General features: G+C 43.8%; 7 protein-coding genes across 15 annotated transcripts; 1 reads left to right on the top strand and 6 right to left on the bottom strand.

The window, feature by feature from the left end:
* Positions 1-11,608: 11,608 nt before the first annotated feature.
* LOC117348541 (gonadotropin-releasing hormone II receptor-like) lies at positions 11,609-30,647 on the bottom strand. Its single transcript, XM_033920784.1, has 3 exons — positions 30,111-30,647; positions 21,576-21,780; positions 11,609-13,050 (listed from the first exon to the last, which is right to left on the bottom strand). The coding sequence occupies exons 1-3, from the start codon at positions 30,645-30,647 to the stop codon at positions 12,593-12,595; spliced, it is 1,200 nt and encodes a 399-aa protein (XP_033776675.1). The 3' UTR covers positions 11,609-12,592.
* Positions 30,648-173,944: 143,297 nt separating this feature from the next.
* LOC117347960 (aminopeptidase Ey-like) lies at positions 173,945-297,463 on the bottom strand. Of its 2 annotated transcripts, XM_033919481.1 has the most exons (20): positions 296,810-297,462; positions 291,054-291,196; positions 287,392-287,528; positions 287,173-287,299; positions 284,850-285,004; positions 283,067-283,180; positions 261,359-261,502; positions 257,346-257,411; positions 246,290-246,355; positions 238,284-238,453; positions 235,390-235,469; positions 217,124-217,251; positions 209,127-209,182; positions 207,290-207,437; positions 204,567-204,658; positions 194,414-194,524; positions 180,379-180,546; positions 179,716-179,856; positions 175,177-175,258; positions 173,945-174,315 (listed from the first exon to the last, which is right to left on the bottom strand). In XM_033919481.1, the coding sequence occupies exons 1-20, from the start codon at positions 297,424-297,426 to the stop codon at positions 174,142-174,144; spliced, it is 2,919 nt and encodes a 972-aa protein (XP_033775372.1). In that variant the 5' UTR covers positions 297,427-297,462; the 3' UTR covers positions 173,945-174,141. The 2 variants fall into 2 exon arrangements, with proteins under 2 accessions (XP_033775372.1, XP_033775373.1); XM_033919482.1 differs by lacking the exon at positions 246,290-246,355 and having other exon boundaries at positions 296,810-297,463.
* ZNF710 (zinc finger protein 710) lies at positions 190,050-803,672 on the top strand. Of its 4 annotated transcripts, XM_033919487.1 has the most exons (10): positions 190,050-190,090; positions 262,954-263,110; positions 281,959-282,065; positions 405,571-405,647; positions 514,255-514,410; positions 652,592-652,705; positions 781,247-782,716; positions 791,824-792,015; positions 794,869-795,043; positions 802,819-803,672. In XM_033919487.1, exons 7-10 carry the CDS (start codon positions 781,277-781,279, stop codon positions 802,980-802,982), a joined length of 1,971 nt encoding a protein of 656 aa, XP_033775378.1. In that variant the 5' UTR covers positions 190,050-190,090; positions 262,954-263,110; positions 281,959-282,065; positions 405,571-405,647; positions 514,255-514,410; positions 652,592-652,705; positions 781,247-781,276; the 3' UTR covers positions 802,983-803,672. The 4 variants fall into 4 exon arrangements, with proteins under 4 accessions (XP_033775378.1, XP_033775379.1, XP_033775380.1 ...); XM_033919488.1 differs by lacking the exons at positions 190,050-190,090; positions 262,954-263,110; positions 281,959-282,065; positions 405,571-405,647; positions 514,255-514,410 and adding an exon at positions 642,150-642,264; XM_033919489.1 differs by lacking the exons at positions 190,050-190,090; positions 262,954-263,110; positions 281,959-282,065; ... (1 more) ...; positions 514,255-514,410; positions 652,592-652,705 and adding exons at positions 681,498-681,624; positions 693,281-693,424.
* Positions 307,800-504,936, bottom strand: LOC117347961 (aminopeptidase N-like). Of its 3 annotated transcripts, XM_033919485.1 has the most exons (22): positions 504,583-504,936; positions 462,329-462,544; positions 444,994-445,801; positions 431,407-431,549; positions 415,091-415,227; positions 414,878-415,004; positions 414,129-414,283; positions 412,939-413,052; positions 409,429-409,572; positions 407,879-407,944; positions 399,109-399,174; positions 385,187-385,356; positions 384,799-384,878; positions 383,505-383,632; positions 381,885-381,940; positions 372,122-372,269; positions 355,664-355,755; positions 343,356-343,466; positions 339,839-340,006; positions 321,354-321,494; positions 312,400-312,481; positions 307,800-309,530 (listed from the first exon to the last, which is right to left on the bottom strand). In XM_033919485.1, exons 3-22 carry the CDS (start codon positions 445,599-445,601, stop codon positions 309,369-309,371), a joined length of 2,898 nt encoding a protein of 965 aa, XP_033775376.1. In that variant the 5' UTR covers positions 445,602-445,801; positions 462,329-462,544; positions 504,583-504,936; the 3' UTR covers positions 307,800-309,368. The 3 variants fall into 3 exon arrangements, with proteins under 3 accessions (XP_033775376.1, XP_033775374.1, XP_033775377.1); XM_033919483.1 differs by lacking the exon at positions 462,329-462,544; XM_033919486.1 differs by lacking the exons at positions 462,329-462,544; positions 504,583-504,936 and adding an exon at positions 504,301-504,438.
* On the bottom strand, positions 534,604-601,647 carry AP3S2 (adaptor related protein complex 3 subunit sigma 2). Of its 2 annotated transcripts, XM_033919493.1 has the most exons (6): positions 601,491-601,647; positions 595,183-595,274; positions 588,727-588,838; positions 566,013-566,084; positions 544,998-545,105; positions 534,604-535,475 (listed from the first exon to the last, which is right to left on the bottom strand). In XM_033919493.1, exons 1-6 carry the CDS (start codon positions 601,557-601,559, stop codon positions 535,347-535,349), a joined length of 582 nt encoding a protein of 193 aa, XP_033775384.1. In that variant the 5' UTR covers positions 601,560-601,647; the 3' UTR covers positions 534,604-535,346. The 2 variants fall into 2 exon arrangements, with proteins under 2 accessions (XP_033775384.1, XP_033775385.1); XM_033919494.1 differs by lacking the exon at positions 566,013-566,084.
* On the bottom strand, positions 612,733-641,926 carry ARPIN (actin related protein 2/3 complex inhibitor). Of its 2 annotated transcripts, none has more exons than XM_033919491.1 (6): positions 641,794-641,926; positions 639,259-639,334; positions 633,320-633,452; positions 631,987-632,193; positions 622,813-622,976; positions 612,733-615,019 (listed from the first exon to the last, which is right to left on the bottom strand). In XM_033919491.1, exons 1-6 carry the CDS (start codon positions 641,883-641,885, stop codon positions 615,011-615,013), a joined length of 681 nt encoding a protein of 226 aa, XP_033775382.1. In that variant the 5' UTR covers positions 641,886-641,926; the 3' UTR covers positions 612,733-615,010. The 2 variants fall into 2 exon arrangements, with proteins under 2 accessions (XP_033775382.1, XP_033775383.1); XM_033919492.1 differs by having other exon boundaries at positions 641,703-641,825.
* An 8,891-nt stretch (positions 803,673-812,563) lies between the features above and the next one.
* On the bottom strand, positions 812,564-852,994 carry IDH2 (isocitrate dehydrogenase (NADP(+)) 2). Its single transcript, XM_033920184.1, has 11 exons — positions 852,720-852,994; positions 836,697-836,788; positions 834,814-834,979; positions 833,387-833,547; positions 833,119-833,262; positions 830,419-830,555; positions 829,734-829,885; positions 829,338-829,450; positions 825,523-825,620; positions 815,953-816,048; positions 812,564-813,007 (listed from the first exon to the last, which is right to left on the bottom strand). The coding sequence occupies exons 1-11, from the start codon at positions 852,841-852,843 to the stop codon at positions 812,920-812,922; spliced, it is 1,371 nt and encodes a 456-aa protein (XP_033776075.1). The 5' UTR covers positions 852,844-852,994; the 3' UTR covers positions 812,564-812,919.
* Between the last annotated feature and the right edge of the window lie 82,691 nt (positions 852,995-935,685).

A 935,685-nucleotide genomic window follows, 5' to 3' on the forward strand; every position in this document is an offset into this window, starting at 1 on the left:
GGCCCACAAGCCTTCCCCTTCCCCCCCCCATATCAATTCTGACGTCGGAGAGGAAGTTCCAGGCCAGCAAATCGCTGCCTGGCTGGCCTGGAACTTCCTCTCTGATGTCAGAATCGACGTCATGGGGAAGGCTTGTGGGCCTGGCACGGACCTGGCTTTTGCGGGGGTGGGGAAGCAGAGAGAAATCGGCGGCAGTGGAGCTTGGGCAGGGAGTGAGAAAGAAAGAAAGGAGGGCAGAGAGAGAGAAAGAAAGAAAGGAGGGGCAGGGAGAGAGAAAGAGAAAGAAAGACAGAAAGAAAGGAGGGGCAGGGAAAGAGAAAGAAGGGGGCAGGGAGAGAGAGAGAAAGAAAGTAAGGGGAGGCGGGCAGGGAGAGAGGAAGAAAAAGTAGGGGGAGGGAATGTAGTGTGTCAGGTGGCAGGCAGGAAGAGAGGAAGAAAAAGTTGGATTCATGAAGGGACAGAGAGAGATGTTGGTTGGGGAATGGAATGAGGTCTGGGGGAGAGGAAGGATGCAGGAGGAAGAAAGAAAGATTGGATGCACAGTCAGAAGGAAGTGTAACCAAAGACTCATGAAATCACCAGATAAAGGTAGGAAAAATGATTTTATTTTCAATTTAGTGATCAAAATGTGTCCTTTTTGAGAATTTATATCTGCTGTCTATATTTTGCACTATGGCCCCCTTTTACTAAACCACAATAGTGTTTTTTAGTGCAGTGAGCCTATGAGCGTCGGGAGCAGCATGAGGCATTCAGCGCAGCTCCCTGCACTAAAAACCGCTATTGCGGTTTAGTAAAAAGGGAGGGGGGTATATTTGTCTGGTTTTGTATAGTTGTTACTGAGGCGACATTGCATATTTTAAAGTCATCTGCCTTGACCTCTTTGGAAAAACCCCCAAATATAAATTATAATTAACATTTTCTCTATGTACAGTGTGCTTTGTGTTTTTTTATTTTATTTTATTGTTGGTAGATCATTTTGACTTGGTCATTTTAAAAGTAGCTCGCAAGCCAAAAAAGTGTGGGCACCTAGTGCTGCCCGATTCAGGAAAAAAAAATTTGATTCGATTCAATCTATTGAATTGGGTTTTCAATTCGATTCGATTTTCCTGCCCAATTGGGTGTTTTTTTTCAAACATCCTGGTGGGTTTATTTTATAGCTTTTCACCCCCTTTGGCTTCTCCTAACCATACTGACGCTGTGGTGTAAACAAAATAAAGAAACAAAAAGGACTTTTCCTCTCTCTGTTAAATCCTAGCTCACATTTGCGGTCTAACAACAGCTCTGGCAGGATACACTTTTCAAATCTGACATATTGTAATCACAAAACAGAAAATAAAATTATTTTTTCTACCTTTGTTGTCTGGCCAATATTCAAAACTTGTTGGTCCCAGGCTCTGGTTGTCTTGCTTGCCAGGGTCTCCTTCTTTCTTCTTTCTCCGTGCTAACCATCCATCTGCCATCTCTGTCCTCCCCTTCCATTTCCCTTCCCTCCTCTGGAGGTCTGGCATCTTTCCTTTTTTCATCTTCATCCACAGATTCACCTTTTCTCAACTACCCTTTCATCCAGCATCTCTCCCTCCTTCCCCACCACCCCAGGGTCCACCATCTCTCCTTTTCTATTCCCAACTATCCTCCTATCCAGTATGTCTGTCCTCCTCCACACCATCCCTTGTGTCCAACTTTTCTCCCTTTCTGTTCCTTCCCTCCCTAAATCCCATTATCCACCATCTCTCTCTCACTCCTATGTTTTTAGACCCATTATTTCTTCCCCCCAAAGTCTGGCATATGCATGTATCTTTGAACCCCCCTTCCCTCCCTCCATGTACTTCTACACCAGGACTCCCTCCCCTGAAGGTCTGTCCCCCCCTGAAGGCCTATACCCCACCCCTGAAGGATTGCACTCCCCCCCGAAGGCCTGCTCCTCCCCCCCAAAGGTCTGTCCCCCCTGATGGCCTACACCCCCCCTAAGGCCTGCACCTCCCCCGAAGGTCTGTCCCCCCCAAAGGCCTGCACCCTATCCCTGAAGGCCTGCACCCCCACCTGAAGGCCTGTCCCACCCCCGAAGGACTGTCTCTCCCCCCACCGGAAGGCCTACACCCCCACCTGAAGGCCTGTCCCCCCCGAAGGACTGTCCCGTCTCTCCCCCCCCCCCCCCGGAAGGCCTGTATGTTCCCCTCTGGCCTCCCACGCCTTCCTTTATCTAATTGCGGCAGAGAGCAGCCTGCAGAAAGGATTGTGGGTACTTTAACGATCCTTTGAGGTTGCCATAGGCCTCAGGAGCTGTCGTCCTTCTGCCGCAGCCCCGCCCCTCCTCTGACATCAGAGACAGGATCGCGCGGGAGGCAAGGGGGGAAGCCGGACACTGCAGCACTTCCCGACTGACCCTCCCCCCTTTCCCTCTAAAGCAGGAGCGGTAGCGCCAGCCAGCAAGAGGCAGCGCTGCCAATACTGCTTTAGGAGGCAAGGGGGGAGGGTCAGATGGTGAATCGGGAGGCCAATTTTGGGGGGTTTTGAATCAATTCAAATCGATTCACCCGAAATGAATCAGTGAATCGATGTGAATCGGGCAGCACTAGTGGGCACCCCTGCTTTACACATTCAAAAATTACCACCGGACACCTGAGCATGCCTCACAATAAGGCATTTTATTGCAGCAGTAAACAGCATTAGTGCTTACCTCAGCTTAGTAAAAGGATCTCTTAAACCGCAAGACCCCCTAGAGACAGGAAAATACTGCATCTGAATGTAACTCACTTTAAGCTGCTTCTGAGAAAGACATGAGATAAATCTAAAACAAAAATCCAGTACCAGTATCCAGGTATATTGTGAATGAATATAAAATCTATATAAAATCCAGAAATAGCTAAGAAGAAAAAAAAAAAAAAATTAAATTGAATCAGGTTGGGCAGACTGGATGGACCATTCGGGTCTTTATCTGCCGTCATCTACTATGTTACTATGTTAGGTCACTCAGGACCTATAAAGCAATTCCATTATATCATAATGGAACAAACTTCTATGAGTCACACAACCACTGTAAACATTTCAGTGTTTTATGTTTTATTAACACTTCTTATACTGCTCGTTCATACGACAGGTCCAAGTGTTTTACAATAACTATAAAATATAGAAAATAACTCCTATTAAAATATGACAGACCTAAAGACATTTAAACAAGAGATAAATTACGTTCACACATAAATACAACACCACATAACCCAAAACAAACCTGAATGCCACCCAGCCATTAAAATCACAGGATTCACATTGCAAAGATCCTCTCCCCTCAATATATATGAATTATCTCTGATAATGAAGAATCTTTACCAAATGCCTCACAAAAATAAAATGTTTTTAGTCTAGTCTTGAATGCTTGCATGTTTACCTCCAACTTCAATTCACATGGTAAATGATTCCATAAGTGAGGACCAATGAAATAAAAAGCCTTATTTCTTGATTCCCATTTTGCCTTATTGGCTGAAGGAAGAACCAGCTTATTATCTTGGATTGATCTCAGAATTCTAACTGGTGTATAAGGAATTATCCCAGGACAAGCAGGCAGCATATTCTCATTGATGGGTGAAGTCACAGTTCTCGATAGCCCGCACTGCGCATGTGCAAGTGCCTTCCCACCCGCAGAGCTAAGAAGTCGCATTTTCAAAGGCTGTTGAAAATTTTTTCACTGCCTTCCCGCTCTCGCGGTTTTCTGACTTTTTAGACAGTTTCTTTTTCTTTTCTCATTAAAAAATAAATATTATTCATCCAACTGAACTTTTATAGTTTATTTATTTTTTATTTACTGTTGTCGGTTTGGCCTTAGTGGGGCCTTATGGATCGCCATTTTGTTTTCTTCTCACTTCATGGCTCTTGTTCCGTGCAGGTTTTTCCTGCTCAATTTTCCTCCACGCGGTTGTGGAACTTGTCTTCACCATCATTCTTCTGTTATTATCCCAGGACAAGCAGGCAGCATATTCTTGACTGATGGGTGACGGCACCGACGGAGCCCCGGTACGGACACTTTTAGAGTGATTGCACTCTAAGAACTTGGAAAGTTCTAGAGGCCGCACCGCGCATGCGCGAGCGCCCCCCGCCCGACACAGGCGCGCGGTCCCCAGTTTCTTAGTTTCCGCGGAGCTAAGAAGACGCGTTTTTCAACGGCCATTGAAAATTTTTCTCTTCGCCTTCCCGCTCGCGTAAACCCCTTTGGCTCTATTGCCTTTTTTCTTTTATTTTATTTTGGTAAAAAAAAAAAAAAATACCTTGTATTTTTTCTTCAAATTGGTTTTTCCCCAGCGGGGCCTTCTGCCATCATCGAGGCCTCGGCTTTCGATTTGGCGGAAGCCGTTTTTCCTTTCATGCCCCCTCAGCCAGGGTTCAAGAAGTGCCAGCGGTGTGCACGGCCTATCTCCCTTACGGACCCGCACAACTGGTGCCTACAGTGCCTGGGTCCGGAGCATCAGGCTTCCACCTGCACCCTCTGTGCCACGTTGAAAAAACGTACATTGAAAAATCGCGAAATTCAACAGCGATTACTTTTCGGTACCGATATGTCCGATCCCGCGACATCGACACCGGTATCAGCTTCTGTACAATCGGCACCCACCTCATCGACACCGCGCGACACCGCGCCGGCGTCGCAACACCCAGGTAAGCCGGCTAAGAAGCCTTCCCCGCTGGAGCGTCCTCCGGTCTCGATTGCAGCGAGCCTAGTCCTGCCGACCGTGAGGCGCCAGCGGAAGCACTCCGCCCCTATTGAGGTGAGTCCCTCGACATCGGGCTCCTCATCTCCGGGATGTAGAGCGGCACCGCAGAGCTTTGATGGCAACTTCAGTAGCTGGAACCTAAGGACAGAACCAGGTAGATTTCTACAGTCTAAGGCTCAGAAATATCACAGAAAAAAGAAGACTCAAATTAATCATGAATTTATAATGGGTGTAACTATTGGGCTGACTGGATGGACTGTTCAGGTCTTTTATCTGCTGTCTTACTATGTTTATAACATTTCAGTTCTTATAGTCTGCAGTTAACCTCAACTCTATGTGGGTAATGATTTAAAAGACTGGGACAATATTCCCGATATTCAAAACAATTTAGCCATCCACTGACCAGTTAAATTGCTCAGTTGCGGCTAGTCACTGATATTCAGCTGCACTTAACCAGCTAAGTACCACTGAATTTCCAGTTGGCGCGAACACAAAGCCAGCTATGTTAGTAGTATGACCCAGAGGGTGGTGGACACATGGAACGCGCTTCTGGAGGAAGTGATAGGCCAGAACTCGGTACAGGGGTTCAAGGAAGGTTTGGATAGGTTCCTGGAGGATAAGGGGATAGAGGGGTACAGATAGAACTTGAGGTAGGTTATAGAAGTGGTCAGAAACCACTTCACAGGTCGCAGACCTGATGGGCCACCGCGGGAGCGGACCGCTGGGCGAGATGGACCTCTGGTCTGACCCAGTGGAGGCAACTTCTTATGTTCTTATGACTGTTTAAGTGTTGGTATCTGAGTTACTGCATAAATAGGACTGCATACATTTTTGGTCCTCTTTTACTAAGCTGCAGTAGAGGTTATTATGAACGTCAGAGCAGTGTTGGGAGTATTTAGCACTCCAGGCCACAGTAGAAACCTCTACTGTGGCTTAGTAAAAGGTGGGGGGTTTATGTGATAACCCAGGGCCACTTAAGTGATAAATATCTTTGATATAGTAGCAATATATGAGAGCTGCCTTGACCTTCCTAGGACATTGCTCTGGTGGACATTAGCCACTAAAGGGGGGAGGGGGTAATTCATCAAGCAGGGTTAGTGTTTAATACATTTTTAACTACGTTAAGGGAATTAGTGCATGCTAAATTCTAAAGCAACTTTTATACCTATGGGTTTCTAGTATTTAATATGTGTTAATTCCTTTAACACACATTAAGGTGTGTTAAATTCTAATTTTGTTTAATGAAGTTCCCCCCTTAGGGCTAGATTCACAAACCTGCCCGATTGGGCCTGATCTGGGCAGGTCCGATGAATTCTTCAAAGTAGAATATACAGATGGGGGCGATCGGAGGAACACCCCATCTTCCTGCCTGGATCGCTCTACAGCGATCCAGTATATGCGCACACCATCTATAGATGGTCTGCGCATGCGCCAGACCTCTGGGCCCGGTAGAGTGTTTTTGTTGGGTTTTTTTCTTTTTTTTAAACAGGCAACTGAGCAGGGAGAGCAACCAGCAATCTTCCACCTCCATGGCGCCATGTCACCACTGCAGGAAGGAAGAGCAGGCAGGGCAAAAAAGAACATTTTTAGCCAGCTGAAATCCCGAAGATCCAGGGATGCCGGGCTGCGAGCCGTGGGGACAGCCTATTGGTACTTGCTGCAACCTAGAAGCAGAGGGGGGAGGGGAACTGCCAGACCACGGAACTGAACAGGAAACCCGCCCCGACTCTCCTACTCTCTGCTGCCCTTCCCCTCAGTGCGAGCCTGTGGTTTTAAAGCAGGGCAGCACTGCGGGAAGGGCGGCAGAGAGCAGCAGAGTCGGGGTGCATTTTTCCCCACAGTGGAGTTTCTAGTATCCATTTGCAAGCAGGGAGTTTCAGGGCTGGTATTTCAACGCAGGAGAGAGCAGGAAAGGAGTGAGCGACTGGTCCTCACCAGTTGCTTGGTTTCAGATTGGCTAGCCCAGTCAGTGTGCCTGAAAAATCGCTGCCTTGCTAGATTTGCATGCCATTTCCCTCATTTGCATGTATGGATTGGATCAGGTGCGGCCAGGTTAGTGAATCAAGTCGGGATCGTAAAGGGGTTGCAAACCGATCGGTACACGATCGGTTTGCTTAGTGGATCTAGCCTTTAGAGCAGGGGTGTCCAATGTCGGTCCTCGAGGGCCGCAGTCCAGTCGGATTTTCAGGATTTCCCCAATGAATATACATGAGGTCTATTTGCATGCTCTGCTTTCATTGTATGCTGATAGATCTCATGCATATTCATTGGGGAAATCCTGAAAACCCGACTGGATTGCGGCCCTCGAGGACTGACATTGGACATCCCTGTCTTAGAGTCTTTATGTGAAGGACAGTAGAATATAAAGATAAATTAAAATGAAAAAAAATTGCAATGAAATAAATAAGACACAGTGAACTTGAAATTAATTATATAGTTTATGAGTTATTTGAAGCAAAGTTCTTGGGATAGAAGTGGGTCAGTAGAATGATATCATCATGTTTTAGAGTAAAGGGCTATGGAAAAAAAAAAAAGAACAGGAAAACAGAATGACTAGAAATCATGAACAGGTTCATCAAAATAAATGGCCTTGCAAGGGTTGGTTTTGTATTTTCAAGAACAGAACATCACTAGGATTAAGTAGTTGGATACATAGATTATCATTGACCTTAATATAGATAAGAAATGTCTTGGCAACCCAGATATTTATCAGGCTTGTAATTTAAAGCTTAAAGTGTTTTTAAAAGCTGGACTAGTCTGAAAGTCTGCAACTTTTAATTGCAGACACCCCAAGTCCCCCACATCTTTTAAAAATTCCCTGGCTATACTCCCTTCCACCTTCCAGTTCATCTATTGGAACCCTTAGTGGCCGTGCTTAGGAATGGGAGAACCAGGAGGAACATCAGCACACAAATAAGTGTTAACCCTAAGTTAAATGATGTAGTTCAGTGTCACATGAATTGGTGGCTCCTAAGGATGGTACAGTAGAAATGGGAATCAGTTGAGCCAGTGAAATTCAATCAAAGCAAACATTCCCACCTCAGGCAATTCAACAAAATTAAATGTTATGTGTCCCTGAATTGGACTACTGTTTAAGGCAGGGGCTCCAAGGGGTGCTAGTGAACTGAAATTTTATGAATATGCAAATAAAGCTGTGAAAATATTGGCTAGGGAATTAGAAGTAAAAAGAATTGAGAAAATTGGGGGGGAGAGGAAGATTTTATACTGTATGGGAATGAAGAGATTAAACAACAAATTGTCAAGTTTTTCTTATCACACATTGTAAGTTTGAGCCTCGAGAATTAGCAAGGCAGGAATGTGATCATATTTGGAGGGGTTAATTTGCCAGCTATCCCAAGAAGCAGTGATTCTAGATGCTGAAGTTTTTATACATCATCAAGGGCCTTGTGCTCGTTAGATTCAAATTGGTTGGTTCTTCCATCACCTAGATTGGCTTATTATGAGTCTACTTAAGGCTGCTTTTTTCTTTCTCCAATTCTTTGACCTAGAGATGGGAATAACTAGTGAGATACCATATATACTCAAGATTTAAATCAAGTTTCAAGTTTATTAAAATTTTGCTAAAATGCAAATTAAGTTTTCTAAGCGTTTTACAATTTGTATAAAAAAGGGGAAAACAATTAACAAGTAATTACCAACTAAACAATACGTCACACACGTGAAACAATAGGAAAGTGTGGAGAACTACAATTTAAAAGTAAAGAGAACAAGAAGGGTAGCAAGGGAGTGCAGATTATTAAATGACCTTGGCTAATTCCAAGTCTTTTCAACAGTTATATACATCATGGAAGAGATAGCGCTTTAAATTTCCCTTGAACTTATCTAGATTTTTTTTCTGACCTGATATGAAGTGGTAGGGAATTCTATGCTGTGGGGGGTCGTAATTTTCAAAAAGCATTTGGTATTATTTCCTTTGTTTAAAGATCGGGTTTGTTAATTCAATTATTTTATTCATTTTAATTTTTATGGGGATTTTTTAAGGGTTTGAATGGAACTTAGTGTTACTGATACTTTCCTTTTTTTTAATATGGCATTCTTTTCTTTATTTTATGTAGATTGATTAATTTGTAAGCCACTGTGACTTTTAACAATCAGCGGGGTATCAAATATATAATAAATATTAACACATAAAAGGGGAATACTGCAGGCTATCAAGGACTTGCAGGGAGATAAATTTCTAGGGGGTAGATGAGTACTGGAGCAAAATGTTATTTAACACAATATTATTGGATATTTAGCTTCCATTTCTTGTGAAGAAGACAAGGATCTTAATTACAAACACAAAGAGGACAAGGAAGGGTAAGCCAACTATGTGGAGCATGTAGACTGATTTCTTCATTACATGTGGACATTCAAATCTTGGTAATTGTTTAACAAGGATTTTTCCAGTTGTGATTAACCTGTATCATGCCAGTTTTGTGTTGGATGGGCGGCTGAGGAGCGTCCATGTGCCACATGCTTCTGGGGCACATGAGAAGAGTGGTAGCACTGGGCTTAGTCCCCTCTGGTCCCTTCGGGGTCTTGGAATCGCAAGATGCTTTAATGTTGGGTCAAAAATCCCTCCTAGAGCCCTCAAATAGCAACTTGGTGTCATTGACAAAATGCAGATGCACAGATGCCTTGAAACCCATGAGGAGACAGGAAGTGTCCCTGCAGAGGTCCTTATCAGATACAGTTCAGGAATTTGTCAGATTTTGTGAGCTAGATTTTTGAAGCTTATATGAAATATAAAAGGTTGTCTGCATAGCTTGGTGATATGCTGGTGGCAGTTCAGGGGGATTTTTACCTTACAGAGCACTGGTCCATCACAAAAGGGTACTCTGCAAGAGCCAGAGGTCCAGTCAGAAAGGGACTGGGATGACTAGGGATCAGGATCATTTGCTTTATTTATTGTAGGTATTTATATACTGCCTATCAAAGTTATCTAAGTGGTTTACAAGCAGGTACAAGCATTTTCCCTATCTGTTCTTGTGGGCACACAATGTAACGTACTTGGGACAATGGAGCTATATTCCCGCAAAGTGAATCCTCAGGTTTAGAGGATTATGGATCGCAAGTGGGCACTACAAGCTAAGAGTCTTTTGGAAGCTCAGGACCAGGGACAAGACCCGACAGTGTACAGGCTGTTTAAACCAGCGGATTTAATGGAAGTTATTATAGTATCTCTGAAAGAGTTAAATTTGGAACCGCCACAGAGTTTCATGGTTCAAATTTCCCTTATGAGCAGCTCTAAGACCCAGTCCACATTTTTCTTTCTCATTCAGAGATCACCATGATGCTGAGAGAGCATTGGGAGGCACCAGAGGACCCTTTAAGGGTTGCCAGAGCCATGACGGAATTGCACCTGGTAGCTCCTGAGTTTCAGCAGTTATTTGTGCCAACTAAGGTGGATTCGCCGGTAGCGCAAGTTACAAAACACACATAGTTTCCTAATGAAAGTGGAGTAATTTTTAAAGGATGCACAGAATCATAGAGTGGGCTTAGTCTCCAAATGAGAGTTTGAAGCTGTAGTTTTTGGTCTGAAAGCGGAGACGGTAGCTTCCTTCATGGTGCAAGCCTGCCATGACATGCTGTGTCAGGCTCTGGCTTTGGAGGAGAACGCATATCCCCAGGCAGCGATTGGCTGGCACGGAACTTCCTCTCCGATGTCAGAATTGACATGGGGGGGGGGAAGGCTTGTGCAGTTGCTGCACGAAGATGATGTTAGTGCGGCGGTGGGGGCCCATTTTTAGCTCACTTGTCCTGCTCCTTCTGAAAATGGGACATTTTGGCATCCTGAAACCGTGCGTGGGGACAACAGGACGTATGGTCACATTAGTCTTAGTGCATGTTGTTCTGTGTTAAAGTATGGTGTTTTGTGTTAGTGCACAAAAGAGGGAACCAGCAAGGGAAGGGGAGGACCCCAAGAGTAATTACAAAATCCAGAAAAAAAGTAGGGTCAAAACAATGGACTTCAATAACAATAAAACACAAATAGGCAACTTGACACAGAGCCGTGTTTCGGCAGAAAAACCACCTGCCTCAGGAGTCAAAATATCTGGGTATGTAACCTTGTGTCAATTGCCAAAGCAGAATGTTAAATCAGTTGACTGCAGGCTGTTCAGAACATACAGTATACCACTAAAACCTGCAAATGTTAGGATGACTGCATCAACATAGTGCATCACACCATTGTCTTGATCCTATTTTTTTCAGGATTTTGTGTCAATGCATGCCGTTTCATGTTAGCGTGAACTAATGTGAAACAGTACCTGCTAAAATGAAATGAAAACGACTGAACAAAAAATAAAACAAATGAATTTACGAGTGTTCTTCAAAACATTTCCGCACGTTCATAGTTTTGTGGAAAATGGTTGGGATGGGAGGAGTGGTAAGAGGGCGTGTCCTAGAATGTCATGTGACCTGTCAGGCAAGCCAGCTCACCTTACAGGTAGTGATGTAATTTGCTTTTGAGATATTTAATAGCATTTAATAAAATAAAAGTGCAGAAACTTCTTGAAGATCCCTTGTAAATGAAAGAAAAACAAAAAATGTTCTGCTTACTGCTACAGGTTAAGACCAGCCCAGCCACTCAATATGATTTCTTACTTCTGTGCTGTTCTAGCTAAGGATATGTCTCAACTGTCGCTCAAAAACATTTCAGACACTTAACCAGCCAATTGCTACACTATCTCCACATCTTTCTTGCTTCATTGGTTTAAAAATTTGGAGGACCCTGTTCAATAAAGCTTTTTTGCCACAGGCACAAACTGGAGAAGTTGATCGTAAATAAAGCTTTCAGCGTGGCACTGTGACTATAGCATGGAAATGGACAAGTCGTCACTTCCAAATGAACCAAGGTGCACACGTTAAATCATTGGAAGATGACCTTAGAGATCCTTATTATATGACACAGGTGGCTTTTTGACATTGTATGCATGGATAGCCTGGTTTAAGTTATTTTAGTAAAGGAAGACCACATCTCTATGGTGTATGCATTCAGTCTGGCCCTTGTGACAAAAATGTCCTCCTAAATCATCATGGTAACCTTTCATTAGAAAAATACATTAAGCCAACTTTCTCGCTATGAACTATTTTGTCTGAGTTCACTGTTTCCTGTGTTGTGAATATTCCATCCATAAGGCTCAAAGCAAAAAGATGCTGTGAAAAAGCAAAAACTCCATTTAGTCGAGACGGGAATATTCAGAACTGTGACAAATGTTCATGGAAAAATTTAAAATGAATTTATTTATAATAAGAGTTAATGAGCATGGGGCAAAGTTTAAGGCAATCTAGGGTGTGCTTTGCTAAGTATTTGCAAGGTTACAACCATTCCAGTGTTCGAAAGAATGACATGGGGACAAATTTTTTCCCGTCCCCGCGGGAACTCATTTTCCTGTTCCGGCGGGGACGGGATGGAGAAATTGAGTTCCTGTGAGGCTGGGGAAAAATTTGTTCCCATGTCATTCTCTACAGTGTTCTTCTTACCTTTAGAAGAAATGCTTTTTATATGTCTATATTTGCATTGTGCAAGACAACTATGTAAGAAATGCAATCTTTACTCTCCTACCACAAGATGTAATTGAATGCAACATGAGATTCATGCTACAGCTTTAGAACTTTCCTTATAAATTGTCCATAGTAAGAAGGCAGTGTACCTGACGGCTGGGACTGATATGGCTTAACAAGGCAGCTATAGACAGGTGCTCTGCTATGGTTATTATCCTCACTAGCCACTGTAAATACATGGCTTACTAGTTCCACAATCATTAATGTCATTAGCAGCCTCTAGACCTCTACCTTCAAAGACCATAGAAGCAGTAATGATTTTACTCTGACATTGTTCCGAGTATCGGTAGAAGCCAGATTAGCTTTCGTCTTCATGTTCTTCAGAGGTAGCTGCAGTATGGTCCATTTTTCTGTTTTTTTGTTTCATTCTCAGTGCAGTTAACGCCAGGTGTCTCTTGTACCAGAACTGTTACCTTCTTCACACGGAAAGATGACATGGAACAACGGAACGATCCTGTCACGGAGGAGTTGGTATCAGGATCAGCCGTCATTTTGGTTCTACCGCAATAACGTTGAAGACCTTTGCGAAAATGGATGGTGAAAAGACCATAGGTGATAGGGTCCAAGCAGGCATTGAAGAGGCCAAAGATGAAGAGAATGTGAGTTAATGACTGTGAAACCCTTTCCTCCATTGTTTCTGGGTGGAACCAATACCACAATCCCAGGAGATAGTACGGCATCCAGCAGATGATGAAGGAGCTTACAATCATGATGCTCATTTTCAGAGTCCTCATCCGTGCCTTGGGAATGTTGTTTTTAGATCGGCGAAGGTACACCTCTTTAGAAGACACAAACACAAATAGAACAGAAGAAATTGTACAGCATAGTATGCCCCATGTCCTAATCTTCTTTTGCCAAGGGTCAGCTTATAGAGAAGTATTATATCTCTGGTTGGGCTCTCTCCGGTTTTGCCACTACAGGCTTGCACTGCTGCTCCCCATCTAACAGAGATGGGGCTTAATTAAGGGAACCTTTTATTAAGTGGTACCCTTATGTGGGTCTTTCCTGTGTGCTAAGGCCATTTTTACCACAGCAGGAAAAAGGCCAATTTTCAGGGTTTTCCATTAATGGCTACAAGCTAATTTTCCCATTTGCACATAACCATTAGCACATGAGCCTCTACTGCCACATACATTGTAGGCAAGTGTCCCACAAACTTTTCGGCCAGTAGCACACTAAACATGGTGCCCTGGCCGGAAAGCACCTGGAAGTGCACAGATGTCAATGTCCACGCATGTGCGGAGGCCCTCTGGCCCTGACCTTGAAATTGTTACGTTGGTGGGGGATTCTGAAGGAGGGGAAGTGCGGGGAGAGGAGGAGAGTCATCCGTGCTGGCTGATTGCCTACAGGATGTACCACGAGAGGCACATTCTATAAGCAGTCAGCCGGAACTTCTCCTCCTTACTGGCATCTCAGTAGTGCACATCTGGAATCTGCTGCGGCACAGTTTGTGATACACTGTTGTAGGCGATAGGAACTCAAGTGCTAATTGGTTACCACGTGGCAACTGATTTGCATAGATGTGCCCATGTTCCACCCCCAGACATGCTCCCTGTGCCCAAAAATAAATTTTATTTTGAAGCATGGGGGTAGCACATTCACATGGGAAAATTACTATGGGACACCTCAGTGCAATGGTGTAGCGAGGGAGGTGGTGCCTGGTATATTGCTATGCTATGCATCCCCCACTGACATGAGGGGGGTCCGCCCCTGGCATGGTCTTTGTAAAGGGCAGAGGCACCCATCCTTTCTGCCCCCTCGTTTCCAACCCCTCCTGCCCCGTGCATGAGCACCTTCCCTCCCCTTGTACCTCTTTAATTTTTCCTGCGTAAGGAACATTATGAACTTGCTGTTTGTGTCAGTGTCACCTCTCTCTGACATCACTTCTGGGCCAACATGACGTGGGCAACAAGTTCATGCTGCTGCTCTCAGCTGGAAAATTAAAAAGGTTCAAAGGAAGGGAAGGGGGTGCATGTGGCAGGGGGAGTTGGGAAGGAGCGGTGGTGGTGGCTTGGAGAAGAGAGAAGGGGAGGGGCACCACCGTCCCAAGCGCCACTTATCCTCACTATGCCACTGGCACCCCCACTCTTCCCCACTGCTTGAGCACCCCTCGCATAACTCTTGAAATGTTCACAGGCATGATCAGCGGTTTCCACCTGCTGCTTGTGCCGTCCTCAGCTTCCTTCTGAAATCACATCTTGGTACCGTAACCAGGATGAGATGACAGAAAGGAGCTGAGGCTGGTGCAAGCAGCAAGTGGTAGATGCTGCTGGTGCCAGCAAACATTTAAAGAGGTACACCGGGGGCAAACCGAAGGAGAAGCACCAGTGCTGGCGGCCTCTGCAAAGATGGCACCCAGGGTGATCTGCCCTGCTAACCCACGGTATGTCATTTTTTGTTGCAGTAAGCCCCTGTTAGTGCTAGAGCCCTGTGCTGCACCCCCCGTTTGTCTTTTTGGCTCACCAAAGTGCTTTTTTCTTTATTGCTCCAACCCTGTAAAATGCACTGGTCATCCCTCTTCAACCACCTTTTCATACTAGCCTTTGGTGTTGGGCTAGGTCCTGTGACACACAATAGGGTGGAGTTTGAACTATGACTTTTCTTTTTATTCACCCTCACTTCATTTTTCCTTTCTCTTTCCTTTCCCCCTTTCTTTTTTTATATAAACTGTGGCATATCAAGAACCAATACACAAATACAAACAAAGATACTGCTGCATAGATATAAAAGCTGTCACTGCCAAGAGTTTGTGTGCATATTCCGACACCCTTAAAACGAATTCAGAGATTCCTAGTCTAGAACCCACCATAACCCAAATCACAGTATTCTTGTCCAGCCTGTCAAACAATAACTTGCTACATCAGAAAACCTGGATAGCAAGAAGAAAACAGTGCTGTGCAGGTGCGATCGAGGCGGCGCCATCTTCGGCCCGGCTCCCTTTTCCTTATAGGCGCGTCCAGCGGCTCCTAACCGCGCGCCTGAACCGGAAGCCTTCTCTCTGACGTCGCAACTGGCTTCCGGATGAGGCGCGAGGAGCCGCTTCCCGCACTTTTGTGCACTGAGGCAGTGAGGACGAAGGAGCCGGCACGAGGATAACGGGGGCAGCAGAAAAAGGCCAGAAGTTAAGGCACAGCATGGAGAAAGGGAGACAACAAAGGTAGGGGAATGGTTTTAGTTTTTAATTTAGTGCTTGAATTGTGTCCGTTTGGGGAATTTTCACCTGCTATCTGTATTTTGCGCTGTTCAGGAAGAAATGCTTTTGTTTCTTTTTCTCTGGGGTTGTTCTGCATGAAGAGTCTTGAATCCTAGGGTTTCTTTGTATATATATTAGTACTTTTCGTTTTTGGTCCCATATTTGCATGGGGTTATCTGTGTTCTGGTAAGAATGAATGTTAAGAAGCATACAGTCTGCTTTGTGTAGTTTAATTGTGGCTAACCATTATGTGGTGTTAATAAGATTATATTGTATGTGTGTATATATGAGAATGAATGGAAAAAATGGTGTTACAATTAGTACTATTATGGGGGTGGGGTCTGACCCACAACTTTGCCCAGTGTTCTTCAACCGCTGGTCCACAGACTGGTGCCGGTCCACAAAATAGTTCTTTTATTTCCACCAGTCCATAGGTGTAAAAAGGTTGAAGAACACTGCTCTATAGGACTTGATTGACCCAATTTCAGTTGATTGGAATAAGAACCTTGTTTGCCTTAGTTGAGATTTTTCATTATCGAATCAGTTTCTAGTTTAGTAGATAATGCCTGAATTTATTTGGTATAAAAAAAAGAAGAGGAAGAAAAAAAATAATGCAAAAATACTTTCTTTGCAGAGGAGGAAATGGCATGTGATTAACTTTCCCAGAGAAAGTTGCATCTGAGAACTTCAATGTGGCGTTAAATTGCTACAGTTCTGGCAGGATGATACATTGCATGAGTTTACCATGACAGAATAAAATGGTGTGTCTTAATTTATAAACAACAAGATGTGTACCAGGGGTGGGGCGGTGGGGGTGGTCTGCCCTGGCTGCAAGTTTTAAAAGACTTCTACTGAGTGGCTTAACTAATGGCAGTTTACAGTTTACTTAAAACTTGATATACATACTGCCACGCCAGTGCAGACATAGGCATTTTACATTAAATAAAATAGAACGCCATATTTCATTATTGTATGTTCTTCAGCACACGAGTATATCTTCAGACCCTCTGCCTGTAAACTGAATCCTAAATTGAAAAAAATTAGTTTTTAATATTTAAATTTTATGTTGTATAATGTCTATGTGAATAAGTTTAGGGATAGAATACTACATCCAAAAACAGCAAAACTGGAAGAGAGACAGGTAGACAAATACGAGGGACCACTAGTTAGCGCCTGTGGGTGGGCCAAGGGCGGAGTCAGCACTTATGTGCCGATATTCAACACTTAACCAGATAAGATACAGTCCTATTTTTATCTGATTTAACTTATCCAGTTACATTCTGAATATTTAATTTAGCTGCATAAGTGTTATTCCCTATATATAACTGGATATTCAGTGCTGGACATGGCCAGGCAATAATACAAGTATTAAGGGTTACTCCCTTCCTTGGCCAAAATAATGCTAATCCCCCACCAGCTGAATATTGACCCAATTATTTTTATTTACATTCTTTACTAGTGTGAGACTTACCATCCTGCAAGGAGCTGCTGAAAAGTTCTCAGCCCAACCAAGAAGAGAATGATGTGGAGTCATGAAACCTAGAAGTTATTCCACATTTTTCTTGACACTTTTTGTTTCACTTCATATCATTGAAACAAAAAGTGTGGAATAATTTGTAGGTTTCATGGCACCACATCATTCTCTTCTTGGTTGGGCTGAGAACTTTTCAGCGGCTCCTTGCAGGGGCAAGTCTCACACTAGTAAACTAGCAAAAGAATGTAAATAAAATAATTGGGTCAATATTCAGCTGGTGGGGGATTAGCATTATTTTGGCTAAGGAAGGGAGTAGCCTTTAATACTTGTATTATTGCCTGGCCATGTCCACGACTGAATATCCAGTTATATATAGGGAATGACACTTATGCAGCTAAATTAAATATTCAGAATGTAACTGAATAAGTTAAATCAGATAAAAATAGGACTGTATCTTATCTGGTTAACTGTTGAATATCGGCACTTAACCACATAAGTGCTGACTCCGCCCTTGGCCCACCCACAGGCGCTAACCAGTATATTCAGTGGCACTATCTAGTTAAGTGCAACTGAAAATTCCATGATAGGCTTGGACAAATGATTTGAACAGCCATGGGCTTCTCCTGGCCATTTAAAGCATTTTGAACAATGACCTCAATAGATTCAAGCAGCAGCAGTGGTGTAGTTAGGGGGGGGGAGTGCACCGCCTTGGGCACTGTCTTGGTAGGGGCGCCAGCACCTCTCCGCCCTCCCTGCCCCTCTCCTGCCTCACAAGCACCTTCCCATTCCTCCCCCCCCCCTCCCCCACCAATGCCTCTTAACTCTTTGCCGGCATGAGCAGCAGCTCCAAACTGCTGTTCATGCAGGCCTCGGCTCTCCCCCCTGAACTCACATCCTGGGTCTGTCTGTACCATCTGTGCGGGAGTTAAGGCTTTCCTCTTCCGGAAACAGTGTCTTTCACTGCATTGGCCCCTGGGAGTGGAACAACCTTCCAGGATACAGTCGCCAGCAGCAAAATGTACAGAACTTTAGGAAACTGCTGAAAAGAGTTTGGCTGAGGAAGAAGGAGTGCTGACTCTTGAGTGCTGGTCACAGAGGCATCCAATGGTCTGGGTTGTTTTATTTGGTTTAATGATGTCTGTTATTGAGGTATTTTGTATGACTTATGGAATTTAATATTTTGATGTATGTTTGGGTTTGGCCAGTTTTGGCCTTAAATGATATTCGTCGTTGATGCAACGTGTATGTTATATGTAATTTGATTTGATATGATATGTAAGTATGTAATTTGTTACAGTGTGTCCTTGAAGTGTTTTGTACGACAAATGTAAATGTTAATATGTAACTTGCCCTGGATAAGGGCGGGTGAGAAATAAACAATCAGAGGGAGAGCTGAGGCCTGCAAGGGAAGGAGGTTGGAGAAGCTGCTGACGCTGGTGAAGTTAAAGAGGTATGGAGGAAGGAAAGGGGTGTGCTTGCGGTGGAGGAATGGGAAAGGGGAGGGGGGAAGATAAGAGGGTGGTGGTGGACACCACCTATGGTTACCAGATGTCTCGATTTTCCTGGGCATGTCCTTCTTTTGAGGACATGTCTGGGGGTCCGGATGGCTTTTCAAAACCCAGCACTTTGTCCAGATTTTGGAAAAGCCTCTTCAAATCACTTCAGGCAGGGAGGAAGTCTGCACATTTGCGGATGTCCCTTGACGATGTCTTCCCTGCCCAATGCGATTTGCGGACAAGAGCAAGCAGTGGAGGCGGGTCTAGGGTGGCAATGGGGGCGGGATTAGGGCAGGGATGGGCAAAACTGGGTGGGCCTAGCACCACCTCCCCAGGCATCTCCTACCCTCGCTATGCTGCTGAGTAGCAGCTTAATTTAAAGACCTGATATTCAAGAGGCAGACTGCCTTGGCACTATCTGGGCAGTGCCAGGTCAGTCCAGAGGTGGTGTCTGGGTAGAGCCAGGAGTTACCTGTTTAGCAACAATATTGTTTGGATAAGGCTACAACAGCAAAAAGGTTGTTCAAACTTTATCCAGGTATTGAGCTGAATGTTGCTGGTATTCAGGTAAGTACCAGTGAATACGAATACCTGGATATTCAGCACAGGTATCTGGCTATGGCCAGTGCCAAATATTGAGCCATAAAAAAAGCCCAGGGCAGCTACCATCCAATATTCAGTGATATTTAGCTGGCCAGGAATGATGCCTATGTGGCTAAATAGCAATAAGCCGGTTATCCGCAATTATTCCAAGTTTATTAAAAATTTGATATATTAACTAATCAGGCTACGAGGCGGTTTACATAGATAAAAAGGAGAAACATAGATGTATACATAATCAATAGGACAGACCAGAGGTAGGAATGGAACACATAATAAAACTGAAACGATAAGGAAAATGGGGAAGAACTACATTTTTTTAAAGTGAAAAGAAGAAGTAGGGAAGAACAGGGGGAAGGGAAGACAAAGCAACTGGCAATAATGCAGGTCTAAAATGCATGTAAAACATCCTTAAAAGGATGGGAAATGGCCACCTATGTCCTGCTAAATATCCATTTCATTGGCTATATCATGTGACATAGCAAGTTAGCGCCAATATTCATTGGCTGACAGCTAGTGCCTGCTATTTAGGTGGGCCTTTCTTTGGCCGCTTTGACTTAGCTAGTCAGCTGATGAAGATCAGCTTGGCCAGCTACGTCTACCATGGCTGAACTTAGACTGGGAATTCAATGCCAGTGGCCAGATACGTCCCAAGTGTTGAATTTACGGGTTTGCCGCCAAATGCAGGAGGTTGCCGGGCTGCATCCCATGATCTGAATATCGGCCCCCTAGTGTTTAAAAACACCGACCATCGCGGGTTGGATATCACCCCCAAACAAAATATTATTCAGTGAGATAGACAGTGGGAACGGACCAAATCTAAGTCAGAAAAATAGAGAAAGAATGGCTTCAGTGGTCACAGGCTTGTATGAATGAGGCTTTGAAGATATGTTGTGCCGTATTCATACATTCAAATTAAATTATGCATTATCCCCAGATATATAGTGCTGGGCCATGTCTGGGCACTGACATTCAGTATATGGCTATACATAGACTGATAACATGTGTCTGGTTATGTCTGCTATTCAGAACTTAACTGCATAATTGTGTTTTATGTGGTCCTAGTTGTCTGGTTTATTTATTTATTGGGATTTATTAACTGCCTTTTTCATGACGAGATCCACCCAAAGTGGTTTATAATACATTGAATGGTATTTAGGTATGCTAAGTATTTTCCCTATATAACTCTGCTACCTGGGGCAATGTCAAGTTAAGTGACTTGCCCAGAGTCACAGGGAATAGACTGGGATTGAACTTGCAACCTCAGAGTGCTGAGGCAGCAGCTCTAACCACTAGGCCACACTCCCCTCCCTGATTAACCTATGTGGGTATGTTCTGAATATCAGTGCCTAACTGAATAAGTGCTGACTCTGCTCCCCAGACCACCCACAAAATAATCAGTTCTGGCTTTGACAGTAACTGTATATATTCAGCAGTACTATCCATCAAGTACCACTGAATATACTCGGTTAGCCCTGAACAAGGATTTAAACGGCTTGAAGCCTGTCCTGGCCATTTAAATTGCTTTGAATATTGACTCCTAAGTTTTACAGAATGGACATAGCCAACAAATTGTTGTTGACACGAGGAAGACTTAGGAGCAATGTTAGGAAATTCTTTTTTACGGAGAGGGTGGTAGATGCCTGGAATGCTCTCCCGAGGGAAGTGGTGGAGAGGAAAACGTTGATGGAATTCAAAAAAGCATGGGATAAACATAGAGGATCTCTAATTAGAAAAAGAAGAATGTAAATTAAAGAGCTAAGGCCGGTACTGGACAGACTTGCATGGTCTGTGTCCCATATGTGATGATTTGGTGTAGGATTGGGCTGGGGATATGGGGACTTGGAATATGAGGATGTTATTGGCCAGACTTTATGGTAGATTTCCTGCAAACAGGATGGTTGGATAGGCTGGAGTGAGCTTGCACGGCAACTTCATCTGCCATAATTTACTATGTTACAGTATAGACTCCAAATGTTAGTCAAAGCCCAGCTCTGTATTTTCTTTTTGCTAGATCACTAAGACTTAGGATATACTAAAGCTATCGGTAGGGTTACCAGACGTCCGAGAAACCCTGGCAGATTGACTTTCCAAAAACCAGCAGTTTGTCTGGGTTTTGGAAAGCCCCGAGCTCTGGCTGCATCTGGAGGACCTTCAACAAGCATGCATGGATGATGTCACATGCATCCATGCATGCTGGAGATCTTCCAGACAGGGCCTAGAGGTCAGCAAAAAAGAGATAAGGCTTTTTGAGGGCAGGGCTGGAGGTGGAACAAGGCAGGTTAGAGGTGGAACAAGGCAGGGCTGGGAGGTGTAATGGGGTGGGGCCATGCATCCAGGTTTTCCTATCCTTAAATATGATAACCCTAGCTATAGGATCATATGTAAACCCATGGAGCCAACTGGAAATCCAGCAAGAAAATAGTGGTAGCCATATCTGAGAGCCAGCTTTTCTATTTTATAGTCTGAAATTCTAGGACTTACTCATGTCAATTCCAATGGCCCTGTGCTGGCCCTATTTACATATGAAGAGAACTCACTTGCTCCTTTAGCCATCCGCCTAGAGATCTCCAGCATGATTCTAGAGTAACAGAAGACCATGATGAGAAGTGGCAGCAGGAATAGGCAGATGAAGCTCACCATGTTGTAACCCGTCTCCTGCCAGCGTTCCTGGAAGTTACCTCTGGTGGTACACTGTGTGAAGTTCTCGGGTACAGTGATAGTGACTGTGTGAAACAGGAATAACTGTAACATAACAGATATACAAAAAGAGAATTACAACTGAGGTTTAAGGTGTTGTAACTGAGTTACGGTTTGGGGATGTACCTTTGGAGACAGCGTCAACATTTTCATTGTACTCTTCTCACGTTTATTTGTATTTTGTTTTTATCAATCAGTTTTCTGAAGCATGTACTCTAAGATGAAGTTGGACCCCTGACACAGGCAGACATGCCAAAACACGACCCATATTGGATCTTTGCTCCTCTTTTAATTTTGATGTACATGTTGGGCTTTTACTAAAACACTATTCATTTATATTTGCATTACTTCCTCATCAGCTTCATTTGTTTTGGTCATCTCTGCTCCTCTTTTTCTTGACCTTTTCTCATTTTTTGAAACACATCAGTGTTTGCAGTGTGTTGGTTGGTATTAAATTCATGTGCGTCAGAATGGGGGAGGCTATAAGGGCCATGGCCTCCCCAAATATTGGAGGTTGGAGGAGTTGCTTATGGGCGGCTCTACTCCCCCACCCACCTCCTCCTGGTCGCTGTAATTTTTAAGTCTTTGAGCAGCTGCCGCACAGCATCAACGAGCAGGCCTGTCCCGTTGACGCTGCGAAGGCTGCCTGAAGACTTAAAAATGACAGTGATCGGGTAGAGGTGAGTGGGGGCAAGAGAGATGTGCTGAAGGATCCTGCCCCCCTCCCAAAGCAAAAAAAGTGTTCTGCTGCCTACGATTAAGTTGTTGAAGTGTTGCTCAGCATTACCTGTTATGCTCTATTTTTTTTGTTGGCCTAGAACCAACAATATCTAGATAGAGTATTAAATGGAAATGAATGCAGTCAATACAGATGAATTTGGCTGTCAGAACTGCAGCTGCTACAAATTTAAGTGTTGAGTGCTGCTTTACAAGCTTTGTCGACTGTCATTTTAAAGTTTTCTATGAGAGACTAAGGGCTAGATTCACTAACCTGCCCGATTGTGTCCGATCCGTGTGCAATCCGTGGCAGGCCAACAAATTCTCAACAAGTCGGCGCCCGAACTCCCCTTTAAAAGGAGGGAGCCAGCGGCGCTAAGGTTTCAGCAGCCGCGTGGAGGTAGTAAGTGTAGGCAGCAGCTGAGGAAGCAGGCGAGGCAGACGGAGCAGAAAGGAAGTGGTAGCAGAAGGTAAAAGCATCGGAGGAAGCAGGGGTTAGTGGCAGCAAGGAGTGGGTAGCGGCGAGAGTTAGCTCCGCCCACCCGCACCGCGTCACCAGCGCCCGAACTTCCCTTTAAAAGGAGGAGAGCCAACACCTTAGCGAGAGCGCCTTTGCGAAGACCTTAAGAAGAGCCAGACCACTACGCCCAAGAACACACACAAGGAGAGTCGGCGCGGTAAGGGAGAAGCAGGCACAAAGGAGGAAACCCCCCCCAAAAAATACCCCACATACAGGTAAGTGAAGCCAAGGGCCAAAAGGTGCTGAAGACAAGGAACAGGTAGGTCAGAGGGGTCAGGTAGGTCAGAGGTAGCATCCATATAAGAGCAACGAGAAGAGACAAGTGCAGAGAAAGCAGAAGAAAAGCAGCGGGAACAGAAGACAGGAAAAGGGTAGGCCCAGGAGACAGGCCCAAGAGGTAACATACACGCACCTCAGCATATAGGATAGCGGCAGAGAAAGCACATACAAGCGAAGAGAGAACACACTCAAACAGAGAGAACACACAAGCAGAGAGATCACACAAGCAGAGCGAACTCACGCAAGCAGAACAGTAACGACAGAGGGGTAAGAAAAGGCAAACTCAAACAAAAGGCTCTGGCAGGCACAGAGGGCAAGGAAGGGAAGGACAACGCGCATGCATGAGCGGAAGGAAGCATAAGACGAAGAAGATCAGGAAGAGACAGGAACAGGAGCGAATGCACTAGCAAAAGCACAGGAACTTCTAGAAGGCAGACAAGAATGGAAGCTGCAGGAGCCCAGGGATTGAGCTTCCCAGTGTACTGCACGGAATGCCACATGTACGACTACCTCCCCTTGGGGAGGCAGTCGTATGTGTGCGGACGATGTCAGGAACTGAAGAGCTTGAAGAGTGAAGTCAGTCATCTGAAGCACAGGATCCGGGAACTGGAGGGACTCTACATCTCAGAAGACCCCTTCCAGACAGACGATTAACCTATGAGAGAGAGGCACATCGAAGAACAAGTCAGGGAACTTGAGAAGTTCATCGAAGACGCCTACAGGAGAGTGGAAGAGCATCGAGTAGATGAGAAGTTCATCGAGGACGACTACAAGAGGGTGGAAGAGCAAGAACACAAGCAGACAGGAACAAGGAGGATGCACAGAACGGAGGACACGAACCATCTGACACCGAGGCAGAAGGATCCCATGGAGGAAACACGCAGGAGGAAGAGGCAAGATCCTACCAGCGCCTTGAGGGAGAAGAAATGAGACCCACCAAAGACACTGATCTGCAACCACAGCGGAGACTGAAAAAAGGAAAATCTGCAATCCTGGTGTGAGACTCGATCCTAAGACAGGTGGACAGTCACATAGCAGGAGGGAGAGAGGATAGGCTGGTGACCTGCCTCCCAGGAGCAAGAACCAAGGACATCATCGACAGAATTGAAAGGATCCTGGAAGAAGCGGAGACTGAAGAGACGACAGTGTTAGTCCACGTCGGGACAAATAATGTCACCAGGAGAGACTACAGCAGGAAGGCACTCACCGAACAGTTCAAGACCTTGGGAAGGAAGTTGAAGATGAGGACCTAGAGGATAGCGTTCTCGGAGATCCTACCGGTACCGAGGGCAGATGTGAAGAGGCAGATGGAACTACAATCAATAAATGTGTGGATGAGGAGATGGTGTGAAGAAGAGGGATTTCACTTTGTAAGGAACTGGACAACGTTCTGGGGAAAGAGCAAGCTCTTCAGGAGAGATGGACTACACCTGAGCGCAGCGGGCACTAGACTACTAGCAAACAACGTCAAGAGAGGAATAGAGCAAGCTTTAAACTAAGAAGTAGGAGAAAGCTGACAGTCGACCAGGTGTTGATGATTCGGAGGACAGTATCCCAAAAAGATACTGAGGGGGAAGAGCGCTGGGAAGACACCAAAAACTCCAAAAGAACAACAAAAAACACCAAACAGGTGACGAATAACCAACGGAGCCAGAAGTATCATGAGGGGGATAGGAGGAGGCTACTACAAAGGGAAGGCAAAAGGGAACATTGGAAGGGAAAAAACATAAAAAGGAAAGGAAAAAATACAATGATACATACCACGCACCACTAGGGGAAGACAAGAGAGACAATAAACGAGAGACTTAGAGGAGACATGATAGAAACCTTCAAGATCATGAAGGGCATAGAAAAAATAGACAGGGACAGATTTTTCAAATTAAGGGGATCAATAAGTACAAGGGGGCACTCAGAGAAATTGAAAGGGGAGAGGTTTAGAACAAACGCCAGGAAGTTCTTTTTCACACAGAGGGTGGTGGATACATGGAACGCGCTACCAGAGGATGTGATAAACAGGAGCACGCTACAGGGGTTCAAAGAAGCTTTGGATAGGTACTTGGAAGACAAAGGGATTGAGGGGTACAGATAAGAGTAGAGGTAGATTATAGGGATGGGATTAGAGGTAAGTTACAAAATTAATTAGGGACCACTGTTCAGGCACTAGGCCTGATGGGCCGCCGCGGGAGCGGACCGCTGAGCAAGATGGACCTCTGGTCTGACTCAGCGGGGGCAACTTCTTTTGTTCTTATGAGAGTCTGCAGAAGGGGACGAAAAGAATAATGAATCACATGGGAAAATAACAAGAAAACAAAAATATGGAGACTTACACTGTATGTACACTAATGCAAGAAGCCTGAAGAACAAAATGGGGGAACTAGAAATCATGGTCAAAGATGAGAACCTAGACATCATAGCAATCATGGAAACATGGTGGAACGAGGAAAACAAATGGGACACATTACTGCCAGGGTACAAGTTATACCGGAGAGACAGCACAGGACACATCAGAGAGGAGGAGGATTAGCACTGTACGCAAGGGATACCATTCAATCGACCGGAATGGATGCAGCAACAACAAATGACCAACTGGAATCAATATGGATTAAAATACCAGGAAGAAAGGGAACCGAGGTAAAGATGGGCCTGTACTACCGCCCACCTGGGCAAACAGAAGCAAAGGATGAAGAACTGAGAGCCGAGTTGAGGCGAGAATGTAAAAACGCAAACACTATAGTTATGGGAGATTTGAACTATCCCAGGATAGACTGGAGCCATGGAGTTTCAAAATGCTCAAATGAATCAGAATTCCTGGAGGCTGTACGGACGGGACTGCTACTTGGAACAACTTGTCAAGGATCCAGCGAGAGGGACAGTTACTCTGGATTTAATCCTCAATGGACTGAGAGGACCTGCCCACGGAGTGGAAGTAGTGGGGCCACTAGGAAATAATGATCACAACATGATCCAATTCAAAGTGGAAATAGGTAGGCCAAAGGGGAGGAGAATCATTGCAACAACGTTCAACTTCAGGAAAGGGAACTATGATGCCATGAGACAAATGGTGAAGAGAAAACTCAGGATCAGCTCCAGAAAGGCACAGACGGTGGAGCAAGCCTGGACCCTATTCAAGGACACAGTAAACAAAGTGCAAAACCTGTATATACCCAAGTTTAGAAAGGGGTGCAGAAAGAATCAAGCGAGAGACCCAGCATGGTTAACCAAGGAAGTTAAAAAGGTGATAGGAGACAAGAAGAAATCCTTCAGGAAGTGGAAAAAGGATAAATCCAAGGAAAATTGGAAAGAGCACAGGAAGCACCATAAAGAATGTCACCGTGTGGTCAGAACAGCAAAAAGAGAGTATGAAGAGAGACTTGCCAAGGAGGCGCGGAATTTCAAACCATTCTTTTGATATGTGAAAGGGAAACAACCGGCAAGGGAAGAGGTGGGACCCCTGGATGAGGGAGACAGGAAGGGAGTGGTAAAGGAGGAAAAGGAGGTGGCGGACAGATTAAACACGTTCTTCTCATCGGTATTCACAAAAGAGGACACATCCAACATGCCGGAGCCGGAAAGATTCTTCAAAGGGGACCAAGAGGAAAAATTATTGTGCATGGAGATAAGCCTCGAAGATGTACTCAAACAGATAGATAGACTAAAAACGGACAAATCTCCGGGCCCAGACGGAATCCACCCGAGAATACTAAAAGAACTTAGAGATGAAATAGCGGAGTTACTACAGTAGATATGCAACCTATCCCTGAAAACAGGGGTAATCCCGGAAGACTGGAGGATAGCGAATGTTACACCCATCTTCAAGAAAGTATCCAGAGGCGACCCAAGGAATTATAGACCGGTCAGCTTAACCTCAGTTCCGGGGAAGATGGCCGAATCATTAATCAAGGATAGTATCAATGAGCATATAGAAAAAAATAAGCTGATGAGAACTAGCCAGCACAGTTTCTGTAATGGTAGATCATGCCAAATGAACCTACTGCACTTCTTTGAGGGGATAAGCAAACAACTGGACAAAGGCGACCCCATATACGTAGTGTACCTGGATTTCCAGAAAGCCTTCGACAAGGTGCCTCACGAACGCCTACTAAGGAAACTGTGGAAACACGGAGTGGAAGGGGACATACACAGATGGATCAGAAACTGACTGGCGAACAGGAAACAGAGAGTAGGAGTGGAAAGGGGTCACGAGTGGCGTCCTGCAGGGGTCAGTGCTGGGACCGCTGATGTTTATGTTTATTCGGGTTTTTGATTGAACGCTTTTTTGAAACTACAAAGCGTTGTACAAAATTTAAAATTAACATTTAAACAAAAATTTAACAAATAAAACTTACATTACTGTAATGACACATCTATTATTAATTGAATAATAATAAAAACTACATGACTGACAACAAATACGTACTGGGTAAAAAGGACCGAAAAGCCCCTGGACACGAATAGGAAGAGGGGGAGAAATACAATCGGTATAGAAAATGTGAGAAACATTTAAGGTAAACACAAAAGGGAATTGGGAAAATAAATGTAAGAAACAAGATTAAATTAATTACTAAAACACAATTGATCAGTTAAAAGCATCTTTAAAAAGAAAGCACTTTAAATTGCTTTTAAATTTTTGTAAGTTTTTTTCCATTTTTAAGTGTAAAGGAAGAGTATTCCAAATCATAGGGGCTGTTCAATATATTTATCAATGACCTGGAAACAGAGAAATTATAAAATTTGCAGATGATACAAAACTCTCTGGTAAGTTTAGAACTGTCGAGGAATGTAGAGAACTTCAAAGGGACCTGAACAAATTGAGTGAGTGGGCAAATAAATGGCAGATGAGCTTCATTGTGGAGAAATGTAAAGTCATGCACATGGGAAAAGGAAACCCGATGTACAATTACACAATGGGGAGGGTATTATTGGGGGAAGGCAGTCTAGAAAGGGACCTGGGGGTTATGGTGGATAGAACAATGAAACCGGCGGCACAATGCGTCGCGGCCTCAAAAAAGGCAAACAGAATGTTGGGCATTATAAAAAAAGGTATCGCTACCAGAAGCAAGGAAGTTATCCTCCCGCTGTATAGGGCAATGGTGCGACCGCATCTGGAGTACTGCGTTCAATACTGGTCAGCATACCTTAAGAAGGATATGGCAGTATTTGAGAGGGTCCAGAGAAGAGCAACAAAAATGATAAAGGGCATGGAGAACCTTTCGTATGCTGAGAGATTGGAGAAGCTGGGGCTCTTCTCCCTAGAAAAACGGAGACTTAGAGGGGATATGATAGAAACTTACAAGATCATGAAGGGTATAGAGAAGGTAGAGAGGGACAGATTCTTCAGACTGGCCGGGGCAACAAAAACTAGATGGCACTCGGAAAAATTGAAGGGAGACAGATTCAGAACAAATGCCAGGAAGTTTTTCTTCACTCAGAGGGTGGTGGAAACCTGGAATGCACTTCCAGAGGAGGTAGTAGAACAGAGTACAATTTTGGGTTTCAAAATGGGACTGGACAAGTTCCTGAAGGAAAAGGGGATTGAAGGGTACAAATAGAGGGGTAGTATACAGTACAAAATGCTTTAGAGTAATAGATAACTTACAGGTCATTGACCTGGGGGGCCGCCATGGGAGCGGACTGCTGGGCACGAGAGACCTGTGGTCTGACTCAGCAGAGGTGATGCTTATGTTTTTAAGTCCTCATGCAAATGGGGGCTGTTGGAGGCATGCCCCCCACTGACCGCTTGGATTGCTGGAGAGCGATCCTGACGCATGTACAGACCATCTTCTTTGCCTGTAGATGGTCTGCGCATGCTCACTGCAAAGGAAGAGCTGGAAACAATTTCTTTTGTAAATACAGAGCTGGAAACTTTTGCGAGCCTGTGGTTTTAACCCGCAGGTTGAAAGTGGGACTGCACCGCGGGTTCAAACCACGGAGTCGGGGCAGAGAGCAGGGCGGCAAGAGCAGGAGATTCGGGGCAGAGAGCAGGAGAATCGGAGGCAGAGAGCTGGGTTTTTGCACAAGCAACTGGTCCTCAGCAGTCACTTGTTTTTGAATTGGCCAGCCCAGTCGGTGTTCCTGAAATTGTTTTGTGAATCGCGTCCTTCCTACTTTGCATGCCTTTCCCCCTCATTTGCATGTGTGGATCGGATCGGAGGATGATTGGCACAGAGGTTAGTGAATCGGGTTGGTACACGATCGCAAACACAATCGGTGAGCTTAGTGAATCTAGTCCTAAGAGACTAAGGACCGGTTTATCAAGCTAAGAGTTCCTTTTATCAAGCTGCGCTAGAGGTTTTTAGGCCAGTGCGAGCAGCAGACCAGAGAAGTTGCTCATGCTGGTGGAGATTTAAAGAGATACAAGGGAAAGGGAGAACATGAATGTGGTGTGGAGGGTGGAGAGGAGGGTGCGTGGGGGTGTCTCTTACCCTCACTACACCACTGCACAGTGTCCACCAATTTGTGTGCTATATACAGAATTTGAGCCTAAGTGCTCCCGCATTAACTCTTGTGGTTTTCTAGTTAGTGTGCACTAATCATATCACACTAGCCGGATCACAAAGGAACACTGACTCTCTGCCCCCTTTAAAAAAATAGTTAATGTGTGTTTAGCACACAAAAACAGGCAAAATACTTCAAAACACTTGCATTTTACGGAATCCTGTATTCATACATTAAAGCTTTGGTAAGGGCTTAATGCTCTTTACTAAAACGGCCTCTTTGTACTTGAAATTAATTTTCTTGTTCACAATACTCAGTTCTCGATGTAAATCTTAATTCCTAGCCTTGGATTCATATCATCACTGAACGTTACAACCTGCAAAACAGCCAAGAGATCTGTCCAATATACTATGATTAAGAGCACCTGAGGGATAGACAGCAAGACGCTCATTGTCCAGGCCACAGTCAGCATCATGTTATTCCTCCTCTTGGCGTCACTAATGGCAAGAGGATTTAGGATGGCAGACTGACGGTCAATGCTGATCACTACAGTGACAAAGGCACACGAGTACATGGCTACCAGCTTCAGAAACATAAGGATCCTGCAAGCCAGGTCTCCCCCTTGCCACTGAACCGTGATGTTCCATATGGCATCCAACGGCATGACCACAAACGTCACCAACAGATCAGCAGCCGTTAAGTTAAGGATCAGTATCCTGACATGAGACCTCTTCTTTCGGCTGGTGCGGGCAGCTGCCCATAGCACAGCCAAGTTGCAAAAAGCTGAGATGGCAAAGACGGTAAATGTGATAATCACACGGACTTTGGCAGCGAGAGAGAACGTGGGCAGCTGGAAGATGCCTTGGGTCATGTTGAACATCCAATGGTCCACTTCACAAGTCCCATTCGAAATGAGGAGGCAATCACTGTAAATTCTCTCAGGTCCCTTGGTGGCATTCATTGCTGACCTGTGCAGAGTGCAACAAGGTTTATAGCCAAAAAGTCAGTGTTTAAAGATCTGAAGGTCTTTTTCATTGCATTCAGTCCCAATCAGGGTCTCATTTTTACCTTTAAAAAGACAGAGAATATATTAGTTTATTTCTACGTATTTGGATCCTGAAAAAGCTTTGTGGTAGAGGTTAACATAGAAACATGATGGCATATAAAGGTCAACTGGCCCATCCAGTCTGCCCACCCACAGTAACCATTATCTCTTCCTCTCTCTAAGAGAACCCACGTGCCTATCCCATGCCTTCTTGAATTCAGACACATTCTCTGTCTCCACTACTTTCTCCGGGAGACTGTTCCATATATCAACCACCCTTTCTGTAAAAAAACGTATTTTCTTAGATTACTCCCCTGTATTTTCCATTTCTCTTGACATTAACATCATTTACCAGACAACTCTTGAATGCTTCTATAGTCAATAGGTGATCTCTCCCTTCTGGTCTTGAAGGTTCTGGAATAATCTGTTCTTTGTTTTAGAATCCACTGGGGCCAATGCTTCCTTTCCGTATGCCTCCTCACTCCAGAAATATTCTATAAATTGATGCCTTAGTCTAGATACCCTAATGCTAGTATCCTGGTGCCAAAATTCTGCTATAGAATACGAGTATAAGGTTGGCATCGCTGCGCCCATGTGTAGGCACGCCCTCTTACACCACATCAATGACAGGTTAAGTTGGTAATAATAATAACTTAATTCTTTTATACCGCTATAACCAAAAGTTCTAGGCGGTTTACATTAAAAAGAGCTGGACAATCAGCAAAATATAATAATACAGTAAAAAAATACAAATATTTATAAAATAGAATTTCAATAATAAAACTCACTAAGTCATAAACATGACAAATATGTTATCCCTCCTGGATTTTTGCTCCTTTTAACATATTTATGATCTGAGGTGGGAGGTGCTCAGTGACTGCAGCAATATCAGTTCACAGCAGTAGACCCTGGCAGTCAGCCAGCCAGCCACAGTATCTCTGAGAGCAAGAGGCGGTGGAATTTTAAGATGTAGAGAACGTGGACCGGCATCTCCTACCACCTTATAATGCTAACTGAGATTTCCTATGAACAGCTTTACCATAGGGCTCCAGAAAAAGGAGGACTGATTGAGACATCCAGGTTAACCCTACCTATGAAAAGACATCTCCAGTCACAGCCTAATGTGCATTACTGTACAAGTGAATAAAGAAAAGAGCTCTATTCACTTTATTTACTGCAGTAATCCATAAAAAAGGATCTGATTATTGCATCCAGTATACATGGGCAGAAATTTGTGCACTGATAGGCCAGTTTATAAATATTAGCTGATGCAAATGTTTTATATACATACTTATGTTATATTTGCTTTTCTGAATAGAAAACAAAAAGACAATGTGTCCTTTGCTTGAAAAAAGAGTGATTTTATCACAGTTGTCATTGTGTAGAATATTTTGCATGAATAGGTACTCTCTGGAACGCATTGCCAGAGGATGTGGTAAGAGCGGATAGCATAGCTGGTTTTAAGAAAGGTTTGGACAAGTTCCTGGAGGAAAAGTCCAGTCTGTTATTGAGAAAGTCATAGAGGAAAGCCACTGCTTGCCCTGGATCGGTAGCATAGAATATTGCTGCTCCTTGGGTTCTGGCCAGGTACTAGTGAGAACCAGCTACTGGGCTTGATGGACCATTGGTCTGACCCAGTAAGGCTATTCTTATGTTCTTATGTTCTTACCATGCAATACTTGGAAATATTAGCATGAAATAACTGCAATGAGTCTGTAGAGGGCTTGTCCAGCATCTTCCTATACAGTTAATGTGAGAAAAAGCTTTTACTATGCATTTAGGAACACTGGCAAAGCCAGAGGGTCAGTTTGGGGAGGGCCTAATTCTTATGTGGTTAAGTGCTGAATTTCAGCACATAAGTTACTGACTCTGCCCTCAGACCACTCACAAAATAGCCCGGCATTATATATCGGGGCATAAAGAAATGCTCACTACTATATCGCAAATACTTTATCAACATGTGTACTTGCAAACTTCTTGTTCAAATATAAGCTCCTACCCCCAAATTCTATATATGACACTTTGAGTTGCGCCAATTAGCAGTGATAATTGGCTTAAGACATGATTATTAGCATTAATTGGTTTTAATTTAAATTTAGGTGCACAAATTGAGGCACAGTATCCGGCCAGTGGTAGGGACCGCCTGCAGCTGAACCTTCCCTTCTGTGTACCAAGGTCTGGTACCTCCACACCACCGAGCTCTGCTATTTACCTGCCCACGAGGTCCTCCACAGCTACAGCGTCATAGACAGCGCTAATGCCTGCCTCTCTGGCCAGCAGGACCTGTCCTCTGCTGCATCTCGCAGTACTGATGAAACTTCCTGTGGGTGGGACGCGGCAGAGGGAAGATCTCCAGCCCGAGAGACAACCTTTAGTGCTATCTCTGATGCTGTAGCTCTGGAAGACCTGGAGGTGCACATGCACTGGAATGGGTGTCCATCTCTGTCCTCCCACTTAGGACCCATTGTGTCCCAGCTATACCACTGAGACAGTTACCACATATTCTTATAAAGGCAGAGATTGCTGCTACCTTGCAGGCACTGTTTGTTACACTTGACCTAGATTATTTAAGCATGTGCAGAAATTAAGTTTATTGTATAATCTAGTGCACTGTCATCATATCATACTGGTCGGTATGTTATAAGAGGCCAATTATGTTCAAGAATAAATGCATAAAATTACCTGAGTAGTCTTATTGACACGGATAGAGCTGCTGGATATCAGGTGGAAGGATGATTCCACTTTTCTTTAGGCAGCGCCAGTGTTTCTGAAAATAGTCTTGATTGTTTCTATTGTTGGCAGCTTTGTATTGTCAGTAGCAGACTGCAACGAGTCCCTAGAGACGTACAGTAATGACAAAATTATTCTATAACCAGCCATCTGTTACTTGTTACTGTACCAGACTGCCCCATCTCAAGCACAGAGCGAGCAAATGGAAGAAACACAGCAGATTCTGCAGGCGACAGGAGCGGGTCCCCAAGATGTTTGGGATCGGGAAAGAAGTGAAAAGTGCCCCCCCCAACCCTAACCGCAAATGAGACTGTTCCCTTCTGCGTACCTGCCACTTGCATCTACATCTAAGCCTACTAATACCATCCCATGGCTGAACTTCCCGTGCAGAAGTCAAGCAACCCGACAAGTAGCATTTGGCATGCATCGTCTTGCAAATGGAGCAGCTACTGATTGTTAATACAAGCAGGCTACTTTTTGCATCCAGGCAAGCCCCCTTCATTTACTCCAATTTCCGGTTCTCTCGCTCTCTCTCCCCCCTCTCTATTCATCCCCCTTCCCCTTGTTCCAAATTCCTAAACATCTGCCTGGCAAGCATAGAGAGAAAGCACTTACGTACAGCTCTGTCCTTACAGCAGTGCAATTTCAAAAGTCCTAAAGCATGAAGACAAATTTCTCTTTGGTGTGCTCTTCCAACCTCTGAGCACTTCAGTGGTCCTGTTCACCTGTGCAGCAGGATGCTCCTGGCATGCAGTGTTGTATCTGTGTGACAGTCTCTCCTCCTTCCCCCCTGCCCACTCTGGGCACTGGTTGCTGCCTCACTGCCCTGAACAGCATTCAACAGCTAAGAAACCCCCATTGGCGTCCAGGAGTGAATGAATCACAGATCTGAATGAGTGTGTTGCTTTCTCATTCATCACACTTAAGCCCAGAGTGAACGGCTAGTGATGTCAGCTGCAGCTTGATCTCCAACTAGATCAGAGCTTTAAGGGGGGAACAACTTCTATTCTAGTCCTTTGCTTTCTTAAGAGGTTGAGAATTAAGGGCCCCGTTTCCTAAGCCTTTTCCTCCTGCAGGCACCATATAGGAGCACTAGCTTTACTAAATCAGGCTGCAGGTTGACACAGAAGGTAGTTGACGCATTGAGGGAAAGAGGATGGGAATAAAGACACTCATTCAGAGCAGAGTTATTAATATAGCAGCAGCCTTCAACAAATGCATCGGAACTGAAAGTGCAGAAACATTCATTTCCATCATTTCTCTATATTATTCCTGGATGACTAGAAATGGCATTCTATTTTTGGCTAGTAGCTATGCAAATGTATAATGAATAGTATTCACAGGCATGAAGAATTCAGCTGCTGCAATTACTAGGTAATATTATACTGAGCAGAGAAAAGGGCTGAATTGATGGGGGCGGAAAGAGAGACACAAATAAATTACTCAAGCATTGGCCACACGGTGAAATTCGGATTTGTCTCCCCTAATTGCTTCTAAAAATGTTCGACAGCCAGAATTCTGATGTCCAGACTCAGTGGAGACACAGCAACAGAGATCAGGTTATCATCACTGTCGTTCAGAAAGCATCACGTCCTTTCTCCAGTATAGTCCCAAGTATAGGGCAGGGAATGACAGGGGGACAAATTTTTCCCTGTCCCTGTAGAAACTCATTTTCCCATCCCGTTCCAACGAGCTCTTTTCCTGTCCCTGCCCCATTCCTGCAAGCTCTGTCCTCATCTGCACAAGCCTCAAAAACTTTTAAATCATGAGTGTTCGAGGCTTGTGCGGTTAAGATAGAGCTTAAAGCAATGGGACAGGGACAGTTACAAAACCCGCAGGGATGGGGTGGGGAAATTGAGTTCTTGGGGGGACTGGGACAAATTTGTCCTGGTGTCACTCTCTAGCATAAGGGTTGCTTTGGGACCCTCACTAGCCTAATATACTCTTGGCCTCATGACCACGCCAGCTTAGCATGTGCCAACCTGCTGTGGCATCCCCTAGGATGAGAGAGAAGGCACCGTGAAGAAAAGATTCCCATGTGGAGAGGGAATGTGGATAGAATCTCAGAGAGGAGGGAAGAGCCCTCTAAAGCTTAGCAGAAGGGAAGAGGTTTGCTTAACTCTGGGGAGAGTGTGGTGCAGTGATTAAAGCTGCAGCCTCAGCACCCTGAAGATGTGAGTTCAATGTGACCCTAGGCAAGTCACTTAATTCCCCCATTGCCCTAGTTACATTAGAATAATTGTGAGCCCACCGGGACAGACAGGGAAAATGCTTGAGTACCTGAATAAATTCATGTAAACTGTTCCGAGTTCCCTTGGGAGAACGGTATAGGAAATTGAATAAATAAATAAATTTGGCATTGTTGCTCAAAAGCAACATGTGTCTTCTATGGCTCTTATAGGAGATCTGCATCTCTACATCAAGTTACGTAAAGCAGCCCTTTCACCATCTGCCTTCCTGCCCCCCTTTGTGGTCTGGGTCACTCTTTCTCTCTCCCCCCCCCCCCCCCATCATCCATACCCAGCAACCATGTCCCCTCCTCTCCTTCCCCCTGTGGGTCTGGTTTTTCTCACCAATACACCCCCTCCCCCTCCCTGCAGGCCTGGCCTCTTTCACCTCCTCTCCTATGGATCTAACCTCTTTTTTTCTCTCTTTCCTCACAGGTCCGTTACCTTCTTTTCCTACCTGTGGCCTTCCCAAAGTAGTGGTGGCAGCTGGCCAGCAGAGCCTTTCCTCTACCATGTCATTAGTCTGTGGGAAGTGACATCACAGAAAGTCATTGCAGAGGAAAGGCCCCTAGGGACAGCTACCAGCAGCCTGGTCATAGCGCTGCCTCTGCTGGCCAGCCACCACTGCTGCTTTGGGAGGGCCACAGGTAGGAAAAGAGGTGCCAGATCCACACCAGGTGGGGAGGAGGGGGGGAGGTGGTCAGGTCAGCAGTGGAGCAGGAAGGAGAGCAGAAGGCCCCCAACCAGCAGGAAACCGAGAGAAAATGTGAGAGATGGCAGGTCTGGGTGTCTGTACAGCAGAATACTGTGCAAGTTCTGCACAGTGCAATTGCACTGGATTCCACCAGGAGTATAATTGCCATTAACAACCAATAGCTTTCATTGGTGTTAAGTGATGCAGTTATATTGCAAGGGGGAGGGGTGGGCCTGGGTGGGTCAAGGGTGGGCCTAACACTTACATGCACAGGTTTTTGAATACCAACAGTTACATGTCTTAACTGCTAACAGTTCGGTATGAATATTTACACCAGCCATTGAGCTCACAAAAACACTCACACCAAAAGTTAAGCGTTTGGCAAATATTCTATAAATGGTGCCTTGACAAATGAATCAGCTGGCAATTTTTGTATTCATTGTACTTTTTTTCCTGTTTGCACACAAGTTATAATACCCCAGTAATTAGCATACTATTAGGTGTTTAGGTTTGTTTTTTCTTAGCGCATGCTTTAGGTAACTACCTTCCTTTTACAAAAGCGTAGTGCAGTTTTTAGCGGCGGTCGAGGTGATAATAGCTCCGACTCTCATAGGAATTCTATGAGTGTAGGAGCTGTTACTGCCATAATCAGTTCTAAAAATGCTAGTGTGGTTTTGTAAAAGGGGGGAGGGATTCCTGTTGCTGATGCTAACCACTCATACGTAAATCATGAGGAGAAGGAAGCCATCTGGTTGCCATCTTACCAATTTTACAAAACCGCAAAAGCGGTTTTTAGCACAGGCTGGTACGCTGAATGCTCTACGCTGCTCCCGAACTCTCCCCTTCCTTTACAAAGCGGCGCTTGCATTTTTAACGCTGGCTGTGGTGGTAACAGCTCAGACACTCATAGGAATTCTAGCACGGTTTTGTAAAGGACATTCTATGAGCATCGGGTCAGCGCAAAGCATTGCTTTTGAGGTTTTGTAAAAGGGGGAGGGGTAGTTCATGTAGGAGCCCTTTTACTAAAGTGTCTTAAAATCTGGGCTTTTCCTGGGCGCTAATCTGCAAAAAAATTAACACAGGAGTACTTTTTGGCTCTTCTTTAGGTTAATTGTGCATTATCGTGTAAGCCCGAGAGCTAGTCTCAATGGGCGAAATTTAATACTGGGCTGGAGGGCCCAGTTATCATCTGTCAGGAAATAGCTTAGTAGGTAGGGAAAAAAGGTGGAGAGTAGTTTTTTCCCGTCCCAACCTGTCGGAGCTTCTGATTGGTTGGGGCATGGCAGGTTCGAGAGAGGGGGATATAAAGGCTGTCAGGGGTCAGGAGTTCCTGGCTCCTGAGGGCGGCTTTTCCCTCCCTTCCATGGGTGGTTTGGTTGGTGCTGGGGTTTAGGGATGTCGCAGTGGCAGTGTCCTGAGCTACCAAGCATTTTGGGGTGGTGGGCTCATCCGGCGATGAGCCGTAAGAAGACACAAGCTCGGGGAGAGCGAGCGTCAGAGAATGGTATTCTAAGGGGCATCAAGGTCATGCCACCCCCAGGCCCTAGCTGAGGATGGCAGGGAATTGGGGATTTAGTGTATAAAGATTGTTTACATGGTAGCTCGGATGTTATAATAATTTGTGGATTGTTATTTGTTGTTTATTCCAATAAACAGGGCTGCGGCCTATATTTTCCAGAAAATTGGTGTCTGGTAGTTATTAAGTTTTATTATTAAGTTTATTAGGATTTTTTATATACCGCCTATCAAGGTTTTCTAAGCGGTTTTACAATCAGATACTCAAGCATTTTCCCTGTCTGTCCCGGTGGGCTCACAATCTATCTAACGTACCTGGGGCTGTGGAGGATTAAGTGACTTGCCCAGTTATTGTAAGTGGTGGTGGGGGGTGTAGGGGGTTGAGAGTGGGGTGGGGGTGGGGGTGGGGGACGGGCGATTGCGACCTTCCAGTTCCAGATGTTAAAGTGTGCTCCTTCATGGCAGCATGGATCCTCAGAGGACCAGAATTAAAACATTGTTACTACAGGGTTTAGCACACAGAAATTGGAAAATACCAGAACATGCTTTAATGCATTATTACAATACCCTGTTTAGATACGCTAAAGGCTAAACCACACTCATTAAAGGCTTAACATCATTTAGTGATCAGGCTCCTTAGAGGCAGAATTAAAGGTACCGTCATTTTCTTTGTTCTAAGATATTGCTTTTCTAGTTTGCTTTCAGGAAATTGAACTTAATTACCTACAGTTTGTTTATTGACCTTTCTGCCTAGAGAGGAGGAAGAAAGGTGGAGAATTTGGGTGGAAAGTGAGTTTTAACAGGAAGAATGAAGGTGTCGCTCTTAAAAGTCAAATTCTACTAATTATGACGAGAACAGTGACTGCATGTTATGAATAATGACACTGATGGGTTTGGAAATACTATAATGTCATTAAGGAAAAACATGCTGAGCTATACTTCCATGCTGATATTTGCATATGTATGATTTTTCACTGTGGCACACTAATTAAACACCAACATAATTATATAATGGAAAGAAGCCAATGTTTTCCTTGATGAGACAATATTTCATTCAGCGTCCTTCGTACTCTTGACTCAGTGGGCATAAAAAAGAGACATAAATGAGCCAAACGCCCATCTACAGTGTAGCCCGAGAATCATTCGTCCATCAACAGTGAAGGTCTCGGATACGCACAAACCCGTGAATCTAGCTTTGACCTTTTCAATCATGAATTGTGACGAGTTCTCTGATAAAGTGTGGTACAGGGATCGTTATTCACACCCTCTCAGATTAGTCATCTTTAGATTATTATGAGCCTGATATTGGACAGCTCACCACTAGTTTGATTTAGTTTACGTTCAGTAGTGCTATCTGCAAATATATCTGACCAAGAATTGTGATGGAGGCAGTTTAACATTAGGCTTGGTGGGGATTAATTTAGAGCGTATGACCGCCTGAAAATCTTGCCAGCGCAGGTACTTCTGTATAATTGGCCGGGCGATTGTCAAAGAACAATTTTTCTTCTGTAATACATTTTACGCTCATAAGCGAACCATTGGTTTGAAATCAGTAGGCTGAAAAGGTATCTAATAATTCTTGGCACTCCTACAGCAGACAAAAAGCAACAGCCATATCTTACTCTGCTAACTCCACTCCATGGCCTGGCATACTGTGATTTTACTTTCCCTATTTAACCTTATCCCAGGATAAGCAGGCAGCCTATTCTCATATATGGGTGACGTCACCGACGGAGCCTCAATGCGGAAGCCTCGCAAGCAGACTTGCTTGAAGAAACTTGAAGTTTCGAGTCAGCCGCAATGCGCATGCGCGAGTGCCTTCCCGCCCAGCACAGGGCGCGTCTCCTCAGTTCTCAGTTTTCCGCGGAGCCGAGAAGTCCGTCTTTGACTCTTTGTGTTTAACTTACTTACTTCATGCCTTCTCTCACCGCGGTTTGTGTTATTTTTCTTCACAAATCGCTGTACTTACTTTATTTATTTTATTTCTAGTTTAAAAAAAAAATAAAAAAATTTTATTTCCTCCATTCGGCTGCCGGGGCAGGCTGCTCGGCCTCAGCCCAGGGGCTTCGAACTTGCAGCGGCTGTTTTTCCTTCTATGTCCCAGCCAGCTACAGGCTTCAAGAAGTGTAGCCAGTGCCAGCGTGCGATTTCTCTCACGGACCCACATAGCAGGTGCCTCAAGTGCCTTGGGCCACAGTATCACCCGAAGTCGTGCGAGCGCTGTGCTACTCTTCAACCTCGAGCCCTTAAATGTCGTCTACTTTCAGTGGTGAAGCTATTCCAGATGGATTCGGATCACCCATCGACTGAGGGCCCTCCTGCCTCCACTGCTTCGACCTTGAGCCTCATCAGACCTTCCTCGTTTGCAGCAGCTCTTTCTTCGACGACGTCTGCTTTATCTTCCCCTATATCCTCAGGTCAGATAACTCAGCAGACAGTTCCACCGGTGGTGCTTAAGGTGCCTAACACTTCTAAGTCGAAGCACATTTCCACTGCCTCGATGGAACCTCCAGCCAAGGCAGGTGGTCCGGTTTCAGATGCGGATCCATCCTTGCTGGCTTCTTTCCAGACCATGTTAGAGCAGCAATTTATTCAGTTCCTCACCAAAATGGGACCGAAGCTAGCTACTCTAATCCAGCCTGGGCATTCTGCAGACTCCTGCGAGGTCGAGCCTCTTCCTATGCCTCAGTCTGAGTCTACACACTCTATGCAGGGAGCAGAGTCTCTGCGAGTGTCTGGTCTGGCATCTAAGCACGTAAAGCAAGGAGCAGATTCTTTGCAAGTGCCTCGGCAGGAATCCTCACACTCCATACAAGGAGCAGAGTCTGGGAGTGCATCGAGGTTCCTCCATGAAGCCTCTGGAGCTTCGATCCACAGCCTCCAGTCCTATCCATTCTTTGGTGGCATCGGCTGCTTCTCTCTCCAGGGCGAAGTCTCCTCGATCTTCGAAATCTGCTTCCAAGCACCGTTCTCACCGACGATCGAGACCTTCATCGAGGCATCCTTCCAGGCATAGTTCTTCTTCTAAAGAGCGTCCTTCTTCCACTAAGCCTCGATCTACACCTACTTCTACTAGACCACCGACTCCTCGATCAAGGTCTCCACTTCCAAACCTCGAGGACTCAGCTGTTTCGGTTGCTTCGTCCAAGTCTCCCTATTCTTTTGATGCCTTTTTTCCAGCCGAAGCTTCATCTTCGACCCAGGCTGTCTCGATGACCTCAAGTCCTTCTTGAGGCAAGGCACTACCAGATCAGCTATCTTTTTTCTCTTTTCTTTGTCAGATGGCTGTTGACTTTGACCTTCAATTTGATGCTCGTTCCAAATACTCTAAGGAGTATCTTGAAGTCATGCATCTTCCTCAACCTTCGGCAGAGTCACTTAAGCTTCCTCTTCACAAGCTTTTGTTTCAAACTTTTACCAGATGCCTGGAGACTCCTTATGCAATTCCAGCTGTTCCAGGCAAATTAGACTCCAGATATAAAACTCTCCATTATAAAGGATTTGAGAATTCACAGTTATCTCACCAATCCCTACTTATGGAGTCTTCCTTGAAAAGATCCCATCCTTCCAAGGTTTATGCTACCGTTCCTCCTGGAAGAGAAGGGAAAACTATGGACAAATTTGGACGTCACATCTATTAAAATGCCATGATGTCCTCTAAAGTCTTCAATTACAATTTCCATTTTGTCACTTATTTTGAGTTCCTCATTGCTCTTTTGCCTAAATTTCTTAGTTATTTAGATACTCAAAAGCACTTTGAATTTCAAGAAGTCATCACTACTCTGATTACATCTATTTCAGTGTTCTTATGATGCCTTTGAGTTATCTGCCCGGGCGGCTGCTTGTTCTGTAGCAATGTGTCACCTTGCCTGGCTTCGTACCATTGACATGGATCCTAATCTTCAGGACCGCTTGGCTAATATTCCTTGTGCAGGCAATGACCGCTTCGATGAATCTATTGAGGCAGCCACCAAGAAATTGTCTGAGCATGAAAAATCCTTTGCTTCTATTGTCAGACCTAAGCCAAAGCCAGCTCCTGTCAAGCCTGCACGCCCTCCTCCTATGTACCAGATGCGTTTTGCTCCGAGGACGGCTCCTTACACTCGCCCTCCTCCCAAGAAACAGCAGAATCAGAAGCAACAGAAATCTCAACCTTCTGCTGCACCTAAGGCTACGCAGCCTTTTTGACTGTTTAAAACAGAGCATAACCTCCACCTTTCTATCTGTGAATTATCTTCCCCCTATTGGAGGTCGTCTCTATCATTTTTACCACCGATGGGAGACAATAACATCCAACCTCTGGGTGCTGTCAATCATCAGGAAAGGATACTCTCTTCATTTCACTCAGGTTCCACCAGAGCTCCCTCCAAGAGAGTATCCTTCCAGTCCATCCCAGATCACCTTTCTTCCTCAGGAAGCTCAAGCTCTGCTTCGTTTCCATGCCATTGAACCAGTTCCTTTGGAACAGCAAAATAGAGGGTTTTACTCCCGTTATTTCCTTGTTCTGAAGAAGACGGGCGATCTGCGACTCATTCTAGATCTCAGGGCTCTCAACAAATTTTTAGTCAAAGAAAAATTATCCCTGGCATCCCTTTATCCCCTCCTAGATCAGAACGACTGGTTATGCTCTCTGGATCTCAGGGAGGCTTATACTCATATTCCCATTCATCCGGCCTCCCGCCAATATCTCAGATTTCGGGTGGGGAATCTGCATTATTAATACAGAGTGCTGCCCTTTGGCCTGGCTTCATCTCCCAGAGTGTTCACCAAGTGCCTGGTAGTGGTAGCCGCAGCTCTCAGAAACCATGGTCTTCAGGTATTTCCCTACCTAGATGACTGGCTCATCAAAGATTCAACCTCTCAAGGGGTTATTGTAGCGATCCAACGGACTACGTGGTTCCTACAGAGTTTGGGATTTGAAATCAACTTTCCCAAATCTCAACTTCAACCGTCTCAGAATCTACAATTCATCAGAGCTGTTCTGGACACTATCCTACTCAGAGCATTCCTTCTGCAACAATATCTGGAAGCTCTCCTTCAACTTTGTCATGCAGTGTCTTCCTGCTCTTCAATCTCAGCGAGACACATGATGGTACTATTGGGTCACCTGGCCTCCACAGTACACATGACTCCTTTTGACAGACTTCACCTCAGAATTCCTCAGTGGACCCTGGCATCTCGGTGGACGCAAGTTTGTGACCCACTTTCTCGACACATAACAGTCACTCCTTCATTGAAGCAGTCTCTCCATTGGTGGATGATCTTCCAATCTCTCCAGAGACTTGCTTTTTCAAATGCCCCCCATCAGAAGGTCCTCACGACAGATTCTTTGACCTACGCTTGGAGTGCTCATCTCGATGGTCTCCGTACACAAGGCCACTGGACCACTACGGATTGTCAATGTCACATCAATCTGTTGGAACTCAGAGCAATTTTCAAGGCTCTCAACGCTTTTCAACATCTTCTTCACGACCAGGTAGTCCTAATTCGGACGGACAACCAAGTCGCCATGTATTATGTCAACAAACATTGAGGGACGGGATCTTTCTCCCTTTGTCAAGAAGCTCTGAAGGTTTGGGACTGGGCAATCCACCACAACACCTTCCTCAAAGCTTTCTATATCCAAAGGGCAAAAAAATGCTTGGCGGACAACTTGAGTTGGCTTCTGCAACCTCACGAATGGACACAACATTCCTCACCTCTTCATCACATTTTTTCACAGTAGGGAATGCCTCAGATAGATCTCTTTGCAGCTCCCCACAACCACAAACTGTCTCAGTTCTGCTCCAGGATATATTCTCCTCATCACTTCGAGGCACATGCTTTTCTTCTGGATTGGATGAATCTATTCCTGTATGCATTCCCTTCATTGCCTCTCATTCTCAAGACTCTGGTCAAGTTGAAGAATGATCATGCCACCTTGGTGGCCGAGACAACCTTGGTACTCCCTTCTACTTCAATTCAGCAGCAGGGAGCCATACCTTCTACCAGTTTTTCCATCTCTGCTTACACAGAGTCAGGGATCTCTGCTTCATCCCAACCTGCAGTCTCTACACCTGACAGCTTGATACATCTCAACATGACTCCTCTTCAGTTTTCTCAACCTGTCAGAGACATTTTAGAGGCTTCTAGGAAGCCTACCACTAGACAATGTTATCATAAAAAATGGACCAGATTTTCTACGTGGTGTTTTTCTCATGATAAGGAGCCTCAACATTCCTCCTTATCTTCTGTTTTGGATTACCATTTGCACTTATCCACTTCTGGTCTCAAATCTACATCGATCCGAGTCCATCACAGTGCAATTGTGGCTTTCCATCAGCCTATTGAAGGGAAACCCCTCTCTGCTCAGCCAGTAGTTTCCAGATTCATGAAAGGGCTTTTCAATGTCAAACCTCCTCTCAAACCGCCTTCTGTGGTTTGGGACCTCAATGTTATTCTTGCTCAATTGATGAAGCCTCCATTTGAACCAATGTCTATGGCTCATCTGAAGTATCTCACTTGGAAAGTGATGTTTCTCATTGCCCTCACTTCTGCTCGAAGACTCAGTGAACTGCAAGCTTTAGTTGCTGATCCACCTTTCACTGTCTTCCATCATGACAAGGTGGTCCTCCGTACTCATCCTAAATTCCATCCTAAGGTGGTATCAGAATTTCATCTCAACCAATCCATTACTCTTCCAGTGTTTTTTCCAAAGCCTCATTCTCATCCTGGAGAATCAGCTCTTCATACTCTGGACTGTAAACGTGCTTTGGCCTTTTATTTGGAACGCACCAAACCTCACAGAACTGCTCCTCAACTTTTTGTTTCCTTCGATCCAAACAAGTTGGGACATCCTGTCTCTAAGCGTATCATCTCCAACTGTATGTATCTCCTTCTGCTATGCCCAGGCTGGATTACCCCTACACAGTAGAGTCACAGCCCATAAAGTCAGAGCAATGGCAGCTTCAGTAGCTTTCCTCAGATCTACACCTATTGAGGAAATTTGCAAGGCTGCTACTTGGTCCTCGGTTCATACTTTCACTTCTCACTATTGTCTGGATGTTTTCTCCAGACGGGATTGGCAGTTTGGCCAGATAGTATTACAAAATTTATTCTCCTAAATTGCCAACGCTCCTACCATCCCATTCTGGTTAGCTTGGAGGTCACCCATATGTGAGAATAGGCTGCCTGCTTGTCCTGGGATAAAGCATAGTTACTTACCGTAACAGGTGTTATCCAAGGACAGCAGGCAGATATTCTCACAACCCACCTACCTCTCCTGGTTGGCTTCTCTGCTAGCTATCTGAACTGAGGAGATGTGCCCTGCGCATGCGCGGTGCGGCTGTCTCGAAACTTCTGAGTTTCTACAAGCAAGTCTGCTTGCGAGGCTTCCGCATCGAGGCTCCGTCGGTGATATCACCCATATGTGTGAATAGCTGCCTGCTGTCCCTGGATAACACCTGTTACGGTAAGTAACTGTGCTTTTTCCAAGATCAATCTTCTACTTAATGATCAGCAAGAATGAGCCTACAAGTGAGGCTGAGCCAAACTCATTACTGCACAACCTCATTAGGATGGCTTTTCACCAAGCAACTAAACTGGTTTTAAGCCCAGGGTTACCAAACCTGTACTTCCTGTGACCATAAGCAAGTCACTTAATCCTCCACTGATAGATTGTGAGCCCACTGGGACAAATAGAGAAAATGCTTGAAGTATCTTTGAGAGTGGTTCTATAACTACAAAATGGGAAGGGATTTTACAATCATATTCAAAATGGTTAACGTAGGCATGCTGCACACAGTCTGGCTTCCCCTTGCCCATTTCATAACAAAATGACAACAACCTTATGGGAGCAAAAAGGGCACAACTTTATTATAACACAAAACCCTAGGAAGCACCCGAGCCTGTCTCACTCCTGATTTATTACTTCCAACCATGGAAACCCATTGAGGGAGTGCGTCCTTCAACACCTTTGTGGCATAATCCCTTTCCCTATGAACATAAGAATTGCCGCTGCTGGGTCAGACCAGTGGTCCATTGTGCCCAGCAGTCCTCTCACGTGGCAGCCCTCAGGTCAAAGACCAGTGCTCTAAATGAGTCCAGCCTCACCTGAGAACATTCCAGTTTAGCAGGAACTTGTCCAACTTTGTCTTGAAACCCTGGAGGGTGTTTCCCCTATAACAGCCTCCGGAAGAGCGTTCCAGTTTTCTACTACTCTCTGGGTGAAGAAGAACTCCCTTATGTTTGTACGGAATCTATCCCCTTTTAACGTTAGAGAGTGCCCTCTCGTTCTCTCTACCTTGGAGAGGGTGAACAACCTGTCTTTATCTACTAAGTCTATTCCCTTCAGTATTTTGAATGTTTTGATCATGTCCCCTCGCAGTCTCCTTTTTTCAAGGGAGAAGAGGCCCAGTGTCTCAATCTCTCACTGTACGGCAACTCCTCCAGCCCCTTAACCATTTTAGCTGCTCTTCTCTGGACCCTTTTGAGTAGTACCGTGTCCTTCTTCATGTACGGCGACCAGTGCTGGACGCAGTACTCCAGGTGAGGGAGCACCATGGCCCGGTACAGTAGCATGATAACCTTCTCCGATCTGTTCGTGATCCCCTTCTTAATCATTCCTAGCATTCTGTTTGCCCTTTTTGCTGCCGCCATGGAGTAAAACCCAGTTGTCTCAATCCGTTCTCATTTTTTTGGAGCCATATGGTAACTGTAGCCCAGCTTTTTAATCTATATTTAATAAAGCACATTAGGTGGATCAGGTGAGTGTGATGAGCTGCGTGTACTCAGCTGAAAATCTGTTCTTACAAAACAAAATATGAAAAAGCTCCAATACCTTTAAGATAAACTGCTGAAATAAATTACAGCATTCTCAGTAATTCTTTACCATTTAACTCTTAAATGCTGTAGTACCATATCTTCATAGCCGCTGGGCACAGATGTGGAGAATGACATGGGGACAGAATTTGTCTCTGTCCCTGTGGATAACTGTGGGAAACCATCCCATGTCACTTTTTTTTTTATGTTTCCATTTTTATTGAGTTTAATATTTTATAAATACATTCAATACAACAAACAACAACATCAAACAATAGAAATAAGCAGGAACAGTCAGGCCTATTGCGTTATTCCTTCACGAAGACCTACAAAAGCCCAAAGCCCCCCCCCCCCACCACCACCACCACCAAAGAACACCTAACCCCCCCACGGCACTCCATTGTCAAAAGTTCAATAAAAACTTCGAGCTCTATGGGACAATCCCTCCCAGACAGGAGCCCATATTCTCCTGAATTTCCTCCACGGACCAGGACCCCACCTCCGGACATCCAGATATTCAAATTTCAAGAGTGAACAATTCATTTCTCCACATAGTAAGGGTAGGCGCTTCAGCTTGGCGCCACAACAAAAGAATACATTTCCGGGCGAGTAAGGATGCTTTTTGCAGTAATGTATTACCCCCTCTAAACAAGCACAGATGAACCACCTGTGAAAAGAGCAGAACATCCGCCCGCAAAGGAATCTGCTTACGCAGAGCAGACTGCAGGTACAGTGCTACAAAAGACCAAAATGTTTGAAGGCGGTCACAAGATCAAAACATATGAAGCAAGCCAGCAGGGGTGGACTGGCGCTTCGGACATCGAGCATGAGAGACATAGGCCCAGAACTTGAAGTGCTGCTCCTGCAGCACAACAGAGCGAGTCATCTGAGGAAAATATTTCATAAGAAGACGTACTCCTAGGCCCTTGATTTGTTCAGACAGGGAGAGATCCTGATTCCACACAGCTGCCACCACCTCAGGGTCCCAAGGTGTCGCAAAGCAGCCCAAACTGACTTGATGAAAAGATAAACTAATCCGAGTCAGGTGGGACAGAGTCAAGGTCTCACACACCACATCCGCCCTGTCTTCGTTCAAAGTAGCAGCATCTAAGCGGTAGAAAAGCCAATCCCTAGCCTCCAAGAGACCTGTAGGTCCTGAAAAGAATGAGGGACTCCCTCCTCCGACACCACATCTCACATGTAGCGTAGACCACGATCATTCCATCGCTGCAAGTATCGTGTCGTTCTTTAGCGTCTATCTCAACTTCAGTCCTTCTACACCAACATTCTTCAATGCAAGGCTTGAGGGTCAGTGGCTGGACCCATTAATACTCTGATTTTCATTTGAACCAAGTATAGGATAATGAAGCCATTGTGACATCACTGATGAGATTGGCTGTTAGGCATTGGTGGAATGAAGCATTATGACATCACAGTCTCCTCTCTGGAATGTTTCTACCCTTTGGGTTTCTGCCAGGTACTTGGGACCTGGGTTGGCCACTGTTGGAAACATGATACTGGACTTGATGGACCTTCGGTCTGTCCCAGTATGGCAATCCTTATGTTCTTATGTTACAATCCTAATGCAGGTGGTTTTCCTCAGACCCCCTTGTCACAGTTCAATCATTCAATGGAGATTTAACTGAGATTTAGATGAAGTTAGCGGATCAGTTCAGAAAGAGGTTTTGGGGCAGCATATGTTTTTGTTTTTTAAAACAATCTTTATTGATACCGTAGCTCAGCTGCAAATCTAAAGCAACAAGTACATCAAGTATAGATCATAAGTACAACCCACAATTTTATCTCTTGAGTAAGTGAGGTGCTCAGAGATTCTCCATCATCAATGCATTATCTTTGCCTGAAAAAGGACTGTCATTGTGAATTTATTTGTAGAGCAGCAATAAATATATGGCTAGCTTTCTACAGTGATCAAACAGTCATTTTAGTCTTGCAAATGTATTTCTTGGTGCACACGTATTTGCCGGTGCAAATGTATTTCTCGGTGTTAATTGCACTCTTTCTGGCTGGATTTTAAATGATGGGGTTCTGTACAGAACTGAGATACGTTCTGAATCTGATTACTTTCCAGCCTTAAGTTGTTTTGCTTTTGCTATTGTGTTGCACAGCTGCTTTCTATTTGCGTGGACAGTACAGTACACTTGTCTTTTGTCCAGGTGGCCTGTCAAGTTACGTCTGCATAATGGGTCACTCTTAACTCTTTAGTTCCACCTAGTGGTTGGGACCATTAGCACCATCCTCTTTGTAAGATTTGTATGGGTATTATAGCCCTTTCCAAAATGTAATGATTAAACTCATATTACAAGAAAAATAAATTAACATAAGTGTAAACAAATTATTAAAATACTAGTCTTTAAATCCATTACATTAACGGGTGCTAGAATATATGTCTGTCTTTCTTTCTTTCTGTCTCTCTTCCTCCCGCTGTCTTTCTTTCTGTCTGTCTCTCTCCCTGACTCTGTGTCTTTCTTCTTTTCTTTCTGTCTCCCTCCCTCCCACTGTCTGTCTTTCTTTCTATCTGTCTCTCTCCCTTCCCCCTATGCAGCAGCATTTCTTTCCCCCCAACTTCCCTGTGTAGCAGCCACAGTAACATCCCCTCCATTTCCCTGTGCAGCAGCCACAGCAACATCCCCTCCCCCTCCATTTCCCTGTGCAGCAGGTGCAGCAGCATTCCCTCCCCCTCCATTTTTTTGTGCAGCAGCATTTCCCTCCCCCCACCCCACTTCCCTGTGCAGCAGCCACAGCAGCATTCCTTCCCCCCAACATTATTAAGTTAACTTGTCTCTTCTTTGATATTTCTGTCCTAGGTTCCAACTGCTGAAGTTGCTGTCCAAGATCACTCCAGCCTATCCAACCATCCCGTTGTTTGCAGGATATCTACCATAAAATCTGGTGAGTAATGTCCTCGTGTTCCAAGTTAGTGGAGTTCCCATTGATGCCCTCCCCTGCCAATCCTACACCAAATCACCATATATGAGTACTTCAGGCAGTATGTATGAACATAAAATGTGCTTAAGGGTGTGTGTTGGAGGTGTGGTTTGGGTCGAATTAGAGAGGGAAAACGTCCAGGGCAAAAAAAGAGGATGTTTGAGGTAAACATGCTTCAATACAGCACTGTATATGCCTTTCAGACCTATAGAAATGATAAATAGTAGTGGTAATAATAAGTGCCAAAAAGGTGTCCAAACTGAGCAGATGACCACTGGAGGGATTCACCCCCCATTACTCCCCCAGTGGTCACTGACCTCCTCTCACCCACCAAAGTTGTGAAAAAAACATTACATACATACCATCCTGTATGACAGCTATGGATACCATGGGGGAGGGGGAGTTATCAATGTGGGCTACCATTAAAATGGGTTATTTTACAAATCCTGCTGTTTTGGTGCATGACCTGTAGTAAAATAACCCATTTTAATGGTAACTCACCTTTATTACTTCTCCCCCAAAGCAGTTTTGTCATAAATGAAATAATCTGATTTCTCATTTAGGAAACTGTTACAGAAAGATAAACAGATTACAAGTTACTATCATTAGCACTCCAAATCACCCCTGTCATTTACAGCACCAGAGACACCAAGGGTGATCCATCCCAAAACTAAACATTTATCATCACTATACTGGAGATTTAAGGCCAATGAGTGAGATTTCTCTCATGGGTCCCAGCCTTGTCTTGAATCAGTTCTACCATATGTTCATTCCAAAAACTGACATATTCTAATCAATTATGTTAACAAATTATACGAGGACACACAACATATAATATGTTCATATAATGAGTCAAAATGCTGTGTGATCGTGGCATCGAAGTACCCTCTCTTCAAAGCTAGCATGCACCCACAAAGAGGGAGAAAAAGCCTCAGAGTAATGTAGCAGTATAGAACTAAAATGTACAAATGGAAACTGCTTTTGATACTTTCATTGGCAAAAAACTCCCTCACAGAACAGCTCAGGTTTAGAAAAGGGCAAAGTCACTCGGAGGCACGTTCAAGGACTTAGCTGACAAAAGACGACTTGAGCTCCAACACTATCACATCTTCTCCAATCTTCCCAACAAGTGACCTTATTTCACCAATGTTTGGCTACATTAGTCTGAGGCTTTTTCTCCCTCTTTTTGGGTGCATACTGGGTTTGAAGAGGCCACGATCACACAACATTTTGAATCATTATATGAACATATTCTAATCAATACATAGAAAATAAAATTCCTCTTTCTACCTTTGTTTTCTGGTCATTTTATTTTTCAAATCACATTCGCCAGTCTCTGATTTCTGCTTTCCTCTATCAATTCTTAACTCTCTTGCCAAGGTGTCCATTTGGAATTTCTTCTTTCTGGGTCCATCATCCATCTTCTCTATACATCCCTATCCACCAGTATATCTAAGGTGACCATGCGTCCCGTTTTGAACGGGACTGTCCCTTTTTCTGATCCCCTGTCCCGTTGTCCCCACGCACAGCTTCAGGACACCGAAATGTCCCATTTTCAGCGACAGCGTCCCAAAGCTGTGTGTGGGGACAACGGGACAGGCGATCACGGGAGAATACTAATCTCCCTGCTTACCCACCCGCCGCCGCAACAACAGCTGGAAAGGCATGTCTAGGTGCCAGCCCAGAAGCCTTCTCCCCGACGTCAATTCTGACATCAGAGAGGAAGTTCTGGGTCACCCACCTGGAACCTTTCTGAAAGTTCTTCCTTTTTCCCATTGCATTTGGACTGGAAGCTGGTATCGTTAAAAAAATTGCCACAGCATCAATGTTTTCCCCCTTCACACAGCTCCCATCCCCCAGTGCCACTCCCAGGATTCCCTCCCCCTTATCCATGGACTACTTCAACTCCTTTTCTCCTCCCAAATTCCCAGCGTTAATAAAACCAGTATAATAGACTCAAACATCGCACCAGAATACAAACAGATTTATTCATTTCAATAAGATAGAAACCTCTTTCAGAAAAGTTTTAAAAAATATATACAAATAAATTAACATATTTAAATATATGTTGACTTTTAAAAATGTATCGCTCAGAAAGAAAGACTTCTGCTTGTTCCTATACTCTTTTGCTTTGTCCATGCTATTTATTGTTTTTTTTTTCCTTTATGCAAAAAAATTAACAAATCATGAATGAAGCTCTTCAGCAAAGTCCAGATAGGCTCCCAAATTCTAATGTCTGCAGAGTCGCCCACCGCTCAAGGTCTGACTGACTTGTCCGATCTTCAAATAAGTCCTGGAAAACAAAATATATAAGGGTTTTGAAACAAAACTTGGTAGGCTGAGATATTTACCATTTATAGTTAAGTGTGGATTTGAGGCAGATTCAGGGCAGATTTTGGGTGTGGTTTCACTTAGGTACCTGAAGGCGCTTACATTAGGTGCACTCATTCAGACCTAGAAAACTCTGAACTAATTGGCAGTGCGCCTAAAGTTTTATCGCTTACTGGTGCATGATTCTATAAATGTCACCCAGTGGATGATTGACAACTGCACCCAACTGTACCTAGAAACTAGGTGCCGTTTATAGAATCAGGATGTTAGAGCTCACTCGCTAACCATGAACTAATTGGTTAGCGTGGGGCAGTGTAGCAGAACTAATTTCACAGAACACTCCTACTCTCCATCCAGTGGTATAGAAAGGGTAGGAGGCACTCGGGGTGGTGTTGCCCCCCCCCTGTGCCCTCCTCTCCACCCTCACTCCGCTCCTTCTGCACCCCCTTAATCTTTGTCAGCGCGAGCAGCTTCTTCGGCCTGCTGCTCATGCTGGTGTTGGCTTTCTTTCTGATGTCACTTCCTGGCCCCACAACCTGGAAGTGATTTCAGAGGGGAGCCAGGCTGGTGCGAGCAGAAGTCTGGAGAAGTTGCTCGCACTTGTGAAGATTTAAAGAGGGAAAGGGAGGGTGTGAATGTGGTCTTTGGGGAGTGGAGAGTTGCCCGGGGTGGTCCACCCTCCCCCTCCCCCATTACTTCACCACTGTTTCTACCCCCAGACCCTCCCCAGTACTAAAAAATAAAAAGTATATTTTAGTGCACAGGCAGCGCACTTGCATGCAAAAACTATCATGGGACACCTGAGCGCACCCCACAGTAGTAGATTTTAGCACTCGGTAAGTGCACAGTGCTGAATTCTACAAATGATGCTGGTATCAGCAGCCACCTAAAAGCCAGCCGCAGATCGCATGTCAATCATGAAATGATGCCGTTTCTGGAATTGCGGCTACTTCAAATATAGGTGCTGGAAATGTAGGCCATGGTTTTTGAGGCCTGCATTTTTGGCACCTAAGTTGGATGTGAATCACATCTAAGGCAGTGCCTAAGGACGCCTAAGGTCACTGCTGGTATTAGCCACGCCTCCTTCGACCTTATGCATCCTTAGGCGTCGCCATAAACGCAATCTAGGCGCCTACATTTTTTTGTTTTAAACAATTTTAAGAGGGTTTTAAATGGCTTTGCCGCTTAAGTTAGGCACCTAACTTACGCTGCTGTTTATAGAATATGAGCCACATTGTTTATTGCAGCTTAGTAACAGGATCCCATAATATACAATAAAAACCAATACATAAAACACACAATAAAACCAACAAAGAGCATCAACAGCTAATGCAGAAAGGGGCAAGTTTAATAGCGAGACAGTTAACACTTTGCTTGGTTCGACTAGTTACTTCGTGTTGCGTGCAATGCAATTAAACATCCTAAACAACTTTTATTTCTCTGAGTGAAGTCTATGGCAAGATGCTGAGAAGGCTCCCAACACTTAAAGCAGATGTTTTGACAGTATTAATTAATTAATTGAAAACTGCAAGAACTTATCTCAGTTTGCTAAATAGGTTCCAAAGTGGAAAAACAATCTTTTCGTACAGTGTATCGCAAACTGTGTGGCTCCTGAGATTTCAGGTGTGCGGTGACACACTGGCGAGGAGGAGAGTCATCCACGCCGGCTGACTGTCTACAGGACGTGTGTCTCATGGTGTCAGCCAGCGCGGATGTCTCTCCTCTTTGCCGGTGTCTCTCCGAACCTTCCCTCCTCTTGGATCCCTCTCCTGAAGTGGGTTGCAGCCAGATGGGCATGTGTGGACGTCGACGTGTCGACAACCGCGCACTTCTGGGTGTCTTCTGGCCAGGGCACTGGGTTTAGTGTGACGTCGGCCGGAAAGTTTGCGAAACATTGTTTTAGTATTTCAGTGGGACTGATATCAGTATTAGCCAAATTTCTCACATTACTTGCAACATGATTCTAACTGGAAAGAAACGTGTGTTCCAGATTTCAAGTTGCATGGAAATACAATTCTGTTTTTTAATGTGTTAATACAGGTCAACAAGCAGTTTCTAGCTGATTCTTTCTTATTGGACTAGATTTTAGGACTATGGCCCTTTCATTAGGATGGTCAAAAGCTCTCGTCACAGGTATACTGAGTTAGTGCAGCAATAAGGTGTAATTTTTCACCTGTTTGTTGGCCAAAAATGTCTTCGATGCCTGGGAAAAGAAAATTAAGGGGCCCTTGCTAGAGACTGGTTTAACAGTTAAGCCAGTCTCTAACTCCCAACCCCTATATGTCCTGTCGGTCCAAATTAGATTGTAAGCTCTTCTAAGCAGGGATCATCTATTATATGCCAAATATACAGCGCTGCATATGCCTTTTGACGCTATAGAAATGATAAATGGTAGTAATTAGGACAATTGTTTTGCGGTCTCAACGTTTTGAGGTTACCTACCAGTTAGGATCAAATTCTATATACGGTACTGAAAAAATTGAGTGCTAAGTACTATTTGATGAAGGGTACTCCATGTTGGGTGCCATTTATAGCACCAGAATCTGTGTCTGATGTTTTGGCATGAGCCTGGACACCAACTGAAGTCTGGTATAAATCCCTGCACCTAAATTAGATACAGATCTGGCGTTTTCTGTAACACTGTGCACAAATCTCTAGAACCCGCCTGCCCTACCCGGCCCCTTCCCATGGCCACGCCCCTTTTGGGTCCACACACAAGAATTTACCTGCACATCATATAGAATACTAGCTGATGCCCCGGCGTTGTACGGGTATTTAATTATAGCAATAACACTGTAAATGGATTCAAATAAAGATACTTTATAGTGGTGAATGAAATTATTTTTTTACAGCTTAATAAAAAGTACAATATTCAAATTATAATGTGAAATATTTGACAAAATGAATACAATACAACTAACGCAAAACGTGATTATAAACAACAATTTTAGTTTCACCTCCTGGAGCAAGAACATATAAATTCTTGGGTGAACCCACCCTTAAGCAAGCAACATAGAGTTGTGGGCCGCGAGACCCCCAGAACATATCACCCCAGGTAGTGAGGGATCTGCATACCAAGTTTCGTTCAAATCGGTCAAGCCGTTTTTGAATTACTGTGAGAATGGCAGCTTTTTACATATTTTCCATTGATATGAATGGGTGAAATCTGATTTTCTGTTTGTAGCTCCGCCCACGTGTGCAGGTGGGCCGCGAGGCCCCCAGAACATATCACCCCAGGTAGTGAGGGATCTGCATACCAAGTTTCGTTCAAATCGGTCAAGCCGGTTTTGAATTACAGTGAGAATGGCAGCTTTTTACATTTTTTCCATTGACATGAATGGGTGAAATCTGATTTTCTGTTTGTAGCTCCGCCCACGTGTGCAGGTGGGCCACGAGACCCCCAGAACATATCACCCCAGGTAGTGAGGGATCTGCATACCAAGTTTCGTTCAAATCGGTCAAGCCGTTTTTGCGTGATCGCGGCACATACACACATACATACCTCCGATTTTATATATATAGATAGCTTTGCAAGATGTGCACATAAATTCTAATTATTGCCAATTAGCATTGACGATTATTAGCACCCAATTGTCGGTTCATTACCCAATTAAATTGTGCACACAAACTGAGCGCATGGCCAAACTTGTACACACAATGTTGTGTCCCCCAAAAAAGAAATACGCAAGCAATCTGCAAGATCCAGTCCAGCATAAAAAAAAATCAAAAACAAAGCAGACCAAATGTAATAAAAGCTGTGTAAGATTTATTGAAGACAAATTAACATATAAAACACTCTATAAGCCTGGCATGGCCATGTTTCACCCCCTCATTTTACAATTTTGTATCCAGCCCTTAAAGCAACACAACACAGTCATGTCAGGCTTTTAGGGAGTGTTTCATATTCTTAATTTTTCTTCAGTGACTGTTACACATTTTCTTACATTGGGGCTGCTTTGTTTTTTTGCCACACAATTTTGTTTGCCACCAGGCTGATTCAAGGGACCGTGGCAATTTGCATCAGCAGCCCCCCAAGGCCACGTCCCCAGTTCCGCCCGCGTCCTGCCCACCACCAACCCCTTAACCTGTTTGTGTGTCGGGACGTGAGTGACATCACTGCGTTGCATGTGCGCATTTGCAGATGCTGTCCAAACATTGGAAGCTTTTCAAAACCTGGACAAAGGCCTACATTTACTAACCTCATTTTTGGGGGCGATCTGTGTGCAATTCGTGGCCAAGTCTTGCCGGGCAGCTGATTCACAACAGTTCATGCATTCAAATGATCTGGTCGGAAGCACGCCCACAAACAAGCCCACGGACGCATGCACCTTCCTTTTCTAGTCCTCACCCTGCACGCTGCGTGTCAGCCTGTCACTTCTGGAGCATAAGAAGTTCAGGGAACCTTCCGAAGCAGTCCAACCCCGGCCCGGCCTTTTGCGCCTTCACCTCCTCTTTGCCTTCCTTCTCCTTCTTGCCTCCGGTGTTGTGTTAACCCATGGGAAAGCAGGGCTGCAGTGCCGTGGTACAGCCCCGCTTTAAACCCATGGGTTAAAAACAAGGGCTCGCAGTGCGGAGAAGGGCAGCAGAGAACAGAAGAGTTGTGGGCAGCACTTTTGTCTCACCCTTTGGTTCAGCTGTTTTCAGCAACAGATAGTGGGAAGAATTTCTCTTTAGAGCTACAGCTTTATCAGCAAGTGCCAAATGTTCAGCCAGAGTGGATGAAAGTGAACACTGTTTTGAGTGCTGATTTTAAGCTCGGTCCCGGAGACCAATGAAAGCCGGGCTGGGAGCTTGTGCTGCCTCATACACCACTGATTTTTTTTCCCCTCTTAACCGTATGTGCACACAAATCAGGAGGAGGAAGGGAGAAGCCGCAGTACTTGTGTTTAGCTGGGTGTTCTGTAGAGAGCGAGGTGGACGGAGAGGCAGGCTTGCTGCTTGAACACAAGAGGCAGGTAGAGCGGCAGAGAGCAGTTTTTTCAGGGCTGCAGGGCTGGGATTTCAATGATCGACTGGTCTTCACCAATCGCTTGGTTTGGGATCAGTCAGCCCAGTCGGTGTGCATTCAATTGTTTAGTGAATCGAGGCCCTTCCTACTTTGCATGCCATTTCCCCTCATTTTCATGATTAGATCGGGCGCAGAGCGGATTGGGAGTGAGGTTAGTGAATTGGGTCGGGATTGCAAAGTGGTCGGTGTCCTTAGTGAATCTAGCACAAAGTAGACTCACAATCTAATGTACCTGGGGCACTGGAGGATTAAAGTGACTTGCCCAGGGAGCAGCACAGGGTTTGAACCCACAACTTCAGGGTGCTGAGGCTGTAACTCTAACCACTATGCCACACTCTCCATCCTAATCTAGCTGGTTAGCAGAGATATTCAGCATCCACCTGTACATTTAGGAATCTTCAGGCTATCGACCCTGGCAGTCTCTCCACCACTGTTTTGCCCCTCCTCTCTCTACCACTATGCTACACAAGTCTGTAAAGGCAGTTAATAAATCCCAATAAATAAACATAAGATTATGCAGTTTATTATCTGTTGCCAAAAAGACAGGGAGAATCATTTCTATAGCGCTGAAAGGTGTACACAGCACCCTGCATTTGACATGTAGTAGACAGTCCCTGCTCTGAAGAGCTTACCATCTAATGTGGATAGATATACAGGACAATTAGGGATTGGGGGAGTTTCTTGCAGAGAGACATGTAGTAAACGGTCTCTGCGCTCAGAATCCTGCCCAAAACCCCAATTTGTAGCCACTTCTTTTAATTCCTAACCTGCAGCTTTCAAGGCTGTTAAATTTAGCTGTGCCCTGGCCAAATGGTGGGAGGGAGGGGGGAGGTGTGGCTCTGTGCCAGCACTGTGTGAATGTTTCCCAGCAGTAAGACCGGCAAAGTTGGTGATTTTGCCTTTCCAAAATGCAGCTGCTATTGCTCTATTTTAGGGGTAAAGTTTTGCAATAAAATCATTATAAAGTGCATTCATTTATTCCTTCCTACTCTAGCTGAGATCATTTTCATGCACTTTTCTGACTATCCCCCTGCTTTACAAGGCCGCGCTAGTATTTTTAGCACCGGCTGGGGCAGTAAAAGCTATGAGCGTCGGAGCTGTTACCGCAGCGGCCTGGGCTAAAATCGCTAGTACGGCTTTGTAAAGGAGGGGTATATGTATAATTTCCCCTTGTTCTTTAACTCCTCTTACTCTCTCTCTTATCTGTCTATATGCTCCAACTTTGCTTACACCCTATGTTGTCGATGAAGATATTTTATCTTGAATTGTATCCACACTGCAAGTAACATACTATGCCATACTATGAATGTTTGTTCTGCTGAAATTTTCTACTGCCTGTGTCCAGATTTATCTTTATTGCACACCCACCTTTGATGAATTTAATCAAAGAAATTGTAAATAAATTCTAGCAAATAAATCAGATGCTTTTCAAAGCGATTTAACCAGCCAGAAACAGCTCTTGGCCTTTTAAATCGCTTTTTCTGGTCTAACCGTTCATTTTCAGCAGCAATTAACCGACTTACACCACTGAAAATCTCTGGTTAGTGGCTTCTCCGCTATCATGATGGCATTTCGAGGATGGAGTCAGCACTTGGCCAGTGAAGTGCCGATTTTCAGCACTTAACCAGCCCAAATAACCACATAAATAGGACCGCATAAAGTCAATCCTATCTTTGGGCTCCTTTTACTAAACGGCGCTGGAGGTTTTTAGCGCAGGCCTGCGAGGTAAATGCTCGTGACGCCCATAGAATTCCTATGAGCGTCACGGCATTTAGCTTGCCGGCCCACGCTATAAACCTAGCACCATTTAGTAAAACCCAGCCTTTATGCGGTGTACCATAGCTGAATATTGTATTTAATCGGCTCTGGTTTAGCTGGCGCTGTAAATCGATTGGCAGCAAAATAATTCTGCGACACAGAAAACACTTTAAATCACATTTTCATGGGTTTGCAGCAAAACAGCCACACATAAGCAACACTGGCCCTCAGTATTATTTTTTTGTGTAATTAGAAAGACGTTTACCATTAAAGATTCATTACTGGGAATATTTACTGTATATCAAAGAAAAAGGTGAATATCTGAGACAGGTCATTATATAACCATTACCTTGGTTGTTTGGGGATTTTTTTTTTTTTTTTTGCAACACCAGAGTAACATTTACAAATCACTGCTGTTACCTGAAAAAATCCCAGATCTATGGACACTGGTGAAGATAAGGGAGAGTCTTCTGGAATGAGCTTTGAAGTTCTTTGGTCTGCTGTGTGTTTCTGGAGGCTTGAGATATCTGGAAGTATGACTTCGGTACCGTGCTGCACTTGAGGGAGTCTCACCTCTGAGCAGCAAGGGGATGACAGCTCAGACTCAGCACCTAGGCCTTGCTCTCCAGACCTCAGGGGACAGTCTCTTCTTTTGGCAAAGGTGTACGGACAGCAGGGCTGGCAGAGTTCCGAGTCCTGACATGAATTTTCCAGCTGCAATGAAGACTTGTGGCAAAGCCTGTGCATTTTCTCCTGACAGCAACCTAGGCCCTCTGGACAGGTGGCACATGTACTTGTCTCAGCCTCCTTTCTCTGGGACAGGGTTTCCTTGCTGAGCCCCAGCAGGTCTGACAGGTGGGAGATGTAATGAATGGTCAGCCTCAGAGTTTCGATTTTTGTGAGGTTCTGGCCTGCTGGCACCAGCGAGGGTGGAAGGTAGTTTCTCAGATTATGCAGAGCTTTGGAGAGGTCTCTCATCCGCAGCTTCTCCCTTTCACTGGCGCTCTGTCTCTGGCTGCAGGCCATTCTGCTTCTGCCTCTTCTGCTCTGTTGACTGAAAGACTGTTTAGCTCTCTGTTTTGGAGCTGCTTTTTGGCTCTGAGCTCCAAAGAAATTGTAATAAGTTCCTGGAGAGGCTGAGTAGAAAGGATATGGAGGGGAGAGGCCATAGGAATCGGTGGAAGATGCCGGAGAGAGGCTGCTGTACCCATCTGAATCAGAACCCCTCCATGGCTGCATCAGGGTACAGTCTGCAGACAGCAGGTGATCTTGGGGCAGGAGGTCTGCTGGTGAGCGATCCATGTCTTCAAGGCCTTGTGCTTCTCTGGCTGTGGCTTTGGCTCTGGAAGAGCCCTGAGCCTCTCCTGACTTTTTATCCTTTGTAGGGAGAGGTGTGAAGTGGCACCTTGGCAAGCATCATCAGCACATCAAAGTCTCTGAGGAGAGAACGTGGGGAAGCAGGGGGTCTCTGGGAAAAAGTTCCCTGGACCAAGAGGTGTGCAGTTTCACTCTTCAAGGAATGAACTCCAAGGCAGTGTGAAGGACTGTCAGGGAGACAGAATATATGAGAGAAAGATGGGTTTCCTACAGATAACACGCTAAGTGCAATCGTGTAGTATAATTATGTCTACATTCATGTACAATCTTCTCTTTTCAGTGCCTAATAACTTCTTCATTCTGTCCAGTGGTTCCCTGTCACTGTTTTGTACCCAGGGAATAATATGTAACTGTACAGAGCCCCAGTAACCTACACAGGCCTGAGGAGAGGGGGGAGTGCAGCCGGTACATCACTCCAGGGCTTATGAAGCTCAAGGGGGCCCAATGAAGCCCAAGAAACATCACAAAAACTGAAACGTGTCGTCATCTCAAAGGAGACGTCCTTACAAACTAAGACAAAGAATGCCGTGAGAACTTTTGTGTACAAGATCGCACAGCAATAGAAGCCCTTGACAATGATAAAATACTTTATCCCAGGACAAGCAGGCAGCATATTTTTACGTATGGGTGATGTCACTGACGGAGCCCCGGTATGGACCACTTTAAAAGTGCATCACCACTAAGATTTTAGAAAGTTCACGATAGCCCGAACCGCGCATGCGCGAGTGCCTTCCCACCCAATGTGGGATGTGCGATCCCTCAGTTTCTTAGTTTCTGCGGAACTAAGAAGAAGCATCTTTTTTCAACGGCCGTTGAAATTTTTTCTTGCTGCCTTCCCACTCTCGCGTATCTCTGACTTTTTAGTCAGTTTTGTTTTTTTATTTTATTCATTAAGTTCTTTTCATTGTTTTTTCTCTTTCGCCTGTTCGACCACCTTGGCCTCGGATTTTAATTTAGCCAAGGCCGTCTTTCCTTCAATGTCCCGCCCACAGATAGGTTTCAAAAAGTGTGGACGTTGTGCTTTCACCATATCTGTGACTGATACGCTTCGCTGGTGTCTCCAGTGTTTGGGGCCCGAGCACCATCCTGAAACCTGTTCCTGCTGTTCATCTCTGCAGAAGAGGACTTATTCAGAAGCGAATCCTCTTCAGTGTCGCAATGGAAGGCGATTCAACACCACTGCTGACGTCGGCGGCACCGGCCAAAACGACACATCACCAATCGATATCGGTGGAACCATCTTCGGTGTCAAACACTTCAGTGGGTAAGCCAGGTAAGAAGTCTTCCCCCAACCCCTCTGGGCCTCAGGTCAAAGCAGCAGTGAGCCAAGTCCTGCTGACCTCAAGGAGACCCAAGAAACGCTTCGCTCCGATCTCGGTGAGTGCCTCGACATCGGCCTCCTCATCGCCGGAGCGTAGAGCCGCACCGAAGGTACCAGTAAAAAAAGCCAACAGTACCGGTGCTTACTCTTAAGCAACAGATTAAAAAGTTGCTACAAGAGAAATTACGTGAGCAGTTCCAACTGCTGGTGCCAGCTCAAACTCTGCCCAGGTCAATACTGACACCACCAATGCCAGTCCGGTCTGAGCCCTCGACACTGGTTGCACCTGCATAGGAGTCTCCATTGGTACCACCACGTGTCACTAAGGAACCAACACCAATGAGTCACCGACACCGGTCATCTTCAGCCCAGACATCACCTGAGATAATGTTGGTGCGGTCCAGAAAGGCAGTGAAGAAGAAGAGAAAACCAGAGCAGAGAACTGGAGAGGGGAAGAAGGAGCAACAGAAGGCAGGAGAGAGAAAGGGTCATCGGCGAGAGGTAGCTCCGCCCACCCCCTGACATCATCCACTGGAGCTCCTTCTTAAAAGGGGAAGGGCCAATGGTGCTCAGCCGTTCGGCGCACATCAAAGCCTTAGCAAGAGAACCTTTGCGAAAGGACCTTGATAAGGGACGAGCCACCGCTACAGGAGAGCAGGAGACCACAGCAGGCGCAGAGGACACACAATCAGGCAGATGCAGAGGACACAGCAAGTGCAGAGGACACACAACCAGGCAGACACAGAGGACAGCCACAGCAGACACAGAAGACATCCACAACAGACCGGCAAGTGGGCTGCAGACAGAAGCAGGATGTTGAGCTACCCAGTTTTCTGCACCAACTGCCATATGTATGACTACCTCCCCTCTTGGAGGCAGTCTTACATACGCGCTTGATGCGGAGAACTAGAGAGCCTGAAGAAACAAGTCAGACTCCTGGAGGGAAGAATACTGGAACTGGAGGCACTTCAAGCAGTGGAGGAGGAAGACAGAGATGCAGAGAACATCAAGACAGAGGACACCATCAAGGAAGAAGTCCGAGAGCTGGAGAAGTTCATAGAGGAGGCATACAGAGAAGCTGTGGAAAATCACCAGCAACAGTGGAACTGCCGAGATACACCTACAGAGAGTATGGACCACCCAACGGACAACCACCAGGAAGAAATGGGTGACACAGCAGTGCAGTGAGATCAGGAAATAGCGGAGGGGACCCACAAGAAGAAGAGTCTGGCACAAGCCAACGCCAGGATGAGAGGAAATGGATGGGAACGATAGATACGGACCTACGGCTGGAGAGATGGACATACACCAGGGACACGGACCAGCGGTTGGAGAATCAAGAGAAGATAGAGAGGACAGCAGTCGGCGTGGAGTCTCCATCATCAGACAAGTCAACAGCCATATAGCAGGAGGAATACTGGATCGGCTGTGACCTGCCTACCAAGAGCCAAGGTAGAAGACATAGTGAGCCGCATCGACAGGTTCATCGACAGCATGGAAGAAGAAGATAAGGCGGTGGTGATCATGTGGGGATGACCAACGTGAGCAACAGGAACTACAACAGGGAAGTACTGAAGGACCAGTTCCAGATGCTAGGAAGGAAGCTGAAGACCAGAACGCAGAGGAGAGGCAGATGGAGCTGCAAGAAGTCAATATGTGGATCGGCGCTGGTGTGAGGAAGAAGGATTCCATTTTGTGCGCAACTGGATGACATTCTGGGGGAAGAGCAAGCTATTCAGGAAGGATGGACTCCACCTCAGAAGAGTCGGAACGAGGATACTTGCAAGCAACATCAAGAGAGAAGTTGAGAAGTTTTTAAACTAGGAAGAAGGGGAAAGCCGACAGTCGACCGAGAGAGAAAGTCGATGGTTTGGGAACCGGTATACCCAGAGGAGACCGGGCAGGAAGATAGAGGAGAAGACTCACTGGATCACAGGCAAGACAGATCGAAAAGGACACAAGAGGGAAGGAAATGCAAGAAAGGGGCAGGCCGCAAACTCAAATGTATGTACACGAGCGCAAGGAGCCTAAGGAATAAGATGGGTGAATTAGAAGCTATGGCACAAAAAGATAACGTGGACATCATCGGCATCACGGAAACATGGTGAACTGAGGAAAACTTCTGGGAAACTGTGCTACTGGGATACAAACTATACCGCAGAGACAGAGTGGTTCAAAAAGGTGGGGGCATTGCCATATATGTCAAAGATGGAATTGAATCTACTGGAGGGAACATGCCACAACAGACGGATAAGATAGAGTCTCTATGGGTCAATATTCCGGGAACAAATGGACTGGAAACGAAGATCGGCATCTACTACCGATCCCCAGGGCAGTCCAAATAAATTGATGGAGAAATGACGGACGAGATTAAACGCAACTGCAAGGGAAGCAACGCAGTTATCATGGGTGATTTCAACTATCTGGGGTTAGACTGGAACCTAGGCATCTCCGGCTGCGCTAGGCGATTGCTTCCTGGAACAACTTGTCAAGGAAAATACTGAACTTCCAAAAAAGGGAATTACAAAGGGATGAGACTCATGGTGGGGAAGAAGATTAAGAAGAGGATAAGCACTGTAAAAACGCTAGAGCAAGCTTGGTCCCTTTTTAAGGACACAATCACCGAGGTACAAAATCTATATATACTGCGTATCAACAAGGGATCCAAGAGGAAAAAGAACAAGGAACTGGTGTGGCTCACTGTAGAGGTGAAGGAAGTGATCAGAGACAAGAAAACTTTGTTTAAGGAATGGAAAAGGTCAAGAATGGACAAAAACTGGAATAAGCACAAACAACATCAATGCAGGTGCCATAAGGTGGTAAAAGGGGTCAAAAGAGACTACGAGGGAAAAATAACCAAGGAAGCGAAAAACTTCAAGCCGTTCTTTCAATATATTAAGGAGAAACGACCTGCAAAGGAAGCTGTGGGACCATTGGAAGACCATGGAATAAAGGGTGTGCTAAAGGAGGACAAAGCAATCGCCGACAAACTGAACACATTTTTTGCATCTATATTTACCGAAAAGGATATACACAGCATACTGAAACCCATCAGGCTATATGCTGAAACGAAGACGGGAAACTGACAGGGTTGATGGTCAGTCTAGAAGAGGTATGCAGGCAGATCGATAGGCTTAAGAGCGATAAATCCCCAGGTCCAGATGGCATCCATCTGAGGGTCATCAAGGAACTGAAAGGGACTTGCTTCAACTAATAGCCAATCTGTCGATCAAATCGGGAAAGATTCCGGAAGACTGGAAGGTGGAGAATGTTAGACCGATCTTCAAAAAAGGCTTGAGGGAAGATCCAGGAAACTACAGACCGGTGAGTCTGACCTCGGTACCGGGAAAGATGGTAGAGGTGCTGATAAAGGGCTGCATCATTAATCACCTTGAAGGACACGGTCTGATGAGGACCAGCCAGCACGGTTTCAGCAAAGGTAGATCTTGTTTGATTAACTTGCTGAACTTCTTCAAGGGCAGATAGACAAGGGCGACTCAGTCGCGAGCCATGGTATCGAGGGTGAAATACTCACGTGGATTAAAAACTGTCTGGAGCATAGGAAACAGAGAGTGGTAGTAAATGGACAATACTCGGACTGGAAGAGCGTCACCAGTTGGGTGCCATAGGGCTCGGTGCTTGAACCCGTGCTCTTCAACATCTTTATAAATGATCTGGACATTGGTACGACGAGTGAGTTGATTAAATTTGTGGACGATACGAAGTTATTCAGAGTAGTGAAGACACAGGGAGATTGCGAAGATCTGCAATGTGACATAATCAAGCTCGAGAAATGGGCATCGACATGGCAAATGAGGTTCAACATGGATAAGTGTAAAGTGATGCATGTCGGTAACAAAAATCTCCTGCACAAATACAGGATGTCCAGGGCGGTACTTGGAGAGACCTCCCAGGAAAAAGATTTGGGAGTTCTGATCGACAAGTCGATGAAGCCGTCCGAGCAATGTGTGGCGGCGGCGAAAAGGGCGATCAGAATGCTAGGAATGATTAAGAAGGGAATCACGAACAAATTGGAGAAGGTTATCATGCCGCTGTACCGGGCCATGGTGCACCATCAGCTGGAGTACTGCGTCCAGCACTGGTCACCATACATGGTACTACTCGAAAGGGTTCAGAGAAGAGCGATTAAAATAGTTAAGGGGCTGGAGGAATTGCCGTACAGTGAGAGACTGGAGAAACTGGGCCTCTTCTCCCTTGAAAAGAGGAGACTGAGAGGGGACATGATCGAAACATTCAAAATACTGAAAGGAATAGACTTAGCAGATAACGACAGATTGTTCACCCTCTCCAAGGTAGGGAGAACGAGAGGGCACTCTCTAAAGTTGAAAGGGGATAGATTCTGTACAAACGTAAGGAAGTTCTTCTTCACCCAGAGAGTGGTAGAAAACTAGAACGCTCTTCCGGAGTCTGTTATAGGGGAAAACACCCTCCAGGGATTCAAGACAAAGTTGGACAATTTCTTGCTAAACTGGAACGTACGTAGGTGAGGCTGGACTCATTTAGAGCACTGGTCTTTGACCTAAGGGCCGCTGTGTGAGCAGACTGCTGGGTACGAAGGACCACTGGTCTGACCCAGCAGCGGCAATTCTTATGAAACATCTCAAGATTTCGACACTGAGTTCTCGGCACCACACCCGGACAACTCAGGATTCAGACCTCTGGGGAGATTCTGAACAAGATCCTGTTCTATCTGACGAGGAGGTTTCCTCAGATGAAGAATCCATTCACCACTCTTCTCAAGAGGCTCCTATAGTGTCTGAAAAATCATCTTTCTCCAGGTTTCTAAGGGAAATGTCTGAGTCTTTGTCCATTCCCTTGGAAGCTGACTCTAAAAAACCTAAAGAGCTCCTGGATGCCTTGGACTATGATCAGCCACCCAAGGAACTTCTCAAGCTTCCCCTCTATGATATCTTACGGGAAACCTTCTACAAGAATCTAGAAATGCCACTTACCATCCCTGTAGCTCCCCTCAAGCTGGTTTCTCTGTATAGAGTGGTTCCTATCCCTGGGTTTGACAAACTACAGCTCCCCATGAATCTCTCCTGGTGGAATCAACCCTAAATAAATCTTGAGGGGCTAGTGTGTATGCCTCTGTACCCCCTGGGCAAAGCTATGGACCAGTTTGGCAAACGCCTATACCAAAATGCTGTGTTAGCCAACCGGTCTGGCAATACACTTTTCACTTCTTTTATATGAAGCATTTAGAAAAACAAGTTGCCACGTTCCAAAAATATCTCCCAGAATGTAAGCTTCCTGTATTTCATCATTTCATTTCTGATCTGCTTCAGCTCCACAAGTACATGGTTCGTTCAGTCTACGACACATTTGAACTTACCTCACGTGTTGCAGCAATGTCAGTGGGCAGGAGATGTCTTGCCTGGCTTCGAGTTTCTGAGCTTGACGCCAATCAGGACAGGTTAGCCAATGTACCTTGTCTGGGGGACGAACATTTTGGTGCCTCCATGGACACGGCTACCCAGAAGTTGTCTGTTCTTGAGACCAGATGGAACACTCTGGTAAAGCCAAAAAGAAGCCTCCACCTTCTTGCCCCTTCAGAACAGATTCTTCATATTAGAGAAGGTTTGCTGCAAAACCTACAACCCCTGCTCCGCCTCAACCAAGGAGACAGAGACAACAGCAACCACATCAGCAACAGCAAAAACAACAGGCTGCCCCCCAAAAGTCTACACAGCCTTTTTGATATGTTTCTTCAGAACATAGCCAACGTCACCATTCTTCAGACTTTACCTCAGCCCATCAGAGGTTGTCTCCAATTTTTCATAGCTTACTGGGAGCTCATAACATCAGACCTATGGGTCCTCACCATCATTCGTCAGGGTTACACTCTCAATTTTCACACCCTTCGATCAAAAGATTCCGCTCTGGACCCTGCACAGTCCTCCCTTTTTCTGCAGGAGGTTCAATCCCTTCTCCTGCTGAATGTCATCGAGGAAGTTCCTCTCAATCAGCAGGCACAGAGATTCAACTCCCATTACTTCTTAGTGCCCAAGAAGACCGGAGGACTGAGACCCATCCTGGATCTCAGAGCTCTCAACAAATTTCTAGTCAAGGAGAAATTTTGCATGCTCTCCCTCGCCCTGCTTTATCCTCTCCTAAATCAGAACAACTGGCTATGCTCTCTGGATCTCAAGGAAAAACCTACACACATATTCCAATTCATCCGGCTTCCAGGAAGTACCTCCGTTTCCAAATCAATCAATGTCATTACCAGTACAAAGTTCTTCGCTTCGGTCTGGCATCTTCTCCCAGAGTCTTCACAAAGTGCCTGTTTGTAGTGGCCACATCTCTCCGTTCACACAGGCTTCAAGTCTTTCCTTACCTGGACCACTGGTTGATCAAGTCTGTATCCTCTCAGGAAGTGGTCAAAGCAACATCTCAGACCATTTCTTTTCTTCAGATTCGAAGTCAACTTCCCCAAATCACATCTTCTTTCAACTCAACGTCTGTAGTTCATTGGAGCAATCCTAGACACAACTTTCATGAGAGCGTCTTTGACAGCAATTGCTTCCTCTTCAATCCATCTCTGCCACATGGCAAGGCTACATCTTCACATGACAAGGCCACATCACATGTCTAGGCCACATGGCAAGGCTACATCTACATGGCAAGGCTACATCTGCACACTCATCAGTGGACTCTTGCTTCTCCGTGGTCTCAAGCGACGGATCGTGGATGACCTCTTCCAATCTCTCCAGAGGTCTCCTTTTTCACTTGCCCCTTCATCACAAGATTATCACAATGGACGCATTCTCTTATGCCTGGGGGGGCTTATATGGACGATATTCAGACCCAGGGTGTTTGGACCGCCAAGGAACAGAAATTTCACATCAATTTCCTAGAACTCAAAGTAATGTTTTATGCCCTCAAGGCCTTTCATCATCTTCTCTGCTCTCAAGTTCTCCTCCTTCACATAGACAATCAAGTAGCAATGTACTACATAAACAAGCAAGGAGGCACGGGCTCTCTCCTGTTATGTCAGGAAGCCCAAAAAATCTGGACTTGGGCAACGGCTCGCAACCTTTTCTTACAGGCTGTCTACATTCAAGAGGAGAAGAATTCCCTAGCAGACAACCTCAGCAGAATTTTTCAGACTCACGAATGGACTCTGAACTCTGCAACTCGCCAGTCTATTTTTGCTCAGTGAGGCACCCCTCAAGTGGACTTGTTTGCAGCTCCTCACAATCACCAGTTACCCCAGTTTTGCTCCAGGCTTTACTCTCCTCTCCATCTAGAAGCAAATGCCTTTCTCCTGAATTGGACGGTCCTGTTTCTATATGTATTTCCTCCAATCACTCTCATGTTGAGAACTCTATTCAAGCTGAAGCGGGAAGCAGTCACCATGATTCTCATTGCTCTACAGTAGCCCAGACAACATTGGTTCTCCCTTCTACTTCAACTCAGTTCCAGGGAGCTTATACCTCTTCCAATATTTCCTACTCTGCTTATTCAGAATCAGGAATCTTTTCTGCATCCCAACCTGCAATCACTACAACTTTATTTATTTATTTATTTAGATTTTTATCCCGTCCTCCCAGTAGCTCAGAACGTTCTACAAGTGAACATACACAATGGAGTGTAATTGGACATATAAGATATACAATAGGTTTAAATGTTTGGACATACAAGACTGTGCAGTAGTTTAAATACAGAGAGTATACAGCAAATTAAGAGTAGAATTTAAGTATAAGTAGTTTAGTTTAAATACAAGTTATTTGAGTTTAGATACAATTTATCAGAGTACAGACTAAGAGAGGACTATACTGAAATTTAGGGAGAAGATAGACAGGAGAGAGAAGAGAGAGGTGGGGCTTAAGGGGGTGGTGTAGACTGAGGGTGACCTTTAGTTGAAGAGGAGGGTCTTTACCATTTTACGGAACTTCAATAATGAGTTCTGTAGTCTGAGTTGGGGGGGGGGAGTTAGTTCCAGAGATGTGGAATGAAGTGGCTGTAGGATCGTTTGCGGGCAGTTTCTGAGAGGAGGGACCTTCCAGGGGGAATGCATAGGCGTATCTCCGATTTTGAGCGGAGGGTGCGAGTGGGGGTGTAGATGGGAAGCTTGGATTTTATGTAGGAGGGGGTGGTGGTATAAATTCTCTTATGCGCTATTGCCAGGGCCTTGAAAGCACAGCGCTGGCTAATTGGGAGCCAGTGTTCAGCGCGGAGTGCTGGGGAGATGGGATCATGGTAGTTGAGGTTGTGTAGGAGGTGGATAGCTGCATTTTGGACCCGTTGGAGGCGCTTGAGATTATTTTTGGTTAGTCCATTAAATAGGGAGTTACAGTAATCCATTCTGGAGAGGACATATGCGTAGAGGAGTTGGGCCAGGTCAGGTGTGGAGATGTAGGGTTTGATCCTTCTCAGTTGGTGAAGGTAGTAGAAGGAGGTGGAGACTACTTGGGATATGTGGGCAGATAGGGATAGGTGTCCGTCTAAGGTTACTCCTAGGCTGCGTACCTGATCTGTTGCCTTACAGCTTGGTTTCTCTCGGGCTGACTCCATCTAACTTACATCTTTCTCAGCCTGTTTGACAAATTCTTGATGCATCCAGGAAACCGGCCACTCAGCAATCATGTTCCAACTTCCTTTTCAGTGAATTTGAAATTGGATTATCTGTTTCATCTATCTGATTCTGACCTCAAATCTACATCTGTCAGAGTCCATCTCACTGTTATACTGCCTTTCACATGGCAGGAGAGGGAAAACCTCTTACTGCTCATTCTTTGGTTTCCAGATTCATGAAGGGGCTCTTAAGCCTCCACCTGTCTTCTGGGACCTTGATGAAGCCACCATTTAAACCAATGGCCACTGCTCATCTCATGTTTCTCACCTGGAAAGTAGTTTTCCTTATTGCTCTCACCTCTGCCAGGAGGGTCAAGGAGTTACAAGCCTTGGTAGCAGATCCACCATTTACAGTTTTTCATCATGACATGGTGGTTCTGCACATGCATCCAAAGTTCCTTCTGAAAGTTGTCACTGAAATTAATCTTAATCAGTCAATTGTTCTACCAGTGTATTTTCCTAAACCTCATTCTCATGCTGGAGAAACCGCTTTACATACTTTGGACTGTAAACGGGCTTTGGCCTACTACATTGACTGGACAAAGCCAGATTGAACATCTCCCCAACTGTTCATCTCTTTTGATCCAAACAAGTTGGGGCATCCTGTTTCCAAGAGAACAATTTCCAACTGGCTGGCTACCTGCATCTCGTTCTGTTATGTTCAGACTGGACTGGCACTGGAGAGTCGTGTCACAGCTCACAAAATTAGAGCTATGGCAGCTTCTGTTGCTTTCCTCAGATCTACTCCCATTGAGGAAATCTGTAAAGCTGCCACCTGGTCCTCAGTTCATACCTTCACTTCTCACTACTGTCTGGAGTCCTTCTCCAGATGGGATGGGCACTTCGGTCAATCTGTATTACAAAATTTATTTTCCTAAAGGCCAACTCTCCCACCATCCCATTTTCTGTTAGCTTGGAGGTCACCCATATGTGAGAATATGCTGCCTGCTTATCCTGGGATAAAGCACAGTTACTTACCATAACAGGTGTTATCCAGGGTCAGCAGGCAGATATTCTCACAACCCACCCACTTCCCTGTGTTGGCTTCTTAGCTGGCTTATCTTAACTGAGGGACCGCGCGCCCTACTTCGGGTGTGAAGGCACTTCCGCAAGTGCAGTTCTGGCTATTGCGAACTTTCTAAAATCGTAAACTGGAGATGCATTAAAGTGGTCCGTACCGGGCCTCCGTCGGTTACGTCACCCATACGTGACAATATCTGCCTGCTGTCCCTGGATAACACCTGTTATGGTAAGTAACTGTGCTTTTGAGTGACATAATACGGTGCATTCAAGATTCAATGAACAAAAACTTGTGAAAGTGACTATCAACGAGTGTTCTCATGTGTTTATTCCTAGCTTCAAACTTATTGCTTGGATTACTCCTCCTTGCTTTCCCACCGAATCCTTGGAGGAAGAAGAAAACGGGTCACGAGCCAGTGAGCCACGCTGATTCATCATGGACTGCAAAGAAGACTTTACAGAACAGTGAAGGAAGAAATAATTCCACAGGTAAAGTTCCCTGTAAATCAGACATGTCAAACTGTGGCCCGCGGGGCAAATCTGGCCCGCCAGACACTTTAAACTTTATAGTAAATCTGGCCTGCCAGTATGAATCGCTATCACCATTGCTGCTCTTCATTCGCGTCTGCCTTCACCTGGTTTCATCTTCAAAGCAGCCGGCTGGCTGTAGCGAACCTCGCAGGCCACTCTACCTCGGTAGCATGTTCCCTCTAACGCGATCCCGTATGTCAGAGGAGGGGCGGGATCGCGTCAGAGGGAATGTGCTACTGAAGTGGAGAACGGCCTATGAGGTTCGCTACAGCTGGCCGGCGATCCTCAGCAGGCTGCTTTGAAGAGAAGACCAGGTGAAGGCAGACGCGAATGAATAGCAGCAGCGTCGGTGGCGATTCCTGCCAGCGGGCCAGAAGAGACCAGGAAGCCGGGATGGAGGGAGGGTAGGAACAGTGAGCCTATTCTGAAGGTGAGACCGGGAAGAAGAAGGAGGGTGGGGAGGGGAACATTCAGGCCTTTTGGACAGGGACAGGCCCTGGTGTAGAAGTACCCAGAGGGAGAGACGAAGGGGTCCAGATGTGCATATGCCGGACTGAGTGGAGGGTGGGGTGGGGTAGGGAAGAAATAAAACAGAGGAGAGGGAGAGAGGGAAGGAACAGAAAGAGAAAGAAGTTGGACACAAGGGATGGTATGAAGGGAGGGGTGGAGGATAGAGATACTGGAAAGGATGGTAGTTGGGAAGAGAAACGGAGTGATGGTGGATCCTGGAGTGATGGGGAAGGAGGGAGAGATGCTGGATGAAAGAGTAGTTGAGAAAAGGACAGATGGTGGATTTGGGGATGGTGGGGTCCATTCCTGCAGCAGCGGATATGGACATGAAAAAAAGGAAAGATGCCAGACCTCCAGGGAAGGGAAGGGAAATGGAAGGGGAGGACAGAGATGGAAGACGGATAGTTAGCACGGCGAAAGAAGAAAATGACAAATGGACAGGAGACCCTGGCAAGCAAATTATCAGAAGACAACCAGAGCCTGGGACCAACAAAAGATAGAAAAAATAATTTTATTTTCTGTTTTGTGATTACAGTATTTATTTTGTTTACACCACAGAGCCGGTGTGGGGTTGGAGACGTTGTAACCCTATACTTCTACTAAGACTAAGCCTTAATCACTTAGGGGCCCTTTTATTAAGGTGCACATATAGCGCGCGCTAAATCAGTTAGCATACCTTAATTAAATGACCACTAATTATCTTAATTAAAAATTCGGCCCGCGGCTTAGCCCTTTTTTTCAGATTTCGGCCCCTTATGTGATTGAGTTTGACACCCCTGCTGTAAATGCTGTAATTATAGCATAAAGGACCCACTGACATCACTTGCCTCTTTGTCTACTTTATCGAGAGATTCGAGACTATAAAGGCTTGACGATTAGTGGAAAGACAATAGCAATATTGTCCTAACTTTAGAACCACTAACAAAATTCTCGATAGCAATACGGCAAATTTCTATATTCTATATTTCATTTCAGGTCTTAAACGTATCATTTCAAAAATCTTTGTACCAGTGCCCGGATTTTCTCTCAGTGGCCCTGAAACTGCACACCTCCAATATGAGCAGTCAGATCTGGAAGCCTAAGAATCTCGATGCCCTTCACCTGGATTGTTTACAAGTAAGTTGAAAGGCCTTATGACTTGTTCATTTTAAAAACCTTATAATTGTATCAGACCTATTAAATTCCATCCCTGATCATGAAAAATCTAAACACATAATGACAACTCCAGTAGTGGAATAATAATTCCAAACACTTATTAATAATGTTATATTTCACTCTAGGTCCTCGTATTAAGATGTGCTAACCAATTTAGTACACACTAATGATTAGTGTGTGCTGAATTGTAAGACATAGTAACATAGGGCTAGATTCACAAAACAAACCGATCGTGTACCGATCAGTTTGCGAGCCCTTAGTGAGCAGATTTCCCTCTGGCCCAATTCACAAACCTGTCCTGCGATCCCCTTCAAATCCGTGCATGCAAAGTAGGCAGGGACGCGATTCACTAAACTTTTCTCCTGACACACTGACTAGCTGGCTGATCAAGAACAAGCGACTGGTGAGGACCAGTCGCATGTGTAAAAACTCCACTCCTCTCTGCCTAGACCTGCTCTCTGCCTGCCCCGACTCTCTCTGCCTCCCACGGCTCTCCTGGTCTGTGCCAGGACCTGCTTGCTGCTTGCCCCGACTCTCCTGCTCTCTGCATCGGGGTGTGGCCTAAGGCCAGTATTGCAGCAGAGCGGCAGGAGCAGGAGGACTTTGGGCTTCCTCTTGCTCCCGAAGACGATCATGGGAGGCCTGAGGAGCAGGAGGGACTGGGCATCCCTCCTGCTCCCAACGATTCTAAAGGTACGGATAGGGGGTGGGCCGGGTCTGTTGGGCCCGGCCAGCCAGACGGCCTATTACAGGGAGGGAGATGGGCTGGGCTAGGCCCGGCCAGGTGGCATTTGAGATACCAGGAGGGAGCTGGCTTCCCTCCTACCTTGTGTTCGGCGGGGCATTGGGGGGTGGGGTGGGGCATCGTCATGTGGGGCATTTTTTAGGGGTTTGGGGAGGGAGGAGGCACTTCGGGGGTGGTTTTTTTTATTTTTTACTTTAACCAAGCAGCTATTTTGCGTGTGTAATGCACACAAAATATCTGCCCGGTTAAAATATATATTAAAAAAAAAAGCTGTCAGAAGCCCTGACAGCAGTGACAGGAGGCTGCTTCTCCTGTCACTACTGTCAGGGCTGAATCTGATCCATGCAGTCGGTTGGGGTCAAATCCCATTTCCCCTACTAATACCCTGTATGGCTTTGATGATCCTACTTTTCATCATCAGGTGAGGGAGGGAGGTTGTCAGGACCAGCTGTGCTGCTTCGGGAATGGAGGGAAGGAGGAGATTGTCAGGATCGGCTTTGGTTCTTTGGAAACAGAGGGGGAGGGAGTTTAGTGGCTGCCACAATGCTTTGGGAGCTGGAGAGATGGAGGGATATTTGTGGCTGCTGCTAATGCCTCTGGGGATGGAGGAAGGGAGGGGAGGTTATTGGGACAGAAGCACCACTTTGGATATTGTCTTAGGAGCATGGGAGACTTTTTTTTTTGCCAGCAAATTTTTTGCCGCTTGGTTGAGAGTGCTGGTTAATTGAATACCAGTTAGCTGAGATTATACTGTAATGCAGTGAGCAATCGTGAACATTTTTTGGGGGAAAAATGGACTAGTAATCAAAACTTATTTCATAAATGAGATTGGTCTGGCTGACATGATTTGAAAAGAAAATTTCAACAGGTGTAAAAACTAGTGAGAGTTTTCTAGCTATTACAAATAATTCTACTTCATAGCAGGTCTTCCTTAAGTACAGAACATATAGGCCTAGTCAAAGTATATTGCATAGATCAGAAGCCCAGATGTGGAGGTCCACAAGTTGCAAAGTATATTGCAAAAGGCGCACTGAATGTGGGGCCTTTTATAAAATGCCTATAAGGTTGTGGGAAATACATGTTGGATCTCTTAGGGAGAAGAGGAGAAAGTGGATGCTGTGAATGGATAGATTGGATGGGACCATGTGGCCTTTATCTGCTGTCATGCTGCTATATATTTCTAAGAAAAACTGCAACTCTTTAAGCACTTTGTATGAAAACTCTGTCAGGTTGTTTTCTGGGACTGTATCAACTGTTCCTCTGCACCCCATGCTGTTCACAGCTCCAGTCTGAGCATTAACATATGAAGTGTGGCAAAAGGCAGCTGAGCAGGTCTTTCCTAGCATGAGTCCCTCAGCAAATAGAGCATTTCCAGGGCTACCAGTTTGTTTTAAAGACCAGTATGCAAGAGGAAACTTTCTTCCTCCTGGGACTCCCTAAGTTAGCACTTTGATTTTGATTCAAAAGGTGTTGGGTTGTTTTTATTTTTTGAAAGATGGTACTCAGGGATCTAAGACTAGCATATAGAGGATGTGCAGAGTGGTCTGCTCTGGCAATTAGGAGAATTAAAAGCTGAGTGTTATGAAATTTAAATTTACTGGTGCTACAGCTCTAACGTACTCCTGTCTCAGGAGCTCAGGCAGACAGAGTCCACTTAGCTATATCCCTCTAAGTGAGATTCCCACAAGAGAGGGGGGAGGAGAGATTGCAAGGAATGAAACAAGGAGAGAGGTCACACTTAGCAGTCAGTCTTCATTTATCTGGGTGCACCTCAAAGGGTTTAAGCTCTTAGAGGACAGGTATTAAAATTATTAGCATCCATTTCAAAGATAGCCAAGTCTGGTGCCCCTCTACTCCCTTGCTTCGTACCATCTCTGTCTCTGTCCCTCTTCTCTTGTAAGATGTCTGTGATTGTCTGTCAGCATCTCAGTGTAAATTTCTATCAACACGTTCTTTCGAAAAACAGGAATTAGATGGGGGTGGGGGGACCTCCAGTCATTGAACATGTCTGCAATACACAAGGGTGGTCATGCACAGGTCTCAGATAGAAACATAGAAACATAGAAACATAGAAATCGACGGCAGAAAAGGGCCGCGGCCCATCAAGTCTGCCCATACCATTGACCCACTCCCTGACTTTTACTCCCCTAGAGATCCCACGTGGATATCCCATTTTCTCTTAAAATCTGACACGTTGTTGGCCTCAATTACTTGCTGAGGTAGCTCGTTCCAATGATCGACCACCCTTTCGGTGAAGAAGTATTTCCTGGCATCACCATGAAATTTCCCTCCCTTGACTTTCAGCGAGTGCCCTCTGGTGACCGAGGGCCCTGTAAGACAGAAGATATCATCCTTCACCTCTATACGTCCCGTAATATACTTAAAGGTCTCAATCATGTCTCCCCTCTCTCTTCGTTCTTCCAGTGAGTACATCCGCAGTTTTTTTAGCCTTTCTTCATACGTGAGATCCCTGAGCCCCAAGACCATCTTGGTAGCCGTTCGCTTTTCCTTTTCCTGAAGCAGGATATCTGCACAGTTACCTAAGGGCTGATGCTCAAAACCAAACGCGGGCACCAGAAGTGATTAGTGCCAAACCAGCGCTTGCGCTTGTGAGCACAGAATGCTCAGAGGGCTCTAGCAGGGTAGGCAATGTGCACACCTCAGATTAGCGCAAATACACGGTAATTTGCAAATGTAGTCAAATGGAAGATGCTCAGAGAGCAGCACACAAAACAAAGCCACCTTACCAATGAAAAAATGTCAGTCCAGAGCTGATGTTAGGGTGTTTAAAGTGAATATTTCCCACGATTGTTTCTTTAAAATCTGATGGACTTTGTTATATTTGGAAGCAGAAGGAAGCTAGAGAATGACAGTGACAGAATTTGTCCCTGTAGATAACCGTGGGAAGCCATCCTGTGTCATTCTTTAGTGTCTATGTCAACCTCAATCGTTCTACACCAGCATTATTCAATTCAAGGTTTGAGAGTCAGTGGCTTTGCCCAACCATACTCTGATTCTTATTTCAGCCAAGTATAGGAAAATGAAGCCATTGTGACATCACTGATGTGATTGGTTCTTAGACATTGATAGAATGAGGCATTATGACATCACAGTCTTAGCTCTGGAATGTTACTACTCTTTGGGTTTCTGCCAGGTACTTGTGACCTGAGTTGACATCTGTTGGAAACAGGATACTGGGTGTATGGCCCTTCGGTCTGTCCCAGTATAGCAACACTTATGTCTTATGTTCTAACCATCCGGTGTCATTCTTTAGTGTCTATCTCAACCTCAATCCTTCTACACCAGTTTTCTTCAATGCAAGGTTTGAGGGTCTGTGGTTGGGCCCATTCATACTCAGATTCATCCCTCTCTCTTTAAAGAATGATATGAGATGGTTTCCTGTGTTTATCATAGGGATGGGGACGGTGACAAATTCTATCACCGTGGCATGCCCTTAAGCAATGGCAGTGAAAGACAAATGTATGCGAGTCAAAGCAAACCTGAAAGTGAAAGCACACATTGGAGCCTGTTTTCTGCACTTAAATATAAACCTTTAAGTGAAAAAAGAAAGGAAAATCTTATATTTTAAGACATAGTAGAATGGTGGCATCATGTGCTTCACATTCTAGTTTGTCTGAGCAAGCATGCAAGAGCTGTGCTTATTTCAAAACTCTTCTGTAAGTAACGTAGCGAGGGTAGGAGGCACCTGGGGCGGTGGCGCATCCTGTGCCCTCCTCTCTGCTCCCCGCCACCCTTGCACCCTTCCTTCCCCTCTGTACTGATGTGGGCAGCTGTCCAGGCCTACCTCGGTAATGAGACCTCGAATGCTATATACTGGTTTCAATAAGTATATATTTATTTAGCCAATCAATAACAGCTTACAGGAATAAATCATTCAGCATATAGCGTAACAGAAGGTGATCTCCAGGCCTAGAGATCCTCTGATGTCTGTTCTGCCCTCTCCCTTCTAAAGGCCTGGTTTTTATACATTTCTTAGTGGCCAACACCACGTTGGCCTAAATCACATGATACATCCTTATTGGCTATTTACTTATGCATTACTGCCTAACTACATTCATTTATTGGCTATTCTCACCTGCGTCATGTTATATGTTCGCCCTGTTTTCCGTAAGACCTACCTTTTTCCCCGAAATGCCTGTTTCCCCACCATATTAGTATTTCCGAGCACAAGCCCCCCTCCCAACTGCAAACATCCCTGATACTTTCTATTAGATGATATTTCTTGTGAATTCTCTCTTCTGAGAATTCTGTCTTCTGACCATGGTCTGTTTATCTCTTCATGATATCTGGCTGGGCGGGCCTTGGTGTAAAACCACAGCTAACCCACAGCCTCAGGACCTGTTGCTTTTTCTCTAGTTTTACTTCTACAGTAGCTAATTGAGCTTAAAAACAGCGTATTTCTCCATCTTTGCATGCTCTTTAGTCAATGGTGAAATATCTTTCCACAGTTAATCTACTGTTTTTATCATCTGCAGAGATAGATAAGGTAGATGTCAGTTGCAGGGGGTGAGGGCAGTTTTTCTGTAAAGAGAAAAGTGATCTTTGTCTTTTTCCCATCCCCCTTCACCTGGTTTAATAATGTCAGGACTTGCAGGGATGTATCCCACTTCACCTGGTTTGCTAATGTCAGGACTTACAGGGATGTATCCAGAGCTTCCATGCTTTATCTTCCTCCTTCTCTCAATACCTCGCTAAGTCTTTGCCAGCGTGACTAACTTCTCCAGCCTGCTGCTTTTCTAGCGTTGGCTTTCCCTCTGATATCACTTCCTGGCTCTGCAAGTTTCTCAAGTTTCTTTATTTTTGATACACCGTTTATCAAATAGGTATCTAAATGGTTTACATTAAAATAGAGGTTAAAAAATGAAATAAAAGATATAACATCTAGAGTTAAAAAAATAAATAAAAAGGGAGATTGGACGGACCAACACACATGAAACGAAAGGGGAAAGATGAGGGTAAGTTAGTAAATACATTGGGATAAAAATAAAAGGGAGGCTCGCTTCATAAGAAACGTTTTTGTTATTTCAGGATACTTCAAAAAGCTTCATGAGAATGATTGAAAGAGCTGAGGTTAGAGATTATAAGCATCTTTGAAAAGAAAAGTCTTGAGTTTAGATTTGAATTTTTCTAGAGAGTTTTCTAAACGGAGATCCAATGGGAGGGCATTCCACAGAAAAGGAGCTGTGACTGAGAAGATAGATTTGCGAGTGGTATCATAAAATACTTCACGTATTGATGGAATGGTAAGTAAGTTTTGATTATTGGATCGGAGTGTCCTGGAGGAAGTATATGGAATCACGAGTTTGTCAGTGAAGGCTGCAACCCGGAAGTGATTTCAAAGGAGAGCCAAGCCAGCGCAAGCAGCAGGCCTGAGAAGTTGCTCGCACTGACAAAGATTTAAAGAGATACACGGTGGGGGGAAAAGATGGTGTGAGCATGGCATGGGGGGTGGAGATGTGCCAGTGTCCCCTCCAAGATGGCACCCAGGTGGTCCGTCCCCCTTTACTACGCATGCACCAGAAACATTCCTTCCCCTCATGTTTGACGAACCTACTTCAATTTTTTGAGACAGTGAACAGACAAATTGATAATGGAGAACCGGTGGATATTATATACTTGGATTTTCAGAAAGCGTTCGACAAAGTTCCACATGTAAGAGTCCTCAGGAAACTGCAAGACCATGGAATAGAAGGAGATATACTAAGATGGATAGGCAAATGGCTGGAGAATAGAAGTTCTCAGACTGGGAGAATATGACTAGCAGTGTGCCCCAGGGCTCGGTACTTGGGCCCATCTTATTTAATATTTTCATCAACGACCTAGAGGATGGAACATCCAGTGAGATCATCAAGTTTGCAGATGACACAATCAAATCGCAGAAGGACAGTGAGGAATTCCAGAGTGACTTGAGCCGATTGGAGAATTGGGCAGATAAATGGCAGATGAAGTTTAATGTGGAAAAATGCAAAGTGATGCACTTAGACAGAAAAAATAAGGAACACAAGTATAGTATGTCAGGTGCAACTCTGGAAAAAACTGAACAGGAAAGGGACCTGGGCATATTAATCGATAGAACCCTGAAGCTGTCCACGCAATGCATGGCGGCAGCAAAGAACACAAATAGAATGCTAGGTATAGTATAGAAGGGAATCATGAGTAGATCGGAGAAAGTAATAATGCCGCTTTATAGAGTGATGGTCAGACCACACTTGGAATACTGCGTCCAACATTGGTCTCCATACCTAAAGAAGGATATAAAAATGCTCGAGAAGGTGCAGAGACGAGTAATGAAGCTAATAAAGGGCATGGAGAACTTGGAATAAGAGGAACGACTTAAGAGATTGGGATTGTTCTCCCTTGAGAAGAGGAGACTGCGAGGGGATATGATCGAGACTTTCAAAATACTGAAAGGAATCGACAAAATAGAGCAGGAAAAAAAATTATTTACAATGTCCAGTGTGACACGGACAAGAGGACATGGACTGAAGCTATGGGGGGACAAGTTCAGGACAAATATCAGGAAGTTCTGCTTCACGCAACGAGTGGTGGACACCTAGAATGCTCTCCCAAAAGAGGTAATTGCGGAATCCACCATTCTAGAATTTAAGGGTAAGTTAGATGTACATCTCCCTATGAGTGGCATAAAGTGAAATAGGTAAGGGTAAGCTAGATGCACATCTTCTTATGAGAAGCTTAGAGTGATATGGGGACTAAAACTATGCCAGGATATACCTGGCGGGGCCTCCGCATGTGCGGATCGCCGGACTTGATGGACCTAGGGTCTGTTCCGGAGATGGCACTTCTTATGTTCTTATGTTCAACTTCCCAATGTTCAATACTAATACCAAACATATAATTTGCAAGCTATTAGTTTTGAGCTTTGAGAAATTTTTCCTGCGCTGTTCCTGTGGTATTTTCTCTTGGTTTTGAGCATTAACCTGCTAGAGAGAGTAGACATCTGTTAATGCACAGTGACTTCTGAACTTTCTTCTGCCACAAAGGGCCCTGATTCTATAAATGGCACCTAACTTCTAGGTGCCGAGGAGTGCAATTATTAATCATCATCTAGGCCAGGGGTGTCAAACTGTGGCCCGCGGACCAAATTTGGCCCACAGGATAATTAAATTTGGCCCACAATCTGGCCAGAGATTTGGCCTGCCGTTCCTTCCCTCCCTTACCTGAATATGAATGGCTGATGGTGACCTCAGCGTGACTTGGTGACGATAACCTGGCGATAATCTTGCCAGGCGATTGAAAGTGCTCTCGCTCCAAAGCTTAAAAAAAAAAAAAAAAGATGGCACTGTCCAGGCTGAGCTGCTACTGGTGGCTGTTGCTGTATGAAAGAGAAGGAGCGTGCAGGCTAGTAGGCGGGCAGCCAGTGAGTGCCCGGAAAACCGTAGCACAGTGTCAACCCCAGATTGCAGACAAGACAGACCAAAAGTGACAGAAGATGGAAGGACACTCAAGAAGGGAACAGGCTGCAAACTCAAGTGTTTGTACACGAACGCAAGGAGCCTTAGAAATAAGATAGGTGAATTAGAAGCTGTGGCACAAAAGGAAAACGTTGACATCATCGTCATCACGGAAACATGGTGGACTGATGAAAATGTCTGGGACACGGTGCTACCGGGATACAAACTATACTGTAGAGACAGAGTGACTCAAAAAGGAGGAGGTATTGCCATAAACGTTAAAGAAGGAATTGAATCTACTGGAGAGAACATGCCACAACAGACGGATAAGTTAGAGTCTCTATGGGTCAAAATTCTGGGAGCAAATGGTCCAAAAACGAGGATAGGCATCTACTACCAACCCCCAGGACAGTCCGAAGAAATTGATGAAGAAATGACGGATAAGATTAAACGCAACTGCAAGGGAGGCAACGCAGTTATCATGGGCAATTTCAATTATCCGGGGATAGACTGGAACCTAAGCACCTCCGGCTGTGCTAGAGAGACCAAGTTCCTGGAAACAGTAGGCGATTACTTCCTGGAACAACTTGTCAAGGAAAACACGAGAGGAAACGCAATTCTGGATCTAATTCTAAATGGATTGCGAGGACCGGCACAAGATGTAGAAGTAGAAGGGACTCTGGGAAACAGCGATCACAATATGATCCGCTTCAACCTGGAAACGGGTGAAACGTCGTTCCAGAACGAGGGCCACGGTGCTAAACTTCCAAAAAGAGAATTATGAAGGGATGAGACGCATGGAGGGGAAGAAGATTTAAGAAGAGGATAAACACTGTAAAGACGCAAGCTTGGTCTCTTTTTAAGGATACGGTCACCGAGGCGCAAAATCTATATATACTGTGTATCAACAAGGGATCAAAGAGGAAAAAGAATAAAGAACCAGCGTGGCTTACTGTAGAGGTAAAAGAAGTGATCAGAGACAAAAAAAACCCCAACTCATTTAAGGAATGGAAAAAAATCAAAAACAAATGAAAACTGGAATAAGCACAAACAGCATCAACGCAGATGCCATAAGGCGGTAAAAGGGGCCAAAAGAGACTACGAGGAGAAAATAGCCAAGGAGGCGAAAAACTTCAAGCCGTTCTTTCGATATATCAAAGGGAAACGACCTGCAAAGGAAGCGGTGGGACCGTTGGATGACCAAGGAATAAAGGGAGTGCTAAAGGAGGACAAAGCAATCACTGACAGACCGAATACGTTTTTTGCGTCTGTATTTACCGAAGAGGATATACACAGCATACCAGAATCCATTAGGCTATATGGTGGGAGTGAAAATGGGAAACTGACAGGGTTAACGGTCAGTCTAGAAGAGGTAAGCAGGCAGATTGATAGGCTTAAGAGCGATAAATCCCCGGGACCGGATGGCATCTATTCGAGGGTCATCAAGGAACTGAAAGGGACCATAGCTGAACTGCTTCAACTAATAGTCAATCTGTCGATCGTATCGGGAGAGATTCCGGAGGATTGGAAGGTGGCGAATATTACGCCGATCTTCAAAAAAGGTTCGAGGGGAGACCCGGGAAACTACAGACCGGTGAGTCTGACTTTGGTACCGGGAAAGATAGTAGAGGCACTGATAAAGAACCGCATCATTGATCACCTTGACAGACATGGGCTGATGAGGACCAGCCAGCACGGTTTCAGCAAAGGCAGATCTTGTTTGACAAACTTGCTGTACTTCGAGGGAGTAAACAGGCAGATAGACAAAGGCGACCCGGTCGACATTTTATATCTGGACTTTCAGAAGGCGTTTGAATAGGTTCCACATGAACGACTACTTTGGAAAATTGCGAGCCATGGAATTGAGGGTGAAATAAGAACATAAGAATTTGCCTCCTCTGGGTCAGACCAGAGGTCCATCGTGCCCAGCAGTCCTCACCCGCAGCGGCCCATCAGGTCCATGACCTGTCATGTTATCTTGATTTTGCCCTATAGCCCCCTTGTTTTTATCTATACTCTTTCCATACTCTTATCTACCCTTATCTGTATCCCTCAATCCTCCTATCTTTCAGGAATCCATCCAATCCCTCTTAGAATCCCCGTAGCGTACTCTGCTCGACCACTTCCTCCGGGAGCGCGTTCCATGTGTCTACAACCCTCTGTGTGAAGAAGAACCTCCTGGCATTGGTTCTAAACCTGTCCCCTTCCAGTTTCTCCGAGTGCCCTCTTGTGCCTGTGGTTCCCCGTAGTTTGAAGAATCTATCCTTGTCTACCTTCTCCATGCCCTTCATGATCTTGAAAGTTTCTATCATGTCTCCCCTAAGCCTCCTCTTTTCTAGGGAGAAGAGCCCCAGCTTGTCCAGCCTGTCAGCGTATGAACAGTCCTCCATGCCATTTATCATTTTCGTAGCTCTTCTCTGGACCCTCTCAAGTATCGCCATGTCTTTCTTGAGGTACGGCGACCAATATTGTGGCGTTCACAGAGACCCATGACTGGGATGTAGTTATACCAGGCTATAATCTGTTCAGGAAAGACAGGGTAGGAAGAAAAGGAGAAGGAGTAGCGTTATATGTTAAAGAACATATTAAATTCACATGATTGCAGGATCTGCAGGGCAAGGAAGTGGCACTGGATCAATTTGGAAAGAGGGGATGGTGAATATATTTACATTGGTGTGATATACAGGCTTCCTTCACAGACGGAAGCAGTAGATAGAGTTTTAATAGTAGACACTCAGAATATATCTAAAAAAGGGGAAGTCTTGCTAATAGGTGATTTTAACATGCCGGATATTGATTGGGGTATTCCTATTGCAGGGTCTTCTAGAAGTAGGCAGATCCTGGATTCTCTACAAGGAGAACTGTTCCAGAAGTTTGTAATGGAACCCACACGGGATGGGGTCATACTGGACTTGGTGCTTACAAACGGGGAAAGTGTTTCTGATGTTACAGTGGGTGATCATCTGGCATCCAGTGATCTCTACATGGTACGATTTAATATTAAGATAGGCGTAGAGAGGGCTCATTCAAAAGCATAGGTTCTAGACTTTAAAAAAACCCCAAAACAACTAACTTTGTTCAGATGGGCGTTTACGTCAAGGAATTATTGTGTGGATGGGAACTTCTGGAAGGAGTGGAAATGTGGTGGGCAAAACTGAAAGGAGCGATTGTAAGGGCGGCAAGCCTTTTTGTGAGGCAAGTAAGTAAAAGTAAGAGGAAAAGAAGGCCACTTTGGTTCTCAAAAGTAGTAGCTGAGAAGGTAAGGAATAGGAGGTTAGTTTTCATAAACTACAAAAGATCGCAGAAAGAGGAAGACAAGCAAAAATATCTGAAAAAGTTAAGAGAGGCTGGTCTTGTAGTCAGGAAAGCAAAGATGCAAATGGAAGAAAAAATAGCTGACACGGTAAAACGGGGAGACAAGACATTATTTAGATATATTAGTGATAGGAAGAAGTGTAACAGTGGCATTGTGAGACTCAAAGGTGAAGGAGAGGAATATGTAGAAGCTGATAAAGAAATGGCCAAATTGCTTAATAAATATTTCTGTTCTGTGTTCACGACTGAAGCACCGGGATTGGAACCGCAGAAGACAAACATGAATAAAGATAGAGGAGTAATAGACCCTGATTGATTCTCAGAGGGTTGTGTTCGTAAGGAGCTGGCTAAAATAAAAGTAGACAAAGCAATGGGGCTGGATGGTGTACATCCTAGGGTGTTGAAGGAACTTAGGGAAGTTCTGGTAGCTCCGCTGACGGACCTTTTCAATGAGTCTCGAGTCAGGAGGGGTACTGGAGGACTAGCGAAGGCAGGTAAGTCTGACTTCTTTGGTAAGCAAATTAATAGAAACACTTTTAAAACAGATAATGGTCAAGTTTCTGGAATCCTCTACTGTGGCTTAGTAATAGAGGGACTAAGTTAGGGGGCCTAGATTGGCTAGGTGCTCTGACCTAGGTGCCTAACTTCAGACCCCGTTTATAGAATCTAGGCTTAAAAGCGGATTGGATTCGATTACTCATTTTTCCAAGCCCATTCTCATTCAGCTTTATCCATGTGGGCCACACTGCAGAGGAATCTTATAATCTACATTAGTACTTGGTACAAAGTGACTTGGGCTATGAGTTGGAGATGGATGGGATTTGAACTCTGTCTTAGTCCCGGTTATGTGTCCTGTATACTAATTACTGGGCCACCATGCTTTCATTCCTTAGGGACCTATGTCCATATGCAGTTTGTGTGTGTGTTTCATTTCCTGCTTGCACTCAAACACACAAGGTCATAATGTCCTCTGCCTGCCCCTGCACACTTCATAATTTATCATATGTATGGGTAGAATATTTTTGATTAGAGACCAAGAAAAAATGACAACAAAATTTCTTAAGAGTGCATCAGAGAAGCTGTCATGTGGGAGGATGCGTCGGGGAGAGACCCTCAGGGCTAGAAATTTGTGTGAGATAATCTCTATAATCATCCTCCCCCCACCCCACATCCCCAGTCATTCTCATATCTTATTACATATCAACATAGACCAAGCAATTCTTTGTCAAAGTTTGATCTTATCGGGTATCTTTACTCTATAATCTTCTTGGCTTCAATTTTACAAACACATGTAGAATTAAAGTAATGCCCCAGAGCTTTCCTCACCTTTCTCATCTAATCGCTGCCCCCCAGGGAGTGTGACTAGGTCTCACTGCACTCCTCATGTTTATACAAGTGCCTAAAAGTCTCCTGCCGTTCCCCTCCCAGCTGAAGTGTCAACTTGGGAATCTCTAAAGCGAAGTTGGAAGCTGTTGTAGTGGGAATGTGTTTTTCTATAGATCAGTTTTCTTCAACTGCCAGTCCACAGAAATTTCCTGCCGGCACATGAATCGGGCCCCAGACAGTGCTCTTTAGCCGCCGGTCCACGGTGCAATCGATGCAGCGTTGTCTCTCTTCCTCAGTGCTGCAGTGTACAAAGCCGTGGGCAGAGGCTCCTATGCGCGTCCTGCGCCTGAATCGGAAACTTTCTCTCTGATGTCGCAACATCAGAGGAAAGGCTTCCAGATGAGACGTGCGAGGAGCCGTTGCCCAAGGCTTTGTGCAGAAATACAAAGCAAAGGAAAGAAGATACCTTTTTTTTATTAAACTAATACATTTTTTTATGAACTTCAAAGGTAATCCTTCTTCAGATCAGAAATTTAGAAATGAGTAGGGTTACAATATTTGTTAAAATAAAAAAGATGACACATGGTCGTGCCCCCCCTCCCCCCGATGCACTGTCACCTTTCCTTATCATGCCTTCTTATTCCCCAGTCTTTCACTAACTCTATCCTCAACCCCCTTCCATCCAGCAGATCCTTCTCTTCTCACTTCCATCCAGTGTGTCATCCCTCTCTCTCTTAGGTCACCCCACTGACTCTCCCCACCCTTCCATCAACCATATTCCCTTTTCTCTTATACTTCCATTTAGAATGCCCCCTCCTTCCATCCAGCATCTCTCTATTCTTCCATCTAGCACCTCCCCTCTACCTCTTTTCTATTCAGTGCCCACTCTTTCTCTCCTCATCCTTCCATTTAGCATGTCCCCCTTCCCTTTTCCTCATCCTTTCATCCAGCATCTGCATCTCCCCTCTGTCCCCATCCTTCTACCCAGCATCCTCATTCTATCCCTTTTCCATTCAGGGTTCCCTTTTTCTCCCCCCTTCCTTCCATTTAATATCTCCTCTCTTTCTTTACCTAATCCAACTTTTCCCCGCTACACCTTTTGCACCCAGTGTCTCATTTTATCTGTCCTAATCCTTCACTATTCTCCCTCCCTTCCCTGTGCCATCTTCCCCTTTTACTCTTTCCCCACTCTGCACTCCTCACTCCTCCTCATCTTCTGTCCTTCCCTCTCCCCCCATCCTTCCCTCCTTCATCTGCCCCTTTTCCACACAGGCCCCCAAGGTCCCCTTTTTCTTTCATCATACCTCTACTAACAAGACCTCTTTCCCACCCCATCCCATCCAGCGTCTTCTTGTTCTCCCTACCTTTCCATCCAGCTGTCACACTCCTTCCTTCCCCCCTTCCCAGTTTACCTTGGGTTTCCTCCTGCGGCTGCTGCTTCAAATCTGCAAAAAGAAGAAGAAAAAGGAGTGCAGAGCTATTCTGTCAGGTGCACGTTGTCAGCTGTGCAAGTCATTGCCCCAGAACAGGAATTGACGTCAGATAGGACAGAGGACCAGCACAGCCGACAGTGTACCTGTTTCTTCTCGCCTAGGGTTATCTTATCCCAGGACAAGCAGGCAGCATATTCTTAACACATGGGTGACGTCACCGACGGAGCCCTCGGTACGGACCTTTTTAACTAGAAGTTTCTAGTTGGCCGCACCGCGCGTGCGCGAGTGCCTTCCCGCCCGACGGAGGAGTGCGTGGTCCCCAGTTTCTTCGTTTCCGCGGAGTGAAGAAGACGCGTGTGTTTTTTCAACGGCCGTTGAAACCACTTTTTGCCTTCCCGCTCGCGCTTTTTTCCAATTTTTTATCTTCCTTTGCCTTCGGGTTTCTTTTTTCTTTGCTTTGTAAAAAAAAAAAAAAAAAAAAAAAACTTTGCTTTTTTCCCTCTTTTTTCGTTTTGCCCCGGCGGGGCCTGTTGCCATTATACAGGCCTCGGGGTTCGATTTTGCGGAGGCCGTTTTCCCCTTCATGCCCCCGCAGGTCGGTTTTAAAAAGTGCCAGCGGTGTGCACGCCCGATCTCCCTCACTGACCCACACAATTGGTGTTTGCAGTGTTTGGGTCCGGAGCATCGGGCGGACTCCTGCACCCGCTGTGCCACTCTTCAAAAGAGAACCCTTAAAAACCGAAGAATTCAACAAACTCTCCTCTTCGGCACCGGGTCGGCGATGGACTCCTCGACATCGACATCGGTACCTCAGAAATCGGCACCGTCTACCTCGACACCGCCCGACCCCACATCGGCGTCTCTGGCGCCAGGTAAGCCGGCTAAGAAGCCTTCCTCTTCCCTTGAGCGCCCTCCAACTACGGTGGCGACGCCGATCTTGCCGGCATCGCACCGGTCCCGCAAGCGCTCCGCCCCGATCTCGGTGAGTGCCTCGTCATCGGCCTCCTCATCGCCGGGGCGTGGAGCGGCATCTAAGGAACCGAAGAAAAAGAAAGCGGTTCCGATGCCACCCCTAGATGACCGTATCTCGGCCATCTTAAAGGCTCAACTCCAGGAACAATTGCAGCAGCAGCTCAAACACCTGTTGCCCACTATCCTGGCACCGCTCCTTCCGGTACCAGACCGGCCCGAGCCCCGTACCGAGCCCCCGGTATCCACCCCTGCGGTACCCATCAATACTTCCATGCCGATTCTTTCGGCTGAGCAGCTTCATGCCCATCCAGTGGTGCACTCCCATACCACATCGGATCCTCCTCGGCACCAAGCAGTGCGTCATTCTTCCCGGGACCGGGATCGACGCCGGTCTTCCTCTCCTGGTACCGTTTCGGTGCGTTCTGGGAAATCTTTATCCAAGACCCGCCATACCTCACCTTCCACCCCGGTGTCTCGACATGCACCAGAGGTCCGGGACCCTGACTTATGGGAGGAAACCCCTCTCGGTACCGAGGAGGATCCCTCCTCATCTGAGGAGGACCCGTCGGCACCCGATGCCACCTCCAAACCGGAGCAGTCCTCATTTTCTAAATTTCTGAGGGAAATGTCTGCAGCCCTGTCCCTTCCTTTAGAATCTGACTCAAAGAAGTCTCAAGCCTTCCTGGAGGCTTTAGATTTCGAACAGCCTCCTAAAGAGTTTCTCAAGCTCCCCGTGCATGACATCCTTCGGGAGACTTTTTACAAAAACTTAGAGAATCCCCTTACGGTACCGGGGGCTCCACGTAAGCTGGACAACCTTTATCGAGTCATCCCTATTCCAGGGTTCGACAAATCCCAATTGCCCCATGAGTCCCTTCTTGTTGAATCCACCTTGAAAAAGACTCAGGGCTCCAGTGTCTATGCATCTACCCCTCCTGGCAGAGAGGGTAAGACCATGGACAAGTTTGGCAAGAGGCTCTACCAGAATGCCATGCTGGCCAACAGGGCGAACAACTATTCGTTTCATTTTTCGTTCTATATGAAACATTTAGTCCAACAGCTGTCTGCCCTTCAAAAGTACCTGCCGGAGCGCAAGGTCCCACTGTTCCAACAGCACATCTCTGGCCTTCTTCAGCTGCACAAGTTTATGGTCCGCTCGATATACGACTCCTTCGAGCTTACCTCCCGTGCCTCTGCCATGGCCGTTGCCATGCGCCGCTTGGCCTGGCTGAGAGTCTCCGACCTGGACATCAACCACCAGGACCGTCTAGCCAATGCCCCCTGCCTCGGGGATGAACTTTTTGGAGAGTCACTGGACTCCACCACCCAGAAACTCTCCGCCCATGAAACAAGGTGGGACACCCTGATCAAACCAAAAAAGAAGGCTCCGCCTGCCCGACCTTATCGACCTCAGTCATCTTATCAGCGCAGGTTCTCAGCCAGGCCACTCAATCCGCCTCCTCAACAACCTCGGCGGCCCCGTCAACAGCAACACCATGCACAGGCTCGTTCTCAGGCCACTCAACCCTCCAAGCCTCTTCAGCCTGCTAAGCAATCCCAGCCCTTTTGACTCTTCTCTCCAGGGCATAGCCAGTCATCCACCTTCGCTACCTCTTCCACAACCAATCGGAGGTCGTCTCACCATATTCTCCAGCCGTTGGGAGGTCATCACATCGGACCAGTGGGTCCTCAACATCATCCGCCACGGCTACTCTCTCAACTTCCAGACTCTTCCACCGGACAACCTTCCCGTAGAGTCTGCTTCACACTCATCTCAAACCCCCCTCCTCCTGAGGGAGGTTCAATCCCTCCTTCTTCTCAATGCCATCGAAGAAGTACCTCCAGATCAAAGGGGTCAGGGATTCTACTCCCGCTACTTCCTGGTTCCCAAAAAGACGGGAGACCTCCGTCCCATTCTCGATCTCAGGGACCTCAACAAGTGCCTGGTCAAGGAGAAGTTCAGAATGCTCTCCCTTGCCACGCTCTACCCTCTTCTTGCTCAACACGACTGGCTATGTTCCCTGGACCTCAAAGAGGCCTACACTCACATCTCCATCAATCAGAATTCTCGCCGCTACCTGCGGTTCCAGGTGCTGCACCGCCACTATCAGTACAAGGTGCTACCGTTCGGCCTCGCTTCCTCACCCAGGGTCTTCACCAAGTGCCTTATAGTAGTGGCGGCCTTTCTCAGGTCTCACAACCTCCAGGTGTTCCCCTATTTGGACGATTGGTTGGTGAAAGCACCTACGTCTCAACTTGTGCTACAGGCTACTCATCACACCATCTCTCTCCTCCACCTCCTGGGGTTCGAGATCAATTACCCCAAGTCGCATCTGATTCCCACCCAGCGACTTCAGTTCATTGGAGCAGTTCTGGACACCACACTAATGAGGGCTTTTCTCCCCTCCGATCGTCAGCAAACCCTGCTCCACCTCTGTCGTCAGGTGCTTCTGCATCCCTCCATTCCTGCCCGTCAAATGATGGTCCTCCTGGGTCACATGGCCTCAACGGTGCATGTCCTTCCTCTGGCACGTCTCCACCTTCGCACACCTCAGTGGACCCTTGCCAACCAATGGTCACAGACTACGGATCTTCTTTCTCATCCCATCTCGGTGACATCATCTCTTCAGCAATCTCTCCAATGGTGGTTGAACTCCTCAAATCTTTCCAGGGGTCTTCTTTTTCATCTACCCCCTCACTCCATGATCATCACCACGGATGCATCCCCCTATGCGTGGGGAGCTCACCTGGGAGATCTACGCACCCAGGGACTTTGGACCCCACAGGAGCGTCGTCATCACATAAATTTCCTGGAACTCAGAGCCATGTTCTACGCCCTCAAGGCTTTCCAACATCTTCTCTGCCCTCAGGTTCTCCTCCTGTGCACAGACAATCAGGTCGCCATGTACTACATAAACAAGCAAGGCGGCACCGGATCTCGCCCCCTTTGTTTGGAGGCTCTACGCATCTGGACCTGGGCCACGGACCGCAATCTCTTCCTCAAAGCGGTCTATATCCAGGGCGAACAGAACTCCCTGGCCGACAATCTCAGCCGCATCCTTCAACCTCACGAGTGGACGTTGGATCCTCCGACTCTACTCTCCATCTTTGCTCGATGGGGCACTCCGCAGGTGGACCTCTTTGCAGCACCTCACAATCATCAGCTGCCCCTCTTCTGCTCCAGACTCTTCTCTCCTCACCGTCTGGCCCCGGATGCATTCCTACTCGATTGGAGGGATCGATTCCTGTATGCCTTCCCTCCACTTCCTCTGATGTTGCGGACCCTGTCCAAGCTCCGCAAGGACAACGCCACCATGATTCTCATCGCCCCTCGGTGGCCTCGTCAACACTGGTTCTCCCTCCTGCTCCAACTCAGCTCCAGGGAGCCCATTCCTCTTCCTGTGTTTCCTACTCTACTTACACAGCAGCATCAGTCTCTACTGCATCCCAATCTGTCTTCACTCCACCTGACAGCTTGGTTTCTCTCGGGCTGACCTCTCCGGAGAATCTATCTCAACCGGTCCGCCTCATTTTGGACGCCTCCAGGAAACCGGCCACTCTCCAATGTTACCATCAGAAGTGGACCAGATTCTCCTCGTGGTGTCTCCGGCACCATCAGGAACCCACCTCTCTAGCGGTGGAACTTGTATTGGATTATCTGCTCTCACTGTCCAATGCTGGCCTCAAGTCTACCTCCATCAGAGTCCACCTCAGTGCCATCACTGCGTTTCATGAGCCTATTCTCGGAAAACCCCTCACGGCTCATCCTCTGGTTTCCAGATTTATGAGAGGTCTCTTCAATATCAAACCGCCTTTCAAGCCTCCTCCTGTCGTCTGGGACCTGAATGTGGTTCTCTCAGCTCTCATGAAACCTCCGTTTGAGCCTCTTGCCACAACTTCGCTCAGGCTTCTTACCTGGAAGGTGCTTTTCCTAATTGCCATCACCTCTGCCAGGAGGGTTAGCGAACTGCATGCACTGGTTGCTGACCCACCGTTCACTGTTTTTCACCATGACAAGGTTGTTCTGCGTACCCACCCTAAATTCCTTCCCAAGGTGGTCTCGGCTTTTCACCTCAACCAGTCCATTGTGTTGCCCGTCTTCTTCCCTAAGCCTCACTCGCATCCTGGGGAACAGGCGTTGCACACGCTGGATTGTAAGCGTGCCCTTGCTTACTACCTTGATCGTACCAGAGCTCACCGAACATCCCCTCAGCTATTTTTGTCTTTCGATCCCAACCGTTTGGGTCGTCCTGTCTCCAAACGGACACTTTCAAATTGGCTTGCTGCCTGTATTGCATTCTGCTATGCTCGGGCCGGTCTCTCACTGGAAGGAGCTGTCACGGCCCACAGAGTCCGAGCTATGGCTGCTTCTGTAGCTTTTCTCCGTTCCACGCCCATCGAGGAAATCTGCAAGGCAGCCACTTGGTCCTCAGTTCACACGTTCACTACTCACTACTGTCTGGATGCGTTCTCCAGACGGGATGGACACTTCGGCCAATCTGTGTTACAAAATTTATTTTCCTAATGGCCAACCATCCCCCCTCCCTCTTTGTTAGCTTGGAGGTCACCCATGTGTTAAGAATATGCTGCCTGCTTGTCCTGGGATAAAGCACAGTTACTTACCGTAACAGGTGTTATCCAGGGACAGCAGGCAGATATTCTTACGTCCCACCCACCTCCCCGGGTTGGCTTCTTAGCTGGCTTATCCTAACTGGGGACCACGCACTCCTCCGTCAGGCGGGAAGGCACTCGCGCACGCGCGGTGCGGCCAACTAGAAACTTCTAGTTAAAAAGGTCCGTACCGAGGGCTCCGTCGGTGACGTCACCCATGTGTTAAGAATATCTGCCTGCTGTCCCTGGATAACACCTGTTACGGTAAGTAACTGTGCTATATGGCTCCAGAAAAAGGGGGACAGATTGAAGCATCTGGGATATACTTCCATTGAAAGCAATAGAAGTAAAACCCGGATGTCTCAATCCATTATCCTTTTTCTGGAGCCACATGGTAACCTTATTCTTTCCAGTTACTACTGCTCTCTGCTGCCCTGAAACTGGACAAAAGGTGGAAAAGAAAAAAGCCGCCCAGACACCCAATGGAGCCCTGAAAAAGAGGACATGTCCGGGGAAACCCTAGAAATGAGCAAATGATGACCTCTATCAGGCATCATCTTATTTTCTTTTGTTTTGTTTTATTACTTTTAAAAGTGGACTAACACAGGCTACCCAAAATTCAGGATTGAATTTTCTGAGTATAAAAAAATCTTCAACTCACTCGGACTAGTAGAAAACAAAGAAGCACATCAAAAACTATTAGAACCAATATTCAAAAGTTCTAAGGAGAAATTTGTCAACTGAGCTACCGTTAAGACACGTTATTTTAATATTAACGCCTGCTATTATAGCACAGGTCCCATTTTATGCAATGAGACCTAGTTATTAATAACTGGGATTACAGAAAAAATAAATATCTCTAGTAAGAGCAATCAAGATGCTAAAATACTTGAATTACCAGATGTCCGGATTGACCCAGAGATGTCCTCTTTTTAGAGGACTGTCCAGGTGTCTGGACGGCTTTTCAAAACTCGGCACTTTGTCCAGCATTGAGATCGGGGCCACGTCTGGAGGCCTTCTGCGCATGTGCGGATGTGACGCGGTGACATCACACACATGCACATGTATGTGATGTCACTGCGTCACATCCATGTATGCACAGGTGCCTTCCAGACATGGCCCCGAAGAGACGAGGTGTGTGTGGGGCTGGGGTTGGGGGTGGAACGAGGCGGGGCCTTGGGCAGAACAGGGCGGGGCCACGCATCATCTTTTTTTCCAGACAAAACCTGGTTCCAGGCTAGAGACATTTTGGTTTAAGAACTTACATTCCACGGCAGTGGGGGATTTGTAGTGCTTCATCCTGCACACTGAAATCAGCGCTGCAAGGCCCACAGTGCACCAGGATTGGGTGGTCAGAAATCCAAAATCTCCAGACTGAAACTGGTTAACTTGGCATCTCTGTGAATGCAGAAACACAGCTGAAAAAGGCACCACAGGCACACCTAAATTGCTCTGTATTTATCCAGCAGGGCTAGGATTTACATTAGGGTAAGATTTGCTTGTTAATGCCTAGTGATTACATGCTAATTAAACCTTTAAAATGCAGATCTAAGAGTTCAAAGCTGCCTCTGGCCCCTCTTGATGACTTAAGAAATGATACCCAGCAGAGTGAGAGTCTGCACACTGCATCTCAAGCAGTAACATGATAGGAGAGAGGAAGCCGGGACAAATCAAAGTCTTAAAACTTAAATGAAAACAAAGGTCTTAGCAGCTAAAAATGCCACTACAATAGTAGAAATCCCTGGCTTTATTTATAAGTTAGCTCCAGAATATTTGGATCGTCCTATCATTAATTAGCAACTGAGGCCAATTGCAAATTGACACTGGGAGGCAGGGAGAGGAGGTTCAGTAGTGTAGCAAGGGAAGTTAACGCCTGGGATGGTGGCGCCCTGCATTGCTGCGCCCTGTCGCTTGAGCACCCCTCCAGTCTTTCTGCCCCCCACCCGCACACCTCCTTAAACATTCACTGGTACGAGCAGCATCTTCCACCTGCTACTCACGCCAGCCTAGGCTCCCTTCTGACGTCACGTCCTGGTCCCACAACTAGGAAGTGATGTCAGAAAGGAGATGAGGCCAGCACGAGCATCAAGTGGAAGATGCTGCTCGTGCCCGTGAAGATGACGCCGGGGTGGTCCGCACCTCCCTTACTATGCCACTAAGTAGGGTTACCATATTTGCAGAGACAAAAAAAGAGGACAAAAATAACCATGATTGCTACTTTTGGTAAAGAAATATTTAATTATAGCAAATGTGTAAATGACTTTTAGTTAATGAGCAACATCAGTGACTGACTTACAGCACAGTAGCAGACAATACTCTACATTTCAAATATTCAGAATTTGAGCTCGCCGAAGTCTGAGCCCAACTGTATTTATCAGAAGAGTGGATGTTCCTCAACAACTTTGGCATATGTGTGAAAGTAGGGTTATCAGATTTTACTTGCATAAAATATGGATCCATAGATCCATCCCCAGACCCGCCCAGTTCCACCCATCCCTGCCTCGTTGTGCCCACACTAGAGAATGACACGAGGAAAAATTCTGTCCCCGTCACTGCCCCGTCCCTGGCCCACCGTCCCCTTCACTGACCCGTCACTGCCATTCCCTTCACCGCCCATCATCGTCACCGCCATCCCCTTCACCGCCCCGTCACCATCACTGCCATCCCAGTCACCGTCCGCGCAGCATCCATACAAGCCTCAGTACGGCAATATTTAGCTTATTCCTTCCTTATAAATCAAAGTTCTGGCTGCTGAACTGGAGAAAGAGATGTTCAGCTGGCAGGGCTTTGTTTATAAATTTTTATCAACACAACTAATATACTACTTTATCCTGAAGCAAAAAGAAATAGAAATAGAATTTTTTTTTCTACCTTTGTTGTCTGGTTTCTGCTTTCCTCATCTTCTCATTCAATTCCTTCCATCCACTGTCTCTCTTCTCTCTGCATCTTCCATTTGCTCTGTTACTGTGCCTCTCCCTTTCTCCTCCCCCCCCCCCCACCAAATTAGTCTGGCACCCATCTTCTTGCCTCCACTCACCCCATAGTCTGGCATCTCTGTCTTCTTCCCTGCCAGCGTCTTCTCCCCACTCTCTCTTCCCCATGTCCCTTCAGCGTCTTCTCCCCACTTTGTCTTCCCCATGTTCCTTCAGCATCTCCTCCCCACTCTGTTTTACCCATTTCCCTTCAGTGTCTGTCCCTCTCCACCTCACCTTTCCCCCTTTTGTGGCGCTTTCACCCCCCCCTGCAGCAAGAGCACTTCTTAGCCACTTCCGCCATGCACCCGTGCTCCCCCCCCCTCCCGGACAACAGGCCCGGTCCGACAACTGTGCCGACAAACCTCACTGCCCTTTACCTTTGTGGCCGGCGATTTCTAAACTGCCTTCTTACAGCAGCCAGAGCGTTGAAGTTGCATATGGCTGCTGGAAAGGTCGTCTCTGATGCAACTTTCAGTTGCGTCAGAGATGACCTTTTCGGCAGCCACACTCAGCTTCCACCCATGGCTTCTCCATTTTTAATTACTCTGCTTGCTGAGCCCCTTATTTGGTGGCAAGAGCCTGCCTCCCCCCCATTACATGTGACTTCTCCCTTGTTCCTCTTTTGCCAATAGTGAAGCTTTATGCTTTTGTATGTTTGCATGTGTGCATACCAACATATGTGTTCATATTTTTGGACAAATCAAAAGACAGACAGATGGACCCTCCCCAGAAAATATCACTTAAGTGAAACACCTAAAAAGAGCAAAAACAGTACGGAAATTCCACAGGTGGCTGTGGCTTTCATAATTTTGAAATGAAAATCTGTAGTCCGAAGCTTTCATTTCTGGCAACTTTAAGAAACATTACATTTTTAAAACAGTGCTGGCCAGTGGCATAGCTGGGATTCAGTGGGCCCTGGGCAGGAGGACCGAGATAGGCCCCCCATCCCTCTGAGTCTAGCGATACCTCCGGGCCTGGCACCTCCTCGCACTCCATTATTAACACCCTCCAGGTCCTCCACAGCTACAGTGTCAGGGGCAGTGCTAATGACTGTTGCTGGCATTTACAGCGTTTCATAACATGGCAGCTAAATACTTGTCCAACAAGCTCCTAGGCGGTCATTATATTCTCAGAGTAAGAAGCGTTTTGCTAGATCTTTACAAGTAGAGTTTGCTTGTGCCCGAGCTTACTCGGACGTTTTGTTCTGATTGTGGAATAGAGTCCTTCACTCTGCAAGATCTATTAATAATCTTCTGGGATTTCATAAGGCTGTTACAATTTATTTGTTTTAACCTAGTATGTTGATATGCTGAAGGGAAATTGGCAGGCTGAAACTACTGTTTAATTTTGTTGTATTGTTTTATTATTATTTTTTTCCAAATCTTTATTCATTTTAACATATACATCAAGTGTACAATAAATATAACTCATCATAGTACATTATCACTTGAAAATTCCATAACAATATATTTCCAAAAAATTTTTATCCCACCCCCTCCCATATCCATACATACATATTATAATTCCTATGTGTATTAATCAGTTAAAATATGCAAATATATATTTAAATTATCATAACCCCCCCACCCCCCATTCCTTCAAATTATCACATAAGGAAAAAGAATAATAAATTAACCTTAATCATTATAATAATTTATTATTGGCCTCCACACATCCTGAAACCTTTTAAAATGTCCATTTTGTACTGCAAGTAGTCGTTCCATTTTGTACAGATGACACACTGAATTCCACCAGAAGCTGTAATTTAGTCTAGAACATTTCTTCCAATTAAACGTTATTTGCTGGATCCCCACACCGGTAAGCTTATTATTTGCTGCAGATATTTGGCATTTAGCCCTCATACACATTCCAAATAGAACCGTATCGTAGGACAATGCCACATGATTTTCCATCATTAGGTTAACTTGATCCCAGATTGATATCCAAAATGCCTGAATAAATGGACAATAAAATAAAAGATGATCTAAAGTTCCAATTTCAATTTTACAATGCCAGTACCTATTAGACTTAGAGCAATCTAATTTTTGTAATCTAGTAGGGGTCCAGAATGCTCTATGCAACAAGAAGAACCATGTTTGCCTAATAGATGCCGACATCGTACCTTTAATTCTCCAAGACCAAATACGTGGCCAATATTGTTTTATTATTATGAAGGCAATTTTGTAACCAGTTCTGGGTCAGGAGGAGAGGCTAAATAATGAAATAAATAAATAAAATGTTGAATCCAGATAAAATTAAATATACTGTATGTGAGCACAAACTTGGGCAGAAAGCATTATGGGACTCTTATCCAGAAGTGCTAAATTTAACAATACAAGGAAAGGTGGAATGTGGGGGATCCCACAGCATTTCTTAAAATGCATTTTGGCTTTGCACAAGCTTTATCTAGGATTTATTTTTCTCTTCTAGGTGTTGCAGTAGACAAGATGATCTTTTTCAAGAATGTTCCCACCGGTATTTAAATTCCCTGAGGAGGTTTCAAAGACTTTGCAGCTGAACTGCCTGGCTCTTTCTTATCTAAACAGAAGGTATTTGATGAGAGATGTGTTCTTGCTTCAGATTGATATATTTTTTATCTTTTAAAGATGATTGAAATCGGAGTGTTAAATTATGAATGACTATGAAAGATCTCCAAACACACAGCATACCAAATTACCCCCCCTCCCTTTTACAAAACCGCAATAGCAGTTTTTAGCTTAGGCTGGCATGCTGAATGCTCTGCTTCCTATGAGCGTCAGGAGCAGCGCAGAGCATTCAGTGCGCCGGCTTGCGCTAAAAACCGCTATCGCCTTTGATGTGCATTAATGGAGCCAACCTCTAGGTGTCACTATAGAACTGCCCCTGTAGAGTTAAGAGTTATTAAAGCAAAAAGAGGACACCTGGTTCTGCCCCGTTCCATGCCCCCAGCTCCGGCCTGTTCTGCTTCCAGCGCCACCCCATTCTGTTTGCAGCCCGGACCCCGTATAAACTTCCTTGAGCTCAGGACTGCATCTGCGCAAACGTCAACGTGACATCATCACATTAATGTCTGCATATGCTCAGATGCCCTGCAGATGCGGCCCTGAGGTCAGGGATTTCCAGAACCCGGATAAACTGCTGTGTTTTGGAAATCTCTCCAAGCACCTTATTTATTTATTCATTCAATTTTCTATACCGTTCTTCCAGGGGAGCTCAGAATGGTTTACATGAATTTATTCAGGTATTTGAGCATCTTTCCATGTCTGTCCTGGAGGGCTCACAATCTATCTAACATACCTGGGACAATGGGGGGGATTAAGTGACTTGCCCAGGGTCACAAGGAGCAGCATGGGTTTGAACCCACAACCTCAGGGTGCTGAGGCTGTATCTTTTAAGCACTGTGTCACACTCTTATCCAGGGGCACAGCTACCATTAAGCGAGCCCAAAAAAATGTCCAGGATCGCCCAGTGGTAGGGGTTGTCTGAAGCTGCACACCTGACACCTCCCTACCAACCCCCACCCCCTACCCCGGGAATAGTATTGCTCCAGCTCCAGTTCCTCAGCTCTAAAAATAGGACATGTCCGGGCTTTCCTTGACATCTGGTAACCCTATTAAAGCATGCTACTGCATCAGTGCAAACTAATGCCCTTAACATGCACCACTTTATAGCAGTCCCAGCTCCAAAGAACTCACACATTAGTAACTGGCTGACAGTGTGCCCATCCAGTATTATCAGTGAGAAGGGGGAAAGGTCTTAGATATAATCTTGGACCAGAATCTGATGATGAAGAACCAAGTGGAAGCCTTAGTGAGGAGGGGATTCCACACATTATGGAAGCTCCAGTTAATCAGAGCATATTTTGACCTTAATTCATTTAGACTTGTGGTTCAATCTCTGGTAATGGGCCAATTACCATATATACTCGAATATAGGATGAGATTTTTGGGCCAAAAAATGGCCCAAAATTGGGGGTCTTGTCTTATATTCGGGTTGAAACAGACCCTCACGGACTTGTTGCTAGCCTCAACCGATCTACCGTATGACCTGGTAGGCCGGGACGGGAGGGATCCGTCCCAGCCCCGCACGTACCTTTTTTGCCGTTTTTAATACCTGGTGGTCCAGTGGGATGAGAACTGGTGTCAGCCATTCAGAGAGCGGCGTGGGGCCGAGGAACAGATGTAATTAAGTATCCAAAAATTCTTTATCCCCATCTAGCTACACCAGTGGATCAGTTTGAATGTAATAATATATTTGATAATAAAATATAAAATTTATAAAATGTGTAAAAATGATGGTGCAATTGAGTACATACTGATGCCTAAATAAATGGAACAATAAGCTTACACAGGTGGCAGAGGGGGTACAGGGTAGGAAGGTGGGGCAGGGTACAGAGCCTGGCACGGAGTGAGGGGGGCTGGGTACAGAGCCTAGTAGGGCAGGGAGGGAAGAGGGCTGGGTGCAGAGCCTGGCAGGGGAGGGCGTGAGGGAGGGGACACTGGGTGCATATCCTGGCAGGGCATGGCACTTGAATATTAAGCCCCCGTCTTATATTCGAGTCAACCATTTTTCCTCCTTTTTGGGGGGAAAATGGGGGTCTCGACTTATATTCGGATCAACATATATTTGAGTATATACGGTAGATTATTGTAATATTGCTCACTTGGCAGGAACACAGAAAAATCTGCAGAGGCTGTGCATTGTGCAGAACGCAGCGGTCAGGCTGATTTTCGGACTGAGGAAGTATGATCACGTCACTGTTTTCTACTGTGAATTGCACTAGTTGCTAGTGGAGGCTCAGATCAGTTTTAAGTTTGGATGTTTTTGTTACAAAACCCTGTTTGGACTCTTTCCCAATTATCTTACGAATTCATTCTCATTCGCCACTAACAAACATACTAGACTTTTACATGCCAACTTTATCTTTCCATCTGTAAGAGGATGCAAATTCAAAAAGTACCACCATCGTCTTTTGTCTTATCAGGCAGCGTTCTGGGACAAAGATTTAAATACCTTAATCATGACTTCAAACACTTACTCAGGTTTTAGGAGGCATCTGAAAACTTATTTGTTCACCATATACTTAGGTAATTAAATTAATTCATCTCACTGCTCAATTGCTTTTATAAACCACATAGAAATTCACGGTCCTGCGGTATATAAGCAAATTGGAATGGAATGGAAAGACTAGGCTGCAGTCTAGAAACCATTCTGGGCGCAAAGATCCTGCAAATTTCAGAGTCTTGTAAAAGACGTCTAAGGCAGGGGTCTCAAAGTCCTTCCTTGAGGGCCGCAATTCAGTCGGGTTTTCAGGATTTCTCCAATGAATATGCATTGAAAGCAGTGCATGCACATAGATCTCATGCATATTCATTGCGGAAATCCTGAAAACCCGACTGGATTGCGGCCCTCAAGGAAGGACTTTGAGACCCCTGCTCTAAGGGGTGCAGGTTTCCAGCAGAGTCCCAGGGAATTTTAGATAAATAACAATCTACTCTAGCCACCCTGCTTTCACCACTTGTACCATACCTGGTATGGTGGGGAAGTGGGGGAGGTGAGGAACAAAGGTGTATTTTTGCAAAGGTACACTGTTGGATTTAGTGCTTACTGATTAGCGTGGCTAAATGCCACACAGCTCATTGTATACATGTGGGCTGTTAGCACTTAATGCACAAATTCTTAGCGTGTGCTAAATCTGTTAGTTCACCTTAGTAAAAGGATCCCCAAATGAGTCAACAAAGCCCCAGAAGTGCATAATACACAGTGTGTGTTGATTTGCCTCCAGCCAAATGTCAGATTATGGGCTAGATTCACAAAGCAAACCGATCGGTTTGCGATCAGATTTCCCTCGGGCCCCATTCACTAACCTCTCCTGCGATCTGCTTCGAATCCATGCATTCAAATGAGGAGAAACGCATGCAAAGTAGATAGGGATGTGATTCACCAACCAAATTTTCCATACCGACTGGGCTGGCTGATCATTCCAAGAAGCGACTGCTGAGGACCAGTCGAAAACGTCTTTCCGACTCTCCAAAGCCCTGCTCTCTGCACACCCTGCTCTCTGCTAACCCGAATCTCTCCTGCCTTCCGCCCCGATGCTCTTCTCCTGCCTGCCCCGATCGCCTGCCTGCCCCTGACTCTACAACCTTTTCCCAAAGTTAAAAAAGGAAAAAAAAATCTCTGATGTGTCCGGAGGTCCAGCGCATGCTTCCATCTGCATATTTTAGTTTAGGGATTCCATCGGACCTGCCCGGATCGGGCAGGTTCGTGAATCTAGCCCTATGTCATTTGAAGAAGGTTTTGTGCAGCAAAGGGTTTTAGTCTTTGCAACAATTCTAATTGAAGTATGGGGGTTGTGCATTGGCAACCTAGGCTCCTTAAAGAGATGCCATCGGCCACTTAAATTCAGTTTATAAAAGAGTTCTCCCCCCTACCTCCACATGTGCACATTCACAATCATTTCCTTTCGTACATAGGGTACATGAAAAGAGCCCACAGTTTTGTTACACAAAAATAATAATATATTTTAATAAAAGCAAAGCTGGAATAATTATTTCACTTAGAAATCTGATCTATGAACAAGGATGATTATAAAGAGTTAATAAAGACCTATATAGAATTTAAATTATACATATTTTCCCCTTAAAAAGGAGAACTAGATAGAAATAAAACAATTTAGACTTTAATCCATATAAGAGCAAAACCAAAGAGTATTTCTTAAAGGGTGCTTCTAAGGCATCTTCAGTTCCAAGATAGGGAAGCTCTGCCCGGCCTGCACGCCATTCACGGAGCTGAGTCTAGGATCAGTAACGACCAGGGTTGGATCATGGCGCTGGGGATCTGAGGAGGCCGATACTGCCATCTGCAAAATACAATCATGACAACATCACAAGCGAGAACTGAGGAGGAGAACTTTTCCTGGGCCACCCTCTTGTTTGGTTACCATGGAAACCCAGCTTAGCTAACTCTGGGGTCCTTGTATTAAGGTGTGCTAAATGCTAAGACGTCCATTATATCCTATGGGCATCTTAACATTTAGGGCACATAATGTTTAGGTTAGCGCACCTTAATAAAAGGACCCCTCTGGGCAATAGGAATGAGTAACCATGATTGGAGTATTTATTCAGGGGCCCCATGCTCAAAGGTTCACGGTAGAGTCCTCTCTCTACTGTGAAATTAGCACAAAAGAAAAAAAAAGCTGTGGCTTGTTCAAACTAATGAGTATGCAAATTACTGCTGCATTAAAATCATGTCAATGATCTGCAGCTCAATGCTAAATGTCAACTTTCCCTTCCCTGCCTGAACAGCAGTTTGCTCAGGAAACAGGACAGGAGATGTGACATTTAAAAAAATATGCATGCTGCGGCATGGATCTGTCCCATATCCCCAACTTAACACATCTTCCCACCACCCTGGAGGCTAGTGACACCCACCCCACCCCCACATGACTGACCCTCTTTTTGATCTGTCCAGGCACCCCTCCCTCCTCCAATTATAAATAAAAAAGATTCCAAGGTGATCTAAGGGCTCCTAGGCCCCCCTCTCTACCACACTAAAGGGCTGATTCACGAATCGCTCTCATGCAATCGGAATCACACCCCCAGTTGCCTGCCCGGATTGCTCTATAACAATTCCAACGCATGCGCAGACCATCTGTAGATGGTCTGTGCATTCGTTAGGCCTCTGAGCCTGGCAGATAATTTTTTTTTTACTGTTTTTAACTTTTTTGCGAGCATGTGATTTTAACCCACTTTAAGTCCACGGGTTAAAACCATGGGCTTGCATTGTAGGGAAGGGTGAGAGAGTCGGGGCTGCAAAAGTTCGGGACAGGCAGGAGAGTTGGGGCTGCAGGAGATCGGGGCAGGTGGGAAAGTCGGGGCTGCAGGCGGGAGAGTCGGGGCTGCAGGAGATAGGGGCAGGCGGGAGAGTCGGGGCTGCAGGCGGGAGAGTCGGGGCAGGCAACAGATCGGGGCTGCAAGCGGGAGAGTCGGGGCTGAAGAAGTTCGGGGCAGGCAGGAGATCAGGGCTGCAGGAGTTCGGGGCAGAAGGCAGGGCAATCAGAAAGAACCTGGGCGACTGGTCCTCAGCAGTTGCTTGTGTGTGATCGGCCAGCCCAGTCGGTGTTGCAAGGTTTTTGTTTGTGAATCGCTGCCTGCCATCATATGAATGCCGTTCCGCCTCATTTGCACGCGCGGATCGGAGGATGATCGGGACACAGGTTAGTGAATCGGGTCGGAGGGAAATCAGGTTGCAAAGAAGTTGCAAACCGATTGGTAAATGATCAGTTTGCTTAGTGAATCTAGCTCTAATCCCACGATGTTGCCTGGTGTGCCGTACAGTGCAGACACTGATTAGGCCTCAGGCCGGGTCCCGCACGCGCTCCCATGAGACTCCCCCGGTCCCCGCTGCTGTTCAGTTTCGATCTTCTGCTCTGACGCAACCGGAAACAGGAAGTTGCAGCAGAGCAGAAGATTGAACACTGAGCAGCCGCGCGTGCGCGGCTCTTTGGGAAAGCGTGCATGTTGCCGAAAAACAAAACCTACAAACTAAGGTGAGGCGAAGGGAGAGAGCTGGCTAAACAGTAGGATTGATTGGGCAGGCGAGTGGTGGCTGCGGGGACCGTGCGATCGCTCGTGTTCCCAGCTCAAATTGGAAGGAGGGAGTGAAAGGGAAAAGGATTCTGGGCCAAGGGGATGAAGACGGAAAGAAAAACCCACAGCAGGAAAGAAAGGGAAGGACAGGCAGGTGAGCCAGATGCTAGAAGCAGGGGGGGGGGGAAAGAAAGAGGGAAAAAAGCTAGATGGGGTTGAAAAGAAGAGACACACTGGTATGGAAGAGGAAGATAGGGGAAATCTGGACACAGGAAGGTAACAGAAAGAGGGGAAATTATGTGCATGGGGCATAGGGACAGAGACATAAAGGGGACATGCCATGGGGATGGTATATGGACACAGGGGGGAGGCAATGACAGATACATAGGGGAGATATTAGAAATGGAGAAAATAGGAGCACAGAAGCGAGATGGTTTGTTGGGATGGGACAGGGACCGAGCTCGCAGGTTCCAGTGGCTTGCACAAATTACATTGTAACGTGCCATGAAAATAAGAGGGAGGAAGGTAGATAGATAAGCCACGTGAGAGGAGCTGAAGGGTGGTAGAAAGGAACAGATGGTAAAGGAGGGAGGGAAGGGTGGTGATGGAAAGGAATAGGACAGACATTGAAGGAGGGTGGAGAGGAACAGACCCCGAAGGGAAATGTGGAAGACAGAGTGGGAAGAAGACAGATGCCAGACTAAGCGGGAGCGGAGGGAAGAAGATGGGTGCTAGACCAATTGGGGGGGGGGGTGAAGGGAGAGGCACAGTAACAGCAAATGGAAGACGCAGAGAGAAGACACACAGTGGATGGAAGGAATTGAATGAGAAGATGTGGAAAGCAGAAACCAGACAACAAAGGTAGAAAAAAAAATTCTATTTATTTATTTATTTTTTGCTTTAGGATAAAATAGTATATTAGTTGTGTTGATAAAAATTTATAAACAAAGCCCTGCCAGCTGAACATCTCTTTCTCTAGTTCAGTAGCAGGAACTTTGATTTATAAGAAAGGAATAAGCTAAATATTACAGTACTAAGGCTTATATGGATGCAGCGGGGACGGTGACGGGGCGGTGAATGGGATGGCGGTGACGGTGACGGGGCGGTGAAGGGAACGGCTGTTGACGAAGAGCTACGTGTGTGTCTTTCTTCGATTCCAGCCAGAATATCAGCTTTGTGTTCAGCCAAACAGGCCCAGGTTTCGCACTGAATAAAGTATTTTATAATTTTTCACTATTCTGTTTACTTAATATTTCATAATAAAGTAATTATAAAATACTTTCTTTGTGTTTATTTGATTCCTATTCAAGAGAATTACTTTATATATAGTCAATATAGGCACAGAGTTAAATTTTTTTACATTTTCTAATGGTGGTGTGCCTCGTGATTTTTTTCATGAAACAAGTGTGCCTTTGCCCAAAAAAGGTTGAAAAACACTGGTCTAGTGATCTCCCTCCTCCTCTCCCTAGTCCCACAAAAATCTCCCTGATAGTCTAGTGAGGTTTTAATGAACTCTTTTAGAGCAAAGAATTTGTAATACAACAGACCAAATCCCATCCGCTTATGTTAAAATATAAAAACGTTACAGAAGTTCAAACATGTAACCTTTTCAGACTGACCCATGACTTGAAAAATTGCTATCCTCAGCATTTTAGATTAGAGAGTTAAATGGGGACAAATTTGTCCCCATCCCCGCAGGAACTCAATTTCCCCATCCTGTCCCCATGAGTTTTGTCGCTGTCTCTGCCCTATTCCTATAAGCTCTGCCTTAACTGCACAAGCCTTGAACACTTATGATTTTAAAGTGTTTGAGGCTTGTACAGATGAGGACAGAGCTTGTAGGAATGGGGCGGGGACAGGATGGGAAAATGAGTTCCTATGGGGATGGGGAAAAATTTGTCCCCGTGTCATTCTCTATTTTGGATCCACTGTTTTGGTCACCTTTTCCCAGAGATGGTCACATAAGGTAAAAACAACATGTTAACTGGCATGCTGAAGGAATATGTTTCCTGCCCACCGAAAACAGTGCAGTTCTGTAGAAGCTTACATGCCCAATGCTCCACCATAAAGGGGTGAGGGTGGGAGCATATGCTAAGCCATTAATAAATAACCCCCAAATGAATTATCTACAAACATCCTAGAAGAAGTGAAAGTTAAGGGCACATGATAGAATCCTTTTAACCAATCCAGGAGCTGGAATGCTTTTTTATTCTGCCCAGCCAATATTTCAGGATATCCACCATGAATATGGATGAGATAAATTTGCATGCACTGCCTTCACTATATGCCAGACGATCGATCTCATGCATATTTATTGCGGGTATCTTGAAAACCTGAGTTTCTAGGTGGGTCCCGAGGACTGTTGAGAACCCCTGCCCTACTAATAGCACCAAGTCAGGGACTTGACCCCCTGTCAGAGCCACAGACAGCTTAGTAATTTGGCTTCGTATTTCCTGTCAGCATCACAAGAAAGCTAAAACCCGAACCGGAATGCTCTCGGTCATAACCCTCACTGGAGCGTCTGACAGTCCAGCACCAATAAAAAGAAATCCATCTGATTATATAAGTTATTTATTTATTTAGTTTTCTATACTGCTCTCCCAGGGGAACTCAGAATGGTTTGCATGAATTTATTCAGGTACTTGGGCATTTTTCCCTGTCTGTCCTGGTGGGCTCACAGCCTATTTGATGTAGAGAATGACATGATGACAAAATTCATCACTGTTCCCGTTCCCGTGGATAACTGCGGGAAACCCTCCCATGTCATTCTTTAGTATCAATCTCAATCTCAGTCCTTCTACACCAGCATTCTTCAATGCAAGGCTTGAGGGTCAGTGGCTGAACCCATTCATACTCTGATTCTTCCCTCTCTCCTTAAAGAATGATATGGGGATGGTTTCCTGGGGTTATCTGCAGGGAGGGGAACGGTGATGAATTTTGTCAACCGGTCATTCTCTAATTTGCTGTCTCTGGGGCAATGGGAGGATTGGGTGACTTGCCCAGGGTCACAGGCAGTTTAAACCCACAACCTCAGGGTATTGAGGCTGTGGCTTTAACCACTGCACCATACACTCCCCCCCCCCATTTAAGTGCAAAAGAATAACTTGTAAAAAGGGTTTTGTTTGCTGAACCAGTTGAAAATGTGCTATGAGATAAAATTCCCCTCTAAAAGGGAATTATCAGACTCAGCATAGACATCGATAGGCATCACAATCCCCCTTTTACAAAACCGTAGTGCGGTTTTTAGCATCGGCCATGGTGGTAACAGCTCCAATGCTCATAGAATTCCTATGAGCTGTAACTGCCGCGGCCAGTGCTAAAAACCATGCTATGGTCTTGTAAAAGGGGGGAAATGTTAGGTGCCAGAGTTTTCCTAGCCTAATTTATCGGCACAGACACCTACCGACACCTAAGTCGTTCCACGCCCATTCTCCACTCCTAACCATGCTTGCTTTTCAAGTAGGCACAGGCATAGGCGTTTCACTGAGCTTCATGCAGAACTCAAATGATTATTATTTTTTAAATTTTGTAATGAGTTTTAATGGCATTTTCTATTACTATGTCAATTTATTAATTTTGAGTTTTGTACGGAACTCAGCTAGTTGCTGCCGATATAGGTGCCTAGCCTTGGCGCCATTTATAGAATCAGGACCTTAGTGCCTTACTCAAAGATAGCTGTTGGGGGTCTTCCAGGGATGGAGCCTGCGCTTAAGTGCTAATATTCAGCTCTTAGGAAGCCAGAGTTTGTGCATGAACGAGACTACATGAAAGTCTGTCCTATTTTCAGGTGCTACCCCGCAGCCACTTAACTGCTGAATATCGACCAAAGCAGCTACACTGGCTCAAAAACAACCAGATATTCAAGGCTGAAGCTTGGACAGAGCCTGGCTTTGACTATCAAGGAATAACTCCATCAGTGGTGAACAAAACGCTTACTGCCACCAGCTGAATATCAGGCTCATAACTCCTTACAGGATCTCAGAAGGGAAATCTACTGCTTGTGTTACCCCTCTCCTCGTCACTTCACTGTTTGTTTCCTCTTACTGTCCTACAAGTGTATCCACTCTGCGGCTCCTCAGTATCTCCCTTCTCTTGTCTCTCCAAATACTCTGCCTCAGCAAATCCGTTCGTTGGGTGAGGCTCTCTTGTCGGTACACCTCTCCTCTACTGCCCCTTCTACCTTGCTGCGCCACATGTCTGGAACAACCTGCCTGACTCAGTGCATTGAACCTTGTCTCTGGTAGTCTTCAAGTCCAAGCTGCAAACCCACTTTTCTGAAGCTGTGTCTAAGTCCTACCCTCCTGGCCTATTTGTAAAGCACCCATATCTGTTGTCATTCCCTCTTACTACCCTACCTCCTCCACCTCTTAAATCCCTTGTAATTCCCACCTAAGTATCATGTATAAATTCACCCTCCTCTATGTCAGTCATAATTGGATTGTAAGCTCTTTTGAGCAGGGACTGTCTCTTGGGTGTTTAATATACAGCATTTAGAAATAATAGATAGTAGTGCTAGTACTTAGCAGGTTTCGGACAGGCTGTAGTGTGACTGAATTATGCATAAATGGATTAGCTTTATTACGCTGCAGCAATGACCTCAATAAAGCATGCCGTATATAAAGTATATATATATATATATATATATTTTAAGGGACTAATTATACAAATACCTGGTATTGGTAAAAATGTGACAGCCAGGACTGTGAGTCCTTCATCTCAGCCTTCTGCTTTCCTGGAGAGATTCTTGCTTCAGAGCAGGGAGGTGACAGCTGCCAAGCATCTGTCACCGGAGCCTGGAGATGTACTGTAGAGTCTCTCATTTCAGCACTGCAAGGGGCTAAGAGCCAGGATTCCTGTTCTGAGATTTGTACTTGGCGCTCTACTGGAGATGTTCTTTCTTCAGCTCTAAGAGGAGATGCCACGTAGAGGGGAGAGCCTTGTTGCACTAGAGAGTGTCGGCAGTTTACATCTCGTGCAGCTGGGCAGCAACCAAGGCCTTCTGGGCATCTGTTATATCTCCTGACTGTCTTCTCCCTCCTCTTGATCAAGGTCTCCTCACTGAGTCCCAGGAGGCTTGACAGGTGGGAGATGTAGCGGATGGTCAGCCGCAGCGTTTCTATTTTGGTCAGGTTCTGGCTGGCTGGCACTATTGAGGGAGGCAGATACCTCCTCAGGTTGTAGAGCGCTTTGGACAGGTTCCTCATCCTCAGTTTCTCCCTTTCACTGGCACTCTGTCTCTGGGTGTCTGCCATTGTGCAGCGGGGTTTTTTTGTGCCATGGAATGAGTTTCTTGTCTGCTCAGAAGACAGGTCATCCAGCTGCTTTTGCAAGTAGCTGTGAAAAGCAGCACCTGAAGATGTAGACACCGCACAGGAAGGAGAGACATTATAGGATTCTGGGGAAGAGGCTGAGGAGTGGGAGTCCGAATGGGCATAGCTCCATTCAGAGAGCTGCGTACAGTCTGGGGTTCCCATGTAATCCCAGAGCTGGAGCTGTGCTGGAGAGTGGTCCATGTCTTCGAGGCTTTGTGCGTCCCTGACACTGTGCACAGAGCTAATACAGAGGACTGAGGCAGCTCCTGACTTTATCCTCGGAGCTAAGGTGTGAAATGGAGACTTCCCAGGCTGACCAAAGTGTCAAAACCTACAGCAGGCTGAATATGGCTAGAGCAGGGGGTCTCTGGGAAAGTGACCCCCATTTGCAAATGTGTGATTTCTGACTCCTTTCTTCCTTTAATTGATGCTACACTGAGCTCTTAAAGTGTGCTAAGAACAATTTCATAGTGTACATACATGTAGTAATGGTTATATTTCATCACTGTACTTCACTTAAGCAGTATCTCTATTCTCATTTTAACCCTGCTACCTGGGATACATATTTAAAAAAAATGCATACCCCACCTAAAAAACTTGGCAGTTTCCAAGTAACATACACAATCATTTATAGTTTGGGGTTTTGTTTTGTTTTTTTACATTTCCAGTGAGATTTCTTCCCTTATTCATATAATATCCAAAGCAGTAGTGACTCTTTCCTACATCTTGTTACCCAAAGTAAATTAAGAGACCACTGATGCAACAGATAAGTAGAAAAATAATATCAGACCAGAGTTGGAGTGGGGGCAATGGGGAATGAGAGGTCTGCGGGAGAAGAAGATGGTAGAGAAGATATTAGGTACTGGAAATAGGGTTACCATATGGCTCAGGAAAAGGAGGGCGGATTGAGACATCCAGGTTTTACTTCCACTGAAAGCAATAGAAGTAAAACCTGGATGACTCAATCCGTTCTCCTTTTTCTCGAGCCATAAGGTAACCCTAGAAAGGGGTAGGGATTAAAGGCAAACCAAGGAGAGCAATGGCAATATTGCTTGTCAAATCTCACCAGCTACCACTGATTCCCATTAAAACCAGTAGTATTGATTAGGATGGGCAAAATCAGTGAAAGTGATCACACATTTTGGTAGCATCACGTGGAGCTTTTTCATAAAAGAAGGTACAGTCCTGCATTTAGATGCAATTTTTCTGAGGCCAAGTTGCACCTTGGTTGTTATTTGATTAATAAAAATGACTTTAATGGGGTTTTTCTGTTTATTAGATTATCTCTTAACAGTGCTGTGTGAATTGAGTGGGTGGGAGAGGGAGGGGAGTGCTATATAAATAATGACAGCAAATAAAAGTGACATCTTCAACTACAAATATATAGAGGACCCTTTAGGGGTGGTTTTACCCTGGTATAGAGGGAATGAAAATGAAAGAATTAAAATGGGATATTAAAAAATTGCCAAATAGTTCCTAAGGCTGAATTAACAAAATCTTCAATGCTTTCAGGACAGGAGCCCATTCTGTGGTGGCAAATGGCTGGATCTTTTAAAAACTGAATGTGGGATATATGCTTAAATTGAAATAGCTGTTTTCTATCAATGCAATTCAATAAAAAGTTATTTATTTATTTTACAAATTTCTTGACCGTTTACCACCTAAGCGGCTTACAGTAGAAAACATACATATTCATGGCATACTCAAACATCTTACAACATATACATCTTATTCTATATGTCCATATGATATATGCATCCTATCCTATTCTTCCATAGATAATAACTAAAACTAGCATAACACTTCCACATATACTCGCAAATGCTAATAGAACTGTTCACCCTTAATGAACCATAAAATATCATGTTATACAGAGCTAATAAAAAGCTTTCACAAATAAAACTGGACAGACTTGCACGGTCTGTGTCCCATATGTGGTGATTTGGTGTAGGATGGGCTGGGGAGGGCATCAATGGGAACTCCACTAACTTGGAACATGAGGATGTTACTGGCCAGACTTTATGGTAGATATCCTGCAAACAGCATGGTTGGATAGGCTGGAGTGAGCTTGGATGGCAACTTCAGCATTTGGAACCTAGAACAATACCAGGTGGACTTTATAGTCGGCAGAGAGCAGGAGAGTCTGGGCGGCAAGAGCAGGGCTTGGAAGGGGAGAGCAGGAAGATGCGTGCAGAAAAGTAAAAAAAAACAACAACCTCGGCTTGAACGAGCATGTGCAGACCATCTACAGGTAGTCTGTGCATGCGCGCAGATCGTGTACCAGCAATCCGGGCAGGCAGATGGGGGAGTTCCTCCAATCGCCCCCATCTGCATATCTGTTTTTTGTGATTTCATCGGACCTGCCCACATCGGGCCCAATCGGGCAGGTTAGTGAATCCGGCCTATAGAATATTGTCAGTTACACATGTAATTTAATGTAATTAGCTTCTAATTGGCATTAAAGACTAATTCTTTAGCACTCTCCAGACCAGTAGAGGTTAACTTTACGAATGGGTATATATCTAATCATGACCAGCAGGTGGAGACTGAAAACAAAACTTTGGGACAGTATATCCTAGCCCCTCCTCTCTATTTCCCCCAGTCTTCTTTCAGTCTCCAGCAGGTGTTGATGTGATCTGTACCCATCTCCCTTGGTAGGGCTGTTGGAATTTGTTTATGGGGTTTATTGTCCCTGTTTTTGGCCGGACGGAGCTTGGGTGGACTCTGTTTGGGGGTTCGTCCGACCTCGGGGGTGTCAAACCCGGCGGGTCACGAGCGGGGTCCCTCCCCCCACTTCCTCCACCTCCCCACATTTTTTTAGAGGAGCCTCAGCAGTAAGCCTTGCCCCCTAAATCAAGCAAGGCATATTGCTTTGAGAGCCTGTGGAGTCTGTTCTGTAAAAAAAAAAAAAAAAAAAAAAAATCCTGAGGTAGTGCTGGTCTGAAGGGTTGTTTCCCTTTAAGAAAACTGTATTTTACTGTATTTTTTCATGTAACCGGCACTTTTTTCTAGCTAGGTCGCGTATGGAGCAATTGTGCCCTTCTCCGGGGGAGTAGGACACAAATTTAGTCCAGCCGCGAGGCACTCGCGGCCGGCCTGAACTCGGCGGTTTGGGTCGGTGAGGTGGTGGAGCTCCGTCGGCAGCGGCTGCAGGCGCCCAGAGCTCCCCGCCGATGGTGCCTCGCGAGTCGGCAGGGAACGGTGGGGAAGCCCGGTCTTCTCTGTCCGCCCACGGAGGGAATCCCCGAGCCGCCGACGGTCGGGTTTTAGAGGATTCCCTCTCAGCTGATTTTTTGACAGCTGATGCCGGCTTGCCTGCTTTAGCGGCTGAGACTATTCAGGTTTCTCAGCCGCTTCAGGCTATGGAGGGAGCTTTTTTGGCGGGAAAACCGCCATCTTCTCTGTCTGGCCCCTCCATTTTGTCTTCCACCTCAGGTGACCTTCCCCCTGTTTTGACTATGCAGGGGCAAGGTTCTGCTGGGTCTCCTGCTGTGGCAGGGAGTCCCTTGGGACCCTCGGGGGGTTTTTCCCCTGAATTTTTCTTTTCTTTATGCAGAGCCTATTTTCAGGCGGCTGGGGGTCCCGGTTGCGCCCAGGGGGTTTCGGGGGGTGGGGTTTCCTCCGCGCTCCCTGCGGCTTTGCCTCTCTCGTCTGACGTGACGTCCCCTCCGCCGCCTCCCTTGTCCAAGCGTCCGCGGGTGTAGTGGGACGAGAATTTGTGGTCGGAGGAACGGGTCGGTCTGGAGGAGGACCTGGACCCTTCTGAGGAGTTCCAGGACTCTCTGGAGGGGACGGAAGCTGGCGGCGGATTGTCGGATTTCCCGTTCTCCAGTGACGAGGCGTCCGTGGTGCGCCTTTTTTCAGAAAGATGAGCTGCCTGACCTTATTCAGCAGGTTTCTTCGGTTTTGCGTTTTGAGGACGCGCCGCCGGAGACTCCGCGTGTGGGGGACCCCCTGTTACGGGGGATCCGTTCCGTTTCCCGCTCTTTTCCTATGCATCAGGATATTCGGGATATTATTCTGGAGCAGTGGAAAACGCCGGAGACGCCGTTTCGGCTGGCGCGCAGCATGGCTCGCCTGTATCCCATTCCGGAAGGGGATCGGGCTACGTTAGCTTCGCCAGTCGTGGATGCGGTGGTCTCGGCAATTTCCAAGCGGCATACCGTGCCTGTTGAGGGCGGTTCTGCCTTGCGGGACTCTGAGGAGCGCAAATTGGAGAGCATCCTTAAGCAAAATTTTCAGGTCTCTGCCTTTGGGGTCCAGGCGGCTATTTGTGGGGGACTGGTCGCTCGCGCCGTGTTTCGGTGGGCGGAGCGGGTCTTGGATCGAGAGTCTGACGACTGGTCTCTGGTGGATCAGGAGGTAGCGAAGATTGAGATGGCGGCCTCATTCCTCTCAGATGCTCTCTATGACTTGGTGCGGATCTCGGCTAAGTCTATGGCTTTTGGCGTGGCCGCAAGGCGTGTGTTGTGGCTGCGCGCTTGGGCGGCGGATGCTGCGTCCTAAACTAAGCTTACTAAATTTCCCTTTCGGGGGTCGTTTTTATTTGGAGAGGACTTGGATAAGTTGATTCAGACTCTGTCGGACTCGAAAGTTCCCCGTCTGCCGGAGGACCGTGCCCGCCCGGCGTCTCGGGGGGGTGCGGCCCGGGGGCGTTTGCGGGAATTTCGCAAGTATCGCCCTGGGCGTGGGGGCTGCTTCTTTCCAGTCTCCGGGGTTTTCTCGGGGTCGGTTCTTCCAGCGCATGCAGCCCTTTCGGGGGGCCCGTCGGGGGGCAGGGATTCCCTCCGCCAGTTCCCCCGCTTCCCGTCCTGCGCAATGACTCCTTGCCGGCGCCCCCTTTGGTTCCGGTGGGGGGCCCGGCTGCGCAAATTTTTCCCCAAATGGGCCGAGATCACGTCCGATCAGTGGGTCCTTGAGGTGGTGCGGGACGGTTACGCTCTGGAGTTCACCCGCTCTCTGCCGGACCTTTTTCTCGCTTCTCCATGTCAGACTCCATGGAAGACGCAGGCTTTTCGTCAGACCCTTTGTGGTGGCCATAAAGGAGGGGACCTTTCGGCCCATCCTGGATTTGAAAGGGATCAACAGAGCTCTCAAGATTCCGTCTTTCCGCATGGAAACGCTGCGGTCGGTCATTCTGGCGGTTCAGCCGGGGGAGTTTCTTACGTCTCTCGAGCTGACGGAGGCCTACTTGCAGGTTCCAATTCGGGCCTCTCATCAGCGCTTCCTTCGCTTTGCGATCTTGGGGCGGCACTTTCAGTTCTGTGCGCTTCCCTTTGGTCTGGCCACGGCTCCTCGGACGTTCACCAAGGTAATGGTGGTCGTCGCGGCAGCCTTGCGGTCGGTGGGCATCCTGGTTCACCCCTACCTGGACGACTGGTTGATTCGGGCAAAGTCGTTGCAGGAGAGCTCCCGGGTTACGGCTCGGGTGGTGGAGTTTCTCCGGTCGCTGGGCTGGGTGGTCAACCTTTCCAAGAGTCGGTTGGTCCCGGCTCAGCGTCTGGAGTGCCTTGGGGTTATGTTCGACACCTCCTTGGGGTAGGTCTTCCTTCCAGAGGCCCGGGTGAGCAAATTGCAATCTCAGATTCGCCTGCTTTTGGCGTCCCGGGGTCCTCGGGCGCAGGATTTCCTCCAGGTCTTGGGGTCGATGGCGGCGTCCCTGGACGTGGTGAGGTGGGCGCGGGCCCACATGCGTCCTCTTCAGTATGCTCTGCTCCGGAGGTGGTCTCCCCGGAGGCAAGATTTGGATGTTCCGGTTCCCCTGCGAGGCTTGGCGCGCTGCAGTCTGCGCTGGTGGCTCCGGACCCCTCACCTGGTTCAGGGGGTGGGTCTGGATCTCCCGCGGTGGACGGTGCTCCTTACGGATGCGAGTCTCCTCGGTTGGGGGGCTCAGTTTATGGGCCACTCAGCTCGGGGCACCTGGTCCGCGGAGGAGGCCTCCTGGTCGATCAACGTGTTGGAGACCAGAGCGGTCAGGCTGGCGCTGTTAGCTTTCCACTCCCTTTTGCTGGGCAAGTCGGTCAGAGTCCTGTCGGACAATGCCACGGCGGTGGCTTATGTCAATCGTCAGGGGGGCACCAAGAGCACTCCTGTGGCGCAGGAGGCGGCTCGGCTCATGGTTTGGGCGGAGTCCCCTCTGCTGGACCTCTCGGCCTCTCATATAGCCGGAGTAGAAAATGTTCAGGCAGACTTCCTCAGTCGGCACTTTCTAGATCCAGGAGAGTGGTGTCTCGGCGCCGAGGCGTTTCAGTTGATAGTGCAGGCTTGGGGGCAGCCCCTGATGGACCTGATGGCCACGGGTGGCAATGCCAAAGTGCCCCGCTTCTTCAGTCGTCGCGGGGACGGTCTGGCCGAGGGTCTGGATGCTCTGGTCCAGCAGTGGCCAACGGAGGGGCTGTTGTATGTGTTCCCTCCTTGGCCGCTGGTGGGCAGAGTACTTCTTCGCATTGTTCACCATCCGAGTTTGGTGGTGCTGGTGGCGCCGGATTGGCCTCGCCGTCCATGGTATGCGGATCTGGTGAGGCACCTGGTGACGGATCCTCTTCCTCTGCCTCTCTCGGACGACCTTCTGATGCAGGGTCCCATTCCCATGTTCGACCCGTCTCCCTTCTGTCTTACGGCGTGGCTCTTGAAAGGGGTCGCCTTAGCAAGAAGGGATATTCAGACAAGGTGATCTCTACACTGTTGGGGTCCCGGAGGCTTTCTACCTCTCGGGCTTATGTGCGGGTTTGGCGTCTATTTGAGGAATGGTGTCGGGCGCGGGGGGTGACCTCTTTTCGCGCTTCTCTGCCTATCATTCTAGAGTTCTTGCAGGATGGCCTGGATAGAGGCCTGGCTTGGTCTTCTCTCCGGGTTCACCTTGCGGCCCTGTTGGCCTTTCGAGGGTTGGTGTCAGGTCAGCGTTTATCGGCTCTTCCTGATGTGATTCGATTTTTGCGGGCGGCCAAGTTGCTTAGGCCTCCCCTACGGCCCTCGGTTCCCTCTTGGGATCTTAATCTGGTTCTCTCTGTTTTGGTGCGTCCGCCTTTCGAGCCCTTGGACGTCTGTTCTTTGAAGGACCTTACTTTGAAGGCGGTCTTTTTGGTGGCCATTACGTCTGCTAGGCGTGTTTCTGAGCTACAGGCTTTCTCTTGTAGGGCTCCCTTCTTGGAGTTTTCTAGGGAGCGGGTCGTCTTGCGGCCTGTTCCTTCCTTTCTGCCGAAGGTTGTTTCTCCTTTTCATGTCTATCAATCGGTGGTTCTCCCGGTCTTGGGTGGTCGGGAGGGCTCTTCTGAGCAACGGCAGCTGCGCAAGTTGGATGTCGGTCGGGTCCTTCGCTCTTATGTGCAGCGGACCCAGGAATTCCGGAAGTCCGATCATCTCTTTGTCCTCCTGGCTGGTCCTCGTCGGGGAGCTGGCGCTTCTAAGGCTACTATTGCGCGCTGGATCAAGGAGACGATTGCTTCCGCTTATCTTCTGAAACAGCAGCCTGTTCCGGAGTTTCTCAAGACTCATTCCACTCGGGGTCAGGCGGCTTCTTGGGCTGAGTCGTCGCTCGTGCCTCCAGTGGATATTTGTAAGGCTGCGGTTTGGTCCTCCTTGCATTCCTTTGTTCGTCATTATCGGGTTGATGTGCAGGCGCGTCGGGACGCGGTGTTCGGTGAGCGTGTACTGGTATCGGCCCTTCGGGGGTCCCGCCCGTGAGAGGGACTGCTTTGGTACGTCCCATTCGTAAAGTTAACCTCTACTGGTCTGGAGAGTGCTAAAGAAGGAGAAATTAGGTTCTTACCTGCTAATTTACTTTCTTTTAGCTTCTCCAGACCAGTAGAGGTCCCCACCCTGTCTGTTGTTGTTGTTGTTGGGGCTGTTGCGCGGGCAGTTTTTGGTTTTTGCTGCGGGTTCTAGTATTTTTCTAGGGCCGGGGAGAATTGAAGAACAGCGGCTGTGGCTCGGCTGGCTTAGCTGGCGAGCTGTGGGGACATTCTTCCTTCGGGAATTTCTCCTCTGCATTTTCCAACAGCATTTTTGGGTATGTTATTTGTTACTCCTTTCGGAGTATTGTTTTTTCTCTCTGTTGTTTTCCAGTTCTTGGTTCTGCTTGGCTATTCGGCAGACTGAGGGAAATAGAGAGGAGGGGCTAGGATATACTGTCCCAAAGTTTTGTTTTCAGTCTCCACCTGCTGGTCATGATTAGATATATACCCATTCGTAAAGTTAACCTCTACTGGTCTGGAGAAGCTAAAAGAAAGTAAATTAGCAGGTAAGAACCTAATTTCTCCTTATTGGCCATAATCAGTGTTAATTGACACAAATTGGCTCTAATTAGCAGCTATATACCTCACTGGACTTTGCAAATAGTGTGCACAAAATTCATAGTGTGTAACTGCAAGGAGGTGTGTGGACCTGGGAGGGGTAAGTAAGGGTCAGGGGCGTGCCTAGCAGTTGTGCGCACAGGTTGAAGAATATTAAGATTTATGCACCTAAGTGCCTACATTTAGGCAGAACTGTTTACACCAGCTATTGAGCTGGTGTCAGTGCTCACACCTAAAATTAGAAGGGTAGTTAGGGACATAGCACTAGTATTATATGAAGGCAATTGGAAGCACAATTGCCAATAAACGCTTAATGTGTATCATCTTGGCACCTAACTTTGGGTGATCTATAGGGAATTGCCCCCTTAGTGCTATGATATAATCCTTGATTGATTTATTGATTCAATTTTCTATACTGTTCTCCCAGGTGAGCTCAGAACGGTTTACATTAATTTATTCAGGTACCCAAGCATTTTTCCCTGTCTGTCCCAGCGGGCTCACAATCTATCTAATGTATCTGGGACAATGGGGGTATTAAGTGACTTGCTCAGGGTCACAAGGAGCAGTGCGAGTTTGAACCCACAACCTCAGGGTGCTGAGGCGATAGCTTTTAAGGTTACAAACTAAATTTCTGAAACATGAGCTGCAATGTACTGTAGCAAACAGCGAACTCTCACAAATTGTTCTGTCCTTTTAGAGGTTAACTTAGTAATGTTTTTGACTTCTGGAATATGGAAGCACAGGCCAGCTACATTAACAGCTCCATTTTAGACAGATCTTAGAAGCAGGAAATGAGATATGCAGGTCAGTGAGTCTCAGATTTTACCAGTGTTTTAGACCAGAATCTGCCAATGTAGGGCTTGCTCTAAAATATAGAAGAAATGAATATTTATGTACCAGGTGAATGCAGCATAAACATTTTATTTATTTATTTAGAAAACTTATACCTAAGTGGATTACAAAAAAATCCCCCAAAACAACTAACATAATCATAAAATAAAAACATCATGAAACAGTATAAAAAACAATAAAATAAAACAATATACAGATAACATTTCCATTAATCAATTCATTCCTTCAGTCACTGCTTCTTAACCACTTAAAAAGCTTCTATAAAAAGAGATGTTTGTAATAATTTTAAACTCTGAAAGTTATTATTCATTCTCAGTTGTCCACTGAACTTCCGAAAAGGGGATTACGAAAGGATGAGGCTTATGGTGGGGAAGAAGATTAAGAAGAGGATAAGCACTGTAAAAACACTAGAGCAAGCATGTCACCGAGGCACAAAATCTATATATACCACATATCAACAAGGGATCCAAGAGGAAAAAGAACAAGGAACCGGCGTGGTTCACTGTAGCAGTGGAGGAAGCGATCAGAAACAAGAAGACTTTGTTTAAGGAATGGAAAAGGTCAAAAATGAATGAAAACTGGAAAAAGCACAAACAACATCAAAGCAGGTGCCATAAGGCGGTAAGAGGGGCCAAAAGAAACTATGAGGAAAAAATAGCCAAAGAGGTGAAAAACTTCAAGTCGTTCTTTCGATATATTAAGGGGAAACGACCCGCAAAGGAAGTGATGGTGCCGTTGGATAACCATGGAATAAAGGGAGTGTTAAAGGAGGACAAAGCCATTGCCGACAAGCTGAACACATTTTTTACATCTGTATTTACCGAAGAGGATATATACAACATACCGGAAGCTGACAGGCTATATGCGGAAAACGAAGACGGGAAACTGACAGGGTTGACAGTCAGTCTAGAAGAGGTATGTAGGCAGATTGATAGGCTTAAAAATGATAAATCCCTGGGACTGGATGGCATCCATCTGAGGGTAATCAAGGAACTGAAAGGGACTATAGCTGAACTGCTTCAACTGATAGCCAATCTGTCAATAAAATCGGGAAGGATTCCGGAAGACTGGAAAGTGGCGAATGTTATGCCGATCTTCAAGAAAGGTTTGAGAGGAGATCCGGGAAACTACAGACCGGTGAGTCTGACCTCGGTACCAGGAAAGATGGTAGAGGCGCTGATAAAGGACTGCATCATTGATCACCTTGATGGGCACAATCTGATGAGGACCAGACAGCATGGCTTCAGCAAGGGGAGATCTTGCTTGACGAACTTGTTGCACTTCTTTGAGGGAGTAAACAGGCAGATAGACAAGAGCGACCCGGTCAACATTGTATATCTGGATTTTCAGAAGACGTTCGACAAGGTCCCGCATGAACGACTACTATGAAAAATTGCAAGCCATGGAATCGAAGATGACATACTCATGTGGATAAAAACCTGGTTGGTGGATAGGAAACAGAGAGTGGGGGGGGGGGGTAAATGGACAATACTCGGACTGGAAAAGCGTCACGAGCGGAGTGGCGCAGGGTTCGTGCTTGGACCCGTTCTCTTCAACATATCCATAAACGACCTGGAAATTGGTACGACAAGTGAGGTGATTAAATTTGCAGGCGATATGAAGCTATTCAGAGTAGTGAAGACACAAAAGGATTGCGAAGACCTGCAACAGGACATAAACACGCTCGAGAAATGGGCTGCGACATGGCAAATGAGTATTAACATGGATAAGTGTAAGGTGATGCATGTTGGTAACAAAAATCTTATACACGAATACAGGATGTCCGGTGCGGTACTTGCAGAGACCCCCCAGGAAAGAGACTTGGGAGTACTGGTTGACAAGTCGATGAAGCTATCCACGCAATGCGCGGCGGCTGCGAAGAGGGCGAACAGAATGCTAGAAATGATTAAGAATGGGATTACGAACAGATTGGAGAAGGTTATCATGCTGCTGTACCGAGCCATGGTGTGCCCTCACCTGGAATACTGCATCCAGCACTGGTTGTCGTACATGAAGAAGGACATTGTACTACTCAAAAGGGACCAGCGAAGAGCAACTAAAATGGTTAAGGGGCTGGAGGAGCTGCCGTACAGAGCGAGATAAAAAAAACTGGGCCTCTTCTTCCTCGAAAAGAGGAGGCTGAGAGGGGACATGATAGAAACATTCAAGATACTAAAGGGAATAGACTTAGTAGATAAAGACAGGTTGTTCACCCTCTCCAAGGTAGGAAGAATAAGTGGACACTCTCTAAAGTTAAAAGGGGATAGATTCTGTACAAATGTAAGGAAGTTCTTCTTCACCCAGAAAGTGGTAGAAAACTGGAATGCTCTTCCGGAGGTTGTTATAGGGAAAAACACCCTCCAGGGATTCAAGACAAGGTTGGACAAGTTCCTGCTGAACTGGAACGTACGCAGGTAGGGTTGATCTCAGTTAGGGCTCTGGTCTTTGGCCTGGGGGCCACCGTGGAGCGGATTGCTGAGCATGATGTACCATTGGTCTGATCCAGCAGTGGCAATTCTTATGTTCTTATTTTCTTATGATATTCCAAAGCTTCACCTGCCACCGAAATAGCCAAAGCTCTGGTACTAGCATACCTCACATGCTTTAACTCATCAACAGATAAACGCTTCTGAAGGATTGACAAGGCTGAAGTAATGTCACAATATGTGAAAGATACCACAGTATCCCTCGGCAAATTGTTTGAAAAATCAATATCAACACCTTAAACACTACTTGAGATTTAAAAGGCTGCCAATACAATTTTCGTAGTAAAGGCATCACAGGCTCAAATTTACTTTTACCAAAGATTAAACGCCCTGCACCGTTCTGAACCACTTGTAAAGATGTACATTTGGATGATGACATACCCAAATACAATGTATCACAAATCACCAAATCAAAAAATAGAGGAACTGGAGTAAATATAAATCTTAAAAGATTCCAGTTAAGCATATGCTGGGTAATATACCAAATATTTCCCTAACCTTAAATGCCAGTGAAATAACTTGAAGTACTTTTTGAGAACTTTTTTAGGAAGGGAAAAGGCCTCAGAAGCCACAGGGCACACCTAGGCATTCTCAACAGCTCTCCTCCATGCTTCTATCATTGGCCCAAAACCCTATTAGGTAGAAAATAAAGTTCAAATACACTGACAAATATTTCAGCAATATCTCAGCAAATTACATATCTATAAAGAAATGCAAAGCAAATGTAGCTTGTCTTTGATCGTTTGATGTTCCGCTGAGTACTGCTTTCCATATCTGCTCACTTCTTTGTAATACAACACGACAAAAATGAAACAACCATTTTAGAAAACTAAAAGCATCAAATATTGATAGGTTTAAAGCCAGCACGTAACCAATTATGTTGGATAATGGCAAGAGAACCAGTTATGAGCCAGCATATGACCTGTTATCTTTGCAACCTTAGAACCATAACCAGGTATTGTTCCAACAGTACAATGTAAAACATTACAAATGATCAAAAATGCGGCTGCAAGGCTAATTTGGGGGGTTAAGAAATTCGACCATATAACACTGTGGTTGAAGAAACTCTCCTGCTTACCTGTATGATCACGCATTATTTTCAAAACTTTAACATTGGTGTTCAAGGCCATTTACCATGGAATTCCTTGGTATTTGTCACAAATCATGGCAATCTGTCGACCGCTCAGAACCTTGCATTCTGAGGGTGCAATACATTTGTCATTGATGGACTTCTCAAAAATGCATTATGAGAGCACAAGAACTTCTGCTATTTCCATCATGGGAGTAATACTGTGGAACAAATTAACTGGACTATTAAGAGCAAAAAATACTTAAAACTACTCTATTTTTAGAAGTTTTTTAATAAATGATAGGTTGTTTAATGCTGGTTTTAAGAGGAATGATTCTGTGAGGATTTATGAAATTTTGATTTTAAAGATGTAACTGTTCACTTGTACTTTGAGATATGTGTATAAGTCGTGTTTGTTTTACTTTATGTAAGTTACTTTTGTAATGCCGCTTAGGGCTCGGCGGTTGATAAATCTTTTAAATAAATAAATAATTTCCCTTGCCAGTTTGGCATTTGGGGGGAGGGGGCTGGACAAAAGACACTGGGGGATTAAGGGGGCAACCTCCTCCCCCCAATAACACCAGTGGAGTGCTGCTCAATAGCATCTGCTTACCAAATCCTAAATGAACTTGGTAACTCCCAACATCAACCTTTTAGGTCATAGACGTTTAGGCACTGATTTTATAAATGGTGCATGAAGTTAGACACCTAAATCAGCGATGCATAATGATTTACGCACCTAACTAATGTTTTAATTGACTCTGTTAATTGAAAGCACCATTAAAACCGATTAAAAAAAAAAACTAAATTAATAAAATTGATTAGCCGGTAGGCGCCTAATTCAGTAGGTACCTATCACCTCACAGTAGGTGTCTATACCAATGTGCCTCCAATGCCTACATGGCAAGTAGGTGTGGCTAGGGGAGGAGTTTGGGCATGGATTGAGTAAGGTGACAGTAGGCTTCTATGTTAGACACTGGTATATTAAGCCAAGAAAACCCTGGCTTAATATCCCGACACCTAAACTTATGATGCCTACAGGCGCGTAAGTCGATTTAATAATAATTTATTTCTTGTATACCGCCAAACCAGTAAAAGGTTCTAGGCAGTAAAAGGTTCTAGGCAGCAAGATAAGGCTGAACATCCAGCTGATATACAATACAAAAAAAGCTATTTCTAGAAGATACATAATGCCTATAGATTAAAAGCATTAATATTAGAACACTTAAGTTACAAATTTATCAAATAGTTGTGTTTTTAGTAATTTTCTAAAATTATAGTACGATGGAACTTCTAGCATAATTTTGCCAAACCAGGTATTCAATTTAGCTGCCTGAAAAGCGAGAGTTCTCTCTAAAAATATTTAGGCGTCGCTAGGCACAATTCTGCAAACAATGCCTAACTTTGATTAACATGTGGTAGGTGCTGCTTTATGTATTTATTTATAAATTTATATACTGCCTAAATTTATTTATAAATTTATATACCGCCTAAATCTAAGCGGTTCACAGGGCAACATACATAATATAAAACCAATATAAAACAAATAGACATGTTCTTCCAGTCCGCTCAGAAACTGTATTTATTTATTCATTTAAAACATTTATATTCTGCATATCCTGCAAATCTATGCAGAGTACAATAAAATCCAAATAATAAAAAAATAACAAATTACAGTGAAAAATTGATCCACTTGTACCCGTTCTACTCCACTCAGGATTCTGTAGACTTCAATCATATCTCCCCTCAGCCGTCTCTTTTCCAAGCTGAAGAGCCCTAACTGTTTTAGTCTTTCCTCATACGAGAGGAGTTCCATCCCCTTTACCATCTTGGTCGCTCTTCTTTGAACCTTTTCTAGCGCCACTATATCTTTCTTGAGATAAGGAGACCAGAACTGAATGCAATACTCCAAGTGAAGTCGTATCATGGAGCGATACGGGGGCATTATGATATTCTTAGTCTTGTTAACCAAACCGTTTTTAATAATTCCCAGCATCCTGTTTGCTTTTATGGCCGCTGCCGGACATTGAAGATTTCATCGTATTGTCTACAATGATACCCAGATCCTTTTCTTGGGCGCTAACCCCCAAGGTGGACCCTAGCATCTGGTAACTGTGAGTCAAGTTATTCTTCCCAATGTGCATCACTTTGCAATTGTCCACATTAAATTTCATCTGCCATTTGGACGACCGGTCATCCAATTTCCTAAGGTTCGCCTGCAATTTTTCACAATCCACATGTATTTCAACAACTTTGAACAGTTTAGTGTCATCTGCAAATTTAATCACTTCACTTGTTTCAATTTCTAGATCATTTATAAATAAGTTAAATAGCACCGTTCCCAGTACTGACCCCTGCGGCACTCCACTGTTTACTCTCCTCCATTGAGAAAAATGACCATTTAACTCTGTTTTCTATCCAATAACCAATTCCTAATCCACAACTGAACTTTGCCACCTACCCCATGACACTTCAATTGTCTCGGGAGCCTCTTGTGAGGAACTTTATCAAAAGATTTCTGAAAATCTAGATACACTACATCAACCGGCTCATCTTTATTCACATGTTTATTCACACCTTCAAAGAAGTCAAGCAAATTTGTGAGGTTGGTAAATGTGCACCAGTGACCACACCAGCCCAGGACCATCATCTTGCAATAGTTTAAAAATTAAACACAGCGTCTTAAATTCGATACAAGCACAGAATGGCAGCCAGTACACACTGCATGATTGGCAATTCATAAAACCTACAATCCAGCATCTAATTATCTGCTTGCCGTAACTTACAGAAAAGCGTCAACAAATAAATGAGTTTTTAATAATTTCTTTAAAATTCCATGGTCCTGGCATAATCTTAGGTGCCCTGACAGGGCGTTCCATTTTTGTTTTTGTCGACACATAGGGCTCCTTTTACAAAGGTGCGCTAGCGTTTTTAGCGCGCACACCAGATTAGCTCACGCTACCTGAAAAACTACCACCTGCTGAAGAGGAGGCGGTAGCAGCTAGCGTGCACGGCATTTTAGCGCATGCTATTCCGCGCGTTAAAGTCCTACCAAACCTTCGTAAAAGGAGCCCATAATGTACTCCAAGTTCCCTAGTTGCTATTAACCTCATTTCTCTCTCTGACCTTAAGGATCTAGTTTCAAGTTTATTATTTCTTTGATACACCGTCCATCAAAATTTATCTAGATGGTTTACAGTCAATATAAATATATAAAAAGCAAGAATTAAAATAAATATATTGTATTTACAGTGATACATGAAAGAAAATCAAGTGTATATTTTATGAGATCGAATAAATTTCTATGATACACTTGTTGTAGTATGAAAAATGAATTAAAAAAAAAGAATTAAAATAAATATATATATATTTTTTTTAAATAGAAAATTCCACCACATAATATTAAGGGCTCCTTTTACAAAAGTGCGTTAGGGCTTTAACGTGCCGAATAGCGCATGCTAGACCTTAATGCCAGCATTGAGCTGGCATTAGTTCCAGAAGCGTAGCGTGGGTTTAGCACACGCTAAAATCCCGCGGGCGCTAAAAACGCTAGCGCACCTTAGTAAAAGGAGCCCTAAATGTGGAGGAGGGGAAGGGGAGGCATATATTACTTAAGACTGACATGACAGGGGAGGAAGATACAAGAGGTAGTGTATAATACATTGAGATAAAAAAAATAGAAAAGAAAGGAGGGGGATGGATGGACCATTAGAAAGAGGAGTTTGGAGTTGAAAACCTGAAAAGGATATTATTCCAGGGAAAGGTATCCTGAATTAGGTATCGTAAGCATCCTTGAATAAAAAAGTTTTGAGTTTTGTCTTGAATAATTTAAGAGAGGACTCTTGTTTTATAGAGGAAGCCCTCCCACATCGATTTCAAGCATAAAGGCGCCATTTACAGAATCTGGCCCTTAGTCCTCCCTTCTGAAATGGGGAATAAACATCTATGAACTTGTCATGCCTTTGCCAGCCCCAAATGCACCCAGAACTTACCTCCTTGCTGTTTACACATATGAGTACTTGGCTTTAATACATGCATATCCCACCTTTGAATAATAGGGACTTAAATTTTTATACAAGATTAACATTTAAATGCCAGCTTATGCATATATCAAATGTACGAGGATGAATCCAAAAATTGAAGGCAGTTGTTAGATTTTGCGATAACTTCTGGATGCCGCACATAGGAAGGTAACATCAGAGGGAGAGCCGACGGGGTCGTGAGGAGTACGTTGTCGACCACTGCAAGCGACAGCTTCAATTAGAGGTAGTTGGGAAAGGAAGGGAAGGTAAAGGAGGGGTGCATGCAGCAGGTGGGATCGGGGTGCCTCTCACTCTCGCTACGCCACTGGGGGCAACTGATTTATATTTATAGTGTGTGATCTGTTTTTCATGCTGCAGCCCTTACAGTAGAGATTGGAAAGGTTGATAATTTCTCTAGCGGGCATAAGAATGATTAAAATGTAAAACTCTGTGGAATTATACATATCTCTCAGTGGACCCCTCCAGTTTAATATCCCCTGCTTTACAATTGGATAGGTAATTTACAAATTATTTAAAAAATGCCACAAAGAATGTAAAGTGATGCTCACGCTGATATAACTCTTAATCCAATGAGTGTACTTTTACCCTTCAGTGAACTCTTGTCCAGATGGGTGGATTTTGGGGTTCAGCTGGCGTGCATTCACCGTCAAACATGTTTTTCTCATTTCAGCAGAGAGAGACTGAGTTTAAGGCAATCCTGCCCCTGTTATAGTTTCACACTTCACTCCGAGCTCTGTTTGGACAAGCGCCACCTCCCACTATGTCTAAGGTGTGAACCTGGGAAGTCAAGAGAAGGCAGTGCACCAAAGCAGTTATGTTATGAGGTGAGAATTTGGTCTTTATGGAGTTTTATGTAGAAGAATTTCTTCAAAATGATTTGTCCCAGTAAAGAACTAGCATGAAAATTGCTTTCCTCTGGCCAACTAAAGTGTGTGCATACTTTAGCTGGGTTAAGAAAAGGTTTTCTCAGGATGAGGTGTTTAGGTTGGGAAGAAAAGCTACATGTGTGTGCCATTTTCCCATGTACCAGGGGGTTCTGAAAAGTTCTCAGCCCAGCCAACCAACTTCCTAAATTCTGAGCTCTATTATCTTATTTCGTCAAGTGCCAATTTGCAGAAATGAAATTCTATGTTTTGACATTGTTTCAGATCATTGATTGAACCATATCCAGGTCATTCTCTTCTTTCTTGGATTGAGAACTTTTCAGCACCCCCTCTTATACTTACTATTCTACCTAGTTCAGCCAGGTGTTAATTACCTGTGCTCTATATATGCACACACTTTAAGACAGCTAATTTTCAGAGAGAACCAGGCTCCTCAAAAGGCTTTAACCCACACTATAGTGGAGTCATTCCCAGAGCAGGTCACAGGAGAAAGCAATGTGTTGTTTTAGATTTTCAAAATTACACATGATGTTTTGGCTTGAAAAGAGCATGCACACAGGGACACATTGCAGATACTTTTTCTACTCACAATTTTCAAAGGGAGAATACATGCACCCTATGAAAACTGGTAGAGAATTCACAGGTAAAAAATTTACATAGACTTTTGCATTTGATTATCTTTATTAATTTTCAACAACTTTAATGCAATGAATAATAGCAGCACAGAGAAGTTCATTTGACACTGCTAAAGCCTATAGCAACAAGTGGAAGGCCTTCCATACTGGTTCAATTTAAAAATTTGGGGCCCGATTCTATAAACTGCACCTAGGAAGTAAGGGCCAGATTCTCCGAAATGCACCATAATTGATGGCCGCCTACAAAAGCGGCACGGATTGTGTGTTAATCACGCAACGGCACTGTTTGGAGAATCGCTGCTATGTGAAAGGTAGGCCCAGGGTTTGAAGGGCCTTTCATGAGAATCGCATCTACAGAGGCACCTAATGGTCCCTAAGGCCACTTTTGGCATTAGCCATGTCTAGAGTGGCCATAGGCACCACAAGTTGCCTCCATAGTTGAGACAATGGTGCTGTTTATAGAGGCACCTGCGGGTGTTTTAATTGGTTTTTAATCAGCGTGCTCAATTACTGTACCAACTGAACCAATTAAAACAAGTTAGGCAGCAGTAGGGTGTTCTTTTGTATGACACCTGCTCATAAGGCTATCAAAACAACGAAGTTTTGGCGCAGTTAGGGTTTCAGTGAATAGACCATCCATCCTACTCACCAGATCTTGCTCCATTTGACTATTTTCTGTTCCCAAACCTTAAAAATAGAGTTTGAAAGGGCAACAATTTTCAAGTGATTCAGAGGTGATTGCAGCAGTGGAGCAGTATTTCAGTGACCAGACATCAGAGTATTTTTCGGAAGGGTTACAGAAACTTCAGACATGATGTGCCAAGTGTGTTGGATTTAGGGGTGAATATGTGGAATAACTTGTAAGTTTCATGGCTACACGTCATTCCCTTCTTGGCTGGGCTGAGAACTTTTCAGCACCCCCTTGTATGAAGGCATTTTAAAAAAAACCATATATTTCTGAAACTGGTATCTGGTCAAACTCTTGTGGTGGAATTCAATGAAAAACATGACTCCCAACTGATTTATCTCCTAATCAGATACCATTTTAAAACTAATAATACCATACTGATAACTTTGAGAAATATGTGTATTTTTACTATTTGTATTCTGTAATTTGCTGACTGTCCAGCTCTCTTCAGTGTATTATTATTATTATTAATACACTTGGGCATATCAACAAGAATTGCTTCCACCTTCTCTGTGTTTCTTTGGATACCTCCAGAGGCTTTTAAATTGTAAAACAGCTTCTGCTGATTACAGGAATACATTTTTAATAACCATTCCCAATCTGCAGCCAAAGCAAATGTTATCAAAACGTTTGTCCAATTGCTCCCATCTTTTTTGATTCATTTACTCTATTTTCAGTCCTGAATGTTGTATTATTCTCATATTTCTATAGTATGCCAAACCTTGACGTGTCTTTCTGGGTATTAACAATCATCTTTGCACCAAAGACAGAAAAAGACCATTCAGAGAGAGTTTTGTCTTCAGTACTGTAGATTTTCATAATACTATCTTAAATGATAATGCTATGTCAGTCTGCAGGATGATTTCAGACCAGAAGGACCATACATTCAGATATTTTTGAATTGTTGATAAAACCAATAAACTTTTCCACACTCTAGGATCCAGATAGCAAGAAGGGAAACGGAAAAATTACCAATTGTATTATAGAAGCCTGACAGAGATTCTTGGACCTCTGGAGCAGAATTGACCCCAAAGTTAACTGTTTTAATGATTCATTATCTCCATTTCCCAAACATTTTGTGTACCAAAGTGTGTTTTACGTGTTCTCAATCTAAGGATACTGCAGAAACTAATTACCATTTTGGGAAGAGAAATTATCTTTAAGAAACCACTCATCAGACATATCTCAAATATCATGCATCTGCTTAATAGCATGTTGCACTTGAAACCTGGCAAAATATTTAGATGATGGTAATGAAATTTCCTGCTAAAGCATCTCGTGTGACTTAATTTAGCTGCCTTCAATCTGTTGTCCATCGGATCAGATATTACTAATTTGCCTGAAGAGCTGCTGAGTGAGCACCTGCTAAGTGGAACTATAACTTAATCGGAATATCTTATCTGCTGGCATTCAGACTTGGGAAAAAGTAAACTTGGGCTTCAGTAGGTTATATCCTTGTCGTTTTTTTTAACTTTTTTGGTTAATTACTCTGATTTATTTTATAGCAAAGTCAGTTTAGGCAATTGTGTAACCTTTAAAGTCTCTGTTAGGGTTTTGTATAAAAAATGCTTTAGTAGAGAGAGGAAGTGACATCATCGTCCAAGATGGATGTTTGAATATTCAGCTTCGCATGCCCTCCGATTATTAGACTTTACGTCTCCTACCCCTGAGTAGTTTTGCTTCTTTCCCATGGTGGTTTTGGCTGGGGGAAACAGTGCCCATTTGGATTTGGTGCAGGATGTCTCAACCAACGCGCAATTTCTCATTCGGACCCGTGGGGAAAGCGAGTCTGAAATTGGTGCCTCAAATGGGAAAAGAGCTCTTGCTGCCGATACCGACTCCAGATATGACTGAGGGGGAGAGGGTGCCGATGATAGCGGAGAATCCGATGGTTGAGGTGAGAGCGATGTTTGTAGACCTCCGCAATGAAATGAAAGAAATGAGAGGAGAATTTACCATGCTTGCCATAGACCTGTGGGAAGAACTGGTGGAATTAGGCAATCATGTTAGTGAAATGGAGACTCATGTGGATGAACAACAGGAGGCGTTGGGACAGATGGACACCAAATGTAAAGATCTTCAATCACAGCAAGCTTTTATTTTCAATAAGCTGGGGAACCTTGAAAACTGGAGCCGTCAAACTAATTTGAGGATTTGCGGGTTCCCAGAGGTAGCGGAATATAAAGACTGTGAGGCAGTGGTGAAGCAGATCAATGGTGTCCTGTTTCCGGAGAAGACAGATACGGGGCCTATGTTGCTGGTGGCTATTGAGTGGGCACATCGAGCTTTGGCTGCTCCGAGGGGCAGCAAGCCGTGAGACATCATAGTCTGCTTCAAGAATTTCAAAGTCAAAGAGGCGATTTATCATAGGACTAGACTGAGGCCTGGAGGAGTTTTAGTGGGATACCTTTGATTTGGAAATTTACCAAGACCTTTCATCAGTTACTTTGTGCCATAGGGCGGAATTGAAGCCCTTACTTCAGTATCTTAATGAGCAGAAGATCCGATACCGATGGCGCTCTTCCTTCGCTTTACTCTTTTATTTGGAGGGATCTTTGAGAACTGGAGGAGGCCTCGGGATTGTTTCCAGAAATACAATTGTCTTCTACAGCGGAACCTTTGGCTAAGAAGTTGGCCGAGTGTTTGCGGCAGGGTCTGCCATCGCACCCTCATTGGCAGTGGGTCCGCAGAGATGGTGGTCGCATGAAGAGGCAATCTGTGGAACAGAAATCAGCAGGTGGACAAGACACATGATTGCTGTTTGCATAGGTTGATGGTTATTGTTGGGGATGTTTTATATGTGAGGGGGTACTCTCTTTGGGGGTCTTTGTGTGGCTGAATGGGGTGCTTGGGTGGCTTTAAGGCCGTACTTTCTCTGGGGTCTGGAAAGTGGGAAAGAGAAGGAAAGATTTTTGTTCTCCTTTTTTTTCTTTTTCTTTTATCTTTTGTTTACTGAACGCTTTGTTTATGGTGATTGGATGTCTGTTTGAAGGGCACTTGGGGTAAATGGGGAGTGGGGAGGTATTATTTGCATTATGGTTATTGTTGGTGAGAGGGCATGTGGAGAGGGAACCTTCCTCAGAATTGGTGGTAAGCATGAGATGGAAATGCTTGCTGCAACTGTTGGGAGGGGAGGGGTTGGGGGGTTGGGAAGGGTAAATGCTTCGGGATGGGGGTGGGGGAGAGAATGGTTTAGTGTGAGTATGATTGGACTTGTACTGGATTTCTGGACTTAGGAGGTTGTTTGCAGTAGGGGGCTGCTATTTTACATTGTTGAGTGGGTTGGGTTTCTGATGGGAGATTTGCACTTCTTATCCGTGAACATGAGAGGCCTTAATATTTATAGTAACATAGTAGATGACAGCAGATAAAGACCCGAATGGTCCATCCAGTCTGCCCAACCTGATTCAATTGGGGAGGGGGGGGGTTCTTCTTCTCCTTAGCTATTTCTGGGCAAGAATCCAAAGCTCTGCCTGATACTGTACTTGGGTTCCAACTGCTGAATTCCAGTTATGCGTCATTTACTACATAAGGAATTGGCTTATCATCGGGCCAACATAGTTTTTTTTACAAGAAACACATTTTTTGCCTAAGGTGGAGTATCTTTAGAGGCCCCCGCGTTTCTTGGACGTATATCATGCTACTAATTAAATGAATAAAAAAACTAGAGGGGTGGTGATATTATTTGCTCACGGGTTGCAAATACAGGTTACAAAAGTTATACGGGACCTGGAAGGACATTATTTGTTGATATGCTTATGCTTACATGAGCAAATATATACTTTATGTAATGTTTATGCCCCAAATATGGAGTTTACTTTTTTGTCTTCAGTGGTCTTTCGTTTGATGTAATTTTTAACGATTTCCCCTTTTTTTACCATTATTGTACACCGCTTAGAAATTTGTATAAGCGGTATAACAAACTTTTTAATAAACTTGAAACTTGAACATATTATATGTTTTGCGTCCTCGTATAATTTGAAAATAAAATATTACAAAACATAATTTCTCTGCCATTTCCTTCAAATCCCTCAGTTTGGAGCAATTCTTTTCAGCTCAAGAAAAGCTTTCAAATGTTCGAGGAGAAAAAAATACATATTTTAGTTGCATATATTTTGCAACACACTTGCAAGGATAAGCAAGTAAAAACGACACCCCTAAAGATTTAGGGGCTCATAATCAAAAATGAAAGATGTCCAAAAATCTGCCCAAACCAACAGTTGGATGATTTACTGCTCAAGTTGTCCAAGTAGCGATAATCGAAAGCTGCTCAACACTATGTCCAAAGTCACAATACGACCAACGTAAGTCGTACGAAATAGAGGCGTTCCGAGGGCGGGTTTATGGTGGAAATGTACCAATATGATAACCAAAATGAAATTGGTTTGCTCTGTGCTTTCTAAGTGGCATATACACTTAGGCCTACCTGGTATACGTCTAAGCTGGTCCTGATTGTGTTCTGTCTTCTGTCTGTACAGGTAATGGAAGAGAGTTTGGCATCGTTTGTGTCCCCCTCCCTCTGGCCATCTCTACCTGACCTTCCCTACTTCTGTTTTACACCCGTTTGTCTCCCTACGTTTCACAGACCTCTGCAACAGCCCCTTTCCCCTCCCACCTACCTCCTATCAGCATCTCCAGCTCTTTATCTTCCTTCCATTTCATCTTACTCATTCATCTTACTCATTCACTGTGCAGGAGCTGCACAGGAGTGAGTGATCAGTTTCCCACCTGGATTGTTCCCGGGGGGGGGGGGGGGGGAGAAGAGGGAGTCGGGTGACTGCCTGGGGACTGTATAGATTCTAATTAGCTCTGCTTTGTTTGGTAGGTGGTAGTGCCCTGCACCTCTGTGGGCAATGGAAGCCCTGAATGCTGTGCTTGCTGCTGAAATCCTTCTGCAGGAAGAGGAGAGGGATAATGAAAGGCTGCATCACAGAGCCCACATCAGGAGGGTATTCAGGCCTCGCTCCTGCTTTCTTGGTCTGACCGGCAAGCAGTGTCTGGAGAGATACCGCTTCGATAAGGCAACCATCCAGGATCTCTGCCTGCAACTGCACCCCCTCCTACAGGCCCGCACTCGTCGCAATAACCCCATACCAGTTCACCTTAAAGTGACAGCAGCCCTTACATTTTTTGGCAACTGGGAGCTTCCAGTTGGTCCTGGCTGCGAACATTGGTCTGACTCAGCCTGCCATCTCAAACTGCCTCAATCAATTCCTCTGTGCCTTCCTGACCCACACCCAAGACTACATCTCCCTCCCCACCATTCCCCAGGCCCTATAGGGCAGCATGAGGCAGTTCTATAATGTGGCACAATTTCTCTCTGTTATCAGGGTGGTAGACTGCACCCACATTGCTCTCAGAACCCCTCGGGCAGATGAGGCCAGTTATAGAAATCGCAAGGCCTATCACTCTATGAATATACAGGTGGTGTGCAATGCACAGGGAGAGATCCTGGATGTGTGCGCCAGATACCCTGGCTCCACACATGATGCATATATCCTGCAACATTCAGGCCTCCACAGGAGAGCTACTACCCAAGGGGAATTCAATGGCGGTTGGCTTCTAGGTAAGCACCACAGGGACACAGCAACCCTGTTGCCCCATCCCAACACTCTCTTTCTGTAAACTCCCACCAATCTGCCATTCCAGTAGGTCACCTGTAAATCACTGCCACTCACCATCTTTCCCTCTCTCTCTTTTTTTTTAATCTCTCTCATAGGTAAGTGTGGCTCATGACACCAATTGTATACTCTCACACTCCAGCAGAGGAAGAATATAATCGCAGGCACAGAGCTACCAGGTGCATCATAGAATGGATCTTTGGCCAGCTAAAGAACAGGTTCTGATTCCTGGATCAATCAGGGGGGCCAGTTGCTCTACAAACTGGAGAAGGTGGCTCAGATATTCCTGGCATGCTGCATGCTACACAGTCTTGCTGTATGGAAAAGCCACAAGCCAGCCACTGCCAGATCCCCCACAGCAACACCATCTGCAGCCACCAGATGGAGAGGATGATGAGCATCCCCCACCCCCACGCCACAGAGCCGATCAGAGTACCTTCCAGGAAAGGGTCAGCACTGGTTAATCCAAACCCACTTCTTATGAAATGGATACCTTATCCAAGGTAACTGACATTGTGGAGGTTCAGTGAAACTAAACTGAATCCAAAAAACTGCAGTCACAATAGTCAGCTTCAGTGAAGCTAAATTGAAGCTTGTAAACAGCACTGAGAATAGTCAGCTTCAGTGAAACAAAACACCTTTATTTACAAATAGCATGTGTAGAACACCACCCCTACATACACACATCCCCAACAACCCCACCCCCACCCAAACACCCCCTACCCACCCCAACAACACAAGACCCTTACCTACTTCCCCCTCTAGATTGAGCAGAAGCATCTGGAGCAACTAGGTCCACATCTGTGTCAGTCAGCACTATCACTGCGGGTATCAGTGTCCTGATGTGCCTGCTGTTGAAATGCTGGTCATTTGACTGGAGTGGAGGAAGGCAGGTGTGGGACAGGGCCCAAGATCTGGGAGTGGTGGCGTTTTTTGGTGGCTTTGCGTCCTCTTGCCACTGAGGCAGTGCTAGAGGGTGGTGCAGGCTCCTGATGAGGGGGCTGGCCTGTGGTGAGAGGATGGTTCCTGGCTTTGAGCTCACTCTGAAGGCCTTCCAGCTTTGCCACGATGCCAGTGTTCGCGTGCAAAAGCTGCCTCAGAATCTCATTGTTCTCACGTTGGGCCTCTAATGATTGCTGCTGTGCCTGGACCCCCTGTCTCAGCAGCTGGAGCGTCTGCTGGCAATAATCCTGCAGGCTGAGATTGTGGCCCAGCCTAATTAGGTGGCGACGCTGGCGATTGGGTGCCCTTCAGCGGGCAGGATGTGCTCCCTCACTGGCATCCTCAGTATCCCCGGCCACATCGGCAAACTGCAGAGGTGGTGCAAGAAGGAGCAGGTCCTCATTCCCATTGCCTGTGGTTGCATGTGCTGAGACTCCTCAGGCACCTGCTAGCTGTGTGTTGCAGCTGCCAGCACACCTGCCTCATCCTGCTGCTCCTGCACTGCTTGAACTACTATGCCACTGCACCCTGCCTGATCCTCATCGGAGCTGACATCTGCATAAGGGAAAAGCACATATGTCTGCCACAGCATACCACTGTTTTGTCCTACTCCCTCCAGGTGCTCTTCCCGTGTCTAGGTGAGATGAGCTGCCAGTATCATGCATCCCAAAGGTGTGTGACTACATACCCACCTACCATAGGGAAGTGTGTTGCTGGCATTATGAAGGGGATGGAAGGAGTGTATGTCCAGAAACCTGGCCTGAGGACACCTGCTGATCATATCAAATGTTCCAAACTGTAAGTTTAAGGGTCTAAAAATCCAATTCCATGCATCAACATGCTCTGGGACCAGCACATGGAGCAGTACCAAACAGATGTAATTTAAAGGTTAGAACAGCTGGAGTACTCACAGCCCTTTACAGGAGGAAGAGGAGGAGGAGAAGAAGAAGGATGAAAGAGAAGTCTCTATGAATATGGGACATAGCTGTCTGAATGGGGATTAAGACAAGTGTATACCTGAAGGATGTGCAGGTGCTGCAGCTGACCTGTCCTGAGTGCCCACACCTTAGGTGGATGTTGGTGACACAAAGGTGAGCACCAGCTGCTCCATGGGGCTGAGATCTGCCATGTCAGCATCTGGAGCCCAGTTGCCAGCCTTAGCTCTGACCTCCCTTTTGATGGCTCTCCATTTTTTTCTTGCAGTCCTCCACATCCCGGTTATGGCGGTGGACTGCATTTAGGCGCTCAGCTGTTCCCGCCCAGATTTTGCTTTTGGAGTATGCCCCAAGCCTTTCTCCTTGGGGCAAGAAGAGCTGCTGGTGGTGTGTGTGCACCTCCTGCACCAGCATTTCTGTCTCAGCCTGGGTAAAGTTGGGCTTTCCAGACAGAGATTTGACTGGTTTGGGAGCTATAGTGTCAAAGTGCCTACACATTTGAGAATATGAGTTTATACGTTTTTATAGGCAGTTTAACACATCCAGAAAGTCAGCCACTGGACGACTTTGCGATGGACGTCCACGTGGTCAGTTATGGACAAATCACAGGGACGTCTAGTCCATTTTCTGCAGTCTGTCAGAATTTCGTTTGTTTATTGGCACATTTAAAACGCAGGTGGGTGGGATACGTCTATACAAGCACTCCATACCGTCTCCTATCTATTTTAGGACCCCTTCATATCTACAGATCCAATCTTCACTCGTTTACTGCCTGCTACTGATTACAAGTTCTGCCTTTTCAAGCCTGTTGCTGTATTCAGGTAAACTACTATTCGTGCTTCCTCTGTGATGTTTTTTTATGCTATAGAAATGTACCGGCTCAGGTTGCTGGTTACCCTCTGAAAAGCCATTTTGAAACAGCTTTTAGGAGAGCAGGGGGATTCCTTCTGCATAGGGACCATAACAGCCTAAGCCCAAAGTTCTGACATCTGCAAAGGCTTGGACAAGTTCCTGGAGGAAAAGTACATTGTCTGCAGTTCACAGTCATGGGAGAAGCCACTGCTTTTCCTGGATTGGTGGCATGGAATGCTGCTACCTTTGGGGGTTTTGCCAAGTGCTTGTCACTTCCATTGGCTTCTCTGAAAATAGGATACAGGGCTACATGGACCATTGCTCTGATGCAGTAGTCTTATGTTCCTATAGATAGACATCTCACTTGCCTCTTGTAGTGTGTAGATCCTTCACCTCACCCCCCCTGTAATATTGCACATGCAGCTGTAAGATGTCCCTCCGACTTAAAAACCTCCTTCCTCTTTTTCAGGAGCTGGCTCATGTATTGCAGATACTACAGACACTCGCTACAGAGGAACAGCTGCACCTCATTCCTGGGGAACACACTTTTTCACTCTCCCCTTCTTCTATCCTTGCTTATTTGGGGGGGGATGCTCCTTATTTTAGAATCCTACCTCCTTCCTCCATTGCTTGCCTCACCTTACCCCCTCCCTCTCTCTCCTGGGACTTTCCTTACACTTCTTTGATCCCGGGGGCACATGTGTATGTGTTGGCTTATTGTTGCCTCTCCACTGGGGTGGGGGGGGAAGCTACCCTCTCAGCTGACACTGGTCTGCTTTCTGGTGCCTAACCTTGCTGTGGACAAACCAAGCATATACGACTAGCAGGTCATATAAACGCTGGAGGGGAAAATATTTTGAACGTCCTGCGAGGATGGGCCTAAAGTTAGTCGCCTTTGTATATCGTTCGTGGATGTTTCTATGACGCCTTTTGATCATATAATCAAACGAGTTAGACATCTTTCGATTATTGGCACGTTATGAAGGACATCTTGTTTTATATGATCTATTGATCATGCCCCTCTTATTCTCTTGTCTTAACTCCAGGAATTGCTTTCTGCGTTCTTGAGTATTCTTTTTCACATCCTGGTAGACCCATATCCGCTTACCATAAAAAACATTTTTTGAAACTCTAAAATACTGTTTCATAAATGCATCTATATCTTACAGGAAGACAAAAGATACTAATGGAGTTGTTCTAGGTGTTTTCTCTGTTATGGGTTCTTCCAGGAAATCAGATAAGTTTTGCAAATCAAGTTGAATAGTTTGATATTCCTCTCCTCCCCTCAAGGTTGTTTAACATTTGAAGGAAGATAATAAATTTTGTTTAATGGTGGAATACTTTCAGAGGTATATTTTAGTATTTCCAAAAGATATTTCTTAAACATATCATAAGGGGGTATCCCCAGAGTCTTGGAGAAGTTTAGAATTCTCACATCCAACCTTCTATTGAAGTTTTTAAAATTTTAAATTTTTCTGTGTATGGTCAAACTGTCCTTAATCATAGTATTCTTAAATTCTTGTAGACTTTATTTCAGAATCCATTTTTGTCAAAGCATTTTTTGTTTCAAGATTAGTTTGTTCCAAAGTTTTAGTAATGACATCAAGTTTTATCCCCCAAACTTGTACCTTTTTAGATGTTTTCTGGGTAACTGTATCCAGCCTCTTGAGCATTCTCCAAAGGTCACCTCTCCAGTGGGGGCCAATTCCCCAAAGATATTCTCCTTTGGTAGAAGCTCATCTACTGTTTCCACCTCCTCAGCAGGTTCACACACTGCACCTTCGGCAGCTTTGCTTCCCACTTCCACGGTAGCTGCTTCAGCCGGACAGGGAGGCACGACTGGGGAAAGGGGTGAGAGTGAGATCTCGTGCCCCTGCGTGATTGGACCTTCTCCGCCCTCTCGTACCGCGGGGCTTCCATCGCCCGTTAGTGAGCAGAGCACAGGCAGGAATTGCTCAATCTGGAGCTGTCAAGATGGCTGCAAAGACCTTCTGTTTATACGGCATGATGAAAAAAGAAAAAGTACGCTGACAGCTCACGGAGCTCGATCTCAAAGCTGCCTGGTAAGTGCCGCCATCTTAGCCACTCCCCAATGTAGCTAGTTTTAAGAAAGGTTTGGACAAGTTCCTGGAAGAAAAGTCCATAGTCTGTTATTGAGGGGGGAAGCCACTACTTGCCCTGTATCTGTGGCATGGAATGTTGCTACTCCTTAGGTTTTGGCCAGATACTAGGGACCTGGATTGGCCACCGTGAAGATGGGATACTGGGCTAGATGGACCATTGGTCTGACCCAGCAAGGCTATTAACTCACATTCACAAAAGTAATGTCAATAGATTAACAAATTTACATACATAACAATGACTAAACAAGCAAGAAAACAATACAAACAGAAATAATTATACTAACTGCTTTATCTAATCTTCAAGCTTCAAGCTGTACATCAGAAGGAAATAATTTATGCATCAATACATTTAAGCAGATTCATTAAAACTCTCACCAAACACCTGTTGAAATTTTAAGCAATTTTAAACTCCCTTAGACTTCTTACGGAACGTATATGAGCTTATCGCGATAAGGGATTTCCCTGCTGCGATAAGTTTAGTGGCAACCCGCGTCCCCCCCCCATGAAGACTACTGGCAGAAGGGATGCCCAGTCCCTCCTGCTGGAACCTCCCCCACCCCCCAAACATCGTGGGCATCCCCCCACCGGACCCTCCCTCCACCTCCACGGACTCCAACAGCCCCCCCCCCCCCCCGGACTTATCTTAGCATTTATTTTTAAACAACCTCTCCCCTGATACAGCTTTAAAAATAAGTGCTAAAAAAACTTTAGATAAACTATAATGAACACATTTTCAAGAGTTTAAAAATATTTACTCCAAATAAACTCATAGTTAAAGTATGGACTAATGAAGAAGTGATGTTCATGCATTATGCTATGCGGAACAGTATGCAGTGTATACCTCTGATGGTCTAAATTCACTAAAAGTTATTTTTTTGAGTGTGGTGTATTCGCGGTCTAATTTTGAATGACATGCGGTAGGTGCCATTTTCAACGGCACCATTTATAGAATCAGGCCCAAAAGGTCCAAAATAAGCAAAGTGCAGGTTAATGACGTCACTAATAATGGAGGCAGTTGTAGCAAGTCCTGCTGATATGACTTTAAGCCCAGATTCAACAAAAGCCAAGGAAAGTTAGGTCGTGCCATTAAAACCCAATTAAACCTTCATTAAAAAAAAAAATAGCTGCTACATGACCTCCAGGTCCCTGGTGGCTAGCGGCATATGGTGATGCCAAAGCCCGGAAGTGTGTGTGGTTAGGGGCAGCACCGGATTTCGGCGCCACTGGCAGCAATTCAGGAGGGACCCTGGGTGCTGGAAATGTAGGCCTATAAAACCCTGGCCTACATTTCCAGCCCTTAGAGTCCGTGGTAGCTGTGATTCTGGAAGTAGCGCCTGTCAGTGATTGACGTGTGGCAGGCACTACTTTCAAAATCAAGGCCTTAGAGTTTTAACAAGCAATAGAAAGCACACTGCTTTATAGACGTAAAAAAAGAATTATAAATTTTGATCTAATCTCAACAGAAGCCAGTACAAATGACAAGGAATGGTGGTATATAGATATTATAGGGAGTTTTCATTCAATTTAAGATTATTAAGATTTGATTTAGTGAGATCCTGATATAAATTATAGCCATCTGGTTTGGTAGTAATTGCAGATTAGACTACTAATGTTAAATTTTAATAGTGTATAAATAAACTAAACCTGTGAATCATAAGCAGATGATAAAAACGTGCTGCTTTACTAATCTGAGAACTCATTTTCAATTGATTATTGGGTAGCCTATAGACAATTGTGCATTTTCACTGTGGAACATGTCTGCACTGGTGAGCTGACAATTTCTTGATACCCCTAGACAGCTACATAACAGCTGCTGTAAAATTAATTTATTTTGGTGTTCAGCTGTAGTTTTTTGCTCAGTAGGAACATAAAGCTGAATATTGTTAGCAAAAATCAATATTAGAATTTTCAGTTATCCTACCAATTGAGATAAATAAAGACTAAATAAACAGTTATGCATTTGAGGCACACCTCAGTGGCTCTACGAATACATCTGCTCTTTACTACACACTAAGGGAGATGCAAAGGGCATCAGCTCTACAGTATTTAACCACTCCTCCTCCTATCAGCTAGCTGCCTGTGTGCCCTGCAAGTTGCCAACAGTTTGAGAGGCTGACGATGTAGTTCAGCAGGCAGGTCTGATACTGGGGTTACTCTGGCATTTGCAGACATAGCAGCTATGTCTGTGATTACACAATATGTACAGGGGCATGTGGATACCTATCATTCACTAATATTATGCAAAAAATGTATCCACAATAATGGATCAATATCACCCCCTAGATATGTTATCCTAAATATTAACAATATACCACCTATTTAGAAGTCTTAAGTGATTACAATTCAGTTAAAAAATATATTTAAAAAGGGTAATAAAAACAGAGACCACAAAAAGCAACACGAAAATAAAACTTGATAGGTAAGGAGAGAAGGTAATAAAATTCAATGTAAAAATAAATAAATAAAATAAAAGGACGCCACAAGGGGAGATAGGAATAACAAAAATGTGGATACTTATGCATGAGAGGGAAATGTCAGCTTATATTTCATAAGCGCCTTTGAACAGAAATGTTTTAAGATTTGATTTGAATATGAATAGACAACATTCCTGTCTTAGATTAATAGGAAGGGCATTCCATAAAGTTGGAGTATAAAAAATAACACCTTCTGTATGAAAGAGGCACATATACTTTCAATCATAAGTGCCCCAACCCTTGAGTCTCAAACACTTTCTGATCCATCCCATGTCAGACCATACCATGTTTTCTCATTCAATGTTCTGTCACACCTTGTCATACTGTTCTCCATCTTTGTCCTAATACACTAGACCAGGGGTAGGGAACTCTAGTCCTCGAGAGCCGTATACCAGTCGGGTTTTCAGGATTTCCCCAATGAATATGCATTGAAAGCAGTGCATGCAAATAGATCTCATGCATATTCATTGCGGAAATCCTGAAAACCCGACTGGAATACGGCTCTTGAGGACCGGACTTCCCTACCCCTGCACTAGACTATATTTTACTATACACCATATTTACCATATGTTTGCCATATTATGTCTACCATGCTACAATCTCTCATACCACATTTGCCACTCAATATTTATTGTACCATGTCTTCCACACTATGCACACTTGCCTGACCATTTTGGCCAAGTCATGTCTCACTTTGTCAGCCATGCTTGTAGTACTATGACTGCCGCGCTATGCTCTGCCATTCTACGCTCACCAGGCTATGTCTCACCATACCTTATTTTGTTATTTTTGCTTTGTTAACTATTTGCCATCTCTTATCAGACAGTACACCGACAAATGAGCGCAGGACAATTGTGCTCCCTCATCTAAAACTTACCCTAACACTAGATACCAGGTGAATATTTTAAGTGTAGTGGGGGTTCCCCCACCCCCTTCAAAAAAAGAGGGTTGCTTTGTAACCCTCAAAAAGACAAAATAGTATCTGCTGTATGGAGTGCAATTGACGGGGCGCAATTGTCCTGCGCGCATTTGTCGGGCCATGCTATCAGACAATGGTTGCCTTGCTATTTTCTACCATACGATGTCTGAGAGTGCGGTGCAAGGGTTATAACTATAGCCTCAGCACACTGTGGTTGTAGGTTCAAGCCCACGTTATCCCCTGTAACCCTGAGCGGGCCACCTGGTCCCCCATTGCCCAGGTATATTAGATAGATTGTGAGCCCGTTGGGACAGATGGGGAAAAATGCTTGAGTACCTGAATAAATTCATGTAAATTGTTCTGAGCTCCCCTGGGAGAACGGTATAGAAAACAAAATAAATAAAATAAACCTGCACAATGACATAATCAAAATATATATATGTGGATATAAGGTTCCCAACATAGTATACTGATCAGGGAACAAAATGTATAAAATATATATATACACAAGTATGTCCAGACACTCAGACTGATTCAATCTGTTAATAAGAACATAAGAATTGCCATCTCCGGATCAGACCCTGGGTCCATCAAGTCCGGTGATCTGCACATACGAAGGCCCCACCAGGTGTAGTCCCCATATCACTGTATGCTTCTCAGGGGAGATGTGCATCTAATTTACCCTTACCCATATCACTCTATGCCACTCTTAAGGAGATGTGCATCTAGTTTACCCTTAAATCCTAGAACAGTGGATTCTGCAATTACTTCCTCTGGGAGAGCATTCCAGGCGTCTACCACTCGCTGCGTGAAACAGAACTTCCCGATCTTCGTCCTGGACCTGTCCCCCCTCAGCTCCAGTCTATGTCCTCTTGTCCGTGTCACACTGGACATTGTAAATAACTGCTTTCCCTGCTCCATTTTGTTGAATCCTTTCAGTATTTTGAAAGTTCGATCAGATCCCCTCACAGTCTCCTCTTCTCAAGGGAGAACAACCCCAGTCTCCTAAGTCGTTCCTCGTAGTCCAGGTTCTCCATACCTTTCACTAGCTTCATTGTTCGTCTCTGCACCCTCTCTAGCAGTTTTATATCCTTCTTTAGGTATGGAGACCAATGCTGGACGCAGTATTCCAGGTGCGGTCTGACCATGGCTCTGTAGAGTGGTATTATAACTTTCTCTGATCTACTCGTAATTCCCTTCTTTATCATGCCTAGCATTCTATTTGCTTTCTTTGCTGCTGCCGCACATTGTGCCAATGGTTTCAGGGTCCTATCTATCAGTACACCCAGGTCCTTTTCCAGTTCGGTCTTTCCCAGAGTTACACCTGACATACTATACTTGTGATCTTTATTTTTTCTGCCTAAATGCATTACTTTGTATTTTTCCACATTAAAATTCATCTGCCATTTATCTGCCCACTTCTCCAATTGATTCAAGTCGCTCTGGAGTTCCTCGCTGTCCTTCTGCGATCTGATTGCCCGGCATAGCTTTGTGTCATCTGCAAACTTGATGATTTCATTGGATGTTCCTTCTTCCAGGTCATTTATGAAAATATTAAATAAGATGGGTCCAAGTACTGAGCCCTGGGGTATACCGCTAGTCACTTTTTCCCATTCTGAGAACTTCCTATTTATGCCCACTCTCTGTTTTCTGTTCTCTAGCCATTTGTCTATCCATCTTAGTATATCTCCCTCTATTCCATGGACTTGTAATTTCCTGAGAAGTCTTACATGTGGAACCTTGTCGAACGCTTTCTGAAAGTCCAAGTATACAATATCCACCGGTTCTCCACTATCAATTTGTCTGTTCACTGTCTCAAAAAATTGAAGTAGGTTCGTCAAACATGATTTCCCTTTCCTGAAGCCATGTTGACTGGCTCTCATCAGGTCATGTGTGTCTAGGTGCCGGACTATGCTATCTTTGATCAGCACCTCAACCATCTTTCCAGGGACAGACATGAGACTTACAGGTCTGTAGTTGTCTGGCACTCCTCTTGATCCTTTTTTAAATATCGGCATGACATTCGCTATCTTCCAGTCGTCCGGTATCTGTCCTGTTTTGATTGACAGGTTGGCAAGTTTTTGCAATAGTTCTCGGATTTCAAATTTCAGTTCTTTTAGGACTCTCAGATGAATTCCGTCCGATCCAGGAGATTTATCACTTTTAAGTTTGTCGATCTGGTGGTAAATCTGGTCCAAGTCCACGTCTACTGTGGTGAGGCTTTCCTGTACGACTCCCTTGAACAGTTTCACTGTGTCAGGTATTGCTGCGGTGTCTTCCTTTGTAAAGACAGACACAAAGAAGAAATTCAGTCTGTCTGCAATTTGTTTGTCATCCTTGATGCACCCTTTTCCTCCCAGGTCGTCCAGCGGTCCCACCGCCTCCCGTGTGGGCTTTTACCCTTTTACGTATCTAAAAAAGGGCTTGAAATTTTTGGCCTCTTGCGCTATTTTCTCCTCGTAGACCTTTTTGGCAACCCTCACCGCCTTGTGACATTTTTTCTGATCTCTCTATGTTTGTTCCAAGCTTCGGATGTTTTTGTGCGTTTCCACGTCTTAAAAGAGTCCTTCTTTTCATTTATGGCTTCCTTCACCTCTTTGGTAAGCCACGCCAAAGGCTCTCTTTTGCCTTTGGTTTTTTTTACTTTGGACATCTGCGGAATGTAGAGGCTTTGTGCTTCCGTGATAGTATTTTTCAGTAGGAACCATGCCTGTTCCACCGTTATAATTTTGCCCATCTTTTTCTTGATCCGTTTTTTCACCATGGCTCTCATGCTGTCGTATCTTCCCTTTTTAAAGTTTAAAGTTGTGGTTGAGGTTTTGGTACCTTTCCCTTTCCCAACATCAAGTTTGAAGTTGATCATGTTGTGATCGCTAGTCCCCAGCGGGACCGTGACTTCTACTTCCTTTGCCGGACCCATAATGCCATTTAGGACCAAGTCCAAGGTGATATTTCTTCTCGTCGGCTCTCCTACCATCTGTTCCAGGAAGCAGTCCCCTAGAACTTCTAGGAACTTTGTCTCCTTTTCACAGTTGGAGGTTCCCAGGTCCCAGTCTATCCCCGGGAAATTGAAATCCCCCAAGATTATGATATTACCTGTCTTACATTCTTGTTTAATTTCCTCCATCATTTCCGAGTCTGTCTCCTCCCTCTGTCCCAGCGGTCGGTAGTAAAGGCCAATCTTTATGTCAGCATCGTTGTGTCTGGGAATCCTGATCCAGAGGGATTCCAGGTTCTCTTTCTTTTCCGCCATAGTCTCTCTCACGGATTCTACTCCTTCCCGAACATATAGAGCAATACCTTTCTGCCCCACTCTATCTTTTCTGTACAGTTTGTATCCCTGTAGTACTGTGTCCCATTTGTTTTCGTCATTCCACCATGTTTCTGTTATGCCAATGATTTCCAGTTCGTCGTTTTTTGCTATTGCTTCTAACTCTCCCATTTTGTTTCCCAAACTTCTAGCATTCGTATACATACAATTGAGTTCTCTTTGTGTTACCTTCTTGGACTTTTTAAGCTTAGCAGTATCTACTGTTTCTTCCACGGTATCCTTTTCTGCTGCTGTGTTGTCTTCCTCATTTGCTTTGTGGTCGACCCCCTCCCGTGTCTGAGTAGTTGTCTGTAATTCCTTCTATGGGCCATCGACTGATGGTCGACTGTCGGCTTTCCCCTGTCCTTTAGTTTAAAGCCTTATCTATGGCCCTCTTCATGTTGCCTGCCAGTACCCTTACTCCTTCCTTGTTGAGGTGCAGTCCGTCTTTTCTGTAGTTCTTGCTTTTTCCCCAGAACGCCGTCCAGTTGCGCACAAAGTCAAAGCCTTTCTCTTCGCACCATTGTCTCATCCAGGCGTTGATTGCTTGAAGTTCCCCTTGTCTCTTTGCATCCACTCTTGGTAACGGGAGGATCTCGGAGAAGGCCACCTTCACCTCCCTGATCTTCAATTTTCTTCCAAGTGAGCGGAGCTGTCCCTTCAACTCTTCCCTTTCGTACTTCCGTCCACTCACATCGTTGGTTCCTATGTGGATAAGCACAACAGTGTCCTCTGGAGATCCTGTTGGCCACATCCTTCACTCTTGCTCCAGGCAGGCAGGTGACAATTCTATCCTCTCTCCCTCCTGCGGTGTGGCTGTCCACATGACGTACGATGGAGTCTCCCACGATGATCCCCATCTTCTTTATTCGGGGGTTCCTTGGGGATTGCAGGTCGACATCCATGGTATAGGACCAATCTTCTCCCTCCTGCGGTACTCCTGAGGTTTTTTTCTGTTCTTCGGTGGGGGGACATCCCCATGCAGTCTCCCTCTTACTCCTGGTGTGCGATCGCCCCTTATCTCCGCTTCCGTTCCTCCAGAATTTACAGGGGTGTCTTCTCTTCTCTTGTCCAGGCCTTCTTCCTGGGTTGTTCGGGTACAGTTCTCCACATGCTGTTGGTGAGCTTCCTCGATGTATCTCTCTAGCTTCTTAACCTCGTCGTTTGGACTGTACTCCACTAGAAGCTTCTCCTATTCGCGGATTTCTTCTTCAAAGATGAGGAGTTCTTTTAGTCTCCTCTATCAGCTGGACCTTCCTTTTCAGGCTATCCAGCTCCATGCAACAACTGCAAATGTATGCCCGAATCCCCAAAGGGAGGTAGTCATACATGTTGCAGCCGGTGCAGAAGACTGGGAAGCTCATCTTCTGGCTTCCTTGGTCGTCCATCTCTTGCTCCTCTTCTGCGTTGTCTGAGCGAATCAGTTGTGAACCTTCTGTCTCTGTCAGCTGGATGTTTTCTGGCTTCCTGGTATTTGTCATGCAAATACTATCAGATTTTGCAAGTCCAATAAGTATGCGTCTTTTATAGAACCAAGGTCAAGATGCCTGCATTTACACATATTTCAGACAGGTATTTACATAGGTAGTGTTATACACATATAGTTTCCTAGTGTTAAATAGTGACATAAGGTCCACGCTTAGCATTGGCTTCTACATATAGCGCCTAAAGTTGTACGTCGAACTTTTGAGTGCACATCCGAAATGTGCATGGAAATAAAGTAGATAATGAGCTCAGAACCATCAATAATTGGGTGCTGTAATTATTGATGATAATTGACCCTCATTAAACTTTGCTCATGCATCTGGATATGCGCTATTCTATAAGCCTAAGTTCAATGGTGCATATCTCAGAAGGGAGCATTGCCACGGGCCTCTTGAGGGCATTTCATAAAGTTGCATACAGAATTAGAGAATACTGCAATACTGTGTTTAACTTGTGTGCTGGCATTTACACCAGGTTTCAGCAGGCTAAATCCGGCATCCAACAGTTAGGCGCAGGATCCATGCTAAATGCTAATTTATACAAAGGGCAAATCCTTTATAAAATATTTATTTATTGGGATTTATTAACTGCCTTTTCATGAAGAGATTCACCCAAAGCGGCTTACCATACATTTAATAGTAATCAGGAACTCTTAAGTATTTTCCCTTCCTGTCCCAGCAGGCTCACAGTCTAACTGTGGTACCTGGGGCAATGGATAGTTAAGAGTCACAGAGAACAGGCTGGGATTGAACACACAACCTCAGGGTGCTGAGGCAGCAGCTCTAACCACTAAGCCACTCCTTCCCTAAGTGCTGAATTTTTCAGTGCCTAAGCTTCTGCGCCATTTATTTAATTCACTCCTTAGTGAAATGTCTGCTACACACCTTTATTCATATAAAGGAAATGTACATTTATACTTTCCAAACATGGTTCTGGATTGACTTAGGCCCCTTGCCTTATCAGAAAGTCTCTTTTTAATGTAGACAAACAAATCAGTCAGTTCACCTAAGTACCATATACATACAGCCTTTGAAAATACACTCCATGAAATCTCTATGCAGGTAATATGCACGCCCCAGTTTGCTATTCTAGATTTTGGAGGCAGAAATAATGAATCCCCTTAAGGATAATGCCCTGTTCTGTTTTTTCTAGATCAGCAGCCTTATTTTTGTCTGTAAACCTGTCTGTAAACCTTCATACACAGCCAGGGCCAGTGTTAGGAGGGGAGCAAAGAGGGAGCTGCCCCAGGCCCCACGGCTTCAAGGGACACCCTTGCCTTCTGATTTGGGCCGCGGTGGTCGTCTGCTTTCTCCCTGCTTCCCCAATGCGGCAGGCCCACAAGCCTTCCCCCCCTCCCCCCCCCCCCCCCGACTTCAATTCTGATGTCAGAGAGGAAGTTCTGGACCAGCCAGACAGTGATTGGCTGACCTGAAACTTCCTCTCTGATGTCAGAATTGATGTTGGGGTGGGGGGGAATGCTTGTGGGCCTGTCGCATCAGGGGAGCAGGGAGAAATCGACGGCGGTGGCTTGGAGAAATTGGCAGCACCAGGGAGAGAAAAAGAAAGACAGAAAAAAGGGGGGCAGGGAGAGAGAAAGAAAGAAAGTAAGGGGAGGGGGGCAGGGAAAGAGGAAGAAAAAGTTGGACTCATGGAGGGACAGAGAGAGAGATGTTGGTTGGGATGAGATCTGGAGGAGAGGAAGCATGCAGGAGGAAGAAAGAAAGATTGGAGCACAGTCAGAAAGAAGTGCAACCAGAGACTCATGAAATCACCAGACAACAAAGGTAGGAAAAATGATTTTATTTTCAATTTAGTGATCAAAATGTGTCAGTTTTGAGAATTTATATCTGCTGTCTATATTTTGTCTGTTTTTCTATAGTTATTACTGAGGTGAAATTGCATATTTTTAAGTTATCTGTCTTGACCTCTTTGAAAATAACCTAAATATAAACGATAATTAACATTTTCTGTGCGTACAGTGTGCTTTGTGTTTTTTAAAATTTTTATTGTTGGTAGATCATTTTGACTTGGTCATTTTTTTTTTTTAAATTCTTTATTCATTTTAACACTTTCAATAAGTGAAAACAGTAAAGAAGACATTTTACACGTTAAACAACACTTAATATTCTTACATGACTTAAACAGATTAATATCCCTCCCCCCACCCCATATTATCAATCAAATTATCCATTGGTTCTCAGAACTTATAATAAGTACCCTATAACAAATATGTCCTATCCATATATTAAACATTTTGAAACTGTTATCAGAACCCCCCCAAAAAACCCTCCCCCCTCCCATACCCTCAAGAAAGATAAGAATTCATTTTAGAGACCTATATTCCCACCCTCCCCTTCCCCTGGATATGCATTAATACATCAATAAAAATAAACTATAATAATTCTACAAAAGACATCAATGGGCCCCATATTAATTTGAAATTTTTTGTGTTCCCTGACAATTCAGCATTCATTTTCTCATATTTATAAATTAAACATACATTTGTCCACCAGAATGTAAAGTTAAGTTGGTTATTTTAAAAGTAGCTCGCAAGCCAAAAAAGTGTGGGCACCCCTGCTTTAGGTTACTTCACTGCTTACGGCAGCAGTAGCAGTTTGGACTCTGACAGTGGGGACGAGGAGCCAGTGAGGTGGGGGCTGGAAGTGGCAGTGGAGAACAAGGCTCAGGAATTGGTTGAGGCCATAAAAAGGCTACTGAAACCGGACGAGCTCTTCCAGTGCGTCACACGACCCTCCTTTCTCAGCAACCTGCTGAACAGTGCCGGCATCCTGGACTGACCAGGATGGTTTTAATTTTTAAAAAAAATATTTTATGCTGCTATGTTTCTGTTGGGAGGTGCTGATACCATGGTGCGGGAGATGCTATGGGGAGGGGGTAAAGAAAGGTAGTGCTAAGCTGATGCTGTGCTACAGAGAGGAGTGGGGGAGTTGGGAAGGGCAAGGCTGATTCTAGTAGCAAGGGAAGGCTAGGACTGATTCCAGGCTACAGGACTATTTATTTATTTATCTATTTTACCCCCCTTCCCCTTTTACTAACCTGAGATAGTGGTTTTTAGTGCAGGGGGCCACACTGAATGCTCAGTGCAATAATTGATGATTTTGCCTCTGTCCACTTTACCTCTAAGTGATTTTGTTCACATTTCTGATATTTTATACTGTACTGTTGAAGAAATCTGTTCCAATTTGGCAGTTTACAGAATGTATGGTATTTAAAGTTGTATTACCTGTGCTACTAATGGTGATTGGAGATTAGGAGGGAAGGGAGGTGAGGAATCGGAGGGGCCCCTCCTTAATTTCTGCCCTGGGCCCCAGAATGTCTAAAACCGGCCCTGCACATAGCCTGAGAATCCCATCCCAGACTCTCTCTCAGTCTCCTGTTAAAACTTAATTACTCTTCACACCTTCTTTGCTCATCGGAGACCCCAAACAGTGGCATCTGGGTGCCAAAGGATATCACATTTTTATTTTCTTTTACGCCACTGTGTAGGAAATAAAGAAACCGTGAAAAGAAAAATATCTTCCCCCTCCCCAATAAAAAGCCAAAACAATGAAAGCTACAGTGCCTAGAGAACTGTGGAAGAGAGGCTGACATGCAGCTATGAATTTACTCATTCCCTTCATCAGAGTGTCACAAACCAAGAATAAATGATAAAGCACTGCCAATTAAATATCTCCAACGAGTCTGCAATTCACTCTGGCCTAGATTGTTAAAAAACAAACAAACAAAAAACCATTAAAAAAACTACAGGCTGCTATCACAGCCGTTCTGGTAGCGAATTAAAAAAAGTGAGTCATTCTCAAAAAAACGCTCATGTAAATGAGCTTGGCAGAGAGTAGCAAAGACTCACTAAATTTGCATGTGCCCATCACTGGTGATAGAAATGGGCACATGTGCAGAAAAAACGCAAAAACACAACAGCGGGAGAGATGTTCAATCTCTCCCGCTGCCAACCTACACTCCTACCCCTGCAGCGGGAGAGATGCCCACTCTCTCCTGCTGACAAGTGAAACCCCCCCCCAGCAGTGGGAGAGATGCCTGGGTGTCTACCAGAGCCTTTAATTCAGTAGCATAATGAAATGAAATAACTACTTCTTTAGTTTATAGGATGGGTGGGGACGGATTTGATTCCAGCAGAGATGGGCAGGAACAGGTTTGATTTCTGTCCCCGTGCAACTCTCTGGAGACTGCAAAGAAAATTAAATCATGCAAGGGTCCAGAGCTCTATGCGCTCTGCTACCAGTTCTGATGGTCTTCTTCCTCCTTCTCCTCCTCTCACCCCCATGATGTAACTTCTGTTCAAGAAGGAAGAAGGAGGAAGAAGACCAACAGAGATGGCAGTGATGCGCACAGGGCTCTGGCCCTAGTATGATTTAATTTTCTTTGCAGAGCCAGGGAACTGCAGCAGGGAAGAGAAGATCACACTTCCAATTTGTTCTTGCCACTGGAGACTTGTGCAGCAACCCCCATCGGTATCAGTGAGTCAGTGCATGGGGGGTGGAGGGAGAGAGCGAGATGGGGAGATTAAGGGGTGAGGGAATAAATAGTGAAGGATGAGACTCATTGGAAGAAAGAGAGAGAAGGACTATTGGGGGGCAGGAGAGACAGATGGGTAATGCACTTCAAGGATTTTAACTTGGACCACTAAACCCCATATTGCCATGTTCCAGCCTTGCCCCACCGCACTTTAGCCTCCCCAAACATCTGAGTCACTGACCTCTGCTATGTACCCAATGATATTCAGCCCTCAGTGGTAAACATCTGTCAGACTAGTTCCAGCCATGGGCTGAACTAATCTTGGATATCATTGCCATCTAGGTATGACTGACATGGAAGATAACTGGGCACCGGCCAATATTTAGACTAGTGTCCGGTTAACTTACCACATAAAGCTAGGAAAACTGTTTTGCTGACCTAACTTTTGGGTTCTTTTACAATGGTGTGCTGCAAAACAGTGCATACTAGGATTCAGATTCTCAAAATGCATCGTTCAGAAGACGCTTGAACAGCACCTAAGATAAGTGTTTTAATTGGCTACTAACTTCACGGTAATTGATTGTGCCATTAAGAAACAATTAAAAACTAAGAAAAAAAAGTAGCTGCTGAGAGGCTGCTACAAGAAAAGGCACCTGAATTGCATCTACGCAGACGCTTATCGGCGCCAAATGTCAAAAGAAGTGTGGTTAGGGGCAGGGATGCGTTCGGTGCTGCTATGCATGATTCTAATCTAATGCTTAACTTTATATACCGAATCATCAATCTAAGAAAGCTCGACTCGTTTACAACACTTAAATGAACAGATAAAAACCATAAGAATAATAACAAAAATTCAAGAAATTAATTTTCAAAGTGTTTAGCAAATAAAATAGTTTTTAAAGATTTACGAAAAGGTTGAAGCAGACCAGAACTCCTTAGAATGAAAAGAAAATCGTTCCAAAGTTGAGAGAGTTTAAAAACCAAAGATTGATAGGCACCGGAAATGTAGGCCTCTAAAACCCTGGCCTACATTTCTGGCGCCTATCTTTGACACAGGCCACGATTCTCAAAATGGTGCCATAGCTTCAGTGACGTGTGACTGGTACTGTTTTTTTTCAGGTGCTGGTCAATTCCGGTGCTGATTTGAGAATCGGGGCCTAAATACCAAGCCACCTGTTCTATTCCTTTGGGCAGCTTGGCATGTAACGTACGCTGCTTGCCAGCACACCTTTGTAAAAGCCCACTTTACTTAGCTAATTAGCAGACTGAATATCACTGTTAACTGGCTGAGGGGTCTTATAACCAAAGCTTAGTAAAGGCAAAATAATAATAATAATAACTTTATTCTTCTATACTGCCATAGTCAGATGACTTCTAGGCAGTTCACATCGAAGAGGGCTGGACAATCAACGAATTACAGAATGCAAAAAGGGAGGGTACAACATATTACACAAGAAATAGCCAGAAGGAAAATATAAATTTATAAATTTAGTGTAGCTTCTGTTTAGGAGATGAATCTGTCAAACAGTATGGTTTTAATTACTCTCTGAAATGCGCCGTAGGTCAGTCTGGCTCCATTGATGTAGTTACCCAGCCAGGAGTGCTGTTTGCTTGCTTGAAACATGAAAGATCTGTTCAAAAAGGATTTGAATGGGGGGGTCACGTGATGACGCAGAGCTAAGCGGCAGCTCCTTGCTACAGCTCCATTCCCCTCAAGTATATTTTCCACTTTATTCGTCTTTATATTGCCTGCTCCCACTCCCTTCTTACACCTGGATGGAACGTAACACTTCGGGAATGCAATAAGACCACCGGCGCTCTGATACGTGCGGGTTTGGGTGAGTTATGCCCATAAAGACCCTGTGACCTGCCAGGGCTCAGAAAACGCACGGGGCACCCAAGATGGCATCTGCACCTTCCTCCCCGCATCATGGTCTGTGATGCAAGACATACCTCGTGATGTGCAGTGTTCGCCCTAGTGTCTTAGCCGGCTGTCTGCCAAGGAAACTTATACCTTTTTCGTCTTTTTAAATCCTGGTGGTCCAGTGGTGTATCGGCAGGAGCAAGCTTTCCGTGCTCCTGCCTCACGCTGAACCCCTCCCTCACTGGATGGCTGCCTTAGATCTCATGAAAACTAATGGCAGCCATTCAAGGAGCGGCGCAGGCCCAGGCTGGAGCACGAAAAGCTCGCTCCTGCCTTGTACACCGCTGGCTGCGAGATCTGAGGCAGCTGTTCAGCGTGGGGAATGGTTCAGCGCGGGGCAGGAATGCAGAAAGCTCGCTCCTGCCGATACACTGTTGGACCACCAGAATTTAAAAAGGTACGGGGGGGGGGGGAGGTAAAAAATAGTTAGTTGGCTGGGACGTGGTACCTCTTCTGCAGTGCGAGCAGCATTCCTTTCTGACATCACATCCTGTTTGGAGGACAAACACGTGACATCAGAAGGGAGCCGCAGCAAGTGGAAGATGCTGTTTGTACCGGTGAATATTGCAAGAGGTATGCAGGGGGGCAGAGAGGAGGAGAGGCGCCGGCACCTCCTGCGAAGACAGTGCCCAGAGAGGTCTGCCCCCCCCTTATCCCCCCTTTTAAGTAGCATATGATGCCATAATGTGTGCTGTTATTTGAATATGTTTCCTGCTTTAAGTTATCTATTGCGTATGTATACCCAGCTTGTTCTTGTTGTCCACTGCCGTGGCTGAATTTCTTCTAAAAGGAAGTAAATAAATGAAAGGTCCAGTTGGACTGCTTCTCACTTGAAGGTTCAGCGTTAGGGTCTCAGCTTGCTTTCTTTGACCAGACCCCCAGATGAGGAGGTTTTTGCAGGTGCTGTAAGTGTGATGCCTGACTGAGCTCTCCTTATTTCCCTGTTAACCACTGACCCTGGGTAGATAAACATGGCAGGTGGGAGCAGCTGTGAAGGAATTTCAGGGGACGGGGCCAACTAATGATAAGTAAGCTAGTCTAGGCAGGATTCCAGCTGTGTTTTGGCATCCAGCCTATTTATATTGTATAAGGCAGAGATTCCCAAACCTGGTCCTAGAGGCACCCCAGCCAGTCAGGTTTTCAGGATATCCACAAGGAATATTCATGAGAGAGATTCCCATGCAGTGGAGGTAGTGCATGTAAATATGTCTTGTAGCTAGATCAATCGTATTTAAATGTATTGTGTCCGATAGAATTGATAAGCATTATGGAGTCTGATAGGAGTTTTATTGGGTTATTTAAAAGTTGATTTTAACATGGGTGTGTTTGTGTATTGTAGTGGGCGTCCCCTCCTGAAGAAGCCAAGAACAGCGAAACTCGAGTTGGGGGATAAGTCCTTGAGTTTGTGTGTTGCAAGTAGAGAATGACACAGGGCCAAATTTTTCCCCATCCCCATGGGAACTCATTTTCTCGTCCCTTCCCAGTGAGTTCTTTTCCTGTCCCTGCCCCATTCCTGCAAACTCTATCTTCATCTGCATAAGCCTCAAACACATTAAAATCATAAGTGTTTGAGGCTTGTGCGGTTAAGGCAGAGCTTATAGAAATGGGGCAGGGACAGCGACAAAACTCGTAGGGACAGGATAGGGAAATTGAATTCCTGCGGGGACAGGGAAAACTTTCTTCCCGTGTCATTCTCTAGTTGCATGTTTAAAAAAAGGTGTTAATGCCCATGTGGCAAGGCATGCTGTGAAGTGTAAGAACCGCCAGTACATTGTGTATACAGTACTCCCCTGAGATTTGCAGGGGTTCCGTTCCAGGAACCCCCGCGAATCTTGAAAAACCACGAATACAGTTTTTCATGGGGGAGCCTTAAGAGGGCAGCAGGAGAGCAGGAGTAGTGCCGCGAGTGCAGGAAATCACTTATGATATGCTCTGACTGCCTCTTCCTGCACTAAGTCGGGCCTTATCCAATCAGGAGCTGCGTGTCAAAGCAGCTCCTGATTGGATAAGGTCTGACTTAGTGCAGGAAGAGGCGGTCGGAGCGTACCGCGAGTGATTTCCTGCACTCGCGGCACTCTGGTTGCTCTCTCCTGCCTCTCGCTGCCCTCTCCTTGTCAGTGGTTCGTGGTCAGAAAATACCATGAATGACTGGGACCGTAAACCGCCGACCGTGAACCACCGGGGGAACACTGTATGTATATATATATGAGTATATATAAGAGTAGGGTTGACAGATTTCCTCTTTGAAATAAGAGGATGCCTGGCCCCGCCTTATTCCACTCCAGTCCCGCCCCATTCTGCCTCCAGCTCCGCCCCATTCCTCCCCCAGCCCCTCCCCCACACAAACATCCCTGAGTTTGAAGGCTGCATTTGGAAGCCTTCACACATGCGCATATGCCGACACAAAGACATCACACGCATGCGCGGGTGTGTATGATATCATGCAGAAAGACTTACAGATATAGCCTCCGAGCTTAGGACTTCTAAAATCCAGACAAACTGCCGGGTTTTGGAAATCCCTCCGGGTGCCTGGACAGTCCTCTAAAAAGAGGACATGTCTGGGTTTTCCCTATATAAGAGATGGTAGTGTTATCAGATTTTTCGTGCCTTGCTCTACACCCCCAGCTCCTTCCTTGCATCCCCGCTCCTTCCACGCCTCCCTCTCCCCGATACCTCTTTAAATCTTCGCCAGCAGGAGCATTTTCTCCGGCCTTCTGCTCATGCCAGTGTTTGATTTCCCTCTGACGTCACTTCCAGGCCCCACAACCCAGAAGTGATTTCAGAGAGGAGGCAGGCCAGCACATGCAGCAAGTCGGAGAAGTTGCTCGCGCTGGCTAAGATTTAAAGAGGTATGGGGAGAGTGAGGGCGCAAGCATGACATAGGTTGCAGAAATGTGCCAATGCCCCTATCAAGATGACTATGCCACTGATTCAGCGCCCACAGATTTGCATTAGTCTGACCAGAAGTACTTTTACACTAGATCAGTGGTTCTCAAACCAGTCCTGGGAGACCACCAGGCAGTCAGGTTTTCAGGATATCCTTAATGAACATGCACGAAGGGAGGTTTGCTTATAATGGATGTGACAGGCATGCAAATCTGTCTCATTAGATGTATTCTGAAAACCCAACTGGCTGGTGGGTTTAAGAACCACTGCACTAAATCAATCATGGAAGCACTGGATAACTGGCAGTACAGGCTGAGCAGGAGACCTGAAGGCAACTGCAATATTGGAAGTATCGAGTCTTTATAAGTTTCCAATCTATTGGTAGCCTAAATACTCCAAAATAAGAAGACATGCAGAGTTTCAGGTGTACTACTGTACTATCAACTATCTCATTAATATTTCACAAATTGTCAAGTGGCAATAACTCAATGTGCATAAAGTTATCACTAGAAATTTTTTATGGGGCTAATATTCAGTGGGAGATATTTGGGCAGGAGAAGCTTCTACCTGGTTATCTCCCACTAAATGATTTTCAGCAGCAATAACCAGATAATGCTGATGATGATCTGGTGAGACTGCTGTGACACTGTTGGATCCTGATCTTCAGTTCCTGGATTGGATTGCATTTTTTGGAATTTGACATACCACTACATACGAGGGCTAATTGAAAAGTAATGAGACCACCTCTGGTTTTTTTTCCAAGAAGTAGGCGTGGCAACGCTGTGCTGGTTCTTGTCAAGCTTATACATTGACGTTTTTGAACCTGCAGTTGGACTGCCGTACTTAGAAACATAGAAACATAACGGCAGAAAAGGGCTACAGCCCATCAAGTCTGCCCACTCTACTGACCCACCTCATTAAGTCTGAGTGCTAATGACCTAGTTCCTTAACTCGACCCTCGTAGGGATCCCACGTGGATGGATGTCCCATTTATTCTTAAAGTCGAGCACGCTGGTGGCCTTGATCATCTGCACCGGAAGTTTGTTCCAGTGATCCACCACCCTTTCTGTGAAGAAATACTTCCTGGTGTCACCACTAAATTTCCCTCCTCTGAGTTTGAGCGGGTGCCCCCTTGTGACCGAAGGTCCCTTGGGAAAGAATATGTCGTTTTCCACCTCGACACGATCTGTGACGTACTTAAATGTCTCAATCATGTCACCCTTTTCCCTGAACTCCTCTAGAGTATAGAGCTGCAATTTGCCTAGTCTTTCTTCGTATGAGAGACCCTTGAGTCCGGAGACCATCCTAGTGGCCATCCGCTGGACCGACTCAGCTCGAAGCACATCTTTACGGTAATGTGGCCTCCAGAATTGCACACAGTATTCCAGATGAGGTCTCACCATGGTTCTGTAAAGTGGCATTATGACTTCAGGTTTGCGGCTGACGAAGCTTCTATTGATACATCCCATCATTTGCCTTGACTTGGATGAGGCCTTCTCTACTTGTTTGGCAGCCTTCATGTCTGCACTGATGATTACTCCCAAGTCCCGTTCTTCTTCATTGTTGGGTCATAGTGAGAGGAAGAACTTCATACATCTCATCATGGCAGATGAGGAAGATGTGTCTGTGAGAGTACACCTGAGATGTGTGATTAAATTTTGTGTTAAACTTGGAGAAAGTGGTAATGAAACTCTTGAAATGTTACGATAAGCATTTGATGGTGGAATCATTAAAGAGGGAACACATGAGTGACGGATGAAGCGCGTTTTGGGAAGCCATCCACTACGAAAAAGTGATGTTGCAAAACAGTCTACTGCACATCTTTGAATCATTTGTGAAACGCTGCAAAAATGTATTGAAAATGAAGGATACTACTTTGGAAAAGAAAAATGTTCATATCCTGTGGAGTCATCTGATTCTAAATTTAAAAAACCAGTCTCGTTACTTTTCAATTGGGCCTCGTACATTAGTGCTAAACAGTTTACAGTTACTAAATCTAATTTCTATAATACAAAAATAATTTGAACAATCACAAATTCACATTAAGTCAACTAAAAACAGTTGCTTTAGGCAATAATTTTTCCTTAATGCTACCAGATATCTATCCATTGATTTGATCAGGTCAGATATTTAGCAGGAGTAATTCAAAACCATGAAGTGGAATGCCCTACCCTTAGAATTAAGACAGAGTCCTACCTTTTTGCAGTTTTAAAAAGGTCTAAAAAAAATGGTCTTATTTGAGCACTGCTTTGCAAATTGATTAGATTAGGACGAGATGAGGAGCAAGACCATTTATTTTATGGTTTTTTCCTTTTTTCCTATTATATCTGCTTTAGTTGATTTATCTTGAATGTATGCGTGACTATTTTTAACTTATTGTTACTATGTATGTTATGTTGTAAGCTGCATAGAATTGTTAGATATGCATAGGAACGGGATAGAGAATGTTTTGAAGATACAAATTGTGTTTGAAAGCAATGATAACATCAATTGGTCATGAGTGGATTGTTTATGGGTGTATCTAAATATGAACATATTTCCCCCATATTAAAGAGTCTACATTGGATGCCAATATTTTGTGTTCAGTTCAAGGTTTTAAAACTTGTACAACAAGGTGTTTATGATATTCTACCAAATTACTTGGCTAATATTCCTGGTGCTATATAATCCACCAAGAACGTTGAGATCTGAGAATCGCTGATTGTTAGACATAAAGAAAGGGAATAATCTCTCATTAAAGCCAACTACCCCAAACAAATAATCTTACCCATTTCTTACTCCTTTTGAAAATGACCAATTTTTTTTTTTTTTTTTGTAAGTTCTTGTTGTAATACATCTTGGATAATTCTTTTGTAATCCGCCTTGAACTGCAAGGTAATGGCGGAATAGAAATCCCTAATGTAATGTAATGTAATAATGTCCGATATGTATGGACTAAGAACTCATGTTTCTCTATTGCTAGACCAGGGAAAGCAGCTGTGTAGTTAATACTAATGGCTTGATACAATGGCTTCCAACCAACACTAGAAGTTTAATTCAAACTGAAGCTTGAGTAAAAAAATGGCACACGGACTCGACACAGAACCGTGTTTTGGTGATACAGTATTTATTTTTGGTATTTATTTACCGTACCACTTAGGGGTGCTCAAAATGTCGATCGTGATCGACTAGTAAATCACAAAAGCAACGTGAGTCGATCGCGGAGCCCATCCCGGGCTCCGCGATCGACTCGCATTACCTTTGCATTCTGTTCTCCCTGCTTCCCTGATATCAGGAATGTACAAGCACCGGGCCCAGAGCCTGCCCCCAAATGTCAATTCTGACATTTGAGAGGAAGTTCCAGGCCAGCCAGGCAGCAATTGGCTGGCCCGAAACTTTCTCTCCAATGTCAGAATTGACATCAGGGGACAAGGCTTGTGGGCTCGGCGCTTGTACACACCTGGCCTGGCGTTGGGGAAGCAGGGAGAAATTGGTGGCGGTGGCTTGGGGGGCAGGCAGGGAGAGAGAAAGAAAGGGGGTAGGGAGAAAGAGAGAGAAAGAAAGGGGAGGGGGCAGAGAGAAAGGAAGAAAAAGTTGAACTAATGGAGAGACAGAAAGAGATGTTGGTTGGGGAATGGAATGAGGTCTGGAGGAGAGGAATCATTGAGGAGGCAGAAAGAAAGAAATATTGGATTTACAGTCAGAAGAAGGAAGTACAACCAGAGACTCATGAAATCACCAGACAGCAAAGGTAGGAAAAATGATTTTATTTTAAATTTAGTGATCAAAATGTGTCCGAATTTATATCTGCTGTCTATATTTTGCGCAGTGGCCTCCTTTTAATAAACCACGATAGCGTTTTTTAGCCAGGGAGCCTATGATCATCTGGAGCAGCGTGGGGCATTTAGCGCAGTTCCTTGTGCTAAAAACCGCTGTTGCGGTTTAGTAAAAGGGGAGGGTGTATATTTGTCTATTTTTGTACAGTATATTTGTTACTGAGGTGACACTGCATATTTTAAAGTCATTTTCCTTGACTTTTTTGAAAAACCCCCAATTATAAATGATAATTAACATTTTCTCTGATTTGTGTTTTTTAAAATTTTATTGTTGGTAGATCATTTTGACTTGGTCATTTTAAAAGTAGCTTGCAAGCCAAAAAAGTTTGGGCATTCCTGATCTAAATGATTTACATTTTCCCTGTCTGTTCCGGCAGGTTCATAGTCTATCTAATGTACCTGGGGTAATGGAGGATGAAGTGATTTGCCCAGGGTCACAAGTTTCATGTTGACAACAACGGGAGCTCACAGCAGCCATTTCCTATGAGTGATCTGCAAGGGGCAGGAGCGTTGGAAGATCGCTCCTGCCCCGAAAACCCACTAGACCACCAGGTAAGGCTTAAGGGATTCCGGGGGAAAGTGGGAGGGAGGTGGGGAAGGTCCAGAATACAGCTTTAATTTAAAAAAAAAACCCAAAACCGTGAATAACTGAATTCACGGATGCTGAAACCGCAGATTCGGAGGGAGAAGTATAGTTTTCTTTTCTGTTGAAGTACCTGTTTTGTAATCTATTGCTCCTGAGGCAGAGTATATATTTAATAGAATACTCAAAAACATGGATTCAGTGGCGTAGTAAGGGTGGGAGGCACCCAGGGCAATGGTCATCTCCTCTCGCTGCCCCCCCCCCACACAATCCTTCCACACGCCTTCCCTTCCCACCCCTGTACCTCTCATGCTGGCATTGGCTTTCCCTCTGATGTCACTTCCTGGCCCCGTGACCTGGAAGTGATTTAAGAGGGAGCCAGGCTGGTGCGAGCAGCAAGCTAGAGTAGTTGCTCATGTTGGCAAAGATGTTAAAGAAGTAGAGGGGGGACGGGTAATTGAGGGCACGAGTGTGGGGTGGGGGTGGAGAGGTGCCGGTACCCCCACCAAGGTGGCACCAGGGGCAGTTATACCCCCCCTTTACTATGCCACTGCATGGATTCATGTTGGGCCGAAATGAATTTGGATGAAAGCATAATATGGGGAAATGAAAATAGAACTGGGGTGCTAAGGTCATGAAAAAGGGCTATTTTCTATTTTCCAATCTATGGCTCTCCAGCTGGAGCACGTGCCTCTACCCATTTAGAAGGCAGAAAGGGCTCCCACGTTAACCACACATTAACCATTTATTAAGCCACCCTGTGTCTGTCATAACTTAGATTGTAAGCTCTTTTGAGCAGGGACTATCTCTTGTGTGTACAGCGCTGCGTGCAGCTGGCAGATCTATACAAATAGTAGCAGTAGTAACCAGTTAGCACACGTTAATGTTGCACTTTCTGTCCCCGACACTTGCACTCAAGAAAATTTACAAAATAAATGAATAACTGCTTGCTTATGCACAACTGATATGTGGAGGGATCAGATTTGACCATGTAACACCTTTGCTGAAACAGCTTCATTGGTTACGTCAAATATTGGATTGTGTAGAGTTCATGTGCTGATTTTTAAGATTGTAAGATACCATGGTATCTGACTCAGGTGCTGCAAGTGAATCAAGCATGCGGGCCCTTAAGGTCAGAGGGGACGCTAAAATTGGTTAGTGATGGGCTTGTCAGTGTTCATTGTGCAAAAATCAGAGCCTCAGTAATCTCTGTGGCAGGAGTGCTTTCATGGAATAATTTGACGGGATCACTTAGGGCTCCTTTTACGAAGTCGCGATAGCGGCTTCAGCGTGCGTGACGTTTCATCACGTGCTAACCCCCATGCTAGCCTTAAAACTACCGCCTGCTAAAGAGGAGGCGGTAGTGGCTAGCACGGCCGGCGATTTAGCACGCGGTATTACGCGCGTTAAACTGCTACCGCACCTTCGTAAAAGGAGCCCTTAGATTGTTTTCTGGTATTCAGAAATTTAAGAACGTGTTGAAGACAGCTTTTTCTTGAATATTCTTCTGTTTTTATGAATTTGTGAAGAGTTTGTAGATGAATGTAAGTTATTTATTGTTATTTGATTATGTATGTACTAAGTGAACCACTTAGGGTTAAGTGGGGAATACGTCTTTTAATTAATTAAATAAATAAATAAATACATAAGGCTTTAGTGTGTCCCGTGTTAGACTACTTTTGCTGCATTAAGCTCATATTAGTGCCTAATACAGTTTAGTAAAAGAGCCTCTTTATGATGTTAAATTTCTGAAGTGTTATTCCAAGTTTGTTTAGTTATGAGATTTGGATTCAATTGATCTTTATCGATTTCATTCTGCAGTTTGCGGCAAATTTTGTTTACAATTTTTTGGTTCTAAAGTTCAAATGTAGATGCTTCCCTAGGCCATGACGATTAGAGAGGAATGTTTTCCCACAGGATCGGGCTTGTAAAGATTCATTTGCGGGGGCTCCCAAGTCCACACTTCAGCAGTAGAGAGGGGGAATTTGGCATTTGTGTAAACAGACTGAGAAAGAGGTGTGAAATGACTTAGGCCCATGAGAAGTAGTGATTGGGAAAGAAACAAAGATGAGGAGTGGCACTGGAAACCATTCAGGATCCTTAAAAAGGAGGAAGGGAAGGGATTGTGCTTACTGGTTTGGGGTTTTGTTTTTACAGTAATAACGTTAGGTTATTTACATTTAGGTATTGTGAGAATTTTCCTGTCCCCAGAAATGCCAGATGGTTTTCCCTATTTATTTCATTTCCTAGGTGGCTTTCCCAAGAGTCGTATTCAGGACTGTTTATTATGATCAATGAAAATAATTAAATTTAAATCTGTATATGAAAAATCTATTTGCCTGGAATTGCTTGGTTAAGGCTTCAAATTCATTATCTTTAGAAATTTGTTTAGTTCCTTTTATGTGTCTTCCATAAAAAACTAAAACCCTTTTTTTTTTCTAAATTTGCATGATTTTTCCTCTTCTGGTGGCTTTTTATGACCCACCCAGAATCCATTATGTGGGGATATGGTAGGAGAAAAAAAAATCTCTACTAACATAACATAAAGCAGAGCTTCCCAAACAGTGGATTAAAACATAAAACCTGTATTTGCGGTTGCGACGTGAGTGTTGCATCTCTATAGGTACATCATTATTCTACACCTCTGATTGGGGGGGGGGGACGACGACAAACAGTTTGATCATGGTGTCATAGCGACAAAAAAAATTGATAAGCAGTGAACTAAGACTGGTATACTGTACTTGAGTACAGAAAGTACAAAAGCTGTGTAATAATTGTTAGAGTGTGTCCAGATGTCCTCTGCATTCATTGTTCTCAGTTATTCTTTATCATTACATTACATTAGCGACTTCTATCCTATGTTAACCTTGCAGTTTTAAGCGGATTACAAAAGATGTCAGCTTAGAGTTACTAGATTTTCAAAATGAAAAATCTGGACCTATGGTCCCACTCCCATCCCATCCCCACCCCACACCCCTGTGCCATCCATGACCCTTTTTTTTAATGTCTTCAAAAGGAGGGCCTGACCGGGGAAATCCGGACGTCTGATAATCCTACTTTTTAGGGAGGGTGCAGCTGTTGTGCTTGTGTTGTATGAATGTGCAACACAGCACAACAGCAACCAGCAGCTCCAGAGCTGCCAGAAAATTATGAATCTAAAAGGGGGTGGGGGGGGGCGTTCCCTTTAATACATTTGCATAGGGTTCTCAGTGGCTGCTACAATAGGGTCACCAGACGGCTGGATTTACCCAATATGTCCTCTTTTTAAAGGACATGTCCGGGCATCCGAATGGCTTCTCAAAATCCGGCACTTTGTCCAGGGCATGGAAATGGGTCTGGATTTTACTTCCGTAAAATCAGGTAACCCTATGCTACAAGGATCGGTAGCAGCCACGGAGAACCCTTTTGAACTTTGGGAGGAGAGTTTCCGTGCCAGTAAGACTGCTTTAATGAGTCTTACTGGCACAGAAACTTTTTGAGCCCCTGTCTGTGAATTTTCAGCACCTCTATGGGGTGAATTCTATACATTCACATATGTCCACTGCTCAGAATTTGCATCTACCAGCTGTGAATGCTCTGACAAAGTGACCGTTGACTATTGCATATTACAAGGGAGGTTTTTAAGCCGATGATTATAGCGAAGAGAGGGGAGCTTAAACGATCTTGCTGAAGCTACCCCAGCTTTCTGAGGTTTTTCCCTATCCTTTAGGGTTTATGAGTTTGTCAAATAAAAGTTGTTGTGATGCAGTGGGATTGATTTTTGTGATTAATTACTATGCTCAAATTTCAGTGCCAGAAAAAAAGTCAGCACTAAGGGCGACGCTTTAAAAGAAGTGTGCCCTTATAGAATTGAGCTTAGCGTTGATCCCTGGGTTTAACTTTGGGCGCCAGACTTAGGCCTGCTGAAACCTGGTGTAAATGGTGATGCCCAAGTTAGGTGCTTTAAAGTTGGTTTTCGTAACTGTACCTGCAACATTTTGGAATGCTCTTGACACACCCGTGGCCATGCCCTCTTTTGAGTTAAGCGCTAATAGTCAGGTCCCATGCCTGATAGAATAGCATGCAGTCAGATGAGTTTGCAAATTATATTGGGTGCCAATTTACTTCAATAATTGATTGTTAGCATGATGTTAATTGGCTTTGTTAGCATTTGTGCATGCATCTTGGAAGTGCACTCAAATTATGGGGTGCAGATCCAGGCACCATATATAGAATCTGGGGACAAACAATTATACCCCCCCACCCCTTTTATTAAGCTGCAGTACCATGGCCCGGAACGCTAAATGCTCTGGCGCTGCTTCGATGCTCATAGAATTTTCATTCTAACCAAGAATTAAGATTTAATGATAATGGATTAAGTATTGAAGGATTGAAATTATGATAAAGTTAGATCTATGAAATAAAATTCAAATAATCATTAACCTATAAAAACTGATGAAAAGGTTGCCTAAAATATGCCTCATGGTTACAAATACTTTCACCTGAGGTTAGCTGCTGAAGTCCTTTGGTTCTGAAATAATTGTTTTGTGGTGAGGGATTGTATGAAATTTGACATTGCCAAAATATCCAAGTGCTGATTTTTGAAACTAACCCCCCCACCCCCCTTTGACAAAACCGTAGCATGGTTTTTAGCACCATCTGCGGTGGTAACAGCTTTGATGCTCATAGAATTCATGACCCTTTTTTAATACTTCCTAGCATCTTGTTTGCCTTTTGGGCCGCTGCCGCACATTGGACGGAAAGTTTCATCATATTGTCTACAATGACACCCAGATCCCTTTCTTGGGCGCTAAATGTGATGCCAGGAAAGAGAAATCCACATGCATCTCAGTGACAATTCTGCAATGTCACCGGGGTATGCTGGATAACGCAGAGTGTCAGATAAGCGAAGGTCAGACAAACAAGACTCTACTGTATTATACATGGCACATAATAAAGACCAAGATTTGTCATCCAGAAGCTTAGGAATTATCCAGGTTTCTTCATAACATCTAGGTTGATACAAGCAAAACTGTTTTCTGTTATCAAATCTGAAATTTCACGTTTTTGTAGAAATTTGTCCAGCCTTGGCGTAATGCTGTTTAAGGCCACTACATTGTGGAATCTGTTTTTACCCAGCACTTCGATCAGAATTTCAGTTCCTTATTCCAGGCTCAGTGCTGAATTTTTCACTATTTCTTTTGTTGTACTGGAGCAGACGCAGCTTCCCCTGACAGAATCCACTTAGCTACAGATATCTAAATGGGAGGTGAGGGGAAATGACAGGGGATGCAGCTACTCTATGTGTTTGAGTAGGAGGGAAGAGTTGAAGGTGTTAGCTCTAAGGGAGCTCACACCTAGTGGCCAGACTGGGGTTAGCTCATAGTTGCATTTCAAATGTTCTAATCTTTTTAATATAGGGAATTAAAGGTATAAGCAATTCATTTCACAAATTACAGCTGCTTACTACCTTCTCTCTCCTCCTGTGGCCTTACGACTTAGTGTAAATCACCTTCCACGCCTCTTGCTTTCATGCAAGGATTCAGCGGGAAAGTCTATTGCTATAATATAGAAAGTTTAATTCTGCAGGGTGAAGCCTAGGGAGCTGAAACCTGTAAAGTGCCCTTTCTTCTTCCAGCTTTGGATTCCCTTTAGATAGATGGAAGATTACTGAAGATTCTCTTTCATTTAAGGTTTTGTGCCTGAGTGTGAAAGCTACTTGTCTGGCCTGGACTTTCTAATTGGCTTGATGTGACTGCATTGCATGTAAATGCGAGTGAGCGGCTATGTGAGAGACCATATCTGGATGAATGGGTACGGAGTATCTTGAGCTTTGCAAACATGCCTGTCACTGCGTATGTGTCTGCATGTCTGGGGGTGTGTGAATAATCCTCCAAAGGCTTTCAGAGATGTTGCTGGAAATATTTCAAGAACTTGGCAGGAAATGTGCTGATTTTACCTAATGTGTGACTTCAACAACAAACAAACAAAAAAAATGCTGGAGGTAATTTTCAAGTTGGGTCAGACCAAAGGTTGTTCAAGCCCAGCATCTGTTAGTGCCTGGACCAGGCACTTATAATAAAGAGAACAGCATTTGTGGGAAACTCCTGCTGTACCCTTCGGAGACGCACCAAAGCAAGGATGAATTCTCTAACGCTTCTGTAAAATAGCCTGTGACTGGTCTCTCCTCCATAAATTTGTCTTTTTTTTAACACACTTACATCCTAAATTCTGTATTTTGTGTAATCTCTTTGGGGTAGGGGATATAGTATATCTGAACTTGAATAATACTGAAAACAGCCTTGAGGATCATTTGTAAAGGCTGGCAAAAAGTTCTAGATCTGAGAGGTCAAAGAAGTAACCTCTAAGTCATGTCCCCTCAGCAGCCATGATCAAATCAATGAACACTGGATTATATATGCCTTTCCTTCCTTCAGCTCAATTAGAATTCAGGCTGGGATCCTGGCATCTAATCTGTAGCCCCTCTCTTCTGCTCTCTCCCTTCATTTATTTATTTAGTTTTATAGCCCATCCTCCCCAGAAGCCCAGAACATGTACACAGTAGTTTTCAGGATTGATAACATACATGACATTTTTAGCGTTACCAGATTTTCCAAACGTAAAATACAAACCCATGGCCCTACCCCTGTCCCTGTCACATTCTGACCAGCCCTGCCCCATTTCACCCCCATCCACACCCCACCCCCTCAACCTGCACGAGCAATGTCGGATGGTATTCGTGCATGCACTGGTGTAATGCATTGCGTTGCATCCATGCATGTGCGAATGCCGTCCTGACATGGCTCGTTGCCCGAAGCTTTTCAAAAGCCGTCCTAATCACCAGACATGTCATCAAAAGTAGAACATGTCCGGGAAAATCCAGATGTCTGGTAACCCTAGACATTTTACAGGAACTACATGATCACTACATACGTGTTACAAAAAAATTGCATTGGGATATGATAATACATATGTTATGGGGAAGCTAAGAACACACTTGTTTTATTCAAGCTATATACAATCTCAGGGTGGTACACGGCAATAGTAGCTAAGAGCATATCAGTGGCTGACAGAATCCGATGCCCCGAGTTGTGGATCTTTGGATCTCGGTTGGTTAAAGTTTGAGACCAGGAGCGAGCTGGTTCTTGAACAATAGCATCTTTATTGCCTTCCGGAAGTGCAGAAGGTTGTCGATTTCCCTGATGGCAGGAGGGAGTTGCTTCCACAGCTTAGGCATGCTGTAGGAGTACAATCGGTTCAGGGCTGCACATGGAACTATTGAACACAAGTTCAGGACAACTACACCGAGAGTAGGTTATTCTGTACCTGTTGTTCTGTGTGAGGTTGTAGGTATGTATTTGTTGTCTGGTTTTATTCTTATTTTATTATGTTTGCAAAGTTGGTACCCACTTAGTATTGTTGGATACGCGAGCTATAAAAATTTTCTTTGCTTTGAGCCTAAACAACTTTTAGAATTTATTGGATCAAAAGAAAGGTTGGTAACCATGTCTAGCGATGTATGTCCTACCAGCTGGCTGTAATTCGGGAATCTAATGCCGTGACCTTAATGAATTTTGTTATTTCTCCTTGGAAGTTTTTCTTTTCTTGATCCTCATTTTTGTGGCCTAAATAAGGGATAGTTAATGTTTCCTTTATAAGTTTTATTGAATATAATTTCTGGATCTGTAGCATCGTGTAAAAGCAATGCTTGTATTTAAAATTGAAAATCTTATAAATAAAATAAAATAAAATAAATTTTAAATAAATATCTACAACTTTAGAAGGTTCTGGGTCAGCAGCAGAAAAACGTTCATGTACTCAGAAAATCAGCCAAAGCAAAAGAGCTGCAGTGCAATCAATGACTCCCAGTGACAGTTTCCTGCCTAGCACTCCATGCACTTTTCAGACTGATAATTGATGAGTGTGACAAGATATGAACCTTGCAAATGCTTAGCTGCTTTCCTCGCGGGGGGGAATCTTGTACCACAGGGGGCATCTACTGTCACCGTTTGGCATACTCCATATGCTAATATTTGGGTCCCCAGTGAATCACACATATTGGGAATTCTAATAAAGGTCGATGAAGACCAGCAGCTGAAAGGTTCTCAAGAAAGGGGAACAATTCTGCTAAATGCATGAATCAGACCTTCTTAAATCTACGCTATAAACCCTGTTCGTGGGTTTCAGAATCTCTCAGCCCTTGAAACATGATGACTGTGTGGCAATTGTGAAGTCAGCACAGGTAAAGATTCAACATTGCCAGAAGAGGCAGATTTGCAGAAGAGGAAAATGATTTGTTTCCTGAAGTCTGAATGGATTGTAAATGAATGAGGTAGAGAAAATTTTATCAATAATATACAGTAGAAAGAAATCAAGGTACCGGTAAGGATGAAGCAGTCCAGAGGAGGGCGACAAAAATGATAGGAGGTTTGCGCCAGAAGATGTATGAGGAGAGACTGGAAGCCCTGAATATGTATACCCTAGAAGAAAGGAGGGACAGGGGAGATATGATTCAGACGTTCAAATACTTGAATGGTATTAACGTAAAACAAAATATTTTCCAGAGAAAGGAATATGGTAAAACCAGAGGACATAATTTGAGGTTGAGGGGTGGTAGATTCAAGAGCAATATTAGGAAATTCTACTTTACGGAGAGGGTGGTGGATGCCTGGAATGCGCTCCTGAGAGAAGAGATGGAGAGGAAAATGGTGACGGAGTTCAAAGAAACGTCGGATGAATACAGAGGATCTAGAATCAGAAAATAATAGTAAATATTGAAGAACTAAGGCCAGTACTGGGCAGACTTGCACGGTATGTGTCTGTATATGGCCTTTTGGTTGAGGGTGGGCTGGGGAGGGCTTCAATTGCTGGGAGGGTGTAGATAAGAACATAAGCATCGCCTCTACTGAGTCAGACCACAGGTCCATCATGCCCAGCAGTCCGCTCCTGCGGCGGCCCCCCAGGTCAAATGACCTGTAAGTTATCTATTACTCTAAAGCATTCCGTATTGCATAGTACCCCTCTATTTATACGCCTCAATCCCCTTTTCCTTCAGGAACTTGTCCAGTCCCATTTTGAAACCCACAATCGCACTTTGTTCTACCACTTCCTCTGGAAGTGCATTCTAGGTGTCTACCACCCTCTGAGTGAAGAAGAACTTCCTGGCATTTGTTCTGAATCTGTCTCCCTTCAACTTTTCCGAGTGCCCTCTAGATTTCCCCGGCCAGTCTGAAAAATCTGTCCCTCTCTACTTTCTCTATACCCTTCATGATCTTCTAAGTTTCTATCCTCTCCTGCCCACTAACATTGCTTTGAACATTGACCCCCAAAATATATTAAGTTAGTCCAAAAAATGTTTTCATCTTATTTCCCATTTTTTGTTTTATTTTTATTCATTAACCTTTAGAGTGGACTAATACATCTTAAATTAAAAATAACATTTATCTGATACTCAAAATGGCACTGGAGTAAAATGAACCTGCTGAAACTCTGTACTGAGGAGAAGTTGTGGCTGAGCAGGCTTGCCTGTGTCCCATGGGCAACAGGAAGGGCAGGACCTGGGCGGCTTCCTTTGGACCGAGATCCGTACCATCACTTCACCAGCCCACATGCAACATTAAACTTTTGCAGACTCTGATGTAACCGTTTCTTCTACTTGGTCTGGCATTGTTGCAGGGGCTGCTGGGTACACTCATTGAGCCCTGTTCTGAGAACTGCACCCCTTCGATCCAGACATGTTCCTGTGGTAGCTAAGCAGTGTTCGCCAGGTTCAAATGGGAGCTGTCTTATGGCATTGCTACTTCGAAACTCACTCATTTGTGGAGTTTTCTCCACAGGAAGGAGAGCCATCCCTAAAAGAATGGACATTATAGAAGTGGCTCAACCCACTGTGAGTTCATTACTTCAAGACAGGGTACACAGAGCTTCTGTTGGGCAGTTGAAGGAACTTGTTAAACCAGAAGTTATTACCATGAAAGGACAGAAGCCTGACATGAACTAAATAATTCCTCTGCTTTGAAAATGTCTGGTAACTCGGTTTCTGAAGCGGTTAATGAGCATACCACAAAGTTGAGCTCATGGAAGTAAAGCTTTATAAGTTACAAGGTTTTAGTGAGACTTTGACTAAGGATAGCAATATTTTACATCGTAGGATTGAATCTCTGGAAAATTAGTTGAGAAGTAACAATCTGTGATTTTTGAACTTCCCTAGGTCCCCTTTAGTAACATCTATAAATATAGCAAAATAAATACTTTTAGATATACAGTACTTAAAATATCACCTGAGGCTCCTCCACCTACAGTTCAAGGCCAGTATTTGTCTCTAAAGGGAATTGAGGCCTCGAGCAATTGGGAAAGCAACACCTGGCCTATATTTAAAAGGACTCTTCCTTGGAATTGGTGACACAAAGAATAACCATGAAAATGACTTTTGTCCTGGAATTGCACCACAATATTGTTTTATGTCTTTATTTCCTTCATATCAAAGAGTCAAAAGTTCACGTTTTTTCCTCACTCATCTAAATTTTCTCAAAAGAGATGCCAAGCGTTGTTTGGTATTGCAGATAAGGGTTTTGGCTCATGGTGCAAATTTTGTTTTGAAATTTCCTTGTATTTATAGAGGTGTTTTACACAGCAAATCTTATTTGTTTTTTGATCCTAATGGAATTTATTACTGCAAAGGAGGAAGTTGAAGTTCATGAGTGAGTTTTTCTCAGATTTATATGCATTGTAAAAGTTAGGCCAAAAGGTTATACTGGATTATGGTTTCTCCATAATTTACTTTCTTTTCTCGGATCTCCATTTTCCTGATTTGTTGGTGGTAGTATCTGAATTTCTGTTTTCTATATTTTTATGATGGTTTTGCTGTGTTTCTGATTTCCCAAATCATGGATGTTATCTGAAGTGATATTATTGTAAAAATAATATATTAAAATTTAAAAAATGTAAATTTCTTGTCTGCCCATTTACTTTTTAAAATTATTTTGGTCCTAGTCTCTGGTTTCTGCTTTCTTCTGTCTTCTCTTAACTCTGTTCTCAGGGTTTCCTATTCGTTTGTCATTTTCCTCTCTCTTCCTGTCTTTACTTCATCTACCACATCCGCCTCCAGTACTGATCTTTTTTTTTATCTTTCTTCTATTTCTTTTTATGCCTTTGTCCAGATTTTATTCATCCTTACTTTCTAGTCTTTAGCTTTCCACCTTTCCCTCACCCCAGCCCTACTATTCTTATTCTATCTTTCCCCCTTCCATTCAGTACCTCATCTATCACTCTCATTCTTTTTATCCAGAACCTCCTTTCTTTCTGTCCCTTTCCATCCACCATTTCCTCTCTCTCTCCCTCCTCCCCCTCACTTCTATCCAGCTACATTTACCAGATTTTACATGTCTAAAATATGGACCCCTAGACCCGCTCCCAGGCCAGCCCAACTCCACCCATCCCCGCCCTGTTACAGCCACACCAACCTCGCCCCTAGCCCCACCCCTAGCCCCGCTCCCTCAGCTTGCTCATCTCGGTCAGGAGGGCATCAGCGCATGTGTGAATGCCTTTCCCGATGTGATTTCCTTTTCAAAATCCGTACAAAGTGCTGGATTTTGATAAACCGTCCAGATGCCCGGACATACCCTCTAAAAAGAGGATATGTCCAGGTAAATCCAGACGTCTAGTAACCCTACATCCAGTAATAGGGCATAAATGCGCATAAGTCGAGTCTCTTTCATTTGAAAGGAAGATCTGGAAGGAGACGGCATAAGATGAAGTTAAGAGGTGATAGGCTCCGGAGTAATCTAAGGAAATACTTTTTTACAGAAAGGGTGGTAAATGTGTAGAACAGTCTCCCAGAAGAAATGGTGGAGATAGAGACTGTGTCTGATTTCAAGAAAGCCTGGGATAGGCACATGGGATCTCTTAGAGAGAGAGAGAAAGAGATAATGGTTACTGTGGATGGGCAGACTAGATGGGCCATTTGGCTTTTATCTGCCATTATGTTTCTATGTTTCTACCTTCTCTGTCTCATGCCCTTCCATCCAGCACCTCCTCTCTCTCTCTCTCTTGTCCCTTCTATTCAGGGTCTTTCTCCCCCTCAGGAAAGGAAGACTTCCTAAAAATGCAATAGAATTCATTGGAGCACTTGCATACAAGTTTTTGATTATTTTTGGTAGAAATGTGGAATCTACACCTGGATCTTGACAGACAATTCCTTCCCCCAGAAGAAGAATGGGAAAAACTAAATGTTTCTTTGAGCCCCTTTCTACTTCTCCCTTGAAGTTTGTTGCTGTTGTTAGAAAGATTTTTCCTCCTCTGTTCTAAAATTTGGGTGACTGATTCTCTCCATTTTGAAATCCTGGGTTGAAAAGTCATCTTCTGCTCTTCTGGCCCTAGCACATTTGCACAAGGGGACCAGTTGAGCTTTGATCATTTGTGTGCAAGGCACTGAAAAGAAAATTTAAAGTATTGAGCAAAAATTCTTTTGGGGCAAAATATATTTGTTCATTCTAAGGGTGGCACGGTGTTATATTTTAAACAGCGTGTACCTAACGGGGAACATTTGAAGCTTGCAGGCCTTATGAATCCATCAAATTGAAGTGGGGTTTTGGATAAGGACAAGTAATATTCAAAGAAGCAATGTAATTGGCGAGACCGATGTGTGGGTGTGGATGTAAGGTAGCTATTATGAATGATGGAAGGGTACTAGAAAAGACACATAGGCATTCAAATCGTAGGTTTTTTTTAAAGGACACAGTTTGTACATGAAAGAAAGAGTTTCTGAATGTTTGCTGTAATCTTGGAGATTAAGATTCTTGGTGAAGACCAGATTTCTAACTGAGTTCAGTATTGGGAGACGTTGCACTGGCCGCTCATCCACTCTTGGCCTAGGGAGATTTTGCAATGAGCGACTGGAAGAGTTTTAACACTGGGTTGAGCCTGAATTTCCCACCTCTGCTATAAACCACTTATGCACAGTCTCTTTGTTCTGATCCACCCATTTTATATTGGCGTTGGTCCTCTCCAGTGCCTGATCCAAAGCCCAGGTACCAGAACCGAATCCAATAGCCTCATTGTCCTTTTTGAACTTCTCCAGCTACAGAAGTTGAGGATAAAATAGAAAAAGAACAGAAACATAAATATAAAATCTGATCAACCTGAGTGAAACCACCCCACCCCCTTTGTTTTGTAAGTGTATGGAGAACATGGAGCTTAACAAACAGTATAATCAGTCTTAATTTTTAATTTTATTACATCTAATTCCTTACACATGCACTAAAGCTCTGGCAAGTTGAAACACCGATAAGCAAACAGAGAGAGAAAGGGTTAAGCCCCAAGAGTTCTGGATGTAAATATTCACAGAAATTGTGCACAAAAATATTTTCCAGCTAGACAAGGCTTGCAGGCCTCATTCTCCTTGAACTGTCCTATATTCTTATTTATTTATTTTCCACATATCCTATGCAGATTACAAATTATTCAGGTACTTAAACATTTTTCCCTATCTGTCCCGGTAGGCTCACACTCTATCTAATGTACCTGGGGCATTGGGGGATTAAGTGACTTGCCCAGGGTCACAAGGAGCAGTGCAGGATTTGAACCCACAACCCTAGCACCCTGCTATAGCTCTAACCACTGCACCACACAATCTAACTTCTGCTCTGCCTTTCTTCAATCATCATGGGGTTTCTTTTAAGTATAGGCCATTCACTTTAATTGGCTGCAGCGGTATTAGCTCCAATGCTCATAGAAATTCTATGAGCGTTGGAGCTGAAGCCACTGAGGCCACACCACACAATCTAACTTCTGCTCTGCCTTTCTTCAATCATCATGGGGTTTCTTTTAAGTATAGGCCATTCAATTTAACCAGCTGCAGCGGTATTAGCTCCAATGCTCATAGAAATTCTATGAGCGTTGGAGCTGAAGCCACTGAGGCCACACACAGGACGGGCCTTACCTGCATCAGGTCATACGGTGTGGAAAATCTCCGTGTTACTCCTGTAATAAGGTTAGAGAAGGAGAAGGAACCTCCACCATACCTGGAAAGTAATAGGGATTGATATTATCAGAACTGATTTGCTTGATGGAAATGGGGGAATGTTGGCAGTTTTGAATTGCTTTAGGATATGTTTATGAACAGTGAAAGTACCACTATGTAATATGTAAACCACTTTGGTTGAACCACTAAAAGGCATTCAATAATCTTATTAAGAATATAATAATGAAAATAATAATAAAATAATTTATAGGACTAATTCCCAGGTATAGGTGGTCATAGAATTGTTCAGAAAGCTGTGAGATACATTTAAACTGTAGGGAAGCCATTTTGAGACAACTCACCAAGCAGGCAGATTTTTGCTGGAAACTGTGGACATAAATTTGAAATCCCAGTCTAAGAGCACTGTTTTCCAACCCCATCCTAAACACATCTCAAGAATCTCTTCCCATGCACTATGGAACTCAGGCCATGCTTTTATCCAGCCTGCCTGAGGACAGTTTTCAGTTCTTCAATGTTCTCAACAGTGGCATAGTAAGGGGGAGAGGGGGGTGGTCTGCCTGGGCACTATGTTGGTTGGGGCACTGGCACTCCTCCCCTCACCATGCGCGCGCCCCCCTTCCCTTCCCCTGAGCTTCTAGATGTTCATCGCTATGAGTAACAACTTCAATGTGTTCCTCATAACTGTGTTAGCTCTCTTGCTGACGTCACTTGCAGGTGCCGCACATAGGAAGTGATGTCAGAGGGAGAGCCACCAGGGTCTGAAGGAGCACATAAGAACATTATAGCCTTACTGGGTCAGACCAATGGTCCATCAAGCCCAGTAGCCCATTCTCACTAGTACATGGCCAAAACCCAAGGAGTAGCAAGATTCCAGGCTTCCCCCATGTCTTAATAATAGACTATGGACTTTTCCTCGAGGAATTTGTCCAAACCTTTCTTAAAACCAGCTACGCTTTCCGCTTTTACCACAACCTCTGGCAACGCATTCCAGATCTTAACTATTCTCTGAGTGAAAAAATATTTCTTCCTATTGGTTTTAAAAGTATTTCCCTGTAACTTCATCGAGTGTCCCTTAGATTTTGCAATTTTTGAAGGAGTGAAAAATTGATAAGAACATACATAAGAACATAAGAAATGCCTTCTCCGGATCAGACCTAGGTCCATCTAGTCCGGCGATCCGCACACGCGGAGGTCCATTTAGGGGCCTCTCGTACCCGTTCTGCTCCACTCAGGATTTTGTAGACATCAATCATATCTCCCCTCAGCCATCTCTTTTCCAAGCTTTAGTCTTTTCTCACAAGTGGAGTTGCATCCCCTTAATAATCTTGGTTGCTTTTCTTTGAACCTTTTCTAGTGCCGCTATATCTTTCTTGAGATAAGGAGACCAGAATTGAACCCAATACTCCAGGTGAGGTCGCACCATAGAGCGATACAGAGGCATTATAATATCTTTAGTCTTGTTAACTGTCCCTTTTTTTAATATTCTTTATTCATTTTTAAAACTTACAATAAGTGCAACAGCATATTACATCAATATATATTTAAATACATCACTTAATATCCTATTAAAATTTAATTCAGATCCCATACAAACAAGATGCTAGGAATTATTTTAAAAGGGATGGTTAACTGCAGTATTTTGCAAGGTTTGAAGTTTTTGAAGATCAACAGACGAAAAACTAGCATAGATAACATTGCAGTTATCAATCTTTGAAGTAAAGAATGCATGAATCAAAGTATGTACTGTATCACAGAAGCTTACCTTAAGACATTTTCTTAGACAAATTGCACTTTGTGGTAAGGTTTTTTTTTTTCTCTTATCCTCTCGCTGTCATGAAGTAGTTCTTTCCCATTAGTATCTTAGGGTTCTTTAGGTCCTTTTAAGTTTCCTTTATTTTTTTGTGTTGCTCGGTGAAGGCCTCACTAAAGGAACTCAAGATCCTGGATGGGGTACTTATTTTGACAACTGAGTCATTTGATTTTGCAGTGGCTATTTTTTTGGATGAGATATCATGAAAAAGTGTACTTAAGACATGAACCTGGTACGACAGGACCATATCCATTACGGATATCTATATCTGATACTTGTAGTACTGAGGCCCAGTCAAGATTTCACTCGTTATAAATTATGTTCGCAGATCTCCAAAGAAGCAGCACAATTTATTTCTGGTGCTGAGAAATCTGGCCCGTCGACTGTGGCATTAGAAGCATATGGAGGTCATTAGAACCTAAGACCCACCAAAAAAAGAAATCAAACACACTTAAAGCTTTGCCCATGTTTTTACTCCTTCCCTTTCCTCATTCCTCTGTTTTTATTGTATCCAACTCATTCTTTTTCTTTCCTTGTTTCTAATTTTGTTAATTTGTCTATGTTTGTCTCTCTACCCCTTTTAATTTTTTTATACTTTTATATTGTAAACCCCTGAGAATTTAACCTTGGTTTATATTTGCGGTATATCAAATAAATTGAACTTGAAGAGGAAGGATTTGTCTTTGAGTTTAATGATGAAGACTCGTGATGCCAAACACCAGTGGAGGATAGGGCGCATCTCATCAGAACATGGCCTAGAGAGCACTAAGGCACTGAGTTTGCTGGAGATGGAGGAGGGACCTAGAGCAGAAACACGGACATAATCCAGTTCTTCCCCCACCTCCTCCCTCTGTGAGGATTTCTTATCCTGCTGCCAAGAGAACACCTGCTACAGGTAAGTAAGTTGGTTTTAGCAGGAAAATGTTGTGAAAAAACATGCTCTGGGAGAACAACTTTGACAAGAAAGATATAGTGGCGCAAGAAAAGGTTTAAAGAAGAACCAAGATGGTAAAGGAGATGTAACTCCTCTCGTATGAGGAAAGACTAAAATGGTTAGAGCTCTTTAGCTTGGAAAAGAGACAGCTGAGGGGAGATATGATTGAAGTCTACAAAATCCTGAGTGGAGTAGAACGGGTACAAGTGGATCAATTTTTCACTCCGACAAAAATTAAAAAAGACTAGGGGGACACTCAATGAAGTTACAGGGAAATACTTTTAAAACCAATAAGAGGAAATTTTTTTTCACTCAGAGAATAGTTAAGCTCTGGAACGCGTTGCCAGAGGATGTGGTAAGAGCGGATAGCGTAACTGGTTTTAAGAAAGGTTTGGACAAGTTCCTGGATGAAAAGTCCATAGTCTGTTATTGAGAAAGACATGGGGGAAGCCACTTTGAGAGAGATTTTCATACGATGGTGGTGGTGGTATCCATGCAGATTTATGTCACACACAATGGCGTAGTAAGGGGTGTGGGGGAGGGAGGGCGGTCTGCCCCAGGTGCCATCTTGGTGAGGGACAGGTATCCGTCCTCTCCGCCCCATCCGCTCCTTCCCCACTGCTGCACGTGCGCACCACTTCCCTTCCCCTGTACTTCTGTAACATTCTTGGTGTGAGCAGCAACCCCCAGCTGCTGTCGCTCCTGCATCAGCTCTTCCTCTGATGTGACTTCCTGGACCCACGCCTAAGAAGTGACATAAGAGGAAGAGCCGACGCTGGTGTGACAGCAGCTTGGGGATTGCTGCTCACGCTAGGAATGTTACAGAGGTACGTGGAAGGGCAGCAGCATGCGTGCAGCAGGAAGGGCATGGATGGAGCATGTGGAGGGAGGGTGGAGAAGAGAGTAGGAGAGGTGCCCCACTGCCCCTGGTGCCTCTCACCCTCGTTACGCGACTGTTCACACACGTTCCGTTTGTGGGCACCTTAGGACTAAATTCCTGTATCCCTCTTATTCCCTCTGTTCATCCTGAAAAATAGCCAATGTAGCTTACTTTGATTAGGGAAAAGAGGACGCTTGGCCCCGGCCCTGGCCCATTCTGCCTCCAGCCCCCAGGGTTTCCAGGCCTACATTACCTCCGTAGGTGCTTTAGGTTGCTTATTGCCACTTCCGACATTAGCCACACCCACAGTGGCATTAGGCAGCCTAAAGCGCCTATGGAGTACACGCCCCTTCCTTACCCCATACCTCTTTAACTTCCCCGGCATGAGTATCATCACTAACTTGCTGGCCGCGCTGGCGTCAGCTCTCCTTCTGACTTCACTTCCTAAACGAGTCTGGAGTACATCTGCAACGTGATGATGTTGCATGCATGCGTGCATGCATGTGACATCACTGCATCGCATCTGCACATGCGCAGGTGCAGTCCAGACTCAGCCCTGATATCAACAGCTTTTCAAAAGCCAGACAAAGTGCCATGTTTTGAAAAGTCATCCAGACACACGGACAGTGCTCTAAAAAGAGGACATATCCGGGTAAATCCAGACATCTGGTAACTTGAACTTTGATGTCACTGCATGACTTGACTGACAAAACTTCAACATGTTTATTTCCAGCTCCGCACTTGATGGATATCGTTGTTTCCACCAACAAGGCCAATCAATACTTCTGCTATAGTCTGTCTTCTCCAGTCTGGAGGAATTCAGTTTGGACATATACTTCTGCACTTAGGAATAATGTGAAAGAGGATACTCACTCTGAATAAAGCTCTTTCCAGTTGGCACTAATGAAATCCCAGGCTAGGCTCTGGCCTACAACATTACTTGCGATGGATGTGATGGTGGAAGTAGCATCTTGCTTCCGGATTTTCGTAGGATCCAAGGCATACCGGAGATATCTAAATAATTGAATTGCAAATTAATAGATAGAACCGAAAATGAATTGGGGATGTGTAAACCAGACCATAGCAGGAGAGTTAACAATGAGAGGGAGCTCAATTTTCAAAAGATTTTACCCTTGGAACAAAGCACTGCCCAGGTGCTTTAGCCTTCACCCTAAAGAGGCAGGCTGGGGCAAAGGAAGAGAGGAGCCCGCAGATGACATAAGAGGTTTTAAGTTTGAGATCCCTACACATGACATACAGGGCGGCGTGTCCAATTTCTGCACAACAGGTGCTGGCCCCTGATAACTCATTTGCAGGTTCGAAGTTCTAATGTACCCATAAGCCTGTGAGATTTGTATAAATTTTTTAAAAATTCCCTCTCCAGATTAGGGCATGGGGTGGGGGTCCAGAGAGAGGAAAGGGGAGCTTGCTATGTTCAGTGACTGAAGTAATTCAGAATAGATTCTACACAGCGAATGCTTAGGTGTTCTGCCTTTGCCTTGCCCCTTTTTTCCTCCTCCAGTTAATCATCCCCACCTGTTTAAGATCCAGGTCTCAGTGCTACAGGCCAAAGCTGATCGAAGTTTATCTGCCTCGGTTGCAATAGTTGCATTCTGGAACATTTCCCAGGCAAAGTCCCACTCCGTTTCTCCACCTTTTGCTATAGCAGTACAGTAAATGGAGGACCTCAGATTTGGGTGAATGCTACGAGAAAGAAGAGGTTTATGGTCAGTATTCTCATGTTTAAAGACCTATGCTAGATGCCTGAAGAGAAATTTTGAACTTCATTAATCTAAATCAGGTGTTTTCAACCTAGTCCTCAGGACACATCAAGTCAGTCTGGTTTTCAAGATATCCACAATGAGATAGATTTGCATACAACAGAAGCAGTGTGGGCAAATCTATCTCATTAATATTCATGGTGGATATCCTGAAATGCTGACTGATATAAACCGAGGAAGTGACTGACTTCTTGAAGGCTGCGTTTATACCAGTCTCTGACACAGTGAAAGTTCTCTTCATAGAAGCCCTTCCAAATTACCCTTGCTCTTCACTACACTTGCTATTACCATATATTTCACAGGCTTTCAGTGGCGTAGTAAGGAGGATGCAGGCTGGGCGGGCTGCCCCAGGTGTGGTCTTCCTAAGGGCGTGGCAGCACCCCTCCTCCTCTCTGCCCCCTGCCTGCTTGCTCACTCCCCGCTCCTCTTCTTGCTGCGAACACATGCGCCCCTTGCCTTCCTCTGTACCTTTCTCTGGTGTGAGGTTGCTGCCTGTGTCTGCATCAGCGCTCTCTCTGATGTCACTTCCGGGACCTGCACCTAGGAAGTGACGTCAAAGGGTGAGCTGACACCGACGTGGGCATCATGCTGCTCACGTCGGATAACCTAAAAAAGTACGGGAAAAGGGAAGGGGGATGTGCGCGGCGGGGGGAAGGGAGGCAGTGAAGAGAGTGGGGAGGAGTGCCATTGCCCTGAGCGCTACTCACCCTTACTATGCCACTACAGGCATTAACTTCATAGAGACTTGTTTGAAGACTTGGCTTTCCTTTCTCTCTTTGAGTACGGTTACCAGATTTTTGATGTAAAAAAAGAGGATGTGTGTCTCCGTTCCGCCCCATTCTGGCCCTAGCCCTACACCATTCTACCCACAGCCCTGCCCCATTCCACCCCAACCCCGGCCCCCCAACCTAATCTCTTCGGAGCTGCATCTGGTGGGTCACTGCATGCGTGGATGACCTCCAGATGCAGCCCCTAGCTCATTGCTTTTCTAAACCTGGACAAACTGCCAGGTTTTGAAAACCCATCCAGACACTTGGACAGTCCTCTAAAAAGAGGACATGTCTGGGTAAACCTGGGCATCTGGTAACCCTATAACTGAGATACTTGGTTTTACTTTCTCCCTTCAGTCAGGACATAAGAACATAAGAATTGCTGCTGCTGGGTCAGACCAGTGGTCCATCGCGCCCAGCAGTCCGCTCACACAGCAGCCCCCAGGTCAAAGACCAGTGCTCTAAAATGATTTCAGCCTCACCTGTGTACATCCCAGTTTATCAGGAACTTATCCAGCTTAGTCTTGAAACCTTGGAGGGTGTTTTCCCCTACAACAGACTCCGGAAGAGTGTTCCAGCTCTCCACCACTCACTGGGTGAAGAAGAACTTCCTTACATTTGTACGGAATCTATCCCCTTTCCACTTTAGAGTGCCCTCTCGCCCTCCCTACCTTGGAGACTGTGAACAGTCTGTCTTTATCTACTAAGTCTATTCCCTTCAGTATTTTGAATGATTCGATCATGTCTCCTCTCAGTCTCCTCTTTTCAAGGGAGAAGAGGCCCAGTTTCTCCAAACTCACTGTACGGCAACTCTTCCAGCCCCTTAACCATTTTGGTCGCTCTTCTCTGGACCCTTTTGAGTAGTACCGTGTCCTTCTTCATGTATGGCGACCAGTGCTGGACGCAGTACTCCAAGTGAGGTTGCACCATAGCCCAGTACAGCGGCATGATAACCTTCTCCAATTTGTTTGTGATCCCCTTCTTTATCATTCCTAGAATTCTGTTCACCCTTTTTGCCGCCACAGCACATTGTGCAGATGGCTTAATCGATTTGTCAATCAGAACTCCCAAGTCTCTTTCCTGGGAGGTCTCTCCAAGTACTGCCCTGGACATCCTAATCTAATCTAATCCTTAGGTTTGTATACCGCATCATCTCCACGTTCGTAGAGCTCGACGCGGTTTACAGTAGGAGAAATAGGAAGGAACTACAACAGAGGGTTAGAGGAAGAATTGTGAAGAAAATTTAGAGGACTTGGGATGCCTGTATACATCCTGTATTCGTGCATGAGATTTTTGTTACCGACATGCATCACTTTTCACTTATCCACATTGAACCTCATATGCCATGTCGCTGCCCATTTCTCGAGCTTGATTATGTCACTTTGTAGATCTTCACAATCCCCCTGTGTCTTCATTACTCTGAATAACTTCGTATTGTCCGCAAACTTAATCACCTCACATGTTGTACCAACGTCCAGATCATTTATAAAGATGTTAAAGAGCACGGGTCCAAGCACCGAGCCCTGCGGCACCCCGCTGGTGACACTCTTCCAGTCTGAGTATTGTCCATTTACCCCCATTCTCTGTTTCCTATGCTCCAGCCAGCTTTTAATCCACATGAGTATTTCACCCTCGATTCCAAGGCTTGCAATTTTCCGAAGTAGTCATTCATGTGGATCCTTGTCGAACGCCTAATGAAAATCCAGATATACAATGTCAACTGGGTCGCCCATGTTTATCCACCTGTTTACTCCCTCAAAAAAATGCAGCAAGTTCGTCAGGCAAGATCTGCCTTTGCTGAAACTATCTTGGCTGGTCCTCATTAAACTGTGTCCGTCAAGGTGATCAATGATGCGGTCCTTTATCAGCGCCTCCACCATCTTTCCTAGTACCAAGGTCAGACTCACCAGTCTGCAGTTTCCCGGATCTCCCCTTGAACCTTTTTTGAAGATTGATGGGGGGAAATTTAGTGGTGACACCAGGAAGTATTTCTTCACGGAAAGGGTGGTAGATCACTGGAACAAACTTCCGGTGCAGGTGATCAAGGCCACCAGCGTGCTCGATTTTAAGAATAAATGGGACATCCACGTGGGATCCCTACGAGGGTCAAGTTAAGGAACTAGGTCACTAGCACTCAGACTCAATGGGGTGGGTCAATAGAGTGGGCAGACTTGATGGGCTGTGGCCCTTTTTTGCCATCATCTTTCTATGTTTCTATGATGTAACATTTGCCATCTTCCAGTCTTCTGGAATTTTCCCCGATTTGATCGACAGGTTGGCTATTAGTTGAAACAGTTTAGCTATAGTCCCTTTCAGTTCCTTGATGACCTTCGGATGGATGCCATCCAGTGCTGGGTATTTATCGCTCTTAAGCCTATTGATCTGCCTGCATACCTCTTCTAGACTGACCGTCAACCCTGTCAGTTTCCCATCTTTGTTTCCAGCATATAGCCTGATGGATTCCGGTATGCTGTGTATATCCTCTTCAGTAAATACAGACGCAAAAAATGTGTTTGGCTGCGATTTCTTTGTCCTCCTTTAGCACTCCCTTTATTCCATGGTCATCCAATGATCCCACCGCTTCCTTCATGGGTCATTTCCCCTTAATATATTGAAAGAACGGCTTGAAGTTTTTTGCCTCCTTGGCTATTTTTTCCTTGTAGTTTCTTTTGGCCCCTTTTACCGCCTTATGGCGGTAAAAGGTGCGTTGATGTTGTTTGTACTTATTCCAGTATTCGTCAGTTTTTGACCTTTTCCATTCCTTAAATGAAGTTTTCTTGTCTGATTGCTTCCTTTACCTCTACAGTGAACCACGCCAGTTCTTTGTTCTTTTCCTCTGGTATCCTTTGTTGATATGTGGTATATATAGATTTTGCGCCTCAGTGACTGTGTCCTTAAAAAGGGACCAAGCTTGCTCTAGCATTTTTACAGTGCTTATCCTCTTCTCAATCTTCTTCCCTACCATGAGTTTCATCCCTTTGTAATTCCTTTTTTGGAAGTTCAGCGCCGTAGCTGTCGTTCTGGACTGATGTTTCTCCCCTGCATCCAGGTCGAAGCAGATCATATTGTGATCGCTGCCTCCCAGCATCCCTTCTACTTCTACATCTTGTGCCGGTCCTCGCAGTCCATTTAGAATTAAGTTCATACATATTATACATATTAGGTAATACAGATATTTTAGGTATTATTGTTTATAAATACAGAATAATATATTGTATTTACAGTGATACATGAAAGGAATTCAAGTGTATGTTTTATGTGATCTTTTAAAATTTCTATGTTACACCTGTTGATATATGAAAATGAATAAAAAAATTAAAACAAAAAATAGAATTAAGTCCAGAATTGCATTTCCTCTTGTATTTTCCTTTACAAGTTGTTCCATGAAGCAATCGCCTACAGCATCCAGGGACTTGGTCTCCCTAGCGCAGCCGGATGTGCTTAGGTTCCAGTCTATCGCCGGATAGTTGAAGTTACCCATGAAACTGCATTGCCTCCCTTGCAGTTGCATTTAATCTCATCCATCATTTCTCCATCAATTTCTTCTGACTGCCCTTGGTAGTAGATGCCAATCTTCATTTCCAGTCCATTTGTTTCCCAGAATTTTTACCCATAGAGACTCTAACTTATCCGTAATGGGACTATGGAACACTTCTCTTGGGTTTTCAGGGGTCGCTTCAGGAACAGGGATTTTCCCTCTCCCAGTGTAGATTCCTCTACAATGTCATTCTTATGGCCATAAAAGTAATTCTGACATATTGGGCTTCGGAGGACTCCCCTCCCACCACTCACTGGAAGAGTAAACTGACAGAGATGGCCCAATTTTAGATTTGCTCCTTTGATAACTTCTGACGCTCGGACATGAGGCACTGTGTTACCTTATGGGGATGCTTGTTGAACCTCCTATCCGTCTAGGCACATTACTGCTGGGTGTTCGTCCAGCATTTACATCTGGTTTTGGTTTTCTGATTTCACTGTACTCTGGGGGCTGGGGGGGGTGGTTGGGAGGGGTGGACTGTCTGGGATGTATTCTAGTTCTGGTTGCTGTATGCCTAACGTGACCATTTATTTTTTTTCTTCAAAATGAGACATCTATTAATTTTCAGTCCCGCCCCCCAATTCTGCCCTAGCCCCACCCCAGTCGCTGCCTGGCTGGCCTGGAACTTACTATCCGACGTAGACTTGATGTCGGGGAGAAGGCTTTTGGGCCAGTGCCTGACCCTTCCCTTCTGGCAGTTGCAGTGGCGGTGGGCGGTTAAGTTGAGAGAGATTGTAGGCTTTGCGATCCCCTGTCCCATTGCTCCAAGCACAGCTTCAGGACGCCGAAATGTTCCATTTTCAGAGACAGCATCCTGAAGCTGTGCGTGGGGACAGTGGGACAGGGGATCTAAAAACAGGATGGTCCCATTATATATGCCTGTTGTGTGATGTGAGGTGTGTGTGTTAAATAAGGTGATCATACGTCCCGTTTTGAAAGGGACCGTCCCGTTTTTAGACCCCCCTGTCCGGTTGTCTCCACACATAGCTTTGGGATGCCGAAATGTCCTGTTTTCACGGACAGCGTCCCGAAGCTGTACGCGGGGACAACGGGACAGGCAATCATTTCCCCTCCTCCCTGCCATGCCAAAACCAGTCTCCCTCCTTCGCTCCTCCAGCACCGATTCAAACCCCCCCCCCAATCTGCCGCACCGCTACTGGTTCTTACCACCCAGAAGCCTTCCCGATGTCAATTCTGACGTCGGAGAGGAAGTTCAGGACCAACCAATCGCCTGGCTGGCCCGGAACTTCCTCTTCGATGTCAGAATTGACGTGAGGAAGAAGGCTTCTTGGCGGCAAGAAGCAGTGGCGGCGGCGGACCAGGGGGAGGGGGGGTTGAAATGGCGCTGGATGGAGGAAAAGAGAGAGGCTGGCAAGCAGCGGCGGAGGACTGGGGAAGGTTTGAATCAGGTGCTGAAGGAAGGCTGGCTTTGGTGTGGCAGGGAGGGAGGGAGGCAGGCTGGCTTTAGGGAAGGGGGTGGGACACAGGCTGGAAGGCAGTGAGGAGGACATAAGAAGGAGGGAGGAAGGAAGGAAGGAGAGAAAGAGATAGAGAAGAGTGGGTTGTAGAAAGACTAGAGAGAGAAAGGCCTGGACCAAAGGGGAAAGACAGCAGGCTGATTCAGGACTATGGGACATGCAGGCAAAGGGGGAGAGACCCTGAGAGTTGAAGTTATGGCCAAAAGCCAAGGATTGTCATTGTGATGACTGAGTTTTGTTTGGGAGGGAGTAAACAGGTAGCTAGACAAGGGTGACCCAGTCGACATTGTATATCTGGATTTTCAGAAGGCGTTCGACAAGGTTCCACATGAACGTCTACTTCAAAAAATTGCAAGCCATGGAATCGAGGGTGAAATACTTATGTGGATTAAAATCTGGCTGGCAGATAGGAAACAGAGAGTGGGGGTAAATGGAAAATACTCGGACCGGAAAAGTGTGACGAGTGGAGTGCCACAGGGTTCGGTGCTTGGACCCGTACTCTTCAACATAGTTATAAACGACCTGGAAATTGGTACGACGAGTGAGGTGATGAAATTTTCAGACGATACAAAGTTATTCAGAGTAGTGAAGATGCAGGAGGATTGCAAAGACCTGCAATGTGACATAAACACCCTCAAGAAATGGGCCGCAAAATGGCAAATGAGATTTAACGCGGATAAGTGTAAGGTGATGCATGTCGGTAACAAAAATCATATACACAAATATAGGATTCCGGCACAGTACTTGGAGAGACCCACAGGAAAGAGACTTAGGAGTACTGATCAACAAATCGATGAAGCCGTCTGCGCAATGTGCAGCGGCAGCGAAAAGGGTAAACAGAATGCTAGAAATGATTAAGAAGGGGATCACAAACAGATCGGAGAAGGTTATCATGACGCTATACCGGGCCTTGGTATGCCCTCACCTGGAATACTGCGTCCAGCACTGGTTGCCGTATATGAAGAAGGACACAGAACTACTCAAAAGGGTTCAGAGAAGAGTGATTAAAATGGTTAAGGGACTGGAGGAGTTACCATACAGTGAGAAATTAGAGAAACTGGGCCTCTTCTCCCTTGAAAAGAGGAGACTGAGCGGGGACATGATCAAAACATTCAAGATAATGAAGGGAATAGACTTAGTAGATAAAGACAGGTTGTTCACCCTCTCCAAAGTAGAGAGAACAAGAGGGCACTCTCTAAAGTTAAAAGGGAATAGATTCAGTTCTCAAACCAATATCAAAATGGATTCCTTCGGGATCTGTTGATTCCCAAATAGAGGCTTTTTATCAATGTATTTTACAGGAAATTGATGATCTCGAGAAGAACATCAAGAAGAAATTATACCACAACCTAACTAAGGATGAATATTTGGCAATGAAGGAATTATCCAGAAACAACATTGTCATTACGCCTACGGACAACGGTGGGGGGTATAGTGGTAATGGATTATGATAAATATATTAATGAAATAGAATGACAAGTTGATGATCTTGGTTATTACATTCCATTAGAAAATGATCCTACTGCAAGACTAAAGAAAGAGATAGATGAAACAATCACTTTGGCACGTTAAGCGGGTTAAATTACCTCAAAAGAGGAAGTATTTTTAAAGGTGGATAATCATGTCATTCCAACAATTTATATACTTCTGAAGATTCATAAATCTTTGAATGATCCACCCAGACATCCAATCATCTCTAGTAATGGCTCTATTTTGGAACCTTTGTCCAAATTTGTCGATTTTTTTCTGAATCCTTTTGTACCACAGATTGCATCATATGTCAAAGATTCAACAATCATGACTAATCTTTTGGAGGACTTTGATGGTGACTTACTTATTAGTGACAATGGACATTGAGTCCTTATATACCAGTATTCCGCTGATGGCTGCATTAGACATTATTGCAAGCAATCTCAAGCAAAGAGATACTTACAAACAGATTCTTAATCATTTCATTCTTATGTTGGATTTCATCCAAATCAGAGGTACCTCAATAGGTTCTTCAGTGGCATCTGACTTGGCTAACTTATACGTAACAGAATTTGAGAAGTTCCTTACAATACATGATTTCTCTGGAGAAGTGGTCATGTATAAGAGATATATTGATTATATTTTTATCCTTTGGAGAGGTAGCCCTGAAAGACTGAAAGTGTTTCACCAGTGGCTTAACTCAAGTGACACAAATCCTCAGTTTAAAATGCAATTTGATGAGAGGAGTATATTGTTTCTGGACATCAAGATAACCAAAACCAGGTACAGTCTTAAGACATCGATTTATAAAAAGGAAACTGATAGAAACACTTACTTATATTTTACCAGTTTCCATAAACAGAGTTTGAAATGTAACTTGCCATATTCTCAGTTTCTTAGACTCCGCAGGTTATGTACAGATATAACTGAATTTGATCAACAAGCTCCTTCAATGGTGAGAAATTTCACAGACAGAGGATATCCAGCAACATATGTTAAAAAGTGTCTGACTAAAGCAAAAACTAAAAAAAGGAAAGATATTCTCCGTCCTAAAACCAACAAATCTGCACCTGACATAGTATGTAGTTTAAGGTTTTCACATTTATCCCATGATATACAAAAAGTAGTAAAAAGAAATTGGCACATCTTTACAGACTCACACATGTTTCCAAAATATAAAACCAACCATTGCATACTCAAGACAAAGGAACCTTAAAGAAATTTTGGTCCCATCCGCTCTACCCGAACAAGTTCCGAGAAATATGAACCCAGTTGGACATATCCCTTGTGGCAAATGCACAGTGTGTAAACACAGTATGACAGTCACAAAATTTAAACATCCAGTGACAGGCTTGGAGGTGCCTTTAAGAGATTACAATGACTGTAACACAAGTTCTATTATATACGCAATTATATGCCCATGCAATTTGTGGTACATTGGCAAAACAAAACGCATGGTAAAGACTCGGATAATTGAACACAAGAGTTGTGTAAGCAGGCACATTGAAACAGCACCAATTGTGGACCATTGGTACCAAAATAAACACAACATTGAAGATATAAACTTTTTTGTACATAAAGCGCCTGTTTTATAAATGGCCCCGAAGCCCATAGAGATTTACAGGGCTTCAGGGCTGTTGCGGCAGCCGCTAGCGCAGCTTTGTAAAACAGGCCCAAAGTGTTAAAAAAGAAATGGATGGGAGGAGATTTGTATAGTGTTCTACTTAAAGAACATATATTTTCAATTTTAATACAATCACACAAGGGGTTTGAATGCTGAGATTGATTTAAAAGTATTTTTTTGACTAAGGACTCTGTATATATATATATTTATCATCAGTCATTCTTGTTTTATCAATATACTATATTTATTTTTTATAGTTTTAAATGATAGAATATGGCATTATAGTCTTCTTGTATTCCCACTCTTTCTTATATTACTCTATTCGATTTTAACCATAGACCCAGGTTCCTTTTTGAATTGCAGTAAGAAAGTAATACTTGTGGTTTGTTCATTAGAGACGTTTGGACATCCATGGTTCAGTTCCACCTTTAGGCCTATCATTACTGCGGTTAGTTGAGGCGCTTCTGCTCTCTCTCCCTGTGAGGCTTTTCGCCGTGGAGTCTATGACGTCATGCTTCCCGCGCATTTGAACAACGTTGGCACTGTGTGAAAAATGGCGTCTGGAAAGTTGGGCTTTTCGCTGTTCGGTAAGCGTGGTTTAATGTTATTTGCCTTCAAACGGCTTAGCTTTTCACTTCTTTGTTCAACCATGCTCCCCAGTGTATTTTCTACTCTACACAACCTTTTTAAAGTGCAGCCCAGCTTGAAATCAAGTAACTTTCTTGATACCCGGTTAGGTAATGAACGGGGACGTTGCAGCACTATTTTATTACAAAGTAACTGTTTCAAACAGGAGCTGGCTGCACGTGACATTCTTTTAAATATGTGTATTTCATGTAGTCTTTTTGTTTGCCTGCATTGCAGGGCCTGCTTTTCTTTTGTGCATTAGTTTTGCCTCAAAGTGATAGTTGGAGGAAGGTCCTTATAGGTTGTCATTTTGTACGGTGTTCCTGCATAATGGGCTAATGTTTAATTTATCCTCCATTGAATAAATGCCTTTTGAAACAGTTAATTTACTAACCATTCCTGCTACGGGCGCATTAAATACATGCTAAGTATATCGCCTTTAAATGACTAGTGTAACATTTTGCTTGAATACATGCTGCATATTCATTTCTAATGATTCTTGCTACAGAATCCATATATGTGTCTTGGGTGTTTAATTACACAGAATCTGTAATATGACAAAGCATATTAGGCATTCGAAGGTGCTCCTCTCAGCATATTCATAAAGTCCACATATGTTTTATTTTTGGATACATTCAATTTGTACTGTTGAGCAATATAATTCAGCTGACGGCCTGTTTTACAAATTTAAAGGGCTTCAGGGCAGTCCCTAGCTGTGACTTTGCAAAACAGGCCCTTAAATAAGTATTGGAAGGTACTTGTTGCTTCAGCATTGCTGGCACATATTTTGTTTTAAAACTTTGTAGGACACTTTAGACTTACTTCATCAATAGAGCTTTTATGCATTGATTGTTGTTTATTAACTATTAAAAGTTGGGGTAAGTTTCCAACACAGACGTTATCTAGTGCATAAATCCACATTTTCGTTTTTTATATTATGTATCACGTCTTATTCTTAACATAGAACTTAGACTACTTGGATGAGGTGATTTACCCAAGCAATGTTGGGTTTCTCTTTTACATTTTGTTCACCAAATTTACTATTGAAGCATGTCATTATTAAAGTAATTATGACATGAGGATTAATTAACATGTTTTATAGTTATTTATAACTTTTTTATTCATGTTGATGTTATTTTTCTAATTTATATGAAATCTATTTTGTCATTTAATCCTATAATTCAACTTTTAAGTGTATATACATGATGGATATTATGTCGTACTTATGTATCTCATTATTTTATAAGATTGTGCATGTTAAATTCAATTATAAAGTGTTTATTTTTATGAGTATGATGCTTTAAAAAAAGGGAGCAAAATCAAAGCTTCAGTAACATTTTTAGGGCCTCTTCTACTAAACAGCACTAGCAGTTTTAGCACGGGGAGCCGCGCTGAATGGCCCGTGCTGCTTCCGACACTCATAAGAACTTAGGGCTCCTTTTATCAAGGTGCGGTAGGGGTTTAACACGCGGAATACCACACGTTAAACCGCCTGCCGCGTTAGTCGCTAACGCCTCCATTGACCAGGCGTTAGTATTTGGCTTGCCGCAGGGGTTAGTGCGTGATGAAATGTCCGATGCGCTAACCCCTGTAACGCACCTTGATAAAAGGAGCCCTTAATGACAAGTGAGGTGATTAGATTTGCAGATGATATGAAGTTATTCAGAGTAGTGAAGACGCAGGAGGATTGCGAAGACCTGCAACGTGACATAAATATGCTCGAGAAATGGCAAATGAGGTTTAACGTGGTTAAGTGTAAGGTGATGCATGTTGGTAAGAAAAATCTTATACACGAATACAGGATGTCTGGTGCAGTACTTGGAGAGACCCCCCAGGAAAGAGACTTGGGAGTACTGGTTGACAAGTCGATGAAACTGTCTGTGCAATGTGCGGCGGCAGCAAAAAAGGCGAACAGAATGCTAAGAATGATTAAGAAGAGGATCACGAACAGATCGGAGAAGGTTATCATGCCGCTGTACCGGGCCATGGTACGCCCTCACCTGGAATACTGTGTCCAGCGTACATGAAGAAGGACACGGTACTACTCGAAAGGGTCCAGAGAAGAGCGACTAAAATGTTTAAGGGGCTGGAGGAGTTGCCGTACAGTGAGAGATTAGAGAAACTGGGCCTCTTTTCCCTTGAAAAGAGGAGACTGAGAGGGGACATGATCAAAATGTTCAAGATAATGAAGGGAATAGACTTAGTAGATAAAGACAGGTTGTTCACCCTCTCCAAGGTAGGGAGAATGAGAGGGCACTCTCTAAAGTTGAAAGGGGATAGATTCCGTACAAACATAAGGAAGTTCTTCTTCACCCAGAGAGTGATAGAAAGCTGGAACGCTCTTCCGGAGTCTATTATAGGGGAAAACACCCTCCAGAGATTCAAAACAAAGTTAGACATGTTCCTGCTGAACTGGAACGTGGTACGCAGGTAAGGCTAATCTCAGTTAGGGCACTGGTCTTTGACCTATGGGCCGCCTTGTGAGCGGAATGCTAGGCACGATGGACCACTGGTCTGACGTAGCAATTCTTATGTTCTTATGGGTCACAACTGCACCCAACAGTGGTTATTGTGATTGAATTGGAAGCCCAAAGGAAGAAAAGAAACCTGCCATTCCAAAATACTTTTATATGTTAGGGAGTCAATAAATCAGCTGAAGTTTTGCTATTTTGAAGCTATACTTTAACTCACCATGTATACTGAATACCGTTATATAGTTGATTATTGAGAGCTTCTATACCGCTATTAATGACGAGGGAGTCAATTCAGAGCAGTCTACATGAGCTTCTGTAAAGGTGTTATGATACATTAGCTTCTGTAGAGATGTTGCCATAAGGAGTTGTGAGCTGTTACAATACATGGGCGCTATACTGAAATACACGGAGCTCTGTAGTGGTGTTACAGAGTTAATACCAGCATGGTTATGCCATAATCCATCATCCTACTTACATGCACATGCTCCCTTGATGGAAACCAGCAGTTAAGATGTATAATGGAGGGGGGGGGGAGTGGAGTTCAGATCTTTTCAACTTAACTGACTCTTTCTCCTTGAACTCATTTTATTCCAAGAATTATCTAGAAGTCCAGTACACACTTTTCAGAATACGTACTCGCACAATACCTCCCCCCCTCTTTTTACTAAGCCGCGGCAGAAGTTTCTACCACAGCCTGAAATGCTAAATGCCCCAGCACTCATAAGAATTTTATGAGCATTGGAGCAGCGTCAGAGCATCTCCAGGCCACAGTAGAAACCTCTTTCGCAGCTTAGTAAAAAAAAAGGGAGGTGGGTATTTGATTTATATTAAGCAGGCCTAAAAAGTGTAGCAATTATTTTTTGCAATAGGTCTGTATTAAGTTTTCAAAACTCAATTTAGAAGCAGAAATGTCCTTGTTCTTTTGCAAAAGTTCATCAGTTCATAAATGCAGATGAATATAGTCACAATGAAGCATTTCATATTAATTTATTCCCAGTCTGGGGCATAATAAAGCTGAATTCTTAAGAAAAAAAACCTGACTTTTACGCTACAGACTGTGGTAGCATTAAAGTTACTCCCTCCTATACCAACACATAGTATGGGTTTTAGTGCAGGCAGTGGTGGTAACAGCTCCGATGCTCATAGGAATTGTATGAGCGTCAGATCAGTTTCCGCCGCTGCTGGCGCTAAAACCCGCTCTATCTGTCTCTTTTACAAAGCCGCGCAGCAGTAGCCCCGAAGCCCTTTAAATCTCTATGGGCTTCGGAGCCATTAGCGCAGGGCAGCCGCTAGCACGGCTTTGTAAAAGAGGAGGGGGTTAGTTTGGAAAACAAGGGCCATGCTAGAATGTCAAGAAGCACTGGGTGAATTACTTCCCAATATCTGACTGATTAAATCCAAATTCAACTGTCTGATGTTCAGCAATATCACTTAATTTTTTACATAATTAATATCATGCCAAGTCATTAGGAATGAATTAGTTTGTTTGGATAATTTGTATCTTTTTGTATATTTTGTCTATTGTCTATGCACTTCAATATTGTATTTTTAAAAATTATTTAATATAATCTATTTACCTATGCTAAGCATAATATAAAGTTTTAATACATTTTTAATAAACCAAATCAAATGCTAAAAGTAAACTGGGAAACATTTGTGCCAGAATAAATTAACACAACTATCTTGCATGCGCTATGCTGAATTCAGCAGATCCCAGAGATTACCTACTTGTTCAGAAGAATCGGAACATTCTGGAAGACATTTCTAATCATATTCATATTACTTATATACTCTTATAACTATACTCACGGGTTATTGCTAGCATTAGTCATCCACAGATTAAAAAAATCAGAAGCCATTGTTTGACACTCTTCAATATCATTAGAACACGCTGTATTGATGGCATTCACTTCATTATACCTGAGCAAGGAAATAGTTTAAATTTTAATTAATAAGATACAAACTGGGTATACAAACAAGAAAACTCTTTCATGCCCATGAGATAACTTATAAGAATCAGTGTACTGTATACTGGGTCTGTACATTCCTACGGCCAAAGGAACAGATCCAAAAATGCATAAATTATTGCAGTATGAAAGGAAATGTCCAGAATATCTCATTATCATTAAACTTATACATTCATTCCGATAAGTAGAGAGGGTGAGTGAAAATCCACAAGTACACACGTGGAAGGAAACAGAATTTGCAAAACAAGAGAAAACTTTTTAAAGAGTCAGTTCAGCAAACAAGAAATAGCAAGTTGCTAATGCATAAATCCAGTTGGAAATACATGAAAGGCAATTATATTAAGGAGCACCAAAAGTTAGATACCAGTTTATAGAACAGTGGCACTTACTTGTGGGATTGGTGTCTTTAATTGGCTTACTGGTGTCATTAATTGGTGTCATTAATTGGCTTACTGTTCAACCGATTTGTTACCTAAGAATTTTGTCTGTTCACCATCTCTCCTATTCTGTACACTGATATTCATTGCTTCTACATTGTAACCTTGTCGCTGATTGTCCAGCTTTTTCTTATTGTATTTGCATTCTTTGTACTTGTATTCATTGATTCTTCATTGTAACTATGTCGCTGATTGTCCAGCTCTTCTTACTGAAAACCGCCTAGAACTTCCATGGCTTTGGCGGTATATAAGAAATAAAATTATTATTATTATTATTATATGCATGTAAGTGCTTAGCATTATTCTGTAAAATTGGCACATAATCAAAAGTGGGCCATACCTGTGAGTGGAGCATGGGTATGTTAACATGTGACATGCACTTATGGAAAGCTCTTAATTGTACTTGTTGCATTGTGCATTTAGATGCAGCAATTTATGCCAGCCATTGACCTTGCATAAGGTTGATGCCCAGGTCAGCTCTCTCTGGCGTCACTTCCAGGACTTGTGTCTTTGTGCCCATACTCTGTAATGGAATAGGCGCACCACAAGCACTCCCTTAAAAGCTTTTTGTACAAGGATGCTTTCGAAGCATAGAAAACATTATCTATAAGTACTAAATCCTAGTTTTTAATGAGTTTTATGAGTAGGTCGCCAAAATATTCTTTATTTTATTTTATAATCTGGTTAAGTGATCCCACCATATGTGTTTTTCCTTAAATGTTTCTTTTTCTTTCCTTAAAAATTGTAGTTCACCCCCTTTGCCTTTTGTACCAGTTTGTAATAGAATGTGAAAATTTGTTTATATTATCTTGTTTTGTTGTTTTGTCCTCCCAAATTTTTTAATTGTTATTTTAAAAAACAATTGTTATACGCATTGAAATATAGGATATTGCATAGATAACAAATCCCAATAAACTTGAAACTTGATTACAAAATTGGAACGAAGGGTCCGATTCTATATATATGTTGCCTAAAAAATTGGCTCTGACTAGTGTTAAGCACTAGTCCCAGCAAGATGGGACTAGTGCTAAGCACAATTTTATACAAGATAGACACCCATTATAGAATCACACTTAACGCTGCCTAAGCATGCTTAGGCGGTGCTAAGCATTCTAACATTGTCTGATCTGTCTGCTGCCTTCGACACTGTTGATCACCACTTCCTCGACACGCTGTCCTCATTGGGATTCCAGGGTTCTGTTCTCTCCTGGTTTTCTTCCTATCTCTCCCATTGTACTTTCAGTGTATGTTATGGTGGATCCTCTTCCGCTGCCCTCCCACTGTCTATCAGTCTACCTCAAGGCTTCATCCTGTGCCCTCTCCTCTTTTCCATATATACCCACTCTCTCAGTACACTGATCTCCTCCTATGGTTTTCAATATCACCTCTTTGCCGATGACTCCCTGATCTACCTCGCCGCACCAGATATCTCTACAGGAACTCGGGCCCGAATCTCAGCCTGCCTGTCCGACATTGCTGCTTGGATGTCTCACCGCCATCTAACTGAATATGGCTAAAATTGAACTTCTCATCTTTCCACCTAAACTCACCTCCCTTCTCTTGCCGTTTTCTATTTCTGTGGATAACGTTCTCCTCCTCCCTGTCTCATCAGCTCGCAACATCGGGGTGATCTTTTACTCTTCTCTCTCCTTCTCTGCTCAGATTCAACAAACCGCCAAAACCCGTTGCTTCCTTCTCTATACTATTAAGCTATTCTAATCTAATCTAATCCTTAGGTTTGTATATCGCATCATCTCCACGTTCGTAGAGCTCGGCGCGGTTTACAGTAGATGAAATAGGAAGGAACTACAACAGAGGGTTTAGAGGTAGAAGTGTGAAGAATATTAGAGGACTTCGGATGCCAGATATAAGAGTTTTCTTGATTCCTAAGTTGGAGAGAGGCTTACATTTTTTGAGAAAAGCCAGGTTTTCAGATGTTTGCGGAAAACTTGGAGAGAGCTCAAGTTCCGAAGAGGGAAGGTAAGGTTGTTCCAGAGCTCAGTGATTTTGAAGTGGAGGGAGGTCCCTAGCTTTCCTGTGTGGGAAATGTCTTTTAGCGAGGGGAAGCATAGTTTTAATTTGTGGGAGGTTCTGGTGGTATTGGGGTATGAGGAATTCCAAGAAAGAGGAATAAAGGGAGGGAGGATACCGTGTAGGATTTTGAAAGCTAAACAGGCGCATTTATAGTGGAACCTGGCGATTATCGGAAGCCAGTGAAGCTTGGCCAGGAGCGGGGAGACATGGTCAAATTTACTTTTAGCGAAGATGAGCTTGGCCGCTGCATTCTGAATCCGCTGGAGTCCGTGGAGGTTTTTCTTAGTTAGGCTTAAGTAGATAGAGTTGCAATAGTCCAATCTGGAAAGGATGATAAAATGTTTTTGATGGAAGCAGGATCTAACTTTCCTCATCATGTGAAGGCTGAAAAAGCATTTTTTTACCAAGGATTGGAGGTGGTCATTGAAGGACAATGCGGAATCAATGATGACGCCCAAGACATTGCTCGAGAACTCAAGTTGCAGAGAGGAGCCAGAGGGTAGTGGGATGGAAGTGGGTAGGTGGTCTAGTTTTGGGCCTAGCCAAAGAAGTCTTGCTTTGGACTCATTCAATTTCATTTGCACAGTGTGGGCCCAGGATTGTAGGTTCATTATACAAGAGGATATGTTCTTGGACAGGTTGGTGAGGTTCGAATCGGTCTCGAGGAGGACGAGGATGTCATTGGCATAAGTGTAAATTGTTTCAAGGGGGATAGGTGGAGAAGTTTTAGGGAGGACATATAGCTGTTGGAAAGGATAGGAGATAGTGGAGAGCCTTGCGGGACTCCACAATTCGGTTTCCAGGGGGAGGATGAGGTGCCATTCATGTTAACAATGTAAGAACGAGAGCGGAGGAATTTAGAGAACCAATCTAGGACTGTGGAGTCGATGCCTATCTCAGAGAGTTGGTAAACAAGAATATCATGGTGGACAACGTCGAAAGAAGTGGAAAGGCCAAATTGTAGGAAGACAGCGAACTTGTTTCGAGAGTGAAGTAGTTGGACCCTTGAAATCAGGGAAGACAATAGGGAATCGGTGCTGAAGTTAGGACGAAAGCCATATTGATAGGGTAGAAGAATAGAGAATCTCTCTAAGTTTGATGAGAGTTGGGTAGAAATGATGGACTCTAGCATCTTGGTTAGGAGAGGGATATTTGCAATTGGGCGATAGCTGGATGGTATGGAAGGGTCAAGGTCAGATTTTTTCAGTAGTGGGGTCAAGGCAATATGACCCATTTCTGGGGAGAAATGGCTCGACTGAAGGGTGGAGTTTATGAGATTGGTGATAGAAGAGATAGCCTATGCGGGAATGTTCTCATATAGGTAGGAGGGGAATGGGTCCAAGGAGCAGTTACAGGTTTTCAGTTTGAGGCAGAGATTGAGGACCAGGGATTCATACACGCTCAAAGGTGGTCCAGGATCTGTCAGCTGGGATAGGGTTGGAGACCATTAGGGTGGGAGTGGAATCGGTGGAATCGGTGGGCACAGGGAGTTGTAGGAGACTGAAGGAGGGAAGGAGCATCTCAAGGTAGAAACCTTATCGTTGAAGAATTTTGCTAGAACATCGGCTGAGGGAGAGGAGGGGAGCTCGGTGGGGGTCTCTTTTGGAGGTTAGGGAGCGCCAGATGTTGAATAGTGCACTGCTCTGATTGTTGGACCTGGAGATTTTGTCACCATAGAAGTTCTTTCTTGCTTTTTTTAGTGCTGTATTGTACAGCTTGATATTGACTCTCCAGGACTGTCTGTCTATGGGACATTTCGATTTTTTCCATATGCGCTCCAGAGCTCGACATTTCTGTTAGAGAATGACACGGTGACAAAATTCATCACCATTCCCGTCCCCGCGGATAACCGCGGGAAATAAACCCATGTCATTTTCTAGTGTCTATTTCATCCCCTGTCCTTCTACACCAGCATTATTCAAAGCAAAGTTTGCGGGTCAGTGGTTGGCCATTCATACTCTGATTCTTCCCTCTTTCCTTAAAGAAAGACATGAAGATGGTTTCCCGCGGTTATCCGCGGGGACGGGAACGGTGATGAATTTTGTCACCGTGTCATTCTCTATTTTAGCTCTCTGTGATATGGGAGGTACCAAGGGGCCTTGCAGGGGTAGGAGATGGATTTAGTGGAAAGAGGGGCGAGGGAAAGATAGGTGGATTCAGAGAGAGCGACCCAGTTATTCCAGTTAGTACCTGAATCTGCAGGCTTAGGGGCAGAGGAGAATAGATTGAGAAATTTAGACCAGAACAGATCGCTTGTGATTTTTTTGCGGAAGGTAATTGGGTTGGAAGTGCGGGGTGGAGCCCCAAGGTGCAACATAAAGATGGGGAGACAGAAAGCCCCTAGGAAGTGGTCAGACCAGGGAACATGTTCCCAGCGAGTGTCGTCAACTGAAGTCTTGTGAGCGGTAAGATTGAGGAAGCTAATGAGGTCTAGTGTGTGCCCCTTTTTGTGGATTGGGGATGGTGCTGGGGGGGGGGGAGGCCAAGGGAGATGAGGAAGCTAATAAGTTCAATTGTATCCTTGTACCAAATCTGACCTCTCCTTTCCTCTCTGAACAACTTCTAAAACCTAAGGAATCATTGTTTTACTTTAATTTTACCCTGTATGTTTATATTTCTGGTGATTTGCATTGTTTTTTACACTGATTGTCCAGCACTCCTTATTGTAAACTGCCTCAAACTAGTATGGCTTTGGCGGTATATAAGAATAAAATTATTATTATCTCTTTGCATTTCCCCACAACCACAAACTGCCTCAGTTCTGCTCCAGGATATACTCTCCTCATCGCCTCGAGGCAGATGCATTTCTATTGAAATGGACAAATCTCTTCTTGTATGCATTTCTTCCATTCCCTTTTATCCTCAGGACTCTTGTCAAGCTGAAGAACGAACATGCCACCATGATTCTAATAGCTCCTCGGTGGCCGCTACAACCTTGGTACTCCCTTCTCCTTCAACTCAGCATCAGAAACCTGGTGGACAGAGGAAAATCAATGGGATGTGGCACTGCCGGGGTACAAGCTCTACAGGAGGGACAGGACCCACAAGAAGGGGGGAGGCATAGCACTATATATAAAGGACTCTATCTACTCGGTCAGGATGGATATGGCAACGAAGGCAGAGGGGCTGGAATCGCTATGGGTCAAATTGCCGGGAAACAAGGGTGCAAGCATAAAACTGGGGCTGTACTATCGCCCACCTGGTACGCCAGAAGGAGTCGGAGACGACTTGGAAGCTGAACTGAGACAGGAATGCAGGACTGGAGGTGTAACAGTGATGGGGGACTTCAACTACCCGGGGATAGACTGGAGTACGGGTCACTCCAACTGCACTAGGGAAACAGGATTTGTAGAAGCTGTGAGGGACTGCTTCATGGAGCAACTGGTTACGGAACCAACACGAGGGGGTGCTACTCTTGACCTCATCCTAAATGGATTGGGGGGGCCTGCAAGAGGGGTAGAAGTGGGAGGACCACTAGGAAATAGTGATCACAGCGCGATCAGATTCACATTAGAAAGGGAGACACCCATAGTAAGGAGGACCGCTACAACCGCGCTCAACTTCAGGAAAGGGAACTATGTTGCTATGAGGGAAATGGTAGGGAGGAAGCTCAGAAACATCTTTAGGATGGAGACTGTAGGAAGCGCCTGGACCCTATTCAGGGACACCCTGCAGGAAGCACAAAGAATGCACGTCCCCAGTTTCAGGAAAGGCTGCAAGAACAAGCGGTCAAAGGACCCGGTTTGGATGTCAGCTGAAGTAAAGAGGGCAATAAACGACAAAAAAGTATCCTTCTGGAGATGGAAAAAGGACCCAACGGAGGAAAATCACCAGGCGCACAGGAAATGCCAAAAGGAATGCCACCGGGAGGTTAGAAAAGCAAAGGGGAAATACGAAGAGGGGCTGGCCAGGGAGGCGAAAAACTTCAAGGCATTCTTCAGTTACGTTAAGGGGAAGCGACCAGCGAGAGAGGAGGTGGGGCCGTTGGACGATGGGGATAGGAAGGGAGTGATTAAGGAGGATAAAGAGGTAGCTGAGAGGTTGAACACGTTCTTCTCGTCGGTTTTCATGAGCGAAGACACATCTAATATACCGGACTCAGAGGAGCTCATGAATGGGGAACAGGCTGAAAAATTGGAACACATAGAGGTAAGTAAGGAGGATGTCCTCAAACAGATAGACAGGCTGAAATGCGGCAAATCACCGGGCCCGGACGGGATCCACCCAAGGGTTCTGAAGGAACTAAGACAAGAAATAGCGGGCACAATCCAGCATGTTTGCAACCTATCCTTGAAAACTGGTGAGGTACCAGAGGACTGGAAATTGGCGAATGTCACACCTATCTTCAAGAAGGGATCGAGGGGTGACCCCGGGAACTACAGGCCAGTGAGCCTGACTTCAATTATAGGGAAGATGGTGGAAGCTATGATCAAGGACGGCATTTGCGAGCACATTGAGAGGAATGGCCTACTGAGAACAAGCCAACACGGATTCTGTAAGGGAAGGTCGTGCCTAACGAACCTTCTGTACTTCTTTGAGGGAATAAGCAGTCGGGTGGACAATGGGGAACCCATCGACATCATTTACCTCGATTTTCAAAAGGCTTTCGACAAGGTGCCACATGAAAGGCTGCTTAAGAAGCTGTGGAACCACGGGGTGGGAGGGGATGTGCACAGATGGATCAAGCACTGGTTGTCGGGTAGATTGCAGAGGGTCGGAGTAAAGGGTCAATATTCTGACTGGAGGGGAGTCACAAGTGGTGTGCCACAGGGGTCGGTGCTGGGGCCATTACTCTTTAACATATTTATCAATGACCTGGAAAAGGAGGCAAAGTGCGAGGTTATAAAATTTGCAGACGATACCAAACTGTGCGGCAGAGTTAAGACCAGGGAGGAGTGTGAGGACCTACAAAGGGACCTGGACAAGCTGGAAGACTGGGCAAACAAATGGCAAATGCGCTTTAACGTGGACAAATGCAAGGTCATGCATATAGGGAAAAAGAACCCGTTGTTTAACTACAAATTGGGGGGGGTATTATTGGGAGACAGCAGACTTGAGAGAGACTTGGGTGTGCTGGTGGATGCATCGATGAAGCCATATGCACAGTGTGCAGCAGCCTCGAAAAAAGCCAACAGGATGCTGGGCATCATAAAGAAGGGCATAACAACCAGAACACGGGAAGTCATCATGCCATTGTATCGAGCGATGGTGCGTCCACATCTGGAATACTGCGTTCAGTATTGGTCGCCGCACCTCAAGAAGGACATGGCGGTACTTGAGAGAGTCCAAAGGAGAGCAACGAAAATGGTAAAAGGGCTGGAACACTGCCCATACGCCGAGAGGTTGGATAGGCTGGGGCTTTTCTCTCTGGAGAAGAGGAGGCTCAGGGGAGATATGATAGAGACCTTCAAGATCATGAGGGGCATAGAGAGGGTGGATAGGGACAGATTCTTCAGACTGAAAGGGACAGCAAATACGAGGGGGCATTCGGAGAAACTGAAGGGAGATAGGTTCAAAACAAATGCAAGGAAGTTTTTTTTCACCCAAAGGGTCGTGGACACTTGGAATGCGCTACCGGAGGAAGTGATCAGGCAGAGTACGGTACAGGGATTCAAACAGGGATTGGACGGATTCCTGAAGGATAAAGGGATCATGGGATACTGAGGGAGGAGCTGGGATGTAACACAAGTATAGAAAGCTAATCAAGTAATGAGTATAGAAACCAAACCAGGTCGTGCATGTGCAAGACCGGAAGGTTAGGACTTCGATAGGAAGACAGGATTTAAATGAGAAACCAAGGTGGCAAGGGAGCCTCTTCTGGTGATACAGACAGGTCGTGACCAGTCTGGGCCGCCGCGGGAGCGGACTGCCGGGCAGGATGGACCTATGGTCTGACCCGGCGGAGGCACTGCTTATGTTCTTATGTTCTTATACCTTCTACCAGTTTTTCCATCTCTGCTTACACAGAGTCAAGGATCTCTACTTCATCCCAACCTGCAGTCTCTACACCTGACAGCTTGGTGCATCTCAACCTGTATGAGACATTTTAGAGGCTTCTAGAAAGCCAGCCACTAGACAAAGCTACAACCAAAAATGTACTAGATTTTCTACGTGGTGCATCTCACATGACAAGGAACCTCAAGATTACTCCTTATTTTCTGTTCTGGATTATCTTTTGCACTTATCTACCTCTGGCCTCAAGTCTACATCTATCCGAGTCCATCTCAGTGCAACTGCTGCTTTCCATCAGCCTATTGAAGGAAAACCCCTCTCTGCTCATCCGGTGGTTTCTAAATTTATGAAAGGACTTTTCAATGTCAAACCTCCTCTCAAATCACCTCCAGTGGTTTGGGATCTCAATGTTGTTCTTGCTCAGTTAATGAAGCCTCCATTTGAACCAATTGACAAAGCTCATCTGAAGTATTTTACTTGAAAAGTGGTGTTTCTCATTGCCCTCACATCTGTTCGAAGAGTCAGTGAGCTGCAAGCTTTAGTTGCTGATCCACCTTTCACTGTTTTCCATCATGACAAGGTGGTCCTCCGTACTCATCCTAAATTCTTACCTAAAGTGGTTTCAGAATTTCATCTCAACCAATCTATTGTACTTCCAGTATTTTTTCCAAGGCCTCATTCTCATCCTGGAGAATCTGCTCTTCATACTCTGGACTGTAAGCGTGCTTAGGCTTTCTACTTAGAGCACACCAAATCACACAGATCTGCTCCTCGATCTGAACAAGTTGTGACATCCAATTTCTAAGCGTACCATCTCCAACTGGATGGCTGCTTGTATCTCTTTCTGCTATGTCCAGGCTGGACTGCATCTACAGAATCGAGTCACAGTCCACAAAGACAGAGCCATGGCGGCTTCAGTAGCTTTCCTCAGATCCACTCCTATTGAGGAAATTTGCAAAGCTGCCACTTGGTCCTTGGTTCATACTTTCACCTCTTACTATTGTCTGGATGTTTTCTCCAGACGGGATGGCCATTTTGGCCAGAGAGTATTATAAAATTTATTCTCCTAAGTTACCAGCACTCCCACCATCCCATTCTGATTAGCTTGGAGGTCACCCATATGTGAGAATAGGCTGCCTGCTTGTCCTGCGATAAAGCACAGTTACTTACAGTAACAGTTGTTATCTAGGGACAGCAGGCAGCTGTTCTCACAACCCACCCACTTCCCCTGGTTGGCTTCTCTGCTGGCTATCTGAACTGAGGAGACTTGCCCTATGCTGGGCAGGAAGGCAATCGCGCATGCGCGGTGTGGCAGACTCGAAACTTCTGCTTGCGAGGCTGTCCGCATCCGGACTCCGTGGATGACATTGCCCATATGTGAGAATAGCTGCCTGCTGTCCCTGGATAACAACTGTTAACGGTAAGTAACTGTGCTTTATGGGCCAGTGATGTCATGGCCCTAGGCATTTGGTACTCTTTAGCACCAGTGCCCTGGGCCAGAGCCTCACCATAGTTTAAGGTGGCCCTGGCACTGAGAAGTGAAACAAGAAGCATTTTATCCTGGAAACTTACTGCTCCATTAGACCTCCATGGCGAGTTGTCCAGCCATTTGTCAAATTTTTAAAATGCAGAAATAAGGGGCAAACTTGTTTTCTAATGTATTTCTGTTCAAAAGAGAAAACAGAAAAAAAGGTTTCCAATGAAATTTTAAAAATTGCAGTCATTTTTATTATACTGAAATTAGATTTTGTGTTTTTGTCAGTTATCGAATTTCCTTTAATAAAATACAAGATGAAAGAAAAGAGAACACATCAGAAAAAGTAGCTCAGCGGTCAAAAAAAGGAAACAGGATGCTAAGAATTATTAGAAAAGGGATGGTAAATAAGACTAAGAATATTAAATGTCTCTGTATCGCTCCATGGCATGACCTCACTAGTAGCGTACCAAGGGGGGAGGGCAGTCTACCTTGGGTGCAGCCCATAATGGGGTGCTCTGATGACTCCACTTAGGGCCAGCACTGGCATCAACAACTTCTTCCCAGCAGCATTCATAATTCGCTTCTCTTGTTGGCGTCAGGCCTTCCTCTCGGCTGGATCCTGCCTTCGCGAAAACAGGATGTAGGTGGGACCCAGCAGAGAGGAATACCTGATGCTGGCAAGAGCAGTGAATTGTGAAAGTTGTGCTGCTGACTGGAGGGTGAAAGAGAGAGAGAGAGGGAGGGAGGGAAGGAGAGGAGGGTTAGAGAAATGCTGTGCCCGATGAGGGAGGGAGAAGGAAGTCCAGGGAAGGGAGAGGAGATGAAAGAAAGATGCCAGACCATGGGGAAGGAAAGGAGGGAGGGAAAGAAAGGAAGGAAAGGAGATACCAAGCCATGGAGGGGGAGGAAGAGATGCTAGGGCATGGGGGGAGGGAAGGAAAGGGAAGGAGACTGAGATGCCAGACCATTGGGAAGGAAGGGAGGGAAAGGAAGGAAAGGAGATGCCAGAGCATGGAGGGAGGGAGAGAGAGAGATAGAAGGAAAAGAGAGATCTCAGGGCTTGGGTGAGGAGAAGCAGATGCCAGACCATGGGGTGAGTTGGGGTGGATTTAGGGGTGGGCAACCAGGGCAGCTGCCCCCAGCCCCAAGGCTCTGGGGAGCCCCTGGGAGCCAGCATGTCTTCCCCCTTCGCTCTGCACCGGTCTGATGTCGTCCTCACCTTCTGTCTCACTGAAAAATCCGCTGGCCTCGTCACTCATTCAGAAATGTTGTCTGAGGCTCCCCTTCCTGCTTTCCGTCTGCTGCAATCCACATGGCCAGAAACAAGAAGTTGTGTATTGGGGAACAGACTGCGGCAGACATAAAGCAGGAAGGGGAACTGTTTCTGAATGACTGCCAAGGCCAGCAGTTTTTTAAAGTGAGACAGAAGGTGAGGGCAACATTGGACTGGCGCGGAGAGAAGAGAGAGAATATGCTGGGCTGAGGAAGCCCCCTGGACTAACTTTTTGGGTTTTTTTTAAGTATGAAGGGGAGGTTATTAAAATACATGCCACACTGGACATGGGGGGGAGAGTTCATGGGGCTGGAAACAGAGGAGTGCAGAGAGATAGTGGGCAATGGTCTGAAGGGAGAGAAGTTGGACCTGGGGAAAAAGAAACTTGAAAAGAGGACTGTTGAGAAGAGAAAGGGAGAGATGGTGGCCCTGGGGGAGGGATGCTGGCAGGGAGAGATATGAGATGGGGGCAATTGGTAAGAGAAAGGGAAAGAAGTTGGACCTGGGGATGGAAGGGAGGGAGAAATGTTAGGCCTGGGGGTGGAAGGAAGAGAGAGATGCAGCATCTTTTTTTCCCTCCATCTCATTGTTCAGCATCAAGGGAGGGGAGGGGGGTGAAGAACAACAGAAAACAGAGAGAGCAAAATGTTGGACCATGGGGGGAGAGAGGAGGAGAAATGGACCCAAAGAAGGGCAAGAGGGTAACACACACACAGCATCTGTAGCCATTTAAAAAAAAAGGGTTGAACTATCGGTGACAGGTAAGCGACTGGTCTTGACCAGTCACTTTTTTGGGATCGCTAAAATCCCTGGGGGTTTTTTTTTTGTGCATAGCCAAGCAATGTTAGTGCATCAATCGCTTGTCTACTTTGCTTGGGGCTTTAGCTAATTTGCATGGCCAAATTGGAAAATGGGTGATCGAGGAGAAAAACATGCGGACAGCTGTTTTGTACATCGGGTTGGCAAATGTGATTGTCGCTAAAGTAGTCAAAACTGGTTTAACAATGATTGTTGACTTTAGTGCATCTGGGCCCCAGTATGACTATTCTTATGTTTTGACCAAACAAAAGGAACTGCAGATGAAATGTACAAGATGCAGGCTATGTTTATTATATCAAATATCAATGCGGTTAAATATTACCACCTTCAAACAAACCTAAGGACCCGACACGGTCCGTGTTTTGGTAAACACGCCTTCGTCAGGGGTCCAGGGTTGTAAAGGTTTGACTGAAACTGCAAATATAAAAATTGATAGTAAACATAAGTCTGTAAAAACTCTGAAATGAGTGCGCACCGACAAACTCTGCAAAAAACTTCCACCGTAGTGAAGCAAACTCTTTCTTACTTCTTAAGCAGCTGGGCCTGGAAAAACCCCATGGCTGCTCTGATACTAGATGCCACACATGTAAATGTTAGTCCATGTAGGTTGTAGAATTATCCTTACAGTGTCGCTACTCAAACACAACAAGCATATGGCAAGCTGTTATGGCAAAATTTTCACTCAGCATTACAATAACAATCATTTAAAAAGTTGAGAAACCCTACCTTCATTGATCCGTAAACTTCACTGCGGTCAAACATCAACCGGAAATAACTCAAGCTTCCCAGAGCAGCTTGCCAGGGCATGTATTCTGTTTCCTTATCAAGAAATTTGGTGGTATCCAGCGCAGTTGTTGTAGTTATATACTTGGCCCTAAAACAAATATGACGCATAGTACTTTAGGTATCTAGGAGGAATAATAATAAATGCAAGAGTGGATCTCTTTCCAGAGAGATCAGAAGAGAAACTAAGACTGGTAGCAAAACTAGAAAGAAATGAGCAGGTGAGTTTAAAAAAAATAAAAAAATTTGGATGCCCAGCTGTTTTGCCAGTTTCAAAAATGGCCATTTCTCCGCCTCCAACTAAATCATCTTATCAAAAATGCCTTTCCATGTGTCTTTAGGCTAAAAATTGGTGTCTTTTCCACCTCCAAGTCTAGGTGCCCTGTTTGAAAATTACCCTGTTCATTGAATTCTGCCATTGTTGGGCATCCTGACCCCTCTGCTGGACATGTGCTGTGGATGTCTACCACCTTTCAAGCGAAAAAGTAATTTCCCATACAGTGGCTTAGTAAGGGGAATGGGGAAGCAGAACACGTCAGACACTGTCTTGACACAAGTTACAGCATCTCTCCCTGTCCCCCTGGTGATAGGGGAGTCTCTTAAATAAACTCCCCTCCAGTGGCATAGCGAGCATGGAAGGTGCCCTAGGTGTTGGCATCCTGCCCCCTGCTCTCTCTCTCCTTCCCTGTAGCCCCTACCACGTGCATGCCCCTTCCCTTCCCCTGTACTTCTTTAATTTCCCCAGTATGAGCAGCATCTCCAACTTGCCACCTGTGCTGGCCTTGGCTCTCCCTTTGACATCACAACCTGGTCCCGCCACCAGGAAGTGACCTCAGAAGGACAACCAAGCTGGTGTGAGCAGCAGGTTGGAGCTGCTGCATGTGCTGGCGGAGAAGTGAAGGTGTGCATGCAGTGGGGGAGGGGTGGGGAAAGAGCCGGGGGGGGGGGGGAGGTGGTGGACAGAGAGGAGGAGAGGTGCCGGCACCCCCAAGATGGTACCTGGGTGGTCTGCCTCCCCTTACTATGCCACTGCTCTCCCTTTCCTCCTTCCTTGATAGTCTTCTGTTCTTCATCAACAGTGAGCAGGAACGCTTCCCAACTGCTCATGCCAACCCTGAGCCCTCCCTCTGATGTAGCTTCTTTTTCATTAGACCAGGAAGTTACGTTAGAGGGCAGGCTCAAGCTGGCATGAGCAGCAAGTAGGAGAACCTGCTCACTGCTGTTGATAAAAAGAAGACTTTAAGAGTTATAGGGGGAGTGCATTTAAGAGCACCTTCTTCCCATCTCCAGAAGAGATGTCAGGCACAAATTTCCCTCCGTTCCACCCAGGGCACCAGCTTCCTTTGTTACACATTTGCTTGTGTGTTCCTGTATTGTTGACTCCTGGTTGTTTGTTACCTCACTGATAATAAGCATATATTTAAAAAAAATAAAAAATAAAACATCGCTCCCTTCAGTTTCATATCTCGACCTGTTGTCCTGGAGCCTCTCATTCTACTAGGGAATGTCATTCTGTGTCATTGTAAATGGAACATCATATATGCATACACTTTTAGCCTAAAGACTGTCACGAAAGAGCGTATATTCTTTCCAAACGAGAGAACCCTTTTTTTTACAAACAGTGTGCATTCTTTTGAAACAGAAAAGCATGCACTCTTGAGGAAAAAATGCCTGGAAAACCCTGAACAACTCAAACTTTCCTAGAAATAACACAGGAAACAACATGAAAAGAACATTTTTTTGTCTACATTGGGCATAAGTATTCAGGAGTAACACCTACCTTGCTAAGTTGAAGGCATCATCGATTATCTGAGCTCGATTAATTACTGGAATGACCTACAAGCCACAAAGAGGCACAAAGTAAAATTAGTAGAAGACAGGCAAAATGAAAGATTTGAGACACAAAAGAAGGAGCAATTGTATATTTTATTTACTGTAATATATATTAACCCAGGACAAGCAGGCAGCATATTCTCACTGATGGGTGACGTCACTGACGGAGCTCCGGTACAGACACTTAAAAAACTTGGAAAATTCTTGATGGCCTGCACCGCACATGTGCGAATACCTTCCCACCCGACGTAGGCGCAAGGTCCCTCAGTTTCTTAGTTTCCGTGGAGCTAAAAGTCGCATTTTCAAAATTGTTGAAAATTTTTCGCTGCCTTCCCGCTCACATGGCTCTTTTTTCTTGTTTTTTGTCATAGTTCGCTTTCTTTTTTCTTTTCTTCTACGGTTAAAAAAAACCCCAAAAAACTTTTAATTTTTTTCATTTTTGTGGCATGGCCCAGCGGGGCCTGTTGCCACAGTTCAAGCCTCAACTTTCGATTTTGCCGAGGCTGTATTTCATGTCCCGTCCACAATCGGTGTGCTTGCCTTATTTCCCTCACGGATCCACATTGCTGGTGCCTCCAGTGTTTGGGACCAGATCACAGGGCAGAATCGTGCACCCGTTGTTCCACACTTCAGAAGCGGACCCTCAAGAATCGTCAAATTCAGCAAAAGTTACTTTTCGGGTCCGGTATGGAGAGGGATTCGACACCAGCTCCAACCTTGACACCGAAATCGGTGCCGCTTTCCTCAACACCGCAGGAGTCCACCTCGGTGTCGCATTCAATAGGTAAGCTGGCTAAGAAGCCTTCCCCCACTGCCAAGTCCTGCTGACCTTGAGGCGTCCTAAGAAACGCTCGGCTCCGAGTGAGATGAGTGCTTCGTCATCAGCCTCCTCATCTCAGGAGCGTAGAGCGGCGCCGAAGGTACCGGCAAAAAAGCTAACGGTACTGGTGCAATTGCTTGAGGACAAAATTGCATCCATCATGCGAGTCCAAATGAGGAAGGAGTTATAGCTCTTACTCCTGCTTATAGCGACACCCGCCAGTGCCGGTCCAGTCTGAGCCTTTGCTATCGGCATTGACCTAGGTGGCTCCCTTATCTTCTGACACCAGATTGCCGACACTGGCTCGTGCAGTATCAGTGCGGTCCAAGCCTCTGTCGGCACCGACTCCTGCAGTACCAGTACCTACTATAGTAGCGCCTTCGCAGTACTCTTTTTCGGTACCGATAACTTCTACCCATATCTCCCCTGCTGCGATGTCGGTCAGATCAGGGAAATCGGTACGGATTTCTAAGCACATTGAGCCCTCGACACTGGGTTCCCAGGGCGGATTACCACCGGTGCGGGACATTGATCTCTGAGAAGACTCAGAAGACCCTATCTTAACAGATGAGGAGGCATTTTCTGATGAAGTTTCTGTCTCTCAAGAGTCTGTTCCAAAACCAAAGCAGACCTCTTTCTCTAAATTTTTGAGGGAAATGTCAGAGGCACTTTCTATCCCTCTGGGGGCTGATTTAAAAAAATCTAAAGCATTTCTAGATGCATTGGATTTTGATCAGCCACCTAAGGAGGGAAACTTTTTATAAAAATCTTGAAACTCCTTTAACCATCCCTCTGGCCCCTTGTAAACTTGATGCCCTATATAGGGTGATTTCTGTTCCTGGCTTTGATAAACCTCAGCTTCCTCATGAGTCTTTTCTGGTGGAGTCCACTCTAAAGAGGTCTGCAGGTGCCAGTGTTTATGCTTCTGTTCCTCCAGGCAGAGAGGGAAAGACTATGGACCGTTTTGGTAAGCGTCTGTTCCAGAATGCCGTGCTTGCCAACCAGTCTGGTAGTTTTGCTTTCCATTACACTTTTTATCTTAAACCCTTAATTCATGAAGTATCTGCCCTTCATAAGTATTTGCCTGAACGTAAGGTATCTCTTTTGCAACAGTATACATCTAGTTTTTTGCAATTGCGGAAGTTTCTAATCCGCTCAATCTATGATACTTTTGAGCTTACATCTCGAGCAACTGCCATGTCTGTGGCCATGAGGCATTTAGCTTGGCATAGGGTATCTGAGTTGGATGTTAACCATCAGGATCGCCTAGCCAATGCTCCTTGTTTGGGTGATGAACTTTTTGGGGAGTCTTTGGATACTACTACCCAAAAGTTATCTGCTCATGAAACCAGGTGGGATACCTTGATTAAAATCAAGAAGAAACCTCCTCCTGCTCGTCCTTTCAGGCAACAGTCTTCCTATCAAAGACGTTTCACTGCTCGGCCTCTATAACCACCTCAGCCTCATCCTTGCAGGCAAAAACATCAGCAGCAGCAGAAACAACCACGCCAGCAGCAGCAACAGAAGCAGCAGGCTGTACAGCCCAAAGCTGCTCAGCCTTTTTGACATGTTTCTACATAGCGTAGCCAGACTCATCTCCCATCCCTTGCCCCTCAGCCCATCAGAGGCCATCTTCAATTGTTCATCAATTGTTGGGAACTCATAACCTCGGACCGTTGGGTCCTCAACATCATTCGTCAGGGTTACTCTTTCAATTTCCAGGCTCTTCCACCAGATAGTCCACCAAAAGAGTCTACTTTGGTCCCTGCTCAATTCTCTCTTCTTCTGCAGGAGGTACAATCTCTTCTTTGAATGCCATCGGGGAAGTTCCTCTCGATCAGCAGGGCTGGGGATTCTACTCCTGTTAATTCTTAGTACCCAAGAAGACCAGAGGAGTCGGACCCATTCTGGATCTCAGAGCTCTCAACAAATTTCTGGTGAAGGAGAAGTTTAGGATGTTGTCTCTTGCGCTCCTTTATCCTCTTCTCAATCAGAATGACTGGCTATGCTCCCGAGATCTCAAGGAAGCCTACACTCATATCCCTATTCATCCGGCTTCCAGGAAGTACCTCCGGTTTCAGATAAATCATTGCCATTACCAGTACAAGGTACTTCCTTTCGATCTGGCATCTTCCCCCAGAGTATTCACGAAATGCCTGATTGTAGTGGCCACAGCGGAGGCTCTCATGGACTTCAGGTATTCCCTTATCTAGACGACTGGTTGATCAAGGCTGTTTCATCTCAGGCAGTGGTCCAAGCAATGTCCCAGACCATTTATTTTCTTCAGATTCTGGGATTCAAAGTCAACTTCCCCAAATCCCATCTTGTTCCAACTCAGCATCTCCAGTTTATTGGGACAATCCTGAACACCATTCTGATGAGGGAGTTTCTTCCGCCAGATCAACTGCAGACCCTCATCTGTCTCTGTCAGCAATTGCTTCCACTTCAAACCATCTCTGCCAGACACATGATGGTTCTTCTGGGTCACATGGCTTCAACTGTCCATGTCACACCACTAGCAAGACTTCATTTACGCACTCCTCAGTGGACTCTGGCCTCCCAGTGGTCTCAGATTATCACCACGGACGTGTCCCCTTATGCTTGGGGTGCTCACATGGACAATCTGCAGACTCAAGGGCTTTGGACCACCAGGGAGCAGAAATTTCACATCAATTTCTTAGAACTCAGAGCGATGTTTTATGCCCTCATGGCTTTTCATCATCTCCTCTGCCCTCAAGTCATCCTCCTTTGCACGGACAATCAAGTAGCAATGTACTACATAAACAAGCAAGGAGGCACAGGCTCTCTCCTCTTGTGTCAGGAGGCCCAGAAAATCTGGTCTTGGGCGACAGCTCGCTATCTGTTCTTGAAGGCTGTTTATATTCACGGAGAGCAGAATTCCCTAGCAGACAACCTCAACAGAATTCTTCAGCCTCACAAATGGACTCTCGACTCTGTAACTCTTCAATCCGTATTTGCTCAGTGGAGCACTCCAAAGGTGGACTTATTCGCAGTGCCTCACAATCACCAGTTGCCACAGTTTTGCTCCAGACTTTACTCTCCTCTCCGTCTGGCAGCCAATGCTTTTCTTCTGGATTGGACGGGTCGGTTTCTATATGCCTTCCCTCCACTTCCTCTCATGTTGAGAACTCTGTTCAAGCTCCAGAAAGAAGCGGTCACCATGATTCTCATTGCTCCACGGTGGCACAGTCAACATTGGTTCTCCCTTCTTCAACTTAGCTCCAGGGAGCCCATACTTCTTCCTGTTTTTCCTACTCTACTTACACAGAATCAGGAATCACTTCTACATCCCAACCTGCAGTCTCTACACCTGACAGCTTGTTTCCTCTTGGGCTGAGTTCTTCTCAGATTCCTCTCTCTCAGCCTGTCCGTCAGATTATTGATGCCTCCAGAAAACCTGACACACAGCAATGTTATCAACAAAAGTGGACTCGGTTTTCTTCCTGGTGTCTTCTTCATCATCATGATCTGCCTTCCTTGGCAGTGGAGTTGGTGTTGGATTATCTACTTTCGTTGTCTGACTCGGGACTTAAATCTACATCCATTAGGGTCCATCTCAGTGCTATTACCGCTTTTCATGAACCAGTACAGGGAAAACTTCTTACTGCTCATCCTTTGGTCTCCAGATTCATGAAGGGCCTTTTTAATGTGAAACTACCTCTCAAGCCTCCTCCTGTTGTCTGGGACCTTAATGTGGTACTTTCCAGTTTGATGAAGCCACCTTTTGAACCATTGGCCACAGATCATCTTAAATTTCTTACTTGGAAAGTGGTCTTTCTTATTGCCCTCACCTCTGCCAGGAGGGTCAGTGAGTTACAAGCACTAGTGGCGGACCCACCTTTCACGGTTTTTCATCATGATAAGGTGGTTCTGCGCACACAACCAAAGTTTCTTCTCAAAGTTGTCTCTGACTTTCATCTCAATCAATTGATTGTTCTACCAGTTATTTTTTTCCTAGGCCTCATTCTCATGCGGGAGAAGCGGCCTTGCATACTTTGGACTGTAAACAAGCTTTGGCGTACTACCTAGATCGTACAAAGTCTCACAGAACTTCTCCCCAACTCTTCATCTCTTTCGATCCAAACAAGTTGGTGTGTCCTGTTTCTAAACGAACGATTTGCAACTGGCATGCTCAGACTGGACTGGCACTGGAGAGCCGTGTCACAGCCCATAAAGTTCGAGCTTCTGTTGCTTTTCTCAGATCTACTCCTATTGAGGAAATCTGTAAAGCTGCCATCTGGTCCTCAGTTCATACTTTCACTTCTCACTGTTGTCTGGAGTCTTTCTCCAGAAGGGATGAGGCACTTCGGCCAATCTGTATTATAAAATTTATTTTCTTGAAGGCCAACTCTCCCACCATCCCATTCTGTTAGCTTGGAGGTCACCCATTTGTGAGAATATGCTGCCTGCTTCTCCTGGGATACAGCACAGTCACTTCCCATAACAGGTGTTATCCAGGGACAGCAGGCAGATATTCTCACATCCCACCCACATCCCCGGGTTCGTTTCTTAGCTGGCTTATCTTAACTGAGGGACCGCGCGCCTACGTCGGGTGGGAAGGCACTCGCGCATGCGCGGTGGGGCCATCGAGAACTTTCCAAGTTCTTAAAGTGTCTGTACTGGGGCTCCGTCGGTGACGTCACCCATCAGTGAGAATATCTGCCTGCTGTCCCTAGATAACACCTGTTACGGTAAGTAACTGTGCTTTTTAGAATGTCCGTTTAAAATCCTAGGAGCCTATTTAAAGCTGTGCTAGCTGATTAACTCTTAATTAACTGTTAGTATGGGTGCAGTGAACAGTTAACATCAATGGAGGTGTGCAATAGACCAAGAATTCACCTTCCAATTAATTAATTAATTGATTTATTGAGCTTGCAGGGGAGCTCAGAATGTTTACATGAATTTATTCAGGTACTCGAGCATTATTCCCTGTTTGTCCCTGTGGGCTCACAATCTATCTAATGTATCACATATTAACTGTTAAAAGGGCAAATGGCATGGGGCAGCTAAAGCAATGCAGTTATCCCTCTAGAACTGGAAACATCTGCCATTCAGTTAATGTGCGCTAAAGAAACTCTGTGATAACCAAATAGCAAAATGTTGGGGAGGTCTTGCAGTTTCCACATTTAAAGTTTGGCCATTAATCTATCATAACTGCACAACTTTTTAAAGCTTAAATAGGCCTTTATGGGCAATTCCATAATTGGGCGTGTGGGAGGAGCCTATTCCATAACAGATATTAAGGCCAGGCGTCATCTATACTAGTAAATTAGGGAAGTCTCTTTTCAAAATTACTGAGCTCTGGAATAATTTTCCTGTCCAGTTGTGTGATCTTCAATTATTACGAAAACATTTGAAAACTTGGCTTTATGCAAAATTGTAAACTTTGCTTCCCTCTGTATTATCCCTATTCCTACTATATTTATTCTTTTTAATTCCTGTAAACCGTGCTGAGCTCTTTTTTTATAGAGAAGATGCGGTAAATAAACCTAAGATTTGGTTTAGTTTATTCTATAAATGGTGCTTTAAGTTAGGCGCCTAACTTAAGTGGAAAATGACATTTAAAAATGAATGATAGCATTAGGCTGTTACTGGTGCTTAAAAAAATGTGCCTGCATCTTGGCTACGGAGATGCTTTATGATGCCATATGTCACTGAAGACGTGGCTAATGCTGGAAGTGGCATTAGGCATTGTAAAGTGTCTCCGTAGCAGTGATGCAAAATCCCAGCCTACATTTCCAGCGCCTACCTTTCACAAAGCTGTGATTCTATAAACGGTGCCATTGCATGATTAACACACAGTTTGCTTCTGATGCCAGTGGCGCCACTTGCAGAATCCAGGTCTAAGTGCCTAGGTTCCATTATAGAATATTAGCGTAACCTGAAATTGTCCCACCCCACATCTAGGGCACCTGGACTTAATCCAGCCATAGAGCTGATGTAAGTGTAAACATCTCAATGCAATAAGGCCACATTAACTTAGTGCCCACTTGGGCTCAGGCCCACCCAAAATTTGATCTCCCCAGTCCCTTAGTATGGCTGACAGGGATCCCTAAGCCGTGCCAGCCAAAGACCTCCTTCCTGCCAAATAAACTTACATCTTGGGTGGCCGGTGGCTGTGTCTTCAAGCCACTAGTGCCAGCATGTGCACAGTTTTCATACCTGTGTGAAACTGAGCATGCTTGGTGACTTGGGAAACTGTTGCTGGCTGCCCAAGATGTAAGTTTATTTGACAGAGAGGAGGTCTTGAGCTGGTGGGGCTTGGGGTTCCCTGCCTGCCCAGGCAAGGGGAGGAGATGGAATTTTTCTCCCACCCTAGATCAACTGTCTGGCTATGCCACTGGTGTCACTTTTGTGTGTAAGTGGGATCCCGCCTGTACTTCATCCCTGTGTATGCCTCCCATGTTAATATGCATTACGTCAGTTTTGCAGATACATGCAGAATGGTTCCTAGGCTTTTACACAGATAGGTATGCACATATTTATTTATTGAGATTTTTTAAACTCTGTTTTTCATAAAGAGATTCACCCAAAGTGGTTTACAATACATTGAATTGAAATCAGGTACTCTTAAATATTTTCCCTATGTGTCCCATCAGACTCACAATCTTAGGGTTATCAGACATCCAGATTTCCACGGACATGTCCTCCGGACGGTTATTCAAAACCCAGCACTTTGGGTTTTGAAGAGCTTCTAGTAACAACCAATGTCGGGATGCAACACGGTGACATCATGTGTATGCGTGTGACATCATCGTGTCACACCAGTGCATGCACAGATGCTGTCCCAACGAGCAAACAGGTTGAGAGGGTGGGGCTGGGGCAGAATGGGACGTGACTTGGGCAGAATGGTATGTGGCCAGGCAGAATGGGGTGGGCTGTGGGCAGGGCCAAGGGTCCGAATTTTCATTCCCAAAAATCTGGTAACCTTAATTTTACTTCCATTGCTTTCAGTGGAAGTAAAACTCAGATGTCTTAATCAATCCTCCTTTTCCTGGAGCCATATGGTAACCCTAGTATAAGATCCTCAATGTCTTCTACCTTAGACCTGAATGAGCAGCAGATAAAGCACAGCGGTGTAATACACATATCTGGACACTTACTATGTGATTATTTTGCAATGCTGTAAGAAGCCGTTCCCAGTTTGCTGAGTCATAGTTAACTCTGTAATATCCTTTCACATCAATATTGAGCAGGAGCCATTCATTGGTGATAAAGTCTGGATTGACATCTATTAAAAAAAAGGAAGAATATTTTGTTAGAAACCTCATTTTCAGTCAAAAGAAATGATCTTGAGAGAATAATCAAGATAGTTTCTTTTGACTGAATGATACTGCTGGTCAACTATTTGAATTTAACAAGGAACTGAGTCTGGACTCTACTGGTTTTTTCTAAAATAGGCTGTGGGTTGTGTTGCAAGGACGGCAGCTAAAATGACTACATCATGTTTGTTAACAAGTGGTGGAATTTCAGATCAAAGAAGAAACAAAAAACAATGTGGAGAAATGATGTTTCTGAGATGGACTTTATTAATATTAAATAATATTAAAATTTAGCAAACATAAGAACATAAGAACATAAGAAGTTGCCTCCGCTGAGGCAGACCAGAGGTCCATCTCGCCCAGCGGTCCGCTCCCGCGGCGGCCCATCAGGCCCTTTTGCCTGAGCAGTGGTCCCTGACTAGCTTTATAACCTATCTCTACTCCTATTCCTGTAATTTACCTCTACTCCTATCCCTATAACCCATCTCTACACTTATCTATACCCCTCAATCCCTTTGTCCTCTAGGAACCTATCCAAGCCTTCCTTGAAGCCCTGTACAGTGCTCCTATCTACCATAGCCTCTGGAAGCATATTCCATGTATCCACCACCCTCTGGGTGAAGAAGAACTTCCTAGCGTTTGTTCTAAACCTGTCTCCTTTCAATTTCTCCGAGTGCCCCCTTGTACTTGTTGTCCCCTTTAGTTTGAAAAATCTGTCCCTGTCTACTTTCTCTATGCCTTTCAGGATCTTGAAGGTTTCCGCTTTTCCAGGGAGAACAGTCCTAACTGTTTCAATCTGTCAGTATATGAGAGATTCTCCGTACCCTTTATCAGCTTAGTTGCTTTTCTCTGGACTCCCTCAAGTACCGCCATGTCCTTTTTGAGGTACGGCGACCAGTACTTGACACAGTATTCCAGATGTGGCCGCACCATTGCACGATATAGTGGCAGGATGACTTCCTTCGACCTGGTGGTGATACCCTTTTTAATGATACCCAACATTTTGTTTGCTTTCTTCGAGGCTGCGGCGCACTGCGCTGACGCCTTCAGTGTTGTGTCAACCATCACTCCCAGGTCTCTTTCAAGGTTACTTACCCCAAGTAGTGATCCCCCCCATTTTGTAGCTGAACATCGGGTTTTTCTTCCCCACATGCAAGACCTTGCATTTCCCTATGTTGAAGCTCATTTGCCACTTTTTGGCCCACTCTTCCAGTGTCGTTAGATCCTTTTGGAGATCTTCGCAGTCTTCGCAGTTTTAACCCTGCTGTATAGTTTGGTGTCATCCGCAAATTTAATGACCTCACATTTTGTTCCCACCTCTAGGTCGTTTATGTAGACATTGAACAGGAGCGGTCCCAGCACTGACCCCTGCGGATCCCCACTCGTGACCCATTTCCAGTCTGAGTAGTGCCCCTTTATTCCAACCCTCTGCTTCCTGTCCGCCAGCCAGTTTTTGATCCATCGGTGGACCTCCCCGTGCACCCCGTGGTTCCATATCTTCTTAAGCAGTCTTTCGTGTGGTACCTTGTCGAAGGCTTTTTGGAAGTCAAGGTAAATGATGTCTATAGATTCCCCTTTATCTACCTGGCTGTTTACCCCCTCAAAGAAGTACAATAAGTTTGTAAGGCATGACCTACCCTTACAGAAACCATGCTGACTCGACACTAGCTGCCCATTGTTTTCAATGAGTGTAGATGCTGTCCTTAACCAGCGTTTCCATCATCTTTCCTGGGACCGAGGTCAAGCTCACCGGCCTGTAGTTTCCTGGGTCACCCCTTGAACCCTTCTTGAAGATGGGCGTGACATTCGCTATTTTCCAGTCCTCCGGGATCTCTCCAGTTTTTAGGGATAGGTTGAATATTTGTCGAAGTGGCTCTGCTATTTCGTTCCTTAGTTTCTTGAGTACCCTTGGGTGAATGCCGTCCGGACCCGGCGATTTGTCGCTATTTAGCCTGTCTATCTGCCTGAATACATCCTCTTGGCTTACCTCTAATCTGACCAGCTTAACATCTCGGTCTCCATTTACGATCTCCTCAGGTTCCGGAATGTTGGTTGTGTCTTCCCTCGTAAAGACTGACGTGAAGAACTCATTTAACTTGTCCGCTATCTCTTTTTTATCTTTTACCACTCCCTTTCTGTCTCCATCATCTAAGGGTCCCACTTCCTCCCTAACCGGTTGTTTCCCCTTAATGTACCTGAAGAATGATTTGAAGTTTTTTGCTTCTCCCGCCAGTCTCTCTTCGTATTCTCTTTTGGCTTTTCTAACCACTCGGTGGCACTCCCTTTGGTGTTCTTTGTGCTCCTTATGGTTTTCCTTTGTTCGGTCTTTTTTCCATATTTTGAACGATGATTTCTTGTCACTTATCGCCTTCTTCACTGCATTTGTTATCCACACTGGGTTTTTAGTTCTATTCTTTTTGCACCCTTTCCTGAACTTGGGGACGCACAGGTTTTGTGCTTCGTGCACAGTGTCCTTGAGTAGGTTCCAGGCTTTTTCTACGGACTCCATCTTCCTTGTATTGCCGTTGAGTTTCTTTCCCACCATCTTCCTCATGGCATCATAATTCCCTTTTTTGAAGTTGAGTGCCATCGTTGTGGTTCTTTTCACCTTTACTGATCCAATTTCAAGCCTGCACTGGATCATGTTGTGATCGCTGTTTCCTAGTGGGGCTAATACCGCCACCTCCTTTGCGGGTCCCCCTAGTCCGTTGAAAATTAGGTCAAGAGTAGCGTCTCCCCGTGTTGGTTCTGTGACAAGCTGTTCCATGAAACAGTCCCTCGTGACCTCCAGGAATTTGGTCTCCCTCATGCAGTTTGAGTGCCCAATATTCCAGTCTATCCCAGGGTAGTTGAAGTCCCCCATCACCACCACTCTTCCACTTTTGCATACCTGCCTCAGTTCCGCCTCCAGGTCCTGGTCGATTTCTTCCGGTTGTCCAGGTGGGCGGTAGTACAGACCCAATTTTATGTCTGCTCCAGTTCCTCCCGGTAGCTTAACCCATAGTGATTCCAAGCCATCCGCCCTTACTGTTGTTTCCATCCTGGTTGAGGGTATGGAATCTTTTATGTATAGCGCTATTCCTCCACCCTTTTTGTGTGTTCTGTCTCTCCTGTATAGTTTATACCCTGTTATGGCCACATCCCATTTATTGTCATCAGTCCACCATGTTTCTGTGATTCCAATTATGTCTGTGTCCTTCTTGCTGGCTATGACCTCCAGCTCTCCCATTTTGGCCCTTAGGCTCCTGGCATTAGTGTATAGGCAATGTAAGTCCCGGTTGTTTGCCCTCCCTGTTGGTTTTCCTTGTGTTTTGGCACTCCTGCAGGCCCCCTCATGGGTTGCCAGTCCCCGAGCCTCATCTCGGTCATCCTCCTCCTGCGGTGTGTCTGTGTCGTCCTCAACCTGTTTCCCCGTTTTTGGTTGCCGCTCTGGCTCCTGATGTTCTCCATTGATGCTGCTTGCTAGTTTCATTTGTGCCCTGGGCCCCTGCGTTGCGTCCTTAAGTCCTTTTTCAATAATCTCCCACTCAGTCCCGAGCTCTCTTTCACAATGTCTTTGCCCCTCTGGCTCCTGTTGTTCTTTGTTGATCCCGCTTGCTGGTTCCATTTGTGCCCTGGGCCCCTGCAATGCGTCCATATGTCCTTTCTCCAAAAAGTCCCACTCAGTCCTGAGCCCTCTTATACAATGTCCCTGCTCAGTATCCTTACTTGATACTGTTGTCCGATGTGTCGAGGTCAGATCGACTATCGGCTTTCCCCCTCTCCTCAGTTTAAAGCCAAGTCTATGACGCTCTGGACGTTGCGTGCCAGCATCCTCGTCCCAGCCGTGCTCAGGTGCAGACCGTCTCTCCTGTACAGCTTGCTCTTCCCCAAGAAGGTTGTCCAGTTCCTAACAAAGTGGAAACCTTCCTCTTCGCACCATCTCCTCAGCCAACCGTTCATTGCTTGTAGTTCGCTCTGCCTCCTTGTGTCCGCTCTCGGTACTGGCAGGATCTCTGAGAAGGCTATCTTCCTTGTCCTCAGTTTCAGTTTCCTCCCCAGGATCCTGAACTGGTCAGTTAGTGTAGTCCTGTTGAAGTTCCTTCTGCTGATGTTGTTGGTTCCAATGTGGACTACTACTGCTGTCTCCTCCGTCTCGGCTCCCTCCAGGATCCTCCCAATTTTGTCGATGATGTCCTTCGTTCTTGCCCCCGGGAGACATGTCACTAGTCGGTCCTCTCTCCCTCCGGCTATGTGACTGTCCACTCCTCTCAGGATTGAGTCCCCAACTACGATAGCTGATCTCCCTTTCCTCAGCTGTCTCTCTGGTCTCAGATCTGTGTCGTTTGCGCAGTCCGCTAGTCCTTCCTCCGGGCTCTGTTGGGTCCCCACTTCTGGTCTCAGGTCTGTGTCATTTGCGCAGTCCGCTAGTCCTTCCTCCGGGCTCTGTTGGGTCTCCACCTCATCTGCCTGTCCAGGTCCTCCGCAAGGTCCTACTCCCATGGCGTCTGGTGGATTCTGTTGTCCAACTGTTGGTTCTTTCCTGGTGTGTTGGTAGTCCTGTGCCTCCACCATCCTGCAGGCCTCCTCGATGAACTTCTCGAGCTCTCTAACTTGTTCCGTGATGTGGCTCTCCCTGGTGGTGTCTTCAGTTTCCCAGCACTGCTCCTCTATGGTGCAGAGTCCCTCCAGTTCCTGGACTCTAACCTGCAGTCTCCCGACCTCCCTCTTCAGGCTATCCAGTTCCTGGCATCGACCGCATATGTACGTCCGCCTCCCGGAGGGGAGGTAGTCATACATATGACACCCGGTGCAGTATACTGGATAGCTCTGCTGGGTTCCTGCAGTCTCCATTTGTTTTTTTCTGGTTCCTTTGTCCCTCGGTGTGTGTGAGTGTTGCCTGGCGTGCAGTTAGCTGAAAGAGTAGAGAGAGAAGAGAGAATGAGTAGAGAAGAAGTATTATACAGAAGTTAGATATTAGATATTGCTGCTGGGCTGCCTGGGCTCCTTCTCAAGGCTCCTTCGCAAAGGCGCTCTCGCTAAGGCGAGCGCCTTTGCCGCTCGCCTTCGCCGCGCGCCGAACGGCTGCGCGCCGTTGGCTCTTCTCCTATTAAGGAGGAGCCCGGGCGCTGACGCTGCCTCTGACGTGTTGGGGGGTGGGCGGAGCTCCCTCTCGCCGCTACCCCAGCTGTTAGCCTGCCTGCCCGCCTTCTCCTGCTTCCTCGGCGGCTCTCCTGTCTCCCCCTTCGGCTTTTGCAAGCCTGTCCTGCTCTGCCCTGCTCTCCGGCGCGGTCACAGCACGCGGTCCGAGTCAAGTCGCTCCGTTGGCTCTTCTCCTATTAAGGAGGAGCCCGGGCGCTGACGCTGCCTCTGACGCGTTGGGGGTGGGCGGAGCTCCCTCTCGCCGCTACCCCAGCTGTTAGCCTGCCTGCCCGCCTTCTCCTGCTTCCTCGGCGGCTCTCCTGTCTCCCCCTTCGGCTTTTGCAAGCCTCTCCTGCTCTGCCCTGCTCTCCGGCGCGGTCACAGCACGCGGTCCACATAAAAACCTCTAGGATGCAGTCCCCTGAAAAGCTTTGGATCCTGGACCCAACACGCTCCGTGTTTCGACAAAATGTCTTCTTCAGGGGTCCTTATGAAGTCCTATGGTAAAGATATGTGGATAAAAATGCCAGTCGGAAATAAACTGTTCAGTAGAAGCTGTGTGCAGGACATGGGCTTGGTCCTCGCTTCATACTTTCACCTCTCATTATTGTCTGGATTATTTTTCCAGATGGGATGGCCATTTCGGCCAGGCAGTTTTACAAAATTTATTCTCCTAAATTGGCAACACTCCCACCATCCCATTCTGGTTAGCTTGGAGGTCACCCACATGTGAGAATAGGCTGCCTGCTTGTCCTGGGATAAAGCACAGTTACTTACCATAACAGTTGTTATCCAGGGACAGCAGGCAGATATTCTCACAACCCACCCACCTCCCCTGGTTGGCTTCTGAGGAGATGCGCGCCCTATTACGGGCGGGAAGGCACTCGTGCAAGCGCAGTGCAGCAGTCGCGAACTTTCTAAAAGATTTACAAGCAAGGCTGCTTGCGAGGCTGTCCGCATCCAGGCTCCGTGGATGACGTCACCCACATGTGAGAATATCTGCCTGCTGTCTCTGGACGGTAAGTAACTGTGTTTTATCTACACAGTCACATAGATTGCTTTCCAGAGAACCTTGGTGGCTTAAGCGAAGAGCAAGGTGAAAGATTTCACCAAGACATTAAAACAATGGAAGCCAGATACCAAGGAAGATGGGATGCACATATGATGACAGACTTTTGTTGGAATCTTGTGCGGGATTCTCCTGGCAGATCCCACTCTCGGATGTCTTACAAAAGAAGTTTCTTATGTGTCAAATGACTGGAAAATTAGTATCATAAACTTGTGCTTTGGTATGAAATAAGTAGATTTTTAATATGTTTCCTTCATGCTTACAATATATTAATTTAAACACTACCCTCCCCCCCTTTTACTAAACCACGATAGTGGTTATTAGTTCAGGGAGCCTTGCTGAATGCTCTGCACTGCTTCCAACATTCAAAGAGTTCCTATGAGCATCAGGAGCAGCACGGAGTATTCAGCGCAGCTCCATGCGCTATTAGCCACTATTGCGGTGTAACAAAAATGGGGGGGGGGAGGTACATTTAAAATATCTTAATTTTTTAATGGGCAAGCATAGTGAAGAGTGGTATATGGAACATGTTCTGTATCTCAAAAACTAGAGCCAATAGGAGAAAACTGGGGCCATTTTTGGAATCAGCAGGTCTAACATTTGAGGCACCAAAATGAGTGTTGGCCAATGTTATGTTTGTGAAGGAAATAAATTTTGAGTTTTGTATGCCTCTTATTGGTAAGCAAACATATAAACTTATAAATCTGTAATGTGTAATCATATACCAATAATGTACAAATTTCTTAAATCTTTATAATCTCTTTCTTGGATCATCAGAATTTGGTGCAGCTGTTCCTTCACATTTTTGTGCTAAACAGTCATTACCATAACAGGTTGTACACCTGAGGGTTCTGAGACTTTTCCTCCTATTTTTAGATATGTTTTCTATTGTGGAGTTGTGAAATATTAATATTATCCCAGGACAAGCAGGCAGCATATTCTCTACATGTGGGTGATGTCACCGATGATGTAGACTTGAGGACAGAGGCGGAAAGTGCAAAAGGTAATCTAAAACAGAAGATCTCCTAGGTCACATGGCCTCCACGGTTCACGTGACTCCTTTTGCCAGACTTCATTTCCGTATTCCTCAATGGACTCTGCGTCCCAATGGACCCAGGATTGGGATCCTCTCTCTCGCTGCTTTGTTGTGACTCCTTTGTTGAGGAGATTTCTCTATTGGTGGATGCTCTCTTCCAATTTCTCCAGAGGTTTTCTGTTCCATGCTCCTCCTCCGCAAAAGGTCCTAACGACGGACTCGTCGACCTATGCTTGGGGGGCTCATCTGGACGGTCTGCGCACCCAGGGTCTTTGGTCCCGTGCCGACTGCCTTTGTCACATAAATCTTCTAGAACTTCGAGCGATTTTCTTCGCTCTGAAAGCCTTTTGTCACCTGCTTCACGACCGAGTGGTGCTAGTTCGCACGGACAACCAGGTCGCCATGTATTATATCAACAAACAGGGAGGCACAGGTCCCTGTGCCAGGGGGCGATGCGACTCTGGGATTGGGCCATCCGCCGCAACATATCCATTCAAGCTGTCTACATTCAGGGCCAGCGGAACTGTCTGGCAGACAAGTTGAGTCATCTGCTGCAGCCTCATGAGTGGTCTCTCCACTCCGTAACCCTGCGTCAGGTGTTTGCTCATTGGGGGACTCCAGACGTCGATCTGTTTGCGTCCCCCCTCAATCGCAAGTTGCCCTGCTTCTGCTCCAGGGTTTACACCCCTCTCAGGATCGAGGCGGATGCCTTCCTTCTGGATTGGATGAACGAGTTCCTGTATGCGTTCCCTCTGATTCTGAAGACTCTCATCAAGCTCAAGTCTTTGCGTGCCACCATGATTCTGATTGCTACTCGGTGGCCCCGGCAGCCGTGGTTCTCCGTTCTGTTGCAACTCAGTTCCAGGGAACCTCTTCCTCTGCCTGGTTTTCCTTCTCTGCTTACGCAGAGTCAGGGTTCTCTGCTCCATCCCAACCTTCAGTCTCTGCACTTAACAGCTTGGTTCCTTGAGACTTAATGCCCTTGTTCCAGTTCTCCCAGCCTGTGCTGGATGTCCTAGAGTCATCTCGGAAGGAGTCCACTCGCCAATGTTACCATCAGAAGTGGACCCGCTTTTCTTCCTTGTGTGCTACTAGGCAGCTGGAGCCGCTGTCTGACTCCTTGTCGGCTGTCCTGGATTATCTGTTGCACTTGTCTGGCGCTGAGCTCAAGTCCTCTTCGGTTCGAGTCCACCTTAGTGCCATTGCTGCTTTTCATCAGCTGATTGACGGGAAGCCTATCTCTTTTCATCCTGTGGTTTCCTGCTTCATGAAAGGACTTTTCCACGTTCATCCGCCCCTTAAACCTCCTCCGGTGGTTTGGGATTTTAATGTGGTCCTTGCTCAATTGATGAAACCCCCGTTTGAGCCGCTAGCGCGGGCTCACTTAAAGTATCTTACTTTGAAAGCTGTGTTTCTTATTGCTCTCACTTCTGCCTGTTGGGTCAGTGAGCTTCAAGCCTTGGTAGCGGATCCACCTTTCACTGTCTCCCATCATGATAAGGTGGTTCTCCGTACCCATCCTAAGTTCTTGCCTAAGATTGTTTCTGATTTTCACATCAACCAATCTATTGTTCTTCCTATGTTTTTTCTGAAGCCCCATTCTCACCCTGGGGAAGTGGCTCTACATTCTCTTGATTGTAACCGTGCGCAGGCCTTCTACTTGAAGCGCACCGCTCCTCAGCATTTGGCTCCCCAGATGTTCCTCTCTTTTGATCCTAATCGCTTGGGTCACTCTGTCTCTAAGCGGACCATTTCTAACTGGTTGGCCGCTTGTATTTCTTTCTATTATGCTCAGGCTGGTCTCTCCCTGCTGGGTCGAGTCACAGGCCACAAGGTCAGGGTGATGGCGGCGTCTGTTGCTTTCTTCCGCTCCACTCCTATTGAGGAAATCTGTAAGGCTGCCACTTTGTCCTCAGTTCATACGTTCACCTCTCACTACTGTCTGGATGCTTTATCCAGGCGTGAAGGCCACTTTGGCTAGTCAGTTTTGCAACATCTATTCTCCTAAATTGCCAGCTCTCCCTCCATCTCTTTCTGGTTAGCTTAGAGGTCACCCACATGTAGAGAATATGCTGCCTGCTTGTCCTGGGATAAAGCACAGTTACTTACCGTAACAGGTGTTATCCAGGGATAGCAGGCAGCTATTCTCACAACCCACTCACCTCCCCTGGTTGGCTTCTTTTGTTGCTATCTGAACTGAGGACACGCTGAGGAGACGCATGCCCTAGGCAGGGCGGGAGGGGCACGCGTGCATGCGTGGGCGAATCGCAAGCCTGAAGGTCCTCGAGCAAGTCTGCTTGCGAAAACGTCCACTAGGGGGCTCCGTCCGTGACATCACCCACATGTACAGAATATCTGCCTGCTATCCCTGGATAACACCTGTTACGGTAAGTAACTGTGCTTTGTGGTGATTTTGGGCTTGTCACTTCTATCCTATTTCGTATTTTAGTATACAGTTATCAATAAAAGTGCTGCTAATCTGTAAATTTATGTTAAGTGGCGCATAAAGGTGGATACATAGTTTTAGAATTGCCCATCGCCTATACGTTATTCAATGAAAATTTAACAGACTAAATGTTTTCCAGTTGCTAAGAGCCATTTGTAAAGTCAAAGATAATTTCAACATTACCAAACTTCCGAGTGTTTCCTCTAAATCATTGTCTAAATCAGTGTTTTTCAACCGCTGTTCCGCGGCACACTAGTGTGCCGCGAGATGTTGCCTGGTGTGCCGCCGGGCCCGGAGCTGACAGGGGGCCCGAGGCAGGGGCGCCAGTAGCTCGCCAAGGCAAAGTGAGTCGATCACCCAGGACTCACTTTGTCTTGGCGATCTAATCTATGGAGCTGATAAGTCTTCTTCTCCCCGACGTCAATTCTACAGTCGGAGAGGAAGTTCGGGCCAGCCAATCGCTGCCTGGTTCGGGCCAGCCAATCGCTGCCTGGCTGGGCGGAACTTCCTCTCCGATTGTAGAATTGACGTCAGGGAGAGCATGCGTCGGCGTCGGCTTTGGGGCCTGTTATCCATTGGTGGGTCCTGTTCCCCGATGGCAGCGGCAGTGGCTTGGGGAACGGCAGGGAGAAAGAAAGAAAGGGGGCAGGCAGGGAAACAGAAGGAAAGAAGAGAAACAGAAAAAAAGAAAGAAAGGTCAGGGAGAGAGGAAGAAAAAGTTGGGGGAGGGAATGAGGTGTGGAGGAGAGAAAGCATACAGGCTGATAGAAGGGAAGAAAGATTGGATGCACAGTCAGAAGAAGAAAGTGCAACCAGAAATCACCAGACAAGGTAGGAAAAATGATTTTATTTTACATTTAGCAAAGTGGAGGCAGTATTACCACAGTTTTCAAAGGAATTTGCCCAAATAACTTAATAGTTAACTGGGTAAATTCCCAGAGATGAAAACTTCCCTTCACTTACTATGCACAGTTCTGAATTTATATCTGCTGTCTATATTTTACAATATGGTCCCCTTTTACTAAACCGCAATAGTGGTTTTTAGCGCAGGGAGCCTATGAGCGTCAAGAGCAGCGCTAGGCATTCAGCGCAGCTCCCTGCGCTAAAAACTGCTATTGTGGTTTAATAAAAAGGATGGAGGGTATATTTGTCTATTTTTGTATGCTATAAAATCCAAATACAGAGAGAGACTGAGAGCTGTTGACGAAGAGCTACGTGTGTGTCTTTCTTCGATTCCAGCCAGAATATCAGCTTTGTGTTCAGCCAAACAGGCCCAGGTTTCGCACTGAATAAAGTATTTTATAATTTTTATTTCATAATAAAGTAATTATAAAATACTTTCTTTGTGTTTATTTGATTCCTATTCAAGAGAATTACTTTATATATAGTCAATATAGGCAGAGAGTTAAATTTTTTAACATTTTCTAATGGTGGTGTGCCTCGTGATTTTTTTCATGAAACAAGTGTGCCTTTGCCCAAAAAAGGTTGAAAAACACTGGTCTAAATTATATTAATCCAGAATATGGCAGCCAGGCTGATCTTTGGTAAATCTATATTTGATCGTGATTCAGTTGCATTCGCTGCCCATTAAAGCAAGGATTGCCTTTACAGTTTGCTGTTTAGGTCATAAGATTTTGGCTGGCTACTCCTCGAAGAACCTTTCTTTCAGGGTTCACATTATAGGAATGAGCAGAAAGAGCAGATGTAAAGATTGTTCTGCAGTAGCTTTTCTTTTTCTGAAAAGGATTATTACTTAAATCTGTTTATGAATATTCACTTGTCTATTACTCAGCTAAGCTCTGGAATTCTTTGCAGCCAGTGGCGTAGTAAGGGGGGCGGGAGGGGCAGACTGCCCAGTGCGCCATCTTGGTGGGGGCGCTGGCATCTTTCCACTCCCCCACACCACGCTCACGCCCTCCCTTTCCCCCTCCCTATACCTATTTAAATCTTCGCCAGCACGAGCAAATTCTTCTGCCTGGCTCCCTTCCGAAATAACTTCTGGATTGCGGGGCCAGGAAGTGACATCAGAGGGAAAGCCAACCACGACGCAAGCAGCAGGCTGGAAAAGCTGCTTACGCTTGTGAAGATTTAAAAGATACGGGGGGGGGGGGAGGGAGGATGCGAGTGTGGCGTGGGGGGGTGGGGTGCGGAAGAAGAGTGAGGGTGGAGAACAGGGCATGGAGGCGCTCCCCCCCCCTCGCTAAGCCACTGTCTGCTGCAATATTTATTTTTGGGGGATTTTTTAATTGCCTCCATGAACAGATTCACCCAAGATGGTGATTAGCAAGTATAATTTGACATAAAACTTACAAACAGCATAACATGTTTGATTTACTTATTTGAGTTTTCAAAAAGTTTTTAAAAATAACATTTTTGTAGTAAACCTTTTGTTCACTAGGACATTTGTTGTAATTCCTAGTGTTTTTATTATTGTTATCTGCTTCAAACCTTTTCAAGGGATTAGACGGGTCATAAGTACTCCACAGAACATTATATGAAGGGCCACTGAAAAGAAGAGAATGATGTGGAGCCATGAAACATACAAGTTATTCCATGTTTTTCTTTGACAGTTTTCATTTCAATGATATGAAATGAAACAAAAAGTTTCAAGAAAAGTGTGGCATAACTTGTAAGTTTCATGACTCCACATCATTCTCTTCTTGATTGGGTGGAGAACTTTTCAGCGGCCCCTTGTATTGTGATGTCATAATGTCTCATTCCACCAATGCCTAAGAGCCAACCTCATCAGTGATGCCACAATGGCTTGGTTTCCCTATACTTGTGCCCATTTGCTATATACATTTGCCTCACTGAAATGAAGTGTCAAGAAAAGCTTGAAAAGGCTTGGAAAGGCAAGCAGGAGAGAGCAGCACAGAGCAGAAGGAAGCAAAAGTGGAAAAGCACAAGGGAGGAAGACAATTAGAGTTTGGAAAGGGGAAAAAGAAGAGGCAGGAGACTAGGGGAATCGGTGAGAGTTAGCTCCGTCCACCCCCGATGTCGACCATTGAAGCTCCCCCTTAGAAGGGGAGGGGCCAATGAGTGGAGTCACTTGAAGCTTGGAAAGGCAAGCAGGAGAGAGCAGCACAGAGCAGAAGGAAACAAAAGTAGAAAAGCGCAAGGGAGGGAGACAATTGGAGTTTGGAAAGGGGAAAAGAAGAGGCAGGATACTAGGGGAATCAGTGAGAGTTAGCTCCGCCCACCCCAACGTTGACCATCGAAGCTCCCCCTTAAAAGGGGAGGGGCCAATGGCGCTCAGCCGTTGGCGCCTTTGCAAAGGACCTTGGGAAGGGACGAATCACCTTTAAAGGAGAGAAGTAGGAGACCACAGCAAGCAAAGAGGACACAACCAGACACAGAGGACACACAGCCAAGCGGACAGAGCAAGTACAGAGTACACAGGAAGGTGCAGAGGACACAGCCAGGCGCAGAGGGGACACAGCCAGGCAGACACAGAGGACACACAGGCAGGCATAGAGAACACCGCAGGCGCAGAGGACACACAACTAGGCAGACGCAGAGGTCGCAAAGGCAGGCATAGAGAACACCACAGGCGCAGAGGATACACAACTAGGCAGACGCAGAGGACACAGCAGGAGCTGAGGACAGCCACAGCAGATCGGCAAGCAGACAGCAATGGAAGCAGCAGACCGAAGCAGGATGTTGAGCTACCCAGTTTTCTGCACTGTCTGCTATATGTATGACTACCTCCCCTCTGGGAGGCGGTCTTACGTATGTGCTCGGTGTGGAGAACTGGAGAGCCTGAAGAAACAAGTCAAACTCCTGGAGGACAGAATTCTAGAACTTGAGGCACTTCAAGCTATGGAGGAGGAAGACAGAGATACAGATATGCAGAGATAAAGAACACTTCAAGCAGTGGAGGGGAAAGACGGAGATGCAGAGAATGTCAAGAAAGAGGACACTATTGAAGAAGAAGTCCAAGAGCTGGTAAAGTTTATAGAGGAGGCATACAGGGAAGAGGTGGAGAATCACCAGAAACTGTGGAATTGCTGAGATACACCTACAGAGAGTGTGGACCACCCGACGGACAACCACCAGGAAGAAATGGGCGACACAGCTGGAAACAGCGGAGGGAACCAACAAGAAGATGGGCCCATTGCAAGCCAACGCCAGCGTGAGAGAAAATGGATGGGAATGAAGGACACGGATCTACGGCTGGAGAGATGGACATGCACCAGGAACACAGACATGCGGCTGGAGAATCAAGAGAAGATAGAGAGGACAGCAATCATTGTGGGGGGGACTCCATCATCAGATAAGTCGACAGCCACATAGCAGGAGGAAGACTAGATCGACTGGTGACCTGCCTACCGGGAGCCAAGGTAGAAGACATAGTGAGCCGCATCGATAGGATCATCGACAGTGTGGAAGAAGAAGATAAGGTTGTGATGATCCATGTGGGGACGAACAACGTGAGCAGCAGGAACTACAACAGGGAAGTACTGAAGGACCAGTTCTGGATGCTAGGAAGGAAGCTGAAAACCGGAACGCAGAGGATAGCGTTCTCGGAGATCCTGCTGGTACCCAGGGCAGATGATAATAGACAGATGGAGCTGCAAGCAATCAACGCATGGATGCGGTGCTAGTGTGAGGAAGAAGGCATACTGGGGGAAGAGCAAGCTCTTCAGGAAGGACGGACTCCACCTCAGTAGAGACAGAACGAGGCTACTTGCAAGCAACATCAAGAGAGAAGTCGAGAAGTTTTTAAACTAGGAAGAAGGGGAAAGCTGACAGTCGACCGAGAGAGAGAGTCGATGGTTCGGGAACCGGTATACCTGGAGGATACCGTGCAGGAAGATAGAGGGAAAGACTCACCAGAGGGTACTGTGCAAGAAGATATAGGGGAAGACTCACCGGATCACAGGCAAGACAGACCAAAAGAGACACAAGAGGGAAGGAAATGTAAGAAAGGAACAGGCCGCAAACTCAAGTGTATGCACATGAACGCAAGGAGCCTAAGGAATAAGATGGGTGAATTAGAAGCTAAGACACAAAAAGATAACATCGACATCATCGGAATCACGGAAACTTGGTGGACTGAGGAAAACGTATGGGACACTGTGGTACCGGGATACAAGCTATACCACAGAGACAGAGTGGCTCAAAAAGGTGGGGGCATTGCCATATACGTCAAAGAGGGAATTGAATCTACTAGAGAGAGCACGACACAACTGAAGGATAAGTTAGAGTCTCTATGGGTCAAAATTCCGGGAACAAATGGACTAGAAACGAAGATTGGCATCTACTACCGACCCACAGCGCAGTCCGAAGAAATTGATGGAGAGATGACGGACGAGATTAAACGCAACTGCAAGGGAGGCAACGCAGTTATCATGGGTGACTTCAACTATCGGGGATAGACTGGAACCTATGCACCTCCGGCTGCGCTAGGGAGACCAAGTTCCTGTATGCTATAGGTGATTGCTTCCTAGAACAACTTGTAAAGAAAAATACAAGAGGAAATGCAATTCTGAACTTAATTCTGAATGGATTGCAAGGACCGGCACAAGGTGTAGAAGTAGAGGGGATGCTGGGAAGCAGCGATCACAATACGATCCGCTTCGACCTGGATGCAGTGGAGAAATACCGGTCCAAAACAGCCACGGCGCTAAACTTCCGGAAGGGAAATTACGAAAGGATAAGACTCATAGTGGGAAAGAAGATTAAGAAGAGGATAAGCAATGTAAAAACGCTAGAGCAAGCTTGGTCTCTTTTCAAGGACACAGTCACTGAGGTGCAAAATCTACATATACTGCATATCAACAAAGGATCCAAGAGGAAAAAGAACAAAGAACCGGTGTGGCTCACTGTAGCGGTGAAAGAAGCAATCAGAGACAAGAAAACTTCATTTAAGGAATGGAAAAAGTCAAAAACAGATGAAAAAGCACAAACAACATCAACGCAGTTGCCATAAGGTAGTAAAAGGGGCCAAAAGAGACTATGAGGAAAAAATAGCCAAGGAGGCAAAAAACTTCAAGCCGTTCTTTCGATACATTAAGGGGAAACGACCCTCAAAGGAAGCGGTGAGACCGCTGGATGACCACAGAATAAAGGGAGTGCTAAAGGAAGATAAAGAAATTGCTGAAAAATTGAATACATTTTTTGCGTCTGTATTTACAGAAGAGGCTATCCGCAGCATACTGGAACCCATCAGGCTCTATGCTGGAAACGAAGATGGGAAACTGACAGGACTGACAGTCAGTCTAGAAGAGGTATACAGACAGATTGATAGGCTGAAGAGTGATAAATCCCCGGGACCGGATGAATCCATCCAGGGGTCATCAAGGAACTTAGAGGGACTATAGCTGATCTGCTTCAACTAATAGCCAATCTGTCGATCAAATCGGGAAAGATTCCGGAGGACTGGAAGGTGGCGAATGGTATACCGATCTACAAAAAAGGCTTGAGGGGAGACCCAGGAAACTACAGACCGGTGAGTCTGACCTCAGTCCCGGGAAAGATGGTAGAGGCACTGATAAAGGATCGTCGCATCATTGATCACCTTGACAGACACGGTCTGATGAGGACCAGCCAGCAAGTTTCAGCAAAGGCAGATCTTGTCTGACGAACATGCTGCACTTCTTCGAAGGAGTAAATAGGCAGATAGAAAAGGGCGACCCGTTCAACATTGTATATCTTGATTTTCAGAAGGCGTTTGACAAGGTTCCACATGAACGACTACTTCAGAAAATTGCGAACCATGGAATCGAGGGTGAAATACTCATGTGGATTAAAAACTGGCTGAAGCATAGGAAACAGAGAGTGTGGGTGAATGGACAATACTTGGACTGGAAGAGCATCACCAGTGGGGTGCCGCAGGGCTCGGTGTTTGGACCTGTGCTCTTCAACATCTTTATAAACGATCTGGACATAGGTACGACAAGTGAAGTGATTAAATTTGCGGACAATACGAAGTTATTCAGAGTAGTGAAGACACAGGGGGATTGCGAAGATCTGCAACGTAATCAGGCTCGTGGAATGGGCATCAACATTGCAGATGAGGTTCAACTTGGATAAGTGTAAAGTGATGCATGTCAGTAACAAAAATCTCATGCATGAATATAGGATGTCCGGGGAGGTACTTGGAGAGACCCCCCTGGAAAGGGACTTGGGAGTTCTGATCGACAAGTCGATGAAGCCGTCTGTGCAATGTGCTGTGGTGGCGAAAAAGGCAAACAGAATGCTAGGAATGATAAAGAAGGGGATCATGAAGAGAAGGTTATCATGCCGCTATATCGGGCCATGGTGCGCCCCCACCTGGAGTACTGCGTCCAGCAATGGTCACCATACATGAAGAAAGACATGGTGCTACTCGAAAGGGTCCAGAGAAGAGCAACTAAGATGGTTACGGGGCTGGAGGAGTTGTCGCACAACGAAAGATTAGAGAAACTGGGCCTCTTCTTCCTCGAACAGAGGAGATTGAGAGGGGACATGATTGAAACATTCAAGGTACTGAAGGGAATAGACTTAGTAGATAAGGACCAGTTGTTCACCCTCTCCAAGGTAGGGCGAAGAAGAGGGCATTCTCTAAAATTGAAAGGGGATAGATTCCGTACGAACATTAGGAAGTTCTTCTTCACCCAGAGAGTGATAGAAAGCTGGAACGCTCTTCTGGAGTTTGTCATAGGGAAAACACCCTCCAGGGATTCAAGATAAAGTTAGACAAGTTCCTGCAGAATCGGAACGTACGCAGGTAGGGCTAGTCTCAGTTAGGATGCTGGTCTTTGACCTAAGGGCCACTGCTTGAGCGGACTGCTGGGCACAATAGACCACTGGTCTGACCCAGCAGTGGCAATTCTTATGTTCTTATGTATAGAATAACTTGCAAGTTTCATGGCTTCACGTCATTCTCTTCTTAATTGGGCTAAGAACTTTTCAATGGCCCCTCGTAGTAATAGGGGAAGGTAATATTATAGCAGGGGTCCTGGTTTAAGAGGGCGATTGTTATTTTGACCTTCTTTTACCAAGACCGTGATAGGGGTTTCTACTGCAGCTAAATGCTCATAGGAATTGTATTAGCGTTGGAGCATTTAGCGCTTTGAGCTGTAGTAGAAACTTCTACCACAGCTTAGCAAAAGGGTGGGGAGGGGTGTTTATGAAGACACATAGGTTCTTATGTGCCTTGATAAAGTATTATTGTAAGCAGTGGAAATCGCATCTTCCTTGCAGGAGCAAACGGTTACACCTGCTCTCAATCTGGTATAAGTGTCTGTGCCAAGAATAATCACATAGTAGATTAACACATGTTATCATCTATTTGTGAACTCTGCCCATGCTTTGTCCATACTCCACCTCTGTACATGCCTACTAGCAAAGTACACACCATCATGGCCCTTTCTGTGAGGTGTTTGAACGGCACAGCTCTAGATGACAATGAAATGTAATATATCTATTTTCATCTAAAAAGCAGCAGGTACCATCAGTGTTTTGCAGCCAGTAATAAGCAGATTCTTGGGTTCCATTTTTCATCCATGAGATTGGTACAATCCATGTATAGCTATAAAAATTAGAAAATTTTCTCATTACTTTAGTATAAAAGCAATTCTACTTTTGATTTTTAGCAGCAGTTACCTGAATAGTGTCACTGGAAATCTGTTCTGACCATCTTGGCACTATTAGGTAGTAAAGTGTCGGGGCAGAGGTATAATGGAGCCGGAAGTTAACCGAGTACCAGACAACTTAGGTCAGCACAATAGCTTCCTACTTTGCTAACATAGAATTTGAGTACAGGCACTGAGAATTGGTGGTACCCAGATAACTTCTGGTGGTCACCATACTAGATGCCAAAACAGAAGACCAAAAATCCTCCACAAACCAAATCCAACACCAGACAACAGTGGTGGGAACAAACAGTCAGGATATAAATGACTTTATTACAATAACAAATGGATGGTGCTACAGTCGACTCCACCTACGTGCACGTCGGTTAAGCACACGCTTCAGTTATCCGCACCCAACCACCATGGTCCCGTTTTTTTTTTACATTAAAGTCAATGGACATAAACTCAGGATATTTGCCATTATGATAAGCACACAATCCGCTTATGCACACTATTCTTTCACGTAACGTTCACGCTGGTTAAAAGCAATCACATAGATGAGCCATGTGTTTCGGAACAGCAGTCTAGGCCTGGCATGTGTTCAAACTTTCGGAACTGCGCCGTGGTGTTGCGTGGACATAAATCATTGGAAGGGCCTGTCACCTGAGAGTAGTGTACTCCAGGTCCTCCTGCAGTTGCTCACACAGATGAACTACAGTATTGTCTCCCAATTAAAGCAATAAAGACCTATACATCGCTTTCAAACGTAGCGAAGCTGTTGGCTTCAAGGTGCCTGCCTGTTGAATATGAAAGCAGCAAAAACCAAGGAATAATCGCAAACTTAGCAAACAGGTCACTTGTCCTAAGATATGTGATAGCAATGATCGATGCAAACACGGAATCCTGCCCCTGAGCTGCTGATCTTGCGAGAAAAATGATGGTGCTCGGCTCTCTTCACATAGTACTCCGATTAAGCGCACACTCTGTTTAAGCTCACATGGCGAATTGGTCCAAAGGGTTTGCACTTAAGCGGAGTCGACTGTATAATATAGCAAACAAGAGACTCAACGTGATTCGTGTTTTGGCCCCTAAGCCCTGCATCAGAAGTCTATAAAAACATAAGAACAATAAATCAATAAATTTAAAAACTAATAAAATATAGAAATTATACAGCATGGATAAAATTATACAACATGGATAAAATTAAGAAATGTATACAGAAATAAATGGTAGATTATCGTATGAATATATAAAACAAATTAGGGAATAAAGAGGAGAGAGAAGCAACGTACCCGATTCCTATGCTGGTTTCACAAACCTATTTTGTTCAGACCAAAATAAAAATCAAATCTTTCTGAAATATAATAAGATAAATTTGCAACTCTGAGTTTATAAACATAAATATATAAGAATGTAAATATTGGCCTATCAATGAATAGTGCCTCATTGGGGACGAAAATGAAAAATAAGAATAAAAAATAAAATAAAAAGAAACAAGAAAGGGGGGAATCATAAAAATGAAATGAATAAAAAGTAGTGAAATAAGGCTAAAGAACAAAAAATATAAATACTTAACGTATCTGGAAACATAAACAAAATGTTGAAACATGATAAATCTAGACAAGGGATTGAACATGAATAAATGACAATGAACTGTAGAGTATAAAATGAGATCTTTGAAAATACCATCTAAGATGGAAAAAGAAGAAAAAAGGAAGAAAGAAAACAAGGAAAAATAGAAGAAAAGGAAAAAAAGTAGGAAAAAGAAAAAGGGAAAAAGAAGGAAAAGGAGAAAAGGAAGAAAAAAGGCAAATAGAAAAAAGAAAGAAGGAAAAAGAAGAGAGAAAAAGAAGAAAAAAGGGCCCTATTCATTGACATGCCGATATTTACATTCTTATATATTTATGTTTACAAACTCATCGTAATTTTATCTTATTATATTTCAGAAAGATTTGATATTTTGGGGTCTGAACAAAATAGGTTTGTGAAATCAGCATAGAAATAGAGTATGTTGCTTCTCTCTCTTCTTTATTCAGTAATTTGTTGTATATATACATGCAATAATCTGCCATTTATTTCTGTATGTTTCTTAATTTTATCCATGTTGTTTGACATATATAATTTTTATGTATAATTTCTGTGCACATTTTTTGTTTTGTATTTGCAAACTATTTTATATATATTTTATGTCCAGATTATTTTCTTAATTTTCATAGTTTTTAAGTTTATTGATTTATTGTTCTTATGTTTTTATAGACTCCTGATGCAGGGCTTAGGGGCTAAAACACGAATTGTGTAGAATCTCTTGTTTGCTATATTATAGCGTCATCCATTTGTTATTGTAACAAAGTCATTTATATGTGACCATTGCCATCTTGACTGTTTGTCTCCACCACTGTTGTCTGGTTACCATACTAGAACAAGAAGAACTGGCATTGAATTCGGTAGGCAGCATGTTTTTTTAAACAATCAGTGCAGATTAGAGGAGTAGCCTAGTGGTTAGAGTTGCTGCCTCAGTACCCTGAGGTTGTGGGTTCAATCCCACTGCTTCTCCTTCTCAACCTGGGCAAATCACTTAACCTTCCATTGCCCTCGCTACCATAGTTAGATTGTGAGCCCACCAAGACAGTTAGGAAAATACTTAGAGTATCTGATTTCTATTCAATATAAACCGCTTAGGATATAAATTGTATATAAGAAATAAATACTAAAATATAATATTACCCCCTCTAAAAACTAAGAGCATACATAGATTCACATCCTATACTTACTTAAACTCTGACGGGCGGTCAACCATTAAGTCAGGATCAAGAAGGAAATGTTTCTGGGTGACTTTGCCATTGGTCGTATTCACTGTTACCACAGGGAAACCCATTTGTAGGGTCCACGTGTCCATGATTTCTTTTACAGGTTTGGGTAGGGTGATTGAATTATTCACTGCCTATGAGGGTGGAAGACATTAGCGGCATTGTTTTAATCAATACATGTGGCGTGTAAGTCCAACAATGAAGTTAACACTTGAGCATGAACATGAGATACATAATAAGAAAACATGGATGACAACAATTTCTGTGGCAGGTCCACAGTTATGGAATGCATCAAAACCTGAAATCTTTTAAGAAATCATTGAAAACACATTTGTTTGTGAGAGCATTCCTATTATTCTGGCACACTTTTTCTACTTTTCCTATCATCTGCGAATGCATAATTGTAAAGAATTGTATGTTTGTGATGTAATGATGTTGTGTTATTATGAATTATGTATGTAAATGCTGTAATCTGCTTAGGTTATAAGCGGAATACAAATTTTTAAAATAACTAAATAAATATCAGGGTGCCTGTGTGAAATGTCCCAGAAAGGCAGCTATTTTAGGATTTTGTGCCTATATAAAATAGGCTTCAGTTAGCATAAAGATCCCCTCACACAAATTTACCCTCACTCCATAGAAGGTATGAAAGTGTGCATTATGAATTTACATGTGTACTCTATAAAATGAACACATCCAATACAATTTTGCCCAAGTGGCAGATGAATTTTAATGTGGACAAATGCAAAGTGATGCACATTGGGAAGAATAACCCGAATCATAGTTACCAGATGCTAGGGTCACCTGGGAGGTTAGTGCCCAAGAAAAGGATCTGGGTGTCATCATAGATCAGGGGTGGTGAACTCCGGTCCTTGATGGCCAGAATCCAGTCGGATTTTCAGGATTTCCCCAATGAATATGCATTGAAAGCAGTGCATGCAAATAGATCTCATGCATATTCATTGGGGAAATCCTGAAAACCCGACTGAATTCCAGCCCTCGAGGACCGGAGTTGCCCACCCCTTTTTTAGACAGTACGATGAAACCTTTCTCCCAATGTGCGATGGCGGCTAAAAATGCAAACAAGATGCTAGGAATTATTTTTAAAAGGAATGGTTAATAAGACTAAGAATGTTATAATTCCCCTGTATCGCTCCATGGTGCGACCTCATCTGGAGTATTGCGTTCAAGTCTACAAAATCCCGAGTGGAGTAGAACAGGGGACATTCAATGGAGTTACAGGGAAATAGTTTTAAAACCAATAGGAGGATGTATTTTTTCACTCAGAGAATAGTTAAGCTCTGGAATGCGTTGCCAGAGGTTGTGGTAAGAGCGGATAGCGTAGCTGATTTTAAGAAAGATTTGGACAATTTCCTGGAGGAAAAGTCCATAGTCTGTTATTGAGAGAGACATGGGGGAAGCCACTGTTTGCCCTGGATCGGTAGCACGGAATATTGCTACTCTTTGGGTTTTGGCCAGGTACTAATGACCTGGATTGGCCCGTGAGAATAATAATAATAACTTTATTCTTCTATACCGCCACAATCTTGCGACTTCTAGGCGGTTTACAATCAAGAGTGCTGGACATTCAGCGAAATACAATAAGTAGATATTCAAAGGAAATACAGAGATCAGAGACCTCAGGAGGCAATAGTATAGAAATACAATTTGCTGAGCGAAAATGTAATATGTACATTTTAGTAGGTAATGTCCGACAGGACCTGTTGGGGATAAATAGCAACGTAAAGTTACGATAAGATGAAGATAACTGATTATATTTATAACAGTGCTGTAAGTTCAGGTGGAATAGGGAGGGGAGAGGGAGAGCGGATCAATTGTTTAGGTATTTCTGGAACAGGTATGTTTTTAGGCGTTTCCTGAATTCCCCGTATGTAGTGGGCGAAAGCAGTTGGTCTAGGTCCTTGCCCCATAGGACTGCTTGGTGAGAGAGAAGGTGTTCGTGGTGTTTTTTCATTTTGCAGCCTCTAACTGGAGGGGAAATGAATTTTGGGTGTGTGTTTCTCTTGAGTTTGTTATTAGAAAATGTGAAAAGGTCCGTTATGTACTTGGGGGTCAGGCCGTATAGTACTTTGAAGCAGAGGCAGGCAAATTTAAACCTTACTCAGACTTCCGTTGGTAGCCAGTGCAGCTGCCGATAGTAGGGTGTCACGTGGTCGAATTTCTTCAGCCCGAAGATAAGTCTAACCGCAGCATTTTGCATTATTTGGAGACGTCTCATATTCTTTTGTGAGATTGCTAGATAGGCAATGTTGCAGTAGTCAAGCTGACTCAGTATGAGGGATTGCACTAGGATTCTGAATGTTGACGTATCGAAGTATGATTTAATGGTTCTGAGTTTCCAGAGAGTAAGGAAACCTTTTCTGAATAGGGAATCCACTTGTTCCTTCATTGTTAGGCATTGGTCTAGAATAACACCTAGTATTTTCATAGTGGGCTGAATAGGGTAGTTGAGTTTATTGATGTATAGTGGGGTTTTATTGTCAAGCGGGTGAGGGGAGGCAACGAAGAATTTTGTTTTTTCTGGGTTGAGCTTGAGCTTGAAATCTGTCATCCATTGTTCCATCTCATTTATGGCATCGTATGCCTTGGGAATGGTTTCCGAGATGGAGTTGGTGAATGGGATGATGATTGTAAAGTCATCTGCGTAGCTGAATAGTTTTATTCCTAGTTGGGTTAGTTTCACACCTAAAGAGGACATGTAGATATTGAAAAGCAGTGGGGAAAGCGGTGACCCTTGTGGCACTCCGGATGAGTTGCTCCAGGTGTCGGAGTGTTCGTTGTTAAAGCGTACCTGGTAAGAACGGGATGTGAGGAAGGGACAAAGGGACTGGGAGGGAACTTCTAAACAAAAGGGTTGAGTGGAAATCTTCAGAAAAAAGGCCCACAGATGCAATGCAGGGGCCCAGTGCACAAACGAGCCTAACAGGCATGGTTGAAAGAGAACAATGGGAGCAAGAGGACCATCCAAAAAAGGAGATACTGGATGGGGGCAAAACGGACACGCCACGGGAGGTGGATGACCGAGTAAAGGCAAGCCAGGTGGGAGCGCCGAGCCATGGAAAGAAAACAGCAGGGCGGGCGACAAATCAGGACCTATATTGCCTCTACACAAATGCGAGGAGCCTCAGGGCCAAAATGGGAGAGCTGGAAATTATAGCCAGTCAAAAAGCCCTGGACATAATTGGAATCACAGAAACGTGGTGGGCTGATGATAATAAATGGGATGTGGTCATACCAGGGTACAAACTTTACAGGAGAGACAGGACACACAAGAAGGGTGGAGGAATAGCGCTATACATAAAAGACTCCATACCCTCAACCAAAATGGAAACAGCAGTAAGGTCGGAAGGCTTGGAATCAATATGGGTTAAGCTACCAGGAGGATCTGGAGCAGACATCAAATTGGGTCTATACTATCGTCCGCCTGGCCAATCGGAAGAAATCGACCGGGACCTGGAGACGGAACTGCGGCAGGTATGCAAGAATGGAAGTGTGGTGGTGATGGGAGACTTCAACTACCCTGGGATAGACTGGAGTATCGGGCACTCAAGTTGCGAGAGAGAGACCAAATTCCTGGAAGCCACGAGGGACTGCTTCCTGGAACAGCTGGTCATGGAACCTACACGAGGAGAAGCTACTCTTGATCTAATCTTCAGTGGACTGGGGGGACCTGCAAAGGAAGTAGCGGTATTAGACCCACTGGGAAACAGCGATCACAACATGATCCAGTGCAGACTAGAACTGGGATCATCCAGGGTGAAAAGAACCACAACAACAGCGCTCAACTTCAGAAAAGGGAATTATGATGCAATGAGGAAAATGGTGGGGAAGAAACTCAACGGCAGCACAAGGAAGGTAGAGTCCGTAGAAAGCGCCTGGACCCTGCTCAAGCGTACGGTGCACGAAGCACAGAACCTGTACGTCCCCAGGTTCAGAAAAGAGTGCAAGAAAAATCGAATAAAGAACCCAGCATGGATAACGGCAGCTGTAAAAAAGGCGATCAGTAACAAGAAAGCATCGTTCAAAAAATGGAAACAGGATCAAACGCAGGCCAACCAAAAGGAACACAAGGAAAGCCAGAAGGAGTGCCACCGAGTGGTTAGGAGAGCAAAGAGGGAATATGAAGAGAGACTAGCGGGAGAGGCAAAAAATTTCAAATCATTCTTCAGGTACGTAAAGGGGAAGCAACCAGCGAGGGAGGAAGTGGGGCCCTTGGATGATGGGGATAGAAAGGGAGTAGTGAGGGAGGAAAAAGAAATAGCTGACAAGTTAAATGACTTCTTTACGTCGGTCTTCACGAGGGAGGACACATCCAACATTCCGGAACCAGAGGAAATAGAAAATGGAGATCAAGATAACAAGCTGGTCAAATTAGAGGTGAGCCAGGAGGATGTCCTCAGGCAGATAGACAAGCTAAAGAGCGACAAGTCACCAGGTCCGGATAGCATTCACCCAAGGGTGCTCAAGGAATTAAGGAATGAAATAGCAGAGACACTTCAGCAAATATGCAACCTATCCCTAAAAACTGGAGAGATCCCGGAGGACTGGAAAATAGCTAATGTCACGCCCATCTTCAAGAAGGGTTCGAGGGGCGACCCGGGAAACTATAGGCCGGTAAGCCTCACATCGGTCCCGGGAAAGATGATGGAGGCACTGATTAAGGACAGCATCTGTGACCATATCGAAAAAAATGGACAGCTAAGGTCGAGCCAGCATGGGTTCTGCAAGGGTAGGTCGTGCCTCACAAACTTGTTGTACTTCTTTGAGGGGGTAAACAACCAGGTGGACAAAGGAGAACCCATAGACATAATTTACCTAGACTTCCAGAAAGCCTTCGATAAGGTACCACATGAGCGGTTGCTCAGGAAGCTATGGAACCATGGGGTGCACGGGGAGGTCCACCGATGGATCAAAAACTGGCTGGCAGACAGGAAGCAGAGGGTTGGTGTAAAGGGCCATTACTCGGACTGGCAAGGGGTCACGAGCGGGGTTCCTCAAGGATCGGTGCTGGGACCGCTCCTGTTTAACATATTCATTGACGACCTGGAGGCGGGAACAAAATGCGAGGTCATCAAATTTGCAGATGACACCAAACTATTCAGCAAGGTTGAAACCACGGTTGACTGCGAGAATCTCCAAAGGGATCTTACGACATTGGAAGAATGGGCGAAAAAGTGGCAAATGAGCTTCAATGTAGGGAAATGCAAGGTCATGCATATAGGGAGAAGGAACCCGATGTTCACTTACAAAATGGGGGGATCAATGCTAGGGGTCAGTAATCTGGAAAGAGACTTGGGAGTGATGGTAGACACGACATTGAAGGCGTCGGCACAATGCGCCACAGCCTCCAGGAAAGCAAACCAAATGTTAGGTATCATTAAGAAGGGTATCTCGACCAGAACGAAGGAAGTCATCCTGCCACTGTACCGGGCTATGGTGCGCCCGCATCTGGAATACTGTGTACAGTACTGGTCACCGTACCTCAAAAAGGACATGGCAATGCTTGAGGGAGTCCAGAGAAGAGCAACTAAACTGATTAAGGGTATGGAAAACCTTACATACACTGACAGACTGAAGAAGCTGGGGCTGTTCTCCCTGGAAAAGCGGAGACTCAGAGGAGATATGATAGAGACCTTCAAGATCCTGAGGGGCATCGAAAAGGTTGACAAAGACAGATTTTTCAATTTGAAAGAAACCACAAGAACAAGGGGTCACTCGATGAAATTGAAGGGGGACAGGTTTAAAACAAACGCAAGGAAGTACTTTTTCACACAGAGGGTGGTGGACACATGGAACACCCTTCCGGAGGCCGTGATAAGAAATAGCACAGTACAGGGTTTCAAGGATGACCTGGATAGGTTCCTGGAAGACAAAGGGATTGAGGGGTACAGATAAGAGCAGTGGAAGGTTTAGAGATAACTGTAGAGGTAGGCAATAAAATTAGTCAGGGACCGCTGACCAGGCAATATGCCTGATGGGCCGCCGCGTGAGCGGACCGCTGGGCTGGATGGACCTCTGGTCTGCCCCGGCGGAGGCGACTACTTATGTACTTATGTACTTAAGCCACAAAACCAGTTTAGTACCTCAGCTCTGATACCAATGACGTCTAAGCATTGCATCATTTTCTCATGGTCTACCAAGTCGAATGCAGAGCTCATGTCGAATTACATGATCAGGGCGTTGAGGCCCTTACTAAATAATAGGCGCAGATAGTCTAGGATGGCAGCGATTACTGTCTCCGTACTGAATAGGGTTCTAAAGCCGGATTGAGTTTCATGCAAGAGAGAGAATTGATTAAGGTAGTCCATTAGTTGGGTGTGTACTAGTCCTTCCATGATTTTTACAATGAATGGGATAGATGGACTACTGGGCTTGATGGACCATTGGTCTGACCCAGTAAGGCTATTCTTATGTCTTAAGCTGTGTTACCGAAATACCAAATTATGTAAAACTAGGCTCTGTCTTGCGGTGCACCTGCTTTTTTTATACACATGGATACAAGACTTGCTAAGTCTCCTGCTTTCATGTTCTGTATTACCGCTGGTTAGCTGGAATCTCCTGCTGAAGGCCTCCGTGTCCAGGAGCAGCAAGAAATACTCCATATGAGTAAAACATCATCTCCTGCTGCCAGTAGTAAATGACATTTTATGACGTGTTTCCTGATGCAGCTGGATATGGAGATGTTTAAATACCTACGTGGGATAAATGCAAATAAGACAAATCTCTTTCATTTGAAAGGAAGCTCCGGAATGAGAAAGCATAGGATGAAATTAATAGGTGATAGGCTCAGGAGTAATCGTAAAGAAATACTTTTCTACAAAAAGGGTAGTGGATGTGTGGAATAGTCTCCTAGTGAAGGTGATGGAAATAACGGCTGTGTCTGAGATCAAGAAGGCATGAACAGGCATGTGAGATCTTTTTAGGAGAGATGGAGATAGTAGATGCTGTTGATGGACAGACTGGATGGGCTATTTAGCCTTTATTTGCCATCATGTTTCTATGATCACATCATATAATTATCATACACTCATGCAGTAATATCACTTCCATCACATTGTACTATATTTATGCAAGGACGGGGGGAAGAAAATTGGAAAAAACTGGCAGGTTAGTTTGTTGGCAACATTTTGAAGAGTGGAGCTTTTTGATCAAGGATTTCTGGAAGAGAAAAGCAGCTTCTCAGAATATACTGTACATGACAAAACGGGGTTTATCTGGAAACTGTTGGTTCCCCCTTACTCAGTTGTTCACATGTACAGAAAATAGCTGCTTCCTCTAATTAATCCAAGTTTATTCAGAATTTCTTATACCGCTTAATCATATTTCTAAGCAGTGTACAAAAATAATAAAATTTGTACAACATTCAACAAACATAGAACAAGGTTAAAAAATATTACAGTATTTTACTTATCAATTGGGGAAAATTTTGTAAAAACGAAGACTTACAATACTGACAGACAGAAAACAAGAGGAAAAAGGGAAGAACTACAAAATACAAAGAAAAGAAAACAAGTATGGGAAGTACAAAAGGGTGGGGTAAAACTGCAGATAAACAGTGCAACTTAGCCGTTATAAGCGCCATTATGAATCATAAGCCATCAAGGAATAAAAATGTTTTTAGCTTTTCCTTGACGTGACCTAGGGAAGTTTCTTTAGGAATTCCAAAGGGAGGGTGCCATCACTGAAAAAATGTTTGATCTCATGATGTTGATATGTTTTAGAGATGGAATGGTTAGAAGATGTTGGGTCAAAGAACAAAGAGATTTAGCTGGAGTATAAGAAATGAGTAATCTGTTGATGAACTCGGGCTGACTGCTTAAACGGGTTTTGAATGTTAGAAGGAGAATTTTGTAGTTAATTCTATGTTCTACCGGCAACCAATGCACCCTACAACCAAACCACTAAATGAGAACCATAAAGATAGGTAGAACAGCAATGAGGTCATGTACCTGTTGCAAGTGAGTCCACAAATCATTGTAAATCGTGTTCTCATATGCAAATATAGTGAGGTAGGACTGTGAAATTAAACAAAAGAGAAAAGCACAGGTTGTTATTCCATAACAAGCATGGTTCACAATTATAGTGGTTTTTTTAAACTAGGTTTGCTATAATCTGTTATTTTCTCCAGTGCTGGCATTCTGCCTTTCTGCCTTCCCACTGCAATATGCCAAGGAGTTTTGCACTTCAGATTAGGGCACACAGAGGGCTAGTGCATTATCATTTAATGCATGCTAACATTATTACTGTGCATTATTAGCAAACAGATCCATTGCATAAAATAGGCCTTGTGGTAACTTTGTGCACATGAACAGCGTAACATGTGCTAATCTGGTTGCACACATTTGTACTCAGCCAAAATCTGAGACTGATCATTTTCAGAAATAAAAATACATCACTACGGAGTCCTTTTACTAAGTTGCGCTAACCAATTTAACAAGCGTTAAATGCTAAGGCGCCCTTTATATTCTATGGGTGCCTTAGCATTTAGTGCATGCTAATCTTTAGCATGTGCTAAATTGATTAGTGCATGCTAAATCAGTGCGCTAAATAGGTTAACGCGCCTTAGTAAAAGGACCCCTATGTTTGAATGGTATAGAATGGGGTACAGAGCACATAAAATTAAAAGCTTAATGGTTTAACTAGGAAAGTTATATGAAATGATTGTGGATATCAAATTAAACAGCTTAATAATTAAACAATGAAGCACCATGAAGTGACTCAACAGAAGTGGTGTAGCGAGGACATTTTTGTGTCCTATTGTTTCCTGGGTCATTTCTAGGATTGTGCACTTTCTTTTCGTTATGTTGTCATAGGAGCGATGTTGTTAAGAACACATGATTTTTTTCCTTGACGGTGCTTCCATGCACATACCTTTCACACACGCACAATTGTTCGTGAAAGTGTCCACTATTGGGAGTGTGCAAGCTTCAAGAGTAGTGCACTGTCTTCTAAAAGAATGTGCATTTTTTCATAAGAGTGTACAGTACTGACGGAACACAAGCGGCATGAAATGTCAGGGTCATGGTTGTTGCGCTATTTGATCGGAAATGGTGAAATTTCTTATGCAGTCGATTAAGATGTTTTATTGTGTTTTGTGCTGACACAATAAGCAACATATATCACAATGAGGGACATTTTCAATATGATGTCTAAATCTGGTTTTGGACATTTTCGGAAAACGTCCAAAAATCCAGTAGAGAAAATGGCCATTTCCAAAACAGAAAAACATCTAACTTTTTGTTTTGAAAATGATCATTTGCTAGGCGTTTCTGAGCTTAGTGTATCTATAAAAAAAGTCCAAAAGAAAAACGCACACAAACAAGTCATTGGGATGTAGGAAGAGCTAGCATTCTTAGTAGACTGGCCACACAGACACCCCAGCAGAGCAGTCGAGCACCCTAGAGGGCACTGCAGTGAACTTCACATAAAAAGTTGTAGGTACATATCTCATCATAACCCCCTTATATTGTATGGTGAACCATCCAAAACCCACCCAAAACTTACTGTACTCACCTGTACACCACAATAATAGCCCTTATGGCCGCAGGTGTCATCTTTATGTAGCTATAGTAGTTTGGGGTGGGTTTTGGAGGGCTCACATTCACCACAAACAGAAGGTGCACATTGAAAGAAAGGCCCGGGGCGATTAGCAAAGGGCTGCCACAAGAGGGGGGGCTCCAGGGGACCAAAAGCAGGTCAGGAGATAGGGGGCCAGTAAGAGGGAGGGGAGCAGCCGCGGTTATTTTAAAATAAGTGGCCTCTCTCGGCTCAGCCATTTTCAATCAATGCACCAGAGAGATCGGAACATCTCCGCGGCCTACCTGACCCTGCCTCATGCTCCCTCCAGCTGCGCCTATCTCACTCCAATAGCTCTACACTGCCCTGGAGCCATCCTCCATCAGAAGGGAGTAGCCACTGGCGCTAGGCCTGCTCGATAACTAAGGGAAACGAAAAGTGAGCATGGGCAGGCAGGGTTAACAGGCAGCAGGGTTGTTCAGATCTCCCCGGCACACCGATGGGTCTGCATGGGCAAAAACATGTTTGTTTCATACTAGTTTCCTTCCATCCTCACTTTTATACTGGGTCTCCTTTCCTCTCCTGATTTTCAGTAATTTTTTCATAAGAACATAAGCAATGCCTCTGCTGTGTCAGACCTGAGGTCCATCGTGCCCAGCAGTCTGGTCATGTGGTGGCCCAACAGGTCCAGGACCTGTGCAGCAATTCTCTATCTATACCCCTCTATCCCCTTTTCCAACAGGAAATTGCCCAATCCTTTCTTGAACCCCAGTACCGTACTCTGCCCTATTACGCCCTCTCGAAGCGCATTCCAGGTGTCCACCACACATTGGGTAAAGAAAAGCTTCCTAGCATTCGTTTTGAATCTGTTCCCTTTCAACTTTTCCGAATGCCCTCTTGTTCTTTTATTTTTCGAAAGTTTGAAGAATCTGTCCCTCTCCACTCTCTCTATACTCTCCCTTCAGGATCTTGTAAGTCTCTATCATATCCCCTTTAAGTCTCCTCTTCTCCAGGGAAAAGAGACCCAGTTTCTCTAATCTCTCAGCATATGAAATGTTTTCCATACCTTTTATCACTCTCCTCTGAACCCTCTCGAGTATTGCCATATCCTTCTTAAGGTACGGCGAACAATATTGGACACAGTACTCCAGATGCGGATGCACCATCGCCGATACAACAGCAGGATAACTTCTTTCGTTCTGGTTGAAATACCCTTCTTAATTATACCTAGCATTCTATTCGCTCTCTTAGCGGCCGCTGCGCACTGTGCTGTCGGCTTCATTGTCATGTCCACCATTACCCCCAAGTCCCTTTCTTGGGTACTCTCATTCAATAACATCCCTCCCATCATATAGCTGTACCTCGGGTTTCTGCTTCCCACATGTAGTACTTTACATTTCTCAACGTTGAACTTCATCTGCCATCTCGTCGCCCATTCCCCTAGTTTGTTCAAGTCTCTTTGTAATTCTTCACAGTCCGAGCTCCACTAAATAGTTTGGTGTCGTCCGCAAATTTTATTATCTCGCACTTCGTCCCTGTTTCTAGATCATTTATCAATATATTAAATAGCAGCGGTCCGAGCACCGAGCCCTGCGGTACACCACTCGTGACCCTTCTCCAGTCCGAGTAGTGGCCCTTCACTCCTACCCTCTGTTTCCTACCCGCCAACCAATTTCTGATCCATCTATGTATGTCTCCTTCCACCCCATGGTTCTTCAGTTTCCGAAGTAGGCATTCATGGGGCACCTTGTCAAAGGCTTTTTGGAAGTCTAGGTATATGATGTCTATGGGGTCTTCTCTGTCCATTTGTCTGTTCCTGAAGTACTTAGGTACTTGACCTACACAATCTTAGTCCTCAACAAATGATCTTTAGAACTGTTATTCACTAACTGAACTTTGTTTATTCCACTCAATCTGTAATACCTTTTAATCATTGTAAACCGCAAAGAACTTCACGGTCCTGCAGTATATAAACTATTATTATTATTATTATTATTAATTTCTTCAAAGAAGTGGAATAAGTTCGTTAGGCACGATCTCCCCTTGCAGAATCCATGTTGGCTGGTTATCAGAAGTTTGTTTCTTTCAAAATGTTCATCGATGTTGTCTTTTATCAGTGTTTCTGTCATTTTCCCCTGAACTGAGGTCAGACTCACTAGTCTGTAGTTTCCCGGGTCACCTCTTGATTCCTTTTTAAAGATGGGCGTAACATTGGCTATCTTCCAATCCTCCGGGATCACGTCTGTTTTCAGGGATAGATTGCAAATTTGCTGCAGTAGTTCCACTATTTCCTCCTTTAGTTCCTTCAGAACCCTTGGATGGATTCCGTCCGGACCAGGGGATTTGTCAGTTTTTAATTTTTCTATCTGCCTGCGTACGTCTTCAAGGCTCACTTCCATGGATGTTAATTTTTCTGCTTGATCTCCATTGAAGAATTGCTCAGGTTCTGGTATGTTGGTTGTGTCTTCATTTGTAAATACAGATGAAAAGAACATGTTAAGTCTTTCTGCCACTTCTTTCTCCTTCTTCACCACTCCCTTCCTGTCTCCGTCGTCCAGCGGTCCCACCTCCTCCCTAGCCGGCTGCTTCCCTTTAACATATCTAAAGAACGGTTTGAAATTTCGTGCTTCCCTGGCTAGCCTCTCTTCATACTCTCTTTAGGGTTTTCGAACCACACAGTGACATTCTTTTTGATACTTCCTGTGCTCTTTCCAGTTCTCAGTTTTGTCCTTTTTCCATTTCCTGAATGAATTTTTCTTATTGCCTATCGCTTCCTTCACTATTTTAGTTATCCACGCCGGGTCTTTTGTTCGACTCATTTTGCACCCCTTTCTGAATCTGAGGATATACAGATTTTGCGCCTTGCTCACCGTGTTCTTGAAAAAAGACCAGGCATGTTCTACCGTCTGCCATTTTTAGAAGTGTTCCTAAGTTTCTTCCTTACCATTTCCCTCATTGCTTCGTAGTTTCCTTTCTTGAAGTTGAAAGTTGTCGCTATGGTTCTCTTTCCTTTCGGTATTCCTACTTCAACCTTGAACTTGATCATATTATGATTGCTGTTTCCCAACGGTCCCACTACTTTCACTTCCTTTGCAGGTCCCCTTAACCCATTTTAGGATTAGATCCAGAGTGGCATTTCCTCTTGTCGGTTCTCTAACAAGCTGCTCCATGAAGCAATCTTGTGTAGCCTCCAGGAATTCTGTCTCCCTAGCGCATTTTGAGCTTCCAAGACTCCAGTCTATCCTGGGATAGTTGAAGTCTCCCATAATAACCGTGTTACTGGTTTTGCATTCTTGCTTCATCTCGGCTTCCATTTCTTCATCGATATCTCCGTTTTGCCCGGGTGGATGATAGTATAGGCCCATCTTTATTTCAGGCCCTTTCCTTCCCAGTATTTTAACCCATAGCAATTCCAGCTTGTTGGTCGTCTCTGCTGTGTCCACTCTTGTCGATTGTATGCTTTCTTTTATGTATAGGGCTATTCCACCTCCTTTCTGTCCTGACCTGTCCTGACGATAGAGCTTGTACCCCGACAGTGCTGTATCCCATTTGTTTTCTTCATTCCGCTGTGTTTCAGAGACTCCAATGATGTCTATGTCCTCTGCATTGGCCGTGGCTTCTAATTCCCCCATTTTGTTTCTTAGGCTCCTTGCATTAGTATATATGCAATTTAGATCCTAGTATTTTCTTGTCTTTATTTCCTTTCCCTGTGCTTCGGTCTTTAGTTTCTTCTCTTGTGCTACAATCCTTCTAACCTCCTCTTCTGGGTTAGTCAACTCCTGTAATTTGCCCGTTGTTTCTTCCCAGCCTTTTCTCCCTTAGTATCTTCATGGGATACCTTCTTCCGAATCGTCGACGCTTGGTCGACTGTCAGCTTTCCCTTTCTTCTTAGTTTAAAGCCTATTCTATTCCTCTCCTGATGTTGTTTGCTAGAAGTCTAGTTCCCGCCGCGCTCAGATGCAGTCCATCTCTCCTATAGAGCTTGCTCTTGCCCCAGAACATTGTCCAGTTCCTCACGAAGTGAAACCCCTCTTCCTCATACCATCTCCTCATCCACGCATTTATTGATTGTAGTTCCTCCTGCCTTTTCACCCATTCATTTTTAATGTGCACATTGTTTTTAAGCACACATATCGACAGTATGTATGTTAATTTTAGGTATATACACGTACATGTGATTTGCACACACTTTCAATTTTAAGGCTCCCAAATACCTCAAATGTAAGCTCATAAATGCACAACCCTAGTATATTTCTTTTTTCAAATGTACACACATTATTTTGCCCCAGCGTGATCACCCACAGGAAGGAGAGAGACTACCTGGAGGGAGCAGGGTGTGCCATCTTTGACTCCGCTCACTCCTTCACCGCCCAGATACAACATATTGCTAAAACCTGCCGCTTCTTCCTCTGTAATACTACCAAAATCCGACACTACCAAAACACTTATCCAAGCCCTCATCATCTCGCGCTTAGATTACTGAAACTCACTACTCTCAGGCCTTCTGCTTAACTATCTTGCTCCCATCCAATCCATCCAGAATTCGCCTGCACGATTTATATTCCAGGAAAGCCGCTATACTCAAGGTACCCTTCTCCTAAAGTAATGTAATGTAATGTAATGCAATTTATTTCTTATATACCGCTACATCCGTTAGGTTCTAAGCGGTTTACAGAAAATATACATTAAGATTAGAAATAAGAAAGGTACTTGGAAAATTCCCTTACTGTCCCGAAGGCTCACAATCTAACTAAAGTACCTGGAGGGTAATAGAGAAGTGAAAAGTAGAGTTAGAGGAAAAATAAAAATAAAATAAACATTTTAACAAGACAGCATTGATCTAAATACTTTGGAAGGTAGAAGAGAGGAGAGAAAGGAATAGAAGCAGAATGGGTCAGCGTCAGTGATGAAGTGGAGCAAGTAAGTTTAGGAGGCTTCCCATCTGTTTCAGACTACAACTCAAACTCTTCTTACTGACCTACAAATGCACTCACTTAGCTGCTCCTCGCTGTCTCTCTTTGCTTATCTACCCTATGATCCCCCCTGTGAGCTCTGCTCAGCTGGTAAGTCCCTCCTATCTATGCCCTTCTCTTCAGCTATCAACTCCAGACTCCGTCCTTTCTGCCTTGCTGCACTGTATGCTTGGAACAAGCTGCCCGAATCCCTACGACAGACTCCGTCACTGACAAGGCCCAGTTAAAAGCCCATCTCTGTGAGAGTGGTTTCAACACCAAACTCCTTTCACCTTGGGTTCTGCATCCTCATCCCTATATATCATGTGTGTCTGTCCAAGTTAGATTGTAAGCTCTTCTGAGCAGGGACTGTCTATAAATAGCAGAGTGTACAGCGATGTGCACGCCTTTCAGCATTATAGAAGAGATAAGAAGTAGTAGTAGTAGAAAGAAGAAACAGTTCCTTACGGGAAGGAAATAGAGAAAGAATGCCTACAGGGAATGAGGAGAGTTATGGGGAGGAGGAAAGAGTGCCTAGAGGGAAGAAGAGAAGGTGGGGGAGATTGATTTTGAAGAAAGGCAGAGTCCTTTATAGAGTAGAGAGTGAAGGTGATGGTGACAGGGAGAGGAAGAGATGGCCTATATGGTGAAGGAAGACAGGACCATAGGCAGGAGGAGAGAAATAGGAAAGTATGAAATATAACTGGGAATATTCAAAATAGGCGATATATCAAGAATTAAATAAACTTGAAACTTGAAACTTGGGGGAAAGGCGAGGAGACCCAGTATAATAGTGAGAATAGAAGGAAAGGGAGAGAAGACTGGGGACAAGGGGCCTATGATGGGGAAGAAGGAGGGAAGGTGAGGACTGGAAATAGGACAGCAAAGGGATGGTGAGAGAGAATTAGGGAGGGAAATGAGAAAAGCAACCCTACATTGGAGGGGCAGAGTTGGAAATGATAGAGATGAACAATAAAGGAGAGAATATAGGAGAAAGGAGGGAAATGAAATCTTGGAAGATTAGGATGAGAAGACTATGGAGAAGTGAACAGAAAAAAGGAAGAGAAATTATTAAAATATTTACCCTTAATAAAATAGACAAAGACAAAGAAGGAAGAGAAAACTAAAGTAGGAAAGAAAAAGAACAAGTGAAAAAGGAATGGGAGTAGGGTTTTGGGATTTGGTTGGGATTCAGGGATGCTGAAATCAGGGACTTACAGTGCCATAGGGGAAAAAATGTAGTAGAAGTTGGTTTGAGCCTAGGGCTGTTAGACTGGGTACAGAAAGGTAGAAAGAGGAGGAGTGATTGTATGAAAGACCAGGAAGAAAGGTGATGTAAAGGGAGAGGGTTTCCAAAAGAGTGAGAAACAGAGGAGAAGGACAGGTATGGGAAGGGGAGAGAAAAAAGGGAATGATGCTAGGAGAGGGGAAGTGACAGGGAAGAAGCTGGAGAAGTGAAGGGATGAGAGGCAGAGGATGGTAGATGAAGAAATAGGTCTCTTTGCTATGTAAATTTGAGTCTAGCTTCTCAAGGTTTCCATTTGAGAATTTATTTGCATGTTTTTGCTTCTAATTGTGCTCCATTATGCTGTATTAGATTAAGGTCAAACTGAGTTGAGGCATTGTATTAGCCAGGGCAGGATTAATTCTTCGAGGGCCCCTAGGTACACAAGTACACTGGGCCCCCCTGGGCCTGCCCTGCCCACACCCTGCCCCCATTTATCTGTTTTCTTATTTACTTTTTTATTTCCACTTAATATTTCTTTTTTATAAATTCAAAACAAACAAAGATTAGCATATCAGTGCACAGTTTTTCTTCTATGCAACCCCCAAACATCTCTGAACAAATCCCTCTTCCTTCCCTTCCCACCTACTTACCCAGGACATTAACTCTGAACCCTTTCAATACGTATATAAAAGTGTTCAAATATATTGTAAAGCAGTAATACTATCTAAAATATAAGTCTATATTAATAACCACGTTTACATTGCCTAACTGCCTCACTCTACATCAGGGGTGTCAAACTCAATCACATAAGGGGCCAAAATCTGAAAAAAAAGGCTGTCGCAGGTCAAATTTTTAATTAAGATACTTAGGGGTCCTTTTATTAAGGTACGTTAACCGATTTAGCACGCGCTATATGCGCACCTTGATAAAAGGACCCCTAAGTGACTAAGGCTTAGTCTTAGCAGACATATAGGGTTACAACTTCTCCAACCCCATACCGGCTCTGTGGTGTAAACAAAATAAATATTGTAATCACAAAACAAAATAAAATTATTTGTCCTACCTTTTGTTGGTCCCAGGCTCTGGTTGTCTTCTGATAACTTGCTTGCTAGGGTGTCCTGCCCATTTGTCGTTTTCATCTTTCTCCGTGCTAACCATCCATCTTCCATCTCTCTCCTCCCCTTCCGTTTCCCTTCCCTCCCTCGGAGGTCTGGCATCTTTCCTTTTTTTCATGTCCATATCTGCAGCTTCGGCAATGGACCCCACCATCCCCAGATCCACTATCTGTCCTTTTCTCAACTACCCTTTCATCCAGCATCTCTCCCTCCTTCCCCACCACCCCAGGGTCCATCATCTCTCTGTTTCTCTTCCCAACTGCCCTGTCTTTTGCCACTTCCAGAAACTGTATGCCTCCCCATTCCATCTTTCCCTTCACCCCCACTGGTCTGACATCCATCTTCTTCCATTTCCTCCTCCAATGATCTGGCATCTCTCTCCTCTCCTCTTCTTCCCTTCCCTCTCCCACACCCCCATGGTCTGGCATTTCACTCTCTTTCCCCCCCCACTTCCATCAGCATCTGCCCCCTTTCTTTCCCTTCAGCCTAAATCCATCCACTATCCTTTCCTCTTGTTTTCCCCCTTTCCCTGCCACCAATTCCATTAACATTATCCCCCTTTCTTTCCCTCCAAGCTAAATCCATCCAGTATCCTTCCTCCTTGTTTTCCCCCTTTCCTTACATACCAATTCCATCAGCATATGCCCCCTTTCTCTCCCTCCACCACCCTTTCCACATAGCAACAGCAACGCACCCCCCACCTACGGCAATGGGCCCCCTTCTTCCCTCTACAGCAACATGCCCCACCCGATGACAACAATGACACCCCCCCAGCAATGGGCCCCCACCCGACAACAACGCCGGCCCTCCCCCCAGCATCGACCGACGGCAATGCAGCCAATGAAGCTCAAAGAAGATCCCGTGATGACTGCGTCTGCCGGTCCATCCCCCTCCAGCGTCACTTCTTCTGGCAGACACAGACATCACGGGATTTTCTTCGAGCTTCATTGGCTGTATTGCCATCGGTCAATGCTGAGGAGGAGGGCCGTCGTTGTGTGGGGGCCCGTTGCTGTGGGGGGGGTGGCGTTGTTGTCATTGGGTGGGGGCCCATTGCTGTGGAGGGAAGAGGGGGGCCCGTTGCTGTCTGATATGTCGTCCTTCAGCGGGCCCCCCTGACTATTTCTGACCCTAGGCACGTGCCTAGTTGGCCTAATGGGTAAACCAGCCCTGGTACTAGCATGTAGTTTTTGTGACAATACAAGTAGCAGTCTACTAATTTTGTTTTACTAATTGGAGGGGTTTTGGTGTTCTAAGGACCAGTGTAATATTTGTAGTGTTGCCTTTTCAAAGGCTCAGGAGCTGGGTCTAGAAGGTTGGGTACTGAATGGTCACTCCAATCCCTCCCCTTGCCACCCAAAGAATTGCCCTGCTCTGTGGCGTAGCGAAGGTGACCAGTGCTCGGGCGGTGGTGCCGCTCTCCTGCCCTCTTCCCTGTCTCTCCCGCCTTTTTGCGCCTCTTCCCCGTACCTTTTTAACTAAAGTGTGAGCAGCGCCAAACTTGCTGCCTCTGTCAGCTTCAGAGCTCTCTCTCTCTGACATCATAGAAAGCACCGAAGCTGACACAGGTAGCAAGTTCGTCGTTGCTCATGCCAAAGTTAAAAAGGGGAAGGGGCACAGGTGTGCGTTTGCAGCAGGGGGAGGAGTGGGAAGGAGGGGCGGAGAGGAGGAAGGGGGTGCTTTCACCCCAAGGAAGACCGCACCTGGGGAGAACCGCCCTTCCCCCCCCTCCCCCCCGCACCCTCATTACTTTGCCACTGGCCCTGTTACTAAGGACCATCACCTTTCTTTTTAGAAAAAAGTCCTGCTGGTAACAATAATATAATCATAGTTTTACCTACTTAGGGTTACCATATGGCTCCCAAAAAAGGAGGACAGATTGAGACATCCATGTTTTACTTCCATTGCTTTCATATTATGATGCTATATAACTGGCAGAATTATTTAGTTAAGAGGTGGACAATCTCAGGTACCTTGAAGGGCACAACCCACTCAGGTTTTCAGGATTTCCCTAATGAATATGCATAAGTTCTATTTGCATACAATGGAGGCTGTGCATGCAAATAGTTCTCATGTTTATTTATTGGGAAATCCTGAAAACCCATCTGGGTGGCAGCCCTTGAGGACTATTAAATGTTGCCTCAAAGCCTTCTGCTCACTGCTGAGAAGTTTTGCATTGCTAATTATAGACACTTACATGTAATCCTTTTTTAAATATAGGCTCTGTCAGGAATTCATTTAACATGCGAATAACTGAAGCTCCCTGTTAGAAAGAAGAAAGTAAGTTTCAAGTTTATTAAGTATTTGATTAATCGCTTACTCAAATATCTAAGCGATGAACAAATCATTCAATTTACAGATAATACAGGGGTTATAAAAGACAGATGGACACTGAACAAAACATATTAAATTAACGACTAACAGAATAAACAGAAAAGGAAAACAAAGGAAAAGGCAGGGTAATGAAATACAATAATAATGATAGAAAGAAGGACGATTATGGTAAAAAAACAATAGGAGGGAAATAAAAGAAGTAGCCTTATGAAAATAAGCAAAAATAGGCTGGGACTCCTAAATATCATAAGCGTCTTTGAAAAGAAAGCTCTTAAGTTTACTTTTAAATTTATCTAAATTCTTTTCTTCTCTGAGATAAATAGGGAGGAAGTTCCAAGTTTGTGGAGCTGTAACAGAGAAGATAAAGTGCCGCCGTGTATTAATAACTTTAAGTGAGGGCGTAACTAATACTCCACCCCATGCAATCTGGCTTCAGAACCAACTTCAGCACAGAGACATTACTAGGCTCCCTTATGGACACAGCCAGACAACACCTCAGCACAGGAAAAAAAATGCTTCTCATACAACTGGACCTGTCTGCAGCATTTGACCTAGTAGACCACAACATCCTCCTGCAAATCTTGGATGCAATAGGTATCTCAGATAAAGTATACTCTTGGTTTGAAGGCTTCCTAAAATCCAGAACATACAGAGTAAAATCAGACAAAGAAAAATCTGAACCTTGGTCAAATCCCTGTGGCGTACCACAGGGATCCCCTCTATCCCCTACTCTCTTCAACCTATACACTGCCTCTCTTGGAACACATCTAGATAATCTAGGCATAACCACCTATAGTTAAGTGGATGACATAACCATTCTCTTACTATTTGATCAGCCAAAGACCACCATGTCAAACATACTACACCGAACACTAGAAACAGTTACGACTTGGATGAAAGATCACAAACTAAAACTCAACCCTGACAAAACTAAATTCATCCTCCTCGAAAATGACAAAATCCCAACCATAACCAATATAGAACTCAACTCAATCAACTATCCCATCCAAACCACTATAAAGTTACTAGGAATAACAATAGACAGATGCTGCACCATGCAACCGCAAATAAATAAAACAATACAGAAATCCTTCGCAGTCATGAGAAACCTGAGACAAGTCCGGAAATTCTTTGAAAGAACACAATTCCAGTTTATAGTGCAATCCCTAATCCTAGGACTGCTAGACTACTGCAACATCCTCTACCTCTCCTGCCCTGCTACTATGACCAAGCAACTACAAACAATCCAAAATACAGCTCTGAGACTCATCTACTCACTGAGGAAACATGATCACATCACAGAAGCGTACATCAACTCACACTGGCTACCAATCCAAGAAAGAATACTATTTAAATTCTACTGCATGTTATTTAAAACCCTATATGGAGACAGCCCATCCTACCAAAACAACCGCCTCATCCATCAAACTCAATCAGACACAGAAAAACGCACTCCTTATTCATACCCCCCCCCCCCCCGATTAAAGAAGTAAAACGGTCAAAACTACACGATGGCCTCCTAGCCACTCAAGCTGCAAAACTAGATAACCAGATCTCAAACTTAATCACCCCAGACTACAAGATATTCAGAAAAGAATTAAAAACCATAATCTTCAAGAAATTCCTGAAACAATCCTGACAAATGATCCACTCTTTACAACTTTAGAAAGGACAAATGTTCTTCCATTGTACAACCTGAAAATGACAAATGATCTTCCTTAATTTCCCTTTCTTCATAAATTTCTACCTATTCCTCTCCACTTTTTACCATTCAAATACTGACAAATGTTCTACTCTTTACAACTCTTGAAATGACAAATGATCTACTCTTTACAACTCTAGAAATGACAAATGTTCTTCCATTGTAATCCCCATTCACAAATCTTTTGTAATCTGCCTTGAACCGCAAGGTAATGGCGGAATAGAAATCTCTAATGTAATGTAATGTTGATCAATAGATCTCAGTGATCTGATTGGGGTATAAGGGATCAATAACTTGTAGATGAAAGCTGGGGTTTTATATAACAGGGATTTGAAAGTAAGTAGATTTAGTTTATATTGAATTCGAAGGTAGTTAGTGAGCTGAGAGGGATCTCCATAAGTAACAGTGAGAATGAGTGAAGCATGATATAAACCGATCCGGATCAGTAACAGGTCTGATAAGACTATGTCTATGATAGCACAATTTGTAGTAGACAGCTAATTTCCTGTCCCTAGCAGCCCCATAATCCTGGCCCAGAACCTCCAATCAAATTGCTGCCCTACTTCTACTCCACTGATCCCTCTGGGATTCCATACAAGGGGCAGAACCTCTGAGCACAGGTTTAGACCATGGCTAGGGGGAGGAACATCAAGAGGAAAGAATCTGACAGTGTGGGCGGGCCAAGGGAAGGAAAGAGGGGGATTTGGCAAGATTGGTGGTTGCATGGGTGTGGGGGGATTAGGAAAGATTGATGGTTGCAAAGGGGTGTACATGTATGGATTAGGAAAGATTGGTGGTTGCAGAGGGAGGTGGGGATTAGGAAAGATTGGTGGTTGAGGGAGGGGGGTGTAGGCCATTACTTCTACCAGTCATTAATTAGATGATATAAAGTGCTGTTTAGGATTATACACTTATTTTAATGGAGGGCTGCACAGTTTAAGAACAGAGGGGCTATACACGGTGACTGTGCCTTGGGATGGGTGAGGGTAGGGGTTTGGCACAAATTTATAGAATTGCTTTTCACATGCCTGAAGGAATTATGAGGAGACTGGAATCAAAGTTATTAGCTGAATGTTTAGAATCAATCAAAAATGTTAACATTGTGTACATATTATATTTATTTCAATTATTTACATTTGGGTCATGCAATTAATTTCGCAATTAAAATTTTTTAATTGCAATGAATCATATGATTAAAACTTTTAATGGAGGTATACCTGCTGATGGTCCTCAAAAAATGTTTTGAATTAGAAAAATAGTTTTATGGTTATTATTACCAGTTTCCTCCTAATTGGTGTTTAGTATAAACAGTTTTTATTGAACAGAAAGTTAAAAGTATAAGAAATACAGCAAAAAGGCACAGTAGTTGTTCAAAATACAATTGTAAAACCCCCAACATAGCTCTACCCCCCTTCCATCAACATTGGTAACAAGGAAATTTACAGCAAGGAACAGGAAAGGCAAAGAGACATCAACTATCTCACATCGGACAATCAGGAAGGTCCCAAACAATATCCAAAAGAAAAGGAAAAGCATGAAAATCAGGGCCCTGGACTCTGATGGGCCCCGAAAGACTCAAAAAAGGGACTTCACTCATACACAAACCCAAAAAGAGAGACCCCCCCCCAGGAGGAATAACTAGGAATACCAAGCCTGGAAAATGGGCAATCCCAGGGTCGCCCTCCCCCCCCACCCCTTCGCCGCTCAAAGCAGTTCAGACATATAGGGTATTAAGAATCAAACCTCATACTCAAGGAGTGAAGGAATCTATCTAAGGACCCCAAACTTGCAAGAAAAACAGATTGGTGGAAGGAGGCACGCACCCGTCCCCTCTCCAGCAACATTAAAGCATGTAGTCGATTACGCCAAGACCAATAAGAGGGAGAATGACATGAGACCCACTCCCCTAAAATAATCTTCTTAGCAACCAACCCCGCCTTACGCACAAATAACTGGCCAACCCCACGGGGACCTAATTGGTGTTTACAAGATTCTCTTGACTGTGACATGCTAAATTAATGAAATCATACAGAAAATATGTAGGTTTCATTTGAAGAAAGTAGCATTTATGGTTGTAAAGACACCTTCAAATTTCATCTTCACAGTACAGTTAATATCCAGTTCCACAGACTATCTGCTGGAAAGAGGCAGAAGAGGGGGGATGAAGATTTTACCTTGCTGTAAGCGATAGAATCAAATTGCTCACTGATTTGAGCTGGAGTTTGCACCTCCTCTTCCTTTGATGTGAGAGGATGTGATGAAGGCAATGCGTCAGCCTCCATGACACGATAGACTTCATTAAGCACAATCAAATCTTTCTGCAAAATAAAAAATATATATATTAAAAAGTTCAGATCTCTAATTATCAATTCAAAGATCCCACCTGGAGATTCTAAGGACTTGTGCTGCTCCCAGGGCAAGTCAAGACTGGAGACACTAGGAAGGCAGCATTTACAACCTCTGGAGGGAAGGAAGTGATCAATCATTGCTCAATGGCCACTCTTAGGGGGTAATTCTTTGACTGGCATCTCTAAAAGGATGCCAATTCAAAAGATTTCTCAACAGGATACTTTCCTTTCAAGAAGGAATCTGGAATAATACTTTAAGTGACCTACTCCTGAATTCACTGTCATACCATACATTCAGAAAATCACTATAAACCTACTTATTCGACAAATTTGTTTAAACTTCCAAACCTGACTAACTCTTACCTCTTCTTACATGCTCTTTCCTCCTATCCCCTATATAATCTCGCTACACAGCTATTTATATACTTCTTCTCAAAACTAATGATATAATCCCACTGTACACCTTACAGCTTCTCTTGTTGTACACCGTCTTGAACTGAAAAGGTATGACGGGATATAAATAAAGCTATTATTATTATTATTATTCTATAAAAAACCCAATGTTTACAGTAGGAGCCTTTTCTAGGACAGAGGCAAGGTGCCTTGGTTTTGTTTCAGAATATAAGTGCAACCAGATATTGGCATACCAAACACAGCAGCCATACATACTGGTGTAAGGGCAGCTGCCTGAATTTGTACTCATGCAGTTAGCCTCGTAAGTAGGAGCCGCTCCTGTCCAGGCTCCTCTCCTATGTATGGCCCTCTTGCAATATCAACTATGGAAGTTAAGCAGATATTTGCATAATATTTATTTATTGCAAAAAATTCTATACTGCACAATCTATCATTCTAGGCAGCATAACATTTAGGCAGAATATTGATATTTAAGCATATGTGCGCAATTATTAGAATCAGGCTAATTTGCCAATTTAATTATGTTTAACTGGCACTAGACACTAATCTGCATGCACATTGTGTTACGTTAAATGCAAAAATGTGCCTTTCTTGAAAAAATGCTTACAAATGAAGAGGGAAAAACATAGGCCCTCTTTTACTAAGCTGCAGTAGAGGTTTTTATAGTGGCATGGAGCGCTAAATGCTCTGATGCTGCTCTGATGCTGATAGGAATTCTATGAGCATCAGAGCATTTAGCACTCTGGGCCACAGTAGAAACCTCTACCGCAGTTTAGTAAAAAGGAGGGGGGATAATGAACTAGATTAAATTTTTAAGATAAACTATATAAAACAGAAATAAAAGGGGAAAGAAATATAATCCAGGTTCTAGCACAAGATCAATGTACATTAATTTATTACTGTATGTAATACATTTTGGAACAATTATGAAACGTGAATGAGTTCCAGTGTAATTCACAACTGTCAAATATTAACATTGATCACTGTAACTTTTACCCTTTCTCCAGGGCTTCTTCATTTTGTAATCTTTGGAAAGCATGGGCAACGCAGGGTTAATGCTAATTTCAACACAAACTCCAAATAGTGTGGCATTTTCTACATTTCCAGTAAGAATGATCCTCACAGGCACATCTTCAAGATATACCACGGTTTTCTTAAAATCAGGTTTGTCAAATTCTGTTCAAATAATAAAGCCTTCAATTGATATTGACCATTAATGCAAGGCACTAATAAGGAAGGCAAAGAGAGACCTTGAAAAGAATATTGTATATTAAAAGCAAGAAGCCAGACCCTGCAGAAGATTACATCGGAGCAATCTCTTGTTCAATCAGTGGTAACTTCAATCAGTGGAGTCTTAAAGGTATCAGATCCTGTTAAGTTTACCTTTACGCTATTAAATGAGTTTTCTATTCCTCAAGAAGTTTCACTGAAAAATATTTTTATAGCTATAAATATAATGGAACAATCTCTGCAGAATAATTTCAAACTTTGTAGTATATTAACAGACGAGGCTTCTGTTAAATTTATTGAACATGATGAGGCAAAGATAGTCTCTATAGAACAAACTAATTAAAAATGAAGCTAAGATAAAGATTTGCCACTCAGTGGTAGCTTTGTCTGTTAAAGATAGTCTGAGGTTACATGCTAAATTTGAGAATCTGGAGAATAATTTAAGAGCAGCTAATATGAGACCGTTCAATTTTCCAATTACTCACTATCTCTCCCCAAGGGAATTCTTTAAAGTTTACATAAAAAGATAATCAACAACTTGGTGTTTGACGATAAGGATTTTGTAAAAGCTTATCATTTGCCTAGAGGTTGCCGTGATAAGTATAGCGGCCGCCTGTCCGATCATCGGCAGGAGGGTGCCGAACCCCTCCTGCCAGAAGGCTACCCCCCGACACCCCCGAACGCCAGCAGGAAGGTGCCCAACCCCTCCTGCTGGAACGCCGCCCCTCCGAAACTCTTGATCATTGGCAGGAGGGTGCCCAACCCCTCCTGCCGGAATGCCGCCCCCCGAAACTCCCAATCTCCAGCAGGAGGGTGCCCAACCCCCCCTGCCGGAACACCATCCCCCCAAAACTCCCAATCGACGGCAGGAGGGTGCCCAACCCCTCCTGCCGGAAATCTGCACCCCCTCAGGACCCCCCCTGCTAACGACCCCCCTGCGCTACCACCCCCCTAACCTTCCCCCCAACTAACCTCCTGGCCCATCCCCTCTAAGTCTAAGGCCTGATTGTCCCAGGCTCTAGAAGCCTGGACCAATTAGGCCTTAGGATTATCGGGTCCACCCATCAGCTAGCGCGCCTTAGTAAAAGAAGGGGTAAATGAATTCTTTACTTAGGTTTTCACCAAGGAAGATGTAGGGGAAATACCAGTTCCAGAAACGTGGATGAGTCAGAGAAACTGAAACAAATTTCTGTAACACAGGAAGATGTAGTAGGTCAATTTGACAAATTGAAAAGTAGTAAATCATCTGGACCAGATGGTATACATTCCAGAGTGCTGATAAAATTGAAAAATGAACTTGCAGATCTATTGTTAGCAGTGGCCAATGTAGCGCTGATTTTTAAAAAGGGTTCCAGAGATGATATGGAAAATTATAGACTGGTGCCACAAATGGTGTTCAATGCTGATAGATCAGAGAAACTCAAACAAATCTCTGTAACACTAGAAGATATAGTGGGTCAATTTGACAAATTGAAAAGTAGTAAATCATCTGGACCAGATGGTATACATCCCAGAGTGCTGATAGAATTGAAAAATGAACTTGCAGAGCTATTGTTAATAGTGGCCAATGTGACGCTGATTTTTAAAAAGGGTTCCAGAGTTGGTCTGGGAAATTATAGACAAGTAAGTCTGACAGGCAAATGATAGAGACTATTATAAAGAACAAAATGACAAAACATATACATGAGCATGGATTAATGAGTGAAAGCCAACATGGTTTTAGTCAAGGGAAATCTTGCCTCACCAATCTACTGCATTTCTTTGAAGGGGTGAATGAACATGTAGATAAAGTTGAGCTGGTTGATATTGTGTATTTGGATTTTTAAAAGGCATTTGACAAAGTATCTCATGAAAGATTTCTGAGGAAATTAGAGAGCCATGTGATAGGAGGCAGTGTCCTATTATGGATATTAAGAACTGGTTAAAAGATAGAAAAAAAGAGAGTAGGTTTAAATGGTCAATATTCTCAATGGAGAATGGTAAATAGTGGGGTTCCCCAGGAGTCTGTGCTGGGACCGCTCCTTTTGAACATATTAATGATCTAGAGATGGGTTTAAATAGTCAGATAATTACCCTACCCACACACACTTTTATCAAGCCGTGTTAGGGTTTTTATTGCTGGATGCAGCAATAAAAGCTCTGGCGCTCATAGGAATTCTATGAGCGTCAGTGCTTGTAGCGCCATGGCCGGTGCCGAGAGCAGATGGAAGGAGACAGGATGAGCTGCAAGAAATCAATGCCTGGATGAGAAGATGGTGCGACGAGGAAGGATTCGAATTCGTGCACAACTGGACAGCATTCTGGGGAAGAAGCAGATATTATAGAAATGACGGCCTACACCTCATCAAACAAGGAGTGAGAGTCTTGGCAGATAACACGAGGAAGACCATTGAGAAGGCTTTAAACTAATGAACAGGGGAGAGCCGACAGTCGACAACCAGTCGATGGCCCGGGCATCAGGTGATCCCAAAGATGGATCAACAAACAAATGCTCAGATAAATGGGACGATCATGTTGAATTCGAAAATGACAAGGAAAGAGTACAAGAAGATACAAAAAGGGTTGTGAAGGCTAAAAAGTCCAAGAAGGTAGCAACAAGGGAGCTCAACTGTATGTATGCGAATGCCAGAAGCTTGAGAAACAAAATGGGGGAACTGGAAGCACTAGCAAGACGAGAAAAACTAGATAACATTGGAATAACCGAAACTTGGTGGAATGAAGAAAATGAATGGGTATTGCCCTGTATGTTCAAGAGGGAGTAGAGTCTAGTAGAGAAGGGATGTCGGACGGAATGGATAAACTGGAGTCCCTCTGGATAAGGATACCTAACCAGAGCGGAGCAGACACAAAAATTGGCCTCTATTATCGACCCCCAACACAGACGGAAGAAACAGACGCAGCAATGAAAGAGGAAATAAACCATGAATGTAGAATAGGTAACGTAACAATCATGGGAGACTTCAACTTTCCAGGGATAAACTAGAACCTAGGAACCTCAAACTGCGGAAGAGAAACAAAGTTCCTGGAATTAATAGGAGACTCCTTCCTAGAACAATTGGTGGGGGAACCGACAAGAGGAATCGCAACCTTGGACTTGGTCCTAAATGGCATAACAGGAAGGACATCAGACGTGGAAGTCACGGTCCCGCTAGGGACGAGTGATCATAACATGATCAATTTTAAAATCGGCATCGGAAATGGGAAATGAACCAAGACTCAAACTACAACCTTTAACTTCAGAAAAGGGAATTACGACAACATGAGAGGCATGGTTAAAAAACGGCTCAAGAAAAGGACATCCGAAATCCAAACTGTCGATCAAGCATGGTCTCTCCTAAAAACTACCATCACCGAAGCGCAGAATCTCTACATTCCACGGATAGCCAAAAGAAGGAAAACTATGAACAAAGGAGAACCAGCTTGGCTGACAAAAGAGGTGAAGGATGCAGTAAGGGAAAAGAGAAACTCGTTTATAAAATGGAAACGCGAATGAACAACGGAGGCCTGGAACAGTCATAAGGCTGACCAGAAGAAGTGTCACTTGGCGGTAAGAAATGCCAAAAAGGTCTATGAGGAAAAGATAGCGCAAGAAGCCAAAAACTTCCAGCCCTTTTTCAGATATATAAAAGGGAAAAAAACGGCAAAGGAGGCAGTGGGCCCTCTTGATGATCAGGGAAAAAAAGGGTACATCAAGGAAGACAAAGAGATTGCCGATAAGCTAAATTCATTCTTCGCGTCGGTCTTTACCAGGGAAGACACTACATCAATGCCCGAACCAGGGAAAGTATTCAAGGGAGAAATCAAGGATAGCCTCACCACATTGAGTGTGAACCTGGATATGATATACAATCAGATCGAAAGACTAAAAAGTGACAAGTCCCCTGGACCAGACACTTAAGGAACTTAAGATAGAAATTGGAGAGCTCTTTCAATCCTTAGCAAATATGTCAATCAGAACCGGGCGAATACCAGAGGATTGGAAGATAGCGAATGTCATTCCAATCTACAAAAAAGGATCGAGAGGAGAACCAGGCAATTATAGACCTGTGAGTCTTACGTCGGTTCCTGGGAAGATGGTTGAAACGCTAATCAAAGACAGCATAGTGCAGCACCTGGAAAATCATGACCTGATGAGAGATAGTCAATACGGCTTCAGGAAGGGGATGTCCTGTATGGCTTACCATACAGGTGAAGGAAGCCATAAAAGAAAAGAAGGACTCTTTCAAAAAATGGAAATGCACAAAGACAACCGAAGCCTGGAACAAACATAAAGATGAACAGAAGAAATGTCACAAGGCGGTGAGGGATGCAAAACAGGACTATGAGGAAAAAATAGCCCGGGAGGCCAAAAACTTCAAGCCCTTCTTTAGATACGTGAAGGGGAAAAAACCTGCAAAAGAGGCAGTGGGACCCCTGGACGACAAGGGAAGAAAAGGGTACATCAAGGAAGATAAACAGATCGCAGACAAACTAAATTCCTTCTTTGCGTCCGTCTTTACGAAGGAGGACACCTCAACAATACCTGAAGCGGAGAAACTGTTTACAGGAGAAATAGAGGACAGCCTCACCACAGTTGAAGTGAACTTAGATCAGATATACTACCAGATCGACAAACTTAAAAGTGACAAATCCCCTGGACCGGATGAAATTCACCCAAGAGTCTTGAAGGAATTGAAGGTTGAAATCGGAGAGTTATTGCAAAAACTTGCAAACCTGTCAATCAGAACTGGTCAGATACCAGACGACTGGAAGAAAGCGAACGTCACGCCAATTTTCAAAAAAGGATCGAGAGGAGAACCGGGCAATTATAGACCTGTGAGTCTTGCGTCTGTCCCAGGCAAGATGATTGAATCACTGATCAAGGATAGCATAGTTCAGCACTTGGACACACACGACTTGATGAAACCCAGTCAACATGGATTCAGGAAAGGGAAATCGTGTTTGACGAATTTACTCCAATTCTTTGAGACCGTGAACGAGCAAATTGATAGTGGAAAGCCGGTGGACATAATATACTTGGACTTCCAGAAAGCGTTCGACAAAGTTCCACACGAAAGACTTCTCAGGAAACTACAAAGCCATGGCATAGAGGGAGATATACAAAGATGGATAGGCAAATGGCTGGATAACAGGAAGCAGAGAGTGGGCATTAATGGGAAGTTCTCCGACTGGGAGATAGTGACTAGTGGTGTACCCCAGGGCTCAGTACTTGGACCGATCCTTTTTAATATTTATATCAATGACTTGGAAAACGGAACATCCAGTGAGATCATCAAGTTTGCAGATGACACAAAACTCTGCCGGGCAATCAGATCGCAGGAGGATAGTGAGGAACTCCAGAGCGATTTGTGTCGGTTAGAAAAATGGGCGGAGAAATGGCAGATGAAGTTCAACGTGGAGAAATGCAAGGTAATGCATTTAGGCAGTATGAATAAGGAATATGAGTACAGAATATCAGGTGCAAGTCTGGGAAAAAGTGTACAAGAAAGGGATCTGGGTGTACTGATAGATAGGACACTGAAGCCGTCAGCACAATGCGCGGCAGCGGCAAAGAAGGCAAATAGAATGTTGGGCATGATAAAGAAAGGAATCTCGAGTAGATCGGAGAAAGTTATAATGCCGCTTTATAGGGCAATGGTCAGACCCCACTTGGAATACTGCGTCCAACATTGGTCTCCCTACCTAAAGAAGGATATAAAACTGCTGGAGAGGGTGCAGAGACGAGCAACCAAACTAGTGAAGGGTATGGAGAAACTGGTATATGAGGATCGACTTAAAACACTGGGATTGTTCTCCCTTGAGAAAAGGAGACTGCGTGGGGATATGATCGAGACCTTCAAAATACTGAAAGGAATCGACAAAATAGAGCAGAGAAGATTATTTACATTGTCCAATTTGACACGGACAAGAGGACATGAAATGAAGCTAAGGGGGGACAAGTTCAGGACTAATGTCAGAAAGTTCTGCTTCACACAGAGAGTGGTTGGCATCTGGAATACTCTCCCAGGGGAGATTATTGCAGAATCGACAGTCCTAGGCTTCAAAAGCAAACTAGATGCATATCTCCTTGAGAGAGGCATATAAAGTATGGTTGGCTATAAAATAAACCAGGTGTATACCTGGCAGGGCCTCCGCGTGTGCGGATCGCCGGACTTGATGGACCGAAGGTCTGATCCGGAGATGGCGCTTCTTATGTTCTTATGTCATGTCTGACGAATTTACTACAATTTTTTGAGAAGGTGAACAAACAAATCGATAGCGGTGACCCGGTGGATATAATATACTTGGACTTCCAGAAGGCGTTCGACAAGGTTCCACACGCTAGGCTTCTGAAGAAACTACAAAGCCATGGAATTGAAGGGGATATACTAAGATGGATAGCCAATTGGCTGGAGAGCACATTGCAGAGGGTTACCATAAATGTGAGGTTTTTGGACTGGGAAAAGGTGACAAGCGGTGTGCCCCAGGGCTCGGTCCTTGGGCCAATCTTATTCAATATATTCATAAATGACCTGTGAGATGAAACAATGAGTAATATAATCAAGTTCGCAGATGACACGAAACTATGTCGGTCAGTTGGTTCACAGATGGATAGTGAAGAACTCCAGAGAGATTTGAACCTGCTAGAGAAATGGGCGGAAACGTGGCAGATGAAGTTCAATATAGAAAAATGCAAAGTGATGCATCTAGGCACGAAAAACAAGGAACATGAATATAAAATGTTAGGTGTAACACTGAGCAAGAGCGAACAAGAAAGAGACCTGGGAGTACTGATAGACCGGACCCTGAAGCCGTTGGCACAATACGCGGCGGCGGCTGCAAAGAAAGCGAACAGGATGTTGGGCATGATTAAGAAGGGAATCACAAGTAGATCGGCTAACGTCATAATGCCGCTTTACAGAGCAATGGTTAGGTCACAACTGGAGTACTGTATCCAACACTGGTCTCCCTACCTAAAGAAAGATATAACCCTGCTGGAGAGGGTGCAGAGGCGAGCCACAAAGCTAGTAAAAGGTATGGGAAATTTGAGCTACAAAGAACGCCTCAAAAAACTGAACTTGTTCACCCTAGAGAAGAGAAGAATGCGTGGGGATATGATAGAGACTTTTAAAATACTAAAAGGATTTGACAAAATCCATCAAGATGCAGCGTTATTCACGTTGTCAAATGTGACTCGGATGAGGGGTCATGGACTGAAATTGAGAGGCAACAGACCCAGGACAAATGTTAGGAAGTTCTGTTTCACATAGTGAGTGGTGGACGCTTGGAACGCTCTCCCGGAGGAGGTTGTGATGGAGACCTCCACTGCATACCTCCTTGCTAATCATATTGAGGGATATAGGTAAACAAGGTCTCATCTGGTACCACCTAGGCCTTCATTAGCAAGCACCTAGTTGAGCCTCCGCGTGTGCGGGTCACCAGACTAGATGGACCAAGGGTCTGATCGGTGAAGGCATTTCTTATGTTCTTAGAGACTGAGATAACAAACGCTGATCTTGATGTGATAGCGATATCCGAAACCTGGTTCACAGAATCGCATGGGTGGGATATGGTTATACCAGGGTACAACCTACTTCGTTGCGACCGAGTGGGTAAATTGGGGGGAGGAGTAGCACTATACACTAAGGAAAGCATCAAAACCACCAGAATCACAGATGTTAGATACACCGGGGAATCCATCTGGGTGAACCTGGCCAGAGGAAAGGAAAAATGCCTATACCTTGGTGTGATATATAGACCTCCCAGGCAACAGGAGGACAAAGACATAGAATTAATCGAGGACATAGAGAACATCACACTGCGCGGGGACTCAGTAATGCTAGGAGACTTCAACATGCCAGATGCAGATTGGGACACACTCTCCGCGACTACGGGAAGCAGCAAAAGAATATTAAACTCCATAAAGGGTGCACATCTCAAGCAATTGGTATTGGAGCCCACCAGAGACCAGGCGTTACTAGATCTAGTTCTCACCAATGGAGATAGCGTCACGGAAGTCTCAGTAGGAGACACACTAGCCTCCAGCGACCATAATATGGTATGGCTCAACCTCAAGAAAGGTTTTCCTAAGACAAACACAGCAACAAGGGTTCTCAACTTTAGAGGCACAGACTTCAACCGCATGGGAGATTTTGTCCATCAGGAGCTACATAAAGAAGCAAAATCTGACAATGTGGAGGACATGTGGACGTCTCTGAAGTCCATACTACACGAAGCAACAGACCGATACATAAAGACAGTAAGTAAACGCAGGAGAAACAAAAGACCCCAATGGTTCAGTAAAGAAATTTCAGACCTAGTTAAACAGAAAAAAGATGCATTTATCACCTACAAACACTTAGGCAGAGAGAGGGCAAAAGAGGACTATCTAGAGAGATCTAAAGCTGTCAAAACAGCAGTCAGAGAGGCCAAACTCCAAATGGAGGAAGAGCTAGCACGGAAAATTAAGAAAGGGGATAAATCTTTCTTCAGCTATATTAACGACAGGAAAAGAAATAAAGATGGGATAGTACGCCTGAAGAAATCGGACGGTAACTTTGCGGAATCAGATTCTGAGAAGGCAGAACTACTAAACCAATACTTCTGTTCAGTGTTCACCCGCGAAATGCCGGGAGCTGGTCCACAGCTGCAGAAAGGAGATAACCAGAAAGACCCGTTTCAAGATTTCGAATTTACGCCCAGTAGCGTCTACGATGAACTATCAAAACTCAAAGTAAACAAAGCCATGGGACCGGATAACCTACATCCCAGAATGCTCAGGGAGTTAAGGGAAGTCCTGGCTGAACCATTATCTGTTCTTTTCAATCTTTCCCTAAGCACAGGAAGAGTCCCCTTGGACTGGAAAACCGCTAATGTAATCCCACTCCACAAGAAGGGCTGCAGGACAGAGACAGCAAACTACAGACCAGTGAGTCTCACGTCTATAGTGTGTAAACTCATGGAAACACTGATCAAACAGAATATTGACACAATCCTAGACGAAAAAAAACTGCGTGATCCACACCAACAAGGGTTCACCCAGGGAAGATCTTGCCAATCTAATCTGATTAGCTTTTTGACTGGGTTACTAGACAACTGGATGCCGGAGAGTCACTGGACGTGGTATATTTGGACTTCAGTAAAGCATTTGATAGCGTCCCTCATCGAAGATTACTGAACAAGCTGAAATCGATAGGATTAGGAGACACTCTAACTACATGGGTTGGGGATTGGCTAAGCAGTAGACTTCAGAAGGTGGTGGTGAACGGTACCCCATCCGAAGCATCAGAAGTGATCAGTGGAGTGCCGCAGGGCTCGGTCCTGGGCCCAATTCTATTCAACTTATTCATAAGAGATATGACGCGGGGACTTAGAGGAAGGGTATCACTGTTCGCCGACGACGCCAAACTTTGCAACATAGTAGGCAGAAGCTTGTTACCTGATGATATGACACACGACCTACTGCTTCTGGAACAATGGTCGACTACTTGGCAGCTAGGCTTCAATGCTAAAAAATGCAAGATAATGCACCTGGGTAAGAGAAACCCGCGCAGAACTTATGTACTAAATGGTGAGACCTTGGTTAGGACCACGGCGGAACGCGATCTAGGAGTGATCATTAGTGAGGACATGAAGGTTGCCAATCAAGTGGAGAAGGCTACCTCCAGGGCAAGACAAATGATGGGATGTATCCGCAGAGGTTTTGTCAGCAGGAGACCTGAAGTTATGATGCCGTTGTACAGAGCCATGGTGAGGCCTCACTTGGAGTACTGTGTTCAGTTTTGGAGACCACACTACCGAAAGGACGTGCTGAGGATCGAGTCGGTGCAGCGAACGGTCACCAGGATGGTCTTGGGACTCAGGGATCTCACGTATGAAGAAAGACTAAAGAAATTGCGGCTGTACTCACTTGAGGAAAGAAGAGAACGGGGAGATATGATTGAAACGTATAAGTACATCACGGGACGCATCGAGACAGAAGAGGATATCTTCTGGCTCATGGGACCCTCGACCACCAGAGGGCATCCACTGAAAGTCAGGGGAGGGAAGTTTCATGGCGACTCCAGGAAATACTTCTTCACCGAAAGAGTGGTGGATCATTGGAACAGACTCCCACTCCAGGTGATAGAGGCCAGCAGCGTGACGGATTTTAAGAGAAAATGGGATACTCATGTGGGATCGTTAAGGGAGTAAACTCAGGGGGGAGGGATACTTGGAATGGGCAGACTTGGTGGGCTATAGCCCTTTTCTGCCGCTTTTTTCTATGTTTCTATGTTTCTATGTTCTTAAAAAAACCCTAACGCAACTTGATAAAAAGGTTGGGGGATAAATTTACTGATGACACAAAGTTGTTAAATTGCAAAAGAATTGTGAAGAATTGCAAGAGGACCTTGTGAGACTGGGATACTGGGTATTAAAATGGCAGGCAAGGTTTAATGTAAGCAAGTGCAAAATGATGCATGTGGGAAAGAGGAACCCGAACTATAGCTATGTGATGCAGGGTTCCATGTTAAGAGTCACCACCCAGGAAAAGAATCTAGATGTCAGTGTTGAAGATATGTTGAAACCCTCACCTAATTGTGTGACAGTGGCTAAGAAAGCAAATAGAATGTTATGAATTATCATGAAAGGAATGGAAAACAAGGATGAAAATGTTATTAATGCCCTTGTGTCACTCTATGGTATGGCCATACAGCACAGTTACTTACTGTTACAGGTGTTATCCAGGGACAGCAGGCAGATATTCTCACATGTGGGTAATGTCATCCACGGAGCCTGGATGCAGACAGATTCACAAGCAGACTTGCTTATAGAACTTCAGAAAGTTTGCGACTGTCGCATCGCACATGTGTGAGTGCCTTCCCGCCTAGCACAGAGTGCGTCTTTTCTCAGTTCAGATAGCTAGCAGAGAAGCCAACAGGAGAGATGGGTGGGTTGTGAGAATATCTGACTGCTGTCCATGGATAACACCTGTTACGGTAAGTAACTATGCTTTATTGCAGGACACCAAGGTTCAAGGACTAATCAATAAAGATTAATAAAGTTTAAATTAGCCACAAATTTTTGAAGATATATAGAAAACTAACCACTAGTTCCTCAGTTTGCCACACTGTGATAACGTATGGTAGCTGTCCTCATAGGAACTTTATAACGTGTATAGTTTTCATTTCCTTTATTTTATATTATATTTCCTTTATTTTATATTATATTTGCTTATGGGATACTTATGCCTAGTATAATAGCATTTATAGCAGAAGTGATGATAATAACAGTCACTTAGCTTTTGTCTAGCTCTGGGTCTAGCTCGATCCCCACCGACGCGTTTCACGATTTCATCAGGGTCGGGGAAGGAGAATGCAGAGCAGAATCTTTTCCTAGCAAAACGCTAGATCCATAATTAGAAAGCCGGATTTCTAATTATGGATCTAGCGTTTTGCTAGGAAAAGATTCTGCTCTGCATTCTCCTTCCCCGACCCTGATGAAATCGTGAAACGCGTCGGTGGGGATCGAGCTAGACCCAGAGCTAGACAAAAGCTAAGTGACTGTTATTATCATCACTTCTGCTATAAATGCTATTATACTAGGCATAAGTATCCCATAAGCAAATATAATATAAAATAAAGGAAATATAATATAAAATAAAGGAAATGAAAACTATACACGTTATAAAGTTCCTATGAGGACAGCTACCATACGTTATCACAGTGTGGCAAACTGAGGAACTAGTGGTTAGTTTTCTATATATCTTCAAAAATTTGTGGCTAATTTAAACTTTATTGCAGGACAAGCAGGTAGCATATTCTCACATGTGGGTGACCTCCAAACTAACCAAAATGGAATGGTGGGACGGTTGGCAACTTAGGAGAATAAATTTTGTAAAACTACCTGGCCAAAATGGCCATCCCATCTGGAAAAAGTATCCAGACAATAATGAGAAGTGAATGTATGAATCGAGGTCCAAGTGGCAGTTTTGCAGATTTCCTCAGGAGTAAATCTGAGGAAAGCCACTGATGCCGCCATGGCTCTGACTTTGTGGGCTGTGACTCGACTCTGTAGATGCAGTCCATGCTGAGCATAGCAGAAAGAGATGCAAGCAGCTAACCAGTTGGAGATGGTGCACCTGGAAATCAGATGTCCCAACTTGTTTGGATCGAAGGAGACAAAAAGTTGAGGTTCAGATCTATGTGGTGAGTGCGTTGCAAATAGAAAACCAAAGCACGCTTACAGTCCAGAATATGAAGAGCTGATTCTCCAGGGTGAGAATGAGACTTTGGAAAAAATACTGGAAGTACAATGGATTGATTGAGATGAAATTCTGAAATCACTTTAGGTAAGAATTTAGGATGAGTACGGAGGACCACCTTGTCATGATGGAATACTGTGAAAGGTGGGTCTGTAACTAAAGCTTGGAGCTCACTGACCCTGCAAGTGGTTGTGAAAGCAATGAGAAAAACCACTTTCCAAGCGAGATATTTAAGATGTGCTCAATCCATTGGTTCGAAAGGAGACTTCATCAATTGAGCAAGAACAACATTGAGATCCCAAACCACTGGAGGCGGTTTGAGAGGTGGTTTGACATTGAAAAGTCCTTTTATAAATCTGGAAACCACAGGATGAACAGAGAGGGGTTTCCCTTCGATAGACTGATGGTAAGCAGCAATTGCGATGAGATGGATTCAAATGGATGTGGATTTGAGGCCTGACTGAGACAAATGGAACAGGTAATCCAAAACTGAAGACAAGGAGGTAGATTGATGCCCTTGTGATGAATGGTGCACCAAGCAGAAAATCTAGTCCATTTCTGATTGTAGCATTGTCTAGTGGTAGGCTTCTTAGAAGCCTCTAAAATGTCCTATACAGACTGAGAAAACTGTAGAGTGTTAGTTAAGTTGAGAGGTACCAAGCTGTCAGGTGTAGAGACTGCAGGTTGGGAAGAAGTAGAAACCCCTGACTGTGTAAGCAGAGAGGGAAAAACTGGTAGAAGCAGTGGCTCCCTGCAGCTGAGTTGAAGTTGAAGGGAGTTCCAAGGTTGCCTGGGCCACCGAGGCACTATCAGAATCATAGTGGCATGCTCCTTCTTGAGTTTGTCAGGAGTCTTGAGAATCAGAGGGAATGGAGGGAACGCATAGAGCAGGGGTCTCCAAAGTCCATCCCAATCTAGTCGGGTTTTCAGGATTTCCCCAATGAATATGCATGAGATCTATTTGCATGCACTGCTTTCATTGTATCCTAATAGATCTCATGCATATTCATTGGGGAAATCCTGAAAACCCGACTGGATTGCGGCCCTCGAGGATGGACTTTGGAGACCCCTGGCATAGAGAAACTGGTTTGCCCATTCCAGAAGAAAAGCATCTGCCTTGAGGCAGTGAGGAGAGTATATCCTTTAGCAGAACTGAGGCAGTTTGTTGTTGTGGGGAGACACAAAGAGGAGTTCCCCATTGAGCAAAAATGTGATGTAGAGGCGAGGAATGGAGTGTCCATTCGTGAGGTTGTAGAAGATGACTCAATTTGTCCGCCAGACAGTTTTGCTGACCTTGAATGTAGACAGCTCTCAGGAGGGTGTTGTGAAGGATTGCCCAATTCCAAAGCTTCAGAGGTTCTTGGCAAAGAGGGAGAGATCCTGTTCCTCCCTGTTTGTTCACATAATACATAGCGACCTGATTGTCCATTTGAATGAGGACTACCGTGTCGTGAAGAAGATGCTGAAAAGCTTTGAGAGCATTGAAAATCGCACTGAGTTCCAGTAGATTGATGTGACACTGATGATCCATGCTGGACCAATGTCCTTGAGTATGGAGACCATCGAGATGAACCCCCCAAGCATAGGTCGAAGTATCTGTCGTAAGGACCTTCTGATGAGGAGGTGTTTGAACAATAAACCTCTGGAGAGATTGGAAGAGAGCATCCACCAGTGGAGAAACTGTCTCAACGAAGGAGTCACTCTGATGTGTTGAGAGAGTGGGTCGCAAGTCTGCGCCCACTGAGATGCCAGGGTTCACTGAGGAATTCTGAGGTGAAGTCTGGCAAAAGGAGTCACGTGAACTGTAGAAGCCATGTGACCCAGGAGAACCATCGTGTGTCTTGCTAAAATTGTAGTCAAGAAAGACACTTTGTGGCAAAGATGAATGAGAGCATCCTGATGTTGTTGAGGAAGGAATGCTCTGAGTCGGACAGTGTCTAGGACAGCTCCGATGAACTGCAAAGTCTGAGAGGGCTGTAGCTGGAACTTGGGAAATTTGATTTCGAATCCCAAGCTTTGTAGGAACTACGTTCGTTGGGTCGCTACAATAACCCCTTGAGATGTTGAATCCTTGATGAACCAGTTATCCAGGTACGGGAACACCTGGAGGCCATGGTTCCGCAGAGCTGCTGCCACTACAACTAGGCATTTGGTGAACACTCTTGGAGATGAAGCCAGGCTGAAAGATAGCACTCTATTGAAAATGCAGATTCCCCACCTGAAATCTGAGGAATTGTCGAGAGGCTGGATGAATGGGAATGTGAGTGTAAGCCTCTTTGAGATCTAGAGAACATAACCAATCATTATGATCTAGAAGGGGGTATAGAGATGCCAGAGACAGCATCCGAAATTTCTCTCTGACAAGAAATTTGTTGAGGGCTCTGAGGTCCAAAATAGGTCACAGATCGCCCGTCTTCTTCGGAACTAGGAAGTAACAGGAGTAAAAAACCCTGCTCCACTGTTCAAAGGGAACTTCCTCAATGGCACAGAGACAAAGAAGAACTTGAGCTTCCTGAAGAAGAAAGGCGGTCTGGGAAGGATTGGAAGGATACTCTCTTGGATGAACATCTGGTGGAATCTGGAGGAAAAGAAGAGAGTATCCTTTCCTGATGATGGACAGCACCCAGAGATCTGATGTAATGATCTCCCAGCGGTGGTAAAAATGATGGAGACAACCTCCAATGGGAAGGGGAGAGGACAGAGGCAGAACGATGGAAGTTATGCTCTTTATTAGATGTTCAAAAAGGCTGAGAGGCCTTAGGCGCAATAGGAGTCTGAGGTTTCTGCTGCCTCTGCTGCTATTGTGGTTGTTTCTTAGGAGGTGCTCTTGTATAAAGAGCTGCTCTCTGTGGAAAACGCCTCTGGTAAGATGGAAGAGGTCTGAAGCCCATAGAAGTAGAAGGCTTAGGCTTAGGATGAGTGATGGAAGCAAACGATTTCTCATGTTCAGACAATCGTTTAGTAGCTGCCTTGATGGAGTCATTAAACAATTTATTGCCTTGACAAGGAATGTTGGCCAGACGATCTTGAAGATTAGGTTCCATGTTAATAGTGCAGAGCCAGGCAAGCCTGCGCATCGCTACTGAAAAGACAGCAACCCTTGAGGAAAGCTCCAATACATCATAGGAAGATTGAAAGAGATGCATGCAGAGTCGGAGTGGTGATCGTCTGCTGAAACCATGGAAGATGATTTTGAGGAATATATTTGAAATATTCAGGCAGTGTGTCAACCAAATGCTTGAAATAAGAAATGAAAACAAAATTATAACTCAAAACTCTAGTTGCCATGAGAGAATTTTGATATAAATGGTGACCAAACTTGTCCATGGTTCTGCCTTCTCTTCCAGGAGGGACAGTGGCATAAATTTTGGCAGAATTGGTCTTTTTCAGAGAAGACTTCACAAGAAGGGACTGATGGGATAACTGAGATTTCTCAAAGTCCTTGCAGTGGACCATCCTGTAACGAGACTCGAGCTTTCCTGGGACAGCAGGAATGGAATAGGGTGTCACGATTTCTCTTGAAGGTTTGAGAAAGAAGTCTATTATTGGGTAATTTGAGAGACTCCGCAGGAGGACAAGACATACCCATTTCCTCTAAATATTCCTGAGAGTATTTGGAATCAGAGTCCAAAGTAATATTAAGTTCCTTACTCATTTGACATAGGAAAGAAGAAAAAGATATCTGCTCTAAGGAAGGTTGACCTCAAGGAGAAGAAGGTGACCTCGAGGTGCCTCACAAGGCAGAGAACGAAGGTAAAGCTTCTCTGGAGTACTGATATTTGAGACCTGAATATGCAGGTATAGAATCCCTCGTAGGAGAAGAAGCAGCGGTGTCTGGAGGTGGTGTCCTCGACCAGAGTTGGAGGCTTTGAAGAGTCTCGAGGCCTGGAGAGATGAGTCTTGTCTCAAGAAGAGGATCTATGCCTTGATGAATGCCTCGACTGATGTGGAGAACCGTACCTCGAACCAGGCAGGTCTCGCTGAGAGGAACGTCGAGGAGTCTTTGCCCTATGCCTGGGAAGGACGATGCCTTATTCGAGGAGGGAGGGCTGGAGATCGAGATCAAGACACCAAAAGGAATTGAATGCCTGGTGTCGAGGTATCTCAAGGCACTGACAAGGACTTGACTCCTTGAGTAGCGTGCTTATGCTCCAGACAAGACACTCGCAAAGACTCGACTCCTTGCATAGAGTGTGGAGTCCTCTCAAGGCACTCCCAAGGACTTGACTCCTTGTATAGATTGAGGAGGATCAGCTCAAGATACAGCCAAGGACTCGACTCCTTGTGATACTGCTAAGTGCTCAGGCTGGACTGCAGGAAGCAGAGTTGAGGTAGGAGCATGTTTGGCAAGCATATTACCAAACTGATGATCCAAGATGGTCTGGATCATAGCCTCCAAATGTGACACCGTGTGGCTATAGTCTCTGAGGAAGAGGAGGAAGAATGACTCTTCGATTTGTAGACATGCTTCTTGGGTAGCTTGATAACTACTGCTGGTACCTGACCTTAGGGAGGCAGTGAGGCAAGCGTCTCGTCAGGAGAAGACTTAGCAGATTTACTCGAGGACAAGGACCCGCCGAACGAGGATGGCTTGATTAAAGTTGAAGCCGAGGTCGAGGCAGAAGGCGGAACTCCTATAAACTTGGCCGGTTTCGAGGTCGAGGTCGAGGCAAGTGGATCCATACCTCCAAAGAGTTTTTCCACCTGAACTCGACGACGCTTGCGAGCATGAGGTTGAAGGGTAGTGCAGTGGGGACATGACTCCGGACGATGGTCAGGTCCCAAACACTCATATGGGTCAGTGAGGGAGATCGCGCGCTGGCAACAGCTATACTTCTTGAAGCCTGTGACTGGCCGGGACATAAATGGGAAAATAGCTGTAGCTAAGTTGAAACCCGCCGGCTGATGCCACGAGGCAGGCCCCGTCGTGACTGAAAGAGAAATAAAGTAAGTCTCTTTTTTTCAATAAAACGTGCAGGAAATACACAGCGACCCTGAAAAGAAATAAAACATGAGCCGTTGTGAGATAAGGCATGAAGTAGAACTGAGTAGCGCAGAGCGTTGAAATAGAACTTCATAGCTCTGCGGAGAACTGAGGAGATAAACGCCCTGCGCTGGGTGGGAAGGCACTCAAGCATTCGCGGTACGGCAGTCGTAAACTTTCTGAAGTTCTACAAGCAAGTCTACTAGCAAAGCTGTCTGCATCCAGACTCCTTGGATGACGTCACCCAAAAGTGAGAATATGCTGCCTACTTGTCCTGGGATAACTCAAATACTGTGTACATTTCTGGTTAATATATCTCAAAAAAGATATATCAGAATTAGAAAAGGTACAGAGAAGGGTGTTGAGATTGATAAAAGGGATGGGATGATTTCCCTATGAGAAAAGGCTAAAACGGCTCAGGAATGATATTTATAAAATACAGTTACAGTTAATTTATTCGATATACCGCATTTCTTAACAATTGTAGTCAAATCAAGGCGGTTAACAAAGTTTAAAAACAATGGGTACAAGATTTTTTTTAAAACCCCAGACAGGGGAAAGACCGATACTGTAAACAAACTGAGACAAAAGCATACTGAGTGGAGTGGAAATGGTAGATGTGAATCATTTGTTCACTCTTTCCAAAAATACTAGGACTATGGGGTATGTGATGAAGCTACTAAAGAGTAGATTTAAAACAAACCAGAGAAAATATTTTATGTGTAATGACACTCTGGAATTCATTGTCAGAGAATGTGGTGAAATCAGCTTAGCAGGATTTAAAAAGGGTTTGGATAATTTCCTAAAAGATGGCTTCGGGAAATCCACTTCTTATTCCTAGGATAAGGAGCATAAAATCTGTTTTACTACTTGGGATCTAGCTAGGTACTTGGGACCTGGATTGACCACTGGTGGAAACTTTACTGGGCTTGATGGACCTTCGGTCTGTCCCAGTATGGCAATTCTAATTCTAAGGGATAGCCTAATGGTCAGTGCAGTGGACAGTATGGCAATTCTTATGTTCTTATCTGCAATGTCTGTATAGTTGCTTTTAAGAATTCAGCAATTTTGTCTATTCCTTCTGCATGAGTAATTGTATTTACATTGTTCTCCATCTCAGGCTTTGCCAAGTCATTTGGATTCCCCCTATAAGAATTAAAAACTTTTTTGCTCTATAGCAGTGTATCGCAAACTGTGTGCCTCCTGAGATTTCAGGTGTGTCACGACACACTGGTAAGGAGGAGAGGTGACGTCCTGTAGTCAGTCAGCCGACGTGGATGACTCTCCTCCTCGCCAGTGTCTGTCCTCCTCTTCCCGTACCTCCCCTCCTCCTGGATCCCTCCACTGAAGCAGGTCGCGGTCAGATGGGCCTCTGCTCATGCACTTGATGTCATCGCATCGACAACCATGCACTTCTGGGTGCCTTGTAGCCAGGACACTGGATTTGCGAGACACTGCTTTATAATATGACTCTGGTCATGAGTTTGGTCTCAGGATTTGGTTGTGGTGCAACATTTGCTGCTACTTTATTCCTTTTTTAACTAATTTTTTGTGCATCTGACCTTCTGATTTCAGTTCACATTGCTGACTGCTGCAAATTTTTAATGCATTCCTGGTAAAATCCAATGAAGCCAGCCTATTGTTGAAAGAGCGGAGAATGGGCAGGACATGAACTTCCACAGGTAATGTACTGTATAAGAATACTATAAGTTATGTACATATCTCCAGTGTTTATGGGCAAGCTTTTACATTAGATCTATGACATGCATAAATGCATGAGCCTAAATTATATGCACTTGTTTCGCCTTATACACTAGGATTCTATAAAGGAAAGTAGATGTCTACTTTCATTATAGAGCAGGCTCCCAACAGGTGTCTAAATATACAGGAGCAGTGTTACCCCAATATTAGCTGAATATAACCATTACTCATATAGAGTCTGAGCCACTGATCCTCAAATCTTGTATTGAAGAATGCTGGTGGAGAAGGACTGAAGTTGACATAGACATTAAAGCATGACACCGGATGGTTAGAACATAAGACCATAAGCATTGCCATACTGGGACAGACTAAAGGTTCATCAAGCCCAGGTTCCTTTTCCAACAGAGGCCAACTCAGGTCACAAGAACCTGGCAGAAACCCAAAGAGTAGTAACATTCCAGCGCTGAGATTATGATGTCATAATGCCTCATTCCACCAATGCCTAAGAGCTAATCACATCAGTGATGTCACAATGGCTTCATTGTCCTATACTTGGCTCAAATAAGAATCAAAGTATGAATGGGCAAAACCACTGACTTTCAAGCCTTGCAATGAAGAATGCTGGTGTAGAAGGACTGAGGTTGAGATAGATACTAAAGAATGACACCGAATGGTTTCACATGGGGACGGGAAAAATTCTGACCCATGTCATTCTCTACAGGAAACTATCCCTGTGTCAGGAGAGAGGGAAGACACTAAAGAATGACACTGGATGGTTTCCTGTGGGGACAGGGATGGTGTCACTATGCCATTCTCTGATATAAGCTATTCAGTACTGCTGCCTATGCAAATAGCAGCACTGAATATTCATATTTTTTTAAACACCAAGGCTAACTTTTAAAAAAAATATGATTGCCACCCAGAATAAGGAATGACCTACTAATTATTATGACTCTTGTTACAAAGAGAAGACAGGACTTACCATTTTCCAGTCTGACTGAACAAAATCAGCTCCCAAGTATTCCACATATGAGGCAAAGCCCTCATTCAGCCAGAGGTCATTCCACCACCTCAGTGTCACGAGGTTTCCAAACCACTAAATAGAAAGATAAAAAAGGGAGGGCTTATCAAGAGTTAATGTCAGTGCAAAATTTACCATATGTTTATGTTTATCGAGTGTTTCTGTATCGCTACTAATGACTGGAGAGTTAATTCAGAGCAGTTTACATGAGCTTCTGTGAAGGTGTTACAATACAGAGTTAGCGTTTTTTGAGATGGTTTTCAATAGAGACACATTTATATCATAGTCAATCATCCTACGTATATAATACTAGTATCGTGTACTTTGTTCATACTAAATCCTACTTATTTGCACATGTAATACCTGTATCGTGCTCTATGTTGTGTTCCTAATGGAGACTAGCCAACTATCTCCTCTAGGTTGCTTTAAGAGTTAATCTGATATTTTAAAATGATTTTATCTTGGCAAAAGAAGCTTCTGTCAGTTAAATCATGCTTACCAGATGATCTTCAGGTGAATTTCAGAAGTACATAACAGACAGTGCCACTGAAAATCTGTGGAGAACACCACTGCTGGGACAACCTGAGGGTGCATTTAACTCCTAAGTCCTACTCCTCTTAAGATACCTATGCCAATCTTACCATTTTCCCTGTGAGAAACTCTCCAACCCCCTATACATATGTACTGTTTCTCTGTCTAAACTAGATTGTAAGTTCTTTTGAGTAGGGACCGTTTATTACATGTTGAATGTACATGTACAGCGCTATGTACGCCTTTCAGCACTTTAGAAGTAGTAGAGTCAGGATTTACCAGATTAGTGACGATTTTCACTCTGCTAACTGGGTAAGTGCCTAGATGACTTTAGGATAGGAAAATGGCTGTCCTCCCTTTTTCTGGGTAGTTACCTGGGTACTAGGCTGAATATTGTCCAGCATCCAGATAATTTCTGGCAGCCGGACAAGACCAGTTACTCAGTGCATGTACCCAGATTAGGCCTAGCATTCAGTATCCAGGTTAAATTCTACCCATGTCAGTCAGTGCCTTAAAAATGGCTGATCACTGTAAGTCCAGTATTGGGCCTGCAATGTTTTCTGTTCATCATGATTGGTGAGATATGAAACATCTTGTACATTAAGCTGTAATGGCCTTTTAAAAGGGCAACTCATTCCATTAGTGAACAGTCCCCGTTGAATAGAATGGAAAATGCAGATAAGAACTTCAGTTTCATGAATCAGCCCTATATCTTATATTTAGATAGAGAGACAGCATCATCTATCTAGCTCACAATCATAGAGCTTATAGACCACTTAATCCCAAATATCTGGTTCAAAGTGGCTAACACTACTGAAAAATTATAAAATCCACATATAATCCAATAGATAATCAAAAAATAGAGGGAACTTAAGCTTGTTTTAAGGATTTTTTAACAAGAAAAGATTTCAGATATTTATGAAAACTGAGCATACTTGGATGTAGGTTGCTGTTTAATGGATAATGGTATATTTCAATATTGAGCTGTTATCTATCTAATGGCCCCTTTTAAAAAGCAAGTCCTGTGTGGCAAATGCAACACAGCCCATTTAATTCCTATGGGCTGCATCGCACTTGCCAAACTGGTACTCACTACCATAGCTTTGTAAAAGGGACCTAAATGTTTTCCTATGGTAAAAACAAACAGTAAAACTAGTGAACAAAATCAGAGCCCTATGGAAAAGAAATAGTAACATTGTCAAGCTCTCAGTACCTGATGAGCGAGTTCATGCGCTATCACGGTGAGCACTCTCTCCTTATTCCCAATGGATGAGAAGTTGTCGTCATACAGGAGAGCTGTTTCCCTGTAAGTGATCAGCCCCCAGTTCTCCATGGCGCCTGCATTAAAGTCAGGCAGAGCTATTTGATCTGGAACAAAAGCAACCTGGATTAGTTTATTTTAAAAGCAGTGCTCCATGTTTTATTATATTTATGAAATGGCCTACGGTGAACCTCAGCACTTTGTGACTTTGCAGTTTGCAAGATTTGACATGACGAAGTGGTAGGAGTCTTATGTGGAAGACACCCTTACAGCCTCCTTAGTACTTTGGCTAATAGGGGCCGCCATCGTAGCAGCAGCCATCTAATTTGCCGATTAACTACTAATTTATTTGGTAAATCTTATGATGTTGATTGTGAGATGGTTTAGCAAATAACACTTTAAATATAAACATTAATAACTTCCCTTGAACCCAGGGATTTTGTGTATCACCTCATGGACTCACTCAGGCCTGACACTCCCCAGTGGGTGGGGATCTGAGCCAGGATTACACAATGCTTGATCAGTTGCAAAATTGGGTTTGTTTTAGGCTGTAGAAATTGATTGAGGTAGAATAAGGGATAGATGCACTAAAGATAGGGACTTGATCGCTGTTGGCCGATTCTCTGGCTGATTCTCCAGCAGCAATTGATGCACTATCAAGTTTGCATGCAAATGATTTGCACAGAGGTGACAGAGTGACAGAGGAAGCAGCCTCCTATCACTGCTGTTAGGGCACCACAACCCCCCCCCCACTGCAGCGAAAATGGCAGAGTGGATGCCCACTTCCTCCTGCCACAAGAGGACCCCCACCACTCCCCAAACTGGTGACAGGAGGGAGTGGGCATCCCTCCTGTCATTGTGAGGGGGTTCAGGGGTGTGTGTGGGGGGGTGTCTGGTGGCAGGAGGAAGTGAGCATCCACTCTGCCATTTTTGCTGCAGTGGGGTTGGGGGTTGTGGTGCCCTAACAGCAGTGATAGGAGGCTGCTTCCTCTGTCACTCTGTCACCTCTGTGCAAATCATTTGCATGCAAACTTGATAGTGCATCAATTGCTGCTGGAGAATCAGCCAGAGAATCGGCCAACAGCGATCAAGTGTGTGGGGGGGAGGATTGCGGTGCCCTAGCAGCAGTGCCATTTTTTTGCATTATGGGAGACAGTGGCTTGGGTGAGGGGTGCATTTGTCAGGGGTCATTGGAGAGGGCCGTCAGCAGTGGAGGGGGACTTTTTAAATTTTTTTTATAGGAGAGATATTTTGCGAGTGTAACACATGCAAAATATCTGTGCCATTGAAAAAAAAAAAAACAAAACAACCCTAGGCAGACCTGTCGGTAATACAGTTACCATACTACAAAAGAAAAATAGGCAAGGTCCATGAAAAGATTAGTCTGTTACAAGCACGCCAGCGATTGTGACAGTCTTTTATACAGAGAGCGTCTTCCCCTGATGAAGCCGTTTGGGTGAAACGGAGCAAACTCCATAGGGAATAAAGATAAGTGCTGTACTGTTATATTTTGCAACTTTTGGTGAAACATGAGAGTTTTTTTGGCAAATGATAGAGTTGTTTTGTCTTGGGGGTCCTCCATCTGTACTGAGGTCTTTTTCCTCCTTATAAACAAAAAATTGAATATTTCTATTAAGATATGGATTCATCAAGTTTAAATTGGTTCTACTCTATTGTCGTACGATAACACAGTTACCGACAGATCTAGATCAATCGGTTATTACAATCACTAAAACCCCATGCAAAATAGCCAAGCGATGTTAGTGCATCAATTGCTTGGCTATTTTAATTACATGTGGGTTTAGCTAATTTTTATGGCTGGATCGGAAAATGGGCAATCGAGGAGAAAAACACACGGTAGGCCATTTTGTGCATCAGGTCAATAACATCGATGATCGCTAAAGCTGTGAAAACAGGTTTAGTGACGATTTCTGACTTTAGTGCACCTTCCAGATAGTCGGGAATGCTATTTGAAGATGTAACTAGAAATTTTGAGTGACAATTCCACAGTCACAGGAGTATCATACCATGCCAGTGTCTGGTTTTCATCCAAGTCCTTCAGAATTGGTAACAGCACCTTTTGAGTTTCATACTCCAGAGACTTCACCCTTTTTCGAGTAGCTATGCAAATAGAAGAATCCCATATACTCCCCCTTCCCTTATCATTGCACCTATCAGAGGAGTTTCACATGTATATAGATCGTCTATTAGTCTGCTTTCACCAGAGAACACTTGATGATATTTATGACAATTCATGCACATAAAAGCCTTTTACCTGACTTCGGTAGTGGATAGGGAACAGTGTAATAGTACTCAAAATAATTTAGAATTTTTCCTGTTACGTTACAAGCATAGTCCCCTTGATTTTCCATGATGGCTTTCTTACGGGCCCAGATTTTGATCTGAAAGCAAACAACAAGAAATAGTCAATAAGGAACTGTCCCTTTAACCTTCTCAGGCCATCTAAAAGCAGACTTACAAAACCCCAGCTCACCTCAGGTACGCTGTTAACTTGTTCGACATAATTAAAGTCCGAGACAATGAATGCCAGGAGATATGTGGACATCTTTGGAGTTTCTGCAAACTTGGTTCTTAACCACGTTTCTCCATCTATAGTTTCTTCAACATGGCCTAAAAGAGCATGAACATTTTTTTCAGCTTGGATGTGTAACACCTGAACAAAATAACCAGTGCTCAAGATGAGGATCATTACTGCTGTGTAGTAATAAGGAGATCTTGGATGGCTGTCTGTCCTAATCCCTTGCATAATAGCTTATGAAAATATACAGAGATCCCTGAAAAATAGGTCAGGAGACCCCTGTGTGTTTAGAGTCCTCTAAGGAGTAATGAATGAACATCTCACCATGCTAATTCCACTCAACCACTACACTCCCAGGCTGGGCTTGCCTAATTTAATTTAAAATGAACATTTCCATTCCACTTTATCTCTCTGATTGTAAACCGCTTAGATACCTAAAAAAATAAAAATAAATAGCATTTAAATTTTTGCTGTAAGCAGATCTTTTACAATGATTACAACATAAAAATTCAAATACAATCTAAAATAAAGATACCATTAATGAAAATCTTTTTTTATTGAAAATACAAAATGTTGAACAATCACATTACAGCACAAGTTTACATTAAACCACTTATCCAAGCCCCACTATAGAGAACTACAAGCAGAACCCAAGGCCTGGACTCTTCTAACAACAGATTTAACAGGATCTCAAACATTCTCCCCCTCCAAAGCCTGAGGGGCTGATTTTATAAACGGGCATCCCACTGCCAGCTAGCAGCCAATTGGGATGCATGTTTAAAAACAAAACAAAACACCAACCCTGAGGCAGGATGGAATGAAAAAAGTGGAAAATCACTGGACTAATAATAATAATAACAGTTTATATACCGCAGGACTGTGAAGTTCTATGCGGTTTACAACGATTATAAATGTTACAGATTGAGTAGCATTAACATAGTTAATATCTATTGATTAACAGCTCTAGAGATCAGTTATTGTGGGAGAGATTGTGCAAATCAGTTTCCTATGTACTTTAAGAACAGATATGTTTTCAGGTGTTTCCTAAATTCCCCATAGGGGGCCTAATCTGGGCCAATTGGAGTCTTAGGCCAAGCCCATTCCATTCCAGGATGCTCTGAGGCCTTAGGCATCTAAGCCAATCAGGGTTTTGGCCCCTCCCTGGTGCATCCCAGGATGCACTGGGAAGGGGAAAGCCTGCCAGTTTGAAGAAGTGGGCCTTCCGGCCAGAGGGAGTAAACATCCCTCTGGCCAACTTACAAAGGCACAGGAGGGGTGCGGGGTGGGGATCTGGAGGTTTGAGGGGGGGTTGAGGATTGCAGGGTGTCAGGGGTTCCAGAGAGGTGTTGGGGGTTCTCATGGGGTAGCAGCAGGAGGGAGTGGGCATCCCTCCCACTGGGCTCCTTCAGGGGGGGTTAGTGGCAGAAAGGAGTAGGCATCCCTCCTGCCAATTTCATGGGTACTTTTGTTGAGGGGTCTCTTGCCACAGCCAGCTCAGCTAATCACGGCAGAGGTATTTCTTCCCAGTGGTTAAGCAAACACTTTTTCCTTATTATAAAAGCCATGCCCAAAATAATGTCTCTCCTTTTACCCAGGTTTCTTTCAAATTAGGTATATTAAAAATGATCCCTTCAATTGTCAGTTTCAAAGAGTGTCCCAGCAAACGTTGTAAATATGCTAAGAGTGCGACCCAAAGGGTTTTTATCAATCTACAGTTCCAATAACAGTTAGACACAGTAAAACAAAATTCATACTTGATCAAATGGCCCTTACTAAAGGAACAATGAAATATTACTGTCATATTGAGGAGCACCATTTTTAACCCATCACCACATATATAGACATTGGATCATCAGAGTCATCCCCAGTGTCCCTAGCAGAAAGCCCAGTATCTGCTAAAAATGTTTCTAATGTAGTTAGGGGTTAACATATGGCTCCAGAAAAAAGAGGATGGTTTACTTTCACTGAAAGCAATGGAAGTAAGGGGGACAGATTGAGACATCCAGGTTTTACTGGGTGTGATTGTAGACAATACGATTAAACTTTCCGCCCAATGTGCGGCGGAGGCCAAAAAAACAAAGAAGATGCTAGAAATTATTAAAAATGGGATGGTTAACAAGACTAAAGATATTATAATGCCTCTGTATCGCTCCATGGTGCGACCTCACCTGGAGTATTGTGTTCAATTCTGGTCTCCTTATCTCAAGAAAGATATAGCGGAACTAGAAAAGGTTCAAAGAAGGGTGACCAAGATGATAAAGGGGATGGAACTCCTCTCGTATGACAAAAGACTAAAAAGGTTAGGGCTCTTCAGCTTGGAAAAGAGATGGCTGAGGGGAGATATGATCGAAGTCTACAAAATCCTGAGTGGAGTAGAACTAGATTGATTTTTCACTTCGTCAAAAATTACAAAAACTAGAGGACACCTGATGATACTGCAGGGAAATACTTTTAAAACTCAGAGAATAGTTAAGCATTGCCAGGGGTTGTGGTAAAAGCTGATACCGTAGCTGGTTTTAAGAAAGGTTTGGACAAATTCCTGGAGGAAAAGTCCATAGTTTGTTATTAAGACACGGGGAAGCCTCTGTTTGCCCTGGATTGGTAACATGGAATGTTGCTACTCTTGGGGTTTTGGTCAGGTACTAGTGGCCTGAGAATGAGCTTCTGGGCTTCATGGACCATTGGGTTGACCCAGTAAAGCTATTCTTATGTTCTTATCCTCCTTTCTATAGTAACCGTAAATGTAGTAGAATAGAATAACAATTCCTTCAATCACACTTTTTTCTGGTGCCACATACACACATTTTCACAAGTTTACACATTATTTTCCTCCTTCTTAGCCATCTGCACAAAAGAGCAGATACAAAGGATGCAGACAATTTTAGGGAGAATCCTTTACACTAATTTTTAAAGATAAAAGTACTTGAGGGATTTCTGAAAATTAGCATCAGTAATCAGGCTATTTAAAAATTGTTCCTTCAATGCTTTGATCTTGCTTTGATTTCAGCTAGCTAATGGAGATGTTATGACCCCCAAACTGCTCTCTGAAAAGCTCATCATGAGATATTGGCACAGATATCTGAAGAAACCACAAAATCAAAGTACAACTTTTATTTAAAGCTGCCTAATTACATTAAGGTGGAAACATTTTCAATGATACTTTGCATGTCAAGTGCTTTGAAAATGAGCCGTTAGGTGTGATTCTCTAAGTGGTGCGTAGTGGTTGATTGACAACCGCATCCTACAAGTTAGGCACGGTTATAGGCTCTGTTTATGGAATCAGACCCTTTGTCTTCCTATTCTGTTCTAATGAGATAGCTGTACTTTGTATTGGTCTTAAGAAGGGCATTTTCCCCAACCTATGGCCTGGCTGCCCAGGGTAGGCCTGCTCTTGTTATTAGAATCTAGGCAGCGTCAGTCCTGGCTGGGACTTGGATGGGGGACCACCGGCGTTGGGCAGCAGCAATGGCAATAGCAAACCACTCCTGTACTCTGCCTTGCAACATCACAGGGAAGATTCCTCACTGTGCATGAAGCCATGGGTTAGTGGTCAACCTAGAGGCATGCATACACACCTTTTCCTCAACAAAGAAATGGAAAGTAAAGCAGTAACTTACTTATGTTTGGCATATTTGACAGCGCCGTATATTGTGATTCGTAGATCAGAGTGATATTGAATGTGGCTTTCATAGCTGGCTCATCAAAACACGGGAACGCCTTCCTTGCATCAGCTGCCTGCATCTGTGTAGTGGCAATGACCCTGAAATCAAATGTTCAATCGCATTAACTCAGACCATGGACTGGAGTTCAGTCTGCTTCCACTTAAATTCTGGGAGCCCCAAAGCCCCCCAGAAAGCTTTGTGTGCCCTGTTTTCAACCAAATTAATGACCACTGGCCTAGTGGTTAGAGCTGCTACCTCAGCACCTCAAGGTTGTGAGTTTACTCCCAGTCTTCTCCCTGTGACTCTGGACATGTCACTTAACCCTCCATTACCCCATGTACCACAGCAAGCCTGCCAGGACAGATAGGGGAATTACTTAAGAGTGTGGAGCAGTGGTTAGAACAACAGCCTCAGCACTCTGAGGTTGTGGGTTCAAACCCTTGCTGCTCCTTGCAACCCTGGGCATGTCACTTTATCCCCCATTGCCTCAGGTATATTAGAACTCACCAGGACAGAGAGCAAAAAGTACTTGAGCACCAGATTACATTTATGTAAACCATTCTGAGCTCTCCTGAGAAAATTAAATAAATACTGATTACTGTTCAATGTATTATAAACCACTTTCAGTGAATCTCTTCATAAAAAAAGTGGTTAATAAATGAGTTAGTGATAATGAGCATATTTTAAATAAAGTGAGGTGGCTAAGAACACTCCTCTACTCTTGTTGGGCAGACTGGATGGACCTTAAAGGGTTTTATCTGCCATCATCTACAATGCTACTGTGTAAAAGAGAGAGATCCCATTGAGCTTTATCTGTAGATGTGCAGTGTTCTGTCTGGTTTTACCAACATAGAGAATCTCCGTCTTTAAAGGTCTGAGTGATTATTTTTTTGTGAACCTTCATCCACGATACTATAAATACAAAAAAACCCCTCAAAACCTTACCAATTCAATTGATTCTGTTAGGGGACTTGCTGCATTTTACCTGCGTCATTCCCTTTAAGATGGCACATGGGAGCATAGGATTATATGTTTGCAGCCTAATGCGCCTGTATAGTACAATGAATACCACAGCTTGCAAGGCTGATCACGAGCTACATTTTGGGATTCAAGCGCAAGTTGGATGCATACCTTCTTGCAAATCACATTGAGGGATACGGGTAATCAAGGTCTCCATCAGGGAGCACCTAGCACTGGCCTCCGCGTGTGTGGGTCGCCAGACTAGATGGACCTAAGGTCTGATCCGGTGAAGGCACTTCTTATGTTCTTATGTGCTGCTGGAGTCATTAATGTACAATACTGATATACCGTATTTTCCCACAGATAGGCCACGGCTTATAATTTGATTTTGCAAACCTTGTGGGTGCAGCTTGCTTAAATGAGGCGGCCTATCTTAAAATGCTGTGACAAAGTGCAGGAAGGCAGGAACTAGGATGCAGGGAGGCAGCGCAGGGATTTACTCGGTGGATGATATTACAAAATTTAACAAGCAGAAAGACTCCAGGCTGTGACATGAATGCTTCTGCTGTGGGAAAACAGCAGAACAAATCTGGGCAGGAACTGATCTGAGGCAGAGATATGACCCACAAAGGCAGGAAAACTTGGTTCCATATTAAAAAAGTGAATACTGGGTTCACATGCGAGGTCCCTGATGAGGACTGCTTGACACAGCATCACCCTGCTCCCAGCACACAAACCTACTTGGACTGCTGCAGTCAGATGGGACATTACCTGCTGGACAACTGCCTCCTCCAATCTCACGGCCAGCGGTACAGGGCAGGAGCAATCTTTTTGATCTCCAGCCTGGCCCCTTGCCACTTCCTGAATGGCTGCCCAGATGGAGTTTGAGATTGGAAAATAGTATGAAATTACGTTTGGATGGTAGAATGACAATTTCTCATTCTAGGATTGGCAAGGCTATGTTGTCGGTGGGGGGTGCAAAGCTTTGGAATGCCTTGTCAGGAGTTCTGCGATTATGCACTGCTAGATCAAGTTTCAAGTTGAATAAAATTTTGATGAAAACACAATACCATAAATTCAATGTGATGTACAAAATTTAAAAGAGAGAGTGACAAACACAGTGAGACTATAACATAGCCAAATAGACAATGGGAAGAACTACAAAGCATACAGGACAGGAGAGCATAAAAGGGAATAACAGTAGGATAGTACACATATAATTTGGTGGCCTTGTAGCTTTTACCGTTCAAATGCATCTTTAAAAAGAAAGCATTTAAGATTTTCAAACTAATCTGTTTAGATTAGTTTCTTCTCTTAAATATGCAGGCAGCGAGTTCCATAAATGAGGAGCTGTCACAGTGTCTTGTCGAGTGTTGATAGATTTCAAAGAAGGATCTTAGTGATCTAGATGGAACATGGGGAGTGAGTATTTTTTCCAGAAATGAAGGTGCTTTTGACATTTGAACTTGGAAGGTTATTAGGCCTATTTTATATGTTATTCTATGGTTTATGGACAACCAGTGTGCATTTTTTAGAAGTGATGTGACATGATCAAATTTCCTTTCATTGGTGATAATTTTTATTGCGGTATTTTGAATGATCTGAAAATGTTGAAAATGCAACTGTTCGTAAACTTCTAGTGTTGAGATTTTATGTAAAATATGTACCTGCTGATGTTATATTAGATTGATGAGTTGATTCTTATGGCAAAGTTTTTTGTAACTATTTAATTTGTATGTACTGTTCATTATTGATTGCAGTTATGTAAACCGTATAGGTAATATATGGTTTATAAATTTTTAAATAAATAAATTTGTATAACTTTACTAATGGAATTTACTGTAATCAAATAACAGACACTTGCTCATAGGGAAAAAAACCCTCAAACCACAGCTCTGCTTATTGGAAACACAATTTGTGCAAATATTAACAATAGAAAAGCATCTCCTGAGCTACCAACATGAGCACCATAAGAAACCAAATTACAATTCACTGACCCTACTGTGTCAGCTAGGGTATGGGAGTGGCATGGACCTCCATGCCCCTTTTCCGGGTCACCTGGCCCAAATAGCATCTGCCTCCTCAACATACTGCCAATTAACCACTCATCACTTGATGAGCCCGATACCAGGTAGCTAGAGATTATTGCCGCTGCAACATCTCAAGCCCTATTACAATCATTAACCCATCTCACAGATAAGGGGCGGGAGGGAGGGAAAGCCACCTCCAAGGAACAGGAAAAGGTCCTGAGCCTCGGAGGTCCCGAACTTTATACCCTCTCCCATGACCCCTTGCTTCTCTGCCCATGTGCATTCAAATTAAAATTTTCCAGTGGGAAACCCATTCCTACCACTCCCTTTTTCTCTTGCCCTGACCACTGCCATTAGACTACCAACCTCTCCAGACGTCCTCTCTAGAAGGTCATGATAGGTGACCATCTCAGGCCTTCTAGCCCATTGTTATAGTTATCTGTCGAGATAAGCTCTCGGGCTCTACAGTCTCACCGAATCCTCATTAATTAGAGTTCTAGGCAGGTTACATTCAAGCAATGACCATCCCTTTGTCTCCTTTTAGGATCCAGTAAAATGCTCTTGACCCTGACATATTGCTCATGATTTGAACTCAATCTACCACTCTCTTCTCCCTTTCCCTCTTGTTTTTTCCCTCTTGATGTTTCTTTTCTGAATTTATTGTAGTTCCACACAGTCCCTTTTGTGTATCATTAGTACATCATAGTCAATGTCTCAATTTTTTAAATATATATTTTTAAAGATTATAATTAGATTCCCTTTTTTATGTACATCACCTAGAAACTATGATAGGCTATCTAATCAAAAATTGTAATAAACTTGAAACTTGAAACACAGAATTTTGTATAGAGTTATACAGGCTACATAATTTTGTATAGAATCATACATTCTGCATAAAGTTATTAAATTGTTATCAATTTATAGATAACAGTCTGAGGTAATATGTTATAAATAGCAGCCGACCATTAACATTGTCTTTGTTTTGAGTGACTTGTGTTATTAGGCTGAGTCTCCTTGGATGCCTGGTAGGGATTTCTTAAAAAAACATGTTTGTATGTGTGTTTGCTATGGTTGTATGAATTTCGATGGGAAGTGAGTGCCACACTTTTGTTAAATTGGTAGTTGAATGATTTGCTGTGAGATGTCTTGTATTTTATGTCTTTCAGAGTTGGGAATGATAGGAGCATGTTGTTGGAATTACATTGGACTGCAAGTCCACCTAATAGTTCAGTAATTCTGGGGAAGCTATTAGGGATGTCACTGTCTAGCATTTTAAATGCTACGCAACATAGTTTGAATTCTATTCTGTTTTCTATTGGTAACCAGTGTAGTTCTATAAGAAGCGGTGTAACATGGTCAAATATCGTATGAGTGTCAGAGCATTTAACGCCCCAAGGGTCTTAAAGTATTATCAGCTTTCTCTGCTTACAGACCTTTTCTTGCTCCTGCTCTCCACTACAGTCCTTATGATGCATATTAAAGATATGTATTGATTGTGTAATGAAATTTTTAAAAAGCCTAGGGCTGTGAAAGCTTTTGAGCCCAGGTGGTACTTCTGAGGAGCTGGGGATTATAGATTAGAGGTGAGGAGTTTGAGATATATATTGGGCTTGATAGATATCTTGGTGAGAGTATATCATTTACTAGTCACTCATTATCTCAGATAAAATCCCAATAGGAATTGTGTATCCTCTATGTACTACTTTTATTTTTCTCGGATCATCAGAAACTTATGCAGTAATCTTTCATCTCTTTTTCTTATAGAAAGGCTGCTAGTGATTTGTCATAAATCCATTTTGTACTTTTTATTCCCTTACTTATTTTTCAATAAAATAAATAAATTAAAAATAAGTATAAGAAAAAGAGATGAAAGATTACTGCATAAGTTTCTGATGATCCAAGAAAAATAAAAGTGGTACGTAGAGGATGCACAATTCCTTTTGGGATTGTATTTTTTTTTACACATGCGCAGGCAGATGCAGATGGACTAAAACAGGGAAGGTACTTGGGAGGAGTCATCGGGAGTGGAGGTGTTGAGACCCCACCACCCAAAGGCAGTAGAGCAATGGGAAGAATTAAGCCCCACCTCTCTTTGCCAACTTCGTATCTCAAAAGCCCCAACAGGACCAGCAGCAGGTAAAGGATTCAAGCACACATCAACTCCCTCTGCCAGTTTCATGTCAAGAGCCACCCAACAACTGATCCCGTGAGACTGGCCCCCAATCAGCTGGGGCTCTTAAAGCACAAGATCAGGAGATATCAGAGCAACATTGCTCCCAATAATCAGGGCTCCTGCTGCACCCAGCCCAAATAAGGAAGAGTGGGAGAAGGGGGAGAAGAAAGGGGTAGGATGTCAGAGAGAGATTGGAAAGAGAAGAGGAAGGGAAAAGCATAAAGCAACTGTATGGGAGGAGTTAGAGAATAAGAAGTGGAAATTGTATCCCTGATATCTCACAGTACCCCATGCTACAGACACCCCGATACTTCTATAGACCCCCCCTGACAACCATGAAGCACTCAGCTGTTCCTCCTCACACCCTCTGTCCCAGACATAATCTAAATGTCCTGCCCATATAATCCCCAAATAAACCTTCCCAGATCCAGACATACACCCTTGTGTCATACTGTAAATATGCACTTTTCATTTTAATAATCCTTCTGTCTTCTCTCTCTTTACTCCACGTAAGAACCTCTATTAGGACACTGTCACTGTCAACTTACTTGGTTTCACCGTCTTCCTTGTACTCGCTCCTGTAAAACCCAGCCAGGTCATCTGCCAGCTCTCCAGTGAACACAGCAGAAAGCTTGTATGTTTTGCCTGCCTCTAAGTTGCTTTCCAGTTGCACCACCAAGTACTGGGTTAGAACCTCAAGCCAGGTTTTTCGTATGCGAGGCGGATTGGAACCATTCACTTCTTCAAGAGAAACATGATGCTCTCCTATGAAAGTATAGTTCAGTTTGTTGCTGTGAATCAGTATTAGATCTGTTGTGTTCACACATTTGATGGAGACGGTGCTATTGCCTTTGAAAATGTAGCGACCTTCACTGTCCTTCTTCAGATACGGTTGCAACACCACATCATAACTTTCAGGGATGATAGAGCCTGGTAGCCTGAATATGTTCCATGCTTCATTTGCCTGTGGTGTGGTCAGTGCTGCAGAAGTTCCAGTGGTTATAGACGGTGAAGGAGTTGTCACAGTGGGTAGACCAGAGTTGTCATTTTTGTTCTTTTCTTCTGCATATACAACTGCCAGAGCTATGATGGTGGCCACTGCTGCCACACTGAACAAGATGCCTACAATAGCCACCACCTTACTGACATAGAAACCCTTCGCCATGTTCAGTGCCACACCACAAGAAAAGAAAAGAGCCCAGATATCTTCCTTTATATCTAAGAGTCAATGTTGGAGGGTCGTACTGTGCTCTGTTAATTAGTAAAATATTAACTGAAGGAGATCCGTGCAAAGTTCTTCATTCAGCTGACTCTTCCAGGAAGCTTTCCAGTATCAGTTGGACATTTTCACAAATTGTGCTCATAAAAAAAAAAAAGTTAAAGCATTATGAGTGCTTTTCCTCTTAAGAAATTCAATTATTTTTATCTCCTATGCATCCTAAAGCCCCCTTTTCTCCTGGTTTTCTGTGTTTCTACTCCCTGGAAAAGGCATTGGTTTTTGGGCCAGGTGTAGTATGTCATACTTTTCAACATTTGAAACCCCAAAATAGATGACGCACACAAATGGTGTGAATTGCCATGTGTATAGACCAGGCTTTGGGTAACAATAGTAGGTGTCTTCTTGCCCTCCATACCTAAGTAACTTATTATACAATTTTATAGAGGACACATTCAGCAAACTGAGAAACACAGTAGCTGAAAAAGAGAAATAGCCTATGTCAAGAAACTTTCTCTACAATGTAATAACATATTGAATTTCATCTTTATCCCAGGACAAGCAGGCAACATATTCTCTACATGTGGGTGACGTCACCAAAGGAGCTCCCTAGTGGACGTATTTGCGAGCAGACTTGTTCGAAGACCTTCAGGCTTGCGATTGGCCCACGCATGCGCGCATGCCCCTCCCGCCCTGCCTAGGGCATGTGTCTCCTCAGCGTGTCCTCAGTTCTCTCTTTTCTGCGGAGCCAGAAGCACTGCTCCCTTGCTTCACGTGATCTCATTGTCCCTCTTGCTCCGCGGCTTATTTGGTTAGTTTCTTTTGAGTCGCTGTGCTCGCGTCTTTCATTTTCTTTATTTTCATTTTTTTCAGTTCGTGTATTTTTAAACACTGCACTCAGCTGCCGACAAGGGAAAACTCGGAAGACCCGTTTTGAAATTTCGAGTTTACGCCCAGCAGTGTCTACGAGGAGCTATCAAGACTCAAGGTGAACAAAGCTATGGGACCGGACAAACTACACCCCAGGGTGCTCAGGGAGTTGAGTGACGTCCTGGCGGAACCGTTATCCGTGCTCTTCAATCTTTCCCTAAGTACAGGAAGAGTCCCGTTGGACTGGAAAATGGCTAACGTCATTCCACTCCACAAAAAGGGATGCAGGACGGAGGCTGAGAATTATAGACCGGTGAGTCTCACATCGATAGTGAGTAAACTTATGGAAACACTAATCAAACGCCAATTGGATATGACCCTGAACGAGGAGAATCTACGAGATCCCCATCAACATGGTTTTACGAAGGGAAGGTCCTGCCAATCAAATCTGATCAGTTTCTTTGACTGGGTAACAAGAAAGTTGGATATAGGGGAGTCCCTGGACATCATGTACTTGGACTTCAGCAAAGCGTTTGATAGTGTCCCATACCGCAGGTTATTGAGCAAGATGGGTTCGATGGGACTGGGTGAAACATTAACCGCATGGGTAAGGGACTGGCTTAGAGGTAGACTTAAGAGGGTAGTGGTAAACGGTACCCTCTCCGATATGACGGAGGTGATCAGCGGAGTGCCGCAGAGCTCGTCTTGGGCCTGATCCTATTTAACATCTTCGTAAGAGACTTGGCCGAGGGGCTTCGAGGTAAAATTACATTATTTAGCGATGATGCCAAACTATGCAACATAGTAGGCAACCGCACAATAGATGAAAGCACAGTGCCCAACAAAAGCTCAATGCCCGACAGTATGACGCAGGACCTACTCCTGCTGGAGCATTGGTCAAAGACTTGGCAACTAAGTTTCAATGCCAAAAAATGCAAGGTCATGCATCTTGGCGGCAAAAATCCATGCAGGACTTACACCCTAAATGGTGAGATCCTAGCAAGGACTGTAGCAGAACGTGACTTGGGGGTGATTATTAGCGAAGACACGAAGACTGCCAATCAAGTGGAGAAAGCTTCATCTAGGGCTAGACAAATCATGGGCTGTATCCGTAGAAGTTTCGTCAGCCGTAAGCCCGAGGTCATAATGCCGTTGTACAGATCCATGGTGAGATCCCATCTGGAATACTGTGTACAAATCTTGAGGCCGCATTATCAAAAAGATGTGCGGAGAGTTGAGTCGGTTCAGCGAATGGCCACCAGGATGGTCTCGGGACTCAAGGATCTCCCGTATGAGGAACGACTGGGTAAGTTGCAGCTGTACTCACTTGAGGAATGCAGAGAGGGGAGACATGATTGAGATGTTCAAATATGTCACGGGCTGTATCGAGGTGGAAGAGGATCTCTTTTTCCTTAAAGGACCCAGGCAACAAGAGGGCATCCGTTGAAAATCAGGGGTGGGAAATTTCATGGTGACACCAGAAAATATTTCTTCACCGAAAGGGTGGTTGACCGCTGGAATAATCTTCCACAACAGGTAATTGAGGCCAGCAGCGTGCCAGATTTTAAGAAAAGATGGGATTGGCATGTGGGATCTCTTCATGGAGGTAGTTAGGGGGTGGGCAGACTAGATGGGCCGTGGCCCTTTTCTATGTTTCTATGTTTCTAAACAAAACACATGGTAAAGACTAGGATAATTGAACACAAGAGTTGTGTAAGCAGGCACATTGAAACAGCACCAATTGTGGATCATTGGTACCAAAATAAACACAACATTGAAGATATAAAGTTTTTTGTACTTAAAGTGTTAAAAAAGAAATGGAGGGGAGACGATCCATCCATCCGAGGGTCATCAAGGAACTGAAAGGGACCGTAGCTGAACTGCTTCAACTAATAGCCAATCTGTCACTCAAAACAGGAAAGATTTCGGAGGACTGGAAGGTGGCGAATGTAACACCGATTTTCAAAAAAGGTTTGAGGGGAGTCCCGGGAAACTACAGACCGGTGAGTCTGACCTTGGTACCGGGAAAGATGGTAGAGGCACTGATAAAGGATCGCATTATTGATCACTTTGATGGACATGGTCTGATGAGGACCAGCCAGCATGGTTTCAGCAAAGGCAGATCTTGTTTGACAAACTTGCTGCACTTTTTCGAGGGAGTAAACAGGCAGATAGACAAGGGCAACCCAGTCGACATTGTATATCTGGACTTTCAGAAGGTGTCTGACAAGGTTCTGCATGAATGACTACTTTGGAAAATTGTGAGCCATGGAATCGAGGGTGAAATACTCACGTGGATTAAAAACTGTCTGGAGCATAGGAAACGGAGAGTGGGGGTAAATGGACAATACTCGGAATGGAAGAACATCACCAGTGGGGTGCCGCACCTTACATCTGTATTCTGGATCAACACAATATATACAGATTTTTCTGAAGTCCTGCATAGTAAACAATATTACAATAGTCAAGAGTGCTGAGGATCAGAGACTGCACCAATAATCCAAAAGAAGAGAAATCAAAATACAGTAAGATCTAATGGTGTGTAACTTCCACAGTGTGTAAAAACATTTCCGAACCAAGTAATTAGTGTGTTCTTTCATTGATAGATCTTGATCTATTTTATTCCCTTGCACTTAGCACTTATTAGTGCTTACAGCAAATTTGTAAAAGGGACCCTAAGTAGAGAAAGACACGGGGACAAATTTGTCCCTGTCCCTGCGAGATCTCAATATCCCCATCCCGTCCCCTCGAGTTCTGTCCTTGTCCCGTTCCTGCAAGCTCTGCTTTAACTGCACAATACTCGAACGTTTATGATTGTAAAGTGTTCAGGGCTTATGATTTTGAAGTGTTCCAGGTTTTGCTGTGTCTGGTCAGGCAGAACTGACATGTCAGCCATCACGCTGTAGCTTTCTTCAGGGTATGCTGTGAGGTTTGTGGTTCATCTTTATATACTGTATAGTGATTCCTCAAATCCAATTGGTTGGGGATTGAGGTGAATTTAGGTGGGAAAGTCTGTTGGTTGCAAATTTGAATTTTGGAGTGAGGTCAGAGCTTGCAGGGATGGGGCAGGGGCAGGGACAGAGCTAATGGAGACAGGATGGGGATAGAGAGATCCTGCAGGGATGAAGAAATATTATCCATGTGTCATTCTCTACCTAGGGCAATGGGGGATTTAGTGCTCACCCAGGGTTACATGCAGCTACAGTGGGAATTGAACCTGGTTCTTCTGATGCTTAGCCCGCTGCACTAAACACTAGGGTTGCTCCCTTCAAGGTCATTTGAGATGACTGCACATCCCCAACACCAACACCAGCACCTGATAACCATATACAAATTTCAGCTCAATCTGAATTGGGCTTTCTACCAGGAAACCATGAAGAGACATCTGAGTTGAAGTGCCCAGGCTGGTGCTATTAACTACCAAGGGGAATTCCCTCCCCCCCCCCCACCCCTTACATTGGTCTCTTCCATCCCTTTTGAAAGGGAAGCAGTAGATCAGTAGAACGTTATGGGTAGTGTCAGCCAGTAGATAATGGACAAAAGGGGGCATGCCAGGCAACTTGCTCTCTTTCCCTTTTCTGCTCCTATCCACCCACCCCCTTTTGATAGATTTGGAATGTGGTGCTGTTATATTAGAGGGTTTGAATGCTTGTCAGAGATTAAGGTACCCAAGCTAGTAATCTTTGAGAGGGGGATTAATGAAAAGTGATGCACAATATTGAAGGAGATGCTTTACAAGTCTGCTGTCTGCAGGTTGGTGGAGTTGGTGTGGCCTAGCTCTGGATGGTCATATTCACTGTTCCCTCTAAACCAGGGGTCTCAAAGTCCCTCCTGGAGGGCCGCAATCCAGTCAGGTTTTCAGGATTTCCCCAATGAATATGCATGAGATCTATGTACATGCACTGCTTTCAATGCATATTCATTGGGGAAATCCTGAAAACCCAACTGGATTGCGGCCCTCAAAGAGGGACTTTGAGATCCCTGCTCTAAACTGAGCGAGAGTTCTCCAACTACAGTCCTGCCAATGAGGGACACTGTCTCAATATCATATTTTCAATAGTGAAGGACAGGTATTTTCTGCAGGACTCCAGGAAACCTGCCTGTCCTGAGAGATTGAAAACACATTATTGAAGTAGCACCCCCTGCTGGTAGCAATGCAGTTGAAGGACATCCACTGAGTTTAAAGGAAACAGTGGTCATACTAATCACTATCTAGGTCTGGCTGGCATCAGATGGCAGCTGGGCAGGGCTGTTGTTAGACATGCTAGGGTCTAGGGGAGAAATTAAGGAGGGGGCCTCAAATTCCTCTTCTCCCTGCCCCCTCCCCCAATTTCCCCACCCACCAAATGCCCTACCATCCAGCATCCATCCTTTCATTTAAAAATCAGCTATTCCAGAGGATCCCTGTGAGCTGGGATGTCCTTCCCTTCTCCTCATCCCTTTCTGAAGCCCCTCTCACCTCTAAAAAATACATGGAGGTCACCAGTACAGTAGTGATTACCTAACGTTGCCTTCAGCCCTCCTCAGCACTGTTCCTTTGTCTCTCTCCACCCCTGTCTGACACAACTTCCTGTTTCCGTTTGGGCAGACCATGACAGATCAGCAGCACTGAGGAGGCCACAGGCAGCACTAAAGAATTGCTGCCATTCCGGCAACCTCCTTGCATTTTTACAGCTGAGGTGGACTTTGGAACTGGATTGGGAGAAGGGAAGGCCATAGCCCAAGAGGGCCCCCTGGAGCTGTGGAGCAGGGCAGCTGCAGTGTCGGTTTTGGGAGGGGGTGGCTGGGTGCAGTGAAGCTGGACAGAAAGAAGGTAAAGAGACTGGGATTGGGATGGTAGCTTAGGCCTAGCAGATCACATGTTTACAGCCCTATTATGTCATGAAATAAAGTGTGCTTTATTAAGGTGTGGAGGTGTGGGATGAAAGGAGTTGCAGGGGGAACTGACAGCTACTTGAGTTATAAATTCTGTATAGTGATAGCTTATCTACAGGGTGTAAAGATCATGTAGAATCTTCTCATCAGACTCGGGCACGGAGTCCAAAACACAGGTGCCTATTTTATTTTGTGGGCTCCGTTGAATGAAATGTTGAACATGTCAAAACTTGGTACAGGGGATGACCATTTGGAAGGTCCCCCAATTCAGTTCCCATATTGGAGCTTTTGCTCCCCAGACCAGATGAGACAGGGTTTCCTGTAGAAGCCCAGGGGAGGGAGTTAGGGCCATTACATAAGGGAGACAGCTTGTGGGCAAGGTCGGGGATTGTGACTGCAGGATAGTGTAGAATTAATGTGGTAAGTTTATAATGACTTGTTTGAGATAATGAGTAAGAGAAAAGGCAAAGTCTCTTACTCGTTGGTAGACAGCCCAGTACCATCCCTGCTTCATTCTTCGATCAACAATTTTGTTTTTCCTGTATCTACAGCCTGCCCTTGTAATACTAGATAAGATGCTTAGTCCTCAATGCCATAAGATATCTCCTTGCCTGAAAATAGTTGCAGATTACCCGGGATGCAAAAGATGCTGCAGGTAGATTTTCCCCCAGCATCAAAGCTTCCTCCTTAGAGAGTTTACAATGGCTTCATTCAAAAGAGGAGAGTGGAGGCAGTGAGGATCTAGTGCAGTGTCTCGCAAACTTTCTTGAGCTGCGGCACACTAAAGGTAGTAGCCGTGGCTCAAGGCACCTGGAAGTGCGCGGATATCGCCGTGATGACATTACGCGCATGCGTGACATCATCTTGTTGATGTCCGCGTGTGTGTGAAGGCTCAGTGGAGTGTGCCAGAAGGGAAGAGGGCCAGAGAGAAGGATAGGTTCTGGCGCCCACTGATTGCCTACAAGACGTGCCTCTCCCCACGAGAGGCACGTCCTGTAGGCAGTCAGCTGGCACTGGCGCCTCTCCTCCTCCCCAGTGTACCGTGGCACACCTGAAATCTCAGGAGGTACATTAGTGTGCCTGGACCACCGTTTGAGATACATTGATCTAGTGCAATTAACTCAGGCCAGGATTAAAAAAACAACAACAAAAAACGTGTTAAAAAGTGACGGTCTGCTAACACAGCCATTTTGATAGTGAATTCAAAAAAAGTGAGTCATTCTTTAAAAAATCGCGCATGCAAATGAGGTTAGCGGACAGCAGTGAAGATTTGCTAAATTTACATGCATCGAGTCGCTGGTGATAGTGATCGGCACATGCGCAGAATATGTAAGGAAAGAGGCGTGAATGTGCGCATGTCCCAGGAAAGCAACGCAATCAGCACATGCCTTGTTTTGAGCATATAAAATATGCTTACATTATATGCACGCAACACATCTGACTGTAGGAGTTGGTCGCAAAAGCTGTGGTGTCACAAAACCCAACAGAATCATTATCATCCTCAGATCATGCATATCTTCTCTTCAGGACAACATGGAGAGCGTGATGATATGATCCACCATCCATAGTGTAACACAAAACACGAGCAGCTTACAAATGCTTCTAAACCACAGGCATTCAAATTTTGAACCACAGCACAAATCCCAACATTCTTTGTGAGGTTTCCCTGCCAAAAAGTATCAATGGCGCCATATAACTGTAAAGCATCATCCAGCATAGAAAACATGTGAGTTACAAATATTTTTCAAGGGTGGTGTGCCAATCATAGCTATTAGACGAAAGAAGGGGAGAAGCAATGTTGGCTTTTAACAAGCGCACATAAAACATACCTTTCTCTCCCCAAAACTACTATAATTCAGATAAATCTTGTAATTTGTTTTCATTGTAAAATTTTATCATGAACCACAGCCAGAAACACATAAGACAAGGGTATTATACACACGCTCAAGAAGCATGCTTTTACTATTCCCCTAAAAAATATATACTCTTTTTTTTCCATTACCCACATGCCACAAAAATGCACTTTTCACAGTGCTGGCATTGTACTAGCACACACACCCCCCTCCCCCGACCAGTCGCTGTTTTTTATTGCCAAAAGCCGCTCTTAGAAAAAGTTTTAAGAGCGCATGCGTGCTCTAGGGTTTTATTATTATAGATAACCTGTTGCGCTGCCTCTGCTGGTCCATGTTGTAATCAAAGGTCAAAAACTCCCGAGCTTCACCCAAAAATATTCCAGACCTTGAGTTTCTTCAATAAACAATTTATCTTGAAGATCAATATCCATATGCAAATGTTATAAATGCTTCTATCATCAGACACAGTAATATATTCCAACAACTTGAACACAACATTTATCTTTAAATTGAATACCGGCATGGATTTTTTTGGGCTACTTGCATTAAGGTTGCTTTTAGCATAAAGCCATTTTTTAAAATGATCATGCAAGCACTTACTGCCACCCCTTTTATAGCTGGTAAGAGCTCATGTGGTATCTGCGAACTAACCAGTTAATGTACAGTAATGTGCTAATTGGTTAGCCCAGGAACACTCATGCTCCACCCAGGGATGGCATTAGGGGTAGGCACATAGGGCAATTGACCTGGGTCCCTCCCCGTCACAGGAAGCCCCAAACCTGCCTGAAGTTGAAGGAGGGAAAGCTTAACAGCCAACTTTGGGGTCCCCTCCCTAGTGTCTGCCCTGGGCTCCATCATGACTACTGCCAGCCTTGGCTCCACCCCCTCTCCAAATACATGCACTCTCGCTAGGATTACCAGAAGTCCAGATTTACCCAGACATGTCCTTTTTTTAGAGGACATGTCCGGGTGTCTGGACGGCTTTATAAAATTAGGCACTTTGTGTTGGTTTTGAAAAGCTTCCAGCTTGGGACCACGTTGGGAGGGCTGAGGAAAGCTAGATCCTACTTCAGCCAACAACACTTTGCCATCCTTGTCCAATCCATCATCCTCTCCAAACTAGATTACTGCAACGCCATCTACTTAAATCTATCAAAAAAAAGTATTCTAAGACTCCAGCTAATCCAGAATACTGCAGCCAAACTGATCTTCTCAAAACGCAAGTCTGACCATGCCTCCCCACTCCTTGCCAAACTTCATTGGCTCCCAATAATCTCCAGAATCCATTTCAAATGTTCCTGCCTGGCTTTCAAGATCATTCAAGAAATCCTGCCTCCTCTTATCCCACTGTCTTTCAACTCCTCCAGTCCCAACTCCTCCAGAACTGCCCAAAGGCTTAAACTAGCCTTCCCCTCTCCACGCGGCATCCACTATTCAGGCAAACTGGGAAAATCCCTTCTCTTCAAAATCACAGGTCTTTGGAATGACCTCACCACCCCGCTGCGGAACCTGAGCTCCCTTCAGTTATTCCGCAAACAACTGAAAACCTGGCTTTTCAGCAAATTGTAGCTCTATCCTTCCCCCCTTTCTCTCCCCCCTTCTACACATAAGTTCATGTAATCCTTTTTCTTCTTCTCTACCCACTATTTTAAGTTCTTGTAAACCGTGTCGAGCTCCATTCTCATGGAGATGATGCGGTATATAAACTTAAGGTTTAGATTAGATTAGATTACGGTAGATCTACTTATGCATGGATGCAATGCAGTGATGTCACACGTATGTGTGTGACATCATCACTTCAAACCTATGGCGGAATAGGGTATGACTTGGGTGGAATGGGGCGAAGCTGGGTGGAACTGGATGGGCCTGGGGGTGAGGCCATGGGTCCAGATTTTACAGGAGTAAAATCTGCTAACCCTAACTCTTGCTCTTCTTGTTCTTCAAACACACATACTCTTGCTCTTTAGATACACACTTACATTTCTAGTGCTGTCCCTCCTACCCCAACCAGCTCTGCCAGTCATCTGATGCCTCTTACATTTTCTCTCATTCCCCTTCTCAGCACTCCCCCACCACAATTCAGGGCACTCACCAGTTTTACTGACTTTCTCCGCATTCAGCACAGCACTCGGTCCTCCCATCTCACTCGCAGAGCACAGGAACTTCCTCCCTCTCTGTCTGGGATTACAGTCGACCATTGTTCCAGTCTTCCAATTGACTGGATCTTAGGATAGTCTCTACTGCTAGTGAAACCTTAAGTAATAAAGGCATTTTCTCTCACATAGGAGAGAAGATTTGGAGAACTATAGAGGTCCAAATTTTCAAAAATGTCCAGAAACTTTGACTATTATTCTGGCTTCCAAACATTAATGCATACATCTGTAGAGTACTAGAAAAAGTTAAACCTTTTTAGTCCTGAATGCATCTGACAGGGTTCCCCTAAACATTCTGAAGGAGTGGCATGGTGGTTAGAGCTACAGCCTCAGCACACTGAGGTTGTGGGTTCAAATCCCATGCTGCTGCTTGTGACCTTGGGCAAGTCAGTCAATCCTCCATTGCCTGAGGCATATTAGACAGATTGTGAGCCCACTGGGAAAAATGCTTGAGTATCTGATTGTAAGCTGCTTAGATAAATTTGGGCCCTAGGAATGTGCTAAGTTTGCCTGTATGGTAATCCAGTCCTGCTATGTTAGTCCAATAAATGATATCACAGCCTACAAAAAATTCCAGAGCATATGGGCAAACCATTTTATTTAAAAAAAGAATACGGTCATAAAGATATTTTTTCATAATATTTGGAAGGAGGATTTTTTTCATTTAGAAAATACACTTTATTATGGAGAAGCAAAGCTAAGTTGGATATATTCCAAGTGGAAAGTGATGGTCATAAAAAGCATTGTAGAAAGAAGATGAGGCCCACTGTGAAAGACCCTTGAAGTCATCTCTGAGCCAATGGTTTCTGGTTATTTTAACAAGGAGAAGAAGACCCAATGTTTCCACAGAAATATGAAGTCCAGAAATGAAAACAAAGAAACTGTGAAAAAGGATGTTCCTGATGCAGGCTTATTTAAATAAGTTTATTGCATCGATAATTCAGTCAATAACAATCCACATGTGTCTTCAAGAGAAGGACCCAACATGGGCCCTGTTTCAGCGGACTCGCCTTGCTCAGGGGTCCTAAATAATGATATAAATCTCGAAATACAAATGTGGATGTGAGAAAATGGTCATAAAACCTCAACTTCAGTTTTCAATTGCAAAATACTATACTCCGCTCTGCTAGTTGGGGAAGGAGGCACTCGCTCCATTCTTGAAGACACATGTGGGTTGTTATTGACTGAATTATCGATGCTCTAAACTTTTATTTAAATAAGCCTGCATCAGGAACATCCTTTTTCACAGTTTCTTTATTCTGGTTATTTTAGTTAGTGCCCTAGAGACACGTTTCAGAACTGAAAGAATATTTTAAAGAGAGGAGTCGTCGTAGATATAAAATAGCATAGCCAAGGACTTCTGCAATTATCAAATCATTTTAGCTGGATAAATCTGTCTTTACCTGTCAAACTGCATTTTGATTATTTTGCCTAGCAGTGAGTTTAAAAGTAACAGTGCACACAGTATTCGCATCACATGTATATTTTGCTACATTAAAATGGGGCAGGGACAGACTAGAGAGGCAAATGCATGTAACCTTGGATTGTCAAAGTTTTGGTACCGTTTGTGCTTGCTGCCATGCAGCAAGTAGAAAGTTGCTCTGTACTTATATTGGGCGTGTCGGCTTTCATTTCCAAAGCAAAATGCCTCGAGGGACTGCAAGCCCTGCATGCAGTATTGTTTCTGTCCTTTTATACATAACACTAAAGAAAGTACACAAGAAAAAAAAAAAAACATGCATTTGTAGCTGAGTGGATACATTTTACAAAAAAAGGAATAAAAAGACTCCATTAGAGCACAAAGTATCCCTAAGCCTGTCAGAATAGTTATTTTGTAGAGTAAGGAGCGAATACCAAAGGCCAAATTTCTCCCAATGTTGAAATGACATTAAGCAGCACAGGAATTGGTCAGAATGTAGCAGTCGGTCCATGTAGGCAGGAATGCAAAGACAGACCCTTGTTCCCAAAAAAGATCCGAAGGTGTATATAAAAGGTGGAAACGTTCCATTCTCTTGCCATAATCTTGGAGGTAAAAATGCTCTAGAGAGCTGTTGATTCGCATGTTCAGTGCAGAGACCTCTCTATACCCCTTTATTCTATTAGTTCTAATCCACGTTAGCCAAAATACTACTAAATGTTTTTAAAGAGAACTGTTGATTTTGGTGTTAAACCACACGTGCACAGCCTCCTTGTTCTCCTGAACCCATCTAATGTTTGCTTTGGTTTTCTCGAGTGCTTGTTCCATTGCCCGATTAGCGGAACCAAATCCAGGGTCTTGATTGTCCAGCTTAAACTGCTCCAACTACAGAAGAGGAAAGAAAGAGAAAATCTTTAAACATCAAACTTTCTTCTGTATTTCATTCACTATTTTCATCTCATGTTTCTTTTGATCTGGGTTCTTTTCAAAACAAAGCCTCCAGGAAGGAACAAGATGTTATTCCCTAGCTTTGATTCCAGAACATAGGGCTAGATTCACTAAGCCCACCGATCAAATTTCGGCCACTTAATGACCCCTTTACAACCCGATTTCCCTCTGACCCGATTCACTAACCTCTGTCCCGATCATCATCTGATCCGCACATGCAAATGAGGGGGAACGGCATTCAAATAAAGGCGGGAAGCAATTCACTAAAAAAAAAAATGAGGGACACCGACTGGGCTGACTGATCCAAAAATAAGCGACTGCTAAGGACCAGTTGCTCAGATCCTTTCCGACTGCCCTGCCTTCTGCTGCCCTGCTCTTTGCCCTGTGTCTCTGCTCTCAGCCCGATCTCCTGCTCTCAGTCCCATCTGCTCTCTTCCCCACAGTGCAAGCCCATGGTTTTAGCCTGCGGGTTCAAAGTGGGTTAAAACCACGGGCTTGTGAAAAAAAAATGAAAAAGCTCTGCCAGGCACGGAGGGCCAGCGCTTTCACAGACCATCTACAGATGGTCTGCGCATGCATTGGGATCGCTATTCAGTGATCCCTGCAGTCGGTTGGGGGTGTGAGGTCGATTCATGAATCAGCCCCCCGGACACGGATTGGATCCCTCACTGATCAGATCAGATCTGTGCCCTTAGTGAATCTTGCCCTTAAAGACCTTACTGACCTCCAACTGCTACAGTAAAACTTTAGTCTAGGACAGGGGTCGGCAACCTTTTTAAAGCAGAGTCAATTTATCCTAAAGATTTGTCCCAAGATTTACAAAGAGCCACAATGGGTAGAGAAGGGAGTTTGAGACAGTGGCTTAGTGAGGGTGAGATGCACCCCCTGATCACTTCTTCTCCCCCCACCCCATCCGTTCCTTCCCACCTCCTGCCACACACACGCACTCCTTCCCTACCCCATACCTCTTTAACGTTCCCAGTGCAAGCAGCAATCCAACCCGCTGTTCTTGCCAGCAGTGGGCTCTTCATCTGCCGTCACTTCCTAGGTGTGGGTCTAGTAAGTGATGAGCTGAGGCTGTTGCAAGCAGCTGGTTGGGTTTGCTGCTCATGCCACAAATGTTAAAGAGGTACAAGGGAAGGGAAGGCGCTCTAGCTGTATCTAAGGCCCTATAGGCCTTGTACTTCACCTGTGAGGTAAGGAGCAAATCGAATAGCCCCTTTAGCAAGACTAGAGGCCCTTGGCTATGCTCTGGCCACGTTTGTAAGATTAGAAGGCCCTTGACCACACTCTTCCCACTTTGGTTAGGTCCAAACATTCCTTGACCAAGCTCTGGCCTCCAAGTTAGGCTTGGCTTCCTGGGACTATCTGGGATTGGAGATCCTATGAAGAGAGACCTCGTAATCGCAGAGTGAGACTACTTTCACTGAATTCCCAAAATACTCTCCTTTCATCAGCAAAGGAGAAAGAACCCCTCTTCATCTTAGACTATGACTTTGGTCCTTTTCTCTCTTTTAGTCAGGCATTTTCCCTCTCTATTAAGTCATATGCAAATGCGATTTAGATTAAGTTGCCTCCCCTGACCTTGTAGTTCTTTAAACCCAGCTGATTTTGGCATCTTGTCTTTCTTTGGGTGTTTCTGGTATACTGGTCCTCCATCACGGGACCCCCATGCTGCTGGTTCCTGATCCTGAGGCCTGCTGACTATGGGGTTTTTTTATCAAGCCGCACTAGCGGGGTTAGCGCGTTGGACATTTCATCATGCGCTAACCCCCGTGACCGGCTAATAAACTAACACCTGCTCAATGCAGGCGTTAGCGGCTAGCGTGGCAGGCAGTTTAACGCGCATTAAACCCCTACCGCAACTTGATAAAAGGACCCCTATGTCTATGCTATGTGACCGAGGCCTGAAGAAAGTGCCAAACCCAGACTACAGCTGTTTCAGTGCCGGACGTCCTCCCGAACATCTGCAGGGTTCCTGTTGCCCGAGAGATCTCTCTCCCACACAGACCAAGTTAAGCAGTGTCCATAGGTTCCTGCACTATGCCAGAGCCCAAGCTGGCCAAGGAAGGATATTCCCTGCAAGCACAGGTCATATCAGCTTTTCTGTGTAATAGTAGGAGTAGTTAGGAGGCCCAATTATTAACCTATAGGGAAAATGAGTGTTTGCTTTCTGAATACTCCAAAACAATAGTGGGTAACTGCATTCCTTATGTATTCTAGCCTGTAAGTACTAGACTGTCTCATTCCTAATTATTATTTGCCACTTGCAATATAAGTAGATTCTCTATTTTTCTACACCTGAGCCTGGTATATTTGCTTGTCAGTAATCCTATTAGCACAGGGAGTTTGGACTTGGATTTCTTTGGGAATTCAGATAGACAGATAAAGAGATTTCATAAACCAGAGTGCTACCATAATATAAAGTCTCTTTTTCAGTGTCCTGGCTACAGCCAGGCCATGGGAAGGACCCTGTTGCCTAGGGTTACCAGACATCAGATTTCCATGGACATGTCCTCCTTTTGAGGACATGCCCGGGGGTCCGGACGGCTTTTCAAAACCCAGCACTTTGTCCGGGTTTTGAAAAGCTTCTATCAAATCGCCATCGGGCAGTAGGGCATCCGAACATGCGTAGATGCCCTCCTGCCTGGTGAGAGAATGCAGTGGGGAGCGGGAATAGGGTGGGATTGAGAGTAGGACTGGGATATGATGGGGCGGACCTGGGGGTGGGGCTAGGGGTCCAGATTTTCCAAACAGAAAATCTGGTAACCCTACTGCTGCCTCACCAATACACTTACAGCCTTACCTGTTGCAAGTCAAACTTTGTGGAAAGTCTCTGTGTCATTCTTGTGATCAGGTTAGTCATTGTAAAGGAACTTTCACCAAACCTGCAAAGGATGCAACAAAATGAAGATCAGACTTTACATTCCATCATGGCAGATATTTTCTTTTACAGATGCTAAATGGACCCAGGGAATCACAGTATACTAACTTAAAGGTGTGTGTGTGTGTTTAATTATTTATTTAAGATATACAGTGGTGCCTCGCATAACGGACGCCTCGCACAGCGAACGCTGCGCACAACGAACTTTATGTCTTGATTCGTACAACGAACTTCGTTTCACACAACGAAGTCGCCCGAGCTGCATCCTTCCGCGCAGGCACTGCGCTTAACTGCCCTCTCTCCGCCTGGCTCCCTCTTGCCCCCCCCCGACTCCCCGACACGATCGGGGCAAGAGGGAGCCCAAGCCCTCTTGCCCCCCCGACTCCCCGACACGATCGGGGCAAGAGGGAGCTCAAGCCCTCTTGCCCCCCCGACTCCCCGACACGATCGGGGCAAGAGGGAGCCCAAGCCCTCTTGCCCCCCCGACTCCCCGACACGATCGGGGCAAGAGGGAGCTCAAGCCCTCTTGCCCCCCCGCCTCCCCGACACGATCGGGGCAAGAGGGAGCCCAAGCCCTCTTGCCCCCCCCGACTCCCCGACACGATCGGGGCAAGAGGGAGCTCAAGCCCTCTTGCCCCCCCGACTCCCCGACACGATCGGGGCAAGAGGGAGCCCAAGCCCTCTTGCCCCCCCGACTCCCCGACACGATCGGGCCAGGAGGGAGCCCAAGTCCTCCTGGCCACGGCGACCCCCTAACCCCACCCTGCACTACATTACGGGCAGGAGGGATCCCAGGCCCTCCTGCCCTCGACGCAAACCCCCCCTCCCCCCAACGACCGCCCCCCCAAGAACCTCCGACCGCCCCCCAGCCGACCCGCGACCCCCCTGGCCGACCCCCACGACACCCCCAACCCCCTTCCCCGTACCTTTCTGTAGTTGGCCGGACAGACGGGAGCCAAACCCGCCTGTCCGGCAGGCAGCCAACGACGGAATGAGGCCGGATTGGCCCATCCGTCCCAAAGCTCCGCCTACTGGTGGGGCCTAAGGCGCCTGGGCCAATCAGAATAGGCCCGGGAGCCTTAGGTCCCTCCTGGGGGCGGGGCCTGAGGCACATGGGCCCAACCCGACCATGTGCCTCAGGCCCTGCCCCCAGGAGGGACCTAAGGCTCCCGGGCCTATTCTGATTGGCCCAGGCGCCTTAGGCCCCACCAGTAGGCGGAGCTTTGGGACGGATGGGCCAATCCGGCCTCATTCCGTCGTTGGCTGCCTGCCGGACAGGCGGATTTGGCTCCCGTCTGTCCGGCCAACTACAGAAAGGTACGGGGAAGGGGGTTGGGGGTGTCGTGGGGGTCGGCCAGGGGGGTCGCGGGTCGGCTGGGGGGGGCGGTCGGAGGTTCTTGGGGGGGCGGTCGTTGGGGGGAGGGGGGGTTTGCGTCGAGGGCAGGAGGGCCTGGGATCCCTCCTGCCCGTAATGTAGTGCAGGGTGGGGTTAGGGGGTCGCCGTGGCCAGGAGGACTTGGGCTCCCTCCTGGCCCGATATTGTCGGGGAGTTGGGGAATCGGCGGGGCAAGAGGGCTTGGGCTCCCTCTTGCCCCGATCGTGTCGGGGAGTCGGGGGGGCAAGAGGGCTTGGGCTCCCTCTTGCCCCGATCGTGTCGGGGAGTCGGGGGGCAAGAGGGCTTGGGCTCCCTCTTGCCCCGATCGTGTCGGGGAGTCGGGGGGGGGCAAGAGGGCTTGGGCTCCCTCTTGCCCCGATCGTGTCGGGGAGTCGGGGGGCAAGAGGGCTTGGGCTCCCTCTTGCCCCGATCGTGTCGGGGAGTCGGGGGGGCAAGAGGGCTTGAGCTCCCTCTTGCCCCGATCGTGTCGGGGGTGCCAAGGACCACACGGAGTCACCCACCGTACCACCCGATTCGGGTAAGCGCAGGTATCGGTGGGTGGCTTATTTGCGGGGGGGTGCCTTATTTTACATTTTTTTCTAAAAAGGGGGGGCTGTCTTATTTGATGGCCCTGCCTTATCATCGGGGAAACACGGTAGAAAAAAAAAAAATGAACAGTTAAGTCCCAGTTTTTGCCGCTGAGACTCTGCCCTCTCTCACTGTAAAATTAGACTCTACTTAGTCTGTCTTTAAATTTAAAAAATGTGTGTTGTTTTAAAAAACAATTATGTTTTTAGATGTATCTAAATAAAAATAATAACCAAAAATTTATCTTTTTTTATGTCATCTTAGCATATTTTATGCTGCAGAACGAATTATTTTTTTTTACATGTATTCCTATGGGAAAACGCGTTTCACATAACGAACGTTTCACATAACAAACTTGCTCCTGGAACCAATTAAGTTCGTTGTGTGAGGCACCACTGTACTAGACTTTAAGCCCGTTACATTAATGGATGCTAGAATAGATGTGTCTGTCTGTCTGTTTCTTTATCTCTCTCTCCCTGGCCGCTGTCTGTGTCCTTCTGTCTTCCTTCCCTCCCCCCCCCCCCCCGAGCAAAGCTGTCTGCCCCAGCACACACCTCCCCCCAAAGCAGCCCCCTTTCCCTCTCCCTAACTGTCTCTCCATGGCCCCTTCTTTCTTCCCCCCCCAGAGCAAAGCTGTCTGTCCCCAGCACACCTCCCCCAAAAGCAGCCCCCTTTCCCTCTCCCTATCTCACCATGGCCCCTTCTGTCTCCACCCAGCACACTCCTTCCCCCAAAGCAGCCCTCTTTCCCTCTCCCAAGGGGATCAATTCTTATCCTCCCTCCATCTCGGCGTCTTCTGGCCTGCTCCTCTTCAAAGCAGCCTGTGATCATGGTGGCCGGCTTTAGCGAACCTCACAGGCCGCTCTCCAACTCGGTACCACGTTCCCTCTGACGCGATCCCGTGCATCAGAGGGAACGTGCTACCGAGGATGGAGAGCGGCCTGCGAGGTTCTTTAAAGCCAGCCACGATCGCAGGCTGCTCTGAAGAGGAGGATCATCAGCGGCGGCGGCAGTGGTCAGCGAGGGCAGGAGGTGTGTTCCCTGCCGAGGATGCGGGCAGGGAGAGAGCTTGCCTGCGCTTCCAGTTGGTGAGTGAGGGTGGGAGGAGGGGAGTGGCTAGAATGTTCCCTGCCACCGTGTTCTAAAATGAAACACGGCCACGGATCACACACCACAGCGGCAGGGATTACGCTTATGATGCCTTTGAGTTGTCTGCCAGGGCGACTGCTTGTTCTGTAGCAATGCACCACCTAGCCTGGCTTGGTACCATTGACATGGACCCTAATCTTCAAGACCGCTTGGCTAATTTTCCTTGTGCAGGCAATGACCTCTGCGATGAATCTATCGAGGCAGCCACCAAGAAATTGTCTAACCATGAAAAATCCTTTGCTTCTATTGTCAGACCAAAGCCCAAGCCAGCTCCTGCCAAACCTGCACACCCACCTCCAATTTTCCAGAGGCGTTTTGCTCCGAGAGCAGCTCCTTATACTCACCCTCCTCTCAAGAAACAGCAGAATCAGAAGCAACAGAAATCTCAGTCTTCTGCTGGACCTAAGGCTATGCAGCCTTTTTGACTGTTTAAAACAGCATAACCTCCATCGTTCTGTCTCTGACCTATCTTCCCCCTACTGGAGGTCGTCTCCATCATTTTTACCACCGATGAGAGACCATCACTTCTGACCTCTGGATACTCTCTTCATTTCACTCAGGTTCCACTAGACCTTCCTCCAAAAGAGTATCCTTCCAGTCCATCCCAGACCGCCCTTCTTCTTCAGGAAGCTCAAGCTCTGCTTTGTCTCCATGCCATTGAACCAGTTCCTTTGGAACAGCAGAGCAGGGGGTTTTACTCCCGTTACTTCCTTGTTCCGAAGAAGATGGACAATCTGCAACCCATTCTGGAACTCAGGGCTCTCAACAAATTTTTAGTGAAGGAAAAATTTTGAATGTTGTCCCTGGCATCCCTTTATCCCCTTCTTGATCAGAACAACTGGTTATGCTTTCTGGATCTCAAGGAGGCTTATACTCATATTCCCATTCATCCGACCTCCCGGCAATATCTCAGATTTCGGGTGTGGAATCTGCATTATCAATAAAGAGTGCTGCCCTTTGGCCTGGCTTCCTCTCCCAGAGTATTCACCAAGTGTCTGGTAGTGGTAGCAGCAGTTCTAAGGAACCATGGTCTTCAGGTATTTCCCTACCTAGACGACTAGCTCATCAAAGATTCAACATCTCAGAGGGTTATTGTAGCGACCCAACAGACTACATGGTTCCTACAAAGTTTCGGATTCGAAATCAACTTTCCCAAATCACAACTTCAACCCTCTCAGAATCTACAATTCATAGGAGCTGTTCAGGACACTATCCAACTCAGAGCATTCCTTCCGCAATCACGTCTGCAAGCGCTCCTTCAACTCTGTCATACAGTGTCTTCCCGCTCTTCCATCTTAGTGAGATACATGATGGTGCTACTGGGTAACATGGCCTCCACAGTACATGTGATTCCTTTTGCCAGACTTCACCTCAGAATTCCTCAGTGAACCCTGGCATCTCAGTGGATGCAGGTGTGCAACCCACTTTTTCGACACATTGCAGTCACTCTTTCATTGAGACAGTCTCTCCGCTGGTGGATGCTCTCTTCCAGTCTCTCCAGAGGCTTGCTGTTTCAAACTCCCTCCATCAGAAGGTCCTCATAACAGATTCCTCAACCTACGCTTGGGGCGCTCATCTCGATGGACTCCGTTCTCAAGGCCACTGGACCAGTACGGATCGTCAGTGTCACATCAATTTGTTGGAACACAGAGCGATTTTCAAAGCTGTCAAAGCTTTTCAACATTTTCACGACCAGGTAGTTCTCATTCAGATGGACAACCAAGTCGCCATATACTTTGTCAACAAACAGGGAGGGATGGGCTCTTCCTGCCTTTGTCAAGAAGCTCTGAAGGATTGGGACTGGGCAATTCGCCACAACACCTTCCTCAGTGCTGTCTACATCCAAGGGGTGAAAAATTGCTTGGCAGACAACTTGAGTCGTCTCCTGCAACCTTACGAATGGACACTCCATTCCTCGCCTCTTAATCACATTTTTTCACAGTGGGGAACGCCTCAGATAGATCTCTTTGTAGCTCCCCACAACCACAAACTGCCTCAGTTCTCCAGGATATATTCTCATTGCCTCGAGGAAGATGCTTTTCTTCTGGAATGGACGAATCTCTTCCTGTACGCATTCCCTCCAATCCCTCTCATTCTCAAGACTCTTGTCAAGTTGAAGAATGATCATGCCACCATGATTCTGATTGCTCTTCGGTGGCCGAGACAACCTTGGTACTCCGTTCTACTTCAACTCAGCAGCAGGGAGCCATTTCTTCTACCAGTTTTTCCATCTCTGCTTACATAGAGTGAGGGATCTCTGCTTCATCCCAACCTGCTGTCTCTACACCTGACAGCTTGGTACCTCTCAACATAACTCCTCTTCAGTTTTCTCAACCTGTATGAGACATTTTAGAGGCTTCTAGGAAGCCTACCACTAGACAATGCTATCACCAAAAATGGACACGATTTTCTACGTGGTGCATCTCTCATGACAAGGAGCCTCAAGATTCCTCCTTTATCTTCTGTTTTAGATTACCTTTTGAACTTTCCGCCTCTGGCCTCAAGTCTACATCGATCTGAGCCCATCTCAGTGCAATTGCTGCTTTCCATCAGCCTATTGAAGGGAAACCCCTCTCTGCTCATCCAGTGGTTTCCAGATTCATGAAAGGAATTTTCAATGTCAAACCTCCTCTCATACCTCCTCCTGTGGTTTGGGATCTCAGTGTTGTCCTTACTCAACTCATGAAGCCTCCATTTGAACCAATTGATAAGGCTCATCTGAAGTATCTCACTTGGAAAGGTGTTTCTCATAGCCCTCACTTCATCTCGAAGAGTCAGTGAAATGCAAGCTTTAGTTACTGACCCACCATTCACTGTGTTCCATCATGACAAGGTGGTCCTCCGTACTCATCCTAAATGCCTCCCTAAAATGGTTTCAGAATTTCATCACAACCAATCCATTGTTCTTCCAGTGTTCTTTCCAAACCTCATTCTCATCCTGGAGAATCAGCTCTTCATATTCTGGACTGTAAATGTGCTTTGGCCTTCTATTTGGAACGCACCAAACCACACAGAACTGCTCCTCAACTTTTTGTCTCCTTTGATCCAAACAAGTTGGGACATCCAATTTCTAAGCGTACCATCTCCAACTGAATGGTTGCTTGTATCTCATTCTGCTATGCCTAGGCTGGATTACACCTACAGAGTAGAGTCACAGCCCATAAAGTCAGAGCAATGGCAGCTTCAGTAGCTTTCCTCAGATCTATACCTATTGAAGAAATTTGCAAAGCTGCTACTTGGTCATCGGTTCATACTTTCACTTCTCACTATATTCTGGATGTTTTCTCCAGACGGGATGGCATTTTGGCCAGAGAGTATTACAAAATTTATTCTCCTAATTTTCCAACGCTCCCACCATCCCATTCTGGTTAGCTTAGAGGTCACCTATATGTGAGAATAGGCTGCCTGATTCTCCTGGGATAAAGCACAGTTACTTACCGTAACACGTGTTATCCAGGGACAGCAGGCAACTATTCTCACAACCCACTCACCTCCCCTGGTTGGCTTCTCTGCTAGCTATCTGAACTGAGGAGACGCGCCCTGCGCTGGGTGGGAAGGCACTCGCGCATGCGCGGTGCGGCTAACTCGAAACTTCTAGTTTCTACAAGCAAGTCTGCGAGGCATCCACATCCGGGTTCCATCGATGATGTCACCCATATGTGAGAATAGCTGCCTGCTATCCCTGGATAATACCTGTTATGGTAAGTAACTGTGCTATCTTGGATCTTATAATTGAGGACTTTGAACTGCTTCAACTGATAGCCAATCTGTTGATCAAATCAGGAAGGGTTCCGGAAGACTGGAAGGTGGCAAATGTTACACCGATCTTCAAGAAAGGTTCGAGGGGTGATCTGGGAAACTATAGATTGGTGAGTTTGACCTCGGTACTGGGAAAGATGGTAGATGCGCTGATAAAGGACCGCATCATTGAGCATCTTGACGAACACGATCTGATGAGTACCAGCCAGCAGAGGAAGATCTTGCTTGACAAACTTGCTGCACTTCTTCGAGAGAGTAAACTGATGGATAGACAAGGGTGAAACAGTCGACATTGCATATCTGGATTTTCAGAAGGCTTTCAATAAGTTTCTGCATGAATGACTACTTCGAAAAATTGCGAGCCATGGAATCGAGGGTGAAATACAATTTCTAGATCGTTTATAAATATGTTGAAGAGCACGGGTCCAAGCACCGAACCCTGCGGCACTCCACTGGTGATGCTTTTCCAGTCCGAGTATTGTCCATTTACTCCCACTCTCCATTTCCTATCTGCTGGAGAAATGCGCCGCAACATTCAACGTGGATAAGTGTAAGGTGATGCATGTCGGTAACAAAAATCATATACATGAATATAGGATGTTCGGGGTGGTACTTGGAGAGACCCCCCGAGAAAGAGACTTGGAAGTACTTGTTGACAAGTTGCTGAAGCCGACCGCGCAATATGTGGCGGTGGCGGTGAAAAGGGCAAATAGAATGGTAGGAATGATTAAGAAGGGGATCACGAACAGATCGGAGAAGGTTTTCATGCCGCTGTACCGGGCCATGGTATGCCCTCACCTGGAATACTGCGTCTAGCACAGGTTGCTGTACATGAAGAAGGACACGGTACTACTTGAAAGGGTCCAGAAAAGAGCGACTAAAATGGTAAAGGATCTGGAGGAGTTGCCGTACAGTGAGAGATTAGAGAAACTGGGCCTCCTCTCCCTTGCAAAGAGGAGACTGAGAGAGGACATGATAGAAACATTCAAGATAATGAAGGGAATAGACTTAGTAGATAAAGACAGGTTTTTCACACTCTCCAAGGTAGGGAGAATAAGAGGGCACTCTTTAAAGTTAAAAGGGGACAGATTACGTACAAACGTAAGGAAGTTCTTCTTTATCTAGAGAGTGGTAGAAAACTGGAACGCTCTTCCGGAGTCTGTTATAGGGGAAAACACCCTCCAGGGATTTAAGATAAAGTTGGACGGGTTCCTGTTGAACCGGAACGTATGCAGGTAGGGCTGGTCTCAGGGCACTGGTCTTTGACCTGGGGGCTACCACGGGAGCAGACTGCTGGGCACGATGGACCACTGGTCTGACCTAGCAGCGGCAAATTCTTATGTTCTTATATATAATAAGAACATAACATATAGTTTAGGCTAAACTAAACTATAACGATGGCAATACATGTGGAATCGGCATACCAAAGGGGATTACCTTGATAAAGCCTTATGTGGCGAAACATAGCCTATGTCGGTGAAGAACCCCTGCTATGCTCTGATAAAGAGATGAGTACTTTTTCTAATCTACTTTGGAAAATAAATATAAATGAATAAATTAAATAAATAAGATATTGATAGAAAATTCTGACCGATGAAGACTTTAGTGCAAGCTATACTGTGAATGAAAACTTTCCCACAGTTTGTACTCCTGAGGTCATTAAAGAATATATACTAATTTTAATTGAGGCTATATGGAATGAAGCTTTCTTATATATAATAGCCATTATTGATTTCTGTACCAGTTATTCTTGGTGATATAATTTGAAAATCAATAAATATATAAATGAAAATTTTAAAAATAGGGTTGCACAGGACCCTAACCCCCTTTTTCTCATAGGATTGATGGTCCATATTCACATTTTCGGTATTCATGGTGTTTTCTTGGCACCTAATCCCAGCGAATGGCAAACAGACATTTTACTTTCCTTCTAAATTCACTCTGCAAACTTGACAATATGCTTTGCCCTTTAAAATGTCCTGCACTGAGAAAAATAGGTACTCACTCTGTGTAAATCGTCTTCCAGTTAGCCCTCATAAAGTCCCAAGCAAATCTGTGGCCTGCAACATTGTTTGCTATGTAGGTGATAGTGGAAACTGCATCTTGCTTCCTGATCTTTGTGGGATCCAACGAATACTGGAGATACCTAATGGAGATAATTTGCATTAGGGGAAGGTATTAGAAAAGAAACTGGAGTTACCTTAAGACAAACTTATAGCAAATATTGGCAGAAATTGTGGCTAGATTGAAGCAGTGGCATAGTGAGGGAGGTTAGCACCCAGGGCAAAGGCGCCCTTCATTGCCGTGCTGTGCACACCTCCCCCCCTCTACTCTTCTCCAATGCTTGAGTGCCCCCCATTCTTTTCACCACTTGAGTGCCCCCCACCCACCTCTTGAAATGCTTGCCTGCGTGAGCGGTATCTTCTACCTGTTGTTCGCGCCAGCCATGACACCCTTCTGACACCACATGCTGGTCCTGCAACCAGGAAATGGTGTCAGAAGGGTGCCAAGGATGGTGCAAGCAGCATATGGAAGATGCTGCTCAAGAAGACAAATGTTTAATAAGGTATGTGGGGGAGGGAGGGGCAGAGAGGAGGAGAGGTGCCAACTAGGGAATGACACAGGGAAAAAATTTGCCCCGTCTCCACCCTGTCCCCATGAGCTTGATCCCTGTTCCCACCCTGCAAGCTTGGTCCTCATTCCTGCGAGCTCAGTCCCCATCTCTGCCCTGTTCCCGCAAACTGTCTGATTCCATCCGCACTAGCCTCAAATAGTTATGATTTTATATTGAACTTACTTTATTAAAGTATAAAAAGAAACAATATTCTGTACAATTGTCATTTTATAAACACAAATAATACAGAGCAAGGATCAACAAAACCCATGTCTCCCCTCCCCTTCACAGATATCCCCTCCACTATCGAGAAAACTGAATATACCAAATTATTACACAATGCTACACAGAAATACCATGCTAACAGAATACCGCAGTCACACATGACAGGAATTGTGTTAGGGGAGTGCAACTAGGGCAAATGCCCCCTGGTTAGAGAGAGCCCTAAGCCAGCTGGAAGCTAAAGAAGCATAGCCTGGGCTTTGCGGTCCCCAGTTATGTTTAACACCTGATCTAGCAGGATACATATTTCAAATCTGATACATTCTAATCACAAAATAGAAAATAAAATTATTTTTTTCTACCCTTGTTGTCTCATATTTTATTCTTCAAATCATGTTGGTCTCAGATACTGGTCTCTGTTTTCTTTTGTTTTCTCTTAATTCACATGCCAGGGTCTCATGACCATTTGACATTTCTTCTTTCTTCATGCTCACCATCCATCTTCTATATATTGTTCCCCATGTTCAGCATCTCCCTTCTCTATGTCTCCTATATATCCCTTTCTAGTATTTCCCCTGTGCACATCTTCCTGCCTTTATCATCTCCTCTCTCCCTAAGCCAAGCAATTTTCTTCTTTCTTCATTTTCCCATGTGCACTATCTCTTTCCCTCTCACTCACACACTCATGCCCAACAATGTTCCCTTTCTATTTCCTCCCTCCCTTGTGTCCCAAGTTAGTGCCTCCTTCCTCCCTCTCTTGTGTCTCAAGTTCATGCCCCCTCTTCCATCTGTGTCCTGAGTTCTTGCCCCCTTCCTCCCATCCAACCCAAATTCGTGCCTCTCCTTTATCTCAACACGTTCCTTTCCTTCCTTTCTCCCTTTCTCCCACATTTATATCCCCTATCTCTCTTCTTGTTCCCTTCAGGGCCACACTCGCTCCCTTCAAGGCCATCCAGCTGGGCTGCTCCTTTCTGCCTTTAGCCACACTTGTTCTTTACAGGGACGTGGGTAGAGGCTCTCGCACGCTGCATGTGGCTGACCTGCAAGCCTTCCCTCTGATGTCATCTGTGACGTTAGAGGAAAGGCTTCCAGGTCAACCATGTGCAGTGTGCATGAGCTGCTGCTCGCATCCCTGCAAAGAACAGTGTGACTGAAAGCAGGACAGAGCAGCCCACCTGGAAGGAGGACTGTTGAGGTAACTGGGACCGCCAGCTGACCTGGAAGGCTTTCCTCTGATGTCAGCTCTGATATTGGAGGGAAGTCTGCCAGGTCGGCTTTGGTGGAAGGGGGCATGTAGCTGGAGGGCAGGAAGGAGGCCTGTTTACAAATGGGACCTCCGGCGGTGGTGGTGAACAACAGTGGCTCTACATTGGGGTGGAAGGGGGCAGGAGATTCATGCAGTGCCATGTACCCCTCCACAAGTGGCTCGTGTACCCGTACAGCTTGGGGAAGAGGAGAAGAGTGCAAATCCAATTGGGAGCCCTGTCGGCTCAGCGTTGCACTCTAGGGGGGAGGAGTCAGGAGCAGGACAATGACTACTACAATGACAACATGGCCACTGGAACTTGGAGGGACCATAATACTATGGTTTATGGCAGTAAGGAAAGAGGGGGGGCGTGGCTTTGGAGCGGACGAAGATGGCTGGGTAATGGAGTAGCTCTGTGAAGACAAGCTAACTGACAGATAATATAGTCAGGAAAAATTTCAAATTTCGCTCTGAAAAGTGAATTGGAGATTGATTATGGCTTCGGGTAAGCAAAATAAAAATTTGACAGCGGGAAGCGGCTCAGGAAGTGTGAAGCGGTCAAAACTTGATATGGCTTCCCCGCTGTCAGTTCCGTTGCCGCCGGAGGATGTAGAAAATAAAGACATAATGAAGGAAATCCAGGCGGTAAAAGAAATAGTTTTAGAATGTGCTAAAAGTATAAAAGAAGTAAAGGAAGAGATGGTGTGTTTGTCAAATAAACTGCAAGTGATGGAATTGAAAGTGGACCAAATAGAGAAAAGAGTGGAAAAGTGTGAGGAGGAAAGTGTACAGCATAAGGAACACAGTAAAGAAATTGAAGCGCTGAAAAGGGAGGTGGAAGATTTATCTAATAGGGAACGAAGGAGCAATTTAAGGGTGCTTGGGGTCCCGGAGGGAATTGAACAGTCGGATCCGATTGGATTTTTGCTCAATTTTTTGCCAAAGGTGCTCCCGATAAAAAATAAATTTCCGTTGGAAATCGAACGCGCGCACAGGGTCCCAACGAGATTGACAAGCAGCAGAAAGGACCATGTCCAATGATTTTTAAGCTACTGAGATATCAGCAGGTAGCTGAAATAATTAAATTGGCCAAAGATAATAAAAATTTAAAATGTCAGGACTCTAAGATTTACATCGTTCCTGACTTTGCTAGAGCAACGGCACAAAAGAGGAAGCAGTTATTGGACCTGAGACCACAGCTGAGAAGTCTGGGAGCTAGATATGGTCTCATATACCCGGCAATTATGCGGGTCACTTATAAGAATAAAACTTTGAATTTTGAATCTGCAGCAAAACTTAAGGAGTTTCTGGAGCAGTGTGAATCACCAATGGCTACTTAAGAGGAGATCTGGATGAAAGTATTTACTTTCTTGGTTGTAATGTTTATTTTTGTTTGAGAAATTCATATGTTTAAAAAAGTTAATGGGATTCTGAAGGAAGGACTGCAGTTGGATTCAAAAACATTCCACATTCCATCTTGTCAGGAGGCAAATGGAATGTAGCCTGTAAGAGTATATGAGATGCAATATTACAGACTTTTTAAAGGACAGTGGTTGAATAGATGGACTGAATTGACTTGCTGATTGGAAAGACAGACTGAGGAAATGTTGGAGGATTGTGGAAAACAGTTTGAAGGAGATAAATTATATATGATACTGAGAATGAGAAAGTATATTCTACAAGCAAGAGGACATTAATTAGAATGGATCTGCAAGCAAGATGTGTGTTGGAATGTGACTTTGTATGCCTTATAATTTTTAATTGAAAAAAAAAGGGGAAGTCTGCTGTGATATATGGAATAATGACATTGCAATGGAAAATCCATTAATGCAGCAGAGGATTTATTAAAGATGGTTCTGATATATAGTTGGCCTGGCATTAAAATAAAAATGACAGATATTGTGGTGGTCAATAATAAAGAAACAGGGATTATATATGTATGAGGTGAAATATTTTTGATTGACACCATAAGTCTGAAATCATGGCCGCTGCAAATCTTTATGAAAAATAGTTTGAAGAGGAGATTTTATATGGACCAAAGGATGTGAATGAGAATATACAGTATATGCAGAAAATGAGAGGACACTAGTTGGTATTGATCTGCAAGCAAGAGGAGATTTGGAATGTGACTTTATGTGGCATACAGCACCTCATTTCAAGAAGAGGAAGTTTGATATGTATGGACTAAGGTTTTGCATTTGCAAATCTGTTAATGTAACAGTGGTTATAATACTGTAGGTTTTGCTAAAAGTTGGTCTGACTTTAATATACTTTTTGAAAAGAAAAAGTTAGGAAGGATGATTTCTAATATATATTAAATAATATTTAAAGGTGTTAATTGACTTGAGGGTATGGGGTGTAATCTGCTCTAAAAGGTGGATATGGTTTGGATGATTGTAATTTTAAAAGTTTATTTGATTATTTATTTATTACAAAGATATCTTATTTGTAATGAGTGAGTAGGGAAAAGATGGTTTATGAGAGAAAGGAAAAAAAAAAAAGGAGGAGGTAATCCTTGATAAAGAAGTCTTGTTTGATAAAGTGATTTTCATTTAATATTATAATGATCTGGCTAATGGATTAGAAATTATAAATATAGCTTGTGGGGAGTTTATCTATTGCCTAGTCAAGTTGTGCGTTTCAAAGCTGGCATGTAATTTAAGGGAGGGAAGGGAGGGGGTGGGGATTAAGGGTATGGGGAGGGGTACAGGGGAGGGGATGGGGTCTAATAATAATTTTAAAAAGGGGAAAAGAGGATATAATATTGATGTTGGGAATATTTTGGTTTATTGGTTTGATTTGACATAATGACTCTAAAGATTCTTTCACTAAATGTTAATGGTCTCAACCATCCGATAAAAAGAAAAAAAACATTGCTATATTTAAAAAATCAGAATGCGGATGTCTATTTCATACAAGAGACTCACCTTAATGGAGATGAATCAAAAAAATTAATTGGTAATTGGGTGAAGGATTGTTTTTTTGCACCGGCGGTGGGGAAAAAAGCTGGGGTAGCTATTTTAATAAATAAAAAAATGTTCAGCAGGATTTAGTATGGTGGCTGCAGATAAATTAGGAAGGTGGGTACATGTGAACATGAGTATGGGCAATAATACCGTGGCGTTATTTAATGTGTATGCCCCTAATTCGAATCAAATTGAATATTTTAAAACTCTACAACCAATAATTTTACCACTGGCTGCTAATAATTTGATAGTGGCAGGAGATTTTAATGCTGTTATGGACCCTTTATTGGATAAAAAACCTAGTAAAATTTTAAAATCTTTAGGGTTGGAAAATTTTATAAATTCTTTTAATTTAAAGGATATTTGTAGAATTCTTCATTTTAATGATCGAGATTTTTCGTTTTATTCACATGTTCATAAATCTTTTTCCAGAATTGATTATATTTTTGTTTCTGATGGGCTAATACAAGATGTTACTCAAGCCTCTATAGAACCAATAATTTTATCAGATCATGGTGGAGTGTGGATTAATTTAAATTTTAATGATCTAGATAATGTTAGGCCTGTCTGGAGATTTAATAATGCATTGCTTGCATATCCAAAATTTTGTGAATAATTTAAATCAAAAATTGATGAATATTTTCAAAATAATATTACAGAGGAAGTGTCTTTAGAAATAATATGGGATGCTTTTAAGGCAACGATGAGAGGGCAAATTATATCATTTTCAGCCTATTCTAAAAAACAATTAAATAAGCAATTTACTGAAGTGGAACAAGAAATAAAAGACTTAGAATCGAAATTGGTTAATAAGTGGGAGAATTCTACGTTACAAGCTTTATTAAAAGCAAAATATAAATACAATGAGATTTCTTCTAAATTGGCTAAAAAAAATATTCTATGTCAGCAAGCTTTGTATTATGGTAGTTCAAATAAGGCGGGAAGATTATTGGCTAATTATCTTAAAGTGAAAAAAAGAAAGATGAAAATGAATGCAATAAAAGATGAAAAAGGTGATATTCATTCTCAGATTGGTCCTATTTTAAAACAATTTTTAAATTATTATAAAAACGGTTGATGTGTGGGACAGTGCATTGTCCTGATGAAAGAGTGCTTTTTTGTTGGCCAATCTTGGCCATTTTGCATTCAACTCATCTTTCAAACAGTCCAACAATGTTGCATAATAGGCTCCTGTTATTGTTTTACCCTTTTCCAAGTAGTCGATCAGGATTATTCCTTGGGAATCCCACAAAACAGTGGCCATCACTTTCCTTTCTTTGCCACACTTTCACCAGTCATTGTCCACTGCTTTGACTGATGCTTCGACTTGCATGTATAGTGGTAGCAAGTTTTTTCCATGGTCATGAATCAATGCAAAAATTCCTGCAGAGTGTGATTAAACATCGTTAAACACTGCATTGAAATGTCCCTTCATATGCATTTCTGGACGACAGTCAACAACTGTGCAATTTTTCCTGCAGGATATTGTGTACTCGTTCACTTGAGATATCTACAGTCTCAGCAATCTCACGCACTTTCACTTGGTGGTCTTCCATAACAATATGATGGATTTTTTTTTCAAAAATATGCTTCATAGTGACCTCAATTGGGCGTCTGGATCACGCTTCACCTTTGGTGCATGTACATCCATGTTTAGACTTATTTATCCAGCCATAGCTTTCAACTTAGCTTTGATCTGAGTCTTCTGAGTATTCTTCTGAGTCTTATTTAAGTAAAGAAAAAGATGGTGTAGAGTTTTTAAATAATATTGAAGGTCCGAAGATTCCTGATCATATAAAAAGAAGTTTGGAAAATCCAATATCTTTACAAGAATTACAAACAGCATTGAAGTCTCTTAGAGTGGGGACCGCTCCAGGTGGTGATGGTTTTACGGTAGAGTTTTATAAAGCATTTCAAAATACTCTTTTACCCCATGTATTAAATTTATATCAGAATCAACTAAAGAAAGGTTGTATAACAGGCACTATGGCAGAATCATTAACTATTGTTTTGCCGAAGCCAAATAAAGATCCCATGCTGGTTTCAAATTACAGGCCTATTTCATTGATAAATGTGGATGGTAAATTATTAGCCAAACTTTTGGCTATACGTTTGGCAAAAGCTTCTCCTCACATAATTGATATGCATCAAACAGGGTTTGTTGCTCAGAGCCACTCTTCTAATAATACCAGATTGGCATTGCAAATGTTATATTTAACAAAAGAAATTGGAGATCCGGCTTTTTCTGTGTCTCTAGATGCAGAGAAAGCTTTTGATCGGGTGGAATGGACATTTATGTATCAGGCCATAGAATGGTTTGGTATTGGTTCGGGATTTATACAAATGATTAAAACACTGTATAGCTCTCCTTTTGCTAGATTATATATCAATAATAATTTTTCTGATTGTTTTAAATTGCAAAGGGGAGTTAGACAGGGATGTCCTCTATCTCCTTTACTTTTTGATATAGTGCATGAACCCTTATTACTAGCTATTCAACAGGAAGAGGAGATACAGGGTATACCGCATAAGGATAAAGAATATAAAGTTTCTGCATATGTGGATGATATATTACTTCATTTGAGGAATCCTGAAACAACCATTCCAAATTTATTGGATTTGATAGAAAAATTTGGAAAGTTTTCCGGATATAAAATAAATTGGACTAAATCAGAAGTTCTTCCTTTAAATGTGCATTGCACAAAAGGATTATTTGATTCATTCCCTTTTATATGGAAAGAAGAAGGAATAAAATACTTAGGTATATGGATAAAAAATACACTTGATGAGACAATTATAATGAATGAAAAAAGTTTATTGCAAAAAGTAACAGAGTTATGTGAGCAATGGAATCCTTTACAATTATCTTGGTGGGGAAGAGTTCAAACTGTCAAAATGATGATATTGCCTGTGGTTTGCTATCAAATGGGAATGATACCAGTTTTTTTTCAGGGGTCTTTTTATAAAAAATTAAACAATATTCTTAGTAAATTTATTTGGCTGGGTAAAGCTGTAAGAATTGCTCTAGTGACTTTACAAAAACCAATTGAGATGGGAGGGGTAAATTTTCCAAATTTTTATAGGTTTCATCAATCCTATATCTTGCGCCAAGGTATGTATTGGGTCCTCCCAGAACTCATGGAGAAGCTTCCAGATTGGTTATGGTTGGAGTGGCAGCTCATGTCTCCTATCGGGCTTCGTCATCTGCTTAGCATTAAAATGCCTAGAATAAGGAAAACCAATAGGATATTAATGGACACATGGACAACATTAAAATATGTTAACAATTTAACTCCTCTTACTATTCAAAAATCTACTTGTCAAAACATATGGCTGAACTCCAAGATATGAATAGGCGGTTTTATGATTGTCTGGAAGGATTGGCTTGAGGCAGGTATATGTACTTTAAATTATGTTATTAATGATGGTAAGCTGCTGGAGTTTTCACAATTGCAACATAAATTTGGTCTTGATAAAACACAAAGTTATAAATGGTTGCAATTGAAGCAGGCCATTCAGGCAGGGTTCCCTGAATGGAAGTCTTTAAATACTCATTTTACTCTAGAATTCTTATGCTTCCAGGCAGATTTTCTGGGTCACCAGGCCGCGCAGTGGTATAAAACATTATCTGGCTATTTAAATAAAAAACAAGGACTGTACTTAGAGATATTTGGAGCATTGAGATTAAGCATAAAATTAATGCATCTCAATGGCCACGTATTTGGTCTTGGAGGATAAGATGTACATTGTCTGCGTCTATGAGGCAAACATGGTTTTTCCTGTTGCATAGAGCACTCTGGACCCCTGTTCGTTTACAAAAATTGGATTGCTCTAAGTCTAATAGATGTTGGCATTGTCATCTTGAGGCTGGAACCCTAGATCATTTATTATTTTATTGTCCTCTTATTAATAATTTTTGGAAATTGATCTGGGGACAAATAAATTGTATGTTAGAGAATCATGTGGCCCTGTCATATGACACAGTTTTGTTTGGGATGTCTATGAGGGCCAAAAGTCAAATCTCCTTGAATAATAATAAGTTGTTAATGATTTTAACAGGAGTTGCCATCCAACAAATAACATACAATTGGAAAGACTACAGGGGGTTGAATTACTGTTTCTGGTGGAGTTCGGTGTGTCGTGTATGAAATGGAAAAAACATTGGCGATTAAGAGAGGATATTATAAGAAATTTAAAGATGTGTGGGGACCATTAATTGATTACTATAATAAATAAATGAATTTATCCCCATTTAGTATGTATAGGGTGGGAGGATGGATGGGTGGGTTTTATGACATTAGGATGAGTAGTTACAAAAATATTTGGAAAGGGAGGGAGGGGAGGTAATTTATGGTATAAGATGATTGTAAAGTTTCAAGTGAAGAATGTATAGTATGACTTGATTTATTGTACACTTGTTTGTATAATGTAAAAAGGAATAAAGATATTTTAAAAAAAAAGGAAAGAGGGGGGTGCTTTCAACTGCAGGGACAAAGCGTTTCACAATTTTCATGGGCGGTGAAAAGTTTTGCTCCCATGTGTGCGACAAGTCAGGTTTTGGCGTCTCCGTAGCTGCGGCCAAACCGCAGCTCTCTGTGGCTCACCAGGTTTTTTGTTCACCATGCCATTCTCTAGTGCCAATGCCCCCACCCCACCCCTTATTACACCACTGGATTGAAGCCATAAATATTTACCACATCTCAGGAGTAGGTGTAAATGTTAGCACATAAGGTATATGAGTATACATGTATGTTATAAGGACCACATGTAAATCATGACTCACCCAAACTCTGTCTGAAAACATATCAAGAAATGGGTCATGTAACAATAGTACTTTTTCTTGAAATTGTGCATATTTTTATATGCCTAACCCTGATTCATTTTATCAAAGCTATTTATTTGAAAATCTTTTTTTTATTGAATACAAGAACAATAAACAGGGTATAACCAAGACAAACAATTCAAATAAGAGACCTAGTTCCTAACTCTCCCCCCCATCCCAGACTCCCCCACCCAAGCCCCCCTCCCACCCACCTCCAGAAGAGATCATTAGAAGACAGGAAAAACCCAAGGCAGCAAAGCAATAAAGAATACAACACATTATTCAAAATAGAACTACAGCCCCTAGGTCTCAAAGTTTGGAAATAAGGAGTCCACACTTGTAGGAAATTTCTGCGTTGCTTTTGAGAGACTGCGATCACCCTTGCTTCCCATTTCATCGGTTCATGCAGCTGATTCCTCCACAGCCAAATACATGGAGGTTGGTCCAAGAACCAATGGATCATAATACATTTCTTTCACACTATGTAATATTTACTAAGGAATAGGCGGACCCTGGAAGGATACATATTGAACAAAGTAAAATGACAAAATAGCATTGCTGGCGCGGAAAGACAAACCGGAATGTGTAAAATAGAGCCCAAAACGAAATCATCCATTGCCAAAACTCCTGAACCAAAGAACATGCCCACAGCGCATGGACATAGGAATTCACTACTGCATGGCATTTTAAGCAAAGCTGCGTGGCAACATTCCCCATATGATAAGCTTGAATCTGGGGTACATAGGCCTGCAACATAGTGCGATAATGGCTCTCCTGCAGATCCGCACTGCCCACCAACTCTGGAATACCTCGTATGGCCCTCAGTAAGACAGATAAAGTTAAGGGCCAAGTAAGATCCTGTTGCCAAAGGTAGAGGATATCAGATAAAGGCAACAAGGTAAGTAATCCCCTATGAAAATAAGAGACCGAAGCTCCAGTCTTCTCTGAAGCCTCCAAAAATTCTTCAAATCGAACCCCAAGAAAATCCCAAGAAAGAGAACTCACTGGGAGGGACATCACATAATGTTTGAGCTGCTTGTATGCAAAATGCGTCCCCAAGACCGGAATCCCCTATGCTAACAACTCCTCACAAGAAAGGAGAGAGCCGTCCATCTCACATGATAAAGTTGGAAAATTCCTTTACTCCTCCACCGGCTGAATACTGAAGGGGCGAGACCCGGAGCAAATTGCCCACCAAGGGCATAAAAACACTCATTCGGGGGTCCTGCCCCCAATAGGGCAAAACCTGTTTCCACACCGCTCAAAGGGGCCTGAATAACACACTGCCCCGGGAGGGTCAAGAGACATCATGTAAATTATCATGTAAAGGATATAACTAACACATGATAGCGATAAAAATAATCTCTTTCAAAAGGTACATCTGTGTATAGCACAATATCCAAAACCCAATCATGGATGTGGTGAAGGAGACACGCCTGATTATAAATGCGGATATCTGGCATGCCCAGCCTACCCCTGAGCCCAATGCCTTCCCATGTGAGACCACCTAAGTCGGAGCTGTCACCTTCCCCAAAAAAACCGGGACAACATAGAGGTAAGCAAACTAACATAGTAACATATAGATGACGGCAGATAAAGACCCGAATGGTCCATCAAGTCTGCCCACCTTGCAAGACATAAATGGGAAGTGTCTGAAGGACATATAACCATTTAGGAAATAGGATCATGCGATAAAGGTGAATACGGCCCATCAACGATAAAGGTAAGCCTCTCCATTGCTCCAATTTGGAACATGTCACAACCAACAACCAATCAATGTTGAGCCGATAAAGAGTCGTCACATCCATAGGCATCTGTATACCAAGGTAGTGAAAGGAGCCTTCTGCCCATTTCAATGGAAAACTTGCCCCCCAGAGATCCCGCACCACTGGGGAGGGAGCCAATGCTTCAGATTTATCCAAATTAAGTGCAAACCCCGAGAAATATCCGTACTCCCACAAACTCTCGAAGAGAATTGGCAGCGACCTCCAAGGCTCTGATAAAAAAAACTAAGAGATTGTCCACAAACGCCGGAATTTTGAAGTGTTGAACCCCTAAAGAGAGGCCACTGATCTCCACATTGGCCTGTATTTCCCGGATTAAAGGGTCCAATGAAAGCACAAAAAGCAGAGGGGACAAAGGACAGCCCTGCCGCGTCCCCCTATGAATGGAAAACAATCTGAGCCCGTACAACTCATTAATCCAGACCCTAGCAACCGCATCACTATAAAGAGCTCTAATAGTGTTATAGTAAAAGGGTCCCACCCATATGCACGGAAGACCGCAAACAAAAATTTCCACTATACACGATTGGCTGCATCAAAGCTGATAAGCAGAGAAGGAGTCCCATCAGACTTCACCTTCTCTAATGCTGAAAGTATCCGACGAATATCTTGGACACCGGTCGGGCCCGCACAAAGCCCACCTGCTGCTCCGACACCAGGGAAGGAAGAACCCGTGCCAGTCGATTAGCCAAAACCTTCGCCAGGAGTTTAGCCTCATAATTCAACAACGAGATGGGCTGGTAGGACTCAAGCAGTGTGGCATCCTTGCCCGGTTCGGCAACAATATGATCTGTGCTGTATTAAGATACCTCGGTAGAAAACCCTTGGCCACCGCCAAATTGAAAATCTTGGCTAATAAAGAAGCTATTTCGTCAACCAACACCTTATAAAACTCTGCACGTAGACCATCGGGACCAGGAGCCTTCCCCAGTGGGCTACCCTGAATAGCCCACTCCACCTCCTCAGATGTAATGAGGGAGTCCAAAGAGTCACGGTCACGATCAGACAAACAAGGTAAATCCAAACTATTCAAGTACACCTCACCATCCATACTCTCTGAATCGGACGCTATGTAAAGATCCCCCATAAACTGCCCCATGATATCACACATTTCTTTAGAGCGATAATGTAACACCCCTTGGTCATCCTGCAAAGTGACGAGACCCATCTGTCCCATCCAGGGAGCGACCAACCTAGCCAATAAGCAACCACTTTTATTAGCGAACTTATATAATTGAAACTTATAATAAGCCGAGGTCTTAAGAGTGCCTCAATTCTTGTTGGGCCGCTAACAATTGCCCCTTAACAGACAACTCCTCCGAGGTCCCAAAGCGCCGGCACAAAGCAGTCACCCGACGCTCCAAACATAAAACAGCAGCTTGCCTGCTTCTGATGCGCTACTTAAGCCATAACGTCTCCTCTCAAGACCGCCTTAGCAGCCTCCCAAAAAAGGATAAGATCTTCAAGGTGAATCCGGTTATGAGTGTGATAGTCCTTCCACCAACCAAGTAGGTACTCCTGAAAGCGAGTATCCATGTAGAGAGAACAGGGAAACCGCCAGGATCTCCCACTAGCTTCCAAAACCCCCCAACCCCAACAAAGCTGCATCCAAGCATTATCCGATATTTCAATAGGTCCCATATCTATCTCCTGAACCTCAGGAAGCAAAGATCTAGAGAGGAGAATGAGGTTCAATACGAGAAAGAGTGCCATGGGCCTGGGATAGGTGAGAATAATCGCGCTTCAAAGGGTGTAAAAAACGCCACACATCGACCAAATTCAAAGCTTGAGCTAAGAAAGCAGGACCGGTAACAGATTTAGATGTCTCTCTACAACCTCCCGAGGAGTGGTCAAGGGCAGAATCAAAAACCTCATTAAAATCACCACCCAACATCATGGGCACATCCCCAGAGGTCAAAATTTGATTATGGAGGTGCCAAAAGAAACGGGCACCGGGGTAGTTGGGCGCATACACATTACCAAGCAGCAAAAGTTTACCATTAAGGGAGACCAAAGCCAGCACATAGCGACCATTGGAATCTCGCACCACCCGGTGGGTCTCCAACTGGACTCCCTTTCAGATTAGAATCACTACTCCACCCCCTTCTTTTGCGAACGGCAGGATCCTCAAAGTGAGACTCCACCCACCAAGTACACAATTTAGTATGTTCCACAGTAGTAAGTCTAGTTTCTTGCAAAAAATGCTACTTGGGTTTGTGTGCGGTTCAGGAGTTGCAGGATCTTAGAAAGTTTAATGGGTGTGTGTATCCCTCCCACATTCCAGGAAATTAATTTTATATCCAGAAACAGCTAAGGTGGAATCCCCCCACCAGGGTGCAACAGAAAATGTACAATAAGATCAAATCCTCCAGAGGGCGTCCCAGCCATCACCCTCCAGAGTTTGCTCTGACGCTTGGGTCATCCAGCCCCATTCCACTTACCAGAACCCCCTTCTCCATACTACAGCCCCAGTCAACTCCCCACTTGAAATCCTCCCCTCTGCCCCATACCCCCACCCCCCAAATCCTCCCCACCCGCAAAGGCCCCATGCTACATCCCTTCAGGTGTCACTTCCAGAAAACAGACGACCTCCCCAACAGGATCCCAACAGTATCCCTCACCCTCCTGCCATGTATAGTTCAACCAGGGAACCAGCCACCACCAGCACCCTAGCCTCTGCCTTGCCCAAAAAGGTTATAGTACAGGCAGATTGGGTCTTATGCATGTGAAAATCCCCTGCCAACGAAGCACTACAGGACTACCCGACAGGCTATACGCAGGAAACGAGGATGGGAAACTGACAGGGTTGACGGTCAGTCTAGAAGAGGTATGTAGGCAGATTGATAGGCTCAAAAATGATAAATCTCCGGGACCGGATGGCATCCATCTGAGGGTAATCCTGGAACTGAAAGGGGCTATAGCTGAACTGCTTCAACTAATAGCCAATCTGTCGATCAAATCGGGAAGGATTCCAGAAGACTGGAAAGTGGCGAATGTCATACTGATCTTCAAGAAAGGTTCGAGGGGAAATCTGGGAAACTGCAGACTGGTGAGTCTGACCTCGGTACAGGGAAAGATGGTAGAGGTGCTGATAAAGGACTGCATCTTTGATCACCTTGACAGACACAATCTGATGATGACCAGCCAGCACGGCTTGAGCAAGGGGAGATCTTGCTTGATGAACTTGCTGCACTTCTTCAAGGGAGTAAACAGGCAGATAGACAAGGGTGAACCGGTCAACATTGTGTATTTGGATTTTCAGAAGGCGTTCGACAAGGCCTCGCATGAACGACTACTTTGAAAAATTGCGAGCCATGGCATCGAGGGTAAAATACTCATGTGGATTAAAATACTCATGTGGATCCACTAGGGATGCAAGACTCAACACGGTCTGCGTTTCGACAAAAAGTCTTCTTCAGGGGTCCCTGGGGGTCCTATAATGATGAATACGTGAGAAAGCTAATATGTGGTGAGTTGGAAATGAGACACTGCTTGCATTTGCATCCATTGCAAATGCAAGCAGTGTCTCATTTCCAACTCACCACATATTAGCTTTCCCACGTATTCATCATTATAGGACCCCCAGGGACCCCTGAAGAAGACTTTTTGTCGAAACGCAGACCGTGTTGAGTCTTTCATCCCTAGTGGACTAGGTCTTTTAAGATTTTTATGTGGATGATATTAGTGTACGTTTGGAACTTTGACATTTTCAAATAAAGTCCATTTAGGAACATCGTCATTCCACAGAGTTTCTTTTGGTTTCTAAGTGTAAGGTGATGCATGTCGGTAATAAAAATCTTATTCATGAATATAGGATGGCCAGTGCAGTACTTGGAGAGACTCCTCAGGAAAGAGACTTGGGAGTAATGGTTGACAAGTCAATGAAGCCATCCGTGCAATGTGCAGTGGCGGCGGCGAAAAGAACGAACAGAATGCTGGGAATGATTAAGAAGGGGGTCACGAACAGATCAGAGAAGGTTATCATGCTGCTGTACCAGCATTAGTCGCTGCACATGAAGAAGAAAATGGTATTACTCAAAAGGGTCTAGAGAAGAGCGACTAAAATGGTTAAGGGGCTGGAGGAGTTGCCGTACAGTGAGAGATTAGAGAAACTGGGCCTTTTCTCTCTTGAAAAGAGGAGACTGAGAGTGGACATGATAGAAACATTCACGATAATGAAGGGAATAGACTTATTACATAGAGACAGGTTTTTCACCCTCTCCAAGGTAGAGAGAATGAGAGGACACTCTCTAAAGTTAAAAAGGGATAGATTCCATACAAACGTAAGGAAGTTCTTCTTCACCCAGAAAGGGATGGAAAACTGGAATGCTCTTCCGGAGGCTGTTATAGGGGAAAACATCCTCCAGGGATTCAAGATAAAGTTAGACAAGTTCCTGCTAAACCAGAACTTATGCATGTAAAGCTAATCTCAGTTAGGGCACTGGTCTTTGATCAAAGGGCCGCCATGTGAGTGGACTGCTGGGCACGATGGACCACTGGTCTGACCCAGTGGCAATTCTTATGTTCTCTCAGAGAGGCCCGGCCTAACATCCCCTTAAACCAAACACTCCCCTCCCCAGCCAAGCAAACTCCAGGCACTCAGCACCCAAGAGAACTCCAAACCAACAAACCAAACAGAGTAAAATCCAGCAACAAGGAAGAGTCCCCTCCGGAGAACGGAGACCCAAGAAGTCAGTCATCAGCCAGGTTGACAAATTGAGGATCCAGAATATGGAAGCCCCCGCTCACAGAGGTCCCTCCGGAAGATGTTCTGTGATGAAACGGGCTAATTCGACAGAATCAAAATGATGAGCCTGGCCCAGATGAATGACTCGTAAGCGAGCCGGATACTGCAGAGTAAAAGGAATCTTCCATCTAATCAAACTGGTACACAAGGGAGAGAAGCGTCGCTGAGCCTGCGACACCTCCTCTGAATAGTCTTGAAAGCATAAAACAGTTTTATTATCATGCAGCAACTTTCTCCCTTGACGTAAGGCATGGAGTACCTCAACTTTGTGCCTATAATTGAGGAGGCGACATATTACCACCTGGGGCCTGTCCACACTCTCCCAGCGCTGACCTAGATGGTGCGCCCGCTCAATCTGCAGGGGACCCACTGCCGGGGAAAGTTGCAGAGTCTCCAGCAGCCATTTTTCCAAAAATTCCCCCATCTCCCCCCTCTCGGATGCTCTCGGGCAGGCCCACAAACCTTAAGTTGTTGCGGTGGGACCGGTTCTCCAGGTCCTCCACTTTAGCCTGGAGGGCCGCCAAAGTAGTAGCCTGGGCTATCTGGTCCTGGGTAAGAAGTTGCACCAAATCTTCCGTAGTGCTGAGGCGCTGCTGGGTCTCCTTCACCTCCGACGTCAAGGAGGTGAACCACTGGTCCAAGGTATCTAATTTGTCTAGTATGCGCTGGAGTTTATCACCTAAGGTGCCCTCTATCGCTGCTTGCACCTCCACAGTGGCTTCTGCCACCCACAGTGAACTTGGCGATTCCAGCGAGGAGGGAGCCATGTGCACCACCATCTTAGACTTAGCCTGCTTACTCTAATTCTGGGCTCTTCGGGTAAGTTTCGCCATCATCCAGCCCAGCGAGAAAACAAGGTACACATCGCAAGGCACCCCAGGGGAATACCACTCCGTGTATCATGGTGTCGGGAGGGAAATCGCTTAATAAACGCAGGTCTGCGGTAAGGGTTCCCAGAGCTGCAGGAGATTGCTGTCTACAGCACCATGTTTCCTCCGGAAGTCTATCAAAGCTATTTTATGCACATAAAAAGCCCTATGGGGGCAATTATACATATATGTAATTTGCATAAAGGGTAACATACCACTTGCGCACCAATGTAAGCAGCACTAAATTGAGCGTTATTCTTCAAGGGTACATATAAGTGGCACAGTATAGAAATGCAAGAGGGGCGGAGCCTAGGAGGAGCATGAGCAGGACTGCCACTTATATGCGCAACATACGCCCTTGTCAAATTTAGACTCCTACAGTTACTCCAGATATATGGCTGGTATGTGTGGTCAAGTGTCAGCCATTCTGAAAATGCACATGCACTTCCAAACAGCTGAATATTCATTGCACTGAACACAGTGATGTAGCGAGGGTGAGAGGCGCCCCCTTCCCCGCCCTCCTCTCTGCCCCCTACTCCTTCCCTGATCCCCCCCTGCCGCTTGCACGCCCCCTCCCTTCCCTCATACCTCTAGTTGTTCATCGCCATGAGTAACAATTTCAATGTGCTCCTCACAACCTCGACGGCTCTAACTCTGACATCACTTCCTTTGTGCAGCGCCCAGAACTGACATCAGTGGGAGAGCTGATGTGGTCAAGAGGAACATGTTAAAGTTGTTGCTCACAGAAGTGAACTACTAGAGGTACGATGAAAGGGAGGGGGGCGTGCATGTGGCGAGGGGAGGAATGGGACGAGGCGGAGGGGGCAGAGAGGAGGGATGCCAGCTCATGGCGGACCGCCCCCCCCTTGCCTCTCTACCCCCTTACTACACCACTGACTGGATATGGCAGGCATGCAGTGGGTTAACTCTTATTTTTACCCATATAAAATGCAACTAGGGGCTGAATCACTAACATTTTCCCCCAGAGATATAGAATGAAAGAAAAGCCTTATTAGATTATATCCAAAATCTTTGAAAATGTACATCTAAACTTCTGGGGTCTAGTGCTCCATAAATAAGATCATTATAGGTAATTATTGTGCAATATAGAATGTCTTCTCAGCTCAAGCTAAGATGAGAGAATTCGTCAACATCTTGTTAAAATGCAGCCAGGTGACTGTAGAAACTTTCAACCCTCTTTTCCAGTCAGTTGTCCCCACCTGTTTAAGATCCAGGGCTTGGTGCTACAGGCCAAAGCTGCTCGAAGTTTATCTGCCTCAGTTGCAACAGTTGCTTTCTGGAACATTTTCCAGGCAAAGTCCCACTCCTTTTCTTCACCTCTTGCTATAGCACTGCAGTAAATGGTGGTCTTCAGATTCGGGTGAATACTAAGGAAGGAATTATATGTTTTAGGAACGAAGGAAAATATTTAGCGTTAGCATTTTTCTTTCTATCTTGACATCACAGATGTAGTAAAAGGGTCAGCAAACAAGTTGTGGGTGAGACCTTTTTAGGGCAATTTTCAAATAGCTCAAACATTTGCAAACTATGGGGCAAGATTACTAAGGTGCACTGGCTTTAGAGCACATTAACCATAAGTGCTAATGTCTAGCAGGGGTTAAAACAGCTAGTACAGAAAAGTCCAGGGCTATGTAGGATGGTGCAGGACATGGGCAGAGAATAAGCATGGACTGAAGTCAGCACGGGTTCACCTATGATCCCATCAGTAGGTGCAGCGAGATAGCTTCTGGGGCCGGCAAGAGGCGAGGCTGCCTTGAGAGATGATGTGGGAGATCTGCAGCTAGGGTTACCCAGGACATGTCTTCCTTTTGACGACAGATCCAAGGGTCTGGAGGGCTTTTGTCCAGGTTTTGAAAAGCCTCCCTCAAAATCGCTGTTAGGCATGATGGCAACACGATAATGTCACGTGCACATTGTGTCGGATGCATGGATGCCCTCCTGCCTGACCAGATCAGGCAGCAGGGGGCGGGGCTAGGGCAGAATTGAGAGTGGGACTGGGGTGTGATGGGGCACGGATGAGTGAAACTGGGTGGGCCTAGGGGCAGGTCTAAGAGGTCTGGATTTTCCACATAGAAAACCTAGTAACCCTAACTGCAGTGGCTGCATCTGCACTCATACAACATGAAAGTAATGTGCACTAGAGAACTTGTCTGTTCAGAAACTACAGGGGCAATTCTGGTGCCATCAGCAGTTATCACAGAGCCTTTGAAATTAAGGTGCTTTGATCTTAGCTTTTAACCCATATCAAGCGCTGCTCAGTAATCTCACACCTAGATGTTCTGTCGCCTGTCATTTGCACATGGACATGCATTCCCCTTTTGAAATGGGATATCTTGTACAGTGACGTAGTGAGAACATAAGAACATAAGCAGTGCCTCCGCCGGGTCAGACCATAGGTCCATCCTGCCCAGCAGTCCGCTCCCGCGGCGGCCCAAACAGGTCACGACCTGTCCAATTTACCAGAAGGGGCCCCCATGCCACCTTGGTTTCCTATTGAGTCCTATCTTCCCATCAAAGTCCTAGCCCTCCGGTCTTGCACATGCACGACCTGGTCGGGTTTCTATACTTATTTTCTGGTTAGCTTTCTCAGTATCCCACGATCCCTTTATCCCTCAGGAATCCGTCCAGTCTCTGTTTGAATCCTTGTACCGTACTCTGCCCAATCACGTCCTCCGGTAGCGCATTCCAAGTGTCCACGACCCTTTGGGTGAAAAAAAACTTCCTTGCATTCGTTTTGAACCTATCTCCCTTCAGTTTCTCCGAATGCCCCCTCGTACCTGTTGTCCCCTTCAGCCTGAAGAATCTGTCCCTATCCACCCTCTCTATGCCCCTCATGATCTTGAAGGTCTCTATCATATCACCCCTGAGCCTCCTTTTTTCCAGAGAGAAGAGCCCCAGCCTATCCAACCTCTCGGCATATGGGCAGTGTTCCAGCCCTCTTACCAGTTTCGTTGCTCTCCTTTGGACTCTCTCGAGTACCGCCATGTCCTTCTTGAGGTACGGCGACCAGTATTGAACGCAATATTCCAGATGCGGACGCACCATCGCTCGATACAGTGGCATGATGACTTCCCTCGTCCTGGTTGTTATGCCCCTTTTTATGATGCCCAGCATCCTGTTGGCTTTTTTTGAGGCCGCTGCGCACTGTGCAGATGGCTTCAGTGATGCATCCACCAGCACTCCCAAGTCTCTCTCAAGATTGCTTTCTCCCAACAATGCCCCCCCCCAATTTGTAGTTGAACAACGGGTTCTTTTTCCCTATATGCATGACCTTGCATTTTTCCACGTTAAAGCGCATTTGCCATTTGTTCGCCCAGTCTTCCAGCTTGTCTAGGTCCCTTTGCAGGTCCTCACACTCCTCCCTGGAGCTAACTCTGCCGCACAGTTTGGTATTGTCTGCAAATTTTATAACCTCGCACTTTGCCTCCTTTTCCAGGTCATTGATAAATATGTTGAAGAGTAACGGCCCCAGCACCGATCCCTGCGGCACACCGCTCGTGACTCCCCGCCAGTCAGAATTTTGGCCCTTTACTCCGAGGGTGAGATGCATTCCTTCCCCACTCTCTTCTCTGTCCCCCACCCCCATCTGCTCCTGCTCCACACATGCACCCCTTCCCCACATACCTCTTCAATGTTCCAGCATGAGTAGCGACCCCAATCTGCTGCTCACACCAGCGGCAGCTCCTCCTCTGATGTCACTTCCTAGGCGCGGATCCAGGAAATGACATCAGAGAAAGAGCTGACGCTGGCGCAAGCAGCAGGTTGGGGTTACTGCTCACGCTGTGAAGGTTAAAGAGGTATAGAAACATAGAAACATAGAGTATGACGGCAGAAAAGGGCCGACGGCCCAACAAGTCTGCCCACTCAAGAACCCTCCCTCCTTCGGAAATCCATCTTTTAAGCATTCCCATGGAGCGACCCCACCTGTCTGTCCCATCGTCCCTTGAAGTCGAGCGTGGTTCTGGCCTCGACTACCTGACGTGGAAGACCATTCCATCGATCAATCTTTCGGTGAAGAAATACTTCCTGGTGTCCCCATGTTATCTTCCCCCCCCCCCCTGAGTTTTAGCAGATGCCCTCTTGTCGCCGTGGGACTTGTAAGACAAAATATTTCTTCCTCCGCATCAATACGGCCCGTGATGTATTGGAATGTTTCTATCATGTCCCCCCTTTCCCTGCGCTCTTCGAGAGAATATAAGCGCAGCCTGCTCAAACGTTCTTCATATGGGAGATTTTTTAGTCCTGAGACCATCCTAGTGGCCATTTGCTGAATCGACTCCATTCTCTTCACATTCTTTTGATAATGTGGCCTCCAAAACTGTACACAGTACTCCAGGTGAGGTCTCACCATCAACGGCAGTAGCACTTCAGGCTTGCGACTGATAAAGCTCCTTCTGATGCAGCCCAGCATTTGTCTAGCTTTTGCTGTTGCCTTCTCCACCTGATTCGCAGCTTTCATATCTTCCTGGACGATTACTCCCAAGTCCTGTTCTGCTACAGTTCTGGTTAGGTTTTCACCATTCAGGGTGTATGTTCTGCATGGATTTCTGCTACCAAGGTGCACTGATTTCATTGTATGCTAATAGATCTCAAATATATTCATTGGGGAAATCCTGAAAACCCGACTGGATTACGGCCCTCGAGGAAGGACTTTGACACCCCTGCCTTAGTTACAGTTTTCACAATGGAATAAAAATGAATTAAAATTGTACTTACGGGTTATAACTGGAATTATTCATCCAGTTGTTAAATAAATCTGAAGCCATGGTCTTGCACTCCTGTAGATCATTAGTGCATGCCAAGCTGATGGCATTCACCTCATTGTATCTGTTAAAGAATTGGATACACAAAAATAATAATTATCCAATAAAGGCAATTTAAGAAGATACGAGTTATGCATTTAGAAAATTATATTGAACGTTTTTGACTTTTCATTAAAAAACAAAAAAGAAAATGTTTTCCTTGGGAAGTAATTAATTCAAAAGACATTTTAGACCTATGGGAGATAACATATAAACATAAATTTATATACACAAATACACAGACAAAACACAGACACAAGACATAGATGCGCAAACACACATGTGTAGAAGGGTTGCCCAGAATACTATGAGCCATGCTCTGCATTCTTTCTCCACTAATAAATGTCAAAATGTACAGCACTGCGAATGCCTTTCAGTACTATATAAGAGATAAGTAGTAGTTTATCAAGTGCAACGTATCTGATTATTTTAACTTAAAAAATGTCTTGTGTTCCTGAATTGTGTTTTTTTCTTTTCAGTGTTCTGACTATAAGCAGGGGAGGGGCACCACCGCCCCGGGCGCCCCTCATCCTTACTACACCACTGCAGTTCTCACCTCTTCCAGGCTGTTGAATGCATCCTTTACCCTTTCCATAAAGAAATATACAGTATGCTTAGATTACTCCTTTGCCTATCTCCTTTTACTTTGTCCCTGAGCTTTCAATTAAGAGAGGCCCACCTCTTGTTCATTTATACTATTGTGGTATTTAAATGTCTAACATATTTTCCTTCTTCTGCCTTTCTTCCAAAGTTTATACAGTATTTTGAGATCTTTAAGCCTCTTCCCATATGCTTTATAACAAAAAAAACAACTGACCTCCTTCTGAACCAACTCCATCTGCTTTATATCCTTTTCAAGATGTGATCTCCAGAACTGTACACAGTACTCCAAATGAGCTCTTACCAGAGAAAGACTTAAATAGAAGCATTATCACCTCCTTCTGCTTGTTGGCCATTTTTCTCCCCATGAACCCAAGCATTCTTATGGCACTTGCTATTGCTGTTGCTACCATTACCCTCTGGTCCTGTACTTCTTTTGTGCATAGACATACTTCATCCTGAATAGTGGCTTGTGGACTGTAGGGGGCGATAGCTGTGGTACGTTAATGGAATTGACAGTGCAGGACATGATGGTGCAGCATTTTGTGGAGTTTTTCTACTTTTCGTATGGTTCTGGGTAACTTTAGTTAGATACAAGCATATGTGTTAGTTAAGGCCACGCCCAATAGAAGCATTTGAAAAGTTGGTGAATAAAAATCTGAATATGGATGTAGCCAAGGCCAGAAAAACACACTACAGATTAATATTAAGGAAAAGCATCATAATATTCTTTTTATGTACTTCGCTATTAAGCCAGACCATAGAGGAAATCAGGTAATGCGTAACATACATAGAAATATTAATGACTTCATTTTGTTCTGTCTTTCTGTATCTTCTGCTTGGCTTTACTCCATTTTGTGTTCAGCCTATGTCTCTCTCTGTCTTTGTTCAGCTTCCCGCCTTTAGCCTCGTGGTTCTAAATTGATAATAGATGTGCTTAGGCTACTTAGGAAGAGCATATTAGACTCCATATTCCAAACTGAGATATAACATGTATTAAGTATGAATGTAATATATTGTGTTGGGTGTGTGAATGGGGCCCCGAATGAATGATGTATGTATGAAAGATATGTGAAAAAATGGTGTGTACTTAATTTCCAATATGTTATATAGTTTAAAGATGCATGAAACTTTAAGGAGAAATCCTGAGGCAACATCTAGAAATAGTTAGAATCAGAAACACTGAACCAGTTTTTTTTAGAGCAGGGGGATAGCCCCTCCTCCTCCTCCTTTCTCTGATGCTGACAGGGACATGAATTTTTCAACACTTTTCAGCAAATGCATAGATAAACGATTTGATTTAAGTTTTTGAGAGTGACGAAAAGAATATTGGCTATGTTATAAAATGTTTATGTATATTCAGAAATGAATGTAAACAAAAATATGATTTCTGGAACTTTTATTTCATATTAAAAGGAAGTTTTTTGTCCAAATTTAAGGACAGCCTCTGTTAATGGATTGGCTGACAAGTAATGATGTCATGCAGGACAAAATGTACACATTCTCATTATAATCTTCTTTTAATAATCCCTTCTCACTTTAGAAATATCTTGTAAAAATCTTTCTGTATGTTCACATTGTATCACCCTGTATCTAATTCACTTTGTAAATACCTCCCTGTAAACAGCTCTGATATCCTGTATCTTATGAATATGCCTTCGTTCTGTAACCTGTATCTTTGAATATGCCTTCGTTCTGTAACCTGAAATATCTTATTCTAAAGATTACGTATCCAAATCCTCTGACTCCAAAGCTTGTATCCTATTTCCTACTCAAACATATGTATCTTATTGTAAACATATGCCTTCTTTTGTAAACACTGCTTGCACTCTCAGCAGTGCTCTCATTGTAAACCGCTTTGAACTTATGGTATAGCGGTATATAAGAAATAAAAAAAATTATTATTATTATATTGGGGAGCAACGAATTATCGAATTGAGATCTTTGTCAGAATGCCAGCATTTGGCATCTGTAAAGATATCCCAGTGACACAAAACTAACCTTTTAATAATTCATTATGGCAATTAATAAAACTGAATAACTATTTTAATAAAATTTGCGTCGTATCAATTTCCATGTACTTTTTACACGCCTAGAGCGAAGCTAGCAGCTTACTGCTGCTTAAAAGTGCGCTTGTGTCCAATTACCATGCTCAATCCTCTGAACTCTACCGTTCCCTTGGGTTTTTGCAGCCCAAATACATGACCCTATATAGCTACAGCCAAAATATTTCTTTGTAGAAAGAGAAGCAGAGATGTGGAGAAGTCTCCCAGTGGAAGTTGGGGAGAAGGAAAGCTAAATGATTTCAAGGAGGCTTGGACTGGGCACAGAGAATCCTTCATTTCAAGAAAGATCAGCAGGAGATCAGCAAACAGAGATCAGCAGGAGTCTCTGGCATGACTAGAAGTGTTCCCACCCCCTCATCCGCAGGGGACCCCGACTGTTTGTAGGAAAACAATTGGTAGGATACGACAGTTGGTAGAATCTTCCCACCAATTGTCACACCCAATTGTCCTTTATCTACCAATTGTCAGAAAGGCATCAGAGACATCAAAATGGGAGGAGGGATCCCCTTCCACAGGTGTGTACTTCTGATCTGTATAGGCCTACTCCTTTTCTTCCTCCTCCTCCTTCCTTTCATGCTCTTCCTTCCAGATGCACTTCTTCACAAATCAACAGGTAGCGGCTGGCCTGGAAGCCTTCCCTCTAAAGTCAGAGGGAACCTCCCACCAACATTACAAAGACCTTCTGATGTCAGAGGGATGGCTTACAGGTCAGCTGCAGCCCTTAGATTTGTGAAGAAGTGTGCCTAGAAGAAAGAAGGCGGAAGAGAAGGAGTAGGCCCTTGTGGACTGTCTTAGAGCTAGCAAAAAAGAGGAGGAAGAGGAGTAGGCTATCATGGAAAGGCACACACCCATGGAAGGGGGGCATAAACTTGGAACACAGAAGGGAGGGTGAGAGGGGGGAGAGGAATGTGTTGGGGGGTGGGAAAGTGTGCGTTGGGACACAGAAGGATGGAAGGAAGCGTGAACTTGGGACAAAAGATGGAAGAAATAAGGAAGGAAGGGGCACCAACCTGGAATAAGGAAAGAAAAGAGAAGCTGAGATGGGGGAGGGAATGAAAAGGGAGAATTGTTCAGCATGGGTATGTGTGTGAGAAAGAGGAAAGGAAGAAAGGTGAATTGTTGGGCATAGGGAAGGATAGAATTGTTGGACATGGTTGGAGAGGAGAGAGGTACAGATGCATGGGAAAGAGAGAGATGAGAGGGAGAAATATGGTGGTGGAGAGGGAAAACTGGGATAGATGGAAAGGGATGCAAGAGGGAGAAATGTTGGACATGGTGATGGAGGTAATTGAGGGAGAGATGTGGCATGGTGTGAAGATATGATACAAGGAGAAATGTTTGGTATGGGGCTGATGAGCAGGGGTGAAAGATGCTGCACACAGTCCAGGAGATTAGAGAGAGAGACATGTTGGATGTGGCCATAGAGGGGGTAGAAGAGATTAATTTTTTTTTTTTTTTTTTGCAATCATTTTTATTAACATTTTCAAATTTACAAAAGTAAGCAGTACAAACAAACCAACCAAAATGTACAAGACAAAAAGCAGAAGCAGTCAGGTCATTCGCGTCTTCCTTCACGAAGACCCTCAGAAACCAACCCCACCATACCCACAAGAATCCCCCACCCCACCCCACCCCACACACTCCAGTGTCAAAAGTTCAGTAAAGAACTACGAGCTCTCGGGGACAATCCCTCCCAAACGGGAGCACATATTCTCCTAAATTTCCTCCAGGGCCCAGGATCCCCCCTCCGAACATCCAGATATTCAAATTTTAACAAAGTAAACAATTCATTTCTCCACATAGTTAAGGTAGGCACTTCAGCTTGGCGCCACAACAAAAGGATGCACTTCCGGGCCAACAAGGAGACCTTCTGCAATAACAGGTTACCCCCTCTAGACAATCCCAAAGGAGCTCCCTGAGATAAAAGCTGAATGTCTGCCTGCAAGGGAATCCGTTTGCGCAGAGCATAGTAACATAGTAACATAGTAGATGACGGCAGATAAAGACCCGAATGGTCCATCCAGTCTGCCCAATCTGATTCAATTTAAATTATTATTATTTATTTTTTTTTTTTCTTCTTAGCTATTTCTGGGCGAGAATCCAAAGCTTTACCCGGTACTGTGCTTGGGATCCAACTGCCGAAATCTCTGTTAAGACTTACTCCAGCCCATCCGGGCAGGGAGTCTCGGCGTGGTGAGCAGGCGAGGCGAGCGGCAAAAGCCTGAGATCTTTTTTGTTTTTACTTTTTACAGCATCGGGGAAGCGGCGAGAGTAGCTCCGCCCCCCCCAACGCATCAGCAGTAGGCGCCGGGCCCCTCCATAAAAGGAGGCGAGCCGACGGTCCGCCACTGCTTAGACCAGGCAAGGGGCTGAGAGAGACGGGCAGGGAGTCTCGGCGTGGTGAGCAGGCGAGGCGAGCGGCAAAAACCTGAGATCTTTTTTGTTTTTACTTTTTACAGCATCGGGGAAGCGGCGAGAGTAGCTCCGCCCCCCCCCAACGCATCAGCAGTAGGCGCCGGGCCCCTCCATAAAAGGAGGCGAGCCGACGGTCCGCCACTGCTTAGACCAGGCAAGGGGCTGAGAGAGACGGGCAGGGAGTCTCGGCGTGGTGAGCAGGCGAGGCGAGCGGCAAAAGCCTGAGATCTTTTTTGTTTTTACTTTTTACAGCATCGGGGAAGCGGCGAGAGTAGCTCCGCCCCCCCCAACGCATCAGCAGTAGGCGCCGGGCCCCTCCATAAAAGGAGGCGAGCCGACGGTCCGCCACTGCTTAGACCAGGCAAGGGGCTGAGAGAGACGGGCAGGGAGTCTCGGCGTGGTGAGCAGGCGAGGCGAGCGGCAAAAGCCTGAGATCTTTTTTGTTTTTACTTTTTACAGCATCGGGAAAGCGGCGAGAGTAGCTCCGCCCCCCCCAACGCATCAGCAGTAGGCGCCGGGCCTGCGAAGGGCCTCAAGAAGGGCCTCTAAACAGAGCCCTTCCACATTCATCCAGATACACTCCTCTCTTCTCTAAACAGAACCCTTTCCACTTTGAGCCAGAAACACCCATCTCTTCCTACACACAAAAACAGATACTCTCCTTTATCACACACAAGCAAACACTCAGGCAAACTCACATTCCTTTTCATTTTATTCTTTCTTTCTTTCTCTTTTTTGAAATGGCAGGGAGAACTAGGAGCGCCAAGACTACTATCAAATTCAACACTCCAGCATCTGGAGAGACCCCGGGGATGGCCAAGGACTCTACACAGAAGGCAGAGAGTGCCACTGAGCGGGGAACAGATGTCTCAGTGCTGACCGAGGCCACCCCCCTCCCACAGTATACTTCGGTCTCTACGCAGACAGAGGAGATAAGACAGGTAGAAGCGGACGAGGACATTATGCAGGAACTGCGGAGCCTCAGGGAGGAGGTGAAACGCCTGAGGTGCATCAGGGAGGATGAGGCCTTCATCGACGATGCCATCCAGGAACTGTCTCACATCGCAGAACGAAGCCTCGACAAGACCATCCTTGGCACTCCCAAACCTACAGCTCTAAATTCAACGATCGGAATACAGGAAATGATTGGAGATGCCGGTCCCTGGCAGCTGGTAACCTCTTCTACTGGCAAGCAAAGAAACCCCCCCCCCATTCTCACTTTCTTCTTCTTTTTCTCTCAAACAGGGCAGTTCTACACCAACCCCACAACTTTCCCTGAAGAACAGATTTCACGTCCTTCAAGAAGGAACTGTCGAGGATGAAACAGAGGAGGCTCAGGAGGATTCCGAACACAGAACATCGGCTACAGTTCTCACTGCTCAACCCCCCCCCCTCGGAAGGAGCGTAGAGTGGTGGTCATCGGAGACTCCATGCTAAGAGGCACCGAAGGACCAATCTGCAGACCAGATTTACAGTCGAGGGAGGTCTGCTGTCTCCCTGGAGCCAGGATCCGGGACATCACCACCAGTATAGACAAACTTCTAAAACCTACTGACCATTTCCCTATGTTTCTCATTCATGTAGGTACCAACGATACGGCCAAAAGCACATCAGACAACATCCCTGTAGACTTCAAGGCCCTTGGAAGAAAGCTGAAGCAGACAGGAGCACAGGTGGTCTTCTCATCAATTCTCCCGGTAAGAGACAAAGGCAGAGACAGGGAAGAGCGTATCCATCGAACCAACGAGTGGCTTCGCGAATGGTGTTTAGAGATGAACTTTGGATTCCTAGACCACGGAGAGGCGCTACAAGGACTACAGGGACATGACGGACTACACCTAACAAAGAGAGGCAAGAAAGTATTTGGACATCGACTAGCACGCCTACTTCGGAAGGCTTTAAACTAGGTAAGTTGGGGGAGGGTTCATACATAAATACCAGAGCAGCAAGGATCCGCCCTTGGGAAGCAAGTAAAACCCACACTTCTGAGCCTAAGGTAAGTGCCCATGGTATACACAAAAAAACAGGAGTCACACTAGCGGGGATAGGTATCTCATCAAAAATTTGGAGAGCAATGTATGTTAATGCACACAGCTTGGGCAACAAAATCCTGGAACTAGAAACAGAGATAAGGAATGCTGACCTTGACATAGTAGCGATATCCGAGACCTGGTTCACAGACTCGCATGGGTGGGATATGGTTATACCAGGCTACAATCTACTTCGTCGAGACAGAGAGGGCAAATTAGGAGGGGGGGGTAGCACTATACACTAAGGATAATATCAAAACTACCAGGATCACAGAGGTTAGATACACAGGAGAATCACTTTGGGTAAACCTGGCCAGAGGGAATGAAAAATGCCTTTACCTCGGTGTGATATACAGGCCTCCGAGACAACAGGAAGACAAAGACAAGGAATTGATTGAGGATATAGAGAACATCACTTTGCGCGGTGACACAGTACTGTTAGGAGACTTCAATATGCCAGATGCAGACTGGAACACCCTCTCCGCGACTACGAGTGGTAGCAGAAGAATATTAACCTCCATAAAGGGTGCACAGCTCAAACAAATGGTATTAGAGCCCACCAGGGAAAAGGCAATACTGGACCTGGTACTCACAAATGGAGACAGTGTCTCAGAAGTATCAGTGGGAGACACGCTGGCCTCCAGTGACCACAACATGGTATGGCTCAACCTCAGGAAAGACTTCTCTAAATCAAACTCAGCAACGCGGGTCCTCAACTTTAGGGGCGCAGACTTCGACCACATGAGAGACTTTGTCCATCAAGAGCTGCAAAACCATGCAGAAACTGACAATCCGGAAACTATGTGGTCAAATCTAAAATCCATTCTGAACGAAGCATCTAACCGCTACATAAATACAGTAAGCAAACGCCGGAGAAACAAAAACCCACAATGGTTCAGCAATGAAATTTCGGACCTCATTAAAAAGAAAAAAGAAGCATTTATCACCTACAAACATCTTGGGAAAAAGGAGGCAAAAGAAGACTATCTGGCCAGATCTAAGGCTGTCAAAAAGGCAGTCAGGGAAGCCAAACTTCAAACAGAAGAAGATCTAGCACGGAATATTAAAAAGGGGGACAAATCCTTCTTCAGGTACATTAGCGACAGGAAGAGAAACAAAGATGGGATAGTACGCCTTAGGCAAACAGACGGAAACTACGCAGAATCTGATAATACCAAAGCAGAACTGCTAAACGAATACTTCTGCTCAGTATTCACCTGTGAAGCACCGGGAGCTGGTCCACAACTACAGATAAGAGACAGCCATAATGACCTGTTTCATGATTACGAGTTTACACCCAGTAGCGTCTACCACGAACTTTCAAGACTCAAAGTAGACAAAGCCATGGGACCTGACAATCTACACCCCAGGGTACTCAGAGAGCTGAGGGAAGTTCTGGCTGAACCACTATCCGTGCTCTTCAATCTTTCCATGCGCACGGGAAAAGTACCCCTAGACTGGAAAACAGCTAACGTAATTCCACTCTACAAAAAGGGCTGCAGAACAGAGACAGAAAATTACAGACCGGTGAGTCTTACATCCATAGTGTGCAAACTCATGGAAACACTGATCAAACAGAATCTTGACAAAATTCTAGACGAAGAAAATTTACGTGATCCACACCAACACGGATTTACCAGGGGAAGGTCCTGCCAAACTAATCTGGTTGACTTTTTTGACTGGGTGACCAGTCATCTGGATGCCGGGGAGTCCCTGGACGTGATATATTTGGACTTCAGCAAAGCTTTTGATAGCGTCCCACACCGCAGGCTGTTGAACAAACTAAAATCGATGGGATTGGGGGATACATTCACTAAATGGGTAAAGGAATGGCTTGATGGTAGGATTCAAAGGGTGATGGTAAATGGTACCCCCTCCAAAACGTCAGCTGTGACGAGTGGAGTACCTCAGGGCTCCGTCTTAGGGCCGATTCTATTCAATTTATTCATAGGAGATTTGACTCAAGGGCTTAGAGGAAAAATATCACTGTTTGCCGACGACGCCAAACTATGCAACATAGTAGGCAAAAGCAGTGGGCCTGACTTTATGACGCAGGACCTACGGCAGTTGGAACAGTGGTCATCAACTTGGCAGCTAAGCTTCAATGCTAAAAAATGTAAGGTAATGCACCTAGGCAAAAAAAATCCACACAGAACTTACACACTAAATGGTGAAACCTTGTCCAGGACCACAATAGAACGGGATTTAGGAGTGATCATTAGCGATGATATGAAGGCTGCCAATCAGGTGGAGAAGGCTTCGTCCAGGGCAAGACAAATGATGGGCTGCATCCGTAGGGGTTTTGTCAGCAGAAAACCTGAAGTCATAATGCCACTGTACAGATCCATGGTGAGACCTCATCTCGAGTATTGTGTTCAATTCTGGAGACCACACTACCGGAAAGATGTGTTGAGAATTGAATCGGTTCAGCGAATGGCTACCAAGATGGTCTTGGGGCTCAGGGATCTCACGTATGAAGAAAGACTAAAAAAACTGCGGATGTACTCACTAGAGGAGCGAAGAGAGAGGGGGGACATGATTGAGACCTTTAAGTATATCACGGGGCGTATAGAGATGAAAGATGATATCTTTAGTCTTACAGGGCCCTCGATTACCAGAGGACACTCGCTGAAAATCAGGGGAGGGAAATTTCAAGGTGATGCTAGAAAGTACTTCTTCACCGAGAGGGTGGTCGATCATTGGAACGAGCTGCCTCAGCAGGTGATTGAGGCCAACAGCGTGTCAGATTTTAAGAGAAAATGGGATATTCACGTGGGATCAATAGGGGAGTAAAACTCAGGGTCATTGGCATGGGCAGACTCGATGGGCTATAGCCCTTTTCTGCCGTCAATTTCTATGTTTCTATCTACACCCTCCCAGCCATTGAAGCCCTCCCCTGCCCATCCTCCACCAAATGGCCATACACAGACACAGACCATACAAGTCTGCCCAGTAACTGGCCTAGTTCAATCTTTAATATTATTTTCTGATTCTAAATCTTCTGTGTTCATCCCACGCTTCTTTGAACTCAGTCACAGTTTTACTCTCCACCACCTCTCTCGGGAGCGCATTCCAGGCATCCACCACCCTCTCCGTAAAGTAGAATTTCCTAACATTGCCCCTGAATCTACCACCCCTCAACCTCAAATTATGTCCTCTGGTTTTACCATTTTCCTTTCTCTGGAAAAGATTTTGTTCTACATTAATACCCTTTAAGTATTTGAACGTCTGAATCATATCTCCCCTGTCTCTCCTTTCCTCTAGGGTATACATATTCAGGGCTTCCAGTCTCTCCTCATACGTCTTCTGGCGCAAGCCTCCTATCATTTTCGTCGCCCTCCTCTGGACCGCCTCAAGTCTTCTTACGTCTTTCGCCAGATACGGTCTCCAAAACTGAACACAATACTCCAAGTGGGGCCTCACCAATGACCTGTACAGGGGCATCAACACCTTCTTCCTTCTACTGACTACGCCTCTCTTTATACAGCCCAGAATCCTTCTGGCAGCAGCCACTGCCTTGTCACACTGTTTTTTCGCCTTTAGATCTTCGGACACTATCACCCCAAGGTCCCTCTCCCCGTCCGTGCATATCAGCTTCTCTCCTCCCAGCATATACGGTTCCTTCCTATTATTAATCCCCAAATGCATTACTCTGCATTTCTTTGCATTGAATTTTAGTTGCCAGGCATTAGACCATTCCTCTAACTTTTGCAGATCCTTTTTCATATTTTCCACTCCCTCTTCGGTGTCTACTCTGTTACAAATCTTGGTATCATCTGCAAAAAGGCACACTATTCCTTCTAACCCTTCAGCAATGTCACTTAATCCAATCTACCAAATGTCAAAGGAGCAGACTGCAAGTACAGTGCTACAAAGGACCAAAAGGCTTGGATACGGTCACAGGACCAGAACATATGAAGCAAGCCTGCAGGGGTGGACTGGCACCGAGGACACCGAGCATGAGAGGCGTATCCAGAAACATAAGCCCGGAATGGAGAGACATGTAGCCGCAGAAGAAACTTGAAGTGCTGCTCCTGCAGGACCACAGAGTGGGTCAGTCGAGGAAGATGTTTCATCAGAAGACGTATCCTCTGGCCCGTGATATGTTCAGATGGGGAAAGATCCTAGTTCCACACAGCTGCCACCACTTCAGGGTCCCAAGGGGCCGTGAAGCAGCCCAGACTGACCTGGTGGAAGGATAAACTAATCCGAGTCTGACGGGACAAAGTCAAAATCTCACACACCACATCCGCCCAGTCTTCATTCAAGGTAGCAGCATCCAGTGAGCAGAGATTATGAGACACCTGGCGATAGAAAAGCCAATCCCGAGCCTCCAAGAGACCCGCCGCCTGTAGATCCTGGAAAGAACGAGCACTCCCTCCTCCGACACAATATCACTCACATAGCAGAGTCCACGACCCCGCCAGCACTGTAGATATAGTTTAGATGCGTCAGGATCCAGGTCGCGGTTACCCCACAGGGGCAACAGAACCGTGGAAGTAAAAGGCAACTGCATGCATTTACACAACCACTGCCAACATTGTCTCATAGAACGCAGCAAGGGATGAGCCCTGGTAGGAAAAATCCGGTGTTGACGCTTAGCATGAAGATAATAGAGCAGATGAGTAGGAGCCATCAACTACTGTTCAAGAGTGACAGGGGTGTAAAACAGTGTGTTCTTAATCCAATCTACCAAATGTCAAAGGAGACAGGCGAGAGATTAATTTTTTAAAAAAAGTTTTTTTATGAAAAACAGCGCTATTTAAGTTCTGAAGTACACAGTATTTTCGTTGCTTACAATTTGTCTTGAACTATAAATTATGTAAATGCATTATTAAATTCCCATTAAAAAAAACCAAACAAACCTAGGTTTTACAATCAATTTTTGAGGAAAATAGCATTTTCTTGGTGTTTTAAAGCATGCAGTTTCATTGCTTACAATCTATCTTAAATTATAAATTGAGTAAACGTTATTAAATTACTTAAAAAAAAACAACCAACAAACTAGCTGTTTGTTCTACCAATTATCTTCGACTCCTTCTGCAGAATCAATGAGAGTTTTACAAGGCACTGAGAAGTAAAACGAGAAGCATTTTATCCTGGAAACTTACTGCTCCATCAGTCCACTGGGACGAACGGTCCAGTTGTTTGTCACGTCTTTAAAATGATAGAACAAGTTGAAGACTTGTTGTTTCATGTATTTCTGTTTATAAGAAAATAAATGAAAATGCTTTCAATTTCATTTCCTAGATTAAAAACCCAGAATATATTCATTAAAAAAAAATATAATTATATCACATCCCCAGATCAGATGTCTAAAGCACTACAAATTGCTTACACCTTCAGTGGCAATTTAGAATTCGGGAGTATGTGTGCCTAGGAGTTAATTCAGCACAGGCTGCCCTAAGTTAGCTGCTGGTTTGCTGTGCTAAAAGGGGGCCGCTATGACTAGCACATGGGTTTCCCATACATTAAGGCAGGGGTAGGGAACTCCGGTCCTCGAAAACCATATTCCAGTCGGGTTTTCAGGATTTCCCCAATGAATATGCATGAGATCTATTTGCATACACTGCTTTCAATGCATATTCATTGGGGAAATCCTGAATACCCGACTGGAATATGGCTCTCGAGGTCCGGAGTTCCCTACCCCTGCACTAAGGGGTCCTTTTATCAAGCTGCGCTAGTGGGGTTAGCGTGTCGAACATTTCATCACGCGCTAACTCCCACGGCCGGCTAAAAAACTAACACCTGCTCAATGCAGGCGTTAGCGGCTAGCGCGGCAGGAGGTTTAACGCGCAGTATTACACGCGTTAAACCCCTACCGCAGCTTGATAAAAGGACTCCTAAGGCCACTTTCCTTCAGTCATGGCACATGTCACTAGCATTCTGTTCGCCTTTTTTGCCGCGGCCGCACATTGTGCGGATGGCTTCATTGACTTGCCAACCAGTACTCCCAAGTCTCTTTCTTGGGGGGTCTCTCCGAGTACTGCACCGGACATCCTGTATTCATGTATAAGATTCTTGTTACCAACATGCATTACCTTACACTTAACCACGTTAAACTTTATTTGCCATGTCGCAGCCCATTTCTCAAGCGTGTTTATGTCACGTTGCAGGTCTTCGCAATCCTCCTGCATCTTCACTACTCTGAATAACTTCGTATCATCTGCAAATTTAATCACCTTGCTCGTCGTTCCAATTTCCAGGATTTAAACTGTATTCGGAAATGGACAGGGAGCCAATGAAGCAACTTGAAGAGAGGGGTAATGTGACAATAGTGGTTCTCATCCTATATGAGTCACGCAGCAGCATTTTCAACGGATTGAAGATGCGAGAGACGGGCATGTGAGAGGCCTGAGAGAAGCATGTTGCAGTAGTCTTAAGTGCGAAGTAATGAGAGCGTGGACAAGGGTTTTGGTCATGTGTTCAGAGAGAAGAGGACAGATTTTGGTAATATTATAGAGGAGGAAGTGACAGGATTTGGCAGTCTGTTGGATCTGAGCAGAGGAGAGAGAGGAGTCAAAGATTACTCCAAGGTTGCGAGCCGACGAGACAGGGAGGAGGATAACGTTATCCACAGAAATAGAGAGGGGAGATGTGGGTTTAGGCGGAAAGATAAGGAGTTCAGTTTTAGCACTAATCAGTTTGAGATGGCGGCGAGACATCCAAGCACCAATGTCGGACAGGCAGGCTGAAATTCGGGCCTGAACTCCCACAGAGATATCCAACATGGAGAAGTAGATCTGGGAGTCGTCAGCATAGAGGTGATATTGAAAACCATGAGAGGAGATCAGCGTACCAAGAGTGGGTTTATAGGGAAAAGAGGAGAGGGCCAGGACAGAGCCTTGGAGTACGCCAATAGACAGCGGGATGGCAGCAGTGGAGGATCCACTGTAACATACGCTGAAGGTACGACGAGAAAGATAGGAAGAAAACCAGGAGAGCGCAGAACTCTGGAATCCCAGCGAGGACAACATGTTATACTATAGTGTCATTATAGCCACGCTCGTAATACTATGTTTGCCATGCTATGTTTTGCCATACTGTGCTCATCATGCTCTCTCACTATACCATGTTTTGTCATGTTATGTTTACTATGCTGTGTTAACTATATTTTACCATCTTTTGTCAGGCAACATCCTTCCATGCCATGTCTGCCATCACTTTGTATAAATACACTTTAGTAAGTATGTAACTTTGTAACCCGTTCTGATCTCTCATGTGAGGATAGAATATAAAACCAACTGCTCAGCTGTTCTTCAGCCCTTTAAAAAAGGGCCATCGAGGGAGCTACAGCCCTTTCTTCAGTCGGCAGAGTAAAGAGGAAGGGAACCTCCATCTTCCCTCCCTACCCTGCTGACCCGAACGCCAGAAACAACTTTGGGGCCTTTGGCTCCGCCCCAATGACTGCCCAACTGTTCTTCAGCCCTGTATCTCGCGTGCAGCGTCAACCTTTTTTAAAAGCTTGGCGCCAAGCTCTGCGGCCGACTCACACAGCTGTCATCTAACATAGTAACATAGTAGAAGATGGCAGATAAAGACCCGAATGCCCAACCTGATTCAGTCTACAAAATCTCATCTCACTTTGGCCTGGGAGCCTGCTCCGCCCTGTCTCTTGCATGCAGCATCAAGCTTTTTTAAAAGCCTGGTGCCAAGCTCGTCAGCTGACTCCGCACTAGCTGACATTTATATCTCACTTCGGCGTAGGAGCCTTCTCCACCCTGTCCCTTGTATGCAGCATGAAGCTTTTTTAAAAAGTCTGTGCCTAACAGTTTCTTCTTTTCTGGTGCCTTCTATCCTGCTTTTACTTGTTGTGCTGTTTTACTGTGCCTCTGGAACTGTCTAACTCAGCTATTTTATAGTTTTTTTTATCTAGCAGTTCCAGACTAGTTCCTGTGGCTTCTGTTAATTTACATCATGAAGCCCCCATTTTGGTTCCTTTTCCCTTACTCTGTTCATTTTTCAATACCACTTATTGTACAAAATCTCTTTCCCCCAATGTATCTGGCTTTACTAGTGATTGTGAGACCTGCCCTGGTCTTAGAATCCCCGTACTGCTGCACACCAGAAATGATTCTTCTAAAAAAATCCCTCAGGTTGTTAATTACTCTTCTCTAAAGCCTGTACCAACTACCAACTTGCCCAGTCTTGCCTCTGACTCTCTCATGCCAGTCCCAATATTATATTGCAATGTTAGATAGGCATGTAACAAGACTCAAGTATTAAATGATTTACTAGGAGATCTTGATCTTGGATTCTTGTGCATTACTGAATCTTGGATTGCAAAAAATGATTTATTTACACAAAATGGGCTCTGTTCCCATGGTTCCCAAGATCTTTTCTCTTCCAGAAATTGCCGGAAAGGAGGCGGCCTGGCACTTCTCTTTAAATCATTTTTTGATGTTCAGCTTCTCGAAAAGGGTAGTGATACATCATTACATTACATTACATTAGAGATTTTTATTCCGCCTGTGCCTTTCGGTTCTAAGCGGATTACAAAATTGGAAGAGAACTGGACATTTCCAGGAAGTTTACATATCAGGAATATAACAAGTTTACATATCAGGAATATAATATGTTTACATATCAGGTTTAAATCACAGGTAAGGATAGTAGTACATTCAAGTTAAGGAGATTATTACATAGCGCTGAGGAAGAAATATTGGTTACATATGGAGGTTGCTTACATGGCGTTGATGGATGTTGTAGGAATGATGAATATGAAGGAGTAATTGTGTATGTGTAGGCAGGAGGTTAGAGTGATGGTAGGTGTTTTTTAAATAGAAGCGTTTTGATTTCTTTTCGGAGAACTTTGATGTCTGATGTTTTGGTCAGCAGTTTGGAGACTGTTGGATCAATTTTCGCTGCCTGTGTCGCTAGAAGGTTATCGTAGAGTTTCTTTCGTCTGGTACCATTGAAAGGGGGGTATGTGAATAGGCTTTGAGCTTTCCTTGTTCTGTGTGTGAGGTTGCGGTATAGGCGGTTGTTTAGGTAACTTGGAGCAGCTCCGTGGGTTACTTTGAATAGAAGACAGTAGAATTTGAATTGTGATCTTGCTTTTATTGGAAGCCAGTGAGAGTCTAAGTAAGCATTTGTGATGTGGTCGAATTTGCTAAGCGAGTAGATGAGTCTGAGGGCTGTGTTCTGAACGGTTTGTAGTTGTTTTATCATGTAGTTTGGGCATGATAGGTAGAGGCTGTTGCAGTAGTCTAAAATACTAAGTACCAGGGATTAGACAATGATTCTGTATTGGTCTCTGTCGAAGAATTTTCTTATTTTTCTAAGGTTTCGCATGGTGTAGAAAGCTTTTTGGATGATTTTGTGAATTTGTGTCTGCATTGTACAGCGTCTGTCTAGTTGTATTCCCAGGATTTTGAGAGTGGTCTGTATAGAATATATTAGAATATATGTTAGCTACTGTCAGCGATGAGCTCCATTGTCACCCATTGGGTATTTTGGTATACCATCCTCCAATTCCCTGGAACAAATCCTCTGAACTTGTTTTTGAGATAATAACAAGCGCTTTCCTAAAATTTCAAAGATTACTAGTTATTGGTGATATCAATCTCCATCTAGATGATAATGCTAGCAAGGGCGTGACTTAATTCAGCAGTTTTCTCACCTCTCTGGGTTTCCCCTCTCTTAAGACCTCTCCAACCCATGAAAAGGAGCACTCTCTTGATATCATTAGTTTTCTTGACCTTACTGACTATAATACTTTAGTCAAAGATGTTCGTTGGGAGCTAGTCCCTTGGTCCGACCAGTTTTTAGGTACCTTCTGTCTTCCTATTTTCATGTCTCAACTTGGGATTCAATCCCGTGTCTCAAAATCTATTACCTTCCGCAAAAAAATTGTGAGTGAACAGTTCTGGACCTAATTTATTAATCAGCTCACTTTCTGTCCCAAGCTTGATGCCTTAGAAGTCAACTGGCATAATTGGGTAAACCTTTCTAAGACTACTTATTGCTCTCTTGCTCCTTTACATTACATTACATTACATTACATTAGTGATTTCTATTCCGTCAATACCTTACGGTTCAAGGCGGATTACATAAAAATTTTCAGAGATTACATAAAAAGTTTACATAAAAATTTACAGGAATAGCATAAGAGATTATCTACTAAGACTGTTTCCTACTCCCATAAGGTCCCCTAGTATCTTCCTTATCATAGAGAACTGAAGCAGAAATGCCGAGTACTGGAGCGTAAATGGAAAAAATCTAAATCTCCTGCAGATAGACAGTCTTGGAGGGACAGTATTAGGTTCTATAATACAGCATTAAAAAAAGCTAGGAAAAATGTTTACGGTGATAAAATTATCAGATCTAATAATCAAAGCTGTACTCTGTTTAATATCTGGCGCACTTTAACTTCTAATAATGATTCACCTATACATCCTTCCTCTCCAGTAGCGGACGATCTAGCAAACATTTTTAATGGAAAGGTCGCTGCTATAAGAAACTCTTTTTCTTCATTAGTTTCTTACAGTTCTCTGGTGACCAGCGACACTAATATTTTCCCAGTAGATAGAACCTGGACAGTCTTTGAGTATGTATCTAAGACTCAGGTTTCAAAATTGTGCCACAAACTAAGATCTTGTAAATGTGCCTTGGATCAGTTTCCTTCATACCTATATGAGAAAATTCACAACCAGGCTATTTCATCTCTTACCAGACTTTATAAATTCTGCCTTACTATCAGGTATATTTACTGCAGAGATGGGTCACATTGCACTGACCCCACTACTGAAAAAAGCTGATCTAGATCCATCTTCACCTTCTAGTTATCAACCTATAGCGAATATTCTTCTCCTGACCAAAATGTTAGTCTATCATATCTGCTCAGCTGTCATCATACTTAGCATACTTAGAGAGATTTGTCATTCTTCTACCTTGCCAATATGGTTTCAGTCCCAACTTCAGTACCCCGAATCTCTATTGGTCTCACTAATTTCAAATGTTCAGCAACTACATTCATGTAATGTTCGCAGTCCTATTACAATTCAATCTATTTGCGGCCTTTGACGTCATTCGCCACGATATCTTGATCTACCAACTTTCTGAGATAGGCATTGATTCTACAGTCTTAGACTGGTTGTCGAAATTCCTACAATCCCGCTCATATACTGTCAATATGAATGGCCCCATGTCATCTTCTTAGAAGCCACTATGCAGAGTCCTGTAGGGATCACCTCTGTCCCTTTTTCAACATCTATATGTCTAAAACTTTTCCATTTATCTCCCTTTGAAACATTATATACATATGCAGATACATCTTTGTCCTTCTTGAGATAGATTTGAATCTCACAAACCTTGCTGAGAATATAATAGCATGCATAATGAAACTTCAATCTTGGGCCCTTACTGTGCAAATGAAGCTGAATGAGTCCAAAAACAAACTACTGTGGCTTGGCCCAAAACTAGATCAACTATCTTCGTCCATTTCATTGCCATCTGGATCTTCACTGCAGATTGAATTCTCAAGTAAAGTTTTGGTGTCGTCATAGACTCAACACTTTCATTCAATGACCATCTTAATTGTCTGGTGAAAAAATGCTTCTTTAATCTCCATATGCTGAGGAAAGTGAGATCCTGCTTCCACCAACAACATTTTGCTGTCCTCGTACAATCAATCATTCTTTCAAGGTTGGATTATTGTAATTTGGTCTATCTAAGTCTAACCAAGAAAAGTCTTCAAAGACTTCAACACATCCAGAATACTGCAGTTGATCTTTGCAAAAAGCAAATATGATCATGTTTTCCCGCTTTTGTTAAAACTTCACTGGCTCCCAGTAATCTCTAGGGTTAACTTGAAATGTGCATGGTACTCTTCCCCCTTTAATTCCTCTATCCTGGAATTCCGTGAGACCTGATATTACCAGATCTATCCAAAAGCTTAAATTATCTTTCCCCTCGTTAAAAGGCGTTATCTATATTGGAAAATTAGGAAAATCTCTCTACTTTAAAATTACTGAGCTTTGGAATAACTTTCCTGTCCAGCTGCGTAATTTGGGCTCTTTCCAATTATTTTAAAAACATCTGAAAAAGTGGCTATTTTCAAAAATGTAAATTCCGCTGCTCTCTATATAACCACTAATTCTTATTATATTTTCCTTTCTTCAAAACTCTTGTAAACCGTGCCGAGCTCTATCCTTATAGAGAAGATGCGGTATATAAGCTTAAGATTTAGTTTAGTTTAAATAAATAAATAAGATTTAGTTTAGTTTAAATAAATAAATGATGTATACAGAGCTGCATATGTGTAGTAGTGCTATAGAAATGATTAGTAGTACTAGTGCCTATGTAATAGCGCAAGCGAAGCTGGGTTTGGGCCAGTGCAAAAACAGCCAGGCACAAGCACAAAAAGTAAAGTAACACTCTTTAATAATAATAATAATAATAACTTTATTCTTCTATACCGCCATAGTCGTGAGACTTCTAGGCGGTTCACACCGAAGAGAGCTGGACAGTCAGCGAGTTACAATATGTAGAAGTCCGGGATACAGTATTTAGAAAACTTACAAAAAAGCATATAGTTAGCTTGGTAAGTTCTATCCGGGAAGGTTTTGTATCTGCAGCCGGTAATGCTTGGGTATGCAAATAGGTTGCTGTTTCTGGTTTGTCTTGTAGGGCTGTATAGAGTGAAGTGAGGTAGCAGGTAGGTAGGAGCTAGTCCCCATACCAGTTTGAAACATATACAAGAGAACTTGAAAATTATTTGTGCCTCCATTGGCAGCCAGTGAAGCAGTCTGTAGTAGGGGCTAACATGGTCGCTCTTTTTTAATCCAAATATCAAGCGTACCGCTGTGTTTTGAACAATCCTAAGTTTCCTTTCAGTTTTTTTGGGTATGCCCATATAAACAATATTGCAGTAGTCCAGTGTTGAAAGTACTAGTGATTGCACTAGTAGTCTAAATGATAGAGGGTCGAAATATTTTTTGATGGACCTTAATTTCCACAGTGTCAGGAAACTTTTTTTTACTACTGTGTTTGTGTGTTCCACCATTGTCAAGTGTGTGTCTAGTGTGACTCCCAATATTTTTATTGTTTTAGTATTCGGGTATTCATGATCTTTTATATGTATTGTTGTATTTGTAATTTTGTCTGTTGGGCTTGCGAGGAAGACTTTTGTTTTTTCTGTGTTTAGTTTCAGCTTGAAGTTTATTGTCCAGTGTTCTATTTCGGTCATAATATGAGAAATGTATTCTGAGGTCTCGTTCGTTATGCTGTTTACTGGGATTAATATGGAAATGTTATCTGCATATATGTAGTGGATTAGGTTTAGCTTTTTTAGGAAGTGTCCTAGGGATGATATGTAGATGTTGAATAGAGTAGGAGACAGCGGTGAACCTTGTGGTATTCCCGAGGGTTTTTTCCAGGTGTTTGAGTATGTTCCTCCACTAGTCACCCGGTAGGATCTCTTTGTTAGGAAACCCTGTAACCAGTTTCTTACTCTTCCTGTGATTTCATGGTCAACCAGATCGAAAGCGCTGTTGAAATCTAGTTGTAAAATCATAGCACTTGTTCCTTTGCTGAGTAAGCCATATAGGTGATTAAGGATCGAGGCTAGGACTGTCTCAGTGCTAAAACCTTTTCTGAATCCCGATTGGTGTTCACTGAGAATGTTGAATTTGTCTAGGTAGTCTACTAGCTCCAAATTGACTAATCCTTCGAGTAGCTTGGTGAATAATGGGATGCTTGCTATCGGTCTGTAGTTGCTTTTTTGGGCTAGGGAGTTTTTTTGGTCTTTGGGAATGGGTGTGATTAGTATATGACCCATTTCCTCATGGAATGTTCCTTCAGTGAGAGTGGTTGCTATCCAGGTAAAAAGATCCTTTTTAAAATCTAGAGTGGCTGCTGTCATGGTCTTGGAAGGACATACGTCCAGTAGGCAGTTTGATTTGGTATATTTGTTGAATAGGGTTAGGAATTGGTGCCAGTTTGGAGGTTCAAAATGGTTCCAGAGCATGCCTACTCCTGATTCTTGTTCGTGGAGTTCTGATTGGAAATCGAAGTTGGGTGAGGGTGAAGGTATTGTTGTACTTACATCTAAGATTTTGTTTTTAAAAAACGTGGCAAGGGTTTCTGCCGAAGGTGTACATTCATTATTCTGTAGCATGATATGGGTGGTGTCTGTTAGTTTTTTTACCAACTTGAATAGTTCTTTGCTATTTGTTTTGGGTGTTCCTATTTTTTGTGTGTAGTATGTTGTTTGCTTTTCTCTGATTAGATTTTTGTAGTTTTTCATTTTTTGTTTCCAGTGGATTTTGTCTTCTTTGTTTGTTTTCTGCCAGGTTCTTTCTATTTCTCTCAGTTCCTGTTTGAGAGTTAGTAATTCAGAGTCGTACCATTCGTTTGGTTCCCTTTCTTTCTTTTTGAATGTTTGTAACGGTGCTATTTGATCTAATATTTCTTTACTAGATTTTGCCCATCTGTTTGGGAAGTTTTGTGTTTCCTCCATTTTGGGTTGTAATTCGTAGTGGGTCCAGAATTCTATTGGGTTTATAGTTCCTCTTCTGGTGATTGTGGCAGGGTTTGGGTTTTTTCTTTTATACTTTGGTTGGTGTGATTTTTTTTGCCAATACAGATCGAAATTACAAATGTAGTGATCTGACCAGATGCATTCTTTCCAGGCCCCTATGCTATGTTGGATCTTTGGGTCAGGGACTTCTTTTTGTGAAAAGGTAATTAGGTCTAATTGGTGGCCTTTTTCATGTGTTTTTTCTGGTTTTGGTACTAAGAAGCCATGGGTTGTTTGGAAAGTGATAATTTCTATCACGTTTGGCTTATCCACTTGTTCTAGGTGCACGTTCATGTCGCCCAGTAGTAGGTTATATGTTCCTTTTAGGGTGTTGGTGGTGAGGTATTCAAAGAACCCTTCTCTGGTATTAGACCATTGGGGGGGGGGGATGTAAAATAGTGTCACGGTTAGTGCCTCTTCTAGTTGTGTGTTGGTGATCTTACAGGTTAATATTTCTAGGTCGTTTGTGGTTTTTGCATCTATTTTGCTATATTCAAAGGATTCTTTTAAAATTATCGCTATACCGCCCCCTTTTTTCCAGTTTCTAGATAGTGGTAATATTTTGTAACCTTGGGGTAGTATTTCTTTCATAATAGTGTCTGTGTCTGAAATCATCCATGTTTCGGTCAGGCAGGAGATCGGGTTTAGTTTGCGTCAGCCAATCGTGTAGTATTTGAGCTTTGTTTCTTACAGAACGGGTGTTTAGGTAATATCCCTTGAAACTGACATATTTAATTGGGATGGGAGTATTAATACATTCTATAGTTTTCAATTCCTTTCCATGGTCTTGTTACTATGGTGTTTGAAGTAGTTGCGTGTTCTGTTTACCACGGGTATTTGAAGTGGGCCTAGCTTTGAAAAATCATGTAGAAATTGGTGTGAACCAGTTGGTTTACTCGTCTTTGTTGGTCTGTGCCAGGAGAAATGAATAAGGATTGGTTTGGGGTTTTTTTTGTCATTACACCAACTTCTATAACATTTTAAGTAGAGAATCCCCAATATAAGTAGGTATTTGTTTAAAATCGCCATGTTTTGTTGTTGTTTAGATTGGGTGATCTAACTTTTTGCTGATATAATAATAATATCGGCAGTAATAAGCAGTAATACTATATATATAATAATGCAGTAATACCATATATATTGTCACAAGCTCGAGTCCAATGCCGGCCTTGTGCCAGGGAAGAGTCACAAAAATCACTCCCTGAAACTAGTCCGGGCCAACCATGTTACCCCTGATAGACAAGAGCAAGAACAGGAAGCACAGGCTGTGTTTAAACCTGAGGCAGAACACAGCCTGGTGAAATCTGGTAAGGCCCCTTTAAATCCTCCATTTTGTGTCAAGCTGGCTAAGCAGGGGAAAAGGCAAACACAGCTGAAGGAAGTTCAGCCCCGGAGTAGGGCTGGGCGTGGTACAGCAGCTTGGCAGCATTTAGAGAGCTGGCTGACCAAGAGGAAGGGGAAGACTGGAGAAGCTCTCATGTGGAAGGAGCCTCCAATTCCTCCAGAGCCACGGGATGTGGAAATGTTGGACTCTGAACCAGTTGAAACAACCTTGGTAAATCCGGGATGTGAAGATATGGATTACAGCACTTTAACAGAGGTGGGCCAATTTGAAGAAATGGAAACTAATTAATTTGAAGTTGTTTTTTTTTGGTGCTAAGTTTTGTTGAAAGTTTCCATTTCCATTGAGTATAAGTATTTTCCTGAAGTATGTTAACTAAGGGAATGTATGCTAGCCCAAGGGTATGCTGGTATGGGAAGTTTTATTTCTCTTGCTTACCAAGAGTGCTGCTGTGGAAGGAACTGCAGCAGGTTCTTATTCAGAAAGTGTAAATATCCTGTAAGCTTGAGACAGGATTTACACAGCACCAGGATGAATAGTTTTCAGAGTTTTCTTTGTTTGAGAGTCAAGGACTGTTAGAGACTCTGCTACACCTGGGACATTGCTAAGAAACTTTGGAACATGATCCAGACCAGGCTGGTTACTATGATATTTTGTTTGTGTTATTTTTGCCAAAGACCATTGGAATACAATTTCTTTTGATGCATTTTTTTCTGGACTTGTGAATTGAACAATAAATTTAATTTTTGTTATTTCATAACTTACCTGTGTGAGGCCATTCTGATTAAACTCATAGGATAAGTTTTGCACAACAGGGACTTCCTCCATCTTGGGGAAGCACGCTGGGGAGACTATTGTAAGCGTGGGCCGGTTACCGCGAGCCTTGAGGGCCGGCCACGCTACAATATATATAATAATATTGGCAGTAGTTTTCCCGCAGATATAAGCAGTAATAGTATCAGTTGTCAGTAGTGAGCAGTAATATGCAGTAATAAGCAGTTGTGAGCGGTAATAATTAACTCAAAAAAGGAAAATCCTGCACCCTGTTACTTCACAGGGCCAGGCATACAAGGAACAGTTTTTTGGTTCAAAAGTCCTGAGATGGTAGAGTTACCATGTTTTTTACAGGACAAAAAGAGGACATGAGGCCCCGCCCTGTTCCTTCCCCAGACCCAACCCTGCCCCACAAATCTCATTTCCCCTTCTTCCGTATCTGGAAGGGGTTCATAGACAAAAGCGCGTGCCGACAAGGGTGCGCTGACAACCCAGCACAGACAACTGAGTGCAAGGCGGAAGCGCACCGAAGAAAAACAGTATTTTAAGGGGCTCCGACGGGGGGTGTTGGTAGGGAACCCACCCACTTTACTTAACAGAGATCGCGTTGGGGGGGGGTTGGGGGTGTTGTAACCCCCCTCATTTACTGGAAACTTAACTTTTTCCCTCTTTTTTAGGGAAAAAGTGAAGTTTTCAGTATAATGTGGGGGGTTACATCCCCCCAAGCCCCCCACAATGCCGGCACGATCTCTGTTAAGTAAAGTGGGGGGGGGTTCCCCCCACCTCATCGGAGCCCTTTAAAATACTGTTTTTCTTCAGCGCACTTCCGCCTTGCGCTCAGTTGTCTGCGCTGGGTTGTCAGCGCGCCTTTGTCGTCGCGCGCTTTTGACCTGTCACCTCTGGAAGGCCTCCAAGCATAAGTGTGACATCATCGCATCATATTCATGCATGCTCAGAGGCCCTTCAGATGCGACCCTGAGCTCTGGCACAGCCGAGGCCATCCAAAACCTGGACAAAGTGCTGGGTTTTCTAAATCCATCCACTCCTCTAAAAAGAGGACCTATCAGGATAAATGTGGACATCTGCTAACCCTATGAAATAGGTCTGTGGCTGTCAGAGCTCAAGACAAGCCCCAAACACAGTCTTGTAACTGTCTTTCTTGAGCCAGGTAACAAGTTCAGGTGTTAGCCAGGCTCCCAAGTATTCAGCAAGAAAATGTTTGGCTTATCTCAGCCAAGCAGAGTGTCTAGTAGTTGTAGTTAAGGTAGGGTTACCAGACATCTGAATTTCCGCAGACAAGTCCTCCTTTGTCCAGGTTTTGAAAAGCTTCCAGCTAGCTGTGATGTCGTGATGGCATTTGCGCATGCACGGATGCAATGCAGTGATGTAACGTGCATTGCGCATGTGTGTGATGTCATTGAGTCACATCAGTGCATGCACAAAGGTTAAAGGGGGCGGGATGGGGCGTGACTCGGGCGGAACTGGGGGCAGGGCCATGGGTCCGGATTTTCATTCCAGGAAATCTGGTAACCCTAAATTAAGAAGTATGCTGGGGCCTGTTATTCCTCCTCCTCCCCTGTGCCTCCTTAACCTAGTTCTGACCTGTGCCTGACTCCTACTTCCTATATCACTTCCCCCTAAAGGGGATCTACCTATGTTAAGGTTGTTCTGACATGGTGAGGAAGTATCCAGTAGGGAGAGTGGTAGTGTCCTACAGACTCCCTCACAGCCTAATTTATCAATTAAGTTGCATGTAACGCACTGTTCTACCAAATCTGTACATACAAGCTTGCACGCTAAGTGCAAAAATGTCCACACAATATTACAGAGTGGGGTGGAATGGTGCTCATTCTTTAAAGACGTTTTCCAGCTGAAAAAAAAGGAACCAAACACAAAATGAAAAATTTCTGCCTGACCATCAATATTTGAACAATTCCAATCAGAACAAAAACCTGCTTCAGTATAATCAAATGATCACACACATTGAAGCAAGTAGGCAAAACCAGTTATACTGATAGCACTACGTGAGGGAGTCTGTGAACTTCAAACACCTGACACCCCAGATTACAAGTGTCTAATGGGGTCTGAATATCAGCATGAGGCTATTTGAATGACCAAATGCTATAAAATATGTTTGATTATTATATCTGGCCGTATATGAAACAATGTTGTTTAGTCACAAGGATCAAGTATCAATAACCAATAACCCAGGTGATAACGTCTTTTTTTCACCCTTCTTTCCCTGTGCACAAGAGAGAGCTTTTCCACAGATTTATTTATTTGCCCTCAGAGGTGCCACCAGAAGATCACCATATCATATCTTCTGGCTTTACGCACCAAATCGTCATAGGTACAAAAATATTTAGTGTGTGTCTCTATTTCATGTATTTTTGTTTTTTATTTTTTAGTTTTTAACCTTACAACTATAAATATTTTAAAGAACTTTTTCAAGAAATTTTACAACGTTAGAAATACTTAGCTGGCTGGTGGTAAATGATGGTAAGGGATTAATGAGCCAACATGTTTCACCCTTAGAGGGGGTTTCCTCAGGGCTACTATCCCTTTTCCTGCTAGTTGCTCACGACATGACCACCCAGTAAGTTTTCCGAAAAACTTTTACTGGGTGGTCATGTCGTGAGCAACTAGCAGGAAAAGGGATAGTAGCCCTGAGGAAACCCCCTCTAAGGGTGAAACATGTTGGCTCATTAATCCCTTACCATCATTTACCACCAGCCAGCTAAGTATTTCTAACGTTGTAAAATTTCTTGAAAAAGTTCTTTAAAATATTTATAGTTGTAAGGTTAAAAACTAAAAAATAAAAAACAAAAATACATGAAATAGAGACACACACTAAATATTTTTGTACCTATGACGATTTGGTGCGTAAAGCCAGAAGATATGATATGGTGATCTTCTGGTGGCACCTCTGAGGGCAAATAAATAAATCTGTGGAAAAGCTCTCTCTTGTGCACAGGGAAAGAAGGGTGAAAAAAAGACGTTATCACCTGGGTTATTGGTTATAAAATATGTTTGAACATCAGAAAATAAAGAAGCAAAAGTACTTAGCTTATCCCAATGGGAGCCCAGCCGTTTCACTAATTAAAGCTTCCTCAGGGATTGGAAAACTTATGCGATCTGATTTCATTAATTCAGCATTTCAATTGCTTTCACCAAAAAACAGAGTGCCAAAATTCTTAGGGCTTCCGACATTGTTTTGAGGTTCACAGACTCATTCAAGTGGTAGCGATATCAGTAGAACTAGTTTTGCCTACTTGCTTCAACATGTGTGATCACATTATCTTATACGAACATGTTATAAACTGAAGATTAGGTGAATATTCAAATTAGCATCACAGAATTCAAATCATTATTAGTGGCTTAAATGAACTGTGTGCGTGAGGAGGGGGGATCTACGTTTTTTAAAATAAATAAAATTAAAATAAACACAGGTAAGAGGAGCATGTTTAGCCATGCCAGTTGGGACAAATGTTACATCCAGAATTATTTCCTGGTATGTGTAAATCATGATTGGTCATTGCTTTAAAATAAACTACATTTCTATCTTAACCAAGTGTAGCTTGACATTGTTCCAGCTTTTGCTACTTTGGTTTGCAAAAATGTTGTTTTCTCCTTGATTATGAGGGTATATAAATACAGCATAACCATAACAGATCATGTATGAATCACATCATGCACATTAACCATAACAGTCCCTATTAATTTAGTCCGGAAAACCCCAGACACAAGACTCCGCCCTGTCCCCACAAAGCCTCCTCTCTTCCCTGATGAGGTCTGGCCACGTTTGGAGGGCCTGGGGCATGCACAGATAAGTGTGATATCATCCGCGCATGCTAAGAGGCTGACCCACGTGTGAGAAAAAATTGGCAGGAGGGTTGCCCACTCCCTTTGCCAACGTAGGTTCTCCCTTTGCCAGGCACCACCTCCTGAACCATCCCTTCCCCTCCCCCGTCCCTCCAATGAACCAGCACTAGCACCGGGAACTGACTCAATCTCCCCCACCCCCTGCGGCAGTGAAAATGGCAGGAGGGAGTGGGCATCCCTCCTGCCATACCGACCCCACCCCCTGCACAAGAAAAAATGGCAGGAGGGATGCCCTCTCCTTCCTGCCACTGGATGCATGAACAAAATTTCAATTCAAGAAAGAGACATTGCACAGAGAGGAGGAGGCCTTGGGAGGGGCCTTAGGCATTTGAGCCAATTAGGCCCATCCCTGTGCATCACATGATGCACAGGGAAGGAAAAGTCCTGCAATTTTGGACTGGGTGCCTCTGCAGCAGGTGGGATTGCATCCCTCCTGCTCCCAACTTCTGAAAAAGGTACTGGGTGAGAGGGTGGGGGTTCAGGGGAGCATCCATTGGCAGGAGGAAGTTGGCATCCTTCCTGCCGTTTTCACTGCCGCGGGGGGGAGGGGAGTCAGTTCCTGGTGATGGTGCTAGTTCATTGGGGGGACACTTGGGAGGGCAGTCATTGGTGGGAGGTGTGCTTTTTTTCTTTTCTTTTTTTTTGATGGGCCAGATATTGTGTGTGTGTAACATGCACATCTGTGCTCATTAAAAAAAAAGGTCTGAAATATTGTTAAATGGGTAAGCGACTGGTCTTATTTGCTTATTTTGGATCACTAAAAGCCCTGTTTTTTGGGGGGGGGTTTGTGAATAGCCAAGTGATGTTAGTGTATCAATCGCTTGTTTACTTTGCTTGGGGTTTTAGCTAATTTGCATGGCCGGATCAGAACATGAACGATCAAGGGGAAAAAACACGCAGCGAGCCATTTTGTGCACCAGGTTAGCAAATGTGATAGTCTCTAAAGCAGTCAAAACTGGTTTAATGATGATCACTGACTTTAATGCATCTGGGCCTGAATGATGTATAAGTTCTCAAATAAATAAATGATAACAAGATAAGTCATTCTACCTTCATTGATCCATAAACATCAGTGCGGTCAAACATCTGTTTGAAGTAATCCAGGCTACCTATAGCAGTCTGCCAGGGCATGTACTCGGTTTCATTAATAAGGAATTTAGTGGTGTCCAATGCAGCTGTTGTATGTATGTATTTAGCTCTAAAATGAATAAGATACAAATCAAAATGTATAGGAATTCCTCCCTCTTTTTTTTTAACCTCTATACATATGGCTCCTGCAACTAGATATCTGAACAGATGTGACTTAGATTTCCTTGCTAGACCTCACTAGTCACTGGAGGGGAAGGGTTTCTTTCAGAACTGACCCCCTCATCATCACTCACCCTCCCGGTGGAAGTCATTTCTATAACAGCTGTTTTTACTTCAACATTGAAGGACATTTTTCCTACAGACATACATTAGTGGCCAAAATTATGGAAACACTTAGGGGCTCATAATAATAATAATAAAAGTCTAAAAAGTGGCCTAAATGGGTACTTGGACGATCAAAAAGACTGATCGTCCAAGTACCCATAATCAAAGCTGGTTTTAGACATATCTAAAACCAGCTTAGGCCTTTCCCCTGCCTCTAAACGCATAGAGCAAAAAGACTTAGACCAAGTCAAAACAGGTATAAGTGCTGAAAAAGGGGCTGCTGAGCTGATCGCTGCAGCTCAGCGGCCCCAGCAACCTGCCTATCGCTGCAGGAGAGATGGCTCATCTCTCCTGTCGCGATGGTGATTGCCCACCCCCCTCCGAACCACGGCAGTTCAGGGTGAGCATCGCGGCAGGGCATCTCCCCTGTTGGCGATCCTCACCCCGAAGTGCCGCGGTTTGGAGGGGGGTGGGCAATCACCATCGCAGCAGGAGAGATGAGCCATCTCTCCTGCAGCGATCAGCCCTTCTTCCCCTACAATGATCGGGCAGGAGGGAGCCCAAGCCCTCCTGCCCAGATGGCACTGCGACCCCCCATCATGATTGAGCAAGAGGGAGCCCAAGCCCTCTTGCCCCGGCAGCACCCGCACCCCCATCACGATCGGGCAGGAGGGAGCCCAAGCCCTCCTGTCCTCGATGCAAGGGCCCCCCTGATCGCCTGATCCTTGACCTCCCCCCCCCGCAGACCTCAAGACCCCCACCCGTCCTCCCCGTACCTTCAAAATTGTATGTCGGATGGATGGGTACCAAACCCGTCTGTCCGACAGGCCAGCCATCTGTTGAATGGCTGGCCTTAGGGCCTGATTGACCCAGGCAGCTCAAATCCCACCCACAGGTGGGGCCGGAGACACCTGGGCCAACTGGAATAGGCCCAGTAGGCTTAGGCCCCTTCTATGGTTGGGGCCTTAGGCATATGGGTCGGGTTGGGATCCCTCCTACCCGATCGTGAGACAGAGAAAGATACCAGATATATACATATCCTAACAAGTAATCATTATAGATGGAAACAAAAATTACATTAAAAATAAAAATAAAGTACATTTAAGCAAATTAGAAATTTTAAACTAGAGAGAATTAAACTAAAGTGAAATAAAGGTCCAATTAAATAAAGGCAGGAGGGTCCCAAAATTCAGTATAATAATTCAGTATAAATGAGCAAGATAATAAAATAAAAACAAACTCAGAAAAAAAAAATCAAAATAAAATATAATTATCCCAGGACAAGCAGGCAGCATATTCTCTACATGTGGGTGACATCATCTACAGAGACCCGATCGGACACTCTCGCAAGCAAATTTGCTTGAAGATCTTCAAGCTTGCGAGTGTACTGCGCATGCATCTTCCCGCCCAAGTCAGGGCGCGCATCTCCTTAGCATGGCCTCAGTTCTTCGTTTTCCGCGGAGTCAGAAGCCCTGTTCCTCTGCTCTGCGAGATCGGAGTGCCTTTTGCACCGCGGTTTGCTTAATTTTTTTGTTTTCGGGTGAGTCGTTGTGTGGCGTTTTCTTTAAAAAAAAAAAAAATTTACTTTCTCGTATCGACATTGACCCGGGGCCCCGGCTCCGACTTGGCTGACTAACCTTGCGTGGCTGCGGCGGCAGTTTTGGCCCTATGTCCCTGTCTGTTACTGGCTTTAAGAAGTGCACTCAGTGCGGTCGGGTTATTTGTATTACTGACCCCCACCGTTGGAGCATTGAGTGCCTGGGAGTGAATCACCGGACTGAATCCTGCCCATGCTATGCGACCCTCCAGCCCCGGGTGCTTCGTAGGAAACGGGTGAAGATCCTCGAACTGTTTGGAGCCATGGATCCTTCGACCGGGGCAACTTCGGCCTCAACTCCGACCTCGGCCCCGGCATCGAAGGCCTCGACCTCGTCGAAGTCACCATCTTCCACCAAGACTTCGGTAGCTGCCTCGACAAAACCTGTGGCCTCGGGTAAGTCTCTTCTTCCTCCCTTAGGTTCTCTAGCGAAGAAGCCTTCCCTGGGGTCTCAGGGGGGTGCGGTGGGCCATGCCTCCACACAACGGGAATACTCTTCATCGAGGTCGCCCTTGTTGGAGCGCACTGCTGTACCTACATGACCTGATCCAATGGTCTCGGTGCCGATGTTCGAGGACATGCTGAAGGCCATCTTGAAGACGCAGATCTCCTCGGTCCTGAGCCAGCTTGCCCCTGCCTTGCCCCTCCCCTCAGCAGGCCAGCCTGAACGTCTGCTCGATGCCCCTCGGGGTCAGTGTCGACGGTCCCGCAGGCTCTCCTCTAGTGGGTCTTCCCCTGCTGCTTCGAGGCTTGGGTCTCTGGTCTGTGCACCTCATTTGAAGCACCTGACAGAAACCACTTCATCCTTCAGGCACCCGCCCTCAAAGTGGCCTTGGGACTCGCCTCGTCGAGGTTGGTCCCCTCCCCATGGACCTCAAGGCACTTCGAGGCATTGGTGCAGTCAAGACGCATCTCTCATTCCCTTAGTCGGCCCTCCATGTCTGTCTCTCCGGGTCGAGGCGGGTCAAGGTTCAGGACCCCTCCCTCGAAACCATCGGGGAAGTTGATCTCTTCTCCGCTTCCACGTATCCCGGGCTCTTCCCCTGGTAGGATGCAGCATGGGCGTTCTTCTACCTCCCCGGGACTTCAAAGCAGGACGTCCTCGTAATCCTTTTCTCGAGACTCGGACATGCCTGCTCTTTATTCTAGGGAAATATCCCCATCCTTTTCGGCGGCTCAACGTTCTGAGTCTTCCTCATCTCGCGAGGTTCTTCCTTCATCTCAGACTTCCTCCTTCATGAGGTTTGTCTCGGACATGGGTAAGGCTCTTTAGCTGGACCTCCAGTCTGAATCCCGGTACACTCAGGAATACCTGGATGAGTTGGAGCTCCCTCATCCTCCTATGGAGTCTTTGCGTCTTCCTCTGAATCAAGTTCTGAAACAGACATTCTTCCGGAATCTGGAAACTTGGGGTTATAGTGTCCGAAGATCTAAAGGCGAAAAAACAGTGTGACAAGGCAGTGGCTGCTGCCAGAAGGATGCTGGGCTGTATAAAGAGAGGCGTAGTCAGTAGAAGGAAGAAGGTGTTGATGCCCCTGTACAGGTCATTGGTGAGGCCCCACTTGGAGTATTGTGTTCAGTTTTGGAGACCGTATCTGGCGAAAGACGTAAGAAGACTTGAGGCGGTCCAGAGGAGGGCGACGAAAATGATAGGAGGCTTGTGCCAGAAGACGTATGAGGAGAGACTGGAAGCCCTGAATATGTATACCCTAGAGGAAAGGAGAGACAGGGGAGATATGATTCAGACGTTCAAATACTTGAAGGGTATTAACGTAGAACAAAATCTTTTCCAGAGAAAGGAAAATGGTAAAACCAGAGGACATAATTTGAGGTTGAGGGGTGGTAGATTCAGGGGCAATGTTAGGAAATTCTACTTTATGGAGAGGGTAGTTGATGCCTGGAATGTGCTCCCCAGAGAGGTGGTGGAGAGTAAAACTGTGACTGAGTTCAAAGAAGCATGGGATGAACACAGAAGATTTAGAATCAGAAAATAATATTAAATATTGAACTAGGCCAGTACTGGGCAGATTTCCAGGTCTGTGTCTGTGTATGGCCGTTTGGTGGAGGATGGGCAGGGGAGGGCTTCAATAGCTGGGAGGTTGTAAATGGGCTGGAGTAAGTCTTAACAGAGATTTCGGCAGTTGGAACCCAAGCACAGTACCGGGTAAAGCTTTGGATTCTTGCCCAGAAATAGCTAAGAAGAAAAAAATTAAAAAAAATAAAATAAAATTTAAATTTAAATTGAATCAGGTTGGGCAGACTGGATGGACCATTCGGGTCTTTATCTGCCGTCATCTACTATGTTACTATGACCCCTTATGCCATCCCTGCCATCCCTTCCAAGATGGAATCTCTATATTGCACGGTTCTGTGTAAGGGCTTTGAAAAGGCACAGCTTTCCCATCAGTCCCTGGTTATGGAAAAAGTCACTGAAAAAGTCTAACCCCTCATGGGTCTATGTTGCCGTCCCCACGGGCAGGGAGGGGAGGACGATGGACAAATCGGTCGCCGGCTCTACCAGAACTCAGTGATGGCAAACCGTGTCCTCAATTATAATTTTACTTTCACCTCTTATCTCAAGCACTGCCTGAAGGTTCTGCATTCTTTCTTCCTGACATGCCCACTCGCCGTCAGCCTGCGTTCCACCAACTTCTGTCCCAGGTCTGTCTCTATATGCTCCAGGCCGCGTACAACGCCTTTGAGCTGTCATCCCGGGTCATGGCCTATGCGGTGGCGATGCATCGCTTGGCCTGGCTGCGCATCGTGGACTTGGACCCATATTTGCAGGATCGCCTAGCATATCTCCCTTGTGTGGGGAACGAGCTCTTTGATGAGTCGATCGAGGCGGCTACGAAACGCTTTTTGGAACATGAGTGATCCTTTTCCTCCCTGGTGCGCCCTAAGGTAAAAGCCCCCCCTGCTAAGCAGTATAAGCTTCCTCCGCGGCGCTATCTGCAAAAGTCCACCCCGGCTCTCTCCCATCCGCCTCCTCGGCGGCCTCAGCAGCAGCAGCGTCCCTCTAAGCCTCAGACGCCTGCAGTGGCGAAGCCGGCACTGTCCTTTTGACATTTCCAGTCAGAGCACGTCAGTGTCCATCCATCAGCCTCCCTCCCCTGCCCATTGGGGGTCGGCTCTGTCATTTTTTACCATCAGTGGGAGTTGCTGACAACTGACTCCTGGGTTCTCACCATCATTCGGGAGGGGTACTCTCTTCACTTTCGACATGTGCCTCCGGTTCAGTCCCTATGGGAGTTTCCTTCCGACGGGGTGCAACTTCCTCTCCTGCTTCAGGAGGCCCAGGCTCTCCTCCACCTCCGGGCAGTCGAGGAGGTCCCGGTATGCCAGCGAAACTCGGAGTTTTACTCCCGTATTTTTCTGGTTCCTAAGAAAACCGGGGACTTGCGTCCTGTTCTCGATCTGAGAGCTCTCAACAAATGCCTGGTCAAAGAAAAGTTTTGCATGCTCTCTCTTCCGACATTGTACCCCCTAATGGACGAGGGGGATTGGTTATGCTTCCTGGATCTGAAAGAGGCCTACACACACATCCCGATTCATCCGGCCTCTCGCCAGTTCTTGAGATTTCGGATGGGGAATCTCCATCTATAGTATCGTGTTCTCCCCTTCGGCCTCGCGTCTTTCCCGAGGCTGTTTACCAAATGTGTGGTGGTGGTAGTAGCCGCAGCCCTGTGGATGCAGGGTTTGCAGGTTTTCCCTTACCTCGACAACTTGCTCATCAAAGCGTCATCTCGATCGGAGGTTATCTCAGCGACCCAACAGACTATTCTGTTCCTTCAACGTCTGGGTTTCGTGATCAACTTCCCAAAATCCCAGTTATGTCCATCCCAATCTCTCTAATTCATCAAAGCGGTGTTGGATACACTTCGTCTCCGCTCGTTCCTGCCTCGGCCTCGTCAGGAGACCCTCACCAGCCTTTGCTGACAGGTGTCTCTTCTTTCGTCCATCTCGGCCAAGGGTATGATGATCCTGTTGGGGCACATGGCCTCCACCGTTCATGTGACGCCTTTTGCCAGACCTCACCTTCGCGTTCTGCAGTGGATCCTGGCTTCGCAGTGGCGTCAGGACTGTGATCTAGTCTCTTGCCGGATTGCGGTGACTCCTTCCTTGAAATGATCTCTCCGCTGGTGGATGCACTTTTCCAATCTTTCCAGCGGTTTTCTGTTTCACGCACCCCCTGCGCAGAAGGTCCTGATAACAGACTCATCCGCCTACACTTGGGGGGCTCACCTCGACGGTCTTCAGACGCAAAGGCCTTGGTCCAGTGAGGAGCGACACTATCACATCAATCTGTTGGAGCTTCGAGCCATTTTCAACGCTCTCAAGGCCTTTCTTCATCTGCTTCGCGACCAGGTTGTCCTCGTGCGGACGGACAACCAGGTGGCCATGTATTATGTGAATAAGCAGGGAGGTATGGGTTCCTTGTCTCTTTGCCAAGAAGCTCTGAGGATGTGGGATTGGGCGATCTGTCACAGCATCTTTCTCAGAGCGGTCTACATTCAGGGCCAGCAGAACTGCTTGGCAGACAATCTGAGTCGCCTTCTACAACCTCATGAATGGTCTCTCAGTTCGGTGACTCTGCATCAGGTGTTCGCTCGGTGGGTGACCCCCCCAAGTAGATCTGTTTGCATCCCCCCTAAATGAGAAGTTGCCTCGATTCTGCTCCAGGATTTATTCTGCTCACCTGCTCGAGGCGGATGCATGCGTTCCTCCTGGACTGGACGGATCTGTTTCTCTATGTGCTCTCTCCATTTCCTCTGATTCTGAAGACTCTAGTCACGCTCAAGTCTGTTCACGCCACCATGATTCTGATAGCTCCTTGGTGGTCCAGACAACCCTGGTTCTCCCTGCTCCTTCGACTCAGTGCCAGGGAGCCTCTTCTTCTCCCGGTTTTTCCTTCTCTGCTTTCTCAGAGTCGAGGCTCTCTTCATCCCAACCTGCGGTCCCTGCATTTGACAGCTTGGTATCTCAGCGCCTAACTGCCTCGTTCCAGTTCTCTCAGTCTGTTCGTGATGTTCTCGAGGTTTCCAGGAAGCGGTCCACTCGCCAGTGTTATTCTCAGAAATGGACCAGATTTTCCTCTTGGTGTTCGACGCTGCGCCTACCTCCTTGTCTTCCATGCTGGACTATCTGTTGCACTTGTCTTGGTCTGGTCTCAAATCGACCTCTATTTGAGTCCACCTTAATGCCATTGCTGCTTTTCACTAGCCGCTTGAGGGGAAACTGCTCTCTGTTCATTTGGTGGTTTCCTGGTTTATGAAGGGTCTTTTCAATGTTCATCCTCCACTCAAACCCCCTCTGGTAGTTTGGGATCTTAATGTTGTCCTTGCTCAGTTGATAAAGCCGCCCTTTGAGCCTATTGATCAGGCTCATTTGAAATATCTCACTTGGAAAGTGATGTTTCTTGTTGCTCTCACGTCTGCTCGCAGGGTCAGTGAGCTGCAGGCTTTAGTTGCGGATCCCCCTTTCACCGTTTTTCATCATGGTTATTCGTACCCATGCTAAATTCTTGCCTAAGGTGGTTTCGGATTTTCACTTCAACCAATCCATTGTTCTTCCTGTGTTTTTTCCCAAGCCCCATTTTCATCCTGGAGAAGTGGCACTCCATACTCTTGACTGTAAGAGGGCGTTGGCTTTCTACTTGCAATGCACTCAGGCTCATCGGACTGCTCTGCGACTCTTCATTTCTTTTGATCCGAATCGGTTGGGGCGTCTCTTGTCTAAGTGCACCTTATCCAACTGGTTGGCTGCGTGTATCTCTTTTTGCTACACTCAGGCTGGTCTCCCTCTGCAGGGTTGGGTCACGGGGCACAAAGTCAGAGCGATGACGGCATCTGTTGCTTTCCTCAGGTCCACTCCTATTGAGGAGATCTGCAAGGCCACCACCTGGTCCTCAGTTCATACCTTCACCTCTCACTACTGTCTGAATACCTTTTCCAGACGAGACGGCCGGTTTGGCCAGTCTGTTTTGCATAATCTGTTCTCCTAAATTGCCAACTCTCCCACCGTCCCTTTTTGGTTAGCTTGGAGGTCACCCACATGTAGAGAATATGCTGCCTACTTGTCCTGGGATAAAGCACAATTACTTACCGTAACAGGTGTTATCCAGGGACAGCAGGCAGATATTCTCGCAACCCACCCACCTCCCCGGGTTGGCTTCTTTGCTAGCTATCTGAACTGAGGCCATGCTGAGGAGACACGCACCCTGACTCGGGTGGGAAGGTACACGTGCATGCGCGGTACACTCGCAAGCTTGAAGATCTTCAAGCAAGTTTGCTTGCGAGAGTGTCCGATCGGGGCTCTGTAGATGACATCACCCACATGTAGAGAATATCTGCCTGCTGTCCCTGGATAACACCTGTTACGGTAAGTACCTGTGCTTTCTAGTCAGTAGAAAGTAGTCTTGATTACTGCCTCACATCTTCTTGGCATGTTGTCCACAAGTGTTTGGAGATCAATAGATGTTATGTGGAATCAGGAGTTGATTATTGCTGTGATCAGCTCATGTTTGTTGGACGGTCGCTTTGCCGCTACTGCTGTCTTTAATCTGGCCCAGAGATTCTCAATAGAGTTGAGATCTGGGCTGTTTCCTGGCCAGTCCAGCAACTCAACCTTGTTATCTTTGAACCAGGTGAGGCATTTCTTGGCTGTGTGGCATGGGGCACCATCCTGATGAAAATGATGGATCGACTGGCACCAAAGATGTTTATGACTGAGGTCAGGACCTTGGGCCGAATGACCTCCTTTATGTATTTGTCAGCATTTATCACTCCATCAAGTACCTGCAAATCGATCCACAACATCTCTGGACAAGTAGCCCCACACCATCACATTCAGGAGATGCTTCATGGTGGCAGTAGTACACTCTGGCAAGCAGTCCTCTCCCGGTCGCTGACAAACATAGTGGACACTGTCAGTGCCAAATATGGAGATTTGGATCTTATTTCTCCACAACACCTTCTTCCACTGCTCTGTGGACCAGCTGGCATGCTCTTTAGCCCAGTTCAAACGTTTATGATGCTGAACGCCATTGAAGAAGGGTTTTTTCCCCTAGGAATTGTTGCTTGCAGGCCTGTTTTCACTAGTCTCCGGTGAACTGTCTATCCTCACACCAATGCCCCTGTTTCAGCCAGTGACTTTTTTATGTCAGTGGCAGTTACTTTCCAATTCTATAGATCCATTCTCACTATTATATACTATTTTTCTCTAAGATAGTGATAATATCAAGAACAGAAAGATAAAAATGACAAAAGAAAGATCAGACCATGGAAGCACAACCAATTGGTAGAACAAGCCAGGGAGTAGCCAGGTTGGTAACAGTAGGCTCCAATTCCCCCAAAACTAGCTTGCTTGGTACCACCAAAATGGTGACACTTTGCACTATTCAGCAAGGTCAGATGTTTGGATGGCAGTCTTTCAAGGTTTGCTGTCTCGTTGGATTATCACAAAGGTTGGATGCAAGACAGTTTGGGAGGGAGAGGGCAGATTCTTGTTCTATTGATCACTCTCTCCTCAAAAATGGATTTCCTGTCCTATTAACCCTCTTTCTTCCTCCCCTCTTAAAGTCAATCAATTTGTACCTTTGCTTAATCTTTGTAAACCGCATAGAACTTCACGGTATTGCGGTATATAAGCTGTTATTATTATTATTATTCTCAGTTTTGGTTTGTATGGAACCCTGTATACTTATTTATTCTGGAAAGTAGAGAACCAAGGTGAGGGAACACCAAAAACTCTCTTGGATAGGAGTGAAAAGTCAGGATTCGTTATTTTAAAAGATGCACCTACCTTGCTAAACTAAAGGCATCACTAATGAGTTGAGCTCGATTCATGACTGGAATGACCTAAACAGCACAAAAAAACAAAAACAAATTAGAACCTTGTAGTAATGAAAGGTTTGGAAAATATTAGGAAAAAGCTGTACATTGACTTCATCTCGAGCCTGGATTCAGCCCTCTCAGATGGAAGAGAGAGAAATTCAAATAATTTCTTCCAAATGAATGTCCGCTTTGTCCTCCTCTCATTTCCTGACGTGGCATTCTCCAGGAACACTTGGCCCCTAAGCTGCTTAATTGGTTTCTTTTTTGTGTTTTGGTGACCCTAATTTAGAGTTTTTGGCTATTGGGGTTCTTATATGCAAGTGATATTTTCTACACAGAAGCCCTCATTTTTGCACTTGTGTCTAGGTACAATAGCTTTCCTGGTTCAGGGTGAAAATCCCCTAAAATCTAGAACAAAATGGTTCACTAGAAATTAAATAATTCCATCTCTTTTGCTCTCCATTCTTAGTACTGAAATTCCATTTTAAAACTTTAATGTGACTCCAGTGACCCGTGTGCTAGAGCATTGGGCTGAAAACCAGAAAAGCACATCACACCAAACTTCCTGCCAGACATCTGGGAAAACTTGAACATGTCTTGTTTTTTAGGGGACTGTCTGGGCACCAGGAGGGATTTCCAAAACCCAGTAGTTTGTCCGGGTTTTGGAAGTCCTGAGCTCGGAGGAGGCGCCTGGAAGCTTGTTCGCATGTGCGGCTGTCACCGTGGTGACATCATACACACATACATGTGACATTATTGAGCTCGGGGAGATTCGTTTGTGGGCAGGGCTGGGGAAGGAATTGGGTGGGTCCAGGTGTCCTTTTTTTACAAAGAGGAAGTCTGGCAACCCTATTCTGAGCTCATGAGCAGAAACTGTGCGCTAAGTACACCTCCATGTTATTTACACTGTATACCAGTGAGAATCGATAATCTAATGACCTAGAAATCAGAGTTTCTCTTATTACAAAGTGACCTTTAGAATTACAAAAGGCAAATGTGCTGTAAGACGCAGTGCTCATGGATTCTTTCATGGAAATCAGTATTTGTATGTGTTACCTATTCAGTTTCTTGATTACTTTTCTATGGTAAATCAGTTGTTTTTCCCACTTAAGAAGCCAAGTAGCAGAAATCTATTTGGAGGGGAAAAAAAGGCAGAAATCATGTACTTTAGAACAGTCTTTTTGCTTCAGGATAATCAGGGCTGGAATGAAGGGCCAGGATTGGGCTAAAGTATAATGGGGAAATATTCATAGGTAGCTATGAAAAAAGGCTCATGGCTTCAGATTCCAGCCTTGGCTCTGATTGGCCTGGAAAGTCAACCGAGAAGTAGACTACTCATGAGTGAAAAGAAAAAAAAAAAGATGAAGATATATTAGGCCTGATTCACTACAGTTTTACCCATAGGTGCACGAGGTTAGTGAATTGCCTGTTCCACTTTAGAAAAACTCTTCTTGAGACCTGATATCAATCGGGGGAGGCATCTGATTCCTTACAATGCACAGTTCCTGTTGCAAGCCTAGAGCAAAGGAAGGCTTGCCACAGTTAATTTAGAGGCACAGGCAAGCAACTTACATTTCCAGACACTTACTGAGTGATTGTTCTGCAATTGCTTAAGCAGCTTGTCCCAGTTTTCTTTGTTGTAATTAACCCTATAATATCCGTCCACATTGATGTTGGCTAGGACCCAATCAGATGTTTTGAAATCATTATTGATTTCTGTTAGAAGAGAGAAAGGAAGAGTTTTGGATTATAAACTGAACACCTTCATTGAATAAGTAGAAAATAACTTTGACTTGGAGTCCACCAAATAGACCTCCAGGAAAAGCATCATCTACCTAGAATAAACCTCTGTTGTTTTAAGGATCCATTACGGAACTACCTCTCCCTACAATGGCCTATTCCCAAAACTCCACCATGTTCAGCCAGTTCACAAAATATGGAGAAAGTTCCTGGAAACAAATGCAGGCCTCAATGTTGGGGGAAATGCAAACAAAATTAGGACAGGTGTATAATAGGTACACAGCCCAGCATAGGCTGTGTTTCAGCACTATTGTCAGCATCAGGGATCCAATGATTGTAAAAGAAATTAATATAATTTTTACATAAAAAGATTAAAAATTAATAATAAATCCTATATTCATTTTTTAATTAATTTATTAATTTTTATTTGCTATAATGTTCATTATAATTATTCCTCTTGGTTATGATTAATGCACATATGTTTACATTTTAGAATTCACATTGGTTTCTTATTTATTTTTTAATTGTCTTCATCTTTTTTAGAATCATTGCACTCCAGATGCATGCAGTAGTGCCAAAATATGGCCAGTGTTGAGACCTTATGTACCTGATGATTTGTGACTTGATGTGCTTTTCACTCAAAGACATTTTTAAGAACCAGGTTTCCTTTTCCCTAGCTGTTTGAACATCAGTGTAAATCCCACAGGTAAAAAGAAACCTAGGGATCTGCAGCAATGAAGGAACTTTCAGCATTTTCTACAGACTCTATAAACTGTAATTTAAAGCTAAACTCTAGATCAGTGGTTCCCAATCCACCCTTTGCGAGTTGGATCTTCAAGATATCTGCAATAAATATGCATTGAGATAAATTTGTATGGAATGGAAGCAGTACATCTCTCTCATGAAATTGTATTGCTTATATCCTGAAAACCTGATTAACTGGGATCCCCTAAAGCAGGTCTTGGAACTACAGTACTGCTCCAGATTGTGTGTCTAGAAAGTCCCATGGATCATGATCCATGATAGGTATCTAATAGACAGGCAAATTGTGATGTGGGATGAAGGATAGTAAGTGAGATTTCTCTGAAGTTTGTAATAATGAGATACATTGTTTCTCAATTTAAAAAAAACACAGTAGATACCTTCAGACTTCTGAAGCCAGTAATAACCAGGTTGCACGACTCCATTTTTCATCCAAGAGATTGGCACAATCCATAAGTAACTGTGAAAGTTAACAACTGCATCAGTACCAAAAGTATAATATACAGAATATTATTCCATTTGGCCATAAGCATGGAGCGTTCAATCTCTGTGAGAAATTGCTCTCACAAAGCTCTCCATCACTGATAGGTCATTGCAGATCCATCACACAAGAAGTTACAGGAGCAGAATTTTAAAAATCAGGGAACTAACATGATAGGAAATTGGGAAATCATATGGGAAATCCTTTACATGGTTTATTGATCGGTATTTGTAAGTAGATTGACAGAGACAACAGATATGAGAGCAGTATTCATTTCTAAGACGCACTTGTAATCCGATGGACGGTTAACCTTGGAGTCAGGATCAAGAAGGAAATGTTTCTGGGTGACTTTGCCACTGGCCGTGTCCACTGTTACCACAGGGAAACCCATTTGCAAGGTCCACGTGTCCATGATTTCCTTTATAGATCTGGGTAGGTTACTTGAAGCATTCACTGCCTATTAGAGATGGAGGAGAGGATTTCTTATAACATCATGATTTCTGGATGTGTGATTTTAAGTTCCAGCAATACAGAGGTGATCAGATGTAAATCTGAGGACTCAAATAAAGAGAAAGCATTGAATTTTGAATCTTAACATGTCCCATTTAGGGGTAGAGGTTGTCAATGTGAGCCACCATTAATATATGTCATTTTAACACCAACTTGTGCTATTTTAGCACAGGTCCTACTTTATGCAATGAGATCTAGTTACTATTAACTGGGGGTCATGTCTTAGCAGTAGCCTAGGTTGATAATTTTCCCCCTTAAAGGGATAGGCACCCTTTTACTAAAGCGTGTTAAGGCCTTAAAGTGAGGCTAACATAGTAAATGATGGCAGATAAAGGCCTGACTGGTCCATCCAGTCTGCCCTATTCTCACATGCATTACAATTTCATGATTAAACTAAAATGTTATTTCTGGGCCATTGACCTTAGAAGTCTACCAACACTGTCCTCAGGTTTCAACTACTGGAGTTGCCATTGAAGCTCACTCCAGCCTATCCAAACCATCTCCTTTGCAGGATTCAGACCATGAAAGTTTGCCTATTCATATTTTAATTAGCGATCCTCTGTGTTCATCCCATGCTTTTATGAATTCTAGCACCGCTTTCCTCTCCACCACCTTCCTCAGGAGGGCGTTCCAGGCATCCACCACCCTCTCCATGAAAAAGAATTTCCTAACATTACTCTCACCAGCCCTCAACCTTAAATGATGTCCTCCCTACCATGGAAAAGATTTGGTCTGATATTAATACCTTTCAAATATTTAAATGTCTGTATCATATCACCCCTGTCCTTCCTCTCCTCCAGAGTATAACACATGAAAACAGGCTACCACTAACTCACGCTCAGGGGCTTTGCATAGTTTCCCTGTTTCCACATGCTAAACTGTTTTCATTGCTTAATTTTTCAGTAATTTTTTTGTTAGGTTGCAGCTGTGGAAGCATTAGCCAGCTAGTGCATTATTACTTATTATGTACTAACTGGCTAATGCAAAATTAACATGAGGAGGTGAAGTGCTCCTACATTAACTCTACAGATATTGCACTCCAATTCTAACATTACTAAATGACCTGCAAAAAAAATTAGAGGGAATACCCCCCCCCCCAATTCCACGTTAAATCTGGACTTAGCATGTAGAAAATCCTGCTTTACAACAATCTATCCATTTAAGAAAAAAAATCCTCTAGTTTCTCTTGAAAGTCCAACATAAAGTAATAAAGTCGTCTACACTGTCTACATAAAATATAAATAAATTTTGCAAACATTTTGCAAGTGATGAAAATTTTATGGACTAAAAACATATGGGCCTAGCTTCCGAAAGTTAAGTTGCAGGTCATAAAGCTGAGTGCAGAATGAGCTGTGGAGGAATTGCCTAAATATATAATTAAATTGATGACTGGATTTCATCCCTGAAAGGACTGCAGGGGAAAAAATGTACAGTTGTCAAGGATTATTTATTGTGCGAGCATGAGAAAGGCCAATGGAGGGATGAAATTACAGCATTTTCTTTTTTAAGAAAGTTATATTTGGTATTGCATCAGGAGATAGATTTTCACAGCTACAAAACCTCATAAGAACATAAGAATTGCCATATTGGGACAGACCGAAGCCCAGTATCCTGTTTCCAACAGTGGCCAACCAAGATCCCAAGTACCTGGCAAGATCCCAAAACGTAAAATAGATTTTATGCTGCTTATCCTAGAAATAAGCAATGGATTTCTCTAGAAGTGGCCTAGTGGTTAGAGCTGCTGCCTCAGAGGTTGTAAGGTTGATCCCAGTCTGCTCCTTTTGGCTCTGGGCAACTCACTTATGCCCAGATTCTCTAAAGTCACCGCACATTTAACAATAGCACTCCGATTGTACTCTGCAAATGTAGTACAAAGAGGTCATTAATATTAAAACTGTAGTATAATGAGGTTATTAATTTTAAAATGACCTCTCCAGGCGATTCTCAAAAAGGAATGTCCCTCCGTTTCTGAAGATTCAGGGCCAATATTTACTGGCAGGGCCTAAGCTGTCATAGTCTTACTTTCCTGTCAGTGGCTGAGCGCTGATTGGCTCAGATACTGACTTGAAAATAAAGCAGCTCAGACAAGTCTGGTGGTCAAGTGTCCCCCTCCCCCCATTGTCAACCCCTTCCAATACCCCCGGAACCCCATGCGGAAGATCAGAAGGAGGGATGCCCACTCCCTTCTGCTGCAGGTTTGGGTACCCCTTCATTCTGTCAGAGCAAACCGGAACCTATCAGGCTATATGCTGGAAATGAAAATGAAAAGCTGACAGGATTGACGGTCAGTCTAGAGGAGGTGTGTAGGCAGATTGATAGGCTTAAGAGCGATAAATCCCCGGGACCAGATGGTATCCATCCGAGAGTCATCAAGGAACTGAAAGGGACCATAGCTGAACTGCTTCAACTAATAGCCAATTTGTCGATCAAATCGGGAAAGATTCCTGGTGACAAATGTTATGCCGATCTTCAAGAAAGGTTCGAGGGGAGATCCGGGAAACTACAGACCGGTGAGTCTGACCTTGGTACCGGGAAAGATGGTAGAGTCGCTGATAAAGGACCGAATCATTGATCACCTTGACAGACACGGGCTGATGAGGACCAGTCAACACGGTTTTAGCAAAGGCAGATCATGTTTGACGAACTTGCTGCACTTCTTTGAGGGAGTAAACAGACAAATAGACAAGGGCGATCCTGTCGACATTGTATATCTGGATTTTCAGAAGGCGTTTAACAAGGTTCCACATGAACGACTACTTCGGAAAATTGTGAGCCATGGAATCGAGGTGAAATACTCACATGGATTAAAAACTGGCTGGTTCATAGGAAACAGAAAGTGGGAGGTAAATGGACTGGAAGAACATCACCAGTGGGGTGCCACAGGGCTCGGTGCTTGGACCCGAGCTCTTCAACATCTTTATAAATGATCTAGACTTTGGTACGATAAGTGAGGTGATTAAATTTGCGGACAATACAAAGTTATTCAGAGTAGTGAAGAAACAGAGGGATTGCGAAGTGTAAAGTGATGCTTGTAGGTAACAAAAATCTCATTCACGAATACAGGATGTCCGGGGTGGGACTTGAAGCGACCTCCCAGAAAAGAGACTTGGGAGTTATGATCGACAAGTCGATGAAGCTGTCTACGAAATGTGTGGCGGCGGCGGCAAAAAGGGGAAACAGAATGCTAGGAATGATAAAGAAGGGGATCACGAACAGATCGGAGAAGATTATCATGCCGCTATACCGGGCCATGGTGCGCCCTCACCTGGAGTACTGAATCCAGCACTGGTCGCCGTACATGAAGAAGGACATAGTACTACTCGAAAGAGTCCAGAGAAGAGTGACTAAGATGGTTAAGGGGCTGGAGGAGTTGCCGTACAGTGAAAGATTAGAGAAACTGGGCCTTTTTTCCTCTCGAGAGGAGACATGATCGAAACATTCAAGGTACTGAAGGGAATAGACTCAGTAGATAAGGACAGGTTGTTCACCCTCATCAAGGTAGGGAGAATGAGAGGGCACTCTCTAAAGTTGAAAGGGGATAGATTCCGTACAAACGTAAGGAATTTCTTCTTTAACCAGAGAGTGGTAGAAAGCTGGAGCACTCTTCCAGAGGCTGTTATAGGGGAAAACACCCTCCAAGGATTCAAGACAAAATTAGACAAGTTCCTGCTGAACCAGAATGTACACAGGTAGGGCTGGTCTCAGTTAGGGCGCTGGTCTTTGACCAAGGGCCGCCGCGTGAGCGGACTGCTGGGCACGGTGGACCACTGGTCTGATCCAACAGCGGCAATTCTTATAATCTGGTTCTTAACAATCTGTTGCCCCAGCCATAGTTAGGTTATGAGTCTGCTGGGACAGATAGGGAAAATACTTAAGAGTACCTGATTACTAATCAGTGTATTGTAAACCACTTTGGGTTAATCTCTTCATGAAAAGGCTGTAAATAATCAAATAATGGCTTATGAACTTTTCTTTTAGGCAATTATTCAAACCTTTTTTAAAAACCTGTTAAACTAACTGCTTTCATCACATTCTCCAGCAACAAAATCCAGAGTTTAAATTATATATTAAATGAAGAAATATTTTCTTTGGTTTGGTTTGAAACTACTATTTAGTAACTTCATTGCATGTCCCCTAGTCCTAGTATTTTTGGAAAGAGTGAACAAGCGATTCATATCTACCCTTTCCACTCCACTCAGTATTTTATAGACTTCTATCATATCTCTCATAAACCACCTCTTCTCCAAGCTAAAGAGCTTTATCCTCTTTAGCCTTTCCTCACAGGGAAGTTGTCCCATCCATAGTATCATTTTTGTCGCCCTTCTCTCTACTTTTTCTAATTCTGCTATATATATTTTGAGATCTGATGACCAGAATTCCTTCTTCTCAGTATTGCAGGAAATCAATCTCCTAAAAATAAATCCTCAGTAACCAGCAGTTTTCTCTTCCACAGGATTTTGATAACAAGCGCACATAGGACTCATTAAAACTAGGGACTGGTCTAAGAAAAATAAGTAAAATCAAAATGTGGGAAGCCTGATGTGTGCTTTAGTCCAATTTGCACAGGAAATTCTACTAATTGTCATCAGTGCAGTATGGTAAAGTGGTAGAATAGGTGAATCTTTTGCAAACATTTGAATTATTAATTACAGCTTTCATTAATAATAATAATAATAATAATTTTATTCTTATATACCGCCATACCCGGTGAGTTCTAGGCGGTTTACATCAATTAAGGTAGTATCTGCGTAGACACGCAGATTTACAAACAATTTTATCAGCTGTGAACAAGTTTTAACAATTTTACAGATATAAACGATTTTACAGAAAAACCGCAGAAAAATTTACAGATATAAACAATTTTACAGATATAAACAAGTTACCCCAATTTTATCAGATCTAGACAGAGATGACAGGAGGTAGTGGAAGCGAGGGAAGAGAGAAGCTATAATGTGGGAGGAGAAGGGGGGGGCGACGTGGTAGGAAGTGCGGGGGGGGGTCGTTAAGGGTCTTGTTTGCTGAATAGGTAGGTTTTGAGTGATTTTCTGAAATCTAGGTAAGTGGGGGCCTCGAGAATCATTTGTGCAAGCCACGGGTTGAGCTTAGCTGCTTGGAAGGCAAAGGTTTTGTCTAAGAATCTTTTAAGATGGCAGAGTTTTAGCGATGGGAAGGCGAACAGCTGAATTCTACGGGATTTCTTGTTTGTGTTGTAGAGGTTGAAGTGAGAATTAATGTAACTTGGAGCAGAACCATTTACCGATTTGTAGCAGAAGCATGCAAATTTAAAGAGGACTCTAGATTCAAATGGCAGCCAGTGAAGTTGGTGGTAGAAGGGGGTGACGTGTTCCCATTTCTTTAGGCCGAAGATGAGACGCACAGCAGTGTTTTGGATCATTTTTAGTCTCCTGGTGGTTTTCTTCGTGGCGTTAAGGTAAATGATGTTGCAGTAATCAAGGATGCTGAGGATGGAAGATTGTACAAGTAGGCGAAAAGAAGTGTCGTCGAAGTATTTTTTTATGGTGCGAAGTTTCCACAGTACGGAGAAGCTTTTCCTGATCATGAGGTCAGTATGATTTTCTAAGGATAAATTTTTGTCCAGGGTGACTCCCAGAATTTTTAGGGTGGGTTCGAGGGGTAAAGTTAGTCCCTTTAGTTGAATTGTAGTGACCTTAATTTTGTCCTTGGGGGTGGCTAGGAAGAATTTTGTTTTGTCGGGATTAAGTTTCAGTCTGAAGGAAAGCATCCAGAGTTCGATCTGGTTGAGAATGTTTGTGATGTAGTTCTTGTGAGAAATTGGTTAGAGGGATGGCTATTGTGATGTCGTCTGCATAGATGAAAGATTTGAGCTTAAGGTTGTGTAGGAGGTTACCTAGGGAGGCCAGGTAGATATTGAAAAGAGTGGGTGACAGGGGGGAGCCCTGAGGGACCCCGCAGGTGTTGTCCCAGCTATATGAGAACGAGTTGTTCTTGAGCACCTTGTAGGATCTATTTCTTAGGAACCCCTGGAACCAGCTGAGGACCTGATCGGAGATGCCGATGTGGGCCAGGCATTCAAGGAGAATGGAGTGGTCGACCAGGTCGAAAGCACTGCTCAGGTCTAGTTGAATAATCAGGGCACTTGAGCCCTGGCTAAAGAGTTTGTGGAGGTGGTCAAGAAGGGAGGCTATGATGGTTTCAGTGCTGTGATCAGCGCGGAAACCTGATTGAATGTCGCTAAGGAGGTTGAATTTTTCTAGGTATGCGACGAGTTCCGCCTTTACCAGCCCTTCTGCTATTTTGGTAAATAAGGGGATGCTTGCGATTGGTCTGTAGTTGGCCGGGGAATTTGGCGGTTCTTTCACGTTTTTTACAATTGGGGTGATCATGATATGACCTTGCTCTGACGGGAAGTTTCCTGTGGATAAAAGGGAATTGACCCATATCATCATGTTTGCTTTGAAGTGTGGGGGGGGGGGCGGCTTTCATGATGTTTGGTGGGCATGTGTCCAGTTTGCAGAAGGAGTGGGTATATTTGTTGTAGTAGGTGTTAAAGGTATGCCAGTCAATTGTTGCGAATTGTTTCCAGCTTAGGTCTGTTCTAGTTCCTGGGTCTGGGTTCGATAGGTCCGGGTCTGGGAGGATGGGGAACAGCTCGAGTGGGTTGGGCCTATTGGGTAATGTTGATCTTAGTTTTTGAATCTTGGTGTTGAAGAAGTCTGTGAGGGAGTTGGCCGTTAAAGTGGATTCTTCTTGTGTGTTTGTGAAGGACTCGATGTTGTATAGGTCATTGACCAGTTTGAAGAGGTTACTACTGTTGGTTTTTATATTACCGATTTTGTTGGAGTAGAAATTTTTTCTTTTTTCATTAGTGAGGTTTTTGTAATTTTTTTGTTTAAGTCTCCAGGCCAATCTATGTTCTGGGGTTCCAGATTTTTGCCAAAGTCTTTCTGCTTTTCTGAGTTCCTTTTTTAGTAGCAGCAGTTCTGAATCGAACCTGCCCTCGTTGTTTGTGGATCTTGTTCTACGGGTTTTAATGGGGGCAATCTCATTTAATATGTTGGTACTATCCTTGATCCAGGAGCTCATGAGTTGTTCTGTTTCTTCGGTTGGGTTGGTGTTGATTTTGACGCGGGACCAGAATTCCGTTGGGTCGATCCTTCCTCTAGTAGTGTGGGTTTTGGTAGTTCTCGTTTTGCTGTTTTTGGGGGGTTTATGTTGGCATCCAATGGTGAAGGTACATAGACGGTGGTCAGACCATAGCGAGTCTGACCAGTTGCCTTGTTTCCAATAAAAAGTGGGGTTGGTCTGTTCCTTGGAGGAGAGAGTTACCAGGTCTAGCTGATGACCTTTTTGGTGAGTTTTGATGGGGGGGTGTTTGTCATAGCCTAGTTGGGTGAGAATTGACCAGAATTCCGAGGTTTCTGGTTGGTCGGGTTGCTCAAGGTGGATATTAATGTCCCCGCATAGTAGGTTGTAGGGACTTGTTAAAGAATTGGTTAGTAGGTTTTCCGCGAAGTCCTCTTTGGATTTGGTCCATTTTTTTGGAGGGATGTAGAATAGTGTGATGGTTAGTGAGGAGGGCAGTGATTTTGATGTTAAGGAGATGGTGAGAATTTCTGAGTTGGGCGAAGATGTTGTATTGAGCGTGGTACAGTTTAGATGGTCTCGGAAGATTATTGCAAGACCTCCTCCTCTTCCCCATGTTCTGGCTAGTGAGAGAATTTTGAATCCTGGGGGTAGACAATCTTTAATGATAATGTCTTTGTCCGATAGCAACCAGGTTTCCGCAAGAAGGACAAAGTCGGGGTTAGTGTCAATCAGCCAATCTTTGATCAGTGTTGCTTTATTCCTCATTGATCTAATATTTAGGTAAACTCCAAGTAGTGTCTGGTGGTTAGAAACATAGAAACATAGAAAAAGCGGCAGAAAAGGGCTATAGCCCACCAAGTCTGCCCATTCCAAGTATCCTCCCCCCCTGAGTTTACTCCCTTAAAGATCCCACGTGAGTATCCCATTTTCTCTTAAAATCCGTCACGCTGCTGGCTTTTATCACCTGGAGTGGGAGTCTGTTCCAATGATCCACAACTCTCTCGGTGAAGAAATACTTCCTGAAGTCGCCATGAAACTTCCCTCCCTTGATTTTTAGCGGATGCCCTCTGGTGGTCGAGGGTCCCATGAGCCGGAAGATATCATCTTCTGACTCGATATGCCCCGTGATATATTTATACGTTTCAATCATATCTCCTCGTTCCCTTCTTTCCTCAAGTGAGTACATCCGCAATTTCTCTAGTCTTTCTTCATACGTGAGATCCTTGAGCCCCAAGACCATCCTGGTGGCTGTTCGCTGCACCGACTCGACTCTCAGCACGTCCTTTCGGTAGTGAGGTCTCCAAAACTGAACGCAGTACTCCAAGTGAGGCCTCACCATGGCTCTGTACAACGGCATCATAACTTCAGGTCTCCTGCTGACGAAACCTCTGCGGATACACCCCATCATTTGTCTCGCTCTGGAGGAAGCCTTCTCCACTTGATTGGCAACCTTCATGTCCTCGCTAATGATCACTCCTAGATCGCGTTCCGCTGTGGTCCTAACCAAGGTTTCACCATTTAGTACATAAGTTCTACACGGGTTTCTCTTTCCCAGGTGCATTACCTTGCATTTTTTAGCATTGAAGCCAAGCTGCCAAGTAGTTGACCATTGTTCCAGCAGCAGTAGATCGTGTGTCATATTATCAGGTAATAAGCTTCTGCCTACTATGTTGCAAAGTTTGGCGTCGTCTGCGAACAGCGATACCTTTCCCCTCAGTCCTTGCGTCATATCTCTTATGAATAAGTTGAATAGAATCGGACCCAGGACCGAGCCCTGCGGCACTCCACTTATCACATCAGATGCTTCAGATGGGGTACCGTTCACCACTACCCTTTGATGTCTGCCGCTCAGCCAATCCCCAACCCATGTAGTTAGAGTGTCTCCTAATCCTATCGATTTTAGCTTGTTCAGTAATCTTCGATGAGGGACGCTATCAAATGCTTTACTGAAGTCCAAATACACTACGTCCAGTGACTCTCCAGCATCCAGTTGTCTAGTAACCCAGTCAAAAAAGCTAATCAGATTAGATTGGCAGGATCTACCCCGGGTGAACCCGTGTTGGTGTGGATCACGTAGTTTTTCTTCGTCTAGGATTGTGTCAATATTCTGCTTGATCAGTGTTTCCATGAGTTTACACACTATAGACGTGAGACTCACTGGTCTGTAGTTTGCTGTCTCTGTCCTGCAGCCCTTTTTGTGGAGTGGGATTACGTTGGCGGTTTTCCAGTCCAAGGGGACCCTTCCTGTGCTTAGGGAAAGATTGAAAAGAACAGATAATGGTTCTGCCAGGACTTCCCTTAACTCCCTTAGCATTCTGGGATGTAGGTTATCTGGTCCCATGGCTTTTTTTACTTTGAGTCTTGATAGTTCGTCGTAGACGCTACTGGGCGTAAATTCAAAATCTTGAAACGGATCTTTCTGGTTATCTCCCGTCTGCAGCTGTGGACCAACTCCCGGCGCTTCTCGGGTGAATACTGAACAGAAGTATTGGTTTAGTAGTTCTGCCTTCTCAGAATCTGATTCCGCAAAGTTACCGTCCGATTGCTTCAGGCGTACTATCCCATCTTTGTTTCTTTTCCTGTCACTAATATAGCTGAAGAAAGATTTATCCCCTTTCTTAATTTTCCGTGCTAACTCTTCCTCCATTTGGAGTTTGGACTCTCTGACTGCCGTTTTGACAGCTTTAGATCTGTCTAGATAGTACTCTTTTGCCCCCTCTCTGCCTAGATGTTTGTAGGTGATAAATGCGTCTTTTTTCTGTTTAACTAGGTCTGAAATTTCTTTACTGAACCATTGGGGTTTTTTGTTTCTCCTGCGTTTACTTACTGTCTTTATGTATCGATCTGTTGCTTCGTGTAGTATGGATTTCAGAGACGACCACATACCCTCCACATTGTCAGATTTTGCTTGTTTATATAGCTCCCGATGGACAAAATCTCCCATGCTGCTGAAGTCTGTACCTCTAAAGTTGAGAACCCTTGTTGCTGTGTTTGTCTTAGGGAAACCTTTCTTAAGGTTGAGCCATACCATATTATGGTCGCTGGAGGCCAGTGTGTCTCCTACTGAGACTTCCGTGACGCTATCTCCGTTGGTGAGGACCAGGTCTAGTATTGCCTGATCTCTGGTGGGCTCCAACACCATTTGCTTGAGACGTGCCCCCTTTAAGGAGTTTAATATTCTTTTGCTGCTACCTGTAGTCGCGGAGAGTGTGTTCCAATCTACATCTGGCATGTTGAAGTCTCCTAGCATTACTAAGTCCCCGCGCAGCGTGATGTTCTCTATGTCCTCAATTAATTCCATGTCTTTGTCCTCCTGTTGCCTGGGAGGTCTATATATCACACCAAGGTATAGGCATTTTTCTTTCCCTCTGGCCAGGTTCACCCAGAGGGATTCCCCGGTGTATCTAATATCTGTGATTCTGGTGATTTTGATGCTTTCCTTAGTGTATAGCGCTACTCCTCCTCCCAATTTACCCACTCGGTCGCAACGAAGTAGGTTGTACCCTGGTATAACCATATCCCACCCATGCGATTCCGTGAACCAGGTTTCGGATATTGCTATCACGTCAAGATCGGCATTTGTTATCTCAGTCTCTAATTCTAGAATTTTATTTCCCAAGCTGTGTGCATTAACATACATAGCCCTCCATATCTGTGAATAGATTCCCTTGTGAGTTAGTGTGGCTCCTAAATTATCAGTTATCTTTCTCCCTGAAATGTTGTGTGTATCCTTGGTACTTACCTTAGACTTTGTAGTGTGATTGCCACTTGCCTCCTCAGGGTGGTTCCTTACTGCTCTGGGATATAAGTATGTACCCTCCCCCAACTTACCTAGTTTAAAGCCCTATGGAGTAGGCGGGCTAATCGATGTCCAAATACGTTTCTACCTCTTCTGGTCAGGTGGAGTCCGTCTGGTCCCTGCAGTCCCTGGAGCGTCTCGCCGTGGTTCAGTGTGGTTGGTGTGGTGTGGTCGAATGGGGAGTAGTGGGAGTGGGTCAGTTTTTTTAGAGTTCGTGGATTTTTTGAGAGAGGCTTGGTCGGTTTGTGGGGGTGGGGGGGATAGTGGGAGGATTGGTGTGTGGGTGGTCTTGTGTGGTGTGGAGCGTGTAATTAGGGGTTTTGGGTTTTACTGATCGGTATGTTGTGAAGTGGATGGGGATGGGGGATGCGTTAGAGTTGTCTGTGTTGCAGAGCCTAGTGGTAAGCAGATAGAGTAGGAATAGTGCAGCGCATTGGTGTGTGCTTGGCCAGGCCATTGTGAAGGGCTCGTCCTATCGTAATGGATGGAATTTGGGCGCTTGCTGGGGGGCGTAGCGGGGCGAAGAATGGGAGGGGGTGGCGCAGATTGTGTTTGGAGCGTTATTTTTCTTGACTTGTCTCTTGGCTTGTTAGGGGTAATGCAGAGAGGTGGGGAATGGTTAGGGGGTATGGGTTACGTAGGTCCAGGACAGTGCGGAAAATGCCAGTGCAATACAGTACATTAGAATCTCGTGTTGTCACATACAGTGCAGTGTAGTGATATACAAAATAATCCAGTGCAATTCAGAACAGTAACATAAAACAATGCAATGTAGTTTACGAGTGTAACATACAGTGCAGTGTAGTGATATACAAAATAACCCAGTGCAATTCAGAACAGTAACATAAAACAATGCAATGTAGTTTACGAGTTGCAATCTGACACAGTATTTAGGAAGTGAAAGGGGAATATGAATTATATTATTCCTATCCTGCGTGTATTGTATTTGAGGGTATGTTGGCAGCTGTTATTGAGTGTGTGTTCATTAATCTCTAGTGGGCACTGCAGCTGCTGCTGGTATATCAGGCTGTATTCATGTGCACCATAAAATGCTTAAACTATGGGAAAAATTACCTAGAAAGTCATAGTTTCTGAACCGATTGAGCCCAGATTGTATCAATTTAACTACCATGTTTCCCTGAAAATAAGACAGTGTCTTATAATAATTTTGGGTCCATAAAACACACTAGGGCTTATTTTCGGATATGTCTTATTTTTATAATCTAAACTAAACTAAACCTTAAGTTTATATACCGCATCATCTCCACAGAAGTGGAGCTCGACACGGTTTACAGGAATTAATAAAGAAAGGAACTCCAATGGAAAGAAGAAGGGCTTGGTAAAAAGAAAGGAAAGAGGGGACTTAGTATAATGGAGAGGGAGGGAGTAGTTACATTTTGGAGAAAAGCCAAGTTTTCAAATGTTTTCTAAAGCGTTGGAGGGAGGTCGAACTCCGAAGATGGGCAGTAAAGCTGTTCTACAGCTCGGTGATCCTGAAGAGGAGGGATGTTCCAAGTTTTCCTGTATGGGATATGCCTTTTAAAGAGGGGAAGGATAGTTTGAATTTTTGAGTGGATCTGGTGGATGTACAACAATCATCTCTGTCTTCCTCTCCTCTACCCCATTTCTTCCTCTTTCCTTTCTCCCCCCCCCCCCCATGTGCAGGATCATTCCCCCCTCTGACCTATCCCCTGGTGCAGCATCTTTCTATCCCTCCTTCCCATCCCCCTGTACAGCAGAACCCCACCAACCCTCCCACCGTGAGATCTGGTAGATGTACAACAATCATCTCTGTCTTCCTCTCCTCTACCCCATTTCTTCCTCTTCCTCTTTCCTTTCTCCCCCCCCCCCATGTGCATCATCATTCCCCCCTCTGACCTATCCCCTGGTTCAGCATCTTTCTATCCCTCCTTCCCATCCCCCTGTACAGCAGAACTCCACCAACCCTCTCACCGTGAGACTGACATATTTCTGCTCTGAGGCCTCCTAAAGCAGCAGGGGTGGGGAGTTGCTGAATCAACGAGTCCAATTACTTTTCAACAAATCAGGCAGCACTAGTGTCTGGGATAGAGTCAGGGAATGTCGGGGACATTCGGGAGGGGGGGGTGCCTTCAGGGGTTGATCTTAACTAGGGCTTATTTTTGGGGTAGTGCTTATATTAGGAGCATCTTTAAAAATCATACTAGGGCTTATTTTTGGGATAGGTCTTATTCTCAGGGAAACAGGATATTATAGCCTAATAGCAACAATATTGATAACTGCATCTTCAGTCCTACAGACCTAGTGCTTTCATTTCCTCAGGATATTTTTCCTGGGGCTGTAGGTTCAAATCCCCTGCTGCTCCTTGTGACCCTGGGCGAGTCACTTACCCCTTATTACTCCAGGTACACTAGATAGAAAAATATGATAAAGTACCTGAATGTAAATCACTTAGGAAATAGGTGGAATATAAATAATAAAAAAATAAATATAAGGAATGGAAATCAACAAAACAAAGTGGGAAGGTCGAGATGTTCCAGTAGGGGTCTTTATTGTCAGCGACTCAACGCTCCATGCGTTTCGGTACTCAGGGTACCTTCCCTCAGGAGTCTTGAAGTTTGTTTTTTAAGAACCAAACAGTTGTGTTTTAAAAGTAGGTTTTGAAAAAAACATTACCTCTCAATAAACCAGTGCAATGAAATTATGTGGCTCACTGTTGCAGAGGGCTTCAAAATCAAAAAATAAGGAGAGGTCCATCCTCATTGGACAATGTTTGAATTTCTCACATCAACTGCAGCAGTTCTAACTACACTGTCTGCACCCAAATTTTGAACATCAATACTGTTGTGGTACCTGCTGTAAGTGAGTCCACAGATCACTGTAAATGGCATTGCCATACTCGAACGCATTAAGATAAGACTGTTAAAAAGTTAAAGGAAAAAAAGAATCTGGTTACTATTTTTGCAACATTCAAGTACATTTTCAAATAAGAAGCATGTGATGTTTCAAAAGCTCATGTACTACAACATTTTCATTGTTGGCCTTTTAAAAGGTACAACAACCTATGAAGATTTCAGCTACTAACAAACAATGAGAAGCCACAGAATGTTCAGAATGTCTTTCTTCAAACAGCTGCAGAGCTAGGGTTACCAGACGTCCGGATTTCTCCAGATATGTCCTGCTTTTGAGAACATGTCTGGGGGTCTGGCCAACTTTTCAGTTTTTGAAAAGCTTTTCTTCATGCAGTAGTGCATCCGTGCATGCGCAGATATGATGTGATGACTTCGCAAACGCGTGATGTCATCGCAATACATTGCAGATGTTCTGCCCAATGAGAGCAGGCAGCAAGAAGTGGGCTGGGTGGGATTGGAGGTAGGGCAGGGGCGGGGATGGGTGGAACTGGGCAGGCCTGGGGGTGGGTCTAGAGGTCCGGATTTTCCCGACGGAATATCTGGTAACCCTATGCAGAGTTCTGTTAACTCTAATGCCACTATAATTCAAAATTCAATTTTCTTGTATTTAAATATTGAAATCATGGCCAAATAACTACTTTGCCAATATAAATATAAATAAATATGGATAAATAATCATAAAGTGCTCAGTGCCACCACCAGGTCATTGCTAATGCAGTTCAGACCATGATAGTCATGGAACCATCATTGCACTTTATTGTTCCCTTCCATCAAGTGCTATATGCAATGGCTTAATTTTTACTAAAAAAAAATTGCTGTTTCATGTTCATCTTCAGGGAGAACAACGCTTAGGAGAAATTGCCTTTCATTTGCCTTTCAGCTGAGAAATTGCTGAGAATTGGAGTTCCTGAGAAGGTTTCAGCCAAACCATAATTTCTCCTAGGCGTTGTTCTCCCTGAAGACGAACATGAAACCCAGCTTGGGTCGGAGGGCAGTGAAACATTTGATTTAGTTGCAAGCATGATTATGTTATTTTAATATGATACTGGACAGCACTTTATCACACAAGCACTTTACACGGATTAATTCAGTGCGGCTCATGACACAGGATAGTTAAATGCTGAACAAGGACATTCAGCCCTACATCTATGCATAAGGCATTGCCTTCTTCGAGGCACAGGGCAAGGACTCGTCGATATTCTTCAACTTCGCATGCATATGGTCCAGGCTGCGTATGACGCTTTTGAGATGTCCTCCAGGGTCACTGCTTTCTTGGTGGAGATGCTCCATCTAGCCTGGCTCCGCACCTTGGATATGGACCTGAATCTACAAGATCAACTGGCCAACATCCCATGCTAGGGCAATGAGTTATTTGATGACTCTATTGAGGCAGCGCTTATCTGAGCATGAGAAGTCGTTTGCCTCTATCATCAGACCAAAGTCGAAGCCTCCCGCCGCTAAGGGTTATAGGCCTCCTCCATCTTACCAGAGGCATTATCATCAGAAGGCAGCACCTTATTCAAGGCCACCTCCTAAGAAACCACAGCAACAGCAGCATAAACCTCAGACTCCTGCTGCACCCAAGGCCTCTCAGTCTTTTTGACCATCTAACACAGAGCATAACCTCAATCGTTTTGTCTCTGTCCTCTCTTCTTCCCATAGGGGGTCATTTCCATCATTTCTATCAAAGATGGGAACTCATTATATCCGACCTCTGGGTCCTCACAATCATCAGGGAAGGTTACTCTCTTCACTTCCTTCAGATTCCACCAGATCTTCCCCCAAGAGAGTATCCTTCCAATCCATCCCAGACCACCCTTCTTCTTTAGGAAGCTCAAGCTCTGCTTCATCTCCGTGCCATCGAGGAGGGTCCTTTGGAACAGCAGAGGATAAGGTTTTATTCCAGTTACTTCCTTGTTGCGAAGAAGACGAGGGATCTGCGACCTATCCTGGATCTCAACAAATTTCTTGTCAGAGAAAAATTTTGGATGCTCTCTCTAGCATCCTTGTATCCCCTTCTAGATCACAATGATTGGTTATGCTCTGTGGATCTCAAAGTGGCTTACACTCACATTCCCATTCATCCAGCTTCTTGCAAGTTCCTCAGATTTCAGGTGGGAAATCATCATTTTCAGTACAGAGTGCTGCCTTTCGGCCTGGCATCATCTCCCTGGGTTTTCACCAAGTGCCTAGTTGTGGTGGCAGCAGCTCTGCGCAGCCATGGTCTCCAGGTTTTTCCCTACTTGGATGACTGGCTCATCAAAGATGCAACATCTCAGGGGTTTATTGAAGCGACCCAATGGACTATTTGGTTCCTTCAACAATTGGGGTTCGAAATAAACTTTCCAAAATCCCAGCTACAGTTCCAAAATCAACATCTACAGTTCATCGGAGCTGTACTGGACATTGTACAATTCAGAGAATTCCTTCCGCAACAACGTCAGAATGCTCTCATTCAACTTTGCCTTAAAGTGTCATCCCTCACTTCACTCTCAGCGAGACACATGATGGTTCTTTTAGGTCACATGGCCTCTATAGTTCATGTGAATTCCTCAGTGGACCCTGGCATCTCAGTGGGCGCAGGCTTCTGATCCACTCTCTCAGCACATTACAGTGACTCCCTCGTTGAGACAGTCTCTCCACTGGTGGATACTCTCTACCAATGTCTCCAGAGGTTTACTGTTTCAAACGCCCCCTCATCAGAAAGTCCTCATGACAAATTCCTCGACCTATGCTTGGGGGGCTCATTTTGATGGTCTCCGTACTCAGGGGCATTGGTCCAGCATAGATCGTCAGAGCAACATATATCTGTTGGAACTCAGAGCGATTTTCAACGCTCTCAAGGCTTTTCAACTTCTTCACGATCAAGTAGTCCTCATTCATAAAGGCAATCAAGTCACCATGCACTATGTCAACAAACAGGGAGGAACAGGAACCCTCCCTCTTTGCCAGGAAGCTCAGAAGATTTGGAATTGGGCATTTCATCACAATGTCTTTCAGAAAGCAGTCTACATTCAAGGGGAGAAAAACTGGCGGACAAATTGAGTCGTCTTCTACAACCTCACGAATGGATACTCAATTCATCGCCTCTCTATCACATTTTTTCTCAGTGGGGGACTCCTCAAATAGATTTCTTTGCATCTCCCCATAACAACAAGCTGCCTCAGCTTTGCTCCAGGATCTACTTTCCTCAACGCCTGGAGGCAGATGCGTTTCTTCTGGACAAGCAAATTCCTGTATGCGTTTCCTCCATTCTCAAGACACTCATCAAACACTAACATGCCACCATGATTCTGATAGCTCCTCAATGGGCCAGACAACCATGGTTCTCCTTTCTGTTTCAACTCATCATCAGGGAGCCATTATTTCTACCAGTGTTTCCCTTTGTGCTTACACAGATCTCTGCTTCATCCCAACTTGCAGTCTCTACACCTGACAGCTTGGTACCTATCAACCTAACGGCCACTCTACAGTTTTCTCAATCTGTCAAGGACATTTTAGAGGCTTCTAGGAAGCCTACCACTAGACAATGTTACTACCATCACAAGGAGCCTCAATCTACTTCCTTGTCTTCAATTTTGGATTACCTGTTGCATTTATCTCAATCAGGCCTCAAATCCATATCCATTAGAGTCCATCTCAGTACAATTGCTGCTTTTCATCAGCCTATTGAAGGGAAACCCCTCTCTGCTCATCCTGTGGTTTATAGATTTATGAAAGGAGTTTTCAATGTCAGGCCACCTCTCAAACCGCCTCCCACCATCCCATTTTGGTTAGCTTGGAAGTCACCCATCAATGAGAATAGGCTGCCTGCTTGTCCTGGGATAAAGCACAGTTACTTACCGTAACAGTTGTTATCTAGGGACAGCAGGCAGCTAATCTCACAACCCACCCACCTCCCCTGGTTGGCTTCTCTGCTAGCTATCTGAACTGAGGAGACTCACCCTGCGCTAGGCGGGAAGGCACTCGCGCATGCGCGGTGCGGCTGACTCAAAACTTCTACGTTTCTACAAGCAAGTCTGTTTGCGAGGCTGTCCACATCCAGGCTCCGTGGATGATGTCACCCACATGTGAGAGTAGCTGCCTGCTGTCCCTGGATAACACCTGTTATGGTAAGTAACTGTGCTTTATGGGGGTGGGGTCAGAGGTGGAGCTTGGGTGGGTCTGGGGTGGAGCTTGGGTGGGGTACTCGGTTGGTATTAGGCTTAGGGGGTACTTGGCTTGAAGTTGAGAAACACTGTTCTAAACTATAAGAATCAATTGAAAGTTTCACAGTGATTTATGCACAAGGTTTTTTCCCAATATGAATTATTTTGCTGTTTTGGTGCTTTTTGTTTTCATTCCAGAAGCTGTAGGAAATTTAATCCTTGGTCAAAAAATCAACTATTTGGAATCAGTGAAGATGGATGCAGTTGCATAAATCCTAAGACCACAGTTAAACTGGCTGGAAGACTTTATATGTGCTCATTTTCAAAGCACTTAGATGCATAGAGCACCATAGATTTCTATGGAGCTTTGTGTGTCTAAGCACTTTGAAAATGATCCCCTATGTTATGAGATTATTAGGGAGTCTCAGTGGTAACACCTGACCTGGTGCAGTTCAAATTGTTATAGCCGCCAGGGATTTCTGCACCACTGACCCCAAATCTTCAATTTTCAATCTGAAAACAGTAGTTCCCTTAGGACTAAAGGCTGAGGTAGAATGGATGGCTTTGATCTGAGAATTAAGTCATTTGATCGGATATGAACGGATCAGCTGATGAGGGGAAGGTACAATAAATTAATTTGATGACCTTCCGGAAAGCGGTAAAGACCCTCCTCTTCAACTAAAATTCAACCACAAGTCTACGCCTCACCCCCCTCCCCTCTAACCTCTCTTCCCCATTCGAAACTTCTACTTAAATTGCTGTACAGTCCATTCTTAACCTGTACTTAAATTATTGTATAGTTCTTGTATTTAAACTACTGTATAGTCTTTGTATTGTCCAAATGTACTCCACTGTGAATGTTTGCTTGTAGACCGTTCTGAGCTACTGGGAGGACGGGATAAAAATCTAAATAAATAAATACATTTGAAATGCCACCACCATCTTAAAGCTACTAAAGAGAGCAATGAGATGGTATAGGGCAGGGGTGCCCAACGCGTCGATCGCGATCGACCAGTAGCTCAGGAAGGCAACTCGAGTCGATCGCACTCGTGTTGCCGTCCTGATCTACGATTTCAGCCCCTAGCGAACTTATGCTCCGGGCTCTAACGTGTGCGTGCAGGCTTCTCTTCTCTTCCCTCCGAAACCGGAAGTTATGCCCGGGGAGGGGGAGGGGGGGAGAAGGGAAGCCTGCACGCACATGTAGAGAGCCCTGAAGCAAGCGTTCGCTACGGGCTAAGGCGGGAGACATGTTAGTGAAGCATTTCCTCTTCTTGCTGCCGGGTCCTGCCTACTTTCTGTTTCCGCGAAGGCAGGACCCGGCAGCATTTCCCCCAACAGTTCCTCGCGATGCTGGTCGGCCGAAGCAGGGAGAGGTTGGGGCGGCGTCGGCTTTTGGGCGTGTTATTGGCGTCGGCTTTCGGGCCTGTTATTGGTGGCGGTTTGGGTCCTGGTCCCCGATGGCAGTTTGGGTCCCCGATGGCAGTGGCAGTGTCTTGGGGGAGGGCAGGGAGAAAGAAAGAAAAAGGGCAGGCAGGGAGACAGAAGGAAAGAAGAGAAACAGAAAAAAAGGAAAGGGAGGCAGAGAGAAAGAAAGGGCAGGGAGAGAGGAAGGAAAAGTTGGGGGAGGGAATGAGGTTTGGAGGAGAGGAAGCATACAGGCTGAAAGAAGGGAAGAAAGACTGGATGCACAGTCAGAAGAAGAAAGTGCAACCAGAGACTCATGAAATCACCAGACAAGGTAGGAAAAATGATTTTATTTTAAATTTAGTGATCAAAATGTGTCTCAATTTATATCTGCTGTCTATATTTTACACTAAGGTCCCCTTTTACTAAACCGCAATAGAGTTTTTTAGCGCAGGGAGCCTATGAGTGTCGAGAGCAGCGCTGGGCATTCAGCGCAGCTCCCTGCGCTCTAAAAACTGCTATCGTGGTTTAGTAAAAAGGGAGGGGGGTATATTTGTCTATTTTTGTATGGTTGTTACTGAGGTGATAATGCATAGAGTCATCTGTTTTGACCTCTTTGAAAAACCCTGGAATAGGAATGATAATTAACATTTTCTATGCGTACAGTGTGCGTTGTGTTTTTTTAAAATTTTATTGTTGGTAGATCATTTTGACTTGGTCATTTTAAAAGTAGCTCGCAAGCCCAAAAAGTGTGGGCACCCCTGGTATAGGGGAATCATAAAGGTAAATGATATGAGATATTATTCTCAAACACAAATGGATAGTTTTTTCTTGTCATTTTATTTTTGTAGGGGATGAGCCTTGATACAGCTACAATGTGAAACATGATTCATGTTGGCATCCAGAATAGACCCCGACCCAACAAAAGGTATGTACAATTTTGTAAGATATTGAACTTCAAGTATATAAAGGTGCAATACTAAATTAAGTTACATTTGAAGATTAAAATTAAAAACTAAAGATTTGGGGGGTCAGTGAAGAAATGGTGTGGAAATCCCTGAAGGTTATGACAATTTGAACCGCTGAGTCTCCTGAAGAAATTTATCCCCGCTCCCCTTCCCTTTTACAAAACTGTAGCACGGTTTTTAATGCCGGCTGCGGCAGTAACATCTTCGACGTTTATAGAAATCTATGAGTGTAGAAGCTGTTAACGCTGCAGCCAGTGCTAAAAACCATGCTACAGTTTTGTAAAAGGTGTGTATGTGTGTGTGGGGGGGGAGGGGCTAAGGATTTATAGTTGGTTTCTATGCTAGTTGAAGATTGATTGTGTTGTTAATTGGACCAATTTTAAGAATATTTTTTGAATAGCCAGTCATTTGGATTAGATTATTAGGGACATTTTCAAAAAAACTGAGATTGGACGTTTTTCTCGCCAAAACATCCATCTGCCCCTTTATGCCACTTTACGGAAATTTCTTTTCATTTTTGAAAATGAGCCCCAGACTATCCATCAATGGATATTGTCTATACAGGTACATGAAAGGTAAAAGCATGGGAGGGATACACAGAAGGAGCCCAAGGTTCTAAAATTAACGTATAAAATCATAAAAAGGATTATATGCACTTAGGGGGGAAGTTATCAAAATTAGGCTACCATTAAGAGAGGTTGTTTTACCATTAACTCACCCCCTCTTTTACATAGGCCCGCTAAATATTAGCACACGCTAACCATGTGCTAAACACTAATGTGCATGTTGCTCTATGGATGCGTTAGCGATGAGCATGCACTAAAATGCTTAGCGCACCTTAGTAAAACAGGGGGTCAGTTTATGCAATGAAACCTAGTTACTAATAACTGGGGGTAACAGTACAATAACCTATCTTAATGTGGCCCAGGTTGATACCCTGGTGCCCAGTTTAATAGGCAGGAAGGTACTTATTTTATAAAGACACCTAAGGCACTAAAGTATCTTCAAAAAAATGCTGTCCTAACTTTATCTGGGTACCCAGACAGGTTATACTGGGATATTCAAAGTGGGCCAGTATCCCAGATAGTAGCATTGACTATCTGGGTATAAAAAAAAATCCAGTGTCTGGAGTTTAAATCAAATGCTGACAGCTGCAGCTGAATATTGGGGAATACATATTTTGCTTTTCATTTGTAATATCCAATAAATTCTAAAAGTCAAAACACAGAAGCAAGGTCACACAAGAGATGTCAGAAAAAAAGAGAGTACGGCCCAAAATAAATAAAAACAATTTATTAAAACACACTAAAAAGACATAAAGCTCTCAATTAAAGAAAAAGTCATAAAACCCAACATGGCTGTGTTTTGGCACATGCCTGCTTCAGGGGTTTATAAAATGGTGAAATCCTAATGCTGCACCAGCTTTTCTAACTATGAACTTGATCAGACAATATTAGGTCTTCCAATCCTTGCTGTTCTCACTTAATGTAGTTCTCTAATGCAAGCTAATCTGTTTGCTATTCCTTCAGGCTAGTGTGCATCAGAGGACTGGATTACCTTAGTTTATTACTTGAACAATAGCACAATGCAGTTGGATTTGGTCCACATGTTGTTGGTTGCTCTCTAAGAAAAAGTGCTTGTTTAGTTTGGATTTTTTTTAGAAATCATGTCTATGGGGCTGGTGCCCTTGATCCATTAGCCAGGGCCCTGAAGAAAAGGATCCTCTGTTGCCTGCTCTCTACAGCGCTTCTCCTCGCAGGAAGCAGCCTATAGAGATCATGAGGGGAGGGGTAAGACTGAATAAAGCTCTTTAACCTAGCCCCTCCCCTCAAATCATATTTTGGAAGCTGATGCAGATGTAAAAAGATGCTTTTGCCAAGTACTGCCAGAAAACAAAACACTGAATATGAAGATCCTAAAATCCAGACTAGTTAGGTGTGTCCCAAGAGCAGGGTTGAAGACCACTGGAGATATAGGCATGAGTTGTAAGCCAAGAAACTCAAATTCATTTCCTGCCTTAGGATATACTTTGGATGAAAAATGTTATACAAATCCTAATAATTATATTATTAAGCAATATATTTTGACTTTAGAAATCCAAAAGGGAACATTTAACCTTGGACTAAAAACAATCTTAAATACAGATGAGGCCCTGTTAGAATATTCTATATTGTTTTTAACAGAGACTTACATTTAGTCCAGCTTTAAATTCAGACTCCTTTAGGAACTTTGTCAACATACGAATCACTGAGGATCCCTGAAGATAAAACAAAGAACAAAACAACAAGCTGAAGTATTGGGTGGAATACCTCTAAATTGCTCCATTATATCACCATCAGGACCGGTAGGTGGGGGGGGGGCGGGGGGGGGGGCAAACAGAGCAACTTGCATGGATCCCACAGCTTCAGAGAGCCCCTTAATCTGGCATGTCTAAAACTAGCCTTAATTGCCATCTCTTCACTCTATCCTCTAACAGTTGGATCTCACTTTTTTCACCTCATTCTAAGTTTCAAGTTTATTTTTATTTTGATATACCGCCTATCAAGCCTTGTAATGTTATGAATACTTTACCCCATTATCTCATACTCTAATCTCATCATCTTTTCTCATTATCCTCCATCATTTTTTGTCTGATTCTGTGTCATACACACGCACACATCCTATTCTCTTCCTCCTGTCTTTCATACACACCTACACCATCATTGTTCTAGCTCTCTTTCTCTTGCTCTCCTCCCCATCGCCACCTCTGGCACTCTCACATTCTCATGTATCTCCTCATCATCATCACTCTGCTTAATTCCAGACCTAAAACTGCCTCTGACCTTCTTTCATACACTTTCTTCCTGCCTTTTATGCCTCCACCAGTTCTTTCACATTCCCATTAATGTTTCCAGCTCTCTTAAACTCCCCCTGATCCCCACCCTAACGTTCTCACAATATTTCTACCTCCCTCCCTTGTTTCTCATATTCCCTTTACCTCTCCCAATCTAGCTCTCTTGTACTTCCTCCATCCCAATGGCTTTCAACATTCCCTCTACCCTTACCCAACAATTCTCTCTTGCCTCTCTGTTCCATCTGATCACCAGCCCTCCCCTGCCTCCTGTAGAACACATAAGAGGAAGGAGCTAGAAAGCCTAAGTTTGCACAGCTGACTTCAAGAAGACAACTTGTATCTTCTCATCAGTATTCTCCCCTTCTTCATCCTTCCCAAAATTTACCCTTTCTTTACCTCCCCCTCCCAAAAAAATCTGACTTACCTCCTCTCCTCCTAGCTTCTACCCCCCTCCTCCTGTTTGCTACTTTCTACCTTTCTGTTCTGTTTATCACTCTTTCTTTCTTCTTATGCCTGCTTTCTCCTTTTCCTTCTTGTTTGGCCAATTTTCTCCTCCCTGTATGATTGGTTCTCCTGAGTAGAATGAAACTTCTCAACTACAGGACTTGTGCTTGCCTTGGTGGGCTCCAGCCCCAGAAGTTGCTGCTATATTGAAATATACAGGCTGAGCAGGGGCCCTTACTTTATGTGACAGCAGGCCTAGCTAAAAATGAACACAAGCATAGTCCTACTGGCTCAGACCAATGGTCCAGCTAGCCCAGTATCCTGTTTCCACAGAGGCCAATCCAGGTCAGAAATGCTGGGCAGAAACTCACATAGTAGGAACATTCCTTTCTACCAGTCCCAGGACAAGCAGTGGCTCCCTCATGTGTGTCTTAAAAAGAAAGAGTATGAGATAAAGAAATTACCTTGCTATAAGCTATAGGATCAAAGACTTCGTTGATCTGAGCTGGAGTGTTGACCTCCTCCTCCTTTGATGAAAGGGGATGCGATGAAGACAATGCATCAATCTCCATGACATGATACATTTCATTAAGCAAGATCAAATCTTTCTACAAAAATTTAAAACATTACAAAAAATGAATTATCTTTTATTTTTAAAAACAAAAGCTAATGGCTTGGTTTTTTAAAGCTTCCTTTCTGAGATCCTATACAGTATAATCTCGTTATAATGGACTTCAAGGGACCTGGAAAAACAGTCCGTTATATCCAGAGTTGCATTTTTTTAAAACTTTATTTAGATCAACTGAAACAACAAGCATATCAGCAACATCAATAACAAAACTCAGCAAAACATTGGTATGGCACAAAATGATTGTAAAACCAGAACACTAAAAGATGTTCTAAAGCAGTGTTCTTCAAACTTTTTACACCTATGGACCGGCAGAAATAAAAAAATTATTTTGTGGACCGGCATCGAAACGCAGACTGGCGGTTGAAGAACACTGGGCTAAGTCATGGGCCAGACCCTGCCCATCTCTACCCAATCTCCGCCCTAGACCCCGCCCCATAGTACTAATTGTAACACTATTTTTTCCATTCATTTTTCATATACACACACACACACACAATATAATCTTATTAACAACACATAATGGTTAAACACAAAATTAAACTACACAAAGCAAACTGTATGCTTCTCAACATTCATTCCTACCAGAACACAGATAACCTTTATGCAAATACAGGACCAAAAACTAAAAGTACAAACAAACCCTAAGATGCAAAACTCTGCATGCAGTACAACCCCAGAGAAAAAGAAACAAATGCATTTCTTCCTGAACAGTGCAAAATACTGACAGCAGATGTAAATTCTCAGAATTGACACAATTCAATCACTAAATTCAAAAATAAAATCATTTCCCCTTACCTTTATTGTATCCCTCTCACCATGCTATGCTTTACCTTCTGGCCTGCTCCTGCCTAGCCGTTTTATTCTGCCCCCGGTGTTATCTTCAGGCCGGCTCCCTCTTCCTCACTGATGCAATGCACAAAGCTGCGGGCAGCGGCTCCTTGTGCCTCATCTGGAAGCCTTCCCTCTGACGTTGCGACATCAGAGAGAAGGCTTCCAGTTCAGGCGCAGGATGCACGTAGGAGCCGCTGCCTGTGGCTTTGAGTCAGTGAGGAAGAGGGAGCCGGCCCAAAGATAACACCGCATCGATCGCACCACAGACCGGCGGTTGAAGAACACAGTTTTGGGCCTGATGCACATGCCGGCCCTGTGAACTGGTAGGAAATTTCTGTGGACCAGCACCGGTTCTAAAGCATTATGTCGCACTGTACTGGAAAGAAAAATAATCTGTCATTTTCTTCTGGGCTGCATTTTGATATTATTTCAATGCCACGTGCCTGGTAGGCGGAGTCTGCATTTCTATTATAGCTGAACAAGACCGCAGCTAAAAGTGGCTCTGGGGACCAAATTGGTTGTCTGTTATATGCAAAAGTCCATTATATGCGATGATTTTCTGTATGTTTTTAAAGGCACACGGCCGGGACCAGCGGACCTCGTCCACTATAGGCGAGGTTCCGTTATAGTTCCGTTATAATGAGATTATACTGTAGTATCCTAAGACATATCTCATCCAGTCCAGGAGCTTTGTGTACTTTCAGTTTAATAAGTTGTTCATAAACTCTGTGCAAGCAATGAGACATCTACTCTATTCCTATACATAACCTTGGTGCTCATTTACTGTCTAGTAAAGGTACATACAGGATAGGCATGGCAGGGTGCCGGTAAAAAATGGCACCAAATGTCTGGACCAGTGGTTCTTTGCCATCCCTTCCCACCGCGGATACAGAATCTCTTCCCTTCCTTCCTTCTTTGAGTCCAATGTCTCTTCCTTGGTATCCCTCAGTATTCCCGGACCAGCAAACCTGTTCTCCATCGGCGGCAGCAGTGGTAACACATTGCCCGAGTTGAGCCGGCTCCTTCCCTCTGCAGTGCCCCGCCCACACATAAATAGGAAGTTATGTTGGAAGGGCAGGACATTGCAGGGAGAAGGAGCCAGCTTGACTCAGGAAGTGTGTTACCATTGCTGTTGACAGTGAAGAACAGGTTTGCTGGTCCAGTGGTGCTGATGGAGGCCGAGGAAGAGGCATTAGGAAAGAAAGATTTGCTGGACTGGGGATGGTGAGGGAAGCTGAGGAAGAGGTGCTGGACTCACAGGATGGGGGTGTGAGGAGAGATGCTGGACCTCTGTGGGGGAGGGGCACAGCAGAGAGGGAGGAATGTCTGAGAGGTGGAGAGAGGAGGACGTGTCAGACTGTAGGGGGTAGGGAGACAAGGACAGGTCAGATGATGGGGGAAGGACAGATGCTGGACAGCAAGGGAAGATGGGGGGGATGTGGCAGGGGGGAACAAAACCAAAATTAGTTTAGGGAGTTATAGCCTCTTAAGGAGTGCAGTAGAATACAATCATTGTTAAATCAATCAGTGATCACATATTATTGTGTGGACAACTTATGATCTAAGATTAATATTAGCATTCACATCAAGGTTCCGTTGTCACTTTAAACATGTCTTTTAAAATCTGGATTTTCTATGCCTCTCTGCAGGTAATGATTAGCACAGAATATCCAGACAGAGTGATAACTAATAGCTTTTCACATGGTGGCAATATTTAGGCTGCTAACCAATTAACTCATCCAGATAACTTAGGACAGTAAAAAAGGCTGAATATTTCCACTATCAGATAATTTACAAGATCACTCATGCTATATCCACACTCCATGGCTGGGCAACCACAAATGATTTTCAGCGTCATTATCCAGATGTTTCTTAAAATGGATGGATTAACCCAGCTGGCACCACTTAACCAGTTAGCAAGTGCTGCCATCCAGATAATAGCTTTAACATATCGGTCGCAATGGGATAAGTCTTTAAGGAGGGCATCAGCATTTAATCAGAAAGTTATCAAGGTTTTGTAAAAGCATACAGCAGGTTAGTAAAGGAATTATGCTGGTTGTGAGCCACTTTTTAAGTAGCATTAACCAGAGGCCTTGGAGCATCAGGCCTAAAAGCTATGGCCCAATATTCTTGGGCTACATTTTAAAGGGGCCATTAAGGTTGCCAGACACTGATGATCCCTCAATTCCTGTCCCACCACCACCACAACCACAGCACACACTTGTTTCAATAGAGCAAAAAAAAAAAGAAAAAAAGATTTTTAGTGAACTGATGTATCCTTTGCCCTACCCCTGCCAACACTTCCCACCTTGTGTTTAAAATAATTGTGCAAGAGTTTGTCAGTAGGATTCTTACCCCTTCCCACCCCACCCTCCCATCGTTTTCTTTCTTTGTTTTCCAGAATTTCTAAGTTCAAAGGTTCTAAATAGTTGTTAGGCTATCTGCTTCCCAACCAGGGTATGTTGTAACAAAGACAGATGTGGAGTCTTCACAAGCTTCTCTGAGAACTTACAATGTTCCATTTCTTCTGAACAAAATCAGCTCCCAAGTATTCCACATATGAGGCAAAGCCCTCATTCAGCCAGAGGTCATTCCACCACCTCAGGGTCACGAGGTTTCCAAACCACTAGACAAAAACAGGACAAAATTAAGAACTTAATAAGATTATCTAAAGTGCAAATTAGAGAATGACACAGGGAAAAAATTTATCAACGTTCCCGCCCCGTCCCCGCGAGCTTGAACCCCGTCCCTGCCCCATCTCCGTGAGCTTCGTCCCCATCCCTGCCCCGTCCCCGCCCTGCAAACTGTCAGATTCTATCCACACAAGCCTCAAATAGTTATGATTTTATACTGAACTTATTTTATTAAAGTATAAAAAGAGACAATATTCTGTATAATTGTCATTTTATAAATACAAATAATACAGAGCAAGGATCAACAAAACCCATCTCCCCTCCCTTTCACAAATATCCCATCCACTATTGTGAAAACTGAACAAATCAAATTACTACACAATGCTACATAGAACAATCAAGCTAACAGAATACTTCAGTCACACATGGCAGGAATAGTGTTAGGGGAGTGCAGCTAGAGTAACTGCCCCCTGGTTAAAGAGAGAGCCCTAAGCCAGCTGGAAGCTAAAGAAGCACAGCCTGGGCTTTGCGGTCCCCACTTATGTCTAATACCAGCTCTAGCAGGATAAATATTTCAAATCTGAAATATTCTAATCACAAAATATGAAATAAATTAATTTTTTTCTACTTTTTGTTGTCTGGTAATTTTATTCTTCAAATCACTTTGGTCTCAGGCTTTGGCTTTGAGTTCTTTCTGTCTTCATCAAGGCATGGCTGACTCCTGAAGGTAAATTAGGCGCAAGAGGAGATGCCGAGTCTGACATGGGCACAATTTTTTTTACCACAGGAGCACTAGAAATGTATTGAATTAATCCAATAAATTCGAATCACTCTGCAGAAATAGAATGTAATGTTACAAATGGAAAATAGGGATAAATGTTTAAAAATAATGGAGTCCTTTTACTAAGGCATGCTAATTGATGTAGCGCGCACTAAAGAGTAGCGTACACTAAATTCTACAGTGCCTATTATATTCTATGGGCACCTTAGCATTTAGCGCGTGATAAATCAGTTAGCGCGCCTTAGTAAAAGAACCCCAATGGTAGGAATCAGAGAATCTGTTCAGTACCTGATGGGCGAGTTCATGCGCTATCACAGTAAGCACTCTCTCCTTATTACTAATGGACGATATCTCGTTGTCATACAGGAGGGCCGACTCCCGGTACGTGATCAGCCCCCAGTTCTCCATGGCGCCTGCACTAAAGTCAGGCAGAGCTATTTGATCTGGAATGAAAATTTGTTTACTGATTTTCTTTTTTTTTCACAAAGTCTTGCTTGTTAATGCATTAAAAAGTTTTCCATCCTGTGTTTCCTATTTTAAAAGGCCTGCATCATTTGCCATTAGACTTAGGATAAACGCTCAGGGCTAGAATAAGACAAAATGTTTATGTTGCTATGTTAGGACTCAAGCACGAGTCGATGACACCTAATGACCACATGATTTGTTTTACTTGGGAGTTACAGTACGAAATATATTGTACATGTAGCTAAAAAGATGAATTGCTCTGATCAAAAAGGAAAGGGATGGGATTTGATATATTGCCTTTCTGTTGTTACAATCAAAGCAGTTTCTATATTATATACAGGTACTTATTTTGTAATTGGACAGTGGAGGATTAAGAGCCTTGAAAAGAGTCACAAGGACCTGCAGTGGGAATCAAATCCAGTTCTTCAGGCCGTTGCACTAACCGTTAGGTCACATGTCTCACATTAGAACAGAACTAGCCTTTAGTAGTCGTTTTTACTGAAAAATCATCTCTTACACTGCTTTCTACAGTAGCCCCTCTCAGGTAAATAAATGGACATAGCTTCACTTACCTGATTTTGGCAAAGGATAGGAGACATTATAATAACTATCATAATAATTCAAGATGCTTCCGGTCACGTTTAAGGCATATTCTCCTTGGTTTTCCTCGATGGCTTTCTTACGGGCCCAGATTCGAATCTGAAATCAGAACAGATAAATGTAGGATACTATTAATGAATCGCTCTTAGGTCCCCTCTGTGTAAACAGAGAAAATCCCCTCTTACCTGGGGTTTGCTGCCGGGTTGTTCAATGTTGCTAAAGTCCGAAACTATGAATGCCAGGAGATACGTGGACATCCTTGGTGTTCGATCAAATGTGGTGACACTCCATTGTTTTCCATCTATGTTTTTGCTAGTTGTACCTTTAAAGATTCAGAATAGAATAAGACAGTATTAGATATATAATGTGGTTGACAGTCTTTGTGAATGCATAGAAATGCAGGTCAACAAACAAACAAACAAAAAGATGAGATGAGGCCTTTCTATTGGACTAAATTGTTGACCTGCTTTTGGAAGTAAATACTGTACTCCATTCGTTAGGTCCCAAATCAGAATAAAAGTGAATCACAGGTTGACTTTAGCATAGTAGGGGGAAGGAGAAAGGGAAGAGGAAGGGCAGGTGGATGTGTTAAGAACATAAGAGGGCATAATTTGAAGTTGAGGGGTGGTAGACTCAAGAGTAATGTTAGGAAATTCTTTTTTACGGAAAGGGTGGTAGATACCTGGAATGCGCTCCCAAAGGAGGTGATGGAGAAGAAAACAGTGACAGAGTTCAAAAAAGCATTGGATGAACACAGAGGGTCTCATAATCAGAAACTAATGGGTATATATTGAAGAACTAAGGCCAGTACTGGGCAGACTTGCATGGTCTGTGTCCCGTATATGACCATTCAGTTGAGGATGGGCTGGTGAGAACTTCGACAGCTGGGATGGTTTTGATGGGCTGAAGTGAGCTGTGATGGAGACTTCAATACATGGAACCTAAGCACAGTACCGGACAGAGCTCTGGGTTTCTGACCCAGAAATATCTAAGAAAAAGGAAAATTTAAATTAAATCATTAATTTATAGAGCGTTTATGGTTGCACATACTGGATGGACCATTTGGGTCTTTATCTGCTGTCTTTTACTATGTTAATGGAACAGACCAAAAGTTCATCAAGCCCAGTATCCTGTTTCCAACAGTGGCCAACCCAGATCACAAATACCTGAAAGATCCCAAGAAGTAAAATAGATTTTATGTTGTTTATCCTAGAAATAAACCATGGATTTCCCCAAGCCATCTCAATAATGGCTTATGAACTTTTATTTTAGGAAATCCTAAACTGTTTTTAAACCCTGCTAAGTTAACTGCTTTCACCATATTTTCTAGCAATGAATCCCAGAGTTTAATTACACATTGTGTGAAGAAATATTTTCTCCGGTTTGTTCTAAATCTACTACTTAGTAGCCTCACCACATGTCCCCTAGTTTTTTTGAAAGAGTGAACAAGTGATTCACACCTACCCTTTCCACTCCACTCATTATTTTATAAACCTCTATCTTATCAGCCCTGAGCCGTCTCTTCTCCAAGCTGAAGAACCGCTTTAGCCTCTCCTCCTAGGGAAGTCGCTCCCATCCTTTTTATCAACTAGAACAGGGGTGCCCAAAAGGTCAATTGCGATCAACCAGTAGATCGCAAAGGCAACATGAGTCGCTTGCAGAGCCCATCACGAGCGCTGCAATACTTGCATTGTCTTTGCATTCTGTTCTCCCTGCTTCCCCGATGCCAGGCCTGGCGCGTACAAGCACCGGGCCCATAACCTCATCCCCACCCCGGAACTTCCTCTCTGATGTCAGAATTGACATCAGGGGAGGGGGAAGGTTGTGGGCCTGGCACTTGTACGCACCTGGCCTGGCGTCGGGGAAGCAGGGAGAAATCGGCGGTGGCTTGGGGGGGAGGTAGGGAGAGAGACAGAAAGAAAGGGGGTCAGGGAGAGAGAAATAGAGGGGGGGGGGAATTTTGGGTTGGATAGTATTGCCTTATATTGAAGAGTACCAGTATGACTGTTTATGTTTTGGGGTGGGGACTTGGTATCTGGTGTATTTGCCATTTGCCATTGTGAAAATTCAATAAAATTTGTTAAAAGAAAAATTTAAAAAAGAAAGGGGAGGGGAGGGGGCATGGAGGGAGAGAAATATTGGATTTACAGTCAGAAGAAGGAAGTGCAACCAGAGACTCATGAAATCACCAGATAGCAAAGGTAGGAAAAATGATTTTATTTTAAATTTAATGATCAAAATGTGTCTGAATTTATATCTGCTTTCTATATTTTGCACTATGGCCCCCTTTTTACTAAAACACAAAAAATTGGTACAAAAATGATATAAATCCCCCAAAATTCTATACCATCAAAGGTATAAATGAATGCACTGCCAGTAAAAACCTACAAATAAGTAGGGAAATTCCTACACATCCAAAAAAATCAATAAAGAATAGGCACTAATCAGTACGAGCCTGAGGGAACCCTTAGAATAACCAATGGCTCCGGGAAGGAGTTTATGCAGTGACACACACTTTAGATAAAGAATCTAAATAAATCCTGCCCCGTACATCATCATGCCGCTTATATGATATATTATATGATGTGTGGAAGTAAACTGGTACAAAAATCAGTGCATAAATAAATGAACCAAAAAGGTGTTAGAAAGGGAAGAATATCAAAAAATAAGGAGATGATAAACAGGGCCCTACCTAACAAAGAATGCTAAAATAGATAAATGAATCCAAAACAACAATGTGCCGTAGGACTGGGGCAAAACCCCTTGAAAAAAACACATAAGGAAGTGAAAAAATTCACAATAAAAAGATTTATATGAGTGCCGTGAACACACTAAAAAACTAAGAGCAAAAAATGCCTGTCACCCCTTTTTACTAAACCACAATATCAGTTTTTAGAGTAAGGAGCCTATGAGCGTTGGGAGCAACGCGGGGTATTTAGCGCAGCTCCCTGCGCTAAAACCACTATCATGGTTTAGTAAAAGGGGAGGGGATATATCTGTCTAGTTTTGTATACTTGTTACTGATATGACATTGCATATTTTAAAATCTTCTACCTTGCCCTCTTTGAACCCCCCCCCCCCCGAATATAAATGATGATTAACATTTTCTCTGTGTACAATGTGTTCTGTGTATTTTTAAAAAAATGTATTGTTAGTAGATCATTTTGACTTGGTCCTTTTAATTCTTTATTCAGTTTTAGAACATCAATTTTGCACAAAAGAAGATGCATTTACATAAATTATTATCATTACAGCACAATATATTTAATAGAATTAAAACAAGACTTATTTTCTCCCACCCACTTTTAATTTACAAACATCTCATAAAATACTTGAAATCAACTCTTCTATATTTCTTAACAAACGCCAAAACATATCTCCCTCCCCCTTCCCCGGATGTGCATGTTTCCCTCAGTTTATACAAATAAATCAATCTTTACAATATTTAGTTAATGATTCCCAAACTTCCATAAATTTTTTATAATAAGCCTTCTGAATGGCCATAAACTTTTCCATTTTAAAGATATAACATAGGGATTCTCACCAGAATAAATAATTTAATCTATCCCAATTTTTCCAATTCTTTAAAATAAGCTGCATGGCAACTCCCATCATTATAAACAAAAGTTTGTTATTTTTTGCTGAAATTTGATTTTTCGCCCTCATATGTGTTTCAAATAAAATAATATCATATGATAGTGCCAACGCAGGTGCCATAAGGCGGTAAAAGGGGCCAAAAGAGACTACGAGGAAAAATAGCCAAGGAGGCGAAAAACTTCAAGCCATTCTTTCGATATATTAAGGGGAAGCGACCTGCGAAGGAAGCAGTGGGACCATTGGATGACCATGGAATAAAGGGAGCGCTAAAGGAGGACAAAGCAATCGCAAACTGAACACATTTTTTGCATCTGTATTTACCGAAGAACATGTACACAGCATACCGGAACCCATCAGGCTATATGCTGGAAATGAAGACAAAAATCTAACAGGATTGACGGTCAGTCTAGAGGAGGTGTATAGGCAGATAGGCTTAAGAGCGATAAATTCCCAGGACCGGATGGCATCCATCCGAGGGTCATCAAGGAAATGAAAGGGACCATAGCTGAACTGCTTCAACTACTAGCCAATCTGTCAATCAAATTGGGAAAGATTCCGGAAGACTGGAAGGTGGCGAATGTTACGCCGATCTTCAAGAAAGGTTCGAGGGGAGATCCGGGAAACTACAGACCGGTGAGTCTGACCTCGGTACCGGGAAAGATGGTAGAATCGCTGATAAAGGACCGCATCATTGATCACCTTGATGGACACGAGCTCATGAGGACCAGTCAGCACAGTTTTAGCAAAGGCAGATCATGTTTAACGAACTTGCTGCACTTCTTTGAGGGAGTAAACAGACAGATAGACAAGGGCAACTCGGTCAACATTGTATATCTGGATTTTCAGAAGGCGTTTGACAAGGTTCCGCATGAATGACTACTTTGGAAAATTGCGAGCCATGGAATCGAGGGTGAAATACTCACATGGATTAAAAACTGGCTGGAGCATGGGAAACAGAGAGTGGGGGTAAATAAACATAGAAATAGACGGCAGATAAGGGCCCACGGCCCATCTAGTCTGCCCACCTTAATGTCCCTCCCCTACCTTTGCCCTGTGAATAGATCCCATGTGCCGATCCCATTTGGCCTTAAAATCAGGCACGCTGCTGGCCTCAATCACCTGTAGTGGAAGACTATTCCAGCGATCAACCACTCTTTCAGTGAAAAATAATTTCCTGGTGTCACCTCGTAGTTTCCCGCCCCTGATTTTCAACGGATGCCCTCTTGTTGTCTTGGGACCCTTGAAAAAGAAGATATCTTCCTCCGCCTCGATGCGGCCCGTAAGATACTTGAACGTCTCGATCATGTCCCCCCTCTCTCTGCGCTCCTCGAGCGAGTATAGCTGTAATTTGTCAAGCCGTTTTTCGTATGGTAGATCCTTGAGTCCCGAGACCATCCGGGTGGCCATTCTTTGCACCGACTCCAGTCTCAGCACATCCTTGCGATAATGCGGCCTCCAGAATTGCACACAGTACTCCAGGTGGGGCCTCACCATGAATCTATACAATGGCATAATGACTTCCGCCTTACGACTGACGAAACCCCTTCGTATGCAGCCCATGATTTGTCTTGCTTTGGACGAAGCCTGCTCCACTTGATTGGCAGACTTCATGTCCTCACTGACGATTACCCCCAAGTCTCGTTCTGCTACCGTTTTTGCTAGGATCTCGCCATTAAGGGTATAAGACTTGCATGGATTCTGGCTGCCCAGGTGCATAACTTTGCATTTTTTGGCATTGAAGTTTAGTTGCCATGTCCTAGACCATCGCTCCAGTAGGAGTAGGTCGTGCATCATGTTGTCGGGCACTGAATCTTCGTCTGTTGTGCATTTGCCCACTACATTACTCAGTAAATGGACAATACTCGGACTGGAAGAGCATCACCAGTGGGTGCCGCAGGGCTCGGTGCTTGGACCGTGCTCTTCAACATCTTTATAAATGATCTAGACATTGGTACAACAAGTGAGGTGATTAAATTTGCGGACGATACAAAGTTATTCAGAGTAGTGAAGACACAGAGGAATTGCGAAGATCTGCAACGTAACATAATCAGGCTTGAGGAATGGGCATCAACATGGCAGATGAGATTTAACATGGATAAGTATAAAGTGATGCATGTAGGTAACAAAAATCTCATGCACGAATACAGGATGTCCGGGGCGGTACTTGAAGAGACCTCCCAGGAAAGAGACTTGAGAGTTATGATCGACAAGTCGATGAAGCCGTCCACGCATGTGTGGCGGTGGCAAAAAGGGCAAACAAAATGCTAGGAATAATAAAGAAGGGGATCACGAATAGATCGAAGAAGGTTATCATGCCGCTGTACTGGGCCATGGTGCGCCCTCACCTGGAGTACTGCGTCCAGCACTGGTCGCCGTACATGAAGAAGGACATGATGCGACTTGAAGGGCGACTAAGATGGTTAAGGGGCTGGAGGAGTTGCCGTAGAGTGAAAGATTAGAGAAACTGGGCCTTTTCTCCCTCGAACAGAGGAGATTGAGAGAGGAAATGATCGAAACATTCCAGGTACTGAAGGGGATAGACTTAGTAGATAAGGACAGGTTGTTTACCCTCTCCAAGGTACGGAGAATGAGAGGGCATTCTCTAAAATTGAAAGGGGATAGATTCAGTACGAATGTAAGAAAGTTCTTCTTCACTCAGAGAGTGGTAGAAAACTGGAACGCTCTTCCGGAGTCTGTCGTAGGGGAAAACACCCTCCAGGGATTCAAGACAAAGTTAGACAAGTTCCTGCTGAACCAGAACATACGCAGGTAGGGCTAGTCTCAGTTAGGGTGCTGGTCTTTGACCAAGGGCCGCCGCGTGAGCGGACTGCTGGGCACGATGGACCACTGGTCTGACCCAACAGCGGCAATTCTTATGTTCTTATGAATTTTCTAATAAATTATTAACCTGATCCCAAATCAAAAGTAGCTCACAAGCCAAGAAAGTGTGGGCACCCTGAACTAGAGATTCTCAATCCAGTCCTTTTGACACATCCAGCCAGTTAGGTTTTCAGGCTATCTACAATGACTGTGAGTGAAATAAATTTTCATGCACTACATCCTTTGTATGCAAATATATTTCATGCATATTCATTGTGAGTATCCTAAAAACCTAGTGGGTAGGTGTGTCCCAAGGACACGGATGACAATCACTTTGCTAGCGAGATAAAGAGTTGACAGAAGGGCAGTAGAGTTATTTCTGGCAATGATTTCAAATACTCAAGTCTCTGTTAAGTTCTTTTATTACAGTTCTGACAACGTTAAATGTCTTTTATATTCCTGAATTGTTTAGAACAATAATATTAAAAGCAATTCAGGCAATTATGAGTAGATCCTGTCTGAAGTATGAATCATTTAATAATAATAATAATAGTTTATATACCGCAGGACCGTGAATTTCTATGCGGTTTACAATGATTAGAAATGTTACAGATTGAATGAATAAACAGACTTAGTGATTGATGGTTCTTGAGGACTAAGATTGAACAGGTTGGTTTCCTAAGTATTTCAGGAACAGATGTGTTTTTAGGTGTTTTCTGAATTCTCCATAAGTAGTAGGCACGAGCAATTGTTCAAGGTCTTTACCCCATAATGCTGCTTGATGTGCGAGAAGATGTTGGTGATGACTTTTAAATTTACAACCTCTAACCGGTGGGGAAACAAAGTTTGGGTGTGAGCTTCACATGTGTCTGTTGGTTGTGAAAGAGAAAAAGTCTGTTATGTATTTAGGAGCTAAGCCTTAGAGTACCTTGAAGCAAAAACAACCAAACTTGAATTTCACACTTGCCTCCATAGGCAGCCAGTGTAAAAGTCGATAGGAAGGTGTCACATGATCAAACTTTTTAAGTCCACAAAGTAGTCTAACCGCTGTATTTTGAACTAGTTGCAATCACCGCATATGCTTCTGGGGGAGTGCCAAGTAGGTGATGTTACAATAATCAAGTTGACTCAGTATAAGGGATTGTACTAGAATTCGAAATGATGATGCATCGAAGTAAGCTTTAATGGACCGAAGCTTCCAGAGGGTGAGAAAGATTTTTCTTATCAAGGAGTCTACCTGGTCTTTCATGGTCAGGTTCTGGTCCAGTGTTACTCCCAATATTTTCATAGTGGGTTGAATGGGATACATAAGAACATAAGCAATGCCTCTGCTGGGTCAGACCTGAGGTCCATCGTGCCCAGCAGCCCGCTCACACGGCAGCCCAACAGGTCCAGGACCTGTACAGTGATCTTCTATTTATACCCTTCTATCCCCCTTTCCAGCAGGAAATTGTCCATTCCTTTCTTAAACCCCAGTACCGTTATTGATGCACATTGGTGCTTTAGTGTCGAGTGGGTATGGCGATGCTATGAAAAATTTTGTTTTCTCTGAGTTTAGTTTTAGTCTGAATTCAGTCATCCATTGCTCCATCCGATTTAATACTTCTGTTGCTTTGGGGGTGACTTCTGAGACAGAGTTGGTGAATGGGATAATTATCGTGAAGTCGTCAGCGTAGCTAAATAGTTTTATCCCCAGCTGGGACAGTTGTGCACCCAATGAGGACATGTAGACATTGAAGAGCAAAGGGGATAGCGATGATCCTTGTGGCATGTCAGATGGATTGCTCCATGTGTCTGAGAGATCGTGATTAAAACGGTCTTGGTAGGTGCGTGATATAAGGAAGCCTCTAAACCAGTTCAGTACTTCTCCTCTGATTCCGATTGCATCTAGGCATTGTAACAGTTTTCCATGGTCCACCAAATCAAAGGCAGAACTCATGTCAAATTGCATGATTAGGGCGTTGAGACCCTTACTGAACAAGTAACGCAAATTGTCCAGCATGGCTGCAATTACTGTTTCAGTGCTAAATAAAGGCCTAAAACCAGATTGAGTTTCGTGCAGAAGGGAGAATTGGTCGAGATATTCCATGATTTTTACCATGAATGGAATAGATGCTACTGGTCTAGAGTTGGTTATTGATGTTGCTGATTCTTTACAATTTTTTGTGATTGGGGTTATTATAATATGACCATTGTTGGTGAGGAATTTTCCATTGTTTAGGTTATTGATTAGATAATTCAATAGGGATAATTTAAAGCCTAGTGGAGCTGCTTTCATAATCTCTGGGGGACATGAGTCCAGGACACAGTATGATTTAGAGTATTTGTTATATAATTTGATGTAGTTATATAATTTGATGTAGTTATTTAAGGTGTGCAAGCCAAAAATTTTCATTTTATTTAGTTGCTTGTATTGTTTACAGGATTTTTTGTGTAATATTTTTGTTTGGAAGAGGGAGTGATGTCATCAATTGTGTGCACTGTTTATGACATGAGGAAAAATCCAAAATTCTATGGTGGGGGGGGGAGGTTCCTGTCATTTTGGATTAAAAACATTGGAGCCCATATTCAAGGGCTCTTTCCCAGTTAGAAGGTGCTGCTCTCTGGATAAGGGCCAACAAGGAAGATCTTTAGCAGCACTGATCAGAAAAGTTCTACTCAATGTTTCTTCTAATCACCTTGGCACTAATTTAAATGTTTTGTTCATGTTCTCTTTTCTAATCAAGATTTCAGAAAATCATTAAAAACTTATCTATTTGGTAAATTTGTACAATGATTTGTTAGTTTATCACACCGATGACATTGTTGATACTATCTCATTGTATTATCACTGTTTGTACAGTTTCTCTTGCTGTTGACCGAATTGAACTGTGAGGTATTTGCAGTCTACAAATAAAGTTGTTTTTTGTTATGACTGAATTGGAACTGTAGAAACATTCATATAGAGTTCTCTGAGGCTTTTTCCTTCCTGTTTTCCTCTTTTTAAGGCTCGCATACTGAGTAATTAACGATATTATTTGTCCGTCCATGGAAGGAGCTTGGGCACAGCTAGAGATTATCTAGTTAGCGGGCCGTATTCAGACTGCTAACCATTTAACAAACCAGAGAAAATCAGGATGGGCTGAAAGAGACACAGCTTGATTCATGTCATGCTGTGGACCTGGGACTTTAAGTAGGAAAGATACAGTTAAGCTATAATAAAACGCTAATGCAAAGCTGCATTGATATACCAAAACTTACTGGTCAATGGCTGGTGCAAGTAGGTGTGCATTCATTGTGTGCAACTGACAGTATTCTATAAATTGAGTGTGTCGCTTAACAACATGCCCATGACATAAGAGGGTGGTCCACAGTAGTATGCCAAAAAAATCAACCTTGTCAAATCTTGTTTCCAGAAGGCTTATTTTTGTTCACTTGATATGTCTTACTCATGTGTCAAATTTCAGGTTGATTAGACAATATTTAGAGGTCACTCCATCATGTACTGTTTGCTTATATGTAGGTGATTGTGCATAATTAGTTTATATAGCATTGTCTAGTTTGTGATCTGCATCTGAAAACTGGCTCCTTAGGAAGTCAGTCTGCCACGTGGATTAGATGGTCCTATTCAGAGCGTAGTTTCAGATGATAGCATAACGACTCAGCAATTTAACTGACTTGGCTTTATTTGTCAGTCTTGTGTACGTTCAACAGTGGAATGAAGCGCCAATGGGAATTAGGGCTCCATACAATGACATTTAACACATATCCAAATAAAACTGTTGCAAACAAGGTGCTCACAGCTATTTCAAGAAATCATGGTTTCTGTCTGAGCACATAGTAGCACTTGCCTTTTTGATGACCGAATCGCACCAGAAACAAATCTACAAATGGTGCAAAACTTACAGCATCCACCATTGCCAGACATTTCCTGATATCTCATGTATACAAGTGAAATAGAACATGTGACTTCTGAAAGTCTTGTAACCCAGAGAACAATCATTTTTTGATCTCTTGATTGAAGGAGGATCAACAAAAGCGAAAATATTCCTGAAGAAACATCCCACAGAGTGGACTGACGATCCAGTTTTCAAGGAACTTTGGAATCGGGCATCCAAACTGACTGTTGTTAATGATGCAGCAGAATGAGGGATAAGCCTCATTGAAAAATACAACGATACGAGCTGAGATCCAAGACTGGAAGACTGCAGCTCAAAGCCAGGAAAAAAACTTCATGGTAGTAATTTTTCCTACCTTAAATGCCTAAGCGACATGGCGGAGCGCCGCTGCTGCCTCGCAGCGCACCGGAGGGATCCCTGCCAGCAATATTGAAGATCTTCGGTGGATGAAAAATGTTTTAGGAACGTCGGAGGATAGTCCACTGGAGGCACTGTGCATGGGTGGGAACACAGTAGCACTCCTTGGGCCAAATATGACCTTAAGCCCCGACGCATGAGCACCGCCCCACAGCCTCGGATTACCAGCTCTCCATGGAGCGAGGAAACCCCGGAGGGAGGGTTGTTTCCTCTTCTCGAGGCAAGTGCAGTAACAATGGAGAGCTTGGAAGTGGGGGCACTTCAACATGGGACCCGAGACTATTTCATCTGCTGGTGTTGGACAAACCCTTATGGAGGAGCGACAGGAGGAACCATCATATGGTGAGCACTTTTTCACCAAACAGGAACAAACTATTATTAAAAAACCTACTGAAGTGACTCTAGAGCAGGGGTGCCCACACTTTTTGGGCTTGCGAGCTACTTTTTAAATGACCAAGTCAAAATGATCTACCAACAATAAAATTAAAAAAAAACCACAAAGCACACTGTACGCATAGAAAATGTTAATCATCATTCCTATTCCAGGGTTTTTCAAAGAGGTCAAAGCAGATGACTCTATGCACTATAACCTCAGTAACAACCATACAAAAATAGACAAATATACTCCCTCCCTTTTTACTAAACCACGATAGCAGTTTTTAGCGCAGGGAGCTGCGCTGAATGCCCAGCGCTGCTCTCGACACTCATAGGCTCCCTGCGCTAAAAACCTCTATTGCGGTTTAGTAAAAGGGGACCTTAGTGTAAAATATAGACAGCAGATATAAATTCAGACACATTTTGATCACTAAATTTAAAATAAAATCATTTTCCCTACCTTGTCTGGTGATTTCATGAGTCTCTGGTTGCACTTTCTTCTTCTGACTGTGCATACAATCTTTCTTCCCTTCTTTTAGCCTGTATGCTTCTTCTCCTCCAGACCTCATTCCTTCCCCCCAACTTTTCCTTCCTCTTCCCTGCCCTTTCTTTCTCTCTGCCTCCTTTTCATTTTTTTCTGTTTCTCTTCTTTCCTTCTGTCTCCCTGCCTGCCCTTTTTCTTTCTTTCTCCCTGCCCTCCCCCAAGCCACTGCCACTGCCATTACCATCGGGGACCAGGACCCAAACGCCACCAATAACAGGCCCCAAGCTCTCCCTGCTTCGGCCAACCAGCATTCCTCTCCCCGACGTCAATTCTGCCGTCGGGAAGAGGAAGGCTGATCAGCCCAAGATCGTGATCAACCTATTGGGGGAAATGCTGCCGGGTCCTGCCTTCGCGGAAACAGAAAGTAGGCAGGACCCGACAGGAACAAGAACAAATGCTTCACTAACCTGTCTCCCGCATTAGCCCGTAGCGAACGCTTGCTTCAGGGCTCTCAACATGTGCGTGCAGGCTTCCCTTCTCCCCCCCCCCCCCCGGACATAACTTCCGGTTTCGGAGGGAAGAGAAGAGAAGGCTGCACGTACACGTTAGAGCCCGGAGCATAAGTTCGCTAGGGGCTGAAATCTCCAAGCTGGTTTTTTTGGGGGGGGGTTTAATGTTCAGCAGCGGCAGATGACAGCTGGGCGGACCGCCCAGCTAAAAGGCCCTAGGGAGAACACTGGAGAGGAAGGCTGATCGGCCCGTAGATCAGGACGACAACACGAGTGCGATCGACTCGAGTTGCCTTCCTGAGCTACTGGTCGATCACGATCGACGCGTTGGGCACCCCTGCTCTAGAGGCACTCTGGGACCTTGTGGCTAACTTTGGTAAAGCCATAAATCCCCATTTTCTTTATATTGAGGGGAAACTAATTGAACATACAAGAGAGTTGAAAACTTTAAAACCGGATATGACTGTCTCTAAATCCAGCATCTGGAATGTTGAACAAGACTTAATTTCTTCAAAAAAAGTTCAAGAGTCACTAATTAAAGATAATATAAATCTTAGGAGGAAAGTTGATACTTATAGAGAATAGTGTTCGGAATAGCAACTTAAGATTGATTAATTTCCCTAGGGTCACTACATGACTCCTAGGGAAATGATTAAAATATATTTGCAGGAAATCCTGGCAGTTTTGGAGGAACATCTGCCCCCATTCTTGCAGGTTTACTATTTACCTTCTAGCAGTCAAGTTCAACATCAAAAGACGACTAACCAAGAAGCAATATTAATATCAGTAGCTCTTCAACCTGACAAAGCATGGATTTTGAGACTATTTTTTAAGAATAGGCAGAATTTCTTGGCTATAAAAACAAATGTTCCCTGATTTCTCACATGAAACGCAGAAGCGAAGGTGTGATTTTCTTCTTCTTAAGCCAGGAGTTTTAGCTTTAGGGGCTACATTTTATTTGCGACACCCCTTTAAGTGTATTGTGTATCACCAAGCAAACAAGTATATATTCTTTGAACCTTTTCAGTTAACTATCTTTTTGTCACTCTCCCGTTTGTAGAAAGAAAAATCATGAGCTCATTGATTGATATGTACATTTTGCTCTCAGCTTTAAGTTTGATTCTTTATTGTATATTTTTCTTTTCTTGCCAAGTGTTAAATCTTGGATCTTATTTGAGGACTTGAGTAAAGTTAAACCAGTACAGGGGTTCAAGGAAGGTTTAGATAGATTCCTAAAGGATAAGGGGATTGAGGGGTACAGATAGAAGTAGAGGTAGGTTATAGGAATAGTCAGGGACCACTTCACAGGTCATATAGGCCTGATGGGCCGCCGCGGGAGCAGACCGCTGGGCGCGATGGACCTCTGGTCTGACCCAGTGAAGGCAACTTCTTATGTTCTATGTTTTTGTTTTCCTCATTGTTATTTTTACTGTTAAAGTGGAAACTTTATTGGAATATGTTCACAGGCTTAATTTCTGTACAAGTTATAATGCTTGATATGTAATTTGAAAACTATAAATAATAAAAAAAGAAAAATACAACGATACTTTGTCAAAAGATGTGGAACCGAAGCAATTTGTCTTTGACTAGTGACCAATAACTGAAATAATTTCCTTCTGCGTCAAAGGTGGCTATTTTGTCGTAGACCATTGATTATTTGTCGAGTGCACAAGAATTACAATATACAGCTTAGTAGCAACCCCTAAACTTTGTTTTAAGTAGAATTTTGTATGGTTTTCATTTTTATATAAAGGAACAAAATTAGTCTTGTGGACAAATGAAGGGGTCCTTTTACTAAGGTGTTCTATCCGATTTAGCACGTGCTAAACACTAACGCGCCCATTATATTCTATGGATGCATTAGCGTTTAGCATGCATCGATTAGCGCGCCTTAGTAAAAGGACCCCAAAATGTGTTAATTTTGGGGAGACCACCCTAATGTGTATGCCTCTCCCTTATATTTGCATGCTAAGGCCTGATTCTATATATAGCAGCTAGACATTAGTGCTGATCAGGACAGTGCTTAGTGCAATTATATAAAATGTATGCACTTTTCAACTAACTCTCCACGTCCCCTCGCTAAAAATTATCGGCACCCGTCGTGCCTCTATTTTCTCTGTCACAGCACCCATGATCTGGAACTCTTCTGCATTTTTTATCAGAGCAGAACATAATTTAGATAAATTTAAGGGTAGTCTAAAATGCTTCCTTTTTAAGGATGCATATGACTAATTTTATTTTTTCTATTTTATTTCTTTCTTTTCTCTCCCCTTCCTTCCTTGTTTTTTCCCCTTATTGTTTTCTTTCCTTTACAATATTGTAGTTCTTCCCTCTCTCCTGGAAAGATGATGGAAGCAATGGTAAAGGACACAATCTGCGAACACATAGAAAACAATGGACAACTGAAGGCGAGCCAGCATGGCTTCTGTAAGGGAAGGTCATGCCTCACGAACTTGCTGTACTTCTTTGAGGGAATAAACAGTCAGATGGATAAGGGTGAATCCATAGACATCATTTACCTTGACTTCCAAAAAGCCTTCGACAAGGTACCACATGAACGGCTACTTAAAAAACTGTGGAACCACGGGGTGCAAGGGGATATCTACCGATGGATCAAACACTGGCTAGCGGGCAGGAAACAGAGGGTTGGAGTCAAGGGCCAATACTCAGATTGGCAATGGGTCACGAGCGGAGTTCCGCAGGGGTCGGTGCTGGGACCTCTACTATTCAATATATTTATTAACGATCTGGAAACGGGGACAAAATGTGAGGTTATCAAATTTGCTGATGACACCAAACTCTGCAGCAGGGTTAGAAACACGGAAGACTGTGAAGACCTACAAAAGGACCTAACGAGACTGGAAGACTGGGCAAAAAAGTGGCAAATGAGTTTTAACGTGGAGAAATGCAAGGTCATGCATGTAGGGAAAAAAACCCGATGTTCAACTACAAAATGGGGGGAACACTGCTAGGGGTGAGTAACCTGGAAAGGGACTTGGGGGTGATGGTCGACTCATCACTGAAACCATCGGCGCAATGTGCGACAGCCTCAAAGAAAGCAAACAGAATGCTGGGCATCATCAAAAAGGGTATCACAACCCGGACGAAGGAAGTCATCATGCCGCTGTATCGCGCAATGGTGCGCCCGCACCTGGAGTACTGTGTTCAATACTGGTCGCCGTACCTCAAGAAGGACATGGCGGTACTCGAGGGAGTGCAGAGGAGGGCGACTAAGCTGATAAAAGGTATGGAAAATTTTCCATACGGTGACAGGTTAAAAATGCTGGGGCTGTTCTCCCTGGAGAAGAGGAGACTTAGAGGGGACATGATAGAAACCTTCAAAATCCTTAAGGGCATAGAGAGAGTACATAAGGACAGATTCTTCAAATTGAGGGGAGCCACAAGCACTAGGGGTCACTCAGAGAAATTGAAAGGGGACAGGTTTAGAACAAATGCTAGAAAATTCTTTTTTACGCAGAGGGCGGTAGACACATGGAACGCGCTTCCGGAGGAAGTGATAGGCCAGAACTCTGTACAGGGATTCAAGAAGGGTTTGGATAGGTTCCTGGAGGATAAAGGGATAGAGGGGTACAGATAGAACTTGAGGTAGGTTATAAAAGTGGTCAGAAACCACTTCACAGGTCGCAGACCTGAAGGGCCGCCGCAGGAGCGGACCGCTGGGCGAGATGGACCTCGGTCTGACCCAGTGGAGGCAACTTCTTATGTTCTTATGTTCTCTCCTCTTGTTTCCAACCCTCCCTATGTCGAGTATGTTGAGGTCTGCCGTCTTGTCTTGTCTTGTCAGTAACCTGGAGTTTGTCTCCCTTTTTAAATGTTTTATTTAACTGTATAACTCTTCAAATTTTATGATTTGTGTTTAATCAGATTTTTAATAATAAATCATGAAGTGTGCTGTATAACTTTTAGGTGCATCCATGTAGGCCAGCTAAAACCAGGCCTGTATTCCTGCACCTAACTTGTGCGCAGATCGGGGGTATTCTATAACAGAGCACGTAACTTTTATGAACATCCATGATTCACCCATGCTCCTCCCCTGGCCATGCCCCCTTTTCAGATTTGCGCACTAGAAGTGACGTGTAACACTTTGTACAATATGCTAATCAAATTGTGCATGAAGTGCCAGCTAGCGTCAATTAGGAGGTGTTAATTGAAAATGATCAGCACTGATTGGCCTAGTTAAACAATTAAGTTGTGCACGCACATTGTCTGTGCATACCAGTTTGCACACACAACTTATAGTGCTATATGCAGAATTGGGGGTAGGTGGCAAATATTGTAGCCAATCATATGCATAGTATTGGCACCTACATTTCAGCCCCAGCTTATATGCCTTTTTAGGTTTTTTGTGACCTAAACAGTTCACAGTAAATAAAGAAATGGGAAGTAAAGCAGTAACTTACTTATGTTTGGCATATTTGACAGTGCCGTATATTGTGGATCATAGATCAGGGTGATATTGAAAGTGGCCTTCATAGCCGGTTCATCAAAACACGGGAATGTCTTTCTCGCCCCAGTTGGCTGCATCTGTGTGGTGGCAATGATCCTGAAATCAAAGAATTGGCCACATTAACACAGACCATGGACTTGAATTCTCAGTAGTCAGTTCTGAGTATTTTTATTTGATGTAACATAGTATCAAAATCTGCCCAACACGGTGGCCAGAGTTGAAGCTTCGCAGGGTTCCACTTATAATGTTAAAATACTGGTATATTTAATCTCTGTCTCTCTCCCGGTCAATTTTGGGGCACAGACTGTAGAAGTATGCTTGGCACCAGTCCGACTTCCCAACTACTGGAATGGCCCTAGAGGCCCATTCCAGCTGGCCCGATATTGAATATTAATGACTAGCGCCAACTGTGGGAGGTAGTCAGCCTGCCTCCCACAGTCTGAATATCGGCCACATAGTTCCTTGACATATTGCCTTTCTGTAATATAACCAAAGGGGTCTACATATTATATGCAGGTACTTTCTCTGTGCCTTGGGCAATGGAGGGTTCAGTGATTTTCCCAGTATCGCAAACAGCTGCAATGGGAATCAGATCTGGTTCCCCTAATTCTCAGTCCTGTGCTCTAACCATTAGGCTACCCCACCACTCCCTTTCTAATCTTCAATTTGTGAGTCTCTATGCCTAAGCAGCTTCAAGGCGACGTACAATTTGAGTGAAGGTAGAATAAAGTGAGAGGGGAGTGGAGAAGAAGGAGGAGAAGGTCTTTGAATGGGTGGTAAAAGGAGCATTTACGGTACAATTTACATTGGAAGGAAATAAGATAACAAGCTACTGATTGTCAATGGAGTATATTGCCTTGAAAAGAAGCAATTTCTGTTTTTTTCTGAAATTTTCACTGATTAAAGACAAATGTCCCTTGCATAGCTTTCTGCAATATTGGCTGAGACACTCCACCAATAACTCCTTTTTCCTTGGAGAAATCTCCAGTTTACTACTTCCCAACAAACCGCCAAAACGTATTGCTTCTTCCTCTATAATATTACCAAAATCCATCCTCCTCTCTCTGAACACACTACCAAAACCCTTGTCCACACTCATCACCTTGCGCTTAGACTACTGCAACATACTTCTCTCGGGCCTCCCGCGCACCCATCTCTCACCTCTTCAATCCGTTCAAAATTCTGCTGTATGACTCCTATTCTGTGAGAGCCACTATTCTCACATTACCCCTCTCCTCAAGTCACTTCATTGGCTTCCCATCCATTTTCGAATACAGTTCAAATTCCTCTTGCTGACTTACAAGTGCATTCACTCTGAAGCCCCCCCATATCTTCACTTATCTCCCCATATGCTCCTCTCCGTGATCTCCGCTCATCGGGCAAGCCCCTCTTACCTGTACCCTTCTCTTACACTGCCAACTCCAGACTCCATGCCTTCTTTCTTGCCACACCGTATGCCTGGAACAGGCTGCCTGAATCAATATGTCATACTCCATCCCTGGCAGTATTCAAATCCAAGCTAAAAGCCCACTGTTTAAAAACTGCTTTCATCTCTTATCTCTCACTCACTGCTGTCAGATACCTAAACCCACTGTATCATTTCCTCTACCAGAATCTCCCCAACCCTGAGATGTCCTGTCTGTCTAAATTAGATTGTAAGCTCTTCTGAGCAGGGACTGTCTATTGTATGTTAAAATGTACAGTGCTGCGTATGTCTTTGAGCGCTATAGAAATAATAGATAGTAGTAGTAGTACATTCCATTGTCTGTCATTCAATTACTTTGCGGTAATGAGGCCTCCAGAATTGTACACAGTATTCCAGATGGGGTCTCACCATGGATCATTATGCCATTGTATAGATCCATGGTGAGACCCCATCTGGAATACTGTGTACAATTCTGGAGGCCTCAGTACCGCAAAGATGTGCTGAGACTGGAGTCGGTCCAGCGAATGGCCACCCGGATGGTCTCAGGACTCAAGGATCTCCCATACGAGGAACGGCTGGATAAGTTGCGGCTATACTCACTCGAGGAATGCAGAGAGAGGGGAGACATGATCGAGACGTTCAAATATCTCACGGGCCGCATCAAGGTGGAAGAAGATATCTTCTTTTTCAAAGGTCCCACGGCTACAAGAGGGCATCCGTGGAAAATCAGAGGAGGGAAGCTGCACGGTGACACCAGAAAATACTTTTTCACCGAAAGAGTGGTAGATCGCTGGAATGGTCTTCCACTTCAGGTGATTGAGGCCAGCAGCGTGCCCAATTTTAAGACAAAATGGGATCGTCATGTGGGTTCTCTTCACAGAGAAAGGTAGGGGTGGGTCATTAAGGTGGGCAGACTAGATGGGCCGTGGCCCTTATCTGCCGTCTATTTCTATGTTTCTAATTGAGATTCAGTTCTAGGCTTTTCAGTGTCTTTTTTAAATTTAAACTTTTATCATAAATATAATACAATAATCAGGAAATTTAAATTCAAGCCCACATCAATGGAAAGAGAGAGAGTAAAGAACAGAAAAGAAACATTCAGGCAAGTAAAGGAAAAATAAAAGAGCAGACATATAACTATATACAGTACAGTAGGTGACGGGACAATCGTGTGCCAGACACCAGCACGCTGACAATCAAGTGCTGACAATTCAGCGGAAGACACAAGTGCGCCGTGGGAAAACTTAGTTTTAAAGAGCTCCGACGGGGTGTGGGGGGGACCCCCCACTTTACTGCATACTGTTTGCGCTTCGCTATAATGGAGGGTTCCAACCCCCAACCCCCCCCAACAGTAGCGCAAACACTATACAGTAAAGTGGGGGGGGGGTCCCCACTCACAGCCCACTTCAGAGCTCTTTAAAACTAAGTTTTCCCGTGGCACGCTGGTGTCTTGCGCTGAATTGTCTGCCCTCCATTGTCGGCACGCTGGTGTCTTGCGCGTGACTGACTATGAACCGTACAGTATATCCACAATATACTTTCTAAATCCTACATTTAAGTACAGTGCCTACATTCTCAAGACCTCTAAGTCTTCACCAAAACAGATCTCATTCTATCTTATTTTGATTTTCTCTTAACTAGCAATTACTCAAACTGCATTTGGATTATGAAAACATATTTTGCTGCAGGAAGTCCAACCAAACATTTGCAAGAAAATTTTTTTTTTTAAAGTGCCACCAACATCCAAAGCACAAGATTTTCACAGAAGAAAAGCCTTACGGAGATATTGTGTGGCACGTGCCACATCGGGAAATATCTGCAATTTGGCACCACATAACAAATAATCCCTTTTCTCAAAATAAGCTCGCAAGACATTGATCGGATCCTTCTCAAAGGATGATATGTGGAAAATGTTAATACAGTAGTTGACGTCTTTAATTTCCTGAGATGCATTTCTGATATACTGTATATTTTATTTGTAAAATCTCGATGGGCACAAAATAAAACCCAGTATGGCAACAGCCAGCCATGCTAGCCAGCTCACCAAGCTAGTTGGGAGGTGAAATGCAGAGGAACTCAACCTTGAAAGAGACAAGTTTATCAGATTGGCCTCTAGAGAATGCTCCAATAAAACAGGCATTTTATCAAAATTTTTCATAAACTTGAAACTTCTGCCTTTTTGAAGTTGAACTCCCTTTTTTCTATGAATTTATTTTTTTCTGGTTTTAACAAGCCTATACTTTTTTAAAATTTCTTTATTCAGTTTTGCATATTACAACAAGTGTATCAGAAAAATTCATATGATCTTATAAATACACACTTGATTTTCCTTCATGTAACACTTTAAATACAACATATCATTCTTATATTCATATTTTATAATAATTTAAATATTATGTAATACATTTAATATGTATGACAATTGTAATTAAAATAGAAAACCCCCAATCCCTCCCTACCTGTTTCAGAAAATCTAACCTAATACATCAAAAATATTAATTAATTCATACATATACTTTTTTAAAATTGCTACCATAAATAACTTCCTAGGAGCCTCCCTTCCTGCCTTTCCTTAGGTTCACATTATTCTTTCTTCTCTACAGATAAGGCATATTACATGAAGGGTCATGGGAAGTGCAAGGGAGCCACTTGTGTCCTAAAGAGATATACAAAGCAATCTATTCCCCATTCATCAATCAAGACTTTGGGAATTTGGGAAGTTTGTTAAAGCCAGTTAGCATCTCATTACACCATTAATTTAGGTGCATAACTAACCTTCTATAAACTGAATGCAAAACTTTGCACGGTAAACAGAAAAATGAGTGCCCAACTTTAGGGAATTAGGGGGACAGTCACAATGTAATTTATCGGTGAGATGTTTTTCCTTTTGCACTATTGGTATGGAGAGGAGGAGTGGCCCAATGGTCAGTGCAATGGGAGGAGTGGCTCACTGGTCAGTGCAATGGCCTGAGAACCTGAGGACCTGGGTTCAATTAACAGTGCAGCTCTTTCTGACTTAGGGCAAGTCACTTAACCCTCTATAACCACAGAAAGGTGGCATAAAGTCCCATTCCCTTTTCTTCTTGATACAAATGCTGTAGATTGCAACATATAGGCAGTGGCGTACCAAGGAGGGCGGGGGGGGGTGGGGTCAGCGCAGGGTGCATGCCTTAGGGGGGGTGCACAACTGGCCAGGTCCTGGTTGTCCAGTGCTGGTCCGCGCAGGGCCGGCAAGATTGCATTGGGGCCATCGGCAGTGTCTGGGTTTTTGATGCAACGGCGATGAGCGGCATTGGCGGCCCCCCTCTGCGACGCAATTCATGATCGGCAACGTGCCCCCCCTCCCCCTGCGATAACACTTAAGATCGGCAATGGGTCTCTTCCCCCCCGGCATCAACAGAACTTCAGATCGGCAATGCAGTACTCAGTCCAAAGCTTCCCTCTAACTGAACTGCCTGGGCGGAAACAGGAAGCTGAGTCAGAGGGAAGCTTTGGACTGAGCACCGCATTGCCGATCTGAAGTTCTGTTGATGCCGGGGGTAGAAGGAGGCCCGTTGCCGATTTTAAGTGTCAGGGTGAGGCGGGGGGCGTTGCCGATCTTGTTGCCAAAATCGGAAAGGTGAGAGGAAGGGAGAGAGATGGGCCTGTGGTGGATGGAGAGATTGAGAGAATGGGGCAGATGATGGAAGGGGAGAGATGATAGAAGTTGAGAGGGGGAGAGAGAAGAGGGCAGATGATGGAAGTGGAGAGAAGGGGGAGAGAGAAGAGGGCAGATGATGGAAGCTGGGAGAAGGGGGAGAGAGAAGAGGGCAGATGATGGAAGTGGAGATAAGGGGGAGAGAGAAGAGGGCAAATGATAGAAGTGGGGAGAAGGGGCAGATGATGGAAGTGGGGAGAGAAAAGAGGGCAGATGAAGGAAGTGTGGAGAAGGGAGAGCAAATGCTGAATGGAAGTGGAGAAAGAGAACAAATACTGGATGGAAGGAGGGATAAAGAAAAAGGACATATGCTGGATGGGGGAAGAAGATAGAGTTAGTGAGATAGTGAAGAGGTGAAGGAAAGGGGTGGCATGCTGTGGGTAGACACAGTGAAAAGAGGGAAACTAAGGACTGCATAGTAAGAAAGAATTTAATTTAGACGGAGGCAGAAAATAAAGAAGGAAGACCAGAGAAGGAAAAGGAAGAGAGAGATACCAGAGAATGGGAAAGGAGACAGAGATATCAGATCTGAGCGGAGGAAATGAGAAGAGAGAGATGATAAAAACCACAGGGGGGAGGGAAAGAGAGATGAAAGGAGAAAGATGCCAGACTATGAGGGAACAGAGGGAAGATGATGGATGCCAGACCAAAGGGGGGGGGGTCTAGAGGAGAGATGGCAGGGGGAGACAGACAGTTTCTGGAAGGGGCAGACAGTGGATGGAACAAGCAGATGCTGGATTGAAGAGACAGGGCAGATGCTGGAAGGAAAAGAGTGAAAAGAAGATAAAAGCAGAAACCAGAGACAACAAAAGGTAGAAAAAAAAATCATTTTATTTCTGTTTTGTCATTAGAATATATCAGATTTGAAATATATATATCCTGCTAGAGACAACTGGGGACTGCAAAGCCCAAGCAGTGCTTCTTTAGCTAGATGGAAGGGGTAGAGAAAGAGGGCACATGATGGAAGGAGGGGATAAATAAAAGGAGGGTGCATGATGGGGAGAAAAGGATTGAGTTAGGGAAATACTGGAGGGGGTGAGGGAAAGAGGTGGTGAGCTGTAGGTAGACAGTAAAAAAAGAAATTGATGAGAAGGTAGTGAGAACGTAATCTAGATGGATGCAGAAAATAAATTGAAAAGAAAAATGAGGGAAGAAAGGGATTGCAGAAGAGAGGTGTGGGAGAGGGAAGGAGAGGAGAACGATGCCAGACCAATGGGAGTGAAAGGAGAGATGGAAGGGGGAGGCATACAGTTTCTGGAAAGGGCATAGAAGGACAGAAGATGCCATATAGGGGCAGAGAGACGGCAGACAGTGGATGGAAGGAAGAGAAAAACAAGATGATGAGGAAAACAGAAATCAGAGAAGACAAAGGTAGAACAAAAATTTTCTATTTATTTATTGCTTTAGAAGACATGTGTCACTGTTTCTGTGGTGTTGCATTGTATGCAGAGTCCAGCTTCTTGCTGGTTCAATTTAATCTTTGTCTATGTATTTTACAAAACTGTGGAGCATTTTTTAGCGCCAGCCGTGGTGGTAGCAGCTCAGAATTCTATGAGCTTCAGTGTGGCTAAAATCCACACTACAATTTTGTAACAGGAGGAGGGGTTCGTTTGTGATGACATATTCCATACTAGGCGAAGGTGTTTTCTGTGTTCTGTGTGTTCGAAAGACATGGTTTTCTGTTAGGATTGACGGTGTAGGATTGATCTGTGCTGGTCTGGCTTGTTTAGTTTTACAATGGGTGTATTGATGTACTGCTCACTGCAATATGTAAGATGCTGCCTTTTCCTAGGTATACTCTTGTGTGAGGTTTGGATTGTTACTAAAAATCATGTTTTTCGTACAGATAGGGGAGGCCCCAGGTGTCACATATGCTAGGTACGCCACTGCACATAGGTTATACTTTATAATATATTATGTTTGTTTATTCAAACCTTATATACAGCTACTAATGACTGAAAACAGTCAAATTTGAATGGTTTACATGAGCTTATATAAGTGTCTCAAACTTTTTTATTAGCTCTGGCACACTAAATGGAGCAAGTGTTTTATGCAGCACATTATAATTTAAATTATAAAATTGCAAAACCAACAAAAAATTAAATATGAGAGTTATTTAAGAACATAAGAATAGCCTTACTGAGTCAGACCAATGGTCCATCTAGCCCAGTAGCCCACTCTCACGGTGGCCAATCCAGATCCCTAGTACCTGGCCAAAACCCAAGGAGTAGCAACATTCCCCCATATTTGTCACAATAACAGACTATGGATTTATTCTCCAGGAAATTGTCCAAACCTTTCTTAAAACTAGCTGCGCTATCCGCTCTTACCACAACCTCTAGCAATGCGTTCCAGAGCTTAACTATTCTATGAATGAGAAAATATTTCCTCCTATTGGTTTTAAAAGTATTTCCCTGTAACTTCATTGAGGGCTAACCGCTACCACCTCCTCTTGAGCAGGCGGTAGTTTTCCGGCTAGTGCGGGGGTTAGCACGTGATGAAAAGTCTCATGTGTTAAAGCCGCTACCACGTCTTCGTAAAAGGAGCCCTGAGTGTTCCTTAACCTTAGTAATTTTTCATGGAGTGAAAAATCAATCCAATTGGACCCGTTCAGGATTTTGTAGGCTTCAATAATATCTCCCCTCAGCTGTCTCTTTTCCAATCTGAAAAGCACTAACCTTTTTAGTCTTTCCTCATACGAGAGGCGTTACATCCCCTTTATCATCTTGGTCGCTCTTTGAATCTTTTCTAGTGCCGCTGTATCTTTTTACAGATAAGGAGATCAAAACTGAATGCAATACTCCAGGTGAAATCACACCATGGAGTGATGCAGAGGCATTATAACATTCTTAGTCTTGCTGACCATCCCTTTTTTTAATAATTCCTAGTATCTTGTTTGCTTTTTTGGCTGCTACCGCACATTGGGTGGAAGGTTTTATCGTTTAGTCCACAATGATACCCAGATCCCTTTCTTGGGCGCTTACCCACAAGGTGGATCCTAGCATCTGGTAACTGTGATTTCGGTTATTCGTTCCAATGTGCAACACTTTGAATTTGTCCACATTAAATTTCATCTGCCACTTGGTCACCCCATTTTCTAATTTCTTAAGGTCTGCCTGCAATTTTTCACAATCTGCATGCATTTTAACAATTTTGAACAGTTAGTGTCATCTGCAAATTTAATCACCTCACTTGTTGTTCCAATTTCCAGATCATTTATAAATATCCTAAATAGCACCGGTCTCAGTACAAATCCTGCAGCACTTCACTGTTTACTCTCCTCCATTGAGAAAAATGACCATTTAACCCTAACTTCCGTTTTCTATCCAATAACCAATTTCTAATCCACAACTGAACTTTGGCACCTATCCCATGACTCTTTAATTTTCTCAGGAGCCTCTCATGAGAAACTTTGTCAAAAACTTTCTGAAAATCTAAATACACTACATCATTCAGCTCACCTTTATCCACGTTTATTCACACCTTCAAAGAAGTCAAGCAAATTGGTGAAGCAAGATCTTTATTGGCAGAACCCATGCTGACTCTGTCCCATTAAACCATGTTTATCTACGTGTTAGAAACATAGAAACATAGAATATGATGGCAGAAAAGGGCCACTGGCCCAACAAGTCTGCCCACTCTAAGGACCCTCCCCCCTAAGCACTTCCATGAAGTGAACCCACATGCTTATCCCATTTTTTCTTAAAATCGAGCACGTTGCTTGCCTCAATTACCTGAAGTTGAAGATCATTCCAATGATCAACCACCCTTTCAGTGAAGAAGTACTTCCTAGAGTTGCTATGAAATCTCCCACCCCTGAGTTTCAACAGATGCCCTCTTGTTGCCGTAGGTCCTGTAAGGAAAAATATATCTTCTTCTACCTCAATACAGTCAGTTACATATTTGAACGTCTCTATCATATCTCCCCTCTCTCTGCGTTCCTCGAGAGAGTATAGCTGCAACTTACCTAGATGTTCCTCATATGAGAGATCCTTGAGTCCTGAGACCATCCTGGTGGCCATTCGCTGAACCGACTCCACTCTTAGCACATCCTTTTGATAATGTGGCCCTACAAAATTGAACACAATATTCCAGATGAGGTCTCATCATGGACCTGTACAACGGCATTACAACTTCGGGCTTCCGGCTGATAAAACTTCTCCGGATGCATCCCAGCATTTGCCTAGCCTTGGATGAAGCTTTCTCTACTTGATTGGCAGTCTTCATATCTTCACTAATGATTACTCCTAGGTCCAGTTCTTGTTAAGGTCTCACCATTCAGAGTGTAAGTACTGCATGGAGTTCTGCAGCCAAAGTGCATAATTTTACATTTTTTGGCATTAAAACTCAGTTGCCAAGTTGTGGACTATTGTTCCAGTAAGAGTAGATCTTGCGTCATACTGTCAGGCATTGTGCTTTTGCCCACTATGTTGCACAGTTTAGCGTCATCGGCAAATAATGCAATTTTACCTTGAAGCCCATGAGGCAGGTCCTGTACAAAGATATTAAATAGGATGGGACCCAAGACTGAGCCTTACGGCACTCCACTGATCACTTCCAATGTTTCGGAGGGAGTGCCATTTACCAACACCCTCTGAAGCCTGCTGCTGAGCCAGTCTTTAACCCATGCCGTCAGTGTTTCCCCTAATCCCAACAAACTCATCTTGTTCAATAACCTACGGTGTGGGACTCTGTCAAAAGCCTTACTAAATTCCAAGTACATGATATCCAGGTACTCTCCCATATCTAGCTTTTTCGTTACCCAGTCAAAGAAACTGATCAGATTGGATTGGCAGGACTTTCCCTCTGTAAATCCATGTTGGTGGGGATTCTTTAGTCTCTCTTCGTTCAGGATCGTATCTAATTTGTGTTTAATCAACGTTTCCATAAGTTTACACATTATCGATGTGAGACTTACCGGTTTGTAATTTTCAGCCTCTGTCCTGCATCCCTTTTTGTGCAGCAGAATGACGTTAGCTGTTTTCCAGTCCAATGGGACTCTTCCTCTACTCAGGGAAAGATTGAAGAGTGTAGCTAATGGTTCCACAATTTTATTTTTAATAATTGTTTCCACTATTTTGCCCAGCACTGAAGTCAGACTTACCAGTCTGTAATTTCCTGGATTTACCCTGGAACCCTTTAAAAAAATCGGCGTAACATTGGCCACCTCCAATCTTCAGGTACTACAGACGATTTTAGCGACAAGCTACAGATCACTAACAGCAGATCAGCAATTTCATGTTTGAGTTCTTTTAGTACTCTGGGATGTATACCATCTGGTCCAGGTGATTTACTACTTTTTAACTTGTCGATATGGCTTAGTACAGGGGTGTCCAATACATCGATCGCGATCGACCGGTCGATCGGGAAGGCAACGCGAGTTGATTGTGGAGGCCATCCCGGGTTCCGTGATAGACTCGTGTTGCCTCCCGATCAACCGGCCAATCAGCCTTCCTCTCCCCGAGGTTCCCCATCGGTCATCACTTCATGCACACCCATTCTCGCTGCGCCCTTCCTTGCCCGACTGCCAGAACCTGTCTTCCCTCTCCCGTAGACAATGTTTGATAGACTGGGGGATGATGTCACTTCCTTCGGGAGAAGGCGGGAGGGAGGTCTAGGGAAGTCACAACACTGGAGAGCTGAGCGCCGGCTGCCCTTGGCGGAATCGACAGAGCTGCCAGACTGGAGAAAGGCGGTCGGGAGCAGGAGGTGCTCTTCCCAAAAATGCAAGAACTGCTGCTGCTGCTGCTCTGGCATCTTGAGCCTGAAAATGGGAAGTTGAGGAGAGGGGGGCTACACATTTTTGTAAGTGCCGTGCTGAAAGGAGACTGGAACGGCTCTCGTGGAAGGATTTATAGACTGACTTTTTCTTTTCCTCGGCCCTGGGCGTCCGGAGATTTGGGCCTGCAGAAGCCTCACGTTGACCAGCATTCCTCTCCTTGATGTCAATTCTGACATCAGAGAGGAATTTCTGGGCTAGCCAATCGCTGCCTGGCTGGCCCGGAACTTCCTCTCCGACATCAGAATTGAAGGGGAGCTGCACGCTGGTCAGCGCAAGGTTTCTGCAGGGAAAGCTTGGGGCGGTGGTGGTTGGAGGCCTGTTCCCCGGTAGTGGCGGCAAACCTAGTGGCTTGGGGGAGGGCAGGGAGAAAGAAACAAAGGGGGCAGGCAGGGAGACAGAAAGAAGGGAAACATAAAAAAAAGGGAACAGGGAGATAGAAAGAAAGTGGGCATGGAGAGAAAGAGAAAGAAAGAACGGGAGGCAGGGAGAAAGAAGGCGGCAGGGAGAAAGAAAGAAAAAGTTGGGGGGGAGAATGAGGTCTGGAGGAGAGAAAGCATATAGGAGGCTGAAAGAAGGGAAGAAATATTGGATGCAGGAGTGGGCTGAAGTCAGAAGATGTCAGAAGAAGAAAGTACAACCAGAGACTCATGGAATTACCAGACAACAAAAGTAGTAAAAATGATTTTATTTTCAATTTAGTGATCAAAATGTGTCCGTTTTGAGAATTTATATCTGCTGTCTATATTTTGCTCTATGGCTCCCTTTTACTAAACCACAATAGCGGTTTTTAGTGCAGGGAGCTTGTGAGCATCGAGAGCAATGTGGGGCATTCAACGCAGCTCCCTGCGATAAAAACTACTATGTGGTTTACTAAAAAGGGAGGGGGTATATTTGTCTATTTTTGTATGGCTGTTATTGAGGTGATATTGCATAGAGTCATTTGCCTTGACCTCTTTGAAAAAACCCAGAATATGAATGATAATTAACATTTTCTCTGCTTTTCAGTGTGCTTTGTGGGGTTTTTAAAAATGATTTTATTGTTTGTAGATCATTTTGACTTGGTCATTTTAAAAGTAGCTCGCAAGCCCAAAAAGTGAGGGCATCCCTGGCTTAGTACATCTTCCAGATTCACTGATAGTTCTTTCAGTTCCTCCACATCATCACCCTTGAAAACCATTTCCAGTTCAGTTAGATCTCTTACATCTTCTTCCGTAAAGACTGAAGCAAATAATTAATTCAGTCTTTCTGCTATGGCCTTATCCTCCCTGAGCGCCCCTCTTGCTCCTTGATCATCCAACGGTCCCACAGATTCCCTCACAGGTTTTCTGCTTCTGATGTACCTAAAAAAAATTGCTATGAGTTTTTGCCTCTTTCTTAGCTGCCTTTATCAATGCTTAGAAATCTAACTTGCCAGTGCTTCTGTTTCTTCTTATTTTCTTCATTCGGATCCTTTTTCCATTCTTTAAAGGAATGGGTTTTTTGGCTCTAATAGTCTAATAGCCTCTAATATCTATTATTTAAAGTTGATAGAATAGAATTGCTAATCAATGTGATGGATGAGCTTGTTATTTGAGTGCAAATTAAATCAACATGTGACTCATAGTCGACAAGCAACACATTTCATCATCCACCATCTGCAGTCGTTCTCTTTTTTTTTAAATTTAATTTCTATCAAAGCTGAAAATCCAAGTTTGCAAAGATAAGATCCAAACGGTAACAAAGCCTTGATTGCTTTGTTGCTCCAGGTAGAATAACTGCTGTATTAAAAAAAAGGATAATTACTTGCCGTTAGTTTTCAAGGACCAATCACATCAAAGAATGATGCGTGTCTGGGCAGTTGTATCTTATCCACACAGACACTCATAACATTGACAGACTCTTGTGTATGCAACGTACATGTCATCTATCCTAGTGTGTACTTAAGGGAATTTTTAATATTAAAGTAAAATTCTGGAATCTCTTGTGGCATACCCAGAATCTTTTTGGAGCACACCATCAGGCACAGGGCACAGTTTGAGAGACACTGGTGTATACAATGGTGTCATAAAGCCTAGCCTCTGTAGTGGTATAACAATACAGAATAAATTATATGAGCTGTTGTACTGGTTTTACAATACATCAACTTGGGTAGTTATACTATGCATATATATTATTTTCAATGTAATATGTAAAATAGTTCATTCTTATACTGCAACCTATGTATAGTTTTCCTTTCAACCACCTTGCACCTTATAATCACTGACCCTCAGTGACCCCTTATCTAATCATCTACTGTAATTCGGTGATTGTACAGCTATTTTTCATTGTGAACCGCCTAGAAGTTGCAAAATTATGGCGGTATAGAAAAAGAAAGTTATTATTATTATTATATACAGCTCTTAAATCATATACAGTATAATGAAACTAAAAAGAATCTTTCCTTACAGTCTAGCTAAGAGATATAGTGTGTACCCCACCAATACTAAAGCTGACATAACAAATCAGAACAAATCTTACTAAACCAACAATTAGTAATTAAAATAAAATAAATAATAAATATTTGTTTAACTCTCAAGATTAACACTCTGTTTTCTACTGCAATCTCTATAGAAGCTTGGGCTCTGAGACCTTTAGCATGACACCACCATCGTCCTACCTGGTTTCATTGCCTTCCTTGTACTCGCTCCTGTAAAAGCCAGCCAGGTCATCTGCCAACTCCCCTCTGAATTCACTAGAAATCTCGTATGTTTTGCCTGTCTCTAAGTTACTGTTCAGTTGTACCACCAAATACTGGGTTGTAGTCTGATGCCAGGTTTTCTGTATGGAAGGCAGGTTGGAACCATCCACTGCTTTGAGGTAAATGTGGTGCCCTGCTTTCAGGGTATAGTTCAGCTTGTTACTGTGAATTAGAATGAGATTTGTCGCAGTTACACATTTAAAGATGACAGAGCTTTTGCCTTTGAAAACGTAGAGGCCTTCTACATTCTTCGTCAGGTGGGGCTGAAGTTCTATGTCATAATGATCAGGGATCAGGGAGTTTGGTAGCCTATATTTGTTCCAGATTTCATTTGATGGTTGCATTGTTATTGAATTGCTAGAGGTTGTCGTTCCTACATATGTGTCACTGGTTGAATCAGAATTTTCATTCTTGGCTTTTTCCTGAGAAAGTGCAACAGATAGACCAATGACAGTGGCCATTGCTGCCACAGAAAACAGGATGCCTATAACAGCGAGAGTCTTACTAATGTAGAAGCCCTTTGCCATTTTCTGTGCCAAGGACGCACAAACAGAAGAGAAGGTCGTGTTACTGTTTTATGTCTGAGTGTATATTGCTGCTCTTTTTAAGTAGCAAATCTTAATTGAAGAAAATGAGTGTAAACGTCATCCTTCAGCCTCTCGGTATCTTCCAGATGGTTTTATAATCAGTGTTCTTCAACGAAGTTAATACAGGAACTTCGCCTTTCCTGTATAGAAACAAAAAAAGGATAGCACTCTGTTACACACACATACAGGCTAATTTTATTACAGGCACTTAAGAGGGTAAGGAGACATGCTGTTTACTTTTCTAAACAGAATACTAGAATAATTGACTGGCACAGACATCTACTCTAGCCCTAGCGTAAGGATAAGTATGTGTGACAATATTTGTAAACTACTTATAGTAGTTTATAATCTACATGTGTACTTGTGCTCTCTGCCCAAACTTCACTCCTATTATACTTGAAACCAAACGTTTTGCCTGTTTTTTAGGGGAAAAGTTCAGTTTTAAGTATAATGTGGGGGGTTACAACCCCCCAAACTCCCCCACAACGCCAGCGCAATGTCTGTTAAGTAAAGTGGGGAGGTTCCCCCCCACACCCCCCGTCGGAGCCCTTTAAAATAGTGCTTTTCTTCGGCATGCCATCAACCTTGCGCTCAGTTGTCGGCGCGCCGTTGTCTCGCGCGATTTAGTCCCATCACCGATTGTTTGGTGTCTGGAAATGAATCCTTCCCCCTTCCCCCTCCACCACAGAGAGAACCTGCTTCCTTGAATAAAAGTGTGCATGTAAGAACATAAGAATTGCCATTGCTGGGTCAGACCAGTGGTCTATCATGCCCAGGAGTCCACTCACACTGCGGCCCTTAGGTCAAAGACCAGTGCCCTGAGTCTAACCTTACCTGCGTACGTTATGGTTCAGCAGGAACTTGTCTAACTTTGTCTTTAATCCCCTATAACAGCCTTCAGAAGAGCTTTCCAGTTTTCTACCACTCTCTGGGTGAAGAAGAACTCCCTTATGTTTGTACGGAATCTATCCCCTTTTAACTTTAGAAAGTGCCCTCTCGTTCTCTCTACCTTGGAGAGGGTGAACAACCTGTCTTTATCTACTAAGTCTATTCCCTTCATTATCTTGAATGTTTCGATCATGTCCCCTCTCAGTCTCCTCTCTTCAAGGAAGAAGAGGCCCAGTTTCGCTAATCTCTCACTGTACGGCAACTCCTCCAGCCCCTTAACCATTTTAGTCGCTCATCTTGGCGCACAGGCAAAAAAACTCTCTCCTGTAAATAATACTGCTCAGAGGAACACTTGTTCCACTGACAAAGTAGGCAATATCATGTCATGGTGTGTACTTTTCAATTGGCTGCTGTTTAAGGAACCATTTATTTCCAAATGTCAATGATTGAAATAGTCCACAAAAGCTGTGTATTTTACTGCCTAAAGTGCATACCCCCTAAGCGAATTGCCCTCAAAATGTTTTATTTTAATCTCTACAATTCATAAAACAGTGAAACTTTCCTAAAGATCAATGCATAAACAACCAAATAATTTATGGACTAAAGCAAAAATCATATGTTGCATAACCATGCATTCACTGAAAAAGTTGTCATGCTAACTGATCAGGAGAATCATTCAGCACATCGTGTGGCAGTTTTCTTAAAAATGTGAGGAAAATATGCTGTCTCATCTAATCATTGTAGAGCAAAGATATGGCTATTACATCAGGTGTTTGAGGTAGAGAATAACATGGGGACAAATTTTTCCCCGTCCCCACAGGAACTTATTTTCTCATCCCATCCCTGCAAGTTCTTTTCCTGCCCTTGCCCCATTCCTGTAAGCTCTGCATTAACTACACAAGCCTCAAAACACTTATGATTTTAAAGTGTTTGAAGCTTGTACAGATGAGGATGGAGCTTGCAGGAATGGGGCAAGGGCAGGAAAAGAACTTGCAGGGATGGGATGAGAAAATAAGTTCCTGTGGGGACGGGGAAAAATTTGTCCCCATGTTATTCTCTACCTCAAACACCTGATGTAATAGCCATATCTTTGCTCTACAATGATTAGATGAGTACTGTGACTTATCAGTATACTACATGTATGTATTTTTAAGTTTAGCTCCTTCTTTTAGGTTACCTTCTGACTTATATTCCATCAAAGCCCTTATGAGTTCATGATGGATAACAATATATTTCTATTACTAGGAACAAACCCAGTTAAACCTAACTCAATAACAGATATTGAAATAGAATATTAACAATAGACGATAAATTTCAAGATAAAATTTTTTTTAACAAGAATGTCTTTTAAAGTTTTGTAGAAACAGTATATTGACATACTGATCTTATTAAAACAGGGAGATCATTCCAAATTATTTTTTATTAGTATTTCAAAGTAATGCCTAGGTGCTCACCTATTAAATTTTGAAAATCTACACTACACCCTGCGATACTATAGTAATGTGCCAATTCATCATATAAACTGGATTATTCAAGAGGGCTCAATGGGCCTGATTCTATACTTTGAAGCAACAGATTCAGGAGTTGCTTAGGGATGAGTTACGGGACCAGTTGTAAATTCTGCTCCGAACTCAAGTTTTTCCCATGTCGATATCGACTCCACTGGTGCCAGTTAGTCCTCATTCAGCTTGGTGTCAGGTTTATATGGATTTTCTGTTTGTATTTCAAAGACATCAGAGGTGAACTGCCTATCTCAACAGGATCTTACAACTACTCAGTAAAATCAGACTACCATCACAACTGAATATCTATCACTGTTATGACTTAAACTGATAATGAGCAAGTGGCCCATTTCCTCCTGCCAGACTTTGTGAGAGATCACCTTCACAAAGAAGTTGTTTCTGGTACATCTTAGTTCACGGAGATTGACAGTCTTTCATTTGCTTTCCCATTTAAAAAAAAGGTTGGGCAGCTCATCCCCAACATTGGTTTCTCTTTTGAAGCACTACTCCAGGGCTAGTAGCTCATGGGGATTTGGGGGAGGGATGAATTTACTGCACTATTAGAGTGATGTTAAAGATTGAGAGGGGACATGATCGAAACATTCAAGGTACTGAAGGGGATAGACTTAGTAGATAAGGACAGGTTGTTCACCCTCTCCAAGGTAGGGAGAACAAGAGGGCACTCTCTAAAGTTGAAAGGGAATAGGTTCCATACAAACGTAAGGAAGTTCTTCTTCACCCAGAGAGTGGTAGAAAGCTGGAATGCACTTCCAGAGGCTGTTATAGGGGAAAACACCCTCCAAGGATTCAAGACAAAGTTAGACAAGTTTCTGTTGAACAAGAACGTGCGCTGGTAGGGCTAGTCTCAGTTAGGGTGCTGGTCTTAGACCAGAGGGCCGCCGTGTGAGCGGACTGCTGGGCATGATGGACCACTGGTCTGACTCAGCAGTGGCAATTCTTATGTTCTTATGGAACAACGTATAATGACTCATCCGCTGCTGTGTTAGTACCTATGAATGTTCCAGGTCAACTTGTACTTAATTGTTCTTTATTTGCAACTTCTTTAATCTTTCCTCTTAATGCCGCTGCAACTCATTTTGTCAAAACATTAATAGTACTGTATGTCACTCCTTCATTTCGCAAGTAGTGGATTAAATAATAAGATCAGTATGCCATTATCTTCCTTCCTGGCACTCCAGTCTTTCTCACTACTTCACCTACTAATTAGAGAGAAATCAAGAGAGTATCCAGTCTGATTTTGAAATTATTTTCTTGCAGAACACTCTTGGAATTGCCTGCCCACTAGTACAATGCACTGATTATGTAGGCCAGAGCTTCCCAGCAGTAGGTTAGGACCACAAATGGGGTTCAAACTTGCCTTTGGGGTCATGACCTAGGTGGATTCTCCACAGATGTATCATTATTCTGTGCCTCCAGGGGTCACAGCCACAAAAAGATTGGGAAACATTGCTGTATGGTTTATGGTTTATTTTATTTAATATACCACCCTTCCTTATACTAAAATAGAATGGTTTACATAATCAATAAAACATACAACAAAACAGTAACAAAGCAGTTCACATAATCAATAAAATATACAATAAAACTAACTACATCACAAAGAAAGTAAAATAAGACAAGTTAAAATTAAAATAATAAAAATTCAATTAAAAATATACAAATTGTTGGCTGCATTGCTACTAATTCTGAACAATATCAAAGCCATCCAACTGAATAGAAAAAACCTGTTCAAAATGATAAGTCTTTAACAAAGTTCTAAACCTTAAGGGGCTCATAATCGAAAGAGAAAAAGGTCCCAAAACCGGCCTAAGTCGGCACTTGGACAATCATAAGTCAAAAACGTCCAAGTGCCGATAATAAAACAGGGTTTTGGGCGTATTTAAAAACGACCTAGGCCTTCATAGTGCCACTGAACGAGCAAAGCTAAATGGGGCGTTTCAGGAGGAGTGTCGAGCGCAGGAGTTGGGCGGGACGTGGGCCGGCTTAGACTTAGTCATACAGCATGTATAACCAAAAGTTTTACAACAGAGCCTAGACGGAACTTGGACGTTGTGACTTAGACCATTTAAAACATGGTCTAAGTCACAAAAACCTACCTAAAGTCACCAGAGAAGCACTGCAAACACATAAAACAGACCCCCCCACACACACACACTATCCCAGTGATCACCGACCCCCCTCACCCCCATAAAAATATTAATCATACCTTTAAAATTCAGCATCCAGACCATCATCACCTGGCCGCCTGGCATAGGAAAGCCTAGTCGTCCAGCACAGAGGCAGCTTAAGCCATCTTGAGGGTGGGTTAGGGACTCATGGAGAGGAGGACCCATGCCCATAAGCCCCTGTAATCACTGCATTGATACTTCAACATGTGCACTCCCCTATACACCCCCAAAACCCTTTTTTACTGGCATATAAGTGGTTCCTGCAGCCATTAGGGCTATTGGGGTGGTAGATAAGTGGGTCTAGGGGATTCTGGAGGTGGTTTGGGTGGCTCACCGTCACCTATAAGGGAGCTATAGTGAGGAGAAGCCATGGCACCCTTTTTGTGAAGTTCACAGCAGTGCCCTGTAAGGTACCCCACTATTTAGGTGCCATGTCTGAGTGTTCAGTCCATCACTTTGCAGACCCCTCCCACGTCCAACAGGGCTTGTTCTAGGCTTTTTTGACTTGGACGAAAAGTTGGACGAAAATGTAGTATAAAGATGGATGATTTAGCGACTTGGACGATCAGATCTGCAGGACGTATAATTAGACGATTTTTGAAAGAAAAAAATATTTTGGACGTATTTTTCGAAAATGTATCCTAGGCTGTTTTTTTTACTTTGGACGACTTGCGAGTTAGATGAAAACGGACTTAGACGTCCCTTTCGATTATGCCCCTCCACGTATGTAAATTCAAAACTCAGTGTCTTCTTCTCTTAATGCACACAAAGAAGAAACACATCACTATAATGTAAACAGAATAAAAATTCACTACTAGTATGTCTTAGTAACATAACATAGTAACATAGTAGATGATGGCAGATAAAGACCCGAATGGTCCATCCAGTCTGCCCAACCTGATTCAATGAAAAAAAATTTTTTTCTTAGCTATTTCTGAGCAAGAATCCAAAGCTCTACAAGGTACTGTGCTTGGGTTCCAACTGCTGAAGTCTCCATCAAAGCTCACTCCAGCCCATCTACACCCTCCCCAGCCCATCTCCAGTGCTCTCCCTGTAGGCTCTTGCCTGGAAGTGACTAGTAAGTAAGCAGAACCAAGAGAGGTCATTTCTTTGCTATTTTGGACTAAACATGATGAACCAAATAACTGCTGGCATCCCGTCTTGTCTGGATTGCTCTAGGGCAGTCCTCAGAATACCTAGCTTAAAGAGGGCTTGATTTGATTTTAGATGACACCACCCTCTCTATTGTATGTATGTCATCAATCAATGTAAAGCTTTACTGGCTTAAAAGGGAATGAAGGCTGAAGAATTTTTTAAACAAAGTTAAAAGACTGACAACAGCTTATCAAAATCAGACTTATTCAAGCACCCGATAAAATAATAGCCCTGCTAAGAGTTTCACCAACTCTAATTTAAATCCTAAACATTTAGGGACACATTTTATAAATGGCACCGTAAGTTAGGAGGTGGTAGGTGCCCTACCACTGCTTAACTTAATTATTTTAATTGGCTTTAATCAGCTTGGTAATTGACTGCATCATTTCTATAGGTTATCGTATATACTTGAAAATAAACCGGGATAAAATGGGGGTCCCAATTTATATTCGAGGCACCGCCCCCTCCCAGACTTATTGCATTCAGCCACCATTGCCACAAGGCTGTGCACCCTCCCTCCCCTGTCCTGTCCATTGTACCTCCTCTGCCAATCCCTGGTGGTCCAGAGGTGCAGCGGGCAGGAGCGAGCTTTCCATGCTCCTTCTTGGCTGCTAACCCGGTCAGTCGGTGGCTGCTGCGAGTTCTGGTTTATTCAGTCACTGAGTGGCAACGAGCCAAAGTGCACTCCTGCTTGGTGCCACTCAGTGGCTGAAGAAACCAGAACCCATGGCAGCCACTGACTGACTGGGTTAGCAGCGGAGCAGAAGTGCGTAAAGCTCGCTCCTACCAGCTGCACCTCTGGACCACCAGGGATCGGCAGAGGAAGTATGATGGACAGGGTAGGGAGGGAAGACAGGGTGCAGAGCCTGGGAGGGAGGGAGTAAATGGGGCTGGGTGTAGAGCCTGAGAGGGGAGGGAAGGGGGCTGGATGCAGAGCCTGACAGGGCAGGGCACTTGAATATTAAGCCACCCAACTTATATTCGAGTTGAACCATTTTTCCTCCTTTTTGGAGGGAAAAATAGGGGTCTCAACTTATATTCGGATTGAATTATATTCAAGTATATACGGTATGTATGATCCGGTCAATTTCTAGTCTTCTAGAACCTTCATCATTAAACATTTTGATTCAGTAATCAAGTTGAATGATTAATAGTGAATGTAATACCCTATATGAAGCAATAAGTCAGAAAGAACTAAGACATCTTCAGATTATTCAAAATACAGCCGTTAAACTGATATTTAAAGAAAAAATATTCAACCATGTAACTCCTCTTCTGATAAAATCTCACTGGAATTTAAAGTTGTGAATAAAATTTTTATGGGGGTGGGGGGGGTTGGTGATCACTGTTGTAGTGGGTGGGGGTCTGTGTTATGTGTTTGTAGTGCTTATCTGGTGACTTTAGGTGGGTTTTTGTGACTTAGACCATGTTTTACATGGTCTAAGTCACAACGTCCAAGTTCCGTCGATCTTGGGCTGTATAACTTTCGGTTTTACATGCTGTACGACTAAGTCTAAGCCAGCTCATGTCCCGCCCAACTCCCGCCCTCGACACGCCTCCCAAAACGCCCCATTTAGCTTTGGACGTTGAGCGGCACTATGAAGGCCTAGGTCGTTTATTTTCGGCGCTTGGACGTTTTTGAGAAATGTTCGTCCAAGTGCTGACTTAGGCCAGTTTTTGGATGTTTTTCTCTTTCGATTATGAGCTCCATAGTCTTTTTCCTTTATCTACAATTTCACCTCAAGAGCACACACCCTTCCTATTGTACTTTCCCTTTTTGTAAATCTATCCTATTATTGTATTTCACCCCCCTTACCACATGTATATGAATGTTTTGTCTCTGTGAATTAGTATGTATAATCCCTGATTTTTAAATTTTTACATTTCTTTGTACACCGCTTAGACATTTATTATGCGATATATCAAATTGATTTAGTCTTTTTTGTTAGTTATGTTTGTCTCCCCCAACTTTATAATTTTATTGATTTATTCATCGCTTAGAATTTGGAATAAGCGATTAATCAAATTTTATAATAAACTTGAACCTTAAATAAACTTGGAAAACTGATTAAAAGCTCATTAAAAAATTGTAGGTGCCAGGAGGCATCTACAGTGTAGGAGCCCTAACAGTGCTTACACCTAAGTGGACGTGATTAAGGGAGGAGCTGGACTTAGTATGTATTAGGTGCGATTCACTAAAGAATTTAGGCACATGCAATGTAGGCCAGTAAAACCCTGGCCTACAATATAGATGCCTAAGTTTTCTGGTAGGTGCCGTTAGCCATGATTCTTTAAACGACACTTAAGCATGATTGGCATGTGGCCGGTACCGTTTTTGTAGGTGGCTACCAATTTAGGCACCGTTTACAGAATCTGGCTCTTACAAATTCTCAAGGTTGTAGATGTTATCTCAACTGATGCTAACTTAGCCTTAATAACAACTACACCACCCTCTTTATCCCACGAATAGGGCTGGAGAGACGGACCGGGTCGGTGTGGGAGTCCAGCTCCACCTCCCGACGCCCCCCACGGCCTTGAACCAAACCTAACAAAACTCAACCAAAGTTAACAAGTGACAGGGAAACCAATATAACTATTGTTACAGGAAAGAATCACAATAATCTGCAAACATGAATCTCCTATTGATTCTACTGATCTATTTAATAAGCAATAACATTAAAGACGTTAACTCACTCCATCCACAACTTCACTCTGTATATCACCCTGATGCACCCATTAGACATCTAATTAACCAACAGGAAGAAAGAGTAAGTCAAATTAAAGTAATCACAAACAACGGAAGACAACATCGCATCCTTAAAAAAAGGATAAGGGAAGTGAAACCTATCAGAACCACCACACTCTCCAGACCCATCACATCCACTTCCATTCCCTGCGCTTACCTCAACACTAGATCGGTAAGGAAAAAAGCTTTCTTAATCAAAGATTGGATCATCAGCAAGCAAATAGCCTGTGTCTTTCTAACAGAAACATGGCTACTGTCTGAAGAGGATCCAATATTAAATGACCTTCTTCCAGATAACTTTAAAATCCATATGCTAAATCGCGAGAACAGAAGAGGGGGAGGATTAGCAGTCATCCTTAAGGAAGAATTCGAACTTGACTTGCTAGACTCTAAAATAACCAACCAGTTAGAAATACTAGCATGCAAAATTAGTAACAAGGAACTAGAAGAATCCCTCTCTTTTATTCTATTTTATGTCCCACCGAAAAGTTGGCCAAATGCCAGAGAGGACTTCTACAAATTTGTTCTACATAATTCAATTACGCCTTCATATAATATTATAGCAGGAGACATAAACCTACATTTAGAGGACGAGGACAACCCAGACGCATAGGACTTTAAAAACTTCCTATCTTTACTCAACTACAATCTCCCTTTACCCACTCAAACACATGAAAAAGGCCATCAGTTAGACATGGTAGCTATGTCCACAAAGGAGATCCTAGATCCTTCCATCTGTCTATCCGATGGTACCGGGTGTCATGATATCTGGTCTGGTCATTTTACTTACTATTTTAACTTAATCTGGAATCATCTAAAATCCAAAACACACCTAAAGATAAAAAAAGAACATCTCACAAGGGGACATATTAACCCAGAGGAATATTGGGCACATTACGAATTGTGAGAGGAAACAGGAGAAGGGGATGATTTTTGGGATCATTGGATGAATACAAGCACATCCATTCTGGATAAAATTGCCCCTAAACGAAATAGTAAAAATTGCTCAAATAAATATAATAAATGAAACAGTTAGACGACTAGAAAGGACCTGGAAAAAAACGTGAAAAATATCAAACTGAAAAAATTGGAGATGCAACGTAAAGAGCAACAAACTATTGATAAGAGAAAAACGAAAAGCATTCTATTCATCCAAAATTAATACATCCAATAACAGTTCTAAAGGAATCAACACAAAAGAACTGTTCAACTTGGTTACAAATTTATTTGACACCTCATGCCACACTCAATCCATGCAATCAAGCCACCTTCAGCAAACGATCTAGCTCAACATTTTAATTTAAAAATTATAAACCTAAGAAACAACTGTTTGACAAACAACATATGTGCACAACAAATAGCCAACATACAAGAAAATGAATACGAGTGAATATGATTTGGAATTCCTTTCAAGATCTAGAACGGAATAATTACATCAAACTATATAACAAGTACACTAAATCACACTGCATTCTTGATCCCTGTCCCCCTGACATTATGAAAACAGCCCCATTAAACTTTAAACTAACACTGTGGAACTATCTGACCGATAATTTTAAAACTGGAAAATTTCCAACTAATAACGGTCACATTATAATTATCCCAATTCCAAAAAATCATAAACAATCCTTAGCATTGGTAACCAACTATAGACCAGTAGCATCCATCCCACTCTATGTAAAAATCATGGAAAGTCTGGTACATACCCAATTGATGGAATACCCTGATCAGTTCTCTCTTTTACATGAAACCCAATTTGGCTTCAGACCTCTGTTTAGCACCGAAACAGTGATAGCAGCGATCCTGGATTACTTACGCTCCCTATTCAGCAAGGGCCATAATGCCCTGATCAGGCAATTTGGACATGAGTTCAGCCTTTGACCTAGTCGATCACGAGAAATTGTTACAATGCTTAGACGCAATTGGCATCAGAGGTGAAGTTCTAAACTTGTTCCAAGGTTTCCTTATGTCCCGCACCTATCAAATACGTTTCAATTCCAACCTCTCCAATACCTGGAGAAACCCATCTGGTGTTCCTCAGGGGTCACCACTATCCCCACTGCTCTTCAATGTTTACATGTCATCACTAGACGCACAGATGGCCCAGCGAGGTATAAAAGTATTCAGTTACGCAGACGACTTTACAATCATTATCCCGTTCACCACTTCTCTCTCTGAAGCTACCCCCATGGCTACAGAAGTACTAAACTTGATGGAACAATGGAAAACAGAATTCAGACTGAAGCTCAATCCAGAAAAAACTAAATTCTTCGTGACCTCGCCACACCCACTTATCACCACAACACCACTATGCATCAACAAATTCAGCTACCCTATTCAACCTACAATGAAGGTTCTGGGGATAATACTGGGCCTAGGCCTAACCATGAAAGACCAAGTGAGCTCCCTAGTCAGAAAGGGTTTTTTTACTCTCTGGAAGCTTAGGTCTATTAAAGCATATTTTAACGCTTCATCATTCAGAATTCTCGTACAATCCCTAATACTAAACCATCTTGATTGTAACATCGCCCATCTAGCAATCTCCCAGAAGAACATGCAGAGACTGCAACTGGTGCAGAATGCGGCGATCAGGCTGATCCTTGGGTTGAAGAAGTCAGATCACATAACCCCTTCCTACCGACTCCTGCACTGGCTGACAATGGAGGCACGTGTGAAGTTCAAGCTGGGATGCTTTTGCTTTAAGGTACTAAGCGGTTTAGCCCCTCAATATATAAATGACCTCTTCCACTTCTTAACCAATAGACACAAGAGAGGTACGCAGTACGCACCCGAAGTTCATCTCTTCACCGGTTAAAGGATGTAAATTTAAAAGACACCATCAACATCTTCTCTCTTACCATGCGGCATTATGGGGCAAAGACTTGGAAAAACTAATTATAAACACAAATAACTATGGTGAATTTAGGAAATACCTAAAGACATACCTGTTCTTGAAATAGCTAGGTAGCGAATCTGCACAATCTCTCCCATCACAATCTCCCACCTCAATTCCCCCCCCATCACAACTGTTCCCTTAAACTGCTAGCCACTATTCTTCAACTATGTAAGTTCTACTCTATTTGTAGCACCTTTCTAATCATTGTAAACTGCATAGAATTTCACTGTCCTGCGGTATATAAACTGTTATTATTATTATTATTAATAAAAGGAAGATATACCTAGAGGAGGATCCAATTATGTATGGGTCACTGAATCACTGGCACTCGATAATGAAGGCCACAGAAGAGGCCTGCTTTGCAATCAAATCAGCAATAACCTAGCATCAGTGGCGTAGTAAGGGTAGAAGGCACCTGGAGTGTAGGCACCTTCTCCCTGTGCCCTCCTTTCTGCACCTCTGCTCTTTCCCCCCTCCATCCCTCCCCCACTCCACACTTACACTCTCCCTTCCCCCTCTCCGTACCTCTAAATCTTCACTGGCTAGCATGCTCCTTGCACCAGCATTGGATTTTCCTCTGATGTCATTTTTCTGCCCCATGACCCGGAAGTGATTCAGAGGGGAACCAGGCTGGCGAGAACAACAGGCAGGAGAAGTTGCTCACGCCAGCAAAGATCTACAGAGGTAAAGGGTGGGTTGGAGAGGTGCTGACACCCCCACCAACATGGCTCCCCCCCTTACTATGCCACTGCCTAGCATTAATAAGATGCAGATTTATCCTAGCACCACTTGCTTCCCTTTGCTGTAACTTAATCATAGCTACCAATTTACTTCACATAGAGGAGATTAAAGGTAGAATTAGCATAGAATCAGAACAATTGCTAAATTATTTAATCTTCACCGAACTAGCTACAATACATCAGCTGGTTTGCACTTTTTTCCATCTGCAATCTCGCATACTCTCAACCGACCTTGAATATTCATCCAAAAATGATTTCCTTTCTAAGCTGGATCATTTCTCCACTATTACCATCATATGACTTCCTGTGACTGCATCTGTCCACATGTTTTCTTATGAGCCAATTTTCTGAAATGCATTTTGCTCAGGAAGAAGAGGTGTTAAATGGTCAACCTACCTGTAGAATTCTGCTTTCTTCTTTGGGCTAGAAGCAACTTAAATACAAGTACCAAGACCTTCTAACTCTGTCATAACACTAACCACACCCACTTGACCCAAAAACTTGTTTGGTAAAACTCAGAACAAATCTTGCATTACCAGTTTTAAGCTTGTAGCTTATTGAACAAGGAGCCTCATTTATGAGAAAAGAACTGAAATTATTCACTCCATGGTTAGTCACATTCTTTTGGCATTGTTACTCTGGATTTCATAATATGATGAGGCATAGTTCATTGATTATCCTTACTGACTTTTCATCCGTTACTGGAAAAGTCACAACCTTACAAAAAATATTTCTACAGCACCTCTCTCGGGACAGTCTTCATAAGAACATAAGAATTGCCCTATTGGGACAGAGCAAAGGTTCATCAAGCCCAGCATTCTCTTTCCAACAGTGGCCAACCCAGATCAGAAGACCTGGCAAGATCCCAAGTAGTAAAACAGATTTTATGCTGCTTATCCTTGGAATAAGCACTGGATTTCCCCAAGCCACCATCTATAAAATAGCTTAGGGACTTATCATTTAGGAAATTATCCAAACCTTTTTTTAACCCTGATAAGCTAACTAATTTCACCACATTCTCCAGCAACTAATTCCAGAGTTTAATTTCACATTGTGTGAAGAAATATTTTATCTGATCTGTGTTAAATCTACTATTTAGTATCTTCATCACATACCCCCTAGTCCTAGTATTTTTGGAAAGAGTAAACAAGCATAACCCAGTTAACAGTATACTCCCTGTATTTAAACTGCTACACAATCTTGTATGTCCAAACATTTAAATCTACTGAATAATCTTATATTTCCAATTACACTCCATTGTGTATGTTTACTTGTAGACCGTTCTGAGCTACTGGGAGGACGGGATAAAAATCTAAACAAATAAATAAATAAATCATTCCATCCCACTCATGGTTCAACTACATAAGAACATAACATAAGCAGTGCCTCCGCCGGGTCAGACCATAGGTCCATCCTGCCCGGCAGTCCGCTCCCGCGGCGGCCCAAACAGGTCACAACCTGTCTGAATCACTAGAAGGGGCTCCCTTGCCACCTTGGTTTCTCATTGAAGTCCTATCTTCCCATCGAAGTCCTAACCCTCCGGTCTTGCACATGCACGACCTGGTTGGGTTTCTATACTTATTACCTGGTTAGCTTTCTATACTTGTGTTACATCCCAGCTCCTCCCTCAGTATCCCACGATCCCTTTATCCCTCAGGAATCCGTCCAATCCCTGTTTGAATCCCTGTACCGTACTCTGCCTGATCACTTCCTCCGGTAGCGCATTCCAAGTGTCCACGACCCTTTGGGTGAAAAAAAACTTCCTTGCATTTGTTTTGAACCTATCTCCCTTCAGTTTCTCCGAATGCCCCCTCGTACTTGTTGTCCCCTTCAGTCTGAAGAATCTGTCCCTATCCACCCTCTCTATGCCCCTCATGATCTTGAAGGTCTCTATCATATCTCCCCTGAGCCTCCTTTTTTCCAGAGAGAAGAGCGCCAGCCTATCCAACCTCTCGGCGTATGGGCAGTGTTCCAGCCCTCTTACCAGTTTCGTTGCTCTCCTTTGGACTCTCTCAAGTACTGCCATGTCCTTCTTGAGGTGCGGCGACCAATACTGAACGCAGTATTCCAGATGTGGACGCACCATCGCTCGATACAATGGCATGATGACTTCCCGCGTCCTGGTTGTTATGCCCCTCTTTATGATGCCCAGCATCCTGTTGGCTTTTTTCGAGGCTGCTGCGCACTGTGCCGATGGCTTCAGTGATGCATCCACCAGCACACCCAAGTCTCTCTCAAGTCTGCTGTCTCCCAACAATGCCCCCCCCCAATTTGTAGTTGAACAACGGGTTCTTTTTCCCTATATGCATGACCTTGCATTTTTCCACGTTAAAGCGCATTTGCCATTTGTTTGCCCAGTCTTCCAGCTTGTCCAGGTCCCTTTGCAGGTCCTCACACTCCTCCCTGGACCTAACTCTGCCGCACAGTTTGGTATCGTCTGCAAATTTTATAACCTCGCACTTTGCCTCCTTTTCCAGGTCATTGATAAATATGTTGAAGAGTAGCGGCCCCAGCACCGATCCCTGTGGCACACCGCTCGTGACTCCCTGCCAGTCAGAATATTGGCCCTTCACTCCAACCCTCTGCAGTCTACCCGACAACCAGTGCTTGATCCATCTGTGCACATCCCCTCCCACCCCGTGGTTCCACAGCTTCCTAAGCAGCCTTTCATGTGGCATCTTGTCGAAAGCCTTTTGAAAATCGAGGTAAATTATGTCGATGGGTTCCCCATTGTCCACCCGACTGCTTATTCCCTCAAAGAAGTACAGAAGGTTCGTTAAGCACGACCTTCCCTTACAGAATCCGTGCTGGCTTGTTCTCAGTAGGCCATTTCTCTCAATGTGCTCGCAAATGCCGTCCTTGATCATAGCTTCCACCATCTTCCCTATAATTGAAGTCAGGCTCACCGGCCTGTAGTTCCCGGGGTCACCCCTCGATCCCTTCTTGAAGATAGGTGTGACATTCGCCAATTTCCAGTCCTCTGGTACCTCTCCAGTTTTCAAGGATAGGTTGCAAACATGCTGGATTGTGCCCGCTATTTCTTGTCTTAGTTCCTTCAGAACCCTTGGGTGGATCCCGTCCGGACCCGGTGATTTGCCGCATTTTAACCTGTCTATCTGTTTGAGGACATCCTCCTTACTTACCTCTATGTGCTCCAATTTTTCAGCCTGTTCCCCACTCATGAGCTCCTCTGAGTCTGGTATATTAGATGTGTCTTCTCTCGTGAAGACCGACGAGAAGAACGTGTTCAACCTCTCAGCTACCTCTCTATCCTCCTTAATCACTCCCTTCCTAACCCCATCGTACAACGGCCCCACCTCCTCTCTCGCTGGTCGCTTCCCCTTTACGTAATTGAAGAATGCCTTGAAGTTTCTCGCCTCCCTGGCCAGCCCCTCTTCATATTTCCCTTTTGCTTTTCTAACCTCTCGGTGGCATTCCTTTTGGTATTTCCTGTGCGCCTGGTGATTTTCCTCCGTTGGGTCCTTTTTCCATCTCCAGAAGGATACTTTTTTGTCATTTACTGCCCTCTTTACTTCTGTTGAGATCCAAACCGGGTCCTTTGACATCAGGCTTTCGAGAAGGCTAGAATAACCTGTATGGATCAGCTATGACCATAATTCTAATATTAGCAAGTATGGTGGTGACTGGATGGTAACGAGTATGGTGGTGACTCACTAGTTTTGATAGCTAGAAAACCCTATGTTTCTACTAGTTTGGAGTATAGAGACCTCCAGTGATTCTACCTTTTCATTACTCCTAATATTTTCTAGGATTGTGAGGTTTCTTTTGAATTGGAGGGAAACTGAATTATATATTTAGCCCAAAGATAGTTCCCTGTCTTTGGTTGGCCACTGCACTAGAGCTTCATTAACTAAGTCAATGCCCTATGATCTAAACATACAGTAATAAGGTGTCAATAACACAGGGGAAGGTCTCTGAAGGACAGAGATTCAAGAGTTTTCAGTAATTGTAGGAGTAGGATTCAGGAAGACCAGGGTTCTAGAGAAGAAGTGCCTACAGCCATGAGATCTGTCTCCAAAGAAAAAGCATAGAGAAAGAAGCTGGAGAAGACTGGATTCCCCTTTCTACAAAAGGGAATCCTAGTGAGAAAGAATGGACTGAGAAAGAATGTTCATAAAATGGAGGACGGAGACAAGATGTAAGCCTTGAAGAATATAATGTACTGTTAACTTTTTACACAGTACATAACTACAAGCACATCAGTCAGTGTCTGTGTAACCTTGCACAGCAGAAACAGAAACTAAGAGAAATGCAACATGTGTCCCAGTAAAGGGTACCCTATCAAGGAAATGAAACTTATGTAAGGCAAGTTCTCTAAAACAAAGAGCAGGCTGGCTAGTTGGGGGAAGGGGGGCTGGAGGCGAGGTGTGGCTATGCAAACCAAGAACAAGGGAAATTAGGTGTCACAAGCAGATTTGCTAAGAAAACTCTCAGGAAAGTCAGATAGCAAACTTTGCAAAGAGATGACCTCTTACTGAGTATAAAAATTGGAAAACAAATAGAGCAGGGTCAGAGTGAAACTTTCTGTACCTTGTAAAAGCTGGCCACAGGGAGCAGAATTTCCTCCCTTGTTACAATTTCTTGAATTACTAGCTTTTCTTTTTGCTTTTTGTATTTGACTGCATTTCTTTGATAAAATAAACTGTTTGAATTCAAGAATAGTAACAAGGCATTGTGTGATAACTTGTGAGGAGCTTACAGCAGCCGGCTCTTCATTAGTAAGTCAAGAGGATGAGTTTTCTGGACCTAAGAGAGGAGAAAAGATGAACTGTATGTAAAGATATTTGCAGGACTCTCGCTATCATTTATTTGTATTCTGTAGCAGTATATATAAATTTTAATAAAAATAAGCTGTCTCATTATGGTCCTGTTTTCAAGACCATACCAAGTTAGAATTGAAAGGTGGTGCATACGATCTAGTCCACAGCATCCCCCTTCTAGGATGACTACAATGGCACTGCCTACTCTAGAGACATATAGAGAGTATGTGGTAGGTTTGTGTGTATTTGCTAAGAGAAATTGTGTGTGTCTAAGGCTCAACCTTTGGGCTAGCTGTGTTTGTGTCTTGTGTGAAATCTCCTTTAACTATGGAGTTTGTGTCCAATGTGAAATGAATATAAGACGTGGATTGTAAGCTCTTCTGAGCAGGGACCATCTATTAAATGGCAAAATGTACAGTGCTGCCTTTAAGTGCTATAGAAGTCATAAATAGAAGAAGTAGTAGTAGTAGAGGTTTTCAGCCACCCATCCTCTACCTCCTCCGTTGTAATAAGAACATAAGAATTGCCCCTGCTTGGTCAGACCAGTGGTCCATCGTGCCCAGCAGTCCGCTCCCGCTTTGGCCCTTAGGTCAAAAACCAGTGCCCTTAGTCTAGCCTTACCTGCGTACGTTCTGGTTCAACAGGAAGAACAAAAGGGTTGTCTAGACTGAACATTGCATCTAATATACTGTACTTTGGTTGTCTATCCCAAGGTTTATCCCCACTTTGTTTGGTTTTATTTTAAAATATTGAAGGGAATCATAAACACAGAGGAAGTGTGTGAAATATTACAGTATTTATTCAATGCTGTATAACCTCAGGACAGGAAGACTAAGTAGAGAGTTGGAGTGATTGTTTGGTGTCTGGAAATGAATCCTTCCCCCTCCATCACAGAGAGAACCTGCTTCCTTGAATAAAAGTGTGCATGTAAGAACATAAGAATTGCCATTGCTGGGTCAGACCAGTGGTCTATCATGCCCAGGAGTCCACTCACACTGCGGCCCTTAGGTCAAAGACCAGTGCCCTGAGTCTAACCTTACCTGCGTACGTTATGGTTCAGCAGGAACTTGTCTAACTTTGTCTTTAATCCCCTATAACAGCCTTCAGAAGAGCTTTCCAGTTTTCTACCACTCTCTGGGTGAAGAAGAACTTCCTTACTTTTGTCCGGAATCTATCCCCTTTTAACTTTAGAAAGTGCCCTCTCGTTCTCTCTACTTGGAGAGGGTGAACAACCTGTCTTTATCTACTAAGTCTATTCCCTTCATTATCTTGAATGTTTCGATCATGTCCCCTCTCAGTCTCCTCTCTTCAAGGAAGAAGAGGCCCAGTTTCGCTAATCTCTCACTGTACGGCAACTCCTCCAGCCCCTTAACCATTTTAGTCGCTCATCTTGGCGCACAGGCGAAAAAACTCTCTCCTGTAAATAATACTGCTCAGAGGAACACTTGTAGCAGTAATGAGCAGGAATATGTGCGCCCACCAAAGCCCCCCCAACCCTACTCTACTGCCATATAGGTGCCACCTGCAGCCATAAGCGCTATTGGAGTTGTAGATAGGAGGATATAGTGGGTTTTGGGGGGCTCACCATAAATTATAAGGGAGTTCCCTGCTCCCCCTGTCCTGCAGCAGCCCTTCTCTCTTTGTTTTACCTCCCCCTGTCCAGCATCCGCTAGCCCTGGCAGCCTCGGGACTTTTGCTAGGCCGGTCCACCTCGCATTATTGAAGTTGGCTGGCCTAGCAAATGCCCTGCGGCTGCTTCATTTGCTGGTCTGGGGGTGAGAAGAGGCATCCTGGCAGGAGTCAAACCGCTACCGCCGCTGAAATCGCTGCACGCGCCACAAGCCACCCACATGCCTCCAATCGAATTCGGCACGAAGGTACACACAGCACAGTGGCAGGGATCACAAAACCCTAAGCGCGCATGCGCTTTATTATAGAGGATAAAGTATAATAAGATAAGATACAATACAATAAAGTACAATAACACCTTATATACAATAAAGTATCTGTTGTACTGGATTAGACATCTCACTTGCCTTTTGCTTGTTCTCTGTATGTTGTAAGGCAAGCTTTTTCTTTTTTTTTGTTTTGGTTTACCTGCACTGATGGGAAAATGAGCACATTGCCATAAATGCAAAAATCTGAAACTGGCCATTTTTCTGCTGTGATAAAAATGGCCTTAGCACTTGGGAAAGACCCAAGTAAGTGTGTACTAAGGCCACTTTTTTGCCACAGCTAAAAGGACTCATATGTGTGGTCCTACAGGACTAAAAGGGAGTCTAAAAGATTAAATTAGATTGAATGAGAGAGACAATTTAGTTTTATCTGCTACTATTTTTAATGTTAATATGCTGTTTTCTTTAGAGGTGACAGTTGGTCTTCTCTTACCTGAAACTTGAAAAATATAAAATAGAAATTCTCAAATGGATATTAGTTTTGTTAACATTTGCTGCTGATTCCTGATAGTATTCACAGTACTAAAGAAGCCCTGCATCCTTTTCCAGAGGCTTCGGATTTCCAGCTGGGTAGCATACGGAATTGAGAGAGAGTATGTTTAAGAGGGACTATACCATAATTACACAGTGCACCCCCAAAGAGCCATAAGAATGGTAGAGTCCATGGGATTGGAGTTCTAATAGGCGATTCAGTGAGTTGCTTTAGAAAGTCTTGAGAGAAGAAAAAAGGAGCAGGAAGTGTTTGGATTTACAAACACTATCATTAGTAACTCAAAGTGAGTTAAGTTTAGGTGCAGTAGGTAACCGAGGCACTTGCCAGGGATGCCCTAACAAGGGGTGTTGGAGGGGGGGGGAAGGAGTGAGGAGGGCATCTTTTCCTGGGCTTTTTTAAAATGTGCTTTCTTGTCAGTGCATGAACATTGTTTCATAAGTATTATACTGGCATTGTGTTATATCTCACAAGAAATAGTAATTTGGTAACAACCGTAAACCTGAAGTCATTATGCCACTGTATAGATCCATGGTGAGACCGCACCTGGAGTACTGTGTGCAATTTTGGAAGCCGCATTACCGCAAGGATGTGCTGAGACTGGAATCGGTCCAGAGAATGGCCACCAGGATGGTCTCGGGACTCAAGGAGCTCCCATACGAGGAGCGGTTAGGGAAGTTGCAGCTCTACTCACTAGAGGAACGTAGAGAGAGGGGAGATATGATCGAGACATTCAAGTACCTCACAGGTCGCATCGAGGTGGAAGAGGATATCTTCTTTTTCAAGGGTCCCACAGCAACAAGGGGGCATCAGTGGAAAATCAGGGGCGGGAAACTGCACGGTGACACTAGGAAGTTCTTCTTCACCGAAAGGGTGGTTGATCGCTGGAATAGTCTTCCACTTCAGGTTATTGAGGCCAGAAGCGTGCCAGATTTTAAGGCCAAATGGGACAAACATGTGGGATCTATCCGCAAAGATAGATAGGGAGGGTCATTGGAGTGGGCAGACTTGATGGGCCGTGGCCCTTATCTGCCGTCTATTTCTATGTTTCTATGTTTCTAAATCACACTCTGCAAATTAATACCAATGATACCAGCCAGCAGAAAACCACATTTAATAATAAAGTGGAGAAGCACTTTAATAAAGATGGCAATCAACATAGATTTATAACCGCTCAATTTTTATCAAAGGCACCAAAAACCTCCACTTGCCAAAATGCAAATTTCAACTAGGAACTGAGCCTACCACTGTGCACAGGGATTAAATTTTTACTTAGCTATAAACTCCTGGCATCTCCAGCACAGAGATGTGATGATTTTTGAATTAATGGTGAAAGTTTCTCCCTGATGAAGGCATTGTGTGGCGAAACAATGACAACAATTGGGGGAAGGCAATCTAGAAAGGGACCTGGGGGTTATGGTGGATAGAACAATGAAACTGGCGGCACAGTGCGCTGTGGCCTCCAAAAAGGCAAACAAATGTTGGGCATTATCAAAAAAGGTATCGCTACCAGAAGCAAGGAAGTTATCCTCCTGCTGTATAGGGCAATGGTGCGACCGCATCTGGAGTACTGCGTTCAATACTGGTCACCATACCTTAAGAAGGATATGGCGGTACTTGAGAGGGTCAAGAGAAGAGCAACAAAAATGATAAAGGGCATGGAGAACCTTTCGTATGCTGAGAGATTGGAGAAGCTGAGGCTCTTCTCCCTAGAAAAGTGGAGACTTAGAGGGATATGATAGAAACTTACAAGATCATGAAGGGTATAGAGAAGGTAGAGAGGGACAGATTCTTCAGACTGGCCGGGGCAACTAGAGGCACTCAGAAAAATTGAAGGGAGACAGATTCAGAACAAATGCCAGGAAGTTCTTCTTCACTCAGAGGGTGGTGGACACCTGGAATGCACTTCCAGAGGAGGTAGTAGAACAGAGTACGATTTTGGGTTTCAAAATGGGACTGGGCAAGTTCCTGAAGGAAAAGGGGATTGAAGGGTACAAATAGAGGGGTACTATACAGAATAAAATGCTTTAGAGTAATAGATAACTTACAGGTCATTGACCTGGGGGACCGCCGCGGGAGCGGACCTGTGGTCTGACTCAGCAGAGGCGATGCTTATGTTCTTAACAATGTATGGCATTTTTGTGACTGCTGGCATTCTAACTACTGGCCACTAAGGTTGAACAGTTGAAGAGTCAACACTGTAATGTTGAAGCTTATAGCTATGTAAAAATTTGAATTTTTTTTTTTTTTTAATGAATTTAATCCCTGTGCACAGTGGTGGGCTTGGTCCCTAGTTGAAATTTGCATTTTGGCAAGTGGAGGTTTTTGGTGCCTATGATAAAAAAAAATGAGTGGCTAAAAATCTGTGGAATGCTATCTTTAATGTACTTGCTGTATCTGTTCCTATAACTACAGCAACCAAAAAAGTTGACCCCTTGGATCCACAGAAGAATAGATGTCCAGAACAAAAGAAAATGTGGAGTCCAATGTTTACTGATACAGACTTTATTAGAATTCAGAAGTGTATTCAATCTTAAAAATAATGCAGTTCATCCACAACTTTGGTAATTGGAGAGGACCCAACATGGTCTGTGTTTCAACCAAAAAGGTCTTCCTCAGGGGTCCCAGTCAGTCTCTCCAAAGGTTTTGGTGGATATGTCGACCTACGCCCAGCATAAGTGAAAGTTCTCCTCAGCCTGGGTCCTCTTCAGTTACCAAAGTTGTGGAGGAACTGCATTATTTTAAGATTGAATACACTTCTGAATCCTAATAAAGCCCGAATCAGTTAACATCGGACTCCACTTTTTCTTTTGTTCTGGACATCTGTTCCTATAACTTAAAGAGTTGTTATACTCCGGTCATCCGATCCCAATATTGCTATAGGCCCCACCTATTCTAGATTATTTGATTTTATGATGGCTTTAGCCTTACATATTACCTACATCGGTGCAAAGAATTGGAACAACATTCCAGTGGACATCAAAACAGAACACCATCACCTAAGATTTCGGAAGAAACTAAAAGCCTCCCTCTTCGGATCAAGCTACTCAATTGATAACTGCTAGGAAAAATTCAAATTTTGGAAATTACCCATTTCTCTGCATTCCTATCTCTGTGCATTCCTATTCCCCCAAAGATGTTCTCTAGCCCCCTGCCCTTTCCTTCTTTCTTCTCCCTCCTCCCTTCTTACTGCCTGTCAACTCCATCTCCATGTTCTTCATCCTTTATATTAAACTTTGTTGATTGTATGTCACCTTGAACCTAGACAGTTGTAGAGTGACTCATAAAGATTAGATTAGATTCTTTACTGGAAAAATAATTTAAAAGTTTAATATCACCAATAGTGGAATACTTTATGTGCCTTCAGAAAATATGAAGAAATAGCATCAAGAAATAAGCATCAAGAACATCCTCCTCCATAGTTTCTTTTCGTTTTCATTCTCTGGACTTTTTTTTTTTTACTGGGTCAACCTTTTCTCCTGTTGTCGAAATTATAGCACTAAAATGTAATTAATCATTTATATTAATAGCATCAGGCAGGAGGAGCAGCAGAAGCAAAGAGGAAAGCAAGAGAGTCAGCAGGAGAAAGGGAGAAAAGCAGTTTTAAAGCTGTTTTAAGGCAGAGGAGGGAGACAGAGAAGAGCAGGAGGCTAGGGGCAGGGCGAGAGTTAGATCCGCCCACCCCCACCGCGTCGGAGAGTCAGAAACCGAACTCCCTCATAAAAGGGGGCGGAGCCAAGGGCGAACGCGGTGCAATAGCATCAGGCAGGAGGAGCAGCAGAAGCAAAGAGGAAAGCAAGAGAGTCAGCAGGAGAAAGGGAGAAAAGCAGTTTTAAAGCTGTTTTAAGGCAGAGGAGGGAGACAGAGAAGAGCAGGAGGCTAGGGGCAGGGCGAGAGTTAGCTCTGCCCACCCCCACCGCGTCGGAGAGTCAGAAACCGAACTCCCTCATAAAAGGGGGCGGAGCCAACGGCGCGCAGCCGTTAGGCACGCGGTGAAGGCGAGCGGCAAAGGCGCTCGCCTTAGCGAGAGCGCCTTTGCGAAGGGCCTCAAGAAGGGCCAAGTCACTACACCCAAGAGCACAGGGAAGGACTGAAAGGTAAAGAAGCGGCAAGCACAGAAGGTAAGAATAAGCAGGAGCAGAAGGGACTAACACATTCAAGCAGCAGTAAGGTAAGGAAGAGAAAGGACAGCACACATAAGAAGGCATCAAGGCAAAAAGCAGATATAGAAGGAACAACCACACACAAGCAAAAGTTAGGCAAGGTTGTGCAAAGGCAGCAGGCACAGAAGGAACACGTAAACTTAACTGTTTTCTTAAAGTAGTAACCCCGATGGAAGCAGAAGGTAACCAGAAGATGAGCTTTCCAGTGTTCTGCACGGACTGTCATATGTATGACTACCTCCCCTCGGGGAGACAGTCATACGTATGCGGTCGGTGTCAGGAGCTGAAAAGCTTGAGGAAAGAAGTCAAGCGACTTGAGGACAAGATACAGGAGCTAGAAGGAATGCACACCACAGAGGACCCTACCAGGGTACTTGAAGACTTCAAGAGTGAGAGACACATCGAGAAGGAAGTCAGGGAACTCGAGGAATTCATTGAGGAAGCATACAGGAGGAGGGTGGAAGAGAACGAACTCCAGAGGAGAGATGAAGTTACACCAACACCAACTTGGAAGGGGGAGCAAGAAGCAGGTGACCTCATAGAAGACACCCACAGAAGAATACCGCACAAGGGGGAAGAATTGGCTAGTCGATGCCCAGAAGAAGAGAGAGTGAAGCACGCTGAGGACATTGACCTGAGACCGAAATGAAAATTGAAGAATGGAAAGTCAACAATCCTGGTGGGAGACTCGATACTGAGGCATGTGGACAGCCACATAGCAGGAGGGAGAGAGGATCGACTGGTGACCTGCCTCCCAGGAGCGAGAACCAAGGACATCGTGGACAAAATTGGGATGATCCTGGATGGAGCGGAGACGGAAGAGACCGCAGTAATGATCCACATTGGGACGAATGATGTCAGCAGGAGAGACTACAGAAGAGACACGCTGATAGAACAGTTCAAGATTCTGGGAAGGAAGCTGAAGATGAGGGCCCAGAAGATAGTATTCTCAGAGATCCTACCGGTACCGAGGGCAGATGTGAAAAGGCAGGAAGAACTACAATCAATAAATGCGTGGATGAGGAGATGGTGTGAGGAAGAAGGATTCCTCTTCGTGAGAAACTGGACAACGTTCTGGGGCAAGAGCAAGCTCTACAGGAGAGATGGACTGCACCTGAGCGCGGCGGGAACAAGACTTCTAGCAAACAACGTCAAGAGAGGAATAGAACAGGCTTTAAACTAAGAGAAAGGGGAAAGCCGACAGTCGACCTAGCGTCGATGATTCGGAAGAAGGTATCCCGTGAAGATACTGAGGGGAAAAAAGGCAGGGAAGAAACAAGAGACAAATTACAGGAGTCAACTAACCCAGAAGAGGAGGTTAGAAAGATTGTAGCAAAAGAGAAGACACCAAAGACTGAAGCACAGGGAAAAGAAATGAAGACGACAAAATGCCAGGATCTAAACTGCATATATACTAATGCAAGGAGTTTAAGAAACAAAATGGGGGAGCTAGAAGCCATGGCCAATGCAGAGGACATAGACATCATTGGAATCTCTGAAACGTGGTGGAATGAGGAAAACAAATGGGATACAGCACTGCCGGGGTACAAGCTCTATCGCCGGGATAGGTCAGGTCAGAAAGGAGGAGGAATAGCCCTATACGTAAAAGAAAGCATACAATCGACAAGAATGGACACAGCGGAGATGATCAACAAACTGGAATCGCTATGGGTTAAAATACCGGGTAGGAAAGGGCATGAAATAAAGATGGGCCTATACTATCGTCCACCCGGGCAAACCGGAGATAGCGATAAAGAAATGGATGCCGAGATGAAGCGAGAATGCAAAAGCGGTTACACAGTTGTTATGGGAGACTTCAACTATCCTGGGATAGACTGGAGTCTTGGAAGCTCAAGATGCGCTAGGGAGACAGAATTCCTGGAGGCTATACAAGATTGCTTCATGGAGCAGCTTGTTAGAGAACTGACGAGAGGAAATGCCACTCTGGATTTAATCCTAAATGGACTAAGGGGACCTGCAAAGGAAGTGGAAGTAGTGGGACCGTTGGGAAACAGTGATCATAATATGATCAAGTTCAAGGTTGAAGTAGGCATACCGAACGGAAAGAGAACCATAGCGACATCTTTCAACTTCAGGAAAGGAAACTATGAAGCAATGAGGGAAATGGTAAGGAAGAAACTTAGGAACACTTCCAAAAAAATGGCAAACAGTAGAACATGCCTGGTCTTTTTTCAAAGACACAGTGAGCGAGGCACAAAATCTGCACATCCCCAGATTCAGAAAGGGGTGCAAAAAGGGTCGAACAAAAGACCCAGTATGGATGACTAAAATAGTGAAGGAAGCGATAGGCAATAAGAAAAATTCATTCAGGGAATGGAAAAAGGACAAAACTGAAGGGAACCAGAAGGAGCACAGGAAGTATCAAAAAAAATGTCACCGTGTGGTTCGAAAAGCCAAAAGAGAGTATGAAGAGAGGCTAGCCAGGGAGGCACAAAATTTCAAACCGTTCTTCAGATATGTTAAAGGGAAACAGCCAGCTAGGGAGGAGGTAGGACCGCTGGACGAAGGAGACAGGAAGGGAGCGGTGAAGGAGGAGAAAGAAGTAGGAGAAAGACTCAACTTGTTCTTCTCGTCTGTATTTACAAACGAAGACACAACCAACATACCGGAACCTGAACAAATCTTCAATGGAAATCAAGCAGAAAAATTAACATCCATGGAAGTGAGCCTTGATGATGTACACAGGCAGATAGAAAAACTTAAAACTGACAAATCCCCGGGTCCGGACGGAATCCATCCCAGGGTTCTGAAGGAATTAAAGGAGGAGATAGCGGAACTACTGCAGCAAATTTGCAACCTATCCTTGAAAACAGGCATGATCCCGGAGGATTGGAAGATAGCCAATGTCACGCCCATCTTTAAAAAGGGATCATGAGGTGACCCGGGAAACTACAGACCAGTGAGTTTGACCTCGGTTCCGGGGAAACTGACGGAAGCACTGATTAAAGAACACATCGATGAACATCTGGAAAGAAACGAACTTTTGAAAACAACCCAACATGGTTTCTGCAGGGGGAGATCGTGCCTAACGAACTTATTGCACTTCTTCGAAGGAATTAACAAACGGATGGACAGAAGAGACATCATATACCTTGATTTCCAAAAAGCCTTTGACAAGGTGCCTCACGAACGTCTACTCCGGAAACTGAAGAACCATGGAGTGGACGGAGACGTACATAGATGGATCAGAAACTGGTTGGCGGGTAGGAAACAGAGGGTAGGGGTGAAGGGCCACTACTCGGACTGGATGGAGGTCACGAGTGGTGTTCCGCAAGGCTCAGTGCTCGGGCCGCTGCTATTTAATATATTCATAAATGATCTAGAAACAGGCACGAAGTGTGAGATAATAAAATTTGCGGACGATACAAAACTATTTAGTGGAGCTGGGACTAAAGAGGAATGCGAAGAATTGCAAAGGGACTTGAACAAATTGGGGGAATGGGCGACGAGATGGCAGATGAAGTTCAACGTTGAGAAATGTAAAGTATTGCATGTTGGAAACAGAAACCCGAGGTACAACTATACGATGGGAGGATGGGAGATACTGGATGGGGGCAAAACGGACACGCCACGGGAGGTGGATGACCGAGTAAAGGCAAGCCAGGAGGGAGCGCCGAGCCATGGAAAGAAAACAGCAGGGCGGGCGACAAATCAGGACCTATATTGCCTCTACACAAATGCGAGGAGCCTCAGGGCCAAAATGGGAGAGCTGGAAATTATAGCCAGTCAAAAAGCCCTGGACATAATTGGAATCACAGAAACGTGGTGGGCTGATGATAATAAATGGGATGTGGTCATACCAGGGTACAAACTTTACAGGAGAGACAGGACACACAAGAAGGGTGGAGGAATAGCGCTATACATAAAAGACTCCATACCCTCAACCAAAATGGAAACAGCAGTAAGGTCGGAAGGCTTGGAATCAATATGGGTTAAGCTACCAGGAGGATCTGGAGCAGACATCAAATTGGGTCTATACTATCGTCCGCCTGGCCAATCGGAAGAAATCGACCGGGACCTGGAGACGGAACTGCGGCAGGTATGCAAGAATGGAAGTGTGGTGGTGATGGGAGACTTCAACTACCCTGGGATAGACTGGAGTATCGGGCACTCAAGTTGCGAGAGAGAGACCAAATTCCTGGAAGCCACGAGGGACTGCTTCCTGGAACAGCTGGTCATGGAACCTACACGAGGAGAAGCTACTCTTGATCTAATCTTCAGTGGACTGGGGGGACCTGCAAAGGAAGTAGCGGTATTAGACCCACTGGGAAACAGCGATCACAACATGATCCAGTGCAGACTAGAACTGGGATCATCCAGGGTGAAAAGAACCACAACAACAGCGCTCAACTTCAGAAAAGGGAATTATGATGCAATGAGGAAAATGGTGGGGAAGAAACTCAACGGCAGCACAAGGAAGGTAGAGTCCGTAGAAAGCGCCTGGACCCTGCTCAAGCGTACGGTGCACGAAGCACAGAACCTGTACGTCCCCAGGTTCAGAAAAGAGTGCAACAAAAATCGAATAAAGAACCCAGCATGGATAACGGCAGCTGTAAAAAAGGCGATCAGTAACAAGAAAGCATCGTTCAAAAAATGGAAACAGGATCAAACGCAGGCCAACCAAAAGGAACACAAGGAAAGCCAGAAGGAGTGCCACCGAGTGGTTAGGAGAGCAAAGAGGGAATATGAAGAGAGACTAGCGGGAGAGGCAAAAAATTTCAAATCATTCTTCAGGTACGTAAAGGGGAAGCAACCAGCGAGGGAGGAAGTGGGGCCCTTGGATGATGGGGATAGAAAGGGAGTAGTGAGGGAGGAAAAAGAAATAGCTGACAAGTTAAATGACTTCTTTACGTCGGTCTTCACGAGGGAGGACACATCCAACATTCCGGAACCAGAGGAAATAGAAAATGGAGATCAAGATAACAAGCTGGTCAAATTAGAGGTGAGCCAGGAGGATGTCCTCAGGCAGATAGACAAGCTAAAGAGCGACAAGTCGCCAGGTCCGGATAGCATTCACCCAAGGGTGCTCAAGGAATTAAGGAATGAAATAGCAGAGACACTTCAGCAAATATGCAACCTATCCCTAAAAACTGGAGAGATCCCGGAGGACTGGAAAATAGCTAATGTCACGCCCATCTTCAAGAAGGGTTCGAGGGGCGACCCGGGAAACTATAGGCCGGTAAGCCTCACATCGGTCCCGGGAAAGATGATGGAGGCACTGATTAAGGACAGCATCTGTGACCATATCGAAAAAAATGGACAGCTAAGGTCGAGCCAGCATGGGTTCTGCAAGGGTAGGTCGTGCCTCACAAACTTGTTGTACTTCTTTGAGGGGGTAAACAACCAGGTGGACAAAGGAGAACCCATAGACATAATTTACCTAGACTTCCAGAAAGCCTTCGATAAGGTACCACATGAGCGGTTGCTCAGGAAGCTATGGAACCATGGGGTGCACGGGGAGGTCCACCGATGGATCAAAAACTGGCTGGCAGACAGGAAGCAGAGGGTTGGTGTAAAGGGCCATTACTCGGACTGGCAAGGGGTCACGAGCGGGGTTCCTCAAGGATCGGTGCTGGGACCGCTCCTGTTTAACATATTCATTGACGACCTGGAGGCGGGAACAAAATGCGAGGTCATCAAATTTGCAGATGACACCAAACTATTCAGCAAGGTTGAAACCACGGTTGACTGCGAGAATCTCCAAAGGGATCTTACGACATTGGAAGAATGGGCGAAAAAGTGGCAAATGAGCTTCAATGTAGGGAAATGCAAGGTCATGCATATAGGGAGAAGGAACCCGATGTTCACTTACAAAATGGGGGGATCAATGCTAGGGGTCAGTAATCTGGAAAGAGACTTGGGAGTGATGGTAGACACGACATTGAAGGCGTCGGCACAATGCGCCACAGCCTCGAGGAAAGCAAACCAAATGTTAGGTATCATTAAGAAGGGTATCTCGACCAGAACGAAGGAAGTCATCCTGCCACTGTACCGGGCTATGGTGCGCCCGCATCTGGAATACTGTGTGCAGTACTGGTCACCGTACCTCAAAAAGGACATGGCAATGCTTGAGGGAGTCCAGAGAAGAGCAACTAAACTGATTAAGGGTATGGAAAACCTTACATACACTGACAGACTGAAGAAGCTGGGGCTGTTCTCCCTGGAAAAGCGGAGACTCAGAGGAGATATGATAGAGACCTTCAAGATCCTGAGGGGCATCGAAAAGGTTGACAAAGACAGATTTTTCAATTTGAAAGAAACCACAAGAACAAGGGGTCACTCGATGAAATTGAAGGGGGACAGGTTTAAAACAAACGCAAGGAAGTACTTTTTCACACAGAGGGTGGTGGACACATGGAACACCCTTCCGGAGGCCGTGATAAGAAATAGCACAGTACAGGGTTTCAAGGATGACCTGGATAGGTTCCTGGAAGACAAAGGGATTGAGGGGTACAGATAAGAGCAGTGGAAGGTTTAGAGATAACTGTAGAGGTAGGCAATAAAATTAGTCAGGGACCGCTGACCAGGCAATATGCCTGATGGGCCGCCGCGTGAGCGGACCGCTGGGCTGGATGGACCTCTGGTCTGCCCCGGCGGAGGCGACTACTTATGTACTTATGTACTTATGAGGGATATTATTGAATGAGAGCAACCAAGAAAGGGACTTGGGGGTAATGGTGGACATGACAATGAAGCCGACGGCACAGTGCGCAACAGCCGCTAAGAAAGCAAATAAAATGCTAGGCATAATCAAGAAGGGTATTACAACAAGGACAAAAGAAGTTATCCTGCCATTGTATCGGGCGGTGGTGCGCCCGCATCTGGAATACTGCGTCCAATATTGGTCTCCGTACCTTAGGAAGGATATGGCGTTACTCGAGAGGGTTCAGAGGAGAGCGACACGCTTGATAAAAGGGATGGAAAACCTCTCATACGCTGAGAGATTGGAGAAACTGGGTCTCTTTTCCCTGGAGAAGAGGAGACTTAGAGGGGATATGATAGAGACTTATAAGATCATGAAGGGCATAGAGAGAGTAGAGAAGGACAGATTCTTCAAACTTTCGAAAAATAAAAGAACAAGAGGACACTTGGAAAAGTTGAAAGGGGACAGATTTAAAACGAATGCTAGGAAGTTCTTCTTTACCCAACGAGTGGTGGACACCTGGAATGCGCTTCCAGAGGGAGTAATAGGGCAGAGTACAGTACAGGGGTTTAAGAAAGGATTGGACAATTTCCTGCTGGAAAAGGGGATAGAGGGGTATAAATAGAGGATTACTGCACAGGTCCTGGACCTGTTGGGCCGCCGCGTGAGCGGACTGCTGGGCATGATGGACCTCAGGTCTGACCCAGCAGAGGCATTGCTTATGTTCTTATGTTCTTAATTTACTAAAGATTGGAGTATTTTAGTTACATATTGCTTTCAATTGTAGTATAAGCGGAGCTTCGTATCAATTAGTAATGCAACCACTTGTATTTGTTGATGTTTATTCTTTTGTATACGTATTGAAACATTTATAAATAAATGTTAAAAGAAAAAAAAATCTATGTTGATTGCCCTCTCTGTTAAAGTGCTTGAGGCTTTTTCTCCGCTTTTATTATTAAATGTGGTTTTCTGCTGGCTGGAAGATTGCATTATATCTCTCGTATTTGAATTTCAGTGCTGTTAATAAGTATATTTTTGAAACTGTTTCATGGCAGTCCTATTATTAAGTCAGTTTGCGAATTCTGAGTTTACCTCAATCATTGTATTTGTTTCTTCCTGGCCCTTTTACTACTGTTATGATGTGAACAAAATTGTAAGTTTTATGTTGAACTGTCCATGCTGTGCGTCACCTTGGGTGAATCTCTTCATAAAGGCGCTTAATAAATCCAAATAAATAAAATTGACAGGAAGGAAGAAACCTATGCCCAATTTAATGAACTGTGGAAGATTAAAGCAGCAGGGTGTGCTGTTTATTTTCTGTCAACAAACATTGTTTGAATGCCTTCGCAGTTTGCATTCCATTGCGTCGTGGTGGTAGCAGCTCTGATGCTCAGAATTCTTTTTTTAATAATTTATTTATTTATTTATAAATTTTCAAATATTAACAATCAAGTTAAACTTGTACAGAAAGCAAGATTCAAGAAATAAAGAAACAACATCCAACATAATATATAAAAAAAGATCAAGAGATAATTTCTATCTTATAATCTCGCTCAAGTCCTCATATAGGATCCATGATTAAATTAAACGGAGTTTACGCAATCAATTAAAAGAAGTAAAAAAAAACAGTTATAGATTAAACTGTGCTAAGGCTGTCATCTATCCATCATGAGCTTTCTCCAGCTTTGACAGAGACAAGAATGTTGTCAGTTGTGAAGGTTCAAAGAAAACAAATTTATGTAACTTATAATACACAATACATTTGCAGGGATCTCAAAGAAAAAAAGTCGCGCCCAGGGCAGTAATTGCTGGTCTTAACAATAGAAAATTCTTTTCTACGCCTCTGTGTATCCCTGGCCAAATCAGGAAACATTTGAACTTTTAAGCCCAAAAATTATTTATGTTTATTTTTAAAGTATAATTTCAAAAGCCATGTTTTATCTAAAGTAAGAGCAACTGAGAGAAGCAGAATAGCCGGAGTGGCTACTTCACTATCAGAAGACTCTAATGAGGCAGATATAGCCAATGGTTTTTGAATCGCTTCTTGTGGATTCTTTTGGTCTTTGATATCTTTAATATCTTTAACAGGAAGATAATAAACCTGTGTATAAGGTGGAATAGAAGACTCAGGAATTTCCAGTATCTCCGTTAAATAACGGTTCACCATTTCTCTAGGGGTTGTTGTATGAATCTTAGGAAAATTAATTAATCTAAGATTATTACTTCTTGAGAAATTTTCAAGCGATTCAAGCTTTCTTCTTAAGTTTGTGTTATCCTTAATTAGTGCCTCCTGTATTACTTTAGAGGATTTAATATTTTGTTGTTGAGTTTCTATTTGTGATTTAAAATCACTAGTAATTTTCTGCAGTCCAGATAGGTCTTTATCGTGCTCTTGGAATCGTTCTTCTACTTGATGAAGTTGAGAGGCTAAGGTTTTTTGAATAGTGGCTACCAAGTCCCATAGAGCGTCCAATGTTACTTCCTGGGGTTTATTTAGTTGGGGAAATTGAAAATGTATGGTTTTGTGCTCACCCACTGGCAAGTCTTCTGGCTGCTGTTCAGGTTGGGACAATCCAGCTCCCGCAGCTGTTGAAGCCTCGAACTCCACATTGAGGCTCCTCAAGGAAAGCTGGGAGCTTGAACCTCCATCCCCCGAACTGATCTCCACTGCCTCTGGGGGAGGAAGCACTCCGACTCCCGGAAACTCCCCCTCCCTCGGGGAACTGGTTGTTCGAGGATGTGGGGGCGGTGCTCGAGTGTCAGGGCTGAAGGTCGTCTCAAGCCCCAAGGACGACTGCTGCATGCCGTTCCCCTGCAGCGTCTCCAGCGGGGGCAGCCCCGACTCTGTCAACGTGCCCTGCATGCGCCGGATAAGCTCCTCTATTCCGCCGACCACGGGAGTCCAGGAGAGCCGCGAGGCACTTCTCCCTCTCCGCTTCAGCATCCTGAGGTAGGAAATTATATGAAATTCAAGAACAGTCGCTTCTTCAAGAGGGTTGTCAGGTGCAAACGCTCAGCCAGCCTATACTGTCGCCATCTTGGATCCTATCCCCGCTCAGAATTCTATAGCTAAAAACCACACTACAGTTTTGTAAAAGGAGGAGGGGTTAGTTTGTGATTCCATACTAGGCGAAGGTGTTTTCTGAGTTCTGTGTGTTCGAAAGACATGGTTTTCAGTTAGGACTGACTGTGTAGGATTGATCTGTACTAGTCTGGCTTGTTTAGTTTTACAATGGGTGTATTGATGTACTGCTCACTGCAATATGTAAGATGCTGCCTTTTCCTAGGTATACTCTTGTGTGAGGTTTGGATTGTTACTAAAAATCATGTTTTTCATACAGATGAGGGGGTGTCAAAAAAATGATAGGCTCCAGGTGTCACATATGCTTGGTACGCCACTGATTTGTTCACCAGTGTATTACTACATCTCAGGTTGGTTGTACCTTCTATGTTACATCCCTGAGAATTTCTACCTGGTTCATTACTATATATATATTTTTTTTTCCAGTTTCATATCCTTGCTTTTCCCCCTTGGTGTTAGTTACAGTTCATTATTTATATTATGTTACATTTTGTAACTTGATGTTTTTTGTTATGTTTTTATGCTAGTGACCCCTGATGCAGGTTAGTTGCGTCACCAAAACACAGTACTGTGTCGGGCCCACAGTTGATGTTCGTCCTTTTTGTTTTGGAATAAACAAGATTGTTTTTACAATTTTTGTTCCTGGAGTATTCATTGTCTGCTCCCACTTTTCTTTGTTTATTCAATGGAATCACATGGCAGCTACTCCATCTTTAAGAGGTATAATACTAAGGTATTATCCAACCTCCAGGAAGATTAAGGCATAATCCTCATAGTGGAATTATTTTGATAAAATCCCACTGTGTTTTGCAGCAACTTTGAAAAAAATTGGGTGTAGAGCCTGCAAGTTCAAACTTTGCCTTCTGAAGCATAACATAGCATTAAGAAAAGTACAAGTTCCCTGCGAACAATGCACAAAGGAAAGTACTATTTTGGCAAACTTAACAGGGGAATGCCCTACCTTCTTTTTTTCCTTTCTCATTTTCCTGCTCCTCTTTTATTTTCTTATTGACACCAGCTAAGCATCAGCCAAGTCATGATACCATTGAAACTGCTCAAAAGCATTCTTTATTCAGTGATAAAGTGGTCTGTATACATTTCCTGTAATAGCATGTTTTATTTCAATTATCCTGCTGATACAAGGAAGGGAGGAGATATGCAATCATCTCATGCAGTTAAGCTCTATAGCAGTGGTTCCCAACCCTGCCCTTGGGGACCACCAGCCAGTTGGGTTTTCAAGATATCCCTAATGAATATGCATGAGAAAGATTTGCATATAATGAAGTGACAGGTATGCAAATCTCTCTCATGCATATTCATTAGGGATATCTTGAAAACCCGACTGGCTGGACAAGGTTGAGAACCACTGTTCTGTGGCATTTAGGTGCTACCTTATGGAATAGCACCTAGTGCATCTGATATCTTTCTACCTCTTTACAGAACTCCAATTCACATCTGGTAGATTCAAGTCATTCAGAATCATAACCTTGCCTTTCATTCCCATCTAGGGTTATCATATTTTTTAAGGAAAAAAAAAGAGGACACGAGGCTCTGACCCATTCTGCCCCATTTCCGCCCCCACACAGACCTTGTTGCCTCCTCTTCCCTGAGCTCAGGCTGCATTTGGAAGGCCTCCATGCATGCATGGATGTGACCTGATGATGGCATACTCGTCATCATGTCATATTCGCGCATGCTCAGAGGCCCTCCATATGCAGCCCTGTGCTCTGGCAGAGCTGGTGCCTTCCAAAACCCAGACAAAGTGCTGGGATTTCAAAATCCATCCAGGCACATAGTCACATAGTAACACAGTAACATAGTAGCATAGTAGATGACGGCAGATAAAGACCCGAATGGTCCATCCAGACTGCCCAACCTGATTCAATTTAAATTTTTAAATTTTTTCTTCTTAGCTTTACCCAGTACTGTGCTTGGGTTCCAACTGCCGAAATCTCTTTTAAGACTTACTCCAGCCCATCTACACCCTCCCAGCCATTGAAGCCCTCCCCAGTCCATCCTCCACCAAACGGCCATATACAGACACAGACCGTGCAAGTCTGCCCAGTACTGGCCTTAGTTCAATATTTAATCTTATTTTCTGATTCTAGATCCTTTGTGTTCATCCCACGCTTCTTTGAACTCAGTTACAGATTTACTCTCCACCACCTCTCTCAGGAGCGCATTCCATGCATCCACCACCCTCTCCGTAAAGTAGAATTTCCTAACATTGCCTTTGAATCTACCACCCCTCAACCTCAAATTATGTCCTCTGGTTTTACCATTTTCCTTTCTCTGAAAAAGATTTTGTTCTACGTTAATACCCTTCAAGTATTTGAACGTCTGAATCATATGTCCCCTGTCTCTCCTTTCCTCTAGGGCAGGGGTGTCCAATGTCGGTCCTCGAGGGCCGCAATCCAGTCAGGTTTTCAGGATTTCCACAATGAATATGCATGAGATCTATGTGCATGCACTGCTTTCAATGCATATTCATTGGGGAAATCCTGAAAACCCGACTGGATTGCGGCCCTCGAGGAACGATATTGGACACCCCTGCTCTAGGGTATACATATTCAGGGCTTCCAGTCTTTCCTCATACGTCTTCTTGCGCAAGCCTCCTATCATTTTCGTCGCGCCCTCCTCTGGACCGCCTCAAGTCTTCTTACGTCTTTCGCCAGATACGGTCTCCAAAACTGAACACAATACTCCAAGTGGGGCCTCACCAATGACCTGTACAGGGGCATCAACACCTTCTTCCTTCTACTGACTACGCCTCTCTTTATACAGCCCAGCATCCTTCTGGCAGCAGCCACTGCTTTGTCACACTGTTTTTTCGCCTTTAGATCTTCGGACTCTATCACCCCAAGGTCCCTCTCCCCGTCCGTGCATATCAGCTTCTCTCCTCCCAGCATATACGGTTCCTTCCTATTATTAATCCCCAAATGCATTACTCTGCATTCTTTGCATTGAATTTTAGTTGTCAGGCATTAGACCATTCCTCTAACATTTGCAGATCCTTTTTCATATTTTCCACTTCCTCTTCGGTGTCTACTCTGTTACAAATCTTGGTATCATCTGCAAAGAGGCACACTTTTCCTTCTAACCCTTCAGCAATGTCACTCACAAACATATTGAACAGGATTGGCCCCAGCACTGATTCCTGAGGGACTCCACTACTCACCTTCCTTCCTTCCCCTCACCTTTGCGAGTGCTCTTCATAGTTCTCTCTTTCTGAGGTGTCCGGACACGTCAATATTTTCACCAAGTGCCGTGTGACTGCCCTAAAGCTGCTCCTCTGATGCACTTCCTGTTTCCACCTGGGCGGCTTGCATCAGAGTAGAAGCTTTGGGGCACTTGCGTGGGACTTGGTTAGAATATTGCCATGGCGGCAAAAAGTTGAAGTGTCAAAAGTTGAAGAATCAAAACAAAGACAACAGTGCTGTCATCAGTGGCCATTTGATTTGCCAGTTGCTCAAGGGAGTGGTGGCTGGTCCTCAATATGACTTGGATACAAAATGCCCCCATTAGACTTCTCGGTGCCCACCGGTGGGTGGTAGAACCCCCGTTGGGAACCACTACTTTATATCATCAGTAGAGGGAGGGAGACTTGAGGGAAAAAGATACTGGATCACTTGGAGGGGGAAGAGAAGGAGAGAGATACTGGAAAGCAGCTGGGGGAGGGGGAGGAAGATGCTGATACAAAAGTTGGCTTAGGGCGCTGCAATCTCTTGAGCTGGTCTTAGTCTCTTTGGTTTGCGTTGTTCTGTTTTGTTATCTTGTGCCTTGTAATATTGTTCTGTTTTCTTTTTTTTAATCTTTAAATCTTTATTAAGTTTCAATTTTTTTATGACAATAATAATCATATAAATCAACAGTATCCAACAATATGAGTAAAAAATGAAATATAATAACAAGGTAAATTAAATAAGTTTCAACTGTTTGTTAGTCCACAATAATATAAAGGAGGAGGAATTCCATAAAGATCGAAGACTATTTTATTCCCTCATTTATGAAGGAAAAAAATGGTAGCCTGAACTGGACCTAAACTAAACTTCTTGAGCGTTCATTCCTGAGTATTGACAGGGGTACTTGCAGACCTTACTTCATTTTCCGAAATAAATCTCGTCAATTGTGTAGAATCAAAAAAGATATATCTGGCTCCCTTGAAATTAACCAGACATTTACAAGGAAACCTCAATACAAAAGTAGCTCCCAATTTCAAAACCTGGGGCCTCAAAAGCAAAAATTGTTTCCTTCTTTTTTGGGTTAATTTAGATACATCCGGATACATTCTTATTTTTTGATTCAAAAACAAAACATCTTTATATCTGAAAAACAGCTTCAATAACCAATCTCTATCTGAATCTAATGCTAATTACACAAATAAGGTAGCTAAGATAATCTGTTCTGAATCTGATTTTTCTATTAAATTTGTCAAGTCCAATAAATCTAATTCCGGTTCCTGGTGATCTTCCAGAGTTTTCTTCTTTCCCATGAAAATATAGTAAATTTTAGAAATAGGTGGAAAGGAATTCTGTGGGATTTTCAGAATCTCTGAAAGATATCGTTTAAACATATCCATTGGTGAAGTGGTTGTTAATTTAGGAAAATTAATCAGCCTTAAATTTTGTCTCCGTGTAATATTTTCCAAGACTTCCAATTTGAAATTAATATTACCATTTTCCTTCATCAGAAGATGATTTTGTGCTCCAAGATTTTCTAATTTTTTCTCTTGTTCATAAGAACACAAGCAATGCTTCCGCTGGGTCAGACCTGAGGTCCATCGTGCCCAGCAGTCCGTTCACACGGCAGCCCAACAGGTCCAGGACCTGTGCAGTAATCCTCTATCTATACCCCTCTATCCCCTTTTCCAGCAAGAAATTGTCCAATCCTTTCTTGAACCCCAGTACCGTATTCTGCCCTATTACGCCCTCTGGAAGCGCATTCCAGGTATCTACCACACATTGGGTAAAGAAGAACTTCCTAGCATTTGTTTTGAATCTGTCCCCTTTAAACTTTTCCGAATGCCCTCTTGGTCTTTGATTTTTTGAAAGTTTGAAGAATCTGTTCCTCTCTACTCTCTCTATGCCCTTCATGATCTTGTAAGTCTCTATCATATCCCCTCTAAGTCTCCTCTTCTCCAGGGAAAAGAGTCCAGTTTCTCCAATCTCTCAGCGTATGAAAGGTTTTCCATCCCTTTTATCAGACGTGTCACTCTCCTATGAACCCTCTCAAGTAACGCCATATCCTTCTTAAGGTACGGCGACCAATATTGGACGCAGTACTCCAGATGTGGACGCACCATCGCCCGATACAACAGCAGGATAACTTCTTTCGTTCTGGTAGTAATACCCTTCTTGATTATACCTAGCATTCTATTCGCTCTCTTAGCGGCCGCTGCGTACTTTGCCGTCGGCTTCATTGTCATGTCCACCATTACCCCCAAGTCCCTTTCTTGGGTACTCTCATTTCATAACATCCCTCCCATCGTGTAGTTGTACCTCGGGTTTCTGCTTCCCACATGTAATACTTTACATTTCTCAACGTTGATCTTCATCTGCCATCTCGTCACCCATTCCCCTAGTTTGTTCAAGTCCCTTTGAAATCCTTCGCAGTCCTCTTTAGTCCGAGCTCCTCTAAATAGTTTGGTGTCGTCCGATTGATTTTTTTCTCCAGTTTATCCACCTTTTGTTGCAAAGTCAATGTCTCAGCTAATATAGCAGAACATTGAGTGGATAAAGTTTGAAATTGAGTCCCTAGTGAAAATTGTAATGTGGCAATTGCTTCCCATATTGAGTTCAAGTCAATCACTATAGGCTTTTCCAAGGGTGCCACAGTATAAGTAAATTTCAACTCATTTAAGTTCACAGTACCTGGTTGAATATTAGATGGTGACGATACTTGCTGTTCCCCTGCCAAAATCAGGTTACCTCGTGGCGACAATTGAAAAAGGGGAGCCGTTGACAGACTCCTAATCGCAAGTTCTTCCTCTCGATCTTCCTCACAGGTATCAGAGGTCGCCGCCTTGCTCCCCTCACTCCCCCCATTCTGCTGCAATCGTCAGGGGAGTGGCTGCGCCGGCATATTACGCTCCTCCAGTGAGAGAGTAGTTTCCTCGAAAGAGGTGCTGGGGCTCTCCGATATGCCCCCACCTCGCGCCAAGGACTTTCTGTCCGGAGCTCCTCCAGGCCCACACTCTACGAATGCGTCCATCGGGCCAGATGTTTGCTGCAGCCCGGGTTCAGAAGTATAAACCCGGGTCTTTGACTTACGCTTTACCATGGGTAAAAAAAAGGAAAAAAGGCACGAGCGTGTTCCGCTAAATGCGTTCAGGCAGCCATATTTATTAAGCTCCTCCCCTCTGTTCTGTTTTCTTTATAATTCTCATAATTATCGCGCAGTCAATCAACTATTCAAGAAAGAAAGAAAATATCCTTTTTCTTTGCCATTTGTCACTGATATTGTTTTGTTGTCCTCTGTATTTTGTTTGTATGATTTGTGTCACGTCCCTTAAAGCCAAAAGGGAAGTTTTACCTATCACACTGTGGTTTTCTATCCAATGGTTAGGAAATTACAGGCAGCAGCAACAGACAACACCACCCTAAGGCACTGAGAGAAGGGTGGGGCAACTCCAATAGTGATTCCATTGCCCCAGGGCACAAAGTGGCGGTGTTGCAGCAGCGGTGATTTGTCAACATCCACCGAGCCTTCTGCTGTCTGCTGGAAAGTCTTGAGTAGAACGGAACAGAGATGACACTATAGGGTCTAGGATGATACATAGCGGCCAGTTCAGTATGGCCGTTTTAGTGTTGAATGGCCACAATGAATCATCCCATTCCAAGTTTCAAGATTATTATATATTTGATATCCTGCCTATCATTATGTCTAGGTGGTTTACAATAAAAATACAAGGTTAAAACCAAAGGGGGAAAAAACCCAATACATAACAATGCATCATACTGTAAAAGTCAATTATAAAAGCAAATGACAAGAGATTTATAGGGGATAGACTGGAAACAGGGAACATCAATCTGCGGCAGAGAGACAAAATTCCTGGAGATGATAGGAGATTGTTTCCTTGAACAAATGGTGGGAGAACCGACAAGAGGAAACGCAATCCTAGACTTGGTTTTAAATGGCATTACTGGAAGGACAGCAGATGTAGAAGTTACAGCCCCGCTGGGGACAAGTGATCACAATATGATCAATTTTACCATTGGCATCGGAAAAGGGAAACCAATCAAGACTAAAACCACAACCTTTAACTTCAAAAAAGGAAATTACGATAGCATGAGAACCATGGTTAAAAAACGGCTCAAGAAGGGCAAAGCAGAAATCCATTCAGTTGAACAAGCATGGTCTCTACTGAAAAACACCATCATTGAAGCTCAGAATCTTTACATACCAAAGATATCCAAAGGAAGGTGAAAAAAGAACAAAGGAGAACCAGCTTGGTTATCCAAAGAGGTGAAGGTTGTAGTAAGGGAGAAGAGGAACTCGTTTAAAAAATGGAAACGGGAAAAAAAGATGGAGGCCTGGAACTGTCACAAAATCGACCAGAAAAGGTGTCATAAAGCAGTTATACAAGCCAAAAAAGACTATGAAGAAAAGATAGCGCAAGAAAACATAAACTTTAAGCCCTTTTTTAGATATATAAAAGGGAAGAAGCCAGCAAGAGAAACTGTGGGCCCTCTCAACGACCAAGGAATGATAGGGTCAATCAAAGAAGACAAACAGGTTGCTGATAGGTTAAATTCATTCTTTGCCTCTGTCTTCACAAACGAGGACACTACAACAATGCCAGACACTGGGAGGGTATTCACCGGAGGCATAGAGGAGAGCCTAACATCAATAAATGTGGAGTTGGACCAGATTTACTTTCAGATTGACAAACTAAAAAGTGATAAATCCCCTGGACCGGACGGGATTCACCCGAGAGTTTTAAAGGAACTTAAGATAGAAATTGGGGAACTACTACAATCTTTAGCTAACATGTCAATTAGAACCGGGCAAGTACCAGACGACTGGAGGATAGCAAATGTCATCCCAATTTTCAAAAAAGGATCAAGAGGTGAACCAGGAAACTACAGACCGGTGAGTCTCACATCGGTTCCTGGGAAGATAATCGAAACACTAATTAAGGACCGCATTGTACAACACTTGGATAAGCACAACCTAATGAGAGATAGTCAACACGGCTTCAGGAAAGGGAGGTCATGTTTGACAAATTTACTTCAATTTTTTGAGAAGGTTAACAAGCAAATAGATAGTGGAGATCCAGTGGACATAATTTACTTGGACTTCCAAAAAGCGTTTGACAAGGTTCCGCACGCAAGGCTTATGAGTAAACTATTAAGTCATGGAATAGGAGGAGAAGTGCACGGATGGATCGGAAATTGGTTAGAGAACAGAACGCAGAGGGTAACCATAAATGGGAAATTCTCAGAATGGGAAAAGGTGACCAGCAGCGTGCCCCAGGGCTCAGTTCTTGGTCCCATTTTGTTCAATATTTTTATAAATGACCTGGAAGAAGAAACAACCTGTAATATAATCAAGTTTGCGGATGATACAAAACTATGTCAGGCAGTTGGCTCTCAAAGGGACTGTGAGGATCTTCAGAAAGATCTAAATCAGCTGGAAACGTGGGCGATAAAGTGGCAGATGAGTTTTAACATAGACAAATTGCTGAAACAAGGCTGCCCTGTGAACTTCTAAAAGCTAAGTTACTCAACATTTCATATTCTGCTCTTTTCACTGGTTTTCAGCATTATATCTGCTTAATCTTCTCCTCCCTGTTTCTTACTAAAAAAAAAAATATATAAAAAAGCACAAAAAATAAATCCTTCTCTTTCCTCTGTTAAATCTTATTTCCTCTTCCTGCATTTTTGTTTAAAATACTGTGTTTTAGGTGGTATAGAGCCTATATTTCTGGTGCCTGTGGCTCAGGGTGACTAAAGTAGGGAAAATCCTGTTATAAATCTTGTGTTTTAGGGTAGCACTGATAGAACCTGCATTTTTGTTTAAAATACTGTGTTTTAGGTGGTATAGAGCCTATATTTCTGGTGCCTGTGGCTCAGGGTGACTAAAGTAGGGAAAATCCTGTTATACATCTTGTGTTTTAGGGTAGCACTGATAGAACCTGCAGTTTTGTTTAAAATACTGTGTTTTAGGTGGTATAGAGCCTATATTTCTGGTGCCTGTGGCTCAGGGTGACTAAAGTAGGGAAAATCCTGTTATAAATCCTGTGTTTTAGGGTAGCACTGATAGAACCTGCAGTTTTGTTTAAAATACTGTGTTTTAGGTGGTATAGAGCCTATATTTCTGGTGCCTGTGGCTCAGGGTGACTAGGGAAAATCCTGTTATAAATCCTGTGTTTTAGGGTAGCACTGATAGAACCTGCAGTTTTGTTTAAAATACTGTGTTTTAGGTGGTATAGAGCCTATATTTCTGCTGCCTGTGGCTCAGGGTGACTAAAGTAGGGAAAATCCTGTTATAAATCCTGTGTTTTAGGGTAGCACTGATAGAACCTGCAGTTTTGTTTAAAATACTGTGTTTTAGGTGGTATAGAGCCTATATTTCTGACTCACTAGTTTTTAGCCATTGTGTCTGATTAGGTGGAGAAGGGAGGGCCTCTGTTTTACTTCTAAGGTTAATTGCATTATCTTTGGGACATTGCTGAAACAAGGCTGCCCTGTGAACTTCTAAAAGCTAAGTTACTCAACATTTCATATTCTGCTCTTTTCACTGGTTTTCAGTATTATATCTGCTTAATTTCTCTTCTCCTCCCTGTTTCTTACTAAAATAAAAAAATATAAAAAAGCATAAAAAATAAATCCTTCTCTTTCCTCTGTTAAATCTTATTTCCTCTTCCTGCATTTTTGTTTAAAATACTGTGTTTTAGGTGGTATAGAGCCTATATTTCTGGTGCCTGTGGCTCAGGGTGACTAAAGTAGGGAAAATCCTGTTATAAATCTTGTGTTTTAGGGTAGCACTGATAGAACCTGCAGTTTTGTTTAAAATACTGTGTTTTAGGTGGTATAGAGCCTATATTTCTGGTGCCTGTGGCTCAGGGTGACTAAAGTAGGGAAAATCCTGTTATAAATCTTGTGTTTTAGGGTAGCACTGATAGAACCTGCAGTTTTGTTTAAAATACTGTGTTTTAGGTGGTATAGAGCCTATATTTCTGACTCACTAGTTTTTAGCCATTGTGTCTGATTAGGTGGAGAAGGGAGGGCCTCTGTTTTACTTCTAAGGTTAATTGCATTATCTTTGGGACATTGCTGAAACAAGGCTGCCCTGTGAACTTCTAAAAGCTAAGTTACTCAACATTTCATATTCTGCTCTTTTCACTGGTTTTCAGCATTATATCTGCTTAATTTCTCTTCTCCTCCCTGTTTCTTACTAAAATAAAAAAATATAAAAAAGCATAAAAAATAAATCCTTCTCTTTCCTCTGTTAAATCTTATTTCCTCTTCCTGCATTTTTGTTTAAAATACTGTGTTTTAGGTGGTATAGAGCCTATATTTCTGGTCACTTCACAACCAATCAAGATGACCTTTATTCTATGCAATCACTGTGGTGCTTTAATTCCAAGACATACTATTTGGAGGCTTAAGGCTTGCCCCATCTGTCTTCAACTTGCCAGTATTAAGGAGGAGCTCTGCAAACTTAAACAGGAATTGAATACAATTAAAGCAGCTTCCATCACTCCACAAAATCATACCAACTTACCACCTCTACCTCAAAGAATAAAACAGCCCAGGAATAAATGGGTCACAGTAGGCTCAGGAAGACTGCGACATGTAACACAGAAACATCCACCTTCACTAATATTACCTCTACAGAATTCCTTCGCTCCACTAGTGCACTGCAATACTCAGGAAAACAGAAGGGAGGTGGAACTGGAACCAATGAAGGTAACTCAAGAGAACAAGCGCACCCTAAGTACAAATAAAAAAGCCAAAAACAGAAAACTATTACTGTTGGGAGATTCCATCATCAGAGGCATTAACCTTGGAACACAGGGCGAGGAGACCAAAATAGTGAAATGTCTTCCAGGATCCTCAGCTACCAGGAGTTCCAGGCAAATACTGACTATAATTAAGGAAGAAACTAAGGATTTTAACACTGATGTTGTTATCCATCTGGGAACAAATGACCTGGCCAACAACTCCACACTTGCAGCACAGAAAGCTTTTCGGGAGCTTGGTGAGGGCGTGAAACCTTTTGTAAAGACTTTAGCTTTTTCTGAAATACTGCCTGCATATGGAAAAGGAGAGCAAAGAGTGAAAAACACAGAGGACTTTAATAGATGGCTCAGAGCCTGGTGTCATCAAGAAGGCTTCAGGTACATAGGAGGATGGGGAAATACATGGAAGGACAAGAAGCTATATTGCACTGATGGGCTACATATTACTACAGCAGGAAAAAGAAATCTTGCAGAGAAATTTAGACAATATTTTTCTAGGCATTTAAACTAGAAGGTGGGGGTGGTGTATGTACGAAGGACAATTATAGAGACCACCCCCGGCAAAAGAAAAGATGTGATAGTAGTAAAGGCTGCAACATAAGCAATATCAGCAACTCATTTCTTAGTATTGCAACGGAAAGTGAAACGACACAAAAATCCATACGAAAAAGGAGATTATCGCTGAAAAGTAGCTGGAAAGCGATGACCACAAATGCTCGCAGTCTAAGCAACAAAGTTCATGATCTGCAAGCCCTGATATTAGAGGCAGATCTAGATATTGTTGCTATCACAGAGACATGGTTCAGTGAATCACATGGATGGGGTGCAAACATACCGGGATATAATCTTTTTAGGAAGGACAGAGATGGTCATAAAGGTGGAGGAGTAGCTCTCTATGTAAAGATCAATATCCAAGCGACCGAAATGCAAGGGACCTGGGGAGAGGAAGAAGCGATATGGATTGCTCTGAAAAGAGAAGATGGAACTTCTATCTACGTGGGTGTAGTCTACAGACCTCCGACTCAATCGCAGCAAATTGATAAGGATCTGATTGTGGATATCCAAAAGTTTGGAAGGAAAGAGGAGGTTCTGCTGTTGGGAGATTTCAACCTGCCGGATGCGGACTGGAATGTTCCGTCTGCGGAATCGGAAAGAAGTAGGGAGATTGTGGATGCCTTTCAAGAGGCTCTGCTCAGACAAATGGTGACGGAACCCACAAGGGAAAAAGCGATATTGGATCTGGTCCTCACAAATGGAGAGAGTATCTCTAATGTTCGAGTGGGTGCTCACCTGGGTAGTAGCGATCATCAAACGGTTTGGTTTGATATAACGGCTAAAGTGGAGAGCGGCCGCACGATACTTAAAGTCCTAGATTTCAAACGTACGGACTTTAATGCAATGGGAAAGTACCTGAAGAAAGAGCTGTTAGGATGGGAGGACATAAGAGAAGTGGAAAGACAGTGGTCTAAGCTGAAAGGAGCGATAAAAATGGCTACGGACCTTTATGTGAAGAACATCAATAAAAACAAGAGAAAAAGGAAGCCGATATGGTTCTCCAATCTAGTGGCTGAGAAAATAAAGGCGAAAGAGTTGGCGTTCATGAAATATAAAAAAACCCAAGAAGAGGAGAGCAGAAAGGACTACAGGGTGAAACTGAAAGAAGCCAAGAGAGAGATACGTTTGGCGAAGGCACAGGCGGAAGAACAAATGGCTAAAAATGTAAAACAGGGAGATAAAAATTTTTTCAGATATATTAGTGAAAGGAGGAAGATAAAAAATGGAATTGCTAGGCTGAAAGATGCTGGGAACAAATATGTGGAGAGTGATGAGGAGAAAGCAAATGTGCTAAACAAATACTTCTGTTCTGTGTTCACAGAAGAAAATCCTGGAGAAGGACCGAGATTGTCTGGCAAAGTTACACGAGAAAATGGAGTAGATTCTGCGCCGTTCACGGAGGAGGGTGTTTATGAGCAACTTGAAAAACTGAAGGTGGACAAAGCGATGGGACCAGACGGGATCCATCCCAGGATACTAAGGGAGCTCAGAGAGGTTCTGGCGAGTCCTATTAAAGACTTGTTCAACAAATCTCTGGAGACGGGAGTGATTCCTGGGGATTGGAGGAGAGCGGATGTGGTCCCTATTCATAAAAGTGGTCACAGGGATGAAGCAGGAAACTACAGGCCGGTGAGCCTCACTTCAGTTGTTGGAAAAATAATGGAAGTGTTGCTGAAAGAAAGGATAGTGTATTTCCTTGAATCTAATGGGTTACAGGATCCGAGGCAACATGGCTTTACAAAAGGTAAATCGTGCCAAACGAACCTGATTGAATTTTCTGATTGGCTGACCAGAGAGCTGGATCGAGGACATATGCTAGATGTAATTTACTTGGATTTCAGCAAAGCCTTTGATACAGTTCCTCATAAGAGGCTGTTGAACAAACTTGAAGGGCTGAAGTTAGGACCCAAAGTGGTGAACTGGGTCAGAAACTGGCTGTCGGACAGACGCCAGAGGGTGGTGGTTAATGGAAGTCGCTCGAAGGAAGGAAAGGTGACTAGTGGAGTCCCTCAGGGTTCGGTGCTGGGGCCAATCCTGTTCAATATGTATGTAAGTGACATTGCTGAAGGGTTAGAAGGAAAAGTGTGCCTTTTTGCAGATGATACCAAGATTTGTAACAGAGTAGACACCGAAGAGGGAGTGGAAAATATGAAAAAGGATCTGCAAAAGTTAGAGGAATGGTCTAATGCCTGGCAACTAAAATTCAATGCAAAGAAATGCAGAGTAATGCATTTGGGGATTAATAATAGGAAGGAACCGTATATGCTGGGAGGAGAGAAGCTGATATGCACGGACGGGGAGAGGGACCTTGGGGTGATAGTGTCCGAAGATCTAAAGGCGAAAAAACAGTGTGACAAGGCAGTGGCTGCTGCCAGAAGGATTCTGGGCTGTATAAAGAGAGGCGTAGTCAGTAGAAGGAAGAAGGTGTTGATGCCCCTGTACAGGTCATTGGTGAGGCCCCACTTGGAGTATTGTGTTCAGTTTTGGAGACCGTATCTGGTGAAAGACGTAAGAAGACTTGAGGCGGTCCAGAGGAGGGCGACGAAAATGATAGGAGGCTTGCGCCAGAAGACGTATGAGGAGAGACTGGAAGCCCTGAATATGTATACCCTAGAGGAAAGGAGAGACAGGGGAGATATGATTCAGACGTTCAAATACTTAAAGGGTATTAACGTAGAACAAAATCTTTTCCAGAGAAAGGAAAATGGTAAAACCAGAGGACATAATTTGAGGTTGAGGGGTGGTAGATTCAGGGGCAATGTTAGGAAATTCTACTTTACGGAGAGGGTGGTGGATGCCTGGAATGCGCTCCCGAGAGAGGTGGTGGAGAGTAAAACTGTGACTGAGTTCAAAGAAGCGTGGGATGAACACAGAAGATTTAGAATCAGAAAATAATATTAAAGATTGAACTAGGCCAGTTACTGGGCAGACTTGTACGGTCTGTGTCTGTGCATGGCCGTTTGGAGGAGGATGGGCAGGGGAGGACTTCAATGGCTGGGAGGGTGTAGATGGGCTGGAGTAAGTCTTAACAGAGATTTCGGCAGTTGGAACCCAAGCACAGTACCGGGTAAAGCTTTGGATTCTCGCCCAGAAATAGCTAAAAAGAAAAAAAAAATAAAATAATAATTTAAATTGAATCAGGTTGGGCAGACTGGATGGACCATTCGGGTCTTTATCTGCCGTCATCTACTATGTTACTATGTTACTATGTTACAAATGCAAGGTGATGCATCTGGGAAAGAAAAACAAAGAACATGAATACAAGATGTCGGGGGTGACATTAGCCAAATGTGAACAAGAAAGGGATTTTGGGGTGCTGATAGACAGAACCCTAAAACCATCGGCTCAATGCTTGGCGGCGGCGAAGAAAGCAAATAGGATGCTAGGCATGATTAAGAAGGGGATCACGAGTAGGTCGCAAGATGTTATAATGCCACTTTACAGAACAATGGTCAGACCACACTTAGAATACTGTGTCCAACACTGGTCTCCATACCTTAAGAAGGACAAAATTCTGTTGGAGAGGGTACAGAGGCGAGCTACGAAGCTAGTTAAAGGCATGGAGAATTTAAGCTACATGGAACGCCTCGGAAAACTGGGACTGTTCACCCTCGAAAAGAGAAGACTGTTTGGGGATCTAATAGAGACTTTTAAAATATTAAAGGGATTTGATCAAATTGACCAGGAAGCAGCATTACTGACATTTTCAGATGTGACGCGGACAAGAGGTCATAGCTTAAAACTGAATGGCAGCAGGTTCAGGACAAATGTCAGGAAGTTCTGTTTCACACAAAGAGTGGTGGGCGCTTGGAATGCTCTCCCTGAGGAGGTGGTGGCAGAAAATACTGTGCTGGGCTTCAAACGCATGTTGGATGCACACCTTCTTGCAGATCATATTGAGGGATACGGGAAAACCGGGTCTCCAAAAAGGAGCACCTAAATGGGCCTCCTTGTGTGCGGATCGCTGGACTAGATGGACCTTGGTCTGATCCGGTGAAGGCGTTTCTTATGTTCTTATGGATAGGGAAAAAATACAATATTTCAAAAAAGGAAAACAAAGGCCTGACACTTTGGGAAGGGGTAAGAGTAATGAATTGCATTGCCTACTGGAGGGATTTCATCTTTAAACAGAAAAGTCTTTAGATTTGTTTTATATAATCAATAAGACTGTTTCATTCCTGATATGACATGGAAGCGCTTTCCTTACTGTCAGGGCCACCACAGAAAAAATAGTCTTGCATGTTGTGTCATAGAAAAGATGGCAAAGTGGTAGAATTGAAAGGAGAGATTGCTGGGAAGATCATAGAAGTTGGGAGGTAGTGTGTGGGATTAATAGTTTGTCAATGAAAGCTGGTGTGTTTTCTTGTTTTGTTTTGAAGACGTGAAAAACAATTTTAAAGGAGATTTGGTGGGGAATGGGCAACCAGTGTGCATGTTTCAAGAGAGGCGTAACATGGTTGCATTTTTTAGCCTTATAGATGAGTTTTACGGCAGTGTTTTGTCAAATCTGAAGTTGTCTGATTTATTTTTGATTTATACCATGGTAAAGAGAGTTACAGTAGTCCAGATGCAACATGCCAAAGCGAGCACACATGATTCAACATTTGAGGCAGCGATGCCCCCCCAACATTTCCAAAATTCTTCCCTCCTCTTGTCTGCAATCTGGCCACAGCAGATTCAGCATTTGGAGGGGGGGGCGATGACTCCCAATCCCCCCAAATTCTTCCCTCCCCATCTCCTCCCTATCCTGTATCCAGAGCTGCCTCAGTTAAATACGACTGGAGGTTAGACACGGTAGGTGAGAATGCAACTGGTTGAACTTTGAACATATTGGTGGCTGAGCATTAACTGGGATGGCGTTGAATAAGGAGTCATTGTGAGTAACAGTGGAAGGTGAGAGGACTGCACCAAATAAATCCTCTTGGTTCCATCTTAGCCTCCTATACCGCATAAACATTTTATTTTTTTAAATTTCGCTGTTCCACGTCCTTTTGTGCAGTGGCAGTTGCCAATTAATGGTTTAGTCGGGGCATATGGTCCCACAGTAGATCCTGCCAGAATGGGACAATTCATTGCAGCCATGCGCTGTATCCCATTCACAGCCGAGAAAGCTGTGCAATTACAGCCACCCAAACTATTGATTCTACAACCCAGGAGGCATTCTGATCCGAGGGACTGAGGAACTGGAGGGGTTGTTTCCACTACATCTCAAAACCTCCAAAATAAGAAAAGTTGTTGACTTCTAAAGAATGTTTCCTATTTTAACTTCCATATGCAGGCTGCAATTTTCCAAACCGCAGCTAGGTTAAAGATCCGCAGGGCTTCATGGCAGCTTTCAAAACAGCAACCACCCACACAGCATCCTTTTGAAAATTAGCATCGACAATGTCTGTGAAGTCAGAAGTTGACTTTGCCATCACTTTATCTGCAGGCAAAGTCTGTGGGGAAAAGTATACATAGGACTTGAAATGTATATCCATTCACTTCCAGGAAAGTCTTCTTTTTTTTCTCTCTCTGTGGCTAAATCTAGCCTCTTTATGAAACTCCGTAGCCAATTTTAGCCATGTGGATATATAGAGATGTAATTTCCCCATCCTAGGTATTCGCTCGGGTAAGCATTGGTTACCTGGCTCAATCATTTGAAAATGGGCCTTTCCACAGCTAATACTGGATACAAGAAGGCTTATTAGCTTTAATAATCTAAGGTTTAGGGATGGAAAGTGGCCGTTCTGCACACTCGCCATACAAAAGACCTGGCACTGATTCCCAGGTGTCTGCTCTCTAAGCTGGTTGAGGATGCTGTGGAAACATTGGGCCTGATATTCAGTGCTATTGAGCCAGCTGGAATCAGCTCCCAGCCAACTAAATAACATAGAGAAGCAATGGCGTAGCGTGGGTGGGAGACACCCAGGATAGTGGTGCTACTCCCCATATGCAGCTCTTTCTTTCCCCCCGTACCTCTTTAATTTCCCCAGTACAAGCAGCATCTCCAACCTGCTGCCCGCACCGGCCTCGACTCTCCCTCTGATATCACTTCCTGTGACCAGGAAGTGACATCAGAAGGAGAGCCAAGGCCAGCATGAGCTAGAGGTAGAATAGAAAGCTAACCGCCAATTTTCAGTGGGAGATTGCTGGCTTGCTGCCTATCTCCCACTGAATATCCCATTCTACAGATAATCTGATGACCGGCTATGTTGCACAATATAAACAGTCACCACCAATATTCAGAGGCCCACTGGCTAAGTTCAGCGGCCAGATAGACCCACTTAAAAATCAGGTCTATCTTTAGCTGCTAAGACTTGGTCTACCAGCCAGTGAATATCAGCTTATCTAAACCAGAAATTACTACTACTTGACATTTTCATAGTGCTGCTAGATGTACGCAGCGTTGTACATTAAAACATTCAAGACACAGTCCCTGCACTGCAGAGCTTACAATCTAATCAAACAGACAAACAGGACAATTAGGAGGCTAGGGAGTTTCTCAGGCATGGGATTCTATGCCAGTCACTGTCTGGCACTGAATTTCCAGTTTCAACGCAGACTGCGGGAGACAGCCAGCTATCTTCCGCAGTCTGAATATTGGGCAGATTGTTCACAGCCCCTGGGAAGAGTCTCATCAATCATATCTTAGCGAGCCCTCCCCTCCCTTTTTCTGAGCTGCAAGCAAGCAGCAGCCTAAGATTTTGACTATACTGTACTGCTTAAAGCCAGTGGCACTGTGCTGTTTCTCACTGACCCGATGAAGAGAAGATATCTCTCAACAGCTAGTCACAGATGTCATTAATTGGTCCAATAACAAGGTATTGCCTGACTCTTGCTTGTTGGCCCTTATTTCCTGCATATCCAGTGCACTAACACATGAACTGCAATTGTTTACTGAAAAATAAACAAACTTGTACTTCAAAAGGAAGGATTAATGGAGAGAAGCCAAGATTCACTCCCTTGCTTCTAAGGCTGAAAGATAACAGGAATAGCCAACCTGGTGCTTCAGAAAAACAAACACTATTTGCTATTCCCTTGCAATGGAATGTAGTTACTCATTAGCATGTGAGAAGGACAAGTACTGTGTTTCAGGACTCCTTTGTTAAACTACTGATATGTTTTGCCCAGGGCAGGATTAACCAATAGGCCCAGTAGGCACGTGCCTAGGGCCTGAAATGGTCAGGGGGTCTCGATGAAGGAGGGCATCAACATTGTTTTTTTCCAAACGGCGATGGGCCCCTCCAGCATTGATTGGCAACACGGGCCCCCTCCCCTCCCAATCAGCAACGCGGCCCCACCCCCATCGACGGAAAGTAAGACAAGCAAGTAATGCGAGTAAGAAAGGCAACGGGAACTGTAATTTTGCAAGCGGTGCTGCTGCCCAAAGCTTCTCTATGACACAGCTTCCTGTTTCCGCCTGGGCGATGGTGGGGTGGGGCAGGGCAGGGGGCCCAGTGTACTTGTGTGCCTAGGAGCCCTCGACGAATTAATCCTGCCCTGGTTTTGCCTAAATGCTCACTAATAGAATCAATGATAAACACTTGCAGACCATCGATAGTGGTGTGCGGTGATGTTTATAGCAGGGCATTCAGTAGATGAGCTAAACCAGGGGTGACCAATCTCGACCGTTGCCAAGTCAGGTTTTCACAATTTCCACAATGAATATGCATGAGATCTATTTGCATACAACGGGGGCAGTGCATGCAAATAATCTCATGCAATATTCATTGGAGAAATCCTGAAGACCCAACTAGATTGAGCTGTCAAGGACTGAGGTTGAACACTCCTGTCATAAACATTAGTGCAATAAGTACCCTTAACCAAGGTTATAGTTTATTTAAAATCTGATTACATGCGTATCATAAATTCTAGGCGAGAATATAGTGCGGAGATCAGGTAGTCCTACAACTCGTAGGTTATTGCGGCGTTGACGGTTCTCTTGGTCATCCAAACATATTGTCAATGTTGCCACTTGATTTTGCAAGGCAATCACTTTTTTGCGATCTTGCAATGTTGCATCTTCATTTTCAGACACCCTTTGTTCCACTGCTGCAATACGCCCAGCATGTGCTTCAAAACGATCGTTAATACAGTCTACAGCCAATTGTAATTTAAGAAGTTTATCTTCCAGGGCTGCGGTAACCATTTTCGAAATTTCTTGGGCCCAATCACCCCATTGTGCCGAGGTTATAGTTGGAGTTGGTGACGTCGCCATTTTAAGTATTGAGCAGGATGATTTATGTTTAGGCGTTTTTGCCGATCTTATCGGCATTCCTATCTGATGCGCACTTTTAAGCGGCTACACATATACAAGAAAGCTCTTTAGGTGGGATAACGGTTGTCTGGGTCGCCCGTCTGAATGGAGTTGAGTGTTCCGGCAGCAAAAATTTAACAGACTATGTAAAAAAAAAAAAATTAAATATAAAAGCACAGTTTTATTTGAATTAGGCGTGTACAGGAGGAGCCGTTACGCCATCCGTGTGTTCTCCGTGGCGATCATGCCACGCCCCCTCGACTTCGGCAGTTCCTGGGTTGGCTATGGATAGCGGAGTTTAGGTGAAAAGCAGGAACAGGGCTAACTCCTGTTCGAGTGATGTCGGGTGGAGGAGGGAGGAGGCTTCCTCCTTCCTCTGCCTTGAAGTCACCGAAGAGGAACAGGAAAAAAAAATAAAAAATTTTTTTCCTTTTTTTTTCTTTCCTTCCCTCCTTCCTCCTCGGCGGCTCGCAGTGGGCTGAAAAAAAGCTGGGTCAGACTGGAAGATTGGTCTTTAGTAGCACTCGGATGGGCTGGGGAGAGCAGGGCGGATATCTCCTGTTCGAGGGGCGAAGGAAGGGGGGACTGTAAGAGGGCTGTAACGGCAGACCGGTGCCGAAGTGGCTGTTGGGGGGCGGGGCAAACTGCCGATCTCAGGCTCCTCCGGTGCAGTGAAGGGGGACGACTCGATCTCCCTTCCCCTTCACTGTGCTGGATCTTGAAGAGAGGTCCTATATGCAAAGCCCTTAAGAGGGCTGTAACGGCAGACTGGTGCTGAAGTGGCTGTTGGGGGGCGGGGCAAACCGCCGATCTCAGGCTCCTCCGGTGCAGTGAAGGGGGACGACTCGATCTCCCTTCCCCTTCACTGTGCTGGATCTATCTAAGCGTATAATATCTAAGCGTATAATATGAAGTGGATGTAAATTCTAATGTGCAGATAAGAACATAAGATTTGCCGCTGCTGGGTCAGACCAGTGGTCCATCGTGCCCAGCAATCCGCCGCATGGCAGCCCTTAGGTCAAAGACCAGTTCCCTATTTGAGTCTAGCCTTATTTGTGTATGTTCTGTTCCAGTAGGAACTTATCCAACCTTGTCTTGAATCCCTGAAGGGTTCTTTCCCCTATAACAGCCTCCAGAAGATTGTTCCAGATTTATACCATTCTCTGGGTAAAGAACTTCCTTACGTTTGTACGGAATCTATTCCCTCTTAACTTTAGCGAGTGCCCTCTCTTCACCTTGGAGAGGGTGAACAATCTCTTTCTCTACTAAGTCAATTCCCTTCAATGTCTTGAATGTTTTGATCATGTCCCCTCTGTCTCCTCTTTTCAAGGGAGAAAAGGCCCAGTTTCTCTAGCCTCTCAATGTACAGCAACTCCTCCAGTCTCTTAACCATTTTTGTCGCTTTTCTCTGGACCCTTTCGAGTAGTACTATGTCCTTTTTCATGTACAGCAACCAATGTTGGACGCAGTTTTCCAGGTGGGGGGGTACAATGGCATGATAACCTTTTCAGATCTGTTTGTGATCCCCTTCTTAATCATTCCTAGCATTCTGTTTGCCATTTTCGCCGCCGCCACGCATTGCACGAACGGTTTCATTAACTTGTCTACAAGTACTCCCAAGTCTTTTTCCTGGGGGCTCTCTCTGAGTAAAGCACCGGACATCCTGTAATCGTGCATATAATTTTTGTTACTTGCACTTATCCATGTTGAACCTCATTTGCCATTTCACGGCCCATTCCTCGAGTGTGTTTATGTCTCGTAGGTCTTCGCAATCCTTCTGTGTCCTCGTTACTCTGAAAAACTTTGTATCATCCGCAAATTTAATCACCTCACTCGTCGTGCCAATTTTTAGGTCATTTATAAATATGTTGAAGAGCACAGGCCCAAGCACCAAACCCTGTGGCACTCCACTCATGATGCTTTTCCAGTCCGAGTATTGTCCATTTACCCCCACTCTCTGTTTCCTATCCGCCAACCAGTTTTTAATCCTTGTGAGTATATCACCCTCGATTCCATGGCCTTCTGAAAATCTAGATATACAATGTCAACTGGGTCTCCCTTGTCTATCTGCCTATTCACTCCTTCGAACAAGTGCAGTAAGTTTGTCAAGCAAGATCTTCCTTTTCTGAAGCCATGCTGGCTGGTCCTCATCAGTTTGCGTCCGTTAAAGTGATCGATGATCTGGTCCTTTACTAGCGCCTCTACCATCTTTCCCAATACCGAAGTCAGACTCACTGTCTGTAGTTTCCTGGATCTCCCCTCGAACCTTTCTTGAAGATCGGCGTAACATTCACCACTTTCCAGTCTTCTGGAATCTTTCCTGATTTGATCGACAGATTGGCTATTAGTTGAAGCAGTTCAGCTATAAGCCCTTTCAGTTTCTTGATTACCCTCAAGTGGATACTGTCCGGTCCCGGGGATATATCGTTTTTAAGCCTATCAATCTGTCTGCATACCTCTTCTAGACTGACTGTCGACCCTGTCATTTTCCTGTCTTCTTTTCCTGTGTATAGCCTGTTGGCTTCTGGTATATTGGATATCCTCTTCGGTAAATACAGATGCAAAAAATGTGCTCAGTTTTTTGGTGATGGTTTTTCGGGAGTACCTTTAGTACTCCCTTTGTTCCATGGTCATCTAACGGCCCCACTGCTTCCTTCGCAGGTCGTTTCCCCTTAATGTATCGAAAGAACGGATTAAAATTTTTTGCCTCCTTGGCTATTTTATCCTCTTAGTCTCTTTTGGTCCCTCTTACCACCTTATGGCACTTGCTTTGATGTTGTTTGTGCTTTTACCAATTTTTTGTCCTTTTCCATTCCTTAAATAAAGTCTTCTTGTCTATGATCGCTTCCTTCGCTGTTACAGTGAGCCACACCGGTTCCTTGTTCTTTTTCCTCATGGAACCCTTGTTGATACACGGTATATATAGATTTTGCGCCTCAATGACTGTGTCCTTAAAAAGGGACCATGCTTGCTCTAGCTTATTTACAGTGCTTAGTCTCTTCTTCCTCACCATGACTCTCATCCTTTTGTAGTTCTGGATCAATTTTTTGTTCCTGTGTCTAGGTTGAAGTGGATCATGTTGTGATCACTGTTTCTCAGTGTCCCTTCTACTTCTAAACCTTGTGCCGGTCCTCGTAGTCCATTTTGAATTAAGTCCAGAATTGCATTTCCTCTCGTATTTTCCATGTGGAAGCGCTCACCTTCCCCCTCTGAGTACATTCCCATGTTCTCCCTGAATGTCTCAATATGAGCATCAAGGATATGGACCTTGAGAGACATCCTACAACCCATTTTATCATAATTCTTCACCAGATTCTCAACCAACTTCATGAAGTTTTCAGCAATGTGAACCACTGCAACATAGCTATTCCAAGCTGCTTTCTCCTTCCTAGTTAGCTTCTTGGGAAATTCCTTGCATGCCCAGGATCTTCTTTATCTATGGTCTGACAAAGATACCAGCTTTGATCTTTGCCTCAGACAAAATAGGGAAGATAGAAACATGATGGCAGATAAAGGTCAAATGGCCCATCTAGTCTGCTCATCCACAGTAACCATTATCTCTTTCTCTCTCCGGGAGATCCCACGTGCCTATCCCAGGCCCTTTTGAATTCAGACACAGTCTCTGTCTCCACCACCTCTTCCGGGAACTGTTCCACGCTTCTACCACCCTTTCTGCATAAAAGTATTCCAAAATAACCATAAGTCAAAAAAGTGTGGCTTATAGGTGTGTCTGCTGAGATGCAGGTTTCCGCCCACATGTGCTGTGGTAACAGCACTTCTGAAAAGCCCTTAACATCTGCCTTTTTGCAGGTGGTAAAGGCTCCTGTACTAACCTGGCAGTAAGAAGCATCACATGCTTTTACCGCAGCGCACCAGTACATTGTGGGGATGCATGCCCGCAACATGAACCTTCCTCTGCCCATCTCTGCCCACAGCCATGGTAAGCCTCAGCGCCTGAATTGCCACAACAGCAAGTGCAGTGACCCTATGGTATTGTTTGCTGCATGGCAAGACCGTACTGCACCTCAGTAAAAGGGCCTCTAAGTTTATTCATCTTGGAATCAATCTGGAATGTTCTGCAAAAAAGGTAAATTTCAAAATATCAATGTCCTGGTCACAAAAGCAACTTTTGAAGGGAATGATAGCCATTTTCTATATTTTTGTGGCATAGACAATTAAGAGAGAACACTTATTACCCAGGAGAGAAAATAAAATTTTGTTACCTAGTGTTATTGAAATGCCTAATCCGCGCACAACTTAGCCACAGGCACTTAGGCCTGGTTTTCACTGGCCTAAATGTTACCCCCCTCTTTTATGCACGCATAGCACGGGTTTTAGCGCCGACAGCAGCAGTAACTGCTCCAACGCTCATAGGAATTATATGAGCGTTGGAGCAGTTACCACCACTGCCGGCGCTAAAACCAACGCTATGTATTCGTAAAAGAGGGGGTTAGTTTCAAGTCTCAAGTTTATTAAAATTTGAAATACTGCTTATAAATTATCTAAGCGATTATACATGATTTAAAAAAAAACAACCCTAAAATTAAAAGGTAATCACAATAACAGAGACAGACAAACACGTTTGAAGGAAAAAAAGAGGAAAAGAAATACAATATTCAGTAAGAAAGAAAGACATTAAAAGGGAAACACATGGACCGGCGCTATACTTGATTCTATAAATTGCACCTAACTCCAGAGGCGGTTTATAGAATAGTGCTAAGTGCAGATTTTTTTTTTTAGCACTGATTTTTAGGCAATGAATATGAAATTTACTCCATAGCACATACCTATCATTTTATGGAGCCTTTGATGCAAGTAAGTGGAGTCTACCTCTAGGTAGAGAATGATATGGGGACAAATTTTTCCCCGTCCCCACGGGGACTCATTTTCCCATCCCATCCCTGCGAGTTCTTTTCCTGTCCCTGCCCCTGCCCCTGCCCCCTTTCTGCAAGCTCTGTCCTCATTTGCACAAGCAGAGTTTACAGGAATGGGGCAAGGACAGCGCCAAAACTCACGGGGACGGGACGGGGAAATTGAGTTCCTGCAGGGACAGGGACAAATTTGTCCCCGTGTCATTCTCTACCTTTAGATATCCCCTTATAAAACTGCCCCATTGGTTTTTCATGTTTATTTTTTTTCTAAGCATCTCCCCTCATTCCCCCAAAGCCTCTGGTCTCTGAAGTTTACAAACAACATCACACAGTGACTCTTGTTATTTTGCAGTAGGGACCCTATAACAAAAACCATCAACTAGACTGTGAGAACCTTATGATGCATAAAACAGAGCTGCTCCCTAGAATTAAGAGGAATCATTTACAGAGATACACAAATAACGACTTTGCAATCTACAGCTGACACAGGATGAGAAGGAATATTTTTTCTTTTAATGACCCTGCTTTACTCACCCAGTCATTTTGCCCTCTGCCAATAGCACTCCCTCTGTTTCCTGCTAATGTACATTTGGAAACTTTCAGTGATCAGAGCCAAAGCAATCTTCATAGTATGATATTGCTCTATTACAGATTCATTTTATCTAGCAGCAGAGGTAAAATGCTTTTCAGACCAAAGCATACAAAGGAAATTTATTTTCTGTCAGGATCATTATTTTTATAACCTTTTGTTACTCACATGAATCTTTGTTTGTGACACTCCATCCAGGCTACTTCGGAACCCAAAAAATATGGCTCAAACACACACCGTGCTGTGCCCAGGGAAGCTCACACACTGCAAACATGTTAAACTCCTTCATGCCTCGACTTTCGCTGCTCTGGTAGAGGGAGCCCTGTTTCTAGTGTTAGAAGCTTAAGCCCTTCTCTTTGCTCAGATGAACAGAAGCTCTTGTGTTCTTCCCCCCTAGCAGAGAATCTAAAACAAGGTGGATTTTTCTTTTTTTTTTTTTCCCCCACTCACCTTTTATTTTCTCATCTCACAGATTTCAGCATTGCTTAAACTTCAAGTCCAAGTCATCACAAGTTGTGGGCTGCGAATCTGGATCCTTAGTGAAAAGCATGCAAGTGCTGTCTTTCCTGCTTTAAAGTTTCTTTATCTACAGGAATAGCCCCTGGCATTCATGAAAACCCAAGTAATGGATGCAAGTGGCTGTGATTCTTATCCTTGTAATTACTCATAATTTCCCTCAGCCTCCACACATAGACACATGCGTGTGTGCGCACACACAGACATGCAGGATTGTTTTATCATCTCCAAATTAGCTGTACATTGGCTTTCTCCGTCTCTCTCTGTCTCCCTCTCTCTCTTTCTCTGTCCAAATTAGAAACAGAAGGAAGCTTTTCAAAGTAACTTGACCTACAGCTTCAACAGTGTGCTCTCCTAGCCTTAACCTCTTCAGTGCTAACAATGATACAGCTATAAGCAATTCTGATTTAGCAACTCTGAAGTGAATTGTAGGGGCTTCTTGCGCCATAATTGTCAAAACTTTAAATCTTACAAGAACATATGCTGTATGGTTTATTATAATCCCAGTGTTTATAGTGTTAAAAAAAGTGGGTAATGTTCAAAATATGGAGCCAGTTAACTAAGAAATTAGCTAGCTAGTACAGAGGATATGAAAAATGGTTTCCCATTGGGTAGCTATAGTGAGACTAAGGGATGCTGATTTAGCACGCGCTAATGGCTAAGACACCCATTATATTCCTATGGGCGTCTTAGCCATTAATGCATGCTAATCATTAGCATGTGCTAAATTGGTTATTTATTTATTGGGATTTGTTAACTGCCTTGATGAAGTGATTCACCCAAAGCGATGATCAGCAAGTTGTTTTTTTTTTTTTAAGTTCAAAGTGTTTTATTAATTTTTGGAAAACACAATACAAAGGAATAAAACAAACAGAAAAAATAATTGCAAAGTACATGGTCCAAGCACATAAAACATAAAATCAGGCACCCTGAGTATTCCCTACCTATCTCAGTGGGTTCACCGTCTAACTATGGTACCCAGGGCAACAGAGGGTTAAGTGACTTGCCCAGAGTCACAAGGAGCAGCACTGGGATTGAACCCACAACCTCAGGATGCTAGCCACGAGGCCATTCCTCACCACTCCTGGAGTTAGAACCCCTTGATAAATTCCCCCCTAAGTGGCCATATTTTGCCACTCAAAATTGGTCATTTGGAGAGGCAAGGTAAGGTCTTCTGTATAAACACACTAGACAGCTGCCTAGGGTGTGCATTCACATGCACAGAATATGGACGAGCTGCATCTTTACATATGTAGCTTACTACTACTACTAATTATTTCTATAGTGCTACCAGACGTACGCAGCGCTGTACAGAGTCACAAAGAGTAAGACTAGCTGACTGTAGCCCCTCCCACTCAGGGTGTCATCTGTTCCATCCCCCATCTCTCTTACAGTCCACAGCTAGGCCCTCCCCCCGCTGCCTCTGACTGGCTGTCTGTGGCCCCTTCCAAGCAAGCACTCAGGTGATAATCTAGACACCCAGCTCTCCACATCTTAATTAGGCACATTTTCAGCCATATATGCTAATATTCTATAAAGAAAAAGTTTCAAGTTTCAATTTATTTGATATACCATAAATACAACCACAATTAGTCTAAGCGGTTTACAATAATATATTATTAAAAGAAAATTAAAACAAAAATTAAAAAGACATAAGGGAGGCAAAAAACAAATGTTCAACCAACATACAAGCAAAAATGGGTACAAGGGGGATAAAGAAAGGGGAGGTTATAATAAAAACAAAAAGGATGGGGAAGAGAATGAGTGGAACAAAAGGGAAGAGAAGTCACAGTAAAATTCTGCCCAACAATTAAAGATATAAGCTAAGAAGTCAAGAACAAAGAGTGATCCATAGCATGAGTAAGGTAAGGAAAAAGGTCAAGAGCAAAAAGCCAAAGGAAAATAGTATGACTTCTAAACTGGCTTCAAATAGACACTTTCTTACTGCCTATATCTAGGTGTGCCCCCTTCTGGAATTACCCTCCGATTTGAAAGAGCCAGCCCGCTATTGGCAGCCAGTTAAGAGCAGAATTCAATTTAAAGTCACATATATGGTCCACAAGGGGAAAACTTTTCTGGACTAAATCATGCCATTCAAGTCACACGTTCCTTCTACAACTCAAGAACGACTGAGAGATGTAAACTGGCGCTTCCCTTTCCATGCCAAGTCTGAAGGAAATCACTCTTCGACTCCACCTATGAATTCCAAGGCCCCATGATTTGAAATTGCCTTCCGGCCTGCTTGCGACAGATCCCTTCCTATCTTCAATTCAGGAAGGCATTAAAAACACATCTGTTCTCACTATAGTACAGGACTTAAGCTCTAAACTGTGTGACTCATGATGTTCCTGGTTTGAATCCTTCTTAATCTTGTGTAAACCACAATGATTCCTAGTAGACTATTGCAGGGTATAAGAAACAATATGATATGTAAGCTGTACGCTTTGCAATTTCCTGGTCATGGTTCTTAAAGTTGCTCTTTATAGAAGTTTCTTACTCTATCAATAGGATAGTCTATTATCACCAAGAATGGCAATATTAACATAGGAATCGCTATGCTGGGACAGACTGAAGGTCCATCAAGCCCAGTATCCTGTCCAATAGTAGCCCAAGTACCTGGCAGAAATCCAAATAATTTCAGCTCTGGAATGTTGCTACTATGATGTCATAATACCTCATTCCACCAATGCCTAAGAGCCAACCTCTTCAATGATGTCACAATGCCTTGACTGTCCTATACTTAAGACCATAAGAATTGCCATACTGGGAAAGACCGAAGGTCCATCAAGCCCAGTATCCTGTTTCCAACAGTGGCTAACCCAGGTCCCAAGTACCTAGCTAGATCCCAAGTAGTAAAACGGATTTTATGCTGCTTATCGTAGGAATAAGCAGTGGATTTCCCCAAGCTATCTCAATGGCCTATACACTTCTCTTTTAGGAAACTATCCAAACCTTTTTTTAAACCCTGCAAAGCTAACTGATTTCACCACATTCTCCGGCAATGAATTCCAGAGTTTACTTATACGTTGTGAGAAGAAATATTTTCTCTGGTCTGTTTTAAATCTACTACTTAGTAGCTTCCTCACTTGCCCCCTAGTCCTAGTATTTTGGAAAGAGTAAACAATTGATTCACGTTTACCTTTCCACCCCAGTCAGTATTTTATAGACTTCTATCATATCCCCTCTGAGCCGTCTCTTCTCCAAGCTGAAGAGCTCTAACCACTCTAGCCTTTCATCATAGGGAAGTCATCCCATTCTTTTATAATTTTCATTGCCCTTCTCTGTACCTTTTCTAATTCCACAATATCTTTTTTTGAGATACAGCAACCAGAATTGTGCTCAGTATTTGAGGTGCAGACGTACCACTGGCCAAAGGCTCTATACGGGACCAATAAGCCTTTACAGGTACATCATTGAATACTTCACCTTTTATTCCCCACTAGTCTTTAAGGCCTTCCTTCCTGTTACCTCCCCCCTGTCCAGCAGCACCTCTTCCTTGCTCCCCATGTCCAGCATCCAGCTTCCTGGTCCGTTCGCGTCTGCCCTCCTCTTCAAAGCAGCCTGCTGAGGATCGTGGCCGGCTGAGCGAACCTCGCAGGCTGCTCTGCACGTCGGTAGCACGTTCCCTCTGACGCGATCCCGTGCATCAGAGGGAACATGCTACGGAGGTGCAGAGCGGCCTGCGAGGTTCGCTACAGCCAGCCGCGATCCTCAGAAGGCTGCTTTGAAGAGGAGCAGCGGTTGGTGAGTGAGGGCGGGAAGGGGTAGTCGCCGGTGTGTTCCCTGCCTCCATGTTCAAAAATGGAATTCGGCACGGAGGGACACAGCATGCTGTCAGGGAACACGCCATCCTAAGTGCACGTGCACGCTTAGGATTTTATTATAGAGGATGTTTGTGGAGACTTTGTCAATACATTAGTAATCTCTGGGATTATGGAAATTCTTCCTTTTTAGCTCCTTAATCCCTCTGCATACAAGTACCACAGTGTTTTCCTTGTCATGTCCACAGATATGGGGTACACTTCTGCTTCCACTTAAATCACACAATGAATTCTTTTGTACATCGCTCATGCAGTCATCTGCATGACAGTAAATTAAATTCATGCAGCTGGAGGTGACGAGGGGCTCGCTGGCGGACAGTTCAGACTGGCGCTTGCACTGAGGAATCGGAATGAAGTCCCACACAACACCTAGGAAACAGTAACGTACGTTTTGAACGCCGCGTTCACCAGCCAAGTGTCCCCTGAAGAAGGAGTTCACTACACGCCGAAACAGGGATCCTTGTTGGGACTATTTGTTTTGAATAAAGACTCAATCATTGGTTGAAAAGACACCTCCCTTGCCTTTTTGTTTGTCAGTAAATTCACCTACAAATTTTAAAATGTAAAAGAAATAAAGCAAAATATGTATTTAAAAACTCCTCAATGTGTCCGGATCATAACTGAGCTTAATTTGCAACAAATTCTCAATCCAGGAATATCTTAAATGATGCAGGGAAGGAAAGCTTATAAGGGCTACAATCAGATCCGTGCCAGTGACACCGCAAATACCTAATTATAGACCCAATAGGACTGGATAGTAATTGGGAAAAAAGCCTCCTAAGGACTGGGACATACAAGCTCCAGCTGCTGGAAATCATGCCCCTGACTCTACCTGCAGGCTCTGAATTTATGAGATGCGTTTGTTCCAGCTATGCTCTGACTTCAGAATGCAGGTTGAAAAGGTAACTACGAAAGCTAGAAGATTGCTAGGTTGCATAGGAAGAGGTATGGCCAGTAGGGAAAAGGAGGTCTTGATGCCCTTGTATAAGGCTCTGGTGAGACCTCATTTAGAATATTGTGTACAATTCTGGAGGCCGCACCTTCAAAAAGATATAAAAGGATGGAGTCGTTCCAGAGGAAGGCTACTAAAAATGGTGCGTGGTCTTCATCATAAGGCGTATGGGGACAGACTTAAAGATCTCAATCTGTATACTTTGGAGGAATGGCACTCACCAGCAGTGGGCTACCGCTCTAAGATCCAACAATTAAATTGTCACTACTTTCTTGATTTTAAGAGATGTTTAAATACCTACATGATGTAAATGCTCATGAATCACGTCTCTTTAATTTGAAAAGGAAAAACTGCAATGAGAGGGCATAGGATGAAGTTAAGAGGTGATAGGCTCAGGAGTAATACTTTTTTTACAGAAAGGGTGGTAGATGCATGGAACAGTCTCCCAGAAGAGGTGGTGGAGACAGAGACTGTGTCTGAATTCAAGAGGGCCTGGGATAGGCACGTGGGATCTCTCAGAGAGCGAAAGAGATAATGGTTACTGTGGATGGGCCATTTGGCCATTTCTATGTTTGTACCTAATGTCACCAGACATATTTGTGGATTCTTCATAGGACTTCTGCAAACTTCTTTTCTAATAAGAAAAATGTTTTTTTCATACATTTTTGTGTTTTTCATTTAATTTTCAGGTTTTATCATTTTTAAAATTTGTAAGAGAATTACCCCTTATGATGGCAACATGCCAAAACATGGCCATGCTGGAGGTTTTAATTATTTTGGTGGCCCTTCTTTTGTGGTTATTTGCTGATTTCTTGGCATTTGTTCTGTTGTTAAACCCCTCCGATATTCATACCACAGGAGGTCATCAGTGTGTTCACTGTCAATCCTGGAAATTCAGGGCCGGATTCTATAAACTGTGCCGGTATTGGTGGCCACCTGAGAAATGGCAACCGATTGCGTGTCAATCATGCATAGGCGCTATTCATAGAATAGCGTTTGTTTATTAAAAAACAAAGCAAGCGCCTAAGCCAGCATTTTAAGGGTCTACATTTAAAGTGCCGGTCTCGCACCTACAGAGGCACGCCTAAGGCAGGGCCACATTTTGGATTTGTAGGTACTTGGAGGGCCTGAAAAAAAATAGTTAATGTCTTAAAGAAATGACAATTTTGCATGAGGTAAAACTCTTTATAGTTTATAAATCTTTCCTTTTGGCTAAGTCAAATGGTGAGATCCTAGTAAGGACTGTAGCGGAACGTGACTTGGGGGTGATCATTAGCAAAGACATGAAGACTGCCAATCAAGTGGAGAAAGCTTCATCCAGGGCTAGACAAATCATGGGCTGTATCCGTAGAAATTTCATCAGCCGTAAGCCCGAGGTCATAATGCCGTTGTACAGATCCATAGTGAGACCCCATCTGGAATACTGTGTACAATGCTGGAGGCCGCATTATCAAAAAGATGTGCGGAGAGTTGAGTCGGTTCAGCGAATGGCCACCAGGATGGTCTCAGGTCTCAAGTATCTCCAGTATGAGGAACGACTGGGTAAGTTGCAGCTGTACTCACTCGAGGAACGCAGAGAGGGGAGACATGATTGAGACGTTCAAATATGTCACGGGCCGTATCGAGGTGGAAGAGGATCTCTTTTTCCTTAAAGGACCCACGGCAACAAGAGGGCATCCATTGAAAATCAGGGGTGGGAAATTTCATGGCGACACCAGAAAATATTTCTTCACCGAAAGGGTGGTTGATCGCTGGAATAATCTTCCACAACAGGTAATTGAGGCAAGCAGTGTGCCAGATTTTAAGAAAAGAGGGATTGGCATGTGGGATCTCTTCATAGAGGTAGTTAGGGGGTGGGCCATTAGTGTGGGCAGACTAGATGGGCCGTGGCCCTTTTCTGCCGTCATGTTCTATGTTTCTATTTATAGCTAAAGAGACATATGATCAAGAAACTGTTTTATTTTACTTTTGTGATTATGATAAACATACCGAGAGCCTCAAAATAGTACCTGGCAGGCCGTGAGTTTGAGACCACTGGCCTAAGGTCACTTCCGGTGCAAAACCACGCACCCGCCAGCCTTAGGCATCCTTATGCACTTCCGTAGGTATGAGACCAGCGTCATAGAAAAGCACCTTCAATAAAAAAAAAAAAAATGCCCCATGACTGGTTAGGTAGGTGGTGGTAGGGCATTTGCCGCTGCCTAACTGCAGTGTGTCGTTTACAGAATTTGAGCCTCAATGCTGGCACTGTAGCCAATATTCAGTGGCTAGCCTGCTAAGTCTCAATGGCCAAAGATAGAGCAGCCTAAAATGGTGATCTCTCTGGCCACTGGACTTAGCCAGCGAGCTGATGAATATTGGTGGTGACTCGCACAACATAGCTGATCGGCAGCCAATGAGCTGAGCCAGATATGTGGCAGGAGATAACCACCCTTCTCAAGCTGAATATCACCAGATAGTTGGCCGTGTGCGATTTAGCCGGTTGGGAGCAAAATAGTGCTGACTATCATGCCCTTTGTGTTTTAGATGCAGCCCTTCTCCACACTTCCCCCTTTTTTACAAAACCGCGCAAGAGATTTTTAGCGTTGGCCAGCACACTGAATGCTCTGTCTGTACTGCTCTGATGTAGAGCAGCGCAGAGCATGGGGTTTATTTATGTTTTTTTTCTGCTTTCTGCTGCCACCACTATTTTTGCTCATCTGTTGTGTTGCTGGTGGATTCCCTCTTTTTGTACTGGTATCTTTGTTCTAGCAAAACTTCAGTTTATCTGTTTACAGTGCTGATAAAATGCTTTGAAGCAAACGCATGACATGGAATTAAGTAGTTGTCTTAGAAACATGCAGCCATTTCCTATCCCCCAGATGTATTTGTGGATCAAATGGCCTTGAAGAAAAAATATATTCATCTCTGGCTGTACTCTTCAGTACAACGTACTGGGGAGTGATGAAGTGACCTGGAACATTATAGCAAATAGAAAATAAAGGCAGTGTACCTTCCTGAGTTTCTGGGAAACAAGACTTAGGCATGGCACAATGAAGGCAAAGAAAGGAGAAGAGAAGGTGAAAACAGTTAAAGGGAACAGATTTTAAAAGAACAAGAGTGGCAGGAAAAAGAAAAGATGGAGATGAAGCAAAGAAAGGCAGAAACACAAAAAAATAGAGAAGATATGCAGAGATGTCGCCCTCTGTTCTCTTTTTACTTTGGAGTATATAGAGAAATGAAACAGGTCTCCAAACCTAGAACTGAAGTAGGAAAGAAGATTACCAATTTGCTCCTGCATCTCAAATTACTTGGCTCCTAATATGTTGACACAGTGTGCTAGGTTTGCCACCTCCTACTCTTCCGGCTAGGGTTGGCCACAGCTGTATACACGCTTTCTCAAACAATGCAAGTTCATGCCAAGCAAGCAGACTCACTGATGGAATTATATCAAAGGGAGCTGAGCTTCCACATAGACAGTCTTACACACGATAGAGAGAAGGAGCATTCTGAATAATAACAATAAAGAGCAGTAGGTTTTTCCCTATGTCCATTAATTTAATTTCATCATAAATGAATACAAAGAATTTCAGAGCTATAAAAGAGAAATAATTGCAAGAAACAACCCAGAGTAATTTGAAGTTAATTTGCCACTGTAGCTGAAAAAAGTGTTATTTTAGTTTATTTTGTTAGTCTGCAAATTGGCACTTTGCAAAACTAAAATAACACTTTCAGCTACAGATTTAGGAAGTTGGTTGGGCTGAGAACTTTTCAGCACCCTCTTCATAATCTCCGCTACCCAGATAACTTTGATCTCCACCCCTGAACTGCTCCAACACTACCCAGATCACTGCTTCCTGGATAAATGTTTTTGAATGTCGACCCTGTTGTTTCTTTACAGTATCCTCAGTTTGTCTGTCAATAATTTATCAGCAGGGAGCCTAAACTGAAGCATAATGGATCCTTATTCATGGTTGCCCTGCTAATTCATCCCCAGTTGTACAAAAAGTGGGTGTTTAGTATAAGTTTGAAATGGATAAGCAGTAGCACTAATGCCCAGGCATCAAACTATGCAACTACAGTCAAACCATGGTTTGCGAGCATAATTCATTCCAGAAGCATGCTTGTACACTTCCCCCTCCGAATCCGTGGTTTCAGCATCCGCGGATTCGGTTATTCACAATTTATTTTTTAGGGGGGGAAAAAGCTTCGTTTTAGACCTTCCCCGCCTCCTTCCCGCCTTCCCCCCGGCATCCCGACCTTACCTGGTGGTCTTGTGGGCTTTCAGGGCAGGAGTGATCTTCCTATGCTCCTGCCCCGTGCAGATTGCCAATAGGAAATGGCTGCCATGAGCTCTCGTCGTAGTCTCGAGAGACTAGGGAAGCTGATGGCAGCCATTTCCTATTGGCGATCTGCACAGGGCAGGAGCATAGGAAGATCACTCCTGCCCTGAAAGCCCACTAGACCACCAGGTAGGGCCGGCACAGACCATTCAGTTGAAGATGGGCTGAGATGGTTTAGATGAGCTGGAGTGAGCTTTGACAGAGACTCCAGTAAATGGAACCTATCCCCAGTACCGGGCAGAGCTCTGGGTTTCTGGCCCAGAAATATCTAAGTAAAAGAACAATTTCAATTAAATCATTAAATTATAGTGAGTGTACTGTATATTTGGGCAGACTGGATGAACCATTCGGGTCTTTATCTGCCATCATTTACTATGTTACTATGCACTTCCTATTCACTGCCTGAGAGCACAAGCTCAGAGGCTATTCTATAATTTGCCTATTGCAGATGATTAATATTAAGACAGCTTTAGCTCCCTAATGAACATTTTTGTGTCTGATGTTAATATAGCTCTTTGTGAAGCAGCAGCAACACTGGTTTTCATGCCGGCCGAGTGAAGAGGAAGTGTAAGAATAACAATGAGATGGTTCTAAATGAATGGAGGTAGCTGGAATAACGAAACGCTGGCCATCATCAGTGTGAACCGATCCTCAGCATTTAAGATAAGTACGTAAATTGAAGACTTCTTTTTTTCTGCTATAGCACACTATAATTTTTGCCGAGATGCACATTTCTTGTTGGTGAAATTGCTATAGAGTTATTGCATTGCACAAGGCATTAGGCTTAGTCTGTTTTGAGGAGGGTTTTGCCGCTAATGAGGTTTCTTTTACCCCATTCAGTTATCCACCAGCCCAATGGTGGGATTCTGAGGCTTTTACCTCTTTAGATTAATTCCATTTATGCCATTTTCATTGTTTTGAACTCAGTGCATTTTTTCCAAAGCAAAATGTGTGTCTAAATGATCTACACAGCAGCCAATATTACACACACCTGTAGCTTCATTGAAGTCTAATGTACTTTGTTACAACAAGTGAAGTATTTCAGGTTTATGTAGATTCTTTTGCAGACTAGGAGGGTGTTTGCTGTTAATATAGTTGTACCGTAAAACAACAAATAGTAACCAATGCTTTTCATGAAAATTAAATAATACAGCAAATAAAACATAAAAACTGAGAAGGAGTATAAGAGGCAGCCAAATATTTACTGTTGAATGCATGCCACTTGCCAACAGTCAAAAATATTGCAATACTGTACTGCAACTTACAACTTAAGCCTCAGTTTGGCAGCTTTTTAAACCCTTTACCCTATTGTTATTACTACTACTATTACTATTAATTATTTCTATAGCGCTACCAGACACACACAGCACCGTACAGAGTCACAAAGAGTAAGAAACAGTCCCTGCTCAAAAGAGCTTACAATCTAAACAGCCCTCCGTGTTCTTCTTTTTTGTATAAATTTATAGTTCTACCCCTACATCCCTGAGATTCAAGTAAGTCATAGTCGATGTCCCTTTCCCCCAATTTTTATTATGTAGTCGCTTAGAAATTCTTAATAAGTATTGTATCAAATTTTTAATACAACTTGGAAACTTAGAGTTGGGGGTAACAATGAATAAAGCCCACTCTCAAAACCATGTCTTATATTTCATCTTCTAAATACAAATTACAAGATATTAAATGCTCATAAGAACAGCCACACTGGATAAGAGCAAAAGTTAATCTACCAATGTATTGCTTCTTAAGGATTAGTGACAGTTGAAAGGGATTGGTACCTGATGTTTAAAGCAAATCAGGCACTCCTGTTAAAGAACACTCGAGGATATCTACTAATATCCTTGTGTAATAAGACTTGAAGATATGCACTTTGCAAATTAAGGATGAAGAATAGGACTGCTCCTCACAGTTAGTAAGAACCTTCCACTACCCCTGCCTTGTTTGCTTCCCTTAAGTCCACAAACAGATGAACATATCCTGTATATTTCTGAAGCCCCATTGGCAAAACCTACAGAAGAATCATTACCTTCAATGATGTCATTTTGCACTAGATTTTTAAGTTCCTATGAGACAGCTTCCCTCACAGCAAAGGGTAGCTAACAGAGTTTTCTGTTTTTACACAACACGGTGATGGTTTTGCACTAAATGCATCCATTCAAGTATTAAGCACATAAGCATTGCCTCTGCCGAGTCAGACCATAGGTCCATCATGCCAAGCAGTCCGCTCCCATGGCGGCCCCCCAGGTCAATGACCTGTATTGTTCTAGTACACTAAAGCATTTTGTGCTGTATAGTAACCCTCTAATTGTACCCCTGGATCCCCTTTTCCTTCAGGAACTCATCCAGTCCCTTTTTGAAACCCAAAGTCATACTCTGCTTTACCACCTCCTCTGGAAGCGCGTTCCAGGTATCCACCACCCTCTGAATGAAGAAGAACTTCCTAGCATTTGTTCTGAACCTATCTCCCTTCAATTTTTTTGAGTGCCCTCGAGTTTTTGTTGCCCCCGCCAGTTTGAAGAACCTGTCCCTCTCTACCTTCGCTATACCCTTCATGATCTTATAAGTTTTTATCATATCCCCTCTAAGTCTCCGCTTTTCCAGGGAAAAGAGCCCCAGCTTCTCCAGCCTCTCAGCATATGAGAGGTTTTCCATGCCCTTTGTCATTTTTGTTGCTCTTCTGTGGACCCTCTCGAGTATCGCCATATCATTCTTAAGGTATGGCGACCAGTACTGAACGCAGTACTCCAGATGCGGTCGCACCATTGCCCTATACAGGATGAACTGAGGTAATATTTCTCTTATGCAATACAACATGGTTTCTCTTGAGAATGGAAGTTCCCTCTTGCATAAAATAGAACCTAGTTATTGCACAACTTACCTCAAATTTCAGTTTTAGTTACATCTGATATACAGTACAGTAAGTGGAAAAGTAGCCTAGTGATTAGAGTACTGACTTGGAAATCCCACTTTTGTTCCTTGTGATGTTGGGCAAGTCCCTTAACCCTCCATTGTCTCAGGTATAATCTTAGATTGTGAATTAGACAGGAAATACTGTCTAATTCACAATCTGTACTGAGTATACCTGATCTTGAGCTGCTATTGAAAAAGGTATGTGCAAAATCCAAGTGTAAAAAGAGTGCAGCTAACTGCAGCATTTACACAAGTAACTTGCATCATTCTGTAAGCTGCCTGCATGAATTCTGGCCACCCCCATACCCTCTTCTACAAAATTACTAAATAGAAGTTAGGCTACTGCTATTTAGGCAGCTATGTGTAAACTTACCCCATCTGAAAGGCAGTATTCTATAAGGAGAAATTAGGTTTTTATCTGCTAATTTTTTTATTTTAGTCTCTCCAGACCGGCACAGTTTACTGATGGGTAATAGCTCACCATGACCAGCAGGTGGAGACTGAAACAAGCTTTTGGCTGTAGTACAAGTAGCTGTGCAGTCCCTAATACATTCAGTCTGTTCTCAGTCTCCAGCAGGTGCTGGTAAGCTGTTGCAGTCTTCCCTGGTTTAGTGTAGGGCTGTTGGAAGTTGGCTTCTTGTCCCCGTTTGGTGGGGGCCCTCTTGGGAGTCTGTCTGACCTTGGGGGTGTCACACTCAAAAGGTCAAGTCCCTTCCCCCCATTTCCTCCACCTCCCCAAGATTTTTCTAGAGGTGCCTCAGCTGTAAGCCTTGCCACCGATACCAGCAAGTCCATGGCCCAACAAATGCTCGCACCAAGTGCATACAGGACAATGGCACTTTTTGTGTTTTGGAGGGTTACAAAGTAACCCTCTTTTTTGAGAGGGGAGGGGAGACACCCCCCCCTCCCCACTATACTTAAAATATTCAGTTGGTTTAAATGAGAATTTAATCCTCATCTAAACCTTACCCTAACACTAGCGCAATTGATGAGCTGCCATTGTCCTGGGTGCACTTGTCGGTAGAGTCAGTGGAGTTTGTTCTGGAAAGAAAAAAAAAATTCCCGAGGCAGTGCCAGTCTGAAGGGAAGCCTTCAATTGCTGTTAATCGATTTTTATTGCTAACTGGCACTTTTCTTTTAGCTGACTCGCATTTTGCACAATGAGCACTTTTAAAGGGTAAAAGTGCTCATTGTGCTCCAAATGTAAAGTCGATGTGTCCAGCCTGTGTTTGCAGTGTGCTGGCTGCTGCGAAGGGGAATCCTCATTGGCTTTGGGTGCCGGCGTCCAGGGATCCCCTTCGCAAGTGCCTCGCATGCTGTCAGCAGGCAGTACGGTAGCCCGGCCTTCCCTCGCCACCCACACAGGACACTGAAGAAATGTAAGCATGCAAACAGCACAAATTTAGGCAACCTGTTAAAGAATGGGAGGGGGAAGGGGGATTAGCCACTGTTTCCTATGGCAACACCTTGTGGTGATAAAGTAACATGCAAAGTATGACATGGTGCCGATTAAAGCCAGTTGAAGCAATTAAGTTAGGCACTAGTGGGCACGATCAAGGTGCCTACCACTGCCATTTGTAGAACATGGCCCTCTATGCTTAAGCACCAGCAAATATGCTAATATATGTAAGACACACTTTCCTTAATGAACGTATCGGTGATTGCCTGAAAGACACGGCAAGTTGATGCGAGGTCTGTTAATGCACGGAAGCTGCCAGGAAATGTTTAATGAGACGAAGCTCATGAAAGTGAACCGCTTAGAGCTCCCATTGGGTGAAGATAAGTACATTTTCTTGAAAAGTCTTGCTCACATCAGTATAAGATGTTTGTTTAATGTCAAGCAGCATTTGTGAGTAAATTTGAACCAATGATGATATTCATACCTCAGTAAAAACACCAGCAAAATACGGGTGTTTGAGGTTCATTGCTCATATGGTTGATAAAGATAAGACTGTTTTCTTATATCTAGTCTCAGAGTTGTGTTTGGCATTGTTGGTGAGCAAGATTATTGGTTTCACACTATGAGATTTGAGACATTACACTTATACAAATAGGCACCAAATATTACTACTTCTACATATATATATATACACACACACACATACATACAATTTCCAGGTTGCAATTTACATAGTTACAGTAAAAGTTTTTTCCAATTCAAGTTTTATCTAACTCGACACATATTTAGGATCTAATACTAATATGTATAATATACAGTTTACAGATTGCAATTTAGCATAGTTACAGTGCATAGAGTGTATACTGTATATATAGATAAAATTTGTACTGTAACTATGACAACTTGCAACCTGTAAACTGTATATTATGTATCTTAGCCTGAAACCCATTCTGAGCTCTTTGGGGAGGACAGGATAGAAAGCAAACAAAATAAATATATATATAATGTAGCTTTGGATACAGTTATCTTACTCTTTCAGCCATATGGACCTATAGTTGCAGCCTTTGAGGCTCCCCTTCTGTTACCTCCACCCTACTCACCACCACAACTGCAACCACCAATGAGGGGAGATAGCACAGTTACAGGTGTTATCCAGGGACAGCAGGCAGCTATTCTCATATATGGGTGACATCATCCGATGACGCCTCACAAGCAGACTTGCTTGAAGAAACTAGAAGTTTTGAGTGGCCCACACCACGCATGCGCGAGTGCCTTCCCGCCCAGTGCACAGGGCGCATCTCCTCAGTTCAGATAACTAGCAGAGAAGCCAACCAGGGGAGGTGGGTGGGTTGTGAGAATAGCTGCCTGCTGTCCCTGGATAACACCTGTTACGGTAAGTAACTGTGCTTTATCCCAGGACAAGCAGGCAGCCTATTCTCACATGAGGGTGACCTCTAAGCTAACCAGAATGGGATGGTGGGAGTGTTGGCAATTTAGGAGAATAAATTTTGTAATACTGTTTGGTCAAACTGTCCATCCCGTCTGGAGAAAGTATCCAGACAATAGTGAGAAGTGAAAGTATGAACCGAGGACCAAGTAGCAGCCTTACAAATTTCCTCAATAGGTGTAGATCTGAAGAAAGCTACTGAACCTGCCATAGCTCGAACCTTATGGGCTGTGACTTTACTGTGAAGGGGTAATCCAGCCTGGGCATAGCAGAATGAGATACAAGCCGCCATCCAGTTGGAGATGGTACGCTTAGAAATAGGATGTCCCAACTTATTTGGATCGAAGGAGACAAAAAGTTGAGGAGCAGTTCTGTGTGGTTTGGTGCATTCCAAGTAGAAGGCCAAAGCACGTTTACAGTCCAGAGTATGAAGAGCAACTTCTCCAGGGTGAGAATGAGGCTTTGGAAAGAACACTGGAAGAACAATGGATTGGTTGAGATGAAATTCCGAGAGCACTTTAGGGAGGAATTTAGGATGATTACGAAGAACTACTTTGTCATGATGGAACACTGTGAACGGTGGGTCAGCAACTAAAGCTTGCACATGAGTGGCAAAACGGGTCCCCGTCGGGCTTATCAGTACTCTGCACACTTTAAGTAAGGTTTTGCTGTTTCTAAATAAGAGAAAAAGCAACAAAATAATGAATGTATGATATTTTAGAGATTATACACAAATAAGGAGATGGAGGCAATTTAGTCAGTGATGGAAACTATAAAACCTTTATGACTTGGTATTGGATTAAAATATCCTCATCCAATTAGGTTTCCGAGACCATTCCTCTTCACTATATCTCTTTTGAAGTACCCTTCAGTGGGACTGGTTTTGTATTTAGGACCTGATACTTACCCCACGTTTATGAAGTTGGATCAACTTTTTATGGGAACTCCGGCTTCTCACAACAGATTGGCGGTGTGGTATGCCATGGGTTGAGAGAGGCACACCGTTTCGTCTTTCTCCGCTTTGGTGACTTTTTGGGGGGGATGCTCTGGGAGAGGAGGTCTCAGAAGGTGATCTTGCCCTTAGCTTTACCTTGGCGGCTTCCCAAAGCCCTAATGCAGGCCTTCAGGAGCTTCAATACAAACTTCTTCATGATACTTATATTAGCAGATGCCGGGGTAAGCAGACGGGACTGTGGGATGACGATAGTTGCCTTAAGTGTAAAACTGGCAGGGGAACTCTCCTACATCATTTTCTGGAATGCCGTATCTTGGCATCCTTCTGGAATGGGGTATTTTGGGCACTGGGAACAGTGGTAGGAGATCCCTGTGAATGGTCTTATCGGATTCTTTTGTTGGGTCTTCCTTCTAAATTGGAACAGCATGGCTACAACAAAGCTGAACGCCGCTTCCTCACAGTAGGCACCCTTCAGGTTAAGAGAACCATTTTACAGATGTGGATGACCGAGGAGCCCCCCAGTTTTGCAACTCTGGACTAACACCATGCTTGAAATGGCGACCTGGAACTGTCTCCATTGTTCGCAGGGGAGCCGGTCACTTACTGCTTATGCTTCTCTTTGGAAGTGGTTTCAGACTCTGTATACTGCTCACTCCATAGTTCCTGAGGGGGGAGGAGAAGGGGGAAGGGGGGTTGGGGGCAAGAGGGGTACATGTGAAAACCTGTCACACTTGCAACAAGTCCTCATGCTTTGTACTGCTTTTGTTTGCACTGGTGTTTTGACCTCTTTTAACCATGTATTTGTTGCTGTGTATTTGCACTGGTTGTAGTTATTTGCACCTTGTTTCAAGTTGACTTAAATAAAGTTTATTGTTCAAAATATTTTTATTGGTTTTTAATAAAGTATATACATATATGGAACAGTGATAACAGAAGAAAATCTCATTGTGCATAAATAAAACATTCGCAAGGTATGAAGTGTACATGAAAGAAATATAATCACATTATAATGTACAAAGGCATTAGGGAAGATTAACAATTAGAATTCAGAGGTTTATGCTAAAGGTATAATCTAAGTGGTTAAGTCACAGTAACGGATGATGGGTGACCAAATGAGATCAAATTTCTGTGTTTGATTGTTCTTTTCGGCTAATACCTTTTCATATTTCCCTGTTAAACAGACAGAGTTCCACCAATGCGTGGAAATTAACTTTCGATAGATATTTCCAATTATAAAGAACATTTTGAATGGCCGTGGCCATAAGTATAGTAAACAATTTAACAGAGTGATTATCTAACTGTTTGTGTAAACCTTGAGACATACATATTATTATGGAGAGTGAGAGTGGTTCAGTAATGTCCAGTATATTAGATATGGTGGACCAAACCTTAAACCAATAATCCGTGAGCAATGTGCAGGAGTAAAGAAGATGTGATAAGGAACCAGGCTGTGATTTACATGACCAGCAATTTGGTGACATAGATGCGTCAATTTTATGAGATAAAAGAGGAGTCCATGTGGCTTTATGTAATAAGAAAAATATAGATTGAAGTAAGGACGCTGATCTAATGGATTTGAAAAATATAAGGCATACAGTTGGCCAGTCAATGGCATCAGAAGGTAGGTCCAATTCTTGAATCCATTTCGACTCGGTAGGGCTACGGTCATCAGAATGTAATTTCTGAATCAGTTTGTACCACAACGAAGCTTTACCATCAAGTGCCGCCAATGAGTTGGTATGTGAAATGAGACTAGGAACTGCTTGTGAGGAGAGTACGTTTGGGAGTGAGCTCCGTATGCAGTGACGTAATTGCCACCATGCGAAGTATCGGTTTAGAGGCAAATGGAATTTGTCAGCCAGTTCTGAAAAAGGTAGCCATCTATTATGACTCAGTAAGTCTTGGATGTAATAGATACCGGCCTTCTGCCAAATTGACCATGATATGATTTTATCTTGAATTTGTAGTCTGTTGTTATTCCATAGGGGTATTAAACTAGAGGCCGACCATGGTATAGGCAGGGCATTATCAATAGAGGTCAGAACTTCTTTCAACGAAGCCAAAATAGGATTTTTACGTTCGGATTTTGATAAGGTGAGGCAGGCAATACATTGTATCTTAGTCCGTCCATATGTGGCCCATTCTAGTTTAGCCCATGCAGGAACTTGACATTCAAGAGGGGAGAAGGAAGATCGTGACCATTGTTGAATGATAAAGGCTTGGTGATATTGTAAAAAGCATGGAAAGTTGACTCCACCTCTGGCTCTACTCGCTTTCAACTTCGATAGGGCAATTCGAGGGTGTTTCTTTCTCCATAAAAATTGGGAGAGTAATGAGTCTATTTGCTTATATATTTGTTTAGGAAGGAGAAATGGGATCATACTAAGAACATAGATTATTTTGGGCGCCACAACCATTCGTATTGATTCAAGTCTTCCCCACCACAATAGAGTAAGTGGAGACCATTTTTGTGATAAGTATTTGACATTTTCCAGTAAATAATCAGCATTGAGGTGACTAGTTTCATCAATAGTTGGTCCAAATAATACCCCTAAATATTTCATTTTTGTGTCTGACCACTCAAAACCAAGTTGTTGATATTCATATTTAGTGTCTGGACAATTAAGGGGCATGATTGTGGATTTATTTTTGTTAAGTTTGTATCCGGACTCTATGGAATATTTTTCGATCGTGGACAGCAGCGGAGGTAGAGAAGAGGGTGAAATATATAACAATATATCATCTGCATACGCTGAAACTTTTATTTCTTGGTTTAGGTGTCGGAAACCATGAATGTGAGAGTTGTGTCGTATGGCAATGAGTAAAGGTTTAAGAGCAAGGTCAAACAGAAGTGGAGAAAGAGGGCAGCCCTGTCTCGTTCCTCTGCTAGGGTTAAAGGCGGAGGACAATTTACCATTTATGAATGTCTTAGTAGAGGGAGATGTGTATAATAATCTAACTTTTCGAATGAAATTAGGCGAAAAACCAAACCATTGCATTACATGAAAAAGAAAAGACCATTCCACCCTGTCAAATGCCTTCTCGGCATCCAGGCCCACAGCTAATATTTGCTGATCTGAAGAAGAATAGTTGTTTGATAGCAAGGAAATAATGGTTGAGAAAGTATGAATATTGTTTGAGGAGTGACGGCCATTGATGAATCCACATTGATCCGGGTCTATGAGTTCAGGGAATATCGTTTGGATTCTACTTGCAAGAAGTTTAGCATAAAGCTTAGCGTCTACGTTTATTAGGGAAAGGGGTCGATAATTAGTAATCTGAGTTGGGTCTTTACCAGGTTTCGGCAAAACTATTATATTTGCTTCAGTAAATGAGCCAGATGGGTGTCCATCTGACTTAAATAAAGTTTAAAAAAAAAACAATAGCTGACACGGTAAAACAGGGAGACAAGACATTTTTTAGATATATTAGAAGCTGATAAACAAAAGGCCAAATTCATGGCTGAAGCACCGGGAGCAGGACCGCACAAGACAAACATGACTAGGGATGGAGGAGTAATAGACCCTGATCGATTTTCAGAGGGTTGTGTTCGTGAGGAGCTAGCTAAAATAAAGGTAGACAAAGTGATGGGGCCAGATGGTGTACATCCAAGGGGACTGAAGAAACTTAGGGAAGTTCTGGTAGCGCCAATGACTGACCTTTTCAATGTGTCTCTAGAGTCGGGAGTGGTACCGGAGGACTGGAGAAGGGTGGATGTGGATCCTCTCCACAAAAGTGGAAGTATGGAAGAAGTAGGGAATTACAGTCCGATAAGTCTGACTTCTGTGGTAAGCAAATTAATGGAAATACTTTTAAAACAGAGAATGGTCAAGTTTCTGTAATCCTGTGGATTACAGGACTGGAGGCAACATGTATTCACTAGAGGTAGGTCTTGTCAGACAAATATGATCAATTTATTTGACTCGGTAACCAGAGAATTGGATAGAGGATATGCGCTAGATGTGGTGTATTTAGACTTTAGCAAAGTCTTTGACAGTGTTCTACACAGACATCTGATAAATAAACCGAGTGCCCTCGGGATGGGTCCCAAAGTGGCGGGCTGGGTCAGGAACTGGTTGAGTGGAAGGCGACAGGTAGTGATCAATGAAGATCACTCTGAGGAAAGGGATGTTACCAGAGGTGTGCCTCAAGGTTCTGTTCTTGGGCCTGTTCTTTTTAATATTTTTACAGTTTAGGGGGTGAAGAACTTATGTGTACGACAGAAGAGCGGGACTTGGGTGTGATTGTATGTGATGATCTTAAGGTAACCAAACAGGTTGAAAAGGTGATGGCGAAAGCTAGAAGAATGCTAGGTTGTATAGGGAGAGGTATGGCCAGTAGGAAAAAGGAGGTATTGATGCTTCTGTATAAGACTGGTGAGACCTCATTTAAAATATTGTATATAATTCTGGAGGCCACACCTTCAAAAAGATATAAAAAGGATGAAGTCGGTCCAGAGGAAGGCAACTAAAATGGTGTGTGGTCTTCGTGATAAAGGCGTATGGGGACAGACTTAAATATCTCAATCTGTTTACTTTGGAGGAAAGGCGGGAGAGGGGAGATATGATAGAGATGTTTCAATGCCTATGTAATATAAATGTGCATGAGTCGAGTCTCTTTCATTTGAAAGGAAGCTCTGGAATGAGAGGGCATAGGATGAAGTTAAGAGGTGATAGGCTCCGGAGTAATCTGAGGAAATACTTTTTTATGGAAAGGGTGGTAGATGCATGGAACAGTCTCCCGGAAGATGTGGTGGAAACAGAGACTGTGTCTGAATTCAAGAGGGCCTGGGATAGGCAAGTGGGATCTCTGAGAGAGAGAAAGAGATAATGGTTACTGTGGATGGGCAGATTAGATGGGCCATTTGGCCTTTATCTGCTGTCATGTTTCTATGTTTCTAATTCTTATGTACAACCATTATGCAATGAATTACTTCACAACTTTGCAAGAGCAAGTACAACACTAGGAATTACACTGGATAAAAGGTTATAGCATATTGAGCCTTAATAAAAGTGCTTTCAAAAAAAGAAAAGTTTTCAGTTTACTTTGGCACTTCTAATCAGACATCTAGCAGAAGAGAATTCCATTACAAGGCTGCTCAATATGAAAAAATACTCAAGGAACATATACTTTTAAATGTGACCTGAGAAATGGGAGGAAAGCTTAACAGACAATTATGTTGATGTAGATTTTTATTTGTAGCCAAAAAATGGAGTAATAAATATACTGTATATATTCTGGTGCCAAACCATTAATCATTCTGAAGAAAAATATTAGTAACTTATAGACAGGGTCTTATAGATAACCAATGCAACTTTATTTGTGTCCAGATAAGTTTTAGCTAGCAGCGTTCAAGAGGACATGTCCAGCACAGAAGTCCTTGTTGTACAGAGCTTGGGATAAATATGATCTACTGCTAGCCAAGTTCTCCAAAGAGACAGAGAAGGCTAATAACCCCCGAGTCAAACCTGCTTTATGATTGAATGTGGTAACATATTGCTTAGAAACTGAACCAAGATATACTGTAGATAACTGGCTGACATTTATAGTTTCATTGTACTTTGTTCAAATCCAATTGCTACATATCATAAATAGCAAAGTAACTTACCTGTAACAGGTGTTATCCGAGGACAGCAGGTAGATTTTCTCACATGTGGGTGATGTCATCCACGTAGCCCAGTACGTACAGTGTTAAAGTGTACTGTTACTTTAAAAAATATTCAAAGTCTTGAGACTGCCCATACTCCACATGCGCTGGTGCCTTCCTACCCAATGATGGCTCGTGGGACCATCAATTCAGTAAAAAAGCTAAGCAGCTAATTAGTGGAGGTGGGAGGGTTGTGAGAATGCATGCCAGCTGTCCTCGAATAACAGCTGTTGCAGGTAAGTAACTGTGCTTTATCCTAGGACAAGTAGGAAGCAACTTTCTAGATCTATCCTCTCTCAATATATTTAGTTCATTCACTAGTAATTTCAAAACTCAATTACTGCAACTTCTTGTACATCGCAATATATCAAAAAAGATATCAAACGACTCCAACTAATCCAAAATACAGCTATTAAAATATCACTAATTCTAAGAAATACGACCATGCTTCTCCGTTATTGAAAAATGCCCATTTTCTCCCTAACCGTCATAGAATTACTTTAAAGTTGCATTACTTACATTTAAAACACTTCAATCCAGAGAACCGTCTTCATTGGTAAGTTACTTATCCCTCATACCCCACTTAGAACACTCAGATCTTCTTCCCAAAACTTACTTTTCGTGCCTACTTTTAATACATTTGGCACTCGCTGGGACTCCTGTTTCACCGTAACTGCTCTCCCCCCCCCCCCCCCTTACATTAGAGAAGAAGCAAGCCTAGATAAATTTAAAGGAGCTCTTAAAGCTTTTTTATACAGACACGTTTTTAACAATGATCTAATCTCCTACTTTCCTCTCTCTCCATTCCGTGCAGATAATCAGCAGTTTGAATAAAACTCCTACCCCCCTCCCCTTGATCCATCCTTCTTTACTATACCTTATTGTAGTTCACCCTTAGTCCTTTTGTGCCATGTTAGTCTGTTATGTCTTTGTATCTGATAATATGTATTTTTGTTGTGTACCCCCGATTTTAAATATTTTGTATAATTGCTTAGTATTATGATAGGCGATATATCAAATAACCATTAAACTTGAAACTTATTCTCACTTATGGGACTCCCTAGTTGAAAGTAATAGGAGTTGGAGGGTAAATTGGCTTCTAAGAGGGGAATTAATTTTGGAGAACTGCTTGGCTGAACAGATTATCCTGTCTGGAATGATTCTCCAAACCATAGTGGGATGTGAATGTATGAATTTAGGACCAAGTGGCTGCTTTAAATATGCCCCCAGTGAGAGTGGAGTGTAGGTGAGCTACTGAAGTTGCCATTGCTCTTAATGTTACGTGCAATGACCTGACTTTCAAGTGACAGTTCAACCTGACCATAGCAAAAGGAGATACAGTCTGCAAGCCGGGTGAAAATAGTTCTTTTGATGAGAGGAGTTCCAAGTCTGTTTGGATCAAAAGAGAGAAACTGAATAGAAGTTCTGTGAGGTTTGGTGTGATCTAAATAATAAGAGCTCATTTAAAGTCCAATGTGTAGTGTGCAGCTTCACCAGGATGAGAATGTGGTTATGGAAAAAAAGGCGGGGAAAACTATAGACTGAAATGAAATTCTGAGATGACTTTGGAAAGGAACTTGGGATGAGTATGAAGAACCACTCTATCAGGGTAGAATGTTAAATAAGGTGGTTCTGAAACAAGTCCTTGCAGTTTACTGACTCGGCATGCAGATGTGATACAAATTTAAGACTACTTTTCAAGTGAGATGCTTGAGTGATGAAGTCAAAAGTGGAGGTGGGAGGGTTGTGAGAATGCATGCCAGCTGTCCTCGAATAACAGCTGTTGCAGGTAAGTAACTGTGCTTTATCCTAGTTCAAAGAGAAGCTTCATCAGGATTGAAAATATAACATTAAGATCCCGATTCTGGCATGCAAGGTTAGGGCATCGATCAGATGCCTGATTTTAATATTAATGACCTCATTTGCAGGCTAGAATCGGAGAATGGAAAACCACACGCTGAACCATTTTGTGCTTAAGGTAGGCAAATCCGATCGGTCGCTAAACCAGTCAAACTGGTTTAGCGATGATCATAAGACAATGGGAGACTTCAGTGCATTTAGATCTTAATTTCTAGGGCCAAAGCTGCAAATTGTCTTTTGAGGACCAAGTCTACTTTACAGTCTTCAGTATCCTTCAACATCACATCTCCTTCATTAGGTAAGGAAGTTTGTTCAGTGAACTGAGCCACCAGCGAATTCACCATCGGCTGAACAAACAGCTGCTGGAAATCCAGAGCCATAGGATAAAGCTTGGACATAGTCTTAGCCACTTGCAAGGACCCCTCTGGTGCCTCCCAGAGGTTTGTGACTAGCTTTGTGATATCCAGATGCGAGGCAAAGAACATGGTCGGAGTAACTGAGCTGCTCATAACTAAGCACTGTGCCAAGGGGGCTGGAGGAACTTCCAGCTTCAATTCTTGCAGCAAGGTAGATATGATGCCTGAGAGCATGGAGGCTTTGAACAGCCAGCACACCGTGGGGTCTTCCTCATGGTCCACCTCTTGTCTGCTGTTCTTGTGCAGAAAACCAGACTCTGCCATAGAAACTGCATCCTGGGATAATAATGGCATGGAATCAAGTTTCAAGTTTATTAAAAAAAAATTTTAGACCGCTTATTCAGATTTCTAAGCGGTTTAAAATATAAAATTACATAAAAGCACATAAAAACAAGGGATACTAGATAACGTCCAAACATAACAGAAGGTTTTGATGTAACGTATGGTACAACTTCAAACATTAGGGTAGTAGGGAAGAACTACAATTATTTATAGAAAAGGAGCAACATAAAAGGGAAAAGACAATAGGTTAGGGCAGTGGTTCCCAAACCTGTCCTGGGGGACCCCCAGCCAGTCAGGTTTTCAAGATATCGCTAATGAATATGCATGAGAGAGATTTGCATACCTGTCACTTCCATTATATGCAAATCTCTCTCATGCATATTCATTAGGGATATCTTGAAAACCTGACTGGCTGGGAGTCCCCCAGGACAGGTTTGGGAACCACTGGGTTAGGGTAAAAAAGCAGTTATTTTAAATTTTGCCCTTAAGAGGACAGTTGTTATCCAAAAGCGTCTTGAAACAAGAATGTTTTTAGTTTTGCTTTAAAATGTTTTGAATCAGATTCACAGCGCAAGTGGTTAGGCAGCGAATTCCATAGGGTAGGGGCAGTAACCGCAAAGTTATTGGAACGCAACGTATTAATCGATTTTAAAGAGGGTATGACAAGGAGATTCTGAGAAGTTGAACGGAGGAATTTTGATGTGCTATGGGGAATTAGAAGTCTGATGATGAAATCCGGTTGATTATTTAATTTTGTTGTGAGTGTTAAGAGTAAAATTTTATAGCTAATTCTAGGTTCAACTGGTAGCCAATGTGCGTTGAACAAAAGGGGTGAAACGTGATCGTATTTTTTTGCACCACAAATGATCTTAATAGCTGTATTTTGCACGATCTGGAGCCGTCTAATTTCTTTTTTTGTGATGCCCTTATACAGGGCATTGCAGTAGTCTATGCAGGAAATTACCAAAGAATGGATTAGTATGTTTAAGGAGGCCGATTCGAGTAACTTAGCGAAAGAACGTATCATTCTTAGTCGATAGAAACATTTCTGAACGACTGTACTAAAGTGATGATGATAAGAAAATTTATTGTCATAGGTAACTCCTAATAGTTTTAAGGTTGGAACAATTTTGATGGGAAGTGATTCAAGCTTCAAAGGAGCTTGAAGTGTTAATCCTTCTCTAAAAGGAAAAATCATAAGTTTTGATTTGTTGATATTTAGGGACAATTTATTCAGATCTAACCAGGTTTTGATTTTTCCTAGTTTATGATTGATGGAGATTACTTCTTCTTTATTATTAAGATCAATGGGATGAATCAGTTGCACATCGTCCGCATAAGCGAATATGGTAAAGCCAATGGATTGGGCAACTGTCAGAAGGGGCGATAAAAAAATGTTGAAGAGTGGTGATAAAATAGATCCCTGCGGTATTCCGTGTTTAGTGGAAAAAGATTCAGATGAGGTGCCATTAAAGATGACTTTTGATGATCTATCTGTGAAGTAGGAAACAAACCAATCCATGACCTGGTCAGATATACCAATTTCTTGAAGTCGCATTAGAAGCAGGCTATGATCAATAGTATCGAAAGCGGAAGAAAGATCTAAGGAAATAAGAAGCACAGATTGATGGTGATCAAGATAGTATAGTATTTTAGTAGTAAGTCCTAGCAAGGAAAGTTCTGTAGAATGACAATGACAGAAACCAGTTTGATTAGGGTGAAGTACGTTAGTTTTCTCTACAAAGTCAGAGAGTTGATAGAAAACTATTTTTTCTGTGAGTTTTGCCATGAATGGTATGTTTGCTATGGGATGATAGTTAGACAAATCCTGAGTACTAATGTTTTGATCCTTGATAATCGGATAGATGATTGATTGTTTCCAGTTCTTGGGTAAGGATCCGGAAGACAAACTTGAATTGACCAAATCTTTTATGTATGGACCGAAAATGGGAAAGAATCGTTTTAACAGGAAGGGGGGGGGGATGACTTCTGCGCTAGTCCCTTTTAAATTGAACTTGTTAATATATCTTTGTATTTCCTCCAAGCTAGGAAGGGTGAAATGAGAGCATTTAGAATAGGACAGATTAGTTGGATTGTTGGAGCCTACGTAGTCTATGGAGGAGCATGAGGTAACATTAAGTGAAAAAGTGTCTCTGATTTTCTGAACTTTATCGATAAAGAAAGTGGCAAGGGCTTGTGCTGTGGGTGTAAGAATGGGTTTATTCGTTTCCTTTTTCTTTGTCGTCAGGGATTTGACAATTGCGTATAAAGCAGTGGAGTTTTTAGCCTTTTTAATTTGTTAGGAGTAGTATTCTTTTTTAGTTTTGTTAATTTCAGATCTGTAGTACGTGGCATGTTCCTTGAATTTGTTGAAATTGAATAGTGTTTTATTGTGCCTCCATTTACGTTCAAGGGAACGTAGTTGTCTTTTTAGTAGATTTAGTAGTGGATTTTTTTGTTTACGGGAAGAGATTGTGAATGTGACTGCTGGTGCTACAGCATTTAGGAGGTTGCCAATGGATTGATTCCAGACTTTCCATCCTTTCAGTCTCTCAGACTGAATATCCGGGTCCAGCTCTGTGTCCTTGTCTGGTCAAGGTGCATGCTGAGAGATGTTCCCCTTCGCTACCGCCTCCATCAGGCTTTATGCAGACACCGATGACCTTTGGCAGTTCAAGTAGGCATTCCACATCAGTCTCACAAAATCTGGGGTAAAGCCTTGTACTAGGGGTCCCAAGGACCTTGACAGGGAATCATTACTGGTCCTATCGGGCTCTGCAAGAACCACAAGATTGCGCTTAGCCAAAGCACCTTCAGAGAACTCTGAGAAGGGTCTCTTCCCGCTAAGCCCAGGGCTCCTGCCCCTCCCCTCGGCTGGCCATCCAGCACAAACCTGGAATGATACAGGGGTAGGAATGCTTGAGGGGTAAAAAGTAACATTGAGGGGTTTTGAAACGGATGGAGGCTTTAGAAAAAAAATCCAAGATGACAATTTCCAGCAAAACTGTGCCAAAAATGGCTCATGGGGACTCTCCTGAAGTATAAAAAATGTAGGGAAAGGAGTTTTAGAGGTGGTGGATCTTGGCTCTGGCTACATAAACCTTCAAATTTCACTTTTGGAGACCTCCCTGATTTCCCCCATAGGCTATAATAACTTTACTCACTGTGCCTGCCTACTTCAGCTTAGGAATACAGCTGCAACAAATGAAGAAGAACTCTGCCTCATAGGTTCGCGGAACAAACCTGGTCTTTGGGCTGCCAGTTGGACTGATGGACTGAGCCTCAATCCCCAGGAAACATCATGCTGCAAAGAGGGAGAGGACCACGCAGTCAGCCCACTATTAAGTCTGGCCATGCTGAGACATAACCAAACAGCCTACGCTCAAGCTCTAACAAATCAGGGATGTGAGCAGCTACATAGGTGATGGCCCCTGAGCTCCAAAAAAATACAAAAACAGGCTAGCTAGGTGTCTCTGAGGGCTGATCCTGCTAGAAACAGACTTCCGCAGTACAAGTGATTAAATGGGAACCCCTGTGCACCGAGCCTCCAATCAACCACTAAGAAAAAATACCCCAAAATAATAAAGCTGCAAAGCAGAAACACTTCTAAGCAACTTGCTTGCAGAGAATAACTAAGGGGAAAGAGGTGGAGTTCAAAGATGATTGACAGCATTCTGCAAGCAACTTGTGGGTTCAGATGCTTCACCTAGTTGTCCATAACTCAAAAAGCAAGTCTTCTGCATTTCGCAATGAAGTCAATGCTCCAGTCTGTCACAAAATATGCATCAGTACTGTTACTTAGATCAAACAATAAGATGAGTAAGCTTTTACTACTGGATTCTATAAAGCTAAGTGGCCAAATTTCCAACTAGCTTGCAAATTTGGGTGCTCAATAATGCCATGTTTTGTCATACAATGCTCTACCACACTGTTCGCCACTCTTGTCCTACTATACTTTACTATACACTATACTTACCATGCTATGTTGGCCATGCTTCGATCTCTCATGCCTTGTCTGCTGTTCCATGTCTTCCATGCTATGCTTTGTCATGCACGCTTGCCTAACCATTTTTTTCTAGTTGTCATACTATCTTTGGCATGCCTATAACACTATGTTTACCGTGCAATGTTTTGCTGAACCATGCTCGCCATGCTATGTCTCACCATACCATGTTTTGTCATATTATATTTTTACCATGTTTTGTTAACTTTGGTTTGCCATCCTTGTCAGACAATGTTTGCCATGCTATCTTTTACCATACTATGACTGAAAATGTGGCACATTGGTTAGAAATGTGGGTTGTAGATTCCCCCATTGCCCCAAGTATATTGCATAGATTGTGAGCCCACCAAGATAGGGAAAAATTCTGGAGTGCCTGAATAAATTCATGTAAACCGATCTGAACTTCCCTGTGAGAATGGTATAGAAAACTGAATAAATTAATAATGCCAGTTAAGTGCCTAATTTGTTAAATTAGGCACCAATTGACATTAAGCACCAATAACAGCTCTTAAATAGTGTTAACTGATACTAATTGGCAGAACAGCATTTAGGGCTAGATTCACTAGGCAAACTGATCATGTACCAATTGGTTTGCGAGCCCTTTACGACCAAATTTCCCTCCAAGCCTATTCACTAACGCCTGTAGCGATCCGATCCCAACCCTCCCATGCAAAACAGCCAAGCGATTGATTCACTAACAATTGCCTGGCTATTTCGAATCGGGTTTTACTATTAGCAAACCTGACTGCTGCAGACTTGCCAGTAACTGAGTTACCGACAGGTCTGCAGGTTTTTTGACGGGCCTGCCTGTCTTTTTTATTCATTTTTTTCATGGCACACGGAAAATATCTGCCCCATAAAAAAAATTAATAAAAGACAGGCAGGCCTGTCAAAAATATGTACCTCCCACACACACACAAACGCTCCCTCCTGCCATAAGCGCTTTAAAAAAAACAAAAAAAACCCACATTGCCGATGCTGCAGCATTCCCCCCCCCCAACCGGCACGGCCCTCACCCTCCCTCCCCGCGACCAGCACAGCCCTCGCCCCCCACGGCCCATCTACCCTCTGGCACCAAAAAGTTGGGAGCAGGAGGGGTGCTCAGTCCCTCCTGCTCCGTAAGCCTCCTACCCTGACCGGCCCATCTGCACCTGTACCGTTAAAATAGTTGGGAGCAGGAGGGGTGCCCGGATTCTATACATGGCACTCAAAATTGTGCGCTATTCTGAGATGCATGCACAAGTAAATTGGCCAGCAACCCAATTAGCACCAATAATTAGGTGCTAACAATTATTGGCATTAATTAGCAACAATTTGGATTTGTGAACATCTTGTAAAGTGCTATGCTGTAAAGATCTGCACGTATATCTTTTGGAGTACTACTGAAAAGCTGGCATGGCTATGGGAAGGGGAAGGGCAGGTCAGGGGCTGTCACTAAAGATACACAGAGTATTGCAGACTACCAGGGATCCACCCCTAACTTACAGGCTAGAGAATGACATGGGGACAAATTTGTCCCCATCCCCGCAGAAACTCAATTTCCCCACCCTGTCCCTGCCCCATTCCTGTAAGCTCTGCCTTAACTGCACAAACCTGGAACACATGATTTTAAAGTGTTTGAGGCTTGTGCAGATGAGGACGGAGCTTGTAAGGAATGGGGCAGGGAAAGAACTTGTGGGGATGGGATGGGAAAATGAGTTCCCGCAGAATCGGGGAAAAATTTCTCCCTGTGGCATTCTCTAATTTACATTATGCCCAAAGTCGGGCATGGAAATCAGCTCCAAGTACTGATCTGTAGATGGTGCGCATTACTGAATCTAGTCCATGATGCATAAAGCAGATTTTCAAAGAGAAAGTGTATGAGCATTTTGAGCATTTTCCCTTTGAAAAATGAGCCTGTAGATCCACGACTATGTTGAACAGCGAGAATGAAAATTGCTCCTGTAATGTATACACAAGGCTGGCTCTTTATTATAAGGCAGAAAGATATTTCACAGCCCAGTTCTGCAGGCATATATTGCTGGTCTAGTTTTCTAATAGCCAAAATGAATATGTATGAGAGATTTTCATAGACCAAGTCTATAGTGCATATTCGTTCCAAATATCCTGAAATCAAGCCAATTAGGTTACAAATCACTGTCCTAGATTCTAAATCTATTGAAGTCCATTGCATCAAATAACACGCACAATGATTGGTCATAATAATAAACATTATAGAGGTTATATAGGAGTAGCCATGTGGTTAGAATAAGAAGCTCACATTCTGCTTCTTCCACTGACTCTTTGTGAACTTGGGCAGGCCACTTTGTCCTTGACTGCTTCAGATACTACCTAGGTTGCAAGTCCACTTGAACAAGGAAATAAGTTGTGTGCCTGTTTTGTAATTTACTGTTAGCTTCAATCTGGAAAAGCGAGTAATTAAAATCTCTCTAATCCAATCCAAATTCCTACATGCAACAGACACACACCAAAGAATGTATGGAAAGTGAATAGTCACTCTAGAATCTACGTTGCTATAACACTACCCTAGCTTGGCTGGCATCTGTTCTGGCACTCCAGTTGAAAGCTCAGTTCAACGCAAACAGAAGCTTGCAGGACTGGCTTGGAGTAATGGCTTTCTACAGACACGAAGTTCCACACCGCAGGAGGGTTTCAGGAGCATCCTTTTGTCACTTTCCACACATCACTCATACAAACTGCGACAGGTTGGGAACTTTAATGTTAATGTCCCCAATATTAATGTTGCGTGGAATTTCTGGTAAGTTGATGTTCTTCACTGCTGACACTGCCCGTGCAGGAGCTGCTGAAAGGCCACTCTGTAAGAAAGGGAAGGAAGATATGTAATGCTGACCCATGAAATAAAAAAAGCTTTTTTAGACAAACCATTTCAGTGCATAGTTCTGGCTGTTAGAAGCCATTACATGAAAGTGCTAAATCAATTTCTTTTCTTAGTCTTATAAAGGCATCAATGCCTAAGTTAAAATCCATTTTCTCACTTTAAAAAATGCTAACTATAGGCACCAGGCAGTCATGGCTAATAACCAAATGCTGTGAACTGTACGTCTTCTTTTGGAGAAGAGCAACAGAATACAGTAGTCAGACAGATTTTGCAATGCATGAAAGAGCCTGCGTAGACATTTCAGAGAATGCTCAAAGCTGAAAGAAGAAATCTACAGGATCTACTAGAGACCGGTGCCTCTGACCTTAACATAAAGGAGATAATTCTATTAACTGGGCACTTCAATGGGGAGCTACTGGTGCCAATTCTATAATGCCACTTAGATGTGCCTAAAATGCTAGAGAATACCAGTGTGAATCTGCTTTGGTGTGCCAAAATTAGATGTGATCCCTTAAACCAGAAGAGAATGATGTGGATATGGTTCAATCAATGATCTGAAACAATGTCAAAACATAGCATTTTGTTTCTGCAAATTGGCGCTTAATGAAATAAGATAACACTCTTTTCAGCTACAGTGGCAAAATAACACTCAGAATTTAGGAGGTTGGTTGGTTGGGCTGAGAACTTTCCAGCATCCCCTCATATTTTTAAAAATAATTTTGCCATTATTTTGGGTATATCCTAGATTACCATGAAATCTTAAAAATGCATGTCATAGTTATAATTATTTAAAACAAGCTATTTGGCAGGACCCTGCACAAGGTTTCTAGGTATGACTCCAGTTGGGAAAGCTGGCCAAGGTTAGGAAACTTCTATTATTGCCTGAATTATAACTCATTTTGTTTCTACTGCATTGCAAATGAAAACATATATATCGTGATCTGGTTCTGAGACCTGCAGAATATCAAACAAAGCCCAAAGAGAACTTTAGGTCCTAGACCTTGAAGCAAGAGGCATGAAAGGAGAAGGAAAATATAAGAAAACTGCATGTGGCACCATAAATATACATTCCTGATTCAATCTTCATTTTTAAAGTCATATCTCAGAATGCCTAATTTGTTCAGGCAAATATGAACAAAGATTTTTTGGGCCAAGAAAATAGCTCAGACATGGGGATCTCAGTTTATATTGAAGTCCTCTGGGCTGTGGTCCCCCTGCCCGGACCTGCCTATAGCCCTGGTGGTCCAGCGGTGAGCAGGGACAGGAATGATCCTTCTCGCATCCTGACCTCTCTAGACCTTATGTTTGAAACCCTGGTGGTCTAGTGGTGAAGTGGGACAGAAGTGATCTTCCTATGCTCCCGCCCTGTGAGAGCTGCGATCAAAAATGCCTGCCTTGAGTTCTCAATGCAATCTCGTGAGATAGGCCTGCTGTGGGCATTGGGGGATAGGTACGAAGGGAAAAAAGGAGGGAGAGAGGGCTAATGCAAGGCAGGGCACTTGAATATTAATCCCCCGGTTTATAGTCAAGGCAATTTTTTATCCCCTTTATTTGAGACACAAAAAAAGATTACCTCGGCTTATATTCAGGTAGGTTCATATTTGAGTATATGTGATAGATTTCTAGAATCCTTTCAATGAGCAGTAAGCAGCACAAAATCTCTGCTCTCATGCAAAAATATACTTGATGATATTTAAGCCAGAGGGTGATATTTAATGGAATTTGCTTGAGGAAGGAAAGGTGAGTAGTGGAGTGCCACAAGGCTTGGTGCTGAGGCTGATTCTGTTCAATATATTTGTGAGTGATATTGCTGAATGGTTAAAAGGTTAAAGGTTTACCTTTTTGAAGATATCAAGATTTGTAACAGAGTGGACACCCCAATGGGAGTGGAAAAACAGGAAAAATGATCTGCAAAGCTTAGAAGAATGGTCTAATGTTTGGCAACTAAAATCCACTGCAAAGAAGTGCAGAGTGATGTGTTTGGGGAGTAGAAGTCTGAGAAGCCGTATGTGCTAGGAGCTGAGAGGCTGATATGCATGGACGGGGAAAGGAAGCTTGGGGTGAGTATCTGAGGATCTGAAGGTTAAGTGTCAATGCGGTGGCTGTAACCAGAAAGATGCTGGGCTATATAGAGAGAGGTGTAATCAGTAGAAGAAAGAAGGTGTTGATGCCCTGCAAAGGCTGTTGGTGAGGCCCCACTTGGAGTACTGTTTTCAGTTTTGGAGGCCATATCTGGCTAAGGATGTAAAATGACTTGAAGCGATCCAGAGAAAAATGATGAAAATGGTATGGGGCTTGTGCCAAAAGAGACTGGAAGACTACGAGGTCTGTTCAGAAAGTTCCAGCACTTATTTTATAAAAATATCTTAGAATTTATTCTATTGGGTCCCCTTCAAAGTACCCCCTTTCCCTACTTACACACTTTTCCCAATGTCATTTCCATTTCTGGAAACAGTCCTTAAACACATTTTCAGAAATTGCCAAAAGTCACTGCGTTGAATTTTGCTTTGTCTTCAATGGTGTTGAATCGCTTTCCTTTCAGCGTGGATTTAAGTTTAGGAAAGAAGTAGTAGTCAGCAGGGGCCGAGTCAGGAGGCTGGGGAAGAACTGTCATTGTACTTTTGCACAAAATTTGCAAATTTTGATACATTCAAAACACCTTCCACGACTCGTGATATGTTCCTCATAAGCCACTTTCAACATTTCCTAAGTTTCTGTAGTGGTCTTACCAATTTAAAACAGAACGTCATGCTGAAACGCTGCTCATTGAGGTCTCACATAATGAAAAATAACTGATCACGAAAACACAGTTTCACAAAAACTGCTGGAGCTTGGAGAAGAAAACAGATATCAACAAACGGAAAAAAGGAGGTTACTTGTGAAGTTTCAAACTACTCTACACCGCCTAACGCGTCTCAAAAGAACTTCCCTTTGGCGCACAATTCAAACTGTCCTGGAACTTACTGAACAGACCTTGTTTACTCTAGAGGACAGGAGGGACAGGGGAGCTATGATACAGACATTTAAATAGTTGACAGGTATTAATATAGAAACAAACCTTACCAGAAAATGGTAAAAACCAGAGGGCATGAATTGAGGATGCAGGGTGGCAGACTTAGGAGTAATGTTAGGAAATTATTTTTTATGAAGAGGATGGTTGATGTCTGGAATGCCAGAATCTGTTGCTCTAATTCATGCCTTTCTTATTTTCAGTTTCCAATCATTGCACCAATTGTGCTGGGGGGGGGGGAGGTAGTGACTGCGAATGCATGCATTAAAAATTCCCTCTTAAATTGAATGTGTGAAACTAAGCAAGACAACTACAAACAGGAACTAACAGGAAGAACTACTTAGTATAAAAAATTATCAAGAAACTGATAACCATGCTGTTAGGCAAGGTCAGACAAAAGATAAGAAGCAAAGATTTTCTTGTTGTTTGATTGCTATTATGTCTTTAGTTTCATTCTTTGACCAGTTTTACGGCTTTTTTTTTTTTTTTTAATCTATTGCATAATTTTAATGTACAGTACTTTGCTATGATTTGCGAAGGGCAGAATATCAAAATTTTTAATAAATTTAACATACAAGGATAATTGCCTCTTAATATTAGAAAAAACAACACATTGTTACAGAGCATAGACTTATCTGAAAGCAAAACATCAGCTAGGCTGCAATGTAGCTTGCAAGTATATAGCAAATTCAGAAATAATGGCTCTCCAATACATGCCAATCTTTTCACTTAAAAGTCTCATGAACTGTGAACCTGCATTTTCTTTCCCTACTCTCACATCTGTCTCTTTGATGTCTATCTTCCACCAATATATTTTTGCTTATTTCTCTCCTTTCCATTTTTTTCATTCTGTCTTACATCTAACTGCTTCATCAATCTCCCCATCTCTTCTAGCCAGCTACCAAATACAGTCAAACTTCGGTTTGCGAGTAACGCGGTTTGCAAGTGTTTTGCAAGACGAGCAAAAAACTCCAGCAATTTGTAACTCGCAAACCGAGCGCTGTCTTGCAAAACGAGCAAAATTTACCTGCAGCTTAAGTTGATTTTCCAACCCTGCTGCCCCACGATCTCAGCGACATGCTCAGAGCTGAAGCGAGGCAGGTCCTGCTCCTCCACCACACCGTTAAACCAAGCTCCGCATGCACCCAACCCAAGAGAAGCCAGTAGCGAGCAACAGCCAATCCCGTTCAACCAGTTCCTGCACGCGCCCAACGCATGAGAAGCCAGCAGTGAGCAACATCCAATCCCGTTCAACCAAGCCCCGCACACGGCCAACCCAAGAAAAGCCAGCAGCCATTCTCAAGCGTCTCACCCGACGAGGGTTGAAAGTGGCATTCAATCAGCTCAGGGATCCGGGAAGGGGGCGCCAGACCGACCTACTGTACCTTCGAGCCGGGAAGAAGACTGATTTGGGCCGTATTGTTCCCCAGCCGCTGGCGGCGAATGGATCCTGCTCTGAAGGAGAGGGAATGCAGGACTGAAATGGTGCGCGAGAGAATGGCTAGTAAAGTAAGTAAACGAGGCGATCTGCGCCGCTCCCATGTCGCTTTATTGTCCTGTCCTAGTTCAACTAAGTAACAATCATATTCAAAAATCTTGACAGGGATGCTCCCTGTTTCGTTTTACTGGAACTGAGTATAATTCTAAGATGGGGGGTGAAATTGGACGTACCCAGGACGCGCCATTAAAGCAAGAGTGAGGAACAATGTAGAACAAATCAACTGAATTTCCATTATGTCCTATGGGGAAAGTTGCTTTGATATATGAGCGCTTTGGATTATGAGCATGCTTCTGGAACGAATTATGCTTGTAAACCAAGGTACCACTGTACTCCATTCTTCTGCTTCCCTTATTCTCCCTATTGCTCTCTATCCCTAAGACATTTCTATCCCATCACTCTGTCTCCACCACCTCTCTTTCTCTAGCAACAATTGCTTTTCTTCTTCCCTTCAGTCTACCTCCCCTTGCCTCTCTCTCTCTAAAATCAGGCCATTCAGAGCATATGCCTAACTACAGGTGATATAGGCAAGAAAAGGCACAGACATGGGGAATAAACTGCTGCATTCTCCTCATTCTCTTTCTCACCATCCCTTTGATGTAACCAGGAGCAGCAGAAGTTGCACCAGGACTATGTATGGTCTGTTTCTGTATCAGTTTGATAAATTCCTAGGTAAGAAAAATACAAGCTGTCTTCCTCCTATATCTATACCAAGATAACATTCCCAGAGCTAGGGTAACCTCCATATTTCCCCTCCTTCCTTCCCTAACCCACACACACTTTCTCTCTCCCTCCTTCTACCAGGGATCTATTTTCTCTTCTCTCCATCCTGTGCAACTCTCTTGAACCTTCAACCTCCATTCTCCCTTGGGCATTTGCTCCCTTCTCTTCTTCACTATTCTGGATATACGCTCCATCTTCAGCACCTCTCACCCCCCTTGGGAGTTCTTATTCTCTCCTCACCTTCTTTGCTTATTCCTCTCTTAACCCTTTGCTTTCCCCAGAGCTGTAAGCAGCTAAATTATGCTGAGGATAGACAAAAATAGACCTTTCTTCCCCATCCACCCTTGCTTTATCCCTTCCACCCATCACCAGACGCAAAGAAAAATGCAGTGATGCTGGGATAGGGGCAAAGTGGAGTTGGTACAATTGGCGGGAGAGGGGAGATATGATAGAGACGCTTAAATACCTATGTGGCATAAATGCGCATAGGATGAAGTTAAGAGATGATAGGCTCAGTTGTATAATCTAAGGAAAAACTTTTTTTTACAGAAAGGATTGTAGGGTGGAACAGTCTCCTGGAAAGAGGTGGTGGAGACAGAAACTGTGTGGGATACAGAGGAAACGTGGGATCTCCTAGAGAGAGGAAGAGATAATGGTTACTGCAAATGGACAGACTGGATGAGCCATATGTTTCTGTATGTCCACATAGAGTGGACTGGGTTTAGTTTTGCACTTTTAACTTCCATTTCTAAATCTCAACACTGCAACCAGAGTAAAAGAAAGAGGCACAACATACAAATATTTAAGTTTTAACATCTTAATAGTAACTAGTCCTTTTCCAGTGTTATTGGGCCTACCTGCTTTCTTTTTCAGAAAAAAAAGTGGGATTTGGTAAGTGGGACGATGCTTGAACTTAAGTTTTCTCGGTAATTCATGGCCATTGGACTATCCTCTCTTACTGTACGTAGCAAAACGTCTTTCTGATAACTGATGATTCCCTTGGCAAATAGTAACGGTAAATGATGACAGATAAAGGCCAGCATAGTCCATCTAGTCTGCCCAGTAAGGTAGCTAGAGTTGTATCTGCTGCTGTGTGCAGGTTATACCACTCTATGCCTTTTTTGAAGTGTGAAAGGCCTGTAGCTGTACATTTTCCCCATCTAGGAAGACAATTAGTTTTGTTCATTAATACCTTTCAAATACGTATTTGAAATCTTTTTATTAAACAAATCAAAACAGCAGCAAAGAATGAACAATGGCAATTACAAAAGAATTATGTTACTACAGAAAAAAATTCCTCCTACTTTTCTGAATCCAATAACCTTTTCCCTCTTCATAATATACCAGAACAAAATACCACAATCCTGAGATGCCTTTGATCTTATAACTTCCCAGTACAATGAAGCCCCCACTGGAGAACCAGAATCTCAGCCCTCCCCCCCCAAATAATCTATAATCCCTCCAAGAAAGTCAAACTAAGAATTAAAAATAAAAATACAAATACAACTTATAAGTCTAAATTGTTAGCCTTTCAAGTATGTGAATGTCTGTGTCATATCTCCCCTCTACCTCCTTTCCTCTAGTCTGGATATACATATTCAGGTCTTCAAGTCTCTTGTCAGGTGTCTTCTCACACCATTTTCATTGCCTTCCTCTGAAAGTCTTTTTATATTCTTAGATCAGGATTTTTTTTTACATGAGTACCTAGAAACCAACTAATAGGAGCCATACCCCCACCCCCCAAAAAAGCAGAAAGGGAATAGGATCCCTTATGTCCCTGTAGATTTGCCTCTCCTAAATCTTAGATAAAGGAGAAGAGGTCCCAAGATGGATACTGGCAATGTCTGAGGCAGTAATCAGGCAAATTAAAAGCTTTGACAGGGTCTTCTATCTGAAAGAAGATTAGCAAGGTAAGAACCTAATCTTTCATTCAGTAGCGAATTCACAGGATTTTGTACAGTAGCTGACATGCCAAAGCAGAGTCAGATGTCTAAGGAGAGACAAATGAGCCTGCCCGCAGAACAGAGGACCCAAAAATGGTATCTTCTCGAGCCACCACATCCACTCTGTAGAACACAAGAACATAAACAGTGCCTCTGCTGGGTCAGACCAGAGGTCCATCATGCCCAGCAGTCTGCTCACGCGGCAGCCGATCAGGTCCAGGACCTGTATAGTAATCCTCTATCCCCTTCTATCTCTTTTTTCTTCAGGAAATCATCTAATCCCTTATTAAACCCCAATACCGTACTCTGTCCTATCACACCCTCTGGAAGCGCATTCCAGGTGTCCACCACCCTTTGGGTAAAGAAGAACTTCCTAGCACTGGTTCTGAATCTGTCCCCTCTTAATTTTTCCAAATGCCCTCTTGTTCTTGTAGTTTTCAAAAGTTTGAAGAATCTGTCCCTCTCCACTTTCTATATGCCCTACCATCTTGCTTGTAGAGAGACAACTGAGAAATTGGAGGGCAGCCCAGAGAGATGGGAGGTGGAGAAAAAAAGATTGCAAATAAGGCTCTCTACAAGAATTCTTGAGATAGATTTGAATCTCACAAACCTTGCTGAAAATATAATAGCATGCATAATGAAACTTCAATCTTGGGCCCTTACTGTGCAAATGAAGCTGAATGAGTCCAAAAACAAACTACTGTGGCTTGGCCCAAAACTAGATCAACTATCTTCGTCCATTTCATTGCCATCTGGATCTTCACTGCAGACTGAATTCTCAAGTAAAGTTTTGGTGTCGTCATAGACTCAACACTTTCATTCAATGACCATCTTAATTGTCTGGTGAAAAAATGCTTCTTTAATCTCCATATGCTGAGAAAGTGAGATCCTGCTTCTACCAAAAACATTTTGCTGTCCTCATACAATCAATCATTCTTTCGAGGTTGGATTATTGTAATTCGGTCTATCTAAGTCTAAACAAGAAAAGATCCAGAATACTGCAGCTAGGTTGATCTTTTCAAAAAGCAAATATGATCATGTTTCCCCGCTTTTGTTATAACTTCACTGGCTCCCAGTAATCTCTAGGGTTAACTTGAAATGTGCATGTCACTCTTCCCCCTTTAATTCCTCTATCCTGGAACTCTGCGAGACCTGATATTACCAGATCTATCCAAAAGCTTAAATTATCTTTCCCCTCGTTAAAAGGCGTTATCTATATTGGAAAATTAGGAAAATCTCTCTACTTTAAAATTACTGAATAAAATTACTGAATTTGGAATAACTTTCCTGTCCAGCTGCGTAATTTGGGCTCTTTCCATTATTTAAAAAATATCTGAAAATGTGACTATTTTCAAAAAATGTAAATCCCGCTGCTCTCTATATAACCACTAATTCTTATTATATTTTCCTTTCTTAAACTCTTGTAAACCGTTTCAAGCTCTATTCTTATAGAGAAGATGCGGTATATAAGCTTAAGGTTTAGTTTAGTTTAGACTACCTGAAGGTTCAGGAATAATGTGTCTGTTGCACTAGAAAAGCCTGTTACTTATGGCTTATTTGCCAATATATTAATTTTATTAGGCAAGCCGGATGCATATCAGAAAGATAATGGGGTCTCTTAAACTCCAAAGTGCTGTGAAAAAAGAGGCAATGCGTTCTACAGCCCAAGTAGCATTTTCAAAATCACAACCAACTACTTCAAGACCAGTGACAGCATCATTGCAGTCATCAGTCTGCCTTTATTTTACAGTGGATATTTTAGACTGGGCTTGGCTTCCAACTGTAAAGATAAAATATAACAAAGTATATTGATGCAATCTTTCTAGCTACCCTTTACATCTAGTTATAAAAAATAAAATAAAATACATCTGCACAAACCAACAAGAGTTCTGTTCACTGGAAAAATTAAGACCCCCTTTTATCAAGCTGTGGTCGATCATTTTAGCACGGATTGGCAAGGTAAATGCTCCGATGCTCATAGGAATTGAATGAGAATCGGAGCATTTACCTCTCCAGCCTGTACTAAAATGCTCTATTGCAGCTTGATAAAATGGGGCCTAAGGTAGCAACTCGGCTTACTGCTTTGTGAAACCCTCACAGTCATAGCATTTTATTTAATTAACAATAGCTTCAACATATTTGATATTATGGCTAATTCAGGGCTTTAGCTGGCATATAAAAGACAAAAAAGCCACCTGTTTTACCCTGGTAAGAATGCTGCTTTGTATGAGCTCTACGTGGGCTTTCTTGGACTAGATACATTTTTATCTCTTGAGATTATAATTAGTGGCCACTTTAATAGCTTGTCGTAAGTAAGTTGATTACCTCAGACTTTTCCAGTCGATTCTGAGCTTCTATCTGAGAAACTACTTCATTCATGTTGGTCTCCAGCACCATCCCTCCCATCACCACTTCATGCAAGATGTAATGAACCTAAAGAAATAGAGATATAGAGGACTGTATAATAATTCCAGCAAAGGACTGACATTAAGACATCTTCCTTCCTAATTAATGCAAAATCTATTTGGTAAAGCAACTAAAAGCTATGACGATGTGCTATTATTAGTGCTTGCCACCACTCAGAGAAAAATAATTTTTTTAGACATAGGCAAAGTGTTACAAAACCTGTAAATTTCAGATCCAAACACCCCCATCTGAAAATTAAATGGTGTTAACAAATTTAGCATCCTGGAGGATAATACTCCTGTCTAATTCATTCACATGTAACATCTGTGAGCATCTAGTGTTAACAATTTCAGCATGGTCAGTTCAACCTTTTGCAAAGCCAAAGTAAGTAAAATAAGGATTAAATGCATGCTTGTAAAGCATTTACATAAATGAATGTATAAAACAGAACTGTCATTGTAACCTTCAAATGCACAGCTACCCAAAAATTCAGCTGTTCCAAATATCAACATACCTCATATTAAGGATGATGGTTTAAAATAAAATCCAGAATATCATTGGTAGTTGCTCTATGTATTTCATATTTTCTCAGGCATGCTTCAAATTTACCACAGCAAAGAAGTTATTTTATCAAAAATGCTCAAACATACCTCTTTGGGGTCCTTTTATTAAAGTGCGTTAACTGATTTAGCACATGCTAAATGCTAAGACATAAGAACATAAGAATAGGCTTACTGGGTCAGACCAATGGTCTATCAAGCCCAGTAGCCCGTTCTCACGGTGGCCAATCCAGGTCACTAGTACCCCTGGCCAAAACCCAAGGTTTAGCAATATTCCCTGCTACCAACAAAGGGCAAGCAGTGGCTTCCCCCAAGTCTTTCTCAATAACAGATTATGGACTTTTCCTCCAAGAACTTGTCCAAACCTTTCTTAAAACCAGCTATGCTATCTGCTCTTACCACATCCTCTGGCAACAGGTTCCAGAGCTTAACTATTCTCTGAGTGAAAATTTTTTTCCTCCTATTGGTTTTAAAAGTATTTCCGTGTAAGTTCATCGAGTGTCCCCTAGTCTTTGTAATTTTTGATAGAGCAAAAAATTGATCTACTTGTACCCCTTCTACTCCACTCAGGATTTTGTAGACTTCAATCCTATCTTCCCTCAGCCATCTCTTTTCCAAGCTCATATGAGAGGAGTTCCATCCCCTTTACCATCTTGGTCGCTCTTCTTTGAACCTTTTCGAGCGCCACTATAGGCATCTTATCATTTAGCGCGCATTTATTTTTAGCTCACCTTAATTAAGGACCCCTTTGTTAAAATACGTTTCAGCATTTGGAATACCAGTTCACATTACAAGCAATGGAAAGTTGGTGCATGAATCTTTGGATACATTTAACCATAGGCATCAGCCAACAAAGGAAACTAGCATATGCAGCTATCCCTTTCCTATTCTCTTATATTGTATGCAGGCTGATCAGAGAGCCATAAACCACATGCACATAGCACAACCATATGGTTATCAACGCAATCCAACAATATCTATGAATTTCTAGTAACTTAGTTGTTATGAGGCGCTGTTGACTTCCATGTCTCTAAACCAGAATGTGAAGTGAGGCAAATGTTTCTGGAGCTTATCAGTTTCGTGCTTATTTTGTTTGACTATAGTTAATCATAACACAATTTATGGACACCATGGGTTAAATTTTCTTTTAAATGTTCATGCTTAATGGGCTGGATCATCCCATGAAAATGCTCAATTTAAAAGTCTATAAAACAATATATCTCCTTTCATTCTCCATACACATCAACAGATCTACCAAGGTTATTCGGTGCCTGTCAGCAACACACACGATACTAATAAACAAGGAAAACCACTGCATTATTTGTGGTGCAATTAAACATCTGTACCTAAATGTTACCAATGCAAACAGATGTAGTGATATAAAGAATGACAGGTCACGTAACATATCCCACTAACAGGATCTGAAATAATTAGTGCTTGTTAAATTTTTTCCCCCCAAAATAATATTTTATTATTTTTGCAGAGAGGAACAAAACAAAACACAAGGTAGCATAGAGGGGTATAATCAAAAAACCCGTCTAAATCCTTTTTGGCCTAAGGCCTTAAACATTGAAAGCAGAAGCAGGGAAAGTATCCATAACCAAAACAAACGGCCTTGTTTTGATAATGGCCTGCCTCTACATTCAGCTGTTTAAACGCCCAGACCACCACTATGTCTACACTTATCCCTCCACGATGTCTACACTTATACCCCATAATGAACCAAAAAACGCCTAAGCCCCAAATGTCCAACACAGGGGCTTTCAAGCGAAGGAGGAGCCAGTCCTTTGCCTAAAAGCTGGATTCTGTAACCGGTGTCTGTCAAAAACAACACTGGTTACAGAATCCACCCCCCCCCCCCCCCAAGACATCGGGGCAGCCCTCCTGCCCCATGATCCCTAAACCCCCCCCACCCCTCGATTACGGTCGGGCAGGAGGGAACCCAAGCCCTCCTGCCCCGGACACCCGCAGCACCCCGTGACAACATTGGGGCAGGAGGGAGCCCAAGCCCTCCTGCCTCGCTGATTAACATCGGGCCAGGAGAGAGCTCCAGCGATCCGCAACCCCCCCCCCCAGCCAATTACATACGGGGCAGGAGGGAGCCCAAGCCCTCCTGCCCCGTGGGCCATGTGCTTAAGGCCCCGCCCACAGGAGGAGCCTAAGGCTCCCGGGCCTATTCTGATTGGCCCAGGCGCCTCAAGCCCCACCTGTGGGCGGGGTTTCAGCCGCCTGGGCCAATCTGGCCCCATTCCGGAGCCGGCTGGCCTGCCGGACGGGCTTGGCACCCGTCCGTCTGGCCAACGATTTGAGGTACGGGGAAGGGGGTTGGGGTTCGGGGGGTCGGGGGGTCATTGAGAGGAGTCGCGGGTTGGGGGATTGGGGGGTGGATGTTGGGGGGAGGGGGGTTGTGTCGAGGGAAGGAGGGCCTGGGATCCCTCCTGCCTGTATTGTAGTGGGGGGTGGGAGATAGGGGGGTCCGCCTGGGCAGGAGGGGTTGGGCTCCCTCCTGCCCCAATGTTGTTGCAGGGTGCCCGGGGCAGGAGGGCTTGGGCTCCCTCCTGCCCCGATGTCATCTGGGAGGTCTGGGGTGCCGCGGGGCAAGAGGGCTTGGGCTCCCTCTTGCCCCGATATTGTCGGGGGGGGGATGATATATCACGGCAGGAGAGATTGGCCATCTCCCCTGCCGCGATGCGATCACTCCTCTACCCAAACTGCCACAACCTGCGGCAGGAGAGATTGGGCATCTCTCCTGTAGCGGGTCACGGCAGTTCGGGTAGAGGGGTGATCGCATCGCGGTAGGGGAGTTGAGGTATCTCTCCTGCCGCGATGGTTGCGGTGGGTGGGTGAGTAGGTTGCCAGGCCGCTGAACTGATCGTGCCAGCGGCCATCAGCTCAGCAGTCCCTTTTTCGGCACTTAGACCTGTTTTGACTTCGTCTAAGTCAAAAAGGTATAAGTGCCGACTAGGCAACCTGCCTAAGGTTTTAGTTATACCTGCTGCACGCCTAGGTGTAGGTCGGCCCACCGCCCACCCTTTCCCCTCCTCTAAACATGCCTCTTTTCTCTCTGTTTCCAAGTTTCCAAGTTTATTATAAGATTTGATTAATCGCCTATTCAAGGTTCTAGGCGATGTGCGTTTAGTGGCAGGGGAAAGGCCTAAGCTGGTTTTAGATACGTCTAAAACCTGCTTTGGTTATGGGTACTTGGACGATCAGGCTTTTTGATCGTCCAAGTAGCCATTTAGGACACATTTTAGACATTTTTTTTAATTATGAACCCCATAGTGTACAACACAAGTAAATGGTTCCCAAAACTCTTCCAAACTTTGCTATGACACCCATCCCCCCACCCAAACAAACAGAAATATCGGCTAACAAAAAACATACCCCATTCCAGTGTGTCATATAACAGAAAGAAAGCATACATTCAACAAGTGGCTGCGAGCTCTGGGTGTCAAAGTGAGCCGAAAAGGCTCCCAGCACGTGCAAAATGCTCGCCCTGTTCAGCAATTAACTCACCTAAACAGCAAACACTAATGCTCAGTAGGTACGAAAGATGTGATGTAATTGTTGAGGGCGTGTCTAGAAAATATCTGGAAAAGTTAAGAGAGGCTGGTCATGTAATTAGGAAAGCAAAGATGCAAATGGAAGAAAAAATAGCTGACATGGTAAAACGGGAAGACAAGACATTTTTTAGTGATAGGAAGAAGTGAAGAAGTGGCATTGTGAGACTCAAAGATGAAAGGGAGGAATATGTAGAAGCTGATAAAGAAAATGCCAAATTTCTTAACAAATATTTCTGTTCCGTGTTCACGGCTGAAGTGCCGGGAGCAGGACTGCAGAAGACAAACGGCAATAGAGATGGAAGAGTAATAGACCCTGATTGATTTTCAGTGGGTTGTGTTCTTGAGGAGTTAGATAAAATAAAAGTAGACAAAGCGATGGGGCTGGATGGTGTACATCCAAGGATGCTGAAGGAACTTAGGGAAGTTCTGGTAGCTCCACTGACTGGCCTTTTTAATGCGTCTCTAGAGTTGGGAGTGGTACCGGAGGACTGGATAAGGGCGGATGTGGTCCCTCTCCACAAAAGTGGAAGTAAGGAAGAAGTAGAGAATTACAGGCCAGTAAGTCTGACTTCTGTGGTAAGCAAATTAATGGAAAACACTTTTAAAACAGAGAATGGTCAAGTTTCTGGAATCCTGTGGATTGCAGGACTGGAGACAACATGGATTCACTAGAGGTAGGTCTTGTCAAACAAATCTGATCAATTTATTTGACTGGGTGATCAGAGAATTGGATAGAGAATGTGCGCTAGATGTGGTGTATTTAGATTTTAGCAAAGTCTTTGACAGTGTTCCACACAGACGTCTAATAAATAAACTGAGTGCCCTCGGGATGGGTTCCAAAGTGACGGGCTGGGTCAAGAAGTGGTTGAGTGGAAGGCAACAGAGGGTAGTGATCAATGGAGATCGCTCTGAGAAAAGGGATGTTACCAGTAGTGTGCTTCAAGGTTCTGTTCTTGGGCCTGTTCTTTTTAACATTTTTATAAACAATATTACTAAAGGATTGTCGGGTAAGATTTGCCTCTTTGCAGATGATACCAAAATCTGCAATAGGGTAGACATGCCAGATGGTGTGAATAACAGAAGAAAGACCTGGCAAAGCTTGAAGAATGGTCTGAAATTTGGCAGTTAAATTTAATGCTAAGAAATGCAAGGTCATGCATTTGGGCTGCAAAAACCCGAGGGAATGGTACAGTTTAGGGGGTGAAGAACTTATGTGCACGACAGAAGAGCGGGACTTGAGTATGTTTGTATATGATGATCTTAAGGTGGCCAAACAGGTTGAAAAGGTGATGGCAAAAGCTAGAAGGATGCTAGGGTGCATAGGGAGGGGTATGGCCAGTAGGAAAAAGTAGGTATTGATGCCTCTTTATGAGAATTTGGTGAGACCTCATTTAGAATATTGTGTACAATTCTGGAGGCCACACCTTCAAAAAGGTATAAAAAAGGATGGAGTCAGTCCAGAGGAAGGCTACTAAAATTGTGCGTGGTCTTCTTCATGAGGCGTATGGGGACAGACTTAAAGATCTCAATCTGTATACTTTGGAGGAAAGATGGGAGAGGGGAGATATGATAAAGACGTTTAAATATCTACATAATGTAAATGTGCATGAGTCAAGTCTCTTTCGTTTGAAAGGAAGCTCTGCAATGAGAGGGAATAGGATGAAGTTAAGAGTTGATAGGCTCCAGAGTAATCTAAGGAAATACTTTTTTACAGAAAGGGTGGTAGATGCATAGAACAGTCTCCCGGAAGAGGTGGTGGAAACTGAGAATGTGTCTGAATCAAGAGGGCCTGGGATAGACATGTGAGATCTGTCAGAGAGAGAAAGAGATAATGGTTACTGCGGATGGGCAGACTAGATAGGCCATTTGGCCTTTATCTGCCATCATGTTTCTAACATTTACACTTCTATAACTATATTTGCCCAGGATACGATTTCTTTTTAGATCTGTAATTCATCAAGGCGCTAGGACTTGAACATGAGTCGATGGCACCTAACCCACACTCATATATGTAGTCAATTATTAACATCAAGTCTAGTTTATTAAACCTTTTAATCATACTGAAACAGAGCAGAATAAAATGTTTGATAAACTTTGGATTTCCACATGAGACAGGGCCCTTGAGCTAGTGAGTATTTCTGCAGCTGCTTGAGAAGGGAGGACCAAAAATAGCAGGATTTAAAGCAGTGGTCTCAAAACTCGTGGCCCTCCAGGTGCTATTTTGCGGCTTGGACACGATGATTGACTGCTCCCTTGCTGCAGTTGGTTGTTCCGTTCAAAGCTGCGGCCGACAGCAGCTCTTCGTGCCATCCACACCAACATTTCTCTTCCCCCCTTCCTTATAGAGCAGCAGCATTTCTGGCTGGCTCCCTTGCTGCAGTCGATCGTTCTGTTCAAAGCCGTGGGTGGCAGCTCCTCTCACCATACACGTCGGAAGCCTCTCTGATGTAGGTGCTGGTTGAGCGAGGAGCCGCCATCCACAACTTTGAATGGAACAATCAACTGCAGCACGGCAGCCAGCCAGAAATGCTGCTGCTCCACAAGGAAGAGGTAAGAGAAATGCTATTGAACCCAACTGGGAAAAGAGAGGGAAGGAGGGAGAAGGAAGACAAGGAAGAGGAGAGGAATGAAGATGCCAAGTCCATGGGAGGGAGGGAAAGGAAAAAAGAAAAGGAGATAGCAGACCATGGAGGGGAAGGGAGAGATGCCAGTGCATGGGGGGAAGGAAGGAGACAGATGCCAGACCAGGGGAAAGGAAGGAAGGAGAGAGGGAGAGAAAGGAAGGAGAGAGATGTCAGACCATGGAAATACAGAGGGAAGGAGAGAGGATAGGAAGAGAAGGTAAGACATGGAAAAGTAGATTTTGAAAAGAAAGCAGAAAAATTGAATATTAAGTTAATGCGAAAGATGGATGCAAGGCAGAAAGTGAAGACGGAGAGAAAAACAGTCAAAGGACAAGAAGGCCCTGGAAACATAGTTAAAAACACAGAAAAATATAGACACCAGCCAACAAAGGTAGGGAAAATGATTTTATTTTCAATATAGTGGTTGAAATGTGTCACTTTTGAGAAAGGAAAGATGTTAAACTTTACATGTGAGGGGTACTTGGAGGGCTGCAAAAAAAATAGTTAATGTCTTATTAAAGAAATAACAATTGTGCATGAGGTAAAACTCTTTATAGTTTATGAATCTTTCCTTTAAAGGAAAGATTTATAAACAATAAAGAGTTTTACCTCATGCAAAATTGTCTTTTCTTTAATAAGACATTAGTTATTTTTTCCGTGGCCTTTCAAGTACTACAAATCCAAAATGTGGCCCTGCAAAGGTTTTGAGTTTGAGACCACTGATTTAAAGGGAGAATTGGGTTTTTTTTCTTAAATCCTTTGTCAAATGAGTTGTTGTCACTACCTAAAACTTCGTTAGTGTCATCTGGCTGCATAATAAAGATCAGAGTTTCATTGCTAATTGTTCTAGTGAATCCATTTTTTTTATGGGTGTTTCTGCTAAAATTTTTATTGTTGTTATGCTTGGAAAGACAGGTTGGAGGATTTTCAGCTCAGAATATAAAACACAAAATAAATCATGAGCTGGAAAAATGAACCCTGACAGTTTCACAAGGGATACCATGTGCTATATTTCCATTGCCAGTGCTGACCCTGGTCTCTGTTTTGCTAATTATACTGGAAGCCATTTGATGTTGCACTGCCAAGAAACTCACTGAGAAGGGGGGTCACAAGGAATTCTCAGGGGTACATTTTTTAAACACAGAAATAATTTTTCCCTCTGCCTTTCCGGGCAGAAAGTTTCCTATGTTCTGTATTGGTAAAACAAACTGGCTTCAATAGAAGAAAAGGAGTGATTGAGAAGTGACCCAATTAGGCTTGAAAAACTGCTCAGAAATATGAAACTCTGAAGGGAAGGCTGTTAAACCTCCCTTGGAGAAGAGTTCACCTTCCAGTCACTGCAAACGTAACAAGTTTATGGGCACACTCAAAAACTCCAAAGATGTTTGAAAAAACAAAGTTTCAAAGTCTTTCTGTTTTATGCAAGAAATGTCTTCATTTGGTAAAAGTTAAAACTGCCACCACTGAGTTACTTAGCTCTGTTTATTGTCTTTGGGGGTACAACTGAACATCACGACCAGTAAAAGTATTTAGCTAATGAAGAACTGTAGATTCACACATGTCCACATTTGTTACTCTCTGATTTTCATCTACATCGGGTCTCCTGAAGCAGGATTCAAAACGGGGCCACATTGGGACCCCCAAAGACAATAAACAGAGCTAAGTAACTCAGCGGTTCGCAGTCCCGGCCATTCGCGGTATTTTCCAACTGCGAAGGGGAGGCAGGAGAGGGCAGCCGGAGCGCCAGCAAGTGAAGGAAATCACTCGCTGTATGCTCCGACTGCCTCTTCCTGTACTAAAGTCGGGCCTCACCAATCAGGAGCTGCATCTGCCCAGTAAGGTATCAAATTTGACATTCCACCTCCAATCAAAAACTGTGGACTTCCACTAGTAAATCTGTATAGAAATTTCTTGCATATTTTTCTCTGTACGAGAATGTATGTAGTTTTCTTTCACTGGTTTGTACTTTTTCTGGATCAAGTTGTATTTGAGACACTTAATAAAAAGAAAGTTAAAATTATCAGGAGAAAAACATGTTTCTTACTAAAATAAAGGTAAATATTTAGCTCTTGAAGTTTAAGATCCTAAATCCCACCACACATTGTACCAGGGATATTGTAATTTATTTCAGTTTTTGGGTGATCTTGGGTTGTAACCCACTAAATCTAGTTAACAGGAAACATTTGGATTGTAGATGAAGTCTGTGAGAACAGTCTTAAGTCACAGAAAATTTGGCAATCTACTTGAGGTAGGTTACTGGAGGGGTCACTGAAAGATAGCCTTGGCTGCCCTCATTAGAAAGCTCATACATTTTGAAATAGTAATTAATTATACACAGCTATCCCTTTGTTGTATATGATTCACAGTAGCCTTTGGCAGTTATGCAAATTAGCTGAATTGCAAAAAAAAAAAAAAAAAGTAAAAATAGTTTTAAAATCATGGTGTAAAGGTGAAAACGTCAATCATAATCTCTTTGGAAACTTCATTATCTTATCTTCAAATAATAAAGCATCTGAAAAGGGGAGAGTCAATTCCTCGTTGTGGACTTACACTTGACTGTGCAGCTAGTTCATGACCTATAGACTTTTAACATACTGGCCCCTTTGAGCATCATATCTTCGCCTCTTTTTGATTTCTGTTCAAGTGAAAGTTTTAAGCCAAGAAGAGACCCTTGGCCTTTTAACTGAGATGTAAAATCTATAATATATGGGGGATTAATGGGCTTCCAGTTGGCATCATCCCAGTTTTCACCCGGTCGCTCCTCTTGCCACTCCTATTTTCTTATATCCCTCATTTCAATCAACTACCTTTTCCTATCAGCACAGAAGAAACAACACCGCTCTTACAATCTGCACTGCATGGTCTGGCTCTAAGTTTGAGCCAAGTAATGCAGGAACTTCTGCCTGGTCTTGCAACACTGCATAGCCCAAGCTTACTCAGAGACAATTGGGCCAATGTTAGGCCAATGCTCAAAGTTTTGCAGTACAAACTTGCACCACAAAATTACCATGGCTTACTCAGAATAATGAGCATGCAAATTTATACCATGTTAAAATCATGGAATTAATTTTCTGGCCACTATTCTGTGGTAATGTTTCTTGTCAGGAACATAGATATTAAAAAAAGGGAATGTCACAAGCCTTCAAGGCCTGAATTCTATCTAGAGGACCCCGATGGGAAACAGGACAAAGCCCACTCCCCCAACAACAATTGACCCTCTTGGTTCAGTACACCCCCACCCCAAACCTAAGAGAAAGTCTTGGTGGTCCAGTGGACCCCATGCCTGACATCGCCCCCTGGTGGTCTAGTGAGATGTTGGGCCAGGCCAGGCTGAGCCACAACCCCCCCATCCCCACCAAACCAGAATGTTTTCTGGTGGCTTAGGGCAGCCCTGGCTCATGCCCCTACCCAGCTTGACATTCTTTTACAGGAAGGGAGGAAAAAATAGGCATCCTTCCATCTTCCCTTCTGGGCAGCATCATCCAAAATCGTATCACCCAGCCCCACCTGGTGCATTCTGGGATGCACTGGGCAGGGCCTAACTACTAACTCTCTTAGGCTTGGGATCAGGGTACACTGGGGCTTTTTTTTGGGGGGAGGGTCAGGGTCCACCAGACCACCACGGAATTTTGAAGGGTGGTGGAAGGCAGCATGGGAAACCAATTTGGGGCAAGGTGGTCAGGATGGTGGAAGAGAAGGGGTGCCATTGCCCCCCCCCCCCTCCTTCTCAACCAACCCTAACACTGCTCTAGACCTGGCAGTGTTTTTCCAGTGCTAAACATGTCTAATGAATTTTTTTTTTGAGCATGCTGTAAGGGTTTGAAGTGACTTTATTTAAACGCATTTAAAAGTGGTCTATACCAATGTTCCCTCTAAGGCAGTGTGGTCTCAAACTCAAACCCTTTCCAGGGCCACATTTTGGATTTGTACTTGGAGGGCCTCACAAAAAATAGTTAATGTCTTATTAAAGAAATGACAATTTTGCATGAGGTAAAACTCTTTATCCCAGGACAAGCAGGCAGCCTATTCTCACATATGGGTGACGTCATCCACGGAGCCCGGATGCGGACAGCCTCGCAAGCAGACTTGCTTGTAGAAACTCATAAGTTTCGAGTCTGCTGCACCGTGCTTGCGCGAGTGCCTTCCCGCCTAGCACAGGGCGAGTCTCCTCACTTCTCAGTTTTCCGCGGAGCTGAGAAGTCTGTCTTTGAAGCTCTGCGCTGAACTTTGTTTGCTTCGTGCCTTCTCTTCACCACAGTTTGTGTTATTTCCTTTTAGCCGAATCAGTGTGCCTCTTTTTCTTTCTGTTAGTTTAAAAAAAAAGTTTTATTTTTTCGTAGGCTGACTGGCGGGATGGGTTGCGCGCCCGTAGCCTGCGGGCTTCAACTTCACAGCAGATATCTTCCATCCTATTTCCTGGCCAGTCAGGGGCTTCAAGAAGTGTAGCCAGTGCCAGCTTGCGATTTCCCTCACGGACCTACACCGCTGGTGTCTTTGCTGTCTCGGGCATGACCATAGTCCGAAGTCGTGCCCGCGCTGTGCTACTCTTCAACACCTAGCCCTCAAACGTTGTTGGGTTCAAGTAGAAAAGCTGTTCAAGATGGACTCTTCAGCTATGCCCTTGACTTAAATTTCTGACTCGGTCAAGACTTCAACGGAGGGTCCTCCTGTTTACACAACTCCGACCTCGAGTCTCATCAGACTTTCCTCGTTTGGATTGTTTTTGGCCTCGAGTACACCTATCTTATCTTCCCCTAAGCTTCCCTCAGGTCAGATACCTAAGCAGAAAGTTCCTGCGGTGGTCCTCAAGTTATCCAAGCACTCCAAGTTGAAGCATACTTCTACCGCCACCTCAGAGCCTTTAGCCTCAGCAAGTGGTTCAGTTTCAGACTCGGATCCACAATTGCAGGCTTCTCTCCAGACCATGTTAGGGCAGCAATTTGTTCAGTTACTGAGCAAATACAGTCCTGCCTCGACTCTGCTTCCTGCAATCCAGCCTGGAAAATCAGCAGTCTCACATGAGGTCAAGTCCCTGCCTGTGCCTCGAGCTGAGTCTATACATTCTATGCAAGAAGTCAAGTCTTTGCGAGTGTCTCGACAGGAATCCTCACACTCCATACAAGGAGCCGAGTCTTGGGGAGTGCTTTGAGATTCCTCGATCCAAACCACTGAGTCTATGGAGTTTCGATCTACAGCTTCTAGCCCTATTCATTCACCAGCGGCACTGCCCGTTTCCAGACATAGGGCAAAGTCTCCTCGATCTTACCCGAGACCTCCTTCCAAGCAACACTCTCATCGTCCATCGAGGCCCTCATCGAGGCATCCATCGAGGCGCAGGTCTTCTTCCAGAGAAAAGCCTTCCTCGTCCAGGCCTCAGTCCAGGCCTTCCAGCTCTTCGAGGCCTCCAACTCCTCGATCGAGGTCACCCATTGCAAACCCCGAGGACTCAACTGCTTCCAATGCCTCCTCCAAGTCTGTCTATTCTTTGGGTTACCAGTACTCCAGAGAGGCTTTGCCTTCGTTCTCCACTCGAGGCGCCTCGAGGTCATCGAGTCCTTCTCAAGGGCCATGCTCTGGCGGATCAATTGTCCTTTTCCTCCTTTCTTCGTCAAATGGCTGACACCCTGAATATTAAGTTGGATGCTGGTTCTAAATACTCTAAAGAGTATTTAGAAGAAATGCATCTGCCTTCACATCCTGCAGAGTCACTCAAGCTTCCTCTTAACAGGCTTCTATCTCAAACTTTCAAATGAAATCTTGAGACTCCTTATGTTATACCTGCTGTTCAAGGCAAATTGGAATCGAGGTATAGAACTCTACATTGGAAGGGTTTTGAGAATTCACAACTATCTCACCAATCCCTCCTCGTAGAATCCTCCTTAAAGAGGACCCATCCTTCCAGAGTCTATGCCACAGTACCTCCTGGAAGAGAGGGTAAGACCATGGACAAGTTTGGCCGTCGCCTTTGCCAGAATTTCATGATGGCCTCCAGGGTCCTTAATTTTGTTTTCACTACTTATTTTAAGTTCCTGATTGATATCCTTCCAGGTTTTATAAAAACCTAGGATCAACATAGACATTTGGAGTTTCAAGAAGTCACTGCTACCTTGGCGCAACTCTGGTTACACCTTCTCCAGTCATCTTATGATGCCTTTGAACTTTCTTCCAGGGTCACTGCTTTCTCAGTAGTGATGCACCGCCTGGCCTGGCTTCGCATCATTGATATGGACCCCAATCATCAGGACTGTCTGGCTAATATTCCTTGTGAGGGAAATGACCTCTTTGATGAATCCATAGAGGCTGCCACCAAGAAGTTGTCTGAGCATGAGAAATCTTTTGCTTCAATTGTCAGACCAAAGCCCAATCCAGCTCCTGCAAAATCTTCTCGACCTCTTCCATCCTTCCAGAGGCATTATCCACCAAGGGTGGCTCCTTACACTTGAGCACTCCCCAAGAAACTGCAGCAACAGAAGCAACAAAAACCTCAGCCTTCTGCTGCACCTAAGGCTTCGCAGCCTTTTTGACTGTCTAAAACAGAGCATAACCTCCATCATTCTGCCTCTGTCCTTCCTTCCCCCCATAGGAAGTTGTCTCCATCATTTTTACCACTGATGGGAGACCATTACATCCAACCTCTGAGTGCTGTCAATAATCAGGGAAGGCTACTCTCTTCATTTCACTCAGGTTCCACCAGAGCTTCCTCCAAGAGAGTATCCTTCCAATCCATCCCAGACCGCCCTTCTTCTTCAGGAAGCTCAAGCTCTGCTTCATCTCCGTGCCATCGAGGCAGTTCCTCTGGAACAGCAGAGCAGGGGGTTTTACTCCTGTTACTTCCTAGTTCTGAAGAAGACGGGTGATCTGCAACCCATTGTGGATCTCACGGCTCTCAACAAATTTTTAGTCAAAGAAAAATTTTGCAATTTGTCCCTGGCATCCCTCTACCCCCTTCTAGATCAGAACGATTGGTTATGTTCTCTAGATCTCAAGGAGGCTTACACGCACATTCCCACTCATCCGGTCTCCCGTCAGTACCTCAGATTTTGGGTGGGGAATCTGCATTTTCAAAAGAGAATGCTACCCTCTGGCCTGGCATCATCTCCTAGAGTGTTCACTAAGTGCCTAGTGGTGGTAGCAGCAGCTCTAAGGAACCATGGTCTTCAGGTGTTTCCCTACTTAGACGATTGGCTCACCAAAGATTCAACATTTCAGGGGGTTATTGTAGCGACCCAACAGACTACGTGGTTCCTACAAAGCTTGGGATTCGAAATCAACTTTCCCAAATCCCACCTTCAGCCCTCTCAGAATCTACAGTTCATCAGAACTGTTCTGGACACTATCCAACTCAGAACATTTCTTCCTCAACAACGTCTGGATGCTCTTCTTCAGCTCTGCCACAAAGTGTATTCCCGCTCTTCACTCTCAGCGAGACACATGATGGTACTACTAGGTCACATGGCTTCAACAGTTCACGTGACTCCTTTTGCCAGACTTCATCTCAGAATTCCTCAGTGGACCCTGGCATCTCAGTGGACGCAGGCTTGCGATCCACTCTCTCGACACATTACAATCACTCCTTCGTTGAAGCAGTCTCTCCACTGGTGGATGCTTTCTTCCAATCTCTCCAGAGGTTTATTGTTTCAAACACCCTCTCATCAGAAGGTCCTCACGACAGATTCCTCAACCTACGCTTGGGTGGCTCACCTCGACGGTTTCTGTACTCAAGGCCATTGGTCCAGCACACATTAATCTGTGTCTCATTAATCTGTTGGAACTCAGAGCGATCTTCAATGCGCTCAAAGCTTTTCAACATCTTCACGACCAGGTAGTCATCATGTACTATGTCAACAAACAGGGAGGAACAGGATCTCTCTCCATTTGTCAAGAAACTCTGAAGATTTGAGACTAGGCAATCCTGTAGAATCGGATTCCGATAAAGCCGAACTACTAAATGAATACTTGTGCTCAGTCTTTACCTGCGAGGCGCCGGGTTCTGGTCCACAGTTGCAGGCAAAGCTCGGAAGACCCATTTTGGAATTTTGAGTTTACACCCAGCAGCGTTTACTGTGAGCTATCAAAACTCAAAGTGAACAAAGCCATGGGACCGGACAATCTACACCCCAGGGTGCTTAGAGAGTTGTGTGATGGCCTGGCGGAACCATTATCTGTGCTCTTCAATCTTTCCCTGAGTACAGGAAGAGACCCATTGGATTGGAAGACAGCTAACGTCATTCCGCTCCACAAAAAGGGTTGCAGGACGGAGGCTGTGAATTACAGACCGGTGAGTCTCACATCAATAGTGAGTAAACTCATGGAAACACTAATTAAGCATAAATTAGATACGATCCTGAACGAGGAGAATCTACAGGATCCCCATCAACATAGATTTACAAAGGGAAGGTCCTGCCAATCCAATCTAATCAGCTTCTTTGATTGGGTAACAAGAAAGCTGGATATGGGGGAGTCCCTGGACGTCGTGTACTTGGACTTCAGTAAAGCTTTTGATAGCGTCCCACACCGCAGGTTATTGAGCAAGATGAATTTGATGGGATTAGGAGAAACATTAACTGCATGGGTCAATGACTGGCTAAGCGGTAGACTTCAGAGGGTGGTGGTTAATGGTACCCTCTCCGAAACGTCGAGGATGACCAGCAGAGTGCTGCAGGGCTCGGTCTTGGGCCCAATCCTCTTTAACATATTCATAGGAGACCTGACTCAGTGGCTTCAAGGTAAAATAACATTATTCGCTGATGACGCCAAACTATGCAACATAGTAGGTAAAAGCACTTTGCCCGACAGTATGACACGGGACCTACTCTTACTGGAATATTGGTCCTCGACTTGGCAGCTAAGCTTCAATGCGAAAAAATGTAAGGTCATGCACCTTGGCAGCAGAAATCTGTACAGAACTTACACCCTAAATGGTGAGACCTTAGCTAGGACTACAGCAGAACGAGATTTAGGAGTGATCATTAGTGAAGATATGAAAACTGTCAATCAAGTGGAGAAGGCTTCATCCAAGGCTAGACAAATGATGGGTTGTATCCGCAGAAGTTTCGTCAGCCGGAAGCCCAAAGTCATAATGCCGTTGTACAGATCCATGGTGAGACCTCATCTGGAATATTGTGTACAATTCTGGAGGCCACATTACCAAAAAGATGTGCTGAGAGTTGAGTCGGTTCAACGAATGGCCACCAGAATGATCTCGAGACTCAAGGATCTTCCATATGAGGAAAGACTGAGTAAATTGCAGCTATACTCACTCGAGGAATGTAGAGAGAGAGGAGACACAATTGAGACGTTTAAATATATCACGGGCCGTATTGAGGTGGAAGATGATATCTTCTTTCTTAAAGGTCCCACGGCCACAAGAGGGCATCCGCTGAAAATCAGGGGCGGGAAATTTCATGGTGACATCAGGAAGTATTGTTTCACCAAAAGGATGGTTGATCATTGGAATGAACTTCCACTGCAGGTGATTGAGGCCAGCAGCATGCCAGATTTTAAGAAAAAACGGGATAGGCATGTGGGATCTCTTGGGGGGTGAAGTTGGGGGGTGGGTCATTAGAGTGGGCAGACTTGATGGGCCGAGGCCCTTTTCTGCCGTCATTTTCTATGTTTCTATCCTCCATACCATCTTCCTGAAAGCTGTCTACATTCAAGGGGCGAAAAACTGTTTGGCGGAAAAATTGAGTCATCTTCTACAACCTCATGAATGAACACTCAATTCATCGCCTCTTCATCACATTTTTTCTCAGTGGGGAACTCCTTAGATAGATCTCTTTGCATCTCCCCACAACCACAAACTGCCTCAGTTCTGCTCCAGGATATACTCTCCTCATCGCCTCAAGGCAGATGCTTTTCTATTGGAATGGACGAATCTCTTCCTGTATGCATTCCCTCTCATTCTCGAGACTCTAGTCAAGCTGAAGAAAGATCAAGCCACCATGATTCTGATAGCTCCTCGATGGCCGAGATAACCTTGGTATTCCCTTCTACTTCAACTCAGCAAGCAGGGAGCCATACCTTCTACCAGTTTTTCCGTCTCTCCTTACACAGAGTCAAGGATCTCTACTTCATCCCAACCTGCAGTCTCTGCACCTGACAGCTTGGTATCTTTCAACATAACTCCTCTTCAGTTTTCTCAACCTATACGAGACATTTTAGAGGCTTCTAGAAAGCCTGCCACTAGACAATGCTATCACCAAAAATGGACTAGATTTTCTACGTGGTGCATCTCTCATGACAAGGAGCCTCAAGATTCCTCCTTTATCTTCTGTTCTGGATTATCTTTTGCACTTATCTACCTCTAGCCTCAAGTCTACATCTATCCGAGTCCATCTTAGTGCAATTGCTGCTTTCCATCAGCCTATTGAAGGGAAAACCCTCTCTGCTCATCCGGTGATTTCCAAATTTATGAAAAGACTTTTCAATGTCAAACTTCCTCTCAAACTGCCTCCAGTTGTTTGGGATCTCAATGTTGTTCTTGCTCAGTTGATGAAACCTCCATTTTAACCAATGTCTATGGCTCATCTGAAATATCTCACTTGAAAAGTGGTGTTTCTCATTGCCCTCACATCTGCTCGAAGAGACAGTGAACTGCAAGCTTTAGTTGTTGACACACCTTTCACAGTATTCCAATATGACAAGGTGGTCCTCCGTACTCATCCTAAATTCTTACCTAAAGTGGTTTCAGAATTTCATCTCAACCAATCTATTGTACTTCCAGTGTTTTTCCAAAACCTCGTTCTGATCCTGGAGAATCAGCTCTTCACACTCTGGACTGTAAACGGGCTTTGGCCTTCTACTTAGAACACACCAAACCACACAGATCTGCTCCTCAATTTTTTGTCTCCTTTGATCCGAACAATTTGGGACATCCAATTTCTAAGCATACCATCTCCAACTGGATGGCTGCTTGTATCTCTTTTTGCTATGCCCAGGCTGGACTGCATCTAAAGAGTCGAGTCACAGCCCACAAAGTCAGAGCCATGGCGGCTTCAGTAGCTTTCCTCATATCCTCTCCTTGTTCAAATTTGCCTGCCTCTGTTTCAAATCCATTCTCGGTTTGGCCCCTCTATACCTGGTCTCCCACTTTAAACTAGACTGCTCCACAAGGTCTACATGCAAATACATATGTTTAGCCACTCTACAATAAAAACCTGCCGATACAAAAGATTCCTTGACAGAACACTTGCCTTCCAAGCAAGTCTAAAGAACGACTGGCTAAGCAGCAGCATCAAGCACTCCTCATCCTACCTCAACTTCAGAAAACTAGTTAAAACCAACCTGTTCAACTGATTTGTGACCAAGAATTCCTAAAGTCTTCACTGCTTATCCCACACCATTCGACCTGCTCTTCCTATTGATTTACTCGTATTGTAAACCCATCCCTACAATGTTATCTTACTCTGTACAAACAGTCATGTACTCAAAGACTTCATTGTTTTTTTCAATGAATGTCCAGCTCTTCTTTATTGTAAACCGCCTTGAACTACTTTGGCTTTGGCGGTATATAAATAATAAATTATTATTATTATTGAGGAAATTTGCAAAGCTGCTACTTTCACCTCTCATTATTGTCTGAATGTTTTCTCCAGACGGGATGGCCATTTTGGCCAGAGAGTATTACAAAATGTATTCTCCTAAATTGCCAACACTCCCATCATCCCATTCTGGTTAGCTTGGAGGTCACCCATATGTGTAAATACCTGCGTCCTTGTCCTGGGATAAAGCACAGTTACTTACCGTAACAGTTGTTATCCAGGGACAGCAGGCAACTATTCTCACAACCCAACCACCTCCCCTGGTTGGCTTCTCTGCTAGCTATCTGAACTGAGGAGACTCATCCTGCGCTGGGCAGGAGGGCGCATGCGCAGTGCGGCTGACTCGAAACTTCTGAGTTTCTACAAGCAAGTCTGCTTGCGAGACTGTCCGCATCCGGGCTCCGTGGATGACATCACCCATATTTGAGAATAGCTGCCTTCTGTCCCTGGATAACAATTGTTACGGTAAGTTTATAAATCTTTTCTTCTGGCTAAGCCTTAATAATAATATTGTAATTTTTAGCTAAAGAGACATATGATCAAGAAACTGTTTTATTTTATTTTTGTGATTATGATAAAACATGCCGAGGGCCTCAAAATAGTACCGGGTGCATGCAAACTTTTTTTCGTGTGAGCAACAAGTTCTAAAAACCAACAATTTTTGATCACAGTATTAGCAATGCATTTCTGTATATAGCAGAAAAACCCATCACACACATATGGCAATTGATTTACACTTCTCCCTCCGTATTCGCTGTGATAGGGGATTAACAGACCCGCGAATACTGAAAAACCGCGAATAACTTTTTCATATGTTATTCACTGTTTTCTATTAAAAACCATCGTGAATATGGTGAAACCATGAATAACATGATGGGAGACCTGGCCTATTCCTGAAGGAGAGGCAAAACACGATGAAGAAAATGCTGGGAATCAGTGATTTTCTCTGTAAACGCTTGGAATCAGCGATTTCTCTATGCAAGCTGATGGAATTTGGGGGGAGAAGCCAGCAAGCTAAAAACCGTGAATAATTGAACCCGCGATTCCTGAAACCGTGTTTATGGAGGGAGAAGTGTAGTTTAATTTTTTTTTTCTAGTTTAATTTTGTTTGAAAGTCAGTTTGGGTCAGTATTTTTGTGAGCAGCCATGTAACGACCAAGTAAAATATATGCACTCTGCTTAGAGAGAGCATAGGTCTGCACTGAAACCATGAGTATCAGATGGCACATTAACGCTAGCACTAATCACCTTTAGCGCTGGCATTAGGTTTTCAGCATCAGCCTATTTTTGCTGCAGTGTGTAAGAACAGTGCTGCTTCTATAGGAAAAGCAACAAATGAAAACAAAAAACAAAGTAGCACTGGGGCTGTGAAATCCTGGGTGCAATTTCTAGCTACAATGGTAAGTTGGCATCCAGAATTTATCAAGTCCCCCTCCCCCTGCCCAAACCAGAGAATAGAATTGGAGAGAGAAAAACTATCAGCTAAATCCCATGGCTTTGCAACGCAGCTAGATTTTGGCCATTCAAATTGAGAAAGGTCTGAAATTTAGAGGAAGAACTTGCCATATATATTCGAACATAAACCGAAATAACATTTTGCCCTTAAAAAGGAAGGGAAATGTTAACTTAAATATAAACCGATGGTTTATATTCAAGTCATCTTCTGTCTCCTTCCTTCCCTCCCTTCCCCTTAGCATCTGGCACTCCTGCTGCTCACTCCCTTCTCCGAGGTGTCCTGCTGTAGAGCCCTCAACACCCCCCAAACTCCCTCCATCCCTCTTGTTGTAAAGATGACCCCCCCTCTCCTGAGCCTACTTTATAGCCTTGGTGGTACAGTGGTGAGCTGAGGCAAGAGCGATCCTCCTATGCACCTTACCATGCATTTTCCAGACTGAAAATGGCTGCCATGAGACCGCCACAGGAACTTGGACCACCAGGGCTGTAAAGTAGGCTTGGGAAGAGGCCTATAGTGGGTCAGGAGGAGGAGGTTCATGTTTACAGTGGGAGTGAGTAAGTGGGAGTTTCCAATTTGGGGGTGGGACTGTGGGCAGAGACGGCCATAGCAGGATACCTCAGGGAAGGAAGGGAATGGCAGGAATACTGGATGGGAGAGGGATGGTAGGTCCCAATACAAACTGAGATTTAAAGCCAACAAATCTCTGTTTATATTCAAGAATATATAGTAGCAAGAAAAATTAAATGGCTAAGATGTGTTAATTTAACTATTTTAGCTATTCAGGTGGGGTGCAAAACCTTGGAGACCATAGTATGGTAAAGGCTGAAAGCTTCTTGTGAAGCCTTATTTGGTATATGCTATTCAGTATTGCAAGCAATTTCTTCCTGACTAAGAACTCAGAGGGTTGTGACTTTTGACCCACCTGAGAGAGACTAGTCAATTGGGAAAAGATATTTTAAAAATCCTAATTTTATTCATGGGAATCGAAAACATGCTATACTGTGTTTGTACTAAATTGCACTTACAGGGGTTAAAGAAAGGCAATTTATCCTTGATCTTGCAATACTTTAGCATCAGTACAGGACTTACAGATGATCCTCGTGGTCAAGCAAGATTATGGTCATTTATGTAAAATAGGGGATTGGAGGCCTCTTCAAAGTCTGTAATTGCATCCAGCTTAGGACATACCTTATCCATGTGGAAGATCAAGTCCAGCTCACACACATTCTCAAAGCACTTATCCAGTGTTTCCACGAACACCTGGAAAATAAACAGAGAAGCATACACCACATCACACTTCTTTTCTGTTTGTGAATCAAACACTCCTTTACTATCAGTCTTTGCCTGAATATTCTTCTTCTCTGTGGATGCAGTTTAATAATGATCATTTCTAACATAGGAAGTGCTATGCTGAGTCAGACCAAAGGTACATAGTAACATAGTAGAGAGAGAGGTGGTGGGAGGAAAACGGTGACGGAGTTCAAAAAAGCGTGGGATGAACACAGAGGATCTAGAATCAGAAAATAATAGTAAATATTGAAGGACTAAGGCCAGTACTGGGCAGACTTGCACGGTCTGTATCTGTATATGGCCGTTTGGAGGAGGATGGGCTGGGGAGGGCTTCAATGGCTGGGAGGGTGTAGATGGACTGGAGTGAGCTTTGACGGAGACTTAAGTAGTTGGAACCCAAGAACGGTACTGGGCAGAGCTTTAGATTCTTGACCAGAAATAGCTAAGGAGAAAAAGAAAAAAAACCAAACCCAACAAATTTTTAGTCTGAATCAGGTTGGGCAGACTAGATGGACAATTTGGGTCTTTATCTGGGAATATCCATATTTTTTGACCAAAAAATTGAATATTAGAATAGCGAAAGAACATTCTCATTAAAGCATTCAAATCCTCCTCAAAAACAAATGAAACTAGCAATGTCCCTCGATATTCTATTATTTCATGTGAGGTTTCCAGTATATCTGTAATATTATTAAAGTCAATCTGTTGTAAATTGTCAGCATGAGTGCTTTGAGGCAGTAATTCAGTCTTCTTCCTTGGTAAATAATATATCCTATTAATAGGAGGAATAGCTTCTGAAGTATATTTTAAATTCTCCATTAGATATTTTTTAAACATATCCAAAGGGGTAAATGTAGAAGACTTAGGAAAATTCAACACTCTCAGGTTAAGCCTTCTATTGTAATTTTCTAAAGATTCAATTTTTCTTTTACGAAGGTACCTGAGAGTTTCTGTATAGAGGCAATCTCAGCATTCATTTGGTCAAATTTAAAATTTGTTTCAGTTTGAATAGTTTGCACAGATGCTGAGAAAGTATCAATTTTACCCAGTATAGCCGAGATATCACCTGCTGTCTTCGTTGTTGCTACTTCTAGCTTCTGGAGGATAGTCCATAGGTTTTCCAACGTCACCGGTGGAGTGCGGATATCTTCCTCCACTTGTCTAGTTGAAAACTCAGCATTTTCAAGAACATGGAGCCCCCACTGCACATAGCCGACTGACTCTTCCGGTCCTTCGTACTTGCGCGCACCACGTCCTCTGATGCTGGATTCGGTGGTAGTCGGGCCGCTGGAGGGGATAACGAGGTCTCAAGTCCCAAGACTCTGGTGGCTCCCTCCGCCTGAGTAACCGCTGGGCTTCCACCCTCTGTACTAGCCGGCGTGCCAGTGAGAAATCTGTCCCAACGATGCTTGTCGGGGCGAGGAGGGGTCCACCCTGAAAAAGCCCTTGCGTTTTGTATGCGACATCAGGAAACTCAGAGGAATAAAGAATTCCCAGAGGTAAAATCGCAAGGTTATGTGGAGCAGATTGATCTCACTGCTACCATGCCGCCGCCATCTTGTTTCTCATCCTAAAATATTGCTTTAAACCAGTGGTTCCCAACCCTGTACTGTGGGACCACCAGCCAGTTGGGTTTTCAAGATATCCCTAATGAATATACATGAGATTTGCTTAACTGATTTAAATTCCCTTTTCTGCCATCCTATGTTGCAAGATAAATATAAATTATCTTTAAAAACATCTGCAATAAAGGCAAGAAGTTTTATCTTGTAAACCACTAGGATGGGCCATTTTTAGATAATGTAGGCCATAAATTTTGTAAATAAATAGGCCTGAAATCTCTGTTCCTGCAGCTGTAAAGATCTATGAAAACTTTCCTCAAAATACTAATAAACAGGGCCTTTTGCCAAAGCTGAAAGCATGGGCCAGTGCGGTAAATACTCCAATACCTATAGGAAATGACTGGGCATCGCAGCATTTGCTACGCAGCACTGAGCTGCATGGCTTTGCAAAAGAGGGGCGGATGGAAGTATGAGAAAAAAAGACTACAGTGCTCAAACAATATTTAAGAGCTCCTTTTACAAAGACACAGTAGAGGTTTCCACCGTAGGCTGGCGAGGTAAATGCTCTGATGTTCGTAAGAATTCTATGAGCGTTGGAGCATTTACCTTGCGGGCCTGCGGTAGAACCTCTACTGCGTCTTTGTAAAAGCTAGCGTAAATTAACTTCCAGAGAAAAACTCAGTTAATCCTTATCCTTTTAAAAATGCAGTCAAATTATCTGTAGCAGTCCTTTGAACTCTTTCCTGCAGTGCTGGGTACCTGTTTCTGTGCCACTTAAGAAAAGACATATCTTGCCTCTGTGAAACTGCTACAAGTAATTACTTCTCTTTCCAGGTTAGTGACACTTTAAGGAACTATATGACATCAACTACAGGGAGCTAGACTTTTCCATAATGTGACTCTAGAACAGGAGCCCTCACCCAGTTGGCCATATGAATATGGATATATATGAATATGTATGTATGTATATATGAATATGTATGGATATATATGAATATGTATGCACTACGTTTGTTGTAGCAATCTATCGCAAGCATACTTTTTGTGGTTATCCTGAAAACCTGACTGGCTAGGTGTGTCCTGAGGCCAAGTAGGACTTTTAGCGCCGGCATTTTTGCATTGCTGTCATGGCACAAAATTATTGTCAATGCTGGAATTTTGGACGCAGCCAAAACTATTAATCTTTTCACAGAATACAATATACCGCCTATAATCTGCCGGCACCAGAACAGATCCCTAACACTCTTGTGTGCTCCTGATTTGGGTTCTCTTAAGGACAGTGTGCAGCGGGGGGGGGGAGGGGGGAGGGCAATGTCAATGGCTTGGTACTCCTTCCCTCCCTCTCATACCAGTGACCTCTGGTTCTTGGGAGCAGGGCCTACACCTGTTACTGCTGTTCATGGGAGCAGTCAGGGAGTTTTGAGCAAAAGGAAATGTGGGCTTCCTGTAAGGGAGGATGGTTCTCCAATGCCTGTAAGGGAGGATGGTTCTTCAAGTCAGTAATGAAAGGCAGCCAAAATTATTGTGGTCAGAAGTTTTGTGCTGGGACAGTGGTACAGCATCATCAAAAACTCAGTACCATCCTGAGGACTGGGTTGAGAACCCCTGCTATAGACAATTAATATAATACTGTAGTTACCTGAATGTACACAACACCTTTCACCCCAGCTGTTTCCCCACACACCTTCCAAATATTTCAGAAAATATAAATACGGTCTCATCAAATCAACCATTTCTTGCATGTGGGATGGAAAACACAGAAAGGTGCAAGAAGAGAAGTGTGTAAAGTGCTGCACACTGTTTTTGGAGGAAAAGCATTCCCAGCTCACGCCTGCCCTCAAGATCATAACGGCATCTGCTTACCTGACTGACACTCCTTGTCCTACCTGATAATGCACTTTAGAAAATAGGACCCTATATCTGGAAAAGTCACAGGGTTACAGATCTTATCTTTTCTCTGTAACCAGTCTCTATTCCCAATCTTTATTATTTGACCAACTATTATGAGTGCAAGACAGAAAAGTCAAACATCGGCATCATCACAGACATTTCAGCACATTGACATTCAGTAATGTGTAACAGACTTAAAAAAAAAAGATATCTGACCTATGAACATGCACAGCAGAACTAGCATCATTCTGGTGAAGGCTGGGATCACTTTGAGAGCCATTTTTGAAAAGGATGTCTGGTAGAGTGCTACCAGACGTATGCATCGTGGTACAGAGTACCAAATGAGAAAGTCCCTGCTCAAAAGAGTTTACAATCTAAACAGACAAACAGGATGCCATGGATACAGTTAGAGGGAAATGTTAATCTGCTGGCTAGGATGGTGGGGGAGTAGGCTTATGGATTGAAGGCTATATCAGAAAGGTGGGTTTTCAGTCTACTTTTAAACAAGGGAAGGGGCATGATAGATGAATTCAGGTAGCTTATTCCAGGCATAAGCTAGATCAGGGGTGCCCACACTTTTTGGGCTTGCGAGCTACTTTTACAATGACCAAGTCAAAATGATCTACCAACAATAAAAATGCTAAACATATATATATTTATTTATATATATATATATATATATATATATATATATATATATATATATATATACACACACCGAGTGTACTTTGTATTTATGTTCAAATATTTTTTTATTATACAGCCCCCCTCCCCCGAAGGCCTGACCCCCCCTGAAGGTCTGCACATTCCCCCTCAAAGGTTGACTCCCCCCCTGAAGGCCTGCACTACCCCTTGAAGGACTGCACTCCCCCCCTCCCCCCGAAGGCCTACCCTCCCCACATCCATTTACCTAATTCCAGCAGGGAGCAGTCTGCAGAGAGGATCGCTGGTACTTTAGCGATCCTTGCAGGTTGCCATAGGCCTCAGGAGCTGTCTTCCCTCTGCCCCAAGCCTGTCTCTGACTTAGAGGAGGGGCAGGACCACGGCAGAGGGAAGACAGCTCCTGAGGCCTATGGCAACCTGTAAGAATTGCTAAAGTACCACCTGCCACCGGCCGTCTCCCATTCGTCCCCTTTGGAGATCCCCACAGGAATAAGGAAGTTAAATTAATAGAATACTTAGGCACAGAAAAACAAAGAAATACTTCCAAGAACTGCCCCATAAGAACTGCCTGTCACAATGCTCATTAGTGGAACTGAATAAAAGACAAGTACAATGGATTTAGAAGGGGGACATCCGCCCGGATGCACGGCTTGGAGGGGTGCACAGCCGGCCAGGTCCGGGTCATCCTGCCTTTCTTTTCCCCCGGTCCGCGCTCGGGGCTTGCGCCTGCCTGGTCCCGCGCCGACGCTCGAATGGTGCTGTCAACTCCCGCGAGTCTCGCGATAACCAACAGCACCATTTGGGCGGCGGGTGCGAGCCCCGTGCGCAGACCGGTGGAAAGGAAGGGCAGGAGGACCCGGACGGCTGTGCATTCCTCTAAGCCGTGCACCCGGGGCGGGGGCGGACCGCCCCACCTCGGTACGCCACTGATTGGGAGGCCGATTTTGGGGGTTTTAAAATTGTATATCGGGCAGCATTAGGCCTCGCTCTTACCTCAATCATTACAGGCGCTTCTATTTCTTGTGATGCGCTGAGCTCCGTCCCCCACCAACCTTCACCCCGCCCTTCCAGCACTCTGATTGGCCAGCGTTCTTTAAGAGGCGGGCCAGTCAGGAGGGGAAAAAAAGAGAAGGGAAGAAGGGAACCTGCTGTGCGATCGACTGGGGTCGCCTGAGCGAACGACCTGTCGATCGCGATCGACGCGTTGGGCACCCCTGAGCTAGATGAAAGAAGAAAGGAACAAAGCCTGGAATTGGCAGTGGATGAGAAGAATACAGATAAAAGCAGCTTATCTGAGGAACAGCGATCTCGGGGAGGTGTATAAGGAGAGATAAGAGGAGAGATACTATGGAGCTGTGGCATGAACACACTTGTAGGTTAGTAATAGAACTGTATGCAAAAGTGGATAGGGGGCCAGTGAAGTGATTTGAAGAGAGGGGTAATGCGAGTGTAGCAAGATGTCCAATCTAATATAATAAAATGCTAGGCCGCGCATGCGCACTAAAAAAACGTGTTCCCTGATCTGTTGCAAAAACACGAGTGTGCATGCGCGCGTTTTACGTCATCACCTACTCTCCACCTCGCGCCACCGATCACTGTCATCACCTGCTCTCCACCTCGTGCCACCGATCACTGTTCCTCCTGCACCATGTCACGCCAAGCATGTCCGCCGCCGGCCTAGAGCTTCTGGGGGCCGGCAGCGCTGTGCTGAGGTCCCGCCTCCTGCTTCTGCCCTACATGGCGCCGCCAGACCTGGCCCTACACTGAAATCCGCGATCAGGGTTGCCATGGAAACCCCGCCGCAGCCTCCCGGCTAGGTAGGGGGACAACAATCACGCTTATGGATCGAGAGAGGAGCTGCGGCGGGGGCTTGAGCATAAGCGCCATTGTTATCCCCCTACCTAGCCGCAAGCCTGTGGCGGCCTTCCTCACCCGGCTTTCATGGCTGGCGGACAACGAACCCTAATGCTGACATTGAATCCAAGTAAACAACTGGGGCTGCCTAAAGAAACAAAGTTTCACAGTGCTTGGCCCGCCAAACAATTCCTGCCGTTGCCGAAATTTGCCCCACCGTTCCCGAAATTTGCCCCACCGTTCCTTCCCTTCCTCCATCAGGTACAGTTCAGCTCCGCCTATGTTAAAAGGAGCTGCTTTGAAATTGGAGCCCTGCCGCCACCGTAACACGTTCCCTCTGCCGCGGTCCCATATGTCAGAGAAGGGGCGGGACCAAGGCAGAGGGAACGTGCTACGGCAGAGGCAGGCCTCCGATTTCGACGCGGCTCCTTTTAACATTGGTGGATTCACTGCACTTGATGGAGGGAGGGAGGGAAGGAAAGGTGGTTGTGCGCTGTTGAGCCCCTCTTTGCCCTCAGACCCTCTCCTAACTGCTACCTCTTGTCTCAGACCACTGGGGGGAGGTGCCTGTCTTCAGCTGCAGGGATGGAGGGAGGGAAGAAGAAAGAAGGGGCCCTGGCAAGCGAGTTATCAAAAGCCAACCATAGCCTGGGACCCCTACATGGTATGAATAATGACCAGACAACAAAAGGTAAGAAAAATAATTTTATTTTCTGTTTTGTGATTACAATATGTCAGATTTGAAATGTGTCTTGAGGGAGGCTGCCGCTGCGGCTTTGGACAGAGGGGCACCATTTTCGTGGGAGCCGGCCTTCAGAGAGGTATGGGACGTGGGGACGGATGCGGGAGGGGCTGCCACTGTGAAGGGCTTTGGAGGGGGAGCCAGCCAGACCGCGAGTGTGGGACGTTGTAAGCGCAGATTGGTCAAGGAGCCACCGCTGCCGAGGCTTTGAAATTGCTCTCCCACCGTCACTCCCTCCCGCCCCGGCTCTGCCTCTGCCCCTGCCCAGGTTCAAAAGCAGGAGACATCTAGCACCTGTTAATCTAACGGGCTTAAACACTAGTATATATATATATATTTGAAAATCGTCTAGGTCAATAGGACGTCCAACCCTTGGGAAGCCTTTTATACCCCATTTTCGACCAAAGAAACATCCAAATCCAGACCATTTGGACAAGGGAGGAGCCAGCAGTATGATAGACTGGCCACACATACATGCCAACAGAGTGGTGAGAAGACCTTAGAGAGAACTGCTGTGAATGCCACATAAAGTGTGCCAGAAGTTCATCTTGCCATATACCCCTTATAATTTATGATGAGCTCTCCAGAACTCCCCCAAACCTACCAGACCCACCTTGTCTACCACCCCAGTAGCCCTCATGGCTATAGGTGGCACCTATATGGCAGTAGAGTAGGATTTTGGTGGGTTTTAGTGGGCTCACACATCCCACCATAAATGTAGTGGTTAGAGTGGCTTATGGGCCCGGCTCCTCCTCTCTATGGTTCACTAGCCCATCCATCAGGTTACTTAAGACACCTGTGTAATGCTCTACTAGGAACTCCCATACCAAGTGTTGCTGTTCCAGAGACAGGTATTTTACTCTTTCATTCAGATCTTTGTGAAGTGGGAGGAGTTTAGCTCTGAACATCTTAGTTCTGTCTAGGACATCTTAGAAAAGGTTCGATTTGGGTGTCATTGTAGACAATACAATGAAACCTTCCACTCAATGTGCGGTGATGGACAAAAATGCAAACAGGATGCTGGGAATTATTAAAAAAGGGACGGTTAACAAGACTAAGAATGTCATAATGCCCCTGTTTCGCTCCATGGTGCGATCTCATCTGGAATATTGCGTTCAATTTTCATCTCCTTATCTCAAGAAAGATATAACAGTGCTAGAAAAGGTTCAAAGAAGAGTGACCAAGCTGATAAAGGGGATGGAACTCCTCTCGTATGAGGAAAGACTAAAAAGGTTAGGGATCTTCAGCTGAGGGAAGATATGATTGAAGTCTACAAAATCCTGAGTGCTTTAGAACGGGTACAAGCGGGTTGATTTTTTACTGCATCAAGATTTACAAAGACTAGGGGACACTCGATGAAGTTACAGGGAAATACTTTTTAAAAACAATAGAAGGAAATATTTTTTCACTCAGAGAATAGTTAAGCTCTGGAACGCGCTGCCAGAGGATGTGGTAAGAGCAGTTAATGTAACTGGTTTTAAAAAAGGTTTGGACAAGTTCCTGGAGGAAAAGTCCATAGTCTGCTTTTGAGATAGACATGGGATGGTAGCATGGAATGCTGTTACTATTTAGGTTTTGGCCAGGTACTTGTGACTTGAATTGGCTTCCAAGAAGATAGGATTCTGGGCTAGATGGACCTTTTGGTCTAACCTAGTAAGGCTATTCTTATATTCTAATACACTGATTTTGTCTTTAGTGAGAATTCATATTTTTATTGATGTTATCTCCTATCGTACATAACAACTAAGCACAAGGCTACATTCACTTTCTGATACATTTCTGTACACTGTTCAACATTTCTTCATAAGTGCTTCTCTCTCTCTTTACACTAAAATATTTTGATACAACAGGAACTCAGAAATTTCTCTTTCAAACCCAGCTATTCATCCAGCAGCCTGTGATTGCCAACACTTCTTCCCCCTCTCATTCAACAAAGCAATAAGGTCATCATTCTTCTCAGTCACAACTTTTCTTAAGATCCAGTGACTCCTACACTAAACATGAATAACAGATATATTTATGACTACCATAAAACAGATCTTTTACCTTACATGCCAGGAGATAGGTGTGGTAAGATCATCAAGCTAACTTGAAAAGGACTGTTATCAAATAGCTATTTATTGACTGATATAACACTTAGTTCTGTCTTTTTATAGGGAACTTTTGATATGATTAGTTAACAGAGAGAGGATATAGTGCAACCAGCACTAACATTTATGGAGTTTGCACTCTCAATTTCATTTGTAATGATAATATAGCATTGTATTCATAATAACCGACAGGAATGAGAAGATCTCGTAGCATAACATCGTGCTTCTTAACCGCATAACTGTAAGTTCAACGCAATTTATAAAAGATTATAAACAATATCATGAAGAACAAGAAAAATTATTTGACCAAGTATTTTGAGAAAAGATAAGTTTTCAACAGTTCTAAAATGTGTATAAGAACAAGCTGTAAGCAATAACAATCTAAATTCTTTATCATGGGAAGCTGCTTGAAATGCTAAAGTATGATCAAGAAATTTCTTGCTTTTACAATCCTGTATGGATGGAAAAGTAAACAGGGCGTGAAATCTTCTACTATCTCTAGTTCTGAACAGACATTAAGCCATTAAGCAGGCAAATAATTATACTGACAGGGCGGGGCATCAGGACTCATATGCATTGTTAAAAGAAAGATTATTGAGGTAAGTACCTAATCTTCCCTTCTGTTACACAAAACATATGAGTCCTTACAAATGGGATGTATCAAAGCAGTCTCTGGAATCTAGGATGGGACAAATGAGCCTGCCCTTAATACTGAGGACCCAAAAGCGGCATCCTTTTGCGCTGCTAAGGCCACTCTATAAAACTCTGTCAAGGTATGGATTGTGGACCATGTAGCCACTCTGTAAATCTCAGGCAGAACTGACCGGACCGCCGCCCATGAAGAACTTATTTTGAGAATGAAGTCGTTGAACCTTTGAGATTAAGGAGGTCAAAAGGGATTCGGTGCTGAAGTTGGGACGAAAGCCATATTGGTAACGTAGGAGAATAGAGAATCTCTCTAAATATGAAGAAAGTTGGGTAGAAATGATGGACTCTAGCATCTTGGTTAGGAGAGGAATATTTGCTTTTAGGCGATAGCTGGATGGCATGGAAGGGTCTAGGTCAGATTTTTTCAGCAGTGGGGTCAAGGCAATATGACCCATTTCTGGGGAAAAAAGTCCCGAATGTAGGGCGGAGTTTATGAGTTTGGTAATAGATGAGATGGCCTGTGCGGGAATTTTCTCGTATAGGTAGGAGGGGAATGGGTCTAAGGAACAGTTGCAGGATTTCAGTTTGAGGCAGACTTTGAAGACCAAGGATTCGGATACGTGCTCATAGGTAGTCCAGGATCTATCGACTGGGATAGGGTTATAGGGGAACGCACCCTACAGGGATTCAAAAAAAGGTTAGATAAGTTCCTGCTGGGCCAGAACATATGCAAGTAAGGCTGGACTCTAGTAGGGCACTGGCCTTTGACCTAAGGGCCGCCGATTGAGCGGACTCCTGGGCAAGATGGACCACTGGTCTGACCCAGCAGCGGCAAATCTTATCTCTCCTAGGAAATGATGGATAAACAGACTGGAACTGAGAGCCATATGATTGGCTTTACAGACCTTGGTGAGTTCCCTGGAAGGTAGAGCCATCCGGGTATTTTCAGACTGCCAGATTAGTGGCATATATCAACTGGCAGGGAGTGCAGCACCAAGAGTGCTCCATTAAAACTAGAGACCCAGTTGTTGTTCCCTTGGGTGGAAATCCACCTGCTGGCATTCTCTGTGGCTCATGTAGCAGGGGTGGAGAATGTACAGACCATTATCTCAGCAGACTTTGGACCCGGGAGAATGGGTTTTTTCCCCAGACACCCTTTCAATGCATTGTGCAAAGTTGGAAAGACAACCTGATAGCTCCGGCAGTGAACAAGTAGGCAAACTGTGTCTTCAGTCAAAGATCTGAATCTGGAAGCACTGGGCTAGACGCCTTAGTGCAGCTGTGGTTGGAGAAGGAGCTGCTGTACGTGTTTCTCCCATGGTGTATGACAGACAGATTCACCACATATTCACCATTTTTGTCCAGTGTGTCTGTCATAATTAGATTGTAAGCTCTTTCAAGCAGGGACCATTTCTTGCATATTTAATGTATAGCTCTTCGTGCAATTGGTAGCACTATAGAAATAATAAATAGTAGTAGTAATAGCTCTTCACCCGGGTTTGGTAATTCTGGTAGCTCCAAATTAGCCACAATGGCCTTGGTACTCAGATCTAGTGCGTCTGCAGAGAGATATAGTGCATCTGGCACAGCTAGATTTACGTCACAAGGCCCAGTACCCAAGGAAAATCAGGAACGCTTTGGTCTTATGGCATGGCTTTTGAGCATACTAGAATACTACAAAGGTGAAGTGGGAAATTATAAATGTAATACTGCAAAAAACTCCACTTGTATAAAGCTGAGAGTCTATTCAAAAGGAAGAAAAGCCTCAGGGCCTAAGCTCAAACCACATCATTGGCAGCTGTTCTTGTAACACTGGGCTGTTCCTCGCCTTTTCTATAAATTGTGTATCATTTATTTCTACAGAATTACAAGAAGCCAAACGCACAATTTCTACATTATATGTCACAATGACTTTTCAGTGCATTTTGTTGTTGCTATAAAATACAAATGTTTCAAACAAGTTTTTATACTGCTTATTTCCCATTTTACTAATTTCTACTTTGGTTCTTCCAGTCTTTAGTCCCTTACTTCATTGAAAGATTAGAACGAACCAAAAGAACTAAAAGATGTGACTGTGCAGAGAGAAAATGTAAAAAAAATATTAGACTAGTTACAAAATTAGAAAAAAAAATAACAGGACACTTTATAAACTAAGAAGAAATAAGTTGAATGTGCCTCCCTTATTGGATAAGACAATAGATAAATTACGGGCATGACGAGATTACCCACTTTCCTTATTAGGCCGCATAGCCCCCTATATAACATGATGGTGGTGCCTCAATGGCTTTATTTACTGCAAATGCTCCCTCTGATGCTGACCACTCGCCATATTGCCCACCATATAGCTTCTCTGTCTGCTTCTTTGTGGCGGGGCAGACGTAGCCATATAGCTATGTCCATTTTGATGTTACCTAAAGATCAGGGTGGATTGGGTTTGCTGATTATATCCAGATTTAATATGGTTGTCAACTCAGACACATTAATGACTGGTATTGTAATACTGCTTATTTTTCAGTCCCCGAGGTAGAATGCATTGCTTATAGCCCTTATCATTTCAGTTACCTATTGCATGCTCAGAAGTTACCGGACTCATCCTATCTGCAGAATGATTTATTCTTACCAGCTATGCGCTTGACCTGGAAAAGACTTGGCAAACTTTTACATGTCTCTCCATATGCTACGCCCTGTTTACCTCTGGCGGGTAATGGTTACTTTGGTCCTAGCTTGCTCCAAGTGACTTTCAATACATGGGCAGACAATGGACTGCATTATGGTGTCATCGGAGGGGACACCACTTGGATCTGAGCAGTTACAAAGGATATATCGGATACCAGCTGCTGATTGCTATGCATATAGACAGTTACATCATTACTTGACGGCTTTAACACCGGCTGTATTAAAAGAAGAGATACAGGAAAAGATGTTGGAGGCGTTATGTCTCACAGCGCAGGTTTTCATTCCACTGCGCTTTCACCATAAGTACTTGCAGGAGATTGCGGGAGACCTGGATTATGTGAACCTTGCTCATAAGTGGACAAATGACTTACGTTCCTATCACAGCTGAAATGATTACACAGGGAATACGGTTTGGAATTAAATATATTTTCCAAGCAGCAGAGAAGGAGCAGAACTATAAATTTTTGCTGAGAGCTTATTGTGCACCTAATAGAGCTTACAAGATGCAACTATGTGCCACTGACCAATGCCGTAAATGTCTTCAGGCTCATGCTACTCTTGGACATATGTTCTGGGCTTGTCCCTATATTTCTCAGTTTTGGACACAACTAGTGGTTTATGTGGCGAGCCTATGGGACTGTACTTGGCATTTGCATCCCAGTTTTCTCTTTACTATGTCCGCTCGCCTACATCCCATTAAACCGGGCTGTAAGGTGTTTCTTTGAAAGGCCCTTATGTTTGGAAGAAAGAGTATTTTGGCCTGATGGCTTTCTCCTTACCCACCAACCATGTCTCAATGGAGAGCTCTTATGATACAACAAGTCTTATTGGAACGCCGAGATATTCCTGATTTAAACTCACGTGCTGGTCATCTTTTTGCTCAGTGTTGGACTCCTTTTAGTAATACACTGACATCCTATATTAGAGGACGAATTTGGTACTGATTTGATTGGATATTTCATGTTTTCCTGTATTGCTTCATAGCGTTTCACTCTGTTAAACTCACAGTTGCTGCTGTTCCTGGGGATGGGGGGAGAGATGAATGGGTTGGCGATTGTTGTGTTTTGGGAGTTCTTTACTATGATGTTGTACACTTTATGATCTCATTTTCTGCAAATCAATAAAAAAGATTTAAACATAAACTAATAAGTAAAGGTGACAGAGGCAGATTGTGAGACAGTTACCTCACAGAGGCCGCTTAAGCAAATCAGTTTACATAGCTAGCCTGAAATGAATCTAACAGAAAAAGAGAGGCCAATTTGCTTTATTTTTTTGTAATCAAGCAGCTTTCATCTGGTTCTATGGCTTCACTTTGAGCCATAAAAAACATAATGCTGAATATATGCCGTCAAACACTTGGCCTCTCTAGTCTTTAGGATGCCTGTGCCTCAGAAACAATGCTGCATAGAATCCTCACATTAAAAAGATGAACTGGATTCGATCAACATTTCCCAATTTTTTCAAGCCCAAGACATACCTAAACAGTATTTTGAAATATGTTGTGTGGCAAACCAGCTTCCACAAAGCACGTAGTGAGACCAAAAGAAAAGCTAGGGAAGGACAGAGAGCCCCAGAGGATAGAAGAACTTTAGGCAAAAGAAGCTGTATGCAATGTACTCTATATGCTACATACTCTGGGGCTCGTGCTGCATGTGGGAAGAAGAAAGGCATGTGTAACTTCATATGTACTCAGGAAGAAGATCCTGCATGTTTAAGAGCCACAATTGCATCTCTTCTCTTGCTCTTGAACCTGAGCAGCAAGCAAAAGTGATTTTTCCCTTGACATACACCAGTGGTCTTCACTAATTTTTAAGAAGGGACCTCTTTGGATCCATTGAGCTGAAGGAAAGCAGCCAGATATCTTCCCATGCAAGTTCACAACACATCCACCCTACCAGCCTGTCTTCAAACTGTTTATTGGACGTATCCTCAAAAAGATGGACCATTTCCAAATGCATTCTCTTCACTTATTGAGGAATGACTTGTCCTTCAAGCATGTGGCTCTTCCTCCCATCCACTTCCCTCTTTCTGTCATTTACTTGATTAGAGAGGCAGAGAGTAGAAGAAAAAAATCATTGGCCCTGGCGTACACATTGTGGAACAACATACTGACTGAGAAACATTGTATTAGATTTCTGTGCCACAGTGCCATCTTGTGTAAATTTTACAAACAAACTTGACTAGCCAGCAACATCTAGCACAGACCATATTCAGTTACACCCCACTAAATCAAAAGCTTTTATACTTAAATTAAGGAATAAATGTAGTGTTTACAGAGCATTCTCTGTAACCAAGATTTTAATTTGGAAAAACACATGAATTAGCACACGTTTAAAAACCTGCAAGTAAAAGCAGAAACAATCTCTAATCTTTCACAAACATTCAGAATTCAAAACACCTTTCAGGCCCATTTATGCAGTTTTCATGGTATTCACTCAGCACTCAGTACATACTTATGAAAGCACCAGACAGAGTACTACCAGGAAACTTTAGCTTTGGGATCTTAAAGATTTGATTGAAGATATTATATATCAGCTACTGTCTCCTATGGATCTTTATGTGTTTTTTTTCACCTCAGCACCTTCCTTGTCTGATCCTACATTCTATATTAAAAGCAGCATTCCATTCTCTTTCCCTCTAGAAACTTTCAGCAACAGTTCTGCAGCACACTAAGAAATAGGCACATATGATAGGAACAGCTAGGAATCCGCCTAGCTGGTCAGCAGGTCTTTTTGCCAAAGCGCAAGGTGCCACAATTAGCCAAAAATATGACTATATCTGGGAATGGAAGATTAGGTTTCTACCTTCAATAATCTTCTTTCTGTTAGTCTCTGTAGGATTCCATATGCTAGGTGTTCAATCCCAACCCGCAAACCGGGAGTTGCAGAAATCCAACACTTTCTGAGCACATGCTCCTCCCCCTTAGACTGAGAGCTAGAAACATATCCAGTTGAGTCCCAAAGCTAAGTAACATACCTAACAAATCCATGATATGGGGGTATAAGGAAAGATCCCCAGCAACACAAACAATTCTTGAACTGGTCTGCTCTGCAAAACATGAACAAGTAATAAACAAGCACAAAGGAAGCTCAGAAAAACATTGCGGAACAATGTAGAACTAATGTGCTGTGCGCAATGAACCTGCTGTGCACAATCTCAAGAAAAAGCCTTCGGCAATGTGCATATTCACAGAAAACTGGCAACTGGCAGGAAAATCTTCAAGCCTGTAAGGAGAATAACCCAGGCAGAAAGAAGCAGGCTATCCAAACAACTGAGTGCATACAGAGAGGGTGGGTCGCATGGAATCCTACAGGGACTAATAGAAAGATTATCGAAAGTAGAAACTTAATCTTCCATTCTGCTATGTCCCTTCCGGATTCCATACGCTCGGTGACATACCAAAGCAATGGTAACAGTTAGGGTAGGACAGCAGAGCCTGCCCTCAACACTGAGGTCCCAAAAGTGGCATCAGAACAAGCCGCCATATCCACTTGGTAAAACTGGGTAAAAGTAGCCGCCCTGAAAATTTCATCAGGATGAATCGAGCGAGACTCCACCCACAATGTGAAATTAGCGGCTGCTTGCCATGGGTATTGTAAGTTGTGGAAATGGCTATTCAAATCCATTGAGGAATCGAGGACTTGGATGCCAGCCGACCATGGCGAGGTGCAGCAGTCAGGATAAAAAGGTGATCAGAGCTTGAAATCATTAGTTCTCTCTAAACAGTGGAACACGACTCTACAACTTGCGTAACATCTGTTCTTTGTACTTCAAGCCTGTTGAATGAAATAAATGCAAATGAACCTCCTGGTTAACATCTGTGCTTTGGCAAAAAGGAAGGTACAGTACGGACAACTCCTGCATCCATAATACAGAGAAATGGTTCCCTGTACGAAAGAGCCTGACACTCCAATATATGCTGTGCTGAGACAATGGTGACCAGAAAGACAGTCTTGATCGTTAGATCCAGAAGAGAAGCATCCTTCAATCGTTCAAAGGGGGCCTCTTCAAGGCCCTGCAGAATGATGTTAAGATTCCACAAAGGGAAAGGAAGACGCAAGCAAGGGAGGTCACAAACGAAGTGCCTCTCTCATAAACCTGGTCAAATCTGGATGAGCAGTAAGCGAACTAGCATCTCTGCATGCTCTAAAACCTGGAAGGCCTACAACCTGAACTTTAAGGGAGACCACTGCTAAATCTTTTTCTAGAGTCGCCTGAAGAAAGCCACTGTTGGAAAGCCTTCCAGGCTTTGGCATAAGAAGTCATAGTAGAAGGTTTCTTCGAGCGCAAAAGAGTACTACATCTGAATAACCATGCTTCATCAAGGCTGAGCGCTCAAGAGCCATGCCATAAGACCAAAGTGCCATGGATTCTCCATGGGCACCAGCTCCTGACTAAGAAGATATCGATGAAGAGGGAGCTGCAGTTTCTTGTCTCACTAAAGATGGACAAGATCCGCATACCATGGGTGACGAGGCCAGTACAGAGCTATTAGAATTACCAGGTCGGGATGCATTTCTATCCATCGGATGACCCAACCACTCAGACGTCACAGAGAGAACACATACAGGAGCTCGTGAGCCGGCCAGAGCTGAACCAAAGCGTCCAGCCCTAGGCTTTCACGCTGTTTGTTGACTGAAGAAGCGCCTGGCCTTCGAGTTTATTTAAAACATTTCTTACTCTATGTGAGTTCTCTGCTGAAGCCATCAAGTCCATCTGGGGCTGACTCCAGCGTTGTACGATAGGATGGAATGCCTTCTGTGAGTGACCATTCTCTTGGGTCCAGGACCTGTTGGCTGAGGAAGTCTGCCTGAAAGTTGTCGACTCTGGCCACATGGGCCATTGAGCGAGGCAGATGATGTGCTTCTACCCAGTGAAAAAGCATGTGAGCCTCCTGACCCAAGGGAGCACTTCCTATGCCCCCTTGACAATTTACGTATACTACCGCCGTGGCGTTGTCAGAAAATACTCGCAACACTTTTCCTTCCAGAAGGGGCTGGAGAGCAAGTAACATCAGCCAAATTGCCCTGAGCTCCAGACGATTGATCGACCAATGTTGCTGATGAGGAATCCACTACCCCTGAATGGATTGGTCCCCGTGAGAGCACTCCAACCCAACAGGCTAGCATCCATCATAAGAGTTATCCACTCTGAAATCCAAAGGAGCCTGCCCTGGCAGAGAGCCTCTCCCTGAAGCCACTAGCTCAAACTGCTTCAAGCTGGCTCCGTCCAGGGGAGCAGCATCTGAAGGGAATGGTGCTGCGGAGACCACCAAGAGAGGAGGTACTCCTGTAAAGGGTGCATGTGTGCTCGGGACTAGGGGATCGTCTCCAAGGATGCTGCCATGGACCCCAGAACCTGCAGATAATACCAGGCCATGGGAGCCGGACAGTCCAGGAGAGCTCTGATCTGCTTTTGAAGTTTGTCTGCGTGCCTTGGGAAGAAGCACATGACCCTGTCTGGTGTCAAAAAGAAGACCCAGATATTTCAGGGACTGAGAGGGAGTCATTCTTCTTGAAGTCAACAATCTACCCCAACACCTGCAGCAGAGACACTACCGTCTCCACCGCCCTTTTGCGCTCATGATGCGACAGAGCCCAGATCAACCAATCGTCCAGGTAAGGATGGACCTGGTTTCCCTGCTGGTGGAGAAAGACCACAACTACCATTACCTTGGTGAAAGTGCAGAGCATCGACACGAGGCCAAAAGGCATTGCTGCGAACTGGAAATGATGTAGAACATGGAAATGCAGAAACCGTGATGCTCCGGGTAGATTGGAACATGGAGGTAAGCCTCCATGAGATCCAAGGATGATAGAAACTCTCCTGGAGAGACAGCAGCTATGACTGTGTGCACTGTTTCCATGTGGAAATGAGGAATCCACAGGAGGTGGTTGATCGACTTTTGATCCAGAATGGGTCTCCAGTCCTCCAAGTCTTTCTTTGGCACGATGGAAGTATAAGGAGTATCTATTTAAGCTCAATTTGTGTTCTGGAACAGATTCTATCACTCTGATGTCTAAGAGACATTGCAAAGTAGCGCAGACTAGGGACTCCTTTTCCGGTCAACCTGCTGGAGAGTCCAGAAACAAATCCAGAGGCTGGCAAAAGAAGTCTATCTTGTGCCCCTCCTGAATGATGTCTAGCACCCATTGATACTGAAATGAGAGTCCACTCCTGATAAAACTGAGAAAGGCGACTTCCGATATGAGGAAGCCCCACCTGACTTCTGGCGTCATTGGGGCTTTTTAGTCGCAGTCACTGCTTGGAAACCTGAGGATGCTGGAATTGGAACTACTGTAACAAGGGTGATAGCCCTGGGAATATCTCTCAAAGGAAGATTCTGCGGAGCCCTGACAAAATCTGTGGGAGGAATAAAAATTACTACGATCCCCTCCCACCGTCTGACAAGACCTCTTCACAGAGAGAGACTTAGGGCGGCGCTCGGCAGCGCTGGCCATGAGGTCATCCAGACCTTTACTAAAAAGAAGCTGGTTCGTGAAAAGAAGTCTGCTCAAGGTGGCCTTCGAGGCAGTGTCCCCAGCCCAATGATGGATCCAAAGAGTCTGGCGCGCAGACACTGCATAAGCAGAGACCTTACTAAGAACTCAAATGAGATCATAAAGAGTGTCTGCCACACTATTTATTACCAGCAGAGGACAGGCATGTACTTCCGCAGAGGATGCACTGCACAATCTGGTAGGACAGGCTTGCGCCATAAAGGAAGCAGCCGCCGCCGCTTTGATATCCAAGGACATCACTTCAAAAAGCTTTTTCAACTTAATGTCCACCCTGCAATTCTGAGAATCCATAAACATCACTCCCCCATCACTAGGGAGGGCTGTGCACCTGATAACCTGCACTACATAGGCTTTTCAAAAAACTGCTGAAAATCAGGAGCCAATGAACAAAGCTTAGACATAGCTTTAGAAGGCCAGAAAGAGCTCTTTGCGGTATACCACTGTTCTGTAACCAGCCCAAGAAGCTGTGGATGGGATGGAAAAAAGGAAGACAGCACATTATAGATGTCCATGATCGAAGCTTGAGAAGTGGAAGGCGGAGAATTCAATTTGAGCTCTTTCAGAAGCTCAACAATAAAAAGATAGATAGAACCATGCTTAAAAAGTCTGCAGACAGAAGGGTCATCACCCAAATCCAGACTCTCAGGGTGGCCAAGATGACTAGTCTCGGGAAGGGTATAAGTCGGATTTAATATAGAGACAGAAGAAGCATAATATCTGAATGGCAACTACTGTAATCAAGGTCTGCCACAGTAGGATGAGAGGGCTCCTGAACAGGAAGCTCCGCCACTGTCGCAACAGGCTGAGAAAGCCCCATGCGCCCACCAGCTGTGTCAAATGAGCGGGGTTTGAAGAATACGCTTTCCAGAGAAACCGAATAAATTCTGGTGAAAAGTCACATCCCACAACCATGGCAGGGCTCTGTTAAGGCACATGTTTTAACCACCTTGTTTTAATTTGTCTGTTTTTAATGATTTTTATATTGTTGTTAATGTTTATCTCTTATTTTTTGTACATTTTAGAAATTTATGTTATTATTTGTACATCGCTTAGTAATTGTGATAGGCGATTAATCAAATAACTAAGAAACTTGAAACATGTGCTGCACCAAGTGTCCCCAGACTCGGAATGCAGGCGTTTTGCGCCCTAACAGCCTGTGGGCGAGATTTTTTTCCAAAGTCATGGACCTAGGCCGGCTCCCCAACCCTAGAGTACATGGAGGAAGTGAAGTACGAAGCTTTTGCACCCTCCCCCAGCATGCTACGAAATGCAGAACATGGATGCTGATCCAGCGCCGATCCGGTGTAATCAATGCACACATTCAACAGATTAGGGGCTGGGGAGTCCATCCCAAATGATTCTGAAGCAAATGGAGGGGTATTGAGGCAGAAATAAAAACTCTGAAAAAAGATCATAAAAAATTCAAGATGGCCACCACAAGCGATTTCACGCCACAAATGGCGAAAACAAGCAAAACCCCAAAATAAAAAAAATAGCGATTTGGGGTCTGGGGGACCTGAATCCTACCTTAAGAAACTGTGAAAAATGCCTCTGAAATTGCTTCAAAGACAAGTCTTGAAGATCTTCGGACTGACAATCAGTCGGACACCCACTATGACCTCCACCCCCACGGATCCTCGCCACAAAGTTGGGGGCAGGAAAGGCAGCCTGTGCTTTGAAACCGGGGTGGGTTCACTCTAGATGTATACAACCTGTGCTTAAAACCCGTGACAAGGTCAGCAGGCAAGTGAACTCCCAGAGGAATGGACCAAGAGACTAAGAAGGGTGGCATACAGCAGGCTGGCTCCACAGATCCACCACAGATCTGTGAAGCAGCAGTCTGGCTGCTTCACCACCGGAAAGGGGTCTCTACTGAAGCCCCCAAAAACGAACTTTAAGCGAAAAAATAAGAAAAAGAAGCAGATTGCTTGCAGAAATTGAAACTGGATATGTTTCTAGCTCTCAGTCTCAGGGGGAGCAACATGTGCTCAGAAAAGTGTTGGATTTCTGCAACTCCCAGATTGCGGGTTGGGATTAAACACCTAGAGCCTGATTCTGAATAGGACACCCAGCCTCAGCTGCCGCCTAAGCTGCTTTTGATAATCACACATGGGTGTCCCATATAGAATCGCGTCTGTCCTGACGGACAGACACCTAACTCCTTATAACCACCCCAATTCTCTAACTGGTGTCCATGTCACAGAAGGCGGTTAGAGAATCGCATTGCCGCTGAGCTAATTGTGGTAATGGAATCTCCCTGACACAATCAGTTTAGCGGCTGCAGCAGGGAACCTGTCCCTCATGTGAAGTCAGCCTGCAGGAGGGATGCCCACTCCCTCCTGCCGGAAACCCAAAGCCCTCCCACACACAACTGTCCATGTTGGGAGGAGTGCTCAATTCCTCCTGCCACAACATCGAACCCTCCCGACATAGTCCAAGGCAGGAGGGTTGCCCACTACCTCCTACCGCCACCCCCCCCCCTCCAGGCATCCCCCGGTAGAAGGGATGCCCACTTCCTCCTACAGCTGACTCCATCATCCCCCGAACCCCAAACACTCCCTGACTCCACCCCTGACACACCCCAACATCCCCTAACATTCCCCGACTCCACCCCAATACCCCCCAAAATCTCTGACAAGCCCCAAAATCCCCATGAAGCCCCCCATACTTTTATCTGATGGCTGGCAAGAAGGATGCCCACTCCCTCCTGCCAGCAGGCCCACCACTGCAAAATGACAGGCCTTCCCCTTCCTGATGCATTCTGGGTTGCACCGGGGAAGAGTGTAAGGCCCCTCCCTGGGAGGGGCTTTAGGTATCTGACCAATCGGAATCTTAGGCTACTCCCAGTGCATCCCAGGATGCACTGGGAAGGAGGTCTAAGACTCCAGTTGGCCCAAGTGCATAAGGCTCCTCCTATGGGAGAGGCCTTAGGCATCTGAGTCAATCAGGACCTTAGGCCCCTCCCTGGTGCATCCCAGAAAGCACCAGGAAGGGAAAGGCCCACAATTTTGAAGTGGTGGCAGGGAGATATTAGGGGTGTTGGGGTAGAGTTGGGGAGTGTTAGGAGGATGTTGGGGTGTCAGAGGTAGAGTCGGGTAGTGTTTGGTGGGGGTTCGGGGATGATGAAGCCAGCAGAAGGAGACTGTGTTGGGACGGTTGCTGTTGTGGCAGGAGGAACTGGGTACTCCTCCTGCCGCAGACAGATGAGGGGGTGGGCTTTGAGGGTTCCGACATGAGGGAGTGGGCATCCTCCTCCGGCTGACTTCGCAGGGGAGTGGTACAGGTTCCCTGCTGCAGCCACTAAACTAATCACGGCAGGGAGATTCCCTTGCCATGATAGGCTCAGTGGCTGCATCTATTTGAAATGTAGACCAGTATTTTGATGACCTACATTTCAGACGCCTAGGGCCGCCTAAGCTTGCTTAAGGCCAGTTCTGGGCGAAACCATGCCCATGTTTAGCCTTGGTTGAGCTTAAGCATCCCTACGCCTCCCCTCAACAGCAACAGATGCTTACGGTATAAGTGGCCTGCCTTGGGGTGGTTTTTTTTTTTTAACGTGCATCCCGATTTGCTGGTTAGACAGCGGTTGGACACCTACCACTGCCTACAATCGGGACGCCATGTATAGAATTTGGCCCCTAGTGTATGGAATCTAGAAGGACGAAATAGAGAAGAAGATTAAGTACAAGATCCAACCTGTTGAAAATGGTCAGTTTTTCAAGTGATAGGTAAATAAGCAGTCTGCAAAAATTACATGTCTGATCATCTGTAACCTTTTTATTTTTTCACAAAAAAAAGGATGGAGTTTGCACTGTTCTGTGTACAAATTGTTTGCTCTAACAGAATTCATTAAAACCTCATTAAAAAAAAAAAAAAAAATTCTGGTGACTTTAGTCATCTTTTCCAAGAGATGGTCATAAATAGCTATAGCTTGTAATGAGTTTAAAGCCAGAAAAAGAGAATCACCTGAATTAGATCCAGAATACCCAGCTCACTCTCTGAGGAATCCACGCAGAACACAAAGTATAGTGTGGCATAATGGCGGTAAATCAGTTTGTAATCAGACCCACCAATCAAACTGCAGAGAAAAAAAAAGACCGGATAATGTAATTCAATTTCTGGTTGATCTCATTTTATACATTTTCAAAGCAATTTTATAAAGGGTAGCCAAGGAGGCATATCAGCGTTTAAAAGAGCGTTAAAATGTAATCTGTTTAGGGAAGCATATGAAAAGTCCTTGGATAAGTTGGCTTTTTTTGATCTTTGCTGTCCTTATGTCTTTGGCTGTATTTATATAGTAAAACCTTGGTTTGCAAGCATAATTTGTTCCGAAAACATGCTTGTAATCCAAAACACTGGTATATCAAAGCAAATTTCCCCATAAGAAATAATGGAAACTTCACAACCCAAAACCTTGCTTGTATATCAAGTTAAAATGTAACATATATGTTGTTATTGGAACCCACTTTGGGTAAAGGCAGGGTATAAATAATAAACTTATAAACCTATTTAGAGCCTAGTGTATAAAGTAAAAGCAGACCACTACTAGTTTCCCTTAGTAAATTCAGTAGACTCTCAGTTAACCGGCACCCACGGGGATTGATAGATGCCAGATAAATGTAGTTTCTGGCTGCTTGAGGAGTTACTATTAAAAATAGGCCTAACTAATACTATACCCCATACTATGCCATACCATAAACAATTCCAGACAAACTACAAGACATGTGGTAAGCAAAGCATGAGCATACTCAGGTGTGGCATGCCAAGTTTACACTTAAATTCCCACCAGAAATTGATTTTATTTTCATTTTTATTTAAAGTATTACAGTATTTCTTAGATTTTTTTTTTTTTTGCTGGTTGCTTAGAGTTCTGGTTAATTGAGTTCCGGTTAACAGATAGTCCACTGTACTAGCATAGCAGTATAAATATGCATACATAATTTAGACATGACCACTTATATCAGCCAAAGAGCTGGTGTAAATGCTTGTGCTTAGATTGCTAAAACCATACCAAGATTTTGCTTATAGGTACACCTGTTTTCAAACCACACGCCACCACTCACATATGCATGTGTCATTGGCACCCTCTTTGGGGGTAAATTTATAAAAAGGGAGTCTATGTTAAAAGTTCAATAAGGCATCTATTCTACATTTATTGTATATAAAGGCAAACAAACAAAAATACAGTGCTGGTGTTCATCCAATAAAACAATTCCAAATCAGTCACCACCCAAAATACCTTCTATATAGACTTCTCAAAAATTGTTATCCACTTTTCTAGAATTTACCACCATTCACAGATTATTTGTCTTGTCTAGTGTGCAAAGCCTAAAGAAGATACAGAGCTGAATGAGAGTAGCATGTGGATCCCTGATGCAGACAGGCTTTGTTTCTGCCTTTTGCATGTTATGATAAAGTTTTTAAAATACATTTTTCAGAGGACACATAAGAATAGCCTTACTGGGTCAGACCAATGGTCCATCTAGTCCAGTAGCTCCTAGCTCTCAGAGAATGAGTTTGTTCCCTTGGGGCTAGAGTAGCAGACTTGGAGGAGCTGAGGGAGACAGAAAAGTAATCTAATCTAATCTTCTATTTGTGCGTCACTCATACCTATACAGGCTCAAGGCGACTGTAAAGAGAGGTAAGAGGAGAGAGAAAGAGGAGGGAGAGTGGAGGTGGAAAAGTAGGAAGGGGAGAAAGGAGGAAGGGGAAAGGGAGAGAGAAGAGGGTAAAGGAGATTAAGTATTAAGTACATAGAGGAGACCTACAAGGATGTTGTAAAGAAGTCCCACCTCCAGTTTTGCAGCACCTGTGCTGCCTTGGAGAAAGGAGGCCTCCTAATAGGAGAGCATCATCCTGGTGAAGCAGGAAATAATCCTGTAGCCAAGACCTGCTCACCAGAGGATGCAATATCCTCTCTCAATGAGAATGCGTCTCCAGAGGGTTCTGCTCAGGAGGCATGGGTTAGGACAGCTGTTGTAATTGGTGATTTGATCATCAGGCATGTAGATAGCTGGGTGGCTGGTGGGCAAGAGGATTGCCTTTTACTTTCCTGCCTGGTGCGAAGGTGGCGGACCTCACGCATCAGACAGGATTTTACATAGTATTGGGGAGAAGTCAGCTGTCTTGGTACATGTAGGTACCCATGACATAGGGAAGTATGGTAGGGAGGTTCTGGAATCTAAATTTAGGCTCTTAGGTAGAAGTTAAAATTCAGATCCTCCAGGGTAGCATTTTAAGAAATGCTTCCACTTTCACATGCAGAACCCAAGAGACAGGCAGAGCTCCAGAATCTCAATGTATGGATGAGGCAATGAAGCAGGAAGGAGTGTTTTAGATTTGATAGGAACTGGGTGACATTCTGAGGAAGGGGGAGCCTATTTTGCTCCACTTTAACCAGGGTGGAACCAGGCTGCTGATATCAACATTTTAAAAGGACATAGATCAGCTTTTAAACTAGAAAATGGGGGAAGGTCAAGAGTTGCTCAAAAAAGCATGGTTCCAAACAAGGTATTTTTAAAAGATATCACCTTAAAAGGGAAGCAGAGAATCCCCTAACAAGATTGCAATACAGTACAGGACACAGAAGATAAGGTTTCCTTAAATTCAAAGCAGGCTGATTTTAATGATTGCAAATTATCTATGTCAACTGCTGAGCAAATTGTAGATATGACAATCATTGCTTGAAATGTCTGTATGCAAATGCCAGAAGCCTAAGAAACAAGATGGGAGAATTAGAATATATTGCACTAAATGAAAAGATAGAGACCTGGTGGAATGAAAATAATCAATGGGTAGCACTGTCATACTGGGGTACAAACTATATCACAGTGATAGGGCCTTGAATTGAATAGACTGAAAATTCTACAGGAGTCGAAACACATCTTGGAATCCCTATGGATAGAAACTCCATGTGTAAAGGGGCAGCCGGCGTGGTTAACGAGTGAGGTGAAGGAAGCTATTAGAGCTTAAAAGAGAATCCTCCAGAAAGTAGGAGAAGAATTTGACTGAAAATAACTGTAAACGGCACAAGGAATGGCAAGACAAATGAGACCTTGAAAAGAAGATTGTGCTGGAAGCAAAAACACAAAGCAAAAACTTTTTTAAATACATTAAAAGCAAGAAGCCGGGAAGAGAATCAGTTGAACTATCAGACGACCGAGGGGTAAAAGGGGATCTCAGGGAAAATAAGGTCATATCGGAGAGATTAAATGAATTATTTGCTTTGGTCTTTACAGAGGAAAATGTGGGGTGTTACTGATGTCAAAAATAGTATTCAATTCTGATGAACCACAGAAACTCAATAAATCTCTTTAGCACTGGAATATGTAATAGGTCAATTTGACAAACTGAACATTAACAAATCATCAGGACTGGATGGTATACATCCCAGAGTGCTGACAGAATTGAAAAATGAACTAACAGAGCTACTATTAATAATTGGTAATTTTTCTTTAAAATACAGCATAGTACTGAAGGCTGGAGAATGGTCGTGACACTGATTTTCAAAAAAAGGTTCCACAGGTAACCAAGGAAATTATAGACCGGCGAGTCTGACATTGGTGCCGGGCAAAATGGTAGAGACTATTATAAAGAACAAAATGACAGAACATATACGAGGGCTGTTCAAAAAGTATCAGACCTTTATTCATTAAAAAATACTTTGAATCAGATACAACAATCTTATACTAATCTCCTTCAAAGTACTCCCCTTGGGCTGCCACACACTTCTTCCAACAGCTCTGCCACTGTCGGAAGCAGCGCTGGAACACCTCTTTTGAGATTGTTCACATTAACAAGGTATTAACATAGAACATGATCTTTTCCAGAGAAAAGAAAATGGTAAAACCAGAAGACATAATTTGAGGTTGAGGGGTGGTAGACTCAAGAGCAATGTAAGGAAATTCTTCTTTACGGAGAGGGTGGTGGATGACTGGAATGTGCTCCCAAGAGAGGTGGTGGAGATGAAAATGGTGACAGAGTTCAAAAAAGCGTAGGATGAACACAGAGGATCTGGAATCAGAAAATAATAGTAAATATTGAAGCACAAAGGCCAGTACTGGGCAGACATTGCATGGTCTGTGTCTGTATGTGGCTGTCTGGGGGGAGGATGGGCTGGGGAGGGCTTCAATGGCTGGGAGGGTTTGATGGACTGGAGTGAGCTTTGACGGAAACTTCAGTATTTGGAACTTAAGAACAGTACCGGGCAGAGCTTTGGATTCTTGCCCAGAAATAGCTAAGAAGAAGAAGAAATAAACCAACAATTTTTTAGATTGAATCAGGTTAGGCAGACTAGATGGACCATTCTGGTCTTTATCTGCCATCATCTATTATGGCCCGTCACATTTTGCATGATGTCTTCTCTTGACTGAAATCTGGTCCCTTTCAGGGGTATTTTCAGCTTGGGAAAAGCCAGAAGTCACACAGAGTCATATTGGGAAATTAGGAAGCCTGAGGAATCACAGGTGTGTTGTGTTTGGCCAGGAAACTCCGTATCAAATGTGAAGAATAGGCAGGTGCATTATCGTGATGGAGCTACCAACTGCCCGCTGCCCACAGGTCTGGCCGTTTGCATCTCACAGTGTTACAAAGGCGACGCAGAATCTCTTGGTGGTATCCCTTGGTGATGGTTGTGCCGTGAGGTGCATACTTGTGATGAATCATACCACTGGAGTCAAAGAAGATAGTCAGCATGACTTTGACATTGCTGTGGACCTGCCTTGCATTTTTTTTGCTTTGGTGATATTGAATGCTTCCATTGTGATGACATCAACTTGGTTTCTGGGTCGTACCCATAAACCCAGGACTCATCGCCAGTGATCACTGTGCTGAGGAAATTGGGATCACTATTCACAGTCTCCAGCATGTCCTGTGCGATCTCCAATCGGAGTTGCTTCTGCTCGATCGTTAGCAGCTTTGTCATGAACTTTGCTGAAATTCTCCTGAAGTCCAAATCCTCAGTCAAAATGGAATGAAAGGATCCAATACTGATGCTCGCCTCGTCTGCAAGTTTTCTACCGATTCAGACTGAACAACGTAACATAATTCTTTATTTATATACCGCACATATGCGTTTTGGTTCTAGGCGATGTACACAGAATACAACAAGGAGAAATTATAACATTGAAATTGGTTAAACTATGTGGTAGTACGGCACACAGAATTTCCCTATCTGTCCCAGAAAGGAATCACAATCTATGCTAAGATGCCTGGAAAATAATTATAAAAACTATATACAAATAAGTGAAAAAAGTAGACAATATTAAGCTCAAATTAAAAGAAAGAGAAGAAAATGAGAGCAGGAAGAGAATCAAACAGGAAAATTAAAAAGAAATTAAATATAAATAAAGTCTTCTCATTAACCGGTCAAATCAATCACATTTTAGTGCAGGCCTTAATACAACTGTAAATATGAAATATAAATATAATAAATAATAACAAAACCAAAAGAAAGAAAGAAGAAAAGAAAAATAAGTGGGGAGTAAATTGAAATCGGCCATTAAGGCAGCTCGGTCACCACAGCAGGTCCAGGAGCAGCAAGAACTTCAATGGAATTAGAAAAAAAGGAGTATATTTAGTTTGTTTACAATACTACAGAGATGTTTCAGTCCTATCACAGCACCTTTTACAAAATTGATTTTAGTGAATTTCAAAATATGAAACGTGTTTTGATCCTCTATGTTATTTGTTAGCGGAGCTGTCCAAACCGTAGTGCTGAACAGCAGTAAAACATGCCCTAGGTTTCATAGCAAATTTTAAACAATGTGACAGTCTTCCTTTAAATGTATTTGTACAGTTCAAGAAAATATGAGCTTGAGAAAGAGTGAAAGGATGCCAAAAAAAGTTTAAGAATTATTAGTACCTCATGTCACACAGAGTGGGAGAGGAATGGGAATATATTTTGTTATTCTTTTGCCGTTTCTTTTTTGTGATGAAAGTTTAAAATAAAAAATGAAAAAAACACCTATCAATAGCAATAGATCTAGCTTAGTTTAATTAGATTAAATATTGAAACAGACAGAAAACAGAAGGTCAAAAAGCAGAGAGAATAATACATATAAGTTCAAAGACACAGGGATAAGCAAATTCTTGCTGCTGATACAGTGTTCAATCAGTGACACTTAAAGGGTACAAATATCCCCATCTCCCCAGTACCACCCATAAGTGATTTCTGGGCAATTGTATCTGAAAGAAAGCTGGTATATTTATTTAATAAAAGTAAATTAATAGCCCACCAAGGAAGAGTACAGTAAGCATCCTCAAAAAATATACTTACATATACACGAGAACTATATACTGTGACGACTGCATTTATAAAATAACACATGAAAAAACTGAAACCTAATGACTGAATGAGCAAAGTCTCTAGGCAAGAAAAATACTGAGTAACATGAAGCCAAGATTCGAACTCTAGGAACTTACCTTCCACCTTCCAAGAAGTTACAAACATTTTCATCCCGCTTTGAAACCAGATGAAAAGTCTCACGTACTATTTGCTGTTGCATGTCTTCAGCCTTAAAAAGAGAACAAAAAGGAAGGGAAAATTAGGTTCTTACTTCAATAATCTTTCTCTTTCCAGTAGAAAGGCAAATGAGTCTTGAACCAGTGATGTTATTTCCCTCAAATCATGAGGTGTGTAGAAGGCATCATGTAAATTTTTTCGGCTCTGCCTCCTGTATCTCTGGGCTGTGCTGCAGCTCCTCAGTCTGTACCAAAGCACTATAAGAGTAGAAATAAAAAGGAAAGGCATGGGCACTTCCCCAAGAAAGCCAATTCTGTTATGATCTGCAATGATTACAATTAAACAAAATCAATGTTAATAGGCACATAACCTAAAACAAAGTGGAACGAACCAGCTACCCACCTGATTGATCATGTTAGGCAACTACATTGGTTGACGGTTGAGGCTCGTGTAATGTTTAAATTTGGTTGTTTTTGTTTCAAGGTGTTGGCAGGTCTTGCACCAAATTATCTTGTTGATTCATTTACATTTGTTAGGTCAAAGCATCATAGACATTTTCATGTTTTATTTTCTTTTTCATCGGTCAAAGCTGTAAATTTAAAAGGTATCATCAACGCCTTTTCTCCTATCAGGTGGCATCTTGGAGCAAGGACCTATCATCAATTTAGATGACTTTTTAAAACATATTTGTTCTCTAGATTTTTTGGGTAACTGATGCATCCACTTATTGTATGCAGTATACAAGTGGTTTTTATGTTATTGCAACCACTGTCACTTGTGCAGTTCTCATAGTCTCTTCTTTGCAAGAAAGAATTAAGTAATTTCTCTCCGGACCAGTCAGACAGGAGAAAACAAACATCTAGTAATACATACATGTCTGAGACAGTAAGCTGGCTAAATTAAATCTGATATGGCAGGCCTTCAAGACTCTTATGCCTTTCTACTAGAAAGATTATTAAGAACCTAATATTCACTTCTAGTGCAAAAGGCATATGAGTCTTGAACCAGTGGGATGTACCACAGCAGTCCCAAGTCTAGGGCAAGACAGTTGAGCAAGCTGGTAGCACTAAGGACCTAAAAGCAGCACCAAGCCATGCTGCCACATCCCCCCAATAAAATCTCATAAAAGTATGGAGCATGAACCATGTAGTTGCCCTACAAATCTCCTCAGGTGTAAATGCCCAAGACTTCACCCATGAAGAAGCCACACTCCTCATACAGTGTGCTCTCAAAGAAATCAGTAGTTACTTACCACACCCGATGTACTCTGAAGGAGTAGCTTTGCAAATCCATCTTGAAACGAAAACCTTAGGAGCCGGCTTCCCCATACAGCTAGGATTCATAAGTACAAAAAGATGATTCGAGAATTGAAAATCATTCATCACCTCAAGGAACCGGAGAAAACTCTCCTAGCAACCAGGAATGCCAAAACTTTGTCCTTGTTTTACAGATCTAAGGCCAAGACTTCTTTGGCAGAAAAGAAGGTACTGTGTGGAGTGAGATGCCAGGCTCTGTAAATCTGAGGAAACGCTCTCTGCATGACACAGCCCGGAGCTCAGAGACTCTACTTGCAGAGGCAATAAGATACCACAAAACCAAATGTTTTAATGGTAAGATCAATCAGTGATGCCTCTTGTAAGGGCTCGTACAGAGCCTTGCTAAGGGCCTGAAAAATAATATTAAGATTGCACATCAAGAATAGCTGTCGCACAGGAGGATGTAGCCACAACACTCCTTTAAAAAATCTGGGGATCTCAGGATGGGAAGCCAAAGGAACTTTCTCCACTCAAACCTGAAAGCATGAGAGGCCTACAATCTGCTTTATGAGGGAAACAACTACCAAGCTCTTCTCAAGCCCATCCTCAAGAAACGCTAGGACCAAGGACCTTGGAGCCTTAAAAGGCTGCACATTCTACTCAGCACCTCAGTGCTGAAACATTTTCCAAGCCTTAGCACCTTCTGTACTAAAGAGCCATGCCATAAGCCCAGAGATCCAAGTTCCCCACAACAAGTGGACTCTGTGAGAGAAGAGTTAGATGAAGTGGCAGTCCGAGACATTTGCCCTCTGTATTAAACCAGATCTGCGTATCACAGTCAATGCGGCCAATCTGGGGCAACCAGGATTATGGGTGCGCCGCTATTCTTCAAATGACCCGGCCTATTATGGGCCATGGAGAGACCTGTACAACAGCCCTTTCTCTGGCCAAGGTTGTAAAAGAGCTTCCATGCCAGTGCTTCCGGGCTCAAATCTTCTACTGAAGAACAGAGAGACTTTAGTTTTTGTTGAAGGCTCCAATGCCCTCAGATCAAACATTGGATGCCCAATGCAATGGAAGGCCTTCTGGAACAAAGACTATTTCCCCAGGTCTGCTGAATGAGATAGTTGGCCTGCAAATTGTCCACTCCCACTACATGTGCTGCTGATAGAGCCTGTAGGCGGACTTCTGCCCAGCAAAACAAAAACTGGGCTTCCAGTCTTAATGGATACTCCCTGCCTGCCTGTTGACATATGCCACAGCTGTGGCCTTGTCCAAGAAAACCCTGACCAATTTGCTTCTAGGGTGTTGTCCAATGACTGTGGTGCTTGATGAATGGCTCACAGCTCCAATCTGTTGATATTACATTTCCTTTGAGAGGGCAACTATCAGTCATGAACTTGATGAGCCTTGCAAAGACCGCCCCAGCCATAAAAACTGGCATCAGTCATCAGAATCACCCAAAATGATATGCAGAGTGGAAAGCCCTTGGAGAACAGTCTCTGGCTGGAGCCACCAATGCAAACTGATGTGCCTCAGCCATCCAGGTCCACCGCATCTGGAAAGAATCTGACTGTGGAAACCAGTGGGACAATAGCACATCCTGGAGAGGGCATAGAAGAGTTTTTGCACAAGGGATCTATGGTCACTACCATCAACCTCAGCACCTCTAGATAGTGCCAAGCCGTAGGAGGTGGCATTGCCAGGATCTCCAAAATCTGACGTCTTAACTTCAGTTTGGGTGACTCAGGAAGAAAAACACACCTTCTACTATTTTCAAGCAGGTTCCTTAGTACTCTAGGGATTGTGTCAGCTCCAAGTGGTTCTTCTGAAAATTGATGAGCAAACCTAGGTCTTGTAGCAGTTGGCCAACTTGCATCCCTGCTGACTCGCTGTCAATCTTGGACTAAGATCTGATATGCTAACCATCCAAGTATGAATGTACATGGATCCTTGCCTTGTGCAGAAGCACTGCTACTACTATCCTCACCTTGGTAAAAGGTGTGAAGTGCAGCTGCCAGACCAAATGGAAGTGCGGAAAATTGGGAATGTCTTTCCAACCTATGGAATTTCAGGAACTTCCTGTGTACCAAAATATGGGAATATGCAAGGAAGCCTCTGGTAAATCCAGGGAGGCTATAAAATTCCCCTGGCACTACCAAAGCTATGACTGAATGCACAGTCTCCATCCAAAATTGGGGTCCTTTCAGTGCTGCATTGACCAACTTAACAGCCTTGAATGGCTTCCAGTCATACGAGACTTTCTTGGGCACATTAAAGTATATAGAGTATCAGCCCAAGTCCGATTCCTCATTCCTTACGAGTGTACGATTTGAAGATCCATGAGCCGTTGCCGTCCATTGCTTGGACCTTGTCTCCTTTTCTGGCTGCCCAGCTGGAGAGTCCACAAAGTAAGTCCAGTAGAGGATAAAGGAATTCAAGCTTGTAGCCCTCTCCTTGAATAGTGTCCAACACCTGATGGTCCCAGCAAATCCTTGTCCAGGCCTCTCAGTAAACCAACAACCTCCCTCCCAGACAGCAGGGCAGCCAGGAGAAGTCAAGAGGCAAGAGGAAAAGGAGGAAAAACAGCTGAGAAGGAAGAACAGAGTAAGAAGGGGAAGGGCAGGAGAAGGCAGGCGAGAGGAGCAGCGGTGAGGTAATTCCGCCCACCCCTCTGACATCAGCAAGCCTCAAATCCTGAGCTCCTCCTTGAAAGGGGAGGAGCCAATGGTGAGAACACCACAGCAGCCCAGAGAGCAGGGCAGCCAGGAGAAGTCGGGAGGCAAGAGGAAAAGCCATCGCCGGGAAACTGACTTTGTTGACGGTCAGTCTAGAAGAGGTATGCAGGCAGATTGATAGGCTCAAGAGCGATTAATCCCCGGGACCGGATGGCATCCATCCGAGGGTCATCAAGGAACTGAAAGGGACTACAGCTGAACTGCTTCAACTAATAGCCAATCTGTCGACAAAAACGGGAAAGATTCTGGAGGACTGGAAAGTGGCGAATGTTACGCCGATCTTCAAAAAAGGTTCGAGAGGAGACCCGGGAAACTACAGACCGGTGAGTCTGACCTTGGTACCGGGAAAGATGGTAGAGGCGCTGATAAAGGACCGCATCATTGATCACCTTAACAGACACGGTCTGATGAGGACCAGCCAGCACGATTTCAGCAAAGGCAGGTCTTGTTTGACGAACTTGCTGCACTTCTTCAAGGGAGTGAGTGAACAGGCAGATAGACAAGGGCGACCCGGTCGACATTGTATATCTGGATTTTCAGAAGGCGTTCGACAAGATTCACATGAACGACTACTTTGGAAAATTGCGAACCATAGAATCGAGGGTGAAATACTCACGTGGATTAAAAACTGGCTGGAGCATAGGAAACAGAGAGTGGGGTAAATGGACAATACTCGAACTGGAATAATAGCGTCACCAGTGGGATGCCGCAGGGCTCGGTGCTTGGACCCATGCTCTTCAACAACTTTATAAACGATCTGGACATTGGTACGACGAGTGAGGTGATTAAATTTGCAGACGATACAAGTTATTCAGAGTACAGACACAGAGGAATTGCAAAAATCTGCAACGTGACATAATCAGGCTCGAGGAATGGGCATCGACATGGCAGATGAGGCTCAATGTGAACAAGAGTAAAGTGATGCATGTCGGTAACAAAAATCTCATGCACAAATACAGGATGCCCGGGACGGTACTTGGAGAGACTTCCCAGGAAAGGAGTTTCAAGTTTATTAGCATTTGATGAATCGCTTATACAATATTTCTAAGCGATGTACAAGTTAAAAACCGCCAGGTGGTGGTCTCACATATATATTATACAAATTAATCATAAAACAAACAATTGACATTTAAACAGTAGGGATAGAGACAAATATGAATACGTAGGAAAGGAGGGAAAAGTTACAATCTCTTTGTCTGTTGAAATTAACATAAAAGGAAAAACACAATAGGGAATGAAGGGGATTGGAAAATGTGATAGTCTTTACTAAATGTAAAGGGATTGATATGAGATGTGCTATGTATCAAACGCGTCTTGAAACAAAAAGGTTTTTAAAATTTTCTTAAAAGATAGGTCTTTTTCAATTCTGATATAGTTTGGTATGGAGTTCCATAGTGTAGGGGCCATAACGGAAAATATATCATTTCTTCTTGTGCCGATAATTGTGATATCAGTGATGAGGCTGGCTCTTAGGCACTGGTGGAATGAGGCTTTATGACATCACAATCTCAGCTCAGGAATGTTGCTGCTCTGGGTTTCTACCAGGTACTTTGGGACCTGGGTTGGCCACTGTTGGGAATAGGAGACTGGGCTAGATGGACCCAAATTGATCTGACCCAGTAAGGCTATTCTTATATTCTTATGAAATGCACCTTCTATTGGCAAGTGCAGGTTGTAAAACAGAACACAGTATAGATCCCTCCATAAAAATTACACACTACCGGAATACCTCATCTTGACCATACAAATAAAACAGAAAATAGAACTGGAAACAACAACAACAACCAGCCTCTTAAAAAATAAGGACCAGAAATGTTTCTCCTCCAATCCTACACAATTGTATTGGATTTGCATTTCCCAAAGCTGAAAGAGAAAATAAAAAATTTCCCATGAAAGCATGCAGCAAAAAAAAAACAACAAACAAACCCAATTATACAGTTTGTCCTATAGGCATCAATCTTGCTATCAGAAACCTCTTCTAGTCAGATACAAGTACAGACCAATACCAGCATTATTGTGCTTCTGTTACTGATATCTCTATCGTTTATCATTTATTTGAATTTGCTAAAAATCGTCTTTTTTTTACGAAGCAAATCAAGGCGATGTGCAAATATAAAATTTCAACAAGAACTCTATCATCATTTGCCCATTTTATTTTTAATAATTTTATGTTGTCAACATATGTGAAAACTGCTATCTAAATCCTATCAGCAGAAAGTGCTGTATAAAACATCTGCAATCTCCGTCCCTCGCTCGAGCCTTCCCCACACTTACGAAATGCTGATAGAAGCGCATAAGCCGTGGTTTGCCATGGTTATTAAATACCAGGATGGCTTTAATCATCTTCCCTGGCTGAACACACACGAAACTGTCAAGAACACAACAGTTCCGGTTTCAGCTGCAAAGCACAAGCGATCGGTGTAACAGTTGGAGAGGACCGTGCGGGAACAGCAGCAGGAACTTCCGGAGAATCGAGTGATTGGCTCAACCTCGAGTTCGCAGCCCCACAATCCCTGCAGGGCAGCAGTGTGGCATAGGTGCAGGAGAGCCGACGTGGTTTTAGTTGTCTCTGTCTTGAGTGAGCATTAATTCAATCTAGCATTTCGGTTATACATACTTGTAGACTTTGACTGACATGAAACATGAGGTGGGGGGGGGGGGGGGAGAGAACTCTATTTAGTATACAGAAAAGTAAAACATTTAAGGCTACTACAAAAGGCAAGGCAGTCCTGTCTGTGAAGAAGCTTTCAAAATGATGTTCGTATGTCGAAAGCATCTCTGAATAAGAAAGTTTTTAACTTTGATTTCAAGCGCTCTAATTGGGATTCTTCTCTTAACATTGTCTTAATCTATTGTAGATAGCAGACAGGACTTGGGGCTTGCTTTTGATTAACACCTTTCACAACCAATATGAGACTGAAAACGTCTTGCTTAAACCCAATATATGCAGTAAATCAGACCCCCATCCAGAAGTTCTGATCTTCACCTCTAGCTCTAAGGAGTGCCAAGATCAAAGTGATCATAGTTGTGGGACACTAGGGGATGTGCTCGGTGTCATGCAGTCCCCCAATGATTGATAATGTACATGAGAGAAGACATTCACTTTTGTGCAACTAAATAGAGAATGACATGGTGACAAAATTCATCACTGTTCCTGTTCGTGTGGGAAACAATCCTGTGTCATTCTTTAGTGTCTTATCTCAACCTCAATCCTTCTACACCAGCATTCTTCAATGCAATGCTTGAGAATCAGTGGTTGTTCCCATTCATACTCTGATTCTTTCTACTCTCCTTAAAGAATGTCATGGAGATGGTTTCCTACCATGATGAATGTTGTCACCGTGTCATTGTCTACAACTAAACAAAGCTAAGTAAAACTAGTACCTCCGTAGTGCATCGTGAATGTGTAAGATTTGTTCATTCTCAGGGTAGCTGTTGTTTTATTTATAGAAACATGATAGCAGATAAAGGCCAAATGGCCCATCCGCAGTAACCATTCTCTCTTCCTCTCTCTAAGAGATCCCATGAGCCTAGCCTTCTTGAATTCAGACAGTCTCTGTCTCCACCACTTCTGGTAGACTGTTCCACGCATCTACCACCCTTTCTGTAACAAAAGTATTTCCTTAGATTACTCCTGATGGTATCACCTCTTAATTTCATCCTATGCCCTCATTCCAGATCTTCCTTTCAAATGAAAGAGACTTGACTCGTGCATTTATGTCATGTAGGTATTTAAACGTCTCTATCATATCTCCCCTCTCCCGCCTTTCCTCTAAAGTATACATGTTGAAATCTTTAAGTCTGTCCCCATACACCTTATGATGAAGACCATGCACCATTTTAGTTACCTTCCTCTGGACCGATTCCATCCTTTTTATATCTTTTTGAAGGTGTGGGCTCCAGAATTGTACACTATTACAGTAAAACCTGAGTTTGTGAGCATAATTCGTTCCAGAAGCATGTGAGCATAATTCGTTCCAAAGCACTTGTATATCAAAGTGAATTTCCCCATAGGAAATAATGGAAACTCAGATGATTCATTCCAAAACCCAAAAAACTTTAATACAAAATACTATACGTACTCATATTGCAAGACCTCACTCATTTAGAACAGTCACTACACTCCTGCAGCATCAGAGAGAGAAGGACCATCGGGTCAGTTGTGATGATGTGACGCATGTATACTGTATGTACTCGTATTGCAAGACTTTGCTTGTTTAGAACAGTCACTACACTATTGCAGTGTCTGAGAGAAGAACCATCATCGGCTCAGTCGTGATGTGTGCATACTGTATGTACTTGTATTGCAAGACATTGCTTGTATATCAAGTTAAAGTTTAATAAAATGTTTTGTTTGTCTTGCAAAACACTTGCAAACCAAGTTACTTGCAATACAAGGTTTTACTGTATTCTAAATGAGGTCTCACCAGTCTTAAACAAGGGCATCAATACCTCCTGTTTTCTACTAGCCATACCTCTTCCTATACACCCTAGCATCCTTCTAGCTTACATTGTCACCTTTTCAACCTGTTTGGCCACCTTAAGATCATCACATACAATCACACCTAAGTCCCACTCTTCTGTCATGCACAATAAATTCTTCTCCCCCTAAACTACCATTCCTTCGGGTTTTTGTAGCCCAAATGCATGACCTTGTATTTCTTAGCATTAAATTTTAGCTGCCAAATTTCAGACCATTTTTCAAGCTTTGCTAGGTCTTTTGTTCATGTTATTCACACCATCCAGGGTGTCTATTGCAGATTTTGGTATCATTTGCATAGAAGCAACTCATTAAGTCACTGCTAAAATGATTCTTCCCCCACCCTTTGCTTACCTCCATTTGTTTATAAACCATTATGAGTCTTCATCTTTCTGATTTCAACTAATATGCTTCTAGACTCTGAAATATGTGACACTGGAGGAGCTGATTTATCTCACCACAGAGAGATGCTCCTTCACCCATGACTTTACCATGGAAAAGCATTAATTGGGGTAAATTTCATGTCAATACACAATTTTCACTCTTCTATAATTGATATCTGCAAATCTGCCACCTGATCCTATGTTCAGAATCTTTGCGAACACAGATGACCATGCCAGCCCCCATAGCCTACACACAAATAGGGGCAATGAGCTTAAATCATTCAAAAATCGAGTGATAAAAGGGAATATCTAAGATACAGAAAAAAATCACTCCTGATAGTATTTGTAAGTATACTGTGTCAGTGATACATAGACTAATAGTAAATTTTTCAGAATCATGGAGGCAATAACTGGGGAAAACCCCGACACTACTGCCTCACCGCCCAATCATCGCATATTCAAAAAAGAATTGAAAATAATTTCAAATATATAAACTTATAAAGTCATGTGCCGCTAGGGCTAAACTTGTTTACTTGTGCACGTCTATCATTTGTAAAAGAACAGCAAACTTATCTTATAGCTGTATCTATAACTTATCTTATAGTTTGCTGTTCTTTTACAAATGATAGATGTATTCTTTTACAAATAATAGACGTACACAAGTAAACAAGTTTAACTTTAGTGGCACATGACATTAAGTATATATACTTGAAATTCTTTTCAACTCTTTTTTGAATATGCGATGATTGGGCGGTGAGGCAGTAGTGTCGGGGTTTTCCCTAGTTATTGCCTCCATGATTCTGAGCACAAAGTTTACTAATAGTCTATGTATCACTGACACAGTATACTTACAAATACTATCAAGAGTGATTTTTTCGGTATCTTAGATAGCCCCATAGCCTGGCACTACTTTCAAGTGCTCGGGTCCTTGGCTGTGACCATAGAAATGGTCCCTTGGGCAAAAGCACATATTCGTCCCCTGTTGTCCCGCTGGTCTTAGACAGATGCTCTCCAGAAGTCGCAACCTTGGACACCACAGGTGCAGAGCAGCATGAGTTGGTGGCTCTGGCTGCAGTTGCTATAGAGGGGCATGCTTCTCCATTTGGACTTGTGGGAGATTCTAACGGCAGATGTAAGTCTATATGGCTGGGGAGGTCATTGCAACAGGTACTTGATTCAGGGATGATGGACTCTGTCTCAGAGGAAGTGTTTCATCAACAGGTTGGAACTATGAGCAATATACCTATTTTACAGACATTGGAGAGTTCCCTGCATGGCCAGGCAATTAGTTTTCTCAGACAATGCTACAGCGATGGATTATGTCAATTGGCACCAAGAGTGCTCCGCTGTGAATAGAAGCCTAATTGTTGTTCCATTGGGTAGTCATCTACAAGCACTATTTGTGGCACATGTAGTGGAAGTAGACAACGCACAAGCCGATTATCTCAGCAGACAAACTCTAGATCCGGGAGAGTGGTCGTTGTCTCAAAGAGCTTTCCAAAGCATTGTATGATGCTGGGGTCAGCTGACATTTGACTTAATGGCCATGGCAACCAACAGGAAAGGGGCACACTTCTTCAGCCGAAGATACGAGCCCAGAAGTGCAGGTTTGGATGCCTTAGTTCAGCTGTGGATGGAAAGGGAACTGTTAAAACGCACTACCTCCATGGTCCATGTTAGGTCAAGTGATCTGCAGGATAGCAGACCATCCAGGGAGCATAATTTTAGTAACCCCAGATTGGCCGCGTCATCCTCGGTACACAGATTTAGTCCATCACCAGAGAGACAAGAGTCTTAAGTTGCCAGTACATCCAGAGCTATCTCAGGGATCAGTTCTTCAGTTCCTCTATGCTGACGACTCCCAGATCTACCTCTCCATGCCAGATATCTCTACAGGAGTTCAGGCCCAAATTTCAGCCTGCCTATCTGACATTGCCACTTGGATGTCTCACCGCCATCTCAAACTGAATATGGCTAAAACTGAACTCCTTATCGTTCCACCTAAACTCACCTCCCCCCCTTGCCTTTCTCTATTTCTGTGAATAACACTATGTTCCTCCCTGTCTCATCAGCTCGCAACCTAGGGGTGATCTTTGACTCCTCCCTCTGCTTCTCTGCTCAGATCCGACAAACTACCAAAGCCTGTCGCTTCCTCCTCTATAACAGTGTTTTTCAACCGCTGTTCCGCGGCATACTAGTGTGCCGCGAGATGTTGCCTGGTGTGCCGTGCGGTCAGGGCCGCCATCAGGGCAGTACCACCAGTTCTGCATTCAGGGGCCCGGAGCTGACAGGGGGCCCGGGCTCCCCCAGGGTCCTAGGCCACAGTCTAGGGAGAGAGGCGGTCCGCCCCACGTGGACAGGAGAGAGCTGGACGGGGGACCCGCGGAGTTCAATACATCTCGAGCCGCGAGGCTCGTCTTCTGTTCCTGCCTGCCCTGCAGCTAACATATAGCCGATCGCAAGCGTTCCCCGATGTCAGCGCTGATGTCGGAGGGAGGGCTTAAGCAAAGCCTGCCCTCCGACGTCAACGCTGACGTCGGAGAATACTTCCGTTCGGCTATTTGTGCGCGGCAGGGCAGGCAGGAAGCAGAAGACAAGCCTCGCGGCTTGAGCTTCGTTTTGCTGAGAAAGTTGCAAAGATGGGCTGGGAGGCAAACACGGAACACAAAAGGGGGGAGGGAGTGCGTTTTGGACACAAGGCATGAACTTGGGAGAGAGGAAGGGAGGGAAAGAGATGCTGAGGTGGGGAAGGGAATGGGTTTTTGGACACAGAAGGCATGGACTTGGGAGAGAGGAAGGGAGGGAAAGAGATGCTGAGGTGGGGGAGGGAATGCGTTTTTGGACACAGAAGAAATGGACTTGGGAGAGAGGAAGGGAGGGAAAGAGATGCTGGGGTGTGGGAGGGAATGCGTTTTTGGACACAGAAGAAATGGACTTGGGAGAGAGGAAGGGAGGGAAAGAGATGCTGAGGTGGGGGAGGGAATGAGTGTTTGGACACAGAAGGCATGGACTTTGGAGAGAGGAAGGGAGGGAAAGAGATGGTTGTGTACATGGGGAATAGAAGAAAGGAGAATTTTTGGTCATAGGGAGGGAGTGAGGTACAGATAGTGGCATACCAGGGTGGGGGGGGGGCGGTCTGCCCCACCCCGGGTTTACGTCCCAAGGGGGTGCACAGCTGGCCACCCTCCAGTGTTGTCCCTAGGCCGGCAAACTGCGGCTCTTTAGCCACTTGAGTGCCACCGCCGCCATTGGGAACAGGCCGGCGCCAAGTTCTCCCTGCTTTTCCCTGTGGGGCCGGCCAACTCTCGCCACTCGCGTCAATTCTGACGTCGGAGAGGACGTTCTGGGCCAGCCAATCGCTGCCTGGCTGGCCTAGAACGTCCTCTCCGACGTTAGAATTGACGACGGGTGGCGAGAGTTGGTCGGCCCCGCGGGGAAGAGAAGCAGGGAGAACTTGGCGCCGGCCTGTTCCCGATGGCGGCGGTGGCACTCAAGTGAATTACTTTATATATAGTCAATATAGGCACAGAGTTAAATTTTTTAACATTTTCTAATGGTGGTGTGCCTCGTGATTTTTTTCATGAAACAAGTGTGCCTTTGCCCAAAAAAGGTTGAAAAACACTGCTCTATAATATTACCAAAATCCATCCTCTTCTCTCTGAACACATGACCAAAACCCTTCTCCATGCTCTCATCACCTCACACTGCAATGTACTTATCTTGGGCCTCCCGCACACCCGTCTCTCACCTCTTCAGTCCGTTCAGAATTCTGCTGGACAACTCATATTCTGTGAGAGCAATGTGTGGCGGCAGCAAAAAGGGTGAACAGAATGCTAGGAATGATAAAGAAGGGGATCACAAATAGATTGGAGAAGGTTATCATGCCGCTTTACCTGGCCAAGATACACCCCCACCTGGAGTACTGCGTCCAGCACTGGTCACCGTACACGAAGGACACGGTACTACTCAAAAGGGTCCAGAGAAGAGCGACTAAGATGGTTAAAGGCTGGAGGAGTTGCCGTACAGTAAAAGATTAGAGAAACTAGGCCTCTTCTCCCTCGAACAGAGGAGATTGAGAGGGGACACGATCGAAACATTTAAAGTACTGAAGGGAATAGACTTAGTAGATAAGGACAGGTTGTTCACCCTCTCCAAGGTAGGAAGAATGAGAGGGCACTCTCTAAAATTGAAAGGGGATAGATTCCGTACGAACATAAGGAAGTTTTTCTTCACCCAGAGAGTGGTAGAAAACTGGAACGCTCTTCCGGAGTCTGTCATAGGGGAGAACACCCTCCAGTGATTCAAGACAAAGTTAGACAAGTTCTTGCTGAACCGGAACATACGCAGGTAGGGCTAGTCTCAGTTAGGGTACTGGTCTTTGACCTAGGAGCCACCGCGGGAGTGGACTGCTGAGCACAATGGACCACTGGTCTGATCCAGCAGCGGACACGGTACTACTCGAAAGGGTCCAGAGAAGAGCGACTAAGATGGTTAAAGGCTGGAGGAGTTGCTGTACAGCGAAAGATTAGGGAAACTGGGCCTCTTCTCCCTCGAACAGAGGAGATTGAGAGGAGACATGATCAAAACATTCAAGGTACTGAAGGGGATAGACTTAGTAGATAAGGACAGGTTGTTCACCCTCTCCAAGGTAGGGAGAACAAGAGGGCACTCTCTAAAGTTGAAAGGGGATAGATTTCGTACAAACGTAATGAAGTTCTTCTTCACCCAGAGTGGTAGAAAGCTGGAACGCTCTTCCATAGGATGTTATAGGGGAAAACACCCTCCAAGGATTCAAGACAAAGTTAGACAAGAGTCTTCTGAACAAGAACGTGCGCTGGTAGGGCTAGTCACAGTTAGGGTGCAGGTCTTAGACCAGAGGGCCGCCGCTTGAGCGGACTGCTGGGCATGATGGACCACTGGTCTGACTCAGCAGTGGCAATTCTTATGTTCACATTACCCCTCTCCTCTAGTCACTTCATTGGCTCCCTGTCCATTTCTGAATAGTTTAAACTCCTCTTGCTGACTTACAAGTGCTTTCACTCTGAAACCCTCTAATATCTCTCCTCACTTATCTCTCTTTCCCCCCCCCCCCCCGAGCAAGCCCCTCTTATCTGTACCCTTCTCTTCCACTGCCAACTCCAGATTCCATCCCTTTTTTCTTGCAACACCGTATGCCTGGAATAGGCTGCCTGAATCAATATGTCATGCTCCATCCCTGGCAATGTTCAAATCCAAGTCAAAGGCCCACTTTTTTGAAATTGCTTTCAACTCTTAACTCCCACTCACTGCTGTCATATACCTGTACCCACTGTATCATTTCCTCTACCATAATCTCCCCAACCCTGTAATGTCCTGTCTAAATTAGATTGTAAGCTCTTCTGAGCAGGGACTAGATATTAAAATGTACAGCGCTGCGTACACCTTTTCAGCATTATAGAAATAATAAATAGTAGTAGTAGTAAGATTTGGATCGCTTTGGTCTTGGGGCTTGGCTCTGAGCATGAGGTGTTAGTGCACAGAAGATCCTCAGAGGAATTATTTTCACTTTACTTAGAGCAAAAAAGCCATCAACAGAATTGGCTTATGCTAATGCCTGGGAGATGTTTCAGGTCTGGTGTGGTTAACAAGATAACATGGATCCCCTGAGGGCCCCGATTTCAGTGGTCCTAGCTTTTCTCTGAGCTGGGCTTCAAAAAGGGCTAGCAGTCAAGGTTCAAGTAGCAGGTCTCTCATGTTTCAGGGCCTGTGCAAACAAGGTATCCCTGGCTTATCATCCAGATATAGCCCAGTTTTTGAAGGGTATTTTTCAGTTATACCCACCAGTACAACAGCCCTTTCCAACCTGGAACCAGAACATTGTCTTACAAGGCTTGATTTTAAGGATCCGTATGAGCCTTGTTAGTTGGCATTATTGTTGGACCTCTCTGTTAAGACAACTTTCTTAGTTGCTATCACAACCACACAAAAAGTGTCAGAGTTGCAGACACTTTCCTGCAGAGAATTGTTCCTTAGATTCATGGAAGGAGTTTCCAAACACACGGTTCCATACTTTTTGCTGAAGATAGTCTCGGGTTTTCACGTAAACCAGGAAGTCAGTCTACCTACATTCCAGTCCACAGGATCAGAGAAAAAGGACAAAGTCCTACAACTGCTGGATGTCTGCAGAATCATATGGTATCTTGAGATAACTAACAAATTTTGGATCTCAGATCATCTATTTATGCTGTCCGGTCCAGTCAGACAAGGCAGGCCAGTATCTAAGGCAACTATCTCTAGATGGATACACATGGCCATTTCTTCTGCTTACATTGCCTGCAGAAAGCAGCTACCAATATCATTGAGGGCTCATTCAACAAGAATTCTGAGGAGATTTATAGGGCACCGGTATACCTGGTCAAACTTTCACTAAGTGCTACAGAGTGGATGTTGCGTCATAAATTTGGGCAGGCAAATGGAACGATTGGCTTAGTAACGTTTACGCGCTCTCATCATCCTACTTCAATTTTAGAAAACTGGTAAAAACGAGCTTGTTCAATCGATTTGTTAACTAAGAATCTACTCAGCTCTGCTTACTCAATCAGTAACCCTAATGAACTATATAGCTTTCATATTCCTTCATTATGTAAGATTGTATTGCTGTCTTTGATTGTAACCTATTCGCTGATTGTCCAGCGCTTCTTGCTGTAAACCGCTTCAAACTTCTATGGCTTTGGCGGTATATAAGAATAAAATTATTATTATTATCTGTCCTGCCCTAGATTCGAGGGAGTGCTTTGGTACATCTATTGCATTGCATTATCTTTCTTTCAAGATTAGGATTTTACCTCGATTATCTTCTTTCTTGCCAGAGCAAGTAGTAAAAGCAGTTGGTGTAGTTGGTTTAAAAGCGGTTTGCACAAGTTCCCAGAAGAAAGATCCATAAGACATTTTTAATATAGATCTGTAGAAAGCTGCTGCTTATCCTCAAGAATAAGTAATATGGAATCTACTTGTGGCCTAGATTTGCCACTGCTGGAAACAGAGTACTGGGGTAGATGGACCCTTGGTCTGACCTTGTATGGCATCTCTTTGTTCTCCTACCATTGTGGTTAACAGATTCCCAAGACATCCTTTGATTCTAGGAATCGGAACAAGAAGCTCAATCACGATTTTCCAGACTAGTCACTACCAGTCATATCAGTATGAAATTATACTACAACATTAGTTGGTGACCCCTGAGGAAGGTGGTTTTCCACTGAAACATGGGCCACATCAGGTCCAATTGTATGTCCTGAGGTTCTGCAACAATAAAATTTTGTATCACAACATTGAATTCTGTGTAGAAGTCCATCTTCCCTTCCTACTTCTCTACTGACCAATTTTGAGTTTTTCCATTTTGTGTTTTATTTTAAAATATTCCATAAACCCTCATAGACACATTATAATCTTCTGCTAAGAATCCATACCTGCTGATGGACTCTGAATGCCCTAGTGATCAGTACGACATGACCCATGCATTGACAAGTGGCCTTGAACTCTTATGCTAAACAATAGAGCAGTGTCTCTCAAACTGTGTGCCAAGGCACAGTGGTGTGCCCCGAAGAGATTCGGGTGTGCCACAAGAGATTCCAGAACTTTACTTTATTTTTTTAAAATTCCCTTTATAAGTATACTAGAATAGACGACATGTAAGTCACATACACAAGTCTGTCAATGTTATGAGCATCTGTATGCGAAAGAATACAACCACCTAAACAAGCATTATTCTTTGACGTGATTTGTCTTTGAAAACTAATGGCAAGTAATTTAATTTTAATTTTTTATGCAGTAGTTATCCTAACTTGAGTAACATGGCAATTGAGGCTATGAATCTTCTTATCTTTGCAAACTTGGATTTTCAGTTCTAACAGAAATTAAATTGAAAAAAAGAGAACGACTGTAGATGGTGGATGATGAAATGCATGTGTGCTTGTCGACTATTGAGCTGCATTTTGAGTTAATTTGCACTCAAAAACAAGCACATCCATCGCATTGATTTGCAATTCTATTCTATCTACTTTAGTTTTACCATTGTTACAATTACCCATACATAGCTTAAAGAACTTTAAATAAATAACTCTCAAATTTTAATTTTTTGTTGGTTTTGCAAATTTTATAATTTCAATTATAATGTGCTGCGAAAAATATTTGCTCTATTTAAACATTTGCTTCGTTTAGTATGCCAGGGCTAAAAAAAGTTTGAGACACTGCAATAGAGATTTATGATAGTCACACTCTTTAGTAGGCCTCAAGATATCTTCCTCACATATAAGTAGTGAATCAGGCTGGTACAAACTGGATTCAGCCCAGAATTCAAGAAGTCAACTGCAGACTCGGTCAACAGCACTACTAACACCAGCTCCAACCACTACAGAAGCCATTTCTCTCACATTTTTATACTAAGAGGTCCTTTTATCAAGCTGCTGTAGGGGTTTAACGCGCGTTAAATCACCTGCCATACTAGCCGCTAACGCCTGCATTGAGCAGGCGTTAGTTTTTTAGCCGGCCTCGGGGGTTAGTGCGTGATGAAATGTCTGACTTGCGGCTTGATAAAAGGACCCCTAAGTGCCTTAGTGGAAGTTTAGTGGGATTTTTGTAGAATTTCTTACTAAACTAGAATTTTCATTACGCAAAGTGTTCTCCCAGTACCATTTTTATTCAAAGTGAAAATTTTACAATGATAGCAACTGCTGTATCAGTTTACAAGAATATCATTCATTTTATCTAATACAGATAAAAGAACGCTTGTTGTTCTACATGATACAAAATCTGAGAAAGTATTAATTTCTCTATAAAAACTAGTTACAAGGCTATGAATTAAGAAAAAAACAGTAAATGCTCAGTTGATTTAAATATTTTCTCCCTCTGAAATTCAGGCTACATATCTGAAAAATCACTAATAAGCATTCATGTACTGAACTATTTCTGAGAAAGCTAGAGTTGATCTTAGGGCTCCTTTTACAAACGCGCTAGCGTTTTTAGCGTACACACAGGATTAGTGCGCACTACCCGAAAAACTACCACCTGCTCAAGAGGAGGCAGTAGTGGCTAGCACGCGCATTTTAGCGCGTGCTAAAACCACTAGCGCACCTTTGTAAAAGGAACCTTTAGTGTGTGACTATAATTTTTGTCTGAATACTGTCACCTATGCTTATGAGCATACTTATTGCCGAGACTAAAATTTATCTGCATATTGTATCCAGGAGAAAAGGCACATGTTGATCCCTTGTGCTTTATAATGAGGTTTCTCAACTGGCTATTTGATCACCATGTAATTTTACAAGATACAACTACAGATTAAAATGCACCAAAACAAAACAAAAGACTTATAAGATGGTGCTTGGTTTTGTGAACTGATCCCAAATAAAACTGTGTCTACTCTGGACTCTGAAATTCTTTAGTGCAAAGCTTTCAGACGGATTTTCACAGAAAATTTGTATCATATATGTGTTTTTTCTGTATCGAAGCAGGATCAATCTACACATCTCTTCGTTTTATTCTCCCTGCTTAAAATTCATCCCATCAGCACAAAGCATAATATTTTGGAGATATGAGAAGCAGGAAATCTTTTAGGTTTCCAATCAAGTTTTAAATCATTGTGAATTATGAAAAAATATGATTTAAAATAGCAAAAAAAAAAGTTTGACGTACAAAATAATTATTAAGCAATACTGATGATGATGCAATTGGAAAAAAATCAGTCATGCAATCCAGCTAAGAGCTCCTGTGACAGGGCTAAGGGCCCTGTGACAGTGGAAGGAGCCTGAGAGAGAAGAGCTGATTTGCATGGGAGCTGCTAGTGCTGCTGAGTGGATTGTGGTGCTGAAAAGAACAGCTCCCAGCAAAGAGCTCAGAAGCGGACAGAGGGACCAGCTGGGATGGTGGCAACTGTATGGATATGTGACGGGTATACCGCTTGGCCCAGTCACATGACGACAGCTTCTTTTACAAATCCGCAATAGAGGTTTCTACCATGGGCCAGCAAAGTAAACGCTCCAATGCTTATAGGAATTCTATGAGCATAGAATCATTTACATCCCCGGATCGTGGTAAAAACATCTACCGCAGCTTTGTAAAAGCTAGCGTAAATATTTAAAGTGAGAATTTAAGTTACATCGGATGAAAGAGTGGATACAGAAATTGGCACAGGTGCAGTCCCAGCACTGGGAAAATTCTTAAATTGGGCAGGGTCTATAAAAACAAGTTTATGCTTCAATTAAAAAAAACAAACAAACCATTTACAGTACATGGAAACTGAAGGAAAAACAACCCTCTGAGTTTCACAAGCTGTAGCTTAAGAGCCAAAAAAACCTTACTCTCAGCTGTGTAGCTCTAACTGAATATTAAATACTCTCCTGCTTAACTGACCCACCCCTTATATGAAGCTACGTTAGGCTTTTTTATCGCTGGCTGTGACGATAAAAGCTCCAATGCTCTTAGAATTCTTATGAGCATCGGAGCTGGCAATAAAAAAGCCTAAGGTGGCTTCATAAAAGGGGGCCTAATGCTCTTCCTCCACTCCTGTCCCTCTTTATTTCTTGGTTACGTTTATTTAATGTTCTTTACAATGTAAGTTTCTAGTTTATAAGCTTGAAATATTTTTGCTTTTTTTCTTTTGTGATAAGATATTTTTCCTATTGCCAAGAAATCTTAATAATTTTGTTAAAATTTATAAATATAAAATGAAAAAAATGAACATGGAGCAAAACCTTTACATATATCTGCAGAAACGAACTTTAGGAGACTGGCAGACTATGGGGGCTGGATTTGATGAGTTTTTCAAGCATTGTCCTTTGTTCATACTAAAGTGATGCTTCAACAGGAAAACCGTTTTTTATTGTTCTATCACAGAACTTCCAAGTTACAGACGATGCATGACCCTGGCTTCTTCTCAATATACACCAGCACCACTCTCAGTCTTCCTAAAAAAAACAAAAAAAACCCAAACAAAGCAAAAATGAAATAACAGCCATCAATGTATTCTGATTTAAATAGTAAAAACAGCATTAGCATCAGTGAATGAGACCATCAATCAACAATGACAGATCACATATGTTTTATGTTATGGAAAGATTAGATTCTTACTCAGTATCTTCTTTCTAGTAGACAGACTGAAAGATTAGGTTCTTACCTCTGCTAATTTTCTTTCTTGTAAATCTCATCTGTAATCTGAACTGCTGAGTGTTATAAATCTTATGCAGCCAGATTCTGTAGGATTCTCAAATCAAACTCTTGCCCCTCCTCCTATGGTCATCTCCTGTGATACTCCCCTTGAAGGTCAGTTAGTATCCAAGCCAGGTAGGTCTACAGCAGAGACAGAAAACACAAGAAGAGAGATGGGGTACGGGGAACTCCAATAATATTACCTCTAAAACAGAACCCCATATGGACAACAAACCTCCCCTCTGCAACACTAACAGGCTTTAATTTCACACACACACAAGCAAATCACACAACAGGTAGTAACAGGGAAAAAGAAAGGAAAGAAAGGTGGAGAAAAAGCCTCAGTTCAGCTTCATCTGGCAAAAAAACTCCACCTTTCAAGGCTAACCCTGTACTCCAAAATATAGAACCAGTAGAAAAAGCTCTATGGTAGCCTGCAGGGAGATGTACAAAACACACCGGGACACACAGCCCTCAGTTGTGAAAAAATGGGTAAATCAGCACTGTAGCAAAGTAGTCCAGGATTCAGCGTGGAACACAGCACAAAAAAAGAGAACAACTTAGCTGCTTCGGCATCCAGGATCTCTCAGTCCTTCACTTCCTGGGCCCTGCAGCCACTGAACCCGATGGAGAACCCTCCGTTTCGCTCTGGTTGCTGCGTCAGGGGTTTCAACTTCACTGCTTCTCATACGCTCTATCCAGACCCACCAAGCTCTTCAGGCTCTCACACCACTTCACAGAACAATACCGGTGGGAACTCCCCACTACATAATAAATTCTGCTCATGGTAATAAATTAAAAACTGTAACTGGCCAAAGGTGAAACAGCATAAACATTTAACTTGAAAATGAAACAATTTGGAAATGTACAAATATGGAAAAGGAGACACAGCCTGAATTTCAGGAGGGGGGCAACCACCCGGGAACCCCTTAAACTTAACTTGGATATCAAGAATGGTATTCTTAGCGAGGGTGATCAAAGACAGAAATCCAGCTTAGCAAAAACCTTCATCATGTCATATAAGGCATCCACCAAATAATCCACCCCGGAGACCAGAAAGTCCAGGTCTCGGAGGACTACATTCTCAGAATCATAGTGGAGCTTGGAATGACACGCGTGGGCGTCAAAAGACAAGGCCGCTGTTGCCCTGACTCCAGCTGCTGCCGAATCAAAGCGGCGTTTAAGGATAAAATCCACCCACCTGTCCTGAAAATCCTTCAGGACCACCCTTCCATGTGAGGGCAAAGAAGTGCACTTAGTGACCTGCGCCACTGCCAAATTCACCTTCGGCAGAGCTAGTCATTTAGAAAACTCAGGGGCCATGGGGTACAGCCTTGCCATGGCTCTAAAACATTTGAGGGGAAACTCCGGGGACTCCCAAACTACTGACAGAATCCTGGTCAAATCCGGGAAAGAGGCGGAGAGCGGATTCTGGTCACTCATCAGTGAGCATTCCACTTGTGCGGGTTGATATGAATTCAGGTTCGACTCCCGCAAGGATTCAGCAATAATATCTGCAAGGCGATTTGTCTTAAACAATCTGCGCATGGCCAGATCATCCACGAGATCATGGGAACCACCTGCCTATTGATCACGAAGATCCGCCAGATTAGCAACATCAGCGGACGCTACAAGGAATCCTGAGGCAGCAGCAGTATGGACAAAGAAGCAGAAGCGATGGCAGGGACTGCCCATCTGCTCTCTGGGGTCCCAGAAAAGGAACACAGAGACATGCTGGAATCCAGGGGCTAAGAAGAGTCCATCTGCTGTGCTGGATTCTGAGTTGAAGTCACAGGCATGGACTTTTTAACCAAATACATCTGGTACATCATATTCACAAATTCTGGGGGAAAGAAACCCCGGGGGCAAGAGCCGCTCTATGTGCATCTGATCTAGAGTTCTTGGAAGATTATGGAACTTTTCCCCTGAACTGCACTTGCATTTCACAGAAGCGGCTTCATTACCCTTTTTAGGGTCCCCAGACACACCTTTTGCATCACCGGGAGAATTAGCAGCAACGGGGACCTCTCTGGAGAAGGGAAGCATGGAATCCATGCACACCTGCCCCCCCCCTCCCCCGTCACAGACCGCAGCGCATGTGATACACAGCTGCAAATCCACCAGCCACAAACAAGGCATGAATCCATGCCATCACGTCCTGAAGAGGCCATCTAGCAAGTTTGGAATGAAAAAGAAGCTCCTAAATGCAAAAAATATACTTTTGAAACGTTTAAAGAAAATCCAAGATGGCCACCACAGGTGCCAATTGTGCCCTAAAACGACCCGGGAAAACAGGGGGAATCCAGGAAAACAGCGATTTAGCATTTTTACAGGGGGGGTTAGGGCATGCAGGGTAATCACCCAAAACCCACTTTTTAGGACCCCCCCAAATCGCCAAACCAGTGTGCATACAGCCACTCACAGTGGCATATGCTGCTATAGGAATCAATAGCATGCAAGCTTAAACTCAATGCAAGGAGATCAGTACCTCGGAAATGGAAAAAAACTGGATTTCAAGTCTTCCGACTGCCTCACCTGCCCGGTCACCGCAGTCAGTGACTACCAGGACCTCCAGAACAATCAAGGAAGGTACGCAGTCCGTTCCCGATCCCAGGCGCGCCTCCATAGAACCATGCAGCCTGCACTCTACCCCTTAGCGGATGAACCCGGGGAGAGTCAGCTCCCGATCTGATGTGCAGGCTGTCCAGGGGGCTTACTGCTGTGGCAGAGAACCCCCCAGAAGCAGACTTTTTCATAAAAATCTGTGATTTCCCGCTGAAAGGCATTCTTATAGATTCTTCACTCACATTTAAGGATCAAATTAACTCAATTGCAAAAAAATATTTTTTTTGCCTTTGTGTTTTGAGGAAAGTTAGACTATTCTTCTACCAACAGCATTTTTCTGTCTTGGTCCAATCAATCATTCTGGCATGTTTGGACTATTGCAATTCACTGTACGTGGGCTTATCTAAGGCTAGCCTTCAGAGACTCCAGCTAATACAGAACACTGCTGCCAGACTCATTTTTGGTAAGCACAAGTTTGACCATGTGTCCCCTTTCCTTAGACAACTACATTGCTTTCCAGTCCATTTGAGAATTCAATTGAAATGCATTTGTATTGCATTCAAGATCTTATTTGACCTCTGTATCACTCTTGTCCCTTTGGACTGGAATGTGTGCAGATCTCATCTAGCTAGGAGCTCTCAAAGATTAAAATTTTCCTTTCCTTCCCTTAAAGGCAAAATCAAATCTATCAGAAAACTTAGCCATTCTTCCTCCTACAAACTAATTGAGCTTTGGAATAACTTGCCACTCTTGCTAAGAAGCTTAGGCCCCTTCTTATCTTTCAGGAAGGCTCTGAAGAAAGTCTTGTTCACAAATTGGACTGTGCTTGTTGCTATTAGACCTGATTCCAGTTTATGCAGCCTCTACGACTAGCTTGGAGGTGGTGGCAGTGTAGACAGGGCCTGAGTCCTGGGTGTCTCCTTTTATGAGAATCGAGGTTAACTCCCAATTCGCTCCGGGTGGGGTCGGTCGGTGTTCCAGGACTGCTCGTCTCGGGGCTGTGTGGCCATGGAAAACTTGTTGGAGATCTCTTCTGCAGATTTCCCCTCCTTTCAACAGGTCCAGGACACTGTACAGAACCATGGTGAGACCTCATCTGGAGTACTGTGTGCAATTCTGGAGGCCACATTACCGTAAAGATGTACTTCGAGCTGAGTCAGTCCAGCGAATGGCCACTAGGATGGTCTCCGGACTCAAGGGTCTCTCATACGAGGAAAGACTGGGCAAGTTACAGCTCTACTCTCTAGAGGAGCGCAGGGAGAGGGGTGAAATGATTGAGACATTTAAGTACGTCACAGGTCGTGTCGAGGTGGAAAACTACATATTCTTTCCTAAGGGATCTTCAGTCACAAGGGGGCACCCGCTCAAACTCAGAGGAGGGAGATTTGGTGGTGACACCAGGAAGTATTTCTTTACAGAAAGGGTGGTGGATCACTGGAACAAACTACCGGTGCAGGTGATCGAGGCCACTAGCGTGCTCGACTTTAAGAATAAATGGGACATTCACGTGGGATCTCTACGTGTGTCGAGCAGCACTCTGACTTAATGGGGTGGGACAGTAGAGTGGGCAGACTTGATGGGCTATAGCCCTTTTCTGCCGTCATCTTTCTTTCTATGTTTCTACATCATCATTATCTGTTTTCCTATTTCCAACTCCGGCACTATTTGGACGCTGAGCACCAAGGGCATGAGGGGGCCTGGGTTAAGGGGCAGCTAGATACTGCCTGTTCAGCTACCCCGGTCTTGCTTAACACTCTGTCCCACTGGTATAAGCTGCTGAAGTCCTCTCTCTCTTTGTCAGTCTTTACACCCTTACAGAAACAATGGGAACAGGATCTTGGGTGCAGCATCTCCGAGCAGCAATTCCTGGCCTGTTTTCGGACCTTATACTCCTTTACTAAGTCTGCTGACTATCAGGAATTCCAGTATAAGGTCCTTCATAGAGCCTATTTCACCAGACAGCGAGGTGCGCACTTGGGACTTTGGGATAGTGACCTCTGTGTTAAGGGCAAATGTCTGGCTGGTACTTACCTTCATTCTTTCCTTGAGTGTTCCAAATTGTCCATTTGGAGGGAGGTATTTCCCCTTTCTGGAACGGGTCATGTGGTTTCCTGTCATCTGGGATTATGGAACCCTCCTGCTGGGCTTTCAGGCTCCCCTTCAGGAACAGGGCTTCACAGTCCCCCCAGTGCCGTTTCTTTTATAATGTCATCCTCTTGGTTAAGAAACTGATTCTGACCTACCACCAGTGCCCCTGTGGAAGAGTAGACTTCAGGAGTTAGCCCAATGTGAGATTCGATCCTATGCTAGTTCTCCACAACTGGCCAAGCAGCATTACGTCACTCTGTGGGAGCGGCTGAGGGATCTGGTGCCTCCTTGAATGTGGGGGGGGGGGCTGTTCCCTCCTCCATCTTCTGCCCGATGTTAGCTCAAAGCCAGGATTTGTCGTTTCTTTGATACTTTGGGGCTGGGGGTGTCTGGGCTCCATGTTGGTGTGTATGTTGTGGTGCCTGGTGTGGCTGAATGTGTGTGTTTGGAGGTGTGAAGAATGTATGGCTGTTTTAGAGGTATTTACAAAAAATGGTGGAAAGGCACTCTACTTGTCTTTGATTTCTTCCTTTTCCTACACTTTAAGATATTCGCCATGGGCATTGAGCCCAGTCTTTTCCTTTTGGTTATACTGTACTTCGGGATTTCTTGACCAGGGAGCTCTCTTTTATGCAGGCATTACTGACTTTGTTGCACTTTCTCTGAATTTGGATGTTTTTGTACTTTACTGAGTTTGTATACTGTTCAGTTGTGACCCTTTTCACTTTCAGTAAACATAAGTTAAAAAAAAGAACAGAAAGACTTGGAAATGAAATCATAACAATGTGCTCTGCAGATCATTATTTACCGCATGTTGCACTGACAATATACAGTATGTGTCAATAATGCACAATTTTTCCAATTAGGATGAACTATTTGCACAGATTCATGCATTACTCTCTTAAAACAGATTAGTAATTAATCTTCTAAATTATGAATTACTATGAATTGTAAACCACTGACATGCTTTAAGGGTGGTATATTAAGCCTATTTAAGCTATTAAATGGGAAAGAAGCCCTCTGCAACAGGCACTTAGTTTCATAATCAAAACAGAAATACAGTCAAACCTTGGTTTGTGAGTAATGCAGTTTGCAAGTGTTTTGCAAGACGAGCAAAACACTGAGCAAACTTTTGTCTTGCAAACTGAGCGCCGCCCCGATAAACGAGCACTTACAGCTGCAGGCAGTGCTGCTTCAGGGGGATGCCTGTTCCGTCCTGGCCAGCCTTCCACGCTGGGTGCCTTCCGTACAATGTTGGAGAGCCTCTGAGTCCACACAGCCAAGTGCCGTCCCACCTGCACGTTGTGTACGATCACGCACAACATCAATCATCGATGTGCGTACGCATGTGGGACGGTGCTCAGCTGCGTGGGCTCAGGGGTTCTCCAGCGTGGTGCGGAAGGCTGGCCGTCAGACGGAAGAGGCGTCTCCTTGAGGCGGCGCTGCTTGCATCTGTACAAGGACCCCGATGGTTGTGTGCGGCTGGCCACCTACAAACTGTAGCACCCAACACCCAACAGGAACACACCCATCGCCAGTTCCTTGGCACCTTTTAGGTTGTGGAATGAATTGTCAGTGTTGCCATTATGGCCTATGGAAAAAGTTGCTCTGCTATATGAGTACTTTGGATTACAAGCATGCTTCTGGAACGAATTATGGTCGTAAACCAAAGTACCACTGTACATCTAAAATCCCGCTTAAATCAGTACTTGGACAATCTAAAACACAGGTCGTCCAAGTGCCGATAATCAAAACGGGTTTTAGATGTATCTAAAGGCAACTTAGGCCTTTTCACTGCCACTGTGCACCTAGAGTGAAAAGGGGTGTTTTTTGAGGAATGGTTAAGGCAGGAGGTAGGCAGGATGTGAGCCAACCTAAACTTAGTCGACCTACAGCGATAATCGAAAGTTTAACGAGACTGCTTAGAACTTATACGTTGTAACTTAGGTGAACTAAAAACAGGTCTCTAAGTGTCCAGAAGTTATCCAAAGTGACCAGATAACCACTGTAACCACACACATTCCCCCAATGATCAATGACCCTCCCCTCCACCATCACCATAAAAATAGAAATAAAAAAGTGCATATCTGCCTCCAGAACATCAGCACTTGGCATAGGAAAGCCTAGTAGAGTTGCACAGAGGTGTCTTAAGTAGTCTGGGGGGTGAGCTAGTGAACCATAGAAAGGAAGACCCAGGCCCGCTGCATTCATAGTGAAAAATGTGCACCCACCCAAACCCTACTGTACTGCCATACAGATGGCATCTGCAGCCATAAGGGCTATTGGGGTAGTAGGCAGGTGGGCATAGTAGGTTTTGGGGGGCTCACCATGACCTATAAGGGAGTTGTGGTGAGATGTTTATGTGGCACCCTTTTTGTGAAGTTCACAAAGGTGCCCTGTAAGGTGCTCCACTATTCTGTTGCCATGTCTGGATGTCCAGTCCATCACTCTGCTGACCCCTCCCGTATCCAAAAGATCTTTTTCTAGGTGTTTTGGGCTTGGATGATTTTTTGGATGAGAATGGGGTATAAAGATAGATAACTTAACGGTCTGGATGATCAAACAGCTGGATGTAGAAGTAGACGATTCTCGAAAAAAAATATTTTGGACGTATTTTTCGAGAATGGACTTTGGACGCTGCCGACTTTAGACAACTAGCGCCTTAGGCCCAAAACGGACTTAGACTTTTTTTTTTATTATGCCGATCTAAATGTTTGTTACCATTAGGTTATGGCAGTTATGAAGGAAATTAAAACTAAAAGTTATCAGGCTAGTTTTTTGAGTATGTGAATTGTGCATATATATGCCTTTGTGATGAGCTATCAAATCAATAAAATAAAGGAATAGTAAATATGATTGCTGTACTGTTCTGCTTCCAGCTATCACCTTTTCTTCTTACCCATTCATCATCTTCTGCCCCATCACCTTGTCCCCGTGGCTCAGCTTCTGCCTCTCCTTGAGCTTTCACAGCCATGATGCTGCCTGTCCAGGAAGCTCCTGCCTGCACATCACCAGCAAAGTTGCACTTGGTCACTGTCCCAGCATTTATTTTAGCTAAAGAAGCTGGAGATAATTCAATGCATTACTCTGGGCAAAATATGAGCTACAGTATCAAAACAGTTGCAGGCTGGAAAATGTTCATCTTAAGAAGCATCAGACCCAAACTACTTACAGAGAATTCAAGTTAATCTGGAGAAGGCCTTAATTAAAAGAGCAAAGATAAATCTAATGAATTCTAATGAAAGCTGAACAATTCACCTAAGATAAGTAAACTACTTGAATTAGAAAAGATAAATTTAAATTGGGAAATACATGGGAGTATGAAGGATTGAAAATTAGGTTTATTACCTCTGCTAATCTTCCTTCTTGTAAATCTCCTCTGGAGTCTGAAGTTTCAAGTTTATTGTAGTTTTGATTTAAATGCAATATCAAATATTTTCAATGCGTATAACAATATTAAAAATTTGGGGAAACAAATAAAATCATTTGAGACAATAAAACATATAAACCTATCTATAATTAATAAAGATACATAAGGAATATAAGGATAAACTACATTTGTTTTAAAAGAAAAAAAAAACAAAAATTAAAAAAAAAAAAACATTTGGGAAAGGAGCAACATCAGGAAGGGTATTTAAAAAAAAATATTTTAATGAAACTTGGTTTGGAAAAAATGTTTTAAAAGAAAAAGGCTAATAAAATTTGTTCCCTCCCCTCTAGGCTATCTGCCTGGTAGCTTCCTGTCATGTTCAGTTTGTCGAAAAGTCAGTGATATCTAGTGCAAACAGGAAACAGAAAAAGAGAAGAGGGTGCGGGAATTCCCGCTACCAGTCAATTCTGCTCATGAGTACATCAAACACAAGGAACCAAAGCCAAAAAGACCAATTTTTTTTTTTTTTTTAATACATATAAGAAATAGAAATTTGAACATGTACAAATTGCAAAACATAGAAATCCACCTAACGTAGACACAATCTAAAATTCAGATGGGGCCCACTTAGGAACCCCGACAACCCATGAAACCAACCTAAGGGAACAAGTATGGAATTCTTAGTGAGTCTGGTCAAATACAGTAATCCAGCTTACCAGTAACTGAAGAGGCGATCTGCGAATCGGACAAAACAAATGGGCGGAAGTTCACTTTCCAGAGGAGATTTACAAGGAAGATTAGCAGAGGTAAGAAACTTAATCTTTCATTCTTGTACAATCCCTCTGGAGGCTGAACTAATGGGATGTATCAAAGCAGTCCCAATTCTCAGGGGGGGGGCCAAATAAGCTCGCCGCCAGAACAGACGTGCCAAAGACCACATGACCCCTGGTTGCCACATCAAGCAGGTAAAACCCAGTAAAGGCATGAATTGAAGCCCATATGGCCACCCTACAAATCTCGGGTGAAACCGCCAGAGACTCCGTCACGGAGGAAGCCAAGCCTCTGATAGAGTGAACTTTCACCACCAAGGGGAAGTTTCTTCCCTGCTGAAACATAGGCAGTGGAAATGGCCACATGTATCCAGCACAAGATAGTAGCCTTAGAAGTAGGCTGACCCCAGCGTGCGGGGCCTGCTGGAACAAAGAGATGATCTGACAGACAGAAATCATTAGTGACTTCCAGATATTTGAAAAGGAGATGCCACACATTCAGAAACCGCAAAACACGGTCCTTAAACTTGGAACCCACAAGAACAAAAGCTGGCAGCCAAACTTTCTGGTTGACATGGAAAGAGGAAATCACTTTCGAAAGAAAGGAAGACACAGTCTGCAAAATCACTGCTGACACAGTGATGCGAAGAAAAGGATCTCTGCATGACAGAGCCTGAAGCTTCAACACTCTCCGCGCCGAAGTGACTGCCACAAGAAAAACATTTTAATGGCAAGCTCTTTCAGAGAGATGCCATCCAGGGGTTTATAGGACAGACAAGTCAGGGAGCGTAGGACCAAATTCAGGTTCCACGGCAGTCGTAAGGGAGGCCGCAGCCTCCCAGCTCCCCTCAAGAACTGGACAACGTCCGGGTGAGATGCCAGAGAACCCCTGAACGAAGAGGGACATAAACAGGAAAGTCCCGCAATCAGGACACAGAGTGAAGAGACCACCATACCCTTCCTGAGGCCAGTCTGCAGGAAGTCCAGAACATGAGCCACTGACGGTACCAAAGGGTCCACCTGAACCCCTGCACACGAAGCCTGAAAGAACCTCCAGGCTTTTGCGTAGGCCGATACAGTTGATTTCCGCATGCTTTGAAGGAGCGTAGTGATAACCGCAGAGGAATAACCCCTGGCTTTCAAGGCTGCTCACTCAAGCTCCAGGCCGTAAGACCAAAGTGGTCCGATCTTGAAGTGCAATTGGGACCTGTGTGAGTAACCTCCGATGGCAAAGAAGACGCAGACCCCTCTCCGAGTTCAACCTCACAAGGTCTGCATACCAAGGTCTTCTGGGCCAGACCAGAGCCACAAGGATCACTGGACCCCTGCGAGAGGACATCCGGTGCAGCATGCGCCCTATCAAGTGCCACAGGGGAAAGACGAATAGAAGTTCCCCTGCAGGCCAAGGTTGAACAAGAGCATCGACTCCTTCTCTGCTGACCTCCTGTCGGCGGCTGAAGAACCTGTCCGCCTTCCTGTTCTTTGAAGATGCCATCAAATCAAAAGTGGGACGACCCAGCGTTGCACTATGGCCTCAAATGCTAGCCCAGACAGGGACTATTATCCCTGGTCCAGAGCCTGACGACTGAGAAAGTCTGTCTGAATGTTGTCTACGCCAGCAACATTAGCCATGGACAAAGCCAACAGATGACACTCCATCCAAGCAAAGAGCATCCGAGCCTCTAAGCCCAGCAGGGGATTCCTCGAGCTCCCTTGACGGTTGACAAAGGCAATAGCTATCGTATTGGCTGAGAACACAATGACGGCCTTCCGGTGGAGACTCCTTTGAATTCTCAGCAGAGCTAACTGGATCATTTGCAGCTCCAGTCGATTAATTGAGCATCTGCTCTCCCCCTTGCCGTCCAGGTTCCCTGGACCAGTACAGACATGCAAACTGCTCCCCAGCTGGAGAGACTCGCATCCGTAGTCAGGGTCACCCAGTCCAAGACCCATAGAGGAAGCCCCTTGTTCAACCACCACAGCACACTGCTGCACACCGCAGCCAACCAAGGCAGCTTCACCCCCAGTGCATCTCTCTGGGGATTCCACCATGTCAAAAGGGATAACTGAAGAGGATGTAGGTAAGGTCTTGCCCACAGAATCACATCTATGGTCACCACCAAAAGACCCTACACTTGCAGGTACTGCCAGGGCGTCGGTGCTGGGACCGCTAAAATGTCCCGAATCATATTTCTGAGTTTGAGTCTTCTGGATGCTGAAAAAAATACCTGGTTCATTCCTGTGTGGAACTGGACTCCCAGGTACTCCAAGTCCTGCGTTGGCTTGAAACGACTCTTCTTCAGATTGATCACCCATCCGAGACTTTCCAGCCAAGACACCACTTGGCGAACCACCAAGCAGCCCTGCACCCTTGAGGGAGCTCTGATCAGACAGTCGTCGAAGTATGGATGTACGAGCACACCCAGTGATCGCAGATGGGCAGCCACCACCACCATGTGGGTGCCGACGCCGAACTGAAAGGTAGTGCCTTGAATTGAAAATGCTTCCCAAGAACATGAAACCTCAGGAACCTCCAATGATCCGGAAATATCGGGATGTGGAGATATGCTTCTGTGAGATTCAAGGAAGCCAAAAACTTCCCGGGCGCCACTACTGCTATACAGAATGCACCAGTTCCATATGGAAACGCGTAACTCGCAGGAATGCGTTGACTGTTTTCAGGTCCAGAATCGGTCTGCAATCTTCGGAGTCTTTCTTTGGCACGATGAAGTAAATCAAGTATCTCCCGGAGCCCAAGTCTTCCCTTGGGACCGGCTCTATGGCCACCAGATCCAGTAACCGGCGCACTGTAGCATGCACCTTGCTGGCCCTGTTCGGATTTCCCTCAGGAGAGGACAGGAAGAAGTCCGCCGGTGGCCGGAAGAACTGTAGTCAAAGGACCCACTGGTCCGAGGTTATCTTCAGCCATTCCAGAAGGAAGGCTGAAAGCATCCCCCTGATATGGGGGAGCCTTGCCAGAAACCTGGTGTCATAATTTTCTCTTGGGAGGGACAGAAGGCCGGGAGTTGGAAGACTTGGCGCACTGCATCTCCAAAGCGGGGTCTGGAGGGCGCTCCGAAATGCTGTCCTACCGCAGGGTATCCTGCATACTGAGTTTCACCAGAAGAGACAAAAATTCAGCTGTCCCGCCCCCATGGTCAGACGAGGTCTAGAGTCAGGAAGCACCTTAGGCTTACGGTCCTGCACACTGGCCATAAGGTCATCCAAACCCTGGCCAAACAAGAGTGAATCTTTAAAAGGCAACTTGCTCAGTGTAGCCTTAGCTGAAGAATCACCCGACCATTGGCGAATCCATAACATTCTCCTTGCAGAAACTGAATAATCTTCCAGCTTAGAAAAAACTTTCAAAACATCATAGAGTGCGTCTGCCAAATAATTCACTCCAGAAGTTAGGAAGTCGAAGTCCCGAAGGACATCCTCCTCAGGATCCTGACTGAGTTTGAAATGACATGCTTGGGCCACAAAGGTAGTGGCCACCGCAGCTTGCACTCCTGCCACAGAGGAATCAAAAAGATACTTCATGACAAAATCCACTCTTCTGTCCTGGACATCCTTCAACACAACTCTTCCACCTTCGGCGGGACTAAGCACTTGGAAAATTCCGATGCCATGGGATACAACTTAGTCATGGCCCTGGCGCACTTCAGGGGACCCTCCCAGGCTTCACAACCTCCAAGAGCATTTCTGCCAAGTCCAGGTGGTCCAGAAATGCAGCGGAAAGCGGGGGCTTAGAACTCATGACGGGACATTCCCTGAACCGCTGTAGGCGATTGTTTCCTGGAACAACTTGTCAAGGAAAACACGAGAGGAAATGCAATTCTGGACTTAATTCTAAATGGACTACGAGGACAGGCGCAAGATGTAGAAGTAGAGGGGACGCTGGGAACCAGTGATCACAATATGATCCACTTCGATATGGATGCAGGGACGAAACATCGATCCAGAATGACGGCCACGGCACTGAACTTCCGAAAAGGAAATTACGTAGGGATGAGAATCATGGTGCGGAAAAAGATCAAGAAGAGGATAAGCACTGTAAAAACACTAGAGCAGGCATGGTCCCTTTTTAAGGACACAGTCACCGAGGTGCAAAATCTAAATATACCGCATATTAACAAGGGAGCCAAGAGGAAAAAGAATAAGGAACTAGTGTGGCTCACTGTAGTGGTGAACGAAGCGATCAGAGACAAGAAGACTTCGTTTAAGGAATGGAAAAGCTCAAAAAGGACGAAAACTGGAAAAAGCACAAACAACATCAAAGCAGGTGCCATAAGGCGGTAAGAGGGGCCAAAAGAGACTACGGGGAAAAAATAGCCAAGGAGGCAAAAAACTTCAAACCGTTCTTTCGATATATTAAGGGGAAATGATCCGCGAAGGAAGTGGCGGGGCCGCTGGATGACCATGGAATAAAGGGCGTGCTAAAGGAGGACAAAGCCATTGCTGATAAACTGAACACATTTTTTGCATCTGTATTTACCAAAGAGAACATACACAAAATACAGGAGCCCGACAGGCTATACACTGGAGGTAAAGATGGGAAACTGACAAGGTTGACAGTCAGTCTAGAAGAAGTATGCAGGCAGATTGATAGGCTTAAGAGTGACAAATCCCCAGGACCAGATGGCATCCATCCGAGGGTCATTAAGGAACTGAAAGGGGCTATAACTGAACTGCTTCAACTAATAGCCAATCTGTCGATCAGATCGGGAAGGATTCCGGAAGACTGGAAGACTGGAAGGTGGCAAATGTAATGCTGATCTTCAAAAAAGGTTCGAGGGGAGATCTGGGAAACTACAGACCGGTGAGTCTGACCTCGGTACCGAGAAAGATGGTAATGGCGCTGATAAAGGACCATATCATTGATCACCTTGACGGACACAATCTGTTGAGGACCAGTCAGCATGGCTTCAGCAAAGGATGATCTTGCTTGACGAACTTGCTACACTTCTTCGAGGGGGTAAACAGGCAGATAGACAAGGGTGACCCAGTCGACATTGTATATCTGGATTTTCAGAAGGCGTTCGACAAGGTTCCGCATGAACGACTACTTTGAAAAATTAAGAACCATGGAATAGAGGGTGAAATACTCATGTGGATTAAAAACTGGCTAGCGGATAGGAAACAGAGAGTGGGGTAAATGGAGAATACTCGTACTGGAAAAACGTCACCAGTGGGGTGCCGCAGAGCTCGGTGCTTGAAGCCTTGCTCTTCAACATATTCATAAACGATCTGGAAATGGGTATGACGAGTGAGGTGATTAAATTTGCAGATAATTCGAAGTTATTCAAAGTAGTGAAGGCACAGGGGGATTGTGAAGATCTGCAACACGACATAACCATGCTCGAGAAATGGACAGCGACATGGCAAATGAGGTTCAACGTGGATAAGTGTAAGGTGATTCATATCGGTATCAAAAATCCCATAAATGAATACAAGATGTCCGAAGTGGTATTTGGAGAGACCCCCCAGGAAAGAGACCTGGGAGGTACTGGTCGACAAGTCAATGAAGCCGTCTGCGCAATGCACGGCGGCGGTGAAAAGGGTGAACTGAATGGGGGATCACGAACAGATCGGAGAAGGTTATCATGCCGCTGTACCGGGCTATGGTACGCCCTCACCTGGAGTACTGTGTCCAGCACCGGTCGCCGTACATGAAGAAGGACATGGTACTACTCGAAAGGGTCCAGAGAAGAGCGACTAAAATGGTTAAAGGGTTGGAGGAGTTGCCGTACTGTGAGAGATTAGGGAAACTGGGCCTGTTCTCCCTTGAAAAGAGAAGACTGAGAGAGGACATGATCGAAACATTCAAGATAATGAAGGGAATAGACTTAGTAGAAAAAGACAGGTTGTTCACCCTCTCCAAGATAGAGAGAACGATGGGCACTCTCTGAAGTTAAAAGGGGATAGATTCCGTACGAACGTAATGAAGTTCTTCTTCACTCAGAGAATAGTGGAGAACTGGAATACTCTTCCGGAGTCTGTTATAAGGAAAAATACGCTCCAGGGATTCAAGACAAGGTTGGACAAGTTCCTGCTGAACTCCGTCGGAACGAACGCAGGTAGGGCTGGTCTCGGTTAGGGCACAGGTCTTTGACCTGGAGGCCGCCGTGTGAGCAGACTGCTGGGCGCAATGGACCACTGGTCTGACCCAGCAGCGGCTGTTCTTATGTTTGAATCATGATTCAATGTCCGCAGGGACTCAGAGATAAGATCAGGGAGGCGTCTGGACTTAAAGAGCCTGCGCACCGCTTGATCCTCTCCCAGATCGTGGAAATGTTTACATGTGTTGGGTGGGGGGGAAGGGGGCAGAGATACACGGAAGAGAATGAGTTTGGGATGTCACTCCAATAAACAAGATCACTTTCCACAAATCTGCTCAGTGCAGTGCTCTACACTGCCTTAGGATCTGGATTCAGTGCCTGGGTCGGATTTTCTGCTTCATGGGCTAACCAGGACTGGGGTACTCCAAGGACAGCAGTTGTAGCTTCTAAGAAGGGAGCCCAACTCATCACAAAACAGTGACACCTAGTCAGCTATTGCCTTAACGTTTATTGATTTTTACCTGATGTATTCTTTTACTGATTGTTTTTATCTTGCATTAGATACTAATTGTTTATCTTGTATTTTAAATATTGGCTGTATGTTACCCTTTGATGTGAACCGCTTTGAACTTTTGGTATAGCAGTATTGAAGAAATAAATTATTATTATTATTTTAGAGAAATTTCCTATAAAAATTTGAAGTATAGCATTAGCTGCTGTTAGCTATTGTTAACTCGGGGGGGGGGGGTTGTTTGTTTGTTTTTTTTATTATGGATATATTATTGTTACACTTATGTTTGTATATTGATCATTGCTTGCTGTATTGTTCCTGAGGTCCAATAAATACTTCTATAAATAAAAAAGAAGGCTCAGGGTAGCAGATTCCAACCCTGATTCCTATTCAGCTGGAAGGAAGAAAATAAAATTCTGAGACACTGCTTTTCTCCTCTAAAAATAAATAAACAAACAAACTTCAACCAATATTGAACGGCTCAAAAATTTAGCACAGAGATAAAGAGGTTTTCAGTTTTACAGTTAGTCCAAAACATAAGAACATAAGAAGTTGCCTCCGCTGAGTCAGACCAGAGGTCCATCCTGCCCAGCGGTCCGCTCCCGCGGCGGCCCATCAGGCCTAATTGCCTGAACAGTGTCCATGACTAATTTTGTAACTGCCTCTGATCCTCTAATTCTATCCCTATTACCTACCTCTACTCCTATCTGTACCCCTCAATCCCTTTGTCCTCCAGGTACCTGTCCAGACCCTCTTTGAAGCCCTGTAGTGTGCTTCTGCTTATCACATCCTCCGGTAGCGCGTTCCATGTATCCACCACCCTCTGAGTGAAAAAGAACTTCCTGGCGTTTGTTCTAGACCTTTCCCCTTTCAATTTCTCCGAGTGCCCCCTTGTGCTTGTGGTTCCCCGTAATTTGAAAAATCTGTCCATGTCCACTCTTTCTATGCCCTTCATGATCTTGAAGGTTTCTATCATGTCTCCTCTAAGTCTCTGCTTTTCCAGGGAGAAAAGCCCCAACTTCTTCAGTCTGTCAGTATATGAGAGGTCTTCCATACCCTAAGAATGCAAGGACTAAAATCCTTCCCATTGGATCTGTTGTTACTCTATTCTAGAATCTTTGCACATGCGCTAAATTTAGAAAATCCTAATTTGGAAAGGAAATACTGTTTTCAAAAATGAAGAACAGATGGCATTGTATCTTTGTTGCTTGCACTATTTTTAAGAGTCTGAAGGTTTCTCCTACAGACACAAAATTAGAGTCGTCGTCCCCACCCAAAAAAAAGCACTAAAAGCATGCCTGCTCCCAGAAATTCATCTCAGAATATAAAACTATTGTCAAGGAAAGATTAGGCCCCATACCTATGAAAGGACTGTCTCCATGGGTCTTTATGCGAAGCTCCTCCTCCATCTCCAGCTCAGTCTTTTCCACCTCTGCTTCTGCTAACCAGAAGGCCACTGTCCCACTGGGAGTGTGCTTCTCAGTTACTTTCAACAGCTCAGCTTTATTCACCAAGCTCTTGAGCTCCTCTGGAGACAGTCTGTCTGTCTCGCCTTTGGCCTCTACTTCTATAAGGAAAATAAATGCACAAACAGTAAATGCATAAAATGTCAGGCTGGAGTGTTCTACTGATGACTTTTAGGAGGCTTTTAGTTGGAGGACAGAGCAAACTCTGATGGACATGAAGCAAGATATTACCAATAAGATGAGGAAGGGGGCTAAGGACATGAACATGAAAAACAGGAGAGGTGGCAAAATCAGTAATGGCACAGTCAGCTCCAGCAACTCGGTAAAAAAATACCACGTTGGGAACAATTTTGTTTTGCCAGGCTATATTCAGAACAAATAGCATGCAAATTAATTCCCCTTTTAAAAAAGTATGCAAGAGGTTTTTAGCGCTGGCCGGCACTGCTCCAACGGTCATAGAGTTCCTATGATCGTTTCATTCTCTAGGTCCTGATTGCCAGAGCTTTCAAGCAGTTTATTAAAGTGTTTTCTTTTAAATAAAAACCTGATAAGGATACAGCTGTTGTGCATCTATTATGCGAGTGTGTGTCCTGCACCTTATAGCTATATTCAACACAGGACATACACTCACACAATACATGCACCAGGTCCAGACCTTCTGAAAAATTTGACCCAGTAAGAGATGGGTATTCCCTTCTGTGCATTACAAGGAGTGCTCATTTTAATATTAATGAGCTCCTTGTAATACATTTGCATAGGGTTCTCGGTGGCTGTATTTAGACTGGTGACTCCCCACCCCCTTCAAGAACCCTTTTGAGCAACGGAGGCTAAGCTGCCTTGCAAGTAAGACTGTCTACAACCAGTTTTACTTGCAAGGCAAGCTTTTGAGCATTGGGGCCTCAGTGGGGGCAGGAAAGGGAGAGGCAGATGTGATAACTGAAGTTGGAAAAGGAAGAGGAAAGAGATTAGGATTTGTATACCGCCTTTTTGTAGTTATACAACCACACTCAAAGTGGTTTACATACCGGTACTTCAAGCATTTTTCTTATCTGTCCCGGTGGGCTAACTAAAGGAGAAAAACCAGGCAAAAGGAAAATGAAGGGGTAATGAAAGGAAAAATGAGGTGACACTGGGAGGAGCTCAAAGTAGGCATAAAAGGAAGATAAAGGTCAAATTGTTGAAAGCAACAAATTGATTTTAAAACCAGAAAGTACGGTCAATACCTACTGAAGGAGGACATGAGGAAGCCAGTGTTCACCTTCCTAGTCTCACTGAAATTTGGTTCTATTTCATTTCCTTTGGAATCAAACTTCCGACAATGGATTTTATTGGGTTTTATGTATACAATATACCAGCGCTCCTGAAGGGGAAAGAGCAAAAGTTACATTTGTACTAGTCTGGCATGATCTAACCAAATAAGTCAGGGTATAATTACAGGTTCTAAAAGGTTTTGCAGCAGGGAGATACCTACTAAATGTGTCAAGCTCAGATTTGGAAAGTTCAGTTCTTAAACAGAAAATAGCTATGAGGTGCACTTTTTCTCCCATCACTGATTCAGAACTGCCAAGTTAGCCAGTTCCAGGAAGGAGATTTAAGGCTAGTTCTGGATTTCTGACAACTGCATAGTGCATTATGGGAAATAGATCATTATGTTGTGTCAAGTGGTCTAGGGTTCCCCACCTCACCATCACGGATTTTGATGAAACTTTGTACGCTGAATCTTACATGAACCAAACGAACTCTGGTAAAGTTTAAGATCTGCCAGTGGATAAATAGCTCTTTATTTGTTACCATACCACAACCATGTACAGTATCCCTGCACAATGTTGGCAACTTTGACTCAAAATATTTCCTTGCCCATTGAAGCAAAACCAATGAAACTTAATAATCTTGTACAACTTTTTATGATCTATTCAATGAAACTGAGGTACGTAAAAAGCCTCAAAATAGGCCAAAAAAATGGAACCATGCTCAAAAAGTTCAAAGTTTAACCTTCTGTGGCTCCTGTAATAATGAAGCTATCCCTGTCAAATTTTGTCTGTGACATGACTTTATTCTCAAATATATAATTTCAACTTATTAGCTAATATCGTTACACTATAATTTCAATGTAAAGTTTGGGGGGGAGGTTTAAATATCAAAAATTGGGTATTTTTAACCAGAATTTACAAAAAAAATATTCTGGAAACATTTTCAAACTAATTCTATTAGAAACAGCATGTTGCAGACCCCCTGAAAAAGTTGGTTTTGTTTTTCAGTTACCTGTGCCTGAAAATAAGGGTCAAAGTTCAGCAAAAGCGCTATAGCATATCTTTCAATGCTTATGATACATTTTATCATGTTATACATATTTATTTGACACAGCAGCTAACATCAGTTCTATAAATTTAGGAAGCTCTGAATGGGTTTATTATGTTATTGTTTTTGATTTACCCCCCTCTTTTACAAAACCATAGCGCGGTTTTTAGGGCCAGCTGCAGCGATAACAGCTCCATTGCACATAAGCATTGGAGCTGTTCCCGCTGCGACCAGCCCAAAAAACCACGTTAGGGTTTTGTAAAATAAGGGGTTAATGAGCAGTGCATGAATTTAGCATATTTCTATTTACTATTTGAACTAAGTAGACAATATTATTGGGATAATTTTCTTTTGTCTTCAAGCCTAATATATTTTAACTAATTTGTTCCTTTTAGATTGGATTCATATTAATTTGCAATTTATCAATTAATTTAAAATGAATACAACTGAATTGAAAGCCAATGATAGTTGTTCACTAGCATTGGAAAAATCAATCATCAAAGTGTCACAGCTTATTTTATTGTTAAAAAAGTTGGGCTCAAATTGTTACATGAATTATCAGCAGATGACAAGTTACTACTTATTTGGTGATCAGAAATCAATCTATCAGATCAAGACTAAATCTGTTTACATCATGAAGTATTGAATCTCAAGAAATATGAAGCAATGCAAAAGACATGCTGTAGTCCATTTGGAAAGCAAAATCATCTTGTTAAAATGGGACTTTTGAAAATTGACCTTGAAATGGCCCATAAATTTAATCAGCTGACAAAAGGAAACATTAAACCAGGTCAGAAAATTTGCCCTAGGTGTAAAGCTGGATTTATCTCTATGGTAGAAACTGAAGTGGCGTCATCCTCATCTTCTGATTATGACATTGAAATGGATACTTCTGCTATGGTTGACTGAAGCTTAATTGCATTGGGCGTGTCTCCTTCAAAATGTACAAAAGTGAACAGTAGAGATAAAGTGGGTTATACAAAATGAAAAATTGAATGAGTGCAAAATGTGATAAAGCATAAGATAATTTCTGCTGCTGAACGAGCTGCTCAGGATATCAAAACAGTCAAGCCAAACCACAGAATGCACCTTGTGTCAAGAATACATAGATTTGATTGAAGAAATGAAGAAAAAAAATTACAATATCTGATAGATCAGAAAAAATCCAAATATTTACTATGGCCCCAAGAAGTTGGTTAATAAAAGCAACAGCTTCAGAGTTTGGAGTTTCAGAACGTATGGTAAAGATGGCCTGAAAGAGCAGGGTATTTATATTACATTATCATTTATATACCGTATAACCTGATTTAGTTCAATGTGGTTCACAACTTTAAGAATCTGAGACAATCTCAGGAATTACAAATTATCACGTCCTAATTATGTATTACATTACATTAGTGATTTCTATTTGGTTCAAGGCGGATTACATCCAAACTAAAAACAAGAATTACATTCCAAATTTGAAGTAATAGAATAAGCGATGAGATAAAACATTTAAGATTACCAGCGGGAAGTAGAAGTCTTTAGGAGATAAGAATATGGTGAATTATGGGGTTTTAGATAATGTTTGGTAAATAGAATATTAGAGAGTACTAAGGGTATAGAGAGTGCTGGATGTTGGGTTGGGATTGGTTGTGCTGGTTAGGTTTTATGTGTTTTTTGAAGAGTATAGTTTTAATATCTTTCTTGAAGGTTTTGTAGTCTGTGGTTATAGTTAACAGAGTGGTGATTTGTCTGTCCAGCTTAGCTGCTTTGGAGGCTATTAGGTTGTCATAAAGTTTTTTTCGTTTGACATTTTTGGATGATGGGTAAGAGAATAGTGAATGGGTTCTTCTGTGTCTGGTTGAGGAAGATTGATTTAGTCGATTATTCCAGTAGGTTGGGCTTTCTCCGTTGATAGCCTTGTAAAGTAAGCAGTAGAATTTGAAGTGCACTCTCGCTTCTATTGGAAGCCACTGCGAGTCATGGTATGCCTCTATGATATGGTCATATTTTTTTAGTGAATAGACAAGTATTACAGAAATTTATCAAATAAATAGGTTTTCAAGAGTTTCCTGAAATGTTTATGCCTCACCTGATCCAAAAGTTGGCAAGCAGTTGCCAAACGAAGTGGTTGATAGAGTGCGACAGTTTTATGAAGATGATGAATTTAGCAGAATTTGTCCTAGCAAGAAACACTGCATTTCTGTTTGGTTCGATGGAGTCAAAGTATAAAAACAAAAGTACTTGCTGTTGAGCAATTTAAAATAAATGTATAAATGGCATACCGTGACAAATATGGAGCTGAAATTGGCTTCTCAAAATTTTGTGAGCTTAGACCAAAAGTGGTGTATAACTGTTGGTGCATCAGGCACTCATACTGTGTTTGCACTATACATCAGAAAGTCAAGCTCATGTTGCAAGGCACAAATATCAAGGACAGCTACAAAGTGTTTATGCAAAAAAAACAGTTTGTGATTTGAATGCCAAAACTGTCTTGGTGAGGAAGCATTGATGGCTTATTTGGAAAATACATTCAAGGATTGGGATCCAGATGAATCAATTGAATTCAAGCAGTGGGTCCCATAATGATTTATGTCAATTTATCAGCAAACTCACAAACAAAATTTGGAGGCCGACAAGTCACCACTTCATTTCAAAGCATAATTCTTTAAATCCTTCAAAGCCAGTTTAGAAGAAAGAAAACTGATTATTCTGATGGATTTTAGTGAAAATTACTCTTTTATTGTACAAGATGCAGCACAGGGTTTTCACTGGGAAAATTCACAAGCCAAATTACACCCCTTTGTTGTTTACTATATTAATAAAACTCGTGTCATTCAAGTCATAAATGTTTGCAACATTACAGATTGCATGCAACATGACTCAATATCTGTTCATGTATTTATTCAAAAGCTGGTTGAGTTTTTAGAGACAAGAATGAAAATCACCAGAATCCACTATTTTAGTGATGGATCAGGTGCTCAGTATAAGAACTACAAAAATCTTGTCTGTGCAACCATAAAAGTGATTTTGGTATTTTAGCACAATGGAATTTCTTTTGTAAAAGCCATGGAAAATCACCCTGTAATGGAATTGGTGGAACAACAAAGATACTGACAGCCAGAGCTAGCCTTCAAAGACCATTGAATAATCAGATATCGACATCAAAAGATCTATTCAATTTCTGTGATAATAATATACAAGGAATTTAATACAAATTTGTTCACAAAGAAGAAATTGATGAAAACAAGAAATTTAAGGAAGAGAGATGGAAAGAAAGCAGCACAATACTTGGAACCACAGGATATTATGAATTTGTGCCTCTTGACTCAAATGCCATTCATGTGAGCAAGGTTTCAAATAATACTACTTACTTTGTGGCCAAATCTTTTGAGTATTCACACTACACTATTCTTGAGAATATCACAACTGCTCCCTGGCAATTATGTTGCATGCATATATGATAACAAATGGTGGATTGACAATATTGCTGCTGAAGTATTGGTTGAAGAAAATGACGTCTTGATAAAGTTTATGCACTCACATGGGCCTGCTAGTTCATTTTACTGGCCTGAAAGACAGAGACAGAGCCCGCCATAGGGATTCGGACAGCTTGTTCCAAGCATACGGCGCAGCAAGGTAGAAGGGACAGAGTCTGGAGTTGGCAGTTGAAGAGAAGGGCACAGATAGGTGGGACTTACCAGCTTAGCGGAGCTCAGGGGGGATCATAGGTGGAGATAAGTGAAGAGAGATAGGGGCAGCTGAGTGAGTGCATTTGTAGGTCAGTAAGAAGAGTTTGAATTGTATTCGGAAACAGATGGGAAGCCAATGAAGTAACTTATCACTTATATAGCGCTGAAAAGCGTATGCAGCGCTGTACATTTTGACTTTTATAGACGATCCCTGCTCTTAAGAGCTTACAATCTAACTTGGACAGACATGACATATAGGGTTGGGGATGCAGAACCCAAGGTGAGAGGAGTTAGGAGTCGAAAGCACTCTCAAAGAGGTAGGCTTTTAACTGGGCTTTGAACACTGCCAGAGATGGAGCCCGTCATAGGGATTCAGGCAGCTTTTTCCAAGCATATGGCAGAGCAAGGCAGAAGGGATGGAGTTGGCAGTTGAAGAGAAGGGCACAGATAGGAGGGAGCTCACGGGGGGGGGGGGGGGAGGGATTACCATGGGCTGGCGAGGTAAATGTTCTGATGCTCACAGAATTCCTTTGAGCGTCGGAGCATTTACCTTGTCAGCCCACGATAGAAACCTCTACTGTCATTTAGTAAAAAGAGCCGTAAAGTAGGTGCCTAACTTTGGGCACTTCTTACACAGTTTGCCCCATGTGCATAAGTGTAGGACCTGCCCACATGAACACCCCGCTGCAACTATGCACTATGCAAGTGTATGCAAAGCTTGTAGAATACTACTTAGTGCCCAGTTGGCAGCACGTGAATGTTACAATCACACCATAATTGCTTATATTCTCTAATCATGCAAATGGTGTTTTTATTTAGGCACAAGGGTTATAGAATTAGTGGAGGGAAATGATTTTTTTCAAGGAAAGTAGTGAACCACAACAAACCCCCTAATGTACACTGTTTTTACTTGGCTTTTTTTTTTTCTCCTTTCAGACATCTTGGTTTCATGATAAGTATCTACTCCTACTATCAGGCTTCCCAAAGAATTCTCTGCTTATGAGTATGTACAGCAGGAGCCCAGAAGAGTGGATGTAGTAATCATTAAATCAGAGGGAGACAGGGCTTACCCAGCACAGCCAGGAAGAGGAAAGGTGAGAGAGAGTATCAGAGAAGTGAACCTAGCATTGAGGAACCTGCAGTGTACTTGCTAGCGAGGCTCTGGCGTATCAAGTAATACATATTGTTTCTCACCTTCCTGCCATGAACATCAGATATGGCATGACGAGAAAAGTCAACCAGCTTACCCTCCAGAATCACACCATGCCCGCTGTAGAGAGGATAAAAAACCCCAACAGATTACAGTTACTTTTTTTGATATACCACAATTATTAACACAAAAAGTTAAGCCAAAGTGGTTTACAACATAGGTGCTGATTTCCTGCTTAGTTTAGGGGGTAAGGAAGTCATAAAACCTGTAGGGGAGGGAAGGGAGACTAATTCAATATTAGCACCTAAATTATACCTATCAGTAACACTTACTGTACTCAGGCAGCTGGCCAAGGAGACTGATAGCGCTTAGCTGCTGCTTTCTCATTAGTGCCACAAACTTTCCAAAAGATCATACACCCCCATATCCTTACACACTGTGCAAGAGCATTTCAGAACTATAAAATTAAAAAAAATCTCCTGTCCAAGTAGAATATAGTCCTATCTACACCTGTATCGCTCCATGGTGCGACCTCATCTGGAGCATTGCATTCATTTCTAGTCTCCTGATCTCAAGAAAGATATACAGTATAATCGCGTTATAGCAGACTTCAAGGGACCTGGCAAAACAATAATCTGTCATTTTCTTCTGGGCTGCATTTTGATACTGTATCACCGGCATGCCATGCACCTTGTAGGCGGAGCCTGCATGTCCGTTAGAGCCGAAGAAAACTACAGCTAAAAGCGGCTCGGGACCAAATTGTCCGATATACGCAAAATTCCATTATATGCGGTGCTTTTCTGCACGTTTGTAAAGGCACACTGCTGGGAACCTTGTCCGCTATAGACGATATTCCGTTATAAGTGAGTCCGTTATAACAAGATTATACTGTAGTGGTGCTAGAAAAGGTTCAAAGAAGAGCAAGTAAGATGGTAAAGGGGATGGAACTCCTCATGTATGAGAAAAGTTTAAAACGGTTAGGGCCCTTAAGCTTGGAAAAAGAGAGGCTGAAGGCTACAAAATCATGAGGAGTAGAATGGGCACAAGTGGATTGATTTTTCACTCTGTCAAAAATTAAAAAGACTAGGGGACACTGGATAAAATTGAAGGGAAATACTTTTAAAACCAATAAGAGGAAATATTTTTTCACTCAGATAATAGTTAAGCTCTGGAACATGTTGCCAGAGGTTGTGGTAAAAGCAGAGAGCTTAGCTGGTTTTAAGAAAGGTTTGGACACATTCCTGGAGGAAAAGTCCATAGTCTGTTATTAAGACATGGGGAAGCCTCTGCTTGCCCTGGATCGGTAACATGGAATGTTGCTACTCTTTGGGTTTTGGCCAGGTACTAGTGGCCTGAGAATGAGCTACTGGGCTTCATGGACCACTGGGTTGACCCAGTAAGGCTATTCTTATGTATCTTATACATAGTCATTCTGGATACACTTATCCATCCATATTCGCGGTTTCAGCATTCGCAGTTTCGATTATTTGCAGTTTTTAGCTTGCTGACTCCTACCCCCCAATTATGTCAGCTTACATAGAGAAATCGCTGATTGCGAGCGGTTTCAACATATTCACGATGGTTTTTAATACAAAACAGCGAATAACATGAAAGTTATTTGTGGTTTTTATGTATTCGCGGTTCTGTTAATCTTCTATCACAGTGAATATGGAGGGAGAAGTGTATTCCAAAATCCTTACTGGCTGTGGAGTCCCTGGGGAAATCCTGCACTAGGGGAAACACAAGATTGTATTCAACCTGGCCTGGAGTGCATAAGTGAGCCAAGACCTCGGGAAGTCAGGGTTCAAATACCACTGTTGCTTGGGATCTTGGGCGAGGTGTGACTTATCTTTCTGTTGCCTTAGGTATAAACTAAGATTTTCAGCTCTCCATGTGAGCTGCTGCATTCACCAATAACTTGCCCTCAGCTAAAGCCCCCTTCCCTTCCCCCTGAGCAGAGCCCATGCTGCCCTGTTTCTTGCAGAGGGCAGGATGCACAAAGCTCTGACAACACGGTAATAAATACCATGTTGGGAGTGATTTTAATTTATCTAGTGATGCTCAGCACAATAGCATGCAAGTTACATACATGCTATTTATGCAGAGCAACTCAGGTAAAAGGGGGAGGAAGAGCAAATTGGTAGGCAGTGGCACAGCTCTTCCCTCTCCTGTCAAGTTCACTGCAAACAAAAAAAACAAAACCCAACAACCTCTTGTGCCCTGCACATGATCAATGGAGCAGCACTGGAGCTGCCATCAGTTGAGCCATGGGCAGGGGAAAAGCAGTTTGGGCTGTTTTGAGGGGGTTTTTTTACCTAAAAAAATGGGTGCAGCTGTTGTGCATGTGTGTCCTGCACATAGGAAGGGAACATACACTCACACAACAGCTACCAAACCTTTTGTGCATCTCAAGGAGGGCTCATTTAAAAACGAACGAGTCCTTGTAATGTCCTGTATTTGCAAAGGGCTCTCCAAAGCCCCCTCGCACCTAACACTGACTTGAACCCGCTTTTGAGCATCTGGGCCAGAAACCGCCATCTGTCCCAAAGCAAGGCCCAGGCCGGGCGAAAACCTCCTACCGCTGATAGACACGCGGCTCCCAGGCTCCGGCCACGATCTCTGCGTGCAGGGGCTTGTTTGGCAGGGCGCTGTCGTGATATATGCGGCTCATCGTGACATCCGGCGGCGAACGCCTAAAGACGCTGGGATAGGGGCCGAGCGAGAAGCTGGGAAGCGCTCATGTTGGACGACAGGGGAGTTTAGGACAGTACGCTGTGCCTATTTCCACAGGGTGGCTTCCGATGGCTCAATGTGCACGTGTCTTAAGGGTTTGATGTTCAGTTTAGTGTTCGGCATTGAAGAAAACATGGTTTGTTCCGGCAGGAAGCGTCTCTTTGCTGCGCTAACATAATAGTGGTGACTCGCCGGTTGGTATATTCCACAGCTGCTTTCGAGGCTGGCAGTGTAACGCGAAGGTTCTCCTGTAGAGGCGCCCTCGCTACGCCATATTCTTCAGGGAACGCGCTAGTCGAGCAAAGACTTCCACTTAGGTTTGTCTTAAGCAGTTTCTACATTTGTTCGTTACCCGTTAGGATTTGCACCTCAAGTTATGTCTAGAAAGTCTTGGTTCCCAATCTAGACGAGCTAACTAAGTACTTTGGGGAGCCCTTTCAATTAGGAATGTTAGGTTTAGCGCCATTTTTCTCGCATTCTTACATGTTTAGAGCTATACGATTATTGAAGCGTTTTTTTCTGTGGAACTTTCTGCCTCAGTTAACTATTTTACTTTCAGGAAAGTACTCAAGACATTTAATTTTTTAATGAAGATGTTCGGTTTATCATTTTTAATGTTGTTGTTTTTTTTTTTAATTCTTTATTAATTTTCAAAACTACCACAGTGCAGTACAACCAATGCAACTCATATAATAAAAGCACTTTCATCTTTTTCATGTTCATAATCATCCTTCTCATCCACCCAAACAATTATCATTCCATTTAACACAAACATATATTATCAATGATATCTTCATTCTGTACACTTTATTGATAGGATAAAATTTGTAACGTAACATATCAGGTTTTGTATACAATGTCAAACCATATAGCTCAGAATGGTTTACAGATCAATAATAACAGTAATCGCATGCATTTGTTGAATAAAATGGATTTATTACTAACAGAGGATACCTATCCAGTATTTTAAATATTTATTGAACACCCAAGCTTTTACCTGTTTACAGAATTTTAAAAAGTTCTGTTTTAATCAGAGCTTAGTTGTAAATGAGTCCCAATTAGTTGCACGGGGATGATGGGAATCCCTCCGGGGTCACAGGGATCCTGCGGGGTTAGAGGCACCTCAAGGGGCTCAAATATCTTAGTGCGCCTTCTTTTGCTGCCCTCCAGCAGCACTCACCCCTCCTCAAAGCAGCTTCAGCACTCCTAACACGCTGCCCATAGCCAACCTGGAAGCCTTCCCTCTGACGTCAGAGCAGACGTTATAGGGAAGGCTTCCAGGTCAGCAGCGTGCAGAACCCACTGCCCTGCGAAGAAGTGCAGCTGGAAGGCAGGAAGAGGGCACCAAGGTAGTTGGGCCACAGAAAGGAGGAAGCGAGCGAGTGAGCGTGCGTGCATTGAACCAAGGAAGGGATAGAAAGGGGGCATGAACTTAGGATAAAGAAGGGAATGCATTGGGATATGGGAGGGGCATGAACTTAGGACAAAGGCTAGAAGGAGGGAGGGAGGGTACAAACTTAGAACATGGAAGGGAGGGACATGAATTTGGGACAGAGAAGGGAGACAGGAAGGGGACATGAACTTGGGACATAGGGAGGGAGGGAAAGAGATGCTAAGGTGAGGGAGGGAATAGAAAGGGAGAATTATTGGGCATGAGTGTGAGTGAGAAGGTGTTCGACAAGGTCCACATGAACGACTACTTCGGAAAATTGCAAGCCATGGAATCGAGGGTGAAATACTCACTTGGATTAAAAACTGGAGCATAGGAAACAGAGAGTGGGGGTAAATGGACAATACTCGGACTGGATTGCGGCAGAAGAAACAGCTCTGAAGCAGTTTGCAAAGATCACTAGCACCACGATCTTGTGTGCAGGCTGTTCCTCAAAGGTAAATGGTGCGGGGAAGCTGGGGGGGGGGGAAGCCAGACAGCAGCACTTCCCGACTGACCCTTCCCCCTCACCCTCTAAAGCAGGTGCGGCGATGGCTGGCCAGCAAGAGCAGTGCTGCCGCTCCTGATTTAGGGGGTGAGGGGGAAGGGTCAGCCAAATTGGGAAGCTGATTTTTTTATTTTGTTTTAAATCGATGTGAATCAGTGAACAGATTCAAATCATGAATCGGGCAGCACTAGTGGCGGCTGCTATGAAAGCAAATAGAATGTTAGGGATTATCAGGAAAGGAATGGAAAACAAAGATGAAAATGTTATAATGTCTTTGTATCATTCTGTGGTATGGCTGCACCTCAAATACTGTGTGCAGTTCTGGTCGCCATGTCTGAAAAAAGATACAGTAGAATTAGAGAAGGTACAGAGAAGGGTGACAAAAATGATAAAAGGGATGGGACGACTTTCCTATAAGGAAAGGCTAAAGCAGCTAGGGCTCTTCAGCTTGGAGAAGAGATGGCTCAGAGGTGATATGATAGAGGTCTATAAATTAATCAATGGAGTGGAAAGGGTAGATGTGAATTTCTTGATCATTCTTTCCAAAATTACAAGGCTAGGGGACATGTGATGAAGCTACTAAGTAGTAGATTTATAACAAACCAAAGAAAATATTTCTTCACACAATGTATAATTAAACTCTGGAATTGGTTGCCAGAGAAAGTGGTAAAATCAGTTTAGCAGGGTTTAAAAAAGGTTTGGATAATTTCCTAAAAAAAAAGGCCATAGCCTCTTATTGAGATGGCTTGGGGAAATCCACTCCTTATTCCTAGGATAAGCAGCATAGAATCTGTTTTGCTTTTTGGGATCTAGCTAGGTGCTTGGGACCTGGGTTGGCTACTGTTGGAAACAGGATACTAGGCTTGATGGACTTTTGGTCTCCCAGTATGGAAATTCTTATGTTCTTGGCAGGGCTGCAGGCTGCAGTTCCTGCAGGCTGCATGTCGCTGACCTGGAAGCCTTCCCTCTGACATAAGCTCTGAAGCTCGGCTGGGAGCACTGCACGTTGCTTTGTGAAAGGGTCGAGTGCAGCTGGAGGTTAGGAAAAGAAAGCGAACTACTAAGGTAACTCATGCCTCTCGAGATGCCTCCATCTCCACGGGATCCCCACCACCCTGGGGGGGGGAGGTGTCCCCCGCAGGATTCCTATCATCCCCATTCCTGTGCAGTTCTCTATTTTCAACCTCCGTGTGTGTGTATGTTTATCTAGAAGAAGTTCTCATGAGGTAATATAACAAATGTTTTGCTCACGTCGACTCAGTCCTTAGAGGGATTGTTATATTAAGTTACACATGTAACTGATAATAATCTTTGCACACTAAGGGGTACTTTTATTAATTTTTAAAATATATTTATGTATTCAATTTTTTCTACCGTTCTCCCAGGGAAGCTCAGAACAGTTTACATGAATTTATTCAGGTACTCAAACATTTCTCCCTGTCTGTCCCAGCAGGCTCACAATCTATCTAATGTACCTGAATTTAGTGCATGCTAAATGCCACACAGCCTATTGTATACCTATGGGTTATATGGCATTTAGCACACACTAATTCATTAGTTCACACTGAATCCATTTGCACACCTTACTTTTACACTTAGGGGTCCTTTTAACATGTTTTCAAATTCATAGAATTACAGGATAATGAATCCTTTGACGAACAGTCGTTTTGCTAATATCCTCTCCCATTATCACTTCTGTTGTATAATTGTTAAACAAAAGCCCATGGATTAATTATGTATATCTGTGATTGTATTGTAATATTGCTTATTACTACAGCATTTTTAGATATGCTCATGGCCACAAAAATGCTAAGATTATAATATTTGCAGGATAAATACTGATCTCCTTCTTATTTCATTGCAAATACCTAATACAATATTTTTCACTCCATAAGATGCATTTTTCTCCCCCCTCCCCACAAGGGGGTGGAAATGTCTGTGCGTCTTATGGAGTGAATATAACAATTTTTAAACACCTCCCCCCCCTGGACTCGCGAGAACTGACAGCAGCCATTCAGAGAGCGACACAGGGCCAGACAGGAACGCAAAAAGTTCGCTCCTGCCTTGTGCGCCACTGGCCGCAGAGATGAGGAGGCAGCCATCCAGCGAGGGAGGGGCAGAAGTGTGGAAAGCTCCTGCCGATACAGCACTGGACCACCAGAATTTTAAAAAGATACTGGGGGGGGCTTGCCTGTCTGCCATTAGGCCTGCCTGCCACTAAGCCAGCCTGCCCTGTCCCAGCCTACCACTAGACCACCAGAGGGGGGACAGGGGACAGGGCAGGGCGGTGGGACAGGGTGCAGAGCCTGGCAGGGAGAGGGGCTGGTTGCATAGCCTGGTAGGGCAGGGAGCTGGGTGCAGAGCCTGGTATATTTGATTAAATAGTACACAATTTGGTTCAGAATGTTTGGTTCAGAATGGGGGTTGATTTTTTTTTCCCTTGTTTTCCTCCTCTAAACCTAGGTGCGTCTTATGGTCAGGTGCGCCTTATACGGTCGACTCCACCTAAGTGTACGTCGGTTAAGCGCATGCTTCGGTTATCTGCACCTGACCAGCACAGTCCCGTTTTATTACATTAAAGACAATGGACATAAACTCCGGATAATTGCAATTATGCGCACAGATGTTATAGGTCCAACATCCATTCTCTCATGTTACGTTCACTCCTGTTAAATGCAATCACATTCTGACATGGATGAGCCACGTGTTTCGGAACTGCAGCCTAGGTCTGACCAGGTGTTCAAACTTTGGCATCGTGTGGACAAAAATCATTGTCTTTGGCTGAATGTGTCAAAGTGTTAAAGAGACTTGACCAAAGTGAGAGTCAGGTCTCTATTACAAAACATTACAGCGTTCATCCTAGCTAGATATTTTGGATTTACAAAAAAAAAGCAAGCAATATTGAGACTGGCAAAACAACAGCAATCCTACTAGAAAACAGAAAAGAATTGGGAAGGCTGGAGATGTTGAGCAGACGTTGCTGCGATGGTTTGCTGAAGCTAAAAGTTGACAACTGGCAATTAGTGGGCCTCTGCTGATGGAGAAGGCAGCACAGTTTTCTGAAGAAATGGGCATAGAAGACTTCAAAGCGACAAATGGATGTTTAGAGAGGTGGAAAGGTCGTAATGGCATAAAATTTAAGAAACAGCATGGTGAAAAACAAGAGTTTGGTGCAGAAAGATCGGTCATGGAAGTGTTGCCATCAATAATTGGTGGATATGAACCATGTGACTTTTCAATGCCAATGAGACGGGCCTCTACTGGCGTGTCATCCCCGACGGAACATTGGCTTTCAAATGCAGCAAAGCTGTTGGCTTCAAGGTGCCAAAGGAACGATTGACATTGCTACTCAGTTGCAATATGGATGGTAGTGAAAAGCTCGAGCCACTGGTGATTGGGAAGAATTGAAATCCTCGGTGCTTCAAAAATATTAAACACATGCCTGTTGAATATAAAGCAACAAAAACGCATGGATGACAGTGACATTGTGGACTGAATGGTTACAGAAGCTTGACAATCTGATGAGAAGGTATAGGAGGCACATTGTAATGCTGTGTGATAACTGTGCAGCACACAGCAATGACGTATGACTAATCAACATCAAACTCGTGTTTCTGCCACCATACATGACCTCTTTGATCCCACCGATGGACCAAGGGATAATCACAAACTTCAAATGTCATTACAGGTCACTTTTCCTACGATATGTGATGGCAGTGATTTGATGCAAGCACGGAATCCAGCCCCCGAGTTGCTGAGCTGGCGAGAAAAATGACGGTGCTTGACTCTCTTCCTATGGTACCGGAGGCATGGAGTCGAGTCCCATCATCAACAATTTCAAATTGCAATCGACGGCGAGCTTCGATCACGCACCTGATGAGAAAACTGAAGCAGACACTTCGTCCATTGAACTCCCAGTTGGACTCTCGTCATAAGAGTTTGAGCTGTATGTCGCCATTGACAACGATCTGCCCACATCATCTGACAGCACTAATTCTGATATCTGTACAGTCCTAAAGGACACTGCAGACAACCAAGAGTCTGATGAGGACGGAGATACTGCTGCTGTCATCACGACTAATGAACCACCTGCAGAGATTGTTTCCTTGTCAGATGCGCTGAAGTCCCTTTATACGCTGCATTGTTATCTGGAGATAAATGGCTGTCGCAACTATGGACCGTTTTATAACATCAGTAGTCAGATACACAGCCTGAATCGTGCAATCTGCGTGCAGAAAACAAGGACTGATTATTTCAGTAGAATATTGGTTTAAAAAAAGGTTTATTGCATTAGACTGAACAGTACTGTTTCTACAACTGTACCAAATTACATTGTATTTGGTGTGTTTTGTTTGTTTATTTATCTCCTGCCCTTATCCAGGGCGAATAACACTTTTACATACAAAATAGTACATTACATTTAACATACAGATCACATCAACACAACCATCACTCTAACCAAAATATACACAAACATACAAAATATAAAACTACAAGTAACATACAAATTGCTTCAACAACAAGCATCGGTATACATCAGAATATAAAATTGCCAATGAAATACAAGTCGCTGCCATGATGAGTATCATTAAAACCAATAAAATAAAACAGACCATGGAATACATCAGTGACCCGCACTCTGCACTCGACAGTCACCACTACTCCTCCCTCGAGCACTCTCATACCCCATATTTCATTGTATAGAACAAGTGTCTTTTCAATACTTTCTTAATTCATTCATTCATTCAATTTTCTATACCGTTCTCCCAGGAGAGCTCAGAACGGTTTACATGAGTTTATTCAGGTACTCAAGCATTTTTCCCTGTCTGTCCCGGCAGGCTCACAATCTATCTAATGTACCTGGGGCAATGGGGAGATTAAGTGACTTGCCCAGGGTCACAAGGAGCAGCTTAGGTTTGAACCCACAACCCCAGGGTGCTGAGGCTGTAGCTTTAACCATTGTGCCACACTCTCCCCTGTAAATTCTGCTGATGGCGGATATATTCTGGAAAGTTGTTCTATTCCCTGGGGCCAGTACAATGGAAAATACTATTCCTATTTTGGATAAATAAAAGTTTTATTGCATTTGACTAAGTATACTGTGATTTTTAATGACTAACAAGTGGTACTTCTTTTAAGTGCACACTCCATTTAAGCACACATGGCGACCCGGTCCGAAGGGCATGCACTTAAGCGAAGTTGACCATAGTGCGAAAAATACGGTACTTGTTATTGTAAATCATCAATTATATTTCCTGCCCAGCTCCTTCCTCTGACCTGCCTGGGGTTCATCTAGACCAGTGATTCCCAACCCTGTCCTGGAGGAACACCAGGCCAATCGGGTTTTCAGGCTAGCCCTAATGAATATGCATGAGAGAGATTTGCATATGATGGAAGTGATAGGCATGCAAATTTGCTTCATGCATATTCATTAGGGCTAGCCTGAAAACCCAATTGGCCTGGTGTTCCTCCAGGACAGGGTTGGGAACCACTGATCTAGACCACCTGGGGCATCCTTCAACAATAATTCACCCATATGGATCAGCTATTGGCACTGAGAGCATAGAACGGTCAAACATGATACCTCTAATTTGATAGGGACTCCAGTAAACTGAAATGTGCTTCTTGCATCAGGAGCCAAAAGAGTGCCTTGAGAATCTCTATTCTTTCTGTCTTTGTGTGGCTGATGAATTTCTATGCTCCTTTTCTCCCTCCCTTCATGCTGCCCCAGTTCAGAGGCATTGCTAGGCAGGTAAGGCTGATTTGCTTTTGTACTCAGGGGCCAAGTAGGACAACAAAAATCCTACATCTCAGAAATAAAATAAAGACTGATACCAAGAAATAACCAGAAAATAATACAACAGTACAAAAGAATAAGAAGAAAGAGAGAAAAAAATAACCCAGACTGATAAAGAAAGAGATATTCAAGGAGAGAGAGAGAGAGAAAACAGAGCGAGATAAGGGGGGATGGAGGAAGATCCAGTGAGAGAAAGGAGGAGGGAAGAGAGAGAGAGAAAACAAAAGAACAGAGGGAAGAGAAGAGCAAGAACAAGAGAAAATGTGTGTGAGGAGGGAGGCTTGAAAAACAAAAGCGTGCAGAGCAGGAGAGAGTAAAAGAATGTGAAAAACAGCAAAACTGGGGAAATGAAACATTAAATGACAACAAGGGAATGAGCAGCATTTATGTGCAAAATGAGTTTTATTTGCTGCAAGCATTTTCATATCTTCAAATATTTGATTTCCTTTTTTCATTTAAATATTTTTGCAGGAAGGGGAGAGCAGCAAGGGAATAATACAGAAACCTGTAGACCTTGAGGATAGATAAAAAGCATTTATGGCCCATCGTGCCACTGAGTTTCTCCCTGGTTCAGTGCCACAGATCCCTGTTATTCTCTGGCTTCTTGACATGAAAGAAGAATCCACTGACTGTCGTGTCTCTCTTCTTTGTGATTATTGTTTGACCTGCAAGTTCTCTCTTGCTGCTTTAGGCTTCTAGCTCGGTCAAAAGTGGCCTCTGCTGTTAAATACAGCTTTAAAGGGGGTTGTCAGTTTAGGGCACAGTTATCAACAGTGCCTTAGTGGGGAGGGGTGTTGATCCACCTTGGGAACTGTCCCCGCCCCATCGGCTCAGTCCCTTTCCCATGTGCTCTGTCCTCATTTGCACAAGCCTTAAACACTAATGATTTTATATTTTTATTAAAATATAAAATAGAACAATATTCTGTACAACTATTTATAAATCACTAATAGTCTTGCATTTCAATCTGGTTTTGGTACAACCTTCCCACAGATTCAGTTGCCTATGTTTTTACATTATCAGTGAAGGTAATTGGATTGTGTAGTGGATGAACAGGAAAATAAGTTTTTATTAAATGTTGGAAATGTTCCTTGATGCCAGCAACGATGGATAAATCTGAAGGGAGTGGGATTTTCAGGGTGCAATTATAAGTCTAGTGGGGGGCGTTGCGGCAATGTTTGAATTAAAAGCCCCCTGTCAAGAGCGTGAGTGTAGTGGAAGAGTTTTCCCCCAAAACCCCCCCTCACACTTGAAAAGGGAAGGCAATAGACGGCAGAGTGAGTTCTAAGTGGTCAGAGCATGAGGACAGCAGAAATATTAAGTGTATTGGAGGGATTCCCCCCACACCCTTCAATGAAAGTGCAAATACCTCCCTCCAAACCGCCCCTGAGAGCGGAAAATGAAGGTTTTAGGGCAGCGTGCATTTGTCCTGCACGCAAATGTGGGGGCGGAATTGTCAGCGCACCAGTGGCCTGCGCGCATTTAATGGGTCACTAGCACATAATGGAAGGACCTGGCAGATGGTAGGAGTCTGATCAGCAAACAAGACTCTTGTTGCCACATCAAAGACCATTTGTAGGCTTTTTTTTATCATAACGCCTGCAATGTGTTACTCCTGGACTATAGTTCATATATTATAGCTTGATTACAGGAGTTAATGTTCATATTTCCATTATAGCTGCTTATGTAAACTGCTCTGAATTGACTTCATAGTCATTGGTAGCAATAGGTATTTACTATGAGCTTTTGAGAACCAGAATTTACTTCATCAGAAGCATCTAAGGAAGCATTCTGTGGTCTTCAAAAGCTCATGTCATGGATGGGCTGCTGAGTAGCTCAACCAAACAGGAGAAACATCTTCACAAGATGAAGATCCACACAAACACAATGAAGATGACTGAAAAGTGTTGCAATTCTTTATTTTCCAAACTCAAATGACTAGAATGTGTTTTGGCCTTGTAGCCTGCATCAAGAGTCTATAAACATCATATATATATAACATTAAAAATAAACACATAGAAATAGATGCAAAAAATAGTCTTATCATACACATAATTTATCGTATACAGGTAAATATATACAAAACATTACACATGGGAACTGTGTTATGAAAATGCTACCAAATAAATCAGTCGACATATTGACTCCTGATGCAGGCCATAGGGCCAAAACACATATGTGTTGGTCATTTGAGTTTGGAAAATAAAATATTGCAACACTTTTCAGTCATCTTCATTGTGTTTGTGTGGGCTACTGGGTAGGCTGTACGGTCTTTCTCTGCTTTCATTTTTCTGCTTCTAATAAATTGGTAAGTATGACACCACTTGGCTCTGTCAAGTTTGCATTTACCTCATGGTTCCCCCCGCCTTGTTTAGCCTAGCCAGAGCACTGACAGTCCTTCTCTCCCTCTGGATCGTAGTAACATGGACCCCGAGTCTGAGTGACAGGTGGCAGCACACAGTCCTGAAATTGAACCTTCAAAGTGGCCCAATCAGGTGTTGCTTCCAAAATGTGTTTGACTTAGTTACATAGTAACATAGTAAATGACGGCAGATAAAGACCAGAATGGTCCATCCAGTCTGCCCAACCTGATTCAATCTAAATATTACAACCGTTCTCAGAACATCTAAAATAGGGAGCCTACATGTTTGTTTTTAAATACAATAGATGCCGTTGTGTGCTGTGTGACAAAATGCAAGAAACTGGATGGTACAGGAGAATTTGCACAGGGCTCCAAAACACTTCTTCTTCTGAGATACTAGTTTAAATCTGGTTCAGGTTAATAGTAGTGACCAGATAACCACAGACCAAAAGTTAGAAATAAAGAGTGTGGGGCAGATTGCAGATAAACTAACAATATGATACTTTGATGTTATAAAGTACATTTTTATGGTTCTTTCCCTTTAACAGATTCATCTCAAGCGTAAAATAAAGGACCTACTTACTAACATACCTTATCTGCTACAAGAGAGGGACAGATGACAGCAAAATATAAAAAGGATACAGCTCATTCAGAATACTGCGGTAAGGTTGATTTTTGGATTGAAACAAACAGATCATGTTATGCAATATTATTATAAATTACATTGGCTGACAGTTGAGGCTAGAGTGATTTTTAAATTAGGCTGCTTAGGTTTTAAGGCTTTGAATAGACCACTGCCTACTTATCTCTTTGACTCTTTCAAATTTGTTGATAGGAAACATTTACATATAGTATGCCTTTTTGATTTTCCATCAGTAAAGGATGTTTCCTTGGTAAAATGTTGGCATTTCAGGCAGCTCTATGGGAAAAAGAAATTGGTATTCATATATCATTTCTTACATCTTATTCAACCTTTAGAAAAATGTGGAAAACAAATCTCTTTGGTAAGCATCATGACTAATTTACTGTGGTTTATTACATTTCAGCTCTTAGAAAATTCTTGGAAATATATTTTCTGTTAAACTTTATGATTGATTGTGATCTACTACATTGTTAGTAACTCTTGACTTGTAAACCGCACAGAACCATGAGGTCACTGTGGTATATAAGAGCCAATGTAATGAAAAGTTAGGGTTTCCATATTTTTGACTTGAAAAAAAGAGGACACATGACCCCGCCCTCACCCTGCCCCTGGCCCAGCCTCCCAGGAGCAAGTTAGACAGGGCCAGCTTACAAAGAATCCGGTGGCTCCCCCCACCCCTTATCTCCTCAGCTCTGCCATTCTGTTTTCTTCGGGCTGCCGGCAACTCAGCAACATGAGCCTGCTGCCGTCGGCTTGTCCTGGGAGCCACCTCTCTGCAGCAACTTCCTGTTCCTGTGGAGGTGCAGAGAGGTGGCTTCTGGAGCAGGCTCACAGCAGCAAGTTCATGTTGCTGAGCTGTTGGTGGTCTTAAGAAAATAGAATTGCAGTGCCAAGGAGGTAAGCGGGGAAGAGCCACTGGATTCTTTGTAAGCCAGCTGTCTAGAGTTACCAGACTTTCCATGTGGGAAATCTGTACCCCCTAGACCTGCCCCCCAGGCCCACCCAGTTCCACCCATCCCTGCCCCATTATTCCCTAGCCCCAGCGCCGCCCCCTGCTGCCTGCTCTCGTCGGGCAGGAGGGCATCCACACACATGCAGATGCGCTCCTGCCCAACAGTGATTAGTTCCAAGCTTTTCAAAAGCTGGACAAAGTGCTGGGGTTTGAAATTCCGCCTGGACCTCCTGACATGTCCTCAAAAGAAGGACATGTCCGGGAAAATCTGGATGTCTGGTAACCGTAGACCTGTCAAACACGGACAGACTCCACAATTTAAAAACCCCATCCAGAAACCTGAACATGTCCAGGTTTTCCCAAATGTAGGGATAGTTTAATTTATAAATTACTGCGAAAACTCACTTGCAAACTAATAAATTTCAGACAAAACCAGATATACTTGTAGAGAAAGATCTATATAGGGGCCCCCTCTGCTGTCACCCTCACTAACCTAAAAAAGTTAAGGCTATAAGGGGAGGAATCTCTCACTCGGGAAAAGGGAGTGTGTGAGAGAGACTTTGGCATCCTGTGCTTTCCTGATGAGAGCACATTGTCAGCTTAGAGTTCTTTCCCCCCACAAAAGGTGAATACAAAAGAGCCCTGAGCAGGCTGGATCCCATTCTCTCATCTACAATGGCCTTCCCCTCCCCCACACTTAAGCCTGACCCCAGAAAGGCTGGTCTGGCCCCATGTATGCTCTGTCTACCATAGCAGGCTGGGGAGCAGAGAAGGCGAGCTACTTGAGAATGCCCAAGGGGCAGGAAAGAATTGCTCACCCCCTCTGCTATCTCTCCATGAGTTCATTATGTGAGTAACAACCAAAAGACCGTTCAGTGTAATAGATGCCACAGCAAGAAAGTTTAATGGTATCTAGAAGATGGAATTAACAGAGATGCAACCTAGAAATAAATAGGAGTTCCAAGCCAGCAGAGCTCTTATGAGATCAGAGTTAATCCTAACTGGATCCCAGTTCCCACCCCCTGGTATCTGGTATGGTTATTACAGTTTAAAAATCCAGATGCAAAATTGATTGAAGCAATTAACAATATTTTTGATGTGTATAAATTTATCTGTTAAATCAAAGCTGGTTTTAAGAATTACTGTTATATTGCATAAATATAACTAACACAAACACTATGTGTTTGCATAAACAGCCCTGCTTAAAGGCAATTTGCAACCACACCTTGTTACACTACCGATCCTATGAATTCCAGATAGATAATAGGAGTACTATGAGGAGTGTTACCAATAAATTTAAGAGACTGATTTTTCACATACCCAGGTTTAGGAGCGAGATTCATTACTGAGACACTATTCATTTTTTTCTGCTTATACAATATCCTAATTTTTTTTGGTTGGATGCTCTCACTCCTCCTACTCACTGTCCTGGAAGATGTACCAAATCAAACCCCAAAACAGCAAACAAAATGTTAGACATTACTAGGAAAGGAAAATAGGCTTTTAGGGAGCCTAACTAAGATGGCGCTCTGATTGAGTTTGGCAGATCGTTGTCTAACTTTTCCTTAACTTTGGATGGTTAAATGAAAGTCTAAGACCCGGGTTTACCCGTCTGAACCTGGGCAATTACTTCAACCTTCAGGTCCGATGGATGAACTCTTGATGAAAGAAAATGGAAATATTAACTTTAAATTAGAAATGTTGGAGAATGTTTCAAGAAGGCAAAATTTGAGGTTGGTTAATTTTCCTAAGATGTTAACAGTTTCGGCTCTTGACATGTTTAAGAGGTATCTCACTGAGATTTTGAATATTCCTCAAAATACTTACCCTCCTGTCTCAAAAATGAAGTATCTTCCAACTGGGAAAAAGAAAACAGCTGAAGATTAACAGGCCCCGGAGATGGATCTGTTGGATCTCATAAATATCTTAGAAACTTCAGATTCTGAACAAATGAAGGTAGCTACACTCTTTGTTCAACTGGCATTGGACTCAGATAGAGACTGGCTTCTAAAGATTTTCTTTAGATATAAAGATAAACTATTTTTGAAACAAAAAATAAGAATGTACCCAGATATTTCTAGAGTAACCCAAAAAAAGAGGAAACAATTTCTTCTATTAAGACCTCAGGTCTTGAAACTGGGAGCTACTTTTATATTAAGGTTTCCTTGTAAATGTGTTAATTTTCAAGGAGTTAGATACATTTTCTTTGATTCCTCACAGTTATCAAGATTTATAACGAGTAAAAATGTGATTTCTGTGGGTACCTCTACTAACGTACAGGAGGAAGGCTCCTAAATTTAGATACTGGGTTAAGGTCAGAGATGTCCTTCTTCTTTCCTAATGATGGTTTGTGATTTTGATATTGTCTGACTTGTTGAAGCTCTCTCCCCCATATATAATAGAACAAAATAAATAATTTTCCTTTTTTCTAATTTGTTTTTCTTGTATTTTAATTTGTTTCTGTTTATTTGTAACGATGATTGTGATCATGTAAACATTGAAATGTTAATTAAAAAATTTTAAAAAAGAAATTCTTTTTCACCCAGAGGGTGGTGGATACATGGAACGCGCTACCGGAGGATGTGATAAGCAAAAGCACGCTACAGGGCTTCAAAGAAGGTCTGGACAGGTACCTGGAGGACAAAGGGATAGAGGGGTACAGATAAGAGTAGAGGTAAGGTTATAGGGATAGGATTAGAGGTAATTTATAAAATTAGTCAGAGACCACTGTTCAGCCAGTGGGCCTGATGGGCCGCCGTGGGAGCGGACCGCTGGGCGAGATGGACCTCTGGTCTGCCTCAGCGGAGGCAACTTCTTATGTTCTTATGCTCTTAAATTAGTAGGAAAGGAATAGAAAAGTAAAAAAGAATATTAGAATGTCTCTGTGTCATTTCTCGAGTATCGTGGGCATTTTCAAAGCCCTAAACCCAGAAAGTGCCATAGAAACCTGATGTTCACTTCCTGGTCCTGCAACCAAGTAAAGGGAATAGGATCCAGAGTGTATGTTGTGAGTTTAACTGAAGCAATAAGTTTAATTAAGGAAGTGAATATTGCAAGATTAAATTTAGAACAGACAGTAACTAGCAACTGATAGACTTGAGGGTCCTGAGTTACCTTTAAATTTGATGAAAATATAGCTCCTCAATTCAGGCTGTGACTGGGCAATGCTATTTCTCCTGTTGAGGTTGCTCTTCAGTGAGACACGAGTGTCCGACTGACGGCTTTAGGGGTTACACCTGGGCCTCCTCAGGTCCCTGCTTCACCCTCCCTCTAGTGATAGAGGGTCTGATGTGGTCTCTATTTTTCTTCTTTCCCTTAATGTTAAAAAAAAGACCACAGTTACATGATACCATTTCTGCCCTACTTGTGCTTAGCAGCCGGCATGTACCGGCACTAGCAAAGAAAATGTGAGTATCTATAATAATAAAAGGGTAAGCGCGCATGCGCACTCTAAAGCCGTGTTCCCTGATCTGTCGCGATGTGGCCACAAGAGTGCGCATGCGCGCTTATACGTCACCATACAACAGACGGACTGCACCCAACCATAACTCTCCTCCTTTTCTGGCACGGCCCGCTGCGAGGGAGAGCAGCGCTGGCACTGCCGCCAGCTCAGCTTGGCCGCTCCGTCTCTGCCAGGGCTAACAGCAGCAGCCCCCGAAACTCCTCAGCAGCCTGTCCCGCCCCCTTGAGAAGGGCTCCCGCAGTGTTCGGAAGCGGAGATGGCGGCGCTGCTCCCGCTGCTGTGCCTTTGAGCAACGCGCCGGAGCTGGACCACCGCCTGTCAGCAGTGGCTCGACCAGATGGCGAATGGCAGCGGCTGACAGGAGGAGACAGAGGGGAGATGCTTGGTTGATGGGAGATAGAGAGAAGGGAGATGCTGGACTGTTGGGGGGATAGAGAAAGGGGGGGTGAAAAGGAAGGGAGGCCTACTGCTGGACAGGGGGAGCACGAAGAGGTGCTGATGGACGGGGGGGAAGAAAGGGAGACCTACTGCTGGACAGGGAGAGCAGGAAGAGGTGCTGATGGATGGGGGGGAAAGAAAGGAAGGCCTACTGCTGGACAGAGGGAGCATGAAGAGGTGCTGATGGACAGGGGGGGGAAAGAAAGGGAGGCCTACTGCTGGACAGGGAGAGCAGGAAGAGGTGCTGATGGACAGGGGGGGAAAATAGGAAGGGAGGCCTACTGCTGGACAGGGGGAGCACAAAGAGGTGCTGATGGACAGGGGGGAAAAAGGAAGGGAGGTCTGCTGGACAGGGGGAGCAGGAAGAGGTGCTGATGGACAGGGGGGGGAAAGGAAGGGAGGCTTACTGCTGGACAGGGGGAGCAGGAAGAGGTGCTGATGGACAGGGGGGAGGTAAAACAAAGGGAGAAGGGCTGCTGCTGGATAAGGGGAGCAGTAAAGGGGTGGTGGTGGACACAGGGGAGGTAAAAGGAAGGGAGAATGGACAGGGGGAGCACGCAAGGAGTGGTGGTGGACATCCAAAAGAAAGAAATACAGAAAGCGGCTAAGGAGACAGAGAGAGAAATAAATAAAGACAGACACACACACACATATTCTAGCACCCGTTAATGTAACGGGCTTCAGGTTTGGGTTTCTAAGTGTGTTGGAATTGCAGGTTCTGTTTGTTAGTGTGTAGGTCTGCAGGTTCTGGTATGTAGCAACAGTGAGTTTGGCGTTGCGTGGATTTTAGAAATCATTTTTTTATTTGTCAACCGATACATGTGGTAAAGCACTGGTAATGGTTCTGTTGTTTTTCCAACAAATTTTAAAATGTTAAAATATGTGGGAGTGCTTCGGCAAAGGGCTCCTCCGACTGTATAATTGCAGCACTCTTGAAACAGCTGGTGCCTTCTCGCCTACAGGAATCGCGCGCTTGTTGTTATGCGCTAGAGGCAGCACTGCATCATTCACACAGTTCTCTATGAGGCTGACTTTGGTCAGCGGGTGCTGCGACAGTGTCCAGGTGCTTGATCGCATGGCTCCGGATCTTTTATTTTTGCCACACAGTTTCAGGAGCTATTGCCTTCCCGCCTGCAGGAGCCGAGCACTTTTTCTCCTAAGTAGGTGGGAGCATCGCAGCATGCAGAGAGTTTATTGTAAAGCTGCCTAATGTCACCAGATGCCGCGGCCTCTGTCTTATCGGAGATACACGCTTCGGCGGTTTTACAGCAGGCTGTCTCATTAGCGCGGCGGTTGAGTTCAGTGAGGGGGTGTGTTCTCTTGACTTGGGTATGTAATTTTGCTGCGCTTCCAGTTATTTTGGCATGCTGCCATCCTGCTCGGCCTCACGGCTCTTTGCAGAGAAATTCAATTTGCAGCTCGTTTACTCAGTTTAGGTATTTCCCTCTACTGGGTCAGCATAAGGTTAATTGTTGCTGAGTGAGGTCAGCGCCAAGAGAGTACCCTATACTTTCTATGGGTACCTTCAACTGCCTATCAGGGTACCTGATTGGTGAGGCTATACAGATTTGGATTTTCTTTCTTTGAGCTTTTCTGCAGCGCTGCATCTATTTAGTAGCGCTATACAAATAATTCATATTAGTACAGTGCTGGTTTCCAGTTGAAGGAGACTACTGTGGCGGAGCCAGGTAGCCTTGTGGCACCTTGCCTTTTTTCAGCGGCCAGGACTGGCTTTCTTTATTTTTAAAGTGCTCCAGGGTTTCCATGTTTTGCAAATTGTAGCACAGACTTCTGAGGCGTCCATTTTCTCCTGGCATGTGCTAAACACCCATATTTTTTCATATACACTTAGCTATGCGAGCATTCATTTTGGCTCAGCTCCACGAAGCAGGCAGGTCTAAGGGATGTGAAGGATATATGGAAGTTGGAATCATCCCTGAAGTTTCTTTTGGGATGGGAGCCTTGCCTTATTGGCATCAGGTGCAGATTATTTGCAATAAGACAGTGTATACAGCTTCTAGATTTTACATAATACATCTTCCCTTTAGGGGGCAGTTAGGTTTTGAGAAGCTTGCGTGGACTTGGTAGTGAATTTTTAGGAATTATGGCTAACTGAGGTGGCTGCAGACTTATCTTAGGAGTTCTTTTGAATCCTTCCTGTCTTCAGAATTCCAACATGTGTAGTACAGGCTGGCCATATTCTGATCCTTCTTATGTTCTTTCTTTCACCACACAAAAGGGTTTTTTTCATAGCACAGTTTTTCTTCCATCCAGAATTTACTCCTCTTGTCTAGCCAGTATCACATACTCGCATACTTCCTCTGAAGGGCTCTTGACTCCCGCTGTCATTTCATCAGCCATCCTCGTAAAGGGCATGATGATGTCCGGTCAAATAGTTCTTGGAATTATTTAGAAAAATTGCAATTTTGAATCCTCCTCTCCTATTCCAGATTCTTTCTTGGAGTCACTGTGTATTCAGTAGCCAATGGTGATGTATTAGGCCCCCTTAAGGTGTTAATGGAACTCAGGACTGTGGTTCCAGTTACTCTGGAACAAAGGGACAAACTAAGTTATTCCGTTTCCTTCATTGTACCCATCAAGAGGGGATTGGTCAGACTGGTGTTGGATCTTATACGGATCAATTACTTTCTAAAAGTTAGTCATTTCTGTGCGGAAACTGAGATCGTTCATTACAGTGGTTCAACTGGGGGGGGGGAGTTTTTTAGAGCACTCGTTCTTTAAGAACATTGCTTACATGTTGACATATAACCACCATATCAACAGTATCTTCGTTTTGCTGTCCTTGGACAGCGCTATCAGTTTAGGCAGATGCCATTTGGCCTAGCCACAATTCCACGTACATTTTCCAACATAATGGTAGTAGTGGTGGTGTTTCGTCACAAAGAGGGTATTCACCTACATCCTTCTTGGACTGGTTGATTTGAGCGTTTTCCAGAAAGGACACAAACGTGTAATTTCTCTTTGTGAATATTTAGAGTGGCTATTCAGATTTCCAGAGAGCTCTCTTAAACATTCCAATCCTTGGAACATCTCGAGCGGTTGTTAGACACGAATGGGGGGGGGGGGGGGAAATGTGTTTTTTCCCAGAGATTGGGACGACAAGTTAGTCTTAGGTTCACCTTCTTCTTTTTAAGTCACCCAGGCCGCGAGTATATGATTATCTATAGGTTCTAGGATCTATGATGGTGCCTCTGAATATGAGGCCTTGGGTTTGTTTTAATGTGAGAACGCTGCAGCAGTCGCTTCTGTTCCAGTAAATCCCGGTATATCAAGCCTGCAATCGTGGTCTATAGTGGATTCCTCCAGCATAGCTCAGTATAAGTTGCTGCCATTACGAGATTAATCTGTTCAAAGTCCTGCCACGATCTTCGCTGGACTGTCTCTTAGTCACCAACGATGCCAGTCTGTTGGATTGGGGGGCTCAGTCCTTCAATTCTCAGCGCAAGGAGTCTGGTCTCAGCATGAGCCTCAATCCTCGCTCAATCTTCTGGAGTTTTGGACAATCAGACTAGCGCTTCAGGCATTTCAGGTCATGTTTCAGGGCAGTCCAAAAAGAGTTTTTAGGACAGTGTCATGGTGGTGGCATTCTTCAACAGCCAGGGAGGTACGTAAAGTCCTCAGTTGGCGAGCAAAGTACTGGTTATGCTTCAATAGGTGGAATCTCATTTGGTGGCTCATTTTACAGGACAGGAAAAGGGTTTACTTTAGACAGACTTCCTCAGCAAACCTCTTCTACATCCGCTCAAGCGTTCCAGCTCTTTGTATAGAGGTGAGATTTCCTAGAAATAGACCTCATGGCCTAGTCTCAAAATGCGAGCTTTGTCGGTTCTTCAGCAGACACAGGGACTGGGAGTTAGAGGGAGTAGACGCATTGGCTCTTTAATGGCCTCTGGCTTGTCTTATTTAAATATTTTCCCTTGACCAATGATTACATGTGTGTTCCATTTCATAGTTTGTGTTCATAGCACGATAATCCTGGTAGCTCTGGATTTTTGCCCGCGCTGTCCATGATATGTGGATCTAAGGAATTTGTTGGTGGGCGAGCCTTTGGGGTTCCTGATACCTCCAGAATTACTCATGCAGGGTTCAACATGGAAGTTCATCCCACTTTGGTATTACGGCATAACTCTTCAAAAGTCAACGCTGAGATGTAAGAGGTATTTGGAGCAGGTTATTTCTACTCTTCTTCAGGCAAAACACACATCTATATCTGTGGCTTATGCTAGCATCTGTGGTTTTTTAGATTCTTGGGTAGTTCTCAGGGTATTTCGCACTTCCAGACTTCTCTGTCCTGTATTCTTAATTTATTGCATGAGGATTTCGCCAAGGGTTTAGCGTATAATTCCCTTCAGCTTCAAGTGGCAACCATTGATTGTTACAGGAGCCAGAAGTCTCACTCTTCGCTTTTTTCTCAGTCTGCAATAGTTTAGCTCCTGAATGGAGTACAGCATATTTGTCCATCAGTTAAGAACTCCTGTCCGGACTAGAGTCTTAAGATAGTTCTTGGCAGTTTACATAAGGCACCCTTTGTACCTTTGTCTAATGATGCTCAAAACGATGCAACATTGAAAGCAATGTTTCTTATAGCCATGGCTACAGACTGGTGAGTTTCTGAGTTACAGGCCTTGTCCTCCAGGGATCCTTTTCAGTGAATTATCCCAGGACAAGCAGGCAGCCTATTCTCACATGTGGGTGACATCATCCATGGAGCCAGGATGCGGACAGCCTCGCAGACTTGCTTAAAGAAACTCAGAAGTTTCAACTCTGCCACACTGCGCATTCGCCAGTGCCTTCCCGCCTAGCACAGGGCGCGTCTCCTCAGTTCTCCGTTTTCGGTGGAGCCAAGAAGTCCGTCTTTGATGCACTACGCTGAACTTAGTTTGCTTTGTGCCTTCTCTCATCGTGGCTCGTGTTTTATTTTACCTATTACCATGTCGCTGTTCTTTTCTTTCAGTCATTGTTAAAAAAAAAAAAAAGTTTAATTTTTTTGTCGACTGATTGGCGGGGCCTGTCGCACGCCCTCAGCCTGCGGGCTTCGACTTTGCGGCGACTATCTTTACTTCTATGTTCCGGCTGGTCACGGGCTTCAAGAAGTGTAGCCAGTGCCAGCGTGCGATCTCCCTCACTGACCCACACCGTGGTGCCTTCAGTGTCTGGGGCCTAACCATTGCCCGGAGTCATGTATGCACTGTGCTACTCTTCATCCTCGAGCCCTCTCAGAATCTACAGTTCATCGGAGCTGTTCTGGACACTATCCAGCTCAGAGCATTCTTTCCTCAGCAACGTCTGGATGCTGTCCTTCAGCTTTGCCACAAAGTGTCTTCCCTTTCTTCACTCTCAGCAAGACACATGATGGTACTACTTGGTCACATGGCCTTGACCGTTCAGGTGACTCCTTTTGCCAGACTTCACCTCAGAATTCCTCAGTGGATCTCAGTGGACGCAGGCTTGCGATCCACTCTCTCGACACATTAGTCACTCGTTGAGACAGCTCTCCATCGGTGGATGCTCTCTTCTAATCTCTCCAGAGGTTTACTGTTTCAGACACCCCCTCATCAGAAGGTCCTCACGACAGATTCCTCGACCTACACTTGGGGGGCTCATCTCGACGGTCTCCATACTCAAGGCCATTCGTCCAACACGGATTGTCAGTGTCATATCAATCTGTTTGAACTCAGAGCGATCTTCAATGCTCTCAAAGCTTTTCAGCATCTTCTTCACGACCAGGTAGTCCTTATTCGGATAGACAATCAAGTTGGCATGTACTACTTCAACAAGCAGGGAGGAGCAGGATCTCTCTCTTTTTGTCAGGAAGCTCAAAGAGTTTGGGACGGTGCGATCCATCACAACACCTTCCTGAAAGCTGTTGACATTCAAGGAGAGAAAAACTGTCTGGAGGACAAATTGAGTCATCTTCTGTAACCTCGCCTCTCCATCACATTTTTTCTCAGTGGGGAATTCCTCAGATAGATCTCTTTGTGTCTTCCCCACAACCACAAACTGCTTCAGTTCTGCTCCAGGAAATACTCTCCTCATCGCCTCTATGCAGATGCTTTCCTTCTGGAATGGACAAATCTCTTCCTGTATGCGTTCCCTCCATTCCCTCTCATTCTCAAGACTCTTGTCAAGCTCAAGAACGAGCATGCCACCATGATTCTAATAGCTCCTCTGTGGCCCAGGCAACCCTGGTTCTTCCTTCTACTTCAGCTCAGCAGCAGGGAGCCATACCTTCTACCAGTTTTTCCATATCTGCTTACACAGAGTCAAGGATCTTTTCTTCATTCCAACCTGCAGTCTCTACACCTGACAGCTTGGTACCTCTCAACATAACTCCTTTTCAGTTTTCTCAACCTGTTTGGGACATTTTAGAGGCTTCCAGAAAGCCTGCCACTAGACAATGCTACCACAAAAAATGGACTAGATTTTCTGTGTGGTGCATCTCTCATGACAGGGAGCCTCGAGATACCTCCTTGTCTTCTGTCTTGGATTATCTTCTGCATTTATCTACCTCTGGCCTCAAGTCTACATCCATTCGAGTCCATCTTAGTGCACTTGCTGTGTTCCATCAGCCTTTCGACGGGAAACCCCTTTCTGCTCATCCTGTGGTTTCCAGATTTATGAAAGGACTTTTCAATGTCAAACCTCCTCTCAAACCATCTCCAGTGGTTTGGGATCTCAATGTTGTTCTTGCTCAGTTGATGAAGCCTCCATTTTAACCAATATCTACAGCTCATCTGAAATATCTCACTTGGAAAGTGGTGTTTCTCATTGCTCTTACATCTGCTAGAAGAGTCATTGAGCTGCAAGCTTTAGCTGCTGATCCACCTTTCACATCATCATGGTGGTCCTCCATACTCATCCTAAATTCTTACCTAAAGTGGTTTCAGAATTTCATCTCAATCAATCCATTGTACTTCCAGTGTTTTTTCCAAGGTCTCATTCTCATCCTGGAGAATCAGCTCTTCATACCCTGGACTGTAAGCTTTGGCCTTCTACTTAGAACGCACCAAATCACACAGATCTGCTCCTCAACTTTTTGTTTCCTTCGATCCAAACAAGTTGGGACACACGATTTCTAAGCGAACCATCTCCAACTAGATGGCTACTTGTATCTCTTTCTGCTATGCCCAGGTTGGACTGCATCTACAGAGTCGAGTCTCAGCCCACAAAGTCAGAGTCATGGTGGCTTCAGTGGTATTCCTCAGATCCACTCCTATTGAGGAAATTTGCAAAGCTGCCACCTGGTCCTTGGTTCATACTTTCACCTCTCATTATTATCTGGATGTTTTCTACAGATGGGATGGCCATTTTGGCCAGAGAGTGTTACAAAATTTATTCTCCTAGGTTGCCAACACTCCCACTATCCCATTCTGGTTAGCTTGGAGGTCACCCATATGTGAGAATAGGCTGCCTGCTGGTCCTGGGATAAAGCACAGTTATTTACCGTAACAGGTGTTATCCAGGGATAGCAGGCAGCTATTCTCACAATCCACTCATCTCCCCTGGTTGGCTTCTCTGCTAGCTATCTGAACTGAGGAGACGTGCCCTGTACTGGGCGGGAAGGCACTCGTGCATGCGCGGTGTGGCAGAGTCGAAACTTCTAAGTTTTCTACAAGCAAGTCTGCTTGCGAGGCTGTCGGCATCCAGGCTCCATGGATGATGTCACCCACATATGAGAATAGCTGCCTGCTGTCCCTGAATAACAACTGTTACGGTAAGTAACTGTGCATTACGGTAAGTAACTGTGCTATATGTTATATGTTTAACCTGTAACCCATTCTGAGCTCTTTGGGGAAAATGGGATAGAAAATGAAATAAATAAATATAATCCCTGGAATAAGTTCACATAGGAAATCCAATACAACAACATTTAACTTTAAAAAGGAGACTATAATGACATGATAATGGTAAAAAAAAGAAACTAAGAGGAGCAGCTGCAAAGGTCAAAAATTTACACCAGGCATAGATGTTATTTAAAAATACCATCCTGGATATATTCCATGTATTAAAAAAGGAGGAAAGAAGACCAAACACTGGAAGATGTAATGGGTCAATTTAACAAATTGAACAGATTGGCCTTTACTACCGACTGCCAGGAGAGGGGGAGGAAACAGACTCAGAAATGATAGAGGAAATTAAACACGAATGTAAGACAGGTAATGTTGTAATCTTGGGGGATTTCAACTTTACGGGAATAGACTGGGACCTGGGAACCTCAAATTGTGGCAAGGAGGCAATGTTCCTGGAAGTGCTAGGGGACTGCTTCCTGGAACAATTGGTGGGAGAGCTGACAAGAGAAAACGTCACCTTGGACTTGGTCCTAAATAGCATTACGGGGCCGGCTAAGGAAGTAGAAGTCACAGTCCCGCTGGGGACAAGCGATCACAATAGGATCCTCTTCAAACTCGATGTCGGGAAGGGGAAAGGTACTAAAACCTCAACCACGACTTTAAACTTTAAAAGGGGAAGATACGATAGCATGAGAACCATGGTGAAGCAATGGATCAAGAAAAAATGGGCAAAGTCAAAACGGTAGAACAGGCATGGTCCCTTCTGAAAAACACTATCACGAAAGCACAAAGCCTCTACATTCCGCGGATGTCCAAAGCAAAGAGAACCAAAGGCAAAAGAGAGCCGGCGTGGCTTACTAAAGAGGTTAAGGAAGCCATAAAAGAAAAGAAGGACTCCTTCAAAGCATGGAAACGCACAAAAACAACCGAAACTTGGCACAGACACAAGGATGATCAGAAGAAGTGTCACAGGGCGGTGAGGGATGCCAAAAAGGACTACGAGGAGAAAATAGCGCAGGAGGTCAAAATCTTCAAGCCCTTCTTCAGGTACGTGAAAGGGAGAAAACCCGCAAGAGAGGCAGTGGGACCGCTGGACGACCAGGGAAGGAAAGGGTACATCAAGGAAGACAGACAAATCATAGACAGACTAAATTCCTTCTTTATGTCTGTCTTTACAAAGGAGGACACTGCAACAATTCCAGAAGCAGTAAAAGTGTTCAAAGGTATAACAGAGGACAGCCTTACAACAGTAGAAGTGGACTTGGATCAGATTTACCACCAGATTGATAAACTCAAAAGTGACAAATCTCCTGGACTGGACGGAATTCATCCGAGAGTCTTGAAAGAGCTAAAAGTGGAAATCAGAGAACTATTGCAAAAGCTTGCCAACCTGTCAATCAAAAAAGGACAGATACCGGATGACTGGAAGATAGCAAACGTCACGCCGATATTTAAAAAAGGATCAAGAGGAGTACCGGGCAATTATAGACCTGTGAGTCTCACGTCGGTCCCTGGGAAGATGGTTGAGGTGCTGATCAAGGATATCTGATGGTTTTCAATTGCAGAGGGGAGTTAGACAGGGTTGTCCTTTATCTCCTTTGTTATTTGATGTTGTATTAGAACCCTTATTGTTAGCAATACAGCAAACGAGGGAGATACAAGGTATTCCATATTCAGATATGGAATATAAAATTTCGGCTTATGCTTATGATATTTTACTTTATTTGAGAAATCCAGAGTCTACCTTATCTTCTTTATTGGAATTAATTGATAAGTTTGGCAAATTTTCAGGTTATAAAATTAATTGGAATAAATCTGAAATTATACCTTTAAATATTCATTGTGTAAAAGGATTATTTGACACTTTTCCATTCATATGGAAAGAAGAAGGATTTAAATATCTTGGCATTCAAGTTAAAAATACAATTGAAGATACTGTAAAAGAGAATGAAAAATATGTATTAAAAAAAGTTACGGAGTTATGTGAGCAATGGAACCCATTACATATTTCTTGGTGGGGAAGAGTTCAAACTATTAAAATGATGATGTTACCTGTAGTTTGATACCAAATGAGTATGATACCTATTTATTTTCAGGGGTCCTTTTATAAAAAGCTTAATAGTATTTTAACAAAATTTCTTTGGCTTGGTAAAACACCTAGAATAGCTTTAGTAACTTTGCAAAAATCAATTAAGGAGGGAGGGGTAAATTTTCCAAATTTCTATAGGTACCATCAAGCCTATATTCTACGTCAGGGTATGTATTGGATCCTCCCAGAACTTATGGATAATGCACCGGATTGGTTATATTTAGAATGGCGCCTTATGTTTCCCCTAAATTTAGTTCATCTGCCAAGTATTAACATACCTAGAAGATACAGAGAAAATAAAATATTAATGGATACTTGGAAAACGTTGAGATTTATAAGTAAATTAACACCTATCCCAATAAACAAATCAACTAATCAATCTATATGGATAAACTCCAAGATCAAAATTGGCGGAGCTCAAATCCTTTGGAAGAACTGGATTATTGCAGGCATTAGATCTCTAGACGATGTTATTTCAGAAGGTAAACTGCTGGATTTTTCACAATTGCAACATAGATTTGGTCTTAATAAAACACAAAGTTTTAAATGGTTGCAATTGAAGCAGGCCATTCAGGTTGGGTTCCCTGAGTGGAAAACATTAAATAATCAATATAGTTTAAAGTTCTTATGTTTTCAAGCAGACTTCCTAGGACATCAAGCCGCATTGTGGTATAAATTAATATCTGGATATTTGAATAAAAAACCAAAAAATGGTCTAAGAGATATTTGGAGCATTGAGATTAAGCATCAAATTAATGCATCTCAATGGCCACTAATTTGGTCTTGGAGAATGGGATGTACAGTGTCAGCATCTATGAGACAAACTTGGTTCTTTTTATTACATAGAGCTTTTTGGACCCCTACACGTTTGCAAAAATTAGACAGTTCTAAGTCCAATAAATGCTGGCACTGTAATCTAGAACCAGGGACATTAGATCATTTATTGTATCATTGTCCCTATATTAAAACTTTTTGGAATTCAATTTGGCCACAAATTAATAAATTGATGGAAAATCATATTGCAATATCATATGATACAATATTATTTGGAATGATGATGAGAAAAAAAAGTCAAATTTCACCAGAAAATAACAAGCTTTTATTAATTTTGACAGGGGTTGCCATTCAGCATATAACCAACAACTGGAAGAATTATAACAACCTAAATTATACATTTTGGTGGAATACAATATGTCATATATTTAAAATGGAAAGAACAATAGCAATACAAAGAGGGACATATACTAAATTTATAAAAATATGGGGGCCATTGACAAAATACTGCAATGAATAAATAATAGGATTTTTCTTCTTCTTTTCTTCTTTTAAATATCTTTTTTATGACACACATAGAGGGGGGGTAATGAAAATAATTTCTACATAATATGTTATAATATATTATACAATATGTAATGTATGAATGAAAAGTAATAGAAGGGTGGGGGGAGGGAGAGGGGATAAAAATATATTTAGAACATAATGTATTAGATATAAAAGTGTTATTGTATATTCATCAATTGTATTTTAACATGTTGTACACTTTCTGTAAAATTTGAAAATAAAAAATAATATATAAAAAAAGGATAGCATAATCCGGCACTTAGACACACATGACCTGATGAGAGCCAGCCAACATGGATTCAGGAAAGGGAAGTCATGTTTGACGAACCTACTTCAATTTTTTGAGACAGTGAACAGACAAATTGATAATGGAGAACCGGTGGATATTATATACTTGGATTTTCAGAAAGCGTTTGACAAGGTTCCACATGTAAGACTTTTCAGGAAACTACAAGGCCATGGAATAGAAAGAGACATACTAAGATGGATAGGCAAATGGCTGGAGAACAGAAGGCAGAGAGTATGCATAAATGGGAAATTCTCAGACTGGGCGATTGTGATTAGTGGTGTGCCCCAGGGCTCAGTACTTCATAAATGACCTGGAGGATGGAACATCCAGTGAGATCATCAAGTTTGCAGATGACACAAAACTATGCCGGGCCATCAAATCGCAGAAGGATAGTGAGGAGCTCCAGGGTGACTTGAGCCGATTTGAAAATTGGGCAGATAAATGGCAGATGAAGTTTAATGTGGAAAAATTCAAAGTGATGCACTTAGGCAGAAAAAATAAGGAACACAAGTATAGTATGTCAGTTGCAACTCTGGGAAAAACTGAACAGGAAAGAGACCCGGGGGTATTAATCAATAGGACCCTGAAGCCATTGGCGCAATGCGCGGTGGCAGCAAAGAACGCGAATAGAATGCTAGGCATGATAAAGAAGGGAATCACGAGCAGATCATAGAAAGTAATACTGCCGCTTTATAGAGCGATGGTCAGACCACACTTGGAATACTGCGTCCAACATTGGTCTCCATACCTAAAGAGGGATATAAAAATACTCAAGAGGGTGCAGAGATGAGCAACGAAGCTAATAAACGGCATAGAGAATTTGGAATACGAGGAACGACTTAAGAGACTGGGATTGTTCTCCCTTGAAAAGAGGAGACTGCGAAGGGATATGATCGAGACTTTCAAAATTCTGAAAGGATTCGACAAAATAGAGCAGGAAAAAAAATTATTTACAATGTCCAATGTGACACGGACAAGAGAACATGGACTGAAGCTAAGGGGGGACAAGTTCAGGACAAATAGAAAGTTCTGCTTCACTCAACGAGTAGTAGACACCTGGAATGCTCTCCTAGAAGAGGTAATTGCGGAATCCATTGTTCTAAGATTTAAGAGTAAGTTAGATGTACATCTCCTTATGAGTGGCATAAGGTGACATAGGTAAGGGTAAGCTTGATGCACATCTCCTTAGGAGAAGCTTGGAGTGATATGAGGACTAAAACTATGGCAGGGTACATCTGGCGGGCCCTCCATGTGTGCGGATCGCCAAACTTGATGGACCTAGGGTCTGTTCCGGGGATGGCACTTCTTATGTTTTAAATCACCTGGACTAGATGATATACATCCCAAAGCGCTGATAGAATTGTAAAATGAACTTGCAGAGCTATTGTTGGAAATTTTGTAATTTTTCTTTAAAATCCCGCATAGTACTGGAAGACTGTAGGGTGGCTAATGTGATACCAATTTTTTTAAAAGGGTTCCAGAGGTGATCCCTGAAATTATAAGGCTAGTGAGTCTGACTTCGGTGCCAGGAAAAATGATAGATTCTAGTATAAAGAACACAAGGTTGAGGTGGAATAGAAATCAGTAATGTAATGTTATGTAATATATGTAAGTTTCAAGTTTCAAGTTTATTAAAATTTGATTGATCGCTTATTACAAGCTAAGCGATTAACAATTTATGTAAAATAAGTAGTAAAACAATAAATGAGGCTCAAATACAAACAGACAAAACAGACTAACATGATACATAAGGAAGGAAAAAAATGGGAGGGAATAGTTACAATATTTAATCAAGAAATGAAAAAAGAAGGGGTAGGAAAAGACATACGGAAAGGGAATGTGAAAAATCGATGAATAGTAATTGAATATAGAGCATTCTTAAACGTTAAAAGCGTCTTTAAATAAAAAAGTTTTTAAAATGGTTTTAAATTTATTGAGATCTTTTACTTCTCTTATATATAGTGGTAAATTATTCCAGGTTTGGGGGGCCATTACAGAGAATATGTCATACCGTCTGGTGCCAATTATCTTCAAGGATGGAATCATTAAATGTCCTTGTGATGAAGAGCGAAGGGATCGTATTGCATTGTAAGGAATGAGTAGCCTATCTATGAATTGTGGTTCATGAGTAGTTAATGTTTTAAATACTAATAAAGAAATTTTGTAAATTATACGGTGGTTGATAGGCAACCAATGCGAATCAATAAGGAAAGGAGTGACATGATCAAATTTTTTGCCATTATGAATAATTTTAACTGCGGTGTTTTGTATTATTTGTAGTCGTTTCTTTTCCTTTTGGGTAATATTCAGCAATAGTGAATTACAGTAGTCGAGCTTCGCGATCACTAAAGAATGTATTAAAATATTTAAAGATTTGGGTTCCAGGAATTTTGATACGGATCGAATCATTCGTAAATGATAAAAACAACTTTTAACAATATTACTGATATGATCGTGGTATGTAAAATTTTGATCAATTATGACTCCGAGTATTTTTATTGATGATACAAGTTCAATGGGAATATTGTCGATGGAAAATGGAATTGTTGGTGTTAATCCCGATTTAATAGGAAAAAGTAATGCTTTTGTCTTAATTATGTTTAGAGCTAATCTGTTTTGAAAAAGCCAGTTTTTAATTTTTGTAAGTTTTTGATTAATTAAAAGTATTTCAGTTGAATTTTCCAAATTAAAGGGGTGGATCAGCTGTATATCATCCGCGTAGGCGTAGGTGGTAAAGCCTATGGACTGAGCTAGACTAAGTAGAGGAGAAAGAAAAATATTAAAAAGTAAAGGAGACAAAATGGATCCTTGAAGGATACCAAAGTCATGTGAAAAGGAATTAGAAACTGAGTTATTAAAATGAACTATAGATGAGCGATTGGATAGAAATGAAGTAAACCATTCTAAAGTTAAATCACATACCCCTATGGTTTTTAATCTATTTAGGAGAAGTGAATGATCAATGGTGTCAAATGCAGCAGAGAGATCGAGAGAAAAAAGTATGACAGAGTTGTGATGATCCAAATAATAATTAATACTGGTTGTTAATCCAATTAATGAATATTCTGTGTTATGATTTTTTCTGAAACCGGTTTGGTTGGGGTGTAAAACATTGGTAGATTCAACAAAATCAGATAGTTGATTAAACACTACTCTTTCTGCTATTTTTCCCATAAATGGGATATTTGCAATAGGACGGTAATTCATGGGGTCGTCAGAGTTTATTTTGCGGTCCTTTATTAACGGATGAATGATTGCTGTTTTCCATATAGTGGGGAAAGTGCCTGATTTGAGACTTTTTAATATTAAGGAATGAATGAATGGGCCAAAACAAGAAAAGTACTTTTTTAATATGAAAGGAGATATGATTTCCGATGAAGAGCCTTTTAAATTGATTTTTTGAATAATATCTTTAATCTCTGTTAAAGAAGGATAGTTGAATGTTGAACATTTAGAATATGGAAATTGATGGTCGTTTGTAGCGTCTGTTGAAGTAACAGGAGAAGGTGATTGAAAAATTTTTCGAATAGTTTTAATTTTATCACAGAAAGTATTAGCTAAGTCTTGTGCTGTTAAATTTAATTGATTGGTATTTTTTTGTAAATTTGGAGTAATGGATTTTAAAATAGAATAAAGTATGAATTAATGAGAGAAAGCCAACATGGATTTTAAATCTTGCCTCACCAGTTACTGCATTTTTTTGAAGGGGTGAATGAACATGTGGATAAAGCTGAGCTGGTTGATATTGTGTTTTGGGATTTTCAAAAGGCATTTGACAAAGTACTTCATGAAAGACTTCTGAGGAAATTAGAAAGTCATAGGATAGAAGGTAGTGTCCTATTATGGATTAAGAACTGGTTGAAAGACAGAAAACAGAAAGTAAGTTTAAATGCTCAATATTCTCAGTGGAGAAGTGTAAATAGTGGGGTTCTCCAGGGGTCTGTGCTGGGACCGCTGTTTCTTCCTATTGTAGGAGTTCTTCCTCCCCTACTTCCATTTGATGCAACTTTTCCCTATGTTGTTACATAGACCTCCTCCTTAATGTATTGTAACTACTCTGGCAATGATGTAAACCTCTTCCACAATGTGTTGTGTTTTGTTTTGTGGGGGGGTGTAAATTTCTTCCTTTTATGACAGTCGAAATACTGAAGGTGGACAAAGCGATGGGACCGGACAGGATCCATCTCAGGATACTGAGGGAGCTCAGAGAGGTTTTGGCGGCTCCTATTAAAGACTTGTTCAACAAATCTTTGGAGATGGGAGTGGTTGCTGGGGATTGGAGAAGAGCGGATGTGGTCCCTATTCACAATAGTGGTCACAGAGATGAAGTGGGAAACTACAGGCCGGTAAGCCTCACTTCGGTTGTTGGAAAAATAATGGAAGTGTTGCTGAAAGAAAGGATAGTGAACTTCCTAGAATCTAATAGGTTACAGGATCCAAGACAACATGGCTTTACTAAAGGTAAATCGTGCCAAATGAACCTGATTGAATTTTTTGATTGGGTGACCAGAGAACTGGATCAAGGACATATGCTAGATGTAGTTTACTTAGATTTCAGCAAATCTGGAACGCTCTTCCAGAGGCTGCTATATAGGAAAAAACCCTTCAGGGATTCAAGAAAAGGTTAGATAAGTTCCTGCTGGACCAGAACATATGCAGGTAAGGCTAGACTCAAATAAGGCATTGGTCTTTGACCTAAGGGCCTCCTTAAGGACTGCCGTGTGAACGGTCTGCTCAGCACGATGGACCATAGGTCTGACCCAGCAGCGGCAAATCTTATGTTCAAAACCTTTGACACGGTTCCTCATAGGAGGCTCTTGAACAAACTTAAAGGGCTGAAGTTAGAACCCAAAGTGGTGAAGTGGATTAGAAACTGGTTGTCGGACAGACGCCAGAGAGTGGTGGTTAATGGAAGTTGCTCGGAGGAAGGAAAGGTGAGTAGCGGAGTCCCTCAGGGTTAGGTGCTGAGGCTGATCCTGTTCAATATGTTTGTGTGTGAAATTGCTGAAGGGTTAGAAGGAAAGGTTTGCCTTTTTGCAAATGATACCAAGATTTGTAACAGAGTAGACACCGAGGAGGGAGTGGAAAACATGAAAAAGGATCTGAAAAAGTTAGAGGAATGGTCTAATATCTGGCAACTAAAATTAAATGCATAGAAATGCAGAGTAATACATTTGGGAATTAATAATCGGAAGGAACCATATATGCTGGGAGGTGAGAGGCTGATATGCACGGATGGGGAGAGGGACCTTGGGATTATAATGTCCGAAGATCTAAAGGCAAAAAACAGTGCGACAAGGTGGTGGCTGTTGCCAGAAAAATGCTGGGCTGTATAAAGAGAGGCGTAACCAGTAGAAAAAAGAAGATGTTGATGTCCCTCTAATGGTAGCTGGTGAGGCCACACTTGGAGTATTGTGTTCAATTTTGGAGACCGTATCTGGCGAAGGACATAAGAAGACTTGAAGCGGTCCAGAGGAGGGTGACAAAAATGATGGAGGTTTGCGCCAAAAGACGTATGAGGAGAGACTGGAAGCCCTGAATATGTATACCCTAGAGCAATGGTCGGCAAACTGCGGCTCTCTTTAGCCACTTGAGTGTGGCTCGCAGCTCAGCCAGCTAGAGCAGGAGGGCCCAATCTGCTTCCCTTCCCCGTAAAGAGGACGCTGAAGCGCCGTGCCGACCAACTTTCGCCACCTGATGTCAATTCTGACGTCGGAGAGGAAGTTCCGGGCCAGCCAATCGCTACCTGGCTGGTCCGGAACTTCCTCTCCGACATCAGAATTGACGTCGGGTGGTGAATGTTGGTCGGCCCGATGTTTCAGCGTCTTCTTTATGAGGAAGGGAAGCAGGGAGAACTTAGAACTTGGCGGCGGCCTGTTCCCCGATGGTGGTGGCAGCCTATTCCCCAGCGGCGGTGGCTTGGGGGAGGGCAGGGAGAAAGAAAGAAAGGGGGGCAGGGAGATAGAAAGAAAGAAGGGAGACATAGAAACATAGACGATGACGGCAGAAAAGGGCTACAGCCCATCAAGTCTGCCCACTCTGCTTACCCACCCCCTGTCTATGCCCTAATGACCCAATTTCCTTATCTTGACCCTCGTAGGGATCCCACATGGGTATCCCATTTATTCTTAAAGTCTGGCACGCTGTCTGCCTCGATCACCTGCACTGGAAGCTTGTTCCAATGATCAACCACTCTCTCTGTGAAGAAATACTTTCTGGTGTCGCCATGAAATTTTCCGCCCCTGAGTTTGAGCGGGTGCCCTCTTGTGGCCGAGGGTCCCTTGAGAAAGAAAATATCATCTTCCACTTCGACACGTCCCGTGAGGTACTTAAATGTTTCGATCATGTCTCCCCTCTCCCTACGTTCCTCAAGAGTGTAGAGCTGCAATTTGTTCAGTCTCTCTTCGTACGAGAGACCCTTGAGCCCCGAGATCATCCTGGTGGCCGTCCGTTGAACCGATTCAATTCTGCTCACATCTTTACTGTAATGTGGCCTCCAGAATTGCACACAGTACTCCAGATGAGGTCTCACCATGGCCCTGTACAACGGCATTATGACTTCAGGCTTTCAGCTGACGAAACTTCTATTGATACAACCCAATATCTGCCTTGCCTTAGATGAAGCCTTCTCCACTTGATTGGCAGTTTTCATGTCTGCACTGATGATTACTCCTAAATCTCGTTCTGCTGAAGTCCTAGTTAAAGTTTCTCCGTTCAAGAAGTACATCCTGCATGGATTTCCGCTTCCGAGGTGCATGATCTTACATTTCTTAGCATTGAAGCCTAGCTGCCAGGTTGAGGACCAACTTTCCAATGTAAGCAGGTCCTGCGCCATATAATTCTGTAAACTGCATTCACTTACTATATTACATAGTTTGGCGTCATCGGCGAATAGTGTTATTTTACCTTGAAGCCCTTGAGTCAGATCCCCTATGAATATGTTGAAAAGGAGTGGACCCAGGACCGAGCCTTGCCGAGCCGATGTTTTAGAGAGGGTACCATTAACCACCACCCTCTGAAGTCTGCCACTCAGCCAATCATTGACCCATGCAGTTAGTGTCTCTCCTAACCCCATCGATTCCATCTTGCTTAGCAGCCTGCGGTGTGGGACACTGTCAAAAGCTTTACTGAAGTCCATGTACACGACGTCCAAAGACTCTCCCAAGTCCAACTTTCTTGTTACCCAGTCAAAAAAGCTGATGAGATTGGATTGGCAGGACCTACACTTGGTGAATCCATGCTGACTGGGATCCCGAAGATTCCCTTCATTCAAAATCGTGTCCAATTTGCTTTTAATTAGTGTTTCCATGAGTTTGCACACTATTGATGTGAGACTCACCGGGAGACAGAAAGGCAGGGAGACAGACAGAAAGGGGGCATGCATGGAGAGAGACAAGCATACAGAAAGAAAGGGGGCATGGAGAGAGAGAGAGAAAGAAAGAAGGGGGCAGGATGAAAGAAAGAAAAAGTTGGGGGAGGGAATGAGGTCTGGAGGAGAGAAAGCATACAGGAGGCTGAAAGAAGGGAAGAAATATTGGATGCACAGTCAGAAGAATAAAGTGCAACCAGAGTCTGATGAAATTATCAGACAACAAAGGTAGGAAAAATGATTTTATTTTCAATGTAGTGATCAAAAGGTGTCAGTTTTGAGAATTTATATCTGCTGTCTATATTTTGCACTATGGCCCCCTTTTACTAAACCGCAATAGCGTTTTTTTAACGCAGGGATCCTATGAGCATCAAGAGCAATGCAGGGCATTCAGCGCAGCTCCCTGCGCTAAAAACCGCTATTGTGGTTTAGTAAAAAAGGAGGGGGTATATTTGTTACTGAGGTGACATTGCATAAAGTCATCTGCCTTGACCTCTTTGAAAACCCACGGAATATAAATGATAATTAACATTTTCTTTGCGTACAGTGTGCTTTGTGTTTTTTTTTAAATTTTAGTGTTGGTAGATCATTTTGACTTGGCCACGAAGGTAAGGGGGAGGGAGGGAGGGAAGCTGTTGAAAGACATCTAGTAATCCTTGCAGGCTTGACTGCAGGGAATTATTTTTGTAAAATCATGTTTTGTTATGTGACTGGCATTATTTAGTCTTTAATTTCTATGAATGAATAGAATGAAAATGATATAAAATTGCTTGCTTGATTTTATGTACATGCACTGAAGGGAAGTGGAGAGAGAGTGGGCTGAGGATGCTGAAGGGAAATGGGGAAGAGAGAGTGGGGAGAAGACACTGATTTATAAATTGACAATTGTACAGAATATTGTTTCTTTTTATACTTTAATATAAATTCAGTATAAAACTATTCGAGGCTTGTGTGGATGGAATCAGCAGTATAAAATCTGTTTTACTACTTGGGATCTAGCTAGGTTAAAAATCAGAAATGGCCTAAAAGTCTTCCTCCTGGAATTGGTCAACTTGGCAACTTTGCTTGTATATTTATCACTCCTTTTGAATTCCAGGAGGTGATTCTCTGGCATGATGGAAGTGTTGAAATAAGCATTAATTATAAATCTGAGACACTGATACCCTGGCATAGAAATGAGGTCTAAATTACATTACATTAGGGATTTCTATTCCGCCATTACCTTGCGGTTCAAGGCGGCTTGCAAAAGATTTATAAACAGGTTACAATGGGAGAACAATAGATTTGCTAGAGTGGTAGAGAGTAGATCTTTTGATATTTCTTTGATAGTTAAGAACAGGGAGGCTTAAACAGAAGATTTATAAACTACAATTGTCCTTGCTATGATAGTAAAGGGTAGATCCTTTGTCTATTTTAGAGTTGTTGAGAGTACGTGAGGTTAGGTCTGTTTCAGGAATTTCTTGAAAAGTATAGTTTTTAGTTCTTTTCTGAATGTCTTGTAGTCTGGAGTAGACATCAGAAGGTTGGAGATCCGGTTGTCCAGTCTTGCTGCTTGAGTGGCTAGGAGGCCGTCGTGTAGTTTTGATCGTTTTACTTCTTTGATCGGGGGGGGGGGGGAATGAATGGGGAGTGTGTTTTTCTGTGTCTGGTTGTGGATGCTGGGATGAGGCGGTTGTTCAGGTAAGATGGGCTGTCTCCGTTAAGAGTTTTAAATAACATGCAGTAGAATTTGAATTGTATTCTTTCTTGGATTGGTAGCCAATGTGAGTTGATGTAGGCTTCTGTGATATGGTCATGTTTTCTCAATGAATAGATGAGTCTTAAAGCTGTATTTTGGATTGTTTGTAGTTGTTTGGTCATAAAGGTTGGGCATGGGAGGTAGAGGATGTTGCAATAGTCCAGTAGTCCTAGGATTAGGGATTGTACTATAAGCTGGAATTGTGTTCTTTCAAAGAATTTCCAAATTTGTCTGAGATTTCTCATGATAGCGAAGGATTTCTGTATTGTGTTGTTTATTTGCGGATGCATGGTACAGCATCTGTCTATAGTTATTCCTAGTAGTTTTATGGTGGTTTGGATGGGGTAGTTGATTGAGTTGAGTTCTAGGTTGGCTATGGTTTGGATTTTGTCATTTTCAAAGAGAATGAATTTGGTTTTGTCTGGGTTGAGTTTAAGTTTGTGATCTTTCATCCAGGTCGTAATGGAGTCTAGTGCTCGTTGTAGTGTTTTAGTCAGGGAGGACTTTGATTGATCATAGGGTATGAGAATGGTAATGTCATCCGCGTAACTGTAGGTGGTTATGCCTAGATTGTCTAGATGTGTTCCGAGAGAGGCAGTGTATAGGTTGAAGAGGGTAGGGGATAGTGGGGATCCCTGTGGTACTCCGCAGGGGGTTGACCAAGGTTTTGATTTTTCTTTGTTAGATTTTGCACTCTAGGTTCTGGATTTTAGGAAACCTTCAAACCAAGAGTATACTTTGTCTGAGATACCTATTGTATCCAATATTTGCAGAAGGATATTATGGTCTACTAGATCGAATGCTGCAGTTAGGTCCAGTTGTATGAGAAGTATTTTTTTCCCTGTGCTTAGTTGTTGTCTGATTGTATCCATGAGGGAGCCAAGTAGTGTCTCTGCGCTGAAGTTTGTTCTGAAGTCAGATTGCATGGGGTGGAGTAGGTTATGGTCATCCAGATAGTTGGTGAGGAGTTTGGCTACTAGGCCATCTGTGAGTTTGACATATAGTGGTATTGAGGCAATAGGTCTGAAGTTGGATGGTTGATCTGGTGGACCTTTTGGGTCTTTTTGGATTGGGGTGATGATGATTTTGCTGAGGACCGAGGGGAAAATGCCATCTTTGAGCGTGGTTTGAATCCATTGTAGAAGTAGAGTACGGAATTTTACACTGGAGGTAGTAAGGAGATATGAAGGGCAGTGGTTGAGGTCACAGGAGGCGTGGCTGTATTTTTTGTAGAGATTTTTGAGTTTGGACCATTATATATTGGGGAAATGTGACCAAGTTCTGTCTGCTGCAGTTGAATCTTTGTCTGTGGGGTGAGTTGTGATTATGTTTAGGAGGGATGGGGTAACATTGAGGGTGGCTCTGGCGTTTGTGATTTTGTTCTTGAAGTGTTCTGCCAGGAGGGTAGCTGAGGGGGGAGGGGTATTATTAGTGGTTGTGTAGGGTTTGGTATCTGTGAGGTCTTTTAAGATTTGAAATAGTTTTTTTGGAGTCTTGGGTTTCTGTGCCTATAAGATTTGTATAATGAGTTTTTCTCTTGTCCTTTAGTAGAAGTTTGTATTGTTTGTTGATTTTTTTCCAAGCGATTTTAGTTTGACTAACGAAATTGATACAACCCAATTATTGGAAAGATGTGTGTATATTGTGTGTGTGTGGGGGGGGGGGGATTGAGTAGAGGTATTTTGTATTAATATTTGGTTTGTGGAAATTGCGAATGTTGATTTGTAGCATTTTATGTGTAAAAGTACATTTGCTTGTTTTTTTCAAAGATTGAAGGAAAAGGTTAACTTTTTTTAACACTTTATTAATTTTTGTTTAGTTTAGCTACTTTGCTTGTTAGACTAGGGAAGGTCAGTCACTGAAAAACTTTGCAGTGGAAAGGAAATCAGTTTAATTACCAGAGATCACTTGGAGAGTGAAGATCTGGAAATCATTTTAAAGCCAAAAGTGGGTTAAATTCAGGAAGTAGGATCTTCACCTGAATTACCTAGCATGGTTTATTTGTGATACTGGAATTTCCGTATGGTTGATTTTGCGATCATGATCTACTTTGAGCAATCCTTCTTTATTATTTGGTGAATTGGCATTTCCTTAAGTTTATTTAAAGAGAGAGAAGGATCTGAATTACTAGGACTTGGACTGCGTAGGGAGGGATCCCTGAAAACTACCATATGATTCCTGAATCACAATCGGAATACCAAATCACAAGACATGCTCATAGAAAAAGGAAACCAAAACTGAATCACTTATTTTGTTCAGAATTCGGAGTTAACTAATTATGGATCTAGCCTAACATTAGAAAGGCAAGGAGATCTTCATTAAAACTACAGTACTAGGGCAGTGCTGTACAATATGCAGGTACTTTCTCTGCCCCTAGGTGGCTCACAAGCTAAGTTTCTGTACTGGGGAAGTGGAAGGTTCAGTGACACTTGTTCAGGGTCCCAAGGAGCTGCAGTGGGAACTGAACCCAGTCCCCAGGATCTGTCAACTACATTAGTCTCCTTTTGTTGTTTTAAATCACCCGTGTTTATTCTTGCAAAGTCTCCCTTAAATTTGCTAACTCATTTAGACCAGGGGATGACAATGGCAAATAAAGATCATTTTAGGGGGAGAAAATACAACGGTGTCTAGGAAAAAGGTCTATTCATTCAAGGAAAATTTTCTCAGATCAGAAGGAAAACCAGCTTTAAAATCCTTGGGAGGGACTGCTTTATTTCCATTTAGCTACTAGCAAGGTAGAATCATATTTATAGCAGGACCTTGAAGGTGGTCCCACAAAATTACCTCCGAGAACTTTTACAATCCTCCTTAAACTTGACATTAAAGAGACTTGAAGTTCGAGGGAGATTTATGATCCCTTTCCCCTGTTTACCCTACTGCTGAGGCTGTTTTCTGTCCTCTCCCCCATTTCTGCTGTTCTTAAAAAGAAAGGAAAGGGGGAGGAAAAAAAAAAGTCGTGCCCAGATTTTCAAACGAAACTCCCGAACAAACCAAAACCCTTATAAAAGGAACCGAAAGGAAAAAAAAGGAGGAAGGAGAAAGAAAAGAATAATTTAAAAAAAATCCTCTGCTTTCTATGACCTCAGAAGAGTTTCCAAGAGAGAAAACAATGTCTTTCCTCTCCGGTGGAAAGGGAAAAAAAGAAAACTTCAGCTCGAACCGGGGGGGAGGAGGGGAGGAAGTGAGAAAACAAAAGAGAAAGATAAAAGGCTGCTGGGGTGGGTGGATTTTTCTTCTTCTGTCAGAGCTGGCTTAGGAGGAGCTGTTTTACATCCCTTCACGTCAGCCCTGCCTCATTCCCTTCTTCCTTCCTGCTAGCGAGAGAGAGAAAGAGACTGAGAGCCGGAGCGGGCGAGTTGCTGTAGCCTCCCACCCTCAGTGAGTCTCCGAGACCCCCACTCTGCCCGAGAGGCTGAGGACAGCGCCGACCCTCCTCCCCCGGAGCCCGGTTAGTGGCCTTTCCGTGCAAGGTAGTGCGGACGCGCTGACCTCCTTTTCTTTCACTTCCACATTCCCTCATGCTGGAGAGAGATGGCGTCGGGGAGGGAGGAGAGAGGGAGAGCCGAACAAGCCCCTTGCACTGAACAAAGTTGCCAAGGGAGCAGTTCCCCCTCCTCTGATGACCCGTCGCAAACTTTAGGCTGGGTGGGAGGGAAGAGAGCTTCCCCCCCCACCTCCCTCTCTCCTCCTTCTCCCTTTTCTGCTTTCAGCGCAAAGTAACAGGTGCATTTGAATAAAGGATCGGTTTTCCTAAAGGAGGTAAACAATGTCCTGCTTCCAGCATTTTGCGCCTCCTCTGCTCGCACACCTGTTGAGAGAAGTGCTGCAAGGGAATAGTGCTTTTCTGCATTTTGTTTAAATGGATTAACAAGTCCATCTGTCTTTACCTACCATTTCCTACGTGTTTAAAATATTGTCAGGGGGCGGGAGGTAGGAATGACGCTTCTCCATCTCCCTGCTGCTTCCCCTAAATTAATGTCTGCATGCTTCATTTTTGTCTGTGTGTTGTGCGGCTGATCTTGTAACATGTTCAAGGTTACCACATCTTGCTTGTTTTGGGAAACGTGAAACTATGGAACGCTTTATTATAGTGCATGAATTGAAATGGGTTGGAGTTTTGTTCATAAAGTATTTATTACGTGTAATTTAAAAATCTGACCTTGAAAATAGTTTAACTGAATTTTCAGCAAGATCACTTAGTGGTGACTAAGGAAAATGTGAGAGCATTTTAAATTGATAAATTTTTTTGGGGTGTTAGGAACCTTTACTGTATTAAAAAATGAGAGTAAGGAAAAAAGTTACTACCCTGAAATTTTCAGAGCAATTAAACAGTAACATCCATTATGTTTTTTAAAGTCATAAACAACAGCATCTTATCAGTGCTCTCTATTGTTAGAATTTGACCTAACTGGAATTTTCTCAAAAAAGGGAGGGTGCTTTTTTTCTAATTAAGTTTTTGACCCACCCTCTTACTGTAAGATCATCCCATTTGTAGGGAAGAATGATGATATTCTTTCTGAGCCTGACAGTATCATGATTTGGACATCCTTTAAAAGGTTGTTCTTCATCAATCATAGCAACATAGTAGATGATGGCAGATAAAGACCCGAACGATCCAGTCTGCCCAACCTGATTCAATTTAAACTTTTTCTTCTTAGCTATTTCTGGGCAAGAATTCAAAGCTCTACCCGGTACTGTGTTTGGGTTCCTACTGTCGAAATCTCCGTTAAAACCTACTCCAGCCCATCTACTCCCTCCCAGCCATTGAAGCCCTCTCCAACCCATCCTCCACCAAATGGCCATATACAGACACAGACCGTGCAAGTCTGCCCAGTACTGGCCTTAGTTCAATTTTTAATATTATTTTCTGATTCTAGATCCTCTGTGTTCATCCCACGCTTCTTTGAACTCAGTCACAGTTTTACTCTTCACCACCTCTCTCAGGAGCGCATTCCAGCCATCCACCACCCTCTCCATAAAGTAGAATTTCCTAACATTGCTTTTGAGTCTACCACCCCTCAACCTCAAATTATGTCCTCTGGTTTTACCATTTTCCTTTCTCTGGAAAAGATTTTGTTCTACATTAATACCCTTGACATGGAACTGGACTGATAGGTATTTGTGAACAGAATGTTATTAATCTGCTCTTAGTTGTCTGTGTGGTGGCATGAAGCATTTTCGTACCATAAGCATGCTCCAGAACATGTGGGAGGTCCTTCAAAAGGTGTATTGTAGGAGGCACTTTCTGGATGACTGTGATGGTATTCTACAGTATTTTTATTAACAGTGGATCCCTTTCAGACTCTAGAAGTTGAATAAATACTGTACTGTACTAGGGTTTTATATCTCACCGTATCTCTACATTCAAGTTCAGAGTGGGTTACATAAAATCATAATACATGCAAAAAAGAGCATTCTGACCACTAGTTTAATTTCAGAAAATTATCAAAGAGCCATGTTTAAATTAAAAAAAAAAATTCATATGAGTTCTGATGTATTTCTTCTACTACTATTCATTCAGTCGTGTCTGACCCTTGAATTAGAATTCTCTATAGGCCAGTCATTGGCCATGCTTCCCTGTTTTCCATAGCTTCTTTCAGTTGCTTGATGTTCATTCCTGTGTCATTTTTTATGGAATCCAGCCAACGGGCCTTTGGTCTCCCCTGCTTCCCTTTACCACTGACCTTTCCGAGTAGCACCTCCTTTTCTGTTGAATTTGTCCTCATTACATGTCCATAATAGGTCAATTTCTGTCTGGTAATCTTGCCTTCCAGGGATAACTCTGGGATTATATCATCAAGAACATCTTTGTTGATGATCCTAGGTGCCCATAGAATTTGTAGAAGTCTTCTCCAGCACCACAGCTTGAAGGCATCAATTTTTCTTCTTACTTACCATGGCTGCACTCCCCAGTGCTAATTGACGCTTGATCTCTGCCATTGAACTTCCGCTGCAATCAGTGATTGAAAACAAAGCTGTCAGCCACTTCTATTTCTTCATTGTTGATCTTTATGTGGATTTTCTTGTTGGTGGTAGTCATGATTTTGGTCTTCTTGATGTTGATGATGTAGAGGTAGTAAATTCCAAACCTTAGCTACACAGCCACAATAAGACCCTTACTACATACACTAGTACTTAATACCCTTAAATGATGGAAAAGATGATAATATTCTTTCATGATTAGGGTTTCCCATCTGTCCACTTAATAACTTAATCAAGTGTAATTATTGGGCACTTTCACATGCAACGTTTTGAACATTAAACACTCGTAGTTTAAACCCATAGGAAGCCAATGTAAATCCAGCTACAAAGGAGTAACATGATCAAATTTTGAACAATGATATATCAATCTTGCAGCCATATTTTGCACCAAAAAAAGGTTCTTCATATGTTTATCTGAAATCCCAGAATACAAAGAATTACAATAATCCAGTAATGATAGAATAACAGATTGAACAAGCACTCTAAAGTGTTTGTGATAAAAGAAACTATGGACCAGTTGCAGCTGTCTGAGCTTAAACATGATTTTTGAACTACAAAATTGACCTGTATTTCAAAATTCAGTGAGTCTGTTCTCATTATTTATGGCGGTATGGTTCCTGAAAATGTTTGCGAACTGCAAAATTGCAAATAATGAAATGCTGTGTCTGGGACAATAGAGGTTAGGTTTGAGCAATACATGTTGTGCCTCAAAACCGTGGAAAGTAAATAATGGATCCTAAAGGAAAAATAGGGTTAGGTTCTTCCATGAGACGATTGGTGGTCATATCAGAAAGAAAAGCTGATTTTTACTTGTGTGCAAAAGACGAATAGTCACAATGCAAGCAACTGCAGATACGTGAATTCACGAATCTGGGATGTGCGAAAAACAAGAATGGACTGTAATATCAATTTTAAAACTCATACCATCGAATAACTGAACAGAAACTGGAATACATTCTTTCTACAAACCAAACCATAATAATGGAGGGAGAAGTCTGGGAAACTTGAACAATGTTGCCATGTTGTTTACCAAATGTCCCTTTAGATCAGGGATGTCAAATGTCGGTTCTCGAGGGCTGCAATCCAGTCGGATTTTCAGGATTTCTCCAATGAATATGCAAGAGGTCTATTTGCATACAATGAAAGCAGTGCATGCAAATAGATCTCATGCATATTCATTGGGGAAATCCTGAAAACTTGACTGGATTGCAGCCTTCACGGACTGACATTTGACACCCCTGTTTTAGATGATGAGATGCGTCATGCTAGGTCACAACAAAGGCCCATTGAGCCCAGTATTTCCTCCCTGAGCGGACAATCCTGGATACCTTGCAAGACCCCAAAGATTAGATCTATTCTGTGCTGCTCTCAGGAACAAGCAGTGGCTTTCCCAAGTCTTCCTGGCTAATAATGGCTTTGGATTTGATTAGTTATCTTTATGAACCCAAGTTTGAGAAAAATTGCAGTTGAGATACAGTAGATTCCTGGGGGCAGCAAAAGGGTGAAGTGACTTGACAGAGGTTGCTTCTGTGTGTTTCTCCACTCCCTTTTAAAAAGTTGTTAATAAAAATAAATCTGCATACAATATGCATTATGTCAGAAATATGAATACTTGTTTCTCAAGGCTCTCTCTTAGTTTTAATTATATTTGTTGCTAGAGCAGATAGAGATGCCATACTTGCATACAGATGAAGAATATTGTTGCTGTGGAGTATTTTCATAACATTTTTTAATGGCTGAAAACTCTTCAGGAGAAATGGAACTCAGTTTTGTTAACTTCTACTTCAGATTGCTGTAATCTAGATATTAATACTGGACAGGCAGGCAGAACAATCATGATTACCTTAATGAGGTATAAAAATTTCAAGACTAGTTATGCTCTTAATATGTACATTCCTCAGAAACACTAACAGGCAGATAGACAAGGGCGACCCGGTCGACATTATATATCTGGATTTTCAGAAGGCGTTTGACAAGGTTCCCCATGAATGACTACTTCGGAAAATTGCGAGCCATGGAATCGAGGGTGAAATCACGTGGATTAAAAACTGGCTGGAGCATAGGAAACAGAGTGTGTGGGGTAAATGGATAATACTCAGACTGGAGGAGCGTCACCACTGGGGTGCCGCAAGGCTTGGTGCTTGGACCCTTCCTCTACAACATTTTTATAAATGATCTGGACATTGATATGACAAGTGAGGTAATTAAATTTGTGGACAATACAAAGTTATTCAGAGTAGTGAAGACACAGGGGGGTTGCAATGATCTGCAACGTGACATAATCAGGCTCGAGGAATGGGCATCAACATGGCAGATGAGGTTAAACATGGATAAACATGGATGCATGTAAGTAACAAAAATCTCATGCATGAATACAGGATGTCCGGGTGGTACTTGGAGAGACCTCCCAGAAATGAGACTTGGGAGTTCTGATTGACAAGTCAATGAAGCCGTCCATGTAATTTGCGGCAGCGGCGAAAAGGGCGAACAGAATGCTAGGAATGATAAAGAAGGGGATCACGAACAGATCGGAGAAGGTTATCATGCCGCTGTACTGGACTATGGTGCACCCTCACCTGGAGTACTGCGTCCAGCACTGGTCGCCGTACATGAAGAAGGACACGGTACTACTCGAAAGGGTCCAGAGAAGAGCGACTAAGATGGTTAAGGGGCTGGAGGAGCTGCCGTATAGCGAAAGATTAGAGAAACTGGGCCTCTTCTCCCTCGAACAGAGGAGATTGAAAAGAGACATGATCGAAACATTCAAGGTACTGAAGGAAATAGGCTTAGTAGATAAGGACAGGTTGTTCACTCTCTCCAAGGTAGGGAGAACAAGAGGGTACCCTCTAAAATTGAAAGGGGATAGATTCCGTATGAACATAAGGAAGTTCTTCTTCACCCAGAGAGTGGTAGAAAACTGGAACGCTCTTCCGGAGACAGTCATAGGGGAAAACACCCTCCAGGGATTCAAGACAAAGTTAGACAAGTTCCTGCTGAACCAGAACGTACACAGGTAAGGCTAGTCTCAGTTTGGGCGCTAATCTTTGACCAGAGGGCCGCCGCGTGAGCGGACTGCTGGGCATGATGGTCCACTGGTCTGACCCAGCAGCGGCAATTCTTATGTTCTAAGGGGGAATGTTATCAACATGGCTACAGATAAGGTATGTTATTTTACCACTAACTCATACTATTTTAGCACAGATCCCATTTTATGCAGTGAGATCTAGTTACTGATAACTGGGGTTAACAATAAAATAAACATGTATTAACGGTAGGCCATGTTGATAATTTCACCCCTTAAACCCTCTATTACAAAGCTGCGTGGCAAAAACCTTGAAGCTCTTTAAATCCCTATGGGCTTTGGGGCAGTTACCACAGCTGCAACTACTAGCACAGTTTTGTGAAAGGGGGGTTAATTTATGAAAAATGAAATGTTTGGAGAAATCAAAATTTCTGCGATATGTAGCGAGCCAAGGATAGGACAATCAAGTCATTGTGTACATCACTGATGAGGTTAGCTCTTAGGCATTGGTGGATTGAGGCATTATGACATCACAATCTCAGCTTTGGATACCAGATACTCTTCACACCTTAAGGAACATTATCATCTATGTGGGCTACCATTCAGATGGGTCCCATTTTAAGCAATAGGTTAATTTACTGTTATTAGTAACTGTCTTGATAGTAGCCCATATTAATAACTCCCCCCTCTTATATGTTTGATTATGATTAGGTAAAGGCAGTCTGATACCATCTGATGTTTGTGTTTAAACAGTGTGCTAAACAAACCTTCCCATTTGGAGATTTGGATTACTGTAGTATGGAGTCAGCATCACCAAATCAGGGCTGGTATCTGAAGATGATCTATTCTGTTAGTGTGATGTTGGGGGGCGGAGGGAGGGTTGTCATTAGATAACTGTGAGGCCAGTGTAAGAAAGTGTGGAAGGTTTAGCGTAGAGCTTAGTGTGGCTTCTGCGCACAGTTTCTCCATTAATATGGCTACCCTATGCTGAAAGGATTCTAGAACTGTGGTTCTCAACACATTTCTCGGGGCACATTCAGGATATCCACAGTGAATATGCATGAGATTTGCATGCACTGCTTCCTTGGTATGTAAATCTAATCTCATGCATATTCATTGTGGATATCCTGAAAATCTGACCGGGTAAAGAAGCACCGATCTAGAAGATAAGAACTCATGTTGAGATCATACCACTGTTCATTTAAATCCAATGATTATGAAGGTAGTAACTATTAAACACTGGTGCAAAGCAATGCACAAAGGACCTCCAGGGTGAGGGCTCATCTTTCTCATTTTTAAGGAATGGTCTGAGGAGAAGCAAAATGTTAGCCCATTCTTCTGTGGCTAGGGTTAGTGAAGGTTTCATACCTGTTTCTTCTCTTTTGTGGGAGTGGGAGTGACCTGTAACTTTTTCCTTGTTATGTTGAAAGGGTTAACTTTAAAAAAAACTGTTGGGGGGGGAGAGGATGGATGAGGAGCTAAAGTGATTGCACCAGTGAATGCTGGGTTAAGGGGGAATTGATGAGGTTGTGACATGAATGGTAAAACACTTGACACGTTCTAAATATATGCAGAATAGCATTCCACATATGTGCATAATGAATTTCAATGCTACTCCATGGGCCCTATGTTGCTTCTGCTTCCAGGGCACCTCCAAGGCAACTTGTATTCTCCCATGTTTGTGCAGATTGAGTGAAACCCCCCCCCCCCCCCCCCCACACACACACACATATATTAGGAAACTGTGCTGAGCTGCAGTGCATGCCTTCCTACATCTGCCCCTATATTGGATAGGGGTGGAAAAATGTCTGCTAAGGCGGATGACTGGAAGAAGGAGCACAACATACTGGTCAGATTTGGCTAGATTTGGATCAGAAGTATTGATTGGCTAACTTTTGCTCTGAAGGCCACCTTGGAAAATGTTGATTTTCACCAGGGGAGGTGATGACCCCTCAGTGGTCATATGGGGCATGAGGGGTAATGTAAAGGCTCCTTTACTTCTGCTCCCAGCCACATGCAGTCATTACTTGGAGGGGAGTAGGTGAACAGGAGAAATTAGTCAACAGCAAACTCCCCCACTTGACTTAATGTAATGTGTTCCTCCTCCTCCTCCCTTGCATCCCAGTATGTTTTTAAAATAACAGCTTAACTATTTCCCTACCCTGCCAACAGCTGCTGCTGCCTCCAACTTTGACTAAAAATTAAAATGTGTTTTCTAAAATCTGTTTTGCTTGGGATGGTGTCTTTCTAAGAAGCCTTGTCGGGCTATGAAAGATGTGAGCTACTTCCATCTGCCCAAATCAGCGGTAGAGAGGTAGGAGGTATGCCTGTGGGAAAGACGGGAATAAGTTGTGTGTGTTTTGTTTTGAATTTTTTTTCCCCTCCTCTCCCATGTTGCAATATTCTGTTCAGGGAAATAAATGGCAGAGTGCTAAAGACCTTTGGTTAAAAGAGCCAGAGGATTAGGATCCAGAGAACAGTATTCATAATTCCAGTGACATTGATCTCGGGTTCACAGAGTCAAGTAGGTATGAGGGCCCCTGGAAGAGGTAGGGGTCCTGTGGCATAAATCCAGATTGTCTAGTCTGAGCAACTGATGGTGGGAGCACTTTGGATAGCTCCTGCCTGTCTGAGTGGAAGCATATTCAGAGGGTGGTAGGAATTCCATTTAAGCTACTGAGAATTGACAAAGCAAGAATGGAAGTTTGTGAGGGACAGTGAGTTGGTAGTAATAAGGAAGAGAGACACGTGTGGGCCATGGACCGTGGTTTGCCCATACCTGCCCTTAGAGGATATTGTTGATGGTTATGGGTAGTGTAAATGCAGCTTTAAGAGGTGGGGGTATGTGGGGGGAGGGTGTTTAGAAAATGGTCAGGTGATAGACAAGGAAGTGTACACTTCTCTCTCCGTATTCGCGGTTTCAGTTTTCACGGTTTTGATTATTCACGTTTTTTAGCTTGCTGGCTCCTCCCCCCCCCAAATTACATCAGCTTGCATAGAGAAATTGCTGATTCCCAGCACTTTCTTCACCATGTTTTGCCTCTCCTTCAGGAACAGGCCAGGTCTCCCACCATGTTATTCAAGGTTTCACCATATTCATGATGGTTTTTAATAGAAAACAGCAAATAACATATGAAAAAGTTATTCATGTTTTTTCTTTATTTGCGGTTCTGTTAATCCCCTATCACAGCGAATACGGAAGGAGAAGTGTAGTAAGAAATGGATTTCACTTCAAAGGAAGGTCTTCCAATGAAGTGCCTCAGATTGCAATCTTCAGCTCTTCAATATGTTCATAAATGCTAAATAAGTGACAATATAATGATCTAACACACTGGAGTTGTCTCTCACCCTTTAGAAACATAGAAAATTATGGCAGATATTTAGAATCATAGAAAATGATGGCAGATAAAGACCATATGGCCCATCCAGTCTGCCCATACATACCAGGTGCTATTTCCTCGTATCCCTAAGAGATCCCGGATGCCTGTCCTCCTCTCTGCCACCTCCACCAGGAGTTTGTCCCATGCATTTATCATCCTTTCCATAACAAAGTATTTCCTTAGGTTACTTTTGAGACTATCCCCTTCAACTTCAACTTATGTCCTCTACTGTAATTCCAGAGCTTTCTTTCAGTTACAAGAGACCTTCCTCCTGTGCTTTTACACCATGGAGATATTTAAATGTTTCAGTCATATCCCTCTCTCTCTTCCAAAGTATACATATTAGGGATAGGGATTTGTTTACTGCCTTTTTTGTAGTTTTACAACCACATTCAAAGCAGTATACATACAGGTACTTAAAGCATTTTCCCTATCTGTCCCAGTGGGCTCACAGTCTATCTAAAGTACCTGGGGCAGTGGAGGATTAAGTGACTTGCCCAGGGTCACAAGGAGCAGCATGGGGTTTGAAACCACAACCTCAGGGGGCTGAGGTTGTAGCTCTAACCACTGCGCCACACTCTGAATGCTTTTATGATGAAGACCACTGACCGTTTTAATAGCCGCCCTCTTGACTGACTGTCCTGGTTATATCTTTCTGAAGGTGGGGTCTCCAGAATTGCACACAGTTCTCCAGAGACACTATTGCCTCTTCTTTCCTGCTGGCTATCTCTCTCCTTATGCACCTGAGCATCCTTCTGGCTTTGGCCATTGCCTTTTCTACCTGTTTGGGCACCTTAAGATAATGAAGAATAATAATAACAATTTTTTTATATACCGCAGGACCGTGAAGTTCTATGCGGTTTACAGTGATTAAAGATGTTATAGATTGAGTGGAATCAACAAAGTATAGACTTGGTGATTGACAGTTCTAGAAATCGTTTGTTGAGGACTAAAATTGTATAGGTTGGTTTCCCAAGTATTTCAGGAACAGATGTGTTATTAGACGTTTCCTGAATTCCCTATAGGTAGTAGGCACAAGTAATTGTTCTAGATCTTTACCCCACAGTGCTGCTTGATGTGAGAAAAGATGTTGGTGATGACTTTTAAATTTACAACCTCTAACCGGTGGAGAAACAAAGTTCGGGTGTGAGCTTCGCCTATGTCTGTTGGTCGTGAAAGAGAAAAGATCTGTTATATATTTTGAGCACAGAAATACTTTTCTCCTAAATGGTACCTCTGTCTCTGGTTCTGTTTTCCCAAGTGCTTAACCCTGCATTTTTTTAGCATTAAAACTTAGTTGCCAGTTTATGGACCATTCTTTTAGCTTCGCTAGATCCTTCCTCATGCTATTTACGCCATCAGGAGTGTCTACTCTATTACAGAGTTTTGTATCATCCACAAAGAGTCAAATCTAACTCGACAGATTTGCCTCTTTGCAAATCATACAAAGCACCCTTTTGTTGTCTTGTCTGGTATCGGCCTCAGTTCCCCCATGTTGGATTTAGCTATTTGGCTAATCTTCTTTCAGTCTCTCACCATTTGTGGGACATAGATCATAGAAATCTAACCTCCGTTACGCCACTTAAATGTGAAGAGAATGAAGGGCAGGGAGGGTGAAAACAGGAAAGACAGTGTAAACAAATAGAGAACAGTTGTGGAAAGAAGGGAAGAACAAAAGAAATGATTTTATAAAATCAAAAGCAGATTATCCACCGATCATAAGGTAATGCATTTGATATACTGCCTTTCTGTGGTAAAAACCAAAGCAGTTACACATTATTTACAGGTAATTTTTCTGTCCCTAGTAGGCTCACAAGCTTAATTTTGCACCTGGGGCACTGGTGGTGCCCAGGGTCACAGTATAGGCATCGGAACGGGAGTGGCCACAGGGGCCATGGCTTCCCCAAAAACTTAGCCCTGGTGATCCAGAGGTGCAGTGGGCAGGAGCAAGCTTTATGCGCTCCTGCCCGCTGCTAACCTGGTGGGAAGAGGGAAGGGAAGGAGAGGAGAGAGATGCCAGACCATATGAGGGGGGAAGGGGAGAGACAGAGATGTCTGACCATGGGAGAGGGATGAGATGGTGCATAGGGATGGAGGGAAAGGGGAGACAGAGGGAAGAGATGGTGCACAGCAATGGGTGCTGCAGGGAAGAGATAAGAAGAAATGCTTTGCATGATTAGCTGTCAGTAGAAGAAAGAGGGAGGAGATGGTACACATGGATAGATGGGAGAGGAAGGCATGGAAAAGTAGATTTTGAGAAGATAGCAGAAAAAATGGAAGAACGTTGAATGTTAAAAGTTAATGCAAAGATGAATGTATATCAAGAATAAAGGTCACTCCTCTCAAAAGATTAACTATCTTGTGCACATGAGCATTAGACTTCTCATACTGACACAGTTAAGTGTCTTGTCATTCTAATTGAATATTTTTTGAAAATGATTAGTCTGATATACAGCACTTAAAGGTGTTTGAAGGCATTTTAAGCATATGCGATGATTGGGTGGTGAGGTGATATTCTTGGGGTAAATACCCCTTGTTTTTGCCTCTATGTCTCTGAGCATATTCAGCTTATGAATTATATATATGAGAAGTCTGATGCTCATGTGCACAAAGTTGTTAATCTTTTTAGAGGAGTGACCTTTGTTCTTGATATTCAACAAGTTTGGTACACCCTCAATCACAAACTGTGATTCATTTTTTCCCAATTGATATTTTGAAAGATGGATATATGGCAGAAAGTGAAGGAGAGAAAACCAGCAAATGGATAAGGTGCCCTGGATACACAGTTAAGAGCACAGACAGAAGGACATGCAGCCAGAGATTAGGAAACATGGTTTGAAAACCAAAATCACCAGTTGACAAAGGTAGGGGAAATGAATTTATTTTCAATTTAGTGATTGAATTGTGTCAGTTTTGAGAATTTACATCTGCTGTCTATATTTTGCACTGTTCAGGAAGAAATGCATTTGTTTCTATTTCTCTGGGGTTGTACTGCATTGAGTCTTGCATCTCAGGGTTTTGTTTGTATGTGTTAGTACTTTTAGTTTATGGTCCTGTATTTCCATAGGGATTATCTGTGTTCTGGTAGGAATGAATATTGAGAAACATTCAGTGTGCTTTGTGTAGTTTAATTTTGTGGTTAACCATTATGTATTGTTAATAAGATTATATTGTGATTATATATGAAAAATGAATGGAAAAAAATGGTATTACAATTAGTACTATTATGGGGGCGGAGTCTTGGGCGGAGATTGAGTGGGGTCTGGGCAGCCCCCCAAACAAAAAAGTGTTCTGCTGCCTATGGTCACAAAGAGCTGCAGAGGGAATGAAATCCAGTTGTTTTAGTTCTGAGCCCACTACACTATTAGGCTACTTATTTCAAAATCATTGTTAAAGAGTGTTCATAACAGGGAGGAGAAAACTTTTTAAAGAGCTTTAAAAAAAAAGACCTTCTCTTATCCAAGATGTCATCTCAGCAAATGAGGCTACTGGTACTCATGGTACAAATGAGGCTACTCATACATAAAAAAGGAGTAAAGGCAGATGTTAATCAATCAATGAAATCCATCACTTGGCAAAAAAACCAAATACACACCATTCAATTCAACATTTAAGCTTCTCTCTTTGAAAGATTTTGCTCCCTGCTATGAGCACTCTCTTTAATAATGAGTTTTTTGTTGTTTTGAAGCATGTTTCGGGGCCCCGAAGCCCATAGAGATTTAAAGGACTGTTGCCACACAGCTTTGTAAAACAGGCCTTTGCTCTTGGTTTATTCAGTTGTTCCTGAAGAAGCGCCTTCATAAGTTAGAAACATAGAAACATAGAACATGACGGCAGAAAAGGGCCACGGCCCATCTAGTCTGCCCACACTAATGGCCCACCCCCTAACTACCTCCATGAAGAGATCCCACATGCCAATCCCATCTTTTCCTAAAATCTGACACGCTGCTTGCCTCAATTACCTGTTGTGGAATATTATTCCAGCGATCAACCACCCTTTCGGTGAAGAAATATTTTCTGGTGTCGCCATGAAATTTTCCACCCCTGATTTTCAACGGATGCCCTCTTATTGCCGTGGGTCCTTTAAGGAAAGAGAGATCCTCTTCCACCTCGATACGGCCTGTGACATATTTGAACGTCTCGATCATGTCTCCTCTCTCTCTGCGTTCCTCGAGTGAGATCCTTGAGTCCTGAGATCATCCTGGTGGCCATTCGCTGAACCGACTCAACTCTCTGCACATCTTTTTGATAATGCGGCCTCCAGAATTGTACACAGTATTCCAGATGGGGTCTCACCATGGATCTGTACAATGGCATTATGACCTCGAGCTTACGGCTGATGAAACTTCTACGGATACAGCCCATGATTTGTCTAGCCCTGGATGAAGCTTTCTCCACTTGATTGGCAGTCTTCATGTCTTTGCTAATGATCACCCCCAAGTCACGTTCTGCTACAGTCCTTGCTAGGATCTCACCATTTAGGGTGTAAGTCCTGCATGGATTTTTGCCGCCAAGGTTCATGACCTTGCATTTTTTGGCATTGAAACTTAGTTGCCAAGTCTTTGACCGATGCTCCAGCAGGAGCAGGTCCTGCGTCATACTGTCGGGCATTGAGCTTTTGTCGGGCACTGTGCTTTCATCTGTTGTGCGGTTGCCTACTATGTTGCATAGTTTGGCGTCATCGGCGAATAATGTAATTTTACCTCGAAGCCCCTCAGCCAAGTCTCTTACGAAGATGTTAAATAGGATCGGGCCCAAGACCGAGACCTGCGGCACTCCGCTAATCACCTCTGTCGTATCGGAGAGGGTACTGTTTACCACTACCCTCTGAAGTCTACCTCTAAGCCAGTCCCTAACCCATGCGGTTAATGTTTCACCCAGTCCCATCGAACCCATCTTGCTCAATAACCTGCGGTATGAGACGCTATCAAACGCTTTGCTGAAGTCCAAGTACACGACGTCCAGGGACTCTCCTATATCCAGCTTTCTTCTTACCCAGTCAAAGAAGCTGATCAGATTTGATTGGCAGGACCTTCCCTTCGTAAAACCATGTTGATGGGGATCTCGTAGATTCTCCTCATTCAGGATCGTATCCAATTGGTGTTTGATTAGTGTTTCCATAAGTTTACTCACTATCAATCTGAGACTCACCCCGGTCTATAATTCTCAGCCTCCGTCCTGCATCCCTTTTTGTGGAGTGGAATGACGTTAGCCATTTTCCAATCCAACGGGACTCTTCCTGTACTTAGGGAAAGATCCGCGCTCTTCAATAACGGTTCCGCCAGGACGTCACTCAACTCCCTGAGCACCCTGGGGTGTAGTTTGTCCGGCCCCATAGCTTTGTTCACCTTGAGTCTTGATAGCTCCTCGTAGACACTGCTGGGCGTCCAGGTAGATTAAAAATGAAAGCACTGATGATAGCAATGGGGTCTGACAGATTTACATATTTTTGAACAAAATTGTCAAGTTTAACTTTTTTTCGTTTTGTAATGAATATAATCTTGCAGATATATTTTTTGGAGTTTTTTGTTGAGCACTCTTGAATCTCTAGAGAAATAACAGCTCTATTTGATGGGGTTCCTCACTTTTTTTAAACTTAACTGTATGTATGGTGTGGCATAAAAAATGAGAAGTTATTGGAGGTTGTTTTCAAATAGATTATTTATGTAGAAGTTGTTTCGTTATCTAATATTATAAAGCCCTAAGCGCGCATGGGCACCCCCACCTGCGTGCTTCCGTTTTCCGTGCGCTGTAGGGCACCGCAGGTAGGAGTACGCATGCGTGAGAATCCCCCGAGGCGGCTGCAGGCCGTTGCGGCAGATGTCTGAAGCCTGGCTGGAGGAGGACGAGGAGGAGCTGCGAGAGCTCCGCAGAGGCAGGAGGTGAGGCGAGAGAGACAGAGACAGATGGATGAGAAGGACAGAGGGGCTACTAGGGAGACCAGGAGAGATGGTAGGGGATAAGGAGAAATAGACTTCAGGGAATGTGGAGGGGGCAGGAGAGAGAGATGGTCTTGGGGAAGGACAGAGGGGGACAGGAAAGAGAAAGATGGCAAAAAGAGGTGAAACAGGGTCAGAGAGAGATGGTAGAGGGTGTGAAAGGGGGAAAGGGAGAGATGGAAATGGTAGGACCACTGCTGCTTTGGGGCACTGAGGGAGAAAAGGTTAGTACGTCAGGACTGCTGCTGCCGCCTCGGGTAAGTAAAGACCCTGTCAGGAGGGCCAAAAGGGTACAAAGGAAATGGTGAAAGGTGAGGTGATGGGACTGGGATCAGTGGGAGGCAGGGTCCGGGCATGATAGAGGCAGGGCATGGGTGGGGTCAGAGTCAGGGTCAGGGTATAGGTGGGGCTATTCTAGCATCCGTTACTGTAACGAATGTAACGGGCTAAAACACTAGTATATAAATATGATTAAAGAAATCATCCTGGTAGTGATTTTAGACTCCACTTTGAGTATGCAAGATCAGATTTTGCAGGTTGGTTGTTGCTCATTTTTTCAGATGAGATTGTTGTAAGATTGAAACCTATGATTTTGTGATCTGATTTTTAGAGCTGTAATTCAAGCAATGGTGATATCAAAGCTAGACTTTTGCAAAGCCTTGTACCTTGGGATTATGTTTCGAGGTGCATGACATTGCAGCTTATTTGGAATACAATAGCTAGAACGCCATTCTGGGACAGACCGAAGGTCCATCAAGCGTCCAGTATCCTGTTTCCAACAGAGGCCAACCCAGGTCCCAAGTACCTAGTTAGCTGAAGCAGCTAAGAGGGAGCAGATCACTCCTGTACTAAAAAGCTTGCATTGGTTACCTGTGAATGTTCAAATTGAATTTAAAATCTTATGCTTAGTGCAGTTTTTGTAGCTTTTACAAATAGTTGCATTATGGTAGTATGAGGATGGGAAGATTGTATTCTGTGTTTTTGGGGGGACTAATGAAGATAACAAGGGCTCTGGAAGTTTATTCCTTAATGCTGGCGCCACACGAGAAAACAACCATTCTAGTATTCAGATAATGCAATGCATAATAATCATTCACAAAGTTGCTGATTCTGACCACAAACCATGTTTAGATTGATGCAACAACAACAGGTGCTTCGGTTGCCACAGAACCTCATGATACAGTAGAGGACATATGATAACCCTACCCTTATCCTCACATGCATTACATGTGGTAACAAGAACATGCATACTTTTACATGGCCTGTTGGGAAGTGTAGGTTTTGGTAGCACAACAGAGTCACAGAGTATGTGTGTGGTTTATAAAATTTAGAGGCTGACTGAAACTGAAAGCTTTAAGCCAAACTGAAACTACAGCCAAAATTCATCACTTGGTTTCCGCCAAAGCCCAAACTGAAACTGAAAACTCATGTTTGCTTGTGTGATTCTGAATCAGGGCCCGATGCTCAAAAGCTTTCTATGACAGTAAGAGTTGTTAAAGTACTCTTATTGGTATGGAAAACTGCCCTGTCGATGCAAAAAAAGGGTTCTTCATAGCAGCCACTGAAAAATCCTATGCTAATGCATTACAAGGAGCTCATTAGTGTTATAATGAGCACTCTCCAGGTAATGCACAGCAAAAGATGCTCAGTTTTACCGTGCAGACTTTTACGGCAGGTCTCAGCTGTTATAACCTTATATTCGAGTCAGTGCCTGAGTGCTGATTGGCTCAAGCACTGACAAGAAAATAAGGCTAGAGCAGACCCCGCTGTAAAATTTTCACTCTCTGCCGATCCCCCCATTAAAAAATACAGCCTGTGAATAGCCCCCCCACCTCCCGCCCAGCCCCACCTTAAAATTGAAGATAGGCATGAGGGATGCTTTCTCCCTCCTGACAGCAGGCCCACTTCTCCAAATGGATGGCCTTCTCCTTCTTGTTGCATCCTGGGATGTACTGGGAGGAGGTTCCTCTGCACTGATCAGCCAAATTAGCAGACAGGGAGAGCAGGGACTGGTTTTTTTTTTTTTGTTTTTTTTTTTTTTGCAGTTTGGGCAGGCAAAAGAGGAGGAGCTGTACTAACGATTGCTCTTCTGAGGAAGCACTAGGCACAGTTCTTCCCCGTTTTACTGGTGATGTTCCATACAAATAGCATGCATATAATTTGCATGCTATTGTGCTGAGTGTTTCCAGTTAAAAAAGAAAAATATCGCTCCCACCATGGTATTTTTTACCGTAGTGTCAGGGCTTTGTGCATCCTGCCCTCAGTGAGAGCTTCTAGGTATTGTCAGAGCTTGTAGTTTACACACCTCTGCTTAATCCACAGTTTCCAGACCAGCATAATAATTTAAATAATGAAAGACCATATTTTACCTCCTCGCAAAATAGTCTCCAAATGCATGGACTGCAGCTAATGAAAACTTAAACTAAAAGCCATGGTGCTTTTACAGTGGCTGGCTTTGCGCCACACTAGGAGTGACAGCTGAATTAACTCCACAGAGAGGGCAATTCCTTAGGAATTAATCATTCCAAATTTATAGATTAAATTCCTACTAAAAATTTATATCTAAAGCATTTATTTGGACACTTTATACACCATATAAACTACTATGCATTACTTGCAATTGCAGTACAAAAAAAATGCAAAGAGTAGCCCCCCTCCCTCAGGACTATCTTCTACAGTTTTCCCCCGTGAATTTGCGGTTCGCGAATCGTGGCCTCGCTCATTTGCAGTCTGCTCCGACCGTCTCTTCCTGTAGTAAAGTCGGGCAACACCAATCAGGAGCTGCGTGTCCCGACTTTACTAAGGAAGAGGCGGTCAGAGCAGACCTCGAGTGATTTTCTTCACCCACCAGCGCTCCAGCTGCCCTCTCCTGCCTCCCTTGCCTTTTGAATGCATTTTTTTTTAATTTGCGGGGGTTCCTGGAATGGAACCCCTACAAATTTCAGGGGAGTACTGTAATTCCTGGTACTCTAACGATATAAGCAGTAGTGCTGCTCGATTCACTGATTCACTTTTGTGAATCGATTTGTTTCCTTAAAAAATCAGACTTGCCGATTCAGTGAGTTTTGAGTATGCTCTGGGTTTCCTAAAGCAGCAGCAGTGAACAGGCTGCTCCTGGCCTGCCCGCCAGGGCCTTTCCTCTGCTGTGTCACTGATGATGTGGCAGAGGGAAGCCCTGGTAGGCAGGCTGTGAGCAGCGTGTTTGCTGCTGCTGCTTTAGGAGGCCTAAAAGTTGAGGTCTCACTGGAGGTGGGGTTCAATTAGGAAGTGCTGCACAGGGGGATGGGAGGGAAGAATGGAATTCCCTTTTCCCATGCAGAATCTCGCTGTGCAGGCTGTGTCAGCATTGAATCTCACCATGTCGCAGTATCAGCAGCAATTCCCACATGCTGCCTACTGCTGACCTGGAAGTCTCTCTGCAGCAGATGGAAGACTTCCGGGTTAGCGGCAGGCAGCATGTGAGAGTCACTTCCAATACCGTGACCTGAAGAAGCAAATCTTGGAGTACAGGGGAGGAGAGGAAGGAAAGTTGGTGGCACAGGGGGAGGGAAGAGGAAGAAAAGTTGGTGGCCCTGGGAGGGGAGGGTGGGAGGAAGGAAAGATGGTGGCACAGGGGGAGGAGAGGGAGAAATGCATGGTGAGGGGAAAGGATGAAATGGCACATAATAAAGGGGAGGAAGGGAGAGATGGTGCATGGAAGGGGGATAGAGAAATTTGACATAGGGCACACAGAAGGGAGAGAAAGAGGTGCTGGGCATGGGGAGAGATGAGAGAGAGAGAGATACACAGGAGGGGGAAGGGGAGAAGGAGGGAGATGTTGGATTCAGGAGCAGAATGGAGTAATGGAGAGATGCCTGGAAATGGAAGTGAGGAAAGAGGGTGGGAGAGTGCAGCAAGGAAGAGATAGGGAGATGTCAGGCTACAAGGGTGGGGAGAGGATTCTGGGCTATACGGGTGGAGGAAGGAAGATGCTAAGAATGGTAGAACTCTGAGGAGGAGGAGAGGGTGGCAAGGAAATGGATAAGAGGATAGATATAACAAAGGGTAGAAATATGGTAATGGAGGTACATTGAAGAGGAAAGGGAATGGAGGGCAGAGGAAGGAGTGAAATGGGAAATGGGAGATGGAAATTTGATAGGTAGCTAAAAAGTGGAAAAGAGGAAAAGGGTAAGAAAAAGGCGGAAAAGAGCTAAAAAGGAATGATCAATATGTCCGAGGCAGGTGTAGTGAGAGAAATAGACAGGAGAGAGTTGAAAAGACAAATGGATAGCAGCCACTTGAAGGAGAATTAGCAGACAACAAGAAAGCAGAAAAAAGAAACTGGAACCAACGTGAAGGAAAAATAAAACATCCAGACAACAAAGGTAGAAGAAAAACATTTTATTTTAACTGCTTAAATGGAATATGGATAATAATTAGCAAAAATATTATTTAAACTTTGACAAATAAACTTGCAGAATTATGAATGTTTTTTGTGCAGAATTCTGTCAGGAGTAAACAAAGAGGTAGAAAGGGGTAAAGAAAGGACCATTTAAATTAAATGATTAATTTATAGAGCATGTATGATTGGGCAGTCTGGATGGACCATTTGGGTCTTTATCTGCTGTCATTTCATTTATTATGAGAGGCAAAAATCTTGCATATAGTGGAGGGGAGGGAGACATGCATGGATGAGAGAAAAAAATGTTAGGTGGAGGATAAATAGAGATGGTGCATGGTGAGAGAGAAAAAATGTTGCACATGATAATGGGGAGGAGGAAGGGAGAGAAGCTGCATGGAGGAGAATAAAGAGGTTTGACCCAGGGCACAAGACAGAGAGAGAGACAGATGGTAGACAGTGGGAAAGAAACAGAAATGTTGAATATGGCAATGGAAGGGAAGGTACAGACACGAAAGATGAATGGTGAGCATGGGAAAAGAAGAAAACGTCAAATGGGCAGGAGATCCTGGCAAGTGAATTAACAGAAGACAAACAGAAGCCAGAACCTGGGACCAACATGATTTGAATAATAAGATGACTAGACAACAAAAAGTAGAAAAAACAATTTTATTTTCTATTTTGTGATACAATATGTCTGTTTTGAAATGTGTATCCTGCCAGAGCTGGTGGTAGCGAGTGTGAGCTAGGATCTAACATAGAGAGGAAAATACTTTTTTCTTTATTTTGTTTATACCACAGCGTCAGTGTGAGGTTGGAGAGCGAAAAGGGGATGAGATGGGGGATGGAAAGGCTACAAAAATAAACCTGCCAGGCAATTTAAAAAAATTGCCCAATTGGGCAGGAAAACTAAATTGAATCAAAAAATCAATCCAATAGGCCAAATCGAATCGAAAAATGTTTCCATGAATCAGGCAGCACTAGTAAGCAGGGCAGGAGCGATATAGCAATCACGACAACCATTTTGAGAGCAGAGCCACAATGTGCAGGAATAACCGAGAACGATTCATGCCCCATCTACACATGTAGACCACCAGAGATTGTGAGAGAGGCCTGGGGGTGATAGAGGAGGGTCCAGGAGGAGAGGCAACTTCTGCTCAGGGGGAGGGAGGGAGACAACATAAGAGTTGCCGCTGCTGGGTCAGACCATCATGCCCAGCATGCCCATCATGTCCATCATGCCCAGAAGTCCGCTCACTCGGCGGCCCTTTTGGTCAAAGACCAGTGCCCTAACTGAGACCAGCCTTACCAGCATATGTCCTTTTCAGCCAAAACCGAAAACATGGCTGAAAATTAAAATACTGTATGTACTCGAATATAAGTCGACCCAAATATAAACCAAGGTAACCTTTTCCCCCCATAAAAGGAGGGACAAGGTTGACTCAAATATAAACTGGGGGTTAATATTCAAGTACCCTGTGAGGCTCTGCAGTCTGCACCCAGCCCTTCTACCTTTCTGGCTCTGCACCCTGTCCCCCCCTCCCTTCCTGCCCTGCCATGCTCTGCACCCAGACCCCCTTCCATTCTGCTGTGCCAGGCTCTGCACCCTCTCCCTCCCAGTGCCTTGCAGGCTTCCCCAGGCCTGCTGTAAGACTTGGTGGGCCGGGAGAGTAGGGATCCTGGCTAACTAAAAAAACTCCTGTGCATCTTTAAAATCCCTAGTGGTCCAACGGTGGGCTGGGACAGAAGGGATCCTGCCCACCTCCTGTCCTGGCCGACCATGCCTTCCTTTACCTCTCTCTCGCCTCTTCGGCATACCTTTTACAGTCCGATGAACTAGAGCAGGAGTGACCTTCCCGCACTGCTGCCCCATGGAGAGCCGCTAGTGATTGGCTACCGCGAGTTCTCGCAGGCCTAGCAGGAACCACCGCTGAACCATCAGTGTGTGTACTTCACTCCTGTGCATTAACTCCTGCTGTTAAGTGAATGTAAATGTATACAGCTGTGTTTTAGCCACAGTTTCTGCAGGTTTTGTAAGGCTATTTTTATATAGATGTGTATACTTGGACTTCTACCTAGGTAACCTGTTAAAAATTAAAAGGGAATTTCTTCAAAAAGACAATAAATAAATATATAAATAAGAAAAAGAGGCATGTGGAAATTCCTTGTATGTCTCTCTCTCCTATTACAAATTGTATTTCTCCCCTAATCCTTTTGTCTCATTTATGTCTGTTAAGTCTTATTGTACAATGTCTTCCCCTTGATTTTAATAGTTATGACTTTGTACACCGCTTAGACAATTTTTTTAAGCGTTGTATCAAATTTTAAATGAAACTTGAAACTCGGGGCTCCTTTTATAAAGCTGTGGTAGAGGTTTCAACCATGGACCGGCAAGGTAAATGTTCCTTTGTTCATAGGAATTCTATGAGTGTTGGAGCATTTACCTCACCGGCCCACGGTAGAAACCTCTATCGTAGCTTTGTAAAAGCTAGCGTCATTTTGTAAAGTATAAGAAAAGATAATCAAGTAAAGAAATGTGCTCGGGCTCTAACCTTAATCTTATGCCTTTATTGGGGTCAAGTGGCCAGGATAACAGCAACCCCTCCCCCCCCCCCACCCACCCACACACTTCTCAGTAGTGCCTCAGAGGCAAAGAAGGGGTTCACTCTTTAATTATGGCTATAACCCAAATCCCACAGGAGCATCAAACAAAACAAGGAGAGGAAAATTCCTGGGGCTGCACTGGGGGTGGTGTGGGACAAGTTTGAGGGTCTTAATGGAATGAATGTCTGTTTTCAAGTTTAAGTTTCAAGTTTATTAAAAAAAAAATTTTATACCGCTTAATCAAGTTTCTAGGCGGTGTACAGAGTAAAAAAGTTTCTTAAAAACAAATTAAAATACTAAACAGAACCAGGATAGGCTAGTAAACACATACCAAAACATATGTACTAACTTCACACAGTTAGGAAAGAAGGGCGAGAACTACAATCTTTGAGAAAAAGAGCACATTTAGGGGGAAAAACAATAGGTAAGGGTAAAAAGCTATGAAGCTTGTTTTAGTCCTTAAAAGGACAGTTATTGTCCAAAAGCATCTTGGAACAAGAATGTTTTAAATTTTGCTTTAAATTGCTTTTAACATGGATTCGATGCATAAATGATTAGGCAGCGAATTCCAAAGAGAAGGTGCAGTGACAGCAAAATTGTTGGATCTCAGCGTCTTGATTGATTTTAGTGATGGTACGACAAGGAGATTCTGTGACATAGAACAAAGCGATTTAGAGGGACTACTGCATAAGGAATTAAGAGTCTATCAATGAACTCTGGTTAATTGTTTGAGCGTGTTATAAAAGTTAAGAGTAAGATTTTGTAACTAATTCTATGTTCAACGGGTTGAACAGGAGAGGTGAAACATGAAAGGCCTTTTCCACGTTCATCCGCCCCTTAAACCTCCTCCGGTGGTTTGGGATCTTAACATGGTCCTTACTCGTTTGATGAAACCCCCATTCAAGCTGCTAGCGCGGGCTCACTTGAAGTTTCTTACTTGGAAGGTTGTGTTTCTTATTGCTCTCAATTCTGCCCGTCGGGTCAGTGAACTTCAAGCCTTGGTAGCGGACCCACCTTTCACTGTCTTCCATCATGATAAGGTGGTTCTCCGTACCCATCCTAAGTTCTTGCCTAAGGTTGTTTCTGTGTTTCACATCAACCAATCTATTATTCTTCCTGTGTTTTTTCCGAAGCCCCATTCTCACCCTGGGGAAGTGGCTCTGCATTCTCTTGATTGTAAGCGTGCGCTGGCCTTCTACTTGAAGCGCACCGCTCCTCATCGTTTGGTTCCCCAGCTGTTCCTCTCTTTCGATCCTAATCGCTTGGGTCGCTCTGTCTCTAAGCGGACCATTTCTAATTGCTTGGCCACTTGTATCTCTTTCTGTTATGCTCAGGCTGGTCTCTCCCTGCCGGGTCGAGTCACAGGCCACAGGGTCAGAGCGATGGCAGTGTCTGTTGCTTTCTCCACTCTACTCCGCTTGAGAAAATCTGTAAGGCTGCCACTTGGTCCTCGGTTCATACGTTTACCTCACACTACTATCTGGATACTTTCTCCAGGCGTGAAGGCCACTTTGGCCAGTCCGTTTTACAAAATCTGTTCTCCTAAATTGCCAACTCTCCCTCCATCCCATTCTGGTTAGCTTGGAGGTCTCCCACATGTAGAGAATATGCTGCCTGCTTGTCCTGGGATAAAGCACAGTTACTTACTGTAACAGGTGTTACCCAGAGACAGCAGGCAGATATTCTCGCAACCCACCCACCTTCCCGTGGTTGGCTTCATTTCTAGCTATCTGAACTGAGGCCACACTGAGGAGACACATGCCCTAGGTCAGGCGGGAGGGGCACGCGCGCATGTGCGGGCCAATCGCAAGTTTGAAGGTCTTCAAGCAAGTCTGCTTGCGAAAACATCCGCTAGGGGGCTCCGTCGGTGACGTCACCCACATGTTGAGAATATCTGCCTGCTGTCCCTGGATAACACCTGTTACGGTAAGTAACTGTGCTTTATGGAAACTCTGCGGCCCCACTCATCCAGCTCTTCTCAATAGCATGGTCTACTTCTCGCAGAATCCTAAACCGGATGCTACTAAATCTTCCATCCACAAAAGATCTTCAGTACAAACGAGTTTTCCACTCCATGCTTACCTTTCTAGGAGTAAAAACTTGGAATAGCCTTACAGAAAGGACCAGAACTGAACCTTGCCACAAAATCTTCCAAAGAAAACTGAAAGCCCATCTGTTTGATACCTAATCTCCTTTACACTTTCCTCTCTCCTACCTACCCATCTCCCCTCTCTCCCTCCCAATCCTCTCCCCTCTTGCCTCTCTCTACAGTCACCTTGAGCCTGTATAGGTATGAGTGGCGCACAAATAGAAAATTAGAACACTTCCTTTCTCAGGTTTAGGACAGTACACGAGAAAAGAAATTTTAACCTCTGAAATTAAGTGAAAAATATATTTAGTTCAATAGTGCCTTTTTTTCCATTTGTTTTTATTATTTCCTTTTAAAGTAGAGTAACACTTGAAAGCAACAGAAGGTCTGATGTTGACTCATTTGTCTCATTTAATAGAAGGGAACAAATGTTGACATCACGGACAGAGGCTGCTGCTGGGCAGAAGATAAATGTGCCTGGATATATATAGATGATCAGGAATTTTAAGCCAGGTTAGAGGTAGATTACTGATTTATTTCAACTGGCCTTCAGTCCAGTGCAGGAAATTTTCACGAGGGAATGACTAGGTTTGAAGTACTTGGGTCCAGTATTAGGGGGATGACATTGAGGCTTTTGCTTTGACCCCCCCCCCCCCCCCTTGTTGAAGCTGAGTGGTGACACTGAGGTAGAGTTTCAGGGTGTCTGACACTGACTAGACTACTATTTGGGTTCTGCTTTGGGCTCTAAGCGTGTCAATGCCAACCCACATCTGGTTTTCATGTTTTGTTTTTTATTTGCAATGTTTTGTCTTATTTTCTTTCTGTTTGGGATGTTTTCTTCTGATTCCCATGGATATTATTTTTGCTGAACTAGTAACGGTGGAGTGAGGCTGTGAATTTTTTTCTTAGTGATGATGGTAGTGGTTCAGTGGCCCTGCCTGTGAGATTCTCTCCATACAATGACTTCAGTACTCTAACCCAAAGGGACAGAGTGAATTGAAGCTTCCTCTGCTCTCAGTGGAAAACTGGAACGGGACTGAGAGAAATGTCTTCCTATCCTCTTCTCCCCAAAGTGTTGTCTAATATAATGGATTACAAAGCTGTCTGCCACACTGTAACCTGTACATTTGCTATATTCTCATGAGGATGGTGCTGGGAATTTCCGGCAAGGGAAGAAAAGGCATATTGTGTTTTTTCATCCTAAATTTGGAGCTGCTAAGTTACCCAGTTCCAGAAAAGAGGTGTATGGTCGGTCCTGGATTTCTGACAATTCTATCCTGTTGCATTATGGTATCTGCAGCACTGTTTTAAATAGGCAGCTTTATAAACTGATACCAGCACGATGAGAGTTCTGCTATAACAGGTTTAAGTGCTTTAAGCAATAGCCCTCATCAACTTAAGTTATTATTTCAGCTCTTATCTGTTCCTTTGGGGTAACAGCTGTTTTAATGTAACACTAAACCAGGAATATTTGTTTCTATCCTCTCTCCCAAGAACAACTTTACAATAGGTTTCAAAGCAGCATTTTACCATAGGTGACCTGTGTAATTGCATGTACTATTCAGCAGGGCCGGTGTTGGGGGGGTGGAGACGCAAACTCCAAGGCTCTGGGCAGCCCCCAATAGGACAGCATATCCTCCCTTTTCCATCCATGCTGATCCAATGTCTTCTCCTTCGGTCTTGTAAACACATCCATTTTTCTTGCAGGGGGTAGCCGGCCCCGGCAGCAATTCTCAACCACTACTTACAGCCCCTCTCCATGCTTTTTCCTTTTGTCACGGTACACCCAGGCAGAAATAAGAAACTGTATCATTGGGAACTGACCGCAGCAGAAGGAAAGCATAGAGAGGGGCCACATGCAGTGGTTGAGAATTGCTACCATGGCTGGTGATTCCCTGCAACACAAATGGATGCGTCTGCAAGACCAAAGATGGGATGATGTCGGACTTGCGCAGATAGATAGGGGAATACATGCCGGGCCAGGAAGCCCCATTGACCAGCTTATTAAGTAGAGTGGGGGAGGGGAGGTAAACGGGAAGAAGAGAGATGGTGAGCAATGGTGTTGAGGGAGAGAAGTTGGACTGGGGTGGTGTGGAGAAAAGGGGAAAGAGATGCTTGAAGGGAGGATAGTTGGGAAGAGAAAGGGAGAGATGGTGGACCTGAGGATAGTGCAGAAGGAGTGAGAAATATAGGATGGGAGGGTAGGGTAGTTGAAAATAGAAAGGGAAAGGTGGACCCGGGGAGGGGGGGGAGGGAGGCAGGCAGGGAGAGATTTGGGATATGAGGCCAGTTGGGAAGAAAAAGGGAGAGATGGTGGACCCTGGGGTTGGGAGGGAGGCAGGGAGAGATATGGGATGGGAAGGGCAGTTGGGAAGAGAAAGGGAGAAAAGTTGGATCTGAAGATGGAAAGAAGGTAGGGAGGAAGAAATGTTAACTGGGGTGGAAGGGAGAGTGATGCAGCGTCTTTTTTTCCTCCCATTGTTCAGCACCAAGGGGGGGGAGGGAAGAACAACAACAGAAAAGAGAGGGAGAGATGAACCCATGGGAGGGCAGGAGGGGAAAAATGTGAGATAAGATGATGCTAGGACAGTGATCTTCATCACAAGGCTCACGAGCCAATGGTAGCCCTTTGAGACCTCAGAAACCTATTCAGAATTCTATTTCCCACCTACCCCTGCAGGATCCAGGACTTTTTTACCCTTTTTTTCTAGCACTGCACTCTTGGGGACACAAGCACCATGAGTGAAATAAACATGCTGCCTTCAGTGATCCAGGAAGCTTTCCCTTTGTTTACAGCTTCCTGTCCCCATGGAAGGAAGGTATAGCAAAGGGAAAAGCTTCCAGGGCCACTGAAGGCAGCATGTTTACTTCACTCAAGCTGCCTGCAGCACGAAGAATGCAGTGCTGGAAATAAAAATGGTGAAAAAACACCGGATTCCACCAGGGGAAGGAGAGGGTCCTACATAGATGATGGGACTGTGGAGATGGAGAGAAAAGGGTAAGAAGATGCTAGATCTCTGTGGGGGGGAAAAGAAGGAAAGGGGAGGACAGCAATGCCAGATCACAGGAGGGGGAAGGAGAGAGAGATGCAGAACACGGATGGAAGGGAAGAGAGATATGCTAGGCTGCAAGGAGAGAGATAGCAGACTATGGGAAGGGAAGGAGGGAAATGGACCAGGATAAGGGGGGAGAGAGGGAAGGAGAGAGAGATTCCAGACCACAGATCTGGTATCACACTCTTCTCCTTCCCGCAGTCTAAAATATCTCGCTCACCTTTCCTTCCCTCCCACCATGATCTGGCATCTATCTCTCCTTCCTTCTCCCTCCTTCTTCCCTTTCCAGTGATCAGACATCTCTCTTCTTCCCTTCCCCTTTTCTCATGGTGTTTCCAGTTCAGATTTGGCATTCACATTTCTATTTCTGATTTGTGTTCCATTGTTTTGTATTTGGTGAAGATCTGTCTGTGTTTTGTGTATGAAGAAGTCATTTAAAGTTGCTTTATATGTGATAGTAATGGTGGGTGGGGGAATTGGGAAAAGGGCCAGGTAGAAGAGGGGTTTCCTCCTTAATTTCTGCCCTGGGCCCCCCGATGTCTAAAACTGGCCCTGCTATCCAGAAGTTTAAATGTTTTTAATCTCTTATTTTATCATTTGTTTTCCACACTTTATCATCCCATTCTTTGCCCCATGCTCTGACACTTTCCAGAGGGTGTGTTCTGCTATGCATTATTGGCCACCTATTCAGAATTGCCAGTTCTCTGATAAAATACTGCTTTCAGGGAATGCAGATGTTTTAAGGACTGAAAATGATTACAGATTGGTTCAAATGATTTTGTAACTTAGAGCTACTGCAGCTCCTGTCTTGCTGTTGTGCCTTAGGTTTCATATTCACACCCAATCTTAGCATCGTATTCGTTGAATGTAACAGGTTACTGAATATCTGGGTTACTGAGGTGAAACCAGTTGTCAGTTGTTGAGAAATTTGGGGAAAGGTGAGAGAGTTGCTGGACAGATCTTGACATTTGCCAGGGCTCTCTTAACATCACAGAAGTGTAGCAAGTTTTCTTTCCTGGAGAAATCTATGTAGTGCAGTGACTACTTGAGCGATAGGGGAAGAGTGTGGAGGAGGAATGAAGGACTTGGGGGAGGAAGAACACTTCATGGTTCTAATTTTGTCTTTCCTGTTCTCTTGCTCTGTTGTGTCCCAGCTGTATGTTTTTTTCCAGACGCCAGGAAGTCTCTCTGTTCACCTCTTCCCTCTTGGGCTCCTTCATGTCAAGTTTTTGTTCATTTTCCTTTTTCACAAGCCATGGGTTTAACTTTATTTCTTTTCTTCCTGGTCTCTTTCAAATTATTTGTTGACTTTCACAAACAAACACAAAAGAACAATCGCTTTGTATAGAAAACAAGGCTACACTACGGAAACTTGTCTTTTTTCTTAGTTCTCCATTAAAAGTGGAATTGTAGGGAGAAGGGGAGATGAGACAAAAACAAGCTCTTCCCAACCCCCTGAGGTGGGGGTAAATGTTTTTAAAAAAATAAAATAAAAAAATTGTATAGTAGAGGTCACAAAGTTACAATACAGGCAGTCCCTGAGTTAAGAATGAGTTACTTTTTTAAAGCTGTTCTTTTGTCGAATTTGTATGTAACTCAGAACTTGCAGATTTTAAGATTCTTGCTGTTTACCTCTGCTCCCAGCTGACAAAAGGGCCAACTGTCCCTAGTGTTCCCTTTAAGGTACAGCATGCACAACCACACTCTTTTCTTAATATGGCCATGCGTCATTCCTGAATCTGCTGCAGGAGAAGTAGAGGAGTCTGTGCCCCACTGGAAATATTGCTCAGTGAAATAAAATCAAATGAAGCTGCAACCGCGTTCTTAAGTACGAGTCGTACTTAAGTCAGGTGCCTGTAACTCAGGGACTGCCTGTATCTGTTAGTGTAACATATTTGATTGTTATATCACACGCTAGAGTGTCTATGAGTCAGCATTTTAACTTGGGATGTTGCTGATGGGCAATGATTTTAACCAGTGAAAATGTCTCTAACTATACTGGATCCCAAAATATAAAACTATTTTTTTTTTGGGGGGGGGGAGGAGAATCATTTATTAACACTATTTTTTGCCTCAGAGCCCATTATGATGCCCTTTTAATACGCAGGTAACATGCAAAAAGCAGGTTACCATGAGATTGTGTTAAGGTGTTAGCAGTAGTTTCCATCTTTCTCTGTGTTAAACCATATGTTGCTGAATTTTTTTTTTTTTTTTAGAATTTTTCTTTCAGGGACCATGGCATACAGAATGGGGTGATATTTGTCAGTAAAGCATTGGTCATGGGTAAGAAACAGGCAAACAGAGAAAACCTTGCCTTAAAGTTCCAACACTACAGGAGAATGGCAAGGGGGACGTCCTTACAAGAAAAGCATTTTAATTAAATGGAGAAGTCCAGATCCTCTTCATTTTGATCGCTGGCAAAGGCTTATTTTTGACTTAGCTATGTTTCGAGAGGAGAGAGGCTGGCTCTGGGGAGGGACCTCGGTGGCACAAATTTCAGGCTATTTGGGAGAATTATTGGTTATCTTTGCCTCATGAAGATTGAAGTTTGCTACTGAATAGGTAGTTTTCTTTCCCAGTTGATATCTTTATTTCATTCATTTGTTTTTAAAGAAGCTGTGGTAAGAGCAGATAGCGTATCTGGTTTTAAGAAAGGGTTGGACAAGTTCCTGGAGGAAAAGTTGAGAAAGAAACCACTGCTGCCCTGTATTGGTAGCATGGAATATTGCTACACCTTGAGTTTTGGCCAGGTACTAGTGACCTGGACTGGCCACCATGAGAACGGGCTACTGGGCTTAATGGACCATTGGTCTGACCCAGTAAGGCTATTCTTATGTTCTTAAAGAATTGAAAGTAAGCCTTCTACAAGTACAGTCATGTTAGCTATGGTTGTGGTGTCAGCGGGAGAATGGGCCGAGGAAATTTCCCGATCAGTTGCTCACGTCCTTTCCGACTGCATCTCCTGCTCTCTGCCTCAGCGCCGTCCTGCTCTCCTGCCCCGACTCTCCTTGTCTTTCCCGGGCTTGCGGAAAAAAAACAACAACCAGTAAAAAAAGTTTTCTTTCCTGCTCTGCCGGGCATGGAGAGCCAGCGCATGCGCAGACCATCTATAAATGGTTTGCGCATGCGTCGGGATCGCTGGAGCATTTTCCGTGCGGTCAGTTGGGGGGCGTAATTCCAATTGCCCTCATTTGCATGAGGTCGCTTAATGAATCAGCCCCACGGATTGGATGGCTCATAGATCCGATCCGATCCATGGCCTTAGTGAATCTAGCTCTATCAGGAAAATGGGGTTTCATTCATCATCTCTTGAGTGTCTCTGGCAGAGCCTGAATTACCTTTTAACTGAGCAATACATTACTCTTTATTTTCAATGAATAGTAAGGTATTTTGTCTGATTCCTGAAATAAGATAATTATATATCACTAATAAACAGTGTTCTGCATTTTGCTACCGATCAAAACAGTTTAGTTGTCTTGCTGTTCTGCCCTTTGACCTAGAATCTGATAGACAAAATCTACTTCAGGAGAGCATCTGTGCCTGTTGGACATCACTGCAGGATGGAAGTCAACCTGTTCTGAGCTCTTTGGGGAGAGTGGGATAGAAAATGAATGAATTAAATAATTGATTAAATTTAATTTATTAAAATAAAGCCATTCAAATCTTTCGAACCATTTTTCAGTAACTTTCTCCATAGCATGTCCACTTAGTTGCAGGCTAAGGTTCATGAAAGTTCGAACTGAAAAAACAGGTATGTTAGCAAGTTATAACATGCTGCAAGATGCTTAGAGTGCTGGTTAGAGAATGACACGGGGGAAAAGTTTGTCCCCATCCCCATGACCACCTTCCCTGCCCCGTCCCCACGACCACTGTCCCTGCCCTGTCCCCCAACTACTGTCCCCACAGCATCCATACAAGCCTCAGTACTGCAATATTTAGCTTATTCCTTCCTCATAAATCAAATTTCTGGCTGCTGAACTAGAGAAAGAGATGTTCAACTGGCAGGGCTTTGTTTATACATTTTTATTAACACAACTAATATACTACTTTATCCTAAAGCAAAAAAATTCAAACTTCTAACATCAGATCCTATTGTCTGACTGGAATTTACTTTATTTTCTGTATTTTCTTTTTTAATTCAAATTATTGATTTTAATTTAATTTTACTCACTGAATACTTGTTGGGATGTACATCTCTTGTCTTTATCTCTATATTTCCTATCTGAATATGTTTAATGGATTTTATTATTTGAATTATTATATCTTTACTAATTAATAATTGTTTTCTCAGGTACTTTAGTTAGATTATGAACCTTCGGAACAGTTAGGGAACTTCCAGGTATCTAATTTTAATTTTAATTTATTGTAACCCATTCTGAGCTTCTGGGGAGGACGGGCTATAAAAATGAACAAATAAATAAATATGGTTTAGTAATGTCAGCCCAAAAGTTGATGTATGCAGTTAACAGCAATTTAAAAAAAATATTGAACATGAAACACTGGGCTAGAAACGTGGTATATGGGAAGAGAAACAATTGGATAAAATGTTTTAAAATGCTAATGGCAATCAATGAAACTAGTTGTGAAATACTTGAGCAGATTGTTGACTTAAGATGAAGGTGCTGAAGGAATGATTTCAGAATGCTGAGCTTAAACATCAGAATGGATCCAAGTCATGACAGATATGGAACACGTGAATATCATCATATTTGCTGCTTTCTGTTGTACCAGGACATACTGTCGTTGGTTGGGGATTTATTTATAATCTTTTGGGGGTTAAGTTTTCTTATGCATCCTAACAAATTCTAATTTGCAATAATGTTGGGTTTTCATAATGCCAAGAAGAGAGAGCAGAATTTATTTGGGCTTCCACAGTTCTCTTGATTATCAGGTATTCCCCTCATAATATCATTTAGACAACTCTGCAATATTCAATTGGACTAGTTAACCAAAATTTAGTGGGAGGAAGACATTGGACTGTAAAGTTCGCTATCTCTGCTACAGTCTAGTGACATATTAAAACTGAAAGGGCTCTGGAAGATGTTTCATTCTTTCGGCATTAATTTTCTTGGTCGCCTTGCATGAGACATGAATACTACTACAGAAAATAAATTGGTATGTTTTCTGCATGACACAGTGAATCAAAGGGCTCTGTAGATCCTTCCAGGCTCATAATTTCCCTGAGCAATGCTGGTGGTCTTATCTGGCTTCACTTCTGGAGCTTAAATACCACTGCCTACATTAGAGCATTTTGAGGGTGGTAGAAAGTTAATAGGCGGTCCAAGAGGCTTTCTTAAATATCCTTTCTCAAACCTAAAGTATGTTTTGAATTTGAAAATGTAATTGATTGTAAAAGCAAACAAATCGTAGAACAGTAGGTTAATTCCTTTGATCTGTAGTCAAAATACCTAGAATGTTTTGAAAATATGTCTCGTTGGACTTCCTGGTGATATCCATTGGCTTCAGTAATGTGATTGCAGCCTCTTATGTGGCGTTCCTTCCCTTGATATGTTGGCTTCATTTCGTTGTTACGAAGTAGAAAACAGGAGGAAATACTGTTGGAAACTCAGCAGCTCTGTGCCTTGAATCATAGCAGGCATGCTGGCCTTGAGGAGACATTTAGCTTTCTTAAGAGCCATACACACACAATACTGTACCTAACGAGGGAAAGAATAAAACTACAGAGATGATAACAAAATGGAGAAGGGAAGCAGGTGGGAAGAAAGAGAAGGAAACATCCAGACAAATGAGAAGGAGGCCATTGAGTGTAACCCTGGTCCCTGGAGACCACACTTGGTCAGTCTGGTTTTCAGGGTATCTACTTTGAATGTGCATAAGAGATATACAGTATACATGTCCTCTCTACTGTATGCCCATGTCTCATATGTATTAATTCTGAAAATAAGACTGGCTGGATAGTTCCTGTTGCATATCCAATAATGATAGCAGCCACTGTGTTGGTGTTGGACACCTATAGAGAGGTGGCAGATGTTAGCTGAGGTTATCAAAAAGAAGCCTTCGGCAATAGTCTTGAACTCCTTAACTTGCTTGAAACTGTACACATTTTTATCATGTACTAAAAAGGAATAATACACAAATGCCCCCCCCCCACCCCCACCCCCACACGCACTTGAGTTGCCTTCCTGCAGTTAATGAATAATAGTGGCTGCCATATGAGTTTTGGCAATATTAAGCATGCAAGAAAATAAGTGAAATAAAACTCTATAAAGTATATAAATCTTTCCTTTTGGCTAAGTCTTAAGCTTATAGCTAAAGAGACATATGAGCAAGAAACTGTTTTATTTTACTTTTGTGATTATGATAAACATACCGAGGGCCTCAAAATAGTATCTGGCAGGCTGCATGTGGCCCCCGGGCCGTGAGTTTGAGACCACTGTTCTACAGCAACCCACCTACATGGAAACAGGAAGTGCTGCAGAGTGAAGATTTCCAGAGCAGGCCGATGGCAGAAGGATCATGTCGCTAACACTACTGGCTGCCCAAAATTTTTAAATTGCAAAGCTGGAGAAGGTACTGGGGACAGGGGAGACTCACAAAAGGCACACCCAGCCAGAGGGTGAGGGATAAACTGGAGAGAGTGAAAACAAAACCCAGACAAACACCTTCCAGTCCATAAAACCGTCCGGACACCTGGACAGTCCTCAAAATAGAGGATATGTCTGGTAAATCTGGACGTCTGGTAACCCTATGAGGTTTAACTTATATTACCTCAAGAAAGGAAGATATATAGTGGAATAGGGTACTAAAAGAAATCCTAGTTTTCTCTGCATATCTCTTCTCCAAGATAGTGTCTTGCAGTTGAAGATCTTGACTTTACTCTTCAAAATTGATTTTTTTTTCCAGTTTTCTATACTGTTCTCCCAAAGGAGCTCAGAATGGTTTATGTTAATTTATTCAGGTACTCAGGCATTTTCCCTATCTGTCCTAGTGGGCTCACAATCTGTCTAATGTACCTTGGGCAGTGGAGGGATTATGTGACTTGCCCAGGGTCACAAGGAGCAGCCTGGGTTTGAACCCACAACCTCAGGGTGCTGAGGCTGTAGCTTTAATTACTGCACCAATGGCAGCTTTTTATTCTATTTGCTTTTACAGTCCTTAAATACAGTGGCGTAGCGAAGGTGAAAGCTGCCCACCCCCTCTTCTTTACCCCTCCTTCCCTGCCCACATCCCTTCCCTATATCTTAACTTCTTCTGCATCAGCTGCATTTCCAACTCACTGCCCACATTGGCATTGGCTTTCCCTATTACATCACTTCCTAGGCATGGGACCCAGAAGTGACATCAGAGGGAGAGCTGACACTTGTATGAGCAACAGGTTGGAGATGCTGCTCACGCCAGCAAAGGGCTAGAGGTATGGTGGAAGGAATGAAAGCGCGCAGCAGGGGGAGGAGTAGGAAGGAGCAGGGGAATGGCGAGGAGGAGGGGTGCCGAATCCCTCACCAAGACAGCGTCTGGGGCAGACCACACACTGCACCCCTAATTACTATGCCACTGCTTAAATACATACCTATTATGGTATATGTATAATCTGTTCAAGGGGGGGAAGTATCTTCTAATTTACTCCCTTTTATCAAGGTGCACTAGAGGTTTTTAGTGTAGGTCAGTGAGGTAAATGATTACATTTGCAGACGATACAAAGTTATTCAGAGTAGTGAGGACACGGAAGGATTGCGAAGACCTACAAAGAGACATAAATATACTCGAGGATTAGGCCACGAAATGGCAAATGAAGTTCAATGTGGATAAGTGCAAGGTGATGCATGTCGGTAACAAAAATCATATGCATGCATACAGGATGTCCGGTGCTATACTCGGAGAGAGCCCCCAGGAAAGAGACTTGGGAATACTTGTAGACAATTCAATGAAACCGTCTGCACAATGTGCGGCAGTGGCGAAAAGGGCAAACAGAATGCTTGGAATGATTAAGAAGGGGATCATGAACAGATCTGAAAAGGTTATCATGCCGCTGTACCGGGCCATGGTACGCCCCCACCCGGAATACTGCGTCCAACACTGGTCGCCGTACATGATAAAGGACATTGTACTACTCGAAAGGGTCCAGAGAAGAGCAACAAAAATGGTTAAGAGACTGGGGGAGTTGCCATACAATGTGAGGCTAGAGAAACTGGGCCTCTTCTCCCTTGAAAAAAGGAGACTGAGAGGGGACATGATCGAAACATTCAAGATATTGAAGTGAATTGACTTAGTAAAGAAAGAGAGATTGTTCACCCTTTTCAAGGTGAAGAGAATGAGAGGGCACTTGCTAAAGTTAGAAGGAAATAGATTCTGTACAAACATAAGGAAATTCTTCTTCACACAGAGAGTGGTAGAAATCTGGAACACTCTTCCAGAGGCTGTTATAAGGGAAAGCACCCTTCAGGGATTCAAGAAAAGGTTGGATAAGTTCCTACTGGAATAGAACGTACGCAGGTAAGGCTATACTCAAATAGGACATTGGTCTTTGACTTAAGGGTTGCCGTGTAAGCGGACTGCTGGGCACTATGGACCACTGGTCTAACCTAGCAGCAGCAAATCTTATGTTCATAAGTGCTCCGATGGGTCAAAATAATTCTTTGAGCGTCGGAGCATCTATCACGCCGGCCTGCGCTAAAAACCTCTAGCTTGATAAAAGGTGCGATTTCAGGGCATGCAAGCAGATGGAGTTGGGACCAAAAACTAAAAGTACTAATATATATAAACAAACCCTAAGGTGCAAGACTCTGGAACAGTCAGCAGATGTAAATCAATCACTAAATTTAAAAAATAAAATCATTCCCCCTACCGTTGTTATCTCCCTCCCTCCATGCTGTGCCTTGCCTTCTGGCCTGCCCCGTTGTGTTATCTTCGGGCCAACTCCCTCTTCCTCAGTGCAGTGCACAAAACTGTGGGCATCGGCTCCTCGTGCGTCCCGCGCCTCATCTGGAAGCCTTCCCTCCAACATTGCGTTGTCAGAGAGAAGGCTTCAGGTTCAGGTGTAGGACACGCATAGGAGCCTGTGCCCACGGCTTTGTGCCCTGCAGCACTGAGGAAAAGGGAACTGGTCCGAAGTCAACACCACATCGATCGCACCATGGACCGGCGGCTGAAGAGCACTGTCTGGGGCCCGATGCATGTGCCCTTCCTATTTTTAATTCACCAGGCCCCTTCCTCTCAACCCGTACCTATTTTTAATTTGGAACGACACTGATTTTTATGTACTTTTGAGAAAACAATTATACTAGATTAATTTTTGGATTACTGCAGGTTAACAGAACTCTAATTTTTATCTTTTTCTTACATTTCTCTTTCTGCTCTTCAGCATGACTGTCTAAAACAACACAGGCATACTTGCTGTTTCTTTCAAGAATGAACTCTTTTAAGTCACTTTTGAACTGTCATGAGTTGTTCCTTCAACTTTTTCCTAAAAATAAAAAGGTTGTTCTCCCTGGCCTCCGCCCCGTTACCTTTTTTATCATTCTGGCACTCTCCCTCGCCGGACGCAGCTGCCTGGTCCCTGTGAGCAGTGACCGCTCCTGCCACTGAGTCTTCTTCCTTTTCCTTGCAGCAGAGCAGTACACAAGGCTGCCTGCCCGGTCAAACGCCACTTCCTGCGATAACTCGGTTCTCGCGGAAAGTGACGCGGAACCGGACAGGCAGCCTTGTGTCCGCTCTGCCGCAAAGAAAAAGAAGATGACTCAGCAGCAGCCACGTCCAGCAAGGGAAGGCGCCAGAATGAATAAAAAGGTAACGGGGGAGGGGTATTTGCTCCATAAGATGCACCCCTTATTTCCACCCCCTTTTGGGGGGGAAAAAGTGTGTCTTATGGAGCAAAAAATACGGTAATCTGGTCCCCGTCCCCTTTCATCCCCATTGATTTCCAATCCATCCCTCTCCTTACCCCATTTTTTTAAATCCATCCCCTCCCATCCCTCCAATAGTAATGACATTTGGCCACAACCCCGTTCACATCTCTTAATACAGCTGTTGTAGCCCTTCATGTTGCATGAAAAACCATAAACACGCCTTACAATCACTACCATCTTTATCATAATCCTCTCTTGCCCTTTTTATCCACAACTGACATCACATTTTACCTACAAGTAGTGCAAAGCTCCAATAACTATAGAAAGCTGGATGCATCCTAGGCGGACATACCAAATATGTTCATGTATGTGAGCCTTGGAGTAGAGAATGACACGGGGATACATTTTTCACCATCCCCGCAGGAGCTAATTTTCCCATCCCATCCCGGCAAGTTCTTTTCCTGCCCCTGCCCCATCTCTGCAAGCTCCGTCCTCATCTGCACAAGCTTCAAACACTTTAAAATCTTAAGTGTTCGAGGCTTCTGCGGTTAAGGCAGAACTTAAAGGAATGGGACAGCGACAAAACTCATGAGGATGGGACAGAGAAATTGAGTTCCTACGGGAACAAATTTGTCCGCATGTCATTCTCTGCTTTGTTGATCCCTTGGGTCCTTCCACTGATCCCTCTGAAAAAGGTTCTGTGGTTCCTGAAAGCTCTTGTACATCATCTTTGGACAATTCTGTGTTGGTCTGAGAAGAAGACACCTACACCATAAAAAGAAAGAGGTTATGTGTCTGCTAGAAATGAAAAACAAAAAAGTAATGGGTGAAAAATTCAATATTTATTTCTATAGTGAGAAAGGAAGGGATCAGTGAAGAACTTTAAACGCTCCCTTCCCATCCTAAAAAAATAGCTAAATTAGCTTAAAAAAGGATTAAAGAGAAGAAGGGTTTGATCTTTACTTTTGGTTAGCATAGCCTGCAACAGAAAGGTTTCTTTCTTATGCCTCTTTCTTTTCAGGTGATCCTTCTTTCAGGCACATTCTTCAGCCTAGCAGAACCCCTCCCCGCCTCCTTTTTTTTGACACATCTATTTGTTTTCTGTTTCCACTCCTTTTCATTCTCCCTTCTCTGTATTTCCTTTATATTTTTTTCCTCGCCCCCTCTGAGCTCCTATTTTTTGTCTTTCTTGTTCCCATATTCGGTTCTCCTTTTTTTCAGTTGTTCTTTTTTCTTCTTTGCTTTGAATAGCTCTTTTCTCTTTTGTGGGGGAAGGGGAAGGGTAGAACAGGGAAGCAAGCCTTGAAGCAGAGAGGAACTGGAAACCTCCTTATGCTCATGCCACTGCAATGCAAAGCTGCCTGTAAAAAGGGTTTTATTGTATAGTTATGCTCAGATACATGATGTGGTTTCTTTCTAACCCCCTTTTTTGGTTTATAGTTGGGACATATTTTATCAAAAGCAACTTGGACATAAAATCACACTCTGATGTTGGAGTCTAGGGGAAGTGCCAGTCCAGAGGTTCAAACCAATAGCTGCTGTACATTTGAGGCTAGGATGGACCTTTTTGTCTCTGCTGTTGGATTGGCTACAGACGCACAGCAATGTTCCCTCTAAGGACTTGCTGGATGCGTGCAAATATTTTTTTCATGTGAGTGAGTGACAACTTCTAAAAAAAAAAAAAAAAATGTTTTTGGGAACTGGCTTAATCCCACTTTGGCTCCTTGTTGCAATGATTCTTGTTGTCCAGTCCACTCTGGTCACTCTAGCCCACTCTAGGCTTCCGAGAGTTAGACCATGGCCAACAATCATCCCCTTAAGGCAGTGTCTCTCAAACTTTCTGAAGCCGGGCACACTATGCCACGGCTTGAGGCACCCAGAAGTGCATGGACATCACCGTGATGGCATCACGCATGTGCATGACATCATCATGTCGACATCCGCACATGTGCAGAGGCCCTCCAGATAGGCCCTGAGATGCCAGTAAGGGGTGCCTGCAGGGAAGAGGGCCGGACAGAAGGAGAGGCACTGGCACCAGCTGATTGCCTACAGCAGTGTTTCTCAACTACTTCCAGCTAAGTACCCCCTAAGTCTAACAAATATCAACTGAATACCCCAACTACAGGCCTCCCTAGGCTCACCCAAGCTCTGCCCCAGATCCCATCCCCCTTACTAATTCTAATGCAATGTTTTCCATTCATTTTTCATATACACACTATATACACAGCAGATATAAATTCTCAAAACAGACACATTTCAATCACTATATTGAAAATAAAATCATAAGAATATCCTTACTGGGTCAGACCAATGGTTCATCAAGCCCAGTACACTTCTCCCTCCATATTCGCAGTTTCCGTATCTGCGGTTTTGATTATTCTCGATTTTTCAGCCGCTGACTTTGCCCCCCTAAAAACGTCATCATTACAGTTTTTTCCTTTAATTGTACAGTACAGGTATCAATAAAAATGTTTATCACTTACCATTACTATACTGTAGCTCTGAAAATCGCTGATTCCATGCTTTCTCCCAACTCCATCTGTTTGCATGCCCTGAAATTGCTGCTTGCTGCCTGCACTGAAATCACGCGTTTCCTTGCTATTGGACTTAGCTAAGTGTTGGCGATATCCTCAGGTTACTTTCTAGAGTGGGATTGGTCTGCGAGCAAACCTTGGATGATAATCAGCCTCATAGGCGGGGCTGAACTTGTTTAACCAATCAAAAACAAGGTAGTGAAGTTCCGGGACTGAAACGATTGGGATTCTTTTATTCTCACAAAGACAGTTTGAGGGGAAAAAAAAAAGGTCTGGACACGGCAAACAGGGAGGGAAGGCTCGAGCTAAGGCCAAAACTTGCTCATCCCGAGCAGGGCTGCAGTTTCCCATAGGGCGCATGCACAGGTTGCTGAGAAAGGGCAACTATGCTGAACATGTTGGTGCCGGCGTCCTTGTCTATCTGGAGTGCTGGAGTATCTGACCGCTGAGATCTTAGCCGCGCACGATAACAAGAAGACTCGTATCATCCCCAGGCACTTGCAGCTGGCCATCCGCAACAATGAAGAACTGAATAAGTTATTCGCGGTTTTTCATATTTGTGCCTACAGCCGGAACGTATCCACCGCAAATACAGAGGGAGAAGTGTAGCCCGTTCTCACGGTGGCCAATCCAGGTCACTAGTACCTGGCGAAAACCCAAGGTGTAGCATTATTCCATGCTACCAATACAGGACAAGCAGTGGCTTCCCCCATGCCTTTCTCAATAACAGATTATGGACTTTTCCTTCAGAAACTTGTCCAAATCTTTCTTAAAACCAGATACGCTATCCGCTCTTACCACATCCGCTGGCAACACGTTCCAGAGCTTAACTATTCTCTGAGTGAAAAAAAAAAATAATTTTACCTACTGGCGATCCTCTGCAGGCTGCTGTAATTAGCTTTAAAGGCGAGACCGGGAGGTTAGGGTGGAAGCCGGAGGACGCTAGAGAGAAGGGGGAAACATACAGGTCTTCGGCAAATCAGGCAGCGCTGGTGCTGCACCGTATAGGGAAGTCAGCTGGCAAGCGCCTCTCTTCCTCCTCAGTGTGCCACGGCACACTTGGAATCTCAGTAGGCACACAGTTTGAGATACACTGCCTTAAGGGTTGCCTGTGGAAGTTCAGTGTTTCTAAGGAAACACCCAGAGACAAGTCTGTCAAGGGTAAGGCAAGAACAGGTAGAAGTCCTATTTTCTGCCTCCCTAAAATAGGCTGAGTAAATCTCCCCAAATACTAAACAGTTCCTGGACTGACTTTTTTGGTTCAGCAAAGTCCTGATTCATAGGTGGCCAATCAAAATAGAGTCAGAAAGTCTTTTCAACACTGCAGTCTTTTATACAGTCAAACCTTGGTGTGCAAGCATAATTCGTTCCAGAAGCATGCTTGTAATGCAAAGCACTCATATATCAAAGCAAATTTCCCCGTAGGAAATAATGGAAACTCAGCCAATTCGTTCCACAACCCAAAAACTTTAATACTAAATACTATACGTACTTGTATTGCGAGACCTTGCTCATTTAGAACAGTCACTATACTCCTGCAGCGTCAGAGAGAGAAGAACCATTGGCTCAATTGTGATGATGTAACTAACGCATGTATACTGCATGTACTCGTATTGCAAGACTTTGCTTGTATATCAAGTTAAAATTTAATGAAATATTTTGCTTGTCTTGCAAAACACTTGCAAAACAAGTTACTTGCAATCCAAGGTTTTACTGTATTTAATTTCTTATGCAAATTGAAATGTAAATTAGTTCAGCCAAAGCAATCCTAGGGCTCTGATTTTGCCTTTTTCTCTCTCTCCCTCCAAAAATCAAGTCCGTAGCGCCCTGCCAACCCGGTGGCATGTTAAAAGCACGTCAGACATTGGCATGCCGACAATCCCATGCCGACATCTGCACGCAGGACCAATGCGCTCTGCCGGTTCTGCAGCTTTCATGCCTTACCATTAGCATTCTGAGGGGGTGTGGACGTGGAACTGCCAGTATACTGAAAACTTTCGAACAGCGAGGGAACAGAAGTTTTCAGTGTATTGGGAGGGTTTTCCCCTCCCAAGCCACCCCCCCCCCCCAACGGGAGCGCGACCAGTTCTAAGTGTATGGGAGGGGGTTCCCCTCCACCCCCTCAGAACGCTAACGGTAATGCTTAAAGTGGCGGAACCGGCAGCGCACATTGGCCCTACATGCAGATGTCTGCACGGGATTGCGGTGCGCCAATGTCCTGCACACTTTCATTGGTGTACCCCCAACCAAGCCCTCCCGGAAACCCAAGTGTGTTTCTGATACTGTGTTCTCCCACAAGAACTCCTTCCCGGGCCCCCAGTTTCCCGTGACAAGATGTACATCCTGTCACAGTGACCCTTGGTAATTCACTTAACCCTCTATTGCCTCAAGTGCATAAGCTTAGATTTTGAGGCCACTGGGGACAGAGAAAGTACCTCTATATAATAAATGCATTACCTTTTACTCAGGAAGGCCTGCAGAGCCTTGTCTGTCCTGAATGTTGAAGGGGTATCACCCTCTGAGGCCCACACCAGCACCCCACCTTTCCCAGGTCTCAGCATTACCATATTTGTGATTTCCCCAGGGTTACTAGCAGGAATGGAAGAAAATTGAAACCCACATCTACTCCCGGATTCTGTAACTGGCGCCCAAGTTGGTGGCCGCCTTAAAAGCGGCTGACAATTGCATGTCAATCACTCAGGGGTGGCAGTGATCAGATAGCCTGAAAGGCTGAGTGTGTCCCAAGGATTGGGTTAACCCCTGTTGTAGACATAAAGCAATATTAATTTAACGGGATGGATGAAAACTGAGCTAGCTACTCTATGAAAATACTCCTCTCATCCCTATATCACTCCCTAAGCCATGGGATACAACAAAGAAAGGCCCCGTTTGTCCCTTTTGACAAGGAGCTATCTGGTCCCTTTCTGAAAGAGAGGATGTCATTTATAATTGTTGTACTTTATAATGCTACCAGGAATACAGGAATTAGGTATGCAGAGCTTCCACAATAAGGTGTTAGGACAGAAAAAGCATACATAAGAACTATCAAACGTGCTGTTTTTACTTTCATCTTTTATTTCAGAGGACTGTTACTACATCATATTTACGAGGGTGGTTTTAAAAGTTTGATAAAAAAGTAAGTTAGACAACATAGTTTCTCCATTGAGGATATTCACTTAGTCCAGCAAGTTTTCAGTTTTTTCGTAGGAAAAATAACTTACAAAAAAACCTGGAATCTCACTGGACTAAGGCTCCGATGCTCTAAAATTGCTTTTAAAATCCTGCGGGTTGATGTGGTGCCAGTAAAATGTCTGATTTGAAAACGGTGATCGATGTTCAAACAACTTCATATGGAAGTTTCATGGAAGTTCACCATAATCCCATCAGATTAGTCATAGGAGAAAGCAACTGGCACATGCGCAGAATAGCTATGTCTCAGGGAAGCATGAGCATCAATCATACACATGCCTTCATTGGCGCATATCATAAAAGGGGAGGGACAGAGATTTAACAACAAACCCTGCAAATGTGAAAATGCAAGATATATGAGATGGCCTATGTACCTAAGGCCACGTCCATAGGAAGGGCCTTAGGCGCCTGGGCCAATCAGGCTCTAGGCTCCTGTGGGTTGGGCAGGGGAGGGGCAGACCTGTCTCCTTTGGAAAGGAGGCGGGCCTGCTGGCCGGCCAGTGCGAGGACCTGTCCATCCGTCCAACTTGCTAGGTGAGCCCGGGGAAGGGGGGTCTGGCAGGAGGGATTAGGCACCCTCCTGCCAGCAATCTTCAGGAAATGGTGGGTTGTCATCGGCAGGAGGGGATGGGCACCCTCCTGCCGCGATCATCAGGGGTGGGGGTCTGCCTTGATTGTCAGGGGACCTAATGGCAGGAAGGGTTGGGCACCCTCCTGTGGGCAATCATCAGGGACTGGTGGGGGTCTTTCGGCAGGAGGGATTGGGCATCCCGCCTGCCTCGTTTGTTTAGGGGAGGGGGGGGGGAGATTGGCGGCCGCTATACTAATCGTGACAGGGAGATCCCTTGTCGTGATTAAGTATAGCGGTCACGTCTACTGTAGCCCGGTTCTGTAACGGGCGGCTATAACATTTAAATTGGTTTACAGAATCGGGTTTATTTTGGGTGGTACTAGGCTCTATTCTGTATAGGACGCCCTTCCTGGGCCTAAATGCATGGTAGGTTTAGAGCATTGGGGCCTATGTGTATAGTCCTTAATGGAGACCACCAGGGTTTTGTCTAGGTTTGGGTGAGTTGAGGTCCCCTAAAACACCAGTGCTTTCTCTTAGATTTTGGGTTGGGAATAGTCAGTCTGGGTCCTGGGGTTTTCTAGAGGGAGAGAATTTGGGTCATCAAGGCTGGTGGCATTCCTTTTTTTTTAATGTGAGTGTTCCTATTGGTGCCAAGCCAGTTAACTAGGACACATTCAGATTTCCAAGGCATGGCTTCTAGCTGGACTGTATGGATTCTTATTATGGCTTTGCAGGGCAATAGGAACATGACTATGAAACTTATTTTCAAAGCATATGGGCATCTTAAAATGCCCAAATGGATGTCCATGTGCTTCAAATGTCCAAATCCCAGTTTTGCAAAGACAAAAAAGGAACTTCCAAAATTTGCAAATACTTCCAAAATAGCAAGGGGGCAGGAGGTTCATTGTTGGTCAAAGTAAAAATAAATGTATATTTTAATATTTAAGTAAAAGTACAGTGAAGAACACATTAAAAAGGTACTTAAGTAAAAGTGAAAAAGTTATTGCCAAATATAATACTTTTTATGTAAAAAGTACCAATTTTTATACTTTAGATCTCAATATGTATACTTTGAAGGAAAGGCGGGAGAGGGGAGATATGATAGAGATGTTTAAATAACCATAATCCAAAAAAAATGTTACTTGCTAGAGATGGGCTGTGTTCCCACGATAACCATTTAATACAAAAAGGCAGAGAAAAAGCCTCAAATTACATTAATTATCAGCAATCACTGAAGATCCAAAGCTGCATATATTCTTTTCATTGGCAAAAAACTCCACCATTACAAAAATGTAATTGTCAATTGGACACTTCACTCATCACAGTGCACAGGGAAAGAAAAAAAAAGAAGTTCTACTTAGCTTAAAGACATGGTCTAGGAAGTCACTGCCACCGCCGTTGTATTTCTTCCTCAATGGCCCAACTGGTGAAAAATTCAGCATCTATCAGATGCTTAGTCCAAAACCATGTCTAAATCCAACAAGTGCCTTGGATTTAGACATGGTTTTGGGACGTACACAAACAGATAGATTAAAAACTGACAAATCCCTGGGTCCGGACGGAATCCACCTTAGGGTATTGAAAGAACTAAAGGAGGAAATAGCGGAACTACTACAGCAGGTTTGTAATCTAACCCTGTAAACAGGCGTGATCCCAGAAGATTGAAAGATAGCTAATGTTACGCCCATCTTTAAAAAAGGATCGAGAGGCGACCCGGGGAACTATAGACCAGTAAGTTTGACTTCGGTTCCAGGGAAGATGGCAGAAGCGCTGATAAAAGACAGCATCGATGAGCATCTAGAAAGGAATAAACTGATGAAAACAAGCCAACATGGATTCTGCAAAGGAAGATCGTGCCTAACGAACTTATTGCATTTCTTTGAAGGAATTAACAAACAAATGGACAAATGGGACCCCATAGACATCGTATACTTAGATTTCCAAAAAGCCTTTGACAAGGTACCCCATGAACGCCTACAATGGAAACTGAAGAACCATGGGGTAGAAGAAGACGTACATAGATGGATCAAAAATTGGTTGGCGGGTAGAAAGCAAAGGGTAGGAGTGAAGGGCCACTACTCGGACTGGAGGATGGTCAGGAGTGGTGTTCCGCAGGGTCAATACTCGGACCGCTGCTGTTCAATGTATTTATAAATGATCTAGAAACAGGGATGAAGTACGAAATAATAAAATTCTCTGATGACACCAAACTATTTAGTGGAGTATGGATAAAAGAGGACTGTGAAGACTTACAAAGGGAACTGAACAAACTAGAAGAGTGGGCGACGAGATGGCAGATGAAGTTTAATGTAGAGAAATGTAAAGTCTTGCATGTAGGAAACAGAAACCCGAAGTACAGCTATACGATGGGAGGGCTGGTAATGGGTGAAAGTACCCTAGAAAAGGACTTGGGGGTAATAGTGGACAAGACAATGAAGCCATCAGCACAGTGCGCAGCAGCCTCTAAGAAGGCGAATAGAATGCTGGGTACTATCAAGAAAAGGTATTACAACCAGAACGAAAGAAGTTATCCTGCCGTTGTATCAGGCGATGGTGCGCCCACATCTGGAATACTGGATCCAATATTGGTCACCGTACCTTAAGAAGGATATGGCGATACTCGAGAGGGTTCAGAAAAGGGCGACACGATTGATAAGGTATGGAAAACCTTACATATACTGAAAGATTAGAGAAACTGGGGCTCTTTTCCCTGGAAAAGCGGAGACTTAGAGGGGACATGATAGAGATTTACAAGATCATGAAGGACATAGATAAAGTGGAGAGGGACAGATTCTTCAAACTTTCGAAAACTACAAGAACAAGAGGGCATTCGGAAAAATTAAGTGGGGACAGATTCATAACCAATGCTAGGAAGTTCTTCTTCACCCAGAGGGTGGTGGACACCTGGAATGTGCTTCCAGAGGGTGTTGGGGTTCAAGAAGGGGTTGGATGATTTCCTGAAGGAAAAGGGGATAAAAGGGCATAGATAGAGGATTACTATACAGGTCCTCGACCTGATGGGCCGCCGCATGAGCAGACTGCTGGGCATGATGGACCTCTGGTCTGACCCAGCAGAGGCACTTTTTATGTTCTTAAGTAAAGCTGCTTCAGGGATTAAAATTTGCTGAAAACTCTGCCGGCCCTTGGGTTTGCTGCCGGATTGACTTTGCCTGGATGTTACTTCACCTCTTTGAGACATTTTGGCACCTGTGGGGTATTTTGGGGGGGTGATTTGCTTGCTGAGTTAATGTCTGGGTGTGATTTGAGTGGTAGTGGAAGAATGGATGGGTTCTGCGGGGGGGGGGGGGGGGTCTTATTGTTCATCAGTTCCTTGTCTACTATGGATTGCGTGGTGGTGGGGTGAGTGGTCGTTGTGGATGGGTTGGATGCGATCTGTTGGGGTTCCTAGGGAAGGGGGGGGGGTCTTATTGTTCATCAGTTCCTTGTCTACTATGGATTGCGTGGTGGTGGGGTGAGTGGTCGTTGTGGATGGGTTGGATGCGATCTGTTGGGGTTCCTAGGGAAGGGGGGGGCAATCTGCTCCTTGGGTTTGGTGGGATTTGGGAGGTATGGATAATGAGAGATGTTGATGTTTGTAGATCGGATGTGTGTGTTTTGGGGGAGATTGTTCCTCTATTGTTGGGTTACATTCTGGCAGTTGCATTGGGTTTCTTGAGGGGTTTGAGAGGGGTTATATACTGCTGTTTCTCTCTCATTGTTCTTTAAAGATACTTGGCCTGGTGGGAGGGGCTCTGGGATGCTTGGGGCAACCCTAGGTTGTCCTTAGGGACAAAGGTGTTCATGAGGTAGTATGAGGGACATGCCTATGAAGGATAGGGGGGTTGGGGGAGGTTGGGTTTGTGTATGGTATTGGTGGTTGCTTTTTTTTTTTTTTCTTGTTTCCAGAGTTCCTTTTGTTCTTTTCGTCTTTGTTTCATCGTTTGTTTTGGTTCTGAAGTCTGCTGGAGGATGGCTCTCCTGGGCTTGCTGCTCCCATAGGCTTTGGGTGACCTTGCTCACCACTCTGATGGGGTTGTGGAACTGGTGGGTCCTCCCCATCATCCTTCTACTCTGACATTGGTTTCATCATTTCTCTTGGCCTTTATGGATCCTAATGGTTAAATTCATATCTTGGAATGTTAATGGGGTTACTTCACCTGTTAAGAGACAAAAGATACTACAGACCTTGAATCGTCACAAGGCAAATATTGCCTTTTTACAGGAGACGCATCTGATCTCTCTGGAACATGAGAAGTTTGCCCAATGGTAGGTGAGGCAGGTGGTGGGCACTGTTGCAGTACATCAGAAGGCCGGGGTTTTGATTCTTTTGCGGAAAACCTTGGATGTAACAGTGAAAGATGTCTTTATGTACCCATCTGGACGGTTTGTTTTGGCTCATGTTATTATCCCAGGACAAAGCAGGCAGCCTATTCTCACATATGGGTGTCGTCATCCATGGAGCCCAGATGCGGACAGCCTCGCAAGCAGACTTGCTTGTAGAAACTCAGAAGTTTCAAATCTGCTGCACCACGCATGCGCGATTGCCTTCCTACCCAGCACAGGGCGAGTCTCCTCAGTTGTCTGTGGAGCCGAGAAGTCTGTCTTTGAAGCTCTGCTCTCAACTTCGTTCGCTTCATGCCTTCTCTTCACCACGGTTTGTGTTATTTCCTTTTAGCCAAATTGCTGTGCCTCTTTTTATTTCTGTTAGTAAAAAAAAAAAAAAAGTTTTATTTTTTCATCTGACTGGTGGGACAGGTTGCGCGCCCGCAGACTGTGGGCTTCGACTTCACGGCAGCTATCTTCCCTCCTATGTCCTGGCCAGCCACGGGCTTCAAGAAGTGTAGCCAGTGCCAGCGTGCAATTTCTCTCATGGACCCACACCGCTGATGTCTCCGCTGTCTCGGGCCTGACCATAGTCTGAAGTTATGCGAGCGCTGTGCTTCTCTTCAACCTCGAGCCCTTAAACGTCATCGGATTCAAGTGGAAAAGCTGTTCAGGATGGACTCTTCAGCTACACCCTCATCCTCGATTTCTGACTTGGTCCAGACTACAACCGGGGGTCATCTTGTTTCCACAACTCCGACCTCGAGTCTTATCCGACCTTCCTCGTTTGGATCGTCTTTGGTCTCGAGTACACCTGCTTTATCTTCCCCTGAGCTTCCCTCAGGTCAGATACCTAAGCAGAAGGTTCCTGCAGTGGTCCTCAAGCTATCCAAGCATCAATTTTCCAAGCTGAAGCATGTTTCTACTGCCACCTCGGAGCCTTTAGCCTCAGCAAGTGGTCCAGTTTCAGACTCGGATCCACATTTGCAGGCTTCTCTCCAGACCATGTTAGAGCAGCAATTTGTTTAGTTACTGAGCAAATACGGTTCTGCCTCCTGCAGTCCAGCCTGGGCAGTCAGCAGTCTCCCGCGAGGTCAAGTCCCTGCCTGTGCCTTGAGCTGAGTCTACACACTCTATGCAAGGAGTCACGTTTTTGCTAGTGTCTCGACAGGAATCCTCACACTCCATACAAGGAGCCAAATCTTTGGGAGTGCTTTGAGATTCCTCGATCCAATTCACTGAATCTATGGGATTTCGATCTACAGTTTCTAGCCCTATTCATTCACCAGCGGCACTGCCCGTTTCCAGGCATAAGGCGAAGTCTCCTCGATCTCACCCAAGATCTTCTTTCAGGCAACACTTTGAGGCACAGGTCTTCTTCTGCAGAAAAGCCTTCCTCGTCCAGACCTCCATCCAGGCCTTCCAGCTCTTTAAGGCCTCCAATGCCTCAATCGAGGTCACCAATTGCAAACCCCGAGGACTCAACTGCTTCCAATGCTTCCTCCCAGTCTATCTTTTCCTTGGGTTACCAATACTCCAGAGAGACTTCGCCTTCGTTTGCGCCTCGAGGTCATCAAGCCCTTCTCGGGGCCAGGCTCTGGCAGATCAATTGTCCTTTACTTCCTTTCTTCATCAAATGGCTGTCGACCTGGATATTAAATTGGACGTTGGTTCGAAATACTCTAAGGAGTATTTAGAAGAAATGCATCTGCCTCAAACTTTCAAATGAAATCTGGAGACTCATTATGCTATACCTGCTGTTCCAGTCAATTGGAATTGAGGTACAGAACTCTACATTGCAAGGGTTTTGAGATTTCACAATTATCATCAATCCCTCCTTGTGGAATCCTCATTGAAGAGGACCCATACGTTCAGAGTCCTCAACTACAATTTTATCTTCACTACTTATTTTAAGTTCTTGATTGATCATCTTCCAGGTTTTATGAAAAACCTGGATCAACATAGACATGTGGAGTTTCTAGAGCTCACTGCTACCTTGGCGCAACTCCGATTACATCTTCTCCAGTCATCTTATGATGCCTTTAAACTTTCTTCCAGGGTCACTGCTTTTTCAGTAGTGATGCGCCGCCTGGCCTGGCTTCGCACCATTGATATGGACCCCAATCTTCAGGACCGTCTGGCTAATATTTCTTGTAAGGGCAATGACCTCTTTGATGAATCCATAGAGGCCGCTACCAAGAAGTTATCTGAACATGAGAAATCTTTTGCTTCAATTGTCAGACCAAAGCCAAAGCCAGCTCTTGCAAAAACTTCTCGACCTCTTCTATCCTTCCAGAGGCGTTATCCTTTAAGGGCTGTTTCTTACACTCGAGCACCTCCCAAGAAACAACAGCAGCAGAAGCAACAGAAACCTCAGCCTTCTGCCTCGCCTAAGGCTGCGCAGCCTTTTTGACTGTCTCAAACAGAGCATAACCTCCATCGTTCTGCCTCTGTCCTCCCTCCCCCCATAGAAGGTCGTCTCCATCATTTTTACTATCGATGGGAGACCATTACATCCGACCTCTGGGTACTGTCAATAATCAGGGAAGGATACTCTCTTCATTTCACTCAGGTTCCACCAGAGCTTCCTCCAAGAGAGTATCCTTCCAATCCATCCCAGAGCGCCTTTCTTCTTCAGGAAGCTCAAGCTCTGCTTCATCTCCGTGTCATCGAGGAAGTTCACTGGAACAGCAGAGCAGGGGGTTTTACTCTCGTTACTTCCTAGTTCCGAAGAAGATGGGTGATCTGCGACCCTTTTTGGATCTCAGGGCTCTCAACAAATTTTTAGTCAAAGAAAAGTTTTGCATGCTGTCCCTGGCATCCCTCTATTCCCTTCTAGATCAGAATGATTGGTTCTGTTCTCTAGATCTCAAGAAGGCTTACACTCACATTCCCATTCACCCAGCCTTCCGTCAATACCGCAGATTTCGGGTGGGGAATCTGCATTATCAATACAGAGTGCTACCCTTCAGCCTGGCATCATCTTCCAGAGTGTTCCCCAAGTGCCTAATGGTGGTAGCAGCAACTCTAAGGAACATGGTCTTCAGGTGTTTCCCTACCTAGATGACTGGCTCATCAAAGATTCAACATCTCAGGGGGTTATTGTAGCGACCCAATGGACACTAGTGGTTCCTACAAAGCTTGGGATTTGAAATCAACTTTCCCAAATCCCAACTTCAGCCCTCTCAGAATCTACAGTTCATCAGGGCTTTTCTGGACTATCCAACTCAGAGCATTCCTTCCTCAACAACGTCTGGATGGTCTTCTTCAGCTCTGTGACAAAGTGTCTTCCCGCTCTTCACTCTCAGCGAGACACATGATGTTACTACTAGGTCACATGGCCTCGACAGTTGACGTGACTCCTTTTGCTAGACTTCACCTCAGAATCCCTCAGTGGACCCTGGCATTTCAGTGGACGCATGCTTACGAAACACTCGACACATTATAGTCACTCCTTGGTTGAGACAGTCTCTCCGCTGGTGGATGCTCTCTTCCAATCTCTCCAGAGGTTTGCTGTTTCAGACACCCTCTCATCAGAATGTCCTCACCATAGATTCCTCGAGCTACGCTTGGGGGGCTTACCTCGACGGTCTCTGTACTGAAGGCCATCTCAATGTTGTTCTTGCTCAATTGATGAAGCCTCCATTTGAACCAATGTCTACGGCTCATCTGAAATATCTCACTTGGAAAGTGGTGTTTCTCATTGCCCTCGCATCTGCTCAAAGAGTCAGTGAGCTGCAAGCTTTAGTTGCTGATCCACCTTTCACAGTTTTCCATCATGACAAGGTGGTCCTCCTTACTCATCCTAAATTCTTACCTGAAGTGATTTCAGAATTTCATCTCAACCAATTGATTGTACTTCCAGTGTTTTTTCCAAGGCTTCATTCTCAACCTAGAGAATCAGCTCTTCATACTCTGGACTGTAAACGTGCTTTGGCCTTCTACTTAGAATGCACCAAACTACACAGATCTGCTCCTCAACTTTTTGTTTCCTTCGATCCGAATAAGTTGGGACATCCAATTTCTAAGCATACCATCTCCAACTTGATGGTTGCTTGTATCTCTTTCTGCTATGCCCAGGCTGGACTGCATCTACAGAGTCGAGTCACAGCCCACAAAGTCAGAACCATGGCGACTTCAGTAGCTTTCCTCAGATCTACTCCTATTGAGGAAATTTGCAAAGCTGCCACCTGGTCCTCAGTTCATACTTTCACCTCTCAATAGTCTGGATGTTTTCTCCATACGGGATGGCCATTTTGGCCAGAGTATTACAAAATTTATTCTCCAAAGTTGCCAACACTCCCACCATCCCATTCTGGTTAGCTTGGAGGTCATCCATATGTGAGAATAGCTGCCTGGGATAAAGCACAGTTACTTACCGTAACAGACAGCAGGCAGCCATTCTCACAACTCACCCACCTCCCCTGGTTGATTTCTCTGCTAGCTATCTGAACTGAGGAGACTCGCCCTGTGCTGTGTGGGAAGGCACTCACGCATGCGCGGTTCGGCAGACTCAGAACTTCTGAGTTTCTACAAGCAAGTCTGCTTGCGAGGCTGTCCACATCCGAGCTCCGTGGATGACGTCACCCATATGCGAAAATAGCTGCCTGCTGTTCTTGGATAACAACTGTTACGGTAAGTAACTGCGCTTTTCAGCTACAGTGACAAAATAATGCTCAGAATTTAGAATGTTGGTGGGTTGGGCTGAGAACTGTTAAGCACCTCCTCTTATGTAATAAAAGTATAGGATAATCAAAATGTTGTAACATCACTGATGAGGCTGGCTCTTATTGGTGGAATGAGGCATTTTGACATTACAATCTTAGCTCTGGAATTTTGCTATGAGAGGGTGCTGAAAAGTTCTTACCCCAGCCAAGAAGAGAATGATGTGGATATGGTTCAATCAATGATCTGAAACAATATCAAAACATAGAATTTCATATCTGCAAATTGGCACTTAATGAAACAAGGTAACACTTTTCAACTACAGTGACAAAATAATGCTCAGAATGTAGAATAGAAGCATGACTGCATCCATCCAAGGGTAATCAAGGAACTGAAAGGGGTTATAGCTGAACTGCTTCAACTGATAGCCAATCTGTCGATCAAATCGGGAAGGATTCCAGAAGTCTGGAAAGTGGCAAATGTTACGCCAATCTTCAAGAAAGGTTCGAGGGAAGATCCGGGGAGATCCGGGAAACTACAGAGCAGTGAGTCTGACTTCAGTACTGGGAAAGATGGTAGAGGCGCTGATAAAGGACCGCATCATTGATCACTTTGACGGACACAATCTGATGAGGACTAGCTAGCACGGATTCAGCAAAGGAAGATCTTGCTTGACAAACTTTCTGCACTTCTTCGAGGGAGTAAACAGGCAGATAAACAAGGGTGACCCGGTCAACATTGTATATCTGGATTTTCAGAAGCTGTTTGACAAGGTCCCGCATGAATGACTACTTTGAAAAATTGTGAGCCATGGAATCGAGGGTGATATACTCACATGGATTAAAAACTGGTTGGCGGATAGGAAACAGAGAATGGGGGTAAATGGACAATACTCAGACTGGAAAAACGTCATGAGTGGAGTGCCGCAGAGTTTGGTGCTCGGGCTCGTGCTCTTTAATATATTTATAAATGACCTGGAAATTGATACGACGAGCGAGGTGACTAAATTTGTGGATGATGCATAGTTATTCAAAATTATTCAGAGTAGTGAAGACACAGAAGGATTGTGAAGACCTACAACGAGACATTAACACGTTCAAGGAATGGGCTGCAAAATGGCAAATGAGGTTCAAAGTGGATAAGTGCAAGGTGATGCATGTCAGTAACAAAAATCATATGCACGAATACAGGATGTCCGGTGCAATACTTGGAGAGGCCCCCCAGGACAGATACTTGGGAGTGCTTGTAGACAAGTCAATAAAGCTGTCCACATAATGAGCGGCGGCGAAGAAAAAGGTGAACAAAATGCTAGGAATGATCAAGAAGGGGATCACAAACAGATCGGAGAAGGTTGTCATGCCACTGTACCGGGCTATGGTGCGCCCCAACCAGGAATACTGCGTCCAACACTGGTTGCCGTACATGAAAAAGGACATAGTACTATTTGAAAGGGCCAGAGAAGAGCGATAAAAAATGGTTAAGGGACTGGAGGAGTTGCCGTACAATGAGAGGCTAGAGAAACTGGGCCTCTTCTTCCTTGAAAAGAGGAGACAGAAGGGACATGATCGAAATATTCAAGATATTGAAGGGAATTGATTTAGTAGAGAAAGAGAGATTGTTCACCCTCTCCAAGGTTAAGGGAACAAGAGGGCACTCTCTAAAGTTAAAAGGGGATAGATTCCGTACAAACATAAGGAAGTTCTTCTTCACCCAGAGAGTGGTAGAAATCTGGAACACTCTTCCAGAGGCTGTTATAGGGGAAACCATTATTTCTTTCTCTCTCTGAGAGATCCCACATGCCTATCCCAGGCCCTCTTAAATTCAGACACAGTCTCTGTTTCCACCGCCTCTTTCGGTAGACCCTTTCCGTAAAAAAGTATTTCTTCAGATTACTCCGGAGCCTATCACCTCTTAACTTCATCCTATGCCCTCTCATTCCAGAGTTTCCTTTCAAATGAAAGAGACTCGACTCATGTATATTTATATTATGTAGCTAGATATTTAAACGTCTCTATCATATCTTCCCTCTCCCGTCTTTCCTCCAAAGTATACAGATTGAGATCTTTAAGTCTGTCACCATATCCCTTGTCACAAAGACCACACATCATTTTAGTAGCCTTCCTCTGGACTGACTCCATCCTTTTTATATCTCTTTGAAGGTGTGGCCTCCAGAATTCTATACAGTATACTAAATGAGGTCTCACCAGTGTCTTATACAGAGACATCAATACCTCCTTTTTCCTACTGGTCATACCTCTCCCTATGCAACCTAGCATCCTTCTAGCTTTAGCTGTCACCTTTTCAATCTGTTTGGCCACCTTAAGATCATCACATACAATCACACCCAAGTCCTTCTCTTCTGTCGTGCAGTTCACCCCCTAAACTGTACTGTTCCCTCTGGTTTTTGCAGCCCAGAATGTTGGTAGGTTGGGCTGAGAACTTTTCAGCACCCCCTCCTATGTATGAAAAGTGAGCCAAGTATAGGACAATCAAGCTATTGTGACATCACTGATGAGGTTGGTTCTTGTTGGTGAAATGAGACATTATGACATCACAATCTTAGCTCTGGAATGTTGCTATGAGGGGGTGCTGAAAAGTTCTTAACCCAGCCAAGAGGAGAATGACGTGGTTCTATCTGGGGTAGATCTTTTTTTCTTGTTTTGTTTGTCACTGGTTTCATGTTCCATGTGCTTGGGTAGGTCAAAGTGTGGAGCACAGGAGCTGGAGGTTTGAAAAGAATAGTTGTAGATTTCTAACCTACTGCCTCGGAGGGGGGGGGGGGGGATAAACCATTCAAGTGTTATATTCTTACAGAAAGAAGCTTATTTGATCCTGTTAATGTTACTCACTTTAAAATATAAACTATTACTTTTCCTTTAGAATCTATCCTGTTCATTGTAGCACAGAGAATCTTTTCTGGGAATAGTGAAAGCTGATTCAACAAACACATTTTTGAGAGTGGTAACCTAAAATTGAGGTTAGATGATGGCATATATCGTGTGGCCAAAACACACAGGAGAGAGGCTAGATGGCTTGTCCAACCAATTGTAATTAATGGGGTCCCAAGGGTTCCCCCTCACCAGATAGTGAGATGGGTTTGAAGAAAGGGGGGACAAGCATGGGAAGGTGTAGGCAAGTCACTAGACAGGGGTGGGGTGGGGGGAGAAAAAGGGGCATGTGGAGCCATTTTCAAATGTTAAGGTTCAGTCAGCTTCAGAACGGAGGGCATAAGATGAGGAGGGGGTGCCCATGGGACAGAACATGCTGGGCTTGTGACATGAGGACTCAGCATATCATCTGACATTGCATATCAAAGATTAAACACGTTTTCATATTCTTATACTTTTTTTTAGATCAGGAGAGACTGGTCTGGGACAGTCAGTAGGAGGAAACACAACAAGATTGTAATTGATTCTGTGTAGATAGTAGTGTCAGCTGATGGTTCCATACCCCTAGGATTCCCACTAGGAATGTGTAGAGAGGAGCGTGATCAGAGATGAGAGGTAGTCTTTGATAAATAACAAGGTCCTAGAGAAGAAAGGGAACAGATGCATAGGGGGCTGTGATGACCAGCCATAGCATGTGCTCTGTGGATGGAGTTTTTTTCCCCCCCACCCCCTCTTGTCCCAAGCAGTTGGTTTTCTGACTTGGCTCGGGTTTAAAAGCATGCAGATAAATTTGTGGCTAATTAGTGCATCATTTTGAGAGATTTAAAAGGGAGAAAAGGTAGAGGAGTAAAGGAATAACCTAATGATTAAAGCAATTGGTTAAGAACCAGGAGAACAAGGTTCAGTTCCCACCTCCATATACTTAGTAACATAGTAAATGATGGCAAAGAAAGACCTGAATGGTCCATTCAGTCTGCCCATAAGTTATACTAGATTAACTTGTCTCTTCTTTAATATTTCTGGGCCATAGACTAAAGTCTGGTATTATCCAAATGCTTAAGTTGCCGTCCAACCTCACTTCAGCCTATCCAACCATCCCGTTGTTTGCAGAACATTTACTGTAAAGTCTGGCCTGTAACATCCTCCTGTTCCATATTAGTGGAGTTCACATTAATGCCCACCCTAGACCATCCTACACTGAATCACCATCTATGGAACACAGACCGTACAGATCTGCCTTAGTTCTTTACTTTACATCCTTCATTTTCTAATTAGAGATCCTCTATTTTTATCCCATGCTTATTTTTGAATTCCCTCACCGTTTTCCTCTCCACCTCTTCCCTCAGGAGGGCATTCCAGGCATCTACCACCCTCTCCGTGAAGAAGAATTTCCTAACATTGCTCGTAAGTCTTTCTTCCTGTAACCTCAGATTATGCCCTCTAGTTTTACCATTTTTTCTTCTCTGGAAAAGATTTGGTTCTATATTAATGCCTTTCAAGTATTTAAATGTCTGTATCATATCTCCTCTGTCCCTCCTCTCCTCCAGAGTATACACATTTAGGTCTTCCAGTCTATTCTCATACTTATTTTGGTTCAAACCTCTTGCCATTTTCGTCGCCTTCCTCTGGACTGCTTCAAGTCTTTTTATATCCTTCGCCAGATACGGCCTCCAAAACTGAACACAATACTCCAAGTGCAGCCTCACCAATGACTTATAATACAGAGGCATCAACACCTCCCTTCTGCTGGGTTACTCATCTTTCTGTACAGCCTAGCATTCTTCTGGCTGCAGACACCACCTTATCGCACTGTTTAGATGCCTTTAGATCCTCAGAAACATTCACCCAAAGGTCCCTCTCTCCATCTGTGCTTATCAGCCTCTCACCTCCCAGCACATACAGTTTCCTCGGATTTCTATGCCCGAAATACATCACTCTGCACTTCTTCGCATTGAATTATAGTTGCCAGACACTAGACCATTCTTCTAACTTTTGCAGATCCTTTTTCATGTTTTCCACTTCCCCCGGGTTGTCCACTCTATTACAAATCATGGTAACAATCGCAAAAAGGTTAACCTTACCTTCTAACCTTTCAGGAATGTCACTCACAAACATATTGAACAGAATTGGTCCCAGCACCAAGCCTTGAGGCACTCCACTACACACATGACCCTCCTCCAAGCAAATTCCATTTACCACTACCCTCTGGTGTCTGTCCGTCAACCAGTTTCTAATCCAGTTCACCACTTTGGGCTCTAACTTCAAAGTAGTGAACTGTATTAGAAACTGGTTGACGGACCGACGCCAGAGGGTAGTGGTAAATGGAATTAGCTCGGAGGAGGGTCAGGTGAGTAGTGGAGTGCCTCAAGGTTTGGTGCTTGAACCAATTCTGTTCAATATGTTTGTAAGTGACATTGCTGAAGGGTTAGAAGGTAAGTTTAACCTTTTTGCGGATGATACCAAGATTTGTAACAGAGTGGACACTCCAGGGGGAGTGGTATCATCCACAAAAAAGGTTAATCTTACCTTCTAACCCTTCAGCAATATACTATATAAACCATTTGTAGCACAAAAAGGCAATATATTAAATGTGTTAAATATTGGGGATGGGTGGGAGTCCTGTGAGGTGCCTATGTTCAAGATCTAATCATACAGCATAGGACTGGGAAGCTGTATGTACTTTTCACATGTACTAGAGGGACTGTAAAAACAAAAACTTAGGTATGAGGCAGTAGAAGTTGGGATGACTACAAATGCTCCAATTTTTTTACTAGGGGGGAAAGGACCGAGAAACAGTGGATTGCTTACCCCACCTCCTTTCCCAGGACATTAATAGGAGGTTAGAACCTGAGAGAAGGACTGGGATTGAAATTATGGCTCTGTGTATCTAATGAAGTAGATGACAAAAGCTTGATTAAATTTTGTATGTATCGGGAAGAGATTGAGAGAAAAGTGGTGTGCGGGAGGGGGTACACTGGAGATGAAAGGAAAGAGACAAAGACAAGAGGACACAGAGGTTTGAGATACAGATGAAGATTGGGAGATAGATGAAAGAGAAAAGTGAACGATAAGAGAGAGAGAGACACACACACAGACACACAAGACAGAGCGGAGATAGGCGTTGCTAGGGAAACAGAAAGAATGAGCAAGAGAGAAATGAAAGAGGAGACAAGACTAGGAAATGAGGGCGGGTGTAGTGGGGGAGGTCAGTAGTTGCAGAGTGGATATCTGGTGCAGGATGAGAAGGGTGGGGGAACTGAAATACATCTTCTTGCCTGAGCAGTTCATACTGCTTGTGTTGGATCATTGGTTTCAATGGCTAGCGGGCCACCTGCTGTTCCCTAGTGGTCACCGCAGTAAATGTTAGCCAAGACTGATGCCACTCAGATACTGTTTGGGATTGGAAACAAATTCACATGCTCCCCACTGGAATTCTTACGAGAACGAAGGAGAGGTAGAAGACAGCATGGCCATAGTGAAATAAGGATGAATACATTAAAATTATATCCACTTCCTTGTACAGAAAAGACTTACTGTATGATTACTTCTGCAAACTTCAAGCGAGGGTGGAATTTCTGTCAGCTGAAAAATGGTACTCAGTCTGGGTCAGTCTAAAGTCATACGTATAACCTACTCGTCAAAACATTTTTAGTGGGAAGATGCATGACTTGTGAAACATGGGGAACATTGATTTAAAAAGATACAAATACCCTCCTGCATCTCCACCACCCATAACATTCAGAGAAAAAATAGCAGCAACAGTCCTGAGGATGGAAAACAGACCCCCAGATCTTGTTCCTGAACCCTGTATCAAAGGCCCAATTGGATTGGATTTATTACATTTGATATACTTCTTGTACATGAGTATTAAGCAGTTTACAATACTATTACATTACCATGTTTCCCCGAAAATAAGAGTGCCTTATATTAATTTTAGTCCCAAAAAATGCACTAGGTCTTATTTTCATGGTATGTATATGATCATCTCTCCCTTCCTCTCCTTCAAATGTGCAGCATCTTTCCTCCCCTCCCTCCCATCCCTCGTGCAGCAGAACCCTTGAGTGAGCACCCCCCCCCCCCGAGCACCTGCACCCGCCCCCACCACGTAGCTGAACCTCCATCCTTCCCTCACTCCCATCCGAACCCCGCCGACCGCGAACAAGCCTTACATACCTCCCTAAGTAGTGTCAGGTCGGCAGCACTCTAAACAGGCTGCTTCGGCCTTGTCCGCTCGTGAATTCACTGTGCCGTGTTACTGATGACAAAACACCAAATAGTAGCAGCAAGGAGGAAATGGATGAAGGGAAGAGCCACATGCTTGAAGGACAAGTTATTTCTTAATAGATGAAGAGAATGCATTTGGCAATGTCCACTACCTTGACAATATGCCCAATAAAAGGTTTTGAAGGCAGACTGGTGGGGTGGATGTCATTGAAGCACATTGGTTAGCGGGCTCATGGCCTCACATGGAAAGATATTTGGAGGCTCTCCTCATTTGAATCCAGAGTAGCTCCCATTTAAAAATGAGTGAAGACCACTGGTCTATTGCTGAAAGGGACCATAGCTGAACTGCTTCAACTAATAGCCAATCTGTCAATCAAAACAGAAAAGATTCCGGAGGACTGGAAGGTGGCGAATGTTACACCGATCTTCAAAAAAGGTTTGAGGGGAGACCTGGGAAACTACAGACCGGTGAGTCTGACCTCGGTACCGGGAAAGATGGAAGAGGTGCTGATAAAGGACCGCATCATTGATCACCTTGATGGACACGGTCTGATGAGGACCAGCCAGCACAGTTTCAGAAAAGGCAGATCTTGTTTGACAAACTTGCTGCACTTCTTTGAGGGAATAAACAGGCAGATAGACAAGGGCGACCTGGTCGACATTGTATATCTGGACTTTTAGAAAATATTTGACAAGGTTCCGCATGAACGACTACTTCAGAAAATTGCGAGCCATGGAAATGAGGGAGAAATATTCACGTGGATTAAAAACTGGCTGGAGCATAGGAAACAGAGAGTGGGGGTAAATGGGCAATGCTCGGACTGGAAGAGGTCACCAATGGGGTGCCGCAGGGCTCAGTGCTTGCACCCGTACTTTTCAATATCTTTATAAACGATCTGGACATAGGTACGACAAGCGAGGTGATTAAATTTGCGGCCGACACAAAGTTATTCAGAGTAGTGAAGACGCAAGGGGATTGCGAAGATCTACAACGTGCCATAATCAGGCTCGATGAATGGGCATCGACATGGCAGATGAAGTTCAACGTGAATAAGTGTAAAGTGATGCATGTCAGTAACAAAAATCTCAAGCACGAATACAGGATGTCCAGGGCGGTACTTGGAGAGACCTCCAAGGAAAGAGACTTGGGAGTTCTGATCAACAAATCGATGAAGCCGTCAATGCAATGTGTGGTGGTGGCGAAAAGGGCAAACAGAATGCTAGGAATGATAAAGAAGGGGATCATGAACAGATCGGAGAAGGTTATCATGCCGCTGTACCGGGCCATGGTGCGCCCTCACCTGGAGTATTGCAAACAGCACTGGTCACCACAGTACATGAAGAGGACACGGTACTACTCGAGAGGATCCAGAGAAGAGCGACTAAGATGGTTAAGGGGTTGGAGGAGCAGCCGTACAGCGAAAGATTAGAGAAACTGGGCCTCTTCTCCCTCAAACAGAGGAGATTGAGAGGGGACATGATCGAAACATTCAAGGTACTGAAGGGGGATAGCCTTAGTAGATAAGGACAGGTTGTTCACCCTCTCCAAGGTGGGGAGAACGAGAGGGCACTCTTTAAAGTTGAAAGGGGATAGATTCCGTACAAACGTAAGGATGTTCTTCACCCAGAGAGTGGTAGAAAACTGGAACAATCTCCCGGAGGCTGTCATAGGGGAAAACACCCTCCAGGGATTCAAGACAAAGTTGGATGGGTTCCTGCTGAACCGGAACATATGTATGTAGGGCTAGTCTCAGTTAGGGCACTGGTCTTTGACCAAAAGGGCCACCGCATAAGCGGACTGCTAAGCATGATTGACCATTGGTCTGACCCAGCAGCGGCATTTTTATGTTCTTAGGTTTGACTTATCTTGCTGTGTACACCACTTTGAGTGACTTCCTTCGAAAAGGTGTTAAATAAATTCTAATAAATAAAGTCTTTTATAATTAAGTAGTTTTCTTTGTGTTTATTGTAGAACACTTTGACCTTTGCTGAAAAAGCAATAAATGAAATGTGAATACACTCTAGGCTGTACTGAGCAGCATCAATGAAGTGAAAAAGAAAGGAATTTTTAGCCAGTAAAACCAGAAAAGTATATACACATGTGAAATTAGGTCTAAGGAAGTGAAACAATAGCATGCATTTCCCCATCCCCTTTCCTAGAGACTCTTTTCCTTTCCACCTCCCCCTCTCCCCACACACACTACTTCTTAAACTTCTGGCATACTTGTCAGGTTTTTTTCATCTGCCTTGTAAGTAGAACTACAGAATGGAGAGCCCATCATACAGTTGCCTTTGGCATGATGCAAGAACTATGGTGAGTGGTAGCAGCAAATTTGAGAAACCAAGCTCATACTTTGGCCTAAGATTCATTACTGTCTTGGTACACACAAACCTAACCTATTCGGAGATTTTACCCCCCATCCCCCCCAGAGAAGCCTTAGATGGCTCACAAGTGGGAAAGAAGTGATGTTCAGAGCCTTTTACATGCTTTAGCTCGGTATCTCTTAAACTTTTTTTTTTTGCTCTGGCACACTGAACAGAGCAAATGTTTTATGGCACATTATAATTGAAATTATAAAATTGCAAAAAAACAACAAAAAATTAACTTCCCCCCCCTCTTTACAAAACCGTAGTGTGGTTTTTAGCGCAGCAGCAAGAGCTCAGACACTCATAGAATGGAGTTGTTACTGCCATGGCCTACGCTAAAAACCATGCTATGGTTTTGTAAAAGGGAGGGTAAGTTTGAGAGTTATTTATTTAAAATTCTTTAAGCTATGTATGGTTAGTTGTAACAACGGTGAAACTAAAGTAGATAAAATTGAATTGCTAATCAATGCAATGGATGTGCTTGTTTTTGAGTGCAAATTAACTAAAAATGTGGCTCAGTAGTTGACAGGCAAACACATTTTATCATCCACTATCTGCAGTCATTCTCTTTTTTACAATTTAATTTTTGTCAGAGCAGAAAACCCATGTTCAGAAAGATAAGAAGATCCAAACGGTAACAAAGCCTTGATTGCTTTGTTGCTAAAGTTAGGATAACTACTGCATATAAAAATAAAATTACTTGCCGTTAGTTTTCAAGGACCAATCACGTCAAAGAACAATGCTTGTCTGGGCGTTTGTATCCTTACACATCCTGACATTCATAACATTGACAGACTTGTATATATGATGTACATGTCATCTATTCTAGTGTATACTTATGAAGGGAATTTTAAAAAATAAAATAGTGGAATATCTTGTGGCACACCTGGAATCTCTTTGGGGCGCACAGTTTGAAAGATACTGCTTTAGTTAGTTGGAATTTGGTTTCTACAGACCCATTTTGGTCAAGAGAGATATGTTGGATCTGGGGCTAGAGGGAAAGGAGGGAGAGATGGTGGACCAGTAGTGAAGGGGAGAAAGATCCTAGACAGCAGGTTGTTGGTGAGACCATACTTGAAGTTCTGGAGGCACTATCTGGAGGGAAGAGAGGGGAGAGAAATGCTGGAGTGAAGGAGACAGATTCTAGATATAGAAGGAGAGAGAAAGAGAGATGTTAGACCAAGGGGAGGGGGCAGGAGGGAAGAGAACTGGAAAAGGATGATAGGCTACAAGGATGGGAAATGAGATAGGGAAAAGATCCTGAGCTACAAGGGTGGAGGAAAAGAGGGAGGGGAGATGCTGGGAATGGCGATCCATTTGGGAGAAAATATAAGGGGTTGTCAAGGAGAGGAGGACAGTGAGTACAGAAGAAAGAAGTGTGGTACTGGAGTAGATAAAAGAAAGAAATGGGAGTGAGTGAGATGGAAAATGGGAGAGCTAGGGACACTATCAAAAGCCTTACTGAAGTCTAAATACACGATATCCAGGGACTCTCCCCCATCCAGTTGTTTTGTTACCCAGTCAAAGAAGCTTATCAGATTGGATTGACAAGACCTTCCCTTCGTAAATCCATGCTGATGGGGATCCCTCACTCTTTCGTCATCCAGAATCGTATCCAATCTGTTTTTAATCGTTTCAATAAGTTTACACACTATTGATGTGAGACTAACCGGTCTGTAATTTTCAGCCTCTGACCTGCATCCCTTTTTGTGGAGCGGAATGACGTTAGCAGTTTTCCAGTCCAAGGGGACTTTTCCCTTGCTTAGGGAAAGATTGAAAAGCGCGGCTAACGGCTCTGCCAGGACATCTCTCAATTCATAGAAACATAGAAATAGACGGCAGATAAGGGCCAAGGCCCATCTAGTCTGCCCACCTTAATGTCCCTCCCCTACCTTCGCCCTATGAATAGATCCCTCCCCTCCCTTCGCCCTGTGAATAGATCCCATGTGACAATCCCATTTGGCCTTAAAATCAGGCACGCTGCTGGCCTCGATCACATGCATTGGAAGACTATTCCAGCGATCAACCACCCTTTCTGTGAAAAAGAATTTCCTAGTGTCAGCTCGTAGTTTCCCTCCCCTAATTTTCTACGGATGCCCTCTTGTTGTCGTGGGACCCTTGAAAAGGAAGATATCTTCCTCCGTCTCTATGCGGCCCGAGAGATACTTGAACGTCTCGATCATGTCCCCCCTCTCTCTGCGCTCCTCGAGTGAGTATAGCTGCAATTTGTTTAGCCGTTCCTTGTATGGGAGATCCTTGAGTCCCGAGACCATCCGGGTGGCCATTCTCTGAACCGACTCCAGTCTCAGCACATCCTTGCGATAATGTGGCCTCCAGAATTGCATACAGTATTCCAGATGGGGCCTCACCATGGATCTATACAGCGGCATAATGACTTCCGGCTTTCGGCTGACGAAACCCCTGCGTATGCAACCTATGACTTGTCTTGCTTTGGATGAAGCTTGCTCCACTTGATTGGCAGCCTTCATGTCCTCTCTGACGATCACCCCTAGGTCACGTTCTGCTTCAGTTCTTGTTAGGATCTCTCCATTTAGGGTGTAAGTCTTGCATGGATTTTGGTTGCCCAGGTGCATAACTTTGCATTTTTTGGCATTGAAGTTGAGTTGCCAGGACCTAGACCAGCGCTCCAGTAGGAGTAGGTCGTGCATCATGTTGTCGGGCATTGAAACATCATCTATTGTGCATTTGCCCACTACATTACTTAGTTTGGCGTCATCGGCGAATAATGTTATTTTACCCCGAAGCCCTTCTGCCGAGTCCCTTATAAAAATGTTGAATAGGATTGGGCCCAAGACCCGAAGTACTCTGGGGTGTAGATTATCCGGTTCCATGGCTTTGTTCACTTTTAGCTTCGATAGCTCGTGGTAGACGTTGCTCGCGGTAAATTCAAAATTCCGGAACGGGTCCTCCAAGCACCCCCTTATCTGTAGCTGCGGTCCGGATCCCGGTGCCTCACAGATAAAGACTGAGCAGAAATAGCTATTGAGTAGTTCGGCTTTATCTGACTCCGAATCTACAAAGTTACAGTTGGGTTTCCTTAGGCTCACAATCCCAACTGTGTTCTTTCTTCTGTCGCTAACATACTTGAAAAAGGATTTATCCCCTTTTTTAACCTGCCTAGCTATATTTTCTTCCATCCGGAGTTTGGCATCCCTGACTGCTTTTTTAACAGTTCTATATTTTACCAGATAGGTTTCTTTAGCTTCCGGTCGTTGTGATTGTTTGTAGGATACAAATGCTTTTTTCTTTTGCTTTACTAGTTCCGAGATCTCCGCGGAGAACCACTGGATCTATTATTTCTCCGTCGTTTACTTACGGTTTTTATGTACAGGTTGGTTGCTTCTTGCAAGGTAGATTTCAGAGTCGACCACAGTACCTCCACACTGTCTGTCATGCCCTGGTTTTGCAGTGCCTCATAGACAAAATCTCCCATGCTCTGGAAGTTAGCTCCCTTAAAATTGAGGACCTTTGTCGAGGTGTTCGACCTAGTGACTCCTTTCCTGAGGTGAAACCACACCATGTTATGGTCACTGGAGGCCAAAGCATCTCCTACCGAAACTTCTGTAACACTCTCTCCATTGGTGAGTAACAGGTCCAGAATTGCCTGATCCCTGGTGGGTTCCAATACCATCTGTTTGAGGCGTGCTCCCCGTATAGAGGCTAGTAGCCTCCTGCTGCCGCTGGTCATAGCTGAGAGTTGGTTCCAGTCTACATCAGTCATATTGACGTCCCCCAACAGCACTGTGTCTCCATACAGAGTGATGGTCTCGATGTCTTCTATTAATTCTTTGTCTTTGTTGTCCTGTTGTCTTGGAGGTCTGTATACAACACCAAGATACAGGCAATTGTTATTGCCCCCAGCAAGGTTCACCCAGAGGGATTCTCCCGTATACTTGATGTCTGTGATCCTAGTAACTTTGATGTCCTCTTTGATGTCCTCTCTAATGTCCTCCTCCTATTATGCCTTCTCTGTCTCGACGGAGTAAGTTATATCCTGGTATAGCCATATCCCATCCATAGGACTCCGAGAATCAGGTTTCCGTTATCGCCACCACATCTAGGTCGACACTTCTCATTTCTGTTTCCAGTTCCAGAATTTTATTGCCCAAACTACGTGCATTAACATACATGGCCATCCAATCTTTATGTTTGTCCGGTTTGCATGGAGATTTTCCCGTTCGAGTTAGTTTACCCCCTCAGTATTGCCTTTGACACAAATACTTACTTCAGTATTGCCTTTGACGCAACTACTTACCTCAGACTCAAAGATGGAGTCATTTACCCTACTAGGATGAGAGTGGGTCCCCTCCCCCAGCTCACCTAGTTTAAAGCCTTCCGGAGCAGGCGAGCCAGACGTCGTCCAAAGACGTTCTTCCCTCTTCTGGTCAGGTGTAGCCCATCTGATCCCTGCAGTCCTTGAAGTGCCTCACCGTGGTCCAGGAAGCCGAAGTTCATCTCTTGGCACCATCCTCGTAGCCACTTGTTTGTCCTCTGGATATGTTCTTCCCTAGCTCTCCCCTTGTCTCTTACTGGAAGGATGGAGGAGAAGACCACTTGCGCTTCCATCTGCTTCAGCTTCTCACCCAGAGCACTAAAGTCTTCAGGTATCTTCTCCGGGGAGTTCCTGGTGGTGTCGTTCATCCCAATGTGGATGAGGAACATCAGGTAGTAGTCTTGGGGCTTGATCAGTCTTCCTAAGCAGGCGGTCACATCCCAGATCCTGGCTCCTGGCAGACAGCAAACTTCTCTTGATTGTAGATCTGGTCTACATACTGGTTCCTCGGTACCCCACAGCAGGGAGTCCCCAATGACAACCACTCTGCGCTTCTTGGGGGGGAAGGGGTGCTGATCCGTTGCTTCTGGAGCTGGGGTCTTCTGCTGGGCCTCCTGAATTCTGCTGGCAGGTCTTTCCTGTAGAAGCTGGAATCTGTTCCTTAAGGTGATCTGTGAGGTCGATGTGAGGCTGCTGTGCTTGCATGAAGAAAAGAGGACTGCCTTCTGTGTTTGCTAGCAGAGGTGACTAGCTGCCAGGTGTCAACGTCTCTAGTCTCTTCTTGTACCCCAACTGTTAGTTCCAATGCTGTATGTCTGGTCGGTTCGGGTGTCTCGAAGATGGTTCTGTCTTCATGCGCTTGCTCTGAGACTTGGGACAGCTCTTGGAGGACTTCATCGATAAACACCTCATCTTCCTGGATACTTCTCAGGCGCAGCACTTCTTCCCTCAGACTCATCAGCTCCTGCAGGATGTCTCCGTCAGGCTGGATGACTTCTTCAGTCTGCACAGAAACCGAAGTCTTCAGCTGTGGCACAGCTTCGGTCTGCACAGAGACCTTCGTCATCCGTCAGGGGTCTTCCTCAGTCTGCATGGAGACTGTGGCCGTCCTCTGGATCTCTTCGGCAACCGGAACACTGCTTTTGATTGCAGTCTTGGTGCTTCTAGTCTTCCCTGCCATTCTTGATCTTATCTTATCACTTGTTGGGCGTTTACTCTAGTCTGTCAGTTAGCTGTGTGTTAGCTGGTCTGCCTTCTAGCTTGTTTAGCTGTGTTATTGTAAAGTTAGTTGTGTGGTCTGCTGGGTCTGCCTGGTTGTGTGACTACTGGGTACTCCTGGCCGTGTCTGTTGGGCCTGCTTGGTGGTGGTGGTGTTGTGTCTAAGCTGGGTGTCTCTGCTGGGTGCTAGCTGTTGCCAGCTGGGTGTCTCTGCTGGGTGCTAGCTGGTCTGCCTGCTAGCTTGTTTAGATGTGTTAACTGTAAAGTTAGTTGTGTGTTAACTGTACAGTTTGTTGTGTGGTCCTTACTGTAAGGTTAGTTGTGTGTTACCTGTACAGTTTGTTGTGTGGCCCTTTATCTTGCTGCCTCCTTAGTATCCTTGTGTTAAAGACTTGGCCGTTGGCTCAACTCCTTTTATGGAGGAGCCCGGTCGATCTATGCTGATGCGGTGGGGGTGGGCAGAGCTACTCTCGTCGCTGTCCCGATCGTATTTTCTCCTGCTCTTGCTCCCTTCTGCTCTCCTTTGCTCTCCCTTGCCTCTCCTTTGCTCGCTCGCTGCCATTGGCTCGACTCCTTTTATGGAGGAGCCTGGTCGATCTCTGCTGACGCGGTGGGGGTGGGCGGAGCTACTCTCGCCTCTACCCTTATCGTATTTTCTTCTGCTCCCTTCTGCTCTCCTTCGCTCTCTCCTTCACTCTCCCTTGCTTCTCCTTTGCTCACTCGCTGCTCGCTGCCGTTGGCTCGACTCCTTTTATGGAGGAGCCCATTCAATCTCTGCTGATGTGGTGGGGTGGGCGGAGCTACTCTTGCCGCTACCCCAATCATATTTTCTCCTGTTCCCTTCTGCTCTCCTTCGCTCTTCCTTGCCTCTCCTTCGCTCTCCCTTGCTTCTCCTTTGCTCACTTGCTGCTCGCTGCCGTTGACTCAACTCCTTTTATGGAGGAGCCCGGTCGATCTCTGCTGCGCCGCTGCCCCTATCATATTTTCTCCTGCTCCTGCTCCCTTCTGCTCTCCTTCACTCTCCCTTGCCTCTCCTTCACTCTCCCTTGCCTCTCCTTCGCTCTCCCTTGCTTCTCCTTTGCTCACTCGCTGCCGTTGGCTCGACTCCTGTTATGGAGGAACCCGGTCGATCTCTGCTGATGCAGTGGGGGTGGGCGGAGCTACTCTCACCGCTGCCCCAATCATATTTTCTCCTGCTCCCTTCTGCTCTTCTTCACTCTCCCTTGCCTCTACTTCGCTCTCCCTTGCTTCTCCTTTGCTCTCCCTTGCTTCTTCTTTGCTCACTCGCTACTCGCTGCCGTTGGCTCAACTCCTTTTATGGAGGAGCCTGGTCGATCTTTGCTAACGTGGTGGGGGTGGGCGGAGCTACTCTCGCCGCTGCCCCGATCGTATTTTCTCCTGCTCCCTTCTGCTCTCCTTCGCTTTCCCTTGCCTCTCCTTCGCTCTCCCTTGCTTCTCCTGTATGATATGATATTCTGTTTGCATGTAGCTTGTATAGAAAGGGGGATGGGATTTGATATACTGCCTTTCTGTGGTTACAGTCAAAGCAATTTACATATTATATACAGACACTTATTTTGTACCTGGGGCAAGGGAGGGTTAAGTGACTTGCCCAGAGTCACAAGAAGCTGCAGTTGGAATTGAACCCAGTTCCCCAGGATCTCAGGACTCTTCGAAACACTAGGAAATATGATCACACAGCCCCATTACTCCGAAATGCTCACTGGTTACCAATTAATCAAAGAATCTCTTATAAAACTTCATTAATAACGTTTAAAACATTACATTCCAAATCGCCACAATTCATTGACAATTATCTTGTTCCTTATGAGCCATCCCAAAGTCTCAGATCATCTGATTGTAAATTACTTTCGGTTCCCTCCCTTCGAATAATAGGAACAAGAAGGAATGAAATTTTTTCAGTGGTGGCCCTGCAACTTTAGAATACCCTTCCAGCTCCTGTTAGGGAGGAGAATAACCTTGTTTGTTTCAAAGGCCTACTTAAGAAGCATACAACACTTGATTTTTTCACTCCTTTATTTTTCGATTTTCTCCAAAAGAAACAAGTAGCAGTGTTCCCTTCCCTTTTATTTATTCCTTATCTGTTTTTCTTTCCTGTATAACTTGTAGTTCTAACCCAGCCTCCTTCCTGTTTCATGTTTGCCTATTAAATTGTCAACCAATTAGTACGCCATTTAATGTTTTACTTAAACTCGTGGAGGGCCATAATCAAAAAAAACGTCTAAGTCCCCTTTTGGCCTAAGTCCTTAAACGTTCAAAGCAGAAGCAGGGAAAATGTCCATAATCAAAACAAATGTCCAAAAGGAGTTTTGTTTTGATTATGGCCTGCCTTTACTAAACGCCCAGATCACCACTACGTCTACAAGTACACCCCCACGACGTCTACACTTTTTGCCCATAATGAACCAAAAAAACGCCTAAGCCCCAAACGTCCAACACAAGGGCTTTTAGGCGAAGGAGGAGCCAGTCCTTCACCTAAAAGCTGGATTCTGTAACCGGTGTCTGTCAAAAACAACACCAGTTACAGAATCCCCCCCACAACGATCCAGGCAGGAGGGTGCCCAAGCACTCATGCCTTGTCGAACCGCGAACCTCCCCCCCCCCCCCGACAACATTGGGGCAAGAGGGAGCCCAAGCCCTCTTGCTCCGTCAAACCGCAACCCCCCCCCCCCCCCCCGATGACATCGGGGCAAGAGGGAGCTAAAGCCCTCTTGCTCCAGCGATCCCCCACCCCACACCCCCCACTACAATACGGGCAGGAGAGATCCCATGCCCTCCTGCCCTCGACACAACCCCCCTCCCCCCAACGACTGCCCCCCCAGAACCCCCGATCGCCCCCCCCTCGCCAAGTACGAGCAGGCCAGGCCCTCCTGACCCCGGCGACCCCCCCCCGACTAGATTGGGCCAGTAGGGAGCTTGCGGTGGAGGGGTAGGCAGGTTGCTGGGGCCGCTGAGCTGATTGCAGCAGCCACAATCAGCTCAGCGGCCCCTTTTTCGGCACTTAGACCTGGTTTGACTTCGTCTAAGTCAAAAAAGTATAAGTGCCGACTAGGCAACCTGCCTACGGTTTTGGTTATACCTGTTGTACGCCTAAGTGTAGGTCAGCCCACCTCCTGCCCACTGCCTGCCCTTTCCCCTCCTCTAAACACGTCTCTTTTTTCTCTGTGCATTTAGAGGCAGGGGAAAGGCCTAAGCTGTTTTTAGATACATCTAAAAACCAGCTTTGGTTATGGGTACTTGGACGATCAGGCTTTTTGATCGTCCAAGTAGCCTTTTAGGACACTTTTTAGACGTCTGCTTTTTTTTATTATGAACCCCTTAATTATTTGGTTATTGGCATTGTTTTTTATTTTTAAATATGTTTATACTTTTTGTATTTATGTTTTTAACAATATATTAATTTGTATCTCGCTTAGAATTTAGATAAGCGACTCAATCAAATTTTAATAAAAAGTTGAAACTTTGCTAACCATGACACCACTCCTCCATTCTACAAGGGATCTATAGTGGTCTCCCTTGTTTTAACAATAATAAGTGTGTTGGTGTTTTAGAGCCCAGTGTAATATTACTGTAAAAGTACTGGTGCTTATTCAAAGATAGTGTTATTGCTGTTTAAATAGGATTAAAGTAAAGCTCTGTTGTACGACATGTTTGCTACAGGTATGTTAGAAAATCTGGAAAAAATCCTAACCTATTATTTCACAAAGTACCCGGTAGTGGAGAGATTAATGTTGCTATTGCTCAGAAGTTATGAGAGTCAGAAAAATTATTTCTAATATGGTAAATTCCATGGAGAAAATTAACTAGTTATGATCTGCACCTGTGGTTGAGGGTTGATAGGACTTCTGGGGATGTAGAACAAATTTACATTTAACTCACTAGAACTATAATACTGTATTGGACCAAAGCTCCATGAGATCAAGTACTCAGTGTCACACATGCGAGCATTGCCAACTCATATGTCCCAACTGCAGTGGCATAGCAAGGGAGGGAGGCGCTCGGCATTGCCACACCATCCGCCACCCCTAGTCTTCCCTGCAGCTCAAGCACTATCCCCCCCACATACCTCCTTGAAATTTTTGCCAGTGCAAGCAGCATCTTCCACTTTCTGCTCATACCGGCCTTGTCTCCCTTCTAACATTGGGTCGTGGTTCTGCGACCAGAAAGTGACATCAGAAGGGAGCCAAGGCCAGTGCGAGCAGGAGGTGGAAGATGCTGCTCGTGCTGGAAAACATTTCAAGAGGTACGGAGAGGCACCAGTGCCCCTACCAAGATGGCATCCAAGGCGGTCCGCAGCCCCTTACTATGCCACTGCCATCTGAAAAAAGGTTGAGAATCACTTTTGTACAGCCTTATCAGCATTTAGAAGGCTAAACGCGCAAACTTTCTAAATTTATACCCCAGATGCACCACTAGAGAGCTTTACTCGTTGGCCTTCAATCTTATCGTGGTGGTGAATCTTGATGTTTTGGCGTGTATACCCAAATGCCCTTATCTTATTATAACTCCTAATACAATGGGTAATTGTCAAAGGATTTCTCTTTACTACATACACTTTAAAATATAATGATGCCAGCTCGCTCCACCTCCCTACTTGAATATAAAATCTGTGATTATACTAAATTTAAACTGTGGATCTTCACAAGAATAGTGAGCCCAGGAATGCTACATTCTGTATTCTCTCCATATGTCCTCCCCTCTTGATTTTAGTCATTTGGGGAGAAGGAAGGGGAAGAAGATAGGGAGATGAAGAACAATCCTTGCCCTGGGGAGAGAGAGCCCTTGTATGCTCTATATACCACCTGTCATCTCGCACCTTATCCTCTAGGGGGGGGTCAGGATTTTTGGACTGATGTTGAGAGAAGGAGAGGAAATGCTTTTAAAGACATTGGGCTAGATTCACTAACCTGATTTCTGTGGCTGATTCCAGCAGGCCCGACCAATTCACAACAGCAAAAAATTCTATGAGGGCTATCGGCGGAACGCCCCCCTCTGCCCGCACAAATCGCTAGTATGTGATCCTGACACAAGCGCAGACCATCTGCTTTCCCTGCAGATGGTCTGCGCTTGCGTTTTGTGTCTGTTGTTTTTTTGCTGGGGGGGGTTCCGGGCCCCGACTCTCCTGCTATCCTAGGGATAGAACCCCATACTTTCATGCTTTTACTTTTATTTTACTTTTGTAGCCCAGCGAGCCCGTGGTTTTAACCCGCTTTAAACCTGCGGGTTAAAACCATGGGCTCACAGTACAGAGAGATTCAGGAGAAAGCAGGGCGGCAGGTAGGAGAGATTTGGGTGGTGATTCGAGGGAGAGCAGGGGCATCAGGCAGGAGAGATTTGGGTCAGCAGAGAGCAGGGTGGCAATGGAGCTGGAGAGTCGGAAAGGACGTTTGTGACTGGTCCCCAGCAGTTGCTTCTTGGGTTGATCGGCCAGCCCAGTCGGATAACGAAATTTGTTTTGTGAATCGGGTCCCTGCATGCCGTTCCCCTCATTTGCATGTGCGGATCAGAAGCGGATTGCAGGAGAGGTTAATGAATCGGGTCACAAACCGATCGGTACACGATCGATTTGCTTAGTAAATCTAGCCCTTAATACCCTAAGAGCCAGCAAGAGAACTGAGGAAAGAGCAGTGGAGAAGAAACCCCAAGAACATAAGAATTTGCTGCTGCTGGGTCAGACCAGTGGTCCATCGTGCCCAGCAGTCCGCTCCCGCAGTGGCCCCCATGTCAAAGACTAGTGCCCTGAAACCAGCCCTATCTGCTTACATTCCGGTTCAACAGGAACCCATCCAACTTTGTCTTAAATCCCTGGAGGGTTTTTTCCCTATAACAGCCTCTGGAAGAGCGTTTCAGTTTTCCACCACTCTCTGGGTGAAGAAGAACTTCCTTACGTTTGTACGGAATCTATCCCCTTTTAACTGTAGAGAGTGCCCTCTTGTTCTCTATCTTGGAGAGGGTGGACAACCTGTCCTTATCTACTAAGTCTATTCCCTTCATTATCTTGAATGTTTCAATCATGTCCCCTCTCAATCTCCTCTGCTCGAGGCAGAAGAGACCCAGTTTCACTAATCTTTTGCTGTACGGCAGCTCCTCCAGCCCCTTAACCATCTTAGTCCATCTTCTCTGGATCCTTTTGAATAGTACCATGTCCTTCTTCATGTACGGTGACCAGTGTTGGACGCAGTACTCCAGGTGAGGGCACTCTTCAGTGTGTTTAGGAAGTGGGAGGGTGGTTGAGGGTTGCTTATGTGATTCCCTTCAGACAGATGGGTCAAATAATGGATTTTCAATCAGTCTGCATCTTTTTCCCAGTAATCAGAAGTCTTGGGAAGAGGGGGGTGAAGGCTGACAGGGATGGTAAACATGAAGGGCAAGAGTGATCAATCTCTTCCTCTCCCCCCCCCCTCCAATTCATTTTCTTCTTCAGCTGCTTCTGACTCCCCCTCCTATTCAGGAACAAACACACACACTTGCTCCCTCCCAGCTCTGGCTTATCTCTGTCTCATTCCTCTTTTTCCATCTACCATTTCCTTTCTCTGCTTTCTTTGTCTCCCACTTCACGCCCTTCCTCTTATATGTGTCTGATGTTGGCTTCTTTCTCCCTTCCCCCTTCTCTCTAGGTTTCACACTGCTCTGTATTTTCCCTAACCTCTTCCCACACTCTCCTTTCTTTTTTTTTCTCCTTCAGTCTGCCTTGCTTCTTATCTTGTTTTTATTATCTTATATTTTTTTTCTTCATACAGTTGCCCGTTATCTTTCCTTCAAACTTCTTGCATTTTGTTTCTCTTTTGCATCCTCTTCCCTTCCCCCTCTCTGCTGCATTCTTATCTTCTCTGTTCCCTCCTTATTCCCTTCCCCCATCTGTTTCTCACTCTCTTTCTCTCCTCCTCTGTGTCATTGGTGATGTGTGTCTGCTCTCTCTCTCTCTTCCTCCCCCTTGTCTCTTCCTGTCATGTACTTTTTTTCTTTCCTTTGTGTGTTTCTCAGGCTGCTCTTTGCTTACAGTTCTTTCCGTTCTTCCTTCTGATATCTTTTTTTGTGGGAGAGGGGGAGGGGATTCTAATATCTCTTGCTCCTCTGTGCTTCCACGCTCAATTGGGAGCTGGGGCTAGAATATGATGCCATGAAACTTCTTTGACATCTACCCATCAGTCTTTTCCCTCTTTAATTTCCCAGCTTGATTAGTTAAGTCATTGCTGTGATCAGGGCTTTCTCTACCACTTGACTTTTCGCACATAGGGCTAGATGCACAAAACTCTCCAATCGTGTACAAATGGTCGCTAAACCAGTTTGACTGGTTTAGCGACCAATGGAATTTGCCAACTTGATATTGAAAATGACTCACCACATGGTGTTCTTGCGGTCGTTCATTCTCCAATTCTGGCATGCAAACAACCTCATTACTATTAAAATGAGGCCATTAATATTAATGGCTATCCAATCGATGGCCTAACATTAAATGCCATAATCTGATTGGTAATACCGACAGGTCTGACATGTTCTGACTTGTTTTTTCATGTATTTCCTTTGGGCATAGATGTGTATGTGTAACACCTGCTTATCTGGCTCATAAAAAAAAAAGTTGAGCTACCCCCCCGCCCCCAACAACCCTCACGGAACAAAAGTAGTAGCAGGAGGGATACCCACTCCCTCCTGCCACTGTGAACTCTCCCTGTTGCTGAACTGACAACCCTCTCCGACAGGCCCCTTGAACGGACCCCTCCTCTCCCTTCTTGGGATACACGGGAGGAGCCTAAGGCTCTGGTTGGCTCAAACTCCTAAGGCCTCTTCCCTGGGAAGGGACATGGGGCAGGCCTTCCATTTTGGAGTGGCAGACCTGCGAGTAGGAGAGACTGGAAATCCCTCCTTCTGTCATAATTTAGAGCAGTGTTCTTCAATCTTTTGACACCTATGGACCGGCGGAAATAAAATAATTATTTTGTGGACCAGCACCGGTCTGCGAACCGGCAGTTGAAGAACACTTGGCTAAGTCGTGGGCCAGATCCCGCCCATCTCTACCCAATCTCTGCCCCATAATAGTACTAACTGTAACACCATTTTTTCCATTCATTTTTCATATATATACACACACACAATATAATCGTATTAACAACACACAATGTTTAATCACAAAATTAAACTATACAAAGCACACTGTATGCTTCTCAATATTCATTCCTACCAAAACACAGATAACTACATGCAAATATGGGACCAAAAACTAAAAGACACTGCATGCAGTACAACACCAGAGGAAAAGAAAGAAACAAATTCATTTCTTCCTGAACAGACAGCAGATGTAAATCGATCACTGAATTAAAAAATAAAATCATTCCCTCTACCGTTGTTGTCTCCCTCCCTCCATGCTGTGCCTTGCCTTCTGGCCTGCTCCTGCCTAGCTGTTTTATGTCACCCCCTGGTGTTATCTTCGGGCCAGCTCTCTCTTCCTCAGTGCTGCAGTACACAAAGCCGTGGGTAGCGGCTCCTTGCGCATCCCGCGCCTCATCTGGAAGCCTTCTCTCTGACGTGGCAGGAGGCTGCTTTGGGCTTCCCCAAACTGGACCTGTGCATGGTGAGAGCCGAATTCTAAGCAAGTGATTGGATGGGATTATGACTGCCCTTTGCAAAATTCGTTTGCATGGGCAGCTGTTTGAACCTCAATCGCTGTTTAGAAATTGGTCAAAAAAATTGGCCCACAGCGATCCACACGGTGTTGGCAACCGTGTTTTGTGCATCTAACCTATAATCCTGATTTTCAGCCCCCTATTGATATGTGCAAATGAGGCCCTGTAATGAGTCTGCACATAACACCCCCTTCTGGAACTCTGAAATCATGAGTCCTAAATTCAGCCAGTAAGTGATGTGAAATAATCTCCTCAAAGGCTCTGTGATCTGCCCTGTATCATTCCCAGTCCAGGGAGAACATTATCTGAACCAAGAAATTAATTGATTAATTACATTTTCTATACCATTCTCCCAAGGGAGTTCAGAACAGTTTACATGAATTTATTCATGTATTCAAATATTTTCCCTATCTGTCCTGGTGGGCTTACAATCTATCTAATGCAGTGGTATTCATCCCAGTCCTTAGGGACCACCTGGCCAATCGGGTTTTCAAAATCTCTGTCATCCTTATTCATTGTGGATATCCTGAAAACCCAACTGGCCAGGTGGTCCTCGAGGACTGGGTTTGATACCACTGATTAATCTACCTGGGGCAATGGGGGACCAAGTGACCTGCCTAGAGTCACAAGGAATAGCGCGGGCCTGCACCCACAACCCCAGGGTACGAGGCTGCAGTTCCCATCACTGCACCACACTCTCAGACCTAGTATGCTAGAAGATTGCATAACAAGCTTTGTCTGACAGAGATGGTAAAACATAGTTAACAAAGCATGGCAAAACATGGTAATGGTGAGCATAGTACGGCAAAACATATGCCAAACATAGTATTACAAAGAATGGTTAACATAGTATGGCACAAGTTGGCAAAGTTGGTAAGGCAAGTGTGCGTGAAGAAACATATCATGGAAGGCATGGAACTGCAAACATTAAGAGCATACGAATAGCCTTACTGGGTCATACCAATGGTCCATCCAGCCCAGTTACCCGTCCTCACGGTGGCCAATCCAGAACACTAGTACCTGGCAAGAACCCAAATAATAGCAACATTCCATGCCACTGATCCAGGGCAAGCAGTGGCTTCCCCCCATGTCTGTCTCAACAGCAGTTTATGGACTTTACCTCCAGGAATTTGCCAAACCTTTTTTAAAACTGGCTACATTAACCGCTCTTACCACACCTCCGGCAATGCGTTCCAGAGCTTAGCTATTCTCTAAGTGAAAAAAAAATTTCCTCTTATTGAATTTAAAAGTATTTCCCTGTAACTTCATCGAGTGTCCCCTAGTCTTTGTAATTTTTGACGGAGTGAAAAAATTGATCCACTTGTACCTGTTCTACTCCATTCAGGATTTTGTAGACTTCAATCATATGTCCCCTCAGCCATCTCTTTTCCAAGCTGAAGAGCCTTAACTGTTTTAGTCTTTCCTCATACGAGAGGCGTTCCATCCCCTTCATCATCTTCTATGGCAGACATGGCATGAGAGATTGTAGTATGGCAGATATAGTATGATAAATATAGTGTATAGTATAGTTGGACAAAGATGGCGAAGATGACAGAGTATGGAAGTGCATTGTATGAGAAAACATGGCATAGTCAGACATAGAATGTAGCACATAGTGTTTGAGACCCGAGGCAGTGAAGGGTCAGGACACTTTGTCAGAAGGTTCAGGGAATTAGATTGGCACACTCTCATAGAGGGTCAGGGAAAGTGGTGAGGTTTTTTTTAAAAAAATTGTTTTCCTGACATTCAGTACACCTTCTAATGATCTTATGTGGGTAGGTAGTTTGTTCCAGAGGCACAGTAGGTAGTGCAAGTAAGATCTTTTATCCCAGGCAAGCAGGCAGCCTATTCTCAACATGTGGGTGATGTCATCCACGGAGCCCGGATGCGGACAGCCTCGCAAGCAGACTTGCTTGAAGAAACTCAGAAGTTTTGAGTCTGCCGCAACGCGCATGCGCGAATGTCTTTCCACCCAGCACAGGGTGCATCTCCTCAGTTCTCAGTTTTCCGCGGAGCCGAATTTAGTTTGCTTTGTGCCTTCTCTCACCACAGCTCGTGTTTTATTTCTTTATTACCGTGTCACTGTTCATAAGTCTGCTTGCAGAATAACAGGGCCTACTCTAGTGAGCTGAGTCTGAACCAGCATTGTGGCATTGTCCGTTGAACTACTTTTGGCTTACAGGTTGATCTTTGAGCGGTTCCTCTGACCCTCACCACCCGGCACTGGCTTCTTTCAGTTGTGCCATTGATTCAGTTGTGCCATTGATTCCTGCCCTATCCTTTCCTCTGGGATAAAAATGTCTCCCATTTCTTTTGGCTGTGTCCTCGTCCTCATCTTTCTCTCCCTCCCTCCCCCATCTCTCTTTCCTTCTCCCCTCCCCTTTTTCCCTCCCTTCTTTTGTCTGTTGCAAGAATGCTGTCTTCTTAACTACTTCTCAGTGACTGTCAGTGTTAGTCTCATTACTTAATTGCTTCAGAAGGCTCCAGAATGATAAATGGTTTCAACAGTGTCTTAAAAGAAGAGCTGGCGGGAGGGGGGGGGGGCGGAATGAATGAGACTTAATACTATCTGAGCTATCAATTCCTTACTGTTTCATTTCTTTAGTACCTCTGCCCATCCATCAAGCTTATGAGGATTTCCCTGAACTGAGGCTCCTCCTGCCCATCCCTGTGATTTGAAAATGACACATACACGTATGTACCCTCTGGCTTCTCTCTCTCTCTCTCTCTCTCTCTTTCTTTCTTTCTCTCTTTCTCTTTCTCTCTCTTTCTCTCTCTTTCTCTCTCTCTTTCTTTCTTTCTTTCTCTCTCTTTCTCTCTCTCTCTCTCTTTCTCCCTCTCTCTGACACACGAACATAGTGATGTGGGTGGTTCTAAAACCTGAAAACTCAATAACTGTAAGCTGGGTCTTTTTAAGCTCCAGCACTGGAGTGTTTGGAGGCAGGAAACCCTATAGCTGGAGAAATAGCCTTGCATATGCTTAAAATATCTGGCTTCAGGGTCAGTGTCACATTTAAATGATGTTTTGGTCAGTTCCTTTAAACCTCAGCCCTCTACTTAATTGCATGGGTATTTCCAAAGTTCTTTGTTGTTGTCTGAGAGCTGATGGCTGTGTATCTGATAGTCTTACAAACTGACTGCACGCACATCCCATAGACACCAGACTTCTTGCAGCTCTTCCCAGAAGCACTTGTGCCTGTTCTGGTTGGTTGTGCTAGTTGCAGTTTCTGACCTATACACTTTATAGGATAATTTGATTTTATCCCAGGACAAGCAGGCAGCCTATTCTAACATATGGGTGACATCATCGACGGAGCTTGGATGAGGAAACCTCACAAGCAGACTTGCTTGTAGAAACTCAGAAGTTTCGAGACAGCCGCACCGTGCATGCGCGAGTGCCTACCCGCCCAGCTCAGGGCGAGTCTCTTCAGTTCTCAGTTTTCCGCGGAGCCGAGAAGTCTCTCTTTGACTCTCTGCATTTAACTTTCTTACTTCATGCCTTCTCTCACCGCGGTTTGTGTTAGTTTTCTTCACGAATCGATGTGTTTTTTGTTTCTTTTATTTCTAGTTTAAAAAAAAAAAAATTCATTTTGTCAGGTCGATTGGAGGGGCAGGCCGTCCGGCCACAGCCCAAGGGCTTCGACTTTGCGGCAGCTATTTTTCATTCTATGTCCCGTGCAGCAATGGGCTTCAAGAAGTGTAGCCAGTGCCAGCGTGCGATTTCCCTCACGGACCCACACCATCGGTGCCTCAACTGCCTTGGGCCAGGCCATCAACCAAAGTCGTGCAAGTGCTGTGCTACTCTTCAACCTCGTGCCTGTAAATGTCGTCAAATTTTAGTGGAGAAGCTTTTCGGGATGGACTCTTCAGTTACACCTTCGTCTTTGAAAGCGGCCTCGGGTCCACCTTCTACCGAGGGTACTCCTGCCTCCACGACTCCAACCTCAAGCATCATCAAGCCTTCCTCATTTGTGGCGGCTCTTGCTTCAAGTACACCTGCTGTATCTTCCCCTGCTTCCTCAGGTCAGATAGCTCAGCAGAAAGTTCCAGCGGTGGTCATCAAGGTTGCTAAGACTTCCAAAGTTGAAGCACATTTCCACTGCCACTTTGTAACCTCCAGCCAAAGCAGGTGGTCCGGTTTCAGACACGGATCCAGCCTTGCCGGCTTCTTTCCAGACCATGTTAGAGAAGCAGTTCATTCAATTCCTAACTAATATGGGACCAAAGCTAACTTCTCTAATCCAGCCTGGGCATTATGCAGACTCCCGCGAGGTCGAGCCTCTTCCTATGCCTCTGGCTGAAGCTACACACTCTATGCAGGGAGCAGAGTCTCTGCGAGTGTCTGGTCTGGCATCTATGCACTCAAAGGAAGGAGTAGATTCTTTGCAAGTGCCTCGACAGGAATCCTCACACTCCATACAAGAAACAGAGTCTTTGGGAGTGCCTCGAGATTCCTCCACCAAGCCTCCTGAGCTTTGATCTACAGCTTCTAGCCCCATCCATTCCTTGGTGGCAACGTTTGCTTCCATCTCCGAAGCCAAGTCTCCTCGATCCTCGAGACCTGCTTCCAGGCACCACTCTCGTCGTCGATCGAGGCCTTCCTCGAGGCATACCTGCAGGCATAGCTCTTCTAAGAAGCGTCCTTCTTCAACTAAACCTCGATTGACACCTTCCAGCTCTACTAGACCTCCGACTCCTCGATCAAGGTCTCTGCTTCCAGACCTCGAGGACTCAGCGGCTTCTATTGCTTCGTCCAAGACTCCTTATTCTTTTGATGACTATTTTCCTGCCAAAGCTTCATCTTTGACCCAGGCTGCCTCAAGGTCCTTGAGTCCCTCTCGAGGCAAAGCATCAGTGGATCAGCTATCTTTCTCTTCTTCGTCTGATGGCTGCTGACTTGGACCTTCGGTTAGATGCTGGTTCTAAATACTCTAAGGAGTACCTCAAAGTCATGCATCTTCCTCCACCTCCTGCAGAGTCACTTAAACTTCCCCTTCATAAGCTTTTGTCTCAGACTTTTACATGATGCCTGGAGACTCCTTATGCAATTCCTGCTGTTCCAGGCAAGTTAGACTCCAGGTATAAAACTCTACATTGCAAAGGATTTGAGAATTCGCAGTTGTCTCATCAGTCCCTGCTTGTGGGGTCCTCCTTGAAGAGATCCCATCCTTCCAGAGTTTATGCTACTGTTCCTCCTGGAAGGGAAGGGAAAACCTTGGACAAGTTTGGACGTCGCCTTTATCAAAATGCCATGATGTCCTCTAAAGTCCTCAATTATAATTTTAATTTTGTCACTTATTTCAAGTTCCTCATTGATCTCCTTCCTAAATATCTCGGCTATTTAGATACACAAAAGCACTTTGAATTTCAAGAAGTCATAACTACTCTATCACAACTAAGATTACATCTTCTCCAGTCTTTGTATGATGCCTTTGAGTTGTCTGTCAGGGCAACTGCTTGTTCTGTAGCAATGCGCCGCCTAGCCTGGCTTTGCACCATAGACATGGACCCTAATCTTCAGGACCACTTAGCTAATATTCCTTGTACAGGCAATGACCTCTTCGATGAATCTATCAAGGCTGCCACCAAGAAATTGTCTGAACATGAAAAATCTTTTGCATCTATTGTCAGACCAAAGTCTAAGCTAGCTCCTGCCAAGCCTGCACGCCCTCCTCCAATCCTCAGAGAAGGATACTCTCTTCATTTCACTCAGGTTCCACCAGAGAGTTCCTCCAAGAGAGTATCCTTCCAATCCATCCGAGACCGCCCTTCTTCTTCAGGAAGCTCAAGCTCTGCTTCATCGCCATGCCATCGAACCAGTTCCTTCGGAACAGCAGAACAGGGGGTTTTACTCCCGTTACTTTCTTGTTCCGAAGAAGACGGGTGATCTGCGACCCATTCTGGATCTCAGGGCTCTCAACAAATTTTTAGTCAAAGAAAAATTTTGCATGTTGTCCCTGGGTCCCTTTATCCCCTTCTAGATCAGAATGACTGGTTATGCTCTCTGGATCTCAAGGAGGCTTATACTCATATTCCCAGTCATCTGGCCTCCCGTCAATATCTCAGATTTTGGGTGGGGAATCTGCATTATCAATACAGAGTGCTACCCTTTGGCCTGGCTTCATCTCCCAGAGTGTTCACTGTAAGGATTGTTAGTGGCCCCCACAATATATGGTTGGTGGGATCACTTGAGAGGCGCCCTTACACACGCCAGGTCCCAGTTCAGTTCCCTCACTGAAGATTCACCAGGAAGTAGAATCAAAAAGACACAGCCAGAGGTGATTGCATAAAGAATATATTATAGAAATAAGCTTACAGAAAAGCAATATTTATAAGCATTACAATTAATAAGAGAGCAACGCAATTTCCCTGCCTTACAGAGTTCAGAGGTAAAGAGAGACATAGAAGCCTGAAGTTCCAGGGAAAGGCAGAGAGAGAGAAAAGGGGGATGGGGTGATGGTCCAAGCTTCGTGTTCCATAGATAAAGAGAAGGATAGACAGAGAAAGAGAGAGCTCGAGCTGCAGATGTGTTGCAGAAAGGAGGCTTTTATAGCTTGGAATCTTATTCTGTGTATAGAAACTATTGTATGTCCCAGTAACTTTCTGTTTAGAATTTGTAAACTGTTTGAAACAATGGTTAATTTAATTGATAAGGAGGGTGTGATACTTGCAGGCATGGTAGATGGATTAGTCTCTGGCTTCTTTGTCCCATTCAAGCAGCCTATCTTCTTGATAAACAATCCAGTCTGGCTGAATGATTAATGTATGTGAATTCTGTGCAGGAGCACAGAATTCTGCATCCAGAGTCAGATAATTTCCCATAGGCCTTTGCTGACAGTTATGCCAACTGAAAATGCTGTTTGCTAGCAATAGCTATGCTGACATTCACCAAGTGCCTGGTAGTGGTAGCAGCAACTCTAAGGAACCATGGTCTTCAGGTATTTCCCTACCTAGACGACTGGCTCATCAAGGATTCCACATCTCAGGGGGTTATTGTAGCGACCCAACGGACTACGTGGCTTATACAAAGTTTGGGATTCGAAATCAACTTTCCCAAATCCCAACTTCAGCCCTCTCAGAATCTACAATTCATCGGAGCTGTTCTAGACACTATCCAACTCACAGCATTCCTTCTGCAACAACGTATGGAAGCTCTCCTTCAACTCTGTCATGCAGTGTCTTCCCGCTCTTCAATCTCAGCGAGACACATGATGGTACTACTAGGTCACATGGCCTCCACAGTACACGTGACTCCTTTTGCCAGACTTCACCTCAGAATTCCTCAGTGGACCCTGGCTTCTCAGTGGACGCAGGCTTGCGATCCACCTTCTCAACACATTGTAGTCACTCCTTCATTGAGACAGTCTCTCCACTGGTGGATGCTCTCTTCCAATCTCTCCAGAAGCTTACTGTTTCAAACGCCCCCCTTCAGAAAGTCCTCACAACAGATTCCTCGACCTACGCTTGTGGCGCTTATCTCGATGGTCTCCATACTCAAGGCCACTGGACCAGTGCGGATTGTCGGTGTCACATCAATCTGTTGGAACTCAGAGCAATCTTCAATGCTCTCAAAGCTTTTCAACATCTTCTTCACGAACAGGTAGTCCTCATTCGGACAGACAACCAAGTGGCCATGTACTGTGTCAACAAACAGGGAGGAACGGGATCTGCCTCCCTTTGTCAAGAAGCTCTGAAGGTGTGGGACTGGGCAATCCACCACAACACCTTCCTAAAAGCATGCAAGGGGCGAAAAATTGCTTAGCGGACTTGAGTCATCTTCTGCAACCTCATGAATGGACACTCCATTCCTTGCTCTTCATACTCTGGACTGTAAACATGCTTTGGCCTTCTATTTGGAACGCACCAAACCACACAGAACTGCTCCTCAACTTTTTGTCTCCTTTGATCCAAACAAGTTGTGACACCGGGAGCTGGTCCACAGCTTCAGATGGGAGACAGCCAGAATGACCCGTTTCTGGACTTCGAGTTTACGCCCAGTAGCGTCTACTACGAACTATCAAGACTCAAGGTGAACAAAGCCATGGGACCGGACAACCTACATCCCAGAGTGCTCAGGGAATTGAGAGAAGTCCTGGCAGAACCACTATCTGTTCTTTTCAATCTTTCCCTACGCACAGGAAGAGTCCCCTTGGACTGGAAAACCGCCAACGTTATCCCACTCCACAAAAAGGGCTGCAGAACAGAGACGGCAAACTACAGACCGGTGAGTCTCACATCTATAGTGTGCAAGCTCATGGAAACACTGATCAAACAAAATATTGATACAATCCTAGACGAGGAAAACCTACGTGATCCCCACCAGCACGGATTCACCCAGGGCAGATCCTGCCAATCTAACCTAATCAGCTTTTTCGACTGGGTTACTAGACAATTGGATGCCGGAGAGTCATTGGATGTGGTGTATCTAGACTTCAGTAAAGCTTTTGATAGCGTCCCACACAGAAGGTTATTGAACAAGCTGAAGTCGATAGGATTAGGGGACACTCTAACTACATGGGTTGAGGATTGGCTGAGTGGTAGACTTCAGAGGGTGGTGGTAAACGGTACCCCATCCAAAACGTCAGGCGTGATCAGTGGAGTGCCGCAGGGGTCGGTCTTGGGCCCGATTCTATTCAACTTATTCATAAGAGATATGACCCAAGGACTTAGAGGAAGGGTATCACTGTTCGCCGACGACGCCAAACTTTGCAACATAGTAGGTAAAAACACCATGCCTGATAATATGACACAGGATCTACTGCTGCTGGAACGGTGGTCAGCAACATGGCAGCTAGGCTTCAATGCTAAAAAGTGTAAGGTAATGCACCTGGGAAAGAAAAACCCGCACAGAACTTACATACTAAATGGTGAGACCTTGGCCAGGACCACGACGGAACGAGATCTAGGGGTGATCATTAGTGATAACATGAAGGTTGCAAATCAAGTGGAGAAAGCTACCTCCAAGGCAAGGCAAATGATGGGTTGTATTCGTAGAGGTTTTGTCAGCAGGAGACCTGAAGTTATGATGCCGCTGTACAGGACCATGGTGAGGCCTCACTTGGAGTACTGTGTTCAATTCTGGAGACCTCACTACCGGAAGGATGTTCAGAGAATCGAGTCGGTTCAGCGAATGGCCACAAAGATGGTCTGGGGGCTCAAGGATCTCACGTATGAAGAAAGACTGAATAAACTGAGGCTGTACTCACTTGAGGAACGAAGAGAGAGGGGTGATATGATTGAAACGTTTAAGTACATCACGGGCCGTATCGAGTTGGAAGAAGATATCTTCTACCTCATGGGACCCTCGACCACCAGGGGGCATCCGCTAAAAATCAGGGGAGGGAAGTTCCATAGCGACTCCAGAAAATACTTCTTCACTGAAAGAGTGGTGGATCATTGGAACAAACTCCCACTGCAGGTGATTGAGGCCAACAGCGTGTCGGACTTTAAGAGAAGGTGGGATATTCACAGGGGATTCCTGGGGGAGTGAGATCAGAGGGCGGGTATTTGGAGTGGGCAGACTTGGTGGGCTATAGCCCTTTTCTGCCGTCTTTTTCTATGTTTCTATCCAATCTCTAAGCATACCATCTCCAACTGGATGGCTGCTTTTATCTCTTTCTGCTATGCCCAGGCTGGATTACAACTACAGAGTCAAGTCACAGCCCATAAAGTCAGAGCAATGGCAGCTTCCGTAGTTTTCCTCAGATCTACAACTATTGAGGACATTTGCAAAGCTGCCACTTGGTCCTCAGTTCATACTTTTACTTCTCACTATTGTCTGGATGTTTTCTTCAGACAGGATGGCCATTTTGGCAAGAGAGTATTACAAAATTTATTCTCCTAAGTTGCCAACACTCCCACCATCCCATTCTGGTTAGCTTGGAGGTCACCCTTATGAGAGAATAGACAGAGGCTGCCTACTTGTCCTGGGATAAAGCACAATTACTTACCGTAACAGATGTTATCCCAGGACAAGCAGGCAGGTATTCTCACTAGTGGGTGACATCATCCGATGGAGCCCCGATGCGCAGGCAGCTATTCTCACAACCCACCCACCTCCCCTGGTTGGCTTCTCTGCTAGCTATCTGAACTGAGGAGACTCGCCCTGCGCTGGGCGGAAAGGCACTTGCACATTCGCGGTGCGGCTGTCTCAAAACTTCTGAGTTTCTACAAGCAAGTCTGCTTGCGAGGCTTCCGCATCCGTGCTCCGTCGAAGATGTCATCCATATGTGAGAATAGCTGCCTGCTGTCCCTGGATAACACCTGTTACGGTGAGTAATTGTGCTTTAAGGTCATTTAATGCAAAGATTTTGGCAAATCATTTTTTATTTAGGTTTCAGGTTTATTAAAAATTAATATACCGCCTAATCAAATATCAAAGCGATTTTACAAAGTGTTATTAAAAGAAGACATTAAAAAAAATTTTTTTATACTGCGACAAAAGGAACCAACAGACAGACAATGACTTACTGGTTTGAAAGGTAACAGGGAGGAACTACAATATGTAGACAGTTAAGAATGGGGAGGAAAAATACAATAGGGAGGGGACAAGCCAACAGAGCTTGGCTTAAGAAAATATAAATACTTCCTTAATTCGTCCTTAAAAGGACACTTATAGATCGTACGCATCTTTAAAAAGAAATGTTTTTAAGTTAGCTTTGAATTTATCTAGGGATGTAATTTCTCTTAAATGATTGGGGACTGAATTCCAGAGGGTAGGAGCTGTAACTGAGAAAATACTGGATCTCATTTTGTTGATGTAACTTAATGAGGAGATAGTCAACAGATTTTGATTCGAGGAACATAAGGCACGCTGAGTAGTGTGAGAGATCAGTAGTCTGTTAATGAACTCTGGTTGACCAGTGATTTTAGTTTTAAAGGTCAATAATATGATTTTATAGGTGATTCGATGCTCAATGGGAAGCCAGTGAGCTTTAATCAGGAGGGAGGAGACATGATCGTACTTTTGTGCTTTTGTAATAATTTTTACAGTAGTGTTTTGAATGATTTGGAGGCGTTTTATTTCTTTCTTAGTGATACCCTTATATAATGAGTTACAATAATCCAGACATGATATGACTAAAGAGTGAATGAGAATGTTCAATGAAAGTTGATCGAGTAAAGTGGGGAGGGATCTTATCATTCAGAGATGATAGAAGTATTTCCTTATTACTGAGCTTATTTATTTATAAACCACTCAACAGCACTCCAGTGCGATTGGTGGTCTATCTAACTGCCTATAAAAGGAAGACTTAAAGGGGTATGCTCCCTTGCACTTCTGAAGCTTTGCATCATCATTACAATGAGATCAATGAGTTGGGCACATAAACTGTGAGCTACTTTGTATATTATATACATCATGTTGTTTCTACAGCTTTGGGGTGCATAGATGCAACTAAAACAGGTCTGTCAGCATCTAAGTTCCCTCTTGGAAAGCTTTGATTATCACTGCAGTACATCCAGGTTTAAGCCCACCTGATTCCTGCCCATAACACACCTCCCAACATGCCCCTTTGCGCTCTGGATGCACAGCAGCTCAGAAGTGCTGCTGCACTTCCAGAAAGTTGACTTTGATTATCGGCACTTGGATGTTCCTTCTATTAGGACGTCCAAGTGCCGACTTAGGCTGTTTTTTTTAACGTTTCAAAGTTTTGATTATGAGCCTCATATTCTTCTGGTTAGTTTGGGCATTTCAAATGCAGTTATGAGGGAAATTTTGGGATATATGCAAGGGAATAAAAGGCCAAATATAAAGGCATTATTACCAGAGCTGGAGCAAGGCGAACAGCCAGCCTTAAAGCCCTCTTATTAGAGTTGGTCCGTTCCTGTAGAATGAACCTCATGTGAGTTTGGTTTACTTATCGTTTAGCTAGGAATTTGTGATTATTATATTGTTTGCTTTAGTGGCTTTTGTCTACTTATCCTTTGTAAAACCAATTATTCACTATGATCTACTAACCAGAATCTCTTATTCATCCTATCATTCCAACAAATTCAATTCACTGACATTTGTTTATCTTTGTTCCATAATGTAGGGTCCATAACATTAAACAATCTACTTATGTATTTATGATTTGAACAAGTCTTTTAAAAATATAAAGCAGGTTTGAATTTGTTTTTTAAGAAACCTTCTTAAACTTGCAGGTCTGCAATCCATTGGAATAATAGCTTCATTTTATCTTTATCACTTCTTTCCTGTCTTAACCCATAATGTTCTTTTCTTTATAAATGTACTTTCTAACATTATTTTAATAAAACACATAGAAAATTTTGATGTGTTGTATATCAAGTATACCGTATTTTCGCGGATATAACGCGCACCATTGTAAAACGCGCACAGGGGTATAGCGCGCAGAAATCACGATGATATGTACAAAAACTTTTCTATACCGCGCTCAGGCATATAACGCGCATGCTGCCCGACTCTCCTTTCGCCCGCCCTGACTTTCCGTGCGCTGTCCCGACTCTCCGTTCACCCCCCCTGACTTCCGTGCACTGTCCTCCCTTGAAGTCCTGTCCCCCCTTGAAGGTCTGTCCCCATCCTGAAAGCCTGATGCCCCCCCCGACGTCCGATACATCCCCCCCCCCCGCCAGGACCACTCGCACCCTCACCCCGAAGGACCGCCGACTCCCCAACAATATCGGGCCAGGAGGGAGCCCAAACCCTCCTGGCCACGGCGACCCCCTAACCCCACCTCGCACTACATTACGGGCAGGAGGGATCCCAGGCCCTCCTGCCCTCGACGCAAACCCCCTCCCCCCAACGACCGCCCCCCCCCAAGAACCTCCGCCCGTCCCCCAGCCGACCCGCGACCCCCCTGGCCGACCCCCACGACACCCCCACCCGCCTTCCCCGTACCTTTGTGTAGTTGGGCCAGAAGGGAGCCCAAACCCTCCTGGCCAAGGCGACCCCCTAACCCCACCCCGCACTACATTACGGGCAGGAGGGATCCCAGGCCCTCCTGCCCTCGACGCAAACCCCCCTCCCCCCCAGCCGACCCGCGACCCCCGTGGCCGACCCCCACGACCCCCCCACCCCCCTTCCCCGTACCTTTGGAAGTTGGCCGGACAGACGGGAGCCAAACCCGCCTGTCCGGCAGGCAGCCAACGAAGGAATGAGGCCGGATTGGCCCATCCGTCCTAAAGCTCCGCCTACTGGTGGGGCCTAAGGCGCGTGGGCCAATCAGAATAGGCCCTGGAGCCTTAGGTCCCACCTGGGGGCGCGGCCTGAGACACATGGTCGGGTTTGGCCCATGTGCCTCAGGCCGCGCCCCCAGGTGGGACCTAAGGCTCCAGGGCCTATTCTGATTGGCCCACGCGCCTTAGGCCCCACCAGTAGGCGGAGCTTTAGGACGGATGGGCCAATCCGGCCTCATTCCTTCGTTGGCTGCCTGCCGGACAGGCGGGTTTGGCTCCCGTCTGTCCGGCCAACTTCCAAAGGTACGGGGAAGGGGGGTGGGGGGGTCGTGGGGGTCGGCCAGGGGGGTCGCGGGTCGGCTGGGGGGGAGGGGGGTTTGCGTCGAGGGCAGGAGGGCCTGGGATCCCTCCTGCCCGTAATGTAGTGCGGGGTGGGGTTAGGGGGTCGCCGTGGCCAGGAGGGTTTGGGCTCCCTTCTGGCCCAATTACACAAAGGTACGGGGAAGGCGGGTGGGGGTGTCGTGGGGGTCGGCCAGGGGGGTCGCGGGTCGGCTGGGGGACGGGCGGAGGTTCTTGGGGGGGGCGGTCGTTGGAGGGAGGGGGGTTTGCGTCGAGGGCAGGAGGGCCTGGGATCCCTCCTGCCCGTAATGTAGTGCGGGGTGGGGTTAGGGGGTCGCCGTGGCCAGGAGGGTTTGGGCTCCCTCCTGGCCCGATATTGTTGGGGAGTCGGCGGTCCTTCAGGGTGAGGGTGCGAGTGGTCCTGCCGGGGGGGGGGGGATGTATCGGACAGTCGGGGAGTCGGCCGGGCAAGAGGGCTTGGGCTCCCTCTTGCTCCGATCGTGGATGCGGGTGCGGGTGGGAGCGCGTGCGAGCGGTCGTTTGGGGTGGGGGTGCGAGCGGTCCTGCTGGGGGGGTGAATCGGGCGTCGGGCGGGGTGGGAACTATGTTTAAAAACTTTTGTATACCGCGCTCAGGCATATAACGCGCGAGGGGTATGCGCGGTACGTAAAATCACGTATAACGCGCGCGTTATATCCGCGAAAATACGGTAATAGACTTGTACTTGAACTTTTTATTTATTTTTGGGTCAATATTGAAAAGGATTTGACTTGTCAGGAGACTCTCTTGCCTGGTTAAACTCTGCTGAGCTGGCCATCCAGCAATATTCAGCAGCAATTAAGTGGGTAGCATGGCTGAATGTTGCCTTTGACTGCCCAGATGTTTGGTTAGTGCAAGAGTAGAGCAATAATTAGTCCGCTAACTGGCTAAGTAAGTGGATAAAGTTGAGGAGCGAAAAGGCTTTCCTAATTTTATATACAGAACTAACCCGGCACCTGTCAGAATATTGACTGGTACCCAGTTACCTTCCAAATGACCGCATGAACCCAGATATTTAGCACCAGAGGGCGGACATGGCCTATCATTGAATATCAGGTCTAACTCTGAGGGCAACAATCGGTATTTAAAATAATGCTCACCACCTCCAGTCGAATATTAACCCCTTTGTTTTTACCATTTTAATAACTTTATTATAAACGGTCTTACATAGTAACATTGTAAATGACGACTGATCAAGTCCATCTGGTCTGCCCAAGAGTCACACATTTTGATCATATTACAACTGCCTTCCTAGACTCTCACTGGCTACCTATGCAAGCACGAATTCAATTCAAATTCTACTGTCTATTATTCAAAGCATTAAACGGCTCCGCCCCCCCCTATCTAAACAACCGCCTAAACCAGATCCTCACCTCAAGACAAAGAAGAACTCCGAACCCTTTTGCCTTCCCTCCACTCAAGGGCACTCAGCGCAAAAATATGTTTCATAACCTTCTGGCGACGCAAGCAGCAAAACTTAACCACTCCATCTCCAACCTGTTGACGGCAACGGGCGACTTCAAAACTTTTTGAAAAGAAATCAAATCTCTACTTTTAAAAAAATTTATCCAGATATCTTAACCCAACCCTTCCCCCTCCTCCTAGATAAATTCTCCCCCAAAACCTCCACTTAAATAATCTCTTCCTCCCCAAAACACCAACCAAGTATTCAGATCCCTGAAATGTAATGTAATCTTATTTGTACTCTAACTGTAATCTATTTGTTATATCACACAGTAACGTACAGTCAATTTAATATCCAATTTGCAAGTTCTTCCGGAATTAATCCAGGTACCTCTCCTCCCTTGTAACCAAAAAAAACCAAAAAACCCAAAACTGTTGTAACTTTACTGGAAATGTCCAGTTAGCTCTTTTGTAATCCGCCTTGAACTGCAAGGTATAGGCGGAATAGAAGTCCCTAATGTAATGTAAAGTAATGTAATGTAATTCATGATTAAAATTGTCTTTGATATCTTTGGTTCATGAATTTCCGTCGCAGCCCTTTTCAGGCCATCATCATCCCGATTGCCATATATGAAACACAGATTGTGCAAGTGTGCCCAGTACCAGCCTTGGTTCTTCACAGCCAGAGTCGTACCACTGAACACACCAAACACACATGCAACCCTTTAAGTTTTAGTTTTTATACATTCATTTTCTAATTAGATATCTTCTGTGTTCATCCCATGCCTTTTTGAATAACATCACCGTTTTTGTCTCCACCTCTTCTCTCACTGTGAAAAAGAATTTCCCGACATTACTCCTAAGTCTAGCACCCCACATCCCTCAATTCATGTCCCCTAGTTTTACCAGAGGACATGATGGCGACTCTTGGCTGTGAAGATTTTGATAATTGAACTCGGTGATCATGATAATTGCACAGGCAAGTTGAATGGCACACTGATGGTTCTTAAAGTCTGTCTGGCTGTCAGTGTCTTGTTTGCTTTGACTGCGGCTGCTCTTTGCTGTTCCCCAGAAGCTGCTGCCCTACCCTAGGTGACCTAATGGTTTTACTAGCCCTGCCTATTACATGTAATGAGGTGAATGACACTTTTTGCAGGATGGCAAAAATAACTGGGTGCTTTAATTGAGCTAAAGGGCATTATCTCCATATTAGGATCGCTTGATCACACTTATTGTTTCTCGTCTATAACTATACATTGATGCTGTCCTTCTTCAGCTTGTGTTAAGTACCATTCCCGCTTATCTCTGTTGTCTTGTTTTCTAGATTATTTGTGTAATCTCTTCTTTAGATTTTTCTATGCATCAATTGTTAATTTCCTAAACATTTGTAAGAGATGTTCTGCAGTCTGCGCCCTGGTTATGGGTAGACAGATTTTGATGGGCTGAAGTAGGCTTCGATGACAAATCCAATAGTTAGGGAATTAAGATCAGTTTGGGGCAGATGTTTATGGCCTGTGTTCCGAATCTGGCAAGGATAGATAAGATCAGGTATGCATGTGTTAAACCCAAGCATATGATTTATGGTTTATTAAAAATTTGGTATAGTGCCCTTTCTCAGGTGGTTTACAATTTAATAAAGTCAAATATTAAAAGAAGAAAAAAAATGACACATATATATAGGAGAGAAATCATTCATACCATAAAGAAGGCATAAGTAGTTTACAATTCAGAAAAGCAATGAAAGAAGTGGGCCAGTGGATTTGCATAGTATCGCCACCATCTACATCAAAAACGCATTTGAAAGGGATGGGGCACTGCAGCAGAAAACACTGTTTCTGGTAGATTCTAAGGAAGCATTTCGTGGAGAGAGCAAATGCAGATAAGAACATAAGAATAGCCTTACTGGGTCAGACCAATGGTCCATCAAGCCCAGTAGCTCGTTCTCACGGTGGCCAATCCAGGTCACTAGTACCTGGCCAAAGTGTAAAGTCATTTATGCAGTTGGGAAATGCTTAAAGGTTATAGGGTTCATAATTGAAATGGAAATACATCTAAAACCTGTCCAAGTGCTGATAATTGAAACGGCTTTTTAGACATATCCAGGGACATTTTAGGCCTCTGAATGCTGTTGTATACCCAGAGCTGAAAGGAGTATTTCGTCTACTTCTTTACCTATGGATTCTGATCTGCGCTATCAATATTCTAGAGAAGCTTCACCTTCTTTCTCTTCCATGAGAGGTACTTCGAGGGGTTGTTGATCACCTTCGCCTCAACATCACTTTGGAGTCTGATTCAAAATACTCTGAGGAGTATTTGGAAGAACTGGGTATGCCTAATCCTCCTAGGAATTCCTTAAAATTACCCATGAATGGCGTTCTTTCTCAAACTTTTGAAAGAAACCTTGATACACCATATTCCATTCCTGCTGTGCTAACAAAGCTGGAATCTCGATATAAGATGGTCCACTGTAAGGGATTTGAGAAGTCTCAATTATCCCATCAATCTCTTCTCATGGAATGTTCTTTAAAAAGAACCAATCCGGCCACGGTTTAGGCCACAGTCCCACCTGGCCGAGAGGGCAGGACCATGCACAAGTTTGGCTGTTGGCTGTATCAAAATTCTATGATGGCAAATAGGATTTTAAACTACAATTTTGTCTTTACATCTTATCTCAAGCATTGGATCAACACTATGCCTATTTTCTTCAAGTATCTTCCAGAACATCACCTGCCAGAGTTCCAGCATATGCATTCCAATTGGTGAACTTCGCATACATATGATTCAGGCTGCAAATGATGCTTATGAGATGTCCTCCAGGGTCACTGTGTTCTCGGTAGCGATGCGCCGTCTAGCCTGGCTCTGCACCGTAGATATGGATCCAAATCTGCAGGATCGACTGGCTAACATCCCATGTCAAGGGAATGAGCTGTTTGATGACTTGATTGAGGCAGCTACAAAACGCTTGTCTGAGCATGAGAAATCATTTGCCTCCATAGTTCAGCCGAAGCCTTCCACTGCTAAGAATTACAGGCCTCCTCCATCTTATCAGAGGCGTTATCCGCAGAGGACAGCACCTTATTCAAGGTCACCTCCTAAGAAAAAACAGCAGCAACAAAATAGGCAGCGTAACTTCAGACTCCTGCTGTGCCTAAGCCTACTCAGCCTTTTTGACCATCTCACACAAAGCATAAATTTAATCGTTCTGCCTCTGTCCACTCCTCTTCCAATAGGAGGTCATCTCCATCATTTTTATCATCAATGGGAACTCATTACATCTGACCTCTGGGTCCTCACAATCATCAGGGAAGGTTACTCTCTTCACTTCCTTCAGGTTCCACCAGATCTTCCCACAAGAGAGTATCCTTCAGATCCGTCACAGACAAGCTCTGCTTCAACTCCGTGCCACCGAGGAAGTTCCTCTGGAACAGCAGAGCACGGGATTTTTACTCCCTCTACAGTTCACGTGACTCCTTTTGCCAGTCTTCACCTCAGAATTCCTCAGTGGACACTGGTGTTCTCAATGAGCACAAGCTTTCGACCCACTCTGTTAGCACATTAAAGTGACTCCTTCATTGAGACAGTCTCTTCACTGGTGGATGCTCTCTTTCAATCTCTCCAGAGGTTTGCTGTTTCAAACCCCCTCATCAGAAGGTCCTCACGACAGATTCCTCGACCTATGCTTGGGGGGCTCATCTCGATGGTCTCCGTACTCAAGGGCATTGGTCCAGCACAGATCGTCGGTGTCACATAAATCTGTTGAAACTCAAAACGATCTTCAATGCTCTCAAAGCTTTTCAGCATCTTCTTCACGATCAAGTAGTCCTCGTTCATACAGACAATCAAGTCACCATGTACTATGTCAACAAACAGGGAGGAACAGGATCTCTTCTCCTTTGCCAGGAGGCTTAGAAGGTTTGGAATTGGGCAATTCTTCACAATATCTTAATGAAAGCCATCTACATTCAAGGAGAGAACAATTTTATAGAGGACAAATTGAGTCGTCTTCTATAGCCTCACAAATGGACACTCAATTTGTCACCTCTCCATCACATTTTTTCTCAGTGGGGAACTCCTCAAATAGATCTCGTCACGTCTCCCCACAACAACAAGCTGCCTCAGTATTGCTCCAGGATATACTCTCCTCATCGCTTCGAGGCAGATGCTTTTCTTCTGGAATAGACGAACCAGTTTCTGTATGCATTTCCTCCATTTCCTCTCATTCTCAAGAACTTGTCAAACTCAAACAAGAACATGTCACCATGATTCTCATAGCTCCTCGGTGGCCCAGACAACCTTGGTTCTCCCTTCTGCTTCAACTCAGCAGCAGGGAGCCACTACTTCTACCATCTCTGCTTACACAGAGTCAGGGGTCTCTGCTTCATCCCAACCTGCAGTCTCTGCACCTGACAGCTTGGCACCTTTCAATGTAACTGACAATTTCCAGTTCTCTCAACCTGTCAAGGACATTCTAGAGCAGTGGTCTCAAACTCACGGCCCGCCAGGTACTATTTTGAGGCCCTAATCACAAAAGTAAAATAAAACAGTTTCTTGATCATATGTCTCTTTAGCTATAAATGACATTATTATTATTAAGACTTAGCCAAAAGGAAAGATTTATAAACTATTAAAGAGTTTTTACCTCATGCAAAACTGTCATTTCTTTAATAAGATATTAACTATTTTTTTCTGAGGCCCTCCAAGTACCGACAAATCCAAAATGTGGCCCTGCAAAGGGTTTGAGTTTGAGACCACTGTTCTAGAGGCTTCCAGGAAGCCTACTACTAGGAAATGTTACAACCAGAAATGGACTAGGTTTTCTGCTTAGTGTACCCTTCATCACAAGGAGCCTCAATATATACCTCCTTGTCTTCAGTTCTGGATCCTTTTTGGATAGGACTTTTATGTTTCAAGCAAGTGAACAGCAGTCCTGGTTAGGTAATTACATCAATGGAGCCAGGTTGACCTATGACGCATTTCGTAAAGAAATTAAGACTGTATTGTTTGATAGATTGTGATACATAAAGTTTTTTTTTGGAGGTTTCATGGGTTCTTTCTCCAGGTGTTTATTAATCCACAATAACATCTGTGTATGATTTCTTTGCCAGGAGAGAGTAGTAGAACTAGATCTGACCTCCCAGTGCAACTGATCCCTGGCAGAAGAAGGAAATAGATGACTGAGAGGAGCAGGTCCGGCTCTGACTCCAGCTCTAGACTGATTTCAGACACACTGAGGGGGCTGCACCAACTCTGACCTTCAGCCACAGACTGATTTCAGAGAGATTGAGGGGGTGCAGGACCAGCTTTGACCTTTTGCTGCAAACTGATTTTGGACACACTGAGAACAGGGCCAACTCTAGACTGATTTCAAACAGAGTGAGGGGAACAAGTCTGGTTCTGACCTCTTGCTGCAAATTGATTTTGGACACATTGACAGAAGGGCCAGCTCTGACCTCTGGCACTAGACTGATCTCAGTCATATTAGTGCTTTGAGAGGAACCAACTAGCTCCTTTCTAAGGAAACAAAATACGAATAGGGCAATGGGGAGAAAATAAAGAACATTAAAAATAAGGAAGAACATGCACATTGGAACACAAATATGAGCTGTTGTGGCAGGCAGTGAGAATGTTAATAGAACCAGGAACAGTCCAGGAGAGAAGTCACTGAAAGGTTAGAGAATGAGGAATTAAACACATCTTCTTTTCTGTTCTTTTTAGGGTTCGGAAACTACCTCTTACACCACAGCAATGATGGGAGGTCTTTTCAAGACCAGATTAGAAAAAGATATGGATATCACGGATAGACAAAGAGATAATGAACAGGAACTTGTACCTGTTCAGTTTCTGTCGCATTATCCAACGATATCCCTTAAACTCAGTATCTCACAAAAAAGGGGAAATGGAGAGGTTTGTTTTTCACTCGAGAACAAGAGAAGGGAAGGAGACAATACTGTATGCAATCTTTTTGCAATTGAGTCTTGTGGATGAAAGTTAAGGGGCTGCTTGCACCCACCTCTGGGCACCCACTCTCTCTATTTTATAAGTGGCCCCATCCATGCGCCCTTCTTATCGCTTCACGTCTATATTCATACATCAGTTGTTTTCCACTTGCAGTAGTGGTCACATCAAACATCTGGTGGAGATAGCCGTCTGCTTTATGTTTGTTTAGTACAGAAGTATGAGGAGATAGCTGCTATAAAAAAGGCAAAGCTTAACTTATTTTAAAAGGGTTTGGGGGTTTAAAGGATTCTTATTGTCAGTCTGATTTATTATTTTTATTTTAGTATTTATATAACACTTATAACCTAAGTGGTTTATATTCAGGTACTCGAGCATTTTTCCCTGTCTGTCCCGGTGGGCTCACACTCTATCTAATGTGCCTGGGACAACCTTTTTAGTCTTTCCTCATACTAGAGGAGTTCCATCCCCTTTATCATCTTGGTCGCTCTTCTTTGAACCTTTTCTCGTGCCACTATAGCTTTCTTGAGATAAGGAGACCAGAACTGAATGCAATACTCAAGGTTAGGTCGCACCATTGAGCAAAACAGAGGCATTATAACATTTTTAGTCTTGTTTACCATCCCTTTTCTAATAATCTTGCTTGCTTTTTTGGCTTTTTATTTATATTCAGCCAAATTGTGATTTAATTCAAATACAAATAATCTGTGGCTCTACTGTGCTAAAACCTACTGAAATAAACACTTGATATTTGTTTTTATTTGTTATGTTAAAACTTAATCTGTCCCACTGTTCCCTCTCCATGACCATATTCAACATTTCTTCCTCTCGTCCTTCTCTTTCCCATGCACCTCTACTTCACTCTTCTCTCTCTCTCTGCCCAGTAATTTTCCTTTTACTTCCTTTCCCCTTGTGCACCATCTCTTTCTCTCACTCACACACTCATACCCAACAATTCTCCCTTTCTATTCCTTCCCTCCCTTCTGTGTTCCAAGTTCATTCCCCTCCCTTCCTCCATCCACATGCATCCTTTCCCCTCTTCTTTTTCCTTTCCAGCCATGTGCATCTCCTCTCTCTATTTTCTTCCATTCCACTTTATCTGTGTGCACCTCCTTGCTTTCTCTTCTTTTCCTCTTCATCCACGTGCATATCTTCCCTTTCTCTTCAGTTCCCCTTCCCTCTCCTCCATCCATATGCATTTCCTCCTCTTTCTTCAACATCCCATAAGAATCATATCCCTTCTCCCCTTCTCCATCCATGTCCAGCATTTCTCCACATCCAGCCAACCAGCCAGTCTTACTAACTTTCTCTATTTCCCCACATCCTTCAGTCCAACATTGCTCCCTCTCTCCTCCCCCCCCCCCCGGCAAGTCCAGCGTTTCTCCTCCTCTAACCTTCCTCCTTCTGCCACCCTACCACTGCTTGACCTGAAATCTGGAGTTCACACAGGGTCTAGCACCATCTTTAACGATGAGCCTTCACGTCCACGCGCTTAGGAATGCCATGTCAGTTCCTCCCACTTTGACACATTTGCGTCAGAGGGGCAGTAACAACAGGGCCACACGAGCTGATAGACTCGAAGGCTCTGCTCTAAGTCAGTTAAGCTAGCACCAGTGCTGGGCCTTGAATAGGCTCCGGACTCCCTGATAGGCAGCGGAAGGGTAGCAGAAGATGGAGGGCTCTTCATCGCTGAAGTTAGCTTTGTGTTGCCCAGACTATGGGGCTACCCCGGTTGACCCAAAAGGCTTCCCTCCAATGTTGGCGCTGACATTGGAAGGAAGCCTTCCGGGTCAGCTTCGGCAGAGTGGGGCATGCTGCTGGAGGAAGGGGGTGGGAGACCTGCGCCATGTACCCCCCACAAGCAGCTCGCGTACCCCTAGGTTTACGTGTACTGCATGTTGAGAAACACTGCTTTACGTGTACTGCGTGTTGAGAAACACTGCTTTAGGCCGTTTAACGTCATTTCCATGTTAGCAATGCCCACAATGGCATTAGGCGGCCTAAAGTGCCTATGGAAGTGTAATTCCAGAGCCAATTTTTTTTTTTTAGGAATTTTGAAACTCAATTAAAAACATCATCTAAATGTTTTTTTTGCTTAGCATGGGCACCTACCAGCCCAGAAATAGTGACAGTTAGAAAATTTGGGTCTTAGTGCTTATGTTGGGGGCATTCCATGTGCAGAGTTCAGTTATGACATGATATTCAAACATAACTGGATAGATTTAATGGATAAATAAGATTGCATAAATAGCTGTGTTATCTTTGATCTTCTAACCCATGACTGGTTAAGTCTGAATATTAACTTAACTTCTCACGCCCTAGCTGTCTTAAAACAAACTAGATATTCAGTGCTGAAGCCCAGACTTGAATATCCAGTTTTAACACTGGCAGCGGGGAAAAAAAACGCTGTCTACCACGGACTGAATATCAGATTGTAATAATTATCCCCATCAAGACAATATTACATATGTTCTATTAGAGTTGGCTGATATAGTTTCAGGCTGCCATCCTATAGCTTGATGACCAAGTGAAGGGTCAGAGGTAGCAGTGAGTCCGCTTGAAGCTGTCAACTGCACACTGTAAGGTTGGAAGTTGAGAGCGGCCACACACAACCAGCAGAAAGAACATCTCATCATACACTGATGTTTAGCTCTGGGGACATTGTGATAGATCCTACCAGGGTCTTTTCAGGGCATCTTGTGTTGGAGCAACATAAGAATCATCTTAAGATTAGTCTGTTAGCTTTGGAGGACACATTCCTTTCTGGGTCTGTCATCTCCAGAGATTAATCTGAAGAATGACTACAGAGAATGGACTTTTGTGTTCTTGAAAACGCATATACTCCATCTTCTTAAGGCAACCCTTGTATTGGACCATTAAAAGGTATCACAGTTTGCAAAGAATCCAGTTTTCCTCAGCACCAGTATTCCCACTGCAAGTCTGTATTAATAGATTCTATTGCAAGAGAAGACGATGAGATGTCTTCAGGGCTTTGAGACTCTCTCACATTTTTATTCTTTTCTTTCTGCAGCAATGAAAGCCTAATTGGAAGGCATGAGAAATGAACCGCCTCATGGACTCAGGAACACAGACCGATGCTGTAGTGGTGCTTTCCTTGGCGCAGGCAGCAGTTTTGGGCCTAGTGTCTGAAAATGAGCTTTTTGGTGCTTCCATCAGTCCCAGTGGCTTCTTCCCTGCAACAGGGAGCAACTTGATGGAAAAAGGGCCAATAGAAGCAGAGCAGCCAGAGGGTGAACCCTATCTGGAGACTAGAGGTCGAGTTGCAGCAGAGCCACAAGAGGAGGAGGCCTTGGAAACAGAAAAGCACACTAGGAGGAAAAAAAGACCCCCAGTCAGGCTGGTGCCAAAAATCAAATATGAAAAGGTAGAGGGGGAGGAAGTGTATGAGGTGGCACTGCAGGCTGCCCATGAGGGGGTACAGAGTGTTTCTTTTCTAAAATCTGAGCAACAGGCATGTGAGGGAACTGTGCAAAGCAGTACTGTAAAAATGATTGACCTCAGCACATTCCGTAGACGGCCTCGACGCCTCCGCCACTTGCAGGGGCACCAGAGCCAGGACATAGATATCCAGGGTTACCACCATATTTTTCAGGACCCTGCCCAAGGTTATTCTGAACCAACTATGGACTTGGCCCCAGAAGGCACCGAGTTAGAGACCAGACAGAATCAGTGCAATTTTGAACCTAATGTACCTTCAAAGAATGAAACTGAGATCCCACAGCCAAAGTCACCATCGCAAATGGAGAATGGACCTAACTACATGTGGCAGGAGTCCACTGACTTTGACACCGATGCAGTCGGGTCCCACATGGAACGTAACAAAAAAGCTCAGCTGGACCGTCTAGATATCAACGTCCAGATTGACGACTCATACCTAGTAGAGGCTGGTGACCGTCAAAAGCGCTGGCAGTGCCGCTTGTGCGAGAAATCCTATACCTCCAAGTACAACCTAGTGACGCACATTCTTGGCCACAGTGGCATCAAGCCCCACTCGTGCCCACATTGCAACAAACTCTTTAAGCAGCCCAGCCACTTGCAAACACATCTGCTAACGCACCAAGGCACACGGCCTCACAGATGTGAAGTGTGCAACAAAGCCTTCACACAGACGAGCCACCTGAAGAGGCATATGCTGCTACACACAGATATCAAGCCTTACAGCTGTCACTTCTGTGGCCGGGGCTTTGCTTATCCTAGTGAGCTGAAGGCACATGAGGTGAAGCATGAGAACGGCCGCTGCCACGTGTGTGTGGAATGTGGCCTGGACTTTGCCACGCTCACACAGTTAAAGCGCCACCTGTCCATCCACCAGGGACCAACACTGTACCAGTGCCTAGAGTGCAACAAATCCTTCCACTACCTTAGTCAGCTGCAAAACCACATGCTGAAACACCAGAATGTACGCCCCTTCGTCTGCAGAGAGTGTGGTATGGAGTTCAGCCAGATTCATCACCTCAAACAGCACTCCCTTACTCACAAGGTAAAGCTTCTTCCCTTCCCGCTTCCACTAGAAAAAATGTCATCCTGCACAGGCTCATTCTGCTATTGATGTTTCAAGTGTGTATAGATTGGGAGTTTTCAAGATATCCACCATGAATATGCATGAGTTAAATTTGCATGCACTGCCTCCATGTATTTATTTATTTATCAATCAAACTTATAGCCTGCATGTCCTACAAATGACACTTTCCTAAATGTAGAACAAACAAACAGAAACAACTAATATAACACACAATACAAAAGGCAGCTCAACAATCTACAATAACTACTACTATCTATTATTTCTATAGCACTACCAGATGCATGCAGCGCTATACATTAAACAAGCAAGGGACAGTCCCTTCTCAAAAGAGCTTACAATCTAATTATGACAAACACAGGACAAAAGGTGAATCAGTATATGCTGCTTTTGAAGGGAAATACAAAGGGGATGAAGAGGTAGCAAGGGTAGGGGGCTATAGAGGGAATGAGAAACACATAGTGTATTATAAGAGAAAAAGCGAACCTAACAGGCTAGCTTCAAATCCTTCAACAAAAAGCTTTCTGAAATAAATGTTTTCAAACACTTCCTAAATGGAAGATGTAATGCTAACTGTTAAAAAACAAGGGCCGATCATTCCACATAATGGGACCAGCACCCAAGAACATCCAGGAGCGAACTTGTATATTCATTGTGGCTATCCTGAAAACCTGATTGGCTGGCTGTTTTCCAAGGACTAGGGCCCAGATGCACTAAAGCCAGCGATCATCACTAAACCTGTTTTGACAGCTTTAGCGACGATCATATTCGCCGACCCAATGCAGAAAATTTCTGCATGATCTCTCATTCTCCAATCCAGCCATGCAAATAAGATCATTAATTTTGAAATGTCATGTGGTTGATGCTCTAACGTGGCTTCCTGATGCACAAAAAAAAGGTGATCGCTTTTAGCAATCTAAAAAAAATGATTGGTCAAGACCAGTTGCTTACCTGTCTGACCATAGTTTAGCCCTTATGATTTTTTAATGGATATAGATGCTGTACATGTTACACAATATCTGCCCCATTAAAAAAAGAAAAAAGCACCACCCTCCCCCCGCTGATGACAGTCTTCCCTGACATCCCCCCCCCAAGGAACCAGCACTGGGAACCGACACCACCCCCACCCCCGCGACAGTGAAAACAGCAGGAGGGATGCAGTCTGCATTTATATAATTTAATCATTTTTAAATTTGTATTAATTAATTTTATGTATTAATTTGGATGTTATAGGATATTATGTATTAGAAATACTGTATTGTTCTTTTTTTTCTATTTAAATGGAGTTATTTTCATAATTTTGATTGTTATATTGTAAACTGCTTTGATCCTTTTTGCAGTATATAAAGATTTTAATAAATATAAACATACTCCCTCCTTCCATGCTGCCCCCACCCACCTGCACAAGTAAAAATGGCCACTCCCTCCTGCCACGCTGACCACGTCCCCCTGTGGCAGCAAAACGGCAGAAGGGATGCTCACTCCTTCCTACCACCAAAGGTTCACTCCTGCATCAGGTGCCCCCCGTCCCGAACCATCCCCTAAACTCCCCCTTTCCCAAAAAAAGGCTGGAGGGATGCACACTCCCTCCTGCCAGCAGATGCTCACCCCCACCCACCTTCATGACCTGCTGATTCAAAATGGCGGGCAAAAGTGATGCATGGGGAGGGCCTTAGGCGTCTAAACCAATCAGGGTCTCGGGATCCTTCCTCTGTATCCCATGTGAATCATTTGCATGCAAACTTTTTAGTACATGAATAGCTATTTTTGAATCGGCCAAAAATCGGATTGGAGCAGATCCAGACAGTCCTACTGACCCCTCTTTAGTGCATCTGGGCCTAGGTTAAGAACCCCTATTATATATTTTTGAAGGTGCAGTTAATATATTTAGGAAGGTGGCATATGGGTTCTTTAACCCTCTTAATGTCCAGTGGGAGACTTTTGTTTCTTGGTGATTGTGCTTCTGTATTCTCCTATTCCAGGGGTTCTCAGTCTGGTTTTCAGGATATCTACCATGAATATGCATGAGGTAGATTTGCATACAAATGGAAGCAGTACATGCAGATTTATCTCATATGTGCGTATTCAGTGTGGATATCCTGAAAATCAGACTAGCTTGATTTGTCCCAGACTGCTGCACCACCTCCATTATATGTGTATCTGTATTGCGGATATCCTGTTCTTAAGCCAGATTTGTATGCAACTCAGCACTTGTAGATTTTCAGATTCTTGCTGCTTACCTCTTGTCTACTCCCAGCTGACAAAAGGGCCAACTGTCCCCCAGAGTTCCCTCTAAGGGCACAGTATGTATAACCACAGTGTTTTTAATGTAGCCATACGTCGTTCCTGAATCTGCTATAGGAGTCTCTGCCATTGGAAATGCTGCTCAGTGAAATCAAATGAAGCCGCAACCGCATTCTTAAATATGAGTTGTACTTAAGGAAGGCATCTGTAACTTGGGGACTGCCTGTATATTGGAGACCACTGTGTATAAATCTATCTCATAAATATTCATTGTAATCCTGAAACCCTGACTGTCCAAGTGTGCCTCCAGGAGAGGGCTGAGCAGCATTTCCTTAGATGCCATGAGATGCATCACTTCCACAATTTTTTGTGCTGTAAGACTGAATTTTGTTTCCCAGATTTGACCATTATTTGTCCCATGTGTCCCAAATATGAAGCTTGTTAAAGTTAAGGAAAATCCAAACCAGTTGTACTTGTGGGGAGAAGCAGCAAAGTAGCTGTTTGTTGTCATATTCTTCAAGAGAGAAGTCATATGAGCCCCACCTAGTGGTGACATTTCCCAACAACAGTTTGGTTTTGAGAACTTGCTCTTTCAGACTTATAAAAACTTTCACCAGTGGTTTTTAATATGTTTATCCCAGGACAAGCAGGCAGCATATTCTCAACGGAGCCCCGTAGTGGACAGCCTCGCATGCAGACTTGATTGTAGAACTTCAAAAGTTCGTGAGTGCTGCACCGCACATGCTCGAGTGCCTTTCCACCCGAGTCAGGGCGCACGTTTCCTTAGTGTCTCCTCAGTTCTTAGTTTTCCACGGAGCCAAGAAGCCCTGTTTCTCAGCTCTGCCATTTTCAAGTTGCCTTCTCGCACCACGACTTTTCTTTTTTCTTTTCTTTTCTTTTATGTTACAAGTTGCTGTGCGGCGCGTCTTTAAAAAAAAAAACAACTTTATTTCTTTTTCTCCAGCGATCTTCATCTGGCGGTACATGGACTTAGGCCCTGCCACCGGCCCTCATTCAGCTGCGGCTGTGTTTTTTTCTTCTATGTCCCGGCCTCTTACTGATTTTAAAAGGTGTAGCTAGTGTGGCCGGGCTGTTTCCCTGACCGACCCCCACCATTGGTGCATAAAGTGCTTAGGATCCGAACATTGTCCTGAGTCCCCACGCTGTGCTACCCTTCAGAAAAGAGCTCTTCGCAGACGTCATGCCAAAATTCTTGAGCTTTATGGCCCTATGGAGCAGTCTGCGGAGAAGGCCTTGACCTCGGCCTCGATCCCAGTGGAGGCCTTGTCTTTCAAGACCTTGACCTTGATCAAGTCACCCTCGACCTCGAAGGCTTTGTCTGCTGTGCCTCTTAAGGTTCCGTCCTCAGGCAAGTCTCCTCTTCCATCCACAGGTATGCTACCTAAGAAGCCCCAAGCTGAGTCTCAGGCAATGAGTGCAGTCATGCCGGCCTCTATGAGACCTCCTTCTAAGCGTGCCTCCAAACATAGGGAATACTCATCTTCGAGATCGCCCTCAATGGAGTGCACTGCTGCACCTACTAGACCAGATCCATTGGTCTTGGTGCCTGTCTTCGAGGACATGCTGAAAGCCATATTGACCACACATTACCTCGGTCTTGGCCCAGCTTGCTCCTGCCTCGTCTCTGCTTACTGAGAGCCAGCCTGAGCATTCTATCCAGGCATCTCGAGACAAACCTCGTCGGTCTCGACCATGGTCCTCCAGTGATTCCTCGCCTCGTCCTTCCAGATCTGAGTCTCCAGTTACTCATCCTGTTTGAGAAGTGGTGGACTCACTCGAAGCACTCCTCGTCCTTGAAGCACCTTGTTTCAAAGAAGACTAAGGAGTCTCTTTGGAAAAGTACAGAGTCTCCTATGCCTCAATTGTCAAGGCCCATCGAGACCCCTTCTAAGCCCAGGCATAGGTCTCAAACCCCGAAGCCTTCAACTCCTCGTACTTCTCCACCTCGAGGCACATCCAGGGCCCAGACTCTTCTATCGAGACCATCTCTGAGGGATCCTCCTTCGCCTCTCTATACGAGGCTTGAGTCGAGGCTCTCAATTCCTCATACTCCTGGGACTTCTTCATCGAGGCTTCTGAAACATAAGCACTCTCTGACTCCACCTATATCACACAGCAGAGCTTCTTCTGTCACTCTTACGTTGGATACAGACATGCCTTCTCAATACTCCAGAAAAGATTATCCATCTTACTCGGCGGCGCCTAGGTCTCACTTCACTTCATCTCCTGAAGAGTTTTCGGCTTCAAAATCAACATCTTTTTCAAGATTCATCTTTGATACGAGTAAGGCTCTTCAGATTGATCTTCAGTCTGAATGTAAGGATACTCCTGAATATTTGGCCGAAATGGAGTTACTTCATCCGCTAAAGGACAGCATGAGACTTCCCATGAATCCTGTGTTGAAACAAACATTTTTCAGGAATCTTGAGACTCCTTATTCAATCCCGGCTATACCATCTAAAATGGAATCTCGTTACCATACGGTTCCTTGTAAGGGATTTGAGTAACCACAATTGTCTCACCAATCTTTGGTGATGGAATTATCTCTTAAAAAATCTAATCCCACCAAGGTATATGCTGCAGTACCTCCAGGCAGGGAGGGTTGCACCATGGATAAATTTGGACGCCGTCTTTATCAAAATTCCATGATGGCAAATAGAATCCTGAATTGCAACTTCATCTTTACTTCTTACTTGAAGTATTGCATTAAAACCATACCCTACTTTTTACCTGACTTGGCTGTGCACCGCCTGCCTGAGTTTCAACAACTTCAGCAGACCCTTTCTCAAATACGTCTTTTCATGCTCCAAGCCACTTATGATGCTGTTGAGATGTCCTTTGCTGTGGCAATGCGACGTTTGGCTTGGCTACGCATTGTGGACATGGATCCCAACTTACAGGACCATCTAGCTAATTTACCTTGCCAGGGTAATGAGCTTTTTGACGATTCCATTGAGGTTGCTACCAAGTGTTTGTCTGAACATGAGCGGTCATTTGCCTCTTTAGTTTGGCCTAAGGCTAAAACCCCAGCTTCTAAGCCTTACAAACCGCCTCCATGTCGTTACCCTCAAAAGTCTACTCCGGCTTTTTCCAGGCCTCCACCTAGAAGACAACAGCAGCATCAGCGTCAACAAAAACCTCAGACTCCTGCTGCAGCTAAACTGGCATCATCTTTTTGACAATCTAACTCTGAACATAACGTCCACCTGCATCCATCAGACTTCTCTCCTACCCATCGGAGGTCAGCTCCGTCACTTTTACCAACAGTAGGAGCAGATTACCTCAGACCTCTGGGTTCTCACCATCATTCAGGAGGGTTACTCACTTCATTTCCTTCAAGTACCACCAGATCTCCCTCTAAGAGAGTTTCCTTTCAGCATGTCGCAGCTTTCCCTTCTTCTTCAGGAGGCTCAGGTTCTTCTTCGCCTTCGAGCTGTCGAGGAGGTTCCCTTGAACCAATGAAACACGGGCTTTTATTCCTGTTATTTTCTAGTCCCAAAGAAGACAGGGGATTTGCGACCTATTCTGTACCTCAGAGCCCTCAACAAGTTTCTTGTCAAAGAAAAGTTTTGGATGCTGTCTCTTCCAACACTGTGTCCCTTGATGGATCAAGGGGATTGGTTATGCTCTCTGGATCTCAAAGAGGCTTATACTCATATCCCAATTCATCCAGCCTCTCGCAGATTCCTGAGATTTCAGGTGGGTAATCTCCATCTTCAATACCGAGTTCTTCCTTTCGGACTCACCTCATCCCCCAGGGTCTTCATGAAGTGCCTGGTAGTGGTAGCTGCAGCCCTGCGGACACAGGGCCTTCAAGTCTTTCCATACCTAGACGACTGGCTCATCAAAGCGTCATCTCAACAGGAGGTTATTTTAGCGACCCAACGTACTATTATGTTTCTCGAAAGTCTGGGGTTCGAAATCAATTTTTCAAAGTCTCAGCTACATCCGTCCCAAACTCTACAGTTTATTGGAGCCATTCTGGACACTGTTCAACTCAGAGCATTCCTGCCTCAATCATGCCAGGACACTCATACACCTTTGCCAACAAATGTCTTCCCTCACGTCAATCTCGGCAAGACAAATGATGGTTCTTCACGGTCACATGGCTTCTACAGTTCACGTGACTCCTTTTGCCAGACTTCACCTCCAAAATCCTCAGTGGACCCTGGCATCTCAATGGCAGCAAGCTTGCGGTCCACTCTCTCAACACATTAAAGTAACTTCTTCGTAGAGACATTCTCTCCACTGGTGGATGCTCTCTTCCAATCTTTCCAGAAGTTTGCTATTCCACATGCCCCCTCATCAGAAGATCCTCACGACAGATTCTTCAACCTACGCTTGGGGGGCTCATCTCAATGGTCTCCTATTCAAGGCCATTGGTCCAGCACGGACAGTCATTGTCACATCAATCTGTTGGAACTCAGAGCGATCTTAAATGCTCTCAAAGCTTTTCAGCATCTTCTTCACGACCTGGTAGTCCTCATTCGAACAAACAACCAAGTCAACAAGCAGAGAGGAATGGGATCTCTCCCTTTTTGTCAAGAAACTCTGAAGCTTTGGAATTGGGCAATCCTTCACAACACCTTCCTCAGAGCTGTGTACATTCAAGGGCAGCAAAACTGTCTGGCGGACAAATTGAGTCGTCTTCTACAACCTCCCAAATGGACACTCAATTCCTCACCTCTACATCACATTTTTGCTCAATGGAGAACTTCTCAGATAGACCTCTTTGCGTCTCCCCACAACAACAAGCTGCCTCAGTTCTGCTCCAGGATATACTTTCTTCACTGCCTCGAGGCATATGCTTTCCTTCTGGAATGGGTGAATCAGTTTTTCTATGCGTTCCCTCCATTCCCTCTGATTCTCAAGACTCTTGTCAAACTCAAGAAGGAACATGCCACCATGATTCTGATAGCTCCTCGGTGGTACTTCCTTCTACTTCAACTCAGCACCAGGGAGCCTCTACTTCTACCAGTATTTCCCTCTCTGCTTACACAGAGTCAAGGATCTCTGCTCCATCCCAACCTGCAGTCTCTATACTTAACAGCTTGGTACCTTTCAACCTAACTGCTACTCTACAGTACTCTCAATCTGTACAGGACATTCTAGAGGCTTCCAGAAAGCCATCCACTAGGCAGTGTTACACCCAAAAATGGACTAGATTTTCTACTTGGTGTGCTACTCATCACAAGGAGCCGCAATCTACCTCCTTGTCTTCCGTTTTGGATTACCTGCTGCACTTATCTCACTCTCGTCTCAAATCCACATCTATTAGAGTCCACCTAAGTGCCATTGCTGCTTTTCATCAGCCTATTGAAGGGAAACCCCTCCCGGCTCATCCTGTGGTTTCCAGATTTATGAAAGAACTTTTCAATATCAAACCACCTTTCAGGACACCTCCAGTGGTTTGGGATCTCAATCTGGATCTTACTCAATTGATGAAGTCTCCATTCGAACTAATTGATTCAGCTCATTTGAAATATCTCACTTGGAAAGTGTTTTTTCTCATTGCGCTCACCTCTGCTAGACGTGTCAGTGAGCTACAAGCTTTAGTGGCAGATCCACCTTTTACAGTATTCCATCATAACAAGGTGGTCCTCCGTACTCATCCAAAATTCTTACCTAAAGTGGTTTCAGTATTTCATTTCAACCAATCTATCGTTCTTCCAGTGTTTTTTCCAAAGCCTCATTCTCATCCTGAAGAAATAACGCTTCATACTCTGGACTGTAAACGTGCTTTGGCTTTCTGTTTGCAATGCATTCAACCTCACAGAACTGCTCCTCAACTTTTCATCTCCTTCAATCCAAATAAGTTGGGGCATCCTGTTTCAAAGTGAACCATCTCCAACTGGATGGCTGCTTGGATCTCTTTCTGTTATGCTCAGGCTGGTCTCCCTCTGCAGGGTTGAGTCACGGGGCATAAAGTTAGAGTGATGGCGGCGTCTGTAGCTTTCCTCAGATCAACTCCTATTGAGGAAATCTGCAAGGCTGCTACTTGGTCCTCGGTTCATATTTTCACCTCTCATTATTGTCTGGATACTTTTTCCAGATGGGATGGCCATTTTGGCCAATCTGTTTTACAAAATCTCTTTTCTTAACTTGCCAACTCTCCCTCCATCCCATTATGCTTAGCTTTGAGGTCATCCACATGTTGAGAATATGCTGCCTGCTTGTCTTGGGATAAAGCACAGTTACTTACCGTAACAGTTGTTATCCAGGGACAGCAGGCAGCTATTCTCACAACCCACCCACCTCCCCTAGTTGGCTTCTTAGCTAGCTATCTGAACTGAGGAGATGCGCACCCTGACTCGGGTGGGAAGGCACTCGCAAACTTTTGAAGTTCTACGAGCAAATCTGCTTGCGAGGCTGTCCGCTACGGGGCTCCATGGATGATGTCACCCATATATTGATAGTATCTGCCTGCTGTCCTTGGATAACAACTGTTACTGTAAGTAACTGTGCTTTTTGGAGGAAGGGAGACAGCAAAGATTTAGAAGTTGGACAGATGAAGAAATAACCCAAAATGAATGTCTACACACCAATTAATTACTTGGTTTAATAGTCCTAGTGGCTTTCTTATATATAAATATTGAGAAATTTGCTGTTGGGAAAACACTGTTTTAAACTAAAATTATATTTCTTCCTTCAGACTATAAAGACAAATGACTTGACTCCCAACTATAGCCTGAAAAGAGGGCCTTCTCTCTAACCTGTAACCAAAGCAGATGTCAGATATTATGCAGAGAAATGAATTGGGATGTGTGTCTCCATCTGAAATACCTCTGTTTGCCCCTTTGCAGGGAGTGAAAGAGTTCAAGTGTGAGGTGTGTGGGCGGGAGTTCACCCTGCATGCCAACATGAAGCGTCATATGCTGATTCACGCCAGCGTCCGTCCCTTCCAGTGCCACATGTGCTTCAAGACATTTGTACAGAAGCAGACGCTCAAGACTCATATGATTGTTCACTCGCCTGTCAAACCATTCAAATGCAAGGTGTCTTACTCTCACATTTTCTCTTTCTATTCCAGCATATTTATTGTTATCTGTATGCAAGGGATCAAGGGTTATAAATAAGGAACCCAATATTAAAGGAAAAAAAAAGCGCTGGGCTCCTAAATGTGTGTGCCCTATTTTTAGCCAAACATAGGAGCTTAATTTTTCAGCTAAATATTCAGCTAGTAGAAATCAGAATTTTGCTGTCACAGGGCATGCCCAGGCTCCGGCATTGAATTTTTGGTTTTACGGCGTCAGTGGCATAGTAAGGTGGGGCAGACCGTTACGGGCACAGTCTTGGTGGGGGCGCCAGCACCACTCCTCCTCTCTATTCCCCTGCCATGCATGCACCTTCCCTTCCCCCCATACTTCTAGTTCTTCACCGGCATGGGACCAGGAAGTGATGTCAGAGGGACAGCCGAGGTCAACGCTGTTAGCAAGTTGGAGATGCTGCTCACACTGGGGAAATTAAAGAGTTAGGGGGGAAGGGATTCAGTAGGGAAGAAGGGATGCAGTAAGGAGGGGGCAGGGAAGGACAGGGGACAGAGAAGAGAGTGAGGGTGCCAGTGCCCTGGGCACCTCCCACCCTTGCTACACCACAAAAATATAGCTGCCTAATTGTGATCTATCACACTTAAGCAGCTATAAAGAACCACATTAAGACAGGACAGCCTTTTATGCAGTCCTGTTTATGAAGTTAACCAGTTAGGTGCTGATTCCACCTCTGGAATGCCCCCAGCCATTTCAGTTTGGGCACTAACTGGTCATTTTTAGCAGCACTATCCAGTTAAGTGCCACTGTAAATGCCCAGTTAACCCTAGACAGTTGATTTAAATGGCCGGGAGATTCTCTTAGATGTTAGAATCATTTTGAATATTGGGACATTTGCATGTTAATATGGGTACTCAGGCCCCGATGCTCAAGAGCTTTCTGTGCAAGTAAGACTGGTTGTATCCAGTCTTATTTGCAAGTTAGCTCAGCCTCTGATGCACAAAAAGGGTTCCCAGTAGCAGCCATTGAGAATCCTATGCAAATGCACTACAGGAAGCTCATTATAAATAAAATGAGCACTCCGTATAATGCACAGCAAAGAAAGCCCACATTTCAGTAGTCAACATTTTCTGGCAGCTCTGGAGCTGTCAGTATTTTGAATAGGAGCTGTTTGTGCATGTTTTATGTGCATGCATGTCCCATGCCTAACAACCCTGTCCTGACTATAGATATGGGATACACATGCACATAAAATATGCACAACATCCCAGCACTGTGCTGTCCAGTGCAGTTCAGCTGTTGTATGCAGGCACTGGACACAGTTTCTCCCCCTTTCACCAAGGTACTCAGCACAAATAGCATGCATACAATTTGCATGCTATTTGTGCTGAGCATAGCTCGCCAAATGTAATTTGCTCCCTACCCAGTGTCTCCCACCAGGTTGCCGGAGGTCTGTGCATCTTGTCCTCAGAGACCAATTTATGGGCATAAATCTCCTTTTGAATATCGGGCCCGGGATTTCTTTTTTTGGTTGGTATTTGTTTAACAGATCTTGGATATTCCAACATTGCTGCAATCTGAACTTTCCAAGGAATTCCCCTGAATGCAAAAGAGCAAATCCTCAGCACTGGCACAGATGGAGAACTAACATGGGTGGTGGTAGATATTTGCTCTGCAGCTTTAAAAAGGACATTCATACGCTCCAGAAAGTCATACAGTACAAGAGTGAGATGAAGTCAGCTTTCAATAAATGAGCCTTCCCCTGTATGGGAACCTTCTGCCTTCCACTGGGAAGATAAGAGGGAAATGCAAAATGGAAGAGTTCCTTCTTTGCCCCCTTAATCTGGATTCAGCTTTTTCAGGAGCTGCATAAAGCAGAACTTCATCTAATTGTGACTCCTTGGGTTTGGGTTTGTTCAAAGACCAAGGAGTTAAGATAAGAGTGGATAATTTTGTAGATGGTGTTAGGCAGTGGCGTAGCGAGGGAGATTGGTGCCTGGGGTGGTGGCATCTAGCATCGCAGCACCATGCACCCTTCCCTCCACCACTTGGGCGTTCCTGCATACCTCTTGAAATGTTCACCAGCGTGAGCAGCATCTTCCAGGCGCTGCTCGTGCTGGTGTTGGCTATCTTATGATGTCACGTCCTGGTCTCATGATAAGGTGCGAGCAACAAGTGGAAGATCTGCTTGCACTGGTGATCATTTAAAGAGGTATGTTGGGGGGGTAGGGGGCAGAGACCTTGGGCGGTCCACCCCCTCCACTGGTTTTAGACTTCTCGGTTTGATGTTAATGTTTATATTTCTTACTGTCGTTTCATTTGTTGTGTTCTGAAACTGATTTTTCTTCTAAAACTATTCCGACCAATATTCAAAGTTATTTTGCTGACCAGGAACAGCTCCTGGCTAGCTCAATAGTGCTTAGCCACCCAAGCTAGTATTCAGTATGCGATGTTCACTGAATATTAGAGGTTAGCAGCTAATGGATTGCCGGTTGTGTCGTGAAATTCAGATCGCTGGCCAGCTAAATCAAGTGGCCAAATGGGGCCGCTTACATAAATGGTCTGTCTTTGGCTGCTATAAAAGCTGCTGGCCAGCACAGAATATCGACATGGCCATCTTAAATTTTTAGCAGCCAAAAATAGATTGAATATTCAGTGCCAGTTACTTGAAACGGCTTAGCATTGAATTTCCAGGCTCAGTGTAGACTGCGAGTCAGCCCGGCTAACTCCCGCAGTCTGAATATGGGGCCCATTGGGTTTCTGACAAGTAATATATGTGTTTTAATAAACAGAAGTAAGTGAAGTGAAATGAAGATGCAGATGGTTATGGATAATGTACCTTCTAATCAATTTTCTTTTTAGGTTTGTGGAAAGTCTTTTAACCGCATGTACAATCTCCTGGGACACATGCATCTCCATGCAGGGAGCAAACCCTTCAAATGCCCGTACTGCTCCAGCAAGTTCAACCTGAAGGGCAACCTGAGCCGACACATGAAGGTTAAGCATGGGGTCATGGACATCAGCCTGGACAGCCAAGGTGTGTAGCAAGGCCTGGCCTAGTGTTATTTGGCAATTAAAAGTGGATACGCTAATCTAGGATTACTTTAGTAACATAGTAGATGATGGCAGATAAAGACCCGAATGGTCCATCCAGTCTGCTCAACCTGATTCAATTAAAAAATTTTTTTTCTTCTTCTTAGCTATTTCTGGGCAAGAATCCAAAGCTCTGCCCAGTACTATGCTTAAGTTCCAACTACTGAAGTATCCGTCAAAGCTCTCTCCAGCCCATACCATTACAGCCATTGAAGCCCTACCAAGCCCATCCTCAACTGAATGGCCATATACAGACACAGACTGTGCAAGTCTGCCCAGTACTGGCCTTAATTCTTCAATATTTATTATTATTTTCTAATTCTAGATCCTCTGTGTTCATCCCATGCTTTTTTGAACTTCGTCACCATTTCCTCTCCACCACCTCTCTCGAGAGCGTATTCCAGGCATCCACCACCCTCTCCGTAAAGAAGAATTTCCTTACATTGCTCTTGAGTCTCCCACCCCTCAGCCTCAAATTATGCCCTCTGGTTTTACCATTTTCCTTTTTCTGGAAAAGATTTTGTTCTACGTTGATACCTTTCAAGTATTTGAACATCTGAATCCATATCTCCCCTGTCCCTCCTTTCCTCTAAGGTATACATATTCAGGGCTTCCAGTCTCTCCTCATAAGTCTTTTGTCGCAAACCTCCTATCATTTTCGTCGCCCTCCTCTGGACAGCTTCAAGCCTTTTCAGTGTCCTGTGCCAGATACGGTCTAAAACTGAACACAATACTCCAAGTGGGGCCTCACTAATGACCTGTACCAGGGCATCAACACCTTCATTCTTCTACTGGTTATGTCTCTCTTTATACAGCCCAGCATCCTTCTGGCAACAGCCATTGCCTTGTCGCACTGTTTTATCGCCTTTAGATCTTCGAACACAATCACCCCAAGATCCTTCTCCCCATTCGTGCATAGGAGGAATTGGGCACTCCTGCTGTGGACTGTCGGGAGTAAATTTCCAAAACCAATTGTCTTCTGTTTCCTTGAAATCACCCAAATACATCAGAACTCTTAACCCTAACCTCAGATATCTCCCTGACTCCACTGCCCTCATCTCCTACTCATTCTGCAGGACACACTGTTGATATGATACTTGGCCCAACAGCTATCAGCCATATCTTTCAAAATCTTCAAACCTACTCTCTCCCTTGGTCGGACCATGTTCTAATCAATCTCCAGCTAAACCTTCCTACTCCCCCATCCACCATCTCACAGAGTACCTAAACTTCCAGAGACATCAATAAAATTACAGTTTCCGCTATACAAAATTCATTTAACCTGAACCTACAAGATTTCACTAATCTTACAATGGAAGAACAATCTGAACTCTGGAAAGTCTTAACACAATCTCTTATGGACCTTCTTGCTCCCTCCCAGGAAAAAAACATCCCAATTACAACCTAAAAAGAAGCCATGGTACAATTAAATTCTTATCCTTCCCCGCCAATAACTCCGCTCCACCGAACATAAATGGCGGCAATCTCGGTCCTTTGTCAATATAAAGAAATTGCTACTCAATACAAAACCTCAATACAACAAGCCAAAAAAGACTACTATTTAAAATACATAACCACAGCCCGCAATTCTTCCGCACTCTTCAGTATAGTACGATCCCTATCCCCATACTCAAACAAGAAACCTCCCCCTTTTACTTGTACAACCATCAGCTTCAGAACTCGCTAACTTCTTCAACTAGAAAATAAAGGATATCAGATCGAACCTAGGACAATCCATACCCTTACAGTCTCTGGATTCCTCAGACCAGACAAATCTTACCCTTCATCACGCTTTCTAATCTTAAACCTCCTTCCTTACCAGACCTCCTCAAAGTCTTCCAATCGATAAATGCTACTAATAACCCAACTGAAAGCATTCCTCCTTCAATTATAAAAAAATTCTTTCCTATTTTCGGCCCATTCATTTTGGAAATGATAACAAAAAGTCTTACCTCTAATTTTGTTCCAAAAGCTTGGAAATCTGCTTTAGTCTTCCCAAAACTAAAAAATCAAAATCTAGATGAAATACAGCCAGGAAACTTTCATCCTATTGCCAACCTTCCTCTCATCTCTAAACTTACGGGAAAAGTAGTACTGAGCCAGCTCACAGAATTCCTCGACAAAACCAACGCGCTTTACCTATACTAAACCGGCTTCCGCTCCAACTACTCCACAGAATTATCCCTACTTGGTCTCCCTCTACTATACACTACTTCTATGATCACCGAAAATCCGTCCTTCGTATCTCTCTAGATTTGTCAGCTGCCTTCGACACTGTCGACCATCACCTCCTTAATGATCGTCTTAAGAACCTTTAATTCTGGTCTTTAAAATCAAACTTTTGCATCTCCCATCTTTTCTTGATAAACTCATCATCCCCTTTTGCCTTCCCGGACCCTTAGATCGGCTGATCAGAATTTACTGACCATACCTTCCATCAAAGAATTCTACTACACTAGAAAAACTAATTTTTCTGTTGTAGCTCCAACTTTATGGAACGCCATGCCACCTCAACTCTGCCTTGAAAATTCACTCAACAAATTTAAGACTAAACTAAAAACGTTCTTATTCCTAGACGCATACCATAGTATCTAAATATTTCCTTTCCAACAGCTAGCAAAATAAACACGAACCGCTTTTAAGAAACGATCCCCATTCTTGGTGTTTTATCCTCCCCCTTCTCTTCCCTTTAATTAATTTGTTTTTAATTATGTAATTATTAACTTCCTCTCCCCCTTTACCCTCAAGCTCATGTTCGTATTTGTAATTTGTCTATTTAATGTTCAAATTCCCCCCTCTACAAAAATTTATTTTAACCTTTCATTTTTAGCATTGTAAACCGGCAAGGTGCACATCGATGGTCGGTGTATTAAAATTAATTAAACTTGAAATATACAGCTTACATCTCTCATCACCATTAACAATTTACCAATTAATTCCGTTAGTACAACCAAAATACTTGGAGTAATAATAGATAGTAGATAGTAAATTGTCCTACTGTCCACAGATCAGCCTCAATCCCACTCTGCGTCAAGCTAATGGAAGGCCTCGTAGCTAAAGCCCTAAACTTATACCTAGAAAACCACAACTTACTCCACCCTACATAGTCTGGCTTCAGAACCAACTACAGCACTGAGACTACTAGGAACACTCATGGACATCGTGAGACAACACCTCAGCACAGGCAAGAAAATGCTGATTATACAACTAGACCTCTCTGCAGCCTTTGATCTAGTAGACCATGACATCCTTTTGCAAACACTAGAGTCAATAGGAATTACAGGCAAGGTACTAACATGGTTTAAAGGATTCCTACAATCCAGAACTTATAGAGTCAAAACAAACAAAGAAAAATCAGAACCATAGTCCAACCCATGTGGACTACCCCAAGGATCACCTCTGTCTCCCACACTCTTCAACCTATACATTGCCTCCCTAAGCTCCTACCTAGACAAACTAGGCATTACCTCCTATAGTTATGCAGATGACATCACCATACTCCACCCCTTCGACCAACCAGCTCCCTCCATGGTAGGCACAATACAAATAACACTCGAAGCAGTAGCAACATGGATGAAAGAACACAAACTAAAGTTTAACCCTGACAAAACAAACTTCATCCTCCTAGAAAACAGCAAAACTCCAACCTTGACTAACCTAGTAATTAACTCTATCTCATACCCCATTCAACCCAAGCTAAAACTCCTCGGAGTGCTGATAGACAGAGGCTGTACTATGCAACCACAAATCAACAAAATAATAAAAACATCATTTGCAACTATGAGAAACCTAAGACAAGTTTGAAAATTATTTGACAGAAAACAATTCCAACTCGTGGTTCAGTCACTAATCCTAGGCCTAATAGACTACTGCAACTTATTATATCTCCCCTGCCCTGCAACCACGATAAAACAACTACAAACCATACAAAACACAGCCCTAAGACTCATCTATTCACTGAAAAAAATACGACCACATCACAGAGGCATACCACGACTCACACTGGTTCCCAATACAAGCAAGAGTACACTTCAAATTCCACTGCCTACTATTTAAAGCTATAAATGGAGACAGCCCAACCTACTGGAACAATCGACTAATTCAATCTACCTCAACCAGACACAGGAGAACCCACACAATATTCACACACCCACCAACCAAAAACGTCAAACGAAGAAAACTGTATGACAACCTACTAGCCATCAGAGCAGTGAAACTGGACAGACAACTCACCAATCTGCTGATTTCGACCACAGACTACAAAACCTTCATAAGAACATAAGCAATGCCTCCACTGAGTCAGACCCGAGGTCCATCGTGCCCAGCAGTCCGCTCACGCGGCGGCCCAACAGGTCCAGGACCTGCGCAGTAGCCCCGTATCTATACCCCTCTATCCCTTTCTTCAGCAGGAAATTGTCCAATCCTTTCTTGAACTCCAGTACCGTACTCTGTCCTATTACGTCCTCTGGAAGCGCATTCCAGGTGTCCACCACACGCTGAGTAAAGATAAACTTCCTAGCATTTGTTTTGAATCTATCCCCTTCCAATTTTTCCGAATGCCCTCTTGTTCTTATATGTTTTGAAAATTTGAAGAATCTATCCCTCTCTACTTTCTCTATGCCCTTCATGATCTTGTAGGTCTCTATCATGTCTCCTCTGAGTCTCCGCTTTTCCAGGGAGAAGAGCCCCAGCCTCTCCAATCTTTCAGTGTATGAAAGGTTTTCCATGCCCTTAATCATTCGTGTCGCTCTCCTCTGGACCCTCTCAAGTATTGCCATATCCTTCTTAAGGCACGGTGACCAATACTGAACACAGTACTCCAGGTGCGGGCGCACCATTGCCCGATACAACGGCAGGATGACTTCTTTTGTTCTGGTTGTAATACCATTCTTAATAATACCCAACATTCTGTTTGCCTTCTTCGCGGCTGCTGCGCATTGTGCCGTTGACTTCATTGTTGTATCCACCAGTACACCCAAATCTCTTTCAAGGTTACTTCCCTCTAATACTAATCCCCCCATTTGGTAGCTGAACATCGGGTTCTTTCTCCCTATATGCATGACCTTGCATTTCCCTACATTGAAGTTCATCTGCCATTTATTCGCCCACTCCTCCAGTTTGTTTAGGTCCCTTTGTAGGTCCTCACACTCTTCCGTAGTTCTAACCCTTCTACAGAGTTTAGTGTCATCCGCAAATTTTATAACTTCACATTTCGTCCCCGTTTCCAGGTCATTAATAAATACATTGAACAGCAGCGGTCCAAGTACAGACCCCTACGGAACTCCGCTCGTGACCTTCCTCCAGCCCGAGTAGTGACCCTTCACTCCAACTCTCTGTCTCCTGCCTGCCAACCAGTGTTTGACCCATCTGTGTACGTCCCCTTCCACCCCGTGGTTCCACAGCTTCCTAAGTAGCCGCTCATGGGGTACCTTGCCAAAGGCCTTTTGGAAGTCAAGGTAAATGATGTCTACGGGTTCCCCTTTGTCCAACTGGCTGTTCACCCCCTCAAAGAAGTGCAGTAAGTTTGTTTGGCACAATCTTCCCTTGCAGAAGCCATGTTGGCTCGCTTTCATCAGCCTATTTTTTTCGATGTGCTCACAGATGCTGTCCTTTATCAGTGCTTCTACCATCTTGCCTGGAACCGATGTCAAACTTACCGGCCTATAGTTTCCCGGGTCTCCTCTTGACCCCTTTTTAAAGATAGGTGTAACATTTGCTATCTTCCAGTCCTCTGGAATCTCTCCAGTTTTCAAGGATAGGTTGCAAACTCGTTGGGAGTATTCCCGCTATCTCATTTCTTCAAAAAAGAAACAAAAACCCTACTCTTCAAAAAATATATAAAACCAATATAACACAACCAGACATGCCCCAAACTCCTCCTACAATACTATCTACTTCTTAGGAAATTAGAAAATGTTCAAACTATTCCTTAAGAACTTCTTATTACCTTAACAATATGTACTTCTTAATATCATAACAATTCTTATGTAATCCACCTTGAACTGCAAGGTAAAGGCGGAATAGAAATCACTAATGTAATGTAATGTAATCAGTGTAGTAGTAAAAAATTTGTTTTTACAAACTTAGAATGATAAGATCTTTAGCAAACATTCTGGACCCTCAATCTCTCAACATACTAATCCACTCCCTTATCATATTCAAACTCAACTACTGCAATTCATTATATAAAGGAATCTGCCAAAAAGACATTCAACGCCTCCAAGTGATACAAAATTCTGCTATCAAAATAATTAAAATATGAAGAAATTTGATCACGTCACCCCCTTATTAAAAAGTGCACATTGGCTGCCAATACCACATCGAATTCTATATAAAATAGCTATTTTTTCATTCAAAACCCAAAATACCAAAGAACCCATAAGCTCCTGAATTCAAGAGGGCCTGGGATAGGTGCGTGGGATCTCTGGGAGAGAGAAAGAGATAATGGTTACTGTGGATGGGCATATTAGATGGGCCATTTGGCCTTTATCTGCCGTCATGTTTCTATGTTTCCTAATCCCACATGATCCCCCTAGAGCCCTAAGATCCTCCTCTCAGCATCTCCTTCACGTACCATACTTAAAAATCATCAGTACATGGTGGGCTTCTTCATTCACTACAACGGCACCCATTGTCTGGAACTCTTTACCACCCTTTATTAGGACCGAACAAAACTTAGATAAATTCAAAGGAAATCTTAAATCCTTCCTTTTTAAAGACGCATATGAATGCTGAAACGGTTCTACTGATGCCTTGATCCTATTCTGATCTTCTTTACCTCCCTTCTGTTATTTACCTTTCATGTCCTCCTTTAATTCAAACTGTAATTCTCCCTATTTTCCTTTTGTTTCTTTGTCCGTCCTGTTTTTTAATTGTAAAACGCTTATATCAAACTTTTAATAAACTTGGTTCCAGGAGGAGGGACTGGGCATCCTGCCTGCCGGCTGAGTTCATGAGGGGGACGGGTTCCTTGCTGCGGCTGCTAAATTGGTCACGGCAGAGAGATTCCCTTGCTGTGATCTGCTCAGCGGCCATGTCTATTTGAAATGTAGACCAGCATTTTGCTGGCATTCATTTCAGGTGCCTATCGCAGCCCTAGGGAGACACCTAGGGCCACCTAAGCTCGCCTAAGGCCTTTTTAATGTTTTTCCAGGCAAAACCATGCATAGCCTTTGGCAAGCTTAAGCAGCCCTACGCGTTTCCCTAGGCTCGTAAAAACGCCTACCGTGTAGGTGACCTGCCTCATGATGTCCCAATTGGCTGGTTAGACAGTGGTAGGACACCGTTTATATAATTTGGCCCAAATGGTGGTGCTTTCGTTTGTTATGTCAAACAGTTTGTACACACTATGGGAATAATTTTAGAACAGGCCCACAGGTTTGGAGCCCAAGTAGGCATCTCTTTTGAAGTAATTTTGTAAAGACTCAGGTGCCAATATCTTTTTATACAAAACCTGCAGAAGTTGTAGCTAAAATGTAGCCAAGTATCGTTATATCAGCTCTGGAGCAGGTGTAAATATATTTTACAACCAACGTGTTTATCTGGTGACTTCACCTGCCCTTGGGTTGTAGAAGTCTCTTACAGGTCAGGCAATTTTTATAAGAGGCCTCTTATGCATGAATAATCCTTTATAAATTACCTCCTATATATCAGGTGGATTAAGTAAGCTTTGCAGAACATATTGTTTCATAACGCAGCGTTTTTCCTCATATCTTACAGATCCAGTGATAGATGTGCCAGACACAGACCGTGGTGACATACACGGGCAGCGGGAGATGGACTGTGAAGAGAACTCTTATAATTATGGGGAGCTGGAGAATAACAGTAGCGCCAATGCACTGAGTGAGCAGACCATGAACGAAATGACCTATTACAATGTATAGTAACTATAAGGGAAAGCATTGGGGCATAACATGGAGGGAGGGGGAAGCATAACACTATCAGCAAAACAAGCTGCTGTTCTACTTTGTAGACAAAGAAAGCCCATGATTGTCCTTCAGTGCTGTAAAATATTAAGACTGTAATAGGCAGGTTGGAGCTCTAAATCCTGTAGTCTCTTCTGAATGTTGACTTGTCGAGATGACTCAATGAAGGCTACAGGGACTTTTGCAAGGCGGTGTTGGACCTTTACAAATGAGAAATGTAGTATGGGATGTGATTGCTGCACCTAAGAACCCTGACCCACTTTGAGGGTATTTTCCAGAGCTGTCACTTGGGGGACCCTGATTGGAACTTCTGCCGCTCACCTCAACCAGCTCGTGTGTCTGTGCTTTCTAATTTGTGCACTGATATTTTGTTCAGAAAAGGAATCTTCAGCCCTTTCAAGGTGCTCTATAACTTGCCTTTTGCCTTCCTAGAGTTGTTAATGCCTCTTCTCTCATCTCTTGCAGTTTCTTCTAGGCAGAGAGAGAGAGAGGGAGAGATTAGGCAAGGAACAGTTTCTTTGTTAGCTTGTTTTCTGTTTAATTCTTTTCATGCTGATGGTTAAAATTTGCACTCCATGGCATTCCATGCAATGTGAAATACTTTTAGTTCTGATATGAATGTCTGATCATATCAAAGTTTTGGGGATAGTGTGGTAGGAAGTGGAGGATCCACTCCTTTTTTTTTTTTTTTTTTTTTGACAGCATGCTGCATTGTCATATTTTGTTGATAAATTAAATTAGTCATCTGGTTTGCTAAAAGCAACAGAAAATAGCAAATGACTTCAGAGATTTTCTCCAGCTTCAGTCTGTTTGATCCTGAGATTGTATCTGGCTGTTCACGTTTACAAGATGAAGACAGTGCAACACTGCTCTCCCTCCAGACATGTACTTGAAGATATGGGTAACTGGAAGAGGAAAAGGAGGGGGACCCTGTTTCCAGAAGTCTAAACTGCAGCATTTTGCTTATTTCTCGTACTCTACCTCTTGAGCCCCCTTTTCTGCCTCTTGTGACTCAGCCCAGCCAATTCGGCACATGTGGACTAAATGGCAATCCTGACAGAGAAGTAAAGACTTGCAGTTTTCATTCCACATGTGAAATACATGCGCAAAGTTCAGTGACAGTAGATTTTATTGTGTTATAAATAAGTGATGGGTTAGTTCCTACCCAATTCAGGATTTGCTTTCAGCTTGCGCTGTGCTGGTCTTTCTATGTGACATAACACTGTAGAGTGGTCACTTCAGTTCACTTGCTTTTTTTAAACAGAGGAAATGTTTTTCAGAACTAAATTGCAGATGAACAATATGCCGACTTCTGCTCCCCCCCCCCTTTTTTTTTTTTTTTTTATAATCTGGTGCATTCCACTGTGGCTTCAGCATAGACCAGTTGTCTCAAACTCAAACCCTTTGCAGGGCCACATTTTGGATTTGTAGGTTACTTGGAGGGCCGCAGAAAAAATAGTTAATCTCTTATTAAAGAAATGATAATTTTGCATGAGGTAAAACTCTTTATAGTTTAAATCTCCCCCCCCCCCCCCACCGAAGGCCTGCATCCTCTAGCTTCCCCCACCATAGCCTCCTGGTCTTAGTTTCAGCTAATTACCGCAACCTGCAGAGAGGATCGCTGGTGTTGTAGCGTTCCTTGCAGGCTGCCATTGACCTTCGCAGCATGTTCCCTCTGCCGTGGTCCTGCCCCTCCTCTGACGTCAGGGGCAGGATTTCGGTAGAGGGAACATGCTGGTGAGGACGACGGCAGCCTGCAAGGATAACTACAGCATGGGCAATCCTCTCTGCAGGCAGCTGTAATTATCTGAAGGTAAGAGCGGGAGGCCAGGGGGGAAGCCAGAGGACGCTGCAAAGAGCGAGCAGCACTAGTATAGACCGCAGGCCGCAAAATAGTACCTGGTGGGCCGCATGTGGCCCCCGGGCCGCGAGTTTGAGACCACTGGCATAGACCCTCCTGCGCCTGTTCCACACCCTTTTTATTAAAAAAAAAAATTGTTAATCCATTTGACAAAAAAAAAAAAAAAAAAAAGAAGAAGAAACATGAAACACAAAAATGGAAGAAGAAGTGTGATGGGTAAGTTCCTGTTTTGTAACCCTTGCTAGGTGATTTTTACAGGCAAGCGGGAAAGAAGCAGTGCAGTGATCTCCTCTTGCGTCACTGTCTTAAGATAAACACCTGCCATGACATAAGGAGCAAAAGACCTGGAAAGATGTTTTGGAAAAAAAATCCTAAAATGAAAAAAATTCTTATCCAAAGCTGTGCTCGGGAGATATAATTAAGGCCAGGAATTTATTTTTGAATTAATATATCACCATTTTTGAAGTTCAGCGCATTTGGAAAATGAGTTTAGCTTTATAGTGTTTGATATATTTAAAGATGTAAAAGAAAAATAATGTACATAGTTTAGGAATTGTGAATGTAACTTTTTTCAATTGTTTACTGTTTTGGATTCCTTATTCTCATTCATGTTATAAAGTCTCTCCATCCCCCTTCCTGCACTTCAGCTAGTGGAGTGGGTTAGGTTTTTCTTTGTGACCTATGAAATTACATTTTAAAACGATGTGGGGTGGGGGAGAGCAAGCCAGTTCTATTGGAGCCTAGGGTAATTGAAATAGGATGGGCAGAAGAGAGATTTGCAGTCACTGATGAAAGAGAGTGAGCCTTGCTCTGTCTGCTGCATGCAGGGCAGGATGCTGTCCTCTAAGCAGACGTGGCACCTTTGAACAGGGCAGAAGAGAGAACTAGGGTGGAAGCAAGGGAGCAGAATTGTGTCTTTTCACTTAGCCATTGTTCTCATGGCTGCTAACACAGAGCTCTTTGAAGGCAGCTGTTTGCATCTGTAATACAAAGATCCAAGTCACAAAACTTTATTGTTCCTAATTTAGAAAGACCTGAGTGAGTCAGACCTATCTATCCTCGTTATCCAGCCTCCTTGCATTCTTATTTGCCTAAAATAAAATGAAGGCCAGAACCCTTGGGACAAGGTCTCTTTCACCTTCTACTTTACAAATCCATTTTTCTGTAGCTTCTGAACCAGTTCTGTCTGACTTTGTTTAGCAGCGATGTAACAGAGCCTCATATCCAATAGGAGAGAGCCTTAAATCTAAAAACACTCAGAAGGGAAAAGCTGTGCTTCGATGCTATTTAGACAAGTGACTTTTTGACAGGAGTTAGTTACTGGCTTATGTTACGATGGGCAGCAGGTGCCAGAGACTGACCGTGACTTCCTTTGCAAGGTTACTGGAAAATACTTGCTGTATATTGTTGAACAACAGAGGAACACCCCACCCCCAGTGTTGCTGCTGTCGACTTATGGGTCTCGGAGAAGAAATTTTCACAAAGCTCCCCTGCTTTAATACTGAAGAAAAAGTTCATTTTCTAGCAATCCAACCAAAACACATTTGAAACCCATTTTACTCCATTTTTCTTAATGACATGAAAGACTTGATTTATAGGTCACCAACATAAGGGAATGGTTATGGGTATTTTCAGAATAGCTGTGATAAGGACCCTTGTGTGGAATGTGCTCAGGGACCCTGTGCAACACCCCACCTCTTTCATTGATGGTTGATACCCTGTGTCTGTTGCTGTTCAGGCTGCCTCTCCTGTAATGGAGGAACAGTCTTCATTCTTACTGGTGGTATTTAGCCATTTTCTGTTCAGGAAATTCTGTTAAATTTAGGAGAACATACTACCTCTTTTGTAATCCATTGTTACCATGTTACCAAACAAGGACCTCAGTCTATTTTTTTTTTTATTATTAATAAATTTAGGAAACATTTTCTTTATATATGCATAGACGGCAACACCCAAGAAAAGATAGTAGACCTGGTTCATCTTTGTGCCAGCAGGAAGAGAAACTATGAAATGGGATTCTAAAATTGCTTCTCAGTTTTTAACCTCAAAACAGTGGTTGTCTCTGCACAGGAACCTTTACCATAGGAGTAAATATGATTTTTTTTTTTTTTAAACTTTGAAGCCAAGTGCTGTAGGCTTGAGGGTGTAATATAAAATTCATCCTAAAAATTGCATCTTTGATTGTATGGGATGATTAGCACCAGGAGAGGTGTGAAAGCCTTAATGTTTAGCAAGTGGTACCAAAATTTAAGTGATTGGTTTAAGCAAGAGGGATTTTTGCAACATCCCTCTCAGAGAAACTATTTCTTATTTTGCAATGTTTTGTAGAATGACCATTGAGGAAAGAGTGAGTTTAGATTTAGTAGTGGTGTGTGGACATGGCCTGGTTCAATATGTATTGGGGGTACTGTACCCTGTGTCGTAGTTGGAACTGGTTTTAGTGTTGCATAAAACATTACAGCTTCTGACAGAGGGACAGAATGAAACATTTGAGTCTGAACTTGCTGTGTGTTGTTTTTGTTTTGTGTGCACATTTCAGAAAAGAACTCTGAATTCCACTTGTGCAAAGCTCTACTGTGTTTTTCTTGTATATAAAAACAAGTTTGTTTACTTAGCAATAATTATAAATAAATGAATATTCTCTAGCACTGTGTTATGAGTAAAATGATTAGTCTTGACATGCACACTCTAACTTTCAAATAAAAGAACAGTATGGTTACAAGCCAAGTGGCTATTTCATGTTGTTTTGGACTTTACCCCCTCCCTATGGTGGTACCTGCTTATCTTAATCTTGTTCAAATATATTCTAACTAGTCCATTATTCTTGTAACTTCTCCTGGAAATGACCAGAATTCTCTCTATAATTATTCTGAAAATGTCCAGTTGTCTCTTTTGTAATCCGCCCAGGACTGCAAGGTTGAGGCGGAATAGAAATCAGTAATGTAATGTAATACATTCTAACTACTGCCTCTGTGCTTCTAGTCCTGAAATATGTACTGCGTCTTAAAATCCAGTCAGTGCCTTCAAACCATCATAATAGAAAGGCAGCAAGATAGGGGCTATCCAGTCATTCGCACTGTCACATGTTTGATTATCTCCCAGTTGGTGAGAGGTCGTATGTGTGTACCTGATACAAAGAGCTCCTAGCACTCGGGGAATGGGTCTGATCTCTTGAGCCTAGAGTAGCAGACTGGGAAGAGCTGAGAGAGACAGAGGTACATAGAAGAGACCTACAAGGCTATTGTAGAGAAATTCCACCTCCACTCTAGCAGCCCCTATGCTTTATATGGCACTCATCACACCACGTTTGCCATACATATATATACACATTTTCACATACTTGCATATTTTATATCTACACATCTTATTTTTTCACACTGCCATATTCATCTTCCATATATGGCCTTTCACATCACCTATTTTATGCATCAGTCACATTTTTTATATACATACTTTTTTTATATATTCTTTTTATTTTCATCTGTGCCTTTTTCTATATCCATTCCTCACTTCCCTCCTCCTCCTTTTTCTGTCTCCCGGCATGCCCTTGATCCCTTCGGTTTTCATTCTTTTTTATTTTCCTTTCAGCTTTTTGCAGACCTATTCTCTTATGTCCATTACGTTTGCCACCCTGTGTTGCACGTATCCACTTTTAGCAACCATTTGCTTTGGCTTAATGACATCACCACACACAGTATTTATCATGTGTTTTTCCCACAGCACCCTCTTTGGACTGCTTACTCAGCAAGCAGTACCTTGCACCGATAGCACTCCATCTTTAAAGTAAGCCCACATTTTATTTATTTATTTATTTTTTTAGCTTAACATGGCAACATCTGTTTTGCTCCATTTTCCTATTTGGTGCCTCCCCTTCAAGGTCTTCTCAGGAGCGTTATGTTTCATTCACGGTATGCTCTTCTCTGAATCGATCATCCACATGGATCCATTGCTCCCCCTCCTTTTTTGTTTATTTTTACAGACTCTCAGTGTCATCTACTCATTGCCCTTCTGGTACTCTCCAATGTATCATGGTCTCTTCAGCTGTCCTTCCCGTACAATTATGGCGTCCCCATACAGGGTTTCAGGGACTGCTTACGTACGTCGCTTGGTTCAGCATACCATCCCTATTGTACTGGAAAAAGAGATTAGGTTCTTACCTTGAAAATATATTTTCCAGTACATAGGGATGGTATGCTGAAACCCCTGCCCATCATTGTCGATATGCCTGCCTGAAGGCTGCATCCATGAACTTTCTGCCAACTATCGTTATTTTTAAGAAATTGTATATTGAATGTATATAGGTCCATTGGGGGTTTTCCCTGCTTTATACAGTTTTTTATGGCTCGTTAATAAAGGTTAACTTTGTTCCCTTCCTCTCCTTGGCCTATCTGTGAGCATTATGTTATTTTGTATGAGCAGATCGGGGGGGGGGGGGGTGTCTCCTCCTGTTCGGCTATCACCAGCTTTGAAACTAACTGACTGGGGGCAACAGAGATCAGGGAGGAAGAGATGCTGAAAACAGATCAGAATCTTCTGTCCTGGACTGAAAAGGAACAGATGGAAGACCCTTAGTTCAGCATACCATCCCTATCTACTGAAAAATATACTATCAAGGTAAGAACCTAATCTCTTTATAAGCATGGCTTAATGAGACAAAGCCAACGTGGATTTAGTCAAGGGAAACCTTGCCTCATCAATCTATATTTCTTTGAAGACATAAATAAACATGTGGATAAAAGGTAAGCTAGTTGATATTGCGTATCTGGATTTTAAAAAGGCATTTGACAAAGTATCTCATGAAGGACTTCTGAGATAGGAGGTAATGTCTTATTATGGATTAAGAACTGGTTAAATGATAGAAAACAGAGAGTAGAGTTAATGGTCAATATTCTCAATGGAGAAGGGTAAATAATGGGGTCCCCCAGGGGTCTGTATTTTGTTCAGTCATCTAGAGATAGAAGTAACTAGTGAAATATTTAAATTTGCTGTTGACACAAAGGCCCAGATTCTCTATAGGGTGCAGATATCGGTGGCCACCGCTCACATGTCAATCGTGATAGCACTCTATAGAGAATAGGTGCCAGAAATGTAGGCCAGAGTTTTCCAAGTCTACATTTCCAGTGCCTATCTTTTTCATGAATCGTGCCTACATGGGCGCTTTAAACTACTTAACACCACTTCCAGCATTAACCATGACCATAGTGGCATTTAGCAGCCTAAAGTGCCTACTTAAGTGCGATTCTGGCGCATACTATTTAGGCGCCGGTAGGCACTTGAACACATTTGTTATTAAGCACTGTTTCTAGAATTTCCCACAAAATTGTTAAATTGCACGAGGATTGTATTTTGTTCATATAACGTGCTGCCTCAGTCCAGGACTCTCTCACCAGAGATGCAGTATATTCTATAGAAAGTTAAACCTTAGTACACCAATGCACACACAGGAAGTCCATATAATTTTCTGAAATATATTTTATTCAATAAATATAGTAGATGTACTCACATTTGGTAGATTTTTGAATATTGCAGCTGGAGGTAAAGATTTGAAGAAAGCTTTTTGGCAGAGGTGAGTAAATAGTTAGACAGTAAGGCATTCCAACTTCCAGGGATGAAATGTTGAATTATTAATGCATATTGTCAGATAGCTTCAGGTAAAAAAAAAACACCACCTGGTCTTTGTTCGGGGACTACAGCCACGTGTGCTTGAGATAGAAAGAGAAGTGTGACCGATTCCGAGACAAAGGATTCCCAGGAAGTACCAAGAAGACTAGGGAAGAGACCAATAAGGACAGACCTTTGCAGACCCATCAAAGGTTGTAGAGGTGATCAGGAAATAGCCACAGTGGAACAAAGGATTCGAGCTTAGATGAGAGAAAAGGTAAGCAGGAGTGACTGCAGTATGTATGAGACTACATTTCACAAAATGCTTTGCTCACACATCATAGCAGAAAATGTCTGCAGCATTAAAGTTCTATGAAGTGAGAATAACATTAAATAAATAGGGTCCAGCTTTTTGGCATGGTACTTTTTCCCACGTGGCTTTATCTGTTACAGCTCTTACCTAGTTGGTTATTGAAACCAGATACAGTATCTGCAAATTGTACTCTTTATTGTCTAAATTTTGTTGGCAGGGTAATCCTGAGTTGGTGTTTAAATTTATGCAGGATGTGTGAAGTCAGGAGGGGTCTGGGGCTCCCGGATATGCTTATATAACATCGCATGTTTGACACGGCAACTGTGATTTGGGTTATTCTTCCCAATGTGCATCACTTTTCACTTGTCCACATTAAATTTCATCTGCCATTTGGACACCCAGTCTTCTAATTTTCTACGGTCTGCCTGCAATTTTTCCACAATCCACATGCATTTTAACAACTTTGAACAGTTTAGTGTCATCTGCAAATTTAATTACGTCACTTGTCGTTCTAATTTCCAGATCATTTATAAATAAGATAAATAGCCCCAGTCCCAGTATAGACCCCTGCGGGACTCCACTGTTTAATCGCCTCCATTGAGAAAATGACCATTAACTCTACCCTGTTTTCTATCCCATAACCAATGTAGAGTCCTTCACCAAGCTTATTTTACACAGCAACAGATCTATTTTTCAGGCTTAATCAACACCCCTACTTGCCAGAAATTTGCCCAATAGACCCATTCCTCTTTCCATGCTTTTTGGTCTTGACTGAAAATTAAGACGTTTGGGTGAGCCATTTTGTCCTATAGAGGTCCTCCTTCATAGCACTATTCCGCTGTCCGCAGGTTTTTGTTGGACAAATATGAGGCCTTCCAACTTCTTTCCATGATCAACGTCAATTTATCCATAAAGTGGGACTTTTGATGATGAAGGTGATCCTCTCTGGGTCAAGAAAGAGCTCTCTTCCTATTGGCATTGGAGAAATAGCTTGCACGCTTTGATGCTACTAGCGCAGCCAGATTGAACCCGAAACGTAAAAAAACATTTTCTTCATATTTGGGATCCATGTACTCAGTCCATCACCCCGAGCTCGTAGTGACATTTTTAATTCCTTGTGATAGCAGTGGCTTAGAAAGTGGCAGATGGACATGAGACATCAGTCGTCGCATTTGGAGGAGGGGATTATGAATATTGTGGTGTCATTGTGCTCCTGATGTTCTTGTTAGCCATACAAATATTTCTAAAACTGCTGTTCTTATTTTGGGGAAGAGGGAGATTTTTGTCAGGTGATATATCAGTTGTGTAAGAAGATTGTTCTGCTTTTGTATCTTCTTTTTATCGAAAACCAATAAAAACAGTTTAAACTTACAACTACACCTGGCAGAAAGTTCCATAATCATTTAAAAAAAAAAAGGTACACTTAGGGCTCCTTTTACTAAAGGTTTTTAGCACAGGCTGACGAGGTAAATGCTCCACTGCTCCGAATCCCTGAGTGTCAGAGAATTTACCTTGTTGGCCCATGCTAAAAACTTCTAGCACCATTCAGTAAAACCCAGCTACTTTTTGTCTTGTAGGGTAAACAGCATGGATGGCATACTAAGCTGACAACAGGATACTATGTTACTGGAGCAGTGGTCTCACAAATTAGAGTAGGTTTTATTTTAACCAAGCAAGTTTAAATTTTTTTATAAATACAAAAAAAAGTTTCAACTAACCAGGGTCCTTATAGAAATTACCCCACCCCTAGACTTAAAACAAGAGCAGGTTTTGTAAAGTTGTTTAATAATGGCACATGATACCATAAAAAGAGGTCAGAAAAATTGTTAAATTACAGCAGGTGAGGCTTGTCTTCACTTCTAAAAACTAGAACACCAAACACTGTACATCCTACATAGTTAATAGTCCTCCTGAATTCAATTCATGTCTTCTGGCTCTCACACAAAAACTAAAGCCAGTATTAAACAGGTTTAAAAAGAGTAAGTCTTCTTCCAGGACAAACATCTAGGTGTTATCAGCCTTTCTATCCTGTTAAACATGAGGTAAAAAAAAAAAAAAAAAACAACCCAAAAACAACTGTTTAAAGCTCCCAGCTGTGGAGGTGCATTTTCTTCCATTTTTTACTTCTTGCCCAATGCTTTGTCCAGATTATTCTTGATAGCATCCAAGAAGTCTGTTGTATTCACAAAGTGCTCATTCAATCTTACGCTGAATAAAAACAAACAAAAAAGTTAGTAGCATCACTTTACAAACATCTAAAAGTGTAATTTATTCCAGCAAGCTTAATTTGGAAAAAAAAAAAAAAAAAAAGCTTTATTTTCAAGCTTGAAGTCAATTCGTGTTTTTTCTGTTTTAAGAATTTTGGGATTCTTTTACTAAGCTTCTCAAGAAGAGTAAGGCCAGATAAATGGTCTTCCAAAAATGAAAAAAAAGGGATAGGGAAAAGGTCCAAACAATAATTAAACAGGTGAGTAGAGCTCTCAATGTCCACCACAAAGCTGTGACTCAAAACAGGGCCATATTTCAGCATGTTAAAAGCCTGTATCAGGAGTAGCACTCTTATGGTAAATGTACAGTCATATAATATTAAGAGCACACAACCTTATGACTGTAATATCAAACTACAGGCCTATTGCCAATCTCCCCTTCTGAGAAGGTTGTCTTTAAACAAATTTCAGAACTCACTGAAAAAAAAAAAACCATCTTACATCCGAATCAAACAGGCTTCAGGCAACATCACTCTATGGAACATTCCCTAATAGGCATGTTAACTTCCATTCACTATAGTTTGAACAATCATAAATCTGTTCTTCTAATTTCTCTTGATCTCTCCTGTACTTTTGATACCATAGACCACAATCTTCTCCTTGAAAGATTGGACGCTATTGGCATCACAGATCAGGTACTGCAGTGGTTTCATTCCTACTTCGCAGACCATACTTCAACAATTCTACCTCATAGAGTTTCACTGTACTCCATGGTATTCCACAAGGATCCATCCTCTCACCACTTCTGTTTAATATTTTTCTAGCTCCTCTGATGATTGCCAATCCATTGGGTTTAACACTTTCGCCTATGCTGACAACATCCAGCTTTTGCACTCAGACTGAGAATGCTCGTGATGTCTTGGCAATCAACAAGAATCTAGAGCAAATATACCAATGGTTGGAGGCTAACAGATTTGTCCTAAATGTAATAAAGTCAAAGATAATGCTCTTCCCATGGAAAGAAATTCCCAAATTTAGTTACTCCATCACCCTTAGGGGTAACACACTTAAAAATGTTACTTCAATTAAGATCTTAGGGGTAATTTTCAATCAAATGTTATCATTCCATGAACATATTAGCAATGTTGTAAAATCTACTTTCTTTAGACTACATCAAATACGCTCTGTTTCAAAATTCCTAGAACCTACATCTTTGAACATATTAATCCACTCCTTGGTAATCTCAAAAATTGATTACTGCAATGTCATATTCATAGGAATTGCCCAAAAAGAAACAAGACGTCTTCAAGTTATCCAAAACGCCTCAATAAAACTTATCATGAAAGCAAAAAAATACGATCATGTCTCACCACTTCTCAAGGAAGCACACTGGCTTCCAGTTTTACACCGAATATCTTACAAAATATATCTATTAACCCTTAAATGCCTTCTTAACAAAACACCAGCATTCATTGACAGACTCTTAATCCCTTATGCCTCTACAAGAATTCTTAGGGTCTAATGATCAGCATTTACTCACAGTTCCTTCTCTCAAGGTTATCAACACACCGACAATACATCTTCTCTATTATTGCTGCACAATTATGGAACTCCCTCCCTATTTATTTAAGGAAGGAATGCATGCTAGACCGATTTAAAAGTAAGTTGAAAAGCATTCTTTTTAAAGATGCCTTAAACTGTTAGCACTTCAGACTGCACTTGTTTCTTAGGATCTGACATATGCACTTCCTCCTTTTCACTGTCACCCTCCCTTTTTTGTCTCATTTTCTTTAAAATATTATATTTCTTTCCCTTCTCCCCCAAGCTGCATAAATTGTCTGTTAATTATATGTTATACACCTTGTCCCCCTGAAAGTTGTATGGATTTTAACTATGTACATCGCTTTGAAATTTGAGTAAGCGATTAATCAAATCTTAAATAAACTTGGAAGTACTCCTACAGAATGCCATTGGGTTGTAACATATGAAAAAGATTTTGTTTTTTTGCACTTATCTTAAAGGGTCTTGGAGGGTCCCTCAGTGAACTGGTTTCAAAATTTCTCCCAATTTGTGCACTTGTTGGGTTGAAACCTTCTTGCGTAGTGGGAGAAATTTTTTAACCAGTTCACTGATTGACCCTCTGAGACCCTTTAAGATTTTAAAGTGCTTTGGTTTTGAATATTTTTTTTAACATACACTTAATGCACATAAAGAAAAAAAAAAAACCCACCCAAAACTCTTTTCATATATGCATCGATTGGGTAGTGAGTCCTTCAATGGGGACATTATTCCTAGACGGGCTCAGAGTAAGTTCTTAAGTGTATGTTGAGACTTCCATAACTTCAGATAAGGGATTATTAATTCACGTTCTTATTTTCACTATATCCCCTTTTTTGTCAAAGATTATTCCCCAATACATAGTATATTGGCAATTATGTGTGCCCAAGTCTGCAGTTTGTACCTAACTTAAGCTAGCTCAATGCCTAGTGTAAATATTTGCATTTAATTACTGCCAGTTAAGGTGCATAACTGGTGGTATTTTATAAGCTGTGTGCATAAGTGCCAGGCATACCTTCAACCTGCCCAGGCCCATGTTCCCTTGCTATGATTGTATGCTCAATTTGTACTGGCTAAGGGCAGTTAAGCACCTATAGACCCCCTGATGAAGGCTATTGGTTTATGTCCATTCAAATCAAAGCGTTCTGTTTATACTGCACCTGTACCATCTGGTTGGTCATTCTTACCCCTTGTTTTTACCATTGTCACATATGACTTTGTATGGTACACATCAAATTATATATGCAAGTTTATAGAACTGTGGTTATCAAGGTGGTCATTCAGATTACAATACATATCATGCTCTCTAAACCAGCCTGGTATTAGCTTATCTCTGGGTTGTGGAGGAGAAAGGCAAATGTTTTTAAACGCCCGAAGAATGGCACTTACTTGCTAAGTCCACCATGAATGCAGCCTGCAAGATCTTTAGTCATTACCCCACTTTCCACGGTCTCCACGCAAACCTTCTCTAGGGTCAAAGCAAACCTGAAAAAAACAGCAACAGAGCAGTAGATTATCAACAAGTATAACACTGATCACCATAGGGACCTAGAGTGAAGTGTTTAACTTAAACATTACTGCTCTCAGGGTTAATACAAATTTCTTCTTTACAGACTGACTAACATCTTGTTGAACAGTATAGCTAAAAATGTTTATCCTCAAAAAATGTTGGTTAGCTTTATGATATCCAATTGGACAAATAAAGCAACTGACGCCATTTATCCTGAATTCTACAAATCTCATCTGCACAGAATACACTAATCAGTTCTTAACTGTTTTCTAATTTAAGCGATTAGACACCAATACATTCAAGGTGAGCTACAAGTGCCTTTATGAAAATTTCCATACCCTAAACTTACCACTCAGTCTTTAAAAATATACAGTACAAGTCTCTGCTCCTTTCCCTCCCTGCTCCCCCCAAAAAAAACCCCTAAACAAACCACACACCATTCCTACCAGAGGAGTCCAGAGTAAGTTCTGGCAAGCTGCCAAGTACTTTGCAACGTCAATCAAGAACATGTAATTAAGACAGCAGAGGTCTAATAGGCACAGAAGGAGCCAGATGTTAGAAAACTGGGGCCCGCTATAACCACTCATCAATTGGTTAAAACTAAAAATATGGGTGTGCATAAAAAAAAATAATAAATGAAGCCCAACCCCCTCCTCTCCCCAACTTCCTAACATACTTTTGCTAATATTACAAATAATTTTAAAATTAAAAAACGTAAGTAACATTTCAAAGCAAAAACGTTTTTTTTAAAGAGGAAGTGATAAAACAAAACTCTGGGAGAGGTCATAATCAAAGTAGAGAGAGTGTTGTAAGGATGGACTCCACCTTAACTGGGATGAACCAAGCTGCTGGCACTAACGTTTAAAAAGTAGATAGAACAGCTTTTAAAATGAGATGTGGGGGAAAGCAGACAAGTCGCCCAGGAGCGGATGGTTCAGTGCGAGTTATCCTTGAAGGATACTATTGAAATTGGATATTTAGGGACTCCCAACAGTGAGGTTTCAATAATGGTGAAAAAAACTCCAGGAGAGTTTAAAAGGAAGGCAGAGTAAAACACTCAAATTTTTCCATCTTCTCAGTAGCCTGTAGTACAAGGAAAATTCATTACTAAAAAAAGCCAGGAAGAATTTCTTTGGAGATAAAATCTCCAGATCCAACAACCACATCAGTGTGTTGTTTAACATTTGGCGCTCCTTAACTACAAAAAAGGACCCATCCTTGCTCCCCTCGTCTCTATCAGCAGATGCCCTTGCAAAATTCTTCAATGAAAAGGTTACCACCCTAAGATGCTCCTTCCCGCCTACAGTCTCCTACAACTCCCTAAACTCTACTGACCTCAACCCTTCCCTACCTGTCTCCAATCCCATTCCAGCTGACAGATCCTGGACCGTTTTTGAGCTTGTTTCTGAATTGCAAGTCTCCAAACTCTGCCTCAAACTAAAAACTTGCAAATGTACCTTGGATCCTTTCCCCTCCTACCTATTCGAGAATATCTCTACACAGACCATCGCTTCCCTCACCAAACTTATAAACGCTGCTCTAACATCGGGCCTTTTCTCCTCCGAAATGGGACATATTGCACTAAACCCTCTACTGAAAAAGACCAACCTTGACCCCTCTATTCCCTCCAATTACCGTCCAATAGCAAATATCCCTCTCCTAACCAAGATGTTAGAATCCATCATATCCACTCAACTCTACTCCTACCTAGAAAGATTCTCTATTCTCCTACCCCACCAATTCGGCTTCAGACCCAACTTCAGCACCGAATCCCTATTAGCCTCACTAATCTCTAAGGTACAACAACTTCATTCTCACAACAAATTCGCTGTACTTCTATAATTCGACCTCTCCGCAGCTTTCGACGTCATCCATCATGATATCCTAATTAGAGAATGACACGGTGAAAAAATTGGTCCCCGTCACCGCCCCGTCCCCGTCTCACCATCCTCTGCACCGCCCCGTCACCGCCATTCCATTCACCGCCCCGTCACCGCCACTGCCATCCCATTCACCGCCCCGTCACCGCCACTGCAACCCCATTCACCGCCCCGTCACCGTCACCGTCGCATACATAAAAGCCTCAAACGGGTACGATTTTATATAATTTTCTTTATTTACGTTTAAAGGAAACATTCTGTAAAACTTTAAAACTTAGTTAAATATTAGTTAATAACTATACAAAAACAAAACACGCAGAGAAAAAATTAATTAATATAAATTCTCAAAACTGACACATTTTGATCACTAAATTTAAAATAGTTATTTTTCATACAATTTTTCAATCACTAATCTTCCACCACCCCTTAGGTACAATTATTCCAAGGAACCCCAATGGCCAAAATTAGAACCCATGAAGGGACACAGAGCGTAGAAGTCTGCTTGGTGTTCTCTTTAAGTCTCAACTACTGGAGTTGCCATTGAAGCATATTCTAATCTGTCTTGCCATACATGAGACACACACTGTAGAAATCTGCCTGACTTTGTTCTAATGTTCCAACTACTGAAATTGCTGTTGAAGCCCTATCTAACACATCCTAATCTGTCTTACCACACATGGAACAAAGACCATAGAAGTCTGTTCAACACTGGCCTTACTGTAGTTCCTCACAGCCAGATAGATTCCTATTTATATAGACTGTCTCAGAAAATATATACAGAGCTGAATTCATCAGGACAAAAAGAAACCTGTTGGTTCATACTATGAAGTCTGTTCAACACTGGCCTTACTGTAGTTCCTCACAGCCAGAGTCGCTGTATAAGCAGTGCTGCAAGTTTCCCCTCCCCCCAGCGATCACGGCAGGAGGGCACCCAACCCCTCCTGTAGACCCCCCCAACGGCCCTCCCGACAATCGCAGCAGAAGGGTACCCAACCCCTCCTGCCGGTCCTCCCAATGGCCTCCCCTAAGATCGCCGGCAGGAGGGTACCCAACCCCTCCTGCTGGACCCCCCCCCAACGAACCCTCCCACCCCGGAACCCCCTTAGTCTTACTTTCCAAGTTGGACCGGACAGCTCCTCGCTCGTCTGGCCAGCAGGCCTGCCTCCGTCCAAATGAGGCGGGCCCGCCCCTACCCTGCCCAACCCACAGGATCCTAGGGCCTGATTGGTCTAGGCACCTAAAGCCACTCCCGCTATAGGAGGGGCCTTAGGTGCTTGGGCCAATCAGGCCCTAGGATCCTGTGGGTTAGGCAGGGGAGGGGAGGGGCGGGCCCGCCTCATTTGGACGGAGGCAGGCCTGCTGGCCAGACGAGCGAGGAGCTGTCCGGTCCAACTTGGAAAGTAAGACTAAGGGGGTTCCGGGGTGGGAGGGTTCGTTGGGGGGGGGGGCCAGCAGGAGGGGTTGGGTACCCTCCTGCCGGCGATCTTAGGGGAGGCCATTGGGAGGACCGGCAGGAGGGGTTGGGTACCCTTCTGCTGCGATTGTCGGGAGGGGTTGATCTGACAAATGAGGAGCACGGTGAAACACAGGTAAATAGCGGTTTCTAGAAGGGGGTACATTGGCCCGCGGGGACAAACCTGTTCACCGTTTCTGCGGTCGGTGAATGGCCTTGTCCCCGTCACCGCAGCGACTTCTATTTTTCTTCCCCGTTTTCGGCGGTGACCCGCGGCTTAAATGCGGTGGCCGCGGGTAAACCGTCACCGTGTCATTCTCTAATCCTAATCTTCCAACTCTCTGAAATAGGCATAAGTTCCACAGTCCTAGACTGGTTCTCGAAATTCCTACGCTTACGCTCCTACACCTTGAACATAAACGGTACCTCATCCCTTCCCTGGAAGCCGATATGTGGAGTCCCGCAAGGCTCATCCCTCTCTCCTATCCTTTTCAATATTTACATGTCTTCTTTGAAACTCTTTCATCTATCCCCCCTGGAAACTCTCTACTCCTATGCTGACGATATCCTCATCCTCCTTGAGACTGACTCGAACTTCACTAACCTCGCTGAGAACATATCCGCATGTATAATGAACCTTTAATCCTGGGCACATTCTGTACAAATGAAATTGAACGAGTCCAAAACAAAACTACTTTGGCTCGGCCCAATATTAGGTCATTTAACCACCTCCATCCCATTATCTTCCTGCTCCACTCTTCAGCTTGAGTTTTCAAGCAAAGTCCTTGGCATCATCATAGACTCCTCTCTCTCCTTCAATGACCACCTCAACTTCTTGGTAAAAAAAATGTTTCTTTAGTCTTCATATGCTGAGGAAAGTGAGATCGTACTTTCATCATTCTCACTTCGTCGTCCTTGTTCAATCCACCATCCTCTCTAGACTGGATTATTGCAACTCCATCTATTTAAGCCTAACTAAAAAAAACACTCCATAGACTTCAGCTAAACCAGAACGCCGTGGCCAAGCTTATTTTCGCTAAAGGCAAGTTCGACCAAGTCTCCCCACTCCTGTCCAAACTTCACTGGCTCCTAGTTTTAATTAGGATTTTTTAATTAGGATTAGGATTTTATATACCGCCTATCAAGGTTATCTAAGCGGTTTTTACAATCAGGTACTCAAACTCCTTTAACCCTAATTCCACTAGATCCTCCCAAAAACTGAAACTATCATTCCCCTCTGCAAAAGGTATATCCCGCATAGGAAAACTAGGAACATCCCTCCCCCTTTAGAACCACAGAACTCTGGAACAACCTCACATCCCCGCTCAGAATTTCAAGCTCCCTTCAATCCTTCCGCAAACACCTGAAAACTTGGCTCTTTTCAAAAATCTAACACCTCCCTCTCTTTGGTACCCTGTCCCTCTTTATCTTCCTAGCTCCTTTCCTATAACCCTTCATTGTAGCTCCTTTTCAACCTAACCCTGTAAACCGTGCCGAGCTCTTCGCTTGTGGAGATGGCGCGGTATACAAACCTAAGGTTTAGTTTAGTTTAGAAAAAAAACAATTTGAAATGTCTGTATACAAATGATGCTTCAAAGGCAGAGTAACTGGCCCCTTATTCAAAAAGACAGCATTCCATAGACTTAAGGATCGTAATACCTAATTCTGCCTCAATAAAGGTTACTACTTTATCCCAATAAGTTTGTGCTCTAGTGCAATACCACCAAATATGTTTGAAAGTGCCTACTTCTATACATCCTCTCCAGCATTTATCCGATCCATTCCCTTACATGGCTCGCAATCGTACTGGTGTATAGTACCAACAACAAAACATCTTGTATCCATTCTCTATCATATTGCTAGCTATAGTACCATATAAAAGAGAATGCAAGATTTTAAGCCATTCCTTATCTATATAGGTTTTACCTATAATCTTTTCCCAGTGACGTCTATATTTCAAAGGGGGTGAAGATGCTCCAATTGTGCATTATATAATCTAGTAATGCTTCCTCTGCCACTCTCTTATCATAGCCTTCCCTAAATCCGATTGCTGGACAATAACTAAGTCTTTAAGAACCACTTTTCTAATAAAAGTTTCAATTTGTCAATAATAAATAGATCACTTGATGTGAGGCCATATTCTTCTTTCAACACTTCAAAGGGGATAATTTTCCCATCTTCCAACAGTTGGCCTAATGTTTTAAGACTTTTCTTTCCCCAAAGATGAAAGGCCACATCAACTTCTCCTGGAGTAAAATTAGGCAAATATATAATAGCTGCCCCCATAAAATAGTTTTTATCCCCATAGCATTGCCTGTGTACTTGGATCCACAAATCAAGAGTGTGTTGTATTATAGGGTTAGACTTCATGGCTATTACAGAGCGTTGTGTAAGTTCGAGCCAAGGTATCGTCCATAATTGGGATGGACCTAATATCTCCTGTTCCATACATACCCAAGATTTTCCCCTATCCCATTTCCAGTTAGCTAAATATTGTAGCTGGGCTGCTTGATAATAGTATTGAAATTGTGTTACTGCCATCCCTCCCAGTTTTCTAGGTTGATGCATCATTATTTGAGAGACTCTTTGAGTCTTATGTTGCCAAATAAAGGCGAATATCTTCCACTCTAATTGTATGAAAAAATTTTTAGGTAGGGAAATCAGTAAGGCTGAAAAAAGATATAGCAACCTCGGAAGTACCACCATCTTTATTGTTTGTACTCTACCCAGCCAGGAGATATTTAAATGTTTCCATCTCTCTATATCCTGCCAGATCGCTTTCAGAAGAGGGAGATAATTAACATCATATAGCAATTCTACATGCTTTGTTAAATTTTGTTAAATTAATTCCCAAATAGTGTAATGATTGTTGTGCCCATTTAAAAGAATAGCTGCTAGTAATCCATATGCAATCTGAATCTGGCAAAGGAAGACTTACCAAGGATACGAGTATTATTGGCTAAAGTTCAATGTATACAACAGATGTCTAAACTAACTGTTCTTCGTAGAAATCGGATACATAATTATAATACTAAATGGAGTGCATATGAAAACTGGATTAACTCCCAAAATGATAAATTTTATAGAAATTTTACATAACTTCTCTCCCACATTTTATGAATCTCGTGCATACATCCTACCACCGGGGTTGGGGGGAGGGGAGGATACTGGGTTTGGAAGGGTGAGATACATTTGATATTATAGGTAATCTGGACATTTTCGATATTTATTATGTATTCAGATATATAATGAATTAACATATTGTTTTGTATATGATTTATAAATCAGATGTTTTTTAATTGCATTAATTTTCAATTTAAAAAAAAAAAAAAAAAGACATGGAGCAAGCCATTGCTTGCCCTGAATCGGTAGCATGGAACGTTGCTACTCTTTGGGTTTTGGTCACGTACTAGTGACCTGGATTGGTCACCGTGAGAACAGGCTACTGGGCTTGATGGACCATTGGTCTGATCCAATAAGGCTGTTCTTATGTACTATCCACTGAAAAGGCGCACACATCCCAATTGTTAAATTCATTCAGAAAAATTGGATTAAAAGGCTATAAAACAAAAACTGTGGATACAGATGTTCTGGAGATAATTTATTAAACACTGACATATAAAATTCAATTAAAAAAGTACAATAATAAAAATATAACCGGACCCAACACGGTCCGTGTTTCAGCGAACACGCCTTCCTCAGGGGTCAAATGGTTTGCAAACTCACATATAAAGAATTGGACTGAAAACAGTCTATTGTCTTTAAACATATGAGCAAAGAACACCGCAGACTAGCTGAAGTAGCAAAAAAAAAAAAAAAAAAAATGCTATAAGCCTCACAGCTGCATTTGTGTTACATGTTCATCACATTGTACAAGTTCTTTAAAATTTCATCTGCACAAGGTCCAAATATCCTGCCCACAGCAATGGCATTGTTGACAGCTTTACAAACTAGTACACTTAAGTTAATCCAATGTGGGGAGGGTGGGAAGAAAGAAGAGAACACATTGGCATCTAAATCAAATTACATACATCTAGGATCAAAAGAAATGCAAGTTAGATATTGCATCTTCAACCCCCAACCTCCATGCCTTTCAGGGTTTAGTGGGAGCAATACTGCAGCCAGATCCTTGCACTCTTAGCTGGCCTCATGCCTGTTGCAGTTTTCTAGACCTTGCCATATCTAGTCAGGTAGAACAGACGTTTCATCCATCATGCTGTGGCTTTCTTCAGGGTATGCTGTGAGATTTGCAGCTTGTCTTTGTATATAATGGGTCTTCAAACTCAAATGGTTGGTTCTACCTGACCAGATGCAGCGAAATCCGGAAAAATGCAACAAGCATTGATGCCAGATAACATCTTTAAACTCACCAGAGAATTTTCCATTTTATGGGAGAGACCAACTGATTTTCCTGCCAAAATTCAAATTGGTGACCACTATTGTGGAGTAAACAGGCAGATAGACAAGGGCAACCCGGTTGACATTTTATATCTGGACTTTCAGAAGGTGTTCGACAAGGTGCCGCATGAACAAATACTTCGGAAAATTGCGGGCCATGGAATCGAGGGTGAAATACTCACATGGATTAAAAACTGGCTGGAGCATAGGAAACTGAAAGTGGGGGTAAATGGACAATACTCGGACTGGAAGAGCGTCACCAGTGGGGTGCTGCAGGGCTCGGTGCTTGGACCCATGCTCTTCAACAACTTTATAAACGATCTGGACATAGGTACGACAAGTGAAGTGATTAAATTTGCGGATGATACAAAGTTATTCAGAGTAGTGAAGACGCAGGGGGATTGCGAAGATCTGCAACGTGACATAATTAAGCTCGAGGAATGGTCATCGACATGGCAGATGAGGTTCAAAATGGATAAGTGTAAAGTGATGCGTGTCGCTAACAAAAATCTCATGCACGAATACAGGATGTCCGGGGCAGTACTTGGAGACCTCCCAGGAAAGGAACGTGGGAGTTCTGATTGACAAGTCAATGAAGCTATCCACGCAATGTGCGACGGCGGTGAAAAGGGTGAATAGAATGCTAGGAATGATAAAGAAGGGGATCAAACACAGATCGGAAAAGGTTATCATGACACTGTACTGGGCCATGGTGCGCCCTCACCTGGAGTACTTTGTCCAGCACTGGTCGCCGTAGAAGAAGGACACGGTACTATTCAAAACAGTCCAGAGAAGAGCGACTAAGATGATTAAGGGGTTGGAGGAGCTGTCGTACTGCGAAAGATTAGAGAAACCGGGCCTCTTCTCCCTCAAACAGAGGAAATTGAGAGGGGACATGATCGAAACATTCAAGGTACTAAAGGGGATAGACAGTAAATAAGGATAGGTTGTTCACACTCTCCAAGATAGGGAGAACGAGAGGGCACTCTCTAAAGTTGAAAGGGGATAGATTCCATATAAATGTAAGGAAGTTCTTCTTCACCCAGAGAGTGGTGGAAAACTGGAACGCTCTTCCGGAGTGTGTCATAGGGGAAAACACCCTCCAGGGATTCAAGACAAAGTTAGACAAGTTCCTGCTGAATAGGAACGTGCACTGGTAGGGCTAGTCTCAGTTAGGGTGCTGGTCTTTGACCAGAGGGCCTCCGTGTGAGCAGACTGCTGGGCATGATGGACCATTGGTCTGACCCAGCAGCGGCACTTCTTATGTTCTTAAATGGCAAACCTCATAGCATACTCTGAAGTAAAGCCACAGCATGATGGCTGAAACATCAGTTCTACCTGACCAGATGTGGCGAGTCCCAAAAAATTGCAACAGGTGTGATCCTTGTCTTTTCCCTTGCCATTCTTGTTGTCCCTCTGCAATGCATAGTTTATTTCTTTTGTCATGTTTTATACATTTTTTGTAAACCACCATCTAAATTGAAAGGTGGTATGTATATCAAGCACAAGAGATGCAAATCTTATTTCCTTAACAAATTTTGCTAATGATGCCTAGCACATTTTTTCCATCAAGGTACAATATAGTAGCTCTTTGAATTCTGTAACACACTAGGTTGAACATTCAAGCAAGGCAGTGCAGAAATTTAAGACAACATAGGCAACAGATGACTAGCATGTGCTCATAGCTACTGTCTAAAGACCAAGAGACATAAACCTACTTAATCAGATCCTGATTGCCATCCAGCTTGCCTCTATGTTCAAGGCCTCGGGTCCAAGCAAAGATGCTAGCAATTGGGTTTGTACTCGTAGGCCGTCCCTGGGGAAAAAAATACAGATGTGAGGCTCTTTATTATGCCTTGGGAGTGAAGCAAAGTAAACTGAAAATGGAACAAAACTGGGAAATCCTATCATGAATACTGTGAAAAGAAGCAGAATACACCTGTAGTAATTCAGGCCTTGTGGTGCAATTTGTAGGTCATTACCATTCTCCAAGTTTATTATATGATATACCATCTATCAAGCTTTAGCTAAACAATTTACAATAAGTTTTACAGAAAAATATAACTTAAAATAAAAGCAATGTTGTAAAGTACGATTAAAAAAAGGGGATTTGGAGACAAACTAAAGAACATTGGGGAGTAAAAAGTACATCGAGATAAAAAATAGAAGGGAAGATGGAGAGGGGAAAGTCCAAAAAGTAAGAGTGTGAAATATATGATGAAAATTCTTGCAGATGTTGAGAAGGAATGCGTCTATCAAAAGGTGGCAATTTTCGAACCAGATGCTTGATAAAGCAAGAGATATAGAAATTGTAATTTAGTACTCTATTCACCAACATGGAATTTTGGTACGGGCAACGGCCAAATTTGTCCTTAGTGTGTCCTTCACTCCCAGGTAGCACAGAGGAATAGACTTTTGACGGAGTAGATTTTTTTCAAAGTTGACTCTACCACTAATGACCGGTGCTAAAGCTGTGGTTTGTCAAAACCTGGTGAAGGAATTATCTTATACAGATTGTCTAATTTTCTGGGAACCACTGTAATGGTAAGGGGCGTTTTCCAATTCTTGTGAACAGTCTCTTTAAGAATACCATGTAAAGGTAATCTGAGAAGTTCTTTAGGAAGCTCATCATAATCTAAGGCCTCCAAGTATTCAGCTCTATAGGCAGAATCAGCTTCTAGCTTGACTGGTAGCTCTTTTCCCAACTGCCTAATAAATTTAGTGAAAGAAAGTCTTTCAGTAGGAGATTTAGCCCTTGATGGAGACTTTTCCAAGGGAGTATCATAAGTCTCTGTTGTAGACTCAGACAAATTCTCAACTGAATCAGACTAAGTCAGAGTCATAACAGGGCTTTGGCAAAGGAGTGTGTTGAGAAGATCAATGTGGAGTCCAGTGCCAAATCAGATGATGATGAGGTATGATGTGAAGCTCTTTTTCTTTTCAAAGAACATGGAGAGCAATGTTTTCTTTTGAAAGCACGTGAGGAAGAACTATGCTTTCTGGTCTTCGAGTGGCGAGAGAAAGAGGAATAATGATGTCTCGATGAACTGGATCAATGCCTCTATGGTGGACCTGCAATGCCTAGGCGTGGAGCGTATATGCCATTCCAGAGAATTAGTTGCAGTACTGGTAGATCTAACAGGCTTATGCTGAGGTTGGGACGGTACTGAGGGAGTCGATACTGGGATAAGCAATTTGAAAGCATCACCCAAGTCTGCTTGGAAAAGCGCATCAAGCTTTTCACAAAAGGAAAGCACTGATACCTCTGGCTTTGCAGCAGCTTGCCTCAGAGAGGGTGACCTCGATGTTGACATTTCTGCTGCTTGGGACTTGATGCAAGATTGACTTGTGACGCTGGTTGGGAAGCTGGTGGATTCTTAGTTGGCTTATCGGACAGAGCGATGTTTCCCGACACCGCTGTTTATCAATGTCTTATCTATGTCAATACTTGTCCTAAACAACTTCTCCTTTTGAAGTTTGCGGCTCTTGATGGAACATTTCTGCAGGGTAGAACACGATTCTACCCAGTGTTCAGGCCCAAGGCACTACAACTATGCAGGTTGGTGATAGAAATTGGCCTTTGGCACCTGCACTTTTTGAAGCCCATTAACAGCCTGAACATGGACGGAAAGACTGCCTCAGCCAAGTCAAACTTAACAGCCAAGAGGAAAAACTAAACCCTCGACGACAAAAGCAGTGAGGAAAAGAAAGAAGAGAAAAAGACTTCTCTCTTTTTTAGAAGAAAAATTTAAAAGAAATAACGCGTGAGCGAGAAGACAAATGGCAAAAAACTGAACCTTCAAAGACACGACTTAGCTCTGCGGAAAACTAAGAACTGAGGAGCTGTGAGCTTATGTTGGGTGGGAAGGCACATGCGCAGTGCGGGCAGTTCAAACTTTCTCAAGTTTTTAAAGTGGCGATGCACTTTTAAACCTGTCCGTACCAGGGATCCATGGATGATGTCACTTACATGTGAGAATATGATGCTTGCTTGTCCTGGGATAATGGTAAAACTAGAGGGCATAACTTGAGGTTGCAGGAGTAATGTGATGGAGGGGGGTGATGGAGAGGAAAACGGTGATGGAATTAAAAAAAGCATGGGATAAACACAAAGGATATCTAATTAGAAAACAAACAAATGATATAAATTAAATAACCAAGGCCAGTAGGAGGAACATGAGGACGTTACTGGCCAGACTTTACGGTAGATATCCTGCAAACAACGGGATGGTTGGATAGGCTGGAGTGAGCTTGGGACGGCAACTTCAGCAGTTGGAACCTAGGGCAATACCAGGTGGACTTTTGTCTATGGCCCAGAAATATCAGAGACAAGTTAACTTAATCATGTATTCTAATGAGAATAACTCATGGGCAGACTGGATGGACCGTTCAGGTCTTTATCGGCTGTCATTTACTATGTCACTATGAGAGCTAATTCTCCATGACCACAATTGAATTCCACATTAGGATTTGTCGGGCAGCCAGCCTCTGGCCAACTCACCCGTTCACTCCGTCAGTAAATGAGCATCCAGCCATAGTTGGTGTTGTGTAGATGACTGGATAAAACAATGGCAAACCACCCCATTCACAGTCTGCCATAAAGTCATGCAAGTGGTAGCCCTCATAAGAGTCATCTGAGACGGGAGAATTTATCAAAGGGCTCTAAGCAAGCGCAGCCACGTTAGCATATGCTAAACACACCCATGGAAATATAATGGGCATTTTGAATGGTTAACTCATGCTAACAGAAAGTAGCAGCATGTGATGGATTCTCCCCTTAGTATTTGAGCACAGGGGGCTCCTTTTATACCTTTATATTCTAATATATAGCACAGAACCCTCACATTTTGCAGACTCAAAATTTGATCAGTTAGGAAAAGCAAAGAAAAATCAACAACAAAAAAAATCCCCAAACACACACCCCTCCAAGAACTGCCACCATTTACTGCATGTCAATTGCACTTCTAAAGGATACCTTATTTGTGCACATCAGACCACAACAAATCTCATGCTCTGTGCTCTGGTGCAATCATAGTAAGCTGTTATAAAACACCTTCCTGAAATCTAGCTTAAGTTTCAAGACTCTGCTGAAATGTTATACTGTATTACAAAACCAAGCATAATATTGGGAAAATGAGCACACAAACAATATTTTAGCTAAAATTTATGCTAAGTTGAAAGCAATTTGTTTTGGTTTTAAAAGCAGAGATAGTCCAGCCTCTGCAAGTTGTACTTCCCAGATTAGAGGTCCTCGGCAACTGTTACTTAGTTTTCTGGATACTAAAATGAACAGTCATACACACCTTTATTACCCTGGAAATTAAGGAGCCAATACCCACCTTATTATCAACTCATTCCAAACTAATCTTGGTTAAGGTTCAAGCCAGTACAAAAACCTTTTCTGCAGAAACTGTCCACCAGACTAGGTTCGTACAACCTTGTATTTAGAGACTAACACTGATCCTAAGATCTTACGGTGAGACAGTGAAGGTACACCAAGTCTAGTTATAGGTTTTCTGAATATCACATCTACCTTCTGATGTTCTCTGTAATGGCGAGTCACAGTGCCATGAGCTGCCTCTGCTTCAATTGTTTTTCCATCTGGGCAAATCAAAACTGAAGTCATCATGCCAAGGGAGCCAAAACCTATGTTTACAAAAGGAAAAGAAAAGCCCATAATGACAATTTGATTGTCTATCTATACCGATATTTTCATTTACTTCCTAGTGCATCTATATCAATAGTATTCATCCATGTGGTGTGTCCCTCAATGGCTGGTCAAAAGAACATGACCAACATCTTCAATGAAATGTTTATTGCGCTTTGCTTTGAAGAACTAATAGGACAGCAAACCATCAAATGGATACAATTACCAATACAGAGGAGTTTATCCACTATGATCTAACCAAGGTGAAAATAGGTATGTTACCTTGAGCTAGAATGTCTGACTGGACATCTCCATCATAGTTCTTACAGGCCCAAACAAAGCCACCAGAAGACTTGAGCACTTGGGCCACCATATCATCAATCAAACGATGTTCATACCAGATCTTCAACTTGTCAAATTCTGGTTTGTAATTCCTATAGGTTAAGTAATTGGCAACGCATTACCTTCCCCGCCTGAATTATTTCCTCACAGACACTATGCTGTAACATGTAGTTAGTTGTCTAGTCACCTTCAGCAAGAGCAAAAAGACCAGGTAAGTGCCAGCTTGTGTAAACATTTGTGATGAAATCAAATACTTAAGCTAACAATTCTCTCACAGCTAATAATAGCTCATATTAAAATAAATTCACAATTCAAAAAGAGGTTAAAACTTAAGTAAATTCACCATATACCCTAATTATTCAATGAAGCTCCCCCAATTTATAACCCTCCATGCAAAAGAACACCAACAAGAACCACCACAGCCCAACTTCTTGCCACCCTTGATATAATAAAGACAACTTTTAAACACTAGCTGGGGGAGGCTATTGAACTTCAATCTACCCACAAGTGGTAGCTGGAGTGAACACAGGATGACTGCTGGCTATAGGGAGATCTTGCAGTATTTCTGAATCAATGCCAGTTGAAGAGGATGGAAGTGAACAAGGGGGAAATAAATGTCTCATACTTCTCAAAAATCTCCTGGAAGATGTCTTTGAATCTGCCATCATAAGCCTTCAGAATAGTGTTCTTGGTACTCATGTAGAGGGGCCACTCTTTCTTAATGGCATATTGGAAACAGCTGTGAGCAAAGCCTGTGATGGACTGAAAAAAAAAAAAAAGTCACAACAATCCAATGGAACAAGTTCTTAATGGGAAGGGAACACAAACACTTGAGCTCCAGAATGCCACAAAAAAAAAACAAAACCAAAACCAAATCAAACATACATAATGCGTAAACCTCTTTGGGGAAATAATAGAATTAAGTAGTCTATAATTAAGATAAGAGAATAACAGTTCATGTCCCCTGAACACAGGAGTGGATAACCTCCCCCCTTATATAGTATGCTTGTTTCTTTTTTAAAGGGAACCTACATTGTGGAAGAAAAAGATTAAACTGTCACACCCAGCGCATTGCTACAAAGGAAAGATTGCGTACACCTCGATAACCTTTCTGGAAAAAGGACATATGAGTTTTGACAACATAAGGAAGTTCTTCTTCGCCCAGAGAGTGATAGAAAACTGGAACGCTCTTCTGGAGGCTGTTATAGAAGAAAACACCCTCCAGGCATTCAAGACAAAGTTAGACAAGTTCCTGCTGAACCAGAACGTATGCAGGTAAGGCTAGTCTCAGTTAGGGCAGTGGTCTTTGACCTAAGGGCCACCGCGTGAGCGGACTGCTGGGCCCGATGGACCACTGGTCTGACCCAGCAGCAGCAATTCTTATGTTCCATACTTGCAAGTTGATTGCAGAAGGATGAAAATTACAATCTTCACTTTGCCTCCTTTTCCAGTTCTGTAAAGCTCCCTTCATCTTTTCTTTTCTGCAAGCGAATTGAGGTGTAATTCTGATATGCTCAGATATCCTTTTTATTAATTTCAGGGGTTTTTATCCAAGTTTGAGGCTTTTCTATGCTGGAGAGGTCCCCGATGATCATGGGGCAACTCTGCCTGGGCGATAATGCAGGCTTTGGGTAACCATCAGGGTTTCTGTCAGGCTGGCCTGCATTGGACCTTATGGAGCTCTGGGTCCATTCCCCTTGAAAATAGCTTGCATCCTGATTTATCATCAAGGTGCTTACTGAATCTTGTGGTATGCAGACTATGCCTGCTAGGAATATCCCTAGAGCAGTGCACAAGTCAAGTTCAGGCTCCATGCAAATACCCCCTTTAAAAGCACAATTCCAGTCATTACATGAATTTCCTTCTTTGTCCTATAAAGTGAGCGGGAGTACAGAACTGCAGGATTCCCATCCCCCACAGAAGCCTAGAGTGGTTAACAGGAAATCACTTCCTCCTGAGGGTTTGGGGCGTGGCTGCAGACTCCTTAATCTGAGAACCAAGTTCCTGGATAGTCAGAAGGAGCAGGAACTAGGAGAGGACAGGTCACAGCGCTCAGGGCTGAGAGATCTGAATGTCAGCCAAACTCCAGAGTCTATGGAGCTAATAGAGGCTGGTGAGGACATGTCTCCTGGTCTGTTGGAAGAGCCATAGGATATGGAGCTGGAAGCCAATGCTGAGACAATTGCTGAATTGCCTATTGAAGCCCAGCCCATGGAGATATGCTGTGTGAGAGGCAAGTGACTGATTTTTGAAAGTTTGTTTTTCTAATTACTTGCCTGTGCTGGATACCTTTAAACCAGCTGAAGAGTTAAAGAAGTTTCTTTTGGACTGTGTTTTGAACTTGTTTTTTTGTGGGAAGTTTTGTTACTTTCCCTGGGGAGGGAAGAGTGAACAGTTTCCCAGTCCCAGACAGGGGGGGTTTTGCCCGTGTTACGTGGTGGGATTGAGGGCCGATATTGGCAGAATAAGACCACACGGTGCACGCTGTCTGGCCAGCACGCTGAGGCTGAATTGTACCGGTGGCCCAAGACACCTTGTCCTGAGGCTGCCGGTTACAATCTGGGCTTCTTCCAATTATTCCGTAAGCACCTGATAACTAGGCTCTTCACAAACTTGTAATGTTCTCTTCCCCCCTATGCTACTCCTTCCTTTATTAAACTTTTGTAAACCATGCCGAGCTCTATAATTATGGAGAGGATGCAGTATATAAACTTAAGGTTTAGTTTAGTGCTTAAGCGTAGGCTGTTTGGACTCGGTTTCAGTCCGGTAGGGCTTAAAGTATGCCAGCTGTGTAAGCGACTCTCCTTCTCACATGTAGATCCACAGGCGTTGAGGTCTTAGTCAGGCTTTAGTCTGACTATCAGTCCGAAGATCCAAGCATTTGGACTGGTTTGCTGAGCAAAAGAGGCAGTGTCTTCTCCATTTCCAGCTTCTGTGACAGTTACAGCAGGCAACCCAGCACAGACAGACAGTAAGTACTGCCTATTGAAGTCTATGGGAAAATCAGGGGAGAAGGGTGGCTGAATTTGCAGGTTCTGAGAATTTCTGGGGCTGTTTTTAGGGTCCACCAATACCAATACCCCTTCCCAGAATTTTCACCCTTAGGCAAGTTTTCTTGGGCTGTTTTAGCACGACCATGCTGCCGTGGTGTCCATCTTAAATTTTCCCAATTTTTAATTAAAAAACCCTCGATTTGTTTTAAAAAACAATTAGGGTGTCTTTTGCACCAGAAAAGCATTTGGCTAACCATGAGAGAGAATATGCATACACCTCCTTAGGAAAATCACCCACATAGCACTTGACTATTCCTTTAATACTTTCTTACCTCATCTGTGTTGTACATGCCCATCCCAACTCCTCCTCCAGGAAAATTGAACACCTCCCACTCCTTCACCGCAGAGCCGTCTTTAGGAGTGAACACCATCTTGAAGGTTCCCGCCCTATCTGCGACGAAGTCAGTGGCCTTGTACTATAAAGTTAAAAGAACAAAGAAAGGAAAAGAAAACGGTTAAAGTTACTAACTTAAGTTTACAGAAGTCCAATCATCAGCCACTGACAGACCTCCCCCCCCCCATTTAAAAACCATGACATACCTGATCACCATGTGCATGTCTGCCAATGGTGATGGCCTTAGTCCAGCCAGGGACAAGACGAGGAATGTTCTTACAGATAATTGGCTCCCGGAAAACTGTCCCACCCAAGATGTTTCTAACTGTACCATTGGGGCTTTTCCACATCTTCTTCAGTTTAAATTCTGAAAACATGAAAAGAAATGAAATGATGCAGTCACTATGCTGGATTATCATGTCAAGAAACAGTTCATTTTCAGCACCATTGGTAGAAAGTTTGCTAATAGCAGCCATAATATTTTTGGGCCACCAGTTAGTAGATGGCCAAATTAACCTCCAAATCAAACCAAAAAACTGTGGAAAGCGATGTTCCTTATTGAGACTTATATTCAAACAGAAAAATCAATAAAATATCCACAATTTTGAATAAGGGAACCAACACGGTCTGTGTTTCAACCCAAGTGTTTTCCTCAGGGGTCCAAGTGAGGACTCACCAAGACAAATGCAGATAAAAACTATATCCAAACGTTGGTGGTCAAGTACAATTGTACACCGATTCTAGACACTGAGTAGCAATTTTTTGTTTGTCTCTATTGTAATGGAACTAGAATATACTGTATAGTTGATCTAGTGGGGTTCATTTAGGATTTTTAATCTGCTTCCTGCAGTCTTTAGCAGCAGAAATGTTTATGTGGACTGGGTAATAGTGAAAAAGGAATTATTCTGCTGGAGGCCTTATCCTTTTTCCTATATCACCGACATTTGGATATAGCTTTTATCTACATTTGCCTTGGTTGAGACCACACTTGGACCCCTGAGGAAGACACTGGGGTTGAAGCACGGACAGTATTGGGTCCCTTATTCCAAGCTGTGGATATTTTATTGACTTTTCTATTTGAATAGAAGTCTCAATCAGGAACATCGCTTTCCACAGTTTTTTGGTTTGGATTTTCATTTCATCTGTGGATTACACGTTCAACGTTTTGGCTGGCTTTGCAAATTAACCTCCAGCCATGTTCTGAAGTCTGATTCTGCCCTTCACCTACAATTCAAATTGTTTATAAGGCCAAATTCACACATCTTGATGATGAGATCTCTTGCTGACTATTCCAAACCTTCAATTATTTTAATCCAGTTCTGCACTGCTTGAGCATTTACTTCAATAGAAGACTAAATCCAAGCACTGTTTTAACAAGGAAAAGTTTACTTTTAATAGCATGATACAAGTTAAATAAAGTTACTACAGGGCAGAAAAAGTTCTTTAGATTATCTGAGACCATTTATATTCATGAAAGTAAATAATGGGAAGCTACAAGCCTTATGTTGCCAAAACATGAAAAAAATGAGAAACTAAACTTGAACAGCTTATCTCAGAGTTCTCAATCTCAAGTGTCCAGTTATTATATTCAGTTATACATATAACAACTCTTAAGTCCTTGCCCTTGGCCTACCTTCAACTCTGGCTTCATCTGGTGTGATGGTTGCACACTTCACAGCTACATTGTATTTCTGGGTGGCCAGTGCAGAGTCTATAGTCACTTGGTCATTGGTCTGGTCACGGTATGGAAGACCCAAGTCGAAGTATTTCAGCTCTAAGGCCACATTAGACAAAATCAACTAGGAAAAGAAAATTAAAATCAATGAAAACAACAGGACTTTCTGGTGTCAAAAAGTGCAGAAAGCACAATATAGAAAGCACCAAGTTCAGCTAGTGATAAGTAATAGCAGGTTCACTGTTTCCCAGGTCAGCTGGAGATGTGAAATGCCTTGAGTAGGGGAAGTAAGGAAGGGACCTTACATAAGCGACTAGATTTAAGGGCCCATTACCACATAATTTCTTAAGAGCCCTGGTTCAGTTCTGGTTGCCTTATCTCAAAAAAAATATATATAGTGGCATTAGAAAAGGTATAGAGAAGGGTAACAAATGATAAAATAGATGGAATGACTTCCTTATGAGGAGAGGCTAAAGTGGCTAGGGAAGCTTGGAGAAGAGACAGCTCAGGGGTGATATGATAGAGATCTATAAAATAATGAGCAGAGTAGAAAGGGTAGATGTGATTCGCTTGTTTACTCTTTCCAAAAATACTAGGATTAGGGGGCATGTGATGAAGCTACTAAGTAGTAGATTTTACAACAAACCAGAGAATATATTTCTTTACACGTGTAATTAAACTCTGGAATGCGTTGCCGGAGAATGTGGTGAAATCAGTTAGCTTAGCAGGGTTTAAAAAAGGTTTGGCTAATTTCCTAAGAGAGAGGTCCATAGGCCACTATTGAGATGGCTTAGGGAAATCAACTGCTTATTTCTAGGATAAGCTGCATAAAATCTATTTTACTACTTGGGGCCTGGGTTGGCCACTATTGGAAACAGGATACTAGGCTTGATGGACCTTTGGTCTGTCTCAGTATGGCAATTCTTATGTTATGTTCTCACTATTCAGATCATATAATCTTATTTGGTATTTACCTACCTCTTAAACAGTTGTGTTTTTCAACACTTCCTGGAATGTATTATAATTTATCAAATTAATTTGATAAGTCAGTCCATCTATTTATTCACAGCCTAATATTTTTATATATAATTTTCTTAGGACTAGTGTAACGTGATATTAAAAATTCCCTTGCCATTTGTCTTGAATTTCTTTCTGAGAAAACGTAGGAAATGGAGTAGATTTTGCGCCGTTCACGGAGGAAAGTGTTTATGAACAATTTGAAAAACTGAAGGTGGACAAAGCGATGGGACCGGACGGGATCCATCCCAGGATACTGAGGGAGCTCAGAGAGGTTCTGGCAGGTCCTATTAAAGACTTGTTCAACAAATCTCTAGAGACAGGAGTGGTTCCTGGGGATTGGAGAAGAGCAGATGTGGTTTCTATTCACAAAAGTGGTCACAGGGATGAAGCAGGAAACTACAGGCCAGTAAGCTTCACTTCGGTTGTTGGAAAAATAACGGAAGTGTTGCTGAAAGAAAGGATAGTGAACTTCCTATAATCTAATGGGTTACATGATCCAAGGCAACATGGCTTTACTAAAGGCAAATCTTGTCAAATGAACCTGATTGAATTTTTTTGATTGGGTGACCAGAGAGCTGGATTGAGGACATATGCTAGATATAATTTAATTAGATTTCAGCAAAGCCTTTGACCTGGTTCCTCATAGGAGGCTCTTGAACAAACTTGAAGGGCTGAACTGAAGTTAGGACCCAAGGTGGGAACTGGATTAGAAACTGGTTGACGGACAGATGCCAGAGGGTGGTGGTTAATGGAAGTCGCTTCAAGTTCAACTGCAGTTCTTACAAATATTGCTTGGATTATTCATATTATGGTTCTGTTACCTTTTCCTTTATGAATGCCCAGATGATGCGGGTCATCTCATCCCCATCCATCTCCACCACTGGGTTTGCAACAGCAATCCTTTTGTCTGCATCTGGGGGAGGAGGGATGGAAGAGAAGAGAAAGAAAATTACAATCTGACCCATTCAATAAAAACAGTCAAATTCTCTTTACATTGTTCATACCACCGTTCGGTATGGATCAACCCCTCTTAAGTAAGGCAATCTGAGCAGCTTGCAAAACACTCATGATTTTTTTCATCCAACACAAACCTGAATTTTCAAGTTTTAATGCTGCATATGACAGAAAAGAAGTTTTGTGACATCAGTGGGGAAAAAAGTTCTTAGCATGCTAGAGGCACAAGTTTCCAACAGCGTCTGAATGCAGTATCTTGCTGCCATTACGTGTTGTTTCAGCTCACTAGTTCTCTAACCTTTTCAAGCTTGAGGCATACCTATATTTTGAAAGATATTAAATAGCACATCAGTCTCCATGTAACAGGCATGGAGAATTGGGCCCAAAAAAAGAATAGGGAGTCACTGAAAGCGCCCAAGGAATGAAATGGCCCAAAAGGAGGATGTGGAGGGGCTCTGGGTACAGCAAAAAAAGGGGGGAGGGGTTTAAACTTTATTAGGTGTTTATATACTACCTATTAAGGTTATTTAAGCGGTTTTACAATCAAGTACTCAAAAGTATTTTCCCTATCTGGTGGGCTCACCATTTAACATACCTGGGGCTATGGAGGACTGAGTGACTTGCCCAGGGTCACAAGGAGCAGTGTGGGATTTGAACCCACAACCCCAGGGTGCTGAGATTGTAGCTCCAACCACCATGCCACACACACATAAGAATAGCCTTACTGGGTCAGATCGATGGTCCATCTAGCTTAGTCGCCAATCCAGGTCACTAGTAGCTGGCAAAAACCCAAATAGTAGCAACATTCCATGCTGCTGATCCAGGGCAAGCAGTGGCTTCCCCCATATCTGTCTCAATAAGAGACTATGAACTTTTCATTCAGGAACTTTTCCAAACCTTTCTTAAAACCAGCTACACTATCCACTCTAACCACTTCCTCTGGCAACGCGTTCTAGAGCTTAACTATTCTCCGAGTGGAAAAAAAAAAAATTCCTCCTATTGGTTCTAAAAGTATTTCCCTATAACTTTGTTAACTGTCCCCTAGTCTGTCATTTTTGACAAAGTGAAAAATCGATCCACTTGTACTGTTCTACTCCACTCAGGATTCTTCAATCATATCTCCCCTCAGCCGTCTCTTTTCCAAGCTTTAGAGCCCTATATGTTACAGACACTTTGTAAAAACGTAAGTTTGCTACTATTAGGGTTTCTGCCAGGTACTTGTGACCTGGATTGTCATCCCCCCTCCCATTTAAGAACTCATATTGGTCCACGAGTCCAAAAGTTCACCCACCCCTGGTTTAGTGTCATCTGAAAATTTAATCACCTCGCTCGTCGTTCCAATTTCTAGATCATTTATAAGTAAGTTAAATAGCACAAGTCCCAGTATAGACCCCCTGCAGCACTCCACTGTTTACTCTCATCCATTGAGAAAAAGTATCATTTAACCCTACCCTCTGTTTTCTATCCAACTAGTGTTTTAGCCCGTTACATTAACGGGTGCTAGAGTAGATGTCTTATTATTATTATTTTTTTTTTTTTTGGGGGGGGGGCTTTCTTTGTCTCTTTCTCCTTGGATAACTGTCTGTCATTCTTTCTGTATGTCTCTCTCCTTGGCCCCCTGTCTGTCTATCTTTCTTTCTGTCTCCCTGGCCCCCTGTATTTCTCTGTTGCGCCATGCCTGCCTCTCTCTCAGTGGCCCCCTTCCTATGTCCATAGTGTCCCATCCTATGTCTTTAGTGCCCCCAGTGCTGCCTTCCTATGTCTTTAGAGCCCTCAGTGCCTCCTATGTCCTTAGTGCCCTCAGTGCTTCCTTCCTATGTCCTTAATCCTCTCTTAAATGTGATTAGACATCTGGTAAATCACCATGTCCTTAGTACCCCTTCCTACATCCTTAGTGCCCCTAGTGCCTCCGTCCTGTGTCCATAGTACCCCCAGTGCCTCCTTCCCATGTCCTTAGTGGCCCCAGTGCATCTATCCTATGTCCCCCTCACTGCCTTCCAGACTTTGACCCCACCCCACCCCCGAAGCCAGCCTGCCTCCCTCCCATCCCCCTGTGTAATAGACCCAATGAGCAGCATCTTTAAAATTTCTACCCCCCCTCCCTCTGTACAGTAGAACCCGGCATTTTTATTTCCCTCCCTCCCATCCCCCCTGTGCAGTAGAACCGGTGATCAGCCTGTTTCCATCTTCCCCCCCCCCCCCGCCACAGTGCAGCCGACCCCATTGACCCACCCCTCCCACTGCGAGACGACCTACAAACCTTCCGGAACCAGCAGCGTCCCCAGCATTTTAAAGAAGCTGCTTCGCAAGCTTCTAATGCCGATTTCCTCTGCCGCGTCTCTGTCTGATGATGTCATCAGGGACACGGCAGAGGAAATCGGCATTAGAAGGTCGCGAAGCAGCGTCTTTAAAATGCTGGGGACGTTGCTGGTTCCAGAAGGTTTTTATTGTTTTGGGGTGGATGGGAGGCTCAACCGGGGTTCAGGTATGGCGGGGAGGGCTGAAGACGACAAACTGCTTCCTTATAGTGAGTCGAGGGAGGGAGTAGAAGCGCGCATGCGCACTCTTGCCGGCGGGGACCTACAGGATCATGGAAAACGGAACAGGCAGGTAAGAGTGCGCATGCGCGCTTAGGGTTTTATTATATTAGATAACCAATTCCTAATCCACAACAGAACTTTGCCACCTATCCCATGGCTCAGTGCAAATTTAACAATGCAAGAGACAGGATGTGAGGAGAGTCCTCATGCAAATCAAGTAAGAAACTATTAGATTTGAGCCTGTTCAGTGATAAAATTTCTCACAGAATAGAAAAAGCCAAAGGAGATGCACAATTGCATGACTGCAATTTATGGCAAGTATGCCCCATCATCCTACAAAGTAAACATTTTGGAGCATGCAGTTTAAGTGGGGTAGAGTCCATTGACGATGAACCTCACACTGGATGGCCCATGGAAGCAACTTCCACAGAAATATGCAAGAAAGTTGAGAATCTAATTTGGTCAAACAGATGAATTAAGGTTTCCTGAAGAGCTGAAGAAATGGGCATCTTGGCAGGTACAGTTTGGAAAATAGTTCATTAAATAACGGGCATGTCTAAGGTTAGTGTAAGATGGGTTCCAAGAATGCCGACACCATGTCAGAAGGCCACAAGGCTCCAGTGCTGTCAGGAGAAACTTGGAGATGCTTCATAAAGACCAAGTGAATTGGGTCTAATCACAGAGATTCTGAGTTAAAAATGGAATCAATGCAATGGAAGCATAAATCATTCCCCCACTCAAAAAAGTTAAAGACAGAAAACTTTGCAGGCAAAATCGTGGCAACTGTCTTCTGGGATGATAGACTTTTGCTTATGGAGTTTATTTCACACAAGACAACCATAACTGGGGAAAGTTATGCCAATGCAATGATCACTTTGTGGGAGTCAATCAAGGAGAAAAGACTAGGAAAACTCATAAGGACCCTGGCGCTGGCCAGAGTGCGCCTGTTTAACTGCAATCTGCAGTGCTGGTAAACACCACGAGTTAGTAAGGCCCATAGGAGGGACAGAAGGAAGTAGGAGCCCAGCACTAGATCCAGAGGAGGATAGGGTGATAGAAGAAAGGACTGTTGAGAGAGCCAAGTGTGCCGATTTTGGGATGGCACTTGCACCCCCAAAGTAACGCCTGTGATTGTACTACATTAACCTGAATCCAGTCCCTATACTGTTCTTAGCAAAGCCTTTTACAGGAGGTTTTAAATACAAGTTACACATCTCTCCTCCCAAAATCAGATGACGGCTTAATTTGTGGCTTATCAAAATGGGCTGCAATTACATACCACATAGGCCTGGGTTTTCCAAGCCTACATTCCTGGTGTTTACCTTTGATGTGAATCACATCGCTGTAGGCACTTTAGGACAATGGAGGGTTAAGTGATTTTCCCCAAAGTCACAATGAGCTATAGTGGAAACTGAACCATCATCTCTTTACTGGAGGGAGAGGGGTTGATTCTGCATGTGCTACTAGTGTTGGACAAAAATAACCTCAAAGCAAGGTGATTAGACATCTGGTAAATCACTTTGTCAAATCACTGGCAAACAGCAGGTGGAAGTATAGACAGAACATACAACTCAATCACTTATTCAGTTTATTGAAGATGACGACTGGGAGACTACAGCGATGTTTACAGCTAGTTGGATGCCAGTGTTACCCCCTTCAGGCAACACAAGTTGTCCTTTTAACAGCTAAATTTTTGGCATCAAAACTTAATTACCTTAACTGTGTTGCCTGAAGTGGCAATACTGGCATCCATCTCACTGTAAATATTTCTCTGTAATCTTCCAGTCCTGTTTTCAATATAAATTGAATAAGTGACTGAGTTGCATGGCTTGTCTATAGTTCCACCTATTTTCCAGTGATTTTGCTAGGGTAGCATTTCTGAGAGAAGAAGCCTCTCTGGGTTAAATGATTATTACTTTGCTGAAAACTCAGTGACAGGAAAGGAAAAAATTAGGCTTAAATTTCATTAGAAAAAAATGAAAAAGCAACCATTAGTTATTAGCTTGTTTAATCTAAAATGCTGCCTTAGGTTAAAATTAATGTTATAGCCTTAGAACAGTAAAAGGTGGGTGTTAAATCACTTAGCTCTAAATTTATTTTGCCTTAGTCACGTCTTCTTTCCCACCCTCTCTAGGCACATCTCTTAATTTACTAAGTCGGGAATGGTACTGGAGAAGGATGGATATGGTCCTTCACCTCAAAAGTGGAAGGAAGAAGTAGGGAACTAAAGGCCAGTAAGTCTGACTTCTGCAGTAAGTAAATTCATGGAAACACAGAATAGTGACATTTTTGGAACTGAATGAATTGCAGGACCCAAGGCAATATGGATTCACTAGAGGCAGGTCTTGTCAGACAAATTTGATCAATTTCTTTGACTGGATGACCAGAGAATTGGATACAGGTAGTGTTCTACATGTGGTGTATTTAGAATTTAGCCAAGCCTTTGACAATGTTTCACACAAGCATCTAATCAACTGGGGCTTATACTGAGAGCACTCAAAGTGACAGACTGGGTCAGGAACTGATTGAGTGAGAGAGGGTAGTGGTCAATGGAGATTACTCTGATGTTACCAGTAGTATGCCTCAAGGTTCGGTTCTTGGGTCTGTTCTTTTTTACATTTTTGTAGGCAAAATGCTGAAGGGCTGTCAGGTAAGATTTTATTCTTTTGCAGATGATACCAAAATATGCAAAAGGGTAGACATCCCTGATGGTGTGACTAATATGAGGAAGGACCTAGAGAAGCTTGAATGGTCTGAAATTTGGCAGCTAAGATTTAATGTTAAGAAATGCATAAGTCATGCATTTGGACTGTAGAAACCTGAGGGAATGGTACAGTTTGTGCACAAGAGAAGGGGGACTTGGGTGTGATAGTATATGATGATTTAAAGGTGGCTAAACAGGTTGAAAAAGTGACAGCAAAAGCTAGAAGGATCCTAGGGTGCATAAGGAGAGGTATGGCCAGTAGGAAAAAGGAGGTATTGATGCCTCTGTACAAGACTAGTGAGACTTAATTTAAAATAGTGTACAGTTCTGGAGAAAGTGTGGTAAATGAATTAAATAGTCTCCCGGTAGAGACAGATTGCATGAGTTCAAAAAAGTGTGGGACAGGCATGTGGGTTCTCTTAGGGAGAGGAAGAGATAGTGGATGCTGCAGATGGGCAGACTGCATGGGCCATTAGGCCTTTACCTGCCCTCATGTTTCTATGTTTGATGAGAAGTATGTTTGTACTGGATGCAAACAGCAGCTAGCTCTCAGAGAACAAGCCCAATCTCTTGGGGCTAGAGTAGCAGAGGAGCTGAAGAACCTACAGGGACATCCTACCTCCAGTCTGGATGGCTCTGTGCTACATTGGGAAAGAGGTCACCCGACAAGAATGCATCATAATTATGAAGCAGGAAGCAAAACTGTAGCCAGGATACCATCCAGGAACTGCTTCGACCCAGGCCTGAAGGGTCAATATGCCTAATGATTGATTCTCCAAATGAAATGGCCATGTAGATAGTTGGGTGGCTGCTAGGCAAGAGGACTATTTGAATACTAGATATGATTTTAGATGGTGCTGGGGATGATCTGGCTGTAGCATGTGCTCTGAAGACAGTGGGCATATATTCTGACACATGGGTGACATTCACATAACCTGGTACAGACACCAATTGCACTGTCACATTAAATCTTTAAACAGTGCTCATATCGCATGCGTGCAGGTGCCTTACCACCCGACATCAGTTTACAGGACCATCAGTTCAGTAACAGAGCCAACTAGAGGAGGTGGGCATGTTGTGAGAATCAGCTGAGTTTAAAGAAACACAAGGCCAGGGTAGGCAACTTAATTTACATCTCATTTGCATACAACTTAATAAAAGGAAAAGGCCTAACAGAAAAAGGATTGCCACAGACTGAAGTCATAGTATAAGGCCGTAGTCTTCATTGCAAGGCTGCAAGCCAATGGTGGCCCCAGAGACCATCTGGGCAGCTCGCACACCTATCAGGAGTCCCTCTTCCCCCTCCCCTGACAAGATCTGATGCTTGCTCACCATTCTCGTTCCCAGCAGTGCTGCTCCAACTCTTCAGGCCACTGCCAGAGTGAGTGAAAACACGCTGCCTTCAGTGACCCAGAAACTTTTCCTCTGCTATTGCATAGGCAGGAAGTAGTAGCAGAGAGAAAACTTCCAGGATGCTGAAGGCAGTGTGTTTTCTTCACTCATTCTGCCAGCAGCCTGAAGTTAAAGCAGTGGCTCTGGGATGAACAATGAGCAAGCACTGGATCTAGGGGAAAAGGAAGGAAAGATGCCAGAGCTCCAGGGGAAGAAAGGGAAGGGGCAAATAAGAGATGCTAAACCACAGGATGGGTGAAGGGAAGGAGAGAGAGAGATGTCAGACTGAAGGTGGGGGGGAAGAAGAGATATCAAACCAGGGAAAGGAAGGTGGGGGAGGGGAAGAAAAAGACAGAGAGATGCCAGATCAAAGTGGGGAGGAGGGAAAAGATGCTAGACTGTGGGAAGGATCCCAGACCATAGGAGGGGGAAAAGTGGGAATACAGATTTATTTAAAATTTTCTATACCATTTTATATCAAAACAGTTTACAAAATGATTATATACATAAAATGTTAACAAATCTGGACAAGTAGAAACAGACAGCATTAATTTTAACAATCAGTACTCGGAAAAATGCATCAACAAATAATTGTGTTTAACAGTTTTCTAAATGTGCTCCTATCACTGCATTTCAGAATTTGGCTAACAAGGGCAATGCATAGTTTTACCCCTACACATGAAAAGGTCATTGCATTGGTTTCCACGTATTTTGGGTTGACATTTGTTTTCAACAAGGCAGAATTTTCCAAACACAGTGATCTTGTTGGTTGATAACTAGACATCTTACTCTTAAAGAATTCTGGAATCAAGCCATATAGAAACTGGTGACAGATCAGAATTGATTTTTATTGGATTCTAAATACAACTGGCAACCAATGAAGTTGTCGAAGATTCTTGATGTTCCTGTTATCAATCTAGCCGTGACATTCTGTACCACCTGTAATGCCCTGCACCTGGCTTTGGTTATTCCCAGGTATAGGACATTGCAGTAGTCCAATTGCAACAAGATCATTGCCTGTACAACGGCATGGAAATCAACCGGTGAAAGCATTAGTTTCACACAATACAATAAATGTATCTGAGCAAAGCATATTTTTATTGTCTATCACTTGACAGTTCATTGTAAGCCCAGGGTCCAATCTAGAGCGCTGCACGGGAATGGGGACGACGGGGATCCCACGGGTTCCCCCTTCGGGTTACAGGGATCCCGTGGGGACGCCCCCTAAGGTTGCGGGGTGCATCGGGCCCCAGACAGTGTTCTTCATCGGGCCGCCAGTCTGCGGTGCAATCGATGCAGCGTAATCTTTGGGCAGGTTCCCTCTTCCTCAGTGCTGTAGTGCTCCTACGCGCATCCTGCGCCTGAACTGGAAGCCTTTTCCCTGACCTCACATCAGAGGGAAGGCTTCCAGATGAGATGCGGGACCCGTGTGAAGAACCGCTGCCCACTGCTTTGTGCACTGCATCAGTGAGGAAGAGGGAGAACATAAGAACATAAGCAATGCCTATGCTGGGTCAGACCTGAGGTCCATCTTGCCCAGCAGTCCGCTCACGCGACGGCCCAACAGGTCCAGGATGTCTAATCACCTTAAATGTCCAATCCTCTCTTAAATCCCAGTACTGTATTCTGCCCTATAACATCCTCTGGAAGCACATTCCAAGTGTCCACCACACGTTGGGTAAAGAAGAACTTCCTGGCATTTGTATTGAATCTGTCCCCTTTCAACTTTTCCAAATGGCCTCTTATTCTTTTATTTTTTGAAAGTATGAAGAATCTGTCCCTCTCTACTCTCTCTATGCCCCTCATGATCTTATAAGTCTCTATCATATCCCCTCTAAGTCTCCTCTTCTCCAGGGAAAAGAGACCCAGTTTCTCCAATCTCTCAGCGTATGAAAGGTTTTCCATACCTTTTATCAGACGTGTCGCTCTTCTCTGAACTCTCTCGAGTAACGCCATATCCTTCTTAAGGTATGGTGACCAAAACTGGACACAGTATTCCAGGTGTGGGCGCACCATCGCCCAATACAGCGGCAGGATAACTTCTTTCGTCCTGGCTGTAATACCCTTCTTGATTATACCTAGCATTCTATTTGCTCTCTTAGCGGCCGCTGCGCACTGTGCCGTCAGCTTCATTGACCTGTCCACCATTACCCCCAAGTCCCTCTCTTGGGTACTCTCATTCAATAACATCCCTCCCATTGTATAGTTGTACCTCGGGTTTCTGCTTCCCACATGCAATACTTTACATTTCTCAACGTTGAACTTCATTTGCCATTTTGTTGCCCCCAGCCAAAGATAACACTGGGGGCAGCGTAAAACGACCAGGCAGGAGCAGGCCACAAGATAAAGTACAGCATGGAGGGAGGGAAGACAACAAAGGTAGGGGGAATGATTTTACTTTTAAATTTAGTGATTGAATTGTGTCAATTATGAGAATTTACATCTGCTGTCTGTGTTTTGCACTATTCAGGAAGAAATGCATTTTGTTTCTTTTTCTCTGGGGTTGTACTGCATGCAGAGTCTTGCATCTTAGGATTTTTTTGTTTATATTAGTACTTTTAGGTTTTTAGTCCCGTATTTGCATAGGGGTTATGTGTTCTGGTAGGAATGAATGTTGACAAGCATACAGTGTGCTTTGTGTAGTTTAATTTTGTGTATTTTAGTTTTGTGGTTAACCATAATGTGTTAATAAAATTATATTGTGTGTGTGTATATATATGAAAAACTGTTACAATTAGTACTATTATGCGGGCAGGATCTGGGGCGGGGTCTGCCCCACGACTTAGCCTAGTGTTCTTCAACCGCCAGTCCACAAAATAATTATTTTATTTCCACCAATCCATAGGTGTCAAAAGGTGGAAGAACACTGCTCTAGCTCATCTCCCCATATACACAATGGGAAGAAAAAAATATTGTCGGCATATATTCGATCCCTAATGATAGAAACAGCTGACCTATTGATACCATATAGATGTTAAATAATAATGCGGAAAGCACTGATCCTTGTGGAACTCCACTTTTCCCTGGAAATTTACTTGAGATCTTATTCCCATTCCTTGGAAAAATCTATCTGTCAAGTACGAGGTACCACCCATCCCTAACTCTTTTAATCTCAACAATAATTTCTGAAGATCTACTGAGTCAAAGGCTCCTGCTGTATCTAAAGATATTAAGTTACATGTTGACCCAAACCCATTCGTAAGGTATCTAACAGTGAAGTCAGTAATAATTCTACACTGTGAGCTTTGCAAAAAAAACAAATTGGTTACAATCCAAACAACTGATTTCTTGCACAATATTGTCCAAATGAGGCAAAGCATTTTTTCAAGAATTTTACCTATAAAGGAAACGAACGAAATTGGTCTGAAGTTTTTCATAACACTCATATTTAAACCTTTCTTTTTCAGAACTGGTCGTACAGTAAATTGTTTACAGTCTTTTGGAAAAACTCCCTCTTAGGATTTATTAACTATCTTTGTTATCCCTGGAGTCACCTTCTCTGCCATCTGTCTCATGAAGGATGGCAAAAATGGATCTTGAATAGCATGTGTGGGTGTACAATTACGAATAGCATTACAAACTCTTTCTCGTCTATCTCGTCAAATATTCTCCATATTCCCCCCTTCATTATCAATCGGACCATAGGAGGAGGAAAGAGACAGAAGAGATGGTGCACAGGGATGGAGAAGGGGAGAAAGGGAGGACATGGTGCACAGGGATAGGAGGGGTGGGGCATGAAGAGAGATGGAAGAAATTATGTTTATGGATAAATGGAAATGGGAGAAGAAAGAGGGAGGGGGTAGCACACATGGATAGTGGGGAAGGGCAGAGTGCGCATGGATAGATGGGAAGGGAAGACATGGAAAAGTAGATAAATCTGAGGAGAAAGCAGAAAAATGGAAGAAAGATGAATGTTAAAAAGTCAATGCTAAAGATGATGTAGATCAGAAAGTGAAGGAGAGAAAAACAGCAAATGATAAGAAGGACCTAGAAACAGAGTTAAGAACACAGACAGAAGTGCAACCAGAGACTGGGAAAATATGAGTAGAAAAAAAAAATAAATAAATAAATAAAAATCACCCAACAAAGGTAGGAAAAGTGATTGAAATGCGTCAGTTTTTAGAATTTATATCAGCTGTCTATATTTTGCAGTTTAGGGAGAAATGCATTTGTTTCTAGTGTTGTAATGTAATGTAATGTAATGTAATGTAATGTAATGCACTGCATTCACAGTCTGGCATCTTAGGGTTTTGTTTGCATTTATTGTGAAGCTTTATTGGTGTCATGGCCCCAAGTAGGAAAATATCTGTAGGCTCTCTGTCAGCCCTTTTGGACCCAAAATGGCCCTTGCTTAAAAATTAGCAAAGACCACTGGTCTAAGGGAAAGAGGGGTTCTTCTCCTTTGCTGATTAAAGAAGGGAGTGTTTTTAGAAATCAGTGAAAGTAATCTCATCCCGAGAGTACGAGGTCTCTCTTCATAGGACCTCCTGTCCTAGATAGATGGGAGGGTGAGGGCTTGGCAACAAGGACTCTTTATGGGTGACCTGGGAATTAGTGATCATCATACGGTTTGGTTCGATATAACAGCCAAAGAGGAGGATGGCCGCACAAAACTCAAGTCTTGGATTTCAAACGTGCGGACTTTAGTAGCATGGGAGAGCACCTAAAGAAAGAGTTGTTTGGATGGGAAGACATAATAAGGGAAGTGGAAAAACAGTGGTCTAAGTTGAAAGGTGCAATAAATAGAGCTACTGACCTTTATGTGAAGAAAATAAATAACAAGAGAAAAAGGAAACCGATATGGTTCTCCAAACTAGTGGCGGGGAAAAAAAAAGCAAAAGAATTGGCGTTCTTGAAATATAAAAAAAACTCAAGAGGAGTACAGAAAGGAATCCGCCTAGAACCGCAAGATAATGGCAGAATAGAAATCACTCATGTAATTAATATCGGATGAAACTGAAAGAAGTCAAGAGATACATCTGGCGAAAGCACAAGTGGAAGAGCAAATGGATAAAAATATAAAGGGAGACTATTTTTCTCAAGTATATTAGTGAAAGGAGAAACACAAAAAATGGAATTACGAGACTAAAAGAAGATACGAACCGCTATGTAGAGAGTGATGATGTAAAAGCAAATGTGCTAAATAAATACTTCTGTTCAGTGTTCACAGAGGAAAAACATGGAGGAGGACCAAAATTGGTCAGCATGGAACGGATTTTGAGAATGGAACGGATATTGAGGGAGCTCCGAGAGGTTCTAGCAGATCTTAAAGATTTGTTCAATAAATCTTTAGAGACAGGAGAGGTTCCGCAGGACTAGAGAAGAGCGGATGTGGTCCCTCTTCACAAAAGTGTTTGTAGAGATGAAGTGGGAAACTACAGGCTGGTAAGTCTAACATCAGTTATTGGAAAAATAATGGAAACGTTGCTGAAGAAAAGGATAGTGAAATTCTTGGAATCTAATGGATTACAAGATCAGAGACAATATGGGTTTACTAAAGGTAAATCGTGCCAAACAAATTTTTTCACTGGGTGACCAGAGAATTGGATCAAGGACGTGCGCTAGATGTAATTTACTTAGATTTCAGCAAAGCCTTTGACACAGTTCCTCACAGGAGGCTCTTAAATAAACTCAATGGGCTGAAGTTAGTGCCCAAAGTGGTGAACTGGATTAGAAACTGGTTGACAGACAGATACCAAAGGGTAGTGGTAAATGGAATTTGCTCGGATGAGGGTCATGTGTGTAGTGGAGTGCCTCAAGGCTCGATACTGGGACCGATTCTGTTTAATGTTTGTGAGTGACATTGCTGAAGGGTTAGAAGGTATGGTTAACCTTTTTTGCAGATGATACCAAGATTTGTAACAGAGTGGACACCCGGGGGGAAGTAGAAAACATGAAAAAGGATCTGCAAAAGTTAGAAGAACGGTCTAGCATCTTGGCAAATATAATTCAATGCGAAGATGTGCAGAGTGATGCATTTGGGGGGTAGAAATCCGAGGGAACTGTATGTGCTGGAAGGTGAGAGGATGATAAGCACAGATGGAGTGAGGGACCTTGGGGTGAATGTTTCTAAGGATCTAAACGCATCTAAACAGTGCCATAAGGCGGTGACTGCAGCCAAAAGGATGCTAGGCAATATAGAAAGAGGAGTAACCAGCAGAAGGGAGGTGTTGATGCCCCTGTATAGGTCATTGGTGAGGCCACACTTGGGAGTATTGTGTTCAGTTTTGGAGGCCGTATCTGACGAAGGATATAAAGAGACTTGAAGCGGTCTAGAGGAAGGCAACAAAAATGGTAAGAGGTTTGAGCCAAAATAAGTACCAGAAGAGAGACTAGAAGACTTAAATATGTATACTCTGGAGGAGAGGAGGGACAGAGGAGATATGATTACAGACATTTAAATACTTGAAAAGTATTAATATAGAACCAAATCTTTTCCAGAGAAGAAAAAATGGTAAAACTAGAGGGCATAATCTGAGGTTACAGGGAGAAAGACTTAGGAGCAATGTTAGGAAATTCTTCTTCAGAGAGGGTGGTAAATGTCTGGAATGTCCTCCCGAGGGAAGAGGAAAACGGTGAGGGAATGCAAAAAAGCATGGGATAAAAATAGAGGATCTCTAATTAGAAAATGAAGGATGTTAAAGGTAAAGAACTAAGGCAGACCTGCACGGTCTGTGTTCCATAGATTCAGTGTAGGATGGGCTGGGTTGGGTTGGGCATCAATGTGAACTCCACTAATGTGGAACAGGAGGATGTTACTGGTCAGACTTTACGGTAAATGTCCTGCAAACAATGGGATGGTTGGACAGGCTGGGGTGAGCTTTGACAGCAACTTCAGCATTTGGAACCTAGGACAATACCAGACTTTACAGTCTACATTCCACAAATATCAAATAAGAGAGAAGTTAATCTAATCGTGTATTTTTTTTAATGAGTATAACTTATGGGCAGACTGGATGGCCTGTTCAGGTCTTTATCTGCCATCATTTGCTATGTTACTATGACCCTTGGGTGGGGGGGGGGGGGAATGCTGGCTTGTGCCTAACCTCCAGTAAGCCCAAACGTAACTTGAGAGGCCAAAGTGTGGTCAACTGACACTCAGACCTAACCAAAGTGGCATCAGGAGCAAAACCATTTTTCAGCATGAATTAGAACACTAGGTGTTAAACTTAAGCACACAGCTCTAATACACAGCTTATTACATCATCCCCTTAGTTGGTATGAGCTACTAATAATTTCTATAGCGCTACCAGGCATATGCAGTGCTGTACACCAAGACATGGTCCTTGCTGGAAAGAGTTTACAATCTAGTTAAGAGACAAACTGGACAAAAAGATGCATCTATCACAAAATGCTCAGGTGGAAAAATTACAGAGGGAATGTTAAGACAGATATGAGTGCTTAGCAGGTAAGTTGGAGTCTGGAAATGAAAGCAGCTTTAAAGAAGTGGGTTTTGACTTTGCATACTAATCAGGGACTGAGCTTAATGTACTGTGGAAAGCAGTTTGTTATGGTGCAACAAAGTAGAAGAGACAGAATCTGGAGTTGGCCATGGAGAAAAAGGGTACAAACAGATAAGAGGACACTTACCCTGAGTGAAGTTCTTGGGGTGGAGCAGAGCGATACAGAGTGAAAGAAGTTTGAACTGTACACTTCTCACTCTTTATTTGCTGTGGATGCGGGCTGCAAATATGTAAATATGGAAAAACCACGAATATGCCATCGTTTTTACTATTGAAACCACAAATAACTTTTCAACTGTTATTCATGGTTTTTGAATTAAGCTTCCACTATTAAGCTTACTACTATTGAAATAAGCAGCGATTTCAAGGCAAGCAGGCAGGCAAGCAACCGGCAATTTCATGGCAAGCAAGCAGGCAAGCAACCAACCGGCAATTTCAAGGCAGGCAAGCAACCGGCAATTTCAAGGAGGGCAGGCAAGCAACCGGCAATTTCATGGCGAATAAGTAGGCAAGCAAGCAACTGGCAATTTCATGCATTTTTCTCAGTGCACATTGGGAAACATGGAAGCAGCAAATTTGTGGGAGAAAGCATGGAAGTAGCAATTTTCAGTTACAGTACAATAATGGAAAGTGATAAACTTTTTTATCAGTACTGTACAGAACACTAAACAGAAAAAAAATTTAGTGATGATGTTTTTTGGGGGGCGGAGTCAGCAGCCAAAAAAAAAAATTGCAAATAATCGAAACCACAGGTACGGAAACTGCAAATATGTTGGGAGAAGTATATGTGGAAATAAATGGGGAGCTAATGAAGTTACTTGAGGAGAGGTGTTGTGTGGGAATATTGACTTTAGCAGAATAAGAGCTCCCTCAAGTACAGGCTGCTATCCTGACCTGTCATGCCAAAATAAAGTCACAGGAAGTCCTCCACTCAGGATGGAGTCAGGCTGCTGGGCAACAAGCTGGAGCTGGAATTTTCCTATTAACTTTTCCTATTGACCTTCAATTCAAGGAAAGTGAGAAGAGAAAGAGACCCTGACATGAATCCAGCAAGTTTTGAAAACCTCCATTCTGCTATTTGAGTTGGATTTTTTTTCCTTGACAGACATTTGTATTTTGCTTTCTTTGTTCGTTTGTTTTTGTTGGTTTTTTTTTTTTTTTTGGGGGGGGGGGGGTGCACTGAAAAGGTTTTTCAGGAAGGTTGAAATTCAGAAAGATTTTATGGCATAATAAATTTAAAGAAACCTGTGGAAAAAAATCAAATTAAATACTCAAATGATTTAAGTGGATAAACATATGACTGTGCAGCACAGTAAGAGATCACACATTGATTCCAGATTGTTCAACTAAACTGAAGTCACGAGTCTGAGGTCAGTTACTCAGAAGGTCAGAAACATTAAAGCGCCCTAGTGCAGTTAATGCGTGCAACGAGGCTTTAGTTTAACCTTGCTCCAAAACAAAAGCATGCTCTGAATCACGTCTCACAAACCCCCACTTTCTGCTACATTTCTTGCTCTACTGACTCTAGTTCTGTAAATTTAAAACCTGAAGAAACTTCAGTGGGAAAAAGTGAGCCCCAACCACCTTCCTCCCGCATGCGCGCGGACGAGGCTGGAGGGGCTGGTGCTGGCGGCAGGAACGCGAGCTGAGCCCCTGCCCTTGAGAGCAGCCCTGGAGGACGGCTTGGGGCCCACGCGGCTGCAAGCGCTTCCCCGCCGGCGGCCTACCGGCTTCCCGTCCGGGCAGCTTTGCAGGCGCCGAGCACGAGTTCTCGCGGGCTTTTTTACTCACAGCTCCTCAGCTGCTGCACTGGGTGGCTCAGCGCCGGCGCGAGCACGGCCGGGCTCTTGCCGAGGGAGGCGGCGGAGGAAGCCGCTCTGCAGAGCGAGCGCGCAGCCCGGAGGCAGCCGGCCATCCTGCGGGATCACGAGAAGGGCGAAGGGTGCGCGCGAGAGGACTGGAGCGAAAAGGAAGGGCGGGGGCGTCGGCGTCGGGCTATAGGGGCCGCAGCTCGTCCCCTCCTACTGCCACGGCTGCTCCTCCCGCGAGGGCGACCCGGCTTTCAAGTCCACCCACGTCAGCGCGAGCGCTTTTTATAGCCCAGGAGGCAAACTGTGCCATCCACCACACAGCGGCCCTGAGCCTGCACACTCCATTCATGGCGACTAGCGGCTTTTCCTTCCTACGTCCACCGTCTGGGGAGTCGAGATCGTTTCAAGCACGCAGCAGGGCTTATTTGGGGGCAGATTGAGAGGCTTAAGAGCGAGAAATCCCCAGGACCGGATGGCATCCATCCGAGGGTCAAGGAACTGAAAGGGACCACAGCTGAACTGCTTTAACTAATAGCCAATCTGTCCATCGTATTGGGAAAGATTCCAGAGCACTGGAAGGTGGCGAATGTTACGCCACTCTTCAAAAAAGGTTCAAGGGGAGACCCGGGAAACTACAGACCGGTGAGTCTGGCCTCGGTGTCAGGACAAAGGTGCGCGCAGACAATTGAGCGCAGCGCGGAGGTGCGCACCGCACAAAATTACTGTTTTTACGGCTCCGACGTGGGGGGGAAACCTCCACACTTTACTTAATAGAGATCACGCCGCGGTGTGGGGGGTGTGGGGGTTGTAACCCCCCACATTTTACTGAAAACTTTACTTTTTCCCTGTTTTTAGGGAAAAAGTTAAGTTTACAGTAAAATGTGGAGAGTTACAACCCCCCACAACGCCAGCGCGATCTCTATTAAGTAAACTGGGGGGGACTCCCCAACAAAACCTCCTGTCGGAGACCCTAAAAACTGTAATTTTCTTCGGTGCGCACCTCCGTCTTGCGCTCAGTTGTCAGCGCGCGCCTTTGTCTTTCGCTGACTTGTGTATGAACCATCTGTCCTCGGTACCGGGAAAGATGGTAGAGGCGCTGATAAAGGACCGCATCATTGATCACCTTGACGGACAAGGGTTGATGAGGACCAGCCAACACAGTTTCAGCAAAGGCAGATCGTGTTTGACGAACTTGCTGCACTTTGAGGGAATTAAACAGATAGACAAGGGCGACCCGGTCAACATTGTGTATCTGCATTTTCAGAAGGCGTTTGACAAGGTTCCACATGAATAACTACTTCAGAAAATTGCGAGCCATGGAATCGAAGGTGAAATACTCATGTGGATTAAAAACTGGCTGGAGCATAGGGAACAGAGAATGGGGGTAAATGGACAATACTCGGACTGGAAGAGCATCACCAGTGGGGTGCCACAGGGCTCGGTGCTTGGACCCATGCTCTTTATAAATGATCTGGACATAGGTACGACGAGTGAGGTGATTAAATTTGCGGACAATACAAAGTTATTCAGAGTAGTGTAGACACGGGGATTGCGAAGATCTGCAACATGACATAATCAGGCTCGAGAAATGGGCATAAACATGGCAGATGAGAATCAATATAGATAAGTGTAAAGTAATGCATGTCGGTAACAAAAATCTCATGCACGAATACAGGATGTCCGGGGCAGTACTTGGAGACCTCCCAGGAAAGTAACTTGGGAGTTCTGATTGACAAGTCGATGAAGCCATCTGCGCAATGTACGGCAGCAGCGGCGAAAAAGGTGAACAGAATGCTAGGAATGATAAAGAAGGGGATCACAAACAGATCGGAGAAGGTTATCATGCCGCTGTACTGGGCCATGGTGCGCCCTCACCTGGAATACTGCGCGCAGCACTGGTTGTCATATGTGAAGAAGGATAGTACTACTCAAAAGGGTCCAGAGAAGAGCGACTATGATGGTTAAGGGGCTGGAGGAGTTGCCATATAGCGAAAGATTAGAGAAACTGGGCCTCTTCTCCCTCGAACAGAGGAAATTGAAAGGAGACATGATCAAAACATTCAAGATACTGAAGGGGATAGACTTAGTAGATAAGGACAGGTTGTTCACCCTTCTCCAAGGTAGGAAGAACGAGAGGGCACTCTATAAAGTTGAAAGGGGATAGATTCCGTACGAACATAAGGAAGTAATTCTTCACCCAGAGAATGGTAGAAAACTGGAACGCTCTTCCGGAGTCTGTTGTGGGGGAAAACACCCTCCAGGGATTCAAGACAAAGTTAGACAAGTTCATGCTGAACCAGAATGTACGCAGGTAGGGCTAGTCTTAGTTAGGGCGCTGGTCTTTGACCAGAGGGCCACCTCGTGAGCAGACTGCTGGGCACGATGGACCACAGGTCTGACCCAGCAGTGGCAATTCTTATGTTCTTATGATGCAAGCTTAGTGTTGAAAGAGAAAAAATCACTCTATGGACCTGTTCAAAGAGTAAAGTTGATTGAATGATGTAACACAGTTCACCAAAACTTGCTCAGAATCAAGGAGGGGAAAACTGGGGCGAGCCCCAGAAAAACCACCTCACAGCCCAATCATCGCATGAAGGGTAAACGGTATCATTATATCATTCCATGTATGCTTGTATGTTGAAAAAATGAGCACTATAATGATTAGATAATTTTTAAGTCCAAGAACTAAGCAAACTTAACTTATAGCTTGCGGGTTCCGACGTGCACGTTTCGATCCTGCCTCAGGGAACACACAGGAATTGTTGGAAAAAACATGCGATGGGTACAGAGTTACAGGATGGACAAATGTCTCCCATATGAAAGCGCTAATGGCGCAGGTTGACTGCTTTGAAAGCTTTGAAAGCAGTCAACCTGCGCCATTAGCGCTTTCATATGGGAGACATTTGTCCATCCTGTAACTCTGTACCCATCGCATGTTTTTTCCAACAATTCCTGTGTGTTCCCTGAGGCAGGATCGAAACGTGCACGTCGGAACCCGCAAGCTATAAGTTAAGTTTGCTTAGTTCTTGGACTTAAAAATTATCTAATCATTATAGTGCTCATTTTTTCAACATACAAGCATACATGGAATGATATAATGATACCGTTTACCCTTCATGCGATGATTGGGCTGTGAGGTGGTTTTTCTGGGGCTCGCCCCAGTTTTCCCCTCCTTGATTCTGAGCAAGTTTTGGTGAACTGTGTTACATCATTCAATCAACTTTACTCTTTGAACAGGTCCATAGAGTGATTTTTTCTATCTGATATATGCACCTTTTCACTCTTGTTACATTGTGTGTAACTTGTCCCCAATTTCTATATTTGACTAGTGTTGAAAGAGAGGCAGGGCCGCAGGTGCTTTATAAATTTTTCTCTTTGTACTTTGCATATGTTTCTCTGCTTTGTAATATATTCAGTTACATTTTTATTTGGTTGATGTTGAGTAAAATAAAACGTTCAGGGTTTTTTTGGGAGGGGAGGGGGGAGAGGTAAAGTGCCCGATACTAATTCTTTGTCCCACACCCAAATCTTTTGCAGATCTTAAGCACCAGTGAAGAGGGGCTTCAAATTCCCTTGATGCTTTCTTCCATCTTAAGTTGCCCTTCATTGCCTCAGCTACAAACCGTTATTGGGCAATTCATGGCCCAGTCTTGCCGAGCGACTGATTCACAACAGCATGCAAATTATCTAATTGGAAGCACGGATTGCTGTAGAACAATCGAGACGCATGCACAGATTTGTGCATGCGCTTGCTCTTCGCAGAAGCTAGGTCAAAACAAAGGGGGAGGGGTGGCTGCAGTTTACTACTTGTTGGCTCTACGAGTGGACATATTTAAAAGGAATCATTTCAGTGCAGCCAGAAAAGAACATGCTTGGGCAAGAACAGAACATGCTTTAAAACTGCGGGTTAAAACCATGGGCTCGCAGTGGCTGTCTCCTTCATTCACTTTACTGGATCAGGAGGTAGAGCCGCGCTGTCTCCTTTCATTTTAGCTCCCCATAAGTGGCAGCCAAAGTCAGACCTGAACCCTGCCCGCTGTCACCCTCTCCCTGCAGATGCCACTGCTCTGAGCCCAGGGACGAAGGAGAGGAAGCCCTGCCATTGCCAGAGAGGAGAGGGAGGAAAGGTCCCGAGAACAAGCAGGCAGGGCAAGTAGGGTTTGCTGGACCTTCGCTCTTTAGTTTTATTTTTTATTTTGATTTGATGGTTGTTTTGGACTTCAAGGCGGCAGAAAACAGGAGAGTCGGCAAGGACAGTGAAGCGATTGATCCTTAGCAGTCGCTTCATTTCTGATCGGCAAACCCAGTCGGTGTTCCTTCTTCTGTTTAGTGAATCAATGGCTTCCTACTTATGCATGCCATTTCCCCTCATTTGCATGGGCAGATCGGGTGGAAGATTGATCAGGCAAAAGGTTACTGAATCGGGTCGGGGGTACACTCACAAATTGGTCAGGACATGATTGGTGAGTTTAGTGAATCTAGCCCAGACATGGGCAACTCCAGTCCTTGAGGGCTGGAATCCAATTGGGTTTTCAGGTTTCCCCAATGAATATGCATTGAAAGCAGTGCATGCAAATAGATCTCATGCATATTCATTGGGGAAATCCTGAAAACCCGATTGGATTACGGCCCTTGAGGACCGGAGTTGCCCATGTCTGATCTAGCCCTAAGGGGCTAAAACTCACAACAGAGAAGCTCACAATGTAACAACACCGTCCAAAAATAGTTCCGGGATGCTTGAAGGAATCAAAGTGTAAAAAATGTGCACGTGTAATTTGTGCAATTAAACTCAAAGGCCATGCTTTCAAAAGTTCTGCAGTAAACACTGCTCTTAGGCACAAGCCTTGACTAAACTGGGAAGTGCAGGCACATATTGGCACTGTTCTCCTGCACCTATAAATATGAGCCTTTCGGAAAATTGTTTGCACTTAAATTTTTGGAAAGGTTCATCGTATATAATCGCAGAACAGGTGCCAATGTGTGCGACCGCTTTAGCTCAAACTTGCACAGGTTTTCATCTGCTTGTGAAAAGGGACAAAACCCACAATTTAATTTGACAAAAAACTTAATCTTTTAAGGGTACAGTCGCTATTCCCAAATTGGCATTGGCATTAAAGTTGTCATTTGCTTCTGGCCATTGCAATGCTTCCACATGAGCCTTGTGAAGGAATGATATTGATCTCATTCACATCCAGTTCAATACAATTTATGGCCATCTTTGGCACTTACATTAACACTGGCGCTCACGCTCTGACCGTTTGGTGCCGAATAATGTGCAAACCCAGTGTTAACTGCATGTCTACACCTCTAAGGGCTAGATTTAATAAAGGGTCTCGCTGCGTGTAAGGAGATCTTATTAACACATGTAATGCCCCCTTCGGGACAGCTCCGGGTCTAGAGCCTCACCTGCCTAGAGACCCCCGAAAGCAATCTCCATCGGTCCCTCGCTCGGTTAGTGCTTGGTGCCTCTACCTTAAGAAAAGAAAAGTTAACAGGAGGAGGGTCTCCCTCTTCTCCCTTCAGAAAAAAATCCAAAAAAGCTTGTGAACAAGGTTGGTTAATAAACTGATTTGAACTGCAAGCGGTCGACGGGTTAAGAACGGGTTCCGTTTTTAAACAGTTCTTAAGTTGAATTTGCACGTAACTTGGATCCTAGAATTCTTCTCACCTTCTCCACTTCCTTGAGGACCCTCTTGCACCCCTTTCCATCCGTCCAGTTATTTTATTTGATATACCGCCATTATTAACAAAAAAAAAAAGTCGAATCAAAGCTGTGGTAGAGGCACCAAGCACTAACTGAGTGAGGGACCGATGGAGATTGATTTGGGGGGACTCCAGCCAGGTCAGACCCGGAGCTGCCGTGAAGGGGTGTTACATGTGTTAATAAGATCTCCTTACACGCAGTGAGACCTTTTAGTTAATCCAGCCCTTAGAGGCTGATGCTTAAACCCACCACTGGTGTTAACATGCAGTTAACACTGGGTTTGCACATTATACAACACCAAATGTTTAGAGAGCATGAGCACCAGTGTTAATATATGTGCCAAAGATCCCACTGTTCCCTCCCCACCACCACATCCAACATTACTCCCTCTCGTCTCTCTCTTCCCCATGCATCTCTATCTCACTCCTCTCCCACCACCATGTCCAATAATTCTTTCTCCCTCCCTATGTCCAACAATTCTCTTTCATCTCCCCATGTGCACTATCTCTCTTTCCCCTTCACTCAGACACCCAATTCTCCCTTTCTGTTCCCTCCCCCACCTCAGCATCTCTTTCCCTTATTCCCTCCATTCTTCCATCCTATGCCTCATGCTCCCCTCCCTCCCTCCATTCTGTGTTCCAAGTTCATGCCCTCTCCCTCCTTCCTTCTATCCTTTGTCCGAAGTTTGTACTCCCTCCCGAGTCTCAACGCGCTCCTCTCTCTCCCTCCATTATGTGCCCCAAGTACATTCCTCCCTCCCACGTGTGTTTACCTTCTTATGGTCGGCTCCCTCCTCCTTCCAGACACTGTCGTTTCTCTGCACAAAGCCACGGGCAGAGTCTCCTATGCACGTCCTGCGGCTGAACCAGAAACCTTCCCTCTGATGTTGGAGCTTCCTAAGGCTTTGATTGGCCCAGGTGCTTAAGGATTATCAGCTCATTTTATCACTATTGTGTCTTGGGACAATGATTGCATTGCTTGTAGTTAACCTCTTGTTAAATTAAATATACCTTGTACTTGCAGTTGTTCAATTAAATCCACTTCCCTTACTGCCATTTTCTCAAGGCTTTCAAGATAGTATTGGTGGGGGGCAACATACCATAGAGAGAGAGCAGGATTAAACTATAGGACTAGTGGCACAGTATAATCTGTATAACAAATACAAAAACAGGTTTCAATGCACAACTGAAGAAAATAATTGTTATTAAGAGGAAAAGACCTCCGATTCCTGCACCACCGAAGAATATGAACTCAAAAGTGGTAAATAGCAGGGACAGGATTTCTATCATCGGTCAAAAACCTCTTTTAACTGATCGTAAACAAATTTAAATCCAGTGAATTATGCACTTTATCATTCTTCAAAAACGATCAGCTAGAACATTAATGCACTTATCTTTAATGCTGATAAGAGCCCGACGGGACCCATTTCGCTAAAATTTGACTTCGTCAGGGGACTTTTTTTTTTTTAAATGCGTTCAGATTAACTGCTACTGCATTTCAAAAATGGCGCAGTTAATCTGAATACATTTTTTAAAAAAAAGGAGTCCCCCAACGAAGTCAAATTTTGGCGAAACAGGTCCCGTCAGGCTCTTATCAGCATTAAAGATAAGTGCATTAATGTTCTAGCTGATCGTTTTTGAAGAATGATAAAGTGCATAATTCACTGGATTTAAATTTGTTTATGATCAGTTAAAAGAGGTTTTTGACCGATGATAGAAATCCTGTCCCTGCTATTTACCACTTTTGAGTTCATATTCTTCGGTGGTGCAGGAATCAGAGGTCTTTTCCTCTTAATAACAATTATTTTCTTCAGTTGTGCATTGAAACCTGTTTTTGTATTTGTTATATAATATTTGAGGTTTTTATTCATTCTAATATTTTACAGTATAATCTGTGCCATCAGTTCCTTGCTAAATCAGTAGCATTTAGCTGGAAACACTTTCTGCCCTTTTGTCCTGCACTTTCACGTTGCTTATCAAGTCAGCGTCCTTCACAGCCCTCGATTTGGCAGGAGCCATTGAGGTCAGTGGTTATGTAAATATTCACAAGGGCACTATGATTAAGATATATTATTCTTAGCTAAGCTCCATGGTTTCACAGTGTGTTCACCAGTGCAAAAAATCTTCCCACAGTTAATTCCAATCCTCTCAATGATGTCATTTTACAAACGTTAAGCTGAATGGAGAAGGAGGATCTTGGGGTGCAGCTGGATAAGTGCTACTCAAAAGTTCTAGTCAATGTCCAGCCTAGGCTAGAATGTACAGTAATAACATAGTAAATGGCAGCAGATACAGACTCGCATGGTCCATCCAGTCTGCCCAACAAGGCGGTGAAAGCTGTATCTGCCACTCTGCAAGTTTCACACCTCTATGCCCTATTTAAAGTGTGAAAGTCATTTACTTTTATCGTTGATTTCATCCACTTTCTATATAGGGATGTTCTTTGTTTATCCTGTGTTTTTAAATTCCATTACTGTTTTTGGGTCCACCAGGAGAGTATTCCAGGCATCCACCATCCTCTCTGTGAAAAAGTATTTCTTGATAGAAACATAATGGCAGATAAAGGCAAAATGGCCCATCAAGTCTGCTCATCTGCAGTAACCATTATCTTTCCTCTCTTTAAGAGATCCCACGTCCCTATCCCAGTCTGTCTGGAATTCAGACACAGTCTCTGTTTCCACCACCTCTTCCAGAAGACTGTTCCATGCATCTACCACCATTTCTGTAAAAAGGCATTTCCTTAGATTACTCCTGAGCCTATCACCTCTTAACTTCATCCTATGCCCTCTAATTGCTGAGCTTCCTTTTAATTGAAAGAGACTCGACTCATGTGCATTTACATCACATAGGTATTTAAACATCTCAATCATATCTCCCCTCTCCTCCAAAGTATACAGATTGAGATATTTAAGTATGTCCCTATACGCCTTATGACGAAGACCACGCACCATTTTAGTGGACCGACTTCATCCTTTTTATATCTTTTTGAAGGTGCAGACTCCAGAATTATACACAATATTGTATCAAATTCTTATATAGGGCATCAATACTTCTTTTTTCCTCACCCTTTGCATCCTAGCATCTTTCTAGCTTTCCCTGTCACCTTTTCAACCTGCTTAGCTACCTTAAGATCATCGCATACAATCACCCCCAAGTCCCACTCTTCCGTAGTACACATAAGTTCTTCACCCCCTAAACTATACCACTCCCTCAGGTTTTTACAGCCCAAATGCATGACCTTGAATTTCTTAGCATTCAATTTTAGCTGCCAAATTTCAGACCATTCTTCAAGCTTCGCCAGGTATGTTTTCATGTTATTCACAACATCCTGGGTGTCTATTGCAGATTTTGGTATCATCCGAAAAGAGGCAAATCTTACCCGACAGTCCTTCAGTAATATTGTTTATAAAAATGTTAAAAAGAACAGGCCCAAGAACAGAACCTTGAGGCACACCACTGGTAACATCCCTTTCCTCAGTGCGATCTCCATTGATCACTACCCTCTGTTATCTTCCATTCAACCAGTTCTTGAACTAGCCCATCACTGGTCAAATGCCACGGCAATTAAACCAAAGGAAAAAAAGTTGCGTTCCAAAGTTAGGTGTTGCTAGGCAACCGCAATTAGGGTACCTAGCGGTGCATAATGTACTACTACTACTATTATTTCTATAGCACTACCAGACGTACGCAGCGCTGTACAGAGTCACAAAGAAGACCGTCCCTGCTCGAAAGAGCTTACAATCTAAACAGACAAACAGGATGTCATGGATACTGGGTTGGAGGACAGTGGGGAATGGGGTTATGGATTGAAGGCTATATAAAAAAGGTTGAATTTCAGTCTGCTTTTTAAACAAGGGAAGGGAAGGAGCTTGGCGGACAAACTCAGGTAGTTTATTTCAGGCGTAGGGGGCAGCTAGATGAAAGGAACAAAGTCTAGAATTGGCAGTGAAAGAGAAGGGTACAGCTAAGAGCAGCTGATCTGAGGAACGGAGTTCTCTGGGAGGTGTATAAGGAGAGAGGAGAGATATTGAGGGGTAGCAGAACTTTTAGGTTAGTAATAGGAGCTATACTCTGTTCGTTCACGCACAGCCACGGTGCTTTACCAGTGTGATTGTTTCTACATTTCAAGTGTTTGAGTGCTTTTTGTTTGGCGCCTTTTGGAAGTTCAAGTGCCCTCTGCTGGATCATCTTAGACACCTCTGAAGCAGGCTTCCATTTTGAAGCCAAAACAAGGACCACATCAGGTCTGGAAGGAATCCGAAAGACAATTTGAATGTACCATATTTTAATTTATTTAATAAACTTACTTTTAGCCAAGGTTGACGTGTACAGCTCCTTCCCCTCTTTTCTTCTGTTTTAGAGATAGCTGCCATTTATAAAATCTGTCTCATTAAGCATTCATCAGTGCTTACTACAGCTTAGTAAAAGGAGCCCTAGCTCTCTAGGCTACATACTGTACCCAAATATAATTCACCTTGAGCTACTATTGAAAATGGTGTGAGCTAAGAACAAATATACTGGACTACTTAGAAGTTTTAAGTTCTATGAAATATTGAATTGATATGAATGTATTCCTTTCTATTTGGTTGGGGGTTTGGTTTTTTTTGCTCTTCCTTTTTAAGAGAGCTTTTTCCGCAAACTTTTCCTATTTCTGGACAAATATTGTTTGCTTGTATACATTTTGAAATTTCCAATAAAAATAACCCTCCCCCCCCCTTTTTACAAAACTGTGAAAGCAGTTATTATCACCAGCCATCATGCTGCTCTGACGCTCATAGAAACATAGAAATAGACGGCAGATAAGGGCCATGGCCCATCTAGTCTGCCCACCCCAATGACCCTCCCCTACCTTTCTCTGTGAATAGATCACACGTGTCTATCCCATGTGGCCTTAAAATCAGGCACGCTGCTGGCCTCAATAACCTGAAGTGGAAGACTATTCCAGCGATCAACCATTCAATGTGCCGGCCAGCGCTAAAAACCACTATTGCGGTTTTGTAAAAGAGGAGGAACATTAAAAAAATATATGCTAAGGGTGCCAATGAAGCCTGTCCACATTCAACATCATTATCACTCAACTAAAAATCACAATGATGAATAGAAAGCAAAAAAAAAACCCCAACTCTGACTTAAAAATTAGTCCTTATCACAAGTTTATATTGGACTTGAGTATTTATTGTGAGAAAATTTATAAAAATTATCCCTCCCCCTTTTTACGAAGCTGTATTAGGCTTTTTTATTGCTGCCCATGGCAGTATTAGCTCTGATGCTCATAGAATTCCTATGAGCGTCTGAGCTAATACAACTGCGACCAGTGATAAGCCTAAAGCAGCTTCGTAAAAGGGGGCCTACATATAGCCATAATATTACCTCCCCTTTTACAAAAGTGTAGGGTGCTTTTTAGCGCTGGCCACGGCAGGAATTCTATGAGCGTTGCAGTTACTGCCTTGGTTGGTGCTAAAACTAAGCACTTGTTGCAAAGACGTGTTAGCGGCTCTTCACGCGGCACGTGGCTGACCTGGAAGCTGCCTCGCCAACGTCAGAGCTGATGTCAGAGGGAAGGCTTGAGGGTCAGCAACATACAGCGTGTGAGAGCTGCTGCCTGTGTTCTTGCAATAGGTGCTGCTGAAGGCAGGAAGGAGCAGCTCAACTGGACGGCCCTGAAGGAAGCAAGTGCAGCGCTGGAGTGAGTAGGGGAGAGGGGACAAAGGGTGTGGGGGAAAGAATGTGTTGGGACATGGGAGGGGCATTATTTTGGGACAAAGGCTGGCAGGCGGGGGGGAAAAACTCAGGACACAGAGGGAAGGGAGGGGGCATGAACATGGGACACGGGAGGTAATAGAAAGGGGGAATTGTTCGGCATGAATATGTGAGTGAGAGGAAAAGAGATTGAGGTAGACATGTATGGGGAAGAGAAGGATGAGAGGGAGAAATGTTGGCTATGGTAGTGGAGAGAGAACAGAGGGACAGATTGAAGGGATTGCAAGGGGGAGGAATTTTGGACATAGTGTTGGAGGCAGAGATGTGGTGTGGTGCTGGAGAGGGGTGATAGGAGAAATGGATGGGGCTGGTGGGCAGTGGTGAAAAATGCTGCACATGATCCGGGTGATGAGAGAGGGAAAAATGTTGGATTGGCAGTAGAGGGGGTAGGATTCACCCTGGATCTCTCTCTTTTTCCCCACTCTCCTTGCAGCAAGGAAGGAAATGAGAGAAAGACAGATGTACAGTGAGAGAGAGATGTCAATAGGGGTGAAGAAAGAGGAAGAAAAGTTCATGGAGGGACAGAGAGAGATGTTGGTTGGGGAAGGGAATGAGATCTGGAAGAGAGGAAGCATGCAGGAGGCAGAAAAAAATAAATATTGGATGCACAGTCAGAAGGAAGTGCAACTAGAGCAGTGTCTCGCAAACTTTCCAGCCGGTAGCACACTAAATTCAGTGCCCCGGCCAGAAGATACCCGGAAATGCGCGGACGTTGACGTAGTGACTGAACATTCGCGGAGGCCCATCTGGCTTCAGTGGAGGGATCCGGGAGGTGCAGAGAGAGGAGGAGAGTCATCTGTGCCGGCTGACTTCCTACAGGATGTGCTTCTTGCTGCAAGAGGCATGTCCTATAGGCAGGCAGCCGGCGTGGATGACTCGCTGACTCGCCAGAGTGTCGAGGCACACCTGAAATCTTATGAGGCACACTGGTGTGCCGCAGCACACAGTTGCGATACACTGAACTAGAGATCCATGAAATCAGCAGACAGCAAAGGTAGGAAAATTGAATTTATCTTCAATTTAGTGATAAAAAATGTGTCCGTTTTGAGAATTTATATCTGCTGTCTATATTTTGCACTATGGCCCCCTTTTACTAAACCGCAATAGCAGTTTTTAGCACAGGGAGCCTATGAGCGTCAAGAGCAGCGTGGGGCATTCAGCGCAGCTCCATGCACTAAAAAACACTATCACGGTTTAGTAAAAAGGGAGGGGGTATATTTGTCTATTTTTCTATGGTTGTTACTGAGGTGACATTGCATAAAGTCATCTGCCTTGGCCTCTTTGAAAAAAAAAACCCAGAATATAAATGATAATTAACATTTTCTCTGCGTACAGTGTGCTTTGTGGTTTGTTTGTTTTTTTAAGTGTGCTTTGTGTTTGTTTGTTTTAATTTTATTGTTGGTAGATCATTTTGACTTGGTCATTTTAAAAGTAGCTCGCAAACCCAAAAAGTGTGGGCACCCTTGTGCTAAGGGATGGAGAAAAAGGGACAGTGAAATGTAGCCTGACTAGAGAGGGAGGGGGATTCTGGAAGTGGTGAGCCACATGGAAGAGGTCAAAAGTGGGGTGGCAACATGAGAGAGACAACAGTGAGTAACGGTAGAAATCGGTTATTAAAACTTGATATACCAACCGCCTTAGTTGCAGCACAATCCAAAGTGGTGTACAATAAAAACAAAATACAAATTTAAAAATAACAAATGGAACGCCAATGTAGCAATGGGGAGTAGATAGAAGGAAATAGGAGGCTGGGAAAGAACTGAGATGGGAAATGGGAGTGCTACAGAATGAGAGGAAGTGGAAAACTGATAGGTAGCTGAACATTTAAAAAGGAGAAGGATAAGAAAGAGGGTGAAATTTGAGTGGACAGAGGCCGAAAATAAAAAAGGGAGGAAAACTGAAAGGGAAAATTCAGTATGTTGGAGACAAGCATAGTGAGGGAATGGAGCAAGAGAGGAGAAAAAAATGGACAGCAGACACCAGAAAGAGAATTAGAAGAAGACAGACAAAAAGCAGAAAGAGAAACTGGGACCAAGATGATGGAAGGACAAGACGGAAGAAAAAAATATTTTATTTTTAATTTAAGTGGAATATGTTAGCTTTGCGATATGTGCATTGCAAATATATTTGTATTCTATTCAATAGCTTAGCCTCCAGTCTGGCAACCAGAAATATCCAAGCTTTGCAGCCAGTGGCAGTATCCTCAAGCTGCCACTGCTTTCATGCATGCATGTAAGCCAAGGGGGTGGAGGATCAGCAGCAGCAGCAGCTCTGAAATATTGTTGCAAGCTGTTGTCAAACTTTGCCTTTTGGTTGTAGGATTTATGGATTTTAATATAGAGTGCGGAAGAGTTTTTGGCTTTCTCAATTTGGCTGGAATAGTATTTAATTTTTCCTGATTTCTTTTTGATGTATAGAAGCTCAAATGTTCTTTGAATTTGTCCAGATTGGTAAGAGTTTTTCCACTTCTTCACCAATGCTCTAAGGGGCTCATAATCGAAAGTTAAAAACGTCCTAAGTCGGCACTTGGACGAACATTGTCAAAATACGTCCAAGTGCCGATAATAAAACCGGGTTTTGGACGTATTGATAAACGACCAAGGCCTTCACAGTGCCGCTGAACAACCAGAGCTAAACGGAGCATTTCAGGAGGAGTGTCGAGGGCAGGACGTGGGCTGGCTTAGACTTAGGGGTCCTTTTATCAAGCCGCGCTAGCTGGGTTAGCGCGTCGGACATTTCATCACGCGCTAACCCCCACGGCCGGCTAAACAACTAATGCCTGCTCAATGCAGGCGTTAGCGGCAGGCGGTTTAACGCGCATTAAACCCCTACTGCAGCTTGATAAAAGGACCCCTTAGTCGTACTGAATGCATAACCGAACGTTTTATAACACAGCATAGACAAAACTTGAACGTTGTGACTTAGACCATTTAAAACATGGTCTAAGTCACAAAAACCAACCAGATTGACCAGATAAGCACTGCAAACACATAGTACAGACCCCCCCCCCCACACTACCCTAGTGATCACCGACCCCCCCCCCTAAAAATCGTAATTGCAACTTTTAAATTCTGCTTCTAGAACATCAGCACCTGGCAGCCTGGCATAGGAAAGCCTAATCACGCTGCACAGAGGCGTCTTAAGTGATCTTGGGGGTGGGTTAGGGACCCATGCCCATAAGCCACTGTAATGACTGCATTGATGGTAAATCATGTGCACTCCTCTAAAAAACAAAACAAAACCCTTTTGTACTGCCCTGTAAGTGGCTCATGTAGCCATAAGGGCTATTGGGGTGGTAGATAGGTGGGTCTTGGAGATTCTGGAGGTGGTTTGGGGGGCTTAGCATTACCTATAAGGGAGCTGTAGTTACATGATTACGTGGCACTCTTTTTGTGAAGTTCACAGCAGTACCCTGTAAGGTAGCCCACTGTTTAGGTGCCGTGTGTGGGTGTCCTGTCCATCACTTTGCAGACCCCTCCCACGTCCAAAAGATCTGTTTCTAGGTGTTTTGGACTTGGACGAAAATGTGGTATAAAGATGGACAATTTAGCAATCTGGACGATTAGGTGGCTGGACATATAGATAGATGATTTTCAAAACCAAATATTTTTTTGACGTATTTTCCGAAAATGTGTCTTATGCTGTTTTTTTTTTTTACTTTGGACGACTTGCAACTTAGACGAAAATGGACTTAGATGTTCCTTTCGATTATGCCCCTCTAAGGATCTAAGTTGTTTTTTGATAAGTGAAAGTTCTGCTGCAAACCAGGGGTTAGAAAGTTTTTATGCTGAGATTGTTCTAGACTGAATCGGGGCTAGTTCATCTATTAGCAAATTTATAGAGACTTTCCATTGATATAGGTCAGGGGTGTCCAATGTCGGTCCTTGAGGGCTGCAATCCAGTCGGGTTTTCAGGATTTCCCCAATGAATATGCATGAGATCTATTTGCATGCACTGCTTTCATTGTATGCTAATAGATCTCATGCATATTCATTGGGGAAATCCTGAAAACCCGACTGGATTGCGGCCCTCGAGGACCGACATTGGACACCCCTGATATAGGTGATCCTCCAAGGAAGTGGTCTCTGGATCTGAGAACTCTAGTTTAAAGGATGAAGTAATAGATTCCATAGAGAGATTACTAAAGTCCCTAAATTTAATGACTTTGGGTGCTGAGTGAACCTTAGTATGAGAGATTGTATAGGCTACTAAAACAAGATAGTGATTTGACCATGGGACTGGAAAACAGGGAACTAAAGAATAGTTAGCAGTTGCAGAGTTAGGAATTAAAACCATATCTATTGTGTGTTCTGCTTGGTGTGTTGGAAATGTTAATAGTGGACATAAGTCAAGGTTGTTAATAAGGGAAATAATTTCTGATGTGTGGTTGTTGCTAAGATCATCAAAGTGAATGTTAGTCTGCAAGGATCAGGGGATTTGAAATAGAAGAACCAAAGTCGAAAAAGAGTGACTGTAATTGTGTAAGATTTTCACAATTGATTGGTGGAGGCAAATAGAGTAAAAGAACATCTAACATGTAGAGTAAATCACAGAGGTTTGTGCAACACAGAAGAGAGCAGGAAGAGAGGGAGAGACCTGGGAACAAGGTTGGCCAAGGACTAGGATTGAAGGTAGGGAGGTCAGGGGGGGGGGAAGGAAGGGTCAGGAATCAGAGGCTTCATCTAGTTTAATAGAGAGGCCTGGGATTTGGGATGGGGCAGGGATTAGTGCGAGGGTGAAAGCATGGGGGAGAGACTTGGAACAGGAGGGGGGGAGCAGGTTGGACATGATGGGGAGGGCTGTTCCCAGCTCCCTATTCCCATGATGGGGTCAAGGTAGGGACTGATGATGGAGTGGTTGAGGTGTGGTGTGCTGAATCAATAGATGTCAGCGCAGTGGGGTGGGGGATGGGGAGAGACCTGGGTCAGAGGCAAGTGGTAGGCCTTAGGTTGAAGGTAAGGATGTCAAGAGTTGGGAAAGGGTTAGGAGTCAGAGGCCTGGCCTAGGGTAAGAGATCTGGGAGGAGGAGGCCTGGTGTTCAAGGTAGAGAGGTCTGAGGTAGGAAAGGGTCAGGCGTCAGAAGCTTGGGTTAGGGAAACAGGGAGGACTGGGAGAGGCAGAGAATTAGCCTAGGGCAGGGGTGTCAAAGTCCCTCCTCGAGGGCCGGAATCCAGTCGGGTTTTCAGGATTTCCCCAATGAATATGCCTGAGATCTATTTGCATGCACTGCTTTTAATACATATTCATTGGGGAAATCCTGAAAACCCGACTGGATTGTGGCCCTTGAGGACTGACTTTGACACCTGTGGCCTAGGGGATGGGGAGAGGCAGAGACAAAGGACAGAGGCCAGGGTGAGGTCTGGGGTTGAAGGTAGGGAGGTCAGAGGTGGGGGTTAGAAGCCTGGGTTACGTACATAGGCCTGGGAAGGGCAGGGAATTAGCCTAGGGATTGGGGAAAGTCAAAGACAAAGGACAAAGATCAGGGTGAGGCCTAAGGATGAAGGTAGGAGGTTAGAGGTGGGGAAGGGGTCAGACGCCTAGATTAGGTACATAGGGAGGCTTGGGAGGAGACAGGGAATTAGCTTAGTGGTTGAGAGGCAGAGACCTGAGACTGAGGCCTGGGGTGGAAGGTAGGGAGGTCAGAGGTAGGGAAGGGTCAGGGGTCAGCAGCCTAGGTTAGGTACATGAGGCCTGGGAGAAGCATGGAAATTAGTCTAGGGGTGGGTCAGAAGTAGGGAAGGGATAGAATTGGGACTGAGGCCAGGGGGGACCTGGGGTTGAAGGTAAGGATGTCAGAGGTGGGGAAGGGTCAAGGGTCAGCAGCCTAGGTTAGGTACATGAGGCCTGGGAGAAGCAGGGAAATTAGGGGTTGTGGAAAGGGAATAGGGGACAGGCCAAGGGAGGCCTGGAGTGGAAGGTAGGGAGGTCAGAGGTAGGGAAGACTCCATTGTCCATAAATAATCCCTGAAAAATCCAATCTAGTTTCTAGATCAGGGCTGCCCAAGTCCGGTCCTCGAGATCTACTGGCAGGCCAGGTTTTCAGGTTATCCACAATGAACATGCACGAGAGAGATTTACATACCAAGAAGGCAGTGCAGGCAAATCTCTCTCATGCATATTCATTGTGGATATCCTGAAAACCTGGCCTGCCAGTAGATCTCAAGGACCGAACTTGGACAGCCCTGTTCTACATCCTTTCTGTTCATTTTTTTTTCTCTAGGTGGTTTGGTATTTTTGTTTCTATTTGAACTCTCTCTTCCCTGATTGCTAGCTCTATGTCTATATGGCTTAGTGTTCACATCACAATGCAGTGGATGTGTCATTGATTGCAAACCTTAACTGCTATCTTGTTAACTGGACATGAACTTTCTGATGAATTGTGGAAAAATGAAAGATTAAACTGAGGGGAAGTCCTGTTGGAGCATTTTGAAAGCCAACAACCACCTAACAAAACTTACTGTTAACAATGTGCACCCCTTCCCAAACCTGATTGCTACTATTTTGGAGTCTGCCATAATCCTTTAGCTCAGGGGTCTCAAAGTCCTTCCTCGAGGGCTGGAATCCAGTCTGGTTTTCAGGATTTCCCCAATGAATATGCATGAGAACTATTAGCTTACAATGAAAGCAGTGCATGCAACTAGATCTGATGCATATTAATTGGGGAAATCCTGAAAACCCGACTGGATTCTGGCCCTCGAGGAGGGACTTTGAGACCCCTGCTCTAGCTTGGCATCCTGCTTTTTCCCTTAAACTAAAGTGAAAAAACAAGATCTCGCTCCCCTTGCTTCTCTGCACCCCACACAGCCCATCTATGGCATCTTGCTTCTGCTCTACCAGTCTTGTTTTTCAACATGATTTGTATATATATATATATATATATATTGTATTGCACTTTCTGTTGGTATTAAAAACTAAATAAAGTTAAACAAACAAAAACATGATCCTAAAACTAGGACTTGTCAAAAATCTCAGTGCTAGAACTGGATAACTTGGCAGCTCTGGCTCAGCTTATTCAATCTTTAGAGTTAAGTTTTTATGTTCAAATGGACCTAGTACAGGAGCCCAGTTTCCAAAATGATTGGGGGTTCTGAACTCACACAAATTACCAAGTCAACATACAGGCTCCAGTTTAGGCTGTGGTTGCCAGTCAGGTTTTCAGGATAGTCCTAATGAATATGCATAAGAGAGATTTGGGGCAGGCGTGCCAATCTGTTGCATGCATATTCATTAGGGCTATCCTGAGAACCACTGGCCTAGAGGGGTGTTTGGCCTTGAGATTTGGAGATGATCCTCGTCTCTGACTGAGAGGCATCCCCTTGGTGTTATCTCCTCCCTCTCCCCCCCCCCAAAAAAAAAAAAAAAAGAGAGCGTTGGCAGCAGTTTCTCCTAGTTTGCCAGTGAACAAAAGAGGCGCGAAAGAGCAGCGACTGGGGGCCTTTGCTCGCCGCTCCCTCCTTCGGCCCCCCGCGGCCTGTCTTCGTCCACCACATGGCTCGCGTTCGCGCCCAAACCAACTGCCCCATGGCGGCGGCTCCTGAGCGCCGAACCGGCCGGCTCCAGTGGGGAAAAGAAGGCCCCGGGAACGTAGTTAAAAGCCACCAGACCACGAAGGGTTTACGTTCAATAGCAAGCAGGTGAGAAAAAGGGAGAATTGAAGGCCACAGTACTTCTCTTTCACTGGCTTTGTACCGCTAAATTAATAATATCGATAAACTTATTCTCAGTGGCATAACTAGGGTATGTGGCACCCGGGGCCCATCATTTTTTCACACCCACCCTCCATGTAAAAAAATTTTTTTTTTTTGTAATAACCATGAAACAGTATAAATGGTCAGAATAGAAACAGGGAGTGAAAATTTTCTTTTATTGAACCTCATATATGTAACCATTATTCCAAACATACCATAACATAACATAAATTATGTCTGAATTGTCATGACATCAGAAGTACATATGGAGTAGTTGCAGGTGATGCTTGGGACAGTTCTGATTGTGTTAGTTCGGTTTTATGTGTTTTTTGAATAGAAGGGTTTTTATTTCTTTTTTGAAGGTTTTGTAGTCTGTGGTCGAGGTCAATAGGTTGTAGAGTTGGGGGTCAAGTGTTAAGAGGTTGTCGAACAGTTTTTTTTCTTTTGACGTTTTTGGTTGGAGGGTGTGTGAATGGTGCGTGAGTTCTCCTATGTCTGGTTGAGGTGGATTGAATTTAGCTGAAGAAATTAGTTACCCCCCATTCCACACACATTAATTCTCTTCCATTTTTGTTCCCATTATAAAAAACACTGATAAGTTCCCAGAAAAAAAAATACATTAAAATAAGAAGTGAAAACAAAGGCCCCTACAGATGAGAACATAACATAAGAATAGCCTAACTGGGTCAGACCAATGGTCCATCATGCCCAGTAGCCCATTCTCATGGTAGCCAATCCAGGACACTAATACCTGGTCAAAACCCAAAGAGTAGCAACATTCCATGCTACCGATCCAGGGCAAGCAGACACTTCCCCCATGTCTTAATAACAGATTATGGACTTTTCCTCTAGGAATTTGTCCAAATCTTTCTTAAAACCAGCTACACTATCTGCTTTTACCATAACTTCTGGCCACTTCATTTTTAAGTTTAGATCTTTCCTTTCAAACAGAGACCTTGCTAGATGTCAAATACAGCACAAGGTAACTTCACATGGACTTAGCTGTGCAGGAAATGTGAATCTCCTCATACACCCACCATATAGTGCAAAAATGTGCAAAGGTCTGTTTTTTTCTTTCGATCACTACATAGCCTAATGCCACACAAGCAGCGCTGTTACAAACATATTCTGTAGGTCAATGCTAAGGATAACAAAGTTTCCTTCCTTGGACCAGAAGGAGATACTGATAAACCACTGGAAGAGATCCCAACACAACACCCAAAGACCCACTCAGTGTGTGAACCAGTTGAGTGGAGTGGACTAACTGGGGGGTGGAAATGGGCCCGGAGTTTGCTCAGGAGAATTTCCCAGACCACCTCTTCCTCTCAACACATTGACACGCTGCCACCACCACCACTAGGAACACCTCACTGGGTAGGCCAGCAATGCTTATAAACTTTATAAAACACATTATTATATTTTTTTATAAAGCACATATTTTAACTGAACTCTCTGACATTCTCAGCCTTTCCATTCACAAAAACAGAAGGAAGAAAAGTTCCCATTTCCCACTGTCTCATGTCCCCGGCCTATACAATATTTTTCTTCTGCAGACCCTTCAAAAGTCTGACCAAATCCTCGTTTCACTTGCATTATAAAGTACTGAGGATGCCATCTCTCCCCAATCCCAGGTCCTAAGGTCTGAGACAGTAGCGCAAACTGCCCGATTCAGGAAGAAAAATTTTGATTCAGCCTATTAATTGGTTTTTCGATTCGATTTTTCTGCCCAGTTGGGTGATTTTTTTCAAAAATCCTGGTGGGTTTTATAGCTTTTTCACCCCTTTGGCTTCTCCTAACCACACTGGCGCTGTGGTGTAAATAAAATAAAGAAACAAAAAGGACTTTTCCTCTCTCTGTTAAATCCTAGCTCACGTTTGTTGTCTAACACCAGCTCTGGCAGGATACACATTTCAAATCTGACATATTGTAATCACAAAATAGAAAATAAAATTAATTTTTCTACCTTTTGTTGTCTGGTTATTTTTCAAATCTTGTTGGTCCCAGGCTCTGGTTGTCTTCTGATAACTTGCTTGCCTGGGTCTCCTTCTTGCTTCATGCTAACCATCCATCTGCTATCTCTGTCCTCCCTTTCCATTTCCCTTCCCTCCCCAGGAAGTCTGGTATCTTTCCTTTTTTTTTCATCTCCCTCCACAGATCCACCTTTTCTTAACTACCCTTTCATCCGGCATCTCTCCCTCCTTCCCCACCACCCCAGGGCCCACCATCTCTCCCTTTCTTTTCCCAATTACCCTCCTATCCAGTATCTCTAGCCCTCCTCCAAACCATCCCTTGTGTCCAATTTATCTCCCTTTCTGTTCCTTCCCTCCCTAAATCCCATGGTCCATCATCTCTCTCCCTCTCCTCTATTTTCAGACCCATTATTTCTTCCCCCCCAAAGTCTGGCATATGCACATCTCTTTGAACACCCCCTTCCCTCTGTGTACTTCTACACCAGGGTCCCCCCCCAAAGGCCTGTCCCCCCCCCCTTGAAGGCCTGTCCCCCCCCCCTTGTAGGCCTGTCCCCCCCTTGAAGGCCTGCCTGCCTGTCCCCCCTGAAAGCCTGTCTCCCCCATGAAGGCATGTCCCCCCCCTTTAAAGCCTGCACCCCCCCCCGAAGGCTGCACCCCCCCAGAAGGCCTGCACCCCCTTGAAGGCCTGTCCCCCCCTTGAAGGCTTATCCCACCCCCTGTCCCCCCCTTGAAGGCCTGCCTGTCCCCCCCCTTGAAGGCCTGCCTGTCCCCCCCCTTGAAGGCCTGCCTGTCCCCCCCCTGAAAGCCTGTCTCCCCCCATGAAGGCTTGTCCCCCCTCTTTAAGGCCTGCATCTCCCCCTGAAGGCTTGTCCCTCCCCTTGAAGGCCTGCACCCCCCAAAGGCTGCACCCCCCCAGAAGGCCTGCACCCCCCCGAAGGCCTGTCCCCCCCTGAAAGCCTATCTCCCCCCATGAAGGCATGTCCTCTCCCTTTAAGGCCTGCACCCCCCCCGAAGGCTGCACCCCCCCAGAAGGTCTGCACCCCCCCGAAGGCCTGCACCTCCTTGAAGGCCTGTCCCCCCCCTTGAAGGCCTGTCCCACCCCCTGTCCCCCCTTGAAGGCCTGCCTGCCTGTCCCCCCCTTGAAGGCCTGCCTGCCTGTCCCCCCCCCTCAAAAGCCTGTCTCCCCCCATGAAGGCTTGTTCCCCCCCCTTTAAGGCCTGCATCTCCCCCTGAAAGCCTGCCTGCCCGCCCCAACCCGAAGGACCACTCGCCCCCCTCCCATCCCCCATCCAGACGTCTGGTTCTTCCTCTCTGGCCTCCCCGCACCATTAAGAGTGGAGGGGGCGGGACCGCGGCGGAGGACAGCATGAAGCAGCGCAAGATCGCTGACATCACGATCTTGCTGCAGGCTGCTTCGGTACTCTTAATGGTGCGGGGAGGCCAGAGAGGAAGAACCAGATGTCGGGGGGGGGGGAACGGACGCTGGAGCACCCCCTCAGGGCTTGCACCCGGGGCGGACCGCCCCTCCCGCCCCCCCCCCCCCCTTGGTACGCCACTGCTTATTCTATAAAACAAAAAGAAGAAAGGTGTCCGTTTTGACAATTTATATCTGCTGTGTATATTGTGTGTACAAGGGCTGTTTAAAAAGTGTTCAGATACAACAATCTTATACGAATCTCCTTCAAAGTAGTCCCCTTGGGCTGCCACACACTTCTTCCAAAGGTTCTGCCACTGTCCGAAGCAGCGCTGGAACGCTCACAACTGGTCCATCACATTCTGCATGATGTCTTCTCTTGACTGAAATTCTGCTCCCTTTCAGGGGCATTTTTAGCTTGGGGAAAACCAGAAGTCACACAGAGCCATGTCTGGAGAGTAGGGAGCCTGAGGAATCACAGGTGTGTGTGGTGTTTGGCCAGAAAACTCTTTATCAAATCTGAAGAATGGGCAGGTGCATTATCGTGATGGAGCTGCCAATTGCCTGCTGCCCACAGGTCCAGCTATTTTCGTCTCACAGCATTACGAAGGCAATGCACAACCTCTTGGTAGTATCCCTTGGTGATGGCTATGCCGTGTGGTGCGTACTCATGATGAACCATGCCACTAGAGTTAAAGAAGATGGTCAGCATGACTTTGACATTGCTGTGGACCTGCCTTGCATTTTTTGTTCTTGGGGATATTGAATGCTTCCATTGCGATGACATCAACTTGGTTTCTGGGTCGTACCCATAAACCCAGGACTCATCGCCAGTGATCACTGTGCTGAGGAAGTTGGGATCACTGTTCACAGTCTCCAGCATGTTCTGTGCGATCTGCAAATGGAGTTAAGAACATAAGAATTGCTGCTGCTGGGTCAGACCAGTGGTTCATCGTGCCCAGCAGTCCGCTCATGCAGCAACCCTCTGGTCATAGATTAGCGCCCTGAGACTAACTCTACCTGCGTACATTCTGGTTCAGCAGGAACTTGTCTAATTTTGTCTTGAATCCCTGGAGGGTGTTTTCCCCTATGACAGACTCCGGAAGAGCGTTCCAGTTTTCTATCACTCTGGGTGAAGAAGAACTTCCTTACATTCATATGGAATCTATCCCCTTTCAATTTTAGAGAGTGTCCTCTTGTTCTCCCTACCTTGGAGAGGGTGAACAACCTGTTCTTATCTACTAAGTCTTTCAATCATGTCCCCTCTCAGTCTCCTCTGTTTAAGAGAGAAAAGTCCCAGTTTCTCTAATCTCTTACTTTACGGCATCTCCTCCAGCCCCTTAACCATTTTAGTCGCTCTTCTCTGGACCCTTTCGAGTAGTACTGTGTCCTTCATGTATGGCGACCAGTGCTGGACACAGTACTCCAGGTGAGGGCGCAACATAGCCCGGTTCAGGGGCATGATAACCTTCTCCAATCTGTTCATTGCTTCACACTTCACTGATGTGCAGCCATCTCTGAAGCAGTTGTACCACTCCTTTATCTGCGTGGTACCCATTGCTTCGTCCCCAAAGGCCTGTTGAATCTTGTGGATCGTTTCCACTTGGGAATCGGCAAGCTTTACACAAAATTTAATGCTGTAGCATTCAACTTGTTCTGTCATTTTGTAAAAATTGGGAATCGGATGGCGCTCACACTTCCTCACTCATCAGCGGTCTGCCGGCGACTGACAGCTTCTGTAGGTGGGAAAAAATTCAAGCATGCGCATTAGGGTCGCCTGCATACGTGCACCAAACCATGCCTCCCTAGCTTTATTTGTTTACGCAAGAAATATTAAGGTCTGATACTTTTTGAATAGCCCTCATATGTGAAATATGAATGTATTGGATTGGAACCAGTTTCTTCATCAACAGACAATACATAGTTTTCATAAGTATTATAGACTGTTCAAAGCCCCTGGGATGACCAACAATTAAAAAACAAAAACACTGATCCTCAGTATTATGAATACTTTTCTCAGAGCTTGGAATTTGCACTGGATTTGAGGTGTACACATCATTTTTCAGTGTTACAATGACAAAACTGCGAAGTGACTGGTACCAAAATCATCTAGACCAGGGTTGTCCAACGTCAATCCTCGAGGACCGCAATCCAGTCAGGTTTTCAGGATTTTCCCAGTGAGTTTGCATGAGATCTTATGCATGCACTGCTTTCACTAGATACAAAAAGATCTCAATGTTCATTTTTGAGTGCCAAGGTTGGACACCCCTGATCTAGACACTTTCTACCTTGATTACAGTTTCATGTAATCATTCCTCAAAGCTTTTCACCTACAACCAGTGCCAAGCAACAAGTCACTTATAATTACTTGACAAGGTACCTAATCAACAAACTATATATTTTTCAATTTCGGTTTGTGTGTTAAAGGCAATACTATCATTGCTATTTACATGGAAAGATGAGGCTTACACGGGACTACTGTTTTCACATACCCTTGGAATTGTTCCAGAAGGTAGCTCCTAAATTTAGAAGGCAGGAGAGGGGAGCTACGATAGAGACGTTTAAATACCTCAGTGGCATAAATGCAAATGAGTTAAGCCTCTTTCAAGTAAAAGGAAGCTCTGGAATGAGGAGGCATAGGGTGAAATTAAAGAATATTTATTTTAATAGATGTGTACAATACACTCCCACTGGAGATGAGGACTGTATATACTGTAAATTTGAGAAAGCATAGAACAAGCACAGAGGATCTCTATTAGTTGGTATGGATGGGCAAACTGGATCGGTCATATTCTGTGTAAGTCTTTAGTACAGTTAGTTTGTATGTACAGATATTTTGATTATCCTAGAAACACGATGCAGATAAAAGGCCAAATGGCCCATCCAGACTGCTCATCTACTGTTCTCCTCCTCTCCCTAAGATAGGGGATGGGGAACGAGGGCCGCAATCCCGTCAGGTTTTCAGGATTTCCCCAATAAATATGCATGAGATCTATTTGCATTCAATGGAGGCAGTGCCCTTGCCTTAAGAGGTACCTGTCTCACGTTTTCTTGAATTCAGACACAGTCTTTGTCTTTATTACCTCTCCCAGAAGAATATTCCACACATCTACCACCCTTTCTGTAAAAATGTGTTTCCTTCGATTACTCCTGAGCCTATCACCTCTTAACTTCATCCTATGCCCTCTCATTCCAGAGCTTCCTTTCAAATGAAATACTGGATTCATGCACATTTACACCATGTAGGTATTTAAATGTCTCTATCCAAGCTCCCCTGTCCCGCATTTCCTCCAAAGCATACAGATTGAGATCTTTAAGTCTGTCTCCATTCGTCTTATGAAGACCACCAACCATTTTAGTAGCCGTCCTCTGGAGCGACTCCATCCTGTTCATATCTTTTGAGTTGCGGTCTCCTAGTTAATTGTGAACAATATTCTAAATGAGGTCTCACCAGAGTCTTCTAAAGGGGTATAAATACTTCCTTTTTCCTACTAGCCATTCTTCTCCCTACTCACCTGAGCATCCTACTAGTTTTCGCTGTCACCTTTTCACCTGTTTGGCCACTTTAAGATCATCACCTACTATCACACCCAAGTCCTGCTCCTCTTTTGTGCACAGAAGTTCTTCATCCCCTAAACTGTACCGTTCGCTTGTATTTTTGCAGCCCAAATGCATGACCTTGTATTTATTAGCATATATTTTGTAGTGATTATCTTGCTGTGCTCTGTGTTAGTTTAGGATTAAATATTAGTTTTAATTTTCAATACTTATGCTTTATAGATGATATATCTCAGTGTATCTCAAACTGTTTGTCTCCTCAGATTCCAAGTGTGCCGCGGCACACTGAGGAGGAAGGCAGGTACCTGCCAGCTGACTTCCCTACGTGGTACAGCACCAGCGCTGCCTGATTCGCTGAAGGCTTCATGTTCCCCCTTCTCTCTAGCATCCTTTGGCTTCCCCCCTGGCTTCCCCCCTGGCCTCCCGGTCTCACCTTTAAAGCTAATTACAGCAGCCTGCAGAGGATCACCGGTAGGTAAAATGATTTTATTTTCAATATAGTGATTGAAATGTGTCAGTTTTGAGAATTATATCTGCTGTGTATATTGTGTGTATATGAAAAATGAATGGAAAAATTGTATTACAATTAGTTGCATTACAATTAGTAAAGGAGATGGGATCTGGGGGCAGAGCTTGGGTGGGCCTAGGGAGGTCTGTGGTTGGGGTACTCAGTTTATTTGTTAGACTTAGGGGATACTTAGCTTGAAGTAGTTGAGAAACACTGCTGTAGGCAATCAGCTGATGCCAGTGCCTCTCCTTCTCTCCTGTCCTCTTCCCTGCTGGCACCCCCCTACTGGCGTCTCAGGGCCCATCTGGAGTGCCTCTGCGCAGGCGTGGATGTCATTGTGATGATGTCATGCATGCACGTGATGTCATCACGGCAATGTCTGCACACTTCTGGGTGCCTCAGGCCGTGGCCACTACCTTTAGTGTGCCCCAGCTTGAGAAAGTTTGAGAGACACTGCCTTAGAGAAAGGAAAATGAAGGAATTTATTTATTTATAATGTCTTATATATGGGAAGGTGGTTATCCTGTAGCATTCTCTGGTGGTCATTACTCTGTTCAGATATTTTGCCTTGTCTTGAAAGACCTAGACAATAAAACATTATTTTTGCATTCAAGCCATTTTGACTCAAGTTGTGCTCTGTCCTGTGTTCTGGGTGTCATCCTTGTTCAGTGCTGTGGGTTTATTTTGAGCCAAGCACCCCCGTTTAGGGCTATCCCATATTGGAAGCACGCCTTGGAAAAGTTTATGCTGCCTAGCTGGGTGGACCGCAACAGTTCAGCGTACCCCGGCTAGTGACAATCTACACATCTTCCTTATTTCCTCATTTGGTATTGTTCCAATACTTTGGTCTTTTTTCTATTCCTGTGGATATCTCGCTCTCCCTCCAGAGTGTTACTGTTTTTCTACCTATTATACTGTTATGGAGTATACCTGAGAGCACATCTGAACCATTGCTCAGTGGTCATATGTAGTGAACTGTAGATCGACCCTGGTTCAACTTCTACTTTGGCTCTATTACTGGTCACAAGTCCCTACCCCACTGATAACTTCTGTTTATCTATTTGTCAGTTTCGTTCCCCACTTTCCATTCTTCTCTGGCTCACGGGAAACAACAGAGCCCCCTTCCTGGCTAAGGCTGGGAGCATATAAACTCTCCACCAGCTGCACAATTTGAAATGCCCTGCTGGTGACTACGGTATGCTGAAATTCATGGGATTTACAATCAAACCCTATCTCAGTTTTCTGTCATCGTTACCGTTCACATCCCGTGAGGTTGTTTTTGTAGCTTTCTGCGATCGCCACTTCTTCTAGCAAGTTACATTTCACTTATTTCTTTTGTTTGGGTGGTGGTGTCTGCAGTAATAATAATAATAACAGCTTATATACCACAATACTGTGAAGTTTTATGCGGTTTACAGAAGATTAAGCAAAGGTAACAAATTGATTGACTTTAAGAGGGGAGGAAGAAAGAGAATTAATAGGACAGGAAATTCATTGTTGAGGAGAGAGTGATCAATAGGATAAGTTAATCACTATAGAGGGGAGAGAAAAGAGAAGATCAGTTGTCTAGATGCTTTATGAACAAGTGTGTTTTTAGACGTTTCCTAAATTCCTCATAAGTAGTAGGCAAAAGCAATTGTTCTAGGTCTTTACCCCATGATGCTGCTTGGTGTGAGAGAAGGTGTTCTTGGTGTTTTTTCAGTTTACAACCTCTCACTGGGGGGGAAACGAAATTGGAATGTGAGCTTCTCTTGGGTCTGTTGGCTGAGAAGAAGAAAAGGTCAGTTATGTATTTAGGGGCAAGTCCACGTAGTGCTTTGAAGCAGAAGCAGGCAAATTTAAACTTTACGCATGCCTCCATTGGCAGCCAATGCAGCTACCGATAGTAGGGTGTCACGTGGTCAAATTTCTTTAGCCCAAAGATCAGTCTCACTGCTGCATTTTGTATCAATTGTAAACGTTGCATATTCTTTTGGGAAATTGCTAAATAGGCGCTGTTACAGTAGTCATGTAGACTTAGTACGAGGGATTGGACTAGGGTTCTGAATGCCGATGTATCGAAATAAGCTTTAATGGATCTGAGCTTCCAGAGAGTAAAGAATCCCTTTCTGATTAAGGAGTCTACCTGGTCTTTCATGGTTAGGCATTGATCCAAAGTTACTCCTAGTATCTTTATGGTGGGCTGGATAGGGTAACTAAGTTTATTGATACATAGTGGTGATTTGGTGTCAAGCGGATGTGGCGAAGCAACAAAGAAAGTTGTCTTTTCTGAATTAAGTTTGAGCCTAAAGTTGGTCATCCAGTGCTCCATCATGTTTATGGCTTCTGAAGCTTTGGGAATAGTTTCAGAGACAGAATTAGCGAATGGGATAATAATCGTAACGTCATCTGCATAACTAAATAGTTTTATCCCCAGCTGGGTTAGCTGCTTGCCCAGTGAGGACACATAGACGTTAAAGAGCAATGGAGATAGTGGAGACCCTTGTGGCACACTGGATGGATTGCTCCAGATGTCTGAAAGCTCATAATTAAAACGTACCTGATAAGTGCGGGAACTAAGGAAACCACAGAACCAGTTCAGCACGGGGCGGTGAATGGCCTTGTCCCCATAGCCATGGTGAACACAGATTTTTCCCCACTGTTTTTGCGGGTTACCTGCGGGTAACAGCCACCATGTCAGCATTCTCTAGTCTGCAGTAGTTGCTATAAACTCTTTCTTCAGGGTTCCAAAGCCTTCTTTGCATTTATTTGTGTGGTAGTATTGTTTTCATTCCACACGATAGTATGCCTTTCTTCCACTCATAGTTCCACCACATGTTTTGGCTGGTAATAATGTTTCCAGCAGTATGTTCTTTCTATTGTTTCTCTGGCTTGTATTGCTACAATGCACAAATAATGCCTCATAATGAGCCTACAATTTTTTTCCGCTGGGCCAGCCCTTCTATCTTTTTTTTTCAGTTTTCTTCTTAATCACATAATTATCTGTGCAACAGTACTTTTTCCTTCTGATTGCATGGTTATTCTATTGGTTTGTGGATACCTTCTTTTTGTAGCCCTGACTACCTCTCTTGCTTCTCAATAAAGACCTCTTTTCATTTCTATTAAGTCAGCCTCACCTCTACGATGTCCCATCACCTTCAGTTGATATCTCTTGGTTCAGGGGTACACTCTAATAATTTGGTAGCAAGCATCCAAGCTCAAGTTGCACGAGTTTGCTTCTAACAGGTTTGCCTTTAGTGTCTAGTTTTTTTTTCTTTTCTCATCTAAAAGAAAAAATGGGAACAGAATGGAACTGTCCTCCAATCATGCTACAGTTTACTTCCATTGGTACACGTGTGGGGTTTTTTTTTTTTTTTTTTCTTACTGTACTTCTCTACTATTCACAACCAGATTCATGGTAGCTCTTCTTTACATCATTCCTTTCTTTAATTAGGAAGAGGTCCTATATCTCTTATTTGATCTTCAACTTTTTGAGCTCACAACTCTCCTTTTCAGTAGAAGATGAGGTGGGTTCTGCATATACCTTGCTTTGTTTTCCTTCCCTATGGGGATATCCAACATTTCCATTCTCCATTCACCATGTCTTTACAAACTTATTTGCTGGTTTCCCTTTCTTACAGCATATTTCTTGAGAAGTACTACTTCTCCTTTGCTGTCCTTGCACTGGCTTTTTTTCATTTTTCAAGGCACACCAGAACCCTTTCACAGCTCTCAAGGGGAGCATTTTTAATATGTAGCTTTGCCCCCCCAGTCTGCCACTATTTCTTTCCATTTACTTTCTATGCTCCATAGTAACAACTTCCTCTCCTCACTAAGGTGTTTTTCCTTTTGTCATATGCAACTATTCTGTTCAAAGGGAACCATGCTGTCCTTCTACTTGGCAAAATTTCCTTTCCCTACCTTTCTGTGTCTACCTGAGATATGATAGGTTTCAACTGCTCTTCTTGGTCTGGCAATCTATAAATGTACATTTGCCAGTATCCATTTATTCTTTTCTTCTTGAATCTTTATGGTATCTTCCTCACTTATGCTTGGATTCCCTTGCCGCTATGAGGTAGTCTATTATTTTACAACTTCATACGAATAGTTATCCCTAGGTTCTTCCCCTTTTTACTCTTGTTGAGGATGGGTTTTTCTAATTAATCATCATTTATTTTCCTTCCCTTGCCTCCACCCACCTACTCGTATCAGACTGTACAGTATATCTGATTTTCTTGCAAGGCAACAGGGGTTTGTTTCCTTAGAGGCCAACTCTCTCTCCATTCCCTAGGGAGTCCCACATGTGAGAATATGCTGCCTGCTTGTCTAAGGATAAAGCACAATTACTTAACAGGTGTTATCCAGGGACAGCAGGCAAATATTCTCACAACCACCCACTTCCCCTGGTTGGCTTGTTCACTTGGGCATAGAACTGATGACCTAGTGAGCTGGCGTCGAACTGTAAGGCAGTCACACATATGTAGTGCAGGCAATCTCAAAGCTTTGCTAAAGTTTAAAGTGACAGTACACTTTACCACTGTCCATACCGGGCTCTAAGGATGACATCACCCAGTGGCTTAGTAAGGGGATGTAAGGGGTGTGAACTACCCTGGATGCTAAGTGGGTGAGGCGCTGGCACCTCTCTGCCTTGTCCTGCCATACCATGCCACCCTCGAGCCATCCCTCCATCCCCACCCTGTACCTCTGTGTTATCTCTGCTAGTGCGAGCAACTTCTACTTGTTTGCAGTAGCATGGTTCCCCTCTGAATCACTTCTGGGTCATGGGGCCAGGAAATGACGCCAGAGGGAATCCAATACTGGTGTGAGGAGCATGCTTGCAGAAGCAACTCAAGCTGGTGATGATTAAGAGGTACGTGGGGGGAAGGGCGAGAGGGAAAGCGCAAGTGTGGAATGGGGGGCGGGAAGGAGCAAGCGGCATGGAAGGAGTGGGGGGGGGGGGGCAGAGAGGTGCTTCCTACCCTTACTTTGCCACTGACATCACCCAAATGTGAGAATATTTGCCTTCTGTCCCTGGATAACACCTGTTACAGTAAGTAACTCTGCTTTTTTGAAAATGAGCCCCAAGATCACCTTAGAGAATGGGAAAGGATACCGATTGTTCGTATCATTACTATAACTGTGGTAACCTGAGCACAGTGACTGTTTCTGCACTTTCAGCTGGAGCTAAAAACAGAATTTGAAAGGAAAGGATGCATTTTGCTAATGAGGCTGGCATTGCTACAAAACTGGCACAGTCTTTGTGCGCATGCCAAGTGCAGAATTTCACACCTAACCTTATTGCTTGGCAGTCAGTTCACACTCCAGAAGCAGAGAAATTGCATTAACCCTATGCAGGTGCTGTGGAATGATGGAGAGAGAGCATGAAGAGGGAGAAGAAAAGAAAGCGTACGTGGAAGAGAAGGAGAGGCAGACAGGAGCTAAACTGACTGTCTAAGTTAATAAGAGCCTGGGATTATTCTCTGAAAATAGGACTTTTCACAGCAAAGTCTTTAGTAAAGGGGGGGAGGGTGCAGAGAAGAAAACAGGATATGGGGGAAAGGAAGGACACTGAGAAACTTGAGTTTTGTAATGGAAAAACGGAACTAGAATGTAAACAGAACTAAAAGGTAGAAGGTCTGGCTCTCGCAGTGCCATGAACATTTTGTACTACCCAGCTGTGGTGTGTATTTCTAATATTAGAACTAGCCTAAAACTTTATTGGTACAGTAAACCACTGAAGAAATTTGAGAAGATAGTTTGTGGGATTATTCAAGGACAATCCTCAAGTATACATACAAATCCCACTACAGGGTGCTCATCAAGAGAATGGAGGGTGAAGGGTCTCAGAAACCAACTTGGCTAAGGAAGTACACCAAATACCAAGTCTCAATGGTTCAAAGTTTCCATCACTGACCCTCTAACCTCTTTCTCCTATTGTTGACTTATTTCTTACTGATTCAACGAATCATTAATATATTTTATTATATCAGCCAGAAATTACATATCTTAAAGATGCAGAGTTGCTGACAAGCCTGACGAGGACCTGTTTCGCCACTCGCCTGGCTTTCTCAAGAGTTCTCAGGATGCTCTGTCAGTCTACAAAATACATACATTTAATCGCAAGTTGGAAAATTTATTTAAAAATTCTCTCTAAAACACCCCTAACATGTGTTTCAACTCCTCTCATTAATTAATATTTCAAAACAGCAACAACTCCAGGTGAGGGCGCACCATAACCCGGTACAGCGGTATGATAACCTTCTCCGATCTGTTCGTGATCCCCCTCTTTATAATTCCTAGCATTCTGTTCGCCCTTTTTGCTGCCGCCGCACATTGCGTGGATGGCTTCATCGACTTGTCAATCAAAACTCCCAAGTCTTTTTCCTGGGAGGTATCTCCAAGTACTGCCCCGGACATCCTGTATTCGTGCATGAGATTTTTGTTACTGACATGCATCACTTTACACTTATCCACGTTGAACCTCATCTGCCATGTTGATGCCCATTCCTCGAGCCTGATTATGTCACGTTGCAGATCTTTGCAATCCCCCTGTCTCTTCATTACTAGTCAGATTTGTTTGTAACTCAGAACTTGTAGATTTTAAGATTCTTGCTGCCTACCTGCCTACCTGTGCCTACCAGTGCTCCTTCTAAGATACAACATGCACAACCACACACTGTTCTTAATGTGGCCATGCATCATTCCTGAATCTGCTGCAGGAGAAGTGTAGGAGTCTGTGCACCATTGGAAATACTGCTTAGTGAAATCAAATGAAGCAGCAACCAATTTCTTAAGTATGAGCCATACTTAAGTTGGGCGTCTGTAACTCAGGGACTGGCTGTACTTGACTCACATAAAAGTTGCCATACTGGGAAACACTGAAAGTCCCTCAAGCCCAGTATCCTGTTTACAACAGTGGCAACCCAGTCCACAAGTGCCTGGCAGAAGCCCAAAGAGTAACAACATTCCAAAGTTCATATTGTGATGTCATAATGCCTCATTCCACCAATGTCTAAGAGCCAACCTCATCACTGATGTCACAATGGCTTGATTATTTCTATACAGGCAGTACCGGGTTAAGAATGAGTTACGTTTTTTAAGCTGTTCTTAAGTCAGATTTTTATGCAACTCAGAACTTGTAGATTTTAAGATTATTGCTGCTTACATCTGCTCCCTGCTGACAAAAGGGCCAACTGTCCCTACCAGCGTTCCCTCTAAGGTGCAGCTTGCACAACCACACACTGTTCTTATTGTGGCCATATGTCATTCCTGAATTTGCTATAGGAGAAGTGTAGGAGTCTAGGCCACTGGAAATACTGCTCAGTGAAATCAAATGAAGCCACAATCACATTCTTAAGTATGAGTAGTACTTAAGTTGGGTGTCTGTAACTCGGGGACTACCTGTAAAACGAATAGTATCATAATTGATTTGTCATGTATTTGAAATGACAAGAAGATTCTGCTGTGAGGAGTGGAGGGTCTGTAATGAATAAGCAAATGATCCAGATAAAGGGGAATGTGAGATTTTTGAATTTTAAAGATGAGTAGCAGTATTTTGTAGATAAATCTATGGACCACAAGGAATTTTCCAATGATGTTTTTTACACAATTGTTCTGGGAAAGGTGATGTGGGATAATCATAATTGCTTAATTGAAGAATCAAAATCTCAGGGGGCAGCAACAGGTGGCTTGACAATGAACATACTCTTTAATCAGCCCTAAACTGTGTGAATCTGACCACAATTTAAAAGCAGTATTTGTCTTTTTTTTTTTTTTTTCTTTAACTGCCATCTCCGGATCAGACCTTCGGTCCATCAAGTCCGGCGATCCGCACACGCGGAGGCCCCGCCAGGTGTACACCTGGCGTAATTTATAGTCCACCATATCTTTATATGCCTCTCTTAAGGAGATATGCATCTAGTTTGCTCTTGAAGCCTAGGACGGTCGATTCCGCAATAATCTCCTCTGGGAGGGTATTCCAGGTGTCAACCACTCTCTGAGTGAAGCAGAACTTCCTGACATTAGTCCTGAACCTGTCCCCCCTTAGCTTCATTCCATGTCCTCTAGTCCGTGTCAAATTGGACAGTGTAAATAATCTTCTCTGCTCTATTTTGTCGATTCCTTTCAGTATTTTGAAGGTCTCGATCATATCCCCACGCAGTCTCCTTTTCTCAAGGGAGAACAATCCTAGTGTTATAAGTCTATCCTCATATTCCAGTCTCTCCATACCCTTCACCAGTTTTGTTGCTCGTCTCTGCACCCTCTCCAGTAGTTTTATATCCTTCTTTAGGTAGGGAGACCAATGTTGGACGCAGTATTCCAAGTGTGGTCTGACCATTGCCCTATAAAGCGGCATTATAACTTTCTCCGATCTACTCGAGATTCCTTTCTTTATCATGCCCAACATTCTATTTGCCTTCTTTGCCGCTGCCGCGCATTGTGCCGACGGCTTCAGGGTCCTATCTATCAGTACACCCAGGTCCCTTTCTTGTTCACTCTTCCCCAGAGTTGCACCTGACATTGTATACTCGTATTCCTTATTTTTATTGCCTAAATGCATTACCTTGCATTTCTCCACATTGAACTTCATCTGCCATTTCTCCGCCCATGTTTCTAACCGACACAAGTCGCTCTGGAGTTTCTCTCTATCCTCCTGCGATCTGATTGCCCGGCATAGTTTTGTATCGTCTGCAAACTTGATGATCTCACTGGATATTCCTTCCTCCAGGTCATTGATATAAATATTAAAAAGGATCGGCCCAAGTACCGAGCCCTGGGGTACACCACTAGTCACTTTCTCCCAGTCGGAGAACTTCCCATTTATGCCCACTCTCTGCTTTCGGTTTTCCAGCCATTTGCCTATCCATCTTTGTATATCTCCCTCTATGCCATGGCTTTGTAGTTTCCTGAGAAGTCTTTCGTGTGGAACTTTGTCGAACGCTTTCTGGAAGTCCAAGTATATTATGTCCACAGGCTTCCCACTATCAATTTGCTCGTTTACGGTCTCAAAAAATTGGAGTAAATTCGTCAAACATGATTTCCCTTTCCTGAATCCATGTTGACTGGGTTTCATCAAGTCGTGTGCGTCCAAGTGCCGGACTATGCTATCCTTGATCAGTGCTTCAACCATCTTGCCGGGAACCGACGTAAGACTCACAGGCCTATAGTTGCCCGGTTCCCCTCTCGATCCTTTTTTGAAAATTGGCGTGACGTTCGCTATCCTCCAGTCGTCCGGTATCTGTCCAGTTCTGATTGTCAGGTTTGCAAGTTTGTGCAATAACTCTCCGATTTCAACCTTCAATTCCTTTAAGACTCTCGGGTGAATTCCATCTCGGGTGAATGTCCATTTGGGGGACAGTTTGCAAACCTCTTACCTGTATCTGCACTCCACTGTATGTTCAAAATCTTAATGATTGATTTACTGCTGAATGGTTTGCTAAGGCAGTGTGTTTCAGCCGCCGCTCCGCGGGGCGATCGATGTGGTGTTATCTTTGGGCTTCCTCCCTCTTCCTCAGTGCTGCAGTGCACAAAGCCACAGGCAGCGGCTCCTGCGCCTGAACCGGAAGCCTTCTCTCTGATGTCGCAACGTCAGAGGGAAGGCTTCCAGATGAGGTGTGGGACGTGCGAGGAGCCACTGCCTGCGGCTTTGCGCACTGCGTCAGTAAGGAAGAAGGAGCTGGCCCAAAGATAACACCGGGGCAGTATAAAACAGCCATGTGGGAGCAGGCCAGAGGTTAAGGCACAGTATGCAGGGAGAGAGACAACAAAGGTAGGGGAAATGATTTTATTTTTGAATTTACTGATTGAATTGTGTAAATTTTGAGAATTTTCATCTGCTGTCTGTGTTTTGCACTATTCAGAAAAAAACCCATTTGTTTCTATTTCTCTAGGGTTGTGTACGCATGCAGAGTCTTGCATCTTAGGGTTTGTTTGTATATATCGGTACTTTTAGTTTTGGGTCCCATATTTGCATGGGGTTATCTGTGTTCTGGTAGGAATGAATAACCTTACCCATTTCTTACTCTTTTTGAAAATGACCAATTTTTTTTTTTTTGTAAGTTCTTGTTGTAATACATCTTGGATAATTATTTTTAATCTGCCTTGACCTGCAAGTTCATGGCAGAATAGAAATCCCTAATGTAATGTAATGAATGTTGAAGCATACATTGTGCTTTGTATAGTTTAATTTTGTGGCTAATCATTATGTGTGTATATATGGAAAAGAATGGAAAAAATGGTGTTACAATTAGTACTATTATGAGGGTGGGGTCTGGGGCAGAGATTGAGTGGAGATGGATTGGGTCTGGCCCACGACTTAGCACAATGTTCTTCAACTGCCGGTCTGCAGACCGATGCCAGACCACAAAATAATTCTTTTATTTCCACCGGTCCATAGGTGTCAAAAGGTTGAAGAACATTGTGCTAAGAGACACATGATATACTGCTTCCAGAACACTAGAGGGCACCATCTGCTCACTTGTAAGAAAGAAGTTTGGCTGGAGCTTGAAAGTACAGTCAAAATACACAGCAATGCACAGATTTTATTTAGGGGAAGGGATTTTGCTCATACCTTTTTCAGTTATATCTCAAGGTGAATTACATTAAGATATATACCATGTTTCCCCGAAAATAAAACAGTGCCTTATATTAATTTTAGGCCCAAAAAAGGCACTAGGTCTTATTTTCGGGGTAGGTACATGATCATCTCTACCTTCCTCTCTTTCACCACAATTCTTCCTCTTTCCTTTCTCTCCCCCACATGTGCAGCTTCTATCCTACCCTCCCTCGTGCAGCAGGACCCTTGCCCAGCTTCTATCCTACTCTCCCTCCCATCCCTTGTGCAGCAGAACCCTTGAGCAAACACCGCCCCCCCCCAGCACCTGCTGCGCAGCCGAATTCCCATCCTTCCCACCCTCCCATTGGAAACCCGCTGTGAGCCTTACTTACCTCCCTAAGCAGCGTTGGGCCGGCAGCATGCTAAATAGGCTGCTTCAGCCTTGTCTGCTCGTGAATTCAGTCTGCCCCGTTACTGATGATGACATCAGTAATGCAGCAGACTGAATTCATGAGCGGACAAGGCCGGAGCAGCCTGTTTAGCATGCTACCGGCCCAATGCTGCTTAGGGAGTTAAGTAAAGCTCACGGCGGTATTCCGATGGGAGGGAGGGAAGGATTGGGATTCGGTTGTGCTGCGTGTGTTCGGCGGGAGGGAAGGGGGGGTGGTGCTCACTCAAAGGTTCTGCTGCACAAGGGATGGGAGGGAGGGAAGGGAAACTGCTGGCGATTCTCGGGACTAGGGCTTATTTTAGGGGAAACACGGTAACAGGTATTTTTGTGTTCGCAGTGGGATTATTATGGGCTGCTGAAAAGTCTCAGCCCAAAGTTAGGGCAGTCTCCATCGAGGGCTATACATTTAGTCCAGCAACTTTCCATTTTTTTTGTTCCATTACCAACTGCTGGAACAGTTCTCCTTGTAGAGAATCCAGGATCTCCCTACTTCTAGAAGACCCCAATCAACATCCGGCATGTTTAAATCACCTATCAGCAAGACTTCCCCTTTTTGCTGTTATAACTTTGGTTGCTTACTTAACTAATTAGTGGCGTGACTATCTTCGCTAACCGCTTAAATCCTGCCTCTTCCGCAGCTCTGTCCTCCAAATGCCTTCGGGTTTGTGATGATATTCAGCAGCAATGACTGGTTAAGTGTCACAGGTAAAGCAGCCTGAAGTGTTCAGCCGGGGAGGAGTCTTTTCTGCCTGGTTAAATCATTATGAAATATTATGTGGTAAGTTTGTACCTGAGATAGAGTTAACATATTATGCTATGGAAAAAAAGAGGACTCATGGCCCCACCCATTCCGTCCTGACACCACCCTGCTCTTCCCCCGGCATTGCCCCATTTCCCCCGGCATTGCCCCATTTCGCCCACCCCCAAACCCAGCCCCACACAAACCTCATCTCTTTGGGGCCATGTCTGCAGAGCATCTGCACATGTGTGGATGCGACGTGGTGACATCACATGTGTGACATCACCGCGTTACATCTGTGCCTGTGCAGATGCCCTCCAGACACAGCCCCGATCTCAGTGCTTTTCAAAAACCTGGAAAAAAGCCATCTAGATGCCTAGGCAGTCCTCTAAAAAGAGAACATATCCAGGTAAATCTGGACTTCTGGTAACCCTAACCTGAGGCAATGAAAGATTAAATGACTTGCCCATGATCATGAGAGGCTGCAGTGAGATTTGAACTGGGCTCCACTGCTTCCCAGCTCCTGCTCTAACCAGTGGCATAGCAAGGGTGAGAGGCGCCTCGCTCCATCCCTCATCTCCACCCCCCCACTCCTTTCCCAATCCCGCTTGCCGTCCACCCTTCCCTTCCCCTATCGGCTCTCCCTCTGATGTCACTTCCTATGCATGGCACCTGGAAGTGACATCAGGAGAGCCGACAGGGTTACGAAAAGCACATTGTTGACTGCCACGAGAAATAACTTCAACTAGAGGTATGGGGGAAAGGAAGGGCGTGCACGTGTGGAGGGGAAGAATGGGAAGAGTTGTGGGGCAGAGAGGAGGAGAGGTGCCGGCACCCCCAACAACACGGTGCCCAGGACGGACCCCCCCCATTAGACTGCTCCTCCACTATATACACAAAGTTGTAGCTGATTTAACTTGAGTACCTTAAGAAAAACAATGAGGTAAGAGCAGAACTGAACCAACTTGTCCTAAAACAAAAAGTTACACCCAGGACTGTGGGAGCCTGTTTATAAGGATGCATATGCACATCCAGAGTCCACAAGTAGGCATGATTCTGAATTAAATCCACCCAATGTGAGTCTTCTTACCCCCAACCCCCCTCCTACCTTCTGCATGTCCTGAAATTTGTGTGTGAATTAGAGAATGACACGGTGGCTGTTACCTGTGGCTAGCCACGGGTAACCTGCTGAAACGGTGAGGGGGGAAAAAGTGCTCACTGTAGGTACGGGGACAAGGCCATCCACCGCCCCTTGGAGCGGTGAATAGCTTTGTTCCCACAGTTAAGGGAGGGAATAAGCGCGGTCACCGATTGTGCGCGGCCCCCCCATCCTACCTACCGGCCAAATCTATCTTCTGTATCTCCCTCCCCCATACCTTTGCGGTGCGTTTTAAGTTTAGAGAGGAACTTGCTCAAGCCGCCGGAGTCTGTGTCCGTGGGCAGAAGCTTCTTCTCTGACGCAACTTTTGGTTGCGTGAGAGGAGAAGCTTCCACCCACAGACGCATGCGACTGCAGGCAGACTCTGGCTGCTTGAGCAAGTTGCTCTCTAAATTTAAAACGCGCCGTGAAGGTAAGGGGGAGGGAGGGAGATGCTCGGACTGCGCGAGGGGTGCTGAAGGGTGGTGAGAGGGAAGGGTGGTGGTGGAAAGGAAAGGAACAGACGCTGAAAAGAAATGGGGAACAGAGAGTGGGGAGAAGACGCTGGAAAGGGAAGACAACAGAGATGCCAAACTATGGGGGGAGCGGAGGGAAGAAGATGGGTGTCAGACCAATTGAGGTGGGGGTGAAGGGAGAGGCACAGTAACAGAGCAAATGGAAGACGCAGAGAGAAGACAGACAGTGGATGGAAGGAATTGAATGAGAAGATGATGAAAGAAGAAACCAGACAACAAAGGTAGAAAAAAATTTATATTTATATATATATATTTTCTTTTTTTTTTTGCTTTAGGATAAAGTAGTATATTAGTTGTGCTGATAAAAATGTATAAACAAAGCCCTGCCAGCTGAACAACTCTTTCTCTAGTTCAGCAGCCAGAACTTTGATTTATAAGGAAGAAATAAGCTAAATATTGCAGTACTGAGGCCTGTATGGATGCTTTGGGGATAGTAGTTGCGGGGATGGGGCAGGGACAGTGGTTGTGGGGATGTGATGGAGACGGAGCAGTGATGTGGACAAATTTTTTCTCCGTGTCATTCTCTAGTGTGAATAAGACAAGATACAAAAACAAAGAGAGGCTCCCCTATACACACAACCATTTCAGAAGCTTCTTTTTTCTTCAGATGGTAGTTTATTAGATGGGGGGTTTCATAGTTTCTTATGTTATTGAAGTTCACCCTTAGATTTAGCACTACCAAAAAACACATGGAATATTAACGTGAAATAGAAGGTGTCCACCTGCTGACTAGTTTTATTTCTCAAGATACTCTTTCACATTCCCTCTTGAAGCACTTCTGTCTGCTGTACCCATCTTTGCAATAATTCTGTTTAAAGGTAATTTGAAACTTGTATGGGTTGCTTCTTCCTACTGCTGGATATCGTCAGGGCACCTGTGGTACGCTTTGAGATTTTCTCAATTAGCAGTGTATAATCAGTACAAATTTATTAATTTTTTTATTTATTCAATTTTCTATGCCGTTTTTCTAGGGAGCTCAGAACAGTTTACATTAATTTATTCAGGTACTCAAGCATTTTTCTTGTCTGCCCTGGTAGGTTCACAATCTATCTAATGTACCTGAGGCAATGGGTGGATTGAATGACTTGCCCAGGGTCACAAGGAGCAGCGTGGGTTTAAACCCACAACCTCAGGATGCTGAGGCTGTAGCTTTAACCGCTGTGCCAGTTTCCTTCTTGTCTGGCTGATTCTACATCTGACGTGTGGTTATAAAACACATGGACCTACAGTATATATACAGTTTCACAGGTTTGTTGGTGATTAGATGAAAACATGTAGGCACCTAAGTACACAAGTTCAGGAAGACACATATTTTCTGTTCTATAAGGCATATGGTAGACAAAATTTTTAGTATGGAATATGGACTTTTCCTGCTTAAAAAAAAATCAACAGTGGCTAGACTGGCAAACTCTTAAGTGCCCTGGGTTTCTGTTTTATTCTTTAGTGTTCTCTTTTGAAACCAAGGGCCTTTTTCAGGTGATATACATCAATGTGCAGTAATGGCACCTTTTTCAACCTATCAAAACTGCTCAAACATAAAACCTAGCAAAAGTAAAGAGCAGCACCTTGGAGCCTGTTTCCAATTGGAAACAATCATCAGCCAGGCTTTATTGGTATGATAAAAGTTCAAATGACTCGACACGGGACATGTTTCGGTCAATAGGCCTGCATCAGGAGTCAAATATTCTGATGAATGTATTGAATGAAGGTCATGTGACACGAATGGTAACTAAAATGTAAACGCAATTGTAAAAAACTGAAAGCACAAAAGCTGCTAAGCTCTAATGCTTTGCGGTATATTAAATAAAAGTACATTGTGAATTATGAACAGTGGCGTAGCGAGGGCGGAAGGTGCCTGGGGTGATGGTGCCCCTCCTTTCCCTGTTCTCCACCCCCCTCCTGCTGTGCGTGCTTCCATTCACGTCCCCCATACCTGTTTGGCTTCCCCAGCGCGACCAGCATCTCTAACTTGCTGCCAGCGTCAGCTCTCCCTCTGATGTCACTTCCTTTTCGCGAGACCTAGAATTAATGTCAATGGGGAGTGATGAGGCTGGCGTGAGCAGCAGGTTGGAGCTGCTGCTCCGCTGGTGAAGAGCTAGAGGTACGGCGGTGGGGAATTGAAGGCGTGTGGGAGAGGAGTGGGAAGGAGCAGGGGGCAGAGAGGAGGAGAGGTGCTGGTGCCTCATCAAGATGGTGCCTGGGGCGGCCTGCCTTCCCCCCCCCCCATTACTACACCACTGATTATGAATAAAGTTATTCATGCAGATTTAACTTTGTGCAGGAGTATCCAAGTAGCTGTTTTACAAAGGCACTTAGGCACTTTATAAAGCAGGCACAACATGTGTCATCCCTGCTTAGATGCCCTGTTATGGAATTACTTTCTCTGTATTGTTCACCGAAGACACTTCAAGAATGGCAGGTCAAAACCTACAGGCAAACACAAACAAAAAATCCAACAGAACTGCAGTAATATGTCGAACAAGGAACAAAGGAAAAAACAGCAGAAATGGTGTACAAGACGCCAAGTCTTTAATAAACAAACATTAAAATGAACATGAAATAGTTTGTAGCCAAAAAGGTTGGAGAACCCGGACCCAACACGGTCTGTGTTTCGCAGAAACACTCCTTCCTCAGGGGTCCTAATGTAAACAATTGCATGTATTAAAAGGATGTGATCATGATGGGAATAAAAGTGGTGACAGCAGAGACATATGACAAGATGATCCTGTATGTGATAGTGGTCAGACATCTATTACAATGCAGTGGTAATGTTTAAATAAAATAAGTTTAATTGTGGAGAAAATCACCTGAAAAATGTGCACGTATAAAAAAACATGAGAAACAATCTGTCCCAATGTGGGGATAATTACCATATAGGCCTATAAATCCCCCAAATAGTGGAAAGCAAGAAAACCAGAACAACAGAGGACATGCAAGAAATATGAGTATGTAAAATGGGCATTAGTATATACCAAAAAAGTGTGTCATATACTGAGGGACTGTATGGATAACAACTGGAGACAGCTAAAAAGAAATATGGACCCAGAGACAAGAAGTGAAAAATAAGAAAGAAATAATGAGGCTGTAAATAAAATAAAGTAGATTAAAATGAAAGGAATTCGTGAGCATGTGAACTATAGAGTATGAAAAGAGAAGAAAGGGCCTGGAGAGAACAAGGAAAAGAGTACTAACAAATTATGAAAGTAAAGGAAGCCGTAGGACAGTCACAAAATAAAGGGGTTGGAAAGATGGCATGAGTATTATGGAGACTGATGACACAGGCGTAGCTAAGGAGGAGACATATGAAGAAAATATATGTGTGTCAGTGGGCAAACGGTAACCAATGCGTTAAAATCCTGGAATGTGAGGAAAGCTCCGCTCCTCCAGAATAAAGAAGTGAGGTGTAAGAGAGCAGGCAGAAAGCTCTAGAAGAAAGAATGCTGAATGGGTTGCTGGCAATGTGAATAAGCCAGTGAAAAAGAAAACGGGCCAAAACCTACAAAAGGGCTTGGAGTTTTATTACTACTTTTAACCAGTTAAGTGAAGACGAAGCTACCAGTTCAGTACTAGAAGCACTTAATGTATGAAAGAAGATTCTTGGATTTTACAGCTGTGAAAAAAACCAACAAAACAGACTGGATACTCTATAAATAGACATGGTATCTGTTTGTGAAAAAAGAATCCATAGGAGGAAATAATCAGCAGTACTTCTGCATAACTGTATGGTAAAAGATAATAAACCAATTATGAAAACCAATTATGAAAACAAAAGGGAGAGAGTGTGAATGACTGCTGATGGATACAAATGGCTTATGGGATAAATGACATATGATTAGCGAAAGATATAGGGCCTATGATCGACTTGTTCTTGCTGTTTACCACTTTCAGTGAATGTCCCCCAAAAGTATTATCAACTGGTAGGCTGACCCCCCAAATTAAGGAAATAGCACTTTACATTGTGCGCACAACCAATTTGAGCAAACTTAATTAATAACCCTAATCAGTACTGATAATTGGCATTAACACCTCATAATTGCTAATTGGCACTAATTAAAATATAAGATCACAACTTGATCAGCAGATTCTATAAAGTGCTGCACACCAGTTATAGGGCTAGATTCACGAACCTGCCCGATCGGGCCTGTTCTGGGCAGGTCCGATGAATTATCAAAAAGCCAATATGCAGATGGGGGTGATCGTAGGAACGCCCCCATCTGCCTGCCCAGATTGCTCTGTGGATGGTCTGCGCATGCGCTGGACCTCCGGGCCCGGAAGAGATTTTTTTTTTTAACTACTTCCATGCCTTGACAGAGTTTCTGGAGACCAGTGCATTGTTGCAGGGCTTCTTTGCTGAATATTTCAGCAGCGAGAGAAAAGCTTTCTTGAGTCTCCCCTAATTTTGACTATTTCAGTCATTATGCAGTGTAATAATTAATATGACAACTGAACGCAAGTTTGTAAAGAAACACCTCAGCTACAGGAGAGAGAGCTTGCAGTGGGTGGTAACAATAAGCTACGAGGAATTGTCTCGCAAGAGAGGGGGGAGAAAACCAAAAAGAGCGCTTGCAAGGTTAACTTATTGAAACACTCTGAAGCACTGTGAAAATAAACAAAACCAGGAATTTAGAGGCATTGGAGCCTGTGGTTTTAACCCGCTTCAAGCCCATGGGTTAAAACCTCGGGCTTGCACTGCGGGGAAGGGTAGGAGAGTTGGGGCAGGCATGCATGTTCAGGGCAGGCAGGCAGACGTGTTCATGTTTGGGGCAGGCAGGCGCTCGGGGCAGCGGGAGAGTCGGGGCTGACAGGGCAGAGAGCAGGGTGGCAGAAGGCAGGGCAGCCAGAAAGGGCTTGAGCGACAGGTTCTCAGCAGTTGCTTGGGAATGATCGGCTAGCCCAATTGGTGTTGCAAGTTTTTGGTTTGTGAATCAGGTCCCTGCCTACGTTGCATGCTGTTGCCCTCATTTGCATGTGCTGATCGGAGAATGGTCGGCAGAGAGGTAAGTGAATCGAGCCGGAGTCGCTAAGGGGTCGCAAACCGATCAGTACACGATTGGTTGCTTTGTGAATCTAGCCCATAGTGTGCAAATCTGAAAAGGGAAGGAGCATGGGTGGATTTGAGGCATTCCTAAAATGTATGCACATTGTTGTAGAATACACCCGATGCAAGTACAAGATAGGTGCAGGTATTTAGGCCTGGTTTTCCTTGGCCCAAATAGATATGTTTAGAAGTTTTGTGACGCACTGGCACTCATGATTCTAAAAGGTGCACGTACATTTTATAGAATATGTTTTTGAGTGTATCAGCAATGGAGTCAGCTTTAGAACCCATTTCTAAATGCGTTCCTATATCGATAGAATAGATGTTATGTTGAAAAGGATTTCAATCTCCTGGGCTCTTTCGTAAACATATAAGCAACTAGGAGGGAGGAAATACTCCACAGAATAGCACTTGGTCGCTCTTCAATGAAGGCTCTCGACAAAGTATTCGAAGGCAAGGAAATAACACTCCAAATAAAGATCAGACTTGTCCATGCACTCATTTTCTCAGTGGTCAATTACAGATGCAAAAGCTGGACACTAAGGAAACAAGACAGAAAGAAGATTGACTCATTTGAGCTTTGGTGCTGGAGAAGATTTTATGTGTGCTGTGGACTGCCAAAAGAACTAACAAATTGATTCTGGAATAGATCAAACTGACTATGTCACTCGAAGTCCAAATGATGAAGCTACGACTGTCTTATTTTGGTCACACTGTCAGAAGAGAAAGATCATTGGTAAAGGACATCTTGTTTGGAAAAATCGAAGGAACCAGCGAAGAGGAAAACCTGCAATAAGATGGCTGGACATGTTGAAAACAACCATGGGGTTGATGCTGGAGGACCTTTCGGACTAGCACAAACCAATTTCTTTTTAGATCTGCAATTCATCAAGTCGCTAGGACTCAAACACAAGTCGGTGGCACCTAACATACATCCTTGATGCCTTTCCTACCTTACAGATGCTAAAGAAATGATCAATATTTGGAATAATTTAGAATTAGCATGGAAAATATTATTTTACTTACAAAAGATATCACAATATGAATCCATCAAAATTGAAGTGGTTCAGAGGATGATGAGAAAAGTGGTCTATAGGTCTTGTGCCAGGGAAGTGGTCTATAGGTCTTGTACCAGGGAAGCAGTGGAACTAGAGAACATGATTTGAGGTGGCAATGTGGTAGACTTCAGATTAACATCAGCAAATACTTTCACAGAGAGGGTGGTGGATGCTTTGAATACTCCCTTAGTAGTAGTGGTGATGGGGAAAAAACAGCGACTGAATTTAAAATACAAGGGATGAACACAGAGAATCCCTATATCAAAAAAAAGGATGAAAACAAAACAAATGACCTCCTGGCTGAAATGGGCTTCGACAGCAACACCAGTAGTTGGGAAGCCAAGCCAATGCTGGGCAGATCTCTATGGTCTGTGTTCTGAAAATGGCAAAAGCAGTTCAGGATCAACTATGCGAATGCTATGATTGTGGGCATAGTGTATCTCAACGGAAGAGAGGCAGACATCTTAAGGTTGAAATTCATGGGTTAAATGTTAACAATAGTGTTGGATTAATAATATATTGATAATTTACGAGGTGTGATAAAAAATTATGATGAATATTTAAATTAAAAAATTATTACAGTAAAAGATGTATTGCAATTAATGTGTGGCGTAGTGGTTAAAGCTATAGCCTCAGCACCCTGGGGAGGTGGATACAAACCCACGCTACTCCTTGTGACTTTGGGCAAGTCACTTAATCCCACCATTGCCCCATGTACGTTAGATAATTTGTGAGCCTGCTGGGACAGATGGAAAAATGCTTGAGTACCTGAATAAATTCATGTAAACCGTTCTGAGCTCTTCTGGAAGAACGGTATAGAAAAATGAATGAATAAAATAAAATACTCCCCCTCGCTTCAAACACACTTAACCCATTGTTCTTGCCACTTTCTAAGCAGTTCTGGAAGTCCTCTTTCGTGAGTGTCTTTAGTTGTGCTTTTATAAATAAGTTTCTCATTTATAGTTTATTCACTTATAGCCCACCTTTATCAAAGTGGGTTACAAAAGTACACACATATTATTTGTTACAAACATCCATAAATAACAAACAATTACAAAAACCTCCCCGTAAGCAGATCATCCAACATCAAACTAAAAATAAGTGCTCAACACTCGTATTTCATTTTACAAAATAAATATCACTTTAGCAGCTTCTTAAAAATATTCAAATTTTCCTGTTGTCTGATATATAACGGAATATTATTCCAAATATCAGGACCAATATAGAAAAGGAGCCTACTCTAGTCACTTGCAAGCCCTTTTTTAGATAAGTAAAAGGGAAAAAACCCACATGGGAGGCGGTGGGACCGCTGGACAACCTGGGAGGAAAAGGGTGCGTCAAAGATGACAAACAAATTGCAGACAGACTGAATTCCTTCTTTGCATCTGTCTTTACAAAGGAAGACACCTCAACAATACCTAACACAGTGAAAGTGTTCAAGGGAGTCATACAGGACAGCCTCACCTCAGTAGAAGTGGACTTGGACCAGATTGACAAACTTAAAAGTGATAAATCTCCTTGACCGGACGGAATTCATCCGAGAGTCCTAAAAGAACTGAAATTTGAAATCGGAGAACTATTGCAAAAACTTGCCAACCTGTCAATCAAAACAGGACATATACCGGATGACTGGAAGATAGCGAACGTCACACCGATATTTAAAAAAGGATCAAGAGGAGTGCCAGGCAACTACAGAACTGTAAGTCTCACGTCTGTCCTTGGAAAGATGGTTGAGGCGCTGATCAAAGATAGCATAGTCCGGCACCTAAACACACACGAGCTGATGAGAGCCAGTCAACATGGCTTCAGGAAAGGGAAATCATGTTTGACGAACCTACTTCAATTTTTTGAGACATTGAACAGACAAATTGATAGTGGAGAATCGGTGGATATTGTATACTTGGACTTTCAGAAAGCGTTCGACAAGGTTCCACACGTAAGTCTTCTCAGGAAATTACAAGGCCATGGAATAGAGGGAGATATGCTAAGGCAAATGGCTAGAGAACAGAAAACAGAGAGTGGGCATAAATGGGAAAAAGTGACTAGCGGTGTACCCCAGAGCTCGGTACTTGGACCCATCTTATTTAATATTTTCATAAATGACCTGGAAGAAGGAACATCCAGTGAAATCATCAAGTTTGCGGACGACACAAAGCTATGCCGGGCAATCAGATCGCAGAAGGACTGCGAGGAACTCCAGAGCGACTTGAATCAATTGGAGAAGTGGGCAGATAAATGGCAGATGAATTTTAATGTGGAAAAATGCAAAGTGATGCATTTAGGCAGAAAAAATAAAGATCACAAGTATAGTATGTCAGGTGTAACTCTGGGAAAGACTGAACAGCAAAAGGACCTGGGTGTACTGATAGATAGGACCCTGAAACCGTTGGCGCAATGTGCGGCGGCGGTGAAGAAAGCAAATAGAATGCTAGGCTGAAAAGTTAGCCATGAATCTAAAATCATGCCTAAATATTGAACTTCAGTGGAAAAAAGCATAGTTGTTCCCAAGACTTGCACTGAATCTGGAATATTTTTCGTAAAGTACTGAAGATATATTTATTTCAGAAATTTACTAATGCTCCTTCTTTTTCAAATAATCATAAAAGATAAAATTCTGGCCTAAAAGAAATAGGCCCCCTTTTACAAAACTGCGCTAGCGGTTTTTAATGCCGGGAGCCGTGCTGAATGCTGTGCACTGCTCCTGATGCTCTTAGGAACTCTGTGAGCATCGGGAGCAGCACACAGCTTTCAGCGTGGCTCCCGGTGTTAAAAACCGCTAGTGTGGTTTCTTAAAAGGGGGGATAGTTTCTGTTCTAATCTCCTGTGTAATTTTTATTAATATTTTGTTAACCAAGTTGAGCCCTCCTGTTGGGATGAATTGGTATAAAAAAGTCAAAAATTTAGGGGTCCTTTTATCAAGTCGTGCTAGACGAGGTTAGCGCATTGGACATTTCATCACGTGCTAACCCCCGTGGACGGCTAAAAAACTAATGCCTGCTCAACGCAGGTGTTAGCGGCTAGCGCGGCAGGCGGTTTAACACGCAGCTTGATAAAAGGACCCCTTAGATTAGATATATCCTCGTTATTGTTCTTTCTACATATCTTTTACTCAAATCTCACAATTTTTTATGATCCCGAAGTCTATTGATTGATGTTTCATGATTGATTATTCAAAGCTGATAGGCGTCTCATTAATTTGATCAGTAATCCTTGGTGTTCACTGTTTTCCACCCTGTTTTTAATATGGTTCTTCGCCCTGGTAGAGCACGTCTCATGTTCATTCCAAATCCTAAGAGACATTCTGTACCAGTATTGATTTTCTCTATTGTACCTTTTGATTTCCCAAGACAGCATTGATAGCAGGTCCATACATGCATTGGACTAGCTCAGCCTGTCCCTCAGGGTTTGGAGTCCTCTGGCAACCCTATTATTAAGCCAGCGTGACTCTGCATGGAGGGCACGTAGGCTGGATACTAAGAAGTTTAATGCTGGGATTGGTTCATAAAACCTTTGCCTTATTTTGGATCTAAAAGGGGGAAAACCATTGTTTAAACCAGCAAGTGAAATTTTGTTCTTATGGAGATGAGTTTAAGACATAGGATTCATGATTTAGAAGAACTGGTAGTAGATTAGGGTTTGAAATAAAGGATGAACACACTATACACATGTATCAAACTACCAGCATGCCCCAAAACAGGTGTAGATGTATAAACTGTGAAGAATTGTATGCAGAATTCATCAATACACAGATATGCCTGGTTAGGAATGTTCTAAATGAAATACAGCAGACCATATTAGGGTCAAGTCTGAGGAGATGATTCAGTAGAGAGGCTCATAGGGACTTTGCAGCTTAACTGCAAAAGAGTTACTGCCCAGCTATGGACCCTTTGAAAGTTAGCTAATTGCACATATTTCTTGCAATTCCATTTGCACGGACAGCTGACTGGGGTTAAAATAACATATGCACATTTGATAAATGAAATGTGCACAGGTCTTTTCCCTCTAACTCCTCTTTTTAACCCAGTTAAAGTAGAAGCCAATGTGGGCTTTTAGCAGGATTGAGGAGAGTACTGTGGAGTTGGGCCAGTTTACGTGGGTAAATGGCTTAAAAAAGAAGAGAACCACATACAGTGCAACTTTCTTTAAGTTAGTCCCCTTATTCTCTAACTCCTGTTTATCTTATCTATTTATTTGCTTCAGCTTTGCTTATATTCTATGCTGTCTGGTAAAATGTTTTACTATGTTGACACTAATGCCATAACTTGTATTGTTATTTGAATATTTTTTACTGCTGTAATTGTCTGTTACCTGTGTTTGACTCATTCGTGCTGTACATCACTTTGAGTGAATTCCTTCAAAAAGACAGTAAATAAATCCTAACAAAAAATTAATTAAATTTACAAATGGCATATAAAGACATCTCAACCCTGTGCATGGAAATTATTGCATTGGATAGAGTGAAAGGGAAAGCAAGCCACTCAACAGGACATGCCACAATAGCAATTCTCTATATGGCGCTGATTGGCCGCCTATCGTGTGTCAATCACGTGATGATGTCGTAGAGAGAATCGCACCTCTGGGAAAGGTAGGCCAGGGTTTTCCAGGCCTATATTTCTGGTGCCTATCTTTGTTATGAATCGCGCCTACGTAAGAAGGGGTAGTGAGGGCACTGGCACTCCTCCTCCTCTTCACCTTCCCTTCCAATTCTTCCTCTTGCCGTGCGTACATGTGCCCCTTCCCTTTTTCCCTACTTTTTAAATTTCAGCACAAGCAGCCACCAACTTGCTGCCTGCGTTGGCTTTGGTACTCTCTTTGATGTCACTTTATGGCATCTAATGCCACTTCTGGTATTAGCCACGCCCACAGTGGCATTAAGCACTGTAAAGCGTGTATGTAGTCGTGATTACGCTGCCTTTTATTTAGGCACCGGTAGGCACTGTAATTTTAATGTTTTTTGCCATTTTAAATGGTGTTTCTCAATTAACTTAGGCATCGGTAGAATTTCCCCCACATTGTCTCTGCGCATAAAAGCTGTTGCATTGGGTATGGTGAGAAGAAGCAGAGGTCATCCTGCAATCAAACGTTGTATCTCTGTGCATGGAAACTATTGCAACGGACAAGGTGAGAAGGAGCGACAGACCACACTGCAGTACCTTGATCAGCATTTTATTGAACAAAGGGGGCTTCTGGAAAATAGAAGGATCTCTGTGGCTTGATAAAAGAGAGGCTGATGGAAGAAAAATAATATGATCCTCCTTAGGGAAAGCGGTTGTGGAATCCCCCTTTCTAGTCTTTTCAGCTCCTGCCGTTTTTAGCTGGTCCTGAGAACAGTTGTTTCCTTTTTGTTCCTGGTAGCTAGGGAGATGTCTACATATGCCTGGCTGGAATTTCTGTCCTTTGTGTTCTTTTTCATTCAACAGCTTGCAGGAGAATCAGGGGTCTCGACCTGCCCATAAAAGGAAACAATGTGTACTTTGGCTCAGGGCTTGCTGATAGGGGTCACCTGGACATAGTATCAGCTCCGAGTGCTATGACAGTGCAGAGGCCAGTCAATGGTTTTCTTCCTCTGGCATGCCTACTGCCCCTGTGGGGAACATCTGTATAAGTAGTAGAGGAAGTATGGCTAAAATTTAGGTATTAAAACAAAAATTTGAGTTTAAATACCTATGTGATGTAAATGTGCATGAGTTGAGTCTGTTTCGTTTGAAAGGAAGGTATGGAATGAGAGGGATTAGGATGAAGTTAAGAGGTGATAGGCTCCGGAGTAATCTAAGGAAATACTTGTTTACAGAAAGAGTGGTAGATGCGTGGAACAGTCTCCCGGAAGAGATGGTGGAGAAAAAGACTGTCTTAATTTAAGAAAGTGTGGGATAGGCACGTGGGATCTCTTACAGAGAGAAAGAGAGAAAGGTTAGTGTGGATGGTCAGACTGGATGGGCTATTTGGCCTTGGATCTCCCATCATGTTTCTATAGAAATCACTAACTGAGTGGTATGAATAACCAATATACAAAGAATATGAAATAATCTACTCGAATGAAGAGGTCTGTATTCAATAAGCTACTCTCTTTATTCGAGTGGATTATTTCATATTCTTTGTATATTGATCATGTTTCTATGACCTCACAATGCAAGAGTAAAAGCCTTAGGGGCTTACTGTATTTATGATATGTATATGCTATGGATTTATATGATTCGCTGACTCTTGATATGTTCAGCTTCTCTTGATGTGAACCGCCTAGAACTCATTGGTATGGCGGTATACAAAAATAAAGTTGTTTATTATTATTATAATCAAAAAATAAAAAAGTCCAAAAATCGTCCCAAAGCAGCACTTGGATGAATTACAGCGCAAGTCATCCAAGTAGCGATAATAAAAAACCGACCAAAACTATGTTCAACGCCCTAATATATTCAATGTAGGTCGTACAAAATGGAGGCGGTCCAAGGGCGGGTATGTACAAATACGATAACCGAAATCAAAGCAGTTTGCTCTGTACGTTCTAAGTGCTACATACACTTAGGTCTCCTGAAAGTTGTCTAAACTGGTCCTGATTGTGTGCTACTAGCAAAAGCTGTCTTCTGTCTCAATCTGCATAGGCAATGGGTGTGAGTTTGCCAGTGTTTGCATACTCCTCCCTGTGCCGTTCTGTACCTGACCTTCCCTACTTCTTTTGTACACCTGTTTCTCTCCCCATGTCTCACAGATCCCTGCAACAGCCCCTTTCCCATCCTTCCTACCTCCTATCATCATCTCCACCTCTTTATCTTCCTTCCATTTCATCTTACTCACTTACCTTGGTCTCTGTATCCTGTGGCAGGAGCTGCACAGTAGTGAGTGATCAGTTTCCCACCTGTATTTGTCTTGGGGGGGGGAGGGGGAAGAGGGAGTCTGGTGACTGCCTGCCTGGGGAGTGTAGAGATTCTAATTTGCTGTACTTTGGTAGGTGGTAGTGCCCTGCACCTCTTTGGAAAATGGCAGACCTGAATGCTCTGCTTGTCGCTGAAATCCTGGTGCAAGAAGAGGAGAGGGATAAGAAAGGCTGCATCGGAGGTGCTACTGCAGGAGGATATTCATGCCTCGCTCCTGCTTTCTTGGCCTGACCGACCAGCAGTGTCTGGAAAGATACCGCGTTGATAAGGCCACCATCCAGGATCTCTGTGTGCTGCTCCAACCGCTCCTGCAGGCCTCCACCCGTTGGAACAACCCCATTCCCCTTCACCTTAAAGTGACAGCAGCCCTCACATTCCTGGCAACTGGGAGCTTCCAGTCTGTCCTGACTGTGAACACTGGTCTCACCCAGCCTGCCATATGCAAATGTTTAAATCAATTCCTCCAAGTCCAAACCCAAGACTACAATCACTACATCTCCCTCCCCCCCCCCCCAGACCCTACAGGGCAACATGGGGAAGATGTATAATGTGGCTCAATTACCCTCTGTTATCGGGGTTGTAGATTGCACCCACATTGCTCTGAGACCTCCTCGGGCAAATGAGGCCAATTATAGGAATCGGAAAGCCTACCACTCAGTGAACATGCAGGTAGTGTGCAATGCACAGGGGGAGATCCTGGATGCGTGCGCCAGATACCCCGGGTCCACCCATGATGCCTACATCCTGCAGCATTCAGGCATCTACAGGAGAGCCACCCAAGGGAAATTCAATGGTGGTTGGCTTCTAGGTAAGCACCACAGGGACACAGCGACCCTATCTCCCCCTTCATCCCAACACTCTCTTCCTGCAAACTCCCACCAATTTGCAACTCCAGCATGTCACCTGCAAATCACTGCCACGCGCCATCTCTCCCTCCCTCTCTGTCGCTTTTTATCTCTCTCCCATAGGTGACAGGGGTATCCCCAGCAAGTGTGACTTATGACACCGATTGTCCACCCTCAGACTCCTGCAGAGGATGAATATAACCAGCAACACCGAGCTACCAGGTGCATTATAGAACGGACCTTTGGCCAGCGGAAGAACAGGTTTCAATTCCTTGATCGCTCAGGGGGCCAGTTTCTATACAAACCTGAGAAGGTGGCTCAGATCTTCATGGCCTGCTGCATGCTACATAATCTTGCTCTCCAGAAAAGCCAGCCACTGCCAGAGTCCCCACAGCAACACCATCAGCAGCCACCAGATGGAGAGTATGACAAGCTTCCCCCCCCCCCCCACACACACACACCACAGAGCTGACCAGGGTGCCTTCCAGGAAGGGGTCAGCACTAGACACCGGTTAATCCAAACCCACTTCCTGTGAATTGGACACCTTATCCAAGGCAACTGACAATATGGAGGTTTAGTGAAACTTAACTGAATCTTAAACACTTCAGTTACTATTTACAGGTTCAGTGAAACCTAACTGAATCCTGAAAACTGCAGTGATAATATACAACTTCAGTGAAAATGAACACCTTTATTTACACATAGAATGTGTTGGAAACCACCCTCACATACACCCCCTCAACAACACTACCCCTCTCCTCCCAACAACACAAGACCCTTACTTACTTCCCCCTCTCCTCGGTCTCCCACGGCCCCTCAGAACCCTTCCAGCTCCCCCTCTGGATTGAGCAGAAGCAACTGTGTCCGAATCTGTGTCAGATTCTCCACTCTCATTGCTGGTGTCAGTGTCCTGATGTGCTTGCTGTTGAAATGCTGGCCATTTTACTGGAGGGGAGGAAGGTAGGCATGGGACAGGGCCCAAGATCTGGGGGTGGTGGCATTTTTCAGTGGCTTTCCATCCTCTTGCCACTGAGCCAGTGCTGAAGGGTGGTGCAGACTCCTGAGGAGGGGCTGGCCTGTGGTGGGACGACGGCTCTGAGCTCACTCTGGAGGCCTTCCAGCTGTGCCGTCATGGCAGTGTTAAGAATGTAAAAGCTACCTCAGGATCTCATTGTTCTGACGTTGGGCCTCCAATGACTGCCTCATTATCTCAGTCTGCTCCTGCTGTGCCTGGACCCCATGTCTCTGCAGCTGGAGCTTCTGTTGACGATACTCCTGCAGGCTGATATTGTGGCCCAGTAGCAACTGGGTGCCCTCCAGCAGGCAGGCTGTGCTCCCTCACTGGCCTCCTCAGTATCCCCAGCCACATTGGAAAACTGCTGAGGTGGGGCGAGAAGGAGCTGGTCCCCACCCCCATTGCTAGGCTCCTGTTCTTGCATGTCCTGGTTTACATGAGTTATCATTCATAAGATATCCCTTTTGCCTAGGGGCAGCATATGGCTCTAGAAATATGAGGAGCAATTCAGACATCCAGGTGTTACTTCCATTGCAAGTCATGGCAGTGACAATCCCACATGTCAACATCTCTTCCCTTTTTCTGGACCCGTGGCTAACACAACCTCTGTCTCATGCCCTGCATGTGACACGGACCTATTCACAACCAGATTTTACTTACAGAATGGCCATGATCCCTGTCCCACCATTCTTTTGCCATCTTCTTTCTATACTTGTTAAGGATGACTAGAATAAAAACCTATTAAACTTGACAGGAGAAACTTGCATTCCCACTCTATCCAGGAGTCTTCTCTTCCAGAGCCCAACTTACTCTAGTTTATACTGACATCTTGATGGACAGTCCCAGTGCTCAAACACTACAGCCCTGCCAGTGCTAAAATTCAAATAGTGCCTGGGAGGCAGAAGGTTTTGAAAGTTGAGCGCCTGGCAGAATGTGCTCGGAACAGCCTCTGCATGAATTGCAAATAACATGAGCTGTTTGCTATTAGTGTGTACTATTCCCAATTAGCGTGGACTGATTACACGTACCATATGCTATTTGCAGTCTGAGCATGCACAGATAAAGGACACAGACCTTCCTGGCACAAGCAGCAAGGAGCTTTTTTTCTAGAGATCAGTGTAGCCCCTGCCTTGTGGCTTTGTTGCTTGTGGAATGGTGAATATTTATGTTACAAAAGCATCATTTTACACACAACTCTTAGAAATGATAAATGCCCTTCTTATATTTTAAATTAGGAAATGGAAAAATTCACAAGCAAGCAAATCCCTTAAAATTAGTCCCAATAGGATTATCATATATTCCTCCTATCAAACTTAGGACTTTGCTCAGGAGTAGACAGGGGCAACGGTTCTAAAAACCAGTCATATCTGAGCTGACATAGCAAGGAAATCTCAATCAGAGGCCAGGGATCGCAGCATCAGGACAAGAAACTAAAAATTATGACATTACATTACATTAGTGATTTCTATTCCGCCATTACCTTGCGGTTCAAGGCGGATTACATAAGAATTGTCATAATATTACTGAATACATAGGTGGATGACATAAGAATTGTCCTGATATTAGGAAATTCATAAAGGTTAGTTTAAACATTTTAGGTTTGCTAAGGAGTAGATAGTATTGTAGGTGAAGCTTGGGACGGATCTGGATGTGTTATATAGGTTTTATGTATTTTTTAAAGAGTAGGGATTTTGTTTTTCTTTTGAAGGTTTTGTAATCTGTGGTCGAAGATAACGGGTTGGTGAGTTGTCTGTCCAGTGTGGCTGCTCTGGTGGCCGGTAGGTTGTCATACAGTTTTCTTCATTTGACATTTTTGGTCGGTGGTTATGTGAATAGTGTGTGGGCTCTCCTGTGTCTGGTTATGACATCTTAACTGAGTTCACATGTAAACATCTGCAAAGAAATGGTTCTTACAATGTTTGTTTCTTTTTCCAGTTAATTAACTGGGACACTCTCTGCTCTCATTTTTTGGTGCTCAACAATGGCAGTTAATAATGATTTTTTTTTTTTATAAACTGCCTGCACAGAAGTTCAGAGTGGTTTACAATAAGGCATGTTTATAAAATAACAAATAACACAGGCCAACAAAAACATTTTTTTCTTGGTGCCTTGGGTTTTTTGACCTGTTCCTGGGGTTATTTGGGGTGCTGATTCAGAAAATTGCTTTGGATAGACCGCATCAGCTCTAGTTTCTTAAATATGGTTGCATTTATTAATTTTTTTAAATCTCTATTTAAAAGATCTCTTCTGCAGCTTTCTTTTTTGAATAGGAAATTTATGCATTTAAATTATCCACTTTTTTGTTTCACAACTATTCATCTACTTTATTTCCTATAATGTCACTGTGGGTACTGGCTCAGTTCTCGAGCCAGTTTCCCAATACTTAGATAGTCAATTAAAGCATTTGGTTCCTCGTGCTGAGTCATATATAAAGGACTCAACCCATTTTTTGCAATTTATACAACAATATTCTGAACAGATTGATACCCAAGAAGTATTATTAGTAACTGCCGACGTGGTTGCGTTATACACCAACGTCCCGCAAATGGAAGCAGTACGGTTAGTTGAGTCACAAGTTACAAAATTGAACTGCTCCACTTCCAAACGCAGTCTTTTGATAAAATTTGCAGAGATGGTTATTTTTAACAACTATTTCAAATTTGAGAATGAGATCTATCTCCAAACCAAAGGAGTAGCAATGGGAGCCACCGTTGCTCCCACATTAGCTTGCCTGTATATGACTCAGTACGAGGAATCCAATGTTTACACTTCTCCACAATTTCATTTGGTTTCCTGTTGGAAACGCTTCATCGATGATATATTTTTTGTGTGGAGTGGTGGAGAAGAAGCTTTGAAAACCTTTATGCAAGAATTAAATCAAAAAGATGCTAATATAGCTTTTACATATACATATGATAAGCATCAAATATCTTTTCTGGATATAGAGATTGTCAAAAATGAACAACAAATCTCCACCACTCTCCACAAGAAAAAATCTGATCGAAACACTTTGTTACAATATCAGAGCTTCCACCCAAAAGCTCTTAGGAACAGCATTCCAATCGGACAGTTCCTTCGGATCCGAAGAATCTGTTCCGATGAATCCGATTTTGACAAGGAAGCTCATAATATGTATGACAAATTTATTCAGAGAGGGTATCCTGGGAAAATCGTTAGGAAAGCATGGAAAAGAGCTAAAAATTGTCATCGTCCCTGGTTAATGCTCAATGATCAAAATAATCAAAAACACCAGGATATGGTTTGTGTGATGCCTCACACTAGTAAAGGTAATGCTATAAAACATATCATTTTAAAACATTGGGCAATACTGCAATATCATTCATCTTTTCAAAATCTACCTAAATTTGCTTATTTGCGGGCTTCCAATTTGGGCGAACTGCTCAAATACAATCATCATCAACAAAGCCCCATAAACAAATTACCCCACAAACCTTGTGGAAAATGCAGGATCTGCAGTTATGTATTAGACGCTACTTTTATAGAAATTCCACCATCAGGATCACATCATTTCTTTCTGAATACTGGTACTAATTGTGACTCCAGGGGCGTGGTTTATTACATACAATGCCCATGCAAAAAAGTTTATATTGGTCAAACGATCCGTAAAATCAAAACTCGAATCACGGAACATTTAAGCAACATTAGAACCAATAGGGTTACCGCCCCCCTGGTTTCTCATTGGTCCCAGCATTCACATTCATTAGAAGACCTCAAGTACACAGTGTTAATTCAAACACGTAAAAATGAAGGGGATATATCAAGATCTTTAATATTCAAAGAACAGCGTCTGATATACAATTGGCAAACCCTACAGCCAACAGGATTAAATTCAGATATAGAATGGTTAGCAATGTAGATCAATAATCCGTGAATTAATCTCTCGATGTTGCATTTACTTCCGGTTGCCGGCAATTTTTAAGATCAAGTTCCGGTTAGCCACCCTTTATAATAAACACAACGTGAAGTGAGCTTCATTCGCTCAGTCCACTTTGAACCACTCTGACCATAGTGAGCCGATATCAGGTAATATTTATATGTAAGATTTATATAAGAAATTGGATATAAGAGCCTTTTAAGTATTAGTTAATGCTTAGATGGTAGAAATATAACCTAGTATATTTTGTTATCATATATTTCTAGTTTGCTGTTCGATTTTTCTTAGTGTCCCTCCCTGACGAAGAGATGAAATCCGGGTCGGGGGGACGGGAGTTTTCCTAAGAAAGAATTAACAAGATTTTAAAGAAGCACGAGCACTTTAATTTGCACCAGTCACCAATGAGAGTTAACACCTTCAACATGAACTGCCCCTGAACGAAGATAAGTACCATCATTAGATAGGATTAAGTATTCAATATTCAGGGAGGGTAGGGGACAAGTGAAGGCAATGATGGTCCCCTAGTTAACCTCATTGTGGTGACATCACCACTATATGGGTTATCAGGTCTGAGCACTTCACAAATTATTTATAGAATTTATTTTTCACAAATACAATAAGTTTGGATTTTAAATGATTTATAGCTGTGTATAATTGAACTATAATGTCACTGGCCATAAACTTGTAAACAGTTTGTAAAGACTTTGAAAAATGACCACAAATCGATTAGCACACTTCTTCTTATGAGCTATTCAAGAAAGGCCAGTATAGAGCTGGTATGAAGACAGCTCTAGGGACTGTACTACTTAGGCAAATAGAGGAAGACAGCTTTCAACTGAAGCTGAGGTCGTTGCTGGGGGTGGCTTCAGAAAACTTATATAACAGCTGTCAGAGAACCTAAAGAGCCCTGTACTTGTCCCTCAATTTATGGCAGCCGTGTCTTCTAGAGACATTATTCAAAGGAGGGATGGAAGGTGTCAACCAATTTGCACAAGTGGATCGAGAAACACTCTTAATAGTGCTTTAGAGGTACAGTACAAACTGGCATTTATTATTTATTTATCATTTTCAAATTTACATTTCAAGTATAAACTTAATCGCTCTAGTCCCCAATAATGCAAACTGGCATTTAGATGTTGATATTGCATAATGGCTAAATCCCAACTTTTACAAAGGCAGGATATGCATGTCTAAAACTTCAAAACATGCATCTGGCAAGGGGCATGGCTTGGTGTGTTTTGAGTGGGACAAACCTTAAAAAAAACCCATATAGTCCCAATTTCAGAAGAGGAACATAGGGGTATGTTCATAAATGTCAACACTTGCTATCTGGGACAATAATTTCAGAAAAGTGCTTGAAGAAGAGAGAGAAGAGGAGGTCTTCCCCATTTTCCCAGTGGTTGATATCCCCCTCTTCCAAAACTGAAACTGGCAAGGGATACTGGGATCTGTGACAGCTTGCGGAGAAATATATATTTATGGGGGGGTCAGTCCATTGGCGATGCCAAGATCATGGGAGGGAGGGAAAGGAAAGAAGGAAAGGAGATACCAGACCATGGAGAGGGAGGGAGAGATGGCAGGGCATGAGGTGGGTAAGGAGATAGATGCCAGACCAAGGTAAGGAAAGGAAGGAAGGAGGGAGGGAGAGAAAGGAAGGAGAGGAGATGCCAGATAATGGAGGGGAAGGGGGAGAGGAGAGAGATGCTAGGGCAAGGAGGGAAGAGAAGGGAAATTAAGGAGGCAAATGCCAGACCAGAGGGAAAGGAAGGAGGGAGAGATAGGAGAGGAGAGAGATGCCAGGGCATCTGGGGAGGCAAGGGAAGGAGATAGAGATGCCAGACCAGGAGGTGGAGTGGGAAGGAAGGAAAGAAAGGAGAAGAGAGAGATGCCAGATCATAGGGCAGGAGGTGGAGACAGAGAAATGGAGAGGGGATGAAGCTGAAATGAATCATGTACAAAGAAGAGAAAGGGCACAGGATATACAGTTTATTGAAGAGACACAAAAAGGGAAGATGCTGTATGGAAGAGAGAGAGAGGGCGGATACTGGATGGAAAGGACAGAGAGAGGGCAGAGACTGGCTGGAAGGGGCAGAGAAAGGGTGGACAGATGGAAGGGGTAGAGAGAGAGAGAGCAGAGGCTGGATGGAAGGGGCAGAGAGGACAGAGGCTAGGTGGAAGGGAGAGAGGACAAATGCCGTATATAAAGAGAGCGAAGAGAAGATGATTAAAGCAGAAACGACAAAACGTAAGAAGGAAATTGTTTGTTGCTTTATGTAGAATCAAGTAGTATTGTAATTGTATTGATACAAGTTTATAAATAGGAAATGGAAATAAGGCGGGTTTTTTATTTTATTTTTTTTTAGACTAAACCCCTTTCCTCAGGTCAGGACAGGATACCTTAACAGCACTATACTGTTCTGTTCTGAAGAAAGATTTGGCCTCTGAAAGCTAATTGAAAAATGGATTAGTCCAATAAAATGGTATTTTCTTATTTCTCATTATTTGTTTTATTTCTATTTGTTAATATGTAAAGTGATGATTGTTATGTATCAGTTTTTTTTTTCAAATTTACATCTACTATCTTTATATTTTGCACAGTATTAGGGACGTGTCACTGTTTTTGTGGTATTGTGGTGTTGCATTGTATGCAGAGTCTGGTTTCGTGGCGGTTCAATTTTTTTGTCTACGTATTTCTATTTTTAATTTTTGATTATTCCATATTGGGTGAGGGTGTTTCTATGTTCTGTGTATATGAAAAGGACATGGTTTTCTGTTAGCAATGACTGTACAAAATCAATTGACTGTGCAGGATCTGGCTTGTTTAGTTTTACAATGCGTGTGTTGTTCTAGTGCTCACTGCAGTGTTTAAGATGCTGCCTTTTCCTATGTGCATTATTACTAAAAATAAACTTTTTTATATGGAGGAGGGGGTTGTTAAAAAATGATCAGCACTGGCTGTAATATATACTAGGTACACCACTGGATTTAATGACCCTATTCCAGGGGTAGGGAACTCCGGTCCTCGAGAGCCATATTCCAGTCGGGTTTTCAGGATTTCCCCAATGAATATGCAGGAGATCTATTTGCATGCACTGCTTTCAATGCATATTCATTGCAGAAATCCTGAAAACCCAACTGGAATACGGCTCTCGAGGATCGGAGTTCCCTACCCCCGTCCTATTCTAACCACCAAATTTCCCTGTCCTGCCCCACCCGGCTACTTTTTCATGCTGGAAAAAATTTCTAAGCAGATTACGATAAGAAATAAACTGGTCATTTCCAGCGATCTCATAATTTAGTTCATATTATACAGTAGCATTAACACTTCCTGACATACTTCCTGAATAACAAGGTTTTTATTTCCTTTCAGAAAGTTCCATAATCTGATACTGCAAGTAGAGTTCTAGTAATGTCGGGGTCCAATTTTGCTGTCTGGAATGACAGTAGACCCTCCCACTTTTCCTTTTGTTTTATGTCCTTAATTGAAGGGTAGGTAAATGGGTCTGGAATCTTCTTGATCTGGTCATGTTTTTCAGCACAAAACACTCATTCAGGTAGGTTGGAGCAAAACCATTTAGGACTTTAAATAATCATAAAAACTAATGAGTAGAGTGGAAAGGGTAGATATGAATTGCTTGTTCACTCTTTCCAAAAATACTAGGACTAGGGAGACATGCGATGAAGCTACTAAGTAGAAGATATAAAACAAACCGGAGAAAATATTTCTTCACACAATGTGTAATTAAACTCTGGAATTTGTTGCTGGAGAATGTGGTGAAATCAGTTAGCTTAGCGGGGTTTAAAAAAGGCTTGGATAATTTCCTAAAAGAACATAAGAACATAAGACTTGCCTCTGTCGGGTCAGACCGGAGGTCCATCGTGCCCGGCAGTCCGCTCACGCGGCGGCCCCTCAGGTCCAGGACCTGATAGTGCTCCTACCCTAAAACTCACATATGCTTTTCGCTTTTGTCCTGTAGTGTAACCTTCTATCTATACCCTGTAATCCCCTTCTCTTTCAGGAAGTCATCCAGTCCCTTTTTGAAACCCAGTATTGTACTCTGTCCTATTACCTCCTTTGGAAGCGTGTTCCAGGTGTCCACCACCCTCTGAGTGAAGAAAAACTTCCTTGCATTCGTTTTGAATCTGTCCCCTCTCAGTTTTTCTGAGTGACCTCTTGTTTTTGTTGTCCCCGCTAGTCTGAAGAATCTGTCCCTATCCACCCTCTCTATGCCTTTCATGATTTTATATGTCTGTATCATGTCTCCTCTCAGTCTCCGCTTTTCCAGGGTAAAGAGCCCCAGTTTGTCCAACCTTTCGGCATATGAAAGGTTCTCCATTCCCTTTATCATCCTAGTTGCTCTCCTCTGGACCCTCTCAAGTATCGCCATGTCTTTCCTAAGGTACGGCGACCAGTATTGGACACAGTATTCCAGATGCGGTCGCACCATTGCTCGATACAATGGCAGGATGACCTCCTTCGTTCTGGTAGTGATACCTTTTTTGATAATGCCCAGCATTCTGTTCGCTTTCTTTGAGGCCGCTGCACATTGCGCCGCTGGCTTCATTGTTGTATCCACCAATACCCCCAGGTCTTTTTCTAGGGTGCCTTTCCCCATCTCCCTTCCTCCCATCGTATAGAGGTCCATAGACCATTATTGAGATGGCATGGGGAAATCCACTGTTTATTCCTAGGATAAGCAGCATAAAATCTCTTTTACTACTTGGGATAGCTAGGTGCTTGGAACCTGGGTTGGCCACTGCTAGAAAAAAAGATACTGGGCTTGATGGACCTTCAGACTGTCTCAGTATGGCAGTTCTTATGTTCTTATGACAGTTAAATTTGAACAAAATTCATGCCTGCAGTGGAAGCCAGTGTGGCTGTAAGTAGGCAAAGGATATATGGTCATGTTTGTGCAGAGAGATCAGTGTTTTGTATGGTCTGTAGCTGTTTTATCATCACCGTGGGGCATGGTAGGTACAGTAATCTAACAGACCCAAAACTAGGAACTGAACTAGAAGACAGAATTGCGTCCTTACAAAAGGTTTTTGAATACTTCACAAGTTTTGCATTGCTATGAAGGATTTCTGAATAACAGTGACTTTACCTCTATATTGATCAAGATGGGTAATTTAACTTTTTCCATCAGTAAGAGCCTGTTTTTTTCTGTGTTCAGTTTTAACTTGTGGGATATTACTACTACTATTTATTATTTCTATAGTGCTGAAAGGTGTACGCAACGCTGCACATTTTAACATACAATAGACAGTCCCTGCTCAGAAGAGCTTGCAATCTAATGTAGACAGGACATTTCAGGTTTGGGGAGGTTATAGTGGGTATAAGTATCTGACAGCAGCAGGGTTGGGGAGATTATAGTGGGTCTAGGTATCTGACAGCAGTGAGGGGTAGTTAAGAGTTGAAAGCAGTTTAAAAAAAGTGGGCCTTTAGATTGGATTTGAACACTGCCAGGGACGGAGCACGACGTATAGATTCAGGCAACCTGTTCCAGGCATACAGCACAGCAAGAAAGAAGGGACGGAGTCTGGAGTTGGCAGTGGAAGAGAAGGGTACAGATAAGAGGGGTTTGCCCGATGAGCGGAGATCACGGGGGGGAAGCATAGGGGATGATGAGCGAGGTGAGATATTGGGGGGGCTTCAGAGCGAACGCACTCGTAGTTTTGTCAGCCGGAAGCCCGAAGTTGTGATGCCGTTGTACAGGTCCATGGTGAGACCTCATCTGGAATATTGTGTTCAATTTTGGAGGCCACATTATCAAAAGGATGTGCTGAGAGTGGAATCGGTTCAGCGAATGGCCACCAGGATGACATCAGGACTCAAGGATCTCCCATATGAGGAACGTCTAGGTAAGTTGCAGCTATACTCTCTCAAGGAACGCAGAGAGAGGAGAGATAGGATAGAGACCTTCAAATATGTAACTGGCCGTATTGAGGTAGAAGAAGATATCTTTTTCCTTACAGGACCTACGGCAACAAGAGGGCATCTGTTGAAACTCAGGGGTGGGAGATTTCATAGCAACACTAGGAAGTATTTCTTCACTGAAAGGGTGGTTGATTGTTGGAATGATCTTCTACTTCAGGTAATTGAGGCAAGCAACGTGCTCGATTTTAAGAAAAAACGGGATAAACATGTGGGTTCACTGCGTGGTAGTGCTTAGGGGGGAGGGTCCTTAGAGTGGGCAGACTTGTTGGGCCAGTGGCCCTTTTCTGCCATCTTATTCTATGTTTCTATCTAGTCTTCCATTGTTTCAAAGATCTCTTTCAATTTTTTTTGCAGTAGTGGTTGTGGAGTGATCGATAGGTACAAGGAGGGTAATATCATTGGCTTAACTATATGAGATTATGTCTAATTTGTCTAGAATGTTGTCCAAGGATACAATATACAGATTGAATAGCACTGGGGACAACGGTGACGCTTGGGGTACACCGCAGGGATTGGACCAAATCTCTGATTTTCCACTCTAGCTTTTAACTCAGTATGACCTAGAACCAGGTGTAGACCTTACCTAAGATACCTACTTCTCCCAGTATTGTAATAAAATATCATGATCTACCAAATCAAAGCAGGGGAAAGATTGAACTGTACAATCAACATCTTCCTGCCTTCACTCAACCATTGACTGACTGTATCAAGTAGGGCCCCTAGTAGTGTCTGTGTGCTAAAGTTGGCCCTGAACCCTGATTGCGAGGGATATAACAAGTTGTGGTTTTCTATGTAATTCAAAAGATATTGTGCTACTAAGCCTTCCATGATGTTTACGTAAATAGGTATTGAGGCAACGGGTCTGTAACTAGATGGTAAAGCTAAGGAGGCTTTGGGTTCTTTTACAATCGGGGTGATAGTTATCTCACTGAGCACCAGAGAAAACTGACTCTCTGAGAGCTGAGGAGGTCACAAGAATTTCAATTTTTTCTCATCATGCAAAACCTGGTTTGCTAGACTACAAAAGTAGAAACAAAAATTGTATTTTAAATTTTGAATAAAGTACAAAACTCACAACTGAAAGTCTAATATATCATGGGCGCAGCACAAGAAAGGAATGGGGGGGGGAGGCATAGAGGACAAGTCGGATGGGTGCAATTATAGCTTGCTAAGTTCCTGACTGCACAAAGCTGGCAACTGCCTAGGGGAGGGGTGAGGCCAGGACGGGGCCTAGTGCCCTTCACAAATATGGCAACCCTATGCAGGCAGCTTCTTTAGAATGGTTAGCTTGGATTTAACAGACTTTCTTCAAAGATCTGATTCTGTTCCTGTGATCTCTACTCTTTTGATAACATGTGTATTAAACCTTGATATAGACTGGCTCCTCAAGATGTTCTTTCATGCAAATGATACCACTTCTCTGAATTCTAAAGTTCAGGGCTTTCCAGACACAGCCATGGACATGCAGAAAAGAAGAGTGACAATTTCTTTTACTTAAACCTGCAGTATTGAAGCTGGGTACTTTATTTATTTAGGGCCCCTTTTACAAAGCTGCAGTAACGATTCTCCTGCAACAAATGCATGGGCTTTGGTGCGTTTGCCACGGTGAAATCGCTACTGCAGCTTTGTAAAAGAAGCCCATATTGCATTACATGTTTTTAGAACCACAACATCTGACGGTTCATAGACAGTAACGCGGAAGACAAAGGTGCGCGCCGACAAAGGTGCGCGCTGAAGAAAAAGACTGTTTTTAGGGGCTGCGATGGGGGTTTTTGTTGGGGAGCCCCCCCCACTTTACTTAATACAGATCGCAGCGGCGTTGTGGGGGGTTTGGGGGGTTGTAACCCCCCCATTTTAGTGAAAACGTAACTTTTCCCCTAAAAACAGGGAAAAAGTTAAGTTTTCAGTAAAATGTGGGGGGTTACAACCCCCCACAACGCCCCCACAACGCGGCGCGATCTGTATAAAGTAAAGTGGGGGGATTCCCCCCCACACCCCCTGTAGTAGCCCCTAAAAACAGTCTTTTTCTTCGGCGCGCGCCTCCGCACTGCGCTCAGTTGTCTGCTTGTGCCTTTGTCCTGGCGCGCTTTTGACCTGACACCCATCTGACTACCTTTGTGACATCTAAAACTCTTGAGTCTCAATCAGCCACTTCTCCTGGTGGAGTTGTTGCAACTAGTTCACCTAACTGCAGGAATTAATATTACTTTATTTATTTAACAATTTATATACCACATAAAACTATGCAGTTTACACATTGCTTACATATATATTATCCTTTATTTTTTTTCTTTTACCTGTGTATAATGAAATGAGTTGGGTTGGTAAAGATTGGAAGTTTGTTATGATTATAATTTTTTCTTTTGATAAGTTCCTTATGGACATGAGAGTATTTCCAGTTTCTTTTCTGTGGCAAGTTTGTTTGTAATTGCATATTAAAACATCAATAAATACATTAAAAAAAAGATGTAACCCAAGGAAATGCTTCTTCACAGAAAAGGTGGTGAATACATGGAAAGGCCTCTCAGTGGAGATAAGTGTATCTCAATTCAAGAAAACTTGAGACAAATACCTAGGATCTGTAAGGAAGAGGAAGGGATGGTAGATGGCAGGGACGGGCAGACTGGATAGGCCATATGGTCTTTATCTTCCTTCATTTTTCTAGGCTTCTATAGTTTGCTTATCAAAATGATTTTTTCTGTACATGAAAACCTGCTTCCAGGTATAGTACAAGCTACTTCCTTCCCAGACCATCATGACTACCTCTGCTGATTCTATCATAGAAACATGATGGCAGATAAAGGCCAAATGGCCCATCTAGTCTTCCCATTCACAGTAACCATGATCTCTTTTTCTAAGAGATCCCATGTGCCTATCCCAGGCCCTCTTGAATTCAGAACCAGTCTCTGTCTTCACCACCTCTTCTGGAAGACTGTTCCACGCATCTACCACCCTTTCTGTAAAAAGGTATTTCCTTAGATTACTCCTGAGCCTATCACCTCTTAACTTCAACCTGTGCCCTCTCATTCCAGAGCTTCCTTTCAAATGGAAGAGACTCGACTGGGAGGAAGTATTTTCTCTTTCAGCCTGCACTTGCTGTTAGGTATTTCAGTGATGGGGGGGGGGGGGCACTTCAGCTTGGCTGACTTATAATAGGAAATGCCTCTCTAATTGCCTGCTATGCTGTCTTCTGCCAAGTGAATTTTCATCATAGTGGAGCACATGGTATGGCTTCTTTAAGGTGTGAGAATATGCCAAGGCCGGCAGCACTGTGACTCTGCCTGGGCTGGAATGCCATGCCACTTTTTAGAGGCACTTCCTGACTGGCTGACGCCCAATGCTTCCTCTCACGTATTTTCTTTCTTCTGCTTGGGACGTGGAACTTTTCAGACTGACAGTGGGAAGCAGCTTGGCACAGCCTTCGCCTGAAAACATAGTTTCTCTGAATTTCTGTCTTCAGTTTTCTCAGTTAGAGGCTGCCTGCCTTAATCCTGCTTCTCATGTGAAAATCCATTTTTCTTCCCTCTGTTTCATTCATACCCTGTAACTATGGCAGCAAAGTTATCCCCATATCTCCTTCCTCATTTCTTTTATTCTTTATTTTCTCTCATCAGTTTGGTACTGTCAGCGATATTGTACTGCTGGATAATAGTGGGGGTTTACTCTCGCTATACTCCTCTTAGACAGTAACATACATATGGCAGCAGTGTGCGCTTGAAAAGAGGAGCCATTTGGTCTCTGGTTTGCCCAGCTGTTCCTTGTAGATCTGATCAACACCCTTAGTTTCCTATCTTGTCATCAACATAATATAAGAGTTGCCATACTGGGACAGACTGAAGGTCCATCAAGCCCAGTATCTTGTTTTCAACAGTGGCCAATTCAGGTCACACGTACCTGGCAGAAACCCAAAGAATAGCAACATTCCAGAGCTGATATTGTGATGTAATAATGCCTCATTCTACCAATGCCTAAGAGCCAACCTCAGCAGTGATGTCACAATGGCTTGATTGTCCTATATTTGGCTCACATGAGAGCTGCCACCCTGAGACAGACTGTAGGTCCATCAAGCCTTATATCCCGTTTCCAACAATGACCAACCTAAGTAACAAGTACCTGGCAAGATCCCAAAGAGTAAAACAGATTTTATGCTGCTTATCCTTGGAATAAGCAGTGGATTTTCATGTCTACCTTAAAAATTGCTTATGGACTTTTGTTTTAGGAAATTATCTAAATATATATATATTTTTGAAACTTTATTTAGTTTTTAATGCCAACAAAAAGTGCAATACAATTTACATACAAATAATAATAATAAATTAAATTTATTATTGTATACCGCCCAACCACAAAGTTCCAGGTAGTTAACAACAAAGAAGAACTGTACAATCAGTGAAAAATACATCAGGTAAAAAGAAATAAAAGAAGATTACATAATTTATCCCAGGACAAGCAGGCAGCTATTCTCACTTATGGGTGACGTCATTGACGGAGCCCCGATGCGTAAGCCTTGCAGACGTAAGCCTTGCAGACTTGCTTGTAGAAACTAGAAGTTTCGAGTCAGCCGCACCATGCATGCGCGAGTGCCTTCCCGCCCAGCACAGGGCGCGTCTCCTCAGTTCTCAGTTTTCCACGGAGCTGAAAAGTCCATCTTTGACTCTCTGCGTTCAACTTACTTACTTCGTGCCTTCTCTCACTGCGGTTTGTGTTCTTTTTCTTCACGAATCGCTGTATTTCTTTTATTTCTAATTTAAAAAAAAAAAATTATTCCGTTCGGCTGACAGGGCAGGCCGCTCGGCCGCAGCCCAGGGGCTTCGACTTTGTGGCAGCTGTTTTTCCTCCTATGTCCCGGCTAGCAACAGGCTTCAAGAAGTATAGCCAGTGTCAACGTGCAATTTCTCTCACGGACCGAAGTCGTGCGAGTGCTGTGCTATTCTTCAACTTCAAGCCCTTAAACGTCGTCTACTTTCAGTGGAGAAGCTCTTCAGGATGGATTCGACCACTTGCCTCCACTGCTTCGACCTCGAGCCTCATCAGACCTTCTTCGTTTGCAGTGACTCTTTTCTCGACAACGTCTGCTGTATCTTCCCCTGTATTCTCAGGTCAGATAGCTCAGCAGAAAGTTCCAGCGGTGGTGCTTAAGATGCCTAAGACTTCCAAGTCAAAGCACATTTCCACTGCCACTGTGGAACCTCCAGCCAAAGCAGGTGGTCTGGTTTCAGATGCAGATCCATCCTTGCCGGCTTCTTTCCAGACCATGTTAGATAAGCAATTCATTCAGTTCCTCACTAATATGGGACCGAAGCTTGTTACTCTAATCCAGCCTGGGCATTCTGCAGATTCCCGTGAAGTCGAGACTCTTCCTTTGCCTCAGTCTGAGCCTACATACTCTTTGCAGGGAGTATTCTCAAAAATGTAACATTTCCTTCCCTCTCTGGTACACCAAGCCCCCACAAACTCTCTTCATACTTAATCCTATAATCCCCATTTGGAGTTCCTTTCTATCCCAGTTCTGTAAACGGTGCTGAGCTCTACTACTATGGAGAAGATGCGGTATATAAACCCAAGGTTTAGTTTAGTTTAGTTTAGAGTCTCTGCGAGTGTCTAGTCTGCCATCTATGCATGTGAAGCAAGGAACAGATTCTTTGCAAGTGCCTCGACAGGAATCCTCACACACCATACAAGGAGCAGAGTCTTTGGGAGTGCATCGAGATTCCACCATCAGGCCTTTGGAGCTTCGATCCACAGCTTCCAGCCCTATCCATTTCTTGGTGGCATTGACTGCTTTCATCTCCAGGGCGAAGTCTCTTCGATCTTCGAGATCTGCTTCCAAGCACCATTCTCACCGACGATCGAGGCCTTCCTCGAGGCATACTTCAGGCATAGCTCTTCTTCCAAAGAGCGTCCTTCTGCAACTAAGCCTCGATCTACACCTTCCAGTTCTACTAGACCACCGACTCCTCGATCGAGATCTTCACTTCCACACTTCAAGGACTCAGCAGTTTCGATTGCTTCGTCCAAGTCTCCCTATTCTTTTGATGCCTTTTTTCCAGCCGAAACTTCATCTTTGACCCAGGCTGCCTCAATGACCTCGAGTCCTTCTCAAGGCAAGGCATTGGCGGATCAGCTATCTTTTTCCTATTTTCTTCGTCAGATGGCTATTGGCTTGGACCTTCAATTGGATGTTGGTTCCAAATACTATAAGGAGTCATGCATCTTCCTCAACTTCTGGCAGAGTCACTTAAGCTTCCTCTTCACAAGCTTTTGTTTCAGACTTTTACCAAATGCCTGGAGACTCCTTATGCAATTCCAGCTGTTCCAGGCAAATTAGACTCCAGATATAAAACTCTCCATTGCAAAGGATTTGAGAATTCACAGTTATCTCACCAATCCCTATTTGTGGAGTCATCCTTGAAAAGGTCCATCCCATCCTTCCAAGGTTTATGCTACCATTCCTCCTGGCAGGGAAGGGAAAACTATGGCCAAATTTGGACATTGCATCTATCAAAATGCCATGATGTCCTCTAAAGTCCTTAATTACAATTTCCATTTTATCACTTATTTTGAGTTCCTCATTGCTCTTTTGCCTAAATTTCTAAGTTATTTAGATACTCAAAAGCACTTTAAATTTCAAAAAGTCATAGCTTCTCTATCACAACTCAGATTGCATCTACTTCAGTCTTCTTACGATGCCTTTGAGTTGTCTGCCAGGACGGCTGCTTGTTCTGTAGCAATACGCTGCCTTGCCTGGCTTCGTACAATTGACATGGATCCTAATCTTCAGGACCGCTTGGCTAATATTCCTTGTATAGGCAATGACCTCTTCGATGAATTTATTGAGGCAGTCACCAAGAAATTGTCTGAGCATGAAAAATCCTTTGCTTCTATTTTCAGACCTAAGCCAAAGTCAGCTCCTGCCAAGCCTGCACACCCTCCTCCTATTTACCAGAGGCGTTTTGCTCCAAGAGCGACTCCTTACATTCGCCCTCCTCCCAAGAAATAGCAGAATCAAAAGCAACAGAAATCTCAACCTTCTGCTGCACCTAAGACTACGCTACCTCTGGGTGCTGTCAATCATCAGGGAAGGATACTCTCTTCATTTCACTCAGATTCCACCAGAGCTTCCTCCAATAGAGTATCCTTCCAGTCCATCCCAGACCGCCTTTCTTCAGGAAGCTCAAGCTCTGATTCGTCTCCGTGCCATCGAACCAGTTCCTTTGGGACAGCAGAACAGGGGCTTTTACTCCCATTACTTCCTTGTTCCGAAGAAGATGGGCGATCTGCGGCCCATTCTGGATCTCAGGGCTCTCAACAAATTTTTAGTCAAAGAAAAATTTTGCATGTTATCCCTGGCATCCCTTTATCCACTCCCAGATCAGAATGACTGGTTATGCTCTCTGGATCTCAAGGAGGCTTATACTCATATTCCCATTCATCCGGCCTACCGCCAATATCTCAGATTTCAGGTGGAGAATCTACATTATCAATACAGAGTGCTGCCCTTTGGCCTGGCTTCATCTCCCAGAGTGTTCATCAAGTGCCTGGTAGTGATAGCCGCAGCTCTCAGAAACCATTGTCTTCAGGTATTTCCCTTCCTGGACGACTGGCTCATTAAAGATTCAACATCTCAAGGGGTTATTGTAGCGACTCAACGGACTACGTGGTTCCTACAGAGTTTGAGATTTAAAATCAACTTTCCCAAATCCCAACTTCAACCCTCTCAGAATCTACAGTTCATTGGAGCTGTTCTGGATACTATCCAACTCAGAGCATTCCTTCTGCAACAATGTCTGGAAGTCCTCCTTCAACTCTGTCATACAGTGTCTTCCCGCTCCTCCATATCAGCGAGACACATGATGGTACTCCTGGGTCACAAGGCCTCCACAGTACACATGACCACTTTTGCCAGACTTCACCTCAGAATTCCTCAGAAGGCCCTGGCATCTCAGTGGACGCAGGTTTGTGACCCACTTTCTCGACACATTGCAGTCACTCCTTCATTGAGACAGTCTCTCTGCTGGTGGATGCTCTCTTCCAATCTCTCCAGAGGCTTGCTGTTTCAAACACCCCCTTCATCAGAAGGTCCTCACAACAGATTCCTCGACCTACGCTTGGGGCGCTCATCTCGGTGGTCTCTGTACTCAAGGCCACTGGACCAGTACGGATTGTCAGTGTCACATCAATCTGTGGAACTCAGAGCGATTTTCAAGGCTCTCAAAGCTGTTAAACATCTTCTTCAAGATCAGGTAGTCCTCGTTCGGACAAACAACCAAGTGGCCATGTATTATGTCAAACAGGGAGGGACGGGATCTTCCTCCCTTTGTCAAGAAGCTCTGAAGGTTTGGGACTGGGCAATCCGCCACAACACCTTCCTCAAAGCTGTCTACATCTAAGGGGCAAAAAATTGCTAGGCGGACAACTTGAGTCGTCTTCTGCAATCTCACGAATGGACACTCCATTCCTCGCCTCTTCATCACATTTTTTCACAGTGGGGAACGCCTCAGATAGATCTCTCTGCAGCTCCCCACAACCACAAACTGCCTCAATTCTGCTCCAGGATCTGTTCTCCTCATCGCCTCGAGGTAGATGCTTTTCTTCTGGAATGGACAAATCTCTTCCTGTATGTATTCCCTCCATTCCCTCTCATTCTCAAGACTCTTGTCAAGTTAAAGAACGACCATGCCACCATGATTCTGATTGCTTCTCGGTGGCCGAGACAGCCTTGGCACTCCCTTATCCTTTAACTCAGCAGCAGGGAGCCATGCCTTCTACCAGTTTTTCCATCTCTGCTTACACAGAGTCAGGGATCTCTGCTTCATCCCAACCTGCAGTCTCTACACCTGACAGCTTGGTACCTCTCAACATGACTTCTCTGCAGTTTTCTCAACCTGTCAGAGACATTTTAGAGGCTTCTAGGAAGCCAGTAGACAATGCTACCACCAAAAATGGACACGATTTTCTACGTGGTGTTTTTCTCACGATAAGGAACCTCAACATTCCTCCTTATCTTCTGTTTTAGATTACCTTTTGCACTTATCCACTTCTGGTGTCAAATCTACATTGATCCGAGTCCATCTCAGTGCAATTGCTGCTTTCCATCAGCCTATTGAAGGAAAACCCCTTTCTGCTCATCCGGTGGTTTCCAGATTCATGAAAAAACTTTTCAATATCAAACCTCCTCTCAAACCGCCTCCAGTGGTTTGGGATCTCAATGTTGTTCTTGCTCAGTTGATGAAGCCTCCATTTGAACCAATGTCTACGGCTCATCTGATGTATCTCACTTGGAAAGTGGTGTTTCTCATTGCCCTCACTTCTGTTCGAAGAGTCAGTGAGCTGCAAGCTTTAGTTGCTGATCCACCTTTCACTGTTTTCCATCATGACAAGGTGGTTCTCCGTACTCATCCTAAATTCCTTCCTAAAGTGGTTTCGGAATTTCATCTCAACCAATCCATTCTTTCAGTGTTCTTTCCAAAGCCTCATTCTTATCCTGGAGAATCAGCTCTTCATACTCTGGACTGTAAATGTGTTTTGGCCTTCTATTTGGAACTGTAATTGTGCAAGTGGTGCTGCTTGCCCAAAGCTTCCCTCTGAAACAGCTTCCTGTTTCCGCCTGGACACATGGTGGGGTGGGGCGGGGCAGGGGGCCCAGTGTACTTGTGTGCCTAGGGGCCCTTGATGAATTAATCCTGCCCTGAGAGTGACTAAGATGGTTAAGGGGCTGGAGGAGTTGCCATACAGTGAAAGATTAGAGAAACTGGGCCTCTTCTCCCTCGAACAGAGGAGACTGAGAGGGGACATGATCGAAACAGTCAAGATAATGAAGGGAATAGACTTAGTAGATAAAGACAGGTTGTTCACCCTCTCCAAGGTAGGGAGAATGAGAGGGCACTTTCTAAAATTGAAAGGGGATAGATTCCATACGAACATAAGGAAGTTTTTCTTCACCCAGAGAGTGGTAGAAATCTGGAACACTCTTCCGGAATCTGTCAAAGGGGAAAACACCCTCCAGACAAATTTAGACAAGTTCCTGCTGAACCAGAACGTACGCTGATAGGGCTAGTCTCAGATAGGGCACTGGTCTTTGACCAGAGGGCCACCGCGTGAGAGGACTGCTGGACACGATGGACCACAGGTCTGACCCAGCAGTGGCAATTCTTATGTTCTTATGGATGTCCCCAATTTAGTGTGCTGCTGGCTCGCAAAGTTTGCAAGACACTGTTCTAGATGGTAAGGGCTCCTCTGCTAATTACACACTAAATCATTTGACACACACCAATGTAGCTGCACTAACCAATTAGCATACAACACGCCTACTCTTTGTTCCTAAACATGCCCCCAATGTTATAAAATAAAAAGTATTTTTTAGTGTGCAAATGAGAGACTTCCTTAGACTCCTCCCTGATTAGCTGAGACACCCCAGGTCCCTCCCAAGGGAGGAGCCCAAGGCACCTCAGACAATCAGGGCCTTAGGTCCCCCACTGTGCATCTACATGATGCACCGGGGCATGGCCTAAGGCCTCACTTGCGTTGGAGGAGTCCTGGATCAGGAGGGATTGAGCACCCCTCCTGCTTCCAATGAGTTTAGAAGGTACAGGGAGGGGGTGTGCCAGGCCCAGGCCGGCCAGCCGGCTGGTCTAGCTTAGCTACAGGAAGGGTCGGACAAGGCAGGAGGCGTTTGAGATGGCAGGAGGTAGTTGGCATCCCTCCTGCCTTTTGTGGGGCATCGTCACCAGGGGGGGCATTTTTTAAGGGTTTGAGAAGGGTGGAGGCACTTCGGGGGGGGGGGGTATTTTTTTTTTTTAATCAAGCAGTTATTTTGCATGTGTAATACATGGAACTGTATGATTAAAAAAACAAAATTTAAAAAGCCGGCAGAAGCCCTGACAGCAGTGACAGGAGGCTACTTTTCCTGTCACTACTGTTAGGGTCTGCACACACATCAGGATCGCACAGCAGCGAACTGTGCCGGCAGATGGGGGCGTTCCTCCGATTGCCCCCATCTGCATATCGGGCAGGTTCGTGAATGTAGCCCAAGATGATTCCTTTACACATCAGTGGAGAATAATGTCATGTTGCAGACATAACATGCGTTCTCTTTTCATTATTTTATTTATTCTTATTGAATTCCATAATGACTCAGCGTGAATTGTTGATTAAATAGGAGATTAGAAATTGCTGAACTGAAATCAGACAAGAACAAACATCCAAATCACAAAGCCCAGGTAACAGAATACCTTCATCTGCCTTTGCATTTTCTTGTTGGGATAAAAAGTGAAATGATGAAGAACATGACATAGAAAAAAGCTGTGAGTTGGAGCATTAAGATTTCACAGAGTTGGTAATCAACCGTTTCAAAATCTTCCTTGCTTTGCAAATCTCAAAAACATACTGCTGCTTATACCCGACACTGGAGCAGTATTTCTCTGTTGGCATGGGATTCTAACATGATGTGCTGATGCTCAGTTTCAATCCCAGGGTTCCTCACTGGAGGAGGACCTTCTTATTTATCTATTTATTGAACAAACTTATATCCCATATTAACTAAAAAAATTCTAAACAGGTAACAACCTAGCATACAGTTAAAAATTATTTGCAACATTACAACACGTAATATAAATCTAACAAAAATAAAGATACGATGCTTCAAATAAAATCATTAAAAGAGTAAAACCTTGCCAGAGTATCAAATTCAAATACCCTGCATTGAATCTCACTCACAAAATAAGGAAGGTCGTGCATTCACCTGCTTACTCATAGCTAACATGGCAGCTCTCTGCGAGGCCCTTTTGCAAAGCAGCAGTAAACACTAACGTATGCTTTACTGCAGGTTAAAATCCTGCGGGTTATCTATTCTGCTCTCTTGGCATGTCTTAGGATTAATGGACAATATTCAGCAAGCTTTCAATTGGAGAGGGGAACTTGTCAAGGGTGTGCTCTGTCCCTGGTGCTCTTTGCTCTAGCCATGGAACCCTTGGCGCAGCTGGAGAGGCAGCATCCTGACATATATGGCATTCAGTGAGACAAAGTGGAACAGAAAATCTTATTGTTTGCGGATGATATATTATTTACCCTGAACACTCCATGCACCTCTTTAGAGGCAGTGACAACTTTATTGGGGTTATTTGGACAGGTTTCCGGCTTTAAAATTAATAGCACTAAATCAGAGATGCTAGAGCTTCTACTTACGGAAGTGGAGTGCATTCATATTGTTGCAACTTTTCCTTATAAATGGGCTTCTCACTCCTTGCGCTCTTTGGGAGTCAATTTGACTACAACTCTTTTCTGATTTGTAGGTTGTAATCTATCTGAGCCTGGTTGCACGTCCTTCTGTTTCTCCCTTACTTTCCTTTTACTATTGTAGTTCTTCTCTCCTTTCCATTCATACCTGTCCGTCCAGTAGTGTACCTTATCTTTTGTTAAGTTTTGTTACTTGTATTACCTGTTTTTACCCTTTTTTAAAATTGTATAACCACCTTAAAATAAATGATAAGGTGGTATATCAAATCATTAATAAACTTGAAACTTGAATGCAAGAACTTAAGAGATGGAAGCATTTGCATATCTCGTGGTTGGGAAGAATCCATGTGGTTAAGATGGTGGTTCTTCCCAAATTATTGTATTTATTTTTGGCTCTACCCATACCATTGCCACTTTCTTTCTTTAAGATATTCCACCTCTGACAGTACTGTAGTATTAATGCAGATCACAGTACTGACCATAGATGATATTGTGAGAATGCTTTCTCTTGCTTTAACCTGCTCATTAGGTTCTGACCAAAGAAAGCAATTGTTTCCTCCCAAAAGCTGGTCAAGAAAAAGATGCCACTTTAATTTGTCAGCTTTTAATTTTGTGCATTTGAGTGGACTAGCACTGTATCTTTGCTATGTAATGTGCACTAATACAAAATGAACCCCTGCAATTGGGATCTAGAGAGATTCCAATCTCCTACACCACCAGAAAAGAACTCTGGTGGGTACTCCCTGAGTTCTGCCATTCTTCACGTACATGCCTCTGTCACCAGATAAGTGCCTGTTTTGTGGCTTTTTAAATCCTTACAATTAGCAAAGGTGTAAATTATGGGAATAGGCTGCATTGAAAGGAGGAAGTTGCTCTGGTAAAAAAGCAGGAAGAGGCTTGCTTTACCACAGAAACCACCTCTTATTTCTATTGATAATCCCCTCCCAGCTCACAAAGAGCAAAGGCAAAGCCTACAATATAAGCTTTTCCCGAACAACCTGTAATTTTCTACAACAAAAGGAACTGAGGTTTCTGAGTTGCATTGCTCTTAGCAGAATGCATTTGTCCCATCCAGCTGCAGCTGTGTGTACTGTGCCTACGGAAGGAGTGAAGTGATAAGGTGCCAAAAGCTTTCACTGGGAAATTCAGAGCTCAGGTGTGACTGGCTGGTGCAATTACCTTTCAAGACATGTTTCTTCAGCATAAATTCAACCACTCACAAAAGACCTGCTTTAACAATACTAGAAGACTATTTGGATGTTTACTGGAAAAGCTTGGGCCACTGGTATTGACCCTTTCTTCAGAGTGACCACCACAAAAATATACTACTACCCTTTGTTGCCACCCACTCAACCAGATTCTGACCCAGTCAATAATATTTGGGCCCATATCAAAGGCACTCAATTTATTTATAAGTAACTGCTGTGGAGCCATGTTGAAATCAAGTACCCTCTCTCCTGATCCAATTCTCTGGTCAATAAGTAAAATAAATTTATCAGATTTGTCAGACAAGACCTACCTCTAGTAAAACCATGCTTCCTTGGATCAACTTCAATTTATTTCTTATTTATACTGCAAATGTATTAAAAAAAAAAAAAAAAAAAAAGGAGGCAAATCTAAGCGGTTCACAATAAAAAATAAATTTTTAAAACCAAATTAAATAGGGTATAAAGGAAAACAAAACATAAAGAAAAACAATTGAGAACATAGGGAAAGAGGGAATCAGGGAAGAGCGGGACTTGGGTATGATTGTATATGATGATCTTAAGCTGGCCAAACTGGTAGAAAAGAACATAAGAAGTTGCCTCCGCTGAGTCAGACCAGAGGTCCATCTCGCCCAGCGGTCCACTCTCGCAGTTGGAGAAGCATTTGTAGAATAATGCTTAGGAAGGACAATGCCATATGCACGTGCAAGTGTTTACCTACCTACATTTATGTTGGTATTCTACACATTTAAACTCCAAAAAATTTGGAAAATTATAAGCCACAAAAAAGTGTGCTAACAAACCCAACAAAACTGAAAAAAAAACCCAACCAGACAATCACTTAAAATAATATATTCACACAATATGGAAGAAAAGACAGCAGTCACCTGGGCAGGAACTCAAATGTTCATTTGCAGAACCAATAATACTGCTTTAAACCGGGCTATGAAAAATCACTGGTCAATAAAACCCTCCGTAATGTGAATTTTAATTGCACTCAAAGTATATTATTTGGCAGGATAAAGCAGCACTTATCTGGAACGTTCCAGACGGGAAGCCATTTCACTGTAGGCTCCATCAGGAAGTCAAAGTGTTGTTTTGCCTGCCAAAAGTTAAAAATCTCAAAATAGTGACAGTGAAGAGAGCTTTTCTATATTCCTAGAATTACTGCAACAAACAGTAAAAATTCTTCCTTCCCTCGTCTGTAATGACTTGAAAAATATGGCAATATATCTCTAAGGGCTCCTTTTACAAAGCCGCGTTAGCAGTTTAACGCGCTAATTTGCCGGCCGCGCTAGCCGCTACCGCCTCCTCTTGAGCAGGCGGTATTTTTTTGTTAGCGCGTTCTAAAAAGTTGCATGCAATAAAGCCGCTAACGTGGCTTCGTTAAAGGAGCCCCAAATGTTTCAGTTTCATAGCGTGGACTTTCTATTCTCCGCTTGTAGTATGCTCTTGTTTTTATCATTACTATCCATAAAAGGCTGATTCTATAAAGGGCACCAACTATCTGTAGTGATTTTTAGTGGTACTATCCAAAGGGAGTTGGTTCAAGGTCTATATATGTCTAGACTATTATTCAACTTAATATTGTTAGAACATAAGAATTGCCATCTCCGGATCAGACCCTGGGTCCATCAAGTCCGGTGATCCGCACATGCGGAGGCCCCGCCAGGTGTACCCTGGCATAGTTTTAGTCCCCATATCACCGTATGCTTCTCAAGGGAGATGTGCATCTAGTTAGGAGTCCAAGATATACAGAACTGATACTTTAGTGTTGTTAATTGTTTAATTACATTTACCAGCTTTTTAATTTCTGTTAATTCAACAAAGATAAATCATTATATTGTTCGAGTTAATTGCTAAAAACATTTTTAATTATTAATAATTCATAATAATAAGTGCTCAGTCTTGTATCTCCCGCATGGAAGCCATAAGAACATAAGAAGTTGCCTCCGCTGAGGCAGACCAGAGGTCCATCTCGCACAGCGGTCCGCTCCCGCGGCGGCCCATCAGGCCCATTGCCTGATCAGTGGTCCCTGGTTATTCCTATACTTGCCTCTCACTCCTATCCCTGTACCTAACTCTACTCTTATCTGTACCCCTCAATCCCTTTGTCCTCTAGGAACCTATCTAAACCTTCTTTGAAGCCCTGCAACGTGCTCCTGCCTATCACAGCCTCCGGGAGTGCGTTCCATGTATCCACCACCCTCTGGGTGAAAAAGAACTTCCTAGCGTTTGTTCTAAACATGTCCCCTTTCAACTTCTCCGAGTGCCCCCTTGTACTTGTGGTTCCCCATAATTTGAAAAATCTGTCCCTGTCTATGATGTCGCGATGTCTGACCTATATATAAAAGTTCACAGGGACATTGAATCGCATAGATAACATTGGGCGATTGACAGTTGGAAGTATGTTTTAGCAAGTAATTTTTTCCATCTGTACAGGGACTATTACCTTGTACAGTGATATCTTCCCTATCATTAAACATTTTTTTGGATGTATGACATAACCAAACTCCCAAGTTTCTATTTTTTGACTGAGAAAAAATAAAATTTTTTATTTGCAAAACATGGGAGAGTCCTATTTTTTCGTTATTAAAAGCAGCTGTTGATATATATATATTTTTCCTCCATACCGGCCGGTGCTCAGCAACCACGCATCACGTTTGTGATGATGTCACGACACCCGGCTCTCTCTCTCACAAGTGGACAAATTGATTCACATGGACAGAGCTTGTTGCACAACTGGATTGTGGTCACAATACCACACAGAAGATGGTGTAAGAGTTAGGTTATCAGAAAGTGTGTACCTTGCCAGTTAACACCCAATTTGAAGGAGAGTGGAAGTCTGCTCTGATCTACTGGAAGTGTTTGAAGCCAATGAAGATGATTTTTCCCAAATTGGTGACAGGGGATGAAATGCGGGCATATCTTTATGATCCAAAACAAAGAATCAGTCAATGGAATAGTGTCATACCTCTTCTCCAAGGCTTAAGAAGTTCAAGTGCCAGCAATCAGCACAAAAAGTCATGGTGACAGTTTTTTCGGATGACAAGGGCATCATTCTTCTTTATTTTCTGGAATGTGGCATATCGTGACCAGTGAGTGGTACACCGAGACACTCAAGAAGCTCAGAGAAGCCATTAGGAGGAAGAGACCAAACAAGAATCTGGAAACAATCCACATTAACCATGACAATGCACGACCACACATATCTTTGGCAACAAATCAGGTGATTGGTAAATTGGGCTGGTCAGTAGTCCTCCACCATACAGCCCAGATCTGATGCCCTCTGACTTCCACCTGATAGCAAATGAAGAACAATCTATGGTGGAAACAATTCAATGACACAGATGAAGCCATAGCAAGGTTATTCCAGGACCATCATCACACTTAATTAATATGATCTTAAAATTATTCATAACCACACCAAATTGATATTCATAAAATTCTACTATCGGAAACCAAGTGCCATAAACTCTTCAATTTGTAGAAACGGTAAAGACCTCAGTGTTTCTCAGGAAGATTCCTGTTAAACCATCTATGGCAATAATCATATTGTCATAGAGAAATACATCCTTGGTCTTGTATTACACCGTTATAGATTCACTATTTGTATAATTTTCTTTTTTTACTTTTTTACTGTTTTTCAAAATTTAGTGAAAAAGTAAGCACTTATCTCAATATTTCCTTCCGAAAGTGCAAAATCACCGCAGTTTGCAGTTTAAGGTCTAACGTGGTACCAATCTACCACACTCGGAGAATTTCAGTTCAATCTTATTTACATAGAGATATCCCGACAGGCCCTGTTTCGCCCTTCGGCTGCATCAGGGGATTATCTGCATCACTTGCCTGCAGCTACTTGAAAAGGAAAAAACTGAAATCTGAAAGAAGTGGTGGTCATCCAACCTGTGCTCATATGTTCTCTCTCTTGTTATGCATCAATAGCTTCTTCAGGAGGAGTCATTTCGTAACGGTCACTCTAGGATTAAAACGAAAAGAGGAGACGCTCCGTTGACCGATTTGAGAATGATAAAATACTCCTCCTGAAGAAGCCATTGATGCGAAACTCAGGACTGAGTTGGGGAGATTAGCACATTTGCACCAATGCACGGATTGCCCATATTTATGTATTTATTTATATCACACTTGCAAAGGAAAAGAAAAAATGTAAAAAGACTGCAGAGCCACAGCTTTGATCATCCACATTGATCAAGATAAGTGCCATTTTCTATTGTATTTATTGTTTGTTTGGAATAATATATGCATAACAAGAGAGAGAACATATGAGCACAGGTTGGATGACTGAATAATTTTAAGATCATATTAATTAAGTGCGATGATGGGAGATACAAGACTGAGCACTTATTATTATGAATTATTAATAATTAAAAATGTTTTTAGCAATTAACTTGAACAATATAATGATTTATCTTTGTTGAATTAACAGAAATTAAAAAAACTGGTAAATGTAATTAAACAATAGACTATTGTTCAACCAGCCCAACATGTTTTGGCGTCACAGCACCTACATCAGGGCAGTTTTAAATTTTGTTGCAGCTTGGACACTCGCACATATTTCCACCCTAAAAGTAGCTTTCCCTACAATCAGTAACATGTCAAATTGATTTTAATAAATTGGTTTGAGCCTACTGGCTGCTCTACTGCTTTTTTTATTTTCTATTATCCACGTAATTCTACTCACTTCGGCCTGGTTATCAAAATGGCGGCATAATCAACCGACGCCTGAAAAAAAGGTGCTCATCGCTTGTCACTATGGCGCTGTTTTGAGAATCTTGGCCTGTGTCGAAGATAGGCAATGTAGGCCACAAAGATAGGCCAGGATTTT

Source organism: Geotrypetes seraphini, chromosome 14, assembly GCF_902459505.1.
Source record: "Geotrypetes seraphini chromosome 14, aGeoSer1.1, whole genome shotgun sequence".
NCBI classification, from domain to species: domain Eukaryota; kingdom Metazoa; phylum Chordata; class Amphibia; order Gymnophiona; family Dermophiidae; genus Geotrypetes; species Geotrypetes seraphini.

Coding starts and splice junctions, on each gene's coding strand:
- LOC117347960 (XM_033919481.1), bottom strand. CDS start 297,426: ATGGCGAAGGGTTTCTATGTCAGTAAGGTGGTGGCTATTGTAGGCATC. Junction 209,183..217,123: donor CATTGCAAAATAATCACATA/GTAAGTGTCCAG, acceptor TGTGGCTTGTAG/GTCATTCCAGTAATTAATCG. Junction 175,259..179,715: donor TGGAAAGAGCTTTATTCAGA/GTGAGTATCCTC, acceptor ATTACTTTCCAG/GTATGGTGGAGGTTCCTTCT.
- ARPIN (XM_033919491.1), bottom strand. CDS start 641,885: ATGAGCCGCATATATCACGACAGCGCCCTGCCAAACAAGCCCCTGCAC. Junction 632,194..633,319: donor CTTCCTCATGTCCTCCTTCA/GTAGGTATTGAC, acceptor TTTTCCTTATAG/AAGTAGAGGCCAAAGGCGAG. Junction 622,977..631,986: donor TGGAGACAGTCCTTTCATAG/GTATGGGGCCTA, acceptor AATTATCTCCAG/CTTCTTTAGCTAAAATAAAT.
- AP3S2 (XM_033919493.1), bottom strand. CDS start 601,559: ATGATTAAAGCCATCCTGGTATTTAATAACCATGGCAAACCACGGCTT. Junction 588,839..595,182: donor AACTTCTTGGAAGGTGGAAG/GTAAGTTCCTAG, acceptor TTTTCTCTGCAG/TTTGATTGGTGGGTCTGATT. Junction 566,085..588,726: donor GTATTCTGGATCTAATTCAG/GTGATTCTCTTT, acceptor TTTATTTTCCAG/GTGTTCGTGGAAACACTGGA.
- ZNF710 (XM_033919487.1), top strand. CDS start 781,277: ATGAACCGCCTCATGGACTCAGGAACACAGACCGATGCTGTAGTGGTG. Junction 782,717..791,823: donor AGCACTCCCTTACTCACAAG/GTAAAGCTTCTT, acceptor GCCCCTTTGCAG/GGAGTGAAAGAGTTCAAGTG. Junction 792,016..794,868: donor TCAAACCATTCAAATGCAAG/GTGTCTTACTCT, acceptor TTTTCTTTTTAG/GTTTGTGGAAAGTCTTTTAA.
- LOC117348541 (XM_033920784.1), bottom strand. CDS start 30,647: ATGAATGCCACCAAGGGACCTGAGAGAATTTACAGTGATTGCCTCCTC. Junction 21,781..30,110: donor TCTTGCTGTCTATCCCTCAG/GTGCTCTTAATC, acceptor GTTATGTTACAG/TTATTCCTGTTTCACACAGT. Junction 13,051..21,575: donor GCGGATGGCTAAAGGAGCAA/GTGAGTTCTCTT, acceptor TGTCTTCTAAAG/AGGTGTACCTTCGCCGATCT.
- IDH2 (XM_033920184.1), bottom strand. CDS start 852,843: ATGGCCGGCTGCCTCCGGGCTGCGCGCTCGCTCTGCAGAGCGGCTTCC. Junction 836,789..852,719: donor AGTGCAGCAGCTGAGGAGCT/GTGAGTAAAAAA, acceptor CTCCTCCCCCAG/ATGCAGACAAAAGGATTGCT. Junction 813,008..815,952: donor ATTCATGGTGGACTTAGCAA/GTAAGTGCCATT, acceptor GTTTTTATTCAG/CGTAAGATTGAATGAGCACT.
- LOC117347961 (XM_033919483.1), bottom strand. CDS start 445,601: ATGGCAAAGGGCTTCTACATTAGTAAGACTCTCGCTGTTATAGGCATC. Junction 415,005..415,090: donor AACCCGGCAGCAAACCCCAG/GTAAGAGGGGAT, acceptor TTCTGATTTCAG/ATTCGAATCTGGGCCCGTAA. Junction 340,007..343,355: donor AATAATTCCAGTTATAACCC/GTAAGTACAATT, acceptor TTCCTTCCTTAG/TATTCACCCGAATCTGAAGA.